Source organism: Hypanus sabinus, chromosome 2, assembly GCF_030144855.1.
Source record: "Hypanus sabinus isolate sHypSab1 chromosome 2, sHypSab1.hap1, whole genome shotgun sequence".
Classification (NCBI taxonomy): domain Eukaryota; kingdom Metazoa; phylum Chordata; class Chondrichthyes; order Myliobatiformes; family Dasyatidae; genus Hypanus; species Hypanus sabinus.
Window position 1 is genome coordinate 183,718,028 of NC_082707.1, and position 1,037,216 is coordinate 184,755,243.

Consider the following 1,037,216-nt stretch of genomic DNA (forward strand, 5'->3'; position numbering starts at 1 on the left):
GTTTTTCGGAGAAAGTGGAACGAGCCAAGAAGGGAAGGACCCTTTACAGTGACCAAGGCATCACCCACCGCAGTTCAGGTAGAAGGACACTCCACCTGGTACTATCTGAACCACTGCATAAGGGCAGTCCCACGAGGGCAATCAGGTGAGGTGTCCGAGGTAAGTGATGCAGAAGAGCAGTTAGCAGGAGACAGACAGGGGAAACAAGAAGCTGACACTGCACCGCAGGAGTTTGATCAATTAGTAAGGGAAATTTTTGATTCTGAGGACGGGCCTGAAGACCCTCAGGATGTGGTGGTGGACAGTAGGGCTTCCTCAGATAATGGGGATGAGCTGGGAATGACCAGTTGTGCCCCTGGGGACAAAGCACCCACAAACTCCAGTGCAGACTTGGGAACCATCAGTGTGGCAGATATGGAATGGTTCCGGTAACCTACAGAAAAGAAGTAAGAGGAGCACAACACTTACCTCCTCGCCATGGTTACAGACACGTACTAATCAATGGTATCAATGGGCAACATACACGGCAGGAATGATGAAGAGACAAAATTGTTACCTGTGCTCAAGGGAAAGCCCCACTCAGCATGTAGTTCCCATGCCTTATAACTCCTCTACTTGCACGCGGTGGCGAAGGGAGCACAGGGAACAATGCGAACGACAGTGTCCAGGTCCGGTTAGGGCTTGTTTCATGAGGATTTGCGTTAAAGCAGATCCCTGCTATCAAAACTGTATGAACAATGCACCAATGTGCCCCTGTTGGTGTATGCTATATCAGGCTTCCTCGCAGTTTGATCAAAGCAAGCTTGCCTCTGAATGCAATTACTGCAGACCATGGGCTATAAGTAAAAGAAGCCAGACACCTACACTGCAACAGCTTATAATGCAGGACCATCTAAATTATGAATGTTTCATGCGGGTGGGCACTCACCCGGATGGCCACTTCCGAGGCAACTGCACTCAGACGTGGGATGTAACCCCAGGCAAAAGACACTTGACGGGTTCCCCTCCTCCTGAGGGTGCAATGGACTCTCAGACTATCCCATTAGCAGACACTTGGTGGCCGTGTGGACAGGAAGGAGGTCTGGGATCTACGCTCCCCCTCAGGTGGGAAGGAACATGTACGCGTGTCATGCTGGTTCAGGAAGTTATAGTGTCCCCTGAAGTACAGTCCAGCGCTAACTTCCCTGAGCAGCGGACTCTGCTACGGCAGAAGAGAAAATATTACCCAGACCCGACAATCTGGATTGACAGTATAGGGCAGCCGAGAGGTATACCTAATGAATTCAAGACACGGAATGAGATTGCTGCGGGCTGGGAAGCTATCTTACCTGTGATAGGGGTAAGCAAAAATGTTGAATGGATAAACTATATATACTATAATCAGCAGAGATTCATCAACTACACCGATGATGCACTGGAGGCCTTAGGGCAACAGCTGGATGCAACTAGCAGGATGGCGTGGCAAAACAGACAGGTACTGGATTGGCTTTTGGCAGAAAAAGGGGGTGTGTGTGTAATGTTTGGAGATCAATGCTGCACTTTCATACCAAACAATACTAGCCCAGAAGGGTCTTTCACCAGAGCAATGAATAAATTAAAGAATCTGCGGACAGAGGTCAAACAGAATGCAGGGTTCGGACATCAGTTTTTTGACTGGTTAGAAAGTAGACTCGGAGGATGGGGAGCATGGCTGACTAAAATAGCAATAACTGTCAGTATTGTATTGTTGAGCTGTGCGTTTGTGCTGTGCTGTTTTCTTCCTTGTCTCAAGTCTCTTGCAGTGCCTGCTGCAACCAAACAATTTCCGATGCTCGTGGCAATTACTGAAGCAAGCTTAGTGGAGAAAGAAACACCGAAAATGTATCGTTACAGCCTGCAACACCTGCAGGATGAACAAGAGCAATACGACAGTGTGGGAGTAGATTGTAAGGGCTTCTGAGTCTTTTTCCCAGTCTCAGGTACAGAGGGTCAGGTTTTTGGCTCAGCGGCCCAAGGTAACAGGGAGAGAATACTTTTAGGTCTTGGCGCAGAAAATTATAGTTTAACCTGAGATTTGGGAATAAGTGCTTGAGTTTATTAGGGCTTTTGTGCGCGGACTCTTAGTCTTCTTTCTCTGTGTGAGACCCTCAAAGGGGGGATATATTGGAGTATAAAAGTTGCATTGTTTGCTGTGTAACCAAAACTATGTAGTCTGAGTTTGCTATTTGCTTTGCATGTATCCAATTTAGTAGGAGAATGAAATCTTAAGAATGTAGAAGACAATGGTGTGTTAATGAGAGGCTAGCTAAGAGATGTAGGTTAGAACATGATTAAGTCAATGGGTAGAAACAATAGTGGCGGATGTACTTGTGAGACTCAACTGTAGACCGATTGGATATGCTAATGCACTAAACCAGGAGATTGATATAAAAAATGCTGTGTCCAAGGATCAGTGGGCAATCAGCGACTAGCTCAATGACTGTCTCAGCTTTGATTTGCAAATTAAAGTTTAATACTTCTTGAAGAACCTTCTGCATCTCCTGGTCGTTTGTGGGGCACGAGAAACCACGACACATGTTGGTTCAGAAAACCATCCCGCATAAATTCCAAGAAATCCTCTTCCTCAGCACCCTTACCAATTTGGTTCACCCAATCTCTATGTAGATTGAAGGCATCCATTATAACTACTGTTCCTTTATTGCACACATTTCTAATTTCCTGTTTAATGCCATCCCCAACCTCACTACTACTGTTAGGTGGCCTGTACATAACTCCCACCAGCGTTTTCTGCCCCTTAGTGTTATGCAGCTCTACCCATATCGATTTCACATCCTCCAGGCTAATGTCCTTCCTTTCTGTTGCGTTAATCTCCTCTCTAACCAGCAATGCTACCCCACCTCCTTTTCTTTCCTGTCTATCCCTCCTGAATATTGAATATCCCTGGATGTTGAGCTCCCATCCTTGGTCACCCTGGAGCCATGTCTCTGTGATCCCAACTATATCATATTCATTAATAACTATCTGCACATTCAATTCATCCACCTTGTTACGAATGCTCCTCGCATTGACACACAAAGCCTTCAGGCTTGTTTTTACAACACTCTTAGCCCATACACAATTATGTTGAAAAGTGGCTCTTTTTGCTTTTTGCCCTGGATTTGCCTGCCTGCCACTTTTACTTTTCACCTTACTACTTTTTGCTTCTACCCTCATTTTACACCCCTCTGTCTCTCTGCACTTGTTCCCATCCCCTTGCCACATTAGTTTAAAGCCTCCTGAACAGCAGTAGCAAACACTCCCCTTAGGACATTGGTTCCAGTCCAGCCCAGGTGCAGACCGTCCTGTTTATACCAGTCCCACCTCCCCCAGAACTGGTTCCAATGCCCCAGAAATTTGAATCCCTCCCCCTTGCACCATTTTTCAAGCCACGTATTCAACTGAAATATCCTCCTATTTCTACTCTGACTAGCACATGGCACTGGTAGTAATCCAGAGATTATTACCTTTGTGGTCCTACTTTTTAGTTTATCTCCTAACTCCCTAAATTCATCTTGTAGGGCCTCATCCCGTTTTTTACCTGTATCATTGGTACCTATGTGCACCACGACCACTGGCTGTTCACCCTCCCACTCCAGAATGTCCTGCAGCCGCTCAGAGACATCCTTGACCCTTGCACCAGGGAGGCAACATACCATCCTGGAGTCTCGTTTGCGGCCGCAGAAACGCCTATCTATTCCACTTACAATCAAATCCCCTATCACTATAGCTCTCCCACTCCTTTTCCTTCCCTCCTGTGCTGCACAGCCACCCATGGTGCCATGAACTCGGCTGCTGCTGCCTTCCCCTGATGAGACATCTCCCCCAACAGTATATCTGTTTAGGAGGGAGATGACCTCAGGGGACTCCTGCACTACCTGCCTACTGCTACGCTGTCTAGTGGCCACCCCTTCCCTTTCTGCCTGTGTAGCCTTTACCTGCGGTGTGGCCAACTCACTGAACGTGCTGGTCACGACTTTCTCAGCATCGCGGATGCTCCAGTATGAATCCAATCGCAGCTCCAGATGCTCAATGCGGTCCGCCAGAAGCTGCAGTTAGACACACTTCTTGCACACATAGTTGTCAGGGACACTGGAAGTATCCCTGATTTCCTACATGCTGCAGGGTGAACAAACCACAGGGCTGATCTCAGCTACCATGACCTACCCAATACTTGCATCAACTTTTGAAACTTTCTCCTTTGAAAGGAACTTTCCCGGCCTTACCTCACTTGGAGTGAAGCTCGTCCTCAGCCTCCTCTCGTCGAGGCCTCGATTGCCCAATCAGCTGCTTTCTGCTGAGTCTGAGCTATTCAAATCTTGATTGTCTAATCAATGGCTTTCTGCTGAGCTATTCAAATCTTGATTGACTTGATTGCACAGTCCAACGGCCAAAACTGCCAGAATCTCTCGAGTCAAAGCCTCAAATCTCCACTCCTTCACTGGCCCACTCACTCACTGGGCGCTTTCCAGTTCTTTACAGTCGAGGGCAGAGCAGTTGCCATCCCAAGCTGTGATGCAACACACTGCCCGATGTTCAGCACCCCTGACCCTCCTGGTACTACACTGAAATCCCAGCTTTGCCTCAATGCTCAGAGCTCTCACATTAACTTACAACCTTCCTTCTGCCTTGGAGTTCGATGTTTCAGGCCGAGACCCTTTATCAGGAGTGGAAAGGAAGAGGGACAGAGGACTGAATAAGGGGGTGGTAAAGGCTGACAGGTTTTCTGATAGGTGATTCCCCCTCACCTTGTTCTGGCTGCTGCCCCCTTCCTTTCCAGTCCTGATGAAGGGACTCAGCACAAAACATTGGTTCTTATAGATGCTGCCTGATCTCAGTTCTCCGGCCCTTTTTGTGTGTTACATGTTCAACCAGAGCATTTGTAAGCCCACTCTCAACACATCCCAGCTTTACAAAGACTTCCTCAAAGTGTGCATATGTCACCACAGACTACTTGGGGATTCGTTTCCTTGCAGGCCTTTACAGGAAAATGAAAAAAATACAATAGCACTTAGGAAAAACCATAAATGACAAAGACTGACAAACGACTAATGTGCAAAAACACTGATCAAGTCTTTATTAAAAATGTCAGCAGCATGATATAAAATGAAAACACAATCAGTATTGAGAACAATTACTGAAGGGACAGGAAAGAAATGATCAACATTAACACTGAACTTCTTTCCATTGTTATCGGACTTCAGACCCATTCAGCTCTTTCGCACCTCCTTCCGACTGATACTGTCACCTTCTTGGTCTCTTCTCTCTACCTCTTCTGGTTATTGTTATCGTCACTTCTTTCTGCACTACTTTAGGGTTCACCACTATACTTTGCACTCGTCCATTGTTCTGTGCTTGTCGCAGTGCTTATTATTACCACACTGTTTATTCTAAGAGATTCTGGTGGTATATGACAATAAACCAATCTGAATCTGAAATAACTTAGTGACTGGGAAAAACAATGCATTAAAGAGAAAACTGTGCCTGAACTATATCAGGAAAATATGGTATATATCAAAGAAAACAGTTCATTAAAATCTAATAAACCTTCTCCATTGCATCAATCAGTTAATCTAACATTTTCTGGAACTCCCTGTCTAAGATTGGCTTTTAAGATTGACTCCTTTCTCGATAATTTCACTCGTGTCACTCAAGTGTGATCTCCAGTAACTTTTTGATCATGGGTGAATGCACATCGTGGAATAACATGCCATCCACTTCCATGCCCAGATTCCCGGTTTTCCCACTCCGGATTCCATGTTTCACTAGCAGTGCCAGCAGTTTTTCTTCCTGAGGACAGGCGAAAAGAGAGATTGGAGAACTTCTCGCGGGTTTATTTATGCAGAGAAAGTAACTGGGAGCACCACGGATTTCAGATTCTCACAGGGTCGAGTTAGTAAGTCTGCTGTCAGATAGTTGGTGTTGTTGACACAATCAGAATCGGTTTAATTATCACCGAGATATGGCGTGAAATTTGTTCTTTGGTAGATCAAGATTAGCTCTATTTGTCACATGGACATCAAAACATACAGTGAAATACATCATTTGTGTCAACAAGCGACACAGTTCGAGCATATGCTGGGGGTGGCCTGCAGAAGCCACTATGCTTCTGGCGCCAATTACACCTATGTGTCCAATTAATTCACTAGCCTGTACATCTTTGGAATGTGAGAGGAAACCAGAGCACCCAGAGGAAACCCACATGGACGCGGGAAGAACATACAAACTCCTTAAAGACAGTGGTGGGATTTGATTCCTGGTCACTGATGCTTTATCAGCGTTACGCTACCACGTTGCCCCACCTGATCCTACGTCACTAGAGGTTGGCAATTGTGGGTCTGTATTCCTTGAAGCTTAAAAGAATGAGGAATGAGTTTATTCAGACACATAAGAGGGGTTAATGGAGATGTTGAAACGTTTCCATTACTGGGAGAGTCATGAACAAGGAGCTATCGTCATGAACAAGGAGACTGTCATTAAAGAATAAGGTGCATTGAAATTTGTTCTCACAAAGGGAGGTGAATCTCTGGAACTCTTGGCCCCTCTAGGTGGTGGGGGCCAGATCATTTGATATACAAGATAAGACAGATAAATACTTGAAAGAACAAGGAATTGAGGGCTGTGGGGAACTGGCACCGATGAAGGACTGAGGCCAGCATAGACCAGCCATGGTCAGGCTAGAACAGTAGGGCAGGCTTGAGGTGCTGAGTGGCCTTCTCCCTCTCCTATTGGCTTGTGCACCTTACCTTGAAGATGGTTGGCAGTGCTGCAGTGTATCTGTCAACGTCCAACACCTTGGGAAATCCAATGGCTTTGTGAAGGTAACGTTCATGGACTGTACAGTTGCTGAGGATGTGAAGGGCACAAGCCATGGCATAGCCAGCCCAGTTCGACACACCTAAGGAGACAAAGCCGTTATTCCACAACAGGTTCTGCAGATGCAGGAAAGCCCAAACATCAACTGTTTATTCCTCTGCAAAGACGCTGCTTAACCTGCAAAGTTCCTCCAGCATTTTGTGCGTGTTACTGCCATTAAGATTGCTTCTTACAGTCATAGAATACTACTGCACAGAAACAGGCCCTTTGGCCCATCTAATCTATGCCACTCTGTATTCCTGACTAGACCAATCTACCTGCACCTGGACCTCAGCTCTTCATACACTCCCATCCGTGTACTTATCCAAACTTCCCTGGAGGTCGGTGACCAGTGGTGTGCCTCAGGGATCTGTTCTGGGACCCCTTCTCCGTGATTTTTATAAATGATCTGGATGAGGAAATGGAAGGATGGGTAAGTTTGCTGATGATACAAAGGTTAGGGGTGTTGTGGATAGTGTGGAGGGCTATCAGAGGTTACAGCCGGACATTGATAGGATGCAAAACTGGGCTGAGAAGTGGCAGATGGAGCTCAACCCAGATAAGTGGTTCACTTTGGTAGGTCAAACACGATGGCAGAATATAATATTAATGGTAAGATTCTTGGCAGTGTGGAGGATCAGAGGGATCTTGGGGTCCGAGTCCATGAGACACTCAAGCTGTTGTGCAGGTTGACTCTGTGGTTAAGAAGGCATACGGTGTATTGGCCTTCATCAATCATGGGATTGAGTGTAAGAGCCGAGAGGTAATGTTACTGCTAGAACCCTGGTAAGACCCCACTTGAAGTACTGTGCTCAGTTCTGGTCACCTCTACAGGAAAGATGTGGAAACCATAGAAAGGGTGCAGAGGAGATTTACAAGGATGTTGCCTGGATTGGGGAGCATGCCTTATGAGAATAGGTTGAGTGAACTTGGCCTTTTCTCCTTGGAGAGATGGAGGATGAGAGGTGACCTGATAGAGGTGTATAAGATAATGAGAGGCATTGATCGTGTGGATAGTCAGAGGCTTTTCCCCAGGGCTGAAATAGCTAACACAAGGGGGCACTGTTTTAAGGTGCTTGGAAGGATGTCAGGATGTTTTTTTTTACGAGAGTGGTAAGGGCGTGGAATGGGCTGCCGGCAACGGTGGTGGAGGCGGATACGATAGGGCCTTTTAAGAGTCTCCTGGATAGGTACATGGAGCTTAGAAAAAGTACAGGGCTATGGGTATCCCTAGGTAGTTTCTATAGTAAGTACATGTTTGGCACAGCAATGTGGGCTGAAGGGCCTGTATTGAGCTGTAGGTTTTCTATGTTTCGATGTCTGTATGAGATGTTACAGTTTAACTCACTTTGGCCAGCAGCTTTTTTCTCTCACCACCCTCTGACTGAAGAAGTTTCCCCTCAGGTTCCCCTTAAACATTTCACCCTTCTTGCTAAACCTATACCCTCTGGTTTAGTCTCATCCAACCCTCAGTGGGAAAAGCCTGCTTGTATTCGCCTTCTCTAGATGCATCATCATTTTGTATATCTCTATCAAACCTTCTCTCATTCTGCTTTGTTCCGGGGAATAATGGCCTAACCTATTCAACCTCTTTCTGTAACTCAGGTCCTCCAGTTCCGGCACATCCATGTCAATGTTGTCTCTACTCTTTCACAATTATTGATCGTTCCTATAGATGGGTGACCAGAACTGTACACGATATTCCAGATTTGGCCTCACCAATATCTTAAACAACATTAACATTCCAGTTCCTGTATTCTGACTTAAGAAGGCCAATATACCAACAGCTCTCATTACAACCTTATCTGCTTGTGACACCATTTTCAAGGAATTACTTATCTGCAATCCCAGATCGCATTTTCTCTTCACATAGTTAAGGCACAGCCTGTATTACAGGGATATGTGTCAGCCTCCAATAGAAAAGACTGTAACCTCCCTCTAACCAATGTCCGGTCACAGTGTCCTTGAGTGTATAGCTGAGCAAGAAGCCCCTTGCATCTGGTGTTGTGGGCGTTGAATAGACATGTCCAACGTCTGATCTCCAGTAACTATTACAGGCATCTATTTTAACTTCAAATCGGTTCACGTGCTTTCTGCTCTCTTCCCATTTGATATTTCGCATGGGTGGCCTCTCAGTCCAATGGCTATCTGCACAGAATTACAGACAGCAAGCTTCCCACCTCCCTCTTCCCTCTTCCCGTCCTCCTCAACCAACATTCCCCTTGCATTTGCTTTCCAGGAGTATTCTGACAACAGATACGTGAACCTCCAAAGCACCTCCCGGAAACCAGCCTCCCTCCATGGAATATGTCTGCACTTTTTGTTGCCTTGGGAAAGCAGCCAACATAATCAAAGATGCCACCCACCCCACATCATTCTCTCTTTTTGCTCTTCCCATCAGGCAGAGGATATAAAAGTCTGAAAGCACCTAACAATAAAGGAGAAAATAATGTACTTTAATTTAACATAATTTGAACACCAGTAATCTGGAACCCCAGACCTAAGGACTGCTTCCATCGTGAAGTTATAAAATTATTGAATGGTCCCGTAGTACGATAAGACAGACTCTAAACCTCACAATTTACCCCGTTATAACCTTGCACCTTTTCGTTTGCCTGAGCTGACTGTAACACTTAATTCTGCATTCCGTTATTGTTTCCCCTTGTATTACCTTAAAAAAGATTTGTTACACAGAAAGTGGTGGGTTTGTGGAATGCCCCAGTGGTGGTTATAGAGGCAGATACATTAGCAGCATTTAAGAGAATCTTAGAAAGGTAGAAGGTTGAAAGAAAATTGGAAGGCTATGTGGGAGAGAAGGGTTAGTCTGACCTTGGAGTAGGTTAGAAGGTCAACACAACAATGTTGTTCTAAATAGAAAGGTGTTTGCTAGTTATATTAGTCAGTTTCTCAGTTTTTTTAAGACCATTGAATTCTACAAAACTTTTGAATTGTGTCTATTAACATCCTTTTGCTCAAAATATCCTGTCTCATGTTTAGAGATTATTTGGAGAACGCATATCTGCAGAAACTCCCCAGTGATCAATTTTTTGCATCTGGTGTTGTGGGTGTTCAATAGACACGGCCAATATCTGCTCAGGAGCGATAAGAAGTTCTGTCCAGAGGGCGGGGCTTCTGATGAGTTTTGGGAGCAGCACCTTCACTTCAATGTGATACTGGTATTGGAAATGGGTTATTATTGTTACATGAACCAAGATACAGTTAAAGGATTGCCATGCATTCTGTTCATACAGGTCAAATTATTACACAGTAGGTTTGAGCTAAAATAAAGTAAAACAATAACAAATTAGAATAAGACCATAGATCATAATGCATAAGAGGCCATTCAGCCCACTGAATCTGTTCCGCCATTCCATCATGATTTACTAACCCTCCTAACCCATTTCACTGCCTGCTCCCCATAACCTTTGACACCCTTACTAATCAAGAACCTATCAACCTCCACTTTAAGTATACCCAATGTCATGGCCTCCACAGCCATCTGTGGCAATGAATTCCAGAGATTCACCACCCTCTGGCTAAAGAAATTCCTCCTCACCTCTGTTCTAAATGGATGTCCCTTTATTCTGAGGCTATGCCCTCTGGTCCTAGACTCCCCCACTCCATCAAGGCCTTTCAATATTCGATGTGTCAATGAGATCTCCTCTCATTCTTCTCAATTCCAGTGACTACTGGCCCAGAGCTATCAAACACTCCTCATATGTTACCCTTTCATTACCAGACTCCTCCTCTGGACCCTCTCCAATGCCGGCACATCTTTTTTTAGATAAGCAGCTCACAACACTCCAAGTGCAACCTGACCAGTGCCTTACAAAGCCTTGTTCTAATCCTCTGGAAATGAATGCTAACACTGCATTTGCCTTCCTCACGACCAACTCAACCTGCAAGTTAACCTTTGGCGAATCCTGCAAGGGGACTCCCAAGTCTCTTTGCAACTCTGATTTTGAATTTTGGAAAATAGTCTATGCCTTCTACCAAGGTGCATGACCGTACAGTTCCCTACACTATATATACTTCACTTATTCTTGAATTCTCTCCAAGTCATTCTGCTTCTTCAACTTGCTTTCGTATCATCTGTAAATTCCTCAGGTCCACCACCAGCTCCTTAGTCTTTTCACATTAAACTGCAGATGATTCTGCTCACACCATGTGACAAAGTTTCCCACTGCAGCCCTGTACTTCCAACATCAAAGCCTGTGGAGCACCACTAGTCACTGGCAGCCAACCAAGTAAGTAAGATGATTTAAGATTAGCTTTATTTGTCACATGGCAGAATTCCCAAGCGGAATGGAAGGCAACAATCAGTGAAGCTCAAGTTGGCTGAAGATAAATTGTGCTTAAAATCCTGGCATCTTCTGTATGGATCATGCCAACTTCAGGTGAATGGACCAAGGAGAAGCATCAATTGTGTAAAGCCCTGGGTCTCTCCAGTGATGGACCAGTTATCACTTTCACAAATCACTGGTAGATAAAGCTCAGCTTCACAGGAACAAAAGCCAGCTTCAGCCGAACACCTAATGATTATCCCTTCAGACTCTTGAACAAACCTCTCGAAGACTAAAAGACGAGCTCCTGACCTCCCAATCTACCTCATCGAGGCCTTGGTCTACATGCATTGCACCTCCTCTGCAACTTCTTGGGCTTGTTTTGCTGATGTTATCTTGCTGCTTGTTGTACCCTGCTGAGCATTGTGAGTATGCTATGTTGGCACTGGAACGAGTGGCCACACTCACAGCTGCCCCCAACACCTCCACGGATTGTGCTGGTTGTTAACTCAAGCAACATATTTCACTCTATGTTTCAATGTACATGTGATAAATAAATTCATCTGAATCAGAATATTCTGCATTCTGCCATCTTTTAACAATCTTGATGCAAGTATGTACCACACGATGGCACACAGAGAGCAGCTGTCCACCGTATCAATAATAAACCAATCAACTAATCCTCAATCCTTTGTTCGACTGAAGATCAATGAAACCCACCTGCAATAACTGTAAAATCCACACTGACATCACAAGCTATCAGGTCCCCGTTGGGAATGTACTTCTTGACGGCCTCTTTCACCTTTCCCATTCCCAGTTCATTTCCTCCATCACCGATACCTATTGGACAGGGGTAAAATAAGATTCCACCTATGATCGGGATGATCGACTTGTTTCAGAACAGTGAAGGTGAGTGTGTACTGGGTAAACCATCCCAATGCCCTATTCATACCCTTCAACAATATCATCGTCCTTCAGCCTCCCACACTCCAGTGAGAACAATCCCAGATGATACAAATTCAAAGTCAGCTTATTGTCAAATTATCACCATATACCATCCTGCGATTAATTTTCTTGCAGGTGCTTATAGGCAAATAAATGAATACAATCGATTTTTATCAACAACTATATATATCAAAGACTGACAAACATCTAATGTGCAAAAGAAGACAAATTGTGTATACATTAAACAAGAAAAAAATAAAAGAAAAAGAGAAATGAACAGTAAATAAATAATTCTGTACTTCAGGCCCCCAAACAGTCCTTCCCGGTGAGGCAACACTTCACCTGTGAACCTGCTGGGGCTGTCTATTGTGGCCGGTGCTCCCGATGCAGCCTCCTCTACATCAATGAGGCTCATCATAAGTTGGGGGAACTGCTTCGTCGAGCATCTCCACACCATCCACCACAAGCGGGACTCCCCGCTGGCCAAAAATTTTAAATCACATTCCCATTCTCATTCCAACATGTTGATCCATGGCCTCCTCTTGTACCAAGCTGAAGCCACCCTCAGGGTGGAGGAGCAACACCTTAAGTTCTGTCTGGTTACCCTTCAACCTGCTGGCATGAATATCAATTTCTCCTTCCCGTGAACAGAACTTGCCCCTCCCCCACCTTTATTCCTTACTCTGGCTTTTTACTTCTTCTCACCTGCCTATCACCTCCCCCTGGGTCCCCTCCTCCTTCCCATTCTCCTCTCCTATCAGATTCTCTCTTCTCCTGCCCTGACCTTGCCCACCCACTATCGCCTTCTAGCTAGCCTCTTTACCTTCCCCCCAACTTCTTAATTCCGGGTCTTCCCCCTTCCCTCTCAGTCCTGAAGAAGGGTCTCAGCCCAAAATGTCAACTGTTCTCTCTTCTCCATAGATGCTGCCTGACCTGCTGAGTTCCTCCAACATTTTCTGTGCGTTGCTTTGGATTTCCAGCACCTGTAGGTTTTGTTGCGTCTGTAGTGTAAATTGTTGTCTCTGTCAGTATACATGTTAGCTGTGTTTTATTCTATGCGTACACAAAGAACAGGACGGTTACTAGAGTGAGGGTAGGACTGCTCAGAGTTAAAGTAAAAATGTGTTTGCAATTGCAGGATCCTTAATGAATACTTGGCTTCAGTGTTCACCGGTAACAGGGACTTTGATGAATGTTGACCTTCAGAAAGAGGCAGTGTTGGAGCTTCTGATCAGTATTAGATAAAAGACATAAGACCAGAATTGAGCCATTTGGCCCAATGAGTCTTCTCTGCCATTCCATTATCCCTCTCAACCTCATTCTTGTGCCTTCTCACCTCAACCTTTCAAACTCTTGACTAATCAAGAACCTATCAGCCTCTGCTTTCAATATACCCTATGACTAGGTCCATTGTCTGTGGTGATGAATTACCTCTGGATAAAGATAATTCCTCCTTAGCTCTGTTCTAAAGTAATGCCCTTATATTCTGAGGCTGGCTCTATGGTCCTAAACTCCTCCACTGTAGAAAACATCCTCTCTAACTGACCTTCCAATATTCAAAATGAACCCTCCCCCCGCCATTCTTCTAAACTCCAGTGAGTTCAGACCCAGACCCATCAAACTCACCTCACCTGTTAACCCTTTCATTCCTGGGTTCCTAATGTTTTTGAATGATGGGAAGATAGGTGGAAGGGCGGCTAGTGTTGAGGAAGCAGGGAGTCTGCAGAATGACTTAGACAGATTAAGAACAGGCAAAGGAGTAGCAGATGGAACATACTGTAGTGTAGAGTAACGTATGGTCTTGCATTATACTGTTATTATTTGGATAGATAAGTCACAGGTCTGGATGTAATGTACCTCAGGTTACTATGGAAAGTGAGGGAAAAGATTGCTGGGATGTTGACAGCATCCTTTGTGTTCTCATTACCCAAAGGAGGAGCACTGGAGAATTGGAGGATGGAACATTGTTGTTCTATTGCTCAGGAAAGGTAATAGGGATAATCCTGGGAATTATACATCAGTGAAAAAGGATCTAGTGCTTTCCCAGCGTATAACACCATAAGATATAGGAGCAGAATTAGGCCATCTGGCCCATTGAGTCTGCTATTCCATTACATCATGGCTGATCCAATTTTCCTCTCAGCCCCAATCTCCTGCCTTCCCCCCGTATCCCTTCATGCCCTGACTAATCAAGAATCTATCAACCTCTGTCTTAAAAAAACATAATGACTTGCCCTCCACAGCTGCCATGGCAAAGAATTCCACAAGTTCACCACTCTCTGGCTAAAGAAATTCCTCCTCATCTCCATTCAAAAAGGACACCCCTCCAAAGGATGCAAAGTTTCAACATTACATCCTTGCTTTTATATTCTCTCCTATCAAAATGAATGCCAGCTTTGCATTTGCCTTCCTCACCACAGACTCAATCTGCAAGTTAACCTTTAGGGAATCCCGCATGAGGTCTCCCAAGTCCCTTTGCACCTCAGTTTTTTGTATTTTATTTCCATTTAAAAAATAGTCAAACTTTTTATTTCTTCTAACAAAGTGCATGACCAATTCATTTCCAGACACTGTATTCCATCTGCCATTTCTTTGCCCGTTGTCATAATCTGTCTAAGTCCTTCTGTAGCCTCTCTACTTCCTCAAAACTACCTGCCCCTCCACCTATCTTCAGATCCTCTACAAATTTTGCAACAAAGTCATCAATCCCATCATCTAAATCATTGACATACGAGGGGTGATTGATAAGTTTGTGGCTTAATGTAGAAGGAGTCAATTTTAGAAAACCTAGCACATTTATTTTTCAACATAGTCTTCTCCTACATTTACACACTTAGTCCAGCGGTCGTGGAGCGTACGGATCTTGGACCTCCAGGAAGTGTCCACAGATGGGTGATTGATAAGTTTGTGGCCTACGGTAGAAGGAGATGAGTTATACAGCTCTTGTCACATGCACATGCAGGTCAACTCTGAGTGATTATGCAGAAAGTTTGAAATTAATGACTCACCTCCTTCTACCTTAGGTCACGATCTTATCAATCACCCCTGCTGTGGACACTTTCTGGAGGCCCAAGATCCGTATGCTTCACAACTGCTGGACTAAGTGTGTAAATGTAGGAGGGGACTATGCTGAAAAATAAATGTACTAGGTTTTCTAAAATTGACTTCTTCTACCTTAGGCAACAAACTTATCAATCACCCTTCATATAATGTAAAAAGAGTTGGTCCCAACACAGACCCCTGTGTAATACCAGTAGTCACTGGCAGCCAACCAGAAAAGACTACTTTTATTCCTATTCTTTGCCTCTTGCCAATCAGCCACTGGTTTATCCATGCTAGAATCTTTCCTGTAATACCATGGGCTTGTGGCTTGTTAAGCAGCCTCATGTGTGGTACCTTGTCAAAGGGCTTCTGAAAATCCAAGTACACCTCAACCGATTCTCTTTTGTCTGTCCTACTTTTTCAACGAATTCCAACAGATTAGTCAGACAAGATTGTCCTTTGAGGAAACCATGCTGACTGTGGCCTATTTTATCATGTGCCTCCAAGTACCCTGAGACATCATCCTTAATCATCAACTCCAACATCTTCCCAACCACTGAGGTCAGACTAACTGGCCTATAGTTTCCTTTCTTCTGCCTCTCTTCCTTCTTGAAGAGTGGAGTAACATTTTCAATTTTCAAGTCTTCTAGAACTATTCCAGAATTTAGTGATTCTTGAAAGAGCATTACTAATGCCTCCACGATCTTTTCTGCCACATCTTTCATAACTCTGGTGTGTACGCCATCTGGTTCAGGTGACCTGTCTACCTTCAGATCTTTCGGATTTCCAAGAACCTTCTCTCCAGTTATGGTAACTTCACACACTTTGGAACTGCCACCACACTGCTAGTGTCTTCCACAGTGAAGACTGATGCAAAATACTTATTCAATTCGTTTGCTATTTCATTGTCCGCCATTACTACCTCTCCAGCATTGTTTTCAAGCAGTCCGATATCCACTCTTACCTCTTTTTTACACTATATGTATCTGACAAAACTTTTGGTATCTTCTTACTATTATTGGCTAGCTTACTTTTGTATTCCATCTTTACCTTCTTACCTTTTTTAGTTGCCTTCTTTTGGTTTTTAAAACCTTCCCAATCCTCTAACTTCCCACTGATTTCTGCACTATTATATGCCCCCTCATTGGCTTTCATGTTGGCTTTGACTTCTCTTGTTAACCACGGTTGTGTCATCTTTCCTTTGGAGTACTTCTTCCTTTTGGGAATGTATATATCCTGTGCCTTATGAATTGCTTCCAGAAATTCCAGCCATTGTCGCTCAGCTGTCAATTAATTCTGGCCAAAGTCTCTCTTATGCCTCTGTAAATCCCTTTACGTACTGATACATCTGACTCTAGCTCTTCCTTCTCAAATTTCAGGGTGAATTCGATCATATTATGATCACTTGTCCCTCAGGGACCTTTAACCTTAAGCTCTCTAATCAATTTTGTTTCATTGCCTCTTCATCCCTGATGAAGATGGTAGAGTTTGTCATTGAAATGTCAGTTCAAATCGATACCCATACACAGCTGGAACTCCAAGAGGAGATTATTTGTATAGATCAGTGAGTTTTACATCAGTGGTGGACATACTATTGGAGAGGATTAGAGACAGGAATTAGGAATATTTGGAGAAGTGTATTCTTATTAGTGAAAACAGCATAGCTTTGTGAGGGGAAGTTGGTGCCTCTCGAGCCTGACTGAGTTTTTCTAGGAGAGGACAAAACAGATTGATGAAAGTAGAGTGGTGGATGTGATGTTTATGGACTTTAGTAAGGCATTCAGTAAGGTTTCACAGAAAGCAAGCTCATATAGAAAGTAATAAGGCACGAGCTTCTTTTGTTTCCTTTGTTCCCTCTGACGAGTATTTTCAACATTTTCTGTTTTCATATTCCAATAGAGTTTCAATTTAATTATTGAGAAGGATAGGACTGGACCCAGGGTTGAGATTTTTGATTGGAGAAAGGCTAATTTTGAGGAGATGCGAAAGGATTTAGAAGGAGTGGATTGGAACAATTTGTTTTATGAGAAGGATGTAGTAGAGAAATGGCGGTCACTTAAAGGTGAAATTTTGAGGGTACAGAATCTTTATGTTCCTGTTAAGTTGAAAGGAAAGGTTAAAAGTTTGAGAGAGCCATGGTTTTCAAGGGATATTGGAAACTTGGTTAGGAAAAAGAGAGATATCTACAATAAATATAGGCAGCATGGAGTAAATGAGGAGCTCGAGGAATATAAAGAATGTAAGAAGAATCTTAAGAAAGAAATTAGAAAAGCTAAAAGAAGATACCATGTTGCTTTGGCAAGTAAGGTGAAAATAAATCCAAAGGGTTTCTCCAGTTATATTAATAGCAAAAGGATAGTGAGGGATAAAATTGGTCCCTTAGAGAATCAGAGTGGACAGCTATGTGTGGAGCAGAAAGAGATGGGGGAGATTTTGAACAATTTCTTTCCTTCGATATTCACTAAGGAGAAGGATATTGAATTGTGTAAGGTAAGGAAAACGAGTAGGGAAATTATGGAAACTATGACGATTAAAGAGGAGGAAGTACTGGCGCTTTTAAGGAATATAAAAGTGGATAAATCTCCAGGTCCCGACAGGATATTCCCTAGGACCTTGAGGGAGGTTAGTGTAGAAATAGCAGGGGCTCTGACAGAAATATTTCAAATATCATTAGAAACAGGGATGGTGCCAGAGGATTGGCATTCTAATAGTAAACCTAGCAATTATAGGCCTGTCAGTTTGACGTCAGTAGTGGGTAAATTAATGGGAAGTATTCTTAGAGATGGTATATATAATTATCTGGATAGACAGGGTCTGATTAGGAACAGTCAACATGGACTTGTGCATGGAAGGTCATGTTTGACAAAACTTATTGAATTTTTTGAAGAGGTCACGAGGAAAGTTGACGAGGGTAAAGAAGTGGATGTTGTCTATATGGACTTCAGTAAGGCCTTTGACAAGGTTCCACACGGAAGGTTAGTTAGTAAGGTTTAATCATTAGATATTAATATTGAAGTAGTAAAATTGATTCAACAGTGGCTGGATGGGAGATGCTAGAGAGTAGTGGTGGATAAGTGTTTGTCAGGTTGGAGGCCGGTAACTAGTGGTGTGCCTCATGAATCTGTACTGGATCCAATGTTGTTTGTCATATACGTTAATGATCTGGATGATGGGGTGGTAAATTGGATTAGTAAGTATGCAGATGATACTAAGGTAGGTGGTGTTGTGGATAATGAAGTAGGTTTTCAAAGTTTGCAGAGAGATTTAGGCCAGTTAGAAGAGTGGGCTGAACAATGGCAGATGGAATTTAATGCTGATAAGTGTGAAGTGCTACATTTTGGTAGGAATAATCCAAATTGGACATACATGGTAAATGGTAGGGCATTGAAGAATGCAGTAGAACAGAGTGATCTAGGAATAATGGTGCATAGTTCCCTGAAGGTGGAATCTCATGTGGATAGGGTGGTGAAGAAAGCTTTTGGTATGTTGGCCTTTATAAATCAGAGCATTGAGTATAGGAGTTGGGATGTAATGTTAAAATTGTACAAGGCATTGGTAAGGCCGAATTTGGAGTATTGTGTACAGTTCTGGTCACCGAATTATAGGAAAGATGTCAACAAAATAGAGAGAGTACAGAGAAGATTTACTAGAATATTACCTGGGTTTCAGCACCTAAGTTACAGGGAAAGATTGAACAAGTTAGGTCTTTATTCTTTGGAGTGTAGAAGGTTGAGGGGGGACTTGATAGAGGTATTTAAAATTATGAGGGGAATAGATAGAGTTGACATGGATAGGCTTTTTCCGTTGAAAATAGGGGAGATTCAAACAAGAGGACATGAGTTGAGGGTTAGGGGGCAAAAGTTTAAGGGTAACACGAGGGGGAATTTCTTTACTCAGAGAGTGGTAGCTGTGTTGAACAAGCTTCCAGTAGAAGTGGTAGGGGCAGGTTCGGTATTGTCATTTAGAAAAAAAATTGGATAGGTATATTGGACAGGAAAGGAATGGAGGGTTATGGGCTGAGTGCAGGTAGGTGGGACTAGGTGAGAGTAAGCGTTCGGCATGGACTAGAAAGGCCAAGATGGCCTGTTTCCATGCTGTAATTGTTATATGGTTATGATTGCACTGTACTTTTTTATTATGCTATGCTATATTTTTTAAATTATAATATTTCTTGGAGAAATAATACATGCAGTACCTTGGATAGAGCAGAAATGAAAGCAGGCATTTGCTCTAAATGGGGCAGCAAAGTGGTTGTATAATTACAGGTAGTCTGATATAACTTGTGTTGCCATAATGTAAATTAGATACAAGATCAATGAATTAAGGAACACTGTTTATACTACACGCCTGAATCAGTAAGTTTTGATTGGGAACTAGCCGCTGTGTAATCAGACATCATTGTCTCCTAAGAACTCAGCTCGCTAGTTTCACCACTGGAGGCCACTTAAGAGAGTTGCTTTGGAAACTGACAAGTATCACTTCTATGATACTTCTGCAAAGATTTAGAATAATACAACATGTAGCTTCTATTATGTTTAGTTTGTAGTAACAAAATAAACCTATAGCTATTAAAAACATCATTATTTCTGAAAATCCTGCAAGAAAATTAATTATTATGGTGAATGAAATTCTCTAGACCTGGATCCCACTGCTTTTACAATACACTTCTCTATAACAAGAGACTTGTGGTAGAACAGAGAGATCTGGGAATACAGATCTATAAGTCCTTAAAAGTAGCATTACAGGGAGATAAGGTAATAAAAAGAGCTAATGGTATTTTGGCCTTCATAAATCAAGGTACTGAATACAGGAATTGTGATGTTACATTGAAAGTTATATAAGAGGTTGGTGAGGTTATCCAAGCTGGAATTGAGATATTAAGGTTCAAATTGATATCCATATCAGCCCAAGAAGAGTGTAAGTGGCACATCTACACAATTAGAGGTTAGTGAATCTTGATATTTGTTATACTGCTACGTCCCTTCTGGTTAATTATTACATTGTTGTAATGCTATGTTAAGTTGCATAAGCTGTTGATGAAGCCTCATTTGGAGTATTATGTGCAGTTCTGCTCATCTATAGGAAAGATTAATAATTTTGAAATTGTATGGGGAAAACTTACAATGATGTTGCCAGTACATGAGTTATAGAAAATAGCTGAAAGGTTAGGACTTCATTCCCTAGAATGTAGGAGAACAAGGGGAGATTTGACAGAGGTACACAAAATTATGAGGGATATAGATGGGGTAAGGGCTTTTTCCACTCAGGTTGGTGAGACTAGAACTAGAGGTCAAAGATTAAAGGTGAAAGATGAAATTTTTAAAGAGAACCTGGGGGGAGCTTCTTCACTCAAGAGTGTGAGAATGTGGAATAAGCTACCAGCATGAGTGGCGAATTTCAACATTTAAGATAAATTTGGATAACTACATGGATCTAGCTGTAATAACTCTCATTTCGAGTTATCATCTCAGTCTAAATTAGATCACACAAAGTGTTTTGAATGTGTGCTCGTCAGATAAGTGACAGAGAAAGGCATTGGAAAGTAAGTCCCACATGGTCAGTACCAGTTCTCCGGTAATATGCACTAGTCTATTTTCTTTCTGTAACATTGTATAATTTTATTCCATAAAAGGCGTACATTAACCTGACAAATCCATATCAACCAAGCTTCACAACTGTTAGAAGCTGTACTTGACCTATAGCCCTTGAACCCCTTCCTATCCTTATGACAGTCCAAATGTCTTTTAGATGTTGCAATTGCTCCAGCCTCAAATGTTTTTTCTGCCAGTTCACCCAACATCCTCTGTATGAAAATGTTGTTTCCCTTTTAATCTTTGTCCTCTCCCCTTAACCTACGCCTCTAGCTTTAAATTCTCCACCTTGGGAAAAAGACCGTGACCCTTCACCTTATCCATGCGCCTCAAGATTTTATAAACTGCTTTAAGGTCACTTCCTCAGCCTTCTGAGCTCCAGGAAAACCAGAGTGAGTCGATACAGTTTTCCCTTATAATGCGGGCCTAGTCCTGGCTACATCACTGTGAACCTTCACTACATTGTTTCCAGTATATTGATAGTTTTCCTCTAGCCAGGCGATCAGAAACACACACACTCACCAGCGTCCTGCAAACTGTAACATGACATCCCAAATTTTGTACTAAATACCCTGAACAATGAAGGCAAGTCTTCTTTACTACCCTGTCTATTTGTGTCACCACTATCAGGAAACTCCAGTATGTACCCGAGTCCCTTTGTTCTACAACACTTTCTAAAGGTGTACCATTTCAAATTCAAAGTCAAGGTAAAATATATTGTCAAAGTACATAATATACCATATGTACTCCACTCTTTAAGAAAAGAGGAAGGCAGCAGAAAGGAAATTATAGACCAGTTAGCCTGACCTCAGTGGTTGGGAAGATGTTGGAGCCAATTGTTAAGGATGAGGTTATGGTGTTCTAAGTGACACAGGACAAGATAGGACCAAGTCAGCATGGTTCCTTAAGGGAAAATCTTGCTGATGAACCTGTTGGAATTCTTTGAGGAGATATACAAGTAAGATAGATAAAGGGTATGTTGTATATTTGGACTTTCAGAAGGCCTTTGACAAGGTGCCACACAAGGCTGCTTACCAAGTTAAGAGCCCATGGTACTACAGCAAAGTTACTGTCATGGTTAGAGCACTGGCTGATGGGTAGGAGGCAGCCAGTGAGAATAAAAGGATCCTTTTCTGGTTGGCTGCTAGTGACTAGTGGTATTCAAAAGGGGTCGATGTTGGGACCGCTTCTTTTTAGACTGTGTATGAATGATTTAAACAATGGAACAGATGAATTTGTTGCCAAGTTTGCAGATGATATGAGATTGGTGGAGAAGCAGGCAGAGTTGAAGGAACATGCAGGCTGCAGAAGGATTTAGAAAGAATTAGGAGGATAGGCAAGTGGCAAATGAAATACAATGCTGGAAAATGCATGGTCATGCACTTTGGTAGTAGAAATAAATGTGAATGCTATTTTCTAAACAGGGAGAAAACCCAAAAATCTGAGATGCAGAGGGACTTGGGAGTCCTTGTGCAGAACACCCTGGAGGTTAACTTGCAGGTTGAGTTGGTGGTGAGGGAGGCAAATGCAATGTTCGTATTTATTTCAAGAGGTTTATAATATGATAACAGTTATATGATGCTGACGTTTTATAAGGCACTGGTGAGACCGCACCTTGAGTATTGTAAACAGTTTTGGGCCCCTCATCTTAGGAAAGATGTGCTGGCATTGGAGAGGGTCCGGAGGTGGTTCACAAGGATGATTCCAGGAATGAAAGGTGGCTCTGGGTCTGTACTTGCTTGCATTTAGAAGGATGAAGGGGGATCTCATTGAAAACTTTCAAATGTTGGAAGGCCCAGACAGAGTAGATGTGGAAAGGATGGTTTTCATGGTAGGGGAGTCTAGACAAAAGAGCACAGCCTCAGGATAGGGGGGTGTCCACTTAAAACAGAGATGCGGAGAAATTTATTTAGCCAGAGGGTGGTGAACTTGTGGAATATGTTACCACAGACACCTATGGAGGCCAGGTCATTAGTTGTATTTAAGGCAGAGATTGATAGATTCTTGATTGGAGATGGTATCAAAGGTTACGGGGAGAAGGCCAGGGAATGGGGCTGAGGAGGAGAAAGAAGGATCAGCCATGATTGACTGGCGGAGCAGACTCAATGGGCCGAATGGCCTACTTCTGCACCTATGTCTTATGGTCTTACCATATACTACCTTGAGATATATTTTCTTGCGGGCATTTAGAGGAAAATAAACAAATGCAGTAGAAATTATGAAAGACAATGCATAAACAAAGATTATAATAGAAAATAACTATTATAGAGAAACTAACATTTGCTAAAGCTTTTAGGCTGAATACTATTATTAATGTTAAGGAAACCTGAAATAGAAAACATCTTCAAGAACTCTTCTTAAGATTTAAAATATCCATGAGAAGTAATGGAAAAACTGAAGAAAATGATGGGCTGGATCTATTTGCCAGAATTGGCACGCTATGGGAAAGTTCATGGGATTTTCAGAAACATGTTAAAAGAAGAAGAGGTAAAGATCAAGAGACTTAATCACTAAATGATTTCATATGGAGTCCATCTGTAATGTGGGTCTAATCTAAGAAGTATCCCATAGAGGCAGGATCTCGGCCAATTTGTGTTTATTGCTATAGGAACTTGCATTTATAAACACAAGAGATTCTGCAGATGCTAAAAATCCAAAGTAACACCCACAATATGCTGGATGTACTCAGCAGGTCAGGCAGCATCTATGGAGAGGAATAAACAGTTAGTGTTTCAGGCCGCTACCCTTTTTTAGCATTTATAAACTCTCCTCAGCAGTAAAGGGTTCCAAGTTGCTTTATTAAAGATTAAAGAGTAGCCCTATTTGTCATAAACACATTGAAACATAAAATAAACATCCAACACAGTCCAAAGATATACTGGGAGCAGCCCGCGATAGCATTCCCAAAACTTACTAACTCCAACCCATATGTCTTTGGAATGTGGGAGGAAACTGGAGCACCTGGAGGAAGCTCACATGACCACAGGGAAAAAGTACAAACTCTTTACAGACAGTGGCAGGAAGAACAAATGTCTTTGACACAAAGGCACAGAAGATGATGTTGGAGCAGGTGATCAAAGTTTGTAATGATAATTGGGTTTGTTGACTGCAAAGTTCTAAACTCAAACTCAGACAAGGACCTTAAGCCCATTTGGATACAAATAGCCACTGGAGGGAGGTTATACTGTAATTACTCCATCTTCATAGACTAATTCACTTCATGTTTATTTTCCACAGTGTGTTTGGCTGCCAAAACCCCCAATTTGGGCAGTGGGTCCTCTCTCCCTGCCAAGGAGAAGATACTTCCATCTAACAAAGTAGTTTAAAACACATTTTAGTTATTTTCAGTGATACACATTTAAATTCAAACAACAATTCTTAAAACACATTCAAAAGAGGATTTCTATCTTAAATATTTCCAAATTACAAACCATTTCTAAACCACAAAACATTTCTAAAATACAAAGTAGAAAAGATTTCTAAAAAAAGGTACAATTCCTGTAAGCTCTAAAGAGGTACCAGCAATGCAGACGAATGAATCATCTGTCGCAGAAACTCAGCTTCTTTCATAGCTTCTTGATGTTCTTTACCTCATTCCTCCTAATAAGTCTGAACTGGTTTCAACATTTACCTACTTCTTCTGCCACTTGTCTAAATTCACACACATGATACCCTTTTTTACAAAACTGGTCACCTCCCCCTGGTGCCCCTCCTTCTTCCCTGTCTCCCATGGAAATCTCTTCTATCAGATTCCATCTTCTCCAGCTTCTTACTTACCCACCCACCTGGCTTCACCTATCACCATCCAGCCATCCTCCTTCCCCTTCCCTCACCTTTTTATTCTAGCAGCTTCTCCCTTCCCTTCCAGTCCTGAAGAAGAATCCTGAAACATTGACTGTTTATTCTTTCCTGACCTGCTGAGTTCCTCCAGCATTTCGAGTGTGTTGCTAAAACCATCTTGGGATAGTTTTCAGCTCCTACTATTAATGCTGTGAAGGAAACTTCCTTGAGTACATAAAACTCCCAACTATAAACACATCAGTTATTTGATATGCTTCTTTGAACTAAGCAATTTAGTCAGCTATCTTTGATTTGAAACAAGCCAAATTAAACAATGCATTGTCTTATACTGCATTCTTAAGCAGTAAGACAGGATACTATGAGCTATGACCTGCTTTCTACAGAATGTCTGCTATATACAGAGCTCTTTTTCAGACTGTGTTTTAACTTCAAGCTGATTACTGCTTGCCATTTACATTTTAAGAACTGAAGACTGACTCCAGTTTTTGACCAAAAACCAATCAAAGAAATACTAGTTGGAAGTTTACTTACATCTGTTTGGTCTTACAAGTGGCAGTGGCTGTGTTTAGAAAGTGAGTTTAGCAAACATGAGCAACAGGCCTAGGAAATGAATATCCATCGTAAGTCTAACCAAGAGGATGGGTGTTAGGCAGAGATGGAGGGTTCACGGGGAATCTCACTGACTGTACCATATGATGGTGAACGAGTACGATAGGATGTGCTGCAGTTGGAGAAACGTACAGTTCTGAGGGCTTACAGAGATTGGTAATCAGAAGATCGCAGTTCCAAATCCCGCCACTGAGGGTGAAGCAGGCAAATTGGCAAGAGAAGCTTCAAGCTAGGGGCTGGGGAATTAATACATCCCAGGATTATTAATAGGAACACAGACGGAGAAGGGGGGATATTATTGAAAAATACTGAACATTGAAAGTCCTAGATAGAGTAGAGAAGATGGTGTTTCCAATAGTGGGGGAGTCTAGGACTAGAACGTACAGCCTCAGAATAGAAGGACGTCCCTTTAGAACAGAGATGAGGAAGAATTTCTTTAGCCAGGGAGTGGTGAATTTTTGGAATTAATTGCCACAAAATTATCCATGATTGAATGGAGGAGCAGACTCGATGAGCTGATTAGCCTAATTCTGCACCTATGCCTAATGGTCTTCTTGACCCTGCCATCAGGGAGGAGGTACAGGAGCCTGAAGACCTACGCCTGAAAGTTTTTTCTTCACGACCATCAGGTTTTTGAACCTACCTGAAAAACCTGAACAATGTTAAGACTATATTTCAGTTTTTCTCTCTCTCAGTTTGCCCTAGTGTCTTTATGTTTATCATGTTGTGTAATTTAACTTAAGTTGATGTTAACCATAAGACCATAAAACACAGGATCAGAATTAGGCCATTCAATCCATCGAACTGCTCTGCTATTCCATCATGGCTGATTTAACGTGTTTATCATGCCTGTAAGGCACTGTGCTGCTGCTGCTACTTTTCAAGACAATTATACCTGTTGTATGTATGCCTGTGAGAATTAAACTTGAACTTAAGTACAAAGTCCAGTGACCAGGAGCCTCTTCAAGCAAACAGCTTGCACCAGGTTGGTGTTGTGCTTCCACAATCTCAATTTGGCTTCACCCACTCAGAGCAGCAGCTAGTATTCCAACCCACTTCTATATACCCTTTGCCCCAGAGCCCAGCTTTGTAGCACTCACTGAAGGGCAGGACCGGAGAGAATTTAGCCCATCGTGTCCAAGCCACTTTTTAATCTTGATTTATTTTATTTAGAGAAACAACACGGGGACAAGTCCTTCCAGCCCAACATGCCGGCTCCATCCAATTACACTTACATGACCAATTAACCTACTAACCTGCAAGCCTTTGGAACGAGACAGGAAACTGGAGCACGCGGAGGAAACCCATGCAGTTACAGATAGAATGTAGAAACTCTTTACAAATGGTGGTGGAATTGAACCAGGGTGACTGGCACTGTTACAGTAACCACTACTACTGTGACACCCCATAGCTGCTAAGTAACGAGATCCATCCTAATCTCTACATCCTACAGGATGATGGATTGCCAGAACCCAAGGACAATCTTACACTTACCGGTTGTGACTATCCCTGGGATGTTTTTGACTGCCAGGAACAGTTTGTCAATGGGATCCACCAAGTGCTTGATGTTTGCTTTCCTTGCATTGTAGTAGTTGCCATCGGCAGCCATGCCTGCACGCTCGATGGCCACCAGATGGTCAAACCTATCCACGGGCAAACAAAATTGCAAAAAAATAGATCACCAGAGATTCTGAAGGTGCTGGAAATCCCGAGTAAATGCTGGAAGAACTCAGCAGGTCAGGCAACAATGGAAAGGAATAAAGAGCTGACATTTCAGGCTGAGACCCTTCAACAAGACTGGTAAAGAAGGGAAACAGCCAGAACAAAAAGGAGGGGGCAGGAGGAGAAGGTGGACATTACCACTCAATCCAGGCAGGAAGACTGTGCAACAGTTACTGAGTGTAAATTGTGGGTGCTGGATCATATGTCCTGTAGTATGGGAACCCCTCCATCCCTTTTACTGACAACACCCCATTGTATGAGGAACCTCGTTTGGTTGATGTCCTATTGTACAGGGACCCTGCCCTATCATCTGTTTATTGATGGTGTCCCATTGCACACAGAACCCTGGTTTGGTTAATGTCCTGTTAGACAGGCATCCTGCCATTCCAGAGCAACACACACAAAATGCTGGAAGAGCTCAGCAGGGCAGGCTGCATTTTGGACCAACACTCTTTATCATAGATGGAAAAAAGGAGACAGAAGCCAGAATAAGAAGGTGGAGGGGGTGGGGAAGAGTGGAGGGAGTACAAAATGGTAAGTGGTAGGTAAGACCAGGTTGGGGGTGGGTAGACAAGGAGCGGATGAAGTAAAAATCTGGAATGGGATAGGTGGAAGAAGTAAAAGGCTAAAGAAGAAGGAATCTGGCAGGAGGGGTCAGTGGACCATGGAAGAAAGGGAAGGAGGAGAGGAATTGGGGGGAGGTGTTGGGCAGGTGAGAAGAGGAGAAGGGGTAAGAGAGGAGCCAGAATAGTGAATTGAAAAAGAGAGAAGGGGGAGGGAGAAAAATTAACCATAAGTTTGAGTTATCAATGTTCGTACTATTACGTTGGAGGCTACCCAGACAGATATCCACCTACTTATTAATTGCATCCCATTGCACATAGAACCCTCTTTTCGTTGACGTCCTGTTATACAGGGACCAACAGCCCCACCCCTATCAGTTTGGTATGGCAACTGCTCTGATTGAGGCCACAAATAACTGTAGTGAGTTGTGGACACACCTCAGAACATCAGAGAAACCAGCCTCCCCTCCATAAATTCCCTCCACACTTCTCGTTGCCTCAGTAAAACAACCCAGCCACCCCTCTTTTACCCACTTTCCATCGAGCAGAAGATAGAAATTCCAAAAAGCACGTACCAACAGGTTCAAGTATAGCTTCAATCCCACTGTTACAAGATTATTGAACGGTACCCTAGTATGATGACTGGACTCTTGACCTCTTGACTCATGATAATCTACCTGGTTGTGGCTTTGCAGTTTATCATCTGCCTGCACTGCACTTCCTCTGAAGCTGTAGTATTTCATTCTGTATGCTGCTATTCACTTCCCTTCCCTAACTCCATGCACTGTTGTACTGAAACGGTCTGCATGTACGACCTCGGTATATGTGAGAACAATAAACCAATTTTCAAATTTATCCCCGGTGCTAGAGTCATAGAATCATACAGTATGGAAACAGGCCCTTTGGCCCAACTTATCCCTGCCATTCTGAGTTGGTATGTGCCTGTGTTTGGCCCACAATCTCTCTAAACCTGTTCCAACCAGGCACCTGTCCAAGTGTCCTTTAAACACTGGATTTGTCCCCATCTCTACAACTTCTGTTGAAGTCTTATTGTGAGCAGTTTGCTGGGTTTATTGCTGATGTCTCACTGCTGAACGACTCTAATTTTATCGATACACGACGCAGTTGACCCCTAACCCGTGTTTGTGGTTTATAGAGATACAGCACGTTCAACCAACCCTCACCACCTTATTACACTCATGTGACCACTAACGTGTACGTCTTTTTGAAATGTGGGGGGAAACCAGAGCACCCAGAGGAAACCCAAGAGGTCACAAGGAGAACATACAAACTCCTCACAGACAGCGGCCTTTGCCGGTGCTGTAATAATTCGGTCAGAACTTGCCTTGGAAACTGGGGGTTGCCATCATGGCACAGGAACATCAGGGGTGATTCATCACCATCGTCCTGGTAGCTGACAACAGGCACAGGGGCTTGCATTACTCCTGAGAGGAGACACAGAAGATAGGTGCACAGAGAAGAGAAACTATAAATATTGGAAACACACAAAATATTAGTCACAGTGACTACATTGCCGGAGGCACAACCAACATCTACACCACTGAGCTAAAGGCATGAGCTCAAATCCCATAAAGGCATTGAGGAAATTTAAATTCAATTATTAGTTAAACCTGGAAGTAAATTAATTAATTCTGTGGCAAACTTATCCCCCAACTCATTCATGCCCCTTTGGTTTAACCATCAGTGTGTGTGTGTATTTCTATGTCTGAGTCTCTCTCTCTCTCTCATTCACATACACACAAACTCTGTCTGTGTTTCTTTGTGTATATTTCTCTGTGTGTGTGTGTATTTCTATGCCTTTCTGTGTGCAGGTCTGTGTGTCCTTGCACACTTGTGTGCTGTTCTGTGTGTGTATCTGTGTCTCTGAGTCCTGTCTGTGTCTTTCTGCGTGGGTGTTTCAAAGAGACTTTCCTGCCATAATTGCCGGTAAGGAATTTGTCTGTGAAGAGCAGTTGACAATCTCTGTCACTCCATTCCTTCAGGACAATTAATGGGAATGACAGCTGGAAAAAAAAACATTTGATAAAGCACAGAAAAAGACTATAAGGCCATATGACAGAGGAGCAGAATTGGGCTATCAGAGACTGCTCCACCATTCGATCATGGCTGATTTATTTTCCCTCTCAATATCAATCTCCTGGCTTCTTCCCATAACACTGATACCATTACTAATCAAGAACCCCTGCTTTAAATATAACCAATGATTTGGCCTCCGTAGCCATCTGTGACAATCATTACACAGAATCGTCACCTTCTAGCTACAGAAATTCCTCCTCATCTCTGTTGTAAAGGGACATCCCTCTGTTCTGAGGCTATGCCTTCTGGTCCTAGATTTTCTCACCATTGGAAACATCCCGTCCCTGTCCACTTTATCTAGACCTTCGTAGGAGGCTAAGACAATCCCAGACCACTCAAAGCATACACCTGTACTATTTTGTTAAAGTTAAACAAATGGGGATTAATGGAGGGATTAACAGAGAAAAGACTATTTCATGGTGTTGCAGATACGCACAACATCTCCAGCTCTATGAAACAGTCTCCTTCTCTTTGCTCTCCACAGAAATGGGCCCTTTACCCCACCATGTCCATGCTGATCACTGCACCCCTCCATATTAATTCCATTTGCCCTTATTAGTTCCAGGACCTTCTCTGCCTTGGCGATTCAATGATTGTCTGAATACTTCTTAAATGTTGCAACTATATCTGTCTACTCAGGTTAGCATTCAGAAAGAATCAGTGTATTAAAACGTGCTGATAACCATTAATCTTCACTTTCTGGCAATTTTTATACGAAAGAAAACAAAGCACCTTGCTCAACAGCCTCTTCAATGATCTTCTTGTTCATCTCTAAGGCTCTTTGATCTGTTACTATGACGACGCCCTTCTTCTGGGCCTGCAGCATGGCTGCCATGGCAATGGCTCCAGGAGGACCATCCGTCTCCTCTGGGGGCTGATGATTAAAGTGGGTTGGAAATCCAGTGGTTATGAGCACGGACTTTGCATGAGACAATGAGAGGGAAGCTTTCAGTAGCTGGTCTTCGATGAACAAATGCTTGATCCCTCGGTCACCTGCTCAGGATAGAAAAATATGGCATCAAGTCTTGAATCCAACCCACTTCCATCCAGCTTTTCACATTACCAAAACAGAGCAAACATGTTTGCAGTTGCAGGTTGAAAAGGGGCAGGTATTATTTTATAGTGTAGTTTTTGTATGGGCCCAGGTGTGTACCACAATTGTTACCACGTACAAACTATTCACCCATTGATGCAAGCATGAAGGAGGCATGTCAGCAGTTCTACACAAAGCACAGAACATTGAACACTACAGCACAGAAACAAGCCTTTCAGCCCATCTAGTCCACGCCAAAATATTATTCTGCTAGTCCCATCGACCTGCACCTGGACCATAGCCCTCCCATCCATGTATCTATTTAAATTTCTCTTAAATGTTGTAATTGAACCCACATTCACCACTAATGCTGTTCCAAGGTTGAAGGGAAGGAGCTGCTCTTGAGCTTGGTTGTGTGGGATTTTAGTCTCCTGTACATCCTGCCTGTTTGTAGCATTGAAGAGATGGCATGCCTCGGATGGTTGGGATTTTGACGACAGATGCTGCCTTGAGGCAGTGCCTCCTGTAGATTCCCACTCATCCTTAGTTAGTAACAAAATTTCCACAGCCACCTTTTATGACACCAATCTTTCTATTGTAGCTGACTGCTCTGAGCTCCCCCATCAATTGATGAATCTGAGCTATCCCTGACCATATTTTTTTCCTGTAATGCACAAAATTAAGTGTCCAGCATTGGCAGGCAACCCTTCAGATGTCAAACTCCTGAGCTTTGGAAATCATTCAGATAATTATCATATGTACATCAAAACATACAATGAAACTCCTCATTTGTGTTAACAGCTAACCGAACCTAAGCAGGTGCAGGGGGCAGCCCACAAGTGTCACCACACATTCTGACACTGACATTGTGTGCCAGAACAGAATTCTGTAAACCTCTCTTTTTCTTCAAAATCCCCTTTAAAATCTATCTCTGTCCGTAATTTTGTTTTGGTGATTTTGTACAAAATTTGGATTGATTGTGATCTTTGTAATGTTATATCAAAGGTTAAGGGTCAACAGAACTGCAGACGTTGTGTGGGTGAGTGAGTCTACTATGGGTGGGAGCTGTGTGAAGCTCCTGAAGGTTTGGTGAAGATGGACTAGTCCTGGAGTTATGAAATCCATCTGCACTTGGGGGGTAGATGAGGAAGAGGGTGAGGCAAAGTTGGCAGGAGAAGCATAAAAGAGACATAAAGATTAGCTTTATTTGTCACACTTACATTGAAACATACAGTGAAATATGTCATTTGCACCATATCAAATCAGCAAGGATTGTGCTGGAAGTGTCACCGTGCTTCTAGTGCCTACAATTTAGTAACCCTAACCTTAACCATATATCTCCAGAAGAACCGGACACCTGGAGGAAACCCATGCAGTCATGGTGAGAACGTAAAACTCTTTACAGCGAGTGGAGGGAATTGAACACCAATCGGCGATCGCTGCCGCTGTAGAGCAACTGTGCTAACCGCTACACATCAGGCTAGGAGCATAGGAATTACCGTAAACCATGTCTATTAAGTGAACCGTAGACTGGCCAAGCTGAAGGTGGGAATCAGGAGTAAGTATCAGAGGATTCTGTAGAGCAATGGAGCTTGTAAAGGCTATTGGGAGAAGTTCACAGTCCCTCTGACCTCAATGCCATCAGTACGATGGGGGGGGGGGGGGCGTGCCGGGGAGGCTGGGTTGGATACCATCAAAGAAGCTGGACAGATACAGAAACTTGACATAAATCGTTAGTGCAAGAGGCACTGAGCTGCTACCGCCATTGAGTCACACCTCAGACTTCCCCATTTTTGTTTTTTTAGGTTTGTAGAAAAGCTTTTAGGGACAGAGAGGGAAGTTGGGGTCAGGTTGGGGTTTAGGGATAGGGATGTGGGAAAATTAGGGGTCAGGCCAGAGTCGCAGTCTCTAATCCATGTTCAAAGGCCAGCGACATGGATGTGGGACATCTGTGGCTGGATGTCAGATATCAGGCTGGCAGAAAGTGGACAAGGCCTCTGGTCAGCAGGTTGTCAGTGGGTCCTGGAGGAGTTCTGTGGATGCGGGAGAAATGAGTTCCAATGACCCCCTGGACTGACAAATCAGTGAGATCTGAGATTAAGGCCTAGTGTCAAGGCCCTGTTATTGCTGAGTCCCAAGTTTGAGGCCGGTATTCAGTGATTGGTGTGTCCTGGAATCAATGCCAAGGATCACAGCCCGAGGGTCGAATTGCAAAGCCAGAAGTCAAGGCCCATTGGCTGGAGCCAAATCTGCAAATCTCCATGAGTCCGGTGAAGAAGTCGGAGTTCACAGGCCCAAGTCCAAGTCCACTGGAGGCTGAAGGGCTGTCCTGGCGGTTAAAGGACTGCGTATTCGGAGGAAAGAACGGGACCTGCTTTTATGGTTTGTTGTGTACTTTTGAGCACTTTGTGCATGCTATGATGACACTGGAATGTGTGGCATCATTTGAGGGATACCCCCAGCAGATGATTAACACAAATGATGCATTTTCCTTTATGTTTTGATGTACATGTGATAAATAAACCTGAATCATGCATTTTTAATCTTGAATAAGTGCAGCCCTAACCCTGAATGAGGGCCAGTGATTTCACCCTCCCAAGTTACCTAGGTTGGAGGTACATGCAAGACCAGAAGTCATGGCCCTAAGGTCAAACCTGTGACTGATAAGGTCTGTGACTGGTAAGGCCTGGGATTGGTGCCCAGAAGTTGGTGAAGTCGAAGTTCAAGGCCAGATGTTTGTGTGTCTGAGAGCAAGGGCTAACGACTGGAGGCCAGAAGGTGCCTGGTCCTGCAGTTGGAGGCCTGTTCTTGAGTGGGTGGAAAGGTGAGAAAGGGTCTTGTTTGGCTTTTTTCATCTGTATTGTTCTACTGACATGCTACGTTGCTGCCAGAATATGTGACAGCACTTGTAAACTGCCAAAAGCACCACCTTTGGTTTTGTTAGCTGTTAATGCAAACAATGCATTTTGCTGTACATCTGATAAATAAATCTCAATCTGATTCTTGTTTGAGCTGATAACAGTCCCTGGTTGACACACCTATGTTTATATGCTTCTAATTACCTGGGTCTTGCTGCATCAGTCTCTCCAGTGCCCTGATCTTCTCCACCGCGGACAGCGAGGCCACACTGTAATGGGGCGGGGTCTCGGAGATGCAGAAAACCTGAGGGGTTTCGAATCTGCTGGTGCCATCACCAGTCACCAACCTCTCACTCCTCAGGTCTGTGAGGAACATACTGCCGGGAGCGTGGGTGAAAGCCAGGGGGGACTCTGAAGGGAAGAGGAATTGGACCAGTCACATCACTTAGAATAGAATCAACTTCACTCTGACTTGCACAATATGTGCGCAGACTGCAACAACTGTCACGAGTCAATGATGCATTACCCATCAAAGGAGACAAAAGAGGACATCAATGCTGGAATCTGGAACATAAACAAAATGCTGGAAGAACTCAACAGGTCAAGCAGCATCTGTGGAGGCAGAAGATGACATTTCAGATCACAGAATCATTTATTTACATAGAAAGATACAGTGCAGTCCAGTTTCCCAATCGTAACTTATCACTAATGTTTGCTATATTATATACTTTTTTTTTGCTCTTAAGCTGTCTTTGACTTCCTTTGTCAGTCGCAGTTGCCTTATCCTCCCTTCAGAACACTTCTTCTTTGGAATCTATCTATCCTACACCTTCCGAATTGCTCTCAGAAACAGCAGCCATTGTTGCTCTACCGTCATCCTTGCTAGTGTCCCCTTTCAATCAACTTTTTGCCAGCTCCTCTCTCAAGTCTCCATAATTCCCTTTACTTCTCTGATTTTCAGTTCCTTCCTCTCAAACTTCAGGGTGAATTCTATCATATTATGATCACTGCCTCCTAAAGGTTCCTTTACCTTAAGCACCCTAATCAAATCTGATTCATTACACAAACCCCAATCCAGAACCGCCTTTTCTCTAGTGGGCTCAACCACAAGCTTCTCTAAAAATCCATCTCACAGGTAATCTCCAAGTTCCTCCCCTTGGTATCTCGAACCAACTCAATTTTCCCAATCTACCTGCATATTCAAATCTCCCATGACTATCAAAACATTGCCCTTTTAATATGACTTTCTATCTACCACTGTGATTAGTAATGCATATCCTGGCTACTATTTGCAGACTGTATATAACTCCCATCAGGGTGTTTTTACCCTTACGGTTTTTTAACTCTATCCACAAGGATTCTACATCTTCCGATCCTATGTCATGTCTTTCTCAGGATTTGATTTCAAATTTTACTGACAGAGGCAACCCACCCCCTCTGCCTGTCCTTTCAATGCAATGTGTATCTGTAGATGTTAAGCTCCCTACTATGATCTTCTTTCAGCCATGACTCAGTGATGTCCACAATGTCATAACTGCCAGTCTGTAACTGTGCTACATTAGTCTGTATACTACATACATTCAAATATAATGCCCTCATTCCAGTATTCATTACCATTTTTGATTTTGCCATGTTACACTTTAACTCATCCCACTCACTGTAATTTCACCTTAAAGTTTGCCAGTCTTTTCTCACTGTCGCACTACATACTGCACCTGAGGGCCCCATCCTCAGCCCTATCAATCTGGTTCCTACCTCCCTGTCAACTTAGTTTAAACCCTCCCCAACAGCTCTAGCAAACCTGCCCGCAAGGTTATTGGTCCGCCTAGAATTCAGGTATAACTGTCCTTTTTGTACAGCTCATACATTCCCCAGCAGAGGTAGCTAAGAAGGCTTGGCTCTGTCAGTCGAAGCATTGAGTTCAAAAGTCAGGCGGTTATCTTGCAGCTTTATAGAACTCTAGTTAGGACACATTTGGAATATTACATTCAGTTCAGGCCGTCGCCATTACAGGAAAGATGTTGAGGCTTTAGAGAGGCTGCAGAAGTTGTTTCCCAGGATGTTGCTTAGATAAGAGGGCATGTGCTGTAACGAGAAGTTAGACAAACTTTGGTTGTTTTCTCTGGACTGGTGGAGGCTGAGGGGAGATCTGATAGAGGTTTGTAGGGTTATGAGAGGCACAGATAGAGTAGACAGACAACATCTTTTCCTAGGGTTGAAATGTCTACTACCTGAGGGCATGGATTTAAGGTGAAGAGATGATTTCAGAGGAGATGTGAGGGACAAGCTTTCTTTTTACACAGAGAGTGGTGGATGCCTGGAATGCACTGCCCAGGGTGGTGGCACAGGCAGAAGCATGAGAGAATTTTAGGAGACCTGAGACAGTCACATGAATGTGAGAAAAATGGAAGAATATGGGCATTGCGTAGGCAGAAGAGATTAGTTCAGTTAGCCATTTAATTGGTTCAGCATATCATGGTGGGGCTGAAAGGCCTGTTCCTGTGCTGTACTGCTTTACGTTTTAAGAGATCCCGATGATCCAGAAATCTGAAATCCTGCCACCCCCAACCCCCACACACAAATTTCCAGCCACACATTCAACTTCCAAATCATTCTATTCTTACCCTCACTGGCACGTAGTACAGGCAGCAATCCAGACATTATTACCCTTGAGATTCAGCTTTTCAGCTTTCTATCCAACTCCCTATATTCTCTCTTCAGGACCCCCTCCCTTTTTCTACCTCCGTTGTTGATACCAATATATACCACAGTTTCCAACTGTTCACCCTCCCCCTTTAGAATGTTGTGGAGCTGACCTGGGAGGTAACCCACCATTCAGGTGTCTCTTTCACATCCAGTCTCCAGCCTGTTCCTCGAACTATGGGATTCTCTGTCACTACTGCACTCCTCTTCTTCCCCTTCGCTTCTGAGCCACAGAGCCAGACTCAGTACCAAATACCCGGTTGCTGCAGCTTGTCCCTGGTAGGTTGCCCCCCCCCCCCCCAAACAACCCCACCAAACAGAATCGAAAGCAGTATACACTACTGAGAATGACCACAAGGGTACCCTTTACTGGCTGCCTACTTCTGACAGTCACCCAGCTCCCCACCTCCTACAACTTAAGGGTAACTACCTCCTAGTAGCTCCTACTGATCATCTCCTCATTCTCCTGAATGAGCCAGGTCATCCAGCTGCAGCTCCAATTCCCTACCACACTTTATAATGCTGTTTACCTGTACATGCTGGTATTTATGTATTTTATTCCATATCTGTTCTTTAACCTCTAACATTATTTTTATATATCGGTTTTATTCCTTGTAATTGTCAAATACTGTTTATTTGTTGTATGTCGCGCCCCAATTAACACACCACAGCAAATTCCTCGTACATGTAAATGAATCCTTGATGGTGGGAAGGGGCAAGGATTTTTTTTTTACACACATAGAGTGGTGGGGTCTGGAATGAGCTGCCGGGGGTGACGGTGGACATAAGCATGACAGAGGTGCTCAAGAGACTCTTAGATAGGTACACTAATGTGCAGCAAATGGAAGAACATAGACATTGTGTAGGCAGAAGAGATTAGTTCAGTAGGCTTTTAATTACTAGTTTTGTTAGCTTGGCACAACATTGGGTCTGTTCATGTACTGTTCAATGTTCTATGCTTCCCAGGTTGAATCCTGTAATGGGATGGTTTTAATCTTATTTTTTTTAATTTTAGAGATAAAACATGATAACAAGCCCATGCTGCCCAATTGTACCCAAGTGACCAATTTGCGAACCCATATGTCTTTGGAATGTTGGAGGAGACTGGAGCACCTGGAGGAAACCCACGTAGTCACGGGGAAAACATCCAACGTTCTTACAGACAGCGGCAGGAATTGAACCCGGGTCTCCCGAATAGTAACCCGAACTACTACTGTGTTCCCTGGGCAACGATGACATCACACCTGCAGGACGGACAACTCCAAACTCATGACCGACCACAATAGGCTTTGGACAAAGAGGAGGTTCTCACCACAGAGAGCACTTGATGCATGGGTGAAGCCCCTATTTGAGGACAGAAGCTAGCACTGTAGTGTCATCGTGGACTGCCTGTTCGGCAGTCGGAAGGAATTAAGTTTAGTTCATTGAAGTGTGCAATTGTCAGTGGGTCCCTGTTCCACCACAGATTTAGCATGTCAAAGCATTGACCTCTACACCTGGTAGTGGAACCTAGGCTTCAGACTAATCCAGTCCCATGGACCATTCACTATCAGAGGGACCTTCTTTCACAGAAGCCCCATGGGATGATGGATTCCACCTTGTTTTGAGTTTGGCCCATTTACTAACTTCATAGGAACTCTAGATTTCTCCTTGTGTTCTGCCGTCTTACTTAAGCTGCTGACAGCCTCTGCTCCAGTGACCCCACAGGCCCAGAAGACAGGGACATCCCCAGGATGAGCTTCAACCACGTCCCCAAAGTCAGGCACGGACAAATTGTCAATTCCAATCAACCCTGCAAAAGACAAATTGAACCAGTTTTAGTTCCGATGTTGAGGCTTTATTGGAGAAACATCAAAACTGACCAACAAAAAGGAAATGAATACAAGATCTTCAGCCTCCAACATCTGGTTTAGCTGTTCCCAGCTGGCAGAACTGCTTGGTATGTTGGATCTGCCAACCTTTCCCCTCAGGAAGGGGGAGATCACAGACAGACAGGGACCACATTCAGCAGAGTAACAGTAAGGCCATCTCCCTCCACAACAGATAATAATGAACAACAGAAATTCTGCAGATTTTGGAAATCCATACCTCATCACCTCAACATCTCACACTCCATCTGGGTGGTCTCCAATCTGACTGCAAGAGCATTGATTTCTCTCACCTCCAGTGATTTCTGGCCCCTACCCCTTCTCACATTTTCCATTCCTCATTCTGGCTCCCATCTTACTACTGATCTTCTCCTCACCTGCCCCAAAACCTTGCTCTGGTGCTCCTGTCTGTTCCTTTTCTCCAATGGTCCTCTCTCCTCTCGCATCAGGATCTTCTTCAGCCATTGACCTCTTCCACCTATCACCTCCCAACTTCTCACTTCCTTCCCCCTCCCCCACCCACCTGGTTTCACAGATCACCTGACCTGATGAGCTCCTCCAGCAGTTTGTGTTTGTTGAGTATGTTGGCTATTAACACAAACAGTGCATCTCACTGTATGTTTCAATGTACATGTGATAAATAAATCTGAATATGAGTCTGGTCTCAATCTCTGCATCAGAGTCTGGCCACGTAGATGAGAAACTGGGAAATAGCTCTTCTTGCAATGGCTGCTGGAGAAGTGGAGTCCTCTCACAAAAATGGAGACATGTTCAAACAATAATTTAAATAATATCAAAAAAATTTGGGCAAACTGTAAGGGTCATGTCAGCTGACTGGAGGCACTCAGCGAGTCAGGCAGCATCTACGGAAGGAAATGGACAGTTGTTATTTGGGCTGAGACCCTTCATCAGCCCCGTCAACGTGGACTGTTTATTCACTTAGGGTTAGTACTAGCACATTCCTCCCACTGTGTTGGTCATTGATGCAAATGATGTATTTCACTGTATTTCATGTTCATCCGTGCCAATCGTCACCATCCCCTCTGACCTTCCCCTCTCCGCGGCAGAACGTCCTGACTTCAGTACGGGCCTCACCTCTGTCACTCTGCACCCACACCTCGTGAGTTCCACGTCTGCCATGACATGGAGATCTTCTTCCACCGCCTCCGACTCTGAGCTTACTTCTTTGGCAAAGGCTCTCCATCCCGCACCCATGACCCCTTCTCCTGTCTTCAGCCCTCTTCCTCTTCCTGGATACCCCGTTCTGCCTGCTCAAGATCCATTCATTGCCAACTGCCGATGGGACATCAACTATCTCGACCTCACCACTCCTCTCTCCAATTCCAACCTCACCCCTTCAGAACACTCTCTCTGCACCAATTCTAACCTCACCATCAAACTCACAGATAAAGCAGATACTCCAGTAGTCTGGCGGACTGACCTCTACCTTGCTGAGGCCCAGTGACAACCGTCATACAACTCCTCTTATTTATCCCTTGAACAGGATCCTATTAAAAAGCACCAAGCCATTGTCTCCCACACCTTTACCGACCTTATTAAAATTACACACATAAAATGCTGGAGGAACTCAGCAGGCCAGGCAGCATCTATGAAAATAGATTATAGTCGATGTTTCGGGATGAGACCCTTCATCAGGACTGGAGGAAAAAAGGAGTCAGAGTTAGAAGGTGGGGGTGGGAGGAAGAAACACAAAGTGATAAGTCAAACTGGGGGCTGGAGAGGTGTAGTAAAGAGCTGGGAAGTTGTTTGGTGAAAGAGATACAGGGCTGGAGAAGGGGGAATCTGATAAGAGAGGACAGAAGGCCATGGAAAAGAGGAGGTGGAGGAGCACCAGAGGGAGGTGATGGGCAGGTAAGGAGATGAGGTGAGAGAGGGAAAGGCAATGGGGAATGTTGAGGAGGGGGACATTACCGGAAGTTTGAGAAATTGATGTTCTTGCCATCAGGTTGAAGGCTACCCAGGCAGAATGTAAAGTGTTTCTCCACCAACTTGAGTCTGGCCTCATTGTGACAGTAGAGGCAGCCATGGACTGACATGTTGGAATAGGAATGGGAAATGGAATTAAAATGGGTGGCCACTGGGAGATCCCACTTTTTCTGGCGGACAAAGTGTAGATGCTCAGCGAAACAGTCTCCCAATCTGCGACAGGTCATCTACTGTATCTCCCATCCACTGGCACCAACCTCATTGTTCCCTCACCTTGCACTTCCTGTTTCTACCTCCTACCCAAGGTCCACAAACCTGCCTGTCCAAGTAGACCCATTGTTTCTGCTTGTTCCTGCCCCACTGAACTCATATCTGCATACCCTGACTAAGCTTTATTCCCCTCCTCCCCCATTCAGTCCCTTTCTACCTACATCCATGACACTTCACACACACTTGATCTTTTCAATGATTTCAAGTTCCCTGAAGGTAGGAGAATGGGGTTCAGGAAGATAATAAATCAGTCATGGTGGAATGGTGAAGCAGATTCGATGGGTTGAGTGGCTAATTCTGCTTCTAAGTCTTATGGTCTTAACACAAACAAAGTATTTTTATGTATGTGCTCCTTGGGTGCATTGGTTGTTAGCATAAATAATACATTTCTCTGTATGTTTTGATGTTTCAATGTACATATGACAAATAAATTAAGCTAATCTTGTGTCTCTGAGTTAATTCCAATCAGCCATAGTCCCACTGAAGGGCAGAAATGGGCTGGGGCACCAAATGTGCTCACTTTGCTTTGTGCTCCTGCAGAAAACTCACCATTCCGATTCTTGAAGAGAACGTTAAACCGATGTTACCTGGATGGCCGATGTGTATGGGCGCACCGTGAGCATCCACCATGCAGTGGCTCACTTGTACAGCCACATCAAGCTTGTCAACAGGAATGGGTCGCATCGAGACCACCGTGTTACACTGGAAGCCACCGACCCTGGCACACTGGATGTTCGTCTTCAGGGAGGAAAGACAGAAAGAAGATAAAAAGCCTTCGGAAACATTAAACAAGCCGTTGGCACAAGGTTGAGGTTTAGATTTAGAGATACAGCACCTCCCAGCCCAATGTGCCCATACCGCCCAATTACACCCAAACAACCTACTGACCCATACCTCTTTGAGATGTGGAAAGAAACTGGAGCATCCAGATGAGACTCACGCAGTCACGGATAGAAAGTTCAAAACTTCTTACAGACATCAGCTGGTTGCTAGTGTTGTAATAGCATTGCACTAACTGTTACGCTATACCGTACAAAATTTCAGCACTTTTGTAAACATCAGACAGCTTTAATTCTGAGTAAATTCTCCCCAATGTCGAAGGTGTGAAGAGCTGCATTTGGTCTCACCCATTTCAGAGCATTAAATGGATGTTACCTGGATGGCCGACGAGTTGTTTATGCTGTGAGCATCCTTCATGGGCTGGATTGAAAGAGGATGAGAGGTGACTTGACAGAGGGATACAAGATGAAAAGAGGCATAAATTGAGTAGATAGTCAGAGACCTTTTCCCCAGGATGGAAATGGTTAATACCAGGATGCATAATTTTAAGATGTAAGTATCGGGGGGATATCAGAGGTAAGTTTTTTTTTTACACAGAGAGTGGTGGGTGGGCGGAATGTCCTGCCAGGGTCTGGTACTAGAGGCAGATACGTTAGGGACATTTAAGAGACTTTTAGATAGGCACATGGATGATAGCAGGAAGAAAGGGTAACAGTGGTCTTGGAACCTGTAGCGATACAGCCTGAGGATGTGCTGGGGGTAGCCTGCAAGTGTTAAATGCTTTCAGCACCAACATAACATGTCCATAGCATACTAACCCTAACTTGTACGTCTTTGGAAACTGGGAGGAAACCAGAGCGCCCAGAAGAAACCCATGCAGTCACTGAGAGAAGGTACAAACGCAGAGGGAACTGAACCCCAGTGGCTGGCACTGTAAGTTGCTGCATTAACTGATGCAACGAATCCGTGACAAAGAAACATCATCAGTGAACATAATGGGACAACTTGTGCAGACTGTTGTATAATGTCCTACCCTGTACATGCTGACGTTGCATCTTTGTTCAACATTTCGTATCGGAACGCCGGCCTCGAGCACTGCACTCTCAAAGGAATAGCTGCATCCCACATAAAAGGTGACCATTTCCTTTAGATGCTCAGTGTATTGCATGAGGTTCTTCAGATAGCCAGTGAAGATTCCCTTCTCATACTTCCTGTATCGTAGACAATCAGTCCTGTTGCAAAATAACATTTAAATTTGTTAATATCCAGAACAATAGGAACAACTTCTTCCCCTTTTCCAGCAGACTTCTGAACAGTCACGAGCACTGCCTCACAACCTTTTTGCACCAATTATAATCATTGAATGTTTTTTTTGCTTGCATGTCTCGCCAACACACCACAGCAAATTCTTAATACACATCAAGTTGGTCTTTAACTCTCGATTCTCATTTAATTTTTTTGTATATTTCTTGCAATTTATAGTATATTGCACTGTACTGTTGTCACAAAACAACAAATGTCAGGTTATATGTCAGGGTTAATAAACTAGATTCTAATTCAATTAGAACCATTACACAATTTACATTGACCACAGTGGCTATACTGCTTTAACCCAGATTTACAAATGAACTCCTGAATCATTTAGCATACAGAATCAGAGACATTCAGCCCCTCTGATCCCTACTAACCAACATTCCCATCCATGATATTTCCTATCCATGAACTTTTTCATGTCAACTTACCTCTCTCAAACACTTCCTCTGGCATCTTGTTCCACATACTCACCACCCCCTGAATCAAAAAGTTGCCCCTCTCACCATAAACCTCTGTCCTCCCTGGGAATAATGCTGCGTGCATTCATCTCACAGGACAAGGGAGGAGATGCATCATCTTCAAATGTACCAGGAGATCCGAAGATGGCTCATGTTGTTCTCAGATTCAAAACGTTGGCAGGGAGGAGCCAGGGAACTATAGGCTGCTGAGCCTTGCGACAGTAGTAGGAAAACTATTAGTAAAAAGATCTAAGGGATAGGATTTGTGAAAGTGATAGAGTGATTTAAGAAAGTCTTAGACAGGCACATGGATGAAAGAAAAATGGAGGTCTATGAGGGAGGGAAGTGTTAGATTGGCCTGAGAGTCGGTTAAAAGGTCAGCACAACATAATGGGTTGAAAGGCCTGTACTGGGCTGTAATGTTCTGTGTTCTGTTGGTGGTGTCAGGATGATCTTGTTCATAGGAATCCTGCCTCACAAACTTGATTGTGTTGTTTGCCGGGGTTGCTAAGAAAGGGAAAGCTGGGTGAAGTGGAATATATAAACATTTGCAAGACTTTTGACAAAGTTACAGAAAATTAGGCAGCACTTGATTCAAGTTGTGTTGGCAAATAGGATCCAAAATTGTCTAGCTGATGGGAAGCTGAGTGCTGTGGAGGAGGGGTTGGCAGAACGTGGTGGAGGAGGAGGGGTTGGCAGAACGTGGTGGTGGTGGAGGGGTTGGCAGAATGTGGTGGTGGTGGAGGGGTTGGCAGAACGTGGTGTTGGAGGAGGGGTTGGCAGAACGTGGTGGAGGAGGAGGGGTTGGCAGAACGTGGTGGTGGAGGAGGGGTTGGCAGAACGTGGTGTTGGAGGAGGGGTTGGCAGAACATGGTGGAGGAGGGGTTGGCAGAACATGGTGGAGGAGGAGGGGTTGGCAGAACGTGATGGAGGAGGAGGGGTTGGCAGAACGTGGTGGAGGAGGGGTTGGCAGAACGTGGTGGTGGAGGGATTGGCAGAACGTGGTGGTGGAGGAGTTGGCAGAACGTGGTGGAGGAGGGGTTGGCAGAACGTGGTGGTGGAGGGGTTGGCAGAACGTGGTGGAGGAGGGGTTGGCAGAACGTGGTGGAGGAGGGTTTGGCAGAACGTGGTGGAGGAGGGGTTGGCAGAACATGGTGGAGGAGGAGGGGTTGGCAGAACGTGGTGGAGGAGGGTTGGCAGAACGTGGTGGTGAAGGAAGGGTTGACAGAACGTGGTGGAGGAGGGTTGGCAGAACATGGTGGAGGAGGAGGGGTTTGCAGAACTTGGTGTTGGAGGAGGGGTTGGCAGAACGTGGTGGAGGAGGAGGGGTTGGCAGAACGTGGTGTTGGAGGAGGGGTTGGCAGAACGTGGTGTTGGAGGAAGGGTTGGCAGAACGTGGTGGTGGTGTAGGGGTTGGCAGAACGTGGTGGTGCAGGAGGGGTTGGCAGAACGTGGTGTTGGAGGAGGGGTTGGCAGAACGAGGTGGAGGAGGAGGGGTTGGCAGAACGTGGTGGAGGAGGAGGGGTTGGCAGAACGTGGTGGAGGAGGAGGGGTTGGCAGAACGTGGTGGAGGAGGAGGGGTTGGCAGAACGTGGTGGAGGAGGGGTTGGCAGAACGTGGTGGAGGAGGGGTTGGCAGAACATGGTGGTGGAGGAGGGGTTGGCAGAACGGTGTTGGAGGAGGGGTTGGCAGAACGTGGTGGAGGAGGAGGGGTTGGCAGAACGTGGTGGAGGAGGAGGGGTTGGCAGAACGTGGTGGTGGTGGAGGGGTTGGCAGAACGTGGTGGAGGAGGGGTTGGCAGAACGTGGTGGAGGAGGAGTTGGCAGAACGTGGTGGAGGAGGGGTTGGCAGAACGTGGTGGTGGAGGGGTTGACAGAACGTGGTGGTGGAGGAGTTGGCAGAACGTGGTGGAGGAGGAGGGGTTGGCAGAACTTGGTGGTGGAGGGGTTGACAGAACGTGGTGGTGGAGGGGTTGACAGAACGTGGTGGTGGAGGGGTTGACAGAACGTGGTGGTGGAGGGGTTGGCAGAACGTGGTGGTGGAGGGGTTGGCAGAACGTGGTGGTGGAGGAGGGGTTGGCAGAACGTGGTGGAGGAGGGTTGGCAGAACGTGGTGGTGGAGGGGTTGGCAGAACATGGTGGTGGAGGGGTTGGCAGAACGTGGTGGTGGAGGGGTTGACAGAACGTGGTGGTGGAGGGGTTGGCAGAACGTGGTGGTGGAGGAGGGGTTGGCAGAACGTGGTGGAGGAGGGTTGGCAGAACGTGGTGGTGAAGGAAGGGTTGACAGAACGTGGTGGTAATGTTGGCAGAACATGGTGGAGGAGAGGTTGGCAGAACGTGGTGGAGGAGGGGTTGGCAGAACGTGGTGGAGGAGGGGTTGGCAGAACGTGGTGGTGGAGGAGGGGTTGGCGGAACGTGGTGGAGGAGGGGTTGGCAGAACGTGGTGGAGGAGGGGTTGGCAGAACGTGGTGGAGGAGAGGTTGGCAGAACGTGGAGGAGGAGGGGTTGGCAGAACGTGGAGGAGGAGGGGTTGGCAGAACGTGGAGGAGGAGGGGTTGGCAGAATGTGGAGGAGGAGGGGTTGGCAGAACGTGGTGAAGGAGGGGTTGGCAGAACGTGGAGGAGGAGGGGTTGGCAGAACGTGGAGGAGGAGGGGTTGGCAGAACGTGGTGGAGGAGGGGTTGGCAGTGGTGGAGGAGGGGTTGGCAGAACGTGGTGGAGGAGGAGTTGGCAGAACGTGGTGGAGGAGGGGTTGGCAGAACGTGGTGATGGAGGGGTTGACAGAACGTGGTGGAGGAGGGTTGGCAGAACATGGTGGAGGAGGAGGGGTTGGCAGAACTTGGTGGAGGAGGGGTTGGTAGAACGTGGTGGAGGAGGAGGGGTTGGCAACATGTGGTGGAGGAGGAGGGGTTGGCAGAACGTGGTGGAGGAGGGGTTGGCAGAACGTGGTGGAGGAGGGGTTGGCAGAACGTGGTGGAGGAGGAGAGGTTGGCAGAACGTGGTGGTGGAGAGGTTGGCAGAACATGGTGGAGGAGGGGTTGGCAGAACGTGGTGGTGGAGGAGAGGTTGGCAGAACGTGGTGGTGGAGGAGAGGTTGGCAGAACGTGGTGGTGGAGGAGAGGTTGGCAGAACATGGTGGAGGAGGGGTTGGCAGAACGTGGTGGAGGAGGAGAGGTTGGCAGAACATGGTGGAGGAGGGGTTGGCAGAACGTGGTGGAGGAGGGGTTGGCAGAACGTGGTGGAGGAGGGGTTGGCAAAACGTGGTGGAGGAGGGGTTGGCAGAACGTGGTGGAGGAGGGGTTGGCAGAACGTGGAGGAGGAGGGGTTGGCAGAACGTGGTGGTGGAGAGGTTGGCAGAACATGGTGGAGGAGGGGTTGGCAGAACGTGGTGGTGGAGGAGAGGTTGGCAGAACGTGGTGGTGGAGGAGAGGTTGGCAGAACGTGGTGGTGGAGGAGAGGTTGGCAGAACATGGTGGAGGAGGGGTTGGCAGAACGTGGTGGAGGAGGAGAGGTTGGCAGAACATGGTGGAGGAGGGGTTGGCAGAACGTGGTGGAGGAGGGGTTGGCAGAACGTGGTGGAGGAGGGGTTGGCAGAACGTGGTGGAGGAGGGGTTGGCAGAACGTGGTGGAGGAGGGGTTGGCAGAACGTGGAGGAGGAGGGGTTGGCAGAACGTGGAGGAGGAGGGGTTGGCAGAACGTGGAGGAGGAGGGGTTGGCAGAATGTGGAGGAGGAGGGGTTGGCAGAACGTGGAGGAGGAGGGGTTGGCAGAACGTGGTGGAGGAGGGGTTGGCAGAACGTGGTGGAGGAGGGGTTGGCAGAACGTGGTGGAGGAGGGGTTGGCAGAACGTGGTGGGGGAGGGGTTGGCAGAACGTGGTGGTGAAGGAGGGGTTGGCAGAACGTGGTGGAGGAGGAGGGGTTGGCAGAACGTGGTGGTGGAGGGGTTGGCAGAACATGGTGGTGGAGGAGGGGTTGGCAGAACTTGGTGTTGGAGGAGGGGTTGGCAGAACGTGGTGGAGGAGGAGGGGTTGGCAGAACGTGGTGGAGGAGGAGGGGTTGGCAGAACGTGGTGGAGGAGGGGTTGGCAGAACGTGGTGGAGGAGGGGTTGGCAGAACATGGTGGTGGAGGAGGGGTTGGCAGAACGGTGTTGGAGGAGGGGTTGGCAGAACTTGGTGTTGGAGGAGGGGTTGGCAGAACGGTGTTGGAGGAGGGGTTGGCAGAACTTGGTGTTGGAGGAGGGGTTGGCAGAACGTGGTGGAGGAGGAGGGGTTGGCAGAACGTGGAGGAGGAGGGGTTGGCAGAACGTGGTGGAGGAGGGGTTGGCAGAACGTGGTGGAGGAGGGGTTGGCAGAATGTGGTGGAGGAGGGTTTGGCAGAACGTGGTGGTGGAGGGGTTGGCAGAACATGGTGATGGAGGAGGGGTTGGCAGAACGTGGTGGAGGAGGGGTTGGCAGAACGTGGATTACAGGGATCAGTCTGGCACCTTTGTTGTTTGTCAAATATATGAATGACCTGAATGGGGTTAAGTACGTTTGCTGATGACATGAGGATTGGTAAACCAGTGTCAGGAACAGTTATTACCTTACAACCATCAGGCTCCTGAGCTGGTGTGGATAACTTCACTCACCTCAACACTGAACTGACTTCACAATATATGGGCTCACTTTCAAGGACTCTACAGTTCATGTTCTCAGTAGTTTTTGTTTATTAATTTATATATCTATCTCCTATCCAGTTGTTGGTTTGTTTATTTATCTAGTATTTTAAAATTTGCAGTTTATCTGATTTTGCACATTGGTTACTTGGTAGTCTCTGCTTGTGTGGACTTTGACGTTGATTCTATTGTATTTTCTTTTTCCACTGCAAATGCCTGCAAAAAATGAATCTCAAACTAGTACGTACATGCTTCGATAATAAATTTACTTTGAACTTTGATTGCTCATGTTGTAGATAACAAAGATGGATAACCATAAGATTCCAAGCCATAGGAACAAAATTAGGCTATTCGGCCCTTCAAATCTGCTTCACTATTTAATCATGACTGATTTATGTTCCTTTTAACCCCTTTCTCCTGCCTTCTTCCCATAATCTTTGACACCTTTACTAATCAAGAATCTATCAACAACTGCTTTAAATACTCCCAATGCCTTGACCACCACACTGTCTGTGGCAATGAATTCAGCACCCTCTGGATAAAGAAGCTCCTCATCTGCTGTGTCTAAGGATACAGATGCACTTAGATCAGCTGGGAAACTGCACCGTGCAGAGGCAGATGGAATTAAATCCATCCAAGAGTAAGAATAAAGTATTTTGGGTCTTCTAAGACTGGTTGAACCTTAGCTGGGTAGTGTCCACTTTGATTCTTCCTGCCAGCTTCTTTGTCCTGACACATACGTGTCCTGCAGTGATGGAGGGCTGCAGCCAATGATCTTTTCTGCTGACCTGACAGTTCACTGTAGTTCTCATACATTGTGAGAGGATGCAGCACCAATACAGACAGTAATGGGTGATTTCTTCATGCATTTAAGCCCAAAGTGCACCATCTCAAATTTGTCCAGATCAAACTCCATTTTCCAAACCTCCACCCAAGTTTCAAAGTGATCTATATCTTGCTGTATCCCTTAACAGTCTTTCTCGCTGTCTGCAATTCTGTCAATTGGGCTATTCCTTATGCTAGCTTTTTCTCTAACAGACACAAGGCTTCTCCTTGTCATACTAATTGGCTTGGAACGTTACAAATGTCATTTGCTTCAGTGGAAAGGTCCAGCCAAGTGTTTAACCTCTCTTTTGTTTTTTCCTTGTCTCTCTCTCTCTCTGCTACTAATTTGCTTGTTTCATATACCATATCCCATTAGCGCCTTCTTGGTAGACTTGGCGTTGTTGTCCTGTTCCCATTTATCTATCTGTTTCAAATATAATACCACACTCCTAATTAGTCCCCTGCCTTTCACTGTCTGTGAGTTTTAAACATACCCATATTTCAACGAATTCTTTGCTATTAGAATCAGATTTTGACTTAACAGACAACCTTCTCAACTACAGCCATCAGAAGATTTTCAGGAAACTTGATGGGAGAGAAGTATTGGAACTTTTTCATGTTTCACATTCAATTGATGCTGAAATAGTCACAGAGCAATACAGCACAGAAACAGGGCCTCCAACCCATCTAGTCTATGCCAAACTGTTATTCTGCCCAGTCCCATCAATCTGCACCTGGACCTCAGCCCTCCATTCCCCTCCCATCCCTGCACTTAATCAAATTACTCTTAAATGTTGAAATCGAAACCTAACTACCACTTCCATTGGCAGCTCATTCCACAGTCCCACCAACCTATAGTGAAGAGGCTCCCCTTAAATATTTCAGCTTTCACCCTTAACATATGACCTCTTGTTCTAAGCTCATGCCACCTCAGTGGAAAAAGCCTGCGTGTATTCTCCCCTCATAATTCTATAGCTCTGTGACATCTCGCTCATTCTCCTATGCTCCAGAGAATAACTATCCTATTCAACCTTTCCCTTTAACTCAGTTCCTCAAGTCCTGCAACATCCCTGTAAATATTATTTATTTAATATACTTAGCAATACAGTGTGGACTATGGGAGGGAACTTGAGCACCCAGTGAAAACCCACACATTCCATGGGGGGGTACAGAGATTCCTTACAAAACAGTGTTGCAATTGAACTCTGAAGTCCAGACATTCCAAGTTGTAATAGCGTTGTGCTTACCACTTCAGGCTGAGACAGAGGTCAGGACTGGAGGGGGCAGAAGCCAGAGTAAGAAGGGAGGGGGAGGGAAAGGGGTACAAGCTGCCAGGCGATGGGTGAGACCAGATGAGGGGGAAGGTGGGGGAGCAGGGGGAGATGAGGAAATCAGCAGATGCTATAAGCCCAAGCAACTCACACAAAATGCTGGAGTAACTCAGCAAGCCAGGCAGCATCTATGGAAAAGAGTGCAGGCATCATTTTGGGCCGAGACCCTTCATCAGGACCTGTTGAAGGGTCTCAGCACGAAACATCAATGATTTACTTCTGATGAAGGGTCTTGGGCTGAAATGTTGACTGTACTCTTTTCTGTACATGCTGCCTGGCCTGCTGAGTTCCTCCAGCATTTCAGGTGATTGGTGAGACCAGGTGAGGGGGAAAGGTAGGCGGGTGGGGGAAGGGGCTGAAATTGGAAGCTGGGAGATGACAGGTGGAAAATTTCTTTGTACTCTTTCAAGCTTATTGATATATTGATCAGAACTGCACACAATACTCCAAATCCAAATTAAGCCTCACTAACACAAGTCAGTTGATATGTTAACTTCAGCTATGAAGCTGTTAGACCTTATCCTAGAATCAAATGTATATTAACCATCAAATGTAATTTAAAACGATTACTGATTGGATCCAATGTCCAACAAGATTAAACATTAAACTAAGGGTTAGAGATTACTGTTTCAGCATTATTTTTTTCCCTTTGCAACACACACAAAGTGCTGGAGTTACTCAGCAGGTCAGTTCATCACCTCGTCAGGTGTCAACCTAAAACATTGACTGTTTATTCCCCTCCATCAATGCTGCCTGACCCCCAGCATTTTAAGTGAGTTGCTTTGGATTTCCAGCATCTGCAGAATCTCTTGTATTGATCTTTTTTTTTTCTTGTTAGATACCTTCCCATCCCTTAAGACTGAAAGATCGTAGCTCAGGTAAACTTTGCCAATATCAGATACTGGTTCTGTTACCTCAAGATGACTTCAGAAGCTCTGGTACTCTGGCTCACTCCGAGTTGGAACAGCAAACGATGTAGTTCTCAGCCCACTACCACAACAACACCTTCTTTAGGGCAGAAGGGGAGGGCAATATAAATGTCGGCCACGCCAGCGATGCTGAATTCTCATGTAAGAAAGTACCTGATAATATCAATGCACCAACCACGAGGTAGGACCTCACCAACAGGAATACAGAGTCAAGACTGAGACCCAATTTAATCACCTGATAAAGAATGCATTCAGCCATATACTGTACTGTTTCCTGAATTCCTTAGATATGCTAGCTTTGTTTTATATAACATTGAGGAGATTCGGGATGTAATCAAAGTGCTTTGGAAATTTCTACAGATATGTGGTGGAAAACATTCTGTCTGGTTGCATCACTGTCTGGGCCCTCGTGTCTCCCCCTGCAACTGGATCCTCTCCGGGAGACAACATTGGCACACCACTGCCCTACTCACTCTACACCCATGATTATGTGGCTAAGCACGGCTCAAACGTCATCTACAAATTTGCCGATGACGCAACTACTGTTGGCAGAATTTCAGATGGTGAAAAGGAGGCATCCAGGAGCAAGATAGATCAGCTGTCTGAGTGGTGTCGTAGCAACAACCATGCTCTCAATATCAGTAAGGCCAAGGAATTGATGGTGGACTTCAGGAAGACGAAGTCAGGGGAACACACATCAATCCTCATTGAGGGATCAGAAGTGGAAAAGATCAGCAGTTTCAAGTTCCTGGGAGTCAACATCTCTGAGGATCTATCCCAGGCCCAACATATTGATGCAATTACAAAGAAGGCATGACAGTGGCTATATTTCATTGGGACTTTGAGAAGAATTGGTATGTCACCAAAGGTACTTGAAAATTTCTAAAGACATACTGTGGAGAGAATTCTAACTGGTTGTGTCACCATCTGCTACGGAGGGGCCACTGCACAGAATCACCAAAAGCTACAGGAAATGACACTCAGCCAGCTTCATCATGGACACTAGCCTCCCCAGCACTCAAGACTCCTTCAAAAGGAAATGCCTCAGAAAGGCGGCATCCATCATTAAGGGCCCCAAGCACTCATGACCTCTTCTCAAAGCTACCATCCAGGAGAAGGCACAGGAGCCTGAAAACACACACTCAATGTTTCAGGAAAAACATCTTCCCCCTGCCATCAGATTTCTGAATGGACAATGAACATATGAACACCCCCTCAGTATTTTCCCTCTCCTTTTGCACCACTTTGAAAATACCCCATCTCACCTTAATTGCACGCTCTCTGGTATTAGACATGTCAACCCTGGGGAAAAGACACAGTCTGTCTTTATATGCCTCTTATAATCTTCTAAACCTCTATCAGATCTCCCCTCAGTTCCACCACTCCAGAGAAAACAAACCAGGTTTGTCCAACCTCTCTTTATAGCACATGCCCTTTAATCCAGGCACATCCTGGACTTCTGCACCCTTCCAAATCCTCGACATCCTTCTTTCAGTGGGGCAACCAGAACTGTATGACATACTGCAGTTGCAGACTAGCTAGCATTTTATAAAGCTGCAAAGTAACTCCCTGACTTTTAAAAAAAACAAGGGTGAGAAAACACAAGCAAGGGGGAAGAAGTGGTTACCCCTTCTCTTCTCATCTCCTCCCTCTGGTTCCCCTCCTCCTCTCTCCCTCCCATGGTCCACTCCTCTCCTATCAGATTATTTCCTCTTCAGCCCTTTACCGTTTCTACCTGTCACCTCCCACTTTCCATTTCATCCCTCTCCCCCCAACCTATCACCTATCAGCTTGTACTTCTAACTCTCCCCATCTCCTTCCTTGTCATCTGCTTTCACCTAACAGTTTGTACTCCTTCCCTTCCCCCACCTTCCCCACGGCCTGCTCTCACCTATCACCTGCTAGCTGTACTTCCTCTCCCCCTCCCACCTTTCCCCTCACTTGGTTTCACCTATCACCTGCTAGCTTGTATTCCTTCCCCTCCCCCTCCCTTCTTAATCTGGTTTCTGTCTTCTCCAGTCCGGAAGAAGGGTCTCGACCAGAAATGTCCACTGTCCATTTCCCTTCAAAGATGTTGCCTGTCCTTCTGAGTTCCTCCAGCACCTTTGTGTGTTATTAAAGATAAACCTGCATTTAGACGAAATGTGGCTTGAAGACAGCATGGACGATGTTGAGTACACAGTGTACTCTGTTATTAAAACAATTGCTGGAGGAACTCAGCGGATCAAGAAACATCTGTGGGAGGAAAGGAACTGTCGACATTTCGGGTTGAAAGTCTCTGTTGCACTCTATTATATTCACATTACCAGTGATAAATTTCTTTTTCTTTAGTCAAATTCAGTTAAGGTTATTGGCAGACACATTGGTGTCATTTCGAAGTAAGAAATATTAAGAGACAGAGACACAAGAGATTTTGCAGATGCTGGAAATCTTGAGCAATGCACACAAAACGCTAAAGGAACTCAGCAGGTCAGGCAGCATCGATGGAGGGAAATGGACATTCGATGTTTTGGGCCAAGACCCCTCATCAGGACTTCATTAAGAGATGGCACACATATTGCAAAGGCTTGTACCTTATGTCTGAATTGGAGCTGAGTGGTGGAGCTCCCCATTCACCAGGCTTGCTCCTGTACAGCAAGGGCAATGCTCCACTATTTGCCAAGCAGAACTTCTCAAAGTCATCGGCAAACTTCTTGTTCACTATCACAATGTTGGCTTGCTTGTAACCTTTCGAGATAAAAACACAAAGAAGAATAATTATCTTAGGGCCTGCATGGCAGATTGGTTGAAAAGTTTAAGGCAATCTGGCAAATAGAATCAAAGTTCAAAGTTAATTGTATTTAAAATATGTATATATTAGACAACCTTGAGATTTATGTCCCTACAGGCAAACACAAAATAAGGAAACCCAATAGAATCCATTAAAAAAAGACCGTCAAACACCCAATATGCAGAGAAGAGAAAACAAATCACGCAAATAGAAGTAAGCAAATAGCTTTCAAATGAAAGTGAGTCCACAGGTATGAAGCCTGGAGCAGGCCGCAGCCACAGCATCAGTTCAACCCAGAGGAACCGGCCAGACACTTGCTTCTGGTCCCGACATCCTGCCTTTTCAATCTCGTGTGGCATTTAAATTGTCCAAATGTTGGGCTGATCCTCACCGTAGGACCTGGGCCCTGTCGTTTTGATATGCTCTGGGCCTGGACTTGCCTCGTCGCCACTCTGCCTTGACCTCGCCTCGACTTCGCTTTGCACCCTCTTACTTCGACCCTCAACTCAGCCTCGTCTTCACTCACTTTGACCCTCAACTCTTCCTCACCTCCACCCACCTCTCCAATGTCTGCAGTTATCGTTTACTATAATTTTACCAGAAAAGGTTTTACTAATAAAGTATTTAGCAGTTTCCTTTGTTTTTGTCTTCCACCAATTAGTGGTTTCTGGGCTTCAGCAGAGCCATCTTAAACTGGAATGAAGAGGATCAAAAGTTCATAGGAGTTACAGGAATGCAGTGAAATGATAATATTTGTTTCCGATTAGAAGTCTGTGATCTATCGAATATTGAAAGGCCTAGACAGGTTGGACATGGACAGGATGTTTTGTATAGCGGGGGAGTCTAGGACCAGAGGCCACAGCCTCAGGATAGGAGGATGTCCCTTCAGAACAGAGATGAGGAGGAATTTCTTTAGCCAGAGGGTGATGAATCTGTGGAATTCATTGTGGAGAGCAAATCACCGGGTATATTTAAAGCACAGGTTGATAGGTTCTTAATTAGTAAGGGTATCAAGATTATGGAAAGAAGCTAAGAGAATGGGATTGAGAAGGAAGTTAAATCAGCCATGATTGAATGGCGGAGCAGGCTCGATGGGCTGAACGACCTAATTCTGCTCCACTGCCTTATGGTCTGTGACTGGTGGTGAACAGCAGAGATTTGTACAGTATTTTGCTGTCTGAAAAACACTGTATGTACAACGTACTGTGTATGTTAATCAAAATGGCTTCTTTGTTTTGTAAAATGCAGGAATGCTTCTTTGTATGATAAGTGCTTTCTCTCGCAGTCGTTTAGCTTTAGACTTGCTGATATCGGGATTGTATTCATTTGTTGACCAATGGGGAATGTTATTTTGTCTTGTGAGGCTGGGAGCTGTGGGGTTTGCGGTCTTTTCAGGGGAGTTGGGAAGAAGCCGCCGAGGAAGGTGGATGAGCGCCACACTGCTCAGTCGACCACCAGGATGGTCCCAGGTGCGAGGACGTGGAGGTCGGAGGAAAGTGACGAGGGGTCGCATGGTTCGATGGCTGAGCTCCAACGATGTGCACTAAACTGACTGAACTTTGATACGTTGGCGCCTTTTACTTTATTTTCTTTTCCTTCATATATATTGTATTGCATAGTACTCTTTTGGTTTTAGTAAAGTCTTTAAAGTGCATTCCATTACGGTATCTGGTGTGAGTTTGATATGATGTGTGTGCGCGCGGCATAAACTTGATTCTCACAGCACCTGCATGTACAGGAGGTGGGGTTGGTGAGTGGCTGGATCTCCTTTACCCCTGGATGTATACCAGCCTGTTGCATAAGTGTTACATGTACATTAGCAGCTTTGATGTGAGCACAGGAGGTACAATTAGACACAGAAGTTGGACATGGTTGGCCTAAGGATCTGTTCCTCTGCTGCACAACTGTATGAATTTCAATTTTGCAGGTCTCTGAGTGGATTATAAAGCCATGAGATATATGAGCAGAATCAGGCCATTCAGCCCATCGTCTGCTCCACCATTTCATCTTGACAGATCCATTTCTCTCTCAACCCCATTCTCCTGCCTCCTTGCTGTTAAACCTTTCACAGGCTGACTAATCAAGTGTAACTCTCACTTCGGCTAGTGGCTTAATATAGGGGGTGATAGCCCCTGGCCCGGCCAAACTTAAGAAATCTTGTTTGGGTGCATGCTGTGCAATGTGTCCCCTGTTACAAATCAATACCGTGAAATAACAAACAGTACACAATATGCGAATAAGCGATTAAGCTTTATAATTCTTACTTTGCCTATATGGTTAGTAAAAGAAAACAAACAAAAAGAAATAGGGCCCAATCTTATGAAACAGTCTTTTGCGCAATGTTGGAGCTCACCGACAAGCAGATTGTCCACCATCGACCTCCTCTGACCATCGCTGCTCTTCGGACCCTCGCTCCAAGTCCACCGGACCGGCGATCTACCAACTCTCTCCATTGGCGTCTTCTCTCCTCATCTCTTTCCGGCAAAAGACTGCAAAAATCTCTCTTCCACGCTCACAAGAAAGAACAACAGCTTTCCAAACCTAGTCAGAAACCCAAACATTGCTGCTACAGAGACACCATTACGTTATCAGTGAAACCCTACAGCATGTTACATAAGAATCTATCAACCTCTACCTTAACTATACCCAATGACCTGGCCTCCTTAGCAGCCTGTGGAATTGAATTCCACAGATTCACCACTCTCTGGGTAAAGAAATTCCTCCACGTTTCTGTTCTAAATGGATGTCCCTCTATTATGAGGCTGTCCCCTCTGGTCCTGGATTCCCCCACCATAGGAAACATGCTCTCTGCATCCACTCTACCCAGGTCTTTCAAAATTGGATAGGCTTCAATGAGGACACACCTCATTCTTCTGTATTCCAGTGAGTAGAGGCACAGAGGCATAAATTGCTCCTCCTATGATAAGCCTTTCTGAGTCTCAGCCAGGAAAGGGTCATGACTGTGTGGAAAACATCATGTGTGGTCCCACTACCCAAGAAGAGCCAACCAAAATTAAAAGTCTAATGGCTTGTCGAAAGAAGCTGTTCCGTAGCCTCTTGGTCCTGGCTTTAATGCTGCAGTAGTGTTTGCCAGACAGAAGCAGCTGAAACAGTTTATGATTGGGGTGACTGGAGTCCCCAGTGATCTCCAGGCCGCCTTTCTGTTCCTGCTACTGTAAATGTTCTCAGTGGAGGTAAGTTCTCATCCTAGATACGCTGGGCTGTCCATACCACTCTCTGCAGTGCTCAGTGATCAGGTCAGGTTGGTGCAGTTCCAGGTGGTGGTACAGCCAGTCAGGATGCACTCAATGGTTCCCCAGTAGAAGGTCTTGAGGATTTGGGGGCTCATGCTGAACTTCTTCAGTTGCCTGAGGTGGAAGAGATGCTTTTGTGCTTTTTTTGCCACAAAGCTGGTGTGTACAGTCCAGGTGAGTTCATTGGCGATGTGTGTACTGAGGAACTTGAAACTACTCACCCTCTCAACTGCAGACCCATTGATGTTGATCGGGCCGAGCCTGTCTCCATTCCTCCTGTATTCCACCATCAGCTCTTTTATTTTTTGGACATTGAGGGAGAGGTTGTTGTCCTGTCACTGCTGTGTCAGGGTGTCAACCTCTCCTCTGTAGGCTGTCTCATTTCCGCTAGAAATAAGACCGATCAAAGTTGTGTCATCTGTGAATTTGATCAGCAGATTGGATCTGTGTCTGGCAGTAGTCATGGGTGTAAATGGAGTAGAAAAGGGGGCTCAGGATACAACCCTGGGGGGCATCTGTGTTGAGAGTCAGAGGGGCAGAGGTGAGGGAGCTCATCCTTACCACGTGTCGGTGATCCAATAAAAAGTCTAGGATCCAGCTGCAGAAAGCGGGGTGCAGGCCGAGGTCAAGTCTGGAGGGAATTATGGTGTTGAATGCTGAACTGTAGTCCAGGAACAGCATTCCAACCAATGCGTCCCTCTTCTCCAGGTGAGTGAGGACGGTGTGCAGTGCTGTGGCTATGGCGCCATTGGTAGACCAGTTCTGTCGATAAGCAAATTGAAGGGGGTGCAGTACGGGTGATAGCATGCTGCAGATGTAGTTTTTAACCAGCTTCTCAAAGCATTCGCTTATAAGTGAGTGTGACAGGGCACCAATCGTTCAGGCATGCTTTCTTGGTTTTCTTAGGTACAGGGACAATGATGGACAATTTGAAACAGGAGGGCACTACACACTGGGAGAAGGAGAGATTAAAAATGTCCACAAACACACCAGCCAGCTGTTCAGCACACACTTTTTTTTATATATTAGTTTTTTTATACATTTTCTACATAGCTACAGATAAAAAACCCCCAGATCAAAATGAAGAACATTGATACAGTGCAAAAATAAACATACAATAATAATATGATACAAAGAAAGATAATTGAGAAAGCACCCAAATTGAAGACATGTAAAATTAGTATCCTCCCCAAGCCCTGCAACAAAAAAAAACTCCAGACCAACCACAACACAATATAAAGAGTATAAATCAGGACAATCATGCCCCCAAAACTGTAAATACACTTAGCAACAGAAGATATTAATGCCTACTACCAAAAAAAAAGGAGCTGAAAGCAAGGGACCGAAAAAAAAACCTTAGTTAAGAGGAAGGTTATGAAAGTACTCAATAAAAGGTCCCCAGACCTTATGGAACTTTAAATTCGAATACAAATTTAAGTGTATTAACCATTATCAATTGTTAGTGCATAGAAGGCAGCAGGCATATAAAAAGTCAAGCAGTACAATAATAGTCTGGGAGCAAAAATGTAAACATAGATTCGTAGAATCAAAACAGAAACATGTCCTGAGTAACAAAGGAAAGCAAAAGAAACAGTGAGTAGTGTTGGAACTGGAGAATCCACCCCATCCTCGCAACCCAAAACTAGACGGCTACCAAAAAAAGCAGCTAGCTCTACCAAAAAAATTAACCCAAGTATGACTTCCAGTTCTGTGTCGTTAACAACAGTTCCGTATAAATACTACAGCAAATGGTAACTAGTTTATGCACTAGAAAACATAATTACAAATAGGAACAACTTCAACAGAATTATAAAACTTAATACAAAGAAAATCAGAAGAAAACCAAAACTAACCTACCCACGAAAAATTATAGAAGATTAAAAGAAAAAAAAGGGAGGGAGAAAAGGGGGAAATTATAGATTCGAAGAGAGTACTTATCGAGCATTTACAGAAAAAAAAGGCAAAATTTAAACTATGAATCAACCAACAGGGAGGCCTTCAATAAAAACTCCAAACCTCCAAAACAAGATAGAGTCAATTGTAGATCTCTATAGATAAAATTATACAAGAATAGAATAGATTACACAAGTACAATCAAAACGTCTGCAGGGAAACATTAAACTCGGATTATCTATTTAGAAAAAACGTACCAAGTCCAGGAAGAGATTGTCTACAGCCCTTAGAGTTTCAATAGATAATGTCTGAATTATTCAAGTAAAGCCTGAGTCCGGAAAAAATAGCTTTACTACAAGAGGTACTTATCCACCATTTTAGAAGGTCAGACCGGGTTCTGAAGGAGATGGGATGGCCGGAAGACTTCCAACAAATGCCTCAGCCTCCTTCACTGATTTAAACCACTTATATTCTCCAGTGGTAAGTGTAATTCGAAGATCGGCTGGGTTTCGAAGGGAGGGTCTGAGTCCGCGATCAAAAAGCACTTTCATTACACCTTTAAACTCAGCACGCATCTTCAGAACCTGGGGGGCAAAATCCTCCACAAAACGAATGACTGTATTTTGAAAAGCAAAAGTACCTCTGCGGCGTGCCTCCATAATCAAACGGTTTTTCACTTGGTATTGATGAAAGCACAGAATTACCGGCCGTGGGCGGGAACCCAGAATTGCACGGGGAACGTAGATCCTGTGTGCCCTTTCAAGCTCAGGTGGGGTCGGAAGAAATTCTTTCCCAAAAATCTCACAGAGAAAATCGGAAAAAAATTTCACGGGAGAGCCCTGTTTGGTGGCCTCTGGCAAACCAAGAATTCTTAGATTGCAATGTCTGCTCCGGTTTTCAAGATCCACCATTTTGGAAAAAAGTTTACAATTCTTCTCCTCTAGGCTGGAGCAGAGAGTTTCAAGATATTGAACACGGCATTTTAAATCTTCAGAAGTTGAGTCGATGCGAGATAAATGTTCAGCATGTTCGTCCACTCTAGCGTTGACCCGATCCAATTTGACATCCAGCTGGTTGAAAGAAGTTCTAAATTCCTTTAAAATATCTTCTTGATGCTGTTCCATAGCAGTGAGAATGTCAGCCGGCAAAGCCGTAGAAGTTTCCTTTTTCCGGGTTATAGTACTTTTGGTAGCCGTTATAAGATAGATGTGTTCGCAGGCAAGTAAAAGAGACCTAATAAAATATCTAACTAAGGTTTAAGAATGGAGACATATAGTGCAAAGATAGGGAGAGTGATGGAGCAAAAGTTCAGAGCAGCTAAACAATCGCCATCTTACCGGAAGTCGCACCTCAGCACACACTTTGAGGACACGCCCTGGGAAGTCTGGCCCTACTGCCTTGAGGCTGTTGACAAGTTGGAATGTTTTACGTACCTCAACCTTGGAGAAGACCAAGGTGCTGGTCTCGTCGGCAGCTCTCTTCGGGAGTTCAGTTCTATCAACTTTGAATCGAGTGTAAAAACCAATTAGAACATGCAGGAGTGAGGAGGTAATGTTGGCAGTATTGCTGCCTCTCGAAGTCCGTGACGGTGTGCAGTCCTTGCCAAAAGCTGCGTGTGTCATTGTCGCAGAGTTGTGAATGGATTTTGTCCGTGTTGCCATTTTACCACCTTGATAGCTCCACGTAAATCATACTGGCATCTCTTCAGCTCCTGTTGGTCTTCAGAGGCAAAGGCTTTTATTCCTTGAGCTGACAACAACACGCACTGAACTATTCATCAAAGGCTTCTGGTTTGGGTAGACCTGGACCGATTTTTGGGGAACAATATCTTCAATGCACTTCTAAATGAAGCTTGTGACCACCTCCGTGTACTCAGAGATGTTCTCAGCTCAAAATACGCCCCAGGTGATGCTATCAAAGCAGTCTTGTAACATTGAGTCTGATTGATTGAACCAGCAGTGGATAGTTTTCACTATGGCCACTTCCTGCTTCGATTTAAGCCTACAGGTGGGCAAAATGGATGAATGGTCAGACTTTCCAAATGGAGGGCGGAGAAACACTTTATAGAAATTGCGGAAGGGAGAGTAGCAGGGGTCAAGGACTATATTCTTGTCTTGAAATGAACGCTAACATTGCATTTGCCTTCCTCACCTCCAAATGAACTTTCAGGGAATCCTGCATGAGGACTCCCAAGTCCCTTTGCATCTCTGACTTTTGAATTTTCCCCGTTTAAAAGATAGTCAATTTTTTATTTCTTCTACCAAAGTGCATGACCATATACTCCCCGACACTGTGTTCCATTTGCCTCTTCTTTGCCCATTCCCCTAATCCGTCTGTCCTTGTAGCTTCCTCATCACTACCTCTTCCTGCTCCTATCATCATATCATGTACAAACTTGGCCACAAAGCCAACAATCCTGCCTCCAAATCACTGACATATAACGTCAAAAGAAGTGATCTCTTCTCTTTCAATATTTTTATTCATTTCTACATAGAAGGATACAGAGTACAAGAAGATACACAAGTAAAAAAGGATAAATACCAAATACATTATATTTGAATCACACTTGCAATCTCATTACCCTATATTCATGTAAATTAAATTAAATCGTAATATTGAAATGTGATAATTTTATTATACAAAAAAAAGAATCTAAGCCCACTACCAAGATCAAAGCTGTTTGGTAAAGAAAGAAAAATGGGAAAAAATCCTTACCGTATAGTGAAATATGTTATTAGCCAACATCTGTACTTTAACAGCAAATCAAAGGTTTTGAAAATAGTTCAAAAATGGTCTCCACAATGTTTGAAAGTCTTGATTAGTTTCAGAAATTGAACAATGGATCTTCTCTAAATTTAAGCATGACATAACATCACGTAACCATTGAGCGTGAGAAAGAAGTGATCTCAACACTGACTCCTGCAGAACATTACTAGTAAGTAGCAGTCAATCAGGAAGGGCTCCCTTTATTCCCACTCTTTGTCTCCTGGCAATCAGCCAATGCTCTACCCATGCTGGTATGTTTCCTGTAATACCATAGACTCTTATCTTGTAAAGAAGGCTCATGTGCAGCACCTTGTCAAAGGCCTTCTGAAAATCCAAATAAACAACACCCGCTAACTCTCCTTCAAGTTCAAGTTTAGTTATCATTCAACCATAAATAAATGCAGCCAAATGAAACAGCATTCCTCTGGGGCCAAGGTGCAAAACATAGAGAGCATAAGGCACACACATCACATTCAAGACAGCAAGCAAACATGCAGTCCTGCAAAAAGAATAGATATAGGCCCATGTCTCTGAATGACAAGTCTGGCAATTTGATAGTGCAGTTCCCAGCAGTCCGAGTCAAACGACACACGCATGCAATCCAACTTATGATTCCACAGAGCAAACACTGGAGAGCAGCATCAATGGGAGAGACCAGTCTCAAACCAAGCATGGACACCGTGCTACACCACCTCCAGCATCTCCTCTCCTGGACTGCAACAGGCAAACCAGTGGCCTGTTTCACTACAAGTGAGGCCACACAGTTCTCCCGCTGTCTGTCACGCTAACAAACAAGGGAAATGGCCTGTGGCATCTTATGTTATCAACGTCCAACAGGGTGATGCCATTGCAAACGAAACATCCCAGGCAGTCACCCACCATTACACTGCATGGCATCTTTGCACACCAGCTCTGATGCCTTTGATGCCTTCCTGTAACACACAGCAACACAGTCCGCACCAAGGCCAACTCTTCCAGCTCTTCCGCCAATGAGCAACTCTCTGATGGGGTAGACCTGCAGCACCTGAACTTCTTAAAGACCAGCACTACCTTGCAATCATCAAAAAGACATTTAACAACAACAAAAACACCTGTGCTTGGCTCCTGAGAGGTCACTAATTCTTTGTCTATCCTGCTGTTATTTCCTCAAAGAATTCCTACAGATTAGTCAGGCAAGATTTCCCCTTAAGGAAACTATACTGACTTTTTCCTATTTTGTCATGTGCCTCCAAGTACCATGAAAACTCATCGTTAATAAATGGACTCCAATATCTTTCCAACCATTGAAGTCAAGCTAACTGACCAATAATTTCCTTTCTTCTGTCTCCTTCCCTTCTTGGAGTGAAATTTGCAATTCTCCAGTACTCCGAAACTGTTCCAGTATCCAGTGATTTCTGTAAGATGATTACTAATGTCTCCATAATCTTTTCAGCCACCTCCTTGTTATCGTTCCTTTCCAATCAACTTTGGCCAGCTTCTCTTTCATGCCTCTGTAAGTCCTTTTGCTCCACTGTCATACTAATACATCTGACTTTAGTTTCTCCTTCTCAATGATATTGTATAATGATCACTGTCTCCTGAGGGTTCCTCTACCTTAAGCTCCCCAATCAAAGCCTTGCTTATCAGCTTGTCATATTAGCAGGCATGGAACACAGCAGCCACAGCACTTAACATCTGACCTTATCTTCTCCCTCTCAATTACAGAGTGATTTCTGTCATATTATGATCACTGCTTCCTATGGGTTCCTTTACCTTAAGCTTCCTAATCATATCTGGTTCATTGCATAACACCCAATCCAGAATAGCCATTCTCCCAGTGGGCTCAACCACAAGCTGCTCTAAAAAGCCTTCTTGTAGGCATTCTACAAATTCCCTCTCTTGGAATCCAGCACTGACCTGATTTTCCCAATCTACCCGCATATTGGAATACCCCATGGCTGTCATAACATTGCCCTTTGTACATGACTTTTCCATCTCCCATTGTAATTTGTAGCCCACATACTGGCTACTGTTCGGAGGTCTGTATATAACTCCTATCAGGGTCTTTTTACCCTTGCAGTTTCTTAACTCTACCCAGGATTCTTTCAACCCTATGTCACCTCTTTCTAAGAATTTTATTCCATTTTTCACCACTAGAACCACTCCATTCCACCCCTGCTGTCTATTCGCCTATCTTTTTGATACAATGTGTAAGCTCCCAACTATGATCTTCTTTCAGCCACGACACAGCATTGCCCACAACGTCGTACCTGCCAATCTCTAACTGGCAGATGAAGTCAAAAGGCAGAGGGAAGGATGGAGCAGCAGCTGGGAGGGTATCAGTGGAGGGAACAAAGAGCCGCAGGTGGTGGGATCTGATAAGAAAGGAAGGTGACGAGGAATCAATTAAGGGAAGTGGCCTGGGTAGAAGGGAACAGTGTGAGGACTATGTGGGTGAATGGCAGATTTAGATTAAGATTAGCTTTGTCATATAAACATTGAAAAAAAAAGTGAAATATATCCAGTTATGTCAACAGCTAACACAGTCCCAGGATTTTGCTGGGAGCAGCCTGTAAGTATTTCCATGCTTCCGGTGCTAACATAGCATGCCCACAACTCACTAACCCTACATGGTCACGAGAAGAACATACAAACTCTTTACAGACAGCAGTGGGTATCGAAGCTCAAATGGTGATGACTGTGCTAACCGTTAGACTACCATGCTGGTGTTGGGGGGGGGGGTGCTGGGTGGGTGGTCAGCAAAGAAGGGTGTGTGTGTGTGTATATAAGACACAGCATGACAGAAAGGGAGAGAGACAAAGAACCTGGCGGATTGGAAGGAGAGAGAAAGAGACAGCGGGAGAGCACGTTGCCAGAAATTGGGAGAATTTAATGCTCGTGCCATTACATCAGGCCACTACCCTGTTGAAAAATAAGGTGCTGCCCTTCTAGTTTGTGTTTGGCCTCACCCTGGCAGTGGAGGAGGCCAAGGACATACTGGTTGGTGTGGGGATGGGGAGGGGAATTAAAATGGTTGGCAAGCGGGAATTCCAGATGGCCGCAGCGGACAACACGCAGGTGCTCAGAGTGATCACCCAGTCTGTGCTTGGTGCCACCGCTGTAGACATTGAGTGCTCTGAGGCAGGTGTTTCACCTACCTTGCTCTGTCGCACCTAGGAAAGTGAAAGCTAAAACGTGTATTCGATCATATGGGAAGGCTCATAACCTTATACACCTGCTGACTGTATGGAGCTTGTACCTTCTCCCCGTGACCACGTGGGTTTCCTCCAGGTGCTCCGGTTTCCTTCCAAAAGCCCAAAATGTACGGGTTAATCGGTCCCATGGGAGTAATTGGGCAGCGTGGACTCACTGGGCCTGTTAGCACTTTGTATCTTTAAAAAATTAGTACATAAAAAGGAGCAGCAAGATATATTAAAAAAAACAAGAAATTCCATAGCTATGGAACATGGAATTGATTGGCTAAGGTTGATGCAGTTAATAAATTTGCAGAAGAATTTATACTGGGGAGTAAGGGAATAGCACAGAAAGCAAACTAATAATCTATATCTAACACAGACTACCGACACCTCGGGCATTCCTGCCTTTAGAGTGTGAGGGAGCTTCAAGAACAGTGAATGTCCTTTCCCGGGACAGAATATGTCCTGTACAAGGTCAACTGTGGCAGTAAAGGGGTTTATTTGCTCTACTGCACTGCACGTGAGCCTCGCCTTCACACTCACTGGTGTTTTTTACTCAGTGTTGAACAGTTTTGGGTGTCTTTTCGAAAATACTGTATGTCTTTGCAGAGTAGGCCCGTGTTCTCTGGCCAGGGAAGCGGTGCTGGCATGGAGATTTGTAACACCGAAACATAAAACCGACCAAAAGAGGTGGTTTTGACAGCTTTGGACACCATTCTTCTCCAGCAGTTGACTCTGCTCTCCTCAGCTGATTGATATGTCGTGTCCAGATGACATCAGGCTCAATCTCCACTGTGTCGGAGAGTGGTCCAGTCCAGTCCTTGATCTTTCTGAGAGCCCACTTTTGATCACCTCCGTAGTCCCTCGCCAGGAGTGAAGCATCGAACCGCCTTGTTTGAGAAGCTCCTAGTTGTTTCAGCTGTTTGTCCTGCACACTCCTTCTGGATCGTGAGTGCAAGGGATGACCCAGGAACAGCAGAGCTGGTGAGTTGCTGGTTGTGGTGGGTGCTGCACTGCAATAGGCAAGGAGTTTATTGACGAGCTTCTGATTCAGTGTCAGTGTAATGTGTCCTGCTGACATTGCTCACAGTGTGTTCTTTAGACTCTGGACAAACCCTTCCGCCAAGCCATTTGTAGCTGGGGAAATGCTGCTGATGCAGTATGTCTTATTCCATTCATCTCCAGGAATGACTGAATCTGTTTTACATTTTGTAACTCCAAAGCATAAAACTAATTTAAAAAAAAAGAGCTGGGGATACTGTGTCCTTTGTTCCTTTTACTTTAAGTGTGCACATATGACACGGTGGCATAATGACATGTGCCATTCACGTACTTTTACATATAAACCTTAATGAATTATGTAAACAACAAAGAATGCTTAATTGAACTATATATTTACAATATTACTCAAATATTAAATGCGCAGTAGAGGGGCTAGCAGGGCGCTGACCGTGTCAGTCCTGTGGAATGCCTCCCTTACCTTGAGATACTGCTGAGGTTGTGGAGGCATGGAACCGTCTCACACGGATCAAATTTCTGGCGGTGGCTGGAACCATCGATGCCAGGGCCTGGATTCTTTGCATCGCTGGTTTCTGAGAAGAAGTAACAAATGTAAAGGAAGGAATATTTCACCACTTAAAGAATCCCACCCATAAAAATCACCCAAAGGTAACAACAATAACATAATTGGTGACCTAACCTTGAATACTTATTGAAATATGAGGAGCTGAGAGATGATTATGAACTTAAAACAGAACAGTAGAGCACATTACAGGCCCTTTGGCCCACAATGTTATACTGACCTTTTAACCTACTCTAAGATCAATCTAACCCTTTCCTTCCTCATAGTCCTCCAATTTTCTATCATCCCTGTGCCTATCTTATAGTTCCTTAAATGCTTCTCATGTTTCTGCTTGTACCATCACCGCTGGCAAGGCATTCAACACGCTCACCACTCCCTGTGTAAAACAAACTTAAGTTCTGACATCCCGCCATAAAATTTCCACCAGTCACCTTAAAATTATGCCCCTTCATATTAGCTGTTTCTGCCCTGGGAAAAGGTGTTATCTGTCCACTCAATCTACATCTTTTATCTTGTTCACCTCTATCAAGTCACTTCTCATCCTCCTCTGCTCCAAAGGAAAAGCCCCACTCATCTTACGCCAGTGGTTCCCAACCGTTTCTATGCCCCACACCCCTAGGAAATGTTTGATTAATGTTCGCACCCCCTACAAAAGTAATATCACATTTGAAGATGAAGAAGTCTAATTTCTAATTTTTGAACCACATACAATACTGCGGGTGAACAAATTGAACTTAAAAAAATAAGCTTTAAACTCAGTGCATAAAATGCAAATATAAATTGAGCAATTAGATTCTAATTTATTAAAAAAAAATTGTAAACAGTAAATTGATGAGAATCCTCAGCTCTGAGGTGTAACTCCCAGGTAACACTGATGAGAATCCTCAACTCTGAGGTGTAACTTCCCAGGTAACACCAATGAGCATCCTCAACGCTGACTCGGGCAGCGGGAGACTGGAGTGAGTTTACGTCTCTCTCGACTCGGGCAGCGGGAGACTGGAGTGTGCTTGGGACAAACGTTACTACCACTTCTCAAGGCACACTAGCAGCTGGCTGAGTGATGACTCGTGACTCGTCACTCAAGCACACAAGCCGCTCTTGTCGCACCCCCTGGGGGTGCGGGCACCCCAGGTTGGGAACCCCTGGCTTATGCTCATAAGAATATGAGAAGGTTAAAGTTTCTGACTGAAGATAGAAAAAATGCTAGAAACCCTCAGCAGGTCAGGTAACATCTGTGGAGAAAGAAGTCCTTAATTTTCAGGTTCAAGGCTTTAAAGCAGAGCTGGAAAGGAGTGTGTCAGAGATAGAGAGAAATGATCAGCTTTAAGTCACAGAGAAGGCAGTAGGCAAGGAGGGCTGAACAATAAAAATACCTGTGGAAGAGTGAGACCAAGTCAATGCATAATCGGGCAGCTGGAATATTTTTATTATTTACTTTTTTTATTTAGAGATACATCACGATAACAGGCCTTTCCTGCCCAATTAATACACACACACAAAATACTGGAGGAACTCATCAAGTTATGATGGTGGCCATCATTTGGTGGCCAGTACTATCATGTTTGCTGTTGTGTGCTGGGGCAGCAGGCTGAGGGTAGCAGACACCAACAGAATCAACAAACTCATTCATAGGGCCAGTGCTGTTGTTGGGGTGGAACTGGACTCTCTGACAGTGGTCCTTTGCTGACTACCTTTGCTGAGAGGGCTGTCACAATATTAAAAGCAGTAAGTAAGGTGTGGGCCGGCTATGTCGGCACCAGAAGCATGGTGACACTTGCAATTCCTCCAGCACTTTGCATGTTGCACAGCACAGCACAGTACAGGCCCTTCAGCCCAAGATGTTGTGCCGATTCTTTAACCTACTGCAAGATCAGTCCAGATGTTCCTTCCCACATAGCCCTCCATTAAAATGCAGTCTTTACTACTAAACAGTATTCTTTCTATCTTTGCCTTAGAATTATTTAAAGACCCTGTCTCACTGCCTTTTGAATCAAGTTCTGAAGGTTAAGGATCCTGAAAAACTTTGTCTCAAATGAGTGACAACTTATTTTTAAGCAGTCACTCCCTCGTTGCAGATTATCAATCATCCTCTCCACATCTATTCCCGCTAAGCCTTCTCAGGAGTTTACATATTTGAATCCTCATTTTCTACTACATTGATAGTACTGTCTGTAAACATTTGACAGGTTTTCTATCTTAGGATTGTTTGGAACTCTGAACCTTAACTTTTCACACAAGTTTCTCTACGTTTTGGTAACAATTAGGCTTAAAAGAAAACAAGTCTTTCAACTCAAGTCAGATTATTCGTACCTCATTGTATGTCGATGAACATGAATTTCCAGTGTCCATTACCACAAAAGGACCACGTTGACACTAAGGTTTCTCAACACAGTTAAACCAGTCAAAAACTGAAGGTCACTTGTTGGTTTAAAGCTACCACCTTGTTAATGGTTAATGTAAATCTGGCAAGAGTTGTTAAGCATGCAAGATTCACTTATCAGAAAGCTTATGAATACTGAAGAATCAATTTTTAAGCAAGAGGCAATTATAATGTGGAACTTCTCCATATAAGGGAGATTCAATTTGACAATAAATAACTCATTTAAGGACAAGTTTAAAGATGGGTAAAGGAATTGTTGATGGGATTTGAATAGGGTGGGGAGGAGGGTAGGGTGGTCTACTTGTGTGGTGTAGGCATGTACAGTTGCAAGAAAAAGTTTGTGAACTCTTTGCAATTACCTGGTTTCTGCATTAATTACACATAAAATCTGGTCTGGTTTTCATCTATGTCACAATAATAGATAAACACAATCTTCTCGTCAGTACTGAATATACCATTTAAACAATCACAGACTAGGTGCAATAAAGTATGTGGATCTCTGGGGTAAAGCCTTCTACAAAAGCTATTTGATATCAGGTGTTTCAATCAATGAGATGAGATTGGAGGTGTGGGTTACAGAGGTGCCCTGCCCTTTAAAAAAGACACACAAAGTCGCTTTACTGACAAGAGTCTGCGCTTCTCTAGAAAGATCTGTTTATGTGCACCACACCTCGATCAAAACAACTTTCAGAGGACCTTAGAAGAACTGTAGAGATGCAAGAAGTAGGAAAAGGCTACAGAAGCATTTTCTAGAGACCTGAGTGTTCATCAGTCCACAGAAAGAGTAATTGTCTACAAATGGAGGAAATTCAGTACTGTTGCTACACCCCCAAGGAGTGGGCAAAGTGGTGTATTTAGGCTGAGGAGTAGGAGTTTGTTCACCAAGATCTGTGGGATAAGAGTGTTGAATGCTAAACTGAAATCCAGAAACAGCCTTCTGACATAATAGTCCCGAGAATAAAAAGGTTAATCTATGAGGAGCATTTGATGGCTCTTGGCCTGTACTCTCTCGAGACTCCCCTCCACCCCTATTCTTCTAAACTCGAGCGAGTACGGGCCCAGAGCCATCAAGTGCTTCTCATACATTAACCATTTTATTCTCAGGATTATTATGTCAGGATGCTGTTTCTGGATTTCCAACATTGGCCTTTCAACATTGAATAGATAGAGAGTTGAGATGGAGAGGATGTTTCGTGCAGTAGGGAGTCTAGGACCAGAGAGCACAGCATAGAAGGACATCCCTTTAGAACAGAGATAAGGAAGTATTTATTTATCCAGTGGTGGTGAACCTGTGGAATTCATTGCCACTGATGCTATGGAGGCCAGGTTATTCGGTATATTTATGGCGCAGGTTGATAGGTTCCTGGTTAGTAAGGGTATCAAAAATTGTGGGGAGAAGGCAGGAGAATGGGGTTGACAGGGACAATACAGTATTGTGCAAAAGTCTTAGGCACAGTATATATAGCTAAGGTAGCTAAGACTTTTGCACAGTACATTAAGCTGTTTTTATATAATTTCCTGCGTGGGCTAATTTTGATTTGATTTGAAGCAATGATAGAAAGACAACCATCTCCATCCTTATTTTATTTGTCCTTGAAATAGTAATATCTGTGAGTCTTAAGTTTTGTTAATATTGGCAAACATTCAGTAGATACAGTACTGTGCAAAAGTCTTAGGAACCCTACCTGTGAATATGTGTCTAAGATTTCTGCATGGTGAATGGCAGAGAAGACTCGTTGGGCTAAATTGCCTAATTTTATAAGGCCATAAGACCATAAGATATAGGAGCAGAATTAGGCCATTTGATGTATCAAGTCTGCTCTGCCATTTCATCATGGCTGATCCATTTTCCCTCTCCTGCCTTCTCCCTGTATCCATTCAAGCCCTGACTGATCCAAGAATCTATCAACTTCTGCCTTAAGTATAGCCAATAACCTGGCCTCTACAGATGCCTGTGGCAATGAATTCCACAGATTCATCACTCTCTGGCTAAAGAAATTCTTCCTCATCTCTTTTCTAAAAGGACAGTCCTCTATTCTGAGGCTGTGTCCCCTGATCTAAGACGCTCCCACAATAGAAAACATCCTCTTCACATCTACTCTATTGAGGACTTTGAACATTTGATAGGTTTCAATCAGGTTACCCCTCATTCTTCTGCATTTCTGTGAGTAGAGGCCCAGAGCCATCAAACACTCCTCATCTAACAAGCCTTTTGATCCCAGAATTATTTTTGTGAACTTCCTCTGAATCCTCTTCAATGTCATCACATCCTTAGATAAGGGGCACAAAAATGCTCACAATACTCCAAGTGAGGCCTCATCAGTGCCTTATAAAGCCTTAGCTTTACATCTTTAATTTTATATGATAGTTCTAGAAACATAGAACATAGAAAACCTACAGCACAATATGGGCCCTTCGGCCCACAAAGCTGCGACGAACATGTTCTTACCTTAGAAATTACCTCTGGTTACCCATAGCCCTCTATTTTTCTAAGCTCCATGTACCTATCCAGCAGTCTCTTAAAAGACCCTATTGTATCTGCCTCCACCACCATCGCCGATAGCCCATTCCACGCACTCGCCACTCTCTATGTAAAAAACTTATCCCTGACATCTCCTTTGTTCCTACTTCTAGGCACCTTAAACCTGTGTCCTCATGTGGCAACCATTTCAGCCCTGGGAAAAAGCCTCTGACTATCCACACGATCAATGCCTCTCATCCTCTTGTACACCTCTATCAGGTCACCTCTCATCCTCCTTCACTCCAAGGAGAAAAGGCAGAGTTCACTCAATTTGCTTTCATAAGGCATGTTCCCCAATCCAGGCAACATCCTTGTAAATCTCCTCTGCACCCTGTCTATGGTTTCCACATCCTTCCTGTAGTGAGGCGACCAGAACTGAGCACAGTACTCCAGTGGGGTCTGACAAGGGTCTTATACAGCTGCAACATTACCTCTCAGCTCTTAAACTCAATCCCACAATTGATGAAGGCCAATGCACCGTATGCCTTCTTAATCAGAGTCAACCTGCGCAGCAGCTTTGAGTGTCCTATTGACTCAGACCCCAAGATCCCTCTGATCCTCCACACTGCCAAGAGTCTTACCATTAATACTATATTCTATCATCATATTTGACCTACCAAAATGAACCACTTCACACTTATCTGGGTTGAACTCCATCTACCACTTCTCAGCCCAGCTTTGTATCCTATCAATGTCCCGCTATAACCTCTGACTGCCCTCCACACTATCCACAACACCTCTAATCTTTGTGTCATCAGCAAACTTACTAACCCATCCCTCCACTTCCTCATCCAGGTCATTTATAAAAATCACAAAGAGTAGGGGTCCCAGAACAGATCCCTGAGGCACACCACTGGTCACTGACCTCCATGCAGAATATGACCCGTCTACAACTACTCTTTGCCTATTGTGGGCAAGCCAGTTCTGGATCCACAAAGCAATGTCCCATGCCTCCTTACTTTTTCAATAAGCCTTGCATGGGGTACCTTATCAAATGTCTCGCTGAAATCCATATACACTACATCTACTGCTCTACCTTCATTAATGTGTTTATCACATCCTCAAAATAAAAGCTAACATTGCATTTGCCTTCCTCACCTCAGACTCAACCTGCAAAATAACCTTTAGGGAATCTTGTACAAGGACTCCCAGGTCCCTTTGCACCTCAGGTTTTTGAATTTTTTCTCCATTTATATCGACAGTGATGAAATGCTTTGAGAGGTTGGTCATGACTAGACTGAACTCCTGACTCAGCAAGGACCTGGACCTGTTGTAATTTGCATATCGCCACAGTAGGTCGATGGCAGATGCAATCTCCATGGCTCTCCACGTGACTTTAGACCACCTAGACAACACAAATACCTACATTAGGATGCCGTTCATCGACTATAGCTCAGCATTTAATACCATCATTCCCACAATCCTGATTGAGAAGTTGCAGAACCTGGGCCTCTGTACCTCCCTCTGCAAATGGATCCTTGACTTCCTAACCAGGAGATCACAATCTGTGTGGATTGGCGATAACATATCTTTCTCGCTGATTATCAACACTGGCGCACCTCGGGGGGTGTGCTTAGCCCACTGCTCCACTCTCTCTATGACTGTGTGGGTAGGTATAGCTCAAATACCATCTACAAATTTGCCGACGATTCAACTATTGTTGGTAGAATCTCAGGTGGTGATGAGAGCGCATACAGGAGTGAGATATACCAACTAGTGGAGTGGTGCCACAGCAACAACCTGGCACTCAACATCAGTAAGATGAAAGAGCTGAAAGGGACTTCAGGAAGGGTAAGACGAAGGAACACATACCAATCCTCATAGAGGGATCAGAAATGGAGTGAGCGAACAACTTGGAGATCCTGGGTGTCAAGATCTCTGAAGATCTAACCTGGACATACTGATGTAGTTATAAAGAAGGCAAGACAGCAGCTATACTTTATCAGGAGTTTGAAGAAATTTAGCATGTCAACAAATACACTCAAAAACTTCTATAGTTGTACCATGACCGGCTGACAGGCTGCATCATTGTCTGGTATGGAGGAACTACTGCACAGGACCAAAAGAAGCTGCAGAAGGTTGTAAATCTAGTCAGCTCCATCTTGGGCACCAGCCTACAAAGTACTGAGGACATCTTTAGGGAGCGGTGTCTCAGAAAGGCAGTGTCCATTATTAAGGACCTCCAGCACCCAAAACATACCCTTTTCTCACTGTTACCATCAGGTAAGAGGTACAGAAGCCTGAAGGCACACACTCAATGATTCAGGAACAGTTTTTTCCCCTCTGCCATCTGATTCCTAAATGGAAATTGAATCTTTGGACACTACCTCACTTTTTAAAAAATATACAGTATTTCTGTTTTTGCACGTTTTTTTAAAAACCTATTCAATATACGTAATTGTTTTACTTTTATTTATTATTATTTTATTTTATTTTTTTCTCTGCTAGATTATGTATTGCATTGAACTGCTGCTGCTAAGTTAACAAATTTCACGTCATGTGCCAATAATAATAAACTGATTGATTCAGATTCTGATTTAGAAAATAGTCTACCTTTTTATTTCTTCTACCAAAGTACTTCCCAACACTGTATTCCATCTGCAGTTTCTTTGCCCATTTTCCTAATCTAAGTCCTTCTGTAGCCTCTCTACTTCCTCAAACCACCTGCCCCTCCACCTATCTTCATATCATCTGCAAACTTTGCAACAAAGCCATCAATTCATGTTGACTCTGGTCTATTTTATCATGTACCTCCAAGTACCCCAAAACCTCATCCTTAAAAATAGAATCCAGCATCTTCCCAGCCACTGAGGTCAGACTACCTGGCCTATAATTTCCTTTCTTCTGTCTCACATTTTGAAGAGTGGAGTGACATTTGCAATTTACCAGTCAATTGATTCTTGAAAGATCATTACTAATGCCTCCGTATTCTCTTCAGTCACCTCTTTCAGAACCCTGTGGTGTAAACCATCTGGTCCAGGTGACTAATCTATCTTCAGACCTTTCTGCTTCACAAGAATCTTCCCCCTAGTAATGGCTACTTCACACACTTCTGTCACCCTGACACTCTCGAACTTCCAGCATACTGCTCGTGTCTTCCACAGTGAAGGCTGATGCTAAATACTTATTCAGTTCATCCGCCATTTCATTGTCCCCATTCCAGCATGGACTTCTCCAGGATGGATTTTCAGCAGTCCGATATCCACTCTCACATCTCTTTTACACCTTATATATCTGAAGAAACTTTTGGTATCCTCTTTAATATTATCGGCTAGCTTACCTTCATATTTCACCTTCTCCTTCTTTATGACTTTTTTAGTTGCCCTTCTGTGTATTTTTTAAAAGCTTCCCAATCCACTAATTTTTGCTCTCTCTTTGGTTTTTAAGGTGACTGACTTCTTTTGTCAGCCACAGTTGTGTCATCTTGCCTTTAGAATACTTTTTTCTCTTTGGGATGTATATATCCTTTGCCTTCCAAATTGCTCCCAAAATTTCCAGCCATTGCTGCTCTGTTGCCATCCCTGCCAATGTTCTTTTCAAATCAATTCTGACCAATTCCTCGCTCATGCCCCTGTAATTCCCTTTACTCCACTGTAATACTGATACATCCGACTTTACCTTCTCCTTCTCAAATTGCAAGGTGAATTGTATCGTATTATGATCACTAGCCTCCACAGGTTCCTTTACTTTAAGCTCTCTAATTAATTCTAGTTCATTGCCCAAAACCCAGTCCAGGATAGCTAATCCCCTCATGGGCTCAACCATGAGCTGTTCTAAAAAGCCATCTCGCAGGCATTGTAGAAATTCCCCCTCTTGCAACCTGGTTTTCCCAATCTACCTGCATATTGAAATCCCCCCATGACTATAGTAACATTGCCCTTTTTGAAATGCATTTTCTGCCCCTTATTGTAATTTGTAGACCACATCATTACCACTGTTTGGAGGTCTGTACACTCTTGCTCCTACGTCTTCTGGTTTTGGGTGCTCGTCCAGTGAAGCACTACCTGTAATTGTTAAGGGAGCCCTCCTGTTCCATGAATCCATCCCAACCTTTACAGATTGGCACATTACAAGTTAAGCTCACAATGGAATAAAAATAATGGAAGAATCAGCAGGTCAGACAGCAACTGTGGAAAAAGAAAAAAAGGGAAACCTGTATTTTCATGATCAGTGGGTCCTGCTGTCGATACAAGGATCAAATTAAAAGTCTGTAGTTAAAGGCCTGTTGGCCAGATTCTCAGGTGTGTGAATCGCTGAAAGTCCTCTGGGGTAGTCGAAAGCTTGTCTCCGAATCTGAGTCCACTGGGGTAGTTGAACGCCTGTCTTTGAACCTGAGTCCACTGGGGTAGTTGAACGCCTGTCACCGAACCTGAGTCCACCGGGGTAGTTGAACGCCTGTCTCCGAACCTGAGTCCACTGGGATAGTTGAACGCCTGTCTCCGAACCTGAGTCCACCGGGGTAGTTGAACGCCTGTCTCCGAATCTGAGTCCACTGGGGTAGTTGAACGCCTGTCTCCGAATCTGAGTCCACTGGGGTAGTTGTAGGCCCAATTCTCTGAATGGGCCCACTGGGGTAGTTGAAAGCTCAAAACTCCGAATCAGAGTCCACTGTAGGCTGGAGAAAATGGCCCGTCTTGGGGGGGGGGGGGGGGGGTGTAGTTAGAGGACTGTGTATGTGCATAGGTGGGAGGGAGGAATGGGACTTGTCTTGCTGTTGTTGTTTTGTTGCTTTTCGTGTTCTGTATTATTCTGCCCAGTATTGTGGGCATACTCTCATGGCACCAGAATAAGTGGCAACACCTCTGCACACCAACAAGTGTGTTGATTGTTAATGCAAATGGCACATTTCACTGTATGCTTCAAAGTACTCGTGATAAATAAACTTGAATCTTGAATCTGAAATTCTAATATCTTGGGTCCCATCAGTTGCAGATATGGGTAGAGAAATGGCTGAAGAAGTTTAATCCTGATAAATGTGGAGTATGGCACTTTGGAAGGACAAATGTAAAGGGACAGGATACTGTTAGTGGTGAGACTGTATATGCCATATACAGATTGAATACCTCTTATACAAAAGTTTAAAATTAAAACCTCCGAAATCCAAAAAATGTTTGAGCACTGCCACGACATCATAACTGGAAAATTCCACAAGGCGCTGGGAAAGTTCCCAGCTCACAGACAGTTCTGTGAAGTGCCCTCACATGTGGAATGAACAGAAGTTAATGAAAAATAGAAAAACTCAGCATTAAGCAAAAAATGAAGTTCTCGATCATGTATAGAAAGAATGGATTCAACAGTGTTGGAGTCAACATAAGGTGCTTAACAGTATGCTGTTCATGAAACAAGCAAAGATCAATCAGGACAAACTGAAAATTGAAGGTGACAATTAATATTTAGCAGGATGGTTGCAGAAATGTAAGGTAAAGCACAACATTCAATTTTTAAAGATTTAAGAATTTTAATGATAAAGTGTCTGCTAATCACGAGCAGCAGAGAAAGGCATTGATGTGTTTGTGAAGATCGCTGCTGATGAAAATCTAACACCAGAGACAAGTCTACAATGCTGATTATTTTTATATCTTACATAAAACCAGAGATCAGTAAAGAACAATGCGACTTTGTGGAAAACACTGGAACCAGCAATTTTCATGCTACGGATGATCTGTGAACGAGCCATCCAGGTACAAAAAAAAACATCGACCTATGTTTCATCAACTATACAAACGCTTTTGACACTGTCAGACACAAGATCTCCTGGAAATGCTTCAAGATCTTGACATAGATGGGGAAGATACACGTTTCTTAAGAAACTTATACTGGGACCAGACAGCATCCATCAGAACAGAAGGAGACGTGAGTGAGTACGTGAATATCACGACAGGAGTCAGGCAAGGTTGTGTCTTTTCACCCGACTTATTCAACCTGTATAGTGAAAATATCTTGAGAAGTATCAAGGACTCACAATTGGAGGCCATAATATAAATAACTTCAGATATGCTGATGACATCGTACTAATAGCCGACTCAGAAACAAAACTTCAAGCACTACTCACTATAGTGGCAGCAGAAAGTAATCGCAGAGGCCTCTCTATCAGCACCAAGAAGACAGAAAGCACGGTCATCTCCAGAAAGACAAACATCCCACAATGTGTGATCAAGATCAGAAATACAAACATTAAACAAGTCAACAAATTCAGATATCTTGGCAGCCAAATAACAAGTGATGACAGGTGCGACACAGATATCAAATACAGAATAGCAATGGCGAAAGAAGCTTTCCAGAAAATGAAGACCATATTAACAGACAGAAAGATGAGCATGTACACTAAAAGCAAAATACTGCAGTGCTACATTTATTCTATCCTGACTTATGGAAGTGAATGCTGGACCATTTCCCCAGCAATGGAAAAGAGACTAGAAGCAGCTGAATTATGGCTCTACAGGAGAATGTTAAGAATATCATGGACCACACACCCATCAAATGAAGAAGTTCTCAGAAGAGCCCAGCAGTTAGATCATTCATACCAAAAATAAGAGAAAGACAACTCAGATTCCTAGGACACATCATGCGGAAAGATGAACTAGAAAATCTCATAGTCTCTGGAAAGATCAAAGGAAGCAAACCTAGAGGAAGACCTTGGTCTTCAAAAGCCTAGCCAGGTGGCTGCACATCGAGGAAATGGAAGTCATCCAAAGAACGAGGGATAGATCTACATGGAAAACCATGGTCACCAATGTCCATGGATATGGTACCTAGACAGACAGACATAAAACCTAAAAAAATGTAAAATGCAAGTATGATGTCTGAGTCAGAGGCCTCCGTTGATCAGAGTTGACCATAGATATTGCTTCCTAGCTGTCTAGATACGCGAGCTCAGGCAGTACAAAATGGAGAGCCAGCTGTCGTCCATGTAGCAAGCTCCCCCCCTCCACACATCTGATGAGACCGATACAGTTTGGTACCAGCAATGTCGCAGGAGTTGCCAGTCAGCATTGAACTCAATATAGGACTGCCTTAGGGACTCCAGCTCCAGAATTTTCCCTCGTGGTTTACTCCTGAAGCCTCCTCCTTGAGTGGGTATAACCGCGAGGCAGCAGAGGTTTGAGATCAGAGTTTTCCTTTCCCTAGGCCAGCTATGAACCATAGCTGATGAACCCCATCTGCCCAAAGCCACTGGCCTTTGTCCCTTCTCCTGTCAGTAGAAATGGTTCCACCAGACTTAGTAACTAAGCCACACGTGAAGGCCAGGAGCTGGACTTGGTTGAGGCACATGCCATTGGGAGCATTTAGTAGGTAGTGGGAGTTTGTCCACAATACCACCCCTACCTATAACAACCTTAAGGAACCAGTACAGTATACTGTAACTCTTTAGCAGTGTAGCTGGAGACTGAAAGCCTGCCGTTGTTTGTTGTTGTTCAACAGCTGATTCAGATACTCTCCCGATGCTGCTGTGCTGATTTTGTTATCATGCGCACATTATATTAATGGCATATCATTAATTTTACTGTTAAGTAGGTATGTGTGATAAACAAGTGTAGTATTAGGCAGCCGTCAATCCCAGGCGGTGATGGGTCTGCACCTCTGGTGGCCTGTGCCCTCTCCAGGGTGCAAGCCTGGGTGGGAAGATTTGAGGAACCGGCTGTTGCCCATGCAGCGGGTTCCCCCTCTCCACGTTACTGAAGCAGTCCAGGGGAAGGGTAAGCGCCGATACAGCTTGGCTCCAGTGTCATCACAGAGGCTGCCAGCGTGAAGTTGTAAACAACATCAAACTTCCTTAGCGACCCCAGCTCTGGATTTCTTCCTCAGGGTTTACTCCCCAAGCCCATTAGTGAGTATGGCTGCAAGGCACCAGAAGTTTAAAATCAGAGTTTTCCTTCTCCTAGGCAGGTTGCTGTCCTAGGCTGAGAGCCCTACCTGCCCCAAACAACAAGTGTAAGGCAAAGACTGCTTACCAGTAGCACATAAATTCAGAGTTGGAAATATCGACGATCCCAAGCTTTCTTATTATTTATTCCAAAATCCGAAACACTTACAGCTCTAAACATTTCAGATAAGCAGTCCACAAGCTGTACTATTACCATCGACCATAGCCCTCCAGATCCCTCCCATCCATGTAATTATCTAAACTTGATAAAAAAAAGTCACATAGAGTACTCACTTTGTACCTCAGCCCTCTGTTTTTATGAGTAAGTTTCTACTTCAGTCCTGTGTTGCCCTGCACCTTTTCTATCACCTGTATTTAATCTTTATGTAAAGATGGTCAGCCATTGTTAGCTCTTTGGCGCACCTACCGAGGCACATGCCCATGGCCATAAAAGTATGCAAGATGATTAAAGAGAAAGTAAATAAACTGCAGTTGTGGTGTCAGCCAAATAAAATGGGCAATCTCCTCATCTGGTGAAGGGGTGAAGTCCTAATGAAGGGACTCGGCCTCGAAATGGCGACTGTTTACTCCCTTCCATAGATGCTGCCTGACCTGCTCAGTTCATCCAGCGTTTCAAAGCTCGAAGTAAATTATCAAAATGCGTACCATATATGTCTCCATATATTGAGATTCGTTTTCTTGCACGCATTCACAGTAAACAAAGAAATGCAATAGAATCAATTAAAAATTATACACAAAGACGGAAAAGGACAAGCATCCAATATGCAAAAGAAGACAAACTGTGCAAATACAATAAATGAACAATCAATGTGACAGCATGAGTTGTTAAGTCCTTAGAAGTGAGTCCACAGGTTGTGTTCAGAGTTGAGGTTAGTGAAGTTTGGTTCAAGAGCCTGATGGTTGCAGGGTAATAACTGTTTCTGAACTTGTTTGTGTAGGACCTGCTCCTGTACCCCTTTCCCAATGGCAGAAGCGAGAGAGCAAGGCCTGGAAGGTGGGGTTCCTTGACGATGGTTGCTGCTGTTTTGTGATGGTGCTCTTTGAAAATGTGCTCAATTGTGGAGAAAGCTTTTCCTGCGATGGACAAGGCTGCATCCACTATTTTTCCATTCTTGGGCATTGGTGATTCCATAGCAGGATGTAATGCAGTCAATATACTGTACGTCCATAAAGGTTTGACAAAGTTTTAGATGACATGTTGAATCTGCACAAACTTCTAAGAAAGTAGAGGCATTTTGTGTGAGTTGCTCGAGACTTTTAGCATCTGCGTAATCTCTTGTGTTTAATCACCTCATCTAAGACATGGTTTGTAGCAACTGCAGCTTTATGCTGTGCTATGTACTATTCAGAAGAAAAAATGGCAAAATACAGAAATTTCTAACTGTGGTTCGAAGGTGATGCTCCATATCTGATGGGTAACACCTCAGCATTTCTGACACCCAGAGTCTTAATCTGATGAGAAACAAAATATTTTTAGCTCTTATTTTTGCATTTCTGCTGCATGGTGTGTACACACACACACACACTGCAAAGAGGCACTCAAGAAATTATACACACACACACACACACACTTATATGCATTCGCTCTGCTGTATTCAAGTACTCTTCCGTTTTCAGGTCCTCTGATGATCATGGGTAACTTGCTTACACTACTGAGCGGCGGGTTCTGATGAGTCCAATATAATACCATTGAAGCAGAATTAGGCCATTTGGCCCATTGAGTTGGATCCACCATTCAATTACAACTGATTTATTTTCCCTCTCAACCCTATACTTCTGCCTTCTCCCATAACCTATGATGCCTTTACTAATTAAGTATCTATCAGACTCCACTTTAAACACATCCAGTGACTTGGCCTCCACGACCATCTATGGTAATGAATTCCTCATAAGATCTTCCAGAAAGATGTCAGCACGTTAATCGTAGCAGCTTCTACAGGGTCAACAGAGGGTGCTGCTGTCCTTTTTAAATGTATTTTTTTTTGTGATTGCTAGGTCCTGCTCGAAGAATTTAAGAATTTAAAGTACTGTAGGTCTGCCCATCAGCGAGTTGCTTGTTGGTGGAGAAACTGAAGATGCTGGATTTGGTGCAGATCATTTTGCTGCTTGTGTCAGAGAGGTTCTGGAGGAGTCACTGCACAAAGGAGGTGTGCAGTCTGCTAGTGAGAACCTTAGTTGCTTTTTTTGTGATCACAAGACCCGTTTGAATATTGTTACTATCAAATGCCGCATCCAATTCACTGATTTATTGGAAGGCAGCAGGGGCGGTTGGCGGTTGGCCTCGGTCAAGGTGAAGACTAAGCTCAAAGCCATGGTGTCGCCTGTTTACAGCCACCAGGAGAGAGGTGTCAGAGCTGGTGCTCTCCACTGGGAGCAGTGCAATGCGGTATCCAGGCTGGAGTCGGTGTCCACTCTAACTAGGCCTTTCATCCCCAGGATCATTCTCGTGAACCCCCTCTGGATCCTCAATAATGCCAGTGCATCCTTTCTTATATATGGGGCCCAAAGCCTTTTCCACTGAAGGGCAGGAGGTTGTTGTGAATAATTTGAGTACACCCACTCTTGACAGCAAAATCTTTCGTTACCTTGTTAGCAGGGAGCAGTTAAGGGAAAACATCAAGCTCTCTACCAACCCCCTTCCTTACAAATCCTTCCCTTACAGCTTCTTCTTGTTGACTAATTGTCCCTGAGCTCTGCCAGGCCACATAAAGTTCTGTTGCAGGAAGGTAAAGGAAATGACAAAAACAAAACAGACACAGCCTGACAAGGCTTGAGTTAGTCAAACAGTCCTAGGTTCTTGATGGATTTGGTTGTGCTGCAGCGAGGATACAGGGTTAATTGTTAACCCTTCTGCAACCATGTTGTGTGTATTTTTCCAAGTGCCTGACAGAGCAGGCAGGAGGGCAGTTTGTGAATCAGAATCATGTTTATGATTGCTAACATATTTACTGATTATATGGAGATACAACAGGCCTTTCTGGTCCAATGAACCTCGCTGCCCAGCAACGCACCTATTTAACCCCAGCCTAATCACAAGACAACTTGCAATGATCAATTATCTACTAACTTTGGCCTGTGAGTGAAAACTGGAGCACCAGGATGAAACCCATGTGGTTTATGTGGAGAAAGTACAAACAACTTACCGATGGTGCTGGAATTGTACTCTGAACTCTGGAATCCACAAAGCTGTAATACCATCACACTAACCACTACCTGCCATCTTGTTTTGTGGCTGCAGTACAGTGTGATACATAAAAATACTATATATTACAATAATATTACTATATATAAGTATTGCACAAAAGATGGTAGCAGACTTAATGTGGACAAGATCAAAGAAGTGACTGTGGACTTTAGGAAGATGCAGGCTGACTACTTCACACTGCACCTAAATGGCTTCTCCAAGGAGAGTGTTTGGAAAACCAAGTTTCCGGGTGCGCACATAACGAATGATCTATTCTGGTCGCTCAACACCACCTCCTTGGTCAAAAAAGCACAGCGGCATCCCTACATCCTGAGGAGATTGAAGCTCTTTCTCCCCCCACCCCACTCTTACCAATCTTACAGGAGCACCATTGGGAGTGTCTTGATCAATTGCCTCACTGTCTGGTAAGGGAATTGCAAGGCATCTGACTGCAAGAACCTACAAAGGATTGTGAGGACTGCTCAGAGGATCTTTGTGGTCTCTCTTCTCCCATCTGAGATATTTATAAGGAGCACTGCATAAGAAGAGCCCTAGCACTGGCAAGGATCCCTCTCAACTGTCCCGCAATCTCTCCGCCCCTCTATCATCAGCAGGAGGTACTGTAGCATTAGGCCAAGCATGGGAAACAGCTTTTTCCACAGGCTGCAGGACTACTGAAATCCCTGCCATCACACGTGAAGCACCAGTAGCGCTATACTGTTTACTTTTTAAATTGTGTCGTAAATGCACTTTATGCTAAAGGTCAATCTTGTGGAATATATTTTATCATTTGCTAACCTATTTGTGGTAATATTACTTTACGCATTGTGTACGTGTTATATGTACTGTGTTGTGTACCTTGGTCCAGAGGAATGTTGTTTCACTTGGCATGTATACGACTGAATGACAATAAACTTGAACTTATGAGACAAGGATTATGTCCCTGCTGATGAACGTTCTTAATGATGGATGCTGTCTTCTTGAATCAGAATCATAGTCAGGTTTATTATCACTGACATATGTTGTGAAATTTCTCTTGTGGCAGCAGTACAGGGTAAGGTACAGTATAAAAGTTACTATAAATTACAATAAAAACAATAAATAGCGCAAAAGAGGAAGAGTGAGGCAGTGTTCATGAGCCCGTGGTCCATTCAGAAATCTAACGCAGAATGGAAGAAGCTGTTCCTAAAACATTGAGGGTTGGTCTTCAGGCACTTGTACCTCCTCCCTCATGGTAGTAATGAGAAGATAGCGTGTCCAGGATGGTGCTGGCTTCTTGAGGCACCATCTTCTGAAGATGACCACGATGGTAGGGAGGTCTTTACCTGTGATGCAGCTGGCTGAATCCACACCCCTCTGCAGCCTCTTTTGGCCTCTCCTTTAACTGTTTACACAGGTCTCCTGTATGGACCTGATCCATGAACTAGAGGTTCCTAATACTTCCGTGAATGCTCCTTCTCTGCCGTACACACACGCACACACACACACACGCACGCGCACAATTGCTCTCGGACACATGCCTGCAAGAATGCTAATATATACTGACAAAAACACACTTACATGTGTCTTGGGTAGAGACTAATGCAATTTCCAGGCAAAAGCCTGGAAAGAGAGAAGGGAATGGAAGGGATCAAAGTCACTGTAAATCAAAGTTGAAGCAAATTATTATCAGAGTACGTATATGTCACCATATCCTACTATGAGATTTATTTTCTTGCAGGCATTCACAGGAAAATTATAATATCAAAACAGCGAGCTGTTGGTCTCCCCTCTTGCAATTGCAGGAGCGATATCTCTCTCCCTCCCGCACTAGCGAGAGAGAGAGCCTGTCTGAGATGTCGAAGTGTTGGGATGGACTGCGGTTTTTAATGGACTCCAGACCATGGTCTCTGGGGGGCTTGCTATTGCTTACATGGTGGGTGGTGGAGGGGATTGATGAATAGATTGATTGATTGCTGGAGCCAGTGGGGGGGAAGTGGGGGAGAGGGGGGAGGTTGATACTTATAGGGGAAGGGGACTTCGGGGTTCTAACGTTTTCCTGTCTTTCATTCTTTGGGTTTTTTTTCTCTTGTTTTGTAGGTGTCTGTGAAGAGTAAGAATTTCAGGTTGTATTCTGTATACATTCTCTGGTATTAAATTGAACCATAGAACCATTGAAAATAAGGAAATTCGAAAGAACTTAGAAAAAAGTATACATGAACAAAGAGTGACAACAATCTATGGGCAAGAGATAGATTGTGCAAATTGAAAAACAAATCATACTAGGAACAAAAGTTGCAGAGACCTGGAAAGAGTGATTTTAGGTTGTAGAGTTAGTTCAGTATTGATGTGAGAGTAATTATCCATACAGGTTCAGGAGCCAAATGGGGGAAAACAGGAATTTCAGGAACTAATGTCTTTTTGGGTTGCACAGAGAGAGGCATGAATGTTAACTAAGGAAACATTTGATGTTAATCTTTAAATTCTGGAAGTTAAGCTGTGTATTAAAAGCACCAAGATTAAATCTGCCTGCCTGCTATTTTAACCAGTTTTAAAATAACCTGTTAATTGTCTGTCATGTTTTTACAGGAAAATAACATCCATCCATATAATTACCATTAAGTTGCTGAGTGTGGTCATGCTGGTAAAGATGTCATTTATTCCCTATCGCATATTCCCCCTTAAAGGTAACGTATACTTATCATGACACAGAATGAAGCCATTCAGCCAATCAAGTCGACAACAAGCTAACACTGTATCAGTCAAGATGGCGCCGAGCTGCAGTCATAGGAATGATTTTGGGAACACAAAGGAAAGTGAAGGGGCTAGATTAGGGTCTATGAGCGGGGATGTGAAGGAGCTCGAGGTCAGGCCTCCACTCTGTACTCTGCATTCAAAGTAGGATATGGGGAGAAGACAGAAGAACGGGGCTGAGAGGAATAATAAATCAGCCATGTTGGATGCCACAGCAGACTCAGTGGGCCGTACAGCCTAATTCTGCTTCTATATCTTATAGTCTTATGGACTTTGTCAGGTGATGAAGAACATTTAGAGACTGGGCCTCTGCTATGTCCAGTGATATGGACATGGGTCCGAAGAACATCCAGAGATTAGGCCTCTGCTCCATCCTCAAAGCCCTGCAACATGGATGGGGGATGAAAGACGTCTAAAAATGTCGGGCTGTCCAAGTTGGTATGTGTCGGAATCAGATGACTATGCAGGCAGGGGCACAAGGAGGGCCCGGACGTTGAAGCTGAAGTTCAGGACCCATCATTGGCTAGTCTGGGGGATCTGAAGGCCAAAGGTTAAGCACAAGTTCAGAAGTTAAAGCCTGGAGACTAGAGACTCGAGGTCTCTTCTGGAGTTGGAGCACTCTCTGCTTATGTGTGTGAGTGGGAGATACGGTCAGAGGGAGGAAAGGAGCCTGCTTTGCTGTTGTTTTGTTGCTTGTTGACTTCAGTTTTGGTGTGTTCTGTTTTGTTATCTTCTTTGATGTTCTGCCAAGTATTGTGAGCTGCCATGTTGCCACCAGAATATGTGGTGACATTTGCGGACTGCTCCCAGCACATCCCTACTTTATACTGGCTGTCAATGTAAACATCACATATCAGAGTCAGATATCACCAGCATATGTCGTGAAATCTGTTATCTTAGCAGCAGTGGTACAATGGATTAAATGATAAATACAGAAAAACAAATAAACAAATGTATACATGTATATTAAATAAATTAAAAACAGAGCAAAACAAATGATTTTTTAAAAAGTGAGGTAGTGTTCATGAGTTCAAGGTCCATTTAGGAATTAGATGGCAGAGGGGAAGCAGCTGTTCTTGAATTGCTGAGCGTGTGCCTTCAGGCTTCTGTACCCCCGCCCTGACAGTATCAATGAGAAGAGGGCATGTCCTGGGTGATGAGGTCCTTCATAATTGACACCACCTTTCTGAGGCGCCACTCCTTGAAGGCATCTTGGATACTGTGGAGGCTAGTACCCATGATGGAGCTGACTAACTTTACAACTTTCTGTAGCTTCTTTCGATCCTGCGCAGTGGTCTCCCCATACCAGATGGTGATGTAGCCTACCAGAATGCTCTCCATGGTACAGCAGTAGAAGTTTTTGAGTGTTTTAGGTGACAAACCAAGTGTTCTCAAATTCCTGATTAAATATAAATGCTGCCTTGCCTCCTTTATAGCTGCATCGTTATGTTGGGACCAGGTTAGATCCTCAGAGATATTGACACCCAGGAATCTGAAATTGCTCACTCTCTCCATTTCTGATCCCTCTATGAGGATTGGTTTGTGTTCCCTCATCTTTCCTTTTCTGAGGCCCACAATCAGCTCTTTTGTCTTATTGATGTTGAGTGTAAGGTTGTTGCTGCGACACCACTCAACTAGCTGGTATATCTTGGGGAAGTCCAGAACGAGCGGTCACAGTTTAAGGATAAAGGGGAAGCCTTTTAGGACCGAGATGAGGAAAAACTTCTTCACACAGAGAGTGGTGAATCTGTGGAATTCTTTGCCACAGGAAACAGTTGAGGCCGGTTTATTGGCTATACTTAAGAGGAAGTTAGATACGGCCCTTGTGGCTAAAGGGATCAGTGGGTATGGAGAGAAAGCAGGTACAGGGTTCTGAGTTGGGTGATCAGCCATGATCATACTGAATGGCGGTGCAGGCTCGAAGGGCCAAATGGTCTACTCCTGCACCTATTTTCTATGTTTCTATCTTGCTCCTGTACACCCTCTCATCTCCATTACAGCAGAATGCAGCCACACGGTCAATGCTATAGGGAGAGTAGAGCAGTGGGCTAAACACATGTCCCTGGGGTTGATTGTTAGAGGTCCAGGTACTGTAGCTTTTCGATCTGTACTGATGGTGTTACATGCTGAGCTGCAGTCATTTCACTGTATGCTTCAATGTACGCGTGATAAATAAATCCGAATCTGAATTTGAATCTTAAGTCCCTGTGGCTGTAGATAGGGTAATTCCATCAGTCCATTTCTTGCATTACCTTACAATCTGTTTTCTTCCACACCCATCTTGACTTCCCTTTGTGATTCCTTTGGACATTTGCACAATAGGGACAATTTACAGCAACAACTTCACCTTGCTGCCCCGTCTAGTACTAGAGGGCATGCACTTAAGTGAGAGGAAGCAAGTTCAAAGGAGATATACTGAACCATAGAACATTATAACACAGAAACAGGCCTTTTGGCCCTTCTTGGCTGTGCTGAACCATTTTTCTGCCTCGTCCCACTGACCTGCACCTGGACCATATCCCTCCATACCCCTCTCATCCATGCACCTGTCCAAGTTTTTCTTAAATGTCAAAAGTGAGCCCGTAATCACCACTTCAACTGGCAGCTCATTCCACACTCCCATCACTCTCTGCGTGAAGAAGCCCCCCGCAATTTTCCCTTTAAACTTTCCCCCTTCACCCTTAACCCATGGCCTCTGGTTTTTTTCTCCCCTGGCCTCAGTGGAAAAAGCCTGCTTGCATTCACTCTATCTATACCCATCATAATTTTATACACCTCTATCAAATCACCCCTCATTCTTCTAAGCTCCAGGGAATAAAGTCCTAACCTATTCAACCTTTCTCTGTAACTCAGTTTCTCAAGTCCTGGCAACATCCTTGTAAACCTTCTCTGCACTCTTTCAACCTTATTAATATTCTTCCTATAATTAGGTGACCAAACAACTGCACACCAAACTGCACACAACACTCCAAATTCGGTCTCACCAATGTCTTATACAACCTCACCATTACATTCCAACTCTTATACTCAATACGTTGATTTATAAAGGCCAATGTACCAAAAGCTCTCTTCACAACCCTATCTACTTGTGATGCCACTTTTAGGGAATTATGTATCTGTACTCCCAGATCCCTCTGTTCTACTGCACTCTTCAGTGTCCTACCATTTACCTTGTATGTACTACCTTGGTTTGACCTTCTGAAGTGCAATACCTCACACTTGTCCGCATTAAACTCCATCTGCCTTTTTTCAGCCCATTCCTCCAACTGGTCCAAATCCCTCTGCAAACTTTGAAAACCTTCCTCACTGTCCACTACACCTCCAATCTTTGTACCATTAGCAAATTTACTGGTCCAATTTGCCACATTATTATCCAGATCATTGATATAGATGACAAATAACAATGGACCCAGCATTGATCCCTGTGGCACACCACTAGTCACAGGCCTCCACTCAGAGAAGCAATCATCCTCTACCACTCTCTGGCTTCTCCCATTGAGCCAATGTCTAATCCAATTTACTACCTCTCCATGTATACCTAGCGACTGAATCTTCCTAACTAACCTCCCATGCGGGACCTTGTCAAAGGCCTTACTGAAGTCCATGTATACAACATCCACTGCCTTCCCTTCATCCACTTTCCTGGTAACTTCCTCGAAAAACTCTAATAGACTGGTTAAACATGACCTACCATGCATAAAGCCATGCTGACTTTTTCTAACAAGTCCCTGTCTATCCAAATACTTGTAGATCCTATCTCTTAGCATTCCTTCCAATAATTTACCTACTACCGATGTCAAACTTACCGGCCTATAATTTCCTGGCTTACTTTTTGAGCCTTTTTTAAACAACAGAACTACATGAGCTATCCTCCAATCCTCCGGCACCTAACCCGTGGATATCGACATTTTAAATGTTTCTGCCAGGGCCCCTGCAATTTCAACACTAGTCTCCCTCAAGGTCCGAGGGAATACCCTGTCAGGTCCTTGGGATTTATCTACTCTGATTTGCCTCAAGACAGCAAGCACCTCCTCCTCTTCGATCTGTATAAGTTCCATGACCTCCCTACTTTTTTGCCTTGTTTCCATAGACTCCATTCCAGTTTCCTTAGTAAATACAGATGCAAAAAACCCATTTAATATCTCTCCCATTTCTTTTGGTTCCATACATAGCCAACCACTCTGATCTTCAAAAGGACAAATTTTATCCCTTACTATCCTTTTGCTCTTAACAAACCTGTAGAAGCTCTTAGGATTATCCTTCACCCTGACTGCCAAAGCAACCTCATGTCTTCTTTTAGCCCTCCTGATTTCTTTCTTAAGTATTTTCTTACTCTTTTTATACTCCTCAAGCATCTTATTTCCTCCCTGTTGCATATACATACTGGACAAGCTTTTTTTTTTAACTGGTGCCTCGAATACACTGCCAGGGGTGGTGGTGGAACCAAATATGGAAGAAATTTTTAGAAGGTCATAAATAGGCACATGAATATGCAGAGAATAGAGGGATGTGGATATTGAGTATAGAGAATGGATTAGTTTCATTAGGCATTTAATTACTAGTTTAATTGCAATATTTAAGAGAAGTTTAGATAACTACATGGAGGGGTATGGAGGGCTATGCTCTAGATGCGGGACCAGACAAAGTAAGTTTGGCAAGCACTGGATGGGCCAGATGGCCTATTTCTATGCTGTAATGTTCCATGACTCTAATTAGTTCAGCACAACCATAACAACAACCTCTCACTCAATGTCAGCAAGTGCAAGGGGCTGATTATTGAGGAAACCACAGGTTTCATGAGCCAGTCCTCTTTGGAAAACCAGAGGTGGAGAGCTTTAGCATTTTTAAATTCCTCTGTGTTATTATTTTTGAGAACCTGTCCTGGGCCCAGCACGTAAGTGCAATTACGAAGAAAGCACGACAGTCTCTACATCCTTGGGAGTTTATGAAGATTCAGCACGACATCTAAAACTTTTGACAAACATCTATAGATGTGTAGTGGAGAGTATATTGACTGGCTACATCACACCCTAGTGTAGAAACACCAATGCCCTTGAAAGGAAAATCCTACAAAAAGTAATGGATACTGCCGGTCAATCATGGGAAAGCCCTCCCACCATTCAGCAATCTTCACAAAATAGCGTCTCTGGAAAGCAGCATCCATCATCAGAGGCCTCACCACCCAGGGCATGCTCTCTTCTCACTGCTGCCATCATGAAGAAGGTACAGGAGCCTCAGGACTCACACCACCAGGTTCAGGAATAGCTATTACCACTCGACCATCAGGCTCTTGAATCAGACTTCACTCAACTTCACTAGCCCCATCACATCCACAACCTATGGACTCACTTTCAAGGATTCTTCATCTCACATTCCTGATATTTATTGCTTATTTATTTATTATTATTATTAATTCTTTCTCTTTGTATAGGCACAGTTTGTTGTCTTTTACACACAGGCTGAATGCCCAAGTTGGTGTGGTCTTTCATTGGTTCTGTTACACTTATTTTTCTATTGTGGACTTATTGAGTATGCCCATAAGAAAATGAATCTCAGGGTTGTATATGGTGACATACATGTGCATTGATAATAAAGTTATTGTGATTTTGGGCTGGATGGCCCGTTCCCATTCTGCACTGTTCCATGTTTTATGTATCAGCATGTCTTTGGAAATTTGAGGACCCAGGGGATGGGAACCCACGTAATGACAGGGAGCACCTGAACCTCTGCACAGGTAGCAAGCAAGGGGAGAACTGAACCTGGATCCCTGGACCACTGAGGCCATCAAACTACTGTTTCAGCAGGTTCACTGTCAAGACTATAATCACAGGAGCAGAATTAGACCATTTGGCCCATCGAGTCTGCTCCACTATTCCATCATGACTGATTTACTATCCCTCTCAACCCCATCCTCCTGCCTTTGACATAACCTTTGACACCCTTACCAATCACAAACCTATCAACCTCTGCTTTAAGTATGCCCAATGACTTGTGCATATTTATTCAAGTCAATCTGTTAGCATGCGGTAAGCCTGCAGGGGAATACTCACAAATGCATCAGGACAAAGCTTGATTAACAGTGGCCTGAGAGGCTTTAACGACTGCAAGGGTTTCCTTTCCTGTGGCCCTGTTTCAGCTTTATATACATCTACAACTACAGCTGAGTCACTGAGAAACTCAGAAACTCACTATGTGTTAACCAACTACTTCAGTCTGGTTATTTTTATGCACTACCGGAAAGAGTGGTAAGAACTCACTCTGCAGCAACTTCCAAAAGGGAACTGGATAATTTAGGGGTCTATTTAGGGGTCTACACAGCAAACAGGCACTTGGAGTATTGTGTTCGGTTTTGGTTGCCTCATTATAGGAAGGATGTGGACGCTTTAAAAAGGGTGCAAAGGAGATTTACCAGGGTGCTGCCTGGATTACACATCGTGTCTGATGAGGATAGGCTGAGTGAGCTAGGGGCTTTTCTCTCTGAAGTGGAGGAGGATGAGAGGTGGCTTGGTAGAGGTGTACAAGTTGATAAGAGACATAGATCAAGTGAATAGCCAGATTCCTTTTTCCAGGGCTGAGATAGCTAATACAAGGGGGCAAAATTTTAAGGTAATTGGAGGAAAGTATGGGGGGGTGGAAGTAAAGGTAAGGTTTTTACACAGGAGTGGTAGGTGCAAGGAAAACACTGCTGGGGGTGATGGTGGAGGCAGATCCATTAGAAGCATTTAAGAAACTCTTAAAAAGATGGGTGATGGAAAAATGGAGAGCTATGTAGAAGGGATGGGTTAGATTGATCTGAAGAGTAGGTTAAAAGATCACACAGCATCATGGGCTGAATTACCTAAACTGTGCTTTAGTGTTTCATGTTCAGGTATAAAGTGTCTGAAGGGAAATCGCCATCAAAAGAGCTAGCACAGACAAGTTGGGTTAAATGGCCTTCTCCTGTGTTGTATGCTGGATACCATGAGCTGAGTGGCAGATTGCCATTGTGACAAGTGTCCAGTGTAAATAAAAGCTCTGCACTTGGTGATGACAGCTGGTGAAAGGAGGCCACATACAAACAGGAACTCTTCAGACTCCCCTGCCAGGACCACCAAAGACTAGTACGGAAGAGAGGCAGGCAGCCAGGAGGACCACCCCCACATTCTGCTTGGCCACAGCTGAACAGCCCCATCTTGAATTTGACTAAAGGTTCACATCTGTTAGTCACTTTAAAGAGCCTTCCCTGTGAGTAATCATCCCGGCCGAAAGCTTGGGGGATGCTTGCATTGTTTGTTGATCTAGAAGACCTCCGGATCATAAACAAAGATAAATTCCAGAAAAGTCAGAGTTTGGATAAGAGAAAGGAACTCTGTAAATATGTAAAAGAGCACAGAGACGTAAATAAGGTTGAATTGTATAGCACTATTGCATCCATAGCAGATACCTTTGTCAAAGTTGAGTTTCTTGTCGTATGCACAAGCACATGTATGCAATGGTGCTTACATACATGAAAAACTTACTTGCAGCACCATTATAGCCACAGAACATCAGAGACATAGAATTAATGAGAAAAACCCAACTTAAACATAAGCTGTACATAATCTTTGTGAGAAATAACACAATTAGAACAAAAAATAAAGTTTGTTGCCTTACATAGTTAGTGATTAAAACAGACATACTTTATTGATCCCGAGGGAAATTTGGTTTCATTACAGTCCCACCAACCAAGAATAATGTAGAAATATAGCAACATAAAACCATAAATAATAATAAGTAAATTATTCCAATTGGGAATAAATCCAAGACCAGCCTATTGACTCAGGGTGTCTGACACTCCGAGGGAGGAGTTGTAAAGTTTGATGGCCACAGGCAGGAATGACTTCCTATGACGCTCAGTGTTGCATCTCAGTGGAATGAGTCTCTGGCTGAACGTACTCTTGTGCCTAACCAGTACATTATGGAGTGGATGGGAGACATTGTCCAAGATGGCATGCAACTTGGACAGCATCCTCTTTTCAGATGCCACCGTTGTGCCAAGACCCAAATGGTTGAAGGGATGTGACTATTCTTGAACCTGGTGGTATGGGACTTTAAGCGTCTGTACCTCCTGCTCAATGGTAGCTGTGAGAAGGTGGCATGCGCTGGATGGGGGGGGGTGGTTTATGATGATGAATGTTGCCTTTTTGTAGATTTTACCTCCTGTAGATATGTATCTCCTGTTTTCACTTCCTGTTGGTACTACAAGGGGTGGGATATGCCCATGTTGTATTGGTCAGACTGCACTTGGATTATTGTGAGCAGTTTTGTTCAAAGTATAAAAGCAAATATATCATCAAAATACATTAACGTCGCCATATACTAACCTGGAATTCATTTTCTTGCAGGCATTAACAGTAAATACAAAGAAATACAATAGAAACAATGAAAATCCTAACACAAGATGGACAACAAACAATGCACAAAATACAACAGACTGCAAAAAGAAAAAAAATACTATTAATAAATAAATAAATAAGCAATAAATATTGAAAAGCTGAAGAGTCCTTGAAAATGAGTCCATAGGTTGTGGGAACAGTTAGTTCAGTGAATTGAGTAAAATTATTCCCTCTAGTTCACGAGCCTGATGGTTGAGGGGTAATAACTATTCCTGAACCTGTTGGTGTGCATCCTGAGGCTCCTGTACCTCCTTTCTGATGGCAGCAGTCAGAAGAGAACGTGGCCTGGATGATGAGGGTCCTTGATAATGGATGCTGCTTTTCTGCAACACTGCTCCTTATAGATATGAGTGGGAAGAGCTTTACGCACGATGGACTGGGCCGTATTTACTACTTTTTATAGGCTTTTTTGTTCAAGATCATTGGTGTTTCAATACCAGACAGTGACACAACCAGTCAGTATACTCACCACTGTGCAACTATAAGTCCATCAAAATTTTAGATGACATGCGAATCTTCGCAAACTTCTAAAAAAAACACAGGTGCTATTGAGCCTTCTTTGTAATGGCTTTTACAAAGAAGGCTGGACCCAGGACAGATCCTCTGAAATGATAACACTGAGGAATTTAATGTTGCTGACCCTCTCCACCTCTGATCCCCGATCAGAACTGGCCTGTGGACTTCAGTTTCCTCCTCCTGTAGTCAATAGTAAGCTCTTTGGAACATTTATCAAAGTGCCAGCATTGGAAAGGGTCCAGAGGATTCAAGAGAATGATCCTGGGAATGAAAGGGTTAATGAATCAGGAGCATTTGATGGTCATGGAGTTTAGAAGAATGAGGGGGATCTAATTGAAACCTATTGAATATTGAAAGGACTTGATAGAGTGGACATGGAGAGGATGTTTCCTATACGGGAGGAGTCTAGGACCAGAAGACACAACCTCAGAATAGAGATATGTCTCTTTAGAACAGATGAGGAGGAATTTCTTTAGCCAGAGGGTGGTAAATCTGTGGAATTGATTGCCATGGCTGGCTGTGGTGGCCAAGTCATTGGGTATATTTAAAACAGAGGTTGATAGGTTCTTGATTAGTAAAGTCACCTACGGTTACAGGGAGAAGGTAGCAGAATGGGATTGAAAGGCATAATAAGTCAGCCATAATGAAATGGTGGAAGAGATTCAATGGGCCAAATGGCCTCACTCTGCTCTCATGGTCTTTGAAGAAGGGTTATAAACCTCTAATGTTAAATCTGTTTCTGCTTTTCCGTTTCTGATATTTTTGTGTCATTCTCTGGTACTTTTTCCTGTCTTTAACTCTGCTTCTGGCTTAGCTCGACTGCAACTGAAATCCTCATGTCTACCGTTGCTGCTTCTGGACTTGATGGCTGCAATATGCTGCTGGCAGATTTCCCAGGATCTACCGCTATTAATTGGATTTCATCCAGAACACCGTCGCCTGTGTCCTCAGTTGGACCGGATCCTGTTTAAGCAGTGCTTAAATTAAATTGGCTTATTATTGTCCCATGCACCAAGGTTCAGTGAAAAATCTGTCTTGCATGTTGTCCATTCAGATCAATTCATTACACAGTGCATTGAGGTAGTGAAAGCTAAAATCAATAATAAAAGGCAACAGCTCCAGAAAAGGCAGTGCAGTACACATTTAGAACATAGAACTGTACAGCAATAGCACAAGCCATAATGTTGTGCTGATCTTTCAACCAGCTCTAAATCACTCTCACCCTTCTATCCCACTTAAAGCCCTCCATTTTTCTATCATCCATATGTGTAAGAGTTTCTTAAATGTCCCAAATATATCTGCCTCTACCACTGTCCTGGGCAGGTCATTCCACACCCCCACAACTCTCTGTGTAAAAAAAAAACTTACCTCAGTCATTCCTGCTATACTTTCTTCCAATCACCTTAAAATTATGCCCCCTTGTATTAACTAATAAGTAGCAAGGTCACAATGAAGTAAACTGTGATGTTAATAGTCCATCTTATCATACTGTGGGATTATTCAATATCTTATAAAAGCGGGGTAGAAGTATCAATTTTATTTTATCTACTTAACGGTAACAGGCCCTTCTGGCTGAATGAGCCCATGCTTTCCAATTACACCCATGTTTAACCTACTAACCCACATGTTTTTGAACTTTCTCTCTCTAGCTTCTTGTGGTCACGACAGAGCACCTTCCGTATGAAGCCATGATGCATCCAAACAGGATGCTTTCCATGTTGCATCGATAGCAATTGGTGAGGGTCAAAAGGGACATGCTAAGTCTATATTATCTTCTGGTCTGGTCCTTCAGCAAGGCATCAGATACTCTAATGAATTTCTACAGATGAACATATCTTGACCGCATCATGGTCTGGTACGGCAGCTCATGCTCATTATAGGATCTTGGTCCAAAATATCGACCGTGACTCTACCTCCACAGATGCTTTGTGACCCACTGAGCAGTTTGTTTTTGTTTTGCTGTAAATGCAGGTTATTGTGCTTTGGCCACCTTTCTAGTCCTTTACATATGAAACAGAAGGATAAAGATAAGCTTTATCTGTCACATGTATTTTGAAGAATACAGTGAAAGCAGTAATTTGCATCAACGCCCAACATAGTCTGAATATGTGTGAGGGCAGTCCACAAGTGTCCATGAACCCATAAGATATAGGGGCAGAATTAGGCCATTTGGCCCACTGAGTCTGCTCCGCCATTTCAGTCTTCTCTTCATGCCCTGGCAATCAAGAATCTATCAACCAGTGCTTTAAATTTACATAGAGGCTTGGCCTGTGGCAACGAATTCTACAGATTCACCACTCTCTGGCTAAGGAAATCCTTCCTCATCTGTGTTCTAAAGGGACAGTTCTCTATTCTGAGGCTGTCCCCTCTGGTCTTAGACTCTCCCACCATAAGGAAACATCCTCTCCACATCCACTCTATTTCAAGGGCTTTCACCATTCGATAGGTTTCAATGAGATCACCCCTCATTCTTCTGAATTATAGTGAACACAGGCCCAGAGCCTTCAAATGCTCTTCATATGAGAAGCCATTCAAACCTGGAATCATTTTCAGAAAACCTCCTCTGAACCTTCTCCAGTTTCAGCACATCCTTTCTAAGATAAAGGGCTCAAACCTGCTCACAATACTCCAAGTGAGGCCTCACCAGTGCTTTATAAAGATTCAACATTACATTCTTGCTTTTATATTCTAGTCCTCTTGGAGTGAACGTTAGCATTGCCTTTTCCTTCCTCACCACAGACTCAACCTGCAAATTAACCTTTAGGGAATCCTGCACAAGGTCCCTTTGCACCTTAGATTTTTGAATTTTCTCTCCATTTAGAAAATAGACAACCCTTTCATTTCTACTACCAAAGTGCATGACCATACACTTCCCGACACTGTATTCCATCTAGCATTTCTTTACCCATTCTCCTAATCTGTATAAGTACTTCTGTAGCCTCTCTACTTCCTCAAAACCACCTGCCCATCCACCTCTTCGTACTGTCTGTAAACTTTGCAACAGAGCCATCAATTTCATCATCTGAATCATTAACATATAACATAAAAAGAATTGGTCCCAACACAGACCATTGTGGAACACCACCAGCCAACCAGTAAAGGCTCACATTAGTCCCACCCTTTTCCTCCTGTCAGTTAGCCACTGCTTTATCCATGCTGGAATCCTTCCTTGTAATACCACGGCCTTGTATCTTGCTGAGCAGCCTCATGTGTGACACCTTGTCAAAGAGCTTCTGAAAATCCAAGTATACAACATCAACTGATTCTCATTTGTCTTTCCTGCTTAATGACCTTTTTTTAGTTGTGTTCTTTTAATATTTGTAAGCTTGCCAATCATCTAACTTCCTACTAATTTTGCTCTGTTATATTCCCTCTCTTTGACTTTTATTAACGCCTAATATGATTGAGTTCAACTTGAAATTTGATGAGGGAGAAAGTAAGGTCTGATGTAGCTGTATTTCAGTGGCATAAGGGAAATTACAGTGGTATGAGAGAGGAGTTGGCCAAAGTAAATTGGAAGGAGCTGCTGGCAGGGATGTCAGCAGAGCAGCAATGGGGTGCATTTCTGGGAAAAATTAGGAAGGTGCAGGACACAAGTATTCCAAAAATGAAGAAATACTCAAATGGTAAAATAGTACAACCATGGCTGATAAGGGAAGTTAAAGGCTAATGTAAAAGCAAAAGAGAGGGCGTACAACAAAGCAAAAATTAGTGAGAAGATAGAGGATTGGGAAGTTTTTAAAAATCTACAGAGAGCAATAAAAAATCATTAGAAGGGAAAAGATGAAATATGAAAGCAAGCTAGCAAATAATATCAAAGTGAATAGTAAAAGTTTTTCCAAGTATGTAAAAAATTAAAGAGAAATTAGAGTAGATACAGGACCGCTAGAAAATGAGGCAGGAGAAATAATAATGGGGGGCAAGAAGATGTCTGGTGAATTAAATGAGTATTTTGCATCAGTCTTCACTGTGGAGGACACTAGCAGTATGCATGATGTTGTAGTGTGTGAAGAGGAGTGGGTGCAGTTACTGTTACAAGAGAGAAGGTGCTCAAAAAGCTGAAAGACCTAAAGGTACATAAGTCACCCGGACCAGATGAACTGAACCCTAGGATTCTGAAAGAGGTAGTGTAAGAGCTTGTGGTGGTATTAGAAATGATCTTTCAGAAATCATTGGATTCTGGCATGGTGCCAGAGGACTGGCAAATTGCAAATGTCACTCCACTCTTTAAGAGAGGGAGGCAGCAGAAAGGAAATTATAGACCAGTTAGCCTGACCTCAGTGGTTGGGAAGATGTTAATTGAAGAGTCAATTGTTAAGGATGAGGTCATGGAGTATTTGGTGACACAGGACAAGAGAGAATAAAGTCAGCATGGTTTTCTTCAGGAAAAATCCTTCCTGATGAACCTGTTGAAATTCTTTGAGGAGATTACAAGTAGCATAGATAAAAGGGATCTAGTGGATGTTGTATATTTGGACTTTCAGAAGGCCTTTGCCAAGGTGTCACACATGAGGCTGCTTACCAAGTTAAGAGCCTATGGTATTACAGGAAAGTTACTAACATGGTTAGAGCATTGGCTGATTGATAGGAGGTAGCAAGTGGGAATAAAAGGATCCTTTTCTGGTTGGCTGCCAGTGTTTAGTGGTGATCCGCAGGGGTCTGTGTTGGGAACACTTCTTTTTATGCTGTAGATAAATGATTTAGATGATGGAATAGATGGCTTTGTTGCCAAGTTTGCAGATGATACGAAGATTGGTGGAGGGGCAGGTAGTGTTAAGGAAACAGATAGGACACAGAAGGACTGAGACAGATTGGGAGAATGGGCAAGAAAGTGGCAAATGAAATATAATGTTGAAAGATGCATGGTCATGCACTTTGCTAGTAGAAATAAATGTGCAAACTATTTTCTAAACAGGGAGAAAATCCAGGAATCAGAGATGCAGAGGGACTTAGGAGTCCTAGTGCAGAACACCCTGAAGGTTAACTTGCAGGTTGAATCGGTGGTGAGAAAGGCATATGCCATGTTAGCATTCATTTCAAGAGGTCTAGAATACAAGAGCAATGATGTGAAGCTGAGGCTTTATAAGTCAAGTCACTTTTATCAAGTCAAGCCACTTTTATTGTCATTTCGGCTATAACTGCTGGTACAGTACATAGTAAAAATGAGAATTTTTTTCAGGACCATGGCTTACATGACACAGTACAAAAACTAGACTGAACTACGTAAAAAACAACACAGAAAAAAACTAGAACAGACCTACCAGGCCCTGGTAAGGCCTCACCTTGAATATTGTGAACAGTTTTGGGCCCCTCATCTTAGAAAAGATGTGCGGTTATTGGAGAGGGTCCAGAGGAGGTTCACAAGGATTATTCCAAGAATGAAAGAGTTATCATACCAGGAATGTTTGGTGTACTTGCTGGATTTCAGAATGATGGGGGGGGGGGGGGGGGAAGGAAGAATCTTATTGAAACCTTTCAAATGTAGAAAGGCCTAGACAGAGTAGATGTGGAAAGGATGTTCCCTATGACGAGAGAGTCTAGGACAACAGGGCACATCCTCAGGATAGAGGGGCACCCTTTTAAAACAGAGATGCGGAGAAACTTCTTTAGCCACAGGCTGGCAAATTTATGGAATTTGTTGACACGTGCAATTGTGGAGGCCAGGTCATTGGGTGTATTTAAGGCAGAGATTGATAGATTCTTGATTGGACATGGCATCAAAGGTTATGTGGAGAAGGCCAGGAAATGGCATTGAGGAGGAGGAAAAAAAGGGATCAGCCATGATTGAATGGTGGAGCAGGTTCAATGGGCCAGTTGGCCTAATTCTCTGTCTTATGGTCTTAATGTTGGCTTTGATTTCTCTTGTCAGCCACAGTTGTATCATCTTGTCTTTAGAATACTACTTCCTCTTTGGAATGTACATATCCTGTGCCTTCCAAATCGCTTCCAGAAATTCCAGCCATTGCTAATCTATTGTCAGCCCTGCCAGTGTTCTTTTCCAATCAATTCTGGGCAACTCCTTTCTCATGCCTCTGTAATTCTCTTTACTCTACTGTAATACTGATATATTTGACTTTAGCTTCTACCTCTCAAACTGCAGGGTGAATTCTATAATATTATGATCACTTAATCCCAAGGGTTCTTTTACATTAAGCTCATAGGCTTTCTAGAATTTCCCCCTCTTGGAATCCAGCAACACATCTTGTCCCTTTGGGATTCATTTTCTATCTCCTGTTATAATTTGTGGATCACATCTTTACTACTGTTTGGGGATCTGTATACAACTCCCATCAGTTTACCCTTGTAGATCCTTAGCTCTATCCACAATGACTCAACACCTTCCAATTCTATCTCACCTCTTTCTAATGATTTGATCTCATTTTTTTTTACCAACACAGCAACGTGGCCCCCTCTGCCATCCTACTTGTCCTTTTGATATAATATGTATCCCTGGATATTAAGCTCCCAGCTTTAATCCTCTTTCAGCCATGATTCAGTGATGCCTACAACATCATATATGCTAACCTGTAACTGTGCTGCAAATTAATCTACCTTATTTGGTTTACTGCATGCATTTAAATATAACACTTCCAGTCGTGTATTCTGATTTTGTCCAGCTTTTACATTGCAACTCATCCTGCTAACTGCAATTTTGCCCTATCAACAGCCTCTTCTTGCTAGGAGTCTTACTACACATTGCCCCTGTTTGTAAACCAGTCAGCACTGTCACTCCAGTTCCCATCCCACTGCCAGATTAGTTTAACCCTACTCGAACAACTCTAGCCACCCTGTCCACAGGATATTGCCTCCCCTCCCCGATTCAGGTGTAACCTGTCCTTTTTGTACAGTTCATACAGTGTCGCTATGCTTCTGGCACCAACGTTAGTAAGAAGCAACTTACTAACCCTAACCCGAATGTCTCTGGAATGTGGGAGGAAGCCAGCGCACCTGAAGGAACCTCACAAGGTCACAGAGAGAATGTACAAATTCTTTTCAGACAGTGAAGGGAATTGAACCCTGATCTTACTGTTGGCACTGCAAAGTATTACAATAACTGCTACACTATGTACTGCCCTATGGTTATATGGCCCTTGAACCTGCTGTAGATCTAACCACGGCCACAATTCCATTCTGTGCACCTAACTCCTGTTCTTTATTATCCAAAAGTCTGCCTGTCCCAGACAAATTTCATCTTTAGAGCAGATGGACTGTAAAGACACCAACATTAGACTATTGTTTATTACCTACTGTTCCACCTTCAATACTATAATTCCAAGCAAGCTCATCACCAAATTCTGAGACCTAGGAGTCAATGCTTCCCTCTGCAATTGGATCCCTGACTTGCTGACCAACAGACCACAATCTGTGAGTATTGGCAGAAACACCTCTACCTTGATTATTCTCACCCAGAAGGTTGAAATCTCTACTCCTCCCCCCTATACACTCATGACTATGTGGCCAGGCTTTGCCCTAACTCCATCTATAATTTTGCAGATGGACTGTTAGATCAAATAACGATGTGACATCGTTGTTGTGACAACCTTTCCTTCATTGTCAATAAAACAAAAAAAGTCATTGGCAAACAAGAGAAAATCTGCAGATGCTGGAAATCCGAGCAACACACACAAAATGCTGGAGGAACTCAGCAGGCCAGGCAGCATCTATGGAAAAAATACAGCTGACATTTTGGGCTGAAACCCTTTGGCAGGAGGACTGGTCACTGACTTCAGGAAGGTGGGTGGCACACATTATCAATGGTGCTTAAATTCAGAGATTGGGAGTTTAACCCTACTTTAGGAGTGAACATCCTGCCTGGAACTGATAGGAGTCGATAGGAGTCCAGCCACACAGATGCCTTAGCCAAGAAAGCTCAAAAAAACACTTTACTTCCTCAAGAGGCTAAAGAAATTTGGCATGTTCATTTTGACCCTTGCCAATTTTTAGCAATGTGCCATAGAAAGCATCCTATCCTGATACATCAAGACTTGGTAAGGCAAATACTGCTCTGCCCATCTTCAGAGAATTGTGGTCCTCACAGAAACCAGCCTCCCCTCCATGGATGCTATCTATACTTCTCACCGTTTCAGTAAAGTAGCTGACACCACTCTCTTCTCCCCTCTTCCACTGGGTAGAAGATACAAAAGTCACAATGTTTGTATCACCAGGATCAAGGAGAGCTTCTACAACTGGTCTCCTCACTTTTCACTTTATCGTCACATGTCACAGTACAAGAGCCTGCAGATGCTGTAATCTGCAGTAACACGCACAAACACTGGAGGAGCTCAGTGGGTCGAGCATTATCTGTGGAAGGAAATGGACAGTTGGAGTTTAAGGCTGATAGCTCCATCCGGAGTAGAGCTGATCCATTTGAGCCCAGTTGAAGGCTCTCGGCCCGAAACATCGCCGGACCTATTTCCCTCCATAGAAGCTGCCCGACCACGGAGTTCCTCCAGCATTTTATGTGTTGCTTTAAGGCGTTTTCACTTTGAGGGGCTTGAAAACCGGCCTCCACTGCACGGACTCACGTCTCGCTGCTGCAAAATGAAACAGCCCACCCACAGCAGACAGTCTCTCCTCCTCCCCCTCCCGACAGACAAACTCGAAGGCACTGCGCAGTTACAGACGCAGTGAGTGGGTTCCCGTTCCGCGCCGCATTTTACACAGCTACTCGGGGAAGCGCAGTAACACCGCTATTAACAATACAGGCCCTTCGGCCCACAAAGCTGTGCCGAACATGTCCCTACCTTAGAACTAGGCTTTACCCATAGCCTTCTCCTTTGCTGAGCTCCTTGTGCCAGCCGGGAGTCTCTTAAAAGACCCTATCGTCTCCGCCTCCGGCAGCTCATTCCACACACTCACCACTCTCTACGTTAAAAAAAACATCTCCTCTGTACCTACTTCCAAGCACTTTAAAACTGTGCCCTCTCATGTTGGCCATTTCTTCCCTGGGGAAAAGCCTCTTACTAGCCACACGATTAAAGCGAAACTTAAGAGTGGATCTCTGCAGGCCTGAGCTTCCATCGATTCGACTCGCTAACGAACGAGCGCTGGAAAAATAAACTGGATTACCTGCTGCTGCGTCTAATCCCGCGGGAAATTAGGGATGTTGTACACTAGTCCTGACAGAAACGTGGCTTTAAGACGCCATTTCAGAGTCGGAGTCTCATGTAAGTCTCTTTCCAGGTGGACAGAAACTCCGGCGAAACTCGTGGAACTTCTGTGCGTCTACGTTAGTAATAAGAACTGCAGATAGACATTTCAATGGTGAAATGCAGGCTCTTCTTGCTGAATGAGTTCAATGTCACTGAAATTACTGCTGTTTACATCCGCCCCCCTCCCGTGCTAGTGGTGGGGAAGGGCTGCAGGAGCTGTATGGCGCCATCTGCGACCTCGAAGTCACTCACGCCGACGTTCTCGGTGACTGCAATCAAGCCAATTTAAAAACAGTCCTGCCAAAGTTCTACCAGCATGACAACTTCACACCCAGAAGAGGGAATATTTTAGTCCTGGTTTATGGCAACGTTCCAGGAGCCTACATGGCTGCCCCACCCCACCCTACCCTTCATACTCAGACCACATACAGTATCCGTTTTTCAAGACCTGCCATAGAGACGGCCAGTTAGACAAGTCAAACCAGTTTCAAAGGAGATCAGGACTGTTTTGAAAGAAAGGACTGGAGCATATTCAGGGAGGGGACTGCTTGACAACATTGATGTGTATACGGGATTGGTGACTGCCAACGTAGGAAAATGACAGCAAAAAGACAGCACACCGTGCAAATACAAAATTAAATAATAATTATAAGTAAATAAGCTATAAATATTGAGAATGTGAGATGAAGAGTCCTTGAAAGTGAGTCCTTATAGATTGTGAAACATTTCAATGATACCCTTTGGTTCAAGAGCCTGATTGTTGAAGGGTAATAACAGTTCCTGAACCTGGTGGTGTGAGTTCTGAGGCTCCTGAACCTTCTTCGTCATGGCAGCAGTGAGAAGAGAGCATGAGTTGGGTGCTGAGGGTCCCTGATGATGGATGCTGCTTTCCTGCAACAATGCTTCATGTAGATGTGCTCAATGGTGGAGAGGGTTTAATCCTTGATGGACTGGGACAGATCCAATACTTTTTGTGATATACTGCATCCGGTGCTCCCGGTGCGGCCTTCTATATATTGGTGAGACCCGACGCAGACTAGGAGATCATTTCGCTGAACACCTACGCTCTGTCCGCCAGAGGTTCTCCCAGTGGCCGCACATTTTAATTCCATGTCCCATTCCCATTCTAATATGTTTATCCATGGCCTCCCCTACTGTCACGATGAATCCAAACTCAGGTTGGAGGAACAACACCTTATATTCTGTCTGGGTAGCCTTCAACCTGATGGCATGAACATTGATTTCTCGAACTGTTAATGCCCCTCCTCCCCTTCTTACCCCATCCCTTATTTATTTATTTGTTTGTTTGTTTATTTATTTCTTTTCGCTCTCTCTGTTTTTTCTCTTTCTTTCCCTCTCACAATCACTCCTTGCCTGCTCTCCATCTCCCCCTGGTGCTCCCCTTTCTTTCTCGCTGGGCCTCCCATCCCATGATCCTCTCCCTTCCCCAGCTGTGTATCCCTTTTGCCAATCACCTTTTCAGCTCTTAGCTTCCTCCCGCCCCCTCCTTTCTTCTATCATTTCGGATCTCCCCCTCCCCCTCCCACTTTCAAATCTCTTACTATCTTTTCTTTCAGTTAGTCCTAACGAAGGGTCTCAGCCCGAAATGTCGACAGTACTTCTTCCTATGGATGCTGACTGGCCTGTTGCGTTCCACCAGCATTGCGTGTGTGTTACTTTTTGTATGATGTAGGATTGTGGGACAGGATGACTCTTAAGGTCAGCAAGAGCTTCCCATGCCACCAGGAAGGTAAAGCGTGAGAACACATAGAAGATCCACGATAGCTTTGTGGCACCAGGATCATGCAGCACATTTGGCAAACCATAACCAATTACTAGTCCACCCAGCATGGCAATGACAGCGACATCTCCCTTCCTGATAGGCTGAATGCTTTCTATACATGATTTGACCAATTGAGTGATGTGACATCGAGGACAGTTCAAAGTAAGAAACGCCCATCTCTTCCAGAGAAACAAGCACCCTGTTTGGTGAGTAGGACCCTAGTCAGAGTAAACCTATGCAAAGCTGCAGGGCCGAACAACCCACCTGGTCAAGTGCTGAGGGACTCTGTGTCCCAGCTAACAGATGTCTTAATGGACATCTTTTAATATCTCTGAAAAAGTCCACTGTCCCTGCACATTTTATATATTCGAGTGCCCAAGAGCAAAGATAACTGGCATAAATGATAAAAATGTAAGAAATTGGAGCAGGAGTAGGCCATCTGGCCTATTGATCCTGCACCGCCATTCAATAAGATTATGTCTGATCTGGCCTTTGGTTCATCTCCACCTACCTGCCTTTTCCCCATAATCCTTAATTCCCCTACTATGCAAAAATCTATCCAACCTTGTCTTAAATATTTTTACTGAGGTAGCCTCCACTGCTTCATTGGGCAGAGAATTCGACAGATTCACCACTCTCTGGGAAAAGTAGTTCTTCCTTATTTCCGTCCTAAATCTACTCCCCGAATCTTGAGGCTATGTCCCCTAGTTCTAGGCTCACCTACCAGTGGAAACAACTTTCCTGCCTCTATCTTATCTATACCTTTCATAATTTTATATGTTTCTATAAGATCACCCATTCTTCTGAATTGCAGCGAGTACGGTCCCAGGTGACTCAATCTCTCCTCATGATCTAACCCCTCATCTCTCAAATCAACCTGGTGAAACTCCTCTGCACCACCCCCAAAGCCAGTACATCCTTCTTTAAGTAAGGAGACCAGAACTACACACAGTACTCCATGTGTGGCCTCACCACAACCTGCTCTTAAATTCAATACCCCTGCAATGAAGGCCAACATTACATATGCCTTGTTGATAGCCTGCTGCACCTGAAAACCAAACTTTTGTGATTCATGCCCAAGCACTCCCAAGTCCCTCTGCACAGCAACATGCTGCAGTTTTTTTCTATTTAAATGATAATCTCTTTCATTTTGTCTTCCAAAGTAGATGACCTCGTATTTACCAAAATTGAAATCCATCTGCCAGACCCTTGCCCACTCGCTTACCCTATGTATCTATCTTACTTAAATATATCTCTGTACACTCTCCGTATTTTCTGCACGATTTGCTTTTCCACTCAATCTCAAATTGGTATTATCAGCAAACCTGGAAATCTAAGTGAGTAATGTCCACCTGTTCCCCTCTATCCACTGTGCTCATTATATCCTCAAAGAACTCCAGTAAGTTTGTCAAACAGGACTTGCCTTTGCTGAATCCATGTTGCGTCTGCCTGATGGATCCATTTCTTCCCAGGTGCCTCGCTATTTCTTCTTTAATGATGGCTTCAAGCATTTTCCTAACTACACATATTACACTAGCCTATAGTTACCTGCCTTTTGCGTACATGCTTTTTTGAACAGATGGACATTACTCACTTGCATTTCCAGGAGGCATTCAATAAGGTGCCACATAAAAGACTTATCCATAAGGATACTTACAGCATCTTCAGGTTTCCTCGTGTTTCCATTAGGATGCAAAGTGTTAAGGGTGATGTATTAGCACGGATAGAGGATTAGTTAGCTAATAGAAAACAGAGTTGGGAATCATGGGTGTTACTCTGGTTCTCTCCATACTCCTGATCCCTTTAGCCACAAGGGCCATATCTAACTTCCTCTTAAATAAAGCCAATGAACTGGCCTCAACTGTTTCCTGTGGCAGAGAATTTCACAGATTCACCACTCTCTGTGTGAAGAAGTTTCTCTTCATCTCGGTCCTAAAAGGCTTCCCCTTTATCCTTAAACTGTGACCCCTTGTTCTGGACTTCCCCAACATCGGAAACAATCATCCTGCATCTAGCCTGTCCAATCCCTTTAGAATTTTATATGTTTCAATAAGATCCCCCCCCTCAATCTTCTAAATTCCAGTGAGTATAAGCCTAGTCGATCTAGACTTTCTTCATATGAAAGTCCTGCCATCCCAGGAATCAATCTGGTGAACCTTCTCTGTACTCCCTCTGTGGCAAGAATGTCTTTCCTCAGATTAGGGGACCAAAACGGCACACAATACTCTAGGTGCGATCTCACCAAGGCCTTGTACAACTGCAGTAGAACCTCCCTGCTCCTGTACTCAAATCCTTTTGCTTTGAATGCCAACATACCATTTGCCTTTTTCATTGCATGCTGTACCTGCATGCCCACCTTCAATGACTGGTGTACAATGACACACAGGTCTCATTGCACCTCCCCCTTTCCTATCGGCCACCATTCAGATAATAATCTGTTTTCCTGTTCTTGCTACCAAAGTGGATAACCTCACATTTATCCACATTAAATTGCATCTGCCATGAATTTGCCCACTCACCTAACCTATCCAAGTCACCCTGCATCCTCTTAGCATCCTCCTCATAGCTAACACCGCCGCCCAGCTTTGTGTCATCGGCAAACTTGGAGATGCTGCATTTAATTCCCTCGTCTAAATCATTAATATATATTGTAAACAACTGGGGGTCCCAGCACTGAGCCTTGCGGTACCCCACTAGTCACTGCCTGCCATTCCGAAAAGGTCCCGTTTACTCCCACTCTTTGCTTCCTGTCTGCCAACCAATTCTCAATCCACATCAATACCACACCCCCAATACCGTGTGCTTTAAGTTTGTACACTAATCTCCTGTGTGGGACCTTGTCAAAAGCCTTTTGAAAATCTAAATATACCACATCCACTGGCTCTCCCCTATCCACTCTACTAGTTACATCTTCAAAAAATTCTATAAGATTTGTCAGACATGATTTTCCTTTCACAAATCCATGCTGACTTTGTCTGATGATTTCACCTCTTTCCAAATGTGCTGTTATCACATTTTTGATAACCGACTCTAGCATTTTCCTCACCACCGATGTCAGACTAACCGATCTATAATTCCCTGGTTTCTCTCTCCCTCCTTTTTTAAAAAGTGGGGTTACATTAGCCACCCTCCAATCCTCAGGAACTAATCCAGAATCTAAAGAGTTTTGAAAAATTATCACGAATGCATCCACTATTTCTTGGGCTACTTCCTTAAGCACTCTGGGATGCAGACCATCTGGCCCTGGGGATTTATCTGCCTTTAATCCCTTCAATTTACCTAACACCACTTCCCTACTAACTTGTATTTCCCTCAGTTCCTCCATCTCACTAGACTCTTGGTCCCTTACTATTTCTGGAAGATTATTTATGTCCTCCTTAGTGAAGACAGAACCAAAGTAGTTATTCAATTGGTCTGCCATGTCTTTGTTCCCTATGATCAATTCACCTGTTTCTGACTGTAAGGGACCTACATTTGTCTTGACCAATCTTTTTCTTTTCACATATCTATAAAAGCTTTTACAGTTGGTTTTTATGTTCCCTGCCAGCTTTCTCTCAATCTTTTTTCCCTTTCCTAATTAAGCCCTTTGTCCTCCTCTGCTGGTCTCTGAATTTCTCCCAGTCCTCAGGTGTGCCGCTTTTTTTTTGCTACTTTATGTGTTTCTTCTTTGGACTTGATACTATCCCTAATTTCCCTTGTCAGCCACGGGTGCACTACCTACCCTGGTTTATTCTTTTGTGAAACTGGGATGAACAATTGTCGTAGTTCATCCATGCGATCTTTAAATGTTTGCCATTGCATATCCACCGTCAACCCTTGAAGTATCATTTGCCAGTCTGTCTTTGCTCATTCACGTCTCATACCTTCAAAGTTACCCTTCTTTAAGTTGAGAACCTTTGTTTCTGAATTAACTATGTCACTCTCCACCTTAATGAAGAATTCCACCATATTATGGCCACTCTTACCCAAGGGGCCTCGCATGACAAGATTGCTAACTAACCCTTCCTCATTGCTCAATACGCAATCTAGAATGGCCTGCTCTCTAGTTGGTTCCTTGACATGTTGGTTCAGAAAACCATCCCACATACATTCCAAGAAATCCTCTTTCTCAGCACCCTTACCAATTTGGTTCACCCAATCTATATGTAGATTGAAGTCACCCATTATAACAACTGTTCCTTTATTGCACGCATTTCTAATTTCATCACATTTCTAATGCCATCCCCAACCTCACTACTACTGTTAGGTGGCCTGTACACAACTCCCACCATTATTGAGGATGCTTACCATTCCTGATACAATATCTCTGATCCATTACCATCAGGAAGGAGGTATAGAAACATCAGAACTTCTTCCCTCAGGCTAGAGACTGATGAATACCCGGCCTCCACCTAGATCTCGTCACTAGGACAGAGAGCAGTTTACAACACGTATTTTGAATTATATTTTATTAATTCATTTATAATATAATATTGTGGTTTATGTGCTGTGTGTGTTTATGTGGGTGCACTGTGGATTGGAGGAATGTGGTTTCATTTGGTTGTATATATGTAGTCAAATGACAATAAACTTGAACTTGAAAAACACAAACCGCCAGGCTGAAGGACGAGGTTTATGGGTTACATCAACAGTTTTCTTTGAAGCGCTGTCTCTTTAAGGTTCTGTTCTTTGGGTTTGTTGATATGATTTGATTCCAGAGGACGAGGTTTATGGGTTGCGTCAACTGTTTGGCTTTAAGGAGCTTTCCCCATGGTTCTGTCCCTTGAGTGTATTGAAATGATTTGATTCCAGAGGACAAGGTTTATGGGTCACACTAATTGTTTGCCTTAAGACACTATCCTTTTAAGGGTCTGTTGCCTGCGCATGGCTGCTACATCGGAAATCGATTGGTCGCGCCCGATTCCCAAACAAACACCGGGCGAAAGTGATGCGCCGTAGTAAATTTACCAATCTAACCTGATGACCGGTACAAGCGACCAATCCCCGCATACGATTACCCTTGAATGACAGGCCTCTCTCCCAATGGCTACTGGCTAAGGCGGAGACCCCCACCACGCCTCCGGATTGCTGTCCAATCGCGCTCTCGGTGGAGGGTTGGGGGCGGGCGGATTCCTCGCTCTCAAGTTCGGTTGACGGGCAGCGTAGTAGTAGCGGCAGCCGTGAATGGGAGGGGAGGTGTCTCCTCTGTGTGAGGCGCATTTATTTTCATTTTTTTTGAAACCAGCTAAGCGGCTTTGGATATTTGTTTTGATAAGGAAAACATAGCCCTGGGGTTGCGGAACATGGAGGAAGGGTCCGGTGAAGGTGACATGTTTACCGTTGAGCACGAGCTGAAGAACGGTAAGAGCGCGATCCCGGCCTGGAGTCGCGCTTAACGGTGTTTTAATGCAGCCCGCCAACGGCAGGCAGTCTAAAAGAAGCGTTTACGTCCCCTTTAAGTTGGCGAAACACCGTGCACCGGGGAGGTTGGCAAGTATACCTTTGCAGGGATGTTGCCTTTTCAAGCTCTTCCTCCCCCCCCCCCCACCCCCGGACGACTATGCAGAAACTTTATAATCTCAAAAAAAAAACAATGTTGTAGTCTTTTAAAATATCATGACAGCTGTATGTTTGCAGCTGTCCTTGGCAATAAATTTTGCATTTGTTGTTCAAGGTGGGTTTTTTTTTTGTGTTCATCACTGTGAGGCAGTGAGCCTCGAGACGTTGTGATTTGGATTTAATAAAATTGCTTTACTTGAACGCACACAATGTCGGTGGTCAGGTGGCATCTGTGGAGAGGGCTTAAATAGTGAGAAGCGTCTCGGACTGAAACGTCGATTGTTTATTCCCCACTGTAAATGCTGCCTGACTTGTTGAGTCCCTCCAACATTTTATGTGCGTTGCTCTGGATTTCCAGCATCTGTTCATGATTGTACTGTACTTGATGAGTCTATTTTGGTAATCTTCTTGAATTTACAGTAGGATGTGTATTATGCCCACACTTGCCCAGCAGTTGTCTTCATGGATGTCTCTATTTGTGGTCCACTGCATTGGTGAATATGTTGCATCCGCACGCTTGGTCTAATGTACGGTTTGTAATAGAAGTAGGGAACTACTCTGCGCGTAAAGATGTTTTTTTCGTCTCTGTTAAAACCTTTCTGGGGGTGGAGAAGGGAAGTAAAAACCACAATTGTTCCCGCTGCCGGGATTAACAGTGATGGACTTCAAAGGTATTTTGCAGGTTGTTTGGCAGTTCAGGTCGGAACATTTTCTGCCTGCAAACGCATTATTTCTGACAATTGTCAGTTACGTTTTAATTGGGGGCTTGAGAGCTGTATCCAGACAGATTTGTATTCTTTGCGTGACAACAAAAAACCGATAGAACGAGGCTGAAACCTGTTATCTGAGCGACATCATAGCGAGTTTTTAAGATAGAAATTGAGTATATTATTTGACTGTTTTATTTAAGAAATCTATTGAGAGTCTTATAATGTTTCTTAAAAATTCTTGTATGTTTTATTTTCTTTTTAGTGCAATTGATGCTCCTTTCCGTGCAAGATATCTTAACCTATACGAAGCTATGAAATCAATGGGCGGGGACGGGAGTTAAACTGAGTGTGCATTAATGTACAGTAGTGGGAGCAGTTAGCACCTTCGGAGATATCATGCTGTTGGAAAAATGCGACACATTTTATTTCAACACGAATGCACGATTGTACAGAAGTCTGCCTTTATTTGGATTTTTTTTGTGTTGTGCAAACTGTATTCATTGAGAAGCAGCTAGGGGAGCGGGGGAAAGCATCTGCTTCTGTCAGTGTCCCAGTTCGTTGTGGTAAATGCTGGAGCTTTGCAGCAACAGGGTGTTGTGAACCAAAATTTACAACCCATCCTACTTGGATATGTAAGTCGTTTTGCTACGTGAGCAGACAAACCTGGGTAGATGTGGTGAGCAGTTTTCAGATCTACAGATGTAATAATCTTTGAGATTGTGGATTGAACAAGTGCTGAAAGGGAAAGTTTCTCGACCTCAGGATATCCGAAAGGTCTTTTATAGTCAACGATATATTATTGGCATTGCTATAACATAAAGACAACAATCATAACAATCATAATTCAACAAGGACAACAAAGACTCACTAGATGGAAATGTTTTTTTTCTGATGCACTTTGAGCCAGGGCATTGGAGAAGCTCTTTAGGATAATTTTGCTTTGCAGTGACAATAGACATTGTTTACAGCCTGTTTTAAATGACTGTGTGTCTGATAGAACAGCAGCTCCTCAATCTTAACACTGAAGTGTTAGTTGAGATTTTTCACATCTGCTTCTTTTGAGTCATCCAACTTGGAGGTTGTGTGTTTTATCTCTAAGTACACAGTCATACTAGACTTGAAGTCTCAGTTTGGAAAGATTAAATTACTTAAGAAGTGTTCTGTATTTAAGAACAGATTCATTAGCCCGTGCTGAATTTTCGTGGATGTCTGTGAAGAGTACAAATTTTAGGTTTATAATAAATATATATATATTTCTGATATTAAATGAGCCTTTGAACCTTTGTGTGCTTTCCTACCCATGCTGCAGGTTAATGGAAGCTTTTGAATTAAAATTGAAATGATCTCATTTAGTACCAGAAGGAATTTTAGTTTTGTAGCATCTTGTGCATCAAGTAGATTCAGGAAGACACTTGGCCATTTGCTCAGCTGTTGTGCACTTTTCCCAAAGTATTTTGGACACTGCATGTAATTATGGCAATTGAACAGAACTTCAATATTTAATCTACAGTCCAGGTGGTATATAGAATAACTCCTTGTTCAAAAAATTTGCTTGGTTCTTTGTCTAGAAGTAGCTTTATTTAATCTATTGTTCAGAACAACTGCAAGGTTGTTGAGTTTTTAAAAGGATTGCATTTGAGAAAGGAGGATTGATTTAAAGGAGATGAAAGGGTTCATGGTTTTGGGATTGTGTTGGCAAAAGGAAGAGATACAGTAATGAAGAGTTTTGGGCCACAGTGTAATCAGTGTTAATTTAAATACACTATTGTGGAATAGGAAACTGAAAATATTATAACTATTTAGAAGAACAGTAATTGTAATAGCTTAAGTTTAAGACCTGAAAATGTGAAAACGTTGGTAGAGGAAGAGACGGAGATGTAATCCTCTCAGAGGACTAGCAATATTTTCTGTCTATGTTAGACAACAATGGGATGAGGAGTGGTGGATGTTTAGTGTGAACATAACAGCAGATCACTAGGCTTTTTAAGATAAGTAATGTTCTTGTATACCTACTTCAAATTGGCAACAATCATACGAGCACTCAAGAACTGCCTCAGTAACAGCTCAATAAGCTGCCTCAATAACTATCAACCAGTAGCATTCATATCTACTGTAATGAAGTGCTTAAAGGTTGATTATGACTAAATTAATTCTTGCCTGATCAAGGACCTAGACCCCTGCAATTTATCCATTTGTTGTTTTTAACAGGTCCACGTGAATGCAATCTCACTGGTTCCTTTCCATTCTGCTTGGAGCACCTAGACAACAGCAATATGTATGTCAGACTGCTGTTATTGATTATAGATCAGTGTTCAGTGCTATCATCCCTTCAGTAATAACCACCAAGCTTCTAAACCTGATCCTCTACCTCTTGCAACTGGAACCTTGACTTCCTCGTTCGGAGATCAGTCAGTATGGATCAGCGATAACCTCTCCTTGCTGGCAGGCAACACAATGCATCTCAAGGGTGTGCGCTTAGCTCACTGCTGTACTCTTTACACCAATGGCTATGCACAGCTCAAATGCCATCTATAAATTCTCAGTTGACACCAATGTTGTAAAATCTTAGTGAAACAGCATACAAGAGTGAGGTAGATTGGCTGATTGAGTGGTCTTGCAAAAGTAACCTCTCACTCAGTGAAACAAAACTAAGGAATGGGAAATTGGGAGATCACACATTGGTGGAAGAGGTGAGCATCTTCAAGTTCCTGGAAGTTCTCTGAGGATCTGTCCTGGTCTAACATGCTGAAGAAGGCATTCCAACTGTTCCTCTTGGTTAGGAGTTTGATGAGATTTCTTATATCACCAAATACTTACAAATTACCATAGATTACAACAGTCACATCCTGTGGCGGAGCATCTTGTGTACAGGATTGCAAGAGAATGTAGAGGGATGTAGACTTAGGCATCTTATCATGGCCAAAGGGCTGTCCACTAGTAAGGACATTTTCAAGAGGTGGTGCTTCAAGAAGGTGTCATTGATCAATAAGGGACGCTCACCATCAGGGACATTAAATCTTCTCATTATCACTGTCGGGAGGAGGTACAGGAGCTTGAAAACCCATGTTCAGTTGTTCAGGAAAAGCTTCTGCTCAGTTACTACATTTCTGAACAATTCCTGAACCCATGAAGACTACCTATTCTTCCTCATTTGCATTATTTTATTTTGCCATTTGGCTATTTGGCTTGCACTGTATTGTGCTGTCAAAACAAGAAAATTCATATTATTTAAGAGTGATAATAAGACCATTAAACAGCAGAATTAGGTCATTTGGTCCATTCGAGTCTACTTCGTCACCTCATTCTGACCAGTTCTCTCTTCCAGGAGTCCCTTTTGAGGCTCCATACAATTGTAGCAAGCCCTTCTTGCCAAACTTCACACCTCATTGACCGCCACCCCCTCCACCCTAATTTACCTAACCTGATTTTTTTTCCCCCTTTGTTCTATTCTCACCAACTTTTCTGGATATTGTATTCAAGACATATGCTAATACTTGTGTTATAATACCATCACTTCCTCCTCTTTAGGAACTTCTAACAGTTTTAGCAATCGTGGATGTGCTGTAATATGACATATATAAAAATATGGATTAAAAGTAGCTGAGCACAGTTGATACAGAATAATTGGAACCTTTTAGTATGTTGCTATACAATATGTTTTTTAATATATAGAAATGTCATAGATTGAGGATTAACCATTGGCAGAAAAAAGAAAATAGGAATAAGCTACTCATCATTATTTTGTTAGGAATCCATGACTTGATCAGACACTGAAGAGATCAGTGCAGGTGTCTAGGCAGTCATAATTTGAGTGCTTTGGTATTGATTTATTATTATCACATGCACCAAGATACGGTGAAAAGCTTGTCTTAAGTACTGTGTATGCAGATCAAATTATTACACAGGACATTAAGGCAAATGATCACCAGACCAGGCACAAGGGACTGATGGACATGATTACATTTGTTATGTAGTTTTGAAGCACCTTACTTATAACCAACAATCTCTTGGGCCATGAAGGTAGAGAATTTCTTGTATTCATAACAATACTCTGGTTCTATGGCTGATTGACACCCGTGAGACATCCATGGACTCTGCTTGAAAGTGCTGTACTCAATATTCTCAGTTGGTTTCTGTGCACTCCCACAGATACTTTGGGGGTTCTTAATCTTCCCACAGTTTGATTAGTCATGGGCAAGAAATTCCTACAAGTTTGTGGGCTTATTACATTTAAAAAAAAGTTTTGAAGTCATCTCAGTGTTTTCTTTGTTCCCAGTAATCCCTTGTCCTGAGGGACCTTTGGATAGAGTGCAAAATAATAGTGTTAAAACAAAAATAATCAATTTACTCTTGCTCCCTTTTTACATGCTCTAATTTTGTAAATTTTTTATTTTGTTAACCTTTTTGGTCCAAAAGTGCCAATGTGAAAGACAGGACATGGTAGTTAAAGTGGGACTTGCTGGAGACTTGAAGAATCATTAGCTTTGATCATTTAACTATTATACCAGGTACAACTGAAAAGCCAGGTTGGTGTCCTTGAATTCAAGTGGACAATGGCATCAATCCAGTGACTGCATTTTGATAGTGTTGTTTACTAGGTACTTGTATCCTGTTATGGTGCAAAATAAGCAGCTGATTAATTGACATAATAGCTTTTAAATTTGGGGTTACATTGGGACATTTACAGTTTTCTAAAAACTCTGCTTGTTTTGGTTTTAAATTGTTTGCAGTTGAGCTTGGAATATTTGATGTAACACCCTTTAATGGGTGTCATTGTTTTACCAATGCCTAAATAGTGACTTGACACTGATACTTATTTAAAAGTAAGTATAGTTTTTATTGATGAGTAAATGTTAGCTGATATCCTATTTTATTTTTTACTCTACTGTTCTATTTTCATAACATGATTATGACCCTGGGGTATCTTGCATAGGTCTGGTCTCCCTACCAAAGGAAGCGATTGTCAGGGTATATGTTGTAAAGGTTCACCCAATGTTATTTTTGGGATGGAGAAGGAATGCAATTTATCTTAAAAAGTGATTAAGCACTGCACTTTGTATAGAAAAAATCTTATAGAGCTTGATTGGATAGTGTAGCAGAGACGCTTCCCCTGCCTGAGATTGTTCTCATGAATGGCATGAAAAAAAACGTCTTCACCCAGAAGGTAGTGGGTCTTCGGAATTCTCTGTCCAAGCACTTGCAGAGTACAGATTACCCTCATCCCCTAATGTTACTGGCATTCGGGGAAAAGAAATATGTCCTTGTGGAATTCACAAATCGCTGTCCAAAATTTGAGATACAAAATAAGAGTTCCCTTTTCAGGGTTTGGGTAGAAAAAAGCTTTTTTTTTTCCAACTTGTGTTTCCTAATGCCTGCACGGATGACATGGCTTTGCATTGTAGAAAATTGTGATATGAACACAAACCCTCAATGCCATTGTCTCCTGTAAACCTGAGACAGCTTGAAAAATTAATGATATTGAGAGAAGTTGAGTTCTGGGAAGAAATTAGCTTTGATATTAAAAAGGTCTCACTAAATGGCAGAACAAGCACTAGGGCTAAATGCCCTACCCCTTCTATTTCTTGCATTCTTTCATCCAGTCAAAGCTGCTTGCAAAAGATTGGGAGTCGGTCATCTTGCGAAAGTATGAATTGCGAATATGTTGATGGACATTGAAGTAGGAACTCCTCTGTATTCTCTCATTTTATTATCAAATAAACCCCTTTTAACATGCAACATTAGTCCACTGTTTTAATAGTGGCTTGCTGAAAGTTGTTTGTATAGAATATATTGATATCTAGTAGATCAATGTTCCTAAACTTGTGACACCACGTTTTATTATGCATATTTTTAACTGAGCATTGACGATCATTTATGGCTTACAATATTTAATAGTTTTAAAAATGATTGGATTGGGCAGTAATAGAATGACAATCTCAACAGTTCAGCCAAACTTGTCCATGCTGACAAAGCTGCATATCTGACCTTATCCCATTTGCTTGCATTTGGCCCATATCCTTCTAAACCTTTACTATTTATCTACCTCTCAATTGTTATAATTATAGCTTGTTTCTTTCTATGGCAAGCAGCCTCTTGTTTCATCTTTAAATCTTTCCCTTCTCACCTTAAACCAGGGGTTCCCAACCTGGGGTGCGACAAGAAGTGGCTTGTGTCCTTGAGTGAAAGTCACAAGTCATCACAGCCAGCTGCTAGTGTGCCTTGAGAAGTGGTAGTAACGTTTGTCCCAAGCACATTCCAGTCTCCCACTGCCCGAGTCAGCATTGAGGATTCTCATCAGTGTTACCTGGGAGTTACACCTCAGAGTTGAGGAGTCTCATCAATGTTAGCTAGAAGGTTACATCTGAGTTAAAAATCATCTCATAATGCCAAATTCTTTATATATCCCGAATCAACCATCGAGTAACGATTTCGCGTTAAAACCAAACCCGCAGACAGTAGCTAAATTATTCAATTAAAAAATTTTAAAAAGCTGCATTTTGATAAAAAGCAGCTGAAGTCATTCATTCGTATTTGTCTCAATGGATTAAAGAAGTTTTTGAATTTCAAAAGTTTTTTTCCCTTAAAAGGCTTTAATCTTGAATCGTGTTAGTTGAGGAGGTATCATGGTTAGCACTGAGGACTTTGAATCGTGTGATGGGAGTTCATATCTCCGGTAATCATTGGAAATAGGTGTGTAAATTCAGTAGAGAGTAGCCTAGTAATTCGCATCGCCTCCCCGTAACATTTCCACCTGATGATTTATCTTGGCGTAACCGCAGATAATATCATGATATAATATTCGAAAGTGTATTTCTAGCGATACTTTGCTATAGAGGTGCCTGGTTGAGAAAAGCGGTAATCCCTGACTTGGTCAGATAGTTTTTCTCCTATTAGCTCATATTTTTCCCTTCATTAACCATTCATCATGTCAAAAAGAAGGCAATTGAATGATAACTATGTGTGCTTTGGTTTCACGTGCACAACTGGAAATGATGGCTTGCAAAAACCCCAGTGCATTCTTTGTAGTGATGTGTTTTCCACCTCAAATCTGAAGCCATCCAAGCTTCAAGAGCACTTCAAGAACAAGCATGGCTGAGCTGATGTCGAAGGACATGATGTTGGGTCATTGAAAATCAAAAGAGCTCATTCTGATTCACAAGGAACTCTTCCAAAATTAGGTTTCGTTTCTGTTGAAAAATCACAACTTCTTGCTTCATACAAAGTGCATATAAAGTGGCCAAATCCAAGAAGGCCCATACAATTGCGGAAGATCTCATCAAACTATGTGCATTGGAAATGGCAGCAATTTTCCTGGGCAAAGAAGCAAGAAAAAAATTTGAACAGGTGCCCCTATCAAATAATGTCATTCACAACCGAATCAATGATTTGAGTGAAGATATTTTGTACCAAGTTATCTCAGATATCAGAGCTAGTCCTCTTAAAATTTCTATTCAGTTGGATGAGTCAACTGATGTCTCCAGTTGTAGTCAACTCATCACATTAGTGAGGTATGTCAATGATGGTGCTGTGAAGGAAGATTTCCTGTTTTGTGAAGATCTGAAAACAAACACAACTGCAAAGGATGTGATGCAGCTGGTGAAAGACGTCTTTGCCAAACATGATTTAGATGTCAAAGTCATTGGTTCTGTTTGCACTGACGGGGCACCTGCAATGCTTGGAAATAAATCTGGCTTTTCTGCATTGATGAAAAAAGAGATTCCAGACTTGCAAGTTACCCATTGTTTTCTTTATCAGCATGCTTTGGCATCAAGAACATTGCCTCCAAATTTGAAGAAAGTCGTTGATACTTGTGTGAAGATCATCAACTGGATCAGGGGGGGATCTGGGAAGTGAGCATTCACTTTTGCTTTTCCGCACAGAAGTCCATTGGTTGTCGCGAGGATAAGCTTTAACCCGCTTCCTTGAACTGCGGAAAGAAATCAAAGTTTTTCTGGAGGATCGTGAATGTGATCTGGTTGGAGCAATGGAATCTCAGGAATTTGCCCAAATGCTGGCTTACTTAGCTGACATTTTCACTTGTATGAATGACGTGAGTGTTTCTTTGCAAGGAAAAGGGATAAACATATTGAAGGCTTGTGAAAAGTTGAATGCCTTCAAAGAAAAGTTACGCCTTTGGCGTCGAAGGATGGAAAGAGGCAGTCTCTCAAAATTTCCTACACTCGAAGAGATGGTTGATGATGCTGGATCCATAACTCCTATTGTGCATGAAGAAATTGTGGCTCATTTGGAAATGCTGCCAGAATCGTTTGATGGATATTTTGCTGCTGGAGACCTGAAGATTTCAGAAGACTGGATATTCTGACAATTTGGAGAAAATGTCAGATGATGAAGAGCTGAAGGAAGATCTTATTGATTTGTGGACAAATCAAGCTCTTGAAATACAATTTGAAAGCAAGACTTTGGAGGAGTTTTGGTGTGCAGCACTGGATATGTTCCCAAGACTTGGTAGAAAAGCACTCCGTGTCCTCATTCCATTTGCAACAACATACTTGTGTGAGTCTGGATTCAATTCTCTTTTGTCAATCAAGAATAAATCTAAGAATCGCCTGAATCCACAGGCAGACCTGGGGATCGCAGTCAGCAAGAAAGTTCCACGTTTTGACAAAATCATGAATGAGAAGCAGGAGCAAAGAAGTCATTGAATTTTATGTTCACAGTTCGGATTGATTTTACTGTTTACAATTTTTTCTGAATAAATTAGAATCTAATTGCTCAATTTATATTTGCACTGATTTTATGCACTGATTTAAAAGCTTATTCTTTTAAATTCAATTTGTTCACCCGCAGTATTGTATGTGGTTCAATTTGTGGTTCAAAAATTAGAAATTAGACTTCTTCATCTTCAAATGTGATATTACTTTTGTAGGGGGTGCAAACATTAATCAAACATTTCCTAGGGGTGTGGGGCATAGAAAAGGTTGGGAACCACTACCTTAAACTTATACCCTTTAGTTTAAATCTTCCTTTGCTGATAGAGTATGTGTGTAAAGACTGTAACCATCCTCCTTATCTATGCCTAGAATGTTCCTTTTGATCCGAGGAAAGGTCGGTCTATCCAGTTTCTCCTTATAGCTCAAGCAGTCCACGTCCCTTTGAATGTTTCTGCAAACTTTCCAATTTAGTTACATTTTTCCTACAGCATGACAAGCAGAACTGTACATAGTACCTTTGCGTCTGTAACATGATGTCCCAATTCTTTTTCTTGGAGCCCTGAATGATAAAGGCACCACCTTCGCAATGTTATCTAACTTTGTCACCATTTACAGGGAACTAGGTACTTGCACCTTGGGTTTCTCTGTACAACGTCACTGCCCACGGCCCTGCCATTCACTGTTTCTGTTGCTGTAGTTTATCATCCCAAAATGCATCACTTTGCATTTGTTTGAGCTAAATTCCATCGCCATTCTTATTCTCACTTGGTTGCCTTAAATTCCGAGGCAATCTTCTTCACTGTCCTCTGCCATCAATTTTGGTGTAATTTTAATATTTGCTAGCTATATCCTCATCCAAAAAATTGCTAGATATGACAAACAATGGACCTAGAATTAATCCCTGCAGCACACCACCGGTCCCAGTCCTCCAGTCTGAAAATGACCCTTCGCTACCGCCAAGCTAACTCTGAGTTCAGTTGACTAGCTCACCCTGGATTCCAGATGATCTAACCAGCATTATTTTACCATCTGGGCTCTTCAGGTATAGAAGCCTGAAGGCACATGCTCAGCGATTCAGGAACAGCTTCTTCCTCTCTGCTATCCGATTCCTAAATGGACATTGAACCCAGGAACACTAACTCACTATTTTAATATATTATTTCTGTTTTTGAACCATTTTAATCTATTCAGTATACATATACTGTAACGTGCTGTCGACGTTTCAGGCCGAGACCCTTTGTCAGGACCAGTCAGGAATGGTCTCGGCCTGAAACGTCGACAGCGCTTCTCCTTATAGATGCTGCCTGGCCTGCTGTGTTCCACTAGCATTTTGTGTGTGTTGTTTGAATTTCCAGCATCTGCAGATTTCCTTGTGTTTGCAGCACAAAATTAAGTTGTGTGGATTTTAATTTATTACTATTTCTCTTTAATTGTAGTGTTGGATGTATTCTTCAGACTTGAATTGTGTCCAGCAGGAATATTTTAAGTTGGGAATAGACTTGGATGAAATGCTGGTTATAAATCAATGTGGTAGTGATAGTGCTGGAAGCAATTTGAGATTTTATTTCTGGAAAAACTAATGTTGCACTTGTGTGTTCCATCAATTTCTCTAATAAGCCTAATAACTGTGCTACTATTTTTTTAAACAATTCTATGCTTTTGTAGTTTTTAATCTTTTAAAACCTACAGCAACATGAAAGTAGAAGTATGTGATATTTGGTCAGTTATATACTCTACATTTTGTGGAATCCTGGGCCACTTTGTTTACAATGGTGCTGTGTTTAAAAATTAATTCTGACCAAATCACCAAATCCGTTGCAGAAATGGAGCCTCAATCCTGCAGGAAATCTCTGCAGTGCTTCACTGTTGGCTGCTGACACTTATCCATGTAGTACTCTCCACAGCTGTACAGACAAACTGCCTTCTGTTTGGGCCAAAAACTTTCAAATTTTGACTCATTAGTCCAGAGCACTTGCTGCCATTGTTCAGGATCCTAATTCTTATGTTTTTGTGGTTGGGTGAGTGTCTTTGTTTTGCTTCCACATCAGAAGAATGACATTTTGGCAGCAATTCTTCCATGAAGACCTTTTCTGACAAGACTTCTCTGTACCGTAGAGGGGTTACATGGGTTCCAGTGGTTTCTGTGAGTTCAGAGCTGATGGCAGTGTTGTACTTCCGATTTGAAAGGAATGCCAGATTGATGTATCTCTTGTCCGCTGCATTTAGTTTTTGTGGCTGACCATTACATTTCTGATCTCAATCGTCCCCATTTCTTTGTACTTCAGAAGTGCTTGGATAGTACATCTTGAAACTCACGTCTCTGAAATTTCTGCTTGGGAGAGACCTTGCTGATATAAGATGACCATGTTGTATCTTGCTTCTATGCCTACTCTTGCCATGGTGTAAGAATTTATAATGATTTGAAGGTTTAACTGTCATATCTGCCACACCCTTGCCTTTTAATTTGGTTGTCCTTTGCCCAGTTTGATTCCTTCTACATTTGTTTGTTTCAGCTGGTAAGTTTAGTTCACATCTCAGTTTGTCATTGATCATGAGCTCTTGTTATCTTTGTTTAACTATGCACTGGGTTATATACTGACAAAGTAATCAAGCTTTTATTTGAAAGTGATCTATTAATTAATGTTACTTTCTTTTACAAAATAAATTTCTTTTAACATTTAATTTTTTTGAGAATGAACGTTTGGAAATCTAAAATTTGCTCTTTTCTACTGATTCACTAATGTAGAAGACAGAAATAAGCATCTAAAACAATATGTATTTAAAAAAAATCTAGTTTGCCTAAGACTTTTGCATAGTACTGTACCTTTCTCCTTACCTGGCTTCATCTATCACCTTCCAGTTTGTACTTCCCCTTCCCCCACCACCTTTTTCTGGCTTCTTCCCCCTTCCTTTCCTTTCCTGAAGTTTTTCAGCTCAAAATGTTGACTGTTTATTCCTCTCCATGGATGCTGCCTGACCTGCACTTCAGCTTATGCTGATTGTAAAAAAACAAAAGGAAATTTAATCACACGACACAGAAGTAGCTTCCTTTAGTTGGAAGTTAAGCTGCTGCTTTCTCCCGCAACTAGCCTGCCTCTTAGAACTTGATTTTTGTACTAATCAGTAAGAAAAGATTGCTTGAACCAGCCTTGTTAATGGAACAAGTTATTTATATTGCTCATCTCAGTCCAAAAATGACGATTGAAGTAACTTGACATATCTTAAAATGTATTTAATCTGAATCAGTAGTGGGTGTGGCAAATTAGAAAACAGATTTAGTGAGATTATTTTTGGTTATGCTAAGTGTAAAGGTTAGCTGGAGAGAAGATTGGGATTACATTAAACCTCGAATGTCTCAATCATGTTTTGTCAATTGCTGCAAGAGCCACTACAGGAACTTGTGGAATTATGCATAAATAACGAATTAGAGGTCCAAGTGCTGATTCCTGGAGCATCCCATGAGTTACAGGCCTTCAGTCAGAATCTTGCTTGAAGCGTATGGTCTGTCTATTGGGCAGCAGTGATCCCTCTCCTACTATTGAGATAAACTCTACAAGTAACAGGCATCTTATGAACCAGTGTACTGTAAGAAGCAAAACTTAATGCATCATTTACATGCTGAAAGTTAACATCTACAAGCTCTTCATGCAAATTAATCATTGGGAATTATGCAAAAACATAATTCAGGGATCACTGTTTCTATTAGTACTTTCTATAAGTTTTCAGTAATTAGCAAAGTACAGACTATACAGTGACATTGAATTGCAAGAAACACAAATATATTGCTAGTAAGAGAGGTCTTAACCTTTAGAGTTTACGCTAGCCTTTAGTTTGTTGAGGATCATCATTTTATTCTCATTGGCAAAATGTCCTTGGCATAAACTTTATTCCCTTTGTGTCAGTAGCAGGGAAACTTGGAGAAAAGTTCTTGGGGATCAGATTTGTGACTACTTGGAAAGGCAGGAACTGATTAAGACAAAACCAGCTTGTTTTTGTGTTTGGAAATGTTGGTTAACAATTTCTTTTTGAGGAGATTACTATGAAGGTCAATGAAAGCAAGATGATTAAATATGGAATACATTAGCAAGGCTTTGACAAGGTCCCGTATGGTAGGTTGGTCTGGGAAGTTAAAGCACGTGGCATCCAAGATATTTTGGTAGACTGGATCCAAAATTAACTTGATAGGAGGTGTAAGAGTGGTGGAGGATTGTTTTTCAGTGGTGTACTGTGGGGATGTGTGTGTAATATGAATGACTTGGATGAGAATCTCTATCCGGTATGGCATATTTGTTGAGAACATGAAGATTCACTTAATTGTAGAGAGTGAGGATTGTTGCTTAAGGATGCAGAAGGGCATGGGTCTAAGCAGATAGTACCTAATCCAAACAAACATCTGAAGTAGAGCATTTTTGGTTGTCTAATACTGGCAGGGTATATACAGTAAACAGCTGCCCAATAGACAGACCATATGCTTCAAGCAAGATTAGTGTTCCCTTTGTATATGTAAAGGGACCTTGAGGTGCAATTTCACATTTCCCTAAAAATGGCAACACAAGTTGATGGGGTGGTGAAGAAGGTGTTTAATTTGTTTGGCTTCGTAGGTAACCACACTAAAGGGAGATTATGGTAGTGCTTGAAATAGTGCTGAAGAGATTCACTAGTATGTTGCCTGGTATGAAAGGCTTTAGCTGCAAAGCGAGATTGGATACGTTCTGCTTGATCTCACTGGAGTGCGGGACACTGAGGGCTGGCCTTGTGGTAGTTTATAATTATTTTCCCTCAGGATAGGGAAGTTTAAAATTAAAGGACATGCATTTGAAGTGAGAGGGGAAATGTTTAAGTGAGATTAGAGGGGCAGAATATTAAATACAAAGCTGTTGGTTTATGGAATAAACTGCCAGGGAAGATAGTAGAGGCAGGTACAATCAGAGCTTTTAAAAAGCATGTGGACAGGCAAATGGATAGGAAATGAGAGGGATCTGAGCCAAACATAGGAAAATGGGATTAGCATAAGTAAACCTCTCATTTGGCATGGAATTGTCGGGCTAAAAGTCCTTGTTCTATGACTATATGCAGCCAATGAATCCTCTTTTTTGCAGCAGGAAATTATGTTTATCTGATCTTCTGCACTCTTTAAGACTCTCAAAAAAACATTTTAACAAAAATATCACCCAAGTTATTATTCAACATCTCCCTTTAACTGCCAGTGATTAAAGAAAATGACGTAGTGAGTAGAAGAATCTGGGAATGTGGAGAGAATAAAAAGTTGGTGAAAATAGGTGTGTTAATAGTCATCGTGGATACTGACAACTAAAGGACCGGTATCCATGTTCTGTGATTCTGACCTTGGCATATCTAATTGAAAATAGATGTAATTATGGTTTATTAGTAATAGTTGCTTAATGGTTGTCCTCCCCTTTTGCACTAGCATAACTTCTTTTCAAAAAGACACTTCTAATTCTTGTTGGATATTAATTTCTCACATTGTCAGATCTGTTGATGGTTGCCAAGTGCAGCAAAGCTTTTATGCATCGTTTGATGATTTGGTTCATTGTATATCCTTTGTGTACTTATTCTTTTGGCTTATAGCACAAATAGGCCCTAGATGGGAAATATTAGTTTAATTACGCAGTCTAACAGTTTTGCACAATTATCTTGCTAATATAAGATAAATAATGTTATAACCTGATACTTTGAACACTATCTTTTGTTTTGGTGTCTACTGTGGGTATACATGAAGAAAATTTGAGATTTTTCTCCCCCCCGTAATTGAGAAATCCAAATGACTTGGAGGTTATAGGTCCTTTCATGGTGTTGAAGACTGTGGTAAGTTCCTGATGTACAGTGTTACTGTGTTCCAAAAGTAAATCTTCTGGGTCTGCACTAGAGAACTGGTTTCAGTATATTGCAATAAAAGTGTTCCAGGCCTTCAGCATAACAATAAGACAAATGAGAAGAATTCAGCAAATGAAAACTTTTTGTATTGATTTGTAACACCCTGGGGTCTTGAAAATTGCTACGTAAATATGTTTTTCTTATATTTTCAGTTTTATCACTCTAGAATTGACCCTCCCCCTGAGTGGTAACTCATTTTTCTCTTTTCTTTTCCTTGGTGAATATGTATAAAGTATTCATTTAGGACTTTGCCCACGTCCTCTGGCTCTACTTGTGAAAGTGGCCTTTACAGGGACACATTCTTTCCCTGTCAGCCCTCTTGCGCTTAATATATTTACAATATCATGGGAATTTCCCTTAAATTTTATCTGTAAAAGATATTTTATTGGCCCAATTTTGCTCTCCGGATTCCTTAAATTCTCACCTATACCTGTTTTTCATTGATTAGAGATGCATGCAATTCCAGTTATCTACGTCTATATGTGCATTTTCCCTGATCAAACTTTCAATATGCTTTCTTGTCCAAGATACCCAAATCTTGTCATATTTGGCATTGATACTTACTGGAGCAGACCAGTTCTGAACTCTTTCTAACTACCTTAAGGCACTAACACTTTTCAGACACAATTTTACTAGCATGTATCTGCTCCCAGTCCATTTTTGCCAGCTCCTCCCACACTATTGAAATCTGTTGTCCCCAATTTCAAAACTGAAATTGAGGACCAACTTTGTCCTTTCCCACAAGTACCTGCAAACTTAAGGAATTTTGTTTACTGCACCCAAAAGTGAATACTTCAATACTTCAACACAGATTAGTTTAATTTCCTAAGATAATTATGAGAGCAATCTGTTCTTGCCTCTTTTTCTACTGGGGGGGGGGGGGAACAAGTTCAGACTTCCCTGGATATGTTCTAGCTTTTTTAAAAATATCGGAATTCTATTAGCTATCCACTAGTTCACCGGTAGTAGTCCTAATTTTACTGAATCTTTCTAATGCATAGTGACTCCGTTATTTCTTGTCTAGGTTTAATTAATGCAATTTATTTTTGTTCTGATGCTTTGATAAGGAAATAACAATCTTGGAGATGTTTAGGGAGCAACTTAAGTGAAGTCACTTGAATCCATTTGGAATGAATAACTATGTTAATCTTAACATCATTTGAATTTTGGACCTTCGTGGCCTGTGAGCTTCGCCAAGATCATAGTCTAGAATCATATTTGATGTTATTTTTTAAATACAGTAAACTTGTGGAACTTTCATAACTGTTAAAAGCCTCCTCAGCCTTCTACTTCAACTCTTAAAAGTTTTGAACCTGATAAAATCCCTTACACTTTTTAGCAGAATATTTAGTAAATAGTATGAGTATAAAAAATATAAAAATGAGTAAATATAAAATATAAAAATGAGTAAATAGTATGGATCTTTTTGAAATTTGGAATTAAGTGATTTTAATTTGTTATACCTAGCCCAGGCTCTGCATAGCCCATAGCCATGCATAAGACAGTAAATTTTATTTCAAGTATCATACAAGATAAGCATGAAAATACATAGAACATACCACCACAAAACACTACAGCACAGTACAGGCCCTTCAGCTCTCCATGTTGTGCCGACCCATATAATCCTTTTTTTAAAAAAAGTACTCGACCCACACTACTCCATAACCCAACATTTTTCTTTCATCCATGTATGATCTTTTGTGTTTTACGCATAAGGAGAGTGTAGTTGAAGACTGATTAACAGTAACATCCTCTTTGAATACTTGGCAAGTTGTATTGGTGAGTACAGTCGTTGAAGTTGAGTTATAGGAGTATATTAGGTTTCACTATTAGAATTACAGTGTAGAACAATTAAGTAAAAGATTAAAATGGTAACATGTAGTTGAGCCCTTTATTTGAAAGCTTATGCATGGAGTACTAGTGTTTGATATATAGTGTTTATCTTTTTTTGGAGAAATTCTCATGAAAGAAATGTGTTTACGCTATGTGCTCTTTCCCTCCCTGCATTATCCATGGATGCTGGATGGCTGAGAACAGGCTGAATGTTGCTAGGTCATCCTGCATGGCACAAGACAAATGATTGCAGTTGTATTATTCTGTATAGCTTTTCAGTGCATGTTCTTGAAAGTAGAGAGGAGTTTGGAAAAAGGATGGGATGCACTGTTTTATTTTTAAAGCAAGTTATTTAATGTATTCAAATTGTACATGCACATTTTTCTTTATTCAATTTACAATTGAATGATCATACTGCTGTAAAAGATGAAGGCTATTTCTTCCCCCCCCCCCCCCACCCATACACCACCTCCCTCACCTCCATTCAGGGCTCTAAACTTCCTGTCCAGGTGATGCAACATTCTACCTGTGAATCTGCTGGGATTGTGTTTTGTGTCTGGTGCTCCCAATGCAGCCTCTGCATTAGTGAGACCTGTTGTAAATTCGGGGACTGCTTTGTCGAACACCTCTGCACCATCTTCCACAAGTGGAACTTCCCAGTGGCCAAACTTTTTAATTCTAATTCCTGTTCCTGTTCTGACATTTCTATCCACAGCCGCCTCTTGTGCCAAAGTGAGGCCACCCTCAGGGTGGAGGACTGACGCCTTGTATACCTTCAACCTTGATATGAATATCTACCTCTCCTTCTAATGAACAAATTCCCCTCCCCCCCCCATTCCCCACTGACCTTTCACTTCTCACCTGCCTATTTTCCCCTGAGTCTCTTCCTGCCCTTTCTCCTATTGTCTGTTCCTATCAGATCCTTTCTTCTCCCATCTTTGACCTTACCCACCCACCTGGCTCAACTATCACCTTACAACTAACCTCTTTCCACTCTCCCCACATTTTTATTTGGGTATCTTAACTACCCCTCCCCCTTTTTCTCAGTCCTAAAGAAAGATCTTGGCTTGAAACATCAATTATATGCTCTTTTCCATAGATGCTGCCTGGCTTGCTGAGTTCCTCTAATGTTCTGTGTTGTTCTGGACTTGTAGCATCTGCAGATATTTTTCATGTTTGAGGATTCTGTTTTGCTAAAATCCTACCAACTTAAAATCTGTTTTGGAAGGATGGAAGTAAACCGCAATTTGATTATCCAGAAATAATGTTACAATTGTGTTAATGTATAAGCTTGGTTGCAGCAATTTTGTGAGACTTAGTTAGAATTGAGGATGAATTTGAATTGTTGTGCTAATCTCTTGAAGTTAATTTTTAACTGTAAATATTACCTGGAAAACAAATTGGTGATTTCTGATATTGTTAATGAATTGAGTATTACATCGTATGTGTATTTGTGTTGCCTCCATAAGTGGAGGGTATTAATAGTCCATTAATACTTTCAGCATTGAAAAATTCTTGCTGGGTTCAACCAGCTGGCTAAAAGAAGAATGTTTTCAGTCCACTATGTTGTGCTGACCATTATAAACTTACTCCAAGATCAATTTATCCCTTCCCTCCTGCACAACCCATAACACTCTATTTAAAAACATAAATATATGAGCAGGAGTAGGCCATCTGGCCTGTCAAGCCTGCTCTGCCATTCAATCAGATCATAGCTAATCTGGCATTATTTCCACCTACCTGTCTTTTCCTCATAACCCTTAACTCCTCTACTAAGCAAAAATCTATCCAACCTAGTCTTAAATATATTTACTGAGGTAGCCTCCACTGTTTAATTGGGCAGAGAATTCCACAGTTGCACTACTCTCTGGGAAAAGCAGTTCCTCCTCATCTGCGTCCTAAATCTACTCCCCTGAATCTTGAGGCTATGTCCCCTTGTTCTGGTCTTGTCTACCATTGGAAACAACTTTCCTGTCTTGGTACTATATCTACCTCTTTTTTATAATTTTGTATATTTCTATAAGATCTCCTCTCTTTGTTCTGAATGCCAGTGAATATAGTCCCAGGCGACTCAATATCCTCATAGTCTAACTCCCTCATCTCTGGCATCAACCTGGTGAACTGCCTTCAAAACCAGTGTTTGCTTCCTCAAGTAAGGAGGTCAGAACTGCTGGATTACTCTAGGTGCGGCTTCACTAGTACCCTGTGCAGTTGCAGCATACCCTCTCTTCTGTTAAATTCAATCTCTCTAGCAATGAAGGCCAACATTCCATTTGTCGTATTGATAGCCTGCTGCACCTGCAAACCAACCTTTTGTGATTCATGCACAAGCATTCCCAAGTCCTTCTGCACAGCAGCATGCTGCAATTTTTTTACCATTTAAATAATCTGCTCTTTCATTTTTTTCTTCTGAAGTGGATGACCTCATATTTACCAACATTGTACTTCATCTCCCAGACCCTTGCCCACTCGCTTAACCTATGTATCTACCTTATCTACATATATCTCTGTAGACTCTCCATATCTTCTGTACAATTTGCTTTTCCACTATATCTCAATTTGGTATCATCAGCAAACTTGCATACACTACACTTGGCCCCCTCTTCTAGATTGTTAATGTATATTGTGAATAATTGCGGACCCAGCACTGACCCCTGTGGCACACCGCTCACCACTGATTGCCAACCAGAGTAACACCCATGTATCCCAGCTCTGTTTTCTATTAGTTAACTAATCCTCTATCCATTCTAATACATCACCCCCAACACTTCGCATCCTTATGGATAAGTCTTTTATGTGGCACCTTATCGAATGCCTTCTGGAAATCCAAGTGAGTAATGTCCATCTGTTCCCCTCTATCCACTGTGCTCATTATATCCTCAAAGAACTCCAGTAAGTTTGTCAAACAGGACTTGCCTTTGCTGAATCCATGTTGCGTCTGCCTGATGGATCCATTTCTTCCCAGATGCCTTGCTATTTCTTTTTTAATGATGGTTTCAAGCATTTTCCTAACTACACATGTTAAACTAGCCTATAGTTACCTGCCTTTTGCGTACATCCTTTTTTGAACAGTGGTGTGACATTTGTCATCTTCCAATCTGTCAGAACCTGTCCAGAGAATTTTGGTAAATCATTACCAAAGTATTTACTATATCTTCTACCATTTCTTTCAGTTCCTTGAGATGTATTCCATCAGGACTAGGGGACTTGTCTATTTTCAGGCCTACAAGTTTGCTTAGCACTACCTCTTTAGCTATTGTATTGAGGTCCTAACCTCCAATCACATCCATAACATCTCTCTTTGGCATGTTAGATGGATTTTCCAACATGAAGACCAACACGAAATAGTCATTCGAAGCCTCAGCCACTTCCTCATTACGCAATATCAATTTCCCCCTTCTTGTCCTCTAAGGTACCTACATTCACTTTAGCCACCCTTTTCTACTTTATATAATTTCAAAAAACTTTTACTATCCACTTTTATATTTTGTGCTAGTTTATTTTCATAATCTAGCTTCCCTTTCTTTGTTGCTTTTTAATGTTTCCCACTATTGGTGACTTTCTATGCACTGGCTTTTAGTTTGATGCCTTCCTTTATTTCCTTAGTTATCCAAGGCCTTGCTGTCCTTGCTTTTAACTGGAATATACTTTTGTTGAGCACTGTGAAAAATCTCTTTGAAAATCTTCCACTGTTCCTTAACTGTCCCACCATGTAGCCTGTGTTCCCAGTCTACACTAGTAGACTCATCCGATTGTAGTCTCCATTGTTTAGGCATAATACACTGGTTTTGAACTACTGCACCCTCCACTTGTATGAGAAGTTCATTCATACTGTGATCACTCTTTCCAAGTGGAACCCTAACTACAAGATCACTATCTTAACCAATTTCATTACACAAGACCAGATCTAAGATAGCATGTTCCCGTGTAGGTTCAGTAATATGCTGTTCAAGAAAGCCATCACAGATGTGTTCTGTGAAGTCCTCCTGAAGATTGCCTCGATCAACTTGATTCACCCAATCTATGTGCAAATTAAAATCCCCCATGATAACTGCTGTTCCATTCTTGTATGCTTCAGATATTTCTGTTTTTTGCCTGTGCTACTGTAATGTTAATATTTGGTGGCTGCTAGACAACTCCCACCAGTGATTTCTTCTCCCCACCCCCCCTTACTATTCCTAATCTCTACCCAGATGGATTTAACATTCTGCTCGTTGGATCTTGTATTGTTTCTCACTATCACCCTGATCTCATCTTTACCTTCCTGTCTGTCCTTCTGTATTACCTGATACCTTTGGATATTTAATTCCTAATCTTCTCCATCCTGCAACAAATCTCTGTAATGGTTATTGAATCATACTACTTTACACTGATTTGAGCCACAAGTTCACTGACCTTGTTTCGAATACTTTTAAGATCTTGTAATCTTTTACTCTTTCCACTTTTCCCTCATCTTTTGTTTTTTCTTCATCTTTATCCAGTTTTCTTTACCTTTCTCCATACTTCTCCAATCTGTTGAGCCATCCCCCACTATGTCTCTGTTTTATCAGCCTCTACCACCACCAACCCCATCACATCAGTACATTGCAGGCACCCATTACTGCCTGTGATTTAAAAAAAATATTACTTTTTAAATTTTTACTTAGAGATACACTGCGGCAGTAAGCCTGTACCAGCCAATTACACTCGTGACCGATTAATCTAACCTGTATTTCATTGACAGAGTTGAACCTTGGTGCTGGTGCTGTGATAGCTTTATGCTAATCACTACATTACTGTGTTGCCCGCACTGTACTTTAATGTTTGAAATTCAGTTAGAGATTGAAGAATTAGCAAGAAAGGGTTAAATGTAAGATTAACGTGAAGGTGGTACATCTATAATGTCTCTCTGACATCTTTCCTAAACTTTCCTCCATCTACCTTAAATGGTGCCTCTGGTGTTGACCCAGGTTTACCTGGGGGTAAAAGGTGCTGGCTGTCCACTCTATGCCTGTCATCATCTAATACATCTCTCTCATCCCTTTTTCATTCCTTTCTCAAAGGATATGTTGTCGAACTGAGATAGTACCCTGGTAAACCTTTGCTGTATCTTCCCTAAAGCTTCACCAACCTTCCTACAATAAGAACTGAACACAATATTCTTTAAATGAACAGAATCTCTAATACACTGCCAAGTACTGAGATAGAAGAAATTTCTTTATGCAAAGGGAATTGAATCTTTGGAATTCACCAAAGGCTCCAGATAGGCTTTGTTGTAGAGTTAATTTAAAATGGAGATCAATAGATCCAAATATTATGTTGGCTCCTCATTGCAAGGAATACAAGGGCATTTGTGCAGAAAAAAATGTGCTGAGATAAAAGATCAACCTTGGTTTTGGTGATTGGTAAAGCAACTAAAAGGGCTGGATGTCATACTCCTGTTTCCTATGAGAGTTCATACAAATGAGAGTGTCCAGAACTATGAACACAGTTGTAGGAAATGGAGCCGATAATTGAGAAATTAATCCAGTTCTCCATGCTTTAGAATTTTGTATGCCTGGGGCATTGTATTAAAGAGCAATATTGTGGTTAAACTATTGGTCAGACAACCCACAAGTCCAGGCCAACAATCTGGAGACATTAATTTGTTGAGTCACTGACTAAAATCAGTAACGGTGTTGTTTACCTTCAGGATAATCTTTAAAGAAAATTCACCTGGCTCACTTAAATCTTTGAGGAAACTAACTGAACCATGTGCACATATACTGTGGTAAGAATATGAATTGATTAGTAAATAGAATATACATAGGCAGGAAATATACATGAGATCCTGAAGAGAAAATATAAGGAGTTGGGTAAAAAGCAGAACCTCAAAGTAGTAATCTCTCAATTGCTGCCCATGCCACACACAATTGAGGGTAAGAATAGGATTATTTGGCAGATTAATGATTAGCTAAGAATTGGTGCAGGGAGCAGGGTTTCAGATTTCTGAATCTTTGGGAAAGGTATAACCTGTATTAAATAAATAAATAAATGTGTAGAGCCCACCTGATCTCGAGGGGGCCAATAGTCTTTGAGTCAGGCTTGCTAGAGCTGTTGGGGAGGGTTTAAACCAGGGGTTCCTAACCTGGGCTCCACGACCCTTTGCTTAATGGCATTGATCTGTGGCATAACAAAGGTTGGGAACCCCAGGTTTAAACTAATTTGGCAGAGGACGGGAACCAGAGTGGTAGGGCTAAGGATGGTATATTTGGTATACAAGTAGATATAGTGTGCAGTGAGACTGAGGAAGGGCAGGCAGATCAGAGGCTAAAATTGCATGGGTTGAAGTGTAACATGGGAGCAAAATAACAAAGGGTGATGAATACAGGACTGAAGATGTATTTGAGTGCACACACAATGCAGAATAAGGTAGATGATCTTGTAGCACAGTTAGAATTGCAGACATAATGCCATGGGCATTACAGACTTGCAGCTAAAGTAAGATCATAGTTGGGATCTTAACATCCAAGGATACACTGAATCCATAGGATAGGTAAGTAGGCAGAATGGGTTGGAGTGGCTCTGTTGGTGAAAAATGAAAACAAATCATTTGAAAGAGGTGACATCAGAAGATGTAGAATCCTAGTGGGTAGAGTTAGGAAACAGTAAAGATTTAAAAAAAAATACCCTGATAGGAGTTATATACAGAACTCTGGACAGTAGCCAGGATGTGGGATATAAGTTACAATAGGAGATAAAAAGGCATTTAAAAAAAAACACGGCAATGTTACAATATCCACATGGGATTTCAATATTCAGAGAATTGGGTTGGTACTGGATCCTGTTATGAACTCCGTAACTGGGTCACTTACCAGCAGAGGTCCATTGAAGTCTGATGGTACTATTTTTAACAGTATTTATTAGTAAAAATACACAAAAATAATATCAATGCAAACATACAGATAATATACGTCATCAATACTGAATCTAAAAGTGCGGGTATAATAATAATCACTAAGAAATAAGTCCTATCTTTGTCTAGAGGATAATGTATTGTCCGATGGAAATATAAAAGTCACTCAGTTCATTCAGGCTGCAGCTTTTTGGTTGGAGAGAGAGACAGATTTTTGAAACTTGCCGGCTTTTCCTTTCATCCAATCTTGATCCATATTTGTCCTTTAGCGAGGCCGTTCCGTGGAAGACTTGTCATCTGGGCAAGGATACACACACACGCACACACGCCCCCCCCACCGGTCTCACATGTTTCTCCTGGTGCATCTGAAGGGGTTCTTCCCCAGACCCTCTTTTACCCTTACTCACGGGGTCTCAGATGTCATTCAGGTTGGGATGATGCAATTCCTCAACCAGCCCACTCTGGTCATTCCCTGAGGGCTTCAATGAATAGTACAGTACTCAATACACAATTCCATCTCCAAGAGACAATGGCCGTTATCCGTGGCTTTGTATCACTGAGGCCAGGACCCACATTCCAAACCCTTGTGGATCCTGCGTGTCTCTCTCTCATTTCCTCAGCCCCAGACCCGAATTAATAGCGATCTTGCGATTCTCACAAAGGAGGGGGCTACTTTGTACCCTTCCGCCCCTCAGAGTTGTGGCACATTCGTAACACCCCCTTCCTTCAAAGCATTTTTACCATTGGTAAAAATGAAGTAATACAGAGTCTTACAGGATTTTAGAATCTAACACAATACAAAAGTTTTTTTTTCAGTACAGAGTAATAGTTATACATTCAATTCGGCATCTAAACAGTTAATGATTACATTGTCACTTCCTTTAATATCTTAACATTTTGTACCTTAATAAAGTCTTGCAGCATCAGACTCCAATTTAATAACTACCTGTTTTTATTTCTTTCCTTCAACAAACAAAAACTAAAGAGTTGTGATCTTAGCTTACGTGTATATTACAAAAGTTCATGCAAATACTAATCTTTATTGTTACTTCCAAACTTAACAGTCAATCTTCCATGGGGGTTGTCTTTGTTATTCACATGCTTTGTCGAAATCCCCTTCAAACCGGATCCTGCTATTTAAAATGGCAGCCCGTCAACCCTCGTCCCTTTTCCAGTTAACTCCCATGTGGTGAGCTTGTGCACCATGGCAAAATAGGCTTTCGCCCGCTCCTTTCATAGGAGTTATTTTATCAACAATGTGTTCCAAACTTAGACCATTTTCCGAATTTCCACACAATTCTTTAAGTTTAAGCAAGTTGCTAGTTTTCTCTTCAGGACCCTTCATGCTATTAGTTTTTAGTTTAAACTCTTTGTTCAAATAGCATTTTGAATTCTGCTTTTTACACACCACACTCTTGAAAAACAATAGCGTGTGGGGCACCTTTACATTCCAACTCAACCTGTAATTGATTTGCAGGCACCGCGTTACCAAGCCAATGTCTCTGTAGCCTGGTTGCTGCTTCTGACATCGATCCAGACTTAAAATTTTCTTCATTCAATTTAGGAACTACACTTTTCCCTTTTCCTTCAATAATAATATTCACCTTACCACCTTTTATCTCCTCACTAACTTTTAACACACCTTCGAGCACAAACAACTGGGAATTCTCACTTCCCACTATTACCAAGGTTAACCCTTTCTCACTGAACCAAGTCCATCTGACCCACAAGGATTGCATTCCTTTTCAACTGAATGAAATACTTCGGACTTTTTCTGAGCTCCATTAGTAGGTTCAGTACCATGTGCATCCACATCTTGAACACACTCAAACGGGACATTTGCCTCTTCCAAGCTTTCGGTACCCGTACCCTTTTCAAATTCTAAATTCCCCTGATCCTCCCAGCTACTCTCTGGGCAACTCCCTTCTGGAGTAAACTCAACCCCGCGGGCTGAAACAACCTCATCTGCCAACCCAGCAGACTTCTTCAAGGCAAGGGCACCCTTTTCATCTAGGGCTGCCCTCATTTCATTATCGGGAACACCTTTAGAATTTTCAACTTTTTCAAACAGTTCTGCCAAACCAGACAGATCATCCATGTCGAACCCTGGACCTTTTAACAGCTTTATCTGTTTCTCATCTTTACTTTGTGCCCCTATAAATTTTCTCCTCGCTAAGGGCAGGACTACCTCCTCTCCCTTACTCTCACTTTCCTATTCTCCATTTTTCCACCCTCTAAACCCTCGTGGTACAGGGTTGGTAAAAACATCTCGGCCAAATCGATACTGGCCGGATTTAAACAGCTCTCTGTCTCACCTGCCTTTCTCGACATGCTGCGAGTGATCGCGCATGCAGGATAGATCTTGGAATCTAGGGGCGGGACCTCAACACTCACAAGCTGGCTCGTCAGCTTCATTGCTGACCAAATCTTACCACCAGCTAAATTGTTACCAAGAAGGACGTCCGCATCAGTTCTCGGGAATTCTGATCGCACCCCTATTTCAACTGGGCCAGATACCAGCTCACAATTTATAATGATCTTATGCAAGGGCACCGTTTCTGTCCCTTTTCCTATTCCTTTCAAAGCTACCATTCCCGTCTTGTGACCAAAATCCAGTACCTTACTGCTAATCAATGACAGTTCAGCTCCCGTGTCTCTCCAGATCCGCACTGGAACTGGTGTGTCTCCCCCTCTCACAGACACGGTTCCTTTTGACATACATGTCTCAGACCCTTCTCGTACTCTGTCTACCTGGGGCTCTCTCGTCGATTTACTGATTACCACAGCACATCCTATAGGGACTGCTGCTTTCCTTTTTCCTGTCTCCTTGCTCGGAGCAAGGCACCTAGATGCAATATGTCCCCCCTTTCCACAATTAAAACAGGTCAAGCCAGGAACTCTCCTGCTGTCTTGCCTCTCCTCCTCAATCTTACCACTAGCTCCCGGTGGAACCTCTGCCTCAGCCGGCGGGCTTTCTCTATCATTCCCACGGTCTCTCTGGTAACTTTTATTCGAGGAAAACTTTGTCTTGTGGTTTAGGGCATATTCATCTGCGAACCTAGCAAATTCGGAGATGGACTTATTTGGCTTCTCAATCAAATACATCCGGATATCATCTGAAACAACCTTTAAATTCCTCAATCAGAATTAACTCCCTGAGACGCCAAAAATCTTCTTCCACTATTTCTGCTGCACATCAACGATCCAAGAGCACACCCTTTTCATAGGCAAACTCGGTTATACATCTGATTCCACCCTTTTTTTTAAATTTCTGAACTTTTGTCTATACACTTCAGGTACCAATCCGTATGTCTGAAGAATGGCCTCCTTTACTTTTTCATAATTCTCAGACACTTCCTCTTCCATAGACAATGCCGCATATGCCCGTTGTGCCTTCCCTTTTAACACACTTTGTAACAATGCCACCCACTGCTCTTTGGGCCACTTCTGATTTACTGCCACCTTTTCAAAATGCAAGAAATAACTATCAACATCCGTTTCCTCGAACGGAGGTACTAACCTCAACTCCCGACTAACATTAAACCACTCCTCTCGGTCTGACCCTCGAACTCTTCGCTCTTGCCTTAACTTCTCCATATCCAAGTCATGTTGCCTCTGTTTCCCTTTCTCCTCATACTCTCTCTCCTTCTTGGCTCTCTCCTTTTCTTTCTTGGCTGCTTCCAGCTGGTTTAACTGAATTTCATGCTCTCTTTGTTTCTCGGCTCTTTCCTGCTCCCTCTTCACCTCTAACTCCTTTAGCTGGAGCGCATGCTCCCATTGCTTTTTGGCTCTTTGCTGCTCTTTTTCCTTTTCGGCTCTTTCCTTTTCTGTCTTGGCCCTCTCCCTCTCTTTTTCAGCTGCTTCCAGCTGTTTTAACTTAATTTCATGTTCCAACCTTAATTTCTCCAACTCTAACTGAGCCGTCCCACTAGCTGGTACCTTTTCAGGGATATTTTCCAATACCTCAGCAGAAAACACATTCTTCACAATATAATACTGAGTTATGGCCCTCTGCACTTCCTGCTTTTTTATTGATAACCTCACCTCTGCGAAGTTTAGTCCTTTTGCAATATTTATCAATTCCGACTTTGTGGCTGCCTCTAGCGCCTCCAGAGTCGGGTTTTCTATAAGCTCATCCACGTCCATCTTTGCTGGTTTCCCGTCTGGCTACCTGCGCAACCAGATCCAAGTTTGGACTTACAAGCCCGATTCACTGGCCCTCCAATTTGGTATCAAATCTCGAGACGAGATCCCCAACTTTGTTACGAACCTCGTAACTGGGTCACTTACCAGCAAAGATAGAGAGGTCCGTTGAAGTCTGATGGTATTATTTTTAACAGTATTTATTAGTAAAAATACACAAAAATAATATCAATGCAAACATACAGATAATATATGTCGTCAATACTAAATCTAAAAGTGCGGGTATAATAATAATCACTAAGAAATAAGCTCTATCGTTGTCTAGAGGATAATGTATTGTCTGATGGAAATATAAAAGTCACTCAGTTCATTCAGGCTGCAGCTTTTTGGTTGGAGAGAGAGACAGGTTTTTGAAACTTGCCGGCTTTTCCTTTCATCCGATCTTGATTCGTATTCGTCCTTTAGTGAGGCCGTTGTGTGGAAGACTTGTCATCTGGGCAAGGATGGGCACACACACAAGTCCCCACCTGTCTCATATGTTTCTCCTGGTGCATCTGAAAGGGGTTGTTCCCCAGACCCTCTTTTACCCTTACTCACAGGGTCTCAGATGTCAATCAGGTTGGGATGATGCAATTCCTCAACCAGCCCACTCTGGTCATTCCCTGAGGGCTTCAATGAATAGTACAGTACTCAATACACAATTCCATCTCCAAGAGACAATGGCTGTTATCCGTGGCTTTGTATCGCTGAGACCAGGACCCACATTCCAAACCCTTGTGGATCCTGCGTGTCTCTCTCTCTCATTTCCTGGGTCCCAGACCCGAATTAATAGTGATCTTGCAATTCTCACAAAGGAGGGGGCTACTTTGTACCCTTCCGCCCCTCAGAGTTGTGGTACATTCCTAACAATTCCAACAGGGCCAATTTGTAGAATGTCTATGAAATGGCTTTTTAGAGCAGACTTGCACTACTAGGTTCAGGAAGAGTTATTACCCCTCATCCACCAGGCCCTTGAACCAATGGGGATAACTTCATCCAACTTCACTTTCCCCATCATTGAACTGTTCTCACAACCTATGGACTCAGTTTCAAGGATTCTTCATCTCATGTTCTCGATATTTATTGCCTATTTATTTTTTCTTCTGTATATGCACAGTGATATTTATCCATCGTGTTGGTGCAGTCTTTCATTGATTCTATTGTGTTTTTTAAATTTGCTGAGTATGCCTGCAAGAAAATGAATTTCAGTGTTGTATATAGTGACATATATGTACTTTGATAATTTACATTAATTTTTTTTGGTTGAGCCTGCTAGGAAAGAAGCAATTCTGGATTGGGTGTTGTGTAATGAACCCGACTTGATTAGGGAGCTTAAGGGAAAGGAATCATTGGGAGATAGTGATCATAAACTGTAGGGTGAATTCTATCATATTGAGAGGGAGAAACTAAAGTCAGATGTATCAGTGTTACAGTGGAGTAAAGGTAATTAGAGGCATGAAAGGGGAGCTGGCCAAAGTTGATTAGAAAACATAGAAAACCTGCAGCACAATACGGGCCCTTCAGCCCACAATGCTGTGCTGAACATTTACTTACATTAGAAATTACCTGGGGTTACCCATAGCCCTCTTTTTCTAAGCTCCATGTACCTATTGGAGGAGACACTATTAGGGATGATGGCAGAACATCAGTAGCTGGATTTTCTGGGAGCAAATTAGAAGGTACGTGATAGATGCACCTTGAAGAAGCATTCAAAAGGGAGGATGAGGCACCTGTGGTTGACTAGCAAATTTAAAGACCGCTTAAAAGAAAAAGAGAAGGATTTAAGTATAACAAAAATTTGTGAGAAGTTAAAGGATTGAGAAGCTGTTAAAAACCAACAGAGGCACCCAAAAGAGAAATGAGGAGACAAAAGATGAATAAAACCTAGCCAATATTATCAAAGAGGATACCAATTTTTTTTCCCAGATATGTATATAAAAAAAAAATAAGAGTTGAGAGTGGATGAGTGGATATGTGACCATTGGAAAATGATGTTTGAAGTAGTAATGGCAGACAAACGGAATAAGTATTTCCATCAGTTTTCACTCTGGAAGCCACCAGCAGTATGCTAGAAATTCAAGAGTCGGGGGCAGAAGTGAGTGTTGTTGCTATTACTTAGAAAGTTCTTGGGAAGTTGCAATCTGAAAATGGATAAGCCATCTGTACCAGATGGACTATGCCCCAGGGTTCTGAAAGAGGTCGCTGAAGAGATTGTGGAGGCATTAGTTGCAATTTTTCAAGAATCACTAGATCTCTGGAATGTCTCCAGAGGACTGGAAAATTGCACATGTCACTACTCTTTAAGAAGGGAGGAATATAGAAGAAGGGAAATTTTGGGCTAGTTAGCCTGACCTCAGTGATTAAGAAGATGTTGGAGTTGAATATTAAGCATGTGGTTTTGAGGCACATGATAAAGTAGGCCAAAGTTAGCATGGTTTCCTTGAAAGGAAAATCTTGCCTGACAAATTTGCTGGAATTTTTTGCAGAAATGACAGGCAGTATAGACAAGAGTTAATGGATGTTTACTTGGATTTTCAAAAGGCCTTTGACAGCGTGCCGCACAGGCTCTTAAACAAAATGAGAGCCCATGGTAAAGATTGAGAATAAGAACATAGAATAATACAGCACATTACAGGCCATTCGGCCCACAATGTTGGGCCGACCCTCAAACCCTGCCTCCCATATACCCCCCCCACCTTAAATTCCTCCATATATCTGTCTAATAGTCTCTTAAATTTCACTAGTTTATCTGCCTTCACCACTGACTCAGGCAGTGCATTCCATGCACCAACCACTCTTTGAGTGAAGAACCTTCCTCTAATATCCCCCTTGAACTTCCCTCCCCTTGCCTTAAAGCTATGTCCTCTTATACTGAGCAGTGGTGCCCTGGAGAAGAGGCGCTGGCTGTCCACTCTGTCTATTCCTCTTAATATCTTGTACACCTCTATCATGTCTCCTCTCATCCTCCTTCTCTCCATAGAGTAAAGCCCTAGCTCCTTTAATCTCTGATCATAATCCATACTCTAAACCAGGCAGCATCCTGGTAAATCTCCTCTGTACCATTTCCAATGCTTCCACATCCTTCCTATAGTGAGGCGACCAGAACTGGACACAGTACTTCAAGTGTGGCCTAACTAGAGTTTTATGGAGCTGCATCATTACATCGAGTCTCTTAAACCCTATCCCTCGACTTTCTTAACTACGCTATCTACCTGTGAGGCAACTTTCAGGGATCTGTGGACATGTACCCCCAGATCCCTCTGCTCTTCCACACTACCAAGTATCCTGCCATTTACTTTGCCTTGGAGTTTGTCCTTCCAAAGTGTACCATCTCACACTTCTCCGGGTTAAACTCCATCTGCCACTTCTCAGCCCACTTCTGCATCCTATCAATGTCTCTCTGCAATCTTCGACAATCCTCTACACTATCTACAACACCACCAATCTTTGTGTCGTCTGCAAACTTGCCAACCCACCCTTCTACCCCGTCATCCAGGTCGGTAATAAAAAATCACAAAAAGTAGAGGTCCCAGAACAGATCCTTGTGGGACACCACTAGTCACAACCCTCCAATCTGAATGTACTCCCTCCACCACGACCTGCCTTCTGCAGGCAAGCCAATTTTGAATCCACCTGGCCAAACTTCCCTGGATCCCATGCCTTCTGACTTTCTGAATAAGCCTACCATGTGGAACCTTGTCAAATGCCTTACTAAAATCCATGTAGTTCACATCCACTGCACTACCCTCACCTATATGCCTGGTCACCTCCTCAAAGAACTCTATCAGGCTTGTTAGGCACGATCTGCCCTTCACAAAGCCATGCTGACTGTCCCTGATCAGACCATGAATCTCTAAATGCCCATAGATCCTATCTTTAAGAATCTTTTCCAACAGCTTTCCCACCACAGATGTGAGGCTCACTGGTCTATGATTACCTGGACTATCCCTACTACCTTTTTTGAACAAGGGGACAACATTTGCCTCCCTCCAATCCTTCGGTACCATTCCCGTGGACAACGAGGACATAAAGATCCTAGCCAGAGGTTCAGCAATCTCTTCCCAAGCCTTGTGGAATATTCTGTCAGGCCCCGGGGTCTTATCTGTCTTAATGTATTTTAACAAATTCAACACCTCCTCTCCCTTAATATCAACATGCTCCAGAACATCAACCTCACTCATATTGTCCTCACCATCATCAAGTTCCCTCTCAGTGGTGAATACCAAAGAGAAGTATTCATTGAGGGCCTTGCTCACTTCCACAGGCTCCAGGCACATCTTCCCACTTTTATCTCTAATCGGTCCTATTTTCACTCCTGTCATCCTTTTGTTCTTCACATAATTGAAGAATGCCTTGGGGTTTTCCTTTACCCTACTCGCCAAGGCCTTCTCATGACCCCTTCGTGCTCTTCTCAGCCCCTTCTTAAGCTCCTTTCTTGCTACCCTATATTCCTCAATAGACCCATCTGATCCTTGCTTTCTAAACCTCATATATGCTGCCTTCTTCCACCTGACTAGATTTTCCACTTCACTTGTCACCCATGGTTCCTTCACCCTACCATTCTTTATCTTCCTCACCAGGACAAATTTATCCCTAACATCTTGCAAGAGATCCTTAAACATCGACCACATGTCCATAGTACATTTCCCTGCAAAAACATCATCCCAATTCACAGCCGCAAGTTCTAGCCTTATAGCCTCATAATTTGCCCTTCCCCAATTAAAATTTTCCTGTCCTCTCTGATTCTATACTTTTCCATGATAATGCTAAAGGTCAGGGAGCGGTGATCACTGTCCCTCAGATGCTCACCCATTGACAGATCTGTGACCTGACCCGGTTTGTTACCTAATACTAGATCTAGTATGGCATTCCCCCTAGTCGGCCTGTCAACGTACTGTGACAGGAATCCATTCTGGACACACTTAACAAACTCTGCCCCATCTAAACCCTTGGAACTAATCAAATGCCGATCAATATTGGAGAAGTTAAAGTCACCCATGATAACAACCCTGTTGTTTTGGCACCTTTCCAAAATCTGCCTCCCAATCTGTTCCTCGGTATCTCTGCTGCTACCAGGGGGCCTATAGAATACCCCCAGTAGAATAACTGTTCCCTTCCTGTTCCTGACTTCCACTTCCTGACTCAAAAGAGGATCCTGCTACATTACCCACCCTTTCTGCAGCTGTAATAGTATCCCTGACCAGTACCACCCCTCCTCCCCTTCCCCCCCCCCTCTATTCCTTTTAAAGCAATGAAATCTAGGAATATTGAGAATCCATTCCTGCCCTGGTGCCAGCCAAGTCTCTGTAATGGCCACTACATGATAGTTCCATGTATGTATCCAAGCTCTCAGTTCACCACCTTTGTTCCTGATGCTTCTTGCATTGAAGTACACACACTTCAGCCCTTCTACCTTACTACCTTTATACCCTTTATTCTGCTGGTCTTTCCTCAAAGCCTCTCTATATGTTAGATCTGGCTTTACTCCATGCACTTCTTTCACTGCTGTATCTCTCCCATCCCCCTAGCAAATTAGTTTAAACCCTCCTGAACCATGCTAGCAAACCTACCAGCAAGGATATTGCTCCCCCTCGAGTTCAGGTGCAACCCATCCAATCTGTACAGGTCCCACCTTCCCCAGAAGAGATCCCAATGGTCCAAAAATCTAAAACCTTGCCCCCTGCACCAACTCATCAGCCACGCTTTCAACTGCCATCTCCTCCAATTCTTACCGTCACTATCACGTAGTACTGGCAGCAATCCTGAGAACGCACACTTGAGGTTCTGTTCTTCAGCCTTCTGCCTAGTTCCCGAAACTCTCACTTCAGGACCTCGTCCCTCTTCCTGCCTATGTCGTTGGTCCCAACATGAATAAAGGGGGTCTTTCCTGGTTGGCTGCTAGTTTTCCATAGTAGTCTGTTTAATGAGTGCTCTTTTTTCCATGTTGTATGTCTGTGATTTGGATGATGGATTTGATGATTTTGTAGCCAGGTTTGCGGACAATACGAGAATAGGTGGAAGGACAGGTAGTGTTGAGGAAGCAGGGAGTCTCCAGGACTTAGACAGATTGGGAGAACGGACAAAGAAATGGCAGATGAAATACGGTGTAGGGAAGCATATGGTCACGCACTTTGCTAGGAGGAATAAAGACAGTCTTCTATAAATGGGGAGAAAAATTGGAAATCAGAGTTGCAAAGGGAGTCCTTGTGCAGGATTCCCCACAAGTTTGACTTGCAGGTTGACTCAGTGGTAAGGAATGCAAGCGCAATGTTAGGATTAATTTTGAGGACTAGAGTATAAAAGCAAATATTGGTCAGACTGTACTTGGAAGATTGTGAGCAGATTGGGAGCATCTGAGATGAGATGTGCTGGCATTGAAGAGAGTCACATGGGGGTTCATGAGTGATTTGAGGAATGAAAGGATTAACATATGAGGAGCATTTGATTCCGGCCAGGGACTTGCTGGAGTTTAGCCTGCTTATTCACCTTGGAGAATGTTGGGGTGGCGAGGGTGGGGGGGAGGATTGCATGGAAATCTCATTGAAACTGTATGCAAAGGCCTAGATAGAGTGGACGTAGAGATGATGTTTCCTGTGCTGGGAAAGTCTAAAACCAGAGGGCACTGCCTCAGGTTATAAGGATGTCCCTTTAGAACAGAGTTGAAGAGGAAATTCTTTAGCCAGAGAGTGGTGCATATATGGAATTCATCATCACACATAGCTGTGGTGGCTAAGTCATTGGATATATTTAAAATAGATGTTGATAGGTTTTTGATTTGTAAGGACATCGAAGTTTCCAGGGAGAAGGCAATAGAATGGGGTTGCGAGGGAGAATAAATCAGCCATGATGAAATGTCAGAGTAGATGTGATGGGCTGAATGGCCTACTTCTGCTTCTTTGTCAGACAGTCTTATAGTATTATGGTTACCAAGGGAAATTGAAGACTATGCCTGAACCCTACCTAACAGCACCCAGCAGTTGTGGGGAGTTGGGGGAAACCCGCATCAGAAAGGCTGCAGAGGTTCATAATAACTGCTTGCTCCCATCTTCTGAAAAACAATTGAGGTTGGGCTTGCAGCAATGCTCACTTCCTACAAATGAATATTTAAAAACAATTTCCCACTGTAATCATTAGTAAACTACTGTATATTTAAAAACTCAGAATTTGTGTTCATCTCTGAACCTAAACCATTGCAAATTTGGGACAATACACAGATATTTTCTACTGTATGAGTCAATTCCCTGTTTATTTCCATGCAAATGTTAATGACTTGGTACCTGTCAGTTTTATCACCAAAATTACTAATCCCTGAGGCAACTTAATTTTCTCTCAGCAATACCACCACCCTCCTACTTCACATGTTCTTGCACCAGCTGACCACCTCCACATACTGTAACTGCTACACACAGTCCTTGCTAGTGCTTCAACCTGTGACTGAATTTCAAATGTTAAAAACTATATTCTGTCTCCTTTCTGGACCAAAGTTTTAAATGTTTTCAGTCTATTGTGATTCTGTCAGTTATTTCCTAGAGTTGTTGAAGAATTTTTTTAAAATCTCTATTTCAACAGTGTATATTTTTTCTATGCAATACACACAAAACGCCGGAGGATCTCAGCAGGCCAGGCAGCATCTATGGAAAAGAGTACAATCGATGTTTTAAGCTGAAACCCTTCATCAGAACTGGAGGAAAAATAGATGAGGAGTCAGAGTTAGAAGGTGGTTGGAGGGAAGGGAGAAACACAAGGTGATAGGTGAAATGAGGGTGAAGTAAAAAGCTGAGAAGTTGATTGGTGAAAAAGATACAGGCTGGAGAAGGGGGAATCGGACAGGAGAGGACAACAGGCCATGAAAGAAAAGGGGGAGGAGCACCTGAGGAAGGTGATGGGCAGGTAAGGAGAGAAGATGAGAGAGGGAAATGGGAATGGTGGGGTGGTAGGTGAAGACAATAGGAACCCTATCCCTGGTGGGAGGATGGGGAGATGACAGTCATGCATGAAATGAAGAGATGCAACTGAGTGGAGCATTAATGGAGTAGGGAAAAACCCTTTCTTTGATGGAAGAGGACGTCTCCTTTGTTCTGGAATGAAATACCTCATCCTGAGAGCAGATGCGGCGGAGATAGAGGAGTGGAGAGAAGGGGATGGTGTTTTTACAAGTAGCAGGGCGGGAAGAGATACAGTCCATGTAGCTGTGAGAGTCCATGGGTTTATAATAAATATCAGTGGATAGGTTGACTCCAGAGATAGAAATATTGAGATCAAGAAAGAGGAGGGAGGTGTCGGAAATGGACCAAATAAATTTGAGGGTAGAGTGGAAGTTGGAGGCAAAATTAATGAAGTCGACGAGCTCCGCATGAGTGCAGGAAGCAGCACCAATGCAGTCATCAATGTCGCATAGGAAAAGTTGGGGAGTGACAGTGGTGTAGGCTTGGAACATAGACTGTTCCACATAGCCTACAAAAAAGCAGGCACAGCTGGGATCCATGCAAGTACCCATGGCTGCACCTTTTGTTTGAAGGAAGTAGGGGGAGCCAAAGGAGAAATTGAGAGTGAGGACAAATTTCGCCAGAGGGATGAGAGTTATGGAGGGGAATTGGTTGGGTCTGATGTCCAGTAATAGACATTTGTTGTTGTTCTTTGTATCTTGGTCCCTAAAGCATTAAGCTTCCCATGCTGCATTACAGTGCTCTCCAACAATAACAATTCATGGTGAGATCCTGAGAAATATTGGCCACTTCCTATACCCTGGAAACCCCCTCTTACCAAAGAGGCAGACATCAGTGATAAAATTACCACTGCCTTTGATATACCAGTGCAGACATTGGTCAGTTAATGAAAAGGATAATTCAGGATCAGAGCGTCAGATCTGGCACAGAACTTTCAGTCTACCTGGGTTACGTTAGTTCTTGTACTCCTCCATGCTTTTTAAGATGTGGGTTATCTAGTGCAAGCATTTGAAAGCACTCAGAAATATACTTCCAATTATTATCTACTAACCCACTAACAGGGCAAGTGAACCATTGCCCTTAATCAGGCCAACCTCTCCAGAACTGAGGCTCTACTTACACACATCTACACGGAGCAGATCAGACTGTTCACATGTACGACACCAAATGCCAAAATAAATGCTCTGTTTCAACCTTGATTATGGGAAGAACTGATCGTGCTAATAAAAGTAAAGACTCAAAAATGTGCTCAATGGTATTAATGTGGAACTTCTGAACTTGCTCGTCATTCTTGCATAATTGTTTTATAACTGTGTCAATTTTGGACTTCCAACAGCAGAATGTGAATTTTTTTTGGCCACAATATATTTATTTGCATTTTAATACCACAAAATACAGCTTTTACCTTCCTGTACTTTCTTATATTATTCAAAAAATACATAAGTTGCTATATTAACACAACAAACAACACACACAAAAAAACCCACAAAAATGCTTCTATTCCAACAAGTGGTAATCTATATATAAAAAATGTGTAAAATTTAACAGGTATTTGTAATACAATTCAAAAATCATTAAATAAATATAAATTTTCTACAAATTTTGGAAGCTGCATTGTCTACAGTAGGTAATGCTCTTTTACTCTTCTGTTAAGTCCAAATCCTTGACATAGTTAATGAAGGGTCTCCATATATTCTCAAATATTTGCTGTTTAGACCTTAATATATAGGTTATCCTTTCCAGTGGGAGACTTGATAACATCTGCCTTATCCATTGAATAGTGCTTGCTCAATGAGTACTTTTCCATAATTGTGCAATACATTTTTTAAGCAAGGAGTAAGCTGAGATCTATAAATGCTTGTTTATTTTTACTGTAATTATGTTTTTCTAGGTGCAAACCCAACAAAGAGTTTAGGGTCCAGTGAAAGTGAATTTTACTGGGGAGTCTTTTTGCCAGGTTAGACCAGTGAAGGTAAAAGATCAATTGTTTACATTAGTCACATCATTTTAATTTGATAAAGGTTTTAATTAAATTTATATTCTTAGAGGCTTTGTCTCTGTAAGTCAAAGACATTGAATGGGTGTTTAACTGCATGTTTAACTGAAGTGGATGGTATAACTTGTGTTTTTTTTTCCCCCCCAGCTATTTGGACACTGAGTCTCCCATGAGATGTATATCCTGGTGCAGAGCCTCACCATTTAGTGCTGCAAAGTATGCTCATGCTTAAAAGGGTGGTCAGTGACAAAAGCGGATGTCTTTGCACTGGCACCAATTTTTGGCCTCAAAGTGATGGCACTTCATGGCACATACATTTTGTGGTTTAACACCCATCAAGTTGAGATGGTCTTGGATATTTTTATAGATTACCATTTATCTTTTTACATCTTAGCAATTTTTTGTTACAAGTGCTCTATAGAACTTCTGGCTTGTAGTTTTATCCAGTTTAATCTTTTCATGTATATATTCAGTCTTCCTTTTGTGGAGCAGTTTCCTCTTGAGTAACTATAAAATACTCTACAAATGGAAATCAAATTAAAAGAAAGGAACAGGCAGAAAATCTAAGGAGTCAGGCAGGAGAAAATATTTATGTTTAAAAATGAGCTTTTATGTTTCTTACCATATCTTATCTATGCTTTCCTTGGCTCACCAGCCTTCCCTTCTGCTCTCTCTTCTGTTGCTCCCCACCAATTCTTAAAACTTGTTTGATAAAATTTTCTTTCTTGTTATTAAAGACCATAGCATTAAATATGAAATCTGTTCTCTTCGTGGATGTTCTCTGACTTGCTGAATACTTGCAGCATTTTCTGCTTTTCAGTCTTGTACATTAATGCGTGGTGATAGAGCATGCTTTGGTATTGTTTATATATAAAATGATACAAATATAGATCCTTTGTCCATCTAATAGTTAAATAATTAAGTCTTTTGCTGTATTTATGATGTGCGTTTGTACTATATTAATCGTTTGGAAAATGAATTATACCTTTGATACCAGTTTCTAATCCAGTTCCTACTGGGCTTCTTTTACATATTTTAGATTGAGTTTGAATTTGAACTGTCTTTCCCACATTAGAGGTTAACTTTTCTGTTCTCTTGGTGTTGTGCTTGCTTTGCAATTGTGACAGTTAATTTCTCTTGTCTGTTCTATATTTTTGTTTATAAATCTTACCAAGTTTCAACTTGGTTGTAAACTTGTCTCCTTCAAAAAAAAAACCTTTGTTAAAATTCCTGTTTCTGGTAATTTACCATTCAATTGCAAGGTAGATCAATGGTTTTATTTAATTCTTATAACCCAATGTTGAATATTGTTATTTAAAATAAATCATAATCTTCTAAACATGAAGTTCAAAAGCAAAGCAATTTTAATGATGTGGTCATTTGAATTTGTAGAATGAGGTTTGCTTGTCAGCTGCATTCCTTTGTTTAGTTGAACCATGAAATTGGTATAGCTGAAATAAAATTATAATAGAACTGTAAACTTGTGGCTTGTAATAAATTGGAAATGTTTTTTGTGCAAGTTGAAATTCACAATTTTATATACAGCACTCAGTGTCTAAAAATGAGAGCTGAATGGCTTTGGTGTTAAAAGGGAGTCTTTATAGAATATTATATGAAGTGCAATACTGGTGGCTCTGTTTATCTTTGCACAATCTCCAACCGTATTTGCTGCTGTGTCAGCACTGTGCTTGAGGTTCAGCCTTTTATAGCATTGTGCTCTCTCCACACAGAGGCAAGCAGAAATTAGAACTTCAATTATGGCGGAGCAGACTCAAAGGGCTGAATGGCCCACTTCTGCTCCTAAATCTAATGGTCTTATGGTCTAATTATAAAATAATTAGCTCAGTGTGAGAGAGCGCAGACAATGTGTAGTGGCAATCTACGATTGTTGGGTGGACTGGGTGACCGACGTGACTGTTCAGCATAGAGTTGCTCACTTCGGGGTTGCATCCTGACTGACAGAATGAAAACAGGCTATTGCTAGTGATTGACAGTGGCTGTTCCATGTTACCCATGTTCCTGTTACCAATGGTTTCCCTCTTCCATTACCTGCTGGATGTGATGGAAACTGCTATTTCCTTTATCTGCAGACCTCTGTGATCCCACAGAATGCTTAATGGCAAAGAGTTTAATGGTGGCATTAGATTGCCTCAGTTGTTCACTTCACATAAAGCCATGCAAGAAGACTTGTGTTTTATTGCTGCAGGAGTGCCAGTGAAGAATAGAGTGGCGAGTTTGTTAAAATAAGTGTGTATATCTAAACAAAAACTTGGTTTAATTTGGAATCTGGACTTGCATTCATGGTCTAATAAATGGGGAAATTCACATACCACTGTTAATCCTGGACTCCATTGATGTATTTGAATGGCGCTATGGCTGCCATTTGGTAAAGTTCCATTGCTTTCTCCATCAGCCATAAAAAGATACACCAAAGCAGTTTGTGAAGTCTCTTTCAGAACCAAATAAGTCCACAAGCTACATCTGGGACCATTATCTCTGGTTTTCTGCTGTGCTAAGGGTTCCAAGTAAATTTATTATCAAGGTACATATTGTTATGAATGTACCATGGCTCTGAGGGGCCGAAGGGTGTGGGGTAGCCCCCTCCTTTGTGAGAATTGCAAGAGCATTATTGGGTTGGGTCAGAGGACCCAGGAAATGAGAGAGATAGAGAGAGAGAGAGAAAGAGAAAAAAACACATTTGTGGATTGGGGACTATGCTATGTGCAAGCCCTCGGGCAAAGTGGGCTGGTTGAGAGAGAGATTGCATCATCCTCACCTGATTGACATCTACTACCCAGCGAGTTAAGATAAAAGGGGGGGGGGCTGTAGGGACAGCCCCTCAGATGCACCAGAAGAAACGCTAGCGATACTGTAATAGCGGGAAGCCATTTGAAGGAAGCCACGTGCGTTCGGTTCCCTTGCCTGGTGGCTGGTGCCACGGAAAATGACTTGGAACTAACAACGGGGAACCAACTCCCCCCGACTCAACAGATTGGCCTCATAAAAGACCAGAGCAAGTTTAAAACCGTCTCTCTTAAACCCAAAGAGCTGCAGCTTGAAAGGACAGTGACTTTTATCTTTCCGTCAGACAGTACAATATCCCCTAGACCGGGGGTCGGCAACCTGCGGCTCCCGAGCCATTTGTGGCTCTTTCACCTCTGTGCTGCGGCTCCCTGTGGCTTTGGGAAATAATTGGTCAGTATTTAATTAAAATGTATTTTATGTTAGTTTGTTAGCTTTTGAAATGTAATTATGGTGATCTTGTACAACCTAAGTGTAGCGACACATTTCCTGCCACATCATAAAACGGCTCACAATTAGCCAGCATTCCGGCTAAGGGAGATAGCCTACGGGGGTTTGTGAGTACGCGTCTTTTGCAGCATCTGCGTCCATGGGGGCTGGGTTGAGGGAAGCTGAAAAGCAAGGCTGTTTAGTTCGAATAAAGCTATCTTTGACTGCAGTTTACTGACACCGCTACAACGTGTTTTTATCGCTGGCTGTCCAGACGGAAGGTGCTGAAACGCTTTGTCGCGTGTCTGGAAGAAGTGAAAACTTTCCTGGGCAGCAAAGGGCTCACCTTTCCTGAGCTGGAACAGCCAGAGTGGCTGGAAAAGCTACACTTCATGGTAGACATGACAGCGCACCTGAACACGCTGAACACAGCTCTTCAGGGGAAAGGACGTACAGCCCTGCACATGTTGGAGGATGTTTTGGCATTCGAGCGCAAGTTGACAGTGCTTGCCAGAGATTTACAGAAAGGCACTTTGTCTCACTTCCCCAATTTGAGAGAGTTCAAACAAGGTCACGACATGATAATTTCGGAGTATTTACATTCTGCAATCATCGCAATGCAAACATCGTTTGGGAAACGCTTCTGTGAGTTCAGAGAGGAAAAAAACACATTATCCTTCCCGGTCACTCCCTTAAGCATCGATCCTTCCCTACTGAATACGACTGCATTGGCAGGTGTGAGTCAACCTGATCTTGAGATGGAACTGGCCGACATAGCCGACAAAGACATATGGGTGTCCAAGTTTAGACGCTTGACAGCAGACCTTGAAGATGTTGCCCGTCAGAAGGCCGTTCTTGCTCAGAAACACAAATGGAGTGATATTGAAAACCTCACAGATGACAGCTTGCGATCCTGTGTAAAGATGAAGGTGACATCATACAGCCCTGATGTGCAGACGCTGTGCGCTGAGGTCCAGGAGCAGAAATCCCATTAACCAAGTATGATAAATATTTTAATTGCCTATTATTTTACTCATATTCATATTTTTTCATTGTTCAGTGAAATAGTCCTTTCATTTTTCAGGATGACAGCTGGCTGACGTTATTTTTGGTTTGCTGCTGGCGGAAAATTTAAGTTCGGCGTTTTTCATAAATACAAGAAGGACTCAAATAGACATTGAATATTTTACTTAAAAGTAACTTTCAACCCAACGTCTTTTTTTCGGAGTTCAAAATGTTTTTGTTGCATGCAGAAATGTAATTTCGTTTTCTCTGCAGGAGTTCATCAATTTCATAAATGCAACACATTATAGTTTGTTTATACATAGCATAAAGGCAAAAAAAACGTTGTATGCAGTGTTATTTCATTTTAAATGTCAAACGGGTTTTGCGGCTCCCAGTGTTTTCTTTTCTGTGGGAAACGGGTCCAAGTGGCTCTTTCAGTGGTAAAGGTTGCTGACCCCTGCCCTAGACAAACGATAGAGCTATTGCTTAAATTGATGATTATTATTATACCCGCGTTATTAGATTGAGTATTGACGACGTATATTATCTGAATGTCTGTATTAATCTTATTTTGTGCCCCTTTATAAATAAAAGACTTTTATAAATAGTACCATCAGACTTCAACGGACCTCTCTATCTTTGCTGGTAAGTGATCCAGTTATGGGAATTTCGTAACAATATATAATCACCATAAGCTACCTGGAGATTTTTTTCTTACAGGCATTTACAGTGAAATAGAAATACAGCAGAATTTTAGAAATATACATATGCCTGGAAAGGTGTCAAAACAATGACTAGCCTCCGTTAATCATTCCTAAGTCGGGAGGAATGTGTAGAGTTTGCAGAAGGACTGAACAGCTTTTACTGCAGGTTTGATCACTACTTCACACTGGGGGTGAAGGAGTTGACCACCATTCGTTTATCAGATGCACTAAACAGCACCAGTATAGAGTTTCATCCGAGGGAAGTGGAAGGAGTACTTGAGAACAAACCCTAGTAAAGCACCAGATCTAGAAATCATCAGAGGTTTTCTATAATCTCTCTGACTGCTCTCTGTCTGAATATTCCAGACTAACCATTTGGAAAACTGCCATCATATGCCTAATTCTCAAGAAGAGCAATCTCACCTGCAATAAGACTACTGTTCTGTAGCTCTAACACAGGCATGGGCAAACTACGGCCCGCGGGCCATATGCGGCCCGTTAAGCTTTTTAATCTGGCCCGCAGAACTTGATGAAATTATATTAATAAACCTTGTTAACGTTTTTCCCCGCAATTCTGGCGTTTTCCCAATAGATGACGCACTCTATATACATTGACCTTTGTTGAGGTGTGCTTTACTCTTTGTTCGGATTGACCTATTTGTGTGAACAGGCGTTCAGCGTCGTGAACATCAACAAAGCCAGCCACAGATCCAAGTTAACTGACCAACACCTCAGATCCATCCTGAGAATCACCACAACAAAACTAAATCCAGACTTTGATGCGCTGGCTAAAAAGGGAGACCAACAACCCTGTTCCCACTGAAATTAAAAATAAGTTTCTTCGTTGTGTTATGTAAAAAAAAATGCATTTGAAAATATTTTTTCAATAAGCCTTACATGTTACATGTCATTTCTGTTAAGTGATGGACATGAGTAGTGCACAGGTGCACGTATGTTCTCAAAATAAAAAATGCAGTCCAGATCAAATAACGTGCTCCGCATACTGGCACGCTGTCAGTGTTCTGTCTTTGTGCTGGTCGTTGTTGAGTTTTGGCACGGGACAATTGAATAAGAAGGAGCAGGACAAGTAGACCTGCATCTCCTATCGTTTTTGAAATAAAGACAGTCAGGAAGAGAGTGATGATGATAATATCTTGAAGGATAACAGAATTTTCAGTGCTTTAAAATAATAACTGTTACTATTAAAAAAAGCTATTTTATTCATTTAATTTTCAGTGTTTTAAAAGTCATTTCAATAAATAGCTAAATACCATGGGACTTCAAAGACAGATATTTTGTTGTAATGCATTTGTTCATTTTCAATTGAAATTAAAGCACACGTTTTCTACATATCCCATGATATTTTATTTTCTCTTATGAGGTGTATTACCAAAATACTCCGTCCATCTGCTCCTGGTCCGGCCCCCCTGTCAAATTTTAGAACCCTTTGTGGCCCACAAGTCAAAAAGTTTGCCCACCCCTGCTCTAACATCACTGGTAATGAAGTCCCTTGAAAGGCCTCTCCTACCACAGCTACAGGTAATAGTAAGTGGGCTTACTGACCCTGTCCAGTTTGTTGTTAGGCCAAAAAAAGGCATGGATGATGCAGTACTAATGTCTTTGCACCGTAACTACACACACTTGGAGAGACCTGGATCATTTGTCAGGATGTTATTTATGGACTTCTCCAGTGTGCTTAACACCATGTAACCCCATCCCATGGAATTCATTCCAGCAGATGAATGTAACCCCCACCTTGAACTCCTCATCCTTCCTCACAGACAGACATCAAAACATGAGATATAATGATTACATGAAAAACTGACAGGCAAATATTAACAGGAGCACCATGGGGCTCTGTTATCTCACCGGTCTTGTTCACAGACAACTGCAGAAACTCACAGCCAGGCATGCAGTACATCAAGTACTCAGATGATCACAGTGATGTCGCTTGGACCAGATGGACGACTATCCAGTCCTGACCGGTTGCTGAAGAGAAGGATGCATTGGTCATAATCTTTCAAGAATCACTTGATTCTGGCATGATCTCAGAAGACTGGTAGATTGCAAATGTCACTTCACTCTTTAAGGAGGAAGGCAACAGAAAGGAAATTATAGGCCAGTTAGCCTAACCTCAGTGGTTGTGAAAGTGTTGGAGTCTATTATTAAGGATGAGGTTTCAGGGTACTTGGCGATTAATGATAAAATAAGTCTAAGTCAGCACGGTTTCTGTAAAGGGAGGTCTTGCCTGACAAATCTGTTAGAGTTCTTTGAGAAACTTTCAAGCAAGGTCATCAAAGAAGGCAGTGGATGTCATTTACTTGGTATTTTGTAAGGCATTTAATAAGGTGCCACACATGAGGCTGCTTAACAAGATGAAATCCTGTGATGTTAGAGGAAAGATACTGGCATGGATAGAGGAATAGCTGACAGGCAGGAGGCCGTGAGTGGAAATAAAGGGGGCCTTTTCTGGGTGGCTGCCAGAAACTAGTGGTGTTCCTCAGGGGTTAGTATTGGGACCACTACTTTTCACATTGGTTGTCAATAATTTGGTTACTGGAGTTGATGGCTTTGTGGCAAAGTTTGTGGATGATGTGAAGACGGGGGAAGGTAGTGCTGAGTAAGCAATGTGATTGCAGCAGGACTTGGACAAATTGGAAAAATGGGCAAAAAGTGTCAGATGGAACACAGGGTTGGGAAATGTATGATAATGCATTTCAGTAAAAAGAACAATAGTGTGACCTTTTATCTAAATGGGGAGAAAATTCAAACATCAGGTGCAAGACTCCCAGGTTATAGGTTGAGCCTGTGGTAAAGAAGGCAAATGCAATGTTGGCATTTATTTCAAGGGGAATGGAATATAAAATCTAGGAGATAATGCTGAGGCTTTAAAAATACACTAGTCAGACCATATTTGGAGTATTGTCAACTGTTTCTCAGATAGGGTGTGTTGTCATTGGAGAGAGTCCAGAGGAAGTTCATTCCAGGAATGAAGGGGTTAACATATGAGGAGTGTTTGGCAGCTTTGGGCCTGTACTCTCTGGAATTTAAAAAAAATTCCAGGAGAGGGGGGAGGGGATCTTACTGAAACCTACCAAATGTTCAAAGGACTAGATAGTGTGGATATGGAAAGGATGTTTCCTGTGGTGGGGGTATCCAGAACTAGAGGGCAGAGCCTCAAATTTGAGGGGCGACCTCTTATAACAGAAGCAAGGAGGAGAGAGTAGTGAATCTGTGCCTCCCCCACCCAGCCCCATTAGCCACTGGGATATGCAGGCAGCTTAAGGAAAGGTGTAAAATAATTAGGTTGTGGCCGTGGGGATTTCAGTTTCCCTAATATAAACTGGGATCTTAACACAAGTGGTTTGATTGGGCAAAATTTCTTGGGTGCATCAGGAGGGTTCCTTAAATTAATATAGTATAAGATAGTCCAACAAAAGGAGGGGCTGTACGGCACCTGGTGTTGGGTAATGAGCCTGGCCAGGTCACTGACCTTTCATTGGGTGAACAATTGGAGAACAGTGACCACCGCTCTAAGTTTTAAGATGGCTATAGATAAGGATAAGTGTGGATATTTAAAGCTTAGGAAGCTGGAATCAAACAGCTCTTGAGGATTATAAAGAAGCCAGAGAAGAACTCTAAGGGAATTAGGAAAGTCAAGAGAGGCTATGGGAGAAGCATGAAAAGTCCTGGTCAAGTAGGGTTAAAGAGAGTGTGAGTGTGTGAGAGTGTACACACACACAGACGCATCAGTATACATGTATCAGGATCTGTGTGTGCTTCCAGTAAGATGGTGGCATGACTGGTCACAGTGGCTCCTACAGGGTCAATAAAAAGTGCTACCTTAAATGTGTCTAATAATCGCAAGATCCTGCTATACGTTAACAACTCAAAGGACTGCTGGTCCCATCATTGGCGAGTTGCTCATTGGCAGAGATGATGAATGAGCTGCGCAACGTGTTGCTACCTGAGTAAATGGCGGCTTGGTCAAATAGTGAATGGCTGTCATAGTTGCTTTTGCCGATCTATTGAATGTGAGCAGGGGTGAATGGAAGGGGCCTAAGTCTTTGGTTGTAGTGAGGACTGGGCCTGAAGCTACAGTGCAACTGCACAAAGTGAGGGGGTGAAGCCGTTCTGCTTCACTGGGGGCTGTGTGGCACAATGTCCAGAATAGAGTCGGAGCTGCCCTCCCAGGGTTTTGCTTGTCAGAAGATGAGCTCTGTTGTGGCCGCCTACAGATTTCTTTTTAGTGGCACTCAGTGGACTCGGGCCTCGGGATGTGGTGTCGCTTGCTTTTTCAGCCACTGGAGGTGAGGTGTCCAAGCCATCATGCTCTACCAGGGGTGGCATAGTGCATTTGTGGCAACTGAAGATTTAAAAGGGACTGAGGGCTCTGGTTTATATACATGAAACCACCTTGGTTTCCTTGGCTGTTTAAGTCTAGGGAAGACTACCTCCAGCCCTGCCAAACTCATGAGATTGAGGCGCACTTGATCCCACACAAACCTCTGTGAAGGTGCTGTATCATTTGCTACCCTGTTACAGATTAATGCTATGAAATAACATACAGTACACTGCATATGATTAAAGGAATTATATTTATGAATCTTAACTGAAGGTTTAGTAAAGAATAACAAAAAGAAAAGGCCCGTTCTAATTAATCAGTCACCTTCACAAATTGGAGCTCATCTTGAACTTTTCTGTCACTCACATGGTGGGCCCTTGGTCAATGTGAAAGCACACACTACCTTCCAAACGTCGCTTGCAATCCATCTCAATCAAACAGGTCTCCCACCGGATGGTATGCTAAGACCGGTTCTCCCCAGCGTCGTCTCTTTTCATCAACCTCTTGAACAAAGGCCCCTAGCCCAACTTTATGTCCTTCACCAAGAAAGCCTCCTGCTAATTGGATGGCACACATTCAACATCTTTTATATTCAACAATAACCCAAACAGGCTGAAAACAGAACTGTAGCTCTTAGAGTTGCTAAATGAAATACCTACAGCATGACAGTAAAGATGTGAACCAGGGCATTATATACATATATATTGTGTGGTTATGTTTTTACTAATATTCTATGTGCTTGTATATGCGAGGTTTGGGCCCCAAAGGCACAGTGTTGCCTAGTAGGTGCCAGGGGCCAGATGACAGATGATATCAGTAGGCTGGGGGGGGGGGCGGGTGGTTGTATGTGTGTGTGTGTGTGTACTTGTATGCATCAAGCTGTGTCTTCGCCTGGGGGTGGGTGTGGGTAGGGGAAGAGAACTGGGCCTCGACTCTTATTACTTGAGTGTGATCTTGTGTGTGCTTACCATGTGTTACGGGTAATGTCCTTCCATAACTGCTGGTACAGTACACAGCAAAAATGAAAACGTTTTTCAGGACCATGGTGCTACATGAAACAGTACAAAAACATAAAAACAACACAAAAAAAAACTACACTAGACTGCAGACCTACCCAGGACTGCATAAAGCACACAAAACAGTGCAGGCATTACAATAAATAATAAACAAGACAATAGGCACAGTAGAGTGCAGTAAGTTGGTGTCAGTCCAGGCTCTGGGTATTGAGGAGTCTGTTAGCTTGGGGGAAGAAACTGTTACATAGTCTGGTCATGAGAGCCCGAATGCTTCGGTGCCTTTTCCCAGATGGCAGAAGGGAGAAGAGTTTTTATGAGGGGTGCATAGGGTCCTTCATAATGCTGTTTGCTTTGCGGATGCAGCGTGCTGTGTAAATGTCTGTAATTCACCTTGACCCTGTAGTAATGCTGTCTGGTTTGGCTGTATTCATCAGTAATCATATATGGTTAAATGCCAATTAAATTGAATCGAGGAGTAGGAGGATAACTAGGGAGAGTGTAAGGCCACTCAGGGGTAATGGTGGGGGACATCCCCTTGGATGTGGAGAACGTGGGTGAAGCCCTTAATGAATACTTTACATCAGTATTTACCAAAGGGAAGGACAAGGAGGATGGGGAGATCAGTGGTGAGCGTATTGATATGCTAGGGCACTTTGAGGTAAAGGAAGAAATAGTGTAGGTCTCATTAAGAAACCATTTTTTAAAAAAGACGAACACCTAATGTGCAGAGGAAAACAATTGCAAGCAAATAGCGTTCTGAACTGAAGTTCAGTTCACTGCAGAGCAGAGACATCGAGCAACAATCTGAACACCCTGACCTTTTCAGTCTGGCCCAGTGCCTGAATCTCTATCCAAACATCAGGTTCATTCACCTCAATACACTCTGGGACTTGGATGCTGCTGCTGTCTTGATTTGGTCTGTAACCAACTTCTCAGATTCAGTACTGTGCTTGAAATGATCGAACAATGAGTCTTCTTTGCTCTCTGTGATGGGCCTGCTGCTGTGCCTTGCCTTGGTTCTGCCACATCAAATAATCTCCAAGTCCAAAGAGTAGTTACAGACTACTCTTGCGATGATCGATCGCCAGAAGAAGTGCAATTGACAAAGTAATTAGTTGTTTTCCTTGTTTCGTTAGCCAACAGTCAGATGTTTGCTGAAGTTCACCAGTGGCATCTTAAAACAATGTGCAGAGATTTAAAAAAAAGTCATGTAAAAAAATAACCACAAGCAAATAGAATTCTGACCTATAGTCCAGAAAAAGTGTCTGAGACCCATAGTTCAGTGCACAGCTGAGTAAACGTAACAGAGCAGTGAGCTGAACCGGTCTGTTCCTTGCCTTGGTCCCCAACTCCTAGCCTTTTCTCAGTCTGGCCCAGTGCCTAAATTGATGTCCAAACATCATGTTCAGTTGTCTAGGTATGTATGTTCATGGGCCTGGACCCAGCCACCTCAATTCAGCCTGTACCTGACCTTTCTGATTCAGCTTGGTGCTTAATTCTGCATCCCAACATTGGGTTTGCCCACCTCTGTGCTCTGGAGCCTGGAATTTTGCTACCTCAATTCCACCTTAATCCGTCCTTTCCAATTTAGCATAGTGCTTAAATCACTCTAACCTCGGGCCTTTCTCACTCAGTCACAGGCCCACTGCATTGCCTTGCCTCGGTTCTGCCGCATCAAATTGCTTCCAAGTCCAAAGGGAAGTTGCAGATTATTGCTTGCAATGATTGTGGCTGAGATGCTGGTGCAGTGGACAGGACTTCAGGTTCTTGGATAATTGGACCTCTTCTGGGGGAGGTGTGACCTGTTCAAAAGCGATGGGTTGCTCGCAGGTTTGTTAGAGCTGTTGGGGAGGGTTTAAACTAATTAGGCAGGGGGGTGGGAACTGGAGTGAAGGGACTCAGGATAGGACAGGTGCTAAAAAAGTAAAGATAGTGTGCAATCAGACTGTCAGGAAGGGCAGGCAGGTGATAGGACTTGGTTGCAGCCAACAGGCTGAGTGTCAAAGCAGGTGAGATGTTGTGGCCATCACTGAATCATGGCTGAAGGATGGTTATAGTTGGGAGCTGAATGTCCATAGTTACATGTTGTATCTGAGGGATAGGAAGGTAGGCAGAGGGGGTGGTGTGGCTCTACTGGTAAAGAATGGCATTAACTCAGTAGAAGGATGTGACATAGGATTGGAAGATGTTGAGTCCTTGTAGGTTGAGTTAAGAAACTGCGAGGGTAAAAGGACGTGGATGGCCTCCCAACAGTGGCTGGGAGGTAGACCACAGGTTACAATGGGAATTAGAGGTGAGTCAAAAGGGCAATGTTGTGGTAGTCATGGGAGATTTTAACATGCAGGTTGATTGGGAATATCAGGTTGGTAATGGATCGTAAGAGAGTGAGTTTGAATGTCTAAGAGATAGCTTTTTAGAGCAGTTTGTCATTGAGCTTACTATGGGATCAGCTGTACTGGATTGGGTATATGTAATGAACTGAATACGATTAGGGACTAGTGATATCAATATGATTGAGTTCAACTTGAAATTTGATAGGGAGTAAGTAAAGTCTGATGTAGGCCTATTTCAGTGGAATAAGAGAAATTACAGTGGTATCAGAGTGGAGTTGGCCAAAGTAACTTGGAAGGAGTTGCTAGTAGGGATGTCAGTAGAGCAGCAATGGCATGCGTTTCTGGGGAAAAATGAGGAAGCTGCAGGACATGTGTATTCCAAAATGAAGAAATATTCAAATGCTAAAAGGGAAGTCAAAGCTATTATAAAAGCAAAAGAAAGGGCATACAACAAAGCAAAAATTAGTGGGAAGATAGAGGATGATTGGGAAGTTTTTTAAAAATAAAATCTACAGAAAGCAACTTAAAAAAAATCATTAGAAGGGAAAAGATGAAATATGAAAGCAAACTAGCAAATAATGTCAAAATGGATAGATTTTTCCCCCAAGTATGTTAAAAATAAAAATGAAAGTGGATACAAGACTGCTAGAAAATGAGGCAGGAGAAATAATAACGGGGTCAAGGAGATGTCTGATGAACTAAATAAGTATTTTGCATCAGTCATTACTGTGGAAGACACTAGCAGTATGCCTGATGTTGTAGTGTGTGAAAGAAGAGACGTGGGTGCAGTTACTGTTACAAGAGAGAAGGTGCGCTTAAAGCCAAAATATCTTAAGGTACATAAATCTCCTGGACCAGAGGAATTGTACCCTAGGCTTCTGAAAGGGGTAGTGTTAGAGCTTGTGGTGGCATTACAAATAATCTTTCAGAAATCATTGGACTCTGGTATGGTGCCAGAGGACTGGAAAATTGCAAATGTCACTCCATTCTTTAAGAAAGGAGGAAGATAGCAGAAAGGAAATTATAGACCAGTTAGCCTGACCTCAGTGGTTGGAAAGATTTAACAGTCAATTGTTAGGGATGAGGTCATGGAATACTTTGTGACACAGGACAAAATGGTACAAAGTCAGGGTGGTTTCCTTCTGGGGAAAATCCTACCTGACGAACCTGTTGGAATTGTTTGAGGAGATTACAAGTAGGATAGATCAAGTTGATACAGTGAATGTTATATATTTGGACTTTCAGAAGGCCTTTGCCAGGGTGCCATACATGAGGCTGCTTACCAAGTTAAGAGCCTGTGGTATTACGGGAAAGTTACTAACATGGTTAGAGGCAACACGAGTGAATCTGCAGATACTGGAAATAAATAAAAAACACAAAATGCTGGCAGAACTCAGCAGGCCAGACTGCATCTATAGGAGGAGGTAGTGACGACGTTTCGGGCCGAACCCTTCATCAGGAAGGTGCTTTAGAAAAGATGTAACTCCTGATGAAGGGTTTCGGCCCGAAACGTTGTCACTACCTCCTCCCATAGATGCAGTCTGGCCTGTTGAGTTCTGCCAGCATTTTGTGTTTTTTATTAACATGGTTAGAGCATTGGCTGATAAGTAGGAGGCAGTGAGTGGGAATAACAAGGTCCTTTTCTGGTTGGCTGCCAGTGACTAGTGATGTTCCACAGGGGTCTGTGTTGGGACCACTTCTTTTTATGCTGTATATAAATGATTTAGATGATGGCATAGATGGGTTTGTTGCCACGTTTGCAGATGATACCAAGATTGGAGGAGGGGCAGGTAGTATTGAGGTAAGATGCAAAATCTTACCTGTTGGACAGATCAGGAGAATGGGCAAGAAAGTGACAAATGAAATACAATGCTGGAAAATGCATGGTCATGCACTTTGGTAGTAGAAATAAATGTGTGGACTATTTTCTAAATGGGGAGAAAATCAAAGAATCTGAGATGCAAAGGGACTTGGGAGTCCTCGTGCAGAACACCCTGAAGGTTAACTTGCAGGTTGAGTCAGTGGTGAGGAAGGCAAATGCCATGTTAGTATTCATTTCAAGAGGTCTCTGGTGAGACTTCACGAGTATTGTGAACAGTTTTGGGCTCCTGATTTTAGAAAAGATGTGCTGGCATTGGAGAGGGTCCAGAGGAGGTTCACAAGGATTCCAGGGATAAAAGAGTTATCATATGAGGAATGTTTGATGGCTCTGGGTCTGTACTCGCTGGAACTCAGAAAGATGAGGGATGAAAAAAAAAGAAACCTTTTGAATATTGAAAAGCCTAGACAGAGTAGATGTGGAAAAGATTCCCATGGTGGGAAAGTCTAGGATATGAGGGCACAGCCTCAGGATAGAGGGGTGCCCTTTCAAAATAGAAATGTTGAGAAATTTCTTTAGCCAAAAGATCGTGAATTTGTTGCCACGTGCAGTTGTGGAGGCCAGGCTGTTGGGTGTATTTAAGGCAGAGATTGATAGGTTCTTGATTGGACCTGTATTACAGGTGACGAGAAGGCCAGGAACTGGGGTTGAAGAGGAGGGGAAAAAAAGGATTAGCCATGATTGAATGGTGGAGCAGACTTGACGGGCCACTTGGCCTAATTCTGCTCCTATGTCTTGCGGTCTTGCCAGAAAAAATGTTGCTAATGAAGTATTTAGCTATTGTCCTTGTTAGCTACTAGCCTGAAGTCTCATTTGGAACCTTCTGCATTTGAACATTTGGAAAACAATGACCCAATTAGGGAGAATCTAATTTGTGCAGAGTTTACTGACTTGATTTGAGTTTTTTGATGAGATGATGAGGTTGATTGAAGGTAGAGCTTTGGATGTTGTTTACATGCATTTTAGCAAGCTGTTTCCTGAGGTCACCCATGTGAGGCACATCCAGAAGATTAAGATGTTTGGATTCAGAACTGGCTTTGCCCATAGGCAATGGAGGGTAGTGGTCGAAAGGACTTATTCCAGCTGGAGGTCTGTGATTAGTGGTGTTCCACAGAGATCTGTGCTGTGACCTCTGTTTGTCTTTTATATAGATGAAAATGTAGGTAGATAGGTTAGTAAGTTTGCAGATGATACACAGATTGTTGGTGGTGTGGATACTGTTGAGGACAGGCAAAGAATGCAACAGAATGTAGTATTACATTCTGATAAGAGTTTAACACAGCCAAATATGAAGTTTTGTACCTTGGTAGGTCAAATGCAAAGATTCAGTACACAAGGGCAAGTCCCTTAATAGTGTTGATGAGCAGAGGGATCTTGAGGTCCAAGTTCATAATTCCCTGAAAGTGGCTATTCAAGGTAATAGGGTGGTTAAATAGGCCAATGTCGTTGAGTCATTGAGTTCAAAAGTCAGAAAGTTATGTTGCAGCTTTATAAAATTCTAGTTAGGCCGCATCTGAAGTATTGCATAAAATCTGGTCACCCTATTATGGAAAGGATGCTGAGACTTTGAGAAGGTGCAGAGAGGGTGGAGCATAGGCTGACTGGCTAGTACCAGAATGCCTAGTACTCTTTGGTAATTTTGTTTTTAAAGTCTTTCCTTCCAAGTTGCGAACTGGATACAGTATATATTTAGCCATTCCTTCAATGTATGAATTTTGTAATCCTACCTAAAGTTATTGTAGCAGTACTTGCACAAATACTTGCTGCAGTTGTTCAAGAAGACTGCTATTCGGGATAAGCAACAAATAGGATAAAACTATTGTAACACGCTGTAAGGTTTCACAGCTAATATAATGGCCTCTCTGTAATGTTGAGCTGAGGTAATGGTTTCTCTGTAGCAGCAATGTTTGGGTTATAATTAGAGATAACAGGCTGTGTCAGCCAGTAAATGGAATGCTGTTCTTTCTTGTGTGTCGGGGAGCAATGAAGAGAGAGGATGCGAAGAGAGTTGGTAGACCGCCGGATGGAGTGGACTGAGGAGCGAGTGTCTGAGGGTTGGCTACGCTTGGAGGACGATGGGAACAAATGGATGATGCTGCGAGCTCCAACGTTTGCACATTAGACTGTTTCATGAGAATGGGCCTTGTTTCTTTACTAACCATATAGTCAAACTTAAGAATTATAAAGTTTAATCATTTAATCTCATATTGTGTACTGTTATCTCGTGGTATTGATTTGTAACAGGGTACATGTTGCACAGCATCCACCCAAACAAGATTTCTTAAATTTGGCCGGACTGGGGGCTATCATCCGCTAGATTAAGCAGCTAGCCAAACTGAGGGTTACACTATGGTAATCTGTTGTCCTTTGTTCAGAGATCCCACTGGTTTAGCATCTCGCTCAGCAGGCACTGGTCAAGTTTTCTGGCAATACGATGTTAGCTGAATCAAAATGGTGATGAGTCAGCATATAAGAAGGAGGTTGATAATCTTGTTGAACAATACCATAACCATCTCAAATCAAAGTTAGCAAAAACAAAGACCTAGTTATTAAACACAGGAGGAAGAACCTAAAGATCCATGAGCCAATTCTCATTAGAGGAATGGAGATGGAGAGAGGGTCAGTAGCTTTAATGAAAATAAAACTTCAAAGTTGTAACTCACAGCTCGAAAATCTGCAGATGATAGAAATCCAAACAACACACAATGCTGGAGAAACTCAGCAGGCCGGGCAGCATCCATGGGGAGGAAAAGGTACAGTCAATGTTACGGGCCAAAACCTTTCAGCAGGACTCACGGTTCTGTAGTTAAACAAGTTAAAATTGTAGATTGGTTGGCAGCTTGAAGAAATCTTGCGCTTTAAGTGTGATGATAATGTAAGTGCCATCCAACTAAGTCTGTGAATTCCATTTCCCAGAATGAAGTCTTGGAATAATTTGTTATCCTTCTATTTCTTGGTATGATTTTTGTATTTAACAGCAACATTATTGCTGTGATAGTAGTGTTAATTGAAAATGAAAATTAAATGTTTTCATTGATAATCTAATTGGTCTTTTGTCAACAATTTATTATGTGATTGATAACTTGTACATTACTTTAAAAGCATAAAGGTTAAAAGTGGGTTCAAAGAATTGAGTCTGAACCACTTAAATCAAGTCTTGTTCAGAAAAACCTTGCTCTAAATATTTATCACAAGTTGTTGGATGAGTTGTAGAAGGAAATGGTGCTATGTAGGGAAAAAATCTTTCTGGTAAATTATCTACCCTATAAAGCCAAATTTCCTGTAAACTTGTTCCTTAATCTCCACCAGTTCTAAATCTGACCCTAATCCAAATTTCATTGATTATTCTTCAGTCTAATTAAAACTCACTGCCAGTCCACTAGTAACTCAAGTTGTAAATGATGCATTTCACCTTTTTTAAAAAAAAATAAATCTCTTTCATAACAAACTTAATCCAAAAACTAGAAGCTCACTTCCATTTTCCCAAGTTCCTGAACATGTTGCTTCACAAATCCATGTCATTTTTTTCCCTCTGCAGTGCAATATTTGAATCTCCCATTTATATTTCCTGTACTGAAATCTGCTAACCATTGTCAATCCTCTGCATGGAAATGCTCACAACCTTTTAATTATCAGTATGAATGTAAACAGTAGATCCTCTATTTATGTTTTTTTTATGGTGGTTTTAGAGAGATTACTACAAGGATAAATAAGGATTGGGACCCAACTGTTCAGAATGACTTGGTTCTTTTGATCCTTTTGAAATTGGTTCTTTGGTTCTCTCTCAAAGGTTCAAAGGTCCAATTTAATGTCAGAAATGTATACAATATACATTCTGAAATGCTTTTTCTTCGCAAACATCCATGAAAACAGAGAAGTGCCCCAAAGAATGAACGACAGATAAATGTAAGAACCCCAAAATCTTCACCCCCCCCCCCACTTCCCCTCCCTTCCATGCATAAGCGGCAGTGAGCAACAATCTCCCTTTCCCCCCCCCCCCTGGCAAAAAACAGCAAGCATTGGCACCACCACCAAGCACTCAGCATGAGCAAAGCAATAGCAAAGACAGACTTGCAGTTACCCCAAAGACTTTGTGGTTCATCCGGCATGCAACATACTGCAGGTTCTCCCCCTCCCTCGAAAGTAGTGTCTCTGTTTTTCACCAGTGAGCGGGGAGATATAACAAACAACTCACGAGTTTATGATGTTCAAAGTCCGTCACGTCGTTTTTTCTGAGCTCTGTGCCCAAAGAACGCAAAGATCTCGGCTCTTTGGGCTCACAGCAGATATCCTGACTCCCCCGACGACATGAAGGAGCTGGAGGAACTTGATAGTCGGGCAAAATCTATGGGGAGAAATTAATAGTCGAAGCTTCAGGTTGAAACCCTTTATCAGGACTAAAAGAGAGGAGATAGCCAGTATTAAAAAGGTGATGGTAGCAAGAGCTTGTGGGTGATAGAGTCATTTGTGGTGGGAATGATGTAAGAAACTGAGGGGTGATAGGTGAAAGTGACAAAGGGGTGAAAAAGATGGAATCTGATGAAGTTGCAGTGGGTGTACCTGTTACATCATGTTGTTCCACTGGTATGATCCCCAAGTGTTGGAATTGGTCATTGTATGCAGGCTCGTGAATGCTGTTCTATATTTACCTTTGACTGAATTGCCAGTTCTCTTTTTGTCTAACTTTATGCTCTTTAGTTAACTGTTGCTTGTATTGAGTGGTATTTTCATTGAGTCCTAGCAAACACTTTACTTACTTACTTGGGCCCTTAGCTGCCAGTGAAGCATTGGCCACGATGACCTCCTGTGTCAGCCATCCTCTGAAGTCAATGGTGTGGTTGGAGTGAATGCTTCAGCAATCCATCGTATCTGCTCTATAGGGGATTGGTCTGTACAGCTTCACTAGAGCCCTGTTGTCTGGCCTTGCTCATTTCTACCCCTCACAACAGGGATGACTTGAGATTGGACTTGAGAGACAGCAAACACTATAAGCCACTATTATCTGTCTTGTTCTTTCTGACTGTGGGTTGAACTGAACTAGTCACAATTTTGATTACCTGTATTTCTGACAATGCTGCCTCTATCAAAAAGTTTGGCTACTTCCACATTGCCTGTTAACTCAGTCAAGTGAAGAAACTGTTAACAACCACCATGCTAGTCTGTCGCATAATATTTGTGTTCTTGCTGGCAGATGTTAACTCCTGTTTTTCCCACCATCCACATCTAAGATTCATGGCTGTAATTCAGTTCAATCTTATTTAAATTATTGCAATGCTGTAATATTTTTGAAGCTAATAGATGTTGGTATTTCTGTTTCTTCTATCGAATAAAAGAATTGTTAGCTTTGCTGCTTATATTGGCTTCTTATATTTGATGTAACTATTAGGGATCTGGGCTATCAACAAATTCTTTTCCCAGTGCTCAATGTAAACATTGCTTCCATAAGAAAATCTACACACCATATACACAAAACATGAATTTATTCTGAACGTATCTTTTACCTGGGAAATACTATTTCTAGATATGTGTTACCAGTATGAAAGACTGGAAGCATATGATGAATAAATTACACTGACAAATGGAATATTTTATTCAGTAAAAGAAATTTGATGAATTAAAAATGAGATGGAATAATTTAAATAATAGAAAATAAATTGCAATATTTTGGTTAATCTACAATATTTGAGTTGAAACAAGCCATCTAGTATAGCAATTCCATACAGTACATAAACACATTTCATAACAAAATCAATGATATTTTAGCAACTCCAGTAACTAGTAGTACATCGCTCTAAGAAAAACATTACAGCTGCTTATTGGATAATGACTGAATATTAAATCCTTGCTTATTCAAAGAAGAAACAAGATATAATAGTGGATTCCAGTCAATTGGGAGAGGTACATTTTGGCCAAATTGAGCCCCTGCCCCAATTAACCAAAGTTAAATAGAAATAGTTTTTAAAAAAAGATAATCTACTATTTAACTGAGATAAAAATGGTGCATTTAAATGAAATACAGAAACTAGAACACTACCAATACCACTACAGTACTATAAAACTGTGGATTATTTCCCAAGAGTTATCGATTGAGGAATTCACCCAGTGTACGCTGCCATGTTCTTTTTTTGTGATTTATTTTTTATTGAAATTCAGCATCATACATTTCCATAAGATGTATTTCAGATATGGTATGTATATATCATATTCATGTTTGCCACAAATCTCCACATACCATTTATCTGAGGTACACACTTACAGAAAAGAAAGAACAAACAAAAGGAAAACTATGTACAAGTAGGGTGTGATCCTTTTTTGTACAATATAATCACTGATTTGTCAGAATAAAATCAGGCCTATGGGGTGTTATGTAGTTAAACCATTTTTCCCAGTATGAATCAAATCATTCCAACTTCTGATGAACAGATGCTTTTATCTTCTCCATTTTGTAAATGTCCATTGTAATTTCCATCCATGCATTTAAGGTTGGGCTCTCCTGTGACAACCATTTCCTGGTGTGTCTTTTTACCAGCCACCAGCAGTATATTCATTATTTATCTCTTTTCAACCATTCTTGAGGCATATACCCAAAATATATGGTCTTACTTTCTAAGGGTATATCACATTTTAAAATGTCTTGTGTATTGTGAGCATTGTGTATCCCACTCCAATAGTCTTTGATAACGGGGCAATCCCAGAAAACATGGTAATGGTTTGCTTTTTGATTTCCACAATTTCTCCAGCAAACTGGGAGGTTACTATCATAATGGGATTTCTGAGAGGGTGTAATAAAATATCTTACCTTGTTTTTGCACAAACTCACTCCATTTCTGTGAACTGGTACACTTCCATTGATACCTCCATATTGTGTTGGTTCTTCCTCAGGTATAATTATCCCTCCTTCCTTCTCCCATTTTGTTTTAATGTATGAAGTCGAGTGTGTTTTAAGATTTGACAGACCCTTATACACGCTTGAAGTGATTCTGCTACCATTATCTGAATTATATGCTTTTCTAAACAGATCTATCAAACATGTACTTGCTTCAGTTACATTTTCACCCTCCTATTAACATAATGTCGCATCTACAAATACTTATAGGTCTTGTTTTTCTAATAAGTAAAAACGTATAGCATTTCAAAAATGAACAGTGTTCCTTCTTTCATTATATTGCATAGAAGTGTTATCCCTTTAGTTGTCCAGTCCTTAAATCTAGCATCCAGTTTATTCGGTGTAAAATCTGAGTCATATGCACACCATTTAAGAATTGCAATATCTCCCTCTAATTTTTATTCTTTTATAATAGTTTCCCATATTTTAAGAGTCCATTTCACCCATGGGTTATCAATAGTACTTATATAATTTTGTAGGTTGTTATCAGTCAAAATTGCCTGTATGGGAATGGATGGTATCTTCTCTTCAATGATTTTCCATTGAACATCATATGATAGGTTGCACCAGCATATCACAGTTCTCATCTGTGCTGCAAAATAATAATCTTGACGAGAAGGTAGGCCCCCCCACCTTTTCCTTGGCTAATTGCAAAGTTTTGAAATGAACTCTAGGTCTTTTACCTTGCCATATATACCTTGATAACATTTTGTGCCATTCATTGAAATGATTTTGGTTAATCTCTATTGAAAGAGATATAATAGTCAGGGCAATATATTCATTTTAATGGATTCAGTCCTTGAACTGAGACTAAAGAAAGGAATTAGGTTCCATTTTATGTCTTCCTTAATTTTTTTAATATATAGGCATTCTTGTAATTTTGCCAAATTTTTTGGCATGATAATGCCCAAATATTTGAAAGACTCTATTTACCATGCCCAGGGATATCTACTTTCAATTTCTCTCGATGGGCTATCATTATATGAAAGTAATCGGGTTTTATCTATGTTGGTCTTGTATCCTGATAATTGATCATATTGTTCAAAGGATTACATCAATTTAGGTAAAGAGTATGTTAGTTGCCCTAGGTAGATTAAAATGAAATCCACGTAACAAGCCAATTTATGTTCTTTAATAGTAATTCCCCTAATATCTTCATTTTGTCTGATGTATTGAGCTAGTGGTTCCAGATATAATGCGAAGAGTAGTGGTGACCATGCACAACCCTGTCTCAAACCCCTTTCTAGGGTAAAACTATTTAATTAATATTCATTGATTTTAATCCTAGCAGTGGGATTGTAATATAGTACCTGTATAGTTTTAATAATTGTGTCATGTAAAACAAATCTGTGTAAAACTCTGTAAAGAAAATTCCAATTAACTGAATCAAATGCCTTTTCAGCATCCTTGCTAATCACTACTGCTGTAATTTAATTTTTTGTATATGATACATAACATGTAGTGTCCTTTGTATATTGTCTTGGTGTTTGGCGTTGTTGTATAAAACCTGTCTGATCATTGTGCATTAGTGTGGGTAGAAACTCTTCTAATCGTTTGGCTATGATGGAGGTAAATAATCTATAATCTACATTAAGAACAGATATTGGTCCAAATGACACACATTCCATTTTATCCTTGTCTTCTTTTGCCTCCTTCCAGCTGGGTGGCCATGTTCTTTTCATGGACTATAAGTTTACAAAATCAGCACAGACATCTAGAGCTGATAATGGACTACCTTCATACAATGGTTACAATGATTTCAACGATTGCCTCCTCCAAATTTTTATTTTCATTGTAACATTCAAGATTATCGATACTTCTAGTTAAGACCTACAAAGAATTTGAAGTAGTGAAAATGTGTAATTTTTCACTGCTGGCTGTTTCTAGCATTTCCAAGCCTGAATGCTTGAAACATTAGTGAGCAAAACAGTTCTGAGTTGTCCTACTGCTTATTTCTCACCAATTATTAGTGACAAAAATTACTGCTTGTATTAAAAAAAATCCACACTGATGCTATTTAAAAACTGTTTGCACTATGCACAGTGTAGTGTCTAACTGGTGTGCAAGTGCATGTGACTTGTTAATGTAAGTTAAGCAAAATCTGGGAAACAAACAGTTAACATGCCCAGTGGTTTTTGCTTTGATTTCAGTTTCATGGCAAAACATTTTCCAGAAAAGTGATCAAATTGATAACTAGGTAAGAGCTCCAAGAATAATTTAAATAATGAAATAATTATAAGGAAGGAATTACAGGAACTATGGTAGTAGTCCCACACCACCAGCTTCAGAAACAGTTCAGGCAGCATCTATAGGGAGAAGCACTGTGGACATTTTGGGTTGAGACCCTTTGTCAGGACTGACTGAAAGGAAAGATAGTAAGAGATGTGAAAGTAGGAGGGGAGGGGAAAATGTAAAATGATAGAAGACTGGGGGGGGGGTGGTGTGAAGCTGAGAGCCAGAAAGGTGATTGGCAGACGGGATACAGAGCTAGAGAAGGGAAAGGATCATGGGATGGGAGGCCTAGGGAGAAAGAAAGGGGGAGGGGAGCACAGGCAGAGTGATGGGCAGAGAGAGAGGAAAAAAAGGGGGGGGGGAAACAAAATATATCAGGGATGGGGTAAGAAGAGGAGGAGGGGCATTAACAGAAGTTAGAGAAGTCAATGTTCATGCCATCAGGTTAGAGGCTACCCTGCCGGTATACAAGGTGTTGTTCCTCCAACCTGAGTGTGGCTTCATCTTGACAGTAGAGGAGGCCATGGATAGACATATCAGAATGGGAATGGGACGTGGAATTAAAATGTGTGGCCACTGGGAGATCCTGCTTTCTCTGGCAGACAGAGCGTAGGTGTTCAGCGAAACGGTCTCCCAGTCTGCGTCGGGTCTCACCAATACATAAAAGGCCACACCGGGAGCACCAGACGCAGTATACCACACCAGCCGTCTCGCCGGTGAAGTGTTGCCTCACCTGGAAGGACTGTCTGCAGCCCTGAATGGTGGTGAGGGAGGAAGTGTAAGGGCAAGTGTAGTACTTGTTCTGCTTACAAGGATAACTGCCAGGGCCCCAGACAGTCCTTCCAGGTGAGGCAATGCTACATCTGTGAGTTGGCTGGTGTGGTATACTGCATCTGGAGCTCCCAGTGTGGCCTTTTATATATTGGTGAGACCCGACACAGACTGGGAGACCGTTCTTGCTGAACACCTACGCTCTGTCCGCCAGAGAAAGCAGGATCTCCCAGTGGCCACACATTTTAATTCCATGTCCCAGTCCCATTCTGATATGTCTATCCATGGCCTCCTCTACTGTCAAAATGAATCCAAACTCAGGTTGGAGGAACAACACCTTATATACCGGCTGGGTAGCCTCCAACCTGATGGCATGAACATTGACTTCTCTAACTTCCATTAATGCCCTTCCTCCTCTTCTTACCCCATCCCTGATATATTTAGTTTTTTTTTCTCTCTCTGCCCATCACTCTGCCTGTTCTCCATCTCCCTCTGGTGCTCCCCTCCCCCTTTCTTTCTCCCTAGGCCTCCCGTCCCATGATCCTTTCCCTTCTCCAGCTCTGTATCCCTTTTGCCAATCACCTTTCTGGCTCTCAGCTTCACCCCACCCCCTCTGGTCTTCTCCTATCATTTTGCATTTTCCCCTCCCCCTGCTACTTTCAAATCTCTTACTATCTTTCCTTTCAGTTAGTCCTGACGAAGGGTCTCGGGCTGAAACGTCAACAGTGCTTCTCCCTATAGATGCTGCCTGGCCTGCTGCGTTCCAGCAGCATTTTGTGTGTGTTGCTTGAATTTCCAGCATCTGCAGATTTCCTCGTGTTTGCTTCAGCAACAGTTATTAGCCCTCAATTATTACTTCTCAACCAGAGTGGATAATCTCACTCACCCAACACTGAACTGTTTCTCAACCTGTGGACTCATTTTCAAGAACTCTACAACTGATGTTCTCATCTGCATTCTCTTGTCTTTTGTATGATTTCTCTATTATAGGTTTGTTCAAATTAATTTGATATTCTAGATCTAAATAAAAATGCTTGAATGTGCTCTGAGTGTATTGTCAAGATGCTTTCTTTTCTTAGTTTGGAACTTTGGCAATGCGCTGAATAAAACTTCTGGTGGGATGAGTTTATTAGAAAAACCAGGGGTAGTTATTGAAACCTGCCTTCTGTGGTCCTGAAGTCTTGAATAAAATATCATGATTTTTGTGAGTACCTACTTTAAAACTGCCAACCAGTGACCTTTTTTGTTTTGTGAAATAAACAGTCATTTTGTGTTTGTGGGAGTTGGGAGTGGGTGTTTATTGGTAGATTAGAACCTTTTCCTGTGTTGTGAATCTTGTGTTGATGCCAGCATTAACAGCTTGGGAAGGCAGGTTTACCAGTTGACCACAGCTTCTAAATTTTGCCTAACATCTCTTATTGCTGCCAGTGGCACCAAACACTTCCACTGGTTATCTCAAAATCATTGAGTAATACAGCATGAAACAGTCTGACCATCTAAGCTACTCCACATTGCTCATGTTTGGCCCATATCCCTCCCAAACCTACCTCATCCCTGTACCTGTTGAAATGTCTTTTAAATGTTATTATACAGTACCTGAGTCAACCATTTCCTGTGGCAATCATTTCGTATTCATACCACCTTCTGAATGAGGAAGTTGCTGTTCAAGTCCTTTTAGGTCTTTCTATGCCCTCTAGATTTTGATTTCCTTTCCCTGAGGAAAAAGACAGTGAATGTATGCACAATCTATGCCCCTCATGATTTTATATGCATTGGTAAGGCCACCCCTCAATCTCCAAAGTTTGAAGGAGTGAAAGTCTAGCTTGGCCAACCTCTGTAACTCAGGTTCTTGAGTCCCAGCAACATTTTTGTAAATCTTTGCACTCATTCCAGTTTACTGATGTATTCTAAAATTGTAACCAAATATGTGCACAGTTTGTGGCAAATGGAAATATATTTGTGCCATTGTGGGTATTGTGTTGAAAGTGTGAAAAGTCCACTATAATCAATGTGTTACTCAAGCTGTTCGCTAATAGTATACATGGGATCCTGCTTTATCTACATATTTCCTTCAGTTAAATTACTTAAGTTTCATGGATTGGGGGTCACAATAAATGCATTTTTAAAGTGAATGGTTTCTGAATCTAGAGTAAGTAGGGTTTTTTAAATTGTTGATTCAGTAAATTACCAGCAGCATGGGACATTTTCTCACGATTTGAATGGTTGACAGGAGTTTTGATTACTGGAGTCTTACACCTTCTGAGACTCTGCAGTGCTCCATACTGGGCTCCCTGCTTTCTGTGGTGTATATTATTGGTTAGGACTCCATGTAAGTTTGTAAATGATAAAATTGGAAGTATGGCTTTTGAAGAAGTGGGGAACTTTAACTGCTATTTAAATTTATTACTATGTCACCAAATGACCACACTAGTATGCTGCAAGATATAAATCATTGGCTGGACTGATAAGTGACAAGTAACATTCATGCTACAAATGTGGTAAGCAGTGACTACCTCCCATAAAATGAAGTCTGACAATTTGCATTTGCTGTTCCAATCATTGATGTCAGTGAATTACCCACTGTCAACATTTTGGGTCATTATTTACCAGAAATTTAACTAGACCAGCCAAGTATACAATGGCTGCACCAGCAGGTTAGAGAATTTAAAGGCAACATGAGTGAATCTGCAGATGCTGGAAATAAATAAAAACACAAAATGCTGGCAGAACTCAGCAGGCCATTCAGCATCTATGAGAGGAGATAGTGACAATGTTTTGGGCCGAAACCCTTCATCAGGTTAGAGAATTTGTTTCCTGCACAAGTGGCTCACTTCTAATGCCTCAGGGTATCTGCATCAATTTTGGGTCCAAAACAGGAATGATGGAATGCATTCCACTTGCTGACTAAGGCTTTAACAGTACTCAAACTGAACAGTGCCTAAGGGGAAAAAAGTAGCTGGTTTGATTGGGATACAATTTTTTAAACTGGATGTGCTAATGAACTGAAGAGTAGAGCATGCTTGTGAGAATAGTATAAGCCATTACTTCAGCCAGGCCTGGGAACTTTGCGCTATTTTCACACATCATTAACACAGATGTGTTAACACTGGAGAGGGTGCAGAAGTCATTAGAGTGACACAGATAATAGCCACCCAGAATCTGTGGGAGGAACTTAATGGGTTAAACAGATTCAGGGGAAAGAAAGAAGTTGTTGACATTTCAGTCTGAAGCCCAAAATGATGTGAGAGTGGATAGGTGAGATAGCCAATGTTGAGACAAAAAGGTGAGTAGCAAGACATTAGTGGACATTGTGGGCATGCTATATTGGTAACAGAATGTGTGGCATCATTTGTAGGCTGTCCCCAGCACATCCTTGGATGAGTTGGTTGTTACATATTTCACTGTATGTTTTGATGTACATTTGACGGATAGACTGAAACAGAATCTGAGGAGGAATGCAAGATGACTGGCATATAGTATCAGGTAGGGAAGGTCTTTGGTGGAGACCGATGTCTCGTCTTTATAATTCTCTGTCCCCATCCAAGTGGGTCAAAAAGCCCTCCATTTGGACATAATTTCATCTCCCCTCCCTTTTTCCACTCTGATCTATCCATCCTTTGACTTTTTAAACTGCCAGAATAAGCCCAATGCAGATTGAAGGAGCAACATCTTGTACTCTGGATGGGTAATCTGTAACCCAACAGCAGGAACATCTGTTTTCAAATTTTTAAGTAATAGTTCCCTACTTTTTTGTACCTACTTGCACACCTCTTCCCCCCCCCCCCCCATCATTCACCAATTTCATACTCAGGTTCTTTCTCCCTTCCCCTCTACCTCCTATCTGGTTCGCCTCTTCCTCCTTCCTTCTTCCAATCCGAATCCAGCATTGGTGTTCCTATTTAGTGCCCTCCAACACTCGTCTCTCATCTTCACACTTTCCTCCCATCTCCTTCCTTGCTTCATCTGCCTCCATCTGTCATTCACTTGGTTGCCTCCCTTACCTGCCTGTCACCCTGTACTCTTCCTCAGTCTGCCAATTGCCTTGGTGTCCTTTCTTGCCACTCCCCTTCTCCTTTGCTGACCTTCTCCCTTTCCACTCTCAGTCCTAAAGCATGGTTTTGATATAAAACATTGACAATTTCTTTCTCCCACTACTGTTGCTCAACCCACTAAATTCCTCTAGCAGATTGTGTTGCTGCAGATGCTAGCATCAGCTGTTTCTTGTGTTGGCACAGTTAGTGGAGTTGCTACCTCCTAGCACCAAAGTTCAGGATCGGTTTTGAGCCCCAGTTCTGTGTGAGTGGAAACTACGACTAAGTGCAAGTTTTGTCTGTGGGTGCTCTGCCTGGTTTCCTCCCACATCCAGAGCATATGCAGGACATTGTTAATGGCTCAAACTTTATCTTCCATTCTCTTACACTATCCACATCACCACAAATGTGTATCATGTGCAAGCTTACTAGCGCACCCATTTCTACTTTCACCCAGATTTATGTACATCATAAACATCAGAGGTCCTATTACAAACCCTTGTGGAACACCATTAATCGCAGACCTCTAGCTAGAATAAGTCCCTTCAACTGCTACCCTCTCTCTTCTATGGGCAATCCAAATGGGAGTTTACTATGAACTCAGGAGTTGAGAAGTGTGGGGTAAATTTAAAAACAACTATTGTAGGATTGATATACTGGGTTGATGTCGGGACCATTTTTATATTATAGCCATTTGACTCCATGAAGAATTTCCAGGGCTGTATAAGCCATTCCAAGATAATAGTTTTTGCTTTTATATATGTCTACAAATCTACTTTATCCATAAGTCAGAGAAGACACAAATTACACTATGGTAATCATACCTCCTTATAGTACTGTAATGAATGGCTTCAAAAATACAAAACTGATAGATGGAAACTAGTTTTAATGTTAGTGGGGGGGGGGGGGAAGAACTTGCGTTCCCATGTTGGACTTCTTTTATTTAACAATATTATGAGAGCTCATTCACATGAAAGGTGTGCCCATAAGTTGGGTGTTCTTAACCCAGGTTTATAATCATTAGGAGTGATTGGCTAAGCTGGAGTTGTTTCCTTCACAGTAAGGGACCCTGCAGGATGAGTACTAACAGAACCATAACTTGCTAGGTTATTGACTAAGAGCAGGGAATTGTAAACGCACTAAGTACTTTTTGATTTGACTGCCATAAACACAGTGGACATAAAAGCATTCTCTGTGCTCTGAGTCTGTGTATCTATTATTCTGTTCCAACAGTCAGGGCTTACTGGTGAGGAGGGAATGGCTAGAGTTCTCAGTAATTTGAAAAATGATGGGTGATCTCATTGAAATGTGAACTCATTTCTTGAAGGGATAAATCTTGGGAGTTCATTAACTCTGAATGTAAATCTTTGTAATTTGTTGTTTTGAGATAGCGTTAGATGTCCACAGTAAATGTATGCAGGGAAATTGTTTCTCTTTGAGTATTAGGAGAACTAAATGATGCAAATGGAGAATTGAATTAAATCTCAGTCATAGTATTGAAAGGTAAGTGCAATCAGCTGGTCTTGTATTCTTACTCACTTAGGCAGCAAGTGGGAATAATGGGGGGTCTTTTCTGGTTGGCTGCCAGTGGTGATCCTCGGGGTCAGTATTGGGAATGCTACTTTTGACATTGTCAGTGATTTAGATAATGGAATTGATGGCTTTGTGATACAGTTTGCGGATGATATGAAGATAGATACAGGGGTAGGTAGTGCTGAGGAAGCAATGCGATAGCAGGACCTAGACCGGGGGTCGGCAACCTGCGGCTCCCGAGCCATTTGTGGCTCTTTCACCTCTGTGCTGCGGCTCCCTGTGGCTTTGGGAAATAATTGGTCAGTATTTAATTAAAATGTATTTTATGTTAGTTTGTTAGCTTTTGAAATGTAATTCTAAATTTGAAGATTATGGTGATCTTGTACAATCTAAGTGTGGCGACACATTTCCTGGCACATCCGAAACGGCTCACAATTAGCCAGCATTCCGGCTAAGGGAGATAGCCTACGGGGGTTTGTGAGTACGCGTCTTTTGCAGCATCTGCGTCCATGGGGGCTGGGTTGAGGGAGGCTTAAAAGCAAGGCTGTTTAGTTCGAATAAAGCTATCTTTGACTGCAGTTTACTGACACCGCTACAACGTGTTTTTATCGCTGGCTGTCCAGACGGAAGGTGCTGAAACGCTTTGTCGCGTGTCTGGAAGAAGTGAAAACTTTCCTGGGCAGCAAAGGGCTCACCTTTCCTGAGCTGGAACAGCCAGAGTGACTGGAAAAGCTACACTTCATGGTAGACATGACAGCGCACCTGAACACGCTGAACACAGCTCTTCAGGGGTAAGGACGTACAGCCCTGCACATGTTGGAGGATGTTTTGGCATTCGAGCGCAAGTTGACAGTGCTTGCCAGAGATTTACAGAAAGGCACTTTGTCTCACTTCCCCAATTTGAGAGAGTTCAAACAAGGTCACGACATGATAATTTCGGAGTATTTACATTCTGCAATCATCGCAATGCAAACATCGTTTGGGAAACGCTTCTGTGAGTTCAGAGAGGAAAAAAACACATTATCCTTCCCAGTCACTCCCTTAAGCATCGATCCTTCCCTACTGAATACGACTGCATTGGCAGGTGTGAGTCAACCTGATCTTGAGATGGAACTGGCCGACATAGCCGACAAAGACATATGGGTGTCCAAGTTTAGACGCTTGACAGCAGACCTTGAAGATGTTGCCCGTCAGAAGGCCGTTCTTGCTCAGAAACACAAATGGAGTGATATTGAAAACCTTCCAAAACCGGACAAACTTGTGTTCGAAACATGGAATGCTATGCCCGACATTTATGTAAACATTAAAAAGTATGTGCTTTAAGTCCTGTCGATCTTTGGATCCACATATGTAAGTGAGCAGGTGTTCTCCAACATGAACTTTATTAAAAACAAACATCGCGCACGCCTCACAGATGACAGCTTGCGATCCTGTGTAAAGATGAAGGTGACGTCATACAGCCCTGATGTGCAGACACTGTGCGCTGAGGTCCAGGACCAGAAATCCCATTAACCAAGTATGATAAATATTTTAATTGCCTATTATTTTATGTATATTCATATTTTTTCATTGTTCAGTGAAATAGTCCTTTTATTTTTCAGGCTGACAGCTGGCTGATGTTATTTTTGGTTTGCTGCTGGCGGAAAATTTAAGTTCGGCGTTTTTCATAAATACAAGAAGGACTCAAATAGACATTGAGTATTTTACTTAAAAGTAACTTTCAACCCAACGTCTTTTTTTCGGAGTTCAAAATGTTTTTGTTGCATGCAGAAATGTAATTTCGTTTTCTCTGCAGGAGTTCATCAATTTCATAAATGCAACACATTATAGTTTGTTTATACATAGCATAAAGGCAAAAAAAACGTTGTATGCAGTGTTATTTCATTTTAAATGTCAAACGGGTTTTGCGGCTCCCAGTGTTTTCTTTTCTGTGGGAAATGGGTCCAAGTGGCTCTTTCAGTGGTAAAGGTTGCTGACCCCTGACCTAGACAAATTGGAAGAATGGGCAAAAATATAGTGCTCAGAAATGTATGATAATACATTTTGGTGAAAGGAACAAAAGTACATACTATTTTCTAAATGGGGAGAAAATTCAAACCTTGGACGTGCAGAGGAACTTGGGAGTCTTCTTGTGAGTCTGTGCTAAAGAAGTCAAATGCAATGCTGGCATTTATTTCAACATTTTAAAGCAAGGAGATAATGCTGGAACTTTATAAGACACTAGTCAGGCTGCACTTGGAGTATTGTCAACCGTTTTGGGCCCCATATCTCAAAGGATGTGTTCTCAATGGAGAGAATCCAGAGGAGGTTCACGAGGATTATTCCAGGATTGAAGGTTTTAACATATGAGGAGCATTTGGCAGCTTTGGGTGTGTACTCACTGGAATTTAGAAGAATGCAGGGTGGGGGGGTGGGGGGGGGGGATCTCATTGAAACCTACCAAATGTTGAAAGGACTAGATAAGGTGGATGTGGAGAGGATTTTATCTGGGGGTGGGATTACCCAGAACTAAAGGGCATAGCCTCAAAATTGAGGGGTGCCCTTTTAGAACAGAGGTAAGAAGGAATTTGTTCAGAGAGTAGCAAATGTATGGAATGCTCTGCCTTAGGCTGCAGTGGAGGCCAAGTCTGTGGTATATTTAAGGTGGAAGTTGACAGTTACCTGATCGGACAGAACATCAAAGTTGTGGCTAGAAGGCAGGTATATGGGGTTGAGTGGGATCCGGGATTAGTCATGAGGGAATGGCTGAGAAGACTCGATAGGCTGAATGGCCTAATTCTGTTCCTATATTTTGTGGTCTATTTCATAGTATTCTTCAAGTTTTTTTTAAAAAAAAGACTCCCTACACACAAACATTAGAAAATCTGCAGAAGCTGGAAATCCAAGCAAAACCTAGAAAGTGCTGGAGGAACTCAAAAGACCAAGCAGCAACACACACAAAATGCTGGTGGAACGCAGCAGGCCAGGCAGCATCTATGGGGCGAAGCACTGTCGACGTTTCGGGCTGAGACCCTTCGTCAGGACTGACTGAAAGGAAAGATAGCAAGAGATTTGAAAGTAGGAGGGGGAGGGGAAAATGCAAAATGATAGAAGACCGGAGGGGGTGGGGTGAAGCTGAGAGCCAGAAAGGTGATTGGCAAAAGGGATACAGAACTGGAGAAGGAAAAGGGACATGGGAGGCCTAGGGAGAAAGAAAGGGGGAGGGGAGCACCAGAGGGAGATGGAGAACAGGCAGAGTGATGGGCAGAGAGAGGAAAAAAAACTAAATATATCAGGGATGGGGTAAAAAGAGGAGGAGGGGCATTAATGGAAGGTAGAGAAGTCAATGTTCATACCATCAGGTTGGAGGCTACCCAGCGGTATATAAGGTGTTGTTCCTCCAACCTGAGTGTGGCTTCATCTTGACAGTAGAGGAGGCCATGGATAGAAACATTGAAAATAGATGCAGGAGTAGGCCATTTGGCCCTTCGAGCCTGCACCACCATTCTGTATGATCATGGCTGATCATCCAACTCAAAACACTGTACCTGCTTTCTCTTCATGCCCCCTGATCCCTTTAGCCACAAGGGCCATATCTAACTTCCTCTTAAATATAGCCAATGAACCGACCTCAACTGTTTCCTGTGGTGGAGAATTCCACAGATTCATCACTCTCTGTGTGAAGAAGTTTTTCCTCATCTCGGTCCTAAAAGGCTTCCCCTTTATCCTTAACTGTGACCCCTCGTTCTGGACTTCCCCAACATCGGAAACATCTTCCTGCATCTAGCCTGTCCAATCCCTTTAGAATTTTATTCGTTTACATAAGATCCCCCCTCAATCTTCTAAATTCTAGTGAGTATAAGCCTAGTTGATCTAGTCTTTCTTCATATGAAAGCCCTGCCATCCCAGGAATCAATCTGGTGAACTTTATTTGTCCTCACTCTATGGCAAGAATGTCTTTCCTCAGATTAGGGGACCAAAACTGCACACAATACTCTAGGTGCGGTCTCACCAAGGCCTTGTACAACTGCAGTAGAACCTCCCTGCTCCTGGACTCAAATCCTTTTGCTATGAATGCCAACATACCTTTTGCCTTTTTCACCACCTGCTGTACCTGCATGCCCACCTTCAATGACTGGTGTACAATGACACCCAGGTCTCGTTGCACCTCCTCATATCCTAATCGGCCACCATTCAGATAGTAATCTGTTTTTCCTGTTCTTGCAACCAAAGTGGATAACCTCACATTTATCCACATTAAATTGTATCTGCCATGAATTTGCCCACTCACTTAACCTATCCAAGTCACCCTGCATCCTCTTAGCATCCTCCTCACAGCTAACACCACTGCCCAGCTTCGTGTCATCCACAAACTTGGAAATGCTGCATTTAATTCACTCGTCTAAATCATTAATATATATTGTAAACAACTGGGGTCCCTGCACTGAGCCTTGCGATACCCTACTAGTCACTGCCTGCCATTCTGAAAAGATCCCATTTACTCCCACTCTTTGCTTCCTGTCTGCCAACCAATTCTCTACCACATCAATACCATACCCCGAATACTGTGTGCTTTAAGTTTGCACACTAATCTCCTGTGTGGGACCTTGTCAAAAGCCTTTTGAAAATCTAAATATACCACATCCACTGGCTCTCCCCTATCCACTCTACTAGTTACATCTTCAAAAAATTCTATAAGATTCATCAGACATGATTTTCCTTTCACAAATCCATGCTGACTTTGATGATTTCACCTCTTTCCAAATGTGCTGTTATCATATCTTTGATAACCGACTCTAGCATTTTCTCTACCACTGATGTCAGACTCACCAGTCTATAATTCCCCGGTTTTTCTGTCCCTCCTTTTTTAAAAAGTGGGGTTACATTAGCCACCCTCCAATCCTCAGGAACTAATCCAGAATCTAAGGAGTTTTGAAAAATTATCACTAATGCATCCACTATTTCTTGGGCTACTTCCTTAAGCACTCTGGGATGCAGACCATCTGGCCCTGGGGATTTATCTGCCTTTAATCCCTTCAATTTACCTAACACCACTTCCCTACTAACATGTATTTCCCTCAGTTCCTCCATTACACTAGACCCTCGGTCCCTTACTATTTCCGGAAGATTATTTATATCCTCCTTAGTGAAGACAGAACCAAAGTAGTTATTCAATTGGTCTGCCATGTCTTTGTTCTCCATGATCAATTCACCTGTTTCTGACTGTAAGGGACCTACATTTGTCTTGACCAATCTCTTTCTTTTCACGTATCTATAAAAGCTTTTACAGTCAGTTTTTATGTTCCCTGCCAGCTTTCTCTCATAATCTTTTTTCCCTTTCCTAATTAAGCCCTTTGTCCTCCTCTGCTGGTCTCTGAATTTCTCCCAGTCCTCAGGTGTGCCACTATTTTTTTGCTAATTTATGTTTCCTCTTTCGACTTGATACTATCCCTAATTTCCCTTGTCAACCACGGGTGCACTACCTTCCCTGGTTTAATCTTTTTGCCAAACTGGGATGAACAATTGTCGTAGTTCATCCATGCGATCTTTAAATGCTTGCCATTGCATATAACCATATAACAATCACAGCACGGAAACAGGCCATCTCGGCCCTCCTAGTCCGTGCCGAACTCTTAATCTCACCTAGTCCCACCTACCCGCTCTCAGCCCATAACCCTCCACTCCTTTCCTGTCCATATACCTATCCAATTTTACCTTAAATGACACAACTGAACTGGCCTCTACTACTTCTACAGGAAGTTCATTCCACACAGCTATCACTCTCTGAGTAAAGAAATACCCCCTTGTGTTTCCCTTAAACTTCTGCCCCCTAACTCTCAAATCATGTCCTCTCATTTGAATCTCCCCTACTCTCAATGGAAACAGCCTATTCACGTCAACTCTATCTATCCCTCTCAAAATTTTAAATACCTCGATCAAATCCCCCCTCAACCTTCTACGCTCCAATGAATAGAGACCTAACTTGTTCAACCTTTCTCTGTAACTTAAGTGCTGAAACCCAGGTAACATCCTAGTAAATCGACTCTGCACTCTCTCTAATTTATTGATATCTTTCCTATAATTCGGTGACCAGAACTGTACACAATATTCCAAATTTGGGCTTACCAATGCCTTGTACAATTTTAACATTACATCCCAACTTCTGTACTCAATGCTTTGATTTATAAAGGCCAGCGTTCCAAAAGCCTTCTTCACCAACCTATCTACATGAGACTCCACCTTCAGGGAACTATGCACTGTTATTCCTAGATCTCCCTGTTCCACTGCATTCCTCAATGCCCTACCATTTACCCTGTATGCTCTATTTGGATTATTCCTGCCAAAATGTAGAACCTCACACTTCTCAGCATTAAACTCCATCTGCCAACGTTCAGCCCATTCTTCTAACTGACATAAATCTCCCTGCAAGCTTTGAAAACCCACCTCATTATCCACAACACCTCCTACCTTAGTATCATCGGCATACTTACTAATCCAATTTACCACCCCATCATCCAGATCTTTTATGTATATTACAAACAACATTGGGCCCAAAACAGATCCCTGAGGCACCCGGCTAGTCACCGGCCTCCATCCCGATAAACAATTATCCACCACTACTCTCTGGCATCTCCCATTTAGCCACTGTTGAATCCATTTTATTACTCTAGCATTAATACCTAACGACTGAACCTTCTTAACTAACCTTCCATGTGGAACTTTGTCAAAGGCTTTGCTGAAGTCCATATAGACTACATCCACTGCCTTACCCTCGTGAACATTCCTCGTAACTTCTTCAAAAAATTCAATAAGGTTTGTCAAACATTACCTTCCACGCACAAATCCATGCTGGCTACTCCTAATCAGATCCTGTCTATCCAGATAATTATTAATACTATCTCTAAGAATACTTTCCATTAATTTACCCAGCACTGATGTCAAACTGACAGGTCTATAATTGCTAGGCTTACTTCTAGAACCCTTTTTAAACAATGGAACCACATGAGCAATACGCCAATCTTCCGGCACAATCCCCGTTTCTAATGACATCTTAAGGATCTCTGTCAGAGCTCCTGCTATTTCTACACAAACTTCCCTCAAGCTCCTGGGGAATATCCTGTCAGGACCCGGAGATTTATCCACTTTTAAATTTCTTAAAAGCGCCAGTACTTCCACCTCTTTAATTGTCATAGGTTCCATAACTTCCTTACTTGTTTCCCACACCTTACACAATTCAATACCCTTCTCCTTAGTGAATACCGAAGAGAAGAAATCGTTCAAAATCTCTCCCATCTCCCTCGGCTCCACACATAGCTGACCACTCTGATTCTCTAAGGGGCCAATTTTATCCCTCACTATCCTCTTGCTTTTAATATAACTGTAGAAACCTTTCGGATTTACTTTCACCTTATTTGCCAAACCAACCTCGTATCTTCTTTTAGCTTTTCTAATCTCTTTCATAAGATTCCTTTTACATTCTTTATATTCCTCGAGCAATTCCTTTACTCCATGCTGCCCATATCTATTGTAGACATCCCTCTTTTTCCGAACCAAATTTCTAATATCCCTTGAAAACCATGGTGCTTTCAAACCTTTAACCTTTCCTTTCAACCGAACAGGAACATAAAGATTCTGTACCTAATAATTTCACTCTTAAATGACCTCCATTTCTCTATGACATCCTTCCCATAAAACAACTTGACCCAATCCACTCTCTCTAAATCCCTTCGCATCTCCTCAAAGTTAGCCTTTCTCCAATCAAAAATCTCAATTCTAGGTCCTGTCCTGTCCTTCTCCATAATTATGTTGAAGCTAATGCTATTGTGATCAATGGACCCGAAATGCTCCCCAACACATACATCTGTCAGCTGACCTATCGCATTCCCTAACAGGAGATCCAACACTGCCCCATCTCTAGTCGGTACTTCCATGTATTGTTGCAAAAAACTATCCTGCACACATTTCACAAACCTGAAACCATCCAGCCCTTTTACAGAATGAGCTTCCCAGTCTACGTGTGGAAAATTAAAATCTCCCACAATCACCATCTTGTGTTTACTACAAATATCTGCTATCTCCTTACACATTTGCTCTTCCAACTCACGCTCCCCATTAGGTGGCCTATAATACACTCCTATCAGTGTTACTACACCTTTCCCATTCCTCAATTCCACCCAAATAGCCTCCCTAGAGGAGCTCTCTAATCTATCCTTCCAAAGCACCGCTTTTCTCGCACAAGCACTGCAACACCTCCTCCTCTGGCCCCTCCTACTCTATCACACCTGAAGCAAATAAATCCAGGAATATTTAGTAGCCAATCACACCCTTCCTGCAACCATGTTTCACTAATAGCTACAACATCATAATTCCAGGTATCAATCCACACTTTAAGCTCATCCACCTTTCTTACAATGCTCCTAGCATTAAAATAGATACATTTAAGATACTCTCCACCTCCTCCTCTCTTTTCATCCCTAAGAATGCATTCAAATTTATTATCCTTTTCTTTCTTCTCCCCTACATCTTCGGGCTGAGCTTCTCCATCACCTGCCTTTCCTCCCTCACACGCTGTCTATTTACTTGCTCTGCTGGTGGAACTAACCTCCTCTCCCATAGTTTCCTCAAATTGATTCCCACCCCCCCATCTTACTAGTTTAAAGTCTGCCCTGTAGCCCTAGCAAACCTCCCCACTAGGATATTGGTCCCCCCAGGATTCAAGTGTAACCCGTCCTTCTTGAACAGGTCACCCCTGCCCCAGAAGAGGTCCCAATGATCCAGAAACTTGAATCCCTGCCCCCTGCTCCAATCCCACAGCCACACATTCATCCTCCACCTAATTCCATTCCTACTCTCACTGTCCCGTGGCACAGGCAATAATCCTGAGATTACTACCTTTGCGGTCTTTCTTCTTAACTGCCTTCCTAACTCCCTATACTCTCGTTTCAGGACCTCTTCCCCTTTCCTAACTATGTCATTGGTACCTACATGTACCACGACCTCTGGCTCCTCACCCTCCCACTTCAGGATATCTTGGACGCGATCAGAAACGTCCCGAACCCTGGCACCAGGGAGGCAAGTTACCATCCGGGACTCCCGATTACCTCCACAGAACTGCCTGTCTGAACCCCTGACTATCGAGTCCCCTATTACTATGGTCCTCTTTCTTCTATCCCTACCCTTCTGATCTACAGGGCCGTCCTCTGTGCCGGAGACCCGGTCACTGTCACTTCCACCAGGTAGGCTGTCCCCCCCAACAGTACTCAAACATGAATACTTATTGTCAAGGGGTACAGCCACTGGGGTACTCTCTAGTACCTGCCTCTTCCCCTTCCTGACTGTGATCCACCTATCTGCCTCCCGTGGCCCCGGAGTGACCACCTGCCTGTAACTCCTATCACCTCCTCACTCTCCCTGACCAGGCGAAGGTCATCAAGCTGCAGCTCCAGTTCCCTAACTCGGTCCTTCAGGAGCTGCAGTTCGGTGCACCTGGCGCAGATGTGGACGTCTTGGAGGCTCGGAGACTCCAGGACCTCCCACATCCGACACCGAGAACAACAAGCTGCCCTCACACTCATACTTCCCGAATAACTGAAAATAACAAGAACTAGTAAGCCTACTGTGCCCTCTTCTGCCTAAGCCCCCTGAGCCCAAGCCCTACACTCTGCTCCCGGCGCACTCCGTTGCCCGCAAACGAAGCTGCCCGCTTCTTAAGGCTGCGTTCTTTTTATATCTTCCCTCCTTCCCAGGCCTCCTTCACGCGCCTGCGCAGTCCTGCCTCTCAGAACTCCGATCTGAGATGCAATTGGACAATTTGAAAATGGCTGCCGCCGTACTTCTTCTCAAAGCCTCGATGACCTCTTCCAAAAGAGAACTACCTCACTCAGTCTCTCCTTCTCATATCTTCCCTCCTTCCCAGGCCTTCTTCACGCGCAACTCTTGAAGTATCATTTGCCAGTCTATCTTAGCTAATTCACATCTTATATCTTCAAAGTTACCCTTCTTTAAGTTCAGAACCTTTGTTTCTGAATTAACTATGTCACTCCATTTTAATGAAGAATTCCACCATATTGTGATCACTCTTACCCAAAGGGCCTCGCACGACAAGATTGCTAACTAACCCTTCCTCATTGCTCAATACGCAATCTAGAATGGCCTGCTCTCTAGTTGGTTCCTTGACATGTTGGTTCAGAAAACCATCCTGCATACATTCCAAGAAATCCTCTTCCTCAGCACCCTTACCAATTTGTTTCACCCAATCTATATGTAGATTGAAGTCACCCATTATAACTTCTGTTCCTTTATTGCACACATTTCTAATTTCCTGTTTAATGCTATCCCCAACCTCACTACTACTGTTAGGTGGCCTGTACACAACTCCCACCAGTGTTTTCTGCCCCTTAGTGTTATGCAGCTCTACCCATATTGATTCCACATCCTCCAGGCTAATGTCCTTCCTCTCTTTTGCGTTAATCTCCTCTCTAACCAGCAACCAGGATAGACATATCAGAATGGGAATGGGCCGTGGAATTAAAATGTGTGGCCACTGGGAGATCCTGCTTTCTCTGGCGGACAGAGCGTAAGTGTTCAGCGAAACAGTCTCCCAGTCTGTGTCGGGTCTCACTAATATATAAAAGGCCACACCGGGAGCACCAGACACAGTATACCACACCAGCCGACTCACAGGTGAAGTGTTGCCTCACCTGGAAGGACTGTCTAGGGCAGGGGTCAGCAACCTTTACCACTGAAAGAGCCACTTGGACCCGTTTCCCACAGAAAAGAAAACACTGGGAGCCGCAAAACCCGTTTGACATTTAAAATGAAATAACACTGCATACAACGTTTTGTTTTGCCTTTATGCTATGTATAAACAAACTATAATGTGTTGCATTTATGAAATTGATGAACTCCTGCAGAGAAAACGAAATTACATTTCTGCATGCAACAAAAACATTTTGAACTCCGAAAAAAAGATGTTGGGTTGAAGGTTACTTTTAAGTAAAATACTCAACGTCTATTTGAGTCCTTCTTGTATTTATGAAAAACGCCAAACTTAAATTTGCCGTCAGCAGCAAACGAAAAATAACGTCAGCCAGCTGTCAACCTGAAAAGTAAAAGGACTATTTCACTGAACAATGAAAACATATGAATATACATAAAATAATAGGCAATTAAAATATTTATCATACTTGGTCAGGTTGACTCACATCTGACAATGCAGTCGTATTCAGTAAGGATGGATCGATGCTTAGGGGAGTGACCGGGAAGGATAATGTGTTTTTTTCCTCTCTGAACTCACAGAAGCGTTTCCCAAACGATGTTTGCATTGCGATGATTGCAGAATGTAAATACTCCGAATTTATCATGTCGTGACATTGTTTGAACTCTCTCAAATTGGGCAAGTGAGACAATGTGCCTTTCTGTAAATCTCTGGCAAGCAACGTCAACTTGCGCTCGAATGCCAAAACATCCTCCAACATGTGCAGGGCTGTACGTCCTTACCCCGTTGAAGAGCTGTGTTCAGCATGTTCAGGTGCGCTGTCATGTCTACCATGAAGTGTAGCTTTTCCAGCCACTCTGGCTGTTCCAGCTCAGGAAAGGTGAGCCCTTTGCTGCCCAGGAAAGTTTTCACTTCTTCCAGACACGCGACAAAGCGTTTCAGCACCTTCCGTCTGGACAGCCAGCGATAAAAACACGTTGTAGCGGTGTCAGTAAACTGCAGTCAAAGATAGCTTTATTCGAACTAAACAGCCTTGCTTTTAAGCCTCCCTCAACCCAGCCCCCATGGACGCAGATGCTGCAAAAGACGCGTACTCACAAACCCCCGTAGGCTATCTCCCTTAGCCGGAATGCTGGCTAATTGTTTCGGATGTGGCAGGAAATGTGTCGCCACACTTAGATTGTACAAGATCACCATAATCTTCAAATTTAGAATTACATTTCAAAAGCTAACAAACTAACATAAAATACATTTTAATTAAATACTGACCAATTATTTCCCAAAGCCACAGGGAGCCACAGCACAGAGGTGAAAGAGCCACAAATGGCTCGGGAGCCGCAGGTTGCCGACCCCCGGTCTAGGGTCCTGAGTGGTGGTGAGGGAGGAAGTGTAAGGGCAGGTGTAGCACTTGTTCTGCTTGACTTCTCTAACTTCCATTAATGCCCATCCCTGATATATTTAGTTTTTTCTCTCTCTGCCCATCACTCTGCCCATCACTCTGCCTGTTCACCATCTCCCTCTGGTGCTCCTCTCCCCCTTTTTTTCTCCCTAGGCCTCCCAACCCATGATCCTTTCCCTTCTTTAGCTCTGTATCCCTTTTGCCAATCACTTGTCTGGCTCACAGCTTCACCCCACCCCCTCCGGTCTTCTATCATTTTGCATTTTCCCCTCCCCCTCCTACTTTCAAATCTCTTACTATCTTTCCTTTCAGTTAGTCTTGGCCCAAAACGTCGACAGTGCTTCTCCCTATATAGATGCTGCCTGGCCTGCTGCGTTCCACCAGCATTTTGTGTGTTGTTTGAATTTCCAGCATATGCGTATTTCCTTGTGTTTGCCAGATCAAGCAGCAGCATCTATGGAAAAGTTGATGTTTCAGGCCGAGAGTCAGAATTGGAGAGGGAGGAGAGGAAGAAACACAGTGATAGGTGAAACTGGGGATGGGGGGAGGAGAGGTGAAGTAAAGAGATAGGAAGTTGATTGGATACACGGCTGGCGAAGGGGGAGTCTATTACAGGACAGAAGGCCATGGAAGGAAGAAAAGGGGGAGAAGCACCAGAGGGAGGTATTGGGCAGATAAGGAGATGAAGTAAGAGGGGGAACTTGGAATGGTGAAGGGGGCAGCATTACCAGAAGTTCGAGAAATTGATGTTCATGCCATCAGGTTGGAAGCTACCCTGATGGAATTTAAGGTACTGCTCCTCCTACCTGAGTGTGGCCTCATTGCAACAATAGAGGAGGCCATGGATTCACAAAGAAGAGAAAATCTGCATATGCTGGGAAAAGTTGGATGTCCTAGTGGCCACCCATTTTAATTCCACTTCCCTTTCCTATTCTGACATGTCAGTCCATGGCTTCATCTTCTGTCACAATGAGACCACACTCGGGTTGAAGGAGCAACATCGATTTCTCAAACTTCCAATAGTGCACCTGCACCCCCCTAACTTTACTATTCCCCATTCCCATTTCCCCCTCCTTAACTGCCCATCACCTCCCTCTTGTGCTCCACCCCTTTCTTCCATGGCCTTCTGTTCTCTCCTATCAAAATCACTCTTCTCCAGCCCTGTATCTCTTTCACCAATCAACTTCCCACCTCTTTACTTCACCCCTCCACCACCCCCAGACCTCTCAGTTTCACCTATCACCTTGTGCTTCTTCCACCTCCCCACCCACCTTCTTGTCTGAGTCCTTGTCTTTTTTTCTCCAGTGCTGAAGAACGGTCTCGGCCTGAAATGTCTGTGTACTCTTTTCCATAGATACTATATGGCCTGCTGAGTTCCTCCAGCATTTTGTGTGTGTTGCTGATACTTCCTTCAGTTAGGATCTCGTGTTAATGTACTCAAATGATTAAATTAATAAAATTTTACCGTCTAAATCATAACAATAAGATCAGGTCAGGGCAGTGAAGGTTCAAGAAGGTAATTTGCCAGTGGCTTCTCAAAGGCTCTTAAGGATAGAATGTATGTTGACTATTCCAGCAGCATTCGCGTCCTGTAAAATTGAGGAAAAAATAAGTTGATGTTTTATATATGTAGAATATTGCATCTGTTACTAAATTTAAAAACTACTATGACAGTACTTAAAATGCATCAGGAGAAATTTTAACATTTGGTTGCTGTTCAGTCTGTAAGTATAATTATTATTCACTTCTTGTCTTCACCTTTACACATGGTTCTCCTGTCTGTTACAGCAGCACAAGAATAATTCTACATCTTTAAGGTTTTAATTGTTTTCTCTATAGAGTCATAGAGCAATACAGCATGGTTCCAAGCCCTATGGCCACGAGAGTCCAAGCCAATCGTCAAGAGTTCATTTTTATGCTATCCTTTCCTATTTTATATTACCCCACCCATCTATCAGTTTATCAGCTTTTTCCACTGCCATCTCAACCCCAATCCATCCGTAGTATACATGGTAGAAGCAATTTGCAGCAGGTAATTAACTTAACAACCTGCATGTCTTTGGGATATAGGAAACTGAACCTACCGAATGCCATCGGGTAGAAAATGCAAACTTACGGAAAATGTCAGCGATCAGAATTGAAATTGGGTTGCAAGTACTGACAGGCAGAAGCAGCTCTGCTGCGGTGCACCCTCATAAATGAAATTAATGTATTATGTAATTATGCATGATTGACTTGTTGGAAGCAAATTATCAAAAGTCAGTTTTCAAGCTTCACATCAAGTAAACTGGTTGGTTTCACTGATTCATCTTTTATTTAATCTACTGTTATAGTACTGGGAATGTGTATGGACAAACTGTACTGCTGCTGTTGGCCACAAATCAATGCATTAGATCTCGTTAGCCAAGTACAATGTAATCAAAGCTCTATTGTGCACCATTGACTTTAGTTTGAAAGTCATTATAAGTTAGTTTAGTAGTCAGCCAGGAAATGCAGCAATGCAAACAGCAGCAGAATCTAGAAGTAACTGCTCATTTAGTTATAGTGTTCTTGGTTAGGCTAGTAATTTGCTCACTGGAAAATTTGTAAACTCCACTCTATTAACATCTAATGCAGGGATTCCTAACCATCTTTATTGCCATGTACTGATACTCTTAAGCAAGTGGTCTGTGGATTCTAATGGAAAAACAGTAGCTCTTCAGTATTGAATTGGTACATTATAAATTGGAACATTATAAATTGGAAACACTAAAGATCAGTTAATACATTTTCCATTCCCATCTAAGTAATTTAACATGGGGTGCTTTTGAGGTTATTTATTGTTGACCAATAATGAAGCAGCAATGGTTTAATGTTCTGACGAAGTTGTTAAAATCCAATGCATTTCTTAATAAAGATGATATAAAATTTAAGTCTTACAAATGTATGCCACATAGTACTGGAAATCATAATACTGTTCCAGAGCATTTCTAATTCTGTCAAGCTGGTAATATTTTTAAAAACTGCATGAATTGTAAATTTAGCACCATGTAACTCAGTTTCAGTGTTTCAAGATTCAGGTACTGCTTAAATCTGGAGTTTCTTTTGGTTCACTGATGTCACAGAGCTTGGTTTTTCCTGATGAGTTAATGACCTTTGGAGAAGCAGTGAGGGATCAGCACAGCTGCTGCTATTTTAGTAGAGGGATTTATGTGGACTTTGTTTTGTACTTTGTGGTTGCTCACAGGAATATATTGAAATGTAACATTAGTGCTGGTAAATTTGAGTTGTGCAATTGAACAGGTTGTGATGCATACTGAAAATGTTGTTTGTACACCAGGTAGAGCAGAGATTGTGGAGATGCAGTTCAGGCTGATATCTTTTTTCCATATCTTTTTTTGTTTATCTGACCGGAGTTTTTCCAGCCTTTTCCACTTCAGATTTCTAACACAAGTTTTATTTTGTATGAGCATTTGACCTCAACTGAATTATCAGTGAAGATATTAATCTGATTAAGATTTATATTTTTAAGCAGGCATTTGAAATAATTTGACAGCATTGACAATTTTTGGGACATTTAAGGTTAACAAATAAATCATATTTTGAGCCTTGTGATTTACAAGCCTTAAAGGTTTTTTTTTAAGGATTTGGGGCCTTACTTTAAATCTGTCTTGTAAATACAATGAGTATTTCCTCTGTGACCATTTGTCCATTACTTTTTTTAAAAAAATTGGTCCAACTTGAGCAGTTCACTCTTAATTTGTCAATTTCTTGCCAGTTAGCAGTTATAAATTTCTCCCGAGCTACCAGCCTCCACTTTTACCACCATCTCATCATTAATGCTTCATTTTTTTTTATTCTTGTGCTTTGAAAAAGTATTCATACCCCATAACTATTTTCACATTTTACTGTCTCATTTTCTAAATTTAAGAAATATTGAAGTAGGATTTTTGAGCATATTTTTGGGACCACTCCTCTTTATGATTTTTATAAATGATCTAGATGAAGAAGTAGAAGGGTGGATTAGTAAGTTTGCTGATGACACAAAGGTTGGGGGTGTGTCAGAGGTTACAGTGGAACATCAATAACATGCAGAGCTGGGCTGAGAAGTGGCAAATGGACTTAGCCCAGATAAGCATGAAGTGATTCATTTTGGTATATTCTGTCTTCAAACTAAATGGCAAGGCTCTTGGCAGTGTAGAGGATCTGAGATATCTTTGGGTCCGTGTCCATAGGACATTCAAAGCCGCTGTGCAGGTTGATAGTGTTAAGGACATATGGTGTGTTGGCATTCATCATCCGTAGAATTGCGTTCAAGAGCCAAGAGGTAACTTTACAGCTATAAGACCATGGACGGACCCCACTTAGAGTACTGTGTTCAGTTTTGGTCACTTCACTACAGGAAGGATGTGGATAGTATAGAGAGAGAGTGCAGAGGAGATTTATAAGGATGTTTCCTGGATTGGAGGGAGTACCTTATGAGAATAGGTTGAATGTACTGGGCCTATTCTCCTTGGAGCGACAGAGTATGAAGGGTGACGTAAAGTATTTGCCTGCAAAGACTTTGCAGAGCGTCACTTAGATGCTGTAAAATGTTGAAGAAGATCTTGTAGTTGGATGAGATTAAAACAGAACTTTTGGGCCCCAACACTAAGCAATACGTGTGGTGTAAATGCAATACTACACATCTGTCAGGTATCACAATCCCTTCTGTATGGTGGAGGTAGCGTGATGCTTTGGGGATGCTGTTCATCTGCAGGAACTGAAAATCTGGTGCTTTGTATCTCATCTCATATGCTACCTTTTTAGTTCCTTAACATTCTGATGCTTTACAAATTTTCCCTGAGTTGCCTCCCATCTATGACTTAAAATTAATCTTAGCTTGACCAAAACACTACAGCATGTTGTAATCTGTGACCAGGTCTTGTTCACTTTTATTCTTGTTTTTGGATTGATCTTGCCATCTGGTTCCCAGAGGCTCCAATTTAAATGATTTTGGTTTAAATTCTGTTCATGGTTTTGATGTTCCTTTTTGCTTTGGGTTGTTTCAGGCGCTCAAAGCAAAAGACTGATTTGGTCAACTGTGGCTTGAATTGATATCTTTCCAGCGTGACCCCTTCATTCCATTATATGGATGCTGCTGTGTCTTTTCCATTGCACTGCATACTGGGGTGGGGGGGGGGGAACTGAGTGTAGGTGGAGCTCTATTCCTTTGAAAATCACATGCTAACCACAAATGCTGAAAAGCTTAATTTTAATTAAGTTAGTGATAGAGCTTTAAACAAATGAGAATTAATAGTAGACGATCAATGATGGGTCTCGACCTGAAACATTAACTGTCCTTTACCCTCCAGAGGCTGCCTACCTGCTGAGTTCCTCCATCTGCTTGATTGTTGCTCCAGATTCTAGCATCTGCACTCTTTTCTCTAGAATTAATAGAGAAGCTAAATGCGGATGTCATTTGTATTGACTCAGTTTTTTTTTAGGGATGAGATAAATGGGTTGAAATACTCACAATGCTCAAGGTGAGGCCTCACCAGTGTCTAATAAAGCCTTAGCACCATGTCCCTGGTCATATTCTGGACCTCTTGAAATGAATGCTAACATTGCATTTGCCTTCCTCACTACCGACTCAGCCTCAGTGGTTGGGAGGATGTTGGAGTCAATTGTTAAGGATGAGGTTATGGAACACTTGGTGACACAGGATCTATTAACTGAGGCTCTCAAGTATTACTTGCAGTTAACTGCATGTGTAATCATTATGGTTTACGTAATGTGCATGGGTCACAAGGAGAATCTTACATCTAAGTTTTAATTTGCTTAATTATCTGTGTTTATATTGAAGAATTGCTGCTGTGGCTGATTAGCTCCTAGAACTCTGGTTTCACTGGAATAGAATTGGGTAATGTGAAAGATTTGAGAGCGATCACAAATTTTCACTTAGTGGAAACCTGCAACTTTAACGCCCAAAAAAGATGTTGCATCTGGGATTGTTTAAAATCTGTTGTGAAAATACAGATGATTACTTTCAAGTGAGTAGTGTTAAGTTAGAGATCATTAGTGATCAAACTAGACAGCCAGCTTGAGAGAATAAGGACTGTTCCAGTGTTCCCATATTCCTACATTTCCATATTTATAATTCAAAAACTAAGTTCCCATCACAGGGATGTGGGTGTGTACAGTTGTTTGTGGAATAGTAAGTTACTTGTCAATAGTGTGAATCCTCTTGAGGTTACTCAGTTTTCCCTTTATCTGTGCTGTTCACCTCAATAACTACTTCTGATAAGAAGTTCCACATTATTACCACACTCTGGAGAAGAAATTCCTTCTGAATCAGTACTTGATTTCTTTTTGGGTTTGGTGATTATCTATATTGTTGTCCCTTATATAGAAGAGAAACTTTCGTTTCTGCAGTCCATACCGTAGAAACTTTATATAATTGTCATCCTTATTTTTAAACATTATCCTCTTGATAACTTCGACAATGATTTAGATACATAATTTTCATTATTAGTGTGTAGTAAGAAACTTAAAATCTCTTGCTTTCTTTTCAAGAGTAAAGCAATCCACTTTGTTGTCTTTGAGTTAGTTGGCTTTGCTTTTGTGAGATTTGTGTCTGTCCTTATTGCAAATCTAGTCATAGAGTAGCTTTGCTGGAACCACTTAACCACTTTTCAGGATGTCCTCCATAGTGTCTTACAATAGAAAACGCAGCCAGTCAGTCCATTGAGCCCAGTGGCGTATCTAAGGTATGGCACGTGCCCTGGGCGCCACTTGAAGGGGGGTGCCACTGAGCAGTTTCTATTAAAGTCAGACAAGCCATCCACGGATAGTGAAAAAAGAATTTTCTTCAGATGTATGATCTGTCTTTGATTATCATGGGTGTGGAACACTAGGATGGCCTTCTTTCAGAGCATGTTATAAGAAGACCATGAAACGCTTCTTCACGAAGAAGAAGTAAGTGGAGCTGAAGGATGAAAGAGACGCAAGTTGGAGGCAGAGGAAGCCAAGAAGTCGAGCAAGTTCTTCATGCCCTTCTTTGAAAAGCCCAGAACAAGTAGTTCGACACATTTCATGGAGTTGCCTGCACCTACTACAAGTTTGTTAGAATCCAAAGGTGGATCAAGTACAAATGCTTCACAAGCCGAGGAGAAAGCCAAGTCAGATAAATCTGAGTATGATGAGATTAAGAGTGAGGCTGCCACAGAGAATGTGGATGTGACAGGAGGGGAAGACGATGATAGTGGTGGTGATGTTGAGTTTAATGACGAGATTAAACCTGATGACATTGAATCTAGTGAACTGGTTGGTGTCAAAGAGCATCGAACTGTCATACCAGAAGTGATTGAACAACATGACGTTGGACTTCTGAAGTTCGACAGGGATACTGGAAAAGCAATTTTGCCTGAGGTGTTGAGAACAGAAATTATAAAGCTGGGCTTGAAGTATTTCCAGAACAGTCAGGGGCCTTTCCTACCAACAAATAACTGCTCAATGAACAAAACTTGGTTCAAGAGGAAATTGGGAAATGGTTGTGGTGAGGAAGTGACTCGCTCATGGCTGGTCTATTTTCCTTCTAAAATGACTGCATTTTGTATCTTTTGTCTTCTGTATTCCTGGTCAGACCATCTGCTCCAATGAGGATTGGAAAGTGAATTCAACCAGTGGAAAGCACCTGAAAGGATTAGTGTTCATGAAAATGCCAAGAATCATCGTGAATGCTTCATACAGTGGAAAGAAATGGAAAGAAATTTAGCTGGAAACAGAGGAGTTATTGACGTGGTATTTCAGTCACAGATTGAGAAGGAAAAGCAGAGGTGGTGTGATATCTTGACAAGAATCCTTCACTAAAATTCCTTGCGACTCAGAACCTGGCTTTGCGAGGACATGGAGTCATTTCAGCTAGATGACAACTCCAGTGTGGGAAATTTCTTTGGCTTACTGAAACTACTGGCCATCTTTGACCCTGTCAAAAAAAAGAACTCTTCGCTCATTTGGAAAGTCATCCTGGATCCCCATCTTACCTTTCACTGGGTGTCCAGAATGAATTCATCCACATGATGGCATCCAGAGTTTACTGAGAAGCATTTGTAAAGCCGAATTCTATGGTCTCATGTTCGACTCGACTCCAGATCAGGCACACCATGAACAGATGTCAGAAGTAGTGAGGTATGTGGAAGTTGATTTTGAAAGGAAAACAGTCCTTGTTAGTAAGTTCTTCCTTGGTTTTATCCAGATAAGCCAGAAGGATGCTGAGAGCTTGGTTGAAGACATTTTGAAACAGCTAGAGAAGGACGAAATGGAGCTACAAGATTGTCGGTCACAGTGCTATGACAACGCTGCTGTGATGGCTGGGCACAGAAGTGGTGTTCATCAAAGAATAAGTGAGAAAAACAACCTGGTAGTGTTTGTGAACTGTGACAATCACTCACACAGCTTGGGCGTACATGCAACCAAGCAAGATACAATGATAGTCATGTTTTTTGGAACCATCAAAGCTCTCTACTTGTTTTTCTTTCGTTCGACACAGCACTGGTGGAAAAACTCAAAAAAGCCGTGCCTGTGGTTGTTAATTCGGAATCCAAAACCAGGTGGAGTGCAAGGACAGAAGCAGCGAAGCCCGTCAACAAGTACCTTGAGGAGATACTTCAAGTTCTCCAGGACACAATAGACAATGAAAACGAGACCAGTGAAACAAAAGGTGACGCAAGGCAGCTGTACAACCGTATGTTGAGTTACGATTTTCTGATTTTGCTAGGATTTTGGAACAAAATACTCATTCGCATTGACCGTATTCAAAAGAGGCTGCAGGGTCCTAGCATGAACTTCCACGATGCTGCCCTGGATTTGAAAGCCCTCCAAGATCATTTTTATGATGAAAGAGAAGTGTTGGTCAGTGAGTCACTCAAAGAAGGAGTCGGTCTCTCTCAATAATGGAATATTGAAGTTGAAAGACATCGAAGACGAAAGAAATGAATGGCTGATGAGAACTTGAGAGATGCTGGGTTAACAGCTGAGGAGGAAATGGAAAGAGTCATGACAGGAACACTCGACCATCTTCACAGAGAAATGGACAAAAGGTTTGCTTGTTTGTGTGACACTGATGCCAAGTTTGGGTTCCTCCTTGATGTCGAGGGACTGTTATGGCACTGACAGTAATGACCTAAAGAAGAAGTGTGAAAATTTAGGCGAATTGTACAGCTCTGATGTTGATAGACAGCAGCTATATGAAGAAATTTTGAATTGCAGAATGTTGCTATCAAGGCGGGTCAACTTGAAAATATCAAGACCTGAAGAGCTTCTTAAATTTATTGTTCAGTATGGAGATGAGAGCGTCTTCCCCAATCTTCGCATTGCTATTCAGATAATGCTAACCTTCTCAGTTTCCATTGCCAGTTGTGAGAGATCATTAAGTAAGTTGAAACTAATGCTTTTGTATTTGAGAGCCTCCATGGGTCAAGGCAGACTCTGTGATCTTGCTCTGAGTGTAGAAAGAGAAGAAATTGAAAAAACTGACTTTGATCACATCATAGACCAATTTGCATCAGTGAAAGCAAGGAAGGTGCAGTTATAATTTTCATGTAGTGCCATAATTCATTAATTAAAAGATTAACAAGCTTAACTTGTATTTTTGAGCTGATAGTATGGTAAAGTTATCTAAAAGATGGGTGTCAGATGTTTGGACAGGGGCACAATTTCAGTGCTTGCCATAGGCACTATTTTCCATAGATACGCCCCCAAATGAGCCTGTCACCTTACAGATGTACCCATCAATCCCATTCTTTTGTCTACTTCACCTTTTTCTTTTGCATATCACCTTGATTCTCCCACTAGTCATCTGCACAACAGGTAATTTACAAAAGCCAAGTATAATCTACCAATTTGCAAGTCATCAGGATGTAGAAGGAAATTGGAGCTCCCAGAAAAACCCCACGATGACAGAATAAACAAACACCAAACAGATTTGACTAGAGGTCAGAATTAGATCTAGGGCTGTGAGACACCTGCATTACCCACAGTGCTATTCAACTACATGTGAATTTTTCTATGTTGGTAAAAAGTGGTTCTCTATCTATATGAGTGCTTCACAGAGAATTTTTCTATGTTGGTAAAAAGTGGTTCGCTATCTATATGAGTGCTTCAAAGCAGTGCTTAAAATTGAATAATTTTCTGCTCAGTTTGCTTATTGAATTGAAGTATTTTAAGAATGTTTAAAGAGTGAAGTTATCTGCCTTTTGGAATGTCCTTTTGCTGTAGGCTGGTATACTGCACTGTGCAGTCAATTATCAGTATTGAGAAGATTTGCATGACGCAATCTTCATGCATTCCTGTTTTGACTTGAACTGTGTTTGCTGTGATCAGCGCTGCATGTAAAGTGGGAGTGGTATTTGATGGTTTTGTGTGGAGAGGGATTTTTGTATGCCCACAGACTGATTCTGAGGTTTATATCTAGCCAACTTTGCGATTATGACTATGAATCTATTACTTTTTACAGAATAAAATCTGGTTTGTCCGTACACATTATTTTCAAAAACTAGATTTTTCTTTGCCATAAAAGGCAGAGCATTAGATTATTGCCCAGCAAAAATCAGAGGCAGCTTGTAGTCTTTTCAGCATAGTTAAATTTGTAATATACTAGCTTTTCAGTCATTGAGCATTTATTTCTTGGTTATTGTTACCATTTGGGGCTTTGTCTTTCTCACTCCTGGGAATAAAGGGGCCAGAAGAGAAACTGCAAACTCAGGATTTGCTTTTAACACTTCAGTTTTCTGTTTTATTTTAAAAAGGATTGATGCCTTGGATGACCTCATCCTTTTGTGGCCAGTGTTATTGCCAATTCTTCCTCCTGGACATTTGTTTAGTAATTCTTTGTAGTGTTCTGTTCATGCATTCCTGGTTCTTTGGCTTTTGTTAGCAGGTGACTTTGTTTGTCTCTCAGTTCAGTTGTCATTGTCTGCCATTTGCCACTGATTAAACTGTCATTTCATAGATGATTTCTTGGCCTCTGTGTGCATTTGCATCCTCGGTTATGTTGTCAGGTCATTGTTTGTTTACTGTTTCAAGTTTTGACTTCTAATGTGAAAATTGCCAATAAAAGTGGATACAAGAAATCTGAAATTCAAAAAAAAAGAAACTGCCAGAAATATTCAGGGGCAACATTTCAGCCGTGCCACTGGGAAGAAGAGATAGTTTTCAGTAGAATAAGGTTTTGAATGTGTAAAGTAAAAGGAATGTCTGTGACAAGGCAAATTGAAATTGCCTCTGTGCCATGCTGTTCTGCATGTGTTATCTGTGAATCTCTGGGATTTGTGCTTGAACCTTTTCCCCTCAGATCATCTGGTTTCTATGGTATCCCACATACTGTGTATAATATAATTTGCTGTCTTCTGTCTAGCACAACAATCTTCACTGCTTCATTTGTAGATGGTTGCCATTTTGTCCCACTTGTGTTCATCTCTTTGTTAAGGTATTCAAGTAACCAAAACATATTCTGTAACTGCAGTACAAATGCATTTTATATTTCGGGAACACACACAAAATGCTGGTGGAACACAGCAGGCCAGGCAGCATCTATAGGGAGAAGCACTGTCAACGTTTTGGGCCGAGACCCTTCATCAGGACTAACTGAAAGGAAAGATAGCAAGAGATTTGAAAGTAGGAGGGGGAGGGGAAAATGCAAAATGATAGGAGAAGACTGGAGGGGGTGGGATGAAGCTGAGAGCCGGAAAGGTGATTGGCAAAAGGGATACAGAGCTGGAGAAGAGAAAGGATCATGGGACGGGAGGCCTAGGGAGAAAGAAAGGGGGAGGGGAGCACCAGAGGGAGATGGAGAACAGGCAGAGTGATGAGCAGAAAGAGAAAAAAAGGAGGGGGGGGGAAACTAAATATATCAGGGATGGGGGAGGAAAGGCATTAATGGAAGTTGGAGAAGTCAATGTTCATGCCATCAGGTTGGAGGCTACCCAGCCGATATATAAGGTGTTGTTCCTCCAACCTGAGTGTGGCTTCATCTTGGCAGTAGAGGAGGCCATGGATAGACATATCAGAATGGGAATGGGACGTGGAATTAAAATGTGTGGCCACTGGGAGATCCTGCTTTCTCTGGCAGACAGAGAGTAGGTGTTCAGTGAAATGGTCTCCCAGTCTGCGTCGGGTCTCACCAATATATAAAAGGCCGCACTGGGAACACCGGATGCAGTTAACCACACCAGCTGACTCACAGGTGAAGTGTCAACTCACCTGGAAGGACTGTCTGGGGCCCTGAATGGTGGTGAGGGAGGAAGTGAAAGGGCAGGTGTAGCACTTGTTCTGCTTACAAGGGTAAGTGCCAAGAGGGAGATCAATGGGAAGGGATGGGGGGGACGAATGGACAAGGGAGTTGCATAGGGAGTGATCCCTGTGGAAGCAGAAAGGGGGAGGAGGGAAATATGTGCATGGTAGGGGGATCCCGTTGGAGGTAGCGGAAGTTACGGAGAATTATACGTTGGACTTGGAGGCTGGTGGGGTGGTAGGTGAGGACGAGGGGAACCCTATCCCGAGTGGGGTGGTGGGCTGATGGAGTGAGGGCAGATGTTCATGAAATGGGAGAAATGCTTTTGAGAACAGAGTTGATGGTGGAAGAAGGGAAGCCCCTTTGTTTAAAAAAAGAACACATCTCCTTCATCCTGGAATGAAAAGCCTCATCCTGAGAGCAGATGCGGTGGGGACAGAGGAATTGTGAGAAGGGGATAGCATTTTTGCAAGAGACAGGGAGGGAAGAGAAATAGTCCAGGTAGCTGTGAGAGTCAGTGGGCTTATAGTAGATGTCAGTAGATAAGCCGTCTCCAGAGATGGAGACAGAAAGATCAAGAAAGGGGAGGGAGGTGTCAGAAATGGACCTGGTAAATTTGAGGGCAGGGTGAAAGTTGGAGGCAAAGTTAATGAAGTCAACGAGCTCAGCATGCGTGCAGTCGTCAATATAGCGAAGGAAAAGAGGGGGACAGATACCTGTATAGGCTTGGAACATGGACTGTTCCACAAAGCCAACAAAAAGGCAGCCATAGCTGGGACCCATGTGGGTGCCCATGGCTACATCTTTGGTTTGGAGGAAGTGAGAGGAGTTAAAGGAGAAATTATTGAGAGTAAGAACTAATTCTGCTAGACGGAGGAGAGTGGTGGTAGAAGGGAATTGGTTAGGTCTGGAATCCAAAAAGAAGCGGAGAGCTTTGAGAAGGGATTAAACAAGGGGGGATAAAACAGTGTCAAGGTATGCAGAAATGAGTTTGGTGGGACAGGAGCGAGCTGAGACAATGGGTCTACCTGAACAGGCAGGTTTGTGGATCTTGAGTAGGAGGTAGAAATGGGAAGTGCAGGGTGTGGGAACTGAGGTTGGTGGCAGTGGATAGGAGATCCCCAGAGCTGGTTAGGTTGGTGATGGTATACGAGGCAGTGGCCTGGTTCTCCTTAGTGGGGTCATGATCAAGGGGTAAATAAGAGGAGGTATCAGAGAGTTGTCGCTGTGCCTTGGCCAGGTAGTATGTCAGACTACAACAGCTCCCCCCTTAACGGGTTTTATAGTGAAGTTGAGATTGGTGTGGATGGAGTGAAGAGCAGAGCATTTAGAAGGAGTGAGGTTGGAATTGGAACACAGTGTAGTGAAGTCAAGATGGTTGATGTCCCATTGGCAATTAGCAATAAAGAGACCCAGAGCAGGCAGAAGACCAGAGCGGGGTGTCCATGAAGAGGAGGAGGGTTGAAGACGGGAGAAGGGGTAATCGGTCTATCAATATCTAGTAGCACCCGGGCCTTCGATTTCAGTCCTTCCCCGTGACCTGTTTTTCATGGTCACCTGCCTGTACCAAACTTCCAGAACATCCCTTCGCACACACTTCTACATCCTGACAGTACATTGCATTCACTTATAGATATCGCATTGTATTGGGAAACCAGTGAGTTTCAGTAGATCAAATTGCATCTTTCACTGACTTAGTGAATTTGACAATTTTGGAATGTTTCATTAATGAATTTGCAGTTTTTTCTTGTGAAGATTAACAAGCCCTTCATGGCGTCGAGTACATTGTCTTTGTTTTTAGAACATAGAATAGTGCAGGCTTTTTGGCCCATGTTATTGTGTCATTTTTTTTAACCTACTGCAAGATCAATCTAACTTCTTACTCCTACATAGTCCTCTATTTTCTTTCTATCATTCAAGTTCCTATCCCAAATATATCTGTCTCTAATGCAGCTTGTTCCATGCACCCACTACAGTGTATGTGTAAAGAAAAAAAAACTACCTATGACACTCCAACTATATTTTCCTCCAAACAGCTTGAGTTAATGACCCTTCATATTAGCAATTGTTGTTTTTACTGAACTGGGCGTTTGAATTTCTCATGACAAAAATTAGGTCATGGTCTCCCATATTTTTATATGGGAGAATTTGTTGTTTGTTGAAGAGTGCCCGGTGATGTGCTGGGGGCAACAGTAAGCATCACCATGCTTCTGGTGTCAACATAGCATGCTCACAACTTACTAACCCTAACTTGTACATCTTTAGAATGTGGAAAGAAGCCAGAGCACCCGGAGGAAACTCACTTGGTCACAGAAAGAATATACAAACTCCATGGGACAGCAGTAGAAATTGAACTCTAATCTTAGCTTGTGCTCTGAAGTGTTAAGCTAACACCTACACCACCATGGTGCCTTTACTGCCTCTGCATGTGGCAAAATGACAGAGGAAAGGATTCTGTTAACTTGTTTCTCACACATTTTATTGGATCAGATTTTCATTCTGTATCAAACTTTTCGGTATGAATTTGTGTATTCTGCAAGGGTGAATTTACATTACATGAACTGCCATAATGCCTGGACTTGCAGCATCTGAGGTCAGGATTCACTTCAAATCAGGCAGCACTGGCAACCCTGAGGTAGCTAATGCTGTCCATTCAACAATAGTTTAGGTGTTATTAGTCCTGTTCCTAAACCTTTCCCAAATGGCCAAAGTGTATGTATAACCTATCTCCTTATTTCACCATCCTTTCCTCCTGCCCCCCCCCCCCCCAACCATACTCATTTACACCTATTACAGATGAAGCTGCCATGGTTGAATCTGCCAGAAGGAAAAACCCTTGCAGGGTTATATCAGAGTATAGAAGCTGTTCTACCATGGTAAAGCACAGTTGAAAGGGGATAAATATAGCTTTTGATCTGATTTTCTTACTGTAGGTATGATCAAGATATTCTTAAATTTAATACTTGTTATTAAAATATCTTAACATGAATTTAAATGGCTAGTATGTACTGCACCACAAAGTTGGAAACCATATTTAGAAGGCCTCCTTCTTTGTACTGTTAATTTTAGAGATTTTTTTAAAGACCTTACTTTGTAGGATCGCTACAGCATGGTCCATTCAGATAATTATACTTGTGTCAGCACTGAAGAGCTACCCATTTGGTCCACTTGCCTTGCTCTTTATATCTGCTCTGCATCTCTTTTGGCAGTCCTTATTTTGCTGCCTCTGAGGTAGTTAATGTGGTCATTGTGGAAGTAGAAAACTCTCATACAGGTAAAGAACAAAGCCATGCAGACCACTGGAGGCCAGGGTTTAGGTTTGTAGAGGTGGCTTTTGGTGAGCTTAGCTCTCAATAGCCTGTTCTTCCATTTGGAGTCATCAAGGCTAAGGGTTCCCAGAGGTCAGTGAAGATGTTCCTTTTATTCAAGAAAAGCTTTGAGCACATTTTGGATTGTTTCCTGCCTGCCTGGCAATTTCTTCCTTTGACAGAGATTGGAGTACACTGTCTGTTTCTGGTGTTAAGCATACAAATAACTGGTCTTTGGCCCAGATACTTTGACCTGAAATGGTAGCTCTGTTCCTTTTTCTGTAGTTGTAGCCTGGCCAGAGTATTTCCAGCACTTTGTTTGAATTTCTAGGTTTCTTGCATCTGCAATTTTTTTCCCTCTTATTTCTTCTTTTACCAGTTCACTTAGAGTTGTGACTGTTGATTGTCAACCTGAATAATATTTTGTACTGTTTCACGGTAGTACTTGTGTAAGCTCATTTGCTAACAAATGTTTGAAAATAGGCAGGCAGATCTCGAAGTAGAATTGTTTAAAGTGATACATTTTGAGAGAGAAGATGAAGATGAAGGAGATTTTAAAAGCTAAATCATGCAATTTTATAATGATTGCATGAGTAGGAAGTTGCATGTATGAATCTTTGATTTTGTAGCCAGAGAGATTAAGCAAATGACTAACTCACCCATGCTTTATAAACGGATATGAAGTCAAGCATGGTATTAAATCTGTATAAAACATTGGAGAGATGAGACTGCAGATGCTGGAATCTGTTTTTGCTCCAGCAGGAAGAATTTGGCAGGTTCAGCCAGCACTTGTGAAACACTCAGCATTTCAGAGAAAGGGTCTCAACTTGCAAACTCATCTGTCCGTTTCCTTCCAGAGAATAAAGAAATATTGTTCCATCCATTTGAAGGGTTGATAACCAGAAGGCATAAATTAAGGCGAATGGCAAAAAAATAAAGCCAAAGGTGACGTGAGGAAGATTTAATTTTAATGCATCTGCTGTGCTCTGAAATGGGTTGCCTAAAGATATGCTGGAAATGCTTTCTTTATTTATATTCAAAATCAAACTGGATTAATACGTGAAAAATTTATAAGTAACCTCAAAACAGTAAAAAGTGGATGTCACCCAGAATTCTGATGAAATTGGTAAAAGGTGCCAGCACTACGTGGTCAAGGCAATACAGCTCAGTTAGGACCATATATGCTTCCTGTTTGTACCTGATCATTGCTTTCTGTTGGGTTATTACCAGCAGTAAAATCGAGATACTGACATGGAAGCTGAATGTCAAGCAGATGTCAATGAACTTGAGAGATTACACTGACCTGGGAAATTAAAAAACCCTTCTGACTCCCTTATGTACTCTAGGAGTCATTCGGGGTGAACAACGAGGTTCTTCATCAGCGGATGTTCAGTAATTGAGAGAATCAATGGAAATTGCAGGAACTTAAGAAAACTACAGTATCTGCTCCTCTGGTGTCAGTGGGAGTGGATGTGGAAAAGGAACATGCAAAGAGTTAGCAAGACTCCCTCTTGGACTTGGATTTCTCTGAGATTATTGTCCAATATAGAGTCCATTGTGAGGAGGGAGAGGTGTGCTGTGTTTCTTCAAAAAAACATTTTACTGGGCTGAAGAGCTCTGCTCAGTAACGTCTGTGCCTCTAGGCAAATCAAGGGTCTGCAAATTGTTCTCTGCCAACCTTTTAAATTGGAAAGGACATGGTCTTCTGGCCGGATCAACTAGGATCAGGAGCAGGACTTCAATAAAATAACACAGATGTGCATAATAGATGAGCTTTCTAGAATGGGTTTTGGGGAGTGATTTCATAAATGTCTACAACTGTTCTATATAAACATCAGTGGTGCAATCCAAATTAATGGGTGGGGGTGGGGAACTTCTTGAGCAGTTCTGGAGTCAAGAAGGGTTTCCTGGTTGTTTATATTGACAAAAACTATTAAGCAAATTGTTAGAGTGAGCAAAGGCTTATGTGTGGTGACCATCCCAGACAGTGGGGGCCATTCAATTCAAAGCCTCCAGTTGGTCTGAGTTCAGGGTCAGAGTCATTTGTAGTAAAAGCAAGGCTTGTTCGTTCCCACCTAGTTGGATTGATTCATTGTACCCTCACTGTCAGGTCTGATTACACTAGACAGCAATTTTTTTTTGGAAAAGTTTTGCTTCCTCTTTTTCTTTTGTGTTTTTTTGGTTATGACAGACTGCTTGAAATTGAACACAAATGCAATTTCAAACTACTTGGCAAACAGGAGGAAATCTGCAGATGCTGGAAATTCAAGCAACTCACAGGTGAAGTGTCGCCTCACCTTGTCCATTTATCCCCCCCATCCCTTCCCACCGATCTCCCTCGTGGCACTTACCCTTGTAAGTGGAACAAGTGCTACACCTGCCCTTACACCACCTCCCTCACCACCATTCAGGGCCCCAGACAGTCCTTCCAGGTGAGGCGACACTTCACCTGTGAGTTGGCTGGTGTGGTATACTGCGTCTGGTGCTCCCGGTGTGGCCTTTTATGTATTGGTGAGACCTGATGCAGACTGGGAGACCATTTCGCTGAACACCTATGCTCTGTCTGCCAGAGAAAACAGGATCTCCCAGTGGACACACATTTTAATTCCACGTCCCATTCCCATTCTGATATGTCTATCCATGGCCGCCTCTACTGTCAAGATGAAGCCACACTCAGGTTGGAGGAACAACACCTTGTATACCGGCTGGGTAGCCTCCAACCTGATGGCATGAGCATTGACTTCTCTAACTTCCATTAATGTCCTTCCTCCCCTTCTTACCCCATCCCTGATATGTTTAGTTTTTATCTCTCTCTGCCCGTTCTCCATCTCCCTCTGGTGCTCCCCTCCCCCTTTCTTTCTCCCTATGCCTCCCGTCCCATGCTCCTTTCCCTTCTCTAGCTCTGTATCTCTTGCCAATCACCTTTCTGGCTCTCAGCTTCACCCCACCCCCTCCGGTCTTCTCCTGTCATTTCGCATTTACCCCTCCCCCCACTACTTTCAAATCTCTTACTATCTTTCCTTTCAGATAATCCTGATGAAGGGTCTCGGCCCAAAATGTCAACAGTGCTTCTCCCTATAGATGCTGCCTGGCCTGATGCGTTCCACAAGCATTTTGTGTGCGTTGCTTCAAACTACTTGCATCACTTAGGAATTTGGAGAAACAAGGAATTAAGCTTCATTGAGTATAATGCATCTTAATTGCATAACAGTACTGATGCTTTGCAATAGTTCACACAACTCTGGAACATCTGGACAGCAAAGATGCATACATCAGGATGCTGTTTATCAATTACAGCTTGGCATTTAACACCATCATCCCCTCAAAGCTAATCAGTAAATTCAAGATATGGGCCTCAATTCCCCCTTTGTGCAATTGGATCCTAGGTTTTCCTCACTTGTAAACCAGTTAGTTCAGATTGGCAAAAGCATCTCCTCCACAATTTGTATCAGCATAGGACTACTGCAGGGATGTCCACCTGGCCCCCTACTCCAGGGGTCACCAACCTTTTTTGCACTGTGGACTGGTTCAATATTGACAATATTCTTGCGGACTGGCCAACTGGGGTGTTAATCACGACCAGAATATAGCTGATAAGTCAATTGTAATCAATTTCGTTTCTAAAAGGGTTTATCTAACAAATTTAATATTAAACACATAGCGCATATTTTCCACGCATGAATATAGTGATAAGTCAATTATAAGTCACTTAAGTCAATAGCATCATAACAATTTGAGTAATGTTTGGGTATTAAACACAGCACATATTTTCCTTGTAAAAACATATAAAATCATTGCAACACATCAATATCTCTAAATTAGTGGGAGCCCTGGGCTTGTATCCCTGCAACAAGACGGTCCCATAGAGGGGTGATGGGAGACAGCGATACTGGAAGGGGGTTCCTTATGTCCAGTCTATTCTGCAATTTAATTTTTGTTGCATTCATTGCAGAAAACCCCGCTTCACAGAGATATGTTGCAAATGGAAGCAACGTTTTCAGTGCTTTCGTGGCTATCTCAGGATATTCAGCCTTGGCTTTGATCCAGAATGCCGGCAGAGATGTTATGTCAAATATACTTTTCAGCCCACTGTAATTTGCAAGCTCAAAGTTGATCATCTTCCTGCGCTGACATGGATGATTCACGGGGGACATTCACAAATGGGTCACGGACCCATTCCTTTGCATGTCTTGCATTTGCGGTTGGGAAGTAATGCTCAAATTCTGTTGACAGCGAAGATAGGTGATCGCGCACCAGCTGTGAGAAGGGCAGTTCAGCCTCAGTTTCTCCCAAAATCACAGCTAATGTTGGGAACATGTCAAATATGCCCCTGTCCACTCGCCGTCCCCACAGTTCCAGTTTGGCTTTGAAAGCAGATTCTTTATCTGCCAACTTGAAGTCATTCTCCCCTGAAGTGACAAATTGAGTTCATTGAGCAGATTGAAGATGTCACACAGATAAGCGAGTTTTGCTATCCACTCCTCGTCACTGAAGTGTGTTGCCAGTGGTGACTTTTTTCCTGAAGGAAATCTCTGTAGTGGCTCTCTTAACTCAAAAGCTCTGGCCAGGGCTCTTTCCCCTTGATAGCCACCTGACTTCAGTGTGTAAGAGAAGGCATTTGTGCTCTGCATCCATTTCCTCGCAAAGCTGCTCAAAACAGACGTGAGTTAAGGGCTTTTGCTTTGATGTGATAACTTCAACAATGTCACTCAATACACTGTTAAAATCAGGTGACATTTTTCAGCTAGCCAGCATTTCTCTGTGTATGACAGTGTGCAAACTGGCATTCAGGAGCAACCTCTTTGACTCGGGTAGTGAAACCAGACAGCCGTTCAATCATAGCTGCAGCCCAGTCTGTGCATATTCCAACACAGAATGACCAGTCTAGTTTGCCTGACATGTAGTCATTCAAAGACTTGAATAGTTCTGCCCCAATTGTATTAGTTGGCAGCAGCAGTGCACACAACATATCCTCGTGCACATCATCTTGAAATATATATCGCACGTAACCCAGCAGTATTGCCTTGTTGTCGACATTGGTAGACTCGTCGACCTGGGTAACATACCATGGTGACTCGTTAAGCCGTTCCAACAGCTGTGCTTCGATATCCTCCGCTTTGTCATTGATTCTTCTTAAAACTGTGGTAGCTGAAAGAGAAACCTATGCCACCTTGTTAGCTGCAGCTTCTCCCAACAGTTCACGGCACACGTCCTTGGCAGCAGACAGAATCAATTCTTCACCAACAGTGAAAGGCTCCTTGGCCTTAGCAATGCGGCTAGCCACTAAGTACGACACTGAGCAGCAGCATTTGTGGAGGTAGTGGCTCTCAGCACTTGCTTCTGTCCAGCTTGCTCACGCTCTTTCTGCTCAAAAAAGCTCAACATGTTTGTCTTTAATTGCAGGGTGCTTGGACTCAAGCTGCTGAAGCAGTTTTGAGGGCTTCATTGCTTCTTTAGACAGCTTGTCTCCACTCATCACACACACTGGGCTTGGAGCGTGCAAGTCACCGGTTGCATTAAAGCCATATTTTAATTTAGACTTGTAGTATTTTCGGTTGAAGGAAGCTTTTATTTTTTGCAGTCTTGGCCTCAGCTGTCTCTGAGTTATCATCGTTAGGCCTTTTATGTCCCCTACCACCTCTTCCAAAGAAACTCTAAAGCGACATTTGTTTTTTACTCATCGACTAGTTGTAGGATTAATGACCTCACGTGCGTTCAAGTTCAACGGTGGGCGTGACAGAATGAGAAAAGGTGCAGCTGACTCATATTGTTTCATACCGCCAAATCATATTGTTTCCTCACCGCCCGGTAATACATGCTTTGCGGCCTGGTACCGGTCCGCGGCCCAGTGGTTGGGAACCACTGCCCTACTCTACTCTCTTTACTCCTATGACTGTGTGACTAAGTACGGTTCCAAATCGTGTACAAGTTTGATGATACCACTACTGTGAGCTTTATCAAAGGGGCTGATAAATCACCTTATTAGGAGGGAGATTGAAAACTTGGCTAAGTGGTGTAATAACAACAACTTCTCAGTCAATAAAACCAAGGAACTGATTGTAGACTTCAGGAGAGGGAATCAATGAGCCAGTAATCTTTGGAGGATCAGAGGTGGAGAGGGTCAGTTCTTTAAATTCCTGGGTGGTCATTATCTCAGGAGAGGTGTCCTGGACACATAAATATTATTGCAAAGAAAGCACGACAGTGCCTCCACTTCCTCTGAAGTCTGCAGAGGTTTGGCATGTCATCAAAAATCATGGGAATGATTCCAGGAATGAAAGGGTTACCATATGAGGAACTTCTGGCAACTCTTGGGCTGTATTCCCTGGAGTTCAGGAGAATGAGGGGGTATCTCATAGAAACATTCTGAATGTTAAAAGGCCTGAACAGATTAGATATGGCAAGGTTATTTCCCATGGTAGGGGAGTCTAGGACAAGAGGACATGACTTCAGGAAAGAAGGACAGCCATTTAGAACAGAGATGCAAAGAAATTACTTTAGTCTGAGAGTGGTAAATCTGTGGAATTTGTTGCCACGAGTGGCATTGGAGGCCAAGTCATTGGGTGCATCAAAGGGTATGAGAAGAAGGAAGGGGAGTGGGGGTGACTAGAAGAATTGGACCAGCCCATGATGAATGGTGGAGCAGGCTCAGTGAGCCAAATGATCTACTTCTGCGCCGATATCTTATGGTCAATCTTCTGTGGATGTGTGGTGGAAAGTATGCTGATTAGCTGCATTATGACCTGGTTTGGGAATGCCAATGCCTTTGAGTGGAAAATCCTACAAAAGGTGGTGGATTTGACCCAGTAAAATCCTCCTAGACATTGAGCACATATACATGAAATGTTGCCGTGTTAAAGCAGCATCTGTCATTTAAGATCCTCACCACCCAGGCCATGCTCTTTTCTCACTGCTGCCATTAGGTAGAAGGTACAAGTGCTACACCAGGTTCTTGCAACACCAGGTTCAATAACAGTTCCTACCCCTCAGCCATCAGGCTCTGGAACAAAACAAGATAGCTGCATTCCTTTTAAGGTCATAAAATTTAAGGGCTCTGTTATATTGTTATTTCATGCTTATTATTTATTGCTATTTTTATATCTGCATTTGTAGTTTGTTTAATTTCTGATGTTTACAGTTACTGTTCTATAGATTTGCAATGTATGTACTCTGTTAATAAATTTTTCTTTGAACTTTGAGTTCAACCAAACTGAAAACATTAATGACTTTTGTTTGTACTTAGTGTCTGAGGCTTCCTACTTAAGTGTTCAACAATAGTCAGCCACCATTGAAAGATTCCAGTTGCTCTGATTAAGTTTCTCCATGACCATAATGTCCTGGTGAAATCTTTCATTATGCTCATCACTGACATCACCAAAATTTGCAGGGAAGAAGACTAAATGGGATGCAGAAAATTAATCTGTAGTGATCTATTGCACTTCATGGTTTTGTATGCTTCAAGCATGTTGTAAACCAGCTGCATGTAGTTTGGTGCTCTGTAGTTGCAAAGAAAGATTTCAACAACAACCTTGAATACCTTCTGTGCAATTTTCCCTGATCCCTCTAGAATTTCTTTGAATTACCTGTCATTGACCTGTTTGATTTGTGGACCAACAAAAAGTTTTATCTTGGTATCAGTTATCCTGGGAAACAAATGTTTCAGATATCAAAATTCTTCATGGGAATTTTTGTGCATGGTGACAGCAGATTCCATCCTTGCTGTCTTAAACCAGTAATTATGCTTTTGCTTTTGACAAACACAAATCTCTGACCAAGTCATTTATCTCCTATAGAGTTATCAGGTGAGGGTCACACGCCATAAAGGATTCAAAATTTTTATCAGTGTCGTGTTCCATTCTTAACATAACATAACATAAGAGATAGGAGCAGGAGTAGGCCAATCGGCCCCTCAAGCCTGCTCCGCCATTCAACAAGATCATGGCTGATCCAATCTTAACTCTAGTTTTCACCGAATCCCACAAGACAACAGTGCCAACCAACAGGGCACCATGCCGCCCATTTTATTTTATTATTCATCCCGCCCAAACCCATGTGATCACCCGGGGAAAAAAACGATTTACCAATTGAGGAGAAAATCTGGAAAATTCCTCTCCGACCCATCCAGGCTATCGTGCACATGGCACATGCATCGTGGCATCTTCTGCAACCTCAAGACTCCATGTCTCTTGGGGCTTTGGTACTGGAAAACAATTGTCTTGTGGCACAGATCTCATGACTGAAGGGAGATTGGAGTATTCAGTGGATTTCTTGATTTTAGCAGATAAACCAGGCGCACTGTTCAGACAGAATAGCAGTCTGGCATATGATCCTTCTGCCCTCGCCATGTCGTCAGGACAGCAAACTGCATTGACTTCTGAGTACCTCTGAGCCAACATAAGATTGACAGTGCATGTTGCGCAACAAATATGAGGAGCTCAGGATTTGTCTTGGATGCTAATTTTACACCCGAAGTAGACCTTATAGGCTTTCTTAGTAAGAAGAGTCTTGCTCCATCTGTGAAATTTAAGAGTATACTCACCACAAATATAACAGAATATCATGGCTGTTGCAACATTGAAGGGACATTTTGCTATCACAAATATTCTGAAAATAAAATTACTTAATAATGAGTACACACAATATGCTATGTGCGTGGAGCACGTGCATCAATGTGATTGCAAACTGATATACATTTAAGAATGATGTGTGCATGATGCTTTTGTAGCCTTTCTAAAACCTGTCCTGCCATGTAGCATCCACTCTGCCTAAGCATGCTTGGCCAAGATAGAAATCTTTGCAGCTTACATCATGGGCAACATTTTAATTGACTTGAATTATGAATTGAAATAACAAACATAGTGATTTCAACTAAAATGGTGCATGATAGGGAAATTTCGTAATGGTTTTCATGATCCGTAGCCAAAAATCCATAAGATACACCCAAGCGTCTTCAGGAAGCAAAATCTTTCTTGTCCAGTGTTAGCTGAATGTGTTGGTGACTTCATTTGGGGCATGCAGCTCGAATTGGTTGGAATAAGCAGACAATATGTAACAGAGGTTAAGAATGAAGGCTCCATTCATTCTGAATGTAAGAGACATGAGGGAATGAGGAGTAGCAAACAATCTGCTGGAGTTATTTGGAGCATGGAATTGTTGACGTTTTGGGTCTAAACCCTGCTTGGACTTGGTCATCACTTGAGGTGTTCTCGGTGTTGCTATATGTTACATCAGCGTGCTCCATGCCCCATCCTGCATTGCTGCTGTCAGCTGACTACATTACACTGTGCATGAATCTTCATTATGCAAGCCTCAATTGGTATGTGCAATAGAAAAGGGACTGCAGAAAGTTCTGTTAGACCATAACTCAAACGGTGTTCAGCATGGAATGTCTTGGAGATACTAGAGGTAATTTCCTGAGCAGATTGTCAGTTACTTGACAGTACATATCATCACTGCAACTCTCAAACAAATAGAAAGACTTTGCTTAATTGGCAGTGAAATGGGATCTTGGCATCAGATCCTCACACAGCCAGTAGCATTGCACGCTACGCTCGGGGTTGCACTTTGGGTGGTATGATCCATTTCTTTATTGACTGTGTGATCACCAAAAAATGGCCTGGAAACTGATTTAGTGGTGTTATTGTCAAAATTCATCCCGAACAGCTGTGAATTATACTCTATGTCAGGGTTTAATGGGGGTTCCACAAAATAATGTGATTTTAAAAGGAAACTTTGTTTTTATTAACTTCGCTTAACGCGTGATGCTAGCACTCACAGTGGTGGGCAGTGACTAAGCAGCCTCGTTAGAGGTCTCTCAGCCCAGTATGGCGTGCACAGTTGGACAATGTTTATTTAGTTGAGTCCATTCTCAGTTTCTTTTGCAAGATAGGGGAGGCTGTTGATTGGTGAGCGCTGTATTACATGGAGGGGAAGGCAGTATGAGTTGAGTGTGAAATGTTTTAGCTGAGCATTGAACGGACTTGGCAATTACAGCTGTGAAATCAGCCTCACCCTCCTGAATTACCTCCCCCAACTTCCTCTTATGTGCTGCTGACTGACATGGGAGGGAACATATTACCAGCGTAGTAGAAAATTGAAGGGAAACTTTTATTCTAAAGATGGTCCAGTGTGGTGATTTTTGAAGAGGAGGTGTGAGATGGAAGAGTAGTTCCACATGGAAGGTTGGTTAAGAAGGTTCAGTCGTTAGGTATTAATGCTGGAGTAATAAAATGGATTCAACAGTGGCTAGATGGGAATTGCCAGAGAGTAGTGGTGGATAATTGTTTATCGGGATGGAGGCCGGTGACTAGCGGGGTGCCTCAGGGATCTGTTTTGGGCCCAATGTTGTTTGTAATATACATAAATGATCTGGATGATGGGGTGGTAAATTGGATTAGTAAGTATGCCAATGATACTGAGGTGTTGTGGATAATGAGGTGGATTTTCAAAGCTTGCAGGGAGATTTATGCCGGTTAGAAGAATGGGCTGAACGTTGGCAGATGGAGTTTAATGCTGAGAAGTGTGAGGTTCTACATTTTGGCAGGAATAATCCAAATAGAACATACAGAGTAAATGGTAGGGCATTGAGGAATGCAGAGGAACAGAGAGATCTAGGAATAACTGTGCATAGTTCCCTGAAAGTGGAGTCTCATGTAGATAGGGTAGTGAAGAGGGCTTTTGGAACGCTGGCCTTTATAAATCAAAGCATTGAGTACAGAAGTTGGGATGTAATGCTAAAGTTGTACAAGGCATTGGTAAGGCCAAATTTGGAATATTGTGTGCAGTTCTGGTCACCGAATTATAGGAAAGCTATCAATAAATTAGAGAGAGTGCAGAGACGATTTACTAGGATGTTACCTGGGTTTCAGCAATTAAGTTACAGAGAAAGGTTGAACAAGTTGGGTCTCTATTCATTGGAGCGTAGAAGGTTGAGGGGGGATTTGATCGAGGTATTTAAAATTTTAAGAGGGATAGATAGAGTTGAAGTGAACAGGCTGTTTCCATTGAGAGTAGGGGAGATTCAAACTAGAGGACATGATTTGAGAGTTGGGGGCAGAAGTTTAAGGGAAACACGAGGGGGTATTTCTTTACTCAAAGAGTGATAGCTGTGTGGAATGAGCTTCCTGTAGAAGTAGTAGAGGCCAGTTCAGTTGTGTCATTTAAGGTAAAATTGGATAGGTATATGGACAGGAAAGGAGTGGAGGGTTATGGGCTGAGTGCGGGTAGGTGGGACTAGGTGAGATTAAGGGTTCGGCACGGACTAGGAGGGCCAAGATGGCCTGTTTCCGTGCTGTGATTGTTATATGGTATATGGTTATATAATTCTAGGCCAAGGCCTGCTGACAATTCTGATAAGGTTATTGATGAATTACAATCTTCCGAGTCATTTCACTTCCCTAGTGCAACAATGGACACAAAAAAAGGTCCATCTCTACACAAAAGCTACTTATCAATGGGTTTTACATGGACTGGTGATCCAAGTTGTCCTATTCCATTGTGCTTTGTCTGTGGTAAACAACTTAAGTATAGCAATGGATTCAGCAAAATTGAAAAGACAGTTAACTACAAATCACAGCCACATGACACAAAGTGCTGATTATTTTAAACTACTGTACTTGGTGGTGTCCGTTAGTCTCGCGAGAGCATGGATCTGCGCCTGGAAAGTCTTGCTTTAATCTATGTTGGTAGAACAATGTCTGTTGTGGCTGTAGAGGCCCACATGGGAGTGACAGTCTCGGCTGCAGCGACTGCACTTAAAGGCGCTGTCTTCTAATGTTGTCTTGGTGCTGTTTTTTCCAGTGAGTGCGTTTTTCTTCAGCAGCAAGTCTCAGCTTCTCTTCTCTTTTCAGACCTCTGTGTAGTTCCAGTCTCCAGCGAGAGCGATCACTTGCAATGTCCTCCCACCTCTTGATGTTCATGTTCAGTGACTTCATGTCTCTCTTGCAGACATCTTTGAAATGAAGAAGGGGCCGCAGGAGTAGGCCATCTGGCCCATTGAGCCTGCCCTGTCATTCAATAAGATCATGGCTGATCTGTCTGTAAACTCGGCTCCATCTACTTGCCTTTTTCCCTATAACCCTTAATTCCTTTACTATGTAAAAACCTAACAGTTTCTTAAATATATCTAGTGAGGAAGCCTCAACTGGGCAGAAAATTCCACAAATTCACCAGTCTCTGAGGAAAAACAGTTTCTCCTCATCTCCGTCCTAAATCTTCTCCCCTGAATCTTGAGGCAATGTCCTGTAGTTCTAGTCTCACCTACCAATGGGAACAACTTTCCTACTTCTATCTTATCCATCCTTTTCAAAATTTTGTACGTTTCTGTAAGATCCCCTTTCATTCTTCTGAACTCCAGAGAGTATGGTCCCAGGCAACTTACTCTCCTCATAGCTTAACCCCTTCATCCCTGGAATCAACCTGGTGAACCTCCAACTTTCAACACTGCCTCCAAGGCCAGTATATCCTTCCTCAAGTATGGAGACCAGATCAGGTGCGGCCTCACCAGTACCCTGTATAGTTGCAGCATGGCCTCCCTGCTCTCGAATTCAATTCCTCTAGTAATGAAAGCCAACATTCCGTTTGCCTTCTTAATAACCTGTTGTGCCTGCAAGCCAATTTTTTGTGATTCATGCACAAGCGCTCCCAAGTCCCTCTGCACAACAGCATCCTGCAATCTTTCACCATTTAAATAATAATCTGCTCTTCTTTTTCTGAAGGGACTATTTGGGGCCCTGAATGGAGGTGAGGGAGAAGGTGATACTATCAATAATTGCATCCTCCAAATCTTCATTTTCAATTCAAGATAATTATTAATACATTCAGATTCCTAACTTGAAGCAGTGATATAGTTTAATTTTCACTCCCAGCCGTTTCTGGCATCTCCAAGCCTGAATGCTTGAAACCGGAGTGAACAAAACAGTTCTGAATTGTCTTGCTGCTAATTTCTCACCAATGATCAGTGACAGAAATCATTGCTATTTGAATATAAGCACACACAACTGGTGCCATTTTAAAACTGTTCACTCTAAGCATGGTGCAGTGCCTTAATAACCACACAAGTGCATGTGTCTGACACTAGTTAGAAACTGTTTAAGATTAAGAGGCATAGTGTCTCAAAATAAATGAAGGAAATCCAAGCTATTTTCTTTTTTTGTTCTTTGAGAGTTATCCTAAATAAGTGGTCCGTCAGACAGACCACCATGCACAAGTCCCTGGACAACGGGGGCAAAAATGTTCCCAATGTCGCCCTTACCCTGCGTGGCTGCATCAGGTTGTGTGTAGATCCCAGGTATGTGGGCACCAAGTACCACTATGTGCCCAGGTTCTATTTGTCACCCTGGCTACGAAGGATGGGTCTGGCATCTTTCCGCACAACACTCCTATCAGCTGGTCATTGCCGCCATACCTGTCCTTCGTAAAGAAGTTCTTTCAGGTCAATGCCTTTGACCACAGGGCCATCAGGCAGTGATCAGCACTTATATAAGGTCCTGCAGGCACTGCAGGAGAAGGACGTGATGGACACGGGGGTGGTTCCCTGAGCAGACCGTCCAGTTCATTTGGCAAAATGCCTCATCGCCAGACCTCACCAACAGGCACCAAGACCTCACCTGGCTGGCTGTGAGAGGGGGCCCTCCCAGTCAGATCTCTCCTGTACGCCCGGAATGTCGTCTCCACACCCCCCTGCCCACGGGAGGACTGCAGTGAGGAGGAGTCGGTGACCCACCTCTTTGCATACTGTGGGTTCGCAGCGAAGGTGTGGAGGAGGATGGAAGGGACAGTGTCAGGGTTCATCCCCAGCAGACTCTCTGATCTACGGGCTGTTCCCAGGGATGCACATGGAGACCAACATCTGGTGCTGCTGGCAGATCATCAGCTCTGTGAAAGACGCTCTTTGGTTGGCCCGAAACTTGATGGAGATGGAGATGTCCGTGGGAAAATGCTGCTGACTGGCACATTCTCGGTTGCAGGAGTATGTGCTGAGGGACGCACTGAAACTTGGTGCAGCCACCGTAAGGGCCTGGTGGGGAAGGACCACAGTCTAGAGTCTTTCTCCACAGGAGGGGTAGGGGGGTGGGGTGTATACCCCTCAACAAAGGTATGTAAGTATGGAATAACAGAGTGCCATGTGGATGGGAAACAGTGTGGAAATGTAAAGACCATAATGGAAACATTTGTAAAGGACTGAGAGTCATTGAATGGTTTATTGTATATAATTTTATTTTTGAATAAAGTATATTTTGTTTAATAAAAAAAATCAGTTAATTGGCACAGCCAATTAACCAGAATCTATGACTTTCAAGTTTGTTAATCTTAAAATTATATACATGGAAACAAGTCTTTCAGTCCACTGCATTTGTGCAACCATCAACTAGTTGATTGGATAGTGGGAGGTAAATTACAGCAAATTAATGTTTCAGGATTTGAGTCATACCACAGGATATCCAGCCTCTGACCAGTCTTGTGGTGCTCTGTCTTAGTGGTTATTTCATTTAGGTTTGTGGTCATTGTTGACCAGGATATTGACATTCCTCTTTCTCTACCTATTCAAGAGAATGCATTGTACATTTGTTCACTAAGATTTAAGATCTTGTGATTAGCTTGTACTGCAGTAAGCTACCATAGCAGTACTGTATCAGAACCTCCACTCCAACAAAATTTTGCCCAAATTTTGATGGAACCAACATTTAGTTTTTTTCTTAAACAGATTATCAAAAAGTAATTCTGCTACCTGTAAGAAAATCTACTATTTTTTAGTATTACTTGTTGCAGTTTTTCCCCTTGATTTTTAAGATCTCACTGTTCCAGTTTCATATGAAGCAGTTCAGATCAGATCAGATTCAGATTATTGTTATTTAGAAACCACAAACGCAATGCAGTTAAAAAATGAGCCAATGTTCCTCCAGAATGATATCACAAAGCATATGACAAAACAGACTACACCAGAAAATCCACATAATGTTTGGCAATCCCCAATCCAGAGTCCGGAGAGGCTGCTGTGTATTAATATCGCGCTACCATCTTAGTGCATTTCCCAGAAAGGAGCTCCAAACCCACCAGACAAAACAAGACCAAAAACTAAAGCTACAACACCTGCACAAAACCACATAGTTACAACAGTGCAAACAGTAGCATAATTGATTAAAAAAAAACAGACCATGGGCACAGTAAAAATAGTCCAAAGATGTTGAAAGACTACAAGTTCGAAAGAAACCACCACACAGTTTCCACAAGTCCTCAGGGTCCCGATAGACTCGTCATCCCATGCAGGCAGCTGAAGGGAAGGGCACTGCTGGACTCAGCCTCACAGGTGCAGCTCAACTCTAATGCCTCCAACTGGTTATTTTGTATGTAAACCTTTTAAGAATGTTATTACAGACAGGTCTGTCATGTTTTTATCTGACATTAATGGTCATATTCATATGGTGATCAGGTATAGGAAGTTTTATTGACATGATTTTATCTCATTATTCTTCATATTTAATACCTGGCTACAGAAGATTACTAAATGGTACCGAAATGACTGAAATCAATCAATCACGAATTCAAATTTAAATTATTTCCACTCAGCCATTGGATGAACATCATTGGGGTGTCACAGCAGCATAGTGGTTAACATGATGCTATTTCAGCTCCAGGTGTTCCAGTTCCAGCCCTGTATGTAAAGAGTTTATGTTCTCCCTGTGTGACAATGTGGGTCTTCTCTGCTTGCCTCCTACAGTCCAAAGACATACTGGTTCATAGGTTAATTGGTCATTGTAAATTCTTTTATGATTAGGCTAGTGTTAAATAAGTAGGATGCTGTGCTACTTGTTGGGCCAGAAGAATCTGTTCTGTGCTGTATTTCTAAATTTAAAATAAAGGGTATTATAGCACAGTATAGGTTTTTTTTGGCCAACAATGTTTCACCGACCTTTTAAGCTACTCTTTAGATCAATCTAACCCTCCTTCCCCCCCCCCCATAGAGCTCACCATTTTTCTAATATACATGTGCCTATCTAAGAGTTTTTTAAATGCTCCTTCCCTAATGCTGCTGCTTCTACCACCACCCCTAACAAGGACTCCAAGCACTCACCACTCTGTTTATATTTTTTTTAAATGTTAATCTTTTCTGAAACTCATCCAAAATAATTTATGAATCTATTTTACTTTATGAATTGGGTGTAAAGTTTTCTCTTCAGGTCACAGATTCCTTCTGCTGTCTCATTAGTAGTGTTGGTAAAATTGAAAACTATCTTTAGACTTTGCAAATGTTTTTCCTCTGTCCAAGTAATCCAGCTGTAGGTTTTACTTTGATAATAATTAAAAGTATTGGGGAGATTTCCTGGTGGTGGCTGATGGAGTAACAGCAATCTGCATTGCTCCAACTCTAATTACCGTACTATTTCCAACCTGTCTTGAAACTTTTTTAAGTGTGATATTTTTTCATTATGACTACATTAAGATGTGGCAGAGGTACTGAAAAGGATGGTCCCCCTGCTTCTTTGGATTCTATTATGGATTTGCTGCAAAGTCATACATGAGAAGCCTCTGAGAAAATTCAACAATTCAGTTCTGAACTTAAATAGATGGTAAATTGGATTCTATTCAGCAAACTCTAATGAGCACGATAAATGTATTTTTAAAAAATGAAGCAATTTTGTTGTCTCCGGAAACAGAATTGGATGAATTGCAAAAGCTTTGTGAAAAGCAATTGAAGTCCAATGAAAAGTTAAGACAGAAGATTATCAATGTGGAAAATAGAAGTACAGTTGGCCCTCCTTATCCGTGAGGGGTTGGTTCTGGGACCCCTCGCAGATACCAAAAAACACAGATGCTCAAGTCCCTTATTCAACCTGTCTCAATGCAGTGGACCTTAGGTCGCAGCGGTACCCCAAATCTCATTTAACCTTTCGAAGTGCGGTGGAAATTAGGACCCAGCGGGCATAGCTCTGAATCTGCAGTGTTTCTGTTCATGAAAGTAATCATGATCACGATTGAAAATAAAGTGGAAATAATAAAGTGATCAGAAAGAGGTGAAACACCATCAGTTATTAGAAAAGCGTTAGGCTATGTTGGTCAACAATTTTAAAGGATAAAGTCAAGTCACTTTTATTGTCATTTCGACCATAACTGCTGGCTGGTACAGTACATAGTGAAAATGAGACAATGTTTTTTCAGGATCATGGTGTTACATGACTCAGTACAAAAATTAGACTGAACTACGTGAAAAAAACACAGGAGAAAAAAAAACACACAACAACTATACTAGACCACAAACCTACTCACGACTGCATGAAGTGCACAAAACAGTGCGCGCATTACAAACAATAAATAATAAACAGGACAATAGAGCAAAGCTGTCAGTCCAGGCTCTGGGTATTGAGGAGTCTGATAGCTTAGGGGAAGAAACTGTTATATAGTCTGGTCGTGAGAGCCCAAATGCTTCAGAGCCTTTTCCTAGATGGCAGGAGGGAGAAGAGATTGTATGAGGGGTGCGTGGGGTCCTTCATAATGCTGTTTGCTTTGCAGATGCAGCGTGTAGTGTAAATGTCCGTGATGGTGGGAAGAAAGACCCTAATGATCTTCTCAGCAGACCTCACTCTCCGCTGCAGGGTCTTGCGATCTGAGATGGTGTGCAATTTCCGAACCAGGCAGTGATGCAGCTGCTCAGGATGCTCTCAATACAACCCCTGTAGAATGTGGTAAGGATGGGGGGGTGGGAGATGGACTTTCCTCAGCCTTCACAGAAAGTAGAGACGCTGCTGGGCTTTCTTTGCTATGGAGCCGGAGGTGTGGGGCCAGGTGAGATTCTCGGCCAGGTGAACACCAAGAAACTTGGTGCTCTTAACTATCTCTACCAAGGAGCCGGCGGTGTTCAGCGGGGAGTGGTCGCTCCGTGCCCTCCTGAAGTCATCTCTTTTGTTTTGTTCACATTCAGAGACTGGTTGTTGGCTCTGCACCTCCTCTGTGTAAGCTGACTCGTTGTTCATGCTGATGAGACCCACGACGGTCATGTCATCGGCGAGCTTGATGGTGTGGTTCGAGCTGTGTGTTGCAGCACAGTTGTAGGTCAGCAGAGTGAATAGCAGTAGACTGAGCACACAGCCCTGGGTTTTGGGGTTTTGAGATTTTGATCCTCCATATCAACACAGCATGGGTGGAGAGTGCACTTGGAAACGGTCTGTCACTGGATCAAACTCGGGAACTTCCGTTCCCAAGCCCAGAGCTGAAGCATACGTTTTTAAGTGTTTTACTTGCATAAGAAGGTAAAATATATACTATATACTAAGACAAAAGTGTGATTAACTGACGCTAAATAATACCGGATGTACCTGTTCCGACTTACTTAGTAAGAGAACTTAGGATTTTTTTTGATCCCGATCCACGATAAACTACGCACATCCTCCTGTATACTTTAAATCATCTCTAGATTACTTATAATACCTAATACAATGTAAATGCTATGTAAAATAAGTTGTTATACTGCATTGTTTAGGGAATAATGATAAGAAAAAAAAGTCTGTACATGCTCGAACAAGTGCTGGAAGAGCACTTCCAGGTTTTCTTGATCCGTGGCTGGTTGAATTCGCAGATGCGGAACTCGCGGATAAGGAGGGCTGACTGTAGAAGGAACAACCTAGGGGGTCTGGGCCTTGAAGAATTCACTGAAGGTAATCATCCTCTGGAATTCTTTGCAAACTTTCTGCAGGAATTATTTCTGGAAATTTTGGCGTCTTTGCCTATGATTGATCGAGTTCACAAGTCACCTGTTTTTAGACCTCCTGACAATGATAGATCAAGATTGGGAATAATTTGTTTTCATGAATTTAAAACAAAGGAACTGTTAATACAAGAATCTCTTTGAAGAGGGATGATTGACTATCATGGTTGCAAGATTAGAATTGTTGAAGATTACTTGCCTGAGGTTATACAGGAACGTGCTAAATTCAAAGAAGTTATGTCCAAGTTTTTTAACAAGGGTTTCAAGCCCTCTCTTCGCTACCCAGCTCGACTCAGAATCACACTTAAAAATGGATCTTTTGAATGGTTTTGTTCGACTGCTGAAGCACAAATGTTTTTAAAATCCGAAGGCTAGCTGTTTAGTTCGTCCTTACATGAAGACTCAAGATTAAATGAGAAACTGTTAATTCGTAAATCCCATCGAAGGGGCATGATTCCTTATCGGGTGGAATATTAAGATTCTCGAAGACTATTAACTTGAGGTTATGCAAGAATGTGCTAAGTTTAAATAAGCTTTGTTGGAATTTTTTATCAAGGGTTTTAACCCTTGGCTACCCAGTTTAACTGAGAATCTCATTAAATATGGATCCTTCGAATGGTTTCACTTGAATGCTGAAGCATAAAGATTTTTAAAATTTGAAAGCTAATTGCTTAGCCTGTTTTTTCATGAAGATGTAAGATTAAATGTTTATTGTCTTTCTGTATGAATAATTGTATCTTATACTTCTGGTAAACCTTTGTAACTAATTTCCTTTTGTATTTTTTAATTCTGTATTTTTGTTATACAAGGATTGAATTTCATGTTTAAATATTGTTTAGTCTAGTTTGGAATATAAATAACCTTGAAAATAATTGGAGCGATCACCAAGTTTTTTGGGGGGTTGTCCGTAGTTGTTAATGCTGGCTTTCTATTGGTCGGTCTTTCTTTGAGAGGTGGGCAGCTGTATGGTTTTTTTCCTCATAAGCTGTTTTTGAATTTTTTTTAGCCAACTTGTTGCTTGGTTACCATTTCTCAAGGTTTATGGATTGGTTTTTAACTCGCATTTTAACCCTTCCTTTAAATAATGTTAAAAATGGACCAAACTCTTGATTTACTCAGTTTTAATGTGAAAGGGTTAAATTACCCTGTTAAGCATAATAAGATTTTTGTTTATATAAAGAAATTTAAGGGCCCTATTTTTTTTACAGGAAACTCTCATACGAAAATATGATGATCTACGTTTTTTAGCTGTTGGAACAGACTTCGTTTTCATTTGTCTTTTCAGGCCAAATCTAGAGGAGTTTGGATTCTTTTAGATTCTTTCCTTTGTCCAACATAAAGTAGTGTCTGATACTAATAGATGTTTAGTTATAGTTTCAGGAAAACTAGATAATAAACTAATAATATTTGCCAATGTGTATGCCCCAAATGTAGATGATCCAGGATTCTTTGAGAGTTTTTTGTTTTTACCAGATCAAAGTCGTTATTCTTTGGTGATGGGAGGAGATTTTAACGGCAGGCTAGATCCAATTTTAGACCAGTCATCTTCTGAACCAGTGTATCTTAATAAATCAGCTTTGTTTATTCAATCTTTTTTATTGAAATGTGGTATTGTTGATGTTTGGCGTTTCTTATATCCTTTAGATAGGGAGTACTGGTTTTTTTTCCCATGTTCATCATACATATTCGAGGATTAATTTTTTTTTATTGATAGTCAAATGATTTCATCAGTTCATTCCTGTGAATATAAAGAGATTGCTGTTTCAGATCATGCTCCATATTTCTATCTTTAAATCTCCGTGGTTTTCCCTCAAACAAACAGATTTTGGCGTTTTAATACAGCTTTGTTATCTGATAAGGAATTAAAAAAGATTTCTAGAGAGGCATATTATTTTGTTTTTTGAAGAGAATAAAAAAGAAGAGACTTCTAATCTTACTGTATGGGATACCTTCAAGGCCTGTATTAGAGGACACATTATTTCTTTTACTGTGAGTGTTAAGAATAAAGCTACTAAAGAATTGAATTAGCCAATGAATTGAAATGTTTACAGGTTTCCCCCACTATCCGAAGGAAGAACATTTCTATGGAGCTGTTTGTAAGCCAAAATGTTGTAAAGCGAAGAAGCAATTACCATTAATTTATATGGGAAAATTTTTTGAGCGTTCCCAGACCCAAAAAAAACCTACCAAATCATACCAAATAACATATAAAACCTAAAATAACATGAACATATAGTAAAAGTAGGAATCAGCACATACACGGCTGCGCACGTACACGCATGTGCACACAACTGCTCCCACGAGGCTTCACGGGTCATGGTAGTCTTTCTCACAATAAACACATGTATAAAGCAGGCGTCTTTTTTTCGTAAAAGTGAAAATCCTTTCTGGTTAGTGAAAACAGGTGCAAATGTCGGTCTTTCGTAACAGTGAGCTGTTGTAAAGTGTTCGAAAAACGGACACCATCTGTAGACAAAAAATAGCTCCATATCCTGTTTTATATAAAAGACATGTTGAAGTTAAAACTAACTATGATCTTCTGTTAACATATCCAATTGAAACCCAACTTCTTAAAGATAAAACTTAATTTTACATTCACAGAGATAAATCAGGCAAAGTATTGACCAACTAATTGAAAACTTCTATAGTTAAATGACAGATTTAAGAAATTTGCAAAGCTAATGGTGATAGGACAACTGATCACTCTGAAATAAATGATACCTTTAGCGAATTCTATTCTGAACTTTATAGTTCTGATTCCCCTAAAGATAATGTAATGAAAAATTTTCTAGATCAGTTAAATATTCCTGCACTTTCTGCAGATAATTGTAAACAGGTGGATCAACCCATTTCTTATGAGGAAATGGCCAAGGCTATACGTTCATTACACTCAGGGAAGGCTCCAGGTCCAGATACTAAAATCCTTCCTAAAGTTCTGGCTCGTAGGATTGAAAATATTCTACCTTCTATTTCTGGTGATGAGACTGGATTTATTAAAAATGAACATTCCCATTTTAATATATGCTGTGCATTAAATGTTATTTACTCTCCCTCACAAGAGATATTGGAATGTGTGATATTTTTAGATGCTGAGAAAGCTTTCAATTGGGTTGAATGGAAATTATTTATTTAAAACCTTAGAAAAATTTAATTTTGGACCAGATTTTATTCAATGAATTAAATTACTTTATTTCCTTTGCTTGGGTTCTTACTCATTTTCAAAATTCCAAACCATTTAAACTTTGTGGAACTAGACAAAGGTGTCCATTGAGTCCTTTGCTCTTTGATCTAGCTCCAGAACCCCTTACCATTGCTTTTTGAGAATCTAATGATATGTGTGGTATTTTAAGGAGAGGTATTACTCACAAAATTTCACTTTACGCTGATGATATATTGCTGTTTGTCTCTAATGTTGAGATCTCATTACCTTCTATACTTTCTTTACTCTCCTGTTTTAGCCAGTTTTCAGGATATAAATTGAACCTACATAAGAGTGAGTTATTTCCTTTAAATAATTTGGTATCAATTAATACTAATCTCCCTTTTAATGTTGCAAGGAATCAGTTTACTTATTTGGGTGTAACAGGCACTAAGAATTACAAACACCTGTTTAAAGAAAGCTTTTTTAATTTATTGAATCATGTAAAAAGGTTATCATTAAATTGGTCACCTCTTTCAATAGCGTTGATTGGACGAATCAATTCTATTAAAATGAATATTCTACCTAAATTTATATATCTTTTTCAGGCTATACCTGTTTTTATTCCTAAATCCATTTTTGACTCTCTTGATTCTACTTTATCCTCTTGTAAATGGAAAAATAAATGTCCTCATTTAAATAAAATTCATCTTCAAAAATCTTAGTCTGGAGGTTTAGCCTTACCTAATTTTAGGTTTTATTACTGGGTGGTTAATATACAATTTCTTATGTTTTGGCTATATTAATTGTGTAAACTGTCCGGTATGGACCTCTATAGAAGCTAACTCTGTTAATAAATTTTCTGTTATGCCTCTTTTTGGATCTTCACTTCCTTTATTTGTAAGTAAACTAACTGATAATTTAATAGTTAAACATACTCTGTGAGGATCTGGATACAATTTAGAAAACACTTTGGTTTATTGGGATTTTCCCTTTCAAGTACCATTTATTCTAATTTTTTAAACCCTCCATGACTGATTTAGTTTTTAAAGAATGGGACAGGTTGGGTATTAAATGTTTTTGGGATCTATTTGTTGGAGGAAACCTTTTTTCATTTGAGCAATTGTCAGCTAAATATAGCTTACCCAAAACTCACTATTTTTTTAGATATTTACAAATTAGAGACTTTTTAAGACCTCAATTATGCAGATTTCCTATAAGCTCAGATAAGAACTTACTAAATGTAATTTTTAGTTTGACACCTTTTCATAATGGTTCAATATCTAATATTTATGATATGTAACTGGAGACAAGGAATGTTCCTTTAGACAAAACTAAGAATCCCTGGGAACAAGATTTACAGGCATCAATATCTGAGGAATCTTGGAACGAAATTTTTAAACTGGTTAGTACTTCATCGCTATATGCTCGTCATTCCCTCATACAATTTAAGATAGTACATAGTGCTCATATGACTAAGGATAAGCTATCTCATTTTTATTCGGATATATCTCCCTACTGTGACAGATGTAATAATGGAGAAACTTCATTAATTCATATGTTTTGGACTTGTACAAATCTTGAAAAATATTGGAATGTAGCGGTGTGCTACATGCAGTGCTAAAATTACGACACGGAGTCGATAACTGCAGTCGAAGAAAAACTTTATTCGAAATAACCAGCCTTGCTTTTAAGCCTCCCTCAACCTGCCCCCCGTGGCGCAGAGGCTCCAAAGCTCTGTGCTCGCAAACCCCCGTAGTCTATCTCCGTTAGCTGGAACGCTGGCTAATTGTGAGCCGGTTCGGATGTGCCAGGAAATGGGTCGCCACAGGAAGGAAGTTTTTCAAACTTTTTTCCTTACTTTTTAAAATCAATTTTAAGCCTAAGCCTCTGATGGCCTTTTTCAGTATTGTTGCAGGGCAAGAGATTAAGCTGAAGGTATCTGATTTACATATTTGGTCTTTAGCTCTCTTCTAGCTAGGAAGGCACTTCTGTTTAAATGGAAAGATGTTTTTCCTCCTACTCATGCTCAATGGTTATGTGATGTTATGTCACGAGTAGAGAGGTCATGTTGCAACTCTACAAATCTCTGGTGAGACCGCACTTAGAGTATTGTGTTCAATTCTGGTCACCTCATTATAGGAAGGATGTGGAAGCTATGGAGAGGGTGCAGAGGAGATTTATCAGGATGTTGCCTGGTTTGGAGAACAAGTTATATGAAGCAACGTTAGCAGGATTGGGACTTTTTTCTTTGGAGTGTAGAAGAATGAGAGGGGACTTGATAGAGGTCTACAAAATTATGAGAGGCATAGATAGGGTGGATAGTCAGTACCTGTTTCCCAGGGCACCAATAGCAAACACCAGAGGGCATATGTACAAAATTAAGGGAGGGAAATTTAGGGGAGATATCAGGGGTAAGTTTTTTTACACAGAGGGTTGTGGGTGCCGAGAATGACTTGCCAGGGATGGTGGTGGAGGCTAAAACATTTGGGGTATTTAAGAGCCTCTTGGACAGGCACGTGGATGAAAGAAAAATGGAGGGTTATGAGGTAGTGTGGGTTTAGTACTTTTCTTTAAGGATTATATGGGTCAGCACAACATGGAGGGCTGAAGGGCCTGTACTGGGCTATAGTGTACTATGATTCTATTGTTTAGATTTAGAGAAGATTCATTGTTAATTTCTGAATCTCATCAAGACTTTCAAACATTGTGGGGACCTTTTCTGAATTGTTTTCAAAACCTTCAATTTGTTGTTTAAACTCAGATGTTGGCTATTATTCATAGCGTTGGCGCGTGGCCAAGTGGTTAAGGTGTCTAGTGATCTGAAGGTCGCTAGTTCAAGCCTTGTCTGAGGCTGTGTGTGTGTCCTTGAGCAAGGCACTTAACCATACATTGCTCTGCTACGGCACTGGTGCCAAGCTGTATGGGTCCTAATGCCCTTCCCTTGGACAACATCGGTGGCGTGGAGACTTGCAGCTTGGACAACTGCCGGTCTTCATAAATAAAAAAATAACCTTACCCAGGCTTGTGTCCTGGAAACTTTCCAAGGTGCAAATCCATGGTCTATCGAGACTAACGGAGGCCTACTACTACTACTATTATTAATTTTTATTATATGGGAAGTTATTTTACCACCTTTTCTCCTTAATGAACAGCTTCAGTTGTGGTAGGGGTTAGATTCTTTTTTTTTGTAATAAATTTGTATATTTCAATATAACAATTGATTAACCTACATAAATACGGGGTAATGAGATTGTTATTATGAACAGATGTAATGTAATTGGTAGTTTTTTAAAGCTTTTTGACCTTTTTATATACGCTTTCTTGTACTCTGTATTCTTATATGTAGAAACTAATAAAAATATTGGAAAAGAAAAAGTATTAGAAAATAATATGAATCTTGAAGTTCAAAGAATGCAGGCCAAAGATTGTTGACATGCAGATGATACCAACTTTAACCTATCTTGGAAGTAGTTAAATATTTTCCAGTGATCTGTAGTTATGCAAGTGAAAAGTTCAGAGATAATTAAGAGTCATTGCTCTGTGCTTCTGAATCTTTCCACATTATATTTATTTTAGACTTCCTGGATTATTTATGGGGTAAAATGCAGTAGGATTTTTCTCCTTGCTGCAGTGAAAAGTTAAACCTTATATGCTCTGACTTTTTATATGTATAAACTGATGTGTCAACTTGTGAATTTTAATCATACCATTTAGGCATGTGCTCTGTATAAATATCCTGTTTTTAAGTGATGCTGCATGCTTTCTAAGTGTGCTACAGACTATAGGTATCAAAGTGGTATGTTTAGTCCAGATCAGGTTGTGGGATGTTGGTGGTTCTCGGTTATTTTGAGATGAGTCTGAGAATTCATTATTGCTCATTGATTTCTGCTAATGCAGTTCTATTATTTTGCAGCTAATTTAACGGGACATGCAGAAAAAGTTGGGATTGAAAACTTTGAATTATTGAAAGTCCTTGGAACTGGGGGTAAGTGGAAAAATATTAGTTTCATCAATTTTATATAGCACTGAGTGAGTTTTAATAACAAACTATTACAGAAGGATCTGAAATATTGTACTTGCATTTATTCAAGCAATAAAAGGAGAATGAGGAGAAAATGAGAAAATTAGAACCCGCTGACTTCCTCCAACAGATATTATTCTTTAGCTGTGACAAATTTGATTGGTGAAATAGAATTTTCTCCTTAATATAAAAATGAAAATTATTTGAATGTAGAATGAAATTTTAATTTCAGGCTCAATGCTAAAGAATGGATGTTGAAGTTGGTGTAAGTTTAGTGCTTTGGATGTTGTGTTCGAGTTGGTATGAAATATGCAAGGGCAGGAGTTGATCAGTTTGGAAATCTGGTAAAAGATGAACTTTCAAAAACGATTAATAGCTATCATTTATAAACAGTTAATGAATGCTCGCATGTCGCCTAATGATAGGGTTCAACGCACCTGGGACGTAGAACTTCAACATTCACTTTCAGGTGATCAATGGAGTAAAATTTATTATTTAGTCAATAATTCATCTATCTGTGCACGCCTTATCATTAATTCGGTTTAAGATAGTACACAGGGCCCATATGTCCAAAGATAAATTGGCGCATATTTTTCCTAATATAAGCCCTATTTGTGACAGATTTAATGCAGAAGTGGCTACTCTAACTCATGTATTTTGGTCATGTGTAAGTTTAAACAATTTTTGGAGGGATGTGTTTGGAATATTATCTAAAGTTATAGATGTGGATGTTCAACCTAATCCACTTACAGCAATTTTTGGGATTATTCCAGAGGAAACAAGCAAAGTGTTTGCTTCCACCCAACATGTGATAGCTTTTTCAACTTTACTGGCTGGGAGAGCTATTTTGCTGCACTGGAAAGATTCTAATCCACCTACTGTTTTTTATTGGCTCTCCTCCATTTTGTCATGTCTAAGCTTGGAGAAAATTAGAAGCCAGACATTTGATACATTCTTTAATTTTGAACAAGTCTGGCGACCCTTTATTCAATATTTTCACATGATTTAATTTATTTTAATTTATTTATTTTTCTTTATTCTCTTGGGGAAAATCCTTGTCCGTGGAGGTTCAGAGATGTCTGGAAGGATTTTTTTTTTCTCTTTTTAAAAAATTTTATCCTCAATTGGACTGCACAATCTTTCTTTTTCTTTCTTTTTTCTTTCTGATTTTTTGTTTCAGTTTAGTTAGTGGGTTTTTTCCTTCATAAAAAATTTCCAATTTTTTTATGATTGCTATGAGGAGTTGTAGTTTTTTTTGACCATTGTATATATAACATTATAATATTTTACCTATTTGATTTTGACATTATATACTTTCTGTTTTTATTATTGCTGTTTATATGTCTTTTATATTATCTGTTTGTTAAACTCCTCCTCTGATTTGTATATTCTTTATTTGAAAATCAATAAAAAGATTGAGAAATGGAAAGATGAACAAAATTTCAGATAATTGTATGTCTTAGACTTTTGTAGGGTTAGAAACATAGAAAACCTTCAGTACAATGCAGGACCTTCAGACCACAAAGTTGTACTGAACATGTCCCTACCTTAGAAATTACTAGACTTGCCTATAGCCCTCTATTTTACTAAGCTCCATGTACCTATCTAAAATTCTCTCAAAAGACCCTATCATATCTGCCTCCACCACCATTGCTGGCAGCCCATTCCATGCACTCACCACTCTCTGAGTAAAAACTTTACCCCTGACATCTCCTCTGTACCTACTCCCCAGCACCTTAGACCTGTGTCCTCTTGTGACAACCATTTCAACCCTGGAAAGAAGCCTCTGAAAAGACCGAGCTCACTCAACCTGTTCTCGTAAGGCACCCTCCCCAATCCAGGCACCATCCTTGTAAATCTCCTCTGCACTGCCTCTATGGTTTACATAGGGTTGTGACTGTCTCAGTAGTTTAATGGAAGGTGGGTCTTCATTTGCTGAGTGTGAGCTGCTAATTGCAGCAAATTATAGCAAGTTTTAATGTTGACAGTAAAATGCTAAGGATTTTGAAGCACACAGGGAAGCACAGCAGTGGAAATGATGAGTGGTTTCAAGTTCCTTTGTCAACATCTCTAAAGATCTATCCTGGACCCACCACATTGATGCAATTACAAAGAAGGCATGACAGTGGCTATATTTCATTAGGAATTTGAAGAGATTTTTATGTTACCAAAGACTTTCTACAAGTGTACCATGGAGAGCATTCTAACTGGCTGCTTCACTGTCTGGTCTGGAGGGACCACTACACAGGATCAGAAAAAGCTAAGTTGCAAACTCGGCCAATACCATCATGGGCATTAGCCTTCCCAGCGTCGAGGACATCTTTCAAAGGCAGCATCCATTAGTAAAGACCTCCATCACCCAGGACATGTCTTCTCATTGTTGCCATCAGGGAGGAGATACAGGTGCCTGAAGGCGCACACTTGTCAGGAAAAGCTTCTTCCCCACTGCTTTCAAATTTCTGAATGGACATTGAACCCATGTATACTACCTCACTATTTTTTTTGCTTTTTGCACTACTTATTTAATTTAATTATATATTTTAAAATTGTAATTGATAGTTGTTTTTATTATGTATTGCACTCTACTGTTGTTGCAAAGCAGCAACTGTTGTGACATATGCTAGTGATATTAAACCTGATTTTGACTCTTGATCTTAAGAGAGATACAATACCTGTCCATTCACCTCTTTACTACCCACTGTCTGGGGAATCAATAGCCATTCTAAGTAAAACAGTAACTTGAATTTCTAGTGTACTGCTTTCCATATTTGAAATATAGTTGCTGCTACAACAGAGAAAACACCATTGAAGTAGCCGTCACCTGCATTTCCTTCATTTCTCGAACATCCACACTCACCCAATCTTCCCGCCACCCTAACAGGGATAGAGTTCATCTTGTCCTTACCTACCACCCCATGAGCCTCCATATCCAACAAATTATTTTCTGCAACTTTCATCTCCAAAGGGATCCTACCAATAAACTGATCTTTACCTCCCCCCCCACCCCAAAATCTCCACATTTTGCAGGGATCACTCCCTCCGTGATTCCCTTGTCCATTTGTTCCTCCCCACTAATCTCCTTCTCGGTGCTTTTTCCTGCAAGCGGCCACAGTAATATCACCTCCTCCCTCACCTCCATTCAAGGCCCCAAACATCCTTCCAAGTGAGGCAACACTTTACTACAAATCTGCTGGGGTTGTCTATTGTATACAGTGCTCCTGATGTTGCCTCCTCTACATTGGTGAGGCCCATCGTAAATTGGGAAGGCGCTTCATTGAGCACCTCTGCTCCAACTCCCAAAGGTAGAAATTCCCAGTGGCCCAACATTTTAATTCTGATTCCTTTTCCCGTTCTGACCTGTTGGTCCATGGCCTTCTTTTGTACCATGATGAGGCCACCCTCAGGATGGAGGAGCAACACTTTGTATTCTGTCTGGGTAGCCTCCAACTTCATGGCATGATTATCGATCCCTCCTTCATGATGAAATGAAAAATATTCCTGCCCCCTCCCCTCTTTTGTTCCCCATTCTTACCTCTTCAGTTTCTTTTCCCACGAATGCTGTATAATTGGCTGGGTTCTTTCAGCATTTCTGTTTTAGATTGTTGCAGCTTTGTTTGCTGGTAAAAATAGACAGTGTGTGACTGACTTGTAAGTTTCAGTTTATTTCAGCTTGTCAAAACAAGCGTGGTGTGGTTTTGATGTATTAAATCTGTATGGGAGGAGATTGACTAGTTTCTGACTTCTGAATATTCATGACAACAGGAATCCCTTGTGAAAGTTGCTTACAGTAACAAAATGAATTTTTGCATAACAAAGGATTCTTTGGGAATTTAGCCTCTGGCATTCTGCAGCCCTACATTTGTTATTCACTGCAAAGGAGAAAGCAGAATAATTATCTGAACCTACTGAACTTTAGCATTCCACGCAAGATGCTGGGGAACTTGATTAAGAATAGTCAGCATGGCTCTGTCAAGAGCAGGTCATGCCTTACGAGCTTGATTGAATTTTTTTTGAGGATGTGAGTAAACACATTGATGAAGGAAGAGCAGTAGATGTAGTGTATATGGATTTCAGCAAGGTATTTAATAAGGTACTCCATGCAAGGCTTATTGAGAAAGTAAAGAGGCATGGGATCCAAGGGGATCTGGCTTGCCCACAGAAGGCAAAGAGTGGTTGTAGACGGGTCATACTCTGCATGGAGGTCGGTGACCAGTGGTGTGCCTCAGGGATCTGTTCTGGGACCCCTACTCTTTGTAATTTTTATAAATGACCTGGATGAGGAAGTGGAAGGATAAGTTAGTGCTGATGACACAAAGGTTGGAGGTGTTGTGGATAGTGTGGAGGACTGTCAGAGGTTACAGCGGGACATTGATAGGATACAAAACTGGGCTGAGAAACAGCAGATGGAGTTCAACCCAAATAAGTGTGAGGTGGTTCATTTTGGCAGGTCAAATATGATGGCAGAATATAGTATTAATGGTAAGACGCTTGGCAGTGTGGAGGATCAGAGGGATCTTGGGGTCCAAGTCCAGAGGATGCTTAAAGCAGCTGTGCAGGTTGACTCAGTGGTTAAGAAGGCATACAGTGCATTGGCCTTCATCAATCATGGAATTGAATTTAGGAGCTGAGATGTAATGTTGCAGCTATATAGGACCCTGGTCAGACCCCGCTTGGAGAACTGTGCTCAGTTCTGGTCACCTCACTACAGAAAGGATGTGGAAACCATAGAAAGGGTGCAGAGGGGATTTACAAAGATGTTGCCTGGATTGGGAAGCATGCCTTATGAAAACAGATTGAGTGAACTCAGCCATTTCTCCTTGGAGCAACAGAGGATGAGAGGTGACCTGTTAGAGGTGTACAAGATGATGAGAGGCATTGATCGTGTGGATAGTCAGAGGCTTTCTCCCAGGGCTGAAATGGTTGCCACAAGAGGACACAGGTTTAAGGTGCTGGGGAGTAGCTACAGTGGAGATGTCAGTGGTAAGTTTTTTTTACTCAGAGAGTGGTGAGAGTGGTCAGTGTATGGAATGGGCTGCCGGCAACGGTGGTGGAGGCGGATACGATAGGGTCTTTTAAGAGGCTTTTAGATAGGTACATGGAGCTTAGAAAAATAGAGGGCTTTGGGTAAGCCTATTAATTTCTAGGGTAGGGACATGTTTGGCACAACCTTGTGGGCCAAAGGGCCTGTATTGTGCTGTAGATTTTCTATGTTTCTTTGTTATCTTTCCTGTATCAGATCAGAAAGGCCTCATCTGAGAGGATGACTGACTATTTTCCTCTGGATGCTGCCTGACAGGCTAAGTTCTCTCAGCGTCATGAATTCTGGCATCTGCAGTCTCTTGTATCTCTGAATATTGGAATTATTGACTCTCTGGAATGCTCTTGCATCGTCTAGTTGGAAAATAATGTGCTGTGTTGGAGCAGTGTATTAAACAGAAGACCAGTAACTGACTTATGGAACACTTCCATTGTGTCTGCTGTCAAAGTTGCACAGTATGGAAACAGGCCTTTCAGCCCAACTTGATCAAGCTGACTGCATTGCCCAGTGAACAAATCCCATATGAGTTTGGCCCATAGCCCTGTGCACTTTTAAATGTTACAAATATGCTATTTTCAACTACTTTTTCTGGCAGCTCATTGCAAATATGTACTACCCTTTACATGAAGATGTTGCTCCTAATGTCTATTTAAAATCTCTCATCTCTGACCGCAAACCTTTACCCTCTTGTTTTTGGTACCCCTGCCTTCCTGAGAAAAAGATGGTGATGTTTGCCTTGGTCATGAGCTTCTCATTGCTTGGATTTGTTTCACCAACCCATAATACACTTTGCATCTTCCAGATATAATATTGATTTCAGTATTTTCAGATAACCACCACCTTTCAAAATAAAAAAAATGTTCCTTTCAGTATTGAGTTGTTGCCACTAAATAATCCATAGTCATAGTACTTGACATAGTCCTTTATGTTTTTTAAAAAAAAGCTGGCCTTGTTATATGGCACTGTGGCGACCCACTTCCTAGCGCACTCAAACCGGCTCACAAATAGCCAGTGCGCCAGCATAAAGGCCAATCCCAAAAGGGCACCAGGTCTGCTTCACTAATAAAGGGAAAAGCTCGCGCGGGACTGTGAATACGTGCCTCCCACAGCATCCGCGCCCGGGGAGGGCGGGATCAGGGAGGCTTTAAAGCGAAGCTGCGAAGTTTGAATAAAATCTTCTTTAACTGCAGTTTACCGACTCTGTGTCGTTATTTCAGCGCTGCGTGTAGCACACCGCTACAATTGGTGACCCTGACGGTCCAAACAATATTTGGACCGGAGATGAACGACGCTGCATCTGTTCATGCAATTTCATTGAAACTGCCAAGCTTCTGGACGCTGCGACCTCACCTGTGGTTCCAGCAAGCAGAAGCCCAATTCCACGTTCAGCAGATAACCTCAGAGGACACACGTTACTGCTACGTGGTGAGCTCCCTTGACCAGGACACAGCGGCCCAGGTTGAGGAGTTCGTACAGTCTCCCCCAGCGGATGGCAAGCACACGGAATTCAAAGCCCTCACGGCGCGAGCGGGCTGCCCATTTACTGCACCTGGATGGCTTGGGCGACAGACCTCTATCGGCTTTAATGAATGAGATGTTGTCTCTGGCCGGCAGACACAAACCCTGCCTCATGTTTGAGCAGGCATTCCTGGAGCAGCTGCCCAGGGACATACGCCTGCTGCTGTCCGACGCGGATTTCAGTGACCCCCGGAAGGTGGCAGCCCAGGCGGACTTGCTGTGGAACGCCAAGAAGGTGAGTGGGGCATCCGTCGCACAGATCACCAAACCATGCTTCCAGCAGCAAATCAGACCAGGCCCGGCCACAGAGCCCGCTAACCCCAGAGGCAGGGGTGAGGAGCCCAACGAACAATGGTGCTTCTACCACCAGCGGTGGGGCGCAGAAGCTCGCCAATGTAGCCTGCCCTGCAAGTTCCCGGGAAACGCCAGGGCCAGCCGCCGCTGATGGCTGCGGCGGCTGGCTATCGGGATAGCCTCCTGTATGTATGGGACAAGCGGTCGGGACGCCGTTTTTTGGTCGACACCAGTGCCGAGATCAGCGTCTTACCTCCGACGAGTTACGACACCCGCAACAGGGCACCGGGTCCCCCCCTGAGGGCCATGAACGGCAGCACAGTAAGGACCTACAGCACCCGTATGGTGCAACTACAGATCAGCTCCAGCTAGTTCGCGTGGGACTTCACACTGGCCGCCATAGCCCAACTGCTTCTGGGTGCGGATTTTTTGCGGGCTCACAGCCTGCTGGTCGACCTGCCGAGGCAGAGACTGGTCCACGCCGAGACCTTTCAGACGTTCTCCCTGGGAGAAGCCCAGTTGCCAGTCCCACACCTCGACTCCATCACACTGTCCGACAATGACTTTACCAGAGTCCTGGCGGATTTCCCATCGGTTTTGGCAGCTATGCCCCGACACGGCGTACAGCACCACATCCCGGCCCAGGGACCACCCCTCCACGCCCGTGCTCGGCGGCTTCCGTTGGACAAGCTCTGACTGGCAAAGGAGGAGTTCAAGAGGATGGAGGAATTGGGGATCATCTGGCGGTCCGACAGCCCATGGGCCTCCCCCCTGCACATGGTGCTCAAAGCGACAGGGGGCTGGAGACCGTGCGGCGACTACCACAGGCTGAACGAGGCTACCACACCAGACTGCTACCCTGTGCCACACATTCAGGATTTTGCAGCAAACCTGCATGGCGCACAGATCTTCTCCAAGGTAGACCTCGTCCAGGGATACCATCAAATCCCGATGTATCCGGACGACGTCCCCAAAATGGCACTTACCACCCCATTCGGCCTTTTCGAGTTCCTCTGCATGCCGTTCGGCCCGAAGAATGCCGCACAGACATTCCAGTGGTTAATGGATGCGGTGGGACACGACCTGGACTTCGCATTCATCTATTTGGATGACATCCTCATAGCAAGCAGCAGTCGTCAGGAGCATCTGTCCCACCTCCGTCAACTCTACGGCCGACTGAGTGAGTACGGTCTAACAATCAACCCGGCCAAATGCCAGTTCGGGCTCGACACCATCGACTTCCTGGGCCACAGGATCACTAAAGACGGGGCAACCCCTCTGCCCGCTAAGGTAGACGCGGTCCGCCATTTCCCCCGACCCACCACAATCAAAGGCCTTCAGGAATTCGTAGGTATGGTCAATTTCTACCGCCGCTTCCTCCCTTCAGCTGCCCGGATCATGCGCCTCCTGTTCGCCCTGCTGTTGGGTCCGGGCAAGGACATTACTTGTGACAAGGAGTCCACCGCCGCTTTCATTAAAATGAAAGAAGCCTTGGCGAATGCCGCGATGCTAGTGCACCCCAGAATGGACGTCCCTACCGCCCTCACAGTGGACGCATCTAACCCGGCAGTCGGTGGGGTTCTGGAGCAACTCATCGCGGGTCGCTTGCAACCCCTGGCCTTTTTCAGCAAACATCTGCGGCCACCCGAGCTCAAATACAGTGCTTTCGACCGGGAACTGTTGGCGCTATACCTGGCAATCCGGCATTTCAGGTACTTCTTAGAAGGTAGGCCCTTCACCGCGTTCACGGACCACAAACTGCTTACCTTTACGTTCACGAAGGTGTCCGATCCCTGGTCGTCCGGCCAGCAGCGCCATCTGTCCTACATCTCTGAATACACGACGGATGTCCAGCACATCTCGGGTAAGGACAATGTCGTGGCGGACGCGCACTCTCGCCCTAATATTCATGCCCTTTCCCAAGGGGTAGACTTTGAGGCGCTGGCAGAGGCGCAGCAGGCAGAAGAGGAGATCCCGAGTTACAGAACCGCAGTCTCTGGTTTGCAGCTCCAGGACCTCCCCGTAGGCCCAGGTGAGAGGACCCTACTCTGTGACATGCCACTGGCCAGCCCCGTCCCATCGTCCCGGCATCTTGGCAGTGACGCGTTTTCGACTCCATTCATAACTTAGCGCACCCCTCCATCAGGACAACCGTCCGGATGGTCTCCAGCAGATTTGTTTGGCGCGGTCTCCGCAAGCAAGTCAGTGAATGGGCCAGAACGTGCATGCACTGCCAGACGGCCAAGGTGCAGCGGCACACCAAAGCTCTGCCGCAGCAGTTCCACCCCACCTACCAGTGTTTCAACCACATTCATGTGGATATCATGGGCCCCCTGCCAGTGTCGTGCGGAGCACGGCACCTCCTGACTATCGTGGACCGGTTCACAAGATGGCCAGAGGCAATCCCGCTCACTGACACCACCTCTGAATCTTGTGCCCGGGCACTGATCGCCACCTGGGTGTCCCGCTTTGGTGTACCAGCCCACATTACCTCTGACAGAGGCGCCCAGCCCAGTTCACCTCCAGCCTGTGGTCAGCTATGGCCAGCCTTTTGGGGACACAGCTGCACCACACCACTGCCTACCACCCACAGTCGAACGGCCTGGTGGAGCGTTTCTCCCGTCACCTAAAGTCGGCTCTCATGGCCCGCCTGAGAGGAGCTAACTGGGTGGACGAGCTCCCCTGGGTCCTACTCGGCATCCGCACGTCACCCAAAGATGATCTGCACGCCTCGTCGGCCGAGTTGGTGTATGGCACACCCCCGGTCGTCCCCGGGGAGTTCATACCGGCCCCGAGGGAGCAAGAGGAAGAACCCGCAGCAGTCCTGGACAGACTACGCGGAAGGCTCGGTGACCTGGCCCCCATACCCACTTCGCAGCATGGGCAGAACCCGACCTGCGTACCCAAAGACCTGCAGAGCTGTAAGTTTGTGTTTGTACAAAGGGGTGGGCATCGGCCACCGCTGCAATGGCCCTACGAGGGGCTGTTTACGGTGCTCAGGAACAACGGGTCCACGTTCGTGCTGGATGTTGGGGGGAGGGAGGAGGTTTTCACGGTGGACCAACTCAAACCAGCCCATGTGGACCTGGCACAACCGGTCGAGTTTCCGGCACCGCGACGCAGAGGCCGACCTCCCAGACTGTGGACATTGGGGGGTGTATCACCGGTTCTGAGGGGGGGGGGTTATGTGGCAACCCACTTCCTAGCGCACTCAAACTGGCTCACAAACGGCCAGCGCGCCGGCATAAAGGCCAGTCCCAAAAGGGCACCAAGTCTGCTTCACCAACAAAGGGAAAAGCTCTCGCGGGTCTGTGAGTACGTGCCCCCTACAGCATCCGCGCCCGGGGAGGGCGGGATCAGGAAGGCTTTAAAGCGAAGCCGCGAAGTTCGAATAAAATCTTCTTTAACTGCAGTTTACTGACTCTGTGTCGTTATTTCAGTGCTGTGTGTAGCACACCGCTACAGCACCACCATTGTGTTAATTGGAAATGATTTAGAGCAGATATGCCAGTTTAAAACCAGTCATCTATGAGGCTCTGCAGGCCAAGATCCACACTTTTTCTGCCTCCATCTATAACCACACAGCTTGGCATAAATGTTGCTCTGACAATGCCTTCAAGCCTAGAGAATTAACAATATCAGAAAAACATGTCTAAAGCAACACCAGGTGCACTTAAAAATTTGGCAAAACTGCAGGACAGGATTGCATATGTACTAAACACAAAAATCTGGATGTAGCAGATGAAGCAGAGATCCCACAGTCATCAGATCATCTGAAAGCTCTACTACACCCAGTATAAATGGATCAAAATAGGGCTGCAAGAACACCGTTCACCAGAGTATCAGAGGCTGAGCTAAACACTTCCAATTGAGACACGACTGAGTAGGCGTGTGGACGTCAGCAAGTTAGACTGGCAGGAAGAATTTAAAAGGAGACAGCTTTATAGAGCGGACGTTAGAGTAGAGGGGCTATGGTGATAAAGGGTCAAGGCGTGGTAGGTTAATTGTGAAGAATAGGAATAGGAAGTATGTCTGCAAGGCCGCTGTTCTGTATTGGGTGTCAGACAGCCACATCTGCGCCAGTTGCATTGAGCTGCAGCTCCTTAGGGACCGGGTTAGAGAACTGGAGATGCAGCTCAATGACCTTTGTCTGGTCAGGGAGAGTGAGGAGGTGATAGATAGGAGCTATAGGCAAATAGTCACATTGGGGCTTCGGGAGACAGATAAGTGGATAAAAATCAGGAAGGGGAAGAGTCAGTTACTAGAGAGCACCCCTGTGACCATCCCCCTTAACAATAAGTACTCCTGTTTGAGTACTGTTGGGGGTGGGGGAACCTATCTGGGGGAAGCAACAGTGATCCTGCCTCTGGCACAGTGTCTGGCCCTGTGGCTCAGAAGGATAGGGAAAGGAAGAGGATGGCAGCAATGTTGGGACACGATCCTGTAGTAGCGGGAAAGAAACATGGTTGGTAGTTTGCCTTTCAGGTGCCAGGTCTGGGATGTTTCTGATCGCATCTATGATATCCTGAAGTTGGAAGGTGAACAGCCAGAGGCTGTGATACATATTGGTACCAATGACATAGGCAGGAAAAGGGAGGAGGTCCTGAAAACAGACTACAAGGAGTTGGGAAAGAAGGATAGAAGCAGGACCACAAGGGTTGTAATCTTAGGATTACTGCCTGTACCATGTGACAGTATAGGAATAGTGAGGTGGAAGATAAATGTGTGGCTGAGGGATTGGAGCAGAGGGCAGGGATTCAGATTTCTGGATCATTGGGACCTCTTTTGGGGCAGGTATGACCTGTAGAAAATGGATGTGTTGCACTTGAATCCCAGGGAGACCAATATCCTGGCAGGGAGATTTGCTAAGGCTATTGTGGAGAGTTTAAACTAGAATTGCTGGGGGGGGGGGGGGGGGGGGAGGGTGGGAACTGAACTGAAGAGATGGAGGAAGAGGTGGTTGGCTCACAAATAGAGAAAGCTTGTAGGCAGTGTGAGAGGGAGGATGGGCAGGTGATAGAGAAGGGACACATTCAGACTGACCGTTTGAGATGTGTGTATTTTAATACAAGGAGTATTATGAACAAAGCTGATAAGCTTAGAGTGTGGATCAGTAATGTGCACCTGAATTACAATTGTGCAGGTTTCTGCACCACCTCTGTGGGAATAACTAGGAACTGCTTCAAATTTCAAAGTAAATTTATTGTCACAGTACATATGTCAGCATGTACAACCCTGAGAGTAATTTTCTAGCAAGCATACTAAATAAATCTATAATAGAATAATAACTATAGTAGAATCATTAAAAGACAGCACCAACTTGGGTATTCAATCAGTGTACAAAAGACAAACTGTAAATGCAAAGTGAAAGAAGTAGCAGTAATAGAACAATAGCATGAGATGGAACCCTTGTCAGTGAGTCTGATGGTTGAGGAGTAATAACTGTTCCCAAATCTAGTGGTATGTGTCCTGGGGCTCCTATATTGCCTTCCTGATGGCAGCAGTAAGAAGGTGGCATGTCCTGGGTGGTGTTGGAGGGTCCTTGATGATGTGTGCTGCTTTCCTACAACAGCGCTTCATGCAGGTGTGCTCAGTAATGTTGAAAGTTTTACCCATTATCGTCTGGGCCATATCAACTACTTTTTGTATGATTTTCCTTTTAAGGGTGTTAGTGTCTTGTATCAGGCTATGATGCAGCTAGTCAATATACTCTCCACTGCACATCTATAAAAGTTCATCGAAGTTTTAGATGTCATGTGGAATCCAAGCAAACGCCTAACAAAGTAGAAGTGGTGCTGCGCTTTCTTCAAATTGCACTTGGGTGCTGGACCCAGGACAGGTCCGCTGAAATAATAACACCAGGGGAATTTAAAGTTGCTGACCCCGTCCAACTCTGATCCTGGCTCATCGGTTCCTCCTCCTGAAGCCAATAATCAGCTCCTTGGTCTTGCCGACATTGAGTAAGAGGTTGTTGTTATAGCACCACTCAGCAAGGTTTTCAACTTCCTTCCTATAAGCTGTTTGAGCCTATGATAGCAGTTTCAGCAGCAGTCTTGAATATGGCATTGGAGGTCTGCTTAGCCACACAAACATAAGTGTAAAGCAAGTAGAGCAACAGGCTTAAGTACACAATGTGGTGCACCTGTGCTGATGGAGATTGTGGAGGATTGTTGCCAATCTGAACTGACTAGAGTTTACAAGTGAGGAAATCAGGGATCCAGTTGCACAAGGAGGTATTGAGGCCAAGGTCTTGAAGCTTATTGATTAGCCTTAAGGGGATGATAGTATTGAATACCAAGCTGCTGTTGATACAGAGCATCCTGTTGTATGCACCTTTGCTGTCCAGATATTTCAGGATTGACTGAAGAGCCAAAAGATGACATTTGAGGTAGGCAAATTGGAGTGGACTTAAGGTGTTTCCTCAGGCAGTAGTTCATGTGTTTAATCGTTGACCTCTCAAAACACTTCATCACTTATGGACGTAAGTACTCCTGGATGATGGTCATTGAGGTGGGTTGCCAAGTTCCTCTTGGTACCAGTATAATGAAGCCTGATTGAAGCAGGTTGGTCCCTCAGACTGCCCAAGTGAGAAGTTAAAGATTTCTGTGAACATCCTAGCCAGTTGATCAGCACAGGCTAGATACCCTGTCCGGGCTGGATTTTCGTGGATTCACACCCCCTCTCTCCCCCAACCCCCTCCGGTTCACACATAAACCTCAGAGGCTGAAATCATAGGATCATCTGTGGCAGTGGGAGTTCATGGTTCCTCCACGTTTTGATGGTCAAAGCAAGCATAGAAGGCATTAAGCTCCTTTGGAAGCAAAGCCCTGTTGTCATTATGTCGTTTGATTTAACTTTATAAGAGATGATAATATTCAAGCCCTACCACATCTGTTGAGCATCCTTCTTTGATTCAAGTTTAGTCTGGAATTGCCACTTTGCCCGTGAGATGGCTTTCCAGAGATAGTACCTGGACCTCTTGTAACTTTCTTGGTCTCTAGATTTGAATACCTCTGATCTGGCCCTCAGCAGATTGTGGATATCATGGTTTATCCAAGACTTTTGGTTGGGGAAGTCTGAATGATTTTGTGGGGACACATTCATCTACAACTGTTTTGATAAAGTCTATGACAACCATGGTGTATTCATTCAGATTCTCAGATGAGTCCTTGAACACGGCCCAGTCCGCTGACTTGAAAGAACTTGAAAGGCTTCTTTGCCTCCCACGACCACTTTTTTTGTTGTGCTAATCTCTCTTTCGCCTCTGCCTTTATGCAGGTAGAAGGAGGACAGCTAAATTATTAGATTTACTGAAATGCAGTCTGGGCATGGAGCGGAAGGCATTCCTTATTTAGTAATAACAGTGGTCTCGTGTGTTGGATCTGGTGCTACAAGATGTATGTTGATGTACCATAACTGGGTAGGGTTTTCTTCAAACAAGCTTGGTTGAAGTCCTTGACTATGATTTGAAATGCTTCTGGATGGACTGTTTCTTGTTTGGAGACAACATCATGCAGTATTTCAAGTATTTTAAGTGATTGTAGTCAGCTGCTAGTGGTATATAAACTGCAGACAGGATTATGGAGGAGAATTCTAGGTAAGTAGAATGGATGGAATTTGACCATTGGGTATTCAAAATCAGGGGAAACAAGGGTTTGATAAAACCATCACATTGGAGCTCCATCAACTTTATCATGAAACACATACCTTCACCTTTTCCGAATCAACAATTAGATTCATTCTGTGAATCGAGAAGCCAACAGGTCTGATTGCTGTATTGAGCATGTTAGGAGTAAACTATGTCTTTTTCACATATAGAAACAACAATTTCTCTTTTTCCTCCAATGCAGCAATCTTGCCCCCAGGTCTTCAATTTTTTTTCTCCAGTGATTGTACATTTGCTAACAAATTGATGAACCTTTATCTGCTTAAAGGTGCTGTACCTGCTGGGTCTATCAAATCCTTCAGAAAATCTTGAAATCTGTAGATTATTAAGTTGACATAAAAGTATTTTGCTTAAAGGAAATTTGCATGCTGCAAATTGCATGATGGTAATTCAAAAGAAGTATAATTAAAAGTGGATATAGGACAACTGGAAAATGAGGCCGAGAAAATAATAACGGGCCAAGGAGATGGCAGATGAATTAAATTAATATTTTGCATCAGTCTTCACTGTGGGAGACACTAGCAGTGTGCCAGATGTTGAAGGGTGTGAGGGAAGAGAGGTGAGTTAAATTAATATTTCAAGGGAGAGCATGCTCAAAAAGCTGAAAGACCTAAGGTAAGTCCGTCACCCAGGCTGGATGAACTGCACCCTAACGTTCTGAAAGAGGTAGAGATTGTGAAGGCATTAGTAATGATCTTTCAAAAATCATTGGAATCTGGCATGATGCTAGAGACAGGAAAATTGCAAATGTCATTCCACTCTTCAAGAAAAGAGGAAGGCAGCAGAAAGGAAATTATAGACCAGTTAGCCTGATCTCAGTGGTTGGGAAGATGTTGGAGTCATTTGATGACATAAGTAAAGATAGGACAAAGTCAGCTTGGTTTTTAAGGGAAAATCTTGCCTGACGAACCTGTTGGAATTGTTTGAGGAGATTACACGTAGGATAGATAAAGGGGATGTAGTAGATGTTGTATATCTGGATTTTCAGAAAGCCTTCGACAAGGTACCACACACGAGGCTGCTTCCTGTTTTAAACTTCTTTTGATCTACCCGATGCAAAGACACCACGTACTATGGTGAAAGTAACTTTAACTCTTTATTAGCAAGTTACTCGAGAGAACCCTCCTTAAGCACTCTCTCACGGAGGCCTCTTCAAAGTTCGCTCCCTCCTGAAGCAAATACAGTTCTTTTTATATCATGCAGTCACGTATACAGATACACGTGGGTTCATCCCCCCTTAGTTTCTCTGCAGATGAGTATTGTTAACTTTATCAATCATAAATTGTTTGTATAATAGTTTTAATTGCTACTATGTCTGAATGCAGACAGGCACAGGCTTACCATCCAAAGCCTCCTGCCCTTGGAAATAGCCACTCCTTTTTTATGTATATCTTGCAGGTGCCATAAGGAATACAAGGCACAATAAGTTTCTCACAGCAAATAATCAGGCAATAATACAAGTTACCTTAAGCAAAACTGAAGTTAAGCACAGATCGCATACCAAGGATGCTGTCACCTGCTCAGCTTATCTTATGAGAAAGCATTTGTGCATTTATACTCTTTTTCTCAAGCCCATAGCTGTTATGACCCTTAAAAAAAATAGCCAGGGTCACAAGTGGCCTACGAGATGCTAACTTTAATATTACACTAATGGTATTCCACAGGGGTCGGTGTTAGGACAGCTTTTTATGCTGTATATCAATGACTTAGATAATAGAATAGATGGGTTTGTTGCCAAGTTTGTAAGTGATACGAAGATTGGTGGAGGGGCAGGTAGTGTTGAGGAAACGTAGGTTGTAGAAGAACTTGGACAGATTAGGCAATGGTTAAGAGAGTGGCATATGAAATACAATGTTGGAAAATGCATGGTCAAGCACTTTGGTAGTAGAAATAAATGTGTGGACTATTTTCTAAATGGGGAGAAAATCCAAAAGTCTGAGATGCAAGTGGACTTCGGAGGGTGTTCTGCACAAGGACTAAAGGTTAACTTGTAGGTTGAGTCGGTGAGGAAGACCAATGCCATGTTTGCATTCATTTCAAGAGAACTAGAATACTAGAGCAGAGATGTGATGCTAAAGGTTTATAAGGCACTGGTGAGGCCTGATCTTGAGTACTGTGAACACTTTTGGTCTCATCTAAGAAAAGATGTGCTGGCATTGGATAGGGTACAGAGGAGGTTCGCAAGGATGATTCCGGGAATGGCAGGGTTATTTTATAAGGAGCATTTGATAGCTCAGGGTCTGTCCTCGTTGGAATTTAGAAGGATGGGGGGGGGGGGATCTCATTGAAATCTTTCGAATGTTGAGAGGCCTAGACGGAGTAGATGTGAAAAGGATGTTTCCCATGGTGGGGAAGTCTAGGGCAAGAGGACACAGCCTTTGGATAGAGGGATGTCTGTTTAAAACTGAGATGTGGAGAAATCTCTTTAGCCAGATCGTGGTGAATTTGTGAAATTTATTACCACAGGCAGCTGTGGAGGCCAGGTTGTTGGGTGTATTTAAGGCAGAGCTTGGTAGGTTCTTGATTTGGACAACAGTATCAATGGTTACAGAGAGAAGGGCTGGGGGGGGGGGGCGGTGTGCGGGGGAATAAATGATCAGCTATGATTGAATGGAGGAGCAGACTTGATGGGCCAAATGGCCTAATTCTGCTCCTACGTCTTATGGGGTTATTGTCTAAGTATTGTACGTATCCTGCAGTGTGTCACCACGGTTCACCGGCACTATTTGTTTTGCAAATGGTCTCAAATTACTAAAGCAAACAGTTTAAAATTCTATTCTAGAGGAAAATAGCTGAAACCTAAAGTTCTCAAGCTTCTTGACTGCGAAAAAAACCACATTGCTTGTTCCTTGGAGCTCCACAATTGGCAGTTTAAATTTGTTTGACTGGAGTTATTTCAATGTCAAAGAATAGGTGATGCATCTACAAAATGCCTTTATGTTTTGTAGTGTTGAAGTTGCTTTATAAATGCAAATTATTCTCACTGCTTCAGAATTGAGCTCTATTCAGGGGCATGATATTTAACCCATTATCTTTTTAACTAAATCTCGACTCAGCATGAAGCTTTTAAGAAGTCAACATTCCTATAACCTTGTTGCTTCCTCATCCACAGCTGTTGTTTATCCTTCTCAGCAAAATACTTTCACAGCAGAAATATAAATCCCTTTTTTTAGTACCTCGTCAAATTGTTCTCTCTGATTTCTCAATCTGTTCAAACATAGAGCAAACAAAATGCCTGCTTTCTCCAATAATTAGCAGTTGTACACAGAATAATTTCTTCCTGTTGTTCTTCACATATACAAGTCTCAAATGAGGCTGAATTCACCCACAGCTCTACGGTATAAATGAATCTATTATTAATATACCAATTCACTCTGTACCCTAGTGTGATTTGTGTAGTGAAACTTAGAGCTGACAGTTCCTGGTGAGCAAATTTTACCATTTCATGCCTTTATGGGACTGGAATCCTCTGGTGGGCTAATTTGCTTTACCAATTCTTCTGAAGTTCTGGGACCCAACTGAAAATAAAGAGGAAAAAAATAGTTAAAAAAAAATGAGAGGCAGTGGTTTGCATTTATGCTGTTGCATCACAGCTCCAGGGTTCTGGCTTCAGTGTTAACCTCGGGTGCTGTTTGTGTGGAGGTGGTATGTTCTCCCTGTGATCAGGTGTGGTTTTCCCCTGGGCATTCAGATATTTTGTCTAGGTACCAAAGTCATGATGGTTGATAATTGGTTACTGTAACCTGTGACAAGTGTAGGTGGGGAGTTGGTAATTGGGTGCAGGGATGTATGGAGTAGATAAAGATGTGAGAAGAAAATGGGGTTATTGTAGATGGGTGCAGCATGGATGCAATAGGCTGTTCATGTTGCTCTTCTGTGTGACTGATTAAATTGAAGTTGAACAGTAGGAGGACTATGTGGAGACTATTTTTGCATAGTGTTTTATCAAAAACTAAAGCCTAATGCTTTGAAATCTGAATAAAAATTTTAAAACAAGATTCCAATATTAAGGAGCATGCTTAAACATTATAAGATGTTTTAAAACTAACCATTATACTATTCTTCCTGATTTCTTCACTTACCCCACCTGTCACCCATAAGCCATAGAGTACTAAGCACAGAAGCAGGCCCTTCATCCAGTCTAGTCCATGCTGACCTGATCTTCTGTCTAGTCCTATCTATCTGCACCTGGGCCATATCCATCCAAACCCCTCCCATCCATGTACCCATACAAACCCCTCTTACAATTGAACACGTATCTCCCACTTCTGCTGGCAGCTCTTTCTGATTGAAGGAGCTCCGTCTCATGTTCCCTTAAGTTTTCATCTTTCACTGTAAACCAATACTTTGTGCTTGTCTCACCCAACCTGAGGGGGAAGAAGCCTGCATGCATTCACAGTATTTGTATCCCTCAATTTTCTATACCAGTATAAGATTTCTCCTTGTTCTTCTGCCTTCTAGGGAATAAAGTCCTGACCTATTCAATTTTTCCCTGAAACTGAAATCCCAACAACATCCTTGTACATTTTCTCTTCACTCTTTCAATCTTAATGACATCATTCCTGGATATAGGTAACCGGAACTGCACAAAATACTCCAACTTTGGCCTCACCAGTATATTGTACAACTTCAACATTATACCCCAATTTCTGTACTCAATGGCTTGACTTATGAAGACCAATGCTCCAAAAGCTCTCTTTATGTCTTTATACAACTGTGACGCCACTTTCAAGGAATTATGGATATGTATTCTTAGATTCCTTTATCCTACCACAAACTTCTGAGCCCTACTATTCACAATGCAAGTCTTCCCCTGGTTTGTCCTCCCAAAATGCAGCATCTCTCATTTGCCTGCATTAAATGCCATTTGCCTTTTTTTGTAAGCTCATTTTTCTTGCTGGTCCAGATTCCACTGCAAGCTTTAATAGACCCCTTCTCTGTCCACTATGCCCCCAATCTTATCAATGGCTGATTCAGCGTGCTACGTTATCATCCAAGTTATTGATATTTATGATGAGCAATAATGGACCCAGCACTGATCCCTGTAGCAGACTGGTAGTCACAGGCCTCCAGTCAGAGGGATAACTATCTACTATCAATCACTCTCTGGTTTCTCCTGCTAAGCAATGTTAAATCCAATTGGCTACTTTATCCTGAATGCCAAACAACTGAACTTTCTGTATCGGCCTCCCTCATCACTTTTCACCCCGCACAAAATTCGAGATTTACTTGAGATGGACAACAAGCAGAATGGAGTGTGGCATAAAAACCTTAACGTAGAGAAATGTAAAATGCATATTTGGCCAAAAGAATGTTCAGAAACCTTGTAAGGTAAGTGACAGTTTTAGAGGGTGTTTGGAATCAGAGAATCAAATTTGAATGACAATTTTTACCCAGGGAAGTGCCACAACATGTTTAGCCATCATTTAGTAAAATGTTTGGCATCCCATGCTTGATAAGAGGCATAAACGTTAACAAGTGACTTGTTTAAAGCACTGGTTAAGGTATAACTGGTCCAATTTTTTCACCACATTTTGGAATAATGCAAAGATCCAAGTGCAGATGAAGAAAAGATTTGTCAAAATTGTTCCAGGGATGAGGGATCTTCAGATATAAGGTTAAGTTGGGATCAGGACCAACTAGAAAAATGGCAGATGGAATTTAAAGCAGACAAGAGGGGGATTTTGCATTTGGGGTGGGGGGGGGGGGAAGAGTCAGCGTAGAATTTACCTGTTGAGCAGTAGGGCACAGTAGAATGTGGTAGAACAGAGGGATCTGGGAATACAATTCCATAATGCCTTGGAAGTAGTATTACAGGTAGGTAGGGTTGTAAAGAGAGTTTTTGGCACATTGTCATTCATAAATCAAAAGTGTTGAATACGGAACTTGGCATGTATTATGTTGAAGTTGTATAAGATATTGGTTAAGCCTAATTTGGAGTATTGAGTGCAGTTCTTGTCACCTACCCACAGGAAAGATGCAAATAAGATTTGAAGGACTACAGAGAAAATTTACAAGGTTGTTGCTGGGACTTGAGGACCTGAATTATAGGGAAAGGTTGAATAGATTAGGAGTTTATTCTCTAGAGTGTAAGAGAATGTGGAGAGAGTTGATAGAGGTATACAAAGAGGATAAATGCTTTTTCCACTGAGGATGGGTGGGCTTGAATTTGAGATCATGGTTTAAGGGTGAAAGCTGAAATGTTTAAAGGGAATGCAAGTGTAAACTTCACTCAATGTGGTGAGAGTATGGACTGAGTTGCTAGTGGAAGTGGGTTCGATTTCAACTTAAGATAAATGTGGATAGCAACAGGGATGGGAAGGATAGGGAGGCACATGGTCCAGGTCCAGATCCATAGGACTAGGCAGAATAATAGTTTGGCACAGACTATATGGGACAAAGGGCCTGTTTCTATGCTGTAGTATTCTATGACTTTAAGACTGGTATGGAAATAGAAAATCCTGTAAAATGTAGTGAATACAGCCCAGTCCATCATGAAAAAAACCTTCCCTGCCATTGAGCACATCTACATGGAGTGTTGTCACAGAAAACAGCAATTATCATCAGGGACCCTCACCACCCCAGGACATGATCTCTTCTTGCTGCTGCATTCAGGAAAAAAATACAGGAGCCTTGGGGCTCACACCACCAGGTCAGGAACAGTTATTAACCCTCAACCATCAGGCTCTTGAACCAAGGGAAATAACTTCCATCACTGAAATGTTCCTGCAACCTATGGACTCACTTTCAAGGACTCTGCATCTCTTGCTCTCTATCTATCTATCTATCTATCTATTTTTTTAATTATTCCTTTATTTTTGTATTTGCAGTTTGTGTCTCTTGCATACTGGTTGAACACACAGTTTGTGTAGTCTTTCCTTGATTTTACTATGGTTTTTATTCTATTATGGATTTATTAATTATATCTGTGTAATCCTCAGGTTCTTTCGGCTATGTAAGTCTAGGGAAGACAATCTCTGGCTCTGCCAAATGGGTGAGATTGAGATGCGAATCCACCCCAAAATCACCCTGTTTGTATGGATGCTGCATGATTTGTTACCCTGTTACAAATCAGTACCACAAAATAACACAGTACATCACATACAATTAAACGATTTAGCTTTATAATTCTTAAGGCTGATTTATACTTCTGCGTAGACTCTACGCCAGGGGTGGGCAAACTTTTTGACGTGGGCCACAAAGGGTTCTAAAATTTGACAGGGGGGCCGGACCAGGAGCAGATGGACGGAGTGTTTTGGTAATACACCTCATAAGAGAAAATAAAATATCATGGGATATGTAGAAAACGTGTGCTTTAATTTCAATTGAAAATGAACAAATGCATTACAACAAAATATCTGTCTTTGAAGTCCCATGGTATTTAGCTATTTATTGAAATGACTTTTAAAACACTGAAAATTAAATGAATAAAATACAGCTTTTTTTAATAGTAACAGTTATTATTTTAAAGCACTGAAAATTCTGTTATCCTTCAAGATATTATCATCATCACTCTCCTCCTGACTGTCTTTATTTCAAAAGCGGTAGGAGATGCAGGTCTACTTGTCCTGCTCCTTCTTATTCAATTGTCCCCTGTGCCAAAACTCAACAACGACCAGCACAAGGACAGAACAGTGACAGCGTGCCAGTATGCGGAACGCGTTATTTGATCTGGAGCGCATTTTTTATTTTGAGAACGTACGTGCACCTGCGCACTACTCATGTCCATCACTTAACAGAAATGACATGTAACATGTAAGGCTTATTGAAAAAAATATTTTCAAATGCATTTTTTACATAACACAATGAAGAAACTTATTTTTAATTTCAGTGGGAACAGTGTTGTTGGTCTCCCTTTTTAGCCAGCGCATCAAAGTCTGGATTTAGTTTTGTTGTGGTGATTCTCAGGATGGATCTGAGGTGTTGGTCAGTTAACTTGGATCTGTGGCTGGCTTTGTTGATGTTCATGACGCTGAACGCCTGTTCACACAAATAGGTCGAGCCGAACAAAGAGTAAAGCGCAAATGTGGAGTAATACGCTGCACCTCAACAAAGGTCAATGTACATAGAGTGCGTCATCTATTGGGAAAACGCCAGAATTGCGGGGAAAAAACGTTAACAATGTTTATTAATATAATTTCATCAAGTTCTGCGGGCCGGATTAAAAAGATTAACGGGCCACATATGGCCCGCGGGCCGTAGTTTGCCCATGCCTGCTCTACGCTGTAGCGAGCGTGCGTTGGTGTGCGCCAAATGCTAGTTGGCGGTGGTGTTTCTATGCCACTGTGTTGAGTTTCATCATGAGAGACATGGACAAGGAAATGCATTTCAAACATTTTCACATATCAGCAGATAGATTTGACGTTTTGGTTAATCTATTTCACATCGGTGTACAGACATGGCGGAGAAGAAGCACAGGAAATGTGATGCTACCAAGTGGACCAATCACAATTGTTGCCATGACATGTGAGTTACTTTTTTGGGGAGGTGCACGTCATCCTACGGTGTAGGGTATGCAACGCAGAAGCATAAATCAGCCTTTAATCTGACTACAGGGTTAGTGAAGAAAAAGCCAAAAAAAGGGCCAATTTTAATGAAACAGTTTAATGCGCACGTTGGAGTTCTTGGTTTCCCTTTCGTCGATCCTCCTCAATCTCTCCAGCCTTTGTCAGACCATGGCTCTGATCCAGTGTCTTCTCTCCATTTCCCGCCAAACAAAAGATCCAGATCACCCTGGTGTCAGGCACACGGCATAAAAACACCCTTCCATCCTTGGACGGCTCACATTCCAAAGCACCCATTATCTCTAACCCTAGCCCAAACACTACTTCTACAGAAAGACCATTACAATAGCAGTGAAACCTTCCCCAGGGTGTTAAATCAAGGTTGTATAAGATGACCTATTTGCACTTTGATAATAAGTTTACTTTGAACTTTGAAAAGAGGTTTCAGGAGATTTTATTTAGGTGCGCAGGATCATGGCAGGTCTAGATAAGTTAAATAGAGGGAAGAATCAAGGACCAAAGCACAAAGATACAGGACAAACAAAATTTTGGACAATTTCATTACAGGTTTCCTCCGCTATCCGAAGGTAGAGCGTTCCAATGAAACCGTTTGTAAGCTGAAATGTCGTAAAACGAAGAAGCAATTACAATGAATTTATATGGGAAAAGTTTTTGAGCGTTCCCAGAACCAAAAAATAACCTACCATATCATACCAAATAACACATAAAACCTAAAATAACACTAACATATAGTAAAAGCAGAAATGATATGATAAATATACAACCTATATAAAGTAGAAATATTGTATGTATGGTGTAGCTCCACTTATCAAAATTGGGAAGACAGCGAGCCAAAATCAATTTGGAGGGAAAAAAATCAACACGTACACGCATGCGCATACAACTGCCCGCATAAAGTTTCACGGTCATGGTAGTCTTTCTTGGGGTAAACACGTATAAAGTGGGCGCCTTTTTTTCGTAAAAGCAAAAAATCATCTTTGGTTAGCAAAAACAGGTACTAATGTAGGTCTTTTGTAACAGCGAGCTGTGTTAAAGCAAATGTTCGAAAAACGGGGGCCACCTGTATGTCTACAGCTTGCTGCTTCCAAGAGTGGTTGAATTGTGTCAAATAGGGCTTTAAAAAAAAGAGGGCCAGAAAGACACTTAAGATATGATCATTTATAGGGATAAAGCATGAGAATGTGATTAAGTTGTGGAGGAAGTAGGTGAATGGATTAAATGCTGTCTTTAATCTCTCACTTTGGAAGTCTCAAGCAGGCCTAATTTATACCGGTGCCAAAGAATAACGTGATGATCTGCCTCAATACCTATTGTCTATCACTTGTCTATGGTGATGTAGTACTTTAAGGGGTTAGTGATGAAGCATATCAACCACCACCTGAGGAACAATTTGGATCTGCTCCGATTTGTCTACCATCACAGCAGATGCCATTTCATTGGCTCTTTACTCAGCTCTGGAAAATTTGGACAGTGAAGATGCATACATCATGATGCTCTTCATTGACTACAGATCTGCATTCAACACCATCATCCTCTCAAAACTAAACAATAAGCTCCAAGACTATGACCATTTCCTCTATTTCCTCATTTGCAGACCCTAGTCAGTTCAAGTCTCCTCCACAATCTCCATCTGCACAGGTGTATCACAAGGTTGTGATGCAAAGATGAGTCATTAAGAGATAAAGAAAACCTTGATCAAAGAATTGGAGTTTAAGTGGAAAGAAACATGGGGAGCAAGAGAAAGGTGGAGTAGTTAATGTTGGAAATAGCTCAGGTATTTGATGTGATAGAAGCAGAAAATTTTGAGAATATCTTGATTACTTTTAAGATTTTTCTGATTTTCTGGAGCACTGAATTCCCTTTTAGTGTCTGACTTTAAATCCAGTTCAGATTCTATCCATGTGCACTGAATTGGTTTCATCACTTAGTACCGATGAGCATATTCTGTCTGGAAAATGTAATGGTTAGTGTTTTTTTTATTGCAGTTAAAACATTGTGTAGAATAGAATGTCAAAGAGGGATAAAAAAATTCCTTCCTGAAAAACATTCTTTAAAAGAATCTCAGAACAAAAGGTAACCCAAGGGGGAAAACTTGCAAGTGGAAACCAATACCTACAAAATGCTGGAGGAACTTGGCAAGTCAAGCAGCATCTATGGAAATGAATAGACTGTCAACATTTTGGGCTGAGATCCTTCTTTAGGACTGGAAAGGAAGGGGGAAGATGCCAGAATAAAAAAGGTGGGGGAGGAGAGGAAGGTGGCTAGCTAGAAGGTGATAGATGAAGCCTGGTGGATAGCAAAGATAAAGGGCTGGAGAAGAAGGAATCTGATAGGGGTGGAGAGTGGACAGTGGGAGAAAAGGAAGGAGGGGGTTCTGGGGGGGGGGAGGTAATAGGCAGGTGACGAGAGACAAGAGGCCAAAGGGGAGGGAAGGGAATTTTTTTTTTACGGAATAAGAAATCGATAGTCATGCCACAATTGGAATGACTCTCCTGTGGAAACCTTTTTTGAGGATGATCCTTCTGTTGATGTGGAAATACTTCTGACGAAGAGTAGCTGACACCCACCATAGCATTTTCTCCAAACAATAGTTATAAAGTGTTTAAAATTTTTTAATGTTTTGGTTTAAGGGACTTCTTTAGTTGGGAGAATTATTGTTAGTTGGTTCATTAGGTAATATGGTCATTTGTGTTGCTATTGTATCAAATAGTATTTTAACTGAAATGTTAACTTATTGCATGTTCTTAACCTTGATGCCTTTCATTCTGTTTTCAGCTTATGGAAAAGTGTTTCTTGTGAGAAAAATCAGTGGCCATGACACCGGAAAGCTTTTTGCCATGAAGGTTCTGAAAAAGGCAACAATAGTTCAAAAAGCAAAGACTGCAGAGCACACCAGGACAGAGCGTCAAGTGTTGGAGCATATTCGGCAATCACCTTTCCTTGTCACATTACATTATGCTTTCCAGACAGATACAAAACTCCACCTTATTTTAGGTAACATGTCAAATCGCTTTCATTTATTTTTAAACTTGCCAGTTTCTTTCCCACTTTTTCTCTTCTTTTGAGCGAAATTATGGAGTTGTCACCACTATTTAGCCCAAGTTGTTGTTAGTAAACAGATATACTGTTTTGGATACTGTTGGGGGAGATGTCTCATCAGGGGAAGGCAGCAGCAGCCGAGTTCATTGCACCATGGGTGGCTGTGCAGCACAGGAGGGAAGGAAAAGGAGTGGGAGAGCTATAATGATAGGGGATTCGATTGTAAGTGGAATAGATAGGCGTTTCTGTGGCCGCAAACGAGACTCCAGGATGGTATGTTGCCTCCCTGGTGCAAGGGTCAAGGATGTCTCTGAGCAGCTGGAGGACATTCTGGAATGGGAGGGTGAACAGCCAGTGGTCGTGGTGCACATAAGTACCAACGATATAGGTAAAAAATGGGATGAGGTCCGACAAGGTGAATTTAGGGAGTTAGGAGATAAACTTAAAAAGTAGGACCACAAAAGTAAAAATCTCTGGATTACTACCAGTGTCTCGTGCTAGTCGGAGTAGAAATAGGATATTTCAGTTGAATACGTGGCTTGAAAAATGGTGCAAGGGGGAGCAATTCAAATTTCTGGGGCATTGGAACCAGATCTGGGGGTGGTGGGACTGGAATAAACAGGACGGTCTGCACCTGGGCTGGACTGGAACCAATGTCCTAAGGGGAGTGTTTGCTACTGCTGTTCAGGAGGCTTTAAACTAATGTGGCAGGGGGATGGGAACAAGTGCAGAGAGACAGAGCGGTGTAAAATGAGGGTAGAAGCAAAAAGTAGTAAGGTGAAAAGTAAAAGTGACAGGCAGGCAAATCCAGGGCAAAAAGCAAAAAGGGCCACTTTTCAACATAATCGTATAAGGGCTAAGTGTGTTGTAAAAACAAGCCTGAAGGCTTTGTGTGTCAATGCGAGGAGCATTCGTAACAAGGTGAATGAATTGAATGTGCAGATAATTATGAATGAATATGATATAGTTGGGATCACAGAGACATGGCTCCAGGGTGACCAAGGATGGGAGCTCAACATCCAGGGATATTCAATATTCAGGAGGTATAGACAGGAAAGAAAAGGAGGTGGGGTAGCATTGCTGGTTAGAGAGGAAATTAACACAATAGAAAGGAAGGACAATAGCCTGGAGGATGTGGAATTAATATGGGTAGAGCTGCATAACATTAAGAGGCAGAAAACGCTGGTGGGAGTTGTGTACAGGCCACCTAACAGTAGGAACCAACTAGAGAGCAGGCCATTCTAGATTGGGTATTGAGCAATGAGGAAGGGTTAGTTAGCAATCTTGTTGTGCGAGGCCCCTTGGGTAAGAGTGATCATAATCTGGTGGAATTCTTCATTGAGATGGAGAGTGACATAGTTAATTCAGAAACAAAGGTTCTGAACTTAAAGAAGGGTAACTTTGAAGGTATGAGACGTGAATTAGCTAAGATAGACTGGCAAATGATACGTCAAGGGTTGACAGTGGATATGCAATGGCAAGCATTTAAAGATCACATGGATGAACCACAACAATTGTTTATCCCAGTTTGGCAAAAGAATAAACCAGGGAAGGTAGTTCACCCGTGGCTGACAAGGAAAATTAGGGATAGTATCAGGTCCAAAGAAGAAACATATAAATTAGCAAAAACAAAAGCGGCACACCTGAGGAATGGGAGAAATTCAGAGACCAGCAGAGGAGGACAAAGGGCTTAATTAGGAAAGGGAAAAAAGATTGAGAGAAAGCTGGCAGGGAACATAAAAACTGACTGTAAAAGCTTTTATAGATATGTGAAAAGAAAAAGATTGGTCAAGACAAATGTAGGTCCCTTACAGTCAGAAACAGGTGAATTGATCATAGGGAACAAAGACATGGCAGACCAATTGAATAACTACTTTGGTTCTGTCTTCACTAAGGAGGACATAAATAATCTTCCAGAAATAGTAAGGGACCAAGAGTCTAGTGAGATGGAGGAACTGAGGGAAATACATGTTAGTAGGGAAGTGATGTTAGGTAAATTGAAGGGATTAAAGGCAGATAAATCCCCAGGGCCAGATGGTCTGCATCCCAGAGTGCTTAAGGAAGTAGCCCAAGAAATGGTGGATGCATTAGTGATAATTTTTCAAAACTCCTTAGATTCTGGATTACTTCCTGAGGATTGGAGGGTAGCTAATGTAACCCCACTTTTTAAAAAAGGAGGGAGAGAAAAACCGGGGAATTATAGACCGGTGAGTCTGACATCAGTGGTGGGGAAAATGCTAGAGTCGGTTATCAAAGATATGATAACAGCACATTTGGAAAGAGGTGAAATCATTGGACAAAGTCAGCATGGATTTGTGAAAGGAAAATCATGTCTGACGAATCTTGCAGTATTTCTTGAAGATGTAACTAGTAGAGTGGATAGGGGAGAGCCAGTGGATGTGGTATATTTAGATTTTCAAAATGCTTTTGACAAGGTCCCACACAGGAGATTAGTGTGCAAACTTAAAGCGCACGGTATTCGGGATATGGTATTGACATGGTAGAGAATTGGTTGGCAGACAGGAAGCAAAGAGTGGGAGTAAACGGGATCTTTTCAGAATGGCAGGCAGTGACTAGTGGGGTACCGCAAGGCTCAGTGCTGGGACCCCAGTTGTTTACAATATATATTAACAATTTAGACGAGAGAATTAAATGCAGCATTTCCAAGTTTGTGGATGACATAAAGCTGGGCGGCGGTGTTAGCTGTGAGGAGGTTGCTAAGAGGATGCAGGGTGACTTGGCTAGGTTAGGTGAGTGGGCAAATTCATGGCAGATGCAATTTAATGTGGATAAATGTGGGGTTATCCACTTTGGTTGCAAGAACAGGAAAACAGATTATTATCTGAATGGTGGCCAATTAGGAAAAGGGGAGGTGCAACAAGACCTGGGTGTCATTGTACACCAGTCATTGAAGGTGGGCATGCAGGTACAGCAGGCGGTGAAGAAGGCAAATGGTATATTGGCATTCATAGCAAAAGGGTTTGAGTGCAGGAGCAAGGAGGTTCTACTGAAGTTGTACAAGGCCTTGGTGAGACCGCACCTAGAGTATAGTGTGCAGTTTTGGTCTCCTAATCTGAGGAAAGATGTTCTTGCCATAGAGGGAGTACAGAGAAGGTTCACCAGATTGATTCCTGGGATGGCAGGACTTTCAAATGAAGAAAGACTAGATCAACTAGGCTTATACACTCTAGATTTTAGAAGATTGAGGGGGGATCTTATTGAAACGTATAAAATTCTAAAGGGATTGGACAGGCTAGATGCAGGAAGATTGTTTCCGATGTTGGGGAAGTCCAGAACGAGGGGTCACAGTTTAAGGATAGAGGGGAGAAGCCTTTTAGGACTGAGATGAGGAAAAACTTCTTCACACAGAGTGGTGAATCTGTGGAATTCTCTGCCACAGGAAACAGTTGAAGCCGGTTCATTGGCTATATTTAAGAGGAAGTTAGATATGGCCCTTGTGGCTAAAGGGGTCGGGGGTATGGAGAGAAAGCAGGTACAGGGTTCTGAGTTGGATGATCAGCCATGATCATACTGAATGGTGGTGCAGGCTTGAAGGGCCGAATGGCCAACTCCTGCACCTATTTTCTATATTTCTATGTTTCTAGTTATGTGGAATCTTTACTTGTGAGTGTTGCCAATGTGGGAATGGTATAATTTTTGGGCCCAAGAAGCATGGTGACACTTGCAGGTTGCCCTACATAGTTCTCACTGATTTGATTTGATGCAAACAATGCATTCCACTGTATGTTTCAATGTACGTGTGACAAATAAAGCTAATCTTTAATTTTTTTACTTCAAGAAGATGGCTCACTACCATTTAGCCTATTAAATGCTGGCCTTCCCTGAGATGTTCTTGTTCTGAAATGAATAAATAACAGTTAATATCGTAATAATTGTAAGTTAGATTTCAGCCAAGGTATCTGAAAGATGTGAAACTCTCTTATAGACTCGAGAATTCAGAGTATGTGAATTGTAAGAAATGAAGCAATTTCTTGTTGGCCAACTTTATTTTCACTGTACTAGAAATTTCTTTTTCTCCAATCATTCTGTGTGATTACACTGCTTCCACATTCCTTACTGGGATCATTGCAAAAAAGAGTAGATAGTGTATTGCATTCGAATGCTGACAACAGCAATTTTGTGAAGTTTCAAGTTTTGTCATTTTTGTGGATGAACCTCAAATCCGTGAGACATATAGATCTGTGCAGTTTGCATGTGCCAACATTTTGTGTACTAAGATTACAAGAGCATAGTTCTCCAATACTGGCTGGTATAGGAAAGGCCCTTATCTAAGAAAGACTGGTTATACCAGCGATAAGTTGGGCACTTATTCAAAACATGTCTATAACAATCCTATTTTTAGTACCATAGAAACATAGTTTACTTCACATAGTTTAGAAACAAAAGCCTGTGCCAAGTATGTGAAAACTGCACATAAGCAAATTACAAGGTAATCCATATTGTGGATAAGCATGTGGCTGGAAGAGCCTCTATTTTGGTTATGGGATTTGTCAATCCTTTCTCTACTGTTCCCAGCACTTGACAAATCTTTACTGAAGAAGGTAGTTGACACTATTTGATAGGGGCACATCTCTGTTGCTACTAATGAAAGGGCAACACGATATTGTAGTAGTTAGTCCAATTGCTTATGCACTAGTGATCACTGTTTTTGGATCACTGTAAGGAATATAGTGTCTATAAGGAACTTGTATGTTCCCTCCAAAACCATGTGGGTTTTCTCTGGGTGCTTCAGTTTCCTCCCACGTTCCAAAGATATACAGTTAGGGTTCGGGTTAATGTTAGTGAGTTATGCGCGTGCCATGTTGGTGCCTGAAGGATGGCGATGCTTGCGGGCTGCCCCAACACATCGTCTGACTGTGGTCATTGATGCCAAATGATGCACTTCACCATGTTTCGATGTTTCAATGTACATGTGACAAATAAAGCTAATCTCTTTAGCTGGTAAGCAGCTTTCAAACAATTTTATGATGCTGAAAAGATGGAAAACACTGTTTGATCAGTCATCTGAAGAGCCAGATTTAACAATGCCTTGCTTCTAAGATTCTGACCAATCTTTATATAAATGATTATCGGTTTATTTGAATTTTATTGTGTTCTTGATTATGCAGTTAGTATATTTTGATGACCCTGGTAAAAGATTCAATAGTATTGATTTTTTAAAATGTATAGGGCTGAAATTTGCTACAGAGTGTATTGCAATTCTGTGCTGAGATTTTCATGTTCCATTACATTTAGAATAGCGGTTGAGCTTGGAATGGCATGCCACTATGCCTGGAGGGATTAGAGAAGCAGAAGAGATGAGAAAACGAGGTGTCTACTTGCTTAGTTGGTATCCCTCATTGGTTCAGGTAGTGTTTCAAATCATTCCTTCCTTGAGGCATCCTTGTAGTAGTGAAGGCAAGCATTCTAACGTATTTTTCTTTCCACATTCAAGGTTAGTTAAGGCACTAGATGACAATGCTGTTGTTGAGAGATGTAATGAGGAAGAATGTGAATGGGGTGGTGAGGGAAGGGGTGAATAACTGCTAGCACTGTTGGGAAATGCAGACTAAGCTTTATTGCACCATGGCAATCAAGGGCTAATGGAAAGCCAGAGCAGCATAACGTTGTGGACCATTTGTCTTCCCAACCTGCCATCACAAAACCTGCTCTGCAAACTGGGTACTAGTATGGACACATTTAATTTAATAGAGTAAATATGTCATGTCCAGGTGAGTTCTATAGTTTACAAAGTGAGATGGTAGAGGAATGACCTGCAGGAAGGTATCCCAAAAAATATTGAGTCAATGAAATATAATTGATTGCTATTGTCCTGAAGGAATGTCTGCGAAAGATTTAAGAAATCTGGAATCTATATTACAGAGATTCTCATAGATGCAACCACCTGTTCTCCAAGCACAAATGTTGCACAGGCAACAATAGAGTAGGAAGAACTAAAATATTAGTTGGTGGCTGTATTGTGAAAGCACAGTCAATGGCCAACAGCAGAGATTGGTTGCAGTTTCCACTAAGTGGTTTGCTGAGGCTTTGTAATTCTGAAAGATGCTATAACCAGTCTCCTGCTTGAGGCTTTGATTGTGGCCAGTGAGCTGTTTACTAGTGTTGTCAGTGACATTTTGGAAAGTCGGGATGCATATTATGAAGTGTCTTCTGTTGTTACTTTTGGTGGTCATATCAGTTTGAGCTGAAGGCTTTAGGTAACATGAAGACACGTATACCTGACAAGGTTCATGAAGCAAATTAGATTCTCCATTGTGAGTTAAGGCCAGCAACAGCTCTGGTCCAATGGCATACTGGTTCATTCATGGATCATCTACAAGCTACCATCTCATCAGCTTGGTGTCTTCCTACTTCTCTGGGTCTTATCTTTACTGAGCCTTGGTATGGAGAGGTTGACTAAAGTTCTTGATAAGATGCCAAGCCCAAGTTGGGATGACCAAGGTGAATATTAATTCCTGTCTCTAATATTACTCTTTATCACATACTGGGTGGCAGTCTGACTGGTGGGAAGACTGATTATCACCTGTCCCCTTCCTCTGATGTCTTCATCAATTTGAAGCTGCCGTGATATGTTTTCATTGAGAATAAATAGATGTAAACTTATCAACATATAACTTTTACAAAGTTTAAGTTTAATCTTTCCAAAGTTGTTCATTTAAGATTTAGTTGGTTGTATATCATTGTTGTTGAAATTCTCAGTTTAACATTGCAATAAAACATGAATCTTTATAATCAGAATCAAACTTAATATCACTGGCATATGTCGTGAAATTTGTTACTTTGCAGCAGCAATACATTGCAATAAGAAATATATATAAATAATTAAGTCATACAAAAAGAGAGCAAAAAATACAGTAAGTTGTTGTTCATGGTTTGTTGTCCATTCAGAAATATGATGGTGGAAGGGAAGAAACTGTCCCTGAAATGTTGACTGCGTCTTCAGTCTTCTGTACCACCACCTTGATGGTAACAATGGGAAGAGGGCTTATCCTGAGTGATGGGGCTCCTTAATGATAGATACTTATGTTGACTATCATCAATTGATCAAAGTTGGGTAATCCATCCCACAGTTTTTAATTTATCAAAGCTTGCACTTTATTGTCTATGTACAAAACCTAAAACATGAATTCTGCTTTTCCCACTGTACCAACACTCACTCAGACCACTTCTCCAATTTATATCACTGAAATAGGAAATCTCCTGTTGTCCAACTGATCGATCCTTCACTCAGCCCCTGGCATAGTCGACTTCTCAATACTTTGCACTTAAACCCCTCATTCTTTTACCTCCTTTATCAGTTTAAATGTTGTAATTAATGTCTTTGCTTTGAATCAGAGCACACCAGCCATTTACTAGGCTCTGGTTTCTCGGGTCAAACACATACTCCCTATTCATAACCTACATGTTTTATATTACCAAAGAGCACCTCACAAGTACTTCCTTATTTGGAAATGATCTCTAATTCAGCAGATTATTAAGAGCATCATTGTGTCCACTTTAAAGCACTTTGATCCAGAGTAAACCAGTTCACTAGACTGCTCACAAAATGGAGGTAACAGAGCAACTTCACAAAATGGCAGCCTCCATTCCTTCAAACACATGGTAAGAACAAAAGACAAGTGGTTTGTCTGCTTCCACTGTCCATCTTGACTCATTTGAGTCTGATGTTTCCTTCCATATTTTAAGTTCTCATGGCCAACAGCCACCTTCTTGAGACATTGCCTTTTGAAGATGTTCTCGATGCTGGTGAGGCTAGTGCCTATGACGGAGCTGGTTGCAGCTTTCTGATTCTGTGCAGTGACCCCCTCCATACCGGATGGTAATGCAACTTATTAGATGTTCTCCACAGTACACCTGCAGAAATTTGAGTGTCTTTGGTGTCATACCAAATGTCTGCAAACTCCGAATGAAATATAGCCACTGTTGTGCTGCCTTTGTAATTGAATATGTTGGACCTAGGATAGATCCTCGAAGGAGTTGACACCCAGGAAGTTGAAACTGTTGCCTTTCTGCTCGATGAGGACTGGTTTGTTTCCCTCAGCCCCCCCTTTCCTAAAGTCCACAATCAATTCCTCGTTTTCACTGATGTTGGGTGCAAGATTGTTATTGGATCACCACTCAATCAGCTGATCTGTCTTGCTCCTGTACACCACCTTGTCACCATCTGAAATTCTGCAAACAATCATATCATCTGAAAATTTATAGCTGGTGATTGAGTTGTGTCTAGCTGGACAGTGGATGCAGAGAGCGTAGTGCATTGGGCCACACACCCATCCTTGAGGTGTGCCTATGTTGATTATCAGTGAGGTGGGGATTTCTGATCTGCATAGACTGTGACGTCTTGGTAAGGAAGTCAAAAATCCAGTTGCATAGGAAGGTACAGAGGCCTAGGTTTTGGAGCTTGTTGATTCGAACTGAAGGTATGATGGTATTGAACGCTAAGCTGTAATCATAAACTGCAGCCTGATGTGGTACTGTTATTGTCCAGGTGATACAAGGCTAAGAGGAGAGGCAGTGAGATTGCATCGCCGTAGACCTATTGTGGTGATAGACAAATTTCAGTGTGTCTGAGTCCTTTGGCAGGAGTTGATTCTGACCATGACCAATCTTTCAAGGCACTTCATCACAGTAGATGTGTGTGCAACTGGGCAATGGTCATTGAGGCAACTCGCCCTGCTCTTTTTAGGCACTGGTATGATTGTCAGCATTTTGAAGCAGGTGGGAAACTGCAACTGCAAAAGTTAGAGATTGAAGATGTTCTTGAACGTGCCCACCAGTTGGTTGGCACAGGTTTTCAGAGCCCTACCAGGTACACCATCAGAACCTGATGCCTTGCAAGGGTTCACACTCTTAAAAGATGTTCTAATGTCAACCTCAAAGACACAGGCCACAGGGTCACTAAATGCTGCAGGGATTCGCACAGGTATAGTTTTATTCTCCCATTGTGAATGGTGTGCATAAAGGACATTGAGCTCAACTGGGAGTGATGTATCACAACCATACATAATAATAGGTTTTGCCTTGTAGGAGGTAATTGCCTGCATTCCCTGCCTGATGTACATCCAAATCTGTCTCTAACTTCAGTTGTAATTGTTCACTTGCTCTTAACATAGCCTTCCTTAGGCTGTAGCTTGACTTGTATAGTCTGGATTACTAGTCTTGAATGCCACAGACCTAGTCATCAGCTGACTACAAATCTCCAGGTTCATCCAAGGCTTTTGGTTTAGATATGTCTGGTATGTTCACAAAGGCACACGTTGTTCTACACAGGTCTTGATGAAGTCAGTGACAACTGTGGCCTATTTGTTCAGATCTGCAGATGAATCCTTGAATTTTGTCCAGACTATCGACTCAAAGCAGTTCTGTAAGCGCCTCTCCACCTCCCTTGACAATACTATCTTGGTCCTCACCTCTGGTGCTGTGGTCTTTTGCCTCTGCTTATATGTGGGGAGAAGTAGTACAAACAAGTGATCAGACTTTACAAAGTGTGGGCATGGGATGGCACGGTAAGCATTCTTTATGGTGGTATAACAGTGATCAAGAGTGATAGTTCCTCTGGTTCCACAGGTAATGTGTTACTGGTAGTTGTTCTCAGATACCTTTAAGATGGCCTGGTTGTAATTTCCTGCAGTGAAAAGGAGGGTATCTGGGTGCACTGTCTAGAGACTGCTGTTCAGTGCTCAGCTCTTCCAGTGCCTGCCTGACTTTGGCTTGAGGTGGAATATGCACCACTACTAGAATGATGATGGTTACCTTCAGGTTCAGTGAAAGTTTTATCAAAATTCCTGTAAGAATTTGTTCAGGTATGCAGAAAGAAATTCTACAGAACATTTGTAGTTGTTAAAAGTATCTTTTACCAATCTTATGAATTTTTCTTTACATACATGTTTTCAAAGGTAAACTAAGATGTGTCTGATTTTTCTTCTGGTTGCAACTTCACAAGTTGCTTCTTGCCTGCTTTGTCCTCTTGAGTGATGGTTCCTAAAGTGAGTATATATCTTCTGGCAGTTTTCTTGCCTCTGTAGCAGATGATTGTGGCTTTAAGTACTACAGCGACTGAGCATAAATTCTAGGTTGTGGCTTCATTGCACTGCTAAGAAAACCAGTGTACTGCCAGTGTACTTGGTAGCATGGCAGTTAGCAGAACTTTACAGCGCTGGCAGTCAGGGTTTATTTCCTGCCTCTGTCTGTAAGCAGTTTGTATGTTCTCCCTGTGACTACATTAGTTTCTTCCAGGTGGTCCTGTTCCCTCCCACATTTCCAAAAAAAAAACCTGGTTAGTAAGAGATAGCAAGTTGTGGGTATGCTATGTTGGCAGTGGATATATGGTGACATTTGTGAGCTACCCCCAGCACATCCTTGGACTGTTGACACAAACTACACATTTCACTAGATGTTTCAATGTCCATATGACCAATAAAGCTAGTCTTAATCTCTGGATGAAATGTTGAATCAGTGTGCTATCTTGCTATCTCAAAGAAAGGTGTCAATTTTGGTTTAGTAACAGAACCCAATGACTGGAGTCCAGAGTCCACAAGTCCCTGCGAGTCCACTGGGAAAGTCAAACACCTGATGTCCTTGAGTCAGAGTTCACTGGAGGCCAAAGATGGCTTGTCCTGGAGTGGGAGGACTCTGTATGTTGGTGGGTGGCAGAAAGAAAAGGGGCTTGTTTTTTGTTTTGTACTGATTTGTTCTGTTTTTAAACTGCTGAGTATTGTGGGCATGCTATGTTGACATTGGAATGTGTGTGAATATTTGTAGTCTTACCCCAGCACAACCTTGGGTGTGTTGGTTGTTAACACAAATGATGCATTTCGCTGTATTACTTAATTATTATTTTTGGGAGCTTGGCTTTCATTGGCCTGGCCAGCATTTATTCCCGCATTAAGAATTGCCCTTGTAGGTATTGGTGATCAGTCACTTTAAAGAGCTTCATTTCTGATAAAAGTATTTCCACATAGTTTATTATTATCCTCTTTGATTGAAAGTCAGTTAATTAAATCAAAAACTCAATTCTATATGCATGGAGATAAGTCTGGTAAATTACTGGCTAATCAATTGAAAATTGTTTCGGATAAACAACAGATTACTAGGATTCGTAAACAAGATGGTACTCAGAGAGATAAATAGAGCCTTTCAAGATTTTTATAACTCCTTATATCAATCAGAATTCACTAAGGACTCTTCTATAATAAATGAATTTTTAAGGAAATTGAATATTCCAAAAGTAACTGTTGAGGATAACGTAATTTTAGATACACCTATTACGGAGTCTGAAATAGAAAAGGCTATTTTTTCCAATGAATTCTGGTAAAGCTTCTGGTCCAGATGGTTTTCCCGTAGAATTTTTAAAATCTTTTTCTTCTATACTTTCTCCTTGGCTTTGTAAAATTTTTAAAGATGCATTAAGTGTAGGTAAATTACCACAATCTTTTTATGAAGCTTCTATTTCTTTAATTCTTAAAAAAGATAAAGTCCCTACTGAATGTGCATCCTATCGGCCTATATCCTTGTTAAATACGGATTTTAAGATTTTCAGTAAAATTTTGGCTATTAGATTAGAAAATATATTACCTCAAATTATTTCTGATCAGACTGGATTTATTAAAAATCGCTATTCATCTTTTAACATTAGAAAATTAATTAATATTATTTATACTTCTTCATCTAAAATACCAGAATGTGTTATTTCTTTAGATGCTCAAAAAGCATTTGATAGAGTTGAATGGCCGTATTTATTTACTACAATGCAACAATTTAATTTTAGTTCAAAATTTATATCATGGATTAAATTAATATACCATAAACCTTTAGCTTCGGTTTTTACCAATAATCAAAGATCCCCTTTTTTTCAGCTATTTCGTGGTACAAGGCAAGGTTGCCCTTTAAGTCCTTTACTATTTGACATTGCTTTAGAACCGTTGGCTATAGCTATTCGTGAATCACCTAATATTCTGGGTATTACCCGTGGGGAGAGGACGTATAAAGTATCATTATATGCTGATGATTTGTTATTATATATATCTGACCCTGAAAGATCTATCCCTGCTATTTCATCTTTGCTTGCTCAATTAGTAATTTTTCTGGTTATAAATTGAATTTTAACAAGAGTGAACTATTTCCATTAAATATGCAAGTTCCAATTTATAAACATTTACCATATAAAATTGTTACAGATTATTTTACTTACCTAGGTATTAAAATTACTAAAAAACATAAAGATTTATTTAAGGTTAACTTTTTACCTTTAATTGACCAAATTAAGCAACTTGCTATTAGGTGGCCTCCACTATCTTTGTCATTGGTTGGTAGAGTTAATGCTATTAAGATGATGATACTACCTAAATTCTTATATTTATTTCAAGCATTACCAATTTTTATTCCTAAAGCTTTTTTTGATACTATTGACTCTAAAATATCTTCTTACTTATGGCAGAACAAAAATCCTAGATTGGGTAAAAAATATTTACAGAAGCCTAAGAAGGAGGGCGGCTTGGCTTTACCAAACTTAAGATTTTACTATTGGGCAGTCAATATATGGTATTTAATATTCTGGACACAAGAATGGACTATAGCTACTTGTCCACAATGGGTAAATTTGGAATGTAAATCTGTGCAAGATTTTTCACTGATTTCAATCTTAGGATCTTCACTTCCTTTCTCTTTATTCAAATTGAATAAACATAACTAATCCTATAGTCAGATATACATTACAAATTTGGTTTCAATTTCGTAAATTTTTTGGTTTGAATAAATTTATTTTATCATGTCCTATAATATCTAATTATTTTTTTCGGCCATCTATGGATCAAGCTTTTCTTTTATGGAAAACAAAAGGTATAACATGTTTTCGTGATCTGTTTCTGGATGATAACATTATGTCCTTTGAACAGCTATCTAATAAATATAATTTACCTAAAACTCATTGTTTTAGATATTTGCAAGTTAGAATTTTTTTGTATAATGAGTTAGTCTTTTTCGAAAGAATGTCCATTGCACATTACAGATAGAATTTTAGCCCTTAATCCTTATCAAAAGGGTTTAGTAGCCATCATTTATAAGATGATCATGAATATACAGTTAAATGTATCAGAAAAAATTAAGAAGGAATGGCAAGAAGAGTTGCATTGTCCTATATCTACTGAGCAATGGGAAAAATTTTATTATTGGTAAATTCATCCTCTATTTGTGCTAAACATGCCCTAATACAATTTAAGGTTGTACATAGAGCTCATATGTCTAAGGATAAACTGGCTCGATTTTATTCTCATCTTAATTCAACCTGCGATAGATGTCATTCTGATGTCGCTTCATTGACTCATATGTTCTGGTCTTGTCCTTGTTTACAAAATCATTGGAAAGATATTTTCAGTATTATTTCAAGAGTTTTAAATATTAATTTTCAACCGCATCCTCTCACTGCAATTTTCGGTTTACCAATGACGGATAATAATCGTTTATCCGTTGCAGCCATCAAATTCTAAATTTGTGTATATTTACAAAATACAATTAAGTTGGTGAGTAAAACTATTCAATATCTTTTCTTTGTACTTTTGTCAGTTAAATAAGGGTTCACGTGAATTAATGTATCACAGATTTTTGTTTTTATTACATTTTGGAAAATATCCCAACTTTTCTGGAAATGAGGTTTGTAGTATAGTATTATTGGCAGTGTTCTAATTTGTTCTGTATTTCATTTAAATAGATAATTAGTTACTCAATTTGCCATTTTTAAAACTTTTAAAACTATTTCCATGAAACTTTGGCTAATTAGTGCAGCTGCTGAACTGGGCCAAAATGTATTGGTTCCAGTGTGTCACAATTAACCAAAATCCACTGTATACAAAAATTTTGCAGAAGGTAATTAGTCATATAGGTGTAAATGGGTGGCATGGATTTATTAGGTCAGGCTTGTTACCATGCTGTATCTGTAAATAAAATAAAATCATTCTGAAGTATGAGCTAATTTAGAGAAATACCTGTAAATCATTTGCATCAATAGTCAGAGATTTCTAACTGTCAGTGACTTGTAATGATTAAACACAATTATAATCCCAGGCTACTCACTCTTAACAGGAGTACAATCCTAGATGAAAGGTCTTCAACCTGAAGCATTCATTTTCATTCTTTGCGCATACCAGGCAGTGATACAGCCAGTCAGGATGCTCTCAATTGTACCTCTATAGAAAGACCTTAGGATTTGGGAACTTGTGCTGAACTACTACAAAAGAGATGTTGTTGTGTTCTTTACCATACAGCCAGTATGTACAAACCAACTGAGATTCTTGGTGATGTGTTTACTGAGGAACTAAAATCTGTTAACTCTCTCAAACCCAGATCCATCGACGTCAATAGGGCTGAGCCTATCTCTGTTCCTCCTGTAGTCCCCAACCAGCTCCTTTGTTTTTGTGACATTGAGGGAGACCACTGTGTCGAGTGATGACTTCTTCCCTGTAGACTGCCTCATTATTATTTGAGATGAGGCCAATCAATGTCGTATCATCTGCAAATTTAATTAATAGATTGAAACTGTGGGTGCCAACACAGTCCTGGGTGCACAGAGAGTAATGGGCACAGAGAATCTTGGCCACTAGCCTACGAAGTACCCAGGATATCTTTAGGGAGTGGTGTCTCTGAAAGGCAGTGTCCATTACTAAGGACCTCCAGCACCCAGGACGTGCCCTTTTCTCACTGTTACCATCAGGTAGGAGATACAGAAGCCTGAAGGCACACAGTCAGTGATTCAGGAACAGCTTCTTCCCCTCTGCCATCGGATTCCTAAAAGGACGTTGAATCTTGGGACTCTACCTCACTTCTTAAAAAAAATATACAGTACTTCTGTTTTTGCACTTTTTAAAAATTATTCAATATATGTAAGTGATTTACTTGTTTATTTATTATTATGTTTTGTTTATTTTTTTCTCACTCCACTAGATTATGTATTGCATTGAACTTCTGCTGCTAAATTAACAAATTTCATGTCACATGCCGGTGATAATAAATCCGATTCTGAATTACTCTTCTGTCTCTGCAGTATGGTATTCTGTTAACATTGTCAATTTTTGCTCTCGTGATTAATTACTTTGAGAAAGAAGTCTGCTGGAAATGCTTCATCCTCTCATCAGATTACATCTGCAGTCCTTCGTGAACCCCACCCATCACCTCCCAATCTCTGTCACTCTTCCCCCCACTTCCATTTGCTTATTGCCTCTCCTCACCTGGATCCACCTATCACTTCTCCCTCTTTCCACCTTCCCTTCACCTATTTATACGGGCTATCTCCCCTTATCTTTCACTTCAGGTGAAGGGTCTTGACCTGAAATGTCAACTCCACCTTTTTTAAAACGATTAGCTTTATTTGTCACATTGAAGCATACAGTGAAGTACACTGTGTCAATGCAGTTTGAAAATTGTGCTAACTGCTGCCCACATGACGCCACGTGTCTAGCGGCAACATAGTAGTCTTAGCCTGTATGTGTTTGGATTTTTGAAGGAAGCTAGAGCACCCAGAGGAAACCCATGTGGTTACAGGGAGAACTTGCTGATAGTGGCGGGAATTGAAACCACATTGCTGATTGCAGGCGGCGTAAAGCGTTATGCGAAGCTACACTACCATGCTGCCCTCTCCAGAGATGACGCCTGACTTGTTGAGTTCATCTTGTTTGTCCTTTTCAATTCTGTCCATAGTTATTTCAACACCATGGAGAAAGCTTTGAATACTCTTCCTCCTTTATGCAGTGTGTTGCCATTGACTGCTTCAAATATCATCTGCCATGTTATATTGAAATACCATTTATAAATCATTTCATAATTCATCAGCTGCTGTTTCTGATTCCACTAGCATTTCTTCATTCCCATTTTTTTTTCTGAATTCCATATGCTTTGAGTTTTAATTGCCTTTATTGTAAGACTTCTGAAATGCAGTCTTCTGGATTTATGTGCTTATAATTAAAATTGTAAGAAATCCTTGAATGAGGTTATAAATTGTTTGGCTTTTGCATTGCAAGTGACTTGTTGAAAATAGTTAGCAATTGTCTGTCTTTGGAATTTCTTACAGTTGGGTCTATTAACAGGGTTTTGCTGGCAAACTGTCCATTTCACTTTTTCACCTGGCCAGTTTTGTACATGTTTGCAGTCCAGTGTTATTGACTTGAAAATGTCAGTAATGTGCCATCTGCTTGACACAGTTAGGGTCAAAGGAAACTTCAGAGGTCAGTGAACAATAGAGTGTTTGTTCTGGCCTCCCAGATGGCTCTTTTTCCATTCTTTTCCTGTTGATTCAGATATTTTTGAATTCCATACTGTCTCATATTTGTTCTGTACAATTCAGTATTATGTTTTTACATTTGAAGTGTAGACAAAGTTAAATAACAAACGTATGTGCACAGAGTGTTGTGCGAAAAAGTGTCCAGCCATCAGATCAATTGGAACCTTTTTCCTTTGTGATGTATTTTGTACTTTTGCTTTTACCAACTTGCAATATTCATCTGTCTGACTGACACCTTATTGAGGGTGTTGTCATTTGGTAAAGATGTTAAAAGTTCATTATCATTATTTTGTATTTGCAGATTGTCTTTTGCACATCGGTTATCAGTCTGCATGTATAGTTTTTCATTGATTCTATTGCTTTTCTTTGCTTTACTGTGAAAGCATGCAAGAAAGGTTTGTATATGGTGATATACATATTATGATATATTTCGAACATTTTTTGCTGACATTTATGGGATCTTGCTGTGTGAACTTGTCTGCCTATTTTCATGTCGTGTTATAGTGACTGAGCTGAAAAAAACTGTTAATATGAAAACTGTTTTGGAAAAAAATGAGTTGGCATGGTTAGCCCAGACACTTCAAAGCACCAGTACTCAATGAATGGGGTTCAAATCCCATGTCTGCCTGTGAGGAGTCTTTACATTCTTCCCAAGACCATGTGAATTTCCTCTGGACACTCCAGTTTCCTGACAGATTCCAAAGATGTATGGGTTAGGGTTAATAAGTTGCAGGCATACTATGTTGGCGTTGAAAGTAAGGCAACACAATCCTATTTGATTTGATGCAAATAATGCATTTTACTGTACGTTTTGATGCACGTGATAAATAAAGCTTCTTTGGGGAAAAAAGAAGCAATTCAGAGCTTCCTAAAATGGAAATGAGAGCCACTTTAAGAATGACACTAAGTCAGTTTTCTTGGTTAAGTGTTTTTATGAAACTGATGCAAGTGGTTTCTCATAACTAAAGTGGATGGGATTGCAGAAATTAATTTTAGTGATTTAGAGTTCTAGAAAACAGTACAAACAGGCAATTTGGCCCAGCTGGTCTGTTCCAAGCCATTTAAACTGCCTAGTCCCATTGATGTGCACCCAGCTCATAGCCCTCTATAACCCTCCAATTCATCTACTTTCATTTCTTGAACATTGAAATCAAAATTGCATCCACCACTTGCACTTGTAGCTCATTTCACACTCTCATCACTCTGAGTGAAGAAATTTCCCTTTACGTTCCCCTTAAATATTTCACCTTGCACCCTTAACCTATGTCTTCTAGTTGTAGTCTCCCCAAACCTCAGTGGAAAAAGCCTGCTTGAGTTTACCCTATCTGTATCCCTCACAATTTTGTGCACTTCTATCAAATCTCCTCTCAATCTTCTGCTTGCCAAGGAATAAAGTCCTAACCTATTCAATCTTTTCTTACAACTCAGGTCTTTCAGTCCCAGCAAGATACTTGTAAATTTTCTCTGTACTCTTTCAACCTTATTTACAGTGGCATGAAAAAGTTTGAGCACCCCGGTCAAAATTACTGTTACTGTGAATAGCTAAGCAAGTAAAAGATGACCTGATTTTCAAAAGGCATAAAGTTAAAGATGACACATTTCTTTTAATATTTTAAGCAAGATAACTTTTTTATTTCCATCTTTTACAGTTTCAAAATAACATAAAAGGAAAAGGGCCCGTAGCAAAAGTTTGGGTACCCTGCATGGTCAGTACTTAGTAACACTCCCTTTGGCAAGTATCACAGCTTGTAAATGCTTTCTGTAGCCAGCTAAGAGTCTTTCAATTCTTGTCTGGGGGATTTTCGCCCATTCTTCCTTGCAAAAGGCTTCTTGCTCTGAGATTCTTGGGCTGTCTTGCATGCACTGCTCTTTTGAGATCTATCCACAGATTTTCAATGATGTTTAGGTTGGGGGACTGTGAGGGCCATGGCAAAACGTTCAGCTTGCACCACTTGATTTTGAGGAGTGTTTAGGATAATTATCCTGTTGTAGAAGCCATCTTCTTTTCATCTTCAGGTTTTTTACAGACAGTGTGATGTTTGCTTCCAGAATTTGCTAGTATTTAATTGAATTCATTCTTCCCTCTACCAGTGAAATGTTCCCCGTGCTTCTGGCTGCAACACAAGTCCAAAGCATGATCAATCCACCCCCCGTGCTTAACAGTTGGAGAGGTGTTCTTTTCATGAAATTCTGTACCCTTTTTTCTCCAAACATACCTTTGCTTATTGTGGCCAAAAAGTTCTATTTTAACCTCATCAGTCCACAGGACTTATTTCCAAAATGCATCAAGTTTAGATGTTCCTTTTCAAATGCCTAACTCTGAATTTTGTGGTGAGGATGCAGGAAAGGTTTTCTTCTGATGACTCTTCCATGAAGGTCATATTTGTGCAGGTGTCGCTGAACAGTAGAACAGTGCACCACCATTCCAAGTCTGCTAAATCTTCCTGAAGGTCTTTTGCAGTCAAACGGGGGTTTTGATTTGCCTTTCTAGTAATCCTATGAGCAGTTCTCTCGGAAAGTTTTCTTGGTCTTCCAGACCTCAACTTGACCTCCACTGTTCCTGTTAACTGCCATTTCTTAATTACATTACGAACTGAGGAAACGGCTACTTGAAAATGCTTTGCTATCTTCTTACAGCCTTCTCCTGCTTTGTGGGCATCATTTATTTTAATTTTCAGAGTGCTAGACCGCAGCTTAGAGGAGCCCATGGCTGCTGATTGTTGGGACAAGGTTTGATGAGTTTGGTATTTATAAAGCTTTGAAATTTGTGTCACCTGGCCTTTCCTAATGATGACTGTGAACAAGCCTTTGCCCTAATAAGCTAATTAAGGTCTGAGACCTTGGTAAGAGTTATCTGAGAACGCAAATCTCTTGGGGTGCCCAAACTTTTGCATGGTGCTCCTTTCCTTTTTTTTACACACTTTAAAATTGTACAAAACAAAAATAATACACTAATCTTGCTTAAAATGTTGAAAAGAATGTTTCATCTTTAACTTTGACTTTTGGAGGTCAGTTCATCTTCTACTCAGTTAACTATTCACGGTGCCAAACTTTTGCATGCCACTGTACATCTTTCCTGTAGGTAGGTGATCTAAACTGTACACAATGCTCCAAATTATGCTTCACCAACATCTTGTACAACTTCAACATAACGTCTCAACTCAGTACTTTGACTTATGAAAGCCAATATGTTGAAAGCTTTTGTAATGACCCCATGTACCTATGATACCACTTTCAATGTAATATGGACCTGTATTCCCAGATCTCTTTGTTCTACCGCACTCCTCAGTGGGCAATGCAAGACCTACCCTGGTTGGTCCTCACAGATACAACACCTCACACCTGTCTGTGTTAAATACCATCTGCCGTTGTTCAGCCTATTTTTCCAGCTGGTCCAATTTACTCATCATAAATGCCAAACGACTTGGTGCTTCTTGGCCAGCCTTCCATATGGGACCATGTGAAATGCCTTGCTGAAGTCCATTTTGGGTGGTGGTGTGGAGTTGCGTTTTTACGAAAAGAGATGTAGGCTCTCCTTCCCTCCACTAGCCTGCAGTTCACCTTTGGACAAGGTGTAGCAGTTGCTTAGTCCCCCTGATCAGGGTCTTGTGAAGCCACGGGAACAGGTGGTGAATGGTCATAAGAGCAGTTAGTGCATATCACAAATCCTGGTTATGTGACCACTGATGCTTGGCAGACATTCTCTGAAGAGTATTGATAATAGCTGGGGTCACCCATCTTGCAAAAACACTGCCAAGAAGAAGGCAATGGAAAACCACTTCTGTAGAAAAATTTGCCAAGAACAATCATGGTCATGGAAAGACAATGATCACCCACGTCATACGATACTGTACATAATGATGACGATGAAATCCATGTAGACAACATTGACTGCTTTACCTTCATCAACATTTTTTGGTAACATCCTGAAAAAAAATCCTATATTTATTAACAAGCATGGCAAAAAGTCAATGCAGTTTCTTATTAGTAAATTAGTAAAGTGTCTTATAAGTAAATTCTTATTAGCATTGTGCTACTAAACATCTGTTTCTGTTTAACATTATCTCCTGTTATATATTTTCTCCATTTTATTCAGCCAATTTCTTCATTTTGTGAATAACATTTCGTTTCTATGACAGACTATGTGAATGGAGGGGAATTGTTCACTCACTTGTCACAAAGAGAACGTTTCACAGAGAATGCAGTGAGAATATACAGTGGGGAGATAGTGCTGGCACTGGAACATCTACACAAGGTAAGGCACACCATTTCTGGCTAAGGATTGCATTGGGTTTAACCTGGTAAAGAGGATACACAACGTTTACTTTGTAGATTGGAGAGCTTGATAATTTCACTGTCAGTGTTTGAGAGCATGTTGAAGGCAGAGTTGCCAAATGCATTTTAAGAAATGTGTGGACAACCACTCAAGCTATCTAGTCATGGAAAAATAAGAGCCACGTGCTGGAATATGGGTTCCCACTGATTGGTGTGGCTGTGATGGGCTGAATGGGCTGCTCCAACTCTGTATGACTCTGAAGCTTGACTATCACTTGCACAATGATTTGAGTCTTTTATCTGTGCAAGGTATGATGTTATTATAGAATCAGAGAGCACTACAGCACAGATATAGATCTTTCAGCCTATTCATGTTGTTCACACTTTTAGTCCTGCATTTGCCTCACTCAGTGAGTTGAGGCAAATGCAGTTGCTTGTGTCAATATTCATCTCTCCTAAAACTTTGATCAGAGACTCACAAAACGCCTTCCCTATGTGGCTCTCAATGGGTAGAAATCGTAAGAATCGCTCCTGAATGTTTCCATCAGTTGACACATAAGGTAAAATGAATGTGAGCTGATCTATGTCTGCAACATCTGTGCTTGAATTGATTCTAATAGAAAAGTATTTGGCCATTTTGACTTCACTGACGATCTCTGACAGAACTCAATGAGCTCAATGAACTCCTCACATGTTTTAGTTGAAAGATATGAAGGGTGCCTGATCCTGCATTTTCAAATTTCTGTATGTGCGCCTTCAAAAAGGGGTCAAATTTCACTTATTACCTCTAGAATGCCCATGTAGTTGCCGTTATCAGGCCTGCCAAATATGTCACTGGAGCCTTGGATAGCCAGTCCCCTCTCGACCACAAACTTCACAGCGGCCACCACTCTTCTCAATACGTCGGTCCAGTAGACACACTCTGACTCGAACTGTTTTTGCAATTCTGCATCTATTCTTCAGCTGTCAGATGCTAGTGTAACATAGGTCAGTATTGTTTTCCTGTGGTGTTCGCTATTTTCATGTTCTCGTATGCGCTCAGCGGCATGTTTCCAGTCGCTAAAGCCAGTTTCGAAGACGGACTGACAGTTACCATCACTGAAGATGCGGCATGCAAAACAAAAAACACAGGCAGTGGAAGGGGAATATAAGAGCCATTGCCTTGATATGTACTCACCATTTATGAGCTTGCATTTGAAGTGAAATTTGGACAAAAAACATCTCTGCTGTTTGTATACTCATTCCAAAGCTTTGCTATCCACATCCTTATTCTGGCAGGACTCCGGCCCTTTCTTAGCTCAGTATGCTCGGACTGAATCATCTAACGTTTCCTTTCCCCAGTGAGCAGGATCAGTGCTGTAAGGATCCTCAGTAGCGATAATGTTAACATTAATGGCAACCCGACTTGGTTGTTCAGAGGCCTCTGTGGTCGGGAATCCCAAAGTCATTCTCTCTGCCTCTTCAATGTTAGCTGCTGACTGTGGCAAGGATGGTGGTCCTGTGCTAACGCTGGTGCTAGCACTAGCTGTTGGACAAGTCTCCATTTGTCCACCGGTCTCAGACTGTGACAAGAGTGATGGTACTGCTGCATCACTGAGAACAGATTTAAAAAATTCTGTCATTTTCAATGTCTTTTTTTAATGCTTCTTTCTCAAGGTCCTTGTTTCTTGTCTCTTTTTTCTTTTCTGTGTTCCACTCTCATTCTTTTTTATCCACCATGATGATAGCTACCTACTTTGGGTCCCTCTGCAGCTCTGGCCCCTGGGCTGCAGCCCAGCCTAGCCCTGCCTAAAGTCCGGCCCTGCATGCAGGCTAACGTTGTGTTCCTTGTAATAGTGCCTGAACACTAGAATTTTAGTAGTTTCTCACCATAAACAACTCACTTCTACCAACCAAAAGGGATGAACTATTTGTAGTCCTTGAATTGCAGGATTCTGGTCACTTAGGAGTAATTTCAGTCAGTACTGTAATCTCTACCACTGTGTTGGGTAACAGTTTACTTTTCTTCTAAAAGAAGGCCGCTGGATTTTACACAGTAGTATATGTCTATTTAATGAATAAATCCTTGAAATAGACCTGTACAGATTGGATGAGTTGCACCTGAACTCGAGTGGGAGCAATATCCTTGCAGGTAGGTTGGCTAGCATGGTTCGGAAGGGTTTAAACTAATTTGCAAGGGGGGTGGGACCCAGAGAGATAGAGCAGTGAAAGAAGTGCATGGAGTAAAGCCAGATCTAACATATAGAGAGACTTTGAGGAAAGAGCAGCAGAATAAAGGGTGTAAAGGTAGTAAGGTAGAAGGGCTAAAGTGTGTGTACTTCAATGCAAGAAGCATCAGGAACAAAGGTGATGAACTGAGAACTTGGATGCATACATGGAATTATGATGTAGTGGCCATTATGGAGACTTGGCTAGCAGCAGGGTAGGAATGGATTCTCAATATTCCTGGATTTCAGTGCTTTAAAAGGGATAGAGGGGGGAAAAGGGGAGGAGGGGTGGCATTACTGGTCAGGGATACTATTACAGCTACAGAAAGGGTGGGTAATGTGCAGGATCCTCTTTTGAGTCACTATGGGTGGAAGTCAGGAATAGGAAGGGAGCAGTTGCTCTACTGGGGGTATTCTGTAGGCCCACTGGTAGCAGCAGAGATACCAAGGAGCAGATTGGGAGGCAGATTTTGGAAAGGTGCCAAAATAACAGGGTTGTTATCATGGGTGACTTTAACTTCCCTAATATTGATTGGCACTTGATTAGTTCCAAGGGTTTAGATGGGGCAGAGTTTAAGTGTGTTCAGGATGGATTCCTGTCACAGTATGTTGACAGGCCGACTAGGGGGACTGCCATACTAGATCTAGTATTAGGTAACGAACCGGGTCAGGTCACAGATCTGTCAGTGGGTGAGCATCTGGGGGACAGTGATCACCGCTCCCTGACTTTCAGCATTATCATGGAAAAGGATAGAATCAGAGAGGACAGGAAAATTTTTAATTGGGGAAGGGCAAATTATGAGGCTATAAGGCTAGAACTTGCGGCTGTGAATTCGGATGATGTTTTTACAGGGAAATGTACTATGGACATGTGGTCGAGGTTTAAGGATCTCTTGCAGGATGTTAGGGATAAATTTGTCCCAGTGAGGAAGATAAAGAATGGTAGGATGAAGGAACCATGGGTGACAAGTGAAGTGGAAAATCTAGTCAGGTGGAAGAAGGCAGCATACATGAGGTTTAGGAAGCAAGGATCAAATGGGTCTATTGAGGAATATAGGGTAGCAAGAAAGGAGCTTAAGAAGGGGCTGAGAAGAGCACGAAGGGAGCATGAGAAGGCCTTGGCGAGTAGGGTAAAGGAAAACCCCAAGGCATTCTTCAATTATGTGAAGAACAAAAGGATGACAGGAGTGAAAATAGGACCGATTAGAGATAAAAGTGGGAAGATGTGCCTGGAGCCTGTGGAAGTGAGCAAGGCCCTCAATGAATACTTCTCTTTGGTATTCACCACTGAGAGGGAACTTGATGATGGTGAGGACAATATGATTGAGGTTGAGGTTCTGGAGCATGTTGATATTAAGGGAGAGGAGGTGTTGGAGTTGTTAAAATACATTAGGGCAGATAATTCCCCGGGGCCAGACAGAATATTCCCCAGGCTGCTCCACAAGGCAAGGGAAGAGATTGCTGAACCTTTGGCTAGGATCTTTATGTCCTCGTTGTCCACGGGAATGGTACCGAAGGATTGGAGGGAGGCGAATGTTGTCCCCTTGTTCAAAAAAGGTAGTAGGGATAGTCCAGGTAATTATAGACCAGTGAGCCTTACGTCTGTGGTGGGAAAGCTGTTGGAAAAGATTCTTAGAGATAGGATCTATGGGCATTTAGAGAATCATGGTCTGATCAGGGAGAGTCAGCATGGCTTTGTGAAGGGCAGATCGTGCCTAACAAGCCTGATAGAGTTCTTTGAGGAGGTGACCAGGCATTTAGATGAGGGTAGTGCAGTGGAAGTGACCTACATGGATTTTAGTAAGGCATTTGACAAGGTTCCACATGGTAGACTTATTCAGAAAGTCAGAAGGCATGGGATCCAGGGAAGTTTGGCCAGGTGGATTCAGAATTGGTTTGCCTACAGAAGGCAGAGGGTTGTGGTGGAGGGAGTACATTCAGATTGGAGGGTTGTGACTAGTGGTGTCCCACAAGGATCTGTTCTGGGACCTCTACTTTTTGTGATTTTTATTAACGACCTGGATGAGGGGGTAGAAGGGTGTAGGGGCAGGTGTAGTACTTGTACCGCTTGCAAGGATAAGTGCCAGGAGGGAGATCAGTGGGGAGGGACGAATGAAGAAGGGAATCGTGTATGAAGTGATCCCTGTGGAAAGCAGAAACTGGTGGGGGTGGAGGGAGGGAATGATGTGCTTGGTAGTGGGATCCCATTGGTGATAGTGGTAGTTCCATAGAATTGTGTGCTGGATGTGGTGGCATTTGGGGTGGTAGGTGAGGATGAGGACCCCTATCCCTGGTAGGGTGGTGGGAGTATGGGGTAAGAGCAGACATGAGTGAAATGAAAAGTATGTGGTTGAGGGCAGCATTGATGATGGAGGAAGGGACGTCCTGAGGGCATCTCATTCATTCAAGAATGAAAAGCCTCATCGTGAAAGCAGATGCGGCAGAGATGGAGGTATTGGGAGAAGGGGATGATGTTATTACAAGTAACAGGTTGGGAAGAGGTATAGTCCAGGTAGCTGTGAGAGTCCGTGGGTTTATAATAGACACTCGTAGATAAGCTGTCTCTAGATATACGGATAGTGAAATTGAGAAGGGAGGGTGGTGTTGGAAATGGACCGGGTAAATTTGAGGGCAAGGTGGAAGTTGGAGACAAAGTTGAAATCTATGATCTCCGCCTACAAGCAGGAAACAGCACCAATGCAGTCATTGACATTGCAAAGGAAAAGTGAGGGGCAGACACCATTGTAGGCTTCATTGTTCCACGTAGCTGACAAAAAGGCAGGCATAGCTGGGACCCAAGTGAGTGTCCATGGATACACCTTTTGTTTGAAGGAAGTGGAAGGAGCCAAAGGAGAAAGTTCTGCTGGAGGATAAGAGAATGGTGGTGGAGGCGAACTGGTTGGGTCTGGTGACCAAAAAGAAATGGAGAGCATTGAGTTCTTCCTGGTTGGGGGATGGAGGTGTATAGGGACTGGACATCGACAGTGAAAATAAGATGTTGGAGGCCAGGGACCTTGAAATCATTGAGAAGATCCAGAGTGTGTGAAGCATCATGGATGTAGATAGGACGGGACTGAACTGGGGGAGATAAAACAGAGGCGAGTTACGCAAATGAGATCAGTAGGACAGGAACAAGCTGAAACATTGGGTTTACCTAGACAAGCAGGTTTGTGAATCTTGGGTAGGCCTCCTGTGTATCGGTTAAACTGGACAGAGATTGGGAGACCGCTTCACTGAGCACCTAAGCTCTGCCAGAAGAAGTGAGTTCTCCCAATGACCACCCATTTTAATTCCACTTCCCATTCCTATTCCAATATGTAAATCCATGGCCTCCTCTGCTGCTGTGATGAGGCCACACTCGGGTTGGAGGAACAGCACCTTATATTCTGTCTCGGTAGCCTTCCTCCTGATGGCATGAACATGATTTCTCAAACTTCTGGTTCCCCCTGCCCACTTCACCATTCCCCAATTCTCCATCTCCTTTTCTCTGTCACACCTTATCTCCTTGCCTGCCCGTTGCCTCCCTCTGGTGCTCCTCCCCCCTTTTTTCCATGCCTTCTCCTATTAGATTCTCCCTTCTTCAGCCCTTTGTCTCTTTCACCAATCAACTTTCCAGCTCTTTACTTAATCCATCTCCCTGCTAGTTTCACCTATCACCTTGTGTTTCTCTATCCCATCCTCCCAGCTTTTAAGTCTGCTCCTCGTCTTTTTTTTTCTCCTGGTCTGCTGAGATCCTCCAACATTTTGTGTATGTTGAGGAGGAATTTAGAGCATAGAAAACCTACAGCACAATACAGGCCCTTTGGCCCACAATACTGTGCTGGACATGTACACACTTTAGAAATTACCTAGGGTTACCCATTACCCTCTATTTTTCTCGGCTCCATGTACACATCCAAGAGTCTCTTTTTAAAAAAAAAGCTACACCACCGTCGCCTGCGGCTCATTCCATGCACTCACCACTCTCTCTGCCACTTTTAAAAAAAAACTTATCCCTGACATCTCATCTGTACCTACTTCCAAGCACCTTAAAACTGTGCCTTGTGTTGGCCATTTCAACCCTGGGGAAAAAACCTCTGACTGTGCACATGATCAATGTCTCTTATCATCTTATACACTTCTATCAGGTCACCTCTCATCCTCCATCACTCAAAGAATAAAAAGGTTCACTCAACCTATTCTCATAAGGCATGCTCCCCAATTCAGGTAACATCCTTGTAAATCTCCTCTGCACTCCTATAGTTTCCACATCCTTCCTGTAGTGAGGTGACCAAAACTGGTCAGACCCCACTTGGAGTACTGTGCTCAGAGTCTTGTATAGCTGTAACATTACCTCTCGGCTCTTGAACTCAATCCCATGATTGATGAAGGCCAATGCACCGTATGTCTTCTTAACTACATAATCAACCTGCACAGCAGCTTTGAGTATCCTATGGACTCAGACCCCAAGATCCCTCTTATCCTCCACACTGCCAGGAATCTTTCCATTAATACTATATTCTGCCATTATGTTTGACCTACCAAAATGAACCGCTTCACACTTATCTGGGTTGAACTCCATCTGCCACCTCTCAGCCCAGTTTTGCACATTATCAATGTTCCACTGTAACCTCTGACTGCCCTCCACACTATCCACAATACCTCCAACCTTTGTCATCAGCATATTTACTAACCCATCTCTCCACTTCCTCATCTAGGTCATTTATAAAAAATCACGAAGAGAAGGAGTCCCAGGACAGATCCCTGTGGCACCCCACTTGTCACCAACCTCCATGCAGACTATGACCTGTTTACAACCACTTTGCCTTCTGTGGACAAGCCAATTCTGGATCCACAAAGCAAGGTCCCCTTGGATCCCATGCCTCCTTACTTTCTCAATAAGCCTTGCATGGGGTACCTTATCAAATACCTTGCTGAATTTCTCTAGTAAGAGAGCGTTGAATCTGTGAAATTCATTGCTGAGGCCAAATCATTGGCTATATTTTAAATGGAGGCTGATGGGTTCTAGATTTCGTTAGGATGTCAAAGGTTACAGGGAGAAGGCAGAAGAATGAGGTTGAGAAGAAAAATAAGTCAGCCATGATGTAATGGTAGAGCAGATTCGATGTGCTAAAGGCCTAATTCTAGTCATATGTCTTAGGACTTTAAGTTCATCACCTTTGTTCTTGATGTTTCTCACATTAAACACATTTCAGCCCATGCAAATAACCACATTTATACCCTATCCACTGCCTATCCCATCCTCAATGTCTCTAAACATTGCATCTACCTTTACAACAACTACCTTATCCTCTGACTATCATTTTGGTTGAAATTGCCTGCCAAATTAGTTAAACCCTCCCCAACAGCTCTAACAACACACACAAAGTGCTGGTGGAACACAGCAGGCCAGGCAGCATCTATAAGGAGAAGCACTGTTGACGTTTCGGGCCAAGACCCTTCGTCACAACCAACAGCTGCCTGCAAGGACATTGTTCCTCTTTGAGTTCAAATATTCAAGTGCAACCTTGTGGCGCCCCATTTCCTAGCGTATCCGAACCGACTCACAATTAGATAGCCTACGGGGGTTTGCGAGCACAGAGCTTTGGAGCCTCTGCGCCATGGGGGGCCAGTTGACAGAGGCTTAAAAGTGAGGCTGAAGTTTTCAAATAAAGTTTTTTCCTTCGACTGCAGTTACCGACTCCGTGTAGTAATTTTAGCGCTGCGTGTAGCACACCGCTACAATTGGTGACCCCGACGGTCCAAACGATTTTTGGACCAGAAATGACCAACGCCGCCTCTGTTCATGCGGTTTCGTTGAAACTGCCAGGTTTCTGGACACAGCGCCCGGACCTATGGTTCCAGCAAGCCGAAGCCCAATTCCACGTTCGCCAGATCACCTCAGAAGACACCCGCTACTACTACGTGGTGAGCTCCCTCGACCAGGACACAGCGGCCCAGGTCGCGGAGTTCGTACAGTCGCCCCCAGCAGACGGCAAGTACACGGAATTCAAAGCCCTGCTCCTCAGGACTTTCGGACTCTCACAGCGCGAGCGGGCTGCCCGTTTACTGCACCTGGATGGCTTGGGCGACAGACCTCCATCGGCTTTAATGAATGAGATGTTGTCTCTCGCCGACGAACACACACCCTGCCTCCTGTTTGAGCAGGCATTCCTGGAGCAGCTGCCCGAGGACATCCGCCTGCTGCTGTCCGACGCGGATTTCAGTGACCCCCGGAAGGTGGCAGCCCGGGCGGACTTGCTGTGGAACGCCAAAAAGGTGAGCGGGGCGTCCATCGCACGGATCTCCCAGCCCCGCTCCCGGCAGCAAACCAGTCCAGGCCCGGCCGCAGAGCCTGCCAACCCCCGGCCCAATGAACACTGGTGCTTCTACCACCAGCGGTGGGGTGCAGAGGCCTGCCGTTGTCGCCCGCCCTGCGAGTTCCCGGGAAACGCCAGGGCCAGCCGCCGCTGATGGCTACGGCGGCTGGCCATCGGGATAGCCTCCTGTATGTGTGGGATAGAAGGTCGGGACGCCGGTTTTTGGTCGATACTGGGGCTGAGATCAGCGTTTTACCTCCGACGAGTTACGACACCCGCAGCAGGGCACCGGGTCCCCCCCTGAGGGCCGTGAATGGCAGCACCGTAAGGACCTATGGCACCCGCCAGGTGCAGCTACTGTTCGGCTCCAGCCAGTTCACGTGGGACTTCACACTGGCCGCCGTAGCCCAACCGCTTCTGGGTGCGGATTTTTTGCGGGCTCACAGCCTGCTGGTCGACCTGCCCAGGAAGAGACTGGTACACGCCGAGACCTTTCAGACGTTCTCCCTGGGTGCAGCCCAGTTGCCAGCCCCTCACCTCGGCTCCATCACGCTGTCCGACAATGACTTCACCAGGGTCCTGGCGGAGTTCCCATCGGTTCTGGCACCGCAGTTCACAGCAGCCATGCCCAGGCATGGCGTACAGCACCACATCCCGACCCAGGGACCACCCCTCCATGCCCGTGCTCGGCGGCTTCCCCCGGACAAGCTCCGACTGGCGAAGGAGGAGTTCCAGAGGATGGAGGAATTGGGGATCATCTGGCGGTCCGATAGCCCATGGGCTTCCCCCCTGCACATGGTGCCCAAAGCGACGGGGGGCTGGAGACCGTGCGGCGACTACCGCAGGCTGAACGAGGCTACCACACCGGACCGCTACCCTGTGACGCACATTCAGGACTTTGCGGCAAACCTGCACAGCGCACGGATCTTCTCCAAGGTAGATCTCGTCCGGGGATACCATCAAATCCCGATGCATCCTGACGACGTCCCCAAAACGGCTCTCATCACCCCATTCGGCCTTTTCGAGTTCTTCCGCATGCCGTTCGGCCTGAAGAATGCTGCACAGACGTTCCAGCGGTTAATGGACGCGGTGGGACGGGACCTGGACTTCGCGTTCATCTATTTGGATGACATCCTCATAGCCAGCGGCAGTTGTCAGGAGCATCTGTCCCACCTCCGTCAACTCTGCGCCCGACTGAGTGAGTACGGTCTTACAATCAACCCTGCCAAATGCCAGTTCGGACTCGATACCATTGACTTCCTGGGCCACAGAATTACTAAAGACGGGGCAACCCCTCTGCCCGCTAAGGTAGATGCGGTCCGCCACTTCCCCCGACCCACCACGATCAAAGGCCTTCAGGAATTCGTAGGAATGGTCAATTTCTACCGCCGCTTCCTCCCTTCAGCTGCCCGGATCATGCGCCCCCTGTTCGCCCTGATGTCGGGTCCGAGCAAGGACATTACCTGGGACGAGGAGTCCGCCGCTGCTTTCGTTCAAGCGAAGGAAGCTTTGGCGGACGCCGCAATGCTAGTACATCCCAGAATGGACACCCCTACCGCCCTCACAGTGGACGCATCCAACACGGCAGTCGGTGGGGTGCTGGAGCAACTCATCGCAGGTCGCTGGCAACCCCTGGCATTTTTCAGCAAACACCTGCGACCACCCGAGCTTAAGTACAGTGCTTTCGACCGGGAACTGTTGGCGCTCTACCTGGCAATCCGGCATTTCAGGTACTTCCTAGAAGGTCGGCCCTTCACCGCGTTGGTCATCCCGCCAGCAACGCCACCTGTCCTACATCTCTGAATACATGACGGATATCCGGCACGTCTCGGGTAAGGACAATGTCGTGGCGGATGCGCTCTCTCGCCCTACCGTTCATGCCCTTTCCCAAGGGGTAGACTTTGAGGCGCTGGCAGAGGCACAGCAGGCGGATGAGGAGATTCCGAGTTACAGGACCGCAGTCTCCGGTCTGCAGCTCCAGGACCTCCCTGTGGGCCCGGGTGAGAGGACCCTACTCTGTGATGTCACCACCGGCCAGCCCCGTCCGGTCGTCCCGACAGCATGGCGGCGCCGCGTTTTCGACTCCATTCATAACTTGGCGCATCCCTCCATCCGGACAACTGTCCGGATGGTTTCCAGCAGGTTCGTTTGGCACGGACTCCGTAAACAGGTCAGTGAATGGGCCAGAACGTGCATGCACTGCCAGACGGCCAAGGTGCAGCGGCACACCAAAGCCCCACCGCAGCAGTTCCATCCCGCCCACCGGCGTTTCGACCACATTCATGTGGATATCGTGGGTCCCCTGCCAGTGTCACGCGGAGCGCATTACCTCCTGACTATTGTGGACCGGTTCACAAGATGGCCAGAGGCGGTCCCGCTCACCGACACCACCTCCGAATCTTGCGCCCGAGCCCTGATCGCCACCTGGATATCTCGCTTTGGTGTACCAGCCCACATTACCTCCGACAGAGGCGCCCAGTTCACCTCCAGCCTGTGGTCAGCTATGGCCAGCCTTTTGGGGACTCAGCTGCACCACACAACTGCCTACCACCCACAGTCGAACGGGCTAGTGGAGCGTTTCCACCATCACCTGAAGTCGGCCCTCATGGCCCGCCTGCGAGGAGCCAACTGGGCGGACGAGCTTCCCTGGGTCCTACTCGGCATCCATACAGCGCCCAAGGACGACCTGCACGCCTCGTCGGCCGAGTTGGTATACGGCGCGCCCCTGGTCCTCCCCGGGGAGTTCCTACCAGCCCCAAGGGGGCAAGAGGAAGAACCCGCAGCAGTCCTGGGCAGACTTCGCGAGAAGCTCGGTAACCTGGCCCCCATACCCACTTCACAGCATGGGCGGCACCCGACCTGCGTACCCAAAGACCTACAGAACTGTAAGTTTGTGTTTGTACGAAGGGGCGGGCATCAGCCACCGCTGCAGCGGCCATACGAGGGGCCGTTTATGGTGCTCCAGAACAACGGGTCCACGTTCGTGCTGGATGTTGGGGGGAAGGAGGAGGTTTTCACGGTGGACCGCCTCAAGCCGGCCCATGTGGACCTGGCGCAACCGGCCGAGTTTCCGGCGCCTCGGTGCAGAGGCCGACCTCCCAAGCAGGTTCTGGCCCAGACTGTGGACATTGGGGGGTGTATCGCCGGTTCTGGGGGGGGGTTATGTAGCGCCCCATTTCCTAGCGTATCCGAACCGACTCACAATTAGATAGCCTACGGGGGTTTGCGAGCACAGAGCTTTGGAGCCTCTGCGCCATGGGGGGCCGGTTGACAGAGGCTTAAAAGTGAGGCTGAAGTTTTCGAATAAAGTTTTTTCCTTCGACTGCAGTTACCGACTCCGTGTAGTAATTTTAGCGCTGCGTGTAGCACACCGCTACAACCTGTCCTTTTTGTACAAGTCATACATACCTTCCTGAGGAGAGATCCGAATGATCTACAAATCTGAACCCTGCTCCCTGCATCAGTTCACATTCATCTGTCTTTTTATTCTATTCTTGCCCTTACTGACTGAGCAATCTGCCACCTCTCAGCCCAGTCTGAGATTGCTGTCCTTGAGGTCCTGCTTTTTGGCTTCCTTCCTAGTTCTCTAAATTCACTCTGCAGGATTTCATCCCTTTTCCTAGCTCTGTCATTAGGACTGACATATATTACATCATCAGGCTGCTCTTCTTCTTCCGCCTTAGAAAAGGCTGTGGACTCGTTTGACCCTTCAAACCAAATCCTCTATGCTGACCAATTTGTCTATCCAAGGTAGTTCCATTTGCCAGTGTTTGCCTATTTACCTTTTGATGCTTAATTCATTACTGGAAATAAATTGCCTGATCTTTAAGGGAGGTTACTGTGTGTATTTGCCCTTGTGTTTCATCCCAGGCTATACTTTGAAGATACTTAATTATGAAGCATTTCACGATATTGTTTTGCCCTCATTTTTTTTCCCTCTTGTAGTAAATACTTAGTGGCCAATTTATTAGGTACAGAAAAAGAAACCTGGTGTGGTCTTCTGCTATAACCCATCTGCTTCAAAGTTCAACGTGTGCATTCAGTGATGTTCTTCTGCACAACACTGTTGTAACGTGTGGTTATTTGAGTTAGTCACCTTCCTGTTAGCTTGAACCAGCCTGCCATTCTCTGTTGACGTCTGTTATTAACAAGGCATTTTTTTCCCACAGAACTGTTACTCACTGTTTTTACTTTTTTTTGTTTGTCAATTCCAGATAGACAGTTGTGCATGACAATCCCATGAAATCGACAGTTCTGAGATAAACCACCCTGTCCGGCACTAGCAATCATTCCACTGTCAGTCAATTCGATTACATTTCTTCCCCATTTTGATATTTGGCCTGAACCTCTTGACCATGCCTGCATGCTTTCATGTATTGACTTGCTGCCATGATTGACTGATTAGATTTTTACATTAACAAGCAGGTGTACCAAATATTGTATACAGGCCTCCAAACAGCAGCTGGGATATGGATTACAAATTACAGCAGGAGATAAAAAAAACATGTCAGAAGGACAATGTCATGATAATTATTGGGGACTTTAACATGAAAGTGGATTGGGAAAACCAGGCCAGTACTGGACCTCGAGAGAGAAGGGATGGTGGCATAGTGGCATCATTGCTGGACTTTGGGGCGGAAGGTCCCAAGTTCAAATCCAACCAGCTCTCGTACACGCTTTCCATCTGTGCTGGGTTGAGTGTCGAGCTAGCAATTCAACCTCGTAAAAAAGAAATTGTCTGCTACAGAAACATCAACAGCAAAAAAAAAGTTGAGGGCCTGTACTCTCTCGTGAGTTGAAGGGCAATTTCTCTTCTTCTAAGGGATGACTTTTTAGAACAGCTTGTTGAGCCTACTAGAGGAGCGGCTGTGTTAGATTGGGTGCTGTGCAATGATCCAGAGGTGATAAGAGAGCTTAAGGTTAAGGAACCCTTAGGGAACAGTGATCTCAATATGATCAAGTTCACTTTGAAATTTGAGAAGGAGAAACTAAATTCCAATGTGTCAATGGAATAAAGGAAATTACAGTGGCATGAGAGGGGAACTAGCAAAGGTTGACTGGAAAGAGACACTAGCAGAAGGGATAGCAGAGCAACAATGGTGAAAAAAGAGGGAAGTGCAAGACAGATACATTCCAAATAAGAAGGAATTTTCAAATGGAAGAGACACTATTGTGGCTGATAATTAAAGCCAGAGCTGAAGTAGAGAGGGCATACAAGGAAGCCAAAGCTAGTGTGAAGATAGAGGATTGGGAAGCTTTTAAAAACATGCAGAAGGAAACCAAGAAGGTCATTAGGAAGGAAAAGATCGATTATGAAATGAAGCTGTTGACTAATATCAAAGAAGATACTTAACACTTTTTTAAGTTATATAAAGGATAAAAGAGAGTTGAGGGTAGATATAGGACCAATAGAAAATGATGTTGGAGATACTGTAACAAGAGATGCAGAGGTGGCAGAGGAACTGAATGTGTATTTTGCATCAGTCTTCACAATGGAAGACATCTGCAGTATACCGAACATTCAAGAGTGTCAGGGAAGTGAAGTTTGTGCAGTGAAAATTACAACTGAGAAGGTGCTCAGGAAGCTTAATGGTCTTGGGGTGGATAAATCTCCTGGACCTGATAGAATGCACCCTTGGGTTCAGAAGGAAGTAGCTGGAAAGATTGCGAAGATATTAACAATGATCTTTCAAGAATTGATAGATTCTGGCATTGTACTGGATGACTGGAAAATTGCAAATATTACTCTGCCATTTAGGAAGGGTGGGAGGCAGCAGAATGGGAACTATAGACCTGTTAGCCTGACACAGTGGTTGGGAAGTTGTTGGAATCGATTGTTAGGGATGAGATTGTGGAGTACCTGGAGGCGTATGACAAGATAGGCCGAAGCCAGCATGGTCTCCTGAAAGGAAAATCCTGCCTGACAAATCAACTGAAATTTTTTGAGGAAATTGCAAGCTTCGTAGACAAAGGAGATGCAGTGAATGTGGTGTACTTGGATTTTCAGAAGGCCTTTGACAAGGTGCTACACATGAGGCTGCTTAGCAAGATAAGAGCCCATGGAATTACAGAGGAGTTACTAGCCTGGGTGGAGCATTGGCTGATCGGCAGAAAACAGAGTGGGAATAAAGGGATCCTCTTCAGGCTGGCTGCCAGTTACCAGTGGAGTTCCACAGGAGTCTTTGTTGGCACTGCTGCTTGTTATGATGTAAGGGATTAATGGATTTGTGGCTAAATTTGCTGATGATACAAAGATAGGTGGAGGAGCGAGTGGTGTTGAGGAACCAGAGCCTGCAGAGAGACTTGGATAGTTTAGGGGAATGGGCAAAGAAGTGGCAAATGAAACGCAATGTTGGAAAGTGTGTGGTCATGCACTTTGGTGGAAGAAATAAATGGGCAGACTATCATTTAGATGGGGAGAGAATTCAAAATGCAGTGATGCAAACTTTAACTTCCCTAATATTGATTGGCACTTGATTAGTTCCAAGGGTTTAGATGGGGCAGAGTTTATTAAGTGTGTCCAAGATGGATTCCTGTCACAGTATGTTGACAGGCCGACTAGGGGGAATGCCATACTAGATCTAGTATTATCACCGCTCCCTGACCTTTAACATGATCATGGAAAAGGATAAAATCAGAGAGGACAGGAAATTCTTTAATTGGGGAAGGGCAAATTATGAGGCTATAAGGCTAGAACGTGGATGTGAATTCGGATGATGTTTTTGCAGGGAAATGTACTATGGACATGTGGTCGATGAGGAAGATAAAGAATGGTAGGATGAAGGAACCATGGGTGACAAGTGAAGTGGAAAATCTAGTCAGGTGGAAGAAGGCAGCATACATGAGGTTTAGGAAGCAAGGATCAAATGGGTCTATTGAGGAATATAGGGTAGTAAGAAAGGAGCTTAAGAAGGGGCTGAGAAGAGCACGAAGGGAGCATGAGAAGGCCTTGGCGAGTAGGGTAAAGGAAAACCCCAAGGCATTCTTCAATTATGTGAAGAACAAAAGGATGACAGGAGTGAAAATAGGACCGATTAGAGATAAAAGTGGGAAGATGTGCCTGGAGCCTGTGGAAGTGAGCAAGGCCCTCAATGAATACTTCTCTTTGGTATTCACCACTGAGAGGGAACTTGATGATGGTGAGGACAATATGAGTGAGGTTGATGTTCTGGAGCATGATGATATTAAGGGAGAGGAGGTGTTGGAGTTGTTAAAATACATTAGGGCAGATAATTCCCCGGGGCCTGACTGAATATTCCCCATGCTGCTCCACAAGGCAAGGGACGAGATTTCTGAACCTCTGGCTAGGATCTTTATGTCCTCGTTGTCCATGGGAATGGTACCGGAGGATTGGAGGGAGGCGAATGTTGTCCCCTTGTTCAAAAAAGGTAGTAGGGATAGTCCAGGTAATTATAGACCAGTGAGCCTTACGTCTGTGGTGGGAAAGCTGTTGGAAAGGATTCTTAGAGATAGGATCTATGGGCATTTAGAGAATCATGGTCTGATCAGGGAGAGTCAGCATGGCTTTGTGAAGGGCAGATCGTGCCTAACAAGCCTGATAGAGTTCCTTGAGGAGGTGATCAGGCATATAGATGAGGGTAGTGCAGTGGATGTGAACTACATGGACTTTAGTAAGGCATTTGACAAGGTTCCACATAGTAGGCTTATTCAGAAAGTCAGAAGGCATGGGATCCAGGGAAGTTTGGCCAGGTGGATTCAGGATTGGCTTGCCTGCAGAAGGCAGAGGGCAGTGGTGGAGGGAGTACATTCAGATTGGAGGGTTGTGACTAGTGGTGTCCCACAAGGATCTGTTCTGGGACCTGTACTTTTTGTGATTTTTATTAACGACCTGGATGAGGGGGTAGAAGGGTGGGTTGGCAAGTTTGCAGACGACACAAAGGGTGGTGTTGTAGATAGTGTAGAGGATTGTAGAAGATTGCAGAGAGACATTGATAGGATACAGAAGTGGGCTGAGAAGTGGCAGGTGGAGTTCAACCCAGAGAAGTGTGAGGTGGTACACTTTGGAAGGACAAACTCCAAGGCAGAGTACAATGTAAATGGCAGGATACTTGGTAGTGTGGAGGAGCAGAGGGATCTGGGGGTACATGCCTCACAGGTAGATAGGGTAGTTAAGAAAGCTATTGGGTGTTAGCTTTCATAAGTCAAGGGATAGAGTTTAAGAGATGCGATGTAATGACGCAGATCTATAAAACTCTAGTTAGGCCACACTTGGAGTACTGTGTCCAGTTCTGGTCGCCTCAGTATAGGAAGGATGTGGAAGCATTGGAAAGGGTACAGAGGAGATTTACCAGGATGCTGCCTGGTTTAGAGAGTATGGATTATGATCAGAGATTAAGGGAGCTAGGGCTTTACTCTGTGGAGAGGAGGAGGATGAGAGGAGACATGATAGAGCTGTTCAAGATATTAAGAGGAATAGACAGAGTGGACAGCCAGCGCCTCTTTCCCAGGGCACACTGCTCAGTACTAGAGGACATGGCTTTAAGGTAAGGGGAGGGAAGTTCAAGGGGGATATTAGGGGAAGGTTTTTCACTCGGAGAGTGGTTGGTGTGTGGAATGCACTGCCTGAGTCAGTGGTGGATGCAGATACACTAGTGGAGTTTAAGAGATTACTAGACAGGTATATGGAGGAATTTAAGGTGGGGGGTTATATAGGAGGCAGGGTTTGAGGGTCGGCACAACATTGTGGGCCAAAGGGCCTGTAATGTGCTGTACTATTCTATGTTCTATGTTGTTCAGAGGGATTTGGGAGTCCTTGTGCAGGATACCTGAAAGGTTAACCTCCAGATTGAGTTGGTGGTGAAGAAGGCAAATGCAGTGTTGGCATTCATTTCTAGAGGTATAGAATATAAGAGCAGGGATGTGATGTTGAGGCTGTATAAGGCACTCATGAGACCACACTTAAGAGTATTGTGTGTAGTTTTGGGTTCCTTATTTTAGAAAGGATGTACTGACATTGGAGAGGGTTCAGAGAAGATTCACAAGAATGATTCTGGGAATGAAAGGGTTAACATGAGGAACATCTGGCAGCTCTTGGGCTATACTCCCTGGAGTTCAGGAGAATGAGGGGGGATCTCATGGAAACATTCCGAATGTTAAAATGCCTGAACAGATTAGACATGGTAAAATTATCCAGGACATGAGGGCACGATTTCAGGATTGATAGACATCCATTTAGAACAAAGATGTGGAGAAATTACATTAGTCAGAGGGTAGTAAATCTGGAATTTGTTGCCATGAGCAGCTGTGGAGGCCAAGTCATTGGGTGCATTTAAGGCAGGGGTAGATAGTTTTCTTGATTAGCCAGGGCATCAAAGTGTATGGGGAAAAGGCAGGTGATGTAGTTGACTGGAAGAATTGGATCACTGCATGATTGAATGGCGGAGCAGACTTGATGGGCCAAATGGCCTACTTCTGCTCCTATATCTTGTGGTCTGAGTGTATAGTAATTTTGTTTTTTCATTGCATTGTTGCAAAACAAATTTCATGTCATCTGATCACAAATAAGAGAAAATCTGCAGATGCTTGAATTCCAAGTAACACACAAAATGCTGGAGGAACTTGGGAGGCCAGGCAGCATCTATGGAAATGAGTATAGTTAACGTTTCGAGCTGAAACCCTTCAGCAGGATTGGAGGAAAAAAAGATGAGGGGTAGAGTTAAAAGTTAAGGGGAGGGGTGAAGTAAAGAGCTGGGAGTTTGATTAATGGAAGTAATTCAGGGCTGGAGAAGGGTGAGTCTGATAGGAGAGGACAGTTAGGCCATGGAAGAAAGAAATGGGGGGGGCAGAGCACCAGAGGGTAGCAATGGGCAGGCAAGCAGGTAAGGTGACAATGAAAAGGGAATGGGCAATAGTGAAGGTTGGGCGGTGGGGGGAGGTGGTTTATATTACTGGAAGTTCGAGAAATCAATGTTCATGCCTTCAGGTTGGAGGCTACCCAGATGGAATATAAGGTGCTGTTCCTCTAACCTGAGTGTGGCCTCGTCATGACAGTGCAGGAGGCCATGGATAGAGATGTCAGAATGGGAATGGGAAGTGGAATTAAAATGAGTGGCCTCTGGGAGATCCCACTTTTTGTGGCCATTGATTTCTTGAAGTTCCAGTAATGGGACCCTTTCCCCCCCCCCCTTCACCATTCTCCAGTCCTGCTAAAGGGTCTCGGCCTGAAAAGTCAATTGCATTCTTTTCCATAGATGCTGGCTGGCCTGATGAGTTGCTCCAGCATTTTGTGCCTGTTGCTTTCATATCATTTGGGTTGGTCATAATAAATCTCATTTCTGGAACCATAAGCACACAAGACTGATAAGAAATCACTGGAAGATGGAGCAAAAGATGAAACTCGTCCTGCTGCTCATAGGAACAAATGTTGAATTCATAATGGGAGCTTGAACATATGTAGGGGTTCATAACCCAGGGGTATCCTGTATTGATAAGTTTCCTTCAGGTCCTCATTTGTACTAGGCCCTTGGTTCTGTAGTTTCTTGTGCCTTCTCGTGTGAAAACAGACACAAAGTATTTGTTTAATTAATCTGATGTTTCCTTATTCCTCTTTATCAATCCTCTTTCTTTGTTGGTAAGGGGTTCACATTTGCTCTCACTGGACTTGATTTTAAAAATGCCATTCTCAACCCATAGGACATAGGATCAGAATTAGGCCATACAGCCCATCAAGTCCGCTCCACGATCTGATTATAGCTGAATTATTATCCACCTCAGCTCCTTTTCCTGCCTTCTCATATCCTTTGATGCCTTACTAGTCATGAACCTTTCAAAATCTGCTTTAAATATACCCAGTGGCTGGACTTCCACAGCAGTCTGTGACAATTTCATAGATTCACCACCCTGTAAGGAAATTACCTAGAGGGTGGTGAATCCTCATCTCTGTTTTAAAGGAACATCCTTGTATTCTGAAGCTGTGTGCTCTGGTCCTCTCCACATCCACTCTGTCTAGACCTTTCAATATTTGGTAGGTTTCAATGAGATTCCCCCTCATTCTTCTGAGCTCCAGTGATTACAAACCCAGAGATGTCAAACACTCCTCATATATTAACCTTTTCATTCCTGGGATAATTCTTGTCAACCTCAAGGGATTGTTAAAGAAGTAACTGGTTGAGATATCAATAGTATTTTAGGTAGTGAGGGAAACAAGGCAGATGTTATTAGTGCAAGAAAGTGGCACAAAGATATAAATTCAGTTATAAAAAGTGGCCTTTTTTCATGCTGTGTACTTCATTTAGAAATATCTTGTGAATAATGCACACAGTTGACTATGGATTGAGTGGTCTTTCTGGATCAATTTAAACTTTTGCCAGATCACTGGGCTGGGACTGTTTTGTGGGTTTTAATTTGTATGGGAAGCCTTTGTCAAGGCAAACAAGGATGTTTTCTTGCTGCAAGGTTGATCCCTCTGACAAGGTTTCTGGTGTTATTAGTGAAAATGTGTTGGCAGGGACCCAGCTGGGCTTCCTCTGCATTAAATTCCTAAGATTCCATGAATAAATAATAATATTTTAGGCATAGAAAGAAAAGCAAACATTTAAAATTAGGCTTTCATGACCTTGATATACCAAATATAAAGCCACCAATGAAATACTCACGTATTGTGAAATGAAAATTGTATATCCTGTAACTTTGGCTTTAATTTCTTTTTAGCTTGGAATCATATATCGAGATATTAAATTGGAGAATATACTTCTTGACAGTAACGGGCATGTGGTTCTGACAGACTTTGGACTTAGTAAGGAGTTTCTAATTGATGAAGTAAGTATTACTTTTAACTATTTGCACCAACATGTATGATGTATGTAAGTCATAACATTTTTTTAAATGTTTAGTATAAGAATGGGATGGCAATAATTATTGGTTGTGTCACTTTGTGTTCAATAACTGTAATGAATTTGTTAACATTAAGCCTGTGCTTGATTAGTATGTTGCCAGATGTTATATAATTCACTGGAAGTTCAAACACTGGATCAATGTCTTATGTACTCCATAATGGTTACACCTGTGAACCATTTCCTCAGCAATATGGCTTATATAGAATCTCCATATAACTTTCTGAAGTCAAAGAGAATAGAACACTAGTGAGGAAAGGTGAAGGAGAGACAATGCAGAGTGATTTGCAGTAGACTACAGATTGGTATTGACAAATCTTGAAAAAAGAGGCTTTCCATCTCTTTAGCTTACTTTAAAATCATTCTTGAGTCTCTGTGTTACCTGCAGGCCTGGCACTTGTCACCCAATCCAGGTTGTTCCTTCAGAAGGTGATTCCCAAATTCTGGCTACACCTGTGTTGAAGTGTTCACATGAAGATCGTTATGGAGTTTGGAAGTTGTAATAAGGGAGTGCTGCAAATGAGGGATGTGTTGGGCTGGAGGTGCTGCAGATGCAAGATCTCTTAAGTGATAAGAGATCATAAGCACTGGCTGTCCTGTCAAGACCATAGCCATTCTGCATTAGTCGCTGCTTTTCATTGGGGCATGTGGTGGCAAGGTGGTGGAAGAGTGAGAAAATCGACCTTAATCAATCTTCTTTCAAATCACTTCTGTTTCAAGACTAATGGTAATCTGCCAAACAGCAGGAACAGTAGGAGTTGTATGAACTCGTGATTCTGCATGGTGCATGCAGTCTGGCAGGATGAGAGGTTAAGGATGAAAGGTCAGAGGGTGGTGTGGGATGTAGAATTAGTGAATATGGGTTTATCTCAACATTTAAGACAAGTTTGGATGAGTACATGGAGAGCAGGGGTAAAGGGAGCAATGGTCTCTAGGCAGAATAACAGTTCAGCATGTACTAAATGGTCTGTAAGACCTGTTTCTGCAGCAGTGTTCCATAACTCTACAAAATTGTATATAGTCTCTGAGAGCTTGATGGCTATGACGTTGGACATGGTAATGTTTTGTTATAAATGAGCATTCCTGAACCCTGGAATAATCTACAGGTGTAACACTAAAATTCTGTCACATCAGGTGGTGAGTTAGGTTCTTTAAGATGAAAAATTTACCGAAGATGACATTTTAAACACTGGATTGTTGTAGAAACCCATCTTGTTCTTTGTTGTCATTTGGAATGATAATTTTCCATCTTATAACCTAACTTGAATTCCTTCCCCTCTCTCCCACCTCCTTACTTTGGCTTCTTCCCCCTTCCTTTTCAGTCCTGATGAAGGGCCTGAGCCTAAAATGTACCTCCTTATTCCTCTCCATTGATACTGCCTGACCTGCAGCATTTCATGTGTGTTTTCGTCCTACCTAGTTTGACCTATGTGCATCTCCAGACCTTTAGATATGGCCCAGTAAGGCACTCATTCCCAGGGTAGTTGGAAATGAAAAATAAATCCTGACTCTGCCATAATGTGCACATGCCATGAGTGCGTTAAAACAAACAAATAAATAAAATTAACTGTTGATGTAAGATTTATTTTTCCAGTGACAGTCCATGTTTATGTAAATTCTGTTACCACATGTAAAATGTATATATACAAGAGCATCTGGTTACTATACTGTTAAATATCAAAGACGACATGTGTATTTTAATATTTTATAAGGAGTGATGAACTACTAGTTTAGATATAGCTGTAAGCTTCTAAATTTTAATTAGAAGATCTATTAGTTAACAATATTGAATTGGTGGTGGTGGCATCCGTTAGTCTTGGGAGACCATGGATCTGCACCTGGAAAGTCTTGCTTCAGTCTGTCTCTGTAGGGTGCAGGCCTGGGCAAGGTTGTATGGAAGACAGGCAGTTGCCCATGCAGCAGGTCTCCCCTCTCCACGACACCAATGTTGTCCAAGGGAAAGGGAAGGGCTGATATAGCTTGGCACCAGTGACGTCACAGGAGTTGCCAGAACAATGTTGATGGCAACGTCGGACTGTCTTAGGGACAGCATCTCCGGATTTGTCCTCAGGGTTTACTCCCGAAGCCTTTCCCATGAGTGGGTATGGCCACAAGGCAGCGGAGGTTTGAAATCAGTTTTCCCTCTCTTAGATGGACTGCCCCAGGCTGATGAGCTCCATCTACCCGAAATTAGGCATACAATAATGTAGTAATTTAATATTTGGAACTTATCACTATATTCTGCTTCAAAAGAAAAGTGCTTTTCTGTGGATTAGTATAGTTAAATTATTAGTTTGTACATACAGTCTTTTTATTTGTCTAGTGTTGAATCCAATGTGTTTGTATGATTGACAAATGCTCTCCCATTCAAAGTTGTAATAAGCTATATATGTAATGCAGGTGATTAATAGTGTACTGCTGAAATGTGGGATAAGTTTCTTAAGAAAAATTCTCATGGGAATAAAAAAATGTTCCTGATTTTTAACACTTGGTGCTATTGAGAGAATTTTATTTGTACGTTATAGCTTTGCCTAGGCTTGGTGAGATGGATGACCTAGCATGATCGAGTGGATTGGGATCGTGGGGATGCTGATTAAGAAGGTGGATGAATGTAGTGAGGAGTGGGGGTACTATAAGCTCCTACATGAGAGGGCTGTAGAGAAAGAACAATTGTTGTTGGGAGGGCTAGGGTTGGGCAATGTTGTAGTTCTTCCATAATCAGTCAGGCTTAATTAGAAAGATTGTGGGTGGAGGGAATTGGTAGTTTTGAGAGTTTGCAAAGTCTGAACTTCTGTAGGAGCCAGAAGCTTGAAGCCCTTTATCTTCTTTTCCTGAGATAGTGGTAAATTAGTCATTATTGTCAGTATTCTGACTCTCTGCTAGTTTCTTTATCTCCAGAAAATTTGGAGCACCAGTAAATTTCAATGTGGACACTTAATGTAAAGACTTGTTGCAAAAGTACTGTTAAATATTGAGCCGTAAGAGATTGAAAATGCTAGCATTGAGCAATAAACAATCTGCTCTGGGTTCTCAGTGGGTCGAGCAGCATTTCTTATTTTTATTTGTCACATGTACAGGTATATTGAAACATACAGTGAAGTATGTTGTTTTGCATCAACAACCAACACAGTTTGAAAATGTGCTGGGGGCAGCCTGCAAGTGTCACCATGCTTCCTGCACTAGCATAGCGTGCCCACGACGTCTTAACCCTAATCCATACATTTTTAGAATGTAGGAGAACACAGAGCACCTAGAGGAAACTACATGGTCACAGGGAAAATGTACAAATCTACAGCGGTGTGAGTTGAACTCTAATTTGATGATCACTGGTGCTGTAAGGGGATGCGCTAAATGCTACAGGACCATTCCGCCTTCTTTGTGGAGAGAAACAGTTTGTTGATATTTTGTATAAGCAAAAAATTGGGACCTTTTAGTATCTGCCCTGCTGAAAGTGGCAACATCATGATATGTGACCCTTTACACAGGTTAAGCATCACAAGCAGAGGTAAATATCTGGGCAACAGTGTATTATCTTTGCTAGCTAACCAGAATTGCCTTTACGTAGCAATCACATAGTTAACTATTAGCACTGCAGCACTAATGTTAATTTTAGAGGAAGCAAAATAGAATCGGGCATTTTTGAGTTTAGGATTACTGTAAATCTTGTAGATTAGAGGGAGTTTTTTTCTGAAGAGAAAACTGGAGAAACCATATGAGATGATAAAATTGCAACTCAAGCAGTACTACAAGCAGGAAGTTGTTGATGCCATGAACTAAAGCTATTTCAGTTTCTGGCACCTGCAGTGCCTTGCCTTTTGCCTTTAGGTAGCTAGTCTTTAAGTTTAAATGGGAATCAAAAATTTTGGGGAATAGGGGACTAGGTGGAGCTGAGGAGATGATCAGAGCATTGTTGAGGGCCCATTTCACTAAATTCCTACTCTTATAGTCTGACACGAGTACATCTTGTATTCTAATTTATCTTTTTATGCATTTTTGTTTAACTTTATATGCTGTAGCTAACCGGTGGTGCAGTGGCATTAGCACTGGATGTTGAGGCGAGAGGTCCTGGGTTTGAATCTGGCCAATTCCTTGCACACTTGCCATTCCATCCATGCTGGATTGAGTGTCAAGCTAGTAAATTTGCCTCATAGGAAAAAACAGACAAAATGCTTGAGAAATGACAAGGTTGCCCATACCTCCGATGTGCCACGAGACGTGAAGTGGAATTCATACGCTATATGTGCTGTAATTTTTGGTAAATTACTGATGCCAATTAGAGTTGAGGTTATTGTCATATGTAAGTGTACAACTTTAAAACTCATTTGGGCACTTTCATGGAAAGGAAGGATTTAGAAGAATGTATGCTAAATGCAGCAAATGTGAGTACTTCAGGAAGAAATCATAACAGAGACCTGTAGAGTTCCTTTTGGCTTCCAGGTTATTAATACGTTTCTATTCTTTGGGCTTAATATCCCCAAAGGATAAATTAAATTAACAATGAGCAGTGAAAAATAACCTTGCATTGTGATTAACTCTCTAAATATACAATTCACCTTAAATCTATTTTTGGTAACACTAAGGCATGCTCCCCAATCCAGGCAAAATCCTTGTAAATCTTCTCTGCACCCGTTCTATGTCATCCACATCCTTCCTGTAGTTAGGTGACTGGAACTGAGCACAGTACTCCAAGTGGGGTCTGACCAGGGTCCTATATAGCTGCAACATTACCTCTCGGCTCCTAAACTCAATCCCATGATTGATGACGGCTAATACACTGTTATGATATACTTGTACATGTACTTGTGAGCAGATGATTAAAGTTGGTGCGCATAAGTCATTGTTTTTATCTGAAATATCTGTCTCAAAACATGGTGGCAGCAGTGGTGCTCAGAAAATTGCTTTTTTCAACTGCAGTGCCCGATTTTTTTTTCTACTTGTAGTTGGCAGCATAATAAATAGTGCAACTCTGAAACATTGGCAGGTGAGTGTAAGAGTAGAAAAATGTCAACGGAGACGAGCAACGAGCCACAAATAGAGATGGATGCAGTAGCAATGTCTGGAGGTGAGACAGCAGAATCTCAGCGGCACCGAGCACCTGTGGGCGACCCCATGCTAAGGAACCATGGTTGGGGCAGAAGTCTTCCCCCAGTCAGCGGCAGTCAACCGCGGACTGATAGACAGATGGAAGACATGGCGACAGATGCGGACTAACTGCAGCATCATAGCACAACCGCACAACCGAGTTCCAGCATACCAGATCGCATTATTTTTGCATACAATTGGACCGTCAGGACTTGAGGTCTGCAACAGTTTTGTGTTCACAGATGAGGCTGAAACCCAGAACCTCACAAAGATTTTAGCTGCATTTGACAGATATGCTATCGGCGAGAAAAATGGGACATATGAACGGTACTTGTTCAACAAATAGCAACAAGAACAAGGTGAGACCTTTGAATCGTTTCTTGCAGAGACGTGTAATTTTTGCTCATGTATGTCAGATAGAATGTTGAGAGACACGATTGTACAAGGCATTAATGACTCCTGATCCAGAAAACATCTGTTACAAGAGAGAAAGCTAACACTCAATAACTGCATTGACATCTGTAAGAGCACAGAAATAGCTGAATCACATCTACAAGTATTCAGTATAGCTGCAGATAGCAGGTCCGCTACCGTTCATGGGATTAAATCTCGCACTAACAAGAAAGGTTCAAAGCATCCTGGACAGAAGGCTAGTGCTAGTGGTGGATCCAGAGCAAAAGGCACCTTGAACAGCCACAGAAGCAAAGTGAACCCTTGCAAGGACTGTGGTGCAAAGCATGCAAGAGACAAGCAACAATGCCCAGCAAACAGACAGGTGTGCAAGGTGTGTGGCATTCAAAATCACTTTGCAAAGGTACGCAAGCGGCAGCCCGTGCATGGGGTGGAAGCACAAAGCGATGACCAAACTGACAGTGACAGCAGCACTGAGTTTATCGACAATGTCATACTGTGGTCAACAGTTTGAAGACAAAGGATGACGTATTTGCATAGATCCTCATCAATGGAAAGCCAATAGACTTCCAAGTCGATAGCGGGGCGAGCATTAACATTTTACCCCGCAAATACTTGAAGGGAGTAGATCACACACTAAAACAATGTTCAGAAAAGCTGATGATATGGAACAAGATCACCATGGAAGCAGAAGGGATGTGCAGAGTGAAATTGCAAAACCCCATGACAAACCACAAGTACTCTGTTGAATTTGTTGTGGTCACTGATGACTTTACACTATTGCTGGGAAGCAGGGCCAGCCAACAAATGAAGCTGAATTATGGTCAATGATGACAACTTTCGCAGGGTGCATGCATCTACACTTAAAAAAGAACAATGCACACCAGAAATACGCTATGCAGAGGTGTTCGATGATGCGTTCGGGGAGCTTCGGGGTGCATTTCACCTGCAGATTGATGAGGGAGTTCAACCACAGTGTTACCCCCACAACGTCTACCTCACACTATGAAGCGGAAAGTGAAAGCTGAGCTTGATCAATTGGTAGACTGCAAGGTGATAGCTCCAGTCCATGAACCTACAAGGTGGGTTAGCCGGCTAGTGGTCGCAGAGAAGAAGAATGGCAATCTTCGTATATGCATTGACCCTCTACCATTGAACAAAGCGCTGAGGAGAGAGAACACTACCCCCCTTCCGGTGATAGAGTTCTGCATTCTGGCAAGTGAAATTGGACAGTGAATCAAGTATGCTCACCACCTTCAACACACTTTTCGGGCGGTATAGATGGCTCAGACTTCCGTCTGGAATCAGCGTGTCATCAGAGATCTTCCAGCACAGACTGCATCAGGCGCTGGAAGGACTACTGGGAGTGATCTGCGTTGCAGACAACACTCTGGTGTATGGAAAAGGAGAAACACAGGGAAAGGCAATCGCCAATCATGATGTGAAACTTGAGCAGCTATTACAGCATTGTGCAGAACAGCATATCAGGCTCAACAAGAACAAATCTGTCTTCAGAGCGACAGAGATGCCCTTTTTGGGGCATCTCATCACAAGTGAGGGACTTCAGCCTGATCCTAAAAAGGTCGCTGATGTTCTCAACATTCCAGCACCCACAAATGTGCAGGGAGTGCAGCAATTGATTGCATTTACCAAGTCTCTCGGATACCCTTGAGCCAATAAGACAGCTGACAAAGCCAGAGGTAGCATGGGAGTGGTCATCTGAGCAGCAAAACGCTCTCTCCAAGATCAAGTGGATGGTATCCAAAGCACCCGTGTTAACATACTACAATTCTAAGGAAGAGCTAACCATGCAATGTGACACCAGCAACAAAGGCCGAGGGGCAACACGCTTCCAGAATGGGCGTCCGATCGCATATGCAAGCAGAGTGCTAGCGGACACAAACACTTTACGCAGCAATTGAAAAGGAAATGCTCGCAATCGTTTTCGCACTTGAGCGTTTTCATCAATACACTTTTGGCCGCTTCAGAAAAGTACTCTGCGATCACAAGCCGCTCAAAATGATAGTTAAGAAGCCGTTGGTGAAGGCACCAAAGCGCCTACAGGGAATGCTTCTTCGCCTGCAGAGCTATGATTTTGACATCACCTGCTGTCAAGGAAAGCTCATGCACCTGGCAGATACGCTATCATGAGCAGTTAGCAGTACTCCAGGTCAGGCGAACAGCTTTGATGAAGCACTTGCAGAGCACCTCAGACCTTACTATAGCTATAGGGATGAGCTTGCAGTCCAAGATTACTTAATCTTCAAAGGTGAGCGTGTCATCATACTGCAAAGTGAGCGAAAGCAAATGAAGGAAAAAATACATTCGTCATACTTGGGCATAGACGTGAATGTCTTTTTTGGCCAGGCATGAGCAGCAACATCAAGCAATATATTGCTACATGTGATGTTTGTTGCACATGCAAAGTGAGTCAGCAGAAAGAATCGCTTATGAGTCATGAGGTACCTGCTCGGCCATGGGAAAAAGTAGCTACCGACCTATTTACATTCGAAGGAAAAGAGTATCTCTTCACCATTGAATACTACAGCAATTTCTTCGAGGTAGATCTTCTCTGCAATACAACAGCGCAGCAATTATTCGCAAATTGAAGGCTCATTGTGTGAGATAAGGTAGCCCAACACAAGTGGTTAGTGATAATGGGCCACAATACACGTTAGTGAATTTTTGCAGACTTGCATAAGAATGGGATTTTGAGCACTTGTGTAGCAGTCCCCGAAACAGCAAAGTGATTGAAAAAGCTGAATCAGCAATTAAAACAGCTAAGCAGATCCTCACAAAGAACAACAAATCGCAAGCAGATCCCTACCTCCCTATTCTAGACCATCGCAACACACCTTTGCAAGGGCTCAGTATGAGTCCTGCCCAGCATCTGATGAATCGCCACACACGCACGCTGGTGCCTACAACAGCGAGTTTACTGGAACCCAGAGTTGAACGCGAGTGTATGAAACAAAGCGTCCAGTAGCAGGCCGAAAATTACAACAAATCGGCCAACAATCCTGCCCCACTCGACAAAATGGATACCGTGCACATGCAACCCCTGGTGCAAGGTAAGAAGAACTGGGAGAAAGCAATTGTGTGTCGGTGCCTTGATGAGCATTCATATGTTGTTCAAACACCTTCTGGGATCTACCGACATAATTGCACACATCTACGAAAGATGGCTGAGGAACCGCCTGAATAGCTAATCACACATGAACAGGCAAAATCAGGTCAAACAACCGAGATCAATGACCACAGTGTGCCTACCGCATCAAATGGACACAGCTAATGATACACCACAAATACTAACACAAACGTTGAAACATGCAAATAACAAACAACAGGACTCAGACAAAACAGTAAAAACTCATTCTGGCCACACAGTGAAAAGGCCACAATATCTAGAAGACTGTCTCACATTGAATAATTGCATGAACAATTGAACAATAAGTCCGTGACATTATTTGGCATTTTAATGTTATGTTTATACTCAAAGAAGGACCATGTCCTATTTGAGGTTGCGTAATTTGTAGTTTGAAGTTAAAGTGGAATTTTAGTATGTTTTATGTTTTGTATATATGCTCATACAAAGGGAAATAATGAGTATTTGTGACAGGCACAAGAGACATAAGGCATTATTAATGAATGCTTTGAAAGCTAATTCCATGAAAATATACTGGAAAGCAGACTCCAGAGAAATTGAGTTTAATTGTTAATACAATTGTTCGTTTTCCTTGTTTTGATAAAAAAGGGGATGTTATGATATACTTATACATGCACTCATGAGCAGATGATTAAAATTGGTGCACATGCGCCATTGTTTTTATTTGAAATAGCTGTCTTGAAACATGCACCGTATGCTTTCTTAACCACAGAGTCAACCTGCACAGCAGCTTTCAGTGTCCCATGGACTCGGATCCCAAGATCCCTCTGATCCTCCACACTGCTAAGGGTCTTGCCATTAATATTATATTCTGCCATCATATTTGACCCACCAAAATAAACCACTTCACACTTATCTGGGTTGAACACAATCTGCCACTTCTCAGCCCAGTTTTGCATCCTGTCAATGTCCCGCTGTAATCTCTGACAGCCCTCCACACTATCCACAACACCCTGAACCTTTGTGTCATCAGCAAATTTACTAACCCATCCCTCCACTTCCTCATCCAGGTCATTTATAAAAATCACAAAGAGTAGGGGTCCTAGAACAGATCCCTGAGCCACACCATTGGTCACTGACCTCCATGCAGAATATGACCCATCTACAACCACTCTTTGCCTTCTGTGGGCATGCCAGTTCTGGATCCACAAAGCAACGTCCCCTTGGATCCCATGCCTCCTTACTTTCTTAATAAGTCTTGCATGGGGTACCTTGTCAAATGCCTTGCTGAAATCCATATACACTACATCTACTGCTCTTCCTTCATCAATGTGTTTAGTCACATCCTCAAAAAATTCACTCGGGCTCGTAAGGCACAACCTGCCTTTGACAAAGTCATGCTAACTATTCCTAATCATATTTTGCCTCTCCAAATGTTCATAAATCCTGCCTCTCTGGATCTTCTCCATCAACTTACCAACCACTGAAGTAAGACTCACTGGTCTATAATATCCTGGGGTATCTCTATTCCCTTTTTTGAATAATGGAACAATATTCCCAATCCTCCGAAGCCTCTCCCATCCCCATTGATGATGCAAAGATCATCGCCAGAGGCTTAGCAATCTCCTCCCTCACCTCCCACAGTAGCCTGGGGTACATCTTGTCCGGTCCTGGCGACTTATCCAACTTACACACACAAAATGCTAATGGAACACAGCAGGCCAGGCAGCATCTATAGGAAGAAGCACTGTCGATGTTTCAGGCGGAGACCCTTTGTCAGGACTAACTGAAAGAAAGAGATTTGAGATTTGATAACTAAGAGATTTGAAAGTAGGAGGGGGAAGGGGAAATCTGAAATGATAGGAGAGGACCAGAGGGAGTGGGGTGAAGCTAAGAGCTGGAAAGGTGATTGGCAAAAGGGATACAGAGCTGGAGAAGGGAAAGGATCATGGGATGAGAGGCCTAGGGAGAAAGAAAGGGGAAGAGGAGCACCAGAGGGAGATGGAGAACAGGGAGAGTGATAGGCAGAGAGAGAACAAAAAGGGGAGGGGGGAGAAAAATAAATATATCAGGGATGGGTAAGAAGGGGTGGAGGGTCATTAATAGAAGTTAGAGAAATCAATGTTCATGTCATCAGGTTGGAGGCTACCTAGACGGTATATAAGGTGTTGTTCCTCCAACCTGAGTGTGGCTTCATCTTGGCAATAGTGGAGGCCATGGATAGACAAATCAGAATGGGAATGGGACGTGGAATTAAAATGTGTGGCCACTGGGAGATCCGCTTTCTTTGGCAGACAGAGCGTAGGTGTTCAGCGAAACAGTCTCCCAGTCTGTTTCGGGTCTCACCAATATATAAAAGATCGCACTGGGAGCACTGGACACAGTATACCACACCAGCTGCCTCACAGGTGAAGTGTCGTCTCACCTGGAAGAACTGACTGGGGCGCTGAATGGTGGTGAGGGAGGAAATGTAAGGGCAGGTGTAGTACTTGTTCCGCTTACAAGGATAAGTGCCAGGAGGGAGATTGGTGGGAAGGGATGGGGGGGATGAATGGACAAGGGAGTTGCGTAGGGAGCGATCCCTGAGGAAAGCAGAAGGGGGTGAGGGTAAGATGTGCTTGGTAGTGGAATCCAGTTGGAGGTGGCAGAAGTTACGGAGAATTATACGTTGGACCCGGAGGCTGGTGAGGACAAGGGGGAACCCTATCCCGAGTGGGGTGGTGGGAGGTTGGGGTGAGGGCAGAACTGCAGGAAATGGGAGAGATGTTTTTTTAGAGCAGAGTTGATGGTGGAAGAAGAGAAGCCCCTTTGTTTAAAAAAAAAAGGAAGACATCTCCTTCATCCTGGAATGAAAAGCCTCATCCTGACAGCACATGCGGCGGAGATGGAGGAATTGCAAGAAGGGGGTGGCATTTTTCCAAGAGACAGGGTGGGAAGAGGAATAGTCCAGAAAGCTGTGAGAGTCAGTGGGCTTATAGTAGATATCAGTAGATAAGCCGTCTCCAGAGATGGAGACAGAAAGATCAAGAAAGGTGAGGGAGGTGTCAGAAATGGACCTGGTAAATTTGAGGGCAGGGTGAAAGTTGGAGGCAAAGATTATGAAGTCAACGAGTTCAGCATGCGTGCAGTCGTCGATGTAGCGAAGGAAAAGAGGGGGATGGATACCCGTATAGGCTTGGAACATGAACTGTTCCATAAAGCCAACAAAAAGGCAGCCATAGCTGGGACCCATGCGGGTGCCCATGGCTACACCTTTGGTTTGGAGGAAGTGGGAGGAGCCAAAGGAGAAATTATTGAGAGTAAGAACTAATTCCGCTAGACGGAGGAGAGTGGTGGTAGAGGGGAATTGGTTAGGTTTGAAATTCAAAAAGAAGCGGAGAGCTTTGAGACCTTCCTGGTGGGGGATGGAGGTTATATAGGGACTGGACGTCCGTGGTGACAATAAGGCGGTGGGAGCCAGGGAACTCAAAATAATTGAAAAAATTCAAAGGGTGAGAAGTGTCAGGAACATAGGTGGGAAGGGATTGAACAAGGGAGGATAAAACAGTGTCAAGGTATGCAGAAACGAGTTCATCTTTTGTCTCATCTGTCCACAGAATATTGCTCCAGAAGCATTGTAGAACATCCAGGTGCAAACTTGAGACATGCAGCAGTGGTCTCTTTCCTGGTGCCCTTCCGGGAACACCATTCTTGTTCAGTGGCTTTCTTTTAATAAACACATGAACAGAGACTTTATAACTTCTCAGTTTCTGCAGGCTTTTTGCTGTTGCCCTTGGTTTCTTTTTTGCCTCCTTCAGCATGGCATGTTGTGTTCTTGGTGTGACCTTTGCAGGATACCCACTCCTTGGGAGAGTAGCAACCGTACTGAGTTTTCTCTATCTGTAGACAATTTCTCTTACTGTGGACTGATGAACACTCAAGATTTTAGAAACAGTTTTGTAGATGTAACATGCTGTAAGGTTTCACTGCTAATGTGATGGCTTCTCTGTAATGTTCTACTGCTGAGGTAATGGTTTCTTTGTAGCAGCAATGTTTGGATTATGACTGGAGACAACAGGGCATGCTAGCCAATGAGTGGGATATTGTTTTTTCTTGTGTGTCTGGGAGCCGGGAATTTGTGGCCTTTTTGCCGGGGAGAAATGAGGAGAGAAGACGTGAATGGTGAGAATTGGTAGACCTCGGATAGAGTGGACTTGGAGCGAGGGTCTGAAGGTCCGCAACAATCGGAGGAGGTTGATGGTGGACGAGCAGCCCTATCAGTGAGCTCCAAGATTGCTCATTAGACTGTTTTATGAGAATGGGCCCTTTTTCTTTCTTCGTTTCCTTTACCAGCTGTATAGTCAAATTAAGAATTATGAAGCTGAATCATTCATATTGTGTACTGTTTGTTATTTCATGGTACTGATTTGTAATGGGATACATTGCGCAGCATCCACCTGAATGAGATTTCTTAAGTTTGGCCAGGCCAGGGGCCTATCATCCCCTATATTAAGCCGCTTACTGAAGCAAGAATTGCAATTGTGGGGGCTGTGTTCAGGATTGATTCTATTGGATGCTATGTGATTCCCGAGTGGGGTAGATATTCATACACCGGATGAATTGTTAATTCGCCTGTCAAGTACTGTTAATGTTGCGATTGTGAGCGGAGGTTTGATAAAATGGCTGGCGCAGCGCTCGTTTTAATGCAGACCAAAGCTGATGTAGCAGTAGCTGGGGTCGGAGATTTCAAAGACAGGGTTTTATCGTTTCTGAGGAGTGATCAGATTTGGAATGTCCAATTATTCCATGTTTACCAGGGGAGAGTGAGAATTCTGAGTTAGTATCTGCCCTTACCTCTCTGGCGAATAAATGGAAAAATCAGGTTCAAAGTCCCAGCTATGGCAAGCTCTGCCTAATCTCTGGAATTACACCCAACCCCAGAGGAGAGGAGGAGTATGAGACTTGGGTGGAGCAGACCTCTCAGTGGTTAGATAAGTAGCAGTGCTCTGATGACAAAGTGACAGAGATTGGTTGAAAGTTTGAATGGGAGGGCTGCTGACATTGTGAGAGCCGTCGGGTTAATGTGTCCCGTAGCGACAGCTGTCAGTTACATGCAAACACTGGGCAATGCTTTTGGCCTGATAGGAAGCCCAGTGGAGCCCATGGTGAGGTTTCAGAACATGCATCAGGAGAAGGAGGAGAAGCTCTCTGCTTTTATTTTTCGGCTTGAGAGGCAGCTGAGTTGCTTGTGGCGTGGGGGGTCATTCAGGTGGCTGAGGTGGATCAGTTAAGAATGGACCAGATAGCCGGGGGCGCCCAGTCCCATGACCTGATTGCCCGGGGTCTCCGACAGTCTCGTAAGACACACCACCCTCCATCTTTTGTTGAGCTGATCAGAGAGGTACGGGAAGAGGAGGATGCATTGGAGGTGTGGGAGGCCTCCGTCAGCAGGGTACAGTCCTCAGTAGTGGTCCCCTATGGTGAAGTGACCAAGGATAGCCTGCCCCAAGGAACGGTAGAAGAGATTGTGGCAGAATTGAAATCAGAGAAATGTTGGCTATTATCAACGAGTGTGTCCCCTCCCCATATGATGTAACTGATGGAGGGTGGGGCAGATCCCCGAAGGGGATGAACAAGGCGGAGCACTGCTGGCAACAGGTGTCACACCAGAAGAGTGAGCCCCCAGGTACCTAAGCAGAGAGAGTCGTTGGGAAAACTTAGAGGAGACACAGTGAGGCAACGGCCTGGCGTCTCTGAGGGAACACATTCCTAGCATTGTACCAAGGAACCTCTAAAAGCAAAGGGCCCAATTCCTGAATGCTTAGTGGGACCATGCTCCAGTGTGTTGCTACGGAGAGAGGGTATTTATGCTAAAGCCATACTCGACACCGAAGTCGCAGGTCACATTGTTGTACCATTCGTTTTATAACCGGTATCTGAAGCATTTACACATGACCCCATTCAGGGCACTTGAGATCTTGGGACTTAGTGCTAGTGATTATTCATACGACGGTTATTTATCAGAGAAGTTGGAGTTCTCGGAGGCCGGTGTGGCAGTGTCTGAGGTCCTTGGTACATTGGTGCTGGTTTGTCCGGACCCTGTTGAGAAGGGTGGTGTTTCAGTTCTGATGGAGACCAACCCCCCTCTTGTGAGGAGGCTCATGAGGGCCTGCAAGGAGAAGGCTGGCGAGAGCTTTCTGGGAACATTGTCCATGCAGCCAGTGTTTCAAGCTACTTTTGAGGAAGTGCGTAGCTGCATTTGGCCAGATACCGAATTTAGATGCGAGACTGTGTGGTTCACCCAGTCAAAGCCAATGGTAGTATGGCCCAGGGAAATAGCAAGAGTGATGGGGACACCCCAGATTTCCTGGAGTGCCTGAGGGTGAGGTCTTCTTAGTGGACCCTCTGGAAGACCACGAGGGGGAGTCGGAATTTCCTGCTGGGGTACTGGTGAAGCCTGAATTGCAGAAGCTCTCGGTGGTACAGGCAAGCGGGATGGCATTGATTGTCAGGAACACTACGAAGAGGGAGGTTACCTTCAAGCGGGGGATGCCCCTGTCGCATTTGTTCCTGATGATGGTAATGTTTAGTGTCCCTGTGAGACAAGTTGAACTATTGGAAGAAGGGGGAAAGTTGATCACTGAGTCATTCAACTTTGGGGATTCCCTGGTTCCTGCAGGTTGGAGGAGGAGGTTGGTAGAGAGATGTTGAAGCTGGAAGATGTCTTTTCCACTGATGAGTTTGACATGTGTTGTTCCGGGAGCATACGTCACACTATCTGGATGACTGAGGATATCCTGTTGAGTGAAAGGTCATGGCTATTGGCTTCTGCAGAGGTGGAGGACATTCAGCAGCATTTGTGTAAGTTGAAGGAAGCTTGGATTATCACTGAGTCCTGAAGCCCCTATGCGTCCCCGATAGTAGTGGCCTGAAAGAAGAATGGGAAAGTATGGATGTGTGTGGTCTATCAGGCTCTGAACAGACGCACCGTCCCTGGCCAGTATGCTGTCCTGAGGACTGACGACATGCTGGCCTGCCTAAGTGGTGTGAAGAGGTTCCGTGTGCTGGACTTGAGTGGATATTACCAGATCCCCATGAGTGAGTTTGACAAAGAGAAAACGGCATTTATATGTCCCCTCCAATTTTTCGAGTTTGAAAGGATGCCCCAGGGAATCTCGGGAGCTCCTGCAACTTTCCAGCGGGTCATAGAAACATAGAAAATAGATGCAGGAGTATGCCATTCGGCCCTTCGAGCCTGCACTGCCATTCAGTATGATCATGGCTGATCATCCAACTCAGAACCCTGTACCTGCTTTCTCTCCATACCCCCGATCCCTTTAGCCACAAAGGCCATATCTAACTCCCTCTTAAATGTAGCCAATGAACTGGCCTCAACTGTTTCCTGTGGCAGAGAATTCCACAGATTCACCACTCTCTGTGTGAAGAAGTTTTTCCTCATCTCGGTCCTAAAAGGCTTCCCCTTTATCCTTAAACTGTGACCCCTCGTTCTGGACTTCCCCAACATCGGAAACAATCTTCTTGCATCTAGCCTGTCCAATCCCTTTAGAATTTTATGCGTTTCAATAAGATCCCCCCTTAATCTTCTAAATTCTGGTGAGTATAAGTCTAGTCGATCTAGTCTTTCTTCATATGAAAGTCCTGCCATCCCAGGAATCAATCTGGTGACCTTCTTTGTAATCCCTCTATGGCAAGAATGTCTTTCCTCAGATTAGGGGACCAAAACTGCACATAATACTCTAGGTGCGGTCTCACCAAGGCCAAGGTGGAGAAAAGGACAGGAAGGTGGAGAGTATTGTAGGCTGTTGGAGCCCTTTGGACTGAGGTGTGATGCAAAATGTGAAGACCTTTCAGTTGCTGAAGGAGCTGTTGACCTAGGTGCCGGTGCTGGCTTTTGCGGACAACTGATTGCCATATGTGCTGCACACGGATGCTAGCTGAGAAGGTTTAGAGGGCATCCTGTATCAGGATTAGAGCACTGGGTTGAGGCCTGTGACGTTTATCAGCTGATGTCTGTTGCCCTCCAAGAAAAACTATCCCATGCACAAGTTGGACATTCTGGCATTGAAATAAGTGGTGATGGATAAGCTGAGTGACTACCGTTATGGGGCCAAGTTTGAGGTGAGGACTGATAACAATCCCCCTAACTTGTATCCTGATCTTGGCGAAACTGGATACCACAGGCCATTAGTGATTGGCGGCATTGTCTGCCTATGATTTCAGCCTGAAGTACCTGACAGGAAGCAAGAATATTGATGTTGATGCTTTGTCCCGACGGGCGCATGAGGGTCTGGTCAGGGATGAGGAGTGGAAAAGCATTCTTGCCCCAATGGTGAAGGCCATGTGTCAGTTTGCCATCACTGTGAAGGCAGAGGGAAAGCAGGAGCAGGATTGAGCAATGGATCAAAATTGGGAGCTTCTGATGACGCCATTCTACAAGTTTACTGTAACCTGACTGCTCTGAAGACAAATCAGCTTCCAGAATTGAGTTCTGGGGAAGTGGCAGCTGCTCAGCAAGATGATCTGGGCATTGGTACCATTTGGGCAGTGGTCAAAAAGGGAGATATGGGTCAGGCAGTGAAGACAAAATGTGCATCGGTACCTCCATTACAGTGAAAAATGCCTCGATTGGAGTGGAAGAACCAGATCTTATACTGAGACACGTCACCCCCAGACAGACCTCAGCATTGCCAGCTGGTTCTGCATGAAAAGTATCGGAGGATTGTGCTGAAATCACTTCATGATGATTCTGGACATTTGGGGGTGGAAAAGACTGGTTTTAATGGCCCCGGATGAAATCGGAGGTTGTAGGATAATGCAAGTCGTGCATTTGATGCATACGGCGGAAGACACTGCCCATGTGGGTAGCACCCTTGTCCCACTTGCACAGTGTGGGGTCTCTGGACCAGTTGTGTATGGATTTTCCTGTCAATAGAACCCGATCACAGCAACACAGCGAATGTTTTAGTCATCATGGACCACTTATACCAGATATGAGGTGAAAAATAAGGTGAAAGTAAATCCGAAAGGTTTCTACAGTTATATTAAAAGCAAGAGGATAGTGAGGGATAAAATTGGCCCCTTAGAGAATCAGAGTGGTCAGCTATGTGTGGAACCGAAGGAGATGGGAGAGATTTTGAATGATTTCTTCTCTTCGGTATTCACTAAGGAGAAGGATATTGAATTGTCTAAGGTGTGGGAAACAAGTAAGGAAGTTATGGAACCTATGACAATTAAAGAGGTGGAGGTACTGGTGCTTTTAAGAAATTTAAAAGTGGATAAATCTCCGGGTCCAGGACCTTGAGGGAAGTTTGTGTAGAAATAGCAGGAGCTCTGACGGAGATCTTTAATATGTCATTAGAAACGGGGATTGTGCCGGAGGATTGGCGTATTGCTCATGTGGTTCCATTGTTTAAAAAGGGTTCTAGAAGGAAGCCTAGCAATTATAGACCTGTCAGTTTGACATCAGTGGTGGGTAAATTAATGGAAAGTATTCTTAGAGATAGTATTTATAATTATCTGGATAGACGGGATCTGATTAGAAGTAGCCAGCATGGATTTGTGCATGGAAGGTCATGTTTGACAAACCTTATTGAATTTTTTGAAGAAGTTACGAGGAATGTTAACGAGGGTAAGGCAGTGGATGTAGTCTATATGGACTTCAGCAAAGCCTTTGACAAAGTTCCACATGGAAGGTTGGTTAAGAAGGTTCAGTCGTTAGGTATTAATGCTGGAGTAATAAAATGGATTCAACGGTGGCTAGATGGGAGATGCCAGAGAGTAGTGGTGGATAATTGTTTATCGGGATGGAGGCCGGTGACTAGCGGGGTGCCTCAGGGATCTGTTTTGGGCCCAATGTTGTTTGTAATATACATAAATGATCTGGATGATGGGGTGGTAAATTGGATTAGTAAGTATGCCGATGATACTGAGGTGTTGTGGATAATGAGGTGGATTTTCAAAGCTTGCAGGGAGATTTATGCCGGTTAGAAGAATGGGCTGAACGTTGGCAGATGGAGTTTAATGCTGAGAAGTGTGAGGTTCTACATTTTGGCAGGAATAATCCAAATAGAACATACAGAGTAAATGGTAGGGCATTGAGGAATGCAGAGTAACAGAGAGATCTAGGAATAACTGTGCATAGTTCCCTGAAAGTGGAGTCTCATGTAGATAGGGTGGTGAAGAGGGCTTTTGGAACGCTAGCCTTTATAAATCAAAGCATTGAGTACAGAAGTTGGGATGTAATGCTAAAGTTGTACAAGGCATTGGTAAGGCCAAATTTGGAATATTGTGTGCAGTTCTGGTCACCGAATTATAGGAAAGATATCAATAAATTAGAGAGAGTGCAGAGACGATTTACTAGGATGTTACCTGGGTTTCAGCAATTAAGTTACAGAGGAAGGTTGAACAAGTTGGGTCTCTATTCATTGGAGCGTAGAAGGTTGAGGGGGGATTTGATCGAGGTATTTAAAATTTTAAGAGGGATAGATAGAGTTGAAGTGAACAGGCTGTTTCCATTGAGAGTAGGGGAGATTCAAACTAGAGGACATGATTTGAGAGTTGGGGGCAGAAGTTTAAGGGAAACACGAGGGGGTATTTCTTTACTCAAAGAGTGATAGCTGTGTGGAATGAGCTTCCTGTAGAAGTAATAGAGGCCAGTTCAGTTGTGTCATTTAAGGTAAAATTGGATAGGTATATGGACAGGAAAGGAGTGGAGGGTTATGGGCTGAGTGCGGGTAGGTGGGACTAGGTGAGATTAAGGGTTCGGCACGGACTAGGAGGGCCGAGATGGCCTGTTTCCATGCTGTGATTGTTATATGGTTATATGAGGCTTTTTCTACCAAGGACCAGAGGGCGTCTACAGTGGCAAAAGTGTTATGGGAGAAATATTTCATCTATTATGGCCTTCCCAGGCAGATATATAGTGATCAAGGACGGGATTTCAAGAGCAGACTCATCCATGAGTTTCTGGCCGTGCTTGGAGTCAAGACGTCGAGGACCACGTTCTATCCGCAGGGTGATCCCCAGCCAGAGAGGTTTAATTGGACCTTTCTGGACATGCTCGGGACCCTGGAGATCAGCAAGAAAATCAAGTGGAGTCAACATATTGAGCATCTGGTTCACAGTTACAACTACATGAAATGAAGCTACTGGGTACTTACCATATTATTTGATATTTGGACATGAGGTGAGGCTGCCCATTAACCTTTGGTTTGGGACTGGCCAGGGTGACTTACTCCCAAAGACTTTGTGTCTGATATGAGAAGAGAGCTGAAAAGGGCTTATGAATTAGCTGGGGTCGCGGCTGCCAAGCAGAATCAAGGAAACAGGAGGTACGATCATTAGGTGAGGTTCTCCCAACTTCTGCTGGGAGATCAAGTCCTCATAAGGAATTTGGGGCTACCTGGAAAGCTTAAGTTGGCTGACTGCTGGGTGGCTACGACCTATGTGGTGGAGAGTCAGATACCAAACCTACCAGTTTTCCGGGTGAAACCAGAGGAAGGGAATGGGCCTGTCAAGAATCTCCATTGGAACCATCTGCTGCCCCTGGTACAAGAAGTGCAGGTAGACCCAGAGCCCAATTTGGAGCCTCGAGGACTCTGTAGAAATGTGGGGCAACTGCAGGGCTCCCACCCTTGAGAGGGATACAGATTCAGAGGATGAAGACCTCATGGATGTGGTCTTCATGTGGTCTTCACCTCATGGAGGTGGATGTGTGGTATATGCCGCCGTTCGCTAACTCCCCATTGATTGAGGAAGAGATTCCCGGCCCTTCTCCCACTGAGTCAGGTGAAGTGGGGGTGAGCTATCTGTGGGCAGCCTGGGTTGCAGCGGAACTTTGCAGGGAAGGAAGTGGGGCTTGGCCACGGGACAGAGGGATCTGAGTTGCAGGTGGGCACGAGTAATAGGTTGGGGGAGGCCTCACCAGGTAGACTGGAAGTATCCCCTGTAGTGTCTGAACCTGAAGAGTTAGGTGAGAGGGAACGGAGGTCTCAGAGAATTAGGAGACCACTGGATAGGCTTTCCTACATAGCACCAGGGGAGCAGAGTGTGTCCCCTATCGCTTTGGGGAGCTATGTCACTGCCTTGTGCACCTGGGTCGGACTTTGTGTTTTGCAGGAAGGGTTGGCAAATTATCTCAACATCATGAGGACATGACTAAATTTGATAGGAGAAGAGTGTAGCACGCTGTAAGGTTTCACTGCTAATGTAATGGTTTCTCTGTAATGTTCCACTGCTGAGGTAATGGTTTTTCTGTAGCAGCAATGGTGGCTTATGACAAGAGATAACGGGGCATGCTAGCCAATGAGTGGGATATTGTTCTTTTTTGTGTGTCTGGGAACCGGGAATTTGCAGTCTTTTTGCCGGGGAGAGATGAGGAGAGAAGACGTGAATGGAGAAGTGTTGGTAGACCTCGGATGGAGTGGACTTGGAGCGAGGGTCCGAAGGTCAGCGATGATTGGAGGAGATTGATGGTGGACAAGCGGCCCTGTCAGTGAGCTCCAACATTGCTCATTAGAGCAATGAGCTGTTTCATGAGAATGGGCCCTTCTTCATTTTCTTGTTTCCTTTACTAACCATATAGTCAAATTAAGAATTATGAAGCTGAATTGTTTAATCGCATATTGCGTACTGTTTGTTATTTCATGGTACTGATTTGTAACGGGACACATCGTGCAGCATCCACCCGAACAAGATTTCTTAAGGTTGGTCAGGCCGGGGGCCTGTCATCCCCTATATTAAGCTGCTAACCGAAACAAGGGTTACAAAGCCTTTTCCAGCTTCTTGTATCTCTTCAATTCTTCTAAGGTCCTTTCAAAGCTGTTTTGATTAAGGCATCGTGCACATAAATAGATCTTGAGAATAGTAGGATTTGTTAGTAACCTGACTTTGTGTGCTTTTTTTTAATTAGCAGGACACCTCTACAACCCACACCTCCAATCTTATTACATTGATTCGATCAGCTGACTCCAAAAAGCTTTTGTAGAAGGCATTAGTCCAGTGGTTCATGTACTTTTTCCAACAAATACATATAATGTTGGGTCAGCCAGTTTTGCAATCTTTTATTTAGTTAATAGAATAGTGTTGAATAGGCCCTTCTGGCTCTTCGAACCACATTGCCCAGCAATCTCCATATCTAAACCTAGCCAAATCCCGGGCCAATTTACAATGACCAATTAACCTACGAACTGGTACCTCTTTGGACTGCAGAAGGAAACTGGAGCACCTGGAGGAAACCCATGCAATCATGGGGGGGCGGGGGGTGGGAGAAACTCCTTACAGACAGCGGTGGGAACTGAACCTGAGTCATGTTGCCTATATTGTGCTCCTCCCCGATGGCTCCATTCAAAATAATTAATATAAGCTCTTAAAAACAAGGAACTGAGCACTAAAATGTCTGAGCTGAATACCAGTATTTTTAAAGGGACATTGGAAAGGCATTTGAGAATGAGGAACTAACTAATGGGTTGTGGAAAATAAAAATCTAAGACAGGGTATGGTTGACATTTCTAACAGGCAGGCTAGTCATAGTTGCTGTCTTTCCTATAGCTTCTCTCTTTTCTGAGGATTGTTGTGGTGGAGAGGCTTCTGAGTTCCTGAGATCCCAAGGGAGATGCCATCTGGAGTTTAGCTATATGGTGGTGAGCTCCTGGTAGGGTTACCTATGGTGAGGTCAAGGGTGAGATTTCAGACCAAGACTTTACATGGAGTTAGTTAGTGGAAGATGATGACACATCACAAGAGCAGTGAAGGCAGAGGAAGGCTGCAACAGTTAAGGGTCCTCAGTTCTGCATTCCATGCCACTGAATTCTGACCCCGCTCTCTCAAGGACCATGTGGTGGCTGCCTGTGCATCAGCCTCCCAGTGTTAAACAAAGTCACTCCATTAAGGGCATTCACACTAACATCCCAGTTACGTGGATCAAGGATCGGCCTCTACAAACACCTGAAGACCCACCAATAGGCAACCCCCTAGAATGTCAAGCTCATCTTGAATGATCATTTCTCTGTTTCTGTGAACTCTGTGTGGTTAGTCAAAACACTCCAACTTTGGGGAAGCGCAGTTTACTTTCAGTAATAGTCACAGATCTGTAGTTAGATAGCTTTGACAGCCTTGTGTTTCTGATTAATTCTAAACAGATTTTCTAATATGATTTGTGATTGCAGCAGATTTTGGAACTGAATCATGTACTAAGCTCTCTAATTGCATTTGTCATCACAAATGAGATGCTGCCAATATGACAGTAAATTGAGATAAGAGGCACTTAACAGTTGAAAAGTCACCTGATTTAAATTATTGCATCCTAGGTTGCTGAGGGAGGGGTTGAAACAGCACCTGCCCACAATGTTTTCAGAGTTAGATTTATTAACTCTGACTTAGATGACATAAAATGTTTTGCAGTTTACAGTACAGTGCAGAGATATAAAATTACAGTATTACAAAATTAGTGCAAAACAAATAAGGAGTTAATATAGTTTATGGGCTATTCAGAAAGCTGATCTCAGAGGGGAAGAAGGTGTTCCTAAGTCACTGTGTGGGTCTTTGATCTCTTGTACCTCCATGATGGTGGTAGTAAAAAGGAATATCCTTGTGAGGGGCACTGGCTCTTGAAGATCTCCTCAGTGGTGGGGAGGGTTTTGCCCATGATGGAGCTAGCTGAGTTTATGATCTTCAGCAGCCTGTTGTGCTTCTGTGCGTTGGAGCTTCCATACTAGGCTGTGGATTTTTGTACGCTTTAGTATGGAAGTGGTACCAAAGAAAGGAAAGTATTGCAATGTTCAGTCGCAGTATAAAAATAGGAAGCAGCATAAATCTGACAACTATAAGCAGATGATCTTAGTAGATTTTGAGGATAGTGTAGTCACTGTTGGTGAAAATGAATTTCAAGAAGTGTGTGACCAAATGTAATCCTGCTTGCAAAATTAATGTTCAAAGTAAATTTATTATCAAAATATATGTACTATACACAACCTTGAGGTTCGTCTCCTTAAAGGCCACAAAATAAAGGAACTCAATAGAGTCCATTAAAAAAGACTAGCAAATACCCAATGTGCAAAAATAAGAACAAATTGTGCAAACAATAAAAAGTAAGCAATTAACATTCAGAACTAAAGCTCACAAAAGTGAGTTCACATCCATGCAGCTAGTCCTCACTGCAGCCGATCCAGAAGCCCGTTAGTTGCAGGCTACAGCCTTAGTTCAGTGCAGGGACGAGTAAACCAATAAAGGCCTGTGTAATTAAAGGGACTGAGGCAAAGGATTTCTTGTCGACGTTTCGGGCTGGGACCCTTCGTCAGGACTAACCGAAAGGAAAGATAGTAAGAGATTTGAAAGTAGTGGGGGGAGCGGGAAATGCGAAATGATAGGAGAAGACCGGAGGGGGTGGGATGAAGCAATGAAGCTGGAAAGGTGATTGGCGAAAGTGATACAGAGCTGGAGAAGGGAAAGGATTATGGGACGGGAGGCCTTGGGAGAAAGAAAGTGGGGGGGGGGGGGAAGCACCAGAGGGAGATGGAGAACAGGCAAACAACTAAATATGTCAGGGATGGGGTAAGAAGGGGAGGAGGGGCATTAACGGAAGTTAGAGAAGTCAATGTTCATGCCATCAGTTAGTCCTGACAAAGGGTCTCGGCCTGAAACGTTGACAGCGCTTGTCATTATAGATGCTGCCTGGCCTGCTGTGTTCTACCAGCATTTTGTGTGTGTTGTTGTTGTTGTTTGAATTTCCAGCATCTGCAGATTTCCTCGTGTTTGCCCTTTAAATTCTACTGCGTAGCCTCTGCCAGTGATGCCTACACTGAAGAAGTTTAAATCTTCTCTTTGACAGGAGTTCAGTGAAACCCTCTCTCGCCGCTCCCCATTTATAATTCCTTTGGCCCTTCAACTTTTCGATCATATTTTGACCCAGACCCGCTATTACAGCCATATATCCTTCCTTGGAATGTGTCTCCGCTGCCAATTGACTTCAGTTGGCTTCAGGATCCGTTTTCGAGCTTCTCAATTTGGACCTTCTGAGGATCCCAGGTACTCACATTTAATTGACTCTGCCTCCCATTTTCTCTCCCGTCGAGCTCTGAGGGCGACACCCCACCCTTCCACCTCTACATTCAAGTCATTTATAAAAATCACAAATGGCAGGGGTCCCAGGACAGATTCCTGCGGCACTCCACTAGTCACCAACCTCCAGGCAGAATACTTTCCTTCCACGACTACCCTTTGCTTTCCTCCTTTAAGCCAATTTTTTTTATCCAAACAGCCAAGGTTCCACTTACCCCATGCCTCATGACTTTCTGGATGAGTCTCTCATGAGGGACCTTATCAAATGCTTTGCTAAAGTCCATGTAGACCACATTCACTGCCCTCCCCTCATCAATTTCTTTTGTTAGCTCTTCAAAAAACTCAATCAGGCTCGTGAGGCACGATCTTCCCTTCACAAAGCCATGTTGACTATCCATGAGTAGACTGTACTTTGCCAAATGCTCGTAGATCCTATCCTTAAGAATCCTTTCCAGTAGTTTGCAAACAACCGACGTAAGACTCACCAGTCTATAGTTCCCAGGTTTCTCCCTATTACCTTTTTTAAACAAGGGAGCTACATTTGCCATTCTCCAGTCCTCTGGCACTTCCCCTGTAGCCAAAGAGGATTCAAAGATCATAGCTAATGCTCCTGCAATCTCCTCTCTCAATTCCCACAACAGCATGGGGTGTATCGTATCCAGAAACGAGAAAAGGATCCTTTTATTCCCATTCACTGTCACCAATCAGCAATGCTGTAACCATGCCAGTAAATTTCCTGTAATACCATGTGCTCTTAACTTGGTAAGCAGCCTCATGTGTGGCACCTTGTCAAAAGCCTTTGAAAGTCCAAATATACACCATCCACTGCACTCCTTTATCGATCCTGCATGTAATCTTCTCAAATTCCAACAGGTTCGTTAGGTAAGATTTTTCCTTAAGGAAACCATGCTGACTTTGTCCTATCTTGTCCTGTGTCACCAATTATTTAATAACATCATCCTTAATAATTGATTCCAACATCTCCCCAACCACTGAAGTCAGGCTAACTGGTTTATAATTTCCTTTCTGCTGCTTTCTTTCTTAAAGATTGGAGTGACATTTGTAATTTTCTGGTCCTCTGGTACTCATTTAGTTCATCTGCCATCTGCTTATCTCCCATATTGTTTCTTCGGCCTCATTTTCTAGCAATCCTATTTTGACTCTCATCTCTTTTTTTTTACATACTTGAAAAAGCTTTTACTATCCACTTTGATGTTGTTTGCTAGCTTGCTTGCTTTCATATTTCATCTTTTTCCCCTTCCAGTGATTATTTTAATTGCTCTCTGTAGGTTTTAATAAGCTTCCTAATCCTCTGTCTCCCACTAATTTTCTGTTGTATGCCCTCTATTTTGCTTTTACATTAGCTTTGACTTATCAGCCATGGTTGTACTATTTTGCCATTTGAGTATTTCTTTGTTTTTTGGAATACATCCATCCTGCACCCTCCTCATTTTTCCCAGAAACTCTCACCATTTCTACTTTGCTGTCATTCCTGCCAGCATCTCCCCCCAATTTACTTTGGCCAACTCTCTCATACCATTGTAATTTCCTTTACTCTACTGAAATACTGCTATAACAGACTTTATCAACATTTCAAGTTGAACTCAATCATATTATGATTACCTCTAAGGGTTCTTTTACTTTAAGCTGCCTATCACCTCTGGTTTATTGCATTACACCCAATCCAGTATAGCTGATCCCCTTGCAGGCTCCATGACAAACTGCTCTAAAAGGCCATCTTGTAGGCATTTGAAAAACTCGCTCTCTTGAAATCCATTACCAACCTGATTTTCCCAATTGATCTGCATGTTAAAATATCCCATAGCTATCATAATGTTGCCCCTTTGACATGCCTTTTCTATTTCCAGTTGTGATTTGTGATCCACATCCCAGCTGCTGTTGGGAGGCCTGTATGTAATTAACATCAGGGTCCTTTTATCCTTCTAGTTTCTTAACTCAACCCACCAGGGCTCAACATCTTCTGATCCTATGTCACATCTTTCTACTGGTTTGATGCCATTCTTTACCAGCAGGCCCATACCACCCCTTCTGCCTACCTTCCTGTCCCTCCAATACAACTTGTAACCTTGAACATTCAGCTCCCAACTACAACCATCCTTCAGTCACGATTCAGTGATGGCCACAACATCATACCTGGCAATCTGTAATATTGTAACAAGGTCATCCACCTTATTTCTTATACTACGTGCATTTAGATACAACACCTTCAGTGCCGCATTTGCTATCCTTTCTGATTCTGCATCTCTAATCCTTTGATTCTCCACCTGCTGGCTGTAACTAAGTCCCATCACCTGTCTGTCCTTCCTGACAGTCTGATTGCACACTGTCTTTACTTTTTTACCATCTGTCCTATCCTGAGTCCATGCTCTCCAGTTCCCACCCCCCTGCCAGATTTGTTTAAGTGCTCCCCAACAGCTCTAACAAACCTGCCCACGAGAATATTGGTCCTCCTCAGGTTCAGGTGCAACCCGTCACTTTTGAAAGGGTAATACCTCCTCCAGAAGAGATCCCAATGATCAACGAACCTGCAGCTCTGCCCCTTGCACCAGCTGCTCAGTCACACATTAATCTGCCAGTTCATCCAGTTTCTGCCGTCACTGGCGCGTAGCACAGGCAGCAATCCAGAAATTACTAGCCTGGAGGTCCTGCTTCTCCACTTTCTACCTAGCTCTCTAAATTCTCTTTTCAGGACCTCTTTGTTTTTCCTTCCTATGTCACTGGTACCAGAATGTACCAAGACATCTGGCTGCTCTCCCTCCTTCTCCAAAATGCTGTGGATGTGATCTGAGACGTCTCTGACCCTGGCACCTGGGAGGCAATGTACCTTTCAGGTGTCCCGTTCACGTCCACAGAATCTCCTATCTGTTCCTCTGACTATTGAGTCCCCTATTACTGCCACTCCCCTCTTTTTCCTCTTTCCCTTCTGCACCAAGGATCCATACTCAGTCCCAGTAACTTGATCTCTGTGGCATTCCCCTGGGATGTCATCCCCCACAACTGTATCCAAAGCAGTATACTTATTATCGAGAGCAGGGGTGCTCTGCGCTAACTGCCTATTCACATTTCCATTTCTGCTGATAGTCAACCAGCTGCTTGCCCCCTGCAACTTAGGGTTGACCACTTCTCTGTAACTCTGATCAATTATCTCCTCACTCTTCTGTACAAGCTGAAGGACATCCAGCTGCTGCTCCAGATCCCTAACAAGGTCTTTAAGGAACTACAGCAGGATGTACTTCACGCGGATGTAGTTCCCTGGGAGACTCTGGATCTCCTAGGTCTCCAATATCTGGATTGAAGAACACACAACAGCCATTTACTACACTAGGTACAGTAAGGGGGGGGGGAGGGAACCTTAAAAGAATCTTGCCCAAAACTAATGTCTGTCTTGAGTTGAAGCTTCCTTTGAGCCAAAGCTTGACACTCCCACTCTCACCACTGGCCTACTCCCAGCAACGGCCGCCCGCTTGTCCCTTCCATGTTTTTAAACAAGCAATGCCAACCGGTGAGAAACCTCATCGCTGTGGCGGCCTCCTGCTGCTGATTGGGCTGCCAGAATGAGCCCAAACTCCACGAAGCTCTCCTTTTAAGCAAGAGTGGTCTGCTCCTGTCTCTGATTGGACTACTGGAATCTTGAGTCATCGCAAGCCAAGAATTACCATGACTCCTGTTTTTCTTTCAAGAAAGCTCTAAGAGATGTCAGATATGTGTGGATAACGTGGTCCATCTCGCAGAGATTGTGGAACAAAGGGACCCAAGAGTACGTGTGCATTTCACTGACAGTGGTGTCACAGGGAGATATGGTAATGAACAAGGCATTTGGCACACTAGCCTTCAGTCAGGGCACTGAGTATAGGAGTTGGGATGTTATCTTGCAGTTGTACAAAGCATTGGTGCAACCACACTTGGGATTATTGTGTGTAATTTAGTTGGCCATAAAAAGAAAACATCATTAAACAGGAAGGAGTTGTGTTGGTGCGTGGCCTAGTGGATAAAGGCATCGAACTAATCTGAAGGTCACTGGTTCGAGCCTCAGCTGAGGCAGTCTGTTTGTGTCCTTGAGCAAGGCACTTAACAATACATTGCTCTGCGACGACTCTGGTGTCAAGCTGCTTGGGTCCTAGTGCCCTTCCCTTGGACCACATCGGTGGCGTGGAGAGGGGAAGGCTTGCAGCTTGGGCAACTGCCAGTCTCCCATACATCCCTGTCCGGGCCTGTGCACTGGAGAAACCTTCCAAGGCGCAAATCCATGGTCTCATGAGACTAAACGGATGCCTAAGTAGAAAGAAGATTTAGAAGGATGCTGGCAGGACTCAAGGACCTGAGTTATGGATGCAAACAATGCATTTTGTTGTATGTTTCATATATGTTTCAATTAAAGCTAATGTTTATCTTTAATAGTTACTGAAACACCTCTAATACTATCTTCTGGACCCCCATGCTTACCTCACTCTTGTCACTCTTGACTGACAAATTAATCTAAGTATGAGTGCCTTGTACAAAACGTCCAGATAACTCTTTCTCTGATGCATTGCAATAGTCAAATGATGGATTTCAGTTCATCAATTCTGAGTCATGTTTGTTAAGCTGCAGGCATTTACTGTTACCATTTTGTCAGTAGACTGGCCCTGCACTGTTTTCAGAGACTGGTGAGCCCGGTTTTATCCTTTGAAGATGCACTATGAAGGCAAAATTAATCTTTCACTTTATTAGCTGAATGTAGCCATTGACAATTAAATTACAGCTGAAATTACTGCGGAGAAGTTCTATCAAAAGGAGAACAATGCTGGATTTAGTGAGCCCTGGGGTGCTTATTAGAAAGATTGAAGTGACATGGAGAACCAGTAGTTTCATTGCTTGAAGGAAGTGGGCAGCAGTTGTGAAGAGAAACCAGATTAATTTCCTCCTTCTCTAATATTTCACTGTAAAAAGAACAGGCAATTTCTCAGAAATGTGTTGAGCATCATTTCCCACTAAAACTACTGGAAGTTTGGATTTGTAGGTCTCAGTGTTGAACCTGTAAAAGACCTGCTTGTGGCCCCTGCTCACTGGAAACAATTGCTGGAGAACTAACTGGGTGATTACATGTTAAAACTTTGAATCATAGTGATTGAAAACGAAGGTTAAATAGAACTAAGAGCTTTCTTTAAATCAGTTCCTGTTCTCAAGAAATTGTTTTGGGGATTCCTGCCACTGCCTGTGGCCATGTGGGTTTCCTCTGAGTGCTCAGTATTGGGACTGCTGCTTTTCACATTGTTTGCCAATGATTTGGATAATGGAACTGATGGCTTTGTGGCAAAGTTTGCAGATGATACAAAGATAGTTGGAGGGGTAGTAGTGCTGAGGAAGCAATGCAATTACAGTAGGACTTAGACAAATCGGAAGCATGGGCAAAAAGTGTCAGATGATGCTTTTTAAGACACTAGCCAGACTGCACATGGAGTACTGTCAACAGTTTTGGGGCCTTTATCTCAGAAAGAATGTATTGTCATTGGAGAGAGTCCAGAAGATGTTCACGAGGATGATTCTGAGAATGAAGGGGTTAACATGTATAATCATATAACCATATAACAATTACAATACGGAAACAGGCCATCTCGGCCCTTCTAGTCTGTGCCGAACGCTTACTCTCACCTGGTCCCACCTACCTGCACTCAGCCCATAACCGTCCATTCCTTTCCTGTCCATATACCTATCCAATTTTTTTTTAATAACATTTAAATGTGAAGTGTATTTGGCAGCTTTGGGCCTGTACTCACTGGAATTTAGAAGAATGCAGGGGGACCTTATTGAAACCTACCGAATGTTGAAAGGACTGGATAGTGTGGATGTAGAGAGGATGTTTCCTATGGTGGAAGTATGCAGAACCAGAGCCTCCAAATGGAGGGCAACCTTTCAGAACAGAGTTAGAGAGGATTTTTTTTTAGCCAGAGAGTAGTGAATCTGTGGAACGCTGTGCCACAGGCTGCGGTGGAAGCCACTTCCGCGGGTATATTTAAGTTTCCTGATCAGTCAGGACATCAAATGTTATGGTGAGAAGATGGGTGTATGGGGTTGAGTAGGATCCGGGATCAGCCATGATGGAATGGCGAAGCAGACTTGATAGGCTGAATGGCGTAATTCTGCTCCTATGTCGTATGGTCTTCGCTTTCCTCCAACAGTCCAAATACCTACTAGTTGGTAGGTTAATTGGTCATTGTAAATTGTTCTGTGATTTGGCTCAGGTTAAATCAGGGGATTTTTGGGTGACATGGCTCAAAGATCTGGAAGGAATTATTCTGTATCCCAATTAGTAAATTAATTAATTAAATGGTTCCAGTAAGCTTGTTCCTCAACGTCTTTTAATTTATGAGAGTTCAAATCTTATCCTAACAAATAAGATAAAATGTTTTTATGGTACAGGTCCTTTGAACCTACAGTAAGATCAGCCTTCCCTCCTACACTTTTTAAATTATTTTTCCCCCTGTACCTAATGAAGTAGCCACTGACTGTATGTTCATGGTCTTCTGCTGTTGTAGCCCATCCATTTCAAGATTTGACATATTATAATGAATTGTTTGAATTTTGTAATGGGTGGTTATTTGAGTTACTGGTGCCTTGTCAGTTTGAACCAGTCTGGCTAACCTCCTCTGACCACTCCTATCAACAAGGCATTTTTTGCTCCATTCTCTGTAAACTCTAGAGACTGTTGTGGGTGAAAATCCCAGAAGATCAGCAATTCCTGAAATAATCAAACCATGCTGTCTGGCACCAGCAATCATTTCAAGGTCAAAGGCATTTATTGAGCTTCATGTCCATGTCTGCATTGAGTTGCTGCCACATGACTGGCTGATTAGATGTTTGCATTAATGAGCGTATGTACCTAATAAAGTGGCCACTGAGTGTGTGTGTCTATCTAAGAGTTTCTTAAATTCCTCTTAAATGCCTCTACCATCATCCCAGGCAGAGTGTTCCATGCACCCATCACCCTCTGTAAAGAACTTCTGAGACCCCCCCCCCCACAATTCTTTCCTTCAACCACCTTAAAATTATGCCCCCCCCCCCCCCCCCCCCCGGTATGCTGACAGGTGTTGGGACATTTAACTTTCTAGTCGACAGAGGGTTGTATTGGTTGTATTTCACCTTTATTTAAAAAGCAGTTCCACTAAATAAGGCTAGGAGACGTGTTTGAACTGTAGCAGGTGCAGAAATTGGCTGCAGCCTGTTGGGCCTTTCCTCTGGATCTTAGAAGTTCTTGGTAGGTGCTTGAAATGAGAATTTTTTAGAATCTAGATTGTAATGACAATATCTGCTTTTTCAGAACCTATAGTTGTACAACAGGAAGGAAATGTGTTAACTTGGGAAAAGATAGTACATTTATTTCTCCATCAAAGAACCTAGATCATGCTATCGGTACCTTCAACTAACATGCTAGTCTAGACATCCAGCACTGCAACTCCTGACTCTCACATTGCAAGATCTAGCTCATGCGCACATGGCCTGTTTAATCTTACTATACTGCCATAGTATACTGTGTCTGAATTAGTTTATGATGCCTTCTTAAAAATGAGTGCTGTGTTATTATTGATACAAATCAAGTAGTTTATGCTCTATTCAATCTCAGCTTTCTGTTTTCTCAGGTGTGCATGCCATATGGCCATGTAATGAGCAAGTAATTAAGATGGCCTAGGAATGGAGTACAGCAAGAAAAGTATAGCAGTTTTTATGTGGCTTTATAGGGTGATGATCATTGTGCATCTGGAGTACTACGTGCAAATTCGGTCTCCATTTACAGCTCTGTAAAACTCAAGTTAGACTATCTTTGGAATATTGTGTTCAGCTCTGGTCACCTCATTGTTGGAAGGCTGTGGAAGCTTTAGAGGGAATGCAGAGGAGATTTATCAGAATGTTGCCTGGATTAGAGAGCAAGTCTCATGAGGATAGATTGAGCGAGCTAGGGCTTTTCTCTTTGGAGCAAAGCAGGATGAAATGTGTCTTGATAGAGGCCTTATGAAATGATAAGAGGCATAGATTGAGAGGACAGCCAGAGTCTTTTTCCCCCAGTGTGGAAATGATTATTATGAGGGCACATACTTATTAAAAAGTTTGAAGTAAATCTATTATCAAAGTGTGTGTGTGTGTGTGTGTGTGTGTGTGTGTGTGAGTGTGTGTGTGTGCCTGTAGTGAGTTCACAGGTTGTGGGAACAGTTTAGTGATGGGGTGAGTGAAATAGAATGAAGTTACCCTCACTGGTTTAAGAGCCTTATAGTTGGGGGGTAATAATTGTTCCTGAACTGGTAGTGAGAATCCTGTCAATCCTGTAATTTCTTCCTGATGGCAGCAGTGGTCCCTGTTGTTGCTAATTTCCTGCGATAGCACTCTGTAGATGTGCTCAATGGAGGAAAGGGCTTTACCTTTGATGGGCTGGGTAAACAAATCTTTGATTTAAATTATGTTGAGCAGAGACCCACACACAAAAGCTAAGTCAGATATATGTTATAAGGGACAACTTAAGAGAAAGGGGTAGAGAGATAAAGTCTATAGTGTAGAGCCAAGGAAGATGAAGGCAAGGAACCACTGGATGAAAATTTAAACATTGTAGATTAGATTTATTACCTGTACATTGAAACATCAAAACATACAGTGAAATCTGCTAGAGATCGCCTACAAATGTCACCACGTGTCCAGCACCAGTTTTGCATGTCCACAACTCACTGACACTGACCTGCAAGTCTTTGAAATGTGAGAGGAAATCAGAGCACCCACCAACTCCATGTGGTCACGGGGAAAACATGCAAACTCCTTTAAGACAGTGACAGGAATTGAACTCCAATCATTGGTGCTGTAAAGCATTATGCTAACCACTGGACTATCATGCAACAATTTCTTTCTTGGCATCAACATTATTTTGAATCAGGGATTGAAAAGAAATTGAATTAGAAGAATTTGAAGATCTCAGGATCTTTACTGGCAGATGATGTGGAGAAGTGAGTTTTAGAGGGTCAAAAATTTTGAAACTTATTGTGTTTCATTAGGAGCCAACATAGTTCAAAAAGCTCAGGGCAATGGTTGATCAGGTACTTGGGTCATTTAGCAATTAGGTCACAACAAAACTAAATCTGTTACAATTCAAATGCAGGGCTTACTTTTTTTAAAAAAAGTGAGCCAGACAATCTCTTTAAACTAGTTACTACACAGTTGGAAGCAGTTAGATAGATTATACAGTATATCTATATTATTTGGACCATCTGTAGTTTTCAGCTATGTAAACATGTACAGCTATTGATAAAGAGAACACAAGCAGAAGCTCTCTCTTTATGATTATTTACAAAAGATGGAAGGGGATTACATAGGTGCTTTGATCTGCATTGACTTAAAGGGAAGAGGATGAATAGGTTACTATGACAGTATGAGAAGGAGACAGAAAATAAAATTGGCATTGTTGACTCAGCATGTGGCTGTCAGAGGCTAAGTAGCTTGCTCCTGAAGAGGTTAGTACTTGGATCACAACTAAAACTTGTCCTTTGACCTTTTGTAATTTATTGCTGACAACACAAAATTCCCAGAAGCAGATCACTATTGATAAATAAACATGTATAATGTTTTTTTTGTGTTATTTATTTAATTGGGTTCCCTATCTAGTTTTAGGACTGGCGTGAAGATCTGATCACATTTTAAGTCATATTTATGCAGAAATAGAGAATATTCAACAGCATTCACAAACTTTCCAGCACCACTATAGTTGCTTAGCCTCTGACAGCCACATGCTGGGTCAACAGTGCCAATTTTATTTTCTGTCTCCTTCTTATACTATTATAGCAACCTATTCATCCTCTTCCATTTAAGTCAATGCAGATCAAAGCACCTATATAGCCCCCGCCGTCTTTTGTAAATAACCATGAAGAGAGAGCTTCTGCTTGCTTCTCTTATCAATGGCCGTACGTGTTTACATAGCTACAAACTACAGATGGTCCAAATAATATAGATATACTGTATGTATAGTCTATCTAACTGCTCCCAACTGCGTGGTAACCAGTTTAAAGAGATTGTCTAGCTCACTTAAAAAAACAGTCCTGCATTTGAATTATAACAGATTTACAGTTTCGTTGTGACCTAATTGCTAAATGACCTAATTTTCTGATCAACCATTGCCCTGAGCTTTTTGAACTATGTTGGCTCCTAATGAAACAACACAATAAGTTTCAAAATTTTTGACCTTCTAAAACTCACTTCTCCACATCATCTGCCAGTACTGTGAACCTCCTGAGATCTTCAAATTCTTCTAATTCAATTTCTTTTAAATCCCTGATTCAAAATAATGTTAATGCCAAGAAAGAAATGGTTGTAGTGGTTAGCATAATGCTTTACTGTGCCGATGATTGGAGTTCAATTCCTGTTGCTGTCTGTAAGGAGTTTGCATGTTTTCCCCATGACCGCATGGGAGTTGAGGGTGTTCTGGTTTCCTCCCATGTTCCAAAGGCTTGTAAATTGGTGTCAGTGGGTTGCGGACAGGTTAAATTGGAACTGGACATGCGGTGACATTTGTAAGTGATCTCCAGCACATCTGCACACTGTGTTGGTCGTTGATGCAAACAACACATTTCACTATGTTTTGATGTTTCAGTCTACATGTAATAAATCTAATCTTTAATGTTTCAATATTCTTCCAGTGCTGCCTTGCCTTCATCTTCCTTGGCTCTACACTATAAACTTCACCTCTCTACCTCTTTCTCTTGTTTAAGTTGTCCCTTATAATGAGCATCTGTGTGTGAGTCTCTACTCATCATAAATTAGATCCAAGATTTGTTTTGATTCTTTCATAGGCTGAGCCAACATTTTATTGCCCACCCCTGATTGCCCTTGAGAAATGGGTGGACTGAACTTCATATTTCCAAGTTGCAAGATTGGGTGCAATTGTGAGTAGGTAAAAGAATGAAGAAGAGCTAAGTGAGTGGAACAAAAATAACTCATTTAAGGAAATGTGAAGTCTTCCATTTTGGTGTGTAAAGCAGAAATAAGGGAGTGGTGGAATTGGAAGTCAGGCACATAACTGTGTGATAGGTGGAAATGGATAAGGAAAAGGAAGGGCAGGTTACTCTAGGTGAGAAAGTAAAAGTGGAGACAGCCAGTGAAGGTTGTTAAGTGAGAGCAAAAAAAGCTACTGAAATCTAAACCGTAAAGAAGGTGATAATAGGAACTAGAGGGGGAAGAGATGAAAGGCAGGTGGAACTAGATGGGGGAGGAAATTCAATGGATCAAATGTGGAGATGGGAGGTGGTTGGAACCTGGAGAAGGAAGAGGATGAAAGTAGTTTTGGAGGGGTCTGTTGGTTGGGGGCCAGTGGGAAGTATGAGAAAGAGAACAAAATGGGTGGATTGGAAGTGTATCAGAAGAAGTGTTTGTTGTAATTTCTGACCCAGTACCATGCCTTATTTCTTTTCCTGAAGGACCATCATCTTATGCTTACTTTCTCTGTTTTTGGATTTAATTTGAATCACAGCATTTGAAGATCTGTGTTCTTTCTAGATCCTTCTGGTCTTTTTCCAAGTTCTATGTAACCTTATTTTCTCAGCACAGTGAGCTATCTCAGACTTGTCACTTATCAATAAAATTGCAGAAAGTACATTTAATTGGTGTCATCTTCATTTTCACTTCTACTTTCCAACAAGTTTGTAGTTATACACTTTTATTAGGTGCACCTATGTACCTGCTTAATAATGTAAGTGCATTATCTGTCAATTATGTGGTAACAACTCAGTACATAAGAACATGCAGGCATGATCAAAAGGTTCAGTTGTTGTCCAGACCAAACATCAGAATGGGGGGAAGAAATGTAATATAAATGACTTTAACATTTGGTGCCAGATATTTGAGTATCTCAGAACCTGTTGATCTCCTGGGATTTCATCCACAACATTTTCTATAGTTTACAAATGTAACCCCCTGGGTCACCTCAGGCTCGCTCAGCTCATTCTCGTCTAGAGGGAGCAGCCTTCGGCCCCGCCAAACTGGGTAATCAGCTGGTGTGGATGCTGTGTGATGTCTCCGCCCCACCCAAAAACAGACAGTACACCATAAGCGATTAAATGAGTACAATTTATAAAGGTTACTATAACTAAGTGATTAATAACGATACAGTATATATGAAGAGAAAAATATAAAGAAAAGGTGCCAAAAGGTGTCAAAAGGTGCCAAAAGGTGTCAAAGTCCAAACCACTTCGTGCACAACCGTTGGAGCTCAATTACTGAAGTCTTCTGGCCACCATTCGATCCCCTCCGAACTCCTCGACTCGCAGCTCAGGACCCTCCGAGTGGTCAACCAAGCACATCTAGCTTCATCCCCCCCCCCCCCCACTCCTCGGAGTACCACCTGGTCTCGGACCCCTGCTTGGGGTCCGTTCCTCGCCCAGCTTACAGCATTGCGTCCTCTCTCTCAACCCTCTCGCGCCGATCTGCCCAAAAACCCGTCAACAAAAGCTTACAGACTCAGAAGAAAGAACATTAATCCCCATTTGGTTTACAAAGGAATACAATTCTCGTTATCAGTAAATTTTAACCCAAACAAGCTTCCAGCACTCTCTCGCAACAAAGAAACATTCCTGCTTTTAACAAAACAAAGAAGCCCTTTCCCAACAGTAACAAAGAAAAAAGAAGAAACCCCGTTTACACTCTCCCCCCACCAAATAAAAGTCATGTCCTCATTACTATTAAATAACTCGCCACCTTTCCTGCCAACACACCGTAACCCAAGCACAAACAGTGACATCTCCTCCCCACACAGTAAACCTCACACCCTGTTCCTCAGGCGCTACTTAGGCCAACTATCTGGGAGTTCCCTAACCCTTCTGAGACCTCCGTACCCCCTCACCTAAACCCTTCAGGCTCGGACACAACTGGGGATACCAGTTTTTTCTTCCTCTTGACTTCTTCCAGATCAACTTTCAGGTTTTGCACTTCATTTGAACTGTCGATGGTCATCTTCAGGTTCCCTTCAAGCTTCCGCTTCTCTCTTCTGAAATTTGTCTGTAATTTCTTCACCTCCGCAAACTCCCCTCTCCGGGTTCTCAGTTTGCTATTGCCCCCAGTCAGACAACTTTCTTCATTCTCTCCAATTTGCAAGTCTTCCGAATGGTTCCAGATCACTTTCTCCAGTCTCTCCGTCTTCATTTCAAACTTGATTCTGTAGAGACAGTCACTCACGAGCTGCGACCTTCGCCAGCCCTGGCACGTGTCCAGAAAACACTTTAACTCGGTAGTTCTCAGCTGCTCCTGCAACGACCTCACTTCATATTCTCCTGAGGCAAATCCAAATACCAAGAGATCATCCACATACACCAAAACTCCAAATGCCTCCACATCCCCTATAGTCTTCCACCTGCCCTGCAGGAAGGTTGCAAGGGCTCCAGATATGCCCTGTGGCATCTTTTCGGACCGGAAGACTCCTAGGGAATTTATAACGGCCGTCTTCTCCTTGTCAGCCCCACTCATCGGGATCTGGCAACATCCACTCCTCAGATCCAGCATCTTAAACCACATCGCACCACTCAGACAGGCCATCGCCTCTTCGGCCCTCAGGGCCATATTCTGGTCACTGACAGTGTGCCTCTTCAGCGCACTATAATCCACACACATGCTGCCTACGTCTTCCACGGCTTCAGGGGCCAGTCGCCGCAACCTCTCTCTCTCCGAGGTGTCTTCAGCAGTCAACTCCCCTCACTCGTGGTATTTTGCAGCGTCCACGAAGAGGGTCTCACCCTCAGATACTTCCCTCAGGCCGTACCACCACTGGCTCTTGTTTGAATTCGGTATCGGCCCAATGCTGCTACACCCGTCTGCACAAGCAGCTCGAAACTCTGGGTGCATCGACAATGCCTCCAAACAGCGTTCACCTGCCTCCTCCGGGCAGGCCCCCAAGCGCACCAGCAGGATATTGGTTCTCTCCAGAACCGAAACGCTGCCCGTCTCAACAGGGTCCGGACACATCAACATTAACGATTCATGAACCTCAGTCTCCTCCACATTTGCCTCTAAGAACTCCATTTTCACTGACCAACAACGGTCGTCTGGATAATCACCGGCACTGGTACCCCGAATCTCCAGTGTCCTCCATGTCGTCAAGGGTAAATGCTTCCAATAATGGTTATAAAACAAACTGTACAGCAACTTAACCGGCGCCCCGGTGCCGAGGATGGCTTTAACTTGACTTCCATCCATCCGTAACAACACCTGTGCGCGTGGCCCCTCTAAGCCTTCAGGAATAGAGTCTTTTCCTTTCGGGAGTTCCTTGGTACATTGCTGGGAACGTGCTCCCCCAGAGACCCCAAGCCATTCCCCCACTGGGCCTCCTCTAGGTTTCCCGACACATCTCGAATCAACGGAACAACTGATCCCCTTGACAGATCCCCTTGGCACCACAAGCAATTTATCTGCCCCCCTAGGCAAAAGGGATACCCTAAAAACTTCCCACCAATCTCCTGCCATGGATATGATAAGCCCCCCAGCTGCGGCAATTGACTTCCAGTCAAACCACACGCATTTTCCCACACGTTCCCAGAACTGGCAGCTTCGAGGTAATTGCGCCCGACAGTTCTAACAACATCACCAGCCCGCCTACTCAAACTTTCAACCCGTCCCTGTCGCTTCTCCTCAGCCAAGCACTGCCACTCACCCAACAACTGAGAGGTCCACTCCGCCCACGCCTCTGCACCTTTAGGGCTGGACATTATTACAACAACCGGGCGGAGCTCACCACTGCTGAAACATCCCAACCTGTCTCTCCTCACTCTCCAAACAGTACGGACAACCCATGGTCCCACCACCATTTCGTCAGCACTAGTCGGAACTCGAACAACGACCTCCAGGCTACCAACAGCAGCCACCCCACCCAACACACACGCAGTGATAACCAGCAATCGCACACCTACAAAGGCACACCAGCTCTTCGCCGCAGACACAATTTAAAGAGGGTGAATACACAGCTTCCACAGAAATCAATCCCGGACGAGCACCTCACAATGTAACCCCCTGGGTCACCTCAGGCTCGCTCAGCTCGTTCTCGTCTAGGGGGAGCAGCCTTCGGCCCCGCCAAACTGGGTAATCAGCTGGTGTGGATGCTGTGTGATGTCCCCGCCTCACCCAAAAACAGACAGTACACCATAAGCGATTAAATGAGTACAATTTATAAAGGTTACTATAACTAAGTGATTAATAACGATACAGTATATATGAAGAGAAAAAAAATAAAGAAAAGACGCCAAACTTATCAAAGTCCAAACCACTTCGTGCACAACCGTTGGAGCTCAATTACTGGAGTCTTCTGGCCACCATTCGATCCCCTCCGAACTCCTCGACTCGCAGCTCAGGACCCTCCGAGTGGTCAACCAAGCACATCTAGCTTCATCCCCCCTCCTCGGAGTACCTCCTCGTCTCAGACCCCCGCTTGGGGTCCGTTCCTCGCCCAGCTTACAGCATTACGTCCTCTCTCTCAACTCCCTCACGCCGATCTGCCCAAAAGCCGTCAACAAAAGCTTACAGACTCAGAAGAAAGAACATTAATCCCCATTTGGTTTACAAAGGAATACAATTCTCGTTATCAGTAAATTTTAACCCAAACAAGCTTCCAGCACTCTCTCGCAACAAAGAAACATTCCTGTTTTTAACAAAGCAAAGAAGCCCTTTCCCAACAGTAACAAAGAAAAAAGAAGAAACCCCCTTTACACAAAGAGTGGTGCAATAAACAAAACTCCATCCAGTGAGTGGCATCTGTGTGAGTGAAAAATGCCTTGGTTAATGAGAGCGGTCAGAGGAGTTTGGTGCGATTGGTTCAAGCCAATAGGAAGGCAACAGTAACTCAAATAATCACATATTGCAACAGTTGTGTGCAGAAGAGCATCTCTGAATGCACAACACATTGAACCTTGAAGTGGATAGAATACAGCAGAGGAAAACCAGAAATATATACTCAGTAGTTACTTTATAGAAACATAGAAAGCATACAGCACAATACAGACCCTTCGGTCTATAAAGCTGTGCCAAACTTGTCCTTACCTTAGAACTACCTAGGCTTTACTCATAGCCCTCTATTCTTCTAAGCTCCATGTCACCATCCAGGAGTCTCTTAAAAGACCTTATCATTTCTGTCTCCACTGCCGTCAGCCCATTCCACGCACTCACCACTCTCTACGTTAAAAAAAATAAATTACCCCTTACATCTCCTCTGTACCTACTTCCAAGCACCTTAAAACTATGCCCTCTCATGCTAGCCAATTCAGCCCTGGGGAAAAGCCTCTGACTATCCACAAGGTCAATGTCTCTCATCATCTTGTACACCTCTATCAGGTCACCTCTCATCCGTTGCTCCAAGGAGAAAAGGCCGAGATCACTCAACCTGTTCTCATAAGGCATATTCCCCAATCCACCTACATCCTTGTAAATCTCTTCTGCATCCTTTCTATGGTTTCCACGTCCTTCCTATAGTAAGGTGACCAGAATTGAGTACGGTACTCCAAGTGGGACTCCAGGATCCTATATAGCTGCAACATTACCTCTCAGCTCTTAAACTCAATCCCACGATTGATGAAGGCCAATGCACTGTATGCCTTCTTAACCACAGAGTCAACATGCGTAGTGACTTTGAATGTCCTATGGATTCAGACCCCACGATCCCTCTGATTCTCCACACTGTCAAGAAGCTTGCCATTAATACTATATTCTACCATCATATTTGACCTACCAAAATGAACCACCTCACACTTATCTGGGATGAACTCCATCTACCACTTCTCAGCCCAGTTTTGCATCCTATCAATGTCCTGCTGTAACCTCTGACCGCCCTCCACACTATCCACAACACACCCAACCTATTATGTATAGGAGGTACTTAATAAAGTGGCCACTGAGTGTATAGCTTTATTCTGTAAGCCCTTCAAGGATGGATTATCAAACACAATTAGAAGAGCAAATGAACCAAAGGTGTCCTAGTGAAGAGTATCACCCTGAAATTTCAACTGTATTTTCCTCCATAGTTGCTGCCTGGCTGCTGAGTTCATCTAGCTGTTTGTATGTTGCTTAGGAGAAGTGCAAAAGTCTGGTCAGGGAATGACAGCTGAGGAACTGGTAGCTTCAGCAATCACCAAGAGGAGGATCAACAAATAGTCTAAAGGAAAATGGAATGACTTAAAGCTAGGAGATGTTTGAAAGCTGACTTAAGAAAATACTGAAAATAATGTAGATATATTTGGCAGGAATGGCACAGATTAGAAACCTACTTAAGTATCAGTGGATGATGGGTTTATTTTTAAGAGTGACCTACATCCAAATAGGCCACATTTTTAAGCCAAAACTATTTGGAGATTGGCTGTAACCTAAATTACGCATTTTGTTCTAACATTAGGATGGAAGAGCTTTCAAAGTCTTTGCATGAAGGGCACATCAAGAATAGATCAACAAAGCTGCTATAAGAAAGCCAGTGGTTGTTTCACTTGAAGTGAACAAGCATTAACAGGGTTTATGCATTTTAAAAAAGTGCATACACTTCAATGAAATTGAATTTATGAGGAGCTCTAGTATTAACTTTTGTAATTAGCTCAAACAACTGAAGATGAATTGATCTTTAAAGACTAGATAACTAATAAAATAAAATATAAATAAAAAGATCAGTTAATTAGGAAGCTACATTTCATATTTCAGCTTTAGTACAATTTATTTTCATAATGCTTAGCTGTGAAAATTGTTTTCTGCAAGCCACACTGAGTCATGTAGATTTATATCTGAGTCTGATCCAGTCGTTAACTTGGTATGGCATCTAATCTGTCAACAGAGTGGAGTTTCAAGAAGAGAAACACTCTAGTCCACTAAAAGCATTGTATATCTTTATTGACTTAAATTAATAGTATCACAGAAGAACAGCAGTTTTTAAAAACTTCATTTAAACTTAACCCCTAATTACTCGGATTTAGAAAATAGAACATTACAGTACAGTAGAGGCCCTTTGGCCCACAATGTTGTGCCAAACTTTTAACTCGCTCTTAGATTAATCTAATTCTCTCTGAAAATAACCTCTATTCTTCTATTATCCACGTGCCTATCTGGAGTTTTTAAATGTCCATAATTTATCTGCCTCTACCACCACCTCTGGCAATGTTTCATGCATCTAATACTGTTTTTAAAAAATACTTCTGACACCTCCCCTTATATGGTTCTTCTAAAACACTTCCAAAGAAAATTTGCTTTTTCTTCAGCCCTTTACATTTTCCACCTCTCATGTCCCAGTTTATTTCAATCATGCGCTGAACCAGTTCTTCTAGTCATCCCCACTCCACTGCCTTCTTCCCATACCCTTTGACTCCCTGGCTAATCAAGAACCTATCTATCTCTGCCTAAAATGCACCCAATGACTTGGCCTCCACCGCCACACGTGGCAACAAATTCCACAGATTTACCACCCTCTGAGTAAAGTAATTTCTCCGCATCTCAGTTCTAAATGGGTGTCCTTCAATCCTGAAGTAGTGGCCTCTTGTCCTAGACTCCCCTTCTATGGGAAATAACTTTGCTATATCTAATCTGTTCAGGTCTTTTAACATTTAGAATGTTTCTACAAGATCCCACTTCATTCTGCTGACCTCCAGGGAATACAGCCCAAGAGCTGCCCAAGAGATGTTCCTCATACGGTAACCCTTTCATTCCTGGAATTATTCTCGGTCGGCTTCTCTGAACCCTCTCCAGTGTCAGTATATGCTTTCTAAAATAAGGAACCAAAACTGCACACAGTACTTCAAGTGTGGACTCACGAGTACCTTACAGAGCCTCAACATCACATCCCTGCTCTTATATTCTATACCTCTAGAAATGAATGCCAATATTGCATTCGCCTTTTTTACCATCGACTCAACCTGGAGATTAACCTTTCGGGTACATTCACTATTCATTTCCCTTCGTAGATGCTGCTTGACTCGCTGAGCTTTTAGTGTATGTTGATTAGAACTTTGTCCAAAAAGCATAATATTTTGGATGCAATGTTCATTTTGCTATTGCTTCTTAGAATCTCACTGCAGTTATTAAAATCAGATTTATCATCACTGACATGAAATTTGTATTTTTCTGGCAGCAGCAAAGATGCAAAATTGCTGTAAATGACAAAAATAATTCATTTTAAAAACAGAATAATGAGGTAGTGTTCATGGAGCTTTTGTAAATCTGATGGTGGAAATGAAGAACTGTTTCTGAATCATACAGTGTGGGTTTTCAGACTCCAGTTCCACCTCCCTGATAGTCATAATGGAAAGAGGACATTTCCCAAATGGTGGGGGTCTTTAGTAATGAAAGCTGCATTCTTGAGGCACCATCTCTTGAAAATGGTGGAGAGGTTGTGCCTGTGATGGAGCTGGCTGAGTCTACAAGCCTCTGCAGCCACGTGATCTATGCATCCTCCAAACCATAATGTGATACACCCAGACAGTCTGCTCACCACTGTACAGCTGTAGAAATTTCAAGAAGCCAGATGGAAGGTAGAATATGTTATGTGTACCAAACGTCTAAATGCTCTCTTTAGTAATGTAGGTAAACCTAGTTTCCTTCTAGCATTTTTTCTTTCTATTTTGAAGTTAATTCTTTTCCTCTGCTTTACTGGTCTAGAGGCAGGGAAGCTTCCTGTCCCTTTTAGATGGCAACTGTAGATAACATGAGCTACATCTCTCTTGAGGTCTAGCGTTTCCTTAGAATACATTTCTTAGCTATAGTTCAAAGGCTCACACAAACCACAGTTTATTAACCACAAGTGCTCTGTGATATGAATAACCTATTTAATGCATTAATCACCCTAAAGAAAAAATATGAGCAATATGAAAAACAATTTTTTTTCAGCAAAGTAGTCTTCTTCATTTGCATATTCTCTGAAAAATCAATTGTGGGAAGTTGGATAGTGAATTTCTTTGTAAAATAACTGGCCTTTCACCAGATATATCGAGTGTCTGTTATTGAGTGGATAGAAAGAGACTTTTATCCTAGGATGAAAATGTCTAATACCAAGGGGGCATAATTTTAAGATGGCTGGAGGGAAGAATAGTGGGGTTTCAGAGGTAAGTTCTTTGCACAGAGAGTGGTGGGTGCATGGAACACCCTGCCAGAAGTGGTGGAGGCAGATACACCAGGGGCATTTAAGATCATCTTAAGAAGCCACATGGATGATAGAAAGTGGAGGGTTATGGGTTAGTGGTGTTCTTGGGCTTAGCACATTTACGTTTAACAAATGACTTTGGCTACCCGTCTTCACATCTAAGTATATACAGTATTGTGGATTTAATTTGGAGTGCAACTCTGAACAATGAGTTCTTAAAAGCTGTGAATCCCAGACCAGAGAATGCTGATTAAAATTCATTTAGATATCTGTGATGTGCATGCAGATCGGGAGGTGTGAAGTTTGTGTGCAGTTTCAAAGAAAGCACTGTCCATACATTGTAAATCAAGAATTGTCCTTTGATGTTTAGTACATAAAATATTGAGCCCTACATTGGGCCAGCAGAACTTTTGACCAAAAGTGGCTCCGTATGATGCCTGCTGTACCTTGTTTTGTCAAATAAAAAGCTGCTTCATATCTACCAGTACTTTTCTCTGGTGACCTCATTCACACAACATCACTATGTAGGAGGGAAGGGTTAAATTGATCATAGAGAAGGTTAATGGGTTGGCACAACAGCACGGGCTGAAGGGCCTGTACTGTATTGTAGTGCTGTATGTGTAGAGTAATAAGCTCATGACAAAACTCTTGGCAAAAGTCATCCTAGGGTGATTAAAAGACTTTTGCCCTCTTGTTATTTGCCGCTGGTGTTTAGGGCAGTAATGAAGGTCCTTCATTTCTGTCTGTCCTTTGCCATCTTCTCAATTGTGCCCTAGATGTGATTGAGGGTCTTCATTTTTGCCTCTTTAGTATGGCGCCAAGTTGTCTTTGGTCTCCTGTGTTTCCTCCTCCCTTCAGAGGTCCAATGATGCGCTGACTTAATGATGATACTGAAGGAGTAGGGCATAATTGGAAATCTTTCTTTGCCAGAAAATACTGAGAATCTTCCAGAGGCACATGGTGTGGAATGATGACAGCTTGGCAAGGTCACTCTGTGTCATGTGCCAGCATTCTGACCTCTACAAGAGGGTGGACAGAACATAGCTCTGGTGCAGCTTCACCTTGGTGTGGATACTGTACTTGGTAGATGCCCATATGTTGTTCATTGATCTGAAGACATTTCTAGCTTTGATGAATCTGCAGTGGTCCCACCATTTTGCCTGATAATGATGTCCAGGTAGGTAAGTCATCTGGTGCTAATTAAGACAATGGAATCACTGTTTTAAATGGATGCCGCTCTATTCTGAGGCTGCGCTCTCTAGCCCTAGACTCCCCCACCATGGGAAACATCCATTCTACATCTACTCTGTCTATACCTTTAAACATTCGAAATGTTTCAATGAGATACACCCTTATCCCTTTAAATTCCAGTAAGTACAGACCCAGAGCTGTCAAACATTGCTCATAAGATAACCCTTTCATTCCTGGAATCATCCTTGTGAACCTCCTCTGTCCCGTCTCCAATGCCAGCACATCTTTTAGATGAGGAGCCCAAAATTGTTCACAGTAAAGATGAGGCCTCACCAGTGCCTTATAAAACCTCAGAATCACATATGCCGTCCTTCTGTGATTTCCTTTATTCTGACATTTCCTTTAAAGGCATAATTTGATGCTATATGAAAGCTCCCAAGGTTTTATATATATATTTTATATGTTTTGCTGGACAGCAAAAAAAGTAGTGGCTTGTGGCCCCCTGTTGAGAACTTGGAGTGTATATTGAGAATGCACTCACAGTGCATGACTTTTAGAAGTCTGGATTGGCTAACCTTCAGGCAATGGTTTGTGATGCTTGGACTTCTCACACAGAAAACAACTTGAACTGAGGGATTAACTTTAGCTTTACTTATCACATGTACATCGAAACATACAGTAAAATGCAAGGTTGTACGGTAGTGTAGCAGTTAGCATAAAACTTTACGGTGCACGCAATCATGATCAGGATTCCTGTCTGTAAGGATTCCTGTCTGTAAGGAATTTGAATGTTCTCCCAGTGGCCACGTGGGTTTCCTCCCACATTCCAAAAATGTGCAGGTTAGGATGAGTGAGTTGTAGGCATGCTGTTTTGACGCTGGAAGCATGGCAACACGTGGGCTGATCTGCACGATGCCTAGACTGTGTTGGTTATTACCACAAATGCATTTCACTGTATATTTCAATATTTAGTGTTAGAAGATTTAGAATATTTAGTGTTAGTGTTAGTTTAGTGGTCTTGTTACTCCTGTGCATAATCTTCCTTGCATTTAAAAATTTGGCACCAACAGGGTTCTAGGTTTACAGATCAAATTTTCTGGGCTAGGCTAAAATCTCTAATGCTGCAGTTAATGCATCCATTGACTTGACCAGTTGGATTCTCTGCAGGGAAAACAGTACCTGTTCTGGAATTCAACTTGTATGGTGTTGCTCTTTAGTCTACTTTAGTGTAATAAGCTATGAGTTTCTTGGTTATTGTGGTTGTGACAGAATTGCTGTACACCTTTAACAATGCTGCAGGGCAGTGGTTAAATGTCAGAAGTCACAGAGCTCCATCAGACTTTATTAATATTAACATTATTTTGCTAGAAGGTTGGTTGGAAAAGGTAAAAAAAAACCTCATTGTGCTAGCTACCTTGGCTAAGGATCTACTATCAGTTCCCAGAACAGTTTCTTCATCTTTAAGGATTGTACTGTTTTGTTAACCTGGAAACCGCTGATGCAGATATTAGATAGCATCAGTGGCTCCAAGTTTATCAAAGAAATTCTGGATCCAGAATTCAAAACAGAATTTTGGAATGGTGGCAGGGAGAACAGGGGAAGTGAATAAAAGGCTTATGGTCTTCCAGAAAGGAAAATGTGAACAAATTAAATATGTATTTAAAACTGGAACTGTTGCTATGTTCTGCCACATCAATGGAGTTAATTTCAGCATGATTGAAATCCACAACAGTTTTTCCTGAATAAATAAGATGGCCACTGAATGTCCATCTCCACTTACAAAATTTAATTAATCTATAGTATAGATTGATTAATTTCTTTGATTCTGAGCCGTAATTGTGACTCAGCGTATTAATTCCAAAACTGCAGCTCAGTTCTTTCGTTTATTTTGGATAGATGTCCATGGGTTTTTATCCAGGTGTAAGTACTTTGTTATCCCAGGATGATGAGATGAACATTCTTTGGGGAAAGAATTCTAACAGTTATTTTCCTGCAGATATACGATTATAAAATAATCTTCTAATCCGTGCCAAACGCTTACTCTCAACTAGTCCCACCGACCTGCACTCAGCCCATAACCCTCCATTCCTTTCCTGTCCATATACCTATCCAATTTAAAAAAAAATGACAATATTGAACCTGCCTCTACCACTTCTATTGGAAGCTTGTTCCACACAGCTACCACTCTGAGTAAAGAAATTCCCCCTCGTGTTACCCCTAAACTTTTGCCCCAACTCTCAACTCATGTCTTTTTGTTTGAATCTCCCCTATTCTCAATGGAAAAAGTCTATCCATATCAACTCTATCTATCCCCCATAATTTTAAATACCTCTATCAAGTCCCCCCTCAACCTTCTACGCTCCAAAGAATAAAGGCCTAACTTGTTCAACTTTTCTCTGTAACCTAGGTACTGAAACCCAGGTAACATTCTAGTAAATCTTCTCTGTACTCTCTCTATTTTGTTGACATCTTTCCTATAATTTGGTGACCAGAGCTATATGCAATACTCCAAATTCGGCCTTGTACAATTTTAACATTACATCCCCACTCCTATATTCAGTGCTCTGATTTATAAAGGTCAGCATACCAAAAGCTTTCTTCACCACCCTAACCACATGAGATTACACCTTCAGGGAACTATGCACCATTATTCCTAGATCACTATGTTCTACCGCATTCTTCAATGCCCTACGATTTACAATATATGTCCTATTTTGATTATTCCTACCAAAATGTAGCACCTCACACTTATCAGCATTAAACTCCATCTGCCATCTTTCAGCCCACTCTTCTAACTGGCCTAAATCTCTCTGCAAGCTTTGAAACCCTACTTCATTATCCACAACACAACCTATCTTAGTATCATCTGCAAATTTACTAATCCAATTTACTACCCCATCATTCAAGCCATTAATGGAAAGGACAAAAAACACTGACCCAGTACTGATCCCTGAGGCACACCACTAGTCACCGGCCTCCAACCTGACAAACATTTATCCACCACTACTCTCTGGCATCTCTCATCCAGTCATTGTTGAATCCATTTTACTACTTCAATATTAACACCTAAAGATTGAACCTTCTTAATTAACCTTTCGTGCGGAACTTTGTCAAGGGCCTTACTGAAGTCCATATAGACAACATCCACTGCTTTACCCTCATCAACTTTCCTAGTGACCTCTTCAACAAATTCAATAAGATTTGTCAAGCATGACCTTCCACGCATAAATCCGTGTTGACTGCTCTTAATCAGACCCTGTCTATCCATATAATTATATATACCATCTCTAAGAATACTTTCCATTAATTTACCCACCACTGACACCAAACTTAGAGGCCTATAATTGCTAGGTTTACTCTTAGAATCCTTTTTAAACAATGGAAGAACATGAGCAATACGCCAATCCTCTGGCACCATCCCCTTTTCTAATGACATTTGAAATATTTCTGTCAGAGCCCCTGCTATTTCTACACTAACTTCTCTCAAGGTCTCAGGGAATATCCTGTCAGGATCCAGAGATTTATTCCTTAAAATTTTTATTCCTTTTTATTCCTTAAAAATGCCAGTACTTCCTCCTCTTTGATTGTTATAGTTTCCATAACTTCTCTACTTGTTTCCCTTACCTTACACAATTCAATATCCTTCTCCTTAGTGAATACCAAAGAAAAGAAATTGTTCAAAATCTCCCCCAATCTCTTTTGGCTCCACACGTAGCTGTCCACTCTGATTCTCTAAGGGACTAATTTTATCCCCCATTATCCTTTTGCTATTAATATCTGTAGAAACCCTTTGGATTTATTTTCACCTTACTTGCCAAAGCAACCTCGTGTCTTTTAGCTTTTTCAATTTATTTCTTAAGATTCTTTTTACATTCTTTATATTCCTCGAGCACCTCATTTTCTCCATGCTGCCTATATTTATTGTAGATATCTTTCTTTTTCCAAACCAAGTTTCCAATATCCCTTGAAAACCATGGCTCTCTCAAACTTTTAACCTTTCTTTCAACCTAACAGGAACAAAAAGATTCTGTACCCTGAAAATTTCACCTTTAAATGACCTCCATTTCTCTATTACATCCTTCTCATAAAACAAATTGTCCCAATCCACTGCTTCTAAATCCTTTCGCATCTCCTCAAGGTAGCCTTTTTCCAATCAAAAATCTCAACCCTGGTTCCAGTCCTATCCTTCTCCATAATTATATTGAAACTAATGGCATTGTGATCACTGGACCCGAAGTGCTCCCCAACACGTACCTCCGTCACCTGACCTATTTCATTCCCTAGCAGAAGATCAACACTGCCCTTTCTCTAGTTGGTACCTCTATGTATTCCTACAAAAAACTATCCTGCACACATTTTACGAACTCCAACCATCCAGCCTTTTACAGAATGGGCTTCCCAGTCTATCCGTGGAAAATTAAAATCTCCCATAATCACAACTCTATGCTTTCTACAAATATCTGCTATCTCCTTACAAATTTGTTCCTCCAATTCTCGCTCCCCATTAGGTGGTCTATAATACACCCCTATAAGTGTTACTACACCTTTCCCATTCCTCAATTCCACCCAAATAGTCTCCCTAGACAAGCCCTCTAATCTATCCTGCCAAAGCACTGCTATAATATTTTCTTGGACAAGCAATGCAACACCTCCCCTTCTTGCCCCTCCGATTCTATCATACCTGAAGCAACGAAATCCAGGAATATTTAGCTGCCAATCACACCCCTCCTGCAGCCATGTTTCACTAATAGCTACAACATCATATTTCCAGGTAACAATCCATGCTGTAAGCTTATCCACCTTTCTTACAATGCTCCTAGCATTAAAATAAATGCATTTAAGAAATTCTCCACCTCTTCCTCTCTGTTTATCTCTAATGGTGCAAACAACTTTACTATCCTTTTCTTTCTTCTCCCATACATCTGTTCCTACATTCTGGTTCCCCCTTCCCCCCTTGTATCTAGTTTAAATCCACTAGAGCCTCTCTAGCAAACCTACCTGCAAGAATACGTACACAACGCTGGAAGAACTCAGCAGGTCAGGCAGCATCCGTGAGAAAAGAGTAGCCAACGTTTTGGGCCGAGACCCTTCATCAGGAAAGAGCCCGAAACATTGGCTACTCTTTTCTCACGGATGCTGCCTGACCTGCTGAGTTCTTCCAGCGTTGTGTACGTATTCTTTGATCCACAGCATCTGCAGTTGTATTTTTGTGCTACCTGCAAGAATACTTGTCCCCCTCCAGTTCAGATGTAAACCATCCCGCCGGAACAGGTCTGACCTTCCCTGGAACACTGCCCAATTATCTATAAATCTGAAGCCCTCCCTCCTGCACCATGTCTTCAGCCACGTGTTGATCTGCGCTATTGTACTATTTCTAAACCCACCTGCACATGGCACTGGTAGCAATCCTGAGATTGCTATCCAGGAGGTCCTGTCCTTTAACTTGGCGCCTAACTCCCTAAGCTGTCCTTTCAGGATCTCCTCTCTCTTCCTACCCACGTCATTGGTCCCTACATGGACCACGACATACGGCTGCTCTACCCTCCTTCTTCACTGAGAACTCGATCCAAGATATCGCGGACCCTGGCACCAGAGAGGCATCAAACCATCTGGGATTCTCGAGATCTTCCACAGAATCTCCTATCTGCCCCCCTAACTATTGAATCCCCTATCACTACTGATCTGCTCTTTCCCTCCTCCCCTTCTGAGCTGAGGGTCCAGTCTCGGTGTCAGAGATGCAACCACTGCAACTTGTCCCTGGTAGGTCATCCCCACCAACAGTATCCAAAACGGTATACTTATTGTTGATGGGAACGGCCACAGGGGTGCTCTGCTCTTCCTGTCTATTCCCCTTCCCTCTCCTGACAGTCACCCAGCTACCTGTCTCCTGACTCTTAGGGGTGACTATCTCCCTGTAACTCCTGTTTATTTCTGCCTCTGCCTCCTGAATGATCCGAAGTTCATCCAGCTCCAACTCCAGCTCCAGTTCCCTAACACGGTTTGTCAGGAGCTGCAGCTGGATGCACCTTTTGCAGGTGTAGTCATCAGGGACAATTGTGCTCGCCCTGACTTCTCACATACTGCAAATGGAGCACTCGACTGCCCTGACTGCTGCCTCCATTACCTACTCCTAAGCTAATTGAATTAATTAAAGGAGCTTACCTGGCCTTATCTCACTTGGAGTGAAGCTCGCCCTCAGCCTCTGCTAGCTTTTTAAATTCTCCTGCTGATCTCAGAGCCTGACCTTCACGCGCTTGCGCAGTCGTGCCCCGTTCAAACCTCACCTCTGCCTGTTCTCTCTGAAGTCTGATTGAGCCAAAACCATTCCACTCTGCCTCAGTCCACTCCAACGATGGCCGCTACGACGATGGCTGCTGTATATGGCAGTCTTTTTTTTAAAACCTTTTTTAAACCTCTAAAATAAGGAGCCCAAAACTGCACACAATTCTCCGTGTGGTCTCATGAATGCCTTATTGAACCTCAACTTGCTGCAACCTGCTTAAAGTAGGTAGGGAGGGGATGTCAAGGGTAAGTGTTTTCAGCAGAGAGTTGTGAGTGTGTGGAATGGGCTGCCAGCGACTATAGTGGAGGTGGATACAATAGGGTCTTTTAAGAGACTACTGGATAGGTACATGGAGCTGAGAAAAATAGAGAGCTCTGGGTAATCCTCGGTTATTTCTAAAGTAAGTACATGTTCAGCACAGCTTTGTGGGCCGAATGGCCTGTATTGTGCTGTAGGTTTTCTATGCTTCAATGTGTAAGGGAGTCCAGCAGCACTACAGAGTTTAAGGTGAGAAGGGAATGATTTAAAGGAGATCTGTGGGACAAATTTTTCCATATAGAGGGTCATTCCATATAAATGGAATGAGCTGCCAGAGAAAGTGATAAAGGTGGGTGCAATCACAGCATCTAATAAGCTTTTGGATAGATACATTGACAAGAATGGAATCAAGGATTAAGGGCCACATTTCATGGGAAGTTTTTAAAAGTCTACAGAAGGCAACTAAAAAAGCCATAAGAAATGGAAAAAATGACTTATGAAGTTAAGCTAGCCAAAAATAAAAAAGACAATATCAAAGATTTTTTTCAGATGTATAAAGAGTAAAAGAGAGATGAGAGTGGATATTGGACCACTGGAAAATTATGCTGGAAAGCTAATAATGGGGTACAAAGAAATGGTATTTTGCATTAGTCTTCGCTGTGGAAGACACTAGCAGAGATTTGAGAGTGTTGGGGCAGGAGCAAGTGAGTGTAGTTGCTATTACTAAGGAGAAGGTGCTTGGGAAGCAAATCAATCTGAAAGTAGATATGTCACCTCGATTAGATACCCCAGAGTTCTGAAAGAGGTAGCTGAAGAGAGTGTGGAGTCAATAGTAATAATCTTTCAAGAATCACTAGATTCGGGGCTGATTCCAGAGAACTTTGGACAGAGAAAAAAAGACTGTAAGATGCAGGAGCAGAATTCGGCCATTTGACCCATCAAGTCTGCTCAATCATTTCATCATGGCTGATTCAATTTCCGCTCAGCCCCAATTTCCTGCCTTCTTCCTGAATCTCTTCGTGCCCTAACCAGTCAAGAATCTAACAGCCTCTGTCATAAATATACACATTGGCCTTCACAGCTGCCTGTGGCAAAGAATTACACAGATTTGCCACACTGTGAATCAGAATCAGGTTTATTATCACTGGCATGTATCGTGAGATTTGTTAACTTAGTAACAGTCATTCAATGGAATACATAACATAGAAAAAAATAATGATAAATTAGTAAATCAATTACAGTATATGTATATTGAATAGATTAAAAATAATGCAAAAAACAAATGATAAATTTAAAAAGTGAGGTAGTGTTCAAGTATTCAATGTCCATTTAGGAATTGGATGGCCGGGGGTAAAAGCTGTTCCTGAATCACTGAGTGTGTGCCTTCATGCCTCTGTACCTCCTTCCTGATGGTAACAGTGAGAAAAGGGCATGCCTTGGATGCTGGAGGTCCTTAATAATGGACACTGCCTTTCTGAGACACCGCTCCTTGAAGATGTCCTGGATACCTTGTAGGCTAGTACCCAGGATGGCCCAATTCTCTTCCTATGTCTTGTGGTCTAAATTTAGGAAAATAAGATTAACATAGATAGACATCCCAATTAGCATGGACCAGTCAGACAAAAGGGCCTGTTTCTGTGTGGTACAACTGCATCTATAATTCTTTCATTCCATTGCTGTGGAAGATGCCCAATTTTGTGGCTTTGGTAATATCCTCTGCAGAAATATCTGTTTTTGTGCATTTTAATTTGTGAATTTTAAATAGCAAATTTAATTTTAATTATGTTTTTTTAAACCTATAGAATGAGCGAGCATACTCTTTTTGTGGAACCATAGAATACATGGCTCCTGAAATTGTACAAGGAGGTGATGCAGGACATGATAAGGTATGTGATCTCTGTCATTAGAATTGATGTGTTTGCACTAAGTAGTGGATGTGGTGGGTTCAAGCTGAGATCCATCACACAACTTCGTAGTCTGGGCTTCAGTAGGTTTTTTTCACAATATACATATTGCAAATTTGACTCAAATCTGTTCTTTCCACAGAGTTTCCAAACATCTTTCACTCCAAAAGGTTTTTACTACAATGAAGTTCTGAAAGCCTGGAGCTTTCCTAGCATCTTAAGGGGAGAGAAGTTATTAACGCTGTGAACAAGAAGCTTTGATTTGAAATACAACTCCAGGTTGTCTGAAAACCTTGCTAAAAGAAAGGAACTCAAAATACATCCAAAGAAAAGACCATAAGACATAGGAACAGAATTAGGCCATTCAGCCCATCAAATCTGTGGCAATATTCCATTATAGCTGACTTATTATCCCTCTCAACCCCATTCTCCTACCGTCTCCCCATAAGCTCTGATAGGCTTACTAATCAAGAACCTGTCAACCTTCTTAAATATATCCAATGACTAGGCCTCCATAGTTGTCTATAGCAGTGAATTCCATAGATTTAGCACTGTCTTGCTAAACAAATTCTTCTGCATCTCTGTTCTAAAGGGATGTCCTCCTGATCTGAGGCTGTACCCTCTGGTCCTAGACTCCACCACTATAGGAAACATTTTCTCTCTGTCCCTTTTACCTTGGCCTTTTGATATTTGATATGTTTCAGTGCAACCCCCCCACCCCCATTTTCCATGTTGAAGAAGTAGAGTTAACTCCAGCGAACATAGGCCCAGAGCTATCAGATACTCCACATACATTAATTCTTTCATTCCAGGATTCATTCTTGCAAACCTCCTCTGGACCCTTTCCAATGCCGGCACATCTGTTCTTACTTAAGGGGCCCCAAACTGCTCACAACACTCCCAATTGTGGTCTGACCAATGAATTAAAAGCCTCTGCATTACATTGTTGCTTTTACATTCCAGTCCTCTTGGAATGAATGCTAATCTTGCATTTGTCTTCCTCACTACCACCTCAACCTGCAAGTTACTGGTCACTGGTTTCCAACCATTTTTATGCCATGGACCAATACCAGTAAACAAGGGGTCCATGTACCCCAGGTTGGGAATCCATTCCCATTTAGAAGATAGTTTATGCCTTTATTCTTTCTACCAAAGTGCCTGACCATACTCTTCCCTATACTGTATTCCACTTGCCACTTTTCCTAATCTGTCTAAGTTTATCTGGAGATTACCTGCTTCAGCAACACTACCTGCTCCTCTATCTGTTATCTGGATTGTCTGTAAACTTGGCCACAAGCTATCAATTCTGTCAGCCAAATCATTGACATACGGCATAAAAAGAAATGGCCCCAATGCTAACCCCTGTGAAACACCACTAGTCACTGGCAGCCAACCAGACAAGGCTCTCTTTATAAACAAGAAAAAATCTGCAGATGCTGGAAATCCGAGCAACACACACAAAGTGCTGCAGGAACTCTGCAGGCCAAGCAGCATCTATGGAAAAAGAGTACAGTTGACATTTCAGGCCGAAACCCTTTGGCAGGACTGGTGGGGGAACAAAAGGCTGCCTTTATTCCCACTCTTCACCTCCTGTCAGTCAGTCAATCTTCTACCCTTGCCAGTGTCTTTCCTATAATATCATGGGCTCTTATCTTATTATTTAGCAGTCTCATGTGCAGCACCTTGTCAAAATCCACAGCATCCACTAACTCTGCTTTGTCTAACGTTTGATGTTTCTTCCAGGATTTGTTGATACAGGCTCTGTACTTTCACCTTTAAAGGAGGGTGAAGTAAGAAACTGGGTGAGGTTAGGTGAAAAAGGTAAAGGACTGGAGAATTAATCTGGATGCAACATACTGATGCATAAAGAAAGTAAGACAGTGGCTATATTTCATTAGGAATTTGTGGAGATTTGGTTTGTCAACTAAAACATTCAAAAACTTCTACAAATGTACCATGGAGAGCATTCTGACTGGCTGCATCACCATCTGATATGAAGGGGGTGGAGCTACTGCACGAAAATCGAAGTTAAGTTGCAGAAACTTGTAATATTAAGTCAGCTCCATCATGGGTACTAGCCTCTGTAGTTTCTCAGATACCTTCAAAGAGTGGTGCCTTAGGAAGGTGGCCTCCATCATTAAGGACCCCCACCACCCAGGACGTACCCTCTTCTCATTAGGGTTAGGGTTAGGGTTACATGGCATACACCCAATGATTCAGGAACAGTGTCTGCCCCTCTGCCATTCAATTTTCAAATGGACATTGAATCCATGAACACTACTTCACTATATTTTTATTTCTGTTTTGCAGTACTTATTTTAACATAACTATTTTGTAGACATGTACTTACTGTAGTTAAGTTTTTCTTTCTCTGTATTTACTTGTGTATGTAATGCACTGGTTCATATTTTTACCAATATGCTGTATGTATTTCATTTTGGCAGTTCTGTAAGAGCTGTTTGTTCTGTTTTCATGCTTGTTTGGGTTACTGTTGAAGATGAGAGAGAGGAGGAACGTGTGCCATCCAATTAGGATGGTCAGATTAAGGGGAGGTTTCTCTGGTGAAGGACACTAAGGTTGGACTTGGAGCTTTTGTTCAAGAGGAGATGAAGAGAGAAGGTGCTGGGGAGAGCCATTTGTAGTGTATGTTCCAGTGGGAGACCAGTTTGTTTGAGATGGATTGCGAGCAACGTTCGGAAGGCGGTGTGTGCTTTCAGGTTGACTGGGGGCCCAGCGTGTGAGTGGCAGAGAAATTCAAGATGAGTTCCAACTTATGCACCTTTAACTGTTTAATTAGAATGGGCCTTTTTCTTTTTGTTATTCTTTACTAACCCTTCAGTTGAGATTCATAAATATAATTCCTTTAATCGTATGCAGTGTACTGTCTGTTATTTTGTTGCATTAATTTGTAGCAGGGTAGTGAATTACACAGCATCGACACAAACTGAGGTTTGGGGTGGGATCTCACAAGTTTGGCGGGGCCAGGGGTTGTCTTCTGTAGACTTGCGCAGCCAAGGAAAGCAGGGTGTACTACTGTCATAAAGTTAACAAATTTCACAACATATGCCAGTGATATTAAACCTAATTCTGATTCTGATCTGAGATGAAAGGAGATTCCACCAGGGGAGAAAGGGAGGGAAGAGGGGCACGAGGGGGAGGTGATAGGCAGGTGAGGAGAAGAGAAAGAGCTAAGAGGGGAGCCAGAATAGAAGAAAGAAGGGGGAGGAGTCAGAGAGATCGATGTTTATGCCATCAGATTGGAGGCTACCTAGACAGAGTATGAGGTGTTGCTCCTCCAACCTGAGAGTGTGGCCTCATTGTGCAGTAAAGGAGGACATGACCAACATGTTGGAATAGGAATGAGGATGAGAAGAAATTCTGTAGTCTCTCATTCAAGACAACGCACCCCTCCCCCACCACCACCACTTTTCTTTGGAAACATCTTTTTCAGCAAATGTCTACAACTGGAACCCCGGGTGCAGGTCTGTAGATTTATTAAAGGAAAGTCATATCTGACGAACAGCTGAGATTTTATGATGGCACGGAGCAACAATGAAGAATGGTGCCATTGAGGTCATCCACATGGATTTGTGGAAGGATTTCAACGCAGTCCCAGATAGCAAGCTGCTCATGTTTTATTCTTTTACAAACAAATGAGAGAGAGTGAGAAAGCAGGAAACTTAAGAAGATAAAAGACACTACAGATTCTGAAATCTTAAAGACTAGTAAGGCAAGTTCTAGAGGCAGTAGCAAAGGAGCTAACACAAGACTTGTAAAATATCAATGGGATTAGACCAAGTCAGGATGGATTTCGTAGAAGGAAATGGTGTTTGACAAACTTACTGGAGTTTTTTGAAAGTGTATAGATAAGGAAAATCCAGAGAATGGGGTGTATTTGAATTTTAGAAAATCTTTGAAAGAGTCCTATATAAAAAAAACTTAAGATGTGAAATTAAAGCACAGGTATTAAGGCTAATGTATTGACATGTTTGAAAACCAATTGAAATAAATAAATGGGGGTGACAAGTGGTAAATTGGGTAACTAATAGGGCACTTAAGAGATGAGTACTTGTGGCTCGACTATTCATGATGTATAATGATTTAGATGAGGGAAAAATGTAGTAATTTGCAGTTTGTTGGTAACATGAAACTGGGGACAATGACAAATAATGAGAACGGAAAGCTTTGAGATAACCTCAACAGGGATCAAGGATCAACTTTATTTGCCATATCCATTTACATGAATAAGAAGTTGTTGTGGTGTGTTGGCACAACATGCACCAAAAAAAAATCTCCCACTAATCTCCCTCCTGGTACTTAACCTTTCAAGCAGAAGAAGAACTACACCTGCCTATTCACCTTTTCCCTCACCACCATTCAGCACCCCAAACAGTCCTTCCAGGTGAGACAACACTCACCGGCGAGTCGTTTGGGCTCATCTGTTGTATCCAGTGCGCCCAATACGGTCTTCTCTACATTGGAGAGGCACAGAATAGATGGGGACAGCTTTGTCAAGCACCTTTGCTTCATCTGCAAAAAGCAGGATTTCCCATTGGCTAACCATTTCAATTTCAATCCCCATTCCCATTCCGGCATGCAAGTCCATGTTCCTCCACCACTGCCACGATGAGGCCACTCTCAGGTTGGAGGAGCAGCCCCTCATATTCCATCTGGGTAGTCTCCAACCTGATGGCACGAACATTGATTTCTTGAACTTCCAGTAATTTTCCCTCCTCTCCCTTCCCTTTTCTTCAATTCCCTGCTCTGGCCCCCCCCCCCCCCTCTTCTCTTCTCCTCACCTCCCCTGGTGTCCTCCTTCCCTTTCTCCCATGGTCCACTTTCGTCTCCTATGAGAATCGTTCTTCTCCAGTCCTTTATCTTTTCTACCTATAACTTCCCAGTTTCTTACTTCATTTCCCCCCTCCCCCACCCATCTGGCCTCACCTTCTAGTTAGTACTCCTTCTCTCCTCACCCCCCCCCCACCTTCTTCTGAAGAGTTTTGGCCCAAAATGTTGACGTTTTATTCATTTCCATAGATGTTGCTTGATTTGCTGAGTTCTTCAAGCATTTTGCTGTGTTGCATTATAAAAAGTATTTGCAGTGCAGTGTAGAGACTAAGATGATAAATAGAGGGTGGGGGCCAGGTGGCTAAATGGAATGGTTGATCGGCTTACTTGCCCTGGGGCAAGAAATTTAAAATATGCTATGAAGATTCAGTTTTAATAGCCCTATAGCACATTCCAGAATAGAGCTTTAGGAAAAGGTAGTTTACAGGGTGGGTAATGTCAGTAATGAATTTCCCTCCCCCTTTTTTGTCCTGGACACATACAAGTCCTGCAGTAATGGTAGACTGTAGCCAATTACCTTTTCTGCTGACCTGACAGTTCGCTGTAGATCTTGTATATTTTGCACCAAACCAGATCGTAATGCCTGTTAAAAGCCAGTCAGACATCAGGACAGTAATGATGGAAAAGGGGGCAAGTTTTCAAAAATTTGGCAGATGCAATGTAACATGAATAATGTGAAATTATCCACCTTGGTAACATGGACACAATACTAGACAAATCAGAAGGCCAGGCAGTATCTATGGAAAAGACTAAACAGTCAACATTTTGGGCTTAGACACTTCATCAGGACCCAGGATGAGAGGTCTCAACCCAAAACATCAATTATATAACCATATAACAATTACAGCACGGAGACAGGCCATCTCGGCCCTTCTCGTCCATGCCGATCGCTTACTCTCACCTAGCCCCACCTACCCGCACTCAGCCTATAACCCTCCATTCCTTTCCTGTCCATATACCTATCCAACTTCTTTTTAAGTGACAAAATCGAACCTGCCTCTAACACTTCTACTGTAATCTCGTTCCACACAGCTACCACTCTGAGTAAAGAAGTTCCCCCTCGTGTTACCCCTAAACTTTTGCCCCCTCTCAACTCATGTCCTCTTGTTTGAATCTCCCCTACACTCTCAATGGAAAAAGCCTATCCACATCAACTCTATCTATCCCCCTCATAATTTTAAATACCTCTATCCCCCCCCCCCCCCAACCTTCTACGCTCCAAAGAATAAAGACCTAACTTCTTCAATCTTTCCCTGTAACTTAGGTGCTGAAACCCAGGTAAACCTAGTAAATCTCCTCTGTACTCTCTCTATTTTGTTGACATCTTTTCTATAATTCAATGACCAGAACTGTACCCAATACTCCAAATTTGGCCTTACCAATTCCTTGTACAATTTTAACTTCTTTTCCAGCCCTCCCAGTTACCTCCATGGCTAACACAAAAAGGATGGGTGAAATTGCGCATCCCATTGGGATTCCAACATCCAAGCTCTGCCACCTGGTTCTAACTGCTGAGTGGAAAGTCTCATCCAGAAATCATAGTACTGCATAACAAAGTTCCTCACCTTAGCAGGAATCCATAGGAATTCCATCACAAACTCAATTAGGGCATGGGGAACAGAACCATACACATTTGCAAGATTAAGCCAAACTACAGCCAGATCTCTTCTCAACCTTTTCGACTCCTGGATGGTATGCCACTTCATACTAGTACGTCCAAGGCATCCCGGGAAGCCTGGTATTCCTGCCTTCTGCACAGATGTATTTACCAATCCATTCTCTATCACAAATGAAGATATTCTTTCTGCTAGAATGCCAAACATAATCTTCCCCTCTACATTCAGGAGTGAAATTGGTCAGAACTGATTCAATGTACGGTAGTAGAATTCTCTTCCTTTGGCATGTATACTCCTTCAGTCTCACTCCATGACAAAGGAACAACACCTTGTCTCCACACCACCTTTAACAATCTCCACAAGTATTTCCTCAGCTCTTCACACTTCTTGAACACCTTATACGGCACTCCATTAGGTCCTGGCACTGAACCTGACCCTGCCTTTCCAATCAACCGTTCGACTTCTGCCAGTTTGGGTTCTGACAGATCAAACTTCACTCCTGTCTCGGTCGGCTCCACAAGCCCTGAAATGTCAAGCAAAGGAGCCTCCCGCTGTTCGTTAGAGTAAGTGCTTGCCAGGTGATCCTCAAGTTCTTGTTGAGAGATGTTAAGCTACCCGCTCTTACTTTGTTTAAACAATTTCTTTTGAACTGGTGAGTGTTCTCAAAGAATGACTTTCTTGCCTTCTTTCTCTTTCTCTTTTTACGCTGTGACTCTGCACGACGGAGTGATGCTAACTTTAATCGAAAATGCCCTCGGAGATCAGCAAGCCCTGGCTTGTCACCCTCACTTGCTACCTTCCACCTCTGTCTCAATGATCTAAGCTCTCTCCTCAACCTACTAATCTCCTTCTGGCGCCTGCTTGGTGTCTGTGTAGGCTTTGCTTTCTTCAACTCAACCAGACCAAACTGGAAACCTTTCCAACATCGTAAATCATATCGCCCATCACTTCCAATTTTCTCTTTGATGTTCCCAATGGAGTGTTCTCCAATATCATACTGATATCCTCATTAAACACACGCCAAACCTTCTCATCTGCCATTGCTGGCCACTTGACCTTCCTCTTCTTCTCTACCTCCTCACCACCATCATGTGAAGAATCTACATGGGTACTGTGGTCTGAAACCTGACCTGGGTTATCTCTCGTCTGACCTGGAGTATGATGACTCTCTCCAGAGAGAATCGCTGTGGCTTGTGAATCAGTGGTTGAAAAGACCACATCATCTGTGCTTGGTGAATTAATTTCATCTTCATCCACTGGGATAGAATAACATTTCAACTTTGCTTGGTGGACTCATAAACCTTCAATGCTGGAAAACGTTCTCCCACACCAAAACATTGGACACTCAGAGCCTCTTATCCTAGCTCTTGGTCATAGTCATTCCCTGTAATTAATTGTGTTGTGGAGCAGACTCAAAGGGCCAAATGACTTTCTAATTGTCCACCTTTTGTGTTTCAGGCAAATTGCATTCAAAATTTAGTAGCAGGAGGCAAAGGTGTTTTTGCAACAGAAGGGAATTGTTTGAGGGGTTTCACAGGGCTAAGTACTCAGTAGGGCTTGCATGTTGCAGCATCATATAAAAAGTTGTGTGACCGGCACTGATGTTTAAAACATTAGCCTGCAAGGGAATATAAGTGGTTTAGCTAATTGTAGCATTGTTTTCTTTGTCAAGCACAGACACGAGAGGCTAAACAGCCTCGGGTGTCATTTAATAATCCAAGAATTTATGATATATCTGTAAGTCTGGCAGTCTTCATCATGATGTGGGTTTGCGTGACATCAACAGGGATTTGTTACAATTTGCTTTTAATCTCTTGTATGTCAGCTTAATAGTGATTAGCGATTTTCATTGCTGCAGTTATTTTTGTCATGCAATGCCTCTTACCTGCATCCTGTGTTATTTACTTCCCAGTGTTCATGGAATTTTCTGATTGGGAAAAGCCCATCTACAATAAGTGGCTTTCTCAAAAGTGGCAAAATTGGTTTCTCCACAAGACTTTTTGAAAACTGGCCTCTTCTCCATTGTCACCCTTGGCAGTGTGAGGTGAGGTGGGAGCTGAATGAACCTGGATATGCATAACTAACTCAATTTTTCCACAGCTGAGGACCTAAAATGCTTAACATTGAAGCTGTTGGGTTACCAGCTCTGGTTTTATTTTTAATGGATGCATCAAATGTTGCACTTCATAATTGTAAACAAAATCATGCCAAGCTGGGAGCTATTCTTGGCTGACAAATTAACTTAGAAGGATTGTGCTGTGATGTAAATGCTCAACAAAGAGCAATACTGAACAAACTGGATACCCTCTGTACTTTTGTTTGTAATAAATTTGCTATGTTAGATTGTATGATGTACAATCCTATTGTAAATTAATCTAGCCCTCTTCTTTGCTTAGGCTGTAGATTGGTGGAGCCTTGGTGTGCTGATGTACGAGCTAAAAACTGGAGCTTCGCCCTTTACTGTCGATGGAGAAAAAAATTCACAAACTGAGATTTCAAAGTAAGGAGTGCAATTTCTTTTGTAAAACAAACCTTCATTTAACTGCAAGTGTAAGAAGCTATCCAAATCTTTCTTTCACAAAGATGAGGTGAAATAAATTAAATGAGGAGGAGACTCCAATAGGCCATTTCAAGATTGTTTATTGTCATTCTTTTGTACATGAGTGTAAAGGAAAATGAAATGATTATTACTCTGGATCTAATGTAGCATAAAAAACACAATAAGCATAAAGAACACTATAATAAGAAAACACAATAAATATAAATATCCAAGCAATCTTAGAAAACACAATGTGCAAATAATATATGTAAACTGATAGTATGTACGTAAAAGTAATGATAGGTAATGTGTATGTAATAGTGGTTGGTGGAGTAACATCACCATTTGTGCTGAAGTCCTAATTTCAATGCTGCAGGTTCCTTGAATCATAGAATCATAGGGCATTCCAGCATGGACACAGGCCCTTCGGCTAATGAGTCAGTGCTGACCATAGGATCTATCCAGCCAGTCCCAATTTCCTATGTTCAGCCCATCTCTCTCCAAGCCCCACTCTTCCAAGTGCTTAAAATCATAGAGTCATAGAAAAGTACAGCACAAAAACAGGCCCTTTGAACCATCTAGTCCATGGCAAGCCATTTAAACTGCCTACTCCCATTGACCTGCATTGGTACCATAGCCCTCATACCCCTACCATTAATGTACCTATTCAAACTTCTCTTAACCATCAAAATCAAGCTCACGTGCACCACCTGCACTGGCAGCACATTCCACACTCTCACAACCCTCTAAATGAAGATGTTTCCCTTCTTGTTCTCCTTAAACCTTTCATCTTCTCCCCTTAACTCATGACCTCTAGTTGTAGTTACACCCAACCTCAGTGGAAAAAGCCTGCTTGCATTTACCTTTCAACATCCCTCATAATTTTGTATACGTCTATCAAATCTTCTCTTAATCTTCTACATTCCAAGGATTAAAATCTTAGCCTATTCAATCTTTCCATATAACTTTGGTCCTCCAGACCTGGCAGCATCCTTATAAATTTTCTCTGTATTGTATCAACTTTATTGACATCTTTCCTGTAGTTAGGTGACCAGAACTGCACACAATACTCCAAATTAGGCCTCGCCAATGTCTTGTATAACTTCAACATAATATCCCATCTCCTGGTCTCTGTACTTTGATTTGTGAAGGCCAACATGTCAAAAACTTCCTTTATAGCCCTTTTAATCTGTGACACCACTTTCAATGAATTATGGACCTTATTTCCCAGATCCCTTTGTTATATCATGCTCCTCAGTGCCTTGCCATTCACTGTATAAGACCTATCCTGATTGGTCGTACTGAAGGGCAACATTTTGCACTTGGCTGCATTAAATTCCATCTGCCATATTTTTCAACCCCTTTTTTTCCAAAGGGTCCAGATCCAACTGCAAGCCATGATAGTCTTTGCTGTCCACCAGGTCCCCAATCTTGGTGTCATCTGCAAATTTGCTGCTCCAGGTAACCACATTATCATCTAGTTTGTTGATATAGATGATAAACAATAGTCCCATATGATAAATGATCTACCTCAACCACTTCCTCTGGCAGCTTGTTCCACTAATTCACCTCCTGCTTGAAAAAGTCATTCCTTAGCTCTCTTTTAAATTTTTCCCTTCGAACCCTAAATCTATGCTGTCTAGTTTTGGGCTCTGCTATCCTGGCAGAACAACTGTTACCAGCTACCTTGTCTATGCCTCTTAATTTTAAATGTTTCTATAAGGTTGCACCTCATTCTCCTACATTTCAAGGTATAAAGACTAAGCCTGACCAACCTCTCCTTATAACTCGGTCCCTCTAGTCCTGGCAACATCCTTGTAACTCTTTTCTGCACTCTTTTCAGTAGAACTACTTAATCTTTGAATCCTCTGTATGGGCTCTCCATATGGTGATTTTTGATTGGTTCTGGGTTTTTCCTTCAGTATTTTATGTAGAACACTATTCAAAGCCAGCGCATGAATGGAAGCAAGAGGCTGAGAGTGAAGGAGTAAAGGAATCTCAGAAGTCTTTTTTTTTACACTGCTCGAGGAAAAGAGGCTAGATTGCGCAGGCGCGTGACATAGAGCGCCAAAGGTTTAAAAAAAAGAGGAATTTTCAACAGTCTTTTTAAATCTAAGCAAGAAGCTGAGAGTGAAGGGATAAAGGAATCTCGGAGAGAAGTCATTGTTTTTTACGCTGCGTGATGTAGAGTGCCAAAGGTTTTAAAAAAAAGACCACCATATACAGTATACAGTGAGAGAGAAGCAGAGTGGGATGGCTTTGGCTCAACAGGCTTCGGCGTAAACAGGCAGAGGCAAGGGTAGGTTCGGGTAAGTTTTGTTAGGATAGAGAAAATGCGAGGCAGGATGTTGGCATGCTCCTCTTGCAGGATGTGGGAAGTCAGGAAGAACTGGTGTCCCTGACAACGACACCTACAAGAAGTGCGTCCAGCTGCAGCTCCTAACAAACCGCGTTAGGGAACTGGAGCAGGAGCTGGATGACCTCCAGCTCATTCAGGAGAATGAGGAGTTTATAGATAGTAGTTTCAGGGAGGTAGCTATGCCAAAGGAGCAGCACACAGGAAATTGGGTTACCGTCAGGTGAGGGAAGGGGAAAGGGCAGCCAGAGCAGGGTTCCCCTGTTGCCATTCCCCTCAACAACAAGTATACCAATTTGGATACTGTTGCGAGGGTGGGGGGGAGATGACCTGGGACAAGCTGCTGCAGCCAGATCTCTGGCACTGAGTCTGGCTCTGCAGTGCAGAAGGGAGGGTGGAAGAAGAGGAGAGTAGTAGTGATAGGGGACTTGACAGAGGTATAGACAGGAGGTTCTGTGGTCATGACAGAGACTCCCAGATGGTTTGTTGCCTCCTGGGTGCCAGGCTCAGGGATGTCTCTGATCGAGTGCAAGGCATTCTGTCTGAAGTGGGAGGGTGATCAGCCAGATGTCATGGTACACATAGGTACCAATAACGTAGGAAGAAAGAGTGAGGAACTCTCACATAGGGGGCAGGGTTTCTGACTTCAGGATTATTGGGACCCCTTCTGGGGCAGGTAGGACCTGTACAAGAGAGATGGGTTACACCTGAACTACAATGGGACCAATATCCTTGCAGGGAGGTTTGTTAGTGCTATTGGGGAGGGTTTAAACTAAATTTGTAGGGGTATGGGAACCAGACTGCCAGAGCAGATAGTGGAGTGGGGTGAAAATAAATGGTGTTAAAAGTTCATGCAAAGTCACAAATAGAAGGGTTGTGTGTGGTGGTAATAATCTTCTGAGGTGTGTCTATTTCAATGCAAGGAGTATTGTGGGGAAGGCTGACGAGCTGAGGGTGTGGATTGACACATGGAATTACGACATTATAGCCGTTAGTCAAACTTGGCCACAGGAGGGGCAGGATGGGCAGCTTAATGTTCCAGGCTTTAGATGTTTCAGATGTGATAGCGGCAGAGGAATGAAGGGTGGGGGGGGGGGGGGGGTGGTGGCATTGCTAGTCAGGGAAAATGTTACAGCAGTGCTCAGGCAGGACAGATTAGAGGGCTTGTCTACTGAGGCCATATGTGTGGAGCTAAGAAACAGGAAAGGTATGACCACATTAATGGGGTTGTATTTTCGACCACCCAACAGTCAGCGAGAATTGGAGGAGCAAATCTGCAGAGAAATGGCAGACAAATGCAGGAAAAATAAAGTTGTGATAGTAGGGGATTTTAATTTTCCATAATTCATTGAGACTCCCATACTGTTAAAGGTCTAGATGGGTTAGAGTTTGTAAAATGTGTTCAGGAAAGTTTTCTAAATCAATATATAGAGGTACCAACGAGAGAGGATACAATATTAGATCTCCTATTAGGAAATGTGTTAGGACAGGGGACAGAAGTGTGTGTAGGGGAACACTTTGGTTTTAGTGATCATAACACCATTAGTTTCAACTTGATCATGGATGAAGATAGATCTGGTCCTCGGGTTAAGTTTCTAAACTGGAAAAAGGCCAAATTAGAAGAAATGAGAAAGGACCTAAAAAGTGTAGATTGGTATAGGTTGTTCTCTGCAATAATTGGTAAGTGGGAGGCTTTCAAAGGAGAAATTTTGAGAATGCAGAGTTTGTATGTTCCTGTCAGGATTAAAGGCAAAGTGAATAAGAATAAGGAGCAACACACACAAAATGCTGGTAGAACACAGCAGGCCAGGCAGCATCTATAGGGAGAAGCACTGTCGACGTTTCGGGCCAAGACCCTTCGTCAGGACTAACCGAAAGGAAAGATAGAGATTTGAAAGTAGTGGGGGGAGGGGAAATGCGAAATGATAGGAGAAAACCGGAGGGAGTGGGATGAAGCTAAGAGCTGGAAAGGTGATTGGCGAAAGTGATACAGAGCTGGAGGAGGGAAAGGATCATGGGACGGGAGGCCTCAGGAGAAAGAAAGGGGGGGGGAGCACCAGAGGGAGATGGAGAACAGGCAAACAACTAAATATGTCAGGGATTGGGTAAGAAGGGGAGGAGGGGTATTAACAGAAGTTAGAGAAGTCAATGTTCATGCCATCAGGTTGGAGGCTACCCAGCTGGTATATAAGGTGTTGTTCCTCCAACCTGAGTTTGGATTCATCTTGACAATAGAGGAGGCCATGGATAGACATATCAGAATGGGAATGGGACGTGGAATTAAAATGTGTGGCCACTGGGAGATCCTGCTTTTTCTGGCGGACCGAGCGTAGGTGTTCAAATAATAATAAGAAGAGTAAGGAACCTTGGTACTCAAAGGATATTGGAACTCTGATAAAGAAGAAGAGAGAGATGTATGACATGTATAGGAAACAGGGAATAAATAAGGTACTTGAGGAGTATAAAAAGTGCAAAAATATACTTAAGAAAGAAATCAGAAGGGCTAAAAGAAGACATGAGATAGCTTTGGCAGTCAAGGTGAAGGATAATCCAAAGAGCTTCTACAGGTATATTAAGAGCAAAAGGATAGTAAGGGATAAAATTGGTCCTCTTGGAGATCAGAGTGGTCAGCTATGTATGGAACCAAAAGAAATGGGGGAGATCTTAAATGGGTTTTTTGTGTCTGTATTTACTAAGGGAACGTATGGAATCTATGGAAATAAGGCAAACAGGTAGTGAGGTCATGGAACCTATACAGATTAAAGAGGAGGAGGTGCTTGCTATCTTGAGGCAAATCAGAGTAGATAAATCCCCAGGACATGACAGGGTATTCCCTCGGACCTTGAAGGAGACTGGTGTTGAAATTGCAGGGGCCCTGGCAGATATATTTAAAATGCTGGTATCAACGGGTGAGGTGCCGGAGAATTGGAGGATAGCTCATGCTGTTCTGTTGTTTAAAAAAGGCTCTAAAAGTAATCTGGGAAATTATAGGCCAGTAAGTTTGACGTTGGTAGTAGGTAAATTATTGGAAGGAGTACTAAGAGATAGGATCTACAAGTATTTGGATAGACAGGGACTTATTAGGGAGAGTCAACATAGGTTTGTGCATGGTAGGTCATGTTTAAAGAATGTATTGGAGTTTCTCGAGGAGGTTATCAGGAAAGTGGATGAAGGGAAGGCAGTAGATGTTGTCTACATGGACTTCAGTAAAGCCTTTGACAAGTTCCCACATGGGAGGTTAGTTAGGAAGATTCATTCACTAGATATACATGGAGAGGTAGTACATTGGATTAGACATTGGCTTAATAGGAGAAGCCAGAGAGTGGTAGTGGAGGATTGTTTCTCTGAGTGTAGGCCTGTGACTAGTGGTGTGCCACAGGGATCAGTGCTGGGTCCATTGTTATTTGTCATCTATATCAATGATCTGGATGATATGGTATATTGGATTAGCATATTTGCTGATGATACAAAGATTGGAGATGTAGTGGACAATGAGGAAGGTTTTTAAAGCTTGCAGAGGGATTTGGACTAGCTGGAAAAATGGGCTGAAAAATGGCAAATGGAGTTTAATAAAGACAAGTGTGAGGTATTGCACTTTGGAAGGACAAACCAAGCTGGAACATACAAGGTAAATGGTAGAGCACTGAGGAGTGCAGTAGAACAGAGGGATCTGGGAATACAAATACAAAATTCCCTAAAAGTGGCGTCACAGGTAGATAGGGTCGTAAAGAGAGCTTTTGGTACAATGGCCTTTATAAATCAAGGTATTAAGTATAAGAGTTGGAATGTAATGGTGAGGTTGTATAAGGCATTGGTGAGGCCGAATTTGGAGTATTGTGTACAGTTTTGGTCACCAAATTACAGGGAGGATATTAATAAGGTTGAAAGAGTGCAGAGAAGGTTTACAAGGATGTTGCCGGGACCTGAGAAACTGAGTTACAGAGAAAGGTTGAATAGGTTAGGACTTTATTCCATGGAGCATAGAAGAATGAGGGGAGACTTGTTAGAAGTATTTAAAATTATGATAGGTATAGATAGAGTGAATGCAAGCAGGCTTTTTCCACTGAGGCTAGGGGAGAAAAAAACCAGAGGACATGGGTTAAGGGTGAAGGGGGAAAAGTTTAAAGGGAACATTGCAGGGGAGGGCTTCACACAGAGAGTGGTGGGAGTGTGGAATGAGCTGCCAGATGAAGTGGTAAATGCGGGCTCACTTTTAACATTTAAGAAAAATTTGGACAGGTACATGGATGTGACATGTATGGAGGGATATGGTCCAGGTGCAGGTCAGTGGAACTAGGCAGAAAAATGGTTCGGCACAGCCAAGAAGGGCCAAAAGGCCTGTTTCTGTGCTGTAATGTTCTATGGTTCTATGATTGCTGGAGGAGCTCGGTAGATCAGGCAGCATTCATGGGAGCAAATGGACAGATACTTCAGGTCAAGGCCTTTCATCTGGGTCAGAAAAGAAGAGAGGGAATAGCTCGTATAAAAAGGTGAAGGGAAGAGGTAGACAAGGTTGGGTTATGTAACTATTTTTAGTAAAGAGGAATTTCCTGATGGTCTTTAACTTTGAATGCTCCCTTTTAAGCACAAATTTGCTCCATTTTAATTTGCTCCAAAATAGTGACTTAGATCCCTTATACAAGAAAGTTGCATTTCTCCCAGATCATCCATTCCATTCCTGAGTAAAAAGCCCCAGAAACCAGTTTCTTTCTGCTTTACCTTGCTATTGATTTTGTTCTAATTTTGGCAGTCATCTGCTGTTGCTCTAAGTACAAATTTTTACCTGTTACATTTGATGGTTTTGAGATACCTTAAATGGCTTAGAATTATATGTCAAATTCATCAAAGCAGTTTTGAATTTATGTCTCTAAGCCCAGAATTGGTTATTCTCCCAAATATTTTTACCCAATTCATTATGACTTTGAAGGATAGTATACAAGCTGTTTGAATGATCACACACCAAGTGCTGGAGGAACTCCACAGGTCAAGCAGTATCCATGGAGGAGAATAAACAATCAGCGTTTCAGGCTGAGACCTCTGATCAGGACTGACAATTTATTTCTCTCGATAGATACTGTCTAATATGGTGAGCACCTGCAGCTATTTGTGTTTGTTACTCTGGATTTCCAGTATCTGCAGAATTTCTTGTCATAATGTTGTTGAATGATCACGTCAGCTTTTGCGGTTTAACGATTGCACAAGTTTTCTTCTTTCCTAGGAGAATTCTAAAAAGTGATCCTCCTTATCCCCCAGAAATTGGTCCTTTAGCAAAAGACATAATGAAGAAACTCCTTATTAAAGACCCCAAGAAAAGGTTGGGTTCTGGTCCAGGAGGTGCTGAAGAAATTAAATCTCACCCCTTCTTTCAGGTGAGAAAGATGACATTGGAATCTGGAATATTTTCTGTGGTTAATATTCATCAGTATAGTCCTTTCACTGGTTGTCAGGGGAATCCTGTTGAACACAAGAGCTGGTTGGAAACATTGAGCTACGTCTTCAGCCAAAATCACCATTCGCAACCTTCTGACTCCTTGTAACTGAGTCTCCAGTCCAAAACTCATCAGAACCCAGCATTGCTGGAAGTAAAACTTCAGCAACATTTAAAAATAATAAAATAGTGTATTTAAAAATTAAAAAGTATACTTAATATTTTGGAAGCAAATAAATCAAAAAAAGAAACACTTAGAAACAATCATGAATATCAAAACCCTTTTGTATTTTTATCCACAGTCTTGTAATCCCGAATAAAATAATTGGAGCCTCAGTTCAGACCTTCCATTAAGTATTTTCCAGCAAACCCAAATTCTAACTCTTCATCAATACTTTTATCTGTTCAACAAATGATAAATAGATATTTGTGCCTTTTGAACTCTTTGACAACTTGGGTTCAGCCACTGATTTGAAAGTTTTGTGGCAAGTGTCACTATCAGCAACGGTAATAGAGTAATACTAAATATAACATGTCAAACTGTCCATCTTGTCATTGACAACTGAGATACCGATCTGTGCTAGTTCCATTTAGCCGATATCTCTTTTCTTGTCCATTTACATTTTCGTGTACTGTACCTATAATAGTCTATTATAATATAATATATATAATATAATAGTCTATTGTGCATTGTACTAAATCAGTGTACAGTCGGCCCTCCTCATCCGTGAGGGATTGGTTCCGGGACCCCTCACAGATACCAAAAAACGCGGATGCTCAAGTCCCTTATTCAACCTGTCTCAATGAGGTGGACCTTAGGACCCAGCGGAACCCCAGACCTTATTTAACCTGTCTCAGTGTGGTGAATATTAGGACCCAGTGGTCGAGTTCTGAATCCGCAGTGTTTCTGTTCACAAAAATAATCACGATCACGATTGAAAATAAAGTGGAAATAATAAAGCGATCGGAAAGAGGTGAAACACCATCGGTTATTGGAAAAGCGTTAGGCTACAGTTGGTCAACGATCGGAACAATTTTAACGGATAAAGTGAGAAAGGCCCTGCGTTGATGAAAGCTACAATTATTACTAAGCAATGCAGTGGTTTAATCATTGGGTTCTGGGTTTTTGATCCTCCATGCTGGATCGAACTCGGGAACTTCCCGAGCCCAGCACTGAAACGTGTTCTTAAGTGTTTTATATGCATAGAAAGATAAAATATATACTATACTAAGACAAACGTTTGACTAACGCTAAATAATACCGGATGTACCTGTTCCGACTTGCATAGTTAGAGAACTTCCGATTTTTTTTCGATCCCGATCCACGGTAACCTACGCACATCCTCCCGTATACTTTAAATAATCTCTAGATTACTTATAGTATATAATACAATGTAAATGCAATGTAAACGTTGTTATACTGCATTGTTTAGGGAATAATGACAAGAAAAAAAGTCCTTACATGCTCAAACAACAAGTGCTGGAAGAGCACTTCCAGGTTTTCTTGATTCGCGGTTAGTTGAATTCGCGCATCAGAACTTGCAGATAAGGAGGGCCGACTGTACTTAGATAGGAGAATCATCTTTAAAGGGGAGCAGAAGCAGTTCCTTCTTGTAGAGAAATGCAGCTGATGGAATATAGTCACATGCAGATTGTATGCGTATTAACAATTTCGGTCTTCAAGGTAAATTGACAGAGCAATTAATCAGTCATTCTGATTCTGGCTGCCCATTGGGTTGTCGGTATTTGCAACCTTTGAAATTAATCTTTCAAACATTTTAGAATCATTAAATTTAGATTGATGAAAGACATTTGTGTGAAATGAAATTTCTAACTATACAATACCCAAGTGGCAGTCTTCAGAATGTGATGTGACCCAAATATCTTATTGGGTATGCTAAATTATGAAACCAGTAAATGGCAGTCACTTGTAATTGTTGTAGTACCTAAGTAGCATTATTAATTACATTTAAATCTCAGTTATCTCCTGCTCCAACATCTATTGATCATAAGTTCAAGTTTATTGTCATAAGCATACATACCCAGGGTATAAATACCATGAAACTCAACTTTTTGCAGCACCATACATTACAGACATGGGAATATAAGGTACATAAACAAATGTACATAAACAAATAAACATAAATTATATAAAACCTTAAGAACATAAGACATAGAAACAAGAGTAGGCCATCTGGCCCATCGAACCTGCTCTGCCATTCAGTAAGATCATGGCTGATCTGTCGGTAAACTCAGCTCCATATTCCTGCCTTTTCCCCATAACCCTTAATTCCTTTACTATGTAAAAACCTATCTAACTGTTTCTTAAATATATTTAGTGAGGAAGCCTCAACTGCTTCCCTGGGCAGAGAATTCCACAGATTCACTGCTCTCTGGGAAAAACAGTTTCTCCTCATCTCCGTCCTAAATCTTCTCCCATGAATCTTGAGGCAATGTCCCGCAGTTCTAGTCTCACCTACCAATGGAAACAACTTTCCTACTTCTATCTTATCTAACCCTTTCAAAATTTTGTATGTTTCTATGAGATCCCCTCTGATTCTTCCGAACCCCAGAGAGTATAGTCCGAGGCGACTCAATTTCTCCTCATAGATTAACCCCTTCATCCCTGGAATCAACCTGGTGAACCTCCAACCTTCAACACTGCCTCCAAGGCCAGTATATCCTTCCTCAGGTATGGAAACCAGAACTGCACATAGTACTCCAGGTGTGGCCTCACCAGTACCCTGTATAGTTGCAGCATGACCTCCCTGCTCTCGAATTCAATTCCTCTAGCAATGACCTTCTTAATAACCTGTAGTACCTGCGAATCAACTTTTTGCGATTCATGCACAAGCACTCCCAAGTCCGTCTGCACAACAGCATGCTGCAATCTTTCACCACTTAAATAATAATCTGCTCTTCTATTATGCATAACTTGTGCAAAAAAGTAGACAACATTAGTGCAAGTTGAGGGAAATAAGTTGAAGCAAGCTCAGGTAGAATCAGGGCTTTTCCGGTCATTTCAAGAACCTGATGACAGTGGGGAATAAGCTGTTGTTGAACCTTGAAGTGTGATTATTCAGTCTCCCATACTTTCTACCTGATGGCAGCATTGAGAAGGAGGCATATCCTGGATGCTGAGGGACATTAATAGTACAAAGAACATAGAAGTCTACGGCACATTACAGGCCCTTCGGCCCACAATGTTGTGCTGACCATGTAATCTACTCTAGAAACTGCCTAGAATTTCACTAGTGCTTAGTCATCTATTTTTCTAAGCTCCATGTACCCAGCTATGAGGCTCTTAAAAGACTCTATTGTATTTGCTTCCGCCACTGCTAGCAGTGTATTCCACACACCCATCACTCTCTGTGTGAAAAACTTAATGATGGATCTTATCTTCCTGAGACATCAGGCAACAATTCATATATAGTTACATATTTCTTAATGACTTAAAAAGACATCAACAAACTGCTGGAGGAACTCAACTGGTCAAGCAGCATCTGGAACGGAAATGGATAGTTGCCATTTTGGGTTGAAACCCTCTGAGAGCCCATTTTGGCTAATCAAGTCTATGAATCACCTCAAAGAGCTATCCCATCCCTCCACTAATTTTCTGTGGAGCATATTCTTTCTGGACTTCTGCCCAGATTCTATTATTCACGTACACACTCCGGACAATTAACATCGATCATGTAATAGTACAGCTCAGTTCAGGCCCCGTGGCCCACATTGTTGTGCTGACTTTTTAACTTATTGTAAGATCAATCTAACCCTTTCCTCCCAAATAGCCCTCCATTTCCCTCTCATCCATGTGCCCATCTAAAAGTCTCTTAAATATCTCTTATGTATCTGCCTCTACTACCACCCCTGGGAAGATGTCACATGCACTCAGCACTCTTCTGTGTATAAATGAAAACCTTCCTCTGATATTCCTCCCCCAATACTTTCCTCCAATCATCTTATAAAATAATGCCTTCTTGTATTAACCCTCCCACCCACACAGATTTGGAATGTGGGAGACAGCCACAGAGAAAACATGCAGACTCCACACAGATAGCACTGAGGTTCAGGATTGGATCCTAGCCACTGGAGCTGTGAAGTATTAATTCTTCTCACAAAGGTACCTCGTTCCAAAAACTCACTGCTCTCTTTAAGCAGAGATTTCTACACACCTTATTTTAAATACTGGCCCTTTACCTTAAAATGATTCTCTCACTAGTGAAATTCATCTTAATATTTACCCTGACAAGCCCCCTTTAGTATCCTGCAGTAAGACCCACCATTTTTATAAACTGCAAACAATACATATCCAAGCTGTTTAGCCTCTCTTGATAAGACAATCCTCTCATCTCAGGATTAGCCTGGCGAATCTCCTTTGGACTGCCTCCGGCGCCACTATATCCTTTCTGATGTGTTCACCTGTCATTGTACTAAATCCTTCGGATTAGAGAGCAGACGTTGAATTTGAGCAGGTAAGCAGCTCATATGATCAACAGAACAATGAGTTAGTGCTCCTCAATCCTCACTCCTTACTCACCCTCTTGCTGTGGTGGTAATGGGTAGCAAGGTAGTGTAGCTGTTAGTGTACCACTCCACAGCACCAACTATACAATTGGGGTTGAATTCCCACTGCTGTCAGTAAGGAGTTTGTTTATTCCTCCCGTGACCAAGTGGGTTTCCGCCCATATTCCAAGAATTAGTAAATAGCTGTCATGTGATGTTGGCACCAGAAGCATAGCGACACTTGTGTGTTGCCCCCAGCACGTCCTCAAAGCAAACAGCTCATTTCACTTAATGTTTTGATGTACATGTGACAAATAAAGTTAATCTCTTTATCTTTAGAATACAGCTCAGCCATGATAATTCTCTCTAGGTATTATGCTCCTGACACAGGCTTTGTAGATCAGCCAAAGGATCCACTGTTTACCCTTCCTAACCACTACCGTACTGTGCCACCCTATTTAATAAAGGTGTGTCCCTGACACTTAAGGCACAGTTCAGGATTTTGTGTATCTGGTTTCATGAAATAAATGATTTTCTTATTAACCACTGACAATGAATTTAATAACATTTTAAATTGAAATATTTACTTACTTATAAATTGACTTAATTTGATACTAGACAGCAGATTTTGGACTTGAGCAGGTTAATAGATCATTCTATCAAGAGAAAAATGAGCTAGCAGTCGTCACTCCTCACTCAATCTCTTGATGCGTGTACCTTCTTGTAGTGGTAATGATGGAATAGTGTTTAGCCACAATAATTCCTGCTGTCTGTTACTTTCCTAACACAAGCTTTGTGGGTGAGGAGCACCAGAGGATCCACTAGTTAACAGTGTTGTCAATACAGTTTATTGATGTTAGTGTCTGGAGAAAGGGTGAGCATGGCTGGGAAGGGAAGAGAAACAGCAAGAAAATAAGTTACCAATTGTGTATTGTAGTTTTGTTAAAATTTGAATGATTGTTTTCTAATGTATTCTAGGTAGAGCATTTTGTTTGACTTTTTTCCCCAAGTGTTCAGAATTGTGTTTGTTAATTAACACATGGAAATGTATCTCATTTTATTTCTGTGTGTGGGATGTTTCTGTATATAAAACAGAACTGTTTAAATGAGCTGTTATTGCTCATTCTTAGTAACCACCTCGGCTTTGCATTTGGCTTTGGCAGAAAATAAACTGGGATGAGTTAGCTGCCAAAAACATTGAAGCCCCTTTTAAACCAGTCATCAGGGACGAGTTGGATGTCAGCAATTTTGCGGAAGAATTCACGGAAATGGATCCCACGTATTCGCCTGCAGCGTTGCCTCAGAACTCCGATAGGATCTTTCAGGTCAGTACCCATAAAATGAAGTTGCTAAATCAGATTCAAAGTACAAAGTATAAATTTATTATCAAAGTATGTATTATCACCATACATGACCTTAAAATTCATTTGCTTGCAGGCATTCACAGTAGAGCAGAGAAATAGAATAGAATCAATGAAAAACTTCACACTAAGACTGACAAGCAACTAATATACAAAAGAGATAAACTGTGCAAATACAAAAAAAGATAGTAAATAAATAAGTAAATAATATTAAGAACATGAGTTGTAGGTCCCTACAACTGTAGTAGTAGTGGTATGAACCAAACAGGGAAGTGTGGCCTTAAAGCAATTAGAAAAAGTACAGATGGTATCCAAAACAACCCCAACATAAACTTGTAGGTAATTGCCAGAAGACACAAGGGACTGCAGAAGCTTCTTCTGGTCATCTCCCCTCTATTGTGTTATACTACCAAAGACATTGCAAAATCATGTGTAAAATGGCTTCTGTAGTCCTGTAAATGATGTATAAATATGACCAGCATTTAAAGATTAATCTTTGTGCTCTCTTGACAGGGCTATTCTTTCATTGCTCCATCCATTCTCTTCAAGCGTAATGCTGTGATGACTGATCCCATTCAACTTCATGTTGGAGTGGATCGTCCTGGTAGTACTGCCATTGCACGGAGTGCTATGATGAAGGTAGTCACAATTAGATTTATTAACACTTTTATGACTTAGAATTGTCGCTTTGTGGCAAGGGTGCAATGCAAACACGTGATCTTACTATAAATTACAGAAATGGTGCAAAAGGACACTGAACATTAATGCACAAGAACAGGCCATTCAGCCCACAGACTTTTGCAGAACTAGCTAAAAAGCAAAAAAAAAAACACTAATCCCATCTACCTACATCATGTCCATATTCCTCCATCTTCCTTACATCCATGAGCCTATTCAAACATCTCTTAAAAGCCTGTAATGTATTTGCTTCTTCCATCAAACTAAGCAATGCATTCCAGGCTTCCACGACTATCTGAATAAAAAAACTTAACCGGCACAACCCCCTTGAACCTACCCCTCTCACCTTCAATGCATGCCCTTTGGTATTAGACGTTTCAACCCTAGGAAACGGATACCTTCTCCACTGTATCTGTGCCTCTCATAATCTTGTAAATCTCTATCAGATCTCCCCTTTGCCTCTGATGCTCCAAAGAAAACAAACTAATTTAACCTAGCCTCTCATGATAGCACATGCCCTCTAGTTCAGGAAGCATCTTGGTAAACCTCTTCTGCACTCTCTCCAAAGCCTTAGCATTCTTCCTATAGAGGGACAACCAGAACTATACACTATACTCCAGATATGGTCTTAACCAGATTAATAAAAGCAAACATGCCTCCATTAATAAAGGCAAGCATTCCATAAACCTTTTAAAACACCTCATCAATCTGTGTAGCCACTTTCAAGGAGCTATGGACTTGGATCTCTCTGCTCTGTTGAGGTCCTTGCATTTGCCCTACCGAGGTGCAACACCTCATATTTATCTGGGTTAAACTCCATCTGCGATTTCTCAGCCTATATCTGCAACTGATAGTAAGGCATTAGACAAGGTCCCACATGGGAAGCTAGGCAAGAAGGTATAGTCACTTGACATTCAGGTTGAGGTAGTAAATTGGATTAAACATTGGCTTTGTGGGAGAAGCCAGAGAGTGGTGGTAGCGGGTTGCCTCTTTGACTGGTGCCTGTGATGAGTGGTGTCAATACCAGTGATCTGGATGATAACGTGGTTAACTGGATCATCAAATTTGCGGATGACAATAAGATTGGGGGTTTAGTGGGCAGAAAAGAAGGCTATCAAGGCTTGCAGAGAGATCTGCATCAGCTGGAAAATGGGCTGAAAGATGGCAGATGGAATTTAATGCAAACAAATGTGAAGTTTTGCACTTTGGTAGGACTAACCAGGGTAGGTTGGTTATACAGTGTGAATAGTAGAGCAATAATGAGTGTAGTAGACCAAAGGGATCTGGGAGTACAAGTCCATAATTCATTGAAAGTGGTTTCACAGGTATATAGGATTGTATAAGTTTTTGACACATTGGCCTTCATAAATCAGTGTATTGAGCACAGAAAATGGGATGTTATGTTGAAGTTGTATTAAGATGTTGGTGAGGCCATTTTGGAGTATTGTGTATGCAGTTCTGGTCACCTACCTACAGGAAAGGTTGAAAGAGTGCAAAGAAAATTTACAAAGATGTTGTCGGATCTGGAGGACGGGCAAGACATGTTAAAGTGCCGGGGTTAGGACTGAGCTTAAGTTACCACTCAATGCACTTTAGTAACTATTCAAGAACTTTTAAAAAGCTATTTATTAAAGCTTTTTGGGAGGGTGATTTTAGATGCATATCATATTTATATTGAGTTAAATACTTATGTAATTAGTTTTGCTACAATAAGTGTATGGGACACTGGAAAAATGTTGAATTTCCCCTTGGGGATGAATAAAGTATCTATCTATCTATAAAGAAAGATTGAATAGATTAGGACTGTATTCTTAGAACATAGGAGATTAAGAGGAATTTGATAGAGGTATTTTTCCACTGAGGTTAGGGGGATTTCCAACCAGAGGTCATGGCTTAAGGGTGAAAGATGAATAGTTAAGGAAACATCATGGGAAACTTCTTCACTTAGAGGGTTGTGAGAGTATGGAATAAGCTGCCAGCACAAGTGGTGCATGTAAGCTGGATCTCAACATTAAAGAGAAGTTTGGACAGATACGTGGATAGTAGGGATGTGGAGGGCTGTGGTCTATTTGCAGGTCATTTGGAGTAGGCGGTTTGAATGGTTTTGTCATGGACTAGATGGGCTAAAGGGCCTATTTCTGTGTAGTACTTTTCTATGACTCTATGATCTATATCATGCTAGTTTCTTTGCCAATCTTCTACACTATCCGCTATTCCACCAATCTTGGTATCATCACAAATTTACTAACATTTTCATCCAGGTCATTTATACAAGTCAGATCCCAGCATAGATCATTGTGGAACTCCTTTGATTACAGACCTCCAGCTCAATTAAGCACCTTCAACCACTACTTCTGTGCACAAGCCAGTTCTGAATCCAAACAGCCAGTTCACCAAGAAGAAAAGATAGTGTTCATGAGCCATTCAGAAATATGATGGCAGAAGGGAATAAGCTTTTTCTACGTTGTTCAGTGTGAGTACTTAAGTTCCTCTATTTCCTTCCCAGTGGTCATAACAAGAAGAGGAGCATGTCCCAGATCCAAAAGCAAGATTAGCTTTATTTGTCATATGCACATCGAAACATAGGGTGGTGGGGTGGAATTTAATCTCTACCAAGGGAGGTGTAATGTGCTCCTTCCCTCTACTAGCCTACAGGTTACCTATTGGCAAAGTGTAGCACCTGCTAAGCCCTCCAGATCAGGATCACATGAAGTCATGGGAGCAGGTGGTGGATGGTTATATGAGCAGCTAGTGCATATCACAAGTCCTGGTTATGCAACCACTGACGGCAGGCAGACAGACTCTGAAGCATGTTGATGAAGGTCGGAGTCACCCATCTTGGAAAGATGCTGCCCAGAAGAAGGCCGTGGCAAACCACTTGTGTAGAAAAATTTGCCAAGTCCAATCATGGTCTTGGAAAGACAATGGTCGCACATGTCATGTGACATGGTACATAACAAATGAACAAACATCAAAACATACAGTGAAGTGAGTCATGAGTCAAATCAAATGAGCGACAATTATGCTGGGGGCAACCCGCAAGTGTGATGCACTTTCTCACCAACATAGCATGCCCACAGCTTACTAATCCTTACTATACAACTTTGAAATGTAGGAGGAAACTGAAGTATCCTGAGGAAACCCACATGGTTAAGGGTAGAATGTACAAACTCCTTATAGACAGCAGCAGTTGATGATCACTGGCATTATAGTGCCAGCCAAAATAAATGATACTGCCTCTTGAAGATGTCGATGATAGGATGTGTTGTGCCCATAATGGGTTAAGTCTATAACCTCTTGTAATCTTGCTCACTGGCATCTCTGCCGCATGTATTGAAAATATGTGAGTGTCTTTAGTGATATTTCAAATCTCCTCAAAAATCCTAACATTTTGGGCCCAGAATAGATCCTCCGTGACATTGATGCCCAGGAACTTGAAGCTGCTTGCTCATTGATGACGACTACTGTCTGTTCTTCCAACTTCCCCTTCCTAAATATGAATGTGAAGTAGAAACTTTGACCCTTTCAGTTTATGAAGCATTTGGTTTTAAATGTTTTTGTATCCCAGACTTAATACACTTTTAAAATTCTTCCTCCTACTCAACACCCCCCCAACCCCATCCCACCCCAACACCCAACCACATTCCCCCTCACCCCACTCCCAAACAGGATTCTCCATTTTATCAGCACTATGATCTTGATCTAAAAGACAGTCCACTTGGAGAAGGAAGTTTCTCTATCTGTAGAAGGTGTCGGAATAAGAAAACTGGGCAGGAGTTTGCAGTGAAAATTGTCAGCAAAAGGTAATGCCAAACCATGATGGCTTAATTTTGATATTTTTACAGTAAGAGATTCCTTCTTGTCCAATATTCTCTTGATCCAAATTAATTTAATTTCTACTTTGAGAAGTACTATTAAAGGTCCCACTGACATTATCTTATTAGTAAACAAGTATGGCATGTCTTGGTATTGGAATAGGATTATTATTGACATCTATATCAAGATACAGTGAAAAGCTTCTCTTTCATCTTTTCATACAAATCAAATTATTACACAGTGCATTGAGCTAGGATAAGGTAAAACATTAACAACGCAGAATAAAGTGTAGAAACTACCGAAAAATGAAGTGCATGTAAACAATAAAGAGCAAAGTCATAACAAGGTAGATTGTGAGGCCAAGAGTAGATCTTATCATAAAAGTGGCCTGTTTAAGGTTCTAGTAATAGTTGGATTGAACTATCCTTGAGCCTGGTGGTGCATGCTTTCAGGTTTTTGTATGTTCTGCCCAATGGGAGAGGGAAGATGAAAGAATATCCAGTGTGTGTGGGGTCTTTGATTATGCTTGCTGCTTTACAGAGGCAATGAGAAGTGTAGACGGGGTCTATGCAGGAGAGGCTGGTTTCTGCAATGTGCGGAGCTGTGTCCACAACTTCGCAGGTTCTTGGGATCGCGAGCAGAGCAGATGCCATACCAAGTCGTTGTGAATCCAGACAAAATGCTTCCTATAATTCATCAATAAAAAATGGAGTCACTGGTGAGCTTTCTTAGCTGTGACATCAACGTGGTTGGACCAGGACAGACTAATCTGAATGTTCAGAACTCTTTGGACAGAAGGAATGTTACAAATATATAATGTAATCAGGAACACTTGCAAGAACATCAAATTGCCTTTATTGGTCCTTTTTCTCCCCAGTTGTACTTGAGGCAATGGCAGGGCTGATTGTCAGACATACAGTTTTTTTTATTGAAACAAAATAAGTGTATACTTAGCAAAAGCTACTTTCCTTTAACATTCCATAACATTTGCTGATAAAGGTCTTTGCTCCTTTTCCTTGGTAAAAACAAGTCCATTAACAGGAGTGGAAAATAATCACACCTAAGTAGCCTTCTGGTATTGTTAAAGTTGTCAGTATCCTTTCTAGATGATACATGAATTCTTAATCTTTGTATAATTAGAATCAGGTTTGTTATCACTGACGTGTGTCATGAAATGTGTTTTGTGGCAGTAATACAGAACAATACATTAAAAAAAAATTAAGTTACAATCAGAAATATATTCTAAAAGTAAATAAGTAGTTCAAAAAGAGAGTACAGAGTGAGGTGGTATTGATGAATTTCATGGTCTGCTCAGGAATCTGATGGAAAAGGGTATTTGCATATTTGTGAGTATTGGTAATTAATTAATTGGTAACTTTTCAACTTATGGCATCTGCACTCTGGAAGCAAGGTCAGTCAAACCTCAGTAGTTGAATTACTAGGCTTTGGTGTTTGCATGTGCTCAGAGATTGAACTGCAAGACATTGTCAACCTGTTCTTTCATGCATACAGTAGTATGGGCTTTCTCCCCTTATCTACAAGACCAAGATCATCCACTAGCGTGCCTCCACTGCACCACCCTGTTTTAGACAATGAAATCCTGGAAAATGTTGACCATTTTCTGTACCTGGGGAGCTGCTTCTCATGTTGGCAGACATTGAGAGTGAAATTTATCACCACTTTCAGTCAGCACTGTCTTTGATTGATTGATGAAAAGGATATCAGCTAAATGTATTATCAAACTACCTGTCACCATATACTACTCTGAGGTCCATTTTCTTGCAGACATTCACAGTAGAATAGAATATGATAGAATCAAAGCAGAACAACAAATACAATTAAAAGGCCAATAAATAAATCAATAAATAAACAACCAGATAGATAAATAAATAAATGATACTAAGAACATGTGCTGTAGACACCTTTAAAGTGAGTCCGTAGGTTGTGGAGTGAGTTTAGAGTTGAGGTGAGTAGAGCTCTTATAGATAGCGGAGTCAAGGGATGTGGGGAGAAGGCAGGAACAGGGTACTGATTGTGGATGATCAGTCATGGTCACATTGAATGGCAGTGTTGGCTCGAAGGGCTGAATGGCTTACTCCTGCACCTATTATCTATTGACTTGTTCAGGAGCCTGATAGTTGAAGGATAATAACTATTCCTGAATTTTGGGGTGTGGGACCTAAGGCTCCTGTACCACCTCCCCAATGGTAGCAGTAAGAGGAAAAGCATGGCCTGAATGGTGCAAGCACTTGATGTTCAATGCTGCTTTCTTGTGACAGCGCTTTTGTAGACGTGCTCAGTTTTGGGCAGGGCTTCAGGTATGATATTTGAAGAACACAAACAACACAAACAAAATGCTGGAGGTACTCAGCAGTAGCACCTATGGAGGTGCTGGAGGTCAGGTAGCACCTATGGAGAGGAATAAACTGTTGCCTTTTTGGGCCGAGACCTTTCATCAGGACTGAAAAGGAAGAGGGAAGAAGAAGCCCTCAATCAGTCACAAAACTCATGATCTACCAAGCAGCTGTGACTCCTGCTCTGCTAAATGCTTTTGATTTGTACTACTAGCAATGGGTAACTGACTGCTCTGAAAAAATACCACTAATTCTGTCTGCAGAATTCTCCAAGTGTACTGAAAAGATTAGCAAGTCATGGTCAATATCCTTTCCAGGCTAACATACCCAGCATTGAGACGCTGGTTACTCTTAGCTACATCAACCAGGCCACATCACTTGCATATTCGACACCAGACTCTTGAAGCAAACATTCTTTTCTGATCTTGGCCATGGAAAGCGATAACCAAGCTGACTGAGTGAAAGATATACACTCTGACCACACCTGTACACCTGCTTGTTAATGCAAATATCTAATCAGCCTATCAAGTGGCAACAACTCAATGCATAAAAGCATTCAGAAAAGTCAAATCACTTTTATTGTCATTTCGACCATAACTGCTTGTACAGTACATAGTAAAAATGAGACGTTTTTTCAGGACCATGGTGTTACATGACACAATACAAAAACTAGACTGAACTATGTAAAAAAAACAACACAGAGAAAAAAAAACTACACTAGACTACAGACCTACCCAGGACTGCATAAAGTGCACAAAACAGTGCAGGCATTGCAATAAATAATAAACAAGACAATAGGGCAGTAAAGTGTCAGTCCAGGCTCTGGGTATTGAGGAGTCTGATAGCTTGGGGGAAGAAAATGTTACATAGTCTGGTCGTGAGAGCCCGAATGCTTGGGTGCCTTTTCCCAGACGGCAGGAGGGAGAAGAGTTTGTATGAGGGGTGCGTGGGGTTCTTCATAATGCTGTTTGCTTTGCGGATGCAGCGTGTAGTGTAAATGTCCGTAATGGCGGGAAGAGAGACTCCAATGATCTTCTCAGCTGAACTCACTATCCACTGCAGGTTCTTGCAATCCGAGATAGTTTAGTTGTTGTTCAGACCAAACATCAGAATGGCAAAAAAATGAGATCTTTGACCATGGAATGGTTATTAATGCCAGACAGGATATTTTGAGTATCTCAAAACTACTGATCTTCTGGAATTTTCATGCAGAACAGTTTCCAGAATTTACAAAGAATGGTAGAAGAAACAAAATAACAGCAGCAGTTCTGTGGGTGAAAAAGCCTTGTTAGTGAGAGACATCAGAGGAGAATAGCCAGACTGGTTCAAGCTGACAGGAAGGCATCAGTAACTCACACAACCATTTGTTACAACAGTGGTGTGCAGAAAAGCATCTTTGGACACACAGCATGTCAAACCTGGAAGTAGATGGGAGGCAGCAACAGAAAGTGTTGGTGTACCTAATAAAGTGGCAACTGAATATAGTTGTAATCAGAAGTTTGCTCACTCTTTGAAGTATAGCAACACCCCCACCCCCTCCTGAATGTCTGGCCTTTTACCACTGAAAGTGGAGAAGGAGCACAAGGAGCTCCCATAATGGTATTGTAGACCTCAGTAGCATACACTGAGAGCACAGAGAAGCTCTATGTAATCCACCTCACAAACAAGCACCCAGCCCTTCAACCACATCCTAGTCCATTGGTGGAAGAGCCAGTGACTCCCACAGTGGCCTCATCAATCACTTCAGAATTTAAAAAAAACAGTGAGAGCAAATCCTCCTCAATCCAGGGGAACTGCCTTATATATTTTATCTTGGACTCCTGAATGTATTAACTTTATTACCAAAGAGCAACAGGACTGATAAAGTATAAATATCACCAAAACTGAAGTATCCTGAACATCTCAGTTAGGGTAAGGTTAACTAATTTCTTTGTACGAATAGATTAATGAGTGTTGTACATTGGTTTCATTAAAAAACCTACTTTTAAAACAAAAAAATAATTCTAACCTGAATTTCTATGTGTGTGTTTGAGTCTTTTTGACACATGGTTATTATTCCTCCTTGTAGAATGGAAGTGAACACTCAAAGGGAGATAGCAGCTCTGAAACTCTGTGAAGGACACCCGAACATTGTAAAACTGCATGATGTTTACCACGATCAGGTGCGTTACTACAATGATTATATCACAAAAGGAAGTCATTTGGTTCTTTGAGCATGCACATGCTCTATACAGGAGTAATCCAGCTAATTCTACTCCCCTACACTCTCCTTGTCATTCTATTTTTTTTCTTTTCAAATGTTTGCACAGTTGTCTTTGAGTGTTGCTGTTGAATTCCAGATTCTCGGTACTCATTTCCAAAGTAATATCTTCCCCTCTTCTCATTTTTTTCTGCTTTTACCATGGTCATCCTCATTCTGTGGTTCTGATTCTTTGCCCTTCTTTCAAACGTGGGAATAGTTTCACTCTTTCATCTCTTCTGGACCTTTTATGATTTTAAATACTTCTATCAGGAATCTGCTTAGTTCTAAGGAAAACTTCCTCTGCACCCTCTCTCCTAAAACTTTGCATCTTCCCTGAAGTTCGTTGCCCTAACTGGATACTTCAGCCCACAATATAGTGCCAATCCTTTAACCTACTCAAAGGTCAATCTAGCCCTCATTTTTCTTTTCTCCATGTGCCTATTTAAGAGTCTCATAAATGTCTAATGTATCTGCCTGTACCTCCAAGCCTTGCAGTGTGTTCCACTCGTCCACCAATTTCTGTTTTTAAAGAATCCTACCTCTGACATCCCAACTATATTTTCCTTCAAGCATCTAAAGTTTTGCCCCCTTGTATTAGCCAGTTCTATTCTGGGGAAAAAAAAGCCTCTGGCTGTCCAGTTAATCTCTTATCACCTTGTATACCTCTACCAAGACACCTCTCATCCTCCTCAGCTCCGGTGAGAAAAGCCCTAGTTCATTCAAACTGTCCTCATAAAAGAGAGACTCTAATCCAGGCAGCATCTTGGTAAATCTCTTCCATAGCTTCTAAAATTTCCACTTCCTTCCTATAAAGCAGCGACTGGAACTGAACACAATCCTCCCATGAATGGACAAACCAATTTGATAGAGCTGCAACAGAATCAGAGTCAGGTTTAATGTCACTGGCATATGTCATGAAATTTGTTGCTTTGTGGAGGCAGTACATTACAAGACATAATAAAAAACTATAAATTACAATAAGAAATATATATTTTTTAAAAAGAAGTAAGCATTGCAAATAAAGAGCAAAAACAAATATTGAGGAAGTGTACATGGGTTCATTGTCCATTCAGAAATCTGATGACAGAGGGGAAGAAGCTGTTTCTGAAATGTTGAGTGTCTTCAAGTTCCTGTACCACCACCTGGATGGTAGCAATGAGAAGAGGGCGAGTCCCAGTGGCTGTTGAACTCGATGTAGTGGTACAACCATAGTGTATGACACATACAGTATGTACAAAAAGCACTGCAGTTGCTTACTTATTCTGACAGCAGCTTTATCACAATCAAGAAGTAGGGCCATGGAGGCACAGTACAAAGTTCAAAATTAACAGTATTTATTATCAAAGCATGTACTGTATTGTATACAGTCTTGAGATTCTTCCTCTTGCAGGCAACCACAAAACAAAAACACAATAGAACCCATTAAAATAAACCCACATAACCAAGATTGTCAAACACCCAATCTGTGAAAAAAAAGAACAACTATAAAATAAACAAAGAACAAACAGAACATGAACAGCAGAGTCTCCAAAAGTCAGCCCACAGCCACAGAGCCAGTTCAGCAATGAGGTGAAGGAAGCTGGTCCAGGAGCCCGATGACTGCAGGCCATAGCCGCAGAGCTAGTTCAATGCTGAAATGAGTAAACCTTGTGGAATTGTGAGCACAGCACTGGTTCATCCTTCGTCCTTGACCTGTACGCCTTGATCGAGTAGTAAACAAAAACACATGGAATATGATTTGTAGAGTTCCTGAAAATGAGTTCCCAACTGTTGGAGTCCATTCATCATCGAGGTGAGTGAAGTCCGTCCAGGAGCCTGATAGCTGCAGGGCCACAGCTGCTCCTGACTATGACAACTTGGGTCCAAGACTCCTGCACATCCCACCTGATAGGAGTAGCACCCAACAGTAGCAACGCTACCTGCAGTTCCCCTCCTTAACGCACACCATCCTGATTTAGGAACAATATCATTGTTCCCTTATTGCTAGGTCAAATGTTTCAGGGAAATAAGGAAAGGATGAACAGGAATGAAAAGAAAGAAAGAAAGATTAGCTTTATTTATAGCATGTATATCAAGGCATTGAAACATACTGTGAAATGAGTCTTTTGTGTCAAGAGTGTGCTGAAGGCAGACCTTAAGTGTCGCTATGCTTACAGCACCAATATAGAATGCTGACAACTTGCTACCCTTAATCCATATGTCTTTGGGTGGCAATCAGAGTTTTTTTGTCTTTGCTTCATCTAATGCACAAAATCATAAGATCTGGCATCAGTGTTGCCAGGAGTATTGCCACACACTTGCAGCACCACCACTTCTGGGTCTGTCTTCCCGAGTGGACTGAACATTTCTAGGGATTGTGGAGGTGGAGTTGCGCTTGATATTTGGATGGTATGGTTTTGTACAAACCATTATGCTAGGCTTTAACTGGAATAATCTGTGGGGCACATTTCAGAATTTAGACCTAGTGATCAAATGTTTGTGAAGTGGACATTTTCTGGTTTTATCCTTTTTCTTTTTTCTTTTAATCTAGAGGTTATAATATATTTCCTTTCAAAGGAAATCACTCACTGTTTTATAATCACTGGATTAGTAATTAGCCACTAAGTGTTACTGGTTAGGGACTCTTAGGCTACATCCACACTAGACCGGATAATTTTGAAAACTCCGGTTTCGTGTAAAAACGATAGGCGTCCACACTATACATTTTTGAAAATATCTCTATCCACACTGAAACGGAGATTTTGGCAAATCACCTCCTCCTTCGCATGCTCAGGACACATCTACCGAAAACAAGTGACATGTTTGGTGTCGAATCTCGCAGTAAAAGTGCGCGTTTGTGTAGTTACAGACTAGAAAAACTTAAAACGACAGACAGCTGTTGGTTCTCGCGCAGGAGAACTTAAAACTAAAAAAAAACAAATACTGGAGCGTACAGAGGCAACCGACAGGGAGTTCACGGACAGATTGACCTGGCTGACGATGAACATTGAAAAACTGACTAACTCTGTTGCATTAATAAAGCACCTTGTTAAATGTATAAAACATGCCTGCATCAGTGTTACCTTGTATTTCCATACAATGTTACATTAGGCTGTTACACATCTATTGTCAGAGAAGTACTTGCATAAATAGGTAAACCACCTTCATATGAGCAAGGACAGAAAACAGGGCAAAGTGACTACAGTATACTTATTTATTCAGTAAGTTATGGGTCAAAGTATTTGGTGAGTACATTTCTAACTCTTCTGGCTTCAGTCTCTTTGCCGTCTGTTCTGAAATTGTTAGGTTGCGTTCAAGAAAACAATGAAATAGTGCGCTGCCATCTGCCAGCGTTTTCGAAAGTCTCCAGTTACCCCGGCCACACTGATTTGCCCAAGCAGAGTTTTCAAAAATACCCACCCTGGAACATTTCTGAAAAGCTCTGGTTTTGAGGGATGAAAACGCTGTTTTAGTGTGGACGGAGGGTAAAAACAAAGAGAAAAAGCTTCGGTTACGGATTTATCCAGTGTAGTGTGGATATAGCCTTAGATGGGCAAGTGGATGAAAGAAAAATGGATGGCTCTGTGGGAAGGATGAGTTAGATTGATTTAAAGTAGGTTAAAAGGTTGGGACAACATTGTGGGTTGTATTATACTGTAGTGATCTATGTTCTATTTTATGGCATGATGGTTTGCAGCTTGGTATCTTCCAACACTGCTTGATCTATGCTATTCAATGTGAGCTTGACTGTCTATGGAGTTCTATGATATTAAGAAAAAAATTCTAGTAAAATTAGCTTCTTCTATGCTCCAAAATTATCCAGTTTTTTTGATATATGGCAAACAATAACTTTGGGATCTGTAAATATCTGCAATTATACACATCAATCCCTGTGTAGTCATTGTAAAGATAAGTCCTTGACAGATTCAATATGTGACTGGAAGCTGACGAATATTCAGTACTAGCAAAAGAAACATTTGCTTTCATTAATTTTCTTCGTTTCAAGTTTCTACATAACATCTACATAGTAGGGCGGCATGGTAGCATAGTTAGAGTAGCACAGTAGCATAGTGGTTAGCAGAGTGATATTACAGAGCCAGTGCCCAGAGTTCAGTTCAGCCACTGTCTTTAAGGGGTCTTTATATTCTCCCTGTGACTGCATGGGTGTCCTCTGGGTGCTCTGGTTTCATCCCAAACTTCAAAGATGTCCTGGTTAGTACTTTGTAGTTAATTGGTCAAATGGGTAGAACTAGCCATGGAGGAGGAGAAGTTGGCGGCGCAATGCAGCGCGCGTGGCCTCTCTGGACAATGGATATCCGTTAGGTGTTAAGTAGGGGTCTGTGCACAATCCTGATTTGATGGAGGCAGACGTGAGAGCATGGAGGATCATCTGGAGAAACTTCTGAAATGCCCGCTTCGCTGCTGCTGCTACTGTGCGGTCCAGAATCTCCGTAGGAGAAGGCCTCCGAGACCTTGGCTTTGCTTGTTTCGGCGGCCGGGACGAGGTCGAAGGCGCTCGGGAGGCTGTATCGGAGGGGCTGGTCGGAGGCTCGAAGTTTACGGAAGGACTCAGAGCTGTTGTCAGGTGCTTCCGAGGCATTGTCAGTGCCTGGAAGTCTATGGCAGGGAGAGTTCTCCCATTTGCTGCCTGATATTGGGACGATTGGAGTCGATCAGGACTTGAGACTTTTTAAACCGTGTCCATGGTCTGCGTTTATCGAATTACGGTATTGTTTTGCGCTGCTGTAACTAATGCTATAATTATGTGGTTTTGTCAGTGTGAGTCTTGGTTTGTCATTTTTCTTATTTTGTGATATCATTCTGGAGGAACATTGTATCATTTCTTAATGCATGCATGCATGCATGCATTTCTAAATGACAATAAACGAGGACTGAGTGTCCTCATAACCTAAAAATTGTGCGGCACGGTCTTGTTGGGCCATGGGCCTGTTGCTGCACTGCGTCACTAAATAAAATAACATTTCCATTAATAACCCTATTAATTTTCAGTTACAGGTTGACCACCACAAATCTGGAATCATTGTGATCTGTGCAGTGCCAGAATAGTGATATTGCTAAATCACAGGTGGTTAAGTTAGGATTAAATAAACAAACACTTCTAACCCACATGATGATCACCTCACCTAACCTTTACAGTACCCTGAATTGAATTGACTTCATTTCTTACATGAGGAGTAAAACTCTTTACGTTATGTCTCCGTCTAAATGTGCAATGTGCAATCACAGTAATTTATAATAAATAGAATAGTCAATGTAACGTACAAAGAGACTCAAATCAGTGTGAGTTAATCAGTTTGATGGCCTGGTGGAAGAAGCTGTCCAGGAGCTGTTGGTCCTGGCTTTTATGCTGTGGTACCGTTTTCCAGATGGTAACAGGTGGAACAGTTTCTGGTTGAGGTGTCTCAGGTCCACATTGATCCTTCGAGCCCTTTTTTCACACCTGTCTTTGTAAATGTCCTGAAGCATGGGAAGATCACAACTACAGATGCACTGGGCTGACCGCACCACTCTCCGCAGAGTCCTGCGATTAAGGGAGGTACAGTTCCCATACCAGGCAGTGATGCAGCCAGTCAGGATGCTCTCAATTGTGCCCCTGTAGAAAGTTCTTAGAATTTGGGGGCCTGAGGTGAAAGAGACGCTGTTGTGCCTTTTTCACCACACAGCCGGTGAGTACAGACCATGTGAGATCCTCGGTGATGTGGATGCCAAGGAACTTAAAGCTGTTTACCCTCTCAACTGCAGAGCCATTGATGTTAATTGGTGTTAGCTCATCTCCATCCCTCCTGTAATCCACAACCAGCTCCTTTGTTTTTGTGACATTGAGGGAGAGATTGTTTTCTTGACGCCACTGTGTCAGAGATATGACTTCTTCCCTTAGGCTACCTTGTTATTGTATTATTGAATAGTACAAGCTGGATACTAAAGCAAAAAGAAACAACAAATAAAAAGCAAATGAACTGCTCTGGACTTAAATTTTCATCAGAAACTAACTTAACGAACTCATCACAAATTCAACGGCTGCTTCCACGTCTGCTGACCGTTTTTCACCACACACTGTACAAAAATTTATGCCATGTTGCTGCTTGTAATGCTAAACCCACCCTTCACTGTAATCACACAGAATCCAGTCCTAATTCTTCATGAAATAATATTGCTTGTTCCTTCACCATCTCTCCTGACAGTTCTATATCTTCGCTGATGCGGAGTTTAGACCACTTTATGTGAACTTGTTGTGAACAACTATCTAGTTGTGAACATCTTCCATGTTGCATTGTTTTCCATATGCACATCATTTTTTTCTGATTCGCTGTTAGCAAAGAACTAGAGCAACTTTTCTTTTTGCTTCTTTTGTATCGTAAACTGTGGAGAGACAATGTTATACAAGTTGCATGTGCTTTTTACAGACACACCACTGTCAAGTTTTATCAGAACTTCCACCTTATCTTTAATTGATAACATAGGGTGTTTGCACTTTACTCCATGAGAAGCACTTCCTTTATTCAATAAAGACATGATTTGGGTGAGATAAGCATGTTGTAAAAATAAATGCAGAAAAACATAGAAGAATGACTCGCTTCTTTGGCATGACGACGCGGGAAATTTGAAATTAGGCTGGCAAAAGTTATGTCTGAACCAGCGGTGGAACTGGATTACTGATTTCCAGATTTGAGGTGGTCAACCTATACTAAAGTTGCATTAGCCCTGGATTTATGCTTTGTGATTTTTGTTGAAAAAGGGAATTGAAGTCATTAGTTGCTTTCTGTGTTTTATGCAAGAACAAATACACCAAAAAAAGATTCCAAACAATCTTGCTTCCTTCCCCCAGTTTATATTTAACTGGGTTTTCAGATTAGATTTATTTATCATGTGTACATAGAAATAAACAGTGAAATGTTAACAAGCAACACACCCAGCTGCATGTTGGGGGCTGCCTGCAAATGTTGCTACAAATTCCAGTGCCAACATAGCATGCCACAGTGGTCAGCAGAAAAACACAGATCACAATGAACTACAAAGCAACAATAATGAAACAAGCCCTTCTCTGTTTAGTCTGTCTCATTTTGCTGCAACTCCTGCCAGTGACCAGCAGCATCCTAATATGTTTTTGCTGGCTGCTGCCTCCCTCAGCTCCAGCTCTTCCTTGGTCTGCCCAGGGGCTTTGGAATGCAAAAGTAACTCATTCAACATATTTGTTCCATACCAGCTCTTGGAAAAATGATCGGATTAGCTCTTGACATAATCCTTTTCAAATACCTGCCCCACTTCCTTAAGAGTCACTTCTCCCACCCTTTCAGTCAGTAGGTTCCAGGTCATAACACTTAGTAGAACACTATGTAACAGTTTCTTCCCCCAAGCTATCAGACTCCTCAATACTCAGAGCCTGGACTGACACCTTGCCCTGTTGTCCTGTTTATTATTTATTGTAATGCCTGCACTGTTTTTGTGCACTTTATGCAGTCCTGGGTAGATCTGTAGTCTAGTGTAGCTTTCTCTGTGTTGTTTTTACGTAGTTTAGTCTAGTTTTTGTACTGTGTCACGTAACACCATGTCTCATTTTTACTATGTACTGTACCAGCAGTTACGGTCAAAATGACAATAAAGGTGACCTGACTTGACTTGAACAAAAAACCCCTCATTATTTCCATCTTAAATCTGTGTTTGTCCCTGAGCCAATAGGCTGGTCCTGGACTTATTTCCACTTGGCATGACTAACTTATTATTATTTAGTTATTTATGGTTTTATATTGCTATATTTCTTCATTATTCTTGGTTGGTGTGACTGTAACGAAACCCAATTTCCCTCGGGATCAATAAAGTATGCCTGTCTGTCTGTCTGACACTTGTTAGTTGAAACAGTTTATCCCTATCCTTTCTGTGAATGCTCTGCCATACTGAACCAGATCAGACTTCCAGCATGTTGGATGTTTCTGGCTTTCGCTCCTTTCCTTTCCAGTCCTGATGGAAGGTCTTGACCCAAAATATTGACTGATTATTCCCTCTATAAATGCTGCCTGACTTGCCAAGTTCCTCCGGCATTTAATGTGTTTTGCTCAAGATTTCCAGCATCCGCAGAATCTCTTGCATGTTAGATCAATTTCTGATTTCTAACTTATCACTGAACTTAGGTTTATTTAAAAAATATAGATGCAACAGATTAGTCTTGTGAGGTAATCACATGTAATTGTGTTGTTGTCAATTACTTACCAGAAAATGCATTAGTTAATTGCTTTACAAAAATTCACAACACTATTTATACTAAACTAAAAATAAGCAGAAGGAACTTGTATCTGTCTTTCTCATTGTTGTCCAACTTGGCTAAACTTCTCTAACCTGTAAATTCTTGTGCCTTCTAAACTTGGCAGTTTGTAGAAAGACAGCAGCTGAAGGGGTTCAGTGCAATCCAAAAGTACTACTTTCACATTAACAGCATAAATTAACATATGAAATGATTGTTCAGTAACGTTAGGTAGAAAAAATTGTTAGCATTGTATGGTTCATGTATGATACATGAGGATTTTTTTAGTTTTAAAAGTTGAGTTATGGAACTAAATTTACATTTTTATGTTATACATTTAAAAACTTCTAATTATAATAGTTATAAACAAGCAAAAATTTGCAGATGCTGGAGATCAAAGTAATACACACAAAGTGCTGGAAGAACTCAGCAGGCCAAGCAGCATCTATGGAAGAGAGCAAGTAGTTGACCTTTCGTGCCAAACCCATTCATCAGAACTCCTTAATTACATTACTTTTCTTTGAATCTGTCAGTGCAGGAGGCCACTTTTTGGCCCATTATGTCAGTATTAACTCTTGAAAGATCTGTTGTCCACTTTATCCCACACCTATAGCCCATAGACATGGATTAGGGTACAATTACTATAGAAATTGGTGCTTGATGGTCAGCACAGGCTCTGGTGAGTTGAATGGTCTACTTCCGTTCTGTATCTGTATGATTCGTGATATGTAAAATTTTAAGAACCTCCTTTGAAAGTCAATATTGAATTTGATTTCACCTCCTTTTCTAACAGCACATTTCAGGTAGGAGCAATTCACTGTTTAAGAAAATTGGTGCTCATCTCATTCTTCATTCTCTTTCTAATAATGTTAAATCTGTATACTTCGTTGATGACCTTTACAGTTTTGAATACCTCTTACCAGTCTTAATTTCCTCTGTGCAAAAGAACAAGTTCGCTTTCAAGTCTCTCCAAGTATTCAACTTTTTATTTCTCTCATCGTTTGATTTGATCAAAAGACTGCACTTCAAATGTCTTGCCCATGAAGTAGGGAGAAATAACTTTAATGAGTTGCTGCCATCAGACTGAAGGCAGACTTAGAATGTATTTGGGTGTTTGACTTGCTTTATGTATTAACATTTGTGAGGAATGTGAAGAAACAAAATCTTAATTGTTTCAGTGAAAATTAGTAATGGTCAGTCAAGCACAATGATCAAGTTCTGGTAACTATTGCCCTGATTGCATGATATCATTTTACTCTCTATTTTCTCCTCAGCTACACACATTTTTGGTGATGGAGCTGCTGAAAGGGGGGGAGCTGCTGGAAAGAATTCGAAAGAAAAAACACTTCAGTGAAACAGAAGCCAGTTACATAATGCGCAAGCTGGTCTCTGCTGTCAGTCACATGCATGATGTCGGAGTTGTCCACAGGGATTTGAAGCCTGAGGTAATGGATGTAATAAAGACATTATGGAAAAGGGAGTATGGAATAAGCACTGGAGATTCTGTGTTAAGCGATTTATAATTTCTGTACTTACCTTTCCCCTTTACTGTACCCTTCTTTGGTATGTGCCACCCCACCCCACAGTCTTTTCACCTTCAATGTTTCTGATGCCCAACTTACTTCAACAGTGAAGAGTGCTGTGAATCCAGATCTGGTGGTACTGTCGCACAATTGTTGTATATGACTAGAAAGTTCAACAAGCATCATGTTTTACAAAAATAACTTTCAATCCATCCTCTCTATCAAATATATTGCCATGATCAGCCAAAAAAGTGAACAGCACTATTACTTCATAGCCAGGTGTTTTATAGAACTCATGGCTTTAAGACTTGCTAATTTTACATAGAATATCCAAATCTAATCTCAGAGAATTTGGTTGCAATGTTAGTCCATGTAGTGCAGGTCTGCATTTTTAGTTTTAATGATGTAATTACTTGTGACAAGTTTGTTTGATGTTATTTTCCTTTAATGTTTCCTTGATTTTCCCCACCCTGTGTCTAACAGTGTTTGAAGTTAAAAGTGTAGTCAACCTGGGTCCCTTCTTCATACTTCCCACTAAAGACCTACTCCCACCTCTTCCTGCGCACTTCCATCTCTCAACATTTTTCCTTACAACCATCACAAAATGCAGATGTACAAGAAATTCCACAGATGCTGATCAACGCACACATAATGTTGGAAGAACTTAGCAGGCCAGGCAGCATTGTGGAGGGAAATAAAAACTCGATGTTTTGGGCTAAGAGCTTTCATCAGAGTATAGAAAGTAAAAGGGCAGCAGCCAGAATAAGAAGGTGGGGAAGGGAGGGGCTTTTTAGCCTTTCTCTTCTGCTCACCTGCCTCTGGTTCCCCTCCTCCTCCGATTTTTTTTCTATGGTCCACTATCCTTTCCTATTATAAACAAGAGAAAATCTACAGGTGCTGGAAATCCAAGCAACACATACAAAATGCTGGAGGAACTCAGCAGGATAGACAGCATCTATGGAAAAAAGTAGTTGATGTTTTGGGTTGAGACCCTCTCCTATTAAATTTCTTTTACAGCCCTTTACCTCTTCCCACGTATCTCCTCACAGCTTATCACATCAACCTCCACCACTGCAGCCCCCCAACCCCCAATCCACCAACCTTCTCCCTCACCTGGTCTCACACTTCCTTTCCAGTACTGATAAAGTATTTCAGCCTGAAACATTGACTATTTATATTGCTCCATTGATGTTGCCTTGCTTGCTGAATTCCAGCATTTTGTGTGTGCACCTCAAAATATGTCCCTTCAACAGTACCTTATCACTTTCCAGCTTTTTCTCAAGCCTCATTTTAATTATCTTTTCCTATTTATAAGGTACTTCAGTACAAAAAAAGTTATTGTTATTGTTATATATTGTTATATATAAATAGCTTGCAAAGTCCTTGTTATCATTACCTTGTGGAGATTTATATTACCAAATTCTAAGTATGTCTTGTGGTACTTTAGTAGCTCACAATGTTCTGTTCAAATGCAAATGAGACAAATAGTATTTGTATCATTTGTGTATGTTTTCTACCTCAACTGCAGATGAGGCAGTCACAAGGCACCACTCAAATATTCAACATCTACTGTCTTGTCTGTACTGCTGTATCATTGTCTATGCAAAAACAGCAATTCACTCTCTTTGCATTGAATTCCATGATTTGCTATTTTTGTGTACCATGGTACTTGATGCAGTCCTGTATTAGTGATTCACTTTAGTGCCATTGGTCCTCCAAACCAATTACTCAACAGATATCTACTCTGTATTTTGCTTTAAGAGCTTGTTACCTTAGACTGTGCAGGAGATGATGAGAGGGATCTGAGAGGTCCATGAACGAAAATGGAGCAGTTACTGTCAGTTCTCAGTAGAAACCTAAATTCACAGTGTTGGTAGGGTGCATTGACACATTGTGATAAAAAAGAGTAAAATTATCCTGATGTCTTAATGAAAGGTCTTGGCCTGAAATGTTGACTCTACTCTTTTTCATAGATGCTGCCTGGCCTGCTGAGTTCCTTCAGCATTTTGTGTGTGTTGCTCGAATTTCCAGCATCTGCAGATTTTCTGTTTTTTAAAAAAAATATCCTGTTCACTTTGGTTCTGGGTAACCTATTTTTTGGCTCATTAGTGCTCTGCTATCAGAAACCTTCCACTCAAAAAAAACCTTGAAAAACTCAACAGATCTGATTAGATTTGCTTCTTACAATAGAATCTAATTTATTACCCCAATCTACCTCATTACGATCTTACACATTATTGTTTACCTATACTGCACTCTTGCAGTAGTTTTTATACTTTATTGTACCGTATTCTAGCTCTAATGTAATGATTTGAACTGTATAAACAGCTCAAGTTGGTCCACTCTACCCTCCATTTTATCCTGTCCCACCTGGAAAATGGTGCCTCATATACTAGGATGCTGTTTATTGACTTCAGCTCAGCATTTAATATGATAATCCCTCAGAAGCTGGTGGGTAAACTGTCCTTGTTGGGTCTCAACACCTTTCTCTGTTATTTGATTAAAAGATTGGTCAGTCTGTGTTGACTCCAATATCTCTAGCTCCATCATGCTGAGCAATGGTACCTCCTCCAGGGCTGCATTCTCAGCCTGCTGTTGCTTACGCTGCTGACACATGACTGTACTTCCCAATCCAGTTCAAACCAAATCATCAAGTTCACTGATGATTCAGCAATGATTGGCCTCATCAACAACTGCAAGACGGCATTACAGAAAGGGGGTAGAGTGGCTGGTGGAATGGTACAAGCACAACAACTTGAGACTCCATGTGGACAAGGTTAAAGAGATGATTGTGGACTTTAGGAAGGTGCAGGTTGACCACTTCTCTCCTCCGTGGAGAGAATTTCTGGGAGTGCACATGGTGGATGATCTTACCTGGCCCCTCAACACCACCTCTTTAGTAAAGAAAGCACAGCAACATCTCCACTTCCTGAGGAGAGTGAGCCTCCCTCCTTCCCTCACCCCATTCTAGCTATTTTTTACAGGAGCACCATAGAGAATGCCCTGACCAGCTGCATCACTGTCTGGTATGGGAACTGCAAGGCATTTGACCACAATTCCCTATAGAGGATTGCGAGGACTGCTGATAGGATCACTGGGGTCTCGCTTCCACCCATCAGAGCCCTTAGCATTGTACTTTGTTACTTTAATATTATAGTCCTAATTAAATAAATGCTAATTTGTGCCTTAAAGGTACAGAACCAAGCTGTGCAAAGCCAGACATCAATAGACTGTATCATATCATAGTCATACACAATAAACGTTGGAATTTTGCAGGAATTGATAAGACACAAGGAGCAATGTTAGGCCATTTGACCCATCTAGTCTTCTCCACAGTCATAGTCTTTTTTTTTGAGATACAGCACAAAGTAGGCCATTCCGACCCCTCAAGCAACACCACCCAGCAATCCCCTGATTTAATCCTAACCTAATCATGGGACAGTTTTACAATGACCTATTAACCTACCAACCCGTACAGTTGGCCCTCCTTATCCGTGAGTTCCGCATGCACAAATTCAACCAACCGCGAATTAAGAAAACCTGGAAGTGGTCTTCCAGCACTCGTTATTTGAGTATGTACAGACTTTTTTTCTTGTCATTATTCCCTAAACAATGCAGTATTACAACTATTTATCTAGCATTTACATTGTATTAGGTATTATAAGTAATGTAGAGATGATTTAAAGTATACGGGGGGATGTGCATAGGTTATCGTGGATCGGGATTTAAAAAATCATAAGTTCTCTTACTAAGTAAGTCGGAACAGCTACATCCGGTATTATTTAGTGTCAGTTAGTCAAACTTTTGTCTTAGAAAATAGTATATATTTTACCTTTCTATGCATATAAAACACTTAATAAACGTATGTGTTTCAATAATTAAACCACTGCGTTGCTTAGTAATAATTGCAGCTTTCATCAGGGCAGGGCCTTTCTGACTTTATCCATTAAAATTGTTCCGATTGTTGACCAAATGTAGCTTAAAGCTTTTCCAATGACGGATAGCATTTCACCTCTTCCCGATCGCTTTATTATTTTCATTTTATTTTCAATCGTGATTGTGATTATTTTCATGAACAGAAACACTGCGGATTCAGAGCTCCACCAGGTGGTCCTAAAGACCATCGCTCTGAGACAGGTTAAATAAGGTCAGGGGTTCTGCTGGGTCCTGAAGTCCACCACACTGAAAGAGGTTAAATAAGGGACTTGAGCATCCGCATTTTTTGGTATCCACGAGGGGTCCCAGAACCAATCCCTCACGGATGAGGGCCGACTGTACAAATTTATCTTTGGACTGAGGGAAGAAACCAGAGCACCCGAAGGAAATCCACATGGTCACAGGGAGAACATACAAACTCTTTACAGGCAATAATGGGAATTGAACGTGGGTTTAAACCTCCCGATTTAAATATACCCAATGACTTGCCTTCCCAGCCATCAGTGGCAATGAATTCCAGAGATTTGCTGCCCCTTGACATATAAAGGGATGTCCTTCTATTCTGAAGCTATTCTCTCTGGTCCTAGACTCTCCCCATTATTGGAAACATCCTCTCCGCATCTGCTCTATCTAGGCCTTTCAATATTCAGTACACTTCAATGAGGTCCCCCCTCATTCTTCTAAGTTTCACCTCTAAGCTCTAAACCAATTTGCCATTTTACCATTCGGTGAGAAGATGAACTATCTTTAGGCAGGACACCTTGCTGTTAAAAAAAGTTGATTTTTCCGATCATCATAGAAAATACTCTAGAAAATAAATTTAACACTTCAGCCTGTACAGTATTGGCTCTTATTCAACAGTGTTGTCCTTCTGTACCCTATGCCTTCCTCATCACCTTATAATCTTCCCAAGTATTTTTCCCACAAGCAATAGGATCAGGAGTAGAACATTCAGCCCCTCAAATCTGCCTCACTGTTTAATCTGATCAAGGCTGGTCAGCCCCAGGCCTTTAACCAGCATCATAAGACATAGGGACAGAATTAGGCCATTTGACTCATTAAGTTTGCTCCACCATTTCATCGTGTCTGATTTATTACCACTCTCAACCCCATTTTCTCATCCTCTTGCCGCAACCCCCAAACATCCTTCTCAATCAAGAACCTATCAACTGCTGCTTTAAATATACCCAATAACTTGGCCCCCACAACTGTAGAAATGTTACAACAGTGTTTACAGTGAATCTATGAGTGGTAGTAGCTGAACGGAGGTCTCCTTGTAATGCTCTGCAGGGATCATTTTCAGTTAGTAGTGATGGCAGAGTAGACTCAATGGATCCAATAACCTAATTCTGCTTCTATGTCTTATGGTCTTAAGCTAAAGTTGAGGTTATGTGTATACTGAAGCAATGGGAAGTGCTTGGTAATATGCATTGGTGTTTATCATTCAGCATTTCATTTGTAAATTAAAATAATTGCATTAGTGCTGAGAGTGTGAACAGACTATGGATCACATTACTTCAAATTTATCTACTTACCATTTTTACACTGTTCTCTCAAATAACCAGATGCTTATGATATGATTTTGAATCAAAAATCACTGATGTAATTGATATTTTTAGTGGATTGATGGTTTTTAGAAAGACAAAAAATTATCCTCCTTTACAGTTTATTATGTTATTTTTGCAATTACGTGATAGAGGAAATTTTGGTTCAATATTTCCTCGAACATTATTACTGGCTAACAACATTTATTAATAGTCCTGTTTCTATTTTCTCACCCTCTGTTCTTCTTCTGTAGAACTTGCTGTACGCTGACGAAAGTGACAGCACAGAAATTAAAATCATAGACTTTGGTTTTGCACGCTTGAAACCTCCTGATAATCAGCCACTGAAGACTCCATGTTTCACACTGCATTATGCAGCTCCTGAACTGCTGAAGGATGATGGTTACGACGAATCTTGTGATCTGTGGAGTTTGGGTGTCATCTTGGTAAGCTGGTAGCAAGACCTGGGCTGATACAGAACATAGAGCCTAGAACACAGAAGGATACAGCATAGTACAGCTCTGCAGTCATTAATGTTACATCGACCTTTTAACCTACTTTAAGATCAATCTAATCCTTCCCTGCCACAAACACCTCCATTTTCATGTTCCTATCTAAGAGTCTAGTAAATGTCCTAAATGTACCTACCTCTACCACTACCCCAGCAGCACATTCCATGGACCTATCACTGTCTGTGGGGGGGGGGGGGGACTTCTAACATTCCCCCCCCCCATACTTTCCTCCAGTTACTTTAAAACTATGGCCTCTTGTATTGGCCACTTCTGCTCAGAGAAAAGTCTCTGTGCTGTCCACTCTATTCATGCTTCTTACCTATTGCCCAGGGAATACAGATGCTAATTTTTCATTGATTTCTATAAAAACATGATTAGAAACAATAAACTGAACATAGAGGCAGGACTGGGTGTTATTCACTTATTTGGATAGGTGGGAGAAGACAGGAGAATGGGTTTGAAAGGGATACCAAATCCACCATGATGGAATGACAGTGCAGAATCGATGGACCGAATGGCCTAATTCTGCTGCTATGTCTAATGGGCTTGTGTCTTTATCCCTGTTATTTCCATCTTAAAATCTATTGCGGAATTAACACTCACTCAGATTATTGTACAGCATTTATATCCTGGTAGCTTTACAGCTTGGCTGAGAAAACATATTGCTGAAGCTGGAGAGAGCGGGTTAGGGACGGAATCCTGATCTGCCGGAGCTCTTCACCTTTCAGCTCTGCAGCCACCCAGTATTGAATCTAGTCTGTTCTTGCAGCCCGTCTGAGAAACCTGCATGTGGATAGTGTATCCTGGTGTTGTGGCAGTTTGAGGCAATGGAAACTCATCCTTACAGAATTCACAAATCACTACTAAAGGAATTTAGATCCAGAATAAAAATTCATTTCTATGGAATTTATATGGAAAAGAAAGTGCAAAATGAATGCAGAAACTTAACTAGTTTACAAAGGGCAGCAGGAGGCCACTTGAGAGCTTTGCTTTGGAAACTAACAAGGCAAATTTTTCTGTGGATATGTATACAGTGATACTTTACGTAGCTTCATTTGTAGTTAATTAAAACAACAAAGGTTTTTTCTTCTGCAATTAGAATTCTCTTATTTGTAGAAGTTGCAAAAAATGTGGTATTGCTGTTCAGAGAAAAGCTTCCTGTAGGAATATATCCCTACTTATAATCACAAGACCATATGACACAAGAGCAGAATTAGGCCATTATGCCCATCAAGTCTGCTCTGCCTTTCTGTCATGGCTGATTTATTATTCCTCTCAACTGCATTCTCCTGCCTTCAGCCCCTAACTTTTGATGCCCTTACTAACCAAAAATCTATCAACCTCCTCTTTAAAAATTACGCAGTGACTTGGGCTCCACAACCAATCTAGCAATCAATTCCACAGATTCACCACCCTCTTGCTATGAAATTAGATTAAATGGGGGGAGGAGTTTGCAGTACAGAAGATTACAATACAGACTTTTTTTGGGAATGGAACTCCCTGTCACATCGGGGTACACTGCACTATGATCCAAAGGCATGAGATCAAACCCCACTATGACATCTGGGAAACTAAATGTGGCTACTTGAAATAAATATGGCTGGATAAATAAAGCTTTGGTGGCACAGTCGCACTGTAGTTAATGTAATAGTTCCAGCTCTCTTTGTGGAGCTTGCACATTGTCCATGTGACTACATGTGATATGTGTCTGAATGGTCCAGTTTCCTGCCACATCCAATGGTGTGTGGGCCTGTAGGCTCATTAGCCACAGTAGCATTGTAGGTGGTAGGTAGCGGGAGGTTTATGGACATGTGGGGAGATTAAAATAATGGGATTAGTATAGGATTGAAGTTCCTTGGAGTGAACAACACAAATATCCTATCCTGCTCCAACCAGTTAGATGCCACAGAAAGCTCATTGGTGCCTCTGCTTTCTCAGGAGACTAAATAAATTTAGCATGTTCCCATTGAACCTCACTAATTTTTATTGATGTACCATAGAAAGCATCCTATCTGGATGCATCACAGCTTGGTATGGCAACTGCTGTTTCTGTGATTGCAAGAAACTACAGAGAGCTATAGACATAGCTCAGAACATCATGGCAACCAGCCTCCCCTCCATAGTCTCTCTCTGCATTTCTCACTACCTCAGTAAAGCAGCCAAGATAACTAAAGACCCACCCACCCCATACATTCCCTCATTTCCCCCTCCCATCAGACAGAAGACACAAAAGCCTGCAAGCATGTACAACTAGGCACAAGGATAACTTCTATCCCCCTATTATATGATTATTGGACAATGAATCCATAAACACTACCTCACTTTTTGACCATATTTATCTTTATTTTTATATGTATACTTACTCTAATTTATAGTTTTTATTATGTATTGCTGCTGCAAAACAATTTTCATGACATATGCCAGTGATACTTAAACTTGATTTTGATTCCCTTACTGTGATAAGATGGACTCCTGGCCTCACAATATACCTTGTTGTAAAACTTGCACTTTATTGCCTACCTTCATTTATTTGTAGACAAGCCAGTTGCTTAAACTTCCTGTACTTAGAGAAACATGTTGAATTGCTTACAAATATTGTCATGGATCTAAACCTATTCAGCACAGTGAAAATAAATGTACAGTGGAGTACTGTGCTCAGTTCTGGTCGCCTCACTATAGGAAGGATGTGGAAACCATAGAAAGGGTTTTTAGGGAGATTTACAAGGTTGTTGCCTGGATTAGGGAGCATGGCTTATGAGAATAGGTTGAGTGAATTCAGCCTTTTCTCCTTGGAGCGACGGAGAATGAGAGGTGATTTGATAGAGGTGTACAAGATAATGAGAGGCATTGAGGTAGGCACTCAGAGCCTTTTCCCCAGGGCTGAAATGGCTAGCACGAGAGGGCACAGTTTTACGAAAATAAAGGGCTGTGAGTAAATCCTAGGCAGGTCTAAGGTAGGGACATGTTCGGCACAGCTTGGTGGGCCAAAGGGCCTGTATTGTGCTGTAGGTTTTCTATGTCTTCTATTTTATATGCCTTTTACAATTTAAACTTGAGTTTTCACTTTTGCCTGTTGCTTCCTCTGACAGTACACCATGTTATCAGGCAAAGTTCCCTTCCAGTGCGAAGAACAGACACTGACTTCCACAAGTGCAGAAGAAATCATGAAAAAGATAAAGCAAGGGGACTTCTCATTTGAAGGGGAAGCCTGGAGAAGCGTCTCGCAAGAGGCCAAGGAGCTCATACAAGGTGAGATTGGCTAGTTACCAGTTTTCCCCTCCTGACCATTTGCATCATCCTCCTCCCTCTTCTTTACTCCCTACCTGCTTTTAGAGGTAGGTTCCTCTCACAAAATAGAGAATGTTGGGAATACTCAACAGGCTAGGCAGCATTTGTAAAGGGAGAAAATAGAACAATACAGCACAGGAACAGGCCCCAACTTGTCTGTGCTGACCATGATGCTAATCTCACCTCCCTGTAAATGGTTGTCTCTGCCTGTCTAAATACCTCTTGAATGATTCCACCACTTGCCCTGGCAGTGTGTTCCAGGCACCTACCTCTCTTTCTGTGCAAAAGGAAAACTTGCATCATACATCTGCTTTAAGCTTTTCCCTCTCACCTAAAACCTAAGCCCACTAGTATTTGTCATTTCCACCCTGGATAAATAAACTGATCCCCTCTACCCTGCCAACACCTCTCATAATTTTTCATAAGTCGAGTTAACAGATCAAGACTGGTTTTGCTTTTGTGTTAGGGTAAAAGGTTGGCAAAATGTTGTATGCTGAAGGCTATGTACTGTGTACTATACTATGTTCTATGAGCAGAAGTTTGCTTCTGTGTTAGATTCTAATACTGTATTGCATTGAACATAAAATTGCAGATGTTAAATTGAGTAGCTCCTGATGATTCATTCGAAAGGTATTGTAACAATGATAACATAAGGTTAGTAGGTCAGAGAGTGAAGTAGCTGGTCCTCATTTGTCAGTGTCCAATTACATTACTGCTTTTTACTGTCCTGTTCTATTTCCCTCTGTCCTTCAGTCACTGCTGACACTGAGTTCTACTTGCTACTTTCTGGATAAAGTCAGCAGATCCCGTGCCCTGTCCCAGAACTGTAAATGTGAAGTGGATTAAATGCGCCTGCCCTTCTTAGATGAAGCATTCTTTCTAGAAGAGAGCAGTGAAGAAAAAACACATACTTTAAAAATAAATATGCTTTTGGGTCTGTAAATGCTGAATACTTAAAAAATACTTGTAAACCTGACTGAGCATGGTTGAATTAGACATCAAAATAAATTTATTATCAAATTATGTATCTCAGCATATATTAACTTAAGACATTGCCTTGCAGGTGTTTACAGGAAAATAAAGCAATACAATAAAATTTATGAAAACTATGCTTAAGCAGTATAAACAGCATGAACACTACAGGCCATTTGGTCCACAAGGTTGTACTGACCTAACGTACATTGAATTGTGTATCTAACTTTGTACAATCTGTTTATATTTTTACTGTGAGCCCTATCTGAAGGAATAAAATAATTTGTGCTGTTTTGTACCAAACAAAATTTCTTAGTAGTAAAGGGAAGAGGCAAGACTGCGCAGGCGCGTGACGTCAGCCAGTAGATCAGGAAAAGTTTAAAAAGGCAAGGAATCTTCAGTGGTTTTAGATTCAAAGCAAGAAGGCTGTGAGTGGAACGGCAAAGGATTTCTGGAGCGAAGGCATTTTACTACTCGGGGTAAAGAGAGGCAAGACTGTGCAGGCACATGACATCAGCCAGTAAAGCGGGAAAAGTTTAAAAAGAAGACCGCCGTATCCAGCAGGCAGCAGAGTGGTAGGGCTTTGGCTCAGCAGGATTAGGTGGTAATGGGACAAGCCAAGGTAGGTTTACCTGTGTTAATTGCGGAAAGGAAATATGCGTGTGAGGCCGGTGTTCTGTGTTCGGTGTCAGATGTGAGAGGTCCTGGAGTCTCCCAGCCTCCCGGACAGCCGTATCTGCACCTGGTGTGTTGAGCTACAGCTCCTAAGGGACTGTGTTAGGGAACTAGAGTTGCAGCTCGATGATCCTCGTCTAATCAGGGAGAACGAGGAGGTGATAGAAAGGAGTTATAGGCAGGTTGTTACACTGGGGCCACAGGAGACAGGCAAGTGGGTAACACTCTGGAGAAGGAAGGGGAAGAGTCAGGTACTAGTGAGTACCCCTGTGGCTGTACCCCTGAACAATAGGTACTCCTGTTTGAGTACTGCTGGGAGGACAGCCTACCTGTGGGAAGCAACTGTGGCCATTGCTCTGGCACAGATTCTGGTCCTGTGGCTCAGAAGGGTAGGGAAAGGAAGAGAAAGGCAGTAGTGATAGGGGACTCTATAGTTATAGAGGGTCAGACAGGTGATTCTGTGGACACAGGAAAGAAACTCAGATGGTAGTTTGCCTTCCAGGTGCCAGGGTCCAGGATGTTTCAGATCGCGTCCAAGATATCCTGCAGTGGGAGGGAGAACAGCCAGAGGTTGTGGTATATATTGGTACCAATGACATAGATAGGAAAAGGGAAGAGATCCTGAAAACAGACTACAGGGAGTTAGGAAGGAAGTTGAGAAGCAGGACTGCAAAGGTAGTAATCTTGGGATTACTGCCTGTGCCATGTGACAGTGAGTATAGGAATAGAATGAGGTGGAGGATAAATGCGTGGCTGAGGGATTAGAGCAGGGGGCAGGGATTCAGATTTCTGAATCATTGGGACCTCTTTTGGGGCAGGTGTGACCTGTACAAAAAGGACAAGTTGCACTTGAATCCCAGGGGGACTGATATCCTGGCAGGGGTGTTTGCTAAGGCTACTGGGGAGAGTTTAAACTAGAATTGTTGGGAGATGGGAACTGAACTGAAGAGACTGGGGAAGAGGTGGTTGGGTCACAAATAGAGAAGGCTTGGAGACACTGCGGGAGGGAGGATAGGCAGATGATAGAGAAGGGACGTGCTCAGACTGATGGTTTGAGGTGTGTCTATTTTAATGCAAGGAGTATTATGAACAAAGCGGATGAGTTTAGAGCATGGATCAGTAATTGGAGCTATTCTGCTTCTTAGAATGCCAGGCTTTAGATGTTTCAGAAAGTACAAGGAGGGAGACAAAGTGGTGGGGGCGTGGCACTGTTGATCAGAGATACTGTCATGGCTGCAGTAAAGATGGATGTCATGGAGGGATTGTCTACGGAGTCTCTGTGGGTGGAGGTTAGGAACAGGAAGGGGTCAATAACTCTACTAGGTGATTTTTATAGGCAGCCCTATAGCAACAGGGATATCGAGGAGCAGATAGGGAAACAGATCCTGGAAAGGTGTAATAATAACAGTTGTCGTGGTGGGAGATTTTAATTTCCCAAATACCGATTGGCATCTCCCTAAAGCAAAGGGTTTAGATGGGGTGGAGTTAGTTAGGTGTGTTCAGGAAGGTTTCTTGACACAATACATAGATAAACCTACAAGAGGAGAGACTGTACTTGATTTAGTATTGGGAAATGAACCTGGTCAGGTGTCAGTTCTCTCAGTGGGAGAGCATTTTGAAGATAGCGATCATAATTCTATCTCCTTTACAATAGCATTGGAGAGAGATAGGAATAGACAAGTTAGAAAAGCGTTTAATTGGAATAAGGAGAATTATGGAGCTATCAGGCAGGAACTTGGAAGCTTAAGTTGGGAACAAATGTTCCCAGTGAAAGGTATGGAAGAAATGTGGCAAATGTTCAGGGGATATTTGTGTGGAGTTCTGCATAGGTACATTCCAACGAGACAGGGAGGTTATGGTAGGGTACAGGAACCATAATGTATAAAGGCTGTAGTTAATCTAGTCAAGAAGAAAAGAAAAGCTTATGAAAGGTTCAGTGAGCTAGGTAATGTTAGAGATCTAGAAGATTATAAGGCTAACAGGAAGGAGCTTAAGAAGGAGATTAGGAGAGCCAGAAGGGGCCATGAGAAGGCCTTGTTGGGGAGGATTAAGGAAAATCCCAAGGCATTCTACAAGTATGTGAAGAGCAAGAGGATGAGATGTGAAAGAATAGGACCTATCAAGTGTGACAGTGAGAAAGTGTGTAAGGAACCGGAGGAAATAGCAGGGGTACTTAATGAATACTTCAGTATTCACTATGGAAAAGGATCTTGATGATTGTAATGATGACTTGCAGCAGACTGAAAAGCTAGAGCATGTAGATATTATGAAAGAGGAGGTGCTGGAGCTTTTGGAAAGTTGGATAGGTTGCCAGGACCAGATGAGATGTACCCCAGGCTATTGTGGGAGGCAAGAGAGGAGATTGCTGAACCTCTGGCGATGATCTTTGCATTATCAACGGGGATGGGAGAGGTTCCGGAGGATTGAAGGGTTGGGGATATTGTTCCCTTATTCAAGAAAGGGAGTAGAGATAGCCCAGCAAATTATAGACCAGTGAGGCTTACATCAGTAGTTGGTAAGTTGATGGAGAAGATCCTGAGAGGCAGGATTTATGAACATTTGGAGAGGTATAATATGATTAGGATTAGTCAATGGCATAGCTTTGTCAAGGGCAGGTTGTGCCTTACGAGCATGATTGAATTTTTTGAGGATGTGACTAAACACGTTGATGAAGGAAGAGCAGTAGATGTAGTGTATATGGATTTCCGCAAGGCATTTGATAAGGTACCCCATGCAAGGCTTATTAAGAAAGTAAGGAGGCATGGGATCCAAGGGGACGTTGCTTTGTGGATCCAGAACTGGCTTGCCCACAGAAGGCAAAGAGTGGTTGTAGATGGGTCATATTCTACATGGAGGTCAGTGACCAGTGGTGTGCCTCAGGGATCTGTTCTGGGACCCCTTCTCCGTGATTTTTATAAATGACCTGGATGAGGAAATGGAGGGATGGGTTAGTAAGTTTGCTGATGACACAAAGGTTAGGGGTGTTGTGGATAGTGTGGAGGGCTGTCAGAGGTTACAGCAGGACATTGATAGGAAGCAAAACTGAGCTGAGAAGTGGCAGATGGAGTTCAACCCAGATAAGTGTGAGGTGGTTTGTTTTGGTAGGTCAAATATGATGGCAGAATATAGTATTAATGGTAAGGCACTTGGCATTGTGGAGGATCAGAGGGATCTTGGGGTCCGAGTCCATAGGACACTCAAAGCAATTGTGCAGGTTGATTCTGTGGTTAAGAAGCTATATGGTGTATTGACCTTCAGCAATCGTGGGATTGAGTTTAGGAGCCAAGAGGTAATGTTGTAGCTATATAGGACCTTGGTCAGACCCCACTTGGAGTACTGTGCTCAGTTCTGGTCGCCTCACTACAGAAAGGGTGTGGAGGAGATTTACAAGGATGTTGCCTGGATTGGGGAGCATGCCTCAGGTTGAGTGAACTTGCCCTTTTCTCCTTGGAGCAACGGAGGATGGGAGGTGCCTGATAGAGGTGTATAGGATGTTGAGAAGCATTGATCATGTGGATAGTCAGAGGCTTCTTCCCAGGGCTGAAATGGTTGCCACAAAAAGGCACAGGTTTAAAGTGCTTGGGAGTAGGTACAGAGGAGATGTCAGGGGTACTTTTTTTACACAGAAAATGGTGAATGTGTGGAATGGACTGCTAGTAACGGTGGTGGAGGCAGATATGCTGGGGTCTTTTAAGAGACGTTTAGATAGGTACATGGAGCTTAAACAAATACAGGGCATATGGGTAACCCTAGTAATTTCTAAGGTAGGGGCATGTTTGGCAAAACTTTGTGGGCCGAAGGGCCTGTATTGTGCTGTAGGTTTTCTATGTTTCTATCACGCGGACAAAGAGGGATGTCAGTGATGAATGTGCCTTTTTGGGGCACCGCTTCGTGAAGGTGTTCTCAGTGGAGAGGAAGGTTGTGCCTTTGATGGAACTGGCTGTGCAACCTCTTGTGATCCTGGGCATTGGAGTCTCCATAGCAGGCTGTGATACAACCAGTCAGAGTGCTCTCTAGCATTCATTAGAAATTTGCAAGTCTTTGGTGGCATGCAAAACTTACTCAATCTCTTAATAAAGTATAACTGCTGGTATGCGCCTTCATGATTGTGTCAATGTGTTGTGCCCAGGAAAATTCCTCTGAGATGTTGATGCACAGTAACTTGAAGCTACAGGATATTGCCAGGATTTCAGGGACTGAGATGTTGAGAGGCTGAGCAGGTTGGGAGGTATGAATATCACCTATAGCCTGTCCTGGTCAAGGCCAAGAGAGCTCACCAATTCCTCTACTTCCTCAGGAGGGAAAAGAAATTCAACATGTCTCCGTTCACTCTTAAACAGTTTTTATTTATGCATCATAGAAAGCATATTGATTGAATGCATAACACTTTGTATGGCAACTGCTCTGCCTGTGACCACAAGAAACTGCAGAGAGTTGTGGACATCAACATATCACAGGAACTACAAGCCTCCCATTCATGGGCTCTGTCTATACTTCTAAGTAGCCAACATAATGAAACACCCCAGCCACCCCAAACATTTTCTCTTCTCCCTTCTTCCATCAGGTAGAAGATGTAATTGTTGAAAAGCACAAACCACTAGACTCAAGGACAGCTTCTACCCCACTGTTGAATAGACCTTTTGGCCTTAGTCTGCCTCACTATGATCTTGCACTTTGTTTACCTGCACTGCAGTCTTTTGGTAGCTTTTACACAATGCACTGTGTATAAACTGTATGCAAGACAAGCTTTTGATTGCATCTTGGTATATGTGGCAATAATAAGACCATAAGATATATAGGAGCAGAAGTAGGTCATTTGGCCCATCAAGTCTGCTCTGCTATTCAGTCATTGTCTGATCCAATTCTTCCATTCATCCCCACTCCCCTGCTTTCTCCCCATACCCTTTGATGCTCTAGCTAACAAAAAAACCTATCTATCTCTGTCTTAAATGCACCCAATGACTTGGCCTCCACAGCCGCTTGTGGCAACAAATTCCACAGATTTACCACCCTCTGACTAAAGTAATTTCTCCTCATCTCAGTTCTAAATGGATGTCCTTCAATCCTGAAGTTGTGCGCTCTTGTCCTAGACTCCCCTACACTTGGAGTACTGTGTCCATTTCTGGTCACCTCACTATAGGAAGGATGTGGAAGCATTGGAAAGGGTACAGAGGAGATTTACCAGGATGCTGCTTGGTTTAGAGAGTATGCATTATGATCAGAGATTAAGGGAGCTAGAGCTTTACTCTTTAGAGAGGAGGAGGATAAGAGGAAACATGATGGAGGTATACAAGATATTAAGGGGAATAGACAGAGTGGACAGCCAGCGCCTCTTCCCCAGAGCACCACTGCTCAATACAAGAGGGCATGGCTTTAAGGTGAGGGGTGGGAAGTTCAAGGGGGATGTTAGAGGAAGGTTTTTTACTCAGAGAGTGGTTAGTGCTTGGAATGCACTGCGTGAGTCAGTGGTGGAGACAGATACACTAGTGAAATTTAAGAGACTACTAGGCAGGTATATGGAGGAATTTAAGGTGGGGGGTTATATGGGAGGCAGGTTTTAAGGGTTGGCACAACATTGTGGGCCGAGGGGCCTGTACTGTGCTGTACTATTCTATGTTCTATGAGAAATAACTTTGCCATATCTAATCTGTTCAGGCCTTTTAACATTCGGAATGTTTCTATGAGATACCCCTTCATTCTGCTGAACTCCAGGGAATACAGCTCAAGAGCTTCCAGACATTTCTTATATGGTAACCTTTTCATTCCTGGAATCATTCTTGTGAATCTTCTCTGAACCCTCTCTGGTGTCACTATATTCTTTCTATAATAAGGAGCCCAAAACTGCACACAATACCCCAACTGTGGTGTTACGAGTGCCTTATAGAGCCTCAACATCACATCCAGTGCTGGATTTCAGTGCTTTAAAAGGAATGGGGGGGGGGGAAGGGGAGGAGGGGTGGTATTACTGGTCAGGGATACTATTACAGCTGCAGAAAGGGTGGGTAATGTAGCAGGATCCTCTTTTGAGTCAGTATGGGTGGAAGTCAGGAACAGGAAGGGAGCAGTTAATCTACTGGGGGTTTTCTGTAGGCCCCCTGGTAGCAGCAGAGATACCAAGGAGCAGATTGGGAGGCAGATTTTGGAAAGGTGCAAAAATAACAGGGTTGTTATCATGGGCGACTTTAACTTCCCTAATATTGATTGGCACTTGATTAGTTCCAAGGGTTTAGATGGGGCAGAATTTGTTAAGTGTGTCCAGGATGGATTCCTGTCACAGTATGTTGGCAGGCCGACTGGGGGAATGCCATACTAGATCTAGTATTAGGTAATGAACCGGATCAGGTCACAGATCTGTCAGTGGGTGAGCATCTGGGGGACAGTGATCACCGCTCCCTGACCTTTAGCATTATCATGGAAAAGGATAGAATCAGAGAGGATAGGAACATTTTTAATTGGGGAAGGGCAAATTATGAGGGTATAAGGCTAGAACTTGCGAGTGTGAATTGGGATGATGTTTTTGCAGGGAAATGTACTATGGACATGTGGTTGATGTTTAGGGATCTCTTGCAGGATGTTAGGGATAAATTTGTCCTGGTGAGGAAGATAAGGAATGATAGGATGAAGGAGCCATTGGTGACAAGTGAAATGGAAAATCTAGTCAGGTGGAAGAAGGCAGCATACAAAAGGTTTAGGAAGCAAGGATCAGATGGGTCTATTGAGGAATATAGGGTAGCAAGAAAGGAGCTTAAGAAGGGGCTGAGAAGAGCAAAAAGGGGTCATGAGAAGGCCTTGGCGAGTAGGGTAAAGGAAAACCCCAAGTCATTCTTCAATTATGTGAAGAACAAAAGGACGACAGGAGTGAAAATAGGACCGATTAGAGATAAAAGTGGGAAGATGTGCCTGGAGCCTGTGGAAGTGAGCAAGGCCCTCAATGAATACTTCTCTTTGGTATTCACCACTGAGAGGGAACTTGATGATGGTGAGGACAATATGATTGAGGTTGAGGTTCTGGAGCATGTTGATATTAAGGGAGAGGAGGTGTTGGAGTTGTTAAAATACATTAGGGCAGATAATTCCCCGGGGCCAGACAGAATATTCCCCAGGCTGCTCCACAAGGCAAGGGAAGAGATTGCTGAACCTTTGGCTAGGATCTTTATGTCCTCGTTGTCCACGGGAATGGTACCGAAGGATTGGAGGGAGGCGAATGTTGTCCCCTTGTTCAAAAAAGGTAGTAGGGATAGTCCAGGTAATTATAGACCAGTGAGCCTTACGTCTGTGGTGGGAAAGCTGTTGGAAAAGATTCTTAGAGATAGGATCTATGGGCATTTAGAGAATCATGGTCTGATCAGGGAGAGTCAGCATGGCTTTGTGAAGGGCAGATCGTGCCTAACAAGCCTGATAGAGTTCTTTGAGGAGGTGACCAGGCATGTAGATGAGGGTAGTGCAGTGGATATGATCTACATGGATTTTAGTAAGGCATTTGACAAGGTTCCACACAGTAGGCTTATTCAGAAAGTCAGAAAGCATGGGATCCAGGGAAGTTTGGCCAGGTGGATTCAGAATTGGCTTGCCTGCAGAAGGCAGAGGGTTGTGGTGGAGGGAGTACATTCAGATTGGAGGGTTGTGACTAGTGGTGTCCCACAAGAATCTGTTCTGGGACCTCTAATTTCCGTAATTTTTATTAACAACCTGGATGTTGGGGTAGAAGGGTGGGTTGGCAAGTTTGCAGACGACACAAAGATTGGTGGTGCTGTAGATAGTGTAGAGGATTGTCAAAGATTGCAGAGAGACATTGATAGGATGCAGAAGTGGGCTGAGAAGTGGCAGATGGAGTTCAACCCGGAGAAGTGTGAGGTTGTACACTTTGGAAGGACAAACTCCAAGGCAGAGTACAAAGTAAATGGAAGGATACTTGGTAGTGTAGAGGAGCAGAGGGATCTGGGGGTACATGTCCACAGATCCTTGAAAGTTGCCTCATAGGTAGATAGGGTAGTTAAGAAAGCTTATGGGGTGTTAGCTTTCATAAGTCGAGGGATAGAGTTTAAGAGACGCGATGTGATGATGCAGCTCTATAAAACTCTAGTTAGGCCACACTTGGAGTACTGTGTCCAGTTCTGGTCGCCTCACTGTAGGAAGGATGTGGAAGCATTGGAAAGGGTACAGAGGAGATTTACTAGGATGCTGCCTGGTTTAGAGATTATGGATTATGATCAGAGATTAAGGGAGCTATGGCTTTACTCTTTGGAGAGAAGGAGGATGAGAGGAGACATGATAGAGGTGTACAAGATATTAAGAGGAATAGACAGAGTGGACAGCCAGCGCCTCTTCCCCAGGGCACCACTGCTCAGTACAAGAGGACATGGCTTTAAGGTAAGGGGAGGGAAGTTCAAGGGGGATATTAGAGGAAGGTTTTTTACTCAGAGAGTGGTTGGTGCGTGGAATGCACTGCCTGAGTCAGTGGTGGAGACAGATACACTAGTGAAGTTTAAGAGACTACTAAGCAGGTATATGGAGGAATTTAAGGTGGGGGGTTATATGGGAGGCAGGGTTTGAGGGTCGGCACAACATTGTGGGCCGAAGGAAGGGCCTATAATGTGCTGTACTATTCTATGTTCTATCCCTGCTTTTGTATTCTATACCTCTAGAAATGAATGCCAACATTACATTCACCTTCTTCACCACCGACTCAACCTGGAGGCCAGCCTTTAGGGTATCCTGCACAAAGACTCCCAAGTTGCTTTTCATCTCTGCATTTTGAATTCTCTCCCCATCTAAATAATAGTCTGCCCTTTTATTTCTTCCACCGAAGTGCATGACCATACAGTTTTTAACATTAGATTCATTTGCCACTTCTTTGCTCATTCCCCTAAACTGTTTGAGTCTCTCTGCAAACTTTGTTTCCTCAACACAAATCCATTAATCCCAAATCATTGACATACATTGTAAAAAGCAGTGGTTCCAATACCGACCCCTATGGAACTCCACTGATAGCCAGCAGCCAGCCAGAATAGGATCCCTTTATTCACACTCTCTGTTTTCTTCGATCAGGCAATGCTCCACCCATGCTAGTAACTTCTCTGTGTAATTCCATGGGCTTTCATCTTCCTAAGCAGCCTCATGTGCAGCACCATGTCAAAGGCCTTTTGAAAATCTAAGTGCACCACATCCACTGCATCTCCCTTGTCTACCCAGCTTGTAATTTTCACTGCAGATACTTCATTTCCCTGATACTCTTGAATGTCCAGTATACGATGTCTTCCACTGTGAAGACTGATGCAAAATACACATTCAGTTCCTCTGCCATCTCTGTGTCTCTCATTACAAAATCTCCAGCGTCATTTTCTATTGGTCCTAAATCTACCCTCAACTCTCTTCTACTCTTTATATTGTTAAAAAAGCTTTTAGTATCTTCTCTGAAACTGGTCGCCATCTTCCTTTCATACTTCATTTTTTCGTTAATGACCTTCTTAGTTTCCTTCTGTGAGTTTTTAAAAGCTTCCCAAGCCTCTATCTTCCCACTGTCTTTGGCTTCATTGTATGCCCTCTCTTTTGCTTTTACTTTGGCTCTGACTTCACTTGTCAGCCACGATAGTGTCCTTCTTCCATTTGAAAATTTCTTCTTACTTGGAATATAACTGTCTTTCACTTCCTTCATTTTTTGCAGAAACTCCAGCCATTGCTGCTCTGCTGTCCTTTCTGTTATTGTCCCTTTCTAGTCAACTTTGGCCATTTCCCCTCTCATGCCATTGTAATTTTCTTTATTTCACTGAAATACCAACACATTGGAATTTAGTTTCTCCTTCTTAAATTTCAAAGTGAACTGGATCATATTGTTATCACTATTCTCTGAGGGTTCCTTAACCTTAAGCTCTCTTACCACCTCTGGATCATTGCACAACACCCAGTCCAGCACAGGCAATCCCCCAGTGGGCTCAACAAGCTGTTCTAAAAAAACATTTCTTAGACATTCTACAAATTCTCTCTCTTGAGGTCCGGTACTGACCTGGTTTTCCCAATCCACCTTCATGTAAAAAGCCCCAACGGTTATCGTGACATTGCCCTTCTGACAGGTCTTTTCTATCTCCTGCTGTAATTTGTAATCCACATCCTGACTGCTGTTTGGAGGCCTGTACTTTTGCCATTTCTTAACTCAACCCATAGAGACTCTACACCTTCCGATCCTATGTCATCCCTTTCTAATGATTTAATATTATTTCTTATACACAAGGCCACACCTCTTCCTACTGATCTATCTTTCTAATACACCATTTATCCTTAGACGTTCAGTTCTCAATGGCAGACATCCTTTAGCCAAGTTTCAGAGATGGCCACAACATCATACTTGCCAATCCGTAGCTGAATTTCAAGATCGTCTGTTTTATTTCTAATGCTGCCTGCATTCAAATATAACACTTCCAGTCCAGTATTTGTTGCTTTCTGTTTTAACTGCACCACACCTCTGTTGCCGTGTAAATCATCCCACTGGCCTCATCTGCCTGTTGTTTTTATCATCTCTGTTGCACACTATCTTTGATTTATTTCTATTTTCCTCAGCCCTATCACTCTGGTTCCCATCCCCCTGCCAAATTAGTTTAAACCCTCCCTAACAGCTCTGTTAAACCTGCCTGCTAGGATATTTGACTCCTTTCTCAGATGTAACCCATCCTTTTGTTGGGGTCGTACCTCCCCCAGAAGAGGCCCCAATGATCCAGGAACCTGAAGCCCTGCCCCCACACCACTTTTCAACCACACATTAATTAATATGCCTGATCATGCTATTCTTGCACTCATTAGCACGTAGCACAGACAGTAATCCTGAGATTACTACCCTGGAGATCCTGCTTTTCAGCTTCCTATCCAACTCCCTGAATTCTCTCTTCAGGATCTCCTCCCCTTTTGTCATCTATGTCATTGGTACCAACATGTACCAAGACTTATGTCTGTTCACCCTCTCCCTTCAGAATACTCTGCACATGATCCAAGACATCCCGTACCCTGGGACCTGGGAGGCAACACACCATGCGGATATCATTATCAGCCTGACAGAACCTCCTGTCTGTTCCCTTCACCATGGAATCCCCTATGACTACCGCATTCCTCATCATCATCCAGACTGAACCAGACTCAGTGTCAGAGACCTGATTGCCGTGGTCATCCTCTGTCAGGACACCCTGCTCAATAGCATCCAAAATGAAATAATGATTACTGAGGGAGGTGGCCACAGGGGTTCTCTCTACTATCTGAGCTCTTCCCTTCCCTTCCCCGACAGTCACTCACTTATCTAACTCTTGCAGCCTCAGGGTGACTAACTCCCAGTAGCTCCTATCTATCTCCTGCTCACTCTCCCTAATAAGCTGTCAGTCATCAAGGTAATAATAAACTAATACCAATATCAATTATTTATATAGTGGAGTGTAGGGCAATGAGGAGTGATCTTACAGAGGTGTATTAAATCATATGGCACATAGATGGAGCAACACGCACTGTTCTTTTCTCAAGATTGGGGAATCAACAACTAGAAGGTGATAGATTTAGTAGGAATCTGAGGGGCAACATTTCCTCCTAGAGGATGGACAGTTTATGGAGCGACTTGCCAAAGGATGTGGTTAAGGTAGGTACAGTACTCTGGAAAAGTCTTATGCACATATTTACATAGGCTGCCTATGCACCTTGCACTTTTCCCAACCATGATTTCCCTCTCCCTGCCGCCTTACCACTCTCAGTTCACAAGAAGACCAATATCAGAATCAGGGTTATCACATATGTCATGAAATTTGTAATTTTTTTTGTGGACAGGTAAATAGAAAGTAGAGGTATAGATGGATATGGACCAAATGTGGGCTATTGGGACTGGCTTAGATGGAAATTTTGGTTGCATGGACCAATTGGGCTAAAGGGCTCATTTCTGTGTTGTTTGACTTTTAAAATATCCTAAATCTCTGTATAGCCAGCATTGGGAAAGAAAAGCAGTCCAATGCATCAAATACCATCCCTACTGCTTCTCTCACCAGATGCTGAGTGAGACCTGATGACTCCTGCCAGTAGTTTCTGTGTAAAAAATCAGATTTACAGTAATCACAGTTTTTCCCTTCTTCACTTGTAACAAAAAAATTCCTGCAATAAGGAATGATTATCCAAGAAAAGAGTCCCTCCAGCGGAAGAAAAGGGTGGATTTGGGGCCATATATTTATGAACAGACATGAAAGTGCAGGTCCTGGAATCAGGAGCACAGGAAAGGACCCTTCAGCCCATGAATTTGTGCCAAATTAATTCAGCTAATGATAATTAATGAAACTTTTGCCTGCACATGGTCCATTCTCTGCATATTCATGAGTTTACCCATGAGCCTCTTAAAACAGCACTATTATGTCTGCCTTCATGACCATCCCAGCAGAATATTCCAGCACCAACCACTCTCTGTAAAATAGAAGGAAAAAAACAACTTGTCCCAAAAATACTTGTCTAACACTTTGCATCTTTCACTTGCAGGACTCTTAACTGTTGATCCAAACAAACGGATTAAAATGTCGAGCCTACGTTTCAATGAATGGCTTCAGGATGGCAGTCAGTTGTCATCCAACCCACTGATGACTCCAGACATTCTTGGTTCTACTGGACTTTCTGTCCACACCTACGTCAAAGCAACCTTTCACGTAAGGATGACCTTTCTGTTTCTCATCAATTACAGTAGTTCTTTGGCCACTACAAGCTACATTTACATTTACAAGATGTCTTTTACAAAAATGAATCTCCCAAGACAACAGTAGGATATGAAAATTGACTCTGTTGATACGAGTGGGAATCTACGGCTCAGTTTTAAAACTGCAATGCCTTTGTTCAGATTCCTGTACCTGCTACTCAGTATTTCTGTGATCTTTTTCAACCCCAAAATCTGCATTTGACAATTTTAGTATCATATGAATCCATGATTTCCTCAGCTCTTTCATAGCAGACGTGCTTTTAGATGCTTAAGCTTTAAAATTCAATCATATTGATTAGACAGTATATCCCTCTAACAGAGCAACATTAACTATCTTTGAGTAATCACTGGAGACACAAGAGACTGCAAATACTGCAATCTGGAGCTCTCAGCAGAACTTTCATGGAGGAAAACGGACAGTCAGTGCTCTGCATGGGACTACCTTTCTAAGTGTAGATTAGGTCATAAGCCATAGAAGCAGAATTAGCCCATTCAGCCCATCATATCATCTCTGCCATTCAATCATAACTTGTTTATTTTTGCTCTCAACCCCTTTATCCTGACTTCTCTCCATAACCTTTGACACCCTGAGTAATCAAGAGCCTATCAGCCTTTGCTTCAAATATTTTCAATGATTAAGTCTCCATAGCTGTTTGTGGCAATGAATTCCACAGATTCACTACCCACTGGCTAAAGAAATTCCTCCTCAGTAACATGGACAAAATCTATCGAAAAGAATGTTTTGGATTGAGAATCTTCATCAGAACTGGAAAAGAAGAGAGAAGAATGCAGAATAAAAGGTGGGAGGAGGGGAAGGAGTACAAGCTGGAAGGTGATGGTGAAGCCAGGTGAGAGGGAAGGTAGGTGGGTGGTGGAGGGGAGATGAAGTGACAAACTGGGAGGTGATGGGTAGAAAAGGTAAAGGGCTCAAGAAGGAATCTGATGGGAGAGAAGTGTGGACTATGGAAGAAAGAGGAGGAGGGGCACCGCTAGGTGAAGAGAAGTGATGAGAGGGGATTCAGAGTGGGGAATGGAAGATGAGAGGAGGAGGAAGAGGGAGAAAAGTTAAATGGAAGTTAGAGAAATCAATTTATATATCTTCAGGTTGGAGGCAACCTGAGAGTGGCTTTGTCATGACAGTAGAGAAGGCTATGGACCAACATGTCAGAATGGAAATGGGATTGGAATTAAAATGATTGGCCAACAAGAATCCTGCTTGTTGCAGTCGAGCATAGGTGCTCAACAAAGTGGTGCCACAATCTATGTCAGGTATCTCCGACGTAGAAGAGGCTGCATCAGGATACCGGACACAGTCGATGATCCCAGTAGACTCAGGTGAAGTGTTGCCTCACCTGTGGAAGGACTGTTTGGGGTCCTGAATGGAGGTGCGAGGGAAGGTTAATGAGCAGATCTGACAGGGATAAGTGCTGGGAGGGATGAATGGACCAGGGAAACACTGGTCCATTCCCTGTGAAACCCCTGCAAAGAGTGGTTGATGGAGGTGGGGTTCATTGAGAGGGAGGTCAAGTTGTGTTTGGTCTGAAGATCATGTTGAAGATGGAAGAGGTTCCTCATCCCTGTTCTAAAGGAACATCTTTGATTAATCCTGCCTGCATTTTCCCTTGCCTTTCTGCACTGCCACCATCTCTATGCTAACTGCATCCCCTCACACCCATGCTCCAGTCTAGGGTCTCAATGTCTACTCATGGAGTCATAAAACGCAGAAACACACCCGTCAGTCCTCCCCATACATCTATGGTAACTGACTAACCTCCATCCTCAGTAATCCAATTTACCAACATTTAGTACCAAACCATCTTTGCCTGGGCAGTCCAAGATGGTTATTAAAAGTTGCTGAGAGTCCTTGCCTTCCCCTCCCCCTCAGACAGTGAATTCCAAATTCTAGAGCGGAGAAAAGTCCTCCTTGGATCTCCTCTATACCTCTTCTCCCTTACTCTAAAGCTACATCTCCTGAGTCCAGGCACTGTACCTGTGGAGAAATATTTCCTACTACCTTATCTATGACCTCATAATTTTGTATACCTCTTTTACTCCCTACATTGATTTACTCCTCTCCAAGGAAAACAAAAACAGTTTCTCCTCATAACTGAAATATTCCATCCCAGGTAACATCTTGGTGGATCTCCTCAGCACCCTCTCCAGTGCAATCACATCTTTCCAATAGCATGGTGACCAGAACTGGACACAGTACTCCAGCTGAACTTGTATAATAATCTTAATTGTACCTTCAGGGAAGAGGTACAGAAGCCTGAAGACTGAATAATTCAAAAAAGCTCCTTCTCTTCTACCATCTTTATTTTTTTTATTTTCTTCTAAATGCCTGCTAAAAATGGATCTCAAGCTAATATATAGGAACATGTATGTACTTTGCTAATAAATTTACTTTGACTGACCATTAGATTTCTGAATGGTTTGTGAAACCTGCTCTATTCTTTTTGCTCTATTTTTGTAATTTATCGTAATTTTGTGTCTTGCACTGTATTGCTGCCACAACACAACAGATTTCACAGCATGTAAGACTAACAATAAACCTGATTCTGAGTTTCTTATGAAGACAAGTATCCTATACTGTCTGCCTTTTTCACTGCCTGATCTACTTATGCTGCTATCCTCAGGAGCCTTGAACCTTTACATCCAGGTTCCTTTTTCTCAATGTTTACTAGAGCTATACCTTGAATTCATTGTTGGTCCTCCCAAAGTCTAGGGTTAGGGTGATGTCATAATGCCTCACCTTGCACATTTCACGATTAACTTCTATTTGCCCATTTTACCAACTCTTCAATATTATCTTGTAGTCTAAGACCACAAAGTTTTGTATCATTTTCCAACTTGTATCTCCTACATTCATACCCAGACTGTTAATGTTTACACAAACAGTATGTCCCATTATATGACACGTCTTATCATGGTACTATGTCTTATGTGGCCAAGTGAAGTTTGGATCCAGTTTACCAACTTACTTCGGATCTCCTGAGTTCTAATGTTCTGGACCATTTTCTAACCTTGTCAGATACCATACTGAATTCTGTGTAGAGTAGCTTGCCCTCATCAATATATGCTCAGTAATATATATTAGGTGCCTCCTGTACCAAATATAGTGGCCACTGAGTATGTTTGTGGTCTTCTGTCACTGTAGCTATCTACTTCAATGTGCTGTGCGTTCAGAGTTGCTCCTCTGCACACCACTGTTGTAACGTGATTATCTGGGTTGCTGTCGCCTTCCTGCCAGCTTGAACCAGTCAGACCATTCTCCTCTGACCTCTCATTAAAAGGTATTTTCACCCACAGAACTGCAACTCACTGGATGTTTAATTGTTTTACACTCCATTCTCTGTCAACACTAGAATCTGTTGTGTGAAAATCCCAGAAGATAATTAGCTTCTGAGATACTTAAACCAGCCTGTCTGGCATTAATAATCATTCCCTGGTCAAAATCACTCGGATCACATTTCTCCCCCTTTCCGATGTTTGGTCTGAACAACAACTGAACCCCTTGATCATGTCTGGAGTTTTATGCATTGAATTGTTGCCACGTGATTGGGAGATTAAATATTTGCATTAACAAGTAGGTGTACAGATGTGGTCACTAAATGTATTTTTACCTTTTTGAAGAATTAATTCAAATTGTTCATACAGATATTTCCATAATAAAGCCATGCTAACTATCTGTGAATAACCCATGATTTTTCAAGTCTAGAAACGTCATGTCTTTTTTTTTCAGGTAGCTTCCCTGCCATGGTCATTGCATTCACAGACTTGTAAATACCTGTTCATCCATGTTGTCCCCTTGAATAAAAGTACCAAGTTATCGATAGAGCAAAGGGATCTGAGAATACAGATCCACAATTCCTTGAAAGTGGTGTCATGAGTAGATAAGGTGGTAAAGAGAGCTTTTGGCACATGGCCTTCATAAATCTAAGTATTCGGTACACGAGTTGAGATGTTCTGTTGAATTTGTATAACACGTTGGTGAGGCCAAATTCAGAGGAATGTGTACAGTTCTGGTCTCTTGCCTACGGGGAAACAATAAAGAATACAGAGAAAATTTACAAGATGTTGCCAAGACTTGAGGACCTGAGTGAAAAGGAAGGGTTGAAAAGGTTATGTCTTTATTCCCTGGACTGTAGTGAAATGAGGGGATATCCTATAGAGGTATACTAAATTGAGGGGCATAGGATAAATACAAGCAGGCTGAGACTGAGTAAGACAAAAACTAGAGGTCGTAGGTTAAGGGTGAAAGGTGAAATATTTATTCATAAATAGGCAAAATATTCTTTGCTTAAAAATAGGCCTAGAGTTGCAGGGGGTGGGAACCAGAGTGCCAGAATGGATATTGGAGCAGGTGTGGAGAAAGATATTTTTAAACCCACATACAAGGTCAGGAATCAAAAAATCATGGTGAGACTAATGTTCTGAGCTGTGAATATTCCAGTGCAAGGAGTATTGTAAGAAAGGCAGATGAGCTGAGGGCATGGATCAACACATTGGAATTATGATGTTGTAGCCAGTAGTGAGACTTGATTGCAGGAGGGGCAGGACTGGCAGCTCCAGTGTTTTAGACATGATAGAATGGGAGGGATTAAAGAGGGAGGGGTGGAATTACTAGTCAGGGAAAATGTCACAGCAGTGCTCAGACAGGACAAACTTGAGAGCTTGTTTAGGGAGATTTTATGGGTAGAACTGAGGAATAAGAAAGGTATGACCCTATTAATGGGATTATATTATAGACCACCCAACAATCTGTGGCATTTTTGAGATTGCAGACTGTTGCAAGAAACATAAGTTTGTGAAAGTAGGCAAATTTAACTCTCCACATATTGACTGCTTCTCCCAAACTATAAAAGGGCTGGATTGGAAAGAGTATGTCAAATATATTCAGGATAGTTTCCTTAACCAATACATGGAAGTCCTAACTAGAGAGAGTGTGATATTATGTCTCCTGTTAGGGAATGACACAGGTCAGTTGTAGGGGAACACTTTGCATCTAGTGATCATAATGCCATTAGTTTCAAGAAAATTAGGGAAAAGGATAGGTCTGGTCCTTGGACTGAGATTCTAAATTGTAGAAAAGCCAATTGTGATGATATCAGAAAGGATTGGACAAGTGTGGATTGGGAGAGGTTGTTTTCTAACAAAGGTGTACTTGTTAAGTGGGAGGCCTTCAAAAGTGAAATTTTGAGAGTATAGAGTTTGTATGTTCCTGTTAGAATAAAAAGCAAGGATAGTATGTTTAGGGAAACTTGGTTTTCGAGAGATAGTGAGGCCCTGGTTAAGAAAAAGCTGGAGGTGCATTGCAGGTAGGTACGAACACGGTACTTGAAGTGTATAGGAAATGCAAGAGAACACATAAGAAAATCAGGAGAGTGAAGTGAAGGTGTGTGGTTGCTCTAGTAGATAAAGTAAAGGAGAATCCCAAGGGCTTCTACAGCTAGATTAAGAGCAAAATGACAGCAAAGGACAAAATTGGTCTTCTGGAAGATCAGAGTGGTCATCTTTGTGTGGAGCCAAAAGAGATGGGGGAGATCTTAATAGATTTTTTAATCTGTATTTACTCGGGGAATGGACGCAAAGCAGCAGTGAGGTCATGGATGCTATACAGATTACAGAAAGGATGTTTGTTGTCAAGAGGCAAATTAGAGTGGATAAATTCCCAAGACTGACAAGATGTTCCTTCAGACCCCTATGGGAGGCTAGTGCAGAAATTGTAGGGGCCCATGCAGAGATATTTAAAACATCCTTTGGTGAGGTGCTGGAGAATCAGGGATAACTATTGTCCCATTGCTTAAGTTAACACATTTCACAAAACATGGCCAGTGATAATAAACCTGATTCTGATTGTGAAGAAAGGCTCTAAGAATATGCCAGGAAATTAGGCCAGTGAGTCTGACATCAGTAGTGGGAAAGTTATTGGAAGGTATTTTAAGCTGACTGATGACAGTGACTGATTAGGGATAGTCAACATGGCTTTGTACATGGTGTCTAAACAGTCTTGCAAGTTTTTTTTCAAGGAGGTTATTAGAAAAGTTAATGAAGGTCAGGCAGTGGATGTTGTCTATAGGGGCCTTAGCAATGCCTTTGACAAGCTCTCACATGGGAGGTTGGTCAAGAAGGTTCAGTCGCTTACCATTCATGAAAATTCGATTAGGTGTTGATTAATCCAACCCAGAGCATGGTAGTAGATGGTTGCCTCTGACTGGAAGCCCATGACTAAGTGGTGTGCTGCAAGGATTGGTGCTGGATCCGTTGTTATTTGTTACCTATATTAACAATCTAGATGATAATGTAGTAAACTGGATCAGCTAGTTTGTTGATGCCAAAATTGGGGGTATAGTAGTCAGCGAGGAGGACTAATAAAGCTCGTGCTGATCTGGACCAGCTGGAAATATGGGTGGAAAAATGGCAGATGGAATTTAATGCAGACAACTGTGAGCAATTGCAATTTGGGAGGACCAACCACGGTAGGTCTTACATGGTGAGCTGGTGGGCACTGAGAAGTGTGGTAAAACTGGAATCTGGGAACAGTTTTGGTCACATTCCAAAGAAAAGATGTAAATAAGATTCAAAGAGTGCAGAGAAAATCTATAAGCATTTTGCCAGGACTTAATGACTTGAGTTATAGGAAAAAGTTGAAAAGGTTAGGACTTTATTCCTGAGAATGTAGAAGATTAAGAAGAGATTTTTTGATTGAGGTATTATGAGGGATATAAATAGGGTAAATACAAGCAAGCTTTTTCCACTGAGGTTGAGTGAGACTACAACGCGAGGTCATGGGTGTGAAAGGTGAAATGTTTAAGGGGAAGATGATGGAGAAACTTTCACTCAGAGGGTGGTGAGAGTATGGAACTATCTGCCAGCGCAATTGATGGTTGTCGGTTTGATTTCAACACTGAAGAGAAATTTGGATTAATGGTTTAGCATGGACTAGATGGACCAAAGGACCTGTTTCTTCGCTGTAGTGTTCTATGACTCTGTTTATAGGGAATCTGATGGGGAATTTCTTCACTCAGGGTATGGTGCAAGAGTTGAACAAGCTATCAGTGGAAGTAGTGGATGTGGGCTTAATTGTAACATTTAAGAGAAGTTTGGATAATATATGGATGGGAGGAGTATGGGGGCTATGGTGCATCAACAATAACTGTTCTACATGGACTAGTTGGGTCAAAGGGCCTGTTTCTGTGCTGTAGTACTCTGTGACTCTATCTGGCACCTCACTTACAGCTAGCAAAAATCTAACAATTTGGTATCTCAGAGCTCCAGCAATCTCCCACAGCAATCTAGGCTACATCTCATCAGGCACTGGGGATTTATCCACCCTTCTTAACAATAGCATTCTTACCGGCTTTTACTTTGACATTGAAGGCACAATGTAGTTCATGTAGATGCATAATGAAGTGAATCCCACCTCTGTTTTTTTTCTCTCTCTTTTTGGCCCCATCACAGGCCTTCAACAAGTGCAAGAGGGAGGGCTTTTGCCTTCAGAATGTGGACAAGGCGCCCCTGGCAAAAAGGCGCAAGATGAAGAAAACTAGCACCAGCACTGAGACGCGGAGCAGCTCCAGTGAAAGTTCCCATTCCTCCTCTTCCCAGTCCCAAGGCAAGACCACTCCCAACCCAATGATGCAGCCCAGCAACCCGGCGGACAGCAATAACACAGACAGTATCTTCCAGTTCTCTGATTAAGCTGCTACAGTCCCTCTTTCACAATTTAAAAAAAGTCATATTTTAATCATCCGTATAACCCTTTGAAGACCATATGCCATTTTTATGCATTCCTCCGTAGTATCTTGTGTCATTTATTTATGTTATGTATATGTAGATAGTTCTGCATTGTTCTACAAAATTGATTGACCCAATTTTCTCTGGGGAATCCAGAGCTTGGGGGGGGGGGGGGGGTCATTAAGTACAAAATCCAAATTAATGAATTCAGTAATGAAATTCAGGAGAAATGCCTTTACCCAAAGAGTGTCAAGAATGGTGAACGTGCTACCTCATGTAATTGTTGGAATGAATAGAATAGTTGTGATTAGGGGCAAAATAACTAAATACATGAGGAAGAATGGAACAAAAGGCCCATACTGAAAGGGTGAAGTAGGGCAGGAAAAGGCTCTCAGAGAGCATGAAAGCAACATGGACTACTTGGGCCTGTGGCCTGTTCCTGTGCTGTAATTTCTGTATGTAATATTCTGTATATTGGAACAGGGATTGATTTTTAAAAGATTCAAAAATAGACATACTGCAGAGAGTGAAACTCTGTGCCTGGCATTCAAAGGGCTTTTAGTTCTTTACTCTGTGTATTTTTTAAGTGTGAAAGAATGGCTGCAGTATGCAAACATCTATGAGGTGCATTTTTCAAAGAACATATCTCTGTTGTACAGGTCTGAAAGGATTGAAGGTAAGATGAAAGCGCGGTGTTTACTAACTTACCTTTATCTAAAAGACTGTATCGATGACAGATTTGCTGTACAAATAGATCTATTGATGTACATAAAATATGCAACAGGTAGGCAGAGGATTCAGATTTCTCAGATTATTTACTGGACTGTTTACAGCCACCATTTGGTGTTAATTCTTTTCTGGGCACTTTGATATTCCTGCTCTGTGTTTTGGAGTATTGGAATCGCTCACAGTTGTATTTCCTGCATTTCCTATTCTCAGTATCAAAGCACCCAGCAGTTTGATGTGCTTTGGTGCAAACTTAGAAGGTTTATCTTAAACACAAGTAATTTTCTAGATGGTGGAAATCCAGAACAACACATGCACAAAATGCTGGAGGAATTCAGCAAGTTAGGTAGCATCTGTGAAGAGGAATAAACAGTCTTGAACAGTCTCAGCCTGAAACATTGAGTTTCTAGATATAGATGCTGCTGGATCTGCTGAGTTCCTCTAGCTTGAGTGCTAAGGATTTCCAGAATCTGCAGAATCTCTCATGTTTATGATTTGCTGCTCCACTGTGAATTCTCTTCAAGGTATACCTACCCTAAAGAAGTTTAAATCTTCTCTTTGATAGGAATTCATTGAGACTCTCTCACTGCTTCCCGTCAAGATCTCTGCTAAACCTTCAATTATGAGCTCAGACTCACTCACCAACTTGCCAACACTGCCAACTTGTCCTCTTTCCCCTCCCCCATCTTCTCTTACTCGCTTCTCCCTTCCTTTCCAGTCATGACGAAGGGTCTTGGCCTAAAAAGACAATTTTTTATTTATTTCCATAAGTGCAGCCTGACCTGCTAAGTTCCTCCAGCATTTTGTGTGTAGCAGGTTTATCTCCCTGCTTTCTTGGTGCTGTTTGTTTCCTGGCAATCTGAGAAGAAATTTATATTCCCAGCAGGGTTGGGAGATTTTATTTCACCTTCAAAATAAACCCTTGTTGTTATGTTACTAACTATGAACGCTGCAGGAGTGTAAAGTGTGTGAACCATTTGAGAAATCTGAGTCTTAAGGTAACTTATTTATGCTGATTTATTTGTTACAGTGTGCGGGTGGGTGCCATTTGATAAGTTGCTTATATAGTGAAGCAATGGCTTTTTGATAGAAATGTTTGGCTTCTGTTTGCCAAATGCTTTGTTATTAATGTATTATTTGGCATGTAACCTGTTTATTTCTTGCATGAGCAATAATCTTGTAGCAAACCTGTTAGTACAAGTTTTAAAAAAGTTTGTGTTCCAGCCATTAATTTCTCTGCTGTTGTCTCATAGCCAACAGCTTGACTTGCTTGTTAATTGTGTTCATGAATGACCAATAGTTAGGTAGTTGAGTGATGCAGATCCTGCTCTTGCTAGTATAAATAACCTGTGCTGCATTGTTGCACGGAAAATTTACGCACTATTTGTACTGCAGGGACCCTTACGATGTGAAGTCCCCTGTTGGATGAAAGTGTATATTATTTTTAAGTACGTCTGCAGGTAAACTGCAGCTCAGTCATTTAGCAAAAACTCAATGAATTTTATCCATAGGAATTCAGGTGAATAGAATGATAGATGCTCAACCTGCCCCACAGTAGTTGCAGGTGAGAGTCACAGATTCTATGCACAACAAGCAACAGGCTTCCAAAAATTTGCCACATTTTCCAACTTCTGGAGCAACACCTCATATTCTGTTTAGGTAGCCTCCAACTTCCAATAATTTCTCCTTTCCCCCTGACCCCATCTCTTTTTCCATTCTGGCTCCCCTCTTATCCCTTCTTTACTCTTCACTGCCTGTCACTTCCCCATGGTGCTATTCCTCCTTCCCTTTCTTCCAACGTTCTTTGTCTTCTGTTCAATTCCTCCTTCTCCATCTCTTTACCTTTTCCACCTTTCACCTCCCAGCTTCTCACTTTATCCTCCTCCCTAATCAAAGCACCTAACCCCTCAACTGGTCTCATCTATCACCCGCCAGCTTGTACTCCTTCCCCTCCCCCACCTACTTATTCTGACTTCTGCCTCCTTCCTTTCCAGTCCTAATGGGCAGCCTCTGCCTGAAAGATCAACTGTTTATTCATTTCCATAGATTCTGCCTGACTTGCTGTGCTCTTCCAGCATTTTGTGTTTGTTACTCTAGATTTCTAGCATCTTCAAAATCCTTGTGTTCAGGAAGCTGATTCCCATCTTTGACTTTCGCTAATGTCTTTTACACTCTCTAATGAAATGTAAATTGCAATATAAGCAGAATGCTGCAGAGGGAAACCTGAAATGAAAATAGTGCATGCTAGAATGCACATCTACTCTGCAAAGAGCACAACAGTTATTTTTCTACCCTCCACATATTCCACCAACTCGCCTGTTTCCAGCACTTACTGTTTTCATCTTCTCCTTAAAAAAGTGCTGGAAGAACTCAGCAGGTCAGGCAGCATCTATGAAAATAAATAAACATTTCGGGCTTTATGAACTGCTGAGTTCTATCAGCATTCTGTGCGTGTTGCTCAAGATTTCCAGCATCTGCAGTCTCTTGTTTTCTTTATCAGTCATGGAGGCACATAGGAACATCTGACTTTCACCCTATGTCAGTTCCTGATCTGATCAGTGTCTGATCTGTGACCAAATACAGAATAATTGTCAAATAACCTTGGGGTTTGAGTTTTTAGAAGTCTGTTGTCTCTGATTCTTTAATGTTAATAAGAAACTTACTGAAAAGGAAATGTTATGATTGTGATCTATATGACCAAAAGCAAGGGCCATAATTTTTCATACCATTGCAATCTTGCCCACCGGTCACAATGTATCTCTGTGCTTGAGGAATTGCTTTGAGTGTAGACAACCTGTATTTATCTGTATCCCTGCTTGGTTATGAGCTTGAGGAACAATGAAGGCCAGAGGGAGCAGATGGGCCTGGGTTCTGGATCGCCCTTTTACAATTGTTCTTGTGCTTATTTTACCAGTGGGGACTTGCAGTTGAAACTTCCTGGGAAGAACAGGGCATAAAACACAGGCAGATATCTTATTTCTCAGCAACCCCCTCATCCAATCTGTCATTGTACAGAGCAGGACTTTACAAAAAACACCATTCCATCTGTCCTGTCCTTTGAATTCAGTGTCGTGCAAAGCCCAAAGTTTGTGAAGTTGATTAATGTTTGCTTTAGTTCAGCACTTATTAAAAATACAATGGGGAAAACAAAATCACCTTCAGTCCAAGTAATTCCGAGGCTATGGTGCCATTTACATAAATTATTAATGTAGACATACTGACACATTACTCTTCTAATTCAGGACACTGTCAGGTGGTCCAGAGATGGAGCTTTGTAAATGATGGGAGGAGTGTCTCAATGGACATAACTGAGAAGGGGCAAAAGTATGAATGATCATTGATATGTGTATGGCAAAATCTCACTAAAGCTCATTGAAGTGGATTACATCCAAAGATTTCTTCACTTAATGTGCCACATCACTTTTGATACCAAAATTTTCCCAGGAAGTTTTCAACCATTTAAATTGTATTTTATTTACTGTTAGTGGGTATTTTGCACTGGGTTTATTGTGAATCTATTAACCATGTATGCCTGGACAGTATCTGAGGGAATTTCTTAAAAATGTATTTTTTAATATTAGTGTGAGTTTTCTCAGCATGGGGATTACTAAATTACTCCACACCCTTAAGGGTACACGGTGTGCTATAGATGGGTGTCGTTCACTGCATCTCTAAATGCCTGGTGCACAGTCCAGGCTGAATTGTGCAGTCTCTTTTTAGAGGCTTCTTTCATCATAATCTTGCCATCCTTTTTTGGGACTTTGTAAATTTAAAGTGTTGAACAGATTGCATTGTTGATTTCTTTGTGCATCCAGGTTCAGTACAACCAGTAGTTTTAAAGAGCTTCAGTCTAGGTGAAACATACTGTACAGAGCTGTACACAATTCACACTGCAAAACTATTCAAAACCTCTTCCCCTCCCAGTCTTTATACTCAAGGGAGTTGGGCTTATCTGTTTAAACAAAATCATACTGAACATGAATTTTTGCATATAGTTTTTAACCCTGTATAATATTGACTTTTACAAAGCTTGATTAAAAGTAGAATATTGTTGTTACAGGGGAACTGCCATAATATTATATTTATTGATTATTTAATGAGGAAAATGATTAAAGTATTGATAAGTTTATTATAGCTTTCTAGTGACTTGTACAAAATTTTTAAAAGTTGAAAGCATTATTCAGGTGAGCCTGTGAAAGCTTTTAAGACTTTTTAGAACATTAAAGTCAAATTGTTTTAAATGCAACTTCTTAAAAGGAGGTTGGCAAATATTCATTGTATTTTTTAAAAAAGGAAAATTATTTGTGGATTTATTGTGTGTGTTGAGGACAACTGTCCATTGTACAAATGTGCTATGAAATTAATGCAATTTAATTCAGAATATTTCAGTGACTAACATTGCAAGTCTGTGAGGGCATCTTGCTCCACAATAATGATTACACTTTATTGACACTTACAGGAAAATAGCATTTTCGTTTTGCTATAAATTTAGGTGTTCTTTGTTGTCTTAAGGAATAAAACAACTTGTACAGCAAATATGATCAAACCATCTGAAGGATACAGTTCTGGTGCATATCTGTCCACTTATCCCATAACAGATGTGCCTGATCTCTGCAGGAGTAATCATATTGAACCCCTCCATTCTACACTGCCTTTCTTAACCCCAGTAATGACGTGTTAGTAACACCACCTCAGCGCCAGTGATCTGGGTCCAAATCCGCCTCTCCCTGGAAAGATTTTGTATGTCCTCCTGTGACTGCTTGCATTTCCTCTGGGTGTTTTAGTTCCCTCCCATGTTCCAAAGATGGTGCCTACTTGCTGCAGGTTTCATCCTCACTGGTCAAATTGCAGGGCTTCAGTTGGATGAAAAATGTACATAGTTCCACTGTAACTGAAACAAAACAAAACTTGTCGATTCTAGGAATCTGAAACAAAAATTCTGCCAAAAATGAAGTCCCAATGAAAGGTCATTCATCTAAAATATTGACTGTTTCTATCTTTGCAAATACTGCCTAACTTGCTGAATGTTTCCAGCCTCATAGAAAACCTATAGCACAATACAGGCCCTTCGGCCCACAAATTTGTGCCAAACATGTCCCTACCTTAGAAACTACTAGGCTTACCTATAGTCCTCTATTTTACTAAGCTCCATGTACCTATCTAAAAGTCTCTTAAAAGACCCTATCATATCCGCCTCCACCACCGTTGCTGGCAGTCCATTCCACACACTCACCACTCTCTGAGTAAAAAACTTACCCCTGACATCTCCTCTGTACCTACTCCCCAGCACCTTAAACCTGTGTCCTCTTGCGGTAACCATTTCAGCCCTGGGAAAAAGCCTCCGACTATCCACACAATCAATGCCTCTCATCATCTTGTACACTGCTATCAGGTCACCTCTCATCATCCTTCACTCCAAGGAGAAAAGGCCGCGTTCCCTCAACTTATTCTCATAAGGCATTCCCCCCAATCCAGGCAACATCCTTATGAATCTCTGCACCCTTTTTATGGCTTCCACATCCTTCCTGTAGTGAGGGGACCAGAACTGAGCACAGTACTCCAAGTGGGGTCTGACCAGGGTCTTATATAGCTGCAACATTACCTCTCAGCTCCTAAATTCTGAAAATTCTGCAAAGCCCATGTAGAAACAACTCCACAGGTTAACCAGGTAAACTAGAGAAGTGAAACCATGGAATATTTTGTTGAAAACTAATTGATGCATTAGTTTTAAGTGACAGCATTGTTTAGTTGACAATAAATATATTAGAGTAAAGGTAGACTTCATTGTCATCTGCATAGTACATATGTACACAGGTAGAATTTAAAAACTTACAGCAGCATCACAGGAATATAGCATCAGATAAACAGCTGGCACACAAAAAACATAAATTGAACAAATTATACTCAGTTTTTAAAAGAAGGAAGATGCCAAACCCCCTTAACCTTCTAAGAAAGTAAAGACACTGAGTCACTTAACCTGTGATTGTAAAGAGAAATAGTAGCAAAGTTACTCTAGTGTAATATTAACATCCCCTCATTGCAGCCCCCACCCTCCACTCCAATCTCAAGTACAGAGTAACAAACTATTTAAAATAAAAATGGATAACGCTGCAAGCATTAGGGATAGAAAAGCCAGAAATGACTTTTCAAGTTGATGGCCTTTCAACAGAACATTTTTAAATCTGCCAACAACCACCTTCGTTGTGTTAGGTAAATGTTAACCATCAAAATTTAAAATGATGCTGCTGTGAGTGCCGTCAGTCTGATATCCACTGGGTGTAAACATTAGTATTAAAACAAGCCGCAGGGCACATCACCAGCATACTAATATGTTACAGTTCCTACATTATCTCCCCCATTAAAATAGCACAGTATCTCAGTTTACATAGAATGTACAGAAACAGGCCATTCACAATGACAACACATTCAGAAGATGGCAAGAGGAAAGCCAGAATGCTCAGTGTATTACCTAAGGTCTGTACGTACTAGTGTTCATTACATCACACAACCATCCTGTCAATACCTGTCAGTTCATCTTTTAATATATCCTTTTGTTCCTTTCTCCCTCATCCTTTTTAGAACATAGAACATTACAGCACAGTACAGATCCTTTGGACCACAATGTGCTGTCTAACCTACTCTAAGGTCTAACCCTTCTCTCCTACACATTCCTCCATTTTTTTTTATCATCCATGTGCCTATCTAAGAGTTTTTAAAATGTCTTAATGTATCTGCCTCTACCACCATCCCTGGCACCACCATCCACACACTCACCACTCTCTGTGTAAAGAACTTAGCTCTGACATTCCCATTAAGCTTTCTTCCAATCTGCTTAAAATTGTGCCATTTCCTCTTTGGGAAGAAGTCTCTGACTTTTTTAGTTCTACTTTTTTTTAATATTTCATTACCACATAAGAGGCCATTTTTCCCATATTTCCATGCCAACTCACAGAGCTATCCCAATGCTCTTTAAATGTCCCTGTATTCTCCTTGTATTCCCATCAATTCCAGCACTCTGCAATGCACCAAGGGCTGCCAGTTGACCGAGCCACTGGCACATCTCTAGGATGTGGGAGCCAACTTGAGCACCTCAATAAAGCACACAACTCCAACCAGTGCAAACTCCATTCGCAGGTTGGAATTGGACCTTGATTTTTGAAACTGTGAAACAGCAACTCTGCTCACTGTCTCAATGTGCCACACCAACTTCCAAGTTTTCCTCACTCTCAAGAAACTTTTTTCCAATAATAGGGCAAATGAGGGCTATGAGAGGAAAAGACAGGTGAGTCCATGGCCAGATCAGCCATGATCTTACTGAATGGTAGAGCAAGCCTGACAGGCTCCTATTTCTTATGTTCTTAAACTTGTACTGAATTCCCTGCTGGCTTGCTAAGTGACAGTATCTTGTTTTGGGTTCCCCTGAGGCTGACGAGAAGTAGACACGTGCCTGAGTAGACCTCTTCATGATATTAAAGAGAACACAAAATCAGCTCCCTGGAAAACTTGTCAATCTGATCCCAATTCCCCACCCCTTCCCTGCCATCTAGCAGGAGTTGAACTGTTTGTCACAGGACATAACCCCCACCAAGCTCATTCTAGACTGTGTCAAATAAAACATACCTGTCACGTCACTGTTTGAATATATTGGCAGGTTCGTGTACTATGAATGTACTGCCACCTGACTAATGGAAAGTTTGCCAACCAGCTTGGCGCTGTTTTCTGTGTTGTCCACAGGTCTGTAATGGATGTAACATCAGAATCTGTCTGTTTACATCTTCTGCTGGCTTCATACCATTTCTACTTCCCAGCAGTTTATACTGGAACTTGTTGAGAGCCTGAGTTACAGGGAAGAAGTGTTTCACAGTAAACATAGTGCAAAGGCCAGATTGCCCCTTCCAGTTGTTAAACAAGCCTCAACAGCAACTTGAAGTGTACAGAGGAAATTGCAACAAGCAATCACCAGTATTTTGGCAACAGGTTTAAAGGGACTATGGCCCTTCCCAGAAATCACACTTAATAAACCTTTAAGTCAAGGATTAACTAGTTTAACTCAAGGCCATTTTTTACTTAAATGTTTTAACTCAAGGATTTATTCGCATTTAGTCTCCACTCTTCTAGCTTTTAAGTTGAGCGGGGAGAGATTTAATAGAAACCCAAGGAGCAACTTTTTCACCCAGAAGATATAGAATGAGCTACCAGAAGATGTGGTCAAGGCAGGTACATTAACAACATTTAAAAGGCACTCGGACAGGCACACAAATAGGAAAGGAGGATCTGGACAAACACTGGTAAATGGGACTAGCTCAGATGGGAATCTTGGCCATCATGGACTAGTTGGGCCGAAAGGCCTGTTTTGATGTTCTATAATTCTATGGCTGGTAGAAGCTAACAATGGAGCTGAAGATGTATGTATGCCAGGTTACACAAGCCTGTTTAAGAAGCTAGGGCTTTATAATATGGAACCAGAGATCGCCAGAATAACTCATAAAGTGGATTTTGCTGGTAATTGAGTGGCAGAGGAGCTCAGTGGTTAAATTTTCATTCATTTCTGACAACATCTTAGTACAAACTAGGAAAGGCTGTGAAATCCAAGAAACAGGCAGCATTTGTAGAAAGCACAGGATAGTTCATAGAGTTGGAGCTGGGAGGATAAGCTGTGCATTTTGCTCACTGTGTGTACCAAGCACCAGTCGCACCTGGAGTCCCATCACAATCAAGACCAAATACTAAATCCAGTCAACATACACAAAATGCTGGTGGAACACAGCAGGCCAGGTAGCATCTATAAGGAGAAGCGCTGTCTGCATTTCGGGGCCAAGACCCTTCATCAGGACTAAATCCAATATTTAGTTATGTCACGGCAGTTGTAGGATAGATCCAGTTACTTTTCATGTTTGTACGCATTTGTCCTTTTTTGTTTCTTGTTCCCCACATGGGTGGAATAATTTCTAAGGTAAATTCTCTGCATTAATAGTAAACTTTACAGTGATACAGTACCTACTCATGTAAGCATTGTTACTTTGTACAGAGAGGGCATCTTGTTGCGAAAAGCAGTTAATGGGATATTAATCATGGATGATCACTTGTACAAACTAGATGGAACCCTGGTCATTTACTTTTAAAAAAAATAGTTATATTTAAGTAAGTAATGTTTCCCAAAGGGTATGAAAAATATAACCCTATCTTTCACATTGCAATTAAATTAAGAAGTGTTAACCATATGGGAGATTTGAAGTCTGACACACTACATCTTTTTAATCCGATCTGTTTATAGTTTACATCTAACCGTTTACACTCTGCCCCATTTTGCAAAGTATTTGCTACGTAATTCCATGACATTGTCCGTTTACTTTCAGTGTGTAAAGGATTTGTAAAGGCTTTAAACACCTTTGTGGGTGGGGGAAAAATACAGTATCTCTTGACACTTGAAATGGGATCTTAAATTGTAACTTTACAAAATGCTGCTTGGGTTGCTCCTGGAGAATAGTGTCCACTTCTGGTCGCCTAGCTATAGGAGGATGTGACTGCATTGGAGAGAGTGCAGAGGATATTCACCAGGATGTTTCCTAGATTAAAAGATTTTAGTAGTGGTTAGAGATTGGATAAAATTGGCATGTTTTTCATTGAGTGAAGGAGGCTGAGAGTTGGTAGAGATTTATAAAATGATAAGAAGCATAGATAGAGTAGACAGTAGAATCCTTCTTGCTGGGTATTAGACACAAGAAGGGATAGGTTTAAAGTGATGGTTAAAGTACTGTACATGCATGTGGGTGAAAGGGAGCAACAGGACTTGTTTCTGCTGTTGTTTGTTGCTTGTTCTGTGTTGTTTTGCAGAGCATTATGGCCATGCTATGTTGGCACTGGAGTATGTGGTGACACTTGCTCACCCTCTGAAGTATTAGTTGTTAATGCAAATGATGCAGTTTTACTGCATGTTTGAATGTAAACTTAAATCTTGAGAGAAAGGAGTTTTAAAGAGTTTAAGACCATAATGTATGTATGCAATACAGGTTAGTAATGTATCCAACAAAATGTTTTTTTTTCACACAGAGTGGTTGTTAGCTGGATCTCACTGTTGGAGGAGGTAGTAGAATCAGATACAATTATTACATTCAAGTGGTATATAGACCCGTCCCCGTAGGTACAGTTCCAATGCAGGCAGATGCAAATGGTGTCGATGGACAAACAAGTTTTGGTTTAACTGTATTTGGTCACAGCAATTTACACACCAAATGCCACATTCCCAGAGACCTCCTGCAAACACCAGTATACTCTAATGGAGTACAAAACAGATTTCAATTTCAAATTTTAACGCAAGATTATCTCCCATTCACCACAACAAAAAAAAATAACTATATTTATTCCTACAGTAACAGGAAACACCTTGCATTTCTTTAACAACCTCAGGCCAGCTGGAAATGCTTTATAACCAAATGAGGTGTAATCATTATTGTTAGGAACAGGGCAGGTGAACTTGTTTAGTGAAGTTTGAGGGTTTGATATAAACTAATTCTTCAAAGTATTGCAATGGGATTGTTTTGCATTCAAACAAGCGGATGTATGCAGGCCTTGGTTTAGTGCCTGCTCCTAAAGATGTACTGAGGTAGGATTCGAACAGAGGTCAGAGAACTACATAGCTGAGAGAATACTAGTAAACTGGCAGATTCCATTGCTTCAATAACATGGGTTCCTGGCATTTCTTCACAGATCCTGTTTTAAAAGCAGGTGTTTAGCAATTTCAAAGGACACTGCCTTTCAGTGTGTGGTTGTGTTAATTCCTCTCTCCAAAGAGAATCGCCTATCCTTTGAGTTGTCTTACCCTGTATTATTCTGAGGGCAGATTTGTTCATGTGCACTATAACACTGGGAATTTTATTTTTTAAAAATGTACTTTTAGCATTAATTAATATTTGTACCTTTCAAAACAGTTTGAGGGCATATTTATAGTATTACTATGTTCTTAGTATTTAGGGTCCTTGTGAATTCTGTGTTGTGACTTTTTGTTGTCTGGACAGTGAGGCAGATGGCTTGGACGATGGCAAATCCTGAGAATATTTCCTTGATGAAATTATTTAGGCATGTGTCAAGCACTTCAATTATTTGATATTTCTCAAAACCTTTGTCAAGATGTGCACTGCTTTCGTATTCTCTGTAAGGCAGGCAGGATATCTATCATATCCTGGAGATTTCCACTCCTGCTTACATTTGGAACATCCAGACCTGGGAACAAGTCTGACTGAGCTTTGCATTTAAAGCAAGAATGAAACCAGTTACCCTGCTGTTGACCTAAAGAGTTATTTAGCATAGACAGGTACAACAGTTACTATGAGATCAAGAGCTGATGGTGACAGTTGAAGATCCATGAGGTAATGTTATAGCTCTATAAAACACTGGCTAGGCCATGCTTGGGATATTGTGTTCACCTCTGGTTCACCTCATTATAGGAAGGATGTGGAAACTATAAAGAGGGTGCAGGAGAGATTAATCAGGATGCTGCCTGGATTAGAGAGCATGCCTTATGAGGAAAGGCTGAGGGAGCTGGGTTTTTCCCTTTTGGAGTGAAGGCAAATGAGAGGTAAATTAGTAGAGGAATACAAGATGATACGAGGCATGGATTCAGTGGATAGCCGGAGACTTTTTCTCCCAGGGTGGAAATGGCTAATACATGGGGATGTCAGAGCTAAGTACTTTACACAGAGAGTGATGGATGTGTGGAACACCCTGTCAAGGGTAGAGGTAGATAGGCACATGGATGGTAGAAACATAGAAGACCATGTAGGAAGGAAGGGTTAGATTGTTCTTAACGTAGGTTAAGAAGTCAACACAACATTGTGGGCTGAAAGGCCTGTGTCTCTGCTGTACATCTCCTCTTCAAGGAACCTCATCTGTACCTGAATCCATTTCAAAGCCAGACAGTGGAAACACAGCAATTCAATTGATCAGTAAAATCTCTCCTGAAAATGACCTCCTCCATTCTTTCTTCACTGCCATTTTAACAACTATTCAAAGTGTAAAAATTCTTAAACATAGTTGTCATAATTATGTAGCTAAAAAGATACACAATGGAGTCCATGCCTCATATTCCGTCTGGTAGCTTCCAACTTGACAGCATGTACATCAGTTTCTCCAACTTCCCGCAATTTCTTCCCTCTCTCCCTTTTCTCTTTTTCCATTCCCCATTCTGGCCCCCCTCTTTATTGCTTTGCTTCTCTTTATGTGCCCCTCCTCTTTAAATGTGTGTCCTCTAGTATTTGACATTTCTGCCTTGGGTAAAAAGACTGACCCTATCTGTATGTGCCTCTCATAATTCTATAAGCTTCTGTCAGTCTCCCCTCAGCCTCTGACGCTCCAGAGAAGTGTTTTAGCCAGATAGAAATGAATCTGTGGAATGCTTTACACAAACTGTGGTGGAGACAGTCCATGGGTAGAAATTGATCATTTCCTGATTGGTCAGGGCATCAAAGGATATGGTGACAGGCAGGTGTATGGGGTTGAGTAGGATCCAGGATCAGCCATGATGGAACGGCAGAGCAGACTCAATGGACTGAATGGCCTAATTCTGCTCCTATGTCTTGTGGTCTAAAGAACCTGAGTTCATCTAACATTTTGCTGCTCAGATGCTCTATTCCACCAGCAACCTGGTGAAACTCTTTTGCATGGTATAATGGTATTTCATGTGATCTAACCTTCCAGGGCAGTCTACCATGTAGAAGCTCTTCAAAGGTACTTACTGAAGGGTTCTTCTGACCCTAACCACAATTATACTAAAGCTATTCCCAACTACATCGTCAGGGTACATACAACAGTACAGGTTCTTGCCCCATCATGCTGTACCGACCTTTTAGCATAGTCCTCCATTTTCTTTCATCCTAGGGTAGTTACAGTTACTAAATCCGGATTATTTAACTAGTAAGAACACAATATTGTGATGATCTTTTAACCTACGCCAATCTTCACTCCTTTATAACTCTCCATTTTTTCTATCATCCATGTGCCTATATGTTTCTTAAATGCTCCAAATTTTACACTAATTAAATTTACATTTCTCTGTTGTCAACGTAATTAGATCGCTTCCCTCTGATCATTAGTGCAGTAACTTAACCATTGAACCACACTCCTGCACAACAGTCTCTCCCCCCCCCCCCCCAACCCAACATGGAACCACAATGTGGACAAAACTAACAAAATGATTTCCATTCCTCACCTAGTGATCGTGCAGACCTGAAGGCAGCTTTTGGCAGACTCGACGGTAGTTACGGATATATTTGGTGGTAATTATGGGCAAGACTGACTTGGGTTTTATAATATGGAAGTAGAAATTTAATTAAATGGTGGAATATTTTTAACAACCGCATTGAAATATTTGACTGAAGAGTTCGATTGTCAAAGTTTTAGAGATGTGTTGGGAAAGGGAGATGTATTGTGAATAGCTACTGTACTTGTTTAATATGGCTTGATATGAGTAATTTCTGTTATACATATTGTACACGTGCACACACTCTTAAGTTGTAACAGGCAAAACAAACCACACAGCAATGCTTGTGTGTTGTGCAGGTACAGTATTTCTCCTGAGACAACGTGAGTCACACACTGTGGAAATCCTCCTTTATGCAACACAAGACTGTACCTGTATGTTATCTATTCAACCGTCTGTTCAGAAATAGTCTCTATCTTCTAGCTGGGCTAGGAATTGAAAGTGTTGAAGCTTCTCTGTGTAGAACCTTGACAACAACGAGTCGGTAGCGAAGATTTTAAAATCAAAGTGGAATGCCGAAGTACTGAGTTTTCATCCGTCGCTGTATATATATATATCACTCAGGCCTGGAGAGTAATATTAGCTTGTTATATGTAACATAGTGGTGGTGGTAGTTACGGGCATATTTACAAGAGTGACATGGATTTTATAATATGGTTTATTTATTGTAGAGATGATCAAATCAAGATTATTTTAATATTGCGAGAGGGAGAGTTTATAAATTTGGTGTCATAACGGAAGCAATTATCCCTGTGTTTTAGGGAATATACTGATAAGTTGTATCAACTTGAAAACTCGCGTCAGATGGTAGAGAGAACTGTGCTCTGTAAACTAATACTTTTACGAAGTGGTGCAATGTTTGGCCTGTACGACGAATACGCTGGTTTCAGTTTCATTCAGTTTAAGCTAAGGATTATAATTGTAAACAAGGGCTCACACTTTCAGAGACATTTGTGTGAATAAATGTACTTGCTACTGTCTGTTTTTGAAATGAAATAAACTCACCAATAGAATGAAAGAAGTGTTTTAGTTTTTTTTATTTGCAGTATTCTTTCATCTACCGTTAGTGTGACTGAAAACCGGTGCAGCAGCTCCCCCTGGTGGGAGCAGCGCGGCGTGACACCGAGCCAAACAAATGCGCAATATTGTCATGTGTACCTACAGTACAGTGAAAAATTTGCATGCCATCCACACGTCGATTCGCGACATCAATGCATCGAGGTAGTCTAAAAGAAAAAAACAATAATATAGTTCAATTACATAGAAAGTACAGTGCAGGCAGACAGGTACAAGGGCCATGACAAGGTAGATTGTGAGGTCAAGAGTTCATCCAATGGTACAAGAGGTCCTCTTGAGAATCTTGTCTAAATACGTTGACACCAATTACCACTATGTTCTATCTGCCCTACCTGTCCTTCGTGGAAAGTTCTTCCACTTTGACCACATCTGGCATTGGTCAGCACAGAACATCCTGCAGCAGAAGGACTCGATGGACACATTGGGGTGGTTTCCTGAGCAGACTGGCAGAATGCCTCATCGCCAGGCCTCACAAACAGGCACCAAGACCTTGCCTGGCTGGCGGTGAGAGGGGCCCTCCCAGTCAGATCCTTCCCGCATGCTAGGAGCTTCACTCCCACAGCTCGCTGCCCACAGGAAGACTGGGAAGAATCAGAAACTCATCTATTTGCAGACTGTGGGTTTGTGAAGGGTGTGCAGAGAAAGATGTCACGGTTCATGCTGACCAAAATCTGATCTACGGCTTTACCAGGGACAAATACGGATACAAACATTACTTGCTATTGGCAGATCATCAGCTAGGTGAAGGACACTCTTTGGCCTGCCCAAAACATGCTGGTCTGCCACCACATCGCAATGTCCGAGGATGAACGGTGCCGACTGGCACATTCCCGGCTGTAGGAGTTTGTGCTGAGGGATGCACTGAAGCTTGGTGCAGCCACTGCAGGGGCTCGGTGGGAGTGAGACCACATTGTAGGGTTCTTCCTCCACTAGAGGGGGGCCAGTTTGAAGGAGGAAATCCCGCAATTATTTATGTAGTAGTATACCAACCCACAGTGACATACGAGTGGCAGCAGTGCCACTAGTGTGTATGAATGTAGTAGAACAGTATGGAAAGCACTGGCTGTGAATGTAAGGATTGAAAATGCATTCTCCTGTGACACTTCACCTGTGAAGTCGCTAGTGTGGTATACCGCATCCGGTGCTCCCGGTGTGGCCTTTTATATATTGGTGAGACGCGACGCAGACTGGGAGACCGTTTCGCTGAACACCTACACTCGGTCCGCCAGAAAAAGCAGGATCTCCCAGTGGCCACACATTTTAATTCCACATCCCATTCCCATCCTGATATGTCTATCCATGGCCTCCTCTACTGTCAAAATGAATCCAAACTCAGGTTGGAGGAACAACACCTTATATACCGGCTGGGTAGCCTCCAACCTGATGGCATGAACATTGATTTCTCTAACTTCTGTTAATGCCCCTCCTCCCCTTCTTACCCCATCCCTGACATATTTACTTGTTTGTTTCTTTTCTCTATCTCTCTGCCTGTTCTCCATCTCCCTCTGGTGCTCCCCCTCTTTCTTTCTCCCAACACCTCTCGTCCCATGATCCTTTCCCTTCTCCAGCTCTGTATCACTTTCGCCAATCACCTTTCCAGCTCTTAGCTTCCTCCCACCCACTCTGGTCTTCTCCTATCATTTCGCATTTCCCCCTCCCCCCCACTACTTTCAAATCTCTTACTATCTTTCCTTTCAGTTAGTCCTGACATAGGGTCTCGGCCCGAAACGTCAACAGCGCTTCTCCTTATAGATGCTGCCTGGCCTGCTGTGTTCCACCAGCATTTTGTGTGTGTTGTTTGAAAATGCATTGAATGGTTTATTCTTATAAAGATTTTGTTATGAATAAAGTTCATTTTGGTTTAAAAAAACAGCTGGATAGAAGTTGTCCTTGAGCCTGGTAGTTCGTGCTTTCAAGCTTTTGTATCTTCTGCCCGATGGAAGGGGGAGAAAACGTTTGGGGTGGGTGGAGGCTTGGATTATACTGTTTGCCTTACTGAGGCAGTGAGAATTGCAGACAGAGTCGAGGGAGGGAAGGCTGGTTCCTGTGATATGCTGATCTGTGTCAAAACTCTACAGTTTCTTAGGGTTACGGGCACAGCACTTGCCATGCCAAGCTGGATAGGTGCTTTCTATGGCGATCGATAAAAATTGGTGAGTATCACTGCTGAACTTGTTTACAAACACTACATTAACTGTACGTATACTGTAGTTATCTCGTATTCAATAGGGAGAAGGCATTGTGTTGGGACATTTCAGGGAGAAGGGTTGGATATTTTAATTAACATTAAAAAGGAGGCTGTTTTAGCAGGCATAGAGGTGAATAAATCCCTAGGGCCTGATGAGAAGCATCCCAGACTAGACTGGAAATTGTTTTTTTAAATATTTGCAGCTGTAATGCTAGGTAACTTGAGGGCAACAAAATGCAATATGACTATTCAAGAAAGACAACAGGCCAGTGCATGTGATGGTATCAAGAAGAGACCTCTAACTCTATAAATTTCATTACCGTAGTCCCAGAATCACAGGCTTTTATTTAGCAATAAAGCATAGTAACAGGCCCTTCTAGCCCAACAGGCCCAGAAAGCCCAATTACACCCATGTGGCCAATTAACCTATCATTGGTATGATTTTACTGTTGTCTACCCTGTGTGCTTGTTTTGCATCTACCCTTAGCCTCCTCTACTCCAAGGAAAACAAACCCAGAATTTCCAGTCTCTCAGTCACTCCATCCCAGGCAAAATCCTGGTGAAACTCCTCTTCATCCTGTCCAGAACATCTCCCACCACCAACACTGTCCTGGACAACCAACCATATCAACACAGTGGGATCATTATAGCTTGGGAAGATGCCCCCATCATCCTATAACACACAACACCCCTGTTGACAGGGAAAGAAGTCAGTGAGGAGGGATAATTTTTTTTTAAATGGGTGGTTAGAATTTGAATAAGGAGTTGATGGTAGCCTTCCACTACCTGGATTGCTCTTTGAAAGGGCTAGGATGGACTTGATGGGCCAAATCATCTCCTTTTGGTAGCAGCCTATGATGCTATGAAATGTCAGTGACTACATTCAGTGCTGAAAGAGCATATGTTGTAATAAATTCTGTAATATTCCCACTCGTCCAATTAGCGACCTAATCAATATTCAAGCCATCACCATTGTTCAACTGTGGTTGTGTTTTTCACCCAAAGTTGAAAAACAAGTATTGCGTCTCCGGAGATGTACATACTCTCCAGTATTGCTTTGTCATTGAACGTGTGGTTTAAATCAGCATCATGATGGGCTGAAGAGCCAGCTCCTATGCTGTTCAATGATACTGCTTATCAGGTGTTGGTGTATTGTGAGCAACTCTGGACTCTTAGTTTAAGAAAGGGTGTTCTGGCATTGGCAAGGGTCCAGAGGGGGTTCACCACAATAATCCCAGGAATGAAAGGGTTAATATATGCGGAGCATTTGTTGGCTTTGGGTGAGCCTGTACTCGCTGGAAATTAATAGAATCAGTAGGAGGAAGGATTTCATTGAAACCTATCGAATAATCAAAGGACTAGATGTGGAGAAGATGTTTCCCATAGTGGGGGAATCTCGGACCAGAGGGCACAATCTCGGAATAGAAGGACATCCCTTTAGAACAGACCTGAGGAGAAATTTCTTTAGCCAGAGGGTGGTAAATCTGTGGAATTCATTGCCACATGAGGCCATGTCATTGGGTTTATTTAAAACAGAGATTGATAGGTTCTTGATTAGTAAGGGCATCAAAGGTTATGGGAAGAAACCAGGAGAATAGTTGAGAGGGATGCTAAATCAGCCACGATGGAATGGCAGAGCAAGTTCTGTGGGTTTAATTCTGCTCCTGTGTCTAATGGTCTCAATGCTCATTACATTAACTTCCCTAGAGAACAAAAGCAGAGCCTGCTCAGTGTAATCTAGTCCTCTCCCCCATTTCTCTTATTGGATTTAAGTAACAATCAGAAAATATAGACCAAAGAATGCGGCTGGCTGGCCCATTATTTACAAAATTAACAATCTAGACGTACCACTTTGCAGCAATGGCTCCTTCCTCTCGATTGCAAAGTTTAGGGTAAATTTATTATCAAAGTATGTTTATGTCACCATGTGACTAAAAGATTCATTTTCTTGCAGGCATTTACAGTAGAACAAAATGCAGTAGAATCAATGGAAAACTGCACACAAAGACTGACAAACAAGCAACATGCAAAAGAAGAGAACCCATGCAAATTTTTAAAAGTAAATAAATAACACTGAAGAGTCCTTAATAGTCCATAGGTTGTGGAGTCAGTTCATAGTTAAGGTGAGTAAAGTTATCCACACTGGTTTGTAGGGTAGTAACTGTTTCTGTATCAGGTGCTGTGGGACCTGATGCTCCTGTACCTTCTCCCTGATGGTCACAGCAAGGAGAGAGTGTGGCTTGGATGGTGGGGGGCCTTGATGATGGATTTTTTCAGGTACAACCAGTCCCTCCATCCCCCACTCTCCCATTTCATGTTATCTGCTGTGAATTGCCAAAGGTGTGTTAGTGAAGGCCTCCTGTCTTTCTACAAGTTAAAGTTGTAAAGCCAGAGTCCATCCTCTGCTACAGTAGTTTCCAGGTGATCATTTTCAACTACCACCTAATTAACTGGGCCGATGGCGGCAGCAAGTCTCATTTATCTTTCTCCAGCACTGTGAAATAAATCTTATGACAAGGTCTTTTTTTTTTAAGATTGCATCATGTATCTTGAGAGGATAACCCTCTGTCACCCCCAAATCTTTAAAATTCTCTCTTACTTGAAGACCCTGAGTTGAATGTAGTGCATAGAACTATTTATTCAACCAGTTTTAGACAGAACAATATTGTGTCAACCTTTTACCCTACTCTTAAGATCAATCTAACCCTTCCCTTCCACATAACCCTCTATTTTTCTTTCATCTATGTGCCTATGTGTCTCTTAAATGTCCCTAATGTATCTGTCCTTACCACTACTTCTGTGCACCCAGCACTCTGTGCAAAAAAAACGTCACCTTCGATTGATTCCTTCAATCACCTTAAAATTATGCCCCCTCATATTTCTACCCTGGGTGTCCGCTCTATATATGTCTCTTACCATCTTGTACACGTCTATAAAATCGCTTCTCATCCTTCTCCTCTCCAAAGAAAAAAGCCTTAGCTTGCTCAGCCTATCTTTATAAGGCAATCTCTCGAATCCAGGCAGTAGCCTGGTAAATTTCCTCTGTGCTCTCACTAAAGCTTCTACATTCTTCCTACAATGAGGCAACCAGAGCTGAATGCAATATCACAAGTGAGGTCCAACCAAAGATAAAAAGAGTTGCAACATTACCTCACGACTCTTGAACACAGTCCCCTGACTAATGAGGGCCAACAGAACATGCACCCTCTTAATAACCCCATCAACTCGTCCAGCAACTTTGAGGTATCTATGGATCCCAAAATCCCTCTGTTCCTCCATGCTGTTAAGAATCCTGCCATTAACCTTCTATTCTTTTTAAAATTCAGCCTTCCTAAGAGAATTACCTTGCAGAAAAGTACTCAACTACAGTATCTCTGAAGAGTTTAATAAATTTCAAGTTTCTACAGATATACCGTGGAGAGCTGAAGAGACTGATCGCCTCACAGCTTGGTCCAGAGCCTCTGGTGCACTGGATCACAAGGCTGCACAGAACGGGCACAACTTTCTCCACCACTGAGGACATCTTCAGTAGGTGAGGCATTCATCATTCAGGGCTTTCATCATCTTGCATGTGCCACCTTCTCAGTACCAGCATCAGGGAAGAGGTACAGAAGCCTGAGCCCCATTCAATGATTCGGAAATAGCTCCTTTCCCTCTGCCATCACATTTCTGAATAGTTGACGGACCCATGACTTTTATTTTCCACATTTTATTTTGTAATTTAGAGTAATTTATGTCTGTTGCCTTAAATTTCATGTCAGAGTAAGTCAGTGATAAACCAGATTCTGAACTTAGATACATACTGTATTGAAATGAATTCAATCTACAACATAGAAAACTGGAACTTTAGAGTGACTTAGACTGGAAGCTATAAGTAATGATGTTACGTGCAAGATACAGGAGGAACTCAGCAGGTCAGGCAGGATTTTTGGACTTATTTAGAAATAGAAAACCTACAGCACAATACAGGCCCTTCGGCTCACAAAGTTGTGCTGAACATGTCTCTACCTTAGAAATTACTAGGGTTACCTATAGCCCTCTATTTTTCTAAGCTCCATGTACCTATCCAAAAGTCTCTTAAAAGACCCTATCGTATCTGCCTCCTCCACCGTTAGCAGCAGACCATTCCACTCACTCACCACTCTCTGAGTAAAAAACCTTACCCCTGACATCTCCACTGTACCTACTCCCCAGGATCTTAACTCTGTGTCCTCTTGTGGCAGCCATTCCAGCCCTGGGAAAAAGCCTCTGACTATCCACACGATCAATGCCTCTCATCATCTTGTACACCTTTATGAGGTCACCTCTCATCCTCCGTCACTCCAAAGAGAAAAGGCCAAGATTACTCAACTTGTTTTCATAAGGCACGCTCCCCAATCCAGGCAACGTCCTTGTAAATCTCCTCTGCACCCTTTCTATGGTTTCCACATCCTTCCTGTAGTGAGGCGACCAGAACTGAGCACAGTACTCCAAGTGGGGTCCTAAATGGCTGCAACATTACCTCTCAGCTCTTAAACTCAGTCCCACGATTAATGAAGGCCAATGCTCCGTATATCTTCTTAACCATAGAATCAACCTGTGCAGCTGGTTTGAGCGATCTCTGTACTCAGACCCCAAGATCCCTCTGATCCTCCACACTACCAAGAGTCTTACTATTAATACTATATTCTGCCATCATATTTGACCTACCAAAATAAACCACTTCATTCTTATTTGGGTTGAACACAATCTGCCACTTCTCAGCCCAGTTTTGCATCCTATCAATGTCCCGCTGTAACCTCTGACAGCCCTCCACACTATCCACAACACCACCAACCTTTGTGTCATCAGCAAACTTACTAACCCATCCCTCCACTTCCTCATCCAGGTCATTTATAAAACTCATGAAGAAGATGGTCCCGATACAGATCCCTGAGGCACACTCCACTGGTGACCGACCTCCATGCAGACTATGACCCACCTACAACCACTCTTTTCCCTCTGTGGGCAAGCCGATTCTGGATCCACAAAGCAATGTCCCCTTGGATCCCATGCCTCCTTACTTTCTCAACAAGCCTTGCATGGGGTACCTTATCAATTGCCTTGCTGAAATCCATATACACTACATCTACTGCTCTTCCTTCATCAATGTGTTTGGTCACATCCTCAAAAAAATTCAATCAGGCTCATAAGGCACGACCTGCCTTTGACAAAGCCATGCTGACTACCGTAGATTCCGGACTACAGAGCGCACCTGATTAAAAGCCGCACGGTCTAATTTTAGAAAGAAAATCAATTTTGTACTTGTACAAGCCACACCGGATTTTAAGCCGCAGGTGTCCCACGTTGTAATATGAGATATTTACACAGAAAGATATTACACGTGAGGATTTTTTAACTTTTAATTAAATCCGTATGGTAACATAAACAAATACATATTGCAAATGCTTTTTTTCGAACAGTGCCTGTAACACAGCTACTTTTAAATATACATACGTATTGGTAACACACAAATTACGTTGCGTATACTTTTTTACTGAACAGTGCATGAACAACATTCCAATATCTCCTAACGACTGGTAAAAAAATATATATACTGCAGCCTACCAGGAAAAGTTATTGATCGCCTTTAACTTAAAAGCTGCATCATATGCTTTTCTTCGAGTGTTTTCCATGTTGATGAGGGTGAGTACAAATGACTGATTTACAATAATTTAATTGTGAAAGTGCGCTTGATTTATCGTACAATTTCATTGGACCTCTGTGAACTACTCATCAATTTTATTGGTCTTGCTATGTTCCCAGCCCCCTCCTTGGTGAGAATCGCAAGAGCACCCGTCGAAGGGGGTGTAGGAGAGAGAGAGAGAAATGTGCCAAATTGCACGTCCCACTCGGGATACAGAATTAAGACGACAGCGACTATTGTCTCATGGAGACCACGTGAAAAGCCCTCGGGCAAGGTGGGCTGGTTGAGAGAGAGATTGCATCATCCCAACCTGATTGACACCTGCGACCCCGTGAGGAAGTATAAAGGAGAGTCTCAGGGGGGACAGCCCCCTCAGATGCACCAAGAAGACACAAGAGTGTTCCCGCAGCAGCGGGAAGCCATTCTGAAGGAAGCCACATGCGTTAGATTCTGGGATTGGAATTTGTGGCTGGAATCACAGAAAACCGCTTTTAACTAACATCGGGGAGATGTTAACTAACAACGCTCCCCCGATTTCACAGAAGATTCATCAAGACTCGGCAAGTTCTTTCTCTTCTCCCCCAATCTCTCTCTCTCGGTCACCCCATGTGAAACCCAGCGATTTTCAAAGGGCTGAGGCCTGCAGACTTTCTGAGTGACTTTTATATTTCCAAAGGACAATCTATTAACCCCTAGACAACAGCAGAGCTCACTTAATGATGAGTATTACTATACCCGTGCTTTAGATTGAGTGTTGATGATGTGCACTATCTGAATGTATGTATTAACCCTACTTTTGTGTCCCTTTATAAATAAAACGTTTGAAAATAGTGACATCAGACTTCAACGGACCTCTCTATCTTTGCTGGTAAGTTCTCCAGTTACGGGATTCATAACAGTCTACTGTTACGAGGCAAAATGTTTTTGGCGGCATGAAAAAAAACATGCATTAGCCGCACCGTAGTATAGGCCGCAGTGTTGCTGCAGTGTTCAAAGCGTGGGGAAAAAGTAGCGGCTTATAGTCCGGAATTTACGGTATTCCTAATCATATTATGCCTCTCCAAATGTTCATAAATCCTGCCTCTCAGGATCTTCTCCATCAACTTATCAACCTCTGAAGTAAGATACTGGTCTATAATTTCCTGGGCTAACTCTACTCCCTTTCTTGAATAAGGGAACAACATCTGCAACCCTCCAATCCTCTGGAACCTCTCCTGTCCCCATTGATGATGCAAATATCATCACCAGAGGCTCAGCAATCTCCTCCCTCGCCTCCCACAGTAGCCTGGGGTACATCTCATCATGTCCCGGCAACTTATCCAACGATGCTTTCCAAAAGCTCCAGCACATCTTCTTTCTTAATATCTACATGCTCAACCTTTTCAGTCTGCTGCGAGTCATCACTACAATTACCAAGATCCTTTTCCATAGTGAATACTGAAATAAAGTATTCATTAAGTACCTCTGCTATTTCCTCCAGTTCCATACACACTTTTCCACTGTCACACTTGATAGGTCCTATTCTTTCACGTCTTATCCTCTTGCTCTTCACAGACTTGTAGAATGCCTTGGGATTTTCCTTAATCCTGCCTGCCAGGGCCTTCTCATGGCCCCTTCTGGCTCTCCTAATTTCCTTCATAAGCTCCTTCCTGTTAGCCTTATAACCTTCTAGATCTCTAACATTACCTAGTTCTCTAAACCTATTGTAAGCTTTTCTTTTCTTCTTGACTAGATTTATTACAGACTTTGTCTACCACGGTTCCTGTACCTTAGTATAATTTCCCTGTCTCACTGGAACGTACCTATGCAGAACTCCACACAAATATCCCCTGAACATTTGCCACATTTCTTTTGTACTTTTCCCTGAGAACATCTGTTCCCAATTTATGCTTCCAATTTCCTGCCTGATAGCCTCATAATTCCCCTTACTCCAATTAACCGCTTTTCTAACTTGTCTGTTCTAATCTCTCTCCAATGCTGTTGTAAAGGAGATAGAATTATGATCACTATCTCCAAAATGCTCTCCCCTGAGAGATCTGACACCTGACCAGGTTCATTTCCCAATACCAAATCAAGTACATTCTCTCCTCTTGAAGGTTTATCTACATATAGGGTCAAGAAACCTTCCTGAACACACCTAACAAACTCTACCCCATCTAAACCCCTTGCTCTAGGGAGATGCCAATCTATATTTGGGAAATTAAAATCTCCCATCATGACAACTCTGTTATTATTACACCTTTACAGGATCAGTTTCCCTATCTACTCCTCAATATACCTGTTACTATTGGGCGGCCTATAAAAAACACCCAGTAAAGTTATTGACCCCTTCCTATTCCTAACCTCCACCCACAGAGAGTCCGTAGATAATCCCTCCAAGACGTCCATCTTTACTGCAGCCGTGACACTATCTCTGATCAACAGTGCCATGCCCCCACCTCTTTTGCCTCCCTTCCTGTCCTTTCTGAAACATCTAAAACCCGGCACTTGTCTAAAACCAAGTCTCCGTAATGCCCAATACATCATAGCTCCAAGTACTGAACCACGCTCTAAGCTCATCTGCTTTGTTCACAATACTCTGTGCATTAAAGTAGACACATTTCCAAACCGTCGGTCTGAGCACGTCCCTTCTCTATCACCTGTCTATCCTCCCTCACACACTTATTCCAAGCTTTCTCTATTTGTAAGCCAACCTCCTCTTCCCCAGTCTCTTCAGTTCAGTTCCCATCCCCCAACAATTCTAGTTTAAACTCTCTCCAGTAGCCTTAGCAAATCTCCCCGCCAGGATATCAGTCCCACTGGGATTCAAGTGCAACCTGTCCTTTTTGTACAGGTCACACCTGCCCCAAAAGAGGTCCTAATGGTCCAGAAATCTGAATCCCTGCCCCCTGCTCCAATCCCTCAGCCACGCATTTATCCTCCACCTCATCTATTCCTATACTCACTATCACGTGGCAAAGGCAGTAATCCCAAGGTTACGACCTTTGAGGTCCTGCTACTCAACTTCTTTCCTAACTCCCTGTAGTCTTTTTTCTGGACCTCTTCCCTTTTCCTACCTATGTCATTGGTACCAATATGTACCACGACCTCTGGCTGTTCTCCCTCCCACTGCAGGATATCTTGGACGCGATCTGAAACATCTTGGACCCTGGCACCTGGAAGGCAAACTACCATCCGAGTTTCTTTCCTGTGTCCACAGAATCGCCTGTCCGACCCTCTAACTATAGAGTCCCCTATCACTACTGCCTTCCTCTTCCCTTCCCTACCCTTCTGAGCCACAGGGCCAGACTCTGTGCCAGAGGCACTGCCACTGCCCCCAGGTAGGCTGTTCCCGCCCCAAACAGGAGTACTTATTGTTCAGGGGTATAGCCACAAGGGTACTCTCTAGTACCTGACTCTTCCCCTTCCCCCTCCTGAGTGTTACCCACTTGTCTGTCTCCCGCAGCCCTGGTGTGACCACCTGCCTATTTGACAGTCAATGTTTTGATTTGAGATGCTTCATTTGGACTGGTACAGTTCACAGATGCCTCCTCATAGAGCAGGATGTCTCCCATACCATCAGACCTTGTCACTTCAGGAGATCCTGACTGTTATCCAAATCCATAACTGCCTTCTTCCATCTCCTTCTGCAACAACAAGACATAGGATCCATTTGTCTCATCTAGTCTACCTCACCATTTCATCATGGCTGATTTATTTTCCCACTCAACCCCATTCTCCAGCCTTCTCCCTGTAACCTTTGATACCCTTATGAATCAAGAATCTATCAAACTTTCCTTTAGATATACCCAATGACTTGGCCTCCATAGCTGTATGTGTGAATGAGGCCCACAGATTCACTGTCTTCTGGCTTACTCCTTCATTTTTGCTCTAGAGGAATATATTTCTATTCTGAGGCTGTGCCCTCTTGTCCTAGACTCCCTCACTATAGGAAACAAACTCTCCACATCCACTCTGTCTAGGTCTTATAGGTTTCAATGAGATTCCCCCTCTTTGTTCTAAACTCCAGGGAGTACAGACCCAGAACCATCAAACACTCCTCATATATTAATGCTTTCATTCCTGTGAATTTCCCTGGGACCCTCTTCAATATCAGCTCATCCTTAGGCCATAACATAGAGGCAGAATTAGGCCATTTGGCCCATTGAGTCTGCTCCACCATTTATCATAGCTGATCCAATTTTCCTCTCAGACCCAGTCTCCTGCCTTTTTTCCTTATCCCTCATGACCTGACTAATCAAGAATCTATCAACCTCTGCCTTAAATTCTTTCTTAGATAAGGGGGCCCTAAACGGCTCATAATACTCCAAATGTGGTCTGAGCAATACCTTATAAAACCTGAACTCCAAGTTCTTACTTAACAAGCAAGACTCTGATTAACTCTGATCTCTTTCAAGGTCTGAATGCCAAGTGTGTAGACTACATTGGTACCTCACGGATAGTCTCACAGCCCAAACAGAAGCCTTGGGTGAATGCACAGGTAGACTCCCTATGACAACCTTGTGACACTGCCTTCAAGTCCGGTGACAGAACAGCTCTCAGAGTAGCCAGCAGGAACCTTATCTTAGACGTCAAGAGAGTAAAGACCAGCTATGCAGAAAAGATTCTGTCTGATAAAGATCCCCGTGTATCTGGCTGGAGATTACAGGCATTACTGACTATGCAAGGGAAAACAGCGTCGACCATCCCAGTGACTCCTCCCACCCCCCTGATGCTCTAAAGAACTTATATGCACACCTCGAGACATGCAACGCAATGCCGGCCACAAAAGCTAACCCCCCCATACCCCGCAGGTGAGCAGCCACAGAAGCAGATGTGAGAAGGACTCTGCAGTGGGTCAACCCCCATAAGGCAGCCGGGCTGGACAACATCCCTGGCCAAGCACTCAGGGAGTGCGCACACCAGCTTACTGTCGTCTTCACAGACATCTTCAAAACTTCACTCCTCCAGGCTGCTGTCCCCACATGCTTCAAATCAGCCACCATCATCTCTGTTCCAAAGAACTCATGAAGTGCTTTGAAGGGCATTCCACCCCTCCCACGTGGGACACTCACCCAATATGCTTACTGACAGAACCACTGTACAACATTTGCCATAGCATCTGTCATGCACAGGCCCTGACACACCTAAAAAAACACGGACACTTGTGTCAGAGAGCTGCTTCTGGATATGAGTTCGGCATTCAACACTGTCGTCCCACAGACCTTGGTGAACAAATTCCTGCTCCTAGGTCTAAATACACAACTGGGTGTTGGATTTCCGAATTAACAGACCTCATAGTCAGGATATACATCTACGCCTCCCTCGTCATCATCCTGATTACGGGTACCCCCAGGGCAGTGCGCTGAGCCCACTCTGCTCACATACTTCGCCAACTTCGCTGATGAGACGGCCTACAGAGAAGAAGTGGGAGAATTCAGGTCCTGGTGCCTGGCAAAGAACCTCTTCTCTACTGTCAACAAGATGAAGGAGAAGGTTATTGACTTAAGTTGAACCTGCATTACTCACACCCCCCTTACATCGGCACGAAAGAGATGGAAACCGTGAGCAGTTTCAAACTCCTGGGAGGGCACATCTCACACAAACTCTCACGGCCGCCTACACTGTCAATAAAGCCCCCCCCCTGCTTTTTGAGGTGGAGGGGGTGAAGAGAGCTTTGCACATCCATACTCACATCATTCTAACAGACAGCATCCTAACAAGCTGCATCACTGTTTGGTACAGAAACTGCACCGCAGGAAGCCTCTATAAAGGGTATGCAAAACCTCTCAAAAATTCACTGGCACCAGCTGCCCCATCATCAAGAAAAGTGCCAGTAACATCATGGAGGATCCCACACACCCTTCTCATGGACTGTTTGTCCCACAGACTCAAAAACATTTACTTTCCCCAGCAGTAAGGCCACTCAACTCCTCCACTACTTTATTATTTCCTGTCTGTCACTGTATGTACAGTGTAGTGCCACTTTTATATCAATCTATGCACAGAAGCTATCTTCTGCATTTCTATTTATTAAATATGTTTATTATATTGAATAATTATAAACTAAAAAGTAAGATATTATTATTCTTTATCTTTCGTGATTTTGTGCTGCATCGGATCTGGAGTAACAATTATTTTGTTCTCCTTACACTCTGTACAGGAAATGTCATTAAAAAATTGTCCACGTTAATACAATTGAATGCTACGGAGCGCCTGCAGTACCGGAGGTCGCCACATGGCGGGGCAATAGACGCTACAAAGCTTGGAGTTGCCCCTACGGTGAGAGAGACGCTGCAGTCCCTGGAAATGCCGTCGTGTCAAGAGCGGGAACTGCAGTCCCAGGTGCCACCGCCAGAGCGGGAGCAGGCGCTGCGTCCCTGGAAACGCCGCCGTGTCAGGAGCGAGCGGCGCTGCAGTTCCGGCAACCGTCGCCAGAGCAGGGACGGGCGCTACAGTCCCGGTCCTCCCGGCCCCGCTCCGGCGCATACCGGCCCCTGCCGCTGAAATGGCCGCTAAGAAGTCCGGAACGCGGCTGGAGATCGAGATTGAGCGCTGCCGCAACGAGTGCCTGTGGGAGAAGATCCCAGAGCTCGTCAAGCAACTGTCAGCAAAACTCATCGGCAACGGTAAGGATGCCGCGGCCTAGACGCTCATTCAGCTGACAGTGCGTGAGGGCCCATCCGGTCGGGAACAGCAGCATATATTCTGACCGGCAGCAGCGGGATTTGGCCCGGGTCCCCGGATGGTGTTACCCGCAGTTTTTCAGTGAGTTTTCAGCTCAGGTCCACAGAGCCGGCATTGGCTGGGGTCGAACTGGGGACCGGAACTATACTGCAGCGGTGAGATGGCTGGACCCCGGCCCCGCCCCCTCTGTCCGTCAACCGCGCCCTCTCTATTTCCATCATCCTTCTCCTTCCTCCCTCCCGCCCACTCCCCCTCCCATTCCCTACCCCCTCCCCTTCCTCTCTTCCCCTTCCCTCCCCCTCCTCCCTACCTTCCTTCCTCTCTAACACCCTCCCTTCCCCTCCCCTCCTCCTCCCTCCCTACCTTCCCCTCCTCCCTACCTTCCCCTCCCCTCCTCCCTCCCTTCCCCTCCCCTCCTCCCTCCCTTCCCCTCCCCCTCCTCCCTCCCTTCCCCTCCCCCTCCTCCCTCCCTTCCTTCCCCTCCCCCTCCTCCCTACCTTCCCCTCCCCCTCCTCCCTACCTTCCCCTCCTACAACTCCCCTCCATACTCCCCATCCCTCCCCTCTCCCCTTCCTTTCTTCTGTCTCCCTCTTCATCTCCCATCCCCCCTCCCCTATACAAAGTCCATTAAGGCTTTTGTATATTCAGCTGATGGGAAGAGGAGATAAGAAAATGTCTTGGTTGGGACTTCCAGGAGCAACAAATACAATGTAGCCATGGTTCTGATGGCCACCTTTGTGAGTGGAGACTGGGTCCTGGGGACAGACAACCTCAGCATATAATGCAACTTACTGTTTATGTAGGGTGAAGGATGGCCATGGCTTCATTGCTGCAGAACGGTTGAACTTTGCAACGTCGCCTGTCCCTCACGGTAAAGTTTCTGTTGAGAAACACCTTTAACCACAGACTAGTAAGTTTGTTGGAGGAACTCATTGGGAACCAGGATGCAGGGTTTCAACCTGGAACATTGACAGTTCCTTTCTGCTGCACATGCTGCTCACCCTGCTGACTTCCTCCAGCAAATTGTTGCTCCTGCTACCAGCATCAGCAGACTCTTGTTTTGCCATTTGAGGACAAGTCAGTCAGTTAGTAGTCCATTGGAGCAAAAGGATTGCAAAGGTCAAAACCAGCCCTCTGGAAGATCAGAATGTGTGGAGCCAAAGACAAGGGGGTAAATCTTAAATGTACTTTTTCCATCTGTATTTACTGAGTCTGTGGAAGTAAGACCAAACAGCATCAACTTCATGTACTCTATACAGATTTCAGAGGAGAAGGTGTTCACCGGCTTGAGGCAAATCATGGTGGATTTGGACCTTTGGATCTGGTCCAAAGGACCAGGTTCCTTTGGACCCTGTGGGAGGCAAGTGCAGAAGTTGCAAGGGCCCTAGCAGAGATGTTTTAATCATTCTTAATGACAGATGAGATGCCGGAGGATTGGAGGAAAGCCAATGTTGTTCCGTTGTTTAAGAAATAAACACATAGAGGCCAGTGAGCCTGATATCAATAGTGGGAAAGTTATTGGAAGGTATTCTGAGAGACTGTATAAATGAGGATTTGGATGGACATGGACTGATAGCATGGTTTCGTGCTTGGTAGGCCATGTCTAATCAATCTTTTAGAGATGTTCAAGTAAGTCATCAGGAAAATTGATGAAGGCAAAGCAGTGGATGTTGTCTACACGGACTTTAACAAGGCTTTGACAAGATCCTGTATGGGAGGTAGGTCAAAAAGGTTTAGCCACTCAGCATTCAAGATGAGGTAGAAAATTGGATGAGACCTTGCCTTTGTAGAAGTCAGAGAGCGGTTGTGGTTGGTTGGCCTCTCTGATTGGAGGCCTGTGATTGTGTCATAGGGATCAGTGCTAGGTCCATTGTTGTTTGTCATCTATATCAATCTGGTTTACTTGGTCAGCAAATTGGCAGATGATGCTTAAAATTGGGAGTATAGTGGACAGTGAGGAAGTCTGTCATGGCTTTCAGCGGGATCTGAACCAGCTGCAAAAATGGACTGAATAGCAGATAGAATTTAATGCAGACAAGTGTGAGGTATTGCATTTTGATAGGACTAGCCAGGGTAGGTCTTATACGGTGAACAATGGGGCACTGAAGAACGCCATAGAACAAAGGGATCTGGGAATACTGGTCCATTGAAAGTGGCACCACAGGTTGATAGGGTTGTAAAGAAAGCTTTTGGCACATTGATTTTCATAAATAATAGTAATGAGTACTGAAGGTGGAATGTTATGTTGAAGTTATATAAGATGTTAGTGAGGTTTAATTTGGAGTATTGTGTGTAGTTTTGGTCCCAATTTACAAGGATGATGCTGGGTCTGGAGGACCTGAGTTATAAGAAAGGGTTGAATAGGTTAGGACTTCATTCCTTGGAACATAGAATATCAACAGGAGATTTGATAGAGGTATACAAAATTATGAGGGGTATTAATAGGGTAAGTGCAAGCAGGCTTTTTCCACTGGGGTAGGGTGGGACTACAACTAGAAGTCATGGATCAAGAGTAAAAAGTTTAAAGGAAACGTGGGGGTGGGGGATCATCAGAGGATCGTGAGTCTGGAGCAAGCTGCCAGTGCAAGTGGTGCATGTGAGCTCCACTTCAACATGTAAGAGAAGTTTGGATAGGTACATAGATGATAGGGCTATGGTCCAGGTGCAGGTCGATGTGAGTAGGCAGTTTAATTGACTTGCCATGGACAAGATGGACCGAAGGGCTTGTTTCTGTGCTGTCCTTTTCTATGACTCAATGACAAGAAACATACTTAAGGCCCTGCACAGAGAGATGGTAGATTTAGTGCAATAGTTTCCTGAGCAGTCTTAAAAATCATTTAGCAGGACGACTCCTCCCCTTCCTCTTCATATAATCATAGACCACTATAACACACAAATAGGCCCCTCAGCCCGTCTAGTTCATACCTAATTATTATTCTATCTAGTTTAAGAGACCCACATCTGGATCTTAGCTCTCCATACCCCTCCCATCCAAATACTAATCCAAACTTCTCCTAAATATTGCATTCGAGCCTGCATCCACCAGTTCTGCTGGGCAACTCATTCCACACACTCTACACTCTTTAAGTGTAGAAGATCCCCCTCAGATTCCCCTTAAATATTTCACCTTTCACCTTAACCTATGACCTCTGGCTCTAATCTCAACCAATCTTCATGGAAGAACCCTGTTTTGCTCTTGGACAGCAAGGCCTCGCGTGTCCGGTGGTGAGAAGACCCCTGGCAGATGCTTCATGCACAGTGTCCCACTACCCTCAATGTTGCTGCAATAGTGCATGTGATGGTCCTGGTGTGTTTGCCAAGAAGGTCTGGAAAGAGATGCAGTGGTTTCCAGTTATTTGAACCATCAGTTAATTGGGGCAACTCTTAAAAAAACAAAAGATAATTGAGAAAATAGCTGGGATTCCTGTTTTGAGCACTATGCCACCTCATTGGGGCAGTAGACTGTTGCTGAGCAGTTTTTAACTAGTGTCAGATGTGTGCAGTTGTGTGGCTGTTAGACACCACACTGTGCTCAGAGTGAACAGTTTATAAATAGCATTAGTTGTGTACGCCTGTGCTATCCATTTGGGCTGACAGGCACTGATTCAAAACGCAGAGATTTTTGACTTTGAAGAATTTCATACTCTTGCCAAGATGCCATGAAAAGATTTGACGTTAGCAGAAAAAATTGCTCTAGGTGCCTGTGCTGATTTTGTTCATTTATAGAAACATAGAAAACCTACAGCACAATACAGGCCCTTCGGCCCACGAAGTTGTGCAGAACACGTCTGGGAGAAATTCATAGACCAGCAGAGGAGGACAAAGGGCTTAATTAGGAAAGGGAAAAAAGATTATGAGAGAAAGCTGGCAGGGAACATAAAAACTGACTGTAAAAGCTTTTATAGATACGTGAAAAGAAAAAGATTGGTCAAGAGAAATGTAGGTCCTTTACAGTGAGAAACAGGTGAATTGATTATAGCGAACAAAGACATGGCAGACCAATTGAATAACTACTTTGGTTCTGTCTTCACTAAGGAGGACATAAATAATCTTCCAGAAATAGTAAGGGACCGAGGGTCTGGTGAGATGGAGGAACTGAGGGAAATACATGTTAGTAGGGAAGTGGTGTTAGGTAAATTGAAGGGATTAAAGGCAGATAAATCCCCAGGGCCAGATGGTTAGCATCCCAGAGTGCTTAAGGAAGTAGCCCAAGAAATAGTGGATGCATTAGTGATAATTTTTCAAAACTCCTTAGATTCTGGATTAGTTCCTGAGGATTGGAGGGTGGCTAATGTAACACCACTTTTTAAAAAAGGAGGGAGAGAAAAACCGGGGAATTATAGACCGGTCAGTCTGACATCGGTGGTGGGGAAAAAGCTAGAGTCGGTTATCAAAGATGTGATAACAGCACATTTGGAAAGAGGTGAATTCATCGGACAAAGTCAGCATGGATTTGTGAAAGGAAAATCATGTCTGACGAATCTTATAGAATTTTCTGAAGATGTAACTAGTAGAGTGGATAGAGGAGAGCCAGTGGATGTGGTATATTTAGATTTTCAAAAAGCTTTTGACAAGGTCCCACACAGGAGATTAGTGTGCAAACTTAAAGCACACGGTATTGGGGGTATGGTATTGATGTGGATAGAGAATTGGTTGGCAGACAGGAAGCAAAGAGTGGGAGTAAACGGGACCTTTTCAGAATGGCAGGTAGTGACTAGTGGGGTACCGCAAGGCTCAGTGCTGGGACCCCAGTTGTTTACAATAGATATTAATGATTTAGACGAGGGAATTAAATGCAGCATCTCCAAGTTTGCGGATGACACGAAACTGGGCGGTGGTGTTAGCTGTGAGGAGGATGCTAAGAGGATGAAAGGTGACTTGGATAGGTTAGGTGAGTGGGCAAATTCATGGCAGATGCAATTTAATGTGGATAAATGTGAGTTTATCCACTTTGGTTGCAAGAACAGGAAAACAGATTATTATCTGAACGGTGGCCGATTAGGAAAAGGGGAGATGCAACGAGACATGGGTGTCATAGTACACCAGTCATTGAAGGTGGGCATGCAGGTACAGCAGGTGGTGAAAAAGGCAAATGGTATGTTGGCATTCATAGCAAGAGGATTCGAGTACAGGAGCAGGGAGGTTCTACTGCAGTTGTACAAGGCCTTGGTGAGACCGCACCTTGAACATTGTGTGCAGTTTTGGTCCCCTAATCTGAGGAAAGACATTCTTGCCATAGAGGGAGTACAGAGAAGGTTCACCAGATTGATTCCTGGGATGGCAGGACTTCCATATGAAGTAAGACTGGATCGACTAGGCTTATACTCACTGGAATTTAGAAGACTGAGGGGGGATCTTATTGAAACGTATAAAATTCTAAAGGGATTGGACAGGTTAGATGCAAGAAGATTGTTTCCGATGTTGGGGAAGTCCAGAACGAGGGGTCACAGTTTAAGGATAAAGGGGAAGCCTTTTAGGACCGAGATGAGGAGAAACTTCTTCACACAGAGAGTGGTGAATCTGTGGAATTCTCTGCCACAGGAAACAGTTGAGGCCGGTTCATTGGCCATATTTAAGAGGAAGTTAGATATGGTCCTTGTGGCTAAAGGGATCGGGGGTATGGAGAGAAAGCAGGTACAGGGTTTTGAGTTGGATGATCAGCCATGATCAAACTGAATGGCAGTGCAGGCTCGAAGGGCTGAATGGCCGACTCCTACGCCTATTTTCTATGACCCTATCATATCCACCTCCACCACCGTTGCCGGCAGCCCATTCCATGCACTCACCACTCTCTGAGTAAAAAAACTTACCACTGACATCTCCACTGTACCTACTCCCCAGCACCTTAAACCTGTGTCCTCTTGTGGCAACCATTTCAGCCCTGGGAAAAAGCCTCAGACTATCTATACGATCAATGCCTCTCATCATCTTGTACACCTCTATCAGGTCACTCATCCTGCTTCGCTCCAAGGAGAAAAGGCCAGTTCACTCAACCTATTCTCATAAGGCATGCTCTCCAATCCAGGCAACATCCTTGTAAATCTCCTCTGCACCCTTTCTATGGCTTCCACATCCTTCCTGACCAGGTTCATTTCCCAATATCAAATCAAGTACAGCCACTCCTCTTGTAGGCTTATCTACATGCTGTGTCAAGAAACATTCCTGATCGCACCTAACAAACTCCACCCCATCTAAACTCCTCGCTCGAGGGAGATACTAATCGATATTTGGGAATTAAAATCTCTTATTACAACAACTCTGTTTTTATTACACCTTTCCAGGAGCTGTTTCCCTATCTGTTCCTCGATATCCCTGTTACTAATAGAAGGCCTATAAAAAACACCCAGTAAAGTTATTGATACCTTCCTGTTCCTAACCTCCACCTACAGAGACTCTGTAGACAATCCCTCCTTGGCGTCCACTTTTTTTGCAGCCGTGACACTATCTCTGATCAACAGTGCCACGCCCCCACCTCTTTTGCCTCCCTCCCTGTCCTTTCTGAAACATCTAAAGCCTGGCACTCGAAGTAACCATTCCTGTCCCTGAGTCATCCAAGTCTCTGCAATGGCCACCACATCATAGCTCCAAGTACTGATCCACGCTCTAAGCTCATCCTCTTTGTTCACAAGGCCCCTTGCGTTAAAATAGACACACCTCAAGCCTTTGGGCCGAGCGCATCCCTTCTCTATCACCTGCCTATCCTCCCCCACACACTGTCTACAAGCTTTCTCTATTTGTGAGCCAACCTCCTCTTCCCCAGTCTCTTCAGTTCAGTTCCCACCTCCCAACAGTTCTATTTTAAGCTCTCCCCAGTAGCCTTAGCAAACCTCTCCGCCAAGACATTGGTCCCCCTGGGATTCAAGTGCAACCCGTCCTTTTTGTACAGGTCACACCTACCCCAAAAGAGGTCCAAATGATCCAGAAATCTGAATCCCTGTCCCTTCCTCCAATCCCTCAACCACACGTTTATCTTCCACCTCATCCTATTCCTATTCTCACTGTCGCATGGCATAGGCAGTAATCCAGAGGTTACTACCTTTGCGGTCCTGTTTCTCAACTTTCTTCCTAACTCCCTGTAGTCTTTTTTCAGGACCTCTTCTCTTTTCCTACCTATGTCATTGGTACCAATATGTACCACAACCTCTGGCTGTTCTCCCTCCCACTGCAGGATATTTTGGACACGATCTGAAACATCCTGGACCCTGGCACCTGGGAGGCAAACCACCATCCGAGTTTCTTTCCTGTGTCCACAGAATCGCTTGTCTGACCCCCTGACGATAGAGTCCCTTATCACTACTGCCTTCCTCTTCCCTTCCCTACCCGTCTGAGCCACAGGGCCAGACTTTGTGCCAGACGCACGGCCACTGTCACTTCTCCCAGGTAGGCTGTCTCCCCCCCCGCCCCCCAACAGTACTTATTGTCAAGGGGTACAGCCCCTTCCCCTTCCCCCTCCTGATTGTGTCCCACTTGTCTGTCTCCCATGGCCCAGGTGTGACCACCTGCCTATAACTCCTCTATCACCTCCTCGCTCTTCCTGACCAGGCGAAGGTCATCGAGCTGCATCTCCAGTTCCCTAATGCGGCCCGTCAAGAGCTGCAACTTGACACATCTGGTGCAGATATGGCCATCTGGGAGGCTGGGAGATTCCAGGACACCCCACATCTGACACTGAGCACAGAAAACTGGCTTCACACACATTCTTCCTATCTATCCTTGTTACTGCCTGAGCCTGTTCAGCCAAAGCCCTATCGCCATGCTGCCTCTCACTCCGCTGCCCGCTGGATATGTCTGCCTTCTTTTTAAACCTTTCGTGCTCTACTGGCTGACGTCATGTGCCTGCGCAGTCTCGCCTTTCTTTAACCTGAGTAATAAAAAAACTCCCTTCGCTCTGAAAAAAATCAGCAGTTCACTCGCAGCCTTCTTGCTCCGAGTCGAAAGTGCACAGTAGAGTACACTGAATTCCTCTGTTGATAACTATTGTGAACTAGGGCACAGTTTTATAGTTCTGTAGTAGTATTGGCAGTTCTAATTTGTTCTGTATTTCAATTAAATACATATTTTTTTCCTCAGTTAAATGTTGTCTTTTTTATCCCTTTTTAACAATTTTCATGGAACTTTGGCTAATTGGGAAAACTGCTTCACTGGGCCAAAACATTATTGGTCTCGATGTGTCCAAATTAACCAGAATCTATTTTATATTGTAATTGCATGTATTGATTTGCTTGGTACAATGGCTGAAGATCATGTCATCTCCTTTTATCATATATATCAACAATAAAAAACGTTTTGTGGAAAACATCTTTTTGCTCCTTCCTATGGAGAGAGAAAAGTTAAGTTAGATTTAAAGCTCTTAAGGGTGGCTTGGTAGTATTGTCGTTAGCATGATGCTATACAACACCAGCAACCCAGATTCAATTCCTGCCACTGTCTGTAAGGAGTTTGTATGTTCTCTCTGTGCCCGAGTGGGTTTCTTCTGGATGCTCCAGTTTCCATCCATATTCCAGTGAATAGGTTAATTGGTCACGTTAGTGTAATTGGATGGTGTGGACTCGATGGGCTAGAAGGGTCTGTTACTGTGCTGTATCCCTGAATCTGAATCTAAAAAGGCTTTTTCATAAATCAGTGTAGCCATGAATATTTTCTGAAGTTGAGCTTGCCTGCAATAATCTCTATGGTGTGTGTACAGGAAGTTCCCACAAGGGAGTAGTGAGATATGTGACTGATTTTATACATTGGGCCAGAAATGTATCATGGTGAGGGCACTGTTGAGGATATTTTGACAAATGTTATGAGGCACAAACTCAGCTTCCACCCCACTGTTAGCAGACTCTTGAACAGACCTCTTGTATGATATGTTTGGCCTCACAAATCTACCTCATCTCGTCCTTTATCTTTTACCTGAATTGTGCTCTTTCTAGGATCAATTTTATTCACTATATACCTTTACAAGTATTAGGAATTTACTGTGGTGTGTTGGGTCAGGGCATGACATGAAACGAAAACAACAACAATGATAAAGAAAAAGGAATTATACGAAAATAAAGTTAGAGGTTAAAGTATAGATATGGAATGTATATAAAATGATCAGGGATCTGCCTGGGAGAAAACACTTTTAAGATGTCATAAAGTTATTGTTTTAGAAGCCCCATAGCACTTTCCAGAAGGGTACTTTTGGAAAAAGCAGTTTGCAGTATGGGTAGCGTCTTTCAGTAGCTTTCCCACTTTATTCTGCATTATTAATGTTTTAGTTTCTTAAGCTTAGACAATATCCCTCAAAAGATAATTGGCAGGTCAGTTTTTTTAAACTAAACTCCTTAACTGTGGAATTCAATACCTAAAACCATAAAGGATGAAGACTTTGTTGGCACTTTTAAACACCAGCTCAAATCCAATTTATTTCATCTTTGTTTCTAACTAACTTATTTTTGTCTTTTATTTTCATGTTTGTTCTTTATTCCATTGTAAAGCACTTCGAACTGCATCGTTAGTATGAAAAATCCTCTATAAATAAGTTATTATCATAGTTGTTATTAGCTTATTCTAGTGCAGTAAACTATGCAACGGTATGCAAGACAAGTTTTTTTTACTATATCTTGGTATATGTGCCAATAATAAACCAATATCAATATAACAGAACGCTACTACAATGAAATATCACAGTATAGAACTGGGGTTGAAACTGTGACCTTCCGACTCAGAGGCACAAGTAATTTTAACTGAGTGTCTGTTGACTTGTATTGTTTGGTGACCTCTTGTTTCTTCTGCACTGTATTCATCCTCAACCCGGCAGCTACATTCACATCAATAAGGACCAAGATTCAAAAGGTAGTTTAGGTAGATTTTTATTGATTCAGTTGAATTTAATTGCTGCATTGTGAATGCCTGCAAGAAAATGAATTCTGGTAGTATATCGTGATGTACGTATATGTACTTTGATGATAAATTTACTTTAAACTTTGCATATTTTAACAATTCAAATTAATCCACTTCAACCTGACAGAATAAGAAGTCAGAAGAGATGCTCCCTCAGATTAGATTAGATGATGGTACGAGGGGTGATTGATAAGTTTGTGGCCTAAGGCTGGCGTCAATTTTAGAAAACCAAGCACATTTATTTTTCAACATAGTCCCCTCCTACATTTATACACTTAGCCCAGTGGTCGTGGAGCATACGGATCCCTTCTTTGTAAAAGTCGGTGTCTTGGACCTCCAGAGTGGTCCAGAGCAGGGGTGATTGATGAGTTCATGGCCCAAGATAGAAGATGAGTTATTAACTTCAAACTTTCTGCATAATCACTCAAGGAGTTGAACTGCACGTGCGCGTAACAAGAGCTGTATAACTCCTCTCCTTCTACTTTAGGCCACAAACTTATCAATCACCCCTCGTATATTAACTTTGTGACATGTGCGTTGAAACATACAGCTGACGGCACTGTTTCTTATCAAACTAAATCAGTGAGGATTGTGGATTGCCATGATTCTGGCGCCAACATAGCTTGTCCACAGCTTATTAACCCTTACTAATCCATATGTCTTTGGAAGGTGGGAGGAATCTGGAGCATCTGGAGGAAATGCACATGGTTAAGGGAGAATACAAACTTCTTAGAGACAGTAGCGGGAATCGAACCCATATGTTACAGCTGGCACAGCACTAGTGTTACATTAACTACTATGCTACCTTTACCATGCCACCTGCAGTGCCTCAAAAGGTATTCATCAGGATGCAGGTTTGTGTTGTTCTTTCTTTAAGACTCATTGCTGTCTCTTTCACAGATGACCTGGCAGAGCTGTTACTGGGAGAATCCAAGCTGGAGCAGTATGTGAAAGATAACCCAATCAAGCCAGAGGCTGGTCCTCCAGAAGGCAAGTCAAAGCTGATCGAAGTGAAGAAACATCTCATTGCAGCACTGGACAGAGGCAACTTGAAGGTAAGTACATCTTCAGTTCATGGACACTTTGCAAGCTTTGTACCTCTATCAGTACAACATTCTGATTTCACTGCTATCAGTTTGATCTCCCTCCTACACTCACAGTGGTGCTAAAAAGTTTGTGAACCCTGCAGAATGTTCTCTATTTCTGCATAAATATGACCTAAAATGTGATTGTGTCTTCACGTAAGTCCTAAAACTAGATAAAGAGAACCCAATTAAATAAATAACACAAAAAACATTATACATTAATTTTAAAATATGCACAATTTTTGAAAGAGTTGATTTTTCTTTTGCTGAGTGTTGGGTAATGAGCAGTTACACTGTACGAAGTACCATTTGTATGATGTTGTCTTATGGCAGTGGTCAGCTTGCTACAATACAGGATGTTGTTCTGTGGTACTGTACAATAGCAGTGCATACTGTGTGATATTGTGAGATGGTCAGGGAAGGGAATGAAATACACTCAGTTACATTTCCAGAGAAAACCCTGGGGAAGTGGTTCAGAGGTAAGCGTTAAAGAATAGATTAAAGATTAACTTTACTTGTCATATGTACAGTCAGCCCTCCTTATTCATGGGTTCCGCATGCAAGGATTCAACCAACCGCGGATCGGGAAAACCTGGAAGTTCTCTCCAGCACTTGTTTGAACATGTACAGACTTTTTTTCTTGTCTTTATTCCCTAAACAATACAGTATAGCAACTATTTACATAGCATTTACATTGTATTAGGTATTATAAGTAATCTAGAGATTATTTAAAGTATACAGGAGGACTTGTATAGGTTACTGTGGATTGGAATCGTATAAAAAACCCAGAAGTTCTCTCTCCAGCAGTTAGTCAAACATTTGTCTTAGTATATAGTATATATTTTACCTTCCTATGCATATAAAACACTTAAGAAACACATATATTTCAATAATTAAACCACTGCATTGCTTAGTAATAATTGTAGCTTTCAACAGGGCAGGGCCTTTCACATGCTCCATTATTCTCACTTTATCCTTTAAAATTGTTCCTATCGTTGACTGACTGTAGCCTAATGCTTTTCCAATGACCGATGGTATTTCACCTCTTTCTGATTGCTTTATTATTCCACTTTATTTTCAATCGTGTTCGTTTTCCGCCAACGGAACAGAAACACTGTGGATTCAGCAGTAGCCAGGGGTGGCGGGTCCCGAGCTCCCCCGTGTCCTAAAGTCCACCCACACTGAGACAGGTTAAATAAGGGACTTGAGCATCTGCGTTTTTTGGTATCCGTGACAGTTCCCAAAACCCATCCCCCGTGGAGAAGGAGGGCCGACTGTGCATTGAAATAAACAGTGAAATGTGTCGTTTGTGTTAACGACCAACACAGCCCAACCCCATGTGGTCATGGAGAGAATGTACAAGCTCCTTGCAGACTGTGGTGGCAATTTAACCTTCTTGTGCTGCACTGTAATAGCATTATGCTACTGTGTTTAGATCTAGAGAAAACCCAGGGAAAGTGGTAAGAAGAAAGCTTTAAAGATCAAAACACAATTGCTGGAATGGCCAAATAATGAGAGAGGATCTATGAGAAGTTGGTGGTTAGCTAGCTGCCTGAACCTTCTGGGAATTCCTCTTCAAATTGCCCACTGTCCTGACTATTGTTATTCCTGTAATGTTGCTAAGTCTAAATCTTATAACTTCCCATCCAACAGCGCTGTGGAAATGCCTTTGCTACTTGCAGTCCAATGGTTCAAGGTAGTGCATCACCACTACCTTGTCATTTGTGGTTAAGGATATACAGTATATATAAAACTCGTGTAAGAGTAATGCAGTATGAGTTAAGTTTGTGTAGCACTCAGATCAGGTGCTACACTCAGTGCTGGAGGAACTCATAGGGTCAGACAGCATCTATGGAAGGAAATGGAACAGTTGATGTTTCAGGTTGAGACCCTTCATGTGGACTGATGAAGAAAGAAAGAGAATTTCTTCAGAGTAGGCATACCTAGAAGAGACATCAGAATCAGGTTTACTATTGACATATATTAAATTTGTTTTGTGGCAGCAGGACATTGTAATGCATAAAAAGTTACCAGTTTTATGTTTTTTAAAATTAAATAACGTGCAAACAGAGGGCAAAAAGTGACGTAGTGTTCATTGTCCATTCAGAGATAGAGACTTCACAGTGGAACAGTAAAATGGGGACATGAAGGGTCTCAACCCGAAACGTTGACTGTCCATTTCCTTCCATAGGTACTGCCTGACCTGCAGGGTTCCTCCATTACTTTTTGCATTGCTCCAGATTCCAGCATCTGACGTCTCTTGTGTCTCAGGTCAGGAGCTGTTAACTCATCCTATTTGTACTCTATTCTGTTTTCAGCAAGAATTTATGCAGGAAGCCAACATGCTTTTGGCCAAGTGTTATTACGTTGAAGGTGACCACACAAGAGCTCTTGCTCTATATGACAAGATAATTCTGGACAAGATGCAGCTGGTAGCAGTGCCTGTTTACAGACTTAGAATCATTGCCGAATCCTATGCTACAAAAGGTGCGGACATTTTTCTTAAATTAATCTGAAACTCCTTTTTGTTGTTTTGATGTCAGTTGAAAATAAGAGCTATTGTTTGTCTCTTGTGATGGGTAGTTTTGACAGAATGTGATCAAGACAATAGATAGTTAATATAATCATTTTAAAGTTCCTTTAACTACTTAGCTTGACTTGTATATTGCTAAGCAATCCTCCACACTAAACAGAGGGAGAAGCAAACTGCAGCGAGGTTCCCAGATTAAGGAAAGGATGCTGAACCCAGTCTGAATTAACTTGATGCACCCACTTGTTGTCCGAAAAGCAGCTGCTGCTTTCCTGAGATGCATTCTCTAATCGGTGTGACACCGGAGGAGTAGGAATGAACAATTCCTTTGTTATTTCAATTGCAACTTTCTGGAACAGTCAGCAAAAACATGTTCAGTATCATTGGTGGTATTGTGAATGTCTTGGAAGGAAATATAAAATTGTAAGTTAATTTTACTGCGCAAACAGCTGAGTTTGAGTAAATACGCTCAAAGTAGTTAACTCTGCTAAAGTTTAGAACATGGTACTTTCTAGATGTTGATATGTAGAAAAAGGTTCATTGAATCGTTTGTCTTATTGGGGTAGGAAATAATAGTCATTTAACGTCTCTGTACAGACACAAAGGATGTGTTTTATTAGTTTAATATAGAACATAGAACTATATAGCACCATACAGGGCCTTTGGCCCACATTGTTGTGCCAAATTTTTAACCCCTCCCTCCCACATAGCCCTCCATTTGCCTATCCAAGAGTCTCTTAAATGCTTCTAACGTATCTGCCTCTACTGCCACCCCGGTATCGTGTTCCATGTACTCACCATTCTCTGTGTGTAAAAAAGTACCTCTGACATCCCTTTATACTTTCCATCTATCGCTTTAAAATTGTCTCATGTTAGCCAGTCTCTGTCTGTCCACTTGATCTGTGCTTATCATCTTTATACACCTCTATCAAGTCACCTCTCATCTTCCTCCATTCCGTCTGGGGCAGCTTCTTCATGCAAGTGGTGATGTGTACTTGGTAATGAGCTGCCGGAAATGGTGGCTAGGGCACATTTAAAAGCCATCTAGATAAAAACAGAGGTAAGATGCTTGCTGCAACACGGTTGGCATGGATGAGTTGGGCAGAAGGGCCTGTTTGAATGCTACATGACTCCTTAGACTAAATGATCACCGCCTGCTCCTATGTTATAGACTTACACGGTGAATGGTAGGGTACTGAGGAGTGTAGTAGAACAAAGGGATATGGGAATATAGATCCATAATTCCTTGAAATGGCATCACAGGTAGATAGGGTCTTAAAGAGAGGCTTGGGCACTTCGGCCTTTATAAATCAGAGTATTGAGACAGGAGTTGGGATGCTGTGTTGAAGATGTATAAGATGTTGATGAGGCCAAATTTGCAGCATTATGTGCAATTGAGTTCACCTACCTACAGGAAATATATCAATAAGATAGAAAGACTATAAAGAAAATTTACAAAGATGCTGCTGGGACTTGAGTTCCTAAGTTATAGGCAAAGGTTGATAGGTTAGGGGTTGATTTCCTGGAGTGTAGGAGAATGAGGGGAGATTTGATAGAGGTATACAAAATTATGAGGGGTATAGGTAGAGTAAATGCAAGCAGGTAAGACTAGAACTAGAGGTGATTGGTTAAGAGTGAAAGGTGAAACATTTGAGAGAGCTTTGAGTAAGTACATGGATGGGTGGGGTGTAGAGGGCCATGGTCTGGGTACAGCTAGATGGGACTAGGCAGAATAGCAGTTTGTCACGGACTAGATCTATGAAAAACATAAACCTGTTACGACACGGGCTAATTGGTCTAAGCACATCAGTATTTACACTTTTTTCAAGAAGTGTTCTGTTGGGAAAAAAAACAAGCTGCTGAAGGAAGTCAGCGGATTTGGCAGCATCCGTGGAAGGAAATGGGCACATCTTTCCTTTATACAGGCAAGAAGAAGTGCACGTAGTGCGGTCTAAATAGTGTTTTACAAAATTGCAACATCATGTCCCAACTCTTACATTCTACACACAAACTTATGAGAGTGAGCTTCTTTCTCTGATTGTTTGTCAGTCTTTGTTTATGTAAAGTTTCTCATAAATTCTCCACTATTTCTTTATTTTTCTGTAAATACCTGAGAGAAAATGAATCCTAAGGTAATATATAGTAGCATATATGTATCGTACTTTGATACTAAATTTTACTTTGACTTTTATCACCCTATTGACCTGAGTTGTCACTTTCAGAGAACGATGGAATTAGACCCCAAGGTCCACTCTTTAAGAAGGGAGGAAGGTAAAAGAAAAGAAATTATAGGCCAGTTAGCCTCACCTCAGTGGCTGGAAAAGTGTTGGAGTCTATTATTAAGGATGAGGTTTCGGGGTACTTGGAGACAAATGATAAAATAAGTCAAAGTCAGCATGGTTTCTGTAAAGGGAAATCTTGCTGGACAAATCTGTTCGAGTTCTTTGAAGTAACAAGCAGGGTGAACAAAAGGGAGTCAGTAGATGTCATTTACTTGAATTTGCAGAAGGCATTTGATAAGGTACCACACATGAGGCTGCTTAACAAGATAAAATTCCATGGCATTACAGAGGACACACTGGCATGAATAGAGGAATAGAAACATAGAAAACATACAGCACAATACAGGCCCTTTGGCCCACAAAGCTGTGCCAAACATGTCCCTACCTTAGGACTACCTAGGCATTACCCATAGCCCTCTATTTTTCTAAGCTCCATGTAGCCATCCAGGAGTCTTTAAAAGACCCTATCGTTTCCACCTCCACTGGCAGCCCATTCCACAAACTCACCACTCTCTGTGTAAAATAAAAACTTACCCCTGACATCTCCTCTGTACCTACTTCCAAGCACCTTATAACTGTGCCCTCTTGTGCTAGCCATTTCAGCCCTGGCAAAAAGCCTCTGACTATCCACACGTTGCATCTCATCATCTTATATACCTCTATCAGGTCACCTCTCATCCTCTGCTGCTCTAAGGAGAAAAGGCCAAGTTCACTCAACCTGTTGTCATAAAACATGCTCCCTAATCTAGGCAACATCATTGTAAATCTCCTCTGCACCCTTTCTATGGTTTCCACATCCTTCCTGTAGTGAGAGACGGAGTACTCAGTAATACAGGGACCGGAGTAGAGCAGGAGCAGGGACTGGAGCACATGGCAATACAAAACCACAGACTGATGGCTAGGGGGAAACACACAAAAAGACAGAGTTCAACTGGCAAGCGGGATGCAGCGAGTGGGAATAAAGGGGGCCTTTTCTGGTTGGCTGCCAGTGACTAGTAGTGTTATTATTGGGACTGCTACTTTTCACATTGTTTGTCAGTGATTTAGATAATGGAATCAATTGCTTTGTGGCAAGGTTTGCAGATGATACAAAGATAGTTGGAGGGGTAGGTAGTGCTAAGTAAACAATGTGATTACAGAAGGAATTAAACATATGGGAAGAAATGGCAAAAAAGTAGCAGATAGAATACAGTGTTGGGAAATGTATGGTAATGCATTTTGGTAAAAAGAACAATAGTGCAGACTATTATCTAAATGGGGAGAAAATTCAAACATCAGAGGTGCAAAAGGACTTAGGAGTCCTCATGCAAGACTCCCAGAAGGTTAATTTACGGATTGGGTCTGTGGTAAAGAAGGCAAATGTAATGTCAGCATTCATTGTAAGGGGAAGAGAATACAAAAACAAGGAAATAATGCTGAGGCTTTAAACAACAGTAGTCAGACTGCACTTGAAGTATTGTCAACCATTTTTGGGCTCCATATCTCAGAAAGGATGTGATGTCTTTGGAAAGAGTCCAGAGGAAGTTCATGAAGATGATTTTGGGAATGAAGGGGTTAACATGAGGGGCATTTGGCAGCTTTGGGTTTGTATACACTGGAATTTAAAAGAATGTTGTGGGGGTGGGAAGATCTCATTGAAGCCTACCGAATGTTGAAAGGACAAGATAGGATGGATGTGGAGAGGATGTTTCCTATGGTGGGAGTGTCCAAAACTAGAGGCACAGCCTCAAAATTGAATGGCGACCCTTTAAAACAGAGTTGAGGCCCACCAAGAGAAATTGAAAGTAGATATCCCTGGGCATGGTAAACAGAGTCTTTCAAATATTTGGGCATCATTATGCCAGAAGGTTTGGCAAAATTATCAGAATGCAATTATCCACCTATATATAAAAAAAAAATTAAGGAAGATATAACAAGGTGAAACCTAATTCCTTTTTTTTAGTCTCAGTTCAAGGATTGAATCCATTAAAATGAATATACTGCCCAGAGTGTTATATCTCTTTCAGACCCTACCATTAGAAATTAACCAAAATCAATTTAATGAATAGAGCAAGAGGTTATCAAGATATATATGTCACAGTAAAAGGCCTAGAGTTCGTCCCAAACTTTGCAGTTAGCCAAGGAAAAGGGGGGATGGGGGCCTACCTTCTCTTAAAAATTAATATTTTGCAGCACAGTTGAGAGCTGTGATATGCTGGTGCAACCCATCATATGGAGCTCAATGTAAAAACATTGAGGAGAGGATACTTTCCATCCCCATAGAGGCAATTTTGGCTGAGAACAACCTACAAAGTTACATAAATACTATTGATAATCCATGGGTGAAATGGACTCTTAAAATATGGAAAACTATTATAAAAGAATATAATCTAGAGGGAGATATTGCAATTCTTAAATGGTGTGCATATAACTCGGATTTTACTTTGAATAAACTGGATGCTAGATTTAAGGAATGGACAACTAAAGGAATAACAGTTGTTTGCAATATAATGAAAGAAGGGACACTGTTCAGTTTTGAAATGCTTAAAGAAACACTTACTAGAAAAACAAGACTTTTATCGGTATTTGCAGCTGCAACAGTATGTTGATAGGAGGGTTAAAAATGTAACCAAGGCAAGTACATGCTTGATAGAGCTATTTAGAAAAGCATATAATTCAGATAATGGTAGTAGAATCATTTCAAGCATGTATAAGGGTTTGTCAAATCTTAAAACACATTCGACTTCATACATTAAAACAAAATGGGAGATGGAAGGAGGGATAATCATATCTGAGGAAGAATGGACAATAATATGGAGGTATCAATGGAAGTGAACCAGTTCACAGAAATGGAGGGAGTTTGAATGGAAAAGCTTGATAAGATATTTTATTACATCCTCTCAGAAATCCCTTTATGATAGATTGTAGCCTCCCTATTTGCTGGAGAAACTAGCAAAGTGGGGGTAGAAGGGTGGGTTGGCAAGTTTGCAGATGACACAAAGGTTGGTAGTGTTGTAGATAGTGTAGAGGATTGTCAAAGATTGCAGAGAGACATTGATAGGATGCAGAGGTGGGCTGAGAAGTGGCAGATGGAATTCAACCCAGAGAAGTGTGAGGTGGTACACTTTGGAAGGACAAACTCCAAGGCAAAGTAAAAAGTTGTCTCACAGGTATATAGTGTAGTTAAGAAAGCTTATGGGGTGTTAGCTTTCATAAGTCAAGGGATAGAGTCTAAGAGACGCGATGTAGTGATGCAGCTCTATAAAACTCTGGTTAGGCCACACTTGGAGTACTGTGTCCAGTTCTGGTCGCCTCAGTATAGGAAGGATGTGGAAGCATTGGAAAGGGTACAGAGGAGATTTACCAGGATGCTGCCTGGTTTAGAGAGTATGGATTATGATCAGAGATTAAGGGAGCTAGGGCTTTACTCTTTGGAGAGAAGGAGGATGAGAGGAGACATGATAGAGGTGTACAAGATATTAAGAGGAATAGATGGAGTAGATAGCCAGCACCTCTTCCCCAGGGCACCACTGCTCAGTACAAGAGGACATGGCTTTAAGGTAAGGGGAGGGAAGTTTAAGAGGGATATTAGAGGAAGGTTTTTCACTCAGAGAGTGGTTGGTGCGTGGAATGCACTGCCTGAGTCAGTGGTGGAGGCAGATACACTAGTGAAGTTTAAGAGACTACTAGACAGGTATATGGAGGAATTTAAGGTGGGGGGTTATATAGGAGGCAGGGTTTGAGGGTCGGCACAACATTGTGGGCCGAAGGGTCTGTAATGTGCTGTACTATTTTATGTTCCATGTTCTAAATTGTGGAAATTAAAATGCAAACCATTACCATATTTTCTGGGATTGCCCTGTTATCAAAGGCTATTGGAGTGGAATACACAATGCCCTACAAGACATTTTTAAATGTGAAATACCCTTAGAAAGTAAGACCATATATTTTGGGCATATACCTCAAGAATGGTTGAAAAGAGATAAATATTTAATGAATATACTGCTGGTGGCTGGTAAAAAGACTCTTACCAGGAAATGGTTATCACAGGAGAGCCCAACCTTAAACGCATGGATGGAAATTACAATGGACATTTACAAAATGGAGAAGATGACAGCATCTGTTAATCATAAGCTGGAACAATTTGATTCATACTGGGAAAAATGGTTTAACTACATAACACCTCATAGACCTGATTTTATTCTCACAAATCAACTCCCCACTTGTACATAGTTTTCTCCTTTTGCTTGTTCTTTCTTTCCTCTCTTTTCTATAAGTGTATACCTCAGATAAATATTATGTGGAGATTTGTGGCATATATGGACTATATGATATATATGTACAGTATCCGAAATACATCTTACGGAAATGTTTGTTTGATGATGAACTTCAATAAAAAATAAATCACCAAAAAAAGAGCAGAGTTAAGGAGGATCTTTTTTATCCAGAGAGTAGTAAATCTGTGGAATGCTCGGCCACAGACAGCTGTGGAGGCCAAGACCGTGAGTATATTTAAAGTGAAAATTGATAGTTTACTGATAGGTCAGGGCATCAAAGGTTATGGCAAGGAGGCAGGTGTATGGGGTTGAGTGGAGCCAGGATGGAATGGCAGAGCAGACTCAGTGGGGTGAATGGCCTAATTCTGCTTCTATGTCTTATAGTCTTAAGGTCTCTGGTCATATATTATTAGTGCCCCACCATTTGCTTTGTATGTCCCACTCTTATTTGTCTTTCCAAAAGCTATCACCTTCAGTAGTGAGGATTAAATTCCATCTGCTACTGCTTCATCCAACATTTTATCTAATCTACTGTATGTCTTGCTGTATGTAGCCTTGAACAACCTTCCTAGCAACCCATCCTGATATATGGGGCATTTATATTTGTGCAAAACCAAGCTGTCTCCTTGAAAGTACCTATAAAAAGGAATTTATTGCTGCTTTATTATGAGATCATGAGCCACAGGAGCAAAATTAGGCCATTTGGCCCATCGAGTTTGCTCCGATATTCAATCATAGCCGATTTATTATCTTTCTCAACCCCTTTTTTCTTGCCTTCTCCCCATAACCGTTGATGCCCTTACTAATCAATAACTTATTAACCTCTGCTTTAAATATACCCAATGACTTGGCCTCCGCAGTAATCTATAATAATGAATTCCACCGATTTACCACCCTCTGGATAAAGAAATTCAGTTCTAAAGGGACATCCTTGTATTATGAAGATGAGCTCTCTGCTCCATGACTCCCACATTATAAGGTTCTTCATGTCCATTCTATCTTCTTTCTTTTGCCTGTTACACCACTGGTGTTTAGAGCAGTAAAGAAGGTCCACTGTCTCTGGCAGCATTCATGGCTTCCTTCATCATGTCAGTAGCTGCCTTCCAGTCTACTGACAATCATGCAAGCCTCAGGTGGAGAGTCAGGAATATCGTCACACACAGATGTAGAAGGATCCTTCATTGCTGTTTCTATAATAGTTTTGTTTTACTAGTCAGGGTTGTTAGCCCTGAGTTGAACCCTTGAACACTGGATCACTCTTAATTTGGCCTCTACCCTTTGACCTGTGTGGCATGGGTGACACTACCAAGAGCCAAAGCATAAAACCCTGACTCCAGCCAGCATAGCTCTCCAGGTCATTAAGGCACACAAGCCTCCAAACCATGACAAGGTTGTGGTCGTCTTGAAGGGTCCATTCAATCTAGGCCTTTCAATTTTCAAACAATACACACAAAATGCTGAAGGAACTTAGCATGCCAAGCAACATCTATGGAAAAGAGTAAACAGTTGACTTTTCGGGCTGAAGTGTTCAATATTTATTAGATTTCAATGAGATTCCCCCTCAATCTTCTAAACTCTAGCAAGTACAAGCCCAGGGCCATCAAATGTTCCTCATATGTTAACACTTCCATTCCCAAGGTCATTCTCATGAACCTCTCTGGACCCTCTCCAATACCAACACATCCTTTCTTAGATAAAAGGTCCAAAACTGCTCACAATACTGTAAGTGCTGTCTGACCAATGCCTTATAAAGTCTCAGCATTTGGTTTGGAAGATCGTGCCTCATCATCCTGGAGTACAGCCAGTTGTATGGTTTGAAGATGGTCTTTCTGAGTTCAAGGTCACCTATTAATCAAAGCATCTGTCATTTGACTGTAAAGCAGATGCTTTGCCTGTTCAAATTAAGTGTGCAGCCTTTACTTTCCCGTGAAACATATGCCCTTTTCATAGTCTTAATCCTAGGCACTACCAAGACACCTGTCTTCCCCCATCCCCCCACCTCACTTTCTGCTTTCTGCAGGGATTACGTGACTCCTTTGTCCATTCATCACAACCCACTGATCATCATCCTGGCACTTACCTTTGTAAGCAGAACAAGTGTTACACCTGCCCTTACACCTCATCCCTCATTACCATTCAGGGCCCCAAGCAGTCCTTCCAGGTGAGGTAACATTTCACCTGTGAGTCTGTCGGGGTCAATTACTGTATCCAGTGCTCCCGGTGTGGTGCTCTGTATATCGGTGAGACCCAGTGTAGGTTGGGAGACAGCTTTGCCAAGCACCTACTCTCTGTCCACCAGAAAAGTTGGGATCTTCCAGTGACCATCCATTTTAATTCCACTTCTCATTCCCATCCCATCATGTCAGTCCATGGCTTCCTCTAGTATCTGGATGAGGCCACACAGGTTGGAGGAGCAACACCTTGTATTCCGTCTGGGTAGCCTCCAACCTGATGGCATGAACATCGCTTTCTCGAACTTACCGTACTGCCGCCCCTCCCCCCTTCACCATTCCCCATCCTCTTTTCCCTCGCTCACCTTATCTCCCTACCTGCCTACTGCCTCCCTCTGGTGCTCCTCCCCCTTTTCTTTCTTCCATGGCCTATTGTCCTCTCCTATCAGATTACCCCTTTTCCAGCCCTGTATTTCTTTCACCAGTCAACTTCCCAGCTCTTTACTTCATCGCTTGCCCTCCCAGTTTCACCTATCACCTTGTGTTACTTCCTCCTATGTTCCCACTTCCTAACTCTGACTCTTCATCTTTTTCACTCCAGTCTTGATGAAGGGTCTTGGTCCAAACGTCGACTATACTCTTTTCATTGATGCTGCCTGGCCTGCTGAGTTCCTCTAGCACTTTGTGCGTGTGAACTTACCTGCATTTGATCTTTCCTATCCCTGTTGAAGTTAACATTCAGATATTATGTTGTTGATGAGGCCTAATTTTAAATTTTGCATGCAATTCTAGTGAACTTTCTACAGAACAGATATAATAAGATTGAAGGAATGCAGAGAAAATTTGCGAGAATGTTGTTGGGATATGAGGTCGAATAGGTTAGAACTTTATTCCCTGGAGTGTAGGAGAATGAGGGGAGGTTTGATAGAGGTGTACAAAATTTGAAAGGTATAGACAGGGTAAATACCTGCAGGCTTTCCCCACTGCGGTTGGGTGAGACTACTGCTAGAGGTTATAGTTTAGTGAAAGCTGAAATATATAAGGGGAAACCTGAGGGGGATCTTCATTCAGCAGATGACGCAAGTGTGGAATGAGCTGCCAGTGGAAGTGGTGGATGTGGGTTCGATTGCAACATTTGGATAGGTACATGGATGGGAGGGTATGGAGGGCTATCATCCAAGCATGGGTCAATGAGTCTAGGCTAAATAATAGTTTAGCATGGACTAGATGGGCCAAAGGGCCTTTTTTGGCTACAGTTCTCTATGATTCTATGTACCTTTCCAAAAATCATTACGATGTCTAACTGTACAAACCTCTACCACTTTCTCTGGTACTTTGTTCCATATGTCTGTGTGAAAAAAATGCTCCTCTCACTTTAGCCTATGCCCTCTAGTTTTAGGTTTCCCTTCCCTGAGAAAGTGATTTTAGTTATTCATCTTTTCTATGCTCCAGATGATTATATAAACCTCTATAAGGTTATTCCCTCAGCCTCCTGTGCCAAAGGCCTTCTGAAAATCCAAGTATATAACATCCACCAATTCTCCTTTGTCTATCCTGCTTGTTATTTCCTCAAAGAATTCCAACTGATCTGCCAGGCAAGATTTTCCCTAAAGAAAATCATGTTGACTACAGCCTGTTTTATCATGTGTCTCCAAGCACCCCTAAACCATATCTTTAACAATTGACTCCAACATCTTCTGAGCCACTGAGGTCAGGCTAACTGGCCTATAATTTCCTTTCTTCTACCTCCCTCCCTTCTTGAGTGGAGTGACATTTGCAATTTTCCAGTCCTCCGGAACCATGCCAGAATCTATTGATTCTTGAAAGATCATTACTAAAGCTTCCACAATCTCTTCAGTTACCTCTGTCCATCCTCAGGTGTAGTCATCTGATTCAGATGACCTCAAATCTTTCAGTTCCCCAAGCAGCTTCTCCCTAGTAATAGCAATCGCACTCACTTCTGTCGCCTGACACTCTTGAACTTCCAGCGTACTGTTGGTGTCTTCCACATTGAAAACTGATGCAAAATACTTTCTCAGTTTGATCACCATTTCCTTGTCTCCTATTACTACCTCAGCAGTATCATTTTCTAGTAGTCCAATATCTACTTCCACCTCTCTTTTACTCTTTATATATCTGGAAAAACATTTGGTATCCCCTTTGATATTGTTGGGTAGCTTGCCTTCATATTTAATCTTTTCCTCCCCTTATGGCTTTTTTAGTTGCCTTCTGTTTTTTTAAAGTTTTGAAACCTCTAACTTCCCACTAATTTTTGCTCTACTATGTCCTTTCTTTTGCGTAAGTGTTGGCTTTGACTTCTCTTGTCAGCTACAGTTGTGTCATCCTGCCTTTAGAATACTACTTCTTCTTAGGGATCCTGTCCCTTCTGAATTGCTCCCAGGAACTCCAACCATTGCTGCACTGCCATCATCCCTGCCAGTGTCCCCTTCAAGTCAACTTTGGACAATCAATTCTGGTTCATTACACAATATCCAATCCAGAATAGCTGATCTCCTTGTGGGCTCAACCACAAGCTGCTTTAAAAAGCCATCTTGTAGGCATTCTACATAACCTCTCTCTTCAGATCCAACACCAACCTGATCTTCCTAATCTACCTACATAGTGAAATCCCCCCCATAACTATGATAACATTGCCACTTTCACATGCCTTTTCTATCTCCCTTTGTAATTTGTAGCCTGCATCCTGGCCACTGTTCAGAGATCTGTATATAACTCCCATCAGGGTCTTAATACCCTTGCAGTTTCTTAACTCTACCCACAAAGATTCTACGTCTCCTGATCCTATGTCACTACTTTCTAACTCAGATCAGTGAGGATTGTGTTGGGGACAGCCTGCAAGTGTTTCCATGCTTCACATAGAATGCCCACAATTTACTAATCCTAATTGCATGTCTGTAGAGTATGAGAGGAAACTGAACCACCCTACTGCACTGCCCTTCAGTTTGTAAGAAAGAGGCCTGGGTAGATAATGTTCCATTTTAAGTTATCAAATGAGACAGTTTTAGGCTTTGATGTCTGTGTCAGTGTTCAAAAGACCCATCTATGCAATTTCTGCAAGGTTAAAGAAAGGTTAAAGATGAGTTTATTGTCATATGCACAAGTATTTGTATGCATAATGAGAAACTTACTTGCATCAGCATCACAGAAAGGGCCATGGTGTTGGTAAATGAGAGATCATCCACTTTGGAAGGAATAATAGAAGAGCAAATTATTATTTAAATGGTGAAAGATTGCAGCATGCTGTTGTGCAGAGGGATTTAGGAGTGCTTGTTCATGATTTGCAAAAAGTTGGCCTGCCCGTACAACAGGTTATTAAAAAGGATAACGAAATGTTGGCCTTCATTGCTAGAGGGATTGAATTCGAGAGCAGGGAGGTCATGCTGCAACTATACAGGGTACTAATGGGGCCGCACCTGGAGTACTGTGTGCAGTTCTGGTCTCCATACTTGAGGAAGGATATACTGGCTTTGGAGGCAGTGCAGAGGAGGTTCACCAGGTTGATCCCAGGGATGAAGGGGTTAATGTATGAGGACTATACTCTCTGGAATTCAGAAGAATGAGAGGGGATCTTATAGAAACAAAACATTTTGAAAGGGATAGATAAGATAGAAGTAGGAAAGTTGTTTCCATTGGTAGGTGAGACTAGAACTAGGGGACATTGCCTCAAGATTCAGGGGAGAAGATTTAGGATGGAGATGTGGAAAAACTGTTTTTCCCAGAGAGTGTAGAGTACTCTGCCCAGGGAAGCAGTTGAGTCTTCTTGACTAAATATATTTTAAGATACAGTTAGATAGATTTTTGCATTGGAGGGGAATTAAGGGTTATGGGGAAAAGGCAGGTAGATGGAGTTGAGTTTACAGACAGATCAGCCATGCTCTTACTGAATGGCGGTGCAGGCTTGATGGGCCGGATGACCTACTCCTGCTCCTAGTTCTTATGTTCTATGTTCTTACCACAGGCAAGTATTCATAAGATAAATAATACACAATTTTTGCAAGAAAGAACACATAACTGGAACAAAAAAGCAGTAAAGTCCATTGTAGTTCAAAGTGGTCAAAGCGAGCATAGCGTTACTGTACTCAAGTAGTGTTTCCTGTTGTGCTGTTTGGTTAAGAAACCAAATGGTTGAAAGGAAGTAGTTGTTCTTGAACCAGACAATACGAAACTTAAGGCCTCTGTATCTCCTGCTTGATGGTAGTTGTGAGAAGATGGCATGGCCCAGATGGTAGGGATCTTTGAAGATAAGACGTTGCCTTTTTGAGGCAGTGCCTCCTGTAGGTACTTCTGATGGCGGGGAGCCATATACCTGTGAGGTTAAAAGAGCATCAAGTAAAGTTTTTTCCTCCGAAGAACTGTCCAGGGAGCAAATTGATGCAGTCATGACTAAACTTGCCTAAGGGAAGAAGAAACGAGAGAGATTCCAGACTGATTAGTCAAGGTGACAATGATTTTGAAGTGCCTTTGTCTACTAATAGAAATTTGTAACAGTGATATGAATAAGTCCTTCAAAATCTCTTACCTCTCCATGTCTGCTTATAAGTTACTCAGAATGGTATATTACATGCTATGTTGGATAGTAGTTGTAGGCAAAGTCTGTCCTCATATCTCCCATGCATTTGGCCCCCTTCAAAAATAAAGTCAAGTTTATTGTCAGGTGCACAGTTGTAATGAAAAGCTTATTTGCAGGACATCACATAACATCGTTTAAGTTCACAAATTAAACATAAATTATATGTAAATATTACAGGAAAGAACAGAATTAAAACAAAAAGAATCATTTTAGTGCAAAGTGATCAACACTTGGAGTCCCAGTATTGCCCCTTAGACCTGCAGTCTAATTGTTCACATGTTAATCGCTGTTGGACCATTTTCACTGTGGGTGTTACAGTCACAGAATAGTTAGAATAACTTTACTACAGCACCAGCGATCACAGAGGTTCAATTTCCACTGCTGTCTGTAAAGAGTTTTACTTACTCTCCATGACTTCCAGATGCTCCAGTTTCCTCGCATATTCCAAGGACGTACAAGTTAGGGTTAGTAAGTGTGGGCTTGCTGTGCTGGTGGCAAAACTTGTAGGCTGACCAGTACAATCCTCGCTGATTTGATTTGATGTAAACAACACATTTCATTGTATGTTTCAATGTTCATGTGACAAATAAAGCTAATCTTTAAAAATCTTTAGCTTGGCTCACTCTTGTTCTTGCCCAATGCAATACCCACCAGTCTCAGTAGTGGGATCCCTAAGTTTTTTTCTATAACCTGGAGGCACTTGGTCAGTTATAGCAGATTATGCAGACTGGGTATATTTAAAATGGAGATTGTTAGGTTCTTGGTTAGTAGGGGCGTCAAAAGTTATGGGAGGAAGGCAGGAGAATGGAGTTGCTGTGGGTAATAAATCAGCTGTGATGGAATGGGGAACAGACTTGATGGGCCAAATGGCCAAATCCTGCTCCTATGTTGCATGGCCTTATGGTTATAGCACTGACTAATGAAAATCAAAATAAAATTGCAAACCTGAAATAAAGACAAGATGCTACAAAACACACAACAGGCCAAACACCATCTGTGGAAAGAGAAACAATTAATATTTTGGATCGGAGGCAAGTTGTGTTGAAAGTTCCCAGTCCTGAAACATTAACTGTTCCTCTTTCTAAAACCACCAGGCTCTTGAACCAGCATAGATAACTTCACTCATCTCAACACTCACCCAACCCCACACCTATGGACTCAATTTCAAGGACTCTACAACTCATGTTCTCAGTATTATTTAGTTACTTTTTAAAATTAATATCTGTATGATTTGATTTTGTTTGTCAATCTTTATTTATATTGTATTTACTTGTAAAAAATGAATCTTAGTATAGTTAATGGTGACATATGAACTTTGATAATAAATTTCCTTTGACGTTAACCTCTTATAGAAGCTGCCTGCCCTGCTGAGTGGTTCCACAATTTTTGATCTTTTAATGTTAGTTGTAGACCAGAAACTTTATCATGTAGAAGCCCAATAAATCATGGTGTATCTTTGTCCTTAGTTAAAATCTTTATTGATTTATTTTCTCCTGAAGAAATAAAGCATTCCAGCCACTGCTGCAGTTTAGATCAGCAAACACAGAGGGTGCCAAAGGCCTTGGTCTCTATACTTAAATTTACAAGGTTCTTTTAATGTAGAAAACATTGAGTCATAGAGCACTATAGCACAGATCCAGACACTTTGGCTCATTTAGTTCACACCAAACTGTTAGTCTAATGAGTCTCATCGAACCTCCCTCTGGACCATAGCCCTCCATACTTCTCCCATCCATGTACTTATCCAAACTTCTCTTAAATAATGTAATTGAAGCCTCATCTACCATTTCTACTGGCAACTTGTTCCCACTCGCACCACCCTCTGAGTAAAGTTCCTCCTTAGGCTCCTCTTAAATATTTCACATTTCACCCTTAACCTATGACCCAGCTGAGTTTTACCAACCTCAGTGGAAAAAGCCTGCATGCATTTACCCTATCTATACCATTCATAATTTTGTATACCTCTTATCAAATATCCCTCTTTGTTCTACGCTCCAAGGAATAACGTCCTAACTTATTCAACTTTTCCCTATAACTCAGGTCTTCAGGTCCTGCCAACATCGTCATAAATTTTCTCTGAGCTCTTTCTTGTAGGAGGGTGACCAGAACTGCACAAATTACTCCAAATTTTGCCTCACCAACATCTTGTGCAACTTCAACTCTTGCACTCAATACTTTGATTTATGAAGGTCAATGTGCCAAAAGCTCTTTTATGACCTCATCTACAGTAGCTCTGGCACAGCTTCAAAAGAGTTATGGATCTGTATTCCCTGATCCCTCTGTTCTACGGGACCCTGCAGTGCCCTATCACTGACCACCTAAGTCCTTTCCTGGTGTGTCCTCCCAGAGTGCAACACCTCACACTTGTCTAACATAGTTAAGGAAAATATTAGGAGCGGTGAATGCCTGAATTATTTTTTAAAACATAGTTTATTTTGTAGGTTTCACCCATTCTCTATGTACAAACAGCCCACTGTGTGCTATCTACTGTAATGGCCTGAACCATCATTGAATCATACAGCACAGAAACAGACCCTTTGGCCCAACACGCCATGGCAATTAAGATGCCCCTTACAAGCTATCCTCATTCTTCTAACCTTTTAAGTCTTTCCTATCCATGTACCATCCAACTGTACTTTAAAAGTTGTTAATGTAACTGTTTCAACCATTGTTTGCATCTACTGACAACCTTATTTGTAAAAAAAGTTACCTTACAAGCTCTTGTTAAATCTTTCCCTTCTAACTTGAAACCTGTTCCACCTTCTCCCCCCCACCCACTTTACCCCTCACCTGGTCTCACCTATAACCTGCCAGCTTGTACTCCTGCTTCACCCCTCCAAATTTGAATTCTAGCTTCTTCCTTCTTCCTCTCTAGTCCTGATGAAGGGTCTCAGCCCAACAAGTTGAATGGTTACTCTTACCCCCCCACCACCCCACAGGTGCTGCCTGACTTGTTGAGCCAGTATTTTGTCTGTGTAGCTCAAGGTTTCCAGCATTTGCAGAAACTCTTATGATTACGTTTTTTTCTTGATTTTTTTTTTCTTTTCTGAAGGAGGCTTATTCAGTGATTACAGCATCACATCAAGTAGAAGTTTTAAATTCCACTGTAACATCGATATGTTGGGACCAGGTTAGATCCTCAGAGATCTTGACACCCAGAAACTTGAAGCTGCTCACTCTCTCCACTTCTGATCCCTCTATGAGGATTGGTATGTGCTCCTTAATCTTACCCTTCCTGAAGTCTACAATCAGCTCTTTCATCTTACTGACATTGAGTAGCAGGTTGTGGCACCATTCCACTCGTTAGCGTATCTCACTCCTGTACACCCTCTCATCACCACCTGAGATTCTACCAACAATAGTTGTATTGTCAGCAAATTTGTAGATGGCATTTGAGCTATGCCTAGCCACACAGTCATGTGTATACAGAGAGTAGAGCAGTGGGCTAAGCACATACCCCTGAGGTGCGCCAGCGTTGATCGTCAGCAAGGAGGATATGTTTTCACCAATCAGCTCAGACTGTGGTCTTCCGGTTAGGAAGTCGAGGATCCAATTACAGAGGGAGGTACAGAGGCCCAGGTTCTGCAACTTTTCAATCAGGATTGTGGGAATGATGGTATTAAATGCTGAGCTTATAGTCAATGAACAGCAATCCTGACGTAGGTGTTTGTGTTGTCCAGGTGGTCTAAAGCCGTGTGGAGAGCCATTGAGATTGTGTCTGCCATTGACCTATTGTGGCGATAGGCAAATTGCAAAGGGTCCAGGTCCTTGCTGAGACTGGAGTTCAGTGTAGTAATAACCAACTCTCAATGCATTTCATCACTGTCGATGTGAATGCTACCTGTCAATAGTCATTAAGGCAGCCCACATTATTCTTCTTAGGCACTGGTATAATTGTTGCCTTTTTGAAGCAGGTAGGAACTTCTGCCTGTAGCAGTGAGAGGTTGAAAATGTCCTTGAATACTCCCGCTAGTTGGTTGGCACAGGTTTTCAGAGCCTTACCAGGTTCTCCATCAGGCCTTGCGAGGGTTCACTCTCTTTAAAGACAGTCTAACATTGGCCTCTGAAACAGAGATCACAGGGTCATCAGGTGCAGCAGGGATCTTCACAGCTGTAATTGTGTTTTCCCTTTCAAACTGAGCATAGAAGGCATTGAATTCATCTGGTTGTGAAGCATCGCTGCCATTCGTGCAATTGGGTTTCACTTTATCAGAAGTAATGTCTTGCAGACCCTGCCAAAGTTGCCATGCGTCTAATATCACTTCCAAACTTGTTTGAAGTTGTCTCTTTGCCCTTGAAATAGCCCTCCGCAAACCATACCTGGTTTTCTGGTACAGGCTTGGATTACCAGACTTGAATGCCACAGATCTAGCCTTCAGCAGATGACGTACCTCCTGGTTCATTACTTTGTTTAAGTGTATGTTCAAAGCCAAAAGTCAAAATAAATTTATTATCAAAGTACTTGTGTGTCACCATATACTACCTTGAGATTCATTGTAATTTGATGAGACATAGAACCTGAATTAAACCCATTGGCCCGTCAAGTCCATTGTATCATGATAAATTTATTAACCCTCTCAACTCCATTCTTCTGCCTTCTCCCTGTAACCTTTGACACCCTTACTAATCTGGAACCTATCAACTTTCACTTTAAGTATACCCAATGACTTGGCCTCTGTAGGCATCAGTGGTAATGAATACCATAGATTCACCACCCTTTGGCTAAAGAAATTCCTCTGCATCTCTGTTCTAAAGGGATATGCTATTCTGAGGCTGTGCTCTCTGATCCTAGACTCCCCCACAGTAGGAAACATCTCCATGTCCACTCTAGGCCTTTCAATATTCACTAGTTTTCAGTGAGATTTCCCTCATTCTTCTAAACTCCAACGAGTGCAGGCCCAGAGCCATCCAACGTACCTCATATGTTATCCCTTTTATTTCCAGGATCCTTCTCATGAACCTCTTCCAGATCCTCTCCAGTCAGCACATCCTTTCTTAGATAAGTGACCCAAAACTGCTCAAAATACTCTATGTGCAGTCAGACAACTACCTTATATAGCCTCAGAATTACATCCTTGCTTTTATATTCTAGTCCTCGCAAAATGAATGCTAACATTACATTTGCATCTATCTTAGTAGCTATAGGCTTATAACAGAATTAAGTTTGCATTACATAGTACATTCTGGAAAGCCTCGGGTACTCTGCTGTTCTGGAGTTAGTGTTGTTTCAGTGTTTCTGTCAGTGAAGGATTATGCAACAACCATGGACCCATCTGAGCATGTTCAATGTTGACGGTGGATGTCTGAAAAATGTAGTTGTTCATTTTGCAGCATTCACATCACCTAACTTCATATATTCAGCAAATTACAGCTCACATGGAATGCTGTACGTGATCTTATAAAAACTGCTGAGTTTGTGTGGGAGGAGCTTGGAGGTGTTTTATTTCTATCGTCAGAAACAGTTCATTGAGATTGTGTTGTGGCTCCAGTTCAGTGGTCTGGCCAGATGAGGGCAGCTGAGTACATATGACTGAAGCCCTTTAGCTCTGTACTGTAGGGATTTACCTTCAGACAGGTTCATAGGTTAATGCACAGGCACACACACAGGGCAGAGACACGTGGGCACTCAGACACGCAGACGAATGACAGACGGACAGACACACAAGCATTTAAATTACTCTGCAGAGTCCATCAATATTCTGTTGTTTTTAATCAGCATAGGGATCTTCAGCTACGTAGCAGAGCTAATCTGCACATTACTGAAGGTATGATGGAATATGCACCTTGAGGCTGTATGTTCAAATGCCACTGTGCCAAGCATTCATTTTAATTCCTGAGCTACTTGAAAGTTCATTGAATAGAGTCATGGAGTTGTACAGCACAGAAATAGGCCCTTTGGCCCACTACATTCATGGTGACCTTTTTGTCATCTACACTAATTCTATTTGCCTGCATTAGGTCCATACCCTTCTATACCTAGCTTATTCATGTATCTCTTTAAATGTCTCTTTAAACATAATGTTTGTCTTGGATTGGTCTCTTGACCTCACCATTGACCTCATTATAGCCCTTGCACCTTGCTGTCTTCCTGTACTGCACTTCCTCTGTACTGTAACACTTTATTCTGCATTTCTATTGTTTCTCTTGTATTGGCAGTGTACTGATGTGATGAAATGACCTGTGTTGTTGGCATGCAAAATATTGTATCTCAGTACATATGAAAATAATAAAGCAATTTCCCAGCTTACCTCATCTGGCAAAGAATTCCAGGTATCAACTACTTTAATCCCTTCAAATTCTTATTAAAGCTTCTTTTCTTCACCTTCAGTCTGTGATTCATGAAGGGTCTTGGCCCAAACCGTTGACTGTTTGTCATTATCGTTAAAGGTACCTGACCTCCTGAGTTCCTCCAGCAATTTATATGTGTTCCTCAAGATTTCCAACATTTGCAGAATCTCCTGTGTTTACCTTCAGTCTATGCCCTCTCATTTTGATGTGCCTACCACTGACAACTTCCAAAGGAGGGAACTTCAGGTCCTCCTTTTATTAATCCTGCTGTGCATATGAGTACAGTGTTTACTTTGTTTAGTATCTTTTGACTTGGGTTAATAGCTGCCTTTTCTGTGTATTTTGCAGTAGCCATGGACAGAATGGTAACATGCTTTACAGTGCCAGTGTCTTGTATTCAATTCCTGCTGTTCCCTGTCAAGAGTTATACATTTTTCCTGTGACTGTGGGTTTCCTCTGGATGCTCCAGTTTCCTCCCATAGTCCAAAAATGTGCGGTTAGGGTCAGTATGCTGTGGGCATGCTATGTTGATGCCAGAGGAACAGTGACACTGCGGACTGCCCTCAACACATCTTTGGACTGTGTTGGTCATTGACGCAAACAGTGTATTTTGCTGTATGTTTCGATATCTATATGACAAATAAAGCTAATCATTATCTTTTATTAAATTAATTCTTATCTTCTCATAAGATGGTGGTGACCTTGCATACAGCAGCCTCTCCAGTGCCAACTAAAGGTGTTTTTGTCTTTTTTAAACATTTTTATTATGATCATAAGGCAATGCTAAACATTAAGAACTTCAAGTACTGCAAGTCTACCCTATCAATGAGTTGCTCGTTGGTGGAGGAGCTGGTTTTGGTGTGGACTGTGATGCTCTTTGGTACAGAAATGTGTCGGAGATGATGCGTGAAGGCAGTGTGCAGCTTAACTGAAAGGTGATTGTTTCGGAAATTTTTCTTGCGATAGCCAGATGCCGTTGGGCACTGGTAGTGTAAAATACTGCAAATCAGATTTACTGGTTTATTGGCAAGATTGATGATGGACGGAGGAGCTATGTGGCCTCATGTCTTGGGCTTGCTTGTTTCAGCAGTCCAGGAGGGGAGACACCGGAGGCGGTGTGGCACGGCATCAGTGCCAGATTGGGTTGGCTCATCCCATCGGTGGTACCTTACAGTGCATGCTTAGTGGAAGACAAGCTGGATTGTGTGCATGCGTACGTTCATCTGCAGACTGTGGAGAACTGCTTGTTCTTACTGATACACCTCCCATACACCATCAACTTACAGGACATTTCACTTAGGAATTCTGGCTATAAATTTATTCTTGTGTAACTGTATACAAATATTAGAAAAGAAGTAAGAAGAATAAGAAATAAAAAAAAGTTACTTCCAACAGTCTAACAGGAGGAGGTCATCACTTCCCCAGCTATAGGTTGACTCATTACAGAGCCTAATGGCCGAGGGTGAGCATGACCTAATGTAGCACTCTTTGGAGCAGTGCAGTTGTCTTAGTCTATTACTAAAAGTGTTCAATCAAGGTGGCATACAGAGGGTGAGAAACATTGTCCAGAATTGCCAGGATTTTCCTTAGGGTCCTTTGTTCTACCACAGCCTCCATTGTGTCCAGTTTGACACCTATAACAGAGCCAGCCTTTCTACTTGTGTTGTGTGCTGTGTATGGCTGTTAGTACTATGCTTTGCACCTTGGCCCCGGAGTAATGCTGTCTTGTTTCGCTTTGTTCATGTACGATTGAACGGTAATTAAACTTGAACATGAACTTGTCTGAGTTGAATAACAATGTTAAGCTTCATGATGGGCAGGAGTAGTAGATGTATCTGGCTGGCAAGAACTGCTTGTGATTTCTGAAGCGAGCCTGACAATGTGACGTAATGTGGATCCGAGAAAGCATTTTTTTCCCCTTATGTCATCATAATGAAGGAACGAAGTACTGCAAGAATAATGTAATGTTTATCCTTTTTAATGTAATATTGGGGTCATAATTTGGTAAGCATTCTTTTATTCCATTTATAGCAATCTCATTGTTCCCTCAGGTGAAGTTGAGGTTTGTGAACATGAGCTCAGTGGGGCAGGAGCAGGCAGAAGCATTGGGCCTATTTGGACAGTTTGTGGATCATGGATAAGAGGTAGAAATGAGCAGTGCAGGGTAAGGGAACTATGAGGTTCGTGGCAGTGGATGGGAGATCTCCAGAGCTGGTGATGGTGTGGGAGACAATGACCTGATGATCCTGAGAGGGTCCTTTTCAGGGGGTAAGCAAGAGGAGGTATCTGAGACTAGCCACCAGGCTTTAGCAAGGTAGAGTTCTGTCCATCAGGCTACAATAGCACCCTCCTTGTCTGCAGGCTCAGTGGTGAAGGTGGGACTGGTGTGGAGGGAGTGGAGGGCAGTGCATTCAGAGGGGGGATGGTTTGAAGAGGAGAAAGGACTACTGAAGGCTGAAGTCCAGTTGGTTGCTGTATTGTCAGCATATGGAGATGAAAAGGTCCAGAGAAGGCAGAAAAACAGAGTGGGATGCCCAAGAAAGGGGCAGTTGGAGATGAGAGAAGGGGTCATGGGTGCAAGTTGGGGAATCCTTGCCAAAGATGTAAGGTCAGTAATGGTTAGTATACTCCCACCAGGGATTAGTATTGACCAAAAGCCTAACAGTACCAGCTTTGGGTTCTATGTTACCCAAGCAAACCTGAGGCTTTGGTGAGGGGCACAGTAGTGTAACGATGAGCATTATCACTCGGGATTCAATTCCCGCCATTGCCTGGAAGGAATTTGTACGTTGTCACCATGACCACCTGTGTTTCCTCTAGGTCAGGGGTCGGCAACCTGCAGCTCTGGAGCCGCATGCGGCTCTTTCATCTCTGTGCTGCGGCTCCCCGTGGTTTGTTAGTTTTTGAAATATAATTCGAAATTTGAAGATTATGGTGATCTTGTACAATCTAAATAAAACGTTGTGGAGACCCCATTTCCTGGCACATCCAAACCGGCTCACAATTAGCCACCGTTCCGGCTAAGGGAGATAGCCTACGGGGGTTTGTGAGTACGTGTCTTTTGGAGCATCTGCGCCCACGGGGACGGGTTGAGGGAGGCTTTAAAGCAAGGCTGTTTAGTTCGAATAAAGTTATCTTTGACTGCAGTGTCGTTATTTTAGCGCTGCGTGTAGCACACCGCTACAACGTGTTTTTTTATCGCTATTAATATACATCACCACTGCCAATGCCTGACACCCGCCAGTGCGCGCATTCTTTTAATTCTTCGATCCAAGGTAGGCTAACTATGGAGTAATCTTCAACCCAACGTCTTTTTTTTCGGAGTTCAAAATGCTTTTGTTGCATGCAGAAATGTAATTTCGTTTTCTCTGCAGGAGTTCATCAATTTCATAAATGCAACACATTATAGTTTGTTTATGCATAGCATAAAGGCAAAAAAAAAACCGTTGTATGCAGTGTTATTTTATTTTAAATGTCAAACGGGTTTTGTGGCTCCCAGTGTTTTCTTTTCTGTGGGAAATGGGTCCATATTGGCTCTTTCAGTGGTAAACGTTGCCGACCCCTGCTCTAGGTGCTCCAGTTTCCTCCCACATTTTAAAGCCATCCAGGTTAGGTTAGTGAGTTGTGGGCATGCTGTGTTGGTGCTGGAAGTGTGGCAACACTTACAGTCTCCCCAGTGCAATCCTTACTGATTTGATTTGACATAAACCATGCATTTCACTATATGCTTTGATGTACATGTGAGAAATAATCTAATCTTTGAGGGACTTATCTCTGACACTCCAAAGCCCTTCCACTTTGAAGACACAACCTGGGAATGAAACGCTTAACAAGACTTAAGAAATGCCATTTTGGAAAAAGTAGCCTCCTTGAGTTGGACCTGCATTTCTTTACTAAACATTCCAACCACTTCTGTGTTGTGGCTTTTACTATGTCTTATTTACAAAACACATTGCACCAGCTTTCAAGGACTTTGACAGAATTTCCTAATCCCCCTTTTAAATGCAAGCGCGAAAGCCAAGGAGAGCAAGTGTATAGAAGTTCCTGCAGCTACAGGTCTCATTATCCCCACCTGACAGGAACTCCTGGCCAACAGAAAGCATTCCCCACTTTGCAGAGTCAGAATCAGTCTTTTTTATCATTGATTTATTGAAGTAAAATGACTTTATTTTTTACATCCTTCAAATACATGAGGAGTAAAAATCTTTATGTTACGTCTCCATCTAAATGTGCAATGTGCAATCATAGTAATTTATAATAATTTATAATAAATAGAACAGTCAATGTAATATAGAGTACACTCAAATCAGCAAGAGTTTATCAGTCTGATGGCCTGGTGGAAGAAGCTGTCCCAGCGCCTGTTGGTTCTGGCTTTTATGCTGTGGTACCGTTTCCCGTATGGTAGCAGCTGGAATAGATTGTAGTTGGGGTGAGTCGGGTCCCCAATGATCCTGCAGTCCCTTTTTACACACCTGTCCTTATAAATGTCCTGAATCACGGGAAGTTCACAACTGCAGATTCGCTGGGCTGTCCGCACCATACCAAACCTCCTCAACTGTTGTGCCTTTTCACCATATGGCTGGTGTGCACAGACCACGTGAGGTCCTCAGTGATGTGGATGCTGAGGATCTTGAAGCTGTTTACCCCCTCAACCCCAGATATATTGATGTCAATAAGGGTTACCCCATCTCCATTCCTCCTGTAATCCACAGTCAGCTCCTTTGTTTTTGCAATATTGAGAGGAAGGTTGTTTTCTTGACACCACTGTGTCAGAGAGATGACATCTTTCCTATAGGTCATCTCATTATTGTTTGAGATAAGGCAAATCAATGTAGTGTTATCAGCAGATTTAATTAGCGGAGTAGAGCTGTGGGTGGTGGTACAGTCACGGGTATATAGGGGGTAAAGGAGGGGACTCAGTGTGCATCCTTGAGGGGTTCCTGTATTGAGCATCAGAGGCTTGGAGGTGAGGGAGCCCACGCTTACAACCTGCTAGCGATCTGATAGGATGTCCAGGATCCAGCTGCATAAGGCAGGGTGAAGGCTAAGGTCTCTAAGCTTCTTGTTGAGTCTGGAGGGAATTATGGTGTTGAATGCTGAACTGTAGTCCAAGAACTGCATTCTCACATAAGCATCTTTCTTCTCCAGATGTGTAAGGACGGTAATGTAAAGCAGTGGCTATTGCATCATCTGTCACAATTTACTTATTTAGAGATACAGCACAGTAACAGGTCCTTTCAACACAATGTGCTCACACTGCCCAGTTACACCCATGAGACCAATTAACCCTAACATCTTGGGAATGTGGGAGAAATCCACATGGCTGGAGGGAGAATGTATAAATTCTTTACAGATAGCAGTGGAATTGAACATTGTTTGCTGGTGCTTTAATAGCGTTACGCTATACCGGGGGTCGGCAACCCGCGGCTCCGGAGCCACATGTGGCTCTTTTACGTCTATGCTGCGGCTCCCTGTTGCTTTGGGAAATAATTGGTTGTGGCGACCCTTTTCCTGGCACATCCAAACCGGCTCACAATTAGATAGCCTACGGGGGTTTGCGAGCACAGAGCTTTGGAGCCTCTGCGCCATGGGGGGGCAGGTTGAGGGAGGCTTAAAAGTGAGGCTGAGGATTTCGAATAAAGTTTTTTCCTTCGACGGCGGTTACCGACTCCGTGTCGTAATTTTAGCGCTGCGTGTAGCACACCGCTACATGGTCAGTATTTAATTAAAATGTATTTTATGTTAGTTTGTTAGTTTTTGAAATGTAAATCTAAATTTGAAGATTATGGTGATCTTGTACAATCTAAATAAGACGTTGTGGCGACCCATTTCCTGACACATCCGAACCGGCTCACAATTAGCCAGCGTTCAGGCTAAGGGAGATAGCCTACGGGGGTTTGTGAGTACGTGTCTTTTGCAGCATCCGCGCCCATGGGGGGCGGGTTGAGGGAGGCTTAAAAGCAAGGCTGTTTAGTTCGAATAAAGCTATCTTTGACTGCAGTTTACTGACTGCGTGTAGCACACCGCTACAACGTGTTTTTATCGTTGGCTGTCCAGAGGGGAGGTGCTGAAACGCTTTGTCGCGTGTCTGGAAGAAGTGAAAACTTTCCTGGGCAGCAAAGGGCTCAACTTTCCTGAGCTGGAACAGCCAGAGTGGCTGGAAAAGCTACACTTCATGGTAGACATGACAGCGCACCTGAACACGCTGAACACAGCTCTTCAACGGGGTAAGGACGTACAGCCCTGCACATGTTGGAGGATGTTTTGGCATTCGAGCGCAAGTTGACGTTGCTTGCCAGAGATTTACAGAAAGGCACATTGTCTCACTTCCACAATTTGAGAGAGTTCAAACAAGGTCACGACATGATAAATTCGGAGTATTTACATTCTGCAATCATCGCAATGCAAACATCGTTTGGGAAACGCTTCTGTGAGTTCAGAGAGGAAAAAAAACACATTATCTTTCCCGGTCACTCCCCTAAGCATCGATCCATCCCTACTGAATACGACTGCATTGTCAGGTGTGAGTCAACCTGAACAAGTATGATAAATATTTTAATTGCCTATTACTTTACGTATATTCATATGTTTTCATTGTTCAGTGAAATAGTCCTTTTATTTTTCAGGTTGACAGCTGGCTGACGTTATTTTTGGTTTGCTGCTGGCGGCAAATTTAAGTTTGGCGTTTTTCATAAATACAAGAAGAACTCAAATAGACATTGAGTATTTTACTTAAAAGTAACCTTCAACCCAACCTCTTTTTTTCGGAGTTCAAAATGTTTTTGTTGCATGCAGAAATGTAATTTCGTTTTCTCTGCAGGAGTTCATCAATTTCATAAATGCAACACATTGTATTTTGTTTATACATAGCATAAAGGCAAAACAAAACGTTGTATGCAGTGTTATTTCATTTTAAATGTCAAACGGGTTTTGCGGCTCCCAGTGTTTTCTTTTCTGTGGGAAACGGGTCCAAGTGGCTCTTTCAGTGGTAAAGGTTGCTGACCCCTGCGCTATACCAATGATGTGAATTTTTTTTTTTTGGCAATTATTATGGTGCAGAAAAAGGAATAATGTGGTCGTGTTCATTGTTTCATGGACCATTCAGAAATTTGATGATGGAGGTGAAGAAATGTTTCGGAGTCATTCAGCTTGTATCTTCAGGTTCCTGAATCTCCTCGCTGATGCTAGTAATGCGAAGTGTGTATGTCCCGGTGGGGAGGGTTCTTAGTGATGGATCCTCCTCCTGAGGCACTGCCTCTGAAGATATCCTCAGTGTGGGGAGGGTTGTGCCCATGATGGTGCTGGCTGAGTCTACAGCACTCTACATTCTTTTTTTGATCTTGTGCATTGGAGCCTCCATACCAGGTAGTGATGGAACCATAATACTCTCCACAGTATAGCAATAGGAATCTGTAAGAGTATTTAGTGACATACCGAATCTTCTAAATCTCCTAAGTAGAATCAGAGGTGTAGTTCTAAGTAGAACCTTCTCCATAATTCTATCTATATGTTGGGCCCTTTCCACCATAGACCCTTTAATAAGGGCTGGTGTTCATTCTCCTGACTTCCCCTTGTTCTTGCTGAGATGGAGTGTGAGATTGTTGTGACACCATTCAAACGGACTATTTATTGATAGATTTTTAAAATCTATTTGCTATATTTAAATAACTAACGGACCCTTCCACTGCAATGAGCCGTACCACCCCACAACCTACCTATTTAACACCAGCCTAATCACAGGATAATTTACAGTGACTGATTAACTTACTAACTGTACCTCAATGGAATGTGGGAGGAAATCGGAGTACCGGGAAAACACCCAAGCACTCATGGGAAACTTCCTACTGATGGCACTGGAACTGAACTCTGAACTCCGCCCTGAGTTGTAATAGTGTTGTGCTAATGACTACACAATTTATTTGAAGTATGCAACAGATGGCCCAATATATCTGGTAGATTCATCCAATTAGTTCCATGCCTTGTGCTTTTCCCCATAACCCTGTAAATTTGCAGGTAATTTCATTTGAAGTAAATAAACAATAACCTTAAAAATTGCGAAGTTCACATAAACTGACGTCATATTGAAAGCAGATGAAGCATTTACATTTTATAGGATTGCACAGAAGTGTATACAAGATAGTGTAGATGCTGAGGTACAGGAAAGTACATCAAACACTTACAAGTACCCTGTGTTGTAACTACATGAAAGGTAGAAATGTCAACTACTAGAGGGCATACCTTTAAGTTCTGAAGGGGCAAGTTTAAATGAGATTTATGTAGCAAGTTTTTTTACACAGAGAGTGTGGAAGGTGTTGAAAACATGCTGCCAGGGGTGGTGGTAGAGACTGATACAATAATGGTGTGGCAAGCATATCACAATAGTTAGCATTTAGTTTGGTCTGGAGTTTAGAAAAATGAGGGTGGATCTCATTCGAACTATTGGATATTGGAAGGCCTATATAGAGTGGACATGGAGACGATATGGGGCGTCTAGGACCAGAGGGCATGGCCTCAGAGTTGAAGGATATCCCTTTAGAACAGGGATGAGGAGAAATTGCTTTAGCCAGAGGATAGTGAGTCTGTGGAATTTGTTGCCACAGGTATCTAGGGGCCAAGTCACTAAAGTGATTTAAAGTGGATTTTGTTATGTTCGTGATTAGTAAGGGCATCAAAGTTACAAGAAGGTGGAAGGAGACTGGGGTTGATATGGAAATAACTGTCATGATCAAATACTGGAGCAGACTCGATGGTCCAAGTGACCTAATTCTGCTCCAATGTCTTACAGTCTTACATTATCTTTGGATTAAATTAACGCTCTGGAGCACAGTAGACCATTTGCTGCAAGTCAAAGACCCATCCCACATCCAACTTGTTAACTATTCTAGATTGTCAATAAATTCTCTAGTTATAGTAACAGGTACAAAAGAGGCTGCAAATGTTGGAAATTTGAAGCAACAGATAAAATGCTGGAGGAACTCAGTGGGGCAGGTGGAGGGAGAGGGAGAGGGACAGTCAATGTTTCTGGTCAAGACCCTTCATCACCACTGGAAAGGAAGACGAGAGAGAGCCAATGTAAGATGTGTTGGGGAGGAATGGAGCAAAAGCTGGTGGTTGATAGGTGAATTCAGGTGAGGTGGGGAATGATAGGCAGGTTGAGGGTTGTGGGAAGAGTGTGAATGATGTAAGAAGCTGGGCAGGGATTGGTGGAAGTGATAAAAGGCTGAAGAAGATGGAAACTGATAGGAGAGGACAGTGGACCATGGAATAAATATGAGATGAAAGAACCAGAGGGAGTAGTTGGTGGGTGATGGAGAAATTGAGAGAGCAGGAGAAAGGAAAGAATTTGTGTGAAAAGCCTAGTGAGATAAGCAAAAATAAATTGGAGGGGAATGGTTACAGGAATTATTGTGTGCATTTCTGGCCAAACATATCAAAAAAACTGAAAGAGTGCAGAGAAAATTTACAAGGATGTTGCTGGAATTGAGGACCTGGGTTATGGGGAAAGGTTTTCCTTGGTGAGTAGGAGAATGAAGGAAGATTTGATAGAGGTATTCAAAATTACGAGGGGTACAGATATGGTAAATGTTAGCAGGCTTTTTCCACTGAGGTTGGGAGAAACTAGAACTAGAGGTCATAAGTTAAGGGTGAAAGGTGAACATTTAAGGGGAACCAAGGTGGATCTTTGTTCAGAGTGTGGAATGAACTGTGAGTGGAAGTGGTGAATACTGGTTTGTTTTCAACATTTAAGAGAAATTTGGATAAGTACATGGATAGAAGGGGTATGGAGGGCTGTTGTACAGGTGCAGGTTGATGAGACTAGCCAGTGTAACAGTTTAGCACAGACTATGTGGGCTGAGGGCCTGCTTCTTTACTCTGGTGGTCTAGGTCTATGAAGTTAGAGAAATGTTACAATAACAAGCAGTTACCTAATGGCCATTTGCTAATGCTGAAAGGCATTGCTTTAAATATATCTGCTGCTCAGGTGGCCTGTTTAATCTGCCCTTGGAGAAGTGCTCCAAATTGGCACAGCCTGAGATCGATTAGGACCTAATTGCTCTCGCTGAGCAAAGTTGATTGTTGTGAATAGTTGGTTTTTGAAGGATGATTGTAAAATGCAGATCTGCTTGTGACTCTCGAGAGATGCTGTGCACAAGAGGGGTCACTTTTATCAGAACTACTGGGCCACTTAGTTGTTATTGGAATTGGTTTATTGTTGTTACATGTACTGAGAGACGGGGAAAAGCTTGTCTTGCATACTGGTCATATAGATCAGATTACTACAACAATGCATTGGGGTAGAACAAGCTAAAACAAAAAAGAAAGCAGAATGGTGTTACAGTAACAGAGAAATTCTATTTCTGGCCGTCACAGTAAGTTGTAAACTAAGGGAAACTCTTGGTTGTCTCTGCTGTGAATAAGGGACAATCAGTTTCATTTTTATAAAGATAAGATTAGTCACGTGTACATCAAAACAGAGTGAAATGCATCATGTGCAAAAATGACCAATGCCAAGGTTGTGCTGGGGGCAGTGTCACCACACTTCTGGTGCCAGCATAGCATACTCTAACCTGTATATCTTTTGGATTGTGGAAGGAAACGGGAGTATACAGAGGAATCCCATGTGGTCACATGGAGAACGTACTAACTCCCTACAGACAGCAGCAGAATTGAACCTGGGTCGCTCGTGCTGTAATAACATTAAGCTAACTGCTATGCTACCATGGCACAATAGTTAGTGTGAGCAAGAATATTGGAATTTACTGTGTTTCACAGACCCTTCAGCCCACCATGTCAGTACTGAACCCATGATACCAATCTAAACAAATCACATATGTTTGTACCTAGCCTGTCTAAATGCCTCTTAAATGTTGCTATCATATCTGCTTCCACCATGTACCCTGTAGAGAATTCCTGTCAGCTATAACTGTGTAAAAAAAACTTGCCTAAAACATCTCCTTTGAAATTTTGCCCCTCTCACCATAAAGCCATTTGACATTTCCTCCCTGAGAGAAATACTCTTTTATCTATCCTGTTAGTGTCTCTCATAACTTTTAAGCCTTCTGGTCACCCGTCAGACTCCAACACTGCAACAAAATCAATCCAAGTTTATCCATCCTCTCTTTCAAGTTAATGCTTTCCAATCCAGGGTACATCCTGGTAAATCTTTTCTGCAACTTTTCCAAAGCCTCCATATCTTTCCTATATGGTGGAAATAATATCATCCTATCTGTTGGTGTTGCCTCTTTCAGGGAGCTATGGGCTCACACCCCAAGGTCGCTTTGTACATCAGAGCTCCTAAGATGCTGCTGTTTATTTTGTACTTTCTTCAAATGGCAATACGTTATACTTGTCCTATCAGATCTATATCTTGCTGTATGTTTTGACAATCTTGCTCATCGTCCATAATTTTTTCCCATTTTTGTGCTGTCTGCAAACGACATTCCAGCCAGGAAATTTCTCTCATGCCTAAGCATGCAGACTGGGCCTTGATGTAATGTGCCTTCTTAGGATCTCTGGCCAGTGCAACCCCTCTCCAAGAACTAGACCTATATTTTTACATATGATCTTGACTCAAGGATTGATATTGGAATAGGACACTGAGGAGGACTCTCCTTGATCTTTGGATAATGCCATGGAATATTTCTCATTCAGAAGGCTCTTCAGCCCAACTCATCCATGCTGACCAAGCCTTCCTGAGCTAGTCACATTAGCTTGTGTTTGGTTTGTATCTCTCTAAATCTTTCCTGTCTGTGTATCTGTCCAAGTACACTTTGTAATTGTACCCACCTCTACGACTTCCTAATGCAGTTCGTTTCATTTACCCATCACCCTCTATGTGGGAAAAAAAAAATTGCCTCTGAGATCCTCTTTCCCCTCTCTGTGCCCTCTAGATTTTGACTCCCCCACCCTGAGAAAACAATCATGATCATCCACTTATTTTTCCACTTGGCATGATTAACTTATTATTTAATTATTTATGGTTTCATATTGCTATATTTCTTCACTACTCTTGGTTGGTGCAGCTGTAACCCAATTTCCCTGGGACCAATAAAGTATGTCTGTCTGTATGCCCTTCATTTTGTAATACACACTTCTATAAGGTCACCTCTCTAACTCCTTTGCTTTAGAGAATACATTCCCTGCCTGTCCAGTTCCTCATTACCGTAAAACTAAAAGACACAGGATTAGAATTAGGCCATTCAGCCAATGTAGTGTGCTCCACCATTCAATCACAGCTGATATATTTTTCCTCTCAACCCATTCTCCTACCTTCTCTCCATAACCTTTGACACCCAGCCTAATGAAGAAGCTATCAACCTCTGCTTTAAGTATACCCAATGACTTGGCTTCCACAGCCATTGACCTAATACTGGCCAGTGCTGTCAAAATTCCTGTGGGGTTTTTCTACTTAATCATGTACATAATGTAGTATGTATCTGAGCTTGTGGAGAACAGATTGGAGAGAGAGGTGAGAACAGACCTGGGTCATGCAATTTTGGTTGTGAAGAGCAGAATGATATTTTGTTGGATGTGGGTTTGATTTAAGAGAAGTTTGGGTAAGTGCTCAGATGGAAGGAGTCTGGACGGCTATGGTCCAGGTGCAGTTCGATGGTACTAGTCAGAGTAACAGCTTGTCATAGACTAGAAGGGCTGGAAGGCCTGTTTCTGCTCTCTGACTCTTGTAGTTACCCAGAAGTGTACACCATATTTGCTATGGTGGCATGGTAGTGTAGTGGTTAATGCAATCACTTTACAGCACCAGTGATTACATATCAAGGTTTGATTCCTGTCATTGTCTATAAGGAGTTTGTACATTCTTTCCGTGACTCTTTTGGTCTCTCCCAGGTGCTCTAGTTTCTTCCCATATATCAAAGACTCATGGTTAGGGTTAGTAAGTCATGAGCATGCTATGTTGGCACTGGAAGCATGACCATACTTGCAGGCTGTCCCTAGCACATCTTCAGACTGTGTTGGTTGTTGACTCAAAACAATGCATTTCACTGTATGTTTCAATGTACTTCTGACAAATAAAGGTATATTCTTATAAATGTTCTATATAATACCTGGACCCATTAGGCTGTAGGGCCTGTTTTCATGCTGTATGACTGTAGAGTGTGTCCCTCTGCATTGAGAACTGTTGCCTAAGCACTGACATTGCTTCATCTTTTTCTAGTCAGCATATGGTTGGTAATGAGCCAAGAACACTGCTGGGCATTGGCATTTTGTGCTCTGAAATAGGGCAGTGGGCTTACAGCATCCTAAATGGGGAGGGTGAGCAGTCAGAAGTCAAGTTACATATTGGTACCAATGACATAAGTAGGAAAAGGGATGAGGTACTGAAGTGAGAGTATACGGAGCTAGATAAAAAGCTGAAAAGCAGGACCTCAAGGGTAGCAACAAGTTATGTATTTAAATGAAATACAGAACAAATTAGATTACTGCCAGTATTTATCCTTCAATCAATGTTTTTTTGATCAAGTCAATTCCATATTGCTCAATCTTGCTGTTTATATACAGTGATTTACATTCCCAATTAATTAGGACTTATCAGGAGCAGTGCATTTTGGCCCAGTTAAGCGGCTGCCCTAATTTGCTGAAGTTTCATGGAAATAGTTAAAAGGTGTATAAAAGACAAACTAATTTTAACTAAGTAACAAATTTGGTACATCAACAAAAACACTCAAAAACTTCTATAGGTGTACTGTGGAGATCATTCTGACAGGCTGCTTCACTGTCTGGTATGGAGGGGCTACTGCACAGGACCGAAAGAAGCTGCAGAGGGTTGTAAATTTAGTCAATTCCATCTTGGGTACTAGACTACTAAGTACCCAGGACATCTTCAAGGAGCGGTGTCTCAAAAAGGCAACATCCATTATTAAGGACCTCCAGCACCCAGGGCATGCCCTTTTCTCACTGTTACCATCAGGTAGGAGGTACAGAAGCACGAAGGCATACAATCAGCGATTCAGGAACAGCTTCTTCTCCTCTACCATCCAATTCCTAAATGAACATTGATCTTGTGAACTCTACCTCACTTTTTAATATACACATATATTGTTTCTATTTCTGCACATTTTTTAATATATTCATTATATGTGTACTGTAATTGATTTACTTATTATTATTTTTCTTCTATATTATGTATTGCATTGAACTGCTGCTGCTAAGTTAACAAATTTCACATCACATGCTGGTGATAATAAACCTGATTCTGAATTATGTACTGAAATGAAATACAAAACAAATAAGAACACTGTCAATACAGTTACAGTACAGGCAGTCCCCGGGTTACGAACGAGTTCCGTTCCTGAGTCTGTCTTTAGGTCAGATTTGTACGTAAGTCAGAACAGGTACATCAGGTATTATTTAGCATCAGGTAGTCAAACATTTGTCTTAGTATATAGTATTTATTTTATCTTTTTATGCATATAAAATACTTAAGAAACGTATGTACCTCAATAATTAAACCACTGCATTGTTTGGTAATAATTGTAGCTTTCATCGGGGCAGGACCCTTCACATGCTCCATTATTCTCACTTATCCTTTAAAGTTGTTCCGATCGTTGACCGACTGTAGCCTAACACTTTTCCAATGACTGACGGCATTTCATCTCTTTCCATACGCTTTATTATTTCCACTTTATTTTCAATCGCGATTGTTTTCCATCAATGGAACAGAAAACTGCGGATTTTATGTTCTTTCATTATCAATCTTTTTATTGATTTAAAAAGAACATATATACAAGCAAGAGGAGAATTGTCTCAAATATATATATCAATAACAATACATACAGAAGGTGAAATAAACATTATCAAAATCATGCATAGTATTAATCTGATATAGAATGTATCATAAGGAAAAAGATAATTAATTCTCCTCTTATCAATTCATAAAAAGAAAAAAAGGCTTTTTGAAAACCCCCCACTATTCTCTACAAACAAAAACAAAAAAGGGAAAAAAAACGGACATGGGCAGTCCATCCTGAGAGTAAAACCAAGAAAAAAGGAAAGACTTTCTGATCAGATCCAAACGGATTTTATGTTCTATCGCTGAGCAGCAGTGAACTGTCTGATTGGCCTATCAGAGTTCTCTTTCGGAACTAGTTGACTTGATCAGCATTTCTGATCTGGCTGTTATTCACGATTGCACAAAAAAAAATACAGCAGCAGCCGTGGGTGGCGGGTCTTGTGCTGCTCCGGGTCCTAAAGTCCACTCGCACTGAGACAGGTTAAATGGGAGAAGAGCAAGTTGTCAAAGTCCAGTTAATCAGCAACAACATGAGGAATCAATCTTCCATGGTGCTTGCTTTATCCCAAGTATATCCTTCTGTAGGGGTACACAATGTGCAGTCTCATCAGGGCCTTATTTAACTTCTTTATTCTTGTACGCAAACCCTCTTGCAATAAAAGTCAATCAGTTGCATATTTCTGGTGTTAATAATCAATTATATCTGTATTTTAAAGGTCAGTGATACTTGAGATTAAATAAAATATCTGTCCAATAGTGTGTGTCTTGCACTCTTTGTTTGTATTACTACCCTGTCGTCTTCTGCCTGATGACCTTGCTTCCCAGGTTTGAATAGAGAGGCTGTACTAAAGAGGGTTGGGCTTTCATAGGTCCTTCACAATGTCCGCATATTGACTCTGTCAGCTTATTATTTCAGCCTTGTTGAAACTTCACTGGAATGGGGGAATTACTAAATGCAGAGAGATTCAGCAAATTGGACTTGTAGTCCAGAGTTTTAAGGAATGAGAGATGATATCATTAAAACATAATGTTTCCCATAGAGATTAATATGATGAATGTTGATTCAAGATGCAAGTTTATTTGTACATTGAAACATCCAGTGAAATACAGTGTTTGCTTTAACAACTTGTGTTCTAAGGGAAGACCGCTAGTGTTGCCATACATTCATACACCAACATAGCATGCCCACAATGCTTGGCAGAACAACACAGAACACAACAAGCAACAAAACAACAACAGCAAAAACAAGCTGTGTTCCTCCTTCCCATTTACACACATACACAGTCCTTTAACCTCAGGGCAGGCCTCTAGCTCCACCATACACAGACTTAGACCTATAGAGATTGGGCTTCAACCTCTCCACTGGACTCTCACAGAGATTCATGGATTCGGCACTAACTAACAAGCCTTGCCTTTTGGACTTCCAATTCATCCTTGGTCCTTGATCCTCAGCAGCAATCCCAAGGTATGCTGATCATGAATACCAGGCCTCAAACTCCGGATTCGCCCATAGCTGGAATCTGAACACTAGGTCTTGAACTTCGGTCATATTTCTCTGCTGGGAGTCCAGAACCAGGAACAAACTCACTAAGTAAAGAGCTGACCATTGAAGACTGACATGAGAAGAAACCTCTTCACCCAGAGGGTGGTGAATCTTTGAAATGCTCTGTCCAAGAAAGCTGTGGAGGCTCTGTCACTGAGGATCTGTCCTGAAACCAACACATAAGTGCCATCACAAAGAAGGCGCAAGAGCACTTATTCTTTCTTGCCTAGATTCAGCTTGTCATCTAAAGTTTCAACAAACACAATGGAGAGTATCCTAACTGGTTGGCATATAGTCACCAACGTACAGGAACAGAAAGAATACAGAAAGTGGTGAATACATTTTGGTCCATCCCTGGCAAAGCCTTCACCACCATTGAGCACTGTCACTAGCACAAGAAAGCAGTATCCACCATCAAGCACTCCCACCATTCAAACCATGCTGGAGATACAGGAGCCTTAGGGCCCACACCACCAAATTCAGCAACAGTTATTATCCCTACAAGCACCACGCTCCTGAACTAGCATGGATAACTTCTCTCACTGCAACTCTGAGCTGTTTCTACAACATACAGGCTCATTTTCAAGGACTCCTTACAATACAGGTTCTTTGGGTTTTTTTGCACAGTTTGTCTTCTTTTGCACATTGGTTATTTCTCAGTCCTTGTTTATGTACAGTTTTCATAAAATCTATTGTATTTCTTTCTTTTCCTGTAAGTGCCTGCAAAATAATGAATCTCATGATAGTATATTAACATATATATCTACAGTGATAATAAACTTTACTTTAACTTTGATATGTAAGGCAATAGTCAATTGATTTTGTAATAGTTTGGAAATTGTAAAGAAAAATAAAGAAAAATGGAGGGTTATGGGGTTTATTAGGATGGAAGGGTTAAATTGATCATGGAGAAGATTAAAAGGTCAGCACAACATTGTGAGCTGAAGTGGCCGTATGTGTTATGTTCTGTGTTCAGTTATTTTAATTGGTGGATACAGAGTTAGTGCTGATGTTAAAGACTGGTCTTGGTCTTACTGAGTTGGAGAAAAGGCGGGAGGTGGCAAGTGGCCTCCTAGATCGGGTTTTAGATGTTCTTAAACATGATTCTCTTTCAGGCAGCTTGTGGGAAAGTGCTCTGGAAAGATAGCCCTCTGTGATAAGGACTACCCAGAGAATGCTCACAAAAGTTCATATCAGGACTTAATTTTAATCTTTTTGTTTAAAGATAAAGATTTTTAAAGATAAGCTTTATTTGTCACATGTGTATTGAAACATTGAATCATACTGTGAAATGTTTTGTTTTAGTGTTAACAACCAACATTGTCCGAGGATGTGCAGGGAACAGCCTGCAAGTGTCGCCGTACTTCCAACATAGCATGTATAGGTCTTACTAACCTGTACGGCTTTTGGACGTGGAAGGAAACTGGAGCACCTGGAGGGGAATTAAACCACAGTTGCCGGCTCTGTAAAGCATTACACTATTGTGCCAGCCCCATTCCCTTTAATAATCAGGAAATGATGTGATTTGGCTCCCAGGTCACATCTTGGCTTAGACGGGAATCCTGGCTGGTATGGATTAGTGGGCCAAAAGATCTGTTTCGGTGCTGTATGACTCTAAAACACTGTGACATACAAAAGAGTCATTGATGTGGATGGCAACGGGAAAAAAGAAGTACCCAGTGTAATCAGTCAAAGCACTGGAGGAACTCAGCAGCTCCGGCAGCATCTATGGAAATGAATAAACAATCTATGTTTTGGTTCATGATCCTACATCAGAAGTCGGAGGTTCTGATGAAGGGTCTCTGCTCAAAATGTTGACTGTTTATTCTTTTCCGTAGATGCTGCCAGACCTGCAGAGTTCCTGCAGCATTTTATGGGTGTTGCTCTGGATTTCCAGCATCTGCAGAATCTTTTGTGTTTACTCAGTCTAATCGCATCTTACAGCTCTTGGTCCTTGGCCATGCAAGTCATGTCTTTTCAAGTCTGCATCCAACTATTGTTTAAATGTGATGTGGTTCCTTTTCCTTTGGCTCCCTTTTTGACAGTTCCTGACCTCAACCATCTTCTGGCTAGAAAGAATTTTTCCACATCTGCTCTTATAAATATTAGAAAATTACCCATACGAAAAAACAACTTGAAAAAGAGAGATTGCAGCACTATAGGGAAAGAGCGGAAGGCTGAACAACTATTGGATGAAGGACTAGCCAAGCACAACAGTCACATAGTACCTTTCTGTTCTCCATTTTGTCTATAGTTGGCTGGATAGAAATGTACTGGCTGAGCACAGGCTGGTGAAATTGCAGGTGGTTAACTTTTACTCATCAACCATGCCATTAAAATTCTGTATTGTCGTTGTTCAGGTTGCCGTGGTTACAAGCAGCATGTCTCTATGCGACCTGATGTCGCCACATATCTGAAGGGCTTTTGACACTGCAAAGTCCTTTTTAAACTGTGCATGACGGACAATGGTAGCATCCAGCCTCAGTGCCTTTATAATGTAGATGAGATTGATATTTGGAGTTAGTTGCATCGCATCCATTCTAGTGTTGGAAGGCCTCGTTGCTCTTTTGAAATAAGAAAGCTTATCTGTCTGAAATGTAATCCTTTTCTCCACATTGCAAATTGTGCTGGGAAGCCGTATCCTCAAAAGGATTTAACATGTCTGAATCTGACGTGTGTTAAATTGGAAACACACAGATTGGTCTTTATTGCTTACGGGTGTTCTTAATTATTGCCAGCCCTTCAGGACTGGCCTGGAGTGTCCATAAGATCAAGTTCTTGAATGATGTTGTAGTATGCGTAAAGGGGCCATTAAAAAGTTTTCTTTGAATATTTTATTAAACATTTTGGAGATGTCAAAAGCATACACTCAGTGGCCATTATATTAGGATGTATGTTTGTGGTCTTTGGTGTTCTAGACCAACCATTTAAAGGTTTGTCACGTTGTTTATTCAGAGATGCTCTTCTGCACACCACTGTTGTAACACGTGGTTACCTGAGGTACTGGCACCTTCCTGTCAGCTTGAACCAGTCTGATCATTCTCCTCTGCCCTCTCTCATTAATAAGGTGCTTTCAGCCACAGAGCTGCTGCTCACTGAATATTATTTTGTTTTTCACACCATTCTCTAGTGATTGCTGTGTGTGAAAATCCCAGATTTTTTGAGATACTCGAAACATCCCATTTAGTATCAACAATTATTCCACAGTCAAAGATCACATTTATTCTCCATTCTGATGTTTGGTCTGAACAACACTTGAACTTTTTGACCATGCCTGCATGGTTTTATGCATTGATTTGCTGCCACGTGATTGGCTGATTAAATAGTTGTATTAACGAGTAGGCCACTGAGTGTATTTGGCTAGTTTAGGATTATCCAGTAGGTACTAAAACAGTTATTAAGTCTTTCAGTTGTTGCAGTCAGGTGAATGTCGCACAGATGGATATGTCAGAAGGTGGAAGATGGTGTCCTGGAATATGTCCAACCATTGTTTGCAATGCTTTACCATAATCAGTTTTACCCATTCCAAAGCTTTAGTCTGTGCCTTTCCCACAGAGATGAGGTGATAAGATTAATAGAGGTCAGTACAGTGAATAATACAAAATGAGGACACAAAATTCATATTCAGTATTATTTATCATGTGTACATCAAAACATACAGTGAAAAGATGTGTTGCTCAGCAGAACAACACAACACAAACAAGTGACAGGATAGCAAACCCCATTCCTTCCTCCTGCGTACCCTTGCACATACACAGTCCTCTAAACCTGCATAAGCCATTTTCTTTGGCTTTGAGCCTCCTGTGACTGCAGATGCGGGAATCTACTGGAGAAACTCAGTGGTTTGAGCATTATCTATGGGAGGAAAGAGACTGATGATGTTATGGGTCAGGGTCCTGCAACGGGACTGAGAGTGGAGAGGGGGAGTGGTAAACAGAAGTCTGAGGTGATTAGGGAATGGTGAGAGATGACATGCAGGTTGTGCTTGTTAGGGAACTGGGAGTGACAGGAATGGGAATGATAGATCTAGACAGAGAAAGGGAGAGGGAAAAATAAGAGGCAGATGGAGAAAGGTGTGAGGGAAGAGGAGAGTATGAAGATTGGAGATAGCTATTGGAAGGTGATAAGCAGGAACACAAAGGTCTCCCAATGCTGGAATCTGATCAGCAAAGGAGGTGAGAATAGGAACCAATAGGGGAAAGGTATATGGCAGATAAAGCCAGAACAAGATGGGGAGGGGTTGGAGGTTGCACTGGCACAAAATGGATGGGAGAAGATAGCAGAAACGGGGCTTCAAATGTCTCCTGCTATATTGTAAAGATTTCTTACCCATCCCACCCTCAAATTCTTTTATTGCTAGTGGCTTCAGTTGTAGCATCAGACCTCCAGGTGGGCATGTGGGCCATGGAGACAGTGTCTTATAGATTCGTAATAGTGGGCAGTGACTACCATTTGACACATTAAGTCTGTTCAGATATTCAATCATGTTTAATTTACTGTCCCTCTCAATCCCATTCTCCTGCCTTTTCCCAGTAAACCTTTGACACCCTTACTAATCTACATCTGCTGTAATTATATTTAATGACTTGCCCTCCACAGCTGTCAATGGCAATGAATTCCACAGGTTCACCACCCCCTGGCTGAAGAAATTCCTCCTCATCTCTGTTTTAACAGGACGTCTTTCTGTTCTGAGGCTGTTCCTTAGACTCCCCCACTATAAGAAGCATTCTCTCCACATCCACTCTAGCAAGGCATTTCAATATTTGATAGCTTTTGAGGCCATTCCCCTTCTTCTAAACTCCAGCAAGTACAGGCCCAGAACCATCAAACTCATCATACATTAACCTTTTCATCCTCAGGATCATTCTTGTGAACCACTTCTGGATCCTCTCTAATGCTGCACACCCATTATTAGATGAAGGGCCCAAAACTGCTCATAATACTCCAAAGCAACACGCACAAAATGCTGGAGGAACTCGGCTGGTCAGGCAGCATCTATGGAAAAGAGTAGACAGTCGACATTTCGGGTCAAGACCCTTCTTAAATCCTTTTGTAGTAAAGGCTAACCCCTGCCTGCTTTCTTAGTTGCATGCTGTAACAGATGAGAAGGAATTTCTGTAGTTAGAGGGTAACGATACTCTGGAATTCATTGCCACATTTAGTTGTGGAGGCTAAGTCATTGGGTATATTTAAAGAGAGATTGATAGGTTCTTGATTAGTAATAGTGTCAAAGGTTATGAGAAGGCAGAAGAATGGGGATGAGAAAGAAAATAAATCAGCCATGATCAAATGATGGAGCAGACCTGATGGGTCAGATGACCTAATTCCATTCCTATATCATATATCTTACACATGACCATCCGGCTCCCTCTATGCACCAACGTCTTTTAATCTCTAACCATTTAGTAAATACAGTATTCTGTTTCCTTCCTTAAAAATGAATGACCCCATATTTTCGCCAGTATGCTCCATTTGACATTTCCTCACCCATGTATTTAACCTGGACTCTATCTGCATCCTTTCCATAAGCTGGCAATGCCATCCTGGAGTCTGGGAATGTTCCAGTGGAAACACATGAAACTGCAGATACTGGAAGAATAATCTGCTGTAAGAACTCAGTGGGATGTAGGGTCTCAGCCTAAAATATTGATAGTTATTTTCCTGCCACAAATGTTCCTCAGCATCTGTGAGTCCTTTCAGCAAATTGTTTGTTGCGGAAATGTTACATTTGGTCTTCTGTATACGAAAAAATATTCTGATTGAAGTTAGGGGCAGAATCAGATGCACGTCAGCTCTGGCAGGGTTTGCAGGCCATTATTTCCTACAAGGCGATATCTAACATCATGAATGGCTGTGATGCTTCACTCCCAGGTGAGCTCAATGCCTTTTATGCATGCTTTGAAAGGGAGGATAAAGCTAACCTGTGGGATTCCCTGCAGCATTTAGTGACCCTGTGATCTCTGCCTCCGAGGCTGACGTCAGAACATCTTTCACAAAGCATCAGGCTCTGATCATGTACCTGGTAGGGCTGCCTCACATTCCAAATTCCTCCAGCATTTTGTACATGTTACTGAAGAGTTATTTTGGGGGTAACTAGAATGGTTGATCAGATTTAGCTGCCTAGGGGTCTTTAAAAAGGGATGTACCAATATCAGAGGATGTGTAGCATAGGTACACTACACTGATTCCTGGGACATTGGATTTTTCTTTTGAAGACAGATTAACCAGACTGAACCTATAATTTCTAGAATTAATTGTATCCCATAAATTACAGTGTCCAACAAACTGTATGACAAAGAAAACAAAAATCTCGTCAGCCAGTTTATTTCAGTTTAACTCACCTAACTAAAACCAATGTATTTTTAATACTAACTTGAATATCTATCTCTTGCTTTACTTGTGTTCTTCTTTCATTAAATTCCGCTCCCTGTGGACACTGCCCAACACCTGCACTGCCTACTATTAAAACTTCCAGGAGTGTGATTAATGAATATGGGGAAATTTTTAGCGATTACATCACCACCCGGTATGGAAGCTGCAATGCACAGGAGTGCCAGAGGTTGTAGACTCAGCCAGCTTCATCACTCGCACAACCCTTACTGCTATGAAGGACGTCTTCAAAAGGCTATGCTTCAAGAAGGTGGGATCCTCATCGTCTGGGATATGTCCTTCTTACTCCCATCAGGGAGGAGGTTCAGGAGCCTGAAGATGCACACTCAATGTACATTGCTCCATTATTCCTTTTGTTTTTGCACTATTTACTTATTTTTGTTATTTACGTATTTTTTGTGTGTTTGCATTGTACCACTGTCACAATACAACAATGTCTGAGAGTATGATTCTGAAGGGCAGATAAATGGGTTGAGGTATAAATCTTTTCATTAAGTAATGGAACAAAACCATTGGGTTGAATAGCCTTGACCTGCTTGTTTGTGGGAACTTGATATCTGTGGGCAACACTGTGGCACAGCTAGTAGAGTCGCTACCTGACTGCAGAAGAAATCCCAGTTCAATTCTGATTTTGGGTGTGAAACTTGTATCTTCTTCCTGTGACCACGTAGGTTTTCTCCTGGAGCTTCAGTTTCCTTCACATCTCAAAGATATTGTTAGGTTAATTACTGTTCCTAAACTGGTAGAATCTGGGGGCATTTGATGGACGTGTGGAGCGAATAAATGTAGAATGAACGTAGGATCGGTGTGAATGAATGATTGATGGTCAGTGTGAACTTGGTGAGCTGAAGGACCTCTTTTCATGCTGTATCTCTCTATTACTATAATTAGTTCAGTGAGTGAGAGATTTCTTGCTCAAGCAACATCCAGTGCCTCTTGGAGTCCATGCTGACCAAAATGCCCATCTAGGGTAGTCATATTGCCTGTGTTTGACCCACATCTCTAAACTTTTCCTATCCGTGTACCTGTCCAAATGTCACTTAGATGTTGTTATTGTATCTTCCTCAACCAATTCTCGTTCCAGAAACACATTACTTCCATATAAAGAAGTTGCCTGTCAGGCCCTATTTAAATGTTTCTCTTCTCACTTAATCCTATGTTCTGTAGTTTTTGATTCTCCTTCCTTTTGTTTTTGAAAGCCCCCAGGTGGTTGTTGAGTGAGAGAAGCAATGGCTGAGATGCAATGCTCCCTAGATAATGAGAGGAAATTGCCAAAGAACGGGTTATAATCTAACCAAAATCTATATTTAGCTCTGTACTTGAGGACTTGATAATCTTAAGTATTATGCCCTTATTCAGAAACTGATGTCAGGATAAACGCAGTAAGTACAGATTTCGGTGTTGATGAATGTTGAGGAGGTCAAAGTCAAGGACAGTTTGGATAACTTCTATCCAAGTTAAATAAAATAGCTTTTATGCTGCTGTGATATTCCTTTTGAAAAGAACTCTTGTATGATGAGATAGATTCTTGCCCTTGCTATCTACCTCAGTGTGATCTTGCACTTTATCGTTTATCTGGATTGGACTTTATTGGCTGTTTTTACACGTTATTCCTCATTGTTATTGTTTTATCTTATTCTACCTCAATACACTATATAATGATTCAATCTTTATGAATAAGATGCAAGACAAACTTTTCACTTGGTACTTGTACAGTAATAAATCAATACTAATGTCAATGCCAATAATTGGAAAAGGAAACATACACAGATTATGGTAACCCTTTAATAACATTGAGGTACAGAGGGATCTTGGGGCCCAGGTGAATAGATCACTGAAGGTGGATACGTAAGTGGATAAAGTGGTAAAGAAAGCCTACAGAATGCTTGCCTTCATTCATAAGGGTGTTGAGTATAAGAGTAAGGAGCCCATGCTACAGCTCTGTAAAACTTTAGTCAGAACACACTTGAATATTGTATGCATTTCTGGTCACCCTATTATAGGAAGCATGTGGAGACTCTAGAGAAGATGCAGAAAATCCAGGATGTTGCCTTTTGGAGGATATGATCTATAAGGAAAAGTTGGACAAATTTGGGTTGTTCCCTTTGGATCTTTGGAAGCTGAGGGTAGATTTGATAGAGCTGTTTAAAATTATGAAGGCATAGAAAGAGTAGACAGTCAGAATCTTTTCCCCAAGTAGAAATGTCAAACGCCAGAGGACGTGCTAATACCAGAGGTTAGAGGGTGGAAGTTCAATGGCAATGTGAGGGCAAGTTTTTTTTGCAGGGTGTAGCAGGTGTTTGAAATGGGTTACCAGGGATAGAAGGGGATGCATGCAATCTGGTGGAGACTTTCAGATAGATATGTGAATGGAGGGATATGGATGATACACAGGAGGAGCCCATTTAATATAAATTGGCTTTAAGATTGTTACAACATTGTGGCCCAAATGATCTGTGTTAAACTGTTCTTTTCTATGTTCAATCATTATGGATTGATTTCAGAAAACTAGCATGGATTTATTAAAGACAAATTATGTCAAATTAACGGGTTAAAGTTTTTAAAATTAAGTTATGGAATGGTTCAATTAGAAATATATGATGTGGGAGTGTGTGTGTGTGAATATACACACACAAACACACACACTCTCTCTCACTTAGTCAGAGGGTCACTTTATTTAGGTACACCTGTACACTTGGTCAATAATGCAAAGTAGGCCTCAAAGCTCTCCATTTTTTTGGACATCAGACCTAACCAGTTCCCTTCCATCACCACTCTCCTCCGCCTAGTGGAACTTGTCCTCACTAAATAATTTCTCCTTTGCCTCCTCCCACTTCCTTCAAACAAAAGAGATAGCCATGGGCACTCAAATGGGTCCCAGCTATGCCTGCCATAAATCCATGGACTCTCACAGCTACCTGGACTATGCCTTGTCCTACACTGTTACTCGAATAAACACCATATCCTTCTCTCAATTCCTCCGTCTCTCTCTCTCTTTCAATTCCTTATCCTGTTCCTCAGGATGAGGCTTTTCATTCCAGAACGAAGGAGATGTCCTGAGCTCATAAACTTGCTCGATTTTATTCTTATGTTAATTCAACCTGTGACAGATGTCATTCTGATGTTGCCTTATTAACCCATATGTTTTGGTCTTGCCCTTGTTTACAAAATTACTGGAAAGATATTTTCAGTATTATTTCAAGAGTTCTGAATATTAATATCCAACCGCATCCTTTTACTGCAATATTTGGTTTACCAATGGTGGATAATAGTTATCTATCCTCTTCATCTCGACGAATGATTGCATTTGTTACACTAATGGCTAGAAGATCTATTCTATTGAATTGGAAAGAAATTAATCCTCCAACTATATTTCAGTGGTTTTCTCAAACCATTTCTTGTTTGAGCTTAGAAAAAATTAGAAGTGTTGTTTTTGACCCTTCAGTTAATTTTGAAGAAACTTGGAGACCATTTATTCAACATTTTCATATGAGTTGAATTGTCTTTTCCTAAACCTTACTTATATTATCCTTAATTATTTGGATGGAGGTTCGGAGTAATTGGCACTACTGTATATGTACTTAATATTATTCAATGGCCCATGTTGGTTAATGTTTTTTTTTCTCTTTTTTTTCTGGGGTCTTTTTTTTTCTTTTTATTTCTTTGTTCATCAATGTTATGAGTTTGGGAGGTTATATATTTTTATTATTATATATCTGAATGTCTATTTAAACTATTAATTATGTACTCTCAAACACTTTGTATTCATGTTTCATTTATGTTTGTTTAAAATTAATAAAAAGATTTAAAAAGAAAGAAAGAAAGGAGATGTCCTCCTTTTTTAAAGAAAGGGGCTTCTTTTTCTCAACCATCAACACTGCCCTCAACTGCATCTTTTCCATTTCATGCATCTCTGCTCTTACCCCATCCTCCCGCCACCCTATCAGGTATGGAATTCCTCTTGTCCTCACCTAGCACTCCACCAGCCTCTGCGTCCTGCACATAATTCTCCTACCACCTCCAACAGGATCCTACCACCAAGCACATCTTTCCTTCCCCCTCCCCTTCTGCTTTCTTCAGGGATCACTCCCTACGCGACTCCCTTGTCCATTCAACCCTCCCCACTAATCTCTGTCCTGGCATTTAGCCTTGCAAGAAGAACAAGTGCTCCACCTGCTGCTACGCCTCCTCCCTCACTACCATTCAAGGGGCCTAAAAAGTCCTTCCAGATGAGGCGATACTTCTCCTGTGAGTCTGTTGAGGTCATTAACTGTGTTTGGTGCTCACAGTATGGCCTTCTGTATATTGGTGATACCCGACGTAGAGTAGGAGGCCGCTTCGCCGAGCACCTACACTCCATTCACCAGAAAAAGCGTATCTGCCAGTGGCCACCCATTTAAGTTCCACTTTCCATTCCAATTCCGATATGACCATCCATAGCCTCCTCTGCTGTTGTGATGAGGCCACCTTAGGTTGGAGGAATAACACCCTATATTTTGTTTGGGTAGCCTCCAACCTGATGGCATGAACATTAAATTCTCAAACTTCTGGTAATGCCCCCCAAATCCCACTTCACCATTTCCTATCCCCTTTTCCCTCCCTCACCTTATCTCCTTGCACACCCATTGCCTCCCTCTGGTGCTCCAACTGCTTTTCTTTCTTTCATGGCCTTTTGTCTCTTTCAACAATCAACTTTCCAGCTCTTCACTTCATCCTTCCCCTGCCACGACTTCACCAATCATTTTATGTTTTTCTCTCTCCCCTCCCCCCCACCTTTAAAATCTACTCCTCAGCTTTTTTCTCCAGTTCTGCAGCCCGAAACGTTGACTGTATTTTTTCCCCAAGTGCTTCCTGGCCTGCTGAGGTCCTCCAGCATTTTGTGTGTATTGAATTCAAATATCTAATCAGCCAATCATGTGGCACAACTCAATGCATAAAAGCGTGCAGACATGGTCAAGAGGTTCAGTTGTTGTTCGGACTGAACATCAGAATGGGGAAGAAATGTGATCTTACGGAGGATAGTGTAAAAAACAGAAAACATCCAGTGAGCAGCAGTTATGCAGGTGAAACACCTTGTTAATGAGAGAGGTTAGAAGAGAATGGTCAAGCTAGTTCAAACTGACAGGAAGGCAACGGTAACTAAAGTGACCACACATTACAACTGTGGTGTGCAGAAGAGGTTCTCTGAATGCACAACATGTCAAACCTTGAAGTGGCTGGCCTTCAAAAGCAGTAGGCTATGAATATACACTCAGATTGGCACATAATTGGCACATGATGCACTTAATAAAGTGGCCACAGAGTTTATATCTTCTTCCAAAAGATATTTAATAAAATGTTGCATTGTGCAATCAAGATTGAAAGCCAAGAACTAATAGGTAATTGGCTAAGTAACTCAGAAACTGAGTGGTAATGAAAGATTAGTTTTCAGACTGTAGAAGAGTGTACAGTGGAGTTCCCCATGGGTCTATACTGGTTTTATTAATATATTAATGACTTGTACTTGGAAACAAGGCACAACTTCCAAGAATGCAGCTGGTGAAAATTTAGAGGTGTAGTAAACTGTGCAGAGGATAGTTATTGACTTCAAGGAGAGACAGAGGGGACAGGCAGCTGGAATGGGCAGATAAGTGACAGGTGGAAGTTAATGCCAACATGAGAAGTATAATGTTCAAGGGGACTAAAATGTAAAAGCAATGATGAAATGATAAGGCTTTTTGAGGCATTGGTCAGACTGCACTTGGAATATGGAAAGCAGGTTTGGGCTCTTTATCTAAGAAAGAATGTGCTGGTATTGGAGAGGGTCCGAAGGAGATTCATGGGAATTATCCTGGGAATGAAATGGTTAACATAAGAGGAGTGTTTGATGGCTCTGGGCCTTTTGTCTTTGGAGTTTTGAAGAATGAGGGACATCTCATTGAAACATATCGAATATTAAAAGAACAGGGAATGCGCTGCCTGGGATGCTGGTAGAGGCAGAAACATTAGGAACTTTTCAGAGACATTTAATTAAGCACGTGAATGTGAGAAAAATAGAACAATTGTGTAGGCACAGTGTACAAGTGCCTCACAACTCGCACTTCCAGGTTCAAGAACAGTTATTACCCCTCAAACATCAGGCTCTTGAACAAAAGAATATAATTACACCCATCACACACAAAATGCTGGTGGAACGCAGCAGGCCAGGCAGCATCTATAGGATGATGTACAGTCGACATTTCGGGCTGAGACAGACAGACAGACATACTTCATTGATCCTGAGGGAAATTGGGTTTCATTACAGCCGCACCAACCAAAAATAGTGAAGAAATATAGCAATATAAAACCACAAATAATTAAATAATAAGTTAATCATGCCAAGTGGAAATAAGTCCAGGATCAGCCTATTGGCTCAGGGTGTCTGACATGCCGAGGGAGGAGTTGTAAAGTTTGATGGCCACAGGTAGGAATGATTTCGTATGACGCTCAGTGTTATATCTCGGTGGAATGAGTCTCTGGCTGAATGTACTCTTGTGCTTAACCAGTACATTATGGAGTGGATGGGAGACATTGTCCAAGATGGCATGCAACTTGGACAGTATCCTCTTTTCAGACACCACCATCAGAGAGTCCAGTTCCACCCCCACAATATCACTGGCCTTGTGAATAAGTTTGTTGGCCTTATGAATAAGTTTGTTGATTCTGTTGGTGTCTGCTACCCTCAGCCTGCTGTCCCAGCATACAACAGCAAACATGATAGCACTGGCCACCACAGACTCATAGAACATCCTCAGCATCGTCCGGCAGATGTTAAAGGACCTCAGTCTCCTCAGGAAATAGAGACGGCTCTGACCCTTCTTGTAGACAGCCTCGGTGTTCTTTGACCAGTCCAGTTTATTGTCCATTCGTATCCCCAGATATTTGAAATCCTCCACTATGTCCACACTGACCCCTTGGATGGAAACAGGGGTCACTAGTGCCTTAGCCCTCCTCAGGTCCACCACCAGCTCCTTAGTCTTTTTCACATTAAGCTGCAGATGATTCTGCTCACACCATGTGACAAAGTTTCCCGTCATAGCTCTGTACTCAGCCTCATCTCCCTTGCTGATGCATCCAACTATGGCAGAGTCATCAGAAAACTTCTGAAGATGGCAAGACTCTGTGTTGTAGCTGAAGTCCGAGGTGTAGATGGTGAAGAGAAAGGGAGACAGGACAGTCCCCTGTGGAGCCCCAGTGCTGCTGACCACTCTGTCTCACACATAGTGTTACAAGCGCACATACTGTGGTCTGCCAATCAGGTAATCAATAATCCATGACACCAGGGAAGCATCCACCTGCATCACTGTCAGCTTCTCACCCAGCAGAGCAGGGTAGATGGTGTTGAATGCACTGGAGAAGTCAAAAAACGTGACCCTTACAGTGCTCACCGCCTTGTCCAGGTGGGCGTAGACACGGTAGAAGGGTGTAGCCCTTTGTCAGGACTAACTGAAAGAAAAGATAGTAAGAGATTTGAAATCCTGAGTGGGGTGGCGGGCAGATGGGGTGATAGCAGATGTACGTGAAATGGGAGAGATAGGGTTCCCTTTGTCCTCTCTCACTGGTACTCCCCTCTTCCTTTCTTTCTCCTTAGGCCTCCCGTCCCATGATCCTTTCCCTTCTCCAGCTCTGTATCCCTTTTGCCAATCACCTTTCCAGCTCTTAGCTTTACCCCACCCCCTCCTGTCTTCTCCTATCATTTTGGATTTTTCCCTCCCCCTCCTACTTTCAAATCTTACTATCTTTCATTTCAGTTAGTCCTGATGAAGGGTCTCGGCCCGAAACGTCAACAGTGCTTCTCCTTATAGATGCTGCCTGGCCTGTTGTGTTCCACCAGCATTTTGTGTGTGTTGCTTGAATTTCCAGCATCTGCAGATTTCCTCGTGTTTGCATAATTACACCCATTCTGTTTCTCACGTTTCCACAACCAACGATCTCACTTTAAGGATTCTTCATCTTGTTATTTCATGTTCTTGTTATTGATTGTTATTTATTTATATTTGCATTTGCACAGTTTGTTGTTCATTGGTTCTGTTTACAATTACCGTTCTATAGATTTTGCTATATATGCCAGTGGGTAAAAGAATCTCAGGGTGTATGTGGTGACGTACAACATATATACTGTGATAATAAATGTTACTTTGAACTTTGAACTTTAGATGAGAGTGGATATGCAGAGCATGCTTCCAACAGAGGGTACTGCTTTAGAATAGAAGGACGCCCCTTTGGAACAGAGGTGAGGAGGAATTTCTTCAGCCAGAAGGTGGTGAATCTGTGGAATTCATTGGCACAGGCAGCTGTGGAGGTCAAAGTCATTGAGTATTTAAAGTGGAGGTTGATAGGTTTCTGATGAGTAAGGGTGTCAAAGGTCATGTAGAATACAGCACAGAAACAGAATTTAATTGGTTGGTCCACAATGTTGTGCCAACCAATTAAATTAGTAATCAAACTAAGCTAACCTCATCTGCCTACACAATGTCTATATCCTTCCATTTTCCTCACATTCATGTGCCTATCTAAGTATCTCTTAAAAGTCTCTAACTTTTCTGCCTCTACCACCACCCCAGGGAAACACCACTGTATGTAAAAAAAACTTGCCCCTCACTTCTCCTTTTAAGTTTACCATCTCCCACCTTGAATGTATACCCTCAAGTATAGGACATTTCAACCCAGGGAGAAAGATTCTGTCTGTCAACTTTATTGATGCATCTTGTTATCTTATAAACCTCAGATCTCCCCTCAGCCTCTGCCAAGGGGAGAAGGCAGGAGAATGGGGTTGAGGGGGATAATAAATTAGCCATGATAGAATGGCAGAGGAGATTTGATGGTCTAATTCTGCTCCTATAATAGTCTTATGGTCTTAGGTTTCAGAAAGAATAATAAGAAAAGGTAATTTAAGTCAGAAGAGGACAATGTACATGAGACCTAATTTGGAGTTTTGTGTGCAGTTCTGGTCATCCACCTATAGGAAAGATATCAATAAGATTGAAAGAGTACAGAAAAAATTCACAAGGATGTTGCCAAAATATGAAGACCTGAGTTGTAGCAAAAGATTGAATAGATTAGGACTTTATGTCCTGGAGCATAAGAGAATGGGGGAGATTTGATAAAGGCATACAATATTATGAGGGTTATAGATAGGGTAAATACAAGCAGGCTTTTTCCACTGTTGGGTGAGATGAGAAGTTGAAGTATTAAGTTAAGGGTGAAAGACGAAATATTCAAGGAAACCTGATGGGGAACTTCTTCACTCTGAGGATGGTGCCATGTGGAACATGCTGCCAGCGGAAGTGGTGGATATGGGTTTGATGTCCGTATTTAATAACAATTTTGCTAGGTACATGGATGGAAGGTGTATGGAGCACTATGGTACAGGTGCACATTGACGGGACTAGGCAGAATAATTGTTTGGCACAGACTGAATTACCCAAAGGTCTGTTTCTATGCTGTACTGCTCTATGACTATGACACAGTTCTAAATGGGTACAAGAACAAATTTCTGGGCATATTTGTGTATAGTTTGCTGAAAGTGGTTAAGAAATTAGAAAGGGTTTTGGGCTTTTATTAATAGAGGCACAGTGTGCAAGAGCATCGAATCTGTATAAAACATTGGTTGGTCCTCTACTGAAGTAGTTTGTCTAGTTCAGAGCGAAGTGCTTTGTAAAAGGCGTAAAGGCTTTAGAAACAGTAGGATAAAAATGATTGATTAAAATGGTTCAGGAAATGTGATGAGCAACTTTAGCTACGTTGAAAGGCTAACATTGTTCTCCATGGGGCAAGAGGAGAGTGCATGGGGATCTGATGGAGGCATTTTAAAAATTATCAATGGTATAGACAGATCAATAGAGAGAAACTGTTGCAACTGACCTGATCTGGAACCAACATGTAAATGGCATCACAAAGAAGGCATGACAGTGCCTCAGCTTTCTTGGTTGTTTGCGTAGATTCAGCATGTTACCTAAAACTTTTCCAAACTTCTATCGATGCACAGTAGAGTATATTTTCCTACTACAACAGGCAGGAGGTACAGGAGCCTTTGGTCCCCACCACCAGGTTCAAGAACAATTTATTATCCTATGACCATTAGGCTTCTGAATCAGTGTGGATAACTTCACCCACCATAATTCTGAACTGATTCTGCAACCTACTCTACTTCAACCTCCTCTGAAAGGCTCACTTTCAAAGACTCTACAGTTCATGTTCTCAGTATTATTTATTTTTTACTTGCACCATTTGTCTTCTAGTTTTTCATAAATTGTAATTCCTTCTTTTCCTTTAAATGCCTATAAGATAATGAATCACAGGGTAGTATATGGTTATATTTGTGTACTTTGATAATAAATTTACTTCGACTTTGACAGAAAAGTTCAGAATGAGGAGTATAGAATGAGAAAAGTGACGAGCAAGAATATTTTACACAGTGAATAGTTAGGGCCTGGAATTTTCTTGTGTGATACCAATGGAGGCAGATCCAAATATAACATTCAAAATGAAGATGGATAAATACCTGAAAGTATTTGAAGTGTAATGAGTAGTGGAATAGGACTAATTGGATTAAACATAGAGCTAGTGTATACTCAGGCCAGATAACCTGCTTTTCTGTGCTGTAACTGTACTGAGTTGGACTTGAATGTGATGGGAGACTGGTGAACACCTGAAGAACGGCTATTGGGACAAAGAAAGAATAGTTGCTAGAAAGATGGAGTGTTAGTTAGAGGCATGGTGTATGGATGAAGAATATTACAAAACATAGAACACTACAGCACAGTACAAGCCCTTCCGTCCACAATGTTGTGCTGATGTGGAAGGAAACCAGAGCACCTGGAGGAAATCTACATTGTCACAGGGAGAATGTACAAACTCCATAAAGATTGTGGCGAGAATCAAACCCTAGTCGGTGACGCAAAGTGATTGTGTTAACCACTACACTACCATCCTGCTCTGGGGCTATATGGCCCTCTCATCCATGGCCATTTGTCATATGGTTGTTTCTGCATCTTGCTGTGTGCATTTCCTTTTCCACATTTCAAAAACTTCAGCTCGATATAACAGATACTTAATTGGCTACTGATTGCTTTGGGATGACCCAAGATTGTGGAAAGCACTTGTACTTTTGTTGAATGCTAACTCCAATGTTCAGTGCTTTGCAGGTATCACTGCTTGAACAAGTTTTTCTTTCCTGGGAAGAATCCCCAGTTACAGACTTAATTACTGTACTAGAGAAATGGTGCTTTATTTGTTTGATTGGTATTTTTCTACCCATAACCTGGTTTTGTTATTCAGTATTATATACTGTAGGAACTTCAGTGATTAAGTGACTTTATCATTCCCCATTTCTCATCAAAAAAAATTGACAACTCCCCAACATGTTACAAATTTTCCTCTATCCCTCCAGCATACAGACCAAATTGCATATTAAAGAGCTTGTCTTCAGACCTTGCACCTTAAGTGAGTCCCTTGCACCAAAAAACCTTCAGATTTATTTAAAATTCTCAGGAACCAATCTAAAGAAAACACTTAAGGATATCTTTTTTTTTCTGATTGGTTCATGTTTCATAGTGATCAACCAAAAATCAATTTCCCAGGTAAATTTTCACAATCTCTTCAAGCATAAGTCCCTGAAGGCCCTTTCAGAAATGCTCTGGTTGCTATATAATTTATCATTCCCTGCAATGATCCGTCAGCCCACTGCTCTGCTCCAGTATTAAAGGGCCTGGCTTAATTCTTTTCAGTTAAAAGAACTTCCAATATTTAAGGAAAAATAGGGTAAGGAAGCCATGAGACCATAAGTTATAGGAACAAAATTAAGCCATTTGGCTCAAGTCTGCTCCACCATTCATTCATGGCTGATTTATTTTTCTTCGCCACCCCATTCTCCTGCCTTCTCCCTGTAAATTTTGACGCTCTTATGAACCACCACTTTAAAAATACTCAATGATGATCTCCACAGGGGTCTGTGGCAATGAATTCCATAAATTCAGAACCCTCTGGCTAAAGAAATTTATCATTTCTGTTCTAAAGGGACGTCCTTCTATTCTGAGACTCTCCCATTGATGGAAACATCCTTTGCACGTTCACAGTAGGTCTTAATGAGAATTCCCCCCTCACCCATTCTTCTAAACTCCAGCAAGTACAGGGCTAGAGACATCAAACACACTTAATACATTAACTCTTTCATTCCCGGAATCATTCTCATGAACCTCCTCTGCACCTTCTCCATTGCATGCATACCCTTTTTTAGATATAGGGTCCAAAGCTGCTCAAATATACAGTACAACCAGATAATTCTGATTCTCACTCCTCTTTATTGTAGGATTCAATATAGTTGATATATTCTTTTAATTTCTTCTGCATTGCTTTCATGTGAACTTTGGTCACCTTTGCAAGGTTATATTTGTACAGCTCTGCCAATGTGGACTCTGCTTGCCTCTCTCTGTTAGTTACCTACTTAGAGTACTTAGCACCCTCTCTCTGTTTATTTTTCTTCTGGTCTTTGTTGACATATTCCTTTCTGGCTACATCATTCGAACTCATATAGTCACTTTCTGTATGGCTTCTGATAGTCAAAGGTCAAAGTAAAGTTTATTATCAAAATGCATATATGTTATCATATACTACTTTGAGATTCATTTCTTACATGCATTTAATTGAATTGACTTTATTATTTCCATCCTTCAGATACATGAGGAGTAAAAATCTTTATGTTATGTCCCTATCTAAATGTGCAATCTATGGTAATTTATAATTAATAGTATGTACCACAGGACAGTCAGTATGACATAGAAATGCAGTTGTATCAGTGTTACGAACCCCGTAACTGGGTGTCTTACCAGCAAAGATAGGACTATCCGTTGGAGTCTGATGATACTATTTTTAATAGTATTTATTAGTAAAAATACACAAAAATAATATCAATGCAAATATACAGATAATATATGTCATCAATACTAAACCTAAAAGTGCGGGTATAATAATAATCAATAAGAAATAAGCTCTATCGTTGTCTAGGGGATACTGAATTGTCCGATGGAAATATAAAGTTCAGTTCAGTTCACACAGGCTGCAGTAGTTGTTTGTCGCTGTGTTGCAATTGTTGGAGAGAGAGAGAGAGAGAGAAAGCAGTAATAGCTATTGACTTGCAGACTTTCCTTTTATGATCTTGATCCATCGATGCGTTGTTGTTGTTGTGGCCATTCATGTATGACCCCTCCGTCCTTTAGCTAGACCGTTCTTCCGTGGTGGACTCGTCACCCAGGCAAAGGTGGACACACACACAAGCCCCCACTCATCTCGTAGCGTCTCTCCTGGTGCGTCTGAGGGGTGTTTCCCCAGAACCTACTTTTATCCCCACTCACGGGGTCTCAGATGTCAATCAGGTTGGGATGATGCAACCCATCAACCAGACCACTCTGGTTGCCCCTGAGGGGTTTCAATGAATGAAACAGTACTCAATACACAATCCTTCTCCAAGAGACAATAGCAGTAATCAGTGGTTCAGTTCCACTTTTGTTAGGAGGAGACATTCCACTTTTGTGTATTTCTGCGTTGTCTCTCTCTCATTTCCTTGGTATCAGACCCGAAATAGTAGCGATTTTGCGATTCTCAAAAAGGGGGGACGACTTTGCACCCTTCTGCCCATCAGAGTTGCTCCTCATTCGTAACAATCAGCATGAATTTATCAGTCTGATAGCCTGGTGGAAGAAGCTGTCCCAGAGCCTATTGGTCCTGGGTTTTATGCTGTGGTATCGTTTCCTGGATGGTGGCAGCTGGAACAGTTTGTGGTTGGGGTGACTTGGATCCCCAGTGATCCTTAAGGCCCTTTTTACACACCTGTCTTTGTAAATGTCCTGAATAGTGGGAATTCACATCCACAGATGTGCTGGGCTGTCCGCAGCACTCTCTGCAGAGTCCTGCAATTGAGGGAAATACAGCTCTCATACCAGGCAGTGATGCAGCCAGTCAGGATGCTCTCAGTTGTACCCCCGTGGATAGTTCTTAGGATTTGGGGGCCCATACCAAACTTCTTCAACCATCTGAGGTGAAAGAGGCGCTGTTGTGCTTTTTCATTACACGGCTGGTATGTGCAGACTACGTGAGATCCTCAGTGATGTGTATGCAGAGAGACTTAAAGCTGTGCACCCTTTCAATCCCAGATCCATTGATGTCAATAGGGGTTAATCTGTCTCCATTCCTCCTGTAGTCCACAACCAGCTCCTTTGTTTTTGCGATATTGAGGGAGGCTTCTTCTCTGTAGGCTGTCTCATTATTATTTGAGATTAGGCCAATCGGTGTAGTATCATCAGCAAATTTAATTAGCAGATTGGAGCTATGGGTGGTGACACAGTCATGGGTATACAGAGAGTAAAGGAGGGGGCTTAAGACACAGCCCTGAGGGGCACCTGTGTTGAGGGTCAGAGGGGCAGAGGTGAGGGAGCCCACTCTTAACACCTGCTGGCAATCTGACAGGAAGTACAGGATCCAGCTGCACTAGGTAGGCTGAAGGCTAAGGTCTCTAAGCTTCTTGTCGAGCCTGGAGGGAATTATGGTGCTGAATGCTGAACTGTGGCCGGCATTTTCACATAAGCATCCTTCTCCTCGAGATGTGTAAGGACTGTGGCTATTGTGTCATCTATCAATTGGTTGTTTCAGTAGGTGAATTGTAGGGGGTCCAGTGTGGGTGGCAGCATGCTGCAGATGTAGCCCTTGACCAGCTTCTCAAAGCAGGAATATAAAGAAATTTAATCGAAGTAATGAAAAAATATGCATAAACAAAGGTTGACAAATAACCAATGTGCAAATAAAAATATTAATGCTGAGGATATGAGTTATAAAATATCCTTGAAAATGAGTGTAGTTTGAGTGAAGATATCCATGCCCTTTCAGGAAACTAATGGTTATAGGGTTCCTGACCTGATGGTATGGGCTTCTGTACCTCCTGCCTGATGGTATTAGCAAAAAAAGAATATAGCTTTGAGATGATGAGGATCCTTGATAATGGATGCCGCTTTTTTTTATGGCGGTGCTCCTTGTAAATGTGCTCAGTGATGGAGAGGGCTCTGCCTGTGATGCTCTAGGCCAGGGTTCCTAACCTGGAGTCCATAGCCTCCTTAGTTAATGGTAGGGTCTGGCATAATAAAGGTTGGGGACCCCTGGTCTAGGCTGTATCCAGCATTTTCTGTGGGCATTTCCATTCCTGGAAATGGATTGGTGTTTCCATATCAGGCCATTATTCAACCAGACAGGATACTCTCCACTGTGTGTCTATAGAAGTTTGTCAAAGTTTTAGATGACATGCCGAATCTATGCAAACTTCAAGAAAGTAGTTGTGCTTTCTTGACTTCCTTGTGATGGCACTTAAATACTGACCCCAGGATAGAACCATTATTATGATAACGTTAAGGGACTTAAAACTGCTGAATCTCTCCATCTCCGATCCCCTGATGAGGACTGGCTTATGGACCTCTGGCTTCTTCCTCATGTAATCAGTAATCAGCTCTTCATATGGCTTAACTTCCTTCCTGATAGTTCCCTGCCAATGCCATTCTTCCCTTCAATAATGGTGAATCTCTTACACTGACAGAGCTTTACCGTAGCTCAAATGTGATAAGGCAGCATCTGTGTAAATAGAAACAGGTTAAAAGCTTAGGTCTAAGACCCTATGTTGTCACACAAAGGTGGGGAAGGTGAGGAGCAGCGACAGTAGCTATTACAACACCAGCGATCAGTGATCGGGGTTTAGTTCTTGCAGCTCCCTGTAAGCCGTTTGTATATTCTCCCTGTGACTGCTTGGGTTTCCTCTGGATGCTCCGGTTTCCTCTCACTTTCCAAAGACATTCAGGTAATGGTTAGTAATTATAGACAATAGACAATATGTGCAGAAGTAGACCATTCGGCCCCTCGAGTCTGCACTGCCATTCTGAGATCATGGCTGATCATTCACTATCAATACCCAGTCCCTGCCTTGTCCCCATATCCCTTGATTCCCCTATCCATCAGATATCTATCTAGCTCCTTCTTGAAAGCATCCGGAGAATTGGCCTCCACCATCTTCCAAGGCAGTGCATTCCACACCTCCACAACTCTCTGGGAGAAGAAGCTCTTCCTCAACTCTGTTTTAAATAACTGACCTCTTATTCTCAATCCATGCCCTCTGGTACTGGACTCTCCCAACATCTGGAACATATTTCCTGCCTCAATCCTATCAAATCCTTTAATTATCTTAAACGTTTCAATCAGGTCCCCTCTCAATCTCCTCAATTCCAGCGTGTACAAGCCCAATCTCTCCAATCTCTCTGCTTAAGACAGCCCTGCCATCCCAGGAATCAACCTAGTGAATCTACGCTGCACTTCCTCAATTGCCAGAATGTCCTTCCTTAAACCTGGAGACCAAAACTGTACACAATATTCCAGGTGTGGTCTCACCAGGGCCCTATACGAATGCAAAAGGACATCCTTGCTCTTGTATTCAATTCCCCTTGTAACAAAGGCCAACATTCCATTTGCCCTCTTCACTGCCTGTTGCACTTGCTCATTCACCTTCATTGACTGGTGAACTAGGACTCCTAGGTCTCTTTGCATTTCTCCCTTACCTAACTCTACACCGTTCAGACAATACTCTGCCCTCTTGTTCCTGCTTCCAAAGTGGATAACTTCACATTTATTCACATTGAATGAGATCTGCCAAGTATCTGCCCACTCACCCAGCCTATCCAAGTCTCCCTGTATTCTCCTAACGTCCTCTTCGCATGTCACACTGCCACCCAGTTTATTATCCATGTTATGTTGGCATGAGAAATATGTCGACGCTTGACGACTGCACTGTGTTGTTTATTGATGCAAATAGTGCATTTCACTGCATGTTTCAATGTACATGTGACAAATAAAGCTAATCATTCAATTTCTTTTAAAATGGTTCAAAGATCTGACAAAGGGCCTTGGGTGAGAAAAGTCAACTCTGCTTCTATGTGCAGACCTGCAGAATATTTCCTGTAATTTTTGTTTTTATTTCAGATTTCTAGCATCTACGGTATTTTATCTACTGATGTAGTAAATTGGAAGTAGACATCTACAGTTTATGTTTTAATTTTCATAAGCATTAAACTAAGCCTCTCTTAGCCCCTCAGGTGGAGTAAAACAGTCCCACTGTACCAAGGAAGCACAAATAAGTTCTCCCTAATTGATTCCTTAATCAACTTCATTAAAGAAATAAATCTTCAGGCTCGGTTATCTATTGTTTGAGCACACAGTCGTGATTGCATTCCAAATGTCCTAGTAAAGCAGATTGAGAAATGCGATAGAAATGCAGTTCACTTGTTGTTCTGAACTGCACAATATTCCACAAAACTGTGATGGCTAATTCGGATGAGACAGATTGAGAGGTAAAATAGGAGGAGGGAAAGCAATATTAGTTAAGGAAACAATTACAACTGCAAGTCATATTCCTGACAAAAAGTCTTTGACCAGAAACATTGACCCATTTCTCTTTCCACATTGGAGCATTGTGTGCAGTTCTTGTCACCTACCTGCAGGAATTACATAAGATTGAAAGAGTAGAGAGAAAATTGCAAGCAGGTTTTTGCACTGAGGTTGGCTAAGACTAGAACTAGAGGTCATAAGTTAAGGGTGAAGAATGAAGGAGAACCTGAGGGGGAACTTCTTCACTCAGAGGTTGTGGAATGAGTTGCCATTTGAAGTAGTGGATGCAGGTTTGATTGCAACACTTAACAGAAATTTAGATAATGGATGGGAGGGGCATTGGAAAGCTATGATCCAGGTACCGGTCATTGGGACTAGGCAGAATAACAGTTCAGCATGGACTAGGTGGACTAAATGGCCTGTTCCTGCGCTGTAATATTCTATGACTCTTTGACACATGCTGCCTGAGCTGTTAAGTATTTTCAATATTGTCCTGATGAAGGGTCTCAGCCAGAAACGTTGACTGCTTGTTCCCACAATAGATGCTGTCTGACCTGTTAAATTCCTCTAGCATTTTGCGTGTGTGGCTCTGGATTTCCAGTATCTGCAGAATATCATGTGTTTCCAATATAGTCTGCTTTTCTTTGTTTTTGATTTACAGTTAATTCTATGTTCTCTAATGCCCACAAACAGTAAAACTGATAGAAGTGCAGATCTCAGTAGATTCTGAGGTGCAATACAATAAAGCAAGGATCATTTGAGATTTAAACAGCCAGAGCATTAATTAAGACAGAACCAGAAAGAAAAAAGCTAAGAAATCTAGGTGTTCAGAAAGGCTGGCGCTAGATTGTAGCGGCTCATTGCAAGACGCTCTCTGCAGATCTACTTATCACTTTATTAATCATTCTACACTTTAAAATCTGCTTCAATGTACTGATGTGATGAAATGATGTGTATGAATAGCTTGCCAAACAACTTTTTTTTTCAACTGTACACAGTGACATTAATAAACCAACTTACCAATTTTTAAATCAATATTTAAGCCCAAAAAAAAGGGCATGGAAATAGGATGTTGCATTGGGGTGTAGACTTACTAATTTCCTTGCATTTTTTTCTTGTAGTTTAACTTTCTTATGATTGCTTCTATTGGTATAAAGTCACCTTTATACATGTAATTTTTCGGTGAATTTTCCAGTAATTACACTACAGTTCCTTCTTTATTTTTGACGTCTTAGTTTTCAGTAGTAGGCGTCATGCCACTTTAATCTGGCGATTTTATACGTTAATTGTTATCACTGAAATTTCTTTATCTCCAGTTTGAGTATGAGACAATCATGACCGCTTTTTCCTTCATCTATCGTTTTCTCGTTGAGTCTTTTCTTGTTCATTCGTTGCTACTGTATCACTTAATAAAACAGCTGTGAGCAATAAGTTTTATGCCTCATTCTTGACTTCCTTAAGAACCTCTGGATCACTAAGCATAAGGATCCACCAAGGCTTAGTTTTGGGGAAAGATGCACAGCGTATCCAGGCAGCACACACAAAATGCTGGATGAACTCAGCAGGCTAGGCAGATGCTGCCAAGCCTGCTGAGTTCATCCAGTATCTTGTGTGTGTTGCTTGGATTTACAGCAGTTACAGGTTTTCTTTTTTTTGTGATCAGCATATTAAGGAAAGTGTTGATAATTTAGTTGGGTTTGTGTTGTTATGGGAAAAGACGAAGATTGAGAATAAGAATTATGAATTTGGTAAAAGCAGTTTTGGCAAAAGCTGATACATAATTTATCAAAATGTGGATCAGAAATAGCTACTCTCATAGTGGAGTAGAAACTAGTATGTGTCCATTAAAAGATAGGGTTGAAGGGGATAGAGTCATAGAATACTACAGCATAGAAACAGACCCTTTGGCCTATATAATCTCTGCTGAACTATTAATCTGCCTAGATCCAACGACCTGCACCTGGACCATAGCCCTCCATACCCCTTCCATCTATGTATTTATTGAAATTTCTCTTGAAATTGAACTCAGATCTACCACTTCTGCTGGCAGCTCCTTCCACATTCTCACCACCCTCTGAGTGAAGAGGTCCCAACTCATGTTCCCTATAAAGAGTTCACTTTTCACCCTTAACCCATGACCTTTCATCTAGTATTACCCAACTTCAGTGGAAAAAGTGTGCTTGCAGTTACCCTGTCTTTACCCCTCATAATTTTGTACATCTCTATCAAATCTCCCCTCATTCTCCTATTTTCTATGCACTAAAGTCCTAATCTATCCAACCTTTCCCTATAACTCAGGTCCTCAAGTTCTGGCAACATCTTGAAAATTTTCTCTGAACTCTTTTAAAGTTCAAAGTACATTTATTACCGAAGTATGTATACCATATACAACCTTGAGATTTGTCTTCTTGTGGGCAGCTACAAAACAAAGAAACACAATAGAATTTGTGAAAAACCCCACACCACAAAGACAGTCATGCATCCATGTATGATAAAGAAAGAACAAATTGTGCAAATAATAAAACAAAAGCTTGGTTTCACTTTGTAAGAGAAAAAGCATTCAAGCCCTGCCACAGGGGTCAAGCATCCTTTATAGATACAAATTTGGTTCAGAATTGCCACTTCAAATGTGAATTGGCTTTCTGGAGATCGTACCTGGACATCTTGTATCGTACTTGGTTGCCAGACTTGAATTTCACAGGTCTGGCACTCAGCGCAATGTGTGGATCTTATGGTTCTTCCAGAGCTTCTGGCATTTCAGCCAAGGCTAAGGATGATTTAAATACCTCTGCTGGGGCCTTTGCAATTCTGCACTAGCCTCCAACAAGTTCAAGGGAACACATTGCCTCAAAACAGCAAACACTTCCTCCTCTGTATTCTGTATACAGTACATGACCTCACTTCTATAGACATTGGGTACATTTCCTGAGTAAATATAGATGCAAGAAATCTATTTAAGATCTCCCCTGTCTCTTTCAGTTCCACACATAGATAACTACTCTGATCTTCAAGAGAACCAACGTCCCTTACCATTCTTTTGCCATTAATATATCAGTAGAAGCCTTTGGGATTCTCCTTCATCTTGTCTGCTAGAGCAACCTCATGCCTTTTGTTCGCCTTCCTTCTTAAGTTTTCACATGAATTTCTTATGCTCTTCGTGTACCTCATTTGTTCCTTCCTGTTAGACCTGCTATATACCTCCTCCTCCTTCTTAACCAGGGCCTCAATATCTCTCAAAAATCAAGTTTCCTTAAGCCTGTCATAATTACCTTTTATTCTGACAGAAATATACAAACTCTGTACTCTCAAAATTTCACTTTTGAATGCCCCCACTTACTAAGCATACCTTTGGCAAAAACAAAACTGTCCTAATGCAAATTATCTAGTAAGTAGGTCTAGCATCACACTCCCCTTTAGTTGGGACATTTATGTATTGATTAAGAAAACCTTTCTGAGCACATTTGATAAACTGTATCCCATCCAGCCATTTACAGTATGGGAGTTCCAGTCAATATGTGAAATTTAATATTACCCACTAGCACAACCTTATGTTCCCTGTAACAGTTTGCAATCTCTCTACAGGGGTGTTGCTCTAAGTCCTGCTGACTATTTGGTGGTCTATAATATATTCCCATTAATGCAGTCATCCCTTTCTTATTCCTCAGTTCTACCATATAGCCTCAGTAGATGAGCTCTCCAGTCTGTCGTCTGAGCACTGCTGTGTAGTTCCCTGACTAGTAATGCCACCCCTCACCCTTTAATCCCTCCTGCTCTATCACATCTAAAAAACAGAAACCCAGAACACTGAGCTGACAGTCCTGCCCCTCCTGCAACCAAGTTGCACTAATGGCTACAATCACAAACAAGAGAAAATCTGCAGATGCTGGCGGTCTCCCTCCCATCCCGCAACCAGCATCTGCTAATAGCTACAATGTCATAATTTCACATGCTGATCCATGAAGCTCTTCTGCCTCTCTTATAATATTCCTTGCATTGAAATACACACAACTCAAAATATTAATCCCACCGTACTCAACCTTTTAATTCCTAACTTTGTCTGTAGGCTTAAGAACATCTTTCCCCATAACCACTCTACTATCTTGTATTTTCAGGAGGCGTTTGATAAGGTGCCACACATGAGGCTGCTTAACAAGATAAAATCCCTTGGTGTTACAGGAAAGATACATGGATTGAGGAATGGCTTGTAGGCAGGAACAGTGGGTGGGAATGAAGGGGGCCTTTTCTGGTTGCCTACCAGTGACTAGTGGTGTTCTTCAGGGGTTAGTATTGGGACAGTTACTTTTCACATTGTTTATCAATAATTTAGATAGTGGAATTGATGGCTTTGTGGCAAAGTTTGTGGATGATATAAAGACAGATGGAGGGGAATGTAGTGCTGAGGAAGCAATGCGATTGTAGAAGGACTTAGACAGATTGGAAGAATGGTCAAAAAAGTGGCAGATGGAATACAGTGTTGGGAAATGAATGATAATACATGTTGGTAAAAGGAGCAATAGTGCAGACTATTATCTGAAGGGAAAGAAAATTGAAACATCAGAGGACTCTGCAAGACTCTCAGAAGGTTAGTTTACAGGTTGAGTCTGTGGTAAAGAAGGCAAATTCAATATTGGCATTTATTTTGAAGGAAGTAGAATATGAAAACAAGGAGATAATGTTGAGTCTTCTTAAGACAGTAGTCAGGCTGCTTGGAGTATTGTCAACAGTTTTGGGCCCCATATCTCAGAAAGGATGTGTTGCAATTGGGGAGAATTCAGAGGAGGTTTTTGAGGATGGTTCTGGGAATGAAGTGGATTATATATGAGGACCGTTTGGCAGCTTTAGGCCTGTACTCACTGGAATTTAGAAGAATGTTGTGGGGGGGATCATATTGAAACCTACAGAAAGTTACAGGGAAAGGTTGAACAAGTTAGGTCTTTATTCTTTGGAGCGTAGAAGGTTGAGGGGGGACTTGATAGAGGTATTTAAAATTATGAGGGGGATAGATAGAGTTGACGTGGATAGGTTTTTTCCATTGAGAGTAGGGGAGATTCAAACAAGAGGACATGAGTTGAGAGTTAAGGGGCAAAAGTTTAAGGGTAACACGAGGGGGAATTTCTTTACTCACAGAGTGGTAGCTGTGTGGAACGAGCTTCCAGTAGAAGTGTAGAGGCAGGTTCGGTATTGTCATTTAAAGCAAAGTTGGATAGGTATATGGACAGGAAAGGAATGGAGGGTTATGGGCTGAGTCCGGGTCAGTGGGACTAGGTGAGAGTAAGTGTTCAGCACGGACTAGAAGAGCTGAGATGGCCTGTTTCCATGCTGTAATTGTTATATGGTTAATGTTGAAAGGACTAGATAGGGTGGATGTGGAGAGGATGTTTCCTATGGTGGGGGTGTCCAGAACTAGAGGGTACAGCCTCAAGATTGAGGGGCGACCCTTTAGAACAGAGTTAAAGAGGAATTTTTTTAGCTAGAGAGTTGCGAATCTGTGGAATGCTCTGCCACAGACAGCTGTGGAGGCCAAGATCTTGGGTATATTTAAAGCGAAAATTGATGGTTTCTTGTTTGGGCAGGAATTCAAATGTTATGGGGAGACGGCAGGAGTATGAAGTTGAGTGGATCCAAGATCAGCCATGATGGAATGGCAGAGCAGACTTGATGGGCTGAATGGCTTAATTCTGCTTCTGTGTCTTATGGTCTGATGATCTGTTCTGCTGTTCTTGTCCTACCCCCCCCCCCCCTCCACAACTCTAGTTTAAACTTTTCTGTAGAACACTAGTAAACCTTCCTGCAAAGACATTAGTTCCCCTCCAGTTCAGGGACAAACCATCCTGCCTGTACAGATCCCATCTTTAGAAGTGAGCCCAATAATCCAAAAATCTGAAGCCCTCCCTCCTGCACCACCTCCTTAGCCACATGTTAAACTGTGTATAGAAACACAGAAACATACAGCACAATACAGGCCCTTTGGCCCATAAAGTTCTGCTGAACATGTCCCTACCTTAGAACTACCTAGGCTTTACCCAAAACCCTCTATTTTTTTAAGCTCCATGTAGCCATCCAGGAGTCTCTTAAAAGACCCTATCAATATTATCTTCCTATTTCTGGCCTCACTGCTATGTGGCATGGGTATTAACCCTGAGGTCACAACCCTGGAGATCTTATCATTCTCAATACATATTTTTGCTTTTGTTTTCTTGGTAGAGGCAGATAATGTACCCCATTCTCCTGCCCTCCTTCTTATCAACTCAACCTGCAAGTTAATTGTTTGAGAAAGGATTGAAATGCTGAACAGAAAGGCAAGATCCTTTCAGAGGTCTTGAATCTTTAAGTGGATAAATTGCCAGACATTTATTCAAAGCAAGTGAGAAACAGCAGAGACTGAGTACAACCTTGTAATGTGCTCTGGCTTTAGAATGGTGTCAGTGAATTGAGAGGATGCTGACAAACAGATAGGCCAAGTTTCTGCAAAGCAGGTCTTTATCTTATCTAATAAAGACCTCATATCTAAGAAAGGGTGTGCTGAGAAGATCCAGAGGAGATCCATTAGAATGATCCTGGGATGAAAGTAATAACATATGATGAGTGTTTGATGGCTCTGGGTCTGTACGTGCTGGAATTTAGAATTTAGGTTGATCTGAATGAAATCTACCAAATGTTGAAAGGCTTGGATAGATTAGATCTGCGGAGGATGCTTCCTATAGTGGAGGAGTTTAGGACCACATGGTACAGCCTCAGAATACGAAGACATCCCTTTAAAACAGAGGAATTTCTTTAGCCAGAGGCCAGTGAATCAGTAGGATTCATTGCCACAGATGGCTGTGCAGGCTGTATCATTAGGTATATTTAAAGTAGAGGTTGGTAGCCTCTTGAGTAGTAAAGGCATCAAAGCTAATGGGGAGAAGACAGGATAATGGGGTTGAGAGGGATAATAAATCAGCCATAATGGAATAACAGAGCAGACTTGATGGGCTGAATGGCCCATGCAGGCTGTATCATTAGGTATATTTAAAGTGGAGGTTGGTAGCTTCTTGAGTAGTAAAGGCATCAAAGCTAATGGGGAGAAGACAGGATAATGGGGTTGAGAGGGATAATAAATCAGCCATAATGGAATAACAGAGCAGACTTGATGGGCTGAATGGCCCATGCAGGCTGTATCATTAGGTATATTTAAAGTGGAGGTTGGTAGCTTCTTGAGTAGTAAAGGCATCAAAGCTAATGGGGAGAAGACAGGATAATGGGGTTGAGAGGGATAATAAATCAGCCATAATGGAATACTAGAGCAGACTCGATGGGCTGAATGGCCCATTTCTGCTCCTTTGTCTTTTGGTCTTACGGTCTATTTGTCATAATTAGTAGGGAAATCAATAGAGAAAAAAATATCCAGGTAATATATTTAAAGTAGAATATAATTGAGGGAATACTTAACTAGCTCAGGCAGCATATGTAGAGAGAGAATTAGAAGAATCAGAATCAGCTCTATGATCACTGGCACATGTCATGAAGGTTGCAGCAGCAGTAGTACAGTGCAAGTTATAAAAGTTACTGTAAGACTGAAAAATAAATATTGCAAAAGAGGTAGTGTTTACTGATCACTCAGAAATCTGACAGCGGAGCAGAAAATGCTGTTCCTGAATTGTTGAGTGTGGGTCTTCAGGCTCCTGTATCTTCTCCCCAATGAAGTGTGCACGTCCCTTATGCTGAGGATACTTAGTGATGGATACCATCTTCTTGAGGCTTCACCTTGATGGTGGTGAGGCTAACGCCCTGATGGAGCTGGGTACAACCCTCTGAACCTTCAGTAGCCTTATATGATTCCATGTATTGGAGCCTCCATGCCAGATGGTGATGCAACCAGTCAAAATACTCTCCACAGTATATAGAAACATAGAAAACCTACAGCACAATACAGGCCCTTCAGCCCACAAAGTTGTACCGAACATGTCCCTACCTTAGAAATTACTAGTCTTACCTATAGCCCTCTATTTTACTAAGCTCCATGTACCTATCCAAAAGCCTCTTAAAAGACATTGAAACATAGAAAATAAGTGCAGGAGTAGGCCATTCGGCCCTTCGAGCCTGCACCGCCATTCAGTATGATTGTGGCTGATCATCCAACTCAGAACCCTGTACCTGCTTTCTCTCCATACCCCCTGATCCCTTTAGCCACAAGGGCCATATCTAACTTATCCCTATCATATCTGCCTCCACCACTGTTGCCGGCAGCCCATTCCACACACTCACCACTCTCTGAGTAAAAAACTTACCCCTGACATCTCCTCTGTACCTACCCTCTAGCACCTTAAACCTGTGTCCTCTTGTGGCAACCATTTCAGCCCTGGGAAAAAGCCCCAGTCTATCCACACAATCAATGCCTCTCATCATCTTGGACACCTCTATCAGGTCACCTCTCATCCTCCTTCGCTCCAAGGAGAAAAGGCCGAGTTCACTCAACCTATTCTCATAAAGCATTCTCCCCAATCCAGACAACATCCTTGTAAATCCCCTCTGCACCCTTTCTATGGCTTCCACATCCTTCCTGTAGTGAGGCGGCCAGAACTGAGCACAGTATTCCAAGTGGGGTCTGACCAAGGTCTTATATAGCTGCAACATTACCTCTTAGCTCCTAAATTCAATTCCTTGATTGATGAACCCCAATACACCATACACCTTATTAACCACAGAGTCAACCTGCATAGCAGCTTTGAGTGTCCTATGGTCTCGGACCCCAAGATTCCTCTGATCCTCCACACTGCCAAGAGTCTTACATTAATACTATATTCTGCCATCATATTTGACCTACCAAAATGAACCACTTCACACTTATTTGGGTTGAACTCTATCTGCCACTTCTCAGCCCAGTTTTGCATCCTATTAATGTCCTGTTGTAACCTCTGACAGCCCTCCACACTATTCACAACACTTCCAACCTCTGTGTCATCAGCAAACTTACTGACCCATTCCTCAGGTCATTTATAAAAATCTCGAAGAGTAAGGGTTCCAGAACAGATCCCTGAGGCATACCACTGGTCACTGACCTCCATGCAGAATATGACCCGTCTACAACCACTCTTTGCCTTCTGTGGGCAGGCCAGTTCTGGATCCACAAAGCAATGTGCCCTTGGATCCCATGCCTTCCTTATTTTCTCAGTAAGCTTTGCATGGGGTACCTTATCAAATGCTTTGCTGAAATCCATATACACTACATCTACTGTTCTTCCTTCATCAATGTGATCCTCAAAAAATTCAGTCAGGCTTGTAAGGCATGACCTGCCCTTTACATAGCCATGCTGATTATTTCTGTAGAAATTTGCCTGAGTTACCAAATCCCTCAAACTCCTAATGAAATAGATCCACTGATGTGTCTTCTTTGAGATTGTTTCAGGTATATGACCCTTTGTTACATGCATAACCAAATTGAATTACAAGAGGGCATACTTAATAGGGTGTATGAATGAGGATAGAGGATTTGGTTCTGATGAAGGCTCATTGATCTCAAACTTTCATTCTATTCATTCTGCACTGATGCCGTCTCCTCATTGTTACTGTCAGGAATGAGGTACAGAATCCTGAAGGCACATTCAGGATTCAGGAACAGCTTCTTCCCCTCTGACATCTGATTCTTAAACGGACATTGAACTCATGGACACTACCTCATTTTTTAAAATGTTATTTTTGTTTTTGCACTACATTTTATTCAACTATTTAATATACATATAGACTTACTGTAATTGATTTATTTTTTCTGTATGTATTGCATTGTACTGCTGCCGCTAAGTTAACATTTGCTGATGATATTAAATCTGATTATGATTCTGACTTGCTATTTCTAGCATTTTCCATATTAGTTTCAGATTTTATTTGCATCAGAAAGATTAAACAAGGACAGTCAACATGGATTTGTTAAGAGAAGGTTTTTTTCAATTAACTAATTTGAAATGTGGCATATCATGGGGGTAGTGCATTTAATGTCAAGTACTTTGAAATTAGCAAGCTATTTGATACGGCGTGGGAGACTGATCAAGAAAGTAAAAGCTCACAAGACCCAAGGGCATTAGCAAGATGGAATAAAATTAGTTCAGGACAAAAGGAGCAAAAATTTTACTGACTGGGGCATTATAGATGCTACTGGGCTCCACTGGTCTCTGTATCAGATCCTTTAGTCTTCATGTTGCATCCAGATGATTTGGACTTAAATGTGGGGGTCACAATTAGGAAAATTACCATTGTTGGGATTACCAAAATTGGTAATGTGGTTGAGACGCAAGAAGAAATTCCTAAGCTTTGGGAAGATATTAAATGATTGGTTGGTGGGTGGCTCATAGAATTCAAAAGGAAGATGTATGAGAGAGCATCTTTGGAGAGTACAAATAAAGTAAAGGAATGTACAATAAATAGTAGTATACTAAGGCATGTGAAGAACATACTGTGCTTGCCTACAAATCTCTGAAGATGGAGTTTTAATAGAGGTATACAAAATGACAAGGGGCATAAATAGGGTAAATGCAAGCGGGCTTTTTCCACTGAGGTCCGATGGGACGAGAACTGGAGGTCATAAGTTAAGGGAAGCCTTGAGGGGGTACTTCTTCACTCAGAGGGTGGTGCAAACTACCAGTGGAAGTACTGGGGATAATTCTGGTCACCACACAATAGGAAGTGGAACAGAGGAGATTTACAAAGTTAGTGGCAGAGCTGGAAATTTATAGTCATGAGGAAAAACGGTCTAAGCTGGGGATTATTTGGAGTAAAGGGTATCAAAGGGAATTATTTCAATGAGGTGTACCACTATTTTCTGTAGGTGTTCATAGGTTTAAGTTAATCAGTCAGTGCAGCTGAAAAATTACTTCATTCAACACGTGATGGGGACGTGCGATGTGGGAGCTGATTGCCTGAAAGATTGGTGGAGGCAAAATCCTCACCGCATTTACAAGATGACCACTTGAAGAGCAGAACTGGCAGGCAATGGACTGGGAGCTGGGGGAGTAGATTTCTGACTGGCATGAATGCAAAGAGTTGTATTGACTTTGTGCTATAAATTCCTATAATTTCTAAACTAGATTTTCTTGCAATATGCTGAATTTTACTACTAACTGACCATAGTTAGTTCTTTTACCAATGTATATATAAAAATCTTCATCTTTGTTCTGGAATTCTTTCTATGATCAACAGTTCTGATCTAGCACTTTGCTTTGCTTTCTTTGAACCTGTCCATTTCTGTCTTCCCAAACATGAATCTCCCTGCATTGATTTCATTGGGCAGCATTGTACCATAGTATTTAGCGTTACAGTAACACAATTATCGCTGCTCCCTGTAAAGAGTTTATGTGTTTTCTCCCATGACTGTGTGAGGTTTCTCCATGTGCTCCAGCTTCCTCCCACACTCCGAAGATGTATGGATAATAGTAAGTTTTGGGCATGCTATTTTGGGATTGGAAATACAGTGACACTTGCAGGCTGCCCCAGCGCATTCACGACACAACCCATGCGTTATGTTTCAATGTACATGCAACAAATGTCTAAGGGGAACCTGATGGGGAACTTCTTCACTTAGAGGGTGGTCAGAGTGTGGAACGAACAAGTGCTGGAAGGTTTCAGAGAAGTTTGGATGGGTACCTGGATGGGAGGAGTATAGAGGGCTTTGGTCTAGCTGTGGGTCAATGAGACTAAGCTGTTCAGCATGGACTAGCTGGGCCAAAGGGCATATAGCTTTGTTGTTGTACTCTATGTGTCTAAATAAAGCCAATCTTTATCTTTTCTTCTTCCCACTTCTCTGAACTTTTTAACTGTTATTAGGGATTGCACAACTATAAACAGCTTGAGAGCTCCTTGAACAGCAATTAATGGTGCTCCTGAAAGTTGTAAGAGTGACTTCAGATTCATTTTTGAAGAAGCTGTGAATTGGTTTGAAACGAATTCCAAGCTGTTACTATGGAAACAAAATAAAGAATCAAAATGTATGACTGAACAGAAATGAACATTTTTTTTTAGTCTAGTCTTCTGTGCTAGAAGCCAAAAGAACATTTAACTGTGGTTTGCTATTAAAAATTTCAAATACCTCATGGCAGTTAACAGCTCCGTATCCATGACAACCCATGAGCCAAGTTTCTGGAGGAAATGCCTCACAGTGCATTTGTTTTCAATGCTGTTGTCACCACAAATGGCTTCATCCTCTGGTGGGACTGTGTTGCTTTGCACCTGGCTCACTGTAGATCTGAGGCAATCTGTGTGAGTAATTGTACTCATTGCTGCGCAGACTTCAGAAGTCCTAGACAGGAAAGTTCTGCACACTCTGGGTAGTGTGGGTCTACAAAAAGTGGTGGATATGGTTCAGAACATCACAAGCAAAACCTTCTCCACTACTGAGTGCATTTACCAGGGGCGCTACTACAAGAATCCATTGTCAAGGACCCCTGTCATCCAGGCCATACTCATCTTTTTTTCCAACCTGGATGAAGGATCTCATCCCGAAACATTGTCTGTTGTTCTTTTCCATAGATACCACCTAGTCTCCTAACTTCTCCAGTATTTTGTATGTGTTGCTTGGATTTCTAACATCTGCAGATTTTTGTGCGTGCTCCAACCTATAGACTCACTTTCAATGACTATAATTATGTTCTCAATATTTATTTACTTTTTATATTATTTGCACGAGTTCTCTTTTGCACATTGGTTATTTGTCAGTGTTTATGTATATTTTTTCTTTTTGTAATTTTTTTTTATTGAAGTTCATCAAACATTTCCATAAGATGTATTTCAGACATTGATTTGTGAGAATAAAATCAGGCCTATGAGGCATTATGTAGTTAAACCATTTTTCCCAGTATGAATCAAATTGTTCCAGCTTATGATTAACAGATGCTATTATCTTCTCCATTTTGTAAATGTCCATTGTAATTTCCATCCATGTATTTAAAGTTGGGCTCTCCCGTGATAACCATTTCCTAGTAAGAGTCTTTTTACCAGCCACCAACAGTATACTCATTAAATATTTATCTCTTTTCAACCATTCTTGAGGTATATATCCAAAATATATGGTCTTACTCTCCAAGGGTATTTCACATTTAAAGATGTCTTGTAGGGTATTGTGTATCCCCCTCCAATAGTTTTTGATAACAGGGCAGTCCCAAAAAATATGATAATCATTTGCATTTTGATTTCCACAATTTCTCCAGCAAACAGGGAAGTTACTATCATAATGGGATTTCTGAGAGGGTGTAATAAAATATCAAGTTTTTCCATCCAAACTCCCTCCATTTCTGTGAGCTGGTACACTTCCATTGATATCATATTGTTGTCCATTCTTCCTCAGATATAATTATCCCTCCTTCCTTCTCCCATTTTGTTTTAATGTATGAAGTCGAATGTGTTTTAAGATTTGACAACCCCTTATACATGCTTGAAATGATTCTACTACCATTATCTGAATTATATGCTTTTCTAAAGAGCTCTATCAAGCATGTATTTGCCTTGTTTACATTTTTAAGCGCCTTATTAACATATTGTTGCATCTGTAAATACCGATAAAAATATTTTTTTTCTGATGTGTTTCTCTTTAAGCATTTCAAAACTGAACAGTGTTCCTTCTTTCATTATGTTGCAACGAACTGTTATTCCTTTAGTTGTCCCAGTCCTTAAATCTAGCATCCAATTTATTTGGTGTAAAATCAGAGTCATATGCACACCATTTAAGAATTGTAATATCTCCCTCTAGACTTTCAATTTCTCTTGGTGGGCTATAGTAATATGAAAGTAATTGAGTTTTATCTATGCTGATCTTGTATCCTGATAATTGACCATATTGTTCAAAAGATTGCATCAAATTAGGTAAAGAGTATGTTGGTTGTCCTAAATAGATCAAAATATCATCCGCAAAACAAGCCAATTTATGCTCTGTCCCTTTAATAGTAATTCCCCTGATATCTTCATTTTGTCTGATGTATTGAGCTAATGATTCCAGATACAGCGTGAAGTGTAGTGGTGACCATGCACAACCCTGTCTTGTGCCCCTTTCTAAATATCCATTGATTTCAATCCTAGCAGTAGGATTGTCATATAGTGTTTGTATAGTTTAATAATTGTGTCTTGGAAACCAAATCTCTGTAAAACTCTGTAAAGAAAATTCCAATTAACCGAATCAAATGCTTTTTCAGCGTCTACACTTATCACTACTGCTTCGATTTTATTTTTTGTATATGATCCATAATGTGAAGTGGCCTTCGTATATTGTCTTGAGTCTGGTGTTGTCATATAAAACCCGTCTGATCATTACGTATCAGTATGGGTAGAAACTCCTCTAATCGTTTGGCCATGATGGAGGTAAATAACCTATAATCTACATTAAGAACGGATATTGGTCTAAATGATCCGCATTCCATTTTATCCTTGCCTTCTTTCGGTATGGCTGAGATGATCACTTCCTTCCAACTGGGTGGCCTTTGTGCCTTTTTTAGTGCCTAGTCCAGTGTGGGGAGTAAAACAGGAAATAACTCATTTTTAAATTCTATGTACCATTCTGCTGTATACCCATCTGATCCTGGTGACTTGCTTAATTTAAGCCTACTAATTGCAGCTTTTAATTCAACTTCAGTTATGTCAGCAGTCATCCTTCTATTTTGTTCTTTGCTTAAAGTGGGTAACTAGAGAATTCAAGAAGGTGTCAATTTGGGTTATGCTTCCCCCTGGAACTTTGGAATATAACGTTTTGTAAAACACCTCAAAAGCTTCTTGAAATTCACTTAGCTTACTTTTTATCATTTTCGTTCTTGGGTCCCTAATTCAATGAATTGTATTTTCTGCTATCTTCTTTTTCAGTTTCCACGCCAGTATTTTCATAGATTTCGATCCACTTTCATAATGTCTGATTCAGAAACATTAAGTTTTTCCTGATTTCTTGCGTAGCCAAATTATTTATTTCATTCCTAATTCTTTTAATTTCCCCTAATGTATCCTGTGCCAAATTCAATCTGTGTTTTTCTCTAGTTTCTTCAGTCTATTTTGTAATTCCTCTAATGTTTTATTCCTTATTTTTTTCTTATATGAAGATATCGCTATAATTTTCCCTCTTAAGACCGCCTTCAGATTATCCCATAAAATGGGAGGTGAAACCTCTCCATTATCATTAAATTCTAAGTAGAGACCAATTTCTTTTTTAATTTGTTTCTTAAAGTACGGATCATCGAGGAGACTTGAATTTAGTTTCCAAATAGTATTCTTTGATTGTAGGTCAAAATCAACAGATAAATATATAGGTGCATGGTCACTTCCATCTATTGTTGCAATTCCACAAGTGTTTATTTTGTCTTTGTCTTTTCCAAATGTTATGAAATAGTCTATTCTTGTATATACAGAATGTGGAGCAGAATAGTGAGTGTAATCCCTTCTGTCACGGAAAAAGTCCCTCCATATATCAATTAAACCAACATCCTCAAAAAGTGTATTAACTTTCTTATGTAAAGATTTTGTTTCATAGGTTTTTCTATTGGAAGAGTCTAAGTTTGGTTGTAATTGTAAATTTAAGTCTCCCCCACAAATCAGGAGACCTTCTGTTTCCATTAATATCAGTAATTTTCTGAAAAAAACCAATATCACTTCTCGGGGGTGCATATATATTCAACAGAGTAACTGAATTGCCGTCTATATTCCCCCTTACCAGAATATATCTGCCTTCTTTATCTCCATTTCAAATATTTTTTCAAAATTTAGCTTACTTGAGATAAGAATAGCAACTCCTCTCCTACATCCTGATCTATATGAGGAGAAAAACAGATTAGTGAAGCCCATTCTCTTTAATTTTTTATGCTCATTATCACTTAAATGAGTTTTCTGTAAATAAATTACATGGGCTTGTTCTTTTTTCATTTTGGATAAATTTCTCTTACGTTTGATTGGATTTAATAGCCCATTTACATTAAAAGAAATGAATTTTACCTTGACCTTAGCCATCTGTATTTATCTGTCAATGTATCATTGAAATTAGAATAAAACTTAATCGATCTACTCCCTGAACAAATAAGAACCAAGAAACTCAAATAATAACAGAAATGGCAACGGACGTGTGATCCCAAGGCTGAGGTCTCTAGTAAATGACCCTCCATTGAGCTAGAGGAAATATTTAGCTGTGGGGGATAACCCCTCCTATTTGTGAGTTGAGGGCCCCCATTGCAGTATTCATAAAAGTCAGTGAACAAATCCATTACACAGAAAAGATTTCCCTGTGTACTCCTCCTATATATACGTATGTGTGTACACACACACACACACACACACACACATTACACACATACACATATATGCACACATATACATACATATATATATATATATTCTCATTTTGGTGGGGAAAATGGAGTAAGTGAGCGAATAAAGAATAATAACTAAGTAATATAAAATCCACATTATAATAAGTATTTCTCGAGATAGGTATATTACCGTGTACTTTTGCTTTCATTTAGCTTCTCAACATTTTTAAAGTTAGCTAAACCTTATGGCTCTTCTGAAGGGGGTGAGGACTGTCTTTGGGAAACTCCCGGTCACTTCCTGATATATTTCACTCGGCCTCCTCCCGTCTCCTGCCTTCTCGATTCTCGCGCTATTTCCCAAACGGAGCGGGACATTTCCTTAGTCAGGCTTTCCCTCATTTTGGTGACACTGACGGGCAAACCTCTCGCTTTCATGTCTGTAGTCGCCTCTTCTACCGCCTGGTACAACTGCGTCCCATTGTCATAAAACACTCGAAGTTCAGCAGGGTACGGAGTTTAAAATTTAATCATATTTTGCTTTAGTACTCGCTTTACTTCGGAGTATTCTTTGCATTTCTGGAGGATCGCGGGGGGGTGGGTAATCTTGGTCGAAATATATTATTTTATCCACTAAAAACACTCTCTTCTTACCCCAGGCCCTTCGTAGAATCTCCGCCTTGGTGCTGTACTGAAGGAATTTAACTATAATTGATCATGGCTTTCTATGTCTGGTAGGTTTTGGAACGAGCGCGTTGTGCGCTCTTTCGACTTCCAGCTTCATAGCCGGGGGAAGCTCCAGCGCATCCCGCAGTAACTTTCCGACAAACTCCGTCATAGACGGGCCCTCCACTCCTTCGGGAACGTTGTAGATTCTAATATTTTTCCGCTGTGATCTTCCCTCCAGATTAAGCAGTTTACCTTCTTGGTGATGTATAATTTTTATTGTCTTGCTTAGTATCCGTTCCACGTTTTGAACACGATCTTCCACCTTCTCAATGCGAGTCTCTGCCACCACTATTTTTTGATTAACGCTGGCGAGCTCTGACTTAATATCACGGAGCTGCTGCTTTATATCTTTCTGGACCTCCATTATTTCTTTCAGGATTTCGAACATATTCGCCACTTCGAACATATTAGCCCGGCGCTAGCCTCACTTGCCCGCGTTCGGGTCGGAGAGCCACTCTCTGCACTCCTCTTGGACGCAGGCTCCGCAGTGTCGCTTTTTTTATTTCCGTTCTTTTTACCCATTCTTGCCCCTCTTCTCATTTCAAATATTTTTTGAAAAATACTATATTTGATGGGATAATGTGGCTTAATACGCGTTTTTCCGGAGGAGCTAGTGACTTAAGCTGCCATTCTCGACGATGACATCACCGGAAACCACTTATGTATATTTTTTCATAAACTATTTCTTGTAAATGCCTGCAAGAAAATAAATTTCAAGGTAGTTTATGGTAATATATGGTATCATATGCATTTTTTGATAATACATTTACTTTGACTTTGACACTGGCCTAAGTGAATGGAATGAGATGGAATCATAGAATGACGTGACCAATAGGCATGCTATCTGTCAGTTGGATCAGTCAAGTTCAACTCCATCCACAAAACCTCATACATTCTTCTTCAATGTATTTGCCAGTTCCTTCTTTTAACTACTTGCGAATCTGTGTTCATCGTCCTTCACATCAGTGTGTGCCAGATCACAACTAACTGCTATGTAAAAAAAAGTTTCCTACTGTCATCTCTGTCTCATTTTCCAATCACTGTAAACCTGCTTCCTTGGTTACTGATATAGTTTCTCTATAGTTACTCAATCTTAAGTACTGTTTTTTGAGTGGTTCGCATTAAATCATTCCTTAATCTTTAACCACAGAGAAGTCAGTGGCTCTGTTTCTGAGAAGTTTAAGCAGATTTGGCATATCTTCAAAAACTTTGACACATATCTACAGATGTACCATGTAAAGCATTCTGACTGGTTGCATCATGGCCTGGTATAGAAACTCCTATACAAAAAAGTGCTTGACCTACCCAGTTCTGTCACAAGTACAGCTCTCGCCACCATCGAGGACATCGACAAGACGTGATGTCTCAGGAAGGCAACATCCATCATTAAGGACTCCCACCATCTGAGCGTTGCCCTTCTCACCTCTGTCATGAAGAGGTACAGGAGCCTAAAAACCCACACCTCAAGGTTCAGCAAGCTGTAGAAAGATGTGGACTCAGCTTTGGACACAAACCTCCTGTCCATTGACTATCTACATTTTACTTGCTCCCTGAGAAAAGCAGCTAGCATGAAGTGCCCTCCAACCCTGGAAGTTCCCTCTTTCCCCTCTCCCTTTGGGCAGAAGTTACAAAAGCATGAGAACAAGTACCACCAGGTTCAAGAAGAGCTTCTGACCTGTTTTTATAAAACTATTGAACAAGGCCTCTTAAATGATGAGATGGATCCTTGACCTCAAAATTTAACTTGTTATGGTTATGGACTTTATTGTCTGCTTACACTGCACTTTCTCTGTGTTCTGTTCTTGCTTTTCCTTTCTACAATGGATCACTCACATTGCAGGGTGACAAATAGAAAAAATTAATGAAAGCTATTTAAAATGCTGGAGTTAATATTGAAGGTGTTAGATCCTGATGTTTTTGTGTTCCAAAAATTGGAAGTTAAGAATGAGGTATAAAACTTATTGCTTAGCACTTTTATTGTGTTTTAAGAACAAAAGAACAAAGAAAGAAGGACAAATGAAAAAGTATTCGTGGTCATCTCATACTCAGACTAGAGATAACAAAAACTCCAGTGACAACAACTAACCTATAAAATAGCCAGATTCAAGTGGCATTTTCCTGCTACAGAAGACTAAGTAGCTTCTAGAAAACTACAGAAATACACTAGATAGGCCTGTACTGGAAAATGCACTGAACAATTACATGTATATAGGTGATTAGATAAAAATACAAGCAATCATATGAAAAAAAAAGTCAAAGTGAAAGTAAATTTATTTTCAGAATACCTGTATGTTACCATATACTACCTTGAGGTTCATTTTCTTCCAGACGATTACAGGAAAATAAAGAAATACAATAGAATTTAAGGAAAACTGTACATAAAGACTGATAAGCAACCAATATGCAAATGAAGACAAATTGCGCAAATAAAAAATAAATAATACTGAGACCATAAGTTGTAGACTTATAAGTTGTGGAGTCTTTGAAAGCCTGTAGGAATCAGTTTAGAGTTCAGAGTTGTGGTGAGTGAAGTTATCCACCCAGATTCAGGAACCCAATGGTTGTAGGCTTATAACCATTCCTGAGTCTGATGGTGTGGGACCTAAGGCTCCTGTACCTCCTTTCTAATGGTAATAGCAAGAAGAGAGCACGGTCTGGACGGTGGGGGTCCTAGATGATGGATGCTGCTTTCTTGTGACAGCACTCCATGCAAATGTGCTTAATGGTGGGGAGAGCTTTTCCTATGATCGATTGGGCTGTATCCACCTCTTTCTCTAGGAAGTGGAAGTACAATTTTACACCCTAATCTAACAAAGAGGACCAACAGAATATAAGCCAGCATGGATCTGGCACTTCAGAAAGGGAAAGCATCACTCAGCACAGTTTGGAAGCAGGCCTGCAGAACGGAGGTGGCAGCATAATTATCTTCTCCACACGCAAGTGATGTAGACAAGTCAGTGCAGAGGAATGCAGTAGGTCAAGATAGTGCTTGCCAACCCATCAATTGCGATTGACTGGTCAATCTTTGAGTCTTTCCCAGTAGATCCTGAAAAAAAAGAAAAATAACTACACAAATACTATTGAGAGAATGTTTCCAGGTTGTGGGGTTTTAGTTCTGTTCTTTCTGCCCAGTGCGCATGTGTGTAGCTCACCCGCCACGCACTATACAGTGTACTTCAGTGGTCCCCAACCACCGGGCCACAAGGACACGATATGATTTGGCGATATGAAATGATATGAGTCAGGTGCACCTTTCCACATTCCCTGTCATGCCCAGTGTTGAACTTGAACACACGCAAGGTCATCAGTTGCCTAAACACAGTGATACCCTTGTGCCAGGGATCACTGGCTGGCCTTGGGTAACTGGCTGGCGAGAAGTACTGATACTAAACCTGTTCAGCACACTGAATATTCGTGGGGAACCCAGGGCTAAAATATTCGCAGACGACCTAATTCAGGCTCAGGGTTTCATAAGTATCAGAGCAGCTACCTTGCTGCAATCTGCTGAAAGTCATCCCTTGATACAAACTTTTGTCGGCCGATAGATCCTACAAGCAGGGCGGGCGCACGTCCTGTCGCACTCCTCGCTCGGTCGCTCTCTCTGGACTGCGACCGCCATGGCCCTGGCATGGGGACCTCCAGCCCTTGTCCTCTCACCCCACCCACGACCAGCCACACCTGGCCAAGGTGTCTGACGACAGGCAGGCAGGAGGCTGCCTAATGAGGCAATGAAGCCCTCATAACTGCTTTGGTACCCTGAGTCCAAGCACCCTGCACTTAAAGACAAACCCGTTGAGTTTTTTAAGCGAAAAAAAACGTGAGCAAGCAGACAGAAGCTAAGTGCTGAGAGCCGCGAAAACTAAATTGCAGAATAGACTGGACATAAAGAAACTGCTTTGAGTATCGCTGTATTCCGGTTGTGTTTAACACCCTTCCGTCGGCTGGTCCACAAGAATATTGTCAATATTAAACCAGTCCACAGTGCAAAAAGGGGTGGTGACCCCTGGTGTACATACATTATTTCTACTTCCAGGTTGTGGGGTTTTACTTCCGGTCTTTTCTGCACGGTGCGCATGCGTGTGACTAACCGATTTAGTAGGGTTGATCTTGCCTTTCACTAAGGCTGAGGTAGGGGATCTTGGGCTTAAAAAGGTTGGTGACCACTAAGGTAAAAGGTAGCATCTCTCAAATCTTGCACTGACGTACTGCTCCAGCAGATGTGACTATGTGAGGTATGGAAAGGAGCTCAATGTCTACAAAGCTTTTGTTGTTAATGGCACTACTGAAAGGCCTGAACTAAGCAAAGGAGCTGGATGCTTGGAAAGAACTGTGTTACAATGTGAAGGCAGATCAGAGATTCTGGACATGTGACAGATGTCACAGTAAGTGTGGACTTCCTGATCTTAGCCCAAAATAGTGCTGCCAGGATTTGACAGGATTATAATCATGATAGAATTACAAACATGGGAGACAGTGCAAAGAGGGAAAGTCAGTTATGGTGTCACAGTGACTTCAGAGGATGGCAGGACAGAGGAGAGTGGAGGCTTGGTATCTATGCTGAGACAGATGGACCACAGGATGCAAGACAGGATGAAAGATACAGAGCCTTTATAAAGAATTCAAGCAGAAATTCTTATAATTGAATTAGTGGCATCTAATAATGTACCAAACACAACATATAATCATAACTTCTTTAGTAATTGATAAGTGTTATTATCCTGTGTTAGGTTTATTGTTAACAGTTAATGCTTAATAATGTAGTGTGATATATTTATGAAGACAATTATGTTCAGACAGCAACTATAGTAGAGGGGAGAAATCAGCATTATGTCAGATTATTTAGAACGTAGAATGATGTTGTAATTGTTGTAAACTTCTTTCGATCTACCTGATGCAAAGACACCATGTACTATGGTGAAAGTAACTAACTCTTTATTAGCAAGTTGCTTGAGAGAACCCTCCTTAAGCACTCTCTCTTTGAGGCTGCTTCGAGGGTCTCCCCCTCCTCAAGCAAATACAGTTCTTTTTACATCATGCAATCACGTACACAGATACATGTGGGTTTGCCCCCCTCCTTAGTTTCTCTACAGTATTGTTAACTTTATCGGTCATAAATTGTTTGTATAACAGTTTTAATTGCTACTATGTCTGAATGCAGACAGGCACAGGCTTACCATCCAAAGCCTCCTGCCCTTGGAAATAGCCACTCCTTTTTTATGCATATCTTGCAGGTGCCATAAGAAATACAAGGCACAATAAGTTTCTCACAGCAAATAATCAGTTTACCCTAAGCAACACTAAAGTTAAGCACAGATCGCATACCAAGGATGCTGTCACCCGGTCAGCTTATCTTATGGGAAAGCATTTGTGCATTTATACTCTTTTTCTCAAGCTCATAGCTGCTATGACCTTTAAAAAAATAGTCAGGGTCACAAGCAGCCTATGAGATGCTAACTTCTTAATATTACATACTGACCTAGGAACCTACTGTAAAATCAATCTAGCCCTTCCCTGCTGCAGAGCCTTCCATGTTTTTCTGTTATTCACATGGCTATCTGAGAGTTTTTTAAATGTCCCTAATATATCTGCCTATACCACCTGCCCCACCCCACACCCAGGCTGTGAGTTCCATGGACCTCCCACTCTCTGACATCCCCCAGCTTTCTTGTGAGTATAGTTTTACGATACTGTGGCATATATAACATGTGGTTAGTATAGTGTGTAGCATATGTATAACATAGTGGTTAGTATAACACTTTACAGCGATGGTGATCAATACAACATTGAATTGATCACTGACAGGGTTCAATTCCAGCTGCTCTCTGTGAGAAGTTGTACGTTCTCTCCATGACCATGTGGGTTTCCTCCAGATGAACTGGTTTCCTTCTAAATTCTAAATATGCATTCATGTTAGAGTTAGTGAGCTATGGACAGGCTACATTGGTGCTGGAAGCATGGCAACATTTGTGGCCTGCCCAGCTCACCTACAGGCTATGTTGGTCGTTGAACCAAATGACATATTTCACTCAGTATTTCAATGTTTCTATGTACATGTGACAAATAAAGCCTAATCTTTAATCTTTATAGCATATGTAACTAGATGATCATTTGGGGTTATAACTTTAAGGAGAGGTGTACTATGGGTGAGGGTCAGTGTACTTTTAAGCACTGAGTCTACAAGGTGTTATGACTCTCAGTAAATCATTTAACACCCACTGCTGTCAGTTGGGAATTTATCACCCTCCTTAAAAGATTTTTTTGGTAGCTTTAATTCTATTATTTTACATTGTAAATTACACTACCAAAGGGTGTACAGACACTTCTCTGTGTTACTGTTAATTCCCAACATCTGACCATTCTTCCAGCCTACTTATGTCGTCGTGCAGTTTATTATTATGCTCATTATTCACTACACCTCCTGTTTATATGTCAGAATCAGAATCTGGTTTAGTATCACTGACTTATGCCATGAAATTTGTTGATGTGGCAGCAGTACAGAGCAGTACATGAAAAATTACAGTAAGAAATATTTGTGTGGGTGTATGTACATACTGTATGCATGTTTGTATGTACAATATATATGTGTGTCTGGTGGGGCCCAAAGGTGAGTGATCTGCCTTGGAATGGTCAAGATAAGCCCCTTTACCAGAGGTCCTACCCCTCCCTGGGCACTTCATACACCTACATATGAAATAATTAGTGCAAAAACAGTTTGAGAAAGTGTCTATGAGTTCATGCATTGTTCAGAAATCTGATGGCAAAGGGGAAGAAGCTGGACAAATTAGGAAACTTTACTCCTTCATGTCTGCTATTAATATAGCACTGACCCCTGGGATACATCACAGTCTGCCATTCTCCAATCTGTAAACAAACTTCATAAAGAATTCAAGTGGAAATTCTTGTAATTGAATTCATAGTGTCCAATATAATGTATCAAACACATCATATAATAAGAACTCCTTTAGCAAGTGATGTGTTATTAGCTTGTGTTAGGCTTAATGTTACTAATGCTTACAAATTAGATTAGAAGATTAGGCAGAGAAGTGTCAGATGGAATGCAGGGTAGAGAAGTGTATGGTCATGCTCTTTAGTAGAAGGAATAAGTGTGTAGACTATTTTCTAAATAGGGAGCGAATTCAGAAATCAGAGATGCAAAGGCACTTGGGAGGCCTTGTGCAGGAGTCTCTAAAGGTTAACGCAGATTGAGAGGAATAATAAATCAACTGTGATGGAATGATGAAGCAGACTTGATAGGCAGAATGGCCTAATCCTGCTCCTGTCTTATAGTCTCATTTTCCTATTCATTGGTACCTCCCCCATGTATATTTATGCTGTCTCCAGACTCACCTTCGGCAACCCAAGAATTTTAATTCTCCCACTGCAAGCTGAGATTTATGTTAATATTAATAACTTGAGATCTGTGGATTGTTAGACCTGGAACATATATATGCACCATGATACAATCACTCAGGAGATAATGGCTTGTCACACGTTCACACATTTTGTATGCCACAATTCCTGAGGAGACTTTGGATTGCAACATAATTAGGCACTTGGCAAAGTCCAATAAAATAAAGATAGTTTTAAGCAGAAAGGCCAATGTGGGGGTAAGTCAATGTTAGAGTGGTGTGCTGAGGCATTGGCTCATTTAGGCATCAGCTGTAGATAGATTTCTTTTAGTTATCCTTTTTTTTCTTATTGCACATTTAGAGGAGTAAGGATGGCAAGCAGGATAGTGGCATTTTCTTGGGGTGGGGGGGGGGGTGAGGAGGCAGGAAGATCTTCAGTTTTCCTGACAACTACACCAAGAAGAAGTGCATCCAGCTGCAGTTTCTAACAGACTTTGTTAAGGAGTTGGAGTTGGAACTCCAGATTATTCAATAGGCTGAGAGGTTGATAGCAGGATATACAGGGAGGCAGTTACACCCAAAGTGCAGGTCACAGGTAACTGATTGACCATTAGGAGGGGAAAGAGAATAAACAGCCATTGCAGAGTACCCCTATGGCCATTCCCCTCAACAAGAGGCATATCACTTCGGATACTGTTGCGGGGGGGGGGGGGGTGGGGGTGGGAGGGGTGACCTAACAAAGGAAAGTGACAGCAGTCATGTCTCTGGCACTGAGTCTGGCTCTGTAGCTCAGAGAAAATGGGGAGAAGAGGCGAGCTGCAGTGATAGGGGATTCTCTAGTTAGGGAAACAAAATTGAATTGAATTAACTTTATTTCTTACATCCATCACATACACGTTACATATCCCATCTAAATGTGCAGTGTGCAATCATAGTAATTCATAATAAATAGAACAGTCAGTATAATATAGAGTACACTCAAGTCAGTGTGAGTTCATCAGTCTGATGGCCTGGTGGAAGTAGCTGTCTCGGAGCCTGTTGGTCCTGGCTTTTATGCTGTGGTACCACTTCCCAGATGGTAGAAACTGGAATAGATTGTGATTGGGATGGCTTGGGTGCCCAATGACCCTACGGGCTCTTTTTATACACCTCTGTTTGTAAATGTCCTGAACCATGGGAAGTTTACAACTACAGATGTGCTGGCTGTCTGCACCACTCTCTGCAGAGTCCTGTGATTAAGGGAGGTACAGTTCCCATACCAGGCAGTGTGCCCCTGTAGAAAGTTCTTAGGATTTGGGGGCCCATACCAAACTTCCTCAACTGTCTGAGGTGAAAGAGACGCTGTTGTGCCTTTTTCACCACACAGCCGGTGTGTAAAGACCACGTGAGATCCTCAGTGATGTGGATGCCGAGGAACTTGAAGCTGTTTACCATCTCCACCCCAGTTCCATTGCTGTCAATAGGGGTTAGCCCATCTCCATTCCTCCTGTAGTCCACAACCAGCTCCTTTGTTTTTGCAACATTGAGGGAGAGATTGTTTTATTGACACCTCTGTGTCAGATATGACAACTTCCCTGTAGGCCACCTCGTTATTGTTTGAGATAAGGCCAATTAATGTAGTGTTTTCGGCAAATTTAATTAGCAGATTGGAGCTGTGGGTGGCAATACAGTCATGAGTATACAGGGAGTAAAGGAGGGGACTCAGTACGCAGCCCTGAGGGGCTCCTGTATTGAGAGTCAGAGGGTTGGAGGTGAGTGAGCCCACTCTTACAACCTGCTGGCAATCTGACAGGAAGTCCAGGATCCAGCTGCTCAAGGCAGGGTCAAGGCCGAGGTCTCTGAGCTACTTGTCGAGCCTGGATGGAATTATGGTGTTGAATGCTGAACTGTATCCAAGATCAGCATTTTCACAAAAGCATCCTTCTTCTCTGGATGTATACGGATGTTATGTAGGGCAGTGGCTATTGTGTCATGTGTCGATCAGTTGTGGATTTTCTGTGGACAAGAACAAGGTTCCTGGATGGTATGTTGCCTCTCAAGTGCCAGGGTCAGGGACACCTCGGATCAAATCCACTGCAATCTTAAGTAGAAGGGTTAGCAGCCAGAGGTTGTGGTCCACGTCAGTACCAGTGACATGGTTAGGAGGAGTGATGAGGACCTGTAAAGTGAGTTCAGCGAGTTTAGTCAAGTCACGTCAAGTCAAGTTACTTTTATTGTCATTTTGGCCATAACTGCTGGTACAGTACGTAGTAAAAATGAGACCATGGTGTTACATGACACAGTACAAAAAGTAGACTGAACTACGTAAAAAACAACACAGAGAGAAAAAAAAACACACAGCAACTACACTAGACTACAGACCTACCCAGGACTGCATAAAGTGCACAAAGCAGTGCAGGCGTTACAATAAATAATAAACAGGACTAAGTTAAAGGACAGAACCTCCTTGGTTGTAATCTCAGGATTGCCAGCCCTGCCACATGCTAATGAAGCCAGAAATAGGATGATAATATACAGTTTAATATGGTGCAGGAGGAAGGGCTTCAGAGTTTTGGATAATTGGGTTCTCTTCCTGGGAAGGTGGGACTGGTATGAAAGAGACAGTTTGCAGCAGAACTGGAGGGAGACTAATAATAAGGTTTGCTAGTGCTATATAGGGGGAAAGGGGGGTGTTTAAACTAGAGTTGCAGGGGAACGAGAACCAGCGTGCCAGAACAGACAGCGGAGAGGTTGTTGAGAAGGATGTTGTTAAGTCATGAATCAAAAGATTGAGCACGGTGGGACTAATGAGCTGTGTATATTTCAATGCAAGGAGTATTGTAGGAAAGGTGGGTGAGCTTAGAGCATGGATCAGCACGTGAAATTCTGACATTGTAGCCATTAGTGGGCCGTGGTTGCAAATAGGCCAAGAGGGGCAGCTCAGTGTTCTGGGGTTTCGTGTTTTAGACATGGCATTACTAGTCAGGGAATATGTCACAGCAGTGCTGTGTCAGGACAGATGGGAGAGCTCATCTAGTTGGGCTTTATGGGTAGAAATGAGGAAGGTATGGCCACATTAATGGGTTTATATTACAGACCACACATCAGTCCATGGGATTTAGAGAAGCAAATTTGAAGAGAACACAGATCGTTGCAAGAAATATAAGGTTGTGCTAGTAGATGATTTTGATAAGGGTTCCCGTACTTAAAAGGGCTAGATCAGGGGTCGGCAACCTTTACCACTGAAAGAGCCACTTGGACCCGTTTCCCACAGAAAAGAAACCACTGGGAGCCGCAAAACCCGTTTGACATTTAAAATGAAATAACACTGCATACAACGTTTTGTTTTGCCTTTATGCTATGTATAAACAAACTATAATGTGTTGCATTTATGAAATTGATGAACTCCTGCAGAGAAAACGAAATTACATTTCTGCATGCAACAAAAACATTTTGAACTCCGAAAAAAAGACGTTGGGTTGAAGGTTACTTTTAAGTAAAATACTCAATGTCTATTTGAGTCCTTCTTGTATTTATGAAAAACGCCAAACTTAAATTTGCCGCCAGCAGCAAACCAAAAATAACGTCAGCCAGCTGTCAACCTGAAAAATAAAAGGACTATTTCACTGAACAATGAAAACATATTAATATACGTAAAATAATAGGCAATTAAAATATTTATCATACTTGTTCAGGTTGATTCACACCTGACAATGCAGTCGTATTCAGTAGAGATGAATCGATGCTTAGGGGAGTGACCGAGAAGGATAATGTGTTTTTTTCCTCTCTGAACTCACAAAAGCGTTTCCCAAACGATGTTTGCATTGCGATGATTGCAGAATGTAAATACTCCAAATTTATCATGTCGTGACCTTGTTTGAACTCTCTCAAATTGGGGAAGTGAGACAATGTGCCTTTCTGTAAATCTCTGGCAAGCAACGTCAACTTGCGCTCGAATGCCAAAACATCCTCCAACATGTGCAGGGCTGTACGTCCTTTCCCCTGAAGAGCTGTGTTCAGCGTGTTCAGGTGCGCTGTCATGTCTACCATGAAGTGTAGCTTTTCCAGCCACTCTGGCTGTTCCAGCTCAGGAAAGTTGAGCCCTTTGCTGCCCAGGAAAGTTTTCACTTCTTCCAGACACGCGACAAAGCGTTTCAGCACCTTCCCTCTGGACAGCCAGCGATAAAAACACGTTGTAGCGGTGTGCTACACGCAGTCAGTAAACTGCAGTCAAAGATAGCTTTATTCGAACTAAACAGCCTTGCTTTTAAGCCTCCCTCAACCCACCCCCCATGGGCGCGGATGCTGCAAAAGACACGTACTCACAAACCCCCGTAGGCTATCTCCCTTAGCCTGAACGCTGGCTAATTGTGAGCCGGTTCGGATGTGTCAGGAAATGGGTCGCCACAACGTCTTATTTAGATTGTACAAGATCACCATAATCTTCAAATTTAGATTTACATTTCAAAAACTAACAAACTAACATAAAATACATTTTAATTAAATACTGACCATGTAGTGGTGTGCTACACGCAGCGCTAAAATTACGACACGGAGTCGGTAACTGCAGTCGAAGGAAAAAACTTTATTCGAAAACTTCAGCCTCACTTTTAAGCCTCCCTCAACCTGCCCCCCATGGCGCAGAGGCTCCAAAGCTCTGTGCTCGCAAACCCCCGTAGACTATCTAATTGTGAGTCGGTTCAGATGTGCCAGGAAAAGGGTCGCCACAACCAATTATTTCCCAAAGCAACAGGGAGCCGCAGCACAGACTTAAAAGAGCCACATGTGGCTCCGGAGCCGCGGGTTGCCGACCCCCGGGCTAGATGGTAAAGAGTTTGGCAGATGAGTTCAGGAATGTTTCCTTAATCAGAGCATAAAAGTCACAAAAGAGAGTGTGATACACTCTATTCCAGTCAAGTCACGTCAGATTTATTGTCATTCAGCTATGTACATGCATACCGTCAAACGAGGCGTTTCTCCAGACCAGGGCGTAAAGCACAATAGTACACAAATATAACACACAATAACTTTGGAAAGTAAGGATAAAATCTACAAATGAATTATGCATAAATTAAGATTTGTAGGGTATGGAACAAATGAACCGGTGACACTTCGAATGTGATACAGCAGGTAGTTCAGAAGCCCAATGGCCTGAAGGAAGAAACTTTCCCATTATTATGGAATGAGACTGGGCAGGTGACAGAAACTTATGCATTAGTGATTATAGTGATTAAACTGGCTTCTGGTTTGAGATGGCGCTACCAAAGGCATGCGACAGCTGGCTGGTAGTTAGAAAGCAAAGAAATTTGATTAAAAACATAACTGATAACACTTTTTTGGAGAAATATGTTATGGTAAACTATCATTCTGAACAATGAAGAGGCGAGCGAGGGCAAAGTGAATTTGCAAGATGTGCCCTTCTAGTGTGCTGCAAAATCGACGCACTGGGTGTTGGAGCCATGCTGTTTGAAGTGAACGATTCAGGCAGGAAAGATGAGACAGAGCAGTTCTGATGCCCATCCAACTAACCCGGTTGTGAGGGTGGATCGCTCTAAGCGCCAAGCCGATTTAGAGAGATTGAGAATGGCTTCTTCAGCAGCTAAATCTTGGCCTGAAGTGTGTTCTACGCCTGGAGTGATTTGCCACAGTAAGGCCTGGGTCATAATGTGAAGCACAATCCACTGAACAGCCACTTGGCATTCAAGATGAGGTTGTAAATTGGATTAGACATTGGCTTTGCTGGAGAAGTCAGAGAGTGGTTGTAGATGGTTGCCTGTCTGACTGGTGGCCTGGACTAGTGGTGTGCCACAAGGATCGGTGCTGAATCTGTTGTTTATAATCTATATGAATCATCTGGATAATAATGTGGTAAACTCGATTAGCAAATTTACAGATGGCACCAAGATTGTTCACCAAGACAACAGTGAAGAAGACCACCAAAGCTTGCAGTGGGATCTGGGTCAGCTAGAAGAATAGGCTGAACATGGCAAGTGAAATTTAATGCAGAAATGTGTGAGTTGTTCCACTTTGGGAGGACCAACTATGGTAGGTCTTACACCGTGAGTAGTAGGACACTGAGAGGGGTAGTAGAACAAAAGGATCTGGGAATATAGATCTGTAATTCCTTGAATGTGGTGTCATAGGTAGAAAGGGTAATAAAGAAAGTTTTTGGCACAAAAGCCTTCATTAATCACTGAATTGAGTACAGGAGTTGGGATGTTATCTTGAAATTGAATAAGACATTGGTGAGGCTTAATTAGAAGTATCATGTGCAGTTTGGGTTACCTACCTACAGGAAAGATTTAAAATGTGGACACTCTCCCTACACCATTACAGCTGTACACACGGAGGCTGAGAGAGCACCCTAACTGCAAGCTTTGTGGTCAGCAGGGTTCACTGGCACACATACTGTCAGGATGCAAAGCAGCTTTAACATAAAGATGGTATAAATAGTGTAACCACAAGGTCTTACTGTCCCTTGTTGAGCCTGTGGAGTGGGAGAGGTGTAAAAAGAGACCAGCTGGCAGGGAGGCAAAGAGGCATTCATTTTCATCAAGGAAGTAGCCACATCAGTCATATCAAAGAGGCCTAAATCCAGTCCGCTGCAAACTGCCAGATCATGGGAGATGAGGGTTGATGTGGGGAGGAGCTGCAGTTCCCAGAGGTGGTGCAAACCACACTTCAACCAGACATTGTCCTGTGGTCCACCGAAGACAAGAAAATCATCCTGGTGAAGCTCTCAGTACCAAGGGCGGAAGGATGCAAGGAGGCTCACAAGAGGAAGGCCCCAAAATACCAGTCCTTAGTCCAGGAGTGCAAGGATGAAAGATGGCAGACGTGGCTGTTCCCTGTGGAGATTGGCTGAAGAGGCTTCCTGGCAAGGTCAGCATGGAGGTTTCTTTCTGCATCGGCCTTGATGAAAAGAGCAAGAACCAAGGAGCTCACAGGATAGGGGAGGAAGCAGAAAGAGCCCCTTGTTGGATATGGAGCAGGCGAGAGGAGTTGAGCTGGAAGTCAAAAGCAGATTGGCAGTTGGCCACCACTGCTGAAGCGCCAGCTGGAGAGTGTAGTGGTTAAGGGTTGAAACACTCTCTGAAGGTTGGGCACCACCTGATGACATCTGCCTCTGGCCAAAGGCTATGGGTACCTCATCAGGTAACTGAAGGGAACACCCAGGTGTATGACACAAGCAAACAAGGATGTTGGAAGGACTTGAGGACCTGAATTATAGGGAAAGGTTGAACAGGTTAGGACTTTATTTCCTGGAGCAGAGATAGTCGAGGGGCAATTTGATAGAAGTATATAAAATTATGAAGATATAGATACAGTAAGTACAAGCAGGATTTTTTCGCTAAAGTTGGGTGATACTACAACTAGAGATCATGGATTAAAGGTAAAAGGTGAATGTTTAAGGGGGACATTGGGGGAATGTCTTCACTCAGAGAGTGGTGAGAGTATGAAATGAGCTACCAGTGGAAGTGATGAATATGGGTACAATTTCAACACCTAAACAAAATTTGGATAGGTATATGGATGGGAGGAGTTTAGAGGGGTTATGTTCCAGATGCAGGTCTGTGGGAGTAGGAAGATTAATATTTTAGCATGGACTAGAGGAGCCAAATGGCCTGATTCTGTGCTGTCATGTTCTATGACTCTTTTCAAGGACACCCAATACCTGCAGAGTGCTGGGTAAATTACCCTCTCAAATCACTGGTTGTTGGAGGAGATGTTAGATGGTTTGCATAGTAATCTGAAAACATTACCCAACCACTGGAAAAGAAAAGTGAAAGAGAAAAGATGAACAACAGTCAGTCAAAACATTTGTCTGTTCTCTGTGAGACTGTGTGGGTTCCCACCAGGCATTCCGATTTCCTCCCACATTTCAAAGGCATACGGATTAGAAAGTTATGAGCATGCTGTGTTGACAGTGGAAGTGTGATGGCGCGGGCTGCGGCAGCACAATCCTTGGACTTTGTTAACGTTGATGCAAATGGTACGTTACACTGTACGTTTTGATGTTTCAACGTACGTGATAAATAAAGCTAATCTTTAAAAATGTACAAAACACAGTTCTTGCGACTGAAAGCTGATTTGCAGGTCATTTAATGGAGTTAGCTGTAGCTTTGATCAGAAAGATATATGGCATTGAGGGGCAAAGAAGGTTTAATTTATTGTTAGGATATTATTGTTAAACATTGATCAACCTGATTGAACAGGTGTTTGTAAGGGAGAGCTTGAACAAAAATAGGCAGATGGTAAAGCAAAGGAGTTTACTGAAAACATTGCAAATCACTTGCAGCGACACACAAAATGCTAGAGGTACTCAGCAGGTCACCAGCATCTATGGAGGAAAAGTGTTTTCGGTCGAGACCCTTCATCAGGACTGGAAAGAAAGAGGGAGATAGCGAGCATAAAAGGTGGGAGGAAGGGGAGGGCGAATCCAGGTGAAAATGGGGGGGGGGGGTGATAGGCTAGTGAGAGTGGGAGAAAGGAAATGCTGGAAGAATCTGGGAAGTGATAGGTCAAAGTGACAAAGAGCTGAAGAAGATGGAATATGATAGTAAAGGTCATCAGACCATGGAGTGAGGGAAGGACGTACAGAGGAGAAGCAGAGGGAGGAATGTGTATGTGATGGGACAGGTTGAGAGGGCAGGGGAGGAGAAAGAGAAGGGGTGATGGAGGTCAGTGGGATAAGGGGATAAAAGGCGGAGAGAGGACAGTGGTCACCAGAAGTTGGAGAAATCAGTGTTCATTTCATCAGGTTGGGCACTACCAAAGCTGAATATGAGGTGATGTTCCTCTAATCTGCATCTAGTCTCAATTTGCCAGCATAGGAGGCCATGATCAGATATGTCGATGTGGGAATGGCATATGGAATTACAATGGCTGGCAACTGGGAGATCCCATCTGTACAGTGGATGGAGTAGAGGTGCTCAACATATTTCAAAACATATACATTTTATTTGTTATTTGTGGGAGTTTGCTACGTGTGTGTTGGTGCTGGTTTTTACATTATGACAGTGACTATGATTCAAACAAAGAGTAATTTAAATTAGTAAATTAGTAAATGGGTTTATTATGGTCTCATGTACTGAGGCATAAGAAAATATTGTCTTGCATATGGTTCATACTGATCAATTCATTACAACAGTGAACTGAAGTTGTACAAGGGAAAATAATACCAGAATGCAGAATAAAGTATTGCAGTCACTGAGAAAGTGCATTGCAGGTAGACAATAAGGAGCAAAGTATATCAAGGTAGATTGTGAGGTGAAAGTCCACCTTATCATACCAGCAAACCATTCAGTAGTCTTATAAGAGTGGGATAAAAGCTGTCTTTGAGTCTTGTTGTATGTGCTTTAAGGTTTTTATATTTTCTGCCTGATGTCAGAGTGGAGAAGAGAGAATGTCCTGATTGGGTGGGTCTTTGATTATTACAGGCAGCAAGAAGTAAAGACAGACTCCTTAGAGGGGAGGCTGGTTTCCGTGATGAGCTGAGGTGTGTCCACAACTTTGCAGTTTCTTAAGGTCATGTGCAGAGTCATACTAAGCCTGGATGCATCCAGATGGGGTACTTTCTATGGTGTATCTATAAAATTGGTAACAGTCAAAGGGGTTGCCAGATTCTTTTAGATTCTTGAGGAAGTAAAAGTGCTGGGGAACTTCCTTGGTCATGGTGTCAACATGGTTAGACCCGGGCATGCTCTGATAATGTTCATTTTAGGAACAAGAATCTCTTAACCCTCTTGACTACAGCACCATTGATGTAGACAGGAGCCTGTGCAGTGCCCCTATGCACGGAAGTCAAAGCCAGCTCTTCCACTTTACTGACATGGAGGGAAAAGTTGTCATCATGACCCCATGTCATTAGACTTTATATCTCCTTCCTGTACTCTGATTCATCATTATTTGAGATGCAGCCCACAACAATAACATCAGCTGCAAACTTGTAGATAGGGCAGATCTATCCAGAAGTGTATAGGAAGTAGAGTACGGGGCTAAGGACATTACCTTATGGAGCACCCGTGTTGAGGATAATCATGACAGAGATATTAGAAACATAGAAAACCTACAGTACAGTACAGGCCCTTTGGCCCACAAGGCTGTGCTAAACATGTCCCTACTTTAGAACTACCTAGGCTTTACCCATAGCTCTCTTATTTTTCTAAGCTCCATGTAGCCATCCAGGAGTATCTTAAAAGACCCTGTCGTTTCCACCTCCACCACTGCTGCTGGCAGCCCATTCCACGCACTTGCCACTCTCTGCGTAAAAAACTTAACCCTGACATCTCTTCGGTACCTACTTCTAAGCACCTTAAAACTATGCCCTCTTGTGCTAGCCATTTCAGCCTTGGGGAAAAGCCTCTGACTATCCACACGATCAATGCCCCTCAATATCTTGTACACCTCTATCAGGTCACCTCTCATCCTCCATCGCTCCAAGGAGAAAAGGCTGAGTTCACTCAACCTATTCTCATAAGGCATGCTCCCCAAACCAGGCAACATCCTTGTAAATCTCCTCTGCACCCTTTCTATGTTTTCCATATCCTTCCTGTAGTGAGGTGACCAGAATTGAGCACAGTACTCCCAAGTGAGGTCTGAACAGGGTCCTATATAGCTGCAGCATTACCTCTCGGCTCTTAAACTCAATCCTGCGATTGATGAAGGCCAATGCACCGTATGCCTTCTTAACCACAGAGTCAACCTGCGTAGCAGCTTTGAGTGTCCTATGGACTCGGACCCCAACACCCCTCTGATCCTCCACACTGTCTGGCCATTAATACTATATTCTGCCATCATATTTGACCTACCAAAATGAACCACTTCACACTTATCTGGGTTGTGAACCACCTCACATTTATCTGGGTTATGAACCACCTCACATTTACCTGCGTTATGAACCACCTCAGAGTTATAACCATATAACAATTACAGCACGGAAACAGGCCATCTTGGCCCTTCTAGTCCATGACGAACGCTTACTATCACCTAGTACCACTTACCTACACTCGGCCCATAGCCCTCCATTCCTTTCCTGTCCATATACCTATCCAATTTTTTTTTAAAATGACAAAATCAAACCTGCCTCTACCACTTCTACTGGAAGCTTGTTCCACACTGCTACCACTCTCTGAGTAAAGTTCTCCCTCATGTTACCCCTAAGCTTTTGTCCCTTAACTCTCAACTCAAGTCCTCTTGTTTGAATTTTCCCTACTCTTAATGGAAAAAGCCTATCCACGACAACGCTATCTATCTCCCCCATAATTTTAAATACCTCTATCAAATCCCCCTAAACTTTTGCCCCTTAATTCTCAACTTATGTCCTCTTGTTTGAATCTCCCCTACTCTCAGTGGAAAAAGCCTATCCACATCAACTCTATCTGTCCCCCTCAAAATTTTAAATACCTGTATCAAGTCCCCCTTCGACCTTCTACGCTCCAAAGAATAAAGACCTAACTTGTTCAACCTTTCTCTGTAACTTAGGTGCTAAAACCCAGGTAACATTCTAGTAAGTCTCCTCTGTACCCTCTCTATTTTGTTGACATCTTTCCTATAATTCGGTGTCCAGAACTGTACACAATACTCCAAATTTGGCTTCACCAATGCCTTGTACAATTTTAACATTACATCCCAACTCCTGTACTCAATGCTCTGATTTATAAAGGCCAGCATACCAAAAGCTTTCTTCACCAACCTATCCACATGAGATTCCACCTTCAGGGAACTATACACCATTATTCCTAGATCACTCTGATCTACTGCATTCCTCAATGCCCTACCATTTACCATGTATGTCCTATTTTGATTAGTCCTACTAAAATGTAGCACCTCACACTTATCAGCATTAAACTCCATCTGCCATCTTTCAGCCCACTCTTCTAACTGGCCTAAATCTCTCTGCAAGCTTTGAAAATCTACTTCACTATCCACAACACCACCTATCTTATCTGTGTCCATACTTATTGTTGCCCACACTTACTGATTGTGATCTGTTGGTCAGTTTAGTTTTTAGTATTTCCTACAAAAGAGATCTAAGAAGCTATACATTTCCTTTAACCTTATTCATATTTTCCATCTGGCTTTGTGCTCATTTCCTTCTGAACATTGTTGAAGAAATGGGATATATTTTCGATGATAAAGCTGATAAATGGTTGTTATTAATCATGCGCAGCCACGCCATGTTTCTTAGTTAAACACCATGTCTGACAACAATCATAACTTATGTTAGTGTGAGTACTAAATGTTACCAATCAAATCTTGGGTCATGGCATTGAATTTATGGTGTACATTGAACATAGACCATACAGTACAGGCCCTTCAGCCCACAATGTTATGCTGACCTTTTAACCTATTCTAAGGTCAATCTAATTCTTTCCTCCTAATATTCCTCCATTTTTCTATCATTCATGTGCCAATATAAAGAGTTTCTTAAATGCCCCTACTGTTTATGCCTCTGACACTACCTCTGGCAGGGAGTTCCACCTACCCACACACTCTGACATCCCCCTTCACTTTTCCCCAATCACTTTTTGCCATTTGCCATTTCCAGCCTGGGGGAAAAAAATCTTGGCTCTCTTCATCTTGTACACTTCTATCAAATCACCTCTCAACCTTCTTTGCTCCAAAGAGAAAAACTCTAGTTCACTCATCCTCTCTTCATAAGGCATGCCCTCTAGTCCAGGCAGCATCCTGGTAAATCTCCTCTGTGCTAAAGTAAGGGTTCCCAACCCTGAGTCCATGGACCCCTTACTCAATGATATTAGTTCATGGCATAAATAAGGTTGGGAACCCCTGCTCTAAAGCTTCCATAGCTTTCCTATAGTATGGTGACTATAAATGAACACAGTATTCCAAGTGTTGTCTAACCAGAGTTTTATAGTGCTGCAACATTACCTTGCAGTAATTATTGTGATTCATATTCGGTCTAGTTTTTAAATTAGCAAATATGATTATGCATTTTTCTCTTCTTTCATTAGGACTGTGTCTAGAAAAATTGCTTTCATCAGGATCATCACAAAGTGATCTTCAGCTTGATCCCGAACAAGAAATAATTACATGTTATGAGAAAGCTGGTGACATAGCGCTGCTTTATTTACAAGAAATCGAAAAGGTAAGAAGGAATTCACTGTTATTTCTGATAAAAAGCATGTTTCCATATTATGTGTTAATTGTGAGGTGGCATGGTAGCGTAGTGGTTAACACTTCTTCTGGCACTAGCGGTTAGGATTCAATTTCCATGACTGTTTGTAAGGAGTGAGTACATTCTTTTTATCACTGTATGGGTTTTCTCCAGGTGCTCCAGTTTCCTCCCACGTTCCAAAAAGACATACAAATTTAGGTTAGTGAGTCTTAGACGTGCTACGTTGGCACCATTATATTGGCATGCATGCCCACACTTGTGGGCTGCCCCCAGACCAGAAGATCCCAAGTGTGTTGGTCATCAATGCAAACAATGCATTTCACTGTATGTTTCGATGTTTCAAAGTATATGTGAGAGATAAAGGTAATCATTAGCTCTTTACAATCTTTATTTAAACGCTTATTAAATCTCTGTGAAATTTGATTACTGCCCTGCACAGTCCTTGTATCAGTATTTTCTAAAACTGCACTTTGCTCAGTCTAATCAATCACCTTTAATGTTCCAACTGCTGCCACTTAGCTGTCCATTGCGATGGTCATCATGTCATTTATGTTATGTATCTTTGTAAGGCTCCTCACCTCCATTCTAATAACTTTCAACAAGAGCACCATTGAGAGTTTCCTATCTGGCTGCATAGTTGTGTGGTATGGAAACTGCAAGGCATCAGACTGCAAGACCTTACAGAAGATACTAAAAACTACTGAGAAGATCACTGGTGTCTCCCCACTACCATTCAACAATCCCTTTGATCTTTGTGGATGATAGAAACAAAATTAGGCTAATTAGCCCCTTGGGCCTTTTCTTCTCCAGTATCATGACTTTTTAAAAAAATTGTATTTATCCTTCCTTTTCTGCAATTGAAAAGCTCTTCATCTGACCATCTCCTGTGCATTGTCCTCTGGTTGCCTGGAGAGAATGTAACAATGTAGAATGCACATAAGAAGGGGAAGTTATTGTAGAACCTGTATCATTACTTTATTGAACAAAGAAACAGACTTGAGTGGCTTGATCTACTCCTTCACTTTCCAATAGGACAATGAAGTAGACAGTATCTGAATATAAGCAGGGAGTTTGCTGATGCCCTGATAAACTTTGTATCAACCACCAAAAACAAATTAATTCATCATGTAGAGTTTTGCACAAGGCAGCAGTGATTGTTGCACAATCCTATGTAATCATCACCATGGACTGATTCATGTGAAACCCCTGGAGTTGCTTGCAGAAGAACTGTTGCTGTGATATTTAAACACACTTTCTTTCTAGCCAACAAACATAGAACATAACAGATCAGTACAAACCCTTTAGCCCAAGACATTTTGCCAACTTCTAATCCATTCCAGGATCAATTTAACTCTTCCCTTTTATGTAGTCTTTCACTTTTCATTCATGTGCCTATCCAAAAGTCTCTTAAATATCCCTAATGTATCTGCCAATACCAGTACCCATGGCAGTGCATTCCATACACCTACCACTCTCTATTTAAAAAGTCCTCCTGACATCTCACCCACACCTTAATCACCTTAAATGGAGACGCAAGAGCATATGCAATCTCTTCTATCTCCATTATTTTCTACGCAGTTTACTTGTAAAGATTTGCATTATTAAGGTTCTTTATTTGTCGTATGTACATTGAACCATTAAAAAATACAGTGAAATGAGTCATTTGTATCAACATCTAACACAATCCAAGGGTGTGCTGTGGGCTACAAGTGTCACCATCCTTCCAGTGTACGTTTTTGGAATATGGGAGGAAACTGGAGCACCCTGAGGAAACCCACATAGTCACCGAGAAAGCATACAAACTTCTTGCAGAGACCAGTGGGAATTGAACCACGATCCTGATTGCTGGCACTGTAAAGACATGCGCTAACCATTTTGCCACTGTACCGCCCTATTACTTGGTGGTTTAATGATTATTTACAGCATGAAAAACAAAATGAAGAACTATGTTACCACAATGAAATGTCACATTAAAATGTAGGCAAACATTGTAAAAGTACAAAGTATAGAAATATTATGACTTGGCAGAAACAATTCTCTAAGGATGGCCTTGCTTTATCGAAAAATCTTTCAGACAAATATGCATCTGAAGTCTCAAGAAACTTGAGGTGATTTCAGAGACAAAGGATGATTTGTATAATTAAATCTAAAAGATATGGCCTTGTTTGAAGCAAAACTTAAGAGGTGGGAGATTTAGATTAAATTATTGTTGAACTAAAATAGGGTTATTTTGAACCAATTTTCAGTCTTTAGATTTGAGATAAAAATGTTCATTTTACGATTCCACAAATAATATCCCCAGACTTTAAGCATAATTTTTCATCTGGTAACCCTTCCCTCCTACATAGCTCTCCATTTTTCTTTCATCCATATCTCTAAGAGTCTCTTAAATCTCCCTATTGTATCTAGCTGGCAGTGTATTCCACACACTCACCAATCAGTGTAAAATGCTTACCTCTGACATCAGTAAGGTTGTATAAGGCATTGGTGAGGCCGAATTTGGAGTATTGTGTCCAGTTTTGGTCACCGAATTACAGGAAAGATATTGATAAGGTTGAAAGAGTGCAGAGAAGGTTTACAAGGATGTTGCCGGGACTTGAGAAACTGAGTTACAGAGAGCGGTTGAATAGGTTAGGACTATATTCCCTGGAGTGTAGCAGAATGAGGGGAGATTTGATAGAGGTATATAAAATTATGATGGGTATCGATAGAGTGAATGCAAGCAGGCTTTTTCCACTGAGGTTAGGGGAGAAACAGACCAGAGGACATGGGTTAAGGGTGAAGGGGGAAAAGATTAAAGGGAACATTAGAGGAGCTTCTTCACGCAGAGAGTGGTGGGAGTGTGGAATGAGCTGCCAGATGAAGTGGTAAATGTGGGCTCACTTTTAACATTTAAGAAAAACTTGGACAGGTATGTTGATGAGAGGTGTATGGAGGGATATGGGCCAGGTGCAGGTCAGTGGGATTAAGCAGAAAAATGGTTCGTCACAGCCAAGAAGGGCCAAGATGCCTGTTTCTGTTCTGTAATGTTTTATGGTTCTATGGTTCTATCAAATGGAACCACCATGTCAATTGTCTACTTTGTGTCACTTAGCTGGTATGAGAACAATTTGTTTCTTTTGCATTTTAAGTGTCTTAACAGACCCCAAGAAACACATACAGTACATACAAAAAGTATTCACCCCCTTTGGAAGTTTTTATGTTTTATTGTTTTACAACATTGAATCACAGTGGATTTACCTTGGCTTTTTTTGACACTGATGAACAGAAAAGACTCTAATTAAAAACACAAAATGCTGGCAGAACTCAGCAGGCCAGACAGCATCTATGGGAGGAGGTAGTGACGACGTTTCGGGCCGAAACAAAGACTCTTTTGTGTGAAAGTGAAAACAGATCTCTACAAAGTGATCTAAATTAACTACGAATATAAAACACAAAATAATTGATTGCATATGTATTCACCCCCTTTAATATGACACACCAATTCATCACTGGTGTAACCAATTGGTTTTAGAAGTCAGGTAATTAGTTAAATGGAGATCATTTGTGTGCATTCAAGGTGTTTCAATTGATTGTAGTAAAAAATATACCTATGTCTGGAACATCCAACTGCTGGTAAGTCAGTATCCCGGCAAAAACTACACCATGAAGACAAAAGAAAGCTCCAAGCAACTCCACGAAAAGGTTATTGAAACATACAAGTCAGGAGATGGATACAAGAACATTTCCAAGTCACTGAATATCCCTTGGAGTACAGTTAAATCAATAATCAAGAAATGGAAAGAATATGGCATAGCTGTAAATCTTCCTGGAACGGGTCACCCTCAAAAACTGAGTGACCGTACAAGAAGGAGAGTAGTGAGGGAGGCCACCAAGAAACCTTTGACAACTCTGGAGGAGTTACAAGTTTCAGTGGCTGAGATGGGAGAGACTGCACATACGACAACTCTTACCTATGTATTTCACCAGTTACAGCTTTGTGGGAGAGTGGCAAAGAGAAAGCCACTGTTGAAAAAAATCTCATACGAAATTTGAGCAAGAGTTTTTTTAAATTTATTGGATGTGGGAGTCACCAGCTAAACCAGCATTTATTGCTCATCATTAGTTGCCCTTAAGAAGGTGGTGATGAGCTGCCTTCTTGAACCGCCACAGTCCCTGAGGTATAGGTACATTCACAGTGCTGTTAGTTGAGGGAATTCCATGATTTTGACCTAGTGACAATGAAGGAATGAAGGAACAGCAATATGTTTCCAAGTCACGATTGTGAGTGACTTGGAAGGGTATTTCCAAATGGTATTTCCAGATATCTGCTGTTCTTATCCTTCTGGATGTTGGTGGTCGTGGGTCTAGAAAGTACTGTCTTAGAAACTTTGGTGTGTTGTTGCAGTCCAGAAGGCATGTGGGAGACTCTGAAGTCAGCTGGAAGAAAATTCCATGGTTTGATGAAACCAAAATTGAGCTTTTTGTCTATCAGACTAAATGCTATGTTTAGCATAAGCCAAACAATGCACTTACATCATTCCTCCCAGGAAGCATGATGGTGGCTGCATTTTGCTATGGGGATGCTTCACTACAGCAGGCCCTGAAAATCTTCTGAAGGTAGAGGGTAAAATGAATGCAGCAAAATACAGGGATTTCGTGGAGGAAAACCTGATGCAGTCTGCGAGAGACTGTGACTTAGGAGAAGAGTTATTTTCCAGCAAGCCAATGTCCCCAGGAATAAAACCAAAGCTACACAGGAATGGCTTAAAAACAACGAAGTTATTCGATATGTTACCCGTTGGATTCATTATTCAGACATAGATGGCTATCCTTTATGGGTGGAATTGGAGAAAAACTCGGTGAAGGGGTATTCCTTGGCCTCTTTACTGGGAGTGCCTCTTCCTTTTCTGCTCCCTAAGTTTGGTAGACAAGACCTTAATCCTATTACTATTAAACATACATTAAGAATTCCATTTCAGTTTCACAGATTTTTTGAATTAAATAATTTTGTCCTTTCTAGTAAAATATATCGTAACAATTTTTGAAACCATCAATTTTAGATCAGGCTTTTTTAATTTGGAAAACCAAAGGAATAATAACATTTTCAGATTTGTTTATAGGGGATTGTTTAATGTTTTTTACAAATTAGGATTTTTTTTACATACTTTGCTTCCAAATTATCCCTCCACTTATCCATCTAATATAATAGATACCTTCTTCCAGGTTAAACCACTCCAAAAAGGATCAATAGCTACAATTTGTAAATGGTTATTGAATTTACAAATGATATCTAACCATAAAATTAAAGCTGCCAGGGAATTGGAATTTCAAGAGTTACTTTCAGATAATCAATGGAGTGAAATTTTTCATCTGGTAAATACTTCATCTATTTGTGTCTGTCATTCCTCGATACAGTTCAGGGTAGTGCATCGGGCACATATGTCAGGATAAATTAGCCCGTATTTTTCCCTACATTAATCCTATTTGTGATAGATGTAATATTCAGGGGGCCACTTTAACTCACATGTTTTGGTCTCACATAAAGTTGGAGAATTTTTGGAAAGATGTTTTTAAAACCTTATCAAAAGTGCTGGATCTGGATTTACAACCAAGCTTATTTACAGCTATTTTTGGGATTTTTCCATCGGAAGCAGAATATAATCCTGCTTCCGCTCAGCAGATGATAGCCTTTTCAACCTTATTGGCTAGGAAAGCCATTTTATTTAAATAGAAGGACCCTAACCCTCCTACTGCCTTTTATTGGCTTTCCTCTATCATGTCCTGTTTAAGTCTAGAGAAAATAAGAAGTCGGACATTGGATACATCCTTTAAATTTGAAGAAATCTGGTGACCTTTTATTCAATATTTTCGTATGATCTGATTTGTGTACTGATTCTCTTCCAGCTATTTTTTCAGAACCTTGGATTTGATCAGAGAGTCTCTCTTTTGTTTTTTCTCTCAGGGTGGACTGCCCAGTCCTTTTTTTTCCTGTTTAGAATAGTGGTTTTTTTTTCTCTTTTATATAAAAATTTCTAATAGCTCCTTCCTTTCTTCATAAATTGATAAGAAGAGAATTATTCATTCTATATCAAATTTAATATCTGCAGAATCTCTTGTGTTTATATATGGAATGAGTTATCAGCTATATTGCAGATTCAATAGTATCAAAGCCATAACCATAGATTCTGAAAACCCCTATCTAAATCTCTCCATATTTTGCCTCTCTTTAACCCCTTTTCGCCATCAAACTCATCGATATAGCTTTGGTTACCTGTTCATATATTCTTTTTTGTAACTCAAACCATTGAAATGAAGGGAGAAGTAATACTAAAGGAAAATCATAATGGGAATAAAAGAACACCTTGATGCTTCAAACAACTATTGGGTCTCTGATGTTTGAGGAAACCATTTCATTCACTATTGTTGTGTAAGCTGTTTGAAAGGACTTAACAATTTCTCTCCAAGTGCTATACTCCATTTAAGATTTTGAGCACTTCACTTATTTATTCATGCTTGTCAGCAAGGAGAATGACCCTGGAGTCCTGATTTCACTGTGATTCAGTGAAATAGCATGCACTGTAATAAGATTGTGCTCTTGGCATGATGCTCACTGCTCAAAGTCAGAAGTCAAAATAAATTAATTATCAAAGTACATATATATCACCATATACCATCTTGTAATTCATTTTCTTGAAGGCATTTATAGGAAAATAAAGAAATACAATAGGACTTATTAAAAAATTATGTATAAACAAAAAATGACAAACAATTTGCAAAAGAAGACAAATTGTGTAAAATAAATAAATGATATTGAAAATGTAAGTTGCAGACTCCTTGTAAGTGTGTCTGTAGGTTGTGAAGTTAGTTTAGCATTAAGATAAATGAAGTTATCCATATTGGTTCAGGAAGCTGATGGTTGAAGGGTAATAACTTTTCCTGCACATGGTATGGTGGGATTGTGTTGTTGAATCAGGTTTGTGGGTCTGGCATGTGAGACAGAAAACACTGACCACCAATAAGTATATTAATCAGTTATTTACAAATAGTAAAAATTTGACCAAACATTCATGTTCCTCAAGTTACAGAAGCTGCAAGGTTGAATATTCAACAACCCTACTTAGTTAAAAGCGCACGCAAAATATACTTTCACAATGGTTATGTACATTGCTTGCCTTAAGCAAAGGAAAGGAGAGCAAGTCCCTTTCATGTGCTATTTTATACCAGCGATATTTGAATCTGGATTCCAGGCAACTAACTAATGAGAAAAGGAGCTGCAGTTTCTAAACTAACCAATCATGCAAAACAACTTTTGACAACTAGAATAAACCATGGTCCCCAAAGGACTCTTCACCCCTCGAAAGATGATCTAACCGTCAGAGGAGTATGACTCCCATGAACTCCCTAAGTTACATATAAAACACAGGAATACAATACCCAATACTGGAAACCCAGTGGTCACCCTGTATACTACAGTGGTCCACCAGCCCCACCCCAGAGTGTAATAGCTAATGAGATGGTCCCCCACTTAATTTTATACACTGACTCTCAGATGTGATCAACCAGGTGAGTGATGTTCAGCAACCCATCAGGAATGTAGGTGAAGCATTTTTAACCAATAAAAGTACAAGTGACACCTTCCTTTGTGAGCAGGTAGTCTAAGGCCGTCGAAATCAATTCCTGATACAGTCAGGCCGGAAAAAGGCTATCATTTAAAACCTTCCTTCCTTTGTAATATCCCTCTTACCAACCAGCATGGACAATTTGCTCATCCAGAGCATCGGGGTGGCATACATATCAACTGTACCACTGTGTGAGAACCATGGGTAAGTCTAGGAACTGCATATCCAGTAAATTCCATTCAACACCCAGAGAGTGCCCACGTTCACAACACCATTTGGCATAGACACAGCCACCTCAGGATACTGTTCCTGCTCATACTTGCCATCCACCTCGCACCTTGTACCTTCAATCAACATACCACCTTACACCAACACTCTGTCAGCTGGGGAAATCACTTTAAGAGTCAGTACCTTCCAGTTAAACAAATGGTATGTAGGGTAATACCAGGCCTTAAAGCACTTGCTCCACAGTGGCTATTAAGGCTCAAGTCCCTTAAGACTGTTACCATACTCTGGGTTGAGGTTGACTTGAATAGACTACCCCCTTTCAGCTCCCCCAAAATGGAATGCCAAAATGCCAGATACTTTCCCCCAACAGTCTTTTCCCTTGTCAAAAGGATCAATATCAGTGGCATCCCTTCAGCTATATAGTAAGAAGTCCTCATACAAATCAGCAATCTGACGTGTTAGTCCACTGTGGACATTCAAACACATCCCTAGGAATGTATCACAGGATCTTCCACCACAAGTCAGCATCCACCATTTTGCCATATTCTGTAATGCAGGGAGATACAAGTGCACTCGTTCCTGGGTCTTTAGAAAACATTTAATAACCCTATTGGAATTGGTCCCCAATTGCTTATGTCCCTCTGAAATATCTGAGGGAATAAAATTGCCAAAATTTCTACCCCATCAACTCAAATTTCATATGGCCAGTATGAAATGTGAGTCATCCCTAAAGCCAATTGCATGGGGAAATAAGTAACAAAGTAACAAATTAAGACACAATAAACATAAAACAGATTTAAAAAAATCAAGAATCAAGTTAACTGACTGAACAAACATATGAAACAAAGTAAGAGTATAACACAAAACATAAAACCCAGGCTGTATGCCTCCTCTTTAGAACTTGGTATGAAACTGCAGAAGCTCAAAATAGACAATTAATTTCTCACAGAGAAATAGCACACTTATCAGAGAACATCTGAGAAGGAAAAAGCACCTGTGCAGGGCCCAACACATTCACAGAGTTTCTTAAGGGCAAAATCCTCTCATAAGTACACACACACACACAGATGTGTGTGGCAACTCCTCACATTCCTCTGCATTCAGGTCATTCATACTCAATTTGCAGGGAAGAGGGATGCAGGTTGAATGACCCCCTTCCCTACAACAATGAGGTGCAAATATGCTAACCGCCTGCCTCCCCGCCGTATACCACTGCTGGGGAAGGTCAGGCACAGCCATTTGTAATGCCTCCAGTGTGGGTAATAGGGAATCCTGAATGGAATGTGAGGAATACATTAATGATATCTTTTATAACCATTTCTGACTCCTCTCTCCCCTTTCTTGATTTCTGTCTGTATCTCTGGAGACAGCTTATAAACCCACCAACTCTCACAACCACCTCTTCCTACACTGTTACTTGGGCCATCTCCTTCTCTCAATTCTTCCATCTCTGCAGCATCTACTGTCTGGATGAGGCTTTTCATTCCAGAACTAAGAAGATGCCTTCCTTCTTCAAAGAAAGGGTCTTCCCTTCCTCCACTGCCCTGAACCACATCTCTTCCATTTCACACACATCTGCCCTCCTGCTACCCCACAAGGGATAGGGTTCCTCTTGTCCTCACCTACCACACCACCTGCCTCTGAGTCTGGCACATAATTCTCCTTAACTTCCACTATCTCCACCGGATCTCACCACTAAACACATCTTTCTCTCCACCCCACTTTCTGCTTTCCACAAAGTTTGCTCCCTGTGCAACTCCCTTGTCCATTCATCCCTCCTCACTGATTTCCCTCCTGGCACTTATTCTTCCAAGCAGATCAAGTGCTACGCCTGTCCCTACACCTCACTCACTACCATTCAGAACCCCAAACAGTCCTTCCAGTTGAGGCGACACTTAATCTGTGAGTCTGTTGGGGTCATCTTCTGTATTCATTGCTCCTAGTGTGACCTCCTGTATATTGGTTAGAGTTGACATAGATTGGGAGACAGCTTCGCCAAGCACCTAAGCTCCATCTGGCAGAAAAATTGGGATTTCCCAGTGGCCACCCTTTTTAATTCCATTTCCCATTCCCATTCTGACTTGTCCATCCATGGTCTCCTCTACTGCCACAATGAGGCCACAGTCAGTTTAATGGAGCAACTTCTTGTATTCCGCCTGGGTAGCTTCCAAGCTAATGACATGAACATTAATTTATCAAACTTCCAGTAAAGTCCCCTCCTCCACAATTCCCCATTCCCATTTCCCTCTCTCACCTTATCTCCTTACTTGCCCATCACCTCCCTCTAGTGTTCCTCTCCTTCACTTTCTTCCATGGCCTTCTGTCCTCTCCTTCAGATACTCCCTTCTCCAGCCCTTTATGTCTGTCATAAATAGACTTCTCAGCTCTTTATTTCATCTCTCCCGGTTTCACCTGTCACCTACTACCTTGTATTTCTTCTTCTCCTCACCAGCCTTCTTACTCTGATTTAATATCTTTTTTCTCCAGTCCTGATGAAAGGTCTCAGCCTGAAACATTTCCGTAGATGCTGCCTGACCTGCTGAGTTCCTCCAGCATTTTGTGTGTGTTGCTTGGAATTTGAGGAATCTAGCAGAGGACAAATGAAACCCTTATCTGCAGAGAGCTTGAAGAATGACCCTTCCCACTCAACAGGCTCCCTCTCTTGCCTCTCCTGACAGTACTTCCTCCACATTGAATAGAGGGTGGGGGTGGGAATCCCATATACCTGCTCCTCAGGACCCCAGCTTTGAGTAATGCTAAAAGCATTTATTTACGGGAATATGTGGGATCCCTCACTCCCTGCCTGCTTATCCAACTTCCGTACCTGACTAGGTGCACCCTCTTCTAGATACTCTCATGGTTGAATCTCTGTACTTATAGGGTGTCCAACAGCTGCTGCTATTAAAATCAGACCCACCCCTTTTATTGGAAAAGCCATGCCGTTACCACATGTCTTATTATTACAGAAGTTAATTCAATATCCTCTGACGGGATACCACTATTGCAGTATAATTCTGTGATAAGAGCGCACTAGTGAAGAACTTTAGAGCCCCCTGTTCTGTGCTTCATTACACATGGGGTTTTAAATTCCATTTAGTAAGAGAATGATACTTATGTTTAACTTCTGTCATTAACTGATCCCATAGTGATGCATTATGCTTGGGAGAAAGCAGCATCCTCAGAGCATTATTGATTGCTAGCTGGACAGTAGGGTTCCTTAAGGCACCCATCTCTCCATTAGATAGGCCCACGTCAGTGCCCCCCTCATCGCATATCCTCAATAATCATATGTCCACAAACTCCCCAGCCTTTTGTCTGTACCTATCCCTTAAACTTGCTAATTCCTTAGTGGAGAATTCTCTGACCTCTTATCTCAAAGAGGCCCATTACACCATCGCCTCACACATTCCAGCCTCCTCTTTCTTGCCCTCCTGAGAGGAAGAAGCTCCAAGTCGATACCCCCCCATGATGGGTATTGGAATGCATGATCATTGGCCTGGTCCATACTGATTCAGACATGTAACAGAGAGGGTGATCATTTCAAGGATTAAACTGAGGGCTGCACGCTACACTCTGTTCCTCATTTTCATCATCCAGCCAAATATCCGCATCCTCCAGCCTCATAGAAATCTACTGGCTTTTGATGAAGTAGCAGCGCTTTTATAGGTGCTCCTATTCTTTTTAATTTACTGCTTCCAACTTGTTTTGAAAACTTACTTTTTAATGCAATATTGCTTTATGATGAGTCATGCTAAAGCTACTAAAAAAGAAAAGGATCCTTCTGTAACTTTGGAAGCTATTATGGAGACACTTCGGAAGCATAAAAATTAACTTTCAGAGGAGTTCCAGCAACTCAGCGCTGAATTTAAGTGAATGGATGTAAGACTTGATTCTACTCAAAAAAACTTTAGGTGAACATGATAAACGGATAAAAGAGAATGAAGACACTTTGACCATGTTCAACATGAAGATTGACAACCTGGAACAGATCTGTGATATACAGTTAAAGGTTAATGAAACATTAAAACTGAAGATTATCGACTTAGAAATTGGAAACAGAAGAAATAATTCACGTATTCTGGGTTTTAAAGAGTGATTGGAAGGCAATTGGCCTTTGGAATATTTTGCAAACCTTTTGGCTAAATTATTTCCAAATATTTTAAAATCTCCACCTAAAATAGACCATGCTCACAGATTGCCTGTACCAAGACCTCTTCCAGGCGGACGACTCCATTCAGTGATAATTTGCCTTCACGATTTTCAAACAAAGGAACTTTTAATTCATGAATCTCGTCAGAAAGGTATGATTGATTATGAAGACCAGAAGTTAAGAATTGTGGAAGATTTTTCACCCGAGGTGTTGAATGAACACTTCAAGTTTAAAAAAGTCATGTTGGAGCTGTATAATAAAGGTTTTAAATCCTCTCTTGGTTACCCCGCTCTTCTTAGAATCATTTTGAAAAATGGCTCTCAGAGATGGTTCCGTTTGACTCAAGAGGTGCAGGACTTCTTGAGTGCTGAATCCATTTCAGAAATTTAACTTCAATAACTCTTAACACAGATTTATGTTGTGTCTGCCTGATGGATCCTTTTTTTCTAGAATCAGCAGTCTAACTGTTCATTACTTTCTTTTATGAAACAATTGTTTTTTTTACTTTTAGTAGACCTTCATATCTAATTTTTTTTGTACTTTTATTTCCTTGTTTAGAAAATTTAGGATTTAAAGTTAATACTTTCTAAAACTTCCATATTATTTCTAATATTTTTATACTATAATTTTTTGAGGTTTTTTAAAATATGTTTAATTTTGTTCTGTTTTTTGTTTTGTCTTGTTAGAATGTAGTTTTGCCTTGAAATTTTTTGGGGGGGCTCAGCCAGTAGATTGTTTTGGGAGGGAAATTATGGGTTTAGCTGTCGACTGTCCTTTAGTCGACTTTCTCTCTTTGAGCAGGGGGTGGGGGGGTGATTTTCTTTTTTTCTATGAGCTGTTTGGTTCTCTTAGCTTCATTTTACTCTTGGTTACCTTATCTTAAAGCTCATAGTTTGGATTTAATATATATTCCGGTGGTTTTTATTCAAACATCTCCTTTAAGCAATACTTAAAATGGATGATATTTTTAATTTACTTAGTTTTAATATGAAAGGATTAAACCATTCTGTGAAATGTAATAAGATATTTAATTATATTAAGAAATTGAATGTCTCAATTTTTTTTTCAAGAACCACATGTTCGTAAATGTGATAATTTACGTCCTTTTCAGCCATTGGAAGGGTGTATCTTTCCATTCCTCCTTTCAGGCTAAAGCAGGAGGAGTTTCAATTCTTATAGACAATTCAGTTTTTCTCGTTCAACATAATGTATCGTCTGATACCAATGGGCATTTTGTTATAGTGTCATCAAAATTAGATAGTAAATCAGTGGTTTTTGCTCATTTGAATGCCCTGAATATAGATGATCCAGGCTTTTTTGAACTTTTTTTTCACTTTTACCAGACTTAAGTTTATATTCTTTGGTTTTAGGTCCTGTTTTAGATCGTTCTTCTTCTAAACGAATGGCTTGTAGTAGATCTGCCTCCTTTATCCAATCTTTTCTAATGAAATGTGATATTGTTGATGTTTGGCGTTTTTTGTATCTAATAGATAAAGAGTACTCGTTTTTTTCTCATGTTCGTCATTCATATTCCAGTATTCTTTGTTGATTTTTTTTGTTGATAGCCAATTGATTCCATTGGTTCAATCTTGTGAACATAAAGAAATTGCTGTTTCAGATCATGTTCCTGTGTTTTTATCTTGAATTCTTCCAGGTGTCACCCAAATAAGCAGATTCTGCCATTTTAATCCAACTTTGTTATCAGATAGAGATTTTTTAAAATTATTGGAGACACAAATTATTCTTTTTTTTTGAAGAGAATACGCTAGAAGAGATTTCTAGTCTTATTTTATAGGATGCTTTTAAGGCTTATATTAGAGGTCAAATTATTTCCTTTACTGCAAGTGTTAAGAAAAATGCTATACTTTCCAACATTGTATTTCATTTGCCACTTCTTTTCTCACTCCCCTGAACTATCAACTATCAAAGTCTCTCTGCAGGCCCTCTGTTTCCTCAACACTACCCGCTCCTCCACCTATCTTTGTATCATCAGCAAATTCAGCCACAAATCCATTAATCCCATAGTCCAAATCATTGACATACATCATAAAAAGCAGCGGTCCCAACACTGACCCCTGTAAAACTCCACTGGTAACCATCAACCAGCCAGAATAGGATTCCTTTATTCCCACTCTCTGTTTTCTGCTAAGCAGCCTCGTGTGCGGCACCTTGTCAAGGGTCTTCTGAAAATCCAAGTATACCACATCTACTACATTTCCTTTGTCTACCCTGCTTATAATTTCTCAAAAAATTGCAGTAGGTTAGTCGGGCAGAATTTTTCTTTCAGGAAACCATGCTGGCTTTGGCCTATCTTGTCATGTGCCTCCAGGTACTCCGTAATCTCATCCCTAACAGTCGATTCCAACAACTTCCCAACCACTGATAACAGGCTAACAGCGTCAGCCTCCAACGCTCCAGAGAAAACAGTCCAAGTTTATCCAATCACTTGTAATAGCACATGCCCTCTAAACCAGGCAGCAACCTGTAAACCTCTTCTGTACCCTCTCCAGTGCTTCAATGTCTTTTCCATTGTGGGGCAACCAGAACTGTATGCAATAGTCCTGTTGTGGCTTAACGTGATTTTTATAAAGTTGCAATATCCCCTCCTGATTTTTGAACTCAATTCTTCAAAGAATAGAAGATAGCATTCCATAAGCCTTCTTAACCACTCTATCAACCTGTGTAGCCACTTCCAAGGAGCAATGAACTGGATCACAAGATCTCTTTGCTCAGCAACACTGTTAGCAGCTCCTTGCATTTACCCTCTGAGGTGCAACACCTTGCATTTACCCTCTGAGGTGCAACACCTTGCATTTAGAACATAGAACATAGAAATTTACAGCACATTACAGGCTCTTCAGCCCACAATGTTGTGCCAACCATGTAACCTACTCTAGAAATTGCCTAGAATTCCCCTAGCGTATAGCCCTCTATTTTTCTAAGCTCCATGTACCAATCTAAGAGGCTCTTAAAAGACCCTATTGTATCCACTTCCACCAATCGCCGCCGGCAGTGCATTCCACGCACCTGCCACTCTCTGTGTGAAATACTTACCCCTGACATCCCCTTGGTATCTATTTCTAAGCACTTTAAAACTATGTCCCCTCGTTTTAGCCATCTTAGCCTTGGGAAAAAGCCTCTGGGTATCCACAGGATCAGTGCCCCTCGTTATTTTAAAAACCTCTATCAGGTCATCTCTGATCCTCCATTGCTCCAAGGAGAAAAGGCCAAGGACACTCAACTTATTCTTATAAGGTACTCTCTCCAATCCAGGCAACATCCTTGTAAATCTCCTCTGCACTCTCTCTATAGTATCCACATCCTTCTTGTAGTGATGTGACCAGAAATGAACACAGTACTCCCAAGTGGAGTCTGACCAAGGTCTTATATAGCTGTAACATTACCTCACGTCTCTTGAACTCAGTCCCACAGTTGATGAATGCCAACACACCATACATCTTCTTAACAACACTGTCAATCTGCTCAGCAGATTTGTGTGTCCTGTCAACACGGACCCCAAGATTTCTCAGATTCTCCACACTGCCAAGTCTTGCCAATTCTGTCTTCAAATTGGATCTACCAAAATGAACCACTTTACTCTTATGTGGGTTGGTCTGTCTGCCACTTCTTAGCCCAGTTCTGCATCCTATCGATGTCCCACTGTAACCTCTGACAACCCTCCAGACTATCTACAACACCCCCAACCTTTATGTCATCAGCAAATTTACTAACCCACTCTAATTCTTTTCATCCAGTTTATTTATAAAAATCACGTAGAGGAGTGGTCCCAGAACAGATCCCTATTTATCTGGGTTAAACTCCATTTGCCATTTCTCAGTGCATATTTGCAACTGATATGTACCATACTGTATTCTTTGCCAGTCTACTACACTATCCACAACTCCACCAGTCTTAGTTATAATCCGCAAATTTACTAACTCACCAATCTACACTTTCATCTAGGTCATTTATGTACAGTATATTTAGTATATTTATATACTATTTATGGATCTCCATCTCAAATGTCCCTACAACTACTACCCTTTGTCTTCTATGCACAAGCCAGTTCTGAATCCAAACAGACATTTCACCACAGATCCCCTGCATCTTAATCTTCTGGATTAGCCTCCCATGAGGGACCTTGTCAAATGCATTACTAAAATTCACGTAGACAACAATCACTGCCCTACTCTCATCAATCTCTCTCGTCACCTTGTCGAAAACCTCAATCAAGTTGGTAAGGCATGGCCTGCCACACACAAAGCCATGCTGGCTGTCCCTAATTAAGCCATGTGTTTCTAAATACTCAATATATTCTATCCCTCAGAATTTTCTCCAGCAGTTTCCCAACAACTGACATGAGATTCACTGGTCTGTAGTTCGCAGGATGAAATAGAGGTACAACATTAGCCACTCGCCAGTTCTCTGGAACTTCGCTTGTGGCTAGAGAGGGTAAAAAAATACTGGTTAAGGGCCCAGCAATCTCATCTCTTAACTCTTTCAACAACCTGGGGTAAATTCCATCAGGACTTGGGAATTATATACCTTTCCTTAGTAAATACTGAATTAAAGTACTCCTTAAGTACCTCACTCACATTCTCTGCATCCAAGCAAATGTTCTTCCTTTTATCCTTGAGTGGTCTCACCTTCTCCCTAGTTATCCTTGTGCTCTTGATGTACATATAGAGTGCCTTGGGATTCACCTTAATCCTACTTGCCAAGGACTTTTTATGAGCCCTCCTACCTTTTCTAATCCCCTTCTTTAGTTCTTTTCTGGTTTCTTTATACTTCCTGTGCTTCGTTTGATCTTACATTTGAAGCTTTACATTATTTTCCTTTTTCTTCTTGACTTATCACCTCTCTGGACATCCAATATTCTCTTATCTTTCCATCCTCATCCTTCCTTTTAGCAAGAACATACCTTTCTTGTACTCTGTGCAATTGATCTTTAAACACCCTCCACAGGTCTGATGTGGACACCAGAGAAGAGGTGTTCCCAATTAACACTTCTTAGTTTCTACTTAATGTCCTTGTAATTTGCCCTACTCCAATTTAAACCTCTCCCACAAGGACCATACTTACCCAAATCTATAGCTATCCTGAAAGTAAAGGAGTTGTGGTCACTGTTCATCCATTGAAAGGTCAGTCACCTAGCCAGGCTCATTACTCAACACCAGGTCCAGTACAGTCTGGTTGGACCATCCACATATTGATTTAAGAAACCTTCCAGGATACACTTAATATATCCAGCCACATCTAAACCCCTTACACTAAGAAGGTCCCAGTTTATACTGTGTTAGGGAAGTTGAAATCCCCCTTGACAACAACCCTATTATTTTGTCACATTTTCTTAATCTGATTACATATCTGTTTCTTAATGCCCTGGTGACTATTAGGGGGTCTGTAGTGCAATCCCATCAGTGTGGTTGCACCCAAATGGACTCAGTGTCTGATCCCTCCATTATGTCCCTGAGTGCAGCTGTGATATTGTCCCTGATTAGTAGTGCAACTCCACACCCTCTTTTACCTCCTCCTCTATCTTTTTTCTGAAACTTCAAAAACCTGGTACATTAATCACCCTCTCCTGCCACTCGCTCAACCAAGTTTCAGTAATGACTACAACATCACTGTTCCATGGTCTAAGTTCATCACCTAGCATTAAAATAAACACACTTAAAACTATCATTCCTGTTATTTTGATTTTGCCTTTCAATACTTCTGGTCTAATCCTTCCCTTACTGACTTGGGCTCCAGTTCCCAGCCCCCTGCAAAGCTAGTTTAAACTCGCTTGAGTAGCATCAGCAAACCTCGCAGCCAGGATATATATGCTTTTATATTTTTCCTTATTGGAATTTATAATATATTTTTGCATTACACCATATTGCTGCCACAAAACAACAAATTTCATGACATATGTCAGTGATAATATACCTCATTCTGGTACATTGGACTATATATATACATATATATGAACTATTGCATGTGGGACTAGTTTCCATATTCCAGTTCCATGCAGAATAAAGAAGTTGGTTTTATTGTGTATTGATACATGGACATACCAACAATTGGTTGCAATTTCTATATGTCAATGCTGGCAAATGCTCTCAAATTTTAAAAGACCTTTTAAATCATTCTTTGCTCTTCTGTAGAGAATGGTACATCAGCTTTTCCTTTCAGTCAAAACCCTCCAGCTAGACACAAGAGACTGCAGATGCTGATCTCTGGAGCAAAACTCAGGAGCTCAGAGGGTCAAGCAGCATCTGTGGAGGAAAATGGACAGTCAACATTTTGTGTCAACACCCTTTATCTGGACTGAGAGAGGGAAGGAATAGAGGTGGGGCAGAGATTTGTCAGGTGATAGGTGGATCCAGGTGAAGAGCTGTGAGAGGTGGGGGCACTGGGAATAGTGACAGGCGCTGAACAGTAATGGGTGGCGTTGACGAAAGGCTGCAGATGGTGAAATCTGATGTGAGAGAAAGGTGGTGCATGGAGCCAAGTGAGGGAGGTAGGAAGGACAGATGGGAACAGTGGGGGAGGGGATACCCAGAGCGACTGAGGGTGGGAAGCTAGGTGTGTGTGTTTAGGAGAATCATGGTAGATCAGAAGGAATGGAAAAGTGACAGATGGGGAGCAGTTTGCTCTGAATTGAATTCAGTTCTGTGCTTGCTTAGAAGTACAACAGAGTTCAACCCACCCAGTAAAACTAGATGCACAATTAGAATCTTTTCAAGTTTGCATCACAACAGAGATGGTGAAAAGAAAAAAAAAGAATAAGTAAGAATATGAATAGGGACTGAAAGAGATTAAAGATTAGCTTTATTTGTCACATGTACATCAAAGCAAGAAAATGAATCTTAAAGAAGCATACGGTGACACATACATACTTTGATAATAAATATACTTTGGCTTTGACTTTGAAGCATCAACCCATACAGTGAAATGTGTCATTTGAGTCAACCAACACAGTCCAAGTATATGCTTGGAGAAACCCGCAAATGTCATCAAGCTTCCAATGCCAGCATAGCTTGCCCACAAGTTACTAACTCTAACACTTACCTGTTTGGTATGTGGGAGGATATCGTAGCACCCGGAGGAAACACACTTATGGGGAGAACATACATACTCTTTATTCACCTATCGCTGGCAATGTAAGTAGGCTTGGGACTTCAGACAGCACTGAGGGGGGGATAGAGATATTGAGAATGAAATCAAGATGAAATCAGGACAATGACTGCAGGATGCTGGTATGACTGTAACTAATAGATTAGTTGGCATGGGTCAAATAGAACTTCCTTTAGGGTGAAGCTACACCAATATCCCTAACTTCCGGTAATATTTAATACCCTCCCCCTTCTCTCTTTTTCCATTCCTCACTCTGGCTCCCTTCTTACCCAATCTCTTGTCCTCATCTGCCCATTATCCCCCTCTGGTATCTCTCTTTCTTATCTTTCTCCTATGTTCCTATCAGATTCCTTCTTTAGTCCTTTCCCTTTTCCACCTTCCATCTCCCAGCTCCTAACTTCATCTTTCTTCCCTCACCCACCCGCCTTCCCCCTCACCTGGTCTCACCTATCACCTAGCAATGTGTATTATTACCCCTCTTCCCACCTTATTTTGGCCTCTGCTCCCTTCCTTTCCTGTCCCGATGAAGGGTCTCAGCTCAAAATGTCGTCTGTTTATTCCTCTCCGTAAGTGCTGCTTGACCTGCTCAGTTCCTCCAACATTTTGTGTGTTGCTCTGCAACAGTGTCTATTGGTTCAGACATTATTCCTTGAGACAGTGGGTAGGAGAGAGTTGTGAATTTCTAGATTGGAGGCAGTGCTGAACGATTTCAAGTGCAGGTTAGATCTGTTTTTGTCAGTTGAAGGATTTTTCTGTACTCGCTAATGTGCAAGATTGGAGTTGCTGCTCAGCCTGAGCGTGATAGAGATGCTTTTATGATACAACAGCTGTCAGTGGGTTTGAAAATGTCTGGAGTGGACCTAAGAGAACAGAGGACTCAAAATTCATTGGAAGATTAAGTGAGTGAGTGGGCGTGTGATGAGTGAGTGACTGAGGGACGTGGGAAAGCTAACAAAGCTGATGTCACCCTGGTGCTTTTTCTGTAAAAAGGTTTTTCCCTATTTACAGCAATTATTTAACAATTACCTACAGCAATTAGGCTGCATTATAGCAGAAAAATACATACTATCTTGCAGGCTGTAATACTGTAATCTTTATCGTATAACATATCTTATTCATTATCACTGCCATAGTAGATTGGTAGTTTGTATAAATAATTGTACAGTTATACAATAACTGGGCCACTCTATTTTCAGGACGATGAAATAGGACGTGTTTAATTGACAGTGACGACGTACTCTTGTACCACCATGTAAGATATAATGCAAGAGCTTTTTCTCAGATGCTAATGTTTCTTACTGTTTAATCGTCCATTAAGTGGTAACGTTAACAGAAGCCACAGCTTGGACCGGGAAAATCTGAATACTCCTGATAACCTAATTCAAACCTAACTAAAACTGCATCTTGCCAGCTGTTTGCAGGCTTTGTACCTTAGGCTCCATACCTTTGTTTGTGCTTTCTGGTTTGTTCTGTTTGAAGTTTGTGGGCATGGAGATTTTGGAAAGGGTTATTAATACTGCAACACTGAAGGAACTCAGAAGATCAAGCAGCATCTTTGGAGGGGAATAAGCAGTCAATGTTTTGGGCTCATGCCCTTCATAGGACTAGAAAGGAAGTGATGAAAGAAGAAGCAGAATAAGGTTATAGGATTCTGAGGGGCATAGATAGGATAGATTCATTTCCCCCATTGTAGATATAAACAAGAGGACATAGGTATAGGGTGAGTGCAAGGAACTTAAAAAGGGATCTAAGGGGAAAGTTTTTTCACAGAGTCACAGAATCAGGCTTCCAACTAGTTAAAGCAAATTATGGAATCAAGAGTTAGGACATATTCTTAAATAGACAAGGCATAGAAAAATAATGTCCTATGAAGGCAAGTGGGAATAATTTTAAACACAACAGATTCTGCAGATGTTGGAAATCCAGAGCAACACACACAAAATGCTGGAGAAACTTGGCAGGTGAGCCAGCATCTAAGGAGACTAATTAACAGCTGACATTTTGGGCTGAGATTTTCATCAGGATTGGAAAGGAAATAGGAAGAAGTCAGAATAAGATGGGGGGAGGGGAAGGAGTACAAACTGCCAGGTGATGGGTGAAACCAAATGGGATGGTAGGTGAATGGGTGGAGAATGGTGATGAAGTGAGAAGCTGTGATGTGACAGGTGGAAGAAGTAAAATGCTGAAGAAGGAATCTGATAGGAAAGGACAGTTGGACTGTGGGAGAAAGGGAAGGAGGAGGGGTAACAGAGGGAGTTGATGGACAGGTGGGGAGAACAGAAGGGTAAGTGGGGAGCCAGAATTTGGAATGGAAAAAGAGGTATTGGAGGGTAGAATTTGCGAGGTTAGAGAAAACAAAGTTCATGTCATCAGGTCGGAGGTTACTCAGACAAAATTATTTGCTATTAACAGATGGCTGTTATTAGTGCTTTGTGGAGATATCCTAATTGACCTTACCCAGATCTGTAGGTATATGTCACAATAGTGTAGCAGTTAGCATAACAACTTACAGCACCAGCAACTTGGTGTCATTTCCACTACTGTTTATAAGGGATTCATACGTTCTCGTTGTGAGATTCCTCCAGGTGCTCTGATTTCCTCCCACATACATTCAGAAGGCATAATGGTAGTAAATTGTGGGCATGCACTGTTGTCACTATGGGGATACTTGCCGGCTGCCCCAGGACGTCCTTGGACTGTGTTGGTTATTGACGCAAAGAGCGCATTTCACCGTATGTTTTGATGTTTCAAAGTACATGACAAATTAAGCTAATATCTTTATGCAGTACCAGAGACATTTGCTAATGAAAGCTGAATGTTAATTGTTCGTGAGTCCCTCAGAATCAGAAAACCTGAATGAGTTGCTAACTGCACCAATTGGAATGGTCTTGGTTTGCACCTAGATTTGGCCAGGGTTAGCTGACTTCATTCATGTTTAATTTGGAAGATTACAATTACAGTCCCAACCAGGCAGAGGGTATATTAATCTAGTTTAGTGTCCTGACAATTAATGATAATCCCTGCCATGCAATACAAATGTGTTGATACTGATGAAGACCGGATCAGTTTGATGGATGATCGTGGCTTTAAAACAAAAGATTAGCCTGCACATCACTGATTAGAGTCTTTTCTGCCTAAGGCACATCTATGGATAAATCTATAATATCAGCATTGTAACAAAGATGTCAAAGAGAAAACAGATGAGCAGCACATTACATCCAAAATTAAGATTTGTTAATTCTACAAGAAAGGGTTACGTGCATTCACAACCATGCCTTTGTTGTTTTCCTGTTCTACTGATATGTATTTTATAAAAATTAACTTGATTTGGTCAAAAGTGCAAGGGCTAGGATTCATTAAGTGGTGCCCTGAAACTGAACCAATGCCTAATTGTGTTTGGTGGAGCTGGTAGCCCATGATGATTTGCTAAAGTGCAGGAGACATGAATCACACAAAATTGTCCATCCAGTATTAGGATTTAGCGGAATTATTCATAGATCTGAGAATTATGTTGCCATATGGTACCTTTCATTGTCAGCCGGTAATATTCTAATCAGAGCAATGTCTCCCTCGTGTTTAAGCTCAGCTGGCAGAATTACATAATGGAAAGTTCCATCTCAATTTTATATTTTAATGTCTGTTTTATAGTGTTCTCTTTTAGAATTGGTTTTTAAAGTCGTTCATTGTCCCTGTACGAATTTCTATTTAACCTTAAAGTCAACTTGCAGAATGTAATTTTGTCAATATTTCTCCCATCCATCCTCCGTTTAATCATAGCTGCCTCCCAAATGAGTAAGAGAGAGTTATAGTGCTGTACAGCACAGAAATGGGCCTATCGTGTCCTTACCGAGTTTTTGCCCATTAACACTAATTCTTCTTGTCTGCATTAGGAACATATTCTTCTATGCTTTTTCCATTTAAGAATTTGTCTAAATGTCTCTAATTGTAGTGGTTGTACCTACTTAGGCATTCTAGATATCAGCCACTCTCTCTGAGGAAAAACTTTACCCTTCCTTCCTTTTACCCTATATCTGTGCCAAAAGCCTTCTGTCCAGCTATGACTCCTTTCAGTGAATGCTAAACTCCAAGGTCCCTCTGTTCTTACAACACTTCCAGAACATGCTGTTTACTGTGATTGTACTATCCAGATTTGACTTTGCAAAATGCAATATCTCTCATTTATCCATGGCATATTCCATTTGCCATTCTTCAGCCCACTTATTCAGCTGATCAAGATTGCCCTATCACTTTTGATAACGTTCTTCATTGACTGTTTCACCTATGTCAGTGTTTTATGGAAACTTAAATACCAGCCCTTGTACATTTTTATCCAAATCATTGGTATGGATAACAAACAATAATGGGCCTAGGACTGAACCCTGAGGCACAGCACCAGTCACCACTGTTGTGGGCTAAGTCAAAGGTGGTGACAATTCAGCAAGTAGAAGAAAGATTGAAGATCTGACTAAGTGGTGCCACAACAACATTAAACCCAAAGAGATGATTATTGACTACAGGAGGAGGAAACCAGAGGTCCATAAGCCAGTCCTCATTGGAGGATCAGATGTGGAGAGAATCAGTAACTTTAATTACCTCTATTGTATTTTCAGAGTCCTGAGTGCTGCACTAACTGCCATTACAAAGAAGGCACAGCAGTGCCTCTACTTTCTTGGAAGTTTGCGCTGATGTGACACATCATCTAAAACTGATAAACTTCCATGGATGTGCGATGGAGAGCATCATGGTTGAATCACGGCCTTTATGGAAATACCAATGCCCTTGAACTGAAAAAGAAAACTACAAAAAGTAGTGGATACACTCCAGTCCATCACTCCAAGTAAAGCCCTCCCCACCCCACCATTGAGCACAATCATAGTAGTATCCACCATCAAGGACTCCCCATTTCTCAGGCCACGTTCTCTTCTTGCTGCTGCCAAACGGGAGACCGTTTTGCTGAACAAAGTCAAAGTAAATTTATTATCAAAGTACGTTTTGGTCACCATATACAACCCTGAGATTTGTTTTATTGCAGACATTTACAAAAATAAAAGAAATACAATAGAATATATGAATAACTATAAATAATCAAAGACTGACAAACAACCAATGTGCAAAAGAAGAAAAATTGTACAAATAAATAATACTGGGAACATGAGTTGTAGAGTCCCTTATTGTGAGTCTGGAGGTTGTGGAGTTAGTTCATTGTTGAAGTGAGTGAAGTTATCCATGCCAGTTCAAAAGCCTGATCATTGAAGGATAATAAATATTACTGAACCTGGTTGTGTAGGACCCAAAGCTCCTGTACCTCCTGCCCAAGGTAGTGGTGAGAAAAGAGCATACCCTGAATGGTGTGGTTCTGTGTGTTGATGGATGCCACTTTCTTGTAGCAGCACTTCATGTACATGTGCTCAATGGTGGGGATGAGTGTGATGGATTGGTGTGGGTAGCTATAATGGGTAGCATGTACATAATCGGCCATATTCTGTACTGCAACCCTGATTCTATGACTAGTATGGAATTTACTGAAAGCCTTTGCACTGTGTACAGTTTTGGCTGTATCCAGATCAAAGTTATTTATTACTGGGTACAATAATGCTAACTAAACTTAACTAAGTGTATGTAGGAGGAATTACATATATTATTCTTGAAGTGAATTAACTGTATTTGTTCTTGAGCTATTAAATAAGTCCGCAAAGTCAGTAAGCTCAATGAAAGGCAGTAGGCCAGGGTGTATTTTCTCCCAGGAAAGAGTTGGGACAAAGGAAATCTGTGAAGTATGTAACACGGTTGATGAAGAAGCAATCCTGGATTCACTTACATGTATTTTCAATGGGAAAACAGTCTCAAAATAACAAAGAGAAAGCTTAGGACTGTTTTCTAGAGGCTTTCAAGTAAACCATAATTATCCATAAAGAGTCCATTGGACTAATTAACATAAGGACCAAGAAAATTAGTCTTCGTGTCCTGGCCAATATTCATCCCTTAGTAAGCATCATTGAAGTATTATGTGATCATTCAGCCCTGTGCAGTGTGCAGGTTATTTGCCAAGTTTAATAAATCACATAGCAAGAATGGTATGAAATGATGTGGGTTGTTCCCCCGGTTTATGGAACAAGATAGAAAATGCCCATTTGGATTAAAATACTGAGAATCTGCAATCTGCTATTATTTCTTCTGGAAACATGAAGACATGGGGAAAAATGAAATGTCTTTGGATCCCAATTGTCCAGACAGATGTACATGAAAGGCATCTTGCCAAATATGTACAGGGTGAGTATTACACTGCTGCCTGGGTTAATACTGCAGAGCAGTGTATGGAGCTAATTGCCATATATTGGTTAGATTGTCTAGAGCTCTTCATTGAATTACACCATCTCATTAGCCGTGTCTTCCAAAAGACGCGATCATTAATTTTTCTCATGTCTGTTGAAAAATATATTTCAAACTTGAAGTCATGAAATAATGTGATTTGTTATTTGTTTCTTTGCACAGTAATCGTGTTTATCATAACTGAGCTGATTTGCATTCCAAAGAGGCAGTGTGTTGGCAACAGTTCAGCTTGATGGGGTGGATATTTCTAAGTATATTTTGCTTCGTTCTGTGTTTTGCCAGAAAGTCTAAACTTGACCATAAATTTTGGTTTGGCTTCTGCATTTACTTTACAAAGTGCTCTCCACCATTAAAAAAATGTGTGGTTTACATGAAGGCTTCCATCTTGTCATTAAAATGGAATGTTTTTATGCCCTTATGTGATTGAAGAATAAATTCTCTGTTGGCAAGAGGGCTGGTATGGCTGAACAGCATAGGGAGATTGAACAGGAAGCAAGATAAGCACGAGGGGGAATGGAGCAGAAGGCTATGCTGACAGGGCCAGATGAATTAGAGTGGGGGGGGGAGTTTGTGTGAAGAGATTCTGGCATTGATCTGTTGGACTCAGTTCTGAAATATACTATTACATCTTTGTTCACTTATTCTGCTTTCAATCTTAACAAAACACCAGAGAGAATTCATTATATAAAAAAAAACAGGATTAACTTTTGTTGGGTTAGGGCATAGAACTGGGACGGCACAATAGCATAATGCTGTTATAGCACCAGAGACCCAGGTTCAATTTCCACCACTGTCAGTAAAGAGTTTGTACATTCTTCCCATGACCACTTGAATTTCTTCTGGGTGCTGTGGTTTCCTCCCACATTCCAAAGACATACAGGTTTGTAGGTTAAATGGTCACGTGTGTAATTGTGTAGTATGGTCTTGGTGGGCTGAATGGACCTAACACCACATGGCAAAGTTCAACGTAAGTTTATTATCAAAGTACATGTGTGTCACCATTCACAACACTGAGATTCATTTTCTTGAGGGAATACTAAGTAAACCCACAATAGAGTAATAACTATAATAGAATCAATGAAAGACCGCACCAACTTGGGCTTTCAGCAAATGTGCAAAAACCAACAAACTGTGCAAATTAAAAAAGAAAGAAATAATAATAATAAATAAATAAGCAGTAACTATCGAGAATATGAGATGAAGATTCCTTTAAAGTGAGCCCATAGGTTGTGGGAACTGTTCAGTGAGGGGTAAATAAAGTTGAGTGAAGTTATCCCCTTTGGTTCAAAAGCCCAATGGTTGAGGAGTATCATTAAAGAAATAAAATAAATTACCATCTGTTCAATATTGTTCTGTAAGTAAAGACTATCTTCCTCACTATCTTCCAAACTAGTCTTTGCTGTCAGTGTATAACTATTTAACCATATCAGGTACTATTGTGTTATGTTTAATATGATATCCTTTTTTAATCTTTTGATGAACTAATCTAACAAAATCTGAACAGGATATTCTGCCTGAGGAGCAAATAAAATGAATGTTAACAATGGTCAATTTGTCCACCATTGCTCAATTTATGCTGTACTGTGGCACGATATTCTGGTCATTTGAATATTCCTTAAAAGCAGAGGAAATTCAACATGTCCCCGATGACTCTTATCCATTTTTACAGATGCACCATAGAAAGCATCCTGTCCAGATGCATCACAGCTTGGCTTGCAACTGCTCTGTCCAACATCGCAAGAAATTGCAAAGAACTGTGAACGCAGCGCAGTCTATTACACAAACCAGCCTCCCCTTTTCTGACACCGTCTAAACTTTCTTCTGCCTTGAGAAAGCAACCAATGTAATCTGCAGATGCTGGAAATTCAAGCAACACACACAAAATGCTGGTGGAACACAGCAAGCCAGGCAGCATCTATAGGAAGAAATACAGTCAATGTTTCGGGCCAAGACCCTTCGTCTCTCTCTTTCATCTGCATCTCTCCCATTTCACGCACAACTGCTCTCACCCCATCCGCCCACCACCCCACTCGGGATAGGGTTCCCCTTGTCCTCACCTACCACCCCACCAGCCTTCGGATCCAACATATAATTCTCCATAACTTCTGCCACCTCCAACAGGATCCCACCACCAAGCACATCTTTCCCTCCCCAGCCTCTTTTTGCTTTCTGCAGGGATCGCTCCCTACGTGACTCCCTTGTCCATTTGTCTTCCCCATCCCTTCCCACCGATCTCTCTCCCGGCACTTATCCTTGTAAGCGGAACAAGTGCTACACCTGCCCTTACACTTCCTCCCTCACCTCCTTCCAGGTGACGCAGCACTTCACCTGTGAATCGGCTGGTGTGATATACTGTGTCCAGTGCTCCCGGTGCAGCCTTCTATATATTGGTGAGACCCGACGCCGACAGGGAGACCGTTTCGCTGAATACCTAAGCCAGGGGTCGGCAACCTTTACCACTGAAAGAGCCATTTGGACCCGTTTCCCACAGAAAAGAAAACACTGGGAGCCACAAAACCCGTTTGACATTTAAAATGAAATAACACTGCATACAATGTTTTTTTTTGCCTTTATGCTATGTATAAACAAACTATAATGTGTTGCATTTATGAAATCGATGAACTCCTGCAGAGGAAACGAAATTGCATTTCTGCATGGAGCAAAAACATTTTGAACCCCGAAAAAAAGACATTGGGTTGAAGGTTACTTTTAAGTAAAATACTCAATGTCTATTTGAGTCCCTCTTGTATTTATGAAAAACGCCGAACTTAAATTGTCCGCCAGCAGCAAACAAAAATAACGTCAGCCAGCTGTCAACCTGAAAAATAAAAGGACTATTTCACTGAACAATGAAAAAATTTGGATATATGTAAAATAATAGGCAATTAAAATATTTATCATACTTGGTTAATGGGATTTCTTTTCCTGGACCTCAGCGCACAGCGTCTGCACATCAGGGCTGTATGACGTCACCTTCATCTTTACACAGGATCGCAAGCTGTCATCTGTGAGGCGCGCGCGATGTTTGTTTTTAATAAAGTTCATGTTGGAGAACACCTGCTCACATACATATGTGGATCCAAAGATCGACAGGACTCCAAGTGCATACTTTTTAATGTTTACATAAATGTCGGGGATAGCATTCCATATTTCGAACACAAGTTTGTCCGGTTTGGGGAGGTTTTCAATATCACTCCATTTGTGATTCTGAGCAAGGACGGCCTTCTGACGGGCAACATCTTCAAGGTCTGCTGTCAAGCGTCTAAACTTGGACACCCATATGTCTATGTCTGCTATGTCGGCCAGTTCAATCTCAAGATCAGGTTGACTCACACCTGCCAATGCAGTCGTATTCAGTAGGGATGGATCGATGTGACCGGGAAGGATAATGTGTTTTTTTCCTCTCTGAACTCACAGAAGCGTTTCCCAAACGATGTTTGCATTGCGATGATTGCAGAATGTAAATACTCCTAATTTATCATGTGGTGAGCTTGTTTGAACTCTCTCAAATTGGAGAAGTGAGACAATGTGCCTTTCTGTAAATCTCTGGCAAGCACTGTCAACTTGCGCTCGAATGCCAAATCATCCTCCAACATGTGCTGGGCTGTGCCTTCTTTCCGCTGAAGAGCTGTGTTCAGCGTGTTCAGGTGCGCTGTCATGTCTACCATGAAGTGTAGCTTTTACAGCCACTCAAGCTGTTCCAGCTCAGGAAAGGTGAGCCCTTTGCTGCCCAGGAAAGTTTTCACTTCTTCCAGACACGCGACAGAGCGTTTCAGCACCTCCCCTCTGGACAGCCACCGGACTTTGTTGTGCAGCAGGAGATCAGAATATGTGCTTTCCAGCTCATCCAGTAACAAACGGAATTGACGGTGATTTAAACTTTTTACCATTATTTTACTGACAATCTGAATGACAACATCTGTTACTTCTGTGCATTCCGGAGGAAATGTTTGAGCGCACAGTGCCTCTTGGTGCAAGATGCAGTGAAAAGTCAGCAGCTTTCTGTCCAGCGACTTCTGCAGTAAAGCCATAAATCCCTTGTGCGATCTTGTCATACTTGGTGCCCCATCAGTAACTACTGACACCAGGTGGGTGGTCTTTATTCCTTTGGCTCTTAAACAATTCAAGACAGCCTCACAGATGTCCTCCCCCCGTGTCTGGCCTTTTAGAGCTATCAACTCAATCATTTCTTCCTGTGGCCCGGCAGAGTTTACATACCGGCAGAACAGCGCTATTTGTTCAATATCACCTTTGTCTTTAGACTCGTCACAGGCAATCGAGTAGGCCACGGCTGAATTGATGTTTTTAATTTGCTGTCTTGTGATGTCTTCTGCCATTTTTATGGTTCTGTCTTTGACAGTCTTTGCAGAGAGGGGCATATCCCTGATTTTCTGCACAATTTCACTCTTCTATTTAAAGTCCGTGAATAGATGTTCTGAAATCTTAATGAAAGATTCTTTTATATATTCACCATCTGTAAACTGCTTCCCGTGCCTGACTATTTCCTGAGCGGCAACAAAACTAGCATATGTCGTTGATTTTCCAGACTTCATCCACTTCTTGAAATGATTTTTGCTCAGATCAAACTTCCGCATCAGTTCCGAAACGGCTTTTTTTCTCTCATCTCCATCCGGATATTTTTGAGCAAAGGCTGCGTGTTTATTCCTGAAATGTCTTGCGACTTTTGACTTTTTGTTGTTTGCTAGTTTCTCATACCAGTAAACCAGTCCCATCAGCAGTGAAAGCAAATGAATCTGCCCACGTATCATTAAACGTTCTGTTTTCTTCAGTCACTTTCCTTTTTTTAGAATTCTCCATAGTTAGCCTACCTTGGATCGAAAAATTAAAGAAATCGTGCACTGGCGGGTGTCAGGCATTGGCAGTGGTGACGTATATTAATAGCGACAAAAAACACGTTTTATTTAGCTTGTACAAGATCACCATAATCTTCAAATTTAGAATTACATTTCAAAAACTAACAAACTAACATAAAATACTTTTTAATTAAATACTCATCATTTATTTTCCAAAGCCACAGGGAGCCGCAGCACAGAGATGAAAGAGCCGCGGGTTGCCGACCCCTGACCTAAGCTGTGTCCGCCAGAGAAAGCAGGATCTCCCAGTGGCCACACATTTTAATTCCGCATCCCATTCCCATTCTGATATGTCTATTCATGGCCTCTTCTACTGTCAAGATAAAGCCACACTCAGGTTGGAGGAACAACACCTGATATTCCATCTGGGTAGCCTCCAACCTGATGGCATGAACATTGATTTCTCTAACTTCTATTAATGCCCTTCTTCCCCTTCTTACCCCATCCTTTTTTTTTCTCTCTCTCTCTCTCTCCCTCGCTCCCTCTCCCCCTCCCTCCCCCCCCTTCTCTCTCTCTCTCCTTTTTTTCTCTTTCTGCCCCTCTCACAATCACTCCTTGCCTGTTCTCCAACTCCCTCTGGTGCTCTCCTCCCCCATTCTTTCTGCGTAGGCCTCCTGTCCCATGATCCTTTCCATTCTCCAGCTCTGTATCCCTTTTGCCAATCAACTTTCCAGCTCAGCTTCACCCCTCCCTCTCCTGTCTTCTATCATTTCACAACTCCTCACCCCCCCTCCCACTTTCATATCTTTTACTATCTTTTCTTTCAGTTAGTCCTGATGAAGGGTCTTGGCCCGAAACGTCAACAGTGCTTCTTCCTATAGACGCTGCCTGGCCTGCTGCGTTCCACCAGCATTTTGAATGTAATCAAGGGCCCTTCCCACCCTGGTCATTCTCTCTTCTTCACTTTTCCATTGAGTAGAAGATACAAAAGCTTGACAGAGTGCGTATCTCCAGACATGAGGACAGCTTCCATCCAGCTGTTAGTAGACTCTTGTACAGATCTCTCATACACCAGAAGATGTCATTTTGAACTCTTAATTTCCCAATCTGCCTTACCATGTCAATTGGATTTTATTTGTCTACCTGCACTGCACTTTCATTTGTAACTGCACCACTCTATTCTGCATCGCTTTCTTTTTAGTACTGTTAAATCCTGATACTTTTATGATCCACAGGTTCTTTGTAAGTCCTGAATGAGTGTAAAACCTATTGCTTACAGTGGTTTTATTAAGTGTTACAAGACTAGAAAATGAACGAGAAATGAGAGCCAAGAGAACAAAAAGGAAAAGGACAAAGCAAAAAGTATTTATTATCCTCTAGAGATAGCACAAAATAGCCAGATTCAAGTGGTGTGACACTGCTACTCAAGATTTAGAAGTTTCTAGAAAAATACTGAAGTAACTGTACTGTAAGTGCTGCCATTTCACTGAACAATTGCATCTATATAGATTTATTTATTTTTTTAGCACTATCAGGCAGAAGAGGCCCTTATGTCTCAACAAGCCACACTGCCCAGCAACTCACCTATTTACACTAGCCTAATCACAGGACAATTTACAATGACTAATTAACCTATGGACCACTATGTGTTTGGTATGTGAAAGAAAACTGGAGAACCTGGAGGAAACCCATGTGGTCCCATGGAAAACCTACAAACTCCTTACAGACAGCGCTAGAATGGAACTCCAAACTTAGAAATGCCCTGAGCTTTAATAGTGTCACGCTAACCACTACACTTCTGTGATGTATTATATAAAATTACAAGCAAGCCTAGGAAAGTTAAACTACAAGAAAAATACAAGGAAAATAACAATTCTACATGCTAATCTAACAGTTCCTCAGTGTAGTTATATGTAGTGACATTTGTCTGGATTGCACACAACAAAGACTTCCTCTATATCTAGGTACATGTGACAGTAATAAACCAATTCAATCCAATCCAGTTTTCTTTATCTGTAATCCATAGAAATTCATTTTTACATAACTTTAGATTTCTGATTAATGCATAATTTAAAAATAAGACATGAATATACTCATGGGCAGAGCCACTCATTCAACCTTTTATGTCATTGAAAGGGTTAAATGGGCAAAGTCATGCAATATCCAGGTGTCATTTCCAAATACTCTTAGGGAAGATAATTTATTAAACCTGTTAAAGAAATTGCAAAAGTTCAATCGTTAATGTCAAACCACTGTTCATTGTTGCAGCCAGAGATTACCCTGTTCCATATAGATCAAATGAGTGAACAGCTGGTGAGTTTTACTCCTGTTCTCAATCAGGGATCATTGTACTTTCCATATAAACTGATGGCTACATACTGGAAGTTAAATGCCTTTTATGTCCACATACTTACTGACTCAATGACAGACTCACCTTCAGCCATGATCATTTGTCATTGTTTGAGCACGTGCCCGTGAAGACCATAAATGGTCTGGATTTAAGAATTTATTAATATTCATTTGTGCAGTGCAAATGGCACTGCCAAGGCCAGTATTTATTGCCCATTCCTAATTGTCCTTGAGAAGGCGTGGCTAAATGGCCTTTTTGACTGCTGAAGTCTTTGCGATGAAGATCTTCTCTCACACAGAAATGAAAGCAGAGAATACTAGAAACATCAAAGTTTCACCTTTGAGAATTCAGTTGTACTCTCTAACATCTGTAGGGAACTTTGAGATTTAGAACCATTGATAATGAAGGAAATCCAGTATATTTGCAGTTTGTACTCCTTCCCCTCCCTCCACCTTCTAATTTTGGCTTCTTCCCCCTTCATTTCCAGTCCTGATGCAGGGTCTCAGTCCAAAATGTCGACTATTTATTCCTTTCCATTGATGCTGCCTGACCTGCTGAGTTCCTCCAGCACTTTGTGTGTATCAGCTAATTCAGGTTCAGATTCAGTTTTATTTATCACATGTGCGTCACAACACACAGTGAGATGTTTCATTTGCATTGCCAGCTAATACATCAGAGAGTGGCTGGGGAAGCCTGCATGTGTTGCCACGCCTTAAGCTTAGGGTTAGGATTGGAAAGAGCTGCAGACGGTTGCAAGCTCAGCCAGTGCCATCATAGGCACTGGCTCCCCACCACTGAGGATGCTATCTTCTTATACCACCATCAGAGAGGAGATACAGGAGCCTGAAGACACACACTCAACATTACAGGAACAGCTTTTACCCCTCCACCATCACATTTCTGAATGGAAAATAAACCAACCTATAAACACTACCTCACTACTTTTGCTCTCCTTTCGCACTAACTAATTAATTAATTCATTCATTCATTCATTCATTCATATGTGTGCACAGTGGTTTCCAGTTAATTGGGACACATCGGGATCAGTACATGTTAGCCTAATTAAACAGCTGCCTCAATTATCCGAAGTTTCATGGAAATAGTTAAAAAGGTATAAAAAAGATGAACTGCTGTTTAACTAAGTAACAAATTAAGTATTTAATTTAATTAAATTAGAATACTAACAATACTACTACATACTGTAAAACTGTGTATTAGTTCCTAATAGTTATCAACAGAGGAATTCACCTAATATACATTGCCATGCTCTTTTGATTGACTAAATAAACAAAATCAGTGCACAGATCTATTGCAGATAATGGACTGCCTTCATAAAATGCTGCTGATCATTGTATCCTACAAATCTTCATTGTAACAATCTAGATGATTGTAAATTCCTTCAAAATCTTCATAGTTTCTAACTTGTTGAAGGAGTGAAATTGTTTCATTTTCACTCTTGGCTGTTTCTGGCATCATGACATTAAACAGCCTTCTTCTGTTGATCAGTGTCAAAAAAACCAAATTAAATCCACTATGATTCAGTGTTGTAATACAATACAACCTGAAAACTTACAAGGAGGGGAGGGTGGTGAATACTTTTTATGGGCACTGTATAGTAATACCAAGCAAATTGTCATGACCTTGACAAAGTACAGAGCGAGATGAGCATGGCATAACTCATCACGACCTCATCCACAACCTTTATCAGAATATTCACCCACACATTCTCCAATTTCATAAACAACAGTTTCAATAGCTAATTTATTTCTGCTAATCAGATGTGTGTATCTGATAGAGAGGTTTGCTAGAGTTGTTGGGGCGGGTTTAAACTATCTTGGCAGGAGTATGGGAACCAGAATGATAGGGCTGAGGATGGAGCAAATGGCATTGTGTAGTGCGACTGTGAGGAAGGATTGGTATATGATAGGGCAAAATTGCAGTTGGAATGATCTGAAATGTAACATGGGGGCAAAATCGAAAAGGATAATGAATACAGGACTGAAACTGTTATATTTGAATGCACACAGTATACAGAATGAGGTAGATGATCTTGTAGCGCCCTTGGAGATTGGCAGGTATGATATCGTGAGCATCACTGAATCGTGGCTGAAAGAAAATCATAGTTGTGAGCCTAACATTCAAGTATGCATTTTGTATCAAAAGAAGAGGCAAGTAAGTTGAGGGGTTGCGGTAACTCTATCGGTAAAAAAACATAATTCTTTAGAAAGAGGTGACATAGGATCAGAAGATGTAGAACCCTTGTGGGTAGAGTTAAAAAACTACAAGGGGAAGAAGACCTTGAAGGAAGTTATATACAGGCTGCCGAACGGTAGCAAGGATGTGGGATATAATTTTCAGTTGGAAATAGAAAAGGAATGTGGTAAGAGCAATGTGGGATTTCAGTATGCATGTAGATGAGGAAAATCAGGTTGTTCTTGGATCACAAGAGAGAGGAATTGTAGAATGCCTACTAGATGGCTTTCTGAAGCAGCTTGTGGATGAGCCTACTAGGGGAAAGGCAATTCTGGTTTGGCTGTTGTGCAATGAACTAGATTTGATTAAGGAGCTTAAAATAAAGGAACCCTTAGATTAGATTAGATTCAACTTTATTGTCATTGTGCCGAGTACAGTTACAAAGCCAAATGAAATGCAGTTAGCATCTAACTAGAAATGCAAAGAATAGTGTTATTTACAAAATAACTGCAAATAAGAAGTAAGTGCTACAGCACACAAATATAAAAGTACTGAGACAGTACTATATGGCTGCAATACTGCTTAGCGCTGTGATGTGAGGTTCAGCAGGGTCACAGCCTCAGGGAAGAAGCTCTTCCTGTACTCGCTGGTGCGGGAGCGGAGGCTCCTGTAGCGCCTACCGGATGGGAGGAGAGTAAAAGGAGGCAGTGATCATAATATTCACCTTGCTGTTTGAGAGAGAGAAGATAAAGTAAGATGTATCAGTACTACAGTGGAATAAATAGAATTACGTAGGCATGAGAGAGTAATGTTTGAGTTTCTGGGGTGATTCGGAAAGGTCAGGATAGATACATCTGAAAGATGAAGAAGTATTCTAAAAGAGATGAAGCAACCATAGCTGACAAGTGATGTCAAAGTCAGCGTAAATGCAAATGAGAAGGCAAATAATATAGCAAAAATATTGGGAAACTTTTAAAAACCAATATAAGGCAGCTAAAAAAAACATAAAAAGAAAAAAGGAAATAAGAAGGTAAGCTAACCAATAATATCAAAGAGATTTTTCAGATATATAAAGAAAAAGAAAGGTGAGAATGGATATTGAACTGTTGGAAAATGACACTGGAGAGGTAGCCATAGGGGCAAAGAAATGGTGGATGAACTTAAATATTTTGCATTAGTTTTCACTAGCAGTATGCTGGAAATTTGAGAGTGTCAAAAGGCAGAAGTGAGTGTCATTACTATTAATAACGAAAAGTTGCTTGGGAAGCTGAAATGTTTGAAAGAAGACAAGTCACCTAAACCAGATGGACTACACGCCAGGGTTCTGAAATAGATGGCTGAAGAGATTGTGCAGGCATTAACAATAATATTTCAAGAATCTCTAGATTTTAGAATGATTCCGGAGGACTAGAAATTGCAAATATCACTCCACTCTTTAAGAAGGGAGGGAGTCAGAAGAAAGGAAATTGCAGGCCAGTTAGCCTGACTTCAGTGGTTGGGAAGATGTTGGTTTCCATTGTTAAAGATGAGATTTCGGTGTACTTGATGGCGCATGATAAAGTAGGCTAAAGTCAGCATGGTTTCCTTGAGGGGAAATATTGCCTGACAAATTTGTTAAGGAAAGAACAGGTAGGATAGGCAAAGGAGAGTCAGTGGACATTGGTTACTTGGATTTACAGAAGGTCTTTCACAAGTTGCTGCACATGAGGCTGCTTAACAAGATGAAAGTCCATTGTTTTAAATGAAGTATATCAGCATGGACAAAGATTGGCTGATTGGCAGAAGGCAAAGAGTCAGAATAAAGATGGCTTATTCTGTTTGGTTGCCAGTGACCAATGGTGTTTGCTGTATTGGGATCGATTTTTTTCATGTTCTATGCCAATAATTTAGATGATGGAATTAATGGTTTTATGGCCAAGTTTGCAGACAGTACAAAGATAGGTGGAGGGGCAGGTAGTGTTGAGGAGAGAGGGAGTCTGCAGAATGACCTAGACAGATTGGCAGAATAGGCAAGGAAGTGGCAGGTGGAATATTGAGAAGTGAATGGTCATGCACTTTAGTAGAAGGAATAAAGACATAGGCTATTTTCTAAACAGGGCGAAGATGGAAAAATCAGAGGAGCAAAGGGACTTGGGAACCCTTGTGCAGGATTCCATAAAGGTTAAGACAATGATGAGGAGGACAAATGCAATGTTAGGATTCATTTCAAGAGGATTACAATATGCTGAGGCTTTAAAAGGTATTGGTCAGACCGCACTTGTAGTATTGTGAGCAGTTTTGGGTCTCTTACCCAAGAAAAAATGTGCTGGCATTGGAGAGGGTACAAACAAAGTTCATGAGGCTGATTTTGGAAATTAAATGGTTAAAGTATAAGGAGCATTTAATGGCACTAGGCCTGTCTTCACTGGAATTTAGAAGAATGATGGCGGATCACATTGAAATCTGTCAAATATTGAAAAGCCAATTAGAGTGTATTTGGAGAGGATATTTCCTACAGAGGGTGAGGCTTGGACCAGAGGGCACAGCCTCAGAATAGAGAGGCATACATTTAGAACAGGGATGAGAAGGCATTCCTTTAGTCAGAGAGTGGTGAATCTGTGGAATTCATTGCCATGGATGGCTGTGGAGGACAAGTCATTGAGTATATTTAAAGCAGAGATTCATATGTTCTTGTTTACTCGGGGTTAAGGGTTATGGAGAGAAGACAGGAGAATGGATTTAGGAGGGTTAATAAATTAGCCATAATGGAATGCCAAAGCAGACTCGATGTGCTGAGTGGCCTAATTCTGTTCCTATGAATTATGATCCTATCATCTTATCTGAAATTTTTCAATTGACTATTGAGTCCTGAAGGATGCAATGCACCCAGTCCCAGATGAGGTGCTGTCCTCAAGATTTGATTGAACTTTGTTAGAACAATGTAGGAGGCCAGTTCTGATGAAAAGTCATTTGAAATAAAGCTCTGTTTCTCTCTAGCTCTCGACATAAAAATTGTCTGACCTGCTGGAAATTTCAAGCATTTTCAGTTTTACATTCATATGATCTTTTTAGCATATATTTTTGGACAGAGTATTGAAATAGAAATTTTTGCCAAAATTGGATTGGTAGATGCAAGAGATTCTGCAGATGCTGGAAATCTTGAGCAACACACACAAAATGCTGGAAGAACAGCAAGTCAGGCAGCATCCATAGAAGGGAATAAACAAATATTCAAAGTGCAGAGATAAGTCAAGGGGACTCTTATTACTTTTTAATAATTCAGAATATGTTGTAGAAATAAGTGTATCTTTGTACAGCTCAGTTCAAACCTACAATTTCCTTTGTTTTGGTGATTTATGTTTGCTTTTCCTAACTTCATTCACTTACGTTTATGTACAGAGAGGTGTGAATAATTTGTTCCAGACTCAATTTGAGAAGTTGTTTAAAAATACCTCAAAGGTAGTACTCTCAGGTTTACTGCCTGTTCCAAGTGACAGTGAGTATAGGAATAGAGTGAAGTAGAGGATAAATGCATAATTGAGTGATTGGAACAGGGAGCAGGAATTCAGATTTCTGGATCATTGGGGCCTCTTTTGGGGCAGGCGTGACCTGTACAAAAAGGACGGGTTGCACTTGAATCCGAGGGGGACCAATATCCTGGCAGGGAGGTTTACTAAGGCTATTGGGGAGAGTTTAAACTAGAATTGCTGGGGGTGGGAACTGAACTAAAGAGACGGGGGAAGGGATGGTTGGCTCACAAATAGAGAGAACTTGGAGACAATGCGAGAGGGAGGATGAGCAGGTGAAAGAGAAGGGATGCGCTTAGGCAGATGGTTTGAGGTGTGCCTATTTTAATGCAAGAAACATCATGAACAAAGTGGATGATCTTAGAACATGGATCAGTAGTTGGAGCTGTGATGTTGCAGCCATTACAGAAACTTGGATGGCTCGGGGCAGGAATGGTTATTTGGAATGCCAGGCTTTAGTTGTTTCAGAAAGGACAAGGAGGGAGGTAAAAGAGGTGGGTGTGCGGCACTGTTGATGAGAGATAGTGTCATGGCTGCAGAAAAGGAGGAAGTCATGGAGGGATTGTCTACTGAGTCTCTGGGTGGAAGTTAGAAACAGGAAGGGGTCGATAACTTTTTTGGGTGTCTTTTATAGACCGCCCAATACTAACAGGGACATTGAGGAGCAGTTGGGGAGACAGTTTATGGAAAGGTGTAATAATAACAGGGTTGTCATGGTGGGAGATTTTAATTTCCTAAATATTGATTGGCATCTCCCTAGAGCAAGGGGTTTAGATGGGGTGGAGTTTGTTAGGTGTGTTCAGGAAGGTTTCCTGACACAGTATATAGATAAGCCTACAAGAGGAGAGGCTGTACTTGATCTGGTATTGGGAAGTGAACCTGGTCAGGTGTCAGGTCTCTCAGTGGGAGAGCATTTTGGAGATAGTGATCACAATTCTATCTCCTTTACCATAGCATTGGAGAGGGAGAGCAACTGACAAGTTAGGGAAGTAACTGGAGTAAGTGGAAATGTGAAGCTATTATGCAGGAACTTGGGAGTATAAATTGGGAACAGATGTTCTCAGGGAAATGTACAACAGAAATGTCCCCTGGATTGGGGAGCATGCCTTATGAAAATAGATTGAGTGAACTTGGCCTTTTCCCCTTGGAGCGACGGAGGATGAGAGGTGACCTGATAGAGGTGTATAAGATGATGAGAGTCATTGATTGTGTGGATAGTCAGAGGCTTTTTTCCAGGACTGAAATAGCTAGAGTGAGAAGTCACAGTTTTAAGGTGCTTGGAAGTAAGTACAGAGGTAGGTTTTTTACACAGAGAGTGGTGAATGTGTGGAATCGGCTGCTGACAGCAGTGATGGAGGCAGATATGATAGGGTTTTCAATACTCTCCCGGATAGGTACATGGAGCTTGGCAAAATAGAGGGCTATGGGTAACCCTAGGTAATTTCTAAAGTAAGTACATGTTCGGCACAGCATTGTGGGCCGAAGGGCCTGTATTGTGCTGCAGGTTTTCTATGTTTCTAATAACAATTGTTCTTGTTTTTGGAGCCAGGTATTGAACACTAACATTCAGAACAGAAGTCCAAAGCCTGGTTCGGCATTCCAAGAACAAGAACTGGGATTTTTCCTCGAAACAGGACTTCAACGAGCGCACGTCATTTATTTTAAAAATGGGTAAGATCTGGATTACTTGTTGGAGCTTTCTGTGTGTATACACATTTGGGGGTGAACTGTGTTGGATCAATTCCAAGAATGTGGCAAGTGCACATGCGGCCAATTGATCAAGCGGTGAATCGATTGGTCCTCCTACACATGGAGGGCTCTCTTTTTTTTGCAGAGCTTTTGGTTGGGCATGTTTTCATCTCGGTGGGCCATTTTCATAGTTTTTACATTGTGTGTACCATTGCTAACAGGACAGAGTGATAACATTTAATCGTACTACTCCATTGTTGTTCTTGCTCTGCGCTTAAGTAATGGGAGGCAACTTCAGCATTTTTGGAAAGGGTGTAATATAGATGCACATTTGTTTTTCTTCATTCATCCTTGAGCTTACAAGTGATCAAGTGTTAGCCTGTGGCCTGACAGACCTAGGACTGCTGTATATGTGCAGGCCTGGAGCTAGTTACTTATAATTCGTAACAGAGACTTGGTAATTTTCATTACTAGAGACTCCAGGTTAAACCCAGAGAGTTCCCAGGATTTGCCAATGGGGGAAGAAGTGTTTAAATGCACAGCATGACAAGGCTTTTGATGCATGAGTTCTTACGTGTACACAAGTGCATTTGCAATATGTGTATCTGAAAGTGCATTTGTACATCTTCAATTTAATTTCACATAGGAAAAATTAATGAAAGTTTGCTGAATGGAAGACTGGTGGGATGAAAAAAATTGAAAGATTAAAGATTGGCTTAATTTGTAGCATGTACATTAAAACAATGAAACATACATGAAATGTGTCATTTGCATCAGATTAAATCAGTGAGGATTGTGCTAGAGGCAGTCACACTTCTAGTGCCACAACTCACCAGGCCTGTGTGTCTGTGGAAGGTGGAAGGAAATTGGAACACCCAATGGGAAACCCATGCAGTCACAGGAAGAAAGTGCTAACTCCTTACAGACAGCGGTGGGAATTGAACCCCTGTCAATAATCACTGCCACTGCAAAATGTTAAGCTAACTGCTACATTACTTTGACACCCTAAAGTTCTAAAATTTTAGAACAAGAATTTGTTAAGAACAGCTTCAGCTTTGTTCAGTAGAAAAGACAGCCCGTATTTTTATCGCAGGGTAGAAATATCAGATAGGGGTTTCCGGAGACGTCATCGTCGAGAATGGCAGCTTAAGTCACTAGCTTCTCCGAAAGAACGCGTATTAAGCCCCATTAACCCGTCAAATATAGTATTTTTCAAAAAATATTTGAACTGAAAAGAGGGGCAAGAATGGGTAAAAAGAACGGAAATAAAAAAAGCGACACTGCAGAGCCTGCATCCGAGAGGAGTGCAGCGAGCGGCTCTCCAACCCGACCGCGTGTGAGCGAGGCGGGCGCTGGGCCTCGTTCAGACAAAGTGGCAAATATGTTCGAAATCCTGAAAGAAATAATGGAGTTCCAGAAAGATATAAAGCAGCAGCTCAGTGATATTAAGGCAGAGCTCGCCAGCATTAATCAAAAAATAGCGGTGGCATTGAGAAGGTGGAAGATCACATTCAGAACGTGGAACAGATACTGAGCAAGACAATAAAAATCATACATCACCAAGAAGGTAAACTGCTTGATCTGGAGGGAAGATCACGGCGGTAAAATATTAGAATCTACAACGTTCCCGAAGGAGCGGAGGGCCCGTCTATGACGGAGTTTGTCAGAAAGTTACTGCAGGACGCACTGGAGCTTCCCCCAGCTATGAAGCTGGAAGTCGAAAGAGCGCACCACGCGCTCGTTCCAAAACCTACTGGGGATAGAAAGCCACGATCAATTATAATTAAATTCCTTCAGTACAGCACCAAGGCGGAGATTCTACGAAGGGCCTGGGGTAAGAAGAGAGTGCTTTTAGAGGATAAATTAATATATTTCGACCAAGATTACCTCCTGCGATCCTCCAGAAACGCAAAGAATACTCTGAAGTAAAGCAAGTACTAAAGCAAAATAAGATTAGATTTCAAACTCCGTACACTGCTAAACTTTGAGTGTTTTATGACAACGGGACGCAGTTGTACCAGACAGTGGAAGAGGCGACTACAGACATGAAGGCCAGAGGGTTGTCCATCAACATGACCAAAAGGAAAGAAAGCCTGGCTGAGGAATTGACTCGCTCGGCTTGGGAAATAGTGCGAGAATCAAGAAGGCAGGAGGTGGGAGGAAGCCGAGAGAAACATATCAGGAAGAGACCAGGAGTTTCCCAAAGACAGTCCTCACCCCTTTCAGAAGAGCCATAAGGTTTGGCTAACTTAAAAAATGCTGAGAAGCTAAACAGAAGCAAAAGTACACGGTGATATACCTATCTCGAGAAATACTTATTATAATGTGGATTTTATATTACTTAGTTGTTATTCTTTATTCGCTCACTTACTCCTTTTTCCCCACCAAAATGGGAATATATATATGTATATGTGTGCATATATGTTTATGTGTGTAATGTGTGTGTGTATATGTGTATGTGTCTGTATATGTGTATGCATGTATATATATTTGTGTGTGTGTATGTATATATATAGGAGGAGTACACAGGGAAATCTTTTCTGTGTAATGGATTTGTTCACTGACTTTTATGAATAATGCATTGGGGGCCCTCAACTCACAAATAGGAGGAGTTATCAGCTAAACATTTCCTCTAGCACAACGGAGGGTCATTTACTAGAGACCTCAACCTTGGGATCACACGTCCGTTGCCATTTTTGTTATTATTTGGGTTTCTTGGTTCTTATTTGTTCAGGGAGTAGATCGATTAAGTTTTATTCTAATTTCAATGATACATTGACAGATAAATACAGATGGCTAAGATCAAGGTAAAATTCATTTCTTTTAATGTAAATGGGCTATTAAATCCAATCAAACGTAAGAGAATTTTATCCAAAATGAAAAAAGAACAAGCCCATGTAGTATATTTACAGGAAACTCATTTAAGTGATAATGAGCATAAAAAACTAAAGAGAATGGGCTTCACTAGTCTGTTTTTCTCCTCATATAAATCAGGATGTAGGAGAGGAGTTGCTATTCTTATCTCAAGTAAGCTAAATTTTGAAAAAAATATTCAAAATGGGAGATAAAGAAGGCAGATATATTCTGGTAAGGGGGAATATAGACGGCAATTCAGTTTCTCTATTGAATATATACGCACCCCTGGGAAGTGATACTGGTTTCTTTCAGAAAATTACTGATATTATGGTAACGGAAACAGAAGGTCTCCTGGTATGTGGGGGAGACTTAAATTTACAATTACAACCAAACTTAGACTCTTCCAATAGTAAAACCTATGAAACAAAATCTTGGCATAAGAAAGTTAATACATTTTTTTGAGGATGTTGGTTTGATATATGGAGGGACCTTTTACCCTGACAGCAGGGATTACACTCATTATTCTGCTCCACATTCTGTATATACAAGAATAGACTATTTCATAACATTTGGAAAAGACAAAGACAAAATAAAGACCTGTGGAATTGGGACAATAGATGTAAGTGATCATGCACCTATATATTTATCTGTTGATTTTGACCTACAATCAAAGAATACTATTTGGAAACTAAATTCAAGTCTACTCAATGATCAATACCTAAAGGGACAAATTAAAAAAGAAATTGGTTTCTACTTAGAATTTAATGATAATGGAGAGGTTTCACCTCCCATTTTATGGGATACTCTGAAGGCAATCTTAAGAGGGAAAATTATAGCGATATCTTCATATAAGAAAAAAAAAGGAATAAAACATTAGAGGAATTACAAAACAGACTGAAGGAACTAGAGAAAAAACACAGATTGAATTTGGCACAGGATACATTAGGGGAAACTAAAAGAATTAGGAATGAAATAAATTGGCTATACAAGAAATCAGGAAAAACTTAATGTTTCTGAAACAGAGACATTATGAAAGTGGATTGAAATCTATGAAAATGCTGGCGTGGAAACTGAAAAAGAAGATAGCAGAAAATACAATTCATAGGGGTGGAGTTTCAAGATGGCGACGTAAACATCTGCCTTTTAGGCGCTCTTCATTTTTTTTAACTATAATCACCCTTTAATCAAATCTTTTCGAATTTAATCAAATGAGTTGATATTTTCAATTGACTTTTTTTTTCCTAAAACTATGTTTGATCTAATTCTGTCGAACTTAAAATGGCTACAAGCAAGAAATCGTCTAAGGAGCCTTTATCTATCGACGCAATTTCTAATCTTCTGGATACTAAACTTGCGAGTTTGGAAAGCAAGCTGGAAAGTAAAATGGAAAGTAAAGCAACAGGTTTGGAAAGTAAATTGGCAAGTTTGGAAAACAAGCTTACCACGAAAATGTCTGAACTTGAAGGAGTTGTTAGATCGCTTGATAATAAGCTTCAATCGCAGGCATCGGATATTCAGCGGCATGAAGATAAGTTTGTGACTCTTGAAAAATTAATTGTTGAAAAAGAACGTACAATTGAAGCGTTGGATAAGAAGATACAATCGACTGTTAAAACAGTAGATCAGTATAAGTTTAAAATTACTGATCTCGAAAACCGATCTCGCAGACGGAACTTGCGAATCATCGGGTTTCCCGAAAGAGTTGAGTCCGGTGATTTAACTGAATTTTTCTCTAAATTACTGTGGGAAATTTTCGGTGGTGAAGGTTTACAAACTAAACCTGTTATCGACCGCGCTCACAGAGTTGCGAGGTTTTCGTCTACGACTGGTAAACCACGAGCGGTGATTGTTCGTCTTCATTATCCTCGTGAGAAAGAGCTTCTAATTCGATTAGCCCGTAAAAAATGGTATGATTTCTCACAACGACAACACATTTCAAATTGTTGAGGATTATTCATACGAGGTAATGAGAGCCAGAATCGCTTTTAAACCAGTGATGGCAGAGATTCACTTGATCGGACTTAAACAAGCTTTAATGTATCCAGCGAAGCTTAGAATTACGCTGAACGACAACAGTCAGCAAATTTTTAACACTCTGGAAGAAGCGAAGAAATTTGTTGAAGAATTTCGATCTTCTAGTGCAACTTGAACTATGTGTTATGTTGAAGATTTTTCGGAGAGAAGATACCATTTCACTTTAAGTTTTAACCTATGAAGCTGGGTTATAACTTCTTATCCTGATCTACGGGTCTGTTTTTTTTTACTATCATCATTGTTTATAGATGTTCTTTTTAATTTTTATAATACCTTTTTTTTCTTTTTTCTGTTTTGGACATATACGTTTATATTTTGCAATAATGATTTACTTTTTTTTCAAGATGTCGTTTCTTTTTCCCGTAAGATTCTGTTTTCTGTAAGCATTTATTTGTTTGCCTGTACCTAGAAATGGGACGAATGTTTTGGATTTTTTGGTCTTTTTTTTATATATTGTACTGTTTATTACATCCCTTTTTTAATCCTATTTTGATAACTTTTTTTTAATTAAATTTCTTTTAATAGATTGCTGAACTTACATTTGTATTTAGTAATATGGCTTTTTCAAAATGGCGTTTCTTCTTCCCATAAGCCTTTGCTTATGAAACGTCATCTTTCTTGTATTTGAACATGGAATTTTTTTTAAGGTATATTACACTTTTAAATTTTAATCTTTATACTTTTTTTTATTAATGATTGTTTGTTTTATTATATTAGTTTTTCATTCTGATTGATATATATTTTCTTTTTGCAACCCTATATCTTAATCTGGGTGTTATATAGTTTTCCTTTAATCTTTTTATAGAGCTGCCATCTTGAAATGGGGGTAATGTTAGTATTAGATTATGCGCCTGCCGCTTGGCTTTCTTTCGAAGGGAGGGGGGAGGGATCTTTTTTCACGCTTTTGCTCTTTATTTTTTTGCTTTTAGTTTATGGGCCGACTTTAAATTATTAATATTGTTGAGGTGTCATGTTCTCCGGTTGCTCCTGAATCAATTTTCCTTCTTCCTGAATTATGGGTTATGTGTCTTTTTAACCTTTTATGATACACACAACTAATATTAGCATGATGGATAAATCTATTAACTTTATCTCTTGGAATACTAATGGTTTAAATCATCCAATTAAACGTAAAAAAAATTTAAAGTATTCCATAGATTGAACGCCAATATTATCTTTGCACAGGAGACCCATATTAGGAGGGAGGATAATCAATGTTTTTTTAGGTTCTGGAAGGGTCAACAATTTCACTCGAATTGCACCGCCAAAATCAGGGGTGTGTCTATTTTTATAGACCCCTCAATATCATTTACACATCATGAAATTACTTCTGATCCACAGGGCAGATTCTTGTTGATAACTGGCTCACTTTTTAATTGAAAAGTTGTTTTAGTTAATATTTATGCTCCAAACTTTGACTGCCCTGAATTTTTTAAACGTTTATTTACTTCCCTTCCTAATCTAAATGAATATATGTTGATAATGGGTGGAGATTTTAATTGTTGTTTGAATCCTTCGATGGATAGATCTAAACCTATCTGTACTCTTCCGAATAGATCAGCCCTACTTATTAATTCTTTTATGGTTGATTCGGGAATCCCAGAAATATGGCGGTTTTTGAACCCTAAAGATAAAGAATTTTCATTTTTTTCACATGTATATCATAGCTATTCTAGAATTGACTATTTTCTTATTGATCATTGGTTATTAACAGATGTTATTGATTGTAAATATGATTCTATTACTATTTCGGATCATGCACCTTTGAAGTTATCTATTAAGATTTCGGACTTTTCCAATAATATTAGATCTTGGAGGCTTAACGCTACTTTGCTTCAAGACCCAGAATTTATCACCTACATAAAACAGCAAATTGACTTGTTTTTCTCAACAAACTACACTGAAGAAATCGACAGAGGAATACTTTGGGACTCTTTTAAGGCTTTTATCCGTGGACAAATTATCTCATATTCCGTTGGTAAAAGAAAACAAGGATATTTAGATATTGCTTTATTAGTGGATAAAATTAAGGAAATTGATAAGATTTATTCCGTGACTTCTATCAAAGAATTTTATAAGAAGAGAGTTGAGCTTCAAATGGAACATAGTTTACTATTATCTTCTTCAATTGAAAATCAATTAATTAGGACCAGGGCTCAATTCTATATTCACAGTGATCGAACTGGTAAACTGTTAGCTAATCAATTAAAAGCTATTTCGACTAAGCGACAAATTATTAAAATTCGTAAACAAGACGGTAATTTAACTACTGATCATAAAGAAATCAATAATACTTTTCAAGATTTTTATAAATCTTTATATCAATCAGAATTTGATGGTGACCTGTCCATGATGGATAATTTTTTTAACAATCTGAATATTCCTAAACTGATAGATGAAGACCATAGCTTGTTAGATGCTCCTATCTCTATGGTTGAAATACGAGAGGCTATCTCATCAATAAATTCAGGGAAAGCTCCTGGTCCTGATGGTTATATTGTAGAATTTTTTAAAACTTTTTCTTCTTTGCTCTCCCCTTGGTTATGTGAAATTTTTAATGATGCGTTTGCTAAGAAGAGATTACCTCAATCTTTTTATGAAGCTAATATCTCTCTAATTCTTAAAAAAGATAAAGATCCTACTTTATGTGCATCTTATCGCCCTATATCATTATTAAATGTAGATTCTAAGATTCTTACAAAAATTTTAGCCATTAGATTAGAAAAAGTACTATCACAGATTATTTCAGAAGATCAAACTGGTTTTATGAGGAATCGGTATTCCTTTTTTAATGTTAGAAAATTGATTAATATAATTTATACTTCACCACCCACAATCTCAGAATGTGTTATCTCATTAGATGCTGAAAAAGCTTTTGATAGAGTTGAATGGACATACTTATTTAATACATTGAGAAATTTTAATTTTAGTCCCAACTTCATATCATGGATTAAATTAATATATTATAAACCTGTTGCTTCTGTTCTTACAAATAATTATAGATCCTCTTTTTTTCAATTATCTCGTGATACGAGACAAGGCTGTCCCTTAAGTCCTTTATTATTTAATATCGCATTAGAACCTTTAGCCATTGCTATTCGTGAATCTCCTAATATTTTTGGTATTACCCGTAATGAAAAGTTATACAAATTATCACTTTATGCTGATGACTTGCTGTTATATATTTCTGACCCTGACAGGTCTATTCCCGCTATTTTATCCTTGTTGGCTCAATTTGGTAGTTTTTCTGGTTATAAACTAAACTTAGATAAGAGTGAATTATTTCCCTTAAATGCACAAACTTTATTGAATGACAGGATACCATTTAAAGTTGTTACTGATAACTTTACCTATTTAGGTATAAAAATTACCAAGAAATATAAAGATTTATTTAGACTGAATTTTTTACCTATGCTTCATCAAATTCAACAACTTACTACAAGATGGTCTCCTTTATTTTTATCATTAATTGGTCGGATTAATGCTATTAAAATGATGATTTTACCGAAATTTTTATACTTATTTCAAGCCTTACCAATTTTTATTCCTAAATCTTTTTTTGTGTGGCAAAATAAAAACCCTAGGTTAAGTAAAAGGCAATTACAAAAATCTAAAAAAGATGGTGGTTTAGCTTTACCTAACTTTAGATTTTATTATTGGGGAAATAATATTCGTAACTTAATGTATTGGAAATTAGATTTGGATTCACCATTGTGCCCACAGTGGGTAAATTTGGAATGTAATGAGGTAAAGGGATATTCTCTATTCTCTGTTCTTGGTTCTTGTCTTCCTGCTGATTTAGTTAAATTTAATAAACAAATAACTAATCCTGTTATCAAACATACATTACGAATTTGGTTTCAATTTCGTAAGTTTTTTACTCTGAAAAACTTTGTTCTTGATAGCCCTATCTTACTTAATTTTTTTTTCAAACCTTCCTGGACAGATCAAGCTTTTAACATATGGAAAAGGAAAGGTATAAAATGTTTTCGTGATCTTTTTTTTTGAAGATACTTTGATGTCCTTTGACCAACTTTCCAACAAATTTAAATTACCTAAATCTAATTTTTTCAGATATCTACAAATCAGAAATTTCTTACATAAAGTTTTACCATCTTTTCCTAATTCAACTTCAGTGGATTTTTCAGATTTGATTTTTACCTTAAACCCTTGTCAGAAAGGATTAGTAGCTTTTATTTATAATATGATTATGAAGATACAACCAGAAATATCAGATAGAATTAAACAAGAATGGGAAAAAGAACTTCGATATAATATTTCAACAGATAAATGGGAAAAAATTTTACAAATGGTTAATTCCTCTTCTATATGTGCTAAACATGCTTTAATACAATTTAAAATTGTACATAGAGCTTATATGTCTAAAGATAAGCTTGCTCGATTTTACTCTTATATTAACCCTCAATGTGACAGATGTCATCTAGAAGTGGCTTCATTGACCCACATGTTTTGGTCATGTCCCACTTTACATAACTATTGGAAGGACATATTTGTTACCATTTCTTCAATTTGGAATATTGATTTACAACCTCATTTTATTACTGCAATTTTTGGTATACCAAACGAGGATGATATTCAGCTTTCCCCTTCAATCAAACGAATGATTGCTTTTGTAACATTAATGGCCAGAAGGTCTATATTACAAAACTGGAAAGAAGTAAATCCTCCTACCACGTCTCAGTGGCTTTCTCAAACTATTTCATATCTAAGTTTGGAAAAAATTAGAAGCACTATTTTTGACTCATCAGTCAAATTTGAGGAAACTTGGGGACTGTTTATTCGGCATTTTCATATGAATTAATCTGACCTTTTCTAGACCTTCTTTCTGCTTATTCTTGTTCAGGTATGGAGTTCCGGAGTTTTTTTTCTGACATTATCACATACTTATAAACTGTTACTATTGCCCATGTTAGTTTAGTTTAGTGTTTTTTTTTATCAACATACATTTTCTTTCACTTATTTTCAATTTTTTTTTCTTTTTTGACAATTATTTTCGTTTTCTTTTCATATATAGTTATATAGACTTGATTGATTAAGGTACTTGTTTCTATTGATGTTTTAATAGGATATTATTATCTTATTATCAATGTAATTTCAAGTCTATTGTATTTATAACCTATTCATTATTATGTTATGTTTTTTTTATATATATATGAAACTTAATAAGAAGATTGAAAAAGAAAAAGAAAATACAATTCATAGAATTAGGGACCCAAGAACGAAAATGATAAAAAGTAAGCTAAGTGAAATTCAAGAAGCTTTTGAAGTGTTTTACAAAATGCTATATTCCAAAGTTCCAGGGGGAAGCATAACCCAAATTGACACCTTCTTGAATTCTCTAGAGTTACCCACTTTAAGCGAAGAACAAAATAGAAGGATGACTGTGGACATAAATTAAGTTGAATTAAAAGCTGCAATTAGTAGGCTTAAATTAAGCAAGTCACCAGGATCAGATGGGTATACGGCAGAGTGGTACAAAGAATTTAAAAATGTTTTACTCCCCACACTGATCTGGGCTCTAAAAAGGCACAAAGGCCACCCAGTTGGAAGGAAGTGATCATCTCAGCCATACCGAAAGAAGGCAAGGATAAAATGGAATGCGGGTCATTTAGACCAATATCCGTTCTTAATGTAGATTATAGGTTATTTACCTCCATCATGGCCAAACGATTAGAGGAGTTTCTACCCATACTGATACGTAATGATCAGATTGGTTTTATACGACAACGCCAGACTCAAGACAATATACGAAGGCCACTTCACATTATGGATCATATACAAAAAATAAAATTGAAGCAATAGTGATAAGCGTAGACGTTGAAAAAGCATTTGATTTGTTTAATTGGAATTTTCTTTACAGAGTTTAACATAGATTTGGTTTCCAAGACACAATTATTAAAACTATACAGACACTATACGACAATCCTACTGTTAGGATTAAAATCAATGGATACTTATCAAATAGTCTTACCCTAAAAAGGGGCACGAGACAGGGTTGTGCATGGTCACTACTACTCTTCGCGCTATATCTGGAACCATTAGCTCAATACATCAGACAAAATGAAGGTATCAGGGGAATTACTATTAAAGGGATAGAGCATAAATTGGCTTGTTATTTGGATGACATTTTGATCTATCTAGGGCAACCAACATACTCTTTACCTAATTTGATGCAATCCTTTGAACAATATGGTCAATTATCAGGATACAAGATCAACATAGATAAAACCCAATTACTTTCATATTACTATAGGCCACCAAGAGAAATTGGAAGTTGATACCCCTGGACATGGCACACAGAGTCTTTCAAATATTTGGGCATCATTATGCCAAAAGATTTGGCAAAATTATCAGAATGTAATTATCAGCATTTATATTAAAAAAATTCAGGAAGATGTGGCAAGTTGGAGCCTGATTCCTTTTCTCATTCTCAGTTCAAGGATTGAGTCTATTAAAATGAATATACTGCCCAGACTGTTATATCTCTTTCAGACCCTACCAATAGAGATTAATCAAAATCAATTCCAATGAATGGAACAAGATGCTATCAAGGTATATTTGGCAGGGTAAAAGGCCTAGAATTTGTCTCAAAACTTTGCAATTAGCAAAAGAAAAGTGGGGATGGGCTTGCCTTCTCTTAGAGATTATTATTTTGCAGCACAGTTGAGAGCTGTGATATGTTGGTGCAACCAATCATATGACGCTCAATGGAAAAACATTGAGGAGCGGGTATTTCCCATCCCCATACAAGCAATTTTGGCTGATAACAACCTGCAAAGGTACATAAATACTATTGGTTACCCATGGGTGAAATTGACTCTTAAAATATGGAAAACCACTATAAAAGAATATAATCTAGAGGGAGATATTGCAATTCTTAAATGGTGTGCATCTGACTCTGATTTTACACCAAATAAATTGGATGCTAGATTTAAGGACTGGACAGCTAAAGGAATAACAGTTCTTTGCAACATAATGAAAGAAGGAACACTGTTCAGTTTTGAAATGCTTAAAGAGAAACACTTATTAGAAAAACAAGATTTTTATCGGTATTTACAGATGCGACAATATGTTAATAAGACGCTTAAAATGTAAACAAGGCAAATACATGCTTGATAGAACTCTTTAGAAAAGCATATAATTCAGATAATGGTAGTAGAATCATTTCAAGCATGTATAAGGGGTTGTCAAATCTTAATACACATTCGACTTCATACATTAAAACAAAATGGGAGAAGGAAGGAGGGATAATTATATCTGAGGAAGAATGGACAACAATATGGAGGTATCAATGGAAGTGTACCAATTCACAGAAATGGAGGGAGTTTGGATGGAAAAACTTGATAAGATATTTTATTACACCCTCTCAGAAATCCCATTATGATAGTAACCTCCCTGTTTGCTGGAGAAATTGTGGAAATCAAAATGCAAATGATTATCATATTTTTTGGGACTGCCCTGTTATCAAAAACTATTGGAGGGGGATACACAATGCCCTACAAGACATATTTAAATGTAAAATACCCTTGGAGAGTAAGACCATATATTTTGGATATATACCTCAAGAATGGTTGAAAAGAGATAAATATTTAATGAGTATACTGTTGGTGGCTGGTAAAAAGACTCTTACTAGGAAATGGTTATCACAGGAGAGCCCAACTTTAAATACATGGATGGAAATTACAGTGGACATTTACAAAATGGAGAAGATAACAGCATCTGTTAAACATAGGCTGGAACAATTTGATTCATACTGGGAAAAATGGATTAACTATATAATGCCTCATAGGCCTGATTTTATTCTCACAAATAAATGAATCTGTTGTAAAAAAAAATCACTCCCTACTTGTATATAGTTCTTTCCTTTTGCTTGTTTTTCTTTCCACTCTTTTCTTTAAGTGTATACCTCAGATAAATACTTTGTGGAGATTTGTGATATATATGATTATATGATGCATATGTACAATGTCTGAAATACATCTTATGGAAATGTTTGTTTGATGAACTTCAATAAAAAAATAAATTACAAAAAAAAAGAAATACCAGATAGTAGGAAGCAGCTTTAAGTTGGGGTGGGGGGTGAAAAGGAGATGCCTGGGGCATGTTATTTTTACGCAGGAAGTGGCAATCACCCAGAACACTACTGGAGGTGGTGCTGGAGACAGATGCAATAGCTGTTCAAGAGTTTATTAGACATATGAATGTGCAGGGAATGGTGGGATATGGATCACTTGCAGTCAATATGGATTATTGTAATTTGATATTGCACACAACATGCTGGATGAACTCAGCAAGTTAGGCAGCATCTATGGAGGGGAGTAAACAGTCAATGTTTTCTCGTTCAATATTTTTAATAGTTTCTGCATAGAGGAATACAGAGTACAAGAAGATATATGTTATAAGTCAAAAGAAAAAATAAAATAGTATCAAATATATTGTATTAAAAATACAGTTACAATCACAAAACCTTGTATTCATAAAAATTAAATTAAATTGTAATATTGAAATATAGTAATTTTATTATACAGAAAAAATCTAAACCCACTACCAAAGTCAGAGCTGTTAGGAAAAGCAATAAAAAGGGGAAAAAACCCTTATCATATAATAATATATATTATTAGCCACCGGCTGTACTTTAACAACAAATCAAAGGTTTTGAAAATCTCAAAAATGGTCCCCACAATGTACAAAAGTCTTGACTAGATTCAAAAACTGAACATCGGATCTTCTCTAAATTTAAGCATGACATAACATCCTGAAACCATTGAGCATGAGTAGGCAGAACAGCATCCTTCCATTTAAGCAAGAGCACCCTCCTAGCTATAAGAGAAGTTAAAGCCAAAATTTGCAAATCAGGTATCTCCAAAATAAAGTCTTTTCCTCCAACAATACCAAATAATGTGGTCAAAGGGTTGGGGCTTAAAATTTACCTTGAAAAGTACTGAGAAGGTGTGGAATACTTCCTTCCAGTATCTTTCAAGGCTCGGACATGTCCAAAACATGTGAATTAATGAAGCGTCTCCATTATTACATCATTCACAGAAAGAAGATATATCTAAATTAAAATAAGCTAGCTTATGTTTAGACATGTGAGCCCTGTGAACCACTTTAAATTGTAAGAGGGAATGACGGACACATAACGATGAAGTGTTAACCAATTTAAAAATTTCATTCCAAGTTTCCACAGAAATTGAAGCCTGTAAATCTTATTCCCAAATATTTTTAATTTTGTCTATAGGAGCATTTCTCATTCCTAGCAACATACCATAAATATTGGATATTGAACCATTATAAAAAGGTTTCAAATTGAAAATTACATCTAATAAATCCTTATCAGAACTTACAGAAAATGTATACAGTTGAGAACGCAGAAAGTCTCTCATTTGTAAATAACAAAAAAAAAAGAGTTTTGGGTAAACTATAATTAGATAACATTTGCTCAAATGAAAGAAGACTTCCTCCAACAAATAAATCCTGGAAAAATTTAATACCCAATCTATCCCATTCTTTAAAAACTGAATCGGTCATCGAAGGTTTAAAAAAATAGTTAAAACAAATGGGACTAGACAAAGAAAATCTCAATAGACCAAAGAATTTCCTAAACTGTACCCAGACCCTCAAAGTGTGTTTAACTACCAAATTTTCAGTTAGTTTACTAAAAGATAAAGGGATTGAGGATCCAAAAAGAGAAATAAAAGAAAATTTATTAACAGAGTTAGCTTCTAAAAACAGTCGAAGATGGGGGGAGGGAACGGATTATAAACTGACAGGCAATAAGTGAGACCAGGGCAGGAGGGTAAATGGATTGGGGAGCAGGGATGAAGTAAGAAGCTGGGAGGTGATATGTGAGATCAGGTGAGGGGTAAGGTGGGTACGTGGGGAAGACGGGAAGAAGTAGGAAGCTGGGAAGTGAGAGGCAGAAGAGGTAAAGGTTGAAGAAGGAGGAATCTGATAGAGGACAGCGGATCATGGGAGAAAGGGCAGGAAGAAGGGAGCCATATGAAGGTGATGAGCAGGTGAGAAGAGAAGAGGTAAAAGGGGAGCCAGAGGGGGGGAGTGAGGAGAAATTACTGGAAGTTAGAGAAATCACTGTTCATGCCATTAGGTTGGAGGCACCCAGACAGAACATGAATTGTCTCTCCTCCAAAGTGTGGCCTCATCTTGACAGTAGAGGAAGTCATAGACTGACATGTTGGAATGGAAATGGGAAGTCAAACTGAAATAGGTGGCCACCAGGAAATCTCATCTTTTGTGGAAGACGGTGCAGAGGTACACAATGAAACAATAGCTGTTACAGAATATTGTGAGAGATCTATAAATATGGAGGGATATTGATATGGATCACGTAGAGTCAGTAGGAATTAGTATTATTTGTCAACATGCTCATTACTAATATCATGAGCCTAAGAGCCTGCTCTGGAGATGTACTGTTTGTTCTATGTTAATCAGTTTCAAATTGATCGCAGCTTTAAAATTAGGACAAACCTATTTAGAAATGAAATGAGGGATGGTGGAAGTTTGAAACTGCTTCTTTCAAGAAGCTATGGAAGCTGATTGTAATTGATACTTTCAGGGATGTTATTTTTTGAGAGAGGATTGAGGGAGTAAAATCAAGACAGTTTTGGTCTAAGTAAATGACAGGACACTTCATTGGGTTGAATGGTTACCCCCACCCTCCAATTGCAATGTGCTTTGAATAAATTATACAATTGAAAATCCTTTATCAAAGGTAGAAAGGGGAAGTTTCTTTCCCTTTCCTTTCCAGTCCTGAAATGAAATCAGCCCAAAACGTCGACTGTTTCCTCGCTATAGGTGCCACCTGACCTGCTGAGCTCCTCCAAGCAATTTTTTTGTAACGTTGTATTTAATCTGCAGTTTGTGAAGGGAATATTTTTTTCCTGAAAAAGTAATCTTTTTCATGGAACTGGAAAAAAATACACAAGATTTACTCTTGGTTCTAATAGAAACATAAAATTCTCATCTTGTAAATGAGTTTATATGGCATGTTTCTGTCCTTGAAGCGGGTCTGGCAGTAGCAGATTGTTCCCAATTGATCCCTGTACTTATGAGCTGAATTGTTAACCTTGTGACCTAACAGCTAGGAAAAGTTGATACCTTCTTCATTAATTTCACCTTTTTTTTAACTTCCTGTGGACTTGTTTCCGTTTCTGGTTTTTGCTATCTTGTCCTTGCTTCATTGCGTTTGTTCCCCCTTCTTACAGACTCATTTTCAATTCAGAGTGGGAGGTCCACAGCAATGAAACAGGCCCTTTGACCAACTGCGCCATGCCCACCAATGGAAGCTAGTCCCATGCCTGCGTTTGATCCTTATCCCTCTAAATTGTTGTAAATGTACCTGTCTCAACCACTTCCTCTGGCATTTCATTCCATATACTAACCACCCTCTGAATGAAACAATTGCACATCAGGTTCTTATTAAATCTCTCTCCTCTCACCTTAACTCTGTGCCCTCTGGTCCTGGGGTGGGGGGGGGGGGGTGTAAAACACTGCACACCATCACCCTATCTACCCCTTATAATTTTATGCATGTCTATACAAATACCCCTCATTCTCTCAATAAATCCTGAAAATCATCTTTTCTGTCAACACCACCAATTTTAATCATCTGCAAACCATCTTGTAGTTTAAGATGGCACTGGTGACCCTCAGTGACCTCTGGCTGGTGGCTAACGAAACAAGGATGGCAACTAAATACTTTGTTAACCATTATTTATCTGGCAAATGATCATCGCAAGTAATACTCTGTAACTTCCATTTGGACTTGGAGCCAATTTGATGTGGCAGAATCAAGGCAAAGCAAAGCAGTGGGTCTGTAACCAAGAGCCTGAAAGGTCAGGTGTAGGCTGAATCAAAGCTGTGGGGTCCAGGCCCCAGAGTATGTCGATGCTACTAAACATGATGTTGGGACAGAGATTTACAGGCCAAATCGAGCTGGCAAAGTCCGGCATTTCTAAGTGGCAGAACCCGTTGTTCGGACACAGATTTAATTGCCAGGCCAGATTGAAAAGGTCAAGGTATCATGGCACAAGGCAAGTGGGGGAGCTGGTTCATCTTGCTGCTCACAGTGGCAGCACCTGATGTTTGGACAGAGAGTTAACCACGGGCCAGATTGAAAAGGTCAGGGTGTAGGGACCTGAGATGGGGTAGGGGCTGGTTCAGATCTCTACATCATAGCATTTACTAGGCTCTATACTGAACTATGGGATTCTTTTGCGGTCTTCAGTTCAGAAGCACTATTTGCTTGCGGTTACTGTTTGCATGATTTTTTTTTCATTGCACATTGTGTGTTTGACAGTCTTTTTTATGGGTCAGTTTTTTTAATGTGCTCTTTTTTACATACATTGATAATGAATGTACTTTGAATCTTTGAAGTTACTAACCATGCTCAGTACATACTGATCCAAATCACTGATAGAGATGACAAATAGTAATGTTCTCTATTGTGTATATAACATTTCAGTAAGAATTGAGTAATATTGTAATTGAGTTGGTAGTGAGAAAGGTAAATGCAATGTTAGCACTCATTTCAAGAGGCTTAGAATACAAGAGCCTGGATGTGATGCTGAATCTTTACAAGGCACTGGTGAGGCTCAGCTTGGGTATTGTGAACAGTTTTGGGCTCCTTATTGAAGAAAAGATGTGCTGGCATTGGAAAGGGTTCAGAGGTGGTTCACAAGGATGATTCTGGGAATGAAAGGGTTATCATACGAGGAATGTTTGATGCCTCTGGGTCTGTACTCGCTGGAATTTAGAAGGATGGGGGGGTTCTCACTGAAACCTTTTGAATGTTGCAAGGCCTTGACAGAGTAGATGTGGAAAGGATGTTTCCCGTGATCGGGTAGTCTAGAACAAGAGGACACAGCCTCAGGATAGAGGAGTGACCATTTAAAAGAGAGATGTGGAGAAGTTTCTTTAGCCATAACAGTGGAGACGAGCTAGTTTTAAAACATACCCAAGGTTACTATCTACCTGTTGAAGTGCAGCATATTGTTTCCTCAGAAGGAAAAACAGATGTTTGAGTTTTAAAAAAATGCAGCACAGTTTTTCTTTGGAAGGGGGAGAAACATGGTTAAGTTAAAAAAAAGGCAGAAAATGGATGAAATCTACGTGTTCATAAACAGCACTGGGTGATAGTAATAATTTTTTTTAAAAGCAAGTAGCTGAATACATCATAAAGTTAGCACAACACATTGCATAACACATAACTGTAATATGTATACTGAGCAAATTGAGCTGTATTTTAAAGTAAATAAAAAGGTCAATGCAAAATGAGTCCAGTGGGTGGAATAGCATAAAGTTTGCATAAAGTGTAACTGTTCTAACCAAACCAGCCGCAATGAGCTTTGTTAATATTGTGAAAGTCATGCAGGATCATTTAGAGCCAAAACTATAGCTGATTACAGAATACTTCAGGTTGCATAAGCAGAATGAAAGGAAAGGGAGTCAGTCCATTTCAGTCTACGTGGCTGATTTGAAGAAGTTGAACATTGTCAATTCAGTGAGCTTAATGATGCACTGACAGATCATTTATTTTGTGTAATTTTACAGGAAAACATTCAAATTGGCTCCTATTAAAAGAGCAGTTAAAATAGCTGTATCGGTGGAAATAGCAGTCAGAGACGCAATTAAGATGTAGTCAGGAATGAAAGTAAGCGTGAACAAAATTGCAATATCTAAACAAATATATGCCTGGCCAAATAAATTTTGTTCCCATTATGGCAGGGGTTCACATGCACTAGCCCAATGCAGGTTTAAAGGTGAAACTTGCAGAAAATGCAACAAAGTAGGACACATACAAAAGAGCATGGCAGGCAGACAGAAATAAATAGACTGCATAGGGAAGAGAAAAAGTTAGAAGCCAAGTTACAGTTACAGTTTCCAAAAGAGCACTAATCAGCATGCTGTTGTTAAAAAATCTTATAATCATGAGAGTGATACAGGACTGCATAGCATTGAGATTTACCATGTAAAAACTAGCCAGAGACAAGCAGAAGTGTATGGCAAATTAATTAATAAGGAAGTGGACACTGTCCTGGCTCTTTTAGTTATTCCACAATAGGACTTTGAATGGCATTTCAAAGATACTGAACTGTAACCTTCAAATATCCAACAAATAACTTATACTGTAGGAAAGATAATTCCTATGGGAATTCATAACAGTGAAATACAACAACCACCAAGCCACTTTGGGCTTGGATGTGGGAAAAACAGGAGGGCCAGCATTGTGGTCTGTGATTGGCTGTGACAACTACAACTTGTTTAGTTATCTATTCACCATTTGCATGCTACATCAGAAGAAAACATCAAACTCACTTCCCCCACGTAAAAAAAGCAGATGGTAACATGATCACCAAGCCCCAAAACCCTTCTCTTCGTACAAAACTGAACAGGAACATCGCCCCCCCCAAAAACAACCCCTCCCCTATACAAAAAACTAACAGAATACAACAGAACATCAACCCCCAAGCCCCCTCTCCTCACACAACAAAACAGAAAAGGAAGGGGTGATAAAAAAACACAGAATATAAAAACCATATGTCTTAAAGAGTCCACAGTCCATAAACACAATAGTCCAATCCATAAACATAGAGCCACAATACCATCCTATGATTTCACCGACATTCATCAAAAGAGAGGGACACCAAATGAGGTAGAGAGGCCCACCCACCTGCCACAGTGATCCACATAGCGATAGGCCACTCACAGAGTCATTCTCCGGCAGCAATCAAAAGAATGGTAGTCACTGCTTTCCACATTCACCTTGATGTCTCAGTCTTTCTCAATGCTTTAATCAGTGATTAATGTACACTTTAATTGGTGAAATGGAGTCGAACATCGGCTCCATCTCAAAATTTATTTGCATTGATGCTGTCCAAGTAAGCACTTGCTCCTGGAGTCTTTTCGGAGACAGCAAAACACAAGATCATTTAATGGGTGTCTAAACTATAAATCACAGGCACTAACAGTCTCAGGAACATAGTTAAGGTGAAAGCCAGATGTAAAAGAAGTAAAACAGACATTTTTGTGTGCTATCTGGAAGATATCGACCGAGGAAGCGTTACACACTGGCGTCGTCTTGACCAGAAGTGTGTATTGCTCTAGATTCCCAGCATTTGCAGTACCTCTGGTGTCTGTTGTAAATATATTACTTGACTATGATTCTCTGTTGTTTGCATAATTCAATATGGGTTATATAATGACGTATGCGAATAGCACATGTTATTACTCCACCATGTCATAAACGTGTGCCTCTCTGAAAGAAAAACATGGAGTACATGTGTTTATCGCTGGTCTCATGCTTTGATTAGTTTTATGTTTTGAGGTTACAAAGCTTAACAGGCACAGCACTAAATCCAAGGGAAAACCACCGGTCGTGAGACCCCAATCCACAATCTGTAAAAACAACCTGTAGCATCACCTTCCACATTCCACCCTCAACCTAATTGTGCATTCAACTAGCCAGCTCTCCCTGGATCTGATGCGATCCAATCTTCATAGCAGCCTACCATGTGGAATCCTATTAAAAGCCTTACTTAAGTTCACACATACAACGTCATCCACCATCCCAGCCCCATTAACTCTCTCGGTTACCTCTTTAAAAAAACAAATTCAATTCTTGAGTCATGTTCTCCGACATACAAAGGTATCCCCAAATCAACTCCAGCTTCCTACAGTGTTCTACGACGTACCTGATCAGGTCCTTCATACATTTTAGCCAGCTTCATGTACTTCTCTGCTGGAATGTGGGAGGAGGGGTGTCCTCCTACCATATATGTGTCAGTAACTTAAATATTTGAAAGACACAATCTGTCTCTCCTAATTTTTTTGATCAGCCTGGTATACGTGCAGTCACAACCTCACCCTCATTCTGGAAAAGGTGTGCCTGATTACAGCATCATTAAGTCCAGCAGTTTGGTTCAGTTGAAATGCCCTCTGGTGGGTTTTGGAACTTTTAAGCATCTTTGGTGGAGTAGTAAAGGATTTTCCATTGCATGAATTGCAAGGGAGTTCTGCCACTGACCCAATCATATCTCGGCCAAAGTCATTAAGTGTTATTTGTGGGACAATGTTTTACACAAGTAAATGTCACACTTTACTACATATAGCAGTGACCACTTGTTTAGCTGGGTAGGTTTTTTTGGAATATCTTGGAACTTGACGCAGGTAGACAATGAATGTGCACCATTCCTTCTGATTGTTAGGTCATTCATATCAATTGTTTGTGAATATCATTAAGAAATCATATGAAGGCATAGAAATGGTTACTGTTTCCACTTCCTTGAATATTGGTCAATGGGACAAGGCAAAACTAACAAGTTGGCATGGACTAGATGGTCCAAAGAACCTGTTTCTGTGTGGTATTCTGTCTCTGTGTTTGCAACATTCAAGCAGCTTCTGTGGCCATGTATTTTTGCACACTATCTTATAGATCAACCAAAGTTATTAAACCCAATTGTGTAGCTTTCCTCCATTGAGGCTGATTTTATTATCTCAGTAATACCACTACAGCCCTACACACAACTCAGTCTGATTATGCCAGCTTGCAAAGGTACTAACATCTGGGAATTGCAGGAAACGTAAATCACAGTATCCAAAATAAAGTCCCTAATCCCACTTCAGACTGATCCCAGTAAGGGTTTCTGCATTTTCCTCTGAGAATTTGATTATGTTCCACAAATTCAAATTGCAGTTGTATGACTTTGAAATAGTATTCTAGGTACAACACCAGTGCAGGTACGTAGTACATATCAGTGCAGCAGCATCATGTAACAAAGTTCCTTTCAAAAACATTTATTTCCCTAAGCCATCAGGCTGATGAAAACACTTCACCACCCCAAACCACCACTGCATAAACATCACTGAGTGTCACAATCAGTCTATGTACATCATGTTTTATAGGATTGCTTCTATATTTGTACTTATTATGTTTTTTTGGGCTTTTTACATTCTTTATTCTTCTTGTCTTCTTCTGCTGCATCAGATTCAGAGTAAAAATCATTTCATTCACCTTTACACTTGTGTACTGAAGAATGACAATAAACAATCTTGAATCTTGAATCACGAATCATGACTGCAGTTTTATCATTGGAACCCAGTGGGGTAGATACTAGAACCATAGAACACTACAGCACAGTACAGGCCCTTCAGCCCTCCATGTTGTACCAACCCATATAATCCTAAAAAAAAAGTACTAACCCCACACTACCCCATACCCCTCCATTTTTCTTTCATCCATGTGCCTGTCCAAGAGGCTTTTAAATACCCCTAATGTTTTAGCCTCCACCACCATCCCTGGCAAGTCATTCCAGGCACTCACAACCCTTTGTGTAAAAAACTTACCCCTGATGTCTCTCCTAAAGTTCCCTGCCTTAATTTTGTATCTTTGCCCTCTGGAGTTTGCTATTGGTGCCCTGGGAAACAGGTACTGACTATCCACCCTATCTATGCCTCTCATAATCTAGTAGACCTGTATCAAGTCCCCTCTCATTCTTCTATGCTCCAAAGAGAAAAGTCCCAGCTCTGCTAACCTTTCTTTATATGATTCGTTCTCCAATCCAGGCAACATCCTGGTATATCTCCTCTGCACCCTCTCCAAAGCTTCCACATCCTTCCTATAATGAGGTTTTGTTTAAAATGTACTCAAGGTCATTTTGGAGTTATACTTGAAGTATTACTTTGGAATAGTATAAGACATCAGGACATCACTTCGCAAGTGAAAATGTTAACTTTTACCAGTGCGCTCAGAGTCATGGAGGCTTACACAAATAAAGAGGTCCTCCTCCCTTAGGTTTGCATCCTCCCCAACCTTCTTCATAGAGAGTAGAGAAAAAGGGGGTCATGAAATGTCCCTGGACAACAGAATTAAAGAGAATTCCAAAACCTTATTGAATTACCGTAGATATCACTGTGTTAATAAGGGTATTCAGGAGGCTTTGATTAAATTAAAAATCAAAGTTTAAAGTTCAAAGTAAATTAATTATCATAGTATGTACAGTGTACACATATGAATAGCTAGGGTGCCTAAGACTTGTGCACAGTACTATATTTGTCAATGTGAAGCAGAGAGTGAGTTTCTAAATCTTCTGGCAGGAACTAAGAATGTTGGGAATGACAAGGGTGGAGTACCATGGGAGGTGTGTGGGACAGGTGGCAGAGGAATACCAGGGGCAGGGAGTGATGCGGGTGCAGAAATACTCATCCTTGAGACACCAGGCAAGGTGATTTGATTCCAAACATTTGATTTATTGATCATTACAGAATGTCTCTCTGGTGCTTCCAGCTTTCTCCCCTCTCCCTTCCCTCTTTCTCAACTATTATTCCCCTGTCCTTGGCTCTTCCCACTCTCAGTCCACAATAAAGAACCATAACAGAATCAGATTTATCATCACTCACATATTTCATGAAATTTGTTTTATTTTGCAGCCACAGTGCAGTGCAATACATAGAAGAATACAGCACAGGAACAGGCTCTTTTAGCCAACAGTGTTGTGCTGACCCAGCTAAAAAGCAAATCTAAAACATCTAAACACTAATCTCTCCTACCTACACCATGTCCATATCACTCCATCTTCTGTACAATCTTTGCCTATCTAAACATTTCTTAAAAACCTCTAATGTATTTGCCTGTACCAGTGCATTCCAGGCTTTCCACTCACATCCCCCTTGAACATACCCCCTCTCATCTCAATGCATGCCCTCTGGTGTTAGACATTTCAACTCTAGGAAACAGGTACTCTCTGTCCACTCTCTGATAATCTTTATGCCTCTTATAATCTTGTAAACCTCTATCAGATCTTCCCTCAGCCTCTGCTGCTCCGGAGAAAACAGCCGAAGTTTATTCAGCCTCTCGTGATAGCATATGCCTTCGAAACCAGATAGCACCCTGGTAAACCTCTTCTGCACCCTCTTCAAAGTCTCAACGTCCTTTCTAGAGTGGAATGACCAGAACTGTATGCAATACAGCTGTGGCCTAATCAGAGTTTTATAAAGTTACAACACAATCTCCTGACTTTTAAACTCAATGCCTCAACTAGTAAAAGCAAACATTCGATAAGCCTTCTTCACCTTCTCAACATGTGTAACCACTTTCAAGGAGCAATGAACTTGGATCCCAAGACCTCTTTGCTCAGCAACACTGTTAAGGGCCTTGCCCTTATCAATGTACTGCCTCCTTGCATTTGCCGTACTGTAAACTCCATCTGTCATTTGTCAGTCCATATCTGCAACTGATATATATCGTTCTGTATTTTTTGCCAGTCTTCTACACTATCCACAACTCCAGCAATCTTGCAAATTTACTAACTCACCTATCTACATTTTCATCCAGGTCACTTATATAAGGTATATTTAGTACATTTATTTTCTAATTTATAGACATCCAGCTCAAATAAGTCCCTTCAAACACTAGCTTCTGTCTTCTATGCACAAGCCAGCTCTGAACCCAAGTAGCCAATTCCCTGTTATCCCATGCATCTTAATCTTCTGGATTAGCCTCCTATGAGGACTTTGTCAAAGCCTTACTAAAGTCCGTGTATACAACATTCACTGCCCTACCCTCATCAATCTCTCTCGTCACCTTGTCAAAAATCTCAATGAAGTTTGTAAGGTGCAACCTGCCCTGCAGAAAGCCATGCTCATATATTTCCAAATGCTCATATATCCTATCCCTAAGAATTTTCTCCAGCAATTTCCCTATAACTGATATGAAACTCACTGGTCTATAGTTCCCAGGACTTTTCCCTTGTTCCCTTTTTAAGTAGAGGTATGGCATTAGCTACATGCCAGTGCTTTGGGACTTCACCTGATGCTAGAGAGGACACAAAGATACTAGTGGAGAGATCAGCAATCTCACCTCTTAACTCCTTCCATAACTTGGGGTAAATCCTATCAGACCCTAGGGACATATCCACTCATTAGGAGGCCCACCACTTCCTCCTTGTTGACCTCTAAATGCTGTAATGTATTTTCTATTCAGCACTGATCTCCTAGTACTCCTTGTGCTTTTTCTTGGTAAATATTGAAGTGCTCAGTAAGAACCACCCTCACATTATTGGCATCCAAACAAATGTTCCCTCCTTTATCCTTGAGTGCTCCCACCCTCGCCTTAGTTATCCACTTGCTCTTGATGTATGTGTAGAATGCCTTGAAATTCACCTTAATCCTACTTGCCAAGGACTTTTCATGGCCCCTCCTGGCTTTCCTAATTCTCTTCTTTAGTTCTTGTCGGGCTTCTTTATACTCCTCATGTGCTTCTTTTTTATCCTGACTTCCAAAGCTTTGCATCCTTTTCCTTTTTCTTCTTGACTGAATTCATCACCTCTCCTGTTTTTCTATCCCCGTTCTTCCTTCTAATAGGAACCTAACTTTCCCGTAATCTGTGCAATTGGTCTTAAACTTAAAATTACTACAGTGCTGTACAAAAGTCTTAGGCACTTAATATATTAACATGTGCTACCTTGAAATTCATTTCCTTGCAAGCATTTACAGGAAAATAATGAAATACAGTACAATAGAATTTATGAAAAACAGACACACAACCAATGTGCAAAGAAGACAAATCATGTAAAATAATAATAGAAATTAAATAAACAATACAGAGGTCTGAGTTGTACAGTTCTTGAAAGTGAATCTGTAGTTGGTGAAATCAGTTCAGAATTGAGTTGAGTACAGTTATCCATAGTAGTTCAGGAGCCTGATAGTTGAAGGGTAATAACTGTTCCTGAACTTGGTGGTGTGGGACCTAAACCTCCTGTGTCTCCTGCCTGATGGTAGTTGTGAAAAGAGAATGTGACCTAGATGGTGGAGATCCTTGATGATGGATGCTGCTTTCTTGTGGCAGCGTTCCATGTAAGTGTAAGAGAATGTGAAAAAGAACCTAAAAGGCAAGCACTTTACATAGAGTATGGTGAGTATAAAGAATAACTTGACAGAGGAAGTAGTAGAGATAGGTACAGTTACAATGATAAGAGACATATGGATAGAATAAGAAAGGGTTAGAGGAATATGGGCCATATGCAGGTATATGGGACTAGTTCAGGAAGACATCTCAGTCAGCATGGACAAGTTGGGCCAATGGGGCTGTGTCGAAACTAAATAACTCTAATTCTATAAACTCCCAACATCATAGAATCAGAATCTGATTAGTACCGCCAGAATATGTTGTGAATCTCACTTTCCATATAATAGATGTAGTAGACTACCATCACAGCTATCTCGCTTTACAACCATTGCCAGTAAATAAGACTTTCAAAAGACCATGTTGCATTAAAAATGCAGACACTTATTCCATTGTGCCTGTAAGTCTATTTCACAGTGTTGCATTAAAACTTTATTGCTGGAACTGTGTGAATGAACTCTAGGATTAACTGCATTATTCCTAATAACAGGTACAAAGTTTAAGCCGAGTGAACAGAAATTGCTGAATTTTACTTTTATTAATAATACAATTGTCTGGTCAGATGAGTTTGGGCATTGTAATAAACTTGGAAAAGAGCACCTCTCTGAATTATTGTTGGTGGCTACAGTAATGCTTCATTGTCAAATTCAGCTAGACTTGCATCTGCAAGAAACATTGAGTAAAATAGCTTAGTTGTGACCTGAAATTTTGGGTTTTCCAATGGATGTGTACACTGTTACATTGGCACTTCTTGTTCGATCCTCTGAAGAAAGCTATTAACCATCCCTTAGAACTTAATGGCTGTAGAGTTAATGATGATGTAGACTAGCATCAATGGCCAGGAATGAGCAAGAGTCTACTGTCTTTTGCATTTGTGAAACAGTCATTACCAGTAAGAGTGCCTTTATCAATGAAGGTCGGCATGCCATGCGCCTTCTTTACCACCTTATCCATTTGCAAAGCTACTGCACGGGCAGCACAGTAGCATAATGGTTAGTACAGTTGCCTTACAGTGTCAGCTGTAAGGTTGAGATTTGATTCTTAATGCTGTTTATAAGGAGTTTGTACATTTTCCTCATGGCTATGTGGGTTTCCTCTGGGTTCTCCCACAGATGATGTGGCTTTACATTATTGAAATGCACAATGAATTTGGGTTTGTAGAAACACAACCCTCCTGTAATGTTATTGTGTACTGAAGCATGAACAAAGAAACAACAGAGCAGCAAGCTGCAGCAACAGCATGACCAGGTAGAAGTACTGCACTAAGTACTCTTGTTGGCTGCGGCTCAAATTAAATGTATCTTAATGTAATTAATCCCCGTAACACTGCAAGCCTGACATTCATGTCTGGCTCTGCTCTGATGTTAATTGTGATTTACGTATGCTACCAATCCAGCAAGAGTGATCTCAGTGTAAACCTTTGACATGTGCAGCAGAGAGAAAGCTCTGAAATCTAAAAGATATCGCAAATTCAAAAAGGAGAGAAAGACTGAACAAGTACACCCTGGTGGATTAGGGTGTAGAATTGTTATTTTTCTAGTAATTCTTTTGTAGTTTTAACTTTCTTACACTTGCTTAAAATTTTTATATAATCCCCTACAGCACATACATGAAACTGTTCAGTAAATTTTCAGGTAATTGTAGTATAACTGACTATATTTTCTAGAAGCTTCTCAGTTTTTCTGCGGTAGGTGCCATGCTACTTGAATCAGACTAACTTTTATCAGTTAAAAGTTAAATGCTTCAACTCTGGTCTGAGTATGAGGCGACCACAATTTATTTTTCTTTGCTTCTTTCTTTGTTATTTTAACATTTAATAAAATGGACATAACCACCAACTTTTATGCTTCATTCTTTACTTCTGAAGAACTTCTGGTTCAATATTTACAGATGCAGCAACCCAACACCTGTACTGTTTGTCTGACAGGCCTATTCAACAAGGCTAAACATCATCTGATCTTCATGGCTTAAGTATGATTAAGGTGCTCTTAGAAGTGACTTTTTTGACTGAGGCTGTTTGTTGCATTAGTAATTGCTCCTGGGTTAAAATGCATTCGAGTCCTCTTGAACTTACTGCGTATTGTTGACACTACTGGTATCCAGACAGAAGGTGAGTTATTTGCCACAGAAGAGCCAAGCTCCAATCTACTTATATGGCCATGTGCTTATGTGGCTATATAATGGTTATTCTATCCAGAATGTTGATGGTATAGTATTTTGCAAAGGCTTTAATTGTTAAAGAGAGATATTTGAAGTTGCTTGCTTGGAATTTGTCACTGCCTGACATTTGAATGGAGTTAATGTTATGTACCTTAATGTCACCAAAGAGGACAGATTATCTCATTATTTGGGAAATTATGAATAAAACTTAATACTGTAAAATCCTCATGCAAAGTAAACTATGAAGCAGCTTAAAGTACTAACTGGATTTAGGGCAGGTCCCTGAGGCAGTACTTAGTTTCTGTCCTGTACCTGAGATGTTTGGCTATTTACCACTTTGCCGTGCATTGTGAGACGTAACTCCAGCCAGTGGCAACGACTTCCCCCCCATTCCCACTGACTTCAGTTTGTCCAAGATATTAATGCTCAGGAATTTGAAACTGTTTATTCTTTCTGTCTCTGACCTACCAATGAGAACTGGCATATACTCTGCCAACTTCCCCATTCTGAAGTCAACTATTAGCTCCTTGGTTTTGTTGACATGAAGTATGAGGTTGTTATTGCAGTTCCACTCAACCAGAATTTACATGGTATTGGAGCTGTGCTAAACCACATAGTCATAAGTATACAGAGAATAGAGCAAAGGGCGAAGCATGCAGCCTGCGTTGATTGCCAGCAAAGAAGAGATATTGTTACCGATCAGTACTTAGTGTGGTCTCTGGATGAGGAAGTTGAGGATCCAGTTGTGAACAGAGAGGTCCGGGTCCAGGAATGTGGTACTAAGTTTGGAGCAGATGATAGTGTTGAATGTTGAAGTGTAGTCAATGAACAGCAGCCTGATGCATGTACTACTGTTGTCCAGGTGATCCAGAACTGAATGGACAGGCAGCAAAATAGCATCTGCTGTTGACCTGTTGTGGCATAGGCAGATTAAAGGGGATCCAGGTAATTTCTGAGGCTGGAGTTGATTTGCGCTAAAATCAATCTCTTGAAGCACTTCATTGCAGTAGATTATAGTACCATACAAAAGTCTTAGGCACATGCATAACACAGTACTGTAGTAATTTTATGTATTGCACTGTACCGCTGCTGCAAAAAAAAACAAGTTTCATGACACATGTGAATGATTATAAACCTGATTCTGATATGTGTCTCTATTGTGGACTGAGAGTGGGAAGGGGGCAGGGAGAGGAGAATTATGGTTGAGAAAAGGGAGAGGAAGAGGGGAGGAATCAGGAAGCGCCAGAGAGACATTCTGTAATGATCAATAAACCAGGAATTATATCGCCTTGTCTGGTTGTTCAGGGCTGAGTGTGCCTGCACCTGCACCACTCCCCATCCCTGGCACTCCTTAAGGTGTTGCCATATGTGTTGGTAAAGGCAAATACATTAGAGACATTTAAAAGATAGACAGATGGATGATGGAAAAGAAGAGGGTTACGTAGGAAAGAAGGGTTAGATTGAGTTAAAGTAGGATAAAAGGTCAGCACAACATTGAGGTCCAAAAGGCCTCTATGTACTATTAGCATACTAATTTGACCGAAAACAAATAAATACCTTTAAAGCAATTGTAGAAATGGTTGCTTAAAAGTTTCTGATATGTGGTAGCATGCTGTTTCTTTATAAAGGTCTTGATGGATAATCCACCAACAAGGCTGCATGATGGGTCTGAACCCAATGAAAATAAATTGAAATACCTAGAATAGTATGCTGTATCAGTAAGAGTGACCAGGCATCATTGAATAAAAAAGTCTCATAAAGATAGATCTAAATATTAGCTTTATTTGTCACATGTACATTCGAACATCAAAGCAAACAGTGAACTGCATTATTTGCATCATTGACCAACCCAGTCTTAGGATGTGCTGGGGGCAGCCTGCAAGTATCACCATGCTTCCAGCTAACCCTAACGCCAATGTGGGAGGAAACCAGAGCACCAGGAGGAAACCCACATGGTCACAAGAAGGACATACAAAATCCTTAAAAACAGTGCAGAAATTGAACCCCACTCCTACAGCTGGTGCTATAAAGCATTACCAACTATTGTGCAGTTCTTGGTGGTTTACTAATGTCTTTCAAGAAAGGAATTCTGCTGTTTTGCTCATTTTGATCTACTAACCCCATTTCCAGAAAAGTTGGGATATTTTCCAAAATGCAATAAAAACAAAAATCTTTGATATGTTAATTCACGTGAACCTTTATTTAACTGACAGAAGTACTAAGAAAAGATTTTCAATTGCTTTACTGACGAACTTAATTGTGTTTTGTAAATATACGCAAATTTAGAATTTGATGGCTGCAACACACTCAACAAAAGTTGGGACAGAGTTAAAATAAGATTGAAAAGTGCACAGAATATTCAAGTAACACCAGTTTGGAAGACTCCACATTAAGCAGGCTAATTGGTAACAGGTGAGGTATCATGACTGGATATAAAAGTAGCGTCCATCAAAGGCTCAGTCTTTGCAAGCAAGGATGGGTCGAGGCTCACCCCTTTGTGCCAAAATTCATGAGAGAATTGTTAGTCAATTCAAAAGGAACATTTCCCAATGCAAGATTGCAGAGAATTTAGGTCTTTCAACATCTACAGTTCATAATATTGTGAAAAGATTCAGAGAATTCAGAGACATCTCAGTGCGTAAAGGGCAAGGTCAGAAACCACTGTTGAATGCGCGTGATCTTCGAGCCCTCAGGCGGCACTACCTAAGAAACTGTCATGCTACTGTTTCAATTATAGCCACCTGGGCTTGGGAGTACTTCGGAAAACCATTGTCACTTAACACATTCCGTCGCTGCATCCAGAAATGCAACTTGAAACTGTATTACGCAAGGAGGAAGCCATTCATCAACTCTATGCAGAAATGCCGGCGAGTTCTCTGGGCCCGAGCTCATGTCAGATGGACCGAAAGACTGTGGAACCGTGTGCTGTGGTCAGATGAGTCCACATTTCAGCTAGTTTTCGGAAAAAACGGGTGTCGAGTTTTCCGTGCCAAAGATGAAAACAACCATCCTGATTGTTATCTGCGAAAGGTGCAAAAGCCAGCATCTGTGATGGTATGGGGGTGCATCAGTGCCCACAGCATGGGTGAGTTGCATGTATGTGAAGGTACCATTGACTCTGAGGTGTATACTAGGATTTTAGAGAGACATATGTTGTCATCAAGGTGACGTCTCTTCCCGGGACGTCCATGCTTATTTCAGCAGGGCAATGCCAGACCACATTCTGCACGGGCTACAACAGTGTGGCTTTGTAGACACAGAGTGCGTGTGCTTGACTGGCCTGCTGCCAGTCCAGATCTATCTCCTATTGAAAATGTATGGCGCATCATGAAGAGGAGAATCAGACAATGGAGACCACGGACTGTTGAGCAGCTGAAGTCTTATATCAAGCAAGATGGACAAAATTTCCAGTTGCAAATCTACTACAATTAGTATCCTCAGTTCCAAAACAATTAAAAAGTGTTATTAAAAAGAAAGGTGATGTAACACAATGGTAAACATGCCTCTGTCCCAACTTTTGTTGAGTGTGTTGCAGCCAACAAATTCTAAATTTGTGCATATTTACAAAATACAATTAAGTTGGTGAGTAAAACTATTGAAAATCTTTTCTTTGTACTTTTGTCAGTTAAATAAAGGTTCACGTGAATTAACATATCACAGATTTTTGTTTTTATTGTATTTTGGAAAATATCCCAACTTTTCTGGAAGTGGGGTTTGTACATGTGACTTCATACCCCACAGTAATGTGATACCATCTGCAATGGACCAGCAAAAATTCAGTTCAAAAATGATTATGTATGAGCAATAAATATTAGTTGTGCCAGACCATTCCACATTCCATAGTTCCTGGCATTGAATGAAGGTTGACTTGCCAGTGCATCTATATTCAATGATAACTCTATTAGTTACATTTGACCGCTTATTAATGCAAATATCTAATTAGCCAGTCACGTAAAAGCAACATAGAAGCTTACAGTCATGGTAAGAAGGATCAGTTGTTGTTTAGACCAAACATTACAATGGGGAAGAAATGTGATCTCAGTGACTTTGACCACCATGGGATGATTGTTGGTGCCAGACAAGGTGGGTATCTCAAAATCTGCTGATCTCCTGGGATTTTTATGCACACCCAACTCTAGAGTTTTCAGAGAATGGTGTGAAAAACAAAAAGGCATCCAGTTAGTGGCAGTTCTGTGAGTGAAAATGCCTTGTTAATAAGGTCAGAGGAGAAGGGCCAGACTTATTTCAAGCTGACAGGAAGGCAGCTGTAACTCAGACAACCACACGTTACAACAATGGTCTACAGAAGAGCATCTCTGAACACACAACATGTCAAAGCTTGAAGTGGATGGGCTACAGCAGCAGAAGACCATAAACATACGCTCAGTGGCCATGTCACGGAAGGGATTTGATCCCTTTATCTTTGGGTTGGCATTATTCTACATAGCTATTTACCTGATTAGGAAACTGGGAATGTTTCTGCTCTTTCCAAAATTGCATCAATACTTTGAATTTAAATCACTAAAGTCAAACAGTTGAAGCAATTAAGTGGCTGCAGGATCATGCAGCTTGTTGGTAAATACTCTCATTGCCTTTCACGGAAATCAGATCACACTGAATATACATCAGCAAGCTCAAATTAATGTTTTTTCAGTCAATACTAACATTAGTTGCCTTGCTAACAAGCTGCAGAAGCATCTCAGAGAATGTTTGTTTATCAAGTAGCATTCGCAGGGTAATGTATCAGAATCAGGTTAATATCACTGGCATATTTCATGGAATTTGTTGACTTTGTGGTAGTAGCACAATGTAATGCATAATAATAGAGAGAAAAAACTGAATTGCAACAAGATATACATGTAGTGAGGTAGTGTTCATGGGTTCAATGTCCATTCAGAAATCAGATGGCAGAAGGCAAAAAAGCTGTCACAAGCATGAGAAAATCTACAGATGCTAGAATTCGAAGCAACACACACAAAATGCTGGAGTAACTCAGCAGGCCAGGCAGCATCTATGGAAAAAAGTACAGTGGACATTTGGGACCAAGAACCTTCGGCAGGACTGGAGAATAAAAGATGAGTAAATTTACAAGGTGGGGGGGAGGGGAGAGAAAAACCCAAGGTGAAAGGTGAAACCTGGAGGAGGAGGGCTGAAATAAAGGGCTGGGAAGTTGATTGGTGAAAGAGATACAGGACTGGAGAAGGGGGAGGAGCACCAGAGAGAGGCAATGGGCAGACATGGAGATAAGGTAACGGGGGGAAAAGGAGATGGTGAATGGTGAAGGAGGGGGGGAAACATAACTGGAAATTCCAGAAGTTGATGTCCATGCCATCAGGTTGGAGGCTACCCAGACGGAATATATGGTGTTGTTCTCCAACCTGGGTGAGGTTTCATCGCGACAGTAGAGGAGACCGTAGATAGACATATAGGAATGGGAAGTGGAATTAAAATGGATGGCCTCTGAGAGAGCCATCTTTTTCTGGCAGACAGAGAATAGGTGCTCTGCAAAGCGATTTTGCTGATATACAGGAGGCTACACCAGGAGCACTGAACACAGTAGATGACCCCAGCAGACTCACAGGTGAAGTGAGTCTGGAAGGACTGTTTGGGGCCCTGAATGGTAATGAGGGAGGAGGTGTAGGAGCAGATGAAGGATAAATGCCAGGAGGGAGATCAATGGGGAGGGATGGATGGACAAGGGAGTCACGTAGGAAGCAATCCCTGTGGAAAGCAGATAGTGGAGGCGAGGGAAAGATGTGCTTAGTGGTGGGATCCCGGTGGAGATGGCAGAAGTTCCAGAGAATTATGTGCTGGGTGTGGAGACTAGTGGGGTAGTAGGTGAGGACAAGAGGAATCCTATCCCTGATAGGGTGGTGGGAGGATGGGGTAGAGCAGACGTGCATGAAATGGAAGAGATGCGGTTGAGGGCAACGTTGATGGCAAAGGAAAAGAAGTCTTTGTATTTGTAAAAGGAGGACATCTCTTTCGTTTGAGAATGAAAAGCCTCATCCTGAGATCAGATGTGGCAGAAATGGAGGAACTGAGGGAAGGGGATGGCGTTTCTACAAGTAACAGGGTGGGAGGAGATATAGTCCAGGTAGCTGTGAGAGTCCGTGGGTTTATAATAGACATCAGTAGTTAAGATTGAGAAAGGAGAGGGAGGTGCCGGAAATAGACCAGGTAAATTTGAGGGCAGGGTGGAAGTTGGAGGCAGAGTTGATGAAGTCGCCAAGCTCCGCATGGGTGCAGAAAGCAGTCCCAATGTAGTTGTTGATGTAGTGTAGGAAAATTGGGGGATGAACACCAGTGCAGGCTTGGAACATAGACTGTTCCATTAGCTGACAAAAATACAGACATAGCTGGGGCCCATGCGAGTGCCCATGGCTACACCTTTTGTTTGAAGGCAGTGGGAGGAGCCAAAGAAGAAATGATTAAGACTGAGGACAAATCCCACTAGACAGTGGAGAATGGTAGAAGGGAACTGGTTGGGTCTGGTGACCAGAAAGAAGTGGAGAGCTTTGAGGCCTTCCTGGCGGGGGATGGAACTGTATAGGGACTGGATATCCATAGTGAAAGTAAGATGATGGGAGCCAGGGAACTTGAAATCATTGAGAAAATCCAATTGGCAGTTGGCAATGAAAAGACCCAGAGCAGGCAGAAGACCAGGGCAGGGTATTCAGGAAGAGCAGGAGGGTTGAAGGTGGGAGAAGGGGTCAAAGGTGTGGGGTGGAGAGTCTTTGCCAAAGAAGTAGGCTCTGAGTTGGAGGCAGCGGAAGAAAATCTCAGTGCCATGGCAGGTACAGAACTCACTGAGGTGTGGGTGCAGAGTGACAAAGGTGAGGACTTTACTGAGGACAGGACGTTCTGCCTCAGAGAGGGGGTCAGGGGGAATGATGAAGACCTGGCATAGATGAGAGCTGGGATCGGAGGGGGGAAGGGGGTTGGAAGTGTCTGAGGAGAAAGGAGGTTTGGAGTGTTCAGGGATGGTGGAGTGAGAGGAAGTTGGATGTTCTGAGGACCTAAGAGCTGATGGTGGGGGAAGAAATTGTTCCTGAATCATTGAGTGTGTGCCTGCACACTTCTGTATCTCCTACCTGATGGTAGCAACGAGAACATGGCGTGACATGGGTGATGAGGGTCCTTAATGATGGACATCGCCTTTTTGAGGTATCCCTCCTAGATGTTCTAGATACTTCAGAGGCTAGAGCTCATAATGGAGCTAAGTTTACAACTCTCTGAAGCTTACTGCAATCCTGTGCAGTAGCTCCTCCCCACACCCCCATGCCAAATGGTGATGTAGTCAGTTAGAATGGTCTGCACAGTACATCTGTAGAAATTTATGAGTGTTTCTGAAGACATACCAAACCTTCTCAAACTACTGATGAAATATAGCTGTTGTCATGCCTTCTTGTAGTACTGTAGCAGACAGCCAAATATCTCCCCATTGTCGAATTGTCCCATAACTCCATATTGTCCCATAGCAATTAATCTGTTACTTGAAATATTGGGTGTAGGAGCAAGGATTTTGAATCAATTCTGTCAAAGAAAATATTTTCAAATAGAAATTATTATTTACTTATTGTTATTTTTGTGTTGATTATGCCGCACACATGTCCACACACATTTATCTTTTATTTCATGTCCCATACTCTGCCAGAGCCTCAGCGACCACTTTTTTTTTCAAGTGGTTGTCTTGGAGGAAAGATTCTGTGAATGGTCCCCCACGTCCTTCTCACAGCACAGTTGTTTTTTTGTTCGAGGCTGAGTTACAAGCTCAACACTCAACCAGCACAGATAGGAAATGTGCCCGGGTGCAGCCTGACTGGGTTCGAACTTGGGAACCTTCACTCCGGAGTCCAGGGCTGATGTCACTATGCCACCAGCTGGTTCATACATTCATCATACATCCCTTTTATTCCCAGAATCATTCTCATAAACTTCTGACCTCTTCAATGCCAGCACATTTTAAGAACATACCTGGAGAACAGAGATGAGGATAATTTTCGTTAGTCAGAGGGTGCTGAATCTGTGGATTCATTGCCACAGTCAGTTGTGGAGGCCAAGTCATTGTATATATTTAGAGCGAAGGTTGACAAGTTCTTGATTAGTAAGTGCGCCAAATATCATGGGGTGAAGGCATAACATAATCTGCCGTGATGCAAAGGCAGAGCAGACTCAATTGGCCGAATGGCCCAGTTCCTGTGTCTAATGGTCATAATGGCTTCATTTCATTGAGTTCCCTCCTCCTTCGACTATTCCTCTTCAATTCATCTATGTGCTGTTTACTTCAGCTACTTCCTGTAGCAGGAAGGTTCACATACTCTCTGGATAAAGAAATGCCTCCTGGATTCATTAGTAACTCTTTTGTAACTGCTTCGTTAATTCCACAGAGGTTTGATAGGTGTATATAGTACTTGTATAGTTTAGACTATTGCCATTATACTGATCAGTATTTATTTAATTTATTAATTTAATCTATTTATTTATTTTTTTTGTATTAGTACAGCTTGCCTTCTTTTGCATATTGGTTATTTGTCATTTGTGTGTAGATTTTCATTGTTTCTATTTAATTTCTTTATTCTACTGTGAATGCTTGTAAGAAAATTAATCTCAGGGTAGTATATGGCGACACACAAAATACGTACTTTAAATTTACTTTGAACTTTGAAAATCTTTATACAGACAGTGGTGGGAGCCTGGAGTGTGCTGCCAGGAGCCATCACAGGCAAAACCCATTCCACCTTCGACACATTAGCATGGAGCACTGCCACAAGAAAGTAGCTTCTATCATCAAGGACCTCATCAGTGTCTTCAATATAACATCCCATCTCCTGTACTCCATAATGACTTCATGAAGGCAAATGTTCCAAAAAGCTCTCTTTATGATGCTTTCTGTCTGTGACACCACTTTCAAGGAATTGTGGATCTGTGATGACTTTCTATGGTGAGAAGTTGGTGGAAGCCCGAGGAGAAGATGGCATGGAAAGCAAGTGCCTGGGGAAGCTGCTTTATGTACAAATTCTGTCACTTCAGGTGGTGAGGTCCCTGCTTTGTAAACAGAACTAAGAAGGTGTTTACTTTCACCTTAGGTAACTGCATGGGCTCTGAAGTATTTATTGAGTTATATCATTAGACAATCCCGACTGAAGGCAATGCAATTCTGTCCCATTTATAGAGTCACATTCCTGCTTAACCAATTTATATCATCCTTGTAGCAACACCAGAGGAACTGTGGATGATTAGTTGTTACAGTGCTAATGTTACTTACCAGCAGAACACTTTCTTTTCTATGTTAAACTAGTAATGTGAACTCCAAACTAACTTAAATCTGTAAGCTTCAGGATTCATCTTATTCAAAGCAAGAGCAAAATATTAGCATTGTATTGTAAATGGAGCATCAGAGTCATCCTGTACAAACATTTACATTTTTGTAACTTCCTAATACTCCATGGAGTTAATAGACTATATCATTTATTAAGAAGAATGTCAATATTATGATCAAACTGAGAAGTGAAAAGTGATTGATGATTTCAATATACTCTTGAAGCTTAAGCCAACTATCAAATTAGGGAAGTTTGTACTGTGGCTGTAGTGTGAGACTGATCAGTATAATGGTGATAGTCTAAACTATACAAATACTGTATACAGCCATCACACTTCTGTGGGACTAACAAAGCAGTGCTGAAAAACCCAGAAGTGTTACAGATTCAAATTCCAGCATACATCTTCTCAGATCACTAACTCCAGCATTAATATATGGAGAGTAACACAGCCATTGCCTGTGCATTAGAGTGCTATTTTAGTAGAAAATCAAATCAATTTGCTGTTTATCAAAAAGTGGGCCAAGTTAATAATTTAAACTAAATCAGTAATAGAACATAGAACAGTACAGCACAGGAACAGGCCCTTTGGCCCACAATGTTGTACCGAACTAATTAAACATAATTAAAAGCAAAAATAAACTTATCTCTTGTTTGTACATACACAGTGTCTATATCCTTCCATTTCCTGCCCATTCGTGTGCCTGTCAAAGAGCCTCTTGAATGTCCCCATTGTATTTCAGATTCATTTTATTTATCACATGTACATCGAAACATACAGTGAAGTGTGCCATTGTGTTAGCTACCAACATAACCTAAGATGGCAGCTCACAAGTGTTACACCAACAACATAGCAAACCCACACTGTTCCAACACAAAGCAAGAACAGTAACAACACAATAATAGCTATAAAACAACAACAGCAAAATAAAGCCCCTTTTCCTTCCTCTCTCCCACCCACCCACTCACACACACAGGCAGGCTTCCAACCCAGGACAGGTACAGCCTCCAGCTTCTAGTGGACTTGCAGACATTAGGCTTCCAAATTTCCTAGTGGACTTGCAAACTTCCTCAGTTAACTTGCAGACTAACAGCTTTGGCTATCAGGTCTTGACCTCTGGACTTACTAACTTTGGTCTTCAACCCTTGGACTTCGATCTTGTTATCAATCCCAGGACTTGACAATGCAGGACCACAAACTCCAGGCCTCAGCTTCCTGTCTGCACTGACCTCTGAGCGTGGAACCCAGCAAACTGAGGGATTTGCCATCTTGGGGGTGTCACCAGCCCTCATTCCTGCTGGTCTTTATATAGCACTTGCTGACACAACATCCATCCATGGGAATTTTGACCATTAGGGCACTCCATCCTGAATTCTGGCCTGATCTCTAACTCCCCACATCTCTGTCTCTAAACCATAACCTGACCCCTAACTCTCCACTCTGTTCCCAAAACCTTCCCTTACGAACCTAAAAACAACTAAGACAGAGCCACAAACTCAATGGAGACAACACCTCAGCACAAACCTGACCAGGACCCCACCAGCACCTCTAGCAGCACATTCCAGTTTATGTGTAAAATTTTTAAAAAATTATCCCACATGCCTCCTTTGACCTTATCCCCTCAATTGATACTTTTAATTAAAATTGATACTTTTAATTAAGTTACTTAAATACCAAATTTGAGAAGAAATGGAAAAATGATCTGCTGGAGGAACACTCAGTGGGTCGAGCAGCATGTGTAGAAGGGTTAGGAGCTGTTGATGTTTCAGGTCAAAACCCTGAACCGCCTTCAGAAATGGAGACATATTTCTCCAAGAAAGAGATAACTGAGGGGTGACCAGTTATGAACTCAGTCCAGCCAGTGGCTGCATCACCATCTGGAGGTGGGGGGAGGGCAGGGACAACTGCACAGGATCGAAAGAAGCTGCAGAAAGTTGTGAACTCAGTCAGATCCATCATGTGCAATAGCCTTCCCAGCATCCAGTACATCTTCAAGGAGTGATGCCTCAGAAAGGCGGCATCCATCATGAAAAACAACAAATTTCATGACATATGCCTGTGATATTAAGCCTGATTCTGATTCTGATATAAAACATAGAACAGGTCAGTACAGGAACAGATACTTCAGCCCACAATGCCAAACTAAATTATATACCTTTTGCCTGATTCAAGTCCTTCTATTACCTGCATAATCTTGTACCTGTCTAAGAACCTTTTAGGTGCCTCTATCAGATCTGCTTCCACCACCACCCCTCAAGGTCAAAGTAGAATTTATTATCAAAGTAGCTTAATGTTGCCATATACTACCTTAAGATTCTTTTTCTTGCAGGCAGTTACAGGAAAATAAAAAAATACAAAAGAATTTACAATATTCTATACATAAGACTGACAAACAGCCAATGTGCAAGGACAGATTGTGCAAAGAAAAAAAAATTAATCTGGGGAACGTGGGTTGTAAAGTGTCCTTGAAAGTGAGTCTGTAGATGGTAGGATTAGTTCAGTGTTCGGGTAAGTGAAGTTACTCAGGTTGGTTCAGGATCTTGATAGTTGTAGGGTAACCGTTTCTGAACCTGGTGGTGTGGGTCCAAAGGCTTCTGTACTTCCTTCCCAATTTCATCCATGTGCCTAGGAGTCTCTTAAATGCCCCTAACCTGTCTGCCTCTACCACCGCCTCTGGTAGCGTGTTCCACACACCAATCATTCTCTGTGTGTAAAAAAAAAACACCTCTGACATCCCTCCATACTTTCCTGCAATCACCATAAAACTATGCTCCTCATATTAGCTATTTCCACCCTGGGAAAAAGATGCTGGCTTCTTATCACCTGAAATGCATCTATCAAGTCACCTGTCATTCTCCTTTGCTCCAAAGAGAAATGCCGTAGCTCCCTCAACCTTTCCATAAACTCCACTTGCTTGGATGAATGAAGCTCCAATTTCTATCAACATCTTCCCAGATAAAGCAACCTGATTGATTGGCTCCACATCAATAATCCTGAACATTCATTTTGTCTGACACAGGCACCCCCATGGCTGCAGTATGTGCCACCTGTAAAATGCAATATAATCCCTCATTGCAAATTATTCTGACAGCACCTCGCAATCTCACTCTCCACTACCAAGAAGGACAAGCTCAGTTCACTCTGCCAGCTGCAGGCTCCCCTCCAAACTGTAGCACAGAACTTGGACAGGAGGTCATGGTCCCAGAGTTGAAGGGCTGCCTGTATGTTAAAACATGGGTTATGACCAAAGGAAAAATGGCTGGAGTCACTTAGCACTTTAATGGAAGGGTATTTATTAGATGCGCCAAAAGTCAAACTTCAGCAAAAATAGTGGAGGGAAAACTGCCAATATTTACAAAAAGATGTCTAATAGAAAATACAATAATAGCATTATATTTATTCTGGTCCATTGTGAACTCCTTGCAGCCCCTATCTCTCTCCCTTACTGAGGGTGAAGAGCCCTGTTTATTAGGCACCAGGACCTACCATCTTCAAATACCCACAAAGTTAACTTAATAGTACGCAAGTTAGAATATGATGCACTCCACAATGTAGTTACAATCATATTGCAAAATAAACAGAAGTATCTACCTAAACACAGTATATAAACAACACATACACATTATTAAAGAAATGAAATATACTGTTGTGTATGGCAGAAAGGCACCGTTTAGCCAACCCGAGTGCATCAGATCACCAACAAGAGAATAAATTAATGGAAGAGGTACGGTTGAGGGCAGAGTTGATGGTGGATCAGCTCGGTTTAGGAACCATTAAGTCCACTAAGAACCATTAACCATTAAGATGCTGTCCAAGTTTCATGCCATTTTGGACAATGTCTCCCTTCCACTCCATAATGTACTGGTTAGGCACAGGAGTACATTCAGCCAGAGACTAATTCCACTGAGATGCAACACTGAGCGACATAGGAAGTCATTCCTGCCTGTGGCTATCAAACTTTACAACTCCTCCCTCAGAGTGTCAGACACCCTGAACCAATAGGCTGGTCCTGGACTTATTTCCACTTGACATGATTAACTTATTATTATTTAATTTTTTATGGTTTTATATTGCTATATTTCTACACTATTCTTGGTTGGTGTGGCAGTAACAAAACACAATTCCTCTCGGAATCAATAAAGTATGTCTGTCTGTATATCGGGGAAGACACTGAAGTGTGAACACTCAGCGCAGCAACAGCAGAGTGACAAGGCAGTGTTTGTGTGTGAATGTACATGGAAGGAGTGTATTTACTGAGTGTCTTTTGTCACACTGTGTGGGAGTGGGTGGGTTGGAGAGTATTGGTGTTGTTGCTGTTGCTGTTGCTTGTGTTGTTCTGAACCAAATGGGCGTGCCATGTAGGCACCACAATGTGTGGTGACACTTTTACGGGCTACCCATAGCACATCCTTAGGTTTTGCTGATTGTTAACGCGCGGGACGAGTTTCACTGTGTGTTTCATACATACAATCTGAGTATTATTGATTGTTTATCACTGCTGAAGTCTACGTCCTGGAACTCCTCTCTTATCAACTCATTGGGAGCACTTTCACCAAAAAGACTGAAGCATTTCAACTGCCACCTCCTTCTGAATGGCAGTAGGGCAATAGATGCTGGACTTCTCAGCCATACCCAATTCATTTCATTAAAATGAATTAAGAAATGTTATACTCTGCTGTGAAATGTGGGAGACATTTCTTTCTAGAGTGAAGAATTCACACCAACAGCAACACCAGGGGTGACAGATAAGTTCAGGGTGAAACTGAATTTTTTTTTATTAAATGCAGACTTCATGCAACATAAGGACTGGAAGCCAGCATTATACCACCCAAACCTTAGAGTCTCACACAGGGTCACACAGGCCTTTCAACATTTGAAAGGCTTCACTGAGATCCCCCCTCATCCTTGTGAATTCCAGTGAGTATAGACCCAGATCAATCAAACGCTCTTTGAATGAAAGGAAATGGACAGTTGATGGTTCAGGTTGAGACCCTTCAGATGGACTGAGGAATCAGCCAGATGAAAGATCTCACCTGTAAATTGCACTATGTTCAGCACTTTTTGCGTGATGACACTTTAGTGTAGTGGTTAGCACAACACTGTTACAACTCAGGGTATCTGTAAGTGGTGTGTACGTCCTCCCCATGGAATTCGAAGGTTTTCTACCATGGAACGAAGACGTACCACTTAGTAGGTTAATTGGTCACTGTAAATTGTTGTATGATTATGCTTAAGTTAAATCGGGGATCGCTGGGTGGCATAGCTCAAAGGGCTGGAAGGGCCTATTCCGCTCTGTATCTCAATAAACTTAAATATTCCAAGCATCTGCAGTCTCTTTTGTCTCCTCAGAAACCCCTCCACCCTTCAATAATATCATATTTGTTTTGTCTGATAGTCATACTGATGTACCATAGCTTCCACCCAAAGAAAAACACAACTGGATCTTTCAAAAGATTGTTGTTTAAAAAATTACAGAATTCACATCAAGGGCACTTTCAACAAGTTGAAGTATTACTGGAGGTGTTGTGTTTTTGTTTCTGGTTGCCTCTTCATAGGAAGGATGCAGAAGGTGCTGAAGGTCCTATTCCTATGCTACACTATTCTGTATATTCTGTATGTTTAGAGAGTGTGGAGAGGAGAATTACCAGGATGCTGCCTGAATTAGAGAGTATGTCTCATAAGGATAGGTTCAACAAGTGGGGCTCTTCTGTTTGGACTGAAGGAGGTTGATAGAAGTGTGTAAGATGATAATAGACATAGATAGAGTGGACAGCTAGAAGCTTTTTACCAGGGCATATACAAGAGGGCATAATTTTAAGGTGATCGTAGAAAAGTAAAAGGACTTAGACAGATTAGGAGAATGGGCAAGAAAGTGGCAAATGCAATACAATTTTGGAAAATGCACATTGGTAGTAGAAATAAATATGCAGACTATTTTCTAAATAGGGAGAACATCCAGGAATCTGAGATGCAGAGGGACTTGGAAGTCCTTGTGCAGAACACCCTGAAGGTTAAATTGCAGGTTGAGTCAGTGCTAAGGAAGGCAAATGCCATGTTAGCTTTCATTTCAAGAGGTATAGAATACAGGAGCAAGAATGTGATGCTAAGGCTTTATAAGGCACTGGTGAGGCCTCACCTTGAGTATTATGAACAGTTTTGGGCTCCTCATCTTAGAAAAGATGTGCTGGCATTGGTGAGGGTCAAGAGGAGGTTCACAAGGATGATTCCAGGAATGAAAGGGTTATCATACAAGGAGCGTTTGATAGCTCTGGGTCTATACTCTCTGGAATTCAAAAGGATGAGGGGGGGATCTCAGTGAAGCCTTTCAAATGTTGAAAGGCCTAGACAGAGTAGATGTGGAAAGGATGTTTCCCATGGTGGGAGAGTCTCAGACAAGAGGGCACAGCCTCAGGATAGAGAGCCACTGTTTCAAAACAGAGATATAAAGAAACTTCTTTAGCCAAATGATGGTGAATTTGTGGAATTTGTTGCCACATACAGCTGTGGAGGCCAAGTCGTTGGGTGTATTTAAGGCAGAGATTAATAGGTTCTTGATTGGACATGGCATCAAAGGTTACAGGGAGAAGGCCGGGAACTGGAGTTGAGGAAGAAATTTATAAAATGGATCAGCCACGATTGAATTGTGGAGCAGACTCGATGGGCTAGATGGCCTCATTCTGCTCCTATGTCTTATGGGATGTCAGAGGTAGGTTCTTTAACATAGAGCATGGTGGGTACATGGGACCCTGCCTGGCAGATACATTAGGGCTCTTAAGAGACTCTTAATAGGCACATGAATGAATGGAAAAATGCAGGATGATGTGGAAGGGAAGGGTTAGATTGACCTTTGAGTAGGTTAAAAGGTCACCATAATATTGTGCTGTATTGTTCTGTGTTCAATCTTCTATTCCCTCAGCGGTTTAGACTCCCATCTCCACCATCATCCATTGGTGGTTATGCAGAAGATAAAATGCCTGACTTCTTAAGAAGGGGCTGAGGAAAGCAAGAAAGGGGCTTGAGAAGGCCTTGGTGAGTAGGGTAAAGGAAAACCCCAAGGCATTCTTCAATTATGTGAAGAACAAAAGGTTGGCAGGAGTGAAGATAGGACCAATTTGAGATAAAGGTGGGAAGATGTGCCTGGAGGCTGTGGAAGTGAGTGAGGTCCTCAATGAATACTTCTCTTCGGAATTCACCACTGAGAGGAAACTTGATGACGGTGAGGACAATATGAGTGAGGTTGATGTTCTGGAGCATGTTGATATTAAGGGAAAGGAGGTGTTGGAGTTGTTAAAATACATTAGGACGGATAAGTCCCCAGGGCCTGACGGAATATTCCCCAGGCTGCTCCACGAGGCAAGGGAAGAGATTGCTGAGTCTCTGCATAGGATCTTTATATCCTCATTGTCCATGGGAATGGTACCGGAGGATTGGAGGGAGCGAACATTGTCCCCTTGTTCAAAAAATATAGTAGGGATAGTCCAGGTAATTATAGACCAGTGAGCCTTGCGTCTTTGGTGGGAAAGCTGTTGGAAAAGATTCTTAGAGATAGAATCTCTAATATCTAATAGTAACAGAATATCCAAGATGACGGCGCGACGCAGCTTGCAGTCGTCACTCCGGAACTGATTATTTGTTATTTGTGAAGTGGGGTGCCATGTGCAATCATAATCAATTGAAAACGGACGTGGGAGCACGGAGGAATATCGGGAAATTCCAGGAAGACCTTCTTCGTTGCTGCTGCTACTGTGAGGTCCGGGACTCTGCTGGGAGAAAAGACCCCCAGTCCTCGGGGTCGCGTTGCCGATGGCCATTGGTGGGGCCGTCTTAATACGCTCGGCAGAGGATGGTGCTTGGAGAAGCTGTGCCGGAGGGGATGGTCGTCAGCTCGGAGGTTCGACGGAATTGGGTTGCTTTCGGTGTGTGCTGCGTCTGCGTGGAAGTCCATAGCGGGGGTACTCCCTTCTGCCGCCGGCGTGGGATGGTGAGTCTGTCGGGACCCTGGGGACTTCTGGAAACTGTAGTGATTTCTTTTGAACTTACAGTCCTTTAACATCTTGGACTATTTTTACTGTGCCCATAGTCTGTTTTTTATCAATAATGCTATTGTTTCCACTGTTGTAACTATATGTTGTAATTATGTGGTTTTGTGCAGGTCTTGTAGCTTTAGTTTTTGGTCTTGTTTTTGTCTGGTGGACTTGGAGCTCCTTTCCAGGGAATGCACTAGACGGTAGCGTGATATTAATATGCAGCAGCCTCTCCGGACTCTGGATTGGGGATTGCCAAACATTACGTGGATTTTCTGGTGTAGTCTGTTTTGTCATGTGCTTTTGTGATATCATTCTGGGGGAACATTGTCTCATTTTTTAACTGCATTGCATTTGTGGTTTCTAAATGACAATAAACTGAATCTGAATCTATGAGCATTTAGAGAATCATGGTCTGATCAGGGACAGTCAGCATGGCTTTGTGAAGGGCTGCCTATCATCCTTCACCCTTCCTCAGTCCACCAATCATCTTGGGCTCCTGTGTCAGACCTGCCACATCTCCTCTTTGTTCTGGCTATATCTCCTCTCCACTCTCCGGGTTTTAATCCCTTTACCCACCACAGATACTGTTTGACCCACTAAGAGTGGATTACTTATGCATTGGCTAAATCAGGGGAAGTTAATGTTTCCATCTCTGAAAAGTATGTAAAGTATTTGGAAATGGAATTGGTTTATTATAATCACATGTACCAAGGTACTTTGAGAAGTTTGTTTTGCATACTGTGTCTATAGATCAAATCATTACACAGTGCTTTGAGTTAGAACAAGGTAAAACAATAACAGAATGCAGAATAACATGTAAAATTGGGTTTTATGGCCATTAACACCATTAGAAATACCAGCTAAAGACCTACTGTTGTACGGTTAATTAGCAGTTGTTTGAGAGTATTGAACTCCTCATTAAAATAAAACTTTTTTTTAGTTTAAAAAATGTATGTTTATTTTTATTTAGCGGTACAGCATGATAACAGGCTCTTCCAGCCCAATGAACCCACTTACCCCCATGTTACAAATTAACCTACTAACCCTTATGGCTTTGGAATGTAGCAGGAAACCAGAGTACCCAGAGGAAAATACAGGGTTATGTAGGAGGGAGGGGTTATATTGATCTTGGAGTAGGTATAAAGCTTAGGCACAAGATCTTGGGCTGAAGAACATTTACTATCTATACTGTTCTATATTCTATGAATCCCACGCAGTCAAGGAAAAAAATACAAACTTGTTACACAAAATATGGAATTGAACCCCTACACTACTGTGCTGCAGAAAAGCTTATTATTTCTTCTTAATTTGATTATACAGGAAGTTGACACGTGGAGTTACTCGGTTTCGAGAGATTTTGAGAGCTGTGGAAACGAGAACGACGCAGAATTTGCGGATGGTGAGTGACTAAGTGTGCTGCATGGTGAGAGAGGTTGGTTTTGTTTTGCCAGGCTGGAGCATACTGATTTTTGCCGGCAGCTCCAAGTGTGTCTGTCTTCCAAGCATGTATTCTGGGGCACCAAACTCCCAAGTATCTCCTAATAGGTTCAGAGGGTCATATGTGTCAGCTTGCTTCATGGCTAGGCTCCCTATGAAGCATGGTGGAAGATTACCACTGAGAACCTGCATCAAAATGCTTTTAGCAAAGATGCCATTAACTTCATTAGGCATTGTTCATCCATGATAAAGGTCATACCACACAGAAGTGAGAATTTTAGCATGCTAAATCTGTGCCAGCCATCAAGCACCCAAGGGAATAAACCCAGTTTATTCTCCTCACCTTTCCATTAACTCGTCATACATTAACCCTTTCATTCCTGGGATCATTCCCATGAACCTCCACTGCACTCTCTTCAATGCTGACACACCCATTCTTAGATATGGGACCTAAAGAATACTCTTCTGTCAAGCCTCTTGGACCTTGTTCTGTGATTTTCCTCTATTATTAAATTGAGTAGGTAATTTGTTTTTTTAGTGGAATGATCATACTCTGTGCCATTGTTAATACCACTTGCTACTGGTTCAATAAAATCAAAAATATTTCTATTTTTATATTGCAAATCTTGCTCCCCCTTCCTAATACCAGTTCCTTCAGAATATCCTGGTCATACCTGTAAATTGGCCCCATAGGCACCAAATATCTTCTGCCTTCTTGGTTCAAGTAAGATTGTGCCATGTGGAGAGGATGTTTCCATCAGTGGAAGAGTCTAGGATTAGAGGGCACAGCCTCAGAATAGAAGGACATGCCTTTAGAACAGAGATGTGGAAGAACTTCTTTAGTCAGAAAGTGGTGATTCTTGGAATCCATTGCCACAGATGACTGTGAAAACCAAGTCATTCGATATATTTAAAACAGAGGTTGATAGGTTCTTGATTAATAAGGGTGTCAAAGGTGATGGGGAGAAGGCAGGAGAATAGGGTATAAAAGGGAAAATAAATCAGCAATGATCCAAGGTTCAAGATTCAGATTTATTTATCACGTGTATGCTGAAACATACAGTGACGTTTGACACTGTGTCAACAGCCAACACACCTAAGGATGTGCTGAGGGCAGCCCGCAAATTTCACCACACATTCCAGTATCAATATAGCATGCCCACAACATTCAGCAGAGCAACAAGCAACAAAATAACAGCAGCAAAAGAAGACTCATTTTCTCAACTTTGAGAAAGCTCAATTTTGATTTCATCAGACCAGAGAACCTTCTTCCAGCTAACTTCAGAGTCTCCCACATGCCTTCTGGCAAACTCTGGCAGAGAATCCGTGTGAGTTTTTTTCAACAGTGGCTTTCCCTTTGCCACTCTTCCATAAAGCTGCAACTGGTGAAGCATTCGGGCAACAGTTCTATGTGCAGTCTCTCCCATCTCAGCCAATGAAGTTTGAGACTCCTCCAGAGTTGTCATAGGTCCTTGGTGGCCTCCCTCACTAGTCCACTTCTTGCAATATCACTTAGAGGATGGAGATTTACAGCTGTGTCATTTTCTTTCCACTTCTTGATGATTGACGTAACTGTACTCCAAGGGATATTCAGTGACTTGGAAATTTTCTTGTAAACATCTCCTGACTTGCACTTTTCAATAACCTTTTCGTGGAGTGGCTTGGAGAATTCTTGTTTCTTCATGGTGTAGTGACTCACTAGCAGCTGAACATTCCAGATGCAGGTGAATTTTTACTACAGTCAATTAAAATACTTTGACTGTATACTAGTGATCTCCATTTAACTAATTATATGACTTATAAAACCAATTGGCTACACCAGTAGTGACTTGGTGTGTCATATTAAAGGGCGTGAATAATTACGCAGTCAATTATTCTGTGCTTTATATCTGTTATTAATTTAGATCACTTTGTGGAGATCTGTTTTCACTTTGACATAAAAGTCTTTTTCTGTTGATCAGTGTCAAAAAAGCCAAATGAAATCCACTGTAATTCACTGTTGTAAAACAATAAAACACGAAAACTTCTTGGGGGGGTGAATATTTTTATAGGCACTATACATATATAGTCCTTTAACCTCATGGCAGAGTAGACTCAAGTGGGCCAAATGGCTAATTCTGCTCTTGTATCTTATGGTCTTACTGAGTGGTAATATCACTGAAGAACGTGACTACCTCTCTAACATTGTCAGTGGGGTAGAGGAGGAAGCAGATCCTTAAGTTATCAATGCTGTGCACAGTTAGGCCAAAAGGAAGGAATGCATGGTGCTTTTGAACAATGACTACACAGCACAATTCTCCACCCACTTCCTAAATACGCTTATAGCCTGGCAATGACACATAATGCAGGAACGACATCGTAAGGATTCCAAATGCAAGACTGAAACAAATAAAAATGAGCATTAATGAGAAATTGTTACAGTCCTGTTCTTTGTCACACATTTGGATGTCTCTTGCTCTTTTTGTTTTGTAAAACATTATTAACTCAGCAGTATTTAACAGGCTGTATATGGAGTTTGACCCGGAGAAGTGTGAGATGGTTCACTTTGGAAGGACAAACTCCAAGGCAGAGTACAAAGTAAATGGCAGGATACTTGGTAGTGTAGAGGAGCAGAGGGATCTGGGGGTACAACCTGAAAGTTGCCTCACAGGTAGATAGGGTAGCTAAGAAAGCTTATGGGGTGTTAGCTTTCATAAATCAAGGGATAGAGTTTAAGAGATGCAATGTAATGATGAAGCTCTATAAAACTCTAGTTAGGCAACACTTGGAGTACTATGTCCAGTTCTGGTTGCCTCAGTATAGGAAGGATGTGGAAGCATTGGAAAGGGTGCAGAGGAGATTTACCAGGACGCTGCCTGGTTTAGAGAGTATGGATTATGATCAGAGATTAAGGAAGCTAGGGCTTTACTCTTTGGAGAGGAGGATGAGAGGAGACATGATAGAGGTGTACAAGATATTAAGAGGAATAGACAGAGTGGACAGCCAGTGCCTCTTCCCCAGGGCACCACTGCTCAGTACAAGAGGACGTGGCTTTAAGGTAAGGGGAAGAAAGTTCAAGGGGGATATTAGAGGAAGTTTTTCACTCAGAGAGTGGTTGGTGCGTGGAATGCACTGCCTGAGTCAGTGGTGGAGGCAGATACACTAGTGAAGTTTAAGAGAATACTAGACAGGTATATTGAGGAATTTAAGGTGGGGGGTTATATGGGAGGCAGGGTTTAAGGATCAGCACAACATTGTGGGCTGAAGGGCCTGTAATGTGCTATACTATTCTATGTTCTATTTGAATACAGTTAGTTGAGGTTGTATTGAAAATTCAAGAATTGAATGGTCCTTTCATTATAACTCAATGTTTGAGGTCCAGCCTTTCATTTTATTTTTTTTTGTAATTTATTTTTTATTGAAGTTCATCATCAAACAAACATTTCCATAAGGTGTATTTCAGACATTGTACAGCCTTTCATTTTAAAAGATAAAGATTAAAGATTAATTTTGTTTGTCACATGTACATCAAAACATATATGGAAGTGCCTCATTTACATCGACTAACAAAGCCTGAAGATGTGCTGGGGGCAGTCCGCAAGTGTTGCCACACTTCTGGTGCCAACAATGCATGACCACAACTCACTAACCCTAACTTATTCGAACATCTTTGGGATGTGGAAGGAAACCAGAGCAACTGAAAGGAATCCATGCGGTCGTAGAGCAAACATCGAAAGTCCTTACTGACAGTGGTGATGCTGTAATGGGGCCACCCTTTTGACTGTTTTCAATATTATCTTAATATCACCTTTTCCATCTTGCCAAAAAGATTTTTAGATTGTTTTTTCATAGAGAGACATTATTTCTTCTACATACTGGTATTTCCAACATTGGGTCCTAATTTAGAGTCACAGAATGGCCCCATAAACACAAGAGATTGTACAGATGCTGGAAATCTTGAGCAACACACTCAATTTGCTGGAGGAACTCAGCAGGTCATGCAGCATCTATGGAGGGGAATAAAGCATTGATTTATCAGGCTGAGACATCAGATCTTGACCCGAAAGGTGAATTGTTTGTTCCCCTTTCTATATGCTGCTTGACTTGCTGAGTTCCTCCAACATAGAGTTGCCTAAATTTTATCACAAAATGATATTTAATATTTCTTTCTTTATTCACAATTAAAATGCAGTGTAATGAAAAGGTATTCAGTTCCTACAACAATTTTCATACTTTACTGTTTCATTTTCTAAATTTCAATATGCTGAAGTAGGATTTTTTGAGCTAATCTACAAAACATAGTGCATCACAAAAAGCAAAAGAAAAATTCCAAAACCTGTCAACAATTTACTAAATATTAAAATCCAAAATTGTGAGACTGGAAATGTATTCGTCCACTTTGTAATTGCTATGCTATCATTCCCTAGATGCAAGATATACTGTATTACCGTACCAATTCATCCAATTTGTTGATGTAGAAAATTGAAGGATCACCATAAATTCCCACTATCTCTGTAAGGTCCAGGAGTATAGTAGATTTTCAAAAGACGAAACCAAAATGTAGGTAAAAGAGCATTCAAGACAAGTTAAGGAAATGATAATAGGGAAGCACAGGTCTGGGGAAGGGTACAACACCTTCCCTACTATAAAGCATAGTGGAGATAGCATCATGCTATGGGGATGCTTTTCAGCAAAGGGATGGGAAATCTGGTCAGGATTGATGGGAAGATGAATGCTACTAAATACAGAGAGATCCTGGATAAAAACCTACTAGCCTCTGCCAGAAAGCTTAAACTGGGAGGAAGTTCATCTTTCAGCAGGGCAGCAACCCAAAGCACACTGCAAGAGCAACCGTGGAGTGGCTTCAAATGATGAAGATTGATGTCCTTGATGGCGCAACCAAGGTCCTGACCTTAAACCAATTGAACATCTCTGGCAAGTCCTCAAGATTGCTATCCACTACCACTCCCTAACTAACATGGCACAGCTTGAGTAATTTTACAAAGAAGAGTTAGCTAACCTTGCTCCATCACATTATGTAAAGCTAATAAAGACTTATTCAAAAAGATTACTGGCTGTAGTAGCTGCGAGAAATGGTTCAACTAAGTACTGAGTAAATAGGGATGAATACTTTTGAAGTGCTGACATTACAGGTTTTGAATTTTTAGTTTTTCATGCTTTACAATATCCCCTGCCTTTTGGGGCTCTATTATGAAAAAAGAAGCATGTGATTCACAAATAAAAATTGTCAGTTAAATTGATCAAAATCCCTGGTTGTAATATTTATGCGAGCAAAGGGCTGGGGGCTGAATACTTTTACAAAACTGTATGTTGCCAGATTTTCCTAGTCCATGCCCACCCATCTTAACTCCTTCTCCCTCTTGACAAATCATAAGGGACTTAACTCTTAATTGGGATAAACTGTGTTCTCTGTTCTTGGTCCATTGCACATCTTGGCATATTCTTTGTGATTTGCAAGAACAATGTTATTGCAACCATCAGTATCAACATATAAATGTCTATGTGTTTTTACAGGTATTCTTAATTGTGAGCAATTTTCAAAGTTCAAAGTAAATTTATTTTCAAAGTATGTACAGTATTCACCATAAAATACCCTGAGATTCAAATCCTTGCAGGCATTTTCAGAACAAAGAAATTAAATAGAATCAATGAAAAACTACATACAATGTGCAAAAGAAATCAAACTGTGCAAGTACAAAAATATATTTTTAAAATAGACAGATAAATAAATTAAATAAACAAACAAACAAATAAAATTATTTTTAAAAAACAAAAAGCACAGGTTGTAGAATCCCTAAAAGTGAGTTTGTAGATTGTGGAATCAGTTCAGAGTACAGGTGAGTGAAGCTATCCACGCTGGTACAAGAGTCTGATGGTTGATGGGTAATAACTGCTCCTGAACCTGATGGTGTAGGACTTAAGGCTCCTGTGCCTCCTTCCCATTGGCAGCAGTATGAAGGGAGATTGGCCTGGATTGTAGGAGGTCCTTGATGATGAATACTGCTTTCTTGTGGCAATGCTTCTTATAGACTTACTCAGTGGTTGGATGGGCTTTTTCTGGAATGGATTGGATTGAATTCATTATTTTCTGTAGGCTTTTCTGGTTTGGGCCCAGTATATGCTGGCATTGGAGATGGTCCAGAGGAGGTTTACGAGAATGATCCCAAAACTGAATTACATGGAACATAGAAATTTACAGCACATTATAGGCCCTTCGGCCCACAATGTTGTGCTGACCATGTAACCTACTCTAGGGACTGCCTGGAATTTCCCTAGCACATAGCCCTCTATTTTTCAAAGCTCCGTGTATCTATCTAAGAGGCTCTTAAAAGACCCTATTGTATCCACTTACACCACCGCTACAGGCAGTTCATTCCACACACCCACCACTCTCTGTGTGAAAAACTTACCCCTGACATCCCCTTGGTACCTATTTCCAAGCACCTTTAAACTATGCCCACTTGTGTTACCTATTTCAGCCCTGGGAAAACCCCTCTGGTGATATACATGATCAATACCCCTCATCATCTTATATACCTCTTTCAGGTCACCTCTCATCATCCGTTGCTCCAAAGAAAAAGGCCAAGTACACTCAACCTGTTCTCATATGGTATGCCCTCCAATCCAAGGTACATCCTCATAAATCTCCTCAGCACTCTCTCTATAGTGTCCACATCCTTCCTGTAGTGAGGTGACCAGAACTGAACATAAGTGGGGTCTGACCAAGGTCCTATGTCGCTGTAATATTACCTCACGGCTCTAGAACTGCGTCCCACAGTTGATGAATGCCAACACACCATACGCCTTCTTAACAATACTGTCAATCTGTGCAGCAGCTTTAGGTGTCCTATTGACATGGACCCCAAGATCTCTCAGACTCTCCACACTGCTAAGATTCTTATCATTTATATTATATTCTGTCTTCAAATTAGACTTACCAAAATGAAACACTTCACACTTATCTGGGCTGAAGTCCATCTGCCACTTCTCAGCCCAGTTCTGCATCCTATCAGTGTCCCGCTGTAACCTCTAACAACCCTCCAAGCTGTTCACAATACCTCCAACCTTTGTATCATCAACAAACTTACTAACCTACCCTTCTACTTATTCATCCAGGTCATTTATAAAAATCACAAAGATGTGGGGTCCCACAACAGATCCCTGTGAAACACCACTGGTCACCAACCTCCATGCAAAATACAAACAAATACCTTATCAAGTAGTTTCACTTCATGTCGTTAGCTCTCCCTCCAACCCTTATTTATTTATCTGTCTATTTATTTGTTAATCTATTTGCTTATCTCTCTCTATTTTTTTGTATTTGTACAGTTTGTCATCATTCGCAGATTTGTCCCTCTGTTTGAGTGTGGTCTGTCATTGATTCTATTATAGTTCTTGGATTTACTAAGTATCCTGGCAAGAAAACGAATCTCTGTGTAATATATGGTGATATATATGTACTTCGATAATAAATTTACTTCCAACTTTGAATGCCATTATAGAAAATATCCTCTCCACATCCATTCTAGTCATTTCAAGGTTTTCTCAGAGAGAGTCCAAAGTCTAAGGGCTGTGCTGTAGACATGGTAACTCACTGGCTTCTACATTAGGATGGAATGAAATGATTGCAAGTAAACCCCTTGATACACTTGCTGTTTTCTTAAATAATCTGATATTAGACATTTTGGCAAAGGTACTTTCTGTGATAGGACCTGTGGGAGAACTGAAAGCTGAGTCATTTTCACTGGCAGATAACCTGTTTCCATCAGTAGATTTGTAGTTAAATATAGACAGTGTGGGTGTTGCACAGACTGAATAGTCTTCTTAATTATCAGGATTCTGTGTTTTTATTTTTCCCACTCAGATCATTCTTTACACTCCTGACTCTTATTCTTGGCCATCTGTTTAATTATCCAGCAGTCAGGAGCTGTGTTTTATTTTACCTTTCTTTGAACTGCAAATGTTCCTGGTTTTGAACCAGCCTCTCTGCTGCTGCTCTGCATTCCAAATGTATCGGGATGTCTATCTTTCACTGCGGGTGGTTAATCTCTGAATCTTCTTGCTGAGGGTGTTGAACTTAGAACATTACAACATAGTACAAATCCACAGTACAGCAATCTGTGAGTTTCTTTTCCCACAACAGTTGGAGAGACAGGATTATCAAGGGTACTTAAAGAGCAAACCATAAATTTTTGAAAGTTCAGTGAATTGAGGATCTTGGGGGAATTGGCACAGAAGAAGAGATGAGGCCTAGCGTAGATCAGCCTTGATCCATTTTCATGCAGTCCACTTGGCCATAAGACATAGGAACATAATGAGGCCATTCAGCCCATCAGGTTTGCTCTGCCATTCTATCATGGCTGATTTACCTCCATTCTCCTGCCAACCTTCCATAACCTTTGGTATCCTTACTAATCAATAACCTATCAACCTCCATTTTAAACATATCCAAAGAGTTGACTGTACCAGTTGTCTGTGGCAATGAATTCCACAGATTCTCCACCCTCTAGGTGAAGAAATACCTTCTCATTTCTGTTCTAAGGGTCACAGGTGAATGTTTGCCTCACCTAGAAGCACTGTTTGGGGCTCTGAATGGAAGTGAGGGAGGAGGTGAGTGGGCAAGTGTGTATGCCAGTGATATTAAACCTGATTTTGATTCTGAATTGATTCTTGATCCTTGACCTCAGGTAACTGGCACAAAGGAGGACATGAGGCCTGGGGAGACCAGCCATGATACATATGGATTATAGGCCACTTGACCCTCAAGCCTACTGCTGCTACAAATTCCTGCTGACATTATTATAGTGCTTTGCAATTGTTTTTCATTCATACCTGCCACTGTGCTCAGTTTTCCAGTAAAACACCATTTTCAGCAGACTCACTCCTCATCCAGCCTGCTAAAGCAATCCAGTTTCAGCCACACTTGTAACATCATCCTTAATGAACCATTGCTTAATTAACTTTTTTATAACAGACACAAAAAGGCATTTTTTTTACACAAAAATGTACGTATGGTTAGATTATCACAGAAAATCAAGGATTAGAAAAGCAACAGCAAAAAAGTCGAAGAAAATGTCTTTTAGCAGGTTATTAGTCCCTTTTTAATACTTCCCTGTTGACATGACATTAGTGTGTCATTGGAAAAGAATACATTTATATATCTCCTTATGGTATCTCAAGGCATTTTATAGCCTCTGAAATATTTTTAAACTTTATTTTAGGAAGTTTCTTGGGATTGAAGATGACCTACTTATGCCCTGTTTTTGTAAAGATGAAAGATTTAAAGATCAGCATTATTTGTCGCATGTACATTGAAACATACAGTGAAATGTGTCATTTATGTCAAAATGACCAACACAGTCCAAAGATTGTGCTGGGGACAGCCTGCAAATGTCTGGTGCCAACAGAACATTGACGTTTCTTTCCATGCCTTCTGGCACATTCGGTGGCAACTTTGCCATTTATTTTGCATTTCTGTCTTTTTTATGAGGCCAAGTCTGGTGCAGATGCCACTATGGCACCAACTGGCTATAGCCAACAGAGCACGCCCACAACGTACTAACCCTAACCTGTACATCTTTGGAATTTGGGAGGAAACCAGAGCACTCAGAGGAAGCCCATGTGGTCATGAGGAGAACATACAAACCTCTAACAGACAGCGGAGGAACTGAACAAGGGTTGTTGGTGCTGTAGTAGCGTTATGCTAACTGCTACCCTCTACAATTGATCAGATCTTAAGAACTCCCTCTCCAAACAATGCCGCCCATCAGCCTGGGTATTGTACTTGGTCCTTGAATCTCAGCACGAATCTGAGGCTTAAGGAAAGGAAGAAAATTGGAGGAGACTTGTGTAGAAGAATAAATTGTGGCGGCTCGGATTCAGTATAATTTATTTATCACATGTATAGCGCCTATAAAGAGTATTCAGACCCCTCTGGAAGTTTTCATATTTTATTGTTTTACAACATTGAATCACAGTGGATTTAATTTAGCTTTTTGACACTGATCAACAGAAAAAGACTTTTGTGTCAAAGTGAAAAATGATCTCTACAAAGTGATCTAAATTAATTACAAATATAAAATAATTGATTGCATAAGTATTCACCCCCTTTAATATGATATAGTCTCCCTGCATATTTCATACAATGTAAAAAAAATCCTTGTAAAAGTCAGTACTGTGCCTGTCTTTATTGTAGAATAAGGGAAGGTAGCAGTAAAAGTACTTGTTTCCTGACCAAGGACTGTTCATGCGTTTAACCTGCAGACAATTGCTAGGCAGCTGGCAGAGATACTCTTGCGAGGGATGTGTGAACAGAGTTACTGGAATCCATTGGAAGATCCTCCTCAGCGTTCACTACTGGACGACTCCATCTACACGGGCTCTTACACCAAAAACTATGCACTGAGCAGAAGACCAAAAGTGTACACAGGCGACAGGTAAGTCACAGGATCATAAGTAAGTGGATGCTCCTTCCATTTCTCTCATATGTTCTCTCATCTAATGGGACTACTGGCTATTTGTATCTTAACTCCAGTTACCCATTTTGGTTCTGTTCGCTTTTGTGTCATTGCTTTGCCAACCCTTGTCAGTTCAGGTTTTCAATTAACCAACAGCTTCAAAGCATATTAGGGCAAAATAGAACATAGAACAGCATCACAGCACAGACCCTGAGACCCACAATGTTGTGGCAACCTTTTAACCTACTCAAGATCAATCTACCCCTTTCTTCCCACCTAGCCCTCTATTTTCTATCATCAATGTGACTGTCTAACAGTCTCTTAAATGTCCCTAATGTATTTACCTCTACCATCTCCCCTGCCCAGGCATTCCACACACCTATCACTCTCTGTAAAAGACCTACCTCTGACTTTCTCCTTTCCTTCAATCACTTTAAAATTATGCCCTCTCATATTAACTATTTCCACTCTGGGAAAATATTCTCTGGCTGCCCTCTCTCTCTTGTGCTCATGAGGTCTTGTGTACCTCTATCATCACCTCTCATCCTTTTTCACTCCAAAGAGAAAAGCCCTAACTCAATCAACCTTCCTCATAAGATATGTTCTCAATGTTTCTGGCTTCATTTGTATTGTGTTTTTATTTGGCTTCATAGTTAAATATCCACCACTTAAATGAAACAGATTATTTCATAGATCTATTCCTTTAAAATGAAGATTAGCGGAACAAGTGGGTCTTAGAACATAGAACATTACAACACAGTACAGGCCCTACAGCCTACAATGTCGTGCCAATCTTGTAGCCTACTTTAAGATCAATGTAACCCTTCCCTCCTACAAAGTAACACAAACAAAATGCTGGAGGAACTCAGCAGGCCAGGCAGCATCTTTGGAAAATAGTATAGTCAATGTTTCGGGCTGAAACCCTTCAACAGGACTGGTGGAAAAAGATAAGTAGATTCAAAAGGTGGGGGGAGGGGAGAGAGAAAAACACAAGGTGATAGGTAAAAGGGAGGGGTGAAGTAAAGAGCTGGAAAGTTGATTGCTGGAAGAGATTCAAGTGCTCAGCGAAGCAGTCTCCCAATCTACATTGGTCTCACTGATGTACAGGAGGCCACATGGGGTGCACTGGACACAGTAGATGACCCCAACAGACTCACAGGTGAAGTATCACCTCACCTGGAAGGACTGTTTGGGTCCCTGAATGGTAGTGAGGGAGGAGGTGTAGGGGCAGGTGTAGCAATTGGTCCGCTTAGAAGGGTAAGTGCCAGGATAGAAATAAGTGGGGAGGGACGGACAGACAAGGGAGTCGCATAGGGAGTGATCCCTGTGGAAAGCAGAATGTGGAGGGGTGTGGGAAGTGAAAGATCTGTTTGGTGGTGGGATCCCTTTGGAGATGGTGTAAGTTTCAGGGAATTATGTGCTGGATTCGGAGGTTGGTATGGGTGGTAGGTGAGGATAAGAGGAACCCTAACACTGGTAGGGCGGCGGGAGGGTGGAGTGAAAGCAGACATGTATGAAATGGAAGAAATGCAGTTGACGGCAGAGTTGATGGTGAAGGAAGGCCCTTTTTTTTGAAAAAGAAGGGTAGCTCTTTCACTCTGGAATGAAAAGCCTCATCTTGAGAACTGACATTTTTACAAGAAGGTGGTAAAAAGTACAGTCCAGGTAGCTGTGAGAGTCCATGGGTTTATAATAGACATCAGTAGACAAGCTGTTTCCAGAGATAGAGACAGAGAGATCAAGAAATGGGAGTGAGGAGTCAGAAATGGGCCAGGTAAATTTGAGGGCACGGTGGAAGCTGGAGGCAAAGTTGATGAAGTTGACGAGCTCAGGAAGCAGCACAAATGCAGTTGTCGATGTAGCGTTGGAAAAGTGGGGGATGGACACCAGTGTAGGCTTGGAACACAGACTGTTCCACATACTGACAAAAGGGCAGACCTATGCATGTGCCCATGGCTACACCTTTCATTTGAAGGAAGTGGGAGGAGCCAAAGGAGAAATGGTTAAGTGAGGACAAATTCTGCTAGACAGAGGAGAGTGGTGGTGGAGGGGAACTGGTTGGGTCTGGTGTCCAGAAAGAAAGGGAGAGCTTTGAGGCCTTCTTGGTGTACATCTCTATCACTCATAAGAACGAAAGAGGTGTCCTTTTTCAAAGAAAGGGGCATCCCTTCCTTCACCATCAATGTTACCCTCAACTACACTTCTTCCATTTCACGTACATCTACTCTCATTCCATCCTCCCACCACCCTACCAGGGATAGCTTCCTCTTGTCCTCTCCTACCACCCCACCAGTACATAATTCTCTGGAACTTCTGCCATTTCCAACGGGTTGCCACTACCAAGCTCATCTTTCCTTCCCCCCCCCCCCCCCCCCCCCCCGGCTTTCTGCTTTCCACAGGGATCACTCCCTATGCAATTACCTCATCCATTCATCCCTCCCCACAGATCTCCCTCCTGGCACTTACCCTTCCAAGTGGAACAAGTGCTACACCTACCCCTACACCTCCTCCGTCACTACCAGTCAGGGCTCCAAACAGTCCTTCCAGGTGAGGCAGCACTTCACCTCTGAGTCTGTTGGGGTCATATACTGTGTCTGGTGCTCCCAGTGTGGCCTCCTGTATATCAGTGTGACCTGACATACAAATGCTTGTAGATTGGAAGACCGTTTCGCTGACCACCTACACTCCATCCACTTGAGATGGGATCGCCCATTCTACTTCCACTTCCCACTCCCATTCCAATATGTCAATCCATGGCCTCCTCTTCTGTTGCGATGAGGCCACACTCAGGTTGGAGGAAGAACGCCTTATATTCCACCTGAGTTGCTTCCAACCTGATGGCATGAATTCCTTGAACTTCCAGTAATGCCCCCCACCACCCCTCTCTTGCATCATTCCCTCTCTCACCTTATCTCCTTGCCTGCCCATAGCCTTCCTCTGGTGCTCCTCTCCCTTTTTCTTTCTTCCATGGCCTTTTATCCTTTCCTGTTAGATTTCCCCTTCTTCAGCCCTGTATCTCTTTCACCAATCAACTTCCCAGCTTGTTACTTCACCCCTCCCCCTCCCAGTTCCACCTATCACCTTGTGCTTCTCCCTCCCCTCTCCCCATCTTTTAAATTTACTCCTCATTTTTTTTCTCCGATTCTTCTGAAGGGTCTCAGCCTGAAACGTTGACTGTACTCTTTCCCAGCATCTGCAGATTTTCTCTTGTTTGTGATTGGACTTCCTACATAGTCATCCACTTTTCTTATCCATCCATGTGCCTACCAAAGAGTTTCTTAAATATCCCTAATGTAACTGCCTGTACCACCACCCCTGGCGCTCATTCCACACACCTCTACCACTCTCTGTGTAAAAAACCTATCTCTGACATCTCCCCTATACTTTCCTCCAATCACCTTTAAGTTATGCACCCTCATATTAGCCATTTCTAACCTGGGAAAAAAATCTCCGGCTGTCCACTCAGTCTATGCTTCTTATCATTTTCTTTTGTTCACTTAGAAGTGCTTAAATTTGAATTACTTTATCATTTAGAATCTTTTCCTCAAGTGCAAAATGGTTGACTCAGTGGGTGGGAGTAGACTGTACAGACTCAGCACTTGGGTGAGTTTGCAAACAATAGCAATATCACAGTTTTTGAGTTGCTGAAGACTAATATCCATTTCTCTGCCTCTTGCTTCCATTGGTTTTTGTTCATATAAAATATAATGATCTTCAATCAGCTTTGAAGTGGACCATTTAAGGTGCCCTGAGAGTATTTTAGGTGCTGAAGCTTATGAATGTGTGGTCTCAGTTGGTTTAACTAATTAAAGTGCCTTTTACATCCACAGCGGTAGTAATTGTAATTCTTCAGAGGTGAAAATATCCACATTATAGTTTGAGCAGAAATTGCCTGTGATTTTTGGTGATAAATGACATGGTGTGTATTGATCACAGCGCTAGGACAGATGCTCAGCTACACAGATTTCAGACAATGAGTGCATATTTCCCAAGGTGCCTGCTGCCTAATCCCCTGAAACCAACAGCAATAATTTAGAGCATGTCAATTTATTTTCAGCCTTACTCTTATCCGGTTAAAATTCGATGCCATGTCAGCTTGCGATTAGAATCACCTGGCTCTTGAAGAAAGCATTCTCAAAGAATGCTAGTTTTTTTCTTGTGAATCCATTCTTTTAGACCCTCATATTTATACTCAAATCCAGAGCTGTATTTCTGTCATTATAGATGTCTCTGTGCATAGAAGTAGAGCAATACCAGAGAGGTTAAGAAACACAAGCAAAATAGAGCCATAGAGCACTAAAGCACACTACAGGCCCTTTGGCCCATCTAGTCCATGTCAAGCTATTATTCTGCCTCATTCAATCATAGCACCTGGGCCATAGCCCTCCATTTCCCTCCCATCCATGTACTTACTAAACCTCGTCTATGTTGCAATTGAACCTGCATCCCCGCTGTTGCTGGCAGTTCATTCCACACTCGCACCACTCTGAGTGTATTTATTCTCCCTCTTATATATCTCCTCCTTTAAATATTTCACCTTTCTCTCCTAACCTAAAACTTCTAATTCTAGTCTCACCCATCCTCAGTGAAGCAAACCTGCTTACATTTCCACTATCTATATTCCTCATGATTTTGTATATCACTATCAAATCTCCCTTCATTCTCCTACACTCCAGGGAATAAAATCTTAATGTATTCAACCTTTACCTTTAATTCAGATCCCACAGTCCCAACAAAATCCTTGTAAATTTTTTCTATACTCTTTTAATCTAACTGATACCTTTCCTGCAAGTAGGTGACCAAAATTGCACACAATACTCCAAACTTGGTCTCACCAAAATTTTATACAACTTCAACATAACATTGTGTATATTGTGTTCTATGACGGTCAATGTGCCAAAAACTCTCTTTACACACTTATCTACTTGTGTTGCCATGTTCATGGAATTATGGATCTATATTCCCAGATCCCTGTGGATAAGTATATGGATGGGAGAGGAATAGAGGGCTATGACTTACGTGCAGGTCAATAAGAGTAGGCGGAATAATAGCTAGGCTTATATTAAATGGGCCAAAGGACCGTTTCTGTGCTGCAGTGCTCTATGACTCAAGTACAGAGCAAAAGTAATGGAAGAGATAAGTAAAAACTGGTGTGATGGACCCTTCTATTGGTGTAGTTCTATGATATTTCAAGGAAGTATGAAAATACTCTGTCCTTTGATGTTGGAAAACAAAAGGTGAAAGGTGACTTAATGGAAATGTTTCAAACTCCAGGTTGGATTAGGTGGCTGATAGAAATGGTGATTCTGAATGATTATATAAGGTATTGGAATCAAGGAGTCATGAGCATGAGATAGAGACACAAGAGACTGCTGATAGTGGAATTTTGTTTAAAAAGATACACTGGTCGTGGAACTCAGTACACTAAGCAGCATTTGGGGAGGCAGAGGGATGGTGACCATTTTGGATCAGAACTGCGAGTGGAGTGAGAATGGGAGGGAGGCGATGAGACAAGGACTGGAACAGATGGGAGGGAGGGAAGGGCTGGTGGATGATGATTAGCATCAGAGGCAGATACAATTGCAACATTCAGAGATTAGAGAATAGCTTTTTCTGTCACATGCACATTCAAACATAGAGCGAAATGTGTCATTTAAGCTGATGACCAACACAGTCTGCAGATGTGCTGGGGGTCGCCATCAAGTTATGACACCTCCCTTGATATTCAAAGGCTTTATCATGACTGAATCCTCTATCTTCAGCATTGTGGGAATTACCATTGACCAGTCACATGAATACAGTGGCTACATGACTAGGTCAGAGGCATTCTGTTTTACCATCTGGTGGTTCACTTCCACTAAAGCCTTTCCATTTCCTCTTCAGGAAGGTGGCTTGCCATCACTTTCTCAAGGGAAATTAGGATTTATGTAGAGGAACAATCAGACAGCTTTGCAAAAGAAAGGGTTAGTGCACCTTCTCCATTGGGGAAAATCTGATCTCAAAAAAGTCAACATGAATTGAATGGATTCTATGGTAATAAATAAGCTTCAACACTGTTGGGGAGAAAAGGCAATTGTATGTTCAATCCAATGGACCACATGCTCTGGAAGTAGAACAGTAAAGTACTTAAGACCATAAGACATAGGAGCAGAATTAGGCCATCTGGCCCATCAAGTCTGCTGTGCCATTCAATCATGGCTGATACTTATTTTTTTAATCTCCTCCTCAACCCCAGTTCCCAGCCTTCTCCTGTAACCTTTGATGCCATGCTCAATCAAGAACCTATCAATCTTTGGCTTAAATACACCCAACGACCTGGCCTGCACAACTGCGTGTGGCAACAAATTCCATAAATTCAGCATCCTTTGGCTAAAGAAATTTCTCCGCATCTCTATTTTGAAAGGGCGCCTCTCTATCCTGAGGCTGTGCCTTCTTGTCCTAGACTCTCCCATCATGGGAAATATCCTTTCCACATCTACTCTGTCTAGGCCTTTCAACATTCAAAAGGTTTCAATGAGATCCCCTTCATCATTCTGAATTCGAGCGAGTACAGACCCAGAGCCATCAAACGTTTCTCGTATGATAACCTTTTCTTTCTTGGAATCATCCTTGTGAACTCCTCTGGATTCTCTCCAATGCCAGCACATCTTTTCTAAGTTGAGGGGCCCAAAACTGTTCACAGTACTCAAGGTGAGGCCTCACCAGTGCCTTACAAAGCCTTAGCATCACATCCTTAATCTTGTATTCTAGACCTCTTGAAATAAATGCTAACATGGCATTTGCCTTCCTCACCACCAACTCTACCTGCAAGTTAACCTTTAGGGTGCACAAGGACTCCCAAGATTTTTGGATTTTCTCCCCATTTAGGAAATAGTCTGAACATTTAATTCTACTACCAAAGTGCACGACCATGCATTTTCCAATACTGTATTTCATTTGCCACTTTCTTGCCATTATCTTAATCTATCTAAGTCCTTCTGCATCCTACCTATTTCTTCAACACTACCTGCCCCTCCACCAAACTTTGTATCATCTGCAAACTTGGCAACAAAGCCATCTATTCCATCATCTAAATCATTTATGTACAACATAAAAGAAAGTGGTCCCAATACTGACCCCTGCAGAACACCACTAATCTCTGGCAGCCAACCAGAAAAGGATCCTTTTATTTCCACTGGCTGCCTCCTACCATTTTATGGAGGTCATCCCCCTCAAAAGTATCCAAAGGGGTATACTTGTTTTTAGGGGAAAAGCCACGGGGTGCTCTGCAGTAACGTCCTATTTCCATTTCTCCTGACACCCAGTTACTCGCCTCCTGCAACTTCGGGATGACTACTTCCCTGTAAGTTTGATCAATTACGCCCTCACTCTGCCATGCAAGCAGAAGGTCATCCAGTTGCTGTTCCAGATCCTTAACACGGTCTTCAAAGAACTGCACCTGGATGCACTTCACGCAGATGTAGTTCCCTGGGAGACTCTAGGTCTCCCAGTTCTCCAACACCCGGCACGAAGAACACACCACAACCATTTAACTATTACAGTAAGAGAGAAAAAAAACAAAAAGGAAACCTTAACAGAGGCTTTACACAGAGCCGAAGCCTCTTTTGAGCCAAAGCCTGTCGCTTCTAATCCCACCACTGGCCTACTCCCGACAGTAGCTGCCCCCACAATGGCCACTCCGCTTATCCCTTCTGTACTTTTCTTTAGTTCTTAGAGCTCTGTTGACGCCGCTGTTAGGCCCCATACAATGGACAAACGCCCATAAAGTACTCTTTTTAAATAACCGCCGCTGCCCTGAGAGAAACACCTCTTCATAAAGCTCTGTTGAAACCACCAATAGGCCCCATACAATACAGTGCAGGCCCTTCTGCCTATGATGTTGTGCCAACCTTTTAATCTACTCTTAAGATCAATCAAATCCTTCCCTCTGAAGTAACTCCCTACTAATTCTTATCAAGTGTCCACTCCATACCTTTATTAAAATCCACTTCACTGACCAAATTTCAGGTTGCCCCTCTTGTCATTTCTTTCCTAAACCTAGAGAACACTTTCAGAGTTTTTTCTGTTAAATCTGTGGTGATGGAGTGAAGTTTGATGCATAAGCCATGATCTACCCAGTGGATGTCAAATGAAGATAGAAATTTATGGATCATGCTGTATTTCAAACAACACTTATAGCATATAACACAGAACAGGCCCTTCAACTCACCATATTTTGACAACTTTTTAACCTTTAATCTATTAAACTACCCTTCCCTCCTACATAATTCCCATTTTTCTATTGCCAATAGAAGATAAAGATAAAAGATTAACTTTAATTATAATATGTACATCAAAACATAAAATATGTCCTTTGTGTCATATCAAATCAGGGAGGATTGTAATGGGGGAACCCACATGTGTCAAATGTAGCATGGCCACAACTCAGTTACCTTAACCATACAGATTTGGAATGTGGAGGAAACCAGAGCACCCAGAGGAAACCCAAGCAGTCACTGGGAGAATGTACAGACTCCTAACAGACAGTGATGAGAATGGAATTCTGGTCTTACTGCTGGGTTGTAAAGCGTTGGGCTAACCACCATCTGAAAATCCAACTAAAAGCTCTCCATAGGCTCAGACTATAGCTTCAAACTAGAAAGTAGAGGTGCAATAGAAAGCTGAAGATGATGGTGTGAAGAATAAGATAGTTTTGGGCCAAATGGTCTCTTAAGTCATTATAATTCTGACTTTAATTAACTAACTAGTTGATTTTCTTAACCTCCAATAATGATGCATCTCAGATAGAACCTGTGAGTGTTAAAAACCCGTCAGGTTTGTTTCTGTGATAATGGTTCATTGGAAAGCTGCTGTTAGCTCCAACTACATGCATTTTCATCTTTTTATACAGAAAGGGTAGGAACTCATTTGACATTATCAGATTGGTTGATACTGTGTTCCTGGAGTGCACAAGGCAGGCAAAGAAAAGCTTTACAGATTTCAATTAACTGGGAAACTTGGAGAGAAGAGGAATACTTCTCTCAAGCCTTCAGACTGAACAACACCTCCGCCTATTAGACCAAGACTGATTAGTCCTGATGGAGGCTCTCGGCCCAAAACATTGACTATTTATTCCTTTCCTTAGATGCTGCCTGACCTACTGAGTTCCTCCAGCATGTTGTACGTGTGACTCTGGATGTTCAGCATCTGCAGAATCTCTTATGTTTACCACTACATACACATCACATAGTGTCACTTTATGTACATACAATCAGGCCGTGTATAGAACAGTATCATTTTGTTCTCCTATACACTCATGAATGACAATAAGCAATCTTGAATCTTGAAAATAAAGATAAAGATTAGCTTTATTTGCCTTATGTACATCAAAAGATACAGCGAAATGCATATTTTGCATCAAATCACAGAGCAGCCCGCAAGTGTCTCCACACTTCCGGTGTCAACATTCTATGCCCACAATTCACTAACACTAATGTGCACTTGCCTTTTCAAGAACAACCAGTTTTCCTAATTTTGTGAAATAATTCAGCATGCTTTTTGGTCAATTCAGAAAGAAGCATTTTGTGTGTGTTGCTCAGGTTTCAGCATCTGCAGATGTTCTCTTGTTTGTCCTACCGTGACAACAAAATTTCAAAACCTGCCGAGTGAAATGGTGAACTACATTATTGTATTCTTTTATTGTTCCAGCATTTTCTGTCCTCAAGAAAACACAGAAGAAGCTCTTTTGCTGTTGCTCATTAGTGAATCTATGGTAAGTATGATTTTTTTGCAGTGACAGTGTGGTGACATTTAATATAATTATAATTGTTCCAATGAAAACACTAACTAGAGCAATAAGAAATAGAGCCATTGGGGAGAAATAGAATGCTAATTAATTCCAACTGTTTACTTTGACAAATGCATCATACTGACAATTACAGCAAAGAAATTTTTTATGTTGCATCGGATCCAGAGTAACAATCATTTCATTCTCCTTTACACTCGTGTACTAAAGTATGACATAAACAATCTTGAATCTTTAAAGAATCATAGCTGTACTGGTCACAAATGTTCTAAATTCCTTCTTAAATAGAATTATGCAGTGCAGAACCATATAATTCAACTAAACAGGAATATTGCTACCTCATTATTTCATCTCTGCCTGTCACTTCTTTCTTGAACAGAGGCCTGACCATCTACCACCAGCCTCTATTCCTGCTGAATCCCAGTTGAATACATTTGTGCACACCCCTTTCAAAGGTTAGCAAAGGAAGCCTACAAGCTATGTCCATTTGAGATACATGAAAAGTGCCTTGCTTCAGTCTTACAAATGCTTCCCTTTCCTTTTCTTCACTGGCTATAATATATCTGGTGAAAGGCTTCTGCCTGTCTGTGGACACCCTTGAAAGCTTTGGGTTTAGAACATAGAACCATACATCACAGGAACAGGTCCTTCAGTGCACAATGTCTGCACCGAACACGATACAAAATTAAACAAATCTCTTCTGCCTGTACATGATCCATTTGTATTCTTATGAATTCAGTTGTTTGTCAATCTTCGTTACTCATAAATTCTAAAGTGTTTCTTTATTTTCCTGTAAGTGCTTGCAAAAACTCAAGGTAGTATGTGGTGATTGTATATGGTTTCAAATATATACTTTGAACTTTGAATCCTTACATATTCATATATCTAACAGATAACAAATACAATAATTATGTTTAATAGATTAAAAATTATACCTGTTTCCACAACTCCCCCAACAACCCATTTCAGACATCTGCCACTCTCTGTGAACAAAAACCTATGCTGCACAATTCCTTTCCCCCCTCACCTTTAATGCATGACTAGTAATTGACTACTCCAGGTAAAAGACCCACTTATTTCTACTCCTCTCGATGTTTTATAAACTTCTGTCAAGTCTCTCCTCAGCCTCCAACTCTTCCGAGAAAGCAATCCAAGTTTGACCAACCTCTCCTTAATAGCTCATGGCTCATGCCTTCAAATACAGGCAGCATCGTGGTAAGCTTCTGTACCCTCTCCAAAGCCTCAGCATCCTTCATGTAAGAGGGTGACTAAAATTGTACACAGTCAAAGGCATGACTTCAGTCTACATCTCTGCACGAGTGGTAGTAGTCAGGCCTAGCTGGCTGATGAGCAGAAACCAGCACATGGATAGGGTAGCAGCTATCCCATACAAATTCTCTAATTTTAAAGCAGGACAGATTTGTGTTCCTCTAAACTATGCTTTCAGTTAATTCTGAGCCACAGTAACAGACAAAATGCTGGAGGAAGTCAGCAAGTCGGGCAGCATCTATGGAGGGGAATAAAGAGTTGCTGTTGTGGGCCGAGACCCTTCACCAAGACTGGAAAAGAAAGGGGTGAAACCAAAATAAGAAGGTGGAGTGAGGGGGAAGGGGTACAAGCTGGTGGGTGATAGGGAAGGTGGGTGACTAGGGGTGGGGGAGATGAAGTGAGAAGCTGGGAGGTACAGGTGAAAGAGGTAAATGTCTGATAGAGTGTGGATCATTGGAGTAAGGAAAGAAGGAGGAGTACCAGGGGGTGGAGCTGGAAAGCCACAGCTTTGTAAGGATGGCAGTTGTAAAATAAAAGGCAGCATTGGAGTATTTTATGTACCCAGAGTGACGACCGCTGACAAGTCATTTATATTTAATGATGAAAACTAAGCTTGTGCTGTTTATTTTGGATTTGTGACTTTTCCACTTGACGTTTCTGCTTATTTTTTTCTGACTCCTCCATGTAGTTCAAGAGAATATTTCTCAAATTTCTTTCCTTTGATACGTGTAGAAATTTGCTGTTTGAGAACTCAAGTGGACTTTCTTTCAGCTTCCTTCAACTTTTACTTAAACATATGTACTTAAGCATTAGGTTTACTGTGAGTTGGAAATACACTGATATAAATGCCCATTTTGGAGGTTTAAAATTATCACAGTTAATGTGTAATATGATTTATTATGTAGTTCGTAATTCTCCTAGCTTCTTATTTCCTGCCTGATCAGCCATGATCACAGTGAATGGCGGTGCTGGCTAGAAGGGCCGAATGGCCTACTTCTGCACCTACTGTCTATTGTCTATTGATTTTGGGCAGGTTAAATACAAATGTGAGTCATTTTATGGAATACCCTTGAAATTTTTTGAGATGTTAATCTGATTTGGAGCATTTATCAGGACGAATGAGGTTTGCATCTTTTACCTATAGAACATTGAACATAGAACACAACAGTGCAGTACAGCTCCTTCGGCCCACGATGTTGTGCCAACCTTTTAACCTACTCCAATGTCAATATAATCCTTCCAAACCATATTAACCTCCATTTTTCCTTCATCCATGTGCCTATTCAAGAGCTTCTTAAATATCCCTAATGTATCTACCTTTCATTGTGCACTCACTACACTAATAGATGGTTATATGATATAATAAAAGTGTGATCCTTTTCTCGAGCAGACACAAGAGACTGCAAATGCTGAGATCTGAAGCAACACGTAAACTGCTTGAAGAATTCAGTAGATCAAGAAACATCTGTGGGAAGAAAGAAATTTTCTACTGTCTTGGCCCAGAAGATAGACAATATCTTTCCTCCTGCAGATGCTGCTGGCCCTGTTGAGTTCTTCCAGCAGGTTGTTGGTTGATCATTTTCTTAATGCTGACAAGGCCCAGTTCTTAACCTCCTGTGAAACACTCACCTGCACCTTCCACTGAAGTCGATTTAAATATATTTTCCTGTGGTGTATTTTTCTCAAGTTCAGCTGCAAACTGTTTCCCTCATGCTGTTTTTAATTGTATGCTGCCTTTAGCTAACCTATTTTTGGAACCATGATGCAATGTATTTTCTTTGTTTTCAGTGAAGTCAGTTCCTCACAAATCCTCTGAGGGCCTATTGTGTCTAGCAGGTTATAGTGCTAAGTGAAGATTAGAAGCTTTCATGTTCTTGTGTTGGGCAATTAAGGGCCAATTTTTCTCTTTGATACCCTAAGTAATTATATTGTTTATGGTTCTATAATCCTCCCCAGAATCCTTTATCCTGGGTGGTAAAGTGAGATTTGGTGAGAACATGATCAGGCTTGATTGTGATCCCTTCAACCATCGTGCACCAGAACCAGTGTGGATAACTTCACTCTCCTCAACTCTGAACTGATTCAACAACCTACAGACTCACTTTCAAGGACACTACAACTCATGTTCTCAGTATTACCTATCTATCGATCTATTTATTTGCACAGTTTGTCTTATTTTGTGCATTGGTTGTCAGTCTTTATTTATAGTTTTCATAAATTCTATTATATTTCTTTATTTTCCTGTAAATGCCCACGAAAATGAATCTCAAGGTAGTATACGGTGACATATATGTACTTTGATAATAAATTTACTTTGACTTTGTCTTTGATCTGCACACTTTCCTCAGTTTATTAGTATCACCGAGTGACTGAGGAAGACCTGGGTGCTCAACCAGTTGCTTCAACACTCACTGCATCTCCAGGAGTGAAGAAGACAGTTAACAAATTAGAGGTGTATAAAATCATAAGGGTCATAGATAGAATGAATATACTTCTTCCCAGAGAAAGGAAGCCAAAAACCAAAGAGCATAAATTTAAGGTGAGAAAGGAAAGACTTAAAAAAGACCTGATGTGCAACTTCTTCATACAGAGGTGCATACATGGAACAAGCTCCAAGAGAAAATAATTGAGGCAGGTACAATAATGACATTTAAAAGATATTTGGTTAAGTATATGCATAAGAAAGGTTTAGAGGGATAGAGGCTACATGTGGGCAAATGGAATTAGAATAGGTAAACACCTTAGGTGAACATAGAACACTATAGGCCCTTTGCCCCATGATGCTGTGCCAACCTTTAAATCTAATCCAAGATCAAGCTAATCCTTCCCTCTCACATAGCCCTCCAGTTTTCTTTCATCCATGTGTCTATCTCTGAAACTCTTACGTGTCCCTAATGTTTCTGCCTCTCCACGGCAGCACATTCCACAGATACACCTACCTCTTACATTGTCCTTACAGTTTCCTCCAATCACCCTAAAGATACGCCCTCTCACATTAAGCATTGCTATCCTGGCACTAACTGTCCACTCTGTAAGTGCCTCATTATTTTATACACCTCTATCAAGTTACCTATTCCTCCTCCTCCACCTCAAAGAGAAAGGCTATTGCTTGCTCAACTTTTCCTCATAAGACATGCTCTCTAATCCAGGCAGCATTCTGGTAAATCTCCTCTATAAAGCTTCCATTTCCTTCCTCTAATGAGTGAACCAGAACTGAACGCAATACTCCAAATGATGTCTAACCAGGGTTTTTATAGAGCTACAGCGCTACCTCGCAGCTCTTGAACATGCCATACACTTTCTTAACCACCCTATCAATTTGTGCGGCAACTTTAAGGGATCTGTAGATGTAGAGTCTTAAGATTCATCTGCTAAGAATCCTGCCATTAACCCTGTACTCCACCTTCAAGGTCGACCTTCCAAAGTGTATTACATCACACTTTCCAGATTTGAACTCCATTTGCCAAAGAGGAATTGGGTCAAACGGCCTGTTTCCATATTGTATTGCTCTATAAAAGTTGGCAGCGAGCTTTTATAGAGTCATTGAGCCATAGAAAAGTGCAGCACAGAAAGAGGTCCATCTAGACTGTGCTGAACTATTTAAACTGCCTAATCCCATCAACTTGCACCCAGACTGTAGCCATTCATCATCCTGCCATCCATGTGCCTATCCACACTTCTCTTAAACATTGAACTCGAGCTTGCATGCACCAAGTGCTGGTAGCTCATTCTCCCAACCTTCTGTCTGAAGAAGTTTCCCCTCATGTTCCCCTTAAACTTTTCACCTTTCATCTTTAATCCATGACCTCTAGTTGTAGTCCCACCCAATCACAGTGGAAAAAGCATGTTGGCATTTACCTTATCTAAACCTCTCATAATTTTGTATTTGTACGTTGTTTTTGATTCCTACATTTAATAAAAAAACTCTTTTATCTAGTTTGGCATATCTTTTGATTCTTTAAGTAATCGCAAAAAAAATTGAACAGGAATGCTGAAACAATTTATGTTACCTTTGACCCCACTTAATTATGTATTTGTATCTGTCAGGCTAATAGGGATGCAGTGCTGAGCCGGATCCCAGAACACAACAATGATCGAGTCATCAGTTTACAGAGTGCCTCCATTGTCTACGATCTGCTCACCATTGCACTGGGAAGGCGGGGACAGTATGAAATGTTGTCAGAGGTGAGTGCAGCCCCGAAGGCAGGTATTCCATTACACAACATCGAACCAGCCTAGTACTGTCCATCAGTATATTTCACTTCGGTTACTCTCTGGCCCCTCTTTGTTGCCAGGACTGAAGAGCTGGAGATATAAGGAAAGGCTGGTCTGACAGGGATTGTTTTCCTTGGAGCAAAGCAGGCCGAGGAGTTACCTTTTAAAGGCTTATAAGATCATGGGGGACATTGAGTCATGGAATGCCACTGCACAGAAACAGACCCTTTGTCCATCTAGTCCAAGCCTAATTGTTAGTCTGCCTAGTTGCATCAACCCACACCTGGACCATAGCCCTTCGTACCTCACACATCCATGTTGAAATCAAACCTGCATTTACCACTTCCACTGGCATCTCATTCCACACTCACACTAGCCTCTGAGTGAAGATGTTCCCCTTCAGTTTCCCCTTAAGTATTTCACCTTTCACTCTTATGATCTCTAGTTCAAGTCTCACTCAACCGCAGTGGAAAAAGCCTGCTTGCGTTTACTCTTCTATACTCATAATTTTGTAAAGCTCTGTCAAATCCCCCTCATTCACCTCCCACATTGATAAGGTGGAAGATCACGAATAGAGAGTAGAGGAAAGATGTTTAAGGATGGGGTGGAATTATATAACAAGCTGGCAGAAAAAGTGGTACAGATGAGTATAATTACAATGTATAAAAGACATTTGAACAAGTACATGAATGGGAAAGGGATAGAGGGAATTAGATGAACACAAACAAATGGGTCAAACTTAGAAGGGCTTCTTAGTCGTCATGTACAAGCCGGGCCAAAGGGCCTGTTTCCATACTTAATAACTGTACGACGACAGAGTTAAATTGATCTTAAAGTAGGTTATAAGGTTGGCACATTGTGGGCCAAAGGGACTGCACTGTGCTGTAGTGTTCTGTTTTCTCTTTCTCTGCTAGATTATGAATTGCATTGAACTGCTGCTGCTGCTAGGTTAACAAATTTCACGTCACATGCTGGTGATAATAAACCTGATTCTGATTCTGATTCTTCTGAACTTATGTTTGGTTCAATCTCTCACAGAGTATATATCTCAGCTTCATATTTATTCCCTCTAATTCCTATGTTCCTGGGTATGATTTAGTTGATGACTCTGCTTTCATTAGAAGTGTTAACCTCTTGTTAGAATCTCCCCTACTCTCAATGGATAAAGCCTACCCACGTCAACTCTACCTATCCCCCTCATAATTTTAGTTACCTCTATCAAGTCCCCCCTCAACCTTCTGCGCTGTAAAGAATAAAAACCTAACTTGTTCAACCTTTCCCTTTAACTTAGGTGCTGAAACCCAGGTAACATTCTAGTAAATTTTCTCTGTACTCTCTCTAATTTGTTGACATCTTTCCTATAATTCGTTGACATCTTTCCTATAATTCCGTGACCAGAATTGTACACAATACTCCAAATTTGGCCTTACCAATGCCTTGTACAATTTTAACATTACATCCCAACTCCTATACACAATGCTATGATTTATAAAGGCCAACATACCAAAAGCTTTCTTCACCACCCTATCCACTTGAGATTCCACCTTCAGGGAACTATGCACCATTATTCCTAGATCACTCTGTTCTACTGCATTCTTCAATACCCTACCATTTACCATGTATGTCCTATTAGGATTAATCCTACCAAAATGTAGCACCTCACACTTACCAGCATTAGCCTCCATCTGCCGTCATTCAGCCCACTCTTTTAACTGGCCTAAATCTCTCTGCAAGCTTTGAAAACCTACTTCATTATCCACAACGCCACCTACCTTAGTATCATTTGCATACTTACTAATCCAATTTACCAACCCATCATCCAGATCATTAATGTATATGACAAACAACATTACACCCAGTACGGATCCCTGAGGCACACCACTAGTCACCGGCCTCCAACCTGATAAACAGTTATCCACCACTACTCTCTGGTATCTCCCATCCAGCCACTGGTGAATCCATTTTACTACTTCAATATTAATACCTAACGATTGAACCTTCCTAAATTGGTTAACTTTGTGGCAGCAGTACAATGATATAGAAAAAACTGAATTACAATAAATACATATATAAAATAGTTAAATTAAAATAAGTAGTGCAAAAACAGACATTTAAAGAAAACCTGAGAAGCAAGTTTTTTACACATAAGGTAAAAGCGGTAGTTGATAGGTTCTTGATTAGTAAGGATGTCAAAGGATAAGGGGAGAAGGCAAAAATGTGGTTGAGAGGGAAAATAAATTGGCTATGTTTTAGTGGCAGAGTAAACACAATGAACCAAATGGGCTAATTCTCCTGCTATGTATTACGGTCTTATATATGAAATCAGCTGCCAGAGCAAGTAGTTGAGGCAGGAACATCAACTACATCCAAATATGTGGATAGGTACATGGATGATAAGAGTTTAGAGGGATATAAGTTAAGTGCTGAAAAATGGACTTAGCTTTATAATACTTTGGTCACATGGACAATTATGGGTGGAGGGGCCTGTTTCTGTGCTCTCTCTCTCTATAACTAAATAAAATAGTACAGGGGTTAGGGATAAGGTTAGCAGGGTAGACAACTGCCTTTTGAGGATAAGTATAACTTGAACTGATCAGGCCAAAAAGTACAATATAAATATTTTTCAGTTTGTGTCCTTAATTCCAAGAATGAGACTTTACAGTCAACTTTCTGATTTACGGTCAAAAGAATAAACAGGCAGCCAGACAAGAGGTACTTAGAAATGATTTGTGATACTTTGCTATGTTAAAAGCTCTAGTAAAATGGGAATAATATTTATTGTTGCTAGCTGTTGTTGAGGGAGTTGTTTATACAAGGTACCCCTGCCATTATTAGAGTTATATTAGGAGTCACAATGAACATCAGTCCTTCATTCTCATTTACATTTCATTTATTACTTCCATTTCCCCAAATTTCCCTTGAATCAGAATCAGGTTTATTATCATTAACATAATTTGTGAACTATGTTGTTTTGTGGCAGAATATAGTGCAGGCATAGTAAGTTCCAGTTTTAAAAAGTGCAAAAAAAGAATAGCAAAGTAGTTTTCATTGGTTCATGGACTATTCAGAAGTCTGATGGCAGAACAGAAGATGTTCCTAAAATGTTGAGTGTGGTCTTCAAGCTCATGTACACCCTCCATGATGGTAGTAATGATATGAATAAGATCATAAGACACATCCTGGATGGTCAGGATCTTTAATGATAAATGCTGCCTTCTTGTCCTCAATGATAGAGAGACGTGCAATGATGGATCTGCAGTCTCTTAAGATACTGTGCTTTGATGCCTCCATATTGATGATAACATAACTAGTCAGAAAGCTCTCCATGGTATATCTGTAGAAATTTGCTAGAGTCTTTGGTGACATACCAGATTTCTAATCCAGTATAGCCGCTGGCATCCCTTCTTTGTAACTGCATCAATATGGTGGGCCCAATATATATCCTCTGAGATGTTGATGTCCACAGACTTGAAACTGTTCATCTTTTCCAGTGCTGACCCCTCAATAAGGACTGATGTGTGTTCCCTCAACTTCCCCTTCCTGAAGTCCACAATCAGTTTTTTGGTCCTCTGATGGTTTTTTTATCTCTAATTTTTATTGCAACACCAACAAATTACATTCAATACAACTAGTTGCTGATTACATTGTGACTGTTTAACCCAGCCACCTAGCAACCTTTATCACCATTCCGCCCCCTCCACCCCTCATCCTCTTCCTCATCCCCACCCCCCTCTCCACCCTACCATCCCTCTCCCCTCCACCAACCAACTGAATAGTAGTGCATACACGGACAGAACATTCCTATTTTAACAAAAGATCTTTTAAGTTAAATATCAAATTTGTCCACATTAAGATTGTGTTTGGTCGTGCATCATTTACTCTTGCTGATGGTAGTCCCAGGTAAGAAATGTCCAAAAAGCTCTGAAGCCAGTGAGTACTTGAAATATCATGAGGAGGTTTCCAGCACTGGTCTACAATCTTCTTAGCAGCAGTCAGGCTTGCCAACCAGACTTTGCGTGATTTTTCCGTAAGCAAAAGTTAGGTGTCATCATTTAGAAGATGTACAGTGGGGTCCTTTGGTAATTATACCTCCATCAGTTCTGTAAAAGTACTGATAACCTTTCCCCACAAACCAAAAACCCCGGACATTCCAATACAACATGTATAAAAGAGCCAACGATTCTGTGGGGGCAAAAGGAGCCATCCCATTTGATGTCTAATTCTCGGTGTTAAGTATGCTCTATGTCAAAATTTCAAGTGTATATACCAATGATTTGGGTTTTTCGGAGCACCAGCAGCATTATCCCAAATCGCATCCCAGCCTAAGTCTTGTCCCAATTCAGGTATGTCTCTATCCCAGGCTTTCATTCCTGATGTGGGCATATATTTCTGGGAGTTTAGTTTATCATAGATATATGACACTATCTGTCCTGGAGCACCCTGTATCCAAATTAAAATGGGATAGTCCTTTAAATCCGACTCCCAGGGAGCCCCATAGGCTTTGTAAGCTGATCGTACTCTAAAGGAGAAGGAAAGAGAGTTTTTATCATTATATCGAGATACCAGTTCTTGAAAGCTAAGGATAGTACTTGCCCCATTAATATCTTGAAGAGTAATAATACCTTTATCCTCCCAAATTCTGTTAGTGAATGCTTTCCCCCTAGATAGAAGATGATTATTGTTCCATAATGGAGAAGAATTGCACCATACGCTTTTAAATTTTAGGAATTTTTCTGCTGCTCTGAACACTTGTAGCATATGGGTTAAAATTGGACTGTAATACAAATCACATCTTTTGATAGACATACCTATAAGGAAAAAGTCCTTCAACCTTATTGGTGCTAGTAGCTCTTTTTCTATATTTTTCCATGACAAAACTTTATCCTCTTCCATCCAATACCTAAGACTCTAATTCAAATGCCCAGTGATACAATTTAAAATTTGGACAGGCCAATCCCCCATCCGACTTTTTGAATTGTAGAGCTGACCACTTTATATTGGGTCGTTTACCGTTCCAAACGTAGTATCGTAGTAGGGAGTCCAGTTTTTGCCAATATCCTTCTGGAAGTGCAAGTGGGATCATTGATAAAATTAATGTGGGGTAAGATGTTCATTTTAATGACTGATATACGGGCTAGGACTGATGCTGGCCGGTGTCTCCATCTATTAATATCTTCTATTTTTTTCAAAATTAATGAGTAATTTGTTTTAACCACAGAAGATGGGGAAGTATTAACTTTAATACCCAAGTAGAGGACCTGTTTTGTAACCTTAATCTGGGGAGGGAGAGACACCTTACTTTTATCTGTATTAATCAGCATCAGTGCTGATTTTGACAAATTAACTGTGTATCCTAAAAGAAATCCAAATTGCTCCAGTGTTTTTAAAACATAGTGGAGAGTTTGTTGAACATTTGCCATATAAACTAATGTGTTGTCCACGTAAAGTGATATTGAATGTGATGTTGTACCTATTGTAATAGGGGAGATCTGAGAAGAGTTTCTAATTAAATGTGCAAGCGATTCAATAGATACAGTAAAAATTAAATGAGACAAAGGGTCCCCTTGTCGTGAGCCCCGTCCTATGTCAAATAACTCTGAGAAACCTCCTCCCACACATATCCGGGCTGAAGGATTAGCATACAGTGTTTGAATCAGATTGATAAATTTATCGCTGAACTTAAATTCTTTTAGAACTCTCCAAAGATACAGCCATTCAAGGTGGTCGAACACTTTTTCAGCATCTAGAAGTAGCAGGCCACAGGCACTCAGTTGCACTCAGTCTGTGTAAGAGCCGGTGAGTATTATCAGATGCGAGACATCCCCTGATAAAGCCTGTTAGAACTGGGCTAATTATTTTCCCGACTACTGTCTTAAGTCTACTGGCTAAGACTTTGGAAAATATCTTGAGGTTGGCAATTATCAAGGAGATTGAATGGTAATTGGCACACTCCAAGGGGTCCTGACCGGGCTTAGATATGACTGTGATCAGGGCTGTGTTTAGATATCTATGGAAAGTGCCATTTCCAGTAGCATTATTTTATGTTTCTAACCATACTAGTCCAAGAATATCCCAAAGTGCTAGGTAAAGTTGCACAGGTATGCCATCTATTTTTAGCTTTGACTGCTTTAAGTTGCTCATCCAGTGGAATAGGAAAGTCTAGAGTTTTGGTGTCCTCTAATTAAAAGTATGGAGGTCTAATCCACTAAAAAAATTTGTGAAGTCATTCTCAGAAGGGACTGAGCCACTTGTATACAGTCCTTTAAAGTAATACTTGAATGTCTTGTTTATCTCCTCTGTTGAAGATACTACTCCACGTTTAACACATCTAATCGCTGGTATAGACCTTTTAGCTTCCTGTTGTTTGAGCGTTAGTACCAAAAGATGGCTCAGTCTGCTGCCTTCTGCATAATACTTATGTTTGGTTTTGTATTCTGCCCTGCTTCTTAATAAATCATTTAATTCTGTTTATTTTGTTTTGAGCTTGTTTTCTTTTATTATGGTATATCTCCTTTTGAGATCATTCTCCAAAATCTTACATTGTTCTTCTAGGGTGGAAATCTTTTGAAGCTGGCTTTTATGTAGGTGGGAACTGAACCATATGGCGTTATTTTGTAAGAAACCCTTGTTGGGGGCCCAAACCACTGTCACATCCGAAACACTATTTTTATTTAAATTCATAAATTCCGTCAGCTTTGTTCCCAGTTGTGTTAGAAATTCATCGTTTTTTTCAGTAGGGTGCAGTTAAACCTCCACCTAGCAGCCTTATTTTTATTTTTGCCATAATTAAAAGTAGATATGACTGGGTTGTGATCAGATGGATGTCAGGGCAAAAATTCTATTGAGTGTACCAAAGGGAGCAAACTAGAGGATAAAAGAATGTAATCTATCCGAGAGAAAGTTTTATGTCTTGTGGAGAAGAAGGTATAGTCTTTAGCAGATGGATTATGCACCCTTCGCACATCAGTTAAATTTAAATCCATTAGAAAAAGGTTAAGTGTTTTGGAAGCAGATTCTTGACATCTTGATGTAGTTCAGGAGGATTTATCGATGTTATTGTTTACCAAAGCATTCATGTCCGAACCAACATATAGTTGGTAGTCACTTAACTTCAGTAATTGTGAGGCAATTGAGGAGAAAAAATTCAACCTCGAATATAGTTGGGGCCTATAGATTAATGAATACAACTTTTTTACCCTGAATGGATGTACAGTCCTTCATTGTCGACACCAGTCTTTTCAATTTATACATTAATACTACTCTTTTCATTAATATCATAACTCCTTTCGAATGAGTACCATCAGATGACGTCACAATGGGTTTTTACAAGCATTTTGAACCCTGGGAATGTCTAGGTTTAAGATGTGTTTGCTGTAACAGCACGAAATTGTATATTCTTTCTGAGTAAGAGATCTAAAACCTTTGAAAGCTTGTAGCGAGAGTTTAATCCTCTAACATTAAATTGTACAATAGTAAGATTTTCTAATTTATCTGTGTTGCTCATCTTCCCCAGGACCTGTTGTTGTAAGTTGGTGTTGGAGTCCTGAGTTACCCCCTTCCCATCACCCCTCCCATTCAACCCTTTACTTTGTAACATCTGTGCGTGTCACTTAGCAATGTCAGACACTGAACAATAACTGGCCCCCCCAGCACCAACACATTTAGAAAGGCAAAGCAGTTCTCATAGACAATCATATCAAAGAGACAAGAAAAAAACCTGGTCAAACCCGTTAACCTATATAATTAAAAGCATTCCCGTCTCAAATGTAACACATAATCAAGACCCCAACAGCTCTCTTGTGGGAGACTGTTGCTTTAATACACCGTTGCTTAGCAATGACGCCAATGACGTCTTACCTGGCACCCATGAACGTAAACAAGTCTACTGGAGACATAACCCGAAATGAACATGTACGACTGAAGTTATTCAGAACAAACTGCTGTTTTCAGCTTCATTCTTGATGAAGTATGACATTTGGGTGTGTTGAATATCGCCTTAGAAAGTAAAAGATAATAAGTATATTCTAGGCGGACTTACATCACTTTACCATGTCATCCTTGTACTAACAAGTTAACTAAGCCATTACCTTAAAACTCTGACCTGCAATACTCAGAAACAGATTGGCCCCTTAATTAACTAAATACAAAAGTGCATCGAATGACTTTCCAATAAAAGAATAACCAGAAAACTCCACACCTAGGACATTAACTTGCCCATGCCTGCTAAGATTGCGCATACAGGCAGGTCTGAGCTCTTAATGCAGTTCCATGCATGTGGACTTAGCCCAGGGTCTTCTTCCATACCTCCCAGCACCGATGATTTCAGAGCTTCTTTCGCTTCCTCTGCCGAGTTAAGCAACACCTTCATGCCCTTGATATTCACTCTCAAAATCACCAGGTATATGAGGAACGAGTTGATCCCCTTCTGTCAAAGCTTAGCGCGGATCTCCTTGTATCTTTGCTGTTCCAGCATCGTACCGGGTCTGTAGTCGGCGAAGAACTTCAGCTGGGTACCATCAGAGAGAGTAGGTTTGGCTTTCCTTGCACCCTCCATGATAGCCTGCTATGGTGTACCATAGAAGCCTAAAGACCATGGTCCGCGGTCTTGAAGTGTTGTTGGTAAAGATTCTGTGTGTTCTATCAATCTCCAATGGAGTGCTGTGGGAATTCTTGAGTGCTGGAATCCAATTAGGTAGCATCTCCTGGAGGTAACCTCTTGGATCGTCGCCCTTTGCGCTGTTGGTAAGTTGATCAGTCGCAAATTGTTTCTCCTGGATCTGTCCTCCAAGTCATTTAGCTTCTTCCGTATCTTAGTCACCTCCGCGAGACAGGAGTTATTAACTTTTTCATTCTTGCGTAAGCTAACCTGAATGTTGTCTATTTTGTTGAAGACCATGCTAAATTTTTTAGCATGAATGACTGCTTGCTCCTTTAATAACTGGAGAATGTTGCCATTCTCTGCCATATGCAGAGAATGGGGTCGAGAGCCTTTTCCAGCTACTCCTTTAGCATGTGGGCTACAGTTTCTTGCAGTGATTCCATCTCCGTTGCCATTATTTGCTTAATTATCATAGCTATTTCCTCGGATGAATCGTTAGCTTGGTGTCGTCTGCTGGTTTCTTGTTTCGTGGTTGAATTTGGATCTTTTTTTGAGGTCATGTCTTTAGTTAGATCTTTCTCCAACTCAGCCTTGTGTTAAGACTGTCTATGAGCCCTAAAGAACGTGAAAAAGGAGGGTTATATGTCAGTGCTCAGTGTTGTGCTGCCATCTTGCCTTGTGCCTCACCGGCCCTCTGATGTTGAGTGTAAAGTTGTTGTTGGAATACCCTCAGCAGTCAATCTATCTTTCTTGTATGCCTCCTCATCGCCATCTAAGATATCAGTAACATTTCAGAAAACCCATCCTGGGCCCAAGATATTCATGCAGTCATGAAGAAGGCATGCCATTTTGAGGAGATTCAAGCAAATTTCTACAGATGTACCATGGAGAGCATTCTTACTGGTTGCATGACTACCTGGTATGAAGGTTCCAATGTATAGGATCAGAAAAAAGCTTCAGAAGGCTGTAGACTTGTCAGCTCCATCATGAGCATTAGTCTCCCCACCATCAACGACATCTTCAAAAGGCAGTGCCTCAATAAGGTAACACCCAACATGAAGAACCCTCACCATCCAGAATATGCCCTCTTTTTGTTACTACCATTGAGATGGAGGTACAGGAGCTTAAAAACACTTCAGGAACAATGTTTCAGGAGCAGATTCTTTCCCTTTCCCCCTTCAGATTTCTGAACAGACCATGAACATTATCTATTTTGCTCTCTTTTTGCTCTTTTTAAAATATATTCTTATTGTAATTCATAGTAATTTTTATGTATTGCACTGTACTGCTGCCACAAAACAACAAATTTTGTGACATTATTGATAATAAACCTGATTCTGATTCTGAGGTATCAGTCCATACTCATAACACGAGGGGAATTTTATTGTTGATTCTAGCATCATGTAATGTGAGCTGTGACAGATATTGAAATTAAAGTGTTTATTTTCAATTCTAGTGCTTGGAACGAGCAATGAAGTTTACATTTGAGGAGTTTCACCTTTGGTACCAGTTTGCATTGTCCCTGATGGCTGCTGGCAAGGTTAGTGGTAATTAAATAAATGTGAAGAATTCAGTATGTTTCTAGTTGAATCAAGTAAAATGGCCACTGTCAAAACAATTTACAGTTTTTGCATGAACTGCGCTGTGTGTGAGACCATAATAGACCATAAGACATTGGAGCAAAATTAGGTCATTCAGCTTATTAAGTCTGCTCTGCCATTACATCCTGTCTGATTTATTATCCCTCTCAACTACATTTTCCTGCCTTCTCACTGTAGCCTCAGATGCCCTTATTAATCAAGAATCTGTGCTCAGTTCATTCAAGTACCTCTCCAGGTGCCTCTGAAGTATTGTTACTGTTCCTGTGTCCATCAGTTCTGGCAGGTAATTCAAGAAATCAACTACACTGAAAACTTGGGCCCTCAGGCCTCCACAAGATCATAAGACCATAAATAGAGAAAGGGAGAGAAATTACATCTCAGAATGTTTTAATGATCCACCAAGTTTGCTCATGGCTAATTTATTTTCGCTCACAACTCCATTTGCAGGCCTTCTCCCTATAACCTTTGATGCATTTACTAATCAAGAACCTATTAACCTCTGCCTTAAATGACTTGGATTCCACAGCTGCCTGTCTGTTGATGTTCCCCATCCACCGTATCTAGGCCTTACAATATTCACTAAGTTTTAGTGAAGCAGTACCAGATGCTGGATTTCACATGAGACTCTGTCTGCATTTTCAGGTGAAGAAGTTTATCTGGTGTCCTCAACAATAATTATCATTTAGTTCACCAAAGTAACATGATTCCTCTAGTCATTTATATTTGACTTTGTTGCTGACTATCGAGTATTTTGCACCTTCCATTGGTAATTGCACCTTAGAAAGTCTTAATTAACCATAAAATGCTTTGGGAACATCAAAGGCACTGTAGAAATGAACATTTTCTTACCACTGTTAATAATAAGGTGGAGGGAGCTAATTTGCACACAGCAAGGTATCATAAACAGATATGAGATAATGACCAAATAATCTGTTGTAGGTTAGAAGATAAATGATAACTGATTCCACAGCCTAAGGACTCACTTTCAAAGACCCTACAACTCAGTATTTATTTATTTATTATTATTTCTGTATTTGCAGTTTTTTCTTTTGCACATTGGTTGCTTGTCAGTCTTTGTGTATAGTTTTTCATTGATTCTATTGTATTTCTTTGTTCTAATGTAAATTATTTCCATTCCATGTTGTCTCTCTTAGTCTGCACGGGCAGTGAGAGTACTGAGAGAATGTATAAGACTCAAACCAGATGATCCCACAATCCCACTCCTTGCTACCAAATTGTGCATTGGATCTCTTCACTGGGTAAGCATTGTGGATTCACTAAACATTAAAGTGTTGATTTTACAGTGTTACATAAAGATGTCGATGAGACATGGAGTCTTGTGAGCAGTTTTGGGCCCCAAATGTGCTAACATTGGAGACGGCCCAGAGGAGTTTTATGAGAATGATCCTAGGAATGAAAGAATTAATGTATGAGAAGTACTTGTTGGCTCTGGGCTTATGTGCACACGTTTCTTCTTCCTAAAGTTTCACAGGAGAACCTCTGTGATCCACAGCATTAAGGATGAGGATGGTGCAGTAGCATCCTCACAGATGGACATATTGAGGCTCCGTAAGTCCTTCTGTGCCAGTCTGTATGACAGAAACTACAGCCTCCCAGAACTTCCTGTCGTCTATCAAGGAAGTATTAGATGATAGCAAGTGGGAGGGTATGGACCAGCCACTGACCCTGGAGGAGCTGATTGGCTCCATCCATTCCTTTGACTCAAATAAAACTCCCAGAAGCAATGGCTTACTGATTGAATTGTGCTCGGCTCTATGGAACTGGATGTGCCCAGACCTGCTGGAAATGTACAATGCTTCTAGCTGGCATGAGGAGTGTCATCATTACCTTCATCTACAAGGAGAAGAGGGAAAGAGATGACATTAAGAATTGGAGACCCATTTCACTCTTGAATGTGTCCAAGGCCATAGCCAACCGTGTCAAGTCGGTTCTAAGATAGGCGACTCACCCAGACCAAACTTGTGCTGTATCTGGCAGGAAGATATTTGACAGCCACATGCTGCTGAGGGACACCATCATTTACATGCAGAACATGGGGTGGATGCCTGCCTGGTCAGCTTGGACCAGGAGAAAACCTTCACCAGGATATCACACACATACATGATGGATGTACTCTCCAAAGTGGGATTTTGTGATGGAATCAGGAATTGGATCCAGCTGCTCAACATGTACATAGTAGAGTTCAAGTCAATGGTTGGAAAACAAATAACTTTCCCATCAAGTCTGAAGTCAGGCAGTGTTGCCCATTCTCCCTTTGACTTGTTTGTGTGTTGTGTAGAACCCTTTGCTGAAGCCATCAGGAAGAACAAGAGCATAAGAAGGGTGAGGCTGCTGGACAGTGGAGTAACCCAAGTGAAACCTCACTGTGTGTAGACGCCATCACTGTCTTCTGTTCAGATACGAGGTCAGTTTGCAGATCGATCAGCATCTGTGACCAGTTTGAATTGACATCAGGGGCCAAGGTTAACCGCACAAAGAGCATGCTCTTTGGCAGCTGGCCCGACCGATCCAGACTCCCCTTCACCACCAAGTCGGATTACATGAACGTGCTGGAGATCTGGTTTGGAGGGGCCGAGGCATGCAACAAGAATTGGAGGAGTGGACTGGGAAAGTAAAACAGAAATTGGGACTGGGAGGAGGGCGCTCCCTGTAAATAACTGGGAAGAACATGGTCAACAGATGGGAGGCGCTCTCAGCGCTACTGTACGTGGTGCAGGAGCAGCCCATCCTCCACTCCTCCAGCTTGGGAATCATCCAAGCTGTCTTCAGGTTTATCTGGGGATCTAAGATGGGTCACCATGCACAAGTCCCTGCACTGTGGGAGATATAAATGTAGCCAGTGTTGACTTCATCCTGATGACCACTTTTGTGTGTGGCTGCATCAAGCTGTGTGTGGAGCCTAAATATATGGGCACCAAATACCTCTCTATGCCAAGTTTCTATCTGTCCTCAATGTTGCAAAAGATGGGTCTTGCCCTTTTGCTGTGCAATGTCCCAGTCAGCTGGATGTTGCCACGCTACCAGTTCTTCACAAAAACATTCTTCCAGACCAAAACCTTTGACCACAAGGTAATCAGGCAGTGATCAGCACAGAACATCATCCAGATACTGCAGGAAAAAGACTCAATGTAGGTGTTTTCCTGAGTGTCTAGACCATCTGACAGAATGCTTCATCGCCAGGTCTCACCAAGACCACACATGGCTGGGTGTGAGAGGGGCTCTCCCAGTCAAGTTAGATCCTTCCTGCATGCCCAGAGCGTCATCGCCACATCCCGCCACCCACGGGATGACTGTAGTGGGCAAGAGACAGTAGCTCACTTCTTTGCAGACTGTGGGTTTATGAAGAGGGCATCGAGAAAGATGAGCAGCAGCATGTCAGAGGACTCTCTGACCTATGGACTGTTTCCAGGGGTAAGCACAGAGACAAACATCAAGTACTGCTGGCAGATCATCAGCTTGGTGAAAGGCACTCTTTAGTTGGACCAAAATTTGTTCAAGATGTCCGTGGAGGAATGCTGCCAACCGGCACATTCCAGGCTGCAGGAATTCATGCTGAGGGACGCACTCAAACTTGGTGCAGTCACCACAAGGGCACATTTGGGAAGAACCACGATGCAGGGTTCTTCTCGATGAGGGGGGAGCCAGGTGAAGTGAGGAAGCTGCTTGATTATTGTAGTAGTTATTATACCACCTGAAATTGCCACTTGAGTGGCACCAGTGCTATTAATGTGTGTGAACACTGACAATGTATTTAAAGAGTAAAAATGCATTGAATGGTAAATAATTCTTGTAAATAATTTTTCATTATGAATAAAGTTTAATTTGTAAAAAAGTTCATTGGGCTTTGGGCCTGTACTCACTGGAATTTAGAAGAATGAGGAGGGCCTCATGGAAACCTACAAAATATTGAAAGGCATTGATAGAGTGGATGTGGATTGTCCGTTTCCAATAGTGGGAGAGTCTAGGACCAGAGGATACAGCCATAGAAGGCAAGGATGGAGCCAGAGAAGAACGCAACCAAAGATGACATCCTTCATACAGTTCACGAAGTTGCTTCTTTTACTTCTTCTTTTAAACATGATTCTGCCACTAAGCTGCATGCTGTTGGAACCTGTAATTTACATTTTGATGGTGTGTTTTCGGGCCGATAGAGTGATCTAGTCCTTTGCTCTCTTCAAGGGAGTTTGATGAGGTTTTGAGCAGAACGTGTGTCCGTGATCAACTCCATTTCTTGCTGATCTCACTGATTAAAGCATCGAGCAAGATTGAAATTAACAGGAATAAGAGCAGAAGACGAGCAGTTGTTCAGCACTGTTTGCCTGCATTTGTCTGGTCTCTCTTTCTTGCTTGATGCTACCAGAATTTTGAGTTTTGGGCAAGGTTTAATCAACAAGGTTTGTGGAGCGTGCTGTGCATGCAGTTCATGTTAGATGTGTTTCTGGTTTCTGGCTACCCCTTTGTTTAAATTGCTATTTTGTGTAGTTTTGATGGGACCGGACTGGCTCTACAGCCTGCAGTCAATGAACGACACAGTGCTAAATTGAACTGAACTAAACTGAATATTCCTAGATTGTTTTAATGTCTCTATATTTTGATATTTTATATTCTATTTTTTGCTGCTTTTTCGCCGTTTGCACATTTTGTGCATTGGTGTTTGATGTTTTCCGCCATGGTGTTTCATTGCTTTGTGGCAGTCTGTGGAAGACAAAACTCAGAGTTGTTTATTTCATACATAATTTGAATCTTTAGAACAGAGAAGCAGTGAAATTTCTGTAACCAGTGGGCGGTGAATCTGTGGAACCCATTTCCTCAGACAGCTGTGGAGGCGAAGTCATTGAGTATATTTAAAGCAGAGGCTAATAAGTTCTTGATTAGTAAGGGCATCAAAGGTTTTGGGGAGAAGGCAGGAGAATGGAGTTGAGAAGGATAACAAATCAGTCAGTCAAACCTTTATCATAACCTTTTATTATAGAGAATAAAATTACTGAGTAAGTGCTGTGCAGGTAGTCAATATGGTGCAAAGTCACAACGTGGTAGATAGTGAGATCAACAGTCAACCATAGAAAAATTCAATAGTCCTATAACAACAGGATAGAAGCTGTCCTTGACAGTGATGGTATAAGCCTTCAGGCTTTTTGTATCTTCTGCCTGATGGGAAGGGGGGACAGGAAAGAGTATAAGGGATGGGTAGGGTCTTTGATAAAAGTAGAGGTTAGCTTTATTTGTCACATGTATATTGAAACATTAAGTGAAATGTGTTATTTGCATCACATCAAATCAGCAAGGATGTTCTAGATTACCCACAAGCGTTGCCATGCTTCGAGCACCAACAGAGCATTCCCACAGCTCGCTAACCCGAACTGTATGTCTTTTGAAAGTGAGCAAAAAACAGAGCACCCGGACAAAATCTATGCAGTCACGACAAGAATGTACAAACTCTTTTTATAGACAGTGGTGAGAATCGAACCAGGATCTTACAGCTGGCACTGTAAAAACGTTGCACAAACTGCTACATTACTATGTCGCTACACCAAGCTATGTTGCTTTACCAAGGCAGCCAGAATCGTATACAGAGTCCTTGGAGGGGAGGCTAGTTTCCTTGATGTACTGAGCTGTGTCCGTGCAGTCATGGACAGAGAGCCTGTAAGACATAGGAGCAGAATTAGACCATTCAGCCCATCGAGTCTATTCCACCAGTCTTTCATGGTTGCTTTATTATCCCTCTCAATCTCATTCTCCTACCTTCTTTCCATAACCTTTGATGACCTTACTAATCAAAAACCCATCAACCTCCATTTTAAGTATACCCAATGACTAGGCCTCCACTGTGTATGGAAATGAATTCCACAGATTCATCACCCTCTGGCTAAAGAACCCCTCCTTGTCTCTGTTCTGAATAGATGTCCCTCTATTCTGAGGCTGTGCTCTCTGGTCCTAGACTCCCCCACTAAAGGAAACATCCTGTCCACATCCACTCTATATATACCTTTATATTTTCAATAGTTTTCAATGAGATCACCCCTTATTTTTCTAAACACTGTGGAGTACAGGACCAGAGCCATCAAATCCTCTTGATATCTTAACCCTTTCATTTCTGGAATTATTCTCATGAACTTCCTATGGATCCTCCATTAAGGGCCCAAAATTGTTCACAATGCTCCATGTGTGGTCTGACCAATGCCTCAGCATTATATCCTTGCTATTATACTCTAGTCCTCTCAAAATGAATGCTATTGCATTTGCTTTCCTTACCAGCGACTCAGCCTCCAATTAACTTTTAGGGAATCCTGCATGATGCCTCCCAAGTCCCTATGTACCACTGATTTCTGAATTTTTCTCCTTCTTCAGAAAATAATCTTTGCCTTTAGTCTTTCTACCGAAGTGCATGACCATATATTTTCCTTTTCTGTTTTCCATCTGTCACTTCTTTGCCCATTCACCTAATCAGTAAGTCCTTCTTCAGACTCCTTGCTTTTTCAACATTAACCATCCCTCTACCTATCTTTTTATTGTCCACAAACTTGTCCACAAAGCCATCAATTCTGGCATTGACATATAACATGACAAGAAGCAGTCCCATCAGCACCTCCTGTAGAACAGAAAAGGTCCCCTTTATACCCGCTCATTACCTCCTACCAGTCAGCCAATCTTCTATCCATGATAATATCTTTCCTGTAGTAGCATGGATGTTATATTGTTTATTAGTCTCACGTGCAGCGCCTTGCCAATTCTGAAAATCCAAGTAAACAACATCCTCTTATTCTCCTTTGTCTATCCTGCCTGTTATTTCCTCAAAGAATTCCAACAGTTCTGTCAGGCCCGATTTCCCCTTAAGGAAACCATGCTGACGTTGGCTTATTTTATCATGTAACTCCATGTACCCCAAAAAGTCATCCTTACTAAAGGATTCTCAACTTCTTCCGACCGTTGAAGTCAAACTAACTAGCTTATAATTTTCTTTCATTTCCCTCCTTTCCTTCTTAAAGAGTGGAGATACATTTGCAATTTTCCAGTCTTCTGGAGCCATTCCAAAATCTAGTGACTAGATCATAAGGCCGTAAGATATAGGAGCAGAATATGGCTATTTGGCCCATCGAGTCTGCTTCACCATTTCATCATGGCTGATCAGATTTTCTCCTCAGCCCTGATCTCCTGCACCTTCAATCTTGTATTCACCTTTTCAAATTTGTCTATCTTTCACACTGAAACTCATCCTGTTGACTGCAATTTTGCCCTATGAACTGCCTGTCCTCACTACACATCGCTTCTGTTTGTAAACCAGCTACCTCATCTTCAGCACTATTATCTGCCTTTCCTATGGTACTTCTTACATTGAAATACAGGTAGCTCAGGACATTAGTCGCACCATTTTATTCCTAACTGTCTGAGGTCTTTCTAACATCTGCCTCCACAACCTCTCCACTAACTGTTCTGGTCATCTGGTTCCTATTCCACTGCAACTCTAGTTTAAACCTCACCATGCAGCATTAACGAACCTTTCTGCTAGGATATTAGTCCCCCTCCAGTTCTGGGTGAAAACTGTCTCTTCTGTACAAGTCCCACCTTCCCTGGAAGAGAGCCCAATGATCCAAAAATCTTCTTCCTACACTAACTCCTTCGCCATGTGTTAAATTGTATAATCTTCCTATTTCTGGCCTCACTAGCACATAACGCGGGTAGCAGCCCTGAGATCGCAATCCTGGAGTTCTTGCCCTTTCACTTAGCTCTTAATTCACTGAACTTCCTATGCAGGACCTCGTCATTCGTCCTATCCATGTCATTGATATCTACATGGACCACGACTTCTGGCTATTCACCTTCCCACTTAAGAATGCTGAGAGCTCGATCCAAGATATCCCATTTCCTGGCATCGGGGAGGTAACATTCCATCCAGGTATCTCGTTCTCGCCCACTGAACCTCCTGTCCATTCCCCTAACTAACAAACCCCCTATTTCCACAGCGTGCCTCTTTGCCCCCCTCTCTTCAAAGTCACAGAGGCAGTCTGACTGCCAGAGGCCCAACAACTGTGACTTTCTTCTGTTAGGTCATTCTCCCCCCCCCCCCCCCACCACCCCCGACAGTGTCCAAAGTGATATACCTGTTGTTGAGGGAGATTGCCACAGGAGTATTCTGCGCTGATTTCTTAACCCCTTTCCCCTTCCTGACTGTCACCCAGTTTCCTGTGTCCTGCACCTTAGGTGTAACTACTTCTCTATATGTCCTATCTATCAGCCCCTCAGCCTCCCAAATGATCCAGAATTCATCCAGTTTCAGCTCCAACTCCTTGACACGGTTTGTTAGAAGCTGCAGCTGGATGTAATTCTCGGAGTTATAGTTGTCAGGGACTCTGAAGGTCTCCCTGCCTTCCCACATCCCACAAGTAGAGCATTTCATTATCTGGCCTAGCATCTCTGTTGTCCTAGCTAAGCAGATATCAAAAAGAGAAGGTGTAGCGATGTGCTACACACAGAGCTAGAAATAACGACGCGCAGTCTGTAAGTTGCACTCCAGCCTAGTTTATTCAAACTTCGCGGCACTGGCTTTTACGCAGTTCCGTTCCCGCCCTCTTCGGGCGGAAATGACATCAGAGATGCATTACAAAAGTCTCTTCCCGAGTGTGGGCTCACTCCCCTTGCTGGTGAAGAAGGCCCAGCGCCATTTTGGGGCTGGCCTCTCTGCCGACGTGCACACCATTTTGTGAGCCGGTTCGCCTGCGTAGAAAGTGGGTCGCCGCATAACCCCCCCCCCCAGAACCGGCGATATACCCCCCAATGTCCACAGTCTGGATCAGTCTCTGTTTGGGCAGTCTGCCTCTACGCTGCGGTGCCTGAACCTTGACCGGCTGCGCCAAGTCCACATGGGCTGGTTTGAGTTGGTCCACCATGAAAACCTCCTCTTTCCCCCCAGTGTCCAGAATGTATGTGGACCCGTTGTTCCTGATCACCTTGAACAGCCCCTCGTATGGCCGCTGTAGCAGTGCCTGGTTTGCGCCCCTTCATACAGATACAAACTTACAGTTCTGCAGGTCTTTGGGTATGCAGGTTGGGCTCTGTCCATGCTGTGAAGTGGATATGGGGGCCAAGTTATCGAGCCTCTCACGTAGTCTGTCTGGGACTGCTGCGGGTTCTTTCTCTTGCCCCCTTGGGGCTGATATGAACTCTCCTGGGACGACCAGGGGCGTGCCGTACACCAACTCGGCCGACGAGGTGTGCAGATCCTCTTTGGGCACTGTGCGGATTCCAAGCAGAACCCAGGGGAGCTCGTCCACCCAGTTAGGCCGATTCAGGCGGGCCATGAGAGCCGACTTCAAGTGACGGTGGAAGCGTTCCACTAGTCCGTTCAGCTGTGGGTGGTAGGCAGTTGTGTGGCGTAGCTGTGTTCCCAGCAGGCTGGCCACAGCCGACCACAGGCTGGAAGTGAACTGGGCGCCTCTGTCGGAGGTATGTGGGCCGGTATCCTGAAGCGTGCTACCCAGGTTGCAATCAGCGCTCGGGCGCAGGAATCGGCGGTGGTGTCAGTGAGCGGGACCGCATCTGGCCTTCTCGTGAACCAGTCTACCATAGTTATGAAGTACCACATTCCTCGCAACACTGGCAGGGGCCCCACGATATCCACATGAATGTGGTCGAACCTCCAGCGGGTGGCTTCAAACTGCTGTGGCGGGGCTTTGGTGTGCCGCTGCACCTTGGCTGTTTGGCACTGTGTGTACATTTTGGCCCATTCGCTGACCTGTTTGCGAAGTCCATGCCACATGAACTTGCTGGAGACCATCCGGACGGTTGTCCTGATAGATGGGTGTGCCAAGCCATCCTCTCACCTGGGCCTACAAGGAAGTCTTGCAGCTGCAAACCCAAGACTGCAGTCCTGTAGCTGGGCATCTCGCCGTCTGCCTGCTGCGCCTCTGCCAGTGCTGCATAATCCACCCCCAGGGACAGGGCCTGGATAGCTGGTCTGGAGAGTGCATCCGCCACAACGTTGTCCTTTCCCGAGACATGCTGGATGTCCGTTGTGTACACGGAGATGTAGGACAGATGTCGCTGCTGGCAGGCCAACCAGGTATTGGACACCTTCATGAATGCGAAGGTCAATGGTTAGTGGTCTGTGAACGCGGTTTGTGGCCCAGGAAGTCGATGGTGTCGAGTCCGAACTGGCATTTGGCCGGGTTGATCGTGAGGTCGAAATCACTCAGGCGGGAGTAGAGCTGGCAGAGGTGGGACAGATGCTCCTGACGACTACTGCTGGCTATGAGGATGTCGTCCAAATAGATGAACGCAAAGTCCAGGTTGCGTTCCACTGCATCCATTAGCCACTGGAACATCTGTGCAACATTCACACAGGCTGAACGGCATTTGGAGGAATTAGAACAGGCCGAACGGGGTGATGAGTGCTGTTTTGGAGATGTCTTCAGGGTGAACCTGGATTTGATGGTATCCCCGGACGAGGTCTGCTTGCCCTGTGCAGGTTCGCTGCAAAGTCCTGAATGTGCAGCACGGGGTAGCGGTCTGGAGTTGTAGCTTCGTTCAGTCTGCGGTATTCACCACATGGTCTCCAGCCCCCGGCTGCTTTGGGCACCATGTGCAGGGGGGAGGCGCATGCGCTGTCGGACAGCTGTACGATCCCCAATTCCTCCATCCTCTTGAATTCCTCCTTCACCAGGCGGAGCTTGTCCGAGGGGAACCTTCATGCGTGGACGTAGAGGGGTGGTCCCTGGGTCAAAATGTGGTGCTGTACTCCATGTCTGGGCATGGCTGCCATGAACTGAGGTGCCAGAACCGATGGAAAGTCCGCCAGGATTCTGGTGAATTCGTTGTCAGACGGAGTCCAGGTGTGGGGCCAGCAACTTGGCTTCACCCAGAGAAAAAGTCTGGAAAGTCTTAGCATGGACCAGTCTTTTCTCTTAAAAGTCAACCTGCAGGCTGTGAGCTCGCAAGTCTGCCCCCAGAAGCGGTTGGGCCACGGCGGCCAGTGTGAAGTCCCACGTGAACTGGCTGGCGCCGAACTGCAGCTGCACTGTGTGCTGCCGTTTGTGGCCCTCAGGGTGGGTCCTGGCTCCATGTTGTGGGTGTTGTACCCGGTCAGGGGTAAGACGCTGATTTCCACTCCAGTGTCGACCAAGAAGCGGCATCCCAACTGTTTGTCCCAGACGTTCAAAAGGGTGTCCTGGTGGCCAGCCGCTGTAGCCATTAGCAGCAGCTGGCCCTGGCGTTTCCCAAGAACTTGCAGGGCGGGCAACAACTGCAGGCTTCTGTGCCCCACCGCTGTTGGTAGGAACACCACTGTTCATTGGTCTCCTCATTCCTGCCTCTGGGTTGTGTGCGCTCCATTGCCAGGCCTGGTCTGGCCTGCTGTTGGGAGCGTGGCTTGGTAATCTGTCCGATGGATGCCCTGCTCTCCCTCTTGGCTTTCCACAGCACGTCTGCCTGGACCACCACCTTCTGGGAGTCACTGAAATCTACGTCAGCCAGTAGCAGATGTATGTCCTCGGGCAGCTGCTCTAGGAATGCCTGCTCAAACATGAGGCAGGGCTTGCGTTCTTCAGCCAGGGCCAGCATCTCGTTCATTAATGCTGACAGTGGCTTGTCTCAAACCACCCAGGTGCAGCAAGCAGGCACCTCGCTCATGCCGTGAGAGGCCAAATGTTCCAATGAGCAGCACTTTGAATGCTGCATATTTGCCTTCTTCCAGGGGTGACTGTATGAAATCCTCAACCTGGGCGGCTGTCTCCTGGTCAAGGGAGCTCACCACGTAATAGTAATGTGTGGAATCAGAGGATATCTGCCGAATCTGGAACTGGGCTTCTGCTTGGCCAAACCACACGTGTGGTCGCAGCGTCCAGAAAGTCGGCAAAACTGTGTAAACAGATGAAGAGTCGATCATCTTTGGTCCAAATCCCGTTCGGACTGTCGGGGTCACCGATGTAGCGATGTGCTACACACAGAGATAGAAATAACAACACGCAGTCTGTAAGTTGCACTCCAAACTAGTTTATTCCAACTTCGCGGCATTGGCTTTTACGCAGTTCCGTTCCCGCTCTCTCCGGGCAGAAATTACATCAAAGGTTCATTACAGAAGTCTCTTCCCACACATGGGCTTTCACCCCTTGCTGGTGAAGAAGGCGGCCCAGCGCCATTTTGGGGCTGGCCTCTCTGCCGACGCGCAGGCCATTTTGTGAGCCGGTTCGCCTGCATAGAAGGTGGGTCACCACAAAGGGAAAAACACTTGAGAAGCCTCTCTTCGTTGAAACCTGAAAGAGCTAAAGCCTCGAGTTCACCACTCTGACCCTACCCTCCTGCCTTCCTTTAACTTGTTCTTACTAATCAACCCCAAATGCCAATTGGTCACTGGTCAAAGTTCTTTCTCATTGCCATGACCCACTGCTGCCTTTTTATCCACTGATTGAAGTTCCCTCCTCTCCAAACTTCTGTTGTCTGGGTAGGCTGCTGCCCAAAGCTCTTTTTCTTGAGTCTTTTCAGTTACCTCTTTCAGAATGCTGCAGTGTTGTCCATCTGGTCCAGGTCACTTATCTGCTTTCAGACCTTTCAGTTTCCCAAACCCCTTCTCCTGAGTAACAGCAACTACGCTCACTTCAGTCCCCTGATATTCTCAAATTTCTGACATACTGCTGGTGTCATCCACAGTGAGGACTGACACAAAATACTTATTAAGTTCATCTGCCTTTGTATCCTTGGATGTTAAGCTCCCAGCTATGATCTTCTTTCAGCCATGACTCAGTGATACCCACAACATCATAGCTACCACACTAAACTGTAATGCATCCAGATAGATTGTAATCTGTTCTGTTAATTGGCGGCTTGATTGCCTGTGCCTAGTGACTCAATTGCCTGTAGCATACAGCTCAATTGCTTGGTAACTTGAACCCTCATGATTATAAATGATGGCCCTGTTCCACGCAAGTGACAGGGTCATTTATTACATCTGCGGACCTCTTGCCATGAACTAAAGGCCTTATTGATTACAAGTGAAGGCCTTGTTTCTGACAGTCACAGTCCTACTTACTATGTTTGTCAACAATGTTCCTATAACTATTAACCCTGTGATGATATCTGGTGATTCATACTTGTAACTGCTGCTCTACTTGCCTGTATCTCACCCTCTTAAGGCTGATTTATACTTACACGTCGCATCGACGCCGTAGGTACCGCATATCCTACTCCGTACTGTACGCCATAGGATGATGTGCACCTCCCCAAAAAAGTAACTCGCACATTGCAGCAACGCAGACCACGACAACTGTGATTGGTCCACTTGGTAGCATCACATTTCCTCCTACGTATTTCCGGTTGCTTCTTCTCAGCCACGTCTGTACACCAATGCGAAATAGATGAACCAAATCGTCAAATCCACCTGCTGACTTGCAAAGATGTTTGAAATGCATTTCCTCGTCCACGTCTGTCAAGAAGAAACTCAACACAGTGGCATAGAAACCCCACCACCAACTAGTGTTTTGGCGCACACCAACGCATGCTCGCTATAGCATAGAGCAACCAGAAGTGAAAATCAGGGCTATGGCATAGGTTACGGCGTAGCCCATACACACAACTTTAAATCAGTCTTTACTTGTAACTGATGGCCCAATTTGTTGTTACTGATGATAGTCTGTGATGGACAATACTGTTATCACTGAAGTGAAACTGCCAGAAACTGTTAGTCCTATTTATTATATCTAACTCTTTTTCCTTTGCTGAGCCTTTATTGATTTTAAATAACAGCACTGTTTTATGTAATAATCATCCCCCTATTTGTCCATACCTTGTCTCGCCTATCACTGGCCAGGTTGTACCTCTTCCACTTCCCCCACCTCCTTATTCTTATTATTTCTGCACCTTTGCTTTCCACTCCTGATGAAAGACTGAAATGTCGTTCTCTCTGCATAACCTTGTGTTTTCCAAATATCCTTTGACACCAGCCTTAAGTGTTAGATCTGGAGATAATATTGTCCAGAAGGTTCTTCAGAAGTCAAGAATGAGACGCATCTGTTGCGGTTACAGCTGTCTTATTAGACACTGATGACAAAGAAATAACAGCAAAGCACGGCAAGGAAGTTACACAGCAGTAGGGAACCAACTCATTTTAGTGTAAGTAAGGAGGAAAGAAAAAGAACAAGGAGCAAAGAACAATATTGGTGACATTATAGCGGTGTACAAGGTGATAACAGGCATAGAGTGAGTGGACAGTCAGAGACATTTTTCCAGGGTGTAAATGGCTAATACAAGGGGGCATAATTTTAAAATACATATATGGGGGATGTCAGAAGTAGATTTCTTACTCAGATATTGGTGAGTGTGAGGAACGCACTGCCAGGGGTGGTAGTGGAGGCAGATTCATTATGGAGACATAAATAGCATGTAGATAGGCACATAGATGAAAGAAAATTGGTGGGTTATGCAGGAGGAAAGGGTTAGATTGACTCTGGAGTAGGTTAAAATGTCAGCATGACATCATTGGCCGAACATCTGTGTTCCAACATCATAGGCCGAAGGGCCTGTATTGTATTATACTGTTCCCTGTTCTAAAGAACTACCTTGTGGCCAGTATTTATACTAAGAACTAGTTCAAACTGGATAGATTAGGGAATTCTATGATAATAACAGCCTATGAGACAACAAGACTGGTCCTGACGAAGGGTCTCGGCCCGAAACGTTGACACTCCTTCTCCTTATAGATGCTGCCTGGCCTGCTGTGTTCCACCAGCATTTTGTGTGTGTTGTTTGAATTTCCAGCATCTGCAGATTTCCTAGTGTTTGCTCTACAAAAATCCAGAACTAGATATACTACAAATTACTAAAAATCTACTGAGCATTTAGACAAACATGAGACTATACAAACATATAAGTAAATATAAAGGAAATTAACCAGAAGAAAAATAACAATTCTACTCAAGGCCCAACCTCTCTACTGCTACCACCTCCAAACAACTGTATACACATTACCTGTTAACCCATGTCATTACCTTCACCCTTCTCTCCCCACCTGGCTCCATGTCCCACAAACCCATTCTCACCTGGATCCACTTGTCACCTCTTGGCCCATTTCTCTCCTCTCCTCTTTATACTGACTACCTTCTCTCTATCTTTCAGTTTAAATTGAAGATCTCAACCCGAAATGGCATCTGTCCATTTCCCTCCACAGATACTGCCTAGTCCACTGAGTTCCTCCAGCAGCTCAATTCATGCACCACACCCAGCCATAGATGCTGCACCCATCCCATATTTAGCAGTTGTCACGGCCACTGCCCGGTTGGTGGCGTTGTGGCATTAGTGCTGGACCTCGGAGTGAAGGCTCCCGAGTTCGAACCCAGCCGTCTCCAAAAAACCTGGAGAAGGATAGGCTCTGCCAAGTTTCAGATACTCAAGACATGCAGTATGATGAGCAATCACCAAAAAGCTTGTCATGACGGCACCCCGACAACTCCACTAGGAGTTAAGGGCGCGTGCGCACGCACACACACACACACACACACACACACTCACTATATCCTTTCCTTTCCCCAATCCTCTGCGTTGTCCTCTCTGCTCTTGACTTCCTTCCTCTGTAGATGATGTTACTTATCACCACATCTCCTCCAAGTGCTTTAAAATGGTAACCGAGAGGCACATGGAACTGGCAGAGGAGTGGAGGCGAGGCTTGGGTAGATCAGACATGCAGGGCAGAAGGCCCTGCTTCTAGTTCCTCATGTTCTTATGTCAATAGCTTTACCATTGTTATTTCACATTATTTAATTATTTATTGTGACATAGTGATTTTTATGTCTGCTACAAAACAACAAAACTTGGCGGCAGATGTCAGTGATAATAAACCTGCTACTGATTCTGTTCTCCTTTATGCCATTCCACAGATTCTAACTCAAGAGCTCATATAATTCATCTTACTAGTTACATCTATTACCAGAACTACTTCACATGCTCCAAAGTTCAATGTTCAAGCTTAAAGTAAATTTGATCCAGATCCCTCTGTTACCTGCATGTTCATGTACCTTTATTAAAGCCTTTTGAATGCCTATTAAATCTGTTTCCACCACCACCCTTTAAAGTCAAAATAAAATATTTTATCATGTATATGAAGTCATATCCTATCATGAGATTAATTTCTTGCAGGCATTCACAGTAAGACAAAGAAATAACAATAGACTCAATGAAAAACTACACACAAAGACTGACAAACAACCAATGTGCAAAAGAAGGCAAATTGGGCAAATACAATAAATAGGTAGATAAATAATACTCAAAACATGAGTTGGAGAATCCTTAAAAGTGAGTCCATGGACTCCAGGGTAATTTCTTCCTTAATAGTATGGTACCCTCTTCCCAACTTCCCATTTAGTCATTACCCTGTGCCCAGCTAATGACCTAATCTCATGCTGACTGTAGACTGGCAGTCCCTGAGGCCAACCTCACTTCTTCCCTCCATCACCCTCACACTTCTATACCTCACCCACCCATTATTACTGCTCCCTGAGCAAGAATCCATCTCTGCCCTGCCACAGGTCACCGCTGCTACCATATACTAGCACATTACAAAAGCTTCTTCTTATTGCAATCACAAATACAAGTAACTTAGAACATAGAACACTACAGTAGAATCCAGGCCCTTTGGCCCATGATCTTGTGCCGACCTTTTAACTGTAAGATCTATCAACCTTTCCCTCTCACGTAGCCCTCATTTTTTAATGATCCATGTCTCTATCTAAGAGTCTCTTAAATGTCCCTAATTATCTGCTTTTGTACTGCCACACCTGGCAGAGTAGCATGTTCCACACATCCACTACTCTCTGTGTAAAAAATACTTCCCCCTGACATCTGCCCTATACTTTCCTCCAATCATCTTGAGTCCTGAATCGGCCCGAAACGTTGACTGCCCAACCTGCTGAGTTCATCCACCTTAAAATTATGCCCCTTGGTATTAGCTATTTCCACCCTAGAGAAAAGTTTCTATCTATTAGACCTATGCCTCTTAACCTATTTTACACCTCTGTCAGGTTACTGCTCTTCCTCCTTTGCTCCAAAGAGGATAACCCGAGCTCACTCAACTTTTCCTCCTAAGGCATGCTGTCTGTTCCATGCAGCACCATGTAATTGTCCTTTGCACCCTCTATAAAGTTTCTACATCTTTCCTGTAATGAAGTGACCAGAACCCAAGCACAATATTTCAAGTGTGGTCTAAACAGGTTTTTATAGAGCTGCTTATTTATCATTCGTAGAACAGAATACATAGGGAATAGGGAGAAAATTGAAGAGGATTCTTTTTAAAATTTATTTCTGTTTTTTTAGCAAAATTTTAGCGGAGCTGACCATAGTTTAAGTGTGCACAGCTGTTGTTTTACAGACACCGCATCCCTTTGTGAAAGTGTCTGTGAATATATTTGCTGTCCCTGTGGATTTATTTTATTACATCATCCTTTATAAACCAAAGCTCTGCTCACCAATGTGACCGGTTTGAGCTGCTCAGCATTCTGTGAGTTCAGTATAGTTAGACTGGAACTCATTGAATTGCAGACAGTGTTGTCACTAGCGTTTCAGTGTAGAGGGGCAGGCGCAAGGCCCACAGAACATAGGACTGGTACTACTGTCTGGCAGATTAATTGATTAATCTAAATCTGACACTGCTATCTCATATAGAAGCTCTACTGCACAGGATTGAAAAAAGGTTCAGAGGATTGTAAACTCAACAACTTCATGACATAACCTCCCCACCATGAAGGACATCTAAAACGAAAGGTGTCATCCATCATTAATGACACCCACCACCCAGTACGTGCCCTTTTCTCATTGATACCATCAGGAGCCTAGAGACATAAGTGGGAATTCAAGCAACAGACACAAAATGCTGGTGGAACACAGCAGGCCAGGCTGCATCTATAGGGAGAAGCACTGTCGACGTTTCGGGCCGAGACCCTTCATCAGGACTAACTAAAAGGAAAAATACTAAGAGATTTGAAAATAGGAGGGGGAGGGGGAAATGTGAAATGATAGGAGAAGACTGGAGGGGGTGGGATGAAGCTAAGAGCTGGAAAGATGGTAGGCAAAAGGGATGCAGAGCTGGAGAAGGGAAAGGATCATGGGACGGGAGGCCTAGGGAGAAAGAAAGGGGGAGGAGAGCATCAGAGGGAGATGGAGAACAGGCAGTGATGGGCAGAGAGAGAGAAAAAAACAAACAACTATATATGTCAGGGATGGGGTAAGAAGTGAAGGAGGGGCATTAACGGAAGGTAGAGAAGTCAATGTTCTTGCCATCAGGTTGGAGGCTACCTGGCCAGTATATAAGGTGTTGTTCCTCCAACCTGAAGTGGGAACTCAACAATTTAGGAATGCTTCTTTGCTTCTACCATCAGATTTCTGAACATACAATGAACCCATAACACCACCTCACTATACTTGATCTCTTTTTGCAGTACATTTTAACTTATATACTGTATATATTTTTCCTTACTATAATTTATAGTATATTTTATTAATTGCACTCAACTGTTGCCACAAAACTACAAGTATAACAAATATGTCAGTGATAATAAACCTGATTCTGATTTTGATTCTCCTACTAGAGCTGAGGGCCTCTGCCAAAAGAGGGAAATGAGAGCCTAAGAAAAGAACCTGAAAAGGGGAGGGAATTACATTTTTCACAAAGCAGTCAGAGCCTAATAACTTTATTATTGTTTGACAGAAATAGGCAGATACTTGGAAAATCCCACGTGAGTCCTGACATAGATTGGGAGGCTACATCTTCGAGCATCTTCACTCAGTGTGCCACAAAAAGCAAGGATTTCCCTGTGGCCATCCATTTCAATTCTACTTCCCATTCCCATTCCAACATGTCAGTCCATGGCTTTCTCTGCTGCTAGGATGAGGCCACACTCAGGTTGGAGGAGCAACACCTTATATTTTGATTGGGTAGCCTCCAACCTGGTGGCGTGAACTGCAGAGCCAAGGACTCCAGAGGCAACATGTCCTGGGGTTGGAGGTATAGCTGTGTGAGTGAGTGAATGAGTGGGTGGCTGGGACAGAGGCAAGTGTCTTGTTTTGCTCTTCTTGTTGTGTTTTTTTTTGCTTGTATTGTTCTGCTAAACATTATAGCATGTTATGTTGGCAGTGGCATGTGTGGCAACCCTTGTGGACTGGCCCCAGCCTTCCCTAGGTGTTGGGTGTTAACACAAATGACATATTTCACTGCATGTTTCAATGTACGTCATAGGGTCATAAAGTGCCACAGCACAGAAACAGGTCCTTTGGCTCATCTAGTCTATGGTTAATAAAATGAGGAGAAATTTCTTTGGCCCAAGGGTGGTAAATCTGTAGAATTTATTGCCACAGATGGCTGTGGAGGCCAAGTCATTTGGTACATTTAAAGCAGAGGTTGATAGGTTCCTGATTATTAAGTGTCTCAAAGGTTATGGGGAGAAGGCAGAGAATGGGGTTGAGGGGGGTAATAAATCAGCTATGATGGAATGGTGAAGCAAACTTGAGGGGCTGAATGGCCTAACTCAGTTCCCTTATCTTATGGTCTATTTGTGAAGGAATGGAATTAGTACTGCTGAAACATTCTCTCTCCAGTTTCAGTGATTTCTGGAGAGGGCAAGGCAAGTATTGCTTGTTTCAAATGTCCCAGACGACACTTCGGAATAATGTAACACTGCAGATTCTTTAGCTCATTTTCAAAGACAGATAGGAAGACAAAGTGAAATGGAATGTGAATGTTTTGTATATTGCATGGTGTATTTTCATGCAGAATTAATCATTACCTAATTGGTTGATCGTCCAAGTTGGTGTTGTTGAGGAGGATACACATATTAATAAGTTGCTGAGTGAAGGCACCTGAACTGGTGGTATAATTGGACACACAGCCTTAACTTATGATAATAAATGACTTATGTGCCTTGTCATTTGTAGGCACACGTTAATTAAATTTGGATTAAGGAAGAAACTGAAGTATTTCAAATGATTTCAGCCTTTGGGAAAAAAATCACATAAAAGATATCTCTCCCTCTCTCCCTACCTACCGTTCCCCTCCCCACTCTTCCCCCTTCCCTGACCCTCTCTTCCCCCTCCCCATTTCAGTGGCCACCCATTTTAATTTCACTTCTCATTCCCATTTCAAGTCAAGTCAAGTCAAGTCACTTTTATTGTCATTTCAACCATAACTGCTGGTACAGTACATAGTAAAAATGAGACAACATTTTTTCAGAAACACGGTGCTACATGACACAGTACAAAAACTAGACTGAACTATGTAAAAAACAACACAGAGAAAAAAAACATACAACTACACTAGACTACAGACCTAACCAGGACTGCATAAAGTGCACAAAACAGTGCAGGCATTACAATAAATAATAAACAGGACAATAGAGCAGTAAGGTGTCTGTCCAGGCTCTGGGTATTGAGGAGTTTGATAGCTTGAGGGAAGAAACTGTTACATAGTCTGGTCGTGAGAGCTCGAATGCTTCAGTGCCTTTTCCCAGACGGCAGGAGGGAGAAGAGATTGTATGAAGGGTGCGTGGAGTCCTTCATAATGCTGTTTTGATATCTCTATCCATGGCCTCCTCCAATGTCATGATAAAGCCACACTTAGATTGGAGGAACAACACCTTAATTCCATCTGGGCACCCTTCAATCTGATGGCATGACTATCGATTTCTCCAACTTCCGATAATGCCTCCCCACTGTCCTTAACCATTCCCCATCCCCTTGTCCCTCTCTCACCTTATCTCCTTGCCTGCCAATTGCCTCCCTCTGGTGCTCCTCCCCCTTTTTCTTTCTTCCATGGCCTTCTGTCCTCTTCTATCAGACTTACTCTTCTGCAGCCCTGTATCTCTTTCACCAACTTCCCAGTTTTTTACTTCATCCCTCCCTCTTCACTTTGTGTTTCTCTCTCTCCTCTCTTCACCTTTTAAATCTACTCCTCAGCTTTTTTCTGCCAGTCCTGCTGAAGTGTCTCAGCCTGAAACATCGAATGTACTTTTTTCCATAAATGCTGCCTGATCTTCTGAGTTCCTCCAACATTTTCTCTGTGTGTGTGTGTTTTGCTTGAATTTCTACCATTTGCAGATTTTCTCTTGTTTTAGACAAATAAAGTTAATCTTTTTATCATTTAAGTAATTGATTGCCCAGCTAATCATATCAACAACAACTATGGGATCTTGTGTGCTCATCACAATTGCACTTTTGAATTGCAATCAACAAAATTCATTGTTTATAACCTTGGAAGGAATATCAAACCACCAATTACATAAACTCACATACGTCATGATTTTTTTGCGGCTGCAGCAGAGTTCAATACATAAAATTACTTCATTACTGTGCAAAAGTCTTAGGCATCCCTTTTAATCCCACCCACTAAAACATGTCTAAAGCAACAGAAGCCTGAAGGGGATAGAGCGGGAGGATAAAGGGGAGGAGGGGTGGCATTACTGGTCAGGGATACTATTACAGCTGCAGAAAGGGTGGGTAATGTAGCAGGATCCTCTTTTGAGTCAGTATGGGTGGAAGTCAGGAACAGGAAGGGAGCAGTTACTCTACTGGGGGTATTCTTATAGGCCCCCCTGGTAGCAGCAGAGATACCGAGGAGCAGATTGGGAGGCAGATTTTGGAAAGGTGCAAAAATAATGGGGTTGTTATCATGGGCGACTTTAACTTCCCCAATATTGATTGGCACTTGATTAGTTCCAAGGGTTTAGATGGGGCAGAGTTTGTTAAGTGTGTCCAAGATGGATTCCTGTCACAGTATGTTGACAGGCTAACTAGGGGGAATGCCATACTAGATCTAGTATTAGGTAACGAACCAGGTCAGGTCACAGATCTCTCAGTAGGTGAGCAATTGGGGGACAGTGATCACCGCTCCCTGACCTTTAGCATTATCATGGAAAAGGATAGAATCAGAGAGGACAGGAAAATTTTTAATTGGGGAAGGGCAAATTATGAGGCTATAAGGCTAGAATTTGCAGGTGTGAATCGGGATGGTGTTTTTACAGGGAAATGTACTATGGACATGTGGTCGAGGTTCAAGGATCTCTTGCAGGATGTTAGGGATAAATTTGTCCCAGTGAGGAAGATAAAGAATGGTGGGGTGAAGGAACCATGGGTGACAAGTGAGGTGGAAAATCTAGTCAGGTGGAAGAAGGCAACATACATGAAGTTTAGGAAGCAAGGATCAGATGGGTCGATTGAGGAATATAGGGTAGCAAGAAAGGAGCTTAAGAAGGGGCTGAGAAGAGCAAGAAGGGGGCATGAGAAGGCCTTGGCAAGTAGGGTAAAGGAAAACCCCAAGGCATTCTTCAATTATGTGAAGAACAAAAGGATGACAGGAGTGAAGGTAGGACCGATTAGAGATAAACGTGGGAAGATGAGGCTGGGGAAGTGAACAAAGTCCTCAATGAATACTTCTCTTCGGTATTCACCACTAAGAGGGAACTTGATGATGGTGAGGACAATATGAGTGAGGTTGATGTTCTGGAGCATGTTGATATTAAGGGAGAGGAGGTGTTGGAGTTGCTAAAATACATCAGGACGGATAAGTCTCTGGGGCCTGATGGAATATTCCCCAGGCTGCTCCACGAGGCAAGGGAAGAGATTGCTGAACCTCTGGCTAGGATCTTTATGTCCTCGTTGTCCACGGGAATGGTACCGGAGGATTGGAGGGAGGTGAATGTTGTCCCCTTGTTCAAAAAAGGTAGTAGGGATAGTCCAGGTAATTATAGACCAGTGAGCCTTATGTCTGTGGTGGGAAAGCTGTTGGAAAAGATTCTTAGAGATAGGATCTATGGGCATTTAGAGAATCATGGTCTGATCAGGGAGAGTCAGCATGGCTTTGTGAAGGGCAGATCGTGCCTGATAGAGTTCTTTGAGGAGGTGACCAGGCATATAGATGAGGGTAGTGCAGTGGATGTGATCTACATGGATTTTAGTAAGGCATTTCACAAGGTTCCACATGGTAGGCTTATTCAGAAAGTCAGAAGGCATGGGATCCAGGGTTGTTTGGCCAGGTGGATTCAGAATTGGCTTGCCTGTAGAAGGCAGAGGGCAGTGGTGGAGGGAGTACATTCAGATTGGAGGCTTGTGACTAGTGGTGTCCCACAAGGATCTGCTCTGGGACCTCTACTTTTTGTGATTTTTATTAACGACCTGGATGTGGGTGTAGAAGAGTGGGTTGGCAAGTTTGCAGACACAAAGGTTGGTGGTGTTGTAGATAGTGTAGAGGATTGTAGAAGATTGCAGAGAGACATTGATAGGATGCAGAATTGGCAGATGAAGTTCAACCCAGAAAAGTGTGAGGTGGTACACTTTGGAAGGACAAACTCCAAGGCAGAGTGTAAAGTAAATGGCAGGATACTTGGTGGTGTGGAGGAGCAGAGGGATCTGGGGGTACATGTCCACAGATCCCTGAAAGTTGCCTCACAGGTAGATAGTGTAGTTAAGAAAGCTTATGGGGTGCCAGCTTTCATAAGTCGAGGGATAGAGTTTAAGAGATGTGATGTAATGATGCAGCTCTATAAAACTCTAGTTAGGCCACACTTGAAGTACTGTGTCCAGTTCTGGTCGCCTCAGTATAGGAAGGATGTGGAAGCATTGGAAAAGATACAGAGGAGATTTACCAGGATGCTGCCTGGTTTAGAGAGTATGGATTATGATCAGAGATTAAGGGAGCTAAGGCTTTACTCTTTGGAGAGAAGGAGGATGAGAGGAGACATGATAGAGGTGTACAAGATATTAAAAGGAATAGACAGAGTGGACTGCCAGTGCCTCTTCCTCAGGGCACCACTGCTCAGTACAAGAGGACATGGCTTTAAGGTAAGGGGAGGGAAGTTCAAGGGGGATATTAGAGGAAGGTTTTTTACTCAGAGAGTGGTTGATGCGTGGAATGCACTGCCTGAGTCAGTGGTGGAGGCAGATACACTAGTGAAGTTTAAAAGACTACTAGACTAGTATATGGAGGAATTTAAGGTGGGGGGTTATATGGGAGGTAGGGTTTGAGAGTCGGCACAACCTTGTGGGCCAAAGGGCCTGTAATGTGCTGTACTATTTTATGTTCTTTGATCTGCCAGTCCTGCCCCTCACTAATGGCCACAATATAATAATTTCATATGCTGGATCTCTTTAAAAAATGATTTAACAGTTTAAAAAATAAAATGTTTAACTCCATGACACATCAACATACATCAGAATACACCAGACACTTTTACTTTTCAGATTATACAACAGCAGAATAAATTGCTGTAATAATAATGCTATGTTTAAGATACCAAGGACATTCTGGAACATCACCGTGAAGCCAGAATTTCAGCTAGGTGAGAAACCATATAACTGAGCCTATGTTTAATTTCCTGACCACAGCCAAGGAAGCAGTAAGCTTTACACAAAGAAACTAAAGAAAGGTATCAGATTTGTACAGCTACATGAGAAGATAATGGGCAGTCATGAAAAAATGTGGACTCTTTAGCCAACAAATGACAGACTTGCTGAATAATTACACAGCGTAGTAGGATATTAATGTATCTGATGTTTCACAAATGTTAATAACAAGGACTTGAACCTATTGAAGCTAACATGAGAAGAAAATAGTATTTGTAAGAGTAACAACATTAAAATCATACAATCTTCAGCACCCTTTGTTTTCCACACAGCATTTTAAATAATACATATATGATTATTTATTTAATTTTGTTTGTACAGTGTGTCTTTTGCACATTTGCTGTTTGTCAGTCTTTGTGTGTAGTTTTCATTGACTCTTTGTCCTACTTGAATGACTGTAAGAAAACAAATCACAAGGTAATGCATGGTGACATATTCGTACTTTGACAATAAATTTACTTTGAACTTTAAACTTGTTACTGGTGCTATAGTAATAACTTTCCTGAAGGATTTTATGTCTGATTTGAACAGAATCAATAAATAGTGCAAATGAGAATTTCTGCAGTGGTATATAATATTGTCTTTTTTTTATTATCAGGTGGATTTTTTTTCCTTTTAACATGATTCTTATCTTTATCTTTGTTCTGAAGTTGGGAGAAGCAAAGCAATTTGCTGAAATGGTGACTGAGATCAATGAAAAACCTGAGTTTCGAGCAAAAGGCTTCTTGGCTCTTGGCTTAACTTACAGTCTCCAGGCCACGGATGGTAAGGATATATTCAAAACCCGTAATGCTTATTAACCTGGCATTATGGTATATGCAGTGTCACACACTCTTATCCTTGGTATTGCCAGCCTGGTGAAAATGTTGATTGTCAACATGTCAGGCTACATGTCAGCTTCCCAGCCTCCCTCCACTTTTGTGAAGAGGTTAGCCTGATTTACAACAATGACAGCTTTCTTATCACCATCCTCACAAGCCCTGACCATAACCCTCCTGTTCCAGCACCCACCCTGAACGCCTCATGTACCTCCAACAGGGCCCATCCCTTTAAATTCTTTCCAGCTCATTATCTCACCCTTTCTCTCAGCCCTACATCTTCCATCACCACCTCAACATCTGCAGCACTCCCACCCACTGCATCCTTCCACCATTGGCCCCTGGTGCCCAGGCTCATTGCTGGTCCTGAGACTAGTCTCTGTTGCCCTGATCTATATTCACAAGGTCTATTGTGGGCGTACTATGTTAGTGCCGGAATGTGTGGCGATATTTGCAGGCTTCTCCCAACACATCCTTGGGTGTGTTGGATTGTTAATGCAAATGATGCATTTCACTGCATGTTTCAATGTATGCATGGTAAATAAATGAATCTGAAATCTGCAAGGTTCCTACTCCCAACTGGTTATTTCTTAAAGGATAATCCCCTGACAGTTAACTTTCCTCCTCTAACCTCCAGGAGTTTAGAGGAGGGTTAACTTGATGGACCAAATAGCCTAATTCTGCTCCTATCTCTTTTGGAGTTTGCCACCAAGCTTCCAACTGAGTTTAGTAGTGGCAAGCATTTGAACAATCTAAATCTTTAGTCATTATCCTTAATAGATCCAGTAGGTATGAGCTTTTCATTTCTTCACCCTGTCCCCTCTCTCCCCCAATACCCTGGAGTTTTCATGCCCCCTGTTTCAAATTCTCATCATTGGAAATGCTGCATCTCTCCATTTTGAGACATTATAGTCAAGGGCTGTAATTTTTCAAACCTGGGTGAACATATCAAAAAAGGTTTCATGCCATCAGTCCCCTCCCTACAAGAGCACCCCTGACTTATAGGAGTATTAACAGATACAGACCGCAGTACTAACCAAACAGCACAGCTGCGCTATTTCATCCCTCAAAATGTTCGAGCCCTCATGGTGCTGCTGTCTAATCCATCTTCCAAACACGGGAGTTTAGCAGTTAGCATATTGCTATTACAGCGCCAGTAACCAGGTTCCATTCCGACACTGTCTGTAAGGAGTTTTATGTTCTCCCCACGACCGCTGGGTTTCCTCCGGGTGCTCCAATTTCCTTCCACATACCAAAGCTGTACGGGTTTGTTGCTTAATTGTTCACATGGGTGTAATGGGATGCCACTGGCTCATTTGGCCAGAAGAATCTGTTCCCATGCTGTATCTCTAAATAAAAATTTAAAAATTAGGACAAAAACATCCTGAGAAAAGCTAATTTAGAGGTGTATGGAGAGCTATGGTCTGAGAGCAGGCAGATGGGACTAGGCAGAATAATAGGTCGGCATGGATTAAATGGGCCGAAGAGCCTATTTCTGTGCTGTAGTGCTCAATGTCTCTATAACTGGATTTACACACATCCTATGAACATTTTATTAACAACTTATTGATCTTTTTTTCCCAAAGCAACGTTGAAAGGAATGCAAGAAGATCTCCAGAAAAAGGCACTGCGAGCATTTCAGAGGTGTGCATGATTTTTTTAAAAAGGATATATAAATTTAAGTGTTGGACTAGCTGCAACACAGTGTCGCCATGACAACTAGAATGGATGAGACATTTTACTTTCAAGCTTTACTTGCACAGCACTTCTCTGAGCTACTACTCTAGATTAAGTGCTAGCGAATTGCTGGCAGTATGAGACCTATTTTTGAGCTTAATTGGAGCTTGTATAGCAATCTGATAGTTCATACATGGAATAAGAAAAAATGGTAAATTATACATAGAATAGTGCAGCACATTACAGGCCCTTCGGCCCACAATGTTGTGCCGACCCTCAAACCCTGCCTCCTATATAACCCCCCACCTTAAATTCCTCCATATACCTGTCTAGTAGTCTCTTAAACTTCACTAGTGTATCTGCCTCCACCACTGACTCAGGCAGTGCATTCCACGCACCAACCACTCTCTGAGTGAAAAACCTTCCTCTAATATCCCCCTTGAACTTCCCTCCCCTTACCTTAAAGCCATGTCCTCTTGTACTGAGCAGTGGTGCCCTGGGGAAGAGGCACTGGCTGTCCACTCTGTCTATTCCTCTTAATATCTTGTACACCTCTATCATGTCTCCTCTCATCCTCCTTCTCTCCAAAGAGTAAAGCCCTAGCTCCCTTAATCTCTGATCATAATCCATACTCTCTAAACCAGGCAACATACTGGTAAATCTCCTCTGTACCCTTTCCAATGCTTCCACATCCTTCCAATACTGAGGCGACCAGAACTGGACACAGTACTCCCAAGTGTGGCCTAACTAGAGTTTTATAGAGCTGCATCATTACGGGAAGGAATCCTGGGAAGTTCTTCTGTTCACCAAGGGATTGATGTCAGCACTGAGAAAAGGGAACAGACTTCTCTAACTTCCGTTAATGCCCCTACCCCCCTTCTTACCCCATCGCTGACATGTTTAGTTGTTTGTTTTTCTCTCTCTCTCTCTCTCTCTGACCATCACTCTGCCTGTTCTCCATCTCCCTCTGGTACTTCCCCCCCGCCCCCCGCCTTTCTTTCTCCCGAGGCCTCCCGTCCCATGATCCTTTCTTTTTTCCAGCTCTGTATCATTTTCGCCAATCACGTTTCCAGCTCTTAGATTCATCCCACCCCCCCTGGTCTTCTCCTATCATTTTGCATTTCCCCCTCCTCCCACTACTTTCAAATCTCTTACTATCTTTCCTTTAGGTTAATCCTGACGAAGGGTCTCGATCCGAAATGTCGACAGTGCTTCTCCTTATAGATGCTGCCTGGCCTGCTGTGTTCCACCAGCACTTTGTGTGTATTGTTTGAATTTCCAGCATCTGCAGATTTCCTCATGTTTGCTCAACAGATTTACAGGCTTCTTTGAGGAACAACACCCACAAAGTTCTGGAGGAACTCAGCAGGTCAGGGAGCATCTGTGGAGAAGATAAATAGTCCATATTTTGGGGTGAGATCCTTCATCAGAACCTTCCTTCTTCTGGTTTTGAAGAAGGAATTAAGGAAAATTTTACTTCCCAACACCACCTTCCTTGCAGTTCCATTTCCAACTGAAATAGTGATCCACAGTCAAAAGATTGCTAGAGAGATATGACAGTACAAATACAGTAATCTAGAGCAACAATACTGATGCAGCGTTTTGACCCAAAATATCAACAGTTCTTCAATTCTTCAACCCCCAGTGACAGATGCTGCTCAACCTGCTGAGTTCTTCCAGCAGATTGTGTGTTAAAAGTTCACTAAACTTGCTGCAAAGCTCAATTAAATTGCTCATCTAATTCCAGGGTTTACCAAAGTGCTGCCTAGATTAAAGAGCATGATCTTAAGAGGATAGGGTGAGTCAGCTAGGGCTTTTCTCTTTGGAGTGAAGATGGATGTGAGGTGGCTTGATAAAGGTGTACAAGATGATAAGAGGCATAGAGCAAGTGGACAGCCAAAGACTTTACTAAGGACTGAAATGGCCAATATGAGGGAGCATAATTTTAAGGTGGTAATTTCAGAGGGAAGTATAGGAGAGGACATCAGAGTTTTACACAAAGGGTGGTGGCTGTGTGGAACATGCTGCCAGGGATAGTGGTAGTGGTAGGTATAGTAGAAGCATTTGAGAGGCTCTTAGATAGGTACATGGATGAAAGAAACATGGAGAACTATGTTGAAGGAAAGGTTTAGGTTGATCTTGGAGTTGATTAAAAGGTTGGCACAACATCATAGGCTGAAGGGCCTATACTGTGCTGAAATGTTCTATAGTTCTATGCAGTATTATTCTATGTTCTAATTTACCCACTGTTGCTGATGTAGGATGATTCATTACCTAGTCCTTGTTACATAAGCCTGTAAGTTGCTTATTTAGTACAGAACAGTGCCTGTTGGATTCTTAGTGTCAGTCAAGTTGTTCATAAGGCATAGTGAAGTGAGTTGCTGATATCCAGTGGCTGCTGGGTTGTCTACCTGGCCCAATGCAGTGTCTTCCGATTTGTCCATTTAGGTTAGTGCATAGTCATTAGGTTGCTTGTGTAGCTTTGTGTTGCATCCACTCAGTTACCCATCTAGCACAGTCCATACACTTGTCTTATCCATTGAATTGTCTGTTCAGTTCAGTGCAGTATTGTCTGGGAAAAGATGCACCTGCTGAACATCTCCAAATTGAAATGCTGGGAACACTCAGCAGCCCAAGTCAATATATCCGGAGAGACAAACAGGGTAATATTTCAGGTGGATCACCTGACCTTAAGCACTATCTCTGTTTCCCTTTCTGGAGACACTGAGTATTTCCAGCATTTTGTTTTCACTAAAGCACAACACAGCATCCATAATATGGTGCCTATGGCATGGTGGATGTACATATGTGCAAGGAAAGGCATATGAGTGGGGTTTGTTATAAAAAAATACAAGGATTAGAGTTTCTGATGAATTGATGTTTCATAGATTGTAAATAACAGGAAACAACATTGGACTTCTGTGGTGATCAACTCCAAAGAAGTGACTTCTTTAGTTTAGTCAAAACCAAATTTTCCTACTCATTGTTGACTCTTTTGTTGCTTCTGTGCTTCTGCACCCCAGGGCATATGGGTTGTCTCCAACTGATCATCTGGCTGCATTCTACCTGGCTCTTCAACTTGCTATATCAAGGCAGGTAAGAACTGGGCCTTGCCTTTCTTTCTTTGACATGTTCAGTTATATGTGACTCTCTCGATATGGTACAGTGAGAAATTTTTTAAACCATAAGACACAGGAGCAGAATTAGGCCATTCAGACCATCAATTCAGCCCTGCCATTCCATCATAACTGATTTAGTTTCCCTCTCAGCCCATTTTCCTGTATTCTTCCTATAATTTTTGATGCCTTACTAATCAACAACCTATCAACCTCCACTTTAAATATACCCAATGACTTGGCCTCCGCTGCTATCTGTGACAATGAATTCCACAGATCAACCACCCTCTGGATAAAGAAATTCCTCCTCAACTCTGTTCTAAAGGGACATCTTATTCTGAGTCTCTGATACTATATTCACCCAGTATTGGAAACATCCTGTGTCTGCTCTATCAAACCCTTACAATATTCAAATGGTTGCAATGAAATTGGCTCCCCCATTCTTTTAATCTTCAGTGAGTATAAAGTCAAAGCACTAAACTAAAGCACAGATACCGGCCCTTTGACCCAGCACATCCTTGCTGTTCCTTATTGCCTAATCTACACTAATATTGCTTATTGGAGCAATGTGACAACAGAACATTGTAGAGGATAAGCTGTTGAAGCAACAGTGCAAAAATGGAGTTCCAAAGCTATTTTTGGAATATAATGAAGTGAATTTAAAAATCTGGTGATCTGTGCTCTCAATAGGTGCAGTGTTGTTGTAAAAAGTCACATCATTTACCATTGCTGTTCACAGAAGATAACCTGACATCCATGCCTAGTCTGGCCTACAAGTGACTCCAGACCACTGATCGATACTGTTCCTGGCCATTTAGGGGAAGTACAAGAGACTCTCCACATGCTGGAAATTTAGAGTAACACACACAGAATGCTGGAGGAACTTAACAAGTTAGGTATCTGAGGAAGGGAATGAACTGTCGATGCTTTGGGCCACCACCCTTCATCCAGATCTAATAACCAGCAGATGCTAATGAAGGATTTCAGCCCAAAACATCGACTGTATATTCCTCTCCGTAGATGCTGCCTGACCTGCTGAGTTCCTCCAGCACTTGGTGCATGTTGCATTTAGAGAAAAGGTCTTGTAGTAATTAATGTCCTTAGTTCCTGATAATGCTAGCTTTTTAGAAGCATAACGTAGCCAGTGAGGGAGCAGGAATACAATTTTTGATCAAAAGGTAACTAACAGAACAAATAGAAGGGAAAAATTGCCATAAGGTGAGAATAAATCCTTCAGAAGCAGTGAAGAATGTACAGTACAGGTGTCCCCACCCCCCTTTACAAAGGTGGAGCATTCCTATGAAACCTTTCTTAAACTGAAATGGCGTAAAGTGAAGAATCAATAATTTATATGGGGAAAATTTTCGTAAAAGCAAAAATCCTCTTTGTAATGCGAAAACAGGTTACTAATGTAGGTCTTTTGTAAAAGTGAAGTGGAGTAAAGCGAACATTCATAAAGCAGGGGACACCTGTATCTCAGTATATCAGTAAGCAATGAGTTTGATGTTAGGGGTGGGAAGAGATTGCATAGGCAGCTGTGAATTTCCATTGCTTTTTTCCCATCCCCAAACTCATGCCGAGTGTGATTATAATTGTTTGAGCATTAGGAGTAGGCAATCCAACATTTACAAGACTGAAAGCTAATATGAGCACAGTGAATCAGGAGGATTTCCTTGAATGCCAGGATGTTTGCTCATTCCCACACTCATTTATTGTTTGCAGATCCCAGAAGCATTGGGTTACGTCCGACAAGCCTTGCAGCTGCAGGGGGATGATGTGAATTCTTTACATTTATTGGCATTGCTGCTCTCAGCCCAGAAGCACTACCATGATGCTATAAACATCATTGATATGGCACTGAGTGAATACCCTGAACACTTTATGTGAGTACCTAATCCAAATGGCAATGAGTAAAGCTTACTGTGACATTATATTCACTGTACCGAAGAGCATTCCATGGGAGTGAGGAGTGAAGAGTGAAACAATGTTAGGTATCAGCACATTCCATCACTTCCTGAGATAAGACCATAAAATGTGAGCAGAATTTGTTCATTCAGCTCATTGAGTCTGCTTCACCATTCCATTATGGTTAACCCCATTCTTCTGCCTTCTCCCTGTAACCTCAAACACCCCTACTAAACAAGAACATACCAATCTCCACTTAAAATATACACAATGGCTTGGTCTCCACAGCTGTCCATGGTAATGAATTCCACAGACTCACCACCACCCTCTGGCTAAAAAAATTCCTTCTTACCTCTGTTCTAAAGGGATATCCTTGTAGTTTGAGGCCTCAGATCATACAATTTCCCACTATAGGAAACATCCTCTCCATGTGCACTCTATCTAAGCCTTTCAATATTCAGTAGGTTTCAGCTGCTGTAAATGTCTCACTGCTGCTGTCCATTCACCTAAAGTAACATGAGGCAGTTCATTTATCTCTTCTCTATCTATCCCCATTGTCTCCTCACCTCTCGTGTGTCCTTATAACTCAACTCTTTGACCAAGGGTTTATTCGTGTCATATAATATTTTAATTCTGCTTTAAACTTCCTCCCTCTCACCTTAAACCTCTGCCCTCTAGTTGTAGGCACCCCTAAGATTGCAAACGGACACTGTCTGTTTATGCACGTAATTCTCTATGCATCTGTCATGTCACCTCTCGGTCTCCTTTACTTCAGAGAAAACAGACCCAATCAGTCTAATCATAACTCAAGTTCGCCAGTCCAGGCAACATCCCTGTGCATCATTGTGCACCTTCTAGTCTGATATCACCTTTGTAGCCTAAAGCCATGAATTTTCCAGGTAATACTAGTGTCAGCCTTGATGCAACAGACTGTTTAGAGAGAAATGAGAATTAGCCACTATTTCCGACTTTTGATTCGAAGTTTCAGGTTCAGATTTATTTATTTATCAGATGTACTGTATGTCGAAACATATAGTGAGATAAGTCATTTGTGTTAATAACCAGTACACCCAAGAATGTGCTGGGGGCAGCCTGCAAGTTTCGCCACGCATTCCAGTGCAAACATAGCATGTCCAGAATGATCAGCAGAACAACACAAATCAGAACAAAATAGAGAATACCAAACAACAAAGTAACAATAGCAAAACAAACCTCATTCTTCCCTCCAAATGCACACTCACAGTCCCCTAACCCCAGTCAGGCTGTCTTCTTTGGCTGCCAGCCTCCAGTGGACTCCTGGAGTCACAGATGTTGAGCTTTTGATTTCCCCAGCATAACTCACTTTGTTGAAAGGCTCAAGGTGCTATATCAACCACACCTGCTGCTAATTCCATCTCATATTAAGTAATCCCTTCTCAGTAATGAGCACTTAGGAACAGAATCGGGACTGATGTCACCAAGTGACCAGTCTTATGATGAGTGGAGCAAAAATTACAAGGAAGTTCATCTGCAAGAATTCTTGGCTCCTAATCAGAAAGTTTTTTTTTTCCAATTCAGGTTCTTGCTCTTGTAATTATAGTTACTTAAAATACTGCAGCCTAGCATAATTAAATTGTCACTGCAAGAGTAATGTTGAATTCAAGGCAGAGTCTGCCGCTACATTAAACATCTGACTTGAGGCTTTCCCCTTTTCCCCATGCTTTGTATCAGTCACAAGGATGCCGGAAACAGAATCAGAATTAGGTTTAATATCACAGATATTTTTTGTAAAATTTGTTGTTTTACAGTGCAATACATAAAAAATACTATAAGTTATAATAAGAATGGATATACAATAGATTCCGGTTCATTAGACCATCAGTTATTCACACACAGCTGCTTATTTGGGACAACTCTTAAAGAACAAAATCTAATTGAGAAATTAGCTAGGATTTCCTTTGTTTATTTGAGATACTTTGCTGCTTCATTGGACCGGAAGCTGTTGTCAAACAGTTTCTACCTAGCATTAGTCGCATGCACTTATGTGGCTATTAGACATGCTTAGACTAAAAGCAGTTTCTAAATAGCATCAGTTGCATGTGTTTGTGTTTAAAAAGCAGTGATTTCATCACTGATAGTTGGTGAGAAGCAAGCAGTAAAACAGTCAAGAACTGTTTTGCTCACTGTGGTTTCAAGCATTCAGTTTTAGAGAAGCCAGAAACTGCCAGTAGTGAAAATGAAATTATTTCTTTACTTTAACAAGTTAGGAACTACAAGGAATTTTAAAGTATTGGAACTTATCTTGAATGTTACAATGGAAATGAAGATTTTGAGGATGTAGTCATCAAAAGTATTGTATGAAGGCCATTTGCTATCTGCACTAGGTATTTGCACTGATTTTGTTCAACACAGCAGCAAGCATTGGATGAATTCCTCCATTGATAACCATTGGGAAGTAACTCAATTTTATAGTACTGTAGTATTAGTAGTGTTTTAATTTGTTCTGTATTTGATTTAAATATATAATTTGTTACTCAGATAAAATTATTTAATCCTTTTTATATGTTTTTAACCAGTTCCATGAAACTTCGGCTAATTGGGGCAGAATATACTGGTCCCCACATATCCCAATCAAATGGAGTCCACTATATTATATAAGAGAACAAAAATATTAAGGTAGTCTTCTAGGGTTGGTTCATTGTCTGCTCAGAAATCAGAGGAGGGAAAGAAGCTTCAAGAGCTCTTGTACCTCTTCCCAGATGATAGTGCTGAGAAGAGGGAATTTTATTGGCTGATTGCACCTTTTGGGGGCATTGCCTTTTGAAGATGCTCTTGATGCTGGAACCCCTGGTGTGAGCTCCACCACCACCACCACCGCAAAGAATCTCATCTAATTTTAATGACTTTTGCAGAATATTGATTCAACAATTACAACTGTTTCCTCTTTACCATTACAACTTCCTGATACAGGAAAGAAACTGGCATGGATACAGAATGACAGTAGGGAGGAGACAGTGAGTGGGAATAAAAGGGGCCTTCTCTGGTTGGCTGCCAGTGACTAGTGGTGTTTCTCAGGGATCAGTATTGGGACCACTGCTTTTCACATTGTATGTCAATGATTTGGATAATGGAATTGATGTCTTTGTAGCAAGGTCTGCAGATGATACAAAGATGGGTGGAAGGTTAGGTAGGCTGAGGAAGCAATGCAATTGCAGCAGGACTTGGACATATTGGAAGAATGGGGAAAAAGTGGCAGATGGAATACAGTGTTGGGAAATGTATAATAATGCATTTTGCTAAAAGGAACAATAGTGTGGACTATTATCTAAATGGGGAGAAGATTCAAACATCAGGGATCCAGAGGGCCTTTGGAATCCTCATGCAAGACTCCCAGAAGGTTAATTTACAGGTTGAGTCTGTGGTAAAGAAGGAAAATGCAATGTTGGCGTTTATTTCAAGGGGAATAGAATAAAAAAGCAAGGTGATAATGCTGAGCCTTTATAAGACACTAGTCAGGCCACACCTGGAGTACTGTCAACAGTTTTGCCCTCCCATATCTCAGAAAGGATGTGTTGTCATTGGTGAGAGTCCAGAGGAGGTTCACGAGGATGGTTCTGGGAAAGAAGTGGTTAATATATGAGCACTGTTTGGCAGCTTTGAGCCTGTACTCACTGAAACTTAGAAGAATACGGGGGGATCTCTTTGAATCCTACCAAATGTTGGAAGGACTAGATAGTGTGGATGTGGAGAGGATGTTTCCTATGGTGGGGTATCCAGAACTAGATGGCACAGTCTCAAAATTGAGGGGCAACCCTTTAGAACAGATGTAAGGAGGAATTTTCTTTAGCCAGAGAGTAGCAAATCTGTGGAATGCTTTGTCACAGACTGTGGTTGTGACCAAGTCTGTGCATATATTTAAGGTGGAAGTTGATCATTTCCTGATAGGTCAGGGCATCAAATGATATGGTGAGAAGGTAGGTGTATGTGGTTGAGTGGGATTTGGGATCTGCCATGGTGGAGCAGACTCAATGGGCTGAATGGTCTAATTCTGCTCCAGTGTCTTATGGTCTTGAAATGTCATTGATATTCTAGGTGAGGCCAAATAATTCAACAAGAATCTACAAATGCACCCTGAAAGCTGTAGTCAGGCATTTACCATTTGAGACCAGTGGCTACTGGATGTAAACGTGTTAATGTTCATAACTCTTTAACCAATACTGTAATTTATCCCTTACATTTGTGTAATAACTTCTTATATGGCCCAAAATGAATTCTTGTTAAAGTTCAGATTCACTGTTTCCATCAATCACTCATCTAGCCTAGTAGCTACTTCCTCAGAAAGCTCCATTAGATTTATTAATTTCCCTTTCATAAAACCACAAACTCTGTTGACTCAGCCTAATCATGTTACAATTCTCTAAATACCTTGTTGTCATGGCCTTGATAATGGATTTCAGTGTGTTCCCAATAACTGTTTTTGGGCTTGTCCTTCTACAGTCCCCTGTGTTCTTTCCTCCTCCTTGTATGAATAATTTTATTACTTACAGGGCACCTTAGGTATCATTTCAGAAACCTAATAACCATTAGGTATTATATTCATGCCTATTGCTTAAAATTAGGCTGAGAAGCGACTGTCAGGCAGGCAGCTTCCGGTCTCCATCCAGCTAACAGGAATCACCTGCCACTCGTTTCCAAATCTTTCATCAGGAACTACAACCAAACAGCTGCTCCTCTCATCTCCTGTACTAAATCATCTATCTCACTGATGTCCTGGTCTGTGGCCGCAGACCACGCTTTTGAGTAGCTCAAGAGGTGCTCCACCACCATTCCCATTCTCCACCACACCAGACCATTTGTGGTGGAGGTAGATGTATCTGACATAGATGTCGGGGCTATTCTCTCCTAGTGAAGACTGTATGGGAAGTCACACCCTTGTGCCTTCTCATTCAAGTTCAACTCTACACAACGCTGTTATGAAGTAGGAGACAGGGAGCTACTTAGCATTAAATGGATCTTGAAGGAATGTAGACACTGGTTGATGGGAAACACTGAGCCTTACTGATCTGGACTGACCAGCAGAACTTCATATCCATACAACAGACCCACCAACTCAACCCACGTCAGGTTTGCAGCATCCTCTTCTTCAAGCAATTCGTTTTCACTATTTCCTATCAACCATGAACACTAAGAAGGACACCCTGACATGACAGTTCGACACAGCTGAAACAGAGATCAACCCTCAACCCATCATTCCAGCCTTGCAGGTCCTTGCGCCGATTGTCTGGGATCTTGAGAAATAGATTCACTACGCTCTACAGCACAAGCCTGCTCTGGCCAACACACCTGACAGCTGCATGTAAATGCTGGCAATTGCACTCTCTGAGGCACTCCTGTGGATGACTGGAGATTCCTCTCCAGTCATCCAGACACACAATGGATTTTCCACAACGCCAATTCCAGTGGCCCACCATGATCACAGATGTACATCAGTTTGACGCTGCCTGCCTTCAATGTGCCCAGTCCAATTCCTTCAACCAGCAGCCCTCTGGGCTCCTGCAGCCCATACAGGACCCCCCAATGCCCATGGCTCCACAACGTAATGGATTTCATCACAGGGTTACCACCTTCCACTAGTAATAATTGTGGACTGGTTCTCCAACTAGCTCACGTCTATGGTTTTCCTCAGGATGTTGAGTTGGACCTTGGCCCACAATTCATCTCCTGCTGCTGGGGTGCCTTCTGCTCCCTCCTCCATATTTCAGCGAGTTTGCAGTCTATCGTCCACAGACAAACAGAATGAGCAAGTCAGCAAATGGAGAAGTTTCTGTGATGCTTTGCCATCTCTCAGCCTTCCACATGGAAGAAATATCTGCTCTGGCCCAAGCTGTTCCACAATTTACACACTTCATCTGCCTCAGGTATGTCGTCCTTTGAAGTGCTTCATGGCTACCAACCCCAATTGTTCCCTGCAGAGGAGGCAGTGGGGGAGGTTCCATTCATCAAGGCCTTGACTCACAGATGCAGAATGCTTCGAAGAGGGCAGAGGGCCTCCTAGCTGTCAGCCACATCGACTGCCATCAGGCTAACCATCATCAGTATCTAGTGAGACTATTCTGGCCTGGGAACATTGTCTGGCACTCCATCCAAGATCTGCCCCTGTGTACTGACTCCTGCAAGCTTTTGACCTCGTTCATTTTCCCTTTAAGATTACCCATTGCATCAACCTGGTCAATTACCATCTCCAACAGCCACTATACCTCAGGATCACACCTACTGTACCTTCCAGGTGTCCTGCCTCAAGCTCATGGTCCATGGACCACCTAACCCACCTGAGCCTGCACCTCCAGAACGAAGCATGGTAGAAGATCGTCCAGTGCACACAGTTCGCTGGCTGATGGATTCATGTCATCGTGGATGGGGTGTGCCGTACCTGGTCAACTGGAAATGATATGACTGGGTGTAGAAGTCTTGGGTGCCATCCAGTTTCCTCTTAGATCCAATGCTCTTTGAGAAGTACCACTAGACTCATCTGCATTGTCCTGGGCCATCGGGTGCTGGCCGCGGGGGGCGGGGGTTTCTTGTCAGGCCTGCATAGACAGGCACCTCCCAGTCTCTACCCTGCAAGAACCACCTGCCAATCACTTCCAACTCATCACCTGTAGCCTATTTAAACCCAGGTCTTATCTACAGACCTTTGTTCACCCATTGAACCAGCTAGGCTCAAAAAGTTGCACTTAGCCTTCGGTTACTTTGTTGCCTTATGTTAAGTATCTGTTCTCTCTGGTTTTGTGGCCCTTTGTGTCTTGTCATTTTGCAGTTTATTAGTAAAATATCACTTTACTGCTAAATCCTCCTCTACATTTCCTGACAGGGACACATCTCTGATGAGCCATTCACCGGATCTGGGACTTGCTGGTGAGGGTAGCAATCACCACCAAGGGCAATTTAGGAACAACATCTAGAGGCACTCACATGCCACAGCACCAGCGACCCATGTTCAATCCCTGCCACCGTCTGTGAGGAGTTTGCACGTTCTCCCTATAGAACATAGAACAAAACAGCATAGTACAGGTCCTTTGGCCCACAATGTTGTGCCGACCCTTAAACCCTGCCTCCCATATAACCCCCCACCTTAAATTCCTCCATATACCTGTCTAGTAATCTCTTAAATTTCACTAGTGTATCTGCCTCCACCACTGACTCAGGCAGTGCATTCCTCGCACCAACCATTCTGAGTAAAAAACCTTTGTCTAATATTCTCCTTTAACTTTCCACCCCTTACCTTAAAACCATGTCCTCTTGTATTGAGCAGTGGTGCCCTGGGGAAGAGGTGCTGGCTGTCCACTCCATCTATTCCTCTTAATATCTTGTATACCTCTATCATGTCTCTTCTCATCCTCCTTCTCTCCAGATAGTAAAGCCCTAGCTCCCTTAATCTCTGATCATAATGCATACTCTCTAAACCAGGCAGCATCCTAATAAATCTCCTCTGTACCCTTTCCAATGCTTCCACATCCTTCCTATAGTGAGGTGACCAGAACTGGACACAGTACTCCAAGTGTGGCATAACCAGAGTTTTATAGAGCTGCATCATTACCCCACAACTCTTAAACTCTATCCCTCGACTTATGAAAGCTAATACTCTATAAGCTTTCTTAACTACCCTATCTACTTTCAGGGATCTGTAGACATGTACCCCCAGATCCCGCTACTCCTCCACACTCCCAAGTATGACCTCGTGGGTTTTATCTGATCACTCCAGTTTTCTCCCAAAGACATAGGGGTTAGTAGGTTAGCTGGTTACATTGGTGCAAGTGGGCAGCGTACACTCGTTGGTCCAGAACAGCCTGTTACTGTGCTGAATCTTTAAAATTAACAAAAAACAAACAAGAAAATAAAGCTGACAAGTCTCTTTACTAGAAGAATAGTGGGCATTGGATGTTTAAACAGTCTGAGAGTTTTATCTTTTTACTTTTACTAATGCCATCTTTTAAATATTAAATTTTAAATTTTAGGCCAGCCTTTACTAATTTAAATTTCCCATCTGCTATGGTGAGATTCAAACTGCAGTAATCAATCCAGCTGCCAACCCAGTTAATTTGTCATTCCCTTGCTGAAAAGTTTTGCAGTCCCAAGGTTTGAGTTGGCAACCATCTGATTCAGACAAGGAAACTGCACCTGCTGAGCAAACAGACACTTGCAGATATAATGTACAAGTATCCCTGTAAACACGAGGAAATCTGCAGATGCTGGAAATTCAAACAACACACACAAAATGCTGGTGGAACACAGCAGGCCAGGCAGCATCAATAGGGAGAAGTGCTGTCAACGTTTCGGGCCGAGACCCTTCGTCAGGACTAACCGAAAGGAAGGATAGTAAGAGATTTGAACGTAGTGGGGGGAGAGGGAAATGCGAAATGATAGGAGAAGACCGGAGGGGATGGGATGAAGCTAAGAGCTGGAAAGGTGATTGACAAAAGTGATACAGAGCTGGAGAAGGGAAAGGATCATGGATAAAAGGCCACACCAGGAGCACCAGATGCAGTATACCACACCAGCCGACTCACAGGTGAAGTGTCGCCTCACCTGGAAGGACTGTCTGGGGCCCTAAATGGTGGTGAGGGAGGAAGTGTAAGGGCAGGTGTAGCACTTGTTCCGTTTACAAGGATAAGTGCCAGGAGGGAGATCGGTGGGAAGGGATGGGGGGAGGAGTGGACAAGGGAGTCGCATAGGGAGCAATCCCTGCAAAAAGCAGAAGGGGGGGAGGGAAAAATGTGTTTGGGTAGTGGGATCCCGTTGGAGGTGGCAGAAGTTACGGAGAATTATACGTTGGACCTGGAGGCTGGTGGGGTGGTAGGTAAGGACAAGGGGGACCCTATCCCAAGTGGGGTGGCGGGTGGATGGGGTGAGGGCAGATGTGCACCCCCAGATGTGTGTATCCCTGTAACTGCTTTTGTGGAGGGTTCAGAGAAGGTTCACAGGAATGAATCTGGGAATGAAATGGTTAACTTATGAAGATTGTTTAATGACTCTGGGCCATACCCGCTCGAGTTTAAGAGGAACGAGGAGGATCTCATTGAAACCTGTTGAATACTGAAAGGCTAGAGTGGATGTGGAACAAATGTTTCCAATAGTGGGATAGTCTAGGACCAGACGGCACTGCCTCAGAATAGAAGGGTGTCCCCTTAGTACAGAGATGAGAAGGAATTTCCTTAGCCAGGGGATGAAGAATCTGTGGAATTAATTTCCAAGGATGGCTGTGGAGGCCAAGCCATTGGTATATTTAAAGCAGAGGTTGATAGGTGTCAAAGCTTACGGGGACAAGGTGGGGGAATGCAGAAGAGATGGATAATAAATCAGGCACAAAGAAATGGATGAGCAGACTAGATGGCCCAAGTGGCATAGTACTGCTCCTACAGCTTATCGTCTTATGTAATGATTCAGGACTACTTCCAATGCTGAACACCATCATAATCGGATTTATTATCACTGAACTGTCTGACATGAAATCTGATCCATTGTCCAGCAATGACCACAGATCAGTGTAGACTGATAAGTATATAGAATGTAGAACAGTTCGGCAGTGTACAGATACTTTGGCCCATAATTTTAATCTTCTCCAAAAATCTATCTAACCCTTCCAACGTAGCTCTCCATTTGCCTTTCATTTATGTGCCTATTTAAGAGTCTCTTAAATATCATAGAGAAGTACAGCACAGAAACAGGCCTTTTTGTCCTGCCAAAAGTCCATGCCAAAACCATTTAAATTGTCTGCTCCCATCAATCTGCACCAAGATCATAACCCTCCATACCCCTACCATCCAGGTACCTATCCAAATTTCTCTTAAGTGTTGAAATCGAACTCATGCACCACTTGTGCTGGCAGCTGATTCCACACTCTCATGACCCTCTGAGTGAAGATGTTTCCCCTCATGTTCCCCTTAAACTTCTCACATTTCATTCTTAGCCCATGACCTCTGATTATAGCCTCAGTGGAAAAAGCCTGCTTGCATTTACCCTATCTATACCCTGGTCAAATCTCTCAATCTTCTATGTATGTTCTAAAGAATACAGTCCTAACCTATTCAATCTTTCCTTATAATTCAGGTCCTCCAGACCAAACAACATCATTGTAAATTTTCTCTGTGCTCTTTCAACCTTGTTTATATCTTTCCTGTAGGTAGGAAAACTGCACGAAATATTCCAAATTAGTCTTCATCAATGTTTTTTACAACTTCAACATAACATCCCATTTCCTGTACTCAGTACATTGATTTATGAAGACCAATGTGCCAAGAACTTTCTTTATGAACCTATCTACCTGTCACACCACTTTCAATGAACTATAAACCTGTATTCCCAGATGCCTTTGTTCTACCACACTCCTCAGTGCTCTGCCATTCACTGTGAAAGACCTGCCCTGGTTGGTCCTACTAAAGTGCAAAACCTCACACTTGTCTGCATTAAATTTTATCTAATGTTTCTCAGCCCATTTTTCCAGCTGATGCAGATTCCTCTGCAACTCATGATAGCCTTCTTCACTGTCACTACATCCCCAATCATGGTGTCATCTACAAATCTGCTGACTGCATTATCATCCAGATCATTGATATAAATAGCAAACAACAAAACACCCAGCACAGATCTCTGCTGTGGCACACCACTAGTCACAGGCCTCCAGTCAGAGACGCAACCTTCTACTACCACTCTCTGGCTTCTCCCATGAGTCAATGTCTAATCCAGTTTACTACTTCATCTTGAATGCCGAGCCACTGAACCTTCTTGACCAACCTCCCATGTGGGACCTTGTCAAATTACTTTGTCAAAAGTCCATATAGACAACATTCACTACCTTGCCTTCATCCATCTTCCTGGTAACCTCCTCAAAAAACTCTACAAGATTGGTTAGACAAAACCTACCATGCACAAAGCCATGCTGACTATCCTTAATTAGTTCACGTCTACCCAAATACTTATATACAGCATCACGTCCCTTAGAATGCCATCTAATAACTTTCCCACAACTTATTTCAGACTCACCAGCCTATAATTTCCTGGTTTATGTTTAGAGCCTTTTGAAACAGCAGAACAACATTGGCTATCCTCCAATCCTCTGGTATCTCGCCTGTCACTATGGATGTTTTAAATATCTCTGCTAGGGCCCTGACATTTACTTCATTTGCCTCCTATTGTCATAAGGTGGGCATTGAGAACAGACCCAAATGCAAGACACAGATACTGAAGTACTAGGAACAGGACTAGGTGTGTCAAAGCAAGGGAAGTGGGGAAGAAACGATGCTGGACGAGACTAGAATACTGGGTCTGGGCTAGAACAAGACTGGGAAAGTGGGACCTGGACAAGGACTCCAAGCCAGAGACTGAACAGGGACCCGGAACCTGGGTTTTGACTCAGGATCGGACTCTGGATCAAGGCGAGGACAAGAAGTGGCAAGGCAACAGGATGCAGGACTCCTGGGCTGGAGGTGGTCTTGGGAGAAAGGAACGCAGAACACGGAGCCTTGGTCTTGGGAGACAGGAACGCAGAACACAGAGCCTTGGTCTTGGGAGACAGGAACGCAGAACACAGAGCCTTGGTCTTGGGTGACAGGAATGCAGAACAGAGCCTTGGTCTTGGGAGACAGGAATGCAGAACACAGAGCCTTGGTCTTGGGAGACAGGAACGCAGAACAGAGCCTTGGTCTTGGGTGACAGGAATGCAGAACAGAGCCTTGGTCTTGGGAGACAAGAATGCAGAACACAGAGCCGGGACCCCTCCTTGGGAACAGGACATAGGGCTGGGACTCATATACAGAAAGCTGAACACAACAAGGTGGTTCCCAACACAAGGTAGCGGCAAATGGCCGGACCTACCTAGTGAAGGTGAGGACACAAAGAGACAGTTCCAAACAACGAAAAACGGTTCATTATCTGGACACAACAAGGCTCCAGTCTTGCTCTGGCAGTAAAACTTGACAGTGAGGACGCAGGCGAAACTCCAGGTGAAAGGCGGCAGGCAAGGCTTCAGCCAAGGGCTACAGAAAGAAGGGAAAGGGAAGGGAACAGTCCAGCCTCAGGGTAACAGCAAAACTGGCCTGACTTACCCCACAGAGGCAAGGACAGGATACTGACAAGACGAACCAGCACCTACACTCGAACCCAGGGCCACTAATATTCCCAGCCCCAAGCCAAGCATCAGGTGCCTATGATTAAGCCCAACTGAAACAAGGGACAGCCGGAAGACCTGGAGTCCAGAGTCCATGGACCTGACCGTGAACTGGAACACAGACTTCACGGACCAGACCATGACACTTATAGGGTCCAAGCAAACACCTTGTCAGGCTCTGGTGATTTATCTATCCTGATTTGCCTCACCTCTTCCTCTGTAATCTGTACAGGGTCCATGAAATTGATGCTGCTTTGCCTCACTTCTATAATCTCCCTATCTGTCTTCTGGGTAAAGACAAATGCAAAGAATTCATTTAAGATCTCTCCTATATGTTTTGGTGCCACACAAGAATTACCATTCTTGTCCTCCAGAGGACCAATTTTGTTCCTTGCAAACCTCTTGCTCTTAACGTATCTGTAGAATCCCTGAGGATTCTCCCTCACCTTGTCTCCTAGAGCAACTTCATGCTTACTTTCTTAAATGTTTTTTTGCATCTTTTATACTTCATAAGCCACTCATTCCTACCTGCCTTTACCTGCTACGCACTTCTTTTTTTTTCCTCTTAACTAGGGCCTCAATATATATTGAAAACCAAAATTCTCTACAATTTTTATCTTTACGTTTTATTCTGACAGGCACAAACGAGCTTGATCTCCAAACAGCATCTTGGTATATCTCCTCTGCACCCTCTCTAAAGCTCCCACATCTTTCCTTTAAAGAGGTGACCAGAACTGAAAACAATATTCCAAAAGTGGTCTAACGGGGGCTTTTTAGAGCTGCAACATTACCTCGCAGCTCTTGATCTTAATCCCCAGTTGATGAAGGCCACCATATCAACTTGTGTGTTAGCTTTGAGTTATCTATGGTTGTGCATACCAAGATTCTGTTCCTCCACACTGTTGCGAATCCTGCCATTAACTCTGTACTTTGCTTTCAGGTTCAACCTTCCAAAGTGTATAACTTAGTGAGTTGCATTGTAATTCCAGGTACAGTGATCCTTGGTTAGGAAAAGCTAAGCTTGGGAGTCCACTCTTGGGCACTGTTTGGTTCTTCTACATGGATTTTGGTATCCAGCTGTAATGGTCCAGCAATTGAGGAACTGCACAGCTCTCAGAGAATAGGCTCATGCACGAAGAGGCCTAGCTAAGAAGAGCTGGGTAATATTTGGAAATTATATTCTTTCAAGAATCACCATCTGGACAGAATTACTAGAAACAGGAGTCTTGACATTTTTCAGTACCTCTCATTCACTATGATGCTAAATTCCTTTACCTTAATATAAAAAAAATCAGAAAACATTGAAAACACCAGATAGTGGGACACATAGAGGTTGATAGTGCTTTCTTTGCTATTTACCCTCATTCCTGATTCACATTAATATAAAATATTTCATTAATATATAATATTTAACAAAATAAAGAAATCCAAGGCATTTCACAGGTGCACAATCTAGCATGGTTTGACAACTGTTAGGACAAGTAGCAAAAGATTTTATCAAAGACTAATTTAAGAAGTGCCTTAAAGGAGAAGAAAGGGGAAGAAAAGCTTAATGAGATGTTTCTAAAGCTTATCAAATTCATTGTTAGTTACAAGAAATATCCATATGCGACTTCCAAACATGATTGGATCTTAACCCAACAGCGAAACATACAGTGAAATTCATCATTTTGTGTCAACATCAGCACAGTCTGAAGATGTACTGGGGGCAACCCACAACCGACGCCATACTTCTGGCACCAACATAGAATGCCCATATCTTACTAACCCTAACCCATACATCTTTGAAATGTAGGAGGAAACGGGGGCACCCATAGGAAACCCACATGGTCATGGGGAAATGTACAAACGCCTTATCGACAGTGATGCTGGTGCTATAAAGTGTTACAGTACATGCTACACTACCATTTTAAGACATAGGAGCACAATTAGCCATTTGGTTCATCGAGTCTGTCTGCCATACGATCATGACTGATTTATTTTCCCTCTCAACCCCTGCCTTGATCACATAGCTTTATTGAAGAGCTGCCAGAAGCGCATTAGGCTGAATAGATTGCTGCTGTTCTGCAAAATTCTCTGAGGATCATTTAGATGTTCTTTCTTTTTAGATTACTGTTCACTAAAGTAAAGCTGGAATCAGTGTGCAGGGGCCCTGATGAAGCTCTGGTCACCTGTAAGCACATGCTGCAGATCTGGAAGTCATGCTACAAGCTCACCAACCCCAGGTATGTAAAGAGTCCTTCTGATATTTGAGGATAAGGTCTTTGCAAATGAATGGAGAACAAACGATGGAAACTTCATAGCTACACTCTACAGCCACTTTATTAGGTACACCTGTACACCTGCTCATTAATGCAATTATCTAATCAGCCAATTATGTGTGCAGCAACTCAATGCATAACAGTACACATAGTTACGAGGTTCGTTTTTTTTTATTTATTCATTTACGGGATGTGGGTATTGCCAGCTAAGCCAGCATTTATTGCCCATTCCTAGTTGTCCTTGAGAAGGTGGTGATGAGCTGCCTTCTTGAACCGCTGCAGTTCCTGAGGTGTAGGTACACCCACAGTGCTGTTAGGGAGGGAATTCCATTATTTTGACCCAATGACAATGAAGGAATAGCGATATGTTTCCAAGTCAGGATGGTGAGTGACTTGGAGGGGGATTTCCGAGTGGTGGTGTTCCCAGGTCTCTGCTGTTTTCGTCCTTCTAGATGGTAGTGGTCGTGGGTCTGGAAGGTGTTGCCTTAGAAATTTGATGTGTTGTTGCAGTGCATCTTGTAGATAGTACACACTCTGCAACTGTTCATCGATGGTGGAGGGATTGGATGCTTGTGGAAGGGGTACCAATCGAGTGGGCTTCCTTGTATTGGATGGTGTCAAGCTTCTTGAGTGTTGATGGAGCTGCACTCATCCAGGCGAGTGGCGAGTATTCCATTACACTCCTGACCTGAGCCTTGTAGATGGTGGACAGGCTTTAGGGAGTCTGGAGGTGAGTTACACTGCACAAGATTCCTAGCCTTTGATCTGCTCTGATAGCCATGGTGTTTAGAACTGTCCAGTTTCCTATCAATGGTAACCCCCCACCCCCCCCCAGGATGTTGATAGTAGGGGATTCAGTGATGGTGATGCCACTGTTGTTGTTCAGACCAAACATCAGAATGGGGAAGAAGTAAGATCTAAGTGATTTTGATTGTTGGTGCCAAATGGGGTGGTTTATTTATCTGAGAAATTGCTCAACTCCAAGGATTTTCACACACAAGTGTCTAGAGTTTATAGAGAATGGTGCAACAACCAAGAAATATCCAGTGAGTGGCAATTCTGAGTGGAAAAACATCTTGTTAATGAGAGAAGTCAAAGGAGAATGGCCAAACTGGTTCAAGCTGACAGGCAGGCAACAATAACTCAAATAACCACACATTACAAAAGTGGTTTGCCAGCTGGTGGCATAGTGGCATCAGCGCTGGACTTCGGGGCGAGAGGTCCCGAGTTCGGATCCAGCCGGCTCCCTTGCACGCTCTCCATCTGTGCGAGGGGTTGAGTATCGAGCTAGCAACTCGATCTCATTAAAAAAAAACCTGGAGAGGGATGGCCTCTGCCAAGTTTCAGATGCCCAAGACATGCCGTACAATGAGCAATCACCAAAAAGATCGGTGCAAAAAGCTTGTCATGACAGCGCCCCGACGACTCCACTAGGAGTTAAGTGCAGGCACACACAGACAACAGTGGTGCACAGAAGTGTGTCTCTAAAAGTACAACACGTCAAACTTTGAAGTGGAAAAACATGAACATACACTCAGTGGTACACTCTATTAGATTCTGGAGGCACCTAATAAAGTAGCCACTGATTGTATGATTTGTATGTTTATATACAGAGTGGGGTCCCTCACCTCTTCTCCTCTAACCCTCAGCACAGCTGTGTCCTAAGTCCCCTCCTTTTCTCTGTATACCCATGTTTCACTACCAACAGCTCCAATCTGCTAATTAAATTTGCAGATGATACTACATTGATTGGCCTTATCTCAAATAATAACGAGGTGGCCTACAGGGAAGAAGTCATCTCTCTGACACAGTGGTGTCAAGAAAGCAGCCTCTCCATCACTGTTGCAAAAACAAAGGAGCTGGTTGTGGACTACAGGAGGAATGGAGACAGGCTAACCCCTATTGACATTGATGGATCTGGGGTTGAGAGGTGAAAAGCTTTCAGTTCCTCAGCATACACATCACCGAGGACCTCACTTGGTCTGTACATACTGATTGGTGGAAAAAAGCACATGAGTGTCTCTTCAACCTCAGACGGTTGAAGATGTTCATCGTGAGTCTTAAGGACTTTCTACAGGGGCACAATTGAGAGTATCCTGACTGGCTTCAAGTTCCTCGGCATCCACATCACCGAGGACCTCATGTGGTCTGTACTCACCAGCTGTGTGGTGAAAAAGGCACAACAGCACCTCTTTCACCTCAGACAGTTAAGGAAGTTTGGTATGGGCCCCCAAATCCTAAGAACTTTCTACAGGGGCACAATTGAGAGCATCCTGACTGGCTGCATCACTGCCTGGTATGGGAACTGTACTTCCCTCAATCACAGGACTGCAGAGAGTGGTGTGGACAGCCCAGTGCATCTGTAGATGTGAACTTTCCACAATTTCGGACATTTACAAAGATAGGTGTGTAAAAAGGGCCCGAAGGATCATTGGGGACCTGAATCACCCTAACCACAATCTATTGCAGTTGCTACCATCCGGGAAACAGTACCACAGCATAAAAGCCAGGACCAACAGACTCTGGGACAGCTTCTTCCACCAGGCCATCAGACTGATTAATTCACACTGACACAATTGTATTTCTAAACTATATTGACTGTTCTGTTGTATATCTTACTGTACTTTAATTAATATAATTTGCACATTGCACATTCAGACAGAGATGTAAAGATTTTTACTGCTCATATATGTGAAGGATGTAAGAAATAAAGTCAATTCAATTCAATTAAATTCAGTTGAAAAGATACCATGGAAGGGTTTTAGTCTGCCACATGGAATTAAGGAATGAACAGAGCCTTTAACTATTCCTTCTACTTTAACTTTACACTCCTTAACACAAAAACAATTGCTTTCTTAAGACGAGAGCACTTTCAGTGATGTACTTGGGAAATGCCCTTGTGCTGGAAGTAGAGTAACCATTTGAGCATTCAAAATCTTACAAATGGCAATGAAAGAAGTGACATGACAATAGAGGAAAATTCACTGCGGCACAGTGGACTATGGTGGTATAACCATGAATTATTTACACCCACTTAATATTTCTTTCTGCGGAAATTCAGGCAAATATAGGTAGTCACTGAGTTACGAACATCTGACTTATGGATAACTCGTATTTACGAACCGAGGAAGGAGAATGTTGTCCGCCATTTTAAGTCAGATTGCAACGCCGTCCACCATTTTAAGTCATTGCCGTTGACACTGTGTTGAGTGTTTAACTTTGTTTTTGGCTTAAATTTTTCTTAGTAAGATTCACCCTGACCACCCCCCCCCCCCCCCCCGTTCCAGTCGGCTGGTGGCACCGTGAGATCAGCACCGGGCTGGTGAATGGAGGTTCCTGAGTTCGATTTAGTGACAGACCGCTCCCGTGCCAGGTTGATGTCGATCCAGTGACTCCCATACCATCCGTGCCGAGTTGATGTCTCGTAAAAAAAACCCACTGCCACTTCCAGTTTAAATTCCCACACGGAATATTGTGGAGGATCAAATACCCCATCCCAGCACAGCCCCCACTTGTCCCATTTAACCTGTCTCAGTGCGGTGGACCTTGGGAGCCAGCACAGCTCAGGACCCGCCACCTACAGTGTTTCTGTTCCATTGACAGGAAGCGATCGCGATTGAAAATAAGGTGGAAATAATAAAGCGTTTGGAAAGGGGTGAAATGCCATTGGTCATTGGAAAAGCGTTAGGCTACAGTCGGTCAACAATTTTAAAGGATAACGGATAAAGTGAGAATAATGGAGCATGTGAAAGGCCCTGCCCCGATGTAAGCTACAGTTATTACTAAGTAACGCAGTGGTTTAATTATTGGAATACATATGTTTCTTAAGGGTTTTATATGCATAGAAAGGTAAAATATATACAATATACTAAGACAAATGTTTTACTAACTGACGCTAAGTAATACCGGATGTACTTGTTCTGACGTATGTACAAATCTGACTTAAAGACGGACTCAGGAACGAAACTCGTACGTAACCCAGCGACTGCCTGTAGACATGCAATTCCACAATCCATAGTTCCTCATTTGGCAGCCTTGCTGCAGATGGGTTTTCATGTTTTTAGATGAAGACACAAATATTACTGCAAGTACAGGGATGTTTTGATATGTGAATAGTTTGGTGAGATTACTTGAGAGGGTGGATGTGGCCCAAGATGACATGTGCTATATAGTAATGTTTTGCAGGCAGCTCACATAACTACTAGATAAATTTCTCCTGAATTATGATCACTGCAATCCACTGCCGGTAATTTCTATTATAGAAATGTACTTTTGAACCGTCTAAATGAAGTAGAAATTTTACAGTCTCCTGAAGGATTCGTCAAACTTGGCTCATGGGATTGCAGGAATGGCACCTTGAAGTGGACGAAGATTGGCCATCGCCGGAAGTGAAAGCACCTGGGAAGGCTTCAAGCCATGTTAAGGCGTCAAGACCTGAGAGCGGAAAATGAAGCAGTGTTCAACCCCAGGGTCCCTGCCCTGAGCCCATCACACCCCCTGCGTTTGACCCATATTCCTCCCTTCTCACTGCTACTATCAGGCAAGAGGTGCAGGAGTCTTGGGTCCCATATTGCCAGATTTGGAAGCAGCTATTGCCCTGCAGCCACTGGGCTCCTGGACTGGCTTCACTCGCTTTTGCACTAAACCGACTCTGTAGTGTGTGGACTCACTTTTTGAACTCTGCAGCTCATATTTTCAGTATTATTTATTTACTTTTTTATTATTAGCACAATTAGTCCTCTTTTGGTCTTTGGATATTTGTCAGTCTTTATTATATGTGGTGCATCATGAATTCTATTGTGTTTCTTTGTTTTCCTGTGGATGCCTGCAAGAAAATGCAGTATACACTTTGAAAATACTTTGAACTCTAAGTTTAGTCTCATTTGTGAGACACTGTGACAGCAACTTCATTGACATTTTTAGCAAGATCACTGGATTAATGCACAGTTCTTTAAGAGTGATAATGCTACTGAAAATTCCTTTCTGAGAGGCGACAATCATACCAGTACCCGAGAAGACCTTCAAGGTGAGCTTCCTCAACAACTATCGCCCAGTGGCACTCACATCCACTGTGATAAGTGCTTTGAGAGGTTGGTCAAGGCGAGGATCAACTACTGCCTAAGAAAGAACCCAGGCCTGCTGCAGTTTGCCTTTCGTCTCAGTGGACGCAATCTCACTAGCTCTCCACTCAACCTTGGATTACCTGGACAAAGCAATACCGCGTCAGGCTGTAGTTCATTGATTACAGCTCAGCATTCAACACATTTGTACCCTCAGTTCAAATTAACAAGCTTCAGAACCTGGGCCTCTGTCCCTTCCCCTGCAACTGAGTCCTTGACTTGTTCACCTAGATGCCACAGTCTGTGTGGATCAGAAATAACATCTCCTCCTTGCTAGCAATCAACCCTGCTGCACCTCGAGGATGCATGCTTAGTCCACTGCTGTACACTCTGTACAACCATAACTGCGCAGCCAGGCACAACTTGAAGGTCATCTATAAATTTGCTGATAGATTTGCTGATAGTTATACAGATAACTATAAATTCTACCTACTATTGTTGGTAGAATTTCATATGGTGACGAGGAGTCGTATAGTGAAGTAGATCAGCTGTTTGTTTGGTGTTGCTGCAACCTTGCACTCAATGTTAGTAAGACCAAGGAATTAGACGATAAGATCATTAGACATAGGAGCAGAATTAGGCCATTCAGCCCATCATGTCTACTCTGCCATTCCATCGATGGCTGATCCTGGATCCCACTCAACCCAATACACCTGCCTTCTTGCCATAACTTTCCTTGCCCTGTTCAGTCAGGAAACTATCAACTTCCACTTTAAATATACCATGGGCTTGACCTCCACCACAGTCTGTGACAGAGCACAGATTCATCACTCCCTGGCTAAAAAAATTCCTCCTCACCTCTTCTAAAAGGTCACCCCTCAATTTTGAGGCTGTGTCCTCTAGTTTTGGATACGCCCACCAGAGGAAACAGCCTCTCCACATCCACCTTATCTAGTCATTTCAACATTTGGTAGGTTTCAATGAAATCCACCCCCCACCCCCGCATTCTTCTAAATTCCATTGACTACAGCTCCAAAACTGCCAACACTCCTCATATGTTCATTCTTCATACTTCATACTTAATTCCTGGAATAATCCTTGTGTGCATCCTCTGGATTCTGTCTAATGACAGTATATCCTTTTTGAGATATGGGGCCCAAAACTATTAACAATACTCCAAGTGCAGCCTGACTAGTATCTTATAAAACTTCAGCATTATCACCTTGCTTTTATATTCTATTCTCCTTGAAATAAATGCCTTCTTTACCACAGACTCAACCTGTAAATTAACCTTCTGGGGGTCTTGCACAAGGACCCCTAAGTCCCTCTAATATTCGAATTTTCTTATCTACTGATATCTACTATAAGCCTACAGATTCTCACAGCTACCTGGACTATTCCTCTTCCCTCCCTGTCTCTTGCAAAAATGCTATCCCCTTCTCACAATTCCTCCGTCCCCACCGCATCTGCTCTCAGGATGAGGCTTTTCATTCTAGGATGAAGGAGATGTCTTCCTTTTTTAAACAAAGGGGCTACCCTTCTTCCACCATCAACTCTGCTCTCAAACACATCTCTCCCATTTCCCGCACATCTGCCCTCACCCCATCCGCCCGCCACCCCACTCAGGATAGAGTTCCCCTTGTCCTCACCTACCACCCCACCAGCCTCCAGGTCCAACGTATAATTCTCCGTAACTTCCGCCACCTCCAATGGGATCCCACTACTCAGAACATCTTTCCCTCCCCCACTCTTTCAGCTTTCCGCAGGGATCGCTCCCTACGTGACTCCCTGGCACTTATCCTTGTAAACGGAACAAGTACTACACTTGCCCTTACACTTCCTCCCTCACCACCATTCAGGGCCCCAGACAGTCCTTCCAGGTGAGGCGACACTTCACCTGTGAGTTGGCTGGTGTGGTATACTGCGTCCGGTGCTCCCGGTGTGGCCTTTTATATATTGGTGAGACCTGACGCAGACTGGGAGACCGTTTCGCTGAACACCTATGCTCAGTCCGCCAGAGAAAGCAGTATCTCCCAGTGGCCACACATTTTAATTCCACGTCCCATTCCCATTCTGATATGTCTATCCATGGCCTCCTCTACTGTCAAAATGAATCCAAACTCAGGTTGGAGGAACAACACCTTATATACTGGCTGGGTAGCCTCCAACCTGATGGCATGAACATTGACTTCTCTAACTTCCGTTAATGCCCCTCCTCCCCTTCTTACCCCATCCCTGACATATTTCGTTGTTTGCCTGTTCTCCATCTCCCTCTGGTGCTCCCCCCACTTTCTTTCTCCTGAGGCCTCTCATCCCATGATCCTTTCCCTTCTCCAGCTCTGTATCACTTTTGTCAATCACCTTTCCAGCTCTTAGCTTCATCCCACCCCCTCCGGTCTTCTTCTATCATTTTGCATTTCCCCCTCCCCCCCCCCCACTACTTTCAATTCTCTTACTATCTCTCCTTTCAGTTAGTCCAGATGAAGGGTCTTGGCCCGAAATGTCGACAGCGCTTCTCCCTATAGATGCTGCCTGGCCTGCTGTGTTCCACCAGCATTTTGTGTGTGTTGTTTGAATTTCCAGCATCTGCAGATTTCCTCATGTTTGCTATTCGAATTTTCTCCCCATTTGGATAATAGTCTGCGCTATTGATCTTTTTTAACCAAAATGTATTATGATACATTCACCAAAACTGTATTCATCTGCCTCTTTCTGGCACATTCTTCCAATTTGTCTTAAGTCCTGCTGCAATTGCATTGCTTCCTCAGCACTACCTTTCGGTTTTGGCTGAAATATCAACTCCTCTAAACTTTCTCCCTACAGAATCTTAATCAATCCAACCCTGCCCTCTTACATAGCCTTCCATAGTTAAAGCACAGTTAGATAGATTTTGTATAGCAGGGAAATTAAAGGGTCTTAAAGGGTTATGGGAAAATGGCAGGTAGGTGGAGCTGAGTATGGCCAGATCAGCCATAACCTATTGAGAACTCTCTCGCCATCTCCCTCTCTCTCTCCAACCTTATAACATACCTCTTTGGCTTTTATTCCCATGTCTTGATGTCCCCTTACATGTCAAATCCTGGTTGTTAGCATTTCTGTGAAGTACCTCATGATGATCCACAGTAACAAAGTGCTCTATAAATGCAGTTTTCTGGTGTTATTTCTCCACTCAATGGGCTTTAAAGATATCACCTGGCTTGCAATTATTTCCTCCACTCCAATCTTACAGACATTCAGCTGTGTGTGAAATTAGCCACCATCCCTGTCTGCACCATCCCCATCAGGCCACCCACATTACTCCTTTTTAATCTGGTGCACATCAGCTGGATATCTGTTTTGCTGAAATTTATGTCGCATCCTTGTGTTTATTTCCTCCCACTGACAAAATCAGAGCTGTGCAGAGTACTTCCTCTGCCAATAGAGTGCTATATTGTGTCATTGCCAAATCTCCTCTTGCTAATTCTTTGCAGGTTAGTTTAACAATTGTAAACTTGAGTGTCCTGCACACTCCGTACCCATTTACAACTTTTTGTGGACAGAGAAATTATATTGCTGGACTGGCAGATAGAATTCTGGAGCACTGGGGCAGCTGGAAAATTCATTTACATAATTAAATAAAGCTGGCATTAAAAAAAGCTGGCCTCAATAATGGTAACCATAAATCTATTGTAGCAAAACCCCTTCGGTTCACTTCAAGAAATCTACCATCCTCATCTTGGCCACCCAACATGTGCCTCCAGACCCACTTAAATGAATACAGGTACCTTCACTCACCTAAACTGAACTGATTTCACAACATCCCAACTCACTTTCAGGCAGTCTGGAACTCATGTTTTCTGTATTATTTGTTATTTTATTTGCACAATTTCTTCCTTTACAAAAGTGGTTGTTTGTCAGTCTTCATGTATAAGTAGTTCCTTATAGATTCTGTTCTATTTATTTATTTTCCTGTAAATGCCTGCAAAAAAATGAATCTTAAGGTAACATAGGTTGAATACCCCTTATCCAAAATGCTCGGTGCTCAAAGTGTTCCAGATTTCAGATTTTTTTTTAGATCTTTGGAATATATAATAAGATAGGTTGAATTGCCATAATTTCTGACTGAATTTATGTGCAACTAATAAGCAATCTTTCTTCATCACACATACATACTTAACAGTAAAAATCATTACATACCATTAATATAATGAAAATATAATGTGTGCATGGTAACAAAATCAGCACCGCAGCATCGGGAGAATATCTGAATCAGCTGTTGAACAGAGACAGCTTTCAGTCTCTGCCTATGATGCCATGTTTTGATTAACAGGTTACAGTACACAGTACTTGTAGTTTTCTTTTTTAGGTTTTATGTAAGCTATAAAAACAGTCAGCATTGTAGGCTTGTTGTGTTAGATTTTCATCAGTGATGATCTTTGCTAACATCAAATTTCTCTGCTGCCTCGTGATCTTTAAAAATTTAAAGTTGTGCCTTTTCTTAAGTTTCTGAACCAGCCTGCTGAATATTCACAATCACCTTCAATTTTCAGTTTGTCAAGATAGATCTTTGCTTGTTTCATAATCAGCATACTGTTAAGACACATATGTTCACTCTGATGCTGAGGAATCCATTCTTTCAATGTACAATCAAGATCTTCATTGTTACTTCATGCAATATTTTTCTACTTTTTATTAACTTCTGTTAATTACAGATGTGAGCTCATTTCCCTAAACTGTCTGTGATGCACAGAGACCTGCAAGTTACCTGGGAACCTTCTAGCACCTCTTGGAATTTTCCACTTGTGAGATTTCGGAGGTTTTTGGATTTTGGAATTTCAAATAAGGGGTATTCAACCTGTATATGGTGACACATATATACATACTTTGATAATATATTGTTCTTTACTTTGACTATAAGACATAGGAGCAGAATAGGCCATCTGGCCCATCGAGTCTGCTCTACCAGTCGATCATGGCTGATACTTTTTTCTTCTCTTCAACCCCAGTTCCTGGCCTTCTCCCCGTAACCTTTCATGCCATATCCAATCAAGAACCTATCAATCTCTGCCTTAAATACACCCAATGACCTGGCCTCCACATCTGCATGTGGCAACAAACTCACCACCCTTTGGCTAAAGAAATTTCTCCACACCTCTGTTTTGAAAAGGCGCCCCTCTATCCTGAGGCTATCTCCTCTTGTCTTAGACTCTCCCACCATGGGAAACATCCTTTCCACATCTACTCTGTCTAGGCCTTTCAACATTCAAAATATTTCAATGAGATCCACTCTCATCCTTCTGAATTCCAGCAAGTACAGGCCCAGAGCTATCAAACGTTCCTCATATGATAACCCTTTCATTCCTGGAATCATCCTTGTGAACCTCCTCTAGACCCTCTCCAATGCCAGCACATCTTTCCTAAGATGAGGGGCCCAAAACTGTTCACAATACTCAAGATGACGCCTCACTAGTGCCTTATAAAGCCTCAGCATCACATCCTTGCTCTTGTATTCTAGATCTCTTGAAATGAATGCTAATGTAGCCCCCTGGTAAGCCTCAGGCTCACTCAGCTTGCTTCCGTCTAGGGCAGGGGTGGGCAAACTTTTTGACTTGAGGGCCACAAAGGGTTCTAAAATTTGACAGGGGGGCCGGACCAGGAGCAGATGGACGGAGTGTTTTGGTAATACACCTCATAAGAGAAAATAAAATATCATGGGATATGTAGAAAACATGTGCTTTAATTTCAATTGAAAATGAACAAATGCATTACAACAAAATATCTGTCTTTGAAGTCCCATGGTATTTAGCTATTTATTGAAATGACTTTTAAAACACTGAAAATTAAATGAATAAAATACAGCTTTTTTTAATAGTAACAGTTATTATTTTAAAGCACTGAAAATTCTGTTATCCTTCAAGATATTATCATCATCACTCTCCTCCTGACTGTCTTTATTTCAAAAACGGTAGGAGATGCAGGTCTACTTGTCCTGCTCCTTCTTATTCAATTGTCCCCTGTGCCAAAACTCAACAACGACCAGCACAATGACAAAGCAGGGAGAGCGCGCCGGTATGCGGAGCTCTGTGCTCGCAAATCCCCGCAGGCGATCTCTCTTAGCCGGAACGCTGGCTAATTGTGAGCCGGTTCGGATGTGCCAGGAAATGGGTCGCCACAAGGTCACAAAGTAAAGCACAAATGTGGAGTAATACGCTGCACCTCAACAAAGGTCAATGTATATAGAGTGCGTCATCTATTGGGAAAACGCCAGAATTGTGGGGAGAAAACGTCATCAAGTTCTGCGGGCCGGATTAAAAAGCTTAACGGGCCGCATATGGCCCGCGGGCCGTAGTTTGCCCATGCCTGGTCTAGGGGGAGCAGCCTTTAGCCCCGCCAAACTGGGTAATCAGCTTGTGTGGATAATGTGTGATATCCCCAACATGCCAAATAACAGACAGTACACCATATGAGATTAAATGAGTTCACTTTGTAGATCTTACTGGAACTATGTACTCAACAGAGATACAACATAAAAGGAAAAGTAAAAGGCGCCAAAATTATCAAAGTCCAAACCACTTCGTGCACAACCATTGGAGCTCAATTAACGAAGTCTTCTGGCCACCATTCGATCCCCTCAGACCTCCTTGTCTCATAGCCCAGGACCACCTGAAGTGATCAACCAAGCGCCCCTGGCACGTCTGTCTTTGTCTCTTCTCCTCGCCAAAAACCCTGGCCTCGGACCCCTGCTCGGGGTCCGTTCCGTCGCCCAGCTTACAGCATCGTGTCCTCTCTCTCTCACCCCCTCGCACCGACTCCCCAAAAGCCCACCAACAATAGCTTACAGACCCAGAAGAGAGAATAACATCTATCCCAATTGGTTAACAAATGAATATAATTCTCGTTATCAGCAACCCTAACAAGCTGCGAGAGAAAGCACTCCCTCTCCAGTTATCATAACAAAGAAGCATTCTTACTTTTAACAAAACAAAGAAGCCATTTTGATTAACATACACAGTAACATAAAGAAGAAACCCCTTACACTAACATGGCATTTGTCTTCCTCACCACCGACTCGACCTGTAAGTTAAGCTTTAGGGTGTACTGCACGAGGACTCCCATGTCCCATCTCAGATTTTTGGATTTTCTCCTCATTTAGAAAATAGTCAGCACATTTATTTCTACTACCAAAGTGCATGACCATGCATTTTCCAACATTGTATTTCATTTGCCACTTTCTTGCCTATTCTCCTAATCTATCTAAGTCCTTCTGCATCCTACCTGTTTTCTACCTGTCCCTCCACCAATCTTCGTATCAACTATGAACTTGGTAACAAAGCCATCTATTCTATCATCTAACCCATTTACGTACAGCATAAAAAGGAGTGGTCCCAGCACCTATCCCTGCGGAACATGACTAGTCACTGGCAGCCAACCAGAAAAGGATCCTTTTTTTCCCCACTCACTGCCTCCTACCAATCAGCCAATGCTCTAACCTTGTTAGTAACTTGCCTGTAATACTATGGCCTCTTAACTTGGTATGCAGCCTTATGTGTGGCACCTTATTAACAAATTTCACGTCACATGCCAGTGATAATAAACCTGATTCTGATTCTGAAGGCCTTCTGAAAGTCCAAGTATACAACGTCCACTGCATCCCCTTTATATATCCTACTTGTAATCTCCTTGAAGAATTGCAACAGGTTTGTCAGGCAGGATTTTCCCTGAAAGAAACCATGTTGGGTTTGTACTATTTTGTCCCTTGTCACCAAGTACTCCATCACCTCATCCTTAACAATTGACTCTTCAATTAACATCTTCCCATCCACTGAGGTCAGGCTAACTGGTCTATAATTTCCTTTCTGCTGCTTTCCTCCTTTCTTAAAGAGTGGAATGACATTTGCAATTTTCCAGTCCTCTGGCACCATGCCAGAGTCCAATGATTTTTGGAAGATCATTTCTAATGCCACCACAATCTCCAATGCTACCTCTTTCAGAACTCTTGGGTGCAATTCATCTGGTCAGGGTGATTTACGTACCTTTACCTTTTATGTACTTTTTTGAGCAGCTTCTCTCTTGTAATAGTAACTGCACCCACTTCTCTTCCTTCAGACACTACAACATCAGGCACACTGCTAGTGTCTTCCACAATGAAGACTGACACAAAATACTCATTTAGTTCATCAGCCATTTACTTGTCCCCCATTCTTATTTCTGCTGCCTCATTTTCTAGCGGTCCTATGTCCATTCTCATTTCTCTTTTGTTTTTAACATACTTGAAAAAACTTTTACTATCCACTTTGATATTATTTGCTAGCTTGCTTTTATATTTCATCTTTTCCCTTCTAATGATTTCTTTAGTTGTTCTCGGTAGGTTTTTAAAATCTCCCCATCTTCTATCTTCCCACTAAATTTTGCTGTGTTGTATACCCTTTCTTTTGTTTTTACATAGCTTGGACTTCCCTTGTCAGCCATGAGTATACTATTTTACCATCTGAGTATTTCTTCATTTTTGGAAATGTCTGCACCTTCCTCATTTTCCCCAGAAATGCACGCCGTTACTGCTGTGCCGACATCCCTGCCAGCAGTTCCTTCCAAGTTGCTTTGGTCAGCTCCTCTCTCATACCACTGTAATTTCCCTTACTCCACTGAAATACTGCTACATCAGACTTTACTTTCTCCCTGTCACATTTCAATCATCTTGTGATCACTAGTTCCTAAGGGTTCTTTTACCTTAAGTTCCCTAATTGCCTCTGGTTCCTTATGTAACACCCAATCCAGAATAGTTGATCCCCAGTAGGCTCACTGACAAACTGCTCTAAAAAGCCATCTCTCAGGCGTTCAACAAACTCACTCTCTTGAGATCCATGACCAACCTGATTTTCCCAATTAACCTGCGTGTTAAAATCTCCCATGACTATCATAACATTGCCCTTTTGACTCACATTTCTATTTCCTGCTGTGATTTGTGGTCCACCTCCCAGCCACTATTGGGAGGCCTGTATATAACTGCCATCAATGTCCTTTTATCCTTGCAGTTTCTTAACTCAACCAACAAGGATTTAACATCTTCCAATCCTATGTCACATCTTTCTACTGATTTGATGCCATTCTTTACCAGTACAGCCACACCAGCCCCTGCCTACCTTCCTGTCCCTCTAATATAATGTGTAAACTTGGACATTCAGTTCCCAACTACAGCCACCCTTCAGCCACGATTCATTGATGGCCACAACATCATACCCAGCAACCTGTAATATTGCAACAAGATCATCCACCTTATTTCTTATATTACGCACTTTTAGATACAACACCTTGAGTACTGTATTTGCTGTCCTTCCTGATTCTGCATCCCTAATGTTTTGGTACTCAACCTGTTGACTGCAACTAAATCCCATCACCTTCCTTCCCTTCCTGACAGTCTGACTGCACGCTATCTTTAGTTTTTCACCGTCTGTTCAATCCTGAGTCGCTTCACTCCTGTTTCCACCCCTTTGCCAAATTAGTTTAAACCCTCCCCTCTCCAAAAGCTCTAACAAATCTGCCCCCCGAGAATATTGGTCCACCTCGGGTTCAGGTGCAACCCGTCACTTTTGAACAGGTCATACTTCCCCCAGAAGAGAGCCCAATGATCTAAGAACCTGAAGCCTTGCCCCCTGCACCAGCTTCTCAGCCATGCAGTTATCTGCCAAATCATCCTGCTTCTACCCTCAAGTGGCATGTGACACAGGCAGCAGTCCAAAAATTTGACTGAAAACATAGAACTGTACAGCACAGTACAGACCCTTTGGCCCCCAAGGTTGTGGCAAACTTTAACCTACTTTTAGATCAATCTAATGCTTCCTTCCTGCATAGTCCTTCATTTTTTCTTTCATTCCTGTGCCTATCCAAGAGTGTATTGAGTGCAACTATTGTATCTGGCTCTACCACTACTCCCAGATAATGCTTTCCATGCACCCATAAAGAGCTATGTAAAAACCCTACCTCTGACATTTAGTCAAACTTTTCTCCAGTCACCCCTAAAGGATGTCATCTGGTTAGGGAGTAGTCATAGAGCACTGCAGCACAGGAACAGGCCTTCACAGTGTGCTAAGCTGTTATTCTGCCTAATTCCATCACCCTGCCCTGGACCATAGCACTTCATAACCCTCCCATTCATTTCCTTATCCAAATTTCTCTGAAATTATTTACCTCCTCGGCAAATGAGGTTAGTTATTCGATGTTTTCACTTCCAATGGCGTCTATGTTCCATGACTGAATAAATTTTTAAAATGTCCTCTAGCTTGTTTGCCATTCAAGGCAATCATAGTTGATCTATGATCTAACTGCATGTAACAAAAATCAGCTAGAATATTTGAGATAGCTTCAATTATCTTTTGAGAAACAGAATTCCAAACTTGTACAGCATATCTCAGGAGGAATCATAAAGTAAGCAGAAGTTGGGAAGAATCAGCGAGTTACACAATATTGTACTGAACCATTTAAATTAGTAATCAAACCAACTACACAATCTCCATATCCTTCCATGTTCCTCATAAATATATGCCTATCTAAGCAACTCTTAAAAGTCCCCAATGTATCTGCCTCTGCCACCTCCCCAGGCAGCACTTTCCAGGCACCCACCACTCTCTGTTGAAAAACATTTGCTCCTCACTTCTTTGAAATTACCCCCCCCTCACCTTAAATACATAGCCGTAGACATTTCAACCCTGTGAAAAAGATACTGTCTGCCTACACTATCTATGTCTCTCAGAATCTTATAGATCACTAATATTTCTATTTTTAGCCTCTAAAGCTCCAGTGAAAACAACCCAAGTTTTTCCAGTCTCTCATCAGAGTACAATGCCCTCCCATCCACACAACATCCTGGTAAACCTCTTCTGCATCCTCTCCAAAGCATTGACATTCTTCTCCTAATGGGGCAACCAGAACTATATACAATACTCCAGAGGCAACACGAGTGAATCTGCAGATGCTGGAAATAAGTAAAAAACACAAAATGCTGGCGGAACTCAACAGGCCAGACAGCATCTATGGGAGGAGGTAATAACGATGTTTCAGGCCAAAACCCTTCATCAGGAGTGAAGTAACATGGGATGGTCGAGGGGGGATAAGAAGTCGGGGGAGGGATAAAGTAGAGAGCTGGAAAGTGATAGGCTGGAGGGAAATGGGCTGGGAGAAGGTGGAGAATTATGGGAAATATAAGAGAAAGAAAGGTAGGGCTGGGAGGAGAGATTATAGTGAGGGTGGGGGAAAGAGAGAGAAAGGGAACCAGACTAAAATAATAGATAGGGATGGGGGTAAGGGGGGGCAGGGGTATCAACAGAGGTCAGTGAGTTGGATATTCATGCCGGCAGGAAGGAGGCTACCTAGGCGGGAGATAAGGTATTGCTCCATCAACCTGCGTGTGGCCTCATCTTGACGGTAGAGGAGGCCATGGACAGACATGTCGGAATGGGAGTGGTCTGTGGAATTGAAGTGTGTGGCCACAGGAAGATCCCGCCACTGCTGAGCATTAGTGTTCGGCGAAACGGTCTCCCAGTCTGCGGTGGGTCTCCCCAATGTATAAATGGCCACATCGGGAGCACCGGATACAGTATATACAGTATTTTATGCAATACTCCAGATGTGGCTTAGCAGGAGTTTTATAAAGATGTAACATAACTTCCTGACTTTTGAACACAATGCCTCAACTAATAATGGTAAGCATGCTATATGCATTCTTAACCACCTTCAGGGAACTATGAACTCGGACTACAAGATCCCTCTACTCATCAACACTGTTTAGGGTCTTGTCCTTAACACTGTATTGTCTCTTTACATTTGATCTCCCAAGGTGCAACATTCCACATTTTGCTGGATTCAATTCCATCTGCCATTTCTTCACACATATCTGCCTTTGATATATATCCCACTGTATCTTTTGCCAGTCTTCTGTGCTATCCACAACACTGCCAATCTTCATATCATTTGCAAACTTACCAACCCACTGATCTACATTTTCATCTAGATCATTTATATACATCACAAGCAGCAGAGGTCTCAGTGCAAATTCCTGCAGAACATCACTAATCACAGACCACCAGCTAGAATAAGTCCCTTTGACCACTAACCTCTATTCTATGAGCAAGCTAGATCTGAATCTAAACAGCCAATTCACCATAGATCTCATGCAACTTAATCTTCTGGATGAGCCTGCCCTGAGGGACCTTCACAATCACCTTACTAAAATCCATGTAAGCATCCATTACTCTACCTTCATCAATTGTCCTTGTTACCTCGTTAAAAATCTCAATCAATTTCCTAAAGTGCCATGCTGGCTCTCCCTAATTAGGCCATGGTTTTTGAAATGTTCATATATCCCATCACTAAGAATTCTCTCTAGTAACTTCCCTGCCAATGATGTGAGACTCACCAGTCTGCAATTTCCAGAATTATCCTTGGTTCCCCTCTTGAATAATGGAACAACATTGGCTACTCACAGGTCCTCCAGGACCTTGCCTGTGGCTAGAGAGCACATGAAGATATTGGTCAAGACCTCAGCAATCTCATTCCTTGCCTCTCTCGATAACCTGGGCTATATTCCATCAAGTGTTGGGGGCATCCTCCTTACTGCTCTTTAAGAGGCTCAACATTATCTCCTCATTTATTTCAAAATGCCCTGGCATATTAATATGCTCAGCACTGATCTTCCTATCCTCCACCACCTTCTCCTTGATAAATACCTTAAGTAAAACAGTCATTAAGGACCTCACCGACGCCCTCTGCATCCAAGAAAATGCTCCCTAGTTATCCTCTTGCTCTTGATACATGTATAGAATGCCTTGGGATTCTCTTTAATCGTACTTGCCAGGGGCTTTTCCTGGTCCCTCCTGGTTTTCCTAATTCCATTCAAGTGTTTTTCTAGCTTCTATATAATATTCAAGGGTTCTGTTTCATTCTAGCTTCCTAAGATTTAGATTCTTTTCTTTTATCTTCTTGACTAAATTCATCACTTCTCTCAACATTTGCGGTTCTATTATATTGCCATCCTTGTCCTTCCTTCTGACTGGAATATACCTGCTTTGTACTCTGTGCCGGTGGTTTTTAAACACATTCCACATGTCAGATGTAGACTTCGTCAAAAACAGCTGTTCCCAGTTAATTTTCCCAAGTTTCTGCCTAATGCTCTCATAATTTGCCCTTCTCCAGTTTAATGCACTCCCATAAGGTCCATACTTATCATTATCTATTGGTATTTTAAAACTTAAACAGTTGTGGTCACTGTTCCCTAATGGCTCACACACTGAAAGGTCTGTCACCTGCCAGGCTCATTACCCAAAACCAGATCCAGTACAGACCCTCCTCTTATTGGACTATCTAAATATTGATTTAAGAAACACTGCAGGACAATTTGATGAATTAGAAATGCACGAAGGTTCAGAGTGATCAGGTGGTAATTTTAGTAGTTACCCCAAGGAGAATCTGAACCATAACCCCAAGTGATAACACATTGCCCTTTTCACTAACGGATTGGACACACTGGAGGTGGGAAACATGTTCCCGATGTTGGGGGAGTCAAGAACCAGAGGCCACAGTTTAAGAATAAGAGGTAGGCCATTTAGAACAGAGTTGAGGAAAAACTTTTTCACCCAGAGAGTTGTGGATCTGTGGAATGCTCTGCCTCAGAAGGCAGTGGAGGCCAATTCTCTGGATGCTTTCAAGAAAGAGTTAAATAGAGCTCTTAAAGATAGCAGAGTCAAGGGATATGGGGAGAAAGCAGGAAAGGGGTACTGATTGTGGATGATCAGCCATGATCACAGTGAATGGCAGTGCTGGCTCGATTGCATCCTGCATCTATTGTCTATTATCTATTCACATTGGAATCAGAGTCAGGTTTATTTTCACTTACTTATATAACAAGAAGATTGTTGCTTTGCAATGCTACATAATTATGAGACATGATGGAGATAGAACTCCAGTTACAGTTAGAACCACATTGCAGAGGAATTAGCTCTACAATCTGTATTTAACTTTGGGAGAGCAGGATATCATTCAAAGATTTAGCTTACAGTTTGGTACAAACCAAAATAGCCCACAAGAGAAGTCAGACACTCCTGCTGCAGGCTGGTGAATGCATTTTGCAGTGGAGAGCTAGGCTGAAATAAGCCTCAGCTTCTAATCTGTAGGCTTGCTGCTTTGATCTGAGCAGAGATGGCAGCGGTGGCTTGCAGATAATTTTTTAAATTTGTGCATTTAAAGTAAAAATGTACATTGGAAACATTCCTGCCAATGCGGAGAAGCCCTCAGTGATAACCTTTATATAAAAAAAATAAGAGATCATGTTTAAACTCTTTCCCAGCATTCACTGGTTGACTAAAACTGTGATGACTAAATATAAAGATCTTCAAGAAAAACCAAAACCTATAAAGTTCTTCAAAAAGAATCCTAAACCATCAAAGATTCTTAAGAAAGATTTTGAGGATCACCTGGCATGACAGACACACTAACATCAGCATACTTGAGGAGGCCAACAAGAAACAGCATCTCCACCATGATAAAGCAATACCAACTCCAAAGGATACATCCTGTCATCCGGGTGCCTAACTTAGGTCTCCCCAAACAGATCCTTTACTCCCAAGTGAAGGAAGGCAAAGGAAATGTTTCAAAGATGGTAACAAAATCAACCTGAAAAAATTCAACATTACATCTGAAAAACTGGGAAGACACTGCACTCAATAGATACACCTCAAGGAAATCTTTGCAAGAGGGAGCTGTGCTACAGGAGAACGACGTACGCTGTGCCACAGAGGACAAGAGGCAGCTAAGATAGGAGACTGAACAACCAGAAGACCCAACCAGTACCACACTCACCACTTACTCATCCCTATAATGCACTAGAATCTGTGGATCCCAGATGGGCCTCTACATACACCTGAGGACCCACCAATAGACAACCCCTTAGGAGCACATCATAATCCATCTACTCAACTTGAGCGATCGCACTGCCAGAAAGTTTTTCAAATTCAAAATGGTATCTCCAAACATTTCCTTGCTGGTATTGGACAACCAGTTTGAATTTCCGGACCATGGTGAAAGTGAATATTAATGTCACGGCTAACAAGGCTCACCAACTCCTCCACTTCCTCATAAAGGTAAAGAAATTTGGCATGCCCTGTCAACTCTGATCAGTTTTTATCGATGCACCATTCTGTCTGGATGCATAACTTCCTGGTATGACAACTTCTCTGCATGTAACTACAGGAAATTGCTGAGAGTTGTGGACATAGCTTAGTACAGTACACAAACCAACCTTACCTCTGTGGATCCTGTCTATACATCTCACTGCCTCAGCAAAGCAACCGGCATAATCAAAGACCCCACCCACCCTCATTCTTCTCCCATTGGGTAGAAGATACAAAAACTTGAAAGCAAGTACCACCAAGCTCAAGAGCACCTTCCATCCCACTTATCAGGCACTTGAAAATATATCTTGCACAATAAAGTGGATCCTTAGCCTCAGAATCTACCTTGTTATAATCTTGCACTCTTTTGGTAACTTTTAAACTCCTTTACCTTATTCAAGCTCAATAGACTGTGTATTTGATTTGTTTAAACAAGATGCAAGACAAGCTTTTCACTGTATCTTAGAACAGGTGAGATTCATAAACCAATACCAATAATCTATTTAATTCTGCCATTCAAAGCCTTTTTTTGTCAGTCATTCTTAACTTCCAGTCATAAATTCCTTGCTAATGTACTGTTCTGTTATATAAAAGGGCTCAGGGAGAGGGTGGTGGTCAGGGGAAGATTGAATCACAATAACTGTATTGGGTATATCAATAATCTGACAGAGCAGGCATGAGGCAGATGAAATTTTATAGAGAGAACTGCGATTGTGATAGACTTTGGCAGAAAGGTAATGAAATAGTTCTACTCCGTATGGCTAGAGTAATTGTGGATCCTACCACAGATGGTCACGACAGCTTGGTTTAGTCGGTGAGTGGTGTTAACTGGATCAACAGTCAGAAAGATTTCCAGACCTGCAACAAGGAGACTTCTGCTCTCACTCAGATGAAATGGGCACTTTTTTTAAAAAAAAACCTGGTTCTTCAACCAAAGCTTTGGGCATAGTTAATAGAAAAAATGGAGAGCTACATAAGAGTGGAAGGGTTAGGTTGACTTTACAGTAGGTTAGCAGGTCAGCACCACATCGTGGGCTGAAAAACCTGTACTGCGCTGTAGTGTTTAATGTTCTGTAGAGCACCTTAGCACAGAAACCTGCCCTTCAGCCAATCTAGTCTGTGATACTGTAGAGCAGGGGTCAGCAACCTTCTTGCCTCTGTGGGCCAGATTGCGTATTAATGAGTGGATGATGGGCCAGATAAATGCCGTAAAAAACTTGAAATATGGAAATTATCCATTTAAATACATCTAGTTAGGTTTTGCCTCAAATTAATGAATATCACATGCTAGAAAATCATTTGTGCGTAAGGTTGCCTACCCCTGCTATAGAGCATCTGCCCTTAATAGGCACTTCTTTGGCACATTGTCGCTCTATAAAGCACCTTGAGATATTTTACTTCAGTTTCACTAAAAACTTGCATTCATAGTATTGGGCCATTAAAAAACTGACAAATATGTCTGTAAATCCATGAGACCACAGGAGACTCAGGGTTGAAAACTGAAGACAGCCTATCCTACAGTTAAGGCACTGTGCATGGGTTGGTGAGAGGGAGGGGGCAGTCTTGTTTTGCTGTGCTTTGTGGATTGGTATGTTCTTCTTTGTTGTGATCTGCATTGTCCTGCCAAGCATGATGGACATGTTATGCTGATAACAGAATGTATGGCAACACTTGCAGGCTGCCCCATCACATCTTTGGGTATGTTTGTTGTTAACATAAAGGACAGAGTTTTCTGCATGTTTCGATGTGCATTTGACAAATAAACCTGAATTGGAAATAAGAATCTTATGTGTTTTAATTAAAGCTGTTTAAGTAACAAAAATTCATGTGGAAATGGTGTAGTTGTTGAACATCATTATCATGTTCTGTCAGAGAGTGAGATGCTGATTACAGTAACACCAGCTCTGAGAGATGGGGCTCTAGGGGAGATCATACTCCATTATCCATTACAGGAGTTCAGCATGTGCTCTGAAGAAATATCACCAACTGCTTGAAACTCCTCTTTTATATATATAACACACAGAACAGCGACTGGTTAAGATCTGTTACAGAGCCTTGTGTGAACGAGAAAGAATTTAATTGTGTTTGATAATGTGTAAACCCCAAGACTCACTTCAGTAATTTGCCTTCCAACCATCTGTTATATCTCCATGTACTTCTGTAGTTCTTTTCTCCCACAGACACAGATGTCTTCTGTTCCTCCTTCTCTCCACTCTCTCTCACCCCCTCTTTTTCATACACTCCCTCCGTCTTCCCCTCTCCCTCTAACTTACTCTCTTTCCCTCTCTCCCTCTCCTTCCCTCCCTCACCCTCTCTCCCTTAATCTCTCTCTCCCCCACCCCCCCCCCAATCTCTCTCTGGTACTCTTCCTCATTCTCTCTCTTTCTCCCTCTCTCATCTCTCCCTCTGTCACCACTCGCTGTTTCCTTTTCCCTCTCTCTTTCTGTCTCTTCTCCTGTCTGCCCCAATCTTCCCCTTCTCTCCCCACCTCTTCCTGCCTTATTTCACTACCCTCTCTCCCCATTCATTCCTTCTGTCCCCATCTTTCTCTGTCACTCACTCTCCTTCACCCCTCCCTCACCTCCTTTCCTCTCGTCCATTACTCCCTTTCTGTCTCTCTCTGTCTGCTCCCTCCCCCATCTCTCACCATTCCTCTCCATCTCTCCCATTCTTTCCTCCTGTCTCCCTCTCCCTCTCTCTTTCTCTCTCTCCCCCCCTTCCTCCCATCCTACACCCATCATCTGTTCTCTCTCCCTCTCCCGCCTCACTCTCTCCTATTCCCTCCATCCCCTCTGTCCTCCCTTTCCAACCCTCCCCCTCCCTCTCTCTCTCTCTCTCTCTCTCTCTCTCTGTCTCTTTTCCAGTTTATTTAGTAATTAGATTCAGACACACCAGTCCATCTGTTCCATTGTAATCATTCTGACACTGGTCTCTTGGCTGACATTAACCTAACAACCATTTTAAAATGAATAAAGCACTTCTTGCAATTTATTTCTGTGAACACTGCTTGAGGATGCTATGGTTGTCATGGACCAGTTGGGCCAAAGGGCCTGCTTTTGTATTGCTCTATAACTCTAAAGTTGGAGAGTCTGGAACCAGAGGGCACAGCCTCAAAATAGAAGGATATTTCTTTAGAATACATATGAGGAGGAATTTCTTTACCCAGAGGGTGGTGAATCTGCAGAATTCATTTCAACAGACAGCTGTGGAAAACAGAGGTTGATGGGTTTTTGATTTGTAAGGGTGTTAAAGGTTACAGGGAGAAGTCAGGAGAAAGGGTTAAGAGGGATGGAACAGAGTTGATGAGCCAAATATCCTAATTCTGCTCCTATGTCTTATCTTATGAACCTTCCCTATCTATGTACCTGTCCAACTGTCTTAAATGTTGTTAATGTATCTGCCTCAACCACTTTCTCTGGCAGCTCATTCTATATATGGACCACCCTCGGGATGAAGAAATACTTCAAATACTTTTTATATCTTTCACCTCTCACCTCAAACCAATGTCAGCCTATAAAGTACATGTTAAGTACACCTGGTAGTACTAATTGAAGAAAAGGGTCAATCTCCCTCATTTCTCACCATTATTTATTCCACAGCTAATAAAATACCTCTGAAGGCAATCAGGCATCTCTAGTTGAAGGTTCTCAAGCCAAAGTGTCGAATGTCCGTTTCCCTTCACAGATACTGACTAACTGTTTGATTTCCTCCAGCAGTTCGTGAGCACCAGGGTGAAGGACAGATTCTACACCCTATTATAAGACTATTGAATCGACCTCTAGTGTGATCAAATGGATTTTTAATCTCAGAATCTACCTCGTCTTGGTCTTGTGCCTTAACCATTTTACCTGCACTGCACCTCCTCTATAATTGTAACACTTTATTCTACAATCTGTTCCGTTGTTCCCTACTTCTAGTGAAATCATCAGTGTGGACGACATGCAAAACAAAGTTTTTCACTATACCTCAGTACAATAATGTGACAATAATAGACCAATTAGTAATTTCCAATTATTTGCCCAGCACTAGTTAAACTAACAAACTACAATAATTTGGTAAACAGCACACGTTAGCAGGGACTCAGAGTCAGATTCATTTATGACATGTACATCAAAACAGAGTGCATTGTTTGCATTAACAACCAACATTGACTGAGGATGTGCTGGGGGCTGCCTGCAAATGTTGCCACACATTTTGGTGCCAACACAGCATACCCACCATGTTCAGTACAAAAACATTCTAATCTTCTGGTGCAACCGAAAAACTAGTTAAAACCGCCACCTTCTACCTTTCTGGGAGGGATTTCATCGGGGCCTATGATTTATTCATTTTTAAAGATGCTGTACCTCTTCATACTTTTTACTGATGTTTATTTAATGCCGTATCTCACAAGGGTTCATCTAACTAGAGTGCTACCATCATCCTCACTGTAAAGACAGCCACAAAACGTACATTAACCTCATTCACACCCCAGACATCTACACGTGTCTTATCCTATATAAACTCTTCACTTCCCTTAAATTTTATTTTGCATTCTATGCACTTAAAAGCCATTTTAAAATTTTCTTAATTCCTAATTTCCCCTTTAATTTCACCCCTGTGCTTTATACTAAAACTCTCATTGCTTTGTTAAACCCTCTATGCACTCAGCAGGCTCTAGATGTGGTGGTCCTACCCTTCTTTGTGAGAACGTTTGCTTCATAGAAACATAGAAAATAGGTGCAGGAGTAGGCCATTCGGCCCTTCGAGCCTGCACCACCATTCAGTATGATCATGGCTGATCATCCAACTCAGAACCCTGTACCTGCTTTCTCTCCATACCCCCCCCCCCCCCCGATCCCGTTAGCCACAAGGGCCATATCTAACTTCCTCTTAAATATAGCCAATGAACCGGCCTCAACTGTTTCCTGTGGCAGAGAATTCCACAGATTCACCACTCTCTGTGTGAAGAAGTTTTTCCTCACCTCGGTCCTAAAAGGCTTCCCCTTTATCCTTAAACTGTGACCCCTCGTTCTGGACTTCCCCAACATCGGAAACAATCTTCCTGCATCTAGCCTGTCCAATCCCTTTAGAATTTTATATGTTTCAATAAAATCCCCCCCCTCAATCTTCTAAATTCCAGTGAGTATAAGCCTAGTCGATCCAGTCTTTCTTCATATGAAAGTCCTGCCATCCCAGGAATCAATCTGGTGAACCTTCTCTGTACTCCCTCTGTGGCAAGAGTGTCTTTCCTCAGATTAGGGGACCAAATCTGCACACAATACTCTAGGTGCGGTCTCACCAAGGCCTTGTACAACTGCAGTAGAACCTCCCTGCTCCTGTACTCAAATCGTTTTGCTATGAATGCCAACATACCATTTGCCTTTTTCACCGCCTGCTGTACCTGCATGCCCACCTTCAATGACTGGTGTACTATGACACCCAGTTCTCGTTGCATCTCCCCTTTTCCTAATCGGCCACCGTTCAGATAATAATCTGTTTTCCTGTTCTTGCAACCAAAGTGGATACCCTCACATTTATCCACATTAAATTGCATCTGCCATGAATTTGCCCACTCACCTAACCTATCCAAGTCACCTTTCATCCTCTTAGCATCCTCCTCACAGCTAACACCAACGCCCAGCTTCGTGTCATCCGCAAACTTGGAGATGCTGCATTTAATTCCCTCATCTAAATCATTAATATATATTGTAAACAACTGGGGTCCCAGCACTGAGCCTTGCGGTACCCCACTAGTCACTGCCTGCCATTCTGAAAAGGTCCCGTTTACTCCCACTCTTTGCTTCCTGTCTGCCAACCAATTTTCTATCCACATCAATACCATACCCCCAATACCGTGTGCTTTAAGTTTGCACACTAAACTCCTGTGTGGGACCTTGTCAAAAGCCTTTTGAAAATCTAAATATACCACATCCACTGGCTCTCTCTTATCCACTCTACTAGCTACATCTTCAAAAAATTCTATAAGGTTCATCAGACATGATTTTCCTTTCACAAATCCATGCTGACTTTGTCCAATGATTTCACCTCTTTCCAAATGTGCTGTTATCACATCTTTGATAACTGACTCTATCATTTTCCCCACCACTGATGTCAGACTCACTGGTCTATAATTCCCCGGTTTTTCTCTCCCTCCTTTTTTAAAAAGTGGGGTTACATTAGCCACCCTCCAATCCTCAGGAGCTAATCCAGAATCTAAGGAGTTTTGAAAAATTATCACAAATGCATCCACTATTTCTTGGGCTACTTCCTTAAGCACTCTGGGATGCAGACCATCTGGCCCTGGGGATTTATCTGCCTTTAATCCCTTCAATTTACCTAACACCACTTCCCTACTAACATGTATTTCCCTCAGTTCCTCCATCTCACTAGACCCTCGGTCCCCTACTATTTCCAGAAGAATATTTATGTCTTCCTTAGTGAAGACAGAACCAAAGTAGTTGTTCAACTGGTCTGCCATGTCTTTGTTCCCTATGATCAATTCACCTGTTTCTGACTGTAAGGGACCTACATTTGTCTTGACCAATCTTTTTCTTTTCACATATCTATAAAAGCTTTTATAGTCAGTTTTTAAGTTCCCTGCCAGCTTTCTCTCATAATCATTTTTCCCTTTCCTAATTAAGCCCTTTGTCCTCCTCTGCTGGACTCTGAATTTCTCCCAGTCCTCAGGTGTGCCGCTTTTTCTGGCTATTTCATATATTTCCTCTTTGGACTTGATACTATCCCTAATTTTCCTTGTCAACGGGTGCACTACCTTCCCTGGTTTATTCTTTTGCCAAACTGGGATGAACAATTGTTGTAGTTCATCCATGCGATCTTTAAATGCTTGCCATTGCATGTCCACCGTCAACCCTTTAAGTATCATTTGCCGGTCTATCTTAGCTAATTCAGGTCTCATACCTTCAAAGTTACCCTTCTTTAAGTTCAGAACAATTCCCCTGCCATTACTCCAAGAATCATTTCTTATCAAAGCAGCTGTTTACAGTCCATTTCTAAATCCAACCTCAAAATGGTAATGCTATCCTTATCCTAATTTAAATATGTTACTCCTACTTTATCTTGATTCTTTTCCATAAAGCATATACTGTCAGGTTAAAGCATAGGAAATAGTTTGTTATTGTCACATGTGAAAAGCTTGTCTTGCCTACTGTTTATACAGATCAAATAATTTCACAGTGGATTGAGGTAGAACAATGTAAAACAGTAACAATGCAGAATAAAGTGTAAAAGCTGCAAAGAAAGTGCAGTGCAAGTTCATAACAAGGTAGATTGTGAGGTTAAATCCATCTTATTTTTCAAGAGGTCTGTTTAAGCATCTGATATCAGTGGGATAGAAGCTGTCCTTGAATCTGGTGGTATGGCTTTCAGGCTTTTGTATCTTCTAACCATTATGCACTAAGACTTAAGGTCAGTTTCTATCTCGCTGTTGTCAAAGTCTTGACTGCTAAAATTGAATTCTTGGTCTAATTTACCATATTATGGCCCTTGAACTTTATTTGTCTAACTGCACTCACTTTCCCTGTAACTGCAACACTATATTCTGTGTTGTTTTAATTTTACTACCTGCGTCCTTATGTCTGGAATGATTCACCTGGATCACACAGACAGTTATTCACTGTATCTCGGTACGTGTGACAATAATACAACAATTCCACTAAATCTATATGTGTTACATTTTGTAATTTTGAAATGTGTTGCAGTGACTCCGGGAGAGGGAGCAGCCTTCTAGACAGAGTCATAGCAGACAGACGAAACCTGAACACCATCACTCTGCCTGATTTCAGCGATCCTGAGACAGGTAAAAACAATCTTCTGCCTTCCATCTGAATGAACCACACATGAGCAAGTCACTAATCTATCAGTTCACTCCAACATACTCTTGTGTTTCCTCTACAGTTGGTGTATTGGCATGAGGTAACAGGAGGCAAACAGGTCCATACTGACAATTAAACAACATAAGCCATGAAATAGCATCACTGAAGTTAAACAGATGGGCTCAGAACTTAAAGTAATGTTTGCACTGATTTTGATGCATTTAAAATTCTTTTTTTGTTTTAAAATTCCTTTGAAAGTGGAGAGATCTTGATGTATGCCACTTAAGAATTACTTAATGAATTATCCTGAAAATAACAGCACAGGCTTTTCAATCTGACTGTTTACACTTGACACAAGCCTCCTCTCACCACCTTATCCGTCTGTTCCTCTCTCCCTCATGTTTTCATACTGTGTTGATTTGGATTGCACAGACACAGCTATAACCTAGGTCCCAATTGCTGAGACTTTTTACTTAAGTGAAGCTTCATTTTTCAGGTTGGATGCCAGTAATGGAAGTGGACCTAACAACCCCTGCAGCAAAGGGGAAATTTTATAAGCATTTTAGGTGCAAAGATTGGGTATTTTAATAGATTATGTGTTTTAAGGGGCTACCATGTTAATAAGCCAAGTAATCTTACAAACTTCACTGCTCTTTATGGTACTACTTGAAAACCATTCAGCCCACTGTCCTTGTGCTAGCCCATACAGAACTACTAAGAAGTTTTCCACCTTCTTTCTTTTTTCCCACAACTCTGCAGATGTTTCTTTTTTGAGGAAATAATCATTTACACTTTGAAAGTTATCATTGAATCTGCTTCTGCCTCACCTTCTGTCAGTTCAGCTGGAATATGTTGCTGAAACTGTTCTGGTAAATATCTCTGAAATCACATTATAGCTGGCATTCCTATTTTCTTCTCACTCTGCCAACATCACAGATGTGTCAGGATGAGATCCACTGGTGACTGGCAATCTTTGTTTATATCACCAAAGTGACTGCATTCCCATTGGTACCCAATCAGAAGAACATCTTGAATGGGTTTGCATTGTGAGAGGTGTGATAATGTCACATTTCACCCCAGTCTTCTTCAACTTCTGCATGCTTTCAAGAAGAGTTCACTTGAGAATGTTGATCATTATAGAGCATAATATAGGTATACAAGATTATGAGGGATATACAGGGCCTTAGAAAAAGTATTCAGTCCCAAGCCCTTGTCTACAAAACTGAGTATTTCAACTAGGAAATTTGATCAATTTAACTGAGAATTTTTATTTGTGTATTACATATTCCACAATAGAGCCCAAAAAGCAGGGAAAATTGTAAAGAATGAAAAACTAAAAGTTCAAAAACTGAAATGTCAGCAGTTCAAAAGTGTTCATCCCCCTTTGGTCGGTACTTAGTTGAAACTCCTCATTCAGCTATTACAGGTGGTAATCTTTTTGGATAAGTCTCTATTAGCTTTGGCAAATGTGATGGAGCAAGATTTACCCATTCCTTCTTGAAAAATTGCTCAAGCTGTGCCAGGTTAGTTGGGGAGTGGTGGCGGACAGTAATTTTTAGGTTATACCAGAGAAGATCAGTCAGGCTAAGTTCAGAACTCTGACTGAGCCACTGATGGACATCATTTTCTTCACTTGAAGCACCTCCGTGGTTGTGCTATCAGTGTGCTTTGAGTCATCCTGTTGAAAGGTGAACTTCCTCTGATTAAGCTCTCTGAGAGAGGCTACCAGGTTTTTATCCAGGCTCTTCTGTACTTAGCAGCATTCATCTACAGTTTCCACTTCCTGCTGCTAAAAAGCATCCCCCATGACATGATGCTACCTCCACCATACTTTAGGGATGGTGTTACCTGGATGATGCGCAGTATTAGATTTACGCTACACATACCACTTAATGTTGAGGTCAAAGAGTTCCACTTTAGTCTCAACCAACCACAAGACCTTTTTCCATATCTTTACAGTATCTTGTAAGCAATGCTTTGCAATGTCTATACGGGCAAGGATATGCTTTTTTTTTCAGCCAGAGTTTCTACCTTTCTCTGCTTCCTCAACACTACCTCCACCTCTACCTATCTATATTGTCCACAAACTTGACCAGAAAATCATCAATTCTGTCATCCATGTCAAAGAAGTGTCCCAATACCAACCACTGCTGAACTTCACAAATCAATAGAAGCCAACCAGAAAAGACTCCCTTTATTCCTACCCTTTGCCTCCTGCTAGTCAGCCAATGCTCGATCTGCACTAGTATCTTTCCTATAATACAATGGGAACTTATCTTGTTAAGCAGTTCTATGTGCAGCACCTTGTCAAAGGCCTTCTGAAAGTCCAAGTATATAACATCCACCAATACTCCTTTGTCTATCCTGCCTGTTATTTCTTCAAAGAATTTCAGCAGATTTGTCAGGCAAAATTTTCCCTTAAGGAAATCATGCTGTCTTTGGTCTATTTTATCATGTGCCTCCAAATATCCCCAAACCACATCCTTAACAATGAACTCCAATATCTTCCCAACTTCTGAGGTCAGACTAGCTGGCCTACAATTTCCTTTCTACTATTCTCCTTCTTGAAGAGTGGGTGACATTTGCAATTTTCCAGTCTTCTGGAACCTGTGACAATAATACATGTTATTTTAGTAATATAACAATAATATTACATGTGAAAATAAGAAACCAATTTACCAATTATATACATTCACAAAAGGATATTAGCCACTGGGGGAAGAGGAACTGTAGATACTGGGGATCTGTCTTGAGATGGGAACTTCAGGTCAAGAGGGCACCGAGCTGAGGTTTCTTCACGATCATGGCTCAGACTTAGTCGCTTTTAAGTTCATATTGATGGGTTTGGGGACAGAGAGAAGAGGTAGGGGTAAGCTTAGGGTGCAAGGACAGGGAAATATTGAGGGACAAAGATGAGAAAGATTTACAGGTCAGGCTGCACTCTAGACCTGTGGTGAAAGGCCAGCAGTGTGGACATGTGATGAAGGGCATCTGGAGTCAAAGTCTTTGCTCCACTCTCCATGCTCGAAGGCCAGTGTCGTGGATATGTGATGAAGGGCATCTGTGGATGTCGGACTGGCAAGTGCAGAGGACGAGGTCAGTGAAGATGACAGCTGGTGGACCCCCACCCCTCCCATGCCAGTAAGACCCCCATGTCAGCAAGTCCTGGAACTGGATATCCATGTGGGCAGGGCTGGTGACCTTCTAGGTGAGTCTGGAGTTTGAGGCCTGGAGCTTGGTAACCCGTCATTGGCTAGTCCTGGGGTCGACACTGAAGTCTGAAGCTTGAAGGTCGATTGGAAGTTGAAGACTGATGGCTGAAACATCAGATATGCGAGTGTAATAGTCCACTGGGAAATTTGGAGGCCCACTGTCTGCGGGTGCACTGGAGGCTGGAGGTCTGCAGGTCTGAACTGGGTTTGGTAGACTGTATGTGTGAATGGGTGGGTGGGCGGGTGGGAGGGAGGAAAGGGATTTGCTTTTGCTGCTTTGTTCCTGCTGTTGTGTTGCATTATTCCTCTGAACACTGTGGGCATGCTATTTTGGTGCCAGAATCTGTGGCGACACTTGTTGGCTGCCCTCAGCACATTCTTAGGTCGGGTTGGTTGATAATGCAAATAACGCATTTCGCTTTATGTTTCAATGTACGTTTGATCAATAAGTGAAACTGAATCTGAATCTCAAAGAAAACACAAGGGAAAAGTTGTGTGTCCTTTCTTTACCAAGACCATAATGTGCAACCATGAGTCATGAAATAAGGAATCCTGATTCAAATGATAGAACTCAGAAGCTCTTTACACATGCAGTCGCTTCACACAAAGGATATCAGCACCAGTAATCAAGTGAGTAATTGTTGTCCTTCGTGTCATTCAGCAGACAGTCACCTTCATAAAATACCTTAACACCTCATGTTCTGTACATAAATGCTGATTCTCTGGCATCATTGTTAGTGAGTCCTCGATTGTGAATGCATACAATTAGTACCTGATGTGGCTTATTATTGTCACATGTACCACACAAACAGGCTTCTGTAACCTCCTCTCTGATGGTAGTAATAAGTAGAGAGCATGTCCTGGGAGATGGGGTTCTGTAATGATGGATGCCACCTTTTTGAGGCATCGTCTTCCGAAGATGTCCTCAGTGCTCGGGTGGCTAGTGCCCATGATGGAGCTGACTGAGTTTAAACCGCTCTGCAGCTTTTTCCAATCTGGTGCAAAGATCCCTCCATAGCAGAAGGTGATATAACTAGTTAGAATGCTCTTCATGGTCAAGGTCATAAGGTGGGAGATGGTCACAGGGGTAGTCGAAGGTCCAGAGCCTGCGAGTCCAAGTCCACCGGAGGCCCAGAAGATGGCTTGTCTGAGGTTTAAGGCACTTGTATGTGTATGGTTGGTTGGGTGGGTGGGCGAGAGACAGACAGTTACCCTCATATAATGCTAAAACGCTTCATGTTTCGTACATAGAGTGCTGGCCGCCTGATATCATTGCTAGGAAGCCCTCAGGTTACAGATGTCAATAGCAGGTATGATAAATCACTCTCCATCGCTTCCACAACAGTCCCAAGGACACAGCCACCTTCATGGAAACGAACATCATTAAATAACTATTTCATTTCAGTCTCACTGCACGCATACACCAGTCATGCCTTCAGGGATAAGAATTTTTTTTCCAGGTTTTGACCAGTCATTGTTTATGTCAGACTCAGGAATTAATAAACAAGACTGGTTTATGTAGGTGTTCTACTATGATGAATCGGGACTCCGATCCATTTGTAGGAACAGTACTGGCAAAAGTGATCTAGTTTAATTTGGCATCATGTTTAGCACAGAGATTGTGGGCTGAAGGGCCTGTTCTTGTACTGTACTCTTCTATGCTAGAGTCATAGAACACTGCAAGCACAGGCAGAGGTTTTAAGTATGTTTCTAGGATGTTTTTCTTCTTTCTTTGTCTATTAGTACACCTCTAGTGCACTGAGAATGGATCTAGTGTTAATGGTATGCTCTTAGAGTGAGATGTGGGAACTCTGGGAGATCTCCAGTCAACTGATAACTATCTGTACAAAGTCCATTGAGCTGCAGCTCTTAGAGACTATGTTAAAGATGATGTCCTTCAGCTCATTTAGGCGAATGAGGAGGTGAAATAGAGGAATTACAGGGCAGTAGCCACTCCTAAGATGCAGGAGGCAGATCTCTGGGTGATTGCTGGGAGAAGAAAAGGGAATAGGTAGCCAGTCCAGAGCACCCCTGTGGTCATTCCCATCAATAATAAGTATACTGTTTTGGATACTGTTGTGGCGGGGTGGGGGAGGATGACCTACCAGGGAGAAACTGCAGCAAGAAGGTCTCTGGTTCTGTGGCTCAGGAAGGAAAGGGAGAGAAGAGGACTGGTTAAGTGGTTTCATTTCAAAAACCTTCTGAAAATCCAAGTACACAACATCCACCGATTCTCCTTTGTCTATCCTGCTTATTATTTCTTCAAAGAATTCTAGCAGTGGAGAATGGGATGGGATGGGGAAAAGAGAGGATGTTCCAGGATATTTGATTATGCTGGCTATTTTACCAAGGTAGCGAGAGGTAAAGGTCATGAGGATAAGGAGCAGTTCTGCAGGACCAGGGAGAAAGGCAAATGTTGTTTCCAATGCAACATGAAGAGAAAATGATGGAAATATTCAGCAGGTCAGATGGTATCTGTGGAGGAAGAAGCAAGATTTCTTGTTTCTTCTTGCCGTTCGTGTTTCTGAAGTGTTAACCCTGTTTCTCTCTCCACAGATACTATCTGACCTGTGGAGTATTTCCAGCATTTTCTGTTTACGATTTCAGATTTCCAGCATCTTTTCTGATTTTCATTTGCTGTTGTTTCCATTGGAATGCTTTGTGGGAGTTCTCAGATGTGTTTTGAAATCAAGGTTGGATCTGCTATCATTTTTAACTTGTTGTGACAAGCACTTGTTTACATGTAACAATGCAAATCATTCTGCAAATAGCAGATGCACAAATAGAAATATAAGGCTCTACTTCTTTTTCCCCAGTCTCTTCTCCTCGCACAACAAGACGAACATCCGAGCTTTGAATAGCTTTGATGTTTTTGGATGTGGGCATTGTTGGTAGGGCCAGTAGTTATTGTTTAACCCTCCGAAAAGATGGGGGAGACTGCAGCTGATGTTTGGTATATGTGTTTCCTCTGGTATGTGGGTTACCATAAAACTATAAGACATAGGAGCAGAATTAGCCCATTCAGCCCATCGAGTCTGCTCCACTGGCTGATACTGGATCCCACTCAACCCCAAACCTTGCCTTCTCTCCATGTCCGTTGATGCCCCGACCAATCAGGAAATGATCAACTTCCACCTTAAATATACCCATGGACTTGGCCCCCACTGCAGTCTGTGGCAGAGCATTCCACAGATTCATTACTCAATTTTGAGACTGTACCCTCTAGTTCTGGATACCACACCATAGGAAACATCCTCTCCACATGTCTTTCAAATATTCAGTAAGTTTCAAAGGGAACCCCCCCCCCCCCCCCCGCCGCATCCTTTTAAATTCCAGTGAGTACAGGCCCAAAACTGCCAAACGCACCTCATATGTTAACCCTTTCATTCCTGGAATCATCCTCGTGGACCTCCTCTGAACTCTCACCAATGACAACACATCCTTTTTGAGATATGGGGCCCAAAACTATTGACAATACTCCGTACAGCCTGACTAGTGTCTTTTTAAAGGCTCAGCATTATCTCATTGCTTTTATATTCTATTCCCCTTGAAATTTGCCTTCCTTACCACAGACTCGACCTGTAACAAGTATAGTGGTTTAACCCCACAGTAATGAAGATACAGCTACTAGTTTCAAAGTTAGCATGCTGTTGGCTTGGGGGGGATGGTATTTGTAAAAGGGTAAACACAAGAGCTCTACAAGTGCTGAACATCTTGAGCAACACACATAAATGCTTTAGGAACTCAGCAAATCTGTCAGCATCTATGGAGGGGAATTAAGCAGTCGACATCTTGGGCTGAGACCCTTCATCGGGACATTAGATCTTGTAGAAGGGTAGCCAACATTTCAGAAAACAATAGAAGGGGCTGTGGTTGAGAGAATTTTATGGGCTTGTTTGCTTTGACCCTGTGTCCATGATGGTTTTATTTTTTTATTTAGAGATACTGCATGGTAATAGGCCCTTCCAGTTCAACAAACCCACACCACCCAGTTTTACCCATGTGAACAATTAAACTATTAACATCTTTGGAATGTGGGAAGAAACAGGAGCACCCAGAGGAAATCCATGAGGTCCTGGGAAGAACGTATTTACTCTGCTTACAAACCGCAGTGGATTTGAACCTGGGTCGCTGGTGCTGTAAAGTGTTACACTAACCACTGTGCTGCCATGCCAGATTAGTATACAGCATCCTTTTATGTAGCACCTTACTGAACGCCTTCTGGAATTTTTTCCCTTTTTTTAGTTAAAGAAGTTCTTACTAATAATTTACGAGTTTATTCTAATGCTTCACCTTCTCAGATTGTTAACAGATCTATTAAATGATTCACACATAAAACTCAGTGTACACACGTAAACTCCTGCAGAAGGACAACGGGATCTTGGGGTTCATATCCATAGATCCCTCTTGTTAAGAAGGTTTTCATTAGTCAGAGGATTAAGTTCAAGAGCTGTGAGGTAATGTACCTCTGTAAGACCCTGGTTAGACCCCATTTGGAATATTGTTTTCAGTTTTGGTCACCTCCTTCCAGTTTAGTGTCTGTAGTGCCTGGATTAGTGAGCATGATCGTTGAATGAACTACGGTTTTTCTCTTTGGAGTGAAGATTCAAGATTACTTACTGTCATTTCCAGTACACAAGTGAAAAGGAGATCAAAATAATTATTACTCCAGATCTAATGCAGCACAAAAATATGCAATAAGAGCACAATAATAAAAATACAATAAAATATTGTCACACTGTTAGAGATTGCAGATATGAATGGCGTTGTGGGCATCACTCAGTCATGGCTGAAAGAAGAGCATTGTTTAGAGTTTGATATCCAAGGATATACCTTGTATCAAAAGGACAAGCAGATAAGCAGAGAGCTTTGGGTGGCTCTGTTGTTAAAGTATGAAATCAAATCCATAAAACGTGGTGACATAGTTCAAAATTATTATCAAAATACATATATGTGACCGTATACAACTCTGAGATTCAATAGACAGGAAGATGTAGAAACCTAGTGGGGAGAATTAAGAAACTGCAAGAGTAAAAAGATCCTGATTAGACTTATATACACTCCTCTGAACAGTAGCCAGCATATGGGATATAAATTACAACAGAAGATAGAAGATAGAAAAAGCATGTAAATATAGTCATGAGGGATTTCAATATGCAGGTAGATTGGCAAAATTGGGTAGGTGCTAGATCCCAAAAGAGGAAATAAATAGAATGCGTATGAGATGGCTTTTTAGAGCAGCTTGTTGTTGCGCCTACTAGGGAAAGGCAATTCTGGATTGGGTGTGGATAATCAACTAGATTTGATTGGGGAGTTTAAGGTAAAGGAACCATTTGGAGGGACTGATTATAATGTTATAGAATCCGTGCTACAATTTGAGAGGGAAAGAGGGTATCAGTATTACAATGGAGTAAGGGAAATTACAAAGACAAGAGAGAAGAGCTGGCCAGAGTTGATTGGAGGGGGACACTAGCATGGATGATGACACAACAGCGATGGTTGGTGTTTCTGAGGGCAATTCAGAATGCACAGGATAGATATATCCCAAAGATGAAGAAATATTCTAAAAGGAAGATGAGGCAACTTTGTTTGACAAGGGAAGTCAAAGACAGCATAAAAGCGAAAGAGAAGGTATATAATATAGCAAAAATTAGTGGGAAGTTAGAGGATTGGGAAACTTTTAAAAACCAACAGAAGGCAACTAAAAAACCATCAAGGAGAGAAAAGATGAAATATGAAGGTAAGCTACCCAATAATTTAAAAGAGGATGCCAAAAGTTATAGCAGCTATATAAAGAGAGAAGTGAATGTATATTGGATCATTGGAAAATAATGTTGGAGGGGTAATATTAGGGGTCAGAGAAAGGGCAAAAGAAATTAATATGTAATTTGTGTCAGTCTTCACTGTGGAATAACTAGCAGTATACCATAAACTTAAGAGTGTTGGGGGTAGAAGTGAGTGTAGTTGTTATTACTAAAGATAAAGTGCTTGGAAAGGTAAAAAGTCTGAAAGTAAATAAATCACCTGTATCAGACGGGCTGCACCCTAGGGTTCTGAAAGAGGTAGATAAAGAGATTTTCGAGGCATTAGTAATGATGTTTCAAGAATCACTAGATCCTTGTTCCAGAGGACTGGAAAATTGTAAATTTTATTCCACTCCTTAAGAAGGGAGGGGACAAAAGAAAGGACATTATTGGTCAGTTGACCTGATTTCAATGTTGGTAAAATGTCGCAGTCCATTATTAAGGATAAGGTTTTGGTATGCTTGGAGGCACATGATAAAGTAGGTTAAAGTCAGCATGATTTTCTTAAGGGGAAATCTTGCCTGACGACTCTATAAGAATTCTTTGAGAAAATAAAAGGCAAGATAGACAAAGGAAAGTCAGTGGATATTGTTTATTTGGATTTTCAGAAGAACTTTGACAAGGTGCCACATATGAGGCTTCTTAACAAGGTAAGAGCCCAGGGTATTACAAAAGTGTCCTGTAATGGATAGAAGGTAGAGAGTGAGAATAAATAGGGCCTATTTTGATTGGCTGCTAGTGGTGTTCCACAGGGGTTGGTATTGGGACTGTTTTTTTTTCACATTATATATCAGTGATTTGTATGGCAGGATTGATGGCTTTGTGGCCAGGTTTGCAGCTGACACAAAGCTAAATGGAGGGGCAGGTGAAGACATTGTGGGAGAGTGGGCAAAGATGGAATATAGTGTTGGGAAGTGTATGGTCATGCACTTTGGTAGCAGGAATAAAGATTATTTTCTAAATGGGAAGACAATTCAAAATTCAAAGGTACAAAGGATCTTGGGAGTCCCTAAAGGATAACTTGCAAGTTAAGTCAATGCTAAGGAAGGCAAATGTAATATTAGCATATATTTCAAGAGGACTAGAATATAAGAACAAAGGTGTAATGCTAAGGCTGTATAAGATGTTGGTCAGACCGTATTTGGAATTTTGTGAACAGTTTTGGACGCCTTATCTAAGCAAAGATATGCTGGCATTGGAGAGGGTCTAGAGGAAATTCATGAGTATGTTTCTGGGAATGAAAGGTTTAATGTTTGAGGAGCGTTTGATGGCTCTGGGCCTGAACTCACTGGAAAATGAGAGGGGACCTCACTGAAACCTATTGAATATTGAAAAGCTTAGATAGAGTGGATGTGGGGAGAATAGTAGTGGGTGAGTCTAGGACCAAAGGACCCAGCCTGAGAGTGGAGGAACGTCCATTTAGAACAGAGTTGAGGAGGAATTTCTTTAGCAAGAGGGTGGAGATTCTGTGGAATTCCTTGTATGGACAGCTGTGGAGGCCAAGTGATAGAATATATTTAAAGAGGAGGTTGATAGGTACTTGAAGGTGTCAAAGGTTACAGGGAGAAGGCAGGAGAATGGGGTTGAAAGGGATAATAAATTAGCCATGATGGAATAGCAGAGCAGACTTGGTAGGCCAAATGGTCTGATTCTATATCTTATAGTCTTGTATAAATACATAAGTTAGCTTATATATGTAGGGAGTGATTTTAGATCCATAAAGTGACACTAGGAACAGAAGTATGTGTACACAAGTTGATTCTGACGAGAAATTATAAAGTAGTGTGGTAGGGGGGTCTGGAGTGGTAGGTTAGTGGTTGGAGTTGTTGATAAGCCTTACTTCTTTGGGAAGGTAACTGTTTGAGTCTGTTGGTCCTGGCATAGATACTATGGAGCTTCCACTCTGATGGGAGTGGGACAAACAGTCCATGAGCATGGTGTGTGGGATCCTTCATGATGATACTGGCCCCTTTCCAGCACATTTCTGTATATAATTCCTTAATGTCAGGTAGGCAGGTGCCGGTGATGCATTGGTCAGTTTTCATACTATGAAGCGATGCAGCATGTTAGGATGTTCTCTACTGCACATCTGTAGAAGGGCATGAGTATAATGTACATAATCCTGCTCTCTTTAGCTTCCTCAAAAATAGGAACGTAGGTGAGCTTTTCTGGTTGCGTAGTATGTGTTCTGAGACCATCAGAGATTGTGCAAGATGTGCACACCCAGGAGTTTGAAACTGCTCTCAGTTTCCATTGCTGTGTTGTTGATGTAAAGAGGACGATAGGTGGTGCAAATTCTCCTGAAGTCAATAACCATCTCCTTTGTCTTACTGATATTGAGGAGGAGTTTATTTGTCTGATACCTGGCCTTGAGCGCTTCCTCCTCCTCTCTGTAGGCCATCTCATTGTTGTTGGTGATGAGTTCCATCACTGTCGTGTCATTGGAGAACTTGAGAATGTGACTACTTGGGTGTTTGGTCATGCAGTCACATGTGATCAGAGTATACAACAGTGGGCCAGGACGCAGCTCTGGGAGACACCTGTGTTGAGGATGATGGGGAGAGAGAAGAGGTTGTGTATCCTGACTGTCTGAGGTCTGTTGGTTAGAAAGACCAAAACCTAATTGTACAGTGGTTTATTTAGACCAGACAACCTCAATAGGCAGACCGTGGGTCAGGTCCAGACCGCGAGAACCAAATGTCTGGACCGCGCCGACTCATTGGCACTTACATGAATGCACCTGTCATAACATGTAAATAAAGCGTGTGCTGCTCTAATTTATTTTAACCTCGTACTACACCGTACACTTGACCTATGCCCCCGTAGAGCACACGACCTACTGCGCGCTCTCTACAGTCCTCAACTAGACAGCAGCACGCACCAGTTTACCCGCCTGTCATCTAAGAAGTGAATCTGTCATCTCAGCGAAATGTAATTCAGTAATTCACGGACCCTAAACCAAGAACATCGTGGCCTGCACAAAAAAGCACAAAGTCGACCAGGAAAACCGACATGCTTAATATGGTGTGTGCTTGCGTGTGTTTGTGTGTGTGTAGTCCCAGATGATTCATAATTAAATGGTTGGTTTTGGACTTATTTTGTTTCAAGAGTGCATTTTTTTCCTTGTGTGACCCACAAACAGACTTTGAGATTCCCAGGCCTAAATTATTACTACTACAACCACTATTACTTCTGCTACTACTAATACAACTAATAATAATAATAATAATAATAATAACATCTGCCCATAAAACAACTTACTGGCGCAATTAAAACAAAACCCTATATGTTTTGGCCCTTGGCTTGGCATGCTTGACATAATTTGGCCCTTGTGGAAAACTAATTGGGGAACCCTGATTTAGACCAAAGAGTAGGAGTTTGCTCACCAAGGTCTGTGGAACAAAAGTATTAAATGCCAGAGTGAAATCCAGAAACACCATTTGAGAGGATGAGAGGTGACTTGATAGAAGTGTTGGAAATGTTAAGAAGCATAGATGGAGTGGACAGCTAGAGTTTTTTAAACAGGGCAGAAATGGCTAACACAAGGAGGCATAATTTTAAGGTGATTGGGGGAAAGCATAAAGTGATGTCAGTGATATTTTTTTTCACACAGAGTGGTGGGTGTGTGGAATGGTGGTAGAGGCTGATACATTAGGGCAGGGGTCAGCAACCTTTACCACTGAAAGAGCCACTTGGACCCGTTTCCCACAGAAAAGAAAACACTGGGAGCCGCAAAACCCGTTTGACATTTAAAATGAAATAACACTGCATACAACGTTTTTTTTTGCCTTTATGCTATGTATAAACAAACTATAATGTGTTGCATTTATGAAATTGATGAACTCCTGCAGAGAAAACGAAATTACATTTCTGCATGCAACAAAAACATTTTGAACTCCGAAAAAAAGACGTTGGGTTGAAAGTTACTTTTAAGTAAAATATTCAATGTCTATTTGAGTCCTTCTTGTATTTATGAAAAACGCCGAACTTAAATTTTCCGCCAGCAGCAAACCAAAAATAACGTCAGCCAGCTGTCATCCTGAAAAATGAAAGGACTATTTCACTGAACTATGAAAAAATATGAATATAAGTAAAATAATAGGCAATTAAAATATTTATCATACTTGGTTAATGGGATTTCTGCTCCTGGACCTCAGCGCACAGCATCTGCACATCAGGGCTGTATGATGTCACCTTCATCTTTACACAGGATCGCAAGCTGTCATCTGTGAGGTTTTCAATATCACTCCATTTGTGTTTCTGAGCAAGAACGGCCTTCTGACGGGCAACATCTTCAAGGTCTGCTGTCAAGCGTCTAAACTTGGACACCCATATGTCTTTGTCGGCTATGTCGGCCAGTTCCATCTCAAGATCAGGTTGACTCACACCTGCCAATGCAGTCGTATTCAGTAGGGAAGGATCGATGCTTAAGGGAGTGACCGGGAAGGATAATGTGTTTTTTTCCTCTCTGAACTCACAGAAGCGTTTCCCAAACGATGTTTGCATTGCGATGATTGCAGAATGTAAATACTCCGAAATTATCATGTCGTGACCTTGTTTGAACTCTCTCAAATTGGGGAAGTGAGACAAAGTGCCTTTCTGTAAATCTCTGGCAAGCACTGTCAACTTGCGCTCGAATGCCAAAACATCCTCCAACATGTGCAGGGTTGTACGTCCTTTCCCCTGAAGAGCTGTGTTCAGCGTGTTCAGGTGCGCTGTCATGTCTACCATGAAGTGTAGCTTTTCCAGCCACTCTGGCTGTTCCAGCTCAGGAAAGGTGAGCCCTTTGCTGCCCAGGAAAGTTTTCACTTCTTCCAGACACGCGACAAAGCGTTTCAGCACCTTCCGTCTGGACAGCCAGCGATAAAAACACGTTGTAGCGGTGTCAGTAAACTGCAGTCAAAGATAGCTTTATTCGAACTAAACAGCCTTGCTTTTAAGCCTCCCTCAACCCAGCCCCCATGGACGCAGATGCTGCAAAAGACGCGTACTCACAAACCCCCGTAGGCTATCTCCCTTAGCCGGAATGCCGGCTAATTGTGAGCCGTTTCGGATGTGGCAGGAAATGTACAAGATCACCATAATTACATTTCAAAAGCTAACAAACTAACATAAAATACATTTTAATTAAATACTGACCAATTATTTCCCAAAGCCACAGGGAGCCGCAGCACAGAGGTGAAAGAGCCACAAATGGCTCGGGAGCCGCAGGTTGCCGACCCCCGCATTAGGGACATTTAAAAGACTCTTAGGTAGGCACATAGATGAAGAAAGGGTTGGATTGATCTTAGAATGGGTTAAAAGGTCAGCACAACATTGTGGGCTGAAGGACAGACTGTAATGTTCTATGTTCTCTGTTCTAAGACATTAAGTTTTTCCTTCCACAGATGATGTCTGACCTTCTGAGACTTTCCAACATTTATTGTTTTTATTATGGAAATTTTAAACATGATTACACTTGAGCCTCGAAGCAGAGATTGTCAGCTCTCGGGCTGCATGTGTCAGCTTGGACAGCTAGTGTATAGGCATCAGTTACACTAGAATAGAGAAAGCCTCAGCCTGTCCAAGTTGCTGTTGTGCCCTTACACCTTTTGTCTGATCTTGTTAATCCATCATCTATCTCTGGAACTGGCATCCTTCCAGGATTCTGCAAGATTAAATTGCAAAGCACTGTTGCCAGCAACCCAGGAGGAAAAAGTCGATGAGCATGAAAAGAATTGTATATTTTAAAATTATCTTTGAATATTAGTTTAAAAACATTGAAAATGGGAGGATACTAATTGCTGCTTGACTAGACGGATAATTGTGATGGGAATTGAAGGTGCATGCAGTCATATTTAGCAACTCATATTCAGGTTCATATATTTATCACATTTACATTGAATGCATACAGTGAAATGCATTATTTGTGTTAACAACCAGCACAACCTAAGGATGTGCTGGGGGGAGTCCACAAGTGTTGTCACGCATACAGGTGCCAACATAGCATGTCTACAATGTTTAGCAGAACAACACAAATAGAAACAACTGCAACTGCAACAAAACATGAAGAGCAAAACAAGCCCCTTTGCTCCCTCCCTCCCACCCACCAATTCATTCACACAGACTGGCAGCCTTCTGGCCTCTAACCTCCAGTCCCTATCCCAGATTATCAGATTTGCAGGCATCAGTCCTACAACTTCCAGACATGCTGACCAAGAGGCTTCGACCATTGGGCCTTGATTTCTAAACTCACCAACTTCAGTCTTTGACCATCAGGCATCAGATTTTGGTATTGACCCCAGGACTCAACAGTCATGGGCCTTGAACTCCGGACTCTGACCCTGGACCTTGCAAACCTGGGTGAGGGGGTCAATACATCCAGCTCTCATTATCTCCTGCTACCTCCGCCACTACCATGCCTCTTACCCAGTACTAACCACCTGTTCTGCCTTACACTATACTACTTTAAACATTTTAAACAGACACCATTCATTTACCATTGTGCTGCATATTTTTTTCTTACTGTTCTAGTTGTAGGATAGCCGCAACCTTTTACTTCATTAAAATTTCCAATGACATCTTATGTTTTACAGTGTAGAGATGTTCTTAATAGGGCAATTCAGATTTTGCTGTCTACAAATTGATAAGGTGGTTCATAAGGATATGGTGTGTTGGCTTCATTAGTCGGGATTCAAAACCATGAGGTAATGTTGCAGCTGTATGAGTCTGGAAAGGAAGGCCTTAAAGCTCTCCATTGATGCTGCAACAACAAACTTTTACTCAAGATCAGCAAGACCAAGGAGCTGACTATTGATTTCAGGAGCAAAAAAATGGAAGTCCATGAGCCAGTTCTCATTGGGGGATCAAAGGTTGAGAGAGTCAGCAACTTTAAATTCCTCAGTGTTATAATTTCAGAGGACCTGTCCAGGCCCAGTACGTAAATGCAATTGCAAAGGAAATACTGCAACATCTCTACTTCCTTAGGAGTTTGCAGAGATTGGGCATGACATCTAAAACTTTGACGAACTGCAATAGGTGTGTGGTGGAGAATATATTGACTGACTGCATCACAACCTGGCATGGTAACACCAATGTCCTTGAATAGGAAATCCTACAAAAAGTAGTGGATATGCGCAGTCCATCATGAGTAAAGCTTTCCCCACCATTGAGCATATCTACACAGAGCGTTGTCGCAGAAAAGCAGCATCCATCATTGGGGACCACCACCACCCAGCACATGCTCCCTTCTCAATGCTGCCATCAGGAAGAAGGTACAGAAGCCTTAGGAGTCACACCACCAGGTTCAGGAAAAGTTATTACCCCTCAACTATCATGCTATTGAACCAAAGGGGATAACTTCACTCAACTTCACTTGCCCCATGATTGAACTGTTTCCACAAACTATGAACTCGCTTTCAAGAACTTGTCATCACATGCTCTCAACATTTATTGCTTATTTATCTAGTTATTTATTTATTATTATTTTTCCTTTTTTGTATTTGCACATTTTATTGTCTTTTGCACGCTGGTTGAACGCTCTGTTGGTGTGGATTTTCATTGATTCTGTTATGGATTTATTGATTATGCCTGCAAGAAAATGTATGATGACATATATGTGCTTTGATAATAAATTTACTTTGAACTTTTAACTTCTTTCTCAACAAAATATCCAGCCAGTTTCCCTTCCACCACCACCCTCCTCCATTGGGTAGAACTGGTCCTCACCCTCATCAATATCTTCCCACTTTCTCCAGTCTCAAGGGGTACCCAAGGGTATCCACGTGGGCTTCAGCTATGCCTGCTTTTCTGTTGGCTATGTAGAACAGTTAATGTTCCAATCTTCTCTGGTAATATTCCCCATCTTTTGCTCCACTACATTGACAATTGCATTGGTGCTGCTTCATGCACCCATGCTGAGGTGGTCAATTTCATCAACTTTGCCTTCAACTTCCACCCAGCCCTTAAATTAACTTGGTCCACTTCTGACTCTTCTCTCCACTTTCTCAATCTTGTTGTCTGCACAAACTGCGTACCATCATCTTTTATAAACCTACCAATTCCCATGGCTATTTTGACTGTACCTCGTCCCACTCTGTCTCTTGTAAAATACTATTCCCTTTTCTTAGTTCCTTTGTCTCCACCACATTCATTCCTGGGATGAGGCTTTCCTTTCCAGTATATCAGAAATGTTCTCCTTCATCGAAAAATGGGGTTTCCCTTCCTCCACCGTTGATGCTGTGCTCACCTGCATCTCCTCAATTTCCTCGACATCCACGTTCATCCCATCTTCCCACCACCTTAACAGTGATAGAGTTCCTCTTGTCCTCACCTACAGCTTCCATGAGCCTCCACATCCAACACATCATTCTCCCGTGATTCTGTTATCCATCTCATCCCTCCCTTCTAATCTTAGAAATGTTACACGTCCCCATTCACCTCCTCCATTGCCTTCATTTAGGGCCTCAAACAGTTATTCCAGGTGAGGCATCAATTCACCTGCAAATTTGTTGGAGTCGTCTATTGCATCCGGTGCTCCGAATAGGGCCTCCCCTACACTGGTGAGATCCGACATAGGTTTGGGGACCAACTGCTTTGTCAAGCACCCTCGCTACGTCCACCAAATGCAGAATTTCCCGGTGGCCGACCATTTTAATTCCTATCCTCATTCCCATTCCAACATTTGGTCCATGGCCTCCTCTTTCGGCATGATGAGGCCACTGCTAAGTGTGGAGGAGTACAACTCATATTCCATCTAGATAGCCTCCAACCTGATGGCATGAACATTGATATCTCTTTCCTGTAATGTTTTCCCCCTCCCCATTCACTCTTTTTCTATTCTCCACTCTGGCCACTTACCTCTTCTCACCTGCCTATTACCTCCCAAGGTGCCCTTCCTCCTTCCTTTTTTCTCATGGTCCACTCTGCTGTCCTATCAGATTTCTTCTTGCAGTTTGAGAAGGATTCCCTGAAGGCCTAGATAGAATATATGTGGAGGGGATATTTCCTATAGTGGGAGAATCTGTGACCAGAGGGGACAGCCTCAGAATAGAGAGACATCCATCTAGAACATCCATTTGGAACAGAGATGAAGAAAATTTCTTTAGAGGGTGGTGAATCTGTGGAATTCATTGCCACAGACAGCTATGCAGGTCAAGTCATCTGGTATACTGTATTTAAGGTGGAGGTTGACAGGGTCTTGATTCCGGAGGATTGGAACATTGCAAATGTCACTCTACTCTTTAAGAAGGAAGGGAGGCAGAAGAAAGGATATAGTGTGCCAGTTAGCCTGACTTTAGTGGTTGCGAGGATGTTAGAGTGCATTATTAAGGATGAAGTATCAAGTTACACAGAGGCACATTATAAAATAGGCCAAAGTCAACTTGGTTTCCTTGAGTGGAAATCTAGCCTAGGAAAGACAAAAGAGTCAATGCATATGGTTTATTGGTATTTTCAGAAGGCATTTTACAACGTCCGCACATGAGGCTACTGTTGCAAAAAAAAACTTACTACTTATGACAATTGGTGAAGCACAGAGAGATCTGTATTTACTGACAAGTACCTTTATTGTTTAAACTAATAAGTATGTGAATTCATACACCAAATACCTTGTGTGCATACTTGCTAGGTATCTCTGATTCTCCTGAATAGTCAAAGAATAGCAAAGGTACTACCCAGGCAAGGGAGTTTACTCTGACCAGGCGTTCCTTGTCTCGATTCACTCACCACGTGTTTCACACAGGGTTGCTTATGCTTGTATCTGCGATGGTTATTCTTCAAAGTTACCACTACCAGGACACACAAACCATCCACTTTTATATCCATTCCTTATCATTTCAAATATCACATTCCAGTGTCATTGGCCACAGGTTATGTGTCTGTCCTTTAACACCTTGTTATTGGCTCTGCTCCAAACTAGCATCAATTTATTGCCTTCTTCCCATCAAGTGACAGTCAATAATTTATGGCTCTTTGTTCTCAATCAGCAATGAGCTCAAATCATTTCAGGCAGGCATCAACCCCAACATTCACAAACTTTCATGTTATAGCCAACCAAAGAACATCCCACAAATAACTTCTTACTTGGAAATGATCTCCAGTCCAACAGACTACCTGAAGACTCATTCTGACTTCTTTAAAACATTGATCAAGCTCAGCATGTCAAGCTCACAAAATAGAGAATAGAGTGGCACAGAATAGCAGCCTCCATCTCCAAGCATGTGGCAGGAACAAAGACAATTAGTCTGTCTGTTTCCACTGTCCTTGATACATTTGAATTCACTAATTTATAGATTGTCATTCTTTCTGACCAACACTCCTTAAGATAAGAACCCATGTTATTAGAGGAAAATTATTAGCATGGATAGAAGATCGGCTGACTGGCAGGAGGCAGAAGTGTGAATAAAGGAGGTTTTTTTTGATTGGCTGCCAGTGGATAGAGGCATTCTGCAGGGGTCAGTGTTGAGACCGCTTCTTTTTGCCTTATTAGATTTAGATGACAAAACCAATGGCTTTGTGTCCAAATTTGCCGACGATACAAAGATAGGTAGAGGGGCAAATAGTGTTGAGAAAGCAGTGACTTTGCAGAGGGAGTTTGGGCAAAGAAGTGGCAAATTGAATATATTTTAGGGAAGTGCATAGTCATACACTTAGGTAGAAAGAATAAGGGCATGGACTATCTTCTAAATGGGGAGAAAATTCAAAAATCAAAAGTGCAAAGAGAATTGGGAGTCCTCGGGCAGGATTCCCTGAAGGCTTAGATCTAGTAGATGTAGGCAAGATCTTTCCTCTGCTGGGGGAGTCTGGGATCCGAAGATATAACTTTACAATAGAGGGTCCGCCATTAGAAAAGAGATGAAAATTTTCTTTAGCCAGAGGGTGGTGACTCTGTGGAATTCATTGCCACAGACAGCTGTGTAGGCCAAGTCATTGGGTATACTTAAGGCAAAGGTGATAGGTTCTTGATTAATCAGGGTATCAAAGGTTACAGAGAGAAGGCAGGAGAATGGATTTGAAGGGATAATAAATCAGCCATAATGGAATGGCAGAGCAGATTCAATTGACCAAGTGGCTTAATTCTGCTCCTATATCTTTTGGTTTCCTCCAGCCCTTTACCTTTTCCACGGACCTGGCTTCACCTTCTAGCTAGTCCTTGTTCCCCTCACTCATTTTTCTTATTCTGGCATTTTCCCCCTTCTTTTTCAATCCTGAAGAAGGGACTTGGCCCGAAACATCAATTGTTTATTCATTTCCACAGATGCTGCCTGACCTGCCTAGTTCCTCCAGTGATTTGCATGTTTTATTTTGGATTTCCAGCATCTGCACTCTCCTATGTCTATAAAACTCTGGTTAGATCACACTCAGAATATTGTGTTCGGTTCTGGTCACATCATTGTAGGAAGGATATAGAAGCTTTAGAGGGAGTGGAGAAGAGATTTACCAGTATGCTCCTGAATTAGAGAGCATCTCTTATGAGGATAGCTTGAACAAGCAAGGGCATATCCCTTGCATATATAACAAGGGCATATATAACAGGAGTCTATTTCTCTAGCAGAAGTGGCTCATACCAGGAGGCATAATTTTAATATGATTGGAGGGATGTACAGGAGGATTATCAAAATGTCTAATAACTAATATCTAATAACGTGTTTTTTTACACATAGTGGAATGTGTGGAATGCCCTGTCATGGGGGGTGGTAGAGACAGCTGCTTTAGTAGCATTGAAGAAACTCTTAGATTAGCCCATGGTTGAAAGGAAAATGGAGAGCTATGTAGGAAGGAATGGTTAGGTTGATCTTAGAGTAGGTTAAGTGATCAGCACAACATCAGGGGCTGAAGGGCCTGTACTGTGCTGTATTCTTCTATGGTCTGTGTCTTAAGTCCTCTAGACAACAGGAAAGCAAAAAGATTATATGAATAGGCAGTAAATGCCAATCTTGCCAATGGCAATCATGCTCCAAAACCAAGTAACCAAAAAAAAAAATTTTATTAAGGCTATTTGTTGCTATTATATAGTCTCTTGGGGATGACTTTGATAACAATAGTTATTCAACGCTGCCTACACTGGACAATCTGTCATTCTTAACCTACACAGACGTGCTGGTATTTGTATATTGTCACATGTAGAAGGCACAGTGAAAAACTCATCTTGCATACTCTTCATGTAGATCAAATCATTACCCAGTGCATTTAGAATAAGGTAAAACAATCACAATGCGAAATAAATTAACAAGCTACTGAAAAAGTGCTACAAGTTATAAACACTACAGATTCTTCAGATGCTAATCCAGAGCAGCACATGCAAAATGCAGGAGGAGCACATCATCTTTGGAAAAAAATGCTGTGTAGGTGAACAGTATGGTGCAAGAACATAGTGAGGTCAAGAGTCTATCTTATTGTACGAGAGTTCCGTTCAGTGGGTTAGAAACAGTCCTTGATTCTGATGGTACATGTTTTCAGGTTATTATATCTCCTGGTAATGGGAGAGGGAAGAAGAAAGAATGCCTAGGGTGAGAGTGGTAGTTTATTGTGCTGGCTTTATTATTCTGGTGGAACATCAATAAAAATTGGTAAGAGTCGAGGAAGCTTTGGTGAGCTTTCTTGGCCATGACATCAATGTGGTTGGACCACGGCAGGCTACCCTGTCAACCTTCTCAACCTTATCACCCTTGAAGTAGAGAAGAACTTGTGCACCATCCTCCTTTCAGAAGTCAGTGAGCAGCTCTTTTGTTGACATTGAGAGAAAGTCTGTTGTTATGCACTGAGAGTACATTTACATGGAAGTTCTTCCGACACTCTTTGTCTTGCCCATGACAGAACAGACTGAGGATCTGTCATTATGAATGAAGTTTGGAATCACTCCTGATGAAGAGTCACAACAGATAACACTGACTGCTAATTTCCTTCCATGGATGCCGCCTGACCTGCTGAGTTCCTTTAGCATTTTGTGGGTGTTGCTCTAGATTCCCAGCATCTGCAATCTCCCTTGTATCTCCTGGTCAAGGTTGCAGGGCATCTGTTGGAACCATTCCTCAAAGAATTGAAGGTCTTGGTATCTCAGAGATAGATCCTAGCTTACAAATTGATATCAGTAAACTGCTGCCTTCTTTAGGCAGTGCAAATGTCCGTGTTTGGTCCTGCATTTAGATAAACTGTATGGGAAAACAACACACCATCATGAGTCACCGATCTAGAGCTGAAGGCTCTTAATTGCCCTGTTTTATGTATTGTTTAGAGAATGCATAAGACCTGCTATAGTAAAGAGCAGTGCTTGTTGTCAGGCATGTAGCAACATTCTTCACAGCATTATTGCAGTAGTGGGGAGGATTTCAATTCCAAACTTCCATGGTGTTGGTAAGTGGACTGACAATGTGTGGAGCTAAGTTCTACAGATCAGAAATATTCCATTTACCATCCCACAGTTCTTTTTAAGGATTAGCTGTACTTTTCATATGTACATATGAAAAGTAAGGCTAATCTCATGTGGAATCTCGTGTGGATAGGGTGGTGAAGAAAGCTGGCCTTTATAAATCAGAGCATTGAGTATAGGAGTTGGGATGTAATGTTAAAATTGTACAAGGCATTGGTGAGGCCAAATTTGGAGTATTGTGTACAGTTCTGGTCACCAAATTATAGGAAAGACGTCAACAAAATAGAGCGAGTACAGAGGAGATTTACTAGAATGTTACCTGGGTTTCAGCACCTAAGTTACAGGGAAAGGTTGAACAAGTTAGGTGTTTATTCTTTGGAGCGTAGAAGGTTGAGGGGGGACTTGATAGAGGTATTTAAAATTATGAGGGGGATAGATAGAGTTGACGTGGATAGGCATTTTCCATTGAGAGTAGGGGAGATTCAGACAAAAGGACATGAGTTGAGAGATAAGGGGCAAAAGTTTAGGGGTACACGAGGGGGAACTTCTTTACTCAGAGAGTGGTAGCTGTGTGGAACAAGCTTCCAGTAGAAGTGGTAGAGGCAGGTTCGATATTGTCATTTAAAAAATAATTGGATAGGTATATGGACAAGAAAGGAACGGAGGGTTATGGGCTGAGCGCAGGTTGGTGGGACGAGGTGAGAGTAAGCGTTCGGCACGGATGAGAAGGGCCGAGATGGCCTGTTTCAGTGCTGCAATTGTTATATGGTTATATATAGTTACACCAAAACATACAGTGAAATGTGTCGTTTGCGTCAACTACCATACAGTCTGAGGATGTGCTAGGGTCAGCCCACTAGTGTCTCCATGCTTCCCGCGCCAACATAGCATAAACACAATTTATTAACCTACCCAGTATGTCTTTGGAATGTGGGAGGAAACTGAAGCACCCAGAGAAAATCTGGGTGGTTTGGGGAGAACGTACAAACTTCTTACAGACAGCTGCGGGAGCTGTATCCAGGTCCATGATGCTGTAGTAGCATTACGCTAACCACTGCATCTGCAAATATAATAACGACCATAAGACCATAAATCATAGTAGCAGAATTAGGTCATTCAGCCATTGAGTCTGCTCCGCCATTCCGTCATGGCTGATTTATTTTCCTTCTCAACCCCATTTTCCTGCCTTCTCTCAGTAACGTTTGATTCCCTTACTAATCAAGAAACTACCTGTCTCTGCTTTAACTACGCCCAGTGGCTTGGCCTCCATGGCCGTCTTTGACAAAGAATTCTGCAATTCAGTGAAAACTGGCAATAAGTTGCAGCTTTGTCCTGTCAGTGGGCTTACAGTACCAACCCTTCCTGGTCTCCCTCTCTCTTGCTAAAAGACAGCAATGTGTGCATGTTAGTATTGGAGGAGGACAGGTGTAGATGTCTTCCACAGTTCTTGCCCCTGCCAGATGAGTAGGAGTTGGAGGACTGTGGCGCAGTATCCTCAAGCCACTCAGTGGCACCAAAAGAGACAGTGATGTCTCCATATGTGAACCTGCCTTGTATTGCGGTGAAGTACCATGGTTACTCAAGGCAACACAAAATGCTGGAGAAACAGCAGGTCAGACAACACCTATGGGAGGAATAAATAGTTTTGGGTGGAGATCCTTCATTAGAATTGGAAAGGAAGAGAAGAAACCAGAATAAAAAGATGAGTGGGTGGGGAGGGAAAGAAGTACAAGCTGGCAGATGATAGGCAAGGCCAGCTGAGGGGTAATGTCGGTGGGTGAGGGAGGGTGGATGAAGTAAGAGGCTAGGAGGGGATAGGGGATACCTTTCTCTGATTCCCCTCCTCCTTCCCCTTCCTCCATGGTCCACTCTCCACTCCATCTTCAGCCCTTCTATCACCTATCACATCCCAGCTCCTTACTTCGCCCCCTGCTAAGCTGGGAGTGATATGTGGAAGAGCCTGAAGAAGAGGGAATTTATAGGAGAGGACAGTGCATCATGGGAGAAAGGAAAGGAGGAGGAGAACTAGAGGGAGGAGTTGGTAGCTGAGGAGAAGTGAAGGAGGTAATGGGGAATCAGAATGGGAAATTGAAAAAGAGAGAAAGGGGAGGGAGAGAAATTACCACATCTTAGAGAAATCAATGTTCATACCATCAGGTTGGAGGCTACTCATCCATAAATGCTGCCTGACTTGCTGAGTTCCTCCAGCATTTTGTGCGTTGTTCTTTATTTCCAGCATCTTCAGAATCCCTTGTGTTTATGGTTTCTCAAAAGTTGCAAATATAGTGAAGAATGGGTCAGCAACACCTTATGTTTAAAGGAAATATATTTGAAGCTATTCGCAAATATACTTGCAAGAGTTTTTGATGCGATTTTAATTGCTGGTTTGATCTGTTGTTTAAAGGCAATCCTCCAGACGCTTACTTTCATGGTTTTTTATCCCTTTTTTCAGTTTGTAAGTAAGAGTTCATTTACAGCCCTACTGGTTTGATTCAGTCATTCAGTCACGTTATTGTCCTCTTTCAAATGTGAACGTAGATTCTCCATCAGCAGTAGCATGATCTAGTGCTACAGGCCATGGCTGCTGCTGTTTGCTGTCCTTCCCCTGCTCTGTCTCCCTCGGGGTCTCAATTACCACGAGATTCAAACGCACTTGGCCAGCAGTAGTGATCTATGACATGCAGCTACTCCTGCCCATCTTGTGTTGCAGCACACTTTGCCTTCCCTCCGTCCGCACTCTCTTCGCTCCGCATGTGCTGAGGCTGAAGTCACGCCGTTGATTGGCTTTGCTGGGCTGCACACAGACGCTTTGTTTGTTGTCTCTCTGTGCCTGTCCAAATCTCAAGTCTGTTTATTTTGCATGAGTCATAATTCTTATCACTTTCAGATCTTGATCAGTAGAAAACATCAGTGCAATTAACTGTTCTGTCATCGAAATGTTAATCCAGACAAGTAGGATAGTCTAAAGAGAGTAATCAGTTAAATATGATATATCAATAACAATCTATTCTGCACAGTGACCATGTGAACCTAGTATGTAACAGAAATATTATCAATTTATTTGGGGCGAAACGGTAGCGTAGTAGTTAGCATAATGTTATTATAAAACTAGCAACCGAGGCTCGCTTCCCGCCACTGTCTGTAAGGGGTTTGTACGTTCTCCTAGTGACCGTATGGGATTATACAGGTTAATCTGTTTTCCTTATTTTTCTTGCATGACCTGACCAAACTTCAGATTTGTTAATTTTAGAATTCTCAGAATACTTCTAATCCAGGGTAACGGTTCCATAAAACATAGGAGCAGAATTAAGCCCATCCTCCACCATTCCATCGTGGCTGACTTATTATCCCTCTCAACTCCATTCTCCTGTCCTCTCCATGTAACCATTGACACATTTACTAATCAAGAACCTATCAACCTCCCTATTCCATTGTTGTCTAATGACTTGGAGACAGGTTTGAGTTTTAATGGGTTTAGCAGGAGTTCATGGGGAATGAGGGGGAAATTTAAATTCAGTAATTCAAATAAAATCTGGGGGTGATAAAACTTATAGGGATCATGAAATCACCATATTATTATAAAAATCTATCTGGTTTACTAATGTCCTCCAGGGAAGAAACCTGCCTCCTTGCCTACTCTGAATTATATACTCGAAACCCGCAGTGATGTAATTCACTCTTGATGTAATTCGCTACCCTCTAAACAGTAAAAGCTGGACTACAAAAGCTAGCTTTAGTAGTAATGTCACTGTCAACTAAAAACATTAAATAAATTTTGAAGTGCAAACAGAAGCTTAACGTTAAACAGGCCAGAAGGTCCTGTTGTCATGCTGTATCTCTAAATAAATAAATTTCAATTTATTTTTCTTCTTAATTGGTTTATGGAGAATCACAAAATTGAAGGAAATAGTGTTGTAAGTACACAAACAGGAATACATCAAGAATTGAATATGGGAAATTAATGCTACAGATTGAGCCTTCAGGGACCAGCAGATAGTACCAGGTTATCCAAAGAAAATCCTCCTGTTCTTTCAGGACACAGGAAAAGACCTAGCAAGTTAACCACAGTGTTGGTGATTTTAATTTCAAACTTCTGTGATGGTGACTACCATATGATGACATGTCAGCAGCCCGATTTGCATCTCTCCATCTATTTTTGTATCTGTTGACCAGTAATGTTGAGATGCAAAAGAGGCTGATAATTTGCTATAAGCTGGTTTGTACCATCAAGCAGGGTCCAGGAAGATTCGTAAACATGAGATAAAACCTACCTGTAGTTGATACCAGTTACCTGCTTAAATTATTATTTGTTTTTTTTAGAGATATAGCACGGTAACAGACTCTTACAGCTCAGCAGGCCCACGCCGCCCTATTACACCCCCATGACAAGTTAACCTACTAACCCATACGTTTCTGGAGTGTGGGAGGAAACCAGAGCACCTGAAGGAAACCCATGCGGTCATGGTGAAAACATACAGTGGTGGGAATTGAGCCTGGGTTGCTGGCTCTGTAATAGCGTTTTGCTAACAGCTATGCTTAGAATATTTGATATTCCTCATATATAATAGTATTTTATATCCTGGCCATAAAACTTAGAGTTTTATTTCAACCCTTTGCTTGTCTTCTGAATGTGGATTTAAGAGTGCAGATGCTGAACAGGGAACTCTTAACACGTCCATTCTCCAGCGGAAGATCATTGGCTGGTAAATTACAAACTGTGCTGGCTCAACCGCTACTCCATGTCCTTTCCTTCCATGCGTTGGCAGCCCATCTGTAGGAGGGAAGGTAGAATGTGTATACACTCAAGAGAAAGGCAGGTGCAATCAAGTAGGAGGTGGAAGTCAAACTCAGCAAGAAAGAATGGCTTGTTAAACGGAGGCCAGTGTGCAAGTCAACAACTTTGTGCAATTTTTACACAGGCTTAGAACACTACAGCACAGAAATGGGTCCTTCATCCCATTTAGTCCATGCTGAACTGTTAATCTTCCCAGTCCCTTCAAGCCATACCTGGACGAGAGTTAGTGAAGTTTTATATCTCTCATTTCTTGGTCTTGAGAGAGGTGGGAAGATAACAACAGAGCTCACTACTAGCAATCTTTATTTATCACTTTAAAGGCAGGTAGACTATGAACCAGTCCCTGCCCACCAAAATTAACATCCAGGCAGTGCTGTCGGCATTTACATGCAGCAGTATCCAGATGAATAATTAGCCAAAAATAAATCCAGTTAAGCCAGTGCACTTGTGGGCTTGCCTGCAGTTTATTTTCGTTGTGATTAAATCAAACGCTTCAGCTGAAACTAAATCCTGAGTGGGTTTGATGCAGTCAGGAATCATCAATTAATTTCCTTCTGGTACAGGAGGAAAGAAGGACAATCTGTTTATTTCTCATTGTCCTCAGTTGAAGAACCTGCAGGCTTTTTATTCCCATTCACAAGTTATTATTTTTTAATTTTAAATGCATATCCTATTAATATCAGTTAATTAATATTTTGTCAGACAGCTATTAAAAATTCAGGTCCAAAACCATTACGTTTCTTACTCTAAGCAATTTCAGCTAAAAGGGAAATCCAACAAAGAGCTCTATCTAAACAAGAATCTTCCATTTATATAGGATGGACTGCAAACATTCTAGAGCACTTCAGAGAGAGATTATAAAGCAAAGTATAACAATATGAGAAGAGGTAGGTGTCAAGGCACATTAACCCTCAAAACCAGTCTACGGAGGGCAGGCTAGGACAGGTAGGTAAAGGGCTGCTTCAGTGTGTAGTTGTTGAGTCTGACAGTGTAAAGTACTGTGCCATCTCATTGTTGTGTCTGTTTGAAATGGCTGCTTTTCCTTGCCACTGATGGTCATCTTTCTTACACCCCCACAGGTTCAGTGCATGCCACGTCGATCGCAGCCTCAAGGGTGGAGCAAGCGTTGTCAGAGGTGGCCTCATCCTTGCAAAGCAGCATGCCCAAGCAGGGACCAATGCACCCGTGGATGACCCTGGCACAGATCTGGTTGCATGCAGGTTAATTTGCGGTGAATCTCCGCCGTTCTTTTGACTACTATTTCAAGTCGAGTTTATTGACATGTGCACATCTACAGTGAGGTTCAGGTACAGTGTAAAACTTGCTTGCAGCAGCATCATAGACACATGGATCCAGACAACACAAAAAGCATGAATTACACAAGAAAGTGAAGAGAAAAAAGGTTGTGCAAAACGGCATTAGTACAAAATAAAACAAGACAAAATCAGAGAGCAACTGGTGATTATTGCTAAGTAAGGGTTAGAGCTGTGCAGGTTTATTCAAGAGCCTGGTGATTGTATGACTGGTCAGTTCAAGAATCTGATGGTTATATTTAAGTCTGATCAAGAACCTGATAGTTGTAGACCAGGTCTGTTCAATAACCTGGTGGCAGCAGCACAGGTCTGTTCTAGAACCTGGTGTTTGTAAGACAGTTCAGATCAAGAACCTGATATTTGTAAGACCGGTCAGTTCAAGAACCTGATGGTTATTTTCAGATGCTGAAGGTAAATATATATGCATAACAATGTAACGCAATGCACACACACACACACAGATATACAGAGTAAGGAGGCATGCAGATTTTATGATTCTGATTTTCCATCATGCATTGGACAATGTCTACTTGTATGTATATGGTGCTTTTTAAGTGCTTTGCAGAAGTTTGTCAAAGATGGGATGGATTAGCTGGTCCGAAAGCTATAATCAGAGAGGTTGATTTTACAGAGAATGAAGAAAGAAAGAGCTAGAGGGATTTAATAATGGAAATAAAGACTGGGGATCTAAGATTCTGACAGAATGCGTCCTGCTGCTGATGAAAGGGAGAGGAGGCTGGTGTGGAGAGCTGAGAAGTTGATAGAAACATAAAAACATAGAAATGGGTCTGGGAGGCTGGGAGACTCCAGGACCCTTCTCATCTGACACTGAGCACAGAAAACTGGCCTCACACACATACTTAAAAAACACAAAATGCTGGCAGAACTCAGCAGGCCGGACAGCATCTATGGGAGGAGGTAGTGACGATGTTTCAGGCCGAAATCCTGATGAAGGGTTTCGGCCCGAAACGTCGTCACTACTTCCTCCCATAGATGCTGTCTGGCCTGCTGAGTTCTGCCAGCATTTTGTGTTTTTTTTTATTTCCAGCATCAGCAGATTCACTCGTGTTGCCTTTGAATTCACACACATACTTCCTCCTTTCTGCAAATAACAAAGTTAAACCTACCTTGCCTCGTCCAGTTACTGCCTAAGCCCGTTGAGCCAAAGCCCTACTACTCTGCTGCCTCTCACTCCGCTGTTCACTGGAAGCAGTGGTCTTTTTAAACCTTTTGCGCTCAACTGGCTGACATCACGCGCCTGTGTGGTCTCGCCTCTCTTTAACCCCAAGTAGTAAAGAACTCCCTTCGCTCCGAAAAATCAGCTGTTCACTCGCAGCCTTCTTGCTCCGAATTAAAAACCGTTGAAGATTCCTTGCCTTTTTAAACCGTTGGCGCTCTACTGGCTGACGTCACGCGCCTGTGTAGTCTGGCCTCTCTTTAACCTGGAGTAGTAAAAAACTCCCTTCACGCCGAGAAATCAGCCATTCACTCGCAGCCTTCTTGCTGTGATGTAAGGGGTATTGTAAAAGCAAAGCAGTCTGCGAGTATAGAGGAGCAAGATAGAAATAGAACACAATGGTACAACCTTAAGCTTTAAGCTTTAAGATGTGGAAAGAATTGGAGGGTTCAAGTGAAGGGGAGCCAAGTGCCATCAGTGTGCATGAAAGTGGACTTTGTTTTGTGGATGATGCTACTCTAGAGGCCTCACCTGTATGTGAGGAGTTTGTACATTCTCCCCCTGACTGCATGAGCTTCCTCCCACATTCTAAAGATGTATGGGTTCGTAGGTTAATTGGTCACATGGGTGTAATTGGGCAATGTGAGCTCTTTGGGCTGGAAGGGTCTGTTACCATACTATATCTCTAAATTAAAGAAAAATGAGAGATTGAAGTGTGAGCCTCTACAGCCTTCTCCATCATTCATTAAAATCATGGCTGATGTTTTGATTTCGACCCTTCCTGTCTACCTGTTCCAATATATATTTATTCACTTAATCTTAGTCTGGGTAGTGGAGAACTTTGAAGATCCCCAACCCTTTGGTAGCTAAGGGGACGTACAAGCCATAGAAGAGCAAGGAGGGAAGTCGTAGTACAACTTTACAGAACTCTAATTAGCCCACAACTAGAGAACCATGTACAGTTCTGGTTGCCACATTATAAGAAGGATGTAAATGGACTGGAGAGGATGCAGGGGAGATTTGCCATGGTTGGAGCATTTCAGTTGTAATGAAAACTGAATCGTTCAAGTTCAAATTTATTGCCATCTGTCTGTACATACCTACAACCAAATGAAACAACATTCCTTTGGACCACAGTGCACCCACCAAACATTTATCACACACAGAACACAAAGCAAAATATTATAGTAATTAAGTTAATAAAATATAATTCAAAATGCATGTAGAGTGCAGTACAGACAAACAGTAAACAGCTCGAAGTTCTAGTCATGAGACCTCAGTGGTGGCAGGGTTTTCATTAGTCATACAGCCTCCTTCCTAACGATAGTGTGTCAAAGAGTCTGGGTAGTAGAGATTCTCAGCATTGCTTCTGGCTCTTCGTCTACAATGCTGCTGGTAAATGTCACAAATGGAGGCGGGGAAGGAGACTCTGGTGATCTTCTCAGCTATTCTTATTGTCCTCTGTAGGGTTATGCGGTCCGATGTTTTGCAGCTTCCGTACCACACAATGATGCAGCCAGACAGGACTCTTTCAATGGCACTCTTGAAGAAAGTTGATAAAACGAGGGCACAGAGTCTTGCACATCTCGGTCTCCTCAAAAAACATAGATGCCCCTGTGCCTTCTTGACTGATGAGGAGATGTTCTTGGTCTAGGTTAGATTGTCCTTTATGTGCACACCAAGGAGCTTTGTACTCTCTACTCCCTCCACAGCAGAGCCATGGATATGCAATGGAAAGTGGTTGACCTGTACCCTACTGAAGTCCATAACCATCTTGGCCATACTGAGACTCAGGTTTTTGTTCTCAAAGCATTTGACAAGCCTCTCTACCTCCTCTCAGTTTGCCTACTCATCATTGTTGCTGATGAGGCCAACCACTGTTGTATTATCGGTGAACTTGATGATGTGTTTTGAGCTGGATCTGCAGTGCAGTCATGAGTCAGCAGCATGAACAGCAACGGGTGAGCACACAGCCCTGGGAAAACGCCATTGCTCAGTGTGACAGATAGAAACATAGAAAACCTATAGCACAATACAGGCCCTTCAGCCCACAAAGTTGTGCTGAACGTGTCCCTACCTTGGAAATTACTAGGCTTACCTATAGCCCTCTATTTTACTAAGCTTCATGTACCTAACTGAAAGTCTCTTAAAAGACTCTATTGTATTCACCTCCACCACCGTTACCAACAGCCCATTCCATGCACTCACCACTCTCTGAGTAAAAAACTTACCCTTGACATCTCCTCTGTACCTACTCCCCAGCACCTTAAACCTGTGTCCTCTTGCGGCAAGCATTTCAGCCCAGGAAAAAGCTTCCAACTGTCCACACGATCAATGCCTCTCATCATCTTATACATCTCTATCAGGTCACCTCTCATCCTCCGTCGCTCCAAGGAGAAAAGGCCGAGTTCACTCAACCTGTTCTCATAAGGCATGCTCTCCAATCCAGGCAACATCCTTGTAAATCTCCTCTGCACCCTTTCTATGACTTCCACATCCTTCCTGTAATGAGATGACCAGAACTGAGCACAGTTCTCCAAGTGGGGTCTGACCTGCATCCTATATAGCTGCAGCATTACCTGTTGGCTCCTAAATTCAATTCCACGATTGATGAAGGCCAATGCACCGTATGCCTTCTAAACGACAGTCATCCTGCGCAGCTGCTTTGAGCGTCCTGTGGACTCGGACCCCAAGATCCCTCTGATCCTCCATCATTCCAAGAGTCTTACCATTAATACTATATTCTGCCATCATATTTGACCTATGAAAATGAACCACTTCACACTTATCTGGGTTGAACTCCATCTGCCACTTCTCAGCCCAGTTTTGCATCCTATCAATGTCCTGCTGTAAACTCTGACAGCACTCCACACTATCCACAACACCTCCAACCTTTGTGTCATCAGCAAACTTACTAACCCATCCCTCCACTTCCTCATCCAGTTCATTTATAAAAATCACCAAGAGTAAGGGTCCCAGAACAGATCCCTGAGGCACACCACTGGTGACTGACCTCCATGCAGAATATGACCCGTCTACAACCACTCCTTGCCTTCTGTGGGCAAGCCAGTTCTGGATCCACAAAGCAATGTCCCCTTGGATCCCATGCCTTCTTACTTTCTCGATAGGCCTTTCAAGGGGTACCTTATCAAATGCCTTGCTGAAATCAATATACACTACATCTACTGCTCTTCCTTCATCAATGTGTTTAGTCACATCCTCAAAAAATTCAATCAGGCTCGTAAGGCAGGACCTGCCCTTGAAAAGCCATGCTGACTATTCCTAATCATATTATACCTCTCCAGATGTTCATAAATCCTGCCTCTCAGGATCTTCTCCATCAACTTACCAACCACTGAGGTAAGACTCACTGGTCTATAATTTCCTGGGCTATCTATACTCCCTTTCTTAAATAAAGGAATAACATACGCAACCCTCCAATCCTCCGGAACTCCTCCTTTTCCCATTGCTGATGCAAAGGTCATCGCCAGTGGCTTAGCAATCTCTTCTCTCGCCTCCCACAGTAGTCTGGGGTACATTTCGTCCGGTCCCAATGACTTATCCAACTTGATGCTCTCCAAAAGCTCCAGCACATCCTCTTTCTTAATATATTCATGCTCTAGCTTTTCAGTCTGCTGCAAGTCATCACTACAATCACCAAGATCCTTTTCCATAGTGAATACTGAAGTAAAGTATTCATTAAGTACCTCTGCTATTTCCTCCAGTTCCATACACATTTTCCCCACTGTCACACTTGATAGGTCCTATTTTTTCACATCTTATCCTCTTGCTCTTCACAGACTTGTAGAATGCCTTGGGGTTTTCCTTAATTCTGCCAGTCAAGGCCTTCTCATGGCCCCTTCTGGCTCTCCTAATGTCCTTCTTAAGCTCCTTCCTATTAGCCTTATAATCTTCTAGATCTCTAACATTACAGACAAACAGACATACTTTATTGATCCCGAGGGAAATTGGGTTTCATTACAGTCGCACCAACCAAGAATAGTGTAGAAATATAGCAATATAAAACCATAAATAATTAAATAATAATAAGTGAATTATTCCAAGTGGAAATAAGTCCAGGACCAGCCTATTGGCTCAGGGTGTCTGACACTCTGAGGGAGGAGTTGTAAAGTTTGATGGCCACAGACAGAAATGACTTCCTATGACGCTCAGTGTTGCATCTCAGTGGAATGAGTCTCTGGCTGAACGTAATCCTGTGCCTAACCAGTACATTATGGAGTGGATGGGAGACATTGTCCAAGATGGCATGAAACTTGGACAGCATCCTCTTTTCAGACACCACCGTCAGAGTCCAGTTCCACCCCCACAACACCACTGGTCCTACGAATGAGTTTGTTGATTCTGTTGGTGTCTGCTACCCTCAGCCTGCTGCCCCAGCACATAACAGCAAACATGATAACACTGGCTCTCTTGACCTTTTGTAGGTTTTTCTTTTCTTCTTGACTAGATTTACTACAGCCTTTGTACACCACAGTTCCTGTTCCCTACCATAACTTCCCTGTTGAGATGTTACTGCCAACTCATGCTGACTTTCCATTAAGAAGTCCAAGATCCAGTTACGGAGCAGGATGTTGAGTCCCAGCAAGGACAGTTTACCCACCAGCCTCTGAGTAATGATTGTGTTAGGCTCCGACCTGAAGTCAATGACCAAAATTCTGGTGTGTTAGGCATTGTTTTCTAGGTGGGACAGGACAGAGTGGAGGCCAGCGGCTGTGGCATTATTAGTGCACCAGTTTAAGCAGTAGGTGGATTAGAAAGTATGCAATATAGTTGGAAGGGGGATTTTATATGATTCGTTACCAGCCACTCTAAGCACTTCATGATTGTTGAAGTCAGTGCCCCTGGGCAGTAATCATTTAGGCCAGTTACCATCGCTCTCATGACCACTAGAATGATGGTAGCTGCCTTAAAGCCTGCAGGGGCACTGAACTGTTTTAAGGAGACATTAAAGATGCCCTTTAAGACCTCTGTTAGCTGGGCCGTACAATCCCTCAGCACCAGATCAGGTATGTTGTGTGCCCCCACAGCTTTGCATAAGTTTACCCTGACTAGGATCCTCCTCACATCGGCTGCAGTCAGACAGGGTGTCTGTTCCTTAGGGTGAGGAGGGGGAGGGCTATCCCCAATGTCACATCTTTCATTGTGTCTAATCACGCATAGAAGGCATTCAGCCTATCAGGAAGGTATGTGTCACAGTCATTGGCACATAGGGTAAACTTGTAATCTATTATGGTTTGTATCACTTTCCACTTGTGTTGTGTGTCCCCAGTGTCACAAAGGTGTCTGTGAGCTTTCTGTAAGTACTCTCACTTTACCTTCCTGATGGCACGAGAGAGCACAGCTTTTGCTGACTTTAGAGTCAACCTCTCTCCTGATCTGCTCTGAAGGCAGTGTCCTGATCCCTCAACAGTGCATGAATCCCTGCAGTCAGCCATGGTTTTTGGTTTTCCATGGCAAAGAAATGTTTAAACACAGCAATGTCCTCAATGCACTTTCCTGTGTAGCCAGTCACCGATCACACATATTCATCAATGTTGACATGATGGTTGTAGGTAGCTGCCTTCCTGAATGTACTCCAGTCCAAGTTTTCAAAACAGTCCTGATCTTGTAAAATGGCTTGACTTGTTTAACCAGTGGTCTGTTTGTATGCTAAGATTAGATTATTGGATATGTGGTACAATACAAGGAAAAATAACAATGCAGAATACAGTGTTACACTTACAAAGTATTGTTTAGGCGCACAGTAATGCACAAGACCATGATGAAGTAGATTGTGAGATCAAGGTTCCTGTTTATTGTATGAGGGGATCATCCAGTAGTCATACAACAGTGAGATAGAAGCTGTCTTTGAGTCTGATGTAAACATGAGGAAATCTGCAGATGCTGGAAATTCAAGCAACACACACAAAATGCTGGTGGAATGCAGCAGGTCAGGCAGCATCTATAGGGAGAAGCGCTGTCGACGTTTCGGGCTGAGACCCTTCGTCAGAACACATTCGACACATTCGGGCCAAGACCTGACGAAGGGTCTCTGCCCGAAATGTCGACAGCGCTTCTCCCTATAGGTGCTGCCTGACCTGCTGCGTTCCACCAGCATTTTGTGTGTGTTGCTTGAGTCTGGTGGTATGTGTTTTCAAGCTTTTGTATCTTCTGCCCAATGGGGGTGGGGGGGGGGTTAGGGGAGATGGCAGAATGTCCAAAGTGGTGGGTTCTTTGATAATTTGATTATGTTAGCTGTTTTCTGGAGGCAGTGAGAACTGTAGGCAGAGTCCATAAAGAGGAGGCTGGTTTCTGTCATGTACCGAGCTGTGTCCACAACCCTCCACAGTTTCTTGTGGTTATGAACAGAGCAGTTGCCGTACCAAGCCATGATACATCCAAAAGGTACATTTACACCACAGGGGCAAGCCAAATTCCTTTAGCCTCTTAAGGAGGAAAAAATGACAGTGAGCTTCCTTAGCCATGTTGTCTACAGGAAAGGTTATTGGTGATGTCCACTCCTTGAAACTCTCTACCCTCTTAACCTCAGTGCCATTGATGTAAGAAGGAGTGAGTGGACCACCCACATCAGTGCAAAAATTTACAAGAATGTTGCCAGGGCTTGAGGGCCCGAGTTATAGGGAGAAGGCTAGGCTAGGATTGGGCAGGCTAGGATTTATGTTCCTTGGGGCACAGGAGACAGAAGGAATCAAAATCAGAATCAGGCTTAAATTTGTTGTTTTCTAACAGCAGTACATTGCAATACATAGTAATACAAGCTATAAATTACAATAATATATTAATTAAGTAATGCAAGAAGAGAGGGAAAAATACTTAGTTGGTGTTCATGGGTTCACTGTCCATTCAGAAATCTAAAACATTCAGCACGTGTCTTCAGGCTCCTATGCCTCCTCCATAATGGATAATGAATTCTGGGGAACATAGATAGGCAGATTCCACAGTGTCTTTTTCCCAGGGAAAAGGAATCAAAGACTAAAGGTGTCAGGTGAAAAGGGCTAGATTTAAAGAAGACTTGAGGGGCAACTTCTTCCTGCAAAGGGTGATAATTCCCATATTTCAGGGTTTTTTTTGGCATTTATCTGGCCCACCGTCCGCTCAGTAATACACGATCCAGCCCACAGAGGCAAAAAGTTTGCCGACCCCTGGAGTAGATGAATGCTTGTTAATTATATTTATTTATAATTATAGACTCCAGTCTTCAAGATCTGTTGATTGAAGTATTAAATTGTTTTGTTTCTATTTAATTTCTGAGTGACATTTGCACAATTTTGTTTGATTTGTTCATTGGTGGCTGATTAGGTCAATGTTAATTATCCATCCTCAGTTATCTTTGAGCAATCACAAATCAATCACACTGTAGTGACCCAGGAATCGCCAGTTTGTTAGATTGGATGTGGAGAGCAAGCTGGTTTCTCTGACAGACCATGCTGAATCACAGTTGAATTTATTGTCAGATACCCATTTCAGTTCTAGCCACCCCAGTGTAAGAATGATGTTGAAGATCTGGAGAGAGTGCAGAAGAGATTCACCAGGGTGCTGCCTGGATTGGAGGGTATGTGCTGTAAGGAGTTGAACAAACTTGGATTGTTTTCTCTGGAACAACAGAGGCCGAAGAAAGAAGTTTATAAGATTATGAGAGACATAGAAGCTGGTATCAGTTCCCAGGGTTGCAATGTCTAATTCCAGAGGGCCTGCTTTTAAAATAGGGGTGGGGAATAAGTTCAAAGGAAATTTCTGGTACAGGTTTTTTTTTACAGAGTAGTGGTGGAGGCAAATAAGATCAAGGCATTCAAGAGGTTCTTAGAAAAGCATATGATTGTGCAAGAAATGGAAAGGTATGGACATTGTGTAGGCAGATGGGATTAATTTTAGTTGAGCAGTTGATTACTAATATAATTAGTTCAGCACAGCAATTTAGTCTAAAGGACCTGGTCCTGTACTGTACTGTTCTGTATTCTACATGAATGCATAGATGCAGTGAAAATCCCACAGCAAGCATCGCATCAGATAAGCAACATTCACAAAACCTAATATTATGCTCAATTTCTACAAGAAAGAACAAAGTCCATTGTGGTGCAAAGTGATCAAAGTGGTTATAGTATTGCTAAGCTGTAGTAGTTAGGTTTGTGCTGGTTGGTAAGGAATCAGTCAACTTTCGTGCAGTAATTCCAAGCTTCATGGTCACTTTTGCTGTTGCTAGCTTTCTGTTCCAGAACTGAAAGCAAGTAAAAAGTTTAGAAATAGTTGTGATAACATTTTGTCTGTTTTGTTAACTGACAGCAAGAAAGGGGTCTCTGAGAATTTCAGTCAATTAACAATACTGAATCAAATGTGATTCTTATGTCAAATTGAGACCTTGTTTCTTTGCTCAGGATGTTATTTTAACACCACTCTGAGCATCAATTATCCCCCAATCAACACCATTGAAATAGTTCAGCTCAGACAGTTGTCTCATTGCAGTTCATTGTCCTATTTAGCTGAGAAGCCTACAGCAGACTATATTAGCTGTTTCAATATGCCCTTGGTTTTATGTGGTTTATAATCAGACTCAGATTTATTATTTCTGACTTACATGATGTGAAATTTGTTGTTTTATGACAGCAAAACAGTGCAAGGACATAAGTTAACTGTAAGTTACAAAATTAAATAGTTTAAGAAACAGGACTAGTGAGGTAGTGTTCATGGATTCCTGGACCATTCAGAAATCTGAAGGTGAAGGAGAAGAAGCTGTTTCTGAATCATTGAGTGTGGGTCTTCAGATTCCTGGACCTCCTCCCTGATGGTCATATCAAGAAGAAGGTATGTACCCTTATGGTGAGGCTCCTTGATGATGGATGCCACTTCTTGATGCATCACCTTTTAAAGATGTCTTCATGGTGGGGAGGGCTGTGCCCATTGAGTCTGCTCCGGCTTTCCATCATGGTTGATTTCAACAGTTTAAAGGTTCATTTATTATCAAAGTATGTTTGCATTATAGACCTCTGAGATTCATCTTTTATACTTGCAAACCATAAAGTATAAAAAGCATCAAACTGAGAATATTTAACCTTTAATAGTTAACAAAGAGGTATTAATTACTTTCTTTTCCATTTTCTGTTACTACCTGTTTCTCAGGGTAGTGTATGGTAACATACTGCATACATACTTCAATAATAACTTTTACTTTGAACTTTAAACTTCCAGTAGTAAAGATAAGCCTAACCTGTTACAATGGGCTGCACATCTCCAGCTTACACCTTTTCACCCTAGCAAGGTGCAAGGAGAGGTATAAATTTTAAAAAACAAACCGTGCTGTTGAATTGGAGGACTGTTACACAGCTAAAAGAATTCCAGCAAGTGAAATAAGCAGCTTAGACATACAGAGGAGGTAAACACCTTCTGATCATGCACATATAGATGATTACCCTGCAACACTGACATCTCCCAGCTTGCCAAGGCTTCACTTTCTTGTATGTGCAAGTGTATGGAGGTGACGTACTCATCAACGAACAGCATTTAAACTTTTTCCAAAAATAGTTCCTTCAACCATTTTCTGGATGCTTATTACTGTGAGTCATAACTCTGCACTTGAAATGTAGAATAAATCTGGAAGTAAAATAAGAGAAAATAAAACACTATTGGGTACATTAGGGGCATTTAAGAGACAAAGGTACAAGGGTGATAGAAAAATGGATGGCTAAGGAGAAGGGAAGGGTTAGATTGACCTTAGAGTTGGTTAAAAGGTCAGCACAACATCATGGGCTGAAGGGCCTATACTGTGCTGTAATATTCTATGTTCACTGTCATTGACTCCATTCACCAGCCCATCCTTGCTTGTAAATAATCAACAACAGCCCTCTGCCACCTCTATGCCCAATCACTTCTGGCTTCAAATGCCTGCCAGATATTGCCCCTACTGCCACACCTTTCCCCCTCCAACACCACCCTCCCCCTGTCATTTTCATCTCCTACTTCACATCACATTCAGCTTGAGTTAGCAGCCTTGGGGAGAAGTCAGGGAGGAGAATGCTGGAAGAGCTCAGCGGGTCAAGCAGTTTCAATGGAGGGAAGTAAGCAGTTCAACATTAAAAATAAATTTATTATCAATGTACATGTATGTCACCACTTACTACCCAGAGATTCATTCTCTTGTGGGCATTCACAGTAGAACAAAGAAATATAATGGAATCAATAAAAAACTACACTCAAAGATAGACAAACAACCAAATGCAAAAGAAGACAAACTACAAATTCAAAGAAAGACAATAAATAAATAGATAGATAATTAATTAATTAATATTGAGAAGATGATTTGTAGAGTCCTTGAAAGTGAGTCCATAAGTTGTGGATTTAGTTCAGTACCGAGATGAGTGAAGTTATCCCACTCCAGTTCAAGATCCTGATGGATGATAGGTAATAACTGTTCTTGAACTTGTTGGTGTGGGACCTAAGGCTCCTGTACCTCCTTCCAAATGGTAGCTGCAAGAAGAGAGAATGGCCAGGATGGTAGGAGATCTTGATGATGGATGATGCATTCTTGTGTCAGTGCTCCGTGTAAATGTGCCCAGTGTTAGCGACAGCGATTGATGTTTTGAGACAAGGCCCTTCATGGGGGCTGCAGAGGAGGAGGGTGGGGGTGGTAGAGGCCAGGATCAAAAGCCTGAAGCAGTACCAGTAATGCCTTTCCTCTTCCTGTGATTGACTGGTTTTGGGGTTGACACTCAGAGGTGGGTGACGTCCGGAGGGCAAATCCGAAGATCAAGTCTGGAGGTAAAAGCCTGAAAATTGAGTCTGCAAGTCCGTGTCAGAATCTAGAGATTGGAGGTCTGATGTCTGCCAACCTGAGAGTCCGGGGCTAAGGACTGGAGACCCAGAGGCAGCCTGTCTTGGGATTGGAAGCCTTTCTCTATGTGTGAGGGGTTAGGCAGGTGTGTGGGAAAGGGACTTGATTTTGTTGTTGACTGGTTTAGTTCTGCTGTTGTTGCTTGTGTAGTTCTGCTGAACAGTGTGGGAATTTTGGTGCCAAAATATGTGGTGATGCTTGCAGGCTGCCGCCAGTACATCCTTGGGTTGAATTGGGTGGTTACGCAAATGACACCTTTCACTGTGTTTCGATGTGCATGCGATAAATACTTCTGAATTTGATTTTGAACCTGAATCTGAAGTCAGTATCATCATGAAACAAGCAGCATATAGCCTGAAACTTTCTAGCTCCAAACTGAAAACTAGTGTTGCATATGCAGAACTTTAAATGAGATGGGTAATCCTACAGAGCAGCAGCAGTGAAGCGTGAAACTGTAAATGAAGAGCTGGGTGTCAGCAAGTGATCTTCTCCGGCATAACACACACAAAATGCTGGAGGTCCTCAGCAGGTCAGGCTGCATTTATGGAGGATTATAAACAGTCAATGTTTTCCTTAAGCGGCTCCTTGGGCTCAAGGATGTCTTACCTCCATTGGATTCTGAAATCAAAGTCAACGTAAATTTATTATCAAAAGTACATACATGCCACCATTTACAACCTTGAGATTCATTTTCTTGCAGCATTTACAGGAAAATAAAGAAATACAACAGAATTATGAAATACTATACATAAAGATGAACCAACAGCCATTGTGGAATAGAAGACAAATTATGCAAATAAAATAAATATAAATAAATACATAATGCTGAAAACATGAATTGAGAGTCTACAGGCTTTGGGATCAGTTCAGTTGAAATGAGTGAAGCGGCCTAAAACTCCTATACTTACTGTTCAGTGGTAGCAGTGAGAAGAGAGCATAGCTTGCATAGTGCGGGTCCTTGATAGTGGATGCTGCTTGTGGCAGTGCTCTTTGATAAGATTAGATAAAAAGGTAGTGTGATAAACTTCATTTGTCACTTGTAGATTGAAATATACATTGAAATGCATCAATTGCATCAATGACCAACACAGTCCAACGATATGCTGGGGCAGCCTGCAAGTGCTGCACACTCCTAGCACCAACATAGCATGCCCTCAACTCACTAACCCTGACCGTATGTCTTTGGAATGTGGGAGGAAACCGGAGCACCCAGGGAAACGCATGTAGTCATGGGGAGAATATACAAACTCTACAAGCAGCATAGGAGAATCCGTTGGAGTCTGGTGGTACCAAAACTAAAGGTGTTTATTAGTAAACTACACAATAGAATATCAAAAATGCAAATATACATATAAAACAGGTTAGCAATAATAAACCTAAAAATGTAGGAATAATAATAATAAGCAGTAATAAACAAGCTCTATCGATGTCTAGGGGTAAACGAATTGTCATAAAAGAGTATAAAGTTTAATTCATGCGTGCTGAGGTAGTTATGGTTGTTGCATTGTAATTGTTGGAGAGAGAGAGCGAGTAAGAGATTAGGCAGCTGCAGCAGGCAAACCTTCTGTTGCTTTCTTATTCCATCGTATCGTTGTGGTCATTCACTATGACCCCTCTGTTCTTCAGCTAGTCCATTCTTCTATGGTGGACTTGTCACTCAGGCATGAGTGGACACACACACAAGTCCCCACCAACCCTGCCATCACACTGTGGCCCTTATTGACCGATCTCCTGATTCGGTCCTCAAAGCCCCCACCTTCCTGTGGGTTCCCAACACTCAGTCAGTGTCCACTGGTGTGTCTGGGGGGTGTCTCCCCAGACCTGTCTTTTATCTCTACTAACGGGATCTCAGCCATCCATCAACTCTAAATGACTGTGTCCATCAAATCAGGCCACTCCTGCTGTTTCCTGAGGAATGTTATCGAGCAAAGTAAAGCCCTTGGAGTGAAAGGTAAATAATCCAGGAAGAGTCAAAATACAATAAATCAACAGTCTCTCTCTCCCTCTTATCTGTAGCAGTTGTTTCTGCCTCTGTGCTTCATCTCTCTCCTCTCTCTTTCACTCGAAGCATAGCAATAGCAATAGTTCATAGTTCTCGGGGGGGGGGGAGAATGGTTAACTCTGCACCCCATTTCCATCAGGTCTGTTCATCACTCATAACAACAAGGCTAGTGTTGTACAAGGTAGGCTGGGAGGATGGTGGTGCCCCCTTTTCTGATGTTTACTTTGGACTTTTGTGCGGTACTCCCGAATCACTAAACTGTGGTCCTCAGTGCCATCTCACACACCCCATTTGCAAGGTCAGTCACTCTCAGTTGACAGAATCAAAGGTTTACAAAGCCATAGAGGCTGATGCTGTACCCTACATTTCTCTTAGGAGTTAATATATGGTAAAGTTAATGTCCTTTGTGGTCACCAAGTGGATGGAATTCATATTGTAGTTTGGGGGAAGCCCTTCAGTGCACTATAGGAGACCTTCTCAATGAATTTCTCTTAATAAACAGTCCATAGATCCTGAAATCGGCACTGTCTCCTTATTTGAAGGCAGGAACAAATGAGGCCTTCTGTCATGTCCTTGGTATGATAGATGAGGTTGTAGAGTTAGATTAGAAATAAGCTTAATTTTATTGTTGTTGATGCCAAAGGAGCAACTGTGGTTGTTCTTAACCTTGCATTGAAGCAGCATTGTGGACTTAGTAAGATCAGAAAAATCATGCTATTCATATTAATATAAATAATCCAGAATTTTGAATTCAGAAGACACCTTGGTTAATTTGCAGAGGAGACCAAGTTGATGTTGGAGACCAATGCACACAAAACGCTGGAAGAACAGCAGGTCAGGCAGCATCTGTGGAAATGAATAAACAGTCAGTGTTTTAGGCTGAAACTCTTCAGGACTGGAAAGGAAGGGAGAAGAAGAGGGGAGGGGAAAGAGGACTAGCTAGAAAGTGATAGGGTAAGCCAAGTAGGTAGGAAAGGTAAAGGGCTGGAGAAGAAGGGATCTTATAGGAAAGGAGAGTGTACCATAGGAGAGAGAGAGGGACAAGGGTTCCCAAGGAAAGGTGATAGGCAGGTGAGAAGAGAAAGCGGCTAGAGTGAGGAATAGAAGAAGAGGGGAGGGGAAGAGATTTTTTTTATGTTTAGAAGGAGCAATCAATATTCATGCCATCAATTTGGAGGCTACCCAGACAGAATATAAAGTGTTGCTCCTCCACCCTGAGGGAGGCCTCATTGTGGCATAAGAGGAGACCATGGACCAACATGTCGGAATGCAAATAGAATCGGAATTAAAATGGTTGGCCACTAGGAAGTTCTGCTTTTGGAGTGTAGTTGGTAATGAAGTGGTGCCCCAATTTATGACAGATCTCACCAATGTAGAGGAGGCTGCTTGGGAGCCCTGGGCACTATAGACGACCCCAGTAGATTCACAGGTGAATTGTTGCCTCACCTGGAAGGACTGTTTGGGACCTTGAGTGGAGATGAGGGAGAGGTAAATGGTCAGAAATAGCACTTCAGCCACTTGCAGGGATAAGAGCCACGAGGGAGATAAGTGGAGAGGGCAGAATAAACATGAGGATCACGGAAGGAGCAATTCCTGCAGAATGTGATGGGGGGAGGAAGTTGAAGATATGTTTGGTGGTAGGATCCCTTTGGAGATGGCAGAAATTATGCAGAATGATATGTCACATGTGAAGGCTCATGCGGTGGTAGGTAAGGAGAAGTGGAAAAGTTAAGGTGGCAGAGAGGTGGGGTGAACACAGATATCTAGGAAATAGAGAGGATGCAGGTGGAGGAAGGAAAGCCTATTCTTTGAAGAAGGAGGACATTAAATAGAAACATAGAAAACCGACAGCGCAATACAGGCCCTTCGGCCCACAAAGTTGTGCCAAACATGTCCCTACCTTAGAAATTACTAGGCTTACCTATAGCCCTCTATTTTACTAAGCTCATTGTACCTATCTAAAAGACTCTATCGTGTCCACCTCCACCACCGTTGCCAGCAGCCCGTTCCACGCACTCACCACTCTCTGAGTAAAAAAATATTCCTGATTTCTCCTCTATACCTACTCCCCAGCACCTTCAACCTGTATCCTCATGTGGCAACCATTTCAGCCCTGGGAAAAAGCCTCTGACAATCCACATGATCAATGCCTCTCATCATCTTGTATACCTTGTTACGAAAATCACTTACCAGCAAAGATAGAGAGGTCTGTTGAAGTCTGATGGTACTATTTTTAAAAGTATTTATTGATAAAGAGCACAAAAAGAAGATTAATGCAAACATACAGATAATATACGTCGTCAATACTCAATCTAAAACCGCGGGTATAATAATAATCATTAATAAGCAATAGGTCTATCGTTTGTCTAGGGGGTATTGTATTGTCCGATGGAAAGATAAAAGTCACTGTCCTTTCAAGCTGCAGCTCTTTGGGGTTTAAGAGAGACGGTTTTAAACTTGCCCTGGTCTTTTATGAGGCCAATCCGTTGAGTCGGGGGAGTTGGTTCCCCATTGTTAGTTCCAAGTCGTTTTCCGTGGTACCAGCCACCAGCCCCCAGGCAAGGGAACCGAACGCACGTGGCTTCCTTCAAATAGCTTCCAGCTATTATAGGATCACTAGCGTTTCTTCTGGTGCATCCGAGGGGCTGTCCCTACTGCCCCTCTTTTATCTTAACTCGCAGGGTAGTAGATGTCAATCAGGTTGGGGTGATGCAACCTCTCTCTCAACCAGCCCACTTTGCCCGAGGGCTTGCACGTAGCATAGTCCCCAATCCACAAACGTTGTCTCCAGGAGACAATGGCCATGTCTCTCTCTCATTTCCTGGGTCCTCTGACCCAACCCAATAATGCTCTTGCGATTCTCACAAAGGAGGGGGCTACCCCGCACCCTTCGGCCCCTCAGAGCTGTGGTACATTCATAACAACCTCTATCAGGTCACCTCTCATCTTCCTTCGCTCCAAGAAGAAAAGGTAGAGTTCACTCAACCTATTCTCATAAGGCATGCTCCCCAATCCAGGCAACATCCTTGTAAATCTCCCCTGCACCTTTTCTATGGCTTCTACATCCTTCCTGTAGTGAGGAGACCAGAACTGAGCACAATACTCTAAGTGGGGTCTGACCAGGGTCCTATATAGCTGCAACATTACCTCTCGGTTCCTAAATTAAATTCCACGATTGATGAAGGCCAATACACCATACGCCTTCTTAACCACAGAGTCAACCTGTGCTTTGAGCATCCTATGGACTCGGACTCCAAGATCCCTCTGATCCTCCACATTATTTCTAAGGTAGGGACATGTTCGGCACAACTTTGTGGGCCAAAGGGCCTGTATTGTGCTGTAGGCCTTCTATGTTTCTATACACTACACCTACTGCTCTACCTTCATCAACGTGTTTAGTCACATACTCAAAAAATTCAATCAGGCTTGTAAGGCACGACCTGCCCTTGGCAAAGCCATGCTGACTACTCCTAATCATATTATGCCTCTCAAAACGTTTATATCCAATCCTCCGGAACCTTTCCCGTCCTCATTGATGATGCAAAGATCATCGTCAGGGGCTCAGCAATCTCCTCCCTCGCCATCCACAGTAGCCTAGGGTACATTTTGTCCGGTCCCAATGACTTATCCAACTTGATGTTCTCCAAAAGGTCCAGCACATCCTCTTTCTTAATATATTCATGCTCTAGCTTTTCAGTCTGCTGCAAGTCATCACTACAATCACCAAGATCCTTTTCCATAGTGAATACTGAAGTAAAGTATTCATTAAGTACCCCTGCTATTTCCTCCAGTTCCATACACACTTTCCCACTAACACACTTGATAGGTGCTATTCTTTCACATCTTATCCTCTTGCTGTTCACATACTTGTAGAATGCCTTGGGGTTTTCCTTAATTCTGCCTGCCAAGGCCTTCTCATGGCCCCTTCTGGCTCTCCTAATTTCCTTCTTAAGCTCCTTCCTAGCAGCCTTATAATCTTTTAGATCTCTAACATTACCTAGCTCTCTGAAACTTTTGTAAACTTTTCTTTTCTTCTTGACTAGATTTATTACAGCCTTTGTATACCACAGTTCCTGTACCTTGTATAACTTCCCTGTCTCATTGGAATGTACCTATGCAGAAATCTATACAAATATCCCCTGAATATTTGCCATATTTCTTCTGTACTTTTCCCTGAGAACATCTGTTTCCAATTTAAGCCTTTAATTTCCTGCCTGATAGCCTCATAATTCCCCTTACTCCAATTAAATGCTTTTCTAACTTGTCTGTTCCTATCTCTCTCCAATGCTATTGTAAAGGAGATAGAATTATGATCACTACCTCCAAAATGCTCTCCCCTGAGAGATCTGACACCTGACCAGGTTCAGTTCCCAATACCAAATCAAGTATAGCCACTCCTCTTGTAGGCTTATCTAAAAACACATATTGTGTCAAAAAACCTTCCTGAACACACCTAACAAACTCCACTCCATCTAAACCCCTTGCTCTAGAGATGCCAGTCAATATTTGGGGAATTAAAATCTCCCATCACAACAACTCTGTTATTATTACACCTGCGTCCCTATCTGCTCCACAATATCCCTGTTACTATTGGGCGGCCTCTAAAAAACACCAGTAAAGTTATGAACCTCTTCCTGTTCCTAACCTCCACCCACAGAGATTCCGTAGACAATCCCTCCATGGCATCCAACTTTTCTGCAGCCGTGACACTATCTCTGATCAACAGTGCCACGCCCCCATCTCTTTTACCTCCCTCCCTGTCCTTTCTGAAACATCTAAAACCCAGCACTTGAAGTAACCAAGCCTGTCCCTGAGCCATCCAAGTCTCTGTAAGCCCATTGAGACAAAGCCCTGTCACTCTGCTGCCTCTCACTACGCTGCCTGCTGGATACAGCGGTCTTCTTTTTGCGTTCTACTGGCTGATGTCACTTGCCTGCACAGTCTCGCCTCTCTTCAACCCCTGTAGTAAAAAACTCCCTTCTCTCCGAAAAATCAGCAGTTCACTCGCAGCCTTCTTGCTCTGAATTAAAAACCACTGAAGATTCCTTGCCTTTTTAAATCTTTCGCACTTTACTGGCTGACGTCACGCAACTGCACTTTCTTGGAAAGGAGTCTACATCCTGGGAACAGGTGTGGCAGAGATGAAGAAACTGAGAAAAGGCAGTGGCATTTTTACAGGAGACAGGGGTCAATAGTTTGTCTCCAGAGATGGAGACAGAGAGATCGAGAAAGAGGAGGAAGGTGTCAGAAATGCATCGAGTGAATTTATGGGCAGGGTGGAAGTTAGAGGCAAATTTGGAGAGGATGGTCAATGCTAAGGAAGGCAACAAGATATTAATAAATGCACAGTGGCAATGCTTGTTCTTGAAGATTCAACACTGATCATTGTCAGAAATTCAATTTTGCCAAATTAGGTCATATGTTTTAAAAACAACTTAGGGAGGGAGAAGCAATGATGATAAGAGCAAATAAGGGCTGAACAAATGCAAACTAAGCACTGGAATTCCTTTGTAGTTACATAGAATTGAGTGATAGTGTATTTATGCTTAACATGGTTTAGACTGTTTGTACAATGTACAGTTCTAGCAGTCATATTATAAAAACAGATATGGAAACACCAGAGAAATTTAGGAAAGAGTTGCAATGTCATGGGAGTGGCAGTTTTGGGAGAAACTACTTAATCAGTGAAATATAACAGTGGAGAGGTGACTTACTACAGGATTTTAAACCCCTGGAAAGTTGTAGTGGAATGGAGTACTTCAACTTGTGGAGAAGAGCTTTACTAGAAGCCATTGAGATAACATGATACCAAGAAATCAAGCATGGATTTCAAAAGAGATCCTCAGAGTAGTGAAAGTGGTGAACATACTTCCACTGAGAGTTGTTGATGTCATACGCATGGATTAATTTAAATCAAAGCTAGATCAACTATGCACATCATGACCTAAGGAAGAGCATCTTGACCTGCTGTATCAGTGTGTGGTACAGAAACTGCATTATGGTTGACACGAGGGTTCTCAACGGGTAGATATATCTGCCCAATTCATCACCAGCACTACCCTAACCCCAACACCCACCCCCTACCCACCACCATCAAGAACATATAGGTTCAGGAAAGAGGCCAACAATATCATGAAAGGTCCCACCCACCCTGCTTATGAATTGTTGGTCCCACTCCTATCACCCCACCCCTCATCACCACATACACATCACCTAGCATCACTTTAAATACATACAATGTCTGTGATTCATACATTGTGTTTTATTGGATTGCTTGAATATTTACACTCAATGGCCATTTGGTTAGGTATAGGAGTAACTTAATAAAATGGCCACTGAGAAAATTTCTGTATCTTTATTGTCTTCTGCTGCTGTAGCCCATCCACTTCAAGGTTTGACGTGTTTTGCAATCAGAGATGCTCCTCTGCACATGACTATGGTCACGAGTGGTTATTTGAGTTACTGTTGCCTTCTTGTCAGCTTGAACCAGTCTAACTATTCTCCTCTAACCACTCTCATTAACAAGGCATTTTTGCCCACAGAACTGCCACTCGCTGGATGATTTTTTGTTTTTCGCATCATTCTGTATAAACTCTAGAGGCTGTTGTGCGTGAAAATCCTAGGAGATCAGCAGTTTCTGAGAAGCTCAAACCACTCCGTCTGACCCCAACAATCATTCTACGAAGTCATTTAGATCACATTTCTAACTAATTTCTACTCTTATTTCTAACTGTACATTGTACAAGTGGCCACTGAGTTTATATTTATTGTGTTTTTGGTTTTTTATTGTGTTCTTTATGCTTATTGTATGTATACATAAGTATGCTGCATTGGATCCAGAGTAACAATCATTTCATTCTCTGTACACGCATTTACCAAAGAATTACAATAAACAATCTTGAATCTTGAAAGAGAGAAGGATATAGAGGGCTATGCTTTCAGAACGACACTGGAGTTCGGCAGATGGGTTCAAACATTGAGCCATGAGAAACTGAGGTGTGCAGAAACTTCTCACAGAGCATGGTGAATCTTTGGAATTCCCTCCCCCAGAGGCTAGTGGAACAGGAGGTAATTAAACATAGGTTAGAGACTTATTGGGAATGGTGGGGAACTAACATAGAAGAGATAAGCATGTGGCAGAATAGCCATGCTTATATTGATTAGTGGGGCAGAGTTGAGGGGCCAATTTCTACTCTAATTCTCTTATTATTCATAAGAGCATGTTTTATTGAGCTAGACAAGTAATACATTTCCTTGGTCACCTATGTACATCTCTTGCCTTGGTAGTTCCCCTTATTCCAGTATAGTACTGATACGTCTGATTTTAGCTTTTTCCTCTCAAACTGCAGGGTGAATTCGATCTTATTATGATCACTGCCTCCTAAGGGATCCTTTACCTTAAGGTCCTTAATCAAATCTGGTTCATTGCATACATATGAATTAATGCACAAATGTATGTTGCACCATAGAATATTAAGGATAAATCTGTGATAGAGCATCAGAATCAGGTTTATTATCATTGACATATGTCATGAAATTTGTTGTTTAGTGGCGGCGGTATAGTGCAATGCATAAAATATACAATATATTAAATAAAGAAAAATATATATAATAGTGCAAAAAGAGAGCAAAATAGTGAGGTAATGTTCAGGGGCTGGTTCATTGTCTGTTCAGAAATCTAATCGTGGAGGGGAAGAATCCATTCCTAAGATGCTCCTTGATTGTAGCAATGGGAGCATGTCCTGCATGATGGATCTACTTGTTTGAGGCATCACCTTATGAAGGCGTCCTCAATGCTGGGAAGGCTAGTGACCATAATGGAGCTAGCTGAATTTACAACTTACTGTAACTTTTTCCAATCCTGTGCATTGACCCCTCCATACCATTCAGTGATTTATGTGTAAAAATTTGCTAGCATCTTTGGTGACATAACAACTGTCCTCAAACTCATAATGAAATATATGAATTAATTCAACTCAAGTACAATGGATTGCTTAAACTTATTGAATGACAACGTACTTGGATGTTCATTTCAAAGGAGAGATTTTTCACACAGTGATATAACATACATTTGCTGACCTTTTCCAGAGAGTCTCATCTCTCTTGTCTCTCCATTCATTCCTTAATGATGAGGAGGATGACTGCAGTATCTCCTGGCCAATGCCACACTGTAGAGAGATCACTTGCACATTGTGTTACTAATGTTTTAGTCCCTTCCCTGCAAAAGCACTAGCATCCCAACACTCAAGTGAAACTTTCTCCCTCTTAGCCAGACTCACAGTCTTTGAAGAAGCACTTATCAATACAGACTTGTTCAAAGTTTAACACTTAACTTTTAGCACATGTATATCAAAACCTACAGTGAGATGCGTCGTTAGCGTTAACAATCAACAGGGTTTAGGATGTTCTTGGGGCAACCCACAAATGTCACCACACATTCTGGTGCCAACATTTCATGCTCACAATGTTCAGTTGAACAACACAAACAGCAAAACATCATCAGCAAAACAAGCTCCTTCCCCGTCTTCCCATGCACGCGCGCGCGCACACACACACACACACACACACACAAACATCCCTCTAAGATCTCATACTCACAGATATCGGGCCTCTGACATCCCCCCCAACCCATCCCCCTGACCCAGACTCACAGACCTCCATCCTCTGGACAAGGTGAACCAGAGGCTTCAGCCTCTGAATTTGCCAACTTTGGTCTTCGACCATCAGTTCTAATGATGTTCACAAAATAGAGAGTTATAATCTTGCTCGTCCTTGGAGCCTAAACACCAGAAAGGAAAGAAAGACAGGCATCTGTTTGTACTGGAATGTCTCAAAGGTATTTGCAACCAATGATCATTTTAATGCAATTGCTGTTATAACACAAGTTAGTTACTTTGTATGCAGCAAGGTTCCGCTAACAGAAATGAGATAATTATTTTTTAAAAGAATGTTGGTTGGCTGGCTGGGACAGGCCACGTGAAATGGAAGTTGGGTTTGGTTATATATGCATGGGACATGGATGACAACAGAGTAGTTTGATTAAGCATTTTTACTATGAAATGTCCATTACTGTACACAATGCTGGTGCCTATGCGGAATGAGCTGCCAGCATAAGTGTTTGAGGCTGGTACAATAACATGTAAAAGATGTAAAAGACTTAGGAAAACCTTAGGGGATATGGGTCAAATGGAACAAGCTTAGGTAGGCATCTTGATCAGCATGGATGAGTTGGGCTGAAAGACTTTCCATGTTGTATGAGTCAATGACGCTAAACTTCGTGAATAGGGCTTAAGCCCACAGTTGTCTGAACTGTAGGTGCACAACCAAGTACTGCGTAAATAGAGTGTAGAGGTATGATCTATGAAATATTTAATTATCTTTAGGGAAAGAGAGGGAATATTATGATGAAAGATCCACTGTTGACAAAGGCTAAATGCTAATTATTCTTCTGAATATTTCTAACTTTTTCGGCTTTTATGTCTAATTTTCAGCATTATCGCGTTCAGTTTTGCCACCTGTTTTTCAATAATCTCAACCAATTTCAAACAAAAACAATTGTTTTAAATGGAACCTTCCTGAAAAAGATATGTTGGTTTTACTTAATTTTTAAAGCCTTTCTTGATAAATTACATTTTTCCTAGCAAAAGATGCACAAATCCAGGTGAAACTGATTAAAATGACACAATAAAGACAAAGTACCATGAGTGTATAATATTTAATCATGAGGCCAGCTGGAAGATGTTCCTTGTGACTTGAAGGTCAATTCACAGACCATAAATCTTGCACCTGTGTTTTCAGTTCACTGATACCAAATGCAAAATCCTTTGAAAAGAATATTTTTCTTTTTCTTTGAGGGAATAGACTTGCTCTGGAAGTATTGAATTGATTATCTGAGTTCCTGGTTATTGCTGGCAGTGGTAAAGCCATTATTGTCAAAGGCAGGCAGCTTAAAATAAACAAGAGATTCTGCAGCAACAAGCACAAAATGCTGGAAGAACTTAGCAAATCGAGCAGCATCTATAGACATGAATAAATATTCTGGCTTCTTCCTTTCAAGACCTGATAAAGGGTCTTGGCCCAAAATGTCAACTGCTTATTACATTGAACTTAGAACAGTACAGCACATTACAAGCCCTTCAGCCCATGATCTTGTGCTATCCTTTTAACATAATCTAAGACCAGTCTAACCCTTCACTCCCACATGGCCCTGCATTTTTCTCGCACCTATGTCTCTAAGAGTCACTTGAATTCCCTAATGTATTTGCCTCTACCACCATCTCTGGCAGCACATTCAACACTCCCAATGCTCTCTGTGTAAGAAAGCTACCTGTGACATCTTCCATATACAGTGGATTCCAGTTAAATGGGCAATCAGTTAATCAAGACGCCTACTTATTTAGAACAAACCTAATCTAGAAAATAGCTGGGATTCCCTTCATTTATTTTGGATGCTGTGCCACTTAACTAGGACAGGAGACTGATGCCGAAGTTTCAAACTAGCATCAATTGCATTATACACTACACAGTGTTTGCAGCAGATTTTAACTAATGTCAGTTATGTGTGTTTGTGTTCAAAAAGCAGTGACTTTTGTCACTAACAGTTGGTGAGAAATGAGCGGTAAGACAATCCTGAACTGTTTAGCTCACTGCAGTTTCAAGCATTCAGGGTTGGATGTGCTGGAAATGTTAGGAATGAAAATGAGATGATTTCACTACTTCAACAAATTAGAAACTATGAATAATTTAAAGGTATTGACAATCATCTTGAATGTTATAATAGAATTGAAGACTTGGAGATGCAATCATCAAAAGCATTGTATGAAGGCAGTCCATTATCTGCATCAGGTGTATGAACTGATTTTATTAATTTACAGTCAATAAAAAGAACACAGCAGTGTACACTAGATGAATTCCTCTGTCGATAACTATTAGGAACTAATACACAGTAAAATTGCTAGTATTCTGATTTGTTTTGTATTTCATTTAAGTACATACTTTGTTATTTAGTTAAATGGTAGTTTGACATTTTTATGCATTTTTAACAATTTCTATGAAACCAGCTAATTGGACCAAAATATACTGGTCTTGATGTTTCCCAATTAACTGGAATCCACTGCACTTTCTTCTAATCACCTTAAAATAATAAACACAATTCTGTATATGTTGGAAATCCAGAGCAACACACACACAAAATTTTGGAGGTCTACAGGTCAGGCAGCATCTATGGATGGGTATAAATAGTCACCGTTTCATGCCAAGACCCTTCGCCAGGACCCTTTTAAAGGTCTTGGCCCAAAGCTTTGACTTTTTATACCTCTCTGTAGATGGTGTCTAATCTTAAAATTATACCCTCTTGTATTTCCATTGTCATCCTGGGGGAAAAAATTGCTGGCTTTCACCTCCTCGTTCCCCTCCGTAGATGCTGCTTGACTTGCTGAGTTCCTCTAGCATTTTGCATGTGTTGCAGTAGCCAGTTCACGTTTCTTATGATAGCTGTGGTCATTGCCCGGAACTTTCATGATACACATCTGATTGCTGTTGAGGTCCTGCAATCCATGTAGGACTGTTTAACTTTACAATGAGTTGATTTGCAAATGGAATTGAACAACGTGAGAGAATAGGACCAATCAAGTGTGACAGTGGAAAAGTGTGTATGGAACCGGAGGAGATGGCAGAGGTACTTAATGAATGCTTTGCTTCAGTATTCACTACGGAAAAGGATCTTGGCGATTGTAGGGATAACTTGCAGCAGACTTAAAAGCTTGAGCATGTAGATATTAAAGAAGAGGAGGTGCTGGAGCTTTTGGAAAGCATCAAGTTGGATAAGTCACTGGGACTGGACGGGATGTACCCCAGGCTACTGTGGGAGGCGAGGGAGGAGATTGCTGAGCCTCTGTTGATGATCTTTGCATCATCAATGAGGATGGGAGAGGTTCCAGAGGATTGGAGGGTTGCAGATGTTGTTCCCTTATTCAAGAAAGGGAGTAGAGATAGCCCAGGAAATTATAGACCAGTATCTTACTTCAGTGGTTGATAAGTTGATGGAGAAGATCCTGAGAGGCAGAATTTATGAACATTTGGAGAGATATAATATGATTAGGAATAGTCAGCGTGACTTTGTCAAGGGCAGGTCGTGCTTTATGAGCCTGATTGAATTTTTTGAGGATGTGACTAAACATGTTGATGAAGGTAGAGTAGTAGGTGCAGTGTATAGAAACATAGAAGACCTACAGCACAATACAGGCCCTTTGGCCCACAGAGTTGTGCCGAACATATCCCTACCTTAGAAATTCCTAGGCTTACCTATAGCCCTCTAAATGGATTTTAACAAGGCATTTGATAAGGTACCCTATGCAAGGCTTATTGAAAATATAAGGAGGCTTGGGATCCAAGGGGACATTACTCTGTGGATCCAGAATTAGCTTGCCTAGAAAAGGCAAAGAGTGGTTGTAGGCAGGTCATATTCTGTATAGAGGCCGGTGACCAGTGGTGAGCCTTAGGGATCTGTTCTCGGACCCCTACTTCTTGTGATTTTTATAAATGACCTGGATGAGGAAGTGGAGGGATGTGTTAGTAAATTTGCTGATGACACAATGGTTGTGGATAGTGTGGAGAGTTGTCAGAGGTTACAGCGGGACATTGATAGGATTCAAAACCGGGCTGAGAAGTGGCAGATGGAGTTCAACCCAGATAAGTGTGAAGTGGTTCATTTTCATAGGTCAAATATGATGGCAGAATATAGTATTAATGGTAAGACTCTTGGAATGATGGAGGATCAGAGGGATCTTGGGGTCCGAGTCCACAGGACGCTCAAAGCAGCTACGCAGGATGACTGTCGTTTAGAAGGCATACGGTGCATTGGCCTTCATCAATCATGGGATTGAGTTTAAGAGCCGAGAGGTAATGTTGCAGCTATATAGGACCCTGGTCAGAACCCACTTGGAGTATTGTGCTCAATTCTGGTCGCCTCATTACAGAAAGGACATGAAAACCATAGAAAGGGTGCAGAAGAGATTTACAAGGATGTTGCCTTGGATTGGGGAGCATGCCTTATGAGAATAGGTTGAGTGAACTCAGCCTTTTTTCCTTGGAGCGATGGAGGGTGAGAGGTGACCTGATAGAGGTGTACAAGATAATGAGAGGCATTGATCGTGTCATTGATAGGCATTGATAGTCAGAGGCTTTTTTCTCAGGGCTGAAACAGCTAGCATGAGAGCATAGTTTTAAGATGCTTGGAAGTAGGTACAGAGGAAATGTCAGGATTAAGTTTTTTATGCAGAGTCGTGAGTGTGTTGAATGGGCTGCTGGCGGCGGCAGTGGAGGCGGAAATGATAGGGTCTTTTAAGAGACTCCTGGATGGATACATGGAGCTTAGAAAAATAGAGGGCGATGGGTAAGCCTAGGTAGTTCTAAGGTAAGGACATGTTCAGCACAGCTTTGTGGGCCAAAGTGCCTGTATTATGCTGTAGGTTTTCTATGTTTCTAACATGCTGTCATTCCATCTGTGACAAAAGGCAAGTCATTGACGGAGGTGCTGAAGATAGTTAGGCACAGCCATGTCTTAGGGTAGAAATGAGGAGCTCTAACAGGATTCTCCACAGTATGTAGAGCCAAACATGGGATTTTGTGCTTTTAGGTCAATAACACACTAGGATGTGGTTACAAGCACTTTGTTTCTCTTACAGATCTATAAACCTTTTCTTATTTTAGTTGCCATATTTAGTTGCACCTCAATAGTGTAGCAGTCACACATTATCTTACAGCACTGGCTTTCACTAATTGGGGTTCAATTCCCAATGTTGCTTGCAAGGAGTTTGTATGTTCTTCCCTGTGATCTCATGCATTTCACCCAGCACTCCAGTTTCCTTCCACATTTCAAAGACATACAGTCAGGATTAGTGAGTTGCGGGCATGCTCTGTCGGCATCTGAAGTGTGGCGACTCTCGCGGGCTCCCCAGCAGAATCCTCACACATTTGATTATACACAAAACGATGCATTCCACTATATGGCTTGATGTACATGTGACAAATAATATTAATCTTTATCTTTTTGTCAGTGTTCTCATGAAGGTAATGCATAGAGTGGTGTAACACAAAAACAAGCCTTTCAGTTCAAATGGTTCATGTGGATGAAGAATTCCACTTTAAGCTGGTCCCATTGCCTGTATTTAGTCCTTATCCCTCTGAGCCTTTCCTTTCCATGTTTCCATCCAAGTACCTTTTAAATGTTGTCAATGTACTGTATCTACCTCAACCACTTCCTCTAGCAGCTTATTCCCTATAGCGGCCACCCTCTGGTGAAGTAGTTGGACCCCTATTAAATTTCTTCCCTTTGACCTTAATCTTATGCCCTCTATTTCATGATGCTCCAGCCCAAAGAAAAATACTGTGTTCACCATATCTCTGCCCCTCACGAGTTTATGCACCTCCATGAGGTCATCCCTCATTCAAAGTTAAAAGTAAATATATTATCAAAGTACATATACGTAACCATATACTACTCTTAAGGTTCATTTTCTTGTGGGCATTCACAGTAAATACAAAGAAGCACAATAGAATCAATGATGAACTGCATACAACAAAGACGAACAACCAATGTGCAAAAGACGAATTGTGCAAATTCAAAAATGATAAACATATAGGTAGATAAATAATATTGAGAGCATGAGTTGAAGAGTACTTAAAAGTGAATCCATAGGTTGTGGAATCATTCTCCTGTGGGCCAATGAAAATAACCCCAATTTGCTCAATCTCTCTCCATAACTTGGTAGCATACTCGTAAATCTCCTCTGCATTATTTCCAGCTTAATGACATCCTGTAGCAGGGTGTCCAAAACTGAAAACCTTTCAGCACACATTAATGTAATCACTAAGACCAGCGTTTATTGCATACCCTTAATTAAAGATAAAGATTAGATTTATTTGTTATATATACATTGAAAAATACAGTGAAATACAAATTCTTCATCCACATGGACCATTTGAACTGAAAGGCTTGTTTTTATGCTATACCACTCTATGGAATACTTTCAAGTGAACACTGATGAAAAGATAAATCTAATCAAATCAGCAAGGATAGTGCTGGGCAGAAGTCAAATGTCACCTGGCTTCTGATGCCAACATAGCATGCCCACAATTTACTAACCTGTATATCTTTGGAATGTGGGAGGAAACCCACATGGACGCGGGGGGGGGGGGGGGGTGCGGGAGGAGAATGTCTATACACACAGTGGGAATTGCACCTGATCTTACAGCAGGTGCTATAAAGTGTTGTGCCAACTGTTATGCTACCTTGCTACCCTGAATTATGGAGAATCTTAAGAGGCAACCACATTGCAGTGACTCTGGATGGTAGACTTACTTCTTCAAAGGACATGATTCTTCCTCCTCCCTTTCCAGCCCTGATGAAGAGTCATGGCCTGAAGCATCGACTGTTTATTCCCCTCTATAGATGCTTCCTTGATTTGATGAGTTACTCCAGCATTTTGTGTTTGTTACATTAGATTTCCAGCATCTGCAGAATCTCTTGCATTTATCAGTGAAGCAGATGAGCTTTTATGGTAATCCAGTCATTTTATGATTGCTATTACTGTATTTGCTTTTTAATTCCAGATGTACTCAATCACCTGAATTGAAATTAATACTGCCAAAGTGGGATTTAATCATAAGATCATAAGACATAGGAGCAGAATTAGGCTATTCAGCACATCGAGTCTGCACTACCATTCCATCATGTTTGATACGAGATCCCACTCAACCCCATACACCTGCCTTCTTGCCACATCCTTTGATGCCCTGACCGATCAGGAAACTATCAACTTCCACCTTAAGTATATCCAAAGACTTGGCTTTCACTGCAGTCTGAGGCAGAGCAATCCACAGAGTTATTACTCTCTGGCTAAAAGAATTCCTCCTTACCTCTGTTCTAAAGGATCGTCCCCTCAATTTTAAGGCTGTGCCCTCTAGTTCTGGATACCCCCACCGTAGGAAACATCCTCTCCACAACCACCCTATCTACTCCTTTCAACATTCGACACGTTTCAATGAGATTTGTTCCCCCCCCCCCCCATAGTCTTCTGAATTCCAATGAGTACAGGCTCAAAGCTGCCAAATGCTTCTCATATGTTAACCCCCTTCATTCCTGGAATCATCCTCGTGAACCTCCTCTGAACTCTCTCCAATGACAACACATCGTTTCTGAGATATGGGGCCCAAAACTGTTGACAATACTCCAAGTGATCTTGATCTTGTACCTCTGAATGCTGCTTCACTAGCAACTATTTTGGTAGCAAATACAGGGGCGCATAATTTTAAGGTGATTAGAGGAAAGTACAGGGGGGATGTCAGAGGTAGGTTTTGTATACAGAGAATGGTGAATGCATGTAACGGACTGCTGAGGTGATGGTGTCAGCTGATACACCAGAGACATTTAAGAGACTCTTAGATAGGCACATGGATGAAAGAAAAATGGAAGGCCCGGTGGGTGGGAAAGGTCAGGTTGATCTTGGAGTAGGTTAAAGGATCTGCGCAACATCATGACCTGAAGGGAATTAGATGTTTAATTTTCTCACTTGCAGACCCCAATCAGTTGGGATTCGTAATGTCTCCTCCACAATCTCCATCAGCAGAGGTGCACCACAAGGCTGTGTGCTTAGCACCTGCGCCACTTGTTTTACATTTAAGACTATGTAGGTGAACACAGCTCCAGGGCCATATTTACATTTGCTGACACCACTGTCATAGGCTGAATCAAAGGTCGTGATGAATCAGCAAAGAGGAGGGAGTCTGAAAATCTGGCTGAGTGATGCCACAACAGCTTCTCAATGTCAGCAAGACCAAGGAGCTGATTTGTGGCTTCCAGAGGAGGAAACCAGAGGTCCGTGAGCCAGTTCTCCTCAGGGATCAGAGGTGGAGAGAGTCAGCAACTTTAAATTCTTCAGTGTTATCATTTCAGAAGACCTGTCCTGGGCCCAACAAGTAAATGCAATTACAAAGAAAGCATAGCAGGGCCTCTATCTCTTTCAGAGTTTGTGAAGATTCAGCATGGCATCTAATACTTTGACTAACATTTATAGATGTGCAATGGAGAGTATATTGTCTAGCTGCATCACAGTCTGGTGTGGAAACACCAATGCCTTTGAATGGAAAATCCTGCAAAAAGTAGTGGATACAGCCCAGTCCATCACGGGTAAAGCACATCTACATGGAGTATTGTCACAGGAAAGCAGCATCCATCATCAGAGGCCCCACCTCCCAGGTCATGCTCTCTTCTCACTGCTGCCAATTAGGAAGAAGGTACAGGAGCCTCAGGACTCACACCACCAGGTTTAGGGCAGTAATTACCTCACCACCATCAGGCTCCTGAACCAGAGGGAATAACTTCACCCAACTTCACTTATCCCATCACTGAACTGTTCCCACAGCCTATGGACTCACTTTCAAGAACTTGTCATCTCATGTTCTTGATATTACTTGTTTATTTATTTGTTTGTTTATTTATTATTATACTTTTCTTTTCAAGCTGGTAAGACCTAAGACCTAAGTTACAGGCATAGCCAGACACAGTCATTCCTCAATTGCCTAGAACTTTCAGACTACTCTAGTGGTGTTTAACATTGTGGCTTGCTGAAGACTTACATAAATATTGATATGTAGGCCTAATTGTTTAATGTTATTTTGTAGTGACTTTGTGTCTTTTATGAGTTTGCATTTTAAAGCAAGATTTTGATGAATCATGTTTGCCACTTGATTGTGCCAGTGTAAGTAATAAGATTGAGTTAAACTGCTGCAGGATTCTGTTAAGTGTTGGATTGTTTCTGGTTTCTCTTACCATTTTCTGCATTTATCATTGTGAATTTGTTGGCCTTTTATTATTTATTTTGGATAATTATTTTTGTGTTAACCACCTGGTCCTGTATTGCCATAAGGAACCTCTCTGTCTCTAGGAAAAGGTTTCCAGGTGTGAGCCAGAGGTTCAACACTTTCTTGTCGACATCTAACTTGCTTTTTTTTATGATTATTATTTCCTTTTTTCTTTCTTTTTTTATTTGTGTAGTTTGCTATCTTTTGCACAATGGTTGTCCTCCATGGTGCAGTCTTTCGTTGATTCTATTATGATTTTTAGATTTATTGAGTATGCCGGTAAGAAAATAAATCTCAGGGTTGTATATGGTAACATATATGTACTTTGATAACAAATTTACTTTGAACTGTACTGTACTGTTCTATGTTCTATTTTACAAATCTCCCTGGGCCGCACTGTCAACAGTGGACCTTATATGTGAATTCAGCCCACCCCACTCCATCCTATCATTATAGTTGCACAATTTCCAAAAGTACAGTTCGTTTAATCTCACAGAATGAAGTGAACAGATTTGTGCCAATGGGAATTATTGAGACTGTACAAACTCATACCAAATTCTACTGGGATACTCTTAGAACATAGAACATACAACACCGTACTGTACAAACTTATTCCTCAGATCACACACTACAGGACAGCTCACTATGAGTCCTACGGCCCACAGTGTTGTGCTGGACCATTTAACTGATTCCAGGATCAATCTAGCCCTTCCTTCCTACATAGTTCTTAGCCCTCTGTTTTTCTTTCATCCATGTGCCTAACTAAGAGGCTTTTAAATGTTCCCTTTGTAATGGCCTCTACCACCACCTTCAGAAGTGCTTTCCATGCACCCACCACTCAGTGTAACAAACATACCTTTGATGTCTCCCCTAAATTTTCCTCCACTCACCTTAAACAGATGTCCTCTTTTATTGGCAGCATGTTCCATGTACCTACCTCTGACATCCTCCCTTAAACTTTCCTCTAATCACCTTAAAATAATGCCCACTAATGTAAGCCACTTCTGCCCTGGGATAAAGTCTCTGGCTGTCCACTCTATCTATGCTTTTTATCATCCTATACACCTCTTTCAAGTCACTCCAAAGAGAAAAGCCCTAGGTTGCTCAACATTTCCTCAATAGACACTTTGTCCTGTTTAAGCTTGAAGTGGTGTCAGGTCCCATACCAAGTGGGTTTGCTGCCTAATTCCCAGTATTATTTGTGAAGCTTCTCCATTGCAACATCAGAATTTGTACTCATTTCAAAATATTTTTCTTTAAATCTTTGTTTTCACATTGAGCAGCAGATGCAAACTCTTTAGAGCTTGACTACCAAGCTCAAGGACAGCTTCTATCCAGCTGTTATCAGTGTCTTGGAGGACCAGTCATACACTAAAAGATGAACCCTTGATTTCCCAATCTACCTTGTTGTAGCTTATCCACTTTATTTGTTTACCTGCATGTTTTTTGTAACTGGAAGATTATATTAAGAACACAGTACAGTACAAACCCTTTGGGCCATGATGTTGTGCTGACCTTTTTACCTACTCTAAGATCAATCTAATCATTCCCTTTTACACAGTCCTCCATTTTGACTTCATCCATGTACCCATCGAAGAGTCTCTTAAATATCCCTAATGTATCTGCCTCCACCAGGGTTCTCCACGCACACACAAATTTCTGTGTAAAATACCTTACCACTGACATTTCCCCCTGTACTTCAAAGTTCAAAGTAAATTTTATTGTCACAGTACACGTATGTCACCACATACAACCCTGAAATTCATTTTTTTGCAGACATACTCAGCAAATCTATATAATAGTAACTATAACAGGATCGATGAAAGATCAACCCAAGTGCGGAAGACAACAAACTATGTAAATGCAAATATAAATAAATAGCTATAAATGATGAGAACGTGAAATAACAAGATAAAGTGAAATCATTGCTTGTGGGAACATCTGAATGGATGGGCAGGTGAGTATGGTTATCCACTTTTGTTCAACAGCCTGATGGTTATGGGGTAGTAACTGTCCTTGAAGCTGGTGGTATGAGTCCTGAGGCTCTTGTACCTTCTAACTCAAGGCAGCAGCAAAAAAAGAGAATGGACCCAGCGCACACCAGGTTAATAAAGGCAAGTAATGTGGGACCAGCTGTTGAACTTTCCTCCCATCACCTTAAAATTATGCCCTCTCAAGAGGACATAATTTTATTCATTTTTCTGTGCATTTACTGCTTTAGTCACTACATTTTGGGAGAATTTACTGACTGAATTTCCTAAATTTCAATAGTGACTAAATTCCAAATGTAAATAATTAGGTAGCTAAACTGCTTTCAGATATCCTGAGGTCATCAAGAGTGCTAAATAAAAGCAAGCTTTTCTCTCCGGAGCATCCTGGTAACATAATTTGTTCTTCCAAGCGAGAAGTCGTTAAACATGCATTATACTGCATTCATGCACATAGAAAATAACAATTGCATGTAACATCAGAAAGGTGAAAAATTAAACTGAGCTGTAGCTGGATAAAACTGTTGATATTTACTCATGGAATAATGACACCCTGCCCTGAAGAAAAACAATGTACACTCGTAATGTTAGTAGAGGTACCTGATTAAGTTACCCACCATGCGCCACTTTTTAATTTGATAATAGAAAATAGTGACCCTGCTTCAGTAACCAGTTGAGTGAAAGCCAGGTGGTCAGCCGTTGTTTTTAACCCTTTATGCTCTCAATTCCTCCACTTAATTTTATTTTTGGTTAGTTTACTTGAGAAGAGTGTAAGCTTGAAGAATGTATTGAAAACAAGAACATTTTGGAAAAATGCAAATTAAAATAAAATATATAGGATATTAGGGATGCAGACACAAAACACTTTATACTGCATTGTTATTGCTGTACCTTGTTCTGTCTCAGTGCAATGTGTAATGTTTTGATCTGTATCAACAGTATGCAAGACAAATGTTTCACTGTATCTTGGTACATGTGATAATAATAAACCAATTCCAATAACAAAAGACTGCAGATAGAGTCAAAAAGTACTACAGCACAGATACAGGCCTTTTGGCCTAACTAGTCTGTACCAACCTGGTCTTCTGCTAGTCCCACCTGCCTACACCCAAACCATGATCCTCCATACTTCTCTCAACCATGTACATGACCACACTTCTCTTATATGTTACAATTGAGCGCACTTCTGCTGGCAGCTCTTTCCACACTTTCCTTTCCGGTACTAATGAAGGGTCTCAGCCCAAGATGTCAGCTGTTTGATCCCTTCCATAGGTGTTGCTTGACTTGTTGAGTTTTTCCACCATTTTGTGTGTGTTGCTCAGGATTTCCAGCATCTGCAGAATTCCTTGTGTTTATAACCATCTCCATTGTCAACGATGTTACTTATTTTAGTGTTCATCTGCAAACTTGCTAATCATGGTCTGTACATTCTCATCCAAATTATTAATATGATTTGATCAGGGATATAGTCAAATATCTGTCTCTACACCCATGACTGTGTGGCTCGGCATAGCTCAAATGCTGTCTGTAAATTTGCTGATGAAACAACCATTGCTAGCAGAAACTCAAATGGTGACAAGAGGGCATATAGGAGCAAGATACACCAGCTAGTTGAGTGGTGGCATAGCAGCAATCTTGTTTTCAATGTTAGTAAGACTAAAGATCTGATTGTGAACTTCAGAAAGGGTATAATGAGGGTACACAAAAGCAATCCTCATCGAGGGATCAGAAGAGGAGAGAGTGAGCAATTTCAAGTTCCTGGATGTCAATAATCTCTGAGAACATAACCTGGACGCAACATATTGATGCAGCTATAGTGAAGGCAAGACAGCAGCTATATTTCATTAGAAGTTTGAGGAGATTTGATTTGTCGTGTAAAACACTCAAAAACTTCTACAGATGTACCGTGGAGAGCATTCTGACTGGCTGCATCGCATTCTGGTATGGTGGGGTGGGGAGGGCGTGTTGAAGGGCTACTGCACAGGATCAAAGGAAGGTTGCAGTAAGTTGTAAAATTAGTCAGCTCTGTCATGGGCACTAGCCTCTGTAGCATCCAAGATATCTTCAAGGAATGTTGCCTCAGGAAGGCAGTGTCCATCATGAAGGACCCCCCCCCCCTCCCCCCCGCCAGTCAGGTCATACCATCTTCTCATTTTTACCATCAGGAAGGAGGCACAGAAGCCTGAAGGCACACATCATTCAGGAACAGCTTCTTCCTCTCTGCCATCTGATCTCTAAATGAGCATTGAGCCCATGAACACTACCTTAGTGCTTTTTTAATTACTTTTGCACTACTTATTTTAACTTAACTATTTAATATACGTAGATATACTTAGCTATAATTAAATTTTTTATATATATTTATCATATATTGCACTGTACTGCTGCCACAAATTTGAGAGATCTCACAACATATGAAAGTGATATTAAACCTGATTCTAATTCTGAAATCATATACATGGTCATGCACTATTGAGCATATACAAGGAGCACTGCCGCAAGAAAGCAGCATCCATCATCAAGCACCCATGCCATCCAGGCCATGCTCTCTTCTTGCTACTGCCATTAAGAAGGAGGTACTGGAACCTGAAGTCCCACACCACCAGTTTGGGAAAAGTTATTACATAAAAACCATCGGGTTGCTGAACCAGCATGGATAATTCACTCACTTCAACACTGAACTGACTCCACAACCTATGGACTCACTTTCAAGCACTCCACGACTCATGTTCTCAGCATTATTTTTATTTGCACAGTTTGTCTTCTCAGTTCTCCCCAGTATTATTTATTTATTTACTAGTTCGGTATTATTATTTGCTTTTCTTTCTATTTGCACAGATTGTTTTCTTTTGCACACTGGTTGTCTATCAGTCTTTGTAGTTTTTCACGGATTCAATTGTATTTCTTTGTTCTATTGTGAATACCTGCAAGAAAATTAATCTCAGGGTTGTGTGTGATGACACATACGTATCTTGATAAAAATTGTACTTTGAACTTTGACAAGTTCTTTTGTCTCCATCAGTGGAAGCATGAGTAAGCCATAAAAATACACTCTTGAGTTCCAATTTATTCTGTCTTTCAGCTGAAGTATATGTTGGAGTGGGAAAACCTGCTGAAGCCACAGCTTGCATCCAGGAGGCAGCTAATCTCTTCCCCACATCACACAATGTGCTGTTTATGCGCGGTCAAGTGGCCGAACTCAGGGGGAATATCGACGAAGCCAAACGGTGTTATGAAGAGGCTCTGTCCATCAGTCCTACCCACGTCAAGACAATGCAAAGACTGGTAGGTGAATTTATCCACCTGTGTGTTTCCATCTCAATGTCTGATGTAAACCGAACTGCAAGTGTGCTTGGTTATATCTGAACAATATGCAGTGATAGCAGTTGTAGTGCGATCACTCTGGTCATGTATGATGTTCTGCAAGGGGGTTGTCCCAGGATGTTAGGCTGGATTCCCTTAATGGAGAGCACTTCTGCATAATTTTGTTTAATATGGGGAAGCTGATGCATGGGCAACCACTACGTACTGTTCTTGACTGATCGGGGTAGGTCCAGTGGAATGGAATACAAGCTGACTAGGGACCCTTCACATGCAATGTGAAAGGAGATGGCTTTTATTTATGACTTCTTTAACAGTTAATGGCTTCTTTGTTGCGCTAATCTTTTCCCATCCTAGTTTTTTGGTGACATTAGCAGTCTCCTCTACCATCCCATCAATTATTTTCATCATAAGTTCTTGCTTTCCTTTCACACGGAGACATTATGGAAACACAGGACTGCAGCACTACCAGTGGTTTGATGTTGTAATGACAGAATGACATGTTTACATGGGCAATTAGTATTATAAATGTGCACCAAAGTATTTTTAGTGGATTTATGACATAAGCAGACCTGAAATAGAAATTCAATTATATCTACATGTCTAATCCAATTATCTCCACCCCAATGATCTGAATTTTTGTTTAATATCATGAAATAATAAAGCATCACCTAGAACAGTGACCACAAAACTGTCAGATTTTTGTAAAAGTTCAGTAAATTAAAATGGATGCCCTTCAGGGGAAAAAAAACTGCATTCTTATCCTTTCCCAGTTACGATTTTCTGTGTCTCCAGTCCAGCCTAGTTGATGGTTAAAAGACTTCCATTTAGCAAGTCAAATCAAAGTACCGAACCATTAAGACTTCAAGAGAAGTTATACCTCTGACACCATGCCAGGAGAAGTGAAGATGCCTTTCCAGCAATGCTGGCTTCTTGAGCAGATTTGGATTCAGATTCAGATTTATTTATCACATGTACATTGAAATGTTGTTTGCGTTAACAACCACCACAACCTAAGGATACACTGGAGGCAGCCCGCAAGTGTCACCACATATTCTGTCACCAACATAGCATGCACACGGTCTTCTGAAGAAGGCAACAAGCAACACAACAATCATCAAAATAACAACAGCAAAAACAAGCCTTTTTCCTCCCTAACACCTTCCGTCACATCCACAAACATAGAAGAGCAGTCCTCCAATTCCAGGATGGGCCTCCAGCCTCCAGGCTCCAGCATTTGACCTCTGAACTTCTGGTTCACCTTCAGGTTCTGCTCTTCAGTAACAGCCTGTCGACCAGCTGATTACAGGATCCTAGAATCCAGGCCCAAACACTGACTGACAGTCCACCTGCTTCCTTGTGCCTCCTGCTCACACAGGCTCCTGATTGCTACCCACTGAGCACTGCGAAGGTCCTCTGTCCCATGTTCAGAATCAGATCAAATTCTAATCTGGTAAATGTCCTATGAAGCCTTTCTACAGCTTCCACATCCTTCCTACAATGGAGTGACCAGAACGGAACACGATCAGTGTTACTGGGCACTAGACATTACATTTAAAGGGGCCTAAATGCAAACATAGAGAGCAAAGAAGAGAATAATAATTCAATAGACTGGAGAGAAGTAAGGAGGGACCTGAATCTTCTGAACACTCGCATCGAGCATTTACTGTAGTTCCATATAATTTGACGGACTAGAGTCATATTAGTGCCACATCATATGAAATTAAAGTTTTTTTAAAGGATACCAAACTGGTGGCTTTCAAGGTGACTTTTCAGGAACTAAGCAGCAGAAGGGCTCGATCAACCATTATAGAACATGATTGTTGCCATACTCTACTGTACAACCCTTATGAGTAACTAAACACTTAGAAATTTCAGCAGCAAAACAGCACTGAAAGGGATTGATTTAAGTTAAGTTGATTTAAGATTGATTACTGTTAAAGAAGACATAATAAAAGCCATCTCCCTTTACGTTCATTATATTTGGAGAAATATTCAAGATTCAAGATTGTTTATTGTCATTCTTCCATACATGAATATAAAGGAGATCAAAATGATTGTTACTCCAGGTCTGATGCAGCATATTAAAACATAATAAGCATAATGAACACAATAAAAACACAAAATAACACAACAGTATAAATATAAAAGCAATCCTATAAAACATAAGTTTTATACAAAGATACAAAATTCTCCATCTAATATTAAGATGCATAAATTATCCATATTTCTGTCAGTTTGGCATAGAGTCATAGAGATACAGCATGGGAATGAACACTTCAGCCCATGATGGCCAGCAGTCTAACACTTTGTCACTAGTTATATCTCAACCCATTTTACTCTGCCCACAATCTCCCCAGATTCTATCACACAAGAGGAAATTTAAAATAGCCAGTTAACCTATCACGCACACATGAGATGTTGGAGGAAACTAGACAACCCAGAAGAAACCCTTGTGGTCACAGGGAGGGCATGTCAACTCCACACAAACGGCATCCAAGGTCAGGACTGATCCTGGATCACTGGAGGTTTGAGGAAACATCTCTACCATCTGCGCCACTGTGCCAGCCAATGTTTTGATCCTTGATCGATTCCAGAGCATGGCTTCTTCACTGGGCTAGGATTAACTGCAGTCAGGTTCAGATTCAATTTATTTGCATCAGGCCGGGGCCACCAGACTCAAATACAGTTACGTCTCCCAAGCCATCAGACTGATCAACTCAACACACAGAAGATGTTGGAGGAACTCAGTAGGCCAGACAGCATTTATGGAAAAGAGTATAGTCGATGTTTCAGGCCAAAACCCTTCGGCGGGTCTGGGAAAAAAAAGATGATGAGTCAGAGTAAGAATAGAAGAGGACAGCGAGGCTTGAGAGGAAGTGCGGCGGCGGCCATTTTCAAATTGTCCAATTGCTTCTCAGATCGGAGTTCTGAGAGGCGGGACTGCGCAGGCGCGTGAAGGAGGCCCGGGAAGGAGGGAAGATATATAAAGGAGATACTGAGTGAGGTAGTTCTCTTTTGGAAGAGGACAGCGAGGCTTGAGAGGAAGTGCGGCGGCGGCCATTTTCAAATTGTCCAATTGCTTCTCAGATCGGAGTTCTGAGAGGCGGGACTGCGCAGGCGCGTGAAGGAGGCCGGGAAGGAGGGAAGATATATAAAGAACGCCGCCTTAAGAAGCGGGCAGCTTCGTTTGCGGGCAGCGGAGTGAGCCGGGCGCAGAGTGTAAGGGCTTGGGCTCAGAGGGCTTAGGCGAAAGAGGGCACAGTAGGCTTATCTTTTAGTTCTTGTATTTTCAGTTATTTGGGAGGTGTGAGTGTGAGGGCAGCTTGTTGTTCTCGGTGTCGGATGTGGGAGATCCTGGAGTCTCCGAGCCTCCCGGACGTCCACATCTGCGCCAGGTGCGCCAAACTGCAGCTCCTGAGGGACCGAGTTAGGGAACTGGAGCTGCAGCTCGATGACCTTCGCCTGGTCAGGGAGAGTGAGGAGGTAATAGAGAGGAGTTACAGGCAGGTGGTCACTCCGGGACCACGGGAGGCAGATAGGTGGGTTACAGTCAGGAAGGGGAAGAGGCAGATACTAGAGAGTACCCCGGCGGCTGTACCCCTTGACAATAAGTACTCATGTTTGAGTACTGTTGGGGGGGGGACAGCCTACCTGGTGGGAGTGACAGTGGCCGAGCCTCCGGCACAGAGGACGGCCCTGTAGCTCAGAAGGGTAGGGTTAGAAGAAAGAGGTCCATAGTAATAGGGGACTCAGTAGTCAGGGGCTCAGACAGGCGTTTCTGTGGAGGTGACCGGGAGTCCCAGATGGTAATTTGCCTCCCTCGTGCCAGGGTTCGGGACGTTTCTGATCGCGTCCAAGATATCCTGAAGTGGGAGGGTGAAGAGCCAGAGGTCGTGGTACATGTAGGTACCAATGACATAGGAAGGAAAGGGGAAGAGGTCCTGAAACGAGAGTATAGGGAGTTAGGAAGGCAGTTAAGAAGAAGGACCGTAAAGGTAGTAATCTCGGGATTACTGCCTGTGCCTCGCGACAGTGAGAGTAGGAATAGAATTAGGTGGAGGATGAATGCATGGCTGTGGGATTGGAGCAGGGGGCAGGGATTCAAGTTTCTGGATCATTGGGACCTCTTCTGGGGCAGGAGTGACCTGTTCAAGAAGGACGGGTTACACTTGAATCGTGGGGGGACCAATATCCTAGTGGGGAGGTTTGCTAGGGCTACAGGGCGGACTTTAAACTAGTAAGATGGGGGGGCGAGAGACTATTTGAGGAGACTATGGGAGAGGAGGTTAGTTCACCAGTGGAGCAAGTAAATAGACAGTGTGTGAGGGAGGAAAGGCAGGTGATGGAGAAGGGATGCGCTCAGCCCGAAGATGTAGGGGAGAAGAAAGAAAAGGATAATAAATTTGAATGCATTGTTAGGGATGGAAAGAGAGGAGGAGATGGAGAGTATCTTAAATGTATCTATTTTAATGCTAGGAGCATTGTAAGAAAGGTGGATGAGCTTAAAGCGTGGATTGATACCTGGAATTATGATGTTGTAGCTATTAGTGAAACATGGTTGCAGGAAGGGTGGGATTGGCAGCTAAATATTCCTGGATTTAGTTGCTTCAGGTGTGATAGAGTAGGAGGGGCCAGAGGAGGAGGTGTTGCATTGCTTGTCCGAGAAAATCTTATGGCGGTGCTTTGGAAGGATAGATTAGAGAGCTCCTCTAGGGAGGCCATTTGGGTGGAATTGAAGAATGGGAAAGGTGCAGTAACACTGATAGGAGTGTATTATAGGCCACCTAATGGGGCGCGTGAGTTGGAAGAGCAAATGTGTAAGGAGATAGCAGATATTTGTAGTAAACACAAGGTGGTGATTGTGGGAGATTTTAATTTTCCACATGTAGACTGGGAAGCTCATTCTGTAAAAGGGCTGGATGGTTTAGAGTTTGTGAAATGTGTGCAGGATAGTTTTTTGCAACAATACATAGAAGTACCGACTAGAGATGGGGCAGTGTTGGATCTCCTGTTAGGGAATGCGATAGGTCAGCTGACAGATGTATGTGTTGGGGAGCACTTCGGGTCCAGTGATCACAATAGCATTAGCTTCAATATAATTATGGAGAAGGACAGGACTGGACCTAGAGTTGAGATTTTTGATTGGAGAAAGGCTAACTTCGAGGGGATGCGAAGGATTTAGAGAGAGTGGATTGGGTCAAGTTGTTTTATGGGAAGTATGTAATAGAGAAATGGAGGTCATTTAAGGGTGAAATTATGAGGGTACAGAATCTTTATGTTCCTGTTAGGGTGAAAGGAAAGGTTAAAGGTTTGAGAGCACCATGGTTTTCAAGGGATATTAGAAATTTGGTTCAGAAAAAGAGGGATGTCTACAATAGATATAGGCAGCATGGAGTAAAGGAATTGCTCGAGGAATATAAAGAATGTAAAAGGAATCTTAAGAAGGAGATTAGAAAAGCTAAAAGAAGATACGAGGTTGGTTTGGCAAATAAGGTGAAAGTAAATCCGAAAGGTTTCTACAGTTATATTAAAAGCAAGAGGATAGTGAGGGATAAAATTGGCCCCTTAGAGAATCAGAGTGGTCAGCTATGTGTGGAACCGAAGGAGATGGGAGAGATTTTGAATGATTTCTTCTCTTCGGTATTCACTAAGGAGAAGGATATTGAATTGTCTAAGGTGTGGGAAACAAGTAAGGAAGTTATGGAACCTATGACAATTAAAGAGGTGGAGGTACTGGCGCTTTTAAGAAATTTAAAAGTGGATAAATCTCCAGGTCCTGACAGGATATTCCCCAGGACCTTGAGGGAAGTTTGTGTAGAAATAGCAGGAGCTCTGACGGAGATCTTTAATATGTCATTAGAAACGGGGATTGTGCCGGAGGATTGGCGTATTGCTCATGTGGTTCCATTGTTTAAAAAGGGTTAAGAAGGAAGCCTAGCAATTATAGACCTGTCAGTTTGACATCAGTGGTGGGTAAATTAATGGAAAGTATTCTTAGAGATAGTATTTATAATTATCTGGATAGACGGGATCTGATTAGAAGTAGCCAGCATGGATTTGTGCGTGGAAGGTCACGTTTGACAAACCTTATTGAATTTTTTGAAGAAGTTACGAGGAATGTTGACGAGGGTAAGGCAGTGGATGTAGTCTATATGGACTTCAGCAAAGCCTTTGACAAAGTTCCACATGGAAGGTTAGTTAAGAAGGTTCAGTCGTTAGGTATTAATGCTGGAGTAATAAAATGGATTCAACAGTGGCTAGATGGGAGATGCCAGAGAGTAGTGGTGGATAATTGTTTATCGGGATGGAGGCCGGTGACTAGCGGGGTGCCTCAGGGATCTGTTTTGGGCCCAATGTTGTTTGTAATATACATAAATGATCTGGATGATGGGGTGGTAAATTGGATTAGTAAGTATGCCGATGATACTAAGGTAGGAGGTGTTGTGGATAATGAGGTGGATTTTCAAAGCTTGCAGGGAGATTTATGCCGGTTAGAAGAATGGGCTGAACGTTGGCAGATGGAGTTTAATGCTGAGAAGTGTGAGGTCCTACATTTTGGCAGGAATAATCCAAATAGAACATACAGAGTAAATGGTAGGGCATTGAGGAATGCAGAGGAACAGAGAGATCTAGGAATAACTGTGCATAGTTCCCTGAAAGTGGAGTCTCATGTAGATAGGGTGGTGAAGAGGGCTTTTGGAATGCTGGCCTTTATAAATCAAAGCATTGAGTACAGAAGTTGGGATGTAATGCTAAAGTTGTACAAGGCATTGGTAAGGCCAAATTTGGAATATTGTGTGCAGTTCTGGTCACCGAATTATAGGAAAGATATCAATAAATTAGAGAGAGTGCAGAGACGATTTACTAGGATGTTACCTGGGTTTCAGCAATTAAGTTACAGTGAAAGGTTGAACAAGTTAGGTCTCTATTCATTGGAGCGTAGAAGGTTGAGGGGGGATTTGATCGAGTTATTTAAAATTTTGAGAGGGATAGATAGAGTTGACGTGAACAGGCTGTTTCCATTGAGAGTAGGGGAGATTCAAACTAGAGGACATGATTTGAGAGTTAGGGGGCAGAAGTTTAAGGGAAACACGAGGGGGTATTTCTTTACTCAAAGAGTGATAGCTGTGTGGAATGAGCTTCCTGTAGAAGTAGAGGCCAGTTCAGTTGTGTCATTTAAGGTAAAATTGGATAGGTATATGGACAGGAAAGGAGTGGAGGGTTATGGGCTGAGTGCGGGTAGGTGGGACTAGATGAGATTAAGGGTTCGGCACGGACTAGGAGGGCCCAGATGGCCTGTTTCCGTGCTGTGATTGTTATATGGTTATATATGTGTGAAGAGGGGAGGAAGAACCACAAGGTGATGGGTGAAACCGGGAAGGGAGGAGGGGTGAAGTAAAGAGCTGGGAAGTTAATTTCCACTAACCCACTCACCCCATCCCCACCACCACTACATTTTCATTTCCTGCCAGAATCACCTTATGTACAGATAAATGTTCATGTGCATGCAATCCAACAATGTATATAAGCTAGCTTTAGGTATTTATTGTGATTTTTTATTTTGTTCTTTATGTTGATTGCATTTTTTATGCTGCATCAGGTCCAGAGAAACAATCATTTCACTCTTCTTTACACTTGTGTACTGAAGAATTACAATAAACAATCTTGAATCTTTTCATATGTCCGTCAAAAGATATAATGAAATGTGTTGCAACACACACAAAATGCTGGAGATGCTGAGCAGGTCAGGCAGCATCTATGAAAATGAATAAACAGATGATGTTTCAGGCTGAGACCCTTCGTCAGTGAAGTGTGTTGTTTGTGTTACCATCTAAAACACCGAAGGATGTGCTGGAGGCAGCTCACATGTGTCCCCACACATTCTGATGCCAATATAGCATGCCTACAATGTGCAGCAGAACAACACAAGCAGCAACAATAGTAACATCAAAACAAGGCTATTAACCTGATTCACCAACCTCTGGCTGAAGAAATTCTTCTTCATCTGAGTTATAAATGACTTCCCTTAATTCTGAGTCTGTACCCTCTGGTCCTAGGCTTAGCCACTGATGGAAGCATTCTCTCCATGTCCACTCTATACAGGCCTTTCAGTATTTGGTGGGTTTCAGTAAGATGCTCCCCACCCACTTCCATCTAAAAGCCATAGGGCACAGGCCCAGAGACATCAAACACTCCTTTTCACACACAGATGTTCTCAAATGTGCAGTTGAGAACATCAGAGATGCAGAGATGAAGATCTGTATCCAAGTGTCCTTAAATTATCTTCATGTACCAAAAACAAATCACTAAAAATGGTTGGTGTCTAAGTCATGAATTGCATAATCAGGCCCTTTGTATTAAAAAAACAGTCTTGTAATACTGCCCTGAGACAGTGAGGAGACTGTCAGATGGTGGCTCATTATCAGATTTCATGCAGGCTTAGCTTATTTAAATCAGTGACTCCCATTTACTTTCAATAATATTTGATTTTGTGCAGCAAAGCACACTGTGCCTCAGGAATACCTCCACTTCCAGTGACAATTTTAAGTGAATATGATGTGCACAGTAAGTGCAAGAGCAAGAAGACATATACTCATCCTTTTAGGAACAGTTTCTTCCCTTCCACCATCAGATTTCTGAATGAACAATGAATCCATGAATAATATCTCACTACTTTTGCACTCTTTTTGGAATGTTCACTGTATTTAATTTAATTTTTACATATATAAATATAGTACTGTGCAAAAACCCTAGGTAGATATATATAGCTAGGCCGCCTAAGACTTTTGCATTGTACTGTAGTAATTTTATGTATTTCACTTTTCTGCTGCCACAAAAAATAAATTTCATTACATGTGAGTGATGACAAACCTGACGCTGATGTGACTCTCTATTGTAGATTGAGTATGGGAAGGGGGCAAGGAGAGGAGAATCATGATTGAGAAAAAGGGAAGGGAGAGGGGAGAGACTGGGAAGCACCAGAGGATAGTTGAGTGAGGTAGGGTTTTTCTCATTGGAGTGAAGGAGGATGAGAGGCATCTTGATAGAGTGTGTAAGAGGCATAGATCAAGTCAATAGCAAGAGACATTTTTCTTGGGCAGAAATGGCTACTACCAAGGGATCATAATGTGATTGGAGGAAAGCATAGGAGAGATGTGAGAGGTAAGTTTTATACAGAGAGTAGTGGCTATGTGAAACACCCTGCTAGGGGTGGTGGTAGAGGCAGATTCATTAGGGACATTTAAGAAATTCTTATATAGGCACATGAATGATAGGAAGATGGAAGGTAATGCAGGAAGGAAGAGTTAGATTAATCTTAGAGTAGGTTAAAAGGTCAGCACAACATCAAGCCTTTTTCTTTTGAAATTAAGCATAATAACTAGAGATGTTTTTATCAGGTTTATTATCACTAACAAGTCATAAAATTTGTTGTTTTATGGCAACAATACAGTGCAATACATAAAAAATTATGTTATAATAATAGATATAAAAAATAAATAGGCAGTGCAAAAAGGGAGCAAAATAGTGATGTAACATTCAATGACCATTCAAAAACGTGATGGTTGGAAACCCCAGGCAGTAAATCTGATCAATCATTCTGGTTAGCCACCCCCAGTCCCCGTACCACCTCAGTCGCTACTGCGCTGGAAACACTGTGCACCACTTTTAATAATGCTGTTAGAATTGTAAATGCATTGGTATTTACATATTTATGCACATTTTAATTCATATCTGTACTGTAATCTGTAATCTCTTTGTCATTCTTTACAATTGTTGTACGTTGTTTTTTGTTTCATGTTGTATCCTGACCAACACACCACAGTAACTTCCTAACACATGAACAAAGTTGATGTTTAGGTATATAGAGATACAGCAAAAAGCTTCTGTTTTCATGTCATCCAACATCAAGGAAGTAAAAAGAAAAACAGAATGCAGAATAGAGTGCTACAGTCGCAGAAAAAGTACAGTGCAAAGAGACAAATAAAATGCAAGGGCCATTGGTGAGGTAAATTCAGAGAGCATTTTTATAATTCTTTATACCACAGGAGGCCATTTGGCCCATTGAGTCAATGCCAATTCCTTGAGCGAGTTGCCCTAATTAGTTCTACTCCCCTGTTTGTTCTCAGTGTCTTATTGGAAGAATTAGTTGACTTTTATTAGGTGTTAGGTTAGTTTGTATTTCAAAGGGGAGGAAAGTGGGCTGATCTTTGGAACATCTTGGAATTGGCTGGGAGCTTTTTTTCCCCCCAGAAGACAGCCAAGAGTAAATATTGTTCATTTCTTCATGGATCTGAAGCTACAGCTTCCAAAGAAATTGTTATTGTTCTTCTTTAATAGAAGGTTTAACAGAGTTGACCATAATACAGGGTGATTTTACATGCACTGTCCTCTGTATGAATTTAATGGAATGGTTTTTAAGTCACATCTCTTACTGAATCACAGAGGCCTCCCTTGAAAAAGTTCTGCAATTGTAATCACACTGCTTCAGTGAATATTTCAATAAGCAGTATACCTAGGTCAGAAGACGTAATATGGACTGTTGACCAGGTTCCTGTTCTGGAGGTGCAATCGCTGTTGGCTTCTTTACATGGACAGTTACTTGTGATGTGAAAAATCCCACTGCAAAGTTTTCTTTCCCATGGTAGATAAGTACTAGAGTAATGAGATCTGTGTTATTCTGCTGAGCATGGCAGGCATGCTATTTTGGCACCGGAATTTGTGACGAGACTTCTAGGCTGCCCACAGCACACCATCAGGTATATTGGTTATTAATGCAAATGACACATTTCATTGAATGTTCATATGTACACTTGATAATTAAATAAATCTGAATCTGAAGATGGTGCCAAGCTGCAATGTCTGTCAAGGTTGTGGCTCAGGCTAATTTGTTTTTTTAGGTTCATGTGTGTGGACCTGGGACAGTGCAGGGAGATAGGGGTCATGTTAGTGAATAGGGACAGGGATGAGGGAGAGTTAGAAGTCAGGGGCAGTAAATGAGTTAGAGACAGCAGTCAAAGGTCGGACCGCTCCAGGGTTGAATGCCGACAGTCCACGAGGACGGAGGTTGGGTTGGCAGGCGCTAAGTACAAAGGCCAGGAACCCTTGTGGTCAAGGAATGAGATCAGTAGGCCCCAAGGATGAAGGCTGGTGACCCCCAAGGTTAGGGAGTCTTGAGATCGAAATTCTGTGCAGACAAGTCCAGAAGTCTGAGGTTAGTCAGCAGGTCTGGACGTTGGACTCCACTGATCCCTGAGGATGGAGGTCGGGTCAGCAGGTGCTGAGGGCAAAAACCTGAAATCCCTGAGGTCAAGGGCTGCTGTCAAGGACCCAAGGATGAAGGCTGTGATCTCTGACAGGCTCTGTGGGACAGGGAGGGGTTTGTTTTGCTGTTGTTATGTCTCTCTTGCTATATGGTGGCTGCATGTTGTTCTGCTGAACATTGTGGGCATGCTATGTTTCGATGTATTTGTGACTAAATAACTATTCTAATTTAAAGGATGTGTATTTAAGGTGGGGTGGGAAGTTTAAGGTGCGGGGCAAATTTTTTATACAGAGAGTACTGAGTGCCTGAAATACACTGCTGGGGGTGGTAGTGGAGGCATTTACGACAGAGGCATTTAAAAGGCTGTTAGACAGACACATAGGTATGTAGGGAAGAGTGAGATATAGATCATGTACAGACATATCCATATACAGTCAGCCCTGCTTATCCACAAGGGATTGGTTCCGTGACCCCTCCCGGATACCAAAAACACGGATGCTGAAGTCCCTTATTCAACCTGTCTCAATGCGGTGGACCTTAGGACCCAGCAGAACCCCAGACCTTATTTAACCTGTCTCAGAGCGATGGACATTAGGACCCGGCAGCAGTGCTCTGAATCCGTAGTATTTCCGTTCACGAAAATAATCACGATCACAATTGAAAATAAAGTGGAAATAATAAAGCGATCGGAAAGAGGTGAAACGCATTGGTCATTGGAAAAGCATTAGGCTACAGTTGGTCAACAATCGGAACAATTTTAAAGGATAAAGTGAGAAAGGCCCTGCCCGATGAAAGCTACAATTATCACTAAGCAACGCAGTGGTTTAATTTTGGGGTTTTGGGTTTTTGATCCTCCACATCAACCAGACATGGATGGAGAGCGCACTCGGGAACGATCTGTCACTGGATCAAACTTGGCATTGAAACATACGTTCTTAAGTGTTTTATATGCATAGAAAGGTAAAATATATATGATATACTAAGACAAACATTTGACTAACTGACGCTAAATAATACCAGATGTACCTGTTCTGACTTACTAAGAGAACTTTTGATTTTTTTCCATCCCGATCCACGATAACCTAGCCACATCCTCCCGTATACTTTAAATAATCTCTTATAATACTTAATACAATGTAAATGCTATGTAAAATAGTTGTTATACTGCATTGTTTAGGGAATAATGACAAGAAAAAAAAGTCTACGTGCTCAAACAACAAGTGCTAGAAGAGCACTTCCAGGTTTTCTCGATTCGCGGTTGACTGAATTCACACATGCGGAACTCACGAATAAGGAGGGCCAACTGTAGTTGGCATCTTGCTTGGGGGAGACATTGTGGGTCAAAGGACTACCTTCTGTGCTAAAGTGTTCTACATTCTATGTAAGGTAAAGCCCAAAAGTACTGGAAATACGTATCAAGCAGTAGTAAGTCAATTGGACTTGCTATGTTGTCTAGAAGATGTTTCGCTACTCAGCTGAGAGACTGCACTGTCTAAAAAGGCCAATCTATTATTCTCAATGAATTCTCATGTAAATTTGAACCCATTAAAGCATAAGTTGGGTAGTCATCACCGCGCCATGAATGTGCCCAACAGCAATACAGCGAAAGACAAGGAGCGCAAGTATTTGAGAAAAGCCTTGAAAGCTTGTAGTTACCCTGACTGGGCCTTCATCAAGACAGCAACAAAAACCAGAAGGGACATTGGCCCAGCAGACAGAGCTAAAGAGCAAAGCAGATGGAAAAACATAGTCATCCCATATGCAGCTGGAGTTTCAGAGAAACTCAGAAGAATTTTCAGTAAACACCAAAATCAGAAGCTAGACAGAAACTCATCCGTCCCAATGGTCCCACACCCAAACATAATTTTGTAGATGCTATCCAGTGCAGTGAGAACTGCACAGATCTGTATATCGGTGAGATAAAACAACCATTTCACAAATGGATGGGCCAACATAGGAGGGCTAACACCTCAGGTCAACACTCGGCTGTATGTCTACACCTAAAGGACAAGGGACACTCCTTTGATGGTAACAATGTGCATGTTTTGGACAGGGAGACAGGTGGCTTCAATGAGGGGCTAAAGAAGCCATCTTTATCAAACTGGAAAAACTATCCCTGAACAGAGGGGATGGGGTATGACACCACCTATCAGCTACTTACAGTGTAGTTCTTACATCTTTACCCCGACATCTCCACAACAGTTCACACCTCCAGTGATGCCCTGTCATTGTCCCTCCAGCTCTTAATGACCCTCATATGATTGCTGTACCTTTAAACAACTCAAGAGTTTATAAACTGGAGAACTACCCACCATGGATTAGTAAACACAAAGTACTAAGTACAAAGTACACTGCAGATACAATGCACACCATGGATTAGAACTGAAGAAGCTTCTCAGATGAGTGGTAAAACATCTTCTGGACAACACAGCAAGTCCAGTTGTGTTGATTTACTATTGCTTGATATACAATGACCTGGATGACTGAGAACCTTCATAGACACACTGGAAATACACCATTGATTCCTCAACCTCAGTAGAGAGTAAAGGCAGAATTGACTTCTTCAAGGCTAATGTTAGATTTGTAGATAATTTTCCCAACTGGAAACTGTGGCCTCCTTCATATTTTCCCTGCTAAATACAGCTCCTACCCCTTACCAGAATAATCAGTGACTCAGTTTTTCATGAGTCTGTTGTTCTAATGTAGGGAACGTTTGCTGGATCCAGTATTGTAAATGCCAAAGAAGAGCTCACAGCTTCCTGGAACCTGACCAGTATGAAGCAGCTTAATTGCCCATCTGGTTGTAGTGATTGGTGGCTTTTGACTTTGCCAGAAGATCATCAAATTTCACACCCTTTTTCCTTTTAAGCCTACTTCCTGCCCCCTCTCCCCTTCACATACTGATGCAGCTGTCAACACAAAGGATCAAGGAAAAATGTTTCTTGTAAGCATTTCACCTTTAACTCTAATGAGCTATAGAAGCTCTCTATGGTGCATTTACTGTATGTTAGCAGTAAAATTGTCCATAAGACCATAAGACATAGGAGCAGAATTAGGCTATTTGGCTCATCAAGCCTGCTCCACCATTCAATCATAGCTGACCCTTTTCCCCTCCTCAGCACCACTCCTCAGCCTTTTCCCTGTGACCATTGATGTCATGGCCAATCAAGAACCTATTAATCTCTGCCTTAAATATATCCAACAACCTGTCCTCCACAGCTGCCTATGGTAACAAATTCCACAAATTTACCAGCCTCTGGCTAAAGAAATTTCTCTGTATTTCTGTTCTCAATGGACACCCCTGTATCCTGAGGCTGTGCCCTCTTGTCCTAGGCTCCCCCATCATGGAAACATCCTTTCCACATCTCTATCTAGGCCTTTCAATATTCAAAAGGTCCCTTCTCATCCTTCTGAATTCCAGTGAGTACAGGCCCCGAGCCATCAAAAGCTCCTCATATGATAACCCTCTCATTCTCAGAATCATCCTTGTGAACCTCCTTTGAACCCTCTCCAATGTCAGCACATCTTTCCTTAGTGTGAATAGAGACTCTTACTTAAAGATGCTGCTGGCAATATACAGCAGTGTTTTGAGGGCAGATCTGAAAACTAAATACTCTGCTAGATATACTTCTTCTCAACTACGATTCTGCAATGTGCAACCTGTAATTTGCCTTTAAGAAACATATTTCTGCTAGCGATTTTACAATTGGAAGGATTTAGTGAACTTGACTCTCTGGAATGCAGATCAGCCATTGCCAGAAAAGAAAGCATTTTAAGCCAGATTAAAGCATTAGGGCCCAAGAGTGGAAAACAAATGACACCAAGTTCAAGTACAGTTGTTGCCCTACAACCATCAGGTTCCTGGACTGGCGCAGATGGTTTTACTTGCCTCAGTGCTGAACTGACTACATAGTCCGTAGACTCATTTTCTGGGACTCTGCCTTTGTCATGTATAATTTTTCATGGATTCTAATTTTTTGTATTTCTTTATTTTCCTATGGGTGCTTGCAAGAAAATGGAACTCAAGGTTATGTATGGAAAACAAACTTTGACAATATATTTACTTTAAACTTTGAATTTTGAACTCTTAGGACAGATCACTGGGAGGCAGAGGTAGTATTTCCCTTTGCACAGTAATGTAGCGGTTAGCACAACATTTTACAGCACCAGCTGTAAGGTCATGGTTCTATACCCAGCATTATCTGTAAGGAGTTTTTACGTTTTCCTCATCAACACATGGGTTTCCTCCCAGTACTTCAGTTTCCTCCCTCATTCCAAAGACATACAAGTTAGAGTCGGTGAGCTATGAGCATACTTTGTTGCCACCAGAAGCACAGCGACATTTGCAGGCTGTCTAGCACAATCCTCGCTGAATTGGTTTGATGCAGAATAATGCATTTCACTGTCTAGTTCAGTGTTCATCTGGCAAATAAAACTAATCTTTCTTTTTTCTTACTTTGCAAGAGTTAAAACCCAATGCTCATACATATACACGTAATGCAGTTGTGTCATAGCTCTGGCAATCTACGTTTGATTTTGACGTCAGAATCAGGCTTCTTATCGCTTTGTTACGTGGTGTGAAATTTGTTGGTTTGCAGCAGAGTTGCAGTGGAAAAACATGAAGTTTCTATAAATTACAAAATAAATAAATAGTAAAAAAAGGAATAACAAGGTAGTGTTCAAGGGTTCTTAGATGATGGAGGGGAAGAAATTGTTACTGAATTGCCTGTACTGTCTGTGTGGAATTGTGTAATGTACCTGGATTATAACCTGCATTGTTGGAGGAATAACATCTCACGTTTCCATCTAGGTAGCCTCTAACCTGACAGCACGAACATCAATTTGTCTAACTTCCAGTAACTTCTCCCCCTTCCATCTCTCTTTTTCCATTCCCCATTCTGGTTCCCCTCTTACCCCTTCTCTTCTCCTCACCTGCTTGTCACCTCTTCCTGGTTCTCCTCCACTCTCTCATGGCCTACTCTCTTCTCTGATTGGACTTCTTCTTCAGCCCTTTACCTTTTCCACCTTCACCTTCCAGCTCCTCACTTCATTTCCCCTCTCCCCCACCCACTCACCTGGCTTCCCCTATCACCTGCCAGCTTGTACTCCTTTACCTCTCCTCCCCACCTTCTTATTTTGCCTTCTGTCTCTTTCCTTCTTAGTCCTAATGAAGGGTCTCAACCCAAAGTGTCGGAAACTGTTTATTCCTCTCCGTGGATGTTGCCTGAGCTGCTATGTTCCTCCAGTGGTTTGTGTGTATTGCTCTGGATTTCCAACATCTGCAGAATTTCTTATGTTTGTGCATTTTAACATGCTGCATTTCATGTACAAGCTCATCCAGATCAGTACTTCAACATTTGTCAGATTCCAGCACTGTAAAAACACCTTTTCTGCTCTTCCTGGTAATGTTAATAACATCATATTTTCCCACATTAGACTCCATCTGCCATCTTCTTACCCACTCACTCGAATGTGTATAATTGGAAACATCTTCCTCCTCACTGTTCACTTTCCCACCTTGTTTTGCATCATCATACATTAATATAAACTATAAATATGTAAGGGACCTGTACTTATCCTTGTAACCCACCTTGTACCCAGGTAGGAACAACTGGAGCCTTAAATCCCACACCATTAGGTTCAGGAACAGTTATTCAACCATCAGGCATGGATGACTTCACTCACCTCAGCACAACTGATTCCACAACCAGTCGACTCACTTTCAAGGAGTGTACAACTCATGTTCTCAGTATTAGTTATTTATCTTTTAGTTGTTATTATTTGTGTTTTTAAATATGCATAATTTGTCTTCTTTTGCACAGTAGTTATTTGTCCGTCGTTGTGCGTAGTTGTTCATTGATTCTATTGTACTTCTTTGTTCAACTATGAATGCCTGCAAGAAAATTAATCTCAGGGTAGTATATAGTGACATCCAGTATTTGTACTATAATAATAAATATACTTTGAACTTAGAACTTTGAACAGTTCTCCAACCTGAGAAAAGATCCTTTTCTCACTAAACCTATTTCTATTTTCTAATATTCTATCCATTTTGAACTACATGACCCCTTATTTTATGTCACAGCCTTTTGTATATTACCTTTCAGAAGCATGTTGAACAATATCGTCATACCACATCCTTATCTACCCTGCTAAATATGTCTTCACAATTTTCAATGAAACCAGTCAAACAAGATTTCCATTTCATTAAACATACTGAATCTGTATCATCATATCACTGTTTTCCCAAGTGGCAGGTTCCTGAGTCCGCAATAACAGATTGCTGTCATTTCCTGTCAGATGGAAACCGGTCAATAGTTCCCCCTCCCACCAACCCTTTTTGAAACATGGCTTTGCATTTATTACCTACCTATCTACTGCTCAAGAATCGTAAGGATTTTAGAAAATCATTTATTTCCCAAGGTCATCAATATTACCTCTGCTGTCAAATCAAGTTGAAGTTTATTGTCATGTGCTCAAGTACGTGAGGTGCAGGTACAATGAAAAACTTGTAGCAGCATCGCGGCACTCTCCAGATGTCAGAGTCCTACATCTGTTGTTGTTATTGTCTTCCCCTTGTATAACCATATAACCATATAACAATCACAGCACGGAAACAGGCCATCTTGGCCCTCCTAGTCCGTGCCGAATCCTTAATCTCATCTAGTCCCACCTACCCGCACTCAGCCCATAACCCTCCACTCCTTTCCTGTCCATATACCTATCCAATTTTACCTTAAATGACACAACTGAACTGGCCTCTACTACTTCTACAGGAAGCTCATTCCACACAGCTATCACTCTTTGAGTAAAGAAATACCCCCTCGTGTTTCCCTTAAACTTCTGCCCCCTAACTCTCAAATCATGTCCTCTAGTTTGAATCTCCCCTACTCTCAATGGAAACAGCCTGTTCACGTCAACTCTATCTATCCCTCTCAAAATTTTAAATACCTCGATCAAATCCCCCCTCAACCTTCTACGCTCCAATGAATAGAGACCTAACTTGTTCAACCTTTCTCTGTAACTTAATTGCTGAAACCCAGGTAACATCCTAGTAAATCGTCTCTGCACTCTCTCTAATTTATTGATATCTTTCCTATAATTCGGTGACCAGAACTGCACACAATATTCCAAATTTGGCCCTACCAATGCCTTGTACAACTTTAGCATTACATCCCAACTTCTGTACTCAATGCTTTGATTTATAAAGGCCAGCGTTCCAAAAGCCCTCTTCACCACCCTATCTACATGAGACTCCACTTTCAGGGAACTATGCACAGTTATTCCTAGATCTCTCTGTTCCTCTGCATTCCTCAATGCCCTACCATTTACTCTGTATGTTCTATTTGGATTATTCCTGCCAAAATGTAGAACCTCACACTTCTCAGCATTAAACTCCATCTGCCAACGTTCAGCCCATTCTTCTAACTGGCATAAATCTCCCTGCAAGCTTTGAAAATCCACCTCATTATCCACAACACCTCCTACCTTAGTATCATCGGCATACTTACTAATCCAATTTACCACCCCATCATCCAGATCATTTATGTATATTACAAACAACATTGGGCCCAAAACAGATCCCTGAGGCACCCCGCTAGTCACCGGCCTCCATCCCGATAAACAATTATCCACCACTACTCTCTGGCATCTCCCATCTAGCCACTGTTGAATCCATTTTATTACTCCAGCATTAATACCTAACGACTGAACCTTCTTAACTAACCTTCCATGTGGAACTTTGTCAAAGGCTTTGCTGAAGTCCATATAGACTACATCCACTGCCTTACCCTCGTCAACATTCCTCGTAACTTCTTCAAAAAATTCAATAAGGTTTGTCAAACATGACCTTCCACGCACAAATCCATGCTGGCTACTTCTAATCAGATCCCGTCTATCCAGATAATTATAAATACTATCTCTAAGAATACTTTCCATTAATTTACCCACCACTGATGTCAAACTGACAGGTCTATAATTGCTAGGCTTCCTTCTAGAACCCTTTTTAAACAATGGAACCACATGAGCAATACGCCAATCCTCCAGCACAATCCCCGTTTCTAATGACATATTAAAGATCTCCGTCAGAGCTCCTGCTATTTCTATACAAACTTCCCTCAAGGTCCTGGGGAATATCCTGTCAGGACCTGGAGATTTATCCACTTTTAAATTTCTTAAAAGCGCCAGTACCTCCACCTCTTTAATTGTCATAGGTTCCATAACTTCCTTACTTGTTTCCCACACCTTAGACAATTCAATATCCTTCTCCTTAGTGAATACCGAAGAGAAGAAATCATTCAAAATCTCTCCCATCTCCTTCGGTTCCACACATAGCTGACCACTCTGATTCTCTAAGGGGCCAGTTTTATCCCTCACTATCCTCTTGCTTTTAATATAACTGTAGAAACCCTTCGGATTTACTTTCACCTTATTTGCCAAACCAACCTCATACCTCATAACCAACCTTGTATTGTCTTCTAAGATAGAACGTAGAACAGTATAGACCCTTTGGCCTATGATGTTGTCCCAATAATTTAACCTACTCTAAGATCAATCTAACCCTTCCCTCCCACATAATCTTCCATTTTTCTACCTATCTAAGAGTCCCTTAAATGTCTCTAATGCATCTGCCTCTACCACCGCCACAGCAGCGCATTCCACACACCCATTCACTCTTTGTGTTTAAAAAACCTACCTCTGACATTCCTCCTATACTTTCCTCCAAGCACCTTAAGGTTATATTCCCTCGCATTAGCCATTTCTACCCGAGGAAGAAGTCTTTGGCTGCCGTATCTATGCTGCTTACAATCTTGTACGCCTCTGTTGAGTGGCCTCTCATCCTCCTTCTCACTAAACAAGAAAGCCTTAGCTCACTCAACCTATCCTCATAAAACATGCTCTCTAATCTAAATTACTTCTTTATTTTCTGGGGGGTTTTTCTCTCATATTCTGTTTGCTCCTTTGTTGATATTTGGCCATCTGATACTGATTCCTAGAACTCTCCCAAACCTCAGACTTCCTGCTTTGCTTGGCAACAATGAGGTCTAACATTATTAGGCCCTTTAAATATGACAACAAAGCTGGGCTAGAGACAGGGATGTTCAGGCATCCTTTCAGCTGGTAACAACCCCACAACAATTACTGCGCAATTTGCTTAGCCCAGAAGCAAGAAAGGTTTGGTTTTGAAAGCCTCTGCAATCAAATTGCTGCTAGTGTTTGGATAGCAATTTAGATTAGATGGTACAGTAGCCATCTTTGCACTGTAACTGTTTAACTGTTGCCATAGTAATATCCTGTAACATGGTGCATGCCCGTTACCAACAGACAGTCAACTGGTTTCTGAGATGATTCACTCTTGCAATAGAAGTGAAATGGAGACACAAGAGACTGCAGATGCTGGAATCTAGAGTGAAAAACAAGCTGCTGAAGGAACACAGAAGATCAGGCAGCATCTGTGGAAGGAAATAAATAGTTAATGTTTTGGGATGATGAAGAGTCTCAGACCAAAATGTCAGTTGTTTATTTCCCTCCAAAGGTGTTGCCTGATCTGCTGAGTTCCTCCAGCATTTTTGTTTTATTTAGAGATACAGCAGAGTAACAGGTCCTTCTGGCCCAAACAGCCCATGCCACCCAATGATACCCACTAACTTGCTAACCTCTGTGGCATCCGTTAGTCTCGCGAGTCCGTGGAACTGTGCCTAGAAAGTCTTCTCCAGTGCATAAGCCTGGGCAAAGTTGGATGGAAGACTGGCTGTTCCCCATGCAGCAAGTCTCCCTCTCCATGCCACCGATGTTGTCTAAGGGAAGGGCAAGGGCCAATACAGCTTGGCAGCAGTACATCTTTAGAATATGTGAGGAAACCAGAGCACCAGGAGAAAACCCACATGATCACAGGGAAATATTGGTGACATGAGGCAGCCATGCCAATCTGCTTCCCTAACACAGTCCTATTTCTGCAATTCAGTTGCACACACTCTCCTGTTACCTGCACCAGCAAGATGCAGGGCTTCAATCGGAAACTTTAGTGATTCCTTTTTTCCCCCAAATGCTACTTGACCCACTGAGTTCCTCCAGCAGACTGTTTGTTGTCCCATTCTGGCTAACTATTGCTTGATTAGTCTGCTTAGCATTGGGACAGCATGCCAGGGAACTTAAGGTTCCTGTGCATCAACATCTCACGGGCCCAACATATTGATGCAATCATGAAGAAGGCATACCAGTGGCTATTCCTCAGAGGGAGTTTGAGGAGATTTGGTATGTTACTGAAGACTCTAGCAAATTTCTACAGATGTACAGTGGAGAGCATTCTGACTGGTTGCATTAGCATCTTGTACAGAGGCTCCAGTGCGCAAGATCAAAAGGAGCTGCAGAGGGTTGTAAACTAAGCCAGCTCATGCATGGGCACAAGTCTCCCCACCATCGAGTACATGTTCAAAAGGCAGTGCCTCAAGAAGGCAACATTCATCATTAAGGGCCCTCACCATCCAGAACATGCTTTCTTCTCATTATTAGCATCAGGGAAAAGAATACATGAGCCGGAAGACACCCACATTTCTTGAATATATACATCTGTGAAGCAGTGATTGAAAGCATGCACAAACCCCCTGATCAGTGAGTGATAGACTGTGTAACACACTGGAGCTGTGTGTGATCATCTGCTTAACGCCCTGGGACAGTGTGTGATGGTTGCAGAGTTGCCTGGAGGCAGAGTGTAATCAGCTGTTTAATGCTCTGGGGCAGTGAGTAATCACCTATGTAATGCCCTGGAGCATTTGCTCCACTGTAATCCACTGCTACTAAACTGTATCGATAATACACAAGAATTAATGGTCATGATTTGTGGATAGGTCCCTGAGGCCTGACCAAATGTCCTCTAGGATTTTGTGGGAATCTAAGAAAGAAATTGCAGGGACCCTGGTGTAGATTTTTGTATTTTTCTTAGTCAATAGTGAGGTATTGAAAGACTGGAAGGTGGCTAATGTTATGTCATTATTTAAAGAGGGCGGACAAACCAGAGAGCCTAACATAAATGTTACTGGAGAAAGTACTGGGAAACAGAATCTATCATTTGGGAATGCAAGAACTGATCATAGATAGTCAACGTGGCTTTATGTATTGGAAATTGTCACAAATTTCATTGAGTTTTTTGAACAGGTAACCAAGAGGATTGATGTGGGCAGGGCCCTAGACCTTATCAACATGGACTTTAGCAGGGTGGTGCAGTAGCATAGCAGTCAGTGTAATGCTTTACAGTGCTAGCAATCAGATTCAATTCCTGCTGTTGTCTGTAACAAGTTGTATTTCTCCCGTGACTACGTTGATTTCCTCCTACATTCCAAAGATGTACAAGTTAGTACAGTTTAGTATCAAAATTCAAAGTAGATTTATTATCAAAGTATGTATATGTCCCATATACTATCCTGAGGTTCATTTTCTTGCAGGCATGTTATGGGCATGCTATAGCAACACTTGTGGGCTGCCCCTGGCACATAATTGAATGGTGTTGGTCGTTGACACAAATGACATATTTCGCATATGTTTCAATGTACATGTGACAAATGAAGCAAATCTTCAAAAAAAATCAATGAATCTTTAGCAAAGCTTTTTAAAATGTCCTTCATCGTAGATGGTGAGATCACCTGGGAATCCAGCATGAACTAGCCAACTGGATACAAAGCTGGTTTCATGAAAGGACTCAGAAGGTGGAAGCGGAGGGTTGTTTTTAAATTGGAGGCATATGAGCAGCAGCATCCTGTAAGGGTCAGAGCTGAGCCCCTTGCTTTTCATGATCTATATTAACAATTTGGATGAGAATGTAGGTGGCATGATTAGCAACGTCATAATTGGTGAGGTGAACAGTGAAGAATGTTGTCTAAAGTTACAACAGGATGTAGGTCAACTGAGAAAACAGGCAAAGAAACAGCAGACGAAATCGAACTTGAACAAGTATATAGAGATGCATTTTGTAAACTTAAACCAGGGCAGGGGTTGCATAATAAATGATAAACCCTGAGAGATTTATAGAACAGAGAAACCTAGGGGCATGAGTACATAATACCCTGAAAGTGATAACAAAATTAGACAAGATTAAAGAGAAAGTTTAGCCTTATTTGTCACTTGTACATTGAAATATAAAAACATACAGTGAAATGCATTGTTTGCATCAATGACCAACACAGTCCGAGGATGTGCTGGGGAACAGCTAACAAATATCGCCATACTTTCAGCAGCAATGTAGAATGCCTACAACTTATTAATCATAACCTCGGCGTCTTTGGAATGTGGGGGGAAACCGGAGTACCTGGAGGAAACCCACATGGTGAAGGGGAGAAAGTACAAACAATCGACCCCTAACCTTCTGATCACTGGCACTGTAAAGTGTTATCCTACCATGCTGCTCTTTCAACAGGATGGATAAAGAGTCTCAGCCCAAAACATCAACTGTCCATTTCCCTCTATAGATGCAGCCTGACCCATTGAGGCCCTCCAACTATCTGTGTATTGCTCCAGATTTCCAACATCTGGTCTCCTGTGTTAGGTGCTTTCTTCTGGCTTGTCCCCCTTCCTTTACAGTCCTGATGAAGTATCTCAGCTCAAAACATCAACTGTTTAATCCCATTTATGGATGCTGCCTGACCTACGGAGTTCTTCCAGTGTTTTGTGTGTGTAGCTCAGATTATTTCTTTCCTTTGAGAAAACTGCTTTGCTATCTTAATCCTGTAAAGAGTGAAGTTACAATGACTGATCACTACTTAGGCAGAAATATAGCTGCAAAAGCAAAATGGTTTTCAGATGATAAAATCAGATGATAGTCCTCCAGGAATTAAAAATTTCACCACAGTCATCTTTTAGTTGTCACAGCATGGCAGAAAAGGAGGTTGTTGCCGTGAGATTAATGGGTTCCTGTGGTCAGCTGGCCTGAGACAGGGTGTAATAAGATTGCCTCTGCTGTTTCAGCTGCTCTACTTAACTAGCCAAAGACGGATGATATTCCAAGCTATTCCTGCCTGGCAGTGATGCAGTCCTTTTTTTTTCCACTTTTTGCCATTCAAGGTAGCTCCCTGTCTTTGACTACACTTCCAGCTGTTAGCACATTTTTGGAATAAGCTGCATTTCAACCCTTAGTGAGCTCTTGTATCTGCCATGAGGCAGGGTGATGAGCAGCTCATTATCTTGTCACAGTCCATATTCATAAGAGCATAAGACATAGAAACAGAATTAAGATATTCAGACCATCTAGTCTATCCACTGTTCCATCATGGCTAATTAATTATCCCTCTCAACCCTATTCTCACGCCTTCTTCCCATAGTCTTTGACACCCTGACTAATCAAGAACCTATCAGCCTCCACCTTAAGTATACGTAATTACTTGCCCTCACAGTCATCTGTGGCAATAAATTCCACAGATTCGCTACCCTCTGGCTAAAGAAATTCCTCCTTATCTCTGTTCTAAATGGATATCCCTCTATTCTGAGGCTGTGGAGAGTCTAAGACCAGAGAGGCATCCTTTTAAAATGGAGATAAGGAGAAATTTCTTTAGCCAGAGAGTGGTGAATCTGTGAAATTCTTTGTCACAAGCAGCTGTGGGGGCCAAGTCTTTATGTATATTTAAGGCATAGATTGAAAGATTCTTGATTGATCAGGGCATGAAGGGATTCGAGGAGAAGGCATGCAATTGGGGCTGAGAGGAAAATTGGGTCAGCCATGATAAAATGACAAAGCAGACTCAATGGGCCAAATGGCTTAATTCTGCTCCTATATCTTATGGTCTTTTATTCCTAGCATTATTCTCATGAACTTCATGTGGACTCTGTCCAACGCCAGCTCATCTTTTCTTAGATAAACACCCAAAACTGCTCACAATATTCCATACGGTCTGACCAATGCCTTAGAAAGCCTCAACATTATATCCTTGCTCGTATATTCTAGTCCTACAGAAACGAATGCTAACATTGCATTTGCCTTCCTTACCACCAATTCAATCTGCAAGTTAACCTTGAAGGACTCCCAAGACCCTTTGTACCTGTGATTTTTGAATTTTCTCACTGTTCAGAAAATAATCCATGCCTTTATTCTTTCTACTAAAGTGTATGACCATACACTTTCCTACATTATATTCCATTTGCCATTTTTTGCCCACTCTCCCAATTTATCTAAGTTGTTCTGCAGACTCGCTGCTTCCTCAACACTACTTGCCCATCCACCTTTCTTCACATCATTTGCAAATTTGACCAGAAAGCCATCAATTTCATCCATTTTGTCTTGTTTCTCCAAATACTCCGATACCTCATCCTTATTTTTGGATTCTAACATCCTCCCAACCACTAAGATGAGGCTAACTGGCCTATAATTTCCTGTCTTCTGCCTTCCTCCCTTAAAGAGAGGAGTGACATTTGTTATTTTCTAGTTCTCCGGAACCATTCCATAATCTAGTGATTCTTGAAAGATCATTGCTAATGTCTCCCCTATCTCTTCGGCTACCTCGTTCAAAACTCTGGGGTGTGGTCCACTTGGCCCAGGTGACTTGTCTATCTTCTGACTTTTCAGGTTCCCAAGCACCTTCTTCTTAGTAATAGAAGCAACACACACTTCTGCCCCTTGACACTCTCAAATTTCTGGCATACTGTTAGTGTCTTCCAACATGAAGACTGATACAAAATGCTTATTAAGTTCATCCACCATTTCTTTGTCCCCATGGCTTTTTTAGTTGCCTTCTGTTGGTTTTTAAATGCTTCCCAATCCTCTAACTTCCCAATAATGTTTACTATATTATATGCCCTCTCTTTTGCTTTTATGCTGTCTTTGACTTCCCTTGACAGCCACAGTTGCCTTATCTTCCCTTTAGAATACTTCTTCATCTGTGGGATGAACTGTAACTATAACGCTCCTTCCAATTTGGCAGGTTCCTGTGTAACTGTCAGAAGAGGGAAAGGAAATAGGCAGCCAGTGCAGAGTGCCCTTGTAGTTGTTCCCCTCAATAATAATATTCCGATTATGAGCAGTGATGTTCAAATAAGCGTAAGCATTACAGTGATAAAAAAAAGCCCCATCATCAGCAGTAACTTCAGTGATTAATGTTAATCCTGAACAGATGTTGACACCAGACATTTGCTTTTGTCTCCTCTCCCATCTGGCAGAAGGTACAAAATCCTAAAAGCCTTATCACCAGGCTCAAGGACAGCTTCTATCCCACTGTTATAAGACTATTGAAAGAACTTCTTGTTCTTGAAAGGACTCTTGATCTCACAATCTACCTCATTGTGATACTGCAATTTATTATTTACCTGCAGTGCGCTTTCTGTGTAGCTGCTACGCTTTATTCTACGTTTTGTTATTGTTTTACCTTGTTCTGCCTCAATGCACAGTGTAAAGAACTGTATGAACAGCGTGCAAGACAAGCTTTTCACTGAATTGGTATTTGCTTTGCTTTATTACTTTCACATGTACCAAGGTACATGACTGGAAACATAACAGCGGGATATGCTGGTGCTAACTTGATGATGACATGGTTGATTTAGATGAGATAGACTTCATTTGGTGTCAGTTATGCTGATGGCTAAGTTATTATGTGTACCTATCTTCTCAGGAAAGATTGTACATTTTAAAGACACTGAAATTCTTATTAAATTTATTAGTCATAGAGCACCACAGCACAGAAACAGGCCCTTTGGCCCATCTGGTCGGTACCAAATCTAGTCAGTGACTTTTATAATTATTGCCTTTAGCTTTGGACTTCCCTACCTGTGGTCTGTTGACCAGATTGCCCCATTTTAGGTTCTGTTCTCATTGCTACTTCCCACATCTCATCTTCCTGACTGACATGTAGTTCACCAGTAGTGGCTGACTTTTCACACTTCTCTCCGTAGTTTAGGGAGAGAGGAGGAGTCATGTTCCCAGCAGTGCTGTGTTGGATGAGATGCACTGTATTTAAAGATAAGATTAGCTTTATTTGTCACATGGGCATCAAAACATGTGTTGTTTGCATCAAATAAAATCAGTGATGATTGTGCTGGACAACCCACAAGAGTGCCACACTTCCAGTGCCAACACAGTATGCCCACAACTCAGAAGCCCTTTGGAATGTGGAATCTGGGAGCACACCGGAGCACCTGGAAGGAAACACTCATGATCACAGGAAAAAGGTACAAACTCCTTACAGACAGGAAGGGAGCTGAACTCCAATCTCACAGCTGCTGTTATAAAGCTAACTGCTACACTACGTGTCGCGCTGAAAGTAGTGGGTTGACTGCTCTGCACAGTATCAATGGCCACTGATCAGTCACAGGCCAAGGATCAAATCCCAAACTGGCCCAACAGACATAAAGGGCCCCGACTTTGCACTGCTGGTTTGGTTGCTGATGCCCAAATTAATTCAAATTTGTCTTGGAGTAATCCTCCCAGCAGGAGGATTTCAGGAACTGGTGGAGTCCTTGGAAAGACTAGCTCTGGTCCCCAACAATCCCATCACAAACAGCCCCTAATGTTTAAGTACAATGTAGGCAGACCAATGTTATGGGTGGCATGGTAGTGTAGAGATTAGTGTAGCACTTTGGGTGCCCCAGCGACCGGAGTTCAATTCCTGCCATTATCTGGAAGGAGTTTGTATGTTCACCCCATGACCGTATGGGTTTCCTCCCACATTCCAAAGTCATACAGGTTAGTAAGCTAATAGGTCATAGGACTAAGAGATTATAACCGTTGGATCATCATTATATGAGTTCTAATGTCATCTGTGTGAATCTGACTTGCATTTTCACCAGAGCCTCTGTCATTTTTCTAACGAGCAGATCAGAACTATCCAAGGTACTCAGAAGTAAAACATATTGATGAATAAGGAGATATATCATTAATGCAGTACTAAGTAAAGATGAGAGAGGTTGTCTGAATCTCAAGCTGGAGCATGTAACCCAAATGATTCCTTCAAAACGCTTGGTACTCTGGAACATATCTGCCTCCTAAGAGAAGGATCATGGTGTCCTGGGGCTGCTCTGTGTTGTAATTTTGTGTAAATAGTTTAAAGCTCAGCATGAACTTGCGAAATAATAGCAGCAGCAGAGTACCTGGCAGCTGCAGCTTGCCTGATCTCCCCAGACTTTCAACCTTAAGATTCAACAATAGGGTTTAAATATTTTAAAGCTTTCTTTGTTCAGCATCTCACTGTGCCTGTCAACTTTTTACCAGAGTTATAAAGCACCATTCAGTACAGTATTCATGGGACTTTAGTCTAATTGTCTACAGATGTGAAGTACCCGCTTGTTATTCATGTGTCGCCCTGCATCCATTCAATGTACAAAGGTCGTTTGATCCCTTTGGATTGTCATCCCTGACTGTCAGTGGTCACATTCACTAAAATGCTTCTGTGATCTTGACAGTGGGTGTGTTCAGTCCATGTCAATATATTGCTGAGTTTGTGTTCATTTCCCACCAGTGCATTTCTCTGTAAGACATAGGAACCGAAGCAGGCTGTTCTTCCTGTCATGTCTACTCCATTCGATCATGACTGATTTCTTTGAGCTCTCAACCCCACTAACCACATCTACAACGAGCATTGTCACAGGAAAACGGCATCCATCATAAAGGACCCCCACCATCCAGGCCATACTGTCTTTTCGCTATCAGGAAGGAGGCCTAATGTCTCATACATCTGGATTCAGGTACTGTTATTACCCTCAACCATCAGGTTCTTGAACCAGCATAGAAAACTCACCCCAACACTGAACTGATTCCACTACCTATGGACTCACTTTCAAGGAATCTACAGTCATTGTTCTCAATATTTTTATTATTATTATTTAGTGTTTGCACAATTTGTTGTCCTTTGCACATTGGTCCATCTTTGAGTGTAGTTTTTCATTGATTGTAATGTGTTTGTTTCTATTTATTGTGAATGCCCACAAGAAAATGAATCTCAGGGTAGTATATAGTGACATAAATGTACTCCCCCATTATTGGAAACATCTTCTCCATGTCCGTTCTATCTAGTCATTTCATATATTGCAGTTAGTATGTTCAGTGCCTCAACAGTTTTACTGCAGTGAACATGTCCACCCTGTACCAATACATTGCAGTTTCCCAAGGCAGTCCTTTGGGTCTTGGGATGACTTCCACTCCAGTTCAGTGGATTCTGTCAATGAATGTGTGGGATCTACAGATGTGATCACAGGTAAGCCAGAATCAGTGATGACTTACTGTTCAGCCTTCAGGTATGTACATACTCCTCCTTCTCTCTTCTTCTATTCCCCATTCTGGCCTCTTAGCTCTTCTCTTCATCTGTTTATCACCTCCCCTGGTGCCACTCTTTCTTCCCTTTCTTCCATGGTCCACTCCTTTCTTATCAGATTCCTTCTTCTCCAGCCCTTTACCTTTCCAACCCATCTGGCTTCACCTGTCACCTTCTAGCTAGTCTTCCTTCCCTCCCCCCACCTTTTTATTCTGGCATCTTCCCCCTTTTTCAGTCTTGAAGAACAGTCTTGGCGTGAAGCATCGACTGTTTATTCACTTCCATAGATGCTGCCTAATGTGCTGAGTTCCTCCAGCATTGCGTGCGTATGTGTGTTGCTCTGGATTTTCAGCATCTGTAGAATCTCTTGAGTTTACACAAGTGTATGTTGGATCCAGTTGTTTCTGTGATCCAAAGGTTCTTCAGAAGTCAAGAAAGAGGCACAAAACTTGTTGCTTACCATTGCTTAATTAAGTGATACAAGGTAAAAAAAATAACAAAAGAAGAGGAGCTGAACAAAAGAAATTGTGGATGTCGGCCTATAAAAACTAGCTTAGACTAAAAAAAAGCAACAGTCCAGGGGTAAGAATTAGCTTATAAAATAGCCAGATTTAAGTGGTGTGACCCTTTGTACAGATAAACTAAGAATTCTAGAAAAATACAGAAGCAACTGTACTGTAATTGCTAGATTACATGTATACGGGATATTACTGAACAAATACATGTATATAGGTGATTATATAAAAATGAAAGCAAGAATTGGGAAGTTAAACTACAAGAAAAGAAAGTAACAGTTCTCCATCCTGTCTGACATACATTCAGTGGCCACTTTATTAGGTACAGGAGCAGACCCCAGTGTGGTATTCTGGTGCCGTAGCCTATCCTCTTCAAGGTTTGATGTGTTGTGCATTCAGAGATGCTCCTGCACACCACTGTTGTAATGTGTGGTTATCTGAGTTACCATCACCTTCCTGTCAGCATGAATGGCAGCGATGCTTCACTACCAGCTGAACTCAGCACCTTCTATGCCTGCTTTTAAAGGGAGTCTACAACCACTGCTGTAAAAATCCTTGCTGCACCTGTGATCTCTGTTTCAGAGGCTGATGTTAGGCTGTCTTTGAAGAGAGTGAACCCTCACAAGGCCTGATGGAGAACCTGGTAAGGCTCTGAAAACCTGTGCCAACCAACTGGCGGGAGTATTCAAGGACATTTTCAACCTCTCACTGCTACAGGCAGAAGTTTACACTTGCTTCAAAAAGACAACAAGTATACCAGTGCCTAAGAAGAATAATGTGAGCTACCTTAATGACTATCGCCCAGTAGTACTCACATCGACAGTGATGAAATGCTTTGAGAGGTTGGTCATGACTAGACTGAACTCCTGCCTCAGCACAGACCTGGACCCATTGCACTTTGCCTATCGCCACAATAGGTTGATGGCAGTTGCAATCTGAATGGCTCTCCACGCAGCTTTAGACCACCTGGAGAACACAAACACCTACGTCAAGATGCTGTTCATTGACTGTAGCTCAGCATTTAATACCATCATTCCCACATTCCTGATTGAGAAGTTGCAGAACCTGGGCCTCTGTACCTCCCTCTGCAATTGGATCCTCAACTTCCTAACCAGAAGACCACAGTTTGTGCAGATTGGTGATAACATATCTTCCTCGCTAACGATCAACACTGGTGCCCCTCAGGGGTGTGTGCATAGCCCACTGCTCTACTCTCCATGTACCCATGACTGTGTGGCTAGGCATAACTCAAATACCATCTATAAATTTGCTGATGATACAACCATTGTTGGTAGAATCTCAGGTGGTGATGAGGGGGCGTATAGGAGTGAGATATGCCAACTAGTGGAGTGGTGCCACAGCAACAACCTGGCACTCAATGTCAGTAAGAGTAAAAAACTGATTGTGGACTTCAGGAAGGGTAAGACGAAGGAAGACATACCAATCCTCATAGAGGGATCAGAAGTGGAGAGAGTGAGCAGTTTCAATTTTCTGGGTGTCAGGATCTTTAAGGATCTAACCTGGTCCCAACATATTGATGCAGTTATAAAGAAGGCAAGACAGCGGGCATAGTTTATTAGGAGTTTGAAGAGATTTGATATGTCAACAAATACACTTAAAAACTTCTATAGCTGTACCATGGAGAGCATTCTGACAGGCTGCATCACTGTCTGGTGTGGAGAGGCTACTCCACAGGACCGAAAGAAGCTGCAGAGGGTTGTAAATTTAGTCAGCTCCATCTTGGGTACTAGCCTACAAAGTACTCAGGACATCTGTAGGGAGTGCTGTCTCAGAAAGGCAATGTCCATTATTAAGGACCTCCAGCACCCGGGGCATGCCTTTTTCTCACTGCTACCATCAAGTAGGAGGTACAGAAGCCTGAAGGCACACACTCAGCGATTCAGGAACAGCTTCTTCCTCTCTGCCATCCGATTCCTAAGTGGACATTGAACCCTTGGGTACTACCTCACTTTTTTTTAAAATATAGTATTTCCATTTTTTGCACGATTTTTAATCTATCCAATATATGTATACTGTATAAAGTATACTGAATAAGTTTTTTTGCCTCTATATTATGTATTGCATTGAACTGCTGCTACTAAGTTAACAAATTTCACATCACATGCTGGCGATAATAAACCTGATTCTGATTCTGAATCAATCTGTCCATTCTCCTCTGACCTCTCTCATTAGCAAGCTGTTTTCACCCACAGAACAGCTGCTCACTTTTTTTTATTAATTTTTCACACCATTCTCTGTAAACTTTAAAAACTGTTGTGTGTCCCAGGAGTCACAACAGCCCCAGGAGATTAGTAGTTTCTGAGCTACCACCCCAGCTGCCACCAACAGTCATTCCATGGTCATGATCACTCAGATGATATTTCTTCCCCATTCTGATGTTTAGTCTGAACAGCAACTGAATCTCTTGACCATGTCTGCTTGCATTTATGCATTGAGTTTCTGGCACAAGATTGGCTGAATAAATATTTGCATTAATGAGCAGGTGTACAGGAGAATTCAGTACTTTTTTTGACTAATATTTCTTTCAGCTGCTCATTCACTCAAAACTTGTTATTCTGCACTGTTTGAGATTTTTCATATCCTTTGTTAAATGTATATTGTATTTGTTTGATTTCTTTATCATTTCCTCATGCCCCAGTAAAATATTCTCTGTAAGACACCAATATTAACATTTGATCTTTTTGTACTCTTCTCTCATTTACACTCAGCTTTTGTGTTCCTCTCTAGATGACAATAACATTCCACTTTTCCTTATAAATGTTTCTTTTTGCTGGATTTTGAAATGTTGCCAATCCTGAGACCTTATTCTCTTGGTAACCATGATAAGCTGTTCCATTTCATCTTTAGCTTCTCTGGTGAACCACAGTTGAAACTCTTTTCTTGTTGGGTTTTTGCGCCTTAGAAATATTTTTATAGTTAATAATCCTTTAATTTTGATTGACATATATTTCAATGTAGTTTCCCTTTAACCATGGCCAATTCAGTACTTTGTTTAAACTGAAGGCCCCAAATTTCAAATTAGAATATATTACATACAATCTTTATATAAAAGTTTAGGAGAGTTCAAAGGAGGTTCATGAAAATGATTCCAGCATTAAACGGCTTGTCATATGAAGAGTGGTGGCTCTGGGCCTGAATTCACTGGAATTTAGAAGAATTGGGCGTGACTTCATTGAAACCTATTGAATGGTGAAAGGCTTTAATAGAGTAAATGTGGAAAGTATGTTTCCTGTGGTGGGGGTATCTGAGACCTGAGGACACAGCCTCAAAATGGAGTGGCATCCTTTTAGAACGGAAATAAGGAGGACTTTATTTAGCCAGAGAGCGGTAAACCTGTGGAATTTGTTGCCACAGGTAGCTGTGGAGGCCAAGTTGTTATTTATATTTAAGGCAGAGGTTGACAGGTTCTTGATTCATCAGAGCATGAAGGGATACGGGTGGAAGGCAGTAGATTGGGGCTAAGAGGAAAAACGGATCAGGCATGATGAAATGGCAGAGCAGACTCGATGGGCCAAATGGCCTATTTCTGCTCCTATTTCTTATGGTCTTATGGTCTGTAATATTAGGAGAATGAGAGATGTACAAGATGATGAAAGTCGTAGATTGAGTGGATATCCAGAGACTTTCTCCCAGGGTGGAAATGGCTAATGTGAGAGAGCAAAATTTTAACGTGATAGGGGGAGTGTTAGAGTATACAAGGAGTGGTTGGTGTGTGGAACACCCTGCCTGGGGTGGTTTTAGAGGCAGATGCATTAGGGACATTTAAGAAATGCATATATTTACTTACTTACTGGTTGTTAAGCCACTTCCATCTCTGGTGGGGGTCAGGGCTTCCTTAATCATGTCAGTAGCTTTCTCTCAAATTTTACTAGTTGTCGTGCAAGTTCCAGGTGGAGACTCAGGAAAACCATCACACTCAGATGTAGAAGATTCTTCATTGCTGTTTCTGTACCAATTTTGTTTTACCAGTCAGGGTTGTTAGCCCTGAGCTGAACCTCCGAACCCAGAGGACTGGTAGACCACTCTTAGTCAGACCTGTTTGGCATGGGGAAAAACATAAAGCCCTGACTCCAGCCAATATACCTCGCCGGGTCATTGAGGCATGCAAGCCTCTAAACCACGACAAGGTTGTGGTGCTTTTGGAAGAGAAACACATACGGATGATAGAAAAATAGAGAGCTCTGTAGGAGGAATGGTTGGATTAATCTTAGAGTAGGCTATAAGGTTGGTACAACATCATGGGCCGAAGGGCCTGTATGTGCTACAGTGTTTTATGTATTATGTTTATGTTTTTTGTTCTAAATTATGATCATCTTTCCCCAAAGATCACTTAATTTCAAAATGATTAATTAATCATCTGTGATTACACAATGCATGATATAAAATAGTCTTTTCTCTTGTTGATTTCCCAGCAAACAGAGTAAGAAAATTACTTTGTATCCAGTTTGTGAATTCACCCTGCACTTTATGATTGCTACTTAAGTTTATTCAGTCTATATGTGAAATAGGTGGTATAGGGGACAGTAATGAAGGTTATCAACAATTACAGGATGATCTTGAAGAAGGCTTTTGAGACCATAAGACTTTAGGATACATGAGCAGAATTAGGCCATTTGGCTCATTGAGTCTATTCTGCCATTTCATCATGGCTAATCCAATTTTCCTCTCAGCCCCAATCTCCTGCCTTCTCCCCATATCCATTCATGCCCTGACCAATCAAGAATCTATCAACCTCTGCCTTAAATATACATAAGACTTGTCCTCCACAGCTGCCAGTGGCAAAGAATTCCATTGATGATACAACACCTCGAAACTGAAATAAAAGAGGCTACTTTTTCAATGAATTCCAGTAAAGCTCCTGGTCCGGATGGTTATATTGTAGAATTTTTTAAATCCTTTTCCTCTATACTCTCTCCTTGGCTTTGTAAAATTTTTAAAGATGCATTAACTATAGGTAAATTGCCACAATCTTTTTATGAAGCCTCTATTTCTGTAATTCTTAAAAAAGATAAAGACCCCACTGAATGTGCATCCTATCGGCCTATATCCTTGCTGAATACAGATTTTAAGATTTTTAGTAGAATTTTGGCCTCTAGATTAGAAAATATATTACCTCGAATTATGTCTGAAGATCAGACTGGATTTATTAAAAACCGCTATGCATCTTTTAACATTAGAAAATTAATTAATATTATTTATACTCCTTCACCCAAAATACCAGAATGTGTCATTTCCTTAGATGCTGAAAAAGCACTTGATAGAGTTGAATGGCCATATTTATTTAATACGTTGCAGCATTTTAATTTTAGTTTGAAATTTATATCATGGATTAAATTAATATACTATAAACCTTTGGCTTCAGTCTTTACCAATAATCAAAGATCTCCTTTTTTTCAGTTATTCCGTGGTGCAAGGCAAGGTTGTCCTTTAAGCCCTTTACTATTTGACATTGTTTTGGAACCTTTAGCTATAGCCATTCATGAATCACCTAATGTTTTGGGTATTACTCGTGGGGAAGGGACGTATAAGTTAACATTATATGCTGATGATTTGTTACTATACATATCCGACCCTGAGAGATCTATTCCTGCTATTTTGGCCTTGCATGCTCTGTTTAGTAACTTTTCTGGTTACAAATTGAATTTTAATAAGAGCGAATTATTTCCATTAAATATGCAAGTTCCAATTTATAAACATTTACCATTTAAAGTTGTCACAGATTATTTTACTTATTTAGGTATTAAAATTACCAAAAAACATAAAGATTTATTTAAAGTTAATTTTCTACCTTTAATTGACCAAATTAAGCAACTTGTTACCAGGTGGTCTCCATTATCTTTGTCATTGGTTGGTCAAATTAATGCTATTAAGATGATGGTAATACCCAAGTTCTTATATTTATTTCAAGCATTGCCAATTTTTATTCCTAACTCTTTTTTTGATATTATTGACTCCAAAATATCTTCCTATCTGTGACAGAATAAAAATCCTAGACTAAACAAAAAATATTTACAGAAGCCTAAGAAGGAGGGTGGTTTGGCTTTGCCAAACCTGAGATTTTACTATTGAGCAGTTAATATACGATATTTAATATTTTGGACACAAGAATCGACTATAGCAGCTTGCCCACAATGGGTAAATTTGGAATGTAAATCTGTACAAAACTTTTCATTGTTTTCAATTTTAGGATCTTTACTTCCTTTTTCTTTATCTAAATTGAATAAACAAATAACTAATCCTATAGTTAAACATACATTGCGAATATGGTTTCAATTTCGTAAATTTTTTGGCTTGAATAAGTTTATCTTATCCAGCCGTATAATATCTAACTTTCTTTTTCAGCCCTCTTTTATGGATCAAGCCTTTGTTTTATGGAAAACAAAAGGTATAACATATTTTTGTGATCTATTTTTAGATAATAGTTTTATGTCCTTTGAACAGCTATCTAATAAATATAATTTACCTAAAACTCATTTTTTTAGATATTTGCAAGTTAGAAATTTTTTGAACAATGAGTTACAGTCTTTTCCGAAATTATGTCCATCGGACATTACGGAAAAAATTTTAGCTCTGAATCCTTGTCAGAAGGGTTTAGTAGCCATCATTTATAATATGATCATGAAAATGCAGCCAGGAGTATCAGAAAAAATTAAGAAGGAATGGGAAAAAGAACTTAATTGTCTTATACCCACTGAGCAGTGGGAGAAAATTTTACAATTAGTCAATTCTTCTTCTATTTGTGCTAAACATGCCCTAATACAATTTAAGGTTGTACACAGAGCTCATATGTCTAAGGATAAACTTGCTCGATTTTATTCTTATGTTAATCCAACCTGTGACAGATGTCATTCTGAAGTTGCTTCATTGACCCACATGTTTTGGTCTTGCCCTTGTTTGCAAAATTACAGGAAAGATATTTTCGGTATTATTTCAACAGTTCTGAATATCAATTTCCAACCACATCCTATTACTGCAATTTTCGGTTTACCAATGGCAGATAATAGTCGTTTATCCCCCTCAGCTCGATGGATGATTGCATTTGTTACATTAATGGCTAGAAGGTCTATTCTATTGAATTGGAAAGAAATTAATCCTCCAACTATATTTCAGTGGTTTTCTCAAACTATCTCTTGTTTGAGCTTAGAAAAAATTAGAAGTATTGTCTTTGACCCTTCAGTTAAATTTGAAGAAACTTGGAGACCATTTATTCAACATTTTCTAGAGAGGGTGCAGATGAGATTTACCAGGATGCTGCCTGGATTAGAGAGCATGACTTATGAAGTTAGGTTGACTGAACTATGACTTTTCTCTTCGGAGTGAAGGAAGATGAGAGGTGACTTGATAGAGGTGTATGATAAGAAGCATAGAAACAGTGGACAGCCAGAGACTTTCACGCAGGGCAACAATGGCTAATACGAAGGTCCAAAATTTGAAGGTGTTTGGAGAAAAGTATAGGGAGAATGTCAGAAGTAGGTTTATTACACAGAGAGTGGTGGATCTATGGAATACACTGCCAGGGATGGAGGTAGAAGCAGATATATTAGGGACATTTAAGAGACTCTTAGATAGACACATGAATGAAATAAAATTGGAGGGCTCTGTGGGAGAGAAGGGTTAAGTTCATCTGAAAGTAGGTTAAAATGTCAGCACAACATCATGGGTGAAAGGGCCTGTACTGTACTGTTGTATATTCTATGCCCTATGTCTTCTCTACCTATGCCTCTCATGACCTTATAAACTTCTTTCAAAGGTTCAAAGGTTCATTTTATTGTCAAAGTATGCATGTGCAATGCAACTCTGATATTTGTCTACTCCAGATGGCCATTAAATACAGAAAGACCATGGGTATTGATGAAAGAAAAGACATCAACTCCCCCCACACAAAAAAGAAAAGAAACGAAACTTGCAGACCCCAAAATCCCCCAGGTCTGCACCAAAACACAGCCAGAATAACAACCAATTACCCTCTACACATAACAATCCCTGACCCCCTCACTTGCAGAAAAGAATAGTGACAGTAGCACCAAACTGCCAAGCCCCCTGTTACACACAAAAATTAATAGATCACCCACCAACCAAACATCCACAAAAAACACCAAGAAATGGAAGGAAACCAACATACAGTACAGTCCAATAATCACATGATTGTATAAAGTACAGGAGAAATACAGAGGGAACAACCCCTAACAGTTAAGGATCATAGGGGCAACAAAGAAGAAGAATCTCAGCCTGGAAAACCAAGAAGTGGAAGCAAGTTAGGTGGTGTTCAGAAATAGCAACTACTCTGCCATGGACAGTCCCTAGCCAGGCGGCGAAAGGAGAAGGGTTTGCATATGGGGCTACCAGAGAACTCCAGAAATGACAACAGAAGCTCCAAAGGACTTATCCCTGAGAGAGAAAAGATAGGATGGGCTACACAAGGAAAAGGTGGAAGACTGGCCCAGGAGAGAGGACTCTGGTGAACTGCTGTCCATGCCCTGGCAGGGGTGAAGGACTTATGTGAGTGAGAAACTGCAAGGAGTAGAAAGCACTAATGGGAGTCTGCCCTATGGGCCTCCCAATAGCAGAGATAATGTATGTCACAATGGTAAACAGTAATCACAGGTTCTTCAATCTGTACACAGAGCTTTTCAGCATGGAAACAGGCACTTCAGCTCAATTGGTCCATGCCTAGCAAGATGCTTCATTCAAGCTAGTCACAATAGCCAGAGTTTGGCCCATATCCTTTGAAGCCTCTCCTATCCACATAACTAGCCAAATGCCAACTGTTATTGTAACTACCTCAATCACATTCTCTGGTAACTCATTCCACATACATACCATAATTTGTAAAAAAAAAGTTGCCTCTTATGATTTTATACAACTTTATAAAATCTCCCAGTCTCCTACTGCTCCAAGAAATAAAGCCTTAGCCTGTCCAACCTCTTACTATAAATCAGTCCCTCAAATCATAGCAACATCCTTGTAAATCTTTTTGGCATTCTTTCAAGTTCAAAACTGTCCTTCCTATAGCAGGGCAAACAAAAGTGAATGTGATAATTAATGCAAGTACAGCTTCACTAGTGTCCTGTATGACCACACCATGACTGTTGGGACTGGTCTTTTTCTGGCAAAAGTATGCTTAAAGTGGGAAGATTTTGAGAATACAAAGCTTGCATGTGCCTGTCAGAATAAAAGGTATAACATATGTAGGGGCCCTTGATTTTTCAAGAGATATTGAGGTCATGGTTAAGAAAAACAAGGAGATGCAAAGCAAGTATAGGCAGGTAGGAACATATGAGGTGCTTATGGAGTATAAGAAATGCAAGAGAGCACTTACAAAAGAAATCAAGAAGGCATGAGGTTGTCTTAACAGACAAAGTGGAGGAGAATCCTAAGGGATTCTACAGATATGTTTAGAGTAAAAGGATTGCAAATTGGTTCTCTGGAAGATCAGAATGTGTAGAACCAAAAGAGATGAGGGAGATCTTAAATGATTTTTTTGCAATCTGTATTTACTGAGGAAATGAATCAGTGTTCTACACAGAAGTAAGCCAGAGCAGCATCAATTTCATGGACCCTATACAGACAGACTGCAGAGGAAGAGGTGTTTGTTATCCTGTGGAAAATTAGGGTGGATAAATCCCCCCGGGCCTGACAAGGTGTCGCCTCAAATCCTGTGGGAAGCAAAGATATTTAAATCATTCTTAGCAACAGGTGAGATACCAGAGGATTGGAGGATAGCCAATGTTGTTCTGCTGTTTAAGTAAAAATAAATCAGGAAATTATAGACATCATAGAGCCTGACATCGGTATTGGGAAAGTTATTCGAAGGTAAGGGTTCATATGTATAAGTAATTGGATAGACATGGACTGATAAGGATAGTCAGCTTGGCTGAATGTGTAAAAGGTCATGTCAAACCAATTTATAGAGTTTTTTTGAGGAAGTTATCAGGAAAGTTGATACAGGCAAGGCAGTGGATGTTGTCTACATGGACTTCAGCAAGGCATTTGACAAGGCAAGGCATGGGAGCTTAGTCAAGAGGGTTCAGTTGCACAGAATTCATGATCAGACAGCAAATTGGATTAGCTATTGGCATTGTGGGAGAAGCCAGAGAATGGTAGTAGATAGTTGACTCTCTGACTGGAGCCCTGTGACTAGTGGAATGCCACAGGGATAGGTGCTGGGTCCATTGTTGCTTGTCATCTATATCAATGATCTGGATGATAATATGCTAAACTGGATAAGCAAATATGCAGATAACACCAGGATTGGTGGTGAAGTGGACAGCGAGGAAGGCTATCATGACTTGCAGCAGGATCTGGACCAGATGGTAAAATGGGTTGAAAATGGCAGCTGGAATTTAATGCAGACAAATGTGAGGTGTTGCATTCAGTGGGACTAATTCAGGGTAGGTCTTACACAGTGAACAGTAAGGCACTGAGGAGTGTGGTAGAACAAAAGGATCTGGCAATGCAGATTCATAATTCATTGAAAGTGGTATATAGGGATGTAAAAAAAGCTTTTGGTGCATTAGCCTTCATAAATCATGCCACTTCGATTTCAACATTTAAGAAAAGTTAGAATAGGCACGTGGATGGTAGGGGTATGGAGGGCTATGGTCCTGGTGCAGGTCGATGGGAATAGGCAGTTTAAGTGGTCCAGCATACAGTATTTGGGCCAAAGGGCCTGTTTCTGTGCTGCATTTTTCTATGACTATGACCTCCCAAGTTTTATACTCATTGCCCTAAGTGATAAAGGCATTGTATCATCTTTTCTTTCTTTTTAAATCTTTTTATTAATTTTTAAACAAACATAAATGAAACATGAATACAGAGAGTTTGAGAGTACATAGTTAATAGTTTAAATAAACATTCAAATAGATTATAATCAATATATAATAACCTCCCAAACTCATGGTAATTATGAACAAAAGAAGTAAAAAAAAACCCAAAAAAAGAGAAAAAGAAAAAAAAACTAACCAACATGGGCCATTGCATTATGTCAAATATATACAGTAGTGCCAATAACTCCGTACCTCCATCCAAATAATTAAGGATAATAAAAGTGAGGTTTAGGAAAAGACAATTTAACTCAATTTAAAAATGAGTTTTAGGTAATTTGTAAGCTTTAAGAAAAAAATTAGACAAACTTGGGTTGTTTTCTCTGGAGCAGCAACTTGATAGAAGTTTATAAAACTGTAAGAGTAGAAATGAAGGCAAATTGTTAAGGTGAACAGGAGAAAACGTAGAGAGGAGGTGCAGAGCAGCGTGGTTAATGTAAATCCTGCGTCATTTCCTGCCACTGTCTGTAAGGAGTTGGTACGTTCTCCCCGCGACAGCATGGGATTCCTCTGGGTGCTCTGGTTTCCTCCCACATTCCAAAGATGAACGGGTTGTGGGCTTCTATGTTGGCTCCAGAAACATGGCGACACTGCCCCCAGCACATCCTCAGACAGTGTAGATTGTAACACAGACTATGCATTTCAATTTATGTTTTACATAACGCTCATCTTTACTTAGCTAATCTTGCAAGTTTTCTACACTGAGAGGGGTAAATGCCTGGATTGGGCTGCCAGGGATGGTGATGGAAGCATATACGATAGTGGTACTTAAACAGTATTTAGACAGGCATGTGAACATGCAGGAAATGGACGGATGTGGATCATGTGCAGGCAAATGGGCTTAGATTAATTCGGTATCATAACTGGCACTATAAGCATGGGCCTGTGCTATACTGTTAAATGTTCTATATTCTCTGAATTTAAAGATAAAGATTAGCTTTATTTGTCACATGTACAGTGAAATATGTGATTTAGTGTCAATGTCACAAAGTCAGAGGGTGTGCTGGAGGCAGCCTGCGAGTGTCTCCATACTTCTGGCACCAACATAGAATGCTCACAGCTCACTAACCCTAATCTGTATGTCTTTGGAATGTGGGAGGACCGGAAGGAAACCCACATAGTCACAGGGAAAATCTACAAACTTTATAGACAGGTGCAGGAATTGAACCCTGATCACTGATTGTTGGTGCTGTAAAGCAAGTACACTAACTGTAATGCTACTGTGCCATTCCTGACTCGGTCCCAGTTTGCACATGCCCCAGATGGTTACCCTAAGACTTCCTCTGTGATCATGTTCCCTACATACCAATTAAATGAGGTGAATGTGCTAATTCCCTCAGCTCCAGTACAGTATGAAGAATGTGTTCACTTCAATACAGCACAACATGGTGTTAATTGGGGCATTCTATAACTTGATAAAGTGGGATTAATGTAACCTAACCCAGCCAGGGAACTCCACAGTATGTCTCTCTGTAACAGTTCTACACCCTGCTTATTATCATTCAACTGTGACTTCACTGAAAAAGAAAATTGTTTTGTCATGTAGAATAAGCTTTGCACTCAATTCCATCAGTAAGGAGAAGGCAATTAGCTTAAACCTGACCTTCTATTTAAGAGAACATAAGACATTGAGGCCTTGGAGCTGAATTAGGCCATTTGGCTCATTGAGTCTGCTCCACCATTTGATCATGGCTGATTTAGAAAGTGAGATGTTATATTGAAGTTGTATAAGACACAAGTGAGGCCAGATTTGAAATATTGTGTGCAGTTCTGGTCACCTAACTAAGGAAAGATATCAGTAAGACCGAAGGAGTACAGAGAAAATTTACAAGGGCATTTCTGGGACTTGAGGACCTGAGTTATAGGGGAAGGGTGAATAGGATATTTGATAAATACATAGAACACTACTGCACAGTGCAGGCCTTTTAGCCTACGTTGTTGTACCGACCCTTTAATCTCCTCTAAAATCAACCTAACCCTTCTCTCCCACATAGCCCTCCAATTTTCCAACTGATTTATACTTTGCAATCTTCTTAATACTTTTCATAAAGTGGTGGGAAAATTAGGCATCAACTTGCTTCTAAAGATTAGCTTTATCTGTTACACATGCATCGAAACATACAGTGAAGTGCGTTGCTTGCAACAACGACTAACACATTCCGAGGATAAGCTGGGGCAGCCCACCCAGAGGAAACCCATGAGGCCACAGGGGAAACATACAAACTCCCTACAGACAGCAGTGGGAATTGAACCCGATTGCTGACCGCTGGTTCTGTAAAGTGTTACACTAACAGCTACGCCACTACTTTTGTTCACCCTTGTTTCCCTTGAACAGCCAAATTTAACAAATGCTAGAGCTACCGGAAAAGGTATAGAAACATAGAAAAAACATAGAAAATAGGTGCAGGAGTAGGCCATTCGGCCCTTCGAGCCTGCACTGCCATTCAGTATGATCATGGCTGATCATCCAACTCAGAACCCTGTACCTGCTTTCTCTCCATACCCCCGATCCCTTTAGCCACAAGGGCCATATCTAACTTCCTCTTAAATATAGCCAATGAACCGGCCTCAACTGTTTCCTGTGGCAGAGAATTCCACAGATTCACCACTCTCTGTGTGAAGAAGTTTTTCCTCATCTTGGTCCTAAAAGGCTTCCCCTTTATCCTTAAACTGTGACCCCTCGTTCTGAACTTCCCCAACATCGGAAACAATCTTCCTGCATCTAGCCTGTCCAATCCCTTTAGAATTTTGTACGTTTCAATAAGATCCCCCTTTAATCTAAATTCTAGTGAGTATAAACCTAGTCAATCCAGTCTTTCTTCATATGAAAGTCCTGCCAACCCAGGAATCAATCTGGTGAACCTTCTCTGTACTCTCTCTATGGCAAGAATGTCTTTCCTCAGATTAGGGGACCAAAACTGCACACAATACTCTAGGTGCGGTCTCACCAAGGCCTTGTACAACTGCAGTAGAACCTCCCTGCTCCTGTACTCAAATCCTTTTGCTATGAATGCCAACATACCATTTCCCTTTCTCACTGCCTAATGTACCTGCATGCCCACCTTCAATGACTGGTGTACAATGACACCCAGGTCACGTTGCACCTCCCCTTTTCCTAATCGGCCACCATTCAGATAATAATCTGTTTTCCTGTTCTTGCAACCAAAGTGGATAACCTCACATTTATCCACATTAAATTGCATCTGCCATGAATTTGCCCACTCACCTAACCTATCCTAGTCACCCTGCATCCTCTTTAGCATCCTCCTCACAGCTAACACCGCCGCCCAGCTTCGTGTCATCAGCAAACTTGGAAATGCTGCATTTAATTCCCTCGTCTAAATCATTAATATATATTGTAAACAACTGGGGTCCCAGCACTGAGCCTTGCGGTACCCCACTAGTCACTGCCTGCCATTCTGAAAAGGTCCCGTTTACTCCCACTCTTTGCTTCCTGTCTGCCAACCAATTCTCTATCCACATCAATACCATACCCCCAATACTATGTGCTTTAAGTTTGCACACTAATCTCCTGTGTGGGACCTTGTCAAAAGCCTTTTGAAAATCTAAATATACCACATCCACTGGCTCTCCCCTATCCACTCTACTAGTTACATCTTCAAAAAATTCTATAAGATTCGTCAGACATGATTTTCCTTTCACAAATCCATGCTGACTTTGTCCGATGATTTCACCTCTTTCCAAATGTGCTGTTATCACATCTCTGATAACCGACTCTAGCACTTTCCCCACCACCGATGTCAGACTGACCGGTCTATAATTCCCAGGTTTTTCTCTCCCTCCTTTTTTAAAAAGTGGGGTTACATTAGCCACCCTCCAATCCTCAGGAACTAATCCAGAATCTAAGGAGTTTTGAAAAATTATCACTAACGTATCCACTATTTCTTGGGCTACTTCCTTAAGCACTCTGGGATGCAGACCATCTGGCCCTGGGGATTTATCTGCCTTTAATCCCTTCAATTTACCTAACACCACTTCCCTACTAACATGTATTTCCCTCAGTTCCTCCATCTCACTAGACCCTCGGTCCCTTACTAATTCCGGAAGATCATTTATGTCCTCCTTAGTGAAGACAGAACCAAAGTAGTTATTCAATTGGTCTGCCATGTCTTTGTTCCCTATGATCAATTCACCTGTTTCTGACTGTAAGGGACCTACATTTGTCTTGACCAATCTTTTTCTTTTCACGTATCTATAAAAGCTTTTACAGTCAGTTTTTATGTTCCCTGCCAGCTTTCTTTCATAATCTTTTTTCCCTTTCCTAATTAAGCCCTTTGACCTCCTCTGCTGGTCTCTGAATTCCTCCCAGTCCTCAGGTGTGCCGCTTTTTTTTTTGCTAATTTATGTTTCTTCTTTGGACCTGATACTATCCCTAATTTCCCTTGTCAGCCATGGGTACACTACCTTCCCTGGTTCATTCTTTTGCCAAACTGGGATGAACAATTGTTGTAGTTCATCCATGCGATCTTTAAATGCTTGCCTTTGCATATCCATCGTCAACCCTTGAAGTATCATTTGCCAGTCTATCTTAGCTAATTCACGTCTCATACCTTCAATGTTACCCTTCTTTAAGTTCAGAACCTTTGTTTCTGAATTAACTATGTCACTCTCCTTCTTAATGAAGAATTCCACCATATTATGGTCACTCTTACCCAAGGGGCCTCGCACGTCAAAATTGCTAACTAACCCTTCCTCATTGCTCAATACCCAGTCTAGAATGGCCTGCTCTCTAGTTGGTTCCTCGACATGTTGGTTCAGAATACCATACCGCATATATTCCAAGAAATCCTCTTCCTCAGCACCCTTACCAATTTGGTTCACCCAATCTATATGTAGATTGAAGTCACCCATTATAACTACTGTTCCTTTATTGCATGCATTTCTAATTTCCTGTTTAATGCCATCCTCAACCTCACTGTCCTGTAATGTATAAAGGACATTAAATTAGATTAGCTTTCTATATGTTGCATAGACATTGAAACATTAAAACATACAGTGAAATGTGTTATTTGTGTCAAGATTTTGCTGGGGGCGTATGTGTCACCATGCTTCCAGCACCAACATAGCATGCCCACAACTTACTAACCCTAATCCGTTCTTCTTTGGAATGTGGAAGGAAACTGGAGAGTCCAGAGGAAACACATGTGTTCACGTGAGGAAGGTACAAATTCCTTATAGATAGCGGCAGGAATGGATCTTACAACTGGCAATGTAAAGCATGACACTAATCAATATGCTGCCATGCGTCCCACTACACCACTATTTATGGGACATGGATTTAAAGGACAACATCTGTGATGTCAGAGTACCCCTCTTAACATTGCACTGCAATAAGTAGAAAAGTTAACTGTTATGTGCAGTGAGGAAATGTTGGAGTAGGACTAATTCAGCAAAAGTCAAAGTCAAATTCATTGCCATCTGTAAAAGTACATGAATGCACAGGTACAATGAAAATGTTACTTGCAGCAGCATTGCAAGCGCATTGCATCAAATTTTAGTCAGAGGTTGGTGGAACTGTGGAATTCATTGCCACAGACAGCTGTAGAGGCCAAGTCATTGGTTATATTTAAAGCAGAGGTTGATATACTCTTGATTAGCAAGGGCTTAAAACATTATGGGAAGAAGGCAGGAGAATGGGGCTGAGAAGGAAAATAAATCAGCGAGGATCAAACGGTGCAGTGGACTAGATGGGCTGAATATGCTAATTCTGCTCCTATTACTTATCGTCTTGTAAGCAGCACTCACAATAAAAACACAAATTTAACATAAATTATTCACAATATTTACAAGAATGAACAATGATTCTGAAAATGAGATGAACTGTAAGGAATGGCATTTTACCAGTTTACATGTTCTCATTGTGTCAAGCAGCTGCAACCCAACTATCTGCATTCCACAAATAAATTGAGAAATATAATCTCTTAATGTTCACAGTGACTTCTTGTTGCATTGTTCCAAACAAAAGGCTCACTTTTTCCAGTGCAATAATGAAACGCAGCTAACCACTGCTCAAACAGAGCATCTAATATAAAATAATCTTTGTTTTAACAGACCGCAGCAACCAACAGCTTCGGCACTCAATGTCTCCACTTGATCACCCTCACTCAGTATCACACCACCTGGTAGTCATTACAAGCCCAATTACACCACTGGGGATTCATCCTTAACCACCCCAAGAAAGTAAAGTAGCTGAACAGGCTTAATAAGAATATGAAATGAAAGGCTAATTTCTGGAGATATTTCAGAACATGGATAGAATATAATACGAGCTGACATTTAAAGTATAGACCTACTGAAGGTTGAAATATACAGCAGTCTTGTTACTGTAATTTCTCAGTGACACATTACACTAGTGTAGTGGTAACACTATTATAGTGCCAGCTACCCGGGTTCAGTTCCGCCCTGTTTGTAAGGAATTGATACATTCTCTCCGTGACTACTTTCTTCTGGGTGCTCAGTTTCCTCCCACGTTCCAAAGGTGTTAGCAGTTAGCCGGTTAATTGGTTGCACAGATCTAATCAGGCGGTGTGGGTGGGCTCATTGGGCCGGATACTGTGCTGTATCTCTGAATAAAAAGGGCATCAAAGGTTACAGGGAGATAGTAGGAGGATGGGGTTGAGAGGGATAATAAATCAGTCATGATCAAATGGTACAGCAGACTTGATGGGCCAAATAGCCTAATTCTGTCCCATGTACAATGATTCTGGCATTGTACCAGATGTTTTCTCCATGACTGATGGGTTTCCTCCAACATTTGGAAGACATATGGGTTAGATTTAGTGAGTTGTGGGCTTGCAAGTGTGGCAGTGTTTGCGGGCTGCCCCAGCACATTCTCAGACTCTGTTGGTCGTTGACACAAACAACACGTTTCATGGTACATGTGATAGATAAATAAATAAAGCTAATCTTTAATATTTAAAACCAGTGAGTGTGTGCTACCTGCAGCCATTCGCTGACGCAGGGGGTGGGTAAAATGGCAAATGGTAGCAGAGATAAACCCTAAAACTCCCACAAGCAGCTTCTGCCAGAAACGTTCGTTATTCCTGAAATACACTGTGCTGTACTGAGAGTCTGGCACGACTGCAATCTACCCCTTGAACCATCCCTAATCCTGCCCAAGCAGTAACCCCCTGAGCCGTCAGGGGGAGCTCCGGCGATATTGACACTTTGCAGCGACCCTCCCTGTTTTGTGTTAAGTATATGGCCACCTCCACTTCCACCTTCTCAACTGCATAAGAAAACAATTTAGTTTCTGCCTTGCACATTCCTTGTGTTCAGAAACTCTAAACAATCCTTGCATCAAAATTGCCATGTGATACATTATATTAAGAAGAAAAGAGAAGCTCTCAAGTAGTTGTCTCCAGGCAACGGTTGCTAGTGCCAACGGTGCAGTGTTTGCCTGCATTGCCCTTGTTTGTTTTATATACAGAGCCAAACTTAAGGCAATGAGAAACAGGGCAATTGCGAATCAACATCAAGACGCCTTCCCACTGACAGACAGATGTATACAGTTTGATGCTGCTGATATAAACCCACAGGAACAGGGGAAGGCCATTTGGCCCCTCAATCCTACCCCATTGTACAATATGATCACAGCTGATTTACTCTGGCCTCACTTCCTCTTCTGCACCAATTCACCAAGGTCATCAGTCCTCTGAGTTTTGAAAGATGTATCGATATCCTCTTTAAGGTCCCTCAATAATAGTCTCCATAACACTCTGGAGTAGAGAATGCCACAGATTCACCATTATTTCCATCATTTCTGAGCACTTCCATTTTAAATAGTTACATAGAACATAGCACAGTGCAACATGTTACAGGTCATTTGGCCCATTGTGTTGGGCTGACCCTTTAACTGATCCTAAGATCAATATAACCCTTCCCTCCCACATTGCTCTCCATTTTTCTTTTATTGATGTGCCTATGTAAGTTTCTAATGCCCCTAATATATCTGCCTCTACTGCACCCTGGCAGCACATTCCACACACCCACCAGTCTCTATGTGTAAATCTACCTCTGACATTGCCCCCCCCCCAACTTTCCTCCAATCACCATATAGTTATGTCACCTCATATCATCAAGTGCTCCTCATTTGTTAAGCCTTTCTTTCCAGGGATCATTCTTGGGAACCTCCTCTGAACCCTCTCCAGGGCCAGCACATCTTTCCTCAGATACATCTTATGTATTTCATTAAAATTTTCTCCCAGTCTCCTGAACTCTAAAGAATGCAGATCTAATTTCCTCAGTTGCTCACGATACAACAACCCTCTCATTCCAGGAGCAAGCCAAGTTAACATACATTATACTTAACTGACATGTAAAAGTAAACATAACAACATTAGTGTAAGTTGAGAGGGAATGAAAGAGCCTTGTACCTGTCTCTACCACTCCCTGTCAGCTTATTCCATATACTCAGCAACCTCTGTGAGGTAAAGTTGCCCCTCAAAGTTCAAAGTAAATTTATTAATGAAATTCATGTTCTTGCAGGCATGTACAGTAAAACAAAGAAATACAATAGAATCACTGAAAAACTACACACAAAGACTGACAAATAACCATTGTGCAAACAAGTCTCCTTTAAATCTATTCCCCTCTCCCCATAAACTTGTACTCTTTAGCTCCCTTACTGTGTGACCATCCACCTTTATCAATGCCTCTCATGATTTTATAAACCTCTATGGGTCATCCTTATTACATAATATACTAGTTTCACTTGTTCCTCATTGGTAGCATGGCCCCCGCTTGCCCAGCGAGGAAAAGACAAGGAAGGGTTTCCACTAATCTGGACACAGCTGAATCAACACAGGTTTGAGCTGTGAGGGTGACAAGGGCCAAAATAAAATATATCAGTCCCTTTAATGATAGAACAGCCAGCTAAAAGTTATAGGTAAATATAAATTTCAAATTAAGTTTACTTCATTTACCATGCCGGTTCAGGAGCTTGATGGTTGAAGAATAATACCTGTTCTAGAACCAGGTGATGTGGGCCCTAAAGCTCCTGTACCTTCTGACCGAATGAAGTAGTGATAAGAAAGCATGGCCCGGATGGTGGGGGTCTTTGATAATGGATGCTGCTTTCTTGTGGCAGTGCTCCTTGTAAATGTGCTCAATGGTGGGGAGGGCTTTGCCCATGATGGACTGAGCTGTATCCACTACTTTGTATCGACTTTTCCGTCCTGCTTCATCACCTGAGCACAGAAGGGGTGCCACGTTATCCAAATTCTGAATACAGCCTGAGGTATTGTTCTACTTTACATGTATATTTGACTTCCACCAGGGTACATCTGTGATTCTCTGCACAAAAAGTGGCCTACATTAGTTCTTTCCACCATTAATCCATTCTGTGACCTGCCACAAAACTTTCTGGGGTGTTTGTGTGAGCATTGTATGCATGTGTTGTGTGTGTGTGTTCAGTTATAAAAAAACAACAGCAACTAGCCAATCAGGGTATCAGTAACTGCAAAGCCTCCAATGTTACCCAGGTGTCAGATATAACCTGGTAGGTAGCAAATGCGCCTTCAACTTCAACGCCCTACCCCCCCCCCCCCAAGGATTTCAGATGGGATGTTAAACTGTTCTCCTAGTTGGATAATGCAGATCCTGTGGGACTGTTTCAAATATGAGCAAGTCAATACCCCTGATAATCTACCCAATATTTATTTTGTATCCAACACCAACAAAATATTATTATCTCATCATTTACCTTCTTGTTGTTTGTGGAATCTTGCTGAGCAGGAAGGGAAATATTGCTGCTAGATATATTTAGGATGTGAGTGCTGCTACAAAAGAGTCAGTCTTGCATTTCCAGCTTTCCCAAGGAATCATCAATGTTGTCAGAAAATCTATCAAAACTCCCTGTTAATGTACTGTAATACTGGGGATTTGTTTGATATGATGCTAGGATTGTGTAACGAATATTGGCAGTATGCATAGGTGATGAGAGACATGAGCCCACTGAGGTTCATCCATCTTGTCCATTAACTCTGACTTCAATGCAATCCTCTGCATTGAAAGAAAGTTCCATCAGTAAGCAGCAATATATAAATACTAATTATTTTGAATGCCATGATCTGTTATCGCACCCAAAAGATTATTCCACACTATTCTCTCACTAAGTAAAAGTTTATGCTGGCACCAGTTCTGAATTGAATCATGCCCATTTATTTCACTGCACTGTTGAAGATCTCCACAGAGCTATTTCCATACCAGTGTTTTAGTTTGCATTGAGCAACATCCCAAGTATGGGTAGAATGGCATAGAGCAGCGTTAGAAAGGAAATTTGAGCTGGGTTCTTTGCCAAGTGACTGAGGTTACTGTGCAGCATAAGGCAATGAAGCAAATCCAAACTGAATATAGTTTAAAAATTCTTAACTCATCCATCAGGTGCATTTCAAATGAATTCACCCTGAGCCTCTTTAAAAATTGAAATTATTCAACCTCATAACTAAATTGGTTTTGTAAATAATTTAAAATCACAAAGGCTTGAATGATACGGCTTCAGACAACATGCTGCACATTTGTTCCAGGCTTTGCACTTCGTGACGCTGAGTGGACATGGTGTTCCTGCACTCTCAATATTACTGAATTATACCAGGTCCCCCTCATCAATACCTTCTATTCTAGACTCAAGAGATTCTGCAGATGCTTGAAATCCAATTAACACATCCAAAATGCTGGAGGAACTCAACAGGTTAGGCAGCATCTATGGAGGGCAATGAACAGTTGACTTTTTGGAACCAAAAGGCTCTTGAACTGAAGGGGATAACTTTACTTACCCTGTCATTGAAATGTTCCACAACCAATGGACTCATTTTCAAGGACTCTTCATCGTATGTTCTCCATACTTACTGCTTATTTATTTATTTATATTATTTCTTTCCTTTTGTATTTGCACAGTTTGTTGTTTTCTGCACTCTGGTTGAACATCCAAGTTGGATGGCCTTTCTTTCATTCTGTTATGGTTATTATTCTATAGATTTATTGAGTATGCCCACAAGAAAATTAATCTTGGGGTTGTATATGGTGGCATAGATGTTAGTTTGAACTTTGAATCAGTCCTGATAAGACCATAAGACATAAGACTAGAATTAGGCCAATCAGCCTATCAAAACTGCTCTGTCATTCCATCACGGCTGATCCCAGATCCCACTCAACTCCATACACTTGCTTTCTCGCCATATCCTTTGATGCCCTGACCTACCAGGAAACTACCAACTTCCATCTTAAATATACCATACCCACGGACTTGGTCTCCATCACAGTCTGGGGCTGATCATTCCACAGATTCATTAATCTCTGGCTAAAAACTTCCTCCTTATCTCATATGTTAACCCCTTCATTCCCTGAATCATCCTTGTGAACTTCCTCTGGACTCTCTCCAATGACAACACATCCTTTCTGAGATATAGGGCCCAAAACTGTTAACAATACTCCAAATGCAGCCTGAGTAGTGTCTTATAAATTGTCAGCATTATCTCCTTGCTTTTATGTTTTATTCCCCGTGAAGTAAGTGCCAATATTGCATTTGCCTTCTTTACCACAGACTCAACCTATAAATTAACCTTCTGGGAGTCTTGCATGATGTCTCCCAAATCCTTCTGCATCTCTGATGTTTGACCCTTTTCTCCATTTAGGTAATAGTCTGCCATTATCAATATGCATTATCTTACATTTCCCCACTGTAGTCCATCCGCCACTTTTTTGCCCATTCTTCCACTTTGTCTAAGTCCTGCTACAATCACATTGCTTCCTCAGCATAACCTACCCCTCCACCTATCTTTATGTCATCCTCAAACTTTTCCACAATGCCATCAATTCCATTATCCAAATCATTGATAAACAATGTGAAAAGTAGCAGTCCCAATACTGACCCCTGAGGAACACCACTAATCCCTGGCAGCCAACCAGTAAAAGGCCCCCTTTATTCCCTCTCGCTGCCTCATGCCTGTCAGCCATGCCTCTATCCATGCCAGTATCTCTTCTGAAACACCATGGGATTTCATCTTGTTAAGCAGCCTCATGTGTGGCACCTTATCAAATGCCTTCTGAAAATCCAAGTAAATGACACCACTGCCTCTCCTTTGTCCATTTTGCTTGTTACTTCCTCAAAGAACTTTTAACAGATTATTCAGGCAAGATTTCCCTTTACAGAAATCATGCTGACTTTGACTTATTTTGTCATTAGTCTCCATGTACCCTAAAACCTCATCCTTAATAATAGACTCCAACAGTTTCCCAACCACTGAGGTTAAGCTAATTGGCCTATATTTTCCTTTCTGTTGCCTTCCTCCTTTCTTAAAGAGTGGAGTGACATTTGCAATCTTCCTGTCCTCTGGGAAGGGTCTTGGTCCGAAACGTGGGCTGTTTACTCCCCTCCCTGGATGAAGCCTGACTTGCTAAGACCCTCCAGCATTTCCAATGCTAGGTCTGTGTCAACAGGTTTGTGGTTGATACTGATCTAGGATTCAACACAAATTGTAAAAACATCAGACAGCCGACTAACTGGGCAACAGCGCTGTGGAGCCATAGAGTTACACAACACTGAAATACGCTGGTAGGAAATACAAAAGAGACTGCGGATGCTGGAAATCTAGAGCAACACACACACAAAATGCTGGATCCTTTCCAATCCTAATGAGAGATCTTGGCCCCAATCTATTTTCCTCGATAGATGCTGAATGACCTGTTGATTCCTCCAGCATTTGTGACAGCCAATGATGCTGCTGCAGGTAGATTTTTTATATTGCATCTGTGCATACATGTACTTGTGCATATGACTATAAAGTCGACTTTGACTGGAAGGTATACATACTGTAAATGCCATGAAAATAAGTTTTTTTCAAACTGTCTACTTCAGCTGATACCATTTCGCCACATTTGGCCCCTATACCTCTATACCTGTAGATGAGATATAAAGCTGTATAACATAAAACAATTTACTTCAGTAATAAACAATTTTTTAAACATTGAGAGACTAATAAATGTTGAGATTCAGAAGCATTTGGCCAGCCTTGTGTGCACTGTATATCTGGACAGCACAGTAGTGTGGCGGCTAGCATAATGTTTTACAGCACCAGCATCCAGGGTTCAATTGCCACTACTGAATGTAAAGAGTAAGTACTGTACATTCTTCCCGCAACCACATAAATTTCCTCTAGGTGCTCCAGTTTCCTTCCGTGTTCCAAAGGTATACAGATTAGTGAATTGTAAGCAAGCTATGTTGGCACTGAAAGCATGACAACATTTGCGGGCTACCCCAGCACATCTACAGACTGTGTTGGTTGTTTGTACAAGCAGTGCATTTCACTGCATGTTTTAAAGCTAATCTTTAACAAAGTAAATACAGGTACAGCAAGTAGGAAGCAAAAGATATGCTAACCTGTAATGCAGGGGACAGTGCGGTGTGTTATATGAAGAGATATTGAGTGGAGTGGGCCTGTATTTTCTGAAGTTTAGAAAAATGATGGATGACCTCATTGAAGTATATGACATCTTAGAGGTACTGACAGTGGAGCTGCTCGAAAGCTGTTTTTCCTGACAGGGGAGATCATGATCTCACACAGAAGAGTCTGCAATATTGAACCAAGGGGAAAATTTATTCACCCAAAAGACTGTCATCTCTTCAATTCTGTATCCCAAAGAGCTATAGAGGCTCAGTTGTTGAATCTATTCAAGGATGAAATTGATAGATTTCTGAGTTCTAAGAAAACTGAGGGATAAGAAGATCAGTGAAAACATGTTGAGAGGGAAATTTAACCTTGATCTTGCTGAATAGCAGAGCAGCTTCAAATGCTGCTCTGTTCTATTAACATATTCTACCTGAGCTTGCTTTGGCTTGCCATGTAGGTTCCCTATCCCTTTCCCTTTACAAGAGATCTGTCTGTAGCCTCCTCAAGCTTGTTTAATTTCATTTCCAATATATGTGTAAAGGAGAATAAAATAATTGTTACTCAAAAAAACACAATAAGGCTAAGAACAAAATAATAATAAAAATACAATAAATATAAATACATAAGCTTATATATATAGATTAGTTGTATGTCCATAAAGTGACATTAGGTACAGGAGTGTCTGTACATAAGGTCAATGACAGGAAGTGATAAAAATGATGGTGCTGGTGGGTGTGGAAAGGAGGTTAGTGGAGGGGCTGATCAACCCTTCTGCTTGGGGAAAGAAATTTTTTGAGTCTGGTGATCCTGGTCTGGATTGCTACATAGCCTCCTCACTCATGGATGACCAGTATACCCTTGATGGTGGGTAGGCTGGTGCCAGTGATGCGTCGAGCAGTTTTGACTACCCGTTGTAGAGCCTTCCATATGATGCAGTGATGCAGCATGTTAGGATGTTCTCAACTACACATTTGTAAAATGACATCAGTATAGATGTGCATAATCTAGCTCTCTTCAGCCCCCTCAGAAAGTGGAGGTGTTGGTGAGCGTTCCTGATGGTGCAAAATGCATCCTGGGATCTCCACTACCATATACATAAACGAGAAGAACAACATCTTTAGAATCAGAATCAGTTTATTATCACTGACATGCAGTACGTCATGAAATTTGTTGTTTTGGGGCAGCATCCTGTACAGTGCAACTTATAAAATATACTGTAAGTTACAATAAGTAATACCAAACATAAATAAAGAAAGGAAGAAGAGTGCAAGAAGAAAGCAAAAATAGTGAGGTAATGTTCATGAGTTCATTGTCCTTTCAGATATATTCTCTTCTGTCTAGGCCAGGGGTTCCCTATCATTTTTATGCCTCGGACCCCTACCATTAACCGAGGGGTCTGCAGACTCAAAGTTAGGAACCTCTGGTCTAGGCACTCTGCAGGTTTCTGAAATGAACATTGGATTTTCCAAGTTCAGATAAATCCCTCTCATTATGTTTTAAGTATTGTTGCTATGTGCCTTTCTGATCCTGTTTATTTAACATTCCTCACCAATGGCCAGTACTGGTGCTCTCCTTATCATCTGATCTATCTCACTAACGTTCATATAGACTTTTGCTTTTCACCCCATTCCACTCCCCCTTGTTTGCTGGCCCACAGCGCTGACCCATTTCTCTTTCCACAGCTGTTGCTTGAGTGGCTGAGTTAGAACATAGCACAGTACAGGCTGTTCAATCCACGGCATTGTGCCAACATTTAAACCGACACTAAGGTCAATCTAACTCTTCCATCCCACGTAGCCTCATGGCCCAGGCTTGAGGTTGGATCACTCTGTGCACAGCAAGGAGAAGTTGCAGCCAAGGCAGAGGAGTTCTGATGCCTGTACAACTGGCCCGGGTGCCAGGTTGGATCGCTCTGGGTGCCATGCTGATTTGAAGAGCTTGAGAGTGGCTCAGGACTGGGTTGTGAAATCTGAACTCAGAGCGAGTCACTGGGTGGTGTGGTCTAGGCTCCAAGCCCTTCCCACTGGTGGGATCCTAGTGCGAGGCACAATCCACTGTTCAGGCAATTTAATTGCCAGCCAAATTGGTCACTCCTCTCTCCATGGCACTGAGGTTATGAAAACTGCCCCGGCTGCTGTGCTTTGTGCCCACTAATATGATGAACTGATAAGTGAGGCTTTGGGCTGACTCTGGGCTGATCTGGGGTTCGGATCTGAGGAGTCATTTTGGTTGGGAATGCTGTTGCTCACTTCAATTGTTTGCATGATTTCTGTTTTCTTTTCCTTTCTCTTGTGTATTGGGTATTGGTCTTTTATTTCTTTCTAATTTGGTTATTTCAGGTTTCTTAATTTGTGGCTACCTGTAAGCAAACAAATCTCAAGGTTGTATAATTTATACATTCTTTGATAATAAATGTACTTTGAATCTTTCTTTCATCCATGTGCCTATCTAAGAGTCTCAAACATCTCTAATATATCTGTCTATACCACCACCACTGGCAGTGTGTTCCATGCAGTTGTGAAATATGGTTTTGTTCGGTAGCAGTACAGTACCATAAATAATATATACTATAAATTTTAATAAGAAATATATTTTTAAAAATTAAGTAAGAAGCGCACAAAGACAGCAAAAAAAATACAACAGTTTCCTCCAATCACATAAAATTATGCCTCTTTGGGTGTTCCAATTTCACTGCACATGCCTAGGATGTGTGGGCTGATGTATTCTACCTTGTGTTCTAGGGCACTGTTCTGTGGTATACTTTTGTTTCAGTGATCGAACTCATGCCCAAAAGCATGATTTCATTGATTCTATTGTATTGCCCACAAGAAGATGAAACTCAGGGCCATACTGTATATAGTGACTGTATGTTCTTCGATTAAAAATTTACTTTGACTATGACTTATAAAATGTTTTTGAGTCCTTTCTTGTCATGTGTCAATGACACTACATAAATGCAAATTATTTTAGCACTGCTGTGTGTGCATGAGGGTAAGGGCACAATTGCAATAAATGTTTTTAAACAGACCTTTAACAATCACTTTTGCTGAGATATTAAAAGCTACCTGTTGCTCAAGAAACTATACTCCAGAAAGGGACTGATAGCTATTAAAGCTTAACATTATTTGTCACATGTTCATTGAAACATGCAGTCAAATGTGTTGTTAGCGTCAACGAGCAACACAGTCCCAAGAGCTGTGCTGGGGACAACCCACCAGTGTCACCATACTGCCAGTGCCAATGTATATGTCCACAACTCACTAACCCTAACCCTAACGGTATGTCTTTGGAATGTGGGAGGAAACCGGAGCACCTGCAGGAAACCCAAATAGTCACGGAGAGAGAGCGATATTCGGGTTACGATGGCCGGATCCATTTATGAAGTGCTATATGAACCAGGGTTCAAGTCCTTCAACACTCTGATGGAGGTGGGCTACACTGAGCACTGGTCAGTGATTTCTTCCAGATCCTAATGCGAGGAGGTCAAGAATAGGAAGTGATTCAGTGGTTGAATATGCATCTGATGTTAAGAATTGAAAATTGCCAGTGGAAACAGAATGCAGATGATCACAGACATCCTTGGGAGAGCTCTCATGGTCACTAGCTTTAAACAGAGAGGGAAGCTGGAGAGAAATGCCCTTCAGTCTCCTTGTACAGTGCGGCCCGCTAGATTGTGCTGTGCTACTGTTACCATGGCAACTGTTGACTAAACTCATCATCATCTGGCACCAGCATATCCCCAGGGAACCATTCAGAATGCCGATCATTTTTTTGAGGCAATTACAAACTATACCTTGGGGAAAGAGCGTGGGGAATGTGGGGACGAAGAGAGGTTGAAGAGATGCAGAAGATTAAACATTTGTGTAAGAGGACTGAAATAGAAAAGCAAGGTTGAAGTTTAGTAAAACATTGGTGAGACCACATTTGGAGTATTGCGAGCAGTTTTTGGCCCCATGTTTAAAGAAGAATGTATTGGGAGAAGTATGATCCCAGGAATGAAAGGATTAATATATGGTGAGCATTTGGTGGGGCTAGGTCTGTACTTGCTGGAATTTAGGAGAATTTAGGAAAACCTATCAAATATTGAAAGTCCTAGTCAGAGTGGACATGGAGAGGATGTTTCCAATAGTGGGGATGTCTAGGACCAAAGTTCAAGTTCAAAGTACATATATGTCACCATGTACAACCCTGAAATTAGTCTTCTTGTGGGCATAGTCAGTAATTCCAATAACTATAATAGACTCAATGGAAGACTGCACCCAATAGGGCAGATGACCAGTGTGCAGAAGACAACAAACTGCAAATACAAAAAAGAAATAATAATAATAAGCAATAAATATCAAGAACATGAGATGAACAGTCAGTGAAAGTAAATGGGAACAGTTAAGTGATAGGGCAAGTGAAATTGAATGAAGTCATCCCCTCTGTTTCATGAGCCTGATGGTTAAAAGGTAATAGCTGTTCCTGAAGCCGGTGGTATGAGTCCTGAACTCCTGTAACTTCTTCCTGATGGCAGCAGCGGGGAGAGAGCATGACCTGGGTGGTGGGGGTCACTGATGATGGATGCTGCTTTCCGGTGACAGTGTTTCATGTAGCTGTGTTCAAATGTGGGGAGGGCTTTACCCATAACAGACTGGGCTATATTCGCTACTTTTTGTAGGAATTTTTTGTTCAAAGGCATTGGTGTTTCCATACCAGGCTGTGTTACAACCAGTCAATATACTCTCCACTACAGAGCTATAGATGTTTGTCAAAGTTTTAAATGTCATGCTGAATCTTCACAAACTTCCAAGGAAGAATTTTTTTCATAATTGCACTTTCCCAGAACAGTTCCTCTGAAATGATAACACCAAGAAATTTAAAGTTGCTAACCTCTCCACCTCTGATTCTCCGATGAGGACTGGCTCATGGTCCTCCGATTTCCTCCTCCTGAAGACAATGTTGAGCTCTTTGGTCTTGCCTACATTGAGTAAGAGGTTGTTGTGGCACCACTCAGCCAAATTTTTAATCTCCCTCCTATATGCCCATTCATCACTGCTTTTATTTTGGCCCACAACAGTAGTGTCATCAGCCAACTTGAATATGGCATTGGAGCTGTGCTTAGCCACACAGTCATGAATGTAAAATAATAGAGCGGGGGCTAAGCCCATAGGCTTGTGGTGCATTTGTGCTGATGGAGATTGTAGAGGAGATGTTACTGCCAATTCGAACTGACTGGGGTTTACAAGTGGGAAAATTGAGGATTCAATTACACAAGGAGGTGTTGAGGGCAAGGTCTTAGAGCTTATTAAGTAGCTTTGAGGTGATTATAGTATTGAATGCTGAGCTGTAGTGAATAAAGAGCATTTTGATTTATGTATCTTTGCTGTCCAGATGTTCCAGGGTTGACTGAAGAGCCAAAGAAATGGCTTTTCAGTCAACCCTGCTGTAGGCCTGTGTACCATTAGGCATATTGGAGCAGATCCAAATCATTTCTCAGGCAGGAGTTGATATGTTTCATCTCCAAACTCTCAGAACACTTCAGCTCTGTGGATGTAAGTGCTATTAGACATTAGTCATTGAAACAGGTTACCAATTTCTTCTTAGGCACCAGTATAATTGAAGCCTGTTTGAAGCAGGTGGGTATCTCAGATTGCTGAAGCAAGAGGTTAAAGATGTCAGTGAACACTGCAGCGAGTTGATCAACACAGGTCTTTAGTATTTGGCCTGGTATCCCATCTGTGCTGAACGTTTTCTGTGGATTCACCCTTCTGAAGTATGCTCTTTTGTCTCTTCAGAGACTGAAATCACAAGATCATTGGAGGTTGTGGGATCTCGTGATGGTTTCTCCGTGTTTTGACAGTCAAAGCAAGCATATTTCATCTGGAAATTAAGCCCCATTGTCACCTATGTTGCTTGGTTTCACTTTGATAGCATTCAAGCCCTGCCACAGCTGTTGAGCAACCTTCATTTATTCAAGTTTAGCCTGGAATTACTACTTCACTTGTGAAATACCTGGACCTCTTATAACTTTCTTGGTCACCAGACTTGTATGCCTCTGATCTGGTGCTCAGCAGGTTATGAATCTCCTGGTTCATTCAGGGATTCAGATTGGGGAAACTGAATGGCTTTGTGGGGACGAACTTATTTACAACTGTTTTTATAAAGTCTGTGATAACAGTGGTATATTCATTCAGATCCACAGATGAATCCGTGAACAGGGCCAAGTCCACCAATTCGAAGTAATCCCATAGCCGCTGCTCTGCCTCCGGATACCACCTCCTTGTTGTCCTAATCTCTGAAGCCTTGCTGTTTATCCCCTGCCTGTATGCAGCTAGGAGGAGGACAGCCAAGTGATCAGATTTCCTGAAATGCAGGCTGGGCATGGAATGGTTCTCATCTTAGTGCAGCAGTAGTCTAGCATGTTGGGACCTCTATTGCTACAGGTTATATGCTGATGGTAATTGGGCAGGATTTTTTTCAAACAAGCCTGTGTGAAATCCCCAACTACGATTTGAAATGCGTCAGGGTGGACTGTTTCTTGTTTGGTGATAGCATCATGTTATATCTCAAGCACTTGATTATAGTTGGACACAGAGGACACAGCCACAGAACAGAATACATGAGTGGTATTGTTAGGGTAAATGCAAGCAGACTTTTTCCACTGAGGCTAGAACTAGAGGTCATGTGTCTGATTTGATGACATCCCTTTAGAACAGAAATGAGGAGGAATATCTTGAGTCAGAGAGTGGTGAACCTGTGGAATTCATTTCCATAAACGGCTCTGGAGGGCAAGTCATTGAGTATATTTAAAGCAGAGGTTGATATCTTCTTGATTCATAAGAGCATCAAAGGTCACAGGGGGAGTTGGGGGGAGGCTGTTCAGTGAGGTAGACAGCAATAATAAATTACATGGTGGAATGGCAGAGCAGACTCAATGAGTTGAGTGGCCATATTCTGCTCCTACGTCTTATGATCTTGCAGCTTTTGATATTCACAGTACTTCCTGTCCTTTAAACCAGTAAATCGTGAAATCATCATTTAAGTGAAAGCAGTGTAGGTTCAGTACATGGGGATAAAAATTGAAAATTAGCTTTATTAGGCACATAGCATGCCCAAAACTTACTAACCCATGTATCTTTAGAATGTGGGAGGAAACCAGAATACCTGGAGGAAACCCATGCAGTCACAGGGAGAACATACAAAATCCTTCCAGACAGCAGTGAGAATTCTACCCCAATTTATAGCGCTGTAAAGCATTACACTTAACACTACACTACTGTGCAGCCACATGTCTCAGCTGGCATAGATCAGGAGCCTTTTTAGATTTAGCTGTGACAACATCCCAGCCAGGTGAACAGTGATTTAGACCAGAGTACCTGCTCCTGATTATCATATACTGCAAACGGACATCTTGTAAGAAGCAGGGACAGAGGGAGGTAGAGCGAGGAGGAGGCATGACTGAACATGCCAAGAGGTCTCTAGCACAAAGTTGGAGTACAACTGCCAGCTGCCTGGTTACTTAGGTTGTACAGATTCAGATTAAGAATAAAACTGCACATCAACAGTGATCATAAACACAAGAGATTCTCCAGATGTGGGAAATCTTGAGTAGCACACACAAATCGCTGGTCAGGCAGCATTGATGGAAGAAAATAAACAGTATTTTAGACCAAGACTCTTCCTCAAGACTGGGATGTCTGTTATAATTAGGACCAGTTCTGATGAAGGGTCTCAGCCCGAAATATCAACTGTCTAATCCCCTCCATAGATGCTGCCTGACTTGCTGAGCTCCTCCAGTATTTTGTATGTGTTGTCAACAGTTTTGCAGGTGGACCAGGTAAGTTGGGAGGAATGTACAAAACTCCCGTCAGTTGAACAAAGCTGTGTCTGCCTCAGCTTATGGTCTATAGCCATTTGAGCACAAAATTAGGCTCATGATCCATCCAGTGTGTTAGAGATGTTCTTCTGCAGGGACCAAGGCATCACACATCACTGAGGATTAATCCCTCTGGCCAGGAAGATATCACTACGTATCCATCATAACAAAACACATTTGCCATTGCATATTTCACTGCTTGCTGTGCACAAAGTGACTGCTTTCTGTCCTATATTATTCTGCTTTGAAATTATTATTGACTTTAAAGTGCTTGGGAGGTCCTGGACTTAAAATGACTGTAAATCACTATAAACATGGAATGGATACAATGCGAAGCCTTTGACAAAATACTGCAGTATATTACTGATCATGAACCCCCTTTGTCACAGACTGACAAAATAACACTTTTGAGTGCATTCTTCATATCCTCAATATTCATCAAAAACATTCTGTCGTCAAGGACAAGGAAATAATATCATGCAGCCCACATAGACTGTCTCCAAGCTTCAGTAGAAAGGCACTGGTTCATACTGCATCTGACTGACAATTGCTACTTAAAAGCCAATTATTTGCTAGCCGTAAAGCAGTGATGTTGGTGTGTTATTCAGATCTGTGCTTTGCATATTGTCTTCTTTCTCCTCGCTGAAAATGCATTGCTTTAATAAAGTGATAATTTTTTTGTACCGTGCAAAAGAAGGATTTATTTCCAAACCCTATTTCTCTGAACTCCTGACCCAATTAATTGTAGAAGATTCAATTTCATATTCAGATTCATTTATTTATCACATAAACATCAAAAGATACAGAGAGAGTCACTGTTTGCGTTAACAGCCAAAGATGCACTCCTCCAATCCCAGGACAGGCCAGTTTTAACCCCAGCCGCCAACAGACTCAGACTTACATATATTGGGCCTTTGACTTCCCCAGCAGACTCACAGACCCAGGACTCTGGCCATTGAGCTTCAACTTCCAAACTTCTGGACTTCCAATTGACCTTCAGGGTTCAATCTCCAGTATCAACCCAGGACTCACTGATATCAATAGATGAGGACTCTGAATGAGAACCCGAACTCCAGGCTTAGAATTCAGACAATAACATTGCATCAATTTAAACTTGCATCTCCTTGATCCTTCTGTTTGAACATCCCCTTATCTTACTGCTAATGGTTAGAAGGTTTTTATCTTATATCAGAAAAACTGAGAAGAACCAGTGAAGTTGTGTAATAAGAAGTGTTGCTGCCTTTCGGCTCCATTGACCTGGCTTTGCTTATATAATTACTAGTGCTGCCTGTGTACAGTTTGTATGTTCTCCTGAGTCCCCAACATCTCCACTTCCCTCTCCCGTCCCAAACGCATGGGGGTAGGTTCAGGGGAATTTACAGTCAGCGAACCTACCACCATGGTGTAGAGATTTTGAATTAGCTTAATTTGTCACATGTGCAAGAAAACATCAAAACAAACAGTGAACTACTTTGTTTGCTTCAACATCCAACACAGTCTGAAGATTGTGCTGGGAGCAGCCTGCAAGGTTGTCGTGCTTCAGGTGAACACATAGCAGGCTTACAATTTACTAACCTACCCATATATCTTTGGAATAGACAATAGACAATAGACGCAGAAGTAGACCATTCGGCCCCTCGAGTCTGCACCGCCATTCTGAGATCATGGCTGATCATTCACTATCAATACCCAGTCCCTGCCTTGTCCCCATATCCCTTGATTCCCCTATCCATCAGATATCTATCTAGCTCCTTCTTGAAAGCATCCAGAGAATTGGCCTCCACCGTCTTTCGAGGCAGTGCATTCCACACCTCCACAACTCTCTGGGAGAAGAAGCTCTTCCTCAACTCTGTTTTAAATAACTGACCTCTTATTCTCAATCCATGCCCTCTGGTACTGGACTCTCCCAACATCTGGAACATATTTCCTGCCTCAATCCTATCAAATCCTTGTAATTATCTTAAACGTTTCAATCAGATCCCCTCTCAATCTCCTCAATTCCAGCGTGTACAAGCCCAATCTTTCCAATCTCTCTGCGTAAGACAGCCCTACCATCTCAGGAATCAACCTAGTGAATCTACGCTGCACTTCCTCAATTGCCAGAATGTCCTTCCTTAAACCTGGAGACCAAAACTGTACACAATATTCCAGGTGTGGTCTCACCAGGGCCCTATACAAATGCAAAAGGACATCCTTGCTCTTGTACTCAATTCCCCTTGTAACAAAGGCCAACATTCCATTTGCCCTCTTCACTGCCTGTTGCACTTGCTCATTCACCTTCATTGACTGGTGAACTAGGACTCCTAGGTCTCTTTGCATTTCTCCCTTACCTAACTCGACACCGTTCAGACAATACTCTGCCCTCTTGTTCCTGCTTCCAAAGTGGATAACTTCACATTTATTCACATTGAATGACATCTGCCAAGTATCTGCCCACTCACCCAGCCTATCCAAGTCTCCCTGTATTCTCCTAACGTCCTCTTCGCATGTCACACTGCCACCCATTTTAGTATCGTCCGTAAACTTGCTGATATAGTTTTCAATGCCCTCATCTAAATCGTTGACATAAATCGTAAAGAGCTGTGGTCCCAATACAGAGCCCTGTGGTACCCCACTAGTCACCTCCAGCCAGTCCAAGAAACACCCATTCACTGCTACCCTTTGCTTTCTATCTGCCAACCAGTTTTCCATCCATGTTGAAACCCTGCCCCCAAAGCCATGAGCTCTGATTTTACTCACCAATCTCCTATGCGGCACCTTATCGAATGCCTTCTGAAAATCTAGGTACACAACATCCACTGGCTTACCCTCGTCTAACATCCTTGTTACACCCTCAAAAAACTCCAACAGATTAGTCAAGCATGATTTGTCCTTGGTAAATCCATGCTGGCTCGGCCTAATCCTATTTCTGCCATCAAGATGTGCCACTATTTCGTCCTTAATAATGGACTCAAGCATCTTCCCCACGACTGACGTTAGGCTAACAGGGTGATAGTTCTCCGTTTTCTCCTTCCCTCCCTTCTTGAAAAGTGGGATAACATTAGCCACTCTCCAATCTTCAGGAACTGATCCTGAATCTAAGGAACTTTGGAAAATGATTACCACTGCATCCACAATTTCCTGAGCCACCTCTTTTAGAACCCTCGGATGCAGACCATCTGGACCCGGGGATTTATTAGCCTTCAGTCCTACCAGTCTACTCATCACAGTTTCTTTCCTAATGTCAATCTGTCTCAATTTCTCTGATATCTTATGACCCTGGCCCATCCAAACATCTGGGAGATTGCTTGTGTCCTCCCTGGTGAAGACAGATCTAAAGTACGCATTAAATTCTGCTGCCATTTCCCTGTTTCCCATAACAATTTCTCCCAATTCATTCTTTAAGGGGCCAACATTGTTCTTAACTATCTTCTTTCTCTTCACATAGCTAAAAAAGCTTTTGCTATCCCCTTCTATATTCCTGGCTAGACTGAGCTCATACCTGATTTTTTCTCTCCGTATTGCTTTTTTAGTTAAGATCTGCTGTTCCTTAAAACTTTCCCAATCATCTGTATTCCCACTCATCTTAGCCCTGTCATACTTCTTTTTCTTTAATGCTATACAATTTCTGACTTCCTTTGTCAACCACTGTGGCCCCTTCCCCCTCTTTGAATCCTTCCTTCTCATTGGAATGAACTGCTTTTGCATTATCCCCAAGAATATCTGCCACTGCTGATCCACTGTCTTTCCTGCCAGGGCATCCACCCATTTAACTTTGGCCAGCTCTTCCCTCATGGCTCCGTAGTCTCCTTTATTTAATTGTAACACTGACACCTCTGATCTGCCCTTATCTCTCTCAAATTGTAGATAAAAACTTAGAATGTAGGAGGAAACCAGAGCACACGGAGGAAACCTATGCAGTCACGACGAACTCCTTACAGACCTTGGCAGGAATTGAACCCTAATTGTTGGTGCTGTAAAGCATTGCGCTAGCCACTGTGTTATCATGGCATTGGAGAGTAACATTATAGAGTTTTTAGGCACGTGTGACAGAGTAGGTTATATAGGAGAAAAATATGATGGAATGGAATTTAAAATGCATCTTGACAGGTACTTCCATGAGTAAGGCACAGAGAGATAAACACAAGAGATTCTGCAGATGTTGGAAATCCGGATAACACAGAACATGATTATGAGTCCTGATGAAAGGACACGGCCAGAAACATTGACTGTTTATTCCCCTCCTTAGATACTGCCTGATCTGTTGAGTTCCTCCAAGGAACAAATATTTATGGAATTAAAGCAGGCAACTGGCATTAGTATAAGTAGGCAAGATGGTCAGTTTAAACACGGTGAGCCAAGTGTCCTGCTTCTTTGCTCTACGGCTCCATGATTCTGTGCTCTTAGAGGTAGTATAGAACCGACGGGACAAATGGCCACACATGCCATAAGGAAATAAGGAAAAGATGAGCTAATTATTCAAGATTGGCAGTTTCTTCTGTGACCTTGTTCCTATCGTGTAATGGACTAGTATGTGAGCTTCTGTAATATACTTCAAAAAACTGTTCTTGTACAAGAATAACATAGAGTTTCTGCATTTGGTTGGACTTTGCTGTAGGGGTGAACAACTACTGCCCTATGTCTGGCAGAGGTTCTAAACCCGGAGCCCCATTCCATTCTCTCAAACGTCTCTTGGCACTGTTTTGTAAAGCTTTGCAGTTGTACTTGGTGCCCAGTTTTTTTTCCCTGCAAGCAGCAATGCCAAAAGCAAATGAACTCATTGGCATTCACATATCTTATTTGCATACAGTGGCTATCAGCCAAAAGGAACTTTTTCAGCCATGAAGTGCTTCCGGGTCAGCGTTCTGACCGCAGCTATAACACAATAATTTCTTTTGCTTGGAATATTGTGTTCAGTACTAGTCAATTTATTATAGGAAGGATGTGGAAGATTTAGAGAGGCTGCAGAGGGCATTTACCAGGATACTGCCTGGATCGATCGATTGAGATTGGGCTTTTCTTTTCAGAGTTCATAGGGGTGTACAAGAGGTATAGACGGAGTGAACAGCCTAAGACTTTTTCTCTGGGCAGAGATGGCTAGCACAAAGGAGCATAATTTTAAGGTGATTGGAGGAAAGTATAGGAGCAATGTCAGTTTCTTACACAGAGAGCGGAGAGTACAGAGACCATTCTACCAGGGATGCTGGTAGAGGCAGATAAATTAGGGGCATTTAAGAGACTCTTAAATGGGCACATGGATGAAAGAAAAATGGAGGACTATGTGGGAGAGAAGGGTTAGATTGCTTTTAGAGTAGATTAAAATGTCAGCATAGCATCGTGGGCCTAAGGGTCTGTACTGTGCTGTATTGTTCTGTTTCCTGAGCTATTGATTGACCAGGCAAAATAACAGTTCAGTGGGTGCTTCAATGACAGTAGACAGTGTGCTGGAGTTGAGGCACCATCTGAAATAATAACGGTAGTTTTATTGCAGTTGTTGAGTTTCTTTGTGCTACGCACCTCTGACATCTCTTCCTTACTCTTCCTAATCCATTGATGCCATGAGCAGTAAGCCAGTAGAGACGTAAGTATCAGAATCAGGTTATCACTAACTTAAGTGACATGAAATTTATTATTTTCTAGCAGCAGTACAGTGCAATATATAAAATTGCTTTAACTTAACAAAAATAAATAAATGGTGCAGGGAAAAAAGGAAGAAGTTGTTTCCGAATATCCTGGATGGTGAGGGTCCTTCATGATGGATGGTGGCTTCTTGAGACATCACCTCTTGAAGATGTACTCAAATGTGGGGAGTATTAATACTGACCATTTGTTATACTCTACAACTCATGTTCTCAATATTATTTATTTTTATTATGTAGTATTCTTTTTCTTTTGTGAATTGGTTAGTTGTTAGTCTTCTATATAGTTTTCAAACCTTCTATTGTATTTCTTTATGTTCCTGGAAATGCCTGCAAGAAAATGAATCTAAGGTGGTATATTGTGATATATACGCTCTTACATAATAAATTTACTTTGACTTTGAAGTGGATCGGTACTAATCCTATTTGCCTGCATTAAGCTTATAAGCTTCTATGCCTTGCCTATTCAAGTGTCTATTTAAATTTTCCTTAAACATCGTGGTTCCACCAGCTCCTTTGGTAGCAGTTATCACTACTGTGTATAAAAATAAAGTTTTCTCCTTGCGTCCCCTCTAAATCTTCTTCATCTCACCTTAAATGCTGCTCTCTTGTTTTTAATACCCCTATGAACGGTCCACTTTCCTCTCCAATCGTATTCCCTCTTTTTCAGCCATTTAGCTTTTCTACCTATCACCTCCCATCTTCCCAACTTTTCACTTCATCCTCACTCCCCCACTACTTCCTCTCAACTGGTTTCTACCTTGTACTCCTTACCTCCCCCCCCCCTCCATCTTCTTATTCTAGCTTCTTCCCTCTTTCTAGTCTTGATTAAGAATCTCAGCACAACTGTTTATTCCTTTCTGTAAATGTTACCTGACCTGCTCAGTTTCTGCAGCATTTTGTGTGTGTTGCTCTGGATTTCCAGCATTTGCAGAATATGCAATTTCATACACTTCTGTATGGAAAATGTGGTGGCATTTCACATGCCACTACCTCCCGAAATTACCATTGTATTAACAGGTAGATAATCTCTTTGAGGAAGAGAACACATTCTGATCTCCTCTTGCTGCTCACTGTCAGCATTCTGTATAGGGTTGCTGAAGAGTTGTCATGGAGTGGGAACCCAGCCTTTACTTCCCATTTCAGCAGCCCATGTTACTACAAACTCCAAAAGCAAGGGTCTGGACCTGAAACATCAACTGTCAATTTCCCTCCATAGATGTTGTCTGACCCACTGAGTTCCTCTGGCTTTTTTGTGTTGCTCTAGATTCCATCATCAGTAGTCTCTTGTGTCTCCAACACCCATGATATCATCTGTCTCGTAAATACAAGAGATGCTGAAAATCCAGAGTAATATGCACAAAATGCTGGAGGAGCTCAGCAGTTCAGGCAGAATCTATGGAGCGGAATAAGCAGCTGACATTTCAAGCCAATACACTTCATCAGGATTAGAAAGGAAGGAGAGGGGTAGAAAACAGAATAAGAAGGAGGGGAAAAGGGAAGGAGTACAAGCTACACACACAAAATGCTGGTGGAACACAGCAGGCCAGGCAGCATCTATAAGGAGAAGCACTGTCGACGTTTCAGGCCAAAACCCTTCGGTACAAGCTGACAGGTGATAGCTGAAACCAGGTGAGGGGAAGGTGAGGGATGGGGAGGGTAAGGGGTGATGGGTGGAAAAGGTAAATGGCTGCAGAAGAAGGCATCTGACAGGAGAGGAGAGGGTACCGTGGGAGAAAGGGAAGGAGGTGGAGCACCAAGGGAAGGTGATAAGCAGATGAGGAGAAGTAAGAGGGGTGCCAAAATGGAGATGGGAAGAGGCAAGAAGAGGAAGGGTGAGGAAAACTTACCAGAGGTTAGAGAAATCGATGTTCACGCCATCAAGTTGGAGGCTACCCAGATGAAATATGAGGTGGTATCATTTGTCTAATTTGGCAGATGCAAATTTTCTGGGTGTTTACCTTTGTCATAGCACACTTTGGAAGGTAAATCTGGAAGGCAGAATACAGAGTTAACAGCAGGATTCTTAGCAGTATGAAGGAATAGAAGGATATTGGGGTTCACATCCATAGATCCAAAGTTGTTGCGGAAGTTGATAAAACGTATGATGCTTTGGCCTTTATTAGTTGGGGGATTGAGTTCAAGAGCTGCAATGTAATGTAAAACTCTGGTTAGGCCGGACTTGGAGTATTGTGTTCAGTTCTGGTTCTTCTAGTGAAGAATGTGGAAGATTTAGAGTGGGTGCAGAGGAAATCTGCTTAGATGGTGCCTGGATTAGAGAGCATTTCTTATGAGGAAAGATTAAGGGAGCTAGAGCTTTTCTGTTTGGAAAGTTATCTAAATTTACATTGACTTTGACTTATAAAATGTTATGTGTCAATGACGCCATATCAATGCAAATTATTTTGATACTGCTGGGTGTATTCATGAGGGTAAGGGCATAATTGCAATAAGTGTGTTTAAACATACCTTTAAGCACCACTTCTGTATCAGACAAGTTGTGATATTGGAGACTACCTGTTGCTTGAGAAGCTGTACTCCAGAAAGGGACAAATAAATATAGCTTTATTTGTTATATGTATATTGAAACATCAAAACATAGTGTGAATTGCATCATTTCTGTCAGCAGCCAACACAGTCCGAGGATGTGCTGGGGACAGCTTGCAAGTGTCGTCATGCTTCCAGCATGCAACGTAGCATACCTACAATTTCCTAACCTTAATCTGTGTGTCTTTGGAATCTGGAAAACCCAAGTGGTCATGGGGAGAATGTACAAACTCCTTACAGACAGCAGCGTGAATTGAACCCTGATCATTGATCACTGACGCTGTAAAATCTAACTGCTGCGATATCATGGAAAGACAGAGGCAGGAAAAAGAATAAGTAAAGTGTAAGGGCAGCACGATGGTGTAGCGGGTAAGTACTGCTGCCTCATGGCTCCATTGAATGCTTAGGTTCAATCCTGAGGTCCTATACTGTGCACGTGGAGTCTACACATTCTCCCTGAGACTGCATGGGTTTCCAACAACATGCTGGCAGTTTAATTGGCCACTGTAAAGTTTAAAATTTACATTTTAAAGGCCTGTTCTGGGCTTATGGGGCATGGGAGAGAGGGAAAAGCAGGGCTTAGTTCGCTGTTGGTCCTTTGTTACTTGGTACATTCTGTTTTGTGGTGTTCTTTGTTGTTCTGCCAAACCTCATGGGCATGCAACGTTGGTGGCAAGTGTGGCAACACTTGCAGGCTGCCCCCAGCACACCCTTGGGTGTGTTGGTTGTTAACACAATTGACACATTTCACTGTACGTTTCGATGTACATGTGATAAATAATTCTGAGGCTGAATATGAATACGAAATTTGCCCCTAATGTGGAGGTAGGTGTTAGGATCTGGGGACAGTTGATGGAAACGTGGGGAAATTTTTAAAATAGAATTAGTCTAAGAGGGTAATGCACACAAAATGTTGGAGGAACTCAGCAAGTCAGGCAGCATCTATGGAGGGGAATAAGCAGCACAGTTCATTGTGGTAACACATTCGCTGTAAAGCACCATCATCACCGTTCAGGGATTGATTCTGACCAGTGACTGTACAAAATTTGTACATTCTCATAGAAACATAGAAAACCTACAGCACAATACAGGCCCTTTGGCCTACAAAGCTGTGCCAAACATGTCCCTACCTTAGAAATTACCTAGGGTTACCCATAACCCTCTATTTTTCTGAGCTCTATGTACCTGTCCTGGAATCTCTTAAAAGACCCTATCGTATCTGCCTCCACCACCATCGCTGCCAGCCTATTCCACGCACTTACCACTCTCTGCATAAAAACTTGCCCCGATGTCTCCTCTGTACCTAATTCCAAGCACCTTAAAACTGTGCCCTCTCATGCTAGCCATTTCAGCCTTGAGAAAAAGCCTCTGACTATCCGTACAATCAATGCCTCTCATCATCTTATACACCCCTATCAGGTCACCTCTCATCCTCCGTCGCTCCAAGGAAAAAAGGCTGAGTTCACTCAACCTATTCTCATAAGGCATGTTCGCCAATTCAGGCAACATCCTTGTAAATCTCCTCTGCACCCTTTTTATGGTTTCCACATTCTTCTAATAGTGAGGTGACCAGAGCTAAGCACAGTACTCCAAGTGGGATCTGACCAGGATCCTATAAAGCTGCAACATTACTTCTCGGCTCCTAAACTCAGTCCCACGATTGATGAAGGCCAGTACACCGTATGTTTTCTTAACCACAGAGTCAACCTGCACAGCAGCTTTGAGTATCCTATGAACTCGGACCCCAAGATCCCTCTAATCCTCCACACTGCCAAGAATCTTACCATTAATACTATATTCTGTCATCATATTTGACCCACCAAAATGAACCACCTCTCACTTATCTGGGTTGAACTCCATCTGCCACTTCTCAGCCCAGTTTTGTATCTTATCAATGTCCTCTCTGTAACCTCTGTCGGCCCTTCATACTATCCACAACACCTCCAACCTTGCTGTCATTCTCCCGTGTGTTTCCTCCAGGTGCTCCTGTTTCCTCCGACATCTCAAAAACATACGGGTTAGAGTTAAGGTGAGTGAGTTGTAGGCATGCTGTTTTGGAGCTGGAAGCATAGCGACACTTGTGGACCTCAGCACAATCCTTGGACTGTGTTGGTCGTTGTTGCAAAAGTAAGTTTTTTACTATATGCTTCGATGTACCTGATGGTCATCATGGACTGAAGGGCCTGTCACAGGCTCTGTGGCTAAATTTACAGATTGTTTGCTTTTTAAAGGAACTCCATTTTCAGACGCTCCATCATGCCTACCAATACTAATCCCACCATTTGCTGAAGAGCCAGTTTCCCTGCTGTCCACGGCTCTGTGGCTAAATTTCTGCATTCTTTACTTTTCACAGTAGTACCGTGTTCTGCCATTCCATCACAGTTATCACTACATACACGAAATGTAGAATGCTGATCTCAGCACTAAACACTGACACAGTATTTTGACAAGCAAAAAGTCGATCCTGTAAAAAAGAGCTTCAATGCTTTCACAGGCTTGCACAAAGGAAGAAATACACTTCTATCAAAGTCACCACCCTGCAAATCATTATGTGGAAATATAGAGCAACACACATACAAAATACTACAGGTACTCAGCAGGTCAGTTAGCATCTATGGTGAGGAATAAACAGTCAATGTTTCAGGCTGAGACCTTCATCAGAACCAGAAAGGAAAGAAGAAGGCAGAATAAGGTGGTGGGAGGGGGAGGAGTACAAGTTGGCAGGTGATAGGCGAAACCAGGTGATGGGGAAGGTATGGGGGAAGGGGGAGGAACTGAGAAGCTGAGAGATGATAGGCGGAAAAAGAAAAGGGCTGAAGAAGGAGGAATCTAATTGGAAAGGAGAGTAGGCCATGAGAAAATGTAGCCATGACGACAGACACAATATCAACAGTAAGTATATGCAATAAAGGATGAAATATGATAGTGGTGACAAGGTAGAAGTTCATAAGATTATGAGAGGCATAGCAGAGTAGACAGCCATTATCTTTTTTGTTTCCAGGATCACAATGTCTAGAGTGAGCTAGGACTTTGCACTTTGGAGCGAAGGAGGATGAGAGGCAAGATGATAAGAGGCACAAATTGAATGGAGAGCCAGAGACTTTTTCTCAGGGTGAAAATGGCTAATACAAGGTGGAATAACTTTAACATAATTGGTTGAAGTTATAAGGGGTGATGTCAGTGGTAGTTTTTTTTTACACATTAAGTTGTGGATGCATTCAACACATCCACAGCTGTCTGTGGTTTGGTGGTAGAGGCAGATACATCAAAGACATTTAGGTGGATAGTCAAAAGAAAAGAAGAATGAAGGGACATGTGGGAGGGAAGGGTTAGATTGATTTTGAGGTAGATCAAGACAACATTGTGGGCCAAAGGGCCAGTACTGTGTTGTACTGTTTTTTGTTCTATGCCATAGCCTGGATAGGCTGAAAGGCCTTGTCTAATGCTGTAATGGAATATGGAAGTTTACGTCACACCAATGGACATATCTGTTCCAATGTTTGTATTACTGTACTTGCTTCCTTCATTTCACTCTGTCAACATGCCTTCTACTCCTGTCTACTCTACCTTCCCAAAACATTGAAACATTTGCAGTCAATTATGATGACACAAATTCTGTGACTTAGCTACAATGACACATATAAGGCAGCTTTTCCAGTCTGCTCCAGTAAACCCAGCCACCCTTTCCCTCAAGTTCTCCAGCTGACCCTTTTCCCAGCATTCATCAACGTCATAGAATCTCTTATTATTTTAATTCCATTAAAACGTTGGCAAAGCAGACCCATTGGCTAACAATGGGTGGATGAATTTTATCTGCCTTGGTCCCCAGATGTAATGTGGTAAATTAAACATGCCCTCATTAGCATTAAAATTGCACAAAACGTATATCATTACAGAAAAAGAAATGGGTTGTCTACAAATTAATGGAACAGTGTGTAGTGTTTTACTTCCAGCTGGCTTCTGACTTGCCTGAAAGCATTGTGTGGACAATTTTGATCGATACTGGTGCCTCATTATAGAAAGGATGCAAAAGTTTTAGAGAAGGTCCAGAGGAGATTTACCAAGATGTCAGCTGGATTGGAGAGCATATCTTATGAGGATAGGTCAAGTGAGCTAGGGATTTTCTCTTTGGAGTGAAGGAAAATGAGTAATAACTTAATTGAAGTGTACAACATGATAAAAGGTATACTGTTGATCGAGTGGACACCAGAAACCTTTTCTCCAGGGCAGCAACGGCTAAAACAAGAGGGCAAAATGTTAAGGTGATTGGAGGAAAGTATATGGGGAATTCAGAATTAAGTTTTTTTACACAGAGATTAGTGGGTGCATGGAACGCCCTGCCAGTGGTGGTGGTAGAGGCAAATACCTTAGCATCATTTAAGAGAATCATAAATAGGCACGTAGATGGAAAAATAATGAAGGCTATGTTGGAGGAAAGAGTTAGATTGATCTTAGTGAGATTCTAAGCTGGAGAAAGGCATATTTGGATGGCATAAGAAAGGATCTAGCAAGTGTGGATTGGGACAGGCTGTTTTCTGGCAAAAGTGTACTTGGTAAGTGGATATATAGCAGGTATAGGCAGCAAGGAGAAAATCAGGTACTTGAGTATAAGAAATGTACACAAACACTTAAGAAAGTAATCAGGATATCTTAAAGAAGGCATGAGGTTGCTCTAGCAGACAAAGTGAAGGAGAATCCCAAGGACTTCTGCAGATAAAGTAGGAACAAAAGGATAACAAGGAACAAAATTAGTCCTCTGGAAAATCAGAGTGGCCATCTATGCATGTAACCAACAGAGATAGGGAAGATCTTAAATGGATTTTTTGCATGTGTATTTACTGAGGAGATGGACACAGACTCTGTCGAAGTGAGGCAAAGAACGGTGATGTCATGGACAGTATACAGTTTACAGAGGAGGAAGTGTGCTGCTTTGAGGCAAATTAGGGTGGATAAATCCACAGTACCTGACAATGTGTTCCCTCAGACCTTCTGGGAGACTAGTGCAGAACTTACAGGGATGTATAAAACATCCTTAGCCACAGGTGAGGTGCCAGTGGATTTGATGTTGTTCCATTCTTGAAATGTTGTAAGAATAAGCCAGGAAATTATAGGCTGGTAAGCCTGGCATCAGTAGTGGGCAAGTTATTGGAAGATATTCCAAGTGACCGGATATATAAGTACTTAGACAGACAGAAACTGGATAGAGATAGTCAGCATGGCTTTGTGTGTGGTTGGTCTTGTCTAACCAATCATATAAAGATTTTCAAGGAGGTTACCAGGAAAGTTGATGAAGGCAAAGCAGTGGATGTTGTCTACATGGTCTTTAGCAAGGCATGTACTAAATTGGATTAGACATTGGCTTTGAGGGAGAAGCCAGAGAGTGGTGTAGAACATGGTTGCCTTTCTGACTGGAGATCTGTAACTAGTGGGATTGGTCTGTTGCTGTTTTTCATCTATATCAATAATCCAGATGATAAGTGATAAACTGGGTCAGCAAATTTACTGATGACACCAAGATTGGGGGTGTAGTGGACAGCGAGGAAGGCTATTAAACCTTGTAACAGGATCAGGACCAGCTGGAAAAATGTTGCCACACTTCTAGTGCCAATATAGCATGCCCACAACTCACAAACCCTAATCCGCATGTCTTTGTGGGAGGAAACCAGAGCTCCCAGAGGAAAGTGACGCAGTCACGGGGAGAATGTACAAACTCCTTAAAGACGGCAGTAGGAATCATACCTTAATCCTCCAGTCAGTGCTGTAAAGTATTGTGTGACCGTTGGCTTCCAGTGAGCCCCGCTACTGGAGGGAAACCCACGCGATCACAAACTCAACACAGTCAGCACTGGAGTCAAGACTAAACCCCCATCACTGGGACTGTGAGGCTGCAGCGGTGGTACTGAGCTGCATATTATCCTGTATAATTTCTGCACACAATGGCACCTCCCTACCCCACCCCACCATTCCACTTTCAACATTTCAAAGGATCCCTTTACATCCTTAAATATCCACCAAAGCCCTCTCCTCGAGGCACTTTTCTAGACAAGCCTTGGAGATTCATGACCGGCCCTTTCATCTCTCCTCAACCTGACACTCCTTCCAGATGAAGCAGCAAGATTCTCAATTCAAGATTATAGTTTATTTATCATGAGTATACAGTACATCGAAACACACAGTGAAATGCATTGCTTGCGTTAACCACCATTTCATGAGTGTGCAGTTCTAGAGTCACCTACCTATAGGAGATATGTCAATAAGATTGAAAGAGTACAGAGAAAATTTACCAGGATGTTGCCAGGACTTCTGGACCTAAGTTATGTGGAAGGGTTGAATAAGTTAGGACTTTATTCCCTAGAGTACAAGAGAATGAGGGGAAATTTAATAGAGGGATACAAAATTACAAGGGATATAGATAGAGTAAATGCAAACAGTCTTTTTCCACCGAGGTTGGTGAGACTAGAACTAGAGGTCATAGGTTAAGGGTGAAAGGTGAAATACCCAAGGGGAACCATAGAGGGAACTTCTTCACTTGGAGAGCAGCGTGGGTGTGGAACGAGCTGCCAGTCAAGTGGTGGGTGTGGGTCCGACTTCAACATTAAAAAGAAGTTTGGATAAATACTGTGCATGAATGGGAGGGGTATGAAGGGCTATGGTCCAGTTGTGGTTCAATGGGACTCGGCAGAATAACAGTTCAGCACAGACTAGATGGGCCAAATGGCCTGTTCCCATGCGGTGCTAAGACTCTTTTTAGCTCTTGCAATTTAGTGTCCTGTATTCACTGTCCATAGGATAATCAACACTACACTGGAGGTGCAAAACACAAACTGTGCGGCTGGTTTGCAGTGCAACACCTCCTAGCACTAAGCTTCCTATCACTTTATTTCTCCATCTCACTCCTCTCTGGTCTGGATTCCTACAGTGTAAATTCACAGAACAGTACTATGTCTGGTGTTTTGATTCACTACAGCCCTCGGGGCTCATTGTCACATTCAACTATTGCAGATATCCAGCCTTTCCAGTTTGTGTCAATACTGGCCAATTTCGATGAAAAGCCATCAACCAGAAACATTAACTCTGGTTCTACCTTTGTGTAACATGTTAGAACTGCCGAGTTTCCTGCATTCTCACTTTTTATTTCAGTTTTCCAGTTTCAACAACGTTTTGTTTCTCCAATATTCTGTACCTCATTGTTTATTCTCCTCCATTGTCCTCATTCATCACTCCCCACTCAAGACAGACAATGTGCACTGTTCATCAGGACTCTGGTGAACCTCTTCTGCACCCTCACCAATGCCTCAATAGCCTTCCTGTAATGGAGCAACCAGAACAGCACAGAATATTCCAAATGTTTTAAAATTGAAATAATCTTTTTTTCAAATTGATTGGTGAAATAAATTTCCACAAAATACAAGGGAACTCTTCTGTTCTTCTTTGCAATAGTGCCTTGGGATATTTTTACCTCTGTCTAAGAGAGTGAACAGGATCTCAGGTTAATATATCAGCTAGAAAATGGAGATTATAAGATCATAATCATAAGACATAGGATCACAATTAAGCCATTTGGCCCATCAAGTCTGTTCTGGCATTCCATCATGGCTGATTTATTTTCCCTCTCAACCCCATTCTTCTGCCTTCTTACTATAACCTTTGACTCCCTTACTAATCAAGAACCTATCAACCTCCAATTTAAATATACCCAATGACGGCCTCCGCAGCTGTCAGTGGCAAAAAATTTCACAGATTCACCAACCAATGGCAAAAAAATTCCTCTTCACCTCTGTTCTAAAGGGATGTCCTTCTATTCTGAGATTGTGCCTTCTGGTCCTAGACTCTCCCTCTATTGGAAACATTCTGTGCCCATCATCACCATGTAGGCCATTCAATATTCAGTAGTTTTCAGTGAGATTCCCTCCCCCCCCCCATTCTCTAAACTCCACCATACAGACCATTGCTATCAAATGCTCCTCATATGTTAACTCTTTCATTCTCAAGATCATTCTCATGAACCTTCTCTAGTCTCTCTCCAATGCCAGCACGAACCTTCTTAGATGCGGGACTCAAAACTGTTCACAATACTCCAAGTGTGGCCTGACCAATGCCTTATAAAACCTCAGCATTACTTTCTTGCTTGTATATTCTAGGTCCTCTTGAAATGAGCACTAACATTGCATTTGCCTGCCGTACTGCTGATTCAACCTGCAAATTAACCTTTAGGTCATCCTGCACGAGGACTCTTAAGTCCTTTTGCACCTGCATTTTCTGAACTTTCTCTTCATATAGAAAGTAGTTTATGCCTTTATTCTTTCTAAGAATCAAAGTGTTTAAAGTTCAAATTAAATTTATTAACCAAGTACATATACTATATGGCACCTTATACGACCTTGAAATTTATTTTATCACAGTAGAACAATGAAATACAATAAGATCAATGAAAGGCTGCACTCAGTCTGACTAACATACAATGTGCAAAAGAAGGCAAACTGTGCAAATAAAATGAGTTCATCAGTTCAGTGTTGGGTGAGTGAAGTTATCCATGCTGGTTCAGGAGCCTGGTGGTTGAAGCCTAAACCTAGTGGTGTGATCTAAGGCTCCTTTCCAATGGCAGAAGTGAGAAAAGAGCATGGCCTGCATGGTGGGGGTACATGATGATGGAAGTGTAGGCTAGAAGCAGACCCAGTTAGCGCTCTGGTCTTGTCTCCACTCTCCAAACGCACATGCCCAGGGGAAGCCACTCAGCACCATGTCAGCTGGGATTTAATCGCAACTGAGCTATTCCTTAACAAACGAGAAAGCCCTTGGGAGATCAATGTGCTAAAGCTCTCACTACAGTCACTAAAGGGCTTGTTGAGTTCAGAACCAGCCGGCTGTGACCTGCATGTACCAAACTCTGATTTATAATAGCAGAGCTGTCAATTGATCGAAGTTCTGGGTTAGAATATGAATGCATTTAACGTGAAAGGTTACTTTTTGTGTGGTTATATAATTCTAGCATTTGAAGCTCAACTTAATATTCTTATGAATATCATATATTCAAATTCAGCCAACTAGATATTTCTGTCAACCTTTTTCCTTTCTGTCTTCAGCTAAATACAAGCTTACAGAAAATGATTAGTTGCTCTGTGCACAGATAATGTCATGGTGCCAAGAGGGCTCATTTGAAATGGTTCATGTTATTGCAAATTTATATTTGCCACTCTTTTAAAACCAGGACCTGTTAAACGTCCATGGACAGAGTAGTCTGTCGACCTGGCTCCTTTCACAAGATCTCATCATTGTCAAGTTTTTCACCGTGAGATGACGCATGTGAATTAAACAGGCCTGATATTATATGATCCATCAAACTTGGAGTCATGAAGTCATGCAGCACAGAAAAAGGACCATCATCAGCCATCTATTTACTCTAATCCCCTACATACAAAAATATTGGTAATGTGGCTAGTAAGGAGGACGGTCTCAGGTGGCATCTACCTGATTCTGCAGTTGCTGGATATCCAGAGCAACACAAAAACACTGGACAAATTCAAGTGTCAGGCAGCATCTACAGAGGAGAATAAACAATTGATGTTTCTGGGTGAGGCCCTTCATCAGGACTGGATATGAAGGGAAGAAGCCAGAATACAGGAGGTATATGGAGGGGAAGGGCAAAAAAAAATCTGGCAAGTTAGGGGTAAGATGGGTAGGTGGAGGAGAGGTGGATGAAGTGAGAAGCTGGGAGGTGATAAGCGGAAGAGGTAAAGAGCTGAAGAAGAAAGAATCTGATAGGAGAGGAGGGTGGACCATAAGAGAAAGCTAAGGTGGAAGTACTCCAGTGAGAGTTGATGGGCAGGTGCGGGTAAGAGGTTTCTCTCAGGAGGTGATTTACTATGTCACGAAAAACTTCTACAGATGTATCATGAAGAGCATTCTAACTGTTTGCATTACCAAATGGTATGGAGGGGCCACTGCACAGGGTTAGAAAAAAATGCAAAGTGTTGCAAACTCAGCCAGCTCCATCATGGGAACTAGCCTCCTCAGCATAGAGGACATCTTCAAAAGGCAATGCCTCAGTAAGTTGGCAGTCATCATTAAGGACCCCGTCAGCCATGGTTGGCAGCTCATCTAGGAGAAGGAAAACTCTGATTTGAAACCTCCGCTACCTTGCAGCTACACCCACTCATGGGGAAAGCTTCATGGGTAAACCCTGAGGGAAAAATCTGGAGCTGAAGTCCCTAAGGCAGTGCTACATTGAATGCAGTGTTGACTGGCAACTCCTGCGATGCTGCTGGTACCAAACTGCCATTCCTGTGGGTTCATCGGATGCATAGAGAAGGGGAGTTAACTACACGGGCAACAGCTTGCTCTCCATATTGTACTGCCCAAGTTTGCGTATCTAGACAGCTAGGACATAATATCTGTGCTCAACTCTGACCGACGGAGGTCTCAGACAGATTCAGTGAGAAGATGCAGAAAACCTGAAGACACTCAACATTTTAGGAACAGCTTCTACCCCAATATCTGAATAGACAATGAACCCATTATTTAATATACACAGGTATATATAATAGTAATTTATAGTTTTATGTATTGCATTGTAATGCTGCTGCAAAACAAACTTCATGACATATTTCAGTGATATTTAAACCTAATTCTGATTCTGAACAAGTGATATGGCACCATTCTTGACTTCCTAAGAACCTTTGGGTCATAAAAATACCAGGATGCAACAGCTGCCTGGCCTGTTGTGTTTGTCCTTATTTTGGACTTATATGACAAAATAAGCTCCCCATTTCAAGGCTACAATTAATATGCATTAATAATTAAATGGAGGAATCATATAAATTATAAACTAATGAATTTTCAGTACCAGTGAATATAAATTTTTGAAGTTCAATAGTGAGGAATGCATGAACACGTAGCTTTACGATCACTTGCCTATCAAGTATGCAGTGGACTTTAATTCCTAAAGTGATATCTCAGTCATCAGCATGGCACATTTCTTCTTGAAACACCTGATTCCTAATGGCTTTTTTTTTTCTTTTTCTTTCTCTTGTAGTTAGTGGGGTTTTTTTTAGTAAGTTGTGTCCTCTTTTTTCCTTTTCTTTATGATTTTTTTTCTTTCATTATCATATATTATCCTTTTTTGATAAGTTTTTTCTTCAACTTTATTAATTGTGTATATATATATATCAACTTGTTGAAGTTTTGTATCATTTTATAGCTGTAGAAGATTATGTATCAATAAAAAGATTCTAAAAGTTAAAATGAAACACCTGAGCTTTTCACCCGAGGCAGCGCTGAAATCTGAAGCTCCAACTTTAGTCTGTTCTTTGTTGCTCTCACTTTCCTTACAATAATCTTTTTTTGTGCCATTTCTCAAGCTCTTTCACCCCCACACTGTCAACACCAATTTACGTATCATTGGTGAACTACATCAACATCCAAATCATTTACATATATTACAAGTGCAAGGATCCTGATACCGATCCCTGAGGCTTGAGCACTGCCTCTGGGCACGCCTTCCAGTGTAACACTGAGAGAGCTCTTCACTGTCAGAAATGCCAAATTTTTAGACATAAATTCAAGGACCCATCTCAGTCATCTTTCCTGCAATCTTTCCACATCTCCTCCTTTCCTGTTTAATTTAACCTACCGAATATTGAAAGTCTTAGATAGAGTGGACATGGAGAGGATGTTTCAAATAGTGGGGGAGTCTAGAACTAGAGGGCACATCCTCAGAATACAAGGACGTCCCTTTAGAACAGAGATGAAGAGGAATTTCTTTAGCCAAAGGATGGTGAATCTGTGGAATCCATTGCCATGGATGGCTGTAGAGGTCAAGTCATTGGGTATATCTAACGCAGAGGTTGAAAGGTTCTTGATTAGTAGGGGCATTAGAGGTTATGTGGAAAAAGCAGGAGAATGGGGTTGAGAGGGATAATAAATCAGCCATGATGGAATGGTAGAACAGGCTTGATGGGCCAAATGGCCTAATTCTATTCCTATGACTTATGTTCTTAATTTTCAGTTTAAAGTAATGTAGTTCAATATGAAACTGGGGTCTTAAATCTGAATAAAGCAAAGTATAAAGGCATGAGATGTGAGCTACATTTGGTAGATCTGGAAGTCATTATAAATTATAACTGTAAACTAGCAAACTTTTAGTGTAGTGGTTAGCAGAATGCTATTAAAGCACCAGTGACCTAGGTTCAATTTCACTGCTGCCTGTAAAGAATGTGTATGTTCTTCCCCCTGACAGCAGATGCCAGCTGAAATTCTGATGAAGGGTCACAGACCTGAAGCATCGACAGTTTCCATAGACACTACCTGATTTGCTGGAGTGTTGCCAGCTTTTTTGATTTTTTAAGCTAAATACCCCCTAGGTGTTCTTTATATAGACATAAGAGGCTACAGATGTAGGAATCTGGAGACAAACTGCTTGAGGAACTCAGTGGGTGGGAGAAATATCTGTGGAGGGAAATAGGCAGTGTCTTGGGTCAAGACCCTCCATCTGGACTATGCCTCAATGAAGAATTTGGACCTGAAACATCAACTGTATTTCTCTCCACTGATGACCTCCACAGTTTGTCTGCTATTTACAGAATTCGTAAGTCAATCTGCAGCTTGGAAGGGCTTGATATAAAATAGCAAAGCTCTCTGCAGGTAATTGTTTGAGCAGTTCCCAGGCCTGGTAGAACAGAGAACTTTACAGCTCAGTACAGGCACTTTGGTCTACCATGTTGTGCCAATTCTTTAATCAACTCTCAAACCAATCTAATGTTCCCTCCTACATTGCTCCCCATTTTTTTATCATCCATGTGTCTATCTAATAGTCTCTTAAATGCTCCTAATGTATTTGCTTCCGTCATCACCACTGTCTGTATAAAGAGCTTAACTCTGACATCCCCCCCCCTCTATACTTTCACCAAATTACCTTAAAATTACACCCTTCATATTAGCCATTTTCACCTAGGAAAAAGTCTCTGGCTGTCCACTCTATCTATGTCACTTATCATTTTGTACACCTCTATCAAGTCACTTTGATAAACCAGTGATGTTAGTTAATTTCTGATGGATGACAAACAACAGCAGGGAGCTGACTGACAGAAGGCACTGCCTCACACAGTTGATATGCAACTGCTCACGAGCTCTTGATTTACTTGAAGGTAGCATTAATGGCTCGGTGAGGCCTGTGGTCAGTGTGATTCAACCCTCAGAGAAATGGTTGACAGCTTTCAAATGTTAGCTTCTGCTTAGAAGCACAGGCTCAAAGGATTAAACCCAAATATTTCTGTAAATTAAAAATGAAAGGAAAAGCGGCTTATCCAGTTAAAGTAAAAGCTAATACAGGTTGGTCAACCTGTCATCTAAAGTTTAATTATATTTATTCTTAACTAGGCACAGATGTAGGCAAATAAGCCTCTGACAAACCAGTAGCTGGAACAAATCTTGCTGGGTGCTAATTGTCTGTTGTCTCACCAGAAGGCTGAGGCAAACCACTGGGAGTTGGTCAGTATCAAAAGTTGGGCACAAGGCAGAGACTGATGTTACGTAAGAAACAGGAGCAGGAGTGAGCCATCTGGCCCACCAAGCCTCCTTCGCCAATCAATAAGATCATGGCTGATGTGGCCGTGCACTCAGCTCCACCTACCTGTCTTCTCCCCATAACCGTCCCTCCTTCCTTCACTTCCCACCCACCACAAAACCTCTCTAAGTTCTCTTAGAAAACTTCAGAATCAGTTTTATTATCACTAACATTTGTCATGAAATTTGTTGTTTTGCAAAGGCAGTACAGTGCAATGTATCAAAATTAATATATTACAATAAGAAATATTAAATAAACAGTAATGCAAAAAGAGAGCAAAAAGTGATGTAGTGTTCCTGGGTTCATGGTCCATTCATTAATCTGATGGTGAAGGGGAAGAAGCTATCGCTAAAATATTAAGTGTGTGTCTTCAGGTCCTGCACCCCTCCTTGATGATGGTGATGAGAAGAGTGCAGGTGCTGGATAGTGAGGATCCTTAATGATAGATGCTGCCATTTTGAGGTACCACCTTTTGAAGATATCCTTGATGGTGGGGAGCTTAGTGCCCACGATGGAGCTAGTTGAGTTTACGTCCCTCTGCAACTTTTCTCGATCCTGGAAATTGGCTCGTTAGTGCCTCCATACCAGACAGTGGTGCAACCAATCAGAGTGCTGACCGAGATAGAAATTTTCAGAACCGGCAGTACCCCTTCAAAGTTATGTCACCATATACTACCTTGAGATCCATTTTCTTGCAGGCATTCACAATAGAACAAAAGCAGTACAATAGAACCAATGAAAAACTACACAAAGACTGACATGTAACCAGTGTGCAAAAATAAAATCATTATCAGTAGATAGATAAATCTAAGAACATGTGTTGTAGAGTCCTTGAAAGTGAGTCCATAGGTTGTGTTCAATGATCAGTTCAGAAGTGAGGTGAGTCAGTGTTGTCTCTCCTAGATTAGGAGCCTGATGATTAAAGGTTAATAACTGGACCAACCATCTGGTCGACTCCTTGACATTCCCACTTTGGCAGGATGTCATATTTTGTGTGATGATACTCTTCGAAAGAGAGACTGGCATTTCTGCCATGCGTTTGACACGCTGGTTGTTCCAATGCATTTAACAGCCAACGAAAAGATCTGAAGTGTAGACAGCGTTGTAAAGTAGCACATCCACCCACAGAAAAGAAAAGAGAAAATTGGATTTTTATGAAGCATAAAGTTAGTAACAGAAAGTCTGCTGGAAAATATTATCTCCCCCCTCTTTTCCCCACCTCCCTCCACCAGCATCATCACCCTGGTAACAACGCTCATAATATAGTATCATGGCAGAGTGTAATGTATTAATTGTACCCTTTAAGAATTTAATTCCTACCACCAAATGGCAGGTCTGTGAAAGGGTGAAAGTAGTAATTTTGTTTTAATCTCAAATGCTATTTTCTTGTCAACGAACAGCAGAGAACGGAAAGGTGCTGAAGTGAGCCTGGAAAGCTAATTACAAAGGCGCACTCAGCCACGGTGAGAAGGGAAGTGGCTTTTTATAGGTCTGCAGTGTGTGGGAACTGCATTTCCTTTAACCCTGAGAGCCCTGCCATTCACCTGTTACACGGGGAAGCTGCGGGGTTGGGGTACTCACCCAGGTGCTATCAGACTGAAAGTAGGACTGTAGGGGTATGGGAGTGGTGTGACTTATCCAACACCAGAATCCCAATCATGTTGCAGAAATTCAGGCCTCCTAGGTTTACGTGGTTGGCCTGACTTACACAGAATTATGGAGTTTAATTGGAATGGAGAAACGTAAATATTTAACTGTTAATTCCCATAATCTGCTACCCAGTTTTCAGGAGCAGGTTCACCCAGAATGGTTAAATTAATGAACACACTGCCTACATAAGTAGGTTGAAGGTGAAGCGCAGGCAAACGCCATCAGAATTCCTGCTTCTGACAGTTGTCTAAGAGACCCTCAGGGTGAAATGCATTCTGTTTAGGCACCAAGCAAGACTGGAATCAGGCTCAGGCACAGTTTCTGCTCCCTGTTGTAATAGTCAGAGTAACAGTATCAATGCCTTTCTGAAGAACAACCTTTGAGTGAAGGGACGAGCAGTCTAGTGGCCCATAGCATCCCTCACTACTTTTAAAAAATTAAAGTCAAGTTTCAAAATACTAACTGTCAAATGGGTCAGGACCTTGAATGGGAGACTCTAGGAGCAGCAGACACTGCCTCAGAATAGAAGTCCCTATAGAACAGAGATGAGGAGGAATTTCTTTAGCCAGATAGTGGTGAATTCATTGCCACAGTTGGCTAAGGACACCATGTCATTGGGTTAATTTAAGGCGGTGGTTGACAGGTTCTAGATTAGTAACGGTGTCAAAGATTACAAGGAGAAGGCAGAAGCATAGGATTTAGAGGGATAATAAATCAACCATGATTGAATAGCAGGACAGACTCGATGGGCTGAATGGCCTAATTTTGCTGGTATATCTAATGCTTTTATGCTCTTGAATATTGCCAGTTTGATTGGTAAATCGTGCCTTTATTTTTATTTTGCTGATGATGTTTTAACTTCTGACATGAAGAACTGTGTGTCTGTGTTGCAGCTTGCTTCCAGATGAGTGATTGTTTAAAATGCCTGTGTCACTGAGCGTAGGCTGCAGAGCAAGATTAATTTTAATTGCATATATATATGCATTCGGCTTACCTCATTGTACCCATTAGCTTTTCCAATAACTTGTTCTCTGCTGCCTCATCCAGCCAGCTTAACCCCTCCGGAGAAGAATGTTAAATAAAACTATTGAAAATCCATTAAGTCATTTGATTTGTCTAAAGTGAAATTTCTCCATTATTCTGGATCAATATTCCCTCTGACTTTAGTGGGGTACTTCTCTGTCCCATGAAACAGCTGATTCAGGGGATACATCTCAAGCAGCTGTCCAGAAGATGTGTTGAGATTTATGGTTGCGTACGGGATCACCTCGTGATACCTAATTTGGCTCTGTCCTGAGCTTTGTTGTATGTAAACCAATTCATTTAAAATGAGTCACTTAACTCTTGGCAGTTAGAAGAATAACCAGTAACCACTTTATTGTTGTACTCCCTTGTGGTAGAAATTAATCAGTACAAACAGGGCAAAAGAAACTATAATAACACATAAACTATTTTCAATACCACAAGAGATTCTGCAGACACTGGAAATCCAGAGTAACCCACACAAAATGCTAGAGGAACTCAGCAGGTCAGGCAACATCTATGGAAAGGAATAAACAGTCGATGTTTTGGGCCAAAACCCTTCATCAGAACTGGAAAGGTAGGGGGAAGAAGGTGGGGGGTGGGGGGTGAGGGGAAGAAGCAAAAGCTGGAAGCCAGGAGAGAGAAAAGGTGAGTATTGTGGCGGAGGGGGATGAAGTGAGAAACTGGAAGGTGATAGATGAAAAATGTGTATGACTGAAGAAAAAGGAATCTGATAGGAAAAAATGGACCATGGGAGAAAGGGAAGGAGGAAGGGCACCAAGAGAGGTGATAGGCAGGTGAGGAGAAGGGAAGAGATGAGAGGGAAGCCAGAATGGTGAAGGAAAAAAGAGAGAAGAGGAAGGGGGAAGAAATTATCAACAGTTAGAGAAATTAATGTTTGTGCCATCAGGTTGGAGGCTACCTAGACGAAATATGAGGTGGTGCTCTTCCAACCTGTGTGTGGTCTCATTGTGGCAGTAGAAGAGGCCATGGATGAAATACATTGCATTACCTATTTCAGATTCAGATTCAGATCAGGATTACTATAAAAAACACTAGCAGGGTTCAGTTTAGGAGATTTTTTCATGTATAAGATAACCTTCTTGTATGCTTTTAATGAAGAATATTATGCGTTTCTTCTTGGCGACAGTAGACTTCAGCAAAACAATCTTTACTCCTTTCCCTTCTCCAACATGAGTTAATATATGGCTTACTGCACTCTGACCACAGCCCCAAGACTCGTCTCTGAAAGTACTGTAAACATGGTGAAAGACTCACCTCCTCAGCAATCCACATCTAGGTTATAAACTACCGTATTCATGACTGTAATTTAAAATAGCCCTTTATTTTGGCTTTTATGAAGATTAGAAATATGATTGTGTATTGGGTCATGGGGGGAGTTTCTTCACTCAGACGATGGTTGGAGTGTGGAACGAGCTGCCAGTGGATGTGGGGGGTGCAGGTTTAAGAGAAGCTTGGTTTGGTACACAAATGGGAGATGTGTGGTCCGGGTATGGGACTATGGGACTACTTGGGCTGAAGGGTCTGTTTCTGTGCTGTAGTGCTTAATGGCCCTGTCCGTAAGTTATATTTATCCTAATGAAGAGTTAGTAAAATCTAACGAATTCAGTCCTTAAATTCAAAGTTTCAATATTTGGTAAATGCTTCTCAAGTTTCAATTAAATAACAGCTCCTCGGTCAAATAGAAAGCAGAATAGTACAGCACCTCTGAGCTCACAAGGTCTGGATGTACCATGGTGCCAGAATAAAATAAATCCTTTAGCCTATTCAGGATCCCTATCCCTCCATCCTGCCTGTACATGTGCCTGTCTGTATGTCTCTTATTTACCACTGTCAAAAGGCTTGCACTTAACTCTGTTAAGGTTTGTAGAGAAAAAGCTAAGGAAGTCACCAAGTCAGGCAAAAGACAATTGGTTAATAGACTGATAAAAATCAAGTCATACTTTCCTTCCTCTTCAGTGTGGACAGCAGATAGAAATGCTCAGCTAAAAGCACATTAACATTTCTCTAGACAGAACTGGCTTGGGAGACTGATGGTCAAATTGTGATAGGACGCCACCCCAGTTCCAACTTCCAACAGGTCCTTCAACTCATGACGTTGTGCCGACTCTTTAACCTTCTCTAAGATCAATCTAATCCTTCTTTCCCATATAACCCTCCATTTTTCTATTGTCCATGTGCATACCTAGAAGTTTCTTAAATGCCCCAATGTATCTGCTTCTACTGCTCCTCCTGGTAGGGCTTTCCACCACTCTCTGTATAAAAAATAACTTACTTCTCACATCCAACCCCATACTTCCTTCCAGTCACCTTAAAATTATACCCCCTCATAATGGCCAAGGCAAAAAGTCTCTAGCTGTCCACTCTATCGATGCCTGTTATCATCTTACATACCTTTATCAAGTCAGCTCTCATCTTCCTTCACTCCAAAGAGAGAAGCCCTAGCTCACTCAACCTTTTCTCATAAGACATGCTCTCAAATCCAGGCAGCATGCTGTTAAATCTCCTCTGCACCCTCTCTAAAGCTTCCACATCCTTCTTATAATAAGCCCTTTAATTGTCAACCTTGAAATTTTCAATTGGTTGGTATCTATATCCTAAAACGAAAGATTCCTGTACATCCTAATTACCAAATTATCTTTCCTTGTCCAGGCCAGCCCATTTATTGAATCATCTTAACATTTAAAACATCAATTAAATCACAGCCGAAACTTCTGCACTTAAGAGAATACAACTCACATTAATACAACTGATGGTCATAACTAAACTTTAAACCCTGCTGTCAGTATGATGAACTTGCACATATACCCCCTTTAAAACCTGAGGTGTAAAGTCCAAAGTTAGATGAAACTTTGACAAACTTAAGTAGATGCGCAGTGGAGAGTATCCTGACTGGTTGCATCACAGGCTGGTACGGAAACACCATTGCCCAAGAATGGAAAAATCTATAGAAAGTGGTGGATACAGTCCAGTCCATCACTTTGGGTGAAAGGTACAGGAGTCTTAGGTCCCACACCACCAGGTTAAGGAACAGTTATTACCCTTCAACCATCAGGTTCCTAAACCAGCATGAATAACTTGAATTACATCAACACTGAACTGATTCCATATACTACAGACTCACTTTCAAGGATACTACAACTCATGATCACAGTATTATTTCTTTATTTATTTTATTTGCACAATGTGTCTTTTACACATTGGTTGTTTGTCAGTCTTTGCTAATGTACAATTTTTCATAAATTCTATTTTATCCCTTTACTTTCCTGTAAATGCCTGCAAGAGAACAATTTTGAAAGTAGAATATGTACTTTGAAAATAAATATACTTTGAACTTTGAACTTGAACTTTGAAGCTGTAGGCTGTACACTGGATGGGGTCTGACCAGGCATTGTACAACTGAGGCGTCATCTCCTCCCTTTGTAATCAAGTCCCATTGAGATAAAGACCGACTTTCCATCTTCACAGCAAGGGTAGTTTAATTGTAGATCCTTACATCACCTCACTTTGCAGGTAGCCTTTTCTGTCTGAGACAAAAGGACACCCACCTCGCAAGGTAAATCATTATCATCACTTGACCCCCACAGCTCTCAGAACCAAATGTTCCTTGAACTGCTGTCACCTCTTTGGTTCTGCTCTTACTGGAGTGAAAAGTCCAACAGATATTTACTTTGCATCTATATATGTCCCAACAAGCGTCAGTGTGTGTGGATCTGTTCCAAAGCCAGACTAAGACCAAAACTGTAGTATGTCCACTGGGGCTAGTAGGCTTACCACAGAGAGCTTTCATTTTAGTAATGCTATTGGAGAAGCTTACATGAGAAGAGACCTAAAATAGAATGTCCCTGTAAATAAAACTTAATAACATAATTTTTTAAAACCTATTGACCTATTAGTTACTCAGGCAGAATTAAGGAATGAAAGCTTAATATATATTCATTGGCATAGAATTATGCAGAGGCTTGTATACTCAGCCAACTTCATCATGGGCGCTAGTCTCCCCATCGTTGAGAACAGCTTTAACACAATGCTTCTCAAGAAGGCAACATCCACCGTTTAAAGACCCCACCATCCAGGACACGCACTCTTCTCCATACCAGGCAGCGTAATCCATCCTATAGTTGCTAACTCAATACAGTCACATAATTCTAGGTAATGGTGAGGATGAAAGGAACTGAGTGGGCTCAGCTTTCTTCTGAATGGTGTCCAGCATTTTCAGCCATCGTGGTCAAGGGGCATCCCATGTTACTCCACTCCTGATGAAGGGTTTCGGCCCGAAACGTTATCACTACCTCCTCCCATAGATGCTGTCTGGCCTGCTGAGTTCTGCCAGCATTTTGTGCTTTTAATGAAATGTGTCATTTGCGTTATCACAGTCAGAGGATGTGCTGGGAGCAGCCTGCAAGTGTTGCCATGCTTCTGCTACCAAACATAGCATGCCCACAATTTGTCAACCCAAACCCATACAGATTTGGAATGTGGGAGGAAACCAGAGCACCTGGAAGAAACCCACGGAGTCATGGGGACAACATACAAACTCCTTACAGACAGCAGATAGCAGCTCTATACCTGCTCCCTGATGGTAGTAACAAGAAGTGGTAGGAAACAAAATTAAATTGATAGACCGTTTCCTTGCTGTAAGATTCTACAACTCTATTATGGTGAGGCTTTTGCTGCAGGATACTCAGCCACTGAGCTGCTGTTCTGGTCACAGTATTTATGCAGCTTGTCCTGCTAAGATTTTGGATGGCAGAATGGGATTTGGCATTGGTGATACTGTTGAAAGTCAAGGAAGGGTGTGAAGATTCTCACTTGAAAATATTCATTGTTGAGCATTTGTAAGGTGTGACTGTTCCTAATCATTTATTAACCCAGGCCTGTTGAAATGTACTAGTTCACTATCTAAAGAACTACAGAAAGAAGTGAGCACTGTGAAATAATTTGCAAGCATCCTTTTAACTGAGTGAAAATCAAAAAGTCTCAGATAAAAACAGGAAGTACTCAGGAGGTAGGGTATAGTGTCAGCTGTAAGATTGGGGTTCAAGTCCCACCACTGTCTTTAAAGAGTTTGTACGTTCTCCTCTGAGACCACGTGGGATTCCTTCAGGTGCACCTGCTTCCACCAACATTCATACCAGTTAGTGTATTATGGTAATGCTATGTTGGCACTGGAAGCACGGCAATGCTTGCGGGCTGCCCTCAGCACGTTCTCCAAACTCGTTGGTCATTGACGCAAGCACTCATTTCAGCATATTTCAATGTGACATGCATGCAATAAATAAAGCTAATCTTTAATCTGTAAAGCATCTGTTTGGAAGAGAAATGTTTCAGGCCGAAGACCACTCATAAACATTGAGAAGTGACAGGGGTGGTTCAATTAAGCTGTAGGGTGGATTGATGCCTCTGATGGAGTAAAACAAGATCCAGTGAATGAAGGGGAAAGATTAGACACTGAAACCATAGACTAAAGAAAGAGGAGTTATGAAATGCAGAGCATCTGGCTTTATGGTGGGGAACAGATTGTAATCTAGGAGCCTTCTTATTTTTAATTATTTTTTTGGTTTTTGTACATTATTAGCAAGGCCATCATTTATAGCCCATCCCTAATTGCCCTGGATAGTATAATGGTGAGTGGCTTTCTTAAGCACTGCATTCTTTCTATTTTATTTAGAAAGGTAGCATAGTAACAGTTCCTTACATCTCAACAAACCCACTGCTCATTTACAGCCATGCAACCAAATAATCTACTAACCCGCAAATCTTTGGAATGTGGGTTGAAACCAGAATACCCGGAGGAAACCACATGATTATGTGGTACAAACTACTTACAGGCAGTAGCAGAATTGTTCCTGGGCCTTTGGTGCTGTCTTCTGCTGCTATAGCTGCTATATACATGTTTTGCATTCAGAGATGCTCTTCTGTGCATCACTATTGTAACGCATCATTATTTAAGTTAACTGTCCCCTTCATGTCAGCTTGAACCAGTCTGGCCATGCCCCTTTGCCCTCCCTCATTAACAAGGTGTGTTCATCCACAGAACTGCCACTCACTGGAAGTCTTTTGCTTTTTGCAACCTTCTCTGTAAACTCAAGACCACGTTCCCAACCTAGGGTCCATGGACTCCTTGCTTAATGGTCCATGGCATAAAAAAGATTCAGAACCCCTGCTCTTGACACTGTTGTGCATCAAAATCCCAGATCAGCAGTTTCTGAGATACTCAAACCACCCTGTCTGGCACCAACAACCATTCCACAGTCAAAGTCAGCTAGATCACATTTCTTCCCCATTCTGATGTTTCCTCTGAACAACAACTGAACCTCTTGACCATGCCTGCATGCTTTTATGCATTGAGTTGTGCCACATGATTGGCTGATTAGATATTTGCATTTCTGAGCAGGTGTACCTAATAAAGTAGCCAACTAGTGTGCTTGTGGAGGACTTTTGCTTTGATTCCCATCTCCATAAAATTCAGTTCTGCCAGGGCTGTTACATGCCATGGGTTAAAAAATGCCTTAACGTCAAGGCAGTCATTTTGTATCACCTCCGGTTTTCAGCTGTTGGTCTTCTGGTCATCACTGGTAATAGTTAAATTGGTTTATTATTGTCACATGTACTGAAATACAGTATAAATTTGCTTTGTGTGCCATCCATACTGATCACTTCATCATAAACACAAGAGATTCTGCAGATGCTGGAAATCTGGAGCAACATTCAAGAATCATTTCCAAACACTGTGTGTGGCCACTTTATTAGGTACACCGTTGCACCTGTTCATTAATGCAAATACCTAATCAGCCAACCATGTGGCAGCAAGTAAATGCAGAAAAGCATGCAAACGTGATCAAAAGGTTCATTTGTAGTACAGACCATACATCAAAATGAGGAAAATGTGATGTAAGTGACTTTGACCATGAATGATTGCTGATGCCAGACGGGGTGGTTTGTGTATCTCAGAAACTGCTGATCTCCCAGAATTTTCACATACAACAGTCTCTAGAGTTTACTGAGAATGGTGTGAAAAACATTCAGTGAGTGGTTGTTCTGTGAGCAAAAATGCCTTTTTAACGAGAGGTCACAGGAGAATGGCCAGACAAGTTCAAGCTGACTGTAACTCATATAACCACGTGTTACAGCAGTGACACACAAAACACTGGAGGAACTCAGCAGTTCAGGCAGCATCTATGGAGGGGAATACACAGCTGGCCTTTTGGGAGGAGACTATTTTCAAGACTGAAAAGGACTTTCTGTTCATGATGAAGGGTCTCAGCCCAAAAAGCTCACAAATCATTTCATCGTATCAGTGCATTGAGTAGTACAAAGGAAAATAATAACAGAGCACAACAGTTACAAGTAGGCAATAAGGTGCAATGTCATAATGAGGTAGTTTGTGACATCAAGAGTCCATCTTGTACCAGGGCACTGTTCAATAGTCTTATAATAGTGGAAAAGAAGTTGTACTCGAGCCTAGTGCTTCAGGCTTTTGTATCTTCCACCCAGTGGGAGGGGAGAGAAAGAGAATGTCCAAGGTGAGTTGAATCTTTGATTATGTTGGCTGCTTTAGCAAGACAGTGAGAGTCCAAGGAGGTGAGAATGGTTCCTGTGATATGCTGAGCTGTGTTCACAACTTTCTGCAGTTTCTTGTGATTATCAGCAGAGTAGTTGTTGTTCTAAGCCCTGTTGCATCCGGATGGAATCGTCCCCAATGGCAGGAAGTTAGGACAGTTAGGTTTTATCCTTGGGTTGGCCCTCTCTGTTCCACAGCGTAGTCCATCAGGACTTTGGTAGTGGAGTGGGTCTTGATGGTGCACACTGAGAACTTTCCATTACCCAGAGGCTCTGTTCTCAATGCTCCCTCCACCTGGTGTTCAACAGATGTGTAATAGACCAGAGAGGTGGGTATCAGAGCCTGGCTCTTGTCAGACCTCACTTTTAATATTTATTTCTTATTTCGAGACACAGCATGGTAACACTCCCTTCCAGCCCAACAAGAGCATGCCACCCAATTACAATTAACCTACTAACCCATATGTCATGGAATGTGGGAGGAAACTGGAGAAGTGAAGAAGTTGTTACTAAAATGTTCAGTGTACATCTTCAGGCTGTTATATCTCCTTCCTGATGGTAGTAATGAGAAGATATGTCCTGGGCGGTGATGTTCCTTAATGATGGACACCACCTTCTTGAGGCATTGTTTTTGGAAGATGTCCTTGATGCTGGGAAGACTAGTGCCCATGATGGAGCTGGCTGAGTCTGTAACCCTCTGCAGTATTTTCCAAACTGTGTTTTAGAGCTTCCTTACCAGATGGTGATGCAACCTGTCAGAATGCTCTCCACAATACATCTGTAGAAATTTGCCTGAGTCTTTGGTGAGATACCAAATCTCCTCAAACTCCTAATGAAGAATTGCCATTGCCGTCTCTTGTTCGTAATATGACATGAAGGCCACAGTTGAGCTGAGAAGGCCCAGAAGCACTTGGTCCCCCTGTAAACTTCTGTGCCACACCCTCTGATGGAGGGGTCTGCGTATCATCTAGTCCTTTTTGGGTACGTTAAAAGTGAAGTAGCTGGGAGGTGACTGAATGAAAGTCAGAGATGGCAACATCCTTGTGATGAATCTGCCAGGATTCCTTAGTGGACAACCCTGTTCCAAGGAGTGTTCCAGATTCCGAACCACCACCGGTTCCTCTCCTCCTGTCCTTGTACACCCCTGCGACAGCCAAGTCCACGGGAAAATCTGAATCTGGAGAAGTCCTGAGCTGCTGTGGTAGGACAGAAGTGCAGAGTGAAGGGTGAGAAACCATCACCTTCATCACCTTCCTTCTCAAGTATGCTTCTTCCCACTTTTTACTGAGTGCCCCATCACCATTAGAACCAGCTCTTTAAACTGGCGCAATTGGATGGGGATTTAAAACTGTTGCCATGCAACAGGCTGCATCCTAGCAACCTGTCTACAGATCTCGCTGCACTGGTTAGGGAGAGGTGTTTATTTGGCGTGGGTGGATTTTAAAAGATCTGAGCTCAGTCGCTGTCACACATAACTCTTTCTGTGCACCCTGTCAGCTTAGGATAACAAAGTGGAGCAGTGAGATAGTGAGTAAGTGTTAAAGCTAAGAGAGGAGGCAGTTTATAACCCAGACTTGGTATGCAGGGCATGGTCTGAAGAGGAGGTTTAATTCTTGCATTCACCAAGCCTTCATTTAGTTTGTGCGCTCTTCTAAAGATATTTCAATGTCATTTTCAAGTTTCAGTTTCTCACCCCACTATCCTGTCCTTCCTCCTCACCCTCACACTCCTCTTATCCTCGCCTCTCACTCTTCTCATCCTCCATTCCCACTCCCTCCCCTCATTTTAATCCTCCATCCCCTCACCCTTGGTCTTCACCCTCCCTCCCCTCAACCACCATCTGCTCACCCTCATCCTCCCTTCATCTACCATTCACCCTCTTCCTCCATCCTGTCATGTCACCCTTGACCTTACCCTCCCTTCACTGCACCCAATAGAACCGTAAGGGGCTCAGCAACAGTAGGGGCGTATAATGGGTAGGGCAGGCTTTATCCCCAGAAAAGACACCTGGGCAGTGGTAATCAAGCTTAAAATTACAGAAGAGGTTTGCTTCAGGAAGGATCCTTTCTGTAAGAGTTAGGAGCAGATTTAATGCCATTCAATCCTTTGAGTTTTCCACCTACTTGGGAATTCTAAACCACTGGTTACCACTGTTAATAATTTTCCAATGTTCGGTTAAGGTCCTTTTCAATGATGTACGGACCTTCCTTGTTGGTAACTCTAGAATATTACTAGAGTCAAATTAGTTACTGAACCTTGGGGGGCATTTTGATTGTTTACATCAACATCAGGTATGGAGGCTCCAGTGAATAGGATTGAAAATAGTTTCAGAGGGTTGTAAACTCAGCCAACTCCATCATAGGGACTAGCCTCCCCAGCATCGAGGACATCTTCAAAAGTCAAAGCCTCAAGAAGGCAGCATCCATCACCACCCAGGACATGTCCTCTTCTCATTACTGCCATCAGAGAGGAGGTATGGCAGCCTGAAGGTGCACACTCAACATTTTAGAAACAACTTCTTTGCCATTAGATTCCTGAAGGTCCATGAACCCATGAACACACTGCCTCACTATTTCCTTTCTTTTTGCACTATATATATGGTCTTATGTTTCTTATTGTAATTTATAGTAATATTTATGTCATGCACTGTACTGCTGCAGCAAAGCAACAAATTTTACGGTATTCATCAGTGATAATAAACCTGATTCCGATTTTGGTTCTGATTCCAATGAACAGTTGAAGAGAATTATTTTCACCCAGTAGAAGTTAGAATGGGGAACCAATTCCCACCCACAGAGAAATAGAAGTACTTACCTCATTTAGGAAAATCTTGATAAATACAGCAGAGAGAATGGTCTCAGATATTTTCCTGTGCTGAACTGAGGGCAGCTTCACATCTCCACAGACATCAGGGACAAAACCAGCAAAACCTGTCAAACCCTGCACTGAACAAATTATTCTTCTTATGAGCAAGCATTACCAGCTGTCTCTGAAACCGCTGGTTGCATTTTTAGGTTTTAATCTCTCCATGTGGATGAGGACAGGGAATTGCTTCTCATCAGTTCATGGCAAAATAACCCTGCAATATCATCCCAGTGAAATGGAAGGGGCTGATGTGGACACGTGGTTGGATGCCAGAGCTATTTGCTTTGCTGAAGTTCACCCCAGAGGTCAGAGGATTGATCCTCCTGGGAGCTCTGCCTCAGTTATTTTTTCCAACTACAGTCTGAGAAGGAATCCAGTGTTAGACTATGAAATCTGCAATACCAAGGAGGAAGCATGTTTCTCATCTGTACATACTGCAGCTTTATAAACAGCATGATTTGTACACAAGTCACATGGCATTCATTTCCAGAGGACTAGAATACAAGAGCAAGGATGTAATGCTGGGGCTTTATAAGGCATTAATCAGACCGTATTTGGAATATTTTGAGCAGTTTTGGGCCTCATATCTAAGAAAGGATGCACTGGCAATGGAGAGAGTCCAGATGAGGTTCACAAGAATGATCCCAGGAATTAAATTGTCAATGTTTAATTACTGCTTCCTGGCTCTTGGCCTGTACTTTGCTGAAGCTTAGAAGAATAGTGGGGGGGGGGGGGCAGATCTCACTTTAACCCAACAAATATTGAAAAAATACAGAGTGGACATGGAGAAAATGTTTCCAATAGTGAGAGAGTCTAGAGCCTGGGGGCATTGCCTCAGAATACTAAGACATGCCATTAGAATAGAAATGAAGAATTTCTTTAGCTGGTGAATCTGTGGAATTCATTGCCTTAAATGACTTTGGAAGGTAAGTCATTTAAAGTGTAGGTTGACAGGTTCCTTATAGGTTCTTAGCTGGTGAATCTTGGAATTAATTGCCACAGATGGCTGTGGAAGCCTAGTCATTTAAAATAGAGGTTGATAGGTTCTTGATTGTTAAGGGCATCGAAGTTTATGGGGAGAAGGCAGAAGAATGGAGTTGAGAGGAAAAATAAGTCAGCCATTATTGAATGCCATTATTGAATAAGTCAGCCATTGGTCCTGTTCCGTCACTCTGATGTTCAGTAGGGAAGCAGACATATTCTGGAGAAGGAAACCTCACCAGATTCGGGTTAAGGGATGGATCAGAAAGCCCCCTCAGGGAGCCAGCGGACCTACCAAGATGAAATGGTATCTTCTGGGCTGGTGTTCACCAGAAGCCCAATGCTAACCACTCAGTGGTGCCAAACAGCAGAGGACGTGCTTTTATGGTTAGAGGGGGAAGTTTAAAGGCAACGCAAGGAGAAATTTTTTTACACAGAGAATTGCCGTGAGTTTACTGGGTTACCAGGGGCATTAGTAGAAGGCAGATTGGTGGAGTTCAAGAGGCTTTTAGATTGACATATGAATATGAAGGGATTGAAGGGAAATGGATGACACTCTGGAGGAGGACATTTAATATAAATTTGCATTGAGATTGGCACATCATGGGCCAAAGCTCCTCAAACTCCTTATGAAATATAATCACTGGCTTACCTTTCTCATAATTACATCAATATGTTGTGCCCATGATCAATCTTTGGAGATGTTGTCCAGGAACTTGAAGCTTCTCATTCTTTTACACTGCTGACTCCTCAAAGAGGACCAGTGTGTGTTCTCCCAGTTTCACCTTTCTAAAGTCCACAATCAATTCATTACTGACATTGAGTGTGCGGTTGTTGGTGTGACACCTCTCAACCAGCTGATCTATCACTCCTGTATGCTTCCTCATCCCCATCTCAGGTTCTGCTGACAGCGGTGGTTTCATCAGTGAATTTATAGATGGCATTTGATCTGTGCCTGGCCACGTATTTGTAAGTGGTTCAGGTTTATTCATTTATCACATATACGATGAAACATGCAGTGAGTGATGCATAGCAATGAATTGCTGGCAGCAAACACAACTATTAATTGCTTGATTAATCACTCTTTTTCTCAAAAATGATCACTGCAAACTATAGCCTGTAATTCCCTTTTAAAGTTGAGCTTTTGAGCTGCCTGTAGGACCAGGCATTTTTGCAGTGTGAACTGAAATCTCAAAGGTGCAGGTCAGCTGCGGTATCGTGTATACAGGCCAAATCGAGGCAACGGGGCCCAGGCCCAAGAGTGGGGAATGAGCCAATGTTTGGCTACTGGAGTGGACTTGGAGGCGATTCAAGAGCAAGGAATGACCTGCCACTTGGCTGATTTAAGCACCAAACCAGATTGAAAAGAGCAGGGTAGGTGAGGGACAGTGTAGAAACATAGAAAACCTACAGCACAATACAGGCCCTTCGGCCCACAAAGTCATGCCGAACCTGTCCTTACCTTAGAAATTACTAGGCTTACCTATAGCCCTCTATTTTACTAAGCTCCATGTACCTGTCAAAAAGTCTCTTAAAAGACCCTATTGTATCCACCTCCACCACCGTTGCCAGCAGCCCATTCCATACACTCACCACTCTCTGAGTAAAAAACTTATCCCTGCAGTGTTCAGCCTGCTGCTCCATGAGGTTTCCCTGTCTCTGCACTGAACAGAGGCTGTGGCCTGCAATTAACGGGCTCCTGGTTATAGATAGAGTGGACAGCCAGTGCCTCTTCCCCAGGGCACCACTGCTCAGTACAAGAGGACATGGCTTTAAGGTAAGGGGAAGAAAGTTCAAGGGGGATATTAGAGGAAGGTTTTTCACTCAGAGAGTGGTTGGTGCGTGGAATGCACTGCCTGGGTCAGTGGTGGAGGCAGATGAGGCAGATACACTAGTGAAGTTTAAGAGACTGCTAGACAGGTATATGGAGGAATTTAAGGTGGGGGGGGGGTAAATGAGAGGCAGGGCTTGAGGGTCAGCACAACATTGTGGGCCGAAGGGCCTGTAATGTGCTGTACTATTCTATGTTCTATCTATGGTTTGGCTGCAATAATGACCAGCTGTGTGGCTGTGAACTCACTTTCATGAACTTCAGTTCTGAATGTTATTTGCTTACTTGCATTGTTTGAACAATTTGTTTTTTTTTCTGCACATTGTGTTTTTGACGGTCTTCCTATTTTACTGGGTTCTGTTGGGTTTCTGCAGCTGTCTGTAAGGAGGCAACTTTCAAGGTTGTATATAGTATACACACATTGAAATGTATCGCTTACACATTTGTAGAGAGTATTGGGAGAGTAGAGCAGTAGACCTCAACTTTCACTTCCTTGTAGCCTGGTCATCTGCCCGCCTGTTAATCCTCACTCCCCCCTCTCTTTCTTGTTCCGTTTCAGGGGTTTATCCTACAACAGTTGGGCCGCTACAGTCTGGCCGAGAAGATTCTTCGCGATGCCGTGCAGGTCAACTCCACTGCACACGAGGTGTGGAACAACCTGGGTGAGGTCCTTCAAGCCCAGGGCAGTGACGACGCAGCCACCGAGTGCTTCCTCACCGCGCTGGAGCTGGAGGCTAGCAGTCCCATCGTGCCTTTCACTGTCCTCCCCAGGGTGCTGTGAGGCTGGACGCCAAGTCTGAGTGTCCAGAATGGCCCTGGCACAGTCAATCTTCAGGTCATTTGTGTCATTATATTGGTGTGTTTTATCCTAAAGATCAACTTACTCAGCGTCTCCCCTCTCTCCCTTTTAAACATTCAGCATCTCTGTTTCTCATATCTATGCTCCTTTTCCTCTAACCACCTGGGGTTCATGGAAAATCAAGGATCCTGCTTTCCGGCACATTGTTCCCAGATCCAGTCGCTGGGAAATCGCTGCGCTTAAATTAAGAGCAGTTTTGACAATTAAAGCTCCCCTGTGCCACCTTTTTCCAGTTCCCTCTGTGTTGTAGGTGAACCCACCCACCCACTCCCTCTTCACAAATGGTTCGATTGTTTCCAAAAGGTCTTCTGAGGTTTGTATCCATACCATACATCAAAATGATCCTTTATAAAGATATATATGTATTTATGTACAGTAGTATATGTATATTCTATTTGTATATTAGATGTTTATTCATAAAGAAATGGCCAGTGGCTGATGAAACTGCATATTACTGAACTCTATGTGTTGAGCTAGGCACCATGTTGTGAACTGATTTTCACTCCGTTGTATCCAAATGCTGTGTTTCCACCTTTGAACCCTGAACAAACTGTGGGACCAACTAGTGGATAGCTACTAATGAATGATGCAATCGAGTTGCGATATTTAAAACCCGTTGCAGATTGATTGTCAATTACCTCTCGTGCAATTAACTGCCGAACTGGAAGACCAATCCTTAGCTAATTCAGCACTGTGGGTATTTGATGTGGTTCTGTCACTTGAAATCTCTCCTTTAATTATGGCCGGGGTTAACTCCTAACATTTAAATCATAAACAATCTCACAGCCTTAGTGTCTTCAAGCTGGGACAGAGAATGCACTGTAACTCGGTCACAGAGCACTATTAGCAGCCTCATTCCAGCAGGGTACACTGCTCACAAAAACAAATCAGGTGACAGGTGAGAGGCATCAGCATCTTCTGAATGTAGATGATGTCACTTAACTAATTCCCAGGATAGTGAGAGCTTATGGTCATTTCCTGGGAGCCTTCACAATCCTATATTACTACAATGACAACATTTGCAACACACATCACCAGGCCTGCATGTCACTTTTCCCCTCCCCTTTCTCTTCTTTCCTCTTCTCACTTCCCTTCTCCATTCAGCGGTGGTGAATTATGCAGCAATAACCACAACCAACCGTACTGAATGTTCTCCCTCAGTAACTGGGGAAAGGGCCAGGGGTTTCTAACCATTTTATTTGATCTGAAGCAAACTGACTTCACCAACGCCAAGCAGATCAGACCAACCGAGCGTCTGTATGAGGTCAGTGCAGACTCCAGTCTTACAGACACTTCTTCCCTGGTAGTTAAGAGTCCAAGGTGAAGCATCCTGCAGCATGCTGGACACAATCAGCCATTATTCATGTCTGCAAACTGAGAGACCAGTCCTTAGCTAATTCAGTACTGTGGATATTTGGAGTGGTACTATTACCTGAAGTCTCTCCTTCCTAATGTTCAATCTCACGATCTCACAGCCTTACTGTCCTCAAGCCAAGATGAAGAATATTGCAGAATACTACTAGCAGCCTCATTCCAGTTCTGCTGTGTATGTCTGCGCAGTTTCAGCACAGGCTGAGCTGAAATTGGAAGGAGCCACATGGAACCCACCTCCTGCTCTTTCCTGGCGACTTGCCCCAGAACCTCAGCATCTCTTCATAGTGTCAAGGATAGAACCAGAGGAGATCCTGATCCACTTTACACTGCTGTCTTCCAGGGGCTGGTTTTGGCCACACTGTCTGTTGTGATGTGCCATGTGCCCTGGCAGGCTCACACTCCCACAGCTATCCAAGTGTGGACTCTTCCCTCACTAGTCCCTGCCTCATTCCCTGCAAACACTGCAGCAGATCCTAATGAAAGTTGAGACACAATCCTGGTATCACCAAGTAATCTCATCAGATGGTAACACCCCCAACACCAAGGAACCCATACCTACGAGATCGAGATAACCAGAGCACTGTTCCCAGAAACGCAGGGCAGCTGGACTGCCTGTCTCTTCCCACTGAGATGGCTGTGCTGGGCAGGGAAGGGAGTTCAGCCCAGCGAGAAAACAAACATCTCTGTGAGAGCTTCATCAGTCAAGCATCTCTTTCATTGTACGGATCATTCCTTTGTGTAGATGTACCCCTCACCTCGAACCTCAAGACTTCACACCTCACTGCAAATTCATCACCTCTTACCACAAACTAATCTTGCTAATCCCAATCAAACCCCAGACCCCAATCCCTAACCTAATCCTTCATCCTGAACTCCTCACCCCATTCTCACCTCAAACCCCAAAACCCATACCCCAAAGGTGTTCCTTCCACTTTCACCTTGGCTCTTGCTCACTCTTCAACCTGTGCCCTGCCCAGCCTGTGTTGTCCACCTCCTGCCGCTGCCCCACATACCTGTTTCCACACTGCCCCATCAGTATCACAAGCCCTTGTCTGTGTCTCTGGCCCAGGTTTCAGCCTTTGCCCTTCCTCAATGGGAGAGATTAAAAAATATCAGTTCAAAAGAAATAATGTTTGAAAGACTGGAGCATAAAGGGGTGAAGTAAATTTAAAGAACAGAGCTCTTCTATGTGTCCAAACACACATACACCCCACATGCAGTACACACACACACTTGCACACATACTCTACAAACATAAAAACATAGACACTCACTTGCACACATACAGACATACTTAGACACACACAGAGCCTTGTTTGAAATTCCCTTAGAAGGTAGCTTTTACTCTTTTTGGATCAGCTAATCATGTCATTGACCAAGAATCTGAAAACTAGTCTGCCACCAAATGTAAGGTGGTTGATTTTTACAGGAATCAAACTGGCAGGCCTTTCCAATGCCATTTCCTAAGCTGTGCTGAAGAATGTGTGATCAGTTTTCGGGCATCGTTTACAATGAATCCTTCCAGAAACCCAACCTGGGCACAATGTGATTATGCTCAGAGCTGGGGCCTTTGTGCATCCCACTCGGTATGAGGGCAACAGTCCGAATAAGCAACATTAATTCGGGCAAAGTTCTCCATGCACAGAGATAGATAACCCTTTGCAATTGTAGACTCTGGCATTATATATTGAACTGTTCTTGCAGGGGAGGGATGGATCACTCTAACCAGAACTGGCAGCCATTTCCTTAACAGGTAGACTCTACTGTCTGATTAGGACACAGCTCAGGACAACCCTAACTTTCATCCTTTGTCTGTGCTTTTTCAGGGACAGAGGTGCAAGGGATTTAGGCAAATATAGTTACTCGTGAACCACCACCTCACCCCATGAGACCTCCTCCTCTTCCTAACCCCATGGAAACTTCTCCCAGCTTGCCATTAAATGCTGATACAATGTGTTCCATGGTAAACAGCTTCCTTGATGGTAGAATGGTCAGTATAGCACTAATACACAGGGAAAAGTCACCTGTATGGGAGTGACCAAGCTTGGTAACCCCTGTCCCCAACCAAATCCAGCAACTCCAGCAGAAAGGGGAACAGGCAGAAGCAAAGACATGATTTACCAGTTGGGTTTAGGCAAGCAAGGAAAGTGTATAACTGGATCCTCCCTTAAAAGGGAGGCACATCAAAAATTAAAACTGCAAAAAAAAAATCTGTCGTTGTTTCTAATGTGTCTGTGCTAATGGGTTCATCTCAAAGTGACTTGGACCGTGCATTGTATCACTGCCCCAACTACAAGCGTCATGTATATTTGTCACGGCTGGAGTCAGCCACTTTCAGATCTGTGATGTAAAAAGATATTGTTAATTCGATGACTCTAGTCTCACCAAGTGATAGTTACCTCTTCCCACAGACTGATATTTATTCATATTAAATTTATTTTCAGTGGATGGTGTGTCTGTTTCTTTATGACAAACTTGTGCCTAAGTTAATCCAGTTTTACCAAAGGGAACTTCCCTCGGTCTGTGTCTTCCATTCTGGTAACTTTAAACATAAACAGAAGATCCCCAAGTTGGAATTCTTGTCTACCTTGAATAACTCTGAGCTGAAAGGAGTCAAGGCTGAAGTCACTCTTCCTCTTACAACAATGGAAAGAATTTGCCCCATCAGGACTGTGTCAGCTCCCAGCGATACCATTCACCCAAATTCATTGATAGTTAGGGATGAGCTTATGAATACCTGGAGGCACATGACAAGATAGGCCAAAGCCAGCATGGTTTCCTGAAAGGAAAATCCTGCCTGACTAACCTACTGCAATTTATTGAGGAAATTACAAGCAGGTTAGACAAAGGAGATGCAGTAGATGTGGTATACTTGGATTTTCAGAAGGCCTTTGACAAGATGCCGCACATGAGGCTGCTTAACAAGATAAGAGCCCATGGAATTACAGGGGAGTTACTAGCATGGGTGGAGCATTGGCTGATCGGCAGAAAACAGAGAGTGGATCTTATTCTGGTTGGCTGCCAGTTACCAGTGGAGTTCCACAGGGACTCTGTGTTGGGACCGCTGCTTTTCATGATGTATGTCAATGATCTGGACTATGGGATTAATGGATTCGTGGCTAAATTTGCCAATGATACAAAGATAGATGGAGAAGCGGGTAGTGTTGCGGAAACAGAGAGCCTGCAGAGAGACTTGGATAGTTTAGGGGAATGGGCAAAGAAGTGGCAAATGAAATACAATGTTGGAAAGTGTATGGTCATACACTTTGGTGGAAGAAGTAAATGGGCAGATTATTATTTAGATAGGGAGAGAATTCAAAATGCAGAGATACAAAGGGACTTAGGAATCCTTGTGCAGGATACCCTAAAGGTTAACCTCCAGGTTGAGTCGATGGTGAAGAAAGCAAATGCAATGTTGGCATCCATTTCTAGAGGTATAGAATGTAAGAGCAGGGATGTGATGTTGAGGCTCTATAAGGCACTTGTGAGACCACACTTGGAGTATTGTGTGCAGTTTTGGGCTCCTTATTTTAGAAAGGATAAACTGGCATTGGAGAGGGTTCAGAGAAGATTCACGAGAATGATTCCAGGAATTAAAGGGTTATTGTATGAAGAACATCTCTTGGGCTGTATTCCCTGGAGTTCAGGAGAATGAGGGGGGATCTCATAGAAACATTCCGAATGTTAAAAGACCTGAACAGGTTAGATATGACAAAGTTATTTCCCATAGTAGGAGAGTCTAGGACAAGAGGGCACGACTTCAGGATTGAAGGACGTCCATTTAGAGCAGAGATGTGGAGAAATTACTTTAGTCAGAGAGTGGTAAATCTGTGGAATTTGTTGCCACGAGCGGCTGTGGAGGCCAAGATATATAGGTTCTTGATTAGCCAGGGCATCAAAGGATATGGGAAGAAGGCAGGGGAGTGGGGATGACTGGAAGAATTGAATCAGCCCATGATTGAATAGCAAAACAGACTCGTTGGGCTGAATGGCCTACTTCTGCTCCTTTATCTTATGATGCAGAGCACGTTGGTGCAATTAAAATATAAGTTCGTTGTCACAGGCATAAATGCCATCAAAATTAGCTTTTATTGCAGAAGCAGCATAGAATATTACAAACATGACAAATACAAGCTAAAATAAACTTAATATGAATTATACATGATCTGGGATAATGTACTGATTTATATGTAACTTGGCAAATCTGTAACTTGGCATACGCTTCCCTCACAATTAAACCATGGGTCACCAGTGATCTGAAGATGTCTCAACCACAAAAAGAGAGCCTTTGGATCAGGAGACAGGGAGCAATTGAAACACGTGCAGAGGGAGCTAAAAGAGAACAAGCCTTAGCAGAGAAGCACACAGGAGGTGTGGAGAAGCATGAACAATATTTTTGGCTTTAATCAGCCTAGCTGTAGAGCCTTGGAATTCAGCTGTGAATGGGTTAATGAGTTAAACCAATTCTTCAATAGTTTCAACAATTGCACTCCTGTTCATACCCCCTCAGCACATCAGCCCAGGTGCCGAGGCACCCGATTCTTCCTCAACTCCAACACCTCTCCTCCTCCAGTTCAACATATGGATGAACTACACAGGCTACCACTGTCTACACCCCTCCTTCCCCTGCACCTACCATCCACACCTCCACATACCAATTGTTATTGTCCAGATAATCACCTTCCGCCAACTCCCCAGTCATCATGGACTCACCTTCACTACTGAGCAGGTGAAAAGGGCTCTGGGGAAACTCAGAGCATTGGGACCAGATGGTGTGAACCCCAGGGCCCTGAAGGAGTGTGCTGGCCAGCTGTATGGAGTTCTTCAGTGCATTTTCAATCTGAGTCTCAACTTGGAAAGGGACCTGACTCTGTAGAAAACGTGTGGCCCCAGGACCCAAGAAGGGCTGACTAAAAGTCTTGAATGACTACCATCCAGTGGCCCTGACCTCACACGTAATGAAGACTCCAGAGAGGCTGCTCCTGGCTCACCACCGACCGCTGGTCAGATCAGCCCTCAATCCTCTGCAGTTTGCCTACACTGCAGTCAACGATGCTGTCATCTACCCGCTGAACAGAGAAGACTCCCATTTGGATAAGCAGGACAGTGCTGTGAGGATCATGGTTTTTGACTTCTCAAATGCCTTCAATACCATACAGCCCTCATTGCTGGGGAAAAAGCTCCATTCAGAGCGGGTTGACACTGCATCGTATCCTGGATAATGGATTACCTGACTGGCAGACCACAGCTTGTGTGGCTTTGGAGCTGTGTGCCAGGCATGGCTATAAGCAGCACTGGGGTCCCACAGGGGACTGTTGGCTCCCTCCTGTTTACCCTGAATACAGTACCTCATATTTTTGATACAACACTGAGTCATGTCATCTGCAGAAATTCTCTGATGACTCAACAATAGTTGGGTGTATAAAGAGAGGACAGGAGGATGAACACAGGGCCCTGGTGGAGGACTTTGTCAAATGGTGCAAGCTGAATCATCTGCAGCTGAACATTAGTAAGACAAAGGAGATGATGATGGACTTTAGGAAGACCAAGCCTGCACTGCTCCGTTACTATTGATGGTGAGGACGTGGCTGTGGTGAGGACCCACAAGTACCTAGGTGTGCACTTGTTTAACAGACTTGAGTGGAAGTTGTTTACAAGAAGGGCCAAAGTCACCTCTACTTCCTGAGGAGACTGAGGTCCCTTGGAGTATGCAGGCCTCTCCTTCACATGTTCTACCAACCGGTTGTTGCCAGTACAATCTTCTATGTGGTGGCGTGCTGAGGCAATGGCATTGGCATGGGTAATGCCAACAGGCTCAAGAAACTGATTAGAAAGGCTGGCTCTGTTATAAGAGTCAAACTGGACACTCTGGAGGCTGTGATAGAACAAAGGATCCCCCCCACCCCCAGAAAATCCTGGACATCCTGTGCAATGCTACTATCACTTCTTATCTGGATGGTGTGAATGTGCACGCATTACTGTATAATATTATTGTAACTCTTAAACTGTCATCTTATCAGTGTGAACTTGGAAATCTTGTAATGTTTAACTTGTAAACCTTGTACATCTTACTTTTTTATTCTTTCTTTCTTCTCTTCTAATATTTGTATATCTGTGCACTTGTAATGCTACTGTGACACTGAAATTTCCTTTGAGATCAATAAAATATTTATCTATCTATCTAAATGGGACTAGCTTAGTTGTCACCATGATCAGCATGGATGAAATGGGCTGAAGGGCCTGTTTATCTGTTGTATGACTCTGACTCTGGAACTTATTGACCTGGCCTCTACAACCATCTGTGGCAATTAATTCCACAGATTTACCATGCTCTTGCTAAAGAAATTCCTCTTTGTCTCTGTTCTAAAAGACCATCCTATTCTGAGGCTGTGCCCTCTGATCCTAGATTCACCCACTATAGAAACATCCACTCCACATCCACTCTATCTAGGCCTTTCAATATTCAATAGGTTTCAATGAGATCACCCCCTCATTCATCTAAACTCCAGTGAGTACAGGCCCAAGACCATCAATTGTTCCTCATAACCCTTCCATTACGTTAACTGATACAATATTGGTATCGGTATTGGTTTATTATTATCATGTGTACCAAGATACAGTGAAAAACCCGTTTTGCATACATTTCGTACAGATTAGATCATTATACAGTGCATCAAAGGAGAACAAGGCAAAACGATAAGAATGTAGAATAAAGTGTAACAGTTACAGAGAAGGTTCAATGTGAATTGATTATCAAAGTACATATATGTCACCTTATACAACGCTGAGACTCATTTTTGTGGGCATTCACAGGAAATACAATGAAACACAATAGAATCGATGAAAAAAGAACACACAAAGACATACAAACAACCAATGTGTAAAAGACAACAGACTGCAAATACAAAATAATGCAAAATAATAATAATAGATAAATAAGTAATAAATAATATTGAGAACATGAGTTGTGGAGTCCATGAAGTGAGCCCGTCGGTTATGAAATCAGTTCAGAGTTGAGGCGAGTGAAGTTATCCACTCTGGTACAGGAGCCTGATGATTGAAGGGTAATAAAAGTTTCTGAAATTGGTGGTGTGTGACTTAAGACTCCTACGCCTCCTTCCCAATGGCAGCAGCAAGACGAAGAGTGTAGTGCAGGTAAACAATAACGTGCAAGATCATAATGAGGTAGTTAGGAGGTCAAGGTTCCAGTTTATAATTCAGGAGTCTGACAAAAGTAGGAAAGAAGCTGTCCTTGAGCCTGGAGGTACATGCTATCTCACCTGCTTAAAATAATTTCCTCTGCCACAGGTTTGCCTCCCCTTCAGGGCAGGCATATCTCAAAGAGACTGCAGTGGAGCAGCAAATCATAAACACAAGAGGTTATGTACAAGATGGTCAGGCAGATGCATATTTCACTGTATGTTTCAATGTACATGTTACAAATAAAGGTAATCTCCGATGATCTCTGATTATCCCTACTACTCAAGTCAGAACAAGAAATGCTGAATGCAACTGAGAAACTCGTCCTCCAATGTTACCGGTCAGAAGTCGATGGGGGGGGATTGAGGGTGGTGGGGTCCGGATTTGGTCTCCTGACCCAAGAAACAAAGTACATACACAAAAGAAGTAATACATCCCCCTGTGAGGGTATCTCTGTGAGCACCCTGGGGAAGTCAAAGGCCCGATGTCTATGAATCAGAGTCCGCTGGAGACTGAAAATGAGCCAGTAATAAGGTTGCCAAAAAATCCAGGGGAGTTTGGAGAAATCAGTGCAATTAATTAAATGCTTGAATCACACACACGGTGGGAATCTAGAGCAGCAAACCAAAAGGCAAGAAGATCATAAGATATAGGAGCCGAATTAGGCCATTCAGCCCCTCAAGTCTTCTCCACCATTTCATCATGGCTGATCCAGTTTCTGTCTCAGCACAATCTCCTGCCTTCTATGAACCTCCACCTTAAATATACCCAATGATTTGGCTTCCACAGCCACCTGTGGCAATGAATTCCACATACCATCCTCTGGCTAAAGAAATTCCCCCCACCCCGTCTATGTTTTCGAAGCCCCCCCCCCCCCAACTATTCTGAGGCTGTGTCCTCTGGTCTTAGAAGAAACTTCCTTTTCATATGCATTCTATTGAGTCCATGAGACATAGGAGCAGAATTAGGCTATCTGGCCCATTAAGTCTGCTCCACCATTCAACCATCCCTTTTTTATATCTCTTCCTCAACCACAGTTCCTGGCCGTCTCCCCCTAACCTTTAATGCCATGTCCATTCAAGAACCTATCAATCTCTGTCTTAAATGATCTGGCCACAGCTGCATGTGGCAACAAATTCCACAAATTCATCAACCTTTGGCTAAAGAAATTTCTCAATATCTCTGTTTTGAAAGGGTGCCCCTCTATCCTGAGGCTGTGCCCTCTTGTCCTAGACTGTCCCACCATGGGAAACATCCTTTCCAGATCTACTCTGTCCAGGCCCTTCAACATTTGAAAGGTTTCAATGAGATCTGCTCATGATTCTGAATTCGAGTGAGTACAGACCCAGAGCCATCAAACGTTCCTTGTAGAATAACCCTTTCATTCCAGGAATGATCCTTGTGAACTTCCTCTGGACCCTCTCCAATGCCAGCACATCTTGTCTAAGATTAGGGGCCCAAAACTGTTCACAATACTCAAGGTGAGGCCTCACCAGTGCCATCTAATACCCCAGCATCACATCCTTGCTCTTGTATTCTGGACCTCTTAAAATGAATGCTAACATTGCATTTGCCTCCCTCACCACCGACTAAACCTACAAGTTAACCTCCAGGGAGTTCTGCACAAGAACTCCCAAGTCCCTCTGCATCTCAGATTCCTGGATGTTCTCCCTGTTTAGAAAATAATCCACACATTTATTTCTACTACCATAGTGCATGACCATGCATTTTCCAACATTGTATTTCATTTGCCACTTTATTGCCCATTCTCCTAATCTGTCTAAGTCCTTCTGCATCCTACCTGTTTCCTCAACACTACCTGTCCCTCCACCAATCTTCATATCATCTGCAAACTTGTCAACAAAGCCATCTATTCAATCATCTAAATCGTTTATATACAGCATAAAAAGAAGCAGTCCCAACACCAACCCCTTTGGAACACCACTAGTCACCGGCAGCCAACCAGAAAAGGATCCGTTTATTGCCACCTGCTGCCTTCTACCAATCAGCCAATGCTCTAACCATGTTAGTAATTTTCCTGCAATTTTCCGTGAGTTCTTAACTTGGTAGCCTCATGTGTGGCACCTTGTCAGATGCCTTCTTAAAGTCCAAATATACAACATTCCCTTTATCTATCCCACTTGTAATCTTCTCAAAGAATTCCAACAGGTTTGTCGGGCAGGATTTTCCCTGAAGGAAACCATGCTGACTTTGTACTATCTTATCCTGTGTCACCAAGTACTCCATCACCTCATCCTTAACAATTGACATCTTCCCAACCACCAAGGTCAGGCCAACTGGTCTATAATTTCCTTTCTGCTGCTTTCCTCCTTTCTTAAAGAATGGAGTGACATCTGCAGTTTTCCAGTCCTCTGGCACCATGCCAGAGTCCAATGATTCCTGAAAGATCATTTCAAATGCCACCACAATCTCTTTCAGAATCCTAGGATGCAGTTCGTCTGGTCTGGGTGACTTAGGTATTTCAGCTTTTTGAGCACCTTCTCTCTTGTAACTGCACCCACTTTTCTTCTTTCACACACTACAACATCAGGCATACTGCTAGTGTCCATTCAATAAGTTTCAATATGGTCACCCCTCATTCTTCTGAATTCCGGTGAATACAGGCCCAAGCCATCAAATACGCCTCATATGACAAGCCTTTCATTCCTGGAAGAATTTTTGTTAACCTCCTTTTAACTCCCTCCAATGTCAGCACATCCTTTCTAAGATAAGGGGCCCAAAACTGCTCACAGTACTCCAAGTGAGGCCTCACCAGTGCTTTATAAAGCCTCAACTTACTTCATTGCTTTTGTATTCTTGTCCTTTTGAAATGAATGCTAACATTGCATTCGCCTTACTCACCACCAGCTCAACCTGCAAATTAGCCTCAAGGGAATCCTGCAAGAAGACCCAAGTCAAACATCCTGCTGGAGGGAATGAGCCGATTGAGCCTCATCTACAGACAGGTGAGCTTGATCACTATAGGAATCCGCTTCCCAACAGTGACTTCATTTCTAAAGCATTTCCTCAGTACCGTATGTCGCCAATGGCACTATTGTAACAATCCTACAGAGCGTCAGTGACTCCAGGAATCCAGCCTTCCTTCCCCTACTCAATGAATTAGTAGTACTTACAATGGCCCAGAGGCTGGAACCGACCTGCAGAATGTATGCCACATCATCCGGGACATGCCCTCTTCTTGTTACTACCATCAGGCAGGAGGAGGTACAGAAGCCCAAAGACCCACACCAACAGCTTCAAGAACAGCTACTGCTCAGTTCTTGAACCAACCAGCACAACCCTCGAAGCAACAATAAGACCACTTTGCAGTATGGTGGACTTTGTTCTAATTGTGTTCTTTCTTGTCTAATTTGTTATAGTTTATGTTAAGTGCATAGTTTTTTGTGAATTATCTGGTGTGATGTATCTGTGACACTGCTTCAAATGATAATAAACTTCAATGTACTTGCACATTGACTACAGCCCCCCAGGACGTCCATACTTATTTCAGCAGGACAATGCCAGACCACATTCCGCACGGGCTACTGCACGGGAGTGCGTGTGCTTGACTGGCCTGCTGCCAGTCCAGATCTATCTCCTATTGAAAATGTATGGCGCATCATGAAGAGGAGAATCAGACAACGGAGACCACGGACTGTTGAGCAGCTGAAGTCTTATATCAAGCAAGAATGGACAAAATTTCCAATTGCAAATCTACTACAATTAGTATCCTCAGTTCCAAAATGATTAAAAAGTGTTATTAAAAGGAAAGGAGATGTAACACAATGGTAAACATGCCTCTGTCCCAACTTTTGTTGAGTGTGTTGCAACCATCAAATTCTAAGTTTGTGTATATTTACAAAATACAAATAAGTTGGTCAGTAAAACTATTGAAAATCTTTTCTTTGTACTTTTGTCAGTTGAATAAAGGTTCACATGAATTAACATATCACAGATTTTTGTTTTTATTGCATTTTGGAAAATATCCCAACTTTTCTGGAAATGGGGTTTGTAGATCCATGCTAGATTAATAAAAAATAAATATACTTCTGCATGCGATAATAAACTTGATTTTGACTCTATTTTGTCAAGTTTATTGAGAATTTTGTACATTTCAGTGATGCCTCCTCTCAACTCTAGAGAATATCATCCCAATCAGCTCGCTGTCTGCGTACGTGAGAAAGCCATCATCCCCGGTCACATGTACATTGAAACAACCAGCGAAGTGTGTCGTTAAGGACAGACTGGGGGCAGCCCGCACATGTCGTCACACGTACCAGCGCCAACATAGCATGCCCACCGTGTTTGACAGAACAACACAGATGACATCAAAACAGAGCTCAACCAGCAGCAAAACAAGAACCATTCCTCACTCCAGCCCTCCAACTCACCCACGCACACACACACACCCTGGACAGGCCATCTTTGGCCACCTACAGAGTCAGATTCAACACTGGGCCTTTGACTTCCCCAGGGGACTTGCAGATACCCCACAGAGGGAACTGTTGCTCCCTCTGCAGCAAGTACACCTTTTCTTCAAGGTTCAAAGGAGATTTATTGTCAAAGTATGTATTTGTCATCATACAGTACTTGGAGATTAATTTTCTTGCAAGCATTCACGGTAGAAATAATCAATGAAAACCCACACACAAAGGACTGACACACATCCAATGTGCAAAAAAAAAGGGCAAACCTTGTAAAAACAAAATAATAACAATAATAATAATAATAATAGATAAATAAGCAAATAAATGATACCGAGAAAGTGAGTTACAAGTTTGAAAGTGAGTCCATATAGGTTGAGGAATCAGTTCAGACTGGAGGTTATTCACACTGGGCCAGGAGGCTGACAGTTGAAGGCTCTTGGGTCAGGAGACCAAATTAAAGCTCACCCACCCCCGTTGACCTGAGCAGTAATATCAGAAGATCAGTTATTCAGTGCCATTCAGTATCTCTTGTTCTGACTTCAGTAGCGGGATAATCAGCTCAGTGGACTCAAGGTTAGGTTTGAAGTGCCAGTAGAGATTCCAATAGAAAATGCACAATGATATTGTCTGCAGGATCCGTCTCTCAATAAAGGGATTGTGAAGGACGATTGCTTGCAGCAGGGATGGCATGAAACATCAGTCAAGCTCTTCAACTGTCTGTCATTTGTAACAGGTGGGCATTCAGAGTGAAAAACAGAAGCAAGAAGCAGCCATTTGGCCCTCTGAACATTCCTCAATGTAGATGCCATTTAACGATAAAGATAAACGGGTAAAGATCCATCCATCAGGACTGATAAAGACTAGCTCTGTTTATCACACGTATACAGAAACACACAATGAAATGTGTCCACACGCTCCGGGGACGTGGTGTGGCAGTCCACAAGTGCTGCCATGCCTCCAACCCACAATCCACTAATCGTAACCCGTGCATCTTTGGAATGTGGGAGAAAACCGGAGAACCCACACGGTCATGGGGAGAACAAACTCCTCACAGGCAGCGGCAGGAATTGAACCCCGACCACCGGCACTGTAAAGGGTTATGCTTGGAAGTGACATACTGAGCCAGCTCCGTCATTGATCCCAGTGCCTCGATTCCCTCAATGTCCAGGAATCTCTCCGACCTATTGGAAGTGAATGCAGTGACCAAGCGCCCCCACCTCTCCCCCAGAGCTGAGGATTCCAATGATTTGCCAACCTCCGAGTGAAGAAACAGACATTGAGTGTACGGGTGTCCCTAATAAAGCGGCCCCTGAGTGTATGACAGATAGATGTGCCCTACAATCCTCCACAAATAGCAATGTGACCGTTACTAAGGATCCACAAACAGTTTTGAGCTTGAGAAGGTTTTAGAGCTTCAAGGTCTGGGGTCAAACACCACCAATAGCCTCTCCTCGTCCAGCTATGAAGATGCCACAGCCAAGGATGCACACCAATCTCTCAACTCGCTCAGAAGGTCCAAATTAATTGGGCCTGTCCCTGTTGACTCTTGGCCAATGAACCATAGTAAACCTCCCGTCTGGAGGCCTAGCAGCTTGGTACGGCATCTGCTCTGTACGTGACCGCAGGAGCCGGCATAACGTAGCCGACGCAGCCCAGCACATTGGGGGGCCGGACTTCGTGAACTCGATTCACTCCGTAAAGCAGTCAGTCCCACCTACTTGGGACGTTTGTTTTTCTCACAGAAGATAACAAAAGGTTAAAAGCATATACCATCAGGCTCAAGGACAGCTTCTTTCCCACTGCTATTAGACCCTTGTATGGTAAGATAGACGCTTGGCCTCAAAATCCCTTTTGTTATGATCTTGGCTCCTCAGAGGTAGGTTTTCACACGGTGCCTACAACACACTGCTGTGGGTGGTGGTAAAGTCAGATACAATAAGGATATTTAAAAGGCTCTTAATTAGGCAGACTGTTGTAAGAAAAGTAGAGGAGTATGGGCTGTGTAGAAGGGAAGAGATAGATGAGTAGGCTCATAGAGGTCACTACAACATTGTGAGTCGAAGGGCCTGTATTGTTCTGTTTTATGTCACTACAGAAGTGAACAGGGCAGCCCTGCTCTTCCCCCAATGCCCCAGGCAATGTGCTCATGAATGTTCCAGCCCATTTCCAAGGAAGCAATCTTGTCACATCCTGCACGCCAGGAATGCAATCGGACCATGATTTAGCTCTCGCATCGGCTCATATTTTTGCTTTCGCCATGGCAACCTTCAGCTCCGTGAATTTAGCAAATTAAAAATAGCGCATCCTTCTTGTTAGTCGACATTCAATTACATTATGGCAATCAGATTAAGCCACTGACCTGCTGTTTGTGTTCCAGTTTGATATTTTAAGTCAGTAGATGAATAAGATACAGAACAATCCCATCCCCATTTGAAAATATACACTAATCCTGATAATTGTTTCAAAGCCAAATCAAAGCTGCTCAGTGTGTTGAGATCTTTAATTCTGGTGGTCCAGAGGACAGGATATTCATGTTCTGGGGTGGGAAGGTTATGAAACATGCAGGGGTCAGGGACCTCATTGGTTTAAAGTCCCCGTTGCTTAAAGGCCATAGCCATACAACGTAGAAACAGAGGATTCAGCCCATTACATGCAAAGAAACAACCTGCTACCTATCTGTATCTATCTGGGACGGCGCAGTAGCATAGTGGTTAGCACAACACTTTACACTGTCAGCGACCCGGTCTGTATGTTCTAACTGTAACAACGTGGTTTCCTCCCACGGTCTAAAGAACGACCTGTTGGTAGGTCAATTGGTCATTATGAATTGTCCCTTGATTAGGCTAGAATTAAATCAGAGGATCGCTGGGCGGTGCATCTCGTAGGGCCAGAGGGGCCTCTTTGTGCTGTTTCTCAATAGATAAAGAGATATATATATTGAGTCCATTTACAAGCACTTGTGTCACAGGTAGACAGGGTGGTGCATTGAGCACAGGAGTTGGTTTGTTATGTTGAAGTTGTACAAGACATTAGTGAGGCCAGATATCGAGTACTGTGTGCAGTTTTAGTCTCCTACCTACAGGAAATATATCATAATCTTAAATAACGGGATGAGGACATGAGTTATAGGGATAGTTTTGGACTGTGTTCCCTGGAACACAGGAGAATGAGGTATATAAGGTCATGAGGGGTACAAATAGGGTGAGTCGATACAGGCTTTTCCTCCTCGGGCCGGGCAAGACTGAAGCTAGATTCACAAATTGATGGAGAAATGTGAAATATTTAAAGGGGAACTTCTTCACTCAGAGGGGGCGAAAGGGTGGAATGAGCTGCCAGTGGAAGAGGTAAATGCAAGTTCAGTTGTAACATGTAAGAGAATGTTGGACAGGTACGTGATGAGAAGGGTGCGGAGGGGCAGGTAGATGGGACTAAGCAAAGAGCAGGCTAGCACAGTCTAGATAGGCTGAAGGGCCTGTTTCTGTACAGTTATTTTCCATCACTCTGTGTTGGACAGGTCGATATGGAATACTGTGAACATAAGAACAGGAATTGGCCATCTGGCCCATTCAGCCTGCTCTGCCGTTTCATAAGATCATGGCTGATCTGGCCATGGACTCATCTCCACCTACCTGCCTTTCCCCATAACCCTTAATTCCCTTACTATGCAAAAGTCTATCTAACTTCTAGATAAATGTTCACAGTATTCCTTATCGACCTGTCCAAGATTGTCTTAAATATATTTACTGAGGTAGCCTCCACTGCTTCATTGGGCAGAGAATTCCACAGATTCACCACTCTCTGGGAAAAGCAGTTCTTCCTTATTTCCGTCCTAAATCTACTCCCGGAATCTTGAGGTTATCTGCCCTAGATCTAGTCTCACCTACCAGTGAAAAAAACTTCCTTGCCTCTATCTTATCTATCCCTTTCATAATTTTACATATTTCAATAAGATTCTTCTGAATTCCAGCAAATACAGTCCTAGATGACTCAATCTCTCCTCATAGTCTGATCCCTGGAATCAACCTGGTGAAACTCCTCTGCAAAGCCTCCAAAGCCAGTACATCCTTCCTCAAATAAGGAAACCAGAACTGCACACAGTACTCCTGGTGTGGCCTCACCAGTACCCTGTACAGTTGCAACATGACCTCTCTGATCTTAAATTCAATCCCTGTAGAGTAGGATCATTCCACTTGCCTTCTTGATAGCCTGCTGCATCTGTGAACCACCTTTTTGTGATTCATGCACAAGCAATACTGTGTTCACTATTGATCACACTGCTATAGGAAAGATGCCACTAAGCTGAAGAGAGTGCAGAAGAGATTTACGAGGATGTTGCCGGAACTCAAGGGAATGATTTATGGAGAGAGGTTGAGCAGGTTGAAACTTTCTTCACTGGAGTGTAGGAGAATGAGGTGTTTAAAATATTAGGGGCAGGGAGAGGGTGAATACACACATTCTTTTTCCCAGGGAAGTTGTACATGTGAGTTCAATTACAACACTTAAGAGAAGTTTGTATGGATAGGTATATGGATGGGGTGGGTATAGAGGGCTACGTTCCGACTGCAGGTAGATGGGACCAGGCTAGCACAGTCGAGATGGGCTGAAGGGCTTGTTTCCCTATGATAGTAATCTATGATTCTATAACCTGTCCTTCAGGAAGAGGAAGTTTTCATTGCTCTGATGTAACAGGTGAGGTGAGTTACTGGCTATGCAAATTGGAAACTTGATAGTCAGCATAGACTGATGGGCCAAAGGGCCTGCTTCTGTGCTGTATGCCACCAAGATTCAATAACTACAATCTAATGGATTGGTTCCTAAGGTTGTTATAGCCAGGGGTGGTAATGGGGACAGACTCCCACTACCAATGGCGTGCACCTCAGATAGCCTTTGACAACCTAGTCCAGCTCCTGGCCTTCAAGTACCTGCCCCCGGCAGAACCGTTTCTACTGACAGGGGAAGAGGCAAAGGTGGGTTACTGGTGCCACAAAAACAGTTGTTTAGGACAAGTGGGATTTGTTAGCCGTGGCTGACAGCTCATCTAGGAGAAGGAAAACTCTGATTACAAAGCTTTGCTGCCTTGTGGCTGTACCCACTCGTGGGGAGGGCTTCGGGAGTAAACCCTGAAGGAAAACCTGGAGATGGAGTACCTAAGGATGTCCTACTTTGAGTTCAATGCTGACTGACCAACCCCTGTGACACTGCTGCTAGCAAACTGTATCAGTCTCAGCCATTCCTTTGGATTCATCAGATGCGTGCAGAGGGGGAGCTTGCTACGTGGGCAACAGCTCACTCTCCATATCGTACTGCCCAGGCCTGTGTATCGAGACGGCTAGGACGCATTATCCATGGCCAACTCTGACCGACCGAGGCCCCTCACCAATGGATTGGCCCCAGCAGAAAGAAGTTAAATGAGATTCTAGGCTTGCCATGCATTACAAAAGCAGGCACCCCAGAAAAATAGCATGAGGTTGGGAGACAAAACTTTCTAGAACTCTGGAGAGATTACATAATGCACTTGCAGCCAGGGGACAGGTACAAGAAGCCAGGTTTGAACAAAGAGCCAGGGTCTAATCTGGGACTGAATAATTTAGACAGAGACGGGGAGTGAGGAGATGCTCGATAGCCACCTGGAGCTCGGTCTAATCTTACTGCAGATGACAGGGGATTCCATCAACTCTGCTAATTAAATCATGAGCTTATTCTATCTCTTTGCCATATGCCTGAGGGAGGACTCTAAATGTTTAATCTGTTTTGCATATGATCTTATTTAACTAATGTACTTGGCCTTTGTTGAAGGAACCTGACCCAGCTTTGCAGTATCCAAGGGCTGGTTGGCTGGAGAGTGTGACTTTCAGTGACATTGCAGCCCCTGTGCAAGAGTTATAACGAAAGGCAGCATAGATTCATGGAGAACTACAGCCCAGAAACAGGCCCTTCAGCCCATCTAGTCTGTGCCAAACTATTACCCTGCCTGGTCTCATTGACCTGCACCTGGGCCTTTGCCTTCCATACACCTGCCAACCATGTACTTATCCACGTTTCTCTTAAATTTGAAATTTAACTCACATCCACCACTTCCACTGGCAGCTCACATCACATGTGCACCAGGCCCCCCTCACGTTCCCCTTAAATATTTCACCTTTCACCCTTAATCCATGATCTCTAGTTGTAGCCTCACCCAACCTCAGTGGAAAAAGCCTGTTTATATTTACCCTGTCTATACCCCTCATAATTCTATAATGCTCTATCAAATCTCCCCTCAATCTCCTACACTTCAGAGAATGAGGTCCTAACCTATTCAGCCATTCCCTGTAACTCAGGTACTCAGGTCCTGGCAGCATCCTTGTAAATTTTCTTTGTGCCCTTATTGATTTATTTCCTGCTGGAAGGTGTCCGGAACTGCATATAATGCTATAAACCTGTCAACGTGAAGCCAATGTGCATCTACCCAACATGTGAGCTATTATGGCTATTATCGAGTTGTAAGGGGTGGTAGTGTCAGCTGGGACACTTTCCCCTGGAGCGAAGTGTACTTTGGAGGAAAGTAGAGTTGAATGTCAGGAGTTTGTTACACAGGGCGTAATGCCCTGCCTGGGCTGGTGGTAAAAACAGATACATTAGGGGCATTTAAGAAATTCTTAAATAGGCATGCGGATGAAAGAAATATTAAGGGCTACGTAGCAGGGAAAGGTAAGATTGATCTTAGAGTCAGTTAAAGGGTCAGCACGACAATATGGGCCAAAGGGCCTGTAATTCTCCATGTTCTATGAGGGCCACTGAGGAGGGACCTTACAGAGGTTTATGAGATTACGAGTCATAAATCATTTTTATTTATTTTATTTAGGTATACAGCACAATAATAGACCTTTCCAGCCCAACAAACCCACTGTCGACATACACCAATGTGACTAATTAACCCGGACGCCTGGAATGTGGGAGGAAACCAGAGCACCCAGAGGAAAGATCCTTCCAGGCAGCAGCAGGAATGGAATCTGGGTACAGTCCCCAAAGTATCTTTTCCCTAGGTGAGAAGGGAAAAGTTTAACAGGGGCCTAAGGGGAAATATTTTCCACACGGAGAGTGGTGGGGGTATGAAATGAGATGCCAGATGCAGTTACAATGTTCCTTCATGGAAAGGAAGGGTTTAATTAATTAATCAGGGATATTTGCCAACCCCAGACAAATGGCATCACTCAGAAAGCTGCCTTTCTGGTGTGAGACACTGCTGATGAAAGCTATCAACTCCTGCCTGAGAAGCAGCTTGGATCCCCTCCAATGAGCCAACCGTCACAACGGCTCCACGGCAGATGTCATCTCATTGGCTCTTCACACAACCCTGGACATCCGGACAGTGACGATGCATACATCAGCTCAGCATTCAACCCTATCATCTCCTCAAAACTAATCAATAAGCTCCAAGTCCAAGGCCTCAGTACCTCCTTGTGGAATTGGATCCTCAGTTTCCTTACTTATAGAGTCCAGTCAGTTTGAATTGGCAACAACCTCCCCTCCACAATCTCCGTCAGTACAGGTGTACCACCAGGCTGTGTGGTGAACCCTCTGCTCTGTGCATTTTGTACTATGTCTGTGAGGCAAAGCACAGCTCCAATGACATATCTTTAATTTGCTGATGACAGGTCTGTCTTTGGCCAAGTCAAAGCTGCTGACAAGTCAGCGTATTGGAGGCAGATTGAAAGTCTGGCTGAGTGGTGACACAACAACAACCCCCCTCACTCAATATCTGCAAGTCCAAGATTATTGACTCCAGAGGAGGAAACCAGAAGTCCATGAGCCAGTCCTCATCCAGCAATTAGAGGTGGAGAGAGTTGGCAAATTTAAACTCCTCAGTGTTATAATTTTAGAGGATCAGTCCTGGGCCCAGCACGTAAATGCTATTATGAAGAAAGGATGGCAGTGCCTCTACTTCTTTAGAAGTTTGTGAAGATTCGGCATGACATCTAAAAGCTTGACAGACTTCTGTAGATGTGTGATGGAGGGATTATTGACTGGTTGCATCATGGCCTGGTATGAAAACACTATTGCCCTTAAATGGAAAATCCTACAAAAGGTAGAGGATATGACCCAGTCCATCACAAGTAAAGCTTTCCCCACCACTGAGCACATCTACATGGAGGGCTGTCACAGGAAAGCTGCATCCAGCATCAGAGACCCCACCACCCAGGTGGTGTTCTATTCTTGCTGCTGCCATCAGGAAGAAGGTACAAGAACCTCAGGACTCACACTACCAGGTTCAGGAACAGTTATTATCCCTAAACCATCAGGCTCCTGAACCAAAGGGGATAACTTCACTCACTTTCACTTGCCCCATCACTGAACTGTTCCCACAACCTATGAACTCATTTTCTAGGACTCTTCATCTCGTGTTCTAGATATTTAATGCTTATAATTTGTTGTTATTATTAGTTTTTCTTCTGTATTTGCATATTTTGTTGTCTTTTGCATATTGGTTGTTTGTCCGTCCTGTTGTGTTCAGTTGTTCTTTGATTATACAGTATTGTGTTCTTGGACTACTGTGAATGCCTGCAAGAAAAGGTACCTCTGGGTTGTATATGGTGACACATATGTACTTCGATAATAAATTTACTTCGTACTTTGTACCTTGGTCAGCATGGATGAATTAAGCTGAAGAGCCTGTCTCTCAGCTGTGTGATTCAATAAATCTATAATGACTATAATCATATAAATCCGATGTGACTGATTCAAGATCGAATGAGAAAGGAGACGGCTCCAGAGACACTGGTTCAACGCTGACATCCGCCACTGTCTGTGTGGAAACTACATGTTCTTCCTGTGACACCGTGGGTTCAAACTTCAAAGTAAATTTACCATGTGCTATCTTGAGATTCATTTTCTTGCAGGCATTTACAGGAAAAAATAAAGAAAGGTAAAATAATTTATGAAAGAAACTATACATAAGCAAACAAAACTGACAAAAGGCCAATGTGCAAAAGAAGACAAACTGCAAATAAAAATGAAACTGAGAACATGAACATGAGGAAATCTGCAGATGCTGGAAATTCAAGTAACACACACAAAATGCTGGTGGAACGCTGCAGGCCAGGCAGCATCTATAGGGAGAAGTACAGTCGACGTTTCGGGCCGAGACCCTTCGTCAGGACTGAGAACATGAGTTGTAAAGAGCCCTTGAAAGTGAGTCTGTAGGTTGTGGAATCAGTTCAGAGTTGAGTTGAGTGAAGTTATCCACACCAGTTCAGGAGCCTAATGGTTGCAGGGTAGTAACTGTTCCTGAACCTGATGGTGTGGGACCCATGTTTTTTTTTTGAAAACTTTTTTTATTGCATTTTTAAGTAGTTACAAAATGAAGTATGGAAAAAAAATGTATATAACCCTTCCCCCCTCCCCTTAACCCCTCCCCCCTAACTGCCCTATAGAAAAAAAAGAAAGAAAGAAAGAAAGAATGCCTGGTTGTTGGAAGATCTCCACATGCTCCATGGAATTCGTAATAACTTTAATATGTATATTTATTTCTTTCCCCAAATAACCAATTGTTTCATCTTCAGAACATCTATAGATTTAATCCTGTCTTTTGTAAATAAGGGCTCCAAATTTTCAGAAATGTTTCATATTTATCTCTTAAATTATAAGTAATTTTTTCTAATGGAATACAACCATAGATTTCTTTCTTCCAAGAGTCTATACTTAAATGTGTATCCGATTTCCAAGTAACTGCAATAGCTTTTTTGGCTACTGCCAGTGCAATTTTTATAATTTCTTTCTGGTATTTATTTAGTTTGAGTTTTGGTTTTATCCCTTCAATATCACCTAATAAGAGTAATATTGGATTATGAGGAAATTGTGTTCCTGTAATTTGTTCCAGTAAAAGTCTTAAATTTGTCCAAAAAGGTTGAATTTTAGAACAAGACCATGTAGAATGTAAAAAAGTACCAGTTTCCTGGTTACATCGGAAACACTGATCCAATAAGTTTGGATTTAATTTATTTATTTTTTGTGGTGTAATATATAATTGATGTAGAAAATTATACTGCACTACTCTTAACCGAACATTTATTGTATTTGTCATACTATCAAGACATAGTCTTGACCAATTTGTTTCTTCAATTTTAATATTCAAATCACTTTCCCATTTTTGTCTTGACTTATGGACTCCTTGTTTAATTACCTGTTTTTGAATCAAATTATACATACAAGATATAAATTTTTTAATATTTCCTTTTTGAATTAAAATTTCTATTTCATTAGGTTTCGGCAATAACATTGTTTGACCTAATTTTTCTCTTAAATAAGCCCTTAATTGAAAGTAACAAAATAAAGTGTTATTTGATACTTTATATTTATTCTTTAATTGATCAAATGACATTAATATACCTCCTTCAAAACAGTTCCCTATATATCTAATCCCTTTTTGAATCCAATTATATAAAAGTTGATTGTCCATTGTGAAAGGAATAAGTCTAATTTGAATTAAAGATCTCTTTGCTAATAAAGATTTTTTTGTCTCATCATCAACATTTATCTTATTCCATAAATCAATCAAATGTTTTAATATAGGAGATTCTTTCTTTTCCCGTATCCATTTAGATTCCCATTTGTATATAAAATCTTCTGGTACGTTTTCTCCTATTTTATCTAGTTCTATTCTAACCCATGCCGGTTTATCTTTCTCGAAAAAAGATGCAATAAATCTAAGTTGATTTGCTTTATAATAATTCTTAAAATTTGGAAGTTGTAATCCTCCTAGATCAAATTTCCATGTCAATTTTTCCAACGATATTCTTGACATCTTACCTTTCCAGAGAAATTTCCTCACATATTTGTTTAACTCTTGGAAAAAACTTCTGGGGTAATTGTATTGGTAATGATTGAAATAAATATTGTAGTCTAGGGAATATATTCATTTTTATAGTATTTACTCTACCTACTAATGTTATTGGTAATGCCATCCATTTATCAAGATCTTCCTGAATTTTTTTCAAAAGTGGTAAATAATTTAATTTGTATAAGTTTTTTATGTCATTATCAACTCTTATACCTAAATATTTTATACCATTTGCTGGCCATCTAAATTGAGTTATTAATCGACATTGATTATAATCTCCTTTAGTAAGAGGTAAAATTTCACTTTTATCCCAATTTATGTTATAACCTGATATTTTCCCATATTCTTCTAATCTATAAGATAATTTGCATAGTGAATGTAATGGATCTGTTAAATAAAGTAGAACATCATCAGCAAATAAGTTAATCTTGTATTCTTCCTGATTAACTCTGAAACCCTTAATATCTGGGTCCATTCTAATTAATTCAGCTAGTGGTTCTGTTGCCAACATAAACAAAGCAGGTGATAATGGGCAACCTTGCCTAGTTGATCTTGTTAACTGAAATGATGTTGAAATTTGACCATTTGTCACTACTTTAGCTTTGGGATTAGTATTTAAGGTTTTAATCCATTTTATAAATGATGTTCCTAATCCATATTTTTCCAATACCTTAAATAAAAAATCCCATTCCAATCTATCAAATGCTTTTTCTGCATCCAAAGCAACTGCCACACTCATTTCCTCCCTCTTTTGCGCTAAATGGATTATACTAAATAACCGGGTTACATTATCTGCCGATTGTCTATTTTTGATAAATCCTGTTTGATCCATATGCACTAATTTTGGTAAGCATTTAGATAATCTATTAGATAAGATTTTTGCTATTATTTTATAATCGGTGTTTAATAAAGAAATAGGTCTATATGATGCTGGTTTTAAAAGGTCTCTATCTTTTTTTGGCAATACTATTAAAATAGCTGTTGAAAAAGATTCTGGAAGTTTAAGCGTTCTTTCCGCTTGATATATTAACTCCATAAAAGGAGGAATTAATAAATCTTTAAACTTTTTATAAAATTCAGGTGGAAAACCATCTTCTCCTGGAGATTTATTACTTTGAAGTGATCCCAAAGCTTCCTCAACTTCCTTCAATGTAAAAGGCGTATCTAATCCCTTCTGTTCTTCTGTATTTAATTTTGGAAGAGTTATTTGTGATAAAAATTCTTCTATCTTAACATCATCATTCTTTGATTCTGATTTATACAACTCAGAATAAAAATTCTTAAAAGCCTCATTAATTTCTAGAGGCTTATAAGTAATTTCATTCATTTTCGTTCGAATTGCATTTATTGTTTTGGAAATCTGATCTGTTTTTAACTGCCATGCAAGAACTTTATGTGATCTTTCACCTAGTTCATAATATCTCTGTTTAGTTCTCATAATTGCTTTTTCTGTTCGATATGTCTGGAGTGTATTATATTTTAACTTCTTATTAATAAGTTGTCTTCGTTTTTCTTCTGTCATATTTCTTTGAGATTCTTTTTCTAATTTTATAATCTCTTTTTCCAATTGATCTATTTCTATCATATATTCCTTCTTAATTTTAGAAGTATAACTTATTATCTGGCCTCTCAAATATGCTTTCATTGCTTCCCACAATATAAATTTATCATCAACTGAATGTAAATTTGTATCTAAAAAGAACTGAATCTGCTTTTTCATAAAATCACAAAAATCTTGACGTTTTAGTAGAATTGAATTAAATCTCCATCTATAAATTGATTCCTCTTTATCTATCATTATCATTGTCATTATTAAAGGAGAGTGATCAGACAATATTCTTGCTTTATATTCCACATTTTTCACTCTATCTTGAGTATTTGTTGATAATAGGAAAAAATCTATCCTTGAGTATGTTTTATGTCTATTTGAATAGAATGAATAATCCCTTTCTTTTGGATTGATTCTTCTCCATATATCAATCAAATTTAAATCTTTCATCAATGATAGTGTTAATTTTGCTACTTTTGATTTTGTGATAGCCTTTGTTGATCTATCTAAAACTGGATCTAAACAAAAATTAAAATCTCCATCTATTAATATTTTATCATGTGCGTTAGCCAAATTCAAAAAGACCTCCTGTATAAATTTTACATCATTTTCATTTGGTGCATAAATATTCATAAGAGTCCATAGTTCTGAAAAAATTTGACAATGTATAATTAAATATCTTCCTGCTGAATCAGTTAATACATTTTGTATTTTAATTGGTAAATTTTTATTAACCAAAATTGCAACTCCTCTCGCCTTTGAGTTAAATGAAGCTGCAATAACATTTCCAACTCAGTCTCTTTTTAATTTCTGATGTTCTATATCCGTTAAATGAGTTTCTTGTAAGAAAGCTATATCTATTTTCATTTTTTTAATATATGTTAAAATTCTTTTTCTTTTTATTGGTCCATTAAGCCCAATAACATTAAAACTTAAAAAATTCAACAGATTAGTCATTATTTTTAATTATGTTACTCCAATCTATAATAATACCTAATCTTTCAACTTTCATTGTATCCTGGGAAATCTTTTTAGAAGTCTCCATGTTGCTACGTGTGTCCCCACCAATCATCCAGGCAAAAGAATAGAAGAAAAATAGAAAATAAAGAAAAAAACAAAATACCCCCCTATTAATGTTGTGAAAGAAAAAAAAACACAACATTACCCCCCTCTGTTGTACAGGTCATGGCAATCGCCATGATTACACACGTGAATCCCGTAGTAACCGATTCAAAGCTCCCCAGCCCCCCCCCACAACATAAAAAGTATATATATATTACAAAAAACATACTATTCTCAGTTATTATTTCTAAAATTTTACTTTTCTCCCTTATATCATCCTTAAATGTCCATCAGTTCCATTCGCTATCTCTGTCTTCATCTTTAACCATTGCATTTAAAAGTCTCTACGTTTAATTAGCAAAGAGATGGGAGTTTTTGTGTGAACACCTCCGCTTCTCAATAATCAGGAAAAAATCTTTTTCCCTCCTCCAAAAAAATTATCAGTGTTGCTGGGTGACGCATTAAAAACTTATAACCTTTTTTCCATAAAACATTTTTAGCTGGATTGAATTCTTTCTTTCTCTTCAAAAGGTTATAACTTATATCAGGATAAAAAAGAACCGGTTTCTCTGCTATCATCAATGGACCTTTTCTTCTTTTAGCACCTTGGGCAGCCGCCTTCAAAATCTTTTCTTTATCCTGGTATCTTAAACATCTTATCAAAATTGATCGCGGATTTTGATCATCTTGAGATCTTGGTCTTAAGGCTCTGTGCACCCTTTCAATCTCAATTGAAGTTTCTTCTCCCATTTCCAATTTTTCAGGAATCCATTTTTGAAAAAAATTTATAGGGTCTTCTCCTTCGGTACCTTCTTTAAGTCCAACAATTTTAATATTGTTGCGTCTACTAAAATTTTCGAGCTTATCAATTTTTCCCACGAGTTGTTTTCTTTCTGATGTCCAGGCATCATTATCATCTTCCATCTTCTTCATTCTTCCATCCATTTCTTCCACTTTGACTTCCAAATCTGTAATTTTCTTTTCCATTTTTTCCTGTTTCTTTGTCATTTTATCAAACATAGCCTCTATTTTTGTTATTTTTTTCTTTAATTACTTTTAATGCATTTAATTTTTCTAATTTATGCATTATTTGCCTCAAAGTCTTTTTTGTATTTTCAGAGGAACTTTCATCTCCATCTTCGTCTGATTTTTCCAGAGAGTCCGCTCTCTCTCAGACTCACTTTCACTGTCGGTTTCAGTAGCTGCTGGGTTTTGTAGTTCTGGTTGCTCTCTTTTGCGCATGCTCGTTCCTTTACGCTTGCGCAGTTCTCGTTGATCTTTCCCTTTAGAAGTGGCCGATGCTGCCGCGGTCTCCTGTTCTGTTTCACCGGTGGTGTGTTGTACCTGAGTCCGCGGTTCTTCGGTAGAAGTAGCCCTTGATTCTGTTCCAACTTGAGCAGTCTTCGCGGAAGTAGTTTTCTTCATCCTCTGTTTATGAGGCATAGCTTAAAACAATCCAGAGGAGTTTATGAGTAACCTTAAAAAAGTATTGATTGACTTTTCTTCACTTAAACATTAATTTATTAACTTTTTTACGGGAGGGCTGAGTTCCAGCGTCTCGATCCTACGTCATCACGTGACGTCCCCGGGACCCATGTTTTAAATGTCATACCAAATTTTCACAAACAAGAAAGCAGAGGCACTGCCATTCTTTCTTTATAATTGCACTATGTGCTGGGTCCAGGACAGATCCTCTGAAGTTATAACACCGAGGGATTTGAAGTTGCTAACTTTTCCACCTCTGATCCTCTGATGAGGACTGGCTCATGGACCTCTGGTTTCCTCCTCCTGACTCAATAATCAGCTCCTTGGTCCTGCTGACACTGAGAAGCTGTCATGGCATCACTCAGCCAGATTTTCAATTTCCTTCCTATATGCTAATAAACTGAGTTTGCTGAGATCTGGTTGTATCTGGTCGGTGGTATCACAGAGAGCAGAGTGGGTCAAAACCCACCCATCTCCAACCCAGGTGGCTGAAGGCAGGGACATGGGACTGGGGCCTCCGAGGGTAATCAGGCTAAACATGGAGAAGTGCAGAGTTCTCAGAATTCCAGAAGAAAACTGAAGCAGTTTTTGAATCGCAAAGAGCTACTTGTTTAAAATACAGTTTCCATGAGGCTAATTACGTTGGACAATTTCAATGGCAGCCCAATATTATATGTGGTAACAGTGACAGATTTCTTTCCTGAGTTAGGGTGTCACCCATGTAATGAGGGGTTTAGTTACAGTTAAGGCTTCTGTGTGGGTTGTAATTATGTTTGGAAGGAGAGGGAATATATGGGTGTACTGAGAACCATTTCAAAACACACAGAGTCATGGTCTCCTCTGTAATGCAGCAGCAAACTCAGTGAAATCTCCTGGACAAGCCAGAAAGAATATAGGCCATTGAGCGGAAATATTATGAGATAAAATCCCTCTCCACTGAGTAAGCACAATACAATCTGTTTACCTACTCCACATTACAGGTTTGCAGATGATAACACAGTGGGCCAGATCTCAAACAATGAAAGAGATAGAGAGCCTGGTGTCATGATGTCGAGATAAAAACCTCCTGCTCAATGTCGGTAAAACAAAAAAGTTTGCCATTGACATCAGGAAGTCACGTGGAGTACTCAAACCCGTCCATAGCAATGTCACCGAGGTGGAGATGGCTGACAACTGCAAGTTCCTAAGTGTAAACATCACGAACAACTGTCCCGGTCCAATCTCGTAGATTCCACAGCCAAGAACACTCAGCAGCACCTCTGCCTCCTCAAAGAAATGCAGCATGTCTCCGATAACCCTCAGGGATGCATCACACTGTGGTATGGAGACTGCCCTGCCTAAGACTGCTAAAGTTTTGAACACAGCCCAGTCCATCCGTCACGCACACCAGTCTCCCACCCAATGGCTCCATCTACACTTCCTGCCCCTTGGGATAACAGCCTATGACATCTACTCTGGACAATCTCTCTTCTCCCTCCTCTTCCCTTTTTCATCAGGCAGAAGATCCAAAAAGCTTGAAAGCATGTACATAGAACATTACATCACAGCACAGGTCCTTCAGCCCTTGATGTTCTGCTGACCTTTTAACCTACTCTGACCCTTCCCTGCCACATAACCCTCCATTTTTCTATCACCCATGTGCCTATCTAAGAGTCTCTTAAATGTCCCTAATGACCTCCTTTACCATCACCTCTGACAGCCCGTTCCATGCACCCACCACTTTCTGTGTAAAGAAGTCCTACATCTGAAGTCCCTTCCCCCTAAACTTTTCTCCAATCACCTTAAAATTATACCTCCTGGTATGAGCCATTTCCACCCAGGGGAAAATCTCTAGCTTTTCACCGCTATCAAGTCTCCTCTCATCCTCCTTCACTCCAAAGAGGAATGCCCTTACTCACTCATCCTTTCCTCAAAAGACGAGCACCACCAGACTCAAGGACAGATGCTGTAAGACTGTTGAATGAACCTCTGATATGATGAAATCTTGATTTCCCCCTTATTGTGGCCCTTGTCTACCAGCACTGTACCTTCTCTGTAAATGTAATACTTCATTCTACACTCTGTTATCATTTTGATTTTCTACTAACTCGATGTGTTCGATCTATCTGGTTGGCATGCGGAGCTAAAGCTTGTCAATAATAAGCCAGTACCAATCTGAAACCAGAGCAGACAAGAGGTCAAGACCGAGAATTTCAATGGCAACCCATGCTAGAGTGGGACGTTAGTCAGGACTTAAGGCATTTCTATAACTTATCTCATAACCACTGAGATGGGACAGACCTACTGCCTGTTAGACCACTGGCGTTTGGAGCAGCAATCAAGGTCCTCCATCTCTGACAGTGTTCAGGCTTCCTTCATCATGCCAGTCGCTCGGTTTTCACTACTGTCAGTCATGCAAGTTCCAGGTGGGGACTCAGGAATACCCTCGCACTCAGATATAGAAAGATTCTTCATTGTTGTTTCCATAACAGTTTTGTTTTACCAGTCAAGGTGGTTAGCCCGAACCTGGAGGACCAGTTTACCATGCTTAGCCTGGCCTTTGCCCTTTGACCTGGTTGGCATGGGTGACCCTACCAAGAGCCAACATAAAGACCTGACTCCAGCCAACAAACAGTGCTCTCCAACACACAAGCCTCCAAACCCTATGAAAAGGTTGTGGTCCTCTTGGAGATGGGACAGAGCAGGAGAGTAAAGTGTCCCATCAAAATTAACCCCTAAGGTCCAAGAGTTATCTTTGCAACAGACTTCCCTCAAAACATCAACACAGAAAGGCCCCGAGATCTAGTGAAGGGTGCCACAGTTGAGAGGAAAGCAAGATAATGGCTTGGTTAGCAACTGCTCTGCAAGTGATTAAAAGAAACTGCTGCCTGAGTAAAGCCCCCAGCATAACCAAAGACCCCAACCACCCCAAGGGTTCTCTATTCTCCCTTCTCCCATCAGGCAGAAGATGCAGAAGTATGAAAGTACTGTATGTACCACCAGGCTCAGGGACACTGTTATCAGACCCCTGACCGGATCTCTTGTGCAATAACATAGACACTTGGCCTCACAGCCTATCTCATTATTATCTTGCACTTTATTGTTTATCCACATTTCACTTTCTGTTACACACTTCATTCCACATTGTTACTGTTTAACCATGTGCTATCGCGCTGGGCTGGGTGATAGATTGATCTGTATGGACAGTATGTGAGATAAGGTTTTCACTGTGCACGTGACAATAATAAACCAATTCCATTTCTACCTGTCAAATTCACAGGACAGTAAGGCTGTCAAAGATTACAGCGAGAAGGCAGGAGGGAAAATAAATCAGCCGTGATGGAATGGCAGAGCATTGAGCTGATGGGCTAAATGGCCTAATTCTGCTCCGATGTCTTATGGTCTGATGTCCTTAAAGCCTCTTATGATTAATAAAATGCATCTAATCAGTATTGTGGATCTAAGGAAAGATGATTCCCAATCTACACCCATATGGATTAGGATTGGGAGACAAATATTAACACAGAGAGCCATGGATCCAGCCCAATGCCATGAACACACTCAGTGGAGAGGAACGTTATTCAGAAATAAACCCTGCTGATGTCTGACTGTCAACCAGGGTTTCCAAACACCAGATTGCCAGTAAAGGTTTACTCTTACAGAAGGTACCTCATATATTGTCTACTGAGTGTGTGCTGTATGTCTAAGGCCTTCCGCTACTGTAGCCCACCCACTTCAAGGTTTGACATATTGTCTATTCAGAGATGCTCTTCTGCATTCCACTGCTGGAATGCGTAAACACAAGAGATTCTGCAGATGCTGGAAATCCAGAGTAATACACATAAAATACTGGAGTAACCAGCAGGTCGGGCAGTATCTATGGAGATGAATAAACAATCAACTTTTCAATCCCAGACCCTTCATCCGATCTGTGATGTTGTCTCGGTTTCCTTTTCACTGATGCTACCTCAGTTGTTGAGAGTCTTCAGTGCTTCCTGATGTTATATCAGACTCCCTCCATAGCTGTTGAAACGAGTGGTTATTTGAGTTACTGTCGCCTTCCTGTCAGCTTGAACCAATCCGACCATTCTCCACTGACCTCTCTCATTAATCAGGTGTTCTTGCTCACAGAACTGCTACTCACTAGTTGTTTTTTGTTTGGTTTTCACACCATTCTTTATAAAACCCACACTTCGTGCATGAAATTTGCGGGAGATCAGCAGTTTCTGAGATACTCAAATCGTCCTGTATGGTACCAACAACCATCACAGTTTCCCCCCGTTCTGTTGTTTGGTCTGAACAACATCTGATCCTCTTCATACTTTTCAGCATTGAGTTGCTGCCAGATGATTGGCTGATTAGATATTTGCATTAACGAGCAAGTGTACAGGAGTAATTAGTGAAGTTGCCACTGAGGAAGAGGTAAGGATAAGGAAGAGATAGACTCAGTGTGTTTTGAAATGGTTCTCAGTGCACTGTTTTAATGCCCTGCTTTCCATGGTAATTACAACCCACATGGATGTCTTATCTGTAACCAAACCCTTCATTTACATGAGAGAACCAGACTCAAGGAATCCAAACACGATTATCTTACAATATTATGGTGCTATTGTGCCAGTTCAGGAGCCTGATGGTTGAAGGGTAATAACTGTTCCTGATCCCGATGGTGTGGGACCTCCTTCCCGATGGCAGTAGAGAGAGGAGAGTGTGGCCTGAGTGCTGGAGGTCTTTGATGATGGAAGCTGCTTTCCTGTGGCAGTGTTCCTTGTAAATGGGCTCAATGGCGGGGAGGTCTTTTCCCGTGATGGACTGGGCTGTGTCCACCACTTTCTGTAGGTGTTTCCATTCTTGGGCAGTGGTGTTTCCAAACCAGCCTGTGATGTAGCCAGCCAGGATACCCCCTGTACTGGAGGGGTCATGACTGCCACGTGCCCATTACCTGGTCAAAAGCCATGCCACCTGCCAATCAAGGTTTGACCCCTCCTCGCCCATCAATGTACACCTAACCATTGGCTGCTTTAATTAGCCTTGGACTTGGCCTCGGGCAATTGGCCTTTGTACTCAGCTTAACTCGGCTGGCACCAATCCATTGGCTTCCCTGTGAATTACCTGGGCTAGGCTCATCAGCCCTGCTGCACTATAAAGGAAGCCACATGTCCTTGACCTGCTCTCTTTTTTGCTATCTCCAAGGGACCACCCAGCTGTTGGTGAGTTGTGCATTGAACAGGGTTGGGGGTGTGAGTATTGTCCCTAAGCAGAAGAGCCGTGCCTGCGCAAAATCAAGGGGGCATGGGTAGCGTATTGACTGTGTGTGTGTGTGTGTGTGTGTGTGTGTGTGTGTGTGTGTGTGTGTGTGTGTGTGTGTGTGTATACTTTGTTCCCACGTGATTTTCCCACATTTGTTAGTAATTGTGTGTTTTATTGCTGATCTTACTGCTGTAAATTGTGTGTGCGTGTGTGTGTGTGTGTGTGTGTTGCTTCTGTTGCCATTTTCCCACGTTTGCCTTCTGTAAATAAAATCCTTTACTGCCAAGGCTGTGTGTCCAGAATCCTTGTCCGTGAGACCTATCGAATCTGTTTCCTCACTCACAACACCCCCAACTGTGCTTTATCCTATCATCCCTTAATACAAATAAAACCCTTTCTGCTTCATTCAGAAGATCTTTACATGGAACTGTATGATTTAAAGAGTCATGCCTGTGCATTTTTGTTGTGATATTATGTTTCTACTGAGCAAGATCTCCTTCCTGAAATACATTTCCCTAATTTACAGATGGTTTGCCCCTGTGATCAGCACAGAAACGTTTGCCTGTCTTGAGACGTGTGTTAGATTACAGATGACCCTTTCACTAAACACGTGCATGCCACATGTCCCACTGAATGAACTTCAGACAGGTGTCAACTTCTCAGATCTATCCTGAACCCAACATGGAGAAGGAAAGGACTGGTCATAGACTCATCATAGACACAGAAACAAACCTTCAGCCCATCTAGAACAGAGATGAGGAGAAATTTCTTTAGCCAGAGGATGGTGGATGCAAGTTCAATTGCAGCATTTAAGAACAGTTTGGATAAGTGCATGGATGGGAGGGGAATGGAAGGCTATGGTCAAGGTGCAAATGGTTGAGACTAAGCAGAATGGACAAGACCAAAAGACCATAAGGCATTGGAGCAGAGTTAGGCTATTCAGTCTAGTCTGCTTCCCCATCTGATCCTTTTCCCTCTCAACCACAATCTTGGAAAAGGCATGCCAGCAGCTTATTTCATTGGAAGTTTGAGATCACCAATAGTGCGAGCAAATTTCTACACGGATATCGCGGACTAACTGGTAGGTGTTCCAAGAGGTCCCCACAAAAAGAAAAGACACAAGCCTCGAGGAACATGCCTGATCGGTCAGGGGCTACATCTGTAAATGCGTCGGTGACATTGGTATCTCACAGTCCAATCAGGAGCCCTGGCTGAACGCAGAGGAGTGATCCCTGCTACAACCCCGGGAGACGGAGCAGTCATGAGAAACCTCACCTTAAGCGTCAAAAGAGCAAAGACCGCCAATGCAGAAAAAAATTCAGGAACTCCTGTCTAATAATGAACCTGGTGTATGTGACTGGCCATCAAGGGCATTACTGACTGTGCAAGGGAAAACAGCTTCGGCTGGACAGTGACACCCCACCTCCCTGATGCTCCAAACAATGTTTATGCACACTTAGAGACATGCAATGCAATGCCAGCCATAAAAGCTACCCCCCATGAGCAACCACCGTCAGTAACAGCGAGAAGAACTCTGCCCCCATGCAGATGCCTGGCCAGACAACATCCCGAAGTTCAAAGTTCAAAATAACTTTATTACCCATGTACATATAAGTCACCATATACAATCCCAAGATTCATTTTCTTGTGGGCATTCACGGTAATTACAAGGAACACAATAGAGTCAATAAAAGACTGCACCCAACAGGATGGACAAACAACCAACGTGCACAATAAAACAACAAACTGTGCAAATACAAAAAGAAAGAACAAAAAGACAGTATAAAATAAATAGACAATAAATATCAAGAACATGAGATACAGAGTCCTTGAAAGTGGGTCCCGTTCAGGGATGAACAAGTGAAGCTGAGTGAAGTTATCCCCTCTGGTTCAAGAGCCTGATGGTTGAGGAGTAATAACTGTTCCTGAACCTGGTGGTGTGGGCCCTGAGGTTCCTGTACCTCCTGCCCGATGGCAGCAGTGAGAAGAGTGGGGATCCCAGGCTGAGTACTCATCCAGAACTTCACTCATCCAGGCTGCTGCCCCCACATGCTTCAAATCAGCCGCCATCATCAATGCACAAAGGAACTCTACACCGTCAGAACTAAATGACTACCACACATTGGCCCTGATGCCAATCGTTATGAAGTGTTTTGATTGGCTGGTAATGACAAACAATGAAAATTTCATTCCTGCCACACTGGACACTCACCAATATGCCTACCCAAAGAACCACTCTATGCCAGATGCCATAGCCTGAACAAGCCTGGAAAACAAGGACGCTTATGTCAGAATGCTGTTTCTAGATTTCAGTTCAGCATCCAACCCTATTGTCCCACAGAACAGGGTGAACAAACTCCTCCTCCTCAGTCTAACTACACCACAGTGAAACTGTGGCATTGAACTTCCTAACCAACAGGAGTCAAGAGGCACCACTGCTCCTCCCTCCTCCTCATCATTAATGTGGCTGCCCCCCAGTGCTGTACACACTGTTCACACGTGACAGCATTGCCAAACTGCTGAGTAATCACGTTTGCTGATGACATCGTCATCTCACCAACAATGATGAGATGGCCTACAGAGAGGAGGTGGAAGAGCTCGACGCCTGGTGCCTGGTATGAAGGTGCCACTGCTCACGATCGGAAAAGGCTGCACGGGGTTGTAAACTCAGCTCCATCATGGACACAGGGAGGAGGTAGAGGAGTCTGCGGACACATGCTCAACGTTTCAGAATCAGACTCTTCCCTGCCACCATCACATTTCTGAACAATGAACCCATATGAGCGGTCTAAAATATAAAAGCAAAGATATAACGCTGAGGCACTGTAAGGCATTGGTCAGACCACAGCTGGAGTATTGTGAGCAGTTTTGGGGCCCTTATCTAGGAAAAAATGAGCTGGCATTGGAGAGGGTCCAGAGGAGGTTCACAGGAATGATTCCAGAAATGAAAGGGTTAACAAATGAGGATGTCTCTGTGCCAGTACTTTCTGGAGTTTGAAAGAATGAGGGCAGGGATCTCATTGAAACTTACCGAATATTTAAAGGCCTAGAAAGAGTGGATGTGAAGAGGATGTTTCCTATAGTGGGGGAGCAGCTCCAGAATAGAGAGATGTTTCTTTAGAACAGAGATGGGAGGAATTTCTTTAACAAGAGAGTGGTGAATCTGTGGATTTCATTCCCTCAGGTGTCTGTGGAGGCCAAGTCATTGGATATATTTAAAGCGGAGATTGGTAGGTGCTTCATTAATCAGGATGTCAAAGGTTATGGGGAGAGGATGGGAGAATGGGGCTGAGAGGGATAGTAAATCAGACATGATGGAATTATGGAGCACACTTGATGGGCCGAGTGGCCTAATTCTACTCCTATGGACCCATGAACACTACCTAATTATTATGCTAACTTTTTTGCAGTTTTAAACTATATATTCTTGTTGTAACATATCAGAATTTTATTGCACTGTATTGCTGCCACAAAACAACAAAATTTCCTGACATACGTCAGTGATAATAAACCTATTTCTGCTTCTGACATCACTAGGCCAGTATTTATTTCCCATTCATATCTGTGCTCAGACTGAGTGATATGCAAGGACATCACTTCATTCAGTTTTTTTCCTGACAGACATTACTGAACCAAGTAGCATTCTAAAACAATCCTAGTCTCTATTGCCCCACCCACACAGAGCCACGCTCACACTGAACCCCACCCACACTGAAACTCACTCACACTGAACCCCACCCATACTGAAACTCTTCCACACCTAACCCCACTCATAGAGACTCATCCACACAGAGCCCAGCCCTTGCCTAATGCCTAACCCCACACACACAGAGGCACGTCCACACTGAACCCCAGTAACACCACCCAAGTGATCCCCAGCCACACAGAGTTTCAACCATACAGAGCCCCTCTTATGCCTTACCATGCACACATGCAAAACCCCACCCACAAGCTGATACTGGCCCCACCAAGTCCTAATCTAAAGCTAATTTTGAACATCACCATAACAATCCTAGATTCCAAGAGGGATCATCCACATCCATCCCTAAGGTCACCACTTTATCATCCCTGCAACCCAACACTTGGATGAACGGCCTTGGTGAATACCACCACTGCCCCTCCCAGAGCAGAGTACCAAGGTCAAACTACAATCAAGCTTGGCTGATTGGTAATGAGGTCCTACCTTGTTATCTTAACAAGATTAAGTGCTTTAACAATTGCTGACGAATTAAATCAAGTTCTCTTTCTAATGAGGATGGGATTAGGGACTACTGCAAAAATCTTATGTTCAGCGCTGTCGTACAGGGAAGCAAAACATCAGTTCTGTCACAAGTGGCGGTCAATGAAATATCGTAATGTCCTGGACAGTGATCACCAGTGAGAACTTAGTATATTCAAGAGTACAGCATAATACAAGCCCTTCAGTCTACCTGTTGTGCTGACGTTCTAATCTACTCAAGATCAATTTTACCCTCCCCTCCCACATCGCCCTCCGGTCTTCTATCATTTAATCCATGTCCCAATCTAAGAGTCTCTTAAATGTCCCTCAATCAACCTCTACCGCCATATTGGTAGTGCATTCCATGCACCTACGCTTTCTGTGTGAAATAACTATCTCTGACATTCCCTATAATTCTCTTCAATCACCTTATAATTATGTCCCCTCATAATAGCCATTTCCGTCCTGAGAAAAAGTGGTTGGCTGTCCACTCAGTCTATGCCTCTTATCTTGCAACACCACTATCAAGTCACTTCTCATCCACCTTCTCTCCAGAGAGAAAAGCCCTAGTTCACTCAACCTCTCCACAAGACATGACAGCAATCCAGGCAGCATCCTGGCAAATCTCCTCTGCACCCTTTCTAAAGCTTCCATATTCTTTCTCTAATGAAGAACTGAAACACAATATTTCAAGTGCGGTCTAACCAGGATTTATAGAGCTGTGACATTACCTCAAATATTTTGAATTCAATAACCCAACTGATGAAGGCTAACGCACTACACACATTCTTAACTAATGCATAAACGTTGAGGGATCAATGGACATGAACCTAAGATCTCTCTGCTGAGAATTCAGCTATTAACCTTATACTTTGCCTCTGAATTCGGCCATCCAAAGTGAATACCTTAACACTTTTCTGATTGAATTCCATTTGCCACGTACCAACCGAGCTCCGCATCATATCTATGTCCTGCTGTAACCTATGACAACCTTAATGTCATCTGCAGACTTACTAACATACCCTTCTCATCTAAATCATTTACAAAAATTACAAGAAGCAGAAGTCCCAGAACAGATCCCACTGATCACTGAGCTCTGGGCAGAATGCACTCCATCTATAACTACCCTCTGCAAGTCAATTCTGAATCCACACGCCTAGGTTTCCCTGCATCCCTGACTTTCTGAATGAGTCAACCATGGCAAACCTTGTCAAATGCCTCACTAAAATCCATATACACCACATCCACTGCTCTGCTGTCGTCGATATCTTTTGTCACTCCCTCAAAGGTTTCAAACAGGCTCAATTAATTGGCTTAACCGCATCACTCTGTGGCTAGAATTCATTCCTAGGGACAACCCACTGACCAAATCAGTGAATAGGTGAGGAAGAGCAGTCACACTTTACAGAAAAATTAGGCTGCAAAAGAAAACCAGAAAAAATCTTTAAAATTCATCACCCAACCTCAAAAAAGCAACCTTGTACTTTAATTGGGAAATGGCAAGCATGACAAATGTGATTTCCTTTTCCTGAATAAATTATATGTTAATAACAACAGTTCAGGGACATTTTTCACAGCATCTGTGAGAATTTTATCTGTTCAGTTCAGTCTGGATGTGAGCAGAGCAGTGAATACATTATAAGGCGAGCTTTAGACATATTCACTGCCAGCATTGCATGATTCTTTCTGAAGCTGACTGAGCCTACAGTGAACACACCATCATCCTAAACAGTTCATTAAGACTCCCCAGAGTACAGTGAATATAACTGTGAATAGACTGATAGACGAGTGACAGTATGACATTATTGCGAGTAAGAAACTAGGGCTAAAACAGGGAATATTGAACAGACTATATCTGTTTGTAGAGATAGAGTTGAGAGAGAGGATAGACGTGAAGAGACAGAGAGGCAGCTATATCGTAAGACCATAAAAAAGGTGCCTAATTAGACCTTTCAACCCATCGAGTCTGCTCCGCTATTCAATCATGGCTCATTTATTTTCCCTCTCAACCCCATTCTCCCGCCTTCTCCCCATAATCATTGACATTCTTACTAATCAAGAACATATCAACCTCGGCTTTAAATATACTCAATGACTTGGCCTCCACAGCTGTCTGTGGCAATGAATTCCACGGGTTCACGGCCATCTGGCTAATGAAATTCCTGCTCATTTCTACTCTAAAAGGACACCTTAATATTCTGTGCCCTCTGATCCTACACTCCTCCACTATAGGAAGCATCCTCTCCACATCCACTTGATCTAGGCCTTTCAATATTCAGTAGGTTTCAATGAGATCCACCCTCATTTTTCTAACTCCAATGAGTACAGGCCCAGAGCCGTCAAACTGAGATAACTGCTGGATTGAGAGGGTTGTCCTATCAAGAAAGGTTCAACAGGCATGCTTTAGAGTTTAGAAGAATAAGGAGAGAATAGCTACAATAAATAATGAGATCCTAAGTGACAGGATAGATGTCTAATGCACTAGTGGGAGAGTCTGGAATGAGGGGACACAGTTTAAAGTGAAAGGGCTGGTCATCTTTTCACCATCTTCTCACAGCTCCCATCGGGTAGGAGGTACAGAAGTCTGAAGTCCCACTCCAGCAATTTCAGGAACAGCTACTCCCCTTTGTCCATTCAGTTCTTGAACTATCCAGCACAACCCTAATCACTACAGTTTAGCACCATCATAGCCATTCCAATCACTTTGCACCACAATAGACTTGTTTTGTTCGAACTCTGTTCTTTCTTGTGTAAGTGTGTATAATTTATGTTTAATGTATGTATTTCTTTTGAATGCTGTTTATCTGATGCTCTGCACCTGTATTGCTGCCGTGAGTAAGTTTCTCATCGCTCCTGTACATTCCTGGACTTGTGCAGATGTTATAAGCTCAACTTTGACATAGCATGCCCACAGCGTACTAACCCTAACCTCAAAGTCTTTGGACTGTGGGAGAAAACCGGAGCACCTGGAGGAAACCCACGCAGTGACAGGGAGAACGTGCAAACTCCTTGCAGACAGTGATGGGAATTGAACCCGGGTTGCTGGCACTGTGAAGCATTGCTCTACTGGTTAGTTCATCATTATGTACACTAGTGTGTACTGAAATTCCTTGCTTGTGTAAATAGAACAATAATTACAGAGACAATTGCAAAATAACAGAATGGTGCAAAATGTAGTGTGTACTTGTGTTCAAATGCTGAGAGCAAAACCGCGGAGTCTGCAGTGTTAACTCGAGTGTGGTCAGAGTTCTTCCCTTTCTTTCTTTTTATATCTTTTTATTAATTTTAAACAAATGTAAGAGAAACATAGATACAGAGAGTTTGAGAATACATAATTAATAGGTTAAAGTATAAATACAAATAGATGATAATCCATATATAATAACCTCCTAAACTCGGTGATTACGAAAAAAGGAGTAAATAAAAAAAAACCTCCAAAAAAAACTAACCAACATGGGCCATTGCATTATGTCAAATGTACACAGCAGCGTCAATAACTCCGCACCTCCATCCAAATAATTAAGGATAATAAAAGTAAGGTTTAGGAACAGAGTTCTTCCCTTTGGTCTTCCAACAACAACCCCCCACCCCAGTTATTCTGCTCTCCACCACCTCTGACTTAATAAAGGGGTGACAGAGAAAAGGTACATTAAGAACCAACATCCTATTCAAAACAACTCTTCATTTAACAAAAGGAACATCAATCACATGGTGTTCAGCTAATCAGCTGCGTCCTTAACCCACTTGGCTGAGTACAACATCAGAGGTAAAGGGAAGTGGGGGGGGGGGTGAGTGAATGGATTAAGGGAAAATGATGCCAATGATTCTTTAATCAGCAATCTATAAAGTGAATGGGACCATGAAGCTACCTGCTCTGTGCACGCACACACACCCACACCCATCCTCTCCCTCACACTCACTGAGGAACAAAGTAGTGGAGACTGGCCCTTTGGCCCGACTTGCCCATGCTGACCCAGATCCCAGATGCCTATCTAAGCTGCTCCTTTTTGCCTGCATTTGGCCCGTTTCTCTCTAAACCCTTCCTTCTCATGTACTTGCCCAAGTGTCTGTTAAATGTTGTTATTGTTCCTGCTTCAACCACTTCCTCTGGCGGCTACTCCCAGATGCCCACCACCACCTGCGATGTGCAGACCCCTTTTAGTCTTTCTCCTTTTGCCTGAATCCTCTGCCCTCTAGTTTTTGATTCCCTTCCTCTGGGAAAGAGACTCTGTATGTTCAACCTGTCTGTGTTCCTCTTAATTTTGTGTGTACATCACTATCAGATCACCTTTACACTCGGAGGAATAAAGTCCCAGCCTGCCCAACCTCTCCCTGTAGTTTAGGCCCTCAAATCCTGGCACTATTCCCAGAAGTATTCTTGAAGATTAGCTTTATCAACTTTACTTATCATGTGTACATCGAAACAATTAAACTTACAGTGAAGTGTATCATTTTCATCAACGACCGATACAGTCGGCGATGTGCTGGGGGCAGCCCAAGTGTGTTGCTGTGCTTCCAGCACCAACGTGCTGTGCCCACAACTCACTAACCTGTAAATCTTTGGAAGGTGGGAGGAAACAGAGCACCTGGAGGAGACCAGGTGAAGAAATGGGCAAGGCCGACCACAGGGCTCGAGTGAAGCTGTACAGACCAATCCCCTATAGAGCAGATACGATGGATTGCTGAAGCATTCACTCCAACCACACCATTGACTTGTGTGTGAGTGTTTGCATGCATATGTGTGTACTTGTGTGCTTGTAGATGTGTAGAATGTGTGTGTGTGTGTCTGTTTATATGTGTGTGAGTGTGTATGTATGTGTGTATATGTGTGAGTGAGTGTGTGTGTGTATATATGTGTGTGAGTGTGTATGTGTGTGTATATACGTGTGTATATGTGTGAGTGAGTGAGTGTGAGTGTGTATGTATGTGTGTATATGTGTGAGTGAGTGAGTGTGTGAGTGTGTATGTATGTGTGTATATATGTGTGAGTGTGTGTGTGTATATATGTGTGTGAGTGTGTATGTATATGTGTGAGTGAGTGTGTGTGTGTGTATATATGTGTGTGAGTGTGTATGTATATGTGTGAGTGTGTGTGTGTGTATGTATGTGTGTATATATGTGTGTGAGTGTGTATGTGTGTATATATGTGTGTGAGTGTATATGTATGTGTGTATATGTGTGAATGAGTGTGTGTATATGTGTGTGAATGTGTGTGTATGTATATATGTGTGTGAGTGTGTATGTATGTGTGTATATGTGTGAGTGAGTGTGTGTGTGTATATATGTGTGTGAGTGTGTATGTATATGTGTGAGTGAGTGTGTGTGTGTGTATATATGTGTGTGAGTGTGTATGTATATGTGTGAGTGTGTGTGTGTGTATGTATGTGTGTATATATGTGTGTGAGTGTGTATGTGTGTATATATGTGTGTGAGTGTATATGTATGTGTGTATATGTGTGAATGAGTGTGTGTATATGTGTGTGAATGTGTGTGTATGTATATATGTGTGTGAGTGTGTATGTATGTGTGTATATGTGTGAGTGAGTGTGTGTGTGTGTATATATGTGTGTGAGTGTGTATGTATATGTGTGAGTGAGTGTGTGTGTGTATGTATGTGTGTGTATATATGTGTGTGAGTGTGTATGTATATGTGTATATGTGTGAGTGAGTGAGTGAGTGAGTGAGTGTGTGTGTGTGTGTATGTGTGTGTATATATGTGTGTGTGTGAGTGTGTATGTATGTGTGTATATGTGTGAGTGAGTGAGTGTGTGTGTGTGTATGTGTGTGTACAAAGCAGTCAGAGAGGGGAGATGTGGGATTGTTGGGATCTGTAACAAGCAGTCTGGAAGGGCCAGTGGGGGAGGAATTTAGGAAATGGGATGAAAGGAAGGTCATTGCTAAAGCAGCTGACAACGGCTATCCTGGGACACCGCCCTGAGCTTCTGGCTGTCCGTGGGAGTCCAGCACTGGGTTAGTTGTCCTCCAATGAACTCAGCCTTCTTTCTTTGTGCAAAGAGTGACTCCAACAATTGGTGCCCATCTCCCTGTTGTACCAGGGTTCCTTAAGGCCTCTAAACACATATACACACACCACACATACACATACAAACTCTACACACACACACACACGCACACACACACACACACACACACACACACACACACACACACACACACAAGACCGCACTCAACCTTGGAAGGAATTCCCTCCGCCTCTATGTATCTAGCTCAAGGGCTATTTTATACGGATGGTATAAGGAACTAGACAGAATATAGAACATAAAACACTACAGCACGTTACAGCCCATTTGGCCCACAATGTTGTGCCAACCATGTAACCTACTCTAGAAACTGCCTCAAATTCTGCGTAACCCTCTATTTTTCTAAGATCCTTGTGCCTAACCAGGAGTCTCTTAAAAGACCCCATTGTATCCGCCTCCCTCACCATTGCCGGCAGTGCATTCCACACACCCACCACTCTCTGTGTGAAAAACTTACCCGTGACATCCCCTCTGTACCTATTTCCAAGCATTGTAAAACTATGACCTCTCGTGTTAGCCTTTTCAGCCCTGGGAAAAAAAGCTTCTGACTATCCATACAATCAATGTCTCTCATCATCTTATACACCTCTATCAGGTCACCTCTCATCCTCCATCGCTCCAAGGAGAAAAGGCCAAGTTCACTCAACCTATTCTCCTAAGATAGACCCTCCAATACACCCTTGTGAATCTCTCTGCATTCTCTCTATAGTATCCACATCCTTCCCATAGTGAGGTGACCAGGACTGAGCACAGAACTCAAGTGGGGTCTGACCCAGGTCCTATATCACTGTAACATTACCTCACGTCTCTTGAACTCCATCCCACAGTTGATGAATGCCAATACAGTACACCATACACCTTCTTAATGACACTGTCAATCTGCGCAGCAGCTTTGAACGTCCTATGGACACAGACCCCAAGATTTCTCTGATCCTCCACACTGCCAAGAGTCTTACTATTAATACTACTTTCTGTCTTCAAATTTGACTTACTGAAATTAACCAGTTCACACTTATCTGGGTTAAATTCCATCTGCCATTTCTCTACCCAGTTCTGCATCCTATCGATATCCCGCAGTAACCTCTGACAACCCTCCAGACTATCCACAACACCTCCAACTTTTGAGTCAACAGCAAACTTACTAACCCACCCTTCTACTTCTTCATTCAGGTCATTTATAAAAATCACAAAGAGGAAGGGTCCCAGAACAGATCCCTGCAGAACACCACCCTCCTTGCAGAATACAAACCATCTACAACCACCCTTTGCCTTCTGTGGACAAGCCAATTCTGGATCCACAAAGCAAGGTCTCCTTGGATCCCATGCCTCCTTACATTCTGAAGGAGCCTTGTATGGGGAACCTTACTGAGGTCCATATACACTACAGTCACTGTTCTACCTTCATCAATGGGGTTTGTTACATCCTCAAAGAATTCAATCAGGCTCGTAAGGTACGACCTGCCCTTGACAAAGCTGTGCTGACTATTCCTAATCATATTATACCTCTACAGATGTTCATAAATCCTGCCTCTCAGGATCTTCTCCAAAAACTTGCCCACTACTGAAGTAAGACTCACTGATCGATAAATTCCTGTGTTATCTCTACTCCTTTTCTTGAACAAGGGAAAAAAATTTGCAACCCTCCAATCCTCTGGTACTTCTCCCATCTCTATTGGTAATGCAAAGATCATCGCCAGAGACTCAGCAATCTCAACCCTTGCCTTCCACAGTAGCCTGGGGTACATCTCATGCAGTCCCGGCAAATTATCAAAAGCTCCAGCACATCCTCTTTCTTAATGTCTATGTGCTCAAGCATTTCAGTACACTGTAAGTCATCCCACAATTGTAACACTTAGGTGTGTCAAGTTTTTTTTTACATTTAACACTACTTTATCCTTGATATGTTTGAGTTTTCCAATGCCATCCTTGAACATTCTTGTGGCATCATCCAGTAGCTTTCTTAATTTGCTTTCAGTTGACTCTGTTGCAGGGGATGTGGCATGCAAATGGTGGATGGATCTCCAATCAAGTTGTAGTTGTTTCTGCCAACAGTTTACCTAACAGTTTCTGTCCCTGGGAAAATGTCTCTGGCTGTCCGCTCAATATGTGCCTGTTATCATCTTGTACCCATCTTCAAGTCAGCTCTCATACTTCTTCACTTCAAAGAGAAAAGACTTAACTTGTTCAAACTATCCTAAGATATGCTTCTTATTCCAGGCAAAATCCTGTTAAATCTCCTCTGCGCCCTCTATAAAGCTTCCACGTCCTTCCTATAATGAGGCAACCAGATTTTGAACATCATTTAAGTATTAGAATACACAAGAAATGGGAGATGCTGGAATCTGGAGCAAGAATCCAACAGCTGGAGGAAGTGAAGTTCAAGTTCAAGTTTATTGTCATCTGACTGTACATATATACTAATAAACACAACAACATTCCTCTGGACCACAGTGCACCCACACAACATATATCACACACAACACATTAACTAAAATACTATACTATAAATAAGTTAGTGAAATATCATTCATAATGCATCTAGTAAAGTGCAGCACATGTAAACAGTAAACAATACAGTAAATAGTTCACAGTCAAAATAACGAGACCAGGGATAAGCAGGACTGGTGGAGAGAAGCAGACAATTTAGAAGATGGAGGAATCTCACTGAAACATATTGAATATTGAAAGGCCTAAATAGAGGAGATGTTTCCTAAAGTGGGTGTCTAGGACCGGAGGGCACAGAATAGAAAGACATCTTTTTAGAACAGAGATGTGGAGGAATTTCTTTAGCCAGAGAGTGAAGAATCTGTGGAATGCATTGCTACAGGTGACTATGGGGAGGTAAGTCAATGGGTATATTTAAAGCAGATATTGATAAGTTCTTGATGTGTACCGGTGTCTAAGGTTATGGGAGGAAGAAAGGAGAATGAGGTTGAGAGGGATAAGAAATCAGCATTGATGGAATGGTAGAGAAGACCCAATGGGCCAAATGGCCTAATTCTGTTACCATGTCTTATGATCAACATATCAGGTCCAGGCCTTTCAGATGAGCTCAGAAGGTCCTCAACCTGAAACTTCGACTGTTTATTTCCTTGCAAAAAAGTTCCTGACTGTGGAGTTCCTCCAGCTGTTTGTCCCTTGAAAACTTTATCTTTGAAATTCCACCGACTTCCACCGAGGCGAGGACAGAGCAGTCTGATGACCGTTCGCTTCAGTCCAGTATCAGCATCAGGCAGCCAACCTAAACTCATCCAATTCCCTTTAGAGTTATAGGGAACTACAGCACAGAAATAGACCTTTCAGCCCATCTAGTCTGCGCTGACTTGTTCTTCTGCCTAGTCCCATCAACCTGCATCTGGACCATAACCCTCCACATTGCTCCCATCCATCCATTTATCTAAACTATCGAAAATTCTCTTGTGTTGAAATTGAACGTGCATCCATCATTTCCACTGGCAGCTCGTTCTACACACTCACCATTCTCTGAGTGAAAAAGTTCCCCCTCAGTTTCCCCTTAAAATTTTCACCTTTCACCCTTAACCTTGAACTCTAGTTCTAACCTCAATGGAAAAAGACTACTTGCATTTACCTTAGCCTCATAATTTTGTATCAAATCTCCCCTCATTCTCCAACACTCCAGGGAATTAAGTCCTAACCTATTCAACCTTTCCTTATAACTCAGATCCTCAAATCCCAGCAATATCCTTGTAAGCTTTTCTCTGTGCTCTTTCAATCTTATTGATATCTTTCCTGTAGGTATGTGGCCAAAACCGTGGTCAATCTGCAAGAGCAGATGGTTTGAAATTATCATGAAGAGATTGCTGGCTGGAGCCTGTCCAGGTGCTGACATTTGACGGAACTCACTCAGCTCATGATATAAGCCCCTTGTGTCCCAGTGCTGACAACACGCGGGCACTCTCCATGTCTTACCCTTTTTAAGTGGCCACTCAAAATTATTAAGCAGTCCACTCGCCTTTCTGGTCTCTGCCTATTCATTAAAAGATTCAAGGATCAATTTTATTCACCAGATACATTTACATATATTAGGGGTTTGCTGTGGTGTGATGGTCAGGGCACGACATGCAACAAAAAACAGCATTCAACGATTATACAGAATAAAGAATTATATAAAACTAATGTTATAAGTACAGATATGGAATAAAATGTGCAGAAATACATAAATATGTGTATTTACAATGTAAACAGCTCTATAAAAAGTTGTTTAAATTGATGGGGGTAATAGATAGAGGGGGTAACTAGAACGGTTGATCAATATAAGTGCCTGCAGGAAAAAAATTTTAAGATGGTGTGAGGTTTTTGTTTTAATGCCCTTATAGTGCTTTCCAGAAGGGAAATTTTGGGAAAGGCAGTTTGCAGGGTTGGTAGTGTCCACACACTGATTTTCCTGCTGGCTTCTTTGTCCTGAACATATACAAGTCCTGCAGTGATGGAGGGCTGCAGCCAACGATCTTTTCTGCTGACCTGACAGTTCATTGTAGCTTCTGTATATTGAGAGAGGATGCTGCCCCAAACCGGACAGTAATGGCTGATGTGAGGATGCTCTCTGTGATGGCAGAGAGGAATTGCACCAGTATGTTCTGGGGAAGATGGAATTTCACCAGCTGCCACAAGAAGTGCATCCTCTGCTGAGGATTTTTATGAGTGAAGGAGGTATGGTCCTCTCACATGAGGTTCTGCAAAATAATGATGCCCGGGAACCTGAATGCTGGAAACAGTGCTAACCGTAGAGTTGTTAATGACGAGTGGCTGGAGAGGAGAATATGTCTCCTGAATGAGAGGAGACATAGTTCCTCCCTGGAACTAACGAGCTTTATTTACTGAATGTGTTCTATCAGCAAGGCGGATACAGGAGTGACAGCTCTGAGGTCACTGAACCTGAGACAGGCAGAAATCAAGATGGCGCCGAGCAGTGGCTTCTTGTCTAGGTTACAGCTCAAATTTGGTTGTTTTTTAGGAACTTTTAAGTTCATAGGGATGGTTTAGGAGAGGGGAGTTAGGGTATATGAGACAGGGATGTGGGGATTTTAGAGAATTTTAGAGTCCAGATCGAAGCCCAAAGATCAATCAGAAATCCAGATCGAAGGCCAAAGATCGATCAGAAATCCAGATCAAAGCCCAAAGATCGATCAGAAATCGAGATCAAAGCCCAAAGATCGATCAGAAATCCAGATCGAAGGCCAAAGATCGATCAGAAATCCAGATCAAAACCCAAAGATCGATCAGAAATCCAGATCGAAGGCCAAAGATCGATCAGAAATCGAGATCGAAGCCCAAAGAACGATCAGAAATCCAGATCGAAGCCCAAAGATCGATCAGAAATCCAGATCGAAGGCCAAAGATCGATCAGAAATCCAGATCGAAGCCCAAAGATCGATCAGAAATCCAGATCAAAGGCCAAAGATCGATCAGAAATCCAGATCAAAGGCCAAAGATCGATCAGAAATCCAGATCGAAGGCCAAAGATCGATCAGAAATCCAGATCAAAGGCCAAAGATCGATCAGAAATCCAGATCGAAGCCCAAAGATCGATCAGAAATCCAGATCAAAGGCCAAAGATCGATCAGAAATCCAGATCGAAGGCCAAAGATCGATTAGAAGTCCAGGTCGAAGGCCAAAGATCGATCAGAAATCCAGATCAAAGGCCAAAGATCGATCAGAAATCGAGATCAAAGCCCAAAGATCGATTAGAAGTCCAGGTTGAAGGCCAAAGATCGATCAGAAATCCAGATCAAAGGCCAAAGATCGATCAGAAATTGAGATCAAAGCCCAAAGATCGATTAGAAGTCCAGGTCGAAGGCCAAAGATCGATCAGAAATCCAGATCAAAGGCCAAAGATCGATCAGAAATCCAGAAATCAAGACTCAATGGCTGGAGCCTGGAGTTGTGAATCTCTGCAGGTCTGTTGGGGAGGTTGAAGGCCCAAAGTCTGTGATTCTATAAGGCTGCGGGAGGCTGGAGAACGAGAAACTTGGCCTGTGTATGTACATGTGTGGGTGGGATGGAGGAACGGGGCTAGTGTTGTTGTTCCTTTGCTGTGTTCTATGTTCTGCTGAAGCTGGTGGGCATGCTGTGCTGGCACCAATATATCACTCAATCCATGGACTCTGTTTTGGGAAAGCAGCCAAAGTAATCAAAGAACCCACCCTGCATGGTCATTCTGTCTCCTGCCCCCTTCCAGTGGGCAAAAGTACATGGATGGTTATGGCCCAGGTGCAGGTCGATGGGACTCGACCATCAAGGAATTTTAGTTTGGCACAGACTAGATGGGGAAAGAGCCTGTTTCTGTGCTCTATGACTTCATGTACCTCAGTATATGTGACATTAATAAACAAATCACCAATTAGTATCTTTATTTTGCCTCCCTCAGTTTCTCCGAGGTTATTTCTCGGAGTTGCTCTGCAGTGCTCCACCCCACCAGTCCAGTTTCCATCACTGTGTTGCAGCTTCCATTCTGGATGTTTATCAGCCCCACTTCCCTCTCAGTGACCTCCGAGGCACCAGTGCCACATAACTGCGGCTTTATGAATTCAATTAATTCCCCTCCAGCCAGCGTTGTCACAGTCAGTGTGATTTGATTTCTGCAAGAGGATTTGTGTATTAGGCAATCAGAGTGATTAAAGCTGCTCCTGAAATTGTAGCTCTTTTTAAATAACCCAGAATATACCAGAGCTCTGGGTCACCACCTGTTCAGTTTAAATAAGGATTCTGGATTCACGCCTGTCCACAAACCAGACCCTTCCGTGTCCATCCCTACTCACATGCCTGCATCCTCCTCTTCACCCATTCTACAACCCACCTCCCTTTCATCCCCCATTCCTGTCCAATCTAGGAAATTTCCATCGTCGCACCGTGGGGAGCATTCTGACTGACTGCATCACTTCTGGTATGGAGGACCAATGGGAAAAGCTGTAGAGGGCTGTAAACTCATCCATCTCAATAGACAATAGACAATAGGTGCAGAAGTAGACCATTCGGCCCTTCGAGCCTGCACTGCCATTTTGAGATCATCGCTGATCATCTACCATCAATACCCGGTCCCTGCCTTGTCCCCATATCCCTTGATTCCCCTATCCATAAGATACCTATCTAGCTCCTTCTTGAAAGCATCCAGAGAATTGGCCTCCACTACCTTCCGAGGCAGTGCATTCCAGACCCCACAACTCTCCGGGAGAAGAAGTTTTTCCTCAACTCTGTCCTAAATGACCTACCCCTTATTCTCAAACCATGCCCTCTGGTACTGGACTCTCCCAGAATCTGGAACATATTTCCTTCCTCTATCTAGTCCAATCCCTTAATAATCTTATATGTTTCAATCAGATCCCCTCTCAATCTCCTTAATTCCAGCATGTACAAGCCCAGTCTCTCTAACCTCTCCGCATAAGACAGTCCAGACATCCCAGGAATTAACCTCGTGAATCTACGCTGCACTTCCTCTACAGCCAGGATGTCCTTCCTTAACCCTGGAGACCAAAACTGTACACAATACTCCAGGTGTGGTCTCGCCAGGGCCCTGTACAAATGCAAGAGGCTTTCCTTGCTCTCGTACTCAATTCCCCTTGTAATAAAGGCCAACGTTCCATTAGCCTTCTTCACTGCCTGCTGCACTTGCTCATTCACCTTCAGTGACTGATGAACAAGGACTCCTAGATCTCTTTGTATTTCTCCCTTACCTAACTACACCGTTCAGATAATAATCTGCCTTCCTGTTCTTACTCCCAAAGTGGATCTCCATCATGGACTCTAGCCACCCGACTATCGAGCACGTATTCAAAAGGCAGCATCCATTATTAAGGATCCTCACCACTCGGAACATGCCCTCTTGTCGATAATAGCATCAGGAGGAAGGTACAGGAGCCTGAAGACACACACCTTCAGATTTCTGAATGGTCCAGGAACCCATGAACACTACCTCACTATTTTTCTTTTTTGCTCTACTTTTTTGTTTATATTTCTCATTGTAACATGTCATTTTTATGAACAAGAGAAAATCTGCAGATGCTGGAAATCAGAATACACAGAAAATGCTGGAGGAGCTCAGCAGGCCAGGCAACATCTATGGAAAAGAGTAAACAGTCAATACTTCAGGCTGAACCCCTTCATCAGGACTCCTGATAAAAATACATTTTTATGTATCACTTTGAACTGCTGCCATAAAGCAACAAATTTCACAACATATGCCAACAATATTAAATCTGATTCTGATTCCCCACCTGTATGCTAAATAAAGAACTCCCGACTTCTCAATCTACCTCATCGTAGCCCTTGTACCTCACTGGTCTAACTACATCTCACAAGTGCTGGATACAGACAAACTCTCCATACTATTGAGCATCTGAAAAAACATTGTCTCATTTTTACTATGTACTGTACCAGCAGTTATGGTCGAAAAGACAATAGAAGTGACTTGACTTGACTTGACTTGATCTACAAGGAGCGCTCCAGCAGGAAAGCAGCATCCATCATCAAAGACCCCCACCCACCATCACCACCATCCAAGCCATTCTCTCATCTCACTGGCCTCAGGTCACACACCACCAGGTTCGGGAACAGTTATTACCCCTCATCCACCAGGCTCAAGAACAGTTATTACCCCTCATCCACCAGGTCCGGAACAGTTATCACCCCTCAACCACCAGGTTTGGGAACAGTTATTACCCCTCAACCACCAGGTTCGGGAATAGTTATTCCCTCTCAACCACCAGGTCCGGAACAGTTATTACCCCTCACCCACCAGGCTCCTGAACCAACTTCACTCACGTGAACTCTGAACTGACACCACAACCTACAGGCTCACTTTCAGGGATTTTACAAATTCATGTTCTCAGCATTATTTATTTTTTAAAATTCATACTATTGTCTTCTTTTACACATGGATCATTTGTCAGCCTTTGTTTTTTTAAAATTCTATTTTTTTTAAATTTTCTTGTAATTGCCTGCAAGAAAATGAACCTTGGCTGACGTACTTCGATAATGAATTCACTTTGACTTTCTCTGATATTGCAAACACTATATTCAGCTTTGCTTTACTTCCCTTTTGTTCTACCCCAGAGTACTCAGTGTGGGATGATCTGCCTGGGTGTTTGCAAACAAAACCTTTTCACTGTACATGTGACAACGACAAACCAATTACCCTCCTTCAATACGTTTCGAGCTGATGATTTTGGTCTCAACAACATTAAATGAACTTGACAAGTCAAGTCAAGTCAAGTCACTTTTATTGGCATTTCGACCATAACTGCTGGTACAGTACATAGTAAAAATTAGACGTTTTTGCAGGACTATGGTGTTACATGACACAGTACAAAAACTAGACTGAACTATGTAAAAAACAACACAGAGAAAAAAAAACACACAACAACTACACTAGTCTACAGACCTACCCAGGACTGCATAAAGTGCATAAAAACAGTGCAGGCATTACAATAAATAATAAACAGGACAATAGGGCAGTAAGGTGTCAGTCCAGGTGTGGTGAACTATGTGCCTGTCGGGACACGCCCCTGCTGACTGCTCCTGTGGCTCCTCCCACAGGCCCCTGTATAAAGGAGACCTGCGGCCTGAAGATCGGCCTCAGTCTCCAGGACCTTGTATGATAGACACTCACTCCTGGTTCCTTCTTCCAGTCAATAAAAGCCGATATCTCGCCTACGTCTCAGTGTGAGTTATTGATGGTGCATCACCAGGCTCTGGGTATTGAGGAGTCTGATAGCTTGGGGGAAGAAACTGTTACCTAGCCTGGTCGTGAGATCCTGAATACTTCGGTGCCTTTTCCCAGATGGCAGGAGGGAGAAGAGTTTGTATGAGGGGTGCGTGGGGTCCTTCATAATGCTGTTTGCTTTGCTGATGAATTGTGTAGTGTAAATGTCCATGATGGCGGGAAGAGAGACCCCGATGATCTTCTCAGCTGACTTCACTACCCGCTGCAGGGTTTTGCGAACCGAGATGGTGCAATTTCCAAACCAGGCAGTGATGCAGCTGCTCGGGATGCTCTCAGTGCAACCCCTGTAGGATGTGATGAGGTTGGAGGCTGGGAGATGGACTTACCTCAGCCTTCACGGAAAGTAGAGACGCCGCTGGTCTTTCTTTGCTATGGAGCTGATGTTGAGGGACCAGGTGAGATTCTCCACCAGGTGAACACCAAGACATTTGGACAAAGTCCCTGCCCAATCAAGCTTACAAAGCCCTCAACAATCCTTCAAGGGCTGAGACTTTATAAGGCATTGGCCAGACCGTGTTTGGAGCATTGTGAGCTGTGTTATCAAAGAAATGAGGTGCTGGCATAGGAGAGGGTCCAGAGAGGTTTCAGGAAATTGATCCCAGGAACGAAAGGGTTCATGCATAAATTGGGTTTGATGGCTCTGGGCTTGTACTCACTAGAGTTTAGAAGAATGAGAGAGGATTTCATTGAATCATATCGAATATTGAAAGGCTTAGATTAGAGAGGATGTGGAGAAGATGTTTCCTATAGAGGGTGAGTCTATAGAGGGGTATGGCCTCAGAATAGAAAGACATCCCTATAGAATAGAGACAAGGAGAAAATTCTTTAGCCAGTGCGTGGTAAAATCTATGGAATTCATTGCCACAGATGGCTGTGGAGGCCAAGTTATTAAGTATACTTAAAACAGAGAAGAATAGGGTTGAGAGGGATAATAAATTAGCCATGATCGACCAGCAGAGCAGACTCAGTGGGCTCAATGGCCTAATTCTCTCCAATGCCTGATGGCCCTGTAAACATCCGGAGAATGATGTCCGAATGGGGGAAGCTGTCACACAGATTAACTAACCAATTAACCTACCAATTAAATTATGTCTTTGGAGTGTGAGAGGAACCCCCCCCCCCCCCCGATCACAGGGAGACTCCTTACAGACACTGGCGGGAAATGAACCTGGGTTGCTGGCACTGTAAAGCTGGTGCACTAACTGCTATGCTACCATCCACCTCCATTATAAGAGGCACAGATAGGGCAGACTTTCAAAAACTTTTCCTGCAGGGTAGAAGAATTATCAAAGGCAGGAGGGCATGGTTTTAAGGTGAGAATAACTAATTTTAAAGGAAATCTGTTAGCTAAGTTTATCACACAGGGTGTGGTTGGTATCAGGGCAAGTGGTGGAATCAGATAAAACTACAATGTCTAAGAGACATTAAGAAGCGACAGAGACATCCTCTCTTCTCTCCTTGCCCATTAACCAGGAAACACAAAAGCTTGAAAGCATGTACCACCAGGCTTGAGGCGAAAGAAATCTGGCATGACCCCACTGACCCTTGCCAATTTTTAGGGTTGTACCATTGAAAGTATCCTGTTCGGGTGCATCACAGCTTGGTATGACAATCGCTCCGCACGTGACCACCAGAAACTGCAGAGTTGTGAACACGGCTCAGCACACCACAGGTACCAGCCTCCCCTCCGTGGACTCTGCCTACGTTTCTCATTACCTCAGTCAAGCCAGCCTAATCGAAGACCCAGACATTCTCCCTTCTCCCCTCCTCCATCGGCCATAAGATTCAAAAGCCTGCGAACACCAGGCTGAGGAACAGCTTCTGTCAGACTTCAGAAAAGTCCTCTTGAATGATTAGATGAACTCTTGTCCTCACAATCTATCCCGTGAGGATCTTGCACTTCCATCATTTACCGGCACTGCACTTCTTTTGCTGATTTCTGCACTTTATTCTGCATTGCTGTTATTTTGTTTTATCCTAGCTCAAAGCACGGTACGGTGACTTGACCTACGTACGACAAGCTTTCCACGCGATCTTGGCACATGTGACGATAATAAACCAATACCAAAGGGAGGGGTCGGCTCGTTGGGCCGGAAGGGCCTGGTACTATGCTGTCTCTCTAAATAAAAAAACAATAATAAACGTAATTAAGTGAGGCAGGGAAGGATGCAGCCCTGATGGGGCAAATGGGATTGGTGTAGATGAGCAAAACTGTCAGCATTTCTATTTTGTCCCACTCTGTGACAAGGGCTTCAGGTACATGGAGTACCCACTGATTTGTTGGTTCTCCTCCCTGTCATTACACCAGACACTAGACACTACAGCACAGTACAGGCCCTTCGGCCCTTGATGTTGTGCCGACCCATATATTCCTAAAAAAAGTACTAAACCCACACTACTCTGTAACCCTCTATTTTTTCTTTCATCCTTGTGCCTGTCCAAGAGGCTCTTAAATACCCCTAATGTTTTAGCCTCCACCACCATCCCTGGCAAGTCATTCCAGGCACTCACAACCCTCTGTGTAAAAAAACTTACCCCTGATGTCTCCCCTAAACTTCCCTCCCTTAACTTTGTACATATGCCCTCTGGAGTTTGCTATTGGTGCCCTGGGAAACAGGTACTGGCTATCCACCCTATCTTTGCCTCTCATAATCTTGTAGACCTCTATCAAGTCCCCTCTCATCTTTCTACGCTCCAAAGAGAAAAGTCCCAGCTCTGCTAACCTTGCCTCATAAGATTTACTTTCCAATCCAGGCAACATCCTGGTAAATCACCCTCTCCATAGCTACAGGGTAGTGTGGGCTTAGTACTTTTTTTTAGGAATATACGGGTTGGCACAACAATGAGGGCTGAAGGGCCTGTACTGTGCTGTAGTGTCCTTCCTATAATGAGGTGACCAGAACTGAACACAATGTTCTAAGTGTGGCCTCACCAGAGATTTGTAGAGTTGCAACATGACCTCTCTACTCTTGAACTCAATCCTCCTATTAATATTAATTAGCATCCCATAGGCCTTCTTAACTATCCTATCAACCTGTGCAGCGAATTTGAAGGATATATGGATTTGAACCCAAGGTCCCTCTGTTCATCAACACTCTTAAGTAACCGACCATTAACCCTGTACTCAGCCTTCTGCTTTGTCCTTCCAAAATGCATCACCTCACACTTATCCGGATTGAACTCCATCAGCCATTTTTCTGCCCAACTCTGCATCCTGTCTATGTCCTCTTGTAACCTTCGACAACCTACAGCTCCATCCACAATTCTTCCAATCTTCATTTCATCTGCAAACTTACTCACCCATCCTTCCACGTCATCATCCAGGTCATTTATAAAAATCACAAAAAGCAGGGGTCCCAGGACAGATCCTTGTGGCACTCCACTAGTCACCGACCTCCAGGCAGATCATAGCTACTGCTCCAGCAATCCCTCTCACCTCCCACAGCAACCTGGGGTATATCACATCTGGCTCTGGGGACTTATCAATCTTGATGTTTTTAAGAAGATCCAACACTTCTTCTTCCTTAATCTCCACATTGTCCAACACACAGGCCTGTTCTATTTCAACCTCACCCTGATCAAGGTCCTTTTCACTTGTGAATACTGAAGCAAAGTATTCATTTAGGACCTCCCCAACCACCTCCGCCTCCAGGCACATGTTGCCCTCTTTATCCTTTAGCAGCCCCACCTTCATTCTTTTCATCCTTCTGTTCTTCACATACACATAGAATGCTTTGGGGTTCTCCTTAATCCTACATACCAAGGCCTTCTCATGCCCCCTTTGAGCTCTCCTAAGTCCTTTCTTAAGTTCCTTCCTGGATACCCTATATTTCTCATGAGTCTCTCCTGCTTCCTGCTTCTTACATCTATCATATGCTTCCTTCTTCCTCTTGACGAGTTGCCTCACGTGTTTTGTCAGCCAAGGTTCCCTTTTCCTACCATTTTTTCCTTGTCTCAGAGGGACAAACCTATCCTGAACCCAGCACAAGTGGTCCCTAAACTTCCTCCACATTACTTCTGTGCTTTCACCCTTGAACATCTGTTTCCAATTTACTCTCGCTAGTTCCTGCCTTGTCCCTTCATAGTTAGCCCTTCCCCAGTTAAGCACTTTCCCATTTCGTCTGATTTTATTCCTTTCCATTGCTATGCTGAAGCGAAGGGAGTTGTGGTCACTCTCACCAAAATGCTCACCCATCAAGAAGTCTGCCACCTGACCAAGTTCATTACCCAGAACTAGATCCAGTATGGCCTCTCCTCTCGTTGGCCGGTCCACATACTGTGTCAGGAATCCTTCTTGAACACACCTGACAAATTCAGCCCCAACTATCCCCCTTGCACTCAGGAGGTGCCAGTCAATATGAGGGAAGTTGAAATCACCCACAACTACAACCCTATATTTCCTGCACCATTCTAAAATCTGCCTGCTTGTCTGCTCTTCATGTACCACTTTGACCTGGTAATAAATCACCACGCCATAGTAATCATTTGCCTCCCAAAGGCACCATGACACTAATGTCACCAGAACTGCCTCCCAACCACATTGTGACTCTAATGTCACCAAAATGACTGTACTGGCTCACTGCCACAGTATGCAAGACTAACTCCTCATTGTATCTTGGTACACATGACAATAATAAATCAACATCAATACCGTCTTCTCAATTTGGGATAAGCAATAAGATTAATTTTAGTTGTCACATGTACATAACGGTGAAATGTGTCGTTTGTGCAACAACTAACACAGTCCGAGGATGTGCTGGAGGCAGCCCACAAGCGTCAGCACACTACGTGCCAACGTAGCATGCCCACAACATACTAACTCTAACCTGCACGTCTTTGGAATGTGGGAGGAAACCAGAGCACCCAGAGGAAACCCTCTCAGTCACAGGGAGAACGCATAAACTCCTTGCAGACCACGGCGGGAACTCAGCTCAAATCACTGGTGCAGTGAATCATCCCACTAGCTGCTACGCCTCAGTACTAGCAATGCACCAATCTCAAAATAAAAAGAAACGAGAACTTGGCCAAGATTTGTTGAATGAGGAAAGTTAGCCAAGTCACCAGGCCAACAACTCAATGTCCTTCCATATGTTCATACACACACAGGCCGATTCTGGTTCTTGCTTAAGCATCGTCTCAACATTGAAATTCTAATTCCGGTTTTCAAATCAGCTTGATCCTCCCTACCACTGCAACCTCTTCTATTAATGTTAGAACGTATAATTTATGAAGTCTGAACAGGGCACTTGGAAAATACAGAAAATCTCTGATAGTCCACCAATGGAAATTTCCAATGGTACAGAATCCCTTACACTCACCAGGATCCTGGTCCCCAGGCTTCCTTTAAGCTTACCGGGACCCCAGTTCCTGTTCTCCTTTTTAAACTGGACGGGTTCACTGGAAAAACTTATCATAGCACTGGGCAGTGCCTGAAGAAAGTGTGTTGGGATATTGGGAGGAAGAACATCTCAAATAAAATCTACTGGGTATCCATGATTAAAGTCCTGAAAGACAAAGGCAGGCTTTGTTTATCACATGCACATTGAAACATACAGTGAAATGCATCATCTGTGCCGATGACCATCACGGAACAAATAGGTGCCGGGAGCAGCCTACAAGTGATGCCATGCATTTGAGCCAACATGCCCGCAATTTACTAACCCTAACCTGTACTTCTTTGGAATGGGGAGTGAACCAGGACACCCAAAGAAAACCCACACAGTCACAGGGAGAACGCACAAACTCCTTACAGACAGTGGCAATTGAAATTAAATGTGGCAGATATAACATGTTCTGTGATAGTTTGGTGGTGGGTTCACTATGACCTATGAAGGGAAAATAATCATTTGACAAACTGTATCAAGTTAATTAAGCATGGGTAAGGCCAAGCCAGTCTAAATAGGTAACTTAGTTTAATATTGTCACATTTAACAAGATACAGTAAAAGGCTAATTATATTTGAGGAAGAATGGGCAATAATATGGAGGTATCAATGGAAGTGTACCAGTTCACAGAAATGGAGGGAGTTCAGATGGAAAAACTTGATAAGATATTTTATTACACCCTCTCAGAAATCCCTTTATGATAGTAGCCTCCCTGTCTGCTGGAGAAATTGTGGAAACCAAAATGAAAACCATTATCATATTTTCTGGGATTGCCCTGTTATCAAAGACTATTGGAGGGGGATACACAATACCCTACAAGACATCTTTAAATGTGAAATACCCTTAGAAAGTAAGACCATATATTTTGGATATATATCTCAAGAATGGCTGAAAAGAGATAAATATTTAATGAATATACTGCTGGTGGCTGGTAAAAAGACTCTTACTAGGAAATGGTTATCACAGGAGAGCCCAACCTTAAACGCATGGATGGAAATTACAATGGACGTTTACAAAATGGAGAAGATGACAGCATCTGTTAATCATAAGCTGGAACAATTTGATTCATACTGGGAAAGGTGGTTTAACTACATAACACCTCATAGGCCTGATTTTATTCTCACAAATCAATGAATATGTTGTAAAAAGATCACTCCCCACTTGTACATAGTCTTCTCCTTTTGCTTGTTCTTTCTTTCCTCTCTTTTCTATAAGTGTATACCTCAGATAAATATTATGTGGAGATTTGGTGAATATATGACTATATGATACATATGTACAATATCTGAAATACATCTTATGGAAATGTTTGTTTGATGATGAACTTCAATAAAAAATAAATTACAAAAAAAAGATACAGTGAAAAGCTTGTCCTATATGCTGGTCATAAAGATCAAATCATTACACAGTACACTGAGGCAGTACAAGGGAAAACAGTAACAGAATGCAGAATAAAGTGCTACAGACACAGAGGAAGTGCAGAGCAGTTAGACAGTAAGGTGCAAGGACACAGCGAAGTAGATCATGAGGACAAGGGTCCAGCTTATTGTACGAAGGAAGAGTCTGATAACAGCAAGGTAGAAGCTGTCCTTGAGCCTGGAGATAAGTGCTTTCAGGCTTTTATACCTCGTGTTGCATGGGAACCTGAGGAGGATCTTCACAGAGTAATGGGAGTGTTGAATGAGCTGCCAGAGGAAGTGGTGGGTGCAGGTTCAATTTCAACATTTAAGGGAAGTTTGGATAAAATCATGAATGGGTCGCACGGAGGGCTCTGGTCTAAGTGCAGGACAATGGGACTAGGCAGAGTAGTATAATAGTTAGGCACAGACTAGATGGATTGAAGAGCATTTCTCTGCACCGTAGTGCTCCATGACTCTAAATTGGGACTAGCTGGGTGGGCATCATGGTCAGTATAGACTGATTGGGGCAATAAGCCCTGATCCTTGCTGTATTGCTTTATGAATCTATGGTCCATTCCTCTCCAGTACGAGAAATTATAACATTGAACTGTGCAAAATTCTTGAGCTTGTCAAAATAAATACAGGGTGGGGTTTCTCCCGAGTGTGCTGTCTCGAAGAAAGTGTCAAACTCAGCAAAGCAGGCAGCCAGTTGGAAATAAATACTTTCAAACAATAAGGACATTAAAGTATATGGAGACACAAAGTGCCAAATACCCTACTCGGATTCTGCCAAGCATCTGGGCTCCTTCAGTATTGGCTTTTTGGACAGTCAGTATTTAATTCCACTGTGCTCAGAAACTTCGACCCTGGAATTCACTCTCTGAACTTCTTCCACCACCCTTTCTTGTGAAGTGGTTCTGCTAGTTGGATGAAGTTGCCAACTGGCTTATCTATAAATGTGGTGTGGCGCTTTATCTATTAACTCTTTGCAATACCTTGGGGCAATTTATTACATTAAATGGAGTTATATAAACGTAAGCTGCTGCTGCTGCTTTGCAGAATCAACACAGATACAATCAGCAATTAGGAGGGCAAATATTATGTTAGACTTTTGCAATAAAGGATTTGAATACTTGTCTCTGGTAGTCTTACTAACCTACATGCTTCAGAGACTGGAGGACATTGTGTTTAAACCACTGGGTACAAGTAAATCCCTTGACAAATTTTTAGGCAGTGTGGTAGTGTAGTGGTTTGTGTTACACTTTACAATGCCTGCTGTAAAATAAAGGCTCAGTTACTGCTGCTGTCTGTAAGGAGTTTGTTTATTCTCCATGTGACCACGTGGGTCTCCTTGAGGTCTTCCAGTTTCCTCCCACATTCCAAAGTTAGGGTTGTTAAGGTGTCTCACTATGCTAGTGTCAGAAGCATGGCAAAATTTGCAGAACTCCCCAGCAAATGATACTCTCCACTGCGTGTTTCAATGTACATGTGACAAATAAAGCTAATCTCTCGCTCTTTAAAATATGGGTGTCACAGTAGCATAGCAGCTAATGCAAATCTCCTCTACAAAAGCCATGAGCACAGGTGCACCACAGGGCTGTGTGCTTAGCTCCCTGCTCAACTAGCTTTACACCCTTAACTGTGTACATAAGCACAGCTCCAACAACATATTCAAGTTTGCTGATGACACCACTGTTGTGGGCCCAATCAAAGGTGGTGATGAATCAGCATACAAGGGGGAAGACTGAAAATTTGGCGGAGTGGTGTCATAATAACAACTTCTCCGTGTCAGCAAAACCAAGGAACTGATTGTAGACTCCAAGAGAGGGAAACCAAATGTCCTCATTGGAAGATCAGAAGTGGAGAGGGTCAGTAGCATGAGTGAGGGGTAGCAACTGTCCTTGAACCTGGTGGTGAAATTCCTGAGGCTCTTGTACCTTCTACCTGATGACAGCATCGAGAAAAAAGGCTTGGCCTGGGTGGTGAAGAACTTCCCAGGTGTCACTCTCTCAGAGGACCTGCCCTGGACCCAGCATATAAACGTAATTGCAAAGGAAACACGACAGCACCTCTATTTCCTCAGGAGTACGCGGAGATCGAAAGCCTTGACAAACTTCTGTAGACGTGTCGAGGAAATTGTGCTGACTGGCTGCATTACAGCCTGGTATTGGAACACCAAAGCAGTTGCAAGGAAAATCCTACAGGTAAAACCCTTCCAAACACTGAGCACAACTACATGAAATGCTGTTGTTGCAAAGCAGCATCCGTGTTCAAAGGTCCTCACCACCCAGACCATACTCTTTTCACCATGCTGCCATCAGGTAGAAGGTACAGGTGCCTCAGGAGTCACACCACCAGGTTCAAGAAAAGTTACTACTCCTCACCCGTCGGCCTCTTGAACAAAAGAACATTCCTCTGTTGAGATGTTCCCACAACCAATGAGCTCACTCTTTATCTTATTATTTCCGGCTCTCATTATTTATTGCTATTTATTTATATTTGCACAGTTTGTCACCTTCTGTATTACACTTGCTCTTTCATAGATTCCATAAATTTACTAAAGTATGCTTAGAACTTTGATTACAGATCAGGGTTTCAGACTTCAATCCTGGCATCCTTGTAAGCAGTTTGTACGTTCTCCCCATGGAATGCATGGGTTTTCCCTGAGTGCTCTAGTTTCCTCCCACAGCCCAAAGACGTACTAGTTAGTAGGCAAACTGGTCATTGTACTGTAAATTGGGGTTTGTCAGGGAATGCTGGTTCAAAGAGTTAGGAGGGCTTATTCTGCACTGTAACTCTAAAATTAAATGAAAATAAATAAAATACATAAAGTTTAAGTGCAGACTTAAGAAGGAAGTCAGGACGAAAAAAGGGGTATGAGATGTATTTGGCAGGTAGGCAGGTGCTGAAAATGAAGCCTACTGATTCCCATGTTTATTGACCGAGGTTGGCAGGCACTATGGTCAGAGGCCGATGACTGCTTCCCCATCCTCCCCTCAACAGATTGGTCAAAATACCGTTCGAGTCCAGAGGTCAAAGTCCCATTACCAGAGAGTCCTGGTGTTGATACCAAAGGTCAAAATCAGCAAGTCCAGAGTTCACAACCTAATGGTTGAAGCCCCTGAGCCAGCATGGCCAGAAATCAGAGTCCTGCTGTCTATGAATCCGGGCAAGGAACTGGAGGTTGAGGGGCCAGAAGCAGCCTGTCCTGAGGCTGGGTAGGGTATGCATGTGTGGGCATGTGGGGTAAGAGGTTGCTGCTGTTTTTGATGCATGTGTTGTTCTGCAGAACGTTATGGACATTGTGTTGGTGCCAGAATTTGTAGTGACACACCTGGGCTTTCGCCAGCACATCATTAAGTTGTATTGATTGTCAACACAAATAATATACTTCACTGTACAATTAGATGTACACATGATAAATAAATAAATAAATCTGAATCTGAGAGGTCATCTTTACACAGGTACTGAGTAGTTGAAATGAAATGTGAAGTGGTTGAAGTGGGTACATTCGTAACATTTAAGAGGTGTTTGGATAGGTACATGGAGGGGAGGAGCCTCAGTGGTTCTGGGATGAATGTGGGCAACTGGGACAAGTCGAGGGGATGTTGGTTAGAGTTGTTCAGGTGGGATTAAACTAATTTGGCAGGAGGATGGGAACTGGAGTGACAGTGCTGAAGATGAAGTAGTTGGTTTACAAACAGAGGCAATGTGTAGAGAACTAGCTAGGAGAGGCTGACGACAGGGCAAAATTTCAGTCAACAGGATGAGCTGAAATGTAAAAGGCAGACAAAATCAAAAAGGGTGAACGCAAGACTGAAGGTGTTATATTTGAATGTGCGTAGTACACAGAATAAGGTAGATGAACTTGCAGCACGGTTGCAGATTGGCAGGTATGATGTTGGAGGCATCACTGAATCGTGGCTGAAAGAAGAATGTAGCTGGGAGCTTCACGTCCAAGGATACACATTGTATCGAAAGCATGGGCACAGGGGGTGGCGTGGCTTTGTTGGTAAAATAATGAAATTAAATCATTAGAAAGAGGTGGCATACAGTCAAGAAGGAGTTGAATCTTTGTGGTCAGAACTAAAGAAATGCAAGGGTAAAAAGACACTGATGGGAGTTGTATACAGACCCACAAACAATATTAAAGATGTGGTCTATGAGTTACAACAGGACATGGAAATGCAGGCCAAAAGGGCAATGGTACAATTGTCATGGGGGATTTCAATGTGGACGTAGATTGGGAAAATCAGGTTGGTGTGGGATTCCAAGAGGGGACATTTCTAGAATGCCCACATGATGGCCTTTTAGTGCAGCTCGTGGTTGAACCCACTAGGGGATCAGCTATTCTGGATTGGGAGTTGTACAATTAACCAGAATTGATTAGAGCATAATCCTTAGCTTCAATCATATGATCGAATTCACCCTGAAATTTGAGGAGAAACGTGACGTGTATCAATATCACCGTGGAGTGAAGGAAATTACTGAGGTATGAGAGAGGAGTTGGCCAGAATTGATTGGAAAAGAACCCTGGCAAGGGTGACAGCAGAGCAGCAATGGCTGGAATTTCTGGAAGCAATTCGGAAGACACAGGATATATACATCCCAAAGAGGAAGAAGCATCCTAAAGATAAGATGTCACAAAGAGAGGGTATGCACTTTGATAGAAGAACTGAAGGGTTTCTAAATGGAGACAAGAATCTAAGGCACAAAGGGATGTGGGAGTCCTTGTGCAGGATTCCCTAAAGGTTAATTTGCAGTTTGTGCCTATGGGGAGGAAGGCAAATCAAGTCAAGTCACTTTTTATTGTCATTTTGACCATAACTGTTGGTACAGTGCATAGTAAAAACGAGAATGTTTTTCAGGTCCATGGTGTTACATGACACAGTACAAAAACTAGACTGAGCTACGTTAGAAACAACACAGAAAAGACTACACTAGACTACAGACCTACCCAGGACTGCATAAAGTGCACAAAACAGTGCAGGCATTACAATAAATAATAAACAGGACAATAGGGCAGTAAGGTGTCAGTCCAGTCTCTGGGTATTGAGGAGTCTGATAGCTTGGGGGAAGAAACTGTTACATAGTCGGGTCGTGAGAGCCTGAATGCTTCGGTGCCTTTTCCCAGATGGCAGGAGGGAGAAGGGTTTGTATGAGGGGTGCGTGGAGTCCTTCATGCATTCATTTCAAGAAGACTAGAATATAAAAGCAAGGACACGATGTTGAGACTTTATAAAGCACCAATAAGGCCTCACTTGGAATATCCTGAGCAGTTTGAGGCCCTTTATCTTAGAAAAGATGTGATTAAACTGGAAAGGTTTCAAAGGAGTTTCATGAAAATTATTCATATGTAGAGTGTTTGATAGCTCTGGGCTTGTATGCACTAGAACTCAGAGGAATGAGGGGTGACCTCATTGAAACCTATGGAAGGGTGAAAGGCCTTGATAGGTTAATGGTGCAAGACCAGAGGACATAGAGAACAGACCAGAGGACCAGAGAACAGAGGGCTGTCCTTTTAGAACAGAAATGAGGAGTAATTTATTTAGCCAGAGTAGAGGATCTGTGGAATTCTTTGCCACAGGCAGCTGTGGAGACCAAGCCTTTATGTATATTTAAGGCAGAGATTGATAGGTTCCTGATTGGGCAGGGCATAAAGGGGTATGGGGTTGGAGGATGAGGCAGAAGACTGGGGCTGAGAGGAAAAATGGATCAGCCATGATAAAATGGCAGAGCAGACTTCTTGGGTTAAATGGCCCAGTTCTGCTCCTATATCTTATGGTCTTCTGCTGTGGTCAGGGAACCAGCTGGACCAAAGGACCTGCACCTATGCTCTATCATACTAGAAGAATATGACTGCCCCGAAGTATTGGATATAGTTTGGGTCTCTAAGCAACTATGCACTTTCCTGTGTGCAATGAAAACTATTTCACTAGACTAACTCTGATGACAGATTGAGCACATGGTCTGTACACTGTGATATCACATTGAAACAAACAAAATTCTAAAGGGCCTGAGAGAGTGGATGCAGGCACTAGGCGAAACGTGTAGAACCAGGAGTAAAGATCTTAGAATAAGGCTGCTTAAGACTGAGATGAGGAGACATTTGTCTCTTCACTTATGGGATGGTGAACATTAGGAGTTCTCTACTTCAGCAGCTCCCTGTGTTCATTCATGACAGAGATAACTTCTGGATTGATATTACAGATCCAGGCTAGTACAGTAGTTTAGCAGATAGTGTAACTCTACAACGCCAGCAAACGGAGGTTCTCGGTTCAATTTCTACCACTGTGAGAAGTTTGTACATTTGTCCCGTGATTCCACTGGCTTCCTCCAGGTACTACAGTTCCTTTCCACATTCCAAAAGTCGTATCGTTTAGGGTTAGTGAGTTGTGGGCGTTCTATGTTGGCAGCTGTAATATGACAACACATGTGGGCAGATCTTCAAACATCAAGATAAAATTATCAAAATATTTATGTGCTTCCATATACAACCCCGAGATTCATTTTCTTGCAGGTATACCCCATACTCAGTAATCCAAGAAATACAATAGAATCGATGGAAGATCACACCCAACAAGATGAACAAAATCAATGTGCAAAAGACAACAGACTGTAAATACAAAAAAATAAATAAATCAATAAGCATTAAATATCAAGAACATGAGACGACAAATCCTTGAAAATGAGTCCATAGGTTATGGGAACACATCAGTGATGTGGCAAGTGAAGTTGAGTGAACTTATTCCCTCTGGTTCAACAGTCTAATAATAACTATTCCTGAACCTGGTTGGGTGGGTCCTGAAGCTCCTTCACCTTCTTCCTGATGACAGCAATGAGATGGCTGAGATGGTGGGGGTCCTTGATGATGAATGCTGCTTTCCTGCAAAAGCACTCCATGTAGATCTGCTCAATGGTATGGTAGGGCTCTACCCATGATGGACTGGGCTATAGCTACTTTATTCCCCTAGGAGTTTTCATTTAAGGGCATTGGTGTTTCCATATCAAGCTGTCATGCAACTAGTCAATATACTCTCCACCACAAATCTAAAGAAGTTTGTCAAAAATTTTAAATGACATGCTGAATTTTCGCAAACTCTAAGGAAGTAGAGGCACGGCAGTGGCATTTATGTGCTCGACCCAGGACAGATCCTCTGAAATTATGACACTGCGGAATTTAAAATTGCTGATCCCCTCCACCTTTGACCTCCTAATGAGAACTGGCTCATGGACCTACAGTTTCCTCCTCCTGGTCAATAATCAACTCCTTGGTATTGCTGACAGTGTGTGAGAGGTTGTTGTTGTGGTACCACTCAACCAGATTTTCAATCTCCCTCCTATATGCTGATATGTCATCACCTTTGATTCAGCCAGTGACGGTGGAGTCATCAGCAAACTTAAATATGGCATTAGAGCTGAGCTTTTCCTCACAGTCATAAGTGTAAAGTAAGTAGAACAGGGGTTTAAACACACAGCATTGTGGTGCTGATGAAGATTGTGGAGATGTTGCCAATCTGACTGTTTTTTTTCCAATTGCACAAGAAGGTACTGAAGCCGAGGCATTTAAGCTTATTTGTTAGTTTTGCAGGAATGATAGTAATGAATATCAAGCTGTATTCGATGAAAAGCATCCTGATGTATGAACTTCGCTGACCAGATGTTTCAGGGTTAGAGAAGAGCCAATGAAATGGCATCTGCTGTGGACCTAGGCAAATAGAAGTGGATCCAAGTCACTTTTCAAACTGGAGTTAATATGCTTCATCACTAACCTCTCAAAGAACTTCATTACAGTGGATGTAAGTGCTACTAGATGATAGCCATTGAGACAGGCTACCACATTTTTCTTAGGCACTGGTATAAAATAAGACTGCTTGAAGTTCAGACAGTTGAAGGCAAGAGGTTAATGATACTGGTAAATACTCAAGCCAGTTGATCAGCACAGGTCTTTAGTACTCAGCCAGATACACCATCTGGGCTGGATGCTTTCCGTAGGTCCACCCTCCTGAAGGATGTTCCCACATCGGCCTCAGGTCTAAAATTTAGGGTCATCGGAGGCTGCAGTAGCTCCTGAAGGTCCAATCATATTTTGACGGTCAAAATAAGCATAGAAGTCATTAAGCTCATCTGGGAACAAAGCGTTGTTTTCACCATCTGTTTGGTTGCACTGCCTGTCAGCTGTTGACCATCCTTCAGCAATTCATGTTTGGTCCAGAATTGCCAGTTCGCACATGAAATTGCTTTTCAGAGCTTATACTTTGACCTCTTGGCCACCAGACCTGAATGCCACTGATCTGGCCCTCAGCAGGTTGAGGATTTCATGGCTCATTCAGGGCATCTGGTTAAGAAAGACTGAATGGTTTTGTGGAGACACACTTGTCTATGACTATTTTTATAAACTCCTTAATGTATTTATTCAGATCCTTAAACACAGCCCAATCTACTGCCTCGAAGCCATTCTTCTGATCCCACCAACCACCTCTTCATTGTCCTCATCTTTAGAGCTTTGCTCTATAGTTTCTGTCTGCATGTAGATAGGACAGCCAAAAAAATGTGCTCTAGGGATGGAATGGTAGGCATATCTAATTGTCATGTAGCAGTAGTCAAGTGTGTTCGGATCCTTGGTACTGCAGGCTCTACGTTGATGATTATGACTGATGGGATTTCTTCAAACAAATCTGATTAAAGTCTCCGACAATGACTTGAAAAGCATCAGTATGAATTTTTCTTGTTTGCTGAAGGTAGCATTCTATATTTCGAGATCCTGTTGCCAGAATGCAAACTGCAGCCAGGATCATGGAAAACTCTTTGCAAGTATAATGGTCAGCACTTAATTGTTAAATGCTCCAGATCGGGTGAACGAGAGTACAACAAGACCACTGTGTCCAAGCGGTACAAAGAGTTTATCATGAAACAGGCTTTCTGGGCCACCTTTTGACTACTCCAAATCAGCACCGTGCATCCTGTGAATCAAGAAGCCCTCAGATCTGATCGACATATCTGGTGTGTCCAAAGTGAACCATGTCGCTCTGAATCTCAGAAAACAGCAATTTTCCATTTCCCTCTGATAGTGATGTTGGCCTTAGGTCCTCAAACTTGTTCCCCAGATCTTCAGGCTGTTGGCCATTGATACCAACAATGTATTCACTATGTTTAATGCACATGTGAAAAAGCTCATTGAAGGAATTTTTGGGGTCAATGCGAGAGAGCAGCCGAGGAGCCAGTTTTGCCATGAATGCCACAAGCTTCAAGGGCTTGAATGGTGTACTTGGCCCACTGTTTCTTACGTTCTCACAAGCTCAAATCCAGCAGTGGAAAACAGGCAAGGCAGCATCTACCAACAATGATGAAGAGTCAAATTTTAGGCTGAGATCCTTCATCAGAACTGTAAAGAAGGGGAGATGCCAGAATAAGATGGAGAAAGGAGTACAAGCTGGCAGGTAAGTGGGAAGGCACTTCATACACCCATCTCCCACCCACCCAACTTCCCCCTCACCTGGCTTCACCCGTTATCTGTCAACTTGCATTTCTTCCTCCCACCTTTTTATTCTGGTTTCTGCTCCCTTTCTTTCAAGTCCTAATGGAGAGTCTCTGTTCAAAACATCAGTTGTTTATTCCTCTCCATGAATGTGACTGACCAGCTGAGTTTCTCCAGCATTTTGTGTGTTGCTCTGGATTTCCATCATTGGATCTCATGTCAAGTATTTTGTAACTTATCTGCAACCACACACACAGGGACCTTAATGTGCTGAACCACAAGTTATTCTCGTGACCATGATAGATAATTGAGAAAGTATAGACAAAGCTTGTAGTGTTAACTTCTGGTAATATGCTTTAACTCTTATTAGAGACCAGTTTTATCAACAATCTGACTGAAGGGATGCATACTTGCACGAATTGTTCAATGCAGCTGACTAGCTCCATTGTAGACGGCACTGCACTTTTTTTCCCTTCTAGCTCAATGGGCAAGAAACAGTAGCACTGACTGCAAGATCTAGCACATTGATACTTGGGAAGAGCACAAACTTCAATTACCTGCCTGCTAGTTTTATAAACTTCAGGGGTACACCTAGCCTGATGTATCCATGCAAGTCAACAATAGATTACTTCTAGTTATTCCACTTCCTTGATGAGTCTATATGCCCACTAGTTCTGCAAATGTAATCCAAGTTATTTATAAACAGAGATAGTCTCCGCCTCTAACCCCCTTCTGTATTTCTACAAATTCCACCTGGTCCAAGTATGCTTCCTAGCAATTTACTTCTGTGATGGCGAGTGTAGACCAAACAAAATGATAAAGCTTTCAATGAAAGCCCCCATTATTTATGATTGCAACCAAGAACAGTCCTGAATTACTCACTTGAAAGGCATTGATTGCAATTTAGTAAAGAAAATTAGAGATTCGGGTATAAAGATTGCCAAAGGAGACCAAAATAGTGGCTTAGATTCAGGGAGAAAGATTGCTAAGTGATTGAAGAGCAACATTTTCATGCAAAGAATGGAACAAGCTGCCAAAGGTGGTTAAAGCAGGTACAATAGCTTCATTTAAGAAGCACTTGCAGAGTTACATCAGGGGGACTGGGCTGAGGCAGACATGGGCCAAAAGCAGGAAACTGGGACCAGAGTCCAGCTCATTAGATCAACAGACTTGTATCCATGTTTGCTTTATCTGGATGTAGCAGATGCATCCAGATAAGGCAAATAGATACTGAACTTTACTTGGAATGAAAGGGTAGTCGTGTAGTAACAAACTGAAAACAGGAGCACATTTTCCCATTCCCACTTTGTAAAGGGGTCACTCACTCCCCACTGAACTCCATGGTACTTATCCTTGCAAATGGAACAAGTGCCGTACCTGTTCCAACACCACCCCCCTCACTACTGTTCAGGGCCCCAACAGTCCTAGATGAGGCAACACTTCAGTCTTTTGGGATCATCTACTATATCAAGTGCTCTGTGTAGCCTCCTGCATAAATTGGTGAAATCTGACAAATTGGGTTTGTTTCACCGAGCACCTGTCCACCAGAAAAAGTGGAATCTCCTGGTGACCACCCATTTTAATTCTTTCCATTCCAACATGTCAGACCATTCCCTCTGCAAATGCTGCAATAAGGCCACGTGCCGGTTGGGGAAACAATTCACCTGGGTAGCCTCCAAACTGATGGCACAAACATCAATTTCTTAATATTCCAGTAATTGCCCCCCCTTCACTATTCCTGTTTTCCCCTCACCTCATCTCCTTACCTGTCCATCACCTCCCTCTAGTGCTCCAGCCCATCCTTTTCTTCCAGGCCTTATGTCCTCTCATCAAACTCCCCAGTCCAGCCCTTTCTCTTTCATCAGCTTCCCAGCTCTTTATTCCCTCCCTTTCCGATTTCACTTATCACCCACAACTTTGTACTTCTTCCTCCCCTGCCCCCATCTTCTTACCACCCGATTAAGGGCTCTGATCCAAAATGTCAGCTGTTTAAACTTTTCTATAGATGCTGCCCAGTCTGCTGAGTTCCTCCAGCATTTTGTATGTTGCTTGGATTTCCTACATCTGCAGATTTTCTCATCTATGTGGACTAACTTCAGTTTGAGTATTGGTTGTCTTTAGTTCATTATCTTAGCAAGAATAGCTGAGCATGCAATGAATAAACATGCAAACCTTCCATTATCACAACTACAGATATCACTTGTAGTTGCTGGCAGCACTTGGGGTAGGGTAGTTGAAGAACAAACTTTTCAGTCATAGAAAGAACAGCCCCTTCCACCCATCTAGTCCATAACAATTTAAACTGCTTGCACCACTACCATATCCCTCCATACCTGCAGTTATCATGTGAGCCTGAAAATCCAATGGGAAGAGTAATTTAGGATTATTGGACAACTCAAATATTCAAGTCCTTGACATTGAAAGATAGCTGGAAACATGCCATGATTTAATTTGCAAGGGCACATTTCAGACACCATGCCCACTGGTGGTAAGGAACCAAATGACCAAAGGACATTTACCACATCCAGCAAAGGTGGACTTATCAAACCCTACTTCAAGATACTTTATTCTGAAACATGCTCCAGCATTTCTAAACAGCTTGCAATACAGATTGGCGAAATCAGATTGACTGGGTGGGTTCTTTACACAAGTTAATTGCCATCCAATATGTTGCCTGAAACAATTCAAAAGGAGTTAATTAATTGAATATTATCAGGAAAGGTGTCAAAATTTGTTCAACTAATCTTTCCAAACAGCTTAACTTGTGTACCAAATAGCTTCTGCACATCATTCCAGTGCATGTTAGAATGATGCAATTCAACTGCTTATGTGCTCAAAAGGAAAATGGTCTACTTAGGTCAAAGTAATATTTCTACATTGTTTATTCAATAAAATTGTAGTAGGAAATGGGTGGCAGCTTAACACTGGGTGCAATAAGACATAGAACATAGCACAATTAGACCATTTAGCCCATCAAATCTTCACCATTTCACTATGGCAGTTTATTGCCCATCAGCCTCATTCCCCATCTACTCCCCATTATCCGATGCCTTAACAGCCATTTTAAATATACCAAATCACTAGGCCATCATTGAGTTAAGCACACTCTGCAGTCCACAAACACAACCGACCTTCACTGTAGATAGTAGCCAAAGAAAACTGATCACTAAATCTCCACAGCAGTGTGTAATAGTTGCAGAAGATAATAGAAATCATGAACAGAGCCATTGATCTGCACCATCTGCTTGGAAGCATTGGGGGGGGGGGGGGGGGGAGAGAGAGAGAAAAGAGATGGAGGACCTAGCAATGGATTGCTAATAGAGGACTTACCTAATCTGGCCATACAATTCCAGGTGCAGTTGAATTTTGAGTTAAGGGGCAACTAGGTATGGGTAATGCTAGCTTTACCAGTAGCATGAACATGAAGAATTCAATAAGCTGTGCAAACAGTATCTACCATCTCCAAGCAGATAGAATATAGTGCTGGTGTACAGAGGTTAAATATAGCATAGGACCAAGATAAAGTACACCACACCAATGGGGTTTTTCCAGCCCACCTTATTGATGCAGACTGTCAAAACTAAACTCCCAGCCTATTTACCTGCACATATCCTATATTCCCAATTTAAATGCATAAACAAAATATTTCTTAATTGTTGCCATCACATCAGCCTATCATCTCCACAGCATCTGTCCAAACCCTTCCTTTCCATGTACCTCAAGATACAAATCTGCCCCAGATATCTTTAGAAGCAGGAACAAGTGCCTCATGTTTACATGAGTTTTATTTGATTATGAGCATGACTACAGATTTCTTTTCCATTATCAAGGAGATTTTGTCTATCAAGCATGTGCTAGCTCAGCAATCACATCACCATGACCCACCCTCAGATTTCAAAGTAACAGGTAAAAAGAAACAACTTTGATTTGCTTGGAACAATGCAATTGTCATTCCACTTCCCCCATAATCATTTGTACTTCAGTCAAGGTTAGATGTAGACTTGTGCATTCACTTCATTAAAAAACTACTAATGTTAAATCTCATTTCAAAGTAAAATCAATGTACATTGGTCTAGTGAGTGAAAATGCACTGCTTCAACATACAAAGTACTAATAGTAGACAAGCTGGGAAAAATTTGACAAATTCACAATGCTATTCACAAATAGCACTACTGGCTCAGTTTATTGGTGTTGCTTTTGCTAAAACTTTAATACAGAAAGCATCAAGTTTGGTCTGCATATTTACAACATAGCAACATTAAATTTCATCTGATAACACGTTTGAGAAACGAGCATCTCCACATCTAACAGCATCAAGAAAGATGCACTATCAGCATACAACCTGCCTACAATATTTCAGATGCATCATTATCAATCCCAAAAACAATTACATCTTCAGATAAACAGTTCAGTGCCAGTTTATTATGGCCTTGGCTGTGGTTCAAATTCAAGAATGCTAATGAGTACTTGCAGGACTGGAACTGCACATCTGCAACCAGTAAGGATGAAGCTGCCCTCAAGAACCCCCAGGCCTATGCACTGTCCGAATTGGGAGGAAGGGAGGAATGTAATCCAACCCTATAAAATATCAAGAACCTTGGGTTTTAAGGTGATACAAATGGGGATGGAAGCACGGAAGGGGCAAGCAGGCCTTGTTTTGTATCATTTCCAGTTTCCATTTGATTAGCAGCAGACTTCCATAACTATTCTTCAGCTTTTAAACATTAAAGACACCTCAGGTCAAGGAAGAAATAACACCCTTGATAGCAGTGTGCAAAGAGATAGGCCAAAGTATACATTTCTGCAGTTACCTGAAAGGATGACAAATTCAACAGCCAACACAGTTTAGCATTGTTACTTAAGTTTTCAAAACCTTGAATTTTCCCATACAGCAGGAAGACTTGAACCTTTTTTTTAAAAAAATTGGAAATTGCTTGGTTTGGTACGAATGTATAATTTGCAGCAATTAACTAGTGACCATTTAACTTAAGAAATTTAAATCAGGACATACCAACATTAAATTACATGTGGTTTGGTTTTGCTGCATATCAGCTTTTGCAAATAAGACCACCAAAAAGTCATTAATAAAATCATGTATTACAAATATTTACTTACTGGTTTTAGGTTGAAGCAGTGGTCATTATGAAAATCCAACAATTTGAAGTCATGTACAGTTTGTGCAAATAATTAATAGCAAATAATTTTGGCACCCAAGAGACTTAAGTTAATGGTCTTTTATTGGAAAAAAGACTAGCATTTACAACTTGGAATGAACATAATTGTAATTTGCTGAACAGCCATGTCGTCATTGTGCTGAAGTCCTATGTAGATATAGTGCCTTGAAAAAGTATTCAGAACTCAACTATTTTCATATTTTACTGTTTCTAGATTTAAAATATATTTAAATAGGATTTTGAGCTAATCTACAAAACATTGTGCATCATTTAAAATCAAAACTAATTCCAAAACCTTAAAAATTAAAACCAAAATGTTTAAGGCTGAAAAAGTATTCATCCCCTTTAACTGCTATGCTCTTTCCTTAGATGCAATATTGTACATTACCTATTAACTCAATGTAGAAAATCGAAGGATTACCTGTTTTAAATGAATTCATAAGAATGCCTCCATGTAAGGTCCAACAGTATTATAAAGACAAAAGACAGTATTATAAAGACAAGTCAGGGAAATGATATTAGAGAATCTGGGGAAGGGAAAGAAAAGACCATCTCAAAGGCACTGAACATATTATACCATACTGTATCTCAGAGCTCAGTGCAGTCCTTCATGAAAATATAGGGAAAAATGTGAAATCACAGCATCACTTAGAACATACTGTAAAGATGGAAGATCTGTGGTCAGGTGAGACTGAAGTGTAAATTTTCAGAAAGCTTAAACTGGGGAGGAAGAGTGTTTCCACAGGACAACAGCCCACAGTATTGCCAGAGCAACCACACAGTAGCTACTAATAAAAAAAATTGATATCAAGTGCCCCAGATTCCTGACCTACCTTGATCCAATATCTCTGCCAAGACCTCAAGATAGTTGTCTACCCCTGCTGCCCAAATAACCCAGCAGCTTGAGCAATTTTGTAAGGAACTGGCATATCTTTAAGTTGTGCAAATCTTAAAAAGACTTGTGGCTGTAATAGCTGCAGGAGGTGGTTCGACCAAGTATGAGCAAAGGGGAATGAATACTTTTGAAGTGCTGACATTTCAGTTTTTAGAAAAAATAATAATTTTAGTTTATCATGCTTTGCAATTTTCCGTTTTTTTGGGGACTCTATTGTGGGGGAATAGAGCATGATTCAGATACAAATTCTCCATGAAATTGACCAAAATCCCTGTTTGTAATACTCATTTATGTGAACTAAAGAGTTGAGGACTGAATACTTTTACAAGGCACTGTATATAATCTGATGGCTCCAAGTTATGGTATAGAACAGAAGATAAACATGAGAGTTCAAGACACCCCCTTTTTCATAGGTCATTTAAAAATTCAGTGAACGGTAAATTGCCTGACATCCGTTTCACTATAGTGCAATGCAGACACTTTAACCAAGTTTTATACAGACATGCCATCCTTTTTTTTTAATATTTAAAATAAGATCTTCAGTCCTGGTAATTGTTTGAGCACACTGTTAAATATAAGAACGATTCCACTCCAGGGGCCGTCACACAATTACAACCCTCTATTGTAGTTTGCCGTAGCACACAAAATTAACCAACTTTTCAGGAACAATTATCCTGTACAATATACAACTGGAAAAAACTAAGCTATTCCCACAAAGAACATAAAGTGGAATTAAGAGCCAGGATGTGCTCAACTGTCAAGCTGCATGCATGAAAAACTGGCCAGCCCAAACAGTGTAGTTATTAGCATGGAACTTCATAGAGTCCAATTGCTTTGTTTTTAAGGTAGTACAAGTTTTACTGATGCATGGCTTGAAGATCTTTGGGGACAGGACCACTGATCATTTTACATGCAGAGTTTGTGGACAGGTTTTATTTTTTGACATTCAGTAACTTTTGCTATACAGAAACAGAATGAATAAATGAACATTTTGCAAGAGGTAAGTAAAAGATTTCAACTTTTCTAGGAAGGGGAAAGGTAAAAGTCTTCATTTTGCAGTCATCATCTGTACGAATTCTGTGGAGGGAAACAGACAAGGATGAACTGGTTTGTTTTGAAAGTATCATTAATCAGTAATAATTCAGACACGTCTGCATGCACAGCTTCAAATAGGCCTAATATACCCGAACTCAGTGTAATACACATACAATATTTCAATGCAATAGACTGTTGCAAATTTGGAACAGCCTGCAGTACTTCTGAATTGAAAGCTAGCACATAACCAATTGCAGTAAAAGGAGCAGTATAACTTCAAATTAGAAAATATCATCTCCATCAAGATAATTATGTCAAAGCCTATCATTTCAAAGGACAAGCAATTGCCTCAAGGGAACAAAATAATCACTCATTTAGCATAGAACCAATAAACAGCAGCCAGTTGTCCTGTTCATTATTCTGCATCACTCAAAGGTGCCTTGCTCAGTTACATGTGGTAATACTGTACACTGCAAAAAGGTCAAGCAGGAACAGTGATAATCTAGAAAAACTTTTCCTCAACCATTCTGCTTCACCATTTCTACCCCAAGTTATTATTTTTATGGGAGATGATCTAGATTGATCTAGAAGCTTGAGACCAACTCAGACTAGTTTAAAATTGAATTAAATCTCAAAAAACCAGGACCAACTATGCTGATGGATTTTATTTAAATTGTATACAACACACTGCTCACAAGTGACCCAAATCCCATAAAGCAACTCCTTGAATTTAGAAGAATCTAGGATGAAGATTAAATGCAATCAATGCAAGCCACATCATCCACAAGCAGTCAGCAAAACAAGATCAATTCAAACAAAATTTACTGCAAACCTTAGGATGATCTTTAAATTGTCAACATTCTGACTCAGCATAAATATTGAGCTTGTTTCCTATCTGATTAGCGCAGTGTCTGCTCCATATAATTATACCCATCATCAACATGCTAGGAAACACATGCTTACATACTGATTCTTGACATTCTACTCTGGACAGTGCAAATGCCCAAAATGTTGTGCCTGCTTCTGATCAAGCATCTGGAATTTTTATAGGCTCTATCATGCCATTCATTAAAATGGCCAATTGATTTCAACTTTGGCCACAGAAGGAAGAGGGAATATCAAAAAACAGACTAGTGCATACATAACATGTATGGGCTTCACGAGTGTGCAAGGGCAAATTATTGAACAACAATTACACAGAAATAACAGACTTCACATGACAAGGTAATTACAGCAAAGAGCATCAATACAACTACAATTGACCAAATCAAGACCTATGCTTATGATCAGTTAAATTAGAGGGCTCAATACTTTGAAGTGTGAACAATGGAGACCAAGAAAATTAAATTCTGGAGAAGGAACACCATTACATTTGGGAAATCTCTGCACCAGTTTTACAATAGTTAAATTTCTCAAGGAAGTATCAAGTTTAAAGCTGTAAATAGAAGGAAACTTGCCATAGAAAATGGGTGAACAAGCTAACTAGACAATCTCAGCTGGCAAGGCTTAGACAGCACTCCAAGTGAAATTAGGAGCCCTCCCATTTTATGTCAATGCTTTGCAAAGTAATATGCAAAACCTAAACAGCAAATTCCTTGATTCTGAATCAGGCAAATGAATACATTGTTTTGTGGTTCCACAACAGCAACATTTTATTTATTTATTTAAAAAACATTCATATGCTCAATGTCCAATTGGACTAATTTAAACTCCAGACAGTTCAATCTATCAAAGCGATCCATGGTGTACACAGGCCAGCAGCTAAAGCTGACCCATTACAATGGACCAACTTGGAACCTTGTCTAGTCCATTATAGAAGATCATCTTAGCAAGAGCCAAACACTTTCCAGTTATAGTGGAAAGTGAAACATCATGCAGCTTTATAAAATGCACTTTTCACAAATACATGGAAGTAAAAATGAAAATGTAGCAAAAATAAATTTGTCAAATTCCTCCATAACTACCTGTTTTATGATCTACACCACATTGCATATTAAGCACCAATACAAGCAGTATGGCCCAATGTGTAATCACTTACTTAGGAAGGTCCAGCCATTCTCCCAGCCTGTTTGTATAAAGTTTGAGCAATCCCAGTGACATTAACAGGACACTATCAATTTTAACATTAAACCTAGAAAATATCCATAAAGCAAACTGAAAATGAGTACAATGCAAAAGTCTTGGGCACATGTAAAAATTTGTAATGCCAAGATGCTTTCAAAAATAATGGAATGAAAAGTTATCAAAAAACTCTTAAAGCAATTATCTGTGTGACTACCCTCTGCCTTTAAAGTACATTAATTCTTCTGATATATACACAAAACTGAATACATATGCATATATTCATTTTTTTTTAATGGACTGGTAGATTGTCCAAGCATCTTGGAGAACTTGAAGGGTTCTTCTGCAGGAGTGTCCCATTGCTTCTGTCTCTCCAGGTAATCCCAGACAGCCTCAATGATGTTGAGACCAGGGCTATATGCGGATGTTGCAGAGCTCCTTTTCACTGAAGAGAGATCCTTATGACCTTGGCTGTTGGGATGCTGCAGCAGAATGAAGTTGGGACCAGATACCTTCCTAATTGGGTGAGAATCTGCTTTTTTCTCAGCATTGAGGAGTTCATTAATTCTGACCATATCACCAACTCCATTTGCAGAAATGCAGCCTCAAGCTGCAGAAAACCTCTGCCATGCTTCACTGTTGGCCAGATACTCATCCACATACCACTCGCCAATAGACAAATTGCCTCTTGTTTATGCCAAAAAATGAAAACTGATTCATCATTCCAGAATACTTGCTGCCACTGTTCAGCACCCCAGTCCTTTTTCCAGTCAAGGTGGTGCCAGCGTACAAAGCTCCCTCAGTCGACATCTTCCAGAAAGCTCGCAAAAATTTGTTTTTTTACAGCTGTTTTCATCTTAAACATGTACCTGGGATTGTTAAGAGTTAAAGCCTGAGATTTACAGTTTGGAGATCATTAGGTGGATCCAGCTCTGCAGTCTGAGAAGGTTCTGGGAACCTCTGGCCTCAATGTGAAGAAAAAGAGCACAAGACAGTGTTCAAATCCATTTTGCCAATTAAAGCCTGAGGTAGACTGACACATTGAATGTGCAAATGAACAAGTTTCAGAGCTGACCACCTCCCTTTGGATTGCTGCCAGAAGGATTCTGTGAGTGGCCTATTGCTGTGGCTGGTGCATAGGCCCCTGCCTCAGAACACTACTGCAATAGGCAAAAACTAAACATCTAACAATTTATATTAAAAAAGCTAAGGTGCCCAAGACTTTTGCACAGTGCTGTACATATGGTCTATCTGATAGCCAATACTTCCAGAAAAAAGTAGAGGAAATGGGAAATACTTTTTTGCTATTTCTTCTAACTTCCAGATTTGATTGGCATACAATTCCCATAAAACAAACTTTAAAAAACTTAACTGGAATATTGAAAGGTTTCTGTACCAGTCATTAATTAACCACAATTGTTTTACAACATTTTCCCATTTCAGTAGCTTCACAATGACAGGCATGTCATTGGGATGTTTCATTTTGATACCAAGACATCAAGCTTCTTGGTTCCATTTTCAGTTTGGTTTCTATTTACAGACAAAAGTAGGAGTTAAAATACTTGCCTTCATAGTTGACTTGACCATCACCATCAATATCTGCTTCTCTAATCATTTCATCTACTTCTTCATCTGTCAATTTCTCACCTAGGTTCGTCATAACGTGACGCAGCTCTGCCGCACTGATATAGCCATTACCATCCTGAATGTTTTAAAAAACCTCACATCAGCAAGTCCTGAAGAGTTCAATTTAGGTTACTGTCACTCAACCATACATATATACTGTCAAATGAGATAACATTCCTCTGGACCAAGCACAACACAAGTAGTATTACTAGTAAATTAACAAATAATGTGCGTTAATCTTAAGACTGGGGGAAGAAGCTGCTTCCAATTCCAAGTTCTTGTCCTAATGCTACATTACAATTGGAGGGATCACCGACAATGCTAAGGGTCCTGATAAATCTGATGGATCAGAGAACTTAATCCTCTCAGCAGTACTTGCAGCCATGTTTCACAATTCGTGTACAGTGATGCAGCTGGAAAGAACACTTTATGTGCTCCTGTAAAATATTGAATTTTGCAGGTGGGGAAGAAGGAGAGCCTGAGCAAAAAGGTGCAAGTATGTGTACTCAATCTTGACGCTTCCAACTCTGCACAGGTAAATCGTGTAGTGAAGAGTGGTCAGCAGGCACCTTCCTGAAGTCCACAATCATCTCTTTGGTCTTTTTAAAGCACTTTTAAAGTGTAGATAAAGTCTTGCAATCTAATCACATGTTCATTTAATGATACAGCAGTGTAGGCCCTTCCAGTCATGCCACCCAAGCAACCTCTATTTGAACCCAACCTGATAACCAATTTACAAAATCCAATTAACCCACAGCTCCATCTTTGGACCATGGGAGGAAACCAGAGCACTTGTTGAAAACCCATCTATTCCATGGAGAAGACATATAGATTTCTTACAGAACTGAACTCAGATGCTGAGCTGAAATTACACTGTGCAAACTGCTATACTGTTTTGCAGCCACATTACTCCCTTTGCATCTTCCCATCAAAAAAAAACCCCAAGGACTCCAATTTAAATATCTGCTCTTACAAGGAATTCAACCCAATTTCCAATCAAATTTGAAGGTCAATATAGCAATTGGGAGCAGGTCAGGAAGTACTAAAAGAGCAATATAGCATTTAATGACCTTTGATAACTGGTCAAAGCAATGAGCAATATTTTAATTAGTGACTGCATTTAATATGACCATTACTGACAGTTTTACTTTAAGCAAAAAAACCTCTGACATTCAGGACAGCACTTCAATGTTTGTGAATTATGAAGAGCTTTTATTTCTAATTTGCAGAGTTGTGCCAGAAGGTCCAACTCTGTTGTCTAACAGCAAAGGAACAGGCCATTTGACCCACAATCCATATATCCATCTGAAATATACCTGAAGGGAGACAAAAAAGACCTTGATGGGTCAAACTGCAACAGTAGATAGAAAATGCATGCCAGAAATGACAATGTCACAAAAGTCATGAGGGATTTCAATATTGGGGTTGGTGTTGGATTCCAAGAGGGGAGGAGTTTCTAGAATGCCTACAAGATGGCTTTTTAAGAGCAGCTCATGGTTGAGCCCACTAGGGGATAAATTATTCTGGATTGGGTATTGTGCAATGATCTGGAATGGATTAGAGAGCTTAACTTTAAAGAAACTTTGAGAAAATGATCATAATAAGAATGAAATCACCCTGAATTTTGAGATGCTACTAAAGTCAGATGTATCAGTATTACAGTGGAGTAAGGGAATTAAAGAGAGGCAAGGGATGAGTTGGCCAAAACCCATTTGAAAAGAACACTAACAGGGATGACAGCAGAGCATCAATGGCTGAAATTTCCAGCAGCAAATTGGAAGGCACATAATATATTCAACTGAAAGAGGAAGCTTTGCTCCACCAATCATGGCTGATCCTTCATCCCCCTCATCCCCATTCACCAGCCTTCTCCCCGTAACCTTTGATGCTGTATCGAATCAAAAACCTATCTCTGCCTTAAATACACTCAATGACCTGGCCTCTACAGCTGCTGTGATAACATTCACCACCCTGTAGCTAAAGAAGTTTCTCTGCATCTGTTTTATATGGACACCCCTCTATTCTGAGGCTGTGCCTTCTCGTCCTAGACTGTCCCACCATGGGAAACATCCTTTCTACTTCTACTTTCTCCATGCCTTTCAACAGATAAAAGGTTTCAATGAGAATCTCTCCCCCCCCCCCCCCCCATCCTTCTAAATTCCAATATACAGAGCCAAACTTTCCTCATATGATAACCCTTTCATTCCCAGAATCATTCCTGTGAACTGCTTCAGGGCCCTCTCCAATGAAAGCACATCTCTTCTTAGATGAGAAGCCCAAAACAGTTCACAGTACTTAGTGAGGCCCCACCAGAGCCCAGCCTTATAAACACAAAACTTCCATCCCTGCTCTTGTCTTCAAGCTATAAAAGCAAAGATGCAACGTTGAGACTTCATGAAGCACTGGCAAGACCTCACTTAATAGTGTGAGCAGATATTTGGTCCCTTATCTTAATATGGTTGTACTGAAAATGGAGAGGGTTCAAAGGAGGTTCACAAAAATGATTCCAGATTTGAATGGCTTGTCTTATGAAGACGATTTGATGCATCTGAGCCTATATTCACTGGAATTCAGAAGAATTTGAGGCAACCTCATTGAAACCTATCAAATGGTGAAAGGCCAACATAGTGGGCATGGAGAGGATATTTTAGTGGGAGAGTTTAAAACCAGAGAACAACCTCAGAATAGAGGGACATCCTTTCAGAATGGGGATGAGGAACTTATTCAACCAGAAGGTGATGAATCTGTGGAATTCTTTGCCACAGACAGCTGTTGAGTCCAGGTCATTGGGTGTATTTAAGACAGAGTTTGATAGATTCTTGATCGGTCAGAGCATGAAGGAATACAGGGAGAAGGCAGGAGATTGGGCCTGAGGAATGATGAAATAGTAGAGCAGACTCAGTGAGTCTAATGGCCTAATTCCGCTCCTATGTCTTATGATCTTATGAAATATTCACCCAATAGGACTAGACCTTTTGAATAATTACAATGTATATTATACCAGCAGTCCATAACCCACCTACTAATAGCCAATCACCAAGTACAATACCTTGTCAAATACACGGAATGCTTCACGAATTTCCTCTTCACTATCTGTATCCTTCATTTTCCTAGCCATCATGGTCAAGAACTCAGGAAAATCAATAGTTCCATTACCTAACAAAATGAAGATCACAGTTAATACAGATATGGACTAATGGAGAATAAAATCAGTGTTGTTCAGGTTGGACTGGTCAATTTGCCGTATCTGGGACAGAAGAAAACTTAAATCATGCGAAAATGGTTTTTAAATACAAGCTCAAAGTAAAAAACTGCTATTGAAGTACATAAATAGGAACCATATACGACAGATTCATCTCATGGCACTTAGAGGAAAATAGTGAAATTTACAAAAAATGATTCCTAAACAGAATGATAAACAACCAATGTGCAGAAGGCAAATTGCACAAATAAAAAGCTGAAAATAATGAGATCATGTTTTAAAAAGAGCCCTTAAAAGATAAGTTAAATAATGTTTACAAGCAACTACTTTCTTCACTGTGTAGGAATTAAAATGCTGGTCGGGCACAATGAAACATTGCCCAAAGCTACCAACTTAGTATTCTAAATCAGGATGTGACCCCATACAGTATCTGTTAACCTAATTAAAGCTGTGAGCCAATCTCATTAAGATATTAATAGATCTTACTGAAATTATCCAGCTAGATGGGTTCAGGATGACACCAAGTTAATGAGAAAGAATGTTTACAGTTAATTAAGCTTCTATAATAGTTTTCATTGCTCTCATTTCAACTGTACCTTACAGCACAACTTTCACCTTATTAACCAGGATACAGTGCAGTTAGCAGGGTCTGAGCTAATTATTCTTTTCCCAATTGGAAAGACAACATGTAAGCTTGCACTGATTGTAAACATCCCAAGTGCACCATTGGGTTATTCCAAAACTTACACAACCCAGCAACAAGCTCAAAACTGAATCAGAATCAGTTTTACATTTACTGTTCAAAAAGAAATTTGTTATTTTGCAGCTGTACAACACGAGGAAAGTTATTTGAAGAGATCAAATAATGAGGTAGGGCTCAAATTCATGACCTGGGCTTGTGCAGATCATACAGCCGCTGTGTAGAAATGCCACCAATCATGTACAAGCAGTAAGTATAACCAAGGATACTGTTGCTTAGAAATTACTTAGGAGTGGGTGAAATGAACCAGAGAATCGAAAGGCAACAGTCCAACTTTATCTTCAATGGTCTTCATACATCTTCATGCCTTTGTAAAAAAAATTCAACCTTCTGACAAGAGCAGTTCTGATCATTGTTTCAGGTCAATTAAACTAACTTACTGCTTCAGTACACCCAGCGGAGAGCTACGAAAGAAAATCAACACCAATTTTTCCATAGCTACACCTAAATTTGCCCTCACTCAGCCAGTGAGGATTAAATTTATCAATACTGTTGCAGCTGGTAAAGATGTTGCCTCACCTCCAGTTACGTGATTTCTGTCCTGACCTTATTCATGTTGTTTGGGTTTGCACCTTCTCCTGTAACCACATGGATTTCCTTTGGGTGATGTGGTTTCCTCCCACATCTCCAAGTTTAGCAGATCAGATCACTAAATTGCCTTTAGTGTAGCGGGCAATAGAATCAATGGCAATGCAGCGGTAATAACATTATGGGAAATTAGGAGAACCTGATTGCAAAGCCATCATACTTGATGGCCAGTAGACCTGTCACAAGTGAATACTGTGACAAATGTTAGGCTTAACTGAAGCTTTTACAGTAAATTTCTGACCGTCAATGACCTAAAGCATTCTATAGCCAATGAGTACAGCTTTGAAATGCACATATGGGAAACAAGTCACCAATTTTGCACAGGAAAATCTTATACATCTACTGAACACATTAGGTTTAGTTTAAAATCCTAAAAACAGCACATTAAACAAGGACAGCAACAGCAACCCTAGCCTGGTTAATCATGTTTCCCTCAGGACTTGCCAAAACCTACTGACTCAGTTAGGAAAAACATCTACCAATGCTCTTTACTTAGGCAGAAACATGCCTCTACCTGTAGAAGTTGAACTGGAAAAAGCAGACCAAGTCTGCTCTTTTCCAGATGTTTATTAGCACTTGAGATTCATAAATGAGAACACACACATACTGCAGAGATTACCAACCTAAATTCAAGGCTTATTATTAGAATACCAGGAATTCTTTGCCAATTCATCCTGCATTCAATAAAACACCACACTGTTGGACGATGGATAAGGGGCAGATATTAGTCAGCATTGGCACTGTCTTTAACTGTATTCTGGGAAGATATTACTAATTACAGGCCAAATGGACAGCTGTTAAATATAAACAATGACTTTCATTGCCCAGGTTAGAAATCCAATGTCTGAGCATATCAGCTCAATGTGCCATTTCTTCTATATTATATGCAACTGCCAATTAAAACTGATACCACTTTCTCCACACTAAATTGTTCCTGTACAATGCACTAAGTTTAGAAACTAATAATCAAAAAAGATGAAATGGCCTAATTTAACTGTGCATACACTCAATACAAGTACTTTTAAAAGACCTTCAGCTGCAACAAAATGTTGGGTCAGGCAGCATCTATTAAGTACAAATTTCAAATCAATTACCTTTTCAATTGCTAATTAAATCTTGCCCTTGAATCAGAACCATCCATTGATAGCCATTGTCATTTGAGTTTACTAATTCAGTTACCTCATCAATACAGTAAGACTGCATCATCTTAATTCCCATAGCAACCAGTATTTTGGACAAGTTTTCCTTAGAAAGGGATCTGCAAGGTTTTACTGAGAATGTCAGTGCAATCGAGCCCAAATCGAAGCAGAATATTTTGAACCCCCACTCACTGAAGAATTTGTACAGGTCTAGATCAAATGAAATTAACTGACCAACGCAAGTCATCCACCTTTGCCTTTGAAGACATAACAACTTTCACTGTAATATCCCCAGTTTCCCTCAACACCCCCACCCAACCATTTTGCTGTGAAATAAAAATTATACACAAAGTACATGTCCAGGCAGCATCTGTACAGAAGCTTTTCAGATCATTAACCCCAAGATCCTTTTGTCTCAGATGGTCTATTGCCAAATGCTAGCCTTTGAAAGTCACTGACCTGTACTGTCAACCCTAAAGATACTGTGACATTTGCATATATTTCCAGATTCTCACACCACAGACTTAACACAAACAAATCTATAGCTCTAATATTAACTCTCAGATTAAGTTACTAGTATCTTAAACAGCCTTCTCTATTGTACTATCAAAATACAATTTGCATTACAATACAGTTAACTCCAAATTTAATTGCTAAATGGTAAATTTGATCAACCTCAATGTTCTGATGTTATATTGCTTTGGGCAGCTTTGGAAGCTCAGTCATTTCCTTCAAACTGATTAGTATATTTAGATTCATTAAGGGAACAAAGGATTTATGGGCATGGATCATAACATCTTTTACCCTACAAACTTGATGAAAGGCAGAGCAGACTCAAAAAGGTCTGATGGAATACTCCTGTTACACCTGCACAAAAATAAGGAAATTCCTTCCCCATAACACCAAATGCACACATTTATCAATTCTATAAACCTATTCAGCTAAACTGAAATGCTGCACAGGCAGAGAGGGAAAAAAAAAAATCAGATGAGCACACTGTTTTCTCTGTGAAAGTAAATTCCCTACAGCCAATCCCACAAGGCCCAGCTGTGTGATCAGCTGTGTGCCAGATAAATAACAAAAACAAATTTCAAATCTTTAAGGAAGAACCTTCACCAAAAAAGTCAATGCCAATTGCAGTGAAGACAAGTGCATCAGAACAGTAAATTACTTGAAGGATTAATGGCATGACTTTGTTAACTTCTGCACAAATAGTACAAGATCTTGTTACTTTAATCCTAATGAGAAAAAACTTTATAAAGTCACCAAATCTTACGCTAAATGTTTTTAACTGCCTAATGCAAAGAGATTTTCCCTATAAAACATTGCACTGAAAAAAATCACAGCTAAACATTGATGATCTGCACACCAATAACTGGCATTTAAAGCATGCTAGGTTTGGATAACATTGAAGTACAATAATTGCTAGACAAATGCAGTCTCATGGCCAGATACCAAGTAAATATTTCAAACTCACCATCAGCATCAACTTCATTTATCATATCCTGCAATTCTGCTTCAGTAGGATTCTGACCCAAAGACCTCATTACAGTCCCCAACTCCTTCGTTGTGATGGTGCCATCACCATCTTTATCAAAGAGGGAAAATGCCTCTTTGAACTCTGCAAAGAATAAACAGATCAAATGAACCACATGCAAACAATTTTCTACAGTTCAAAATATTTAATTCAAAACTAACTGCACTTGATGACTACTTTAACATTCAAAATTTAGGATATTTAAGTTGATACTGATCTATTCTTCCAATAGGGAAGAAAAAAAATTGACCACCACTCTTAGCATTTACACTTCAATATTTAAGATAGACCCTGTTGCAATGATGTGACTTAAATCTGGTTGATGGGCCAACATCAGGCTTGCAACCAAACTCAGAACTAGAGTTCTTGACAACCTTTAGATTTATTCTTAAACACAAGTGGTAGAAGAAGTTGAGTTTACCATTCAGGTCATTTTCATGGTCATGTTACATAATTTTGTAAATTAAGTAGTACTATCACAAGTTAGCAGGCATTAAAACCATTAAAGATCTTGTATTTCAAGTTCTCATTCACCACAAAAACACAATTATCATTTACTACCATGGACCATCTTCCTTTTAGGCATTTACTGCATTTTCATGGAAGTACCATGTCAGTTGACATTTTACAAGGCAGCAGAGCCTCAAAGTAACTCAATTTTGCTTGCATAACTCACTAACAATTTAGTAGTAAATGCCATTGTTCAAGACCATAAAGATGATCAAATAACATGCCCGCTAATAGATCCAATCAGAAAACAGTATGTAAACAGACCCTTAAATCACCAACTACCATGTTACCTTGAACTTTTTTTGAATTCATGAATACAGGAAGTACATATTCATGAACTCCAGATTCTAATACACCTGCATTGATACAGCTTATCAAGCAGATGTTTGTCGTGTGGCAGAAATAAGAGCTCTAAGGAAACCATAAACACAAGAGGCATGCAAACACTGGAGTATTGGGTGCAGTTTTGATCATCCACCTACAGGAAAGATGTAAATAAGATTGAAGTAGAGAGAAAATGTACAAGGATGTTGCTGGGACTGGATGACATGAGTTATAAAGAAACACTGAACAGGTTAGTGCCTTACTCCCTAGAACATAGAAGATTAAAAGCACAGCTGATGGAGGTATACAAAATTACAAGACATATAGACAAAGGTAAATCCAAGCCAGTGTCTTCCTCCTCCCCCCCCCCCCCCCCCCCCCCGAGGTTGGGTGAGACTACAACTAGAAGTCATGGATTAAAGGTGAAATGTCCAAGGGGAATACAAGGGAAAAATGTGGAGCAAGCTGCCAACTCAAGTGATGAATGTGATTTTGACTTCAACGTTTTAAGTTTGGATAGGTACATGAATGGAAAGGCCACTGTCGGTGCCAAATGGCTTAATTCTTTGCTGTACTCTTCTGTGACTGAAAATTCAGAACACAGTGGGTCACAGCCCAAAACATGTTCTTTATTCCACTCCCATCGATGCTGTCTGATCTGCGGAGTTCCTCCAGCATTTTGAGAGGGGCAATCAGGAAAGCCACGGGGTCATAGGAGAATGTGCAAATATCCAACACTAAATCCAGAACCCTGACACTCAAGTGTCAGTAGCTAAGTGCATTAGCAAATTCAAACCACTCAAACATCACTTCCCTTTCTTACCTTTTACTAAAATTACTAATCAAACTTGTCCAAATACAAGGATGTTGTTAATGGATATATGATTTTTTTTTAAGAAGATTCACATTTGCAGCAGAAATACTGCAGGCTACATTGATTTACATCAAATTCAAAGAAAAGTATCTTTCAACAGAACAAACCAATAATTCTGCAAACTTGCCTTGTAGCAACAATTTTGCAGCCAATATAATGAATACACAAATGCAGCGAGGCTGTATTTTTTTTTGCAACAACCCAACGGGACATCCCATGGACCTTTTCATGGGAAGTAGGATTGACCCCAACCTGAGCAAATTATCTGACTGCCTCTGAACTTTCTGGAATTAACTGGTCAGTGCTGTCAGAACCCATTTCCATCATACACTACATCAACTGAGTGCATCGATGGGCCTAGATCAACTCCTTTACTGCAGCAAATCAAACACTAGAATTCCACATAATGGAAATCTAAAGCACACACAAAAATGCTGGAAGAACAGGTCAGGCTGAAGCAAGATAGCCATATCATGGGGAGAAAGTTGATATACGCATTTGGACAGCTTAACACCCCTTGCATATATATTAAAAGCAAAATTAGAACAATTTGTAATACACATCTAAACCAAATCAATAATGATGCTTACAGACCATTTCAAATTACTAGTCCCAGGCAATATATGTAAACTCCATTGGACAACACAACTGGAAGAATAATCAAGAACAAGGTATTTAATATACTTCCTGCACATGTTATAGTGGGCATGGGCAAGAAGTCTCTAAACACTAACACTTATTGCACCACATTTACATTCCACTCCAGTTCACATTCAGAAAATTTTCAATTCTAACATGGCTACCTTAGCACAATTTTTTTTTATTTTTTAAAAAGCTTTAATTCCATCACAGCATCCCTCAAGACATTAAAAGTTCATTAGCTCAATATGCTAAAAATCTAAATATTCATACAAGCGATTCAATTTGTAACTTTCCACACTAGCTCTACATTAAAATACATGGTTTTACTGTTAGCTGTAAGCAAATCCAGTATCAATGTATCGTAAATAGCCATGCAGTCATACAGAAAAAGACTAGTTACAAGGTTAGACTTTTTCCTGGTCATGTGTACTTTGGTGGAAAATGAAGGTTAACAATCAGAGTCTAAATCCTAGATCCCTAATCAATTGTTTTTGATATATCACTTTAGTCATTAATTTCACACATACAGCAAACAGAATGCCACAAAAGTGCGATTATTTCTGCTTGCATACAAGCCCAGCCAAACTCCAGAAATATAAACTACTCACCAGCAATCTGTTCTTCAGTCAGCTGGTCAGCCTGCAAGGAAAAAAACAACTAACTGAGACATGCCATTAAGATATTAACAAACCCAGAGCAGTCTATCACACCCTATAAACTAAAGTTGCTTTTCAGGGGGGTTAATTTTCAATTTTGAGTGAAATTAATTTTAGGTTATGCAACTGAAACAGCTTTGCGTAAAACTAAGATCACACCATAGAGTAAAAATACAAATTGAGTGTTAAAAAACTTCCAGTGCAAGGTCATGGAACAAAGATCTCCACCCTCATATTTTAAGTATTTTATCAGAATGTGGCACCGAGGTTAAAGTTGAAGTTTTTACAAAATGGACCTATCAAATGAATCAGATAGAAAACCAAATCCAAACTTAACTCAAAAAGATTGAAGATTGTGAACAACGACAATCTGCAGCTGTAGAACAAAGCTTTAACAACTGTGGATTGGTTATCTTGACTGATGGTCTTCATCTCCCAAGTACACTTCAAGTCAATCCCCTTTTATTAATCTTCAGAAGCGAGACCAATGCAAATTACAAATCAACTTGCATATTCCGTAATTGGAAATGAAATTAATGGGACTGCAAAAGTGCCAAAACTTCTGATACAAGATACATGTGCCTTATTACTGCATTTTTAGTCTCATGTCGTGCAAAATTAGATCTGCTATACCCGCCTCACCACGAGATTTATAATTACATATTGAACTTGGCTTACACATGAATAAACTATTCAAAACTATCTGCTTGATGTTACATCAAGACACTGATAGCCTACCAAGGTGGCTAAAACGCCATCACCTTCAAGTTGAAACCTTTCAGTTCTATACTTAGAGATGGGCGCCTTGATCTACATTCCGACTCTGAATGAAACATGAAGCTGAATCAAAACTTTCCTTCAGATCAGATCAAATGTATCAGCATTGAGCCATTAAATCTTTTGCTTAGAAAATTATACTTTTAAATAGAGAAAACATTTTTAAAGCCACCAGATAGCAATCGCATTAGGGGCTAGAAAACATCCCAGGAATGGTTGCTCCTTTATAAGCAACCTTTCGAACTTTTTAGTAATTTAAGAAAGAGGTTCAACTTTGATCTCACAATAAAGAATGTTGCACCTAGATGACAACTGGAGCTCTTGGGAACCAATGTCTAAAACCAGTTAAAATGAAATCAGTAGCAACCTAAATAGCAAAACTATAAATGCAATCCCCACTCCTGCACTTCTGAAGACACCACCCCCTCAAGGGTGGTAGGCCAGAACCTAGAAACTTATTGCCAAGATCCATTTTCTTAAAAAATCTTATTTGATAACTGCTGGACTTTGCCCAACAATTCATCTTCACAAGTTGCACAACACACACCAATTAAACAAAAGCTAGCCATATAACTCAGTGTCCAAAAGTCAGTTGAATTGAGAAGCTTTTGACTAGGTTTGCATTATTTGCTAGATTTCATGGCATGCACTTTCACAAAGCAACCCGAGTTAATAGTGCAAAAAACACGCGGATGTCATAATTCAAAACTATTTAATACAGACAAAAACTATTTCCTGATTATCTAATTATTATGCTGAAGTTAGCGTTAAGAATAAGCAGAGCAATTTGCAAATCTTAGTCAACCCTGCCAAAGAATGCAGGACACCAACTACATAAAACAAATACCTCACTGCCAAAGCTTTCCCTAATGCTTGTAACAAAAGCCAGCCTGTCAACGGTAACCTAGGCCTGGACAACAATACCTCTCTCCAATCCAGTGAAAAAAACCCATTGAAGCAATGCAATCTGCAATTATAGCACTCCACTGGAAGTTAAAAAATACGTGATGGTCTAAATTGCCTTCTAAGCCATTATGAATTTATGATCTTAGGCGTGCACATGAGACCAGAACCTCGTTCAAGCATATTAGAACGACAGACATTACCTTAATTTGCAAGCTCAAGTATCAGGCCAATTAGGAACTCGCTCAAACAGACGGGGCCTCCAGGCTAAACTTAAGAGACTACTCAACCAGAAAACACCTCAGCAAGCATGTGTACTTCGGAATAACCTTCAAATCGCACAAGGATTGGAGAAGACGACGATTACAACCTCTTCAACAAATTAGGTGACACTTGGCCCTTAACTGACCAGTGACAGTAACAAAGAACTAAACTGCAGCCATGGTTTTCCAGAACGCTGTGTTCGCTGCATGCAACAGCCATCTGAATCAGGAAACCACACGTTTTTTTTAAATTTTGCAGACTGCATGAGATAAACACACCCTTGAGATATTCCATCTATTCTCCCAAAACGTTGCTCCAATTTTAATCCTGAATGCATGACGCCAGCTGGCAATGGAAAAGATGATGGGGTGGGCGGCTCACCGACACAACAGGAAAAACCAGCGCCCATCCCGCCGCAAAGCCCAAAAGGCAAAGAGACGTGGTTCGCTTCTCTCGCCGCGCACACCGGCCATTTCACCACCCTCACACCAACGCCACCGCCGGACCCGCCCTCCATGCCGGGGAGGTTACACACTCCTTCCCTACTGCGAGTGAAGACACTTTTCGATAAGTGGCGGCAACCAACCCGAGGGGTGAGAGGGTTAAAGCGCGCCATCCACCTGACAGCCGCTGATACACACCGACCGCCATCTTACTTTCGACCCCCCCCCGCCCACGCTCCATTACCGCGACAACCGACACCAACACGCTTCCCCTGCCACCTTCTCGCTTAAAGGCTCGAAGACGAAGGGGAGGTGGAAGAGGAGAGAGGAAGAAGGGAAGTGAGATGTGGTCTTCTCGTCCAGGCGAAGATACGCACCATGGCAAGCGATGGGACAGGAATGCACGCTAGCTGCGGAAACGAGCTACTGCTCCACGCCTCGCGAGCCCACTGGCGCCGATTGCCGCGCGCTTCCCCCCGCGCTCCTACATATATACCGTGTATCCCTCCGCCGCCAGCGGCGGCTGTGGGGGGGATGGGTGTTGCGGAGTGGACGAGGAAACAACCTGCAGAGGAATAATCCCTCACCTCCGACACCCCTGCTTTCTTTTAACTCCCTCGGCGCCTACCCCACCGCTGTCATACCAAGCCAACCGAGGGCCGGCGTTCCCGTCTGCGACCAAGAGGGATCTATTTGTTACAGGCGGAAGGGGACGGGTGATACGCCTCAACTGCCTGGTTGGCGCGGAAAGGGTGGGGGGGGGTTGGGGGTGGAGAGTGGAGGGGCGGGGTAAGGAAGGAGGGGAAGTCCGTCAAGCTTGTCTTGCGCGCTGTGATTGGTCCAGGCGTACCTGCAATGGGGGAGCGGATGTGTCGCGCTCTGCCATTGGTCGCCGTGTACCTGCAATGCGTCAAGGCGATGCTGCCTGTGATGGGGGAAGTGGGAGCCGGTGCCAATGCTGTGCAATTGCAGCCTCTGCCAGTCCAGGTATCAACAGCCGGGACTGCTACGTTAGGAAGGGAGCACGGGCTAAAAGAGAGAGTGCAAAAGAATAATTACTGTACCCTGAAAGGAACTGGATTGTGGAGTGCACAGTACAGACTGGAGCAATTATATTGTATAAATATGAAACTGTTGTTGGTAGAATACAAAACATTTCAGGACCTATGTCTTTGATAATAAACCTGATTCTAATTCTGCAAAATATAAAGAGGTTGGTGGGTCTGTGGATGGTCTGTCAAAGAAACAATGGGCTGAATGGCCTCTTCCACCATATTGTCTAATTATAAATTAAAGATTTGCATTTTATTGTAGCACACTCCATCCTTGAAGTTCAAAGCACCGGAACAGTGCAGCTAAATGTGTGCTGTCCCATGAACAGCAAATAGATTGATGTTTTGGTAATGCTGTCGAGGGCGTATATTTGCTGAGACTCCATGAGTTTTCTTATATTTGCAGGTGAAAGACCAGGCCTCAGCTTAATCTCATCTGAAAGTTGGTACCTCTGACAGCAGTGCCGTCCCTCGGTACTGCACCAGATGTTTTGTGTTCAAGACTCTGGAACCTATGGAAGGAGTTTCTTTCTCCACCTACTGCATGCTCTGCTTGCATTTATGTACCAAAGAAGGTGATATTGGAAACATGTTCTTTTTAGAATATTTATTTTTAAAAGAAAAACTGTTAGGCTTGTGGAAAATGAACTTTTAAGTCACAGAATCCTGAAACTCCATGAGAGCAATGCATGGGAGTACCTTTACCAGAATTACTGCAAGACTTGAGGATGGCGCTAGCCACCTCCCTCTCAAGGGCAATTAGAGAGGGGTAGTAAATTCAGGCCTTGACAGATCATAAGCATTGAATAAATTCATAAATTAAATGGAATTAAAATGTTTGCACTTTGTTGTTGAATACACTCTGATTCAGATGGATTATGTTAATGACCACATTTAAGAGGTGATGTAAATCAGCTGATGTTATTTGTACTGCAGCTTGCTTGGCTTCTTGCACTTGCCCTTTTCTAGGCACAATTTCTCTGCTGAGACAGGGAACAGAGACTTGGCAGTGTGTGAGAGATCACACGCCATGTGGATGTGACTGATCGGTCTGATATTGTCACCGATTGCAGTAGAAGTTGAGAGAATGAAGGCGGGGGGAGTTTGATGGCACAGAGGGGTATTAGGCTGCCAACGTGGTTGTTACAGTGGGCAGACAACAGTGGAACCACAAATAACCCTAAAACAGTGGGTGCTTTGCAGTGAATCAGTGAAAATTAAACCAACGCTGACAGGTCTCCAGATCATGCAGAATACAGAAATCACAAAGTGTCTCATCTTGTTTCCACATTGATTTATTTTTTGGTTGATTTAAGCCGTCCATTGGACAACATAATAACTTTATTTCCAATAATGTAACAACCGCGGGATGCAGCCTAATGTCCTGACATGGAGAATCATTTTTATCATTTGCTTATGTGACAACGAGGCCTTTGTTGAGGTGGGCTGATTGGTTTGTGCCCAGTGACGTGATAGAATCTGTTATCCTCAAGAGGCAGGTGAATCAAAAATTAAACTTTACCTGTTGGAAAACACTTAAGGTCTAATTTTTGGTGAATGCACCATGTAGTAAAATATTCCTTTGTTTTTGAATGCATCTGTCAAACCACAAAGTCAAAAATGAAAGTGACGCTATCACTTCACAATGATTTCTCTTTCCCTAGATGCTGAACATTTACAATTGCTTTTTAGTATGCAAAGCCCCCACTGCAAAGTCAGAGAACCTAGAATTGATATCAAGGTACTCACAGTCTTTGTGCTATTAAAGGGAAAGACCACATTAGACGCAGTTCCACCTTAGCAGCAGAGTATTACATTAGACATCACATGCCACAGATTTTTAAAAATATTGTCTGATTTATCAGCTGCCAAACTGTAGCAAATCCACCAGAAAATATAATGTCCAAAAGCAGGGTAAAGATAAATTTAACACTTGATTTGCACACTGATTCTAAAGGATTACTTTTATACTAATTGTAGAATCATTCCACCACATTTAAACTATCTCTTTTTTTCAGTGATTCTACATTCCCTCAGTGCCTCTGCAGTTAAATTGTTATGATTGCATAATGTCTATATTCAGTCCCCAACCTCAACTAATCTCAAGTAGGGTGACAGGAAAAATATTACAATCGGCATTTTTTTTAAGGGAGTGGGAGATTACTCCAAATACTTGTGCCTGCAATCTGGGCCAATACCCCAGTGTCAGCACTGAGGGAGTTGCTCTCCCGCAGTTGACACATTAAACTTAGCCTGCATTCTCAGGTGAACATAAAGGATCCCCTGTTGTTATTCAGGGAAATTCTCTGCAGCATTTAGTGCCACCGTTTATCGTCAACCGACATCACATCATCATTGTCATCCAGTTCTTTCTGGGGCTGAGCTGTGTTGTGTCAGATTTCAATCATAATAGATTGCAAAATACTTTATGCACGCTGAGATTTGTAACTATCATATTTATATTAATGTCTCTTCTTAGGCCCCTCTCCCTTGTTACATCCCTCACATCGTTAACACTCCCCTCAGAAAACTGAGGTCTGCAAATACATTTTTTATCCATTTTCATAATCATTTTCTGAATTTCCATTTGACATGTGTCTCACCTGCCACTTGCCAAGTGCCTTGGGGCATATTACTATGTTTAAAGAAACTTGTTGTTGATAAGGACTCTGCATTAATAATGACATCACGGTTTTTCCGTAAGCACATATAAACCTATTTTCTATTTGTTCGAGGGATGTGAGCTGCAGCGTAAGGCCTCATTGATTGCCAAGCCCTAGTTTCCCTGCGAGATGGTAACAGAAACTGTTTGTTTAACTGATTGCGTCCACAGTGAAAATTATTAAGTGTCTATAGCAAGTCTATAGCCTGTGGGAGCTGGGGTCAAGGAGGCAGCGGGTCGGGTCTTGGGGCGTGACTCTCCTTTACACAAGAGCATGTAACTGTACTCCACACTGCAAAGTCTTTTTTAGGTGTGCCTATCCTGAGTAAATTTCAACCTTCCTTTCGATCAGAGTTCAGTGAGGCTCTCTCCCTCTGTGGTCTCTGACTCTTCAACCGTGTACTATGTGTCCTTTTTGGGAACCTTGTCTGTGCTGCCACCTTGCTCCACATGGCTTCCAGCTCCATTTCCAGGCCTCCCAGTTTGAACCCACAGTTGATCCCAGGTACCTGACTGACATCCCTCTACCTCCCCCCCTCACTTGGTTTCACCTATCACCTTCCAGCGTGTTCTCCTTCTCCTTCCCCACCTTCCTGTCCATTCCTGATGTAGGGTCTTGGCCCAAAGCATTGACTTTATTTCTATCCGCAGATGCTGCCTGACCTGCTGAGTTCCTCCACCAATTTGTGTTTGTTGCTTAGCATCTCTCTTCTCCTGCTATATGTCATCTTTCATCCTCCTGCCACTGTCTCACCCAAGACCCCAACACCCACCCATCTTTCATTTCTCCTCGCTATTTCCCTCATCTTTACACCAGCTATTTCTCCTCTCCACTCTCAGTCCTGATAGAGGCTCTCAGTCCAAAATGTCAACAGTTCCTTTCCTCCCAAAATGCTGCTTGACTTGATGCATTCCTCCAGTAGACTGCTTATCGCTCCCTTCTCCCCTTTGTCCTGACAAGGGCAGCCCGATCCTGAGTTCACCAAATTGTTGTGAGTTCAAATGTGCATCCAGGTCAGAGTGGGGTAGATACTGACTGATGCTTTTTGTCAATCTGATTGTGATCGTTGTCCATAATAGGTGGCAGGGTAGTGTAGCAGTTAGCACAGTCTCTTTACAGTGCTAAAGATCACAGGCTTCCATTCCTGCCACTCGTTGTCCATAAGGAACTAGCACAATTTCCCTGTGAGCATGTGGATTTCCTCCCACGTTCCAAAGACCAAAGGGTTAGGGTTAGTGAGTTGTGAACATGCTGTGTTAGTGCTGGAAGTGCAACAGTACCTGAGGGTTGCCCCTAGCACATCCTTGGACTGTGTTGGTCATCGCATTTCACTGTATGTTTTGATGTGCATGTGACAAATAAAGCTAATCTTTACTCGGTTTGGAAATGGCATAAGCGTATTATGTCGACAAATCTTTTGTGCTTTTTCTTTCCGAATGTTCGTGTGTCATCTCCCTTGTTGCAACCTCCCACAACTTTCAAATGTCTAGACTTCACCATGGCCACAATCGCAGCTAATGATTCCATAACAAGTAGGCTGCTCGGCAGGAATTGGCTTTTCCTTCAAACCGCCTGAGATACGACAACCGAATCCAACAGAATGATTTGCAGCCAGGAAGTAATAATTTAAATAAAGGCATTTTTTTCCCTGTACTGCAGTTGATCTTTCTGACGTGCCTCCCATCTTCAGGATGAAAAGGTGGAAGACACACATTTGCTGAAATCTTGAAAAACACATCAAAATACTGCAGCAAAGGCAATCAACAAAATCTTTTAAATCCATTCAATCCCTTCTATAAATATTAAACATAAAATCAATAAATGTAATAAATAAAAATATCACAATGTAATTAAGATGTTACTTAATCTTGTTAAATATTGTAAAATATTAATACTTAAAATTGCAATTTTTGTTACGAATTTTTGAATTAACTTATGAGGCCACCTTTTAATACCCATCCCATAATGGTTTCTGTTCCAATAACCTGACAATAGTGAGTTGAAGCTGCCCTTGAGCCTGCTGGTTTGTGCTTTCAGACTTTTGTATATTCTGCTTGACGGGAGACAGAGGAAGGAAGAATGTCCAAAGTTGATGGCTGGCTGCTTTACCAAGGCAGCGAGAAGCATAGTTAGAGTCCACAGAGGAGAGGCAAGTTCCTGTAATGTGCTGAGCTTTGTACGTAACTCTCTGTACTTTCTTGCAGTCACGTGCAGAGCTGTTGCCATACCAAGCCATTACGCATCAAAACAGAATTCCTGCTATGGTACATGGATAAAAATTATTGAGAGTCGACAGGGACATGACGAATTTCCTCAGCTTCCTGAGGAAATACAGGTGGCTGTGAGCTATTGCTATGATATCAACGTGGTTGGGCAGTGATGTTATTTCACTTGAAGCTCTCAACCTTTCCAACCTCAACACTTTTTGTAGACAGGAGCACGTACATCACCCGCCTTTCTGAGGTCAGTGACCAGCTTGTTTGTTTTGTTGCCATTGACTTCATGACACCATGTCACTTAGCTTCCTGTCTCCTTCCTATTGCCCCTGAGAAAGTGCCTTTTCAATCTGCAGCAGGCAGTGAATCAATGGTATTCCCACAGTGTTGTTGGACAGAGCCAACTGAAGGGCTTATCGGCCCGATCGGAGGGGAGTGAAGTGTCAGTCACATTGATAATTGGCTTATTATTGTCAGAGGTATTGTGACACAGTAATCAACTCCAATTATTTCACCCCATCAGTACATCAAAGAAAAAGCAATAATGGTACAGAATAAAGTACTACAGTAGCATGGAAAGTGCTGTGCAGGCAACAATAGGGTGCAAAGCCATGACAAGGTAGATTTTGAGATCATGAGTCTGTCTTACTGTGCTAGTTGTTGTTCCTTTCCATGCCATGTGGCACCTTCCTGTTTCTTCAGCTTTCTGTCTGTTTTTTACATGGCCCGGTTGCTAGCTCAACACTCAACCCAACACGGATGGGAAGCCGGCTGGATTCGAACCCAGGACCACACGCCTCAAAGTCCGGTGTGGATGACACCACCGGCCAGCTTTATTGTACTAGGAAAGTGTCCAACAGTCTTACAGCAGCAGGGTAGAAGTGGAATAATCCCTGAGCCTGGTGGTATATCCTTCCAGGCTTTTGTATCATCTGTCTGACATGAGGGGGGAGAAGAGAGAATATCCAGAGTGGGAGGAGCCTTTAATTACATTGCCTGCAAGAAGTTTAGACAGATTCTATGCAGGGGACGCTGGTTTGTGTGATATGCTGACCAGGGTCCATAACTCTTTCAATTTCTTGCAGTCTCAGGCCATACCAAGCCATGGTACATCCAGGTAAGATGCTTTCTATGGTGTATCTATAAAGTTGCTCTTTATAGTCATTGAAGTTATGTGTGGGCATATCAGCTTAAGGTATCAGAATTCCTTCCTGAGGGTCTGCAGTGGATCATAGACTCACAGAATAATGGAGCAAAGAAACAGGCCCTTCAGCCCAACTCATCCATGCCAACCATGGTGCTCACCAAGCTAATTACATTTGCCATGTTTGGCCCATATCCCAACCAGATGGTCAGTCATATTACTAAAATCACCAAAATAAATCAGATATTAGGTGTCAGAAATAGAAATATTCAGCAGCACAGGAATCATCAGTGGAAAATGAAACAATTTCTGTTTTGAGTTTAAGATCCTTCATTGGAATAGCAAATGAGAGATCTGTTTTCCTTTTTACACAGAAGCTGCCTGATCTGCTGAGTGCCATTGTTACTATACACAGTAATTATTAATAGTGAGTATTAATTATTGTAAAACTTATATGTTTTAAATAATATAACAGCCTTCTGGTACGAAAATAAGAATTGACACAAGTTGCTCTTCGAAGATTATGAGGGAAAGAGAAACCATAAGTGGCAATCCTTAAATGATAGTGGTTTTCGTCTTTATTGTTTGTCTTTGAAACATCTCAAAGCTCTTTTCACTCCTCCTGAAGACAAACAGAACCGCAGTGAGATGAAGGACTGGTATCTGTATCAGTGGTGCAGGGTTTCAGAGGAATGTTGGCCCAGGACACCAGGAAAACTTTGCAGAGTGCCATGAATGGATTTCAGTTTTACAGTTCAAGCTGACAGGGCTGGCACAGTTCAAAGATATGTGTTCAAAAATGGTGGGTATAAAGAAAGAAGCCTTTATCTAGACTAAACAAAGCTCCTGTGTAAATGCTCATTGAGCAACTGTGGACTATTTTATCTCCATCCCTTCACTAAGTTAACAATTACAGAGACAACAGTAACCAGTTCTGTATAATGACTTCATTATCGAGCATTTACGTCATTGATTATATTTGCTATTAAAACATCCCTGGAAACTTATTCACCTGGCAGATGATGCTGTTAGTAACTAGAAATGGTGTTGGATTCTACAATATGTTACATGCCTAAATTGGCTAATATGATACCACAAAGGTCTGCACAAGGTTAATGTGTTTAAAATGTACCGTATGAATGACTGATATACAGCTCTCTTGAATTAATTTCCATTTTTAACACAGCACTTCTAAAGAGCTTAATAAATTAGGAGCAGCTCTCTCATCTTGAACTCTCAGATGTTTATAATCATTATTATACAGCATTGAAACAGGTCCTTCAGCCCCCCAGCATCCTTGCTGACAATCAGATTCCGATACCAATTTATTGATCACGCGCATCAAAACATACAAAGACGTGTATTATTTGCATCAAGGACCAAGGACGTGCGGAGGGCAGTCCACGTGTTCACCACACGTTCCAAATCCAGCTCTGCATGCTCAGAAAGCAATTTATTTGTCTACCTGAACTGCACTTTCTCTGTAGGTAGCAACTGTAACAATGTATTCTGTATTTCTATTTCATATGTCTATGTACTTATTTGTGGAAAGATCTGTCTAGGAAGCTTGCAAACAAATCCTTTTCACTGTTTCCCTCTACATATGGTAAGAGAAACCAATACCAAGGTTAACAATGTTCATATTCAGAAGGTGTTTATTGTCTTACAAGGGGTAGGTTTCTATCTCTGTCCTTGAAAAGGAGGGGAGTAATCAGGGGCAAAGTCAATCATATCCATTGTCACAATCTATTGATTGGTAGAGAAGGAACATAGAACATTGAACCATCCAGCACAGCACACAGTGCTGCACTGTAAGGCCCTTCAGCCCACAATGTTGTACTACCCTTTTAACCTATTCTAAGATTAATCTAAGTCTTTTCTCCCCCATAACCCTCCATTTTTCTTTCAACCATAGGCCTATTCAAAAGTCTCTCAAATACCCCTAATGTATCTGCCTCTGCCACCACCCCAGTAGCGCATTCCACTCTCTAGGACAGGTTCCTAACCTTTTATTTGCCACTATTAAGCAAGGGGTCTGTGGACCACAGGTTGGGAACCTCTGCTCAGAGGAGATGGGGAGAGTTTGTATCCTTCCTGGCTTATAAGGTTTGCTAAAAAAAAAATTCACTGGATAAAATAGTGACTTATGCCTCCCTTCAATATCAACTTTCCAAGTTCCTGGGAATCCTATGATAGTAACTGCTAAATAAGATAGTTTCTTATCTGTACAATCGTGGCACTGTTCACAGGAATGTCATCAAAGACTGTTCACAGCAACATTATGAGGGATGGAGGGAGAGAGAAAGAGGAAAGGGAAACTGAGGGAAGAGAGATGGAACTGGGGGAAGAGAGTTAGGGTTGAGAGGTTTAAGAGAACCCCAGCGCATGGGACCTCAGTAGCTGAAGGCAAGGCTGATAAAGGAGGAAGGATGCAGAAGACGCCGGAATCTCAAGTCAAGTCAAATTCAAGTTTAGCCACGTGCACAAGTACAATGCAAAGCTTGCTTGCAGCAGCAACACAGGCACGTAGGCACAGACATAAATTATACATGAAATTATGCAAGATAGTGAAAAAACAGTGTAAACACAAGACCTTAGAGCAAAAAACAAAGACAGAGCCAAAGTCCATGTTAGTGCAAGTAACTGCTCCGGTCCATTGCTGAGGTAGGGTTAGAGTTGTGTCATCAGGATCAGAACCTGATGACTGAAGGAAAGTAGCTCTTGCTGAACATGGTGGCTGGGACTGTAGGTGTCTCTGCTTCCTGCCTGATGGTAGCAGTGAGAAGATGGCATGACCTGAATGGTGGGGATCCTTGACGATAGACACACAAGAGATTCTGAGATGGCGGAAACCCAGAGCAACACACACGAAATGCTGGAGCATGGATGGGAATAAATGGTTGACACTTCAGGCCGAGACTGTTCATCAGGACTGGAAAGGAAAAGGGAAGAACTCAGAATAAAAGGTTGGGGGACGGGAAGAAGTACATGCTGGCAGGTGATAGGTGAAACTAGGCAAGGGGAAGCTGGGTGAGAATCATATAGGAGAGGGGAGTAGACCATGGGAGAAAGAGAAGGAGGAAGGCACTAGAGGCTTGATAGAAGCCTACTGTTGAGGCAACATCTCCTGTAGATTATTATGGATTTATTGAGTATGCCCACAAGAAAATGAAACTCAGGGTTGTATATGGTGACATATACTGTATGTCATTATCGTCGTTCTGTACTCTGTCGTATGACATAGGCAATCGTGGTCTTTTATCATGGTTGCTCTTGGGAAATTTTTCTGTAGAATTGGTTTGACATTGCCTGCTGGGGAGTGTCTTTATAAGACAGATTACTCCAGCCATTATCAATACTCTTCAGATACTGACTGCCTGGCATCAGTGGTCACGTAACCAGGACTTGTGATATGCACCAGCTACCACCTGCTCCCATGACTTCATGTGATCCTGATCGTTGGGGGTGGGGGGGGGAGTGTCCTGAGCAGATGCCCAAGCATGGCCTGCAGGCTAACGGAAGGAAGGAGTGCCTTACACCTCCTTTGGTAGAGACCTCTCTCCTCCTCGCCACCTGTGCTTTGATAATAAATTTACTTCAAAGTTTTGAATTTTGTTCATTAGACTTTCTGTACCAGTGTGTTATGGGGTGGGAGGTGATAATGGACAGGGAATGGGGGAGTCTCTGGTAGTTGTGAAAGTAAGGATGAAGATTTTCTAACTGAGGCATTGTTTAAGCAGGAGCTAGTCATAAGTTGAAGGCATTACACTCACACATCACTATATGCACCATCATAATAACAGCAAAAGAGGACTAGAATATAAAAGCAAGATGTAATACTGGGCTTTACAAGGCATTGATCAGACCACACTTAGAGTATTGTGAAGAGCTTAGGGCCCCTAGTCTAGGAAAGGGTGTGCTGACATAGGAGAGGGTCCACAGGAAGTTCACAAGAAAGATGCCAGGAATGGAAGAGTTAATATACTCATTGAGGAGCTTTTGATGAGGGAGTAATCTTCAACCAGAGGGTGGTGAATTAATTTCTACAGGCGGTCATGGAGGCCAGGTCATTGAGTATATTTAAAGCGGGGGTTGATGGGTTCCTTATTAGTAAGGGCTTCAAAGGTTAGAAGGAGGAGATGGAAGAATGGGATTGAGAGGGATAATAAATCAACGATAATGGAATGGCAGAGCAGACTCAATGGGGCAAATGGCCTATTCTGCTCCGACGTTTTATGGCCTTAGTAGCAGTTGTACTGAAGTTTATTCCCTGATTTTTACATTTGTAAGAATCCTCCCTCATTTCTGGTAGCCACTACTGGGAAAGGATAATATCAGGGCTAAAGAGGAAGTCCAGCATCAGAAACACGTTTATTATCAAAGACGTACACCGTGAACTTTGTCATTTTGCGGCAGCAGAACTTTGCAAGACATAAAACTTACTATAAATCACAATAAATAAATTAAGTGGCATCTGTTAGTCTCACGAAATCATGGATCTGCGCCTGAAATTTTTTCCAGGGCACAGGCCTGGCCAAGGTTGTATGGAAGACCAGCAGTTGCCCAAGCAGTGAGTCTCCCCTCTCCATGGCACTGATGTTGTCCAAGGGAAGGGCAAGGGCTGATACAACTTGGCACCAGGGTTTTCTCCGGAAGCCTTTCCTTGACTTCAAACCTCCGCTCCCTTGTGGCCATATCCACTCATGGGATCTGAAGACCCAAATTCAATGCTTGAGTAACAGCTTCTTCCCCTCCATCGTCAGATGTGAACGGTCCATGAACCTATGAACACAACCTTGTTATTCATCTTTCGCAATATTTATTTATTTATTTCCCAGCTCGTCAGCCTGGAAAGGCAATCCATCTAAGAAGAGTGCAGAGCTTTAAGAGGAACCTGTAATGAAAGGTAACATAGGTGGAGATGAAATCTGAAGGCACATGAGCATCAAAGGTTATGGGAGAAGGCAGGAGAATAGATTTGAAGGGGAACATAATCAGCAATGATCGAATGGCAGAACAGACTCGATGGGCTGAGTGGCCTATTCCTGTACCTATATCTTAAGGTGTTAGAAGTATTAGGCTATAATTCTATAGGACATAGGAGCAGAATTACACCATTCAGTCCATCAAGTCTGCTCTGCCATTTTGTCATCTCTGATTTATTACCCCTCTCCATAACCTTCCCATAACCTTGACACCCTTACTAATCAATAACCTATCAACCTCCACTTTAAATATACCCAATGACTTGGCCTCCATAGCCATCTGTGGCAATTAATTCCACAGATTCTCCACCTTCTGTGTAAAGAAATTCTTCTCATCTCTGTTCTAAAGATATATCCCTCTATTCTGAGGCTGTACTCTCTGGTCCTAGACTCCGCCACTATTGGAAGCATCCTCTCCACATCACCTGTATTTAAGCTTTTTGATATTTGATAAGTTTCAGTAAGACCCAAAGGTCTTTTTGCTGCTTATTAAACTTAGAAGATCTACACTATTCTTGGTCATGGAGTTGAAAGAGCCTACAGGTGCTGGAATCTGAAACAACAATCTACTGGAGGAAGTCAGGCAGGTTTGCAACATCTGGAGGATTTGTTGACATTTTGGCTCAGGACTCTGGATCAAGACGGTATGGGGATTCAATTTAAAATATTGACAGTTCCTCTCTATCCTTACTCACGAAGGGTCTTGGCCCAAAACATCAACTGTTTATACCTCTCCATGGATGCTGCCTGACTGGCTGAGCTCCTCCAGCATTTTGTGTGTGTTAGTCTGGATTTCCGGCGCCTGCAGAACCTCTTGCATTCATGTTTGTTGAGCCATTTTAGAGTGTATTCAATGGTGCTTTTGATTCAAGTCCCCACACACCATGCTGGCTACAGTGATCCACAAATAATGGGTGTACAGAGGGTGTTTGTAGGAAATAAGACAGACGTGGGAAAGCATGTTATCCACTTTGGTAAGACAGCACATTTTTTAAATGGTAGGAAATGCAGCTGGTGTTTGGCTTAACACCGAAAGTGTACGTGCAGGTTCAGCAAGTAATTAGAAAGCTGAATGCTGAGTTTGGCTTTGTTCAGGATTAGATATGCAAAAGCACAGCATGGATAACTTCAAGCTATCCCACACTACAAAGCATCTTACCTTCTTGTCCTCTCTCTGGCCCTTTGTAGGGCATTAGAGACATCTTCGTTATGTGTATACGTAATGCATTAACCCTACCTTCTTGTATTTACCCTATGAGCAGTATAAATAGGCACATGATTGTCAAATACAATCAGGCTTTTTCTTCAGAGGGTGGTGAGAGTGTGGAACGGGCTGCCAGGGAAGTGGCGGATGTGGTTTTGATTGTAACATTTAGGAGATGATAAGTACATAGATGGAAGAGGTAAGGGGGACTGTGGTCCAGGTGCAGGCAAAATAATATTTGTTATGGATTAGATGAGCCAAAGAACCTGTTTCTGTGCTGTAGTGTTCTATGACTCTATATTTCTTTGTGGAGACTCGCTATTCGCAAATAGAGATTGTTCTCTCTATTTATTGTCAGGACATGTGTAGTGCTGTCAAAGTTACCAGTTATTTACTTAGCAATACAGCCTGGACTAGGCCCTTCTGCCCTTTTGAGCCCCATCGCCTCAGCAACCCCACAACCCCGATTAACCCTAACCTAATCATGGGACAATTTAACGTGATCAATTAACTTACCCAGCACGTCTTTGGACTGTGGGTAGAAACCGGAGAACATGGGGAAAACCCCACATATTTCACAGGGAGGATCCACAGAGACTCCCAACAGAACATTGCAGGAATTGAACTGGGAACTATCTGGAATGCCCTGAGCTGTAATAGTGTCATGTTAATCATTGTGCTACCCTTTGTCCTATCCTAGACCAGTCCCAGCTTACTCTCCCCATCAAGTTTCTACTATATGTTTACGCGTTAATGTCTATCTACTGTGGCCTGTGGCATGTTTTCAGGATGTGGGGGAAAGGTAGAGCAGATGGAAGAGGTCATAGGGGAAATACACAAAGCTGCAAAGGCAGCACCCGGGGCCGGGATTGAACCTGGATCACTGGAGCAGCAAGACAGCTGCACCTCCAGACAACAGGACTGATCTACTCCCCTTCAGGTACCTGCAGTCCAGATTCTCAAGAAGAGGAAGTAAACCGACGTTAAAAATAAAGAGACACACAAGATTCGGATAGGGATTGGCCTAACTATTTTGTCAGAGTGAAGAATCTAAAACAGAGAGGCTGCTGAGGGTTGTGGACTCGGCCAGCCTCATCACGGGCACAACCCTCCCCGCCGTCAAGAACATCTTCAAATGGCAATCCTTCAAGAAGGCAGCATCCATCATTAAGGACCCTCAGCAGCTGGGACATGCCCTGTTCTCATTTCTACCATCAGGGAAAGGGTACAGGAGTCTGAACACTCACACTCAATGTTTTAGGAACAGCTTCTTCCCCTCCACCATCAAATTTCTGAACGGTCCATGAACCCGTGAACACTTCTTTTGCATTAATTCTTTTACATTTAATTCTTTTGCATTATAATGCTTATGGTTTGCACAGTGTAGCTGCCACAAAGCAACAAATTGCACAACATACGTCAGTGATAATAAACCTGATTCTGACTCTGATTGGATATTTAAGAATAAATGGAAGAGAATTTTCTATTCAGAGTACAATTTCTGTAATCTTCTGTGGCAGACAGCCTTGGATGCTTAATATTAATATTCAAGATTAGGATCAATAGATGTTTGGACAGTGAGGAGAATATATGATCAGGGCAGTGATCACATTGAAGGGTGGAGCAGTTGCCATAGAACGTAAGACCCTAAGAAACAGACTATATAGACTTTTAAGTGTACATGCTGAGGAATGCACTGGAGAAGGGGTAGGCAACCTTAAGCACAAATGATTTTCTAGCATGCATTATTCATTA

The 1,037,216-nt window shown here is 42.0% G+C and overlaps 4 protein-coding genes and 1 long non-coding RNA gene across 17 annotated transcripts; 3 read left to right on the forward strand and 2 right to left on the reverse strand.

Moving 5' to 3' along the window:
- Positions 1 to 5,064: 5,064 nt before the first annotated feature.
- Positions 5,065 to 102,974, reverse strand: dglucy (D-glutamate cyclase). Of its 5 annotated transcripts, none has more exons than XM_059961079.1 (13): positions 102,635 to 102,974; positions 65,831 to 65,942; positions 53,065 to 53,218; positions 42,016 to 42,214; positions 40,790 to 40,940; positions 37,787 to 37,909; positions 33,619 to 33,825; positions 30,256 to 30,516; positions 28,772 to 28,871; positions 26,636 to 26,784; positions 11,874 to 11,993; positions 6,762 to 6,913; positions 5,065 to 5,805 (listed from the first exon to the last, which is right to left on the reverse strand). In XM_059961079.1, exons 2-13 carry the CDS (start codon positions 65,931 to 65,933, stop codon positions 5,662 to 5,664), a joined length of 1,863 nt encoding a protein of 620 aa, XP_059817062.1. In that variant the 5' UTR covers positions 65,934 to 65,942; positions 102,635 to 102,974; the 3' UTR covers positions 5,065 to 5,661. The 5 variants fall into 5 exon arrangements, with proteins under 5 accessions (XP_059817062.1, XP_059817057.1, XP_059817071.1 ...); XM_059961074.1 differs by lacking the exon at positions 102,635 to 102,974 and adding an exon at positions 68,243 to 68,400; XM_059961088.1 differs by lacking the exon at positions 102,635 to 102,974 and adding an exon at positions 55,615 to 55,802.
- Positions 102,975 to 109,657: 6,683 nt separating this feature from the next.
- Positions 109,658 to 439,787, forward strand: rps6ka5 (ribosomal protein S6 kinase, polypeptide 5). 8 transcript variants are annotated; one of them, XR_009510328.1, is made up of 19 exons: positions 109,772 to 109,840; positions 223,274 to 223,446; positions 224,337 to 224,415; positions 231,521 to 231,592; positions 257,445 to 257,663; positions 278,136 to 278,251; positions 298,448 to 298,555; positions 352,929 to 353,012; positions 361,891 to 361,994; positions 369,608 to 369,758; positions 375,487 to 375,648; positions 376,198 to 376,323; positions 380,032 to 380,165; positions 384,601 to 384,694; positions 394,285 to 394,455; positions 400,268 to 400,459; positions 403,615 to 403,774; positions 411,116 to 411,210; positions 417,950 to 417,995. XR_009510328.1 is itself a non-coding variant. In XM_059961128.1 (19 exons), exons 3-19 carry the CDS (start codon positions 224,337 to 224,339, stop codon positions 420,389 to 420,391), a joined length of 2,241 nt encoding a protein of 746 aa, XP_059817111.1. In that variant the 5' UTR covers positions 109,772 to 109,840; positions 223,274 to 223,446; the 3' UTR covers positions 420,392 to 420,547. The 8 variants fall into 8 exon arrangements, 7 of the variants coding, with proteins under 7 accessions (XP_059817103.1, XP_059817135.1, XP_059817145.1 ...); XM_059961128.1 differs by lacking the exon at positions 411,116 to 411,210 and adding an exon at positions 420,287 to 420,547 and having other exon boundaries at positions 417,950 to 418,113; XM_059961133.1 differs by lacking the exon at positions 411,116 to 411,210 and adding an exon at positions 421,318 to 421,429 and having other exon boundaries at positions 109,773 to 109,840; positions 417,950 to 418,113.
- A 3,241-nt stretch (positions 439,788 to 443,028) lies between these two features.
- On the forward strand, positions 443,029 to 449,984 carry LOC132388761 (uncharacterized). Its single transcript, XR_009510329.1, has 3 exons — positions 443,029 to 443,108; positions 445,098 to 445,266; positions 446,551 to 449,984. It is a non-coding gene; the product is annotated as an uncharacterized LOC132388761 (long non-coding RNA).
- Positions 449,985 to 454,632: 4,648 nt separating this feature from the next.
- On the forward strand, positions 454,633 to 933,206 carry ttc7b (tetratricopeptide repeat domain 7B). Of its 2 annotated transcripts, none has more exons than XM_059961183.1 (20): positions 454,633 to 455,416; positions 466,248 to 466,402; positions 468,751 to 468,919; positions 565,932 to 566,065; positions 605,939 to 606,060; positions 652,735 to 652,813; positions 663,115 to 663,287; positions 672,996 to 673,059; positions 678,409 to 678,546; positions 688,632 to 688,715; positions 689,931 to 690,035; positions 713,808 to 713,922; positions 715,562 to 715,619; positions 718,676 to 718,748; positions 720,491 to 720,651; positions 734,924 to 735,040; positions 762,974 to 763,071; positions 791,326 to 791,466; positions 828,514 to 828,716; positions 929,085 to 933,206. In XM_059961183.1, exons 1-20 carry the CDS (start codon positions 455,296 to 455,298, stop codon positions 929,304 to 929,306), a joined length of 2,532 nt encoding a protein of 843 aa, XP_059817166.1. In that variant the 5' UTR covers positions 454,633 to 455,295; the 3' UTR covers positions 929,307 to 933,206. The 2 variants fall into 2 exon arrangements, with proteins under 2 accessions (XP_059817166.1, XP_059817170.1); XM_059961187.1 differs by lacking the exon at positions 454,633 to 455,416 and adding an exon at positions 456,200 to 456,345.
- Positions 933,207 to 1,002,941: 69,735 nt separating this feature from the next.
- LOC132388780 (calmodulin-1) lies at positions 1,002,942 to 1,022,781 on the reverse strand. The gene is made up of 6 exons (XM_059961194.1): positions 1,022,575 to 1,022,781; positions 1,019,763 to 1,019,793; positions 1,016,745 to 1,016,888; positions 1,012,628 to 1,012,734; positions 1,009,519 to 1,009,654; positions 1,002,942 to 1,005,933 (listed from the first exon to the last, which is right to left on the reverse strand). Exons 1-6 carry the CDS (start codon positions 1,022,575 to 1,022,577, stop codon positions 1,005,905 to 1,005,907), a joined length of 450 nt encoding a protein of 149 aa, XP_059817177.1. The 5' UTR covers positions 1,022,578 to 1,022,781; the 3' UTR covers positions 1,002,942 to 1,005,904.
- Between the last annotated feature and the right edge of the window lie 14,435 nt (positions 1,022,782 to 1,037,216).

Excerpts from the sequence above, each read along its gene's own strand:
- LOC132388780 (XM_059961194.1), bottom strand. Across the intron at positions 1,012,735-1,016,744 it reads AAATGAAGTTGATGCTGATG|GTAATGGAACTATTGATTTT; the intron begins GTGAGTTTGAAA and ends TCATTTTGTTAG. Across the intron at positions 1,005,934-1,009,518 it reads TGGTCAAGTCAACTATGAAG|AATTCGTACAGATGATGACT; the intron begins GCAAGTATTTTA and ends TTCCCTCCACAG.
- ttc7b (XM_059961183.1), top strand. The coding sequence starts at position 455,296 with ATGGCCGCTAAGAAGTCCGGAACGCGGCTGGAGATCGAGATTGAGCGC. Across the intron at positions 468,920-565,931 it reads CGAATCCTATGCTACAAAAG|GACTGTGTCTAGAAAAATTG; the intron begins GTGCGGACATTT and ends TTCTTTCATTAG. Across the intron at positions 715,620-718,675 it reads GCACTGCGAGCATTTCAGAG|GGCATATGGGTTGTCTCCAA; the intron begins GTGTGCATGATT and ends TCTGCACCCCAG.
- rps6ka5 (XM_059961115.1), top strand. The coding sequence starts at position 224,337 with ATGCGGAACTCGCGGATAAGGAGGGCTGACTGTAGAAGGAACAACCTA. Across the intron at positions 224,416-231,520 it reads CCTTGAAGAATTCACTGAAG|CTAATTTAACGGGACATGCA; the intron begins GTAATCATCCTC and ends ATTATTTTGCAG. Across the intron at positions 353,013-361,890 it reads GTGATGCAGGACATGATAAG|GCTGTAGATTGGTGGAGCCT; the intron begins GTATGTGATCTC and ends TTCTTTGCTTAG.
- dglucy (XM_059961074.1), bottom strand. The coding sequence starts at position 68,281 with ATGGACACTGGAAATTCATGTTCATCGACATACAATGAG. Across the intron at positions 65,943-68,242 it reads GTTCATCGACATACAATGAG|AAACCAGCGATGCAAAGAAT; the intron begins GTACGAATAATC and ends ACTTCTTCTCAG. Across the intron at positions 33,826-37,786 it reads AGAGGCTGTCAGCAGCTTAA|AGTCCCCCCTGGCTTTCACC; the intron begins GTAAGACGGCAG and ends TCTTCCCTTCAG.